General features: G+C 39.2%; 3 protein-coding genes, 8 long non-coding RNA genes and 2 pseudogenes across 19 annotated transcripts; 7 read left to right on the top strand and 6 right to left on the bottom strand.

Moving 5' to 3' along the window:
* Positions 1-129453: 129453 nt before the first annotated feature.
* Positions 129454-736802, bottom strand: LOC129633320 (uncharacterized). 4 transcript variants are annotated; one of them, XR_008705019.1, is made up of 6 exons: positions 735504-736799; positions 735235-735417; positions 583783-583853; positions 371867-372001; positions 185818-186047; positions 129454-129620 (listed from the first exon to the last, which is right to left on the bottom strand). It is a non-coding gene; the product is annotated as an uncharacterized LOC129633320 (long non-coding RNA). The 4 variants fall into 4 exon arrangements; XR_008705020.1 differs by lacking the exon at positions 129454-129620 and adding an exon at positions 172084-174242; XR_008705018.1 differs by lacking the exon at positions 129454-129620 and adding an exon at positions 185211-185335.
* Positions 176242-188414, top strand: LOC129633322 (uncharacterized). 2 transcript variants are annotated; one of them, XR_008705024.1, is made up of 3 exons: positions 176242-176950; positions 177973-178024; positions 188219-188414. It is a non-coding gene; the product is annotated as an uncharacterized LOC129633322 (long non-coding RNA). The 2 variants fall into 2 exon arrangements; XR_008705023.1 differs by lacking the exon at positions 188219-188414 and adding an exon at positions 184433-184548 and having other exon boundaries at positions 176310-176950.
* LOC129633321 (uncharacterized) lies at positions 414508-417681 on the top strand. The gene is made up of 2 exons (XR_008705022.1): positions 414508-415675; positions 416791-417681. It is a non-coding gene; the product is annotated as an uncharacterized LOC129633321 (long non-coding RNA).
* On the bottom strand, positions 419587-420986 carry LOC129633331 (uncharacterized). The gene is made up of 2 exons (XR_008705033.1): positions 420681-420986; positions 419587-420491 (listed from the first exon to the last, which is right to left on the bottom strand). It is a non-coding gene; the product is annotated as an uncharacterized LOC129633331 (long non-coding RNA).
* Positions 614449-614867, top strand: LOC129633319 (histone H3.3C-like; annotated as a pseudogene).
* On the top strand, positions 704796-708058 carry LOC129633328 (uncharacterized). Its single transcript, XR_008705030.1, has 3 exons — positions 704796-705280; positions 706478-706605; positions 707901-708058. It is a non-coding gene; the product is annotated as an uncharacterized LOC129633328 (long non-coding RNA).
* A 29305-nt stretch (positions 736803-766107) lies between the features above and the next one.
* On the bottom strand, positions 766108-777595 carry LOC129633325 (uncharacterized). The gene is made up of 3 exons (XR_008705028.1): positions 776221-777595; positions 774091-774218; positions 766108-766631 (listed from the first exon to the last, which is right to left on the bottom strand). It is a non-coding gene; the product is annotated as an uncharacterized LOC129633325 (long non-coding RNA).
* Positions 777596-803512: 25917 nt separating this feature from the next.
* DEPDC1B (DEP domain containing 1B) lies at positions 803513-975741 on the bottom strand. 2 transcript variants are annotated; one of them, XM_055555177.1, is made up of 12 exons: positions 975738-975741; positions 898164-898242; positions 891149-891414; positions 857863-857998; positions 853512-853639; positions 850134-850264; positions 846620-846667; positions 842338-842478; positions 818266-818432; positions 815438-815614; positions 809550-809735; positions 803513-804513 (listed from the first exon to the last, which is right to left on the bottom strand). In XM_055555177.1, exons 2-12 carry the CDS (start codon positions 898209-898211, stop codon positions 804352-804354), a joined length of 1590 nt encoding a protein of 529 aa, XP_055411152.1. In that variant the 5' UTR covers positions 898212-898242; positions 975738-975741; the 3' UTR covers positions 803513-804351. The 2 variants fall into 2 exon arrangements, with proteins under 2 accessions (XP_055411152.1, XP_055411151.1); XM_055555176.1 differs by lacking the exon at positions 975738-975741 and having other exon boundaries at positions 898164-898306.
* LOC129633281 (small nuclear ribonucleoprotein G-like) lies at positions 827763-828189 on the top strand. The gene has a single exon (XM_055555183.1). It carries the CDS (start codon positions 827821-827823, stop codon positions 828043-828045), a length of 225 nt encoding a protein of 74 aa, XP_055411158.1. The 5' UTR covers positions 827763-827820; the 3' UTR covers positions 828046-828189.
* On the top strand, positions 902208-907166 carry LOC129633283 (uncharacterized). Its single transcript, XR_008704992.1, has 3 exons — positions 902208-904212; positions 904618-904738; positions 906272-907166. It is a non-coding gene; the product is annotated as an uncharacterized LOC129633283 (long non-coding RNA).
* On the bottom strand, positions 930716-1010557 carry ELOVL7 (ELOVL fatty acid elongase 7). 4 transcript variants are annotated; one of them, XM_055555180.1, is made up of 9 exons: positions 1009536-1010557; positions 960283-960351; positions 958901-958979; positions 949107-949297; positions 945477-945557; positions 944341-944397; positions 941500-941605; positions 935776-935912; positions 930716-933543 (listed from the first exon to the last, which is right to left on the bottom strand). In XM_055555180.1, the coding sequence occupies exons 3-9, from the start codon at positions 958962-958964 to the stop codon at positions 933334-933336; spliced, it is 846 nt and encodes a 281-aa protein (XP_055411155.1). In that variant the 5' UTR covers positions 958965-958979; positions 960283-960351; positions 1009536-1010557; the 3' UTR covers positions 930716-933333. The 4 variants fall into 4 exon arrangements, with proteins under 4 accessions (XP_055411155.1, XP_055411153.1, XP_055411157.1 ...); XM_055555178.1 differs by lacking the exon at positions 960283-960351 and having other exon boundaries at positions 1009536-1010556; XM_055555182.1 differs by lacking the exon at positions 949107-949297 and having other exon boundaries at positions 1009536-1010555.
* On the top strand, positions 980766-981511 carry LOC129633280 (40S ribosomal protein S27-like; annotated as a pseudogene).
* Positions 1010558-1022823: 12266 nt separating the features above from the next.
* LOC129632941 (uncharacterized) lies at positions 1022824-1025241 on the bottom strand. Its single transcript, XR_008704765.1, has 2 exons — positions 1024352-1025241; positions 1022824-1023492 (listed from the first exon to the last, which is right to left on the bottom strand). It is a non-coding gene; the product is annotated as an uncharacterized LOC129632941 (long non-coding RNA).
* Positions 1025242-1034728: the final 9487 nt, after the last annotated feature.

The raw sequence follows: 1034728 nt of genomic DNA, 5'->3' as shown, positions 1-1034728 counted from the left end.
TCTTGCAAGGGCAACATTGCTAATAGGAAGGCAAGTCACTTATGTGACTGCAAATTTTTTAATAACCACAATATAAAAGCAAAATAAATAGAATTCATTTTAAGAATATACTCGAACTCAATACAACTAAAATATTCTTCCAATAGGTAATCACTATTAAAATATTAATGAGATATTTTACTTTCTTTTTTTAATACAATATCTTTGAAACTCAGTGTGAACATGCCTCTTCTGAACCATCTCTAATGGGATGAGCCACATGTCAAGTACTTGATAGTTACATGTGGTTGATGGTGGCCATGGGAGAGTTCAGCCCTAGAGTGTAAGCTCCTTATGAATCGAGACCTTGCCTGTCTTGTTCTCTGCCGCCTTCCTTGTGTTTATAGAGAGAACAGTGCCTGACACATAGCAGGCACTCAAGAAATATTTTGTGAGTTAGAGAACAGTTCAAAGAAATCTGAGATCCCTGTGGAATTCCTCAGTAAAGGTTAAATACCTAATTAAAAAAATATTGGAGTATAGTTAATTTACCAGGTTGTATTAGTTTGAGGTATACAGCAAAGTGGTTCAGTTATGCATACTAATATATTCATTCTTTTTCAGATTTGTTTCCCATACTGGTTATTACAGAATACTGAGTAGGGCTCCCTGTGCTGTACAGCAGGTCCTTGTTGGTTATCTATTTTATATATAGCAGTGTGCATATGTTAATCCTAAGCTCTTAATATATTTCCTCCTCTAGGTTTCTCCTTTGGTAACTATAACTGTTTTTGAAATCTCTCAGTCTGTTTCTGTTTTGTAAATAAGTTCATTTATATTGGATATTTTTCTTTCTTTGTCTGATTCACTGCACTTAGAGTTGATAATCTCTAGGTCTATCCATGTTGCTGAAATGGGATTATTTTGTTCTTTTTTACGGATGAGTAAAAGTCGAGAGTGAAAAAGTTGGCTTAAAGCTCAACATTCAGAAAACGAAGATCATGGCATCCAGTCCCATCACTTCATGGGAAATAGATGGGGAAACAGTGGAAACAGTGTCAGACTTTATTTTTGGGCTCCAAAATCACTGCAGATGGTGACTGCAGCCATGAAATTAAAAGACGCTTACTCCTTGAAAGGAAAGTTATGACCAACCTAGATAGCATATTCAAAAGCAGAGACATTACTTTGCCAACAAAGGTCCGTCTAGTCAAGGGTATGGTTTTTCCTGTGGTCATGTATGGATGTGAGAGTTGGACTGTGAAGAAGGCTGAGCGCCGAAGAATTGATGCTTTTGAACTGTGGTGTTGGAGAAGACTCTTGAGAGTCCCTTGGACTGCAAGGAGATCCAACCAGTCCATTCTGAAGGAGATCAGCCCTGGGATTTCTTTGGAAGGAATGATGCTAAAGCTGAAACTCCAGTCCTTTGGCCACCTCATGCGAAGAGTTGACTCATTGGAAAAGACTCTGATACTGGGAGGGATTGGGGGCAGGAGGAGAAGGGGACGACAGAGGATGAGATGGCTGGATGGCATCACTGACTCGATGGACGTGAGTCTGAGTGAGCTCTGGGAGTTGGTGATGGACAGGGAGGCCTGGCGTGCTGCGATTCATGGGGTTGCAAAGAGTCGGACACAACTGAACTGACTAAATATTCCATTGTGTATATGTACCACAGTTGAACACCTATCTTTATATACAATTTCAAGGGCTTCATATAATTGAAGTAAACAAATCATTTATGTTGAATGAGAAAACGTATTGATTTCATAATTACGGATTTTGGGGAAAGGTCCCCAGTTTTTTGCATTCTCCATGATCTCCATGATACTGTTCAGTTCCCCACTTGGCACCTACTAAATCCTTATATAAAAGGCCCTCTCTCTGTTCATCTCACTAGAAAATTCTACTCACTTCTCAACATCGCACCTCAAATTCTCACTGCTACGGGAAGTGGGTCTCCTCCAGGCATCTTTGGACACAACTTCATTTCAGACTCCTCTACACTTTGGATGGTCCTCTATCATAGCAATAAACCTATTTTTAAAACAGAGTTGACCTATTTCTTCATCTCAGTTTCTGTGAGGAGAATCTTAATTCCACTCCTGGGTTGGTAACAGTATTAGAGTCACACTTTAGATCTCTCCACAGGAAGACAATTAATTTACCTGATTGACAAGATGGAAAAAGTCTGACATACACTGGTCCATGCATGTCAATGGTTGCAACTGATGTGTCTCAACTGTCCTGAACTCAGAGGGAAAGGAGTTTAATTAGCTCCTCAGAGACTGCCACAGTAATGCATTTGTTAGAAAATGGTAAGTATATGAGCATCCGATAAAGATCAAAGTACCATGTTTACTGTTGGTAACTGTGGACTGGACATCTTGAGTACAGGGTTAAGATCAGGCCTGGGGTGACTCAGGACTGTCTGGGAGAATCATCTGCCTTCTCATGGCACTCTTTGTCAGAAATGACAGAGTGAAGGTAGATGTGGAAGGCTGTGGCCCCCTTTTCACCTGGGCAGGAGAGCTATGGGGTGGCGTGGAAACCCAGGATTCTGGAATTGGAACAGTTCTGCAAGGTTAGACGGAAACAGAGGACAGAGCTGCTTCTCTGTGTTAGAGTCATGCCAAGTAACTAACTATTGTCATGGCAGCTGTCCATACTCCACGAGAGTAAAAGAAGCAGTGTGCTGGGTGGGTGCTAGCCCCCCTAATGACATGAAGCTGCTTTATCTGATGTATCTCATCTGGCATCCTTCTATGATGCTAAGCAAGCACAGTATTAGGTTGAAGTCTATTGTGTCTTGTGAGTTTGACAATGTCAATCTATAGCTACTCCTGTTTCAGGGCAGAATTGGGCTTTCTAATACTCCTTCTCGAGTTTCAGTCCTGAGACAAAACAGCTGGAGGAGGAAGCTTGCAGAGAAAAGGGGCTCATTTCTTGTATAATAAATTGATGCTTCCCTCTCAGCCATCTGAGAGCTCAGAGAGTGAAGACAAAGACAAGGCCACCTGTGCTGAGGGTTTGGTCCCTTAGGAGGGGTGGTGATGAGCGTGAGAAATGAGAACAAAGCAATCGAGAGTGCTCTCATGACCCATGGCTTCTAACTTACAAGCACGGTGTAAACCGAGAGAAGTCTCTGAACCAATGAATTGCTCCTTAACCAGTCTGACAAGTCAATCTTCTCCCCCTGGATGGGAGTGACTCAGGGGTGGGGGAAATTTGTGTTATTCTGATACAAATTTGAAAGAAAGAGAACAAAGAACATGGGCCTGTGAACATTCTGTAAGCATATCTCTCCAGGAGATGACTCAGTTCACAAAGTACAGGCCTTTGTTCATCAATGTGTTTCTAGCAGTTAGCCAAGTGCCAAGACATGAGGAATAATGATTTCAAAGAATAAATGAACTAAAAATGAATGTCTGATCAATCTTTAACCCTCAACTTTTACATTATATGTATATTTTTCTAAGTTTAAGACTTCTCCAAAGTTTACAGTAGGGGCAATGCAAAAATTCTGTGTAGACTATGAGATTTATATTGCTTCTTTCCTCTGAAGACCTCTAAGTTGTACACATGAAAAATATCCATGCAAAATTAATCAAATTCAAGTTCTTACTGATATCTGAAGTCAGAAACATAGTCAGTATTGGAAAATTGAGAACATTTTGGAAAAGCACCATGTGTCGAAGAGCCTATTTCAATTCTTGTAATTTCATGCAAAAGCCAAATGTTACAAGGATCATAAAGACCAGTATCTTAAGGTTTGTGTAACATTTTCCATGGAAGCCAATTTCAAGCAAGGGAGTAGAAGCTGAAAAAATGGAAAAGAGAATAGGCTATATATATATATATTTTTTTTTTATAGAAAAGGGAAAATACCCTTACAAGGAAGACCTATTATCAAATTAATGCCAAATAGGAATAGACAGTGGATAAATTATTTGAATAATCTGATTGATAGAACATTTAAGAGCTCTTCCTGACATGACATTTAGAACGATTACAATTTAATATAAATAGCTTCTGGAAGTGGATAGCAAAGCAGATTAATGAAAATGAGTCAGAACAATCAAACAAAGACACCCAGAAAGTCATTCAATTTGAATTCTGGGGCGTATAGTTAGTTTTCCTTCCAGGTTTAAGGTAAATTACCTGATTTGAACTGAGCTTATGGTCAAATGAAAGATTTTGAGAGCCTCTGTGGCTGAAATGATTTTTAGCTTTCTAACAAAATACTTCATTTCTGCCAAAATAGCTTTAAGGTACGCTTGGTAAAAAGATAAGGCTAGGTAAGCAATAATAGTTAACACTAATTGCATATTAACCTGACTTAAAACTAAACAGTTATCCTGTAAAAAGGACAAGGCATGAGACAACAAATAAAAATAGTTTATGAGCCAAAATTTCCTGATGCATTCAACCACTCAGGTTTTCTTAAAATTGATTTTGCAAAAATGAGTTCAGGATCTCCGAGGAAGTATTCTATTTCAGTAGCCCTAAAGGGTTAAGCATCATAGTATCATTAAAGCATGTCTGTATCTGATCGGGGACCTCCCTGCTGGTCCAGTGGTTAACACTCTGTACTTCCAATGCAGGGGTTGGGGTTCAATCCCTGGTTGGGGAACTGGGGTCCCACATAATGGATGATGCAGCCACTTTTTGGGCTTTCCAGATAGCTCAGTTGGTAAAGAATCTGCCTTCAATGTAGGAGACCCCAGTTCAGTTCCTGGGTTAGAAAGATCCCCTGAAGAATGGAAAGGTTAGCCACTCTAGCATTCTGGCCTGGAGAATTCCATGGACTATATTATAGTCCATGGGGTCACAAAGAGTTGGACCCAACTGAACCACATTCACTTTATCTGATCACATAAAACTAAAATTAAAATTCAGTCATCTTAGTTTTATTTTCAAGTCCAGCTAAGCAGAATATTGCTGATAAATTAAGCCATCCGGTTGTCTGTCTCTATATTTCACAATTTTGTATGACCCTCACTCAACACTACTGCTCAGCCAGAGGATGTTAAATCAAAAACAAAACAAAAAAATGCTCATCAGGAAAAGATGATTTAGAAAAAGACCAGGGACAAAAAGTGGAGGCAGGACAGGGCTTGGTCTCATTCTGATAGGTGCACCATTAGAGACACTGCAGAAAAAGCTGGGGCAGCTGAATGTCCAAATAACTCAACCTGAATTTGATCTTCACAAAAATGCCTCCATTGTTTTCTTTGAAACAGTAGGGCTGAAAAATAATATCATAAAAGCTCACATTAAAATGTACATATGAAAAAGACATTAAAATAAAAAAATAGGCTCTTGGAATTATCTCTGCCATTTTCAGTTGTATTAGGACACTTAATTGAGGTCTTAATGTATCTGTTAACTTATTACTTTCACATAGTGTTTATAGAGATTAGGGGAAGCTATGTACTTAATGGAAAATGTGAGTGTTTGCTTGATAGTAAAGTGAAAAAAACAAATGGAAAGAAATTTAAAAATGGAACACACAGAAATCCCTTGCATTCCTATACACTAATAATGAGAAAACAGAAAGAGAAATTAAGGAAACAATTCCATTCACCGTTGCAACGGAAAGAATAAAATACTTAGGAATATATCTACCTAAAGAAACTAAAGACCTATATATAGAAAACTATAAAACACTGGTGAAAGAAATCAAAGAGGACACTATCAGATGGAGAAATATACCATGTTCATGGATTGGAAGAATCAATATAGTGAAAATGAGTATACTACCCAAAGCAATCTATAGATTCAATGCAATCCCTATCAAGCTACCAACAGTATTCTTCACAGAGCTAGAACAGATAATTTCACAATTTGTATGGAAATACAAAAAACCTCGAATAGCCAAGCGATCTTGAGAAAGAAGAATGGAACTGGAGGAATCAACCTACCTGATTTCAGGCTCTACTACAAAGCCACAGTCATCAAGACAGTATGGTACTGGCACAAAGACAGAAATATAGATCAATGAAACAAAATAGAAAGCCCAGAGATAAATCCACGCACCTATGGACACCTTATCTTTGACAAAGGAGGCAAGAATATACAATGGATTAAAGACAATCTCTTTAACAAGTGGTGCTGGGAAATCTGGTCAACCACTTGTAAAAGAATGAAACTAGAACACTTTCTAACACCATACACAAAAATAAATTCAAAATGGATTAAAGATCTAAACGTAAGACCAGAAACTATAAAACTCCTAGAGGAGAACATAGGCAAAACACTCTCTGACATACATCACAGCAGGATCCTCTATGACCCACCTCCCAGAATATTGGAAATAAAAGCAAAAATAAACAAATGGGACCTAATTAACCTTAAAAGCTTCTGCACATCAAAGGAAACTATTAGCAAGGTGAAAAGACAGCCTTCAGAATGGGAGAGAATAATAGCAAATGAAGCAACTGACAAACAACTAATCTCAAAAATATACAAGCAACTCCTACAGCTCAACTCCAGAAAAATAAATGACCCAATCAAAAAATGGTCCAAAGAACTAAATGGACATTTAGTCCAAAGAAGACATACAGATGGCTAACAAACACATGAAAAGATGCTCAACATCACTCATTATCAGAGAAATGCAAATCAAAACCACTATGAGGTACCATTTCACGCCAGTCAGAATGGCTGCGATCCAAAAGTCTACAAGTAATAAATGCTGGAGAGGGTGTGGAGAAAAGGGAACCCTCTTCCACTGTTGGTGGGAATGCAAACTAGTACAGCCACTATGGAGAACAGTGTGGAGATTCCTTAAAAAACTGGAACTAGAACTGCCTTATGATCCAGCAATCCCACTGCTGGGCATACACACTGAGGAAACCAGAAGGGAAAGAGACACGTGTACCCCAATGTTCATCGCAGCACTGTTTATAATAGCCAGGACATGGAAGCAACCTAGATGTCCATCAGCAGATGAATGGATAAGAAAGCTGTGGTACATATACACAATGGAGTATTACTCAGCCATTAAAAAGAATACATTTGAATCAGTTCTAATGAGGTGGATGAAACTGGAGCCTATTATACAGAGTGAAGTAGGCCAGAAAGAAAAACACCAATACAGTATACTAACGCATATATATGGAATTTAGAAAGATGGTAACAATAACCCTGTGTACGAGACAGCAAAAGAGACACTGATGTATAGAACAGTCTTATGGACTCTGTGGGAGAGGGAGAGGGTGGGAAGATTTGGGAGAGTGGCATTGAAACATGTAAAATATCATGTATGAAACGAGTTGCCAGTCCAGGTTCGATGCACGATACTGGATGCTTGGGGCTGGTGCACTGGGATGACCCAGAGGTATGGTATGGGGAGGGAGGAGGGAGGAGGGTTCAGGATGGGGAACACATGTATACCTGTGGCAGATTCATTTTGATATTTGGCAAAACTAACAATTATGTAAAATTTAAAAATAAAATAAAATTTAAAAAAATGGAACAAAGGAAATAATTTGGGGTCTAATAAAAAAGTGTGGCTTTTTAAAGATCTAAAACATTTTCAAAATCAAAAAGAAAAGAGAGATAGAGAAAAATGGGGGGGGGTTTGGAAACAGCAAAAAGGAACTTGAAAAATAATGGCATTAAACTGTGCCAATATAAAATTAAAACTTCCAGATATATGTTACAGAAAATACTTCATTTTTTTCATTTTTATAAAGAGCTAAGGATCCAGGAAATAATCAGATTTAAAAATAACCAAGAAGAAACATGGGATGTAAAAGAAAATATTTTTAAACACTTTCTATATGTTTCAGTGATCTACAGAAAGTAGACTCTAATTTTGATGAAGTATCCATGTCTCAGAAAAAGTCTGAGGATCCTCTTTAAGATTTGTCTTCAGTGTCAGCTATGTTATTTTTCTTATATGCTTGATTCTTTCATTCTTGCTGATTCAAAACTCCTAAGCCTGGTCAACAAGCTGGTGGAGCTTTCGATTAGCTGGTATTGCCAACCCTCAGCAAGAATTCTTTTTTTAAATTAATTTTTATTGGAGTATACTCGCTTTACAATGTTGTGCTAGTTTCTGCTGTCTAGCAAAGTGAATCCACTATATGTATTCATATATCACCTCTTCTTTGATTTGCCTTCCCATTCAGGTCACCACAGAGCATTGGGTAGAGTTCCCTGTGCTATACAGGAGGTTCTCATTAGTTATCTGTTTTATACACAGTATCAATAGTATATATATGCCAATCCTAGTCTCCCAGTTCATCCCACCTCCCCTTTCCCCCTTGGTGTCTGTTTGATCTCTATGTCCAAGAGCCAAATAATGTTGACTTAGTGAAAGAAAAGAAAGTGAAGTCGCTTAGTCGTGTCTGACTCTTTGTGACCCCATGGACTGTAGCCTAACAGGCTCCTCCATCCATGGAATTTTCCGGGCAAGAATGCTTGCCATTTCCTTCTCCAGAATCCCATCCTATATCCTAGTATACAACACTAATAAAGACTCCAAGGAACAGAACTATCTGAAGGTCAGATCCCATGAACCAAGCAGACACAGCCCAGAGTATCTATCACACATAGGGTAAAAAGCAAGTTAGTCTACAAAGTGTTGGCAAAAAGGCTCCATTTCAAGTGCCAGATCTGATTCATTTGTGGTGGCTATCTGGAACACTTCCTTTGGAAAGATTGCTAAGCTAAGTCTCAGATCAGAGGCCAAAAATATTGGAATAAATAAATTTATAGTGTGGGAGTAGTAGAAATCATATGTATTTGATACACATTTGTCACCCTTGATGTAAAGATAAACTTGGCACATCAGATGTAAAGACTATCTAGAGAGACTTTCTTAGGTTGTTCATGGAGTGAGTCTAAAGCAATCGTAGGTAGGGATTAAGCATTAGTCACCCAAAAACACACACACACAACATGTTATTCACATACACATACATTGAGCAATTTTAACAGGGGCTGCAGGATACAGTCACAGAAATATATTATTCAGAAGAACAGCACACATTAGAATAAATAATTTTTGGTTTGTTAAAAAAATCATGTTCTTTATTGAATAGTTAACTATTGTTAGATTTCTCTATATTAAAAGAATAAGTTAGTAAAATTCATTTATGTATATGCCCAATTACGTAAATTATTTCCCACTAACACAATTATGTGGATTTCTTCCTCATTCTCTCCACAACAAATTATCTTTGAAGCCAGCTGTGCAGGGGTGGGGGTGAGGGTAGTGGGGCTGGTGGAGGGGAGGCAGGGCTGGCTGCCTCCTGTTACACCCTAGCTGTTTTCCCCATGTTCCATCAGCACCATCTTCCAGTTTCTCAAGGACCCCACAAAGAAAGAAAAGTAACTCTCTTTGCAAGTGATTCTGACTTTGTGGTTATCCACAAAAACTAATGGTCTTATTTTGATGTATATTTCATCGCAAAATGAAACGATCAGTGATAGACACAAACATTTTGTCAATGCTTATGTAGACGTACTAAAGCCCTTCACAAATTCTCCATAATAATCTAATCACACAATTATCCCTTAACTGCTCAATTTTTGACTATTCTATTTAAGTAGTTTTTTTTTTTTTTTACTTGTTATTTGCATTTTCCTTGTTAATTTAAAGTAAGAGGTAAAAGAGGCCACCTGTAAGCCTGGGATCACATGCAGGTCACATGTGGATACATATGCAATTAGAATTTATCCTTTCTCTTTGAAACACCCTGGAACAGAGGGTTTTGTTTTTAATTTATAAAACTCCTAGTGTTTGTTCCTTTTGAAAATCCCGAAGTAAAAGGGCGTATATCTGAAATGCTCAGTTTCACACTGTTACCAAGTGCTCATCCTTATTTAGTTTTCAGACAAGTACTCTGTTTATAAGTACAGCCAGTTTCAACTGAAACATCAATACTAGATCTAGTAAGGGCTTGTTCATATTGGCAAGAAGTACATAAAAGAGAACTGGCAGATCTTTTCTATATTTGAATTCAAATGACAGACTGAAAGATAGCATCTTTTCACCTGTAATTGGACTGAAAAGGGCCAGAGGAGAGGGAGGCTCCCCTGCTGGTGTTCCAGCACATCCTTTGTTAGCCACCTGCCCCTCACTTAAAGCAGTATCTATTAAAGATGTCACAGGACTTATCTTTTAAGCTTTCTGTAACTTCTGTGTTATTTGTAAACCTAAAACAAAGAAATACAAAACTCAGAAAATGAAAGATTGAAAAGTGAACATAGATTTTGAAAATGCAGTTTCTAAAAAGTCCAAGAACCAAGCATGGAAAATTAATCTACTTATTTCAAACTGACCTTTCGATCACCGTCCAATAAAGTAATGACCTTAAGTTAAGGTATACACACACACACACACACACACACACACACACATCTAGTATAGAGACAGGCTAGGACCTGGAACTTGGAACTCTTCTCTGCAGTGCTTGCACCTGGACAAATTTCTCCCAGAGCAACAAAAACTAACTCTAAGGGACTACAAACAACCATGTGCATGCAGAGTTGGGGCAAATTATGGGCAAGAAGATGCAAAAAGACCAAAAATCCAAATGCCACTTCTGAAGAGCTGGGAGCAAAAGCAGGGTACAGCACCACCAAAGGGGTGGGCACACCACCTAAGCTACCCCTCCAGCCCAACCCCTGGACAGACTCTCATCCTCACCACACATAAGGAACTCGTTTGCCACCCCTTCAGGGAGCAAGTGAGCTAGCTGTTCTTGCTCCCTCCTGTTGTATCAGGGGGCTTCCCTCGTAGCTAAGTCAGTAAAGAATCTGCCTAGACTGCAGGAGACCCAGGTTCAATCCCTGGATCAGGAAGATCTTCTGGAGAAAGAAATGGCAACCCACTCCACTATTCCTGCCTGGAGAATCCCATGGACAGAGGAGCCTGGCGGGCCACAGTCCATGGTCGCAAGAGATGGACACAACTTAGCGACTAAACTACCACCGCTGCCTCAAGGGACCCAAGAAGCCTTGCCTGAATTTCTTGTCTGGCCTTTTATCAATTTCAATTGATTAAGAAGGCCAAGAACCCTGGTTAGTAACAGTATGAGATATTTGGGGGAATATTAAGGACTATTATTTCCATTAGATATCAGTGTGCTCAGCAACATTAGCACTAAACTCATCATCTTGAGAAAGCATTTCCCAAACATCCTCTGTACATTTTAGTAGTAGCCATCTGCTGCCCTTTGAGGATTAACAAATTAGAACATTCCACACTGACAAAGAAATAAAGTGTATACAGAAAATGGAAAAACATCAAACATATTACCAAGAAGGTAAAGAGCATATTTACATTTTATATATAAATAAACAATTACAAAACAGAGAATCATGAGAAGTGCTTATTCTGATGGGTTCAGATCACAGCTAAACAGCTTTTTTTCCCCTAACTAGCAATGTTTAAAATCTCTTATTAACAGTAACCCTTCAAAATAAAAGCATTTTCGTATGTTATTTTAATGGTTAAGACACCATTTTTGTAACACCATTTGCTAGGGCACATGGCAAGAAGCTGTAAAAGTGTTAAAAGGACTTGTCTTTTGGGACAGCAATGGTTTGACTAGACGCCTCAGCATATTAAAAAACAGAAAGTTTTACAACTTGCCTAAAGAAGGAGAAAGAATTAACATTTGAAATGGATTAAGAAAAGGTCAGAAACAAAAACAATCTATTTCCTTAAGAGATTGGTTTGGAAGTGGCATTTTATTTAGAAATTATTGTTTTCTGACGAGAGAACCACTAGAACAGAAAAACAGCACTTTTTAGGTTTGAGGGAAAGAAATCCTCATAGCATCAATAGCATTTAAAAGGTAGTATGTGCAGATAGAATGGTCAAAGTGAGGCCAGACTGGTTGCTCCAGTGATCATAAAACTAGGAAAATGAGATGAACAGTATCAGTGCCTTCCAGACTTGGTAGCCAAGGGCAAGATTATCTAAAAGAATTGATTATTTTTAAAAACTGAGGTGATGGGATTTCAGCTGAGCTATTTCAAATCCTAAAAGATAATGCTGTTAAAGTCTTGTACTCAATATGCCAGAAAATTTGGAAAACTCAGCAGGGCCACATGACTGGAAAAGGTCGGTTTTCATTCCAATCCCAAAGAAAAGCAATGCCAAAAAATGTTCAAACTACCGCACAATTGCTAGTAAAGTAATGCACAAAATTCTCCAAGCCAGGCTTCAACAGTATGTGAACTATGAACTTCCAAATGTTCAAGCTGGATTTAGAAAAGGCAGAAACCAGAGATCAAATTGCCAACATGCATTGGATCACTGAAAATGCAAGAGAGTTCTAGACCAATATCTACTTCTGCTTTATTGACTATGCCAAAGCCTTTGACTGTGTGGATCACAACAAACTGGAAAATTCTTCAAGAGCTGGGAATACCAGATCACCTTACCTGCTTCCTGATAAATCTGTATGCAGGTCAAGAAACAACATTTAGAACCAGACATGAAACAACAGACTAGTTCCAAATTGGGAAAACAGTACATCAAGGCTGTATATTGACACCCTGCTTACTTAACTTATATGCAGAGTACATCATGTGAAATGCTGGGCTGGATGAAGCACAAGATGGAATCAAGATTGCCAGAAGAAATATCAATAACCTCAGATACTCAGATGACACCACCCTTGTGGCAGAAAGTGAAGAACTAAAGAACCTCTTGATGAAAGTGAAAGAGGAGGGTGAAAAAGCTGGCTTAAAACTCAACATTCAAAAAACTAAGATCATGCCATCACTTCATGGCAAATAGATGGGGAAACAATGGAAACAGTGACAGACTTTATTTTTGGGGGCTCCAAAATCACTGCAGATGGTGACTGTAGCCATGCAATTAAAAGACACTTGCTCATTGGAAGAAAAGCTATGACCAACCTAGACAGCATATTAAAAAGCAGAGACTCGTCCCAGTGCACGACCCAGAGGGATGGTATGGGGAGGGAGGAAGGAGGAGGGTTCAGGGTGGGGAACACATGTATACCTGTGGCGGATTCATTTTGATATTTGGCAAAACTAATACAATTATGTAAAGTTTAAAAATAAAATAAAATTAAAAAATAAAAAGCAGAGACTTTGCCAACAAAGGTACATCTAGTCAAAGCTATGGTTTTTCCAGTAGTCATGTATGGATTTGAGAGTTCGACAATAGAGAAAGCTGAGTGCCAAAGAATTGATGCTTTTGAACTGTGGTGTTGGAGAAGACTCTTGAGAGTTCCTTGGACTGCAAGGAGATCAAACCAGTCAATCCTAAAGGAACTTTGTCTTGAATATTCATTGGAAGGACTGATGCTGAAGCTGAAACTCCAATACTTTAGCCACCTGATGAGAAGAACTGACTCATTGGAAAAGACCCTGATGCTGGGAAAGATTGAAGGCAGGAGCAGAAGGGGAATAAAGATGGTGAGATGGTTGGATGGCATCACCAACTCAATGGACATGAGTTTGATGGACAGGGAAGCCTAGTGTGGTGTGCTGCAGTCCATGGTGTAGCAAAGATTCAGACACGACTGAGTGACTGAACTGTATATTGTCACCCTGCTTATTTAACTTATATGCAGAGATCATGAGAAATGCTGGGCTGGATGAACTACAAGCTGGAATCAAGATTGCTGGGAGAAATATCAATAACCTCAGATATGCAGATGACATCACCCTTATGACAGAAAGTGAAGAGGAACTAAAGAGCCTCTTGATGAAGGTGAAAGAGGAGAGTGAAAAAACTGGCTTAAAACTCATCATTTGAAAAATGGAGATCATGTCATCTGGTCCCATCACTTCACAGCAAATAGATGTGGAGACTATGGAAACAGTGACAGACTTTAATTTCTTTGGGCTCCAAAATCACTGTGGATTGTGACTGCAGGCATGAAATTAAAAGATACTTGCTCCTTGGAAGGAAAGCAATGACAAATCTAGACAACATATTAAAAAGCAGAGACATTACTTTGCCTACAAAGATCTGTATAGCCATAGTTATGGTTTATCCAGTAGTCATGTATGGATGTGAAAGATGGACAATAAAAAAAGGCTGAGTGCTGAAGAACTGATGTCTTCAAACTGTGGTGTTGGGGAGGACTCTTGAGAGTCCCTTGGAGAGCAAGGATATCAAATGAGTCAATCCTAAGGGAAATCAACCCTGAATATCCACTGGAAGGACAGATGCTGAAGCTGAAGCTCCAACATTTTGGCCACCTGACGTGAAATGCCAACTGATTGGACTAGATCCTGATGCTGGGAAAGACTGAAGGCAGGAGGAAAAGAGGATGATAAAGGATGAGCTGGTTGGATGACATCACAGACTCAAAGTACATGAGTTTGAGCAAACTCCAGGACATGGTGAAGGACAGGAAAGCCTGGTGTGCTGCAGTTCATGGGGTTGCAAGAGTCAGACACGACTGAGCGACTGAACAACAAAATTGTATTTTGGAGTTCAGCTGATTACCCAAATTGTGATAGTTTCAGGTGGACTGAAAAGGGACTCAGCCTTTTCAGGACTATGGCTTTCAGGACTATGGCCATACATATGTATGTATCCATTCTCCCTCAAATTCCCCTCCTATCCAGGCTGCCACATAACATTGAGCAAAGTTCCCTGTGCTGTACAGTAGGACCTTGTTGGTTATCCATTTAAAATATAGCAGAGTGTACCTGTCAGTCCCAAATTTCCTAACTATCTGTCTCCGCATTCGTCCCCACTGGCAACCATAAATTCATTCTCTAAGTCAGTGAGTCTGTTCCGGTTTCATAAATAAGTCCATTTCTATCATTTCTGAAAGAATTAGACATTTGTAATAATGATTACACAGCACGAGTTATTTGTGTTAGCTGTGCATGTTAAATGTTTCAACACACCTGGTGCTGTGCCTAGGGTTTTACATGACTTGTCTCATGAATCAAGGCATTGATCAGAATAATAATCAGATCAGATCAGATCAGTTGCTCAGTCGTGTCCGACTCTTTGCGACCCCATGAATCGCAGCACGCCAGAATAACAATAGAATGATAAATATTACAATCTTCCCTTTAAGTAGGGGAAACTGAGGCCTTGAGAGGGAACACAGATCAACCTTGGTCCCATCCTGGAGTCAGGGCCTGAATTTGAACTCAACTTTGAAACTAAAGCTCTTGGATCTATTTTACCTGTTGTCTTCTCAAGATTCTGCATTCTCTGAGCTATATGTTGTCTTAAAATGAAAATGCAATCTTAAGAAGCAGAGCAAGAAGAAAGCACAGGTTGCCTAGTGGTTAGTCTCAAGGGAACAGTGATCCTAGGAGAGTTGTCACAGTGCAAATTCTGCAAAGTAGATCAGATGAAAAGAAGGACATCGATTATGATGACTTCTGACTCTGCAACTAAGTGCAGAAAAGGATATGAGTCAAACCAGACATTGATGAAAAATAGAAACATGGATAAAACAAAAAGAAGCCAATAGCAACAATTTGTAGAGAAAGACTTATGAACCTGGCTTTCAACTTAAGTAAACATGGGGGCAGCTCAAAGTGTTGGTAGCCAACGTATCCCAGAGATTTCCCTGCTAGAGAAGACCGTTTATCTGGCAGGGAAAAGTGTAGGATCCAAAGATTAAACAACATTAAGAAGTTCCAGGAAGAAGCCTGAGGTCAGCTCTGGTCATCTGTGGCTCTCGCTCAAAGAGAAACTCCTGAACTCTCACAGACCTAACAAGATGTTCTGGTGTCTTGGCGAAAATTCCCTCTGCTTGATTCTGCCAGACTTCCAACTGCCTGACATCACTGCCCTGGATTCCACATGGAAACCCAGGCACAGTGTGTGCCTCAGGGAAAGATGCTGGGATCAGGGAGGAAAGAAATTGGAAAAGGAGTCATGATTAAAATGCTCTTTTGACACAAAGCTATTTTATGACATCAGGATGTAAAAATCAAAAGCATCCAAAGATGCCAGCAGCTTCAGACAGCCTAAACCAGCAATGGTCATTTCTTTCAAAGTCATGAATCCCACTGCTTCTGTAGAATATGTTTAACTATATGTGTAGAAGATTATATATATATATATATATATATATATATATATATAATTGCACACATATATAATTAATGGGATTTCTTATAAGCTAACAATAATTCTTAAATTAGGTATTACAAAAATAGACCTGAAATATTAAAAGCCTAAACCGTGAACAGGAGCACATAGAGTGAGAAAGGGCAGTCAGCTTAGCATCAAACTCCAAGGAGGAGAGGGAAGAATGAAATGGAAATGACAAAGGAGGAAAAAGAGGACCCTCCCCCACCCCGTTCCATGTTCCACTCTGAAGTGCTTGAGTTTTGAAAGAGGAAGCGGCAAGCACCATAGAGTTGTAGAGGGAGATAGGTAGGTTGAATGAAGGCAAATTTCAAATAAGTTTCACTTCCAAATAAGAAAGCTCAGGGAGAACTTTCTGAGAATCCACTGGGGACACGGAGAGAAGTTTACCGATTTTAAAATAAAGAGAAATTTCCTCTGGAATTGTGGAACAGTGGCAGTGTTTTCACTTTAGGCATTGTGTCCAGGAATTTGAGGTTTATGGTTAGTTCAGATTCTACTGTTCTGAAATCTTGGTGATGGTGGTGGTGAAGTGTTTGTGTGTGTGTGTGTGTGTGTGTGTGTGTGTGAGGGCGTGGGTGTGATTGGCAGGGCTGCAGAAGAGAAGGTTTGAAGTAATCTTTTGGAAAATGACTTGAAAGGTTTCAAAAATTCCTATGCCCAGGCCTTACATATAGATATTGAATATAACACATGATAAATACAGGCAATATGATTTTCCCTTTTATATGCCAATTGATATGCCAAATTAATAATTACAATAATTACAGTCAAGAGAGACAGAAAACAGAACTCTAAGGGAGCAGGTCTGAAATAACTTTATATCAAGATCTTAACTGACAGGAAACCAGCCAGTGTTTCTAAGTGGTGGGGTGAGGGAATCAATAGTATTTTTACCACAAAGTTTTACATCAAAGTGATCTGGATACTGTCCTATAGAATTAAATGCTCATAATAACAAGATGCATTTCTCTGAAATAAGCAAATACATATTCAACCTCCTTATCTGTATAAACACATACACTTCTCTCCATATAAACAAATCCACCCACCACAGAAAGAATCAAAAGTACAGCAAACCTACACCATGAATACCAAAAAAAAAAAAAAAAAAAAAAAGGACAACCTTACTGAATGCCTATTGTCCTTACTTGCTTTCTTATTTTCAGTAGCTAATGCAATGTTCCTTCACCTCCACTTTCCATCTTATCCATCAAAAGTGAAAGGTTCTATGGGAAGGCAACTTATTCTGAAATAGGAGGGAAGGGAGCAGGGCACAACCTTCGAAAGAATGACATGGTCTGAGAACACAGCACACACTGATTGGAACCAGATAGGTCTCAGACGGCAGAAGATTTGACTTCCAATAGAGCTTAAGCCTCGTTATACACACATTGTAATACATTCACATCTAAATGATACACCCACCAGCGCCATAAGAGTTCTGAGGCCAACCATAAAAGGTTAAAAAGTTGATGGTGGCCCAATTCCTGGAAATCCCTGGCCTTTTCCTAAAATAATTGGAAAAATCCTCCTACTCTTTCGCCTATGAAATTACTCAGCACATAAAAACTAACCACGTCATATTTTGAGGCTCTCTTGCCTTCAGAGATGGCCCACACTCTGTAGAGTACGTTTCTCTCTAAATAAATCCACTTCTTTCCTATCACTTTGTCTGAATTCTTTTTTTTTTTTTTTTAATTTTATTTTATTTTTAAACTTTACATAACTGTATTAGTTTTGCCAAATATCAAAATGAATTCTTTTAAAAATGAAGCAAGAAACTTAAGGTCACTAGGATCAATGCTTGTTACATATTATTAAAAGATATTATCTGCTGGAGCGTATTGACATTTTTACATACATATATTGATGATACTAACTGCACCAGCATAACCACGTTAGTGAAAGTTGAAAAATGAGATCATTATACAGGGAACGATTCAAAATGGAATGATTATGTTTTAATTAGACACCCAATCGTGCAAAATTGTAAGTGGAACTCAGAGGCTATGTGGACTTGGGGGAAGATCAGCGTGTCAACCTGTGAAACAGGATCCTTTGTCAGCTCCACATTCGAAGGCCCCATATTCATTTGTCATGCTTTGTGCTCTTTGATCATATCCTTTAGGTAAAGAAAGTGTTGAATGAGCACTGTCCTTCAGGAAGCCTTGTGAAAATCAAATATATTTGTGAACTGTAGACACAGTTTCATAGGTTAATAGTTACTAATAGCTTGTAATCAATGAACACTCTATTAGGTAAACAGTTCACTTGGAAATTTCAGCAGAAGTGCTGGGGTTCTCCTCTCTGATACTCTAAGGGAGGTAGAGTTTGGAGGGGAGGTAGATTTTTTGAGCCTTTTACCATCTACCACTTCAAAACTATCTTCTGATTGTCCCTTTCTACCTCCTCATTAAAACTCACTTTCAGAAAAGGATCTAAAAATACTAATTTACAACCAGATGGTCCTTGCATTTTAAATGGCACAACGAGCCTTATTTCAGTAAATGAATCAAAGAAAGAAAGAAGTGGCAGTGGTTTGGGGGATGGAGTGGGGTCTTTGGAGCCATATTGGTTTAGTTGAGTCCTTGCTTTGCTGTTTCCTGGATACATGTTCTTAAGAAACATCTTTAATTTCCTCAACTATAAAATGAGGCTAATCATTTCAGGGACAATATAAATTTAGTTGGGAACTTTGTGCATATTAGGAAAGGCTTCCCTCTGGGTAGATGCATCCCCTTAGATACTTGGATTAGCAAGAGGAGTGTACTGGATTTGTGCCCCACTCTCCCCTTCAGCCAAACACATTTACTCAGTGGACAAACGACCCTATGGTGCATGAGAAGGATACCTAGCTGGCCTTACAATGATTACAGGAAAAATGTATGTGAGCACTAGTTATCACAGGGCCTATGGCTCAGTCATTACTGACTGAGTAGCTTTTTCAAAGCTACTTTTGGCAACTTCTTTCCAACTTGTATGTTGTCATTGCACATACAAGGTGCATTTATGCATGCACACTCAGGGAATAAGTTGGATTAATAAATATACAATAAAATTGTAGTAATATTTAACTAGTACACAATAATAATAATTTTTTGAACCATTGAGACTCTATGGGGCATGTTATTTACAACTTCGATCATCAGAAAAATTCTGCATACTCTTGATGTGTGGAAACCAGCAAACGCAGACACAGTCTTGCCTAGCATGCCTAAGAGTAAACGGGGTAGAAGATTCCATGAGGAGCACACGGTGCAGGAGCCTGGCTAGCACTATGTTTATGAAGAGAAGGAACACAATAAATGAAGGTGATGAATTTAGGAGGCCCAATCCCTGTCACAGGAATCCTCTGTCTGTTCTCACAAAGTAATACATCTGGCCAGAGTGAGTTGTTGTATTAGTCCCTTCGTTAAGAATGCGGTTTGTTCAGTCTGAGGCCACAGTGTGACAAAACATTTTTGTTCGTTGAGAAAAGTAGAACATCTCTAGTCCTGCCTGTGGGCAGAATGCTTTGGGCCAAGGGCTCTTCCAGGTGGAGACCAGTATTTGCCTTCTTCTTGACTCATTTTCCCTAGGTGTGGTGCAGACTTAGCAGGGAATAGTGCTGACGTTACAGGAGAGAATTTTGAACAGCAAACCCACTGGCATTCTTTGACTATGAACTCTTTTGCTTGGATTAGTGTTGCTTCCTGGAAGAATATGAATACCTTTCTTTTACAGTATATTACAAAGGAGAAAAAAGAATTTTAGCTAGTAGCTAAGGATATAAACACGAACACACACACACACACACACACACACACACACACACACACACACTCAGGTACCTCCTGCCCCCTCCCACCCAAATATAATTAATTCATTGGAATGTAGGCTTCAAGGGTTTCCAGGTAAAATTCACCAATTTTAGGAAACTCAAGATTGCTACAACTCAAGTTGTAGTTTCAGCAAGTTCAAACCAGCTGAAAACAACTCTCAGATTAATTTCAAGTCACATCCCTTCCTATAATTTTATTCCTATAAAATAAAAAAAATTTGCACACTCCCAAACTGAGAGAAAATAATATGGAAAAATCCTCTCAGGATGTCACAGGATGATAATCAAGACTTGTATGTTATTTTTCTTCCAGCAAGGGTCTAAACCACTATTAATATATTTTTTAAAAAACTGCAACACCCTATGGCATATAATAAATCAGATGTAAAAATAAAACATTTTTAATGACAAGAAAAATATTAGGTCAAGACATAATGGCACTCATGTAATAGCATTTTCCATTTACATGTGGTAAAGGGGAAATTACTGTCTCAGTTGGCTCTTTCAGTTTTCTGTTGACCAAATGACCAGCTGAATGCCAGAGTCTGGGGGAAAAAACCTCAGTAAAACTAACCTTGCAGAAAGGAATGACGTCACCATACCTTCTCCTCAGTTCAACTCATAAAAATAAAATTATATGTCAAATAAGAAGGATTTGGGGAGAGGAAAGTTCCTCTAAAATACATTTGCACTATTGTTTCCTCTAGTCATTTGTTAAGATAATTGGCTTTTCTGAATTCAAATGCTGGAATCACAATGAATGACCCTCTGTTGAAAGCTTTAGCAAATACACGAGTAACATTTCAACTGCAATCTCTGTTCCGCTTTCCCAAGCACGATAATGCCTCTGTTTTTTCCAGTCATGGATCTGAAATGGGCCTTGATTCATTAATCAGAGCCATTCTGAATCTTGAGCATGTCACCTGGGTAGGACTTTACCGATTTTTACTTTATGTCCATCTCAGTTCCAACTGGCAATAGGATCAGAGCACATTGTGTAGACAGAGAGAAGCAGTGTGCCTGGCCTGTAGCTCTCCTTCTGGGCTGGCCAGTTCTCCAGAAAGGTCTATTAGCTCAGAAGGCAATGGCTAACCTGTTTACCACAAAATGTTCCATCTGGTGCTGCACTGAAGCATTCTTTTATTTTTTTTTTTAACAACCAAAGAGGTTCATTTTTAACTAAAATTTCAGAAACTACAAACTGCCATTCTGCATAGGGTTTGATAGTACTCTTAGGTCTCTGTATAACTTTTGATAATACTCAAGACATGTAGAAATGAGTTATTTAGTTATTCCATAACCAATATTACAAGTCATCTAGTTAGGAATTTTCACATGTCCCACAGTGACTTGTAATCCTGCAAATTAAAAGAGATGCTTTTTCATTGCAAAGGAGACAAACAGTATGTTCCTTAACACAAAATGCTACTCAATCCACTTGCCTTGAAATGTACACAGTTCATCAGGCACTTTAAGGCAGCAGACACAGCAGGAGCCTAAACATTACTAAAATAAATCCTTCACCCTGCTCTGTTCTGGGCTGTCCTTCCACATCACCCTCTGCTGAGGGGCTGTATCCCCCACACAGTCACAGTCCTGGCAGCAAGAATACTCTGCAGCAAAGCCAGGCCATAGGGATGGAGCTGGTGACCACCTTTCTCAGGCCAGAGGTGTAGAATCAGGATGCTTATTGCTTATATAAAGGTCAACAGTGATTATCTGCTGGGGTCTGTTTATGAGCTGTGTGGTTAGGAGCACCTGTTCACAGTAGACATTCCTGGGTTTGAAATCTATTCCGCTATTAATTATCTGAGTTATTCTAGAAAGATATCTAGAAAAAGAAAACGTAAAAGAAAACAATCTCCGTCACCTTAGTTCAGTTCAGTTCAGTTGCTCAGTGGTGTCTGACTCTTTGAGACCCCATGGACTGCAGCACACCAGGCTTCCCTGTTCATCACCAATTCCCAGAGCTTGATCAAACTCATGTCCATAGAGTTGGTGATACCATCCAACCATGTCATCCTCTGTTGTCCCCTTCTCCCCCTGCCTTCAATCTTTCCCAGCATCAGGGTCTTTTCCAGTGAGTCAGTTCTTCACATCAGGTGGTCAAAGTACTGGAGCTTCAGCTTCAGTATCAGTCCTTTCAATGAATATTCAACACTGATTTCCTTTAGGATTGACTGATTTGATCTCCTTGCAGTCCAAAGAACTCTCAAGAGTCTTCCCCAGAAGGGTCTATTAGCTCAGCAGGCAATGGCTGCTGCTGCTGCTACTGCTGCTAAGTCGCTTCAGTTGTGTCTGACTCTGTGTGACCCCAGAGACTGCAGCCCACCAGGTTCCCCCATCCCTGGGATTCTCCAGGCAAGAACACTGGAGTGGGTTGCCATTTCCTTCTCCAATGCATGAAAGTGAAAAGTGAAAGTGAAGTCGCTCGGTCATGTCTGACTCTTCGCCACCCCATGGACTGCAGCCTACCAGGCTCCTCTGTCCATGGGATTTTCCAGGCAAGAGTACTGGAGTGGGTTGCCATTGCCTTCTCCACAGGCAATGGCTAATGGCTATTTAACCACAGTTCAAAAGCATCAATTCTTGGCACTCAGCTTTCTTTATGGCCCAACTCTCACATCCATACATGGCAACTGGAAAAACCATAGCTTTGACTATATGGACCTTTGTCGGCAAAGTAATGTCTCCACTATTTAATACGCTGTCTAGGTTGGTCATAGCTTTTCGACTAAGGAGCAAGCATCTTTTATTTCATGGCTGCAGTCACCATCTGCAGTGATTTAGGGCTACTACTAAGTTGAAATCTACTTGTGTCCTTCAAGTTAGAGCCCAACTCCCTGGGTCTCAACCCACCTTTGCCACTTTCTATTGTGTGATCATGATCAAGACACATAACATCTCTGCCTTGGATTCCTCATCTATATACTAATAAGAAATAAAATTAAAAGGAAGAGGAAAATAATAAGACCTCTTGGGATTGTTGTGAAGATTGCAATTATATATATATATATAGCTTAGAACTGTGCTTCTCACACAGTCAGGTATAAACGTTAGTCATCAACATCATCACCGTCATCGTCACCATCATCACCTCCACCATCATTAGCAGCACTGTTGTAACACGAAGCATGTTAATAATGATTTATGTGACTGTGTTCTAACGGATAGCCCTCACTTCTGAAGTTGTTTTCCCAGCTATGAGCATCTCCTCAATTTTCTGCAATGAACATGCATTTCTTTGAAGTGAGCAAAAATAGAAGTTATAATTAGAAAATAATGGTGTGGAGAAATAAATACAAAGAGGTATAGGAGATAATCTCTTCTACCAAGGATGTGAGGGCTTCCCAGGTGACTTGGAGGTAAAGAATTTGCCTCCAATGCAGGAGACATGGGTTCAATCCCTGAGTCGGGGAGAAGGAAACGGCAACCCTCTCCAGTATTCTTGCCTGTAGAATCCCATGGACAGAGGAGCCTGGTGGGTTACAGTCCATGGGGTCACAAAGAGTCAGACACAGCTGAGCGACTGAGCAAGGCACCAAGGTTGAGAAAGTGTGGATGGGAAATCAGAGCATATTATAAACAGATTAAAAGGCAGAGTGTATACAGGAGAATTTGTTTGAAGTCTCAGTTCTGACTCTTACCTTGTCCTGCATCCAGGGAGAGGAAGGGAAAAACAGACAGACAAAGAGGCAGAAAGAGACAGACAGACAACTGAGACAGAGTTGAATAACCAGATTGTGCTAAGTATTTTCTGTTGACACAGAGATAAGGAGTGACACTGGACAGACCTCCCAATAAAATTTCCACTGTACACCCTAACGCCTCCTTAGTTCCTCTCTCACTCATAGGCACCTTGACTTTCTCATTTATCTTCCCCCTAAATACACCCTTAAGAACCATCCATCATCTATGATCTCTCTGTCACCCTTCTACTAAGGAGGGCATTCCAAGAAGCAAAGAGAAGTGTCCTCTTTGACAGGTTCACACCTCTTATGAGTCTGAACAGATGTTACAAATAAAGACTCTTTCAACTTGATATCTAGTTTTGTGATATTTGGCAATTCAATGAATCTTTACCACTGTAGCTTCTTTCTTTCTTTTTCAGAAAATGGAGATGCAATTTACACATAGTGAAATACACAGGTCTTAAATGTATAGTTTGATCAAATTTGACAAATACACATATTAGCAGGAGGTAGAACATTTCCATCACTCTAGAATTCCCCTTGGGTACAGCTTACTTGGAGAAAGAAATGGCAACCCACTCCAGTGTTCTTGCCTGGAGAATCCCAGGGACAGGGGAGCCTGGTGGGCTGCCGTCTCTGGGGTCACACAGAGTCGGACACGACTGAAGTGACGCAGCAGGGCTTACTTTCTTAATATGTACCATGTGCATGGAACAATAACCCACAGTAATTAGAAGGGTTGCAGTGAGAACCAAGTGAAATGCTCTTCACCAAAGAACCTTGATGGCCACTTTAAGATATATTAGTGTGTAAGTGCTGAATTGGCACTCAGGAGTTTCTGTCATCACAAAAGGAGAGATGGTTAGGAATAGAGGGGGAGGGGGTGGCAGGCTATTAAACATATTTTAGATAAAAAGCAGCAAGGATGAAAAGTAGAGGTAGGAATGCACACATATTTCTTGCACAAGACATACAAAATGAGGCTGGAGCAGAGCCCAGAAGCAGTGGCAGGTTTCCTGGACCGTGGAGGGAGGCACTAACTGTGTTCCAGGAGAACCCAGCAGAAGCTTCGTTCTCTCCCTGTGGTGGAGATCACTAAAGAATGGTAATACCTCCTCGGCCTGCCCTTGGAAGGAGGTCAGAGTGGACAGGGATGTGCAGAGAAGGTGCTCCTGGACCCCACACTCCAGGATTGCAGTTCTCTCCTCCAAAGAGACCCCTGTTCTCTCCTCCCACCCTTCTCCCACATCCAGCGGCCATCTCAATATTTTGCACACCTGTCACAGAACAGAAAGTAGCAGCTACTGGAAACCCAGCAGGATGTCAGAATCCAGAACACCAGAGTTTCTATCCCGACTCAAATTGCACACTCTCCTAACTTGGGAGAGTCCCCCTCACACTGTCTCCATGTTCCCACAGCTGTCAGTGGCACTCATCACTAGATACATACTTGAATCCCACTTCTGCCCATCCTTCGCAGCATCTCTTGTGTAGAGGGCACCACCCCAGTGAGATGTGGGGAATAGCAGATCCCTGCCCTCCACGCTTTCCAGGTGAACTCAGGAGTCTCCAGAGGAACCCTGACCCCAACTTCAGGATGGCAGTTGAGACTCCGTGGCCTCACATGTGCTCTCAGGGTGGGGTGGGGAGTGGCACGGAGCTCCCCGCCCTCCTCAGTCCATCTTTGTCTCTCTTCCCCTCTGTTGTGCACCCTCCTCATCACCTCATTTACTTCTCACAATCTCCTGTGTTTTAAAATAGATGCTAAGTCATCATTCCCATCTTACAGATGGGGACACTGAGGCACTGAGGCGTTAAGTAGTTTGCTGAAGGTCATACGCCACTAATGGTAGCCCCAAGACTAATACCACATAGTCAAGACCCAGAACCTGTGAGCACCATTGCCTTTCAAACAGAAAGTAGCTTCTTCACACCTAAAACTTGAGCCTCCCACCTTGTTTCTCCATTCCCTCCCCCTCTTTGTATACCCTATGTCCACAGACGATTGATTCTCATGTCTGTCCCTTGTTCGGCCATCTGACTCCACCAAGCCAAGGCCATCATGTCCTCACAGGTGCCCTGGAAGAAAAGCTCCTGACAGGTCTCCCTGCTTCTAGGAATCATGCCTGCAACAGGCCTTCTGGGGAAAGACTCAAATTTTTGCTTCCGTGTGTTATGTTCAACTCTCATCCCCATACCTGACTCCAAAATCTTTACCTGGAATTCAAGGCTTCCCTCACCTAGGCTGCTTGGTACTCTGTGATGACCTAGATGGGTGGGATGGGAGGGAGGTCCAAGAAGGAGGGGATTTATGTATACACGTAGCTGAGTCATTTCACGGTACAGCAGAAACTAACACAACATTGTAAAGAAACTATACTCCAATTTAAAAAAAAAAAAGCTGAATTACTTGCTTTCTATCTCAGTGCGGGAATTGTCTAGCCAGTCAGTCGTGGTTTTTCATTTACTCAACAATACTTGAGCAACTACTATATACCAGGCACTAAGCCTGGCGGTGTCTGTCTAATTCTACTTTCTACTTCAAGGTCTACCCACATCCAACTCTCAGCCATCTCTGAAACTACTGTAGCACTTGGGGTCCATGCCACCTTTCAGTCTGTTAATGTTGCATGTCTTGAAATTTTACTTTTCCAACTGGACTCTAAGCTCCTTGCATGAAAGAGATATATCCCACATGTCTAAGCCATCAATCTAGAGTCTGAAATGTGTGCTCCACTTGGGCTGAGATGTGAAACTCAATGCTATTTTTTTTTGTTGTTTGTTTCATGATGAATTCAAAGTGCTGAGAAGATGCCTGTTTCATGCTAGGGCATCAGAAAACATTTGCTAAATGATGAATGAGTCTCCTTCTACAGTTGGTAGGATCATGTTTCTATCTAGTATATACTATGTGCTTTAAACCAATACCTAAATCAATCAACTCAGTTCAGTTGCTCAGTTGTGTCTGACTCTTTGCGACCCCATGAACCACAGCATACCAGGCCTCCTTGTCCATCACCAACTGCCGGAGTCTACTCAAACCCATCCATTGAGTTAGTGATGCCATCCAATCTGAATAATTGAGTGTTTAACATCAATTATGAGATTTTTCTAGACCATCTGAAAAAAACTGAACCATCTTTGAAACCATATATTTTTTGCATTAAACAACATACCAGAAGATCCTAAAAGCTCTATGTAGTTGTGCCAAGAACAGATAGAACCCCATAGCTCCTTGTGTTAACTCCTTTCAATTGTGTCTGACTCTTTGTGATGCTATGGACTGTAGCCCACCAGGCTCCTCTTCCATGGGATTCCCCAGGCAAGAATACTGGAGTGAATTGCCATTTACGCCTTCAGGGAATCTTCCCAACCCAGGATCGAACCTACGTCTCTTACATTTTCTGCATTGCCAGGTGGGTACTTTACCACTACCACCACCAGGCAAGCCCCATAGCTCCTTGCAAATGAATATTCCCCAATCTTCTGAAGAATAAAAATAATAAAATGTGCTCACTACTTGTACTATATATTATCCATGGCTTATCAGTATGCATTGCTCATTGAGATGTTCTGCTTGCGGGGATTCATTCTCTCACTTCAGTGTTACTATCGCTGCTCAGTAATACTGACAAATTGTTAACATCCATAGATAGTTGTATATCATTTACATACTTTAATTAGAGTGTTAGAATCATCATATTTTGGTTGGAAGGAATCTTACTCAATATCTAGATGTCTACACGCTTTCATTTTTTTTAAGTATTGAAAGTTGTATTTTTAAAACTAGGATCTTACAAAGGGTTCAGTGTATAATGAGATAAAAGTGAGTTGTTCTTGTTGAAAAGTGGGGGCGGGTGGGTGGGGAGAGTGGCAGAGAGTCCAGAGCCCCATCTGCTCACCCTGCCCTTTACGACTCCCCTCTCCAAAGCACACCACTCCTCACTGCTGAGTCCATAAATTATGACACATACAGTGTGAATTACACCTGAGCAGGTCTAGCCCCTTACTTAACACAGAAGAGAGAAGACTCAAAGAGGGCAGGAAATATCATTCAGCTGGTCAGGAGTGGAGCCATGAGGGGTTCCCGCCCTCCAGCACAGGGGTCTTTCCACCGCTCTGTACACACTCTGAACCAAGGTCATTACTGGAAATGCCATTCTCACCTAACTCCTTCCAGGCATTTTCCTACCTTCATGCTAGGCATCTACTTCCCTCGGACAAGGCTGGTATTGATTTCTCTTTCTAGTTGTGCTTATTTTCAATTAAAATATTTTAAAAATTTATTGTAGTTGATTTACAATATTGTGTGAATTTGTACTGTACGGCAACGTGATTCAGTTATCTATCTATGTATCTACTTATATTCTTTTCCATAATGGTTTATCACAGGATACTGAATATAGTTCCCTGTGCTATACCATAAGATTTTGCTGTTTGCCTTTGGATTTTGAACCCAGACTTTAGGAAAGGCCAGATTACCAGCCTGTTTAACAATTTCTTTCCATGCTCCCTAAATTGCTTTCAGCCGCCTCGCAATATTTCTGTCCTGAAAATAGTTAGATTAGCACTTAGCGAAGGTGTGCTGGTGAACTATTTAGTTCCCACAGAGCACCTTTCACCTCAGAGCCCACTGTCCACGGGGAGATTTTCATGGCTGAGAGATGAAGGCAAACATTCACATATGTCGGTCCATTTATAAAGCAGCATCACTGAAAGCCCCATGACTTTAAAATGGTACCTTTGCAAACAGATATCTCTTCTTTTATTATTATTATTATTGTACATTTACACAGACACACGTCATTAGTTCTTTATTGACATCCTGTTTTATTTTTATCTGGGTTTAATGCTAGCTGTGAGTGTCATCATAAAACTGGCTTCCAGAATACCTACTGATAGGGAAGAGGAAAAGGATGAAATGAAACTCGGTGCCATATGGGAGAGGAGAGTCCTTAGCATCCCTGCTGTCTGAGTTAGTGAATGGCAGATGCAGCGTGCGGGGCAGACGTAGGGCCAGAGGAGGGAAGGGGCTCATAGGCTGCCTTGGAGAGCGTCTCTGCTCACAGCTCTGTGGGAGGGTGGAGCATGTCATCACCAGAGCGGTGAGCTCTGAGGCCTGAGGTCCACAGTCCAGAGAGAAACCCAAGGCTGCTGGGGCAAAGGTAAACAGGGTCCCCAGAAGGTGGAAACCCAACATTTAATCGGCTCACGCCAACTTAAGTACCAACAACTCTATTCCTCCTCTAATTCCTGCCTGGCTGGAGTTATCATTTTTTTTTTTTTCAATCTTTTCTGTTTTTGCGGGGATGGGCTTAGACTTCATTCTGTTCTTATCATTCAATTTTGCTTTGGGGAGAACACTCTCAAGAAATGAATTTTTGGGACTAGATTACCTCATTTCAATGACAGACTGAATTTCAAATATGTAATTTAGGCTTCCCCAAGCTGGGTGGCTTTTGACTCTATATTATTTTTCATATGGTGGAAGTGAGATATGAATCATTTTAATAACTCCTCACATCACATCCACCTACTCCTTCTCTTGGACAAGTGATATTCAGACATGTGAGCCATGCACGTCAAAGCGAGCACAGGAAGTCACAGTGGGGGCCAGAGGGCTTCCAGAAAAGTCACGGAATCCTGGCCCATATTAGTAGAAATGCAATGCCTGCTGTAGGGAGAGGTCGTACATTTGACTGCTCCCACCAGACTGTATGCACTGCTGTGTATTCAGTTCTGTCCAGACACATTTTAAGATGATACTGAAATACAACCAAATATGGCCTAAATTCATGCCCTGGCCTTCAGCATCTTGTATGATGGGATCCCTATATACTTTCTATCAGGCTCAGCACCCTCCCCTGCAAACTCTCCTCCTCTGCATATTTTTTTTTTTCTACATCAGGCCTAGCTTATTCTACCCGAGACTATTCTCTTATAGTTTCCCCTGTTCAAAAGCTCTTGCTTTTCCTTGCAGATTATTTTTCCTCAATCAGGTCCTGGAGATGCCTTCCCTAATGACCAAATATAAAGCACATGCACACACACATTACCATTCAGATAGTGATCGGTGCCAAGGTAACAATGACACAGGGATGAATGAGGAAGGAACAAGCTGTGTGTGTGTGTGTGTGTGTGTGTGTGTGTGTATGTGTGATCTTCCACCTCCCTCCACTCCTCCTCGGTAAGCTCCATGAAAAAGCTTTGCATTGTGGTCTGCTCTATCACCAATATTCAGAACAGTGCTGGCACATGGCTGAAACTCATTAAGTATTTGTTCAGTGAATCATAAGTAAATGAAGACAGTATGTCTGGTGTCAGCTGACCGGGGTGGTGAGAGTACAGAAGGGGATTATCTGTAAACTATTGGAGCAAGTGGAATTTTAGCCTGGGAGAGAGCAGATTCAGAGAAGCCATGGTAACGGTCATAAACAGTCTGAGGGACTCCACGTGGCAAAGGGACTGGTGAGGTCACAGGCAGGAAATCTGATGTGTATCTTTCAGCCTTTGTCAGGGAAAATTTTTAATAGGAAGGCTCTTAGAAAAACAGGGGCTTCTTCCCTAGATCAGGCTTTCTCTAAACGTTAAGCATCAGGGAAAGACTTGGACTTACTGCAGATGGTGATTGGAACCATGAAATTAAGACACTCCTTGGGAGGAAAGTTATGACCAACCTAGATAGCATATTCAAAAGCAGAGACATTACTTTGCCAACAAAGGTCCGTCTAGTCAAGGCTTTGGTTTTTCCAGTGGTCATGTATGGATGTGAGAGTTGGACTGTGAAGAAAGCTGAGCGCCAAAGAATTGATGCTTTTGAACTGTGGTGTTGGAGAAGACTCTTGAGAGTCCCTTGGATTGCAAGGAGATCCAACCAGTCCATCCTAAAGGAGATCAGTCCTGGGTTTTCATTGGAAGCACTGATGCTGAAGCTGAAACTCCAATACTTTGGCCACCTCATGCGAAGGGTTGACTCATTGGAAAAGACCCTGATGCTGGGAGGGATTGGGGGCAGGAGGAGAAGGGGACGACAGAGGATAAGATGGATGGATGGCATTACCAACTCAATGGACATGAGTTTGGGTAAACTCCAGGAGTTGGTGATGGACAGGGAGGCCTGGCGTGCTGCGATTCATGGGGTTGCAAAGAGCTGGACACGACTGAGAGACTGAACTGAACTGAACTGAACTTTTGGATGTAGAAGGCAATTCTACCATGGACAAGACACTATACAGGAATTGTAGAATGAGAGGAAGTTGATTCTAGAAGAAAGATCATTTGTTTTAATTCTTCACTCAGAAAAGAGGAATCAAAGGGTAAAAGAAGTACCATGGTTTGTCCCAGGGTATAGGGGATACAGTTGTCTGCCTAATCCCACATCTATTTCCAGACTATTTTCTCTTACTCATTTCTAATACTGAGGCTAGAAAGGCTAAACACTAATTTTTTTAGCTTCTCTTATAATTGAGCTGACATATTGACATAGTTCTAGCCAATGAAAAATAAATGAAAGCATAGTGGCTAGTTCCAGAATAAATTTGCTTTCCTGATAAAGCAGACAGAACGGGTTGTTGCTGCCTTTCCCTTTCTTGAATTGAAAGTAAATGTGATGTCTAGAGCTGCAGACGTTTTGTGATTATTAGAGAAAACCAAGAGAAGTACAGAGATTCTGGCTCTCCCATTGTACTGGCCCAAGGCCAGCAGACCTTTTGTTTTCAAGTCCTTTGAGACTTCTTCATTTGTATAAATGACTTTGGTTGGGTTTTCTTGCAGGTGAAAGCAGGTTTAATTGACATGGAGGTACTATAGAAGATGTTAGAGTTAAGATTAACTTTATTTTAATGTTTAATTTTATATAATTATATATTTGTATATTATGTATAGTATATTAATTTTATATTTCCTTATGTTCAGGCAGGTGGCTTTTTCATCGTACAGACTCACTCATTTATCAACTATTGTGAAATGCCTGTTGTGTTCCAGACACAGTGCTAGGACCTGGTGAGTATGTTGGGGTTATACAAAAATCTACTCTGCTAGAAAACAAAGACTATACTAATGGATACATGATTATGATTCAATGAGATAAAATCTATGATGGGGGATGCACAGGATGTCAGGACCATGGAGAAGTCCTAGTTCCAAGATGCTAAAGGGACAAAGAGTGCATCCTCAAGGAGAAGATGTCTGCTGACAGCTGAGACCTAAATGGAGAGCAGAGGTTGACCAGACGGGGCAGGGGTGGGAGGGAAAGGGTCTCTGGGCAGAAGGAGACTGCAGTGCAGAGGGGGAGGCCCACTCAAATGCTGCAGGTAGTTTGCCAAGACTGAAACCCAGTGTGGGCGTGGTGAAAAGATGGCTGCAGAAAGATGGGTGGGAGGCACCAAAAGGTGAATCTGGAGGGATGAGCAGGAGCCAAATAAGAAAAGGATCTTATTTGCCAAGGTGATGTGTGGAGAAGGGATCCAGGAACAGGTCCTAGAAAGCTACTGAATTTTCAAAAGTAGGATGTGACCAAGCAGATTTCCATTTAAGAAAAATTATCCTGGTGGAATGGTGGGGCATAAGCTGGTGGGGAGAGGTGTAAGAGCAGTTCAAGATTGGGAGTTAGGGAGATGAAATAGGAGGCAGAAATGATGGGGTCAGAATTTAAGAGAGTATCTTTGATTACCCAAGGACTTGAAGACTTAGGTCCACACACACATAGATGTTTACAGTAGCTTTATTCATAATTGCCCAAACTTGGAAGTAACCAAAATATCTTTCAGGAAGTGAATGGATATGTAAACTGTGACACGTCTAACCAATGGATTATTATCCAGTGCTGAAAAGAATTGAGCTATCAAATCATGAAAGGACATGAAGGAGCCTTACATGCACATTACTAAGTGAAAGAAACCAATCTGAAAAGACTACATACTGTATTATTCCAAATATATGACATTTTATAAAAGGTAAAACTATGGAGACAGTAAATAAGATCAGTGCGTTGATGGGAGAGAGGAATTAAAAGATGGAGCTCAGAGAATTTTTAGGGCAGTGCAATTATTCTTTATGACCCTACAATGGTGGACCATGTCATTACACATTTGTTCAAACCCATAGGGTGTAGTTAGTGAACCCTAAAGGGGCAGGGGGAGACGGGGACGACAGAGGATGAGATGGCTGGATGGCATCACTGACTCGATGGACGTGAGTCTGAGTGAACTCCGGGAGTTGGTGATGGACAGGGAGGCCTGGCGTGCTGCGATTCATGGGGTTGCAAAGAGTCCGACACGACTGAACTGAACTGAACTGAACTAAACGTAAACTATAAACTCTGGGTGACGATGTGTTAATCTAGGTTCATCAATTTCAGCAAATGTGCCACTGTGGTAGGGGATGCTGATAATAGTGGAGGCTATGCTTGGGGCGGGGCGGGGGGCAGTGGAGGAGAGGGGGTATGGGAAATCTCAATATCTCCCACTCAATTTTGCTACAAATCTAAAATTGCTCAAAAAATAAATAAAGTTGAGATAGAGAGAATATACCTGTGAAATATTGAAAGGGTATAAGTCAAAGGACTTGGCTGGGGTGGTTAGGTAGAGAGTATAAGGAGGAGTTAAGTGTGATGGGCAGGTTTCTGATCTGGGTGACTGGAAGGATGGTCGTAGCTCTCCAAGCCAGGTAACATGAGAGGTGGGAATAGCCTAGGACAGGATGAGGACATGTCCTTAAGATATAAACTTTGTACATGTGTTGAACCTGTTTTCTATTCCTAAATTTATTACCCTAAAAAAAAAAACCAGTAATGGAATAAAATGTCAAGCGATTCAGGCACCAAGCAGGAAACTAGCAATTCCTTAGTTGGGACCCTGATTTTTATATATTAATGATTTTCTGTATATGTACTTCCCCATCTCTTAAATAAAATATGAATTTCCTAGGAGTTTTACAACAATAATTTTGTGCTATATAAAGATATTTGTATTAAAATGATGCTTGTTGTTCATAATCATAAAAATAAATTCATCTGGGTACCTCCCTGGTAGCACAGTGGATCAGAATCTGCCTGCCAATGCAGGGGACATAGGTTCAGTCCCTGGTCCAGGAAGATCCCTACGGAAGCCCATGTGCCTTAGAACCCATGCTCTGCAACAAGAGAAGCCACCTCAATGAGAAGCCCATACACCAGATCAAAAGAGCAGGCCTGCTCACCACAACTGGAGAAAAGCCTGTGTGCAGCAATGAAGACCCGGCACAACCAAAAAAAAAAAAAAACCACCAAAAAAATTGCTTTAATTTCCACTGGCCACATGGTAATATGAACCATTATCTCACAGTCACAGCTTGTACACATGCAAAAATGTCACTAAATGTCAATTAAAGTGATATTTTTCTTTTTAAATGTTAAAATGATTCTTTTCAGTTTAACAAAGGCTTCTTACCTCCAATTCACATTTCTGCATATTAAGTGAGTTTCAATAGTACCTGTGTTTCATTACTAAACTAAATTTTGCCTTTTTTCTTAATGGTAAAACTAGCATCACAATGATTACTTCTAATTCATATTCATAAATCAATCAAATGGCTACACTGGCCAAAGAGTTAATATAATTTCAGTTTCTAGAAATCAACATTCGAAAACTGCATGCCCTGCAAAGTATTCTTTTTAAATGATTTTTTCTAACTTTTGGTTCATATCTCACTAATTGCTTAGGAAAAAGAAAAACCTTAGTTTTTTTTTTTCTACCTCAGGAAACATATGGTGTAAATGCTTAAGGAAATGTGAGTCATGTCTTTGATGAGGCAACTACTGAAAAATCAGCTCCTTCTGCCTCAGTATAAATAGCATGATAAGCCGTATCGAAGGTCAGAAATCTAATTTTAAAATATGTATTTTAAGAGTTTTTATTTTAGTCATCATGCCATTTATCAGAAATGTGGTCTATTCAGTTGACCAATTCATGTTTTTAGTGAGCTTGCTTTTCATTTTCCTGAAGCAAGAGAGATGCAAAGCCCCATTTCATTGTGTTTTGACTCAAAGATCTCTGAGGTATTGCAGTGCCAAGGAAAACAATTTCTTCTCCCAATCTCTTCTGCCCTCCTCCCTCCAAGAAAAATCCTTTCACCTCCCAAACAACTTCTAAAAATACATTTTTTTCTCTTTTCTGTTAACTGCTCTCTTGAAACTTGAAGATGTGTCGGAAGGATTTCATTGTCATTGTTTCTTATTCCCAAATTCCCATTTGGCTCTCAAAGGACTCTTCCCTCTCTTCCTGGATGAACACTGCTGAAAGTTGGAACGGACTTGGCCACGTGGCAGAGATAATGCCATTTATAAAATAGCACTCAGCACCTCCAGCATCTCACCCTGGCTCTGAGCTTCATGTCCAGTGGGTGTTTGGTAAGCCGAACTGCTTAAATGACTCCTCCAGGAGGAAGGCGGCTTGATGATGGGTGAAGTTCAGGCCACTTGTGTATTACCTGCAATGGAATCTTGGGATAAGAATAGAATCTCACCTGCCTGCACTTTTATATGTAAGGAAACTGAGGTAGAGGGAAGTGGCTGGCTTCAATATCACCAGAATTTAAAGACTGCATATGCTGCACATGTTTAGTTATGAGATAAAACCTGGGGAAGTCTAGTATACTTGCCACCCTTGCTGAGTCTGGACTTCATTTCCACTGACTGGTCCTCACCTTCATATAGCTCAGTATAGCTCAGTTCAGTTCAGTCGCCCAGTTGTGTCCAACTCTTTGCAACCCCATGAATTGCAGCACCCCAGGCCTCCCTGTCCATCACCAACTTCTGGAGTCCACCCAAACTCATGTCCATCGAGTCGGTGATGCCATCCATCCATCTCATCCTCTGTCGTCCCCTTCTCCTCCTGCCCCCAATCCCTCCCAGCATCAGGGTCTTTTCCAATGAGTCAACTCTTCGCATGAGGTGGCCAAAGTACTGGAGTTTCAGCTTTAGCATCATTCCTTCCAAAGAACACCCAGGATTGATCTCCTTTAGAATGGACTGGTTGGATCTCCTTGCAGTCCAAGGACTCTCAAGAGTCTTCTCCAACACCACAGTTTAAAAGCATCAATTCTTCGGCACTCAGCTTTCTTCACAGTCCAACACTCACATCCATACATGACCACAGGAAAAACCATAGCCTTGACTAGATGGACCTTTGTTGGCATATAGCTCACATGTAGCTAATTTCTGACCTAGGTTTCCCACCTGTCAAAATATCTGGAGTACCAAATTTTCAACTGATTTCAAAGAGAACTGTGTTCAGATGCACTTGTATTTGCAAGTACCACAAGTAGGCTTTTAATTTATTATTATTATAACATAAATACGCATTTATTGTGGAGAATTTTAGAAATGAGAAAAAGAATAAGGAGTCTCTATCTGTAATTCCCCACTCAGTGATAGCTAACATTCATAGTTTGCCACCCAGATCCATGGCTAACAGATGGATGTATTTACTTCTAGTCTTTAAAAATGTCATAGATATTTCCAAAATGAATACTATGTAATATAAAGACATATCCTGATTCTTCAATTTTTATTGTAGGAAGTTTTCCATACTTCAATATTTCAAATATTCTTTGAAAACTGGTTACATAACAGTGTATGCAGGCATGGGCAGTTAAACCCAGCACTGCTTTCTCTATTCACTGAGGATAAAGCCCACATTTCTTAGCTTGACCTGCTGCGTATCCTCTGGTCAGCACTCCAGGCTTACCCTCAGACACTTGTAAATGCCATACTTCCACCTATGTTTCTTTCATATACGTGATTCTTTCTGCTTGGAATATCCTTCCCTGTGATAGGCACAATTTTCAGATGGCCCAGAAGATTCCCATCTCTTTGTATCCATACCCTCTATAATCCCCTTCTCTTAAATGTGGGCTAGACCTATGAGCATGAGATGTTATTTCTGTGGTCAGGTTACAGTATTTGGAGAAAGTGAAAGGATTTTACAAATGGAATTAAGCATTCCAAGTCTGTTAATTAACTTAAGTGGGCTTGACTTAATCAGGAGAAAGTTCTTAAAAAGAGGAATTGGGTCCTTTCTCAAGAGGGACATTCTCCTACTAGAAGAAGTGAGCTGCCATGTTGGGGGAGGGCTGTGAGAGGGTGAGGAACCACAGATAGCCTTCAACACCTGAGAGCAGCCTGAGCTGACAGCCTGCAAGAAAGCAGGAACCTCAGTCCTAAAACTGCAAGAGACTGAATTCTGCCAACAACCTGAAGGAGCTTGAAAAGAAGACCCTAGCCCCAGAAATAAATGTGCCTGGTCACCTCCTGACTGCAGTCTCATGAGCCCCTGCATGTAGAACCCAAGTAAAACTGAACCAGACTCCTGACCCAGGAAAACTATGGGATCATAATTATTTTAAGTCACTGAATCTGTAGTGGAGTGATACTCAACAATAGTGAATGAATATCTTCCCTTTCTCTCTTCCTTTGGCAACTTCTGCTAACCTTTCAGATCTGAGCTCTGAGGTCCTTCCTTCAGGGAGCCTCCCCTGGCCCTTCTATTTATTTTTTGTCTGGCTCCTTTGTACTTCCCCCATCCACAGCAATCGCAGATGGATAGCAATTGTCTATTTTCCCACCTGCATGTCCCCAATGCGATGAATAACTGTGAATGCTGAGGCTCAGAGAGACAAAAATATTAGTGTTTAATGTTCAAAATACACGGGGACATCTGCGGAAAGATGACATATGTGAACCACAAACTTGAATTTAACAGATTTACCAACACAGGCTGTATTTTGAACAAATATATAGTGAATTGACCATAATGCATAATGTTCTAATGTATTATCTGAAACTGGCCACACACTGAGATGACTCAGAAAAACCCATTGAAGCAAATTTCACTGAATAATTCATGTGTGCATTAGCTGTGTAGATACAGAACCTGAATCTAGATCCAATTTGTGCACAGCTTTGTCAGGTTTTATGTCAAAATTAGTTAGAGTGAATAAAACTGTATATTTATGGTAATTTCTCATTTATTTATTACCTGTGAAGAAAACACACAAGTTTTTAATTTTTTTTTCCTGCTGGGTTTCAAAGCCTAGTTAGCAGACAGGATCCCAGAAGCAGTTCTGTGCTGGGGTTGTGGAGTGACTCATCAGTGAGATTACAGGAGGGAGCATGGTCTACATGCTAATTTTGTCAAGCTGAAACCTTTCCAGATATTAGAAATGAAAGCAAGTAGATGCGTGTAGATACTTTAATTCTACATTAAAGATAGGGGTGAAAACAATAATGCAGCAAAAATGAACATAATGGCCCAGTAATTTCCTATTTTTTTTATGATAATGGAAAAAAACCCTCTTTCTGTTATATACAAAACTGCATATTTATCTGCCTTATTCACTGTTGTACCTGATCTAGTGTTGGACACTCACTGAAAAAGGTCAGCATCAATTGGCTTTTGATAAGGACAAAATTCTGCATCTTCAGCATTGCTGGACTGGTGAGTTAAGATTATTTCCTAAGGTCTATCAGTTCCTTCTAACTGTGTTTGCCAAGAAGAAGAGCTGTCAAATCCTGGAAGACTTCAATAATTCTCAAGCTTTATGTTTCATAAGAATCACCTGCAGTGCTTCTTTAATGTTCAGATGCCAGGTTCTTCCCTCTCCAAATTCTGACTCCCTTAGGTTTCAGGGGGGACCCCGCATATGTGTTGTAAACAAACCCCAGAGCTGATTACAGGTGGTTTAACTCCCACCTTTCAGAAATGCTGAGTAAATCACTAGATATTTGTGGTAACTGTTTCTCAGACGACTTGCCGCTATGACAGAATATGTTTGCTTGGTGTCCTCTGCTCCGCATGCGAAAGATACTTCAAAGCGTATGGCATGGGTCTGTGTGTGTTAGTCGCTCAGCTGCGTCCAGCTCTTTTGCAACCTCGTGGTCTGCAGCCCACCAGGCTCCTCTGACCATGAAATTCTCCAGGCAAGAACACTGGAGTGGGTAGCCATTCCCTTCTCCAGGGGATCTTCCTGACCCAGGGATCAAACCCAGGTCTCCCATCTTGCAGGCAGATCCTTTACTGTCTGAGCCACCAGGGAAGCCCTGGGGGATGTCCCTTTTCTAATAAATCTCCTAATCAAAAGGAGGAATAGAAAACTCACATGCCTTTAGACATTAATCAGGGATGCAGATACATAGAGCAAGCAGGTGGGGACTCCACTGGGGCTCCAGAGAGAGATTCCCAACAAAGAGCCACTATCCATGTGCCACTCTTGGGAGGTGGGAATGTGAGCTGAGTGTTGCTAGATTGGCTGTATTTTCAAGAGAAACAGAAAATTTGATTTTTATGTAAATTCCTCTGATTTAAAGAAAACACTGGATTTTTAAAATAAAATCCATAATTGTGTTCAGGGGACCTATTTTCAACTTCTGCCTTAATCTATTAGGATGATTCATCATAATTTCAAAAAGTCATTGACAGTGATGGTGACATGAAACAGGAAGGAAACCCATCCACATGATGCTCCTCAAGAAAAGACAGTTAGGAACAAGGCTGCCTTTCATTTACAGAACTCAGTGCTAGGAGAAGGAGGTGTTTGCTAGTGTTCAGAACATTGAGAACTCTCAAAATGGGGTTTCCTCTCCCTCTTCCCCATAACTCCCCTCCCCCTCATCTTTCTCTTCCTTCAGTGAAAAAGGTTTTCAGATCTTCATTCCGACAAATTCCCACACTTCATCACTCACACTCCTCTGAAATAAGTAAACTCCAGGTTGTATCTACAATACATGAAAACGTTACTGAGTGAAGTGGATTTCTGTGTCTGCCCTGGACTCAACCTCATTCCTCAGGCTGACCTGCAGCTGATACGATCTTAGGGTTTGGGGAGTGCTGGGGTGAGGAGCATGGGGAAGCAGACAGTTGGGATCATTCAAGCAAGGTTGTGTTAGACTATTATCCGCTCTCAGGGGCTAACAAGAACCGTCTTCACTATTGCCAATGAAGAGCTTCACGAGATGGTACCTCTCAGAAATGATGGGAACCATCAAAACCTCCCAGTTATCAAACTTTATTGGTTTCCCGAGGTATCACTTTCTCCCCTTGCACACTCTCTGTATTGGGTGAAAATCCTGGAGAGCACTGGTAATTCCTAAATCAGGCTAACAACCAGGAAAACCTCTATAATCTGAGCCCAATAGCTCCATATGGCAAATCTGACAGAAGTCTGTGCTGAAAGTCCCTCCAGAAAGCACTGACTTGTGCCAAGTTATACAAAAATCAAGGCAGTGCCACTTGCTCTGTCCCCAAACCACTAAGATCAAATAATATTTTGAGCTTTTTAGAACCACTTATTGGTGTGAATACCATAAATATAAAAATATATCTACTGTATGAGGCAGGAAGTTTCAATTATCCCATTATAAACCCTTTTTTTCATAATGTATCATTGAGATCTTGATAATGATCTCAACAGGATGTTTTAAAGATCCACTGGTGAGCATTTTAAAGAATGATTATCCAGAGGGGAAAGCCAGGCTTAACTGAACTATGAACATGTTTTCAATGATAAAATCTGGTTGGCTTAATCCCTAAAGAGAGTTCTTATTTTAAAAGCTTTGTTTAAAAAATAAGAGACATCTAATTATACAAAGAGTAAACCTCCGGTGAAAGATGATTGCTTTGAGATATCTGATAGGTTAAATTACGTGATGCTTGTTCTTAATTTTGTTTATTGTGATATCAATAAATCTGGTGTTTAAAGAAGTTAATATAATGACAGAAAGTGTTATGAAAACTCACCTGTTTCATTGCAGCCAAAATCATTCCTATTGTTTGAGGATAGAATTTGCTTTGTATTCAGATTGCTAGTTCCATTAAAATCTACTCTTTTCAGCATGCCAATATTCAACTAAAATGGACCCATACATATACTTGAATGTGTCTTTCTCTGTGTAAGATTTCACACCCACTAAAAATAATGTTCATAAAAATATTTTTAATGGCATTGGTAAATACTCTACTAATGCTGTTAAATGCAGATTGCCAAACTACAACTACATACAGCCAAGGATCCCAATTTAAAATATTATGCATAAAAAATGAAAAACATTTCCCACTGTTGAAAATAAATAACATTTAATGATGGGATTAAGAGTGAATAAAGCAAATTAAAACCACAATGAGATACTACTTCACATCCATTAGGGTGGCTATTATGAAAACTATTTTAAAAATAAGATAATGGATGAAACAAACATTATCTCTAAAACAGAAGCTACGTGAGTATTTAAAATCTAAAATGTATTAAATTCATGCCTTTTGACAGAAGACAAGTGAGAAGAGTAAGATAAAATTAAAAGACTCATTGCACAGGTGCACTTAGTCGCTCAGTCATGTCCAACTCTTGCGACCCCATAGACTGTAGCCTGCCAGGCTCCTCTGTCCATGGCATTCTCCAGGCAAGAATACCAGAGTGGGTTGCCATTTCCTTCTCCAGAGGATCTTCCCAACCCAGGGATCGAACCCACATCTCCTGCATTGTAGTCAGACACTTTACTGACTGAGCTACAAGGGAAGCCCTAAAAGACTCATTAATGTAAGCCTATAATAGCAAACTATCACCTGAGAATATTAAAACATTAGAGTATAGATTGTTTTCTCAAGAAACAGATCTTCATTTAATAGAAATTACCTCTAGAGTAATTTCTAGAGGTAATACCTGGATGGTATGGACCAGGGGTTTAATTGTTTTACTTCATATTATTTTAAGCTATTGAGGCATAACTTTGATAATATAAAGTTCAAAAAGTACTTAAGCAACAAACACACAGGAAGTTTAATATTTCCAGTAAAATACAAATAACTTGCGGAGTCAAGGAGCACATGTAGAAATGTGCTGTGCTCATCAAATTCCTCATTTGTATACATGAGCTTCTCCAAGGCATGAATGTTTCCAAAAGTTGTACTCATCTCTCTTATTTATAGTATTAACTTACATGAGCTTCATCCTGACTTTCTTAGTAGCAAATTTCTTGAATTAGAATCACTGAGATTTTACCAATACTAAGGGAAATAGAAATGAAAATATTTATCTGTTTTCTGTGAGCACTCTAAACCAGATGAAAAAAGAGTTTGCAGTACAGTTACTGAAGTTTCATAGTGGTTTTGCCAATTAATTTACTTTTTGTTCTTAACATAGCATTTCTTAAATGTCTAATGCTTAAAAAATGTTTAAAAATTCTTTGGTAAATCTCAAATTGGTTGATCATGATGGTGTAATCACTGACCTAGAGCCAGACATCCTGGAATGTGAAGTCAAGTGGGCCTTAGAAAGCATCACTACGAACAAAGCTAGTGGAGGTGATGGAATTCCAGTTGAGCTATTTCAAATCCTAAAAGATGATGCTGTGAAAGTGCTGCACTCAATATGCCAGCAAATTTGGAAAACTCAGCAGTGGCCACAGAACTGGAAAAGGTCCGTTTTCATTCCAATCCCAAAGAAAGGCAATGCCAAAGAAAGCTCAAACTACCGCACAATTGCACTCATCTCACACACTAGTAAAGTAATGCTCAAAATTCTCCAAGCCAGGCTTCAGCAATACATGCACCGTGAACTTCCAGTTGTTCAAGCTGGTTTTAGAAAAGGCAGAGGAACCAGAGATCAAATTGCCAACATCTGCTGGATCATGGAAAAAGCAAGAGAGTTCCAGAAAAACATCTATTTCTGCTTTATTGACTATGCCAAAGCCTTTGACTGTGTGGATCACAATAAATGGTGGAAAATTCTGAAAGAGATGGGAATACCAGACCACCTGACCTGCCTCTGAGAAATCTGTATGCAGGTCAGGAAGCAACAGTTAGAACTGGACATGGAACAACAGACTGGTTCCAAATAGGAAAAGGAGTACATCAAGGCTGTATATTGTCACCCTGCTTATTTAACTTATATGCAGAGTACATCATGAGAAATGCAGGGCTGGAAGAAACACAAGCTGGAATCAAGATTGCCAGGAGAAATATCAACAACCTCAGATATGCAGATGACACCACCCTTATGGCAGAAAGTGAAGAGGAACTAAAGAGCCTCTTGATGAAGGTGAAAGAGGAGAGTGAAAAAGTTGGCTTAAAACTCAACATTCAGAAAACGAAGATCATGGCATCTGGTCCCATCACTTCATGGGAAATAGATGGGGAAACAGTGGAAACAGTGTCAGACTTTATTTTTCTGGGCTCCAAAATCACTGCAGATGGTGACTGCAGCCATGAAATTAAAAGATGCTTACTCCTTGGAAGGAAAGTTATGACCAACCTAGATAGCATATTGAAAAGCAGAGACATTACTTTGCCAACAAAGGTCCGTCTAGTCAAGGCTATGGTTTTTCCTGTGGTCATGTATGGATGTGAGAGTTGGACTGTGAAGAAAGCTGAGTGCCGAAGAATTGATGTTTTTGAACTGTGGTGTTGGAGAAGACTCTTGAGAGTCCCTTGGACTGCAAGGAGATCCAATCAGTCCATTCTGAAGGAGATCAGCTCTGGGATTTCTTTGGAAGGAATGATGCTAAAGCTGAAACTCCAGTACTTTGGCCACCTCATGCGAAGAGTTGACTCATTGGAAAAGACTCTGATGCTGGGAGGGATTGGGGGCAGGAGGAGAAGGGAACGACAGAGGATGAGATGGCTGGATGGCATCATTGACTCAATGGACGTGAGTCTGAGTGAACTCCGGGAGTTGGTGATGGACAGGGAAGCCTGGCGTGCTATGATTCATGGGGTTGCAGAGTCAGACACAACTGAGGGACTGAACTGAATTGAACTGAACCTTAAATTCTTTAAATTAGGCTGGATGTTATGATTCATTGCTAAAAGCAAAAAATACTGAAAATACAATATTTAGGTAGTGTTCTAATGATCCTGGTTATAACTCTGTGGAAGTAATACATTTACTTGGCTATATGAAGCAGTGAACCTGATGTGAGCAGCTGACTCATTGGAAAAAACCCTGATGCTGGGAAAAATTGAAGACAGGGGAAGAGAGTGACAGAGGACAAGATGGTTGGATGGCATCGCCAAAGGAATGGACTTGAATTGGGCAAACTCTGGGAGATAGTGAGGGACAGGATGGCCTGGCATGCTGCAGTCCATGGTGTCACCAAGAGTCGGATATGACTTAGTGATGGAACAACAACATGATGCAGGCAAGCTGCTCATGACATTGGAAAAAAGTTTGGAAAAGAGAGAAGTGGACAAAATATACCTGTATCCATACTGAAGATTTAAATAGATTAATGTGTGGATTACTAAACGATGTGACACACCCAAACCTTCTTTGTCACAGGAAAGCAAAATCAATGGTCAAATTATCCATTTCCTCGCTCTAATCCCCATTTTCAACACACACATATTTTTAAAAAAGAAAATTCAACTTGATTTGGTTGGGCACACCTAAAGTTGATTAGTAAATTAGAACAATAAAACTTGGTATTTTTCAATCTATTTGCCTGGAAATAACAAAGAAAGCTGGGTTTCCCAGGTGGGGCTGGTGGTAAAGAACTTGCCGCCAGTGCAGAAGACATAAGAGACTTGGGCTTGAAGATCCCCTGGAGGAGGGCATGGCAACCCACTCCAGTATTCTTGCCTGGAGAATCAATGGACAGAGGAGCCTGGTGGACTGCAGTCCTCAGTGTCAAAAAGAGTCAGACACAACTGAAGCAACTTAGCATGCATGCACAACAAAGACAGTTAGGTAGAACTTCCAAATCCCTCTCTAGAGTCTATGCTTTTAACCCCTATGCAGATAGGATTAGTAGTACTTATTTGTAGAATAAGGATAATAATAATAGTAGCCACATAACACTGTGGTAAGAATGGAACTGGACTACTCAACATGCGATTTAGCACAGTAATTGTCTAGCTTTTAGGAAACACATAGTCACTACTACTTGTCATTCATTTCTGGCAGAGAGAATAGGATAAGCAAAGGCAAATAGAGACATGGCAAAGCCTAGCCTGTTTGAAAGTGAGTGCTAGTTTCTCAGTCGTGTCTGACTCTTTGTGACCCCATGGACTGTAGTCCACTAGGCTCCTCTGTCTGTGGAATTCTCCAGGCAAGAACACTGGTGTTGGTAAACCATTCCCTTCCCAACCCAGGGACTGAACCTGGGTCTCCTGCATTGCAAGCAGATTCTTTACCATTTGAGCCATCTGGGGAAAAAATGAAAAGTTTAGCATGACTGAAACATAAAAATAATTGGAGAGTGAGAGGAGCAAAAAGAAAAGCAGGAGATGTAGGCACATTTACTGCCTAGAGTGCCTTGTTGAGAACTTTACCTAAAGAGTTATGAAAGGAGGTGGTGGCACTTTATAGCTGGACCATTTTTAAGAGTTTTAAAAGGGATGTCATTGGAAACAAGGACAGAAGTTTTAAGGGTACTGCAGAGGTTCGAAAAGAGAGATGAGAGATGAGAAGAGAGATGAGAGTTCAAAAAGAGAGTTGAGAATCTGCTCTCAGACAGAAACAGATTTTAGAAATCTCTTTCCTCAACATAATTGTGTTTGTTTAATTCACTGTCATTAACTGAGGTTGGAGTAGCCAGCCTCAAAGACAGCCCCAAAGATACTTGCCTCCTGGTATTCATGGCCCCTCCTTCATTATATCAGATTGATCTATGGGACCAATAGAATTGACAGAAGGGATGGGGAGTAACTCTTTGAAGATTAGTCATAAAATATTACTGCTTTTGCTTTTGTCTCTTTGATCATGCACTCCACTGGAAGTCAGCCACCATGTCATGAAGACATTCATGCAGCCAGTGAAGCAGGCTGTCTGCACAGGAAATGAGACTCCCCACCAAGAGCCAATACCAACCTGACAACCATGCAAGTGAGTCACCTCAGAAGCACATCCTCCAGCTCCAGTCAAGCCTTCAGATGTTGGTAACCCTGGATGACTTCTTGACAGCAACTTCATGAAAGACCCCAATCCAGAATCACCCCAGTAGGATCTTTCTAAATTCCTTACCCATACAGACTGAGAGAAGTCAACCATGTTTATCACTACATTGTTGTTAATCATGCTTATAGTTTATGCTGATAAATTTGGGGGTTAACTCATTACAGAAAAGCAGAAAACTAATAAAGATTTGGGCTTCCCAGGTGGTGTAGTTGTAAAGAACCCTGGGTTAGGAAGATGCCCTGGAGGAAGAAATGGCAACCCACTCCAGTATTCTAGTCTGGAAAATTCCATGGACAGAGGAACCCGGTGGGTTACAGTCCATGGGGTCACAAAGAGTCAGACACTGAGTGACTGAGCACACACAAAAAATAAAGATTTCTCTCACCTATACCTAGACCCGGAATTGCAGACAGATTCTAAGATTCCCATCTTCTTGTGTAATTTCCACTCTTTGAGTGTTGATGGAAATCTGTGAATACGATGGAATACCACTCCATTGATTGTGTTACTTTACAAAGATTTTTCAGATATAATTAATATTACTAATCAGTCACTTTGAGTTAACAAAAAGTAGCAACTTTGCTGGTAGGCCTGATTGGATCATACCAAACCTTTAAGTCTCGATTGAAGGGTCAGACTCAAAGTTAGAGTAAGTAGCAGGGAAATTCTTCTGCTGACCTTGAAGGAGCAAACTACCATACTGTGGAGAAAGTTACATGACCCAGAATGGCAGTAGCCTCTAGGAACCTCCACCCATCAGTCACAAGGACCTGAACTCTGCCAACAACCTAAAAGAACTTGAAAAATCCCAAGCTCAAAATAATGACTGCAGCCCTGGATAGCACTTTGATTTCAGTTTTGTGAGTTTCTGAGCTAAGAATCCAGCTACTCTGTGCTCAGGCTTCTTGCCTACAGAATGGCAAGATAATAAATGGGTGTGCTTTAAGCTGTTATATTATCTAATTTGTTACACAGCAATAGAAAACTAACATGTGATTTAGATGATGAGATCTTAGACTTTCAGCTAACACCACAATAGAATGAGAACTTGAGGGAACACCAAAGGGTGTTAGTGTATTTAACATGTGAAAGGGATGTGAACCATTTACTAGGAGCCACCCTTCCGAAGGACATCCAAAGATCCTCACTTTCTGGGTTCACTCCCTCATAGTCCCCTCCCATAATGAATAGGACTGATCCATGTGAACAAAAGAATATTTATAAGTCTTCAGTCGAATCTTCAGATGAATCCAGTCAAGTCTTCAGATGACTGCAGTTTGGATGGATATCTTGATTGTGATATTATGAGAAATTCTGTGCTAGAGGCATCCAGCTCAGCATCTCTCGAATTACTGACCCAAAGAAACTGTGGGCATAGTATGATGTTATGTTATCTTAAGCTGCTAAGTTTGGGGCATACGCAGAAATAAGTAGCTAATTAGGAGATGTAAAGGGTAGCTTCAAAAGACTGAGCCTCTGTTCAGTTTGCAATAGAAGAAAAAGAAAAAAGAGTTGTTCATTAGTATTTAAGGGGAGGTTTGCAGACAAGCACAGGCTTAAACCTGCGGTCCTCATCCCCATGGTTAAATGGATTACATGTCACAGATGGAAAAAAATGATAGCTGAAGACAAAAGACTTTGACAACTGGGCCAGATGAAAAGATTAAGCATTATTCTCTCCCATGGCTTTTCTCCTTAACACCTTGCTGGCCTAGAGGAGCTATCCCACGTTGAAGGTCAGGAAGGGCGGTGGTGGTGAGGAGATACCCCTCGTCCAAGGTAAGGAGCAATGGCTGTGCTTTGCTGGAGCAGCCGTGAAGAGAGACCCCACGCCCAAGGTAAGAGAAACCCAAGACGGTAGGTGTTGCAAGAGGGCATCAGAGGGCAAACACACTGAAACCATAATCACAGAAAACTAGTCAATCTAATCACACTAGGACCACAGCCTTGTCTAACTCAATGAAACTAAGCCATGCCCGTGGGGCAACCCAAGACGGGCGGGTCATGGTGGAGAGATCTGACAGAATGTGGTCCACTGGAGAAGGGAATGGCAAACCACTTCAGTATTCTTGCCTTGAGAACCCCATGAACAGTATGAAAAGGCAAAATGAAAGGATACTGAAAGAGAAACTCCCCAGGTCAGTAGGTGCCCAATATGCTACTGGAGATTAGTGGAGAAATAACTCCAGAAAGAATGAAAGGATGGAGCCAAAGCAAAAAGAATACCCAGCTGTGGATGTAACTGGTGATAGAAGCAAGGTCCGATGCTGTAAACAGCAATATTGCATAGGAACCTGGAATGTCAGGTCCATGAATCAAGGCAAATTGGAAGTGGTCAAACAAGAGATGGCAAGACTGAATGTCGATATTCTAGGAATCAGCAAATTGAAATGGACTGGAATGGGTGAATTTAACTCAGATGACCATTATATCTACTACTGTGGGCAGGAATCCCTCAGAAGAAATGGAGTGGCCATCATGGTCAACAAAAGAGTCCGAAATGCAGTACTTGGAGGCAATCTCAAAAACGACAGAATGATCTCTGTTTGTTTCCAAGGCAAACCATTCAATATCACAGTAATCCAAGTCTATGCCCCAACCAGTAGTGCTGAAGAAGCTGAAGTTGAACGGTTCTATGAAGACCTACAAGACCTTTTAGAACTAACACCCAAAAAAGATGTCCTTTTCATTATAGGGAACTGGAATGCAAAAGTAGGAAGTCAAGAAACACCTGGAGTAACAGGCAAATTTGGCCTTGGAATATGCAATGAAGCAGGGCAAAGACTAATAGAGTTTTGCCAAGAAAATGCACTGGTCATAACAAACACGCTCTTCCAACAACAAAAGAGAAGACTCTATACATGGATATCACCAGATGGTCAACACCGAAGTCAGATTGATTATATTCTTTGCAGCCAAAGATGGAGAAGCTCTATACAGTCAGCAAAAACAAGACCAGGAGCTGACTGTGGCTCAGACCATGAGCTCCTTATTGCCAAATTCAGACTTAAATTGAAGAAAGTAGGGAAAACCACTAGACCATTCAGGCATGACCTAAATCTAATCCCTTATGATTATACAGTGGAAGTAAGAAATAGATTTAAGGGCCTAGATCTGATAGATAGACTGCCTGATGAACTATGGAATGAGGTTCATGACATTGTACAGGAGACAGGGATCAAGACCATCCCCATGGAAAAGAAATGCAAAAAAGCAAAATGGCTGTCTGGGAAGGCCTTACAAATAGCTGTGAAAAGAAGAGAAGCGAAAAGCAAATGAGAAAAGGAAAGATACAAACATCTGAATGCAGAGTTCCAAAGAATAGCAAGAAGAGATAAGAAAGCCTTCTTCAGCAAAATCAATGCAAAGAAATAGAGGAAAACAACAGAATGGGAAAGACTAGAGATCTCTTCAAGAAAATCAGAGATACCAAAGGAACATTTCATGCAAAGATGGGCTCGATAAAGGACAGAAATGGTATGGACCTAACAGAAGCAGAAAATATTAAGAAGAGATGGCAAGAATACACAGAAGAACTGTACAAAAAAGATCCTCACGACCCAAATAATCACGATGGTGTGATCACTGACCTAGAGCCAGACATCCTGGAATGTGAAGTCAAGTGGGCCTTAGAAAGCATCACTATGAACAAAGCTAGTGGAGGTGATGGAATTCCAGTGGAGCTATTCCAAATCCTGAAAGATGATGCTGTGAAAGTGCTGCACCCAATATGTCAGCAAATTTGGAAAACTCAGCAGTGGCCACAGGACTGGAAAAGGTCCGTTTTCATTCCAATCCCAAAGAAAGGCAATGCCAAAGAATGCTCAAACTACCACACAATTGCACTCATCTCACACACTAGTAAAGTAATGCTCAAAATTCTCCAAGCCAGGCTTCAGCAATATGTGAACCGTGAACTTCCTGATGTTCAAGCTGGTTTTAGAAAAGGCAGAGGAACCAGAGATCAAATTGCCAACATCCGCTGGATCATGGAAAAAGCAAGAGAGTTCCAGAAAAACATCTATTTCTGCTTTATTGACTATGTCAAAGCCTTTGACTGTGTGGATCACAATAAATGGTGGAAAATTCTGAAAGAGATGGGAATACCAGACCACCTGACCTGCCTCTTGAGAAACCTGTATGCAGGTCAGGAAGCAACAGTTAGAACTGGACATGGAACAACAGACTGGTTCCAAATAGGAAAAGGAGTTCGTCAAGGCTGTATATTGTCACCCTGTTTATTTAACTTATATGCAGAGTACATCATGAGAAACGCTGGACTGGAAGAAACACAAGCTGGAATCAAGATTGCTGGGAGAAATATCAATAGCCTCAGATATGCAGATGACACCCCCCTTATGGCAGAAAGTGAAGAGGAACTCAAAAGCCTCTTGACGAAAGTGAAAGTGGAGAGTGAAAAAATTGGCTTAAAGCTCAACAATCAGAAAATGAAGATCATGGCATCCAGTCCCACCACTTCATGGGAAATAGATGGGGAAACAGTGGAAACAGTGTCAGACTTTATTTTTTGGGCTCCAAAATCACTGCAGATGGTGACTGCAGCCATGAAATTAAAAGATGCTTACTCCTTGGAAGGAAAGTTATGACCAACCTAGATAGCATATTGAAAAGCAGAGACATTACTTTGCCAACAAAGGTCCGTCTAGTCAAGGCTATGGTTTTTCCTGTGGTCATGTATGGATGTGAGAGTTGGACTGTGAAGAAGGCTGAGCGCCGAAGAATTGATGCTTTTGAATTGTGGTGTTGGAGAAGACTCTTGAGAGTCCCTTGGACTGCAAGGAGATCCAACCAGTCCATTCTGAAGGAGATCAGCCCTGGGATTTCTTTGGAAGGAATGATGCTAACGCTGAAACTGCAGTACTTTGGCCACCTCATGCGAAGAGTTGACTCATTGGAAAAGACTTGATGCTGGGAGGGATTGGGGGCAAGAGGAGAAGGGGACGACAGAGGATGAGATGGCTGGATGGCATCATTGACTCGATGGACGTGAGTCTGAGTGCACTCTGGGAGTTGGTGATGGACAGGGAGGCCTGGCGTGCTGCAATTCATGGGGTCTCAAAGAGTCGGACAGGACTGAGTGACAGATCTGATCTGATCTGATCTAACACCTTTCTTTATGCCTTGCACAGAAAAGAGCAGCAAATAAAAAAAAAATCCTCTGGACCAAATGACAAACTGGAAACACATGCCTATTAGACACAGTGGAAATTATAATATGAAGGGTTCCTTTGAACTGGGGAACAGGGACTATATCCTGGGATGAGGAACTAATGCCACACAGGAGTGTAACTGCAACTCATTGCTAATTTTCAACTGAATCTCAAGACAAATTTAATGTTTGGAAAGTAGTTAGACTGGAAATGTTGAAGCCATACCAGATACACAACTTGAGAATGAACATAAGCAAATAAATTTAGAAGAGCATCTTAAAAGTAATTCATTTTTGATTATAAAAATCTAAATTTGTAACTGTAAACATTTGAAATAAAAAGTAAAGAATATGAAATTAATTCATAATCCCTGTATTTAGAGCTAAACACAACAGCTTTTTATACATTTTTTATAATATTGAAATATGCCTGCCATTAAAATGCTGTGTTTTTCATCTACATTTAACTAACATTAATAAAACAATTTCCCTATGCTAGTAAAACTGTGTTTAAACTCTATCTGACTGCTTCTTTTAATAATTTTTAAACTACAAGTGTATGCCCAATGCTAAAATCTAGATAGTGAGGCAGATACTGGAAAAATCCTGAAGAAAAATAATGGTACTATTTAGGAATTAATATTTACTTTAAATCTTTTTTAAAATACACATATTACCTGTATGTCTATGTTTTTTTACAAAAATAATACGTTATATATACTCTTTATTTTGATCTTCTTTGGTTAGCAAAATATTGAGAGTATGTTCAAATAAAAATACCATCTTATGATTTATTGTACATTATGGTTTATTATAATTATATATTTTATCATCTAGACACAATATATTTATGATGAGCTGTCATTGTGGTGAATTTAGATTATTGTCTTTGATAAAATTTTGAACATGTATCATTTCAAATTTACATTGCTTCTTTAGGACAGACTCTCAAAAGTATAATTACTGGGTGGAAAGTATTTAAATAAATTTAAGTATTTGATCGGAGAAGGCAATTGCACCCCACTCCAATACTCTTGCCTGGAAAATCCCATGGATGGAGGAGCCTGGAAGGCTACAGTCCATGGGGTCGCTGAGGGTCCGACACGACTGAGCGACTTCCCTTTCACTTTTCACTTTCATGCATTGGAGAAGGAAATGGCAACACACTCCAGTGTTCTTGCCTGGAGAATCCCAGGGACTGGGGAGCCTGGTGGGCTGCCATCTATGGGTCACGCAGAGTCAGACACGACTGAAGCGACTTAGCAGCAGCAAGTATTTGATAGATACAGTAAAAAGTTTGCAATAAATATTGTAGCTATTTTTATGTTGACTGAAGAGTGAAAAAGAGAAAGAAAGAAAAACGGTTGCTAAGTAGTATTTAAGGGGAGGTCTTCCTCTACTGTTGACAACACAGGGTATGAGCACTTTCATTTTTACAGCATCCATAGGTGAAAATGGTATCTTGGTTGTTTTCATTTATATTTTTTTATGAGTAGTGAAGTTCATTTTATGTTTATTTGACATGTTTATATTAGTGAACGTCAACCTATCAGTGTCTCGTTGTTCAGTCACTCACTCAGTCATGTCTGACTCTTTGCGTCCCCATGGACTGCAGCACACCAGGCTTCCTTGTCCTTCACCATCTCCCAGAGTTCACTCACACTCATGTCTATTGAGTCAGTGATGCCATCCAACCATCACATCCTCTGTGGCACCCTTCTGCTCATGCACTCAATCTTTCCCAGTATCAGGGTCTTTTCCAATGAGTTGCATTATGTGGCAAAAGTATTGGAGCTTCAGCATCAGTCCTTCCAATGAATATTCAGGGTTGATTTCCTTTAGGATTGACTGGTTTGATTTCCTTGGAGTTCAAGAGACTCTCAGTCTTCAACACCACAGTTTGAAAGCATCAGTTCTTTGGTGCTCAGAAGGAAACGACAACCCACTCCAGTACTCTTGCCTGGAAAATTCCATGGATGGAGGAACCTCATAGGCTATAGTCCATGGGGTCACAGAGAGTCGGGCACAACTGAACGACTTTGCTTTCACAACTTTCTTTATGGTCCAACTCTCATATTCATACATGACTACTGAAAAAACCATAGTTTTGACTATATAGACTTTTGTATACAAAGTAATCTCTTTGGTGTCCATTTAAAATTGCTGTGTTCATCCTTTGTAAGAGCTTTTTATATATTAAAGGTATTAATTCTTTCTCTATGCAATTTTTTCAATTTGTGATTTCCTGTTCAGTTATTTTTATCCTTTTCAAGTAAATTAAATTCAAATACATTTATATAGTTAAATATATTAATATATTCCTTTATAATTTCTGATTTGAAGTTGTTGGAGGGGTTACCTCAAACATCCAAGATTATATAAGTATTCAAGATATTTTCTTCTGGATTTCTGTGGATTTCATTTTTATAGCTAGTTCTCTAAAACTCAGTGTGTGTGTGTGCTCACTTGCCTAGTCGTGTCTGACTCTTTGCCACCCCATGGGCTCCTCTGTCCATGGGATTTTCCTGGCAAGAATACTGGAGTGGGTTGCCATTTCCTCCTCCAGGAGATCTTCCTGCCCCAGGGATCAAACCTGCATCTCCTGAATTACAGGCAGATTTTTTTTTTTACCACTGAGCCACTGGGGAAGCACCCATAACTTTATATTTGAACCTTATTTTGCTGCTACCAGCACGCCTGTGCTTGTCCATCTCACAAGGTTTCAATTCAAAACAAAGTCACTTTTCTCAAGGCCCTCCCTCCCCTTTACTCACATGGATAAAATAGTAACAAATACTAAAATCTGAAAGTCAAAATGAGCGATAAAAAGAAAATTAGATGAAAAAAACCCAAGCATGTATATCACAGAAAAAGTTTCTGGGGTAACTTGTACAGTCTCATCACTAAAAGTAATCTTTACAGAAGTCCAGAGCATTATGTTCCAAAGAAAAACCAAAAATGATGAAACATTTCGATTATATTTTATAATCCACCCACCATTTAAATATGGAACACTCACAGTTATTACTAGGATCAATGCCTATTGTGTATGTCTTTGAAATGAGAACATTCTATTCCTATAATCTTTCATTCTCAATGTATTCTTAGGAGACAGGAAGAAGAAATTATCACCATTCAGTAGGAGACTAACATCTTTTAATAGCAAGTCTGGAAAAGAAGGGCATTTGTTTCACACAAATACATTTTTTGATTCGTATAATTATGGTATCTTTGAAAGACTTAATTTGACCTTGACAAAAATAATTATTTTAAACTATGAGTTAAGTATTCTAAGCTATTTCCCTTGGATTAAACAAGAGTTATATATGATTCAGGCACTTTTTTTCTGGTTTGTTCACTGAAACAACTGTGGGACATATTATAGCTTAGTACTCAAGGGTCAAATGGGAATTATCCCTCCAAAATGAGCCCGCAATCCAGTGAGGGAACTTGATTGAACACAGAGCTCGTAATTCCAGTTCAGTACTGCTATTTCCTTGTAATAAGTGAGAATCAGCACTTTTTTAGCAGAAAGAATGCTTATAGATCATTTAATGCACCCCTCTTCTTGACAGTGACTTTGCTTTTATTTATCAAAAGTAGAAAATAATAAGTGATATTTTCCTTTTGGCATTGCAATTCTATACACAGATATGTCTTTGCTTTTCCAGCCTACTAGGTTATTCTGATGTTCATACTCATAATACATATGAAGAGAAGATTGTCTACAAAAGATAATTTTAGTGGAGGAAAAAATAAAGTCAGGATTAAATGTCACATGAATACAAAAAAAAGAAAATGTATTTCTGCAGGAACGCACTTCTCCCATCAATGAGTGGGACAGTTAAATGCATCAATCTCCCACACATCAATGGAAGAATAAACTGTGTAGTGATGAGTGCATAAAAGATTTTCCTCTGAATAGTAGAGAATACACAGTCATAGTAGCTGCAAGTAATTCTGTAATTACTTTACCCTATTACTGATGTGGCACCTCCTGAGTGGCGAGACCTTTACTTCTCGTCACTGAATTTTTCTGTTAATTTGCATAATGAGCCAAAGAAGAAAAAGAATATATCTGGCTGAAATTTCAACTGAAATAGATTGTGGGGGAAAATGCAAAAAACAGGCATCTCTAGAAATACATTCCAATACAGGAAAAGTCAACATGAAGTCTCAAAATGTTCATTTCTGAGTATTAACACTGAATTATTTTCAAATTTCTGTTAGAAAGCTTGAATGCTTAACCCTCTTTCCAAAATATTCTTCCAAAAGAGTTGATTTCAAAGACAATGAGTCTTAATAACATTTTTGTTTTTCTCCAACCTACCCACTTGGTAGGAGGCAGGAGTACATTATTTTACCTAGGAGTGCTTTAGCATCACAGATTCAGAAATAAGAGGAAGGAAACAGAGTAAATTTCAGCAGTCTTCCTATCATGTACAAGAGCCCTGGTTGTTCAGATAATATCTTTGTCACCTATCAGATTCTAAATCTTATTCTAGAATTCCGAACCAAGAACTGCCCAGCAAGGGAGCAAAGTCAGCAAGGAGCTGAGAGCCAAGAGAAACGACTGCCTTTGGAGAGATTGCTGAGGATATAGACCTACATCTGGCCTTATTTCCTTGGCCAAGGTGGATTTACACATCATGCAATTATTTTCCTAGAGCAAGCAACACTCTTATTCTGTCTGGTACAAAGAGTAATAATTGGTTATTATTGTTATGCTTTCTGGGAAATCATATTTGTCTCTAATCAGTTTTTGGTTATTTTGGGTGATTTACTGGAGCCTTCTAACTCCAGAGAAGTTATCTTTTATTCTGCTTTTAAAGATTCTAGGTCCCCTAAATACATCAAAGTCTGTTATATTTTCAAAATATACAAAAAAGAATACTTGACTTTTTCTTCAAAGTTCATCTCTGAATATAACATGGGAAGGCTTATAAATAAATTATGACTAAAAGCTACCAGGTTTATTTCCCTGATGAGCAACCCATTTCTGAATCAATATTTATTTTTGTCAACTACTGACTACTAACTTTAGAACTAGTAATATTTCAAAAGATGGAACTCCTGAAGCCATTTCTCAATGAGGTTGATGTACCAATAAATCTATTGGTCAAACTCTGTTTCTAAGCTGCCTAAAACTGATACTAAAAGACATGGGTGAGAAAGATCTATAAGCATCAAATGAGACCTCATTAACTAGATACCCCAAAGATCAGAACCTAAGACAGACGAAGGGAGGGAGGGAGAGAGGGATGAAGGGAGGAGAGTTGGTTTCTATTTGGAACTCTTTTTCTATACAAAGGCAAATACCTCAATAGTTCTGAGTTTTACTTTGGCCCATGATTAAAAAACAAAAAACAAAAACAAAAACAAAAAAAACCAGATGGGTATCTGAGAGGTGAGTATTCTCCTTAAATATATGTGAAGCTGCAGTGGCTGACCTTGGCATCCCTTCTTGGGGTCCTCACAGTTGAACTCTGAATTTTGTTAGTTATTTGAAGCACAGGCACTGGAAATCCTAGCACTTCGCTCTGACCCACCTCTCTTGGAAGGATTCATCATTTGGCCCCAATTCCCAACTCTCTGTATTCACATTCTTTGCCATGTAATTTTGTGGAGCCCTCTCAGCAAGAGTGGGAACATCTGCCTCACCCCTTGACTCTGCCCTGAGTCATTGGAATATTAGCAAATAGAAGGAAAGAGGTTTGAAAGAGTACTTCTGTACTGGGCTTTTGTCCTTCTATCTTTTCCAGTTCCTTGAGATGAACTCTCTCAGGCAAGCCCATGGTCCTAAGAAGAAGATGAGAGATTGGTGGAATAAAGCCACTCCCAGCTTCCACCAATGTTGAGTCTAGCTTACAGTCACAGAACTATTCACATATTTAAAATAGATCTACTGAACATCAGCTGGCCCTTGGACTTGTTAGAAACAATAAATAATTGTTAAGTCACAGTAACAGCTAACTGACGTACTCTCTTGGTGCCTTTGCGGGGGAATCTAACAAAAATTGTCAACTTCTATATGGATATTAGTCTCAGTGGGACTTCGTATCTCTTTGCCAAATACTCAGGTGAAACAATGAGAAGGATCTTTTTTTTTTTTTAAACTAAGGTCTCACTAAGGGAGACCATATTGAATGGAACTATAGAACAAATGCTATACCAATACTAAAGTAATACAGGAATTTATAATTTGATGGTAAGCAATTATTGTTACAGATTCACTCCTGTTGTTACCTGTGAAGATAACTGAAAGCATTGGTAGTCTTTATAATATTTAGTAAGGGCTTGTCTTTCCCAAACAAGTAAAAATACACATCTTTCATTTCCTGGGAAAACCAATTCAAGCAAAATTTCAAGCTAATACATGACAAACAAGAACCTATTTGCCAGTAATTGTCACCTAGATATTTTTTGAGAAGGAAATAGCAACCTGCTCCAGTATTCTTGCCTGGAGGATTCCATGGACAGGGGAGCCTGGCAGGCTACAGTCTATGGGGTCACAAGAGTTGGACACAGCTGAGTGACTAAGCATATACATAGATTTTTTTTTTATAAAGACATGAGAGTTGTCTCTCATTTTTTCAGCTTTGCTTTTTTGCTTCCAAAAGGACAGTGTTAGGTGTGATGTCAAAGTAGGCAGTTCAGGAATGAAGAAGATGCATCTAGTGGACATGCTGCATCAACTCATATTATTTTATTTCTACCATCCCTGTCCCTTTTTGTCTGACTAGGCTTCAGACTAAAACCCCTGTTGAGAGGAGTTCAAAAGTAATTCCAAGCAGCTCAAAAGATAGCAGGTATTCTTGGGTTAGTAACTCTTAAAAAAAAAAAAAAAAGCACCAACAATATCTCATTTGTCTTTATAAGGCAAGATTATTCTCTGACTTTTTAAAGTATGTCTAATGATTTTTTTTTTAAAAGAACAGGATGGTAAATAACCAGGTAGAAAGAAAGTGAAGTTGCTCAGTCATATTTGACTCTTTGTGACCCCATGGACTGTAGCCTACCAGGCTCCTCCATCCATGGAATTTTCCAGGCAAGAGTACTGGAGTGTGTTGCCATTTCCTTCTCCAGGGGATCTTCCTGGCCCAGGGATTGAACCCGGGTCTCCTGCATTGCAGGCAGACGCTTTACCATCTGAGGCACCAGTGATTAAATAACCAGGTAAGTTTTAACCAAATTTCCTAAACATGAACTGAAATAAGCTACTTTAGGATATGCTAAGAGAATATGAATTTGTGTTTCTACTGCTTGATAATAAAATGATGTGAGTTACAGTACTGTGGTGAGATTCCACACAAGTGAGGTATTAATGGAGAGGGTACTTGGAGCCCAAAGTAATCAAGGAAGATGAGGTCTGAGTGGTATGTAAGAGCGTATCTGGTTGGATCTGTGTTCCCAAAAGACTTCAACATGGATTAAGTTTCAGGCCTAGTAAAATTTACAAGTTGGTACTCTAAAAGTTATGATGAGTACTGCTAAAGATGGGCATGCAGAACTGGTAGTTGGAAGAGGCCCCCAGAACCCTGAGTCCAAAGGCATTCTGGAAGTATAGGATGTTTGACAGTTTAATCGAAGCTTATTAAGTCATGTGTTGCTCCAACTTGATAGGTGAAATGCAAGTAAGATGAACATAGGAAATACCAATGGGAATTAGAGACAGGGACCAGAGTAAGAGGGATCTGTATTGTTCCCAGTGATTTGGAGAAAATGCATCACATTTCCAGAATAACAAAGGCTCTAGTGATTTTTTACTGTGAGAACAGATAGCTTGTGCAAAGGATGTACTGATGGAAATGAGCTTGGGGCCCATAGAGAGGGATATTATGAAGTATATGGATGCATAGGCTTGAAAACTAGAGATAGTAAAGTAAGTCACTTGTTATTGATTTGTCTTCAAGCAAGCAATGCAACAAAATTTAATAAGACTTAATTAGGAGCACTCTCAACTGAGAAATTCTTGATGAGGTAGGCAATATTCATCTTGTTCCATATACACACCCCACTGAGTTATGTTTTGTTAAATATGCTATATATTGACCACCAATTATTTTACTTGTTGAAGTTAATAGTTACTACTGTAGTCATAATTAATGACTAATTTAGTGACAAAATTTGCGCTCGTTGCCTAGCAGAACACTCAAAGGAATCACTTTTAAAGTACATAATTGCATAATGAAAATAGGTTTAAACTTTAAAAGACCATGTTCTAATAAAAAAATAAAAATGAAATCTAAAATTCACATTTAACTAACTTTTACTATCAAAGTAACAATAAACAACAAATGTAACTGTTAGTAAAACATGAAATCTGGGTCCTCTTAAGAATCCAAATTGGAGTATTCTTTTTCATTGAGTATTCTTTTTCATTCTAAACTTACTTTAAATTCAGACAATAAGCCTATATTTCAGTTAGCAACATGTTTATTGAAAATCTGGGACTCAAGAAGCCCAGTTCACTTTTTTTTCTGGAGGCGATGCGCGCTGGGTCTTCTTGCTGCGGGCGGACTTTCTCTAGTTGTGGCAAGCGCGGGCTGATCTCTAGTTGTGGCACGAGGGCTTCTCATTGCAGGGGCTTCTGCTGTTGCAAAGCACGGGCTCACTCTAAAGCACACGAGCTTCCATAGTTGTGGCGCATGGGTTTAGATGCCTACAGCATGTGGGATCTTTGAAGATAAAGGATTGAACTTGTGTCCTCTGCATTGGCAGGCAGATTTTTAACCACTGGACCATCAGGGAAGTCCTCCCAGTTCATTTTTAAAACTCAGCATCGCTTTACAGAGTTACCCAATTTTTCTTAAACGAAGCCCAAAGTAATCTTACCTAGAAGAGTTTCCAAAACAGTTTGTTAACAAGTTAACAGATAAAAATGCTGAAATGGTAAGTAGATATCGATTTCCTAAACAGGTTACCAAATCTCCCCATTCCCCAAACTTCCACTTCAAAATTCACTGAATTAAATCAAGCGAATTTCCTGTTCAAATTCACTAAATTAAACCAAACGACCATTCAAACCAGTGGTAAAGGAATCAATTTGAGTGGCTCTTCAACGGTTTGGAGAAAAAGAGAGGGAGAAGCGGCTAAATGTCACATTTTTTTGAACACCTGCCTTCTTGTTCTACGGCTAGTGTTCTTCCTCATGGCAAATCTCCCTCATGTCGGTCACTAAACTTTGCCTATGAAGACACATTGCAAAGGGTTGTTCCTGTTCCTCTGCATTGTGGTTTCCTGGGGAGGATCTTTATTTAAAATGCACATTCTCAATTTAGGAATGGAAAGCTGTTGATGCAGGAGGAGTTGGGGGAAGGGAGCTTAAAGGAGGTAAGAGAGTGGTTAGCGAAGGCCTGTCTAGAGCCAACCTTAGGCAAAATTATGAAATAGTCCAAACTTAAGACTTTTGCTGCCAGCTCATCTTAAGAGCTGCATGCTTGCCCTCTTGTGATTTGGGCAGCACAGTGTTTCTGGCCTCTCCTCTTTCTGCCCAGAGGATCATTTAACCCTACTAGCAGCTGACTTCCCCTTAATGCCATCCCCCATATGGTCATGAGTTGTCTCCGGGGATGCTCCCATGGCTTTATACATCCTTAGGCCACCAAAATCATCTGTCTTGTTGCTTTACTCCCTAGCCTAATCTATAAGGCTAGCAGCTTTGACTAGAAAACCCATCTTAAGCTATTAACAGGTTTGTTAAGTTTTAATAACATTAATGTGAAAGGGTTAGTTGCTCAGCTGTGTCTGACTCTTTGTGACCCCATGGGCTGTAGCCCACCAGGATCCACTGTCCATGGAATTCTCCAATGCAAGACTACAGGATTGGGTCACCATTTCCCAACCCAGGGATTGAAACTGGGTCTCTTGTATTGCAGGCAGATTCTCTACCATCTGAGCCTCCTAAATATTTATGCAAAAGTAATTCTGGCTTAAAAGAGAATAATTTTGAAACTGAATAAAAGAAAAAGAAAACAACAAAACTCATGCCTAATCTGACCAGTCTTGAGCTTCCCCAGCTTACCTGACTGCTCTAATATGCATACTGTGTATTTCTGTGTTTGGTATGTGTGTGTCTGTGAGTCTCTGTGTGTGTGCAGATAATAACAGTGTTTTGGTTTAGCTCCTTCCTCTGCAGCCAGATTGGCTGAGTTTGGATCCTGGCTCTGTCACTTTGCACAAATTAACTTGATGTCTCAGTACCACAGTTTCCACATTGATAAAATGGGGATGCTAAAAGAGCTACGTCATGGAGTAGCTATGAGCAAGGATGTGGCACACTTAGCTACCCTAGGTGCTGTGGGAAGGGAGGTGTGTGCTAGGGTCAGTGGCATGGATTTGCATCCCAGCTCCACATAAGCAGATTTAATACAATGCCAACGTTTCTTAGCTTCTCTGTGCCTCAGTTTCCTTATACGTAATATGAGGAAGTCATGGGGTCAAAATAAATAAAAGGTCAAATGATAAACAGTATTTTATAGCTTTGGTATGGTGAGACTGAAGAGGGCAAGGGAAAATTATGAGCTAGCCAATTTAGATAAATTTGACATTTCTGCTTTTAGGCTATCGTGATTTTCCATACTAGGGTCAACTTCCAAAGTACTGATTTAATTACATAAGAAAAATTGTAAAGTCTGTTTTTTTTTTCCCTTGGGGAGAGAGAGCCCTCTTCTTTACCAAGGTCTCAAAGAGATCTGTGCCCTGAGTGATATTTAGAATAGCTGTGGAAATAGATGATCTTCTTGCTCCCAAATTCAGTAATTTTTAAGTTTAATATTAGCTATTTTGATAATCTACTCTTTAATTGTCCTGCTAGAATTATATCAAACAGACTCTAAACTGGCATTTCTAATACTCAATTCCATCGGATTCTAGTATGTGGTCAGGTGCTCACAAGAGGACTGCCAGATTCTGGAAAAATAATCCCAGAAGTATTTTCTTTTTCTTTTCTTTTTTAAAAAATCAAAGCCATGTACAAAGCTTGCCTCTCATTTATACATCTGAATAATACTTTATCATTGAACTAGTATCTTGCTATTTTCTAATTTAGGCCTTAATATTTTAGAAGATTATTTTCATGTGTCCAGCAAAGAAAATATTCCCTTAGGCTTGAAATTTTACAAATCACTACTCCAGATACCACTAACAGCAACTTTTAACTGAGGGGTCTAATATCTTTGGTTTTCATTTGATAAGAACAATACTTACTTCTATCAAGGCCATCGGTTTACTGAAAAAACCACGGGACTAATTTTTTGTTGTAAGCTATGGCTGGATGGCATCACCAACTCGATGGACATGGGTTTGAGTAGACTCCAGCAGTTGGTGATGGACAGGGAGGCCTGGCGTGCTGCAATTCATGGGGTCGCAAAGAGTCGGACACGACTGAGCGACTGAACTGAACTATGTTATTTTGCATTGCTATTCATTCTCCATCATTTATGTGAATTTATCCTGGAAGTCTGCATGCTATTTTGCGACTGATCTCTGTCTGCTCACCTGAGCTCTAGAGACTATAAGATATGTTAGGTATCTTTTAGTTTCAAAGTTTTTAGCTAAATATACTATTTTTTTTTTACACCCCAACATAATTTATGTTTGTGATAGTGTCAGCACTGCATTTAGAGGAGGCATTTTGTCAGTCCTGAAAAATGTACATTGTTTTAAAAATATCCCTCCATGCCATTGATGAAATCCAAAAGAACTTGAAGGATGGAAGGGATGATGCAGTCTAAAAACCCCGACTGGCTCCCTGGAAGGTTGAGTCACTGAGCTGTGCTCCACGTGAGGCATTCATGGGAAGAGCAGGCAATGCAGGAGAATTCTTTTGAGCCAGCAGGGAGCTGAAATTCACCGAAATATCCTCCTCTTGGAGGCTCTTCAGAAAAGGATTTGCTTTCTGTTCAGTAACCTTGTGGTTCAAGCAGGGCAGCTGAGGGCTTTTTGTGGGACATGTACACAAATGTTCTTCTCAGATGTCTCACATGATGCCCATGGAGTGTGAGGAGGCTGAGCGAGGGTCTGTGGGGAGCCTGAAACCTTAGAGCAGTAAAAGCTTTAATCGGACCTGGAAGACTCTTTAATATTTTCAAATACCCACACGAGTCCAAAAATATGACTTTTGGCAACTGAAATTGTCAAATGCGTAGGCTATCTTTTTTCTTCTTTGGCTGTAACCTGCATGTGAAAGAGGTTTCCTGTGAATTCACTCTGACAAATGGCTTTTAAACACCTGCTCGATCAATCAACACTTTAAAGAAGTACCTTTCTAAAAATAAACTAGCGCCACTTCATATTTTACTGGCCCTTCTGCCCCCTCACGAGCGATTATTCAATGTTGGCTAATAATTAATTGGACTGCAACAGGCTATTTCGACGGGCTTCATAAACAGCTGTTCAGATGTATAGAACAGTATGACATATGCCTATGAATGCTGGCAGCAGAGTGCCCTTTGGGTTTGAATGTGTTATTTCTGGTGGTGGTATTTCCTGTGTAGCTCAGGAAATAACAGACCCAACAGACTGGCAGTACCTTTCCTGCTTAGATGCCTGTGGACTGTGCCCTCTGAATAGTGATTACAGCCACACCGTGCAGGGCTTGTTCCTTTGTGCAGCTGGGAAGATGTGGGGCTACAGGGAGGACTGGCTGGTACAGGCTGATACATGACCTCACTCCCGCTAAGTTCTCCAGAGGACCCTACTCAGGGCTGAGCGGGATGTTGAGAGGCTGTGGCAGTGCCCCACGCAGCAGCAAAGAATGCCACTTAAGTGGCCTGGGAGTAGGCAGTCCCACTCTGATCACCTCATGCTCTCTCCCTGAGATAGGCTCAGCAAGGAATAACAACTACCTTGTTATCAGGAAAGGGCAGAGAGCGATGGCTTTCTGTGAGATAACCTCGTATTCTCTGCATGTCTTTCTGGGGGTGATTTGTAAGATATATTTAAAATGAAGGTGGTAAATGCTCAATGCCCAAATCAGGTAGATTTTAAAACTTAAGAAGGCAATTTATGTGGATTTTATCTGAATAATTTTTCAATGGAGAAAACTTACATAAAAGCAAGCTGAATTTACCTAGAAGATGTTGGTCTTATTGTTCAAAAAACTACCTTTAAACTATTTATAAATGATATATTTTGATGATTCTTCTATGTTGTGCAAATAACCACAATACTTTAAAGGCCCTAAATGCAATTAAGACTCCAGGGATTAGATCCCAGTTAACTGTAAGGCAGTGGTGCCACTGGAGTTTCTTCCTGCAGTTTTTTCAGGGCAGCTGCTGCAAGCTTTGGTGGAGCCAGGAAGAACTGGGTTCTCTCCCACACCCAGTGGCTAAATGCCAAATCCAAAAAAAAAAAAATGTTACCACAATATTCTGACTAAAGCTGCATAAATGACTCTTTATTTTGAACCACAGGGAATAAATTAAATCTAAATTGTCAGGTCTAAATTATACTTAAATTCATATATGCTTATATGAATTTAGTAATTTGACTTTGTTTTCACATCCAATTTTAGATGGTAGCCATTCACTATAGAAATAATGGTAAACATTTTTATTTATTGAGTGCCGACTTATGCGCAAGATTTTATGTGCATCATCCACTTTCCTCCCCTACTGCAAGGTAAGCTTTGCTATGATCCCAGAGGAGGAAACTGAGAATCAGTAAAACGAAGGCACACTAAAGTCACATAACTAGTTAAGTGTGTTGCGTGGGAAGACTGTGGTTTTCATTCTGTCTGCCTTCTGCAGGAAGATTAACCTAAGTCACTGGGACATGTGATTCCTGCCAGAGCACGTGGTCTCTAGCGCTGTGAGATTATCTGGATTCCTTTAAGATCTGTTACATGCTTTTTTAAAGAGATCCTATGAAATGTAATTTACTAATAATTTACTCTGCAGCAAGTTTATGAGTAAGAAAGGATATTAAAACAACAATTCTACTTTCAGTCTCCACTGTCTTCTTGATCATTTGTATTATTTGTTTAGAGCAGTTGAAAAAGTTAAGCAATGACAGTATTTTGTCAGAAAACCATTTAAAAAGTTTACAGCAGGCAGGACTCATATTTATTGCCCCTTACGTGTTTGTTTATTGAAAATCTTATTATCTGAATTTTCTCTGATTATACTCTAAGGTTACAACTGCACTTACTTTAAAACAACATTTTCACCTTGGTTCTGAGAAATAATCATCAAATCCAAAATATCACACTTTAAAAATGCCACACAGTCTCATGTAGAGGTTTTTTTTTTTTTCCATTATCAAAATTACAGTTCTATAATGGAGTGTTTTTATTCACCCACTGCAAAAGCTTTTGCTACATATTCATATAAATTTACCACTAATAAATCTAATAAAAAATCCACAAATATCACACTCTAATATAAAAGGAACAATGGCATTTTCATCACAGAAAATAAATGTTTTTTCTTCTTTATTGCAAATACCAGAAACGTCTTCAGATGAACATATAATGCCCAGTTGTGGATATGACTAGAGATATCCACACTAGTCTGATGTAAAGTCAAGTCTGATGCTGTAAAGAACAGTATTGCATAGGAACTGGAATGTTAGGTCCATGAATCAAGGTAAATTGGAAGTGGTCAAACAGGAGATAGCAAGAGTGAACATCAACATTTTAGGAATCAGTAAACTCAAATGGACTGGGATGGGTGAATTTAATTCAGATGACCATTATATGTACTACTGTGGGCAAGAATCCTTTAGAAAAAATGGAGTACCCCTCATAGTCAACAAAAGAGTCCAAAATGCAGTAATTACTTGGATGCAATCTCAAAAACCACAGAGTGATCTCTGTTCATTTCCAAGGCAAACCATTCAATATCACAGGAATCCATGTCTATACCCCAAACACTAATGCCAAAGAACCTGAAGTTGAACAGTTCTATGAAGACCTACAAGACCTTCTAGGACTAACATCCCCTGAAGATGTCCTTTTCATCATAGGGGACTGGAATGCAAAAGTAGAAAGTCAAGAGATACCTGGAGTAACAGGCAAGTTTGGCCTTGGAGTATAACATGAAGCAGGGTAAAGGCTAACAGAGTTTTGCCAAGAGAACACACTGGTCATAGCAAATACCCTCTTCCAAAAACACAAGAGAAGACTCTACACATGGACATCACCAGATGGTCAATACCGAAATCAGATTGATTATCTTCTTTGCAGCTAAAGATGGAGAAGCTCTATACAGTCAGCAAAAACAAGACCAGGAGCTGACTGTGGCTCAGACCATTAACTCCTTATTGCAAAATTCAGACTTAAATTGAAGAAAATAGGGAAAACCACTAGACCATTCAGGTATGACCTAAATCAAATTCCTTACAATTATACAGTGGAAGTGACAAATAGATTCAAGGGATTAGATCTGATAGATGGAGTGCCTGAAGAACTATGAACAGAGGTTCATGACATTGTACAGGAGGCAGTGATCAAGAGCATTGCCAAGAAAAAGAAATGCAAAAAGGCAAAATGGTTGTCTGAGGAGGCCTTACAAATAGCTGTGAAAAGAAGAGAAGCGAAAAGCAAATGAGAAACATTAAAATATACCCATCTGAATGCAGAGTTCCAAAGAATAGCAAGGAAATAAGATAGCCTTCCTCAGTGATCAGTGTGAAAAAATAGAGGAAAACAACAGAATGGGAAAGACTAGAGATCTCTTCAAGAAAATTAGAGATACCAAGGGAACATTTCATGCAAAGACAGGCTCGATAAAGGACAGAAATGGTATGGACCTAACAGAAGCAGAAGATATTAAGAATAGGTGGCAAGAATACACAGAAGACCTATACAAAAAAGATTTGCATGACCCAGATAACCATGATGGTGTGATCACTCACCTATAGACAGACATCCTGGAATGTGAAGTCAAATAGGCCCTAGGAAGCATCACTATGAACAAAGCTAGTAGAGGTGATGGAATTCCAGCTGAGCTATTTCAAATCCTGGAAGATGATGCTGTGAAAGTGCTGCACTCAATATGCCAGCAAATTTGGAAAACTCAGCAGTGGCCACAGGACTGGAAAAGGTCAGTTTTCATTCCAATCCCAAAGAAAGGCAATGCCAAAGAATGCTCAAACTACCACACAATTGCACTCATTTCAGGTGCTAGCAAAGTAATGCTCAAATTTCTCCAAGCCAGGCTCCAACAGTATGTGAACCAAGAACTTCCAGATGTTCAAGCTGGATATAAAAAAGGCAAAGGAACCAGAGATCAAATTGCTAACATCTGTTGAATCATAGAAAAAGCAAGAGAATTCCAGAAAAATATCTACTTCTGCTTCACTGACTACACTAAAGCCTTTGACTGTTTGAATCACAACAAACTGTGGAAAATTCTTAAAAGAGATGGGAATACCAGACTGCCTTACTTGCCTCCTGAGAAATCTGTATGCAGGTCAAGAAGCAACAGTTAGAACCGGACATGGAACAGCGGACTGGTTCCAAACTGGGAAAGGAGTGCTTCAGGGCTGTATACTGTCACGCTGCTTATTTAACTTATATGCCGAGTATATCATGGGAAATCCTGGACTGACTGAAGCACAAGCTGGAATCAAGATTGCTAGGAGGAAAATCAATAACCTCAGATACCCAAATGACACCACCCTTATGGCAGAAAGTGAAGAAGAACTAAAGAGCCTCTTGATGAAAGTAAAAGAGGAGAGTGGAAAAAGTCAGCTAAAAATTCAACATTCAAAAAATGAAGATCATGGCAACCAATCCCATCAATTAAGTCAAATAGATGAGGAAACAATGGAAACAGTGACAGACTTTATTTTTTTGGACTCCAAAATCACTGTAGATGGTGACTGCAGCCAGGAAATTAAAAGACACTTGCTCCTTGGGAGATAAGCTATGACCAACCTGCTGCTGCTGCTGCTCCTAAGTCGTGTCAGTCATGTCCAACTCTGTGCGACCCCATAGACGGAAGCCCACCAGCCTCCTCTGTCCCTGGGATTCTCCAGGCAAGAACACTGGAGTGGATTGCCATTTCCTTCTCCAATGCATGAAGGTGAAAAGTGAAAGTGAAGTTGCTCAGTCGTGCCCGACTCTTAGCAGCCCCGTGGACTGTAGCCTACCAGGCTCCTCCGTCCATGGGATTTCCCAGGCAAGAGTACTGGAGTGGGGTGCCATTGCATTCTCCGATGACCAACCTAGACAGCATATTAAAAAGCAGTGACATTACGTTGCCAACAAAGATCTGTCTAGTCAAAGTTACCATTTTTCCAGTAGTCCTGTATGGATGTGAGAGTTGGACCATAAAGAAAACTGAATGGCAAAGAATTGATGCTTTTGAACTGGGTTGTTGGAGAAGACTCTTGAGAGTCCCTTGGACTGCAAGGAGATCAAACCAGTCAATCCTAAATGAAATCAGTCCTGAATATTCACTGGAAGGACTGATGCTGAAGCTGAGGTGAAGCTTCAATACTTTGGCCACCTGATGCAAAGAACTGACTCCTTAGAAAAGACCGTGATGCTGGGAGAGATTGAAGGTGGGAAGAGAAGGGGACAAGAGAGGATGAGATGGTTGGATGGCATCACCAACTCGATGGACATGAGTTTGAGTAAACTCCGGGAGTTGGTGATGGACAGGGAAGTCTGGCGTGCTGCAGTCCATGGGGTCACAAAGAGTCAGACACGACTGAGCCATGAACTGAAACACAGCAAGGGAGAAATTGCTTATTTCATCACAGGAAAAAAAGATAGAATAAAGGAAGTATCAAACTTATCAAACATTTATGTAGATTTACATATGAAAGTACATGAAAAGTTAGCAAAGATCTAGTATCAGCAATATCTCTAAAATGCAACCATCCTTTTTTTTTTTTTTCCTGAAAGTCTTTCTTGATTTTAAGGAGTTTCTGCAGCACAGATGACAGGCAAAACTGAAGTTGTCACGATCAGCTTAATCAAGTGTCTCTTCAGCAGTGTCCATAGGGAGTACACAATGTCTAATGAGGTTTTAGAATGATTTATTAGACTAAAGTTTTCTTCAGACACAGTTCTTTCATTAATTATGATTCCCCCCTAAAGACTAACTAAGCAGTGTTTCCCTATTTTAAAATAAAAGTTCCTGTTAAGTACATATGAATTCATAAGTTAGAGAGTAAAGGCTGACTTCACTCCTTGAAGATAATTCGCCAGTGAATATCAAACTAGATGGCATGGGTCACTTACTTCTGGAATCCTAAGGACTCTTCTGATTTCAGAGGATAAGACAGGAAGCTGACTTAATGGAGCAGTGTAGAGAGAGAAGGGTCTGAGGCAGGGAGTCAGAGATGGGGCCCTTTACTTTATATGTACAAGCTAGGGAAGAAGATTTTCAAGAGTGTACTGCTTACATGGTGTAGTTCAAAGACAATGTGTGAGATGAGGACATGAGATGAAGACACATGTTTGGAAATGAATGAACTTCATTGAAAAAGAAGAGAAGAACATATTGTTCCTTTTATAAGACTCATTTATAAAAAAGAAAAATTAAAATAAAACTACAGTTAGATATTATTTTTATTTATCCATCAAATGTTAAAAATTTATAGTGTTCTGTGTTATAAATTATGCTGAGAATAAGTACAAACTGTCATGGGAAGGTAAATTTGGGGTTATTTTTTTGAAGGACAATTTGGTGATATCTATCAAATTTAAAAATACACATTTCTTCTGACTTAGAAATTCTGGAACCAAATGTTAATTCTACAGATATATTTACTTTATATGTACAAGTAATTAATTAGAAGGATAGTCACTGGAACACTGTTGGTAATGACAAAAGATGGAAACAATCTAAATATCCACCAATAGATTGATGAAATTAAGTATATCTCATCCATATAATGCACTGCACTGCGAGAGGTAACAGTAATGCAGAAGAGCTACATGCATGGTTAGGAATAAATCTCCTTGCTATCATTAAGCTTGGAGGAGGGCATGCCCCCGACTCCAGTATTCTTGCCGAGAAAGTCTGGTGGGCTATAGTCCATACAGTCACAAAGAGTTGGACATGACTGAAGCAACTTCACACGCACACATACCATTAAGGGACACAAGCAAGAAGCAGAATGGTTTTCTGTTATATCTTAGATTCAGGTAAGCACACCAAAGGTCTTAGTCAAGAAATGCACAAATAGAAGTCACCTGGAGAGGGTACTGGAAAATCAAGAAACTGAGGGGACAAAGGGATTTACTGTCCAGGAATATCTTTTGATACAGAACAGGTTTGTATTCATATGCTTGCAGGACCATTCAAACTGAATTAATCAATCAGTCTTTTAGAAGAGGCTTTGAAAGGAGAAGCTATCTAAAAATAGGTTGCAAAGTCAGGTGAGTGTGGGTACATTGTATTAACAAAATGACTCAGAGAAGTGGTTCTCAAGCATCTTGGCCTTCAGTCAGTCAGTTCAGTTCAGTTCAGTCGCTCAGTTGTATCCGACTCTTTGCGGCCACATGAATTGCAGCACACCCATACTGTTCATGGGGTATAGCTTTTTAAGTCTTAAAATTACTGAAGACCCAATGGATTCTGTTTATGTGAAATATCTAGTATGTTAAAACTGAGACAATTTGGAATATTTATTTACTAGGTCATTTCTAAAAACAATAAAACACATTTTACTAAAAATAATTGATTTTCCATAAACAGTTACTGAGAACAGTGATGTTTTTCCATGTTTGCAATGTTCGGTGTAACAGAAGACAGCTGGATTCTCATATCGGCTTCTGCGTTCAGTAGGTTGCAACATGTCAATGAGTCACATTATGTAGCTTCTAGAGAACTCCACTGAGAACATGGACAGTGAAAAGGGCAAATGACATGTTGGTATTATTAGGAGAATATTTATGGTCTCATGAAACTCCTAAAAGCATTCTGGGGACCAGGCTTTGGGATTTACTGGTCAGACTGAAAACAGAACATTATAACTGATAAAAAAAAAATCACCTTCTTTATAGCTGAGTTTACTTTCCAGAACTAACTCCATTAGTAATATTTGCCCATCCTAATCCAGGTTCATGAAGCTCAAAGAAGGCAACAGAACCTGACGAAAGCAATATTCTAAGAACAACAGCCTACTAAGTTCAGTTTTTCCATGGAATAATTTTAGCAAAATATTCTTCTTTGTCCCTCACAGTTTCCAACATTGGTCAAACAAAACTACGTTTTTGGAAAAGAAAACTCTACCTCTAATGTATTCATGTTTTAATTAAAAAATATCAAACCATTCCCTCTTCCTAAAACCACCACTGTATTCACACCACTCCATTTCTGGACTATGGGAAGTGCAGCATCTAAGAAAGAAAGCTTGTAAGGTTAACAAAACTTGCAATTAACATGACCATAAATACCAGCAAGTTATCCTCTCAGCAGAAAACTTTTGACTGAATGTGCATTGTGCTTATTTTACTATGCTCTGGGCAGGTAGTGGATTGGTGAGCAAAACAAGCCTGCAACCTGTCTTCCTGGAACTGGCTGATAGGCATTAATCAAAAAGTCAAAAATGACTAACATGATGAAATAAAACTAAAGTAAACTCTGAGAGCACACTCCAGGGCCCGCCACCTGCCAAGGTTTGGGAAATCAGGAACACGGTCTCAGAAGAAGTGAGATTTCAGTAAGCCCAGCAGGCAGTGTAGGAGTTAACAGGCAGGGAGGGTGGGGTTGAAAGGGTTCTTCCTGGAGTGGAAAGGACATGCACAGCAGTGTCCCTGAGGCAGAAGCAACGTAACAGGCCCCAGGTGCTGAAGCTAGGTCAGTGTGGCTGAATCACAGACAGCAATGTCAAGAATGACGCAAGATGTAGCTGTCAACATAGGCAGGGGTCAGGTCATGCAGAGTCTTGAATGCCATGGGAGGAATTTGGGTGTTTATAGTGAGAGCAACAGGAAGCTGGTAAAAGATATTACATGCCCGTGTCAGAGTTTTAGTGGTATGTTTACTGGATGCAAGGGAGGGTGGCCTTGTATCCAGCCTAGTGGATCCCTGTCATTTTCATTTGAAAGTGGACCTTACCATCTGCTCATGTAAAATTCGAAGAATATTCCCTGATCTCAACCAGCCATGTGTGATATAACATTCCAGGTCCACACAGAGAGTTTTATTTGAAATTTTCTTCCAAGTTGCTAGCAAAAGCAAAAACTTCAGGGAGCAGTGAATTTTCAGGATGATTATCTAAGGAATGTAAGAATGTCTCTCCAACCTTCTAAAAGTTTTATCCAAGAATCAGTTAATAGCCAGAATAGTCCACTGAGACCATAGTTTAGCACTTGAATCATCTGCCTTGAGTTCAGCTTCAACATTTCAGCCTCAGCTTTTAACAAAGGCTGTTTTTATAGGAAAATATTCTGACAGTTCTATCTGGATTTGCTGCCAACATGCCACTAGGATAAGGTTTATTACGTTATCTAGAGTTTTTCATGAAGCCCCACATGGAAAAAACAATGTTAGAATTTAGTACCCCCAAACACATTGCTTTCCCTAAGGAATTGATACATTTCTTCTTCTTCTTTTTTTTTTTACATTAATGAGAACAAATTAAATTGCCACAGTGGCCCACTGTGACTGTCATAGTTAAATTCAGTGGCATTGACTATGAAGACGTTTGTGCTTTTTCTTCTTTGCTTCATGCCAATTATATTTTGCTTATATTATACTAACCTGAAATCTACCTTGAAAGCCATCTCTAGTTCTTTCGTGGAGTGACATGTGGAACATATATACACATATAAACAAAACTATGCCTTTAATTTCAAAAAGCTCACCCAATATATTGACAAGAGCTCAAAAAATAAGTCCACTGTGACCATTTCATTACCAATACCTTTTCTTTAAACCTTGCTGGAGGAGGTGGGAGAAAGAAGGGGTGCATATATCTCTGTAACACGGAAAGAATGACAGAACACTACATACAACAAAAATCAATAACTCAGGGTTAAAGAGGGACGATTTATTTATCTTCTTGATATAGTTTCCATGTAAAACTCAGGCTGGTGGCATCAAACATATGGGCCATGGCCTCACTCCAAACTGCTGAAGCTCATTCTGGATCGCTAATGATTTACTAAAGCTCACTCACCATTGCTGCCAAGACAAAGAGAGTGTATTGAAATGTACACTTCAGAGCCAAATTCAATGCTTTCTTGTCTAAGAAAGGTGAAGCCAGGACACGACAGCAGAAGAGGCCTTTAACAATGGGAGTAGAAGACCCTGGAGAAACTTCAGAAAAAAAAAAAAACATCCCAAATAAGAAGGCAAAGAGATGTGTAGCTGCTACTGTTTTGGGCTACTTGGAACACAATCTCTACACACAAACACAACCCATACATACCAGCATGAACATGACTGTAGTAGACAGAATTCTAAGATGATCCCCAGTGACCCAAACCCTTTCACTATTCCCTCCCTTGAGAATGGTCAAAATCTGTAACTTGTTTTTAACCGGTGGAATATGAATGACAAAGGTGGAGGATTTTGCAGATGAATTAAGGTCTTTAACCAGTTAACTTTAAATTAATCCAAGAGATTATCCTGGGGTGGGGGGTGAAGGTGGGGGACTGTTCTAAGCAGTGAGCTCTTCAAACCAGGGCCTAGAAGTCAGAGACTCTCTCGTGCTCTCCTAGAATAAGTAACTTTCATGTATTATACAGCTGTGAGGAAATACATTCCCAGCATGAGCTGAAAAAGTGAAATGAAGTCTCTAATGGGACTCTGGGCTTGGCTGACACCTTGACTTAAACTTTCTAAGACCCTGAACTGAGGACCCAGCTAAGCCAAGCCCAGCTTCCAGACCATGAAAATCCATGAGATACTAAATGTAAGTTTTAAGTTGCTAAACTTGTGGTAATTTGCTTAAATGCAATAGAAAGCTAATAAAAGGCACCATGTTGAAAGCATACATATTTCACATGGACATATCAGTACAACTTCACTATTTGAACAAAATTGGAAGAAAAATCCTGGGCATTCATAAATGAATATATACATATGTACACACATCCTCAACACACAAATCTGTCATCAAGAGAGAAAAAAACAAATGTTTTGCCTATCATCATCTCCCCAAATTTACCCCATCTTTTGTCCTACTCATCTTAAAGACAAATACATTCATTTAGGGGTCCAACTAGAAACTTAAGACTCATCATTCATAATTTATTGCTCCAGAGCACTTCTAACACATTATCACCAGGTCCTATAACTTACTTTTAACACTTTTCATCACATTCTTTAGCTCTATCTCTATTAGCACTCATGAGCTTTTCTTTGAAACAAACAAGGCTTCTAACTGATTGTTCTGTCCACAACTTTCTCACCACCCACCAAGTCTACACTTCCATCCAATCTTGGATGTGCTCTCCAGAATTGTTAATGGGAAGGAAATACAGGAAGTACAAAGAGAGTAGAACTGGAGTGTGATATGATGGGGAAAAAAGGCAGGAGATGAGACACCAGATAAGAACAGGAGATCAAATGGATATATTTCCAGACCTTGTTCTGGACAGAATGTTATCCTAAAATCTACGGGAAACCATTGAAGGATTTCCAACAGAAGAGTGGTAAACAAAGCAAAACAAAACAATACTCAGCAGACTCTTCTACTTGCAGGAAACCATTTTTTAATTTGAAAATGAAGTTTCTATCATGAGTCAGCAACTTTCCTGAGAGGCAAAGCTGTTTACTGACTCTGTGATCTTGGCTAGATTAGTTGCTGCTGCTAAATCACTTCAGTCATGTCCGACTCTGTGGACCCCATAGACGGCAGCCTACCAGGCTCCCCCGTCCCTGGGATTCTCCAGGCAAGAACACTGGAGTGGGTTACCATTTCCTTCTCCAATGGCTAGATTAGTTAAGAATCCTAATTTTTTGCAAACAGATTTGGAAGCTGAAATAATACTTACTGTAAGGGCCTGGTATAGTAACAGTTTAATAAAACAGTGCTGGCCCCCTCTCTGCCCATTAGCTCAATGGTGACACATGAGACAATACTCATTCCGTCCATTAATAATGAATGAAAGCTTGCTGAGTGAGTTGGATCTTGGGAGTGGACACATCTGAGAACAATAGAGTTAACATCTACTAGCAGCTAGTGAACAAAGTTAGGAGAAAAAGAAGGCCATGTTGTCAATAGGGAATATTTTTATACTCAGACAATTGAGTTAGTACAGATTATAGAAATAACTTCCACTGACTGATATAAAATGACATAGAATCTGGGTCCTCTCAATGCAAATGGAAGGATTTTTACATGCCACCTCTCTTTCTACAATTCTTAGATGTGAAGAAATACTTGGAGACTGTTTGTCCAACCTCAAATATTCTTGAGAATAAAGTGGTCACGTCTAACTAATACTCCACATACATTTTGCTGAAGGCACCTGGGGCTGAAACACAAAACTTCTTCCTCTCCTTCATTTCTTACCCCTTCCCATGTCTACAGAATATATATTCTTGGGGAGGGGGAGAGAAACATATTTCATGGACCCAAGTCTTGAAGAAATCTAATTCCAGTTCTCTAGTTTGTGGCTTGGAAGGAAAAATTTTGAGACTGTAAGCAGACAGCAAGAGAATATTCCTTTCATTCTCTATACCCAGATGACACAGATTTTTTTAAGGATGACACATTCAAGGGGATGACTGGGCAGATCATGAAGCAATCTGGTGGTCACATGTGAACAGCCTTTTTTTTAAGGCCACACTCACATTTTGGACTGTGGTTGTTTGAGCCATGTAGACTTTAAGTGTTAGAGCTGCTAGCTAAACAGCTCATCAGATGCAGGAGTGGGATTTGCCTCTCCAAATATGTTGAAGCCTGGATTGAGCCAAAAATCAGGAAGAAAGGACAAGTTCTTTTGTCCAGGACTTAAAAGGACTTGTTCTATTAGGCTGAACCACGTGAAACTGGCAATATATGATAACTTATACCTACAAAGATGGCTCCCCCAATACATTGCAGAAGGAAAAAGGAGAAGAATGGCTTTAAAATACTGGTTAGATGATCCAGATGTATCTCTAAACTAAACCAATATATGTACACAAACAAAAAAACATCTGCTACTATAACCAAGATCCATGACTTTTGCATTCCTTCTAAAGGCTGTTTTGTGTATCTTTGAAAACTAGTGACTTATGCCAGTACTTCTATTCTAACAAAATGTTCTTAAGTCAAAAAAATGTATTGAAATAAAAACATCAAGTAGTATAATACAACACAACCTTGATACTTTGTTCACATTAATGAGAAGACTCAGAATTGGTAATTCCAATGAAATACTCATGTTCAGAAAATGTCCCTTCACTCTACCTCTCGGCATCTCCAGGTTCTTTGCACAAACATGTCTATTTCTATGACACTACAGGAAATTTTATCACATCAATTCCTTCCCCACACCTTGAAGAAAAATTGAAATATGAAGACTGGAGAATTCTAATATGCACCAGAAGAAAACTGCAGCTGCCAAAAAGCCTTCTTATAGCAGAAACAACCACTTAACATGATTGGAAAGACTGGAGATAATAGAGTTATAACCCAAGAGTGATAATATTTTTGGAAGAAAAATAACTGTTTTGTCTTTCTATTGGTTCTTTCTTACCTATTTTAAAAGTAAAAGTATTTGATGAATCTAAAGCAATATTTTATGTAAAAAATAACTAGCAATAGCACAATCTTCTCAAAGAAAGGAAAATATGATTCCAGGACTGGGTTTTTCTCCTGACTCTGTGGAGCTCCACAGCTGATCTTCTCTACCTTCAACTGGTCCTAGGACTTTCTAACCTGACTTGGTGTCCCCTGCTCCCTTGCTTACGTACATAGAATTCACATAAAGCAAATGATGCATTCACCTGTGACATGACTCAACTTCAACTATAATTTTTTAGCCTGAAGCTTTGATTCTTTCTCCTAGACAAGTAAAAATCAGATTCTTTAAAGAGTAACTTTATGGAGCAGCATTTGGGTTCCAATCTGTTAAGTGCACAGGGAATAAAAATTCATAATGTCCTCCCTTACCAGGTATTATAGAAGGCTCCTAGTATCTGATAACCTTCTCTTTCCATATATTAATGATTAATACATAACTCCAGGAAATGTCCACAAATCCTAAGCTCTTCTCCTGATATGCCAATCATGGCAGGTTTATTTCCTTACATATCCATGACCCATTATTTCATGGCAAATACATGGGAAAACAGTGGAAACAGTGACAGACTTTAATTTTTTGGGCTCCAAAATCCTTGCAGATGGTGACTACAGCCATGAAATTAAAAGATACTTACTCCTTGGAAGAAAAGTTATGACCAACCTAGACAGCATATTAAAAAGCAGACACATTACTTGCCAACAAAGGTCCATCTAGTCAAAGCTATGGTTTTTCCAGTGGTCATGTATGGATGTGAGAGTTGGACTAAAAGAAAGCTGAGCACCGAAGAACTGATGCTTTTGAACTGTGTTGTTGGAGAAGACTCTTGAGAGTCACTTGGACTGCAAGGAGATCCAACCAGTTCATCCTAAAGGAAATCAGTCCTGAATGTTCATTGGAAGGACTGATGCTGAAGCTGAAACTCCAATACTTTTGGCCACCTGATGTGAAGAGCTGACTCATTGGAAAAGACCCTGATGCAGGGAAAGATTGAGGGCAGAAGGAGAAGGGGATAACAGAGGATGAGATATTTAGATGGCATCACTGACCCAATGAATATGAGTTTGAGTAAACTCCAGGAGTTGGTGATGGACAAGGAGGCCTGGCATGCTGCAGTCCATGGGGTTGCAGAGTCAGACACAACTGAGTGACTGAACTGAACTGACCCATGACAACAAACTGTCCTTTGTCCAGAATTCATGCTTTGAATGGACACAGTGAAGAATCTGTGTTTTGCTTGGAAAAGTACAGGTGAGCATTCCTCCTTAGGTTCCATCAGCGGCTCCTACTCTCCTGTGTGTACTTTAAGGGTTGGTTTTCCCTTGGCCTCTATCCTTATGCCACTTCTGTACTGACATCCCTTCTTCGGGGGCTCTTATTGATGCCCCTTAGATTTTGCTACAAACTCCCAAAACAACCTCATCATTCTCCCATTCTTCTGATCTCTGAACTCTGAAGAATTGAAAGATCCAGAATTTGGAGTTAGAGGACTCTGGTTTGGAGCTAGGTAAATCTACAAGTTCAGTAACTTTGCTAAGTATCATTTTTCAGGTCTGTATTTAGAAACAAGAGCATTTACCTCAGGGACTGTTGAAAGGAATAAATGAAATATGGTCTTTGTAAAGGCTCTAGGAATTCGTTAAAGCCCCTAGAGAATTAATCAATAAATGGTTGTGTTGAGACGATGATGATGATACTTATTAACCAGACTTTTCTATGTGTATGTTCACAGGCAAACTCAAACTGAATTCATCAATTTTTTTCACTTGACCTGATCAGTGATACCATCAACCGCTAGGTGACTAACCATTGTTGCTAAGTACTTACATATCCTAATACTCAGTGATAGGATGAAGGGAAAAGAGAAAGATAAGATGACAAAGAAGAAAATAAATACATACTGCTTCCCAGGTTGTGCTAGTGATAAAGAACCTTCCTGACAATGCAGGAGACATAAGAGCTGCCAGTTTGATTGCTGGGTTGGGAAGATCCCCTGGAAAAGGGAATGGCTACTCACTCTAGTATTCTTGCCTGGAGAATTCCATGAACAGAGGCTACAGTTCATGGGATTGTCAAGAGTTAGACATGACTGAGCAACTAACACACTCCCACTTACGTATCCTAATACTGAGTGATAGGATGAAGGGAAAGGATAAAGATAAGATGACAAAGAAGAATATAAAGACATACTAACTGATATATACATACTGATATGAAACTATATACAGAGCCAAAAACATACACATAGAACCAAAATACATAAAAATATGACGATAAAAAGATTTGAAAGCAAATCTCTTTGCTAACACTATTCTCACAACTTAACATGTTAACAAAGTACCTACATCCTAAGAAAATGAAAAGTTAGAGAATTATACTTGCAGGTATGATTTAAGAGACACTGATGTATAGAACAGTCTTATGGACTCTGTGAGAGAGGGAGAGGGTGGGAAGATTTGGGAGAACGGTATTGAAACATGTAAAATATCATGTATGAAACGAGTTGCCAGTCCAGGTTCAATGCACAATACTGGATGCTTGGGGCTGGTGCACTGGGACGACCCAGAGGGATGGAATGGGGAGGGAGGAGGGGGGAGGGTTCAGGATGGGGAACACATGTATACCTGTGGCGGATTCATTTTGATATTTGGCAAAACTAATACAATTATGTAAAGTTTAAAAATAAAATAAAATTAAAAAAAAAAAGAATATGGAAATAGACCATTTACTAGAGAAAGTGAGCTTTCAAAAAGAGAAACCAAAAAAAAAAGAAAAAGAGTAAGGGGTGTTTATTGCTGCTGTTTGGTTTGTTTGTTTGCTTCTTGCTTGTTTATGAGATATAGCAAATGCAAAGGTGTGGTAGTATGAGTTAGCAGATTATATACAAATAGAGTTAACTATTAGGGGCAAAAGCTGATGGTAAAATATGAAAAAACTAATAGAATTGATGAAAAGTAAGACAAAGCTTAGGCAAGTTTTTGACAGATTTAAAACATGAAGCAAAAGAGTAGTAATTTTGTACAACACACACACAGACACACACACACATACACAGCAGTGATTGAAAGAATAAATATGTATAGAAATAACTGTGATTAGAAAATCAAACTGGGGAAGATTGTTATACAAGGTTCCTAGTTAAAGGTGAATGAATAAATGAGGAATAAAGAAGAGAAATAGAGAGAGACAGAGATTTGATCATGAAAAAAAGAAAACTCATTAGCTTTATGATGTCTTTTAAGAGGAAATGATTTGAAGTGATTTTTTCACCTTTTACAAATGAGCTGAGAAAACCAATTTAACTACATTAACACAATTAATTAATGGTGGCCTGGAATGAACTATATCTCCCAATGTATTCACAATCAAAAAGCATTTTTATGCCTAATATGACGGCACAAGTGATCTATCTGAAACAACAACACAACACTGCAAAATGCATATACAGACAAGTATTTTAAAACTGTCTTAAGAATATTTTAACCTTACTCCCATCTATACAAGCTAAAAATTAGAATGATACAGGGAATCAAAAATGTAAGGTTTTAAATTTACCTTATGTGTCTAGGTAATTATGGATTAACTATAGTTTTCAGAAATACATTTAACTTAAAAAATCCTTTTATCTTTTAGCATTAAGTCAGTCAATGAGTCACATAAAACACATTTATAACATCTCTCTTAAATTATTTCTTTTTGTTCTTACTGCCATAGCCTCAGTTTCAGACTACCATGGTTTATCCCTTATCTGTTTTACTGCAATAAACACCTAAATTGCACCTCCAATTTCTTCCCACTCCAAGCTCCACATAGCTGCCAGAATCAGCTTAAAAAGTTCAAAGCTAAACACATAATATTCCTGCTGAAAATCTATCAGGGCCTCTCTAACGTCTTTAGAGGAAAATTGAGAAACCTTTAGCAATGTCTTGATTCTTCTTTCTCCCATTCTCTCTGCTACCTCTACCCTGCTCAGCCTGACTGCATGTATATTGAACTGTTCTCAGACTGGTGCCTTAGAAAAATCTAATCATTAGATACTACAACCTTTAGCAATATACCTAAAAATTCTTATTATTTAATAAAAATCAGATGACAGCCATATTCTGGTAAATAAACTGGCAGTGGACATTTGAAGAAAGAATTATGATATTTCAGTTTGACCCTTATGATTTGTAATTTTCTTACATTTATTTATTTTACTTTTTTAAGTTATGAAAGTATGATAACATATTTATAGGAGACTTGGAAAATACAGAACAAAGTTACAGACAGTTCCACTACATATTACAATTGTATTTTAGGTAGATAAATTAAGATTTTCACTTACAGTTTCAATATCAAACTCTCAAAAGTTAATAGACTGAACAGACAGAAAAGTGGAAGGATATAGCAGACCTGAAAAGTACTATGAACCAATTCAACATAATTAAGATTTATACAAGTTTCACACAATCAGATCAGATCAGATCAGTCGCTCAGTCGTGTCTGACTCTTCGCAACCCCATGAATCGCAGCACGCCAGGCCTCCCTGTCCATCACCAACTCCCGGAGTCCACTGAGACTCACGTCCATCGAGTTAGTGATGCCATCCAGCCATCTCATCCTCTGTAGTCCCCTTCTCCTCCTGCCCCCAATCCCTCCCAGCATCAGAGTCTTTTCCAATGAGTCAACTCTTCGCATGATCCAAATTCTAGCCAAGGTCCCACAGACTACAAACTAGGAGACAGTAGAACAAACAAGATGCAAAAATTTCACGGTCCAAAGGTGTTGAAACCATTCAGAGTACGTCCTCTTATCACTGTGGGATTATGCTATAAGTCAATATCAAAAGATATTTGAAAATAACCCACATATTTTCAAGTGCAAGGTGACACTTACCAGGAGAGATCTTGACTTAGTCACTGAAAGCCTCAATCAAGCTATAAGACTGAAAAAACAGAGAGTGTGATTAAAGAGAAGAAAGGATTTAAGTGAGAAATTAACATGAAAAGATAGTATACTAATGCATATATATGGAATTTAGAAAGATGGTAACAATAACCCTGTGTACGAGACAGCAAAAGAGACACTGATGTATAGAACAGTCTTATGGACTCTGTGGGAGAGGGAGAGGGTGGGAAGATTTGGGAGAATGCCATTGAAACATGTGTAATATCATGTATGAAACGAGTTGCCAGTCCAGGTTCAATGCACAATACTGGATGCTTGGGGCTGGTGCACTGGGACGACCCAGAGGGATGGTGTGGGGAAGGAGGAGGGAGGAGGGTTCAGGATGGGGAGCACATGTATACCTGTGGTGGATTCGTTTTGATGTTTGGCAAAACTAATACAGTGTTTCAGGTTTAAAAATAAAATAAAATTTAAAAAAATAATAAAAAAAAAGAAAAGATACATTAAAAGTCTCATGGATTTAGAACTTAAATGTTCGTCTTTAAATGATGAGTGTATCTAAGAAGCCATAACAGGGACATTTTGAAAATATTTATAACAGAATAAAAATGAAAAGAGAATTTGTCAGAATTTGTTGCATGCTGCTAAAGCTGCTCAATGCAATTAAACACAATGTGGAATCTTGGATCAGTATGAAAATAAATAATGGACACTAGCAAAAAAATTTGTGAAATTTGAACAAAATCTGTATGTTAGTTAATAATACTGTATAGCACATGCCTGCATTTTTATAAGCAGATTTTTATAATAGACAGAAAATCCAAAATACTCATTAATTAATGACATCAAATATTTAAAGCAAATGCTTAGACACAAGCAGCATCCAAAGCAATAAACAGGCTGCCAGCCTGGTTGACGGCCTGTGCTGGTCTATGTATTCCTTTTTTACCAACCCTCTCTATGTCTTTAATAGAGTCTTGATGGATTTAAACATTTCTGAAATGTTTCATGAGCTCCAGCAGATGCTGTGACATTCAAAGGAATATCTGATCCAATATCATCAATACTTTAATTTGTCCAATCAATTAAGAAAAATTTCTGGGGAAACATTACATTGAACTTTCTGGCCAAGCTGGTCAACCAGTTCAATGGTCTAGTTATTTCAATTGCTCATATAGTCATGTCTTAAAGCTCACTGTATTGTCACCCTGCTTACTTAACTTATATGCAGACTACATCATGAGAAATGCTGGGCTGGAAGAAGCACAAGCTGGAGTCAAGATTGCCGGGAGATATATCAGTAACCTCAAATATGCAGATGACCCCACCCTTATGGCAGAAAATGAAGAGGAACTAAAAAGGCTCTTGATCAAAGTGAAAGAGGAGAGTGAAAAAGTTGGCTTAAAGCTCAACATTCAGAAAATGAAGATCATGGCATCTGGTCCCGTCACTTCATGGCAAATAGATGGGGAAACAGTGGAAACAGTGGCTGACTTTATTTTTTTGGGCTCCAAAATCACTGCAGATGGTGATTGCAGCCATGAAATTAAAAGACGCTTGCTCCCTGGAAGGAAAGTTATGGCCAACCTAGACAGCATATTAAAAAGCAGAGACATATCTTTGGCAACAAAGTTCTGTCTAGTCAAGGCTATGGTTTTTCCAGTAGTCATGTATGGATGTAGGAGTTGGACTATAAATAAAGCTGAACGCTGAAGAATTGATGCTTTTGGACTGTGGTGTTGGAAAACATTCTTGAGAGTCCCTTGGACTGCGAGGAGATCCAACCAATCCATTCTAAAGGAGATCAGTTCTGGGTGTTCATTGGAAGAACTGACGTTGAAGCTGAAACTCCAATAATTTGGCCACCTGATGCAAAGAGTTGACTCATTTGAAAAGACCCTGATGCTGGGAAAGATTGAGGGCAGGAGGAGAATGGGATGACAGAGGATGAGATGGTTTGATGGCATCACCAACTCAGTGGACATGGGTTTGGGTGGACTCCGGGAGTTGGTGATGGACAGGGAGGCCTGCGGTTCACAGGGTCGCAAAGAGTCAGACACGACTGAGCAACTGAACTGAACTGAACTGAAAGCTAACTAAGAAACTGTTTTCTTTTTTTTTTTTTTTTTAATAAAAAGTACTGTTGATATACTCTTCACATCAGGTGTCCAATAAAAAGAACTATAAAGTATTACAATATGTTTAGGGGACCTGAGAAGTTTTCACAGGAAAAATGATGTTAGAGCTGTGATCTGAAGTATGAATAGATGTTATCAAAACTACTGAATGGGGAGGAAAGGGCATCTGTGGTAGATGTGCAGAGAGGCCCTTGGGTGGGCAGGTTCAAAGACATAAAGATTGGTCTGGTTTTTTCAATCTATAGAGAACATTCTCTTTGCCACAAACTGTGGATCTACTGACTTATTGGTTATTTCAGTTAGTATATATGTCAGCTTCTTAGTTATTAATATAAGTATGAATTTCTTATACCCACATTCTATATGAGTATCATCTTCATACTACTTATTACTTCTCAAAAAACCTGCTAAGAACAACATGAGTATTTCTCAGTATTTGATGATCTTTATTCAGTATCCTGGGGCTTCCCAGATGATAAAGAATCTGGCTGCCAATGCAGGAGATGCAAAAGACACAGGTTCAATCCCTGGGTCAAGAAGATCCCCTGGAGAAGGGAATGGCTACATTCTCCAGTATTCTTGCCTGGAAAAATCCCAAGGACAGAGGAGCTTGGCAGGCTATAAATGATGGGGTCTCAAAGACTCAGACATAACTGAGCACACACATGTATTCACATTTAGTACCTGTACTAGAAACCTCCATGATGAGTAGCTATATGATTTTAGTAGAGACCCCTGTCTATTGGTCATTAGATAATAACCTGATTCTCAATACAAATGAAAGACCCCAGTTGGTGGGAATGATTCCAAGTGGTAGTAAAACAAAAATGTATATAGAACACTTCAAACTTTCACTTTTTATTTTAGTGGTTTTAAATTCCTTCCAGATGAGCTGGAAGCATATCTGCCTGCTAACAATAACAGTAGGAAAACAATCACAGTACTGCTGTGAATTTGAAGCAATCTCAATAGACAAAGGCTGTGCCTCTCTAATTGTTTTCAGACAGAAGGATTATAAGTAGCTTAGTGTAAAACATTCACCTCGTTTTGAGTAATTTCTACCATTAAACTGATCTACAGTTAGGACAAATCCATGTATTTATCAGGGCTACATTAGTAACTGGTTTATTCTGGAGCATTCTACTGAAGTAGACAATCTATGAAAATGTAGAGAAGTACGTGATCATGCCAGAAAATCAGACAGCTGGATACCAAGACTGAATTTTCTTATTCCTTTGATTCCATGTCATTCCATGACATTCCTCATGTCATGAATAAGTGGGACCCAGTTTGGGCTAAGGTATCCCAGAATTCTGAGCCAGCCTTGAGGGCTAACCAAGTTGGACTTTCTTGAGGGCTACATTTGTAGGGCTTTCCTGGTAACTCAGCTGGTAAAGAATCCGCCTGCAATCCATGAGACCTGGGTTCAATCCCAGGGTTGGGAAGATCCCTTGGAGGAGGACATAGCAACCCACTCCAGTATTTTTGCCTGGAGAATCCCCATGGGCAGAGGGACCTGGTGGGCTACAGTCCATGGGGTTGCAAAGAGTCAGACAGAACTGGATGACTAAGCACATTTGTAGGAACCAACCAAGTCAAAAAGCAACATTTGAGGGAAAAACTGGGGAAAGAAAATTTAAAATGTAGCTTCTCTAGAAACCAGGGAACAAATAGGGTATCCAAATCAAAATAGGGTAACCAAATGAAAACAAGGTTTTTACATTGAATAGTGGAGATGAAGTTTAGAGGAGTTCTCCAAGCTGGAGAATGCAGCTATATTTAGCAGAGCACACACAGCATTCAGCACTAAAGGGAAACTACTGGTTAGAATGCTAATTGAGGCTCCAGTGCTGATGGACTTCCAATGAAAGGCCTTTAGACATCGGGTCATCACTATGTAGGTTTATAATAGCCATAGTTACAAGCACATTCATACTTATCTAATACTTTATATACTGTAGGAAAATTATTGAAAACATACACACCATTTCACAAGTATCCTTTTAAAAGTTTCATGGAGAGAGTACTTTTAATTTTCAGAGTTAACACCAATGCATTCTTCCAAACAACTCATTATTCTTTTAACTTACTGTGAATCTTGAACTGACAGGGTTTCCTTTCTTGGATTTGCTGATAGGAAGCTCAGAGCCAAATCTGTGACTCATTTCTACCAATTACTCAAGAATCAATGGCATGCATTTCTGCTTCCCTATTGTATACTATTTTCAGGCACTTACACTTTCTGTTTGACAGCTTCAATTTACCTTTTACGAAATTGTTTTGTGACACAATCATTTGCTTTTGTGGGAGGAAAGAAAAGTCAGATATAAATAAAATATGTTAACCTAAATAAATGGAAAATATTAGATTTTTTAAAAAAGAAAATATATCTTTTGCTTATTATAAAAGCAACAGATACTCATTTTAAAGGAACATAAAACATCAGAGATCTCTGTTAACTATCCTCTCTTCTCATACCTTTAACAATTAGCATTTGTTTTTTTTTTTCTTCTGGAGAGAATGTATAAGCATATCAATAACCTCAGATATGCAGATGACACCACCCTAATGGCAGAAGTGAAGTGAAGTGAAGTGAAGTGAAGTCTCTCAGTCGTGTCCAAATCTTCGCAATCCCATGGACTGTAGTCTACCAGGCTTCTCTGTCCATGGGATTTTCCAGGCAAGAGTACTGGAGTGGGCTACCATTTCCTTCTCCAGGGGATCTTCCTGACCCAGGGATTGAACCCAGGTCTCCTGCATTGCAGGCAGACGCTTTACCCTCTGAGCCACCAGGGAAGCCCATAATGGCAGAAGAGGAACTAAAGAGCCTCTTGAAAGTGAAAGAGGAGAGTGAAATAGTTGGCTTAAAATTCAACATTCAAAAAACTAAGATCATGCCATCGATTCCCATCACTTCATGGCAAATAGTTGGGGAGACAGTGGAAACAGTGGTAGATTTTATTTTGTTGAGCTCCAAAATCACTGCAGATGGTGACTGCAGCCATGAAGTTAAAAGATGCTTGCTCCTTGGAAGAAAAATTATGACCAACCTAGACAACATATTAAAAAGCAGAGACATTACTTTGCTGACAAAGGTCCATCTAGTCAAAGCTATGGTTTTTCCAGTAGTCATGTATGGATGTGAGAGTTGGACTATAAAGAAAGCTGAGCACCAAAGAATTGATGCTTTTGAGCTGTGGTGCTGGAGAAGACTCTTGAGAGTTCCTTGGATTGCAAGGAGATCAAACCAGTCCATCCTAAAGGAAATCAGTCCTGAATATTCATTGGAATGACTATTGCCGAAGCTGAAGCTCCAATACCTTGGCCACCTAATGCGAAGAACTGACTGATTGGAAAAGACCCTGATGCTGGGAAAGACTGAAGGCAGGAATGGTTGGATGTCATCACCAACTCAATGGACAGGGGTTTGAGCAAACTCTGGGAGACAGTGAAGGACAGGGAAGCCAGGCATGCTGCAGTCTATGGGGGTCACAAAGAGTCAGACACAACTGAGCAACTGAACAACAACTCCACTCCTAATATGCATACATGCATATCTATATAAATAGGCACACACACATATACACTCGCATAACCTTGTATATATAAATATGAGTACTCATAAAACATACAAGTAAGTGGCAATATATTCTATCTAGTCTTTATTTTTTCACTTAACAACTCATAGGGTTTATAATTATATTTCAGTTCATGAAGATCACTCTCATTCTTCATCTAGTATTCTTGTGTTGCAGATATGACATAATTTATTTTACCAATTCTCTACTGAAAGATATTTGGGTGGTTTCCTATAGATGTTTACTATATATGCAATATGGCGATGTAGTACCTCTTTGCCTCTTTGTTCAATTATATTCGTAGGTCAAGTTCCCAAGGTCAAAGTAGGTGGTTTCCTATAGATGTTTACTATATATGCAATATTGCAATGTAGTACCTTTTTGCTTCTTTGTTCAATTATATTCTTTAGGTCAAGTTCCCAATGACATTACTAGATCAAAGGTATATGCATTTAAAATTTTGCTACACGTTATTTGATTACCTCCCAAGATTTTCCTAATTTATACTCTCCACTAATGCATATTAGAAAGTGTCTACCTCTCCATGCCTTCTGCAATCCTTTTGAATTATTTTAATAATTTTAATCTTTTAATCTTTTTCCAAAATATATGAAAAATTAAATAAAATTGCTGTTTTAATTATTATTTTTGTTTATCCACAAGGTAGAGAACCTTTTCAAATGTATATTGTCATTATTCTTCCATTTTGAATTACCTCTTTATGTCCTTTGTCTATTTTTAATCTTAAGTTTTTAATAATTTTATTATTGATTTCAAGTGATTTTTTAAATGGTGTTAGGTAAGGAACTTTTTTATTTCAAGAAATAAACACCATATTTTAAATAATTTATCTTGCTTTCACTAATTGGAACACTGCCCTTATTAAATCCTAAATTTTCATATATACACTGTTCTCATTCAGTTCCATCAAACTTTTTTTATTCTTAAATTAATATCATGTTGTTTGAATTAAAAGAATATATGATATGTTCTGATTTTATCTGCCTAAAGTGTTGCATTTTTAAAAAATCTCATTTCAAATGAATCTTTCAGTCACTTCAGCGAGACTATTACTCCAATGGAATGTGATGTTCTTACAATTGTTCCCTTAGTGAATTAGTCAATGACTTGGTTCATTTTAGAACACAGTACCTTAAAGTTTGTCAATCGAGGACCTGTTGAGAATTTGATAAATGTTCTCCCCAAAATGTGCACTCCCCCTTCTAACAGATCCTTCAGAGCCAAAGAACCCAAAGTTAAGAACTTAGTCTGTAAAGGAATCTGTCTAAAAAAAAAAGGGGACATTATTCCATTAGAATTATTTTCATTCTGATGCTGCTTTCATATAAACTAGATTCTCACCCTTCATAATTAAAATAATTTCTGTCTTCATAGTCTTAGTCAAATGATAGGCTGCTTCTTATCCAATACCAGCCCACATATATCTCACAGTATGAGGAAAAGATTTACCGGACTGGGAGTTTCAAGACTAACGTCTGAGTTCTGTCTTTGAATATGTACATGTGTCTATTCCTGGGAGAATCTATATTCTCTTAGATCACCTATAAAATGAGCAAAATATCACCAGCTCTGTTATTTCATAGAGATTATTAAGGAAATCAAATATACCCTCTCTGAGAGAGCACAGACTGAAAAGGCAAGGTTTCATTGTTATTATTTCCTCATTTAAAAGCTCATTATTTGATGAGCGTCTATATAAACCATGCTCTCCACAAAGTCCTACTGTACTCAATGAGGGAGGCAGATACAAAATAATTGGCAGCTGCTAGAATATAGATATATGCAAAAATGCAACGTGGACGCCCAGAAGGGAAAAAGATTCTTCTGTTTGTACCAATGTCCACTCAAGTGGTAATATATAAAGGAACTTTGAAAAGTTCCATGAGTTTTTTCTAACAGATAAGGAGGAGGTGATGTACGGCATGCATGGGGAAAGCAACTGAGAAACAAGAAAAAGCTTCAGAAAGAAAGAAGTGTGAAAAGGCACAGAGAGCTTAGCACATGGCAAGAAGTTCAGTGATTTTTATGAGGTTTACAGAAGAGGATGGATGGCAAGACTTTCTGTGAGAAAGAGACTGGGCTAACACTTCAAAAAGTCAGACTAAGAAATTGAGATTTTGACTTGCAGGCAAAAAGAAATCATCCAAGCATTTCAGACAAGGGTATGAGATTGGGTGGCTTGGAGTGTAAAATAGATTACAGTCAGGGGAGATCAGAGTTGGAGACCTTTTAGGAAGGTATTGCAACAGTTTAAGAGGGAGATGATGAAGAGTTGAACCAGGAAAATTACAATGGAAAATACAAGAGATATTTCTGAGGTAGAATCAAAAGATCTTGGATGTCTCTGAAATTTTAGAGTTAAGGGAAAGGAAGAGCCTAAGGATATCACTGGCTTGAGACCACTGGATGAACAGTGACAACACACACTGAAACAGATCAACAAATGTAAATGTGTATTCAGACAAAACATACCTTATTTCTTAATTTCCAAAGTGGTTTGCTAAGGGTCATGGTGATGGTGGTATGTGAGTGTATGGGGTCAAATCAATTTAGCTGATGAATTAAAAAAAAAAAAAGTGAAATGCCCTCTTCTTTGGAAAAATTTAGATTTCCTATTTTTAAATGTAGGAAAATGTTCTTCAGGGTAAAAATAACCACAACATCTTTTGAAATATAATAAAGTGCTATTTGGTATAATCCCTTAGCAACATTCTTGCTATGAGCCTGGACTAGCAGCAATCAAGTTATAGACTCACATATTGTGTATTTTTAAACTTGTAGATGGAAAATAAGCTGTAAGAGGGACATAATTATACCCCTCTTAGATTTGAGGCCTTTGAATAACTACCAACATTTACTAACAGGGTTTAGTCTTTCTTGATTATTACACTGCATGATGCTTAAGAACTCTTCCCAAGATACTTTTTGAAAACCACATTAAAGTTTGGAGATAGAAATGAGTGACCAATTCATTACTGAATGTATGTGTGTGTGTGTGTTGTATATGAATGCCTCCAAGTTGGAAAGAGAAAGAGTATTTTGTTTTCTGAAGCGGTCTGTCTTGCCAATATCTGAATATCCCATTTACTCACAAATGCCTTTTAAAAGCAATTTTTAAACTTTTGGTTTCAGGCTATAACCTGGGAAACGAGGACAGTCATTGTTAAAACATAGCCACAATAAGAGATATAAAGTAGCTATAAATTGTAGTTCTTATTCTTCCAGGAAACTATTCTGTAAAGTAATGTAACCCCGCAGGATACATGTTTCTTCAAGTATAAAAGCTGGGCAGTGGTAGCCAGGTTAGTTTAAATTTAAGTCCCTCCCCATCTTGTCATTTCCACAGAGTTAGCATAGTTTTAGAGAAATGTATCTTGTGGATATTGCAGGATATAGATTTCCCTATCACTACTCCCTAAGTGGGCGACTGGACCAAGATGTTTCAATCAGAACCAGAGAAGCGCTTACCTATATTCCATGCTTGGCAGATAGGTTCTTACCTTTTTTTCTCTTCTACCTCCTTCCTCTCACCCCTTTCCATCCCATACTTGGCACGTATACAATTTCAGAATGAAAAATGTAACGGATTCATGATATTTTTCTTCTGATACACCAAAAGTCTCAGAACACACAGAAACGTTGAAATCAGTGCTTTTTTTTTTTTTTAAGTCTAATACTGTTTTGCCAATATGTATAGGAAATGTGAAAAACATTAATTTTGCCATGTTTTCTTATTCACCAAATATTTAAATAATATGCTTAATGTCTTTACTTATTAAAACTTAAATATGAAATTTTGTCAGCAACTCCCCATGTCTAGCAACAAGTCTGTTCTTTGTGAGTTTATTTTTTTAGTTATTATTTTTCTAGATTATACATGTAAAAGATAACATTTGGTACTTGTCTTTCTCTGTGACATTTCATTTAGCATAATGTTCTCAAGGTCCATCCATGTTGTCAAATGGCACAATTTCATTCCTTTTTTAATGGCTGAATAATATTCCTTCATCTATTACATCACAATTTCTTTATTCATCCATCACTGGACACTTAGACCGTTTCCATATCTTGGCTATTATAAATTATACTGTGATGGACATACAAATGCATACACATTTTCAAATTAGTGTTTTCCTTTTCATTGGGTAAATACCCAGAAGTGGAATTTCTGGATCATATAGAATTTGTATTTTTAATTTTTGAGGAACTTGCATACTGTTTCCTACAGTCACTATACCAATTTACACTCCCACCAACAGTGCACAAGTGTTCGCTTTTCTCCACATCCTCACCGACATTTGTTATTTTCTTGTGTTTTTGATAGTTGCCATTTTAACAGTTGTGATGTGGTATCTTACTGTGGATTTACTTTGCATTTTTCTGATGATTAATGATGTTCAGCATTAATTTGTCACTGAGAATATACAACTCCTGCAGATTTAGAAAAGACTAGTAAAGAAAATATTCTGTTGTGTAAAAAGAAATTTAATAAGTAGATCATTTATCAGTTTAAACAGTTGTTATACTTTGAGGAACTACTGGTTAAAATGACTAATTTGATACATATATATATTAAAAAGCGCTAATTTTTAAAATATTTCATTTGGTTCTCTTCGTAACAAAGACATTCCTCTGGTAATTTTATTGTTTCAAATTCCTTTCACATTGTTTTAAAAAAAAATGGATCTACTTTGTTAGATACAATTTAATATAAAATTTATTCAACATACCTACATTTCCAGGTGGAATCAAAAGAATGGATCATGAAAGGTCTGAGGATTGCCTCCTTCCTATTTATACAATTTTTTTTTCATTCAACCAAGTATATAAATCTTTCTCTTTGCTTTACACACTGTAACTAATTCCCGGAATTTTAGTCAAGATCATAATATCTGGAAATGCTGCTAAACATTCTAAAACTACCCTTTTAAAAGACATATTTTTCTTGATAATCCATAAGGAATCATTCATCCATCCATCCATGATGCCTTTTCAGAGACGTTAACGTGACAGACAATTTAAGCCTTCCACTTGGATGATGGCACACACAGGAATACACACACAAACATACACTCTTTGCACATGTCTCACATGCTTATTTCATCTTAGGAGATCATTGAAAACAACCTGAAATCTTCTGATTATATGTGATTCTCTGATAATTCACTTCTTATATTCATCATTATATTATTATATAAAGTCAATAGATACACTGGTTTGCCTCTCCTGTAATCATTAACACAAGTGTCACGGCCAGGATTGCAGAAGTTAAAAATAAGGGTTAAAATCTCTCACTGCTTCCATAGCTTATGCTGTCATTTTTTAAAAAGTAGATTTAAACCATATTTCATATTTGGTTCATTTGGACTTTATGAACTGTAGTATCAATCAATATAAACTTCATATTCCATTTTATATCTTTCTTGATTCTGTCAACACACCCAGGTTCCACACACATTTATTTTAGTAGCACCCATCACCTTTGTTGAGTCAGGAGACAGGTTTTAGTTTTAGCTCTGACATTCAAAGGCCATGCGTTACTGAACAAGTTACTCACATCCTCTAGGTCTCAGTGTTCTTATCAATAAAGTGGACGTAGTGCTATTTCATCTCAGTGTTGTTAATGGGTTCAAATAATTAATGCAATTTGGGGATAATTTTAAACATTGCTACTGTTCTCTTTAAAGAACGCAAGTAATAACCACACTTTCTTGAAAAACACATTTATTTGCAAAAGCAACTATATTAAGGAAATTTTGAAATGCAATGTTCAAGTGTTTGGAAAATACATAAGTGATGTAAAGATCCTTAAATAGAACAACCATGATTTATCAGGTGAACCACAGAGGAAGTTACGTGTAAATGTTATATAGCTTAGTTTTCTGTGAACCATTTTCTAACAAATTTCAAATAGAAGAGTTAATCAGTGTAGAGGACAGAGCAAAAAATTAATTCAAATCAACAAAGCAATACCTCTATTCCAATTAGCTCATTTTTCTCCCTCCACACTCTCAAACATTTTCTATTTTATTTTAACAAATGAAGTTAATTAAGAGGCTCTACAAAGTCAATCAACCCACAGAGTACGTACACTAGAACTCTGATTCTTATTTAATGTTTACTAACGGCTGCAGCTTCCCTGGTGGCTCAGTTGGTAAGGGGGCTGCCTGCAATGCAGGAGACCTGGGTTCAATCCCTGGGTTGGGAAGATCCCCTGGAGAAGAGCATGGTAACCCATTCCAGTATTCTTGCCTGGAGAATCCCATGGACAGAGGAGCCTGGCAGGCTACATACAGTCTATGGGGTTGCAAGAGCTGGACACAACTGAGAGGCTAAACCATATAGCAAGAGCTCAGTCTCATAAAAATCTTTTATTCCTAGGTCAAACATACAAAGTGCCATGCTTGCCTTTATTTCATTTTGAGGACCCACATATATACTGTTCAGCCCAAGTGGAGAACACCCACCTGTTCAAAGAGTAAAGCTACATGTGGGTTTTAGTAGTCTGGACTCTAAAAATGAAACTTGCATATTAATTTTATGAATGTCTGCAAATCACACCAATCTTTAGCATTTAAATTGATCTGAATTGACATTATTAACTATAATTTTCACTCTTCTTATCTAACAGGTACAATGACATTACCAGGAACAATGTCTCTCCTGGGGCTAAGAGGAAGGCAGAGGGTGTGAGGAGCGTGTATGCACATCAGGGTTGGGATATTCTATTTGGCTGGATTCCCTCTGACCATAGTGTATACAACCCAGAGAGACATGCTCATTAAAGAAAGACAGGAAGGGAATCGAAGACAAGGGAAGGGAAGGAAGGAAAAAGAAAGAGAGAGAGGGAGAAAGGAAGGAAGGAAGAGGGAGGAGGGATGGATGGCTGGAGGGAGAGAAGAAGGAAACTCAAAAACATATTTGAACACTATTAAGATTTTCTAATAAATCCAACCTGCTGTCAATTACTATTGGACAAACAGTTCCAGCCTCAGGTTTTCCTGTTTCCATACCCAACCCTGATGTACAGTTTACAGTTACCCATCAGACAGATAGGCGGCTTGCACTTGCAGTCCATCAATGTCTGCCCAAGCCTAAGATAGGTGACGACAGCCCTGCTTTGCCATTAGGTGTGCCAAGGCTCCGCCGCTCCTCAAACATTTGTGTGCGCTCCTGTCCGTGTGGGGGAGGAGATTTGTGGCTTTGAGGGGCCGGGACACGGGAAAAAGGAGCTGTTTCCGCTTGCCAGGAAAGGGACTGAAAAGGGGCCCAACTTCCACCCCAGTTCCTGAGTAAAGAGAATCTGGAGCTAACTCCTCAGAGCAGCTGTATCTCGCTCTTGGAATATTTTCTTGGAGTTGGAGCGGTAGGCATCTATTAAAACTCCGGTGAAATGCCACTTCCATGCCCCGTCTTCCGGAGCACTTTATGTTAAGGGGAAAATCACTGCAATCAGATCTCTACGAACTCGCCTGCTGCTAAAACGAGGTGCTTTCTTTCTGAGATTCTGCAGGGACCACTCGATACACACATGCTCGCACACACCACACACCGACACAGTGTAACTCCCACAGCATCCTCGCTCCCGCCCTTCTTCCATCTCTCCCTCCTTTCCTCTCCCAAGGATTGCTGAACATTTTGCTCCAAACTCTCCACGTCACCCACGTGTTTGTTCTCCCCTTTCGCTGTTCAATTTACTTCCCGACTTGACAGAGTTGTTCTCAAGCTTTTACTGCAATTGTGGGACCAAGCTTTCTCACCCATTCTCCCACCCCTGCCCCGCCACCCCACCCCGCCTTACTCTGGGGTTGTAGACAGATTACTGGGTCTTTTCCTGGCTCAACGCCCCCCACCCCCCCACCCCACCCCCCTCCTTCACCAGCCAGAGAAATCGGAATTCGCCTGCTAAAGTCTCACTCGCGAGGGTGGGGTGGAAGTGGGTGGGGAGGGGAGAGGGGTGGGTGGTCTACACGTCTGGGAAGCTCAATCTTTCTCTCTCTCTCTCTCTCTTATACACACATGCACACTCAACATTGATGCCGTACTTTTGGGGTCTCTTACACACACTTGAATAGTAACCTTTCAAGCAAGGACAGACACGCCCCTGCTGGCCCTCCCGCGATTCCCAGAATAGAATTTGGCCCAGGGTCCAGGAAGGCATGGGTAAATGGACCATCGAGGAGATTCTGAGAGCTGGGGAGGTGACCCCTTGCCTGAATAGGGGAGGGGGCGCTCTCCACTCACCGCCTGAGTCCCTGGAACGACGAGGGCCAGGACATCCTGGATTTCTTCAGGCCGGGCCGGTGGCCGGTCTCCACGGCGTAGGAGGTGCGGTCCATGGCGCGGCAGTACAGGTAGCGCTCGGTGTCGGAGTAGCCGCGGTGCCGGACGCGGCCGGTGGCCCCGCTCGAGGCGTAGCGGCCGCGAGCCGCCCCGGGCGGCGGCGGCGGGGGCGGCGGCAGGGGGGGCGGCGGTGGCTGCAGGGGGCACTGGGGCTGGGGCGAGGGCGGCGGCGGCGGGGGCAGGTGGTGATGGGGGTGCAGGAGACGGAACTGGGGCTGCCGGAGCGGGTACTGGTGGTGCTGCTCGTGCCTCCAGAGGTGCTTGGGGGCTTTGAGCGCGGCCCCGCCGGCGCCGTCGCTGCCCTCGCCGCTGCCCGCCCGGGCCGGCACGCTGCTGCCCTCTGCCTCCATCGTGGCTCGCGGCTCCGCGCCCTGCTGCCCAGCTGGGTTCACCACGCCGGCCAGAGCGCCTCCGCGATGCTGCCGCCGCCGCCGCTTCAGGAGCCGAGCTGAGGCTGGGCTCCGCTTCCCACTTGAAGCCACCAGAGGCTCCAGACGACCGAAAGGGGGCTCTGCCAGCGGGAGAGGTCACAGAACACGACAGGGCTCCCTCCACCGTGCTTGTGCCAGAGGCACGCTCCTGGGCTCCCCAAGTCTCCAAGACTAAGGCGCGAGATGCGCGGCTTCGCCAATGGTCGGTGCTCCCTTGCTTTTTCTCTTCCTTCCTCCCGGCGCCGGCGGTGATAGCAGGAATTGTTAGCAGCTGGAGCTGCAGAAGCAGCAGCAACAGCGGCCAGAGGAGCCGCCTCCTCGGTCCAGGGCACCCGAACCTTGATCCCGGAGCTGCTGAAAAGTTGGACAGCTCCTGACTGGTGAGCCTGAGCTGTGACTTTCTCCACAACCACCCCAGCCAGTCAGGAGTCAGACCTGTCCTCCTGATCCTTCCCCTTCCCTTGCCCCCGCCTCCCTCCCTCCACGGCCCCCCACTGCCCCCGAGGTTTCCTCTTCACCTCCCGCTTGCCTCAGTCCTCCTGGAGAAATGGAGTTGGGTGGGTCCTGGCTGATTATCAGAGCTTGTTGACGATGAGCCCCATGCTGGAGCTTCCAGAGAAAAGGGATGTGACCTGGCAAAGCTGGCAAAGTTGCCCTGAATGGTGTATGTACGCGACGCTGAAAAACTGGATCTGGGCGAGGATCCAATATTAGGATTAATTCAGTCTCTTTCCCTGACATAGGATTAAGTATTGTGTGGATCATAGCAGGGAGAATGCCCAAAGTTTCTTCTTAAAGATCTTCCCTCCAGCTGGTAGCTGTGTTGTTGCTGCTTCTGTGATGAAGATTTCCAGGAGTGGTCTGAGTTGGAAATCAAGGCAAGCCCCCTTGCCACGGCTGAGTTAGCCGACCGTAGTTAAGGTTGGGTTACCTTTTCTGTTACAAGCCTCTGGTTATCTTCAGTGGTTTCCATCATAAGCACCTGCTTGCAATTTTGCCTTTCCGCCACTTTCAACAGAACACAGCTCCAGTACCAATGTGTTCTAAAACATGTTGTATCATTATTAGTCCACAGAAATTAGTCACATTTGACACTAAAATCCAAACTCAATTTTTATTTGTCTTCCTTTAATTAGTATTTTCCTGCCATGTTAAATGTTTTGGAGAAATCAAGAGAATTTCAGAATAATATATACTTTTTCCTGTACCTTTTAAAAATAATACTACATTACTTACAGATCACACATCATTTACTCACTGTTAAAATAGTCCTAAAATTAGTCTTTGTGGGAGTTACCACAAAACCATCCATTATTTGAAATATAAATACATTTAGGGCTCACAATGGCTTGTTGGCAGCATAATTATTCTGTTCTCTGCACACACTCAGTCTTCACATAATTGAATATGTACATTTTAGGCACATCATATAGTGAATACCAAAATACCAGAATCAGGAACCATCTCACAGACCCTCCAGAGTGCTGAAAATTCAGTGTTCTCCGTACAGTGAATGCTCAGTGTAAACACCAATCAGGAAATAACATCAACAAAAATAAATGCAAACTTTGCTCGTTAGTAAAGGCAGTTTATAAAATGTGCAAGTGTCCCCTTCTCTAACTGGAAGCAATTAAATTTGCTATTGTGCAAAAAGACCCTTGGTATCTCTTTCTGGGTTTTTTCCCTTTATTTTTTGGTGGTAGGAAATGTCCCTTCTTCCAACATTTTGGTGTTGGCACTCTGCCATATGTGTCTTTTTCACAAACCTGAGAAAGGCTGGGTCCTGAGAGAAGCAGGGCAGTCTCCCAGGTGCCACTTTCCTCTTTATATGACCAAAACCATAGTAATATTTGACTGAGGCACTCTCTCTCCCCTTCACAGACCCAACTGTGACTAATTGCAGTGGCCAACGCATTTTCCATGCCTAGGAAGGTATTGAACTGATATCTTTCCAAACATGTGAGGAGAAAAAAACAAGTTTATGGAGTATAAACTGCTTTTTTCCCCCTCAATTCATTGAGTTAGTAACAATTGGAACCATTTCAAAGAAGTATACACATTTCTTCTTTCCCCTGAAATGCTTGACACCTTTCCCCTCAATATAACTATGACAAAATATCTTCATATGTAATTTTTATGTTCACTCCTCAAGTACTAGTGGTACAAGCAATTTATGGTCTCCTTTCTGGAATAAACAGAATAATTGAAATCGAAGCTGCTTCTCTAAAACTGTCAACTTTTGACTTCCTTTTATTTTATAAACACTTTCCCTATATCCTCCATTTATTTATAAAATGATTTCTTTGTTTTAATTATATAATTACAAGTCAAGTATATTTTTAAGTATAAAAAATAATTTTACTACGTTCTAATGTGTTCCCCACTTAGAGTTTTCAATTTCTCTTATAATTCCAAAAGGTTATTGATGTCATAGTTAATTGTATGATATCTGAAGTAAGACAACTTGGATTCCAGCCTATCACTTCCTATTCACGTCACTTTAGCTGAGTTATGAATCCTTCATTCTCTTAAATGCAAGATTGTACTATTACTATTTCTCAGAGTCTGCTGATTACTGAGTGAAATAATACTTAGCACAATACCTTGTATACAATAAATGTTTAATAAAAGCTAGAAATCTGATTATTCCTGCCAGACTTGGAATAATCCTAAATATTATCTTCATCAGTGGTCCCCAGCTGTGGCTGCGTCTAGGGAGTATCACCTGGAGGACTTAAAAACGTCTGATGCTGAACGCTAGACCAGTGATTTCGAACTAGGATGTTATCAGAATCACTTGGAGAGCAAATCAAGCATGCAAGGCCCTGGTTCCTTGAATTAGGATATGACATTGGACTTTGTATGGCAACCAAGTTTGCCAGGTGATTCTGGTTCAGACAAATTTAGAAATCATTGACGTGCCACAACAAATGAAATTAGTATTTCTCAGGGTAGGACCCAGACAAGAGTACTTAAAAAAACTTTCAATATATCAATAACTACTACCAATTGATTTCAATATATCAATAACTACTGATCCAGACCTACTCCCTCATTATGTGGTTGCAAAGACACTCCAGGTGCTCTTTGTTGACTTCCCTATGGCACTTACTTTCTGGGAAAACCAGTTTAAGAGCCCAGATCTCATGAAAATATATATTTTATCTATTACTCTAGTTGTCTATATATCAAAAGAAACTTATACTGTTTAAAATGAGCATGCCAAGTCATCTACTTAAAAAATCTTTTCATTAATCTAGGAGTTGCCTAGTCATTTTTGAAACAACCAGAACATACCACTGATTCATTGGTTTTCCATGCTTATATGTCCATTTTTAATATAAATTGTCCATTGTTTCCATTGAGTGATTGTAGATGGAGTTTTATGGGCATGGTGTAAGAGGGTGTTTACAACTATTGGGTGTGTATAGAGCATTTTTGAAAGCTTTCACTGCTTACATAAAACACATGTGTATAAAAAGTGAAAAGTCCAGGTAAAAGATCAGTGTATTCTTTTCTGAAAAAACCTAAATAAGCAGTTAGTTGGTGCCATTACTGTGAGAAAGAGTATTGTACCTCACTATCACTGTCCTTTTCTGCCAATGCCTTTCAAATCTGCCCTAGAGAGCTAGCCAGTCACTCAATATGCTGCTGGGCAATTAACAAGGAGAACATTGCTGTCAATAATGATGGAGAGTTCTGATAGAAATGTTGTCAATTGAAAGCTAGGAGACAGCAGGCATCATTTCTATCCAGAACACAAAAGTAAATGATAAATGGTAAGTTATGATAACTAAGAGTCTATTTCTAACTTGGTGATGGGAGGAGGATTTCAATGAAACATAATTTTTATTGGAGTATAGTTGATTTACAGTGTTGTGTTAGTTTCAGGTGTACAGCAAAGAATCCATATCCACATATCCACTGTTTTTTAGGTTCTTTTTCCATATAGGCTGTTACAGAGTATTGAGTAGAATTTCCTGTGCTATACAGTAGGTCCTTGTTAGTTATCTGTTTTATACATAGTAGTGTGTATGTATTAGTCCTAATCTCCCAACTTATCCCCACTTAGCCCCTGTTAAGCATGTTTGTTTTCTACATCTGACTCCATTTCTGTTTTATAGATAATTTGTACCCCCCCTTTTTAGATTCCACATAGAAGCAATATCATGTGATGTTTGTCTTTCTTTGGCTGTCTTCACTCAGTGTGACAAACTCTAGGTCCATCTATGTTGCTGCAAATGCCATTAGTTTGTTCTTTTTTTATGGCCGAGTAATATTCCATCGTGTATATGTACCACATCTTCTTTATATATTCCTCTATTGATGAACATTTAGGATGCTTCTGTGTCCTAACTATTGTAAATAGTGCTCCTATGAACACTGAAGTACATGCATTTTTTTTTTTTCCATTTATGGCTCTCTCCAGATATATGCCCAGGAGTCAGATTGCTAGATCATATGGTAGCTCTATTTTTACTTTTTAAAGGAACTTCTATACTGTTTTCCATATGAGTCTTTTTTTGCATATGGTGGCTCAGAGGTTAAAGCGTCTGCCTGCAATGCAGGAGACCTGGGTTCGATCCCTGGGTTGGGAAGATCCCCTGGAGAAGGAAATGGCAACCCACTCCAGTACTCTTGCCTGGAGAATCCAATGGACGGAGGAGCCTGGTGGGCTACAGTCCACAGGGTCACAAAGAGTCGGATATGACTGAGCGACTTCACTCACTCACTATGTATACTTGAACACCTGTATTATTTTAATAGGATGCATTAATTCAATGTGAAAGAGCATAAAGTTGAAAAATTTTCACTAGCAATATTGTCATAAGGCCAATCAGATGCCTAGTTATAAACAAACAAAGGATGCATTCAGTCTTAGATTTTCCCTAGATTTTCAATGTTTTTTAGTATTTTCTAGAGCCATAAAAGCACTCTGAAAATTGTGAAAGTCTGTACATGTATTAAGTTGTATGTATTGTCAATATTACCATGATAAATACTAGTACTAAAGTCTCCTTCCCGTTGTTTCTGATATATTAAGTCATTTTCCTGTCACTTTTTCTCTAATATAAAACAAACAGGAATATGCAATAAATGTTAAAGTAAGAAATGCTTGTCTTAAGCATATCTGCCTTTGGCTAGCATATTAATGCTAATTTAGCAGCAACTTGTTGGTTGACACACAGGTTTCAGTACTACCAGAAAGCAAATTTGTAGCTTTCTAATGACTCCACTCCACTTGTCAATTTAAGTTAAAAGTGTAGCTTATATAGTGGTAAAGTATCTGCCTGCCAGTGCAGGAGATGCAGGTTTGATCCTCGGCTCAGGTAGATTCCCTGGAGGAGGAAATGGCAACCCTCTCCAGTATTCTTGCCTGGGAAATCTCATGGACAGAGGAGCCTGGCGGGCTACAGTCTATGGGGTCACAAAGTCAGACACAATGAACGACTGAGTATGAACACAATTCTCATGTAGACTTTGGTGTTTCATTAATTTACATAAAAAAATACTTGTACTCAAGGAGCTTAGAAGCTGTAAGTCAGTGGGTGGGGAAGGGAGAGAGGGAGGCAGAGAAAGAGGATGCATGGGAGGGAGAGAGAGATACAGAGAGAGAGAGAGAAAGAGAAAGAGAAGGAGAGAGGGAGAGTTGATAGAGATATGTAGTGTCTGCAGTGGAAACACAGGAGGGACATTCAATTCATAGGACTCAGTGAGTCTTCACAATGAAAGAGTTGTATCCAAGCTGGATACAACTAAGACCTCAAGTGCAAATCAGAATTAGCTAATCTCATTTTGCGTGAATATATTTGTGTGACTGTGTATGTGTATACCTTTTGTTGCTGTTGCTGTTGCTAAGTTGCTTCAGTCGTGTCCGACTCTGTGCGACCCCAGAGACGGCAGCCCACCAGGCTCCCCTGTCCCTGGGATTCTCCAGGCAAGAACACTGGAGTGTGTTGCCATTTCCTTCTCCAATGCATGAAAGTGAAAAGTGAAAGTGAAGTCGCTCAGTGTATACCTAGGGGAATGTCAAAGGGTAAAGGCAACTGGGCAGAAACTGACATAGGCAAAAACTTAAGAGATGAGAGAAATTATGCAGCATTGGACATTCAGAAAATGGTAAGTGATTCTATAAATATGTGAGGACAGATAGGCAGTATGCAAACATCTGATGATGAATCACTTCTTATGAAGTGCCCCCTCAAGGTAATAGGGTGACTTTATGTCAGTTATCATTAAGGACCCTTTCTGGGTGGACCAGGTTTTAGGGTTGATGGGTAGGATGCAAAGAGGATCCAAATCAAGGATTTGGTTTTAAGGTTTTAGGGTTGATGTGTAGGATGCAAAACAAGGATAGGAGAGGAAGAAGGAAGGTAAGTGCTGTCTCTGAGAAGGTGAGGGTGGACTAAACTCTAAGATACAAATGAAAGACTTTGCCTTAAATAATACAAAAGACTAGAAGAGCCAACACACTGGAAAAGACCCTGATGCTGGGAAAAATTGAGGGCAGGAGAAGGGGGCAAAAGAGGATGAGATAGTTGGATAGCATCACTGACTCAATGGACATGAGTTTGAGCAAACTCTGGGAGACAGTGAAGGACAGGGAAGTGCTGCAGTCCATGGGGTCACAAAGAGTCAGACACAACTTAGTGATTGAACAACAACAATAAGCCTGAAGACAACATTTCCATTGTGACAGGAGAGAAATGGGAAAGGATGAATTTAGATGGAAGTAGGTTTATTACATTTACTGAGTATTTAACTTTTGGCACTCTGCCAAACACTTCTCATGCATTATTTTATTTAATCTTTTTAACAATGCACTTCTTTCTTACATTTCAACATTTTGAAAATCATAATGAATCTTTCAGCAGAGACTAAAAGGTTTGTGCCAGTCTCCTGCAGATGTTGACTGTAGCCTTGTGCCCTAACTCTACATAGAAAACACCTGTGCACCTGATTGTCTCAACATTAATTACTTAATTCATCCAATATTTATTGAACACTAAATATGAACCAACCACTAAGTTCTGGAGTAAAAGAACTGAATAAAACAGAAAAGTTCTGGCTCATCTGTTTTAATTGGAAAGGCCAGAATAAACACCAGGAAAAGATATAAATATGTTTGATATGGTGAAGTGCTGTAAAACAAACTGACAGAAATTAAGAACTCAGAGTATGATATACGAGAGTTTGTAAATGGTGATCAAGGGAGACTTCTCTGATAGGGTAGAATTGAAGTAAAAACCTGAACAAAGTAAGGGAGTACGCCAGTGTTCCAGGCTATAGAAAAAGCAAGTGCACAGACCCCAACCTAACAGCAAGTCTGTTATATTTGAGGAATAGCAAGCTGATGAATGGCCTGGGATGAAGTGAGCTGGAGGCTATTTGGAAATGGGGACAGATCAAGGAGGACCATGTGGGTCATGGTGAGAACGGTGAATTTGCCACTTATATTCAGAGCAACACAGAATTGAATTTTAGACTTAATTAAATTGAATCAGACACCTAATAATCATTGCAAATGGCTTCAAAAGACTATGCCTTATTGAAGAGAGATTATTAAATATGTAGAAAAATATGAAATTATGCCTGGGAGACAAATTTTTATTCTAAGTAAAGAAAATGTTTATTTCAGGGAAAGAGATTACACTTCTGTCTCTCTCTCTCTGTATGTATATATATATATATATATATACACACACACACACACACACACACACAGAGTATATATCTATATATAAGAAAACAAGATATTCATTAGTCCTTGAAGCTGTATATTGCTTTATCATTAAAATAACTAAAAAATCATGGTCAGTCATACAGCAGTAATACACTTAAAATGAGTAGATATTACCAAATCCCTCAGAATATGTCATAGAACTTTCAAAATAACTGATTTGTGAGAACTGAAGGATAATTATTCAGGTGCTAAATGTCCATCTGTCAAAAGCTTCTGGCTGGCTTTTAAGAGAGGGTGCTAAACTTCTAGTGTTTGTTAGTTAAATTCAAAAAAAGAATCACTGTGCCTTGAAATGTCGCTCTCAATATCAAAGATGAAAAAGAGATTATAAGAAGGTAGCCTGTTACTATGAAATTAGGCCTAACTAGCAAAGACTAAAGTAGTTAAGAGTCTATATATTAAGAAGACTTAATCTTACACTTTGAGACACTAAAAAGTAACATGATAGATATTGGTAGGCAAAATGTATGCGTCTTCCACTTGTTTCAGAAAATAGAAAGATGATTTTTTCATTTTACAGAGTTCCTATTAAATTGAGTTGAATATTATAGTGACTGGGTTCCTTGAGATGGAGGATTATTAGCATTAACTTCATTTTTCATGTGAGGAAGCTGAAGCTCAGGAAGGCAGCCAGGTCAGCACTGGGCTCAGTCCAGGTAGTTGTTTAGTTCAAAGCCTGGACTTGAGCCCTGGCCAAACTGAGTTGAAAAGCTGTGATTTGCCTGGGTGACAAAGGGAGAAACTCACCATAGAACTTCTGAAATGAAAATGTCAGTGGATGAGTTGTTTAATAACATCAGTGGGTAGGTAATCTAGTATAGCAGTTGAGAGCTGAAAAGATGTTAGTGGAAATATTAGAAATATCTTTTGTGAGGGACAAGATACAAATGCTCATTATAAATACTTCTAGTCAAAATTAAGCCATCGATCCTAGACAGCTTAATAAAACACACAACAAACTCACAAACAGTACATTGAAGATAATATGGATTGAAAAGAAGGAACAAAATTCATTATTCTCTGATGGTGTCATTATCCACATATGAAACAGTAAATTAATAAATTTACAGTATTAATAAATACAGTATTAATAATTACAGTAGTACTATCATAAGATAAATAAAATATCTAACGAAGCAAAATAAAGACCGCAGACATAGACCTTTACAATATATAAAATCTTTTTTTTTCTTCTTGACTTACTTCACTCTGTTTAACAGCCTCTTTTCTCATCCTTACTAGAACTGACTGAAATTCGTTGTTTTTTGTGGCTAAGTCATATTCCATTTTATATATGTGCCATACTTCTTTATCAATTCATCTGTTGATGGACATCTAGGTTGCTTCCATGTCCTGATATTGTAAATGAAGCAAGTGACAAATGATTAATCTCCAAAATATAAAAACAGCTCAGGAAATTCAAGGGGCTTCCCTGATAGCTCAGTTGGTAAAGAATTCGCCTGCAATACAGGAGACCCCAGTTCAATTCCTGGGTTGGGAAGATCCCCTGGAGATGGGATAGGTTATTCACTCCAGTATTCTTGGGCTTCCCTTGTGGCTCAGCTGGTAAAGAATCCATCTGCAATGTGGGAGACCTGGGTTTTGATCCCTGGATCGGGAAGATCCCCTGGAGAAGGGAAAGGCTACCTGCTCCAGTATTCTGTCCTAGAGAATTCCATGTACTCTATAGTACATGGAGTGGCAAAGAGACAGACATGATTGAGCGACTTTCACTTTCAGTTTCAGGCAGTTCAATATCGGAAAAATAAACAGCCTAATCAAAAAATGGTCAGAAGACCTAAACAGATGTATCACCAAAGGAGACATAGAGATAGCTAATAAACACATGAAAAAATGCTCAACATTGCTTATTATTAGAGAAATGCAAATCAAAACTACAGAGGTATTTATTACTTCACACCAGTCATAATGGCCATCATCAAAAAATCTATAAAAACTAAATGCTGGAGAGGATGTGGAGTAAAGAGAATTGCCTTGCACTGTTGGTAGGGATGTAAATTGATACAGCCTATGGATAACAGTATGGAGATTTCTTAAAAAAAAAAAACAAAAAACTAGCAATAAAACTACCATATGACCCAGCAATCCTACTACTGGGCATATACCCCATGAAAAATCACGATTCTAGAAGACATATATACCTCAATTTTCATTTCAGAGAGGATCTTCTTTTTAAAAGTTACAAGAAATACTAACAATGAAAGAAAAGATTAATAAACCAAACTACATTAGCATGTAGAACTTCCATTAAGAAAGTGAGAAGACAAGTCATAATCTGGGAGAAATACTGAAATACATGTAATTCTCAAAGCATTATTTTAAAATAAGTACTCCTATAAATCAAGAAAGAAATAATGGAAAAACAGTCAAAAAATACGACAAGGCATTTCACAGAAGGGGAAAGCTGAATGGTCATGAAACTTAAGAAAAATTGATTAGTCTTTTTTGTAATCAAGTGAAATGCACGTTCTGATCACAGTGAGAAGGCATGTACTATCCACCAGGTTGGCAAAGAAGTAAGAAGCCTGATGTTGTTGGTAAAGATAGGAATTCTTATACATTGTTGGTGGGAAAATGATCTACCATTATCTTGTAAAAGTGACTATTAACATAGACCAATATTCACCATTCCACTCCTGGGTACTTAGTGCAGAGAATCGCTTAAACACACACACACGCCAGGAGACATGCACCTGAGTGTTTGTAGCAGGATTAGGCTTTATAACAAAAAGCCAGACACCACCTCAATTCTTCGCAATAAAAGAAAAAATAAATTCTGGGATGTCCACACAAATGTTACATCATGAAGCCATAAATGACTACTCGAGGCAACTTGGATGAATCTTAGAAATAAATGCCTTGTTAAGTTAGCAAAGCAAGTGGCAGTAGACTACAAACACTATACCCTTCTTCTGATGTTTAAACACAAGAAACAAACGAGAAAATAAGGCAAAAAGTCCACGGAAAACAAAATAATACATTTGGCACAATGCTCTTCAAACTAATATGCATATGAGTTGATTACTTATTAAATGCAGATTCTGATTCAATAGATCTGAGATTCCATATTTCTAATAAGCTCCCAGATGGCACCATTGCTACAGATCTTAAGCAGCAAGATCATACTTAAGCAGCAAGATTTTAAAGAATACATACATATGTGATATTTTAGGAAGTGTTTAAAAATAGAAGGATTATGAAATTCACAAAATGTAGGATAGTTATTACCTGGTGAGCTGGGAAGAAAGAGATGGTTAGTGGGAGAAAGAAGATGTAATATGTTGACAATATTATAGTTCCAAAATGATATGCTCTATAAGCTGCATATTACAAAGATTCCTTTGTATATATTGAATATTGAATGATAAAAACCTGCAGACATGCACAGGGCAGGGAACCTACTTCATTACCAAGAGAACAGATAAAATGAAGTGGGCAGGAGCTTAGTAGGCAGCATGGAGCCAAATATCACATTATTTAGAAGAGAAAGCTACAGGTCATGTGTGAACACTCTGTATTTATAAACTCCCCCCAATTTTATCACTGGACTGACTTTCAGACCTGTGGCAGCAGAAAAAATATGAGAAATCCAAACAGAATTCTGAAAAATGATAAGCAAACTTCTTTAAATTAGAATTCATCTTCCTTTCAAAGTTTACCTTTTAAATTAATGCTGAAATAGAACAACAAAAAAAAATTGTGCAAAGATGGTACCTTTCAATGCCAGGTTAATGTGTTCCTTTCTTTGGCTGTGATTATCTCTTCCTGTATCCCTAGATATTTACCCCCTACATACTCGTTTTTTATCATTAAATTTATTTATTTTTAATTGGAAGATAATTGCTTTACATTATTGTGTTGGTTTCTGCCACATATCAACATGAAGGAGACACAGGTTTACATATGTTCCCTCCTTCTTGAAACTTCCCCCCCGACTTCCACTCCATCTCACTCCTCTAGGTTGTCACAGAGCCCTACATCCTTTGATCAGCAGAAAGTTTCCTTCCTAGGGTCAGGGAGCATTTTAATTTTTCAAGTATCTGCCATTAAAATATAACATTCCTTATCATCTAACATTTTAGCTATCAGCAAAATCACAGTAGGGATTAGTAGTAACTAACAAGAACTGAGGATAGTTGCCTAAGGATCAAGAAGCAGCAGGATTAGCAGAAAAAAGAGGAGAATTATGGTAGTTTAATATAGAATATGGATAGTGAGAGAGAAAAAAATTGCTATTCTCAATATAACCTCAAGTTCCCCTAAATTGTTCTGATGTATAAAAAACTACATCTCTGAATCACATATTCATCTATCTGTTCTAAGCAATAAACAGTATAAGACAAAAGAGGTGAGGATGCCTAAATCCCAGCAATAGCTAGTATGTATAGTTTACTGTGAGGCAGCAATTGTTCTGTGTTTCAAGAATTTATTATTATCCCCACTGTACAGATAACAAAACTGAGGCACAGAGAAGGGTAATGACTTGTCAAAGAGCCCACAGAGCTCTTCTAGACTAGAGTTCCCTGCTGCCTCTGCGGCTTCAGTACCTGCCCCTCTATTAGCAAGTCTTGTGTGCTTGGATATCTCCAATTTCCTTGCAAATGGAATGGGATGTTCTAGTTAAGAGGATGGGTACAGGGACCAAACAGAACTAATTCACCCCTGAAAGTTGTGAGATTTAGGGGCAAGTTTTGTAACTTTGTTGAGCCCTAGTTTCCTCATCTATAAACATTTCTCATCTTGAGAGAACCCAGACATTTTGTTGCTTTCTTCCTCTTTTATCTCCCTGAATCAGACAGCAGTTAAGTAGGAAATCATACTGGGAGAGGCTTCAACAGAAACCCAATTTTCAGATGCCCAAACTAGAAACTTGTAATACATAGCAAAAGGGGGGGATTCTCTTCCTCCTGGCAAGGAATAAGGCCATTCTAGGACTGATTCCCTAAATTTAAATTCATGAGCTTTCATGTAGGTAGGGTGGGTGGAGATGTCTCTGAACTTTTTTTAGAAAATTATCCAAGACCACCTAATTCAAATCTTACTGTAGCTATAGGTGGTAGTAGTTGAAAGATGAGTAAGTTTAACTCATTATAGCAAATGGCTTTTCCTTAAGTGATAACAAATATGTTATTTTTCAGCAATACTACAGTTTGTCTTTGAGAACTGAGGTAAATGACTTCAAAGAAGAGGCTGGCATTGAGGAAAGACTCGTTTTTAATCTATCCAAAAGAGAGAATTCAGATTAGTACCTGGGCACATTCACAAACTAACTTGAATGAGGTCCAGTTATTCCCTTACTTTGTAAATGCAAGTTATTATTTTTTTTTTTAATGAAACAGTGCCTTTTTTTAAAAAATGGGGAACATGCTGTTTATTTCAATAGAAGTATAAAATTTCCACGTAACTTTCTGAGTAGAGGAAAACAAGAACCTTGGAAGAGGTAAAAATGAATAGAATTCACAATTCAAGGCAGACTCTCTAACATGTTCATTTTTAATGTTTGTGCTGGCTTATTCTATCTTCTTATAGCCTTGACACAGTGATACAAGGTTTTATTTATTTTGATCAATGTAATTTTGACATAATATTTGAAGGAAGGAGAAGGATCTGAACCATTATTCTCCCCAGCATGACATGACCATTTCCAGATAAATGGAAGACCCATGGTCTAATATTACTAAGACTGAATAATTTCCTCCCTGGCTCAGTGCATGGGAAATGGCATATTTTCTTCATGCATAAATAATGGGAATCTCATCATGTGAACACACTGAATTGTTTAGAATGCTTTGTGGAGTGTGCCAAATGGAGATCTAGATTTATTTGCAAGCGGCTTCTGTGCAGATTCAAAGGTAGGGATGAACTGACCAATTATAAACCACACATTGCATTTTCAACCCAGTTCTTTAGTGTTGGGCAAGTAACCCATAAATAACGAAGTTATTAAGTCAAAATGATCAAAACAATAGTAAGTAGTTTCATTGCATTTAAATATTATTTTATTTTTAAAATTAATTTAAAACATATTTAATCATCATTATTAAGAAAATGGACACTATAACCAGAAGCCCTGAGTTTCAATACCAGCTGCTTCTGCATGTGTGACTGCAGGTAGATTACATTAAGTGCTCTATCAGTTTCACATTTATAAGATGGGGATGATAAGGGATAATTATTGAGGATAATTTTATAAAATATTGTAAGGATTAAATGAGACAATAAGTATAAAAAAGCTTGGCACAGTTTTTTGCTCATAAGTATCAGGGAAGCCCAATATGTATACAAAAGCACACATATACGTAAATATGTGTGTGTGTGTGTGTGTGTGTGTATAAAATCTGCCTGCAATGAGTCAGACATGACTAATATACAACACAGCATGCATATATTTAAATATACATTACATATAATATAGGAAATGAAGAAAATGGAAAGCCAACAACCTCATAGTATTAAGCTAGATGCAGAGCTCTTGAAAACTATGAGCTGTGTCCAAGCAGTAAGAAGACTATGTCTTTAAGTCAACAATGGATATTTTAGTGAAATAAAGAGCTGTTGTACCTTACTGGCATATGGAGAAGAAGGAAGAAAACTAATGTTTACTGAAGGTCTACTGCACATCAGAGCTGCTGTAATGGGCATTTACCTATGTTATGGCAATTGATGGCCGTGGCCTTTTTATTAGGTAGGCGTTATTATTTCTACTTCACAGATGAAAAAGAGCTATAAAATCTACACAAATAGAAAATACTGCAACCCAATTTCTAGACACTATTTATATACTTCCAAAGACTTTTACATTTCTTTAAGGAATTTACCAAATCTAGTACTGGGTCAGGTTCCTATCTATTTTTAATCTGCAACTTTTTCGGGAAACTATTCTAGGAAAGTAGTTAGCTTTCTAAGCCAGTCTATTGATCCATAATAGAAATACCATATATTGCAATAGAAGGGGTCTGACAAACTATAGGCATGGGACAAATCCAACTTACCACCTGTTTTTGTAAATTAAGTATTATTGGCACACAGCCACATCCATTCATTTACTGATTATCTATGGCTGCTTTCACACTACAATGGCAGAGTTCAGTAGTCATGACAGAGACTATATAGCCCATGAAGTAAAAAATATTTACTCTATGGGTCTTTATAGAAACCATCTGCTAACCTCTGTGGTGGCTCAGTGGTAAAGAATCCACCTGCTAATGCAGGAGATGCAGAAGGCACTGGTTCAAGCCGTGAGTCAGGAAGATACCCTGTTGTAGAAAACAGCAACCTGCTGTAATATTCTTGCCTGGAAAATTCCATGAACAGAGGAGCCTGGTGGGCTATAGACCATGAGGTCGCAAAGAGTCAGACACAACTGAGCAAGTGAGCATGGCAATGAATAAGAAAATATTAGATGACAAGTTCTATGACTAACAAACCACCAGTGTTCCACAGGACATAATCCCTGTCATATTTGGGCAAAAGTGAGTGTCAAGCTCCTAGAAGACATATTCAACAGCCTTCAATCAGTACCAGAGGGGACTCAGGGCATGAGGTGTTGTAATCTCAAGAGAATCGTTTTAATTCAGGTAGTTCACGCCAAAGGAAGAGCTCTTCTTTACAATCCCTAGCTGCCCAGCACAATTAACTGCTCACCTTTTGTCTGCAGCCTTTCCTGGCTACTCCTTTTTCCCCTCAGCTGAAACTTCTCCCAAGTCCTCTTTTTACCCCTCTTCCTCCATCCTTTTCAAGAGGTGAAAGTCATCCCTCTTTCAAATATTCTTTTAAAGTGTGAAGGAATATGATTATTTACCCTTAACTGAAACTGATGCTTTGAACTGTGGTGTTGGAGAAGACTCTTGAGAGTCCCTTGGACTGCAAGGAGATCAAACCAGTCCATCCTAAAGGAAATCAGTCCTGAATATTCATTGGAAGGACTGATGCTGAAGCTGAAGTTCTAATACTTTGGCCACCTGATGCGAAGAGCTGACTCATTTGAAAAGACCTTGATGCTGGGAAAGATTGAAGGCTGGAGGAGAAGGGGAAAACAGAGGATGAGATGGCTGGATGGCATCACAGACCTGATGGACATGAGTTTGAACAAGCTTCTGGAGTTGGTGATACACAAGGAAGCCTGGTGTGCTGCAGTCCATGGTGTTGCAAAGAGTCAGACATGACTGAGCTACTGAACTGAACTGAACTGAAACTGATTTATATACCTTTCTTCTTCAAGGCACTCGGATTCATTTATTTTTCTTCTGTTGGTGGAACCAAGAACTTTGAAATTTCAATAATTTTAGGTGATGTCCATGTAAAAGAAACATTTCCAGTTCCTAATACCATTATTAGAGCTCATAATAACTCTAAAGGTAATCTATAAAAATACTCAGATGTTATTAACTGAAAGGCCAAATAATTTGTTCACATGTGTAAAGGAAGGTCTAAAATAAACTCAAAAATCTTTTAAAAGATGGAACTTCTGTAGGAAAACTTGAGTATTGATTACTGTTTTAGTGGAAGCACTGTGACCTCAAAATTTGCATCAAACAGACTGAAAAACTAATAATTATTATAATTTCTACTTAAAATTCAGTTTTCCTTATAATGTTCATCAGTACCCTTCCTGATGGCTTAATAACATAAGCTAGAATCTAACTATATTAATCTCCTCAAGATGGTCTTCTGACTTTGTCCCAGAAACAACTGAGAAATAAGGTCCAAAACTGTATTTTTTTTAAAATATGGCCCTACTATGGACCATAATTCCAGTAATTATATTGTGCAAACCAAAAACTGGGTTTCATAGTCAGATAATTCTCTAGGAAATGGAAGCTATTATTATTTTCAAAATTTGAGATCTAATTGACATATAACATTATATTAGTTTCAGTGGTACAACAGTGAATACCTTATGAAATAATCACTAAAATAAGTCTAGTTAACATCCATCACCACACAGGTAATCTTTCTTTCTTATGGTGAGAACTTTTAAGATCTACTCTCCCAGCAACTTTCAAATATACAGTACAGTATTATTACCTATAGACACCATATTGCACACTGCACTTCTAGGACTTATTTATTTAAAAACTAGAAGTTTGTACCTTTACCCATTTTTCCCAGTCTGCTACCAAACACCTCTTGTAACCACCAATATGTTCTCTGTATCTGTGAGATCAGGAAATGATTATTTTAATAATAATTATTTCCCCAAACATAGGATGTAAGATCATCATAACTATAGAGATGATCCAACATGGTCCCTATTGTCTTCCTCTTAGCTAAATGGGGAAGATATGGATAATTGAGAATTCTACATCCATTTTCAAAAACTAATGATGAAAGGAATTCAGGAAACTTGACTAGAGTTAGGAAATCCATGATCATTAGAATGATTATTTGATTCTAATACAAAATGGTGGATTATTTTTTCTGAATTTCTTTTTTATCTACATGTATTACCATATTCATTATTTCATATTGTATTTTCTCCTTCCCTGGTGGCTCAGCTGATAAAGAATCCGCCCGCAATGTGGGAGACCTTGGTTCAATCCCTGGGTTGGGAAAATCCCCTGGAGAAGGGAAAGGCTACCCACTCCAGTGTTCTGGCCTGGAGAATTCCATGGACTATATAGTCCATGGTGTGGCAAAGAGTCAGACACTACTGAGCGACTTTCACTTTAACTTTTCTCCTTAGTTCATGTTTAGGCATCATCTTTATATGCATGAGTCTTTCAGGTGAATTAATTGAGTAGAAAATCCAGTTGTAAAAGCAAAATTGATCAAATATATTGACTTAAATACATTAATATCATCTTAGACTATGTCTTCTCTTTGATTTTTTTATATGCAAACATTTCTGTCTTATCACTGTATCTTTTACAGTCATTATTTCCTTTTCATTGCTACTTCCAAAAGTTTATAGTATAAACCTTCACTCATGGATTATTGTGACCACATTTTAATTTAGTATTGTTCAAAATGTGGTCTGAAGACCACTTAAATCAGAAGCACACTGATACTTGTTAAGATGGAAATTAAAAGCCCTCTCCTGATTTAATCAGAACCTCCGGAGTAAGGCTCAGGAATCTGCGATTCCAACAAGCTACCTAGGTGGATTCTTAAGCACATTCAAGTTTAAAAACCGCTGTTCAAACCACTGCTTTTTTCCTTTCTAATTTCCCCCTAGTTTCAGGAAGGTATGCACATTTTTATCAGATTCACCATTCAAATGTGCTGTCATTGTTTTTCTACTCCTCCATAGAGATTCTTCCAGATTTACCATTATTCTGAGGATGAAGTCTAAAAGGCTCATCTTGGCCATCAAGGACCCAAACAAGATGGTCAGAAACTACGGTTGCAGCCCTTCACTGTCTCCAAAGATGACATGCTAATGTCTAGTTTCTGGCGTTCAACTCTATTTGGAGTTTCTCCCATCTTCAGCTTGGTCCACCTTCCACTTATTCAACTTCAACCCAACTGCAATTCAATCCAAAAGCAAGGCAATTCCAAGTTTTTCTATTCTTCCATTGTTCCATCTTTGATTTTTCCTTTCATTTATTGTTCATACTATTCACATGGCCCTTAATCACAGCCTGAAATGCTTCTTGAATTGTTGTTTAATTTTTAATGTGAGTATGCATGTCTAATTTTCACACCTTGATCATGAAATTTCTAAGGATAAGAACATTTTGTATCTAAATTGTTCTGCAAGCATACTCACAAACAATGAATAAATATATTTGAAATTACTAAATAAATTAAAAATTAATGGTCTCCATTGATTTAACCACTTATTTTGATTGATAGAGATGATTCTTTTGGTATTGCACATATCTCACATTGAAATTCCCTAATTTTATTAGCTTACAGTTATCTCATTTTCCTTTGCCAAAGAGCTATTCATGACAACTGAATTAATCCCAAATCAGACAAAATGCTAGCAACATAAACATTAAAATTCTAGTCCAAATATCATATGAAGATCTTGCTGGATGATTCAATTGTGAGGTAGAGCTTGAAGTTGTAAGCATCATTCTGCCTAGTCACAAAATCACAAGACGCCTCATTTCTCAATTATTGCTCACAACACTACAAATAGATGCTGATAGTTTAGTTGTATAGCTCTGATACACCACAGGCCCCAGGTTCCCTACTGGTATTATTTACTCATGATACTTATAATCACAAATATCTCCTTGCCTCCAAAGGATTCCATGTCTAAACACAAAGTCAGAATTCACAGTGCAGTAGAGTTCATGATGCAGGGTGAAGGTCCATACAAGAGTCTGTCAGAGACTAGATAATAAGCTAGATGAAGGATTAGCAAAGGAGCATTGGTTGATTTAAAGACTGGCTTATCTGTCTACCAGAATCTAAAGCCCACCATATTCAAACCTCTAAAGCAATTTGAGCTATCTTAATGAGAATATTTGGACAATAATTTATAAACTTTGACTCTAAATGGTCTTTTGATGAGGTCTAATCACACCGTGGTCCATTTTTTAAGACATTTAAAGTAATGCATTATGGCAATGTCTATGTCCCTCATTTCTGTGACCAAAACATATAGCTAAATTCTCTGCTTGAATGGGTAATTTATTTTTTGTATGAATTATAATTATTTTAATGTTTTATGAGGCTCACAATAGTTTTGCTATTATTACTATTTAAATTTTCATAGAATTTCCCTTCTTTCAATTGGCAAAGTACAAGGGGAGGCTTTGGAGTAATAAAAATTTATTTCAAAACTCAACTCTGCCCCTATCAGTATGAATCTGGGTATGTTATCTACCTCTCTGAAGTTAATTTCCCTAAGATATTAAAAAAAGGAATAATAATTTCTACATGAAAGAATTGCAATAAGGATTTAATAACACACAAAATGGGGTGAGAACTGCACTTGCCATGCAGCTATTTACATCTTCTTCCCCCTAAAATTTAATGAGAGAAACAGGTACATGGTACGTATTCAAAAATCATTTGTTGAATTAATATAATTAACCTGTTTTATTGGTCAGAAAAAAGATTAAAGCTGATATTTCTTTATTTTAATGTAACTCATCTAAAATACCTGAACAGAAGGGAAAACTCAGTCCTTTCTTCTTTGAGATGCAGGAAAGCTGGTAATGGGCGATGTGTGTCATCATCAAACTAATAAACATATTTTGATCAGTATTTCTATCACAGAATAGTCTAACAATATCAAAACCCCTAGGAACATTACCCTGATGATCTATGAGGATCAGGTCAGTTAATATGGTGTTTTGTTAACAATCCATAACGAGGCTGGAAGGGAGTCCATATTTGTGAGTTCTACACTCTTGAATCTCTAATGATTTTTAATCATTTATACAAATATAAAGACGCAACAGAGATCATATCATTCACTTAGTAAATAAATGATTATTGAGCATGAGCTAACTGCCAGGAAATGTTCTAGTCACTGGGGATACAGCAGTGAATAACACAATCAAGCTGGCTAGCGTCTGTATTTAATGTAGTGAGGTGAACAATAAACACGTTATACACTTAAAAGCAAACACTTCAGAAAGAAAATAGTGAGGCAAGCTCTGCCAAGAAGTGAAATGAGGGTGGTGCTAGCGGGTGAGGTTGCTAGGGAAGACCTCTCTGAGTAAGTGACTTTTAGGCTCAGATCCAAATGATATAGAGGAAAATATAAATATCAAGAGATCCTCATTATAGAGGCAACAAAAAGGCTATTACAGCAGCCTTAAAGAATAGCTTGGCCAGTTTGAATGAACAGACACCAAGTTACCGTCTCTTTGTTGCTTTAGTCGCTAAGTTGTGTCCGGCTCTTTTGTGACCCCATGGACTGTAGCCCACAATGCAGGATTCCTGGGTTTGATCCTAAGTCAGGAAGATTCCCCTGGAAATGGGAATGGCAACCTGCTCCAGTACTCTTGCCTAGAGAATTCCATGGACAGACCATGGGGCGGAAAAGAGTTGGACATGACTAAGTGATTAACACTTTGACTTCACTTTCATGCTTGTTTACCTATAATATAATATATATTTATCTATAGAAATTTGGAGTTACGATTGATATTTGACTCCTATTTGTGCAAATCTGCTAAAAATTGCTTCTGTGTGCTTTTTTAAGCTTCTGCCTATTTGGTGGAACAAACATGAAATGCCAATACTAAGATCAAAAATAATAATAGCCTTAACGTGTGCTCAGTGTAATGTTAGAATTTTTTGGCATGAAGTTGTTTTTGAGAGATATCATTTATCCTTTGCTATATTCAACATTAAAAAGCAAAAGATAACATGCCATCAAATGATATGTATATACTGTTTTGCTATTTCTATTCCATTTCTCTATATATCTCTAATAGAATAAATTATATATTTCTTAAATATAATTTATCCTTGGGTATAATACATACATTTCTCTACAGAAATTATGAATTAAAATTGACACGATCTCACTTGTGCAAATCAGTTGTAAAAATGGTTTATTTAAATGACATTTAGGCAATATGAATAATACCACATATTCTGGATACTGGTAAAGTGTCTGCCTGCAATGTGGGAGACCCGGGTTTGATTCCTGGGTCGGGAAGATCCCCTGTAGAAGGAAATGGCAATCCACTCCAGCACTCTTTGCCTGGAAAATCCCATGGACAGAGGAGCCTGATAGGCTACAGTCCATGGGGTTGCAAAGAGTTGGACACGACTGAGCAACTTCACTCACTGGATACTTGAGTATGGCATAAAAATTACTAAATTCCTATCATTCTTAAAATAGACAAGAGACAATAAGCAAATTGTATCAGGTGATGATGAGTTCTGTGGAGAAAAATAAAGGCAAGGGGAATAAAGAATGGGGGAGAGGAAACTGTACAGTTTTATGTGATCAGAAAAGTCTTCTGTGATAAGGTGGTATTTGAGCAGAGACTCAAGGGGAGCCAGGGGAAAGCATTAGAAGTAGAGGGGATTGTCAGTGCCAAGTCCCTGAAGCAGGGCAGGGGTGAGTAGGCTGACCAAGTGAGGGTTCAGAGGAGATAAAGTTGAGCTGTGGTGCTGTGTATGTGTGTGCTTGTGAGGAGAGGTTTTGTGTTTAACTCAGAATGAGATGGAAGCCCTTGGCAGGTTTAGAGAGTGAAATGTCACAGTTTGAATTACATATTAAGAGGCGCATGCTCTGGCTGCCATGTTAAGTACAGATTATGGAATGGCAAAGTATGGGGGTAGTGATACAGACAGGAATCTATTTCAATAATTGAGCTGAGAATTAAGTGACTAGGGTTGAAGAAGTCATTGGGAAGAGGGAGAGAATAGTTAAGGTTTAGTTATATTTTGCTTGCAGAATGGATGCCATGTGTCAAAAAGAAATGAAAGCCATTTGATCCTAGCAACTGGAGTTAGGAAGCAGATGTTCAGTGAGGTTAGGGAACTGAGGAAGCCCCAGGTTTGGTGACTGTAAATTCAGAGTATGTTTTAGGGCAGATTAGGCTTAAGACATCTATTAGTCCTTCAAGAAGAATATAGAAAATATAGTGTATTTGTGTTTGACTAAGTGTATAATATAAACATTTCTCTATAGAAATTCTGTATTAGGATTGACTCCCATTTGTGCTTGGGGCTAGACAAATAGGTTTATGAGTTGTTATTAGTGGGTAACCAGCTAAGGTAGGACTACAGAGAATGAAGGGAAAGTTTGAAGACTGAATTTGTTTAGTAAATTAGAAGGAACCAAACTGGTTTGATAAATTATGAGGAACCTGAGGGAAGGGCAATGTACAAAAAGAGCAACATGAAATTGACATCATCTTAGAAACCAAAAGAAGGGCTGGTTCAATTACACATAAGGTTATTTTGAAATTTATTGTCAGTAACTGACATTAGGTATTTGCTTAAGAGGACTCAATGACTTGTTAAGCCTGTATCTTAGAGAATATCAGGAATAAGTTTGCATTTTTTTTTAAGAAGCTGCAGGCTTCAGTAGACCTTGCAAAGGGGGTATTGTTTGCCTTAGTATTAGGACAGTTTGTTTGGGGCATGAAGATTATGATTTTATATTATTTTCTGATTTTTAATGAAAAAAATGAGCATTGTTCTTATTTTCCCAATTATATAAGACTAAACATCCTCTCATATATTTTACTTCTCTAGGAATTATAGCATTGCATTATGTCAGGAATGTATCACTTCTCCCCTCACATTTGTGTATTATTCTTAGTAGAAGGTGTAAGTCATATATTTCTCTGGAAGTCATTTTCACTTCTTAAAAATGCTTATCTTCTTATGGACTCTGTGGGAGAGGGAGAGGGTGGGAAGATTTGGGAGAATGGCATTGAAACATGTAAAATATCATGTATGAAACGAGTTGCCAGTCCAGGTTCGATGCACGATACTGGATGCTTGGGGCTGGTGCACTGGGACGACCCAGAGGGATGGAATGGGGAGGGAGGAGGGAGGAGGGCTCAGGATGGGGAACACATGTATACGTGTGGCGGATTCATTTTGATATTTGGCAAATCTAATACAGTTATGTAAAGTTTAAAAATAAAATAAAATTAAAAAAAAAATGTAAAAAAAAAAAAAAAAAATAAATAAATAAATAAAAAAGAAAAAAAAAATGCTTATCTTTTTTTGCTGACATGAACTATCAAGAATATTATCACTCCACAAATACAACGTGGGCTGTTTGCTTGTATGATCCCTTGAGATCACATTGATCTAAATCTGAAACAGATAGTATTTATTTATTTGAAATATTCCTATGTAATAATTTATCTCCATACCTTTTCTACTTTCTTTAACCTTCTACTCTCCAGAATTCTCGGTAACCAGATTTGTTTTTCATTCTATACCCCTGCTCATCACTTCACACACACCTTCCCTAAATTTGGGCAGTTAACCATAAAGTATAATTTGAAAGACCTTTCCCTGCACTTCTGCATTTGGAAAAGAGGACAATAGTGGGTACTGTCTTAGAAACCCTGCCTAATACACCAAGACTTGAGCTAAAAGGAAAATAAGCTAGGCAATAAGCTCACGTATTAACTGAAAAATACTACTTGGCAACATCTACAACAAGAAAACATAAGTATGCATACACATAACCAAAATTTAAAAAATGAGCTGTTATGGCTTTAATTATATTTTTTACCTGATGCTTTCTTAACATGAGAAAAATTTACCTTATGTAACTAAGTTTATACCAAAAATTAAAACAAGAAAGATGCACAGGTACAGTGAACAATAAGAAATATAGCAATTCTGGTCAAAATATGTGCCAACTGCACTTGTCAAAAGATCAACTATGGGAAATTAACAGTTTCCTCAGCATGAAATCGATGCATTTAGTAACTTGAATCTGACAAGCCCATTGAATGTACATATAATTCAGCTTTGAAACCTGCTTAAAGGACCATTAATCAAATAGTTGATTGTTAACACTGATATTATGTTCACTACATTTTTGAAAGAGGATAAAAAGGAGAGTGAAAAAGCTGGCTTAAAACTCAACATTCAAAAAATGAAGATCATTTCATGGCAAATAGATGCAGAAACAATGGAAACAGTGACAGACTATTTTCTTGGGCTCCAAAATCACTGCAGATGGCGACTGCAGACATGAAATTAAAACATACTTGCTTCTTGAAAGAAAATCTATAGCAAACCTAGACAATGTATTAAAAAGCAGACATATAACTTTGCTGACAAAGGTCTGTCTAGTCAAAGCTAAGGTTTCTCCAATAGTCATGTATGGATATGAGAGCTGGACCATAAAGAAAGCTGAGTGCCCAAGAATAGATGCTTTTGAACTGTGGTGTTGGAGAAGACTCTTGAGAGTCCCTTGAACTGCAAGGAGATCAAAGCAGTCCATCCTAAAGGAAATCAACCTTGAATACTCACTGAAAGGACTGACGCCGAAGCTGAAGCTCCAATCCTTTGGCCACCTGATGTGAAGAGCCGACTCATTAGAAAAGACCCTGATGCAGGGAAAGATTGAAGGTAAGAGGGGAAGGGGACACAGAGGATGAGATGGTCAGATGGCATCACTGACTTGATGGAATGAGTTTGAACAAGCTCCAGGAGATGGTGAAGGATAGGGAAGCCTGGTATGCTGCAGTACATAGGGTCACAAAGAGTTGGACATGACTGAGCAACTGAAGAACAACATTTTTTTTTAAAAGATGGTTTTGATTATTTCCAACTCGTAGTACATGTTTTTAAGAATCAGTGCAAACAGATTGGGAATATAGTATTTTTTGCGAGCCTATGACACTTAATAGATTACTTCTCAAAGATGTCTTTAATTACATACTGTTAAACAGAATGAGTGAAGGTCAAGGGAGAAGTGGAAAATGCAGCATATAGACTGAGTTCTATATTGACATCCATGACTGTTTAGCACATGTAGATGGAGCATGGTGCTCATGAGACCAGGCACAGCTTGATTTTGATATGTGTCAACTAACCTCATTCTGCTTCATGTTTTTAAGCTGAATACTAAACATCACCAGCTGACTCACAGCTCAGGGGACCAGGCAACCAGGCAAGAGAATTTGGATAGATCAACATGAAGTTTCAACTACTTCCACAGAAACAATTTAAAGAGTTCAACCTCCTCATAGCAATTCATTAGACACCTTCCTTATTCATTGTTGAGGAGTCACAAGAGGCAGTGAAAAGGCACTGAACTTTGATACAAAAGACTCAGATTCCAGTTCCAGTTCCAGGTTCCCTAAATATATGATCTAAAATACATTAACTAAACTCTCTTTTAATGCCATCATTCAAAAATTACTTTATATTAATACTCTTCCAACCTCAATCCAAAAATTAAGAGCATTGAGTGAGATGTGATTTGATCACCCTTGTGTTTCAAGATTTTTGAATATAATTAATGCTTAATAAGTATTGCTGGCTAAATTTAGAATGAATTTGGAAGACTGGAGCATGCTATTCTAATGAAACTTATTTTACCTAAATGATCAATCATAGACATTTAATGTAACTTAATATACTTGCCAACATACTATAGATTTTGTTATATAAAAATAAAGATATAACATTTTGGATACATGAATATGTATGGCTGAGTTCTTTTGCTGTCCACTTGAAACTATCAGAACACTGTTAATCAGCTATTCCCTAATACAAAGTAAAAAGTTGTAAAAAATTATTTAGAATAAATGTTACATAATCACATCTCCTGTTACAAACAGCGAATGTAATTAAAATATGCTTATGTAAAAATAAAAATGTATAATAAGTCTTTTAAATTTAATCACTTTCTAAAATGATAATTTAATAACCTATGATTTTGTAATACATATACATCAGTCCTATAAAAGGAGAAAAACAGTAGGATAAATCTAGGGGAAAAACAACGTTATCTACAATATTGACAAAAATATAACCATCATTTGAAAGAAAATATGTTTTCAACATGTTCTGGAAGATAAATAGTATTAGGAAAAAAGCCATGTAGTCGTCAGTTCTTGGTATACTTTGCCTCTACTTTAAAACATGTGTGTGCACTGGTCAGAATGGCTGCCATCAAAAAGTCTACAAACAATAAATGCTGGAGAGGGTGTGGAGAAAAGGGAACCCTCTTACACTGTTGGTGGGAATGCAAACTAGTACAGCCACTATGGAGAACAGTGTGGAGATTCCTTAAAATACTGGAAATAGAACTGCCATACGACCCAGCAATCCCACTGCTGGGCATACACACTGAGGAAATCAGAATTGAAAGAGACACGTGTACCCCAGTGTTCATTGCAGCACTGTTTATAGTAGCCAGAACATGGAAGCAACCTAGATGTCCATCGGCAGATGAATGGGTAAGAAAGTTGTGATACATACACACAATGGAATATTACTCAGCTATAAAAAAGAAAGTATTTGAGTCAGTTCTAATGAGGTGAATAAAACTATTATACAGAGTGAAGTAAGCCAGAAAGAGAAACACCAATACAGTATATAGTTGGTGATGGACAGGGAGGCCTGGCGTGCTGCGATTCATGGGGTCGCAAAGAGTCAGACACAACTGAGCGACTGATCTGATCTGATATATAGAATTTAGAAAGATAGTAATGATGACCCTATATGCAAGACAGCAAAAGAGACACAGATGTAAAGAACAGACTTTTGGACTATGTGGGAGAAGACAAAGGTGGGATGATATGAGAGAATAGCATTGAAACATGTATATTACCATATGTAAAACAGATGACCAGTGCAAATTTGATGCATGAAGCAGGTCACTCAAAGCCGGTGCTCTGGGACAACCCAGAGGGATGGAGTAGCGGGGGAGGGAGGAGGAGGAGGATTCAGGATGGTGGAACACATGTGCACCCGTGGCTGATTCATGTCAATGTATGGCAAAAACCACCACAATATTGTAAAGAAATTAGCCTCCAATTAAAATAAATGAATGAATTAAAAAAACATAATATACGTGTGTATTAGTTTCTAAAGAAGGACCTGTTTATGAAACAATTAAATGCTATTTAAATAATTGATTATTGAAAGTTGATTATCTGATTATCTGGAAATCTTCCAAAAATACCTAAGACTGAAATAGATTTTATTATCTGGAATGTGGCATTAAAGTAGCCCCCATGATACTGACAGCTTTGTGTATTTCCCTCATCTTGATTATGTGCAGGAAACTGATGTGCTTCTAACGAACAAAATATGACAAAGGTGATGGACTGTCTCTCTTGCACTCCCTTACATTATGTTATATGAAACTAAGTCATGCTAGCAAACTTGCTCTATTCCAACTTTTTTTTTTTAAAGAAATAAGCTGCTGCATTGTAAAGGGTCTACAGAGAGGGCAACCTAGAAATGAACTGAGCACAGTCTCTAGGAATGACCTCTAACCAACAGCAACCAAGAAGCTAGGACTCTCCATCTTATAGCTGCAAGTAAAATAATTACCCCAAAACATAAGTGAACTGGGAAGTGGATTCAGCTCCAATCAAGCCTTCAAATGAGAACTAAACCATAGCCAACCCTTTGATTTCAACCTTGCAAAGAATCCAGAGAAGCAATGCCTGGACTCCTATAAATGACTATAAGATAATGTGACTATAAGATAAGAGACTTATAAGAGACTATAAGAGACTAAAGTCTCTTATAAGATACGAAACTATAAGATAATGTGCTTTAAGCCACTGAATTTGTGGTAATTTGTTACACAGCAATAAAAAACTAATATATGAAACATTTGAGGAAGTGAAATTGTTCTGACACAAATATCACAGACTCAAAATCACATACATCATACATGTATGCATCACATCACATATACACAAGCAAACTATCTTTTGGGGAGAAAACAGCTGAATTTAGTAACAACAACATCTTTGTTGAAAACTGGTTGAATTCAAATTAAAAAGTTTTGCTTTCTAATAATTTACAGCTGGATAGATTCCACAAACTACTTCCTAAGCAGGTTGATAACATCAACAATACGCTAAGTTTACATCCATAGAACAGTCAATTGCCAATGCCAGTCTAAGGGTTTCAGCTTGGCTTTAGGATGTATGTTTAGAGTAAGGCTATAGCAATATGCTTGAGCCTGGAGCAGGGCTATATTACTCAATTCTCACCTTCCCTCCTCTAACCTAAGTCTTTCCTAGGGACCAATTAAATCCACACCATAGAATCTGCATGGACTTTCTACAAAGTTTATTCTTTCATCAAATGTGCCAAATCCTGATGAACAAATTGGATTAACTATATAGCTTTGTGTTAATAATATTATAAATGTCTTTCCTCATCTTGCTATTACTCATATTAAATCCAGATCAGATGTACATCCTTTGAAAGCCATATCTGGAATCCTTCTATCAGGTCTGATTTAGGTACTTTTCATCTGTACTTGAAGAATTCTCCATACAAATCACTGCACCTGGTAATCATGCATTTCCTGCTCTATTTCTTCCTTCTTGAGGAAGAGACCTTGTCTATTTTTCTTCCATTTTCAGCTCAGAGCTTGGCACATAGTAGACATTTAATGAATATTTAAGAACTTTTATTTTTCAAAATGGTTTTATACATAAATGCACACATATTTTAACCTCACAAATATCCAGTTGGTAATCTGGCAAAGACAAATTTGTAAATGTGATCTCTTTAGTGATAGAGTAAGTGATTTCTGATAATCAGTTCAGTTCAGTTTAGTTCAGTCACTCAGTCGTGTCCGACTCTTTGCAACCCCATGAATCGCAGCACCCCAGGCCTCCCTGCCATCACCAAATCCTGGAGATCACTCAAACTCACGTCCATCGAGTCAGTGATGCCATCCAGCCATCTCATCCTCTGTCATCCCCTTCTCCTCCTTCCCCAACTCCTCCCAGCATTAGAGTCTTTCCCAATGAGTCAGCTCTTCGCATCAGGTGGCCAAAGTACTGGAGTTTCAGCTTTAGCATCATTCCTTCCAAAGAAATCCCAGGGCTGATCTTCAGAATGGACTGCTTGGATCTCCTTGCAATCCAAGGGACTCTCAAGAGTCTTCTCCAACACCACAGTTCAAAAGCATCAATTCTTCGGTGCTCAGCTTTCTTCACAGTCCAACTCTCACATCCATACATATCTCCCCTTTATTCAGCAAAGCATATTATCTATATCTATATCTATATCTATCTATCTATATATATATATCTTTAATGCACATGGTCGATTTTAATTAACTTTCTCTAAGATTATATAAAATGAATTTTATTGTTTAAATGTTAAACATATGCACTGAATCCATAGGTAAAATTCAGACAAAACCTTAATATTGTGCTAATGAAAACAACCTATGTTGAGTCATGGCTAAGTCTCTTGAATATCACTTGTTTCTTGGTTCTCTTCTACCTTGTCATCGGCTTCAATATCCTGCTGCTGCTGCTGCTGCTGCTGCTAAGTCACTTCAGTCGTGTCTGACTCTGTGCGACCCCATAGACGGCAGCCCACCAGGCTCCCCCGACCCTGGGATTCTCCAGGCAAGAACACTGGAGTGGGTTGCCATTTCCTTCTCCAATGCATGAAAGTGAAAAGTGAAAGTGAAGTTTCTCAGTCGTGTCTGACTCTTAGCGACCCCATGGACTGCAGACCACCAGGCTCCTCCATCCATGGGATTTTCCAGGCAAGAGTACTGGAGTGGAGTGCCATTGCCTTCTCCGTTCAATATCCTAGCCTAATTCAAAACCTGTATAACCCTATATGGTGCTAGATAATAACTAACACCAAAATGGATAAGCTAATTAATTATTCATTTGAAATTCTTATTTCTGCCATTTCTCAAGCCCTTACTTCAAAGGAAAGAATATCACAATATACACAAAGGAAAGTGTATCACAATCACTATTTTGTTCCTATAGACCACTTGATCATCCTAGGGAAATGCTAAGTTGCTGGATGTAAAATTCTCCTCCAATGTAAATGGACTGTGTTGAGGTATTTGATGCTTGCAGTTAATATATATACATTGGAATACTGTCTTTTTTTTAAGCTTAACTTGAAAGTGGCTTTTGTCTTCTTGGCTTTGAATTAGTAATATGCAACATCTTGACTTCATTATGGAATAGTGATTAAGGGCATAGAATCTGGAGTCAGATTACCCAGGTTTGAATCCTGACTCGGCCACTTACTAGCTGTATGACATTCATTGAGTTATTTAACTTCTCTAGGCTTCAGTTTATTCACCTATAAAGGGATATTAAACCTTCACGTATTTAGTAACCATGATAATGGTAATGTTTCAATTGTTACATTTGATATGCTACCCAGTTTGACTTCAGAGGTGACTATGCTTGAGATAGTCTATTAATAGTTGCTAATGTTTAGTGAAGACTTTTTATGTACCACACACTCTTCTTGGTATTATATACCTATTACCACATTTAATGTTCACACCAAAAATGTGGTAATAGGTATATAATACCAAGAAGGTTTAATATGACTAGTAACATTCTTTGATACCCTAAGAAGGGATTTTAACGTTGATCTTTAGAGAATGGTATTGAAGATATACTGAAAATCTCAAAACAAGAAAAACAAAAATGAGCTAAAACAAGACTTAAGAGGAAAATATGATGGCAATGGACAAGACTGATTTCCTAAAGGAGACTGGAGAAAATATGAGAACCTGCAGAAATCACATAGAAAATATAAAGAGCATTTAAATTTTGTCTAGCCAGACTTTTGAATAATCCTCCTTAAAGCATTTTGCCAGACGTTTGACAGAAATATCAAAACTGAGATTTTAATAACAGCTTACTTTTATCTTTCAAAAAAGGGATATTCTATTTCACGGACAAGGTATCAATATTAATAAAAATTCAAGCACTCAAGGACATTACATTATACTAAGCTCCACAAAATTGCAGTTTCTAAATTTGTGAGCACTTTTTTTCCAATTATAAAAAATACATAGAATGTACATTACTGTGAGCTCTCAGTAGCATCTGTTTTTGACTGTTTTGATGGGAAATCACTGAAATATACTCTATTGAGAAATGATTAATAACATCAATAGCAAAGTTTAAGTTGATATTATTTTTTAATTTTTAGTGACTTTTTTGTACTAAGGATAACAACTTCAAACATTTAACATGCTTTCTCTTACAGAAAACTTTCACAAAGCCACAGTCCAAACATCTTATCTTCTTTATAAATTACATACATCATCTCATGTTTAAAAAAAACACCTCAAAATATTGTCCCATGTTCAAAATAATTTGGGTACAGGATGAATTTTTTTTTCAAACACATGACGTTTCAAGGAAAAAGATAGTAATGACTATGTAGTCATATAATATTAAGAACAGTATTTAGTCTTATTAAAGTTGAAGTTATGAATTTGTGAATTTCAACAAAAAGAAACTGGGTAGCTATGGCAACTACACTCTTAAATATATGATATTATTCTTAGGGGAAAAAACAGATTATTAACTATCTCACTGACAGTATTTCAAAAAGCAGAGCACTAGAGATAACACTCAGAATAAGTCATGGTCAACTAACCTCAATTTCTTTTTTGATATAGTTTTAGCTCCAAGGAAGCTTTAAGAGTTATTGATTTCAGCATGATCCTGACAGTCTTCCATGATATCCTTATGGATAACTTGTGAAATGTGATGTGGGATGACTATGCTGTTGAGTGAATGAATTGCTGGTTGCTGGCTGAACACACTGTATTCAGAGAGTATTGCTACGTAGTTGGGATTAACTTGGAAACATAATTCAAATAAAGTCCAGAATTTCAATTCTATATTTTTATCAGTGACCTGAGTGGCGATTAGGAAAGCAGGTTTACCCATTTTGTAAGAAAACAAAATATATTCTAGATTAAAAGCTATTTTGAAATTTAAAAGGAATCAAAGCATTGCAATTCAACATGTATACTTGTAAAGTTCTACATTTAGTTAAAAGAAAAATAAAAGTTATAATAGGAAAAAGATCTGGCTTTAAGCAGGTTTTATGAGAAAAAAGAAATCTTGACACTAACTTATATAAGCTGCAGTATGCTGCAACATGCTGCAGCTGTGTAGTTGAGCCATCTTGGATGGCATTCAAGGAAAAGAACACTCAGTGGAGAAATGGCAATCCACTGTACTCTGTGTTGGTCAGATTGTATCTGGACTACCATGATTATTTCTAATTTATTCTTTAATATCGGAAAACTATGGAGAGCCCAGATATCAAAACCAAAATTTTCATGAATAATAAAAACTATATGTACTTGTGTTGGGTGTTTACTGGTTCTAAAAAGCTTGTTTGTTGTATGAATACTTGATGGATGAATAAAGAGGAAGTCTGGAAAGAAGGAGTAGAAAATAAGGAAAGGATGAAGAAATTAAGGATGGACATATTGAAGAAGGAAATTATCAGGAACAGAAATCATTGTTTCTCCTTTATGTATTCATGGGGCTTAATGAGCAGTTGGAATTGAGAGACCTACTGTTACTCAGAGAAGCATTAGCAACCTATTGTCCACATTAGTAAGAGGCAGAAGAGTGGGACATAAAGAAATACTGCATAACAATTAGTGTCCTTTAACAGTGGATAAGGCTGTCTTGTGAAGTGAGAAGCCATTGGAAGTATTCAAAACCAGGCAGGCTGGCCTTCAGTAGAGGAGGGACAGGCGGCAGGTCATGCTCCAGAGAGGAATGTGAAAAACCATGGACTCCACCTTCAATTGTCCAGGTGGAAAACAGATTTTCAACTATTAGAAAATACACAGGCAACTGCCATAATTGAGGCATGGCAGCAGGAAGAAGGAGGGTTCAGTTTACGTATAGTTGCTAACACTTGAAATGGAAGGAGTGAATTTTGCTAGTATGACACTTCTGCATGTGAAAACATTTGAGCTGTAGTTCTCCATGCCTAAAATTATCCTCCCTTCCATATTCTGCCCTTACTTCATAACAAGTTTTTTTCCTTTCACTCCTACTCAACCTTTTCTCTGTCTATTTTCTTTCTCTTTTTGATCTCTTAAGCATCCTTCAAGATCTAGCTTAAATGTTTCCTCAGATGCAAAACTTCTCATGACTACCTGGACCTCCTTGAGCTTCTCTTCTCTCCATTCCCAAACCTAGACGGTGAAACTAATTCATCAATTTACAATCCGAATGTGGTAAATACCATACTGCATTTGGCCAATGAAATTCTTGTAATAGAATGTAACAAGATGTGTGTGCAGTTGTGTCCAACTCTCTGCAACCCCATGGACTATAGCCTGCTGGGCTCCTCTGTCCAAGGAATTTTCTAGGCAAGAATACTGGAGTGGGTCACCCTTTCTTTCTCCAGGGGATCTTCCCAACCCAGGGATGCAACCCACATCTCGTGTGTCTCCTGCATCAGCAGGCAGGTTCTTTACCATAAGCACCACCTGGGAAGCCCCAGTAGAATGTAAACTGGCAACCAAAGTACATTGTAGTATAGAGTATGAAGCTAGCAGTGTGGTTCGATTTGTACATTCCAAAAGAAAGTACACATAAATTCTCATACTTTAAGAAGACACATATGAGTGAGAATATCAAGAAAGTATATTGTTCATATTTATTACCTAGAAATCTTTGAACTTGGTATTGTTTTCTTCCCTTCACAGATACTTGGTTGGACTCAAGGGCTGTTTCCTAAAATCAGGTGCAGGCGCTAATTAGTCTCAAAGCGTGTAAATCTAGAGAGGAAGATAAATGGAGAACATATGGGGATAGGAATGTCACCAAAACAAAGGGTTGTTTTTTTTTTCATGATGATATGCATGGTTTAAAATGTTTCAAAATAAGAATGCAAGCTGGTGGATGGGAATGTTCCACATCTTTAACACTGAAATAAAGCCACCAAGACAGAGCATCTATTACTAAGAAATGTGATCGTCTAGTTGTTCAGTACTGGAATATTTATGAAGTTTACAGTTTCCACATGGCATTTCCATAAACTGCCTTGATTAATGAATTTAATTGTAAATGTTATGAGCTGATTTCTTAAACTGTATTTCATTTTGTTTATGTGCTTGGTATAAAAGTAAATTTTCAGGCTGAATAATGCTCAGTGGATTTGAATCAGGTGACAAAGCTATAGAGCTGTATGATGTGAGCAGCGTGTAAGTGAATATGACTGCGTGAATATGGAGTTTGACCAAAGTAAACATTTGGAGGGCTCAGCGCCAGGTTTCCTGAGCTGATGTGGACCCAGAAGTCTACCCAGGGGACTTAGCAAATAAGCACCAAGACTAGATATTAAAAGTGAAAAGACTAACATGAAATTCTCCTTCAAGGACAGTTATTTGGATATACAGGATCTGATGGAAGGATCTCCCAGGTGGTGCTAGTGGTAAAGACCAGCTTGCCAATGAAGGAGACATAAGAGATGCAAGTTTGATCTCTGGGTCGGGAAGATTCCTAGAGAAGGGCACGGCAACCCATTCCAGTATTTTCGCTGGGAGAATCCCATGGACAGTGGAGTCTGGTGGGCTGCAGTTCATGGGGTTGGAAAGGGTCAGACAGGACTGAAGTGACTTAGAATGCAAGCACAATCTGATGAAGATGGAATTTCACAACTTTTCAGTTTTTAAATAGTAGGGAGGGATAAAGAATGGGAATAATGAAAGAAGTTTGTTAATTACCTTTCCTACCTCCTGGGGACCTTATTTTGTCCTGCAAAAGGAGGAAATAAAACAAATATAAAATTGATACCAGACCACAAATCTCCCACTCTACTCCTGGAACTACCTGTATCTCTCTTTTAATTTGACACCCCGAAGGTCTGGACATTGAAATGCTACATCTTTCATTGAACCACCTACAATGCGGGAAACCTGGGTTTGATCCCAGGGTTGGGAAGATCCCCTGGAGAAGGGAAAGGCTTCCCACTCCAGTATTCTGGCCTGGAGAATTCCATGGACTGTATAGTCCATGGAATCACAAAGAGTCAGACACAACTGAGCAACTTTCACTTTTTCATTAAATCAAATATCCTTGCTAATTTTTACAACCACCATCTCCAAGTTGAAGCAGAAAAAAAGTAAAAATATCAAGTGGGCCTTAGGAAACATCACTATGAACAAAGTTAGTGGAGGTGATGGAATTCCAGTTGAGCTATTTCAAATCCTAAAAGATGCTGCTGTTAAAGTGTTGCACTCAAAATGGCAGCACATTTGGAAAACTCAGCAGTGGCCACAGGACTGGAAAAGGTCCATTTTCATTCCAATTCCAAAGAAAGGCAATACTAAAGAATGTTGAAACTACTGCACAATTGCACTCATCTCACACGCTAGCAAAGTAATGCTCAAAATTCTCCAAGCCAGGCTTCAACAGTATGTGAACTGTGAACTTCCAGATGTTCAAGCTGGGTTTGGAAAAGGCAGAGGAACTAGAGATCAAATTTGCAACTTCCACTGGATCACTGAAAAAGCAAGAGAGTTCCAGAAAAACATCTACTTTTGCTTTTTTGACTATGCCAAAGTCTTTGACTGTGTGGATCACAATAAACTGTGGAAAATTCTTAAAGAGATGGGAATACCAGACCACCTGACATGCCTCCTGAGAAATCTGTATACAGGTCAAGAAGCAACGGTTAGAACTGGACATGGAAAAACAGACTGGTTCAAAATCGGGAAAGGAGTATGTCAAGATTGTATATTGTCACCCTACTTATTTAACTTATATGCAGAGTACATCATGCAAAATGCCAGCCTGGATGAAGCACAAGCTGGAATCAAGATAGCTGGGAGAAATATCAACCTCAGATATGCAGATGAGACCACCCTAATGGCAGAAAGTAGAGAGGGACTAAAGAGCCTCTTGATGAAAGTGAAACAGGAGAGTGAAAGAGTTGCCTTAAAACTCAACATTCAGAAAACTAAGATCATGGAATCCAGTCCAATTACTTCATGTCAAATGGATGGGGAAACAATGGAAACAGTGAGAGACTTTATTTTTTTGGGCTCCAAAATCACTGCAGATGGTGACTGCAGCCATGAAATTAAAAGATGCTTGCTCCTTGAAAGAAAAGCTATGATCAACCTAGACAGCATATAAAAAAAGAGAAACATTACTTTGCCAACAAAGATCTGTCTAGTCAAAGTTATGGTTTTTCCAGTAGTCATGTATGGATGTGAGAGTTGGACTATAAGAAAGCTGAGTGCCAAAGAATTGATGCTTTTGAACTGTGGAGTTGGAGAAGAATCTCGAGAGTCCCTTGGACTGCAAGGAGATCCAATCAGTCCATCTTAAAGGAAATCAGTCCTGAATATTCATTGGAAGGACTGATGCTGAAGCTGAAGCTCCAATACTTTGGCCACCTGATGTGAAGAACTAACTCATTGGAAAAGACCCTGATGCTGGGAAAAATTGATGGTGGGAGGAGAAGGGGACAACAGAGGATGAGATGGTTGGATGGCATCACCGACTCAATGGACATGAGTTTGAGTAAGCTCCGGGAGTTGGTGATGGACAGGGAAGCCTGTCATGCTGCAGTCCATAGGGTCGCAAAAAGTTGGACACGACTGAGTGACTGAACTAAACTGAAAGTAAAAAAATTTAGTGTACATTAACATTTCCAGGTATAAAGAGTTCAAATAAAGACTATTTTCTGGATCATGAAAAGATAGACTCTCTCTCTATATGTGTGTGTGTATTTATGTTTACAATCTGGAAATGCACTAATTTCACATGCATTCATGTGAAAATTAATCTCCTTTAAAAACTCTTACTATCTCCTTTAAAAACTCATATCAGTTTAGCTTAATGCAGGCTAAAAAAAAGGAAAATCTTGAAAAAGTTTAGACATTTTTACTGCATCTCCCCAGTCCTCAGAAAAATTATAATATTGGTCTTAGCAATCCTTGAGGAATCTCATGTATACCCTTTCCTATCTAGAGAAAAGGAGCCCCATCTATGCCCATTTAGTCCTACCGTTAGAAAAAATTATAGGTCAATTCTTTTGTATCTCAGACACACCATCTTCATACCCATTCCATTTTGATTAACTTAAAAAAAAAAAAAAAAACAGCCTCCGATAAAAATCTTGTTAACAGTTTAAGGACATTGTACCTATAATATTTTCTTCAAAATTGGCCCCTGCCCCACAGAATCTTAAAAATTAGATGTTATATCCTCATTAATATTATTTTCCCCAATATAATAAGGGTCTAAAATGTGAAAATATTTAGGCAAGCACATGGGCACTTGGTTGAAAACGTGCAACTGCATTTGTCTATGAAATGCTTCATACACATACTTATTCCTATCATATTCAGAGACAATTTCTGTAACATGCCATCCTGATGGACAATCAGTGGAACTGGCTCTAGGCAAGTTATTACACAGCTAAGCCTATCTTATAGAAAAGGCCAGGAAAGGACTGTATACCCCTTCTCTAGGAAAGTGCCTCTCTTCAAGGTCAGTGAATAGGAACCTCTAGCTATTAAATATCCCTTTGGAAGTATAATGTAAGCTTGAACAACTCAGGCAAATAAGGCAGAAGAAATGTTGACTTCATGCAAATAGTCTTTGTGGTTGGTACATCTTTGACAAGAACATAGCCTTAATCCCAACAAACCTGTAGTGAGTCCATGAAAGATACATCCAACTGGAACCTATGAATGTGAGCTTATTTGGAAAAAGCATCTTTGCAGTTGCAATTAAAGACCTTGAGATATAATCCTGGATTAGGGTGGTCCCTAAATCCGATGATGTGTTCTTAGAAGAGAAGAGAAGAGGAGAAATACTCAGAGAAGAAGCCCATAAGACTACAGAGATGTTGGTTATGTTTCCACAAGCCAAGGAACACCTGGAGCCACCAGAAGCTAGGAAAGAGGCAATAAATGGAAACTTCCCTAAAGCATCCAGGAGAAATGAATCTTGCTGACACCTTGATTTCAGACTTCTGGTCTCCAGAACTGTCAGAGAATAAATTTCTGTTGTTTAAAACTATCTGTGTTGTGATAATTTGCTATGGCAGCCTTGGAAAACTAATATGGAATCAATCTTATGTTGAAGTCTGAACTCTTCCAATGTTACCTCTGTTGAGAAAGGTGTGGAAGAGCAGGTGGGGTGGATGTGCCTTAAGGAGAGGGTGCGAGTGATGCTATACTCATAAGGAGAACCAGGAATTTTACTTGGAGTCATTGAAAGAAATGATTGTTTTGAACAACACTGTGCAAAATTATGGCTAAATGAATTTGTATTTATATGTTAAAGTACTGGCAGTTTTTGGTTCCAAACAGGAGAAACAAAAGAGAAAAGCTTTATTCAGGATCACAGTATTTGCCATAACAAATGTGACAGTTTTCTAATATTTCAGATTCTTGTTCCCTCTTTTTTTAAGTTTTCAGAGGAGAAAAAAAAAAGTTCATTGCAGTGAAATGTTCCCTATTTATTCTTCCATTCACAAATAAAACATCCTTAGGGAAATATGAATTTTAATTTCTGTAATACTTTCAATAAGAGAGAATTTTATAAAATATTTACTTACTTTTCCTATTTTGCCACCTCACATGTCTGTGCAAGGAAAGCTTTATATATGACAAGTGGTAAGTTTAAATTATGGTTATGATCATTTCCAAGTTTTTTAAAAAGTTGATTTAGCCTTATTTTGTTATATATAAAAAGTAATTAAGAGTTACAAAGGTGTGTTGAGTAATTTGGTTTATGTACATTTCTGATCTTGCCACACATTCTAAATTATACCATTAAAAGCTACTTTACTCTTAGAAACCATTCACATTCAGGTAAATCAGATATTAAAAACAGAACCATTATGACTTTCATGATCATATAAATATGGTCACTGCTATCAAAAAGCTTTCTGCCTAATGTTTCAGTAGTTTATGAAAAATAAAAGTGAAAACACCAATACAGAGTGTGGTTAAATAACCTGCCCAGGGTCTAACAGCCAGTAAGTGGAAATTTGACTTTCAAGTTTGAACTTAAAAGAACAATTCTGACCTTCCATCATTATCATTAACCAAAGATTCTGATAAGTACTTTTACTTTATGCTCTAGGAATATAGAAGGGGAGGAAATAGTGATTTACTTCAACTGGGGGAATTTGGAAAAGCAGCAAACGAGTTGCCTCTTTGCTGTACTTTAAAAGACATGGAGAAATTTCAAATATACATGAAAAAGCATTTCAGCTAGAGATTAGCCAACAAAATTGGGAAACATTTAGTGAACACCTCTTGTAGTGGGTTTTGTGCAATTTCAGGGCATAATGGAAATGTCCACATCCTGATCTCCACTCCACATCCCTTATCCCCAGAGAGTAGCTAACCCTTAAGCAAACTAGGAGAATTCCCTCCTTCTGGAATCAGCATCAGACTTCCGGAGGCCTGCCCAGACGTTATGGGGCTCAGAGGTCTGGAGATGGATCTCTGGTCCCCTGCACAATTTCTTTCAAACAGAATTGAGAGCACTGGAAGCTGGAACATCTTGTACTGCACACGTAATGCCTCAAATTTAAGTGATTTTCCTTAGATCCAAAGTCCTAACCCTGCTCAGATTAATTCAGTGGTTTTGATTGCTAGCACTAAGGCAGGGGAAAACATTACAATTTGAGAAGATACTTCCATAATTACTCCTAGGTCTCTAAACTAATGTGTCATTTAGGCTTAACACTGAGAGTTTTAAAGTCATGATTTCCTGTCTCTTCAATTAAGGATAGAGCTCTATGGAACTGACTCCAGAGTAAACATGATAGACTGAGACAGGAAAGTCAGAGCATCAAATAGCTCTCAGGATCCTGCAATATACACTGTATCCAACTGAAAGTTTAATAAACCTCACTGGAGTAACCGTTTTACTTTCAACAAACATTTTTAACTGTGTGTCAGGACTCTAACTAAATGATTTTTATAGAAATAACCTAAATCCTCGCATTTATATGGGGCAGATACTATTACACTTTACAGCTCAGGAAACTGAGGGTCCCCCAGGAGAAGTACATGACCAAAGTCACAAACCTTAAACCTGGTGAATTAAGAATTCAAACTCTGTTTTTTACCCCCTCATATTGGGATGTAATAAAATGCTGGAGTCTATATGCTCTTTCCCTAGGAGCATATAATGGTTTTCAACTGAAATAGAAAAAAAATGAGACATCCAAAAATAAGTCAATAATAATTTTGCATATCTCATTGTGCTGCGGTTATAAAAATTAATTTATTTTGATCTGACAGACCCAAGACACTTTCAGGACGGCAGAATTCCTCTGAGGGACAGAACGGCTATCAGGTTTAGGAAAACACTTAAGAAGCTATTTGAGTATGGAACTGGGGACTATAGTGTATAATATAAACAGGTAAATTTTAAGCAACAGGAATGATGAAACATTCTGCATGAAGAAGTAAAAGGGGTTTGAACTCTGGATTATGGGAGAGTTATGACCCTAGGAGAGCAGATGGGAGGGGAAAAGGCTGAAGATGGGGGTCCCATGACTGTGGATGGGCTTGGTTAGGGAGTGTCTGACAGAGGTCTAGGAGCTCTGATTCCATCATTTATACTCCAATTGACTCCTTTGTGCTTAGCTTGTATTATCCCAAAACTTTCAGTAAAGCTTTAACTTGCTGTTAGTGGTATTTGGGGTAATAATAGAGGAGGTGTGGAGTTTGGACATTTCAGATGGTGGCCAATAGGAGGAAACCAGTCTGAAGGAAGAGCTAAAAGCAGCTCTAGGAGCTGGGTGTGTGTGTGAGTGTCTGTGCTCAATCATGTCCAACTGACCCCACGGACTGTAGACCGCCAGTCTCCTCTGTCCATGGAATTTTCCAGGCAAGAATACTGGAGTGGAGATAGCCATTTCCTACTCCACTAGGAGCTGGGTAAATAAAGAGAATTGAGTTGTAATGAACTGGCTTGGAATAGATAGTTGACAACTCCCGCTTCCTCTCAATGTAGCAGAGGAACATAAGCCTAGAAAGGAAGGAAGGAAGTCAGAGCCTGTCATTCCAAGGCATGGGGCTTGAGTCATGTTCCCTAGCTGCTAAAGAAAGTAGTGATGCCAGAAAGCTGGAGGACATGGGACTTCAGATGGCAGACATTTGATCAGATCTGGAACACAGAGCATAGCAGGTACTGTCTGAATAGCAGGGAACACGTGTTACAGCAGCTCAGAAGAGGAGGAATTCCCGTCAGGGAGGGGAATCGAGACTATACCAGAAAGAAGGTAGCATCTCACATAGGCCTGGAAAGACATGTAGCATTTGGATAAGCAAAGATCAGTGTAAGGGTATTTAACTCAGCACAAAAACGCTATGAAGACTGAATGTCAAAGCATGCCCTGGGAACAGGAAGATGTTGACAAACTTAAGTCAGTCACATATTGATGAGCATTGGAAGATATGAGTAGAAAAAAAGGGTGAGGTTTGAGAAAGGAGGGTTTTCAATGTCAGACTAAAGAGATAGAGATTCATTCCCTAGTAAACAGAGAGTCACTGAAAGTTTTTATAAAGGGAGTAAAACAACCCAGTGGTCATTAAGCCGGTTGCCCAGGGTTAAGAAATATGAAGACTTTGGTTTTCAACTTGTTGAGTTCGAAGGCTGACAGGTCATAAATATCAAATCCACTGGGTATGTAAGACTAAAACTCAGGAGAACCTTTAAGACAAAAGATATTGATTCAGAGTGATTCCAAAGGCCTGAAGTAACAAATGAATCCGTGTCAGTGGATGGATGGGACTTCCCAAGAAGAGATCAACAGAGATGAGGAGATGCCAGAGGACAGAATTCACACATGACTTATTGGTGAAAACGAGAACTTGAGGTTGCAGAGGTCAGAAAACAAGGTGAGCTTCTTAGGAAGGGTTATGTGATTTAGTATGTTATGGAAGGTTAACACTGGGAAATAAGTTCCAAGGAGTGCTTCTTCCCCATTTGATGGAAAAGGGGTAGATGACAAAGCCACTGTGGATGATTTAGGAACACAGAGTATATGGAGAAAGAAACCGAGGTAGTTATATCATGTCCGATTTGAATCTCTACCATGTTGACTTTTAATTCCCATTCATATTAAAAACGATTCTTTCTTCCAGTGTACATTAGAGTGAATACAAAAATGTAAAAAAAAATTTTTTTAAATAACAAAAATAGCCCAAAGCCTTCAAAGTCACTAATGCTAAAAGCCTCTATATCCTTTCTACTCAGAGGGGCATGGGGACCAGCAACCTCATAATTCCAGGTCCCATCCTATACTTCCTGAGCCAGAACTTGCATTTTAACATACTCCTCAGGTGACTCATTCATTAAACTTTAAGAAGCAGTGCTGTGCCTTATGGGCTTCCTAGGTGGCTCAGTAGTAGAGAATCCACCTGCCAATAAAGGAGATATAAGAGACTCAGGTTCGGTCCTTGGGTCAGGAAGATCCCCTGGGGGAAGAATTGGCAATTCACTCCAATATTCTTGCTGGAAAACCCCATAGGCAGAGGAGCCTGGCAGTCCTGACAGACTGAGCACACACGCACACTGTACTTAATACTCCTTTGTCTACACATCAACGTAAGGATATTCATGACCCCTATGTTCCATGACATATTTATGGAGTCCTTAAATCACATGGCATGCATGCGAAGTTGCTTCAATCGTGTCCACCTCTTTATGACCTTCTGGACTGTAACCTGCCAGGCTCCTCTGTCCATGGGATTCTCTAGGCAAGAACACTGGAGTGGGTTGCCATGCCCTCCTCCAAGGGAATTCACATTAGGAGATAATAACCAGGTTTGCAAATCTTGCACTCAATAGCTGTGAGAAAATTGTCGCTCGGCCGTCTTCAGTTTCATTGCAAAAGCAGTAGTCACACCCAGTGCTTTAATGCTGTTGTTTTAAGTAATTTGAGTTTAAGGGGCACAGCCCATGCTCTTTCGAATTGGTAATATAAGACTGACATCAGGATGGAGAGAAGGATATTATGGGCTTATATTAAATGAAAGTAAAATTGCACAAAGCAAATATCTCACAATGACAAAATAAAAGGAAGAATGGTCCTGGGAAGGATATCTTTAGAGTTCCAAGTTTCAGGAGAAAGTGCTGTTATTGGCTCCTCCAAGTTTTCTCAAGATGAGAGTTTCTTACTCAGATAATATAAACTAGGAAGCTCTGTAAGCCTCTAACAATGACAGTAAACAGCACATATAGGCTGCTTACTGTGCGCCAGATATTTACATACATATCTCTTTCAAATCTTACAACAACCCTATGAGGCAGGCAACATGCTGTTAGCCACATTTATAGATACAAAACTTAGGCTGGGAGAAATTAATAACTTGAACAAGATCATATAGCTTATAGGAGACAGAGCTGAGAGTCCAATCCAGATCTGACTGAAAAAGTAGAATTCTTTTTTTTTTTTAATTTAAATTTATTTATTTTAATTGGAGGCTAATTACTTTACAATATTGTATTGGTTTTGCCATACATCAACATGAATCCGCCATTATCAAATGAGAGATTGGAGAGGGAAATATCAGTAGTATTAGCTAAGGTCTATTAAGTACTTACTGTAGGCCAAGAATCAATTTAAGAGCTCAGCATATATTCACACATTCAATCCACTAGAAACATGCTATCAGATAGGCATGATGGTTATCCTCGTTTAATAGGTGAGTGTATTAGTCATCTCAGGCTGCTAAGGGATAGTTAGGGAGTTTGGGATCGACATATACACACTGCTATATTTAAAATTAACCAACAAGGACCTACTGTACAGCAAAGGGAACTCTGCTAAATGTTATGTGGAGGGGGTTTAGGGGGAGAATAAATACATGTATATATGACTGAGTCCCTTTGCTGGGCACCTAAAATTATCACAGCATTGTTAACCAGCTATGATGCTGCTAAGCTGCTTCAGTCATGTCTGACTCTTTGCAACTCTTTGGACCATAGCCCACCAGACTCTTCTGTCCATGGGATTCTCCAGGCAAGAATACTGGAGTGGATTGCCATTTCCTTCTCCAGGGGATCTTCCCATCCCAGGGATCAAACCCACATCACTTATGTCTCCTGCTTTGGCAGGTGAGTTCTTTATCACTACAGCCACCTGGAAAGCCTGTTAACAGGCCATACGCATATAAAAAAGTTTTCAAAAAAAGAAGATACCATAGACTAGGTGATTTAAACCTAAGCAAAAATGCATTTTCTCTCAGTCCTGGAGGCTGGAAGTGTGAGATCAGGGTGCTAGCATGGCTCGGTTCAGGTGACAGGTCTTCCTGGCTTACAGAGTGCCACCTTATCTGTGTGCTCACAAGGCCTTTCCTGGGTGTATGCACATCAGGAAAAGAGCCTCCCTTTCCTCCTTTCCTTTTTTTTTTTGCTCCTCTCCTTATAATGAGTACCACCAATCTTCTCAGAGTAGGACCTTGCCTTTCTGATGTCATTTAATCTTAATTACCTCCTAGAAACCTATCTCCAAATACAGTCACATTAGAAGCTAGGACTTCAACATAGGAATTATTCAGAGGACGGAACTTAATCCACAGCAGTGTGGACTTGCCATAAAAGCATGATTTAATAACATTCGTGATTTTTAATGACAATATCATGATTAAATAACATTCACCCAGGTGGCTGAGTAGTAGAGAATCCACCTGCCAATGCAGGACACACAGGAGATGGGTTCAATCTGTGGATCAGGAAGATCTCCTGGAGGAGGAAATAGCAACTTACTCCAGTATTGTCGTCTGGAAAATTTCCATGGACAGAGGAACCTGTGGTACAGTCCATGGACTTGCAAAGAGTCGGACATGACTGAGCGCGCGCACACACACACACACACACACACACACACACACACCCCATATGGCAGGCTGGCTCTGGAGACCATACTTAGTCACTAGACTATACTCCCTCTGAGGATCAATGAACAGAGGGCTTAATAAGCAAAACATAGCTCTATTAATGGTTAACACTTTTTGCTTAACATATGCTTTTATTTGGATATCATTTTCCCCGAATATCTGTTTCTTATTAGTAGAACTGAAACAGATATTTGGAGGAAATGCTATCCGAATAAAAGCATCTATAGAACGGAGACAGTATGCCCTTTCTGTTTCTTTCCCAATGCCAAGACACCTAACAAATGTAAGGTGGGAGAAAACAGGTCAAATTGTATTGACTGAATATTACCAGTTTCTTGGGGGCAGATTTATTGATGATGTCCTTCAATTGCATCCAGGTTTTCATAAAATCTATTATTTGACACTATCCTTCACTTTGGATCATTGTTAAGAGTCTCTCCACGCAGTTAAGTCCCTAGAAATGGCAATTAAAGATAAGATTAAAGACACTGTTCTCATAAAGAAGCAGGGTCACTGGTGTTTACCTGCTCATGAATTGACAGTTGACTGAAAAGACGGATTAAGTCAGGCGCAGCTCTTTCTGAACTGCTGTGCCAACCAAAAAGAGTCTGGGCAAGGAGCAGCTGACAATTTGGAATTTTAGAAATGAAGAAAGTACAATCAAGTAAGGTTGATTAATATGCCTAAAATTGCATACTGTATTCCTTATTCTGAGGATATTTCTACATTATTCCTTATTCTGGAGAACAAAAATACTAAGAGAGGAGCATGGGTGTGCTAATGGTCAAATCTGTCACTCCAATGTCATTCCCCACAGTTTCCCGACACCCACTCTCTGCTTCAGCAAGGTTGATCACTCTTCAGCGCGACCTAGACACATACTCATACAGACATTTTGATTATGTTCATGCTGCTTCCTCTACTGGCTGTGCTTCCTCACCCAGACTCTCCAAATCTCATTCTTCAGCCCAGTTCAATTACTATGTCCTGTTGAGTTTTTTCTTTAATCCTTCAAATTCAACTTGAACTTTAACCACACACAGCTCTATACTAATACAACAGTGAAAAGATTTCTAATGGTCTCACACATGTGGTTCTTTCTTCTCAATACTTGAGAGGATTACATTTCCTTGCCCCCTTTTTAGATGGGCAGGGCTATGAGACTAGTTCTGGCTAATTGATAGCACATGGAGATGAAGTATGTTTCTGCCCTTTCTGGGGTTTTTAATTGCCAGTGTGGAAAAATCCTTGTCTCTCTACCCCTTCTCACTAAAATAGATAATGTTCCAAGTGGTAGCTTCCATCAGCCTGAGTCCCAGAACACAGATGAGATGGAACAGTTGTTGTTTAATTACTAAGCTGTGTCCACCTCTTTTATGACCATGGACTGTAGCCACCAGGCTCCTTTGTTCATGAGATTTCCTAGGCAAGAATATTGGAGTGGGTTGTCATTTCCTCCTTCAGAGGATATTCCCAACTCAGGGGAAGATCTCTGCATTGCACAGGCAGGTTTTTACCACTGATCCACCCAGGAAGCTTGAGATGGAATAGAGTCCCCTGATAAAGCACAAGGGAAATGTAGCATCAGTGAGAAAACAACCTTTGTTGTTTTAAGCCTCTGAAATTTGTGAATGTATGTGGCTTTGTGGGCAGGGCTGTTATTATAACGTAACCTAGCTTATTCTAACATAGTACTTATGCTTTTAGAAATCACACATATATTATGCTGTGAAGAGTCTTCATTTACTTCAAACTAAACAAAGATTTATCAGAATATCTACAGTGGGTTAGACAGTGGTCTACACACTGAAGGTACAATGGTGAGAAAATATAAAGTCATTGACCTCATGGGGGTCATGGTCTAGTGAAGGAGATACATATTCATCAAACTATGACATATATAGATGTAAAGTTTAACCAAAGTCAGAGCTTGAAGAAAAGTATATCTGACCTAGTTGGGAGGGCTGCATTGAGGTATCAGGCAAAGCCTTTCTGAGAAACTGATTTTTGAGCTGAGTTATGTAGACCAAGAGCAAATTAAGTAAAGACTAGGAATGAGGAGGAAGAGGAGCATTTCAAGAAGAAATAACAGGTACACATGTCCTGAGTAGACCATGGGACAGTGGGGAGCACGACCAACAAGAGACAAGCAAAGAAACCAGAAAGATGGGGACGGACCATACGTTGTAGGCCAAGCCAAGGGTTTTAGACTTTATGATAAAAATAAATGAAATGGAAGCCATGAAAGAATTTAAAGATGGTGGAAGGGGTATCATTGCACCTCACTGTGACACGGGAAGCTCCCTTTCAAGGTCAAATTCTGATGTAAAAACTCGTGATACCACTCTTTTGACAGGATCAAAGAAAGATATATATTCTTCATACAGGTGAGGCATTCCGCCATGTACAGGGTAGAGGACAGCTCCCTGGGAGGAGGTCCAGGCCAGAGACAGAGAGAGAGAGAGAGAGAACAGAGACTGAACAGGCATTCGATAAAGGAGAATCCCCTCCAGCATCATAAAATTTGAAAGAGAGGTCCAGAGAGAGCGTGGACTTGGGGGTGGGTAGAGGCAGAGGAGGGGCTGAAGCTTTACCATGGTGCTGGAAGAAGTGACAGACACAGGCAGGAAATGAGAGTTCGAGATGGTCAGCACTAAATCAAACATCACTAAAGGTCCATGTTTCAGTCTCTGTAGAGGGGGAGCACACAACAGGATTAGTTTTGAATGGCAAATGACTTTTTTTCTGGTTACAGCTGTAGATCTTATTGAATTGCACCTCGGTTAGAGGGTGTTCCTTATCTGGGCACCAGTGAGGAGGATTTGGTAGTGTACAGGTGAGAGATGATCAGAGATTAGACTAACCTACTGGTGGTGGAGGTAGAGAGGGCCTGGGGCACAAAGTGCTCTACAAACAAATACAACCAGACCATGGCCCCTTTGAAGGCATAGATTCTGAGGGCAGGGTTCAGTATAGGTTCTGACCCCAGTGGCACTTCTCCTAATGGTCCAATTCCTGATACTCTCCTAAAAACTAGCCTGTGATTTATCCTGTATCTTGACTCTCCCAATTTCACCATGGCCTCCATTGTTATTGAGAGCACTCTTAAACTTGAATTTCTCCATGCTTTGTTGCAAATTAAGCCAGTTCCTCTGGGAAGAGACTAAGAACTATTTATTTTATAGACTGCTTCTCCTCCCAGACAAAATCTCTAAACCACAGCTCTGAAGACAGGGATGGAGGCCATGACAAGCTTCTCTCAGTGGGACTGAGAGATGGTCTCACTCTAGAAGCTGAGTTTAGTGATGGCTTGGCAGCGGCAGCCTGATGTTCTCTAGGCTTGCTTCTCCTGGTGCAGAACCACAGTATCAGGAGCCCAGGAGAGAGGCATGAGGACCTCAGCATCCTTTGGGGCTGCGTACAAGATGCTATCTCCATTCTCCATTCTGGCTGGGGTTGGGGGTAAGGATGGAAGAGGGAGCGCTTCCCTCTCTTCCCTGCACTCATCCAGGGCTTAATTTTAGCAACAGGCACTGGGGTAGGATAAGAAACACTGAAGCCCTGCTCCTCCTGGGAAGAAAGCCCTCTAGCCAGGAGCTGTCGAGGAAAGGGAGCCCCACATTCTTGGTTGTACCAGCCAAGAGTAGGGCCTCCAACTTCACTGAACTGGGAAAGAAGTGAGGGGGAGCAATTGTGGTTCTAACAGCACAGACTTTCACCTTCTTACTGAATTTTTGTAGATGTTCTTGTGTAGTTGTTTCTTCATTTGCTATTTCTCCTTAGGGCCATTTCTAGAGGCTTAATTTTTTTTTTTTTTTTTAAGTTTCACAGGCTTCTGTGGGGAGTGAAACTAGTCAACAGAGCCCTTCCAGTTGTCTGCCAGAAGTTGATCCTCTCCCTATGACTCCATACTGGGTTGCCCATCCTACACTGATTCTGGGCATTGGCCAAGAGATTGCTAGGAAACATGATACAAACAGACGCTCACTAAGTGCTTGTTCTGTGAGGCTTGCCCTCTCCTGATACTGGGAACCCTTTTACCACCATTTGAACAAGCCTGAGCTAGTGTCCTGGGGGGTGAAAACACAGAGAGGCCTCAGCTATGCCAGGTGTCCCAGACCTCACAGATTAGGCCAAGAGAGGTAGTATTAGGAAAGATAGGAGGACAGAACATATCAGGTCAGGGATGCTAAAAGCAGTGAATCCTGCTGAGACAGCAAATAAGAGATGGAAGATTCATTTTATTTGAAGGTACTAAGATTATTGTTCATCTGAATAAGGACCATTTTATTAGTAAAATCAGATAAGAAACAGCATAAAATAGATTCAGGAGTGACAGGAGAGGGAGGGCCTAGAGCTAGTGAGACATGCAAAACTATGGAAAAGTGTGGTTTTGTCAGGGAGCTGAGGAGTGGAGTGGGTTTCCCAGGTGGCTCAGTGGTAAAGAATTCACCTGCAGTGCAAGAGATGCTGGTTTGATTCCTGGGTGGAGAAGATTCCCTGGAGGAGGAAATGCCAACCCACTCCAGTATTCTTGCCTGGGGAATCCCATGGACAGAGGAGACTGGTGGGCTACAGTCCATGGTGTTGCAAAGTGTGGGACAAGAATTAGTGACTGAACAAGAAGATACAGAAGACAAAGGGATCATTTTCCCTGTGTATGAATTACTATTATCCTTTCATACAGAGGACTATACTGAGACTCTGAGAGGCTAAGTGCTTTGTCCCAGGTGAGGAAGTCAGTGAATCGTGGAGCTCCTATTCCCACTGCGTCTATTAGACTCTAGATCGAGTAGCTAAAGGAGCTTTTAATCTTTTTTGCTATGGTGCCAACAATAACTGTATGAACAAACTAATTCAATGAAACTAATATGTGTTTCTCCTACCAGCATTATGAAAGCTCTACTCTTACCCCAATGCATTTTCTTAACTGGACCATGTTGCTAATTTCTCATTAAGGCCAAGTGTATTACTTAGGGAAGAATCTTCATCTATGGTCCAGGCTCCAGTTCTCGTAGTTTCATTGGTAACCTCTTGGCTACTGCCACCTGGCAAGCATCATTTCCTCCTGGGAACCCATGTAAGGAGCTCACCCTGACTGTCCTCAGTACGCTCTACAGTCCCCATCATCACTTGGTGAGCCCTGTTCTATGGGAGGGGCACACAGCTGGGCTCATGTGTGCAGTATGAAAAAATGGACCAATCCAAATGAAAGTCAGACTCTGATGGATCTGGTTCTGAACTCTGACCCTTTCTCAGATGTTCTGTTTGCCCTCCCCCCAGAGGGAATGATGTTTCAAAATACTAAGTATTCGCATTTTATAATATCCAGGTACCTTAATCGTACAGTAACAACAAATGTGCAGTTAAGAGTTGCTAGAAGCACTCATGCTGCACCCCAGGGACAATGATGGCAACTGAAGGAAATAAGAGAACAGAAGGTAAATGAGGAAATGCAAAAGGGAAGCCCACTGGGGGCTGAACAGCACACTAAGATGACATACCTGCAGGAAAAATCTGGAAATGGTGCCATGGGGCAGACCCCAGACAGACCCTAACATTGTCCAAGAATGCTGGACATTCCACCATGCAAGCTGACTAACCGCAGGGCAAACCGGAGAGATGTTAACTTAATGTGGGAGAGTAAAGTATGGAAGACAAGAAAGAGCTATGTGTTCCCTTTCTGGTTTTAACAGATCCTTACTTGAATTATTTTAAAATCTCTGGACAGATTTCAAAAGCTCTCTCTTCTACTTTCTCCAGTTTTAAATACTGTTTGGTCTCAAGAAAGTCATGCACTGGGATTTTATCCAGGTGTATGTCCTATTCGATCACTTTGCAATTCCCTCCTTACTCCCTGGAGATGAAGATACTCTTAAGCATCACTTGTAAGATGACCCTACATGGGCTTGAGTGATTGCTACTTCCTCTCTCACATCTACCTTTCCCCTTCCTGTCTTCTCTCTTCCTCTCTCTCCATCCTTTCTTATTCTCCTCCCCACTTTCTCCCTCTTTCCTACCACCTTAACCTTCTTTTCTCTGTAGTGTTCATAGAATTTGAACCAGAATGTTTGATCATAAATCCCATGAAATATTGATGACATGAAGTATAACTAACCACCCTGGACGGTATGGTTACTTTTTAAAATATGCCCTGTGATCTCTTAAAATGTTAGAGTGCAAAGTTTTCTGAAATGTTATCAAATATATCAATCTATTGAGAATATATCAAATGTATCGATGTTTTAAATATATCAAATGTTATCAAATACATCAATCTGTTGAGTATAATCATACCATTATTACTTTACCAGGTTTTCTGTCACTTCTTTTGAAGTGTATAGGAGTAGTTTAGTTAATTTTTCCCAGTTTCTATGTTTTAATACCACATTCCTGGTGCAGCATAAATGGTTGAAATGGCAGTTTGCCATAAGCTTTTCTAGCATTTTGAGAGGAGTGTATCAGAGAAAATATCATTTATTGTTGACTAAAACACTAAAAGATAAAGTAATGACATTTGAATCAAGTGCTTTTCATGAAAAATCACTATAAGTCTATCAGAAAAATATTGAAAACACTTTGGATCACAGCTGAGTCTTTTATTACAGAGCCTGAATTAGAGTCTGTGCTGTTTTCCATATAGACCAAACTTAAGAGGCAGGATCAGATAAAGATCTGGGATCCTTTAGTCTTCAGATATTTCATTTCTGAACACTGAGACAAAGATATGAACAATTTGTATTCAGCTAAAATTGAGCATGGAAGGATCACTTTCCTGTATTTTTTTCCACTCATTTTCTCTTTATACAATTACTGCTTTCATTCTCTCTTTTCTAACATTTGCATATTGTAGGCCATGATAGAGACCTGGTTAAAACATAAAAGAGAAGCATCTTCTATGTGGGAACCATGTACTAAAGTCTGATGACAATAAAGTGATGAGAAGGTGAGGTGACAAAATAATGTTATGGAATTAACAGCCTCACAAAGGAGCCACCTCTCTCTTTTTTTTTTTTTTTTCAAATGAAAATGATGAAAAAAACAATGCAGCAGATTTTAACGTGTGGTCTCCTGAACAAACTGACCCACGTCTGAGCTGCCTTCCACACTGTAGATGGTCTTGCTGTGGACTTGGGAGCAGCATTCTGGCTAATATCACTCATTCTGGCCAATTTATTTCTCTCTGTTGTCCTTGCTTTCCTGGTGCTGAACCTCAGATAAGCTGTTCCTTCTACTAGCCTCAAGTCACAGATAGTAAAACTGGCACAGTGGTGGATGAGCAGCCTCCAAGGAACCATGGTAGAATCCAATGAGGAAGGTAGAATTAGCTCATCCCCACAACGTCTCATGTTTAGCAATTATATTAGAGCAGCACTAGGAATTAGCTTTTTGCCCGTAAATCGCTAAAGGAAGTTGACACCACTAGGCCTTAGTGAACAAAGAAAAAGATTAATTTTATGTCAAGATTAATTTTTCACAAGTCAGAGTGTTGAAGCAAAAGACTTTCCGAAGTATTTTGCATCTCAAATATGGTAGGCATTGAAGAAGGACACTCACACCTCCCCCCACCCCAAATTCACTTAAAGAAAAGTATTCAAAATTGAGAGCCATTTCCATCCAGTTGTGGAGTCACTGGAATTTACCAGGACACAAAAATGATGGGTGGACTTCCCTCAATATGTTATCAGATCCAGGATCTCACTTGCCCTGAGTCATCTAATGTGAAAAGTGACTCATGGAAAGCACTTTCTAATTGGTGAAACACAATACTATATGCATATCGGGGCTCTTATTTAAATTAATGGCTTATTATGATTTCTACCCTAATGGGCCCATAATTCATTGCTACACTGTGTAAATTGAAGCTCTTTTCAGTTGTGTGTTACATCCTGATATTTATTTGGGCTCATCAGAAATCTCTCCTCTTCAAACTATTATGTTCTACATATTTATAATACAATAACTTCCCTGGTATTCTCTTTCTCTCATATCCCTGTTGATATATAAATGAGTTTTGCCCTAGTTTTCGAACAGAAAAGTTTGGATTCTCAAACAAAATGCCAGACTCCTAATAAGGCTTAGTAGATTCTATTTCTAGCTAATGAGATTGATCTGGAAACACAGAATGCCTAGAGGAGTGACATAGGCCAACAAACTTTGAAACTGGTTGTCCTTTCATTTGGCTATTTTTAAGTCATCTGAAGGTTTTCTGTTCATGAGACAGTATAATTGTCCAGTACTTTCCTACAGAGAGCACTCTCCAGTCCTTTGAGTATCTTTTTAATGCTCCTTGGAAAGCAAGGCTCAGCAAGTTCTTCCCTTCTCTCTCAACCTGGGTTAACCTGGAAAGGGTAGTCTTTACCCTTCTCAATCCACACTTACACAGGAGATGAACTCCTGGTTATACAGCCGAGGACTTGGAAGGCTGGGAAGGTTCCTGAGGGTCAGATAATGGGCTCAAGGGCTTAGGTCTACAGAAGGACAAATTGGTCCATCTGTTCCTGTGACTCAGTTACTAGCTTCTCCTTTGAATGCATATTAACAACATCCTGAGTATGGGGAGAAAACTGAAAAAATTGTAGGATCTACATACTTGCTGCTGAATGCTTGTTAAGTTCTCAAAATGTGAAATGCCAATTACAAGCAACTTAAAACTTTCAAAGGCATATTTAAGACGTTTGTTTAGGAAGCTGATTTTCAAGGAAACGTTTGACTCTTAAAAGTAACTCCAAAGGAAATCGCAGTGGTAATTTGTAATGTCTAGTACACTAGTACATTCTAATAGAGATGTATAAAAGAAAATCTTAAATATTAGCTTACTGGTGAGTGTACTTAATAGTGACATAAATGCATCATGAGTGGAGCACCTTTATATAAAAGTTGTTATCCAACACTAAAAAATAATCACCACTCTTGAGATATTCTACCAGGTTTTCCCTATGGGTACCTATTATATTCTTGGGATGATATTGTGGTCTGGGTTATGTCTGAATTTACATAGCAATAAGCTAAATTATATGGGAATTCTTTTGTGATTGAGTAATGCTGTATACAAATTGTATATATGGAGAAACTAAAGCAGAGGTGAATTATATTATTTTCTTCTCACTGCAGAAATATAGTAGGAAATTGCATGTTCTTCTCCGGGGAATTACAGAGAAAGTAGTCAGTGGCTGTGCACAGTGCAATTCCAATTTTGTGCAAAAACTGTAATGGCTGACTTAATAGTTTGAGCCAGTGAAGAATGAGATATATGGGATGAATAAAAGAGTTTCAGGTTGAAGACTGTGTCAAAAGTTAATAATTAACAAATGAACACTGAGTCCCCAACAGCAAGAGCTCTCCACCTAGAGCCTGTGGTTGATAAAATCACTAATCTATGGATTTAGCCTTTAAAACAACTATAATTTACTTGGGGAGACAAGGCACAAATACAAAACATTAAAAATAAAGTAATTATATCATTAGCTGCCAGTTCACGAGACAATTTAGTATAAAATAAAGAACACTGAATTGGGAATCATTGTTGTTGCTGTTCAATTGCTCAGTCATGTCTGACTTTTGTGACCCCATGGACTGCAGCACGCCAGGCTTCCTTGTCCTTTACCATCCTCTGGAGCTTGCTCAAACTCATGTCAATTGAGTTGGTGGTACTACCCAACCACCTCATTCTCTGTCATCCCCTTCTCCTCCTGCCTTCAATCTTTCCCAGCATCAGGGTCTTTCCAGTGAATCAGCTCTTCACATCAGGTGGCCAAAGTATTGGAGCTTCAGCTTCAGCATCAATCCTTCCAATGAATATTCAGGACTGATTTCCTTTAGGTTGGATCTCCTTGCTCTCCAAGGAACTCTCAAGAGTCTTCTCCAGAACCTTTCTAATGTACATCAATTCTTTGGCACTCAGCCATCTTTATGGTCCAGCTCTTCCATACATACATGACTACTGGAAAAACCATAGCTTTGACGATACAGATCTTTGTCGGCAAAGTAATGTCTCTGCTTTTTAATATGCTGTCTATATTTGTCATAGATTTTCTTCCAAGGAGCAAACATCTTTTAATTTCATGGCTGCAGTCACCATTTGCAGTGATTTTGGAGCCCAAGAAAATAAAGTTCGTCACTGTTTCCATTGTTTCCTTATCTATTTGCCATGAAGTGATGTGACTGGATGCCATGATCTTAGTTTTTTGAATGTTGAGTTTTCAGCCTGCTTTTTCACTCTCCTTTTTCACCTTCATCAAGGGGCTTTTTAGTTCCTCTATACTTGCCTCTGCACCACAGGGTGGTGTCATCTGCATATCTGAGGTTATTGATATTTCTCCCTGCAATCTTAATTCCAGCTTGTGCTTTATCCAGTCTGGCATTTCTCTGATGTACTCTGTGTATAAGTTAAATAAACGGGGTGAAAATATACAGCCTTGATGTACTCCTTTCCCAATTTGGAACAAGTCCATTGTTTCATGTCTGGTTCTGAATGTTGCTTCTTGACCTGCATACAGGTTTCTCAGGAGACAGATAAGGTAGTCTGATATTCCCATCTCTTTAAGAATTTTCCACAGTTTGTTGTGATCCACACAGTCAAAGGCTTTAGCATACTCAATAACACAGAAGTAGATTTTTTTCTGGAATTCTCTTGCTTTTTATATTATCCAATGGATGTTCACAATTTGATCTATGGTTCCTCTGCCTTTTCTAAATCCAGCTTGAATATCTGGCAGTTCTTGATTTATGTATTGTTGAAGCTGAGCTTGGAGAATTTTGAGCATTACTTTGCTAGCGTGTGAGATGAGTGCAACTGTATGGTAGTTTGAACATTCTCTGGCACTGCCTTTCGTTGGGATTGGGATGAAAACTGACCTTTTCCAGACCTGTGGCCACTGCTGAGTTTTCCAAATTTGTTGGTATGTTGAGTGTAGCACTTTCATTCTAATCCTGCTTAGCCTTGAACCAGCTACCTTAATTACCTTGATCATGTTATGATTTTCCTGCGCCTCAATCTTCGTACCTAGTTAGAGGCAACATTTACTGAATGCTCACTACAAGTGCCAGTCATCTTAAATATATTTTCTCACTTCATCCTCAAACACCACTCTAGGAGGTAGGGAATATTCAATTATTGGAACCCATTTTTATTCATAAGGAAACCAAAGCAAAACAAGGTTAAGTAATGCATCCTGGATTATGTTGCTAGTATGTGGCAGAGGTTCAAATCGGTATTATCAGACAGAAGCTGTTATCGAAGCATTAGAATTTTGTGTGTGTGTGTGTGTGCATGTGAAAGACAGAGAATAAAAGTGTATGAGAAAGAGAGAGAGGATGAATGTCTGATGGGTTTTTCTGGTTGTGTTACATGATGTATGATCTCTTTCATGATAAAAGATTTACCAACTCTCTGGACAAACTATAAGACACAACGAGATTCTGCTCAGGTCTCATGCCTATAGAGACACCATTCCTGAGCCTACCTCAATAACCATGTGGACCTGACTCTCCATGTCAAACACACATATATTACTTTTGACATACAGAAACAACTTTCCCATAGAAAGTCACCTGCTGTGATTTGTATATTAGATGACATAAAGTACCCACTCACTAAATCCAGAAAACTTGTTTTTATATAGATTTGAGTTAGAGAGATTTTCATTTTCAGTTCAGTCAGTTCAGTCACTCAGTTGTGTCCAGTTCTTTGCGATCCCATGGACTGCAGCACACCAGGGTTCCCTCTCTATCACGAACTCCTGGAGCCACCCAAAACTCATGTCCATTGAGTCAGTAATGCCATCCTACAATCTTATCCTCTGCCATCCCCTTCTCCTCCTAACTTCAATCTTTCCCAGCATCAGGGTCTTTTCAAATGAGTCAGCTTTTTGCATCAGGTGGCCAAAGTATTGGAGTTTCAGCTTTAGTATCAGTCCTTCCAGTGAATATTCAGGACTGATTTCCTTTAGGATGGACTGGTTGGATCTCCTTGCTCTCCAAGGAACTCTCAAGAGTCTTCTCCAACACCACAGTTCAAAAGTATCAATTCTTCAGCATTCAGCTTTCTTTATAGTCCAACTCTCACATCGAAACACAACTACTGGAAAAACCATAGCTTTGACTAGACGGACCTTTGTTGGCAAATTAATGTCTGCTTTTTAATATGCTGTCTAGGTTGGTCATAGCTTTTCTTCCAAGGAGCAAGCATCTTTTAATTTCATGGCTACAGTCACCATCTGCAGTGATTTTGGAGCCCCCAAAAACAAAGTCTGTCACCGTTTCCATTGTTTCTCCATCTATTTGACATGAAGTGATGGTACCGGATGCCATGATCTTTGTTTTCTGAATGCTGAGTTTTAAGCCAACTTTCTCACTCTCCTCTTTCACTTTCATCAAGAGGCTCTTTAGTTCTTCTCCTTCTGCCATAAGGGTGGTGTCATCTGCATATCTGAGGTTATTGACATTTCTCCCGGCAATCATTACCTAACAGTTATTCCTCATATATAAGACATCCTTATAAACAAGTCACTGGCTGCTTGTGTTTTGCTTGATTTATATTGCTTTAAAGGGAAACATGGATATATCTAAATTTAAATCTATAATGATAGCAGAGACATTATAGTTAAATTTATATGTGATTAATGAACATATGAACATGTTTTTGTACTGACTGTTTCAAATATTAAAGCTAAAGTTTCTTTGAGTAACATTTTTCAAAATAGAGAGGAGAGTACAGCACTGCTCTAACTGTATCTACGCTAAATGTTATTTGCATTAAGAAATCTTGAGATTTTGGGGTTCTTTATTCATGTCTCATTTTAAAGGTCATACTTTTCTGGTTTTTGGTCTGTATGTTCCACAGTATCTTTGGATAAATGCCACACATCTTTGATCTAAGGCCACCAACAGACTATGCACCAAGGTATATGGTTCAATATCTTCAGCCCAGTATTGAGTTAGTGTTAGCTCCATCTTTTTTTCTGATGAGGGCAGATAAAAATATAAGAGGGGATTTCCAACTACGATAATATATAGTGGTTATATAAACTCATACCAATAAAACATATTTTATAAATGATTTAAATTATTTTATAATTCAGTCCTCAGTTCAATTCAGCTCAGTTCATTTGCTCAGTCTTGTCCGACTCTTTGCGACTCCATGAATCACAGCACGCCAGGCCTCCCTGTCCATCACCAACTCCCGGAGTTCACCCAAACTCATGTGCATTGAGTCGGTGATGCCATCCAGCCATCTCATCCTCTGTCGTCCCCTTCTCTTCCTGCCCCCAATCCTCAGTAAATATTTATGACGGTTATAAAATAAAATGCTAGATTTTTTTGGATTGAAGGCAGATATCTTCTTTGTCTTAGTGTTTCTGGAACACAGATACTCAATTTTTGTTGAATTAATGAATGAATACATGAATAGATAAATATCTAACCATAATTTGAATAAGAAGTGCAAGTAGTCATGTCAGACTCTTTGCAACCCTATAGACTCGTCTAGTCAAGGCTATGGTTTTTCCTGTGGTCATGTATGGATGTGAGAGTTAGACTGTGAAGAAGGCTGAGCGCCGAAGAATTGATGCTTTTGAACTGTGGTGTTGGAGAAGACTCTTGAGAGTCCCTTGGACTGCAAGGAGATCCAATCAGTCCATTCTGAAGGAGATCAGCCCTGGGATTTCTTTGGAAGGAATGATGCTAACGCTGAAACTCCAGTACTTTGGCCACCTCATTGAAGAGTTGACTCATTGGGAAAGACTCTGATGCTGGGAGGGATTGGGGGCAGGAGGAGAAGGGGACGCCAGAGGATGAGATGGCTGGATGGCATCACTGACTCGATGGACGTGAGTCTGGGTGAACTCCGGGAGTTGGTGATAGGGAGGCCTGGCGTGCTGTGATTCATGGGGTCGCAAATAGTCGGACACGACTGAGCGACTGATCTGATCTGATCTGATCTGAGACTGTAGACTGCCAGGCTCCTCTGTCCATGGAATTTTTCAGGCAAGTATACTGGAGCAGGTTGCCATTTCCTACTGCAGGGAATCTTCCTGACCCAGATATCCAACCCAGATCTCTTGAGTCTCCTGCATTGGCAGGCAGATTCTTTACTACTGCACCACCTGGAAGGCCATAATTAAGTGTGTGCTATTTGAATGAAGATGCAAAGCTCAGGATATCACTTAGTACAACCTGGGCTGCCCTCTCTCTTGACTGTTTGAGTCTAGATCTTTCTTTGGTGGACAAATCCCTTCTGTATCAAGGTCTGTATTTAGTTAAATTATTTTGTTGTTATCTTCTGGCTTACCAAGAAATTGGCTTTATTATTGATATATTTTTTATTTCTTTTGTTTTTGCTTCATTTCTGAGTAATTTAAATTTAAATAGGTAAGAAAAAATTGTACCAGCTGTTTTTTTTTTGTTTTTTTTTTTTTTTATGAAACAATAGTTTTAACTCAGCATAGGTCTGAATAAAGCATGGCCCGAAAAACACTTAAAGCGATGATGTCAATTGAGTCGTAAGGCAGAAGAGAAATCTCAAAAGAATCATTCTTAAACCATCAACAGTAACATTTATTGAATTGTGCCAGACATGATTCTAAGTTCTTTTTAAGTATTAACTTACAAGCCTATGTGCAAAAGATAGTAAATATAATATCGTGCTCTTTATATTTTTGTGTAGCCTCAGCATCACTGACTCAATGGACATGAGTTTGAGTAAACTTTGGGAGATGGGGAACAACAGGAAAACCTGGTGTGCTGCAGTCCATGGGGTCGCAAAGAGTTGGACACAACTGAGCGACTGAACAGCCACAGCTTTAGCAATAGCTACTGTTAGTAGACAGAAGAAAAGAAAAATCAAGGGATAATCCTTAGGATTGTAAGAAGTAAATAAAATATTTTTCCATGTATTCAGATAAATTTACACTACAATTTTACTTCCAATATCAATAAAATAGTCAAAGGTAAAAAGTCTAAAATACTCTCAAACACATTTGCAATTTAGAGTAGTGGTAAAGGGTATTAGGAACTAAAGTATAGTGCATGCATGTGGGCTAAGTCACTTCAGTCATATCCAACTCACTGTGACCCTATGGAGTATAGCTCTGGTGCTAGTCTTAAAGAACCTGCCTCCCAATGCAGGAGATACGAGAGACGTGGGTTCAATCCCTGGGTCAGGAAGATCCCCTGGAGAAGGAAATGGCAACACGTTCCAGCATTCTTGCCTGGAGAATCATATAGACAGAGGAGCTTGGCAGACTACAGTCCATAGGGTCGCAAAGAGTCAGACACAACTGAAGTGTCTGAGCACATAAGCGTGCACATAAGCACGCGGCCATGCACTTACTACAGCCTGCCAGGCTCCTCTGTCCTTTGGGATTCTCCAGGCAAGAATACTGGAGTGCATCACCATTTCCTTCTCCAAAAGTATAGTAGCCAACAACCTTTTGTTTTTCCAATATGGACAGTTAAAAATCTAAAATATAGGTATCATCTAGTATCACCATAATTTCATAGAAGAAAGACAATTTAAAAACCAAAAATGTCGATGTATGAGACAGGTACTCAGGGCTGGTGCACTGGGATGACCCAGAGGGATGGGATGGGGAGGGAGCTGGATGGGGGGTTCAGGATGGGGAACACAGAACACATGTAAACTCATGGCTGATTCCTATCAATGTATGGCAAAAACCACTACAATACTGTAAAGTAATTAGCCTCCAACTAAAATAAATAAATTTTTTTAACAAAGGAAAATTCCATGGACAGAGGAGCCTGGCGGGCTATACAGTCCAGGGGGTTGCAAAGAGTTGGACACAACTGATAGACCGTGCACACACACACACACACATACAAAAAAAACCCCAAAATGTTGGATGGATATAAGCTCATAATTCAAGTCATTTCCATAACTGAATAAATTTAGCTTTGTGAAAGATTCATGATGTTGTCTAGTTTCTGATTTTGGAGGCTGCCAATGAAAACTTCACCATCCACTGGCACCAGTCTTTGTACTGGCATTTGGGAACCACCAAACATCAGGCCATGACAGCCACATTTATGGCTAATTTTTTCTGAAAGCAGATGTAACCTAGATTTTGCAGGCCACTACTTTTTTACTACAATTACACAGAGGTCATATTCAGCAGCTCATTGTATCCTTCCTAAAATAAATCCAATTCTACAACTCATTGGGACCTTATTTTCTCTAAGGATTATAAGAATATAGAAAAACAGTTTTACCACACATACCACACAAGAAAGCTTTATAAATATCCCCTTTAAACGTCTCTGTTCCTCCCCCAAATCATCTCTGAATGTCAAATCCTCACCTTTCCTTTCCCTCTGGACCTTTAAATCCACAGTCCATAAAATCCATACACCTCCACGCCCCCAACACTGCCTCATTGCTTTTGGCCCTAAACTTTTATGTCTGTCTCAATAAAACCCTGAGCTGGCAGTAGATAGTCTACCTCCACTCACCCATAGCAGATTGTTTTATGTAAAGATAAATTTATAGATTTTACACCATCTATAGTGTGAGGGGAATGACTGACATTTCCCTCACAGAAAGATGGGGTCTATTTCTCTCTGAATCCAAGATAAAGTTCATGGCTGATCCAACTTAATAATAACGTATGATCTTAATATATAATGTATGATCTAATCGATGCTCTAAAGATTCCAAGGTTATGTCATAGAAAGGACTCTGCTTCTAAAAGGCTATCTCTCTCTGGGATGCTTGCTCCAGGATCCCAGCTGCTATGCTGTGAAGAAGCTCAGACTAGCCCTGAGAGAGAGAATATATGGAGAAAAACTGAAGTCTCTTGTCTACACCTGCATCAATCACCAGTCATGTGAGTGAATGGCCTTTCAGATGATTCCAATCCCCAACCTTAAGAGTCATTAGCTGGGGCCTTAGATGTTGCAGAACAGAGATCAGTCATTTCCTCTCTACCTTGGTCAATTTGCTAAACTTTCAGAAAACCTGAGAGATAATAAAATATTATTGTTTTAAATCACTAAATTTTGAGGTTCTTTGCTAAGTGAAGTGTAAGTTGCTCAGTCGTGTCCAACTCTCTGCGACCCCATGGACTATACATATACATTCCATGGAATTCTCTAGGCCAGAATACTGGAGTGGGTAGGCATTCCCTTCTCCAGGGGATCGTCCCAACCCAGGGATTGAACCCAAGTTTCCCACATTGCAGGCAAATTTTTACTAGCTGAGCCAAGAGGGAAGTCCCTTCATTGCTAAAGTGAAGTGAAGTCGCTCAGTTGTGTCCGACTCTTTGCGACCCCGTGGACTGTAGCCCACCAAGCTCCTCCATCCATGGGATTCTCCAGGCAAGAATACTGGAGTGGGTTGCCATTTCCTTCTCCAGGGGATCTTCCCAACCCAGGGATTGAACCCAGGTTTCCCACATTGCTGGCAGACGCTTTAACATCTGAGCCACCGGGGAAGTCTGCTTTTTAAATATTCACCAAATAAGTTCTGGTCTCATACATTTTGTTCTAGCCATTCATATAGAAATATTTTCAATTCTTCTAGAGATTGTTTAATGTTCATATCATAAATGTGAGATTTGGAATCATGTCCTAGTTATGCAGAGGAGAAAAACTTCAACTGTAAATTATATTTTGCTAATGAAATGCATCAAAGATATTTATCTGTTAAATATTCATTTTCTGTAGAATTTTCAGATGATAAAAATGAAGCATTTATATTATAACCTTAAGTTTAATTCATATTTTTCACAAGGTAAAGAATAACTTTGCTGGAGCCAACTAAAGTCCTCATTAGCATCCATTTGATAAAACTGAAAATAACACTGAACATTATTTGATCATAAAAGCAACTCTTATTGTTGCAGAATATATTTTTCAGTAAGCTTGGAAATTTGCATTTACTACCAAGTGAAAGTGGAGAGTGAAAAAGTTGGCTTAAAGCTCAACATTCAGAAAATGAAGATCATGGCATCCGGTCCCATCACTTCATGGGAAATAGATGGGGAAACAGTGGAAACAGTGTCAGACTTTATTTTTGGGGGCTCCAAAATCACTGCAGATGGTGACTGCAGCCATGAAATTAAAAGATGCTTACTCCTTGGAAGAAAAGTTATGACCAACCTAGATAGCATATACAAAAGCAGAGACATTACTTTGCCAACAAAGGTTCATCTAGTCAAGGCTATAATTTTTCCTGTGGTCATGTATGGATGTGAGAGTTGGACTGTGAAGAAGGCTGAGCACCGAAGAATTGATGCTTTTGAACTGTGGTGTTGGAGAAGACTCTTGAGAGTCCCTTGGACTGCAAGGAGATCCAACCAGTCCATTCTGAAGGAGATCAGCCCTGGGATTTCTTTGGAAGGAATGATGCTAAAGCTGAAACTCCAGTACCTTGGCCACCTCATGCAAAGAGTTGACTCATTGGAAAAGACTCTGATGCTGGGAGGGATTGGGGGCAGGAGGAGAAGGGGACGCCAGAGGATGAGATGGCTGGATGGCATCACTGACTCGATGGACGTGAGTCTGGGTGAACTCTGGGAGTTGGTGATGGACAGGGAGGCCTGGCGTGCTGCGATTCATGGGGTCACAAAGAGTCGGACACGACTGAGCGACTGAACTGAACTGAACATAATTTCACAGTTCTCAATCTATTTTTGGCAAGATATTACAATGACTGAGTTGGCCCAGTGCTTGTCATATTATTTATATTGCTCACAGTACTATAAATTACAAGGAATGTTGTGGACATTTGTAATATTACATACATAACACATCTGTATAAATGATAACGAAAAAGGTAGCAATAATTTTCCATTTGCTTTACCTACACAGGTGACACAATGGTAAAGAATGAAGGAGATGCAAAAGACACAGGTCAGGAAGATCCCCTAGAATAGGAAATGGTGACTCACTCCAGTATTCTTGCCTGGAAAACTTCATGAACAAAGGAGCTTTGTGGGCTACAGTCCATGGGGTCACAAATAGTTGGACGTGACTAAGCATGCATGCACTTCCATACAATTTAAACTGTATATTTCAGAATAAGGGAAAAATGTAGCAAGGTTTAGTGAAAGGAAGAATTACTCAACAGATATACTAAATGTGGACTTCACTAAATGCTCAATTCCTTGGAAAGCTTTAATATCCTTAAAGAGAGAAAGGAAAAGCAAGAAACAGTGTATTAAGAATTACTATGGCCATATCTTTGAGAAGAACTGGACATGTGTAAAAAGGAAGCTATCTTCCAAATTATTTTAGCCTATGAAGCCAACATTCTGGTTCAGGATTATTGAACTATATTATGGCAGTTTTCCGATTATCATTCAGCATAAAATAATGTGTTCAGGAGGGTGATTCAGGCCCAAAGATAGTGGTGAAAAGCAGTAAAGACTAAAAAGTTGGAAGTGAATGTTATTAATAAAACTAGCAAATCTAAATATATTTTAGTTCAGACTGTGGCACTAACACAGAATAAGAATTCATTCTTATTCCCAAAGACTCAGTTGCAAAATGTCATGGCCCTGAAGGTATTCTCCTTATCTTCCAAGATTTTACTACAGTACTTAGTGAGTGATCACTTTTCAGAGAGATTCAGAAGAATAACATATATGTGCTGCAAGCCTTTTTCTTTTCAGTTTCCATAGTGAAGATTAGTGATTACCTGCATTAAGTAAGCTTATGCATGTGATGATACACAGGACAATATCTAGAATATAAAGGATGCACAAAAATATTTGTTTAAATATCTTCTATCAGAAATTATATAACAGGTATCTGGAACTCAGATACCTGTATTAAACCTAGCAGAATATATTCTCTGAAACAGGACATTTTTCCCAAAGTGGAAATTAGAAATTTTCCAAACACTTTGTGTATATAAGTATTTGTAATGGTGAAAAATTTGAAATAATCTGGTACAGGGCATTAAAGCAATAAAATATTAATATACACACTAATCATTATCTGGAAGAATTTTTTATGATTCCAAACAATACATTAAGAAAGTTAAATAAAAATACTAAGTGAATGGCCATAGCATTGTAATAGAACTATACTAATCAAAACACTGTGGTATTGGCATAAAAACAGACATATAGATCAATGGAATAGAATAGAGTGTCCAGAAATAAACCCATGCATATATGGGCAATCAATTTCTGAAAAAGTTGCCAAAAGTACACAATGTGGAGAAGAGTCTCTTCAAAAATTGGTTCTAGAAAAACTGCATATTCACATGCAAAATAATTAAATTGGACCCCTATTTTACACAATAAACAAAAATCAATTCAAAATGGATTAAAAGACTTAAATATAAGAACTGAAACCATAAAACTCTCAGAAGTAAACTCTTGACATTAGTTTTTTAGATTTGACAGCAAAAAGAAAGGCAACAAAATAAAAATAAACATGTTGGAACTACATCAAACTAAAAAACTGCATAGCAAAGGAAATCATAAACAGAATGAAAAGACAATCGATGGAATGGGAGAAAATATTTCCAAACCAGATATCTGATAAAGGGTTAATATCCAATATTAAAAGGAACTCATACAACTCAATAGGAAAAGAATAAATAAATACAAAATGGGTGAAGAACATAGACATTTTGCCAAAGAAGACATACAAATGGCCAACAGGTCCTGAAAGATGTGAAATATGCAAATGCAAACATAAGTGTGAGCTATCACCTTGCACCTATTAAGACACCTACTATCAAAAATATAAGAGGTAAATGCTGATGAGGATGTGAAGATGAGGGAATCCTTATACACTGCAGGTGAGAATGTAAACTGGTACAGCCACTGTGGAAAACAGCATCAAGATTCCTCAAATTAAAACTAGAACTACTATATGGTAGAGCAATCCCACCTGTGGGTGTATATCCAAAAAGAGATGATATCATGATCCCAAAGATATACAAGTACTTCCATGTTTGCAGCAGCATTATCCGCAATAGCCTACTTAAGGAAACAACCTAAATGTCCATCGATGGGCAAATGGATGAAGAGAATATGGTATAAATACAGTGGAATATTATGTGGGCTTTTTTTTTTTTAAATAGGAAATCCTATTATGTGATGAACCTGAAAAGCATTATGCTAACTGCAGTCCACCAGGCTCCTCCGTCCACGGGATTCTCCAGGCAAGAATGCTGGAGCGGGAAATGCCATTTCCTCCTCCAGGGGATCTTATCGATGCAGGGATCGAACCCGGGTCTCCCGCATTGGGGGCAGATGCTTTAACCTCTGAACCAGGGATAGATTATTTTATAAACTTAAAAAAAAAATCACATTGCTTTTTAAAAGCCATAGGTTGGAAGAATTTTAATAAATTGAGAATAAGGTCACAACATTTAAGTGGAAAAAATGGTTACAGTAAGTTGAAAATAGGAAGGTCTAGATTGATTTTTGGAGAAGGCAATGGCAACCCACTCCAGTGTTCTTGCCTGGAGAATCCCAGGGATGGGGGAGCCTGGTGGGCTGCCGTCTATGGGGTCACACAGAGTCGGACATGACTGAAGCGACTTAGCAGCAGCAGCAGCAGCAGAAGATTGATACTGGTACTTGGTGATGGACAGGGAAGCCTGGGATGATACAGTTCGTGGGGTTGCAGAGTCGGACACGACTGAGCAACTGAACTGAACTGAACTGAAGTGAAATAAGCTAGATAGGGAAAGACAAATACCACTTGGTATCTTCTATAAGCAAAGTCTTCAAAAAAAGCTGAAGTCATAAAAATAGAGAGAATGGCGCTCACCAGGGTTGGGGGCGGGGGTGGGGGGTGGGGAATAGGGATAGGTTAGCAAAGGGCATAAACTTTCAGTTAAAAATGGATAATTCTGAGGATTTACTATACAGGGCTTCCCTGGTGGCTCAGAGATGGTAAAGAGTCTGACTACAATGCAGGAGACCTGGGTTCAACCCCTGGATTGGGGAGATCCCCTGGAAAAGGGAAGTATTCTTGCCTGGAGAATTCCATGGACAGAGGAGCCTGGTGGGCTACAGTCCATGGGGCTGCAAAGAGTTGAACATGACTGAATAACTAAAACTTTTTAAATTATATAAATACATATAATTTATTCATGTATAATTTATGTACATATAATGTATTTACATTAAGACTTTTTAAATTATATAAGTACATATAAAATGTAAAGGAATATAAAAGATTAGTAGTACTTTTCTCTGAGAAGTATGGTAAAATTATTTAAATTTTTTATACTTTTCTATATTTTCCAAATTTTCCACAATGAACATGCCTTGTGTAAATAAGTTTTTAAAAAAATAACTGATTTCTAAGATTTCAATAGAAATATTTACAGATTTCCCCCTCTAGACTGGCATAAATTTTAAAACAAAGCAAATACACAGGAATAAAAATATATTAAAGTGTTTGCAATTTTTACAATCAAACTGTCTTTTATATGCCTACTCTAAAACCTTCATGGACATATTTAATAAATGAAAGTTAGCTATACATGCTTGAAGATGCAGAAACTCTGGGATAGTTGTGCCTCAGGGGAGGGACTGAAAAATAGAGAATCTAGAGTCAGAAAATGATACTCTACCTTCTTGTTTGAATTTTTATCACATGCCCATAACATTAACAAAAATTAAAACATTATGTATAATCATAGTCAACAGGAGTAAGTGTCCAATCCATCTAGTTAGTGATCATCTCAGTTTTAGCAGGTATTTCCCCCAGGCAATGTTTGCTTGGCAATTCCACTGGCATGTGCCGCCGGAGGAGCAAATCAGTTGTTCTGTTCAGTGGGTGCCTGCCAACTCACAGGAACATGCTGCCCCATCCAAGTCCATTCCTCTGCTCAAAATAGGAAGGAAATCCCCTAGGAATATCACAGAAATTGGCCTGCGTCTGCTCAGGCTTTCAGCTTTCAAGATACTGCAGGGATTCCTCAGTGCCTTTTTGGCCACGCCTGAGAATTACACCCACAATGGTTGAGGGGGTTGTCTTGCTTAATATTCTCTCCCACTCATTTTAATCATGACATGAGCCAGCTATGAAGACTGCCTCTCTGTAACAGGTGGATGCTGGGCTGTTTCTCATGCTGTTCCTCTTCCTACTGCTGCCATCCTTTTTATCCTCCCATAGGGGAAGGTCTTGGAGAAGGCGATGGCACCCCACTCCAGTACTCTTGCCTGGAAAATCCCATGGACAGAGGAGCCTGGTAGGCTGCAGTCCATGGGGTCGCAAAGAGTCGGACACAACTGAGCGACTTCACTTTCACTTTTCACTATCATGCATTGGAGAAGGATATGGTAACCCACTCCAGTGTTCTTGCCTGGAGAATCCCAGGGATGGGGGAGCCTGGTAGGCTGCCATCTGTGGGGTCACACAGAGTCGGACACAACAGAAGTGACTTAGCAGCAGCAGAGGAAGGTCTTCCATTATACAGAACCTCTCCTTCCTTATAACAATCCCTCCCACCTGCCCAAAGTTCCCTTCATTCAGACCTCCCTTCTCCCTGGAAGATGTACCACCAAAAGGGATCAACATGTTTTCTTTGTGGGGCTGCTGCTACGTATTAAAAGGAGTAGTTGGATGTCTTTGTATTCTGTTCTCTAAGTCCTCTTGTGTTGCAATCAGAGGAGGTTTGTGCTTCACTTCCTCATTGACAAAGGTATTTGATACTTTTTCGGCAAGAACAATAAGAGTTCGCCTCAAAGATCTCTTGCATTTTTAAGCCTCACAAACAAGAAAGAAAGTCAATGGATTCAAGTTTGAATTGAACAATGGTACAGAAGCAAGAGTCCTAAATCTTGGTGAGTGCTCTAGGTCTTGGGTGACAGGAAACTGAATAATAAAGCAGATGGTCATCACATCAATAGAACATTGACTTATTGTTGTTTAGTCAGTAAGTTGTGTCTGACTTTTTGTGACCACATGGACTGCAGCATGCCAGGCTTTCCTGTCCTTCACTATCTCCCAGAGTTTGCACAAGCTCATGTCCATAGAGGTAGTAATGCCATCCAACCATCTCATCCTCTCTTGCCCATTCTCCTCCTGCCCTCAATCTTTCAAAACATCAGGGTCTTTTCCAATGACTCAGCTCTTCACATCAGGTGGCCAAAGTATTAGAGCTTCAGCTTCAGTAACAGTTCTTTCAATGAATATTCAGGGTTGATTTCCCTGAGGATTGACTGGCTTGATCTCCTTGCTCAAGACTTACAACAGGAGAAAATGAGTTTGGGGTGGGCCCAAGCAAGTATTATGTTAAATTAAGCAACAGTTTTCAGTCCACAAGATAGTTCTGGGGACCCTACCACTTGGAGACAAGCTGTTGCCTCCCCGCCACCCTCTTCTACAAAGACTCCAGCTCCTGGAGCCTATCAGTCCAGTACCTGAGCCTTGTTGTAGCCTGGGCTGTACCTCTACCATAGCAGAGATATAATTTTTTCTTAATTTATTTAATTATGAAATTTTTACTATTGGAATATAATTATGTATATAAATTTATAATTTATAATTTCAATTATAATTAAATTAAAACTTAATTATAATTTAAAATTTATAATTTATAATTACTCTACAATAAAATAAAAAAAAATAGAGACAATAAAATAATACACAGACAAAAGTGTATGGAAAAAGTCCATAGAATTATGTTGGGTACATTATGACTTTTAATATCTGTGATATATGCCAACTCAAATTTTTAATTTGTCACTTCTTTTCTCATGTTCAGTACCTACTTTGGACCTGACTTACAGTATACTAACAATATTTTTTCTCTTAAAGAGGATACCATTACTGAAGTAGCTTTAGGCCTAGGCCTCAGGTGTCCTCTCCCCTCAAATCTGCATCTGCTCTGTAGAGGAGCCAAGATGACTGGAAAGCAGGAAGGGTAATATGCATATAACTGGCCTCTGGAGACCTGGAGAAGCCGAGGCCTTAGACAAGCAGACACAATTAGAGTCACATTTCCTAAGAGGGAAAAAAGCATTGAAGAATAGCAAAGAGAGGCTTGGCTCTAAAAGGTCATACTGCATTTCCTCTCTATCTTTGTTTATTAACAAAGCTCTTTCTACATTCTATTCCTGGCCCAATTATGCTTTCATTCTCCATCTTGGCCAAAAATCTCAGAATTTTGAGAGCCAGACTAAATTCCCCTTTTCCCAATAACATTCTAAGTTTCCAAGACTTCATTTCATGGACTTGAAGATTTTAACTAAAATGCTTTTCAATCTTGAAATAAGAGTGAATAACCACTCTTGCTTCACACCTGTCCACTTCCACTTTTATGTACGCACCCATACTCACACCACTTGTATACCCTGCTCTGCTCTCCTAGCAGCCTAGAGAAGGGAATTTTTACTAGAATACAATGTCATCAATCCGTACCAAAAGCAGGAAAATAACAGAACTTAGAAACAGGCTGGTTTTCAGCGTACTGATTCTTTATCGTAATTTAGCCTTAGAATCAGAAAGATTAGTCTCTCTCAAATTTAGAAACTTCTACTTTGAAATAAGTGTCCTTAAATTTTTCTATTTGGCTTTTCATTCTAATCTTTCCATTCATATGCTTTATATTAATAGTTAGATGGACTTTTCCCTTAATTTAAGGTGGGCCTTTGTTAAAAATGTAGTATCTTCTTCCTTCTGCTCAGGTGAGAAACACATTCCTATTTAGCAAGGGGTGACTTGTTCCATGCATTGTATTTTTTTTTTCCATTTTGATAAGATTCTTTTTAAAGTATATTTTGTGCTTCCCTTTTAAATAAGGAATACAAAATATACAGACATTTCTCAATACACTGCTATAATTATTAATATAATTGTAGTGGATAAGTATTTTTGTCACCTCCAAACCTTCATCCAAAGTCCCACCCTCAGTGAAATCTTGCCTAGTCACTTTATCTAAAATATCCCCTATTTTCACAGCAGCACTATTTATAGTAGCCAGGACAAGGAAAGAACTCAAATGCCCATCAACAGATGAATGGATAAAGAAGACGTGGTACATATGTATAATGAAATACTACTCAACCATTAAAAAGAACGAAATAATGTCATTTGCATCAACATGGATGTAATTAGATATTGTCATACTAAGTGAAGTCAGACAAAGACCAATATCATATATCACTTATATGTGGAATCTAAAATATAAGACAAATGAACCTATCTACAAAACAAAACAGACTGCTGACACAGAGAACAGACTTACGATTGCCAAGAGGAACAGGGTTGAGGGAGGGATGGAGTGGGAGGTTGGCTTAGCAGATGGAATCTACTATATAGAGCATGGATAAACAGCAAGGTCTTACTATACAGAACAGAGAACTGATTTCACTATCCTGTGATAAACCATGATGGAAAAGAATATAAAAAATATATATTTGCATCACCAAATCACTTTGCTGCACAGCAGAAATTAACACAATATTGTAAACCAACAATACTTACATTAAAAAATGATTAAAAGAAATTCCAACCTCTCCAGATATGTCACATCCATTTCCCTATCACTTACTCACTAAAATGTAAGATCTATAAGAGCAGAAATATTTGTGTACTCTATCTGAAGACACTGTACACTATCTTATCCCATGGGAGAAAGAGCTATGCCTCTTTATGCCCTTGAATGACAGGCGTCACCCTTGTCCCAGAGATGGTACTCGACCACGCTGGTGAATGAGAAGATGGGTGTGTAAGCACTGTAGCAGTGTCAATTTTGTTGTTCTCCCTGCCACAGGAAACAGATGATTATGGTCTCCTAATTCTTGAAAAGCCTCAACCTCTTGATAAACTGTCCACTTAGTAACTGCTAACAGTCTAAGTCAATGGTCAGCAAACATTTTCTCTAAAGGGTCATAGAGTAAATATTTTAGTCTCAGCAGGCCAGGTGGTCTCCTTCTCAACTACTTCACTCTGCAGTGTGTGCTCCAAGAAAACTTTGTCTATGAAACAGGTGGCCAGCAGGATTTGGCCTGTCGGCCCTAATGTGCCAATGCTGGTCAGGAATTTGTTTTTCTGCATCTTACCTCATCTTCTAAGCAGAAGTGAAATATACCTATTCCAAGCCCCCCAAAAGTGGTACATCTCCTTCTGCAGATGTACATGTGTAGCCCTATTGACTCACAGAATCTTTGATTCTTCACAAATGAGGATCTTCTTCATTACACCCACCTCACCACTGAATCCCCAGGTCACTACTAGTTAATGACATAAAATCATCTTAAAAAGACCAGGAAAGCCAATAGTAGAAATAAAAAAATAAATAAATAAAGTCTCTCAGCTCTAGGACAACACATGATTTTTATTCCCGTATGTTTCAAATGACATCATTGTCCCATGATCTCTCCAAGGAAAGTATATCAGAATTGTCTTCTTCTGGAGCATTATTAGAAAAATAAACTCTAAAAGGTGAAAAAATGCACATCCTTATGTTTACTAAGACTCATATTTTTAATTGTGTAGTTGATATATTTCTCTCTCAGGAGCATAGGCCTATATCACTCAAGCAATCTTTCGTTTGCATATGCTTACAAAATGCTCCCATGGGGATAATTGCAATGCAAATTAGAAGTCATCCAAGGACAACTTTATTTTATTGTTGTGATGTGAGGTTAATCGAAGTAGTCAGTCATTTTCCAGGATAAAATGTCCTTAAAGTCATCCAAGGACAACTTTATTTTATTGTTGTGATGTGAGGTTAATCGAAGTAGTCAGTCATTTTCCAGGATAAAATGTCCTTTAAATATGAGAAGTGGTACCAATTCCAAGTTTTTGAAAATGTCATCCAATTTGGTTTTTCTAGTCAATTAATAGACTCGAATAGGGGGCTGAATAAGGTCTTTTTTCTAAAAATAATAGTTCTCAAATTGTTAAAGCAACAATAATGTGGCAGTTTAATAATACATCTTGTTGTTATGTGACAACACATTATTTTGAATGGGCAAGGGTTTTAGTTAGTGGTGATAATTTTTAACAATGAAATCTAACTAAATTTAGGTGACTACTGTTCAGGCAGATTTTTCCTGGTGTTTAAGATATTCCTAGGAGAGATCTTTCATATTTGTTAAAGGTGCTTTAACTCTTTCAGGACAACAAGGCCAAGACCATCTCGCAATGAAGATGTAGCTTCCTAACTGGTAAATTAGGCTCCAGGTTGGGGCAGGGTAGGGGGAGAATTTTTATGGAGAGTCATCCTGGAGTTTTCTCAGGATCTCAAATGCCCAGGAACCCTCATCACCCATGTCTCTTTCATCCCAGGAAAGGGTTACTTCAGAAAAATAATCTTTAGCTCATGTCTGAATATTTTAGATAAATGTAGACATCAACAGGGCCTTCTTTAGAAAGAGGGGAGTCTCTTCAGGCAGATATCAGAGAAGTACAATGATCTCAAAGGAAGAATACTGAAGCCAGATGTTTTAAAACTATTCCAATTGGATTTTTTGTTAAGCAACCAGATGTTTCTCAGTTATAAGAAATAGTACTGGATATGCATTTAATAATCTGAAGAATTTGGAAAATTCAAATACCCATCCATTTCTTCTCACAGTTCCACCATTAACATTGAAACAAGCTGTTAAGTTAATTAAAATGACTCCCATCTCAAGAGGAATGGACTTAATAGAGCCTTTCCATTTGACTAGAGCAGACATCCTGAAAATAAATGTTAATCTAGGAGGGAAAGTGGCAGAACAATACAAATTCTGAAGCACAGAATTATAATTGAGGTTTAAAAGCTGTGAATATAATTAAGATAGTATAATAAGGTAGATAGGGAACCAAGAAGGAAAGAATGTTCAAGGTTTTCTGAGACTGTTGAGGTAACAGGCCTGTGTACCCTCTGCCAGGAGTTAACCCTGCCGACTGGTGGTAAGGTTTTGGAAATAATCTCTCTCTGAAGTACTTCTGAAAATCACACACATGGACATATGTGCATATGCACACACACACACACACACGCGTGCGTGTGCACACGACAACAAAGATAAATGACTTCTAAAAGACAAGGACACTTATAAAAAGAGTTTGACAGTTTCTCATCTTTTTTCCTCACCACTGTTTTCAGAAAATATATCAGGAACAACTCTGATAAATTTAGCACTAGATGTAAGGAAGGATTAGAGAGAAGTATATTCTCATATTCAAATGGAAGCTTTCTCAGTGGACTAACAACAATCAAAGTTCATTTTCCTTCAGGGAGAACTTCTTTTTAACAGGAGAGACAGAGATGCAGAAAGAGAGAGAGAGAGAGGAATTAAAATAAATTAGTACTTATAGAGGAAGAATATTCTCCAGAGAGGAAAGACATGCAGTTTGTAATTTCATGCACTTAATTAATTGCAGTGCGAACCACTGTCATTTGGAGTCCATTTTAAGCCTACCAGCTTGAACAGTCAAAAGGGAATAATTACAATGAAGCCTTGTCCTTGTCTCCTTATTGAGAGTTTCATAAATTTTGCTGGGGACATCTTGAGGGACCCTTCTCTCTACCACCCTTCTTTTTGTTACCCTTTTATGTAAAAGGAATGCACTGAAATGAAAACTCCATTTTTCCCTTTGGTTCCTCCCTACTAACTTTTACTACTGAGTTTACAATTAAAGTTCTGGAAAAGTCAGAGCACCTTCTGTACTTTGGCTTCAAGAGCAGTAAAGATTTATAATAAATTTATTAAGGGCTGTGAACCTGTCAGGGGTCTGGATTGCAAACAACAGATACCAACACTGATGCACTTAAGCAGGAAAAGGAATTCATCAAAAGAATTCATCAAAAGAACATAAGAACCAGGTGAGCCAGACCCAGAGGAAGCGAGGAGCAGCGAGGAGGAGACTACCTCATCAGTCTGCTTAGGACATGGCTGTTCACCAGCTGGGTGCACACCAGCCCTGCTCACAGTGTCAGCAGCCACAACCCCCATGGGGCTAACTTCTAGCAGCGGCACATATGATGGTGGGTCTGAGCCATCCTCTCAAGATTCAAAGTCCTGGCTGGGACCATCAGAGTGAGCACCCTGAGGTCTAACTGCTCGCAGAGAGGTATGCAGCAAAGATACCTGTCCCCTTCAGCTTTCCTGGTGGAAGGTTGGGCTCTCTCTCCTACCATCCTGAAATCCCTTCAAAACAAAAGATGCCAACTAACCAGTTTTCCACTCTAGGATCTTACCTTCCTTGACCTCTCATCCCTTGGCTATCCTTAGGGTTATACTCTCAAACAAGAGGGTGACGATGATATAGATTTCAAAAGAGGGTACAGAGCACCCTCTTTTTGCGATGTCTGGTTGAATGAGTATCAAGCCTAGTATCTTAGTCCATTCAGGCTGCTGTAACAAAATACCTTAAACTAGGTGGCTTATACACAATAGAAATTCATCTCTCACAGTTCTCGAATCTGGAAAGCCCAAGGTCAAGGGCTGGTAGATTTAGTGTTTGATTAATGGCCACTCCCTAGTTCATAGATGACCCTCTCACTGTGCCGTTACATGATGAAAGCCAGGGGTTTTTCCAGGGGCACTAATTCTGTTCCTAAGTCTTTCTCCCTCATGACCAATGAACTCCCAAAGTCCCTCCTCTTCCTCATACTATTCCCTTGGGGGGTTAGGATTTCAACCTATAAATTTGGGGATACATAAATATTCAGACCATAGCACATAGGCTCACTCACAAAGGAAGTGGTAAGCACTAAACCCCAAGCTCTTTCCTATCCCAGTGCTAAACAATTTGGGGTCAAAGCTTGAGTGCCTGCTTTAGTGCCAAATTAATCCAAGGAACAAGCGAAGATGACCTAGGTCCTAGCTCCATGGAATGCTTGCTCCTAGAAGGTAAGACAAAAGTTTACATATCAAGACTAATAGTTTGCTCATCAAAATTCTTTCTGACCCTCACTTCACTTTAAAACTTCATTAACCTAAAGTTTCTAGGTCCTTAAAGTCTTTACAATTCCAACCATTGTCCACCTAACAAGACTAGGATATAAAACCCTATAAATATATTTTATTTACTTCTCCCTTCTAAAATATTTCTAAGTTTAAAGGCAGTGTTCTTTATTTCAGTGAGAATAATACTTAGTTTGGCTTAATCAATATGTTTTGTTGGTGGTCTTTTTTGTGAAGTCTGCTGTCAACAGAGCCTGATTACACAAAATAATCAGGAGAACTCTAAAACTCCAAGTATTCCTTCCCTCATATTTACCAAGGATTCCTGTCTTCCCTCATATTTGCCAAGGATTCCTGTCAAGTTACACGTGAGAAACAAAATACTATGGATTTTATTTTTATCGATTCATAAATATACTCCAAGTACATAAAACATTGCCTATCATATACTAAAGCTCTACAGGTGCTTGGATGAATGAAACTGCAGGTAAACCATGAATACAATTTTAATGTAATTTTACTGATTGGACAAACATTTCATTAATACAATAGAAGTTAACATGAGAGGAAAAAATCTCACAATCTGGTTATTCCAAAAAACCCTAATTATTTTCATATTGATTTCTAGTTCTTAGATACGTGCAGGCATCTATTTTGCAGTTTGTAATTGAAACATGGAGTTGTACTTATGTATTTCGCTTTTCTTCCCCAAAGTTCCCAAGGTCTTCCATGTTACCCTATACTTACCATAATGATCCTCTTAATGCTTAGATAATGGTCCATGAATGTGAATTTTCTTACTATGTGTTCACTGTTTTGCCACTGAAAAGAGTATCTTTTACTTACAGGGCAGTTTTATGGAAACAGTTAAGCCTAAAATCATTAGCCCTCACTTCAGTTTTTCCAGTGGACACTGAACAGAACATACAAGAAATTATAAAGCAAAATAAGAAGGTAAAGATTCTATCTAGTCTTTATTTGCTGTAAAAAACCAACAACAATCTGAAATTCAATCAACCTTTAAATTTCTTTTAAGTCAAATGAAACCCTCTCTGTGTGTCTCTCTGAGGAGTAGAATTAATGCCATTTGCTAAGGCATTTTGTAAATATGATACACTCCACAGCTGCTAAATTCTAGTCACAGATACTATTTCAGATGGTGAGGATTCAAGCAAACAAAAATGACCCTTAACTAAGTCATAGAAGAGACCAGAAGAAAAAATTGTGTTTTCACAGGCATTATATAAAGGCTTTTAGTCCCAGAATTTAACCATGCAACTCTATCCAATAGCTTTGCATTAAAATTAACATGAATACAGTTTTCTATCAGATAAAATCTGCGAGTAACACATTACACTCGTTAAAAGAAAAACATATGCACGTGCCTTTGTGTTCTTTCAGTGAAGTCACATTAATAGGCTCAGTTAGTTTTCTGCAAATAGAATTTGTTCACATAACATTCATTTTTTCTAGGTTTTTCTGCTAAAACTGGCAGTATGATGAGCTAGAATAACGTTGAATTGCAGAAATAGTATTTAAGAATATTTAAGGAAATAGAATTATTTAAGACAATGGTCATTTCTAAGGAAGGAAATTCTCAAAAGAAAAACACAAATGCTAATTATAACACCTAAGTTATTAAAGCTAGCAAAGCAGTGAGTTAAATATTAAAAAAACAATTGTTGAAAATAAAGTAATATTCTGACTGAAAACATAAAACACATTTAAAAACATTAGATCCCTCCTCACATTCCACAGGCTGTAATAAATCTAGGACACAGTTGAGTAGCTACTCAGCTTGAAAGTAGATGCAAAAGTAGGTGCAAAATTGTAGCAGATGCAAAATTTCCCAAACACCAGAAGTTGCTGCTGTTTCCAGTAGATGATGAAAAGTATCACTAGGCCCCAAAGGCTACAATTGTGGACTCACTTATTTGGACTAGCAAAGCCCCTATGATCTTAATAAAAGACTCACTTATTAGGCTGCACTTCTGCCTCCCTGAATCCGTCTGTCAGAAAATAGTGGGAGCAATTTTTGAAAATGTTTAGAATTCATCTATAATTTAGAGAACTACCTGAGGTAGATAATTCCTCCTTTGATCCTTATCTCCCTATTGCTCTATGATTTCTCTTTTCTGTCCAAAACCCCACTCTCATTCTTTCAGATTTCTTAGTTAGGTCTTCTGGTACCCTGTTTTTTAACTGTGGTAAACAAGTTCATTCATCCTCATCTCCTCTCTGAAGAGTCACCCCCATCCTACCTCCTTTCACACATGGCCCTTTGCTGAGGACACCATGCTCTTGCAGTGAACTTGAGGGGAGGCTACTCTTGTTCTCAGAGCCCAGAGCCTCTTCCTGAGATGGACTTGCTGCTCTCTTATTACACACATTAACTTACTGATCATTACTCCTCCGCCATCTTGCAAAATCTCTCCTTTGACATCCTTGACAATCAACTCTATTTTATCACTGACTTCTGCCAGTCTCCCTGATCACTAGGTACCATTTATTCAAAGTTTTCCACCTTTCTGGCACTTCGAAATCTTGAGTCCTTCTTCTCTCCTACATGTGATTTGAGTGTTGATGTGGAAGAGTCAACTCATGTCCAAATCTGTCAATTCTTTGACTCCTTTTCCACTGCAGTCATTCTCCTCCCTGGAAACCCCTTGACATCCTGAAGACACATTAAATGATCTTCAAAACATAAATCCAAAGGCTCATACATACTATCCTTCAATACAAATAATCTCCTAGATTTTCAGCTTGTTCAGTTCTAATTTCACCTCTTTGACATCATAGAGCCTTATAGAGATCTCAAACCCTTTCTATTTCCACCTTTTTTGTGTGTGAAATTTCAACAAAATCTGTACTTTAGTTAACAATACTGTATCACCTGTTAATTACTCTTTTTTTTTTTTAAACAACATAGTATTTCTTTATATTCTCAGAACTGGAGTATTAGAAGTTTCAAGACTCATTCACTCTTTTTTGAAAATCACTAAAATAATGTTTTTTAGACTTTTAGCAATAATGAAAGAATAAATGGAATTAAATCAAAGTTTTGAATGAATATAAATTAGAAATCTAGCATCCTATTCATACATAGTTAAACAAGTGGAACAAAATGTCATAAATTTTTTTGCAAACAAAAATTCATGTTTTCTAAAATATATATATTATATTATACATACTACATATATATGTATATGTATACAAGAGCTTTTCTACTATACTTGATAAAGGCTTGAGAAATAATACAAATACAAGAGACAGAGAAATTGGAAAACCTAAACTAAATGAAATGGGAACACAGAATATGAAATAGAAAAAGTGAAACAAGCTAGATTAAAGTAAAAGAAAATCATATAGTCCAGTTTCCAGTTGTTTTTAAACATGGCTGTTCATTAGAATCACATCTGGAATTTTAGAGAAAGAAAACAATACCTGGGCATTTGTATTTTTCAGAAAATTCTAATGTGCCTCTGGATATTAAAAAGTGATCATAGGTTTTTCTGTTAAATGGTAGTTTTAGTGATATAGAATTCTGTCATGTTCTTTTAACTAGTCATGATATAATGGTATTAAAAAGAATAATAGTTACATAATCACAAAGTAAAAGATGTTTATCAGTTCTCACAATCAATAGCCAGACAAAAAATAAAAGATAATTATAATTGCAAGCCATAATGGAAACATGATTAACCTAACAATAGAAAATGTGTGCATGCTAAGTCACTTCAGCCGTGTCCGTCTCTTTGTAACTCCATGGACTGCAGCCTGCCCAGGCTCCCTCAGTCCTTGGGATTCTCCAGGCAAGAATACTGGGGTGGGTCACCATGCCCTCCTTCAGGGGATTTTCCTGACCCAGGGATTGAACCCACATGTCTAATGTCATCTGCATTGGTAGGCATGTTTTTTACCAATAGCACCACCTGGGAAGCTCTAACAATAGAAAATAATTACGTAAGATTGGGGGGTTAAGTAGAGTGATGTGGTACGTGGAATTGGACACATGCACATGTTTTCATCTACCCAGCCAGTCCATGTCTTTTGGTTGGTGCATTTAATCCATTTACTGTTAAGGTAATTATTGATATGTATGATCCTATTACCTTTTTCTTAATTGTTTTGGGTTTCTTTTGTGTAGATCTTTTCCTTCTTTTGTGTTTCCTGCCTAGAGAAGTTCCTTTAGCATTGTAAAGCTGGTTTGGTGGTGTGAAATTCTCTTAACTTTTGTTTATCTATAAAGCTTTTGATTTATCCATCAAATCTGAAGGAGTCTTGCTGGGTAGAGTATTCTTGGTTATAGGTTCTTCCCTTTCATCACTTTAAATATATTATGAAATTCCCTTCTAGCTTGTAGAGTTTCTATTCAGAAATTGGCTGATAACCTTATAGGAGTTCTCTTGTACATTATTTATCATTTTTCCCCTGTTGATTTTAATATTTAATCTCTGTCTCTAATTTTTTGTCACTTTGATTACTATGTGTCTTGATGTGTTCCTCCTTGGGTTTATCTTGCCTGGAATTCTCTATGCTTCCCGGACTCGGTTGACTGTTTCTTCTCTCATGCTAGGGAAGTTTTTAGCTATTATCTCCAAATATTTTCTCAGGTCCTTTCTCTCTCTCTTCTCCTTCTGGGACCCCTATAATGCAAATGTTGGTGTGTTTAATACTGTCCAGAGGTGTCTTAGGCTGGGTTCTTTTTTTTTTTTTTTTTTTCATTCTTATTCTGCTATTGATTTCTTCTAGTGTATTGTTCATCTCTGTTTGTTTGTCATTTAGTTCCTCTAGATCTTTGGTAAACATTTCTTGCATCTTCTCCATTATTTTTCCAAGATCCTCAATCATCTTCACCATCCTTATTCTGAATTGTTTTCCTGGAAGGCTGCCTATCTCTACTTCATTTGGTTGTTTTTCTGGGGTTTTATCTTGTCCCTTCATCTGGGACATCATCCTCTGCATTTTCATTTTGATTAACTTTCTGTGATGTGGTTTTCATTCTGGCATGCTAGACCGTATATAGTTCATCTTGCTTATTCTGTGTCTACCCTTTGGAGGATGAGGATGAGAGGCTTGTGTAAGCTTCCTGATGCGAGGGACTGGAGGTGGGAAAAATTGGGCCTTGCTCTGATAGACAGGGCTCAGTAAACTTTTAATCCAATTGTCCGCTGAAGGGTGGGGTTGTGCTCCCTCCCTGTTAGCTGTTTGGCCTGAGGCCACTCAGTCCTGGAATCTACAGGCTCTATGGTGGGGTTAATGGCAATCTCCAAGAGGCCTCACGCCAACTGGCACTTCCAAGGACTGCTGCTGCCATCTCTCATCCCTGAGGTGAGCCACTGCTGACCCATATCTTCACAGGAGACCCTCCAACACTAGCAGGTAGGTCTGGCTCAGTCTCCTGTGGGGTCACTGCTCCTTTCTCCTGGGTCCTGGTGCATGAAAGATTTTGTTTGTGCCCTCTGAGAGTGGAGTCTCTATTTCCCCTAGTCTTATGGAAGTCCTGTAATAAAATCCTTCTGGCCTTCACAGCCAGATTTCCTGGGGATTCCTAGTCCCTTTGCCAGATCCCCAGGCTGAGAAGCCCAATGTGGGGCTCAGAACCTTTCCCAACAGTGAGACAATTTCTTGGTATTATTGTTCTCCAGTTTGTGGGTTGCCCACCCAGCAGGTATGGGCTTTGATTTTATTGTGATTGCACTCCTCCTACCATAATATTGTGGCTTCTCCTTTGTCTTTGGATGTGGGTATCCTCCTTTGGTGGGTTCCAGCATTCTCCTGATGATGGTTGTTCAACAGCTAGCTGTGACTTTGGTGCTGTCACAGGAGGAGATGAGTGCATGTCCTTCTGCTCTGCCATCTTGAACCCATCCCCAATATCTGTACCTTCTCACATTCATTAAGTTCCGTACTCAGCTCAAGTGCCACAATTAACCATTTTTTTACTGTCTTTCAAAAATCCTCAAATCCCTTTCCCAGTTTCTCTTACTGTACACCCCCACGTTCCAATCTTGAGTCAGTTGAACCATTTGCCTTCATGGTGCCTATACCATAGATGCTCTCATTCCTGGAGAATATTCCCAATCCTCACACACCGGTTACATGAAAAAGCAATGGTAATGATTACCAACCATGCCTACAACATGGCCTATTGGTCTAGCCATGCTGAACAGCTTTAGTTCTCTGAATGCATACATCCCACTTTCCCTTGTCAATGGACTTTGCTATTCTCTCTACTTAATACCATTCCCTTTAGGTCTCAGCTTGGGTGTCAGTTTCTCCTAAGCCTGTGCTAATGTGCTCCCCTCTTATCCTGCATAACTTCTGCATGTCCTCAATCATATGTGATATGTGTGCATTATATATAAAAAAAATGGGACTGTAATTGTCTGTTTTCTTTTTAGTGTGCCCACCTGAATTCTAAATTCTATGAAAGAAGTGACTGTGTTCATACCGGTAAGCCTCCCACCTCCAGTTCACATGTCATTGTGTAGAAAAAATAGACACTTGCTAATGGTTGAATGCATGTGCACGTGAATACATAAATATATGACTGATACATGATTGAGTAGATGAACATTTTCACTCATATAACTTGCAGATATTCTTTTATATTTATAAAATTTAGCTTGACTCTCTAAAAATATGTATGGAAATATACAATTTAAAGAAATAAAGTTAACCTCAATACTGTTGGAGAAATGAGAAAGCCAAAGTCACATGTTAACTGGGACACAGAACAGTTAGTGGAGGAGGAAAGAAGGAGAACACTCCAAAAATACAAGGCCAAAAAATGGAAAAGTTCCAGAAAGTCATTTGAATTCTAAAATGGATATTCTAAATCTTACTTGTATATTATAAATTATATGGTATAAAAAGTATCTATGTATACTAAAGTTCTGAATTTCTGTGTATAGCTTCCACATAACAAGTGTGTGTGTGTGTGTGTGTGTGTGTGTGTTTCTTATGGCAGCATTAGTCACAATTTTTAGGAATCACATTGTAATAAAAATAAGAGCACCCTGAGATAAATCCATTTGGAAATGTTGGCAAAAGTCTTACCTTTCCCAGGCTCAGAGCCATTAATTTTAGAGTAAATGATGCTAATTCATCAAATAAAACCAATAAATATATGTTTAATAAATGACATAAAACAACTGAATGGTATACTATTCTGATTGAATTCCCCAGATTTGAAATAGGTCTAACAATGCCTGGCTCCACTTAATTCCTTTTAAGTGGAGAGAAGATTCTACATGAATTAGGTAAATAGGTACAATACATGATACCTAAATCCTAAGTTGTTAGAAAAAATTCTAAGCAACTAGTCAGGATTCTCAGCAAATCCAACAACAAAAATGTGTATTTAACACAAAAGGTCACATATTTTTCTCGTAGTTCTTTCTCTATATACAATTTTATTTTAAATAAATCTTTTTTCCATTTGGGGTGCTCAGCTATAGGCAGAAAAAGAGTTTGATACGCTCATATTTTCCTGAATTTCAATTGAATGCATTTTTTCTTATTTGAGACTTCTCTAACTGATATACTTTGGCCATTATTAACATTTATATAGCACATAACAGTTAAATAAAGACCATTCAGAGTGTTTTCACCTATTTTCCCCCCACAAACATTATATTGCAAGATAGAAGAACATGATTTTTAAAGAACTGTAAACTCTCCCTAAACACTTCAGTGATTATATAAGGTTGAGTTATATAAAGATGGTCAAACAGGGTAGTGTTTGTGGATAAGCAGCTATCTGAGGAGCTGAAAATGATGATTCTTGGGTGGAAATAATTAAAGTGCTTTTATTCAGCTCTGCACTCTGCCTGCTGCAGTATTGTTCTTCGATCACTTTTCACGGTAAATTAAATGCTTCACTGGGTTCATTTCTACATTGGGATCTCTAACCAATCTTCACTATCAAACAAGTAAAGTTGGCATAAGAAAGGTTTGGAAAAGGACCAGGTGCTCTCATGTGGTAAGCACAAAAGTCACCACTCTGTTTAGTATTTTTATGAATATGGAGCCTGGTGAGAGAGAAACCTTTGATTATAAAAGTAAATCCTCCCTGGTACATGGTACTTTATTACATACAAACAGAGAGTGTTATGTGTGATGGTATATTATGATGTCAATCCATTTGGATAAATTTAATTAGGATTCCAGAGAGTACTACAAGAATGAGAAGGCACTACAGTAGTCTGAAGAAGAAATTAGAATTTGATAATTACCATACTCTTTATTTTTGGTTTCCCTTGTGGCTCAGCTGGTAAACAATCTGCCTGCAATGTGGGTGAACTGGGTTCGATCCCTGGGTTGGGAAGATCCCCTGAAGAAGGAAAAAGGTATCCCCTCCAGTATTCTGGCCTGGAGAATTCCATGGGCTGCATAGTCCATGACGTTGCAGAGTTGGACACAACTGAGTGACTTTCATTTCACTTCATACTCTTTATTTTAACAAAATTATCATTTATACCTTATTTTCTTGAAATTTAGGACATGACAGATACCATAAAACACTCAGAGTTTCTATGATGTGTGAGGGGAAAGCCATCAGCATTAATTAGTTGTCTATTTTAGATTAGATTCAAGATGTTATTTTTCAAGAATTATATAGTAAAGTGTTCCATTGCACTTAGAGTCTAATTTTAATCTCAAAATAAAAAAATTCAAAGCAAAAATAAAAATCAATTCAATTAAATCAGAGTAAATACTTTAGAAATAATTCTTGCAACGTTTTGTGGATATTCTGAGTTTTGACAAATGTTGTGCCAATAAATTGTATTTTAAAAAACAAAGGAATCCAGTTGTTGTTTTTTTTTCTTTTACATAGCATTTATCTTTAAGATTATTGATAGCACTGCCTTCCTATTTCTTTATGATTACATTTTTAAACCAAATCCAGGTCAAAAATGTCATATATCTGAGGGATCCTTTATAATCACAATCAAGTGTACACATGTTCAATTTTGGAAATCTTTGCCTACTGGATTATGTAGATCTTCCACAAAACTTTCAGCCAGAATTTATCAAATAAATCTCTTGAAACTTGAGCACATATCCAACATGAAACAGCAAGTCTCATGGGTTCATCATGAAAGACAGCTCTTTAGCTTCATATAGCCTCATCTCACTATACTTCAAATCTGAAATCCCCACCGTCAAAACCTTAAGTTAAAAATAAAGTTTGAAAAATCAGATGTCTCTTTTAACCAAGCTTCTGTTTCTCTTAACTTTATTTTGCCCGGATTTTGAGTCAGTAACGAAATGTTGAAAATTACTTTTTTTTTTTTTTTTTATGTTCAAACTAACGTAGTGTGTGTACTCAGGAAATCTAGACAATGAGCAGTTGATCAAAGAACCCAAAGTCTAACTGGCATCTCAAACCAGCTCCTCTGTGAATAGCACGTAACTCAAAGAAATATTTCTGGAAGATCTTTGTAATATGAAGCCGTATTTGACTAAGGTAATCCTTCCTTCTATGTTGGGGAGTAGACTTTTTTCCAAATGTGACCATTATTTCAACTTCTTTCCATTTTCTCTTTTTTAAAAAATAGGGCATAGTAATATAAATGTACACAGTGTACTTCTCTAGATTGGTAATGGCACACTAGTGATAAGAAAGTGCTTGTAATATTCTCCACCCACACGTGTTCCTGAGTATTCATCCATCCACAGGTGTGTCATCCTGTCACAAGGGGACAACTTACTCCTTGGCTCTCATTTGATTATAGCTGATGCAGCCATAAAACACAGCTAGAAAGATTTAGCACTATCTCCCGTTACCTCCCTTTGCTCCTGCAATCTCCTACTTGTGTGCAGGAAGCATTCTAGGTGTGGCAAGCTAAACCCTCCTCAGAGTATCTGGGGGTCCATGGACCACCCAGGGAAAGTAAGCCAGTGCCAAAGCTGGGCTAACGGAAGTTCCTGATTCCTTCCAAGGATTCTGACCAGAGAACTATGTTGCAGTCAGCAAGGGTTGTTGTGAAACAAGGAGGAAGTAAGAAATGAAGAGGACCTCCAATCTCATTCCAAACATATTTGAATAACCCTTGAATGCAGGGCATGTCTGTGGACAGATGCCAAAAGCAAGACATAGACTTCTTTTTTTTCTTCCTCAATGTTTTTAAAATTTTTTTTTTGAATTTTTCAATTGATTAACAATGTTGTGACAGTTTCAGATGAACAGAGAAGGGACTCAGGTATACATATACATGTGTCCATTCTCCCACAAACTCCACCCCCCTCCACTAACCAGGCTACCACATAACATTGAGCAGAGTTCCTTGTACTATACAATTGGTCCTCACTATTAATCCATTTAAAATATAGCAAGGTGTACATGTACATCCCACACTCCCTAACTATCCATCCCCCCATCCTTCCCTCCAGCAACCACAATTTTGTTCTCTAAGACTGTGAATCTCTTTCTGTCTTGTAAGTAAATTCATCTCTTTTTAGATTTCACATATAAGAGATGTCATATGATACTTCTCCTTCTCTAAGAAGACGTAGACTTCTTCACACAAATGTGATAAGTCCATAGTGATCATAACTTTCTGAACGAGGAACAAATTCCTGGTTGACTCTTAAACCTGTTAGAACACTCACCTCTACCCCATGAGTTATTAATGGAGGATCTTTGAGGCCAGTTAAAACAAGGAAACCAAAAATAATGAACAGAATTTTCTCTAATATTTTCCCAAAAGAGTATAGCATTTGCGGCAGTGGTTATACAGTAAGTAGTTATAATATGTCAAAGACTAACCAAGAACAAATTATGTGTTTTTTTGCAGGCCAGTTGTTTCCTTAAGAAACCACATCGTGGCTTTCGAAAGGTGTAGCACAAGTTTGTAGACCCACTACTGTGTGATACTTGACAGAGCAAGTGTCTGATGTGCTCATATATCAGAAAAAAAGAGCAAAGCTAAATAAAGGAACAAATCCAAAGGGGATGAAAATCTCCTTTTCTAGCAAAGGTTCACAATTGTCAATGCTTCAGTGTAGATTAACAGTGGGACCTGGGGACCTACTAACCTTTAATGATGAAGAATGGGGCGTAGAAACCTAGCTAAAGTAGTCTGTATTTCCCATTAGCCCGTTCTGATAGTAGTGAAGGAACCTGTGGTTCTTGGTTAACTGACATGGCTACAGAATGTCATCCCTAATTTACCTTCTGCCTCCCTTTCAAAGTGTAGATATTCCAGAAAATTTGCTTCAAAAGATAACAGAATTCTTTTAGTACATCTTCAGGCTTTGTTTCTGGCCACTCTCATACATGGTTTCTCCTGGCTGCCTTCTGGTACTAACGAGTCACTTGTTTCATTTTTCTAAAAGACAAATTATTTCCTCCAAAATGTTGAATATGTTTGTAAATGGTAAGTATTGTTTTGCTTATACTTGAGTCTTAGATCTTTTATTAAAAAGGAAACAAACTTTGAACCAATAAAAGCACTATCATAGAGACAATTCTGAAGCCCAAGTCCTTTGGCACTTGGAGGTTATTTGCATTTAGCAACAAATTCAAATTTAATTAAGTAAGCTTAGCTTTAACCTGAGATTTTTAATTATACACATTGCCAACTACACAGAGACATATTAAATATACCACATTGTTTTCTTTTAAGGGCACATGATATAACACCAGCTTCGAGAGAGAAGTCATGTTTAGCCAGCAAATTTTTTTAAATCAAAGTTAATTGAATACATCACAGGCTTAAATTAGTTCATTTTAATTTTAATTATAGCTATAATCCCTTCCTCCTCAAAGGTAGAGAAATCAAGCTAATGATTCTAAGATAAACCTGCTGTGCAGAAAAGAATTTACATTAGGCTAGCAACTGTTATCATTAGAAAAGCCTGTTGGAAAGATGGGCCCTTAGCTGGCATCTGGGAACTTGGATTTCAGGAGGGTTCCCACCATTCCCTAGCTGGTAATATGGCTCAGTGCCTAAACTGGTTGCATAAAAAACATGGTTTACGTTGAACAACTGCTCTCCTTCTAGGAATCTGGAATTTATGCACATACTACAAAGAGGATGCCTCAGTGACCAACCCCCAATAAAAACTGGGTACTGAGTCTATTTTTGTTGTTGTTTTGTTTTTAAACTTTTTTTTTTTTTGTAGTAAGAACATTTAATATAAGATCTCCCCTCCTGACAGAATTTTAAGTGCACAATATGGTGTTGTCAACTGCAGCCACAATGTAGTACAGCAGATCTTGGGAGCTTATTCATCTTGTAATTGAAACTACTATACCCGTTGATGGAGAAGGCGATGGCACCCCACTCCAGTCCTTTGCCTGGAAAATCCCAGGGACAGGGGAGCCTGGTGGGCTGCAGTCCATGGGGTCGCGAACAGTTGGACACGACTGAGCGACTTCACTTTCACTTTTCACTTTCATGCATTGGAGAAGGGAATGGCAACCCACTCCAGTGTTCTTGCCTGGAGAATCCCAGGGACAGGGGAGCCTGGTGGGCTGCTGTCTATGGGGTCGCACAGAGTCGGACACGACTGAAGTGACTTAGCAGCATACCTGTTGAATAGCAATTCCTCATTTCCCCTTCGCCCAGTCACTGACAACCTCTGGTTGTACTCTTTTCTGTGAGTTTGACTCCTAGATATCTCATATAAGCACTGAGCCTTTAATAGTCTTCGCTGATAGAAGGCTTCTCTGGTGAACACACGTCACATGTGTTGTCGCAACTCATTACTAGAGGAATTAAGTACATCCTTCTGAATCCACTGGGAGATGGCACTCCTGAAAACTTGTTTTTGCTTTCCTCCAGATGTTGCCCCACGTACCTTGCTCTTTGCTGATTTTTCTTTGTATTCTTTTGCTCTAATAAATCCCAGGCATGAATACAACTATTTACTCAATTTTTGGAGCTCTACTAGCAAATTACTGAACACAGGAGTGGACTTAGTGATCTCTGACACACCTGGCACGTGAATCCCACCCTCTACGTGAGTGAAGCAGGACTGATGCCAAACAGGGGAAATTGGATTTCTGAGACAGTATTTTTCAAAGAATGCTCAGATCAAGCTGCCCTATAAAATTCCTACCTGCTTTAATGTGTCTGATGGATAGGTGTACAGTCTTCTTTATATACACAGTTCATCCAGAAAAATATATATATATATCACATATGTATTTCCTCCTTCTTGCTTCAAGCTAAGAATGTGTTATCTTATTTATCTAGTAGTGATTTCCTCATACTTTTTAATAACATAGGTTCTTTGAACTCGTCTGTAACAATTCAAACAGCTAAATTCAATATCTTAGATGATAGTTACTGCTGACATTTTTTCTGAACACCCCTTTTCCAACAATTTTTAGGAAAACCCAAAAGGTCCCTTCTCTAGACATGCCTTGAACTTGGCAGACAATGAGGAAGAATCACATTTGCACCCCAGCAAATTGCTCTGTTTCTATAATCCTTATAAATGCTCAAGTGTCTGCTCAAGTGTGGACCACTAGTTTCCTCCTCTCAAAATGCAGCTGGCCCAAAAAATCAAATAATGGATGTGCCCGCAATTCTCACATTCATTGACAACATTTTACCTGGTAATTGCTATTAAAGAGTAAAAAACCCCACTGTAAACAGCAGAAAAAGAATAAAAACACAAATACCTAGTAAAGTAAGAAATGCAAATGCTACATTAGTAATCGGAGGCCTCACTCATTCTTCTATACATCTTAATGCAGAATAAAACTCCTTATGCTGGGAACTGAAACAGTATTCTGGTAAGCAAGACCTGAAAATGTCAAAGGCCAAATTATTAGGCTCATGGCCAGTTGTGTACTTCCTTTGATTCTAATTATAGTACAATCTCTTCTTGATTCCAAATTCATTTTGCATCAGTGAACATTGCCTACTGTTCTCAGATATGTATGCCTACATGTTAATTTGTCCATTAGTTCTCATTTGTTAAGAAATTTTTCTATTTAACCACCTGTGACCAGTATTAATTTCCAAGCCCAATTTCCTTTCCCCAGATACTCATTTGCATTCATCAATACTTTTTCAAATACTCCATGTAAAATGATTTGACTAAAGTGTCTCCTCTTGTAGAGACTGCAATATTACCTGAGAAAAACTACCAGATTTCCTCTTGACTCTAGCAACCCCATTTCCCTTGGACTCAAATCAAGCAATGAGCCACAAAACTCAAGAGATACCAGATAACAATCATCATTTAAAATAGAAAATGGGGCAATGTCACCCAAAGTCACTCACCCACTGGAGTCGGCAGAAGTGATAGCAATCAGGGGTAGAATCTTCAAGGGCAGGCTGGTTGGCCTCTGAAGGTTCTCTGATTCACTCTTCAAGTCTGCTTGTTCCAACTGTCTGAAGGCGAGAGGGGGAAGCTGGATGTTGCGGCAAGAAAGTCTCCTTACGAGATAGGGTTCCATTCCTTTCAAAGGGTCTTCCTCTTCATGACTGGAGTGCAGTGTTTCTTCAGAGGCCTAAGGCAAAAGTTCCAGAAAGCACAGTGATCCACAAAGGTCCCAGGATGTATCATTACACTTTTGGAGAAAGAAACTGAGTGAAATGTATACATGAAAAATGCTAACTGGAAAGCAATGAGATTCACAGAAAAATATTTGGTGAAAGACAGTTGTTATAGTTAACTGACATTTCCAATAATAGAATTTATGAGCTTTGGGCATGAATTCTATGAAATCAAGGGTAAATCAAAACATTTTCTACCAATATGAAGTGAACTGTCCACCACACCCTCTTTGGTCTTTAGGAGCACAAGGTAGTGTTTTCAGGGGAGGGCTTTGGCGAGTGACTACATACTCTGGCCAGGGAGCTTTGTAGGGTCTCTCTCTTGGACTGGCTGGTGTGTAGGGGAGCAGAATTTGGCTCCCTTGAATGTTTCTATTTGGAATATGTTGTTTGAAGCTGGCTGTTTCCTGAAACATGGAAAGAAAGGGCTCTGGAAACCAAGCAGGAATTGCCCTTTGCTAAGACACGTTTCCATTGGTAAGAGTGACTCCCTGTCAGAAGCTGGAAGAGGATGAAAACCCACCCATTCCCCCCAACACCCCCCAAAATGGAAGTAATATTTACTCACAATTATTAAATGAGCTGATGCATGTAACGTGCATAGCTCATTATGTGTAATGTGATAAGCAATCATCAATGGCAATTTCCTTTCCTTCTGAGTTGTACAGGTGAAGAAACTAACCCAGAGAGGCAAAATACTCTTCTGCAAAGTTACCCTGTTGGTTATAAGTTAAAAGTGCATTTACTTTGGAAAGTTCAGACCTGGCTTAGAATCTCTGTTGCACTTCTCACTACTATTGGGTTGGCCAAAAGTTTCATTTGGGTTTTTCCATAACATCTTACAGAAAAGCCAAATGAACCTTTAGGCTAACCCAACACTATCTTTCGGAGAAGGCAATGGCACCCCACTCCAGTACTCTTGCCTGGAAAATCCCATGGACAGAGGGGCCTGGTGGGTTGCAGTCCATGGGGTCGCTAGGAGTCAGACACGACTGAGCGACTTCACTTTCACTTTTCACTTTCATGCATTGAAGAAGGAAATGGCAACCCACTCCAGTGTTCTTGCCTGGAGAATTCCAGGGATGGGGGAGCCTGGTGGGCAGCCGTCTATGGGGTCGCACAGAGTCAGACGTCTATGGGGTGGCACCGAGTCGGACACGACTGAAGTGACTTAGCAGCAGTAGCAGCAGCAACACTATCTTTGGGCAAATAACTTAAGCTCACTAAGATTGGTTCTCCATTTGAACGCTGAGGAGGATAACAATATTTACTTCTGAGGATCACTGACTGGAGCAGAGATAGAATATGATCACTAATAAATGGCCTAGAGTTCACGCTCAACAAAATAGCAGTTGTCATTATTATAATCTAGGCTAACTCCCCTTATCTTTTCATAGCAGTATGCTGCCTTTGATTCTTCATTCATCCATACTGTTTTCCAAAGAGTAAATTTGTCTTGTTCTGATCTATATCCTGAAAAATATGAAAGGACATGCAATGGTGGATTCTATTTAGCCATGGGTTTTACTGTTTAATTTCAAGGATAAATACAATGAAAAAAGAAGTCACCTAGAAGGTAAAGAAGACATCAAAGCTAAACATAAAGTTCACTTATTTCAAATCCTAGATATGAAGATCTAGATTCTGAGAATTAGTGCTTTGAGGAATCTACTTGCTTTGTAAAACAACAACAATAATAATGGCTTTAAAAAGCAGGAAGTCCTGCCACTTGAGGTAACATGCATGGATCTTGAGGGCAGGCATTATGCTAAGTGAGGTAAGTCAGACAGAGAAAAATAAGCCTTATATGACCTCACTCACACAGGTCATCTTAAAAAAATCCCTAAACTCATCAGATCAGATTTGTGGTTACCATAAATAAGGGTGGGGGAGGGGAGATTGAATGAAAGTGGTCAAAAGGTATAAGCTTCCAGTTATGAAATAAGTGTATCATACTTGGGATGTAATATATAGTCTGATGACTATGATCACACTATACTGTGATAACATTGCTGGATGATATATATGAGTTATTTTCAAAGAATTTTTTTTTTTTTAATGTGGATCATTTTTTAAAGTCTTGATTGAACTTGTTACAATCTTGTTTCTGTTTTATATGTTTCAGGTTTTTGGCCATGAGGCATGTGGGATCTAAGCTCTCTGACCTGGGATTGAACCCACACTCCCCGCTTTGGAAAGTGAATCATTGAGCCACCAGGGAAGTCCTGTATGAGAGTTATTAAGAAAATAAATCCTAGAAGTTCTCATCACATGAAAAAAAGCATGTTTTTTTCCTTTTTCTTTTTGTATCTATATGAGATGATGAATGTTGAATAAAACTGTGGACATCATTTTATGATAGTTTTAAGTCAAATCATTATGATGTACACCTTAAATTTATACATTGCTGTATGTCAATTGCAATAAAATTGGAAAACAGTTTTAATAATAATGGCTATTATTTATTGAGTCCTTATCAAGTACTTGGTTTACATAGTGAGTGCTGTGTTTTGTATCTATCTCATATATCTATATATCTCATATACTATCTCATTTAATTATCACTGAACTCCTATGGGTTAGGTTCCATTACTTTTCCCATTTCACACATTAAAAAACAGAGACTTGTAACAAAACATGCCATGGTCTCACAGCCATGTGGTTAGTTAGGTAGTCAATGGTCCAGTTTCCCTGGGACTTACTGCTTTAAGGATTCCAAGTCCCATGTTCAGGGAAAGCCAGTACCAAGAAAACTAGGATGACAGATTACCCTACAAGTCAATATCCAAACCCAAATCTATTTTAGTTAAATTTGAAACTAATAAAAACTACTCTGTACTATGTCTAAAAAGTATGGTCCCTGGCAAGGACATAAGTATAGAAAGGAATAGAACATATACTCAGTTCAGTTCCATTGCTCAGTCATGTACGACTCTTTGCAACTCGCTGGGCTGCAGCACAACAGACTTCCCTGTCCATCACCAACTCCCAGAGCTTGCTCAAACTCATGTTCATCAAGTTGGTGATGCCATCCAACCATCTCATCCTCTGTTGCCCCCTTCTCTTCCTGCCTTAATCTTTCCCAGCAACAGGGTCTTTTCCAATAGGTCAGTTCTTCCCACCAGGTGGCCAAAGTATAGGAGTTTCAGCTTCAGCATCAGTCCTTCCAATGAATGTTCAGGACTGATTTTCTTTAGGATTGACTGGTTTGATCTCCTTGCAGTCCAAGGGTCTCTCAAGAGTCTTCTCCAACTCCATTGTTTAAAAACATCAATTCTTTGGTGTTAAGCTTTCTCTATAGTCCAACTGTCACATCCATACATGACAACTGGAAACACCACAGCTTTGACTAGATGGATATTTGTTGGCAAAGTAATGTCTCTGCGTTTTAATATGCTGTCTAGGTTTGTCATAGCTTTTGTTCCAAGGAGCAAGCGTCTTTTAATTCCAAGGTCACAGTCACCATCTGCGGTAATTTTGGAGGGCCCCCCCCCAAAATAAAGTATCTCACTGTTTCCATTATTTCTCCATCTATTTGCCATGAATTGATGGGACTGGATACCATGATCTTAGTCTTTTGAATGCTGAGTTTTAAGCCAACTGTTTCACTCTCCACTTTCATCAAGAGACTCTTTAGTTCTTCTTCTCTTTCTGCCATAAGGGTGGTATCATCTGCATATCTGAGGTTATTGATATTTCTCCCGGCAATCTTGATTACAGCTTGTGCTTCATCCAGCCCAGCGTTTCTCATGATGTACTCTGCATAGAAGTTAAATAAGCAGGGTGACAATATACAGCCTTGACGTACTCCTTTTCCTATTTGGAACCAGTCTGTTGTTCCATGTCCAGTTCTAACTGTTGCTTCCTGACCTGCATACAGATTTCTCAAGAGGCAGGTCAGGTGGTCTGGTATTCCCATATCTTTCAGAATTTTCCACAGTTTGTGGTGATCCACACAGTCAAAGGCTTTGGCATAGTCAATAAAATAGAAATATATGTTTTTCTGGAATTCTCTTGCTTTATCTATGACCTGATGGATGTTGGCAATTTGATTTCTGGTTCCTCCGCCTTTTCTAAAACCAGCTTGATATCTAGAAGTTCATGGTTCACGTATTGCTTAAGCCTGGCTTGGAGAATTTTGAGCATTACTTTGCCAGCATGTGAGATGAGTGCAATTGTGTGGTAGTTTGAGCATTCTTTGGCATTGCCTTTCTTTGGAATTGGAATGAAAACTGACCTTTTCCAGTCCTGTGGCCACTGCTGAGTTTTCCAAATTTGCTGGCACGTTAAGTGCAATACTTTCACAGCATCATCTTTCAGGATTTGAAATAGCTCAACTGGAATTCCATCACCTCCACTAGCTTTATTCACAGTGATGCTTCCTAAGGCCCACTTGACTTCACATTCCAGGATGTCTGACTTTAAGTGAGTGATCACACCATCGTGATTATCTGGGTTATGAAGATCTTTTTTGCATAATTCTTCTGTGTATTTTTGCCACCTCTTCTTAATATCTTATGCTTCTGTCATACCATTTCTGTCCTTTATTGAGCCCATCTTTACATGAAATGTTCCCTTGGAATCTACTTTTCTTGAAGGGATCTCCAGTCTTTCCCATTCTGTTGTTTCCCTCTATTTCTTTGCATTGATCACTGAGGAAGGCTATCTTATCTCTCCTAGCTATTCTTTGGAACTCTGCATTCAGATGAGTATATCCTTTCTTTTCTCCTTTGCTTTTTGCTTCTCTTCTTTTCACAGCTATTTGTAAGTCCTCTTCAGACAGCCATTTTGCTTTTTTGCATTTATTTTTCTTGGGGATGGTCTTGACCCCTGTCTCCTGTACAATATTACAAACTTCTGTCCATAGTTCATCAGGCACTCCATCTATCAGATCTAGTCCCTTAAATCTATTTCTCAGTTCCACTTTATAATTGTGAAGGATTTGATTTAGGTCATACCTGAATGGTCTAGTGGTTTTCTCTACTGTCTTCAATTTAAGTCTAAATTTGGCAATAAGGAGTTCATGATCTGAGCTACAGTCAGGTCCCAGTCTTTTTGCTGACTGTGCAGAGCTTCTCTACCTGTGGTTGCAAAGAATAGAATCAATCTGATTTCAGTGTTGACCATCTGGTGATGTCCATGTGTAGAGTCTTCTCTTGTGTTGTTGGAAGAGGTTGTTTACCATGACCAGTGCGTTCTCTTGGCAAAACTCTATTAGCCTTTGCCCTGTTTTATTCTGTACTCCAAGGCCAAATTTGCCTGTTACTCCAGGTATCTTTTGGTTTCCTACTTTTGCATTCCAGTCCCCTATATGAAAAGGGCATCTGTTTTGGGTGTTAGTTCTAGAAAGTCTTGTCAGTCTTCATAGAACTGTTCAACTTCAGCTTCTTTAGCATTACTGGTCTGGGCATAGACTTGGATTACTGTCTATGGGCCATGCTCAATAAAAGTTTAATCCAATTTTCTGTTGATGGGCGGGGCTGTCTTCGCTCCCTGTTGTTTAACCTAAGACCAGCTGTGGAGGAGGTAATGAAGATAATGGGGACCTCCTTCAAAAAGTCCCATGCACCCACTGCTGCACTCAGTGCCCCTGACCCTGCAGCAGGCCACCACTGACTCACACCTCTGCTGGAGACTCCTGGACACTCACAGGCAAGTCTGGGTCAGTCTCTCGTGGAGTCTGCTCCTTTCTCCTGGGTCCTGGTGTGCACAAGGTTTTGTTTGTGCCCTCCAAGTGACAAAGAGTCTGTTTCCCCAGTCCTGTGTAAGTTCTGTAATCAAATCCCACTGGCCTCCAAAGCCAAATTCCCTGGGGGTTGTCAGTCTCTTTGCCAGATCCCAAGGTTGGGAAATCTGTTATGGGTCCTAGAACTGTCTTAACAGTGTGAGAATTTATTCGATATAATTGTTCTGCAGTTTGTGGGTTGTCTGCTCGGCAGCTCTATGGTGGGGTTAATGGCCACCTCCTCCAAGAGGACTTAAGCCACACACTATGTGATCCAGGTCTGTTTCCCTGCCCCTGAGGCAGGCCACTGCTGACCCGTATCTCTGCAGGAGACACTGAAACACTCAAAGGCAGGTCTGGCTCAGTCTCTGCGGGGTTTCTGGGTCCTGGTGCACACAAGGTTTTGTTTGAGCCCTCCAAGTGTCTCTGGTATTCTACCATAATTTAATATGCCTCACATTTTCTTTAAAAAAAATGAACAGAACTGAAATCAAGACAGCCCTACATAAACACTGAAAATTAGTGAGAATCCTTGTTGATTAAGTCAGGAGACAGACACTCTAGGCTTGACTCTGTCACTAATTACTTATGTGGTGTTAAATCATTTAACCTTTTTGAGCTTTAGCTTCCTTAGACATACAAGAAGTTGTACAAAATGAACCTTACAGCGACTTTCAGTTCTGAAATACACTGATTTTATAACAGCTAGTGGCAAAAATCAATGTTCAGTGAGATGGAAAATATAGAAAATAAAGAGAAAAGACAAGTACACATGTATCATTCTTACTTTTGGTTGAGAAAGTGAGCCTCTGGGTGTTTATGAAGTTCTGTGTGTTTGACTAAGGACAGAACTGAAAATTGCAGCCACACTCTGTGACTGCTAAGAGGTCATAGTGCGCCTCACATATTTCTCAAGAGAAGTTAATGACTTAAGTATGTAGATACCCTTCTTTGGGATAAACATGGAAACGAAGAACAAAAGATGAGTTGAACAGAGCTAAATGCTGTATGCAGCTGGCCAGAGTTACTATCTTTTTTATAAAGATAGTATCACAACTGTAGGAATGTTTTCTATAATCCAAGTTGTGTGATAAAAGACTTAAGATTTATGACATTATCTACTAGGTAAAACTACCTCAAGAGGTAACTACTTTTGAGACAATAACCCCTGTTAAAAAGAAAGTGTCGCTTTTTTATCTTGATAATAAAAATGATAAAGCTGTAGCTGTCTATATGCTAACATTTCTATTTAAAACCAGCATAACAGGTAGCTTTTAAAAATTTCCAGATCAGTGTGTATCAATGATATTTAAAAACATAAATAGAACTTTACCTGGTTGAAAGCAGGAGGTTAAATGGCCTTATTTTGGCAAGAAATATGAACATGATCACCAGGACAATATATATTTTATGTTATGACTGATGCTGAAGCTGCAATACTTTAGCCACCTGATGTAAAGAGCTGACACATTGGAAAAGACCCTGATGCTGGCAAAGATTCAAGGCTAAAGGAAAAGGAGGCAGCGGAGGGTGATATGGTTGGATGGTGTCACTGACTCAATGGATGTGAATTTGAGCAAACTCCAGGAGATAGTGAAGGATGGGGAACCTGGCGTGCTGCAGTTCGTGGGGTTGCAGAGTCGGACACGGCCTAGTGACTGAACAAGAAAAATTGTAGGAAAATGACATTTTTTGCAAGAGGTTGAGGGAAAATATAGCATTTACAACATTTCTAAGTCATCATTTCTCAAAAAGTGATGCTTAAGTTTCCTGCATGAGAATCACAGAAGGTACTTCCTAAAATTCAGACTCCAAGGCCTGCTTCCAGACCAGCCTAATCAGAATCTCCATGATTAGGGCCTGGGAGTCTGAGTCTCCACTATGGTTCTTAGTAGTGTTAGTTGCTCAGTCATGTCCGACTTTTTGAAATCCCGCAGGCTATAGCCCACCAGGCTCCTCTGTCTATGGGATTCTCTAGGCAAAGAATACTGGAGTGGATTGCCATTCCCTTCTCCAAAGGATCCTTCCAACCCAGGAATCAAACCCAATCTCCTGCATTGCAAGCAGATTCTTTTATTGCCTCAGCTACAGGGAAGATCCAGTAATTATGGTTCTTATGTATACTTAAATATGGGAACTAATGGTTTTGACATTTTAGACATTTTCCAATAAGATTTCTTGGCAGATATTCAATAATGAAGATCTTCACTGAAGCTTATTTATGATAAAGAAGAACTGGATATAACCTAATTGTCCTACTGAGGGATTGACTTAATAAAATTTGATGCATCATATTTTTAAATACTAGGAGACTGCTAAAATAATGCAGAAGAATATATGATTACATTCATGATATAACGAGTGCAAAAAACAATGTGGTCTCATTTTTATAAAACAAAAACAAACACTAACACATATTATACTAATGAAACATTTTTAGATATATCCCAGTTTTTTAAAATGGCTTTCTCTGGGTGATGGTATTGGTGGTTATTTTCATACTTTGCTCATTGAAAGTGAAAGAAAGTGAAAGTGAAATGGCTCAGTTGTGTCCGACTCTTTGTGACCCATGGATTGTAGCCTACCAGGCTCCTTTGTCCATCGGATTTTCCAGGCAAGAGTACTGGAGTGGGTAGCCATTTCCTTCTCCAGGGGATCTTCCTGACCCAGGGATGGAACCTGGGTCTCCCGCATTGCAGGCAGACACTTTACCATCTGAGCCACCAGGGAAGCCCACTTTTGCACATTACTAGTTTCTTTATCCCCTAGAAAAATGTACTGTTTTGAGTTGAAAAGTACAATAACAAAAAGGAAACTACATTGAATTTTCTACTGATGGGAAATTTTCTATTGATGGGACTCAAAATATCTCTTATTCAGCTTAAAGATATACAATATCAAAAGAAAAAACATATTTGAACGCGTTTAATGCAAACTTGTTAATCTGTAATAAAATGAAATTTTCTTTGGTAACTAACAAATTTATTTAGAATAGTTGACAGACAAATAACTTTAAAGTAATTCTTTTCACTGTTAGGACAAGTACCTTTCTGAAAGACATATCTAAAGACAGTAATTCCTCAATGATTAAGAGTTACAATGAATAAGTGCTAAAATTGTTGCTGTTGTTGGAATCATTATTGTTTTCTTCAGTTTCTATGAAGGATATTTCATTAATCTTTTTGTTCTCCTCTTTTCCTCTTCAAAGTAGATTGCAAACCACTTAACAGGACTTTTAGTTCAGGGACATACATATAACTGGTGATAAATTGCTGTGTTTTCCAATAATCTTAGTTTTTTTTTATTTGTTTCATTTATGTATATTCTATGTATGTATGAAATTTTCTATAAAGAAAATGCTTTAAAATATGTATATATTCATTGGTATTGCACGAGAGGACATTTCTCTCCAGGCACTAGCTAGCACATTTCTAGACGCCCTTGCAGGTAGCTGTAAGTCCATCACTGATGGTACCTCATATGCAAAGGATTAGAGACCAAGGAAATGTGCCATTTTCACACCTGGCCCCTGAAAACTGTGAGTACAGTCTGCCATTGCTCTTCTCCTCTGGAACTCCTTATTGTATACTGAAGATGGTGAAAAAAAAGATAGGCGAAATCATGGTTTCTAGGTCACTGTTCAGAGGAGAGCTCCTTGCCAATCAAGAACACTTAATTTGGGCTACATGAGCCACAGATAATTTTCCACTATGGAAAGCCACTAAAATTTGTGTTCTCTTTGCTAGTGCTATATTCTATATATATAATCACATCTCCACTCTTGAGTTAAGTTACCTTAATCATGACCTTATTCTCTTCTGGGTAATCCCTTAATTAAACATTTATTGAGTATCTACTACCTCGCAAATGTGTGTGGGGTGCTAGAAATACAGATGAATTAGACACTTCCTTTTCCTCAAGTACTCATTATTCATGTGGGGAGGAAGATAAATAGATCATCACCAATGTGTTGTAAGAACTGTAACCAGGGACTTAGGGCTCTTTAGGAGTCCATTGGAAGGGTGTGAGGGAAAGAAGGTGCTAGGCAGAAGTGATATCAACCAAAAGAGAAAACTTCATAAATTAGGCATTTCTTTGTGGGTCCTGTCTACTTCTCCAATTGGTTCTGTTTTATCTCATTGCCGAATCCTCTATTAAGTGTCTCTTGAATCTAGACACTGTCCAAGATGTTATCCTCAACCATTTCAATCCTCACCCTACATTCTGCTGGTTTGAAATCTTGGGAGCTTCCCAGGTGAAATGTGAAACTGGCCCTTGTACATTAGGGGAAGGAAAGGCCAAAGAAAGAGGCACACCACTCCAGATCAGTAGGTGACAGATTTAATAAGGAAGGGAGCTTATTCCGGCCACAAGGCAAGTAGATCTTAGCACCTGCTGCCAGAATCATAAAAGTTTATAGAGAGGCCTTAACAGAGTTCAGTTACACATATTGTCCAGATGATCTCAATAACACATTGCTCTCTCAAGTCTGCATCCATGAAAATGGATCCTATTAGTGGAATGGTGGGCAGAATATTTCACTGACAGGGAATAGGGTGGAGGTGGCAGTTTAGTCACTATGTCGTGTCTGACTCTTGCAACCCCATGGACTGTAGCCCGCTAGGCTCCTCTGTCCATGAGATTCTCCAGGCAAGAATACTGGAGTGGGTTTCCATTTCCTTCTCCAGTGGACAGGGTAAGGAGCTCCCAATTGCCTGGGTTCAGCTCATGCGGGCCAGCTGGTAATCGTGTTCTCTCAATGAGCTCTTCCAATACACACATATTGAAAACACTGTCCAAAACAATGAACACAAATACATTTTGCCTTTTATTTTGGAACCCAAGTCAGTCTACAAGTTGTAGTGAAATGATCCACTTATGTGTCATTCCCTTTGTTAGCTTGGACATGTCTGGAAGGACAGGAACATGCCATAACGATTTATTTTTTTCTTAACCTCTAGCACACAAGTACCTGGGGCAAAACATATGCAAAACAAACCTTGCAGAAGCCCTAAATGAAGAAAATAGACAAGCTTGACTCCATTTTCTCAACTGTAAGAAATCAGGATATGGAGAAATAATATTAGACATTGGTATTACTAGTAATGTTTTGTTTGTAACTACTAATATAAGGGCTTCCCTGGTGGCTCAGATGGTAAAAAATCTGCCTGCAATGCAGGCCGACCCAGGTTGGATCCCTGGATTAGGCAGTTCCCCTGGAGAAGGAAATGGCCACTCACTCTAATATTCTTGCCTGAAGAATTCCATGGACAGAGAAGCCTGGTGGGTTACAGTCAGTCGATGGGATCACAAAGAGTCTTGGACTTGACTGAGTGACTAACACTTATTTACTAATATAAGTTAGGTTGAGGCTGGAGCCTATAACAAGGAATTTCTTTTAAAATTTCAGAACTTGAGCTACTCAGTTGCTTTACTCTATTCTCATGTTTAGAACTCCTTTTAAATATAGATTCATTATGATAGGCATTTTCACCTAATTTTTAAAATTAAGAATGAAAGATTTCAGGCCTTCAGGTCTTCCAGAGCACCTAATCCATGCAGAGCACTGTGGAAGTTAGCATGTTAAATATCGCATGAGTTTTCAGACAGAATAAGCTGAAGATTGGTTTTTATAACTTCCAATGTTATATTCCTTGCCCCTGTCTAATTAGTTCCCCGATTTCCTCTGAAAAAGTAGTTTCCCGGTGTGTGATTTGTAGTATAAACAAGGTGATTTTTGAAAACTGAAGCAACTCTTTAGGAACAAGGATGCAATTTAATAAGTTATATTGAAATAAAGATTCTATTCATAATCTAAAAGAATTATATACAACAGCAGACATATACATATCTATATTGTGTATATATCATGTCTCCTATACACACATACACATATATACACACTTAAATTTTGTTATACCTCCATGAATTGTTCACAATATACTAGAGCAACAATTGAAAATCTATCTTAAGATACTCCAGGCTTATGTCAAATATTTTCCTCTTACCTCATTCCTCACAATATATATATTATCTTAAATATATATATTATGTTAAAATCCAATACTAAGGTTGCTCAAATAGTCTTATAGAAAACTCATAGTCAAGGCAATAAAGATAAACATCTAAGGTGTTTTAATATTTAAAATGGCATTGTACTAAGCTAACACACCCATTTGTACACCAATATAGAAAAGGCACTCTTGCAAAAATGAATTCTGTATGAAAATGAAAATTTTCACCCCAGGTTAACACAAAGATAGCAGATAGCTCTCACACATCCACAGAGCATAATCCAAATGTAGGCTGCGGTTTCAAACTGATTAGAAGTGACAGAAATCACTGAAGTCTTTCTGAATCCATTTCCTATAATTCCGTCATCAGAACATCTAAAAAGTTCCCTAAAAGTTCCTAAAATTTTTCATTCGGTAATATTCTATTATATATTCTCATCAAGAAGAAACTCTGTCTGAAACTCTAGGATTCACTTAACCTTCTGTAAATAGCATTGTATCTTTCCTGAGTGACCTTGAAAAATGAAGCAGATTTCATTTGGTTGGCAGAGAAAAGAAAAAGAAATTGAAGAATAACATGATTTCTATCAATTGCTTACTTTGCGATGATACACACAGTAATAGAAATACAACAGCGTAAAAGAAACTAACATTGTTTTTCTGGCCCCTGGAATTTATGTCTCTCTAGAAAAACAGGTTAAATTAAAAAAAAATTAACAAAAAAATTAAAAGCCTAAAAAAATTCTCATATTCTTTGCCTGTTTTGAAAAATATCTCATATGAGTAATCAGGTGCAAAATCACAAAATTAAGGGGAGCACAAAGATCTATTGTCTTCAAGTTATACTTAAATACCAACATTAAGAAAAATATACTTACAAACATGAAAACAAAAAATAAAACCATCACTTTTGATAAGGTGTAAATTTAAATAATAAAATAGGTCTGTAGAATAAAGTAATAGAGACTGAGGTATAGGAGGAAAGGGGAGACAAAGTAATGGCAAGTTTTCTCTTCACATGGAGGGATCCAGCAGAACTTTCACCCTTGGCTTTGTTCAAATAACTATTAAGAATTTCATTGATAAACCATCTATGGATCAAAAGAATGCTTATATAAATCTATACTCAATGTTATAGTCAATGGTGAAACATGTCATGTATTCTTATTAAAATAAGGAATAATGTAAGAATGCTCCCCAAATCATCTTGTATTTAGGCTCATTAATAATATTTATAATTATAATTTATATATAGAACATTGGTGTATGTTCTATATAGGTAGCTATTTGATCCACATTAAAACAAAACAAAACTGCCTGAAGGACTGTTATTATTTCCATTTTACAGATTGGGAAAATGAGGCTTAGAGAGGCTAGTTGCTACAGAAAAGTAAAAATAGAATTACTATATAACCCAACAGCCCCACTACTGGGCACATACTCTGAGAAAACCATAATTGAAAAAGACACGTGTACCTGTGTTCACTGCACCACTGGTTACCGTAGCTAGGACATGGAAGCAACCTAGATGTCCATGGACAGAGGAAAGGATACAGAAACTGTGGCATATATATGTACACACAATGGAATCTTCCTCAGCTTTAAAAAAGAATGCATTTGCGTCAGTCCTAATGAGCTGGATGAACCTAGAGCCTATTGTACAGGTAAAGTAAGTCAGAAAGACAGAGACAAATCTTATATATCAATGCATGTGTAAGGAATCTAGAAAGATGGTGCTGATGAACATATTTGCAGGGCAGCAGTGGAGATGCAGACATAGAGAATAAACTTGTGGACGCAGTGGGGAAGGGAAAGGGTGGGATGAATTGAGAGAGGAGCGTGGAAACATATGCACTACCGTGTGTAAAACAGATCGCCAGTGAGAATTTGCTAGGTGACACAAGGAGCTCAACCTAGTGCTCTGTGACAACCTAGAGGGGATGGGGTGGGAGATGGGAAGAAGGTTCAAGAAAGGGTGGACATATGCAAAACTGTGGCTGATTCATGTTGATGCATGGCAGAAACAAGCACGATATTGTAAAGCAAATATCCTGCATTAAAAAAAAGAGAGAGAGAGAGCAGTTTGCCACCTAGCTCCCACTTTAGGGAGGTTAGACTAACACTCTTAGTAAATGGTAAAGCCAGGTTTTCAGACCAGGTTTCCCTGATTCTAAAGCTCACAGTTGTAACCCAAATGCAAGATTGCCCACACTTTGCAAGGAGTTTTGACAAATTCAGCAATGTGGGGAATAGAAACAAGAGGCACAGAACTATGGGAAAGATGAAGAAATTATCATTTTTTAATTAAAACCTGGCTTAGTGCATTAAATCCCCCCAAAATTAACAGAAAAATCTTAAAAAAAATCATTTAGTCAAGTAAATTTTTCCAGTTATAAAATAAAATGTTCAAAAGATTTTCCTTTATAAAATCAAGAGCTACTATTAAAACTACAAGGGAAAAAGTTGTATTTATTTTTTTAAAAAGTAGGGGGTAGGAATAAACTTTAAAAAATGAGTAGAACTTATATAGGCATATCTTGGAGACGTTTCAGGTTCATCTCCAGACTACTGCAATAAAGTAAATATTCCAACAAAGTGAGTCACCTGAATTTTCAGCTTTCCAGATCACATAAAGTTATGTTTACAGTACACTGTAGTCTATTAAGTATGCAATAGCTTTATGTCTAAAAAGTGTACATAGCTTAATTTAAAAATACTTTATTGCTAAAAAATGCTATCATCTACATCTTCAGCAAGCTATAGTAGTTAACAAAGATCACTATTATGAAACAACTAATACTTTAAAATTTTGAAATATTGAAAGAATTACTAAAATGTTATACAGACACATGAAGTTAGCAAATGCTGTTGGAAAAATAGCACCTGTAGTGTTCAATGCAGGGTTACAACAAACTTACAATTGCAAAAAGGAAAAATGCAGTATGCAAAGTGCAATAAAGTGAAGCACAATATACAGAAGTAGGTCTGTATTAAGAAATCTAAATAAATTCCCCAAGACTTATATAATCATGCCTGATTGTTATTGCTGTTCAGTTGCTCAGTCATGTCCAACTCGTTTTCAACCTCATGGACTCTAACCCACCAGGCTCTTCTGTCCATGGGATTTTTCCAGGCAAGAACACTGGAGCAGGTTGCCATTTAATCCTCCAGGAGATCTTCCTGACCCAGGTATCAAACCAGTGTCTCCTGCATTGGCAGGTGGATTCTTTACCACTGGCAAGTGATTTCTTTACCAGGGAAGCCCTGATATTCCTTGCAATTATTTTCTAGATTTAATGTCATTGGAAAAAGTACTATTTTTTTTCTTTTAATGGTATTGAAGAGGCCTTCAATTAAAAGAAAAAAATGAGATGGTAATGAAAAGAGTATTTTTAAAATAAAAAAAAAAGAGGATGATCTTGCCCTACTACATTTAAAATTGTACTTAGAAATCACATAAAAAAAATAATTTGGCACTTGCAAATAACCAAAAAAAGATCAGTGAAACAATACAGAATTTCCTTAAACATTTCTAATATAAGAACTTAATATGGATTCATTGAAACATTATCAATTAATGGGGGAGGAACAATTATTTAAGTGGTGGGAAAACAGATCCATGTAGACCACGTAAAAGAGAATAAAAATGTTAAATATTAAAAATACTAAGTATAAAAAGTAAGCCACATAGTGACATTAGCAAGATAGTAGAACAGGAAGCTCCAGAACTTGTCCCCCCACAGAAAACTAACTTAAACAATATATTGTCCTAAAAGCCTTCATGACTTGAGAAAGCAGTTAAGAAGTTGTAGTACCCACGCAAACTCAAAGCCAAGACCAGCCACATTAAATGAATAAGAAGTCATTTCACCTCAGCTATGAGAACCCATCTCCCAAGACAGCACTGCTGCTGCTGCTAAGTCGCTTCAGTCGTGTCCGACTCTGTGCGACCCAATGAACGGCAGCCCACCAGGCTCCCCCGTCCCTGGGATTCTCCAGGCAAGAACACTGGAGCGGGTTGCCATTTCCTCCTCCAATGCATGAAAGTGAAAAGTGAAAGCGAAGTCGCTCAGTCGTGTCCGACTCTGTGCGACCCCATGGACTGCAGCCTACCAGGCTCCTCCGTCCATGGGATTTTCCCGGCAAGAATGCTGGAGTGGGGTGCCATTGCCTTTTCTGCCAAGACAGCACTGTGCTGCTGCTGCTGCTAAGTCGCTTCAGTCGTGTCTGACCCTGTGCGACCCCATGGACTGCAGCCCACCAGGCTCCTCTGTCCATGGGATTCTCCAGGCAAGAACAATGGAGTGGGTTGCCATTTCCTCCTCCAATGCATGAAAATGAAAAGTCAAAGTGAAGTCGCTCAGTCGTGTCCGACTCTTAGCGACCCCATGGACTACAGCCTACGAGGCTCCTCCATCCATGGGATTTTCCAGGCAAGAGTACTGGCGTTGGGGTGCCATTGCCTTCTCCACCAAGACAGCACAGTTTGGTGCAAATGGGAAAAAAAAGTCCAACTCATGGCTTTTTTGGAACCCTTATGAACTGTGGGTGAGATTGTAAAATGGTGTAACTGCTTTGAAAAATAGTATAGAGTTTACTCAAAAAAATATAAATAGGAATATCATATTGTTCAGCAACTCTTATGTTATGCTCAGTCACTTCAGTCGTGTCTGACTCTTTGCAACCTATGGACTGTAGCCCACCAGGTTCCTCTGTCCATGGGATTCTCCAGGCAAGAATACTGGAGTGGTTTGTCATGCTCTCCTCCAGGGGATCTTCCCAACCTAGGATCTGAACCTACATCTCCAGTGTCTCCTGCATTGTAGGCAGTTTCTTTACCCACTGAGCCACCTGGGAAGCCCATTAGCACACTAAGACCCCCTAAACCTTCCTCCCATTAACTCATTGTATCAGAATGGAGAAGCAAACCTGCAGATCTGTCTCCTGACTACCTTCATAAGGCATAAAACTGGTCTGTTATCAAGGGCACACAGCCCTCCCGAATGCATGGTTTCTCCAGGCCTGCAGCAATCCCACTTCTTGGTATATAGCCAAAGGAACTGAAAACAAGGTCTAAAGGAGATACTTGCACACCAGTGTTGAAAGCAGCACTATTCACAATAGCCAAGAGGTGCAAGCAAATCAAATGTCCATCAACAGATTAATGGATAAAGAAGATGTGATTTATATATAAAATGGAATTCTATTCAGTCTTTTAAAACAGAATATCTTGTCAAATGTTACATGGATGAATCCTGACATTATGCTAAGTGAAATAAGTCAGTTACAAAATGTCAAATACTGAATAATTTCACTTTTGGGAGGTATCTCAAATAGTCTAATGCTAATGTAGTCTGATGGAAGGACTGTTGATGAAGCTGAAGCTTCAATACTTTGGCCACCTGATGAAAAGAGCCAACTCATTGGAAAAGACCCTGATGCTGGGAAAGGTTGAAGGCAGGAGAAGCAGGTGGCAGAGGGTGAGATGGTTAAAGAGCATCACCAACTTAATTGACATGAATTTGAGCAAACTCTGGAAGATAGTGGAGGACAGAGGAGCCTGATGTGCTGTGATCCATGGGGTCACAAAAAGCTGGACACGACTTAGCGACCAAACAACAAGTAATCAAACTCTTAAATAGAGACTAGAGTGGTGATCGCCAGGGATTAGGGGGAAGGTGAAGAGGATTTGTTGTTCAGTGGGTATAGAGTTTCAGCTTTGCAAAATAAAACAGTCTAGAGACCTGTGGTATAACAATGTGCATATAGTTAACATACTGTATTATGCACTTAAAAATTGCCATTAAGGTGATAAATTTTATGTTATGTTCTTAAAATTCTATTTATTTATTTTTAACTGGAGAATAATTGCTTTATAATGTGTTAGTTTCTGCTGCACAACAACGTGAATCAGCTATAAGTAAAAATTAAGCCATAAAAATAAAACATAAGTAATCATTTAATTGATCTTGGGGTAGAGAAGTATTTATAAGCATAACAACGACAGAAGAAATTACAAATGAAATGACTTTTTTGAATATTAGAAGTTGTTATTTATAAAAATATTTAAAACCTGATATAAACTATAAAAAAAAAATTTTAGCACCTGGTATGTCAAATGGTCAATATATCCTTAATATGTAAATTCTTTTACAATTAGTAAGGAAAACACTCTTCTCTCAATGGAAAAGTTAGCTTAGAACAGAAACAATAATTCACAGACAAAGTCGAGTTTCCCTTCTAGTAATAATAAATTCCCATGAAATCATTATGTCCTCATTTTGATACATTATCTTGACAATTTTTAATGATAATAATACTCTGATTAATCAACTGCTTATATGACCAAATAGAAAAATAAAAGATGAAAGAAACTTTCTGGAAAGTCACTTTACAGTGTGCATTAAAAGTCTTAAAAATTATTCATGTCTTTTAACCTGGTAATATCATGTCTCTGGAAATTAACCTAAGGTTGTCAGCAATGCTGCTTCACATTTTGAATAAGGATGTTACTCATAACACAATTTAGGGTGAAAACTTTGAGATAACCAAAGATCACCAGAAATAATTTATTAAAGAAATTTAGATAGCATTCTGTCAAATGGAAAAAGCAGAAACCAATAGTATATACCCAGAATGTTCTCAAAATGTGTAATACACACTTGTACACACACACTGCTAACAGACTGGAAGGAAATATAATGATTATCTTTAAGTTGTTATCTTACAGTTATCTAAATTACCGCACTGATATCTAATTATACATAATGCACAATTTGAAACCACAGAACTGGCCTAGTGAATGCCACTGCATTCTGAGACAAAAGATATGACCACTTATTCCCCCTGACTTACCATCCATCCCCACTCAATCCTTTGTATCCTCACCTCCCTCCACTCACAATACTAGCAAGAAATATTCAAGTGAATGGGAAGGAAAAGGTTCAAAGAGAGGAGGTGGGGAGTAGGAGTAGGTAAAGGAAAGGATAAAATAAAGATGTCTAAGTGGAAGAGATTGAGACTATAAAGAAAGAATTAGACGTGATAAAATAACTAAGCACTGAAAATAATTACAGTTACTATTTCAAATCTTTCAGATCAGATCGGATCAGCCGCTCAGTCGTGTCCGACTCTTTGCGACCCCATGAATCACAGCACGCCAGGCCTCCCTGTCCATCACCAACTCCCGGAGTTCACTGAGACTCACGTCCATTGAGTCAGTGATGCCATCCAACCATCTCATCCTCTGGCGTCCCCTTCTCCTCTTGCCCCCAGTCCCTCCCAGCATCAGAGTCTTTTCCAATGAGTCAACTCTTCGCATGAGGTGGCCAAAGTACTGGAGTTTCAGCTTTAGCATCATTCCTTCCAAAGAAATCCCAGGGCTGATCCCCTTCAGAATGGACTGGTTGGATCTCCTTGCAGTCCAAGGGACTCTCAAGAGTCTTCTCCAACACCACAGTTCAAAAGCATCAATTCTTTGGCACTCAGCCTTCTTCACAGTCCAACTCTCACATCCATACATGACCACTGGAAAAACCATAGCCTTGACTAGATGAACCTTTGTTGGCAAAGTAATGTCTCTGCTTTTCAATATGCTATCTAGGTTGGTCATAACTTTCCTTCCAAGGAGTAAGCATCTTTTAATTTCATGGCTGCAGTCACCATCTGCAGTGATTTTGGAGCCCAGAAAAATAAAGTCTGACACTGTTTCCACTGTTTCCCCATCTATTTCCCATGAAGTGATGGGACCAGATGCCATGATCGTTTTCTGAATGTTGAGCTTTAAGCCAACTTTTTCACTCTCCACTTTCACTTTCATCAAGAGGCTTTTGAGTTCCTCTTCACTTTCTGCCATAAGGGTGGTGTCATCTGCATATCTGAGGCTATTGATATTTCTCCCAGCAATCTTGATTCCAGCTTGTGTTTCTTCCAGTCCAGCGTTTCTCATGATGTACTCTGCATATAAGTTAAATAAGCAGGGTGACAATATACAGCCTTGACGTGCTCCTTTTCCTATTTGGAACCAGTCTGTTGTTCCATGTCCAGTTCTAACTGTTGCTTCCTGACCTGCATACAAATTTCTCAAGAGGCAGGTCAGGTGGTCTGGTATTCCCATCTCTTTCAGAATTTTCCACAGTTTATTGTGATCCACACAGTCAAAGGCTTTGGCATAGTCAATAAAGCAGAAATAGATGTTTTTCTGGAACTCTCTTGCTTTTTCCATGATCCAGCGGATGTTGGCAATTTGATCTCTGGTTCCTCTGCCTTTTCTAAAACCAGCTTGAACATCAGGAAGTTCACAGTTCATATATTTCAAATCTTTAGTAAGTGAAAATTTGAGAAAAAACTTTCACAATGTATTTATTTATTCTCTCCAAATAATGAAATGTAAGTCATTTATCAACCTTAGATTTTGAAAATTCAAGGGATAAGGATTACATTGAACTATGCCATAGGGATGATATAAGCAAAATTAAATTGGTGAGAAACTATGACTTATATGACCCAGTTTTGTCAACAAAAAAATTACAGAGAGAGAGAGAAGAGAGAAATTTATAGTCTAAAAGAGAATTAAGACATGCAATAATTACCATCTAATACTTTGTTTGGAGCTCATTTCAAACACAAATTTTTTAAAAAACAATTAAAAATCAGAGACATTTGAAATCAAGAAATTATTAGGAAAAAGTGCAGGTGTTTTTATTATCACTGAGGTAATTTTTTAGAAGTCTATTTTTAGACACATATGAAAATGCCTACAGATAAAGTAATATTATACATTGGATTGGCTTCACAACAATCCTAGTAGAGCAAAATGTGGGTGGGGATACAGACGAAACAAGAAACATCAACTGTTGAAGCTTGGTGATGAGTCCTTAGGGTGTTTTTTTTTTTGCACATGTTGAAATTTTCCATTATACATTTTTTTTTAACTTTTATTTTTTATTTATTTTTTTAAATTTTATTTTGTTTTTAAACTTTACAAAATTGTATTAGTTTTGCCAAATATCAAAATGAATCTGCCACAGGTATACATGTGTTCCCTATCCTGAACCCTCCTCCCTCCTCCCTCCCCATACCATCCCTCTGGGTCGTTCCAGTGCACCAGCCCCAAGCATCCAGTATCGTGCATCGAACCTGGACTGGCGACTCGTTTCATACATGATATTTTACACGTTTCAATGCCATTCTCCCAAATCTTCCCACCCTCTCCCTCTCCCACAGAGTCCATAAGACTGTTCTATACATCAGTGTCTCTTTTGCTGTCTCGTACACAGGGTTATTGTTACCATCTTTCTAAATTCCATATATATGCGTTAGTATACTGTATTGGTGTTTTTCTTTCTGGCTTACTTCACTTTGTGTAATAGGCTCCAGTTTCATCCACCTCATTAGAACTGGTTCAAATGTATTCTTTTTAATGGCTGAATAATACTCCATTGTGTATATCCATTATACATTTTTAAAATATAAAAACTCAAGGATTTTCTCCTTTAAATCAAGAAAGGAAAAATAAGATGCTGTGCTGTGCAAAGAGGAGGGGATCCTGGGAAGCAGAAGAATTGCTGAAATAAAATAGTGCTTATATCACCATTTCACATAAAGCTGGCTCTGGTACTAGGGTTAAATCTGTATGTTCACCACGTCCTACGAGGAAGCTGTAAAAACTAATTAAAACTAATTCATAAATTACTAAGGTATTCCTCAGAGATAGTAGATGCGTATATTCAACACATGATGACAATAATGGCGATGACAATGACATAGGAATCTAAGGTTTTGCATATCCCTCTATGACAGGAATTTTCCCTTTGTTCATTATCTGCACTGTAAAAATGATGATTCATGTATCTAATCTCATTCCTAACTATATCCACTAACCTTTATACAATTAGATGTTGCTTTTCTTTGTCATGAGCTAAATACTCAGAGGAAAATATCATCATTTATCAATATCATTTAGCAAAAATCACTTAACATATCCCCTTCAAATAAACTGGAAGTTTCCCAGAATTTAATAAGCTTTCATAGTTCACCTACACCCGCCCCCCTCAGGATTGCATTCTAAATTCATTCACCCCTGGCATTCAAAATCAGTGTTTTAAACTCCTCTCCTTCAAAATTATAAAGCAATTTCTTTTTTCTTGATTTTAAGAATATTAAAATTGCTAGAGCTTCACAAGAGAAGGTACAAGAATTTTTCCAACAAGTTATTTGAAAACTGGGTTACTTAATTTTGTTTTCTTACCACTCTTTGGGCTCCGTATATTATTTTCTAGGTTAGTTATAAGACAATTTTTCAGAACATCACCTTCAGTAACCACCCCAAACAATGAAAATTGAAATCAGCCCCTGGTGGCTTGATTTATTGGCTACCTTGAAAGATGAAATAACAAATCACTCCAAACCTCAAGGCAACATGGATTTTATAAATGAGATTACAAATATAAGGGGATAAAAGAGTATTTTCATCACATAGGAATAATTAACAGCTGAAAATCAGAGTAAACACAGACATCAATATGGATATAAAATATAGTCAAACATTAGAAAAACCTTACATAATTGGTTATTTTAATTACAATATTCAGTAAATCATTTTCTTATCCTTACCGTAAATAATTGGCTCAATGTTCTGCCTCTCAAACTCCTTTTCAAACACATTCTACTTTACATTTACCATGTTTCATATTTGATATCAAATAAATAATCTCATTTCATGTCACTTGCCGGATAGACTCTCATGGCTGGTGAGCATGCATGCTAAGTCACTTCAGTTGTGTCTGAATCTTGCAACCTGTGGACCTGCCAGGCTCCTCTGTCTATGGGATTCTCCAGGCAATTATACTGGAGTGGGTTGCCATGTCCTCCTTCAAGGAATCTTCCTGACCCAGGGATCAAACTCGCGTTTCTTATGTCTCTTGCACTGGCAGGCAGGTTCTTTATCACTAGCATTACCTGGGAAGGCCCTCAGGGTTGGAAGTGACTTTAAATACCATTTAGATCAATGTTTCCCTTATTCCATGATCTCCCACAGGTATACCTAATTGATTTTCCTACAGTACTGACAAGTAGACCATGATTCTACCCTTGATTATCTCTCATCATGAAATATGCAAATATTTAATAAGCACCTACCACATGGCTGCACTCATATAGGTACACAGCCATAAACAAAATGAACAATGATCTCTAAAAGCTGACATGCTAGCAGCTCCTAGAATTGGATTCACCACTCACAACCTATTGGATTTCACTTATTCAATAAGTAGTTGATGAGTGCCAATATGTGTCAGAAATTCTTTTCAGTACTGAGGCACCAAAAATGAATAAAACATAGCAAGTTTCAGGTCACTGTGAGAAAATGATATATTTAATGAGAATTTTCTTCTCTATAATTACCACCTGCATTTCAGCTCTCTGGGGTCACACAGCTTAGGTCTAATTGTTCTGCCCTATGAAAGCTCTCCAGATATATTTGTATCTCTTGCACCCCCAACTTTGCATTACAGGCCATGCTTTCCCCAGGCTTTTTCTTTCAGGTATCAAGCACTCAAATTACTTTAGGAATCAGAAATTTAAAGCAAATGAGTGAAGTGGGCTGAGAAGAGCACTAAGGTGGAATTACTACATCTCCATGGTTAGTTTCCATTCAAGAATATAAGCAGAACCCAGAAACTATATTTTACTGAAACATTAACTTATTTGAAACATGTAGTTATAATTCAAATTTCTAAAACCTCTGTGTGCCATATAAAACACATCTAAAGGCTATAAGTTTGGAGCTACCACTCTAGATACTCTTGTGATACAGTTTTAACTTCTCTCTTCATGTTTGCAAGTTTTTAATATACTCCAGCTTCTCAATGTCCTCCTTAAAGTGAATCATCCAGGATTAGCATCACAGTTCTAGGTAGGGGAAAACCAACAAAAATACAGACCCCGATCATTACCTTTCATGTTTTAGACCCTCTTCTATTCATGAAATCTAAGAATGAATGAGTATTTTGGAATACAGGGCACTTACATGTTACTGACTCAGACTTATTTTTAATCACCTAAATCGCCAATTGCTGTGAAACTAGGTCTCACCTCTTACCCTGCTGCTGCTGCTGCTGCTAAGTCACTTCAGTCGTGTCCGACTCTGTGCGACCCCATAGACGGCAGCTCACCAGGCTCCCCCGTCCCTGGGATTCTCCAGGCAAGAACACTGGAGTGGGTTGCCATTTCCTTCTCCAATGCATGAAAGTGAAAAGTGAAAGTGAATGAAAAGTGAAAGTGAAGTCGCTCAGTCATGTCTGACTGCTCGAGACCCCATGGACTGCAGCCTACCAAGCTCCTCCGTCTATGGGATTTTCCAGGCAAGAGTACTGGAGTGAGTTGCCATTGCCTTCTCCACCTCTTACCCTACTGCTTCTTAAACTACATCATTGTATTTCTCTCCTTTTATATTTTCACTTCTTGAGTTTTTTTATATTTACCTCTCCCCTTCTGTCTGTCAAATCGTTTTTGTATGTTGATTTTGTTAATGACAGAATTTGTTTTTTTTCCTATTTTTGCCTCATCGGTGAATTAGCTCCTTATGCCACTACTGAAATAAAGGATACAAATGGTGAACAAGAGACACCTAAAGGCCAAGTCATCTAGTCAATTACTAGAAGCCTGTCTCTAAACAGACACTGAGGCATGAAAACGGCCACTTAGTTATGATGTTATCTCTCGGTACCATCAATTGCCTTTCTACATCTTAAACACAAGAAGATCTTTATCACAAGATGTGGAAGATATTATCAAGTGCTTTCTGAAATCCAGGTAGAAAATGGGTATATCAGTCTTTTGATATATGGGTCTTACAGGAAACGGAAATCAGCTTAGTCTGACATACATCACTATTAGTGACCTGATACAAATTCCATGTGATTATCACTTTAAAAAAAAAAGGCTCACAAGAATGTTTTTAAAGATCCACTTTTCTCAGTTGGTAAAGAATCTGCCTGCAATGCAGGAGACCCTGCTCTGATTGCTGGGTTGGGTAGATGTGCTGGAGAAGGGATAGGCTACCCACTCCAGTATTCTTGGGCTTCCTTTGGGGCTCAGCTGGTAAAGAATCCACCTGCTATGCGGGAGACCTGGGTTCGATCCCTGGGTTGGAAAGATCCCCTGGAGAAGGGAAAGGCTACCCACTCCAGTTTGTGGCCTGGAGAATTCCATGGACTGTATAGTCTGCTGCTGCTGCTGCTAAATCACTTCAGTCGTGTCCAACTCTGTGCGACCCCAGAGACGGCAGCCCACCAGGATCCCCTGTCCCTGGGATTCTCCAGGCATGAATACTGGAGTGGGTTGCCATTTTCTTCTCCAATGCATGAAAGTGAAAAGTGAAAGTGAGGTCGCTCAGTCGTGTCCGACCCTCAGTGGCCCCATGGACTGCAGCCTACCAGGCTCCTCCGTCCATGGGATTTTCCAGGCAAGAGTACTGGAGTGGGGTGCCATTGCCTTCTCCACTGTATAGTCTATGGGGTCGCAAAAAGTCAGACAGGACTGAGCAACTTTCACTTTCACGTTAGAACTTTGTCTAAGACAATTGATACATTCGTCCATTCAACAATCATTTATTGAGTGTTGTGTTAGGCACCAGAAATACAGTAGTGACAAACAAAAATTTCTGCCTTTGTAGGATTTCACTCGTGTAGGGAGGAAAAAATAAACAATATAAATAAGTGAACTATCTACAACATTAGACAATGCCAAGTGTTTAGAAGAAAATTAAATAGGGAAGGTAGGCAGAAAATCTAAAGGGTAAAAATAAGGTATAATTTTAGATAGGAATCCATGGAAGGCCTCCAAGAAAGTACTAAAGGTAAATTTTCGAAAAGAACTAAGGGAAATGAGGTTAATATCATACTCCCGAAGGATATAACTGGGGGGAATTCACTTTCTTTTTCTTCCTGAAAACTGGAATTATTCAATCTTACCTCTAATATACTGACGGGTATTTCCTCAAAGACTTTGATAATTTACTTACAGCTATACATCTCCTCATTTGTGAAATGATCATGATAATAGAGTCCACATCACACAGTTATTGTGAAGATTCAATGCAACAAAGCCTGTAAGTTTATACCAGTGTCTGGCACGTGATTAGCACAATATATTCTGCTACATGTTTCTAAATGCAAATAAATTCATAGAGAATTGATAAATGAGGGATTAATGCCAATATACCAGGGGCATTTTGGTGGTGAAGACAGGATTTTTCCTGGTACATTATTTTCTCACAAAGAGCAGTCAAATGCAAATACACCAAGAAAGCTGAACACAGCTCACTGGGAAGCATATGGTACTGTTCATGATGTCTATTTACTGTACATGCATACTTCTTCTTGCCTCTTTTTTAGCACATTCCTCATTTTGGAAAAGCTTACTGCATGGATCACTAGGTTCTTTGTGCATTTTGTTCTTGTCTCCATAGCATTAACTACAGAGGTTTAGTGATCACATCGAAAAGTTCTTTCTATGACATTTCATCCACATAGGCTTTGGTGGGGAGGATTTCTTCACCTCATTTAACTTTACTTCTTCTTTCCCATGTTAACTCTATCCTTTCTAATCTGAATTTATTACCCTTGGAAAAAGTAAATTTTGGTTCCGTGGGTCCAATTTTAATATGTACTACAAATAAGTGAAAGGATTTCTTCTAGACATTGTAGAAAGGTTGCAGATGATCACAACACTGTTCTTGTTTAATATCCTATTTCAAAATTTTATATGAATGAATAATAATATTTTTATTCTTCATTGCAACAAACAATTAAGGAGGAAATATGTTACAATCCTGAGCCCTTAATCTGAAATGTTACAGTGCAGAGCTTGAAAAATTGAGGGCAGTGTTATAATTTAGTCTTAAATTCATGCTTCTAAATGCATTCAATGTTTAATACATCCCATTGTTTTATACATACAGATACCTCCACAAACAGCTTAAAATCACCAAATCTTAAACTGAAAGACAACATTATCAGTCATGACTAAATACTAATAAATGATTTGAACCAGAAATATCAAATAATTGGGAGCCATTAAAATCCCAAACTCATACTCATTCTTACAATTTTTTTTCACTTCTAAAACCTTATTTGCTCAAAGGTAGATTTGAGATGATAAAAAGTTGCCATTTGGTAAAAGCTATATAATTTTCTCATTTGGCATTAAGCATTTATAAAGCTATGGTGAAATGTCATATTCTTCTTAAATAGTAGGCCATAGACAATGCTTTTCTACAACACAGTGTAATTAGCTAAAGCGCAATTCTAAGGCTAATTTTTAGAACTAAATTCTTTTTATTTTCCTTAATTTTATAGGTAGTAATGATTTCTCAAACCTTCATGGTAAACACTAGTAAAACATCTAATTATTAGTATTACCTAAAATAAATTCAAACTAAAAGCTTTTAGAATACCATCTCAGTTACACCAACAACAGCAAAAAGTGAACTCTGTATGACAGAAAGACACAGATGCTTCCAGGTGGCTTGTGTCATTTCACAAGAGACATGATCCAATCTGCACTTGAGTTTCAGGACTGCAGTCGTGCAAACACAGTGCTAATGAGAACAAAATTAGAATTCTGATTCCTGACCACCCCTGTTAGCGTCATTGAGGGAAACAGGTCTGCAGACACAAAAGGTCCACTTAGTTTCAGCAATCATTTCACATAAGATTCCATTTTTCATAGGGAAGAAATAGAGGGTGGAAGCTCCCCTCACCTGCCAGCGCCACTAAGGATGAGACTCCAGAAAGTCACGTTCTGCTGACTCATGGGTCAGTGACCTATCCATAGACTTTGCTTTTGAATGTCCACGTGGCCTGAGAGGAAAGGTGCATGGGTGTAGCTTGCTGACGTCTGTCCTAGGCTGTTTCTATATGAGAACAAGTTATGTTTGGAGAAAACAGCCCTTTTGCAAATGGCGCATTCTTCACGAGGGCCAAGAAAAGAGATGCAATCTTCCAGAAGTTTTTGCAATAATGTTTACTATTACACATTTTAAAAGTTTATGCCAAAGAGACTCTATCACACAAAGTTTTATTTGGCCCTATCACCTGTGGCTCAGATGGTAAAAAAATCTGCCTGTAATGCAGGAGACCGGGGTTTGATCCCTGGGTCAGGAAGATCCCCCTGGAGAAGGGAATGGCACCCCACTTCAGTATTCTTTCCTAGAAAATCCCATGGACAGAGAAACCTGGTGGGCTACAGTCCATGGGGTTGCAGAGTCGGACATGACTGAGCTACTAACACTTTAACTCTTCCCCTCATACAACACAGACATTCTTCAAGTCAATGGAGAGGTCACTGTCACCGGTGGGTCACACCCTTCCTCTTTTGCACCGCATGGCAGAGTTATGTATTTGGGACTGAGATTGGCCCACAAAGCTGAAAATAATTGCTCTCAGTCTTGTAACAGAAAAAGTTTGCTGATTCCTGGTCTCAGTCATAAAGCAGCATCAGAACAGAGTATATACATTTCGTTTCCTAACTGATGATTTGGTCATCAAACACACTAATTACAGGATGATTTTTCACGTGCTCACTTTAGTTAACAGGATCTCCTCAGACCCAGGGTTCAAAAAATGTATAGTAGAGAAATAAAGGCTTTAATAGATGTTAAAAATTCAAGCTGCATATTTGGATGTTACAGGTCTTCAGACCACTGATGCTTAGAACCACTGAGTTGTCACTGTGATAACGGTACATGAAGGTTGGACTAACATAAAATTGATTACACGATAGAAATACTTGTGTGCTAATGCACAGCCAAGAAATCTCAAAAAACCTATAAAACAGATACTCTATACAATAAATAACATCTAGAAATCCCCCCATCAATGCCTAAGGTACATTCATAATCAAAATCTTTAAAGAAAACTAATTAATTCTTGCAGTGGGTATAGTGGTAAGAAAAGAAACTACCCTCCTCAGCAAGAACTGCATAAATATGCATCTCTTTTTTTAAATGTATTTCTTTAAAATGCCACTCTAAATTTCTCCTTTCTAATCAAGAAAACCTACTTTGCCTAAATATAACTTTAAATGATTCTATTTTATTCTATTCTGAATATTTCAATGAAAAATGAAAGTACAAAGTGACTTTATAAGATAACATAAGCTTTTAGACTGAAGTAATAATCAGCATGAAGAAAAATAAAATATTCAGAAGGATTCAGAAAAATCTTGACTTCTACAACTGGGACTCAAACAGTAGCACTGGTAATTCCAATTTCCCTCTGGGTGAGAATACATTCAAGGAATAAAACTGCTCTATCCAAAGAATGGACTCTTCTGAAGTTGGAACAAAAGATAATAGAGACAGCATCACTTTTTTGAGCATATGGATACTACAAATGTCATAGACAACTTTAGAGTCTGATAGTTTCTTTGTGGAAAGGCCCTCCTTAGGAAAACATGGAATGTGAGAATATGTTCTCAAGCAGATAAAGACTAACTCAGTGAAATAATTAAAGGGAGAAATAACAGAAGAATTATAGCATTAGGAGCTGTCTAACTGCTCCATCCCCATTCTAACCAGATGTCATTTTCTACCCATGAGTTAAGATCTGCCCACACATGAAAACCCATTTCTACTTTGGGCTACGATAATGTTTGTGTAGTCTTTGATCACAGCAGCTTTGCAAATCATCAAATTTTTCTCTTGCTTCTGGGACCCATAACTAATTGCCTAAACGTATTGCTTGTATTCTGGCTCTCAATTTCCTGTTTCTGGCCTAGGTCTCTGATTTCCATCTGACTCCCTAAGAGTCTATACCTGGTTGGGATACATAAGAATTTCTGTTTTATATATAATTTTATTTTCTTATTTCTTTTTATTTTTAGCTGTGCTGGGTCTTTGTTGCTCTGCAAGCTTTTCTCTAGTTGCAGCGAGCAGAGGCTACCCTCTAGTTGCAGTGTGCAGGCTTTGCATTGCGGTAGCTTCTCTTGTTGCAGAGCTCAGGCTCAAGGGTGCATGGCCTTCACCATTTGCAGCACCTGGGCTCAGCAGTTGCAGCTCCGAGGTTCTAGACCACAGTTTCAATAGCTGTGGTGCATGGGCTGAGTTTCTCCATGGCATGTGGGGTCTTTCCAGATCAGGAATTGAACATGTGTCTCCTGCATTGGCAGGTAAATTCTTTACCACCGAGCCACCAAGGAAGCCCTGTAAGAATTTCTTGACCCTGTCTTTTTGGACCACATGGAATCCTGACTTAACACTGGTTCCAATGCTCATCTCCCTGTGCATTTCCATACCACTTTGAGCCTTGATCTCAAATTCCCGTCTCTACCAATACCAACAGCTTTGACCAAGACCTAATCTTCTCTTATGTCCACCTACCTTTGCAAGTTTTCCCTTTTATCACATTGACTTATGCAAGCCCTGGTTTCTGATTGTAAACTGGCCCTGATATGGCAAAACCAAACCACAGAAGGCCCAATCAATATCTGACGGCCGGTCTGCCAAATAAACCACTAAAATAAAGAAATAATTTGTTGAGTTCTACTATGGGTATTCTGTATAATTCTGTGTGTGTGTGTGTGTGTGTGTGTGTTCAATTCTCACAAAAATCTAGTAAAGTTTATATCACACTTTCCATTTTACAGGCAGAAAACAAGAAGCCCAAAAGTATAGTAATTTTCCCTAAGCCACATCACTAATAAAACGTAGGAGAAAGTGACAGATCTCTTTCCATCTGACAATAAAATCATTCTCTGTAGGAGACTGTCACACCAGTAGTTCTCAATAAATGCTACCTCGGGTTATTCCTAACCTCATGTACTCTCTCCCATGTCGATTCTGGGTTAATACATGAAATGCTTTAGTGAAAGGACACGGGAAAACATGATACAAACAAAGACTTAGTAACCTCTTACACACTGTGCAGGCCATATTCATTTGAAACACCTTCTTTTAGAGCCAGCAACCATATAAAAAGTCTGATCAGTCTGGGTCTGCTGTGCTGTAAGGAAGTCCCAAGTCATAAACATGTATAAACCAGCTATGTAGATGAGCTTAGAGGTGCCAGGTAAGTGACTGAAGTTTTCTTGGACCTTTTAGCCTAGCCCACTTACCTATAAAATGCAGCCAATTGAGTGACCTAATCAATACCACCTAGAGAAGAAGACTCAGGCATGCCCTGACCACAGGAAATAAAAAGCTGTTGTTTTAAGCAACAAAGTCCAACCCAGGACTTGCTGGGTTAGAAAATAAAATTATTTCTCATTCTCAGCCCATCCAAATGATAACAAGTTCTCAGAATAACAGGTGATCTCTAATCAAATCCAGAGAACTGCTAGTAGAATGTGTTCTCAGAGTAAATATCAAATCAGGGATGTGGCAGTAAGATCTCTGTTAAAACCCTTGTAAGGTACACTCAACTAAAAGACAAGAGCTTCCAAAAATCTTAAGGATGTTGCTCCATAGCATCTGGGCTTTCAGTTTAAAGCTAAAAGAAGTGTCTGTCTTAAAGATATTTGTGCGAATAGCTTTTACTTAATGAAATGGAATATAATTGGATACATGGGAAAACCAAAAATTTCCAAAAAGTGTGTCTTCATAGACAAAATGAAAAGAGGCCTCAAAACTTTTACTGGCATAAAGCAAGGCTGAGAAAGTCACTCAAATGCAAACATGGGCTTTTTTTTTTTTTTTTTTAATGGAAAAGGAGGATGACTTAGAGGACAGAGCTGCTGAGAAAAATAGAATAGAAAATCACATCCAAAGAACTGGGTCATTCTCAAGAAGCATTCTTTGTCCCTAGATTTGAGGGAATTGATATGCTCTCAGTTGGATTTCAGTATTGCTATAAAACAGTGATTGCTAAGTACCTCCCATTTCCCTTCCTTTGAATGGCCAGGTCTACTGCCAGAGATATTAATACAATCATCCTTGTCTCATCACTGTGTGCTGGAGGGTGAGGATGCACAGAGATTCTAGCAATCTATTGAGAGACCAAGTCTCTGGATTAAGAGAAGCTGTACCTGAAAAGCCTCAACTTCAGATGTACCTAATTTAGATGAAATCATCCAGGACTTGGAACCTGAGAACTAATTCTTTAATGTGATGAAAGAAACTGGAATTGCTGTGATGCTTCCTCTCCTCCATGTCCCTATATACCATTCTTTACTCCACAAAGTAGATTCTATTTTTCTCCCCCTTGACTAGGAGCTAGAGCTGTGATTACTTTGACCAATAGAATGCAATAGAAATGATATCTCGAGACTTTTGAGCCTAAGCCTGACAGATTTTATTTTCTCTCTTTGGGAAGCCAGTTGTCATGCTGTAAAGAAGCTTGTGCTAGATATAGATGATGAGAAGCCACAAGGAGAGCTCATGTGTCAACTTGAGTAGGCCACAGTATCCAGATATTTGGTCAAACACATCTGCATATTGATTTGAAGACGTTTTTCAGATGAGATTAAAGTTTAATCAGCAGATACTGAATAAAGCAGATTACTTTCCATACCTGGGTGGGATTCATCCAATCAGTTGATGAGCTTTAAGAAAAAGACTGATGCCCCCAGGAAAGAAGGACAGCCCAGCCACTCATCAGATACAGCCAAGTTGATACTACATGAAGTATAAGAATCACCCACTCAACACCTGCCCAAATGTCTGATCCAGCTGTGAGGGAAAAAAAAAAGCTATCACTTTAAGCCGCTAAGTTAGGGATTCACCAAACAGTAAAAGTTAAGTAAAAGATCTTCTTTCCTAACCACTCTCTCTCCCATCTTAAAAGTAAGCTTATTCTTTCTCAGTTTTAGCTCTGAGGGCAGTCCAAGGTCAGCCTGTAACTGGGAATTTGCCAAACTCCAATCAGTAAAACCCAATTCCATTCAAACCAATTATCTGGGATCACATTTCTCTCTATATCATGACCATTGGGGGTTTTTCGTAGATGGACCAGCTATTTGTCACTGAATGGCCTTCGCCTTCACTTAAGGGTTTATTTATAATAATAAGGAAGGGGGATAAGCTCAAACAAAAATATTGCAAAGGGAAAAGGAAGCTCAGCCCTCTTACATGAAACCCTACTGGCCCCAAGAGTCTTTAAGTCACAATACATTAAGAACGGAGTTATTGGAATGCAAGAAGGGCTGCTGCGGCTGTCACCAAGTCACTCGATGACATGCAACAAGAATAATTGCACACAGCTTTACAGCCCAAGAGAACAGTATTAGTGAATGGGCACAGCCACAGAAGCCTTTGAGAATCCAAGAATAATGAGGTCAATTAAATCCTGCCTATCTGTATTCTAGGAAAATGTCACACTAGAGCTACCTTGAGACCAGGCTCAGGGTACAGGCAGTGCTGTAGCATGTGGCAAACAAGAGTGGATGCAGAGTGCTCTGCAGAGCTGCTCAGAATAATAACTCACAGTGATTTGGAGCATGTGATCCATCTGCCAATGCAGAAAAATAACACATTTGAGGGTATGTTTATTTATATGAGGAGTGCAAATTTTATATTCTCATTAGCATACTGAACGAAAAGCTGATGCCAAATTTCAAGTCAGTCCTCTGGGGCTCTGAGTTAGGTGCAAGAGTACTAAATACACCGAGCATACGTTTTATTACCCCTTCTATAAGTCAAGACATGGCTCTTCCTACTTACTCCTTGCTTACCCTCAACCCTCCAAAAAAAAAAAAAAAAAAAAAAGCAGGAACAGACTCTGTCTTTTATGTGTTCTGACAGTAGACTATTACAAGTTCACTTTCATGATGCACATTTCAGCAGTGAATATTGAGTATTTTTGTATAATTAATAGGACCAAACATTTCTTCTCTTTACTCCTTGTACTGTATTCATGGCTGCTGTCTTTCCACTGTGGTTTTGTCAAAAAATCCAGTTTGGAAGCCTTGGTAGAACAGCTTGAAAAGTCATCATGGGAATGGTTCTGGCAGCTTCATTCTCCTTAAAAAGACCTCCTTTTATAAAATGGACTTAACTTAGAAGATGGAATTAAAATTCTTCAGAGGGACTCCTCTGCCACCCCTCCCCTCCCTCTTATAAGATCCCTCTAATCCTTTGAATAACCATAAAGTCACTTTATTTGCTGAATTTCTGTAACATAAGAAATATTGCAGTAGGAGAAATGGGAAATTAATTGACCATATGGAAAGGGCCTAGACTCAAGAATTATATAATATTTTAGATAAGGTCTCAAAATGCCTTCCTTTAATCATAATACACTAAAAAAAATGTGTGAACCAATTATGGCTGCAAGTTTTTGCCATACTTACCTCTTTCTATTAAAGACAGAAATAACAACTGAAGTTCCTAAAAGCATTCTAGCTCTAAGAACTCATAGGTCCCCGTTACACTTCAGCATCTTCCTTCTCTTCTGTTATGGCTGCAACGTTAACAGCGTCTACTACAAACGTGTCCCAGTCCCTTTGTGGGCCCCTCACTGCTATTTGGTAATCACTTATTTCCACCTCAGTTGACTTTCTGTCATATACCCTACAGTGATGATGCTGCTTTCCTTAAGTGCCTCTCTTATTTTTCTAGTCCCCTAACTAGTAAGGTTTTTTTCTTGTACCAAGTGGAAACCCTTAAATCTGCATACCCTCCATGTTCTCTGCTTCAAAAACACCAAGTCCCCTTGCCTCTTCATCTCATTCCTCCTTGTTGTCCTCCTGATGTCGATTCCTCAGCACACCTGTATTCTCATCTCTGCTGCTGCCGCTGAGTCGCTTCAGTCATGTCTGACTCTGTGAGTCCCTATAGATGGCAGCCCAGCAGGCTCCTCTGTCCCTGGGATTCTCCAGGCAACAATGCTGGAGTGGGTTGCCATTTCCTTCTCCATTCTCTTCTCTAACTGTGACCAACTCAGGGACATCCTTGCTCCGTCGAGTGTCTCTCTCTCTCTAGCATAGAGAAGTAGTATCATGGTGTAATAAAGAGCAAGCCACTGGAGTTAAGCTGCTGAGTTGATAACCCAATGTTATCACCTGTTTGTATGACCTTGATCAAGTTATATAACTTCCCCAGGCCTTAGAATTATTTATTTCATAGGTGTATTATAAAGATTGAAAAAGTAAAAGCATTTAGAAGCCTGGTACACAGTAAACACCCACGTATCATTAACTTTTACGACCTTCAGTCTTTTTTAAACCCTTTCTCGGCCTCAATTGTTGTATTCATTCTTCCATATTCCTAGGCACTAGTGCTTTTTGTCTTCATTATTTTAAGGCCAATCTTCTTTTGAAAGAGCACTTTATATTTACTACAACTTGAGCTGCAGCCCCCACAGCAGCAATTTCCTAGGCTGTAGCTCAAAATGCCTGGTTACCTTATCTTTCCTCATTTCCCCACTGACTACTGCTTTCATTTTAAACTTGTCCTCCTGTCTCACCTCCATCACTCTAGATGCTCCTGATTTTCCTCTTACCTCCCAGACTTTTGTCTCTGATTCTTGGGGTCCTCTCCTTTCCCTCATTGATAAGACAAGGTATATCCTGACATCTACTCTCTGCATCTCTGCTTCTCATGCTGGGATGTATTACAAGACTGTGCAGTGTGTAAAAGCCTATGTACAGCCCTGAGAAGAACAAGGTATGTTTGAACATTAGTCATTATATTAGTGTATTTGACTGCTGCTGTTGCTGCTGCTGCTAAGTTGCTTCAGTCGCGTCTGACTCTGCGACCCCAGAGACGGCAGCCCACCAGGCTCCCCCGTCCCTGGGATTCTCCAGGCAAGAACACTGGAGTGGGTTGCCATTTCCTTCCCCAATGCATGAAAGTGAAAAGTGAAAGTGAAGTCACTCAGTCGTGCCCGACTCCTAGCGACCCCATGGACTGCAGCCTACCAGGCTCCTCCGTCCATGGGATTTGCCAGGCAAGAGCACTGGAGTGGGGTGCCATTGCCCTTAAGACATAAGCAGAATTCTACTCTTTCAGGTCAGCAATTTTTTCAACCCCCTAAATAGAAAATATTCATATGTAGCAAGTGATTAGAAAGTGTTGTATTTTAGAGTTGTTGGAGAACCAAGTGTCACTAACACTATAACCGTATCAGTGAACTAATGTACTGTTATGATAACAGATGGCACTCACAGCCCCTGAATACAGGACAAGTAGCTTTTCTAGAAGAGTAGGTCATTTTTTGAAAAAAGTCCTTTTTTAAAACAAATCAGTCTGTTTTCTTAAATCAATTTTACATTGAACACACACACACACACACACAAAGTCTTTGGCCCCACAAGTTGGTTCAACTTCCTACCACAAATGTACTTAGATAAATATCCTATTCACAAATATGAAATTATGTTCAGTTACATTTCCCATGGAAGTCAGTCTGAAAACAGCAAGTCTAGAGATGCAGACTTTAGAGGACTCAGTGTCACTCTTTATTTATTGCTTCAAAAATATATTTATTCTAAATTATAGTTTCCAATGGAAATAGTGAGAGGTGACCCAAAACAGTAAAGGTTGGACTGAAAGGTTGTTAGGTGGCAAAAATGCAAAAGATAAGGGAAACTCAGAACAATCTTGAAGTACATTACAGTGAATGTGATGGAATGAAAGAACAGAACACAGCCCCCAACCACAACTAGAGAACTCGACATGAGCACAGTTGGCCGCCAATTTGTAAGGTGCATTTTGATGCTCATTTAAAAATACAGGTTTTCTGCTTCAAAAAATGGGCATAGAAGGAACCTACCTCAACACAGTAAAGGCCATATATGAAAAGCCCAAAGAAAACATTATTCTCAATGGTGAAAAACTAAAAGCATTCCCTCTAAGGTCAGGAACAAGACAAGGGTGTCCAATCTTACCACTATTATTCAACATAGTTTTGGAAGTCCGAGCTATGGCAATTAGAGAAGAAAAAGAAATAAAAGGAATCCAGATCAGAAAAGAAGTAAAACTCACTGTCTGCAGATGACATGATACAACACATAGAAAACCCAAAAGTAACTATTAGAAAATTATTAGAGTTAATCAGTGAATCCAGCAAAGTCACGGGATACAAGGTCAATACACAGAAATCACTTGCATTCCTATATACTAACAATGAAAAATCAGAAAGAGGAATTAAGGAATCAATCATATTCACCACTGCAACAAAAATAATAAAATATCTAGGAATAAACCTACCTAAGGAGACAAAAGAACTGCACACAGAAAATAAGACATTGATGAAAGAAGTCAAAGACAACATAAACAGATGAAGAGATATTCCATGTTTCTGGGTAGAAAGAATCAACATTGTAAAAATGACTATACTACCAAATGCAATGTACACACTCAGAGTGATCCCTATCAAATTACCAATGGCATTTTCCACAGAACTACAACAAAAAATTTCATAGTTCATATGGAAACACAAAAGACTCCAAATAGCCAAAGCAGTCTTGAGAAAGAAGAAGGGAGCTGGAGGAATCAACCTTCCTGACTTCAGACTATACTACAAAGCTACAGCCATCAAGACAGTATGGTACTGGCACAAAAACAGAACTATAGACCAATGGAACAAGATAGAGAACCCAGAGATAAACCCACACACCTACCGTATCTTATTTTTGACAAAGGAAGCAAGGACATACAATGCGGCAAAGATAGCCTCTTCAATAAGTGGTGCTGGAAAAACTGGACAGCTATGTGCAAAAGAATGAAATTAGAACACTTCCTAATGCCATACACAAAGATAAAATCAAAATGGATTAAAGATCTAAATGGAAGACCAGTAACTATAAAACTCTTAGAGGAAAACATGGCAGAACACTGGATGACATAAATCAAGGCAACTCTTCTATGAACCACCTCCTAGAGTAATGGAAATAAAAACAAAAATAAACAAGTGGGATGAATTAAACTTAAAAGCTTTTGCACAGCAAAGGAAACTAAAAACAAGGTGAAAAGACAACTCTTAGAATGGGAGAAAAACAGGTTCTTTAGAGAAGTTAGAAAGCTATTAGTATAAGCTATTAGCAAAGGAAACAACTGACAAAGAATTAATTTCCAAAATATACAAGCAGCTCATACAACTCAATATCAGAAAAACAAATAACCCCATCAAAAAATGGGAAAAATACTTAAACAGACATTTCTAAAAAGAAGACATACAGATGGCTAACAAACACTGTTGGGGGCCAGCGTGCGACACTCCACCCATGGCAAAGGTCATGAGGAAGGAGGCTCTACATACGCAAAGGCAGGATCGAGCCTCAGGAGTCCCCCTGGAAATCCTCGAGCATCTACCCCCATAACCAGAGCCTGCCTACTTTACTACTTTGTGCTCTCACCTATACCTCTGACTTTACGGGGGCCTGTCCCCCACCACCTCTTTCGGAGAAGGAGTTAACTTAGAGCTCCAGTTAATAAAAACTCCTGGGCGTGACAAGAGTATTTTAACCTACAAACTCCTCTGAAGGTTCTCTAGCCTGCCTAACAGGCTTGTCCGGCCACATGTGATTGCTCACAGTCTCCCAACCGTGAGAGGCACGAGATGCTTTAAACCTTCTAAAAACAGGTTCTTTAGAGAAGTTAGAAAGCTATTAGTATAAGTATAATGGGCTGATTAGAAACTGTATTGGTGAAGGGTTTTTCATTTGTTGAGCCAATGTTTGTTGCTAAGTCTCTGCATCCCCTGCCCTTACACATATTAAGGAATATATAGAAGAAATAAGTATTAACCTTTGATATAAATCACGTTAGACCTTAGGCTAAGTAAATTCTTTCCTTAACTAAAACCCACTACACCCTCACCCTATAGGAATGTAACTTTATTTGGGTGGCATCTGTTTTAAGAATAATCACCCCTGGAGAAATAAGTGTCCTGGTTGACTGACCGCTGTCACAAGGAGAGGGTCATAAATTGTCAGCAGGCCCCCTGGCCAGAAGATGATGTAACACCCCTAAGACCTCTGTATACATTTGTATGAAGCACCTGACTTTGATAAAAGTCAGGACTGCTGACCCCACGTGACTTTTGCATAACATCTCAGTGTATAAAAGTAGACCATGGAAAATAAAGAATTGAGATCAGTTTCCCAAAATACTGGTCTCCCCATGTCACGCTCTCTCTCACTCTGGCTGAGTCTCCATCTGGAGTGCGGAACCCGCCATGCTTACTAATTATGCCTGGGCTTCTAAGATCCGACCCGGGAGGCCTCAGTGTCTCCTCTCCTTCGGGAGAATGGAAGGACGCCTGCAGCCTACGTAAGTGGTGCAAGCTTCTTGTCTTGAAGTTGTATTGGTCTCCCGCATAAACCAAGCTACTCAGCCTCTTTTCTCCACTGAATTTTCCTACTGAGCTATCCTCATTCTATTACTCTTTATATCTCTAATTAATATCTAATTGAAGCTATTGTATCCTGATCCTCGCCGACGCCATCCCCGCTTCGAATACCCTGGATCAGCCGGGGCTGGACCCCAGCAAAACACATGAAAAGATGCTCAACATTGCTCATTATTAGAGAAATCCAAATCAAAACTACAATGAGATACCACCTCACAGCAGTCAGAATGGTCATCATCAAAAAGTCTACAAACAATAAATGCTGGAGAGGGTGTGGAGAAAGGGAACTTTCTTGCATTGCTGGTGAGAATGTAAACTGATACAGCCATTATGGAAGATGATATGGAGATTCCTTTAAAAACTAGGAATAAAATCACCATGTGACCCAGCAATACCCCTCCTAGGCATATACCCTGAGGAAACAAAAATTGAAAAAGACACATGTACCCCAGTGTTCATTGCAGCACTATTTACAATAGCTAGAACATGGAGGCAACCTAGACGTGCATCAGCAGATGAATGGATAAAGAAGTTGTGGTATATATATATAATGGAAGCATATTCGGCCGTAAAAAAGGAATGCATTTGAGTCAGTTGCAATGAGGTGGATGAACCTAGAGCCTATTATATAGAGTGAAGTCAGAAAAAGAAATAATAAATATCATACACTGATGCATATATATGGAATCTAGAAAGATGGTACTGATTAATTTATTTTCAGGGCAGCAATAGAGAAACAGACATAGGAAACAGACCTAAGGACATGGAGAGAGGAGGGAGAGGGTGAGATGTATGGAGAGAACAACATGGAAATGCATACATATTTATAAATATTATAATATTATACATTTATAATTTATAACACTGTATGTAAAACAGATAGCCAATGGGAATTTGTATGACTCAGCGAACTCAAACAGGGGCTCTTTGACAATCCAGAAGGGTGGGATAGAGGGGGAGATGGAAGGTTCAGGAGGGAAGGGACACGGAAGGGTGTACCTATGGCTGATTTTTGTTGATATATGACTGAAAACCAAAAAATTCTGTAAAGCAAATATCCTTCAATTAAAAAAATAAAGTGGCAAAAAAAAAGAAAATGCAGGTTTTCAACCACAGTGGAGAGATAAATAAGGCTGCCTAATGGCCACTGAATGGAAAAATTCTGAGAGATAGCTCTATGAAAACACCTCATTGAATATATAATATTTAAACCAGCTTTGAAAACAGTTGGAAAGTTGAAAAGCTCAGAGAAATCTTGGCTGTTAGCAATGCTTCAAAAACACAATCATTGCTTCTCAGCTTTTGGGCTAACATCAAGTGTAAAAACACAAGCAAACAGGCGGAGAAAAAAAATTGCATGAAGTATTATCAAGGTTAGTTTCAGAACCACCGTGGGGGGCACAAATCTCTAGACAAGGGCGGTTTCGTGAAGCATGGCGTGGTTGAATCTGTTTTGACTCAAAAAGATGCAACCGAGAAAACAACATGGATTTCTCCCAAGCAAGCCATTGTTGAATAATCAAGTACCTGAAGATAAATTGGATTTTTACCTAATAGTAGGATGAAGACACATATAAATACGATTTAACTACTTTATTAGTCATCTACACTTACAATGTAGTCTGTCGAGGTATGTTATTTGCCAAGGTACTTGAGAGGAGAACTGGTGAAGAAATTTTCAACAAGATATGAGCATTTTAGTTAGCATGATATTGACTAGGAAAAAATGTTAGACTCAAAACTATGTTAAGGAAGCCTTTGGAAGCATTAAAATGCACCAAAGACATTGTGCCCCTGACTATGCCAGCAACCAATGATTTAATATTTTCATTCAAAATATTTTTGAGCTTCTACTGTGCTACAGATTCTGGGGATTTAATTATATATAAAACAGACATACTTTCATCCCTATAATATTTGCATTTACCAAGAGACTGCTTCAAAGGTTTTATTTTTTCTTGATTTTTCTCATGTTGTTAAACAACGTACAGAATACAGTATTTTTAATATTCTTCATTTTAGATGACTGAAGCAACTTAGCAGCAGCAGCAGCAGCATTTTAGATAAAATTGCAATACAATGAGAAGAGACTTAGAAAGCTTACAGTACTACCTAAATGCATTCTTATTCAAGCAAAAAATAGTACTCATGGTTAGAGGTTTTTAATCCAGTCATAAATTAGTTTATTTTCATGCAAATAGCAAAGACATCGTGATAAAACACAAACAATTCTAAATATTATGCGTTAATTCATTGTTCACACTGTTAACAAACTGCAGGTCACATGGGATTGTTTATTTTAACAGATTTCTCCCCAACATCTGAACGGCATGATTCAACTATTCCAAGGTAAAATTGTGATGGTTTTTACAGAGTGTGACAAATTGTAACAAGGAATAGAAGTTTAAGAGTTAAAAAGAGATATCAAAAGGTGAATAATTTGAGGCTCAGTCATTAACATGTCATAAAAATACAGCATTGGTCACAAAACAAAGATCATTATTCATGTTTCTTCATTGAAAAATGTCCTTTCTGAGTATTTTCATTTGAGTATTAAAAAAAAAATAACCAGTGGATCAGAGACTCTTTGTCTCCTACTAGACAGGTGGACAAGTGGGCTGTCAACTCAACAAGTAGATGAACTCATTCAAACTTTTGGCAAGAGCAGCCTCACAAAGTGGCATCATCTTTCCTTTCATGATTCTGACTTGCTCCTCATATACAGCTTATGCCTTTGAAAATTACTGAGTACCTATATGTACTTGTGAATTTGTTCTCTTAGAATAAGGTGACATTAAGACTGAGAAGAAAAAGTATAGATAGGCTGAACAGAATGCACATGATTAGCTGCCTTTAATTCAGTCCCATCATACATGAAAGTGATAAACTCAATGAATAAAAACCTAGGGACTCAACTTTCACTCATTACTTTTCCTCAAAACCTACATGAGTCCATCAGCCATTCCCTTAAGCTATTTTTTTTTTTTTTTTTTCAATTTGTACTTCTGGCCCCATGCAACCCATTTGCCACACAGCAGGCTGAGGAATCATTTAAAAATCTAAATCAGATCATTAATCCCCTTACTTAAAGTCCTAAATATTTGCTGGGGCATTTAAAGTAAAATTCACTTCTTGGCATGGTCTGCCAAGCCTCTGTTCACTTCTCCAACTTCATTCTGTGCCATAATTCCCTACCCTCCTTTTGTTTTCCATAGTAGCTTCCTCCCATCTGGAGGCCTTTACAGGTGTGACTTTTTTGCTCAGGTGATTTGTTTCCTAGCTCTTAGCTCAACTGTATCCTCCTAGTTATTCAAAAGCTTTTTAGACCATGCTCTCTCACTTTCCCACCACCCCTGATTTCATTATTATGTTTTGCTTCCATCCTAGTACCTATTTGCTGAACAATCCTATCCATTTCTTGAATTACTTGCCTATTGTTGGCTTCTCTGTAACCAAGGCTGTAACCAGACTGTAACCTACAAGACGAGCTTTGCCTGTTTCAGTCCTAGTCATATCCCTGGGCCTGAAATGGTGTCTAGTGCATTCAGTAAAGAATTGTTGATGAAATAAATGAATCTCAATATAGCATAATCTTGCCCATTAATGAACAAGTCAGGAAGAAGTTTAAGCATGGCTAGATCATGGAGAAAAATGAAGAATCTACACATATTTTAATAAACAAAGTACACAATACTAAAGAAATGTACTGTGAAGTATGCCACCAAAGAAACTGGTCTCCTCTGTGATTCTGGGTTTGTGAATGAGTGGGGAAATTCTGAGGATTTCTGCTCTATATTCTTTACCTGGTAATATCATGTCTTCTTAGAGCCTCAACTGTCATTCACTTCTAAGCAGAGAACTGTTAAACATTTCTCTCATCTCTCATGCTCTATCTGCCCAAACACAACATCATTCCTCAGAGCCAGACCCTCTTCCCCTGTTCCTTATCAGTATCAGGCTGGTAGCCTTTGAGGAATTCCCTCTTCCTCTTTCCTCTCTGTGTTTTTTCCCCTCCTGTAAATATGTACCTTGGCAAAAGTCTTCAAATCAGTCCTTTGTTTCTACAGCCACTACCCTGGTTCAGACATCCCTCCTTGCTTGCCTAAACTATTGTTAAACTTTTACAATTGGCTTTGTTTAGTATAATTTTTCCCTCCTTCCAATCCATCTATCCCAAATCACTGTTGTTGTTCAGTTACTAAGTTGTGTCTGACTCTTTGCGACTGTAGACTGCAGCTCACCAAACTTCCCTGTCCTTCTCCATCTCTCGGAGTTTGCTCAAACTCATGTCCATTGAGTTGGTGACACCATCCAACCATCTCACCCTCTGTGGTCCCCTTCTCCTCCTGCCTTTAATCTTTCCTAGCATCAGGGTCTTTTCCAGTGAGTCAGCTCTTCGCAGTAGGTGGCCAAAGTATTAGAGCTTCAGCTTCAGCATCAGTTCTTCCTGATTGATTGATATTTGTTGATTTGTTGGTTAGGGTTGATTTCATAGCTTTACTCATTTTACTCCCCAGCTCAAAACCTCCCATGTTTTCCAGTGACTGCAGAACATAATCCCAATCTCTTAACATAAAAATGAGTGCACTCCAGAAATTGCCCCAACTGATATTTCTAGTTTATCACCCTCAATCTCCCTGACCTCTTATGATTCTTTGCATTAACTCTCCATGGCTCAACATTCTATAAACAGCCTGTGTTTTCAACATCTGATCTCTGCTCTCAATATTATTTCTGCCCAATGTGCCCTTTCTTATGATCCCTGCATTCTGGACACTTAATAACATGTTGATTTGCTGAGTAAATAAATCTCTGTCTTTTTCTTAAGGCCAAGTCTTTGGCAACTTCTCCATAAAAATCTTCTGCAATCGCTTAGTCAGACTACTTTCTCCCTTCTCTAGGTATCTGTTATATTGTACTTAGTAATTCTATGTGAGTCTATTAAGCACAGTCTGCCTTCCAGTATAACTCATAGGGTACATACCTGTCTTTCCCACTAAACTGATTTTCCTTCATGGCCAGGACTATGGTTCATCCATTAAAAATCTCTCTATAGCATCAATTAGGTAAACTGAAGGTGACTGTTGAAGTCAGATAAAAGTATAGTGTGTGTGGCAGTGGTGTGAACATGTGTGAATGTGATAGACAAGGTGAGCTGAGTATGTAATAGTGGTGGCGTGGAAGTTTCAGCAGTATCCTCAGTGATGTGGAAGCTTCTCATACTATGAATTATATTCTCCATTTTTGGCTACCTAAAAGCCTTAATCAATCCAGGTACATGCACCAAGGAACACTTAGACCATAAGTGAAGGTTACACAATCATTCCAGTCTTCACCCACTAATGTCTACAGTGCTTGGTAGAAGCACTGGGTAGGAGTCAAGAGCAACTGATCTAATTAATTCCCCCATCCTAAAAGCCCTAATCACACAGACTTTGCCTCGTTGGCCAAGATCCAAATTATGTTGAGAAAGTTGGTTAATAACCAGAATCAGTGGAGCTGAAAACTGTAAACCAAGCACTTTCAACAAAACAATCATTCTTACACTCAGATGAAAAACTTACAGTTAAGTTTTAAAATCAGTATAAGCCAAACCTTAAATAGCTATACAATTTTAAAATAAACACACTCCATAATCATATTTATAGATAATGTGGTACCTTAAAATTCAATGCTTTGTTGAAAATGGTGTGTAAAACATAAAAATGTAGTGGACAACTCAAAACTCTTCACGTATTATTCCTAAAAAGAGAATATTTCCTTATATTCAGAGATATGCATCTTCTCTGACATCTCTAGCATCTTTTGAAATGTATGTAAGGATAGGGGTATGGGAGATTACTACTCATAATTAAAGAGTCCCTGCTTTATGTAACTGATACAGAAGAAGTCTTTTGATTGAACAAACATTAATTATGAACAAAAATCTTAATTCGTAACCCACATATTGGGAGAGAATATTTGTAAATGATGTGACTGATAAGGTATTACTTTACAAAATTTACAAACAGCTCATGATGCTTAACAGCATTAAAATTAACAACCCACTCAAAAAATGGACAGAAGACTTAAATAGACATTTCTTCAAAGAGGATATACAGATGGCCAATAGGCACACGAAAAGATGTTCAACATTGCTAATTATTAAGAGAAATGCAAATCAAAAGTACAATGAGATATCACCTCACACCGATCAGAATGCCTATCATCAAAAAATCCACAAACAATACCTGCTGGAGAGGATGTGGAGATAAGGGAACCCTCCTATACTGTTGGTGGGAATGTAAATTGGTACAGCCACTATGGAGAACAGTATGGAAGTTTCTTAAAAAACTAAAAACAGAGCTATAATATGACCCTTCAATCCCACTCCTGGGCATATATTCAGGAAAAAAACATGACTCAAAAGGATACATGCACCCCAGTGTTCCCTGCAGTGCTGTTTACGATAGCCAAGACATGGAAACAAGCTAAACATCCATCAACAGAGAAATGGATAAAGAAGATGTGGTACACGTACATAATGGAATACTACTCAGCCATTAAAAAGAACGCAATAATGCAATTGCAGCAACATGGATGGACCTAGAGATTGTCATACTGAGTGAAGTAAGTCAGATAGGTAAGGATTAATATCATATGACATCCCTTATATGTAGAATCTAAAAGGAAATGATACAAATTAACTTACAAATCAGAAAGAGACTCACAGACTTAAAAAAAACGTATTTATAGTTGCTGACAGAAGGGACAGTTAGAGAGTATGGGAAGGTCATGTACACATTACTATATTTAAATTGGATAACCACCAAGGACCTATGGTATAGAACATGCAACTCTGCTCAGTGTTATGTGGCAGCCTACATGGGAGGGGAGCTTGAGAGAGAATGGATACATGTGCATATATGACTGTCTCTTGGCTGTTCACCTTAAACTAGCACAACATTGTTAATCGGCTATACCCCAATACAAAATTTAAATTTCAGAAAAAAAACTTAAGTCTTTCATGTGGCAAGTTGATCTTAGGGAATCAAACATTACAGGGGCTCTTTGCTTTCTTTCATTTCGATACCATACCAGTTCTCATCGCATCCTGCCATTGTAGAGTCAATCAAAACCAGAGCCAGGAAATCACAGTGGCCAAAAAATTGGTGCAAGCCTGTAGCTTGCTGTGGAAATTCAGAACAGCAGCGGTGAGATGCCATGGGACAATTTACATGTACGGTCTCCTTTTAAATGTGTGTTCGAATTAAAATCAAAGTAGATTTCAGACAGTTAATCCTGCCTTGTGGAAAAAGAAAAACATTCACGTAGACAATTTCAATCTAACTTTTACTGGCTGCCAAACCACTGAGCTTTTTACTGAAATTCCACATTAAAAAATTGTAAGATGCATACGATAAGCATATTTAACTGCAGCATCTCTCTTATCTGTGGTTTCACTTTCTTCATTTTCAGGTATCCGTGTTCAACTGAGGTCCAAACATATTAAGTAGAAAATTCCAGAAATAAACAATTCATGAGGTTTAAATTGCATGCTGCTCAGAACAGTGTGATGGAATCTGGTGCTGTCCTCCTCTATCTTGTCCAGGATTTCCAACCATAGCTCAGTGATTCAGGATCATCCAAAGCAGATGATCCTTTTCTGACATATTATCAGAAGGTCATCTTGGCCTGACACTGCACAACAATCCCCACCTAATTCACTTTACTTCATCTTGTTATGTAGGATTTTATCATCTTGATTCATCACAATGACAAGAAGGGTGAGGATAGTATAATAAGATAGCTTGAGAGAAAGACCACATTCACATAACTTTGGTTATAATGTATTGCTGTAATTGTCCTGATTTGCTATTAGTTATTGTTGTTAACCTTTTATTGTGCCTAGTTTATAAATTAAATGATCATAGGTACATATATGGGAAAAATATAGTATATATAGGTTCAATGCTATCTATAATTTCAAGCATCCACTAGGGGTCTTGGGACATATCCCCCTGTGGATAAAGGGGGACTACTGTATTAAAACACCTATATGAATTATGTCAAATCTTAATCTATAATGTGGATAGTGAGAGAGTCATTTCCTAGGCAGGTTGATAAGAAATCTAGGGGTCCCCAAGGAGATAGGGGTCTCCAAATAGAGGAAATAGCCTGCAAGTGTCAGACATTTTTATCTCTCTTAAGCAGCAGGAGGAAACAAACTAGCAATATTTTTTTCCTTCTCTATACAAATTTAAAGAGAGGTTTCTCTTAAAATACTGTGTTGCCATAATGACACCTGGTTTCGCCTGAAGTTAGCTATTCTTGAGCCTAGAGATAACCAATGCCTTTTTCTTATGGAAATGTTTGTCTTAAGCTATGCTAATATACTACGCCTTTACCCCAAACTCTGTCTCCAAGTCGGTTCCGCCTCTTGGCCCAAAACCTACTTGACAAACCAGTATGTTATACTCAGATATTGTTCCCCTAATCTATGTAAATGAAACTATTTGTATGGTGGTCTGCCCTTCTTTAAGATTCAAGTTAATTATTTTATGGCCCAGGATAAACCACTTGGTGCCATTCTGAATTATAAGACATTCCTTTCTTTCATTAACAGACTGCTACTGACTATATAACATCCAGCTGAAGACTAGCAAGGGGGTACTCTTTCTGCCCCCTTCTGATGCCTATGTCAGAAGCTTTCTCTATCTCCTTTATACTTTAATAAAACTTTATTACACAAAAGCTCTGAGCGATCAAGCCTCGTCTCTGGCCCCGGATTGAATTCTTCTCCTCCGGGGGCCAAGAATCCCGGTGTATTCGCGTGATTCAACAACAACCTTTCAATAGATAAAAGCAAATAGCATATCTGACCCTAAGAGAGAGAGAAAAAAATGATCATTTACTAAAGGTTAACATAATTAATGATTTAGAATGATCAAAATATGATATAATTATATATAGGAGATATTATACAATAAACTATTGGTGAGGCTGAAGCAAATTATAAGAAAAATAAAATTAGCTTTTATTTACTAGATATTATCTTGAGAGGCTATAATGGAGTATTTTACTATCAATTGGTTAGTGAGAGACATGATACATTATCTTTTTAATAGAGTTTTGGAAATAGAAGAATTTGATAATTCAGGGAAATACAGTATTTATAGATGAAGCTATATTTAAGAAAAATGATAACTCTTTTAAAGATAGCAACTAATAGAATTAGTGACTTATTGGAAAGAACATAAATCTATTCCCCTTTAAACCATGGTAGGTTGACATTTATCCATTTCACTTGATAAATATGTATAGTCACACTGAATAATTCAGGCTTTTTACTTTGGCATAATTTCTATTTCCCTATCATGTATTTATCTGTAGACTTACGATACTATTTTAACTTCCCTTTGATGACCTCAAAACAGTATTTTTTTGAGCCATGCTGTAACTTCAGAGGGGAAGACAGTTTATAGAGTCATTTGTTCTCAGTAAGAAAGATGCTCATTCTCATGATATGTTACTCGGTATCATATACAATATATCGTGGGCTTTGAAACAGTACAGACTTGTGTTAAAATCCTACTCTTCTAGGCAAATCACTAACCCTCTCTGAGTTGTTTCCTGTACATCTGGGGATAACTAAGTGGGTCAGACCGTTGTGAGATGTAAATGAAATGACATAGTGAAGCACTTGCCATATAGATTTCCACACAGTTGTCATTTAAAAATATGATTTCTTCCCCTTAACTAGTTTGCCATGGGTCCTTTTACATGACAATGTAAAGCAAAAGGTATTTCATAAAGTTGTGAAACTTTGCTGCTGTTCAGAACACCTCAAAAAGAAAAGCTACACCCATCTTTAAAATCCACATTGCATATTTTGAAGAACTGCAGGTCTTCTTATACAGTCTTTATGTCTTTGCAGGCAGGTCAGCAGAAAACTTGATATGACATCCTTTAGAGGATAAGCCATGGGTGTCAACAAGAAATAAAATTCTCTGTTATCAAGCACCTGACAATCCTGAAAATGCCATTGTGATGAGAAATCACCTTCAGATTTGGCAAAACAAATCTCCATAGCCATGTTTGCACAAAGTGTCTCTTTTCCAATATACAATCAACTGAGCTTCTGTCCACTGAGATCTACATATCACTGGCAAAGTGTCTCACCTTTCATCTGTGCTGTTTTTTTGGTAAAAAAGAGACTGGCAGAATCTCCTTAAAGAGACTGGCAGAACTTCCTTTCACTGTAAATTCTACCCTTGGTGGTGCACTGAGAACCAGAACATAAAAATTCCTAGCAATGTATCTCCAATGTCTGACAATGACCTCATAAATGATCACTTTGGGTTTTGAAGAGCTTTACAATAGGAATTTCAAAGACAAGACATTCAAACCTCTCTTCAAAAGTCAATGTTGATGGTTCTACAAGAAAGAACATGCCTTGGTTATCTAACTACTTTTATACTCCGGGACTTAAAAACGCAGTCTCAAAAGGGAGTGAATAAGATGGTAAACTTTATGTTGTACACTTTTGTACTATAATAAAAATAGATGGATGATACTGCTGCTGCTGCTAAGTTGCTTAAGTTGTGTCCAACTCTGTGCTACCCCATAGACAGCAGCCCACCAGGCTCCCCCGTCCCTGGGATTCTCCAGGCAAGAACACTGGAGTGGGTTGCCATTTCCTTCTCCAATGCATGAAAGTGAAAATGAAAGTGAAGTTGCTCAGTCCGGTCCAACTTTTCGCGATCCCATGGACTGCAGCCTACCAGGCTCCTCTATCCATGGGATTTTCAAGGCAAGAGTACTGGAGTGGGTTGCCATTGCCTTCTCCGGGTGGATGATACTAGGTAGCTATAAAATCTCACTGCTAAATTTCAAGTAATTACCATTAGCCTTAACTATTAATTAACCTCAGTATTCACTAATTTTGCCCACCTGACAGGCAGATGCACCTGTCATTCCTAATGATACCTTAAGTACTTAAGAGATGCTGCCCATTAGCCTGATGAAAACTGGCATGGGCCTTTGGGAGAGAGGCATTTTTACACCATCGGGATAAGTCAAAGGGTCATATCAGATCATAGTCATCAATACAATGTCCGGAATCAGTGTGGTAAAAGCAGAGTACAGAGGAATTTGGCGATAGGATTGTGAGAAAAAGACACAGAGTTTGTTCCCACTTTTTTTCTCCAGTAAAGATATTTCTAGGGTATAATTTTTGGATGAAATAAAAAATAGCTATATACTACAGTAGTTAGACTACAAAGCTTTAAACAAGTCTTGGGACTCCTTTCTTCACTGGCAATCTCTATGACATTCTCTCAGAGAAATAAGTAGGAACCATCTGGGTAGAAAGGATGTGAGAAGGGCAATGATGTGGGAAGAAGTGAGTAGTAAGGGTATACACACAAAAGCAGGAACCACGCAAGTAAAGGACAATTTCAGGAGATGGTAGAGTTCAAAGCTTTTAGAAATGTGGTTATGGATGAAAAGTATTTGTTATAGAGGCGATGGGAAATTAATACATTTATCCAAATCATATTTAATCCTTACTTTATCCTTCCTGGAGAAATTATCTTCATTTTACAGATGAAGAAAATAAGGCTCAGGGAAGCTAAATAAGTTGCTCATGTTCATACTGAGACTTCCTATGATAACAGGTCCCAAACTCTGTGGGATGGTAGACCCCCTCTCCCTTCCATCAGGTTACACAGCACATTATTCCAAAATTCAAAATAGGTAGCTATAAAATACAAACATGATCCAGAGATACTTAAGGATTATCAAACCAAAATGATGGTCCACATAATAAGTTATGTATTAGATTTATGGAAAAATGTAGTGGGCCCTTCCTCAATGACAGAGTTAGCATGGCCACCTCTGCTTCCCAAATGAAAGGGTCTAATCATTATATCAAATAACCAAGTGAGTTCTTGGGAAGCAGATAGTAAGACTCATATCAATGTTTGCATTGCGTGAGGAATGGCAGTAGTATCATTTGGACCTCCCTAGCATGTCAAGCATGAGGCTTGACAGAAAGAAGTCTTTGGGTGTTTTAAATCTCTATGTTGGTTGTTCTGCTGGTGCCAGTGTAACATGCCCAACACATTCAAACTGTGATTTTTAATGTTACACAACAAATAAAATTAATTATGCTCTCCTCAGTTTGCTTGGGCCTATAGACCTTAACAGACATCACATACATAACAGCAACTGATGAGCTGCAAAACAAAGTTTAACTGGAAATATTGAAGTCATCATCTCTCATACATCATCATCATACTAGGAAGTATCGTATTCATTTTGTTTGATATGCAACAAATCAGTTTATTCATGTGAAACTGATGGATTTTTTGTTAGTTTTCTGACAAAATAATTATTAAAAAAAAAACAAGAGAAATCAAATGCGAATTCATAGGATAAACATGACTTCATATATTTCAAATAATGTGTTAGCACTGGATCCAGGCACAAATGCCTAACAATTTGTGCACATACCCATATATAGAACCTAACAGTGTGAGGACCCACTAGTCAGTACCCTCAAGTTAAAATAAAGAGGAAGGTTTGTTTATTTTCAGCAACATCTGGTCCCCTGACATATGGTAATTCCTACATCTGAAAAAATAAAGTAAAAATGGGTATGAATTTATCAGCAGACTGAATCACAAAAACAAACAAGGTAGCTGATGAGATGGTAAAACAGTGTTGGTAAATTTACACAGGTCATTAACCCAATGATTTATTCAACTTTCTCTGAACATGCCCATGGATATGTCTGCAAAGGCATATGTACACTCAGACCTCCAAAATCTTGTTAAAAAGAACACTGGATTTTGCCACACATCGACATGAATCAGCCACATGTGTACCACCACAATATTGTAAAGTAGCCTCCAATTAAAACAAATTAATTAATTAAAAAAAATTGGAGAAGTTCCCAAATTCACATATTTGGGGTAAGAAATGAACAAGTCCTGAGTCTCCTTTATGACCTAACACTGAAGAGTGAGTCAGAGATGTCTCCCTGCCAAGAAGCCTGACTAGGACTTCCATTCTCCATCTACCCTGTGTCCTCACAGGCCTAGGTGCCCACCTCTGTGGGGATGAAGAGAATCCAATCAATGAACCCTGACGTGGACATTTCAGGGTCCTTTGGTTTACGCAAACCAAACAGTACTTTGTTTATGTGTATCTTAGTCACTCAGTCGTGTCCAACTATTTGTGACCCCATGGACTGTAACCTGCCAGGCTACTCTGTCTGTGGGATTCTCCAGGCAAGAATACTAGAGTGGGTTGCCATTCCCTTCTCCAGGGGATCTTCCTGACTCAGGGGTTGAACCCACCTGTCCTGCACTGCAGGCCATTCCTAAATGTTTAAGCCACCACTTTGTTTATAAATGGTCTTAAAATTTCATTCATGCCCAGGAAGGTGGGGGCAATGGAAGGAGAGAGAAACCATGAAATACATACAAATCCAAAATGCATACTGTTTCTAAATATTTTATCTTATGATGAATACTAACATTATCTCTGGCCTCAAGGGTAAGAATTTGTTATGAAATGTTATCAGGGACCAGAAGAATCCATGCACTTCAATTAGCTAGATTCGAGGTTAATTCAGATAGGATTATATGGTTCTCCATCACAGCACGAAACCAAAGCAAGAATATATATATATAATAATACTATCTTGCAGGTAGGGCTGGAGAGAAAAATAGCCATTACAAAACTCTGAAGATTAGAGAATCAGAGTACACTATAAGCACTATGACTTAAAATGTTTAGCACCTACAAATTCATTTTAATAGATGTATAAAGTATAGAACTAAAAAGCTCATTTGAACATTTCCCCAAATCATCCTTATAACATTCCAATGGAGAAATAACAGATAAGCTTGTTCTTTTCATTTTATAGGCACTAGATCTTCACATAAAGCTTTAAGGTTCATGAGTTGTGCCTAATTTGTTTTGGTTTCAAATGAGAGATTAATGCATTGATTTATAATTGGCTATTACTAATACTTGTAACATATCTTTTCTACTTCAGGCATATTTATTCATTAAGAAGAGATGGCAAGAATACACAGAAGAACTGTACAAAAAAGATGTTCATGACCCAGATAATCACGATGGTGTGATCACTGACCTAGAGCCAGACATCCTGGAATGTGAAGGCAAGTGGGCCTTAGAAAGCATCCCTACAAACAAAGCTAGTGGAGGTGATGGAATTCCAGTTGAGCTCTTTCAAATCCTGAAAGATGATGCTGTGAAAGTGCTGCACTCAATATGCCAGCAAATTTGGAAAACTCAACAGTGGCCACAGGACTGGAAAAGGTCAGTTTTCATTCCAATCCCAAAGAAAGGCTATGCCAAAGAATGCTCAAACTACCGCACAATTGCACTAATCTCTCACACACTAGTAAAGCAATGCTCAAAATTCTCTAAGCCAGGCTTCGGCAATATGTGAACCGTGAACTTCCTGATGTTCAAGCTGGTTTTAGAAAAGGCAGAGGAACCAGAGACCAAATTGCCAACATCCGCTGGATCATGGAAAAAGCAAGAGAGTTCCAGAAAAACATCTATTTCTGCTTTATTGACTATGCCAAAGCCTTTGACTGTGTGGATCACCACAAACTGTGGAAAATTCTGAAAGAGATGGGAATACCAGACCACCTGACCTGCCTCTTGAGAAACCTATATGCAGGTCAGGAAGCAACAGTTAGAACTGGACATGGAACAACAGACTGGTTCCAAATAGGAAAAGGAGTACATCAAGGCTGTATATTGTCACCCTGCTTATTTAACTTATATGCAGAGTACATCATGAGAAACACTGGACTGGAAGAAACACAAGCTGGAATCAAGATTGCCGGGAGAAATATCAATAACCTCAGACATGTAGATGACACCACCCTTATGGCAGAAAGTGAAGAGGAACTCAAAAGCCCCTTGATGAAAGTGAAAGTGGAGAGTGAAAAAGTTGGCTTAAAGCTCAACATTCAGAAAACAAAAATCATGGCATCTGGTCTGTGTCTGACCAGACACAGTGTCAGACTTAATTTTTCTGGGCTCCAAAATCACTGCAGATGGTGACTGCAGCCATGAAATTAAAAGATGCTTACTCCTTGGAAGGAAAGTTATGACCAACCTAGATAGCATATTGAAAAGCAGAGACATTACTTTGCCAACAAAGGTTCATCTAGTCAAGGCTATCATGTGTGGATATGAGAGTTGGACTGTGAAGAAGGCTGAGCGCCAAAGAATTGATGCTTTTGAACTGTGGTGTTGGAGAAGACTCTTGAGAGTCCCTTGGACTGCAAGGAGATCCAACCAGTCCATTCTGAAGGAGATCAGCCCTGGGATTTCTTTGGAAGGAATGATGCTAAAGCTGAAACTCCAGTACTTTGGCCACCTCATGCGAAGAGTTGACTCATTGGAAAAGACTCTGATGCTGGGACGGATTGGGGGCAGGAGGAGAAGGGGACGACAGAGGATGAGATGGCTGGATGGCATCACTGACTCGATAGACATGAGTCTGGGCGAACTCTGGGAGTTGGTGATGGACAGGGAGGTATGGCGTGCTGTGATTCATGGGGTCGCAAAGAGTCGGACACGACTGAGTGACTGAACTTACTCATTTATTGGACCATTAATATTCATGAGTACCTATGCTGTGCTAATGGCTATGCCAAATCTCAAAAATTCAAGGGTGAACAAGAGGGAGAATTCTCTCTGTCCTTGGGAAGTTTCTAGTAAAGCAGAGAAGACATAAGCTGGACAATGATTCCTCAAATAATTAATAGATTAATTAAACAAGTGTTACATAGGAGACAGTGCATTATGAAAGCATATAATTTCTAAACTTTTTTGTGCATTATGAAAATATATAATTTCTAACATTTTCAGCTAAAGAAATCAAAGCTAGTATTGAAACATGAAATATAAGGGGTCAGCTTTTATTCTGATGCTTTTTATTCTTAAAGTGATTTCTTGAACAGCACTAAAAGATCTTTTACTAAAAGACAACTCTGTTTTAGTGCTATGAAAGTGAAAGTGAAAACCACTCACTTGTGTCTGACTCTTTGAGACCCCATGGACTATACAGTCCATGGAATTCTCTAGGCCAGGATACTGGAGTGGGTAGCCTTTCCCTTCTCCAGGGGATATTCCCAACCCAGGGATCGAACTGAGGTCTCCCGCATTGCAGGCAGATTCTTTACCAGCTGAGCTGCAAGGGAATGGATATTATCAAATTGATCAGAAATTAAATTTTACATAAAAAGTTAGACATAATCAAAATGAAATATAAATTGGATATGTCTTTATCACCATCATTTTGAGGATTTAGGAAAAATTAGTTGTTTCCACTTTTTTTCTTGCAGGTCATATTCAGTTCTTAAAAAAACCATATAAAATAAGGTTCTTACTACCCATGTTTAAGATATCTGTAGCCCTGAAACCATGTAATCCTGTGTTTTTCATTTAACCCATTAAAATACTCTTTCATAAAATTTATGATTTTAAAGATACTTTCCAGGCTAATCAAAAACCCATAGATTTCTTTTTCCTCAGCAGTTAAATTTTGAAAGCCACCAAGAGGAACTTCTGCTACTGCACTGAGGTTCCTTTCATTCTCTTTGAGATTATAGACAAATAAACAGATCTGGCTGAAGTACAGTGGCTGCTAGGGACACCCCACTTGACTTTCTTGAACATAATACTTGCTGTAGAAAATAAATTCCTACAATATTATAAGTTCTATATTTTTATCATTCATCTAGAAATAGACTTTGAATGCCAAATCCACACTACTCACCAAACTGGAAACACTTTCTCTTTTAAGTTGTCTAGCTGTCTTTGTTTCTTGAGGTGAATTCTTTGTTTCACAAGTGCCAGAGCACCGGACTCATTTATCTATCTATAGCTTCCTTCAGCCACAAGGCTCATATTTTATTAGGATGTAAGCAACAATCTCTTTAGAGTTTTTTAATATAAAGACTTATAGCTCACCACAACAAAAACAATACCTCTTTTGGGTTATAAGCTTGGAGTATAGAAAGGAAGTAGAGCTAACATGTCATCAGCAGGATGTGGCTAAGGCTTGCTTTTCCCCTAGTAGAGCAGAGTTTTGTGATCCCCTCTCTCACTCTCTCACCAGTTAATTTTGTTAATAAAAGGTAAATGCTGACAAACCTGCTAGCTGGGTGAAAATACCACCTGTGGACACAAAATGACATGGTTCTAATTAAATTTGTATGTGGCTACAGTCATATCATTTATTTCACTGTAACTTTGACCAAATAAGTTAATCAACTTCTTTGCTGGTTAAACTCAGTCATTACTCAAAGTTTCACAATTGTGGAAATTTTTTCCATGTTCTTCACCATTTAAATAGACATTTTTAGGATGAGGTAATATTCAAAGAGAAGATCCCAGGTGGCTCAGTGGTAAAGAATCGACCTGCCAAGCAGGAGACATAGGTTTAATTCCTGGGTTGGGAAGATCCTCTGGAGTAGGAAATGACAACCCATTCCAGTATTCTTGCCTGGGAAATCCCATTGACATAGAAGCCTGGTGGGCTACAGTCCATGGGATCGCAAAAGAGTCAGACACAACTTAGTGACTAAACAACAGCTCAAATATTTAAAGAACAAAATATCCAGCTATACATCACTGCTGTTCAGAGAAGGCAATGGCACTCCACTCCAGTACTCTTGCCTGGCAAATCCCACGGACGGAGGAGCCTGGTAGGCTGCAGTCCATGGGGTCACTGAGAGTTGGACATGACTGAGCGATTTCACTTTCACTTTTCACTTTCATGCATTGGAGAAGGAAATGGCAACCCACTCCAGTGTTCATGCCTGGAGAATCCCAGGGACGGGGGAGCCTGGTGGGCTGCAGTTTACAGGGTCACATAGAGTCAGACACGACTGAAGCAACTTAGCAGCATAGGTGATAGTAGGTATATGAATTCAAGACTGATGTTACATTATAATATAATACATTATATATAACTACTACTTAACAATGCCTTAGTCCTTAAGTAGTATGATAGATAATAAACACCAGCATTAACTCTCTCATTACCCTAATTGTACACTCTTGTTCCATTTACCTCAAGATTTTCAATGTAATATTTTAAACAATGATTTTTTTCTTTCCTTAAGATTTTTACTCACAATTAAGTGAACCTAGAATTCTCTAATAACTGTGTTAAGGAAAAAAAAATTTCTTCTTACTTTGGAGTAGAATACTTTAATCATTCAACCTGATTAAAATAAAAGCTTATGAAATGTTCACTGACTTTGATTACTTACTTCAGTTTTATGAATCAACTATCATGACTAGCTCTTTTAAAAACATCAATCATTAAGTCATAAATTGCTCTGAATTTTTATTCTGAGAAGTAATCACTGCATGAATAAAACTTTAGAATTATGAGATCTATAGATGATACCCGTAGTCCACTGGCTGAAAAATGATGTTGGTTCATTGTCTTGTGTTCGGCTTATTACTTCTGAATTTTGTAGCTAGAATCATAGTTCTACACTGTATTCTTCTGGTACTATTGTCACAAGCCTTCATTTCTCTTGGGTAAAAATATGGGTCACTCTTTGTCGTGTCCCAGTCACCCTCTAAGAGCACGTGTACATAGAGGGAAGCATAGCTAGTTCTTTTAGCCAACCAGAGACCCTTTTATGCCCTGCTAGGGAAGTATTAAAAACTTATTACACAATAGTCATTTTAAAGAAAACATTTGAAAACAACTAACTTACAAACTAAAGGGTATTCATCAAGACCTCATAAGTCTTTTCAGTTTAAGTGTTCTCTCCTAAAGAATCATATTTTGCTCTATATCAAATTCTGTTCTCTTGTCTGGAAAATTCTACCTACAGGAAACACACACAAAAAATTAAAACAAAAACTGTGGGGAGAAGGAATAAGGGTAAACACTTAAAATGCTCATGGGAAACTCCAAGGATTAACTCTGACCATAAAGTATCCAGAATACTGCAATATCCACAGACAGTAAGAAGCAACCCAATAAAGAGGAAACTACAGATGTGAAGTCATTATCAAAGATTAAAAAGGGAAAAAAAAGTTCACTCATTTAGGATATCACAAAGATCAAAGGTATTAATAAATACAGTCATATATTATACATGGCATATTACTCAGCTTTCTCAGATTGGCAGCTTGTGGAGGGCAGGGACCAAACTTTTCATTTAGCAATTTATATTATACTGTATATTACAGATGGCAAATATCTGTTCAATTTAATTAAATATCTGAGAAAAAGGAATAGTATAAAATCACAAGAAAACCACCTCATTAGTTTATGAATGAATTCTCTGTTGACACATTCATATTTCCCTGTGTTGCCTTATATAAACTCCAAACTTGCAGCAATGATGACAAATTTGCATAGGAGTCTGGGCAGAAGACGAACAGGTCAAGTCAGGGTGGTCATTGTCTCTGAGGTGTGCACATGTCTTTCATTGATTGTCTCAAATCTTTCTTCAAACCAAAGATAAATAAATTATAAAAATTGATTTAGGACAACCCAACCCATTCTTCTTTTTGAAAAGGCAGAGGAACCAGAGACCAAATTGCCAACATCTGCTGGATCATGGAAAAAGCAAGAGAGTTCCAGAAAAACATCTATTTCTGCTTTATTGACTATGCCAAAGCCTTTGACTGTGTGGATCACAATAAACTCTGGAAACTTCTGAAAGAGATGGAAATACCAGACCACCTGACCTGCCTCTTGAGAAATTTGTATGCAGGTCAGGAAGCAACAGTTAGAACTGGACATGAAACAACAGACTGGTTCCAAATAGGAAAAGGAGTACGTCAAGGCTGTATATTGTCACCCTGCTTATTTAACTTCTATGCAGAGTACATCATGAGAAACGCTGGACTGGAAGAAGCACAAGCAGGAATCAAGATTGCTGGGAGAAATATCAATAACCTCAGATATGCAGATGACACCACCCTTATGGCAGAAAGTGAAGAGGAAATCAAAAGCCTCTTGATAAAGGTAAAAGAGGAGAGTGAAAAAGTTGGCTTAAAGCTCAACATTCAGAAAATGAAGATCATGGCATCTGGTCCCATCACTTCATGGGAAATAGATGGGGAAACAGTGGAAACAGTGTCAGACTTTATTTTTTTGGGCTCCAAAACCACTGCAGATGGTGATTGCAGCCATGAAATTAAAAGACGCTTACTCCTTGGAAGGAAAGTTATGACCAACCTAGATAGCATATTCAAAAGCAGAGACATTACTTTGCCAACAAAGGTCCATCTAGTCAAGGCTATGGTTTTTCCAGTGGTCATGTATGGATGTGAGAGTTGGACTGTGAAGAAAGCTGAGCGTTGAAGAATTGATGCCTTTGAACTGTGATGTTGGAGAAGACTCTTGAGAGTCCCTTGGACTGCAAGGACATCCAACCAGTCCATTCTGAAGGAGATCAGCCCTGGGATTTGTTTGGAAGGAATGATGCTAAAGCTGAAACTCCAATACTTTGGCCACCTCATGCGAAGTGTTGACTCATTAGAAAAGACTCTGATGCTGGGAGGGATTGGGGGCAGGAGGAGAAGGGAATGACAGAGGATGAGATGGCTGGATGGCATCACTGACTCGATAGACATGAGTCTGGGTGAACTCCGGGAGTTGGTAATGGACAGGGAGGTGTGGCGTGCTGCGATTCATAGGGTCGCAAAGAGTCAGACACGACTGAGTGACTGAACTGAACTGAACCCATTCTTCTCATTAACATTAAATGGCTACATTAGACATATAATAAATTTTTCATATAATTATTATGTAGGCTTCCCTGTGACTCTATAGTAAAGAACCCACCTACCAATGCAGGAGATATGGGTTTGATACGTGGGTCAGGAATATCCTCTGGAGAAGGAAATGGCAACCCACTCCAGTACTCATGCCTGGAGAGCCCCATGGACAGAGAAGCCTGGCAAGCTACAGTCCATGGGGTTGCAAAGGAGTTGGACAAGACTTAGTGAATAAACAATAACAACAAGGCAATTATTGTATTAATATATAATCTATATGTATATTATAAACATATAATATTTATTATATGTATTACCCCAAAAAATGGGTTTCCCTGGAGGCTCAGCAGTTAAGAATCTGCCTGCAATGCAGGAGCCGCAGGGAGATGTGGGTTTGATCGCTGGGTCAGGAAGATCCCCTGGAGAAGGGCATGGCATCCCACTCCAGCATTTTTCCCTGGAGAATCCCATAGATAAATGAGTCTGGCAGGCTACAGTCCACGGGGTTGCAAAGAGTCAGACATGACTGAAGCGACTTAGCATGCATGCATGCATTACATAAAATAAATCATTATATAACTATACATAATAATTATACATATAGTACACATTTTATAATATACAGTCATATATATATATATATATATATATATATATAAAGCGGTACTGTGTATTATAAAAATAGCCAGCTTGTGCCTTGCCTTCTTCTAGGCACCTTCATGTATTATTTCACTTCATCTACATAACAACTCTAAGAGATAAAGTCTATTGTCCAAGAGGAGATAAGAAAATGGAAACAGTTGAAGTTAAGTTCCTTCCCCTAGGTTACTAAGTGGCAGGACCAGGATTCAAAGCCAGGCAGCCTGACCTCAGGGCCTGTGCTGTTAAGCTCCACTCTATGCGTCTTCATCTCATACCATAGGGAGAAGGGACTATAGACAAAGGGTGGTAATACAAAGAAGCAAAATTACTTACAAGGAAGGGTAAAAAGAAAGAAAGAGAAGCTTAACAGATACCAGGGCAGGGGATAGGTAGTATTGGCAGGGAGAAGAAAGGAGAAATGAGGAGCGGAAGAAAAGTGATAAAAGACTTCACTTTTATGTACAAATACAAATAAACAAAAGCAGTGCATGAACTGTGTCCTAGCTGTATAGCTTTTCCTAACGAAATTGTAGAGAGATGAGAAATCCTTCAGTACCTGCTCATTGCCTTCATCGCATCTCACCATAAAACTTGGGTAACTGCCACATCAAAAAAACTCATAAAAGAAAATACCAATTTACGTATGAATCATCCTCTCACTTCTACTCCTGAAAATTTCCTGACTTCTTCATTGTATTTAAGATATCAGGTCTCCCTTGAATGAACCCATCACAGAATTTTCTATCTCAGTTCAAAATACAAAAGACCACTGGCCTGTATTAAACATCTTTTCCAAATGAGACTTGTGGGCTGTGCTGAGAATCAGAAGCACCATCTCTCAAATAGAAGTTTATACTGAGACGCTGCTCAAATGTCTATCATAACCCAAATGACAAAGAAAGAAGGGAAACAACAGTAGCAGTATAATCTGTCAAAAAAAGTGGCCAACTACAGTGATCAGTTTTGTGCTAAATGGATTTCCCTGGAAGAGAGACAGCAGACTGTTTGTGGTGGGGTTGGAGGGCTGTGAATGAGCTCTGCATAATCACAGAATTTCTTCTTGTCTGTACATCTATAATTTGAAAGCACAAAGACATATTTATAAGAGAAGTTAAGAGGCTCAAGTTCTGGACTGTGCTCTCACTCTTGGGAAATCTACCTTATATTTCTGGGCCTGAGTTCCCCTATCTTTTTTTTTGTTTGTTTGTTTGTTTTATTTATTTTTTTTAAATTTTATTTTATTTTTAAATGTTACATAATTGTATTAGTTTTGCCATATATCAAAATGAATAGACCACAGGTATACATGTGTTCCCCATCCTGAACCCTCCTCCCTCCTCCCTCCCCATACCATCCCTCTGGGTCATCCCAGTGCACCAGCCCCAAGCATCCAGTATCGTGCATCGAACCTGGACTGGCAACTCGTTTCATACATGATATTTTACATGTTTCAATGCCATTCTCCCAAATCTTCCCACCCTCTCCCTCTCCCACAGAGTCCATAAGACTGTTCTCTACATCAGTGTCTCTTTTGCTGTCTCGTACACAGGGTTAAAATAAAGTGTCCTTTTCAATTTTTATAATCTATGATACATTTTGCTTACAACCTTTGGCAAAAACCATTCTGCACATACAAGCCAGCATGTGTGCATGTGTGAGTGTGTTTGTAGTCATAATAATGACATGCTAGAATTTTGTGTGTATGTGTGTTTGCATACAAACACACATACACACACACAAAGTTCTAGCATGATATTATGACTTTCTATCTCCACCTATTTTATTCATGATCAATTCTTATCTTACCTAAAAATGTCTTTGGATACCACAAATAACATCTTACAGTACTAGGAAACCTCATTCCAATGTTTAATAATGCCTACTGAAAAGAATTTTCTCACATGTATAAACAATTGTTTTAGAATTGGGATTTCAGCCACATATTAAGATGAATAAAAATGTTGAGTTCTCCTGTGACTTAGATAGGTAATTGAATGTCAGCTTATATTTGATAAAACCACACTCTTTGCACAGAAGAAATTGGAAACTAAGAGACATTTAGGTGATGAAAATAAAAGGTATTCCAAGCCAGGATTTATCAGTGAAGGTGTTATATAAAATGGAAAAAAAACCCAGTAATCAATCCAGCCAGTATACATATTTAAAACTTGAGAAAAAAACAAAATTCAAGTATTAGGATGATCTCACCTTCACATAAAGTCATATAAGTCCTCTTCAATGAAGTATCCAAAGGCTCATATGCCTTAGAGGCCTAAATTTTGCTAGTGGCATTTACTCATGAATCTTTTTTTTAGAAGAATGATATGGAATCAATAGAACTTGGCAACAAAATGAAACTAAAGCTATAGATCCTGCGAGAACAGCAAGGTATGTTCTCGCTCTTTCCACCCAGAACATTCTGCACAATTTCTTTTCTTTCATTTATCTATCAAAATTTAGTCTTCCTAGATACATCCAGGAAAACAAGCTAGAAAGAGTCATTCCTGGTTCTATTTCATTCAGCATCCTAAAAGCCACCAAGTCACGCTGATTTTTACTTTTTAATTATTTTAATCTAATTTATCTTTTCTCTGTTCTTACTACCTTGATACAGGGTCTTATCTCTTCCCTTAGCTATGAAAACAACATTTTAGTCAATCTTTTACCTCTTAAATCTATTCTTTACATAGCCAACAGAGCGATCTTTGAAGAATATAAATCTATCTACTTCCCCCCACTGCTGAAAAGACATCAGTAGCTTCCAAGGCCTTTTCTCCTAGCCCACCATTAGCACAGCATATGGGATTATTCCCCTGTGATCTGATCTCCTTCAGCCAACCTGTCTGGTCTCATCTCTCATTCCTCCATGACTCATATTTGTTCTGTTTTAGACACACTAAAGTACTTGGATTCCTCCACATACCTGGCCTTAGCTGATATGCCTGTGATTTCAATATGCATCCTTTGCTCAAAGACACCATGACTCCCTTCTTTAATCTTATTCATATCAACATGAATAAGTCTTTCATCTTTTTATACTTAGCTCTGGCAACATCTCCTCTCAGAAGCCTTTCCTCGTTCACTTTCTCTTCAATAACCTCCTTCTTTGCAATCCTATGGTGCTATCTCTATGTTATACTTAAGACATTATATTGTTCTTTTTTTCCTATGCTGGTCTCTCTCGTTAGCTAGCTGTGAGATCACTGAGGGCAGAGAATATGTATTATTTGAATTGCACACTAATTCCATAAATATTGACTAATTAATATAAATATGATACTGGATTCCTATCCCTAGCATTTCATTAATGTCAAGTGTATTCAAATGGATATAGGTACTTAAGTCTGAAGCTATTTTTTATCTGAAGGAGAAACAGAAGTGATATTTAGAGAGAAGTTATATAATTCCTGTCTCTAGATCTGGAATGCAATATTAAACTGACTGTAATTGTGTTAATAGAAAGAAGAGCTTCACCTTGGCTATATATAGAAGGGTTTATAGTCCCGTAAAATTGTATATAACATGTTTGTGTAAGTATGACTGCTTCAGTGAGAAACAAGGTTCTCCAAATCCGTTGCTTTACAATTTGATGGTCTTAAATTCTCTATTTAAAGTGTAAAAAATAGACAAGAAATACACTATGATTGATCCTCAGGTTAACCAAACCCTGGAAAAGAAAGGCATCAAAACATTGATGTTTAAAGGAAACAAAGAAACAAAAAAAAAGGGTGAGATTTTAAAGTCTCTTGAATGTATAGCTAAAGTTTTGACCATTTTGAATTAATTACTTTCACTTCTGTCTCTTCTTAAAATTATTAAAATTCTAACAGCATAATAAAAAGGAGTGTGCTAAACTATGGGCTTTCTTGTTTTTTTTTTATTTGATCTGCTGATTTTATACATGGAGAAATACTCTACAAGTGGTGTCTGAAACTAAAACAATAAAAAATGAAAGAAATAAAGCCTTCAGAGTTAAATGATAGCATCCCCTTAAGAACTATTCATACTTTACAAAACCTTCCTTATTGTCTTGGATTTTAGCACTGTTTTTATGAAAAGTGCTGATTGAAATCTATAAACATATAAATGAAAGTAATATCCAGAGAAAATGTAGTCTATACTCTTAACTTGTCTCCTGAGGAAAGAAAAGATGAAATGAATGTAAGGGCTGCTAAAAAGTGTTTCTACAAGAAGCTTTTTTATGGAATGGTGCTAAGTGAGAACTGATAAAAGAAAGATCATAAAAGCTAGAAGCCCCCATCTACAAGCTTACTGTTAAAATACAATAGCAGTTTATAGTGCCAACCTCTTATTCCCCCATAGTATTTTAGAGAAAAAAAGCATAAGGTAGCATCGTCATCCATATGAGAGGTGCCACATTATAATACCTTAGTATAAAAGTCCTCCTGTTTATTTGTATGAAATAAAATAAATCCCCAATCATATTTATTTATTGGTTGAGAACCCTGAACAGTTATTTACCTCAAACCTTTATGTATAAATATATACATATATAAGATGGTGTCATCGATACTGATACATTATTCTTAGCCTCTTTGAGAAACTAGAAACATCAATGAAATGAGAAATTCTATTTATTTTGGCATTGTCTAATATATTTTCCACAAAAATGTGCTTCCTCTCACACATGACATTAGGTGTTCAGAAAAACTCATAAAACACTAGGAATTTTGCTAAGAATACCTACTCTTGTGTTGTGGGTCTCTAAGAACACTGGTGGCAAGTGTGACCTTTGTACTTCCTGGTTTCTTGTATTATAATAGCAGCTTTCTGATTCCTTAACTTCAAGCTCTTGGAGTGACTCTGTAAGCTTTTAATTCTTTGTATTGTTTACTGTCCTGTAGTATGAAATTTCTAGAATGATTTCTGTTTCCCTGACTAACTTGGCCATATGTATATCTCCCCCCATCTGAGATACCAAAAAGAGAAAAAAGTAGAAAACAAAATAATGGTAGTAAGGAACTGGAAGAGAACCATCTGAAAATAGAAAACTTAAACAAATTTATAAAAATCAGTTCAGATAAAGAAGTGGTACCTAAACAAATAGAGTAGAGTCAACCATAACATGGAGTGTCTAGAAGTGAGAAAGAGAGAGAGAGATTGATTTGCATAAACAAAATGGCTTAGAATTCTAAAACAAGTACAATGCAGTCAGGGAAGAGAACAGAGGTGAAATGGGGGTAACAATTGTAAGTCTCCATATTTAGCAGTAGCCACTACCCATCTCTATAGGAAATCAGTCATCCACTAGTTAGGCCTCTCTGCCATAGGACAATACTTAAGGATTCTTCACTAAAAATGAGAAGTTCACTAAAATAAGTAAATAAATGAAAACAGTAATGGCTCAAGACAAAAGATTCCACCATCTGGCATGTTCTGATCATCCAGTAAAACTGTCCATTCACAGCTCCATACCCTAAAGCAAATGACTAAGGCAGAGTTCATTTAGTTTTTCATCTCTTGAACTTCAATAAAAAGATGATCCTGGCTCATCAGTCATCTGAAGAACATTTGCCTTGAAGAGACAGCCCAATATACATAAGTGAAGCTCCAATACTTTGGCCACTTGATGCAAAGAACTAACTCATTGGAAAAGACCCTCATGCTGGGAAAGATTGAAGGCAGGAGGAGAAGGGGACGACAGAGGATGAGATGGTTGGATGGCATCACTGACTTGATGAACATGAGTTTGAGCAAGCTCTGGGAGTTGGTGATGGACAGGGAAGCATGGCATGCTGTAGTCCATGGGGTCGGAAAGAGTTGGACATGACTGAGTGACTGAAGTGAACTGAATTGAAAGAAAATAAAATTACCTCTATGAAACAGATAATTTGGAGAAAATAAATTAATAATTATAATCATATCCTAAGCGAGATTTAAGAAAATATTGCTTTAATATAATAAGAACAAGATGTCATGATAATGTAACAATCATAAAACAGGACAAAGCTAATAAAAGTTAATAACAGGATCGCTAAAATGAGAGATTCAATTAAAGGGTTAGAATATAAATTTGAGAAAAGTTCATAGAAAGTAGCAAGTTTTTAAAAGAAAGAAATAAAAAATATAAGAAGCATAAGAAATAGGGAAGATCGTCTAAGAGATCATATATCCAACTACTATTTCTAAAATAAAACAATAGAGAAAATAGAATGTGATAAATTATCAAATAAACACTATACAAGAACATTTCCCAGGTCTTAAGACCAAAGCCTGAAAAATCTATGACAAGGGGCAGAGGTTACACCAATAAACTAAGGCGGCTACCTCAGGAGTCTCCATAGCTGATGGAATAAAACTGCATCAGCTACAAAAGGAAGCCCACCCAGGGGCATACTGAAGAGCACTCCAACCACGGCCTTCATTCCGCACATCGGGAATCAGTTCATCCGTTCTTATAAGTTTAAAGGCAAACTACACCTGATGACTCCCGAATTTGCACCTCAATTTGCAACTTTCCTACCTCAAGGCCTGCCAAGTCTGCTCTACCTGCGTATCTTGCAGGAACCTCAAATATACCATGTTCAAATCTGACTTACCATCTCCCCCACAGACTTGCTCTTCCTCCTGTTTATTTCTTCTGAGTCTTTCCTTTCTTCCTCCTGTTTCGTTTTTTTCTTCCAACTAGAAACAACCTTGGTATTTGGAAGCCATCCTTCAGTCTCCTTTCTTACTCCAGTCTGCATACAGACAGTGACTGAATTGTGCCAATTTTACTTTCTTAAAAAAAAAAAAAATCCAATCTCATTTCTCTTTTCCATTATTCCTAGCTTTATGTGGATTCATACATATTTGTAGTAATCAAAGGTAGTATTGGTGAGGCATGAAAAGAATTGAATATGGAACAGAAGGTTAAAACCAGACCATGTACATACAATAACATCTAAAATAACAGTGGGATTTGAAATAAATGAGAAAAATATGGCCATTCCAATTGGTTATCCATTTAGAACAAAAAAGTTATAATCCTTCTTGACAAAATCATAATCACAAGGACAGATGATTTAAAACTTAAATGTAAAAAACCAAAATTATAAAAGTACTAAAATAAAAAATAGGGATTGTATTATATGACCTTGGATTAAAGACCTCTTTATTAGTGGAGATTAGTAAAACATGGTATGTAAATTACTGACGACAAAGTAGTGCAGGTTCCTACCTTTCCTCCATGGTACAAATATGACTACGAAATTCTTTACAAGCATGCTTTCTTCCCAACTTGTTATTTTTATTTCAGTCATTTCCCTCCCCTTAGCCATGCCATTGAACTATTTTATATCCTTGCTCTTATTCTCTGAACTTCCTGATTCCTTTTACCACCATCTTGACTTTTAGGCTTAAATGTACTAAACTGTATCAGCTATCTTCCATGTAAGACTCATCTACCTCTTTATTCATCAAAAATAATAACCCACAACTGAAGTATAGTTACTTTATTTATTGATCACTGTATTTCAGGCTTTGTGCCAAGCACCTTACATATATCATTTTTAATTGTCAAGATTACTTTCAAGGGAGTTTTGTTACAACCATTTGGCATGATTACCTCCATCTCAATCTCTCTTTTGAGACCCCATGGACTGTAGCCCACAGGCCCCTCTGTCCATGGGATTCTCCCAGCAAAAATACTGAAGTGGGGTGCCATTTCCTCCTCCCGGGGATCTTTCCAACCCAGGGATTGAACCCGCATCTCTTACATCTCCTGCATTGGCAGGCAGATTCTTTAACACTAGCACCACCTGGGAAGCTGTTCTTAAAAAAAAAAAAACTTTTCTAAAAAACTAACATATACTTACCTCAAATAATTTAAAAATAAAGGAAAGGGCAGTGATGAAAATGAAGCAAATATACAGTTTTATAATCTCACCACCAGAAGTAAAATATTAATATTAGGCAAATGTGATTCCAGACATCTTTCTAAGAATATATTATGATAAATACATTGATGGATAGGGGGAAAGAGAAATGAGTCAAGAATTTTCCTAAAAATTTGAATTATATACTACTATTAGCATAGCATTGTTTTTATTTAAAATTGTAAAATTTAATCATAACTAATATTAAAAAAAGGAAAATAACCTGAAGATAGAATTGTTAAGTTTAATGTAACCACAGGATATCACATTGGATTTTAGGATTAAGAAAAGAGATTATGAAAACTTAGAAGGCATTAGGATTATTTTTCAAATTATTTTAGACAACTCACTCACCCTTCTTAGAAAAAGATCATCATAATGTTTTCACATTCTCTCCTTCTATCCTCTCATTCTTTCTTCCCATCCTTTCCTCTCTTAATTGTTATTCTTACAGTGATCAGGTTTATAACATGTATCACTCTCTATAAACTCAGTTTCTATAATTGTTTATAATTCAACCCATAAATGAATTTATTGCAGAGCAATTACTCTGGGATATTTCTTGGAAAAGTTTACAACTGCAAGTTATACATGCATATGTACAATAATTTGATTAGTGTATTTTTTTGCCCCTGAGACTTAAGTCCCATCAAGGCAGAGACTCTACTTATCTTTGTTCACCACTGAAAATCCACACTCCACACAGCTCTTGACATAGTAAAGGTATTTAATAATTATTGGTTGGATGAAAAATCAGTGCATTAAGGGCTCTATGGAACACACACACATTGAAAAATAATAATGGAATTGAAAAGAGAGTGAGTTGCTCAAGAAAAAGTTTGTAGATGATACTGACTTGGACAGGCATTGGATTTTGAAAGATGACTGTGTCACAGCTCAAAATATGTGATTTTATTTTAGGGGTAGGATGGAATAGTAGTGAATAAAGAATTGGTTCTACACATGTGTGCATGATATAATTTTATACTTTATATATGTTTTGGGCTTCTCTTGTGGCTCAGCTGGTAAAGAATCCTCCTGCAGTGAGGGCAACCTGGGTTCGATTCCAGGGTTGGAAAGATCCCCTGGAGAAGAGAAAGGCTTACCCACTCCAGTATTCTGGCCTAGAGAATTCCATGGATTCTATAGTCCATGAGGTTGCAAAGAGTAGGACACGACTGAACGACTTTCACTTCACTTTCATATATGTTTTACACACAGAAAACTGTCTAGAGAGATAATACCTAAGTGTTAACTATAGTTATCTGAGAATCATTTGACTCCAATAATTTTTTCTCATCTTTGTATCTTTCTCTAAAATCTTTTAAACAGTAAGCACATATTACTATCATAATCAGGTGAAAAATAATATAGCCATTTTCATCTTGGAAAAAAAATACATTGAAAACAACTAACATCTATGGAGGATTCACTTTGTGCCAGAAAATGCTCCAAGTATTGATTCATCACAATATTTGAAACAAAACTGTGAGGTAAGCTTTATTGTTGAGTCTATTTTATAAATGAGGAAAATGAGAACAGAGAGAGATTAAATACTTTGCTTGCAGTCACACAGCTAGTCAGGAGAGAAGCTATCATTTGAAACCAAGCTGTCCAGAGTTTACGCCACTGTCCATAACCACCTCTCACAGCAGATCAAGGCTCTGACCATCAGAGTTCTCTTCATACTGTTTTCAACTACAAGAAACCCAGGCAGCATTAAGGGCAGGCACAGGCAGCCCCCACATTGTAATCTTCTCATTTTCCACCTATCCACTTAAAAATTTTTAATACCATCTAATGAAGACTTTCCAGCTTGCTCATTTAACTCTATCAACACCAGGCCACGTGCACAGTTGGGTACATGTCATTCAAAACTGGTTAAGTTTCAGTCATCTTTACAAGCTACATATAAACCCCTCCTGTATCATTCCTCTATTTTCTTTTCTTAGAGCAAATCAATGGATAATTCATCACCTTTCCACAAAGGGCCATTTCCAAAATTTTCCATTATATTGGCATTTCTGCCCCCAATATAAATGTCAGGCCTCATCAAGTTCAGATAATGAAACGTGATGTCTATTTGCCTGAGTTTTCAAGGGTGATTGGTAACTGCTGGCCTATACTCCTTATCCATCATTCTGTACTGCCTTGGCTGCTTAAAGAGTAGGAACTAAAGGTAATTTTTACCCTCCAGGCAAAGCCTATTCCTTAATGTAAGACAGAAAACCAAATACAATAGTGAATCACTCTTAAGAAACCTTGGGTACACATCTTTCATTGTGACTTCTGAGCCTTTTTAGTTTCTTTTTTTTTTTCCCTCAACTCAAAGGGACTCAGAAAAGCAGGTTTTGAGGACAAGTCTCTTTCTCCCAAGAAGCTCTTTTCTCTGCTATTAAGAAATTGGACAAGTCAGAATTAATGCTTGGTTCTGAATCCTCAATGGATCAGTTCAGTTCAGTCGCTCAGTCGTGTTCGACTCTTTGCAACCCCATGAACCGCAGCATGCCAGGCCTCCTTGTCCATCACCAACTCCCGGAGTCCACCCAAACCCATGTCCATCGACTCGGCGATGCCATCCAACCATCTCATCCTCTGTCATCCCCTTTTCCTCCTTCCCTCAATCTTTCCCAGCATCAGGGTCTTTTCAAATGAGTCAGCTCTTCGCATCAGGTGGCCAAAGTATTGGAGTTTCAGCTTCAACATCAGTCCCTCCAATGAACACCCAGGACTGATCTCCTTTAGGATGGACTGGCTGGATCTCCTTGCAGTCCAAGGGACTCTCAAGAGTCTTCTCCAACACCGCAGTTCAAAAGCATCAATTCTTCTGCACTCAGCTTTCTTTATAGTCCAACTCTCACAACCATACATGACCACTGGAAAAACCATAGCCTTGACTAGATGGACCTTTGTTGGCAAAGTAATGTCTCTGCTTTTGAATATGCTATCTAGGTTGGTCATAACTTTCCTTCCAAGGAGTAAGCGTCTTTTAATTTCATGGCTGCAATCACCATCTGCAGTGATTTTGGAGCCCAGAAAAATAAAGTCAGCCACTGTTTCCACTGTTCCTCAATGGATAGGCTATTGTAAATACAGTGCAAGTGGGTGAGGGGTGGGGAGGAAAAGGAGAGTGTATGAATTACTCTTTTCTCATGTGTGAAATTTAAGTTTTGCATAAACAAGTACACGTCCTGCATTATACCTTATGGATGTTTAAGTACGTGAGTAGTTTATATGATTTTAAACTTGTTATTGATACTTTTCAACATATTATATGTCCCTGCACACAGTATACTCTTGCAGGATAGTTCTCTTTAGCACATGTAGATGTTTTTGAGTGATCTCATAATAGCATAATTGCTTTTACAACCAACTTCGTTCATGGGACTAAAGCAGACAATTGATCTGGAAAACAAAAGTGAAATATTCCATTTGAGGTATAGACTCATTTAATTCAACTAAGCTTATAGTTACCAACTCTTTGTCTCATTTTGTATTGTGTGACTCCTTCCTAAAGTATAAAATCACCATGGAAAAATAACCAGGAAGATCTAAGATGAAGCTACACTTTTCCTCATTTATGCTTTCATTAGATGAGTCATCTCATTTGTCAGCATTACTCTGACTTGGTCTACATTATTTAAGTTCCTTCTTTTAACTAATCTCATTTGCTTCCATCTATGCTGGTATGTATTGTTTTCTCCTGAGACACAGCAAAAAGAAAATTGTTGTGCTTTTATCTACTCATGTGTTCTTTCCATAATCTGGCAGGGAGTTCAGTACTTAATACAGCATTTTACTGTCACACGATTATGTCATCATCCATCACCACCTATAATTTTTCCAGAGAAACTACTCAGCTTCTCTGTAATTACTGATGCTTCTGCAATGATCACAGACAATAAAATAATAAGAAAGGAATAGACATTTCAAAAACAAGAACAATGAAAGGATAGTATTCTTTGCCCTCTTTTGATACAACTAAATTCCATCCTCTGACATCTGATGTAATCATTCCTATATGTCCACATTTCACTGACTTATGCTCCTAAAGTCTTTTTACTCTGGAAGCAGTGCTGAGTTGTCCCATATGCTTTGGTGCTAAGCCCAGCTGCTTGCTTCTCCATGAAGGGACAGCATGTGTTATTTAAGGGGACTCTATGTGACTCTATTTTCATTGGAAAAGACCCTGATGGTGGGAAAGACTGAGGGCAAAAGGAGAAGGGGATGACACAGTAGGAGATGGTTGGATGGCATCACCAACTCAATGGACATAAGTTTGAGCAAACTCCAGGTGATAGTGGAGGACAGGAAAGCCTGGCGTGCTACAGTCCATGGGATCACAAAGAGCTGAACACAACTCAGCTACTAAACAACAATAACAACTATGTGAAAGACTAGGACAGGAGGAAAGAACATTGAATGCGCTCAGACAGATACCTACACTTGGCTTTGAAAATATGCACTATTAGTGAAAGTGACAGGAAAAAAGCTTAGTCTATTTTCTTGAACATCAGTGAAGAAGACACGTGAAGGTTCTCCTTTAATTTCTTTATAAATTGGTTACAAGGAAATTTAAAAATAATTGAACTGTATTATTTGTATAAATGAAAAACACACCCCAGATTTAGAAACAAATGGAGTTCAAGAGAAGAAAGTCTATTAGAACACTACTGTGTCTTGATGGACCTCACATTAGCAATATTTTGAAAATTTCAAGGCCTTACTGCCTAGTTAGGGCTTCCCTGGTGGCTCAGCTGGTAAAGAATCCTCCTGCAATGCAGGAGACCCTGGTTCAGTTCCTGGGTCAGGAAGATCCCCTGGAGAAGGGATAGGCTACCCACTCCAGTATTCTTGGGCTTCTCTTGTGGCTCAGCTGGTAAAGAATCTGTCTGCAATGTGGGAGACCTGGGTTCCATCCCTGGGTTGGGAAGATCCCCTGGAGAAGGGAAAGGCTACCCACTCCAGTATTCTGGTCTGGAGAATCCCATGGACTCTATAGTCCATGGGGTGGCAAACACTGGACACGACTGAGCAACTTTCACTTGTCACTGCCTAGTTAGCTTAGCAGAATGGTTTTCCCAACCTCCTCCTTCTAAAAATGGGGCAGTTTCTTTCAGTGAATGAAAAGATCATCTTGATCATTTCAAAGTACTTCTATAGGCAGATATCTCCCTTTTCTTTTCCTTCTTCTAAGTATCACATATCAAATCACTAGTCCATGTTCTAGGCATTAATCCTAGATTCTCATTACTTCACTATTCCTATTACAAAAGTTCTGCGAGATAAGTATTGTTCATTCTCTTTTGCTTAAGAATGAAACTCAGTGTCAGAGAGGTTAAATAGCTTGTTGAGTTCGGGCGGGTATAAGTAACTTGGCTCATATTCAGAATCAGGTCTGACTAGCTCCCAAATTTGTGCTCATTCATTATACAAATCCAGGATGTATCAATGGGCTTAACTTGAATCACAGAGGCTTCCTTCAGGCAGTAGAAAGCTGTATCACAGCGTTAGTTAAAGGTGGAATTCCCAAGGCAGGTGAGGGAATATTTTAGAATGAAGGTTAAGTGTTCTATGTCACAGAGAAGTCGTGAATTCTGTGATACTGATTACATACACAGTTGTCCTAACAGTGCCCCAAAGGGGATTTGGCTACCTACTATAAAGTAAAAGTGTTAGTCTCTCAGTTGTTTCTGACTCTTTGCGATCCCTTGAACTGTAGCCCACCAGGCTCCTCTGTCCATGGGATTCTCCAGGCAAGACTACTGGAGTGGGTTGCCATGCCTTTCTCCAGGGGATCTTCCTGACTCAGGAAATGAACCTGTGTCTCTTATGTTTCCTGCATTGGCAGACAGGTTCTTTACTACTAGTGACACCTGGGAAATCCCATTTGCTATAAGCAGCAGCTATTTGTCTGAGTTGATTTGTGCAACCACTTTTATGTTAGAAGGTAAGCTAGGAAGAAGTTTTATACCCAGACTTGCAGTTGGTGGTGTTAAAGGAAGGGGAATAAGAGGCAAGAGAATAGTAGGTGCTGTGGAATGAACTGTGTTCCCTCAAAAAATTTATATGTTGAAGCCTCACACCCACAATGTAACAATATTTGGAAATGGGGCTTTTAGGAAGCTGTTAAGGTTAACATGCCATAAGGGTCTGGTGGTCTTATGGGACCAAAAGAGACATCAGAGCCCACTCTCTGCCAGGTGAGGGCAAGAGCAAGGGAACAGCTCTCTGAAAGCCAAAAAGAGAGATCTCACCAGAAACCTGGCCATGATGGCAACACGATCTCAGACTTCCAGCTTTCAGAACTTGGAGAACATAAATTTCTCTCCTTAAAGCTACTCATTCTATATTACTGTGTAATAAAGCCTAAGCTGACTAATACAATGGGGGTTTGGAAAATGGTATCTGCTACCTTTCTTTAAAAAAAAAAAATCACCTCTGTATACCTATTCACAATTGATGGTTTGGTTTTTTAGATCACATGAAAAGAGAAGTTATAGTCAGATGATGAAATAACAATATTCATTGAAAAATCTCTAAGCACAAACAAGCTAGGAACAAACAGTTCTGCTTCATGCTGTAGACGACAAATTACAACACAGCGATGGGTAGAGGGTTTTTGTGAGTGCTAGCGACATCCATAGTTAAGTAATGACATTTTCCAATATAATTTTTTAAACCATTAACTAAATTGCAAACTTCGTTTGACTTTCCCTGGTTTTCTCCCAATGTTCTTTTTCTGTGCCAGGATCCCACAGTGCATTTACTAGTTGCGTCTCCATAATTTCCTCCAATCTGTGACACACAGTTCCTCAGTATTTCCTTGTGTTTCATGACCTTGACATTTTCTTCTTTTTTTTAACTTTTTATTTTGTATTGGTGTATAGCTGATTGGGCTTCCCTGGTGGCTCAGATGGTAAAGAATCTGCCCGCAATGCAGGAGACCTGAGTCCGATCCCTGGGTCAGGAAGATTCCCTGGAGAACAGAATGGCTACCCACTCCAGTATTCTTGCCTGGAGAATCCCATGGACAGAGAGGCTGGTGGGCTACAGTCCATAGGGTCACAAAGAATTGAACACAACAAGTGACTAACACGGGCCATACTTACAGCTGATTAACAATGTTGTGATAGCGTCAGATGAACAATGAAGGGACTCAGCCATAATTAATGCTGTCTCTTTATAGCAGGTTTATCACAACATAGGCTTTTAGAAGTTATGCCTGAAATATAGTGATAGTATAGTAATACTAAAGTAATAAGACTTTTTTTTTTTCTTTTTCTTCATTCTATTTGTACAGAGGAAACTGTCTTATTATCCACGTCAGATACTTTTGCCTGGTATTTTCAGGAAAAGCTCTGACATGCTGCTTAAAAAGCACAGATTCTTATTTTAACTTCCAAAAATGTTTAGTTTAGTCAGACATTTCTCTGCCTCTAGAAATACATGCCTTAATGTAAAATGATCTTCTCAGGAACAAAAAATTACCAGAAAAACACACTAGGTGACATGCTGCTCATAAGGCTGGGACCTCGGGGAAGAGGCACTGGAGGAATCCGACAAATTCCTGTTGGGTATCCCATTTAAGAAACACTAAAAGACAGCAGCAGCGACTTTCTTGACACATCTGGAGTCATTTTTAATAGCAGATGATTCAAAAGTTCAGGTTATTTCATATACAATCTGTGCTTTCACTAAACTGTATTCATCCCTACTGAGTATCTTGTACTTCCCTGGTGGCTATCTTAGACAAGAAACCATAATAGGGCAAGACAGTGGTCTCACTGCCCCTTGATAACAGCAGCATCTGTAGCAGAAGAGGATTTCCATTCCCAGAGTGGATACAGGCATGGGAAAATAGGGGAAAACTGTGCTTTGAGAAGCAATGTGGTTCAAGCTACTGGGAGATGAAAAATAGCTAAGGGCTGGTGATATAAAAAAAAAAAAAAAAAAAAAAAAAAAGAGTTGAGACTCAGAAACATGCCAACTACTCCTTTTGTTCCCCAAATACTCAGCAAACTGTCCTCAGGGCTTCCTTTCCCTTGTTGGGCATCAAGCACTTTTGGACTCAGAAGCTGTCTAGAATTCAGACTCTCGCTGCACCAAGTGCATCAAGTATTATTAGAGGTCTCTTTTGTTAAGGGCATCAGAAGATACTCTTAATATTTTATCTGCTCTAATTTTATTTCTAACCTTTGGCCTCACTTGCATCTAACTTTTTATCTATTGTTTTAAATTTAGTATATTTCATCTCACCATAAAATTTCCCTATTCACCTTTCTTTTTGCTATGATTTCTTCCCCCTCCCTTTTTCTACTCTTAACTTACTTTCAATTATAACAACAAAAATTCCATCCTCTCCTGACTCTACTCTCTGATTTTTAAATTGAATATGTTCTCCTCTTCTTTATATTTTTCCAAAGGCTTATCCAAAGAATACTGAGCCTTCACTCTGACCAGGAATGTAGGAAACACTTTCTCCCCAAACTTTTATGGCTGGTATCCCTCCAGACACCCACATTTACCTTTAAAAAACTTTTCTTCAAAATTCTAATTCCAGGAAATTTAAATGCAAATCAAAACTGCAATGAGATATCAACTCAAACCAGCCAAAATGGCCATCACCAAAAAGCCATGAACAATAAAGGCTGGAGAGGGTGTGGAGAAAGGAAACCCTCCTACCCTGTTGGGAATGTAAATTGGCATAGCTACTATGGAGAACAGTACAGAGGTTTCTTAAAAAACTAAAAACAGAGCTACCATATGACCCTATAGTCCTACTCTTGGGTCCATATGCAGAGAAAAACATGATCTGAAAGGATACTTGCACTCCAATGTTCAATGCAGCACTGTTTATAATACTCAAGACATGTTCTTGTTATTGTTCAGTCACTAAGATGTGTTCAATTCTTTGCAATCCCACGAACTACAGCACACCAGGTTCCTCTGTCCTCTGCTACCTCCCAAGAGTTTGCTCAAATTCATGTCCATTGAACTGGTGATGCCATCCAACCAGCTCATCCTCTGTCACCCCCTTTTCCTCCTGCCCTCAACCTTTTCCACCATCAGGGTATTTTCCAGTGACTCAGCTCTTCACATCAGGTGGCTAAAGTATCTCAGCTTCAGCTTCAACATTTATCCTTCCAATGAATATTCATGGTTGATTTCCTCTAGGATTGACTGGTTTGATCTTGCTGTCCAAGGGACTCTCAAGAGTCTTTTCCAGCACTGCAGTTCAAAAGCATCAATTTTTGGGCACTCAGCCTTCTATATCGTCCAACTTTCACATCCATACATGACTACTGGAAAAACAATAGCTTTGACCATAGGGGCCTTTGTCAGTAAAATGATGTTTCTGCTTTTTAATATACTGTCTAGGTTTGTCAAGCTTTCTTTCCAAGGAGAAAAATCACTGCAGATGGTAACTGCAGTCATGAAATTAAAACATGCTTGCTCCTTGGAAGGAAAGCCAAGACATGGCAATAACCTAAATGTCCATTGACAAAGTAATAGATAAAGATGATGCAGTACATGCATACGATGGAATATTGCCCACCTATTAAAAAGGATGAAACAATGCCATTCACAGCAACATGGGTGGATCTAGAGATTGTCATAGTGAGTGAAGTATGTCAGACAGAGAAGGAGAAATATCATATGACATCCCTTATATGTGGACTCTAAAAAGAAATGATACAAATGAACTTACTTACAAAACAATAACAGACTCCCAGACTTAGAGAAAGAATTATGGTTGCTGGCAGGAAGGATGCGGGAAAGGGGTAGTTAGGGAGTTTGGGATGGACATGTACACACTGCTATATTAAAAGTGGATAGCCAAGAAGGACCTACTGTATATATAGCACGTGGAACTCCGCTAAATGTTAAGTGGCAGCCTGGACAGGAAGGGAGTTTGGGGAAGAAAAGATAGATGTATATGTTTGGCTGAGCCCTTTTGCTATTTGCCTGGAACTACCACGCATTGTTAATCAGATATACCCTAATACAAAACAAATTTTTTTTTAAAAAAAAGACCACAGGATAATAATTCTCAAGAGGACTATAATTCTCTATGGCTTATTGTTGCCTGGTAACATTTCATACCATCAAGACTCTATCTCAAATTTCTATGTATCTTCAATCATACATAATGATCCAACTTGGCATACTATGTAATAGTTGGTAATAATCCAAAAGGATTTTTAGAATGGGTGATCACATTTGGGAATAAATCTTCAATGTCAATGATGTTCACATGTTTTAGTTTTATATTATTCAAAATATTTTGATAAACTATTTATTTCTCCATATATTTTAAAATTAAATCTATTTTTTAATCATGAGTTTAAATATTTGCAAGGAATGGCTTATCCAATTGTAAAATTGACATGTTACAATAAAATTGTTAGATAATCTTCTTAAAATGTATTCAAAGAAATTTGAATGCCATAGTAATTTGGTACCATCCAAATTTTTCTTCTGAGTAGAGCTATCCTTATAATCAAATAATACATACCAATTCAAAACATCTTATAGGTTTTTAAAAACTGCTTAATATAAAACCTAAAACTTCATTTGAAATTCATTTCAATGAAACAAATGGTCATGAATTTCTCAATTTTGTTCATTTATTTGTGGGTGAATATATCTCACTGCTGGAATGAGACAAAGTTCAGAACAAAATCTATTATTATATTTTAATTTTATAGTAAGTTATTGTTGTTGTTCAGTTGCTCAGTAATGTCTGACTTTTTGTGACTCCATGGACAGCAGTAGGCTAGGCTTCCTGGTACTTCACGATCTCCCAGAGCTGGTTCAAACTCATGTCCATTGAGTCAGTGATGCTATCTGTCATCCCCTTCTCCTGCCTTTAATCTTTCCCAGCATCAGGGTCTTTTCTAATGAGTCAGCTCTTCGCATCAGGTGGCCAAAGTATTAGAGCTTCAGTTTCAGCATCAGTCCTTCCAATGAATATTCAGGACTGATTTCCTTTAGGACTGACTGGTTTGATCTCCTTGCAGTCCAAAGGACTTTCAACAGTCTTGTCCAACACCACAGCTCAAAGCATCAATTCTTCAGTATTCAGCCCTTGTTATGGTCCAACTCTCACATCCATACATGACTACTGGAAAACCATAGCTTTGACTATACAGACCTTTGTGGGCAAAGTAATGTCTTTGCTTTTTAATACACTGCCTAGGTTTGTCATAGCTTTTCTTTCAAGAAGCAAGTGTCTTTTAATTTCATGGCTGCAGTCACCAAATGCAGTGATTTTGGAGCCCAAGAAAATAAAGTCTGTCACTGTTTCCATTGTTTCCCCATCTGTTTGCTATGAAGTGATGGGACCGGATGTCATGATCTTTGTTTTTTGAATGTTTTAAGCTAGCTTCTTCAGTCTCTTCTTTCACCTTTATGAAGAGGCTCTTTAGTTCCTCTTCATTTTCTGCCATAACAGCGGTGTCATCTGCATATCTGTAGTTATTGATATTGCTCCTGGTCTTTATTCCAGCTTGTGCTTCATCCAGTTTGTCATTTCACATGATGTACTTACTCTGCATGTAAGTTAAATAAGCAGGGTGACAATATATATCCTTGAAGTACTCCTTTTCCAGTTTCGAACCAGTCTGTTGTTCCATGTCTAGCTCTAACCACTGTTTCTTGATCTGCATACAGATTTCTCAGGAGGCAGGTAAAGTGATCTGGTATTACCATCTCTCGAAGAATTTTCCATAGTTTGTTGTGATCCACACAGTCAAAGGCTTTAGCATAATCAATGAAGCAGATGTTTTTCTGGAATTCACTTGCTTTTTCTATGAGCCAACAGATGCTGGCAATTTGACCTCTGGTTTCTCTGCCTTTTCTAAATCTAGCTTGAACATCTGAAAGTTCTTGGTTCATGTACTGTATAGTAAGTGCTACATATAAATACATAAATGGGAATTGGAGGAGTTTTATTATTGAAATTTCATTGTGTGTTAGTCACTTAGTCATGTATGACTTTTTGTAACCCCATGGACTGTATCCTGCCAGGCTACATGGAATTCTCCAGGCAAGAATTCTCCAGGCAAGAAGACTGGAGTGGGTTGCCATTTCTCCTTCAGGGGATCTTTCTGACCCAGGGATCGAAGCCGGATCGTCTGCATTGTGGGCAGATTCTTTACCATCTGAGCCACCAGGGAAGCCTGGAAATATCATTAAATCCTTTTTGAAATCCTAATACATGCAAAAAATTTTAAATACTCTCCAAAACCAATTGATATAATATTAAAAATTCTCAACTCTCTATCAGCTTTAGACTTGAAACAAGTCCTCCTTCAGTTGTATTAAAAGGAAAAAAAAAAAAAAAACCACTTTTCCTACAAAAAAATTGTTAATAATCACAGTGATTCATTTTTTAAAAATACCAACTCAGGCCTTAGGCACAGCTCTACACCAGGTGGAGTCTAACAAGTATGTCAAATATCCCTTTGATTTCTACCGGAAAACTTCAGATATTTTTCATAGTAATACACCATAAAGATATTAAGGGTGGAAAAGAGGTGAATTTTCTTTTCTTTTTCTGTAAAATGTGATAGGGACAATTACGAAAAATGGGATTAGGAAAGGAGAACTCGTGATTGCATCCAAATGGATTCTCAAGTAGATCAGTTTTAGAGAAGGATATCATATGTTAATTACAGGTTTAAAAATGCCACAACCAGGCAATCTTTGCAAGGCTTTCACATAATCCAAGTTATACATACCCAGTTTAAAGGCCACAGCTCCATGTAATACCCATGATCTGACTTAGTAAGACACTGGCAAGTATTAAATTTTCCTGGAGACATTAATGAGAGAAGGTACCATACCAAGTGCCCAGGCAGGCCTCAGGCACAGCTCTATATCAGGTGGAGTCTAACAAGTACTGAAAGATGGGATCACAGATTCCTGAGTTCTGGGCAGGCAGGCCTGATAAACAGCTTACATTGTTAGCCTTGGGCTCCTCTGGAGATTTTCTTAGTGCACACAAAAGTAATAATACTTTATTTCTTTATAATTTATTTGCTTATTTCTCTATTTCTATGAAGCAATTAGAGAGCAAGAAAGGTAACTTCACCAAGATCGTAGGTACTATTTCACAGTCTTTTCTCCTTCTTTGCAGATTAAGGGATTTTTTCCCCGACTTGTCCTCCACCCACCATGCTATAGCAGAACCTATACAAGATTGTACAAAATGGTTTTACCCCTCAGTTCTGCTTCTGAAAGAATGGCAGAACGTTTCTTCTCTTCCTTCTGACCTGTGATGCCCCTCATATGGTGCCGAACATGACTCTTCCTCTCTGTTTTGCTGAGGGCCAGGAAGTTCCTCTCCATTGCAGAGGTGATCTTATGCATTGTTGTTCACTTGCTAAGCCGTGTCTGACACTTTGTGACCCCATGGACTGTAGCCTGCCAGGCTCCTCTGTCCATGGGATTCTCCAGGCAAGTATACTGGAGTGGGCTGCCATTTCCTCCTCCAGGGGATCTTCCCAACCCAGGTCTCCTGCTTGCCAGGCAGACTCTTTACCATTAAGCCACCAGGGAAGCCCTTGTCTACCCAATCTTATCCATTATTACTAGCCTTATTTCAGGACTCAGCTGGAAAGTGACAGGAATCTCTTGCACTCACTCACTGGCCAGTTCTAGCTACACACTTCCCTCCTCCACCCACCTGCCCAAAACACAAGGGAGCCAGAAGTGGGATCTTACGCTGCATCTGGACAGAGGCAGGATGTCACGTACTTGGTGAACTGTGCCAGGACTTCCACAAAGCTCTCTCTTCATCTCATGCCGTTCCCTTCCTCCCCCTCACCCAGTGTAGCCAGGGTAGCCTTCCATCACCAGTTCTTCAGGTGATCTTTGTACATGCAGCTCCCTCCTCTTAGAATATCCTTCTCCAGTTGCTAACCGTTTTGCTTCCCTGGTGGCTCATATGGTAAAGAATCTGCCTGCAATGCAGGACACCTGGCTTTGATCCCTGGGTTTGGAAGATTCCCTGGAGAAGGGAATGACTACCCTCTCCAGTATTCTTGCCTGGAGAACTCTATGGACAGAGGAGCCTGGTGGACTACAGTCCATGGGGTCCCAAAGAGCTGGACATGACTGAGCAACTACCACTTTCACTTTTTTTTTTCTTTTTTCAACTCATAGCTAAAATATTTCCTTCCCAAAGAATATAACATCTTGCTTCTCTTCATTTGAGGTAATCCCTTTGACCACTTTTTCAAACCTCTCTGATGATCTCTGATTTGTTTTATAGTTCTCATGTTCACTTATAATTATACAGTTACTTGTTTACCTGATTAATTCATGTCATTTTCCTAAGTTTAACTGTACATGCCCTAAGAGACCAGGTCCATTTTGTCCACTGCTGTGAATACAGCTGATGACTAACTTATAATAGCACAATACACATTTGTTAGCAAAATGAATAAAGCCAGACCTCACAGGGCTTCAGCTTAGGCATGTTTAGATAGAAATTTCTCCCTGGCCTCATACCAAATAAATTTTATAATTTAGACCCCACATATGGAAATAGTGCTATTTTTGACAAAGTAAGTTGAATAGCAGAAAGAAAACAAAGTGAACAAGGGGGGAAAATGCTAGTCTAGTGTAGGAACATGCAAAAAGGAAAAATGGAAGAAGTCATTTATAAGTTTAATAATGTAAAACCACAGAATTTCAAATTCTTTTAAAAAAAACTCAACACAGTATATTTATATGGGAAAACCTGAGTCTAGTCATTAGATACAATAATCAGGGAAGAATTTGAACACTATGGAAAATTGAGTCCTGGATGTTCATAACCAGTTGTAACACCTGAGAAGTTTTCTCTTCTTAACTTTTCAAGATACAGTCATTGGCTCCAATTTGTACAGAGAGATAGTGAATTCGCTCAGTCATATCCTACTCTTTGCGACCCCATGGACAGTAGCCAACCAGGCTCCTCTGTCCATGGGATTTTCCAGGCAAGAATACTGGAGTGGGGTGCCATTTCCTTCTCCAGGGGATCTTCTCAACCCAGGGATCAAACCTGGGTCTCCCGCATTGTAGGCAGACGCTTTACCGTCTGAGCCACCAGGGAAGTCCAATTTGTATAGTCCTCATTAACTTATTGCCTGGGACTCTGGGATTCTTTGGTACTGTATAGCTTTTCCTAAAACGTTTGAAGATAAATAAAGCACACATAGAACTGTCTAAGGAAGTACTCCTAGAACTGTTTACATTTCAGCCTGAATAATGAGCATATTTTCTGCCGGTTGTTTATCTTTAGTTACTCTAAGGACATGGTCTGGCCTGGCTGGAGCCAAAGGTCAGAATTTATCATTTATCAAAGAGACAGCTCTGACCCCATTTGGCTTTCAACATTTTAGCTTATTAGACATCCACACCAAAGCTTAGGCCAGTTTTTTTTTTCATTAAAATTTCGAACTGAGACTTTTTCAGCTAATGCTCTATAAAAGTAGACAAGCTCTACACCCAATTATATTTGATATTAAGCACAGTTTTATACCTTGTCACTTTGTGGAGAAATTCATGAGGACTAATATAAGAATATGGGTAGTTTTTAACCCATGAGTTCATGTGAACCAGAATTGGTGATGGATGGGCTAAGATGAACAGATCTAAAATAATCTTCATCTAATGATTAATTTGACTGCAAGAGTAAGCATGTAAAATGGCCTTGTAAACACTGAAGAATAATTTCCAGTGAGAAACTGTAGGCAAGTGCAATGGTCCTACTCCTTTTTAAAATGTAACTTAATTATTTGCTAGTACTCTTACATGAGCTTGATACATTCTTCCCCACTTATGGAAATTATAAATATGACATTTTATGACAAGGATCTTTAAAGATTTTGTGCATGTCTGTGTGTATGCGTGTGTGTGCAATGGGCTCATTTGAGAACCTGATAAAAGTGACTCATCTTTACAGGAAAAAAAAATGCAAATACCACTTATCCACCAAAATGTACATATAATTTCCAGAGTTCCAATGGCCCATTTGAAATACATGCAGGAAAAGAAAAACAAAATAAACACAAAAATAAACTACAGAGTATACAGAGTAACTACTTTAAAAGCTCATCACCTTTGGTTGATGTTCCAAGCATTCAATTCTCTTAAAATCAGTTGTGCAGAATTAATTCTTCTAAGTAACTCCTAACCCTATACACTTAGACTGTAACCCAGGTTACTGAGTCAGTGGCTATGTATTATTATAAAAATGTGATGATGGTCTCTATGCAGTTGGTAAGTAGTTGCTGCTTCGAGCAGCCCGGAATACCCAACTATTAGCCTGCCACAACCAGCAGGATAACTGGGACCAAGCCACTACCCAGCAACTGAAAGCTAAAGCCTCAGTTACAGCACGGCCTCCAGGAGGCAGTGCCAGCACCAAAATGGATACCAATTCTCACTGTTTAGTGCCCACACTTTATGTAGTTGTTATAAAAAGTTCTCAATATAACACCTAAGTTTATCCATTTAATTTTTCCCAAAAGTAATAATCTATTTGGAAGGGTGAAAACACTAGGGGCTTTCTTTAGTTCACTGAAATTGAAAGTACAATAGAGCTGTTGACTTTGTCCTATCTTTTTAAGGATGAAAGTCTGAACAGATTACTCACAGGTTAACTTTCCTTTGGGAATACAAGTACTGAGAGGGAACGGGAGTATGGGAAGAAGGGATTCTGGGTAGATCTAGGCAAAGGGTAAGGAAAAGGGAAAAGATCCTTAGGTTGTATGTTAATGTTTAGTCATTCAGTTGTGTTCAACTCTTTGCGACCCCCTTGGACTGTAGCCGGCCAGGCTCTTCTTTCTATGAGGTTTCCCAGGCAAGAATACTGGAGGGGGTTGCCATTTCCTTCTCTGGGATCTTCCTGACCCAAGGATAGAACCATGTCTCTTGCACTGGCAGGCAGATTCTTTACCATTGAGCCACCAGGGAAGCCCAGGCATTTACTTCTTTACCTCCCACGCCTTAGGAAATCATTGTACCATCATTTCATAGAAGTCTAGCAGGACTCCTATTCCTGTTTTTTATTTCTCAGCTTCCAGAAACAGGCAGTGATATTATCTTTCTTTCCAGGTGGAAAGAGCCTGTGTACAAATGAAGCCAGGAAGAGGTAGGAGATCGATGGAGAAGAAAAACGTTCCATTAATGGTTAGGTAATTCTCTGAGTCTCTAGCTCTGTAGTTATTCCTTTTATTTATAAGTCTTCAAATAGCCTTCCAGCTAAGATAAGTAATACATTGTCATCATTATTATTTTTATTATTTAAATAGCTAAGCTACCTTGAGTTAGATTTCTGTCACTTTCAACCAAAAGAGTTTTGTTTAGGGTAGAGGACCACATAGAGGCCATGTCTATGTAAAAAGTGGGCCTGAAATTAGTGTAATTATTCATATGACAATATAAAAATTCTAAATAGAAAGTGTGTCAATATGAACACAATAGATTTTACAGCTATCTGTGATCATTCTTAAGAGGACATGTTCTGATAATTTTTTAATTGCTTTGCAATAAAAAGGCATGAAAGCTACCTATTGCACTGATTGAAAATACTCTGCAGTTTAGGAATATCAGACTTTCATTCTGATAGCAAACACACACACACACACACAATAGTTAAATGACTATGAGAATAAACACCATATTTTTGACAGTTTGTGTTTAGAAAACCCTGACTATTTTAGGTAAAACAATAGGGTGTCTGAGGTAGAATTTATCAAATAGCTTTTCCAGTAAGAATATGTGGAAGCTTTATTTTTATAAGAAACTGTAGACTTTCTGATAAAAACTCAAATCATTGCTTTGATCATTAGCTGATTTGTTATTCCATCTCCAAGAAGCTTCAAAAACAAAAACAAAAAAATGCTCAATATTATGGCTTTTTAGCCTATAATTTTTTTCACATTTAAGCATTGTATTCTAGTTTTTCTAATGACTAAATGAGACCATGAGTGCATTTGATGAACTCCTCCATAATTATTCCCATTCAGTAGAGAGAATTATTAAGCGTCATAGCATTTACCAAAAGCTTTAACCATGAAAGGAATTTTCCATAAGAGTAGAAAATTTGTCACAATGATCTGAAAAAGTAGATCATAAGGTAGTATGAGGATCAATGGTTATAAAGTGAATGAGTCGTAGTGATTCCATCTGCTGCCTAATGTATACACATGACTGTTGACTCAAGATTTCATGAAGGGCAACAGGAAAAGTCAGGACCTTTATGCTTCCAAACAATCTTAGAAAACCTCAGAAGAGCCACCATACATATCTCACTGTCTCTGGCAGTGAAGTTCCTTTAACTCTACTCCAGTGATGGCTAAGAATGAATCTCTAAGTGCATCTGACTATCAACTGAAACTAAGGTCCTATTTATTCATGTCAAAACACTCTAGGCTTATTTACAAGCCCTAAAGCAAGATCCATTGGCCTGGGTCACACTGTAAACAACTGTAAACAACCAAGTCCTCAAGGAGAGTGTTGTGACTAACTACAATGCTTCCAAGGCAAGCCAGATCACCTCGCTATGAAAGACAACCTGCTGGAGTTAAGCATTTCATTAAGACTGATCTGAGTCTTTCCATACCAAAACTTTCAGAGCCAGACCTAAAAGCAACAGATTACAAGTGGGTAAGTATCAGACAGGTCTACTGTGTTCAGGAGACAACATTGTGGGGGTATGTGTATAAGTCACATAATATAAGTAAGTGAGATGGTGAGGCAGATATGGGATTTCCCTGGAGAGGACTTGGAATGATACTGTAGCAGACATAAAAGAGGTATTCAGCACAGATCCTGCTCAGTTCTATGCTGGGTGCTCTATCTGACATGATTTAGATCCCCTGGTCATCCTCTAAAAGGATCCAGTGGGTTCTCTAAATTCTGTGACATCTGGATATGGTTGCCATGGATGCTATGCTCTTCTGGGCTCTTCTCTTTATATTCAAGTAGATGACCATAGAGTCTATTCTTGCTCCTACCTCAGATTTTTGTGGGGCCTTTCCTCTAACAACCCAGTTTGGTACCAGCACAAGGGACTAGAAAGCGGCACTTATTCAAAGATTTTCACCTTTGGGTAGAAGTCTTGGCTTTAGAGATGAACTAAGAGTGGAAACCGGAGAAGGCAATGGCACCCGACTCCAGTACTCTTGCCTGGAAAATCCCATGGACGGAGGAGCCTGGTAGGCTGCAGTCCACGGGGTCGCTAAGAGTCGGAGACGACTGAGCGACTTCACTTTCACTTTTCACTTTCATGCTTTGGAGAAGGAAATGGCAACCCACTCCAGTGTTCTTGCCTGGAGAATCCCAGGGACCGGGTATCCTGGTGGGCTGCTTTCTATGGGGTCGCACAGAGTCGGACATGACTGAAGTGACTTAGTAGTAGTAGTAAGAGTGGAAACAAGACAAAGAGCTGGCTTATGCTCTGGTCTCACTCTGTTTTAGACAGCTCTGCCCTTAGGACTCTAGCACAGAAAGTAAGATGAGAAAATTAATTCCATGTGCACCTTTACAGACTTGGGCATTATTCTTTTGAGAAGGATATAAGATGAAAAAGAACTCTTATTTTACATAGTTAAAAAAATAATTCACTTTGTAAAGTTAGGATGAATTTTAATTAGGCAAATGGTTCAAGATTTTAAAACTTGTATTGCAAAGAATTGTTGGTGATATGTGAAATTATATATATAGTTCTATAGATATAAACATATAAATAAAGTTATAAAAATGTGTACACATATGATCTGAAAGCTAATGTGTAATGATGATGTCTGGATGTGGAAATCCTGGGTACTTTTAATGTTCATTTCTGTAATTTGAGGGGGGATCCCCTAAGTTTTCTCCTGTGACCACCTGCTATATTTATATTCAGAAAAAACCCCAGTATTTTTATTAAAAAGATAAATAGTAAATGAGTATTATAAAATACACTATTATTGACCACATTAGTAATACTAATTTTAGAATTAACTAGATAGATATTTGAATCTCAGCTCTGTCACACTAACTGCATGACTTTAGCAAAAGTGAGTTTTAATCCTTCATGAATTTCAAAGAATTCACCACTGGATCTCAGAGAGTAATCTATCAGTGGGGAAGAGTGGGTGATTAAAGGTAGTCCTTGATGGAGCTGTTTATAAAACACTCAAAACAAAGTTGTAGATAATCTGAATGTTAAAAAAATAATGTTTAAAATCTTTTTATTTTGTTATAAAGGGTATACACTAAGATGTCATTAGTTAGCATTGAGGAGGGATTCCAAGTTTAAATGAAAAGAATTTTTGTTGTTCAGTCGTGTCCGACTATTTGCGACCCCATGGACTGCAGCACATCAAGCTTCCCTGTCCTTCACCATCTCCTGGAGCTTGCTCAAACTCATGTCCATTGAGTCAGTGATGCCATCCAACCATCTCGTCCTTTGTCGTCCCCTTCTCCTCCTGCCTTCAATCTTCCCGAGCATCAGAGTCTTTTCCAATGATTTGGCTCTTCATATCAGGTGGCCAAAGTATTGGAGCTTCAGCATCGGTCCTTCCAATGACTATTCAGGATTGATTTCCTTTAGGATTGACTGGTTTGATCTCCTTGCAGTCCAAGGGTCTCTCGAGAGCCTTCCCCAACACCACAGTTCATCAACTCTTTGGCACTCAGCCTTCTTTATGTCCAACTCTCACATCTGTAAGTGACTACTGTAAAAACCATAGCTTTGACTAGATGGACCTTTGTGGGCAAAGTAATGTCTTTGCTTTTTAATACACTGCCTAACTTTGTCATAGCTCTTCTTCCAAGGAGCAAGCGCTTTTTAATTTCATGGCTGCAGTCATCATCCGCAGTGATTGTGGAGTCCAGAAAAATAAAGTCTGTCACTGTTTCCATTGTTTCCCCATCTATTTGACATGAAGTGATGGGACTGGGTGCCATGATCTTAGTTTTTGAATGCTGAGTTTTAAGGCAGCTTTTTCACTCTCCTCTTTCACCTTCATGAAGAGGGTCTTTAGTTTCTTCACTTCCTGCCCTAAGGGTGGTGTCATCTGCATATCTGAGGTTATTTATATTTCTCCTGGCAATCGTGATTCCAGCTTGTGCTTCATCCAGCCTGGCATTTCGCATGATGTACTCTGCATATAAGTTAAATAAGCAGGGTGACAATATATAGCCTTGACATACTCTTATTCCAATTTTGAACCAGTCCGTTGTTCCATGTCTGGTTCTAACTGTTGCTTCTTGACCTGCACACTGGTTTCTCAGGGGACAGGTAAGGTGATCTCGTGCTCCCACCTCTTTAAGAATTTTCCAGTTTGTTGTGATCCACATAGTCAAAGGCTTTAGCACAGTCAATAAAGCAGAAGTTGATATTTTACCTATATTTTAATGGCTATTACTATGGATTAAATCCATGCCTCACTTCCCTAGTACCAGAAAATGTGACCTTATTTGGAGATGAGGTCTTTTCAGAGGTAACCCAGTTCAAATAAGTTCATTAAGGTTGGATTTAATCCAATTTGTCTGGTGTCCTTATAATAAAAGGGGAAATTTGAATACAGAGACATGTAGAATGAAGATGATGTCAAGGGACATTAAGAGAGTTGACCATCTGCAACCACCTATAAGGAGAAAAACCTAGAATAAATCCTTCTCTTGAAGCCATCTGAAGGAAGCAACTCTGCCAATACTTTGATTTCAGACTAGCCTCCAGAACTGAGACAATCAATTTCTATCATTTAATCTACTCAGTTTGTGGTACTTTGTTACAGTAGCCCCAGGAAACTAATATGGGTACTTAATTTTGCTAAATACATATACTTTTCTATGAGCACTAGTCATTTATCTTCACCTTCAAGGAAAACAAAATTCACCAGGGGAATAATAAAAAAAAAATACTATATAAGGAAAGAATTTTTTTTTAATTACAATTTAGTCCAATTCTTCACAGAGGGACTCTCTGAATAAACTGCTCATTTTCTTTCAAGAAAAAAGAAACAAACTCTCAAGTTTTATAGAGAAATTGTTTGCTCTATTGCTCAAATTTACTGTGTATTAGAATAAATAAGAATATAAGGGATGAAAGAAGGCACCTTTAAATTGTGGTCCTTCTCATTCTGTATATTCATTTGCATGTGCTTTATAGAACAACAACACAAAATTGTCTAGAAGGAAGTTTATTTTTACAAGCCACTGAACACTAATGCGTAGTTTTAATATGACCAAAAATATGCTGGTCAAGGCTAAATTCCTAAAAATTAATAATTGAGGCAACTGTAATTTTTCCACAGGGGTATAATGAAATTCTGAGCCACTGTGGTATTTAATTACACGAAATCTGGGCCATTAGTTTATAAGTCAGTAACTAGTTCTTTTATCTCATATCCAAGTCTCCTTACCAGATCTCTTCTTTCAAAATAACAGCTAATGCCTCAGAAAACACCATTACAATGGGTATTTCTAAATTTTCTAAACTCTTAGTATGCCAGTCAACTGGGTTTTGAACAGATAGCATATTTTCAGGGCTTTAAGAAGTGTGAACTCTATTGATATTCATTTCAACTAAATGGGAAGTGATGTTTTTAAGTTAAAAATGAATGTGATCCAGTAATAATCTTAATCTGAAAACCATAGTGAGAAATTGAAGTATTGAGAATAACAAAGAGTGAAAATGAGAATGAAAGAGACAAAGAGAGATTAAAAAACAAAAACAAAAAACAATGCTTCATAAGGCGAGGTACTACATGTTGATGTCCTATATATTGTGTCACTAAATGCTAGGAAGTTATTTTATCTTTATTTTTAAATGACCAAACAAAGGCTTGGAAAGATCAAGTCATTTGCTGAAGCACAAAGAGAGACCAGCATCTGCCTGGAAGGCAGGAGACCCGGGTTCGATCCCTGGGTCAGGAAGATCCCCTGGAGAAGGAAATGGCACCCCACTCCAGTACTCTTGCCTGGAGAATCCCATGGAGGGAGGAGCCTGGTAGGCTACAGTCCATGGGGTCAAAGAGTCAGACAGGACTGAGCGACTTCACTTTCACTTAAAGAGAGACCAAGTAGAGGAACTAGAGTTTGAATCTGTCTTTCTGATTCCAAATTCCACTCACATCTGAAAACTATACATCCAAAATACACAGTTTAGCCAAAAGAATTGTGAGATTTTTTTCTCAACTTATTCTCAATAAAAGGTCATTAGATTATATATAGTCTTCAGACTATACCCCAATTACTAAATTGAATTCAATCTTACCATTTTGGTATAGGATATTTTATATTTGAGTTTCTGAGATGACAAAGCAAATTTATATATAGTTGATGAGTGACAACTCACTTTCTTCCAAAGACATAAAATCCACAAGTATGGGAACAATAAAATTATGTTAGAGATCAATTAGTAAAAACTCCTCTGTCTGTTAATATATTTCTTTTTTTTTTTTAGTTTTTTTTTAATTTTTCTTTATTCATTCATGCATCACATATGTGTGTGTGTGTGTGTGTGTGTGCATGCGTTATATCAGGTGCTATGATGGGCATTAGGAATCCAGTAATATACAAGACAGAAAAGGTCACTGTATTGAAGTTTATAGAACCCTGACCCCCAGACAGAAACCAAATATACACTGGCTTAAATATGCTAATGGGATAAGAAAAGACTAGAAAACTCTTAGTCAACAGTTGCAACTTCACTGGATGTGAAGTGAGATTACTTACTTGAGGAAGATGATTGACTTACTCAAAGAACAGGAACTATTTCTAACTTAGCTCCAAATATATCTCCAGCACCTTATAGTCAATGAATACCTGTTACTCGCATTAAAACTGAACTTTCCCATTAAACTTTTTATCACAGGTCACAGTCAGACATGGTGATTTAAGACTGACTTCCACTTACTTTCTGCCTTGGACAAACTCTTAGTAAAATTGTCAACACAGAGCCTAAGCCAAACAAACATAAGGGAGAATAATTGTTCTTTGAATAATTGATAGATAGCTGAGTAGAATGGACTAATTGCCCTCTTAGGTAGAGTCAGGATTGATTTTTTCCACCCAGGGCTCATTTTTTCTCACTGTAGTGTCATGCCACTTTACCAGCAGGCCAATTCTTTACCTTCAGGAAAGGTAACTTCCATGAGAAGGATACAGGACTAACAACCAGTACAATACAGAATGTCATTGAATCATAGAACCTATAAATTGCTATAGACCTTAAATGTGAGAACATCTTTCTAGTATAGGAGTGAAGAGGCAGGGCCTATCTTGACAAAAGAAACAGTAGAAATGGAATGAGAATCAAGAATCTTGCTCCTCTTTATCTCATCATTTTTTCATTAAGGAAGTTTTGCTAAGTTCCTATTATTTTCTTTAAAACTAAATAAAGCAACAAAGAGAGTGAAAAACCACCCTTTCCCCCTACCAATACTTGAACATACACACACACACACACACACACGCACACAACCTTTTTAGCAAAATAAAAAGGGGAAAAAAACACAAATACTAAATTACTTATAAACTGGGTTCAAACACCCCAACCAACCAAACTGCAGGAATGCTGGAAAGCAAGTGTAGCCATAAGCATTCTAGGTGTAGTGAAAGAGAATGAAGGTCAAAGCCAGCCTGGCTTTACAAAGCACCAAGTATAGCAGGAGGGGCACCTTAAGCTGAACAATAAGAAAAAGCTGTTCTTGTTCCTCCCATCCCCTCTCCACAGTGTCCTTCTCAAATTGATGGTGCAGGAATATCCAACTCATTGTAACCTAACCTTAGAATTTCACTGAATCATAGATTCTTATTCTTTTAAAATATAATATTATCACATCCACTCCATGATACTATTTTTTCTAAAACACCAGAAAAGAGTAGCAGAAGTCCCCCATAAATTAAGAAAACAAATCAGGAAAAAGCTCCAGAAGTGTAAAGAGAAAAGATAAATTGATATTCTATTGTGAATTGCTTTAAAATTATCAAAACAATTACAATTTTAAAAGAAATGAAAATACAGAATTCACTGAAGATTTTGATACCACAAAGGATATTAAAAGATACCCAAATAACAGGAATGAAGAACTAATAGAATTCAGGGAAGAAAATGAGAAACAATGAAAAGACTTCTCAAAATATGTTTTCATTACAACGACCACAAGGTAAGATAGATAGAGTAGAAACCATATTAGATAGAGAGGCAAAACATGGGGAAAGTAAAGAAAATCAACAGGATAAAGAAAGAATTTTTTAATATGCAAAGGAAAGTGATACATAGAAAACAAATGAAATATATACATAATTAGAGAGAGTTGGACTCTGAAGAAAGCTGAGCACCAAAGAATTGATGCTTTTGAACTGTGGTGTTGGAGAAGACTCTTGAGAGTCCCTTGGACTGCAAGGAGATCCAACCAGTCCATTCTGAAGGAGATCAGCCCTGGGATTTCTTTGGAAGGAATGATGCTAAAGCTGAAACTCCAGTACTTTGGCCACCTCATGTGAAGAGCTGACTCATTGGAAAAGACTCTGATGCTGGGAGGGATTGGGGGCAGGAGGAGAAGGGGACGACAGAGGATGAGATGGCTGGATGGCATCACTGACTCGATGGACGTGAATCTGGGTGAACTCCAGGAGTTGGTGATGGACAGGGAGGCCTGGCGTGCTGTGATTCAGGGGGTCACAAAGAGTCGGACACGACTGAGCGACTGAACTGAACTGAACTGAAGAAGAAAAAAAAGATGATTAAAAATATTTATCTATAATTTAAGTTGAACTGTAGCCTGCCAGGCTTCTCCATCCATTGGATTTTCCAGCAAGAATACTGGAGTGTATTGCCATTTCCTTCTCTAAGGGGTCTTCCCAACCCAGGGATTGAACCAGGGTCTCCCACGTTACAGGTAGACTCCTTAACATCCAAGCCACCAGGGAAGTCCCATCTGTAATTTAGAACTCCTTTAAATTTTAAGGGTATATCATATACCTAGGAAAATTGACCTAGGGGGAAACACTAAGGTATCCTGTTAAATATTAAATATTAAAAATAAAGGAACACTTCCAAACTCATTCTAAGAGGCCACAATCACCCTGATAGCAAACCAGGCAAAGACAACAACAAAAAAGAAAACTACAGGCCAATATCATTGATGAACATAGATGCAAAAATCCTCAACAAAATTCTAGCAAACAGAATCCAACAACACATTAAAAAGCTCATACACAATGATCAAGTTGGGTTTATTCCAGGGATGCAAGGATTCTTCAATATACACAAATCAATCAACATGATACATCACATCAACAAATTAAAATACAAAAAGCATATGATCATCTCAATAGATGCAGAAAAAGCCTTTGACAAAATTCAGCATCTATTTATGATAAAAATGCTTTAAAAAAAAATGGGCATGGAAGGAATCAACCTTAACACAGTAAAGGCCATATATGAAAAGTCCACAGAAAACATTATTTTCAATGGTGAAAAACTAAAAGCATTCCCTCTAAGATCAGGAACAAGACAAAGGTATCCACTCTCACCACTATTATTCAACATAGTTTTGGAAGTCCTAGCTATGGCAATTAGAGAAGAAAAAGAAATAAAAGAAATCCAGATCAGAAAAGAAGAAGTAAACTCTCACTGCTTGCAGATGACATGATACTATACATTGAAAACCCAAAAAGAAACTATCAGAACATTACTAGAGCCAATCAGCAAATTCAGCAAAGTCACAGGATACAAGGTCAATACACAGAAATCACTTGCATTCCTATATACTAACAATGAAAAATCAGAAAGAGAAATTAAAGAATCAATAACATTCACCATTGCAACAAAAAGAATAAGATATCTAAGAATAAATCTACCTAAGGAGACTAAAGACCTGTATATGAAAAACTGTAAGACACTGATGAAAGAAATCAAATACAACATAAAGAGAATATTCCATGTTCCTGGGTAGGAAGAATCAACAGTGTGAAAATGACTATACTACCAAATACAATCTACAGATTCAATGCAACCCCTATCAAATTACCAATGGCATTTTTCACAAAACTACAACAAAAAATTTCATAATTCATATGGAGACACAAAAGACCCCGAATAGTCAAAGCAGTCTTGAGAATGGAGCTGGAGGAATCAACCTTCCTGATTTCAGACTATACTACAAAGCTACAGCCAACAAGAGAGTATGGTACTGGCACAAAAACAGAAATATAGACCAATGGAACAAGATAGAGAACCCAGAGATAAACCCACACAACTAGCGGTACCTTATTTTTGACAACAGAGGCAAGAATATATAATGCTAGTCCAAACTAAGATGTGCTATAGACGTAAAACACACACCAGATAATAAAGACTTAACATGGATAAAAGAATGCAAAATATTCTGTTCATGATGTTTATTTATACTGATGGCATGTAAAGATAGTTTTGATTATGTAAGATTAAATAAAATGTCATTAAAATTAAAAAAAAGAAAGAAAGACTCTTTTGGACCTATGAGCAAAGTTAATTAGTCATTACTGAAAAAACTAAAATGAACTTTGCCTCAGACTTTGTAATGGAAAATTTTAGAAGCAGAAAACAGTGGAGCAAAACTTAGAAGGCACTCAGGAACAAGAGTTTATGCAAAGATGTTCTTCAAATATAAAAATTGTGAACACAGAGTTATGAATCTCTACAAACTTAAGGAATATTGTTCCTATGAGCCATTGCTGAGAAAATTAGTAGAGGATAACTGGGAAACTTTTGGGAAAAAAGTATGTTATGTGCCTTGACTGAATCTATTTTATCTAATATATTTGTAAAAATAAAAGTGAGGATAAGATTGAGAGTATAGCATATGAATATGGCAGTACTTCAGTTAAGAAAAATGGAAGGAAAACAGAGAAGGAAGAACAATTATTGATTCCTTCACATATAATGACTGGAATTCAAAAGATATCAATTAAGACTTAGGAGTATAAAGGTAAGTACTAAGCAAAATAACACTATTAACCAACATTGGCTGGTTGGGGAAAGGGAAGAGGGAAATCAAGAAGAGGTCACAAATTAATTTCATAAATGCTCTTTTAGATAAAACAGATTATATGTAAAGAGATACATATAAACACAAAATATAAAAAAAACTAAGAAAAAAGCTTGAAAAAAAGGACAACAAAATATCAAAGAAAATAAACCACCAATGGAATACTTTTAAAAATAAGTAAGATGTAAATATGCAAAATGCATAATAACGTGAAAGAACTAATATCAAATACACTTGTCATATCAGTAAATGTAAAGGATTTAAAAAATCATCTATTACAATCAAAAATCATGTTAGACTACAAAATTTTATAGATTATAAGATCTATGCCACAAATAAGAGATATACTTAAGTGCTTCTGAGAAATTAAAAATGAAAGAACCCACAAAGATGTACCAAACAAATGAAAGATGAAATAAGGAACTGTGATCTTACCACGACAAAATGTAGAATATTGGAGAAAAAAATTAAATTAGAAAATAAATAATGCTGAATTCCATAATTCACAATAAAGAACTAACACATCAATAATCTATATAAAAATAATAGCATAAATTCCCATAAAGCATAAATTATAAAAGATGAAAGAAGAAATAGTCAGAAACACACTAATATGAAACTTCACGTCTCTCAATTATCATAAAGTAAATACAGGGATAGAAAACTCCCAAATAAACAAGGTAGAAATTATAGATGTACACAGGTACATCAAATTATGTACTGCAATAATAAAGAATACTCCTACTGTTCAAATTCTTTGACTATTCATAAAATCTGATAACATATTTGGCCACAAAGAAACCCCAAAATTCCAAGAAAGTACATGTAACAAAGATAATAATTTTGTTCACAAGTCAAGAACTAGAAACAATAAAATCAGAAATCAATTACAACAAAAATCCTTTACACTGGAAATTCTAAACATCTCTATTTTTTAGATCAAAGCAGAAAAACAAGCTGTAATTGCAGACCTTCAAAAAAACAACTATACTGAAAATACTACCTATCATAGGCTATACTATATAGCTAACACAACATTCAGAGGGAAATATGTAGTCTTGAGATCAGCCCTGGTATTTCTTTGGAAGGAATGATGCTAAAGCTGAAACTCCAGTACTTTGGCCACCTCATGTGAAGAGTTGACTCATTGGAAAAGACTCTGATGCTGGGAGGGATTGGGGGCAGGAGGAGAAGGGGACGACAGAGGTTGAGATGGCTGGATGGCATCACTGACTCGATGGATGTGAGTCTGGGTGAACTCCAGGAGTTGGTGATGGACAGGGAGGCCTGGCGTGCTGCGTTTCATGGGGTCACAAAGAGTCGGACATGACTGAGCAACTGTCTGATCTGATCTGAGTACTAATGTTGATTAAAAAAAACAACAAAAATGGATAACAAATTTCTAGTAGAAATAAGAACTAAATAGAAATAAATGAAGGAATAAATTTGCCACAAATTCTTAAGTGAACCTAGAATATTTACAGTGGCATTTCCTTCCCTCATCCACTCTTCTTTCACCAAATGAAATAGCATCAATAAATCAGAAACACATTTGACACCACACTGGAAATAGCAGTGAACATATCTGAAACTCTTATTCCTGCCTTCAGAACTACTTCTCTTCTCAGGGTTCTTCAACCTTACATTTTTTTCAGACAAGAGAATACCTAAATTGCAACTAAATGAATAATTCTATTGAAATTTTGTGATATGAGGTTATGTACTTAAAATAGCTTTTATCATTTATCTGAAGCATTACAGAGGGACAACATGAGCAAATATTCTCTCTTAAGATATATGGTGGTTATAAAAAAAATAAATAAATAAAATAAAATGAAAAAAAAAAAAGATACGTGGTTACATATATACACTGAAGTATCAGATTTTTTATTTTCTAAGTCAAGGCTGAGGCCTGTGGTACATGCCCACCAATTTTGAGGAGTTTGTGCTGTGAGATCTACAGTTCTTAAGAGGTGATCTAAAATTTAAAAGCTGTGATTTTTTTATGTGAGAATATGGCAACCCACTCCAGTATTCTTGCCTGGAAAATCCCAGAGACGGAAGAGCCTGGTGGGCTGCCGTCTATGGGGTCGCACAGAGTCGGACACGACTGAAGTGACTTAGCAGCAGCAGCAGCAGCAGCGTGTCCATGACAGGATCAAGCAGCTTTTCCTACTGAGGAGCAGAAAATCATTATGAAAATATTGAGGGTACAATCAGAGTCAGAAAGCTATATTTTAAAAGTTTTTTTTGAGTATTAAAAAAGAAAAAAAAAAAAAAACACATTAACCTTCCAGTTGTCTAATACGCTTAGAGCAATCTATGAGAAAACTTTGAAATGTACTTTGCAAAAGGTGATTTGGAATTAACAGCTTGCTGTGATTTGGAGGTTGGCAGAGACACCAAACATGTACAAACTGTCAAAAGGATCATATTGCTAGGAAATTAGGATCACTGGTAATAGCAACGTTAGGTCTACACAGGATCTTGCATTGTGGGGTTGAGAAGGAGGTGACATGAATTAGTTTGGCTACTTTGTGGTTCAGCAGGGAGGCAGAAGTCAGGGAATCCTCACTTGATGAAGTCTTAACAATCTCCAGTGTAACAGAATCTGTTATGCATCAAAACTGAGCAGAGAAAAAGAAAGGCAAACTTCCCAGAGAAATGGAATGAATGTGAATCTAAAATATAAAGCCTGGGCAATCTGACTCAATATCTCGTTGCATCTCTGCATTTATTCATTTCCAGATAAACTTCTTCAGTAACAAAGTGAGAAGGAAAACACATTTTTATAATGTAGACTTGAATCTCTAAGTAATACCTAATATTTCTTTATTTACTTACCAAGGGCAAGGCATTGTATTCTAGTCTAAAATATTGTTTCTGAAGTATTTTGATCAACATCCAGCCTGAGGGTGGATTGGTGAATTTCTACCTCTTTGTCACCAGTAACTAGGTATGAGAACCTGGGCTAATTATTAGCATTCCCTCACCTAAAAACTAAGAGAATTTGGGCTAGCTGCTAACAAATGTTTACATTCGAAGAATTCTATGGCATCATTTGTATACAAAATAAAATGTTTCATACAGCCGAGTTGAACCTTAGAAGCTAGGAGCTGAATCCTGAATCATTTAGTAGAGTAATTTTCTCTAAAAATGCTAATGGAATTTCACAATGCTTCTTGCCACACCCACTCTTTTTCAGAGAATAGAAGATGAGAGAGTGGATTTATGGTAATAGAGCAAACACCCAAACACACTGCAGTTTAATTTTCCTTTATTACTATATTTTTAATTTACTGTGGATGACTAACACTTATTAGTATTCTTTCCTGCTACCACTGACACTGGAAGCTGTTTTCTGTCTGAGTCTTGCCAAACCATGAAAGTAAGTAATTTTTTAAAATATATTTGAGTCAACCCAAGAAAATTGGGAGAAGATTTCAATGGAGTTTGGAGCTACTGAATTCTGACATGTTTGCTATTCATCTTAGAAATGTGATCTAGATAGAGTATCAGAGAGCTAAAAAATAATTAATTTTAGAATCACAATAAGCTATAAATTATCTAACTAGGCCTTCCAATCCAGATGGCTTTTAATTTACCAGCAAAGTAAATCACTAGAAGTCTGGTTATGAATCAAAGCTTTTGAATTCAATCTATAGAGAAGAAATTCTTCAAAAAGATCACTAACTATCCAGTACTGGTAATGAAAGTGGGGGTTGGAAGTGGTAGAAGAAGTGTGGGAGGGAGATTTGAGGTGGGAAGGTGAAAATGCTGCATAATAACACTTACACTCTCACAAACAGTGCTTTAACTAAATTGATCAGATTATACTTTAACGTGGTTGGCACCTTTCCAAGGAATCTTAAGACTCCAGGTCTTAAGTAGCCATGGAACTAGCTGACCAATGGTTACCATTATTAGACACAATGATGGTGGGCAAAGAGACCTAACAAACAAGAAAAGATAGAGACGACGACTCAGAAGGTTGAAACAGAATATAAAGAGGTTTCCTTCAGTTCTATGGATTGCTAAGAATAGGAATGTCTGTAGTCACAAGGCCAAAGTCAATATATTTTCCAATCAAAATGCTTGGTCTCAACCCAATGAAGATTAATGCCATGACCAGCCAGAAGGGACATTCCTTGTAAACAGCCAGCTGAATACCAGGGCTCTACAGTCCTACCAGGAAAATGAAAATGTTCTTATGCTAATTTCATCTTTGATTCCATTTCTACTTGCAATCTTCATTTCAGTAAAGCAGGAATAACAGAAAACATCACCACCCCAGGAGGTAAAGTGGTTTATAGTGGTGAAGTTCTTACAGCATCCTTGTACCATGATTCCCATTAATTTATAAGCTCCTGTGGGGCAGCATTATGCCTACTACAAGCTCCTAGAAGAATAGTTTCCAGAAAAATAATTCAGAGAGTACCGCTGTCTCACTACACGACAGAACAGATACCAGCCTCAGTTAGAGTTCCTGGAGCTCTGTTTCCTGCTGGGGACTCAGACTCAAAACAAACGATAATTAACTGACTCCCCTTTGCTTTTAGGTGCACATGAACTGAGTAGGAATGTCAAACTTCTGAGCTCATTTATAACTATTGCTTTATGTTAGGATAAATAAGAAAAGATGGATCTAAGAGAAAGGACATTCAGAAGCAGTAACTACTATCCAGGATTCCTATCATGTAATATTAGCATATGCTGCTGCTGCTGCTTAATTACTCAGTCGTGTCCGACTCTTTGAGATCTCATGGACTGTAGCCCACCAGGCTCCTCTGATGGTAGAGAATAGAATTTAAACAGGAATGAAGGATATGTAGCCAGGTCTCAACTTCAACCAAACTGTCCATTTCTAGAATTCATACAGGTCTGGACACATGGAGTGACCTGGTGGGCCTCCAGAAATTTATTTTGTAGGAGGGGAATAAGGAGTTCCATGGAAAGATATAAACCTAAGACAAAACAGAGACAAATATAATGAACTTTATTTAAAAGCAAGCCTTAATCGTCAGAGAGTAAGAGCGATTTGCAGTAAATCTTATCATCTATCATTCTCATTGAATTAAAAGAAAGCATGGCTTGTATATTTTGGAAATGAATCCCTTGTCAGTCACTTTGTTTGCAAATATTTTATACATTCTAAGGGGTATGAAGATAAGGGAATCCTCTTGCACTGTTGGTGGGAATGTAAACTGATATAATCACTAACCACTATGAAGAACAGTATGCTGCTGCTGCTAAGTCGCTTCAGTCGTGTCCGACTCTGTGCGACCCCATAGACGGCAGCAGCAGCAGCAGCAGCACCAGGCTGCCCCGTCCCTGGGATTCTCCAGACAAGAACACTGGAGCGGGCTGCCATTTCCTTCTCCAATGCATGAAAATGAAAAGTGAAAGTGAAGTTGCTCAGTCGTGTCCGACTCTTAGCGACCCCATGGACTGCAGCCTACCAGGCTCCTCCATCCGTGGGATTTTCCAGGCAAGAGTACTGGAGTGGGGTGCCAGTGCCTTCTCCAAAGAACAGTATGGAGGTTATTTAAAAAACTAAGATAGAACGACCATTATTGCTGTTCAGTTGCTCGGTCATGTCCAAAACTTTGCAACCCCATGAACTGCAGCACACCAGGCTTCCCTGTTCTTTACTATCTCACTGAGTTTGTTCAAACTCATGTCCATTGAGTTGACAATGCCATCCAACCATCTCATCCCCTCCCACCCCCTTCTTCTCCTGTCCTCAATCTTTCCCAGCATCAGGGTCTTTTCCAATGAGTTGGCTCTTCACATCAGGTGGCCAAAATATTGGAACTTCAGTTTCAAGCATGAGTTCTTCCAATGAGTATTCAGGGTTTATTTCCTTTAGGATTCATTGGTTTGATCGCTTTGCTGTCCAAGGGACTCTCAAGAATCTTCTCTAGCACCACAATTCGAAAACATTAATTCTTCAGCACTCAGCCTTCTTTATGATCCAACTCTCACATCCATACACGACTACTGGAAAAAACATAGCTTTGACCTTTGTCATAACATAGTTTGGACCTTTGTCAGAAAACCGATGTTTCTGCTTTTTAATATGGTGTCTAGGTTTGTCATAGCTTTTCTTCCAAGGAACAAGCATCTTTTATATTTGAGCCCGCAGTCATCATCTGCAGTGATTTTAGAGCCCAACAAAATAAATAAGAACTACCATATGACCTAGCAATTCCACAGCTGGGCATACACTCTTAGAAAATCATAATTCAAAACGGTACAAGCATCCCAATGTTCATTGCAGCACTACTTACAATAGCCAGGACATGGAAGGAACCTAAATATCCATTGGCAGATGAATGGATAAAGAAAATGTGGTTCATATACACAATGGAATATTACCCAGCAATTAAAAGGAACAAAATTGGGTCATTTGTAGACATGTGGATGGACTTAGAGACGGTCATTCAGAGTGAAGCAGGTCAGAAATAGAAAAACAAATATTGTATATTAACATATATATGTGGAATATAGAAAAATGATATAGATGAACCTATTTGCAGGGCAGGAATAGAGATGCAGACATAGGAGACAGATGTGTGGATACAGGGCAAAGGGGGCAGGAAGAGGGGATAGGAAGAACAGGGAGATTGGGACTGACATATATACACTACCATGTGTGAAATAGATAACTAATGGGAATGTGCTGTATACTACAGGGAGTTCAGCTTGGTACTCCGCGATGTCCTAGATGGGTGGGATGGGCAGGGATGGGAGGTCCAAGAGGGAGGGCATTTATGGATACATGGAGCTGTTTCACTTTGTTGTACAGCGGAAACTAACACAATATTGTAAAGCAACTATACTCCAATAAAAAGATTTCTAATAAAAACAAAATTTAAGGGTTAGAAGATTTTCTGGGAAGGGAAAGAGAGGAAAACAAATATCAAGGCTGCTATGTGAAGAAAATAAAAATTATCTGACCAGGATATTTTTGGTCATATTTTAAATGTCAATAATAATATTGCTAACACTGTAAGCACTGAACATGCTGAGTGCCAGGAAAATAGTTTGAGCATTTACCTGGAAAACAAATGTAATGTGCAACTTCTAAACATCTTACCTAGTAATTTTGCATTTGGAAATATTACTGGGGAACTTAAAATAATTAGATGGCATGTATTTATTAATCACCACTATAGCAATCTGTTTCACTCAATGGCTCTAGTCAGAGCAAATGTTCTAGAAATTATCCCCCTGCCCTGTCTAGAATTTAATTAATCAGCCTAAGAACTATAATAGGTATTTTATTGATTTCACTCATATCTTACATTGGCATTCACTTTTCTAGATTGACATATCTGAAACTGAACTACCAGTCACACAGGAATGTTACTAGGTTTTCTTAAAGATACATGATAAAGAAAATATATATCTTGTGATAAATAAAATAAAAATAGTGATACTATTTAATGTAATAAAAAAGCTAAAATTAAGAAAAGTGTTATTTTTCCCACTTGATATAGGAATAGTAATAATTGTTTTATGACTATTTTTTTTTTTTAGAAAAAGAAACAGGTATATTATTCAGTGAGCTTTAAATCAGAATATGATGCATATCCCAGGAAATCAATTTTCTCAAGATAAATGAAAACTAGTCCTTGCATAAGAGGACCTGACAGCACTATTTGTCACAGAAAGTTTATCCTAAATTCACCTGGTAATTGGGATGATCGTCTGAGTTTGCTAGTTGCTTTATCCGAAGGAAAAGTAAAATTTCTCATGTCTTTATGATAGAAGGTAAGTTTGCAACATGAGTTCAGGATATGCCTAGACACTTTATCCTTTTATAAAGATTTATTTCTTTACCAAATGTCTAGATTTAATGCATTATTTAAATGATAATTTGTGGCATGTTATAAAGATGGCAAAGTAAGAAGACTTTGAGCTCATTTCCTCCCACAGACACACCGAAAGTACAACTGCATATAGAACAGCTCTCTCAGAAAACAGTCTAAATAATAGCAGAATATATTTTCTACAATCAAAGATACAAAGGAAAAAAAACACATTAAGATGGATAAGAGGGACAGAAATGCTACACAGTCAGGACCCACAGCCCTGGAAGGCAACCTGGAAGCTGAAGGTAATATCATAAACTTGAAGGACTTCTCTACGTCTATCAAAATGAGGGATTCAATACCCAGATTAGGCAACCAGTGCTGAAAATCAGCCCAGGAAGATGAGTCCCCTTAATGGGTTTTAAAAATGAACAGGGCATATGGCTGTGAGAGCTGAAAGGCTGTAGGAAAAAGGCAGAAAATGCATTTCATAAAATAATAGTTGAAAACTTTCCCAACCTGGGGATAGAAACATATTCAGGTCAAGGAAATATAGAGTTTCAAACAAGAATGATCCAAAGTGATTCACATCAAGACATACCATAATCAAAATGACAAAAGTTAAAGATAAAGAGAGAATTTTAAAGTCAGCAAGAGAAAATCATGGAGAAGGCAATGGCACCCCACTCCAGTACTCTTGCCTGGAGAATCCCAGGGATGGGGGAGCCTGGTGAGCTGCCGTCTATGGGGTCACACAGAGTCGGACACGACTGAAGCGACTTAGCAGCAGCAGCAGCAGCAGCAGCAAGAGAAAACCAGACCTTCCCAGGTGGCAATAGTGGTAAAGAACCCAGGAGTCAATGCAACAGTCTTAAGAGATGCAGGTTTGACCCCTAGGTCAGGAAGATCTGGAGGAGAGCATGGCAACACACTCCAGTATTCTTGCCTGGAGAATCCCAGGGACAGAGGAGACGGGCTAGCTACAGTCCATAGGGCTGCACAAAGTTGGACACAACTGAAGCGATTTAGCATGCAAGAGAAAAGCAAGGGAAATTCCATAAGGCTATTTGATAATTTTTCAGCAGAAACTTTTCAGGCCAAAGAGAGTGCTATCATATATTTAAAATGCAAAAAAGGAACAACCTACAACCAAGGATACACTACATGGCAAGGATATCATTCAGAACTGAAGGAAGATACAGGTTCCAAGACAAGCAAAAACTAAAGGAGTCATCAACACTACACTATCCTTACAAGACATGTTAAAAAACCTTCTCTAAGAGAAAAAGGAAAGGCCATAACAAGAAATAAGAAAATATATGAAGGAAAAAATTCCCAGTAGTAAAGGCAAATAACCAGTAAAAGCAGGAGACCAACAACTTAAAAAGCTAGTATCAAGGTTAAAAAACCAAAAGTTTTACAATCAACTATAACTACAATAGTCATTATTATTGACTTCCCTCATAGCTCAGTGGGCTTCCCTCATAGCTCAGTTGCCTGCAATTCAGAAGACCCTAGTTCAATTCCTGGGATGGGAAGATCCACTGGAGAAGGGATAGGCTACCCACTCCAGTATTCTTCCCTTGTGGCTCAGCTGGCAAAGAATTTGCCTGCAATAAGGGAGACCTAGGTTCAATCCCTGGGTTGGGAAGATCTGCTGGAGAAGGGAAAGGTTACCCACTCCAGTATTCTGGCCTGGAGAATTCCATGGACTGTATAATCCATGGGGTTGCAGAGTCAGACACGACTGAGCAACTTTCACTAATAACTATAATAAATAGTCAAGAGACACAAAAATATATATAATATGTCAAAAAATAAAAGGTGGCTAGGAGTAAAGAAATGTAGGAATTTTAGAATGTAATTGAATTAAAATGGCCACTCAGTTCAGTTCAGTCACTCAGTCATGTCTAACTCTTTGCGACCCCATGAATCACAGCATGCCAGGCTTCCCTGTCCATCACCAACTCCCGGAGTTTACCCAAACTCATGTCCATTGAGTCAGTGATGCCATCCAGCCATCTCATCCTCTGTCATCCCCTTCTCCTCCTGCCCCCAATCCCTCCCAGCATCAGGGTCTTTTCCAATGAGTCAACTCTTTGCATGAGGTGGCCAAAGTATTGGAGTTTCAACTTTAGCATCAGTTCTTCCAATGAACACCCAGGACTCGTCTCCTTTAGGATGGACTAGTTGGATCTCCTTGAAGTCCAAGGGACTCTCAAGAGTCTTCTCCCACACCACAGTTCAAAAGCATCACTTCTTTGGCACTCAGCTTTCTTCACAGTCCAACTCTCACATCCATACATGACCACTGGAAAAACCATAGCTAGACAGACCTTTGTTGGCAAAGTAATGTCTCTGCTTTTGAATATGCTATCTAGGTTGGTCATAACTTTCCTTCCAAGGAGTAAGCAGCTTTTAATTTCATGGTTGCAATCACCATCTGCAGTGATTTTGGAGCTCTTCCCCCCAAAAAATGACCACTAGCTTAAAACAAATGTCAATATATACAAACTTTATGGTAACCAAACCCCCCACATCTGCACTAGATACACAAAACACACACAGAAAAAAGGAATCTAAACATCACATTAAAGAAAATCATCAAGTCACAAGAGAAGAAACCACAGAATAAAGGAGAGCTATAAAAACAATAAAAAATAAAGTGAAAAAAATGGCAACAAGTCCTTGCCCATCAGTAGTCATTTTAAATACTTATGGGTTAATGCCCCAATCAAAGGTATTGGTAGCTGAATGGCTTTAATAAAAAGACCTTTCTATTCACTGTTTACAAAAGACTCACTTCAGAGCGAAAGACACACAGAGACTGAAAGTGAGCAGATAAAGATAATTCATGCAAATAAAAATGAAAAGAAAGCCAGGAAGCAATACTTACATCAGATAAAATAGACTTTAAAACAAAGACTCTAACAAAATACAAAGAAGGGAATTACATAATTAGAAATGGGGCAATCCTAGAAGGGAACATAACATTCTTAAACACACATACACCTTACATAATACCACATAAAATATAAAGCAAATATTAAGAGGTATAAAGAGAGAAATTGACATTAATAATACTAGAGGACTTTAATAACTCACTTACATGAATAGATCATGCAGCCAGAAACTCAGTAAGGAAACACTGCCCTTAAATGACATATTAGTCCAGATGGACGTAATTGATATCTAAGAACCTGCTGTTCAAAAGCAGAAGAATATACAATTTTTTTAAGTGTTCATGGAACATTCTCTAGGATACATGCACATGGAATGTCCTCGCATGCTAGACCACACACACACACACAAAACCACAGTAAATTTAAGAAGACTGAAGTCATAGCAAGCATCTTTTCCAACCACAATGGTATAAAACTAGACCTCAATTATAGGAAGAAAACTGGAAAAAACAAACTTTTGGAGACTAAACAACATGATATTTAAAAACAAAAACAAAAACAGGACATTGAAGAAATCAAATAGGAAATTTAAAAACTATTTGAGATTTATGTAAAAAGAAACAAAACTTTCTAAAATCTATAGGCTGCAGTAAAAGCAGTTTTAAGAGGGATGTTTATAGTGATACAGGCTCACCATAAGTAACAAGAAAAATCCCAAAAACAACTTAACATTACATTATGTAAAATAATTGGAAAAAAAACCCGAAGTCTGAAGGTAGTAGAAGAAAAGAAACGATAACAGAGCAGAAATAAATGAAATAAATACTAAATAATAGAAAAAAATCAATGACACTAAGAGCTAGTTTTTGAAAAGATAAAAAACAAACTGATAAAACTTTAGCCGACTCATCAAGCAAAAAGAGGGTTCAAATGAATAAAATCAGAAATAAAAGAGAAGTTACAAATGATAGCACAGAAATATAAATGATCATTATAGATTACTATAAACAATTATATGCCCCAAATTAGGTAATTAGTAGAAATGGATAAATTCCTAGAAATATAATTTTTCAAGACTGAATCAGGAATAAATAGACAAGGTGAACAGACCAATTACTAGTAATGAAAATGAAACAATAACTTTAAAAGTGCCAGCATACTAATCTCCAAGATGACATCATCACAGTGGAATTCCTCCAAATATTTTTTAAGTTAATAACTATCCTTAAATTATTTCCCCAAAAATGAAGAGAAATGAATGCTTTCAAACTTATTCTCTGAGACCAGCATTACCCTGATACAAAAGTCAGAAAAGATACTTATATTATAAAAGAAGAAAATTACAGACCAATATCCTTGAGTAGAAATGCAAAAATTCTCAACAAAATATTGGCAAGCCAAATTCAATAATACATAAAATCATTCTATATTATGATCAGATGGGATTAACTCTAGGAAAGCAAGGATAGTTCAATATTCACAAATCAACCAATGTAATATATCACATTAACAAAGCAAAGGATAAAAATCACGTGATATACAGAAAAGGCTTTAGACAAAACTCATCAGCCATTCATGATAAAAAATTTTCAACAATGTAGATACAGATAAGACATGTCTCAACATAATAAAGGTCATTTATGACAAACTCACAGATAACATGCAATTTTAAAAAGCTGAAAGTTTTTCATCAAAGATCAGGAACAAAAACAAGGATGCCCATTCTTACCACTTTTGTTCAGCGTAGTATTGGAAGTCCAAACCACAGTAATCAGAAAGTAAAATGATATGGTTGGGTGGGGGGTGGTTGGGGGAGAATAGATACATGTATATGTATGGCTGTGTTCCTTCACTTTTCACCTGAAACTATCACAATATTGTTAATTTGCTATACCTCATTAAAAAATAGTTTTGGTGTTAAAAAATAAAAATAAAACTGAAAAAAAGAGGATAAAAACATAAAACATCCAAATTAGAAAGGAAGAAGTAAAACTGTCTTTATTTGCAGATGACATGATACTCTGTCAAAAAGTCTAAGGTCGCCACCAAAAAATGTTTTCAAACAAATAAATGGTTTAGTAAATTTGTAGGAAACAGGATTACTATACAGAAATTAGTTGCTTTTCTAAACACTAATGATGAACTATCAAAAAGAGAAAGCAAAAAACAAAACAAAACAAAATACAATTCTGTTTAAAATCATATCAAAAAGCATACAATACCTAGATGTAAAATTTACCAAGAAGGTATAAGACCTATACCCTGAAAACTATAAAACACTGATAAAGGAAATTGAAAAATAATAAAAAAATAAATGGAAAGATATCCCAAGAAATGGATTAGGAAAAGGAATATTGTTAAAATGTCCACACCACCCAAAGCAATCTATAGATTTTAATGTGATCCCTATCCTGTGACATTTTTCACAGAAATGGAAGAAATCATCCTAAAATTTATATGGTACCACAGAAGATCCCAAATTGCCAAAACAACCTTAAAAATAACAAAACTGGAGGCTTCATGGTCCCTGATGTTAGACTATATTACAAAACTACAGTAATCAAACCAGCATGGTACTGACATAGGATCAGACATAAAGATCAATGGACTGGAATAGAAAGCCCCAAAATAAACCCCATACTTATGGTTAATTAATCTATGACAAAGGAGACTAGAATATACATTGGAGAAAAGACAATCTCTTCAATACGTGGTGCTGGGGAAATTGGAGGGCTACATATACAAGAATGAAATAAAATGTTTTCTCATAACATATACAAAAATGAACTCAAAAATGGATTAAAGAACTAAATGTAAGACTAGAAACCATAAAACTCCTAGAAGACACAGACAGAACACTCTTTAAAATTAATTAGAGTAATATTGCTTTTAATCTGTTTCCAAAGACAAGGGAAACAAAAGCAAAAATAAAGAAATGAGACATAATTGAACTTAAAAGCTTTTGTACAGCAAACATCAACAAACTAAAAATAAACTTAGTGAATGTGAGAAAATATTAGCCAATGAAATGATCAATAGGGGTTCCTATACAAAATACATAACCAGCTTCATGTCGTATAACTCAGTAAAAAAAAAAAAAAAAGGCAAACAACCTGGTTGAAAATGGGTAGAGGACCTGAATAGATATATTCTCCAGAAGATAAACAGATGGTCAACAGGCATATTAAAAGATACTCAACATCATTATTCATCAGACACGGAAAATGTAGTTACTATGGAAAAAGAGTATGGCGGTTCCTCAAAAATCTAAATTGGAACTTCCATGTGATCCAGCACTCCACTTCTGGGTATAATTCAGGAAAAATGAAAACACTAACTTGAAAAGATATATGTACCCCAAAGTTCACAGCAGCATTCTTTACAAAAACCAGGATATGGAAGCAACTTAAATGTCCATTAACAGATGGGTAAAGAAGACACAGTGTGTGTGTATATATATATATATTCCATATACACTATGGAATATTAGTCATAAAAGATTAGGAAATCTTGCTACTTGTGAAAACATAGAAGGACATAGAGGGTATTATGGTAGTGAAGTAAGCCATATGGAAAAAGACAAATACTGTATGATTTCACTTATATACAGAAGCTAAAAAATAAAATAACAACACAACAAAATGGACTCATAGATGCAGAGAAAATTGGAGAGGGAGGGTGGGGGATGGACAAAATAGGTGAAGCAGATTAAGAGGTACAAATTGCCAATTATAAAATAAACAGGTCACAGTTATGTGATGTATAATACAGAGCTGTTCAGTCACTAAGTCATTTCTGACTCTGCAACCCCATGGTCTGTAGTACATCAGACTCCTCTGTCCTTCACTATCTCCTGGAATTGCTCAAATTCATGTCAATTGAGACGGTGATGTTATCTAACCATTTCACCCTCTGGCACTCCCTTCTTTTGCCTTTAATCTTTCCCATCATCAGGATCTTTTCCAATGAGTCAGCTCTTTGCATCAGGTGGCCAGTACAGTCAATAATAGTATAATGGCTTTGTGTTGTGCATTATCTATAAAAATATTGAATCACCATGTTGTACACCTGAAACTAATATAATAAGTTCATTATACTTCAATTAAAAAATTAATTTTTAAATGCTAATTTAGCAGTTGATTACAAAACATTTTAACTTTATTTTGGTTGTATGATATCTATATCAAATGTGTGGCTTTAGAGAAAATCTAAGACATGGGAAATCAGTGATCCCATAGCCATTTTCTTCACATTTTGCAAGGGGTATCCAAATGAACCTGGTTAAACCTCTGAACAATTCAGCTGCCTCAAAGAGAACTTGGCTAATGGAAGAGGTGGGTAGTCAATGAATTTCTATAGATTTTGCATCAATACTGATTAATGTTATTGAAATAAAAAGCCTATCCAAAGAGTGTTTCTTTCCATTCTGAAACTTTGCTAATTAATAAAAATAAATGCTTATATGCTAAATTTCAGACATTATAACAAATAATAAGCATTGATCTTCTTATATTTGACATCTCCTCCACAGAGTGTGTAATCAGTACTATATTGAACTCTGTGGAACTTACCCAAATTTATGAAAAAATATAACGAACAGCATTTCATCTGATTTGTTATTATGTAGCTTGCTTGTCCTGATATAAGGACTATGTGAACTTTCAGTCACAACTTGAGTGAGTCCCTTTACTGTGTTTTTAACTTAGTCAAAATAGCATATCTGTGATCTAATATTTTGAAAACAATACTTCAGGGCAAACAACACTAAGCTTACAGCTAAGAACTAAATCAAAAAGATTACTTTGGTCTTGTCATAAGACCAACTGATTAGGTTTTTTTCACAAAACCATACTCTGAGGAAGGGTATTTATAACCACTTCAGAGTATGAGTCAAGTGAGAATTCTTAAAATCCAGCTATGATCTGAGAACACAGAGAAGAGTGACTCTGGGATTCTTCATGCTAGGAAATGAACGAGGGTAACTTCTTTTTCTCTTTATTTTATCCTTCCATCTCAAATCTCCAGAGTAGGATAGATTCATAAGTTTCCTGCTTCTATTTTCCCTGAGACATCTGTGAACTTCTTTAGGGTGATAGGAAGTAGACCATCAGATCCAAAAAGATGAGACATAAGTCAACCTCATCTGAAGGGAGATTTTCTATGAACTTAATTTGAATTGGTCTATGAAAAAGTTCAATCATGCATTTGTAAACTTCTACAAAAATATACATTATATGCTCCAACCATCAGGGCTTTTGTTGCTTCCAAATTACACATTAAAAGCTGTAACTGGGTACCAACTAAATTAAAAGCCTGTCCTAAGCAGAAGAGTCAAGTTTTAAGTATCTCTATTTCATATCATCATCTCTCTTAACAAACTATGTTCCCATCCCTTTTGAACACAACAAATATCATAAACTTATTTATTACCAACAATACTCAAGACTGGGATGGGTAGAACAAAGATAACAAAGAACCTAAGATAGACTCTACCCTCAAGAAACTTTCAGATATACCTTCTCCCATCTAGTCCCACACATGACATTCCAATTACCTTAAAGTCTTACTGCTGCTCCTTATGAAGAAATCATGGCAGCACCTCACCTAGGGGTCAGGCAGAGGCACAGGTGCTGGACATTTCCAGACATGACCCCCTTCATAATACCATTGCTGCTCACTGCATATCCAGTTCTTTTGGGGCATACATGGCAAGTGCCTCCCTGAGTCTCTACCTTCTCTCCAAGACAACGGAAGAGACATCACTTCACTGATACAAGGCCAGTCCCTAAATCTGTTCTCTAGGTTCCATTTACTCCTGCCTACCCAGAGATTCTGCCATAATTGCCAGTTCTTTATTCTCTCCTATTTCTTCAACCTCTCCTTCTAAGTTGACATTTTTCTATAAGAATTTAAATGTACTCACAGTATTAAACAACAACAAAATTCTCCTTTGACTATATAACCTCATCTACAACTTCCTGTCACTGGTGAAGCCTTAGAGCTCCAAGAAATCCTCCATGTAGTTGTTTAAACTCCAAGGATAACTCTGACTGTCCAACGACTAACTGTTACATAGTGATATGTACTGGACTATAGAAACATTTAGACTGTTCTCCTGCCTTAATATCAACAACAGTGCCTCACACATGGAAGATGTTTGATAAACATCTGTTGAAATGAATTCATACATCTGAAGCTATGATACAAGGAATGATTAATCTATGAGACTAATGGACTTGAAGCTCTATTTGGCTCAGTGAATCCCACATCCTCAACAACTAGTAGTATGTCATAGACTCAGTACACAACAGAAGTTCACAGGAGGTATTAATTGATAATTTTTGTAGATTATAGCCATGTGTTTATTTTTATAAGTTAGAAACTTAACTTTTTTGAAAAATATAAGTGATGTGGTATAGCGATTGCTTTAAATGTAAAAAACCTGTTGGTGCTTAGAAAATATAAAGCACATTTAACAAATTCTCTGACCTGTAACTGACCATTAAGCACATTTTAACATTTTAATGGCTTAGACTATATGATTTAGATTACTCATATGCATAACAAAGACGTCCTCAATTTACTTGGCCCCGTAGAATTTCAAGAAACACAATCGGTATCTCTTAGAAAATATGTTGCTTCAGATCTGGAGGTCAGAATGTTATGCTGAGTATGAACCAGAGAACACAATTACTGAATCTGGTAGATGGAGTGCACTGAAGAAAAAAAGAGTAATCCCACAAGCTGATCTCTTGTGTTGCCCCAAAGCACTTTGCTTTGATGAAGATAAAAATCTCACTAGGCTGCAAAGACACTCACATCTGTCATTAGTTTGCTTGTTAAAATCAGACTGAAATAACAGAATTACCATAATGGATTAGAAACAGTAAGAAGGGACTCCCAGTGGCACAAGCACACCCTAGTCCTTGCAACAACCTGCCGGCCTGCAGCACCACAGGCAGTCTACGGGCAACACAGCTGTGGCTGCCAAGCCCCTCCCTAATTTGAGTGAATGCCTGTCTCAACACCAAGACCCAGCTCCACCTATCTGTCTGCAGGCGCCAGTGCTGGACACCTCTTGCCAAACAATCAGCAAGACAGGGACATGCCCCACCTGTCAGCAGACAGGCTGCCTAAAATCATACTAATCTCACAGATACCCCAAAACTCACCACCTTGTGCAGCCCTGCCCAAAAGAGGGAAAAGATCCAGCTCCACTCACCAGAGCACTGGAACCAGTTCCTCCTACTAGGAAGCCTACACAAGCCCCTGAACCAAACTCACTCACCAGCGGGCAGACAAAAGAACTACAACCCTGAAGCCTGTAGAAAGGAAACCACAAACACAGTTAGACGAAATAAGATGATAGAGAAATATGTTGCAGAAGAAGTAGCAAGTTAAAAACCAATAGGACCAAGTAAATGAAGAGAAAACAGGTAATACAACTAAAAAAATTCAGAGAAAGGATAGTAAAGATGATCCAAGATCTCAGAAAAAGAATGAAGGCACAGATAAGAAGATACCAAAAAAAATGTTTAACAAGGACCTAGAAGAACTGAATAAGAATCAGCGTTGAACAACACAATGAAGTGAAGTCGCTCAGTTGTGTCCGACTCTTTGCGACCCATGAACTGTAGCCCACCAGGCTCCTTGGTCCATGGGATTTTCCAGGCACGAATACTGGAGTGGGTTGCGATTTCCTTCTCCAGGGGATCTTTCTGACCCAGGGATCAAACCCAGGTCTCCCACATTGTAGGCAGACGCTTTACCGTCTGAGCCACCAGGGAAGCCCAGAATAACACAATAGCTGAAATGAAAAACACACTAAAAGGAATCAAAGGCAGAATAATTGAAACAGAACAGATAAGCAAGCTGGAAGATGGAATGGTAAAAATAACTTCCATGGAGCAGAACAAAGAAGAAGGAATGAAAAGAAATGAAGACAGTCTTACAGACTTCCAGGACAACATTAAACACACTAAGATTTGAATTATAGGGGTCCCGAAAGAAGAAAAGAAAGAGAAAGGGTCTGAGAAAATATCTGAAGAGATTATAGTTGAAAATTTCCCTTCGATGGGGAAGGGAATAGTCAATCAAGTCAAGAAAGTATGGAGACGCCCATGTAGAATAAACCCAAGGAGAGACACACCAAAATATATTTTAGTCATACTAACAAAAACTAAACACAAAGAAAAGAATATTAAAAGCAGCAAGGGAAAATTAACAAAAAACCTACAAACTCTGCAACTAGAAAGGAGTGGCAGGACATATTTAAAGTGATAAAACAGAAAAACCTACAAACAAGATTACTCTACCCAGCAAAGATGTCATTCAGATTTTACAGAGAAACCAAAAGCTTTACAGATAAGTAAAAGCTAAAAGAATATAGCACCACAAAATCAGCTTTACAACAAATGCTAAAGGAACTTCTCTAGCAGGGAAACACAAGAGAAGAAAAAGACCTACAAAAACAAACCCAAAACAATTAATAAAATGGTAATATGAACATATGTATTTATAATTACCCTAAAGGTAAATGGATTAAGTGCTCCAACCAAAAGACACAGATTGGCTGAATGGATACAAAAACAAGACCCATATACATATACAGTCTATAAGAAATAGTAAGGAATACAATATAGTTATCACTTTCCTAATCCATATTTGAGACTGATAAAGGTATTATATCTATATATCTCTATATATGTGTATCTATACATATATATTTATATATATGGATAAATAATTAAATTGACGAAGGAAGGAAGGGAGAGAGGGAGGGAAGGAAATAAGGAGGAAGAAAGGGAACTTGGTGGGCAATAAGGGAATGGTTAGGAATCACTGTCATAGTCAAAGTAACCATCAATATTCCCTCTTTACTAAGAGGAAGTCTCTGAATAAATCAGGCATAGAAGCGTCCTCAGTGGTGCCACTCATGAATGAAGGATTAAATTCAATTACAATTGACTATGCAAAAATGTGATTGGAGATAGCAAAAATGATAATGAATATTAAAAGTTAATATTTTGAACACTTACTATATACCTAATGAACAAAGAACCTGACATTTACATCTTATATAATTCACAATAAAATCCTATGACATATTACCTCTATTTCTCAGTGAGGATCCTGAACTCATACAACTTAAATAAAATCTACCCTAACCAGTTCATTGTAATTCAAATTCCTGGCAAAATATTACTTGTATATTTTGTCTTCATATTTCCAGATCTTAAGGTTTTTAATCACAAAAGATCTGGAAACAAGGGCAACAGATTCACATAATTCCACTATATTATAGTAACAACATCACTATAGTAAGTACTTTTTATAAAGGTTAATGTTTCTCCTGACATGAAATAAATGAATTATTGACCATTATAAATGAATGATCAATATAAATCATTGGTCATTATAAATAAATGAATTATTGATTACTTTATTGGACAGTGATGTTAATGGAAGAGAGGGTGATAGTCCAAATATCAATGGGCTCATCTCTATAATCACAGTCCAGTACAGAAGATTTAAATTGGGGGTTATTTTTTGTAGTAAATTACATATTTATGAATAAAAGGTGCTATTATAGGATAGCACCTGTCATTCTTGGTCTATATATCTTTATCTCCAGAATAAGTCTTCTTCACATCACAGTCTCTGGATAATGCAGGCCTCTAAAAGGACAAGTGATGGGTTATAGGTGGAGGCTAAAGAATAACATATAACCCCCAGTATCTATGTACAAAAAAAGATGTTAATGACCCGGATAACCTCTAGGTGTGATCAATCACCTAGAGCCAGACATCCTGGAGTATGAAGTCAAGTGGCCCTTAGGAAGCATCACTGTGAACAAAGTTGGTGGAGGTGATGGACTTCCAGTTGAGCTATTTCAAATCCTAAAAGATGCTGGAGCTAAAGTGTTGCATTCAAAATGCCACCAAATTTGGAAAACTCAGCAGCAGCCACACGATTGGAAAAGGTCAGTTTTCATTCCAATACCAAAGAAGGGCAATGCCAAAGACTGTTCAAACTACTACAAATTGCACTAATTTCACATTCTAGCAAAGTAATACTCAAAATCCTTCAAGCTATGCTTCAAGAGTATGTGAAATGAAAACTTCCTGATATACAGGCTGGATTCAGAAAAGGCAGAAAAAGCTAAAAAATTCCAGAAAAACATCTACTGCTTCATTGTGCAGATCACAACAAAGTGTGTAAAATTCCTAAAGAGACTGGAATACCAGGCCATCTTACCTGCCTTCTGCAAAACCTTTATGCAGGTCAAGAAGCAACAGTTAGAACCAGTAATGGAACAACAGACTGGTTCCAAATTGGGAAAGGAGTACATCAAGACTGTATACTGTCACCCTGCTTATCTAACTTGTATGCAGAGTACATCACATGAAATGCCAGACTGGATGAAGCACAACATGGAATCAAGATTGCTGGGAAAAATATCAGTAACCTCAGATATGCAGATGACACCACCTTTATGGCAGAAAAAGAGGAAGTAAAGAGACACTTGAAGGTGAACAAAGAGTGAAAAAGCTGGCTTAAAACTCAATATTCAAAAAATGAAGATAATGGCATCCAGTCCCATCACTTCATGGCAAATAGATGGGGAAACAATAGAAATAGTGTCAGACTTTATATTCTTGGGCTCCAAAATCAAGAGCCTAAGATTTAGGGAGGTGACTACAGCCATGAAATTAAAAGACACTTGCCCTCCTTGTAAGAAAAGCAATGACAAACCTAGACAGTGTATTAAAAAGCAGAGAATTATGTTGCCTACAGAGGTATGTATGGTAAAAACTATGGTTTTTCCAGTAGTCATGTACAGATGTGAGAGCTGGACCATAAAAAAGGCTGAGCAGCAAAGAAGTGATGGTTTTGAACTGTGGTGTTAGAGAAGACTCTTGAGAGTTCCTTACACAGCAAGGAGATCAAACCAATCCATTCTAAAGGATAACAGTCCTGAATATTCATTGGAAGGACTGATGCTGAAGCTGAGGCTCCAATACTTTGGCCATCTGATGCAAAGAGCCACTTGCTTGAAAAGACGCTGATGCTGGAAGGATTGGAGGTAGGAGGAGAAGGGGACGTCAGAGGATGAGATGGTTGGATGGCATCACCAACTGAATGGACTTGAGTTTGAGTAAACTCCAGGAGATGGTGAAGGATGGGGAAGCCTGGTGTGCTGCAGTCCACGGGGTCTCAAAGAATTTGACATGACTGAGCGACTGAAAAACCACCACACAGTATCTCTTAAGGATGCAGCAGCCATAGGCATCAAGGTCCAACCCAGTTTGTGTTGTACACGGACTTTTGTACACAGACAAAAGGTTGAGGCTGAAAGTTCTATAGGCACAACAAAGTATATAAAAATGCTATGCATTTAATTAGGATCTTCTAAAAGATGTTAATGAAGGAAATCTTCCCATGCCTACTGCTATTCCTAAGCATCACACAATGCCATCAGCATAATATAATCCTTTGGAAGGCTCCCAACTTTTTCTAAAGTCACTCATAAAGGAATTTGAACAACATATTATTCTGGATAGAGAGAAGTGAGGAAAAGATATATTTAACACTCTGTCAGTTTTATAAATATCGAAGAGTTCAGAATCTATATTATCTATAATTGGGTTATCTATAATTGAGTTAATTATTTGTGGGTAAGTAATTGGGTTAATGGGATATTTCTTTATAAAAAAAGTTGGTTGCTATTGCTAAATGAAAGAAAATTAAGGATCTTAAAGATATAAAAAATTAGAACAGGAAAAAATTAAATTCTTATACTTCGAAAATTGCAGACTCAGTGCCCACAGGAAATGACATCTGGAATGCAAAAATATCTTTGTATATTATAAATGAGTGAACAGCAGTTTGCATCTATCACGTCAATGAGCATAGCATCCTACCAGAATGGTTAATGCAAGCATTATTTTTGCTAATCCCTTTGCTACTCAATCAAAATATCTGAAATCAAGAGCCCTGAATAAAATATCTAACTTTCTACAAGTGTGAACTAAGGATGGCTGTAATTTAAAGAGTTTTTCTACAAAAATTCTTATAGTTGCAGTAGAAAAAATAATTTGATGTTACTCAAAATTGCATAGTCCTAACAAAACAACCATATCTTCTTCCAGCCTTTACTGGTGTTCATAAATAATTTAGAATAATTATAATTCAGCACTGATACAATTTTAAAGTAACCTTAATATTATGTTTTGTTTTAGTATTGAATTATTTAAGAGTAATGTTACGGGGGAAATCAATAGAGGCAGCAGAGTATGAGGATATGGAACTCACCTGCCACATGAACTGGTCGAAATACACCTGCATGTGGAACAGTTGTCAATGAAAACTAACCGGAACCCGACAGGATTGCTATACAATCAAGGCTACAAGAGAGATTCACATGAAATTGAGTAGGAAGGAAGAAAAACAATCAGATTAAGACCTGTGTCCCTGAGTGGAGACTCAGGGGAGAATACATGGTTGGAGATCCTGGGGAGTAAGCATTAAGAGCCACAGATTAGATGCCCCAATCCTGGGGTTCTACACAGGAGAGATGAACCCCCTTGGCTAGCTGGGGGTCTTCTGGGCCTAGTAGGGGGCTATGAAAGCCTTTGATTCTGTCCATGAGAAGCACCTGTGTGTTAGTTTACACCAGAGGCAGGGAAAAGAGGGCCAAGAGAGGATTGCCTTTGTTGTTGTTCAGTCACTCAGTTGTGTCTGACTCTCTGAGACCCTGTGGACTGCAGCACATAGACCCCATCCTTCACCACATCCTGGAGCCTGTTCAAGCTCATGTCCATTGAGTCGGTGCTGCCATCCAACCATCTCATCCTCTGACGTCCCCTTCTCCTCCTGCCCTCAATCTTTCCCAGCATCAGGGTCTTTTCTAATGAGTTGTATCTTTTGAAAGGATACTAACTATATGAACCCTAATAGACCCACATCAAGAGATACCAAATATAAAATGTCAAATGTTAAGGAGAGAATTCTAAAAGTTATCAAGAGAAAAACAAAGAATCATGTACCAGGCAATTTTCATAAGGTTATTGGCTAGTTTTTCTGAAGAAACTTTGCAGGCCAGAAAGGAGTGGCATGATACATTCATTTGTGGAAAGGCAAAACCCTGCAACCTAAGATATTCTTCTGAGCAAGATAATCATTCAGTATTGAAGGACAAAAAATGACCTTCTCAGTCAAAAAAGACTCAAAGAGTTTATCAAAGGAGAAGGGGGCAACAGAGGATGAGATGGTTAGATGGCATCACTGACTCAATGGACATAAGTTAGAATAAACTCCTGGAGATAGTGAAGGGCAGGAAAGCCTGACATCCTGCAGTTCATAGGGCCATAAAGAGTCGGACATGACTTAGAGACTAACAACAACAACAAACCTGCTCTAAAAGAAACGTTAAAGGGTTTTATCTAAGTGGAAAAGAAAAATCTATAGTAAAGGGGAAAGTCCACTAAAAAGGCAAGTATAATGATTAATAATTGAGGAGCAACTACTTAAATAACCCAATATGCAGACTGAAAAACAAAAAATGGTAAAAGCACATGCAAGTACAATAAACAGTTAAGAGATAAATAAGAAGATGCAAAATATAGTGTCAAAAATACAAAATATGGGGGACAGGAGTAAAAACATACATCTTGTAGAATGTGTTTAAACTTAAATGACTACCAGTTTAAAATAAGTAGATACAATTCTAGGTCAATCCCTTGGTAGCAACAAATCAAAGAAATAAATACAAAAGCTAAAAAGAAAGAAAACAATCATACTACTAAAGAAATTTATCAAACCATAATGAAATAAATGAAAGAAAAATAAACAGAGAACTAGAAAAACAATACAAAAACAAGTAATAATATGAAATAAGTACATACCTCTCAATAATTACTAAGGATGTCAATGGACTAAGTACTCCTATCAAAAGACATAGGGTATCTGATTGGATAGAGGTAAAAAGACCATACATGCTGCCTACAAGAGACTCATTTCAAGGCTAAAAAGACATGTAGACTGAAAGTGAAGGGATGGGAAAAGATATTTCATGTAAACAGAACTACAAAAAAGTGAGGATAGCAATACTTATATCAGACAAATGGACTTTAAAACAAATTTAATAATAAAAGTAAAAGAAGGGCATTATATAATGATAATGGGATCATTACAAGAAGAGATTATTACACTCATAACATATATACACCCAACACAGAGGACCTAAATATATAAAGCACATACTAACATATATAAAGGGAAAAACCAAAAATAATACAATAAAAGTAGGAGACTTTAACACAACACTTACATCATTAACAGATCATTTAGACAGAAAATCAATAGGGAAACAATGGTCTTAAATGACAATAGATCAATTAGACTTAATAGAGATATACTGGACATTACATCCCAAACAACAGAATACACATTTTTTCAAGTGCACATGGATCGTTCTCCAGAACATATCATATACTAGGCCTTAAAACCAGTTTCAACAAGTGCAAGAGGACAGAAATTAAACACACCATTTTTCCAAGCACAACAATATGAAAATAGAAATCAATTACAGAGAAAAATGGGAAAATAACAAATGTGGAGACTCAACAACAGAGTACTAAAAACAAATGTATCATGAAGAAATCAAGGAGAAAATCAGAAAATACCTTAAGAGAAATGAAAACAGAAGCACAGCTCAACAGATGCTGGGTGATACAGCAAAAGCAGCTTTCAAATGGAAGTTTATAGTGATACAGGTCTTCCTTAAGAAAAATCTCAAATAAACAACCTAACCTTACCACCTAAAGGAATTAGGAAAAGAAGAACAAAGACCAAATTTAGCAAAAGGAAGTAAATAATAAAGATCAGAGAGGAAAAGACGTCTCTTCAAAAAACAGTGCTGGGAAAATTGGACAGCTACATGTAAAACAACAAGATTAGAACATTCCCTCACATCACATACTAAAATTAACTCAAAATGAATGAAAGACCTTAATGTAAGACTAGAAAACATAAAACTCCTTGAAGAGAACATAGAACACTCTTTGACATAAATCATAACAATTTTTTTTGACTTGTCTCCTAATGTAAAAGAAACAGAAGCAAAAATAAACAAATGGGACCTAAATAAACTTAAAAGCTATTAAACAGCCAAAAAAAATCACCAAAATGAAAGACAACTTATTAAATGGGAGAAAATACTTGCAAATGATATGAGACAAAGGATTAATATCCAAAATACATAAATAGATCATACAATTCAATATCAAACAACAACAACAACCAAAAAAGAAAAATAGGCAGAAGACCTGAAGATATATTTTTCCAAAGAAGACATAGAGATAGCTAACAGGAACATAAAAAAAGTGTTCAATGATGATAATTATTAGAAATATGCAAATCAAAACCAAAATGAGATATCATTTCACACCTGTCAACACGGCTATCTTTAAAAGGTCAAATAACCACTGTTGTTGAGGATGTAGACAAAAGGGAGCCCTTGGATACTGTTGGTGGGAAAATAATTGATGCAGTCACTATGGAAGTTCCTCAAAAAACTGAAAATAGAATTACCATATAATGCAGCAATTCTACTGCTGGGTATATAAGCAGAAAAAATACACATGCAACCTAACGTTCATAACAGGATCATTTACAATAGCCAGGATATGGAAGTGACCAAAGTGTCCATCAATAGACAAATGTATAAAGAAGATGTCCCATACACACACACACACACACACACACACACACACACACACCGGAATACTACTCAGCCATAAAAGAATGAAATTCTGCCATTTGGAGGATTGTGGATATAGGAAGAGAATATTATGCTTAGTGAAATAAGTCAGAGAGAAAAAGACAAATATTATATGATAATACTTAAAATGTGGAATCTAAAAATAAAACAAATGAATGTATACAGCAAAAACATAAACAGTTTTACAGATATAGAAAACAAAGTAGTGGGTTACCAGTAGAAAAATGGAAGGGTAGAGGGTTAAGATAGGGGTATGAAATTAAAAATATTAACTACTATGTATAAAACAGATAAGCAACAAGGATATATGGTACGGTACAGGGAATTATAGCCATTATTTTGTGATAACTTTTAATGGAGTATAATCTATAAAAATACTGAATACACCATACAACTAAAATTAAGCTAATATTATAAACTGACTGTATTTCAATTAAAAAGAAAAACCTTTGCATTTGTCATCAAACAGAATTAAATTAAAAAAGAGTAACTTACATAAGTGGAGAGTGAAAAAGTTGGCTTAAAGCTCAACATTCAGAAAACGAAGATCATGGCATTGGATCCCCTCACTTCATGGGAAATAGATGGGGAAACAGTGGAAACAGTGTCAGACTTTATTTTTGGGGGGCTCCAAAATCACTGCAGATGGTGACTGCAGCCATGAAATTAAAAGACGCTTACTCCTTGGAAGAAAAGTTATGACCAACCTAGATAGCATATTCAAAAGCAGACACATTACTTTGCCAACAAAGGTCCGTCTAGTCAAAACTACGATTTTTCCTGTGGTCATGTATGGATGTGAGAGTTGGACTGTGAAGAAGGCTGAGTGCCGAAGAATTGAAGCTTTTGAACTGTGGTACTGGAGAAGACTCTTGAGAGTCCCTTGGACTGCAAGGAGATCCAACCAGTCCATTCTGAAGGAGATCAGCCCTGGGATTTCTTTGGAAGGAATGATGCTAAAGCTGAAACTCCAGTACTTTGGCCACCTCATGTGAAGAGTTGACTCATTGGAAAAGACTCTGATTCTGGGAGGGATTGGGGGCAGAAGAAGAAGGGGACGACAGAGGATGAGATGGCTGGATGGCATCATTGACCCGATGGACGTGAGTCTGAGTGAACTCTGGGAGTTTGTGATGGACAGGGAGGCCTGGCATGCTACGATTCATGGGGTTGCAAATGTCGGACATGACTGAGTGACTGAACTGAACTGTTACATGTGGAAAATTAATGTCCTTCCAAAATTCATGTTGAAGTCCTAACACCCAATGCAATGATATTTGGAGCTGGAGTCTTAGGGAGATAAGTTTAGAGGAGGTCAGAAGAGAGTGCTTTCATGATGGGATCAGGGTCCTTATAAAAAGAAGAATCCAAGCTCCCTTTGTCTCTGCCATGTTAGGATACAGTGAAAAGGTGGAACCCAAGAAGAGAGTTATCAGAACCTGACCATGCTGGCATCCTAATGTCAAACTGTAGGTCTCAGAAACTATGAAACAGGGATTTCTGTTTTTAAACTATCTCATCTACAGCATTTCGCTATGGCAACCTGAGCTGAAACTAACACTTTTTCCCCCAATGAAGAAAAGATCTACGAATGGCAATTTCTATAAGACCAATTAATTATTCTTTCTTTTTCTCCTCTTAACTTTTAAAAGAGTTATCAATCCAGTTTTTTCTATAGAAGTCCTACTAGCTCATCTTTCTCTTTAAATATCTGTAGAGACTGGATGAATTCCAGATTACTACTCACTTGCAAAGCAGGCATTGAAAACATTTTCTTTAAATTCAGCCCATCACTTTTTTCACTTTCTGATCTTTAACCTACCATCTCAAAAACAATATCATCATTTTATAAATCAATCTTTATTAAACTGAAAACATGGAACTATTATCTTAATGTCTTTACAATCATTTTTCAGAAGATTAATTATAATAAAATATGAATGAAATACCCTACCTCATTGCCCTAAAATAAATTTATGTAAGTCTTGATGAGACCCTGACCCCACAACACATGCTTCATCCTCAATCATTACACTGATCTCTGGCATCTTGAATTTGTCCTTATTTACTTCTCTGACTCCTTCCCTCTTCTTTCTAGATGTGAAGAGAGGACTCAGACCCATAAAAATATTTGTTCTCTGATTACCCCTGCAGCTATCAATTCTCTTTCCCTCCCTTTTGATAAATTCACAGGGAAAAAAAACTCAGAGAGATACTAGGTAACCCTTGATGACCATTTCTTCATTCCCTATTCACTTCTTCAATCTCCCAATTTGACTCGTGTTCACACCATCCTGCTGAAAATCACAGAGATGTCCATGAACACCAAATTGCCAATCAGCTGACCTAGTCTCAATCTACCTTTTATTTGACCTTTCTATGTCCTGCAACAATTTAACCACTCTCTTGAAAGTCCTGATTTCTTTTCTTCAAGCTCACTGGATAGCTGTCAAGTTTCTTACCAACTCTGCTGAACTGCCTCTTCCCTATTTCCTAAAGTGGACATAAACTAAACAAGTTTTTGTCATCAATCCTCTTATCTTTTCTTGCTTTAAACAATTCTACCCTGAATTAATCACTGCAAAAGACACAATCAATCCACATCCATAGGAGACTTCTCTGTTGACCTCTGGTTCCTTTAGATTTTGTTAGGGTTAACATTTATTTATGCTGATGGTCATATGGCCAGCCCTTGTTCTAGTTCCTCTGTCTTCACCCTTTAAAATTTGGTGAGTTTCTTCCATGGAGTTTTATGCATTTACTTTCCTTGAAGGCTTCCATTTGTGCTTGGAATTCCAAGCTGATGGTTCCTTTCCTCAACCGCACTCTATGTGTGGCACAGACCTCACATTTTTGACCTCTGCATAGAAATCTTTCTCATTTTTCAGGGCGGATGCAGATTGTGTGTTTGTGTATGTTTGTGTGTATGTTCAATGAACAACTGGGAGAGAAAGAGTGAAGTACGTGGGCTCAAATAGCCCTTCTGAATCGAAACCCCACCTCTTACTTTCCCACCACCTTATGTGCGCTACTTTACCTACATTTGAGTTAATCCCATAGACCCCAAAATCAGTGTTTTTTAAATCAAATGGCCCTATATTCTTTCAGTGGGGTGTTTATTAAAATACAGTTTCCCGAATTTTAAACGCATTTCTACTCAAACAAATTCTCAGCGTGTGTGGTCCCAATGGAAGCAATCCCAGGATATTATAACAAGCTTTCCCCAAAGATACTGATACACACTGAAGGTGGAGAACCATAGCATCAGATGAGAGGGGAGAGACTCACAGTCTGTACATGCCTCAATGTTCATAAAGTGCCAGCACATGGCCAACTGGTTCTTCCTAAAACATGACTGACCCTCACATTAGTCCTTCATTGCTGAACATTTTTCATTGCTACCAGCAGGAAGATAAAGCCCCCTATCGCCATCAATCTGTCATTTAAAATATTCCACAATCTTGACTCTCACTCTACCATTCCAGCTTTATCATCAGTTACTTTGTGACACAAATCTTATGCTTACATTTTATCTGTGATTTAGAAGCACTTGTTAATGTTCATATTGGAAATATAATCATTTCCAATGTTGGTAACCACAAAAATATTAATAGATTCATGAATTCACAAAAAGCAGTGAATAAGTAGCTGTAAACAAACTGCTCTTAAAAGGATATTTTGTAATCAAAGCCTGAAAATCTTTCCACTGGTGCATGTATTAATACTTACTTAAGTGATGTTCAAATAAAGAATTAAAATAATCCTTACAGGCTTTTTACCCTGCTGGATTGTTTGAAGTTTGGAATTAGGATGTCCTCTGGGTCTAGATTTGGAGAAGGCAATGGCACCCCACTCCAGTACTGTTGCCCGGAAAATCCCATGGATGGAGGAGCCTGGTAGGCTGTAGTCCATGGGGTCGCTAAGGTTCAGACACAACTGAACGACTTCACTTTCACTTTCCACTTTCATGCATTGGAGAAGGAAATGGCAACCACTCCAGTGTTCTTGCCTGGAGAATCCCATGGATGGAGAAGCCTGGTAGGCTCCAGTCCATGGGGTCGCACAGAGTCGGACACGACTGAAGTGATGCAGCGAGCTGGGTCTAGATTATGTGGATTCAAATTACAGCTTCTTGACTGACCTTCAACAATTTACTTAATCTCTTTGTATCAGTTTCTTCATTTGCAATATGGGCAAAATACAAGGACTTACCTCGTTAGGTTGTTTGGTGGAATTAATGAGTTAACACAGATAAAGTATATAGGACCTTACTAACACATATAAGTATATGTGATATATTTATACACAGACACATGCAAAAGTATCAGTGAGTAGGAGAAATATTAAACTTAATTTTATATTTAAGAAGTTTGAAATACTTAGGATATCTTAGGATGTAAATCAAAATCTGTGACTTGGGAAAAGTTTGCTCTTTGGTCATATACAGAGAGATTTGGATGTTATCAATATATAAATGGGACTCAGTGCCACAGATTTGTATGATCTTACCCTGAGAAAAGATGTAAAGAAAGAGAATATGAGAAACTCTGAGACAGAAGTTAAAAACAGGACCTTTAGGCAGACTCAAAGTTTAGTAGCTACATTGCTTACTGGACTTGGCATTTAATTAATTATGACAAGCATTATTTCTGGGTATAAAAGAATAATATATGAGCCCAGAAACTCTTCAATCTTCTTAGAGAAAATAACACTGTTATGTATCCCAATGGTGATACATAGTACAGAGCCATTAAAATTACTCTCATTTTTAACTGTTTGTCAAAATTGCTCCCTAACATGTTCATCTCATTAGAACAAACTCATATTTTCAAAACAAGCATTAAAACAGAACTGATCATACTTAATGCACCAATAGGAGAGGTGGTATGTCTAAGTAACTCCAGGTAGGAGTTAATGTCTATAAATCTCAGGCATCCATAGAAAACATTAAACTTGCATCCACAAAGGAAGGTTTCCCATTTTCCAGGAGGGCAGGGCCCAGGAGCCAAGTTTTCTATACAAAGGGCCTGGCTACACAAGGACCGCTCCTCAGAACCAAAGTAGGTGTGGACAGTGGGGCCTGTCTACGGAGGAAACGTGGATAGGAACTCTGCAGGAGTCTTCACTCTCACAGACAGCCTTGTGTCAGACAGGCAGCTGGGTCTTGAAGAACTTACTTGACTTATAATGTTGTCCATTTTCCCAGAGAGCATCGTGGCCCCGACTAGCCATTATGGTCTGTATTCCTCCCTGTCAGCTGGAAGCTCTGTGTCTACACTTCACGAAACTAGTTGGATTGTCTAGTGACTGCTTCCACCACTTTTGAGGAATGAGGAATCGGAAGCATTTAAAGGGCCTTGGAAAGTGCTTGACAAGTATTAATTAGAAAGAAAGTATTTTCAACTCATAAAATTATCTCAGTGTCAAACTGTCACTTGATGTTCAATAACCACAGAGAAAAAAGGAATGGGCATTAGACACATGAGGAGATTGTTCATATTTTTCTTTGTTGTTGTTGTTTAATCGCTAGGTTGTATCTGACTCTTTTGCAGTCCCATGAACTGTAGCCCACCAGGCTCCTCTATCAATGATTTCCCGGCAAGAATACTGGAGTGGGTTGCCATTTCCTCCTCCAGGGTATTTTCCAGACCTAGGGATCAAACCCATGTGTCCTGCTTGGCAGGCAGATTCTTTACTGCAGAGCCACCTGGAAAGCCCATATTTTTTTAGATAAATATATTAAATAGCAGGGGGAAAATGGATTTCCAGTACCATGTGACATTTCTGGGTTTTCTCTGAAGCCACTCTATCAGCATTTGAATTTTACTGCAGAAGAAAGTTTGGATAAGAAAAAGTCCTAAAACATTCCAAATAAGTTAAGCAATGTGCCCACAACAAAGAATAGCCCATTGTTCTCCTTCACTTTAATAGCTAAAAGATACAATTAAAATATTATCATTTAATATCTCAAAGCAAATGGTCAGATTCTCAAAATCCCATAGTGATATAATCTGTTTATCAAAATTTTGAGCATTGTGCTGAACCATATAATGAGATTATTGAATCTGATTGACCCCAACATCTTTTTTAAAGCATTCTAATGGATATAATATTTAATTATGTGATATAGATAAATTAGTATTTTTTTTCATACAATTTGAAATTGTTTTAATATAATGCTTCCCTCCAACCTCAACTTTCTAAGCACTCAGGACTTTCTGAGATTCTCTCTTATAATCTTTAAGCCCTCAATATATGTGTGAGTGTGTGTGTGTGTGTGTGTGCATGCTCAGTTGTGTTCAACTCTTTGTGACCCCATGGACAGTAGCCCACCAGGCTCCTCTGTCCATGGAATTTTCCCAGCAAGAATACTGGAGTAGTTTGGCATTTCCTACTCCAGGGGATCTTCCCTACCTAGAGATCAAACCCTTGTCTTTTGGGTCTCCTGTATTGGCAGGTAGATTCTTTACTACTAGGGCTACCTGGGAAACCCTCAAAGCTGTCCAGAATTCTTGCTACATTTTCCAAGTTCGTTCATTCTCCCACCCAAAGATGATTATTTCACACTATCTGGAAGCTTTCAGCAGTTTCTTCCCAGTACTCATTTCAGTTGACAATTTGATTACTATTTCACTGAAAAAAATAATAGCAAAATAGAAAATAATTTTACTCTGCTTCCTCTATCACGTTTATCAACCCCCCTTTATGCATCAAATCCCTCCCTCTTTCACCTGCTCAAGAATATTTCTCCAGTCATTACCCTCTCCTGCATCACTAATTTTCCCTTCTATGAATTATTCCCATCAATAAAAATCTCATTTAGGTATCAACTACCACCTGCCTCAATTCTCTATCTTCTTTAGAGCAAAACTCCTAAGAAGAGTTGTCCAAACTCATGATCTTCACTTCCTGTCTTTCCACTTGTTTTTGAATCCATTCCAACCATGGTTTCATCCTCAGCTTTCCACTGAAACAGCCCTTGTCTAGGTCACCCAAGACTCTCTCCATGTAATATTCATCAGTCAATCTCCAGTTGCCATTCAAGTATAAGCAATGCTCAGCAATTAATCACTCCTTCCTTTTTGAAATGCTGTCTTCACTTGACCTCCCAAACTCCTCGCATTCTAAGTTGTATTCCTGCCTTGCCAGCTGCTCCTTCTCAATATTCTTTCCTGTATTTTTCTCAGGTCCCCAACCTCAATACATTGGATTGGCTTCTCTGGTTTATCTATAGTAACTCCTTAACTTTAAAATTATCAAGAGTCAAATGTTATTTGTAAATCAGACCCAAACTATAGACTCATGTAACCAATTGTCTACCTGACTATTCCACTAATATATCTGAATGAATATACCAAAATTTAACATGGAAATCCTGATTCCCCCTTTCATATCTTAGTAAATAAAGACTCATACAGTTCATCAGATCAGGATTTGTATAGCTATCTTTATTTTATTTCTTTCAGGTAACTGACATCAATCTATCAGCAGATATTGTCAATTCTACTATTAAAATGCATCTGGATCTTCTCTCTCTTACTAAAAATACAATCATCACCCTAGTCCAAGCCGTTATTATCCCCCACCTGGAATAAGGCTTCTCCCTTCTAAATGGATACTACTAGTACTCTGTCCAGACCCCTTTTACTGGGCAGGTGCTCTCATCTTCCACATGTGAGCATTGATTATTAAACAGCTCATAGCTGCATCACCAGGGAATTGTCTTTGCAAGTCCAATGATCTACAGATACATGGATATGAAAACTGGACCCTTATCTTGATGTGGAATACTTTGTGGCAGCATTCATACTCCAGAGATCTCCTTTTAGATCACGTTTTAGTTTGGATTAGGTGAAGGCTGGGTTTAAATGAAATATTTTTGTTTAACTTCTCTGCACGCCTCATCCTGCTTCCCTTATCCTTCTTAGTATACTTCTCCTAAAAGCACTTCCATAATAAAACATGTATCTCAATCTCTGCCTCTATGGAGTCAAATCCATCTCCTGACTGGTCTTTGCATTTTGACTGCGAGTTTCTATTCTCAACACAGTGCAAAATGTGATTCCAATTTTGATTTCAATAGCTTCCAATGGTCTTTTGTCTCACTCACAGTAAAAGACAGATCCCTACAGTGACCATTCAGTCCTACACAATCTATCTGACCTGATCTCTGATAACTTTTAATATACAGAGATAGATAGATAGATACATGTATATATGTATATGTAAACATATATAAAATTATATATACATATATACATGCACACATATAATTATATAGAAATAGACAGAGCTGCATCTATCTGGTCTCTTATCTATCTTTGATAATTTAAGTTCTTTGAAAGCAAAAACTATGCACACTGATATATTTGCAATACATAGAAGAATTTTCAGAGAAGGCAATGGCACCCCACTCCAGTACTCTTGCCTGGAAAATCCCATGGATGGAGGATCCTGGTGGGCTAGAGTCCATGGGGTCACTGAGAGTTGGACACGACTGAGCAACTTCACTTTCACTTTTCACTCTTTTTTTTTTTTTTCACTTTTCACTCTTATGCATTGGAGAAGGAAATGGCAACCCACTCCAGTGTTCTTGCCTTGAGAATCCCAGGGACAGGGGAGCCTGGTGGGCTGCCGTCTCTGGGGTTGCACAGAGTCGGACACGACTGAAGCAAGCACCTTAGCAGCAGCAGCAGAAGAAGAATTTTGGGCACATCATGAGAATCAAATATGTTTGTTGAATTAATGAATCATCTAGTTTACTCTCTTCAATGCTCTCCTTATCCTGGCTTCCCCATCAATGTCCAGATGTAAAACAAATTTTATTTATGGCAATGATAACTACTAAAATTGAATGGCAAAGGCCATCCTCCTAAATGAGAAAATATCGGCTGTTCCTTTTTGCTATTTTGAGCTAAAATTCTTGCTTAGTATCTCAAATATCCTAGTCTGAGAGAAACAACAGTTTGAAAAAGGGAAATAATTGGAGACATGGTTCTTTTGAGTTAAAGAGAACTTTGATTATGATTTTCCCTCATCAATTTTAGAAGATTAGGTGCCCAAGTTAATAAAGCATCAAGCATAGCTTAAACTGTAATACATATTCAACATCTGACTCAGTGAATTACATCTGTCAGATCATATAGACACCCTGAGGTTTGCTACAAAAAGTTTGTGACTTACTATCCCAAATTCAGCTATCTTTGAAAAATAAAATCAAATTTAATCCTGAGGTCAGTAATACAAGTCATAGACACCAAAAAAAAAAAAATACCCTAAATACCAGACAAAAAAGATTTTACTTCTTTTCTGTAATACTTTTCTTATTTTTAACAGTAAGCACCAAAATTACATAGAAATTATTTTATATAAATATAATTGAATACAAATATTTAATGAGTGATACAAATATTTAATATGAGTGTTTACTACTCCTACTTAATCCTTATTCCTTTATAAATAGATGGCTAAACCAATGAAATAAAAACAAATTAACTTGATATCTTCAAGACAGCCTCTATCAGTAAAAACGATGCTTTTAAAAGGCAACCTATGGGTCTGAAACAAAATGGTACCCTTGAACTTTTGATTAGGAGTCAAACAAAGTGGACCAACAAAGCCATTTTGTGAAGGATATAATCAAATGAATATATTTAAATGCTAAACATTAATTCCATCAAATAAATATGTATTGCAGAGTAAGTCTCTACTAGATTATGGAATAAGGCTGGGATTCAAAAAAGAAGAGCTAGCCGTTGTAAATAAAATGTTTCTTGGCTATAGACATTGTTCTATGTACTGGTAATGAAATGATGAGCACACAGACACTTTCTAGTAAATAAAAGAAATATTAACCATTTAATCAATACAAATGGATAGAATATCTAATCACAGTGAAAGAAATACACAGGGTGATATGATGGCATAAAGTAGGGAGCCCTGACCTAGTCTAGCGGTTCAAAGAAGCCTTCCATAGTGAAGTGAATTTTCTAAAGTGAGAAGGATGAGGAGGGGCTCATCAAGTAAAGGGGAAAGAGATATGGGAGCACTTGTTCCTGGAGAGAGGAAAAGAGTGGAAAAATCAATGTAGAGGGAGCATAAAGAATGAGCCAGAGAATGCAACAGGACAAGGCAGAAAGAAGGCTAGGTACAAGATGTTATTCTGATTGATGAGGACCTGGAGGACTACTCTCTTCAGGACAATGGGAAACCATCAACAGGTTTTAAGATAAGGGTGTATGATGAATGATGAGGTTGAATTTGTTTTAAAACAATGACTGACTGAAATGTGGACAACAGAGGAGATGGGGAGGCAGCTTAGGTAGGCTGGCACAGGTAAAGATAAAGAGAGAAGGATGGATTCATTAGATAACTGGAGAGTCATGCAAAGATGGGCACAATAAAGGACAGAAATGGCTAGGATCTAACAGAAGCAGAAAAAATTAAGAAGAGGTGGCAAGAATACACAGAAGAACTATTCAAAAAAGGTCTTAATAACCTGGATAACCACAGTGGTGTGGTCACTCATCTAGAGCCAGACATCCTGGAGTGTGAAGAAAAGTGGGCATTAGAAACCATTACTACAAACAAAGCTAGTGGAGATAATGCAATTCCTGCAAAGCTACTTAAAAATCCTAAAAGATGTTGCTGTTAGAGTGCCACATTCATTATGTCAGCTAATTTGGAAAACTCAGCAGTGGCCACAGAACTGGAAAAGGTAAGCTTTCATTTCAATCCCAAAGAAAGGCAATGTCAAAGAACTACCATATAACTGTGCTCATTTCATGTGCTAACAAGGTAATGCTCATAATCCTTCAAGCTAGGCTTCAATAGTACGTGAAATGAGAATGTCCAGATGTACAAGCTGGATTTAGAAAAGGAAGAGGAACCAGAGATGAAACTGCAAACATCTGTTGGATCATAGAAAAAGCAAGCAAATTCCAAGAAAACGTCTACTTCTGCTTCAGTGACTATGCAAAAGCCTTTGAACATATGGATTACAACAAATTGTGGAAAATTCTTAAAGAGATGGAAATACCAGACCACCTTATCTGTCTCCTGAGAAACCTGTTTGCAGGACAAGAACAGTTAATCTGCAGTTAGCTCTGCAGTAACTGCATTACCTCCACTAGCTTTGTTTGTAGTAATGGTTTCTAAGGCCCACTTGACTTCACGCTCCAGGATGTCTGCCTCTAGATGAGTGACCACACCATCGTGGTTATCCAGGTCATTAAGACCTTTTTTAATAGTTCTTATGTGTATTCTTGCAGGACAAGAAGAACAGTTAGAATCGGACATGAATAATGGAATGGTTCAAAATTGGGATAGGAGTACATCAAAGCTGTATATTGCCACCCTGCTTATTTAACTTATGCGCAGAGTACTTCATGGAAATGCCAGGCTGGATTAAGCACAAGCTGGAATCGAAACTGCTGGGGAAATATTAACAACTTCAGATACGTAGATAATACCACTCTAATGGCAGAAAGTGAAGAAGAACTTAGAAAGCCTCTTGATGATGGTGAAAAAGGAGAGTGAAAAAGCTGGCTTGAAACTCAACATTCAAAAATCTAAGATCATGGCATCTGATCCCATCACTTCATGGCAAATAGATGGATAAAAAGTAGAAAGTGACAGACTTTATTTTCTGGGTTCCAAAATCACTGCGGATGGTGACTGCAACCATGAGATTAACAGATGCTTACTCCTTGGAAGGAAAGCTATGACAAACCTAGACAGCATATTAAAAAGCAGAGACATCACTTTGCAAACAAAGGTCCATGTAGTCAAAGCTATGGTTTTTCCAGTGGTCATGTATGGATGTAAAATTTGTACCATAAAGAAGGCTGAGCACCAAAGAATGATGCTTTCAAATTGTGGTGCTGGAAAAGACTCTTGAGAGTCCCTTGGAAAGCAAGGAGATCTAACCAGTCTATCCTAAATGAAATCAACACTGAATATTCATTGGAAGGAGTGATGCTGAAACTGAAGTTCCAACACTTTGGCCACCAGATACGAAGATCTGACTCATTGGAAAAGATCCTGATGCTGGGAAAGACTGAGGGTAGGAGGAGAAGAGGGTGACAGAAAATGAGATAGTTGAATGGCATCACTGACTTAATGGACGTGAGATTGAGCGAACTTCGGGAAATAGTGAAAGACACAGAAGTTTGGTGGACTGCAGTTCATGGGGTCACAAAGAGTTCAACACAACTTAGTGACTGAACAAAAACAACAAATCTGATAGGTCTTAGTGATAGAATGCTTGTAATAATGAAGAAGAGGGTGAAGATAAATAATTGGATGAAGATTGATATTTATATTTACAAAGTTTAGAGGAGGAAAATATAGCATAGTAAACAGGCTTCAGCAATATGCGAACCATGAACTTCCAGATGTTCAAGCTGGTTTTAGAAAAGGCAGAGGAACCAGAGATCAAATTGCCAACATCCGCTGGATCATCGAAAAAGTAAGCGAGTTCCAGAAAAGCATCTGTTTCTGCTTTATTGACTACGCCAAAGCCTTTGACTGTGTGGATCACAATAAACGGTGGAAAATTCTGAAAGAGATGGGAATACCAGACCACCTGCCTCTTGAGAAACCTATATGCAGGTCAGGAAGCAACAGTTAGAACTGGACATGGAACAACAGACTGGTTCCAAATAGGAAAAGGAGTACGTCAAGGCTGTATATTGTCACCCTGCTTATTTAACTTATATGCAGAGTACATCATGAGAAATGCTGGGCTGGAGGAAGCACAAGCTGGAATCAAGATTGCTGGGAGAAATATCAATAACCTCAGATATGCAGATGACACCACCCTTATGGCAAAAAGTGAAAAAGAACTAAAGAGCCTCTTGATGAAAGTGGAAGTGGAGAGTGAAAAAGTTGGCTTAAAGAGCTTCTTGATGAAAGTGGAAGTGGAGAGTGAAAAAGTTGGCTTAAAGCTCAACATTCAGAAAACTAGGATCATGGCATCTTGTCCCATCACTTCATGGGAAATAGATGGGGAAACAGTGGAAACAGTGTCAGACTTTATTTTTCTGGGCTCCAAAATCACTGCAGATGGTGAATGCAGCCATGAAATTAAAAGACACTTACTCCTTGGAAGGAAAGTTATGACCAACCTAGACAGCATATTAAAAAGCAGAGACATTACTTTGTCAACAAAGGTCCGTCTAGTCAAGGCTATGGTTTTTCCTGTGGTCATGTATGGATGTGAGAGTTGGACTATAAAGAAAGCTGAGTGCTGAAGAATTGATGCTTTTGAACTGTGGTGTTGGAGAAGACTCTTGAGAGTCCCTTAGACTGCAAGGAGATCCAACCAGTCCATCCTAAAGGAGATCAGTCCTGGGTATTCATTGGAGGGGCTGATGTTGAAGCTGAAACTGCAATACTTTGGCCACCTGATGTGAAGAGCTTTTGGAAAAGACCCTGATGCTGGGAAACACTGAGAGCAGGAGGAGAAGGGGACGACAGAGGATGAGATGGTTGGATGGCCTCACCGACACAATGGACATGGGTTTGGGTGGACTCCTGGAGTTAGTGATGGATAGGGAGGCCTGGCTTACTGCAGTTCATGGGGTCACAAAGAGTCAGACATGACTGAGTGACTGAACTGAACTGAACTCAAACAGGCAATGAGAAGAGACCATGTCTTTAATTCTAGATATGTTGGATATAAAGTGGGATCTTAATGAGAAATGGTGACAAGGCAGTAGCATATACAGATCTGATTCTCCAGAAAGCAAACTGGTTGAATAAATAAGTTAGTGAATTTTGGGTATGTTAAGTGGCCATTGAAGTCAGAGGCATGGAACGTACAGGGTAAGAAAGGGGGGGATATCTAATCAAGCTTGAGGACCTCCCAACATTTAATGGAGGTTAAAGGGGAGATATAGGAGGAGAAACCAGAGATGAAAGAAGAAAACTGGGAGACAGTTTTATAAAGGACACCAAGGAAGAGGCACTATGAGAACACAGAGGGAAGGTGAGACTGCATCCAACCAGTAAGACTGGGAAGATCCCACTGATTTTCTGGCCATCGGACAAGATCTGGGATAATACACATTAAGCCTCTGAGATCGGAATAACTTACCCCAAACTGAGTAATCCTGAGCCAACAACGATGATCTTGGCATAGGTCAGTCAAGAAGTCTACTGAACAGTATTGCCCAAAAGAAATAGGCACAAAATTATGAGGTAACATACTTTTTTAAGGATTATAGAAAGGAATTAATTTGGTTATGGCCTAGTGTCAGTTGACTAGAGAGGCAGAGAGGCAGCAAAACTCATCTAGTGGTGGCAGAGATGTTTGAAGCTTAAGAGGAAAAGGAACCTAGAGATTCATAGACAGAAATTTAGATATCTTCAGTGACCAGGCAGAAGGCAGTCCACCAACCAGAAATATAAACTCACTTTGCATGAATGAGAAACTTCAATTGCTTTAGCCACTGGAATAGGGGTTTTATCTGTTACAGCAGTTAATATCAGTTACTTTAACTGATACACTAAGGCTGGCTACTTTGAAAGCTACCCAGGTGGGCAGTATTTATCTCACAGCTCACAATCATCTTTCATCCCTGTTAATTTACTAGGGTGAAATTTACTGTACCTCAGTGATACAAACAGAATGTTCAAAGTCAAAGGGAAGTCAATTTGCTTTTAAGCATTTTCTTAAAACTGAGTGGGACAAAATAATTTAAGGTTTTCTTTTTCTGGGAAACAGTACACTTTTTTGAAGTAAATTATAGTTAAGCTACTCTCTTACAAGAAGAGGAAAACAAAGTTCCATTTTATTCCATTGACTGACAGTTCATTAAAAAGCAGACTCTAATTCTGTCATCAATATTTGTGCTACAGTGATCTGAACAGTAATTAAGCAAAATATAAATAGTTATCTTAAATTGAAAAGAAAATGGCAGATTTTTATATTATGTACTCTTTGCTTTGAAAGGTACAAAAATTCACTTAAAATACATATTTATATATAACAATATGTAAATGCTCATATGACAGCTTGGAAAAGATGCTGGGGAATCTTTGGATATTGCATATGCTTAATCATAACTTCTTTTTTAAGTCTCTGGAGGGGGAAAGAAAGGGCCAAAAACTACACAGTGATAGAACCTAAACAGTTCTATAGGTGGAAAATAGGAAACAAAAAATGTTGAATGCATGAGAGAAAGCATTATTAACAAGATCAAGATGTTCTCTATGTTCTCATTATCTTTTCAGGTTTAATTTACATAGCCAATCAGTAATTTGATTATTGTAACTTGATTTGCATCTCTCATTTAGGACCAGCTACATCATTTACAGCGCCCATCCAAGTGTAGGGCCCTATGTGAATGCACAGGTTGAATGCACAGGCCTGCCCTTGTCTTTCCATCAAAAAATTACAGACGTGAGGTCAAGATTTTTCAAGTGTTGCAACTGAAAACATTTTGTTTTGAAAAACATTTTGAAGCCTCTGTATTAACTGTGGCCATTTAGAAATGTCCCACACAGATTCTGATATTCATATGACAATAGATGTATAGGAAATCTCTATACCTTCCTCTCAATTTTGATGTGAACCAAAACTGCTCTAAAAATTAATGTCTGCTTTTAAGAAATGTCTTTAAATTGTTTATTACTTACATGTCATCCTATTGCAGAAAGAATTTACATGTTGGATTTTGAATTAATTTAGACAGTTCCTTCCTTCATTATAAACAAATGATAAATTTAATTATAGTTATCTCTCAGTAGAAAAAATAGAATTAGTTCATTATAAATAATCAGCTATCTGGGGGGTTTTGGTAGGAATAATAGGAAACCAGCAAACCAATTATACTCATCAATTCATGTATTATGCATTTACTTTAAGATTCACAATATGCCAAAGAGACATTTACATGGGAAATAAAATTGATAAGGACATGGTTATTAAAGAGCAATTTTTTCTTCTTAATATAAACATATCAAAGGCACAAGCTGTAGTACTGGACAGGTCCTTATTTGATATATCAAGTAGCTTTGTTTTCATTAAACATGAATGAACTAATTAGTAAAGACACTCTGAGACATATCTGTATTGACAAAAATAAGTAGAAAGGGATCATATACTCTATCCCAAACCATAGTATCTTCCATTACCTTCTTCTTCAAGATGCGTTTGGCTTCTAACAGATGGTAAATTAAAGAATAAAAGCTTCTCATGTTCCCCTATAAACAAGACATCAAAGTCCAATTTCTGACTCTGCTGCAAATTGTGTCACCTGGAATAAGCACCTAACTTCTTTGGGTCTTCATTCTGCCAATGTCTATCAGTTGTAGAGGATAAACTCTCAAAGATCTCCAATTCTTTCACCTTTCCAATCAGTCCCCAAAACTACCACCAAATAAGCTTCAATCATGGGCTTTGGAGTTGCCAAGATTTGAGTTTGAGGTCACATTGTGCCACTTACTTATAGCAAACTTCTGGTAAATCCCCAAACTTAAATTGTCTAATCTACAGAGTGGAGATAACTCCATGGAACTGTTATAAAGATTAAAAGACCTAAAAGCATAAATTGCTCCTAATTCAGTGTTTAAAAACCAGTAAGCACTCAAAAGATGTTAACTAACATGAATTAGCATTACACTACAAAATTTTCAACATGTGGTTATCCAGCAGCTAACTGAATATTTTCATTTACAAGTAGATCACTATTTCTTGAGAAAGCCTTATATATATATATATATATATATATATATATATATATATAAGAACTTTTATATATATATATGTATATAAAATGAACTGAAATCTAACACTTTGAAACTCAACATTCTACCATTTATTATAGTAATTTTTAACCCGGTGTTCACAAATTTGGGAAGTTGATAAATTTGTATGGAAAGCATTACATCTATATTTTCACTAAGTTCTAGCTGAAAAATAGCTGTTTCTTCCATTGTTAATATAGTCACCAAATCACAGCAGTTTGTATAACTTTGTCACTAATGGCAATCACAGACATTTTCTCACTAGAATTGTTATAAATATTTCAAAACAAAGTATGGTAAATATTAGACCTGCTAGATCTTGTTAGTGCATCAATCAAGATTCATGATAGCATTATAGAAAAATTTGTCAATATTTTGATAATTTACTTTAACACAATTTCCTTTTTCATCCTATTAGTATATTTCATACTTTAAAACATCAGATTGAGAAGGCATTCATAGGCTTACCCAGTCTGTCAAAGGGATCGGGGATACACACAAACACACACATTCACACAAGGTTAATAAACTCTGCTCTAAACTAGAATTATTCTACTCCCTTTCTCATTGATGAACCCCTCAATCATTGAAAGGCAAATACCTGATTTTCAAATTCATTATTTTTTTTCTTTGCTTCTTTGTTTGTGTGTTTGTGCTCAGTCTCTCAGTCATGTTTGACTCTTTGTGACCCCATGGGCTGTTGTCTGCCAGGCTCTTGTGTCCATGGAATTTTCCAGGCAAGAATACTGGAGTGGGTTGCCATTTCCTTCTCCAGGGGATTTTCCCAACCCAGGAATTGAACCCTATATCTTGCATCTCCTGCAGGCAGATTCTTTACTACTGCACCACCAATATTGCTAATTGAGCATGCCCCCAGGCATGTAGCATGAGATACTATTCTGCAAGATTATCCAAGAATAAAATAGTTCTCATTCAAAAATGTGGGGGAGAAACGTCATCAAATACCAAAGGTAGCAAGAGGAAGAAAAAAAGAGAGAGAGAGTGTGGAGAGAAAAGCAAAATTAAGATTATTTTTATGAAACAGAGCATGTCTTTATCTGAGGAAAGAAGTGAGAAAGCCAATGCAGAGTGACCCAGTCAAGATAGTGGCAGGAAAGGCAATGATAGGAGAATCACAGTCCCAGAAGAAAGGTCAGGGGATGAACATAGAATGTAAGTAATTTGTTGTTGTTCAGTCATTCAATTGTGTCTAACTCTTTGCAACCCCATGGACTGCAGCACTCCAGGCTTTCCTGTCCTTCACCATCTACAGGTGTTTGCTCAAATTCATGTCTATTGAGTTGGTGATGCCATCCAACCATCTCATCCTCTGTTGCTCCATTTTTCTCCTGCCCTCAATCTTTCCCAGCTTCAGAGTCTTTTCCAAGGAGTCAGCTCTTCACATCAGGTGGCCAAAGTATTAGAGCTTCAGCTTCAGCATCAGTCTTTCCAATGAATATTCATTCATTCATAAGTACTTTGAGGTGAATGCAAATTATTTTAGGACACTGGGGTAGGACATTTCACTCCAGGTTCCCCTATGTCATCCTCTCTTGGACACTTAAAATGCATATTGGTACATAAGTCTCTGAGAAGTACTTCCCAAAAGACATCATTGAATTTGCTTCACAAATCAACTTTCCAAATTTTGTTGACCACAGACTTTCCTCCTAATACTATTGGGTTGGCAAAAAAATTTGTTTGAGCTTTTCTGTAATAACATCTGGGTAAACTGAACAAATATTTTGGCCAACCCAATACTTGCTTATGTACAAAGAGCTACTATGCTGCAGATTATACTGGGAAACTGTTTTAAGTTGTCAATGAATAGGACATTCCGCAGATGGTCTGACTATTCTTAGTACACAATGAACTCCTGATAACTTTCTTGTCTGAGCAAGAACATTTCAAATAATGTTGATCCTCTTTCTCTCACAGAAAGATTCCAGTTAGAGGATTTTAAATAAATTCATCCCATTGACATATCTCACTGATATATTACATATATCAATATTGGTTTACCTAGTACCTGCAATTAACTAATCTTTTTCATGACAACGTAAACACAATGAAGTCGTTCCATGCTGTACTCATGCCATTGCTTTTTTTTTTCCCATATTGTTCTTTGTACTAAATATTCACTTTCTCACTGAACCTAAGTCTGTGTGTGAGCTCAAAATATAAACCCTGAAGTACCTACAAATGTGAGCTCAATTTCACTAAACTATGCTACGTGCCCTCTCTAGCCAAGATTAAAACCACAATAATTAATATTAGTGTAAATAGCCAAAAATATGTACTAGTATAAAGTACTATAAGTAACTGTTTCCAATTATTAGTATCACTGTAATGTTGGCATCTACAGTCACCCTCTAGTTTTAATGATCAAATAAAACTGTGTTTAGGATAGTAAAGTTGTGCCATTAAGGCCTTTTATTGCTGAAAGTAGCGTTATATTTTAACTCGGTAATTCTACCTTTGTAAATCAGCAATTCCATCCTAGTACAACTCAGCTCAGTCAAGTACTTTCAGTGAGATCTTAGAAGTTCTGATGGTTTTGGATTCATATATTTATCCCTGAAGGTAGAAGTTTAAATTTTCAAAATGATGAAGCTGCTGTTATACACTGATGGAAGTTTCTTCATGATGTTTGGCTCCTTGAGTAGGAATATAGTTTATCACTAAGCCAAAGGGTTTCTTAAATAGACCAGTTCATTCAAGATGATTGAAGCTTAGGTTTATTATATGAAGGATTAGTCAAAAAAGGCTATAGCCATAGGGTTTTTCTCAAGATACATGGAAGAAACAAATCAATGATTAAGTTTAATTTACAACTCTTTTAATATATACATTCCAAATTCTTACTAGGCAGCACTATACATTAATCATACACAGTTGTTTTAGTGAAAACCTCTTAAATAGCAAGACTATTCTCAAGAAATATAATGTAGTCGGGTAAGTTTAAATGTGTACAAGGGACCACTGCCACCAACATCTACAAAAGTGCAAAACCAGACTTACTGCTATATATAACAAAATATACGTAATGTCACAGAACACAAAAGTCCAGGAGAGACTAGATCAATCTTATAGCTCTGTATGCAAACATGAAGGCAGAAGTGAAAGATGAAGAGGGGACAAATAGGCCACTCGCTGAAAAACATATGGATTTAGGTTCATCTAGGTCAGCTTTTCTCAAACTGCAAAATCTTGAGGTGTTTCAAGAAAAAACTTTCCAATAACATTGTTTTGTCTAAAAGATATTTAATGTATTTAAATAGACTTGTATACGCATTATTCTCAGGCAAGAATTTGCACTGAAGAAATTGAAACAAACCCAGGAAATTGCATGAATCATAAATGCCTGAGGTAGAATCTAAATTATCATCATTTCAGTAGTATCCAACCACTAGTTTTGCTGATACATTGACTCTTCATAATAATTTCTCTATATTATATAATCTTATTTTAGCTATTTTTGTCTTTTTTATTTTCCCAATACAAATGAAAATGATTTATTTAACATGTACTATTGTTTTGGTCCTGTATTAAATTAGAATATAAATTTTTTTTTGCCATTCCTTGCAGCAATTGACTTATCATAGACCTTTTTTTGTTCTCTTTAATCTAAGTGTGTATCATATCCCATGAACTATTGCTGATGTTCTATCACTATGTAATTGTTTAAAAAGTATTCTGTATTCCATGTCAGAATGTCCATCATTAACAGTCTACAAATAAAAACTGCAGTAGAGGGTGTGGAGAAAGGGCACCCTCCTACACTGTTGGTAGAAATGTAAATTAGTAGAGCCCTTATGGAAAACAGTATGAACCTTCCTCAAAAAATTAAAAATAGAATTGTCATATGATCCAGCAATCCTACTCCTAGGCATATGACCAGAAAAAACTCTAATTCAAAAAGATGCATGTACCTCAATATGTATATCACTATTTAAATAGCCAAAACAATGAAAGCAAACTAAATGTCTATCAACAGATAAATAGATAAGATGTTGTGTACATATGCATGTATGTGTGGAATACTACTCAGCCATAAAAATGAGGAAATAATACCATTTACAACAACATGAATGGACCTAGAAATTATCACACTAAGTGAAGTAAGTTCGAAAGACAAATAAATACCTTATGATATCATTTATACATGGACTCTAAAATATGATATAAATGAACTTATTTATGAAACAGGAACAGACTCACAGAGATTACCAAAAGGGATAGTGGGGAGGGGGCAGGGACAAATTAGGAGTTTTGGATTAGCATACACAAAGTACTATGCATGAACTAGACAAACAACAAGGCCTTACTGTATATCACAGGGAACTATATTCAATATCCCATAATAAACCATAATGGAAAATACTGTGAAAAATAGATATATATGTACAGACATGACTGAATCCATGAGATCACAAAGAATTGGACACGACTGAGCAACGAAGCAGCAGCAGCATGACTGAATCACTTTGCTCTACACAAGAAATTAACAAAGTATTGAAATCAACCACACATCAATAGAAAAAAAAGTATCCCATGATAAAATAATTTTGGAAAGCATGTACCCTGAACAACTAAATTCTATCATTACATGATATATTCCAGTATGGGGACAGAATTATTGAATCATAGGGTTTTCATGATGGAAGAGACATGGGTATAATTTCCCCAGAGGCCCAGAGAGGTTAGATCACCAGGCTCAGTTGATTTAGTAAGCCAGATGAAGGATGTCTTCTAATTTCCAATTCTATGCTGTTCTCCCTGATTCTTCTACTCCCTGATATCATGGAGATGAAGGAAGGAGGGAAGGGAAGAAAGAGGGGAAGGAATGAAAGAGGAAGAGAGGGAAGGGAGAGTGAGGCAGGAAGGGAGAAAGGAAGAAAAAGAAAAGAAGAAAAGGTAGAATAGAAGCATTGGTTGGCCTAGTAGTATTATTGCAGAGTTGAGAGATTAAGTCATATGCATTTGCTATAAAACCAAAGTATTGAAAACCTCATGAAACTCCATAAATAAGCAGTTATATAGAAGAGACATTAAGGTCTATGACATATACCTACTGTCAAATGTAGATTCTAATAAGGAATGGGATCATGGGGACCCAACATGGATTAATGACTCATTCTGAGAAAAAGCAAATTAAACTTGGATTTTGAGAATGGTTTAAAAATTAGTTAATTCTCAGTTAGAGGATTGTTTGGATTAACAAAAACAACCCATCGTGCTCACTTCAGCTGAAAGGAAGAATTTATTAAAAGATTATGGGATTATTTTATAGAAATAAACTCTAGAGAAGTAGCTAAGCCTCCTGCAGGATTAGAATCCACCTAGAAAGCTCTGTAGAGTCAAAGCTATGGTTTATCCAGTAGTTATGTACAGTTGTGAGAAATGGACTAGAAAGAAGGCTGAATTCCAAAGAATTGACACTTTCCAACTGTCGTGCTGTAGAAGACTCTTCAGAGTCCCTTGGACAGCAAGGAGATCAAATTGTCAATCCTAAAGGAAATCTGTCCTGAATATTCACTGGAAGGACTGATGCTGAAGCTGAAGCTCCAATACTTTGGCCACCTGATGCAAAGAACTGGCTCATTGGAAAAGACCCTGATGCTGAGAAAGACTGAAGGCAGGAGAAGGGGATAACAGACGATGAGATGGTTGGATGGCATCACCAAATTGATGGACACGAGTTTGAGCAAGCTCCAGGAGTTGGTGATAGACAGGGAAGCCTGGCACGCTGCAGTTCATGGGGTCGCAAAGAGTAGGACACAACTGAGCAACCAAAAAACAACAATGTTGACAATGGCGGGAGAGGTAAGAATGTAGTGGCAGGACTTCTGTAGTGGCAGCAGCAGTTACAGAAGGAGACTCTTTGGAATGACATCATTAGAAGAGTCTCTAAGAGCATACCAGAGGCACAGAAAATCACCAGTGACAAAGGAAGCATTTAGCTTCCTTAGAGCCAAACATCCCTTGGGAAGAAGGGGGCTACTAACCACAGGAAAATTAATAATGCACAGAAACTAAAACAGGGGAGAGAAAGAAGGAAGAATCCATACTTGCCTCTGAGAGGATTACTGACTTGTGCCAATCCTAAGGATACGACCACAGCAGGCATTGATTTTGGACTCTAATATAGCCTGAGAGGCATGCAGACAGGGTAATAACCAGAGCGTGCTTAATCTCTTTACTCCCAAATCTGTTCTCCCCAAACCTAGCCACTCTGTTCAGAATTTCTTCTCACCAACCTCCTGTCATTGCTACCTCTTACTTTCCTGTGGACATAGGAAACAACTATAGCGCAAGGATTACCTGAAATGATTGCTACCAGGCAGACACGACCTTAGACAGAGTCTACCCAATCCTGGTGCTAGAATAACATGTGCATTCAAACTGGAAAGGCCTTGGTCTGAATCCACGCCTAACACTTAAGTCACCTAAATCGCCTTATCTAATCTGTTATCAGCCACTGTTTCCTCTGTCTCCCCATCATTAGCCAAGAAGTGATGGGACCAGATGCCATGATCTTTGTTTTCTGAATGTTGAGCTTTAAGCCAACTTTTTCACTCTCCTCTTTCACTTTCATCAGGAGGCTTTTTAGTTCCTCTTCACTTTCTGCCATAAGGGTGGTGTCATCTGCATATCTGAGGTTATTGATATTTCTCCCAGAAACCTTGATTCCAGCTTGTGCTTCATCCAGTCCAGCGTTTCTCATGATGTACTCTGCATATAAGTTAAATAAGCAGGGTGACAATATACAGCCTTGACATATTCCTTTTCCTATTTGGAACCAGTCTGTTGTTCCATGTCCAGTTCTAACTGTTGCTTCCGGACCTGCATATAGGTTTCTCAAGAGGCAGGTCAGGTGGTCTGGTATTCCCATCTCTTTCAGAATTTTCCACAGTTTATTGTGATCCCACAGTCAAAGGCTTTGGCATAGTCAATAAAGCAGAAATAGATGTTTCTCTGGAACTCTCTTGCTTTTTTGATGATCCAGCGGATGTTGGCAATTTGATCTCTGGTTCCTCTGCCTTTGCTAAAACCAGCTTGAACATCTGGAAAGTTCACAGTTCACGTATTGCTGAAGCCTGTCTTGGAGAGTTTTGAGCATTACTTTGCTAGCGTGTGAGATGAGTGCAATTGTGCGGTAGTTTGAGCATTCTTTGGCATTGCCTTTCTTTGGCATTGGAATGAAAACGGACCTTTTCGAGTCCTGTGGCCACTGCTGAGTTTTCCAAATTTGCTGGCATATTGAGTGAAGCAATTTTACAGCATCATCTTTCAGGATTTGAAATAACTCAACTGGAATTCCATCACGTCCACTAGCTTTGTTCATAGTGATGCTTCCTAAGGCCCACTTGACTTCACATTCCAGGATGTCTGGCTCTAGGTAAGTGTGAGTAATCACACCATTGTGATTATCTGGGTCGTGAAGATCTTTTTTGTACAGTTCTTCTTTGTATTCTTGCCACGTCTTCTTAAAATCTGCTTCTGTTAGGTCCATACCATTTCTGCCCTTTTTTGAGCCCATCTTTGCACGAAATGTTCCCTTGGTATCTCTAATTTTCTTGAAGAGATCTCTAGTCTTTCCCATTCTGTTGTTTTCCTCTATTTCATTGCATTGATCACTAAGGAATGCTTTCTTATCTCTCCTTGCTATTCTTTGGAACTCTGCATTCAAATGGGTATTTCTTTCCTTTTCTCCTTTGCTTTTCGCTTCTCTTCTTTTCATAGCTATTTGTAAGGCCTCCTCAGAGAGCCATTTTGCTTTTTTGCATTTCTTTTTCTTGGGGACGGTCTTGATTTCTGTCTTCTGTACAATATTACGAACCTCCATCCATAGTTCATCAGGCACTCTATCAGATCTAGTCCCTTAAATCTATTTCTCACTTCCACTGTATAGTCATAATCACTGCAGATGGTGATTGTAGCCATGAAATTAAACGACATTTACTCCTTGGAAGGAAAGTTATGACCAATCTAGACAGCATATTAAGCAGAGACATTACTTTGTCAACAAAGGTCCATCTAGTCAAGGCTATGGTTTTTCCAGTGGTCATGTATGGATGTGAGAGTTGGACTATAAAGACAGCTAAGCGGAGAAGAATTTATGCTTTTGAACTGCGGTGTTGGAGAAGACTCTTGAGTGTCCTTTGGACTGCAAGGAGATCCAACCAGTCCATTCTAAAGGAGATCAGACTTGGATGTTCATTGGAAGGACTGATGTTGAAGCTGAAACTCCAATACTTTGGCCACCTGATGCAAAGAGCTGACTCATTTGAAAAGACCCTGATGCTGGGAAAGATTGAGGGTGGGAGGAGAAGGGGACAATAGAGGATGAGATGGTTGAATGGTATCACTGACTCCGTGGACATGGGTATGGGTGGACTCCAGGAGTTGGTGATGGACAGGGAGGCCTGGAGTGCTGTGGTTCATGGGGTCGCAAAGAGTCGGACGCGACTGAGCGACTGAACTGAACTGAACTGAATCTGTTATCAAGATAACAAAGATTTCCTCCATAAGTTTTGAGGTAAATACATAGGATAATTTAAAATTATTATAATAATAATTATTAAATATTATTACTATTATACCATCAAAACAATAATTGGGTTTCTGATCTATGTCTCTTCTTTTAAACCTTGATTATAACTTTTACAGTAAGTCATGAATATCGGGCTGTTTTATGACAAACACGCACATGAGTGCTTACATTGTAAAACATTACCATAAAAACTGTGTAAAAAAACAAACATTTATCAGTCACAGGACCCTGTCCACAAGAAATTTATTAGGATATAATGGGCAATTTAAAAAAGTATGTAAATGAAGGATAGAATGGAAATAAGGAGGGAAGGAAAGAAGGAAGAAAGGAAGGAAGGGAGAGGGGGAGGGAACGAGGGAAGAAGGAAGGAAAGACTTTAAAAATTGGGCTCTTTCATATATGATCTAATTTACTCTTCACAAACCATCTTTCAGGTATTGTTATTCCCATTTTACAAATAAGTGAACAGACACAGAAGGATTAAGAATTTTTTGAGAAATATTTAAGAAGTGGTTTGAATAAAGTGTAATGGATCACAGTAGGAAACTATTGTTTTAGCTCTGAGGGTCAGGTTTTTGTGAAACAGACAAAATTTAACCCTTCCATACTGGACAGGATGTGGACACTGGTAGAAATACCAGCATAAGCAAGAGTTCTGATAGCAGAAAGAAACATAGTCATGTCTGAGGATAACTGAGCAGCTAGATTGGTTCCACAGAGCTACACACTAGTCTTGGAAAGGAGGTCTGGGGCCAGATAATGGAAAGCTTGAATGCCGGGCTTATGAGTTGTAACTTTCCTGCGGGCAATTGAGAATCACTGTAGGTGAGTGAAGACATGATGTCCTCAGGTCTTAAGGCTACATATAAGAAAAATGAGGTGGAGAGCATATGACAATTACCAAGGCAAAGACAGTAAGAGCTCGATTTAGGATAGTAACCATGAAAATGGAGAAATGATGCAGGTATAAAAGGAAATTGCAGAGACAGATTTAACAGATTTTTCATTTGATTGAATGGTCAAGAGAGGAAAGAGCCAAAGATGTCATGATTTAGAAATAAGGGTCACAGCACTGTTTATAATAGCCAGGACATGGAAGCAACCTAGATGTCCATCAGCAGATGAGTGGATAAGAAAGCTATGGTACATATACACAATGGAGTATTACTCAGCCATTAAAAAGAATACATTTGAATCCGTTCTAATGAGGTGGATGAAACTGAAGCCTATTATACAGAGTGAAGTAAGCCAGAAAGAAAAACACCAATACAGTATACTAACGCATATATATGGAATTGAGAAAGATGGTAACAATAACCCTGTGTACGAGACAGCAAAAGAGACACTGATGTATAGAACAGTCTTATGGACTCTGTGGGAGAGGGAGAGGGTGGGAAGATTTGGGAGAATGGCATTGAAACATGTAAAATATCATGTATGAAACGAGTTGCCAGTCAAGGTTCGATGCACGATACTGGATGCTTGGGGCTGGTGCACTGGGACGACCCAGAGGGATGGTATGGGGAGGGAGGAGGGAGGAGGGTTCAGGATGGGGAACACATGTATACCTGTGGCAGATTCATTTTGATATTTGGCAAAACTAATACAATTATGTAAAGTTTAAAAATAAAATAAAATTAAAAAAAAAAAGAGATAAGGGTCTCTCACATTAGCTGGGAGTGAACAAGGGATCAGACTCTTCCCGCTTCTACTCTCTGGGTGTTCTTTTAACAGGAGGCTAAATTTGAAGCCGCTTCTATACTAACAAAAATGAAGCATATTGTTTTCATAAACCTTTGTAAAATCTGCTGCATTCTCTGGCAGGTTTGCAAATAATGCCACAGTCTCCAGACAGTTTATATGCAACACTCTTCACGTTACTAATAGAGAGACATCAGTAAAATAATATTCTATGACAAATGTATGAAGCTCACTTCCTAAAAGACTATTTTAAAAAAGGAAATTCGTTTGTTGAGAACTGCTAATGATCTGATACTTACTTAAACATTAAATGCTGTATATTTTCACTTGCTGCTAGTTTGGATCTATTATTCATCCTCGAGACATTCAGAACAGTGTTGTCAGCATCAGCTGTAGAGGGGAATCACCCACAGAACTTTAAAGAATGCTGATGCCTGATGTAATTGGGGCTCTGGTGTAATTGACCTGGGGGCAGCCTGGAAACTGAGATTTATTTTAAACCCTCAAGGTGATTCTAATATGAGGCCGGGGCGGAGAACTATGGAACAATAAAAAAATAATAATTGCTTATGTTAGAGCTAATTAAGAAGTTCATCTTGCCATCAAAAAAGATGATCAGCCACATTTATTTAACTCATGTGCATTTGATCCCAAACCAGTCGTATCCATTAAATAAGAAAAAATCTATCAAGAAGGAGTTTGGTGGGCTGAGTGGTAAGTACTGTGAGAAGAAATGAATAATCAAGAAAGATATGAAATACTCTGACTTCTGAAGCACTTTGTTTAGTCTTATCGTGTGGGCGTGTGCTCAGTCGCTCAGTCGTGTCCGACTCTTTGCAGCCCCATGGGCTGCACCACACCAGGCTCCTCTGCCCATGGAATTTTCCAGGCAAGAATACCGGAATGGGATACCATTTTCTACTCCAGGGGATCTTTCTGACCCGGGGATCAAACCCTCATCTCACGTCTCCTGCACTGGCTGGCAGAGTCTTGAGCACTAGCGCCTCCTGGAAGTCCATTGATTCTTCTGACTCAGCAGCAGCCCTAGAATAGTACAGCAGTGACAGCCCTCCTTAGCTCTTCCCTGAGTCTGACCAGCTCACCCCAGAAGTCAATTCCAAGTTCTTCCACTTAGCATCCCAGTGGCAGCTGGGTGCACAGGCAAGGGACAAGGCTCTTATGCACACAGAAACTCAAAGAACTAGGAAGAAAGAGCTGGCTGTTGGCCCTGCTTCTTCATATTTGGAGGAATGCTGGAAGGAATGCTTATTTCCAATCTCTTCCCTCTCCTCTCACACACTGGCAAAAGTGCCAGATAACACCAAGGCTTAAAGCATTACCAATAGAAACCCCATATTAAATGTGCCTGTTCCCTGGAAGAGTAAAGCACTTCCTTTCCTTGTTCACCATTGCTAAAGAGCAAACAGCTACCCTTCCTCTAGCAGGGAGGACTGTGAGGGGCCAGAACAAGGCACACAGTGACAACCATGGAGCACAGCAGTGAGGTAACTCCATGGCTGTTCTGAATGGCTAACTGCTATTCCATTAATAAGCTTTTCTCTAGCTCAATCCTGGTCATCATTCATTCTATTACTTGTCCATGAAGAGACTTCTTCCCAAATGTTCACAACTGGCATTTCGTCTTTTTCTCAAATCCCAGTTCATGGACTCATTTACCCATTAGAATAACCAAACATTCCTTTCTCAGTTTTGGAATTGATTATTGTTGCATTTGTTATTCTTTCTTATTAGACCTCAGCACCTCCAAAGACGGAATTTTGCTTTTTCACAGGTATACATCATACAACAGCAACGGTATACTTTGCATATAACAGGCACTCCAAAAATCTGATCAATGAATTAAATGAATCAATTTTGATTTTATCACAGACGTCACATAAGACTGGAATTTTCCCAGTCTTGAAATAACTAACAAGTTTGGGCCTGAAAGCTGTAAAAGTTTCAAGAGTCTCCCTGGAGAAAACATCTATAGAGATATTTAATTATTCTACATAAATAATGTACTCATCCTGAAAGCAAACATGAATATTCTCAGCTAGCTTTACCTTACGGGATTATAGTTGTTCTATTACAACTCTTTAATAGTAGCATATGTTCTTTCCCGAAACACTATTTAAATAAGCTTGGTTTATGCAAGTCACGGTAGTCATTCCTTATAACTGTACCACTGAAATCACTATAATTCTTGATTTAAAGAAGCTAATATACTTTCAATCAGGGTGACAAGAGGTAAGTCACTTATGTCTGAGCCTTGCATCTAGCACACTCAGGAATGACTTTTCCATCTCTGGGGGCTGGTAAGCTGTATGTTTATTTATGAGATCTTGATACAAACTACCCTTACTTCTTGATTGCTGGGTGAGCTACAGAGAAGAGACTTTAATTACCTAAGTCCTCATCCATTCTAATTTACTTAAGGGTCATTTCTACATTGCTTCCACTATAATCCAAAGAGGTTTTAGTTGATTTGCAATTACTTTGTTTTTATTTCAAGAACCTCATTTGACCCAAACAAACTTTATTGCTATCTAAAATTTCACAAAATTTGGAGAGGTGTTTGAAGAATTCTAGTTTCCAGACATCCTGTCCCCCAAAGTAACTGACATAGACTTTGAAGCTGGTACTCAGTATAGCTGGTCAAAGAAAAAAATGAATGAATGAATGGAATTTAAATTATGCCATTAGGAGTAAATAAAATCAGAATTTGAGATATTTTGGCATTTGGTTCAGAAAAAGCTACAACATCATGGAATTGGGGGCTAAAAAAATCTCACTTGAAACTATCTAAATATCATATAAAGAAGATGTTCACTTGCCTTTTATTATTAGGTATCTTTTGCTACAGGCTTCCCTGGTGGCTTAGTGGTAAAGAACCTGCCTACCAATTCAGGAAACATGGGTTTGATCCTTGGATCAGGAAGATTCCCTTGGAGAAGAAAATAACAACCTACTCCAGTATTCTTGCCTGGGAAATGCCATAGACAGACGAGTCTGGAGGGCTATAGTCCATGGGGTCACAAAAGAGTCAGACATGACTTAGCAACTAAACAACAATCTTTTGCTACATATGTCCTCTCTTTCAACTAGATTATAAACTATGGAGGAATTATGTTTATTGCTCAGCACAGAACTTTGTACCTGGCAGTAGATGTTCTATAAGTGTGTATGGTTGATTGATCTACTTCCACATCATGCAGAATTTTGTTCTTCAACAATCCTGTTGCCTCTGCCACATCCCCCAGGTACAGCCTGCTGGACGGGTTCTAGTGTGCAAGATCAGGTACAGCTATTCACACAGGTGTCAAGGCCAGCCCCTTGGGAAAACTGCAAAGTGGCAAAGAATGTCCTCACTGACCCTTTTCTTCACCATTTTCCCTTCACCAAGCTCTCTGTCATCTTCTACTCACTTTAGAAAAGTGATTTTTTGTATTCATTAATACAAAACCATATTATAAACTTAATGTTACTCCTCACATGATGTTTACATTTTAAAAGAGATCCAAAGGAAAACATAATGCTCAAGCCAAAGAAAGTGTTACTGACAAGGCTATCAGCTCAGAGTCATTTTAGTCATGATTATGAGGTTGCACTGAGCCCTACCTCTTAAAGGAGGGCCATGAAATTCAGAACCTCTATGTTCACTTCTCATGTCTTGAGAGTCAGCACAAGCTTATTGGCTGGAAATTAACTTTTTTCTAAAAGACCCCACCATTATGGCATCCCATGAGTTACCCACCAGCTCCTTTTTGGTATTTTATATGATTGGGCTGCATGTGGGCTGTGGAACATTCCCTCCAGTTCTCTGGCTTTCCTACCTCTATGAGAACAAACCCCATTCTCAAGCTGAGCGTCCACTCCTTTGCTGCCAGGGCTCATGGAAGGAACACTACTTTCCCTCTGCCTCAGAGCCAGGCTCAATTCCTCTTCCCCTTGCTAGGGCGCCATGAGGTGTGTCTTTCTGAGGCCAGAAGCTCTGCAAACATTGCACCCTCACCTGCTACCACTGGTCACAGGTACTGCTTGTCATAGCTGCTGCCATGTGGCCAGGACCCATATCAGCCCACTCCCTGTTTGAAAGACAAGTCTTAGATCTTCCTGGCACCAATAAAAGGAAAAAGCTTTCTGCTCCACATACTCCACCCTCTTTCAAAATGACACTTTTCTTGCCTGAGGATTAAGGACTTTCTAGCATAAGTGGGTGGAGAAGGAAATGGCAACCCACTCCAGTGTTCTTGCCTGGAGAATCCCAGGGATGGAGGAGTCTGGTGGGCTGCCGTCTATGGGGTTGCACAGAGTCGGACATGACGGAAGCCACTTAGCAGCAGCAACAGCAGCAGCATAAGTGGGAGTAAAATATTCATTCTCTTTAGGAAAACCCATTTCACCAATGGGTTTCACCAGCATTGCCCATTCCTCCCAACAAAAAATAATCCATCTTTGAAATATTTCCAAAAAATCTGGATTTTTTTCTATTTTTCTCAAATCAAAATGTTACAGAATAGTGATTTTCAAGCATTTTGACAAGTCACAGTAAAAAAAAAAATACATTTTATCTCTCATGTAGTACATACAGATATAAAGATACGTATAGTTCTTATAAAAAAAAAAGCTAAACCAAACAAGAAATTACTTAACTTATTATGTATTATATTCTGAACTTTAAAATTCTATTTCAGTTTAAAATAAGATTGAATCAACTGATTGGTTGCACATTTCACTAGTGAGTCCCTACACAGGTTTAAAATATTGTTTTAAAAAAATTCCCTTGGCAATCAAGAACTAGATCTGCTGCGTTCCTAATAAAGAAGGAACCACAACGGTAATAAGAAAAAGATGATAATTGTTGCTGTTGGGAGAATCTATCCATTTTATTAAGCTACTTTCACTGAAAGCAACATTGCTTATTTTACTGGGCATTTTATTATTTCTTTGCCATGTTGATAATCACAAAATCAAGCTGTTTTCTTCCTCTTTCCACTTTAAGTGGAAAGTTTTTCCTTCACAGGTTGCTAACAGCACAAGCACCGTTCAAATGTGCTGCCATTTAAACAAGCCACTACTACCGCACACTAACAGCTGTGAAATCTATTGGAGGACCATGAAAAATCCTACAGCTTAGAAAATAAAAGATCACATTAGCAACTCCCATGATCACTGGCAAAGCATGAATTGTCTGTTAAATTGATCATGCTTGGTGGAAATAAAAGCAAGGTTCTCCCAGGAGATACTTGAAAGCTGGTGCCTTTTAAAAGGAAAGAAAGAAATCACTGAAAAGAAAATTTGTTTGTTTCTGTCCTGAGGTTGCTCCTTGCTGTGGGAATCACACTGGTTCCCAAGTGCTGGCTGTGAATGGGCTGCTGCTGCTGCTGCTAAGTCGCTTCAGTCGTGTCCGACTCTGTGCGACCCCATAGACAGTGGCCCACCAGGCTCCCCCGTCCCTGGGATTCTCACTGCACTATTTACCAACAGGAGGAAAGAAGTGCCTTGCACCTGCTTATTTCCAACTCTAATTTCCCAGGGTTAACTGGAAAGTTAGTATTATACAAACACAATAAATTTTCACATACTCACTTTTCTTTTTGTAGCGAGGAGTCAAGATACTTTGCATTAGGTATCTATTGCTGTGTAACAAATTATTCCAAAATGTAGCAGCTTAATGCAACAAACATCTATTATCTCACACAGTGTCTGAGGATGGTAAATGCAGGAGAGCAGTTTAGCTGGTTGGTTGTGGTTCAGTCTTTTAAGAGCTTAATCTGCCAGTCATCTCAAGGCTCAACAAGGGCTGAAGAAGGTATCCCATGGTTGCTGGGAGGCCTCAGTTCCTTACTGACTGTTGGCAATGGGCCTCCATGCCTTATCATGTTGGCTTCTTTTTGACTTGGGGAACATGTCTGAGTGTCTTCATGTCTTGGCAAGTGGCTCCCTTCCCCCAGAGTGAGTCATTAGAGAGAGAGAAAATACTCAAGACAGAAGCCACACAGTTTTCTAGAACCCAGTCTCAGAGGTGACATATCATTACTTCTGTTGTATGCTGTTGCTCACAGAGCTCAACCTTGGTACAATATGAAAAGGTGTCACTGGAGGCCATCTGGGAGGCTAGCTACAACAGAATGTCTTTCTAGATGCCTATTTTTGATGATATGTTCAAGTTATCTGATGTTCAAATGGATATTTTATTGCCTTTAATCACCATACAAGAGTTGCTAGCTTGTTTTTTGAAAGGAGGACTGGAGGGTGAAGCCTACAGATTCCTTCAGTGAAGCAAAAGTTGTGGGCACACTCCCCAGGAGAATGTACAGAGGACCCGTTACAATTTTGCACACCATTTCTTGGAGTTCAAGGACTTCCTGAAAACTTTCCACAGATCTAAGATTTAGAAACACTGTCCTCAACAGTTACTTTCTTCCAGTAATTTTTAAACACAAGGACATGGCTGCTGTTGGGAACTTACAGAAAGATGCACATATAAGTAATGACTAATGCATTTCTATAGTCAAACTCTACTGGACATCTGCATTCAACCAGCAATCCAAAGGGTTTTGGATAGAACAAAGCCATACTGTGAGCCCCAAGAACTCTCAGGGGTAGTGATTCTTTCCGGGCAAGTTAAAGATAGATGGAGACATTTTGCTATGGAGAACCATTAAAAACAAAATAGCAGTGTTACAATTTTCACTACAAGTGTTCAAGGATATCTCAGATCTGTCTATGTTTACAACTATGGTCAATAAAGTTGAGCCTAATCTGATTTTTGTTGTACGCTCATTTCCTATTTTTTTTTCTTTTTCAGAATTACATTTGAAATCCAGACACTGAACCATAGCCAATCACAATTAGCCTAACAGTTACTTTTATTGGTTTATAGTCTTTATTTCCCACTGAAAGTAATTTTCAAGCATGTTTTCCAAATATCACTTTTCCCTGCCAACTGGTCATCTAGAATATCTAGTAGATTCTATTTTCTGGTATCATTTAATTGAAGACTTTGGACAGGGTGAAAGTTTTTTTCAGTACAAGTTTCAGTACAGTATATGCCCTTCCTGTATATTCCCATGACATCCTATGTATATCCTAGCATAGTACATGGAAGAAGATAACCACAGGGGGAAACTTCCTATTTAATTGTTTAGTTATTCGTCTGTACTCCCACTAGCAGCTATGAGCTCCATCAAGGTAGGATTGCTTACATATCGTTCACCATTATATTAATATTGCTAATATCCAGACCAGTATGTGGCACACAGAGAGCATATAATATATATTGAATGAACTAAAAAATATACTAAATCTATCATTCTTATTCTATAGTGCTACATGAAAGGTAAATATAACCATGAAACGTACAAGGGTGGAATAAAACAGAAAAAGTTCTGACTAGGATGGAAAACTTGCAACCTACATCTTAGTTATGCAAACTAAGTTCTATCTCTGAGTCTTAGTAGTCTCAGTTTCCTCATTTGCAAAATGGCACGCATGAATGAAAGCCACTCAGTCGTGTCCGACTCTTTGTGACACCATGGACTATACAGTCCATGGAATTCTCCAGGCTGGAATACTGGAGTGGGGAGCCTTTCCCTTCTCCAGGGGATCTTCCCAACCCAGGGATAGAACCCAGGTCTCCACATTGCAGGCGGATTCTTTACCAGCTGAGCCACGAGAAGCAAAATGGTATGATACAAGACATAACCGTAGGATTTTTGTCGAAGTTCAACAGGAAAATCCAGGTGAAAAATATATTTTGTAATCATAAAATATTAAATATTCCATACATTATTTTTATTATAATTAAATGACACTGGATAGTTGGCAGAGATGTTAGATAATAGGAAAATTTGGTGATAGTTTTTAAAATGTATCTCTCAGAGAGAATCTATACTCAGTGGTGGCAGAGCATTGAAAGGAATACTTCCTCAAGGCAAATAAGCAGCCGTTTTATTCTGAAGGCTGAATTTTGTGCTGTCATTTTAAATCCAGTTATTGATTTTGACAAGTACAGAAAGTACTTTACAGAAAATAGATATGACAAGGTCCCTGACTACTAGGTTTGCATCCAAATAAAGGTAGATGACTTGGCCTCAATAATAAAGCTCATACTCCTTCAGGGGATAGCCAAGCATTCCTATCTTTTCCAGCTATAATCCTGAGGGTTAGGAAAACTGTGAATGTACAATAAAAAGCAACTAGGTAAGAGGATGAGTTTCAGTTCAGTTCAGTCGCTCAGTTGTGTCTGACTCTTTGTGACCCCATGGACTGCAGCATGCCAGGCCTCCATGTCCATCACCAACTCCAGGAGTTTACTCAAACTCATGTCCACTGAGTCGGTGATGCCATCCAACCATCTCATCCTCTGTCGTCCCTTTCTCCTCTTGCCTTCAATCTTTCCCAGCATCACAGTCTTTTCAAATAAGTCAGTTCTTTGCATCAGGTGGCCAAGTACTGGAGTTATTGTTGTTGTTGTTTATTTGCTTAGTCATGTCCAACTCTTTTGCGACCCCATAGACAAAGCAGACTGCAAGGCTGCTCTGGCCATGGGATTTCCCAGCAAGAATACTGGAGTGGGTTTACCCCTCGATCAGAGGATCTTCCTGGGTCTCCTGCTTTGGCAGGTGGATTCTCTACTACTGAGCCACCAGGGAAGCCCTTGCTATTTCTATACACGTAGGTAAAAGTGTGGGTTTATTCATGCACCACAGCTCCTTATCATAAATGGAAACTTGGAAATAGCTCATGCAGACACTGCAGCAGACTCAGGAGTATTAACAAACAGGGACTTATGTTTTGATTAAAAAAAAAAAAACCTTTAAGTTTTTATAATGTAGAGTCATTTGTCAATAATTCACAGTCTGGATTATGTGATAACTCACCCTACTTATCTGATAACTGTATTGCTCATATTCCTTCTAACAAAGTATAAATTCTTTCTCAATGTGAATGAGGAAGTTCAGCAAATGATTAAACTCATTGAGAAAACAACTTCAAAAATGTCTCCTCAAAGCAAAATATTTTCCCCTTTGCTCTCTTCTGTTAAAAAAAGAGAAAAAAACCCCAACTATTCTTCCATCATAAACATTTCAGGCAGAGGATTTAAGAGTTAATGCTTGCCATGGCATCATGAGATGACACCAAGAGAGACGCTCTGGGGCTGTTTATATGATCACATGGTAAGCTCAAAATCAAAATTTGGTGAGTTAACTGAAAAAAAAATGATAAAAAATTATTTTAACCATTTATTGAAGAATAAAATATATACCAAAAAATGCACAAATCATAGCCATACAAATAAGTAAACTTTTACAAAGAGTGCATGATATAATCAGTACCCAGATGAAAAAAACAGAGTATTATCAGTACCCTAAAAGTCCCCCATGTGCCCCCTTTCTAGTCTCTAACCACCTGCCCCAGTAACTACTCTCTTGATGGCTAGCACCAAAATATAGTTTTACTTATTTTTGTACTTAATATAAATGGAGTCAGACAGAATGCACTCTTCTGTGCCTGGAAAACTTATGTCTGGGAGATACATCAACATTTTTGAACATAGTTGTAATTCATTCATTCTCATCACTGATTAGTATTAAATTGTGTGAATATACCACAATTTAGCCATTGGTTCTTTTTTGGATGGGCAGCTGGGTATTTTCCAATTGTTGTCTAATATAAATAGTGTTGCTATGAACATTTTGGTGCAGTTTTTTGATAAACATCTCCATGCAACAATGTTTGGCATGTACAGTGGAGTAGAATCACTGGGTCATAGGATATGTGTTTTCATTATGAGTAGATATTGCCAAACAGATGTGCAAAGTACCAATATACAGCCTCAGAGACAGTGACTGAGGATTCTCAGTGCTCCACATTCTTGTCAACACTAGATATTGTCTTTTTTGTTGTAGCAATTCTTGTGGATATATGGTGTTATTAAACTGTAGTTTTGTTTTTCCTTGATGATTAGATTGAGCCCCCTTTCATATATTTATTGACCATTTGGATATCCTCTTTGCTGAAGTACCTCTTCAAGTCTTCTGTTTGTTCTCCTATTGGGATATCTGTCTCATCCTTATTGATTTACAGTAGCTCTTTACATATCCTGGATTCAAATGCAGAATGAGTTTTGTATTCTAAAATTATTAGTTAAAAAATGAAATGGCTCTGTTACACAAACAGATTAAAAAACAAAAAAATGAAGTGTCTGAAATTCACTTGACAAATATTTATAAGGGCTTCCCTCATAGCTTAGTTGGTAAAGAATCTGCCTGCAATGCAGGAGACCCTGGTTGATTCCTGGATCAGGAAGATCCCCTGGAGAAGGGACAGGCTACCCACTCCAGTATTCTTTGGCTTCCCTTGTGGCTCAGCTGGTAAAGAATCTTCCTGCAATGCGGGAGACTTGGGTTCAATCCCCGCGTTGGGAAGATCCCTGGAGAAGGGAACGGGCACCCACCCCAGTATTCTGACCTGGAGACTTCCATGGTTCTTGGGGTCGCCAAGAATCGGACACGACTGAGCAATTTTCACTTTCACATGCCAGGCACTGTGTTAGACTGTGTAGAAATGAGTTACAACCCATAGACCTTTACTCAATAAACAATAGGTTATAATTGTAGATGTTCAGGTACAATGTATTTTCTTATTTCATCTTCCCTCCTATCTCAATATCAAATAGCAAACAATTTCAAAGGCCTTCCACTTATAAACATCTGAGAACCAATTCAACAATTAGCGAATGTTCTTGAACCAAATTCAATAGCTCATTCAACTTTGAATTAAGTGAATCAAATGATAGGAAAGCCTTCTTATTAAATGTTGTGCTTTGGCCTGATGCCCCAGTGTGCTGGCTGAGTTCACAGTTTCTGGCCAATGACACAGATCATGAGAGAATGAGAAGCTTATGCAGTCAAGCTGGTCAATTTAGGGGCTAGGAATGCTGCGGACAGAGGCAGAATTTTTGAAACATGCCTAACAATCCAAGAATCAACATTCAGTTTTCAAAGCTACTAGAAAAAGAGGCTAGAAAGAACTTTCTGTCCAGAACTTGAATTAGTCACAAGAGAGGATCACAGTTAATTGCTACTTCCTGGAAGGTCCTGCTGCTTTCTCATACCATGTAGCTGAGGCCTCTCACTCTCTCTCAAACTCAAATACCCTTTACTAGTCTTGGTCTGAGCTCATTCAACAGTAATTTCACTAGTCCTAAATAAGGACAATATATATCCAATTATTGGATATATAAATCCAAGTAACTCATCTCTTTTCATTGACCAGAATCCAAAGATGAAAACATTTTTGATGGTTAAAGGGATATGCTAATATTCCTTAGACTTTAGCTCTTCTTACTCCTATAGTGAGCACTCCCCTAGAAGTCTCAGTGATGTGCTAAAATTTAATTTTACTTAGAAATTCTTAAGTTTCAAGTATATTCTTAGATAATAAAGGTAATACTAGACTATATTAATTTCTTCATGAAAAGCCATAAGTCTGTAGCATAAAACATAATCAGTTCTAGATTATCAAAATTCTAAAATAAAGTTTAAAATAATTTAAAATTATTTTTCAGCTATAAAAGTTTTGTTTCAGAAAAATTGGAAAATAAAAGTATAGAGAAATGTAAAACAAAATAATCTACAATCTTATCTGCCTCTGTCTCTGTTAATATTTTGGCATAATTTCTACTTTTAAAATGCTATTAAAATAATATCACATATTCTGATTTCCATATTCTTTTAAAAATTAATTTAAAATTCTGGTCTCAGTTTTCCATGTTTTAAAAACTCTTAGTAAATCTAACTCTAATGTTTACATACTATAGTGTGCGAATGATGTATCATAATTTAATGCTTCCCTCTCCTTTGAGGTATTTAGGATTTTTAAACTACTCTCACTAAATCAGCAGTGTTGAGTAAAGACTTTTCTTCAATAAAGACTACTTTTTATTTTGGAGTTTTTTCCTAAATATATTCCTAGAATTAAAATATGGTTGCTGCTGCTGCTGCTAAGTCGCTTCAGTCGTGTCCGACTCTGTGAGACCCCATAGACGGCAGCCCCCCAGGCTCCCCCGTCCCTGGGATTCTCCAGGCAAGAATGCTGGAGTGGGTTGCCATTTCCTTCTCCAAAATATGGTGTAGAGAGATTTTAATGATACACATACTTACAATATACTTCCCAGCAAAATGTTTTGCAATTTTGTAACAATGTCTGTTTTACTTCAACCTAATAAGCACTGGGTATTCACCATGAACTTCCAGATGTTCAAGCTGGTTTTAGAAAAGGCAGAGGAACCAGAGATCAAATTGCCAACATCCTCTGGATCATGGAAAAAGCAAGAGAGTTCCAGAAAAACATCTATTTCTGCTTTATTGACTATACCAAAGCCTTTGACTGTGTGGATCACAATAAACTGTGGAAAATTCTGAAAGAGATGGGAATACCAGACCACCTGATCTGCCTCTTGAGAAATTTGTATGCAGGTCAGGAAGCAACAGTTAAAACTGGACATGGAACAGCAGACTGGTTCCAAATTGGAAAAGGAGTACGCAAAGGCTGTATATTGTCACCCTGCTTATTTAACTTCTTTTTTTAAAAAAAAAAAAAAAAAACAAAAGAAATTTATTTTCTCATGGTTCTGGAGGCTACAAAGTCAAAGATCAAGGTTCCTGCAGGGTTTGGTTTCTGGTGAGACCTCTCTCCTTGGTTTGGAGATGGCCACTTTGTCTTCATGTTTCCTTTCCTCTGAGAGAGAAGTGGGGGAGAAGGGGCGGAGAGAGAGAGACTGAGAGAGATCGAGATCTATCTCTTCTTTTTTTTATACATATATATATTTTTTTAATTTAATTTTATTTTTAAATTTTACATAATTGTATTAGTTTTGCCAAATGCAGAGTACATCATGAGAAACGCTGGACTGGAAGAAGCACAAGCTAGAATCAAGATTGCCGGGAGAAATATCAGTAACCTCAGATATGCAGATGACACCACCCTTATGGCAGAAAGTGAAGAGGAACTAAAAAGCCTCTTGATGAAAGGGAAAGAGGAGAGTGAAAAGGTTGGCTTAAAGCTCAACATTCAGAAAACAAAGATCATGGCATCTGGTCCCATCAATTCATGGGAAATAGATGGGGAAACAGTGGAAACAGTGTCAGACTTTATTTTTTGGGGCTCCAAAACCACTGCAGATGGTGATTGCAGCCATGAAATTAAAAGACGCTTACTCCTTGGAAGGAAAGTTATGACCAACCTAGATAGCATATTCAAAAGCAGAGACATTACTTTGCCAACAAAGGTCCGTCTAGTCAAGGCTATGGTTTTTCCTGTGGTCATGTATGGATGTGAGAGTTGGACTGTGAAGAAGGCTGAGCACTGAAGAATTGATGCTTTTGAACTGTGGTGTTGGAGAAGACTCTTGAGAGTCCCTTGGACTGCAAGGACATCCAACCAGTGCATTCTGAAGGAGATCAGCCCTGGGATTTCTTTGGAAGGAATGATGCTAAAGCTGAAACTCCAGTACTTTGGCCACCTCATGCGAAGAGTTGACTCATTGGAAAAGACTCTGATGCTGGGAGGGATTGGGGGCAGGAAGAGAAGGGGATGACAGAGGATGAGATGGCTGGATGGCATCACTGACTCGACGGACGTGAGTCTCAGTGAACTCCGGGAGTTGGTGATGGACAGGGAGGCCTGGCGTGCTGCGATTCATGGGGTCGCAACGAGTCGGACATGACTGAGCGACTGAACTGAACCGAACTGATTCATATTTTTGTGTATATCACTCACTGATGAAAAATGGTTTTACTTTCATTGGTTTATGGCAAAGCTGAGCACTTTTCAATCATTTATTAGCCACATGAATTTCCTTATTTCAATTATACATTCATTATCCAAATGATTATTGAGATTATTATTAATGATTATGATTATTACTGGGTACCAGGAATGTTCTAAGCTATAGGGAAACATTAGAGAAAAAGCAAAGAAATTCTCTGCCCTTATGAAGCTAGTGGGAACAAACAATTCATTAAAAAATTACCATAAAACATGTCAGGTTGTGATTAGTACTACTAGGGAAAAATAAAGAAGGTAAAGAGTTAGAGAATGAAGAGAGGGTTGTTTTAGATAAGAGGTTAAGGATGAGTTCTGTCTAATGAAATAAAATGAAACATTTGTGAATCTACATACTTTATATTCATTTCAATATTTTTACTGTTAATTAGTACCATATACTACTCAGTTGGCAAAACAGCCCAAACATGATTCTCATCTCTTTCTTTCACTGACTTATTGGAAATTGAGGAAGGAATTGTCAGGAGAAACTATGATGTTGATTACCATTTAAAATTATATCAATGTACAAATCCAGTCTGTTCTCAAGTTTCTTTGTGCAAATGAGCATCATTTGAGATGTTAGAGATTTATGTCAAATTTTGTAATTTATAGCCTCTAAAAAGCTCATGTAAACTTCCTTGGAATCTGGAACTGATAAAATGCTAGAGCTCTGTTAGTTGTAGGGATATTAGCTACCTTAAACAACAATACTAATAAGTATACACATGTTAGGGAAAGTTGGAAAACATTTTGCTGGCCTGTTTATTTATTCAAGTATTTACTGTGTAGATTTCCTCATTAATTCTTCTTTTCTAAACTCCCAAATCTCACTGCTCTGTCTCATGAAAAGTTTTTTTGATCTGAAGGGTAAATTTCCAAATTTACTATTTCCCCTCTAACTTCAATATTATAGCCTTATGGACTCTTGGGTTTCCCTGGTGGCTCAGCTGGAAAAGAATCCCCCTGTAATGCAGGAGATCCCAGTTCAATTCCTGGGTCAGGAGGTGCTCTGGAAAAGGGATAGGCTATCAACTCCAGTACTCTTGGGCTTCTCTGGTGGCTCAGACAGTAAAGAATCTCCCTGCAATGTGGGAGACCTGGGTTCAATCCCTGGATTGGGAAGATCCCCTGGAGAAGGGAAGGGCTACCCGCTCCAGTATTCTGGCCTGGAGATTTCCATGGATAGAGGACATGAACAAAGAGTCAGACACAACTGAGTGACTTTCACATGGACTCTTAGTTTTAAGAAGATAAAATAACAAGTAGTATTTCTCTCATCTACCCTAGTATTCTTGTCTTCCTCTCCATATCTCTCATACTTTGTCCTAAAATTGGACACTGACAAATATAAGTATAAAGTTGCTATTCTTTAAAGAATTGATTTGAAATTTTCCTAAGTTATTTTTTAAGTTCCATGAAAACAACTTAAATCTATGAGTGGGTCAATAAAAACACTTCAAAGCAGAGCCCAGGTAGCATTAGCAATCAAAATTCACCATGATGTGCTTGGCACAAAAGGTTTTCTTAATGAATTATCCATTAAGTGCCAGATAAATTAATTGGCATGGACTTTTTTGGGAAAAAAAAAAAAGTGGAAGGAGAGTGAAGCAGTTAAGTGCCCAGGATGCTAAAGGAAATCAATAGGCATTGAGAAGAGGGCTGCGATAACTACCATGGCTGCTTTCCCCTTTCTGGATTTTCATAAACTTGTCATTTTTGCTCCCCCAACCTCACACACTTTGCTTACTCTTCTGAAAAAATGTAATATATAAGTTGGCTTCAGACTCCATTTTGGCTTTTGAATCCTAAATGCAAATTTTATATTAAGATCAAAACCTATTATATTATTAATTTCACCACCCATATACCCCTTCTTCCTCAGCGACAGAATTTTAAAGGAAACTAGAGGTCTGGCCACTTTCAGAGTTTAACTCTATAAGAGCAAAGTATCTTTTATCACATGACTTTCAGAATGAGAAAAGCATTGAGAACAAATCACTTTACTTGAAAATGCAATTTTCTGACTCTTCAACTGCCCCACCTAATGGCAAGAGGCGCAAATAGCAGCCATTGTTTTAGATTCCATAGTCGAAGTCCAGCAATAATTGTCATCTGTACAAACTTGCAGTCTTAGGATTGAAACATAGCTGCTTCTCTCCTCCCCTTCATAGTCCTACACTCCTCTCCATGTCAATTGCTAACAGATAGCCCCTAAAAAAGCAATCACAAATAAGACAGCTCAAAACTCAACCCTGCCAGTGAAAAGATATGGGAAGAATTCAGCACTACCCCTTGAAAATGAATACAGGTACTGTTAAATCTATCTTCTTCTAAATTTATCTCTAATGACAATATTCCTGATTGGAATGAAGGGTTGTAGTGAGATTTACATGAGAGAACAGATAAACGCACTTAGCACATTCTTATTCTGTTTACCATTAGAGAGGACCTCAGAAATCATTAACTATACCCTGCCCCCAATTCACAGAGGAAGAATCTGAGGCACGATGAAGCCAATGGTCATCCAGAAATCCCGCCCATCTTTAGTGGCAGAATACACGTCCTTGAGAAAGATCCAGCCTGCCACACCGACCACCATTTTCAAATGAGTAAATTCTCCCAGTGTTCTACTCTTAACAAGTAAAAAAACTGTATTATGTCCTTTACAAGGTTGGAGGTGGGGAGTAAAGGGAAGAATATTTTTAATTTAAAACCTTCAGTTAAAACAAAAAATTAGAATATACATCCAACAAAATACAACACAGTATGACAAAAGAAACTTCAGCAAAATAGATTTACCCAGCATGGCCCATAAATGGGGGATCAGTGCTCTGCATAAAACCGATAATGCTTTCCAGAGCCCAGGGCTTGGTGTCAAAAACTGGAATTAACTACAATCCTTTAAAAGGTTTTCCGTTATTTCTCAACATCAACTTAGAGTTGGCCTATTTGTGTCTCAGTAGTTGAGTTTGATCTGATTCTATTATATCTCTAAGGACCTATTTAAAATCCATTGTTGGGTTTCACTTTGCTTTGAACCATTTGTTTTGTTGTTATGCTCTTTGAGTTGTTTTGGGCATTGTGTGTGTGTGTGTGTGTGTGTTTAATTTAGTTCTTGGTATTGACAGTCAAGCTTCAGGATACCTGTCCTGAATTTACGTCTCCAAAATGTGGCACATATTTATCATTCTAAGAAGCGGTATTTATCCAACTGTGGTCCTTGGACTGCTGCTGCTGCTGCTGCTAAGTCACTTCAGTCGTGTCCAACTCTGTGCGACCCCATAGACGCCAGCCCACCAGGCTCCCCTGTCCCTGGGATTCTCCAGGCAAGAACACTGGAGTGGGTTGCCATTTCCTTCTCCTATGCCCAAATCTTCTGGAGAATTGTTTAACTATGGCATTTCCTGACCCTTCCCAGACAGACTGATCAAAGTCTCATGGAGTGAAGTTTAATAATATGAATTTTTCCTGATTATTCAAGTGCACATGACATTGTGAGAGACACTGCCAGGAAAATAAAAAAGATGCCACCCAACCACAAAGCGCAAGGGAAGAAATTAATTTTCTGCTTGTCTCAGAAAACACCCGCACTTGGAAGCCTTTTCACCTGGCACTACAGACTGAGCCACTAGAACTCCTTAAATTAATGAGAGACTTTTCTAGCAGAATTTTCAATGATTTGTTCCTAGTCCCTGTCCTGAGAGCAAATTATACAGAAACATAAACAGATGGTTTTCAGTTATCTGTTTTTTAAACAATCTAAGTAAACTGAAAAACACAATGTGTTATTATCAAATAACAGCTGCACCAAAATTTCAGTTTCGCTAAACTGAAATTCAAGGTCATTTTGAAAGAAGGAGAAAGAGGTTTTTAATTGAAAACCTCTTTTTAATTGAAAGCCTGGGTTAAACTCTAGGCTAGTTATATTGTTTCATCAACTACTTTGGTCAGTTTTATAATATGGAAATGTGCTTCCTTCTTCTCCTTTCCATCATCATCTTCCCCACTCCTATTTCTATCCCTTTTGCCCTGCCTATTTGACTCTATATCTTTACCTCTTGAGCCCACTTCTAGTTGCTTTCTCACTGAGCAGGTTTGGAAATCATTCATTTCCTCTGAGAAACTTGGTATCTTGAGTGGCCGTTTCTGGAATTCTTTGCTCTTTCTAGTAGGAAATCTGGCTTTACATACACCCAAGTGCAGAAGCACATGTGGGTCTGACGAAAAATTAAATGGACAATGAACAGGATGATCCCAAATTATACTGTATCTATTTCTCTTCTAATGATTACACTAACTGTCCTCCTCACGTCAGGAAAGCACTTTCAGGTCCCTGGAAAGGGATGAGGGTGAAATGCAAAGTAATTGGCCACATTAAGACTACGAAAAGATACGCCCTCTACTGTGTATTGTAAGCCTTTAGTTATGACTAAAGGCTTAGTCACAGACTGAGCTTATAGTCATAGACTATGAGACAAGACTATGAGCTTATTTCTTACCACCATTATTTTCAGAAGGCACTGTTTCTCATGTCCTTTCCAAGTCTTGAGATAAGCAGAAGAGGGGTAAGACTGAGGAGCAGAACATTGACACTGAATTGGAAAGAAGAGGAGACAGGTCCCAGGGTGCCTGTACTGCCTGCCCTGCTGAAGATCTGGGCATAACGCAGAGGAGGAGAAGGTACTTGAGGAGAAAGCCTTCTAGCAGCAGGCACCTTGTAGAAGCCTTTCCTACAAATGAATGTATCATTTAATTATATTAACCTCAAAAGATCTCCAAGTTGCCCATTAGTTTCCAAATAACCATTTATTAGGACTTCCACTGGATAACAGTTAAGACTCCAAACTGCCAAATAACCATTTATTCCCTGGTTTCTCCTATTATTCTTTTCCTTTGTACTACTTCATTTAAGGGAAAATTATCATTTAATAAAAATACTTCTTCCCAAACTCAACATGGAGCTAAATCAAGTAATGAGTTGAGATATTAACAATAAATTTATTCCTAAATTACAAGTAATAATAATACTAACAATCAAGTAAAAATAATACTAACTGTTCAAAAGCACAAAATCTTCAAAAGAAATCCTTTACTTCCAAGTAACAGGCAAATCACCCAGAAACCCAGGTTAGTACTTAAACCTCATTTTAAAGTGGAATTTTTTTATGAGGCTGTGTAACCTCCCTCATGTGACAAAACAAACAAACAAAAATTGAATGAAATCTAAAAGTCGTTTTTCTTTTCTCCTATTCAAAAAACTTCCACTTCCATTAGAAAGATAGATTATTCACCAAAAGGTGCAAAAATAAGGGGACACTAATTTGGAAAACAATATATGACTGAATGTCTATGCCATTCCTTATCTGTAAAAACCTTGATTATAGAGGGGACAAAATACTAAATGTTAAAAAATGAAAACATGTTCACAAAATGATTTAGTCAACAGGAAACTTACAGTCAGGGAAGATGTGATGAAAATTTTGGCTCACTTAGACCCTGCTGGGGTTCCTAAGAAATGGTAGGAGGACTAAAGCTGTTGGATAGAACTCAGGACCACAACCCAGCTGTTAATTAAACGTGATACTGGATGATACACAGGTTTCATGCCCCAGAGGACTATGCTATTGGGACCAGAGCCCTGGGACTTAGATTTTCTAGATTTCAGGCTGCAAACCACCCTACCTAATCCAGGTAGATTGACAGTGCCTGGAGTAAGATGTGGGTAGAGTCACACGCAAAGACTAACCAATCCTCACCCCTACAAGACTAATCAAAAACTCAAAAGGCCTAACCAAGAGTTACCAAAGTTAAAAGTAAAACCTTGGGAAGAAGAGCATTATCCTGGTTAGGGGTTTGGGGCAGAATTTCTGCTTGGCATGTTATCTACAGGAAGAAGAATTTGATCACTCTCTTTTGCCAGTTCTATTGTCCCTGTCTTTGCTAATCTCTCACGAGAAATAACTCACTGGCTCTTTCCTAACCAATCTTCCCCCCTTATGCTCCACTCTCCTTCATAAGACATCACGGGTCTCTTCATGCCACCCATTCTTCTAGGAAGCCCTGAATAAGCAGGCAACTCCATCCTAGGTTTATATGTTAATAGTTATTTACTAATATGGCTGTACCTCATGTAACATGATGATTGAAAAGAAGAAAAAAGAAGAAAGCTACCTTTTCTCATTACACTTTCTATAATTTTCATGTTGTATTTAGCATTACTATAGAATATGCCTTCTTTCCTTCTTCTGTATGATAACCAATCAGAGCACATGTATGATAACTCCCCATGGAAAAGTATTAATCTTTAAAAACTGTTTCAAATAGGTATCATTTCAGCATCTAACACACTTGAAAAGAAATAAATTTGTCAAATTTAGGGGAGAAAAGGAAACCATAAAATGTTAGAAAACATGGGTGAAATTATCTATAATCTTGGAGTAGAAAAGCATCATCAAGCAAAATACAAAAATGAGGAAGCTAATATCAATTACCTTTAACAACACAAAATATGTGCCCCCACTGTTTATATTATTCAATTTTACCATAGGTCTATACAATAGTTGGGAAAAATTCTTAAATGAATTAGCTCAAAAAATTTTTTTAACTGAAACATTCAGTTAGCATCCTAAATCCTTTTCCCTCACAAAGAATACAGGGATTCTTAGCTGGGGCTAATTTCCAGGTCTGTCTATGTGACAGACGTCATTGCTGCTGTAGAATGGAGAAAGGGAAAAGCTTAGTTAAAGCAAGACATAAAGAAATGGGCCAGTTTTCTAACTCCATCTTTTTTGATTTATTCATTAATACACCAGTTAACAAAAATGTATGGTTTTCATTAAGTTCCCATAAGATCAGACTAACCCGTGCTGAGAGAGAGACAAGTATAACACATTATAAATGCATCCATACCTTTTTACCCTTTATTACTGCAGAGAGATTCTAAAGAAACTCAGAGACTAAAGTAACAGGAATAAAACAACCTATTTCATTAACTTCCATTCCTCTGGATTTTAGCACCATTTTAACTTAATTTTTGTGGACATGCAAATCATTTTTAGTTTGCACTATCCTACATGACAGACTAAAACTCAAATTTCACATTAGTTTCACAGAAAACAACTCACCTCATTTTTTTTTTTCTTTTCCGCTGTAATTTTACCTTATAAATTATACTGATCATGATTCTTCTCAGAGTCTAGTCCGGGTGAAACTTGGTAAACAATTTAAAATTTCAGAAGAAAATTTAAGTAGCAGTAAGGGGAAAGGAAATATGGTATTTGTTATGCAACTATTATATAAGAGATAGTGCTGTGCTAGACATTTTAACATGCCTTAGAGCTCTTAGTTTTCATAACAAGCATACAATGTACTTATTCTAATCTACATTATTTTGGATGATTTGACTAAGACTCAACTATAGCTCACTAACAGCTAGTAATTGATAGGCTGACCTTTGAACACTGGTCTACATAATTTAAGGATTAAGAGTGGAAAGGAACACATCAATAAAGAGGGAGGGAAAGAAAACAGACCTCAAGGTTAGGGTTTAAAAGTGTTCAGTGCAAATGCCTTCCCAATTCCTGTGTTGTCTTATCTGCAAAAAAAGGAGAGATAATAACACAGCCTAATTTACATGGTTATTATGAGTCTCAAATAAGGTAATGTTTGTGAAAATCACTTTGCAATTGAAAAGCATGATATGAATTCTTTGTATAGCAATTACCCCAATGAGGTCCCTGTATACACAAAATAAAGAGCACTTGATAAGAAAATGAAAATGCTTCAGAAAAAACTATGGAGAGAAACAGATGGTTACATAGATGATATATAATGACATAATAGATGAAATAACAGATGAGAACTTCTTACTAAATTACAATGGACTGTTTATACAATTCTGAAAAATACATTCATCTGTCTCTTTAGGGTGTTTTATGCTCACTAATGGAAATAATAAAAGAAAACATTCAGTAGTTTAATTTTAAAGAGGAGGAAAAATCTAGGAAAGCTCAAGTGAAAACAGAAAGCCATGAAAAATAGAAAGCACAGCAATCTAATCACAGAAATATTTTCAAGTCTGGGGATCAAAATATGTACTTGACAACACATTTTAGGCTCATGATTTCTGAAATAAACTATTTCTTAGATGTTGCAAAATCATGCTATCTTTAGAAGCTAAACTATTGTAGAATTTGGAACAAAGGATTATGTATCTGTCCAAATATGGACTCCACACATTGGTATTTGTGAAGGTGTGCATCAGCTGAGTGGAAAGATTAAGCAAGAGTAATGCACTTGGGAGGAGAAAGCAATGGACCCCACTCCAGTACTCTTGCCTGGAAAATTCCATGGATGGAGGAGCCTGGTAGGCTGCAGTCCATGGGGTCGCGAAGGATCAGACATGACTGAGCGACTTCACTTTCACTTTTCACTTTCATGGATTGGAGAAGGAAATGGCAAACCACTCCAGTGTTCTTGCCTGGAGAATCCCAGGGACAGGGGAGCCTGGTGGGCTGCCGTCTATGGGGTCGCACAGAGTCGGACATGACTGAAGCGACTTAGCAGCAGCAGCAATGCACTTGGGATAGACCTAGAGATTAGCATACTAAGCGAGGTAGTCGGAAAGAGAACAACAAATACCATAGGATATCACCTATATGTGGAATCTAAAAGACAACACAAAGGAATGTAAGCAGACTCACAGACACAGAGAACAGACTTGTGTCTGCCAAGGGGGAGAGAAGGATTGGGAGTTTGGGATTAGCAGAAGCAAACCAGTATATACAGGATGAATAAACAGCAAGGTCCTACTGTATAGCACAAGGAACTATAGACACTATCCTGTGACAAATCATCGTGGAAAAGAATATTTAAAAGTATATATATATTTAACTGAATCACTTTGTTCTATACCAGAAATTAACACAACATTGTAAATCAACTATACTTAAACAAAATTTTTTTAAAAAAGATTAAGGTACACAAAACCAATCTAGTTTGCTCCTTTGCACACACAAGGAGAGCACAATTGTTTTTAAAGCAAGGAACAAAAACAAAAAACTCTATATGTCTAAGTAGATTCAGTCGATTCCTAAAATTATCTCGTGCAGGATATGTAAAGAGAAATATACATTGTTTTCAGAGAAAGGACATTGATGAAGACTGTGTTGATCTGAGGTAGAGGAAAGGATTAACTCATCCAAGGAGTGATTTGAAAAAAAGCTCTTGCAATTCTAAAACTCAAAGGTATTTTGTAAAACTGTTTTCTAGGAAGGATGAAAATCTATCTACTCACTTAGGCAAATCTAGTCACTCCAATCTGAAAGACTACTCTAATTAGAAATGAAACATTTGGAAAAACATACTCAAAGGGTTATATGGTCCACATGGTCAATTTACTAAGAGAAATTGCTGTGTTTGCATAGGTGCCATCTTAAAATCTATGTACAGTTATAAGAAAGAAACTAACTTAATATTCTTCATCCCTACACCCACACAACAGTATAAAAATCCACTTTTAATTAAGATGTATGCATAGAACTTAAATATTTTAAAATACCTTGACTTTTCACTTTTATTATCAAAACCTACATAATTTGGAGGAGATTTTCCTCATATTTTATGCTATTATTTCAAATATTTATATTGCAGGTATATTAAACATAAGTACTAGTTCTTTTTGTACCTCAGTTTGTCCATCTAATACAGATAAAAATGGTACCCATATTATAGAACTTTGGTTTTGAAGATTAACTAAAATGAGTAAATATTAACTCAATATTAACTAAAATGATTAAATATTTATAAAGTGTTGGCATTTGGTTGCACTCAATGAATCTTCATTATAAAATATTGTATTACAAAAGTATTTTATAAGGTAATTTGAAACAGCATAGCTTATAGTACTCTAATGGTAGAAAGCACAGAGGAACTAAAGAACCTCTTGATGAGGGTGAAGGAGGAGAGTGAAAAAGCTGGCTTAAAGCTACATATTAAAAAAACTAAGATCATGGCATCTGGCCCCATCACTTCATGGCAAATAGAATGGGAAATGGTGGAAGCAGCGACAGATTTCCTCTTCTTGGGCACTAAAATCACTGCGGATGGTGACTGCAGGCTGGAAATGAGAAGATGATTGCTTCTTGGCAGGAAGGCTATGACAAACCCAGACAGTGTGTTAAAAAGCAAAGACATCACTTTGCCAACAAAGTGTCCATATAGTCAAGGCTATGGCTTTTCCATTAGTCACGTATGGCTGTGAGAGCTGGACTGTAAAGAAGGCAGAGCACTGAAGAATTGATGCTTTCGAACTGTGGTGTTAGAGAAGACTCTTGAGAGTCCCTTGGACTGCAAGGAGATCAAACTAGTCAATCCTAAAGGAGATCAACCCTGAAAATTCACTGGAAGGATTTATGCTAAAGCTGAAACTACAATACTTTGGTCACCTGATGTGAACAGCCAACTCACTGGAAAAGACCCTGATGCTGGGAAAGACTAAAGGCAAAAGAAGAGGGTGACAGAAGATGAGACGGTTGGATGGCATCACCAAGGCAATGGACATGAACTTGGGCAAACTCCAGGAGATGGTGAGGGACAGGGAGTCCTGGTGTGCTACAGTCCATGGGGATGAGAAGAGTTGGACACAGCTGTGCAACTGAACAACAGCTTAGGCCAAGTACTCCAGTACCAGGATATACACACAAAATATTTGAATGACCCCAAGTATTGAGACTTCTGCGGACAAACAAAATGAACGAAGCCCTCTTGGCCAGATAATCATATGACATTCAGAGTCCTTTCCAGCATTTCTGGGCATACCTGAAGTTGAGGAACTTGTGTGCTGTTGTTTAGTCACTAAGTTGTATTGAACTCTTTTGCAGCCTCATGGACTATGGCGGGCCAGGCTCCTCTTTCATGGGATTTCCCAAGGAAGAATACTGGAATGGGTTGCCATGTCCTTCTCCAGGGAATCTCCGGGATTCAAGGATGAAACCCACATCTCCTGCATTGGCAAGTGGATGCCTTACAACTGAGCCTTCAGGGAAGCCAGCCTGTGTGGATCGAGGTGGCATTTGTCGCAGCTCCTTTGAACAACTGCCCCAGTTAATGTGCCATCACTGTCCCTCCCTGCACTTTTCTTCCCTGTCTCAAGTGTGAATGCAGTCTTCTTCCTCCTCACACCCTGGGGTAAAATTGTTGCAATGCTATTGTAATTACAGGCTTAAAGAAAGATTTGAGGGGAAAAAAAAATAAAAATAAGCAAGGCAAACAAACAAAATCTTTAAACCCCAACAGCTCAGTACTCCTAAAGTGGTTTTAACCAGGCCATCTCCACTATGGGGACCATTGGTAAGTCCCCACCTGCATCCATGTGTGTCTTTTCCTGCAGGGGCTTTCTCCCATCTTTTCACTGCCCAGAGTCCTCCAGAACACTGCTCCCTGAATTGCCCTTGAATAGCCCTTGAATGAACATGCCCTTGAATAGCCACGGGCATGTTAAAAAATTCTCGTACTTTATTATGCAAAAGAGTTTACTTTCCTTAGAATGTAACCTTTCTTTCTAACAAGTCTGGGGGCTTCCGTTCACAATTAAAATGTGTCCCTAAACAAAAGTCTCCTCTATTTTCTTTCACACTACAGAATGCAAAAACATTTGGAGTTTAAAATATAATATTGTTGCCCAACTGTATGTATCTGCCTGCAATGCAGGAGACCTGGGTTCAATCCTTGGGTTGGTAAGATCCCCTGGAGAAGGAAAAGGCAACCCAGTCCAGCATGCTTGTCTGGGAAATCCCATGGGCAGAGGAGCCTGGTGGGCTATAGTCCATGGGGTCACAAAGAGTCAGACAGGACTTAGCAACTAAACAACAACAAATTAGATTCTGCTGTTTATAGATATACACACAGTTGAAAGTGAAAGTATTAGTCACTCAGTCATGTCTAACTCTGCAACCCCATGGACCCACCCAAAGTTGGAATAGTTCACTCCAGTAAAGAACTTTTACTTCATATTTTAATTATATTCTTACTGAGTATAGAATGCTAGGTTAACAGTTTTGTCTCAGGACTTAAAAAGATGCCACTCCTTTGTCTTCTTACCTGCATAGTTTCTGAAAACTTTTAGCTAACTCTCCTTACTGCTTTATAAGCATTCTCCTTCTCCTTGATGGGTGTGTCTGCCTCTTGCCAGATTCAGGGTTGGTTGGCTGTTTTACAACTTCAATTCTTTGATGGATTCTTTAAAGTCATGAATGTGCAGTGGGTCTGGATTTTTACTTATTGGAAGGATGGGAATGGCATTCTTTGCAACTTTCTATACCTCTGAGCTTAAACTAGAAGATGGATGGTTCACCTCAGAATTAAGTTACTCTTCTAGGAGTAATGGAAGTAATAGGGGTTTGGTGCCTGTTTGGACTCACTGATAATTCAGTACCCTTTGATATTTTTAGTGGAATGAGTATACTCTGGCTAAGAATTGACCTTGCTTATGCAAACAATATATCTAAAAAACCATAAAGATTTGATCAGAACTTTGAAATATAGTGATAGAAGACCATCTCATAATCTCCTCAGAAAATACTGGGTCATGAGAAAACTCTATTAGAAATATTTTCACTTATATCTATGCTAGGCCACCTTAGTCCACATCTAACTCCTCCATTTTTAAAGGGGGGTGTTTTTTATTTTCCCTTCTCATCTTAAGAGGTTTCAGCCTTGGTTTGAAAAGTCAGAACATACAAATGCTTTCTAAATAGACAACAATACTACCCACTGGAGGAGATGCTCCTCTCTGACTGCTTTGCCAATTACTTCATTTATTTTGGGTGAGGAAATAGATCTGAATCCCTGCATGAGCAATTCCAAAAAAAAAAACACAGAATCTTTTATGTCTTCATATGCATACATACTGAAGATTTCTCACTGTTTCCTCAAACCCTTGTTTGCCTTCAAATATCCCTTCAGAGACTATCATTCCTGAGCAACATCTAGGTCTCTCTTGATATGATTCATCTTATATTGAAAGGCAACCCTGATGGTAAATTAATGCTATGTAATGGCCTCTTCTAGAAAAATATAAACTGGGCATTTAATATTTTAAAGTATAAGGCAAAGATGAAGACCTGTAAAACTTGCTTTTGTTTTAAATGAATTTGTAGAAAAGATGATTTTTGTCATAGCACTGTGGTATTATTGTTTGTTTTTAGTAGTTGTAATACATTTTGTTTTTAATGTTCAGTGAGCCAGATTCTCTGAAGAGCTTAAATCCCAACCTAGAATGTTAATTCTCTGAACCTCCAGGGTATCACTGGTGTGCAGCTCTGTGGGGTATGACTGCTATAGAGCAGTCAAACAGTTGGCGAGGACTTAATAAATGCTGTTGACTAACTTAAATTCAGGAGGCCAAGGACTATAAACATGGCCAAATCATGAGTACAGAAGCACTAACACCAACATAGAAATCCAGACTGCCATAATGGTAAAGGATTTGGGAGGATGACAGTCATGATACTAAGACAGCTTTAAGCTAAATGTCTTATTCCCAATCCCTGTGTGAATAATGGGGCTATACCCCCAAATTCCATGTGTGTGGTATATGACCAATGTAGGCAATAGAAGGAACTCGGAAGCAAGGTCAGGGCTCTAACTACATAACCATTCATCATTCTTGGCCTTGACATAAAGGATTTTAATATCCACAACTTAGGGAACCATTTGAACCATCAATAACAACTTTTTCTAACAATAAAAGTAAAGGATTTTTGTTACTCTGTTTATAATGGACCAATTCTATTTTCAAAAAAAAAAAGCCTAAGGCTTAAAAGACTTGGTACAGAAGCATGTGACACAACTGAGGATCACACAACACTATTTGGGAATGTTTTTTGCTTTGCTGTTTTGGCTTTTTGTTCATTTTTATTTTGCAATGTGCTTTCAATACTGTTTTCTTATTTTACTCTTAAAAAATCTTAGTAGATGAAATGAGTTGCCAGTCCAGGTTCGATGCACGATACTGGATGCTTGGGGCTGGTGCACTGGGACGACCCAGAGGGATGGTATGGGGAGGGAGGAGGGAAGAGGGTTCAGGATGGGGAACACATGTATACCTGTGGCGGATTCATTTTGATATTTGGCAAATCTAATACAGTTATGTAAAGTTTAAAAATAAAATAAAAAAAAAAAATCTTAGTAGATAGTGAGAGCATTTGATAATAATCGAATGATTTATGGTTTTCTCGACCTTCTCCCACCAGGACGCAAAGTGGCAAAGCCAAGACTGTAACTCAGAAACTTATGGCCCATCCCTGGGCTGCCTTTGGAAGCACTGACCTTGGAAAACTATGTAAACACAGTGATCATTTTAACTGAAATCATTTTTTAACGTTCAAAACCCTTCCTTATAGATGGCCATTTTAATAATCCAAAATGATATTTAATTTAAAAAATAGAAAACTGCTTTTAGTTAAAACTAAGTGGCCTTCATAAGTAACTTTTTTTTTTTTTCTGGAGTGATAAACTACTAATAGAAAACTTCACCAAATTATTACACTTTTCTTCACAACTTCACTTTGTTATAGAGCAATACTATCTGTAGGAGTCATTCTTTAATATTCATCATCAACTCAACAAAACTTCTCTCCATTTTTATGTATCTTTGATGTTTACATTGTGAAGTACAATATATGCAATTATTTCTTGGATATAATCATTCAGAATTCAACTCCAACTTGCAATTGCCCAAAAATGAAATAGCAAACACATCACATTATCAGGAAAAAAAAAAAAGTGGAGGTTTATTCCAAGGCAACAATGTAATGATTGACTCTGGCCACTGAAATTGTCATGCTATTGATTTTGCAGCAAATGGTGGCTGATCAGCCCCTATTCTTTGAGACCTATTCTCCATACTCATATCACTTAGACTTGGCTATTCTTGTGCTATTGTTGATTACCTAAGACAAATTCTTTTTAACCACTCAAAAATAATCTATGTTTCTGCAACAATGAGTGTAATTGACAATCATGGCACATTATTCACAGTTTAAAATATCCTGCCAAAGAGGATACCCAGGATGCAAATAACAAGTGCACAGGAGTGTAAGAGAGAGAACCTCAGCACCCATGGGAAGAATTAAGGATTAAAGTGGGACAGGCTTGGCTGGTCAGAGTGGGGTGGGCAGATGAAATAATAAAAAGAAAATTACAAAAGTTATAAATTCAGTTGTCAAATATGCTCTATAAGAGTAGAGATCATATGTATCTTACTGACCGTTGGATACCCAGAGGCTAGCAAGCATAGTTTCTAATACACAGTAGCATTCAAAAAAGATTTTTTGAATTTTGTACAGGAAGAACATAAGCAGGAAGGCAAGATTAATGACCAAAGAAATGGAACCTCTGAAACTACAAGGTCTCATTTCAGTTTATTGCTAATAAAGACACAAACCAGAATATTATTTTGGTTTGGCTTTGTATTTTTCATTTTTTCAGAGCATCTTTACCAATAGTATCCCCTCTGACCTTTGGACTTAAAGAGAGACCGTAGAGAAAAATCCAGCTTCCATATACTTAACTTCATCAGGATTCTAAGCTGCTATAATTCTGTCAGTCTCATACCTTAGGTAGTGAGGAATACAGCAGAGAAAGGAGGCCAGTCTGGAAAGAAATCCATTATTTTTTACTTTAACCATAAAACCCCCAGAACAATCAGTCTTACAGAGTAATTGTGAGGAACAATAAATGTAGACATCTCTGAAGTACCCTAACAAATGTATCATCCTTTCCAAATTTCTTTTCAGTCTCCCTTCTTCAAGTAGGCACCAATGGAATGAAATGGTATATTTCTCAGTTGGGGCCATTAAAAGAGCAGTTGCCTCCCAAAATTCAGCAGTGCAAAAGCACAACTGGAAAAAATTATTTTTTTTAAGTAAAAGATAACTTCAACTTACAAATTTTGGACATCTGAAGCCTTTTGTGACAAGAGAAAGAAATGATCTAGGAAGCCTCTGGGTATATTTCACCACGTGGGCTCCTGGCTCCTGGTATCCAAACTGGGAAGCCCATTCCTAAGGGCTTTAAATTCAGATGCTAAGTAGTTCCTAGATATTCTGTGCCCTCCAAACAGCAGCACAGGATTTGTTTTCAGTTTTGAACAAGCACAACAATTCTATGAAAAAATATAGGGAACATCAATTAAAAGACAGACATCTGGTAAGTGACAATTTTATCCAAGTGTGGAGCATCTAAAAGAATCCTAAGTCAGAGGACAGTTTCATCAAGAAACCAATCAATCCAGTTGAGCATAAGATACTGTGAATCTCTCCAAATTGGTAGGAAGAAAATGATTCAGGGTACTAGGAAATTGAGCATTTAATGTAAATTACTACAAGAAATATTCTAATTTAATACATAAGAGAGTTGATTAATGAAGAAAAATTAAAATATATCCAGTTCATCTCTAGGTGAAAAGATTTATAAAAATTCATAAGTTCAGAGAACACCAACAGAGATATTATAAGGAAATGTACTTTAGAGTTTTTTAAAAAATAATCCCTAACTTAAAAATACACTATCACTATAGGAATTTCTATGTGCCTCTCCCCTCATCTGTATCTTTACTTCTTACTCCTGGTTAGTATAATGGCAGAGGCATTAATAGAACTGGGTGGCTCAGATAATCAGGTCTGAAATTTACAAACCTCTAAAATGTTAGCTCAAATGGTAAGCCCACTGGAAGGACAAGGAACTTCGGAGATTTATGTTACTGGATTCGATATTAAGAACAAAAAATATAAAATAAGCAAAATGGAAATAGTAAAGGGAGGAAATATATTTTTGAGTAAAATTAAAATTATCCCCTAAGATCTATGAATTACTGATTAGAACCTCAGAAATCATCACTGAGTACCCACAACATAAAATCTAGAAAACAGGAAATGAAGAGAAACATGTTAACTGCATAATTTTCAGTGTTGTCTAGTTGAGAGAATATGCAGACTCGAGAAAATCAGTTGCCAATCTTTGGGCATAAATATAACAGTGACTTATTAGAATCATCCCTTAAAAATAAACAAATAAATAATAAACCAAACTCAATGTTATGGACTAAATGCTGTGCCCTCCAAATTTCATATGTTGAAATCCTAACTACCAATATAATGATATTGGAGGTGTGGCCTTTGGGAGTAATTAGGATTAGATAAGGTCATGAGGTGGGGTCCTAATAATAGGATTAGTACCCTTATAAGAAGAGACACCGGAGAAGGCAATGGCACCCCACTCCAGTACTCTTGCCTGGAAAATCCCATGGATGGAGGAGCCTGGTGGGCTGCAGTCCATGGGGTCGCTAAGAGTTGGACACGACTGAGCGACTTCACTTTCACTTTTCACTTTCATGCATTGGAGAAGGCAATGGCAACCCACTCCAGTGTTCTTGCCTGGAGAATCCCAGGGACGGGGGAGCCTTGTGGGCTACCGTCTTGGGTCGCTCAGAGTCGGACATGACTGAAGTGACTTAGCAGTAGCAACTGGTCTTGCAAGCTATACTTGAACCCCTTTCGTGAGAGGAACTGGCTTCATTTCCAGGCATTTCCATTTGATCCATTTCTGGGCCAGACACTATCTCTCTGCCCTATAGCTACAAAAAAGCATCTGCAAACCTCGAGATAGAATGTATCAAACAACTATTATGTGATAGATGTTTTCACCTCAGTATGATATTTTTTTCTACCTTACAGATACAGAAACTAAGGCTCAAAAAAATTAAGTAATCTCCTAATGATCAGATCTTTAAGCATCAGTGGATCTGGAGATTGATTCCACATCTCTGAACTCAACAACTATTTTCTTTTCACCACACCAGTGATCTCTAAACTATATTGATTTTGAAAACAGATGACATTAAAAAGTAAGTATAAATATAAACACTTATATATTCCTTTTAAAGCCCACTTTGGAGATTGCTGTACTTTATCACATTAGCTCCCTTATACTCGAGAGACAATAAAAAGCTAGATTAGTGAAAGTATATTCATATTGAAAAATGCCAGAACCTAACATTCTGAAACAATGATTATTACTCTGAACATGAAGACTAGTAAATCTACTACTTTAAAGATAATTTTCAACAGAACTACAAGCTTCAAGTGTTAAATTTTTAACCTTAGAAGAGTCATACTGAATTAATATTTCATTGGAGAAATGTCAAGGAAAACTTGAATCACAGATCTGATGCTGGGGTCACTGTAAATGGCTCCTTTCCTTTCGGAACCAATGGATTAAAAGAGTCAATAGAGTTAACTCAGGTCACTAATGGGGTGGGGTAGAGTCTTGACTACTGTAGCAAATTAAACTATTTAATTAAAAACAGAGTTGTTACTATAAGCATCTTTATACAATTTTCTAACATATTCTAAAACTAAGATCATGGCATCTGGTCCCATCACTTCATGGCAAATAGATGGGCAAACAGTGGCTGACTTTATTTTTGGAGGCTCCAAATCACTGCAGATGGTGATTGCAGCCATGAAATTAAAAGACGCTTATTCCTTGGAAGGAAAGTTATGACCAACCTAGATAGATATTCAAAAGCAGAGACATTACTTTGTCAACAAAGGTCCGTCTGGTCAAGGCTATGGTTTTTCCAGTAGTCATGTATGGATATGAGAGTTGGACTATAAAGAAAGCTGAGTGGCAAAGAATTGATGCTTTTGAACTGTGGTGTTGGAGATGACTCTTGAGACTCCTTTGGGCTGCAAGGAGATCCAACCAGTCCATCCTAAAGGAGGTCAGTCCTGGGTGTTCACTGGAAGGACTGTTGTTGAAGCTGAAACTCCAATACTTTGGCCACCCGATGCGAGGAGCTGACTCATTTGAAAAGACCCTGATGCTTGGAAAGATTGAAGGCAGGAGGAGAAGGGGACACAGAGGATGAGATGGTTGGATGGCATCACTGACTCAATGGACATGGGTTTGGGTGGGTTCTGGGAGTTGGTGTTGGACAGGGAGGCCTGGCATGCTGAGGTTCATGGGGTCGCAAAGAGTCGGACATGATTGAGCAACTGAACTGAACTGAACTATGTTAACTATTTTCTTTCTGTCCTAAATTGCTATGCTTTGCAGGTAGCAGGAGAAAAAAATCCTAGATGTCTACAACTAAATGCTGCTCCAGAGTAAATTAAAAGGTACCATGTAAACATACTGAGGCAGGAGAAGGCAAGTTTTAAATAGAGACATTCGTTGATCTATTATGATTCAGAATAGTAAGTAAAAATTAATCCTTTTTTCTATGTGGGATTTTCCTGCTGTGAAACATATAGGAGAATAATAACTCACTAAGCCTCACTTTTCCAATCATTATTTTGAGATAGGATGGTTTTACACTAAAATGTAAAATTCTGTAATTACCATGTACATGTCACTTGTTCAGTCCCATTAAAGCAAAAGTCAGAACAGCAAGAATTGTCCCTAGATTCAACAGATGACAAAGACACTTCCCTGAGGTTAACAAAACAGAGAGAAATCTGAGCTATGCCCTTGGTATATGGGCAAAGAACCAAAATCTGGGAGAAATGTGGCCTTAAGTACCCTAAGAGGCATAAGACTCAAAGCAGTCATATAAGAACTTCAATTATATTTGCAAAAATAAAATGCCAATCCAATAAGAGATGGCTTGAAAACTTTAAAAAGAGATAAGTCCCTCATAACACAAAACTTGTAGGAGAATCTTCCCCTTGTCATAGCCACTGGGATCATGTCTCACTTTTGCACTGTCCAATGTCCAGTTCCTCCTTTTTGTATCTACTACTACTATAAATTATCCTCCCAAACTAGCAAAATGTCACTTAAAGTAAAAGTGGTTTGCTTATATTCTTATATTTAACATTTTTAATGCATCCCTTCCAAATAAAGGAAGAATTCAGAGCATTCATCATTAAAAGGGACACTGTACCAGGTCTTCAAAGGAGAAAAATATGAACACTGCTTTAAGTGCTCAAGAACAAATCAGGTGACTCTCATAAATAAAGATGGTCTTTTTTCCCTCCCATTTCATGCGCCTTAGGTTTTCACAATGACAGATACAAGATACAGAGACATGCAGGGAGGAGCAGAGGCCATGTTCAACACTTAGAACATTCCCTTTTATTTTCAAATGTCATAATGCCAAAGAAAAACATTCTCAGATCCAAAATCAAATTAATTCTTTAAACTTTCCTCACCCAAGAATGGGATATATCTAAGTGTACAATTTTGAACCCTGTTATGGCAAAGACTTAAGGAGTGGGGATGACCTTCTTAAGCCAGTGCAAACTAAACTTTAAAAACTCTAAAGGGACAAGTTTTCACTAGGCAAAGAGTCTGGCTTTTTTCTCTGGTAACAGTCGTCTCTTGCTCAGAGTTATTTAATTAAGTGGAAGCACTTTCTTTATGCCAGTGGGTTTTCAAGAAGCTAAGAAGCAGTGAAATGAGAGCTCTACTGTTCACATTTGGACAAATGTAGGCAACTCAGATTCTCTTAATCTTGGAAGCATGAGCCTTTCCACCAAGATGAAAATTTTTGCATTAAGCAAATATAAATAGGAAATCTCCTAGCATCATTAAGTACTCAGAGTTCATTAAAGTCACGGTTCAATTAAACATTTGCTTTTAGAATATTTTTCTCCAAGAACAGGGAAATGTTTAACAATAAATTTTAAATTATCCAAAATATTCTCTTTTGCCTTTATACATTTTCTTCATATAGCATGTCTCTGAAATTTAATAAAAGAAAGAAGTATTATGTGAATGGATTGCTTTCAAATTTAACTTAAGAAAAACTCAGTAACAGGAAGACGTTTTTGCAGTTTGGTAATTTGTATGCAGGTCACCATCTATCACAATGAGAAACTGTGTGATAATAGAAGGAATTCCAGGCTCCATGCCATGGCCCTTGATTCTACATAATAATCCATATGTCTGAACACCAAAATAAAAAAAGGAATCTGGACATTCCCTCAGAGTTTGTTGAATTTCCTTTGTTGGTTATTAAACAAAGTTACTACTCAGTCCAAGAACAGGCACACTTCTGGGTACATCCTCATTTGTTTTTAAAAACCCTGCTGGGCACTATACTTCCTTCTCCATTATTCCTGCATCGCTCACCCTTAAAAGCTGGATGGTAATTAATCCTATAGAAAGAATTAACGGTGGCCTTGGGCCATCGCCAAGAATCACTGGTTGTAACACAAAAGCATTCCGTACTAAGAAATGTGTTTGCATTTGTGGTTTTTCTGATGCCTTCAAATGAATGTTTCAACGTCATAACTACATCTGTTTGGATGCCTTTTTCCCCCTTGGGTAAATGAACAAAGGGGCATGTTCTTAGAGTTTGCCTGATGGAAATTAACAGTCTACTTTCATCCTTGCCTTGTGTAGCTTTCTTTGAGTTGCTCTGTTTCCTCTTGCTCTCTTTCATAAACTAGTAGAAATCTAAAAATTATCACTAATCTGGTACCTTAAGAACACTAAGTGAATACGACAATCTCCATCAAAAATAAAACATTAGAGGAGGAGAGAGATTAGAGACATACTCCAGGGTAGAAAACTCATGGAAGTGATGAGCCACTGATTAAGTGTTCACATTTTTCATCAAGTATGTGAACTTGCAGAATGTGATTGATTGAAGTACCCTGTAATATAAGTTCAATTTACCCTTTTGGACTTGCCTGGGAAGTTTGCTATTCAAGTCATAAATTTCTTCAGTTTCAACTTTTTATATTTTATGCATACTTCTAAAAATCAGGGTGTCCGATATCTTGCCAGTGGGCATATACAAATGAATGGTAAGGCACATAAACTGGCTGAAAGAGAATTCCCATCAAATGTCAACCAGGCCACTGAGACAAACAAGTCTTCATTTGTTAATAAGCTGTGTACAATCAGAGAACTGAAAGTCAACCAAGGGTTTCTCACGAGTCTGATCATGAAAGCACAATATTAAAATCCAAAAGAAAACAGAAAAATGTTGTGGGTACACAGTTTTAGAAAATAAATGAAAACAAAAGGTACTTACACTTTTGCTCCGGGAAAGCAAATCACAGGTATTTCTTTTCATGGTGGTGCTTTAAGTAATTCAAACAGGCAATAGTTGTTTCCAATGTCACTGCTCTCACTGCAACAATTATCCACTCAAAAGCCAATTGGCATTCTGAAGAGAAAGGCAAGGAAATGTTTAATCAAGTATATGAGTTACACATGCACTTTGAAATGCTGTCTTAGAGTGGGACAGTATTTCTTCAATTATTCATCAAAACAGGCTAAAATGGTGCTGTGTCTAAGCCGTAAAAGTACACACAAGCAACATTTCCAAAACAGCTTTTGTTAAATGTAAGTTAGAGATTTCAGGCACCATCTGTTTTTCATTAAATATTTAAGTCTACATTTCTAGTGGCTGAAAAAAAAAAATAGGTATGGTAGTCACAACCTAAAGTTACACGTATGAAATGAAGATGCATACTGACTTGGGTATGTCCTGATTCTGGCTGGTACAGCTAGGGACTCCTCAGTTTTCCAGCTAGAGATCGCTAAAGTAGCTTTGTTCACTGCTGGAATCTTACCCACATCTGAAAGCCCTCTGACCACAGCATCATGGCCTCTTGTTTCACTAGCAATAATCTACAGTACATGGAAGACATCCCAGTGGCTCTTCAGTGAATTAGTGACCTCCCTACCCATTCAGTTCAAAGAGGTTCCAAGGAATGCTTGAGAGAAATTGCTTACCTAGTCAAGCAGCAACTATTATCTTAAGAATATTCTACAGCAGCTGCCATAGGAAAGACATGATAGCCACATTGCCTATTCTTCACTTCCACTAAGAAGATGATTCTGTGTTTTGAGCTTTGAAGAAAGAGCAAAGAGAATAGTTAAATGTGTTGTGTCCCATTTCTGACATTCAGCTATATCTGGACATAGCTTAGAAGCTCATAGGGTATATTGGCATGTAGGCTGAAGTGCCTTTTGGGAAAGAAGCTCCCCTAAGCGAAAGAGGATGAGGCAGACAGTCCTGACCAAACCACAAGAACTCTGACATTGTAGGTATAGACTGATTCTAACCACAGCATGTAATTCTATCACTTAGATTTGTTCTAAGCTTCTCAGAAGACTTATGTCTGAGGGTGAATGAAAAGAGTAACAGTGAGCAAGGTCTGAAGGAGTTTGTTTTGCTCAAATGACTGAAAAATATCAAAGGGTGGTGTAGTGTGAATTATACATTCAAAAAAATAATCAAAACAAAAAAACTATATGTACTTAAAAAAAAACATATAAAACTAAAGGAGAGAGGACTCCAGGGTACACAGTCTATGTGTGCCTCTGGGGGGAAGCCAGCTCGCAGCAGCAGGAGAACCCTGCCAACCCCACCCTGTCCAACCAGTAGACAGATTCCTTCACTTGACAACCTACAGTAGTGCTCTCTCAAGGCTCAAAGATTTGTTTGGACACATGTGAGTCACACCTCAAAATTTAGGAAAATAAAAGGGAGATGTTTTTAAGAAGGCCAGAGACCCCACAACAGTACATTGGAGCCAGAATCAGAGAAATAGCATTTATTATTGCTCAGAATATACCCAGATACAACTTGGGGACCCAAAAGGCACCAAGGAAAAAAGTCTTTTTCTGGGGTTGATTAAAATGCTTGCCTGAGATTAGAGGGGAAAAAAAAGTACAATCAAATGTGAGTTGTTGGAATAAATATGGTCACTTTGAATGTGAATGGATTTTTTTTTAAGGGAGTTGGGGTTAGAAGGTAGAACGGACCCACAAATGCTAAGTTCTCAGCTACTATACCTCTGGGAATTTAGTCACTTTCAATGCTTAGTTATAATGCTAAACATTTCCTGAGTTCTCAGAAAATGTGAAATTATGTTATTCACCTAGATCAATTTAAGAAGTGAAGATAAATAATATAAACTGTGAGCTAAATATTTCATACATAGGGAGGGAAAAAAATCAGTAAAATTCTTTGGGAGGCTTACACACTGTATCAGAGAAAAACTCATTCGAAATATTAAATTATTCATTCAGTGTTTAATGAATACCCTTAAGGGTAACCATGGAATAGTTGCCCCAGTGGACTAGTGACTCAGTGGTTTTAAATTAACTAATCAGTCAAATTTTTAAAAAAGAAGGATTTGATCTGATAAGGCTTGCTGAATTAATCAGGTTTTTAGCAAATTTGCCTTGACATATTTAAAGACCATCATTAAGAGATACTTTCTCTTAGGAATTTAGAACCTGTAGAAATCTGAATAGGCTTTCTACAATGAATAAGATTTAATTGAAAACTGACAGTAGATCCGATGACCTTTCTCAGTCTGCATATCTAAAGGAGGCAATATGGCCTTGTAAAAGAGTATGAACCTTGACACCAAATAGGTTAGAATTCACCTCTCCAGTGGAATTCTGTGCAGCTTGAGATAAGTTACTTAACCTCTCTGAGCTTTTTTCAGATCTGAAAAAGGGCTATAATAATATTCGTTTGGGTTTGAGTTTAAATGAACTAATGTGTATAAAGTAGTGTCTAGGAGACGATGCTAGGCTCTCACCACCACCACCATCATCATCCATCATTACTACCTTTTTTCCTCTTAATATCAAATAGCAAGCAACCACAACATTTTTCCCTTAAAAGTCTAAAATCCTTCAAATAAAAGAGTCTTAGGCAAATATAATATCAATTAAGCAGTAATGAATAACGTACCAGTTTGGGTCCCAGGAGTAAACAGAACATACTTTTACTAGGATCATTTAAGGAGGGTTACGTAAAGAGACCGTTTTAAAAGATGTGAATAGGACAGAGAAGTCCATAAAGTATGGTGAAGTAGCCAGATCAAGCTGTAATGGAGTTTTTACCACCCCAGGCTAAAGGGACAAGGAGAGGGATGGGTCAGTATTCCCAGACAATAAGCTGTCAGAGAATGGGCTGCCTTGAGAAGGAAGGTTATTGTCTGGGACATAGCTAGCCTCAGGTGACTCTGAAGGGCAAGAGATGAGGGAATAAATTTGATTACACTCTCCTCTACCCTTCTGATCCTGCTGGGACTCCCCACCAGCCAAGTGCAAGGAAGCCAGAGGGCAGAGAAAGCTGCTGCCTACACCTCATTGGCCAGCCTCCTGCTAGGCAAAGTGATTCCTAGGGTGGGGCAGGGAGGAGAATGTAGCTGAGGGGACAGGAAAGCTGTTCCACACAAATCTGATCTGCAGCCTATGAAGAGGATGGCACTTTTCTGCCATCTCATCTCAGCAGAAGAAAAACATCTATCGTTTATCTTTAATCCTTTCAACAACTCTTGAGGTAGGTATTGTTATTAATGCCCATCACAAAGAAGATGAAAAAAATCAGCTTCAAGAAGTAGGGTGCCAAGGAAATAGCAGCAGAACCAAGATTCAAACCTGATTTGTCCAACTCCAAAGTCCAATTTTTTGTCTATCCTAATACATTGCTTTGCTGCCAAAATCATGGATCAATGCATTTCTTTAAAAATTGAAGTATAGTTGATTTGGAGAAGGAAATGGCAACCCACTCCAGTATTCTTGCCTGGAGAATCCCATGGACAGAGGAGCCTGGTTGGCTACAGTCCATGAGGTCGCAAAGAGTCAGACAAAACTGAGCACACAGCACGTAGTTGATTGGCTCAGATGGGAAAGAATCTGCCTGCAATGCAGGAGACCTGGGTTTGATCCCTAGGTGGGGAAGATCCCCTGGAGAAGGGAATGGCAATCTTCTCAAGCATTCTTGCCTGGAGAATTCCATGGACAGAGGAGCCTGGCAGTCCATGGGGTCACAGTCAGACACGACTGAGTCACTAACATGTCTACTTTCTCTATAGTTGATTTACAATGTTATATTAACTTCAGGTATACAGCAAAGTGATTCTGTTATAATACAGACAGACAGATAGGTAGATAGAGATGTATGTGTTCTTTTTTAGATTTTTTTTCCATTATAGGCTATTACAAGATACTGAATATAGTTCCCTGTGCTATAATTAGGCTCCTGCTGTTTATCTATTTTATATATAATAGTGTGTATCTGTTAATCCCAAACTCCTAACTTATCCCTCTCCCCCTGCTTTCCCCTTTGATAGCCATAAGTTTGTTTTCTATGTCTATGGGTCTATTTCTGTTTTCTAAATATATGATATCACTTAGATGTAGAATCTTAAAAATGACACAAATGAAGCAATGCATTTTAATTTTCAACAAGTGGTAACCTCTGCAAGCATCAAAACTGAGCCCAAACCAAAAAATGTTTGATAAAAATAAATCTCCTCTCAGCAAGGCAGTTATCTTAGCTCCTACAAATTCCTCCCTCAGCAAAGACAATGCAGTGAGGCAGCAGAAAGGCTTTCTCCCTCCAGGTGCCAATCAGGTTGGGGGAGACACATGGTGATTTCATCACTAGAGGAGTTTTCACATAAAAGTTAATTAGGGAGAAGGAAGACTCAGCTCCAGCAGAAAACACACTTTAGGAAATAAAAATGAAGAGAGTAGCTAAGTCAGATAGTGGGTGTTGGCACATTCAGAGATGGAATCTGAGCTGGAGCACCTGGATAAATTTGGCTGCTTTGATGCAAGGAAAGGGAGTTAAGACAAGTTCTTTGCTGGAGACTGAGAATTTACAGAGTGGAAACACCTCACCTGTGAGCCTTCTCACCTGGGTGTCGGAAGAAATAGGTTCCACTTGTATCAGTGTCATATATATGAGCTGGACAGTGTTAGGAAAATCCCTTACCTTTTTATTTCCACAACCCACCTTATCAGGTTGCCTGGGGTGAATTTGATAATATCTGAGAAAGTTTTCTGGAAACTGTAAAGTTCCCTGCAAATGTCAATCAATTCTATTTATTTAAACAACAAATGTGCCAATGCATTCCAAATATGAGTGGAAAGGGGTTCTAAGTATTCGCAAATACTAGAGAGGCTATTAAAAGTATTTTATATGTTTCAGAGGAATTTTTTACATTCTTCATTTACCTCCCTTGGAATTAACATTTTTTTTCTTCTGCATGATAGTAAATATGTTTTGATTGCTGAATTATAAAGCTGCTGAAATGCATTAATTTAAAATATGTATTTATTGAGCATCTCATGTGTGTGGCTCACAGGTTAAAACGTCTGCCTGCAATGCAGGAGACCTGGGCTTGATCCCTGGGTCAGGAAGATCCCCTGGAGAAGGAAATGGCAACCCACTCCAACATATTGCCTGGACAATCCCATGGAGGGAGGAGCCTGGTAGGCTACAGTCCACGGGGTCGCAAAGAGTCGGACACGACTGAGCTACTTCACTTTCACTTTTTCATATGTGCTAATCAGTTCAGTCAGTCAGTTCAGTCGCTCAGTCGTGTCCGACTCTTTGTGACCCCATGAATCGCAGCACGCCAGGCTTCCCCATCCATCACCAACTCCCAGGGTTTACTCAAACTCATGTCCATCGAGTCAGTGATGCCATTCAGCCATCCCATCCTCTGTCATCCCTTTCTCCTCCTGCCCTCAATCCTTCCCAGCATCAGGGTCTTTTCCAATGAATCAACTCTTTGCACGAGGTGGCCAAAGTATTGGAGTTTCAGCTTTAGCATCATTCTTTCCAAAGAACACCCAGGACTGATCTCCTTTAGCATGGACTGGTTGGATCTCCTTGCAGTCCAAGGGACTCTCAAAAGTCTTCTCCAACACCACAATTCAAAAGCATCAATTTTTGGAGCTCAGCTTTCTTCACAGTCCAACTCTCATATCCATACATGACCACTGGAAAAACCATAACCTTGACTAGACGGACCTTTGCTGGCAAAGTAATGTCTCTGCTTTTTAATATGCTATCTAGGTTGGTCATAACTTTCCTTCCAAGGAGTAAGCGTCTTTTAATTTCATGGCTGCAATCACCATCTGCAGTGATTTTGGAGCCCAAAAAAATAAAGTCAGCCACTGTTTCCACTGTTTCCCCATCTATTTGCCATGAAGTGATGGGACCGGATGCCATGATCTTCGTTTTCTGAATGTTGAGCTTTAAGCCAACTTTTTCACTCTCCTCTTTCACCTTCATCAAGAGGCTCTTTAGTTCCTCTTCACTTTCTGCCATAAGAGTGGTGTTATCTGCATATCTGAGGTTATTGATATTTCTCTCAGCAATCTTGATTCCAGCTTGTGTTTCTTCCAGTCCAGCGTTTCTCATGATGTACTCTGCATATAAGTTAAATAAACAGGGTGACAATATACAGCCTTGACGAACTCCTTTTCCTATTTGGAACCAGTCTGTTGTTCCATGTCCAGTTCTAACTGTTGCTTCCTGACCTGCCTATAGGTTGCTCAGGCAGCATGCCAGGTGGTTTGGTATTCCCATCTCTTTCAGAATTTTCCACAGTTTATTGTGATCCACACAGTCAAAGGCTGTGGCATAGTCAATAAAGCAGAAATAGTTGTTTTTGTGGAACTCTCTTGCTTTTTTGATGATCCAGCGGATGTTGGCAATTTGATCTCTGGTTCCTCCGCCTTTTCTAAAACCAGCTTGAACATCTGGAAGTTCACAGTTCGTGTATTGCTGAAGCCTGGCTTGGAGAATTTTGCTAGGCAGTGTACTAATTTCTCAGATGTCCACCAAATTTTCCAGATTCAGGGAGAAAGGATTCTGAGGGTACAGTTGCCTATGAATGACAAAGAATCTGTGTCTCCAATGTAATGTCTTCTCCGCCTCATCAAGATAGATTTGTGTAGGGCGGCAGAAAGTAGACATGAAAGTGAAACCAGGGTAGGTGCCCTCTTTTCTTTGTTAGATTCTAATCTCAAAGGAGAATACTAGAAATGGCACATATAAAAAAGTTTATCACTATAAAAGATTATCAAATGAACTGCAATAGAAACAAACTCAATTTATCAAAGAGCATGCACCAAAATATGTACAGGCAAGAAATCAGGAGGCAGCAATGCAACAACTAAATGCTAAATCAGTTAAAAGAAAAGAAGCTCATGAGGGTATAAAAATCAGATTTTTCATGACAGTGCGAGTTGTCGCCATAGCTCACAAGTGCCTGCTAACTGGCACTTCCCACACATATGGTGGGTAAATTAGACATCTGCCTCAGTGTCCCTCTGCTAAGTCTGTAGTAGAGACAAAGGAAGAAAGTAAACTTCTACTTTCCAAAGTTGTGAATTAAGACAAAGCATACCTTCTTAGTTCAGATTTAAATGTTACCATACTGGTTTCTTATTTATACCTCCTTTTTTTCTAGAGTAGCCTGTGAAGGCTGTCTATTATCTGAGTGCCTGCTAGAAGCTGTAGAATCTGAAATCTAGAAAGAGTTCACAGTGTAACGAGGAAACTGAGGTATAAGAGTGAACTTGATCTGCCTAAGATCACAGAGCTACCTCCCTGGACAAGGCAGAAGTTAGACTGAGGCCTCTGCACTGTGTCCAGGGTTCTGCCCAGCTAAGGAATCTGGCTTGGGCTGGGGTTCTCTTAAAACTCACTCTATACGCCAACCCACTGGCCCCTCTCAGCGCGCCCAGCAAGGCTCCACAATTTGGTTCTTGCTGGAGTCAGAGCAATTTACTTATCACACAAGGATGGCCTGTATTACGAGGTCATAACTCCTGCGCTGGAGGGTGGGCCCCTTCAGTTACCTCTGCATGGACCTCTCCGTTGAACCAGAGGAGCCAGGTGGTGTGTAATTCACATCTTTAATCTGACCTTGTCCCATACTCTATTCACAAAATGAACCATCGACCCTCATCTGATGGGTCTAATCGTTCTAACACCTGAGCTGTATGGATTTCTATCTGCTATCCCTACATATACATCCTCAGTATTCTTCTGTTCACCTACCTTTCTAAATCCTTCTCTTCTTCAAAATCCAGCAAAAGGTTTTCCTTCTAATGACAATTTGCCCTGCAGCACCATGTCACGTAATTTTCTGCTTTCTCTGAATACTGACAATAAGGTCTTCGTTGCACCACAAAATAATATACTATCTTTCATTTCTTTCACTAATTGCTTTATAGGTTTAGTTTTTCCTCTCTCAACTAGGGGTTTAATAAAGTATATTTTAATGCCTTTTCTGCACTGAAAGTTATATGTTTATAAAATACAAATTCTAAAAGTCGAGAGTAATTCATTATTATTCCTTTTGCCCTTTTTATAATGTTGAACATAGCGTTGAATATTCAGCAACTGCTTAACAAAATATATTTTTAAAATAAAAGTATAAACCCATAAGAAAAACATGAGCATTTTAATTAATAACCAGTGTCAATTGGAAATAAAAATGTATCAAAATGTGGAAAATATTCAACCTCAGTATTTAATGAAGAGATGAAAATTAAAATCTCAAGGTTTTTGCTTATGTTGCTTACAAATGAGCTAATTTAAGGTTTTTTAAAAATAAAATATTTGATAATGATATACATAATAAAATATGCAATTCACATAGTGTTTATTGGTTTCAAAATGATATAAGTTTTTGGAAAGGAATTTGATAATAAAGTACCAAAATCTATAATGGTGTTGTACATTTTGACATAGCAATTCAGGAATAACATGAAATATGGAAAGTACTTTATATGCAAAAGCATTCTCAACAATGCTAATTACAATGACAAAAATTTGGAAACAATTTAGATGTTCAATAATAATGGAATAGCTAAAGAAAATATGAGAAACCTCATGACATACTATGCAGTTAAAAATAGATTTTCACAAGAGATTTTAATTACATGAGAAAATTCCCCTGCTATAATGTTAAATGAAAAGAGCAAGATTAAAGTTGTATATACAGTATGATCCTCTCTCATACCCCGAGCTCTCTGAGCTCTCATAACTGAGCTTTCAAATTTATGCATTTGAAAGCATGCCAGATGACTCTACTTGGAAGATCCACAAGCATCTCAAACACAACATGTCTGTGTATGAACTCAACCTTTTTTCTTTCTTCACTCCCAAATATGTTTCTTCTTGCATCCTCTTCCTCTCAGTTAACGGCACCACCATCCACCCAGCCACAGCAGCCAAAATCCTGAGCCTCTCCCACTCCTGCTCACCCACGCTCAATCAGTGGTTGTACCCTGCCAAGCACCTGGCAAAAATTTCACAGTCCTATCCTCTCTTTGCATGTTTCCCACCACTACTCTGAAAACTCTTTCAGAGTTTTACCTGCACCATGTCAGGTACCTTGTAATATGCTTTCGTGTCATCACCATTACCTGCTCATCCCTCCATGCATCATATTTCACTCATTTCTTATACTGAGCCGCTTGTGGTTCCCCACGCACTCCATGCTGTTTCCCACCTCTGTGTCCTTGTGTTCTGGTTTTTTTTCCTTTTCCTCTTCCCTATATATCCATTTCCTTCCTTCTTTACTTGACTACTCCTGTTTTAAGACTCTGTTGAAATGTCATCTCCTCCTGGAAGAGTTTCCTGATTCTCTCTATTTCTAGCCCCACCCCCACTGCCAACTTGGACCCAGGCCTCTCCCTTCCACTTTCCATGTCTTCTGAACGCCCCAAATGCATATTTGCCAAATTATACTGCAATGATCTGTGTCTCACTGACACTGCCATTCTGAACTCTATGAACCTTGAGGGTGAAAAACATTTCATGCTTGTATATGCGATCACCACATAACATACACTCATATTTTTTTTCACTGAATTCTGCCAAATTGAACTGCTTCCTTTGACTAGAATTATGAGAAGGAAAGCACATTTTGTCTCTACACTAAAAAACACTTTCCTGTGTACTTTATCCAAATCCAAATCCATCATTCTATTGCCTTCTTTTCCCCAAAACAATAACAGCAGTCCCTCCTCTCCATTCGCCAGACATTGGCTAGACACTTGTGGTACGCAATCAACTGTGCTATGGTCTAGGGATGCAAAGATAAATGTGATCAAAAATCACTCTCCACAAGAAGCTCACAGACTAGAGGGGGAGAGAGACAAATAGCACAACACAATACGTGCTCTGACAGAGGCTCAGAATAGCTGGTGTGGGACCCAGAGGAGGCAGAAAGTGATTCATCTGCCTCATGGCTTCAAAGTCTGTTTCCAGTTATTATGCTCTTATGAACACTCTAAGTTATTCAAATACCACTTCATATACTGATGTTTTTCCCCAAGTAGAGAGAAAGGAATGTGGAAGTCAGGCCAAGCAGTTCCTTTCATCTCTTTGCATGTCTGGTTAGACCTTTCTCCCAGCAGAAGAGGCAGCTCTGGGACTCTATGCCCAGGACATGTTCTATAAATGTCCCTCAAATGATTTATAGATAATCACACTCATGTAAGAGAACAGAAGCCACTTTTGATTTCAGCACAAATTTACTGTAAAATAATTGATGTTTTGCAAAATGAAAGGATATCATTTGGCTCCTAAGGTAGCTCAATGCTTCACTTCCAAGGGTACAGAAATGCCAAAATACCTATTCTTTCAATACTTCTCTTGACCAGCATTTCAAAATAGTTCAACTGAGTTGCTTGGCAGCAGATAAATGACCTCTTTCTAGGATTCCATGGCTGCAGCCTTTCCATGGTTGCTCCCTAAAATACCACACTTCACCCTAAATCCAAGGCCAGGGACTTTCCAATTCATTTCTCACAACTGTAGGGTCTGTTAGTTGAGAATACCACCTAATTCTCGTTTTACCTTCCTGCTGCAGTAGGAAAGTTACAACAGAAGCTTCTTTTCAACAACTTTTCTAACTATACCCCTCCCGTTGCCTCATTATGGTGCCCTTCCAGACCTGGGCGGTGGGAGGTGACTAGAGCGGTTTTGTCGTGTGAATCACAGGACAGCATCGTGCATAGTCTGCTGGCCTGAGGCCAGGAGGGAAGGAGCCTCTGGGATGTGTCATTGTCAGCTAAATTATAACAGAGCCATTGAGAGCCTGAAGACAAAACCCCCTGAGTCTTCATGAGGGAAAACAAAATGACTGCAAGACATCTTCGCAAAATCTCTGGTTTAAGCAGCTCACTACCTACAAAAGAAGGTGGAGTTCACTGGAGCACTGAGGCCTTTTGCTTTTTCAATATTTTCCTGCCCCATATCAGGGTAAAGTAAAAGTCTACCATTTGAGTACTTTTAAATTTGAGAAGCATTTGAATGGCATTGTCATGGAAAGCTGTGGAATATATGCACAGACTATAATATACAAATCATGCATTCCAAATCATAGTCAGTACTTTCCATCGTGAGATCAGCTCAACTCTAAAATATGAACAATTCTATCTCTCTAGTTAAAACAAGAAACACATTATGTAGATGATGGATGGATGGATTGATGGATGGATGGACAGAAAGACACATGAAAGAGAGAAAGAGAGCTGGGGAGAGGGAGAACAGACTATCCACATCATAGATTGTGAATTCTATTATGTATAGCTTTCCAAATCGGAGCTTTAGAAATAGAACTCACATCTCTAAGTTATAATGAGCCAGACACTACCAGTATGCTTCTCTCATAGCTCAGTTGGTAAAGAATCTGCCTGCAATGCAGGAGACCTGGATTCGATTCCTGGGTCAGGAAGATCCCCTGGAGAAGCAAACGGCAATCCACTTTAGTATTATGGCCTGGAAAATCCCACGGACAGAGGAGCCTGGCAGGCTACAGTCCATGGGGTTCCAAGAGTTGGACATGACTTAGCGACTAAACCACCATCACCAGACACTATCAGAAGTTTCTTTTAAAACCAACACACCACTTTGTTCCTCAGTTGTTTTCATTCACTTAGCTATGAATCCTACCTTTTATTTTCCAGCAAAAGCTACACCGTGAACAATTCCCTTAAGACAAATTTGGTCAGTTTAGTTCAGTTGTTCAGTCATGTCCGACTTATGTGACCCCATGGACTGCAGCACACCAGGCTTCCCTGTCCATGACCAACTCCCAGAGCTCACTCAGACTCATGTGCATCGAGTCAGCGATGCCATCCAACCAACTCATCCTCTGTCGTCCCCTTCTCAGCCTGCCTTCAATCTTTCCCAGCATCAAGGTCCTTTCCAATGAGTTAGTTCTTTGCATCAGGTGGCCAAAGTATTGGAGTTTCAGCTTCAGCATCAGTTCTTCCAATGAATATTCAAGACTGATTTCCTTTAGAATTGACTGGTTTGATCTCCTTGCAGTCCAAGGGACTATCAAGAGTTTTCTCCAACACCACAGTTTAAAAGCATCAATTCTTTGGTGTTCAGCTTTCTTTATAGTCCAACTCTCACATCCATACATGACTAATGGAAAAACCATAGCTTTGATATGGTGTCCAGGCTGGTCATAGTTTTCCTTCCAAGGAGCAAGCGTCTTTTAAACTTCATGGCTGCAGTCACCATCTGTAGTGATTTTGGAGCCCAAGAAAATAGATTCTGTCACTGTTTCTATTGTTTATCCATTTATTTGCCATGGAGTGATGGGACTGGATTCCATGATTTTAGTCTTTTGAATGTTGTGTTTTAAGCCAGCTTTTTCACTCTCCTCTTTCACTTTCATCAAGAGGCTTTTTAGTTTCTCTTCTCTTCTGCCATAAGGGTGATGTCATCTATGTATCTGAGGTTACTGATATTTCTCCCAGCAATCTTGATTCCAGCTTGTGCTTCATCCAGCCCAGCATTTTGCATGATGTACTCTGCATATAAGTTAAATAAGCAAAGTGACAAAATACAGCCTTGATGTATTCCTTTACCAATTTGGAACCATGTCCGTGTCCAGTTCTGTTATTCCTTGACCTGAATACAGATTTCTCAGGAGGCAGGTAAGGTGGTCTTGTATGAGCATCTCTTGAAGAATTTTCCACAGTTTGTTTTGCTCTACACAGTCAAAGGCTTTGGCATAATCAATAAAGCAAAAATAGATGTTTTTCTATAATTCTCTTGCTTTTTCTATGATCCAACAGATGTTGGCAATTTGATTGGTTTCTCCACCTTTTCTGAATCCCACTTGAACATCTGAAGTTCATAGTTCATGTACTGTTGAAGCCTGGCTTGGAGAATTTTAAGCATTACATTGCTAGCGTGTGAGATTAGTGTAATTGTGGGATAAGTTTGAACATTCTTTGACATTACCCTTCTTTGGGATTGGAATGAAAACTGACCTTTTCCAGCCCTGTGGCTACTGCTGAGTTTTCCAAATTTGCTGGCATATTGAGTGGAACACTTTCACAGCATTATCTTTTAGGATTTGAAATAGCCCAACTGGAATTCCATCACCTCCACTAGCTTTGTTCATAGTGATGCTTCCTAAGGCTCACTTGACTTCACATTCCAGGATATCTGACTCTAGGTGAGTGATCACACCACCATGGTTACCTGGATTTTCAACATCTTTCTTGTATAGTTCTTCTGTGTATTCTTGTACCTTTTCTTAATATCATCTGCTTCTGTTAGGTACATAACAATTTCTGTCCTTTATTGTGCCCATCTTTGCATGAAATGTTCCCTTGGTATCTCTAATTTTGTTGAAGCGATCTCTAGTCTTTCCCATTATATTGTTTTCCTCTATTCGTTGCACTGATCACTGAAGAAGGCTTTCTTATCTCCCCTTGCTACTCTTTGAAACTCTGTATTCAAGTGGGTATATCTTTTCTTTTCTCTTTTGCATTTAGCTTCTCTTCTTTTCTCAACTATTTGTAAAGGCCTCCTCAGACAAGCATTTTGCCTTTTTCTATTTCTTTTTCTTGGGAATTGTCTTGATGACTGCCTTCTATACAATGTCATGAACCTCCATCCATAGTTCTTCAGGCACTCTGTCTATCAGATCTAATCCCTTAAATCCATTTTCACTTCCACTGTATAATCATAAGGGATTTGATTTAGGTCATACATGAATGGCTTAGTGGTTTCCCCTACTTTCTTCACTTTAAGTCTGAATTTGGCAATAAGGAGTTCATGATCTGAACCACAGTCAACTCCCAGTCTTGTTTTTGCTGACTGTATAGAGCTTTGTTTGCAAAGAATTAATCAATCTGATTTCAGTATTGACCATCTGGTGATGTCCATATGTAGAGTCTTCTCTTGTATTTGCTATGTTTTTGTTTATGTGTTTGCTATGTTTATGTGTATGTGTATGCTAAACACTATGTTATGTGTTTGCTATGACCAGCATATTCTCTTGGCAAAACTCTATTAGCCTTTGCCCTGATTCATTTTGTACTCTAAGGCCAAATTTGCCTGTTAATCCAGATATCTCTTGACTTCCTACTTTTGCATTCCAATCCCCCATGATGAAAAGGACATCTTTTTTGGGTATTAGTTCTAGAAGGTCTTGTAGGTCTTCATAGAACCATTCAATTTCAGCTTCTTCAGCATTACTGGTTGGGACATAGACTTGGATTACTTGTGATATTGAATGAACAGAGATCATCCTGTCATTTTTGAGACTGTACCCAAGTACTGCGTTTTGGACTCTTTTGTTGACTATGATGGCTACTCCATTTCTTCTAAGGGATTCTTGCCCACAGTAATAGATATAATGGTCATCTGAATTAAATTCATCCATTCCAGTCCATTTTAGTTCACTGATTCCTGAAATGTCTATGTTCACTCTTGCCATCACCTGTTTGACCATTCCAATTTGCCTTGATTCATGGACCTAACATTCCAGGTTCCTATGCAATATTGTTCTTTACAGCATGGACTTTACTTCTATCACCAGTCACACCCACAACTGGGCATTGTTTTCACTTTGGCTCTGTCTTTTCATTCTTTCTGGAGTTAGTTCTCCACTATGCTCCAGTAGCATATTGGGCACCTACCGACCTGGGGAGTTCATCTTTCAGGGTCATATATTCCTGCTTTTTCATACTGTTCATGGGGTTCTCAAGGCAAGAATACTGCAGTGGTTGGCCATTTCCTTCTCCAGTGGACCACTCAGAACTCTCCACCATGTTCTTCCCAACCCAGGGATCGAACCCAGGTCTCCTGCATTGCAGGTAGATTCTTTATAAGCTGAGCATCAAGGGAAGCCCAAGAATACTGGAGTGGGTAGCCTATCCCTTCTCCAGCAGATCTGCCCAACCCAGGAATTGAATCAGGGTCTCCTGCATTGCAAGTAGATTCTTTACCAGCTGAACCACAAGGGAAGCCCTAAGACAAATTACAACTGAATTATGTTAAGACTTAGTAATACTATTGGTTTAGATTACAGGGGATACAATTAGAATTTAAAGAAAATAAAATAAAAAGAGACTGGGGCAGTTGGCAGAGCATCACACAGATTTGACTGAAAGCAGTTGTATGAAAGTTTTCTAATGAGGCTTCAATAAAAACAACTTTTATCCTAGCACCCTGTAATTCAGTATTCTCAAGCTATCATTTCTCCCTGATTATCAATTGCTATCCAAGGACTCACTACCTGCAGATTTTATAAACAAAAGAAAAACAAGAAACAAAATGAAAAAGTTTGATGTTGACTAAAATAAACATAAGGAATAAACAAGGAAATTAACATAAATAAGAAATCAATGACTAGGAGTAAAAACCCAAACCAATAGGTTCTCTGGCTCTTACAAAGTGACAACCCATTATCATCTTCGAGGGAATGAGCCCACTACGGTGGGGTCATTAACATGCAGACAGTGAAAACTGTATGCATCTCAACTCCAGCTTCTCAATGTTAGCTGGAGCCAAGGAACAAACAAATATTTAATCAACAATAAAGAGTAGTGTTTTTTAATGTTGAAATGAAAAGAAGCTAGACAATAAATTTGGAATTTTTCTTTCCAAAAGTTTCTCTGTTCTATCATTTTATTGTGGGCAATAAAGGTTATAAACAACAAAGTTAAGATCTATTAAGGCAGAGATGATAATACTCTTCTGCCAAGAGAGTCATTTTCAACATTTTCTGTCTCTTTCATATTCAGGATTATTTGTAGGAGATAGAATCAAATCAACCCTTCAGTAGAGTGCCAATTTTTTTTCAAGCAATTTTCATTCTTATGAAGAGAACTTTGGCTCACTTCATTTCAAAAGAAGGAATTTTAAGATATTACTGAAAGAAGAAAATTTTACATTAAAAAACAAAAAGGCAACTTACTGAATGGGAGAACATATCTGCAAATGATACATCTGATAAGGTGCTAATATCCAAAATACATAAGAAGCTTTATACAACTCAATATCAAAAAAAACACACAACCTGGTTAAAAAATAGGGAGCAGATCTGAATAGACATTTTTCCAAAGAAGACATACAGTTGGTCAACAGGCATGTGAAAAGATGTTCAACATCACTAATTATCAGAGAAATGAAAATCAAAACCACCATTAGATATCACCTCCTACCTGTTAGAACAGCTGTTATCAAAGAGACAAGAAATAACAAGTGTTGATGAGGATATGGAGAAATGGGAACCCTCCTGCACTGTTTCATTTCACCGGGAATGAAAACCGGCACAGCCACTTGGAAAACAATATGGAGATTCCTCAAAAAATTAAAAATAAAACTAGCATATGATCCAGCAACTGTATTCTGGGTATATATGCAAAGAAACGCTAATTTGAAGAGATACATGCACTCCAATGTTCACAGCAGCATTATTTATAATAGACAAGATATGGCAGCAACCTAAGTGTCCATCAACAGATAAATGAATAAAAAAGATGTGCCACATACACACACACACACACACACACACCCGCACACACACACTAGAGTATTACTCAGTCATAAAAAAGAGTAAAACTTTGCCATTTACAACAACACTGATGGACCTGTAGGGTACGCTTAGTGAAATAAGTCCAAGACAAATACTATATGGTTCCATCCACATGCAGAATTCATATGCAAAATGTAAAACAAATGAATATAACAAAACAGAGTCACAAATACAGAGAACAAACTAGTAGTCACCAGCTGGGAGAGGGAAGAAGTGAGGGGCAAGATAGGAGAAGCAGGTTAAGAAGTACAGACTATTAGGAATAAATGAAATAAGATACAAGGATGTAATATACAGCACAGGCAATATAGACAATATTTTATAAAAAACTTTATATGGAGTATAATCTATAAAAATGTTGTTGTACCTGAAAATGTGTTGTACCTGAAATTTATATATTATAGATCAACTATATACTTCAATTTTTAAATAAAATAGATGTTTATTCAGAGATGAAAAGGAAAAGAGCAAAACAAATTAGTGCAACAGTAAGAATTTTGGAATTAGTCATACTTGGATGCAAATTATGTTTTGGTCATTTCCTAATATTGTGGCCTTGAGGACTCTATTTAACCCATTGGGATATTAAGTTCATGGTTAATATAAACAGAACTGCTGAAACCCACACTGCAGGGGTAGAGAGTAGATTAAATGAGGGGCTGATAGGTCAGCACATACCAAACACTATACCTGGATCAGAGGAGGTGTTCCTTCAGCGTTAGCTTCATTTTAATTTGTTTGTCCTTTACATTGAGGAAGAAAGCACCATTTTTTTTAGGAGGCTCAGACTTTACTGATGTTGTAAAACTGTTTCATTAAAAATGGACTCTGTCCAGGATTATTATTCTGCAGTCACACTGAGAGGAGCTCGTTTTTACACTCAAGAGCAGCACAAGATTTAATCTCTAGTTTCTAAGCTCTTCAATGGCCTTCTGCAGGGTCAAACAACCATTTCAAGCCTTATATCCAGGGCTTTGAAATTTTCTGCTGTTTACATCTTTAAGTACACATCAATGAGTTTCAAAATGAACCCTATCACTTTTATCGACAAGAAGTTAATTGCAAGCACCCACTCTCAACTGTTAGCAGCTTCCAAGTGTTTCACAAATTTGAAAGGCTCTGAGTATAGAGAAAGGACAAGCAGAGAAGCCTGAAGCAGGGAAGAAAATGCCCCTCAGTTCACCATGATCCCCATGATTACCCAATAGTTTGCTCAGAACTTGGTTGCTGTAATTGGAGCCTGTGCTGAATAATCACTATTCATGTGGTACCCATCTGGCACCTGAAATTAGATTCTGTTCCCTCTGCATTCATAATGGTGATGAAGGATGGAACTACATAACAGAAAAAACTTGTAAAGATTATTTTGCTAATAGATGAATTTCTTAGCCAAGAAAAAGGAAAATGGCTGTTTCTTTTCTAAGGATGTGGTTTATTGGCTCAATTTTCTTAAAGGGCAATGATATTTGGGAAGCTGGAGTTTTATCTTTAAAAATCTCTCTAGTTCACTGAAGGAGTAATGTAAGCCAAAGTGTATAAACTGCAGAATAAAACCAAATTTAATGTCTGATAGCTAAGTAACCAAGGAAAAGAAACTTGGAGTTAAAAGGCTCTTCAAGTTTCCAGCTCATAATCTCATACCATGGCTTATCACACCATATTTCACTGTACCATAACAGAGATATTGTAATTAACCATCCTATTCTTAAATATTACTAGGAACTCAAGAGCCCTAAGCCACTACATTAGACAGAATTTTTTTTTTTTTTTTTTTGGCCACATCTTGAAGCCTGCAAGATCTTAGTTCCCAGGCCAGGGATTGAACCGAGGCCCTCAGCAGTGAAAGCACCGAGTCCTAACCACTGGATGACCAGGGAAGTCCCTAGATAGAATGTTTAAGAAACTTTTTTTGCGGTGGTGGGGCTGGGGGGAAGGGGGCAGTGGAGAGGAACTGGTTTATCACTTATGTGCTGTACTTAGTCGCGTCTGACTCTTTGCCACCCATGGACTATAGCCTGTGAGGCTCCTCTGCCCGAGGGATTCTCCAGGCAAGAACACTGGAGTGGGTTGCCATGTTCTCCTCCAGGGGATCTTCCCAACCCAGGGATCGAACCCAGGTATCCCACATTGCAGGTGGATTCTTTACCATCTGAGCCACCAGGGAAGCCCAAGAATACTGGAGTGGGTAGCCTCACCCATTTCCTGGGGATCTTCCTGACCCAGTAATCAAACCAGGGTCTCCTGCATTGCAGACAGATTCTTTACCAGCTGAGCTACTAGGGAAGCCCTTATCACTTATATTTAATATTACTCACTATTGCAATAGTTCAGATCCTTAAAAACTTAATTATTATTAACTATAAAATAAGTATTATTGGCTATTCAGCTATTCAGATCAAACTACCCTGGCTCTTCTACTTACTGTATGACTTTTGGCAAGTTACCTGTCCTCTCTGTATCTCTGTTTCTCTGTTTGTAAACTGGAACTATGATATCTTGCTTCAAACCATTATTGGAAGGAATATAGAATGCATAGAGGTAAAGTGCTGGAAACAGTGACAACACACAGTAAACTCTCACTAAGGTACATCATCCTCATATTTATCCTCATATTTATTACCCTTAGGAAACTATGATTAGTTTACAGTGAATGTACAGTAAATGTGATAGGGACCATTGTTTTGAAAATAATAATCTAGTTTTTGTATTCACTCTGCATCGTGTTGCTCTGTAGTTACCTGTTCATTGAATCCATAATTTTAGTCTCAAATAGCTAATGTCTTGCTTGATGAAGGCCGGAGACATTCCCACTGATGTCAGAAGCAGGTGGACACTCACTGTTAACATATTTAGTTAACAATATCTTTAAAGTGCTAATTAGTGAGTCTAATAGAAGAGAGCATAAATATTGGCAAAAAGGGAGGCAAATCTCTAATTATGTGAAAATCATAGAAGTCTTTATTTGAAAGACTCCCTCCAAAATAAACTTGTTAAAAAAGAAACTAAAAAAAAAAAAATGCTTAGTAAGTATGTTAGTTGTGTGTTAACTGCTCAGTGGACTGTAGCCCACCAGGCTTGTCTGTCCATGGAATTCTCCAGGCAAGAATAGTGGAGTGGATTGCCATTCCCTTCTCCAGAGGATCATCCTGAACCACGGATCGAACTTGGGTCTCTTGCATTGCAGGTGGATTCTTTGCCATCTGAGCCAGCAGGGAAGCCAGCTAGTAAGGTGGGTTGGCTACAAATCAGTGTTTTCCTATATACCAACAACTAAAAGTATAATACTGCAAAACAAAAACAGCCTATGAAACTGGACACTATGATTTTAGGGATTTTGTTTGCATGTTCATTTACAAAGGTACAGGGGATATGTGGAGGAAAAATATATAAAAATTTCTTTTTTTAATAACTTTTTTGTTTTGTAGTGAGATATAGCTGATTACAAACAATGTTGTGATAGCTTCGGGTGAACAGTGACGGGACTCAGCCACACATATACATGCACCCCTTCTCTCCCAAACTCCCTCCCATCCAGGCTGCCACAGAACTCAGCCATAGCAGAGTCCCACGCACTAAACAGTAGGTCCCTGCTGGTTATCCAACTCAAATACGGCAGTATGAAGGACATAAAAGAAGACACAGCAAACAAACGGAACATTTCTGAAGAAAGAACGTGCAATTCCAATCATGTGCAGTTCTAACCTGAATTATTTATCTATTTGTTTACATTTAAATGCTTGTTACAGAAAGTTTCACAAAAACACAAAGGCAGAGAAAACACGATCATGAACCCCAGGTACTCATCATGCAGCTAAACAGTATGAGTGAGTTTCCATTCTTGCTTTATCTATCCTAACACACGTTCTGCACTATACTTTCCTGCTTGCATAATTTACGACATCATATAAATAAACATGTAAATATATGTTGAAAATTTGGTTGAAATTCCATAGGAAAGTTTCTGAAAAATAATAATAACAAAGGAATTTTTATAATAATCAAAATAATTTATCCTGGTACCAGAGTAAAAGAAAAACCAATGTGAATGAAAATAAAAACATATACAACTGTATATCATATACATATTTGATATTTGATAAAGGTAACATTTTTCTTTATCCCCAGTGTTTAAAGCATAGGTTACTCTATCATTGGGTTGGGACAACTTGATAATCATTTAGATATAAAATATCTTCATCTCAGGCCAGAAAATATTCCAGATGACTTTAAGATTTAAATGAGAAAGATAAAGCCATGAAAGTAGTGAAATAGAACATCTGTAAATATTTTATTTCTTTAAGGGTACAGCAGGTCTTTTGACATATCATATGTACTAGACTTTATGTACTTTCTTAAGTGCATAAATTAGGAATAAAATGATGTAACTAATTTTGAAAATAAAATATATATATGTAAAAATTTTTTAAATAGATAACATAGACTAGGAGAAATCATAGTGCATTTTATAGATAAAGTTACAACATGAAGAACTCTTAGAAATCCATAGGAAAAATAACTTCTCAGTAGAAAGACAGACAAAGAGCATGAAAAGGCAAATTCACAAGAAGATAAACTTTTAAAGTAACATGGAAAAAAATCAACTTTACTAACAAGCACAAAGTAAATAGATAAAATAAGGAGATGCTCTAGTTTGTCCATTAGATGGTACATTAAAATAAAAAATAACGCATAATGTTGGAGCACTCATTTACTGCTGGTGGGAATATAATCAGTACAATATTTCTAGACAGATTTTTGGCAAATATATCAAAAGCCTGGTAAACACACATACCCTTTGAATCAGCATGAGACAAGGATACAGAGATGTATATGCAAAAATAATGATCAAAGTATTGCTTGTAATAGGAAAAAATGTGAACAAAGTAAATATCAAACTACAAAGGATTATCACAGTTAATATTTCTATAAAAAGCAAAGGAATATTTTGAAGCTATTAGAAATAATGATGTAGATGTATATATAAAGATGTTCATGATAAAACTAAGTGAAAAGCACAGCTTACTAATTGTATTTATAGTATTTCTATCTCAGTAAGCAACTCCAGGAGATAGTGAAGGACAAGGAAGCCTGGTGTACTGAAGTTCATGGGGTTGCAAAGAGTTGGACCCGACTTAGTGACTGAACAACAAATTTCTGTACTATGCCTGTACATACACAGAAAATAATCTGGAAAGACAGATATCAAAATATAACAGTGTTTAGGTCTAGAATGATGGGAGATTTTCACCTTTTGTTTCTGTGCATAATGTGATCTAATTATTCTGCAGTGAACATGTATTATTTGTCTTATAAAATTAAGAAATACAAAAGTACATATGGTTATAGCACTAAATATAGTTTGCAGCTAGATCAAAATGGTTGGAGACACAATGATCATGGAATTCCTTCGTCAAAATTGGGTGGATGCTTCTAATAAGAGAGGTAAAGCAGGTTTTCCATGACTTGACAGGAGACGGGATATTTCAGATTGTGAACATATATGCTTTGGCTGCTGTGAAATATGAAGCAGATTTGAAATTCAAGTATAATCATGGAAATTCAAACTCACAGTCATTACAGTTAGTTCTCTTGAATACTAACAAGTAAATGAAAGAAAGTAATATTGAAAATAATACATGATAACATGTTTATGTGAAGTGAAAGTCACTCAGTCGTGTCCAACTCTTTGCGACCCCATGAACTATACAGTCCATGGAATTTTCCAGGCCAGAATACTGGAGTGGGGAGCCTTTCCGGAAACTTCTCCAAGGGATATTCCCAACCCAGGGATTGAACCCAGGTCTCCCACATTGCAGGTAGATTCTTTACCAATGAAGCTATCAGGGGAGCCTCAACACATTTATATAAAAGCACAATTTTTAAATTTGTCAATCATCATTCCTAAAGTGAGCATTAGTTTACACATTTCTGATGCAAAGTTTCATGAATTGAATTAACCGTATATGAAAGCACTTGCCAAGAAATTTTCTGTAAATTAAAAGAAAAGAACAACCAATAGAGAAAAGCCAAAGCAATTTGTTTAACCCAAGCGGGCAGAAAGCCTCCAGGTGCCACATACCTCCCCACAGCCTTCAAAAACCTTGATCAGCCAGAGCCTGGTTCAGCTCTGTACCTGGGAACAATCCTGTTTCCATTTAAGAAGAATTTAAAGAGCTTTGTATTCATGGGCAATGAGAGAGAGAGAAAAAGAAAACACATTTGACTGGCAAGTTCTTGCCAGACACGATGTTATTAGTTTATATCCATTACTCCACTTTCAGAATCTGTGGAATAGGTGGCATTTCCTATTACATTTCTTAGTAAATGTAAATAGTAAATGCAATTCCTATTACATTACATTTACTCTGCAGGTGTAAAACCAAGCCTAAGACAAATGAAGTGATTTCCCCAAAGCATCACAAAGTAAAAGTGTGAGTCAAATTCATTATCTTTTTGGCTCATTGTTTTATGTACCTTTCAAAAGGCTAAAGAGACAAATCTGATTTGGTTACTCTGTAGCCGTTGGAGAGGGCGTCCCAGGTGGCACAGTGGTAAAGAATCCACCTGGCAGTGGAAGAGATTCAAGAGACAGAGGTTCGATCCCTGGGTCAGGAAGATCCCCTGGAGAAGGAAATGGCAACCCACTCCAGTGTTCTTGCCTGGGAAATCCCATGGACAGAGGAGACTGGCCAGCTACAGTCCATGAGTCGGACATGACTGGGCACAGCAGCTGGAGATGGGCTAGCCCGGAGTTTCAGCAAACAGATTTTTGAGCCAGAATATCTGGGTTCAAAGCCAACTCTGCCACTTGCTAGATGTGTGACCCTGCACATGCTTCCAGACCTTTCTGTGATTGTTTCCTCTCTTGAAAATGGGGGCAATAAGAGTACCTGCCTCATAGGTAAGGATTGATGGATAAGTGTTAAGGTGGAGAAAGGACTTGGGACTTATCCTGACAAATACTAAGCATCAGTAAATGTTAGCTGTCTTTATCATTGTTTGTGAGTTTTTTGTGGCCACTTCAGGTTCCATTTTCAGCAGCTTGCCTTTTCCTTATGCACCCTCTTTCTTGTTTCCCAGCTTTCTCCCTGCCAGCTCCCTAGGAGTCCAAGTCTGATCCCCAGCTCAGTGGCTCGGTCCCTGCACACCAGGACTGCCTGCACTTAGGCTCTGTCTTGAAACGCTCTGCCAGCCTGTGGGGGGGCACGTGGGTGCCTCTGCGGGACCTTGGCTGTGCCACCTGCTACTTGTCACCCCCTCTCAGTACACTGCTTGCAAACTGGCAGAACATCCTTCTGTTTCTACCACTGACAGCCACCCACCCCTCACCTTGGAATAGATTCGGTTTCCAGGCTGGCAGTACAAATCCTGAAAATGTTCCCAATCAGACCGACTATTGTCCACTGGCCTTAAGCTGTCCTTCAGAGAGGAAAAGAAAAAGCTTCTCAAATAAGAGATTACGGCCCCTCCCATCTCCAAAGTACCCTTGAAAAGAGTGCAAGCTAGGAATTACACATGCACTTCATTTTTTAAATTGTACGAATGGCACAGTGTTTTACTTTTGCCGCTAAGTGAGGCATCTCCAAACATGGTATGATTCTGAACAAAGAAATTATGTCCAAGTTTTTTTGGAGACAGGGCTTCTTTCTGTCTGCTGACCTTCTCAGCTTCTTTTGTTTCTGCCAAAACACATTCCCTGGCTGCCTGCACTTGGTCAAAATCATGGCCAAAAAGAAGGATTTGCAGCGTGACACCTGATTTGAAGTCACCTGGAGATCTTTAATCACTTTGCCACCTCTAATCTGATGTTAATGAATGCTTAACACTGCCTCAAAAGTTCAAATCCTTACAGATTAATACTTCCTCAAGGAAGCAGCAAAGTATTGGCTGCTTTTTGGTTGGCCAAAAAGTTCATTTGGTTAGTGAAAATGTTGTTCAATACTGTTCTTGGCGAAAATGAAAAATGTGTTTTATTTGTATTTAAAACCAAATGAACTTTTTGGCCAACCCAATTTTTCAGCAGCACAAGGCTACACAGAACAGTAAAATTCTGATCTTTCAAAGGACAGACTTCCCAATCCTTACTAGTGCCCCAGAAATGGAACAATGAATTCTTTGGCCTTGCCATTCATCCAAGGTTTCTTATGCTTTGCTTTCAAATTTTTAAATATTTGCATTTTCATTTTGCGTTCTGAAGATGTATGCTTTATATCTACACTATGCCTTTCAACCAAGGTTCTCAAAACTACTTTATACCAACATTTCACAGTATGAAAGTGAGAATTCAAATTTCAGAGATAATGAAAGACAAGCAAAATCTTCTAGTGACTTTTTGAAACTATATCTATACATAGGATGCAGAGAGCCAATAATAGATTGGAAGGAACCACTGTTGGAGAAACTACGTTTTACTCTGTCCTAAAATGATGCCTTGATTGCTGGCAGGACTCAGTAAATATTCACATTAAAAAAGCAAGTATTTGTTGAGTATCTCTTAATGGTGCAAAATCTCTCTTAATGTGCAAAATCTACATTTTAGTGAGAAAAAATATATAAAACATAAAAATCTTTAAACGCTATCTTGTTCAGAGAACAAGGCTGAAACCAAAAACAGTTATGGAACAAGACTGAAACTAGAAACAATTACAGAATACTACGCTGGGAAGATCCTCTGGAGGACAGCATGGCGACCCACTCCAGTATTCCTGCCTAGACAATCCCATGGACAGAGGAGCCTGGAGGGCTACAGTCCATGGGGTTGCAAAGAGTCAGACACAACTAAGCAACTGAGCATGCATGCACAGTCTATAATCAGACCTTAATAAATATTGTGTGGTATAGCTAACAAGTAAAAGTAATTAAGAAAAGGAAAATGAGAGAAGTTGTTGAAGGCTAGGGAAATGAAGAAACAGTGTAGTTTTCAAGCAGACTTTATAAAGTGGCAAGTGAATAAGTGGACAGAACAGAAAAAGGAGAGGCAATCATTCCTGAAAGGAATAGCATTGGGCAAATAGTAAGTCACTGTAGGCAGGGCAGAGACTAGAACACAACTGTACAATGGGGGAAGGGTAGCAGTTAAGAAGGAAGGCAGAGTGTCTTCTCTACCGGAACACATTCGTTACAGGGAGTAAAGGAAAATAACCTGGGATCACTGTATGAAAAAGGAGCTTATGGGGCATTTAGTACCAGTTGGGCTTGATCTAGTAGGTAACCAATGTACTCCTGGCACATGACTAGCAAGGCAGGGCCCTGCTTTAAGAAGTATGTTCAGCCAACAGAAGATGAGTAAGTGTGAGATGATCTAATTCATTGGCTTGTTTTCTTACAGAGGTCCTTATTTTACTACATTAATTGGATGTAGGCCTGCTCTGTCATTACCTCTGAAACCTTCAGGGATTGCAAAGAAATTCAGAACCTCAGTTCCCACAGGAATAATAACATCTGTGAAAGTGCTGCACTCAATATGCCAACAAATTTGGAAAACTCAGCAGTGGCCACAGAACTGAAAATGTTAGTTTTCATTCCAATCCCAAAGAAAGGTAATGCCAAAGAATGTTCAAACTTCCACACAATTGCACTCATCTCATATGCTAGCAAACTAATGCTCAAAATTCTCTAAGCAAGGCTCCAATAGTACGTGAACCGAGAATGTCCAGATGGTCAAGCTAGACTTAGAAAAGGCAAATGAACCAGAGATCAAACTGCCAACATCCATTGGATCATCAAAAAAGCAAGAGAATTTCAGAAAAACATCTACTTCGTCTTCATTGACTATGTTAAAGCCTTTGACTGTGTGGATCACAACAAACTGTGGAAAATTCTTAAAGAGATGGGAATACCAGGCCACCTTACCTGCCTCCTGAGAAATCCATATGCAAGTCAAGAAGCAACAGTTATAACCAGACATGGAACAACAGACTGGTTCTAAATTGGGAAAGGAGTAAATCAAGGCTGTGTATTGTCACTTTGCTTATGTAATTTATACGCAGAGTACATCATGTGAAATACCAGGCTGGATGAAGCATAAGCTCGAATCAAGATTTCCAGAAGAAATATCGATAACCTATGTTATCAATAACCTATCTGTTATCGATACGCAGACATGCAGATGATACCACACTTATGGCAGAAAGTGAAGAGAAACTCAAAAGCTTCTTGATGAAAGTGAAAGAGGAGAGTGAAAAAGTTGGCTTAAAACTCAACATTCAAAAAACTAAGATCATGGCATCCTGTCCCATCACTTCATGGCAAATAGATGGGGAAACAACAGAAACAGTGACAGGCTTTATTTTCTTGGGCACCAAAATCACTGCAGATGGTGACTGCAGCCATAAAATTAAAAGATGCTTGCTCCTTGGAAGAAAAGCTATGACCAACCTAGACGCCATATTAAAAAGCAAAGACATTACTTTGTTGACAAAAGTCCATATATCAAATCTATGGTTTTTCCATTAATCATGTATGGATGTGAGAGTTGGACCATAAAGAAAACTGAGCACCAAAGAATTTATGCTTTTGAACTGTGGTGTTGGGGAAGACTCTTGAGAGTTCCTTGGACTGCAAGGAGATTAAACCAGTCAATCCTAAAGGAAATCAGTCCTGAATATTCATTGGAAGAACTGATGCTGAAGCTTAAACTCCAATACTTTGGCCACCTGATGGGAAGAACTGACTCATTGGAAAAGACCCTGATGCTGGGAAAGATTGAAGGCAGGCTGAGAAGGGGATGGCAGAGGATGAGATGGTTGGATGGTATCACTGACTGAATGGACACAGATTTGAGAAGCTCTGGGAGCTGGTGATGGACAGGGAAGCCTGGTGTCCTACAGTCCATGGGGTCGCAAAGAGTAACACATGACTGAGCAACTGAACTGAACTGATCAAGTATGGGACTTCCATACATTAATTTGTATTTAAACAAATATTTATTGAGTAACTACTAAGTGCCAGGCCTTGTCCTGAGTGCTGGGAATAAAGCAGTGAACAAAAAGAAAAAAATCTCTACTTTCATCTATCTTATATTCTAGGGGGAGAAGACACATAATATGTTAACATACAAATAACCTAAATAAACAATTAATGAGCAAGCTATAAATATATTTTGTAAAATGGTGACATGCAAAGACAAAAACCAAACATGTATGAATGATAGTGATTGTAACATAGAATGGCTAAGAACAGACTCTCTGAAAAGATAACATTTAAATAAAATCCTGAAGGATGCATGGGAGTGAGCCTGTAAGCATCTGACAGTAGCTGGTGTATTTGAAGCATAGTCAGGGTAGCTGGTGCCAAGTGAGCCAAGGGGAGAGGAATGGAGGTGAGTTCAGAGAGTTAACAGTGTATGTAGTTAGCACCTTGTAAGGCATGCTACAGGCCTCCCAGGTTGCCCCACTGTTAAATAACAATCCCGGAGGCATAAGACATGAGGGTTTGATCCCTGAGTTAGGAAGAGCCCCTGAAGGAGGGCATGGCAACCCACTCCAGAATGCTTGCCTGGAGAATTCCGTGGACAGAGAAGCCTGGCAGGTTACAGTCCATAGGGTTGCAAAGAGCTGGACACAACTGGCACACACACACAAGGTACACTACAGCCAGTCTCTGGGTGCATGGCTCTTGGAGAGCAGAAGAGAAGAGCAGGACGCTTGCTGGCCGTTGGAGGAAACAGAAAACAGCACCAAACTCCAACCCATGAGCAACCTGCTTCTCTCTTCCAGGGCTGCTCCTTTTAAATGGTTTCCTCCAACGCCCAGCCTCAGAATCCCCCTTTTCACAGCATACCAGGAGGAAACAACAGTGAGAGATATAATCAAGGAAAAATACAGTCATCAGAGTAGCACTGAACATCCATTAGTGCATCAAGTGCAGTCTACAAACTAGCAGCAGTCCTGACCACCCTTTGAGAACCACTATCCTAGCCTGGCAGGACACAGCAGGGAGGAGGTGCCAACAAGGACAGAAGGTGCCAGCAAGGGCAGATGGTATCTGCAGGAAGCGCACTTCACCGGCAGCCGATGATAAGCACAAAACGGTGAAAGAAAAAGGAGCTTAAGGTTTATAAATTAAAAGCCATTTCTGAGCTCCTCCCCTTTCCATCCACTGATATAAAAACCAGGCTGTTTGGAATGACTACCTGGAAGAAAAATCCTTGCTGGCAACCTCCATCTAGAGTCAGATCACATTGCCAGAAACTGTGAGAAAGCCTTTCCCCCACCACCAAAGCAAAGCATTTTTCTTAATTAGTGCTGGTGGCCTAGACATCTGGTTTACTCCCGGTTCTACACTAGAACCTTTATACTTTAAATAATTAATAAGGAAATTCCCAGTGATATATAGCTCCCACCCCCCATCATTTTCCAGAGACAACAACCAAAGATCATCATACTATGGAAACATTGAAAACACTGCCATGCCACTGTTTGCTCTCTGGGCAACCATGAGGATTTTGCTAAAGCTTCCTGTTGACAATTTTGGCACTCACCTTAAAAACAAAAATACTAGAATCCTGTCAACATTTCAACCTAGCAAACGATTGTTGCTGGGTATTAAATAAAGTAAGGAACAACCCATGTTGGTAATGTCACAATGCCACAGCATGGTGAAATATCACCATTACCTTATGGCAATTTCCTCTAAATCCTTCTAGAGCAAGATTTTTTTTTTTTTCACCTTACAATGCAGTTTGGACATAGCACTTATTTTCTGGGATATGTTTAGAGGTTACCATACCTATACTGTCAGATAGAGAGCTAGAAAAAGAGGGAGAGAGAGAGACCTTGAGTGCAGGCATAAACTGGTTGTATTTTTCAATTATCTTAAACCTAATGAAGTGTTCAAGTTGAGAACTTTCCTGCACTAATTACTTTACTTGAGAACTTAATAAAAGCTACCATAACATGATCAGAAAGCTGGCTAAGTAATTAAATTACTTATGTGTAAGTAATTACTTTCCTACTTCTGCAGCTGTAAGGTAAAACAGACTCAAAACAAAAGAAAATGCACATCAGCTCAAAATCTTATTTCCCTAAATACAAAATGGAAGTGGAAATTTTGAGATCCTACTGACTTAGAATGCACAAATGTCAGTCTATAAGCTGTGAAAAAAATTGTAACAGTACTGTCAGTTTCCTTAACTGCTCAACCAATGTACCCATTCTGATGTTCGGCTCAGTTCAGTTGCTCAGTCATGTCCAACTCTTTGCGACCCCATGAATTGCAGCACGTCAGGCCTCCCTGTCCATCCCCAACTCCTGGAGTTCACCCAAACTCACGTCCATCGAGTCAGTGATGCCATCCAGCCATCTCATCCTCTGTCGTCTCTGTCTCCTCCTGCCCCCAATCCCTCCCAGCATCAGGGTCATTTCCAATGAGTCAACTCTTTGCATGAGGTGGCCAAAGTATTTGAGTTTCAGCCTCAGCATCAGTCTTTCCAATGAACACCCAGGACTAGTCTCCTTTAGGATGGACTGGGTTGGATCTCCTTGTAGTCCAAGGGACTCTCGAGAGTCTTCTCCAGCACCACAGTTCAAAAGCATCAATTCTTCGGCGCGCAGCTTTCTTCACAGTCCAACTCTCACATCCATACATGACCACAGGAAAAACCATAGCCTTGACCAGATGGACCTTTGTTGGCAAAGTAATATCTCTGCTTTTTAATATGCTATCTAGGTTGGTCATAACTTTTCTTCCAAGAGTAAGTGTCTTTTAATTTCATGGCTGCCATCACCATCTGCAGTGATTTTGGAGGCCCCAAAAATAAAGTCTGACACTGTTTCCACTGCTGCCCCATCTATTTGCCATGAAGTGATGGGACCAGATGCCATGATCTTCGTTTTCTGAATGTTGAGCTTTAAGCCAACTTTTTCACCCTCCTCTTTCACTTTCATCAAGAGGCTCTTTAGTTCCTCTTCACTTTCTGCCATAAGGGTGGTGTCATCTGCATATCTGAGGTTATTGATATTTCTCCCAGCAATCTTGATTCCAGCTTGTGCTTCTTCCAGCCCAGCGTTTCTCATGATGTACTCTGCATATAAGTTAAATAAGCAGGGTGACAATATACAGCCTTGACGTACTCCTTTGCCTATTTGGAACCAGTCTGTTGTTCCATGTCCAGTTCTAACTGGTGCTTCTTGACCTGCATATAGATTTCTCATCTGATGTTCAGTTCAGTTCAGTCACTCAGTTGTGTCTGACTCTTTGCGACCCCATGAATCACAGCACACCAGGCCTCCCTGTCCATCACCAACTCCTGGAGTTCACTCAGACTCATGTCCATTGAGTCAGTGATACCATCCAGCCATCTCATCCTCTGTCATCCCCTTCTCCTCCTGCTCCCAATCCCTCCCAGTATCAGAGTCTTTTCCAATGAGTCAACTCTTTACATGAGGTGGCCAAAGTACTGGAGTTTCAGCTTCAGCATTAACTCAAACTAAAAACAAAGTTTTAGTAAAATTTCTAATCATGACAAGTTAAAGCAATTTTCAGAGTATTTGAAAATCTAATAATTCTGGCAAAGAGAAACTGAGAACTGAAAAAATTATATGTAAATCCTCAAGCTTTTCATTTACCTCAAAAAAGAGATGTTCTTTAAAAAAAAAAAAACAAAACAAAACATAGAACCCACAAGCTTTTTAATCTTAAATTTAAAAATAAGAAAAATACAGTGTCATAAAAATTATAAATATCAAATTTAAAATTTGAAACAGCAGGGACTTCCCCTGGTGGTCCAGTGGTTAAGACGCCCTGCTTCCACCCTGGGCCAAAAAGAAAAAATTTAAACAAATAATTAACAAAATAGGTAACAAATACATTAGGTTCTTAAAACAGGGAAAACAAAACTGGATTCCATTAACAAGCATATAAAATTACCTACTCCTCCCAATTAAAGGTTTTCCCTACAAATAATTGACTATTTTAAAACCATTCCAGGCTTCAATACAAATAGTTCATGGTATAGTATCATTGGGTAATTTGTACATATAGTATCATTTTTACATTTCCTTTGCTTTTTCTTGTTTCCCTTCTTTTACAGAAAAATTAGATTTTTTTTTTTCTTCTGTAATTAGATTAGAATTCGATTACAGCGCTTGTCCTTCTAGGGGACTCAAGTGTCAGGCCGGATTATAGCTCGGCCTCGGTGGGCCAAGCCCAGTTTCAGTTCGGTGCTTCCTCTCGAACAGCTGTGTTTCTAAGGGATGACGCTCGCCACAGCTGGGCGGCCGAGCCTCTGCCAAGCGGCCCAAGCTGAGGAGCCGAGCAGCGCGCAGCTGGAGGGGCCGAGCGCGCCCGCCGCCTTCGCGCCGACTTGGCCCTGAAATCACGGAGCCCCGTCGCTCTGCTAAAAGGACAGAGCACTCCCAGCATGGAAACAATTGCGCAGACCAGTAACAAAACCGCCCTCCCGGAAAACACTGCACCTAATGTAATTCTCTGCATTGGGGACCTCTCGGCAAAAGCCCTGGGAGGCATTTCTCTTCCTGGGAGGTTGTAGCCGCACGTGCGGACTCGCATCGTTCCTGCAAGGCAGGAAAGACAGCAACCTCCATTTTGCAGATTGGAGAACCAAGGTACCAAGCAGCCTGGTCACAGGGGACAGATCCAGAATCCATTTCACATGGCGCAGATCTCTGGGTTGTCCTGAAAAGAAAGCTACCTCCTTTAGAAATTGTGGAGGGGGGAATATACACATGTGTCTATGTATGTGCATATATGTATATGTGTGTGTGTTCAGTCGCTAAGTCGTGTCCCACTCTTTGTGTGTACATGTATGTAATGTCCACATTTCCTGTTATTATGGTAAGCTCTTTCCCCAGATTTGCCACAATATATATACTAAAAGGTTGAAAACAGAGAAGATGAAATTAGAAAAAAAAAGAATTAAAAGAAAATATTTTTTGTGTAATATAGGTGCTTCCCTGCCCCCAGCTCTATATGCATGGTCGTTTTTTAATGTAGCTTTTAGATTAGCTACTTGGTTGGAAGTCACATCACCCACCTGGATTATGAAGTATTTAATACTAGTACACCAAAAACTCAATAAAACTGAGTCTTGTAACATTTCCTAGGAACTTCTTTATTTAATAGTCCCTGAAATTGTATGTAGGCTACCTTGGACTCCATGATTAACTTTCAAGGCATGAAATTTATTTGTGTTTGGGGGGCATCAGAGTAATTGAAACAGGCTCACAAATCCGTAACCTCCCAAAGCATTACTTGTAGAGGAAAGATGTCATTATGTATTTTTAATGTATGTAGAAACTATTATCATGAATTTAAAAAATGAATTCCTTTTTAAGTGTCATTAAATTCATAGTGGCTCTTTGTCATCATATATTTTTCAAGTGATGCATTCTAAAAACATAATTACTCTCATGTGCAACTGTAGGCTAGACTTAATGACACACTTCTAACAGAATATAGATGATTTATGAATTGTGAGAAAACCTATTTAACTTTAACCCAGCACTGCCCAGTCAGAGACTGGTGAATTTGCCTGCGTGGCATCCCTTTCTCCTATTTCTGGATACAAAACCATAACTTCTGATGATTCTCTCAGGGAATCTTTACATGTTTTGGAGAGGGCAGAATCTATGCTTCGGCTTCCTTAGTAACTCAGTAAAGAAACCATCAGCAATGCTGGAAACCATGGCTTGCTCCCTGGGTTGGGAAGATCCCCTGAAGAAGGGAATGGCTACCCACTTCAGTATTCCTTCCTGGAGAATTCCATGGACAGAGGAGCCTGGTAGACTACAGTCCATGGGGTTGAAAAGAGTCGAACACAACTGAGTGACTTTCACTTCACGTCACTTCACCAGCTGGGATGGGCATGTAGCCCAGGCCTGACCAATCAGAACACCCTATCGCAATAGCTGGCAAGTGATTGATGCCCTGAAAGTCATATGACCCAGGACAGACTATTCAATGTTTTCCCTAAGAAGAGGAACTAAAAAGCGTCTTGATGAAAGTGGAAGAGGAGAGTGAAAAAGTTGGCCTAAAGCTCAACATTCAGAAAATGAAGATCATGGCATCCGGTCCCATCACTTCATGGCAAATAGATGGGGAAACAGTGTCAGACTTTATTTTTGGGGGCTCCAAAATCACTGCAGATGGTGACTGAAGCCATGAAATTAAAAGACGCTTACTCCTTGGAAGGAAAATTATGACCAACCTAAATAGCATATTAAAAACCAGAGACATTACTTTGCCAACAAGGGTCCATCTAGTCAAGGCTATGGTTTTTCCAGTGGTCATGTATGGATGTGAGAGTTGGACTGTGAAGAAAGCTGAGCACCAAAGAATTGATGCTTTTGAACTGTGGTGTTGGAGAAGACTCTTGAGAGTCCCTTGGACTGCAAGGAGATCCAACCAGTCCATTCTAAAGGAGATCAGTCCTGGTTGTTCTTTGGAAAGACTAATGCTAAAGCTGAAACTCCAATACTTTGGCCACCTCATGCGAAGAGTTGACTCATTGGAAAAGACTCTGATGCTGGGAGGGATTGGGGGCAGAAGGAGAAGGGGACGACGAGGATGAGATGGCTGGATGGCATCACCGACTCGATGGACGTGAATTTGAGTGAACTCTGGGAGTTGGTGATAGACAGGGAGGCCTGGCGTGCTGTGATTCATGGGGTTGCAAAGAGTTGGACACGACTGAGCAACTGAACTGAAGTGAACTGAAGATTTGATGTGGGAATCCTGGAAGAAAGAAAGAGCCTCTTCTTCTTTTGGGATCACAAATTGTAAGCAATAGATAAGCCTGGTTTCCAGAGTCCATTTTTTACCTGGTTTCATGGAGAGAACTTTCATGACAATGATCCAATACAGAGAGCAGGAGAGCAAAGCCAAAAGAGGGAGTGATAGAAAGGCTTAGTGGGCGATGCCAATTAAGCACCTGTTGCTAGATCTGTCCCCACTGGATTTAAAATTGTGAGTTAGTTAAAATATTTTTGCTTAAATTACTCCAGGCAACGAAGTTTTTGCCTAATATTGGAGATAAACACAGAGTTTGTCACTGAAAAGATCTCATTAAAAAAAAGATCAAAAATTGAAAACTATTGATGATCACTGCACTAAAGCATTTTCACAGTTATCTACTTCCTTCTTCCTAAGCTTTTTTCTTTCCCTGGTAGGCACAGTGCCACTGTCTTCATTCTTCTTCTAACTCTGTGACCATTCCTTCTTTGTCTCCCTCCTTGTCCCTGCAGTGTGGCTGCTTATATTTCTGTTCCCAGCTGTTTCTCTTCTCTATGTATTTTCTCATCTAATTTCCCCCATCATATGTCCAGTCGACTTGATGAATTGATCCTCAGCATCCATTCCAACCTCTTCCAAGAGAGCCCTTCCACAGAAGCTGGAAAGAAAAGATTTCAAAATCCAGATCCCTTGCAACAAGAATTCTGAATACATGCTAGGTTCTCCCAGTCTGATAGGCTCCAGTGAAATATTTAGAAGACAAATGTGAAGCAAGGCCTCACAAAAGTTTCCTATTGTTCTTGCAGTTGGCAAGCGGGGTATGGAAATATGGGGGTTTTGGCAGCAGGGCCCCTGGGGGAGATCACTGCGCTGCATGGAGAGCTGTAGCGGTGGTGGAGGTGGCAACCTCCTGTTCCCAGGACTGCAGCCACATTGCGAGTTCTTGAACTCCAAATCATCAGTGGCAGCTTCCTAATGCTTCACCACCATCCTCTTGGGACCAGTTGGACTGTCTTGTTCTGGAAGTCATTTCTGGAAGCCCATCTCTCCAGCCCTACCACTGTAATTCTAGAAAAAACTAGGTGGATGAAACTGGAGCCTATTATACAGAGTGAAGTAAGCCAGAAAGAAAAACACCAATACAGTATACTAACGCATATATATGGAATTTAGAAAGATGGTAACAATAACCCTGTGTACGAGACAGCAAAAGAGACACAGATGTATAGAACAGTCTTATGGACTCTGTGGGAGAGGGAGAGGGTGGGAAGATTTGGGAGAATGGCATTGAAACATGTAAATATCATGTATGAAATGAGTTGCCAGTCCAGGTTCGATGCACGATACTGGATGCTTGGGGCTGGTGCACTGGGACGACCCAGAGGGATGGAATGGGGAGGGAGGAGGGAGGAGGGTTCAGGATGGGGAACACATGTGTACCTGTGGCGGATTCATTTTGATATTTGGCAAATCTAATACAGTTATGTAAAGTTTAAAAATAAAATAAAATTAAAAAAAAAAAAAAAACTAGAGCGAGTGTTTGCCGCCAAATGTCTCCAGAATTCTCCCTGTTGACAACAGGGTCAAACAAAACATCTTGTGAATAGCCCAAACTCCATGCATTATGCAGCTGCTACTTCTCAGGCTGGCCTCATCTCCTGCCAGATTCCTCTTTGCCCTTTCACACACTTAACAAGCCAGCCCTCCTTATCATTTGCATATGATCCTCTGTTTTCTGGCATCTCCCTCTCCTCCTTGATTGCCTGAGAAATGTCTATGCAGCCTTCAGAGACTCCTCCAGAGAAATTAGGCAGCTGTTGTAGAATATCACAGCACTCTATGCTCAACATTTTTGCAAAAATCATGTTAGTGTATTATAATTTTTGTTTTCATGTTTATCCTTCAACTATCATTGAAATTCACTGAGGGGATAAGTAGTGAATTTTTCTTGGTTTTCCCAAGCCTATCATAATGTATGATACTTAAATGAATGGAATGGGAATTAAAACCTCCCTCAATTTATGAAAAGTTGCAGAGGCTTAAATACTTTTCCTTTCAGCTCCATCTCCTGGGAGAAAAAAGATCAGAAATAAAATTTTTCTACTTTGAAAAGACAGTATGTACATATGAAAACTTTATAACTTGTTAAAGAGCTTCAAGAAAACCCTCCAATGCCAGCCAGTACTACTAAAAACCAAGGAAATTTAAACTATTTCCTCAAGCCCACTATTTCCTCAAGTCCACGCAACCTGGATTCTTCTCTGTGACCCAGTCTGCTTTCCATTCTCTCCCTCAAGTTCAGGGAAATGAGACAAGCTACGGTGACAATTTCTCTCTCTCCTGTTATTCTTCATGCTTTCTACTTTGTGTACTCAAATAACTTACAGAATTATTTTTTAAACCAGATTTAAAGGGAGGTACCCCACATCTGACACCGAGGAGGAAGACAGTAGGCACAGAGAACTCTTAATAAACTTAATAAAAACTAATTTAGTGCAACTACAGACAGCATTTTAGTAGTCCCATTTTTTCCACACTTGGAGAAAAGTTAAAACTTACCTATTGGAAAGGATGAAATAGTGATGTTGGCAGAGTTTCCACACTATCATGGTATATTATGGGTATTTTAACCATGGCTCACAGTCCTTCAAGATATGAATAGAAGATAGCTGCCCTTATTGATCCTAAATATCTACTTAGAAGGGAGAAAATACCACATTCCAAACAGATGTCAGACTTAGTGGCAGACATTTAAACCTCAAAGTCTTTAAGGAAGAAAGAAAATTTCTGAAGCACAATTTGTAAACCCCAGAGATCCCCAGGGCCAGGCAATACTATCCTTGCATCCTCTGAAATGTACCAAGGGAACAAGGCCATCACCAGAGGCAGTTATTATTGATGAACCTGTACTTTCTCCTTCATGCTACTGTCAGCCTTCTGTTTGCCAATACTGATCCAACATTACTAGAGAAAAATAAAGTCCTTGTTTTCAGATTTTAATTTCTGAGGTTGGCTAACTGAACTCCTCGGTCATGACCGATGGAAAGAGAGCAATGTGATTCAGTCTCTTGCAGTGGTTTCTATGACTCATCTGGTGACCAAGTCTGGAGCTGGCAGGATTTAGCATTAGCCCTTTTAATCTCAGTTGGAAATGCTGTTTAGGGGCATCAAATTCCTGGTACACACGCATTAAGTACATGCAAAGAAAAGAAAAACAAACTAGTGAACCGGAAAATCCTATTAGGCTGCACAGACAAGGAATTTTAAAGCAGAGGTGAAAGTTACTTGCAACTTTCCCTGTGAGTCCCTTATAGTTACCTATCACAGTATCAGTTTCATATATTCTACAGGTTATATGACCCCCGAGGAATTAATTTAATATACACATTTACCCTTCACCCCAACCCTCAAGCAAATCAGAATTACCAAGTTTATTTGGGAAGCATTATTATTTTTTTTTTTTAACAAGGGCTCTTTATTTTCCAAGGAAAATTCGTTTCTTCAAGTTACAGATTTCACTAGTGAGTTAAAATGTGATGTATAAAAGTCTTACTTATGCCCACATTTTTAGGAATATATCTTTTATCTAGTTCTTACAGTGTGCTTCCTGGACAAGCAACAGCAGCTCATCATGAGGAACTTAGAAATGCCAATTTGGGACCCCACCCCAGACCTATGAAATCCTGAACTCTGGGACGGTGGGCCAAACAAATCTGTAGCTTAACAAGTTCTCCAGGTGATTCTGATGCATGTTAAAGTTTGAGAATCACAGATCCCAAGATAAGTATTTTATGAACAAAAGAATTAAAGAGACAATGAGTTGCCTGAAGTGGAAGTGAAAGCAGTAGTTAGCTGCTCAGTCATGTCTGACTCTATGACCCTGTGGACTGTAGCCCACCAGGCTCCTCATATCTATGGAATTCTCCAGGCAAGAATACTGGAGTGGGTAGCCATTCCCTTCTCCAGGAGATCTCCCGGACCCAGGGATTGAACCCAGGTCTCCTGCATTGCAGGCAGATTCTTCACCATCTGAGCCACCAGGGAAGCCCAAACATTCCCAGTGGCAATGATTCAAAAGCACCCATGCTGCTATCTGTCACATTTGTCAGTTACCTACATGCTATTATTAATAACTGTAAGAATTTTGTATCCATGTTGGAAAGGAAGAAGGTTGAACATTGAATTACTAAAAACATATTTTTGGGGATGAAGATTTGGGAGATTCTAGGTCCTATGTTTTACTATCAGGATTATCTCCCTTGATCAGTAGGAAAGAATCAAGGCAGAACTTTGTTTTTATGTATGTAAAACAGAGATCCATTTTGACAATGAAAACCCATGAAAGTCACTTTCAAGTAAGAGCCTAGAACAGTATCTTAGATTCCTGCTTTTGCGGAGGCCAGCCATGATCTTCCCTAGGGCTCCAGGTCTGAGAGCAAGAAAAAAAAGTTTTCGAGGTTCCCCTTATAGTTCATTTTCAGCACATAAGTAATATGTCTCTCCCTTGTTCCAAATACTTTCAAATAATTCTCTGATTAAGACTTCCAACAACCAACTCTTGCAAATGAGGTGTTTTCATTCCCTTTGTACTGTACATCTATTATTTCTGTCTGTGGAGCACCTAATCTTGCTCTTGGCAATAGCATACCTACTTCTTTCTGGGAACTGTTCCCTTTTTCATTTCATCCTGGGGTTAATAACAATGGTTTTTCTCTCCCCTTTGTTCCCCTGGGCAGGTAGATGATTCAGGACTACCCAGAGTCCTTCACTAGAATTATTATTAATAGATGCTGGAATAAATGGGACAGAGAAGCACTCCATTTTTCTTTTGAGATGCTCAGTTGGGGTGTTGTAAGCTTGGTGCTGCCAACTGCCATGTTTCTTGCTACTATTTGCTCTCAGTGAGAAAAAGGCCACCACACAGAGAAAAGCCAAGAGTATCATAGTTGTGACTGGGCTCCTAAGGTCACATGTTCTAACAATGACTTAGTCAGCTCTTCTGATGCTAGGGTTTACCCACCTCCCCCCACCCCTTCTAGGTCACTCTTTCTTAGCTAGATTAGTTTGTTTTCTGTCAGTTTCAGCTGAGAGTCCTGACTAGTTTACCAAAGTATGAATGATGGAAAAGACTTAAAGAATTTCCCAAGATACATACTTAGTAATTAGAAAAGACAGAATGCCTAGCTCTTCGTAGTTAATGTCCAATGTATTTTCGCTATTTCACAGCTAGTTATTATCTTTAAAATGAAGCCCAAAATTTATCAGATTAAATGCATTATGAAATTATTGGGTTTTCAAGTCATATAGTAAAACAAAACACCAAAACTGTGGGCCATAGAAGAAAATAATGATAAACTGGACTTTGTTAAAATTAAGAACATCTATTCATCAAAACAAAACACAAATACATTCACATATTTGTCAGAATACATTTCAATTAATACAATATAATCAATGGCTAAAACACTTGAATAGGATTTTGTAAAAGAGGTTTCACAAGGACCAATAATTATATGGAAAGGTACTCAACATCATTATTTATCAGGGAAATGAAAATTAAAACTAAGAGATACAACCAGATATTCACCATAATGACTAAAATTAACAACACTGACAATATCACATAGAGGCACAAATACAGAAGAACTAGGGCTTCCCAGGTAAAGAACCTGCCTGCAAATGCAGGAGACATAAAAGACACAGGTTTGATTCCTCCTAGCTCGAGGAAATCCCCCAGAAGAGGGCAAGGTAACCCACTCCAGTGAGGTCTATTGAGTCACAAAGAGTCAGACACTACTGAATCGACTTAATACATACAAACACAGGACTCCATACATTGCTGGTGCAAATGGAAATTAGTACTACCTCTTTGGAAAACCAGTTGGCCACAAGTGCTAATGCTAACTCATGCCTACTTCATGAATGCACAATCCTAATTCTAGTCATATCTACCAATAAAAGGATGAGTACAGAGGGAGAGGGTGGGATGATTTGGGAGAATGGCATTGAAATATGTATAATATCATATGTGAAACGAGTCGCCAGTCCAGGTTCGATGCACGATAGTGGATGCTTGGGGCTGGTGCACTGGGACGACCCAGAGGGATAGTATGGGGAGGGAGAAGGGTTCAGGATGGGGAACGCATGTATACCTGTGGCAGATTCATTTTAATATATGGCAAAACCAATACAATATTGTAAAGTTAAATAAAATAAAAATAAAAAAAAAGAATGAGTACATATGTCCATTAAAAATCATAGCAGTCATTCATAAAGCTGAAAAATGAAAATACTCATCAAGATGAGAATAATATCAGTAGAATACTACACAGCAATAAAAGCCAGGCAAGCAAAGCTGTAGTGAGAGAAATAAGGATGGTGATGAAGCCAAGCAGGATCCTGTGTGGCCCTTCCAAGTACAAAAGCATTTCTGTGTCCCTTTTTTCTCATTTGTAGGAAAAAGGCTTCACCCTCCTAGATCTTCCCTGAGAACTAAAGAGCAGATTCAAGCAGTTACTAATTAGTAAACTGAGGGAATGCAGAAACAAAGGAAAGGCAGTCAAGAAATAGTGTAGCCATGGGGCAAGGTCCTGAGTCGTCCTCAAGGGATGGCTATATATATATAACTATTTGATACATATCTCTGAATTCTTCTACAGAAACCAGAAGGCTGATGACTGAGGTTCTTGAAATACCATCCTTTTAGCCCACCACCAGCTAATCAGAAGAAAGTCTGTCTGTCTGTCTGTCTCTCTCTCTCTCACACACACACACACACACACACACCCTGCAGCTCTCTCCACAAATTTTCCTTTAAGATCTTTCTTGAAACTCATCAGGGAATTTGGGCTTTTTGAGCATGAGTTGCCTGTTGTCCTTGCTTGGCCCTTACAATAAACCCTTCTCTGCTCCAAACCCCAATGCTTTTGTTTATTTGGCCTCACTTTGCAGAGGACACAAGAACTTGGGTTTAACAACAGTGATAACCTCTGAATAGAGGAAAATTAACTGGAAAAAAAGAGAGGGAATTTTTAAAAATCTTGCTTTATATCTTAGTCCAGGAAGTAGCTACATAAGTGTGTGTATATATATATGTAAAATATATAGGAAAGAATTACACACTTTCCTATCTATGTATTAATCTTATCTAAGGGGAAAAAAAACAAATTGAAAAAATGCTACAAACATATCCTAATTCACCTTTTATCATTTTGAAAGTATTCCTTGAAGAACCTAAAACAGACACAAAAGTCCAAAGCAGAATAGACTTGCAATCATCTCTCATGGAGGGTCTGTGTGATACAACTGTGAAGCTCAGATCTCTGCCTGACTAAGCTGAGAAACACAAGAGAGTCTGGGAAATATTTGAGTATATTCCAGGGTTGTTAGGGGACAAGAGGTGATAAACTGATGAGCAGAAATAATTTACATATTGTTAAATCACCTTTCTTGAGCCACAAAATCACCCTAAGTTGAATTCATATTCTCCTAAACAGGAAAATAAAACTCATCACATCCAGCCTCACAAGCCCGCCGATGAACTGTATACACTGGTGAGCTCTGTTTTAAGGAATATTGTGTTATTAAATTACTATTTAATTGTATAAATATATCCACCTCTTCCAAAAGCACTCTTAAATAATTATATTTTCTCTGTATTTTTAAATTACCTTAGAATAATCCATAAATGGCAGAACATTAGTAAAATAGCATACACAGCAGGCTTATTATTTCTAGCTAATCATTAAAGTACAATAAACATGACAAAAACCATGTCTAGGCAAATATACACACTCACAAATATTATCCAATCTCTTTCCAAACCTTCTGCACGCTGACCTTATCAACCCAATTAGATGGTTACCCATTTCCAAAGCAAAGTTAAAGGCAGTAAACATATCATTAAGAAAAATGAGCATAGGTTAGCTTCCTAGAGAATTGTTTTTACAATAAGTGTATGATTTTTGTCAATTTGTTTTGAGAAGTGATAATTGCTACTGGAATAATCTGTTCTATGCTTCTCTCACTGACGTAATCTAGTGGCCTCTGTTGAATATAATATTTCACAACTAGAAGAGGCTTTAGGAATCATCACGACTGAGCGACTTTCACTTTAAGAATCATCATTTAATCTTCTTCATCCAAGAGGTGAGAAAATTGAGGGCCAGAGAGCTTTAATCACTTGCCCGAGTCAAGGTATACCTAAGTGTCTTTACAAATGTAATTTAGAATCTGTGAGCGCTAAAATCTAAAGGAAAAAACAGATTTCACAAAGGAAATTTTAGTTTGCATATTGTAAGGAACTCACTATTTCTAGTCTAGATACATTGGCACAGTCCTTGAGCTAACATCATGGATCTATACCTCAAAAATAATGAGAGTGTGAACTAAAGCGGGGGCTCTGAAAATGATAAGGAAAGGATATTTTAAAACTATAAGTCACAGAGGAGGGTGACTCCTGAGTTTCCTGGTTGATGGGATATTGTGATAGTCCTTCATCTCATTTCCTACCTAAATTCATCCATTTTTCTAAATCATTCTTCAGAGTGATCTTTCTAATGCATGGGTTTTACCTTCCAGTACAATCCTCATTGCCTAGCTTAATTGAGTTCCCTGGAGGCAAATGCTGACACTAAGAGTCATATGAGAGTCACTTATATTAATAAGAGTGGAAAATCCAGGAAGCAGGAAGCGGAACAGGGAAAGGAAGGAGGCCAGGCAAGCCTGCAAAATAAAAGTATATCCATAGAGGGTAACCCTGGCACATGAATGCAGGGCTCTCTGGAGACAGTGGAAGTCAGTCCACTTAAAGTGTGTTTGTAGATCCCTGGGGTCTAAAAACCATGTGGTCTACAATGAGATTAGGTGCTTGCAGCTGAGTGACTAAGCCAACTGTTTATTTCAACTGACATTGCTTTCAGAGAACTTCTTCTTTGTGAAGGAAGTGGTGCATGGGTTGACTTCTACCACAAACTCACCCTCTCCTGGTTGATAAAAAGTCTGTAGAAGAATCACCCTTCAGAACTGTCCTGATCAGGGGAGAGGAAGCAGGATTATTTGCATCCCATCACATCAATCAGAGCTTAAGGACCGTACCCTGTGAACATTGCCAGGTGTTTCCAGATCTTGGCAAGGAGAGGGAGGAGCCCAGGCAGTGTGAGAGCAGCCTGTCCACAAGAAGTTACGAAGTTAGGAAGTTAGGAAGTCTCCTTTCTTCTCTTTGCTGGGAGTAATACCACATGAGTACATGTGAAGGTGAAGGGCGCTGATGTGATGACTGAAGAACACTAACATCATCTGCTAAACTCCCTAGAAAGTGTACTTTCTAGGCAGTTTGTCCCAGAGTATGATGCCTTGCTACATCTGGTTTCCATCTTTTCAGTTTCATCTATAATTGTATCCTATCCCATTCTGCTGCACTCTACACCAGTGGTTTTCAGTTTTGCTTGCACATTGGAATCGCCTGAGAAGTTTTAGACCTGCTAATGCCTGAGCTCTCTACCAACAATGTGAGTTTATTGGTCTACATTGTTTGTTTGTTTGTTTACCTTAAGTGATACTCTTGTGTAGGGAAGATTGAGACCCACTGCTCCAAGCTTTTGTATTAAACTTCTTGCAATTCCATGAGTTTGACATTGCATGATTTTGCTTTCCAGGCCATGAACACTGCAGAAATAACCTTCCCTAGCTTTGACTTTTGAAACCCGACTGACATTTAAAATGCTATTCCTTCTCAAGCCTCAGATCAACTTCCATTTTCTCAATTACAAGGGTTAAGAAACACATAATCAAAGTGTTCAAAATACTTACCACCCAACCAAAGTCTGGTGAAATGTCCTTTTATACATTATTAGTAGCTATACACAAAAATTTAACTCCTCATAAAGGGGTTAAATTACAAAGAAAGCAATACTAAAGAAAAATCTTTAAGTAGAACTCCATTGTATTACTTAAATAATGAGAAACAACCCAAATGTCCATCACTAACAAAACAGTTACATAAACCATGCCATAGTCCTACAATCACATGTAGCAATTGAAAATAATATTTTAAAAGAATTTAATAGTCTTGGGAGCTATTTATACTGTCACCAACCAACCATACACACATGTAATCAGTTTATAAAATCTTATATATGAAATGTTACTATTGATTTTTTAAATATATAAAAGACTGGAAAATAGACCAAAAAGAAAAAGAAATAAGTCAATTACTTCAAATGATGGGATTTATTAACACAAACTAATAAATTTAATTTTTTATTAAAATTATCTACAATTATTGTTTTGACTTATTAAAAATTAATACTTTCTCCATTAACATTTCCCCATTCTGTATTAATTTTTCTCATTAATTTTTTTTCTCTTTTTTTTTCCTCATTAATTTTAACTTATCATTTGTTCGTTTTTCTCCTGTGATCCTTGGATTTTGCCTTATATTTTTTATTGAGGTATAATTTATCAACAGTGAAATCTTCAGAACATAATTGAGCTTGCTGAATTGCTTCTTACAAATTTGGCAGAAGGGCTTCATTACCCGGAAAGCTTTTTTATAGCTCTCCCCTGTCACTCTACCTCCTGCTCCTGTGAGAAGCAACCACTGATCTGATTTATATCACCTTAGGAGAGCATCCAGTCCCATCACTTCATGGCAAATAGATGGGGAAAGAGTGGACACAGGGGCTGACTTCATTTTTCTGGGCTCCAAAATCATGCAGATGGTGACTGCAGCCAGGAAATTAAAAGACGCTTACTCCTTGGAAGGAAAGTTATGACCAACCTAGACAGCATATTGAAAAGCAGAGACATTACTTTGCCAACAAAGGTCCATCTAGTCAAGGCTATGGTTTTTCCAGTGGTCATGTATGGACGTGAGAGTTGGACTATAAAGAAGGCTGAGTGCTAAAGAATTGATGCTTTTGAACTGTGGTGTTAGAGAAGACTCTTGAGAGTCCCTTGGACTGCAAGGAGATCCAACCAGTCCATCCTAAAGGAGATCAGTCCTGGGTGTTCATTGGAGGGACTGATGTTGAAGCTGAAACTCCAGTACTTTGGCCACCTGATGAGAAGAGCTGACTCATTGGAAAAGACCCTGATGCTGGGAAAGATTGAGAGCAGGAGGAGAAGGGGACGACAGAGGATGAGATGGTTGGATGGCATCACCAACTTGATGGACATGGGTTTGGGTGGACTCCGGGAGTTGGTGATGGACAGGGAGGCCTGGCGTGCTGCGGTTCACGGGGTAGCAAAGAGTCGGACACGACCGAGTGACTGAACTGAACTGAAGGAGAGTTTTGCCTATTCTAGAATTGCATATAAAGGGGATCATACATTATAGACATTTCCTTTTTTACTTAGCATAATATTTTTGCATTTATTAGTAGTTAGTTCCTTTTTATTGCTGAGTTGTATCTACTGTGTGAATATACCAGTTTGTTTATCTAGACGCTTGCTGATGAACATCTGGTCTGTCTCCAGTTTGAGGAGTGTAAATAAACTCCTATGAACATTCTTGCATAATGTTTTTTGTGGATGTTTATTTTTGTTTCTCTGGAATAAACACCTATGTGGTATAGAGCCTCCAAGATGGTACCCAATGATCCTTGCTTCCTCATACCTAGCCTCTTATGTAGTTGCATCCCTCCCCACCACATACACACATATACCACACACTGAATAGGGCTACTATATGCAGTCAATAGGATACTGCAAAAAGGTATAAAGTATGGCTTTAAAGGCTAGGTCATAAAAGCGGCCACCTTGTTCTCTCTCAGATCATTCATTCTGGTGGGACACCAGCTGCCAGGAAGACACTCAAGCAGCAATATGGTGGGATCCGAATGGCAAGGAGCTGAAGCCACCTGCCAGTCACCATTTTCATCTTGTCAGTCTTGTGAGTATGTCACTGTAGAGCAGAGCCTCCAGCCCCATCCAGCATTCAGGTGACTGTGGTCCTGGCTACCACATTAAGTGAAACCAAAAAGAGACCCTGAAGCAAACCACTCAATTAAGCCTACTCTGAATTCCTAACCCCCAGAAACTATATACGTGTTTACCATAGTTTAACCCATTGCATACTGCGTGAATGCTTGGTCACTAAGTCCTGTCCGACTCTCTGTGACCCCATGCACTGTAGCCCATCAGGCTCCTCTGTCCATGGGATTCTCCAGGCAAGAATACTGGAGAGGTTTGCCATTTCCTCCTTCAGGGGATCTTCCCGCCCAGGGATGGAACCCAAGTCTCCCGCATTGGCAGGTGGGTTCTTTACCACTGAGCCACCACGGAAGCTCGTTTAAGCCATTAAGTTGTGGTAATTTATGATGTAGATAATAAATACAATCTAGAAGTGCAATTTTTGGATCATAGAATAAATTTATGTTCAACTTTTAGTGATACTGAGAATTTTCCAAGGTGGTTGTGCCATTTTACACTTGCAGAGTCACAGTTGTTCACTATCTTTGCCAATTCTTGGTATCATCAGTCTTTTGTTTTAGTCATTCTAGTAGGTATGCAGTAGTGTTTCATTGGGGTTTTAGTTTAGACTTCACTCTATCTAACTCCGTTGAGCATTTCATGTGCTTTATCATGTGCCTTATATTTTACATATTTTTTCTTCCAGTTTCATTGAGCTATAACTGACATGCAATACTACTTAAGAAGTTCACAATTTTACTTACATACATCATGAAATGGTTTTCATAGTAAGTATACTGAACATCCATCATCTCACACAGATATTTGGCAAAACTAATACAATTTTGTAAAGTTTAAAAATAAAATAAAATTTTAAAAAAATAAATAAATTTAAAAAATTAAAAGAAAAAGAAGAAAATCATTTTATATATTATTTATGCTTCTTTCACAGACTGAAGCATGATTCTAATCAGGGTTAATCAATGTTGGATTAATAAGTTAGTGAACAAATGAACATGTTTTTCCTGTAAAAACTACAAATAGGGGTAACTCCAAGCTCTTTCAAACACAGGACTTACAAATTGTACAAGACAATCTATAGCTCAATTACTAGGTATAGAAATTTATAATGAGATCTTAAAAGTTTCCCTTCCTTTAATTTCCTAAGATAAAAATGCATCATAATTCTCATTTTTTATTTATTGGGATTTTTCTTGCTCAGTGCACTTCTCATTGCACTCAAAGTCTTGCAGGATTAGATGGAAATAGAGTGACCCTCTTAGACAAAACATCAAAGCAACAGGGAGAAATGAGTTAAATTAGTAAAATCAACACATGATAAATTAAATCTGCTATCTGAGGAAAGAGCCCTTTAGCAGTATTAGGTTCAAAAGGCAAAAGCAGGCAGGCCTTGGGCATAACTTAATTAACAGTATAAACATATCTATAGATTAAACTTGCCATTACTGGTGGAATGGTCTCATTAGAAGGAGAAGCAAGACAAACAGGGAGTTTGAATTTAATTTACTTCATATATATAGAAGAGAACAAAGCTGACGGGGGGCAGGGCACAGAACAGGCATTCTGACCGCTAAAGAGGTCCCTCTATTGTGGGGCAGACGTGGGCCATCTGGTTGGTCACTATGGCCTAAATGACAGAACTCCTTTTACTTTTGTTCAGACACATGATAATCAAATAGCCTGAAGACTAATTTCATTTCTCAGCAAGACTATACACTGGAGCAGACCCAGGTGTTCTGACCACAACAAAAGGAACAGTTTCCACTGCAAAAGAATAAATGGACCCAGGAAGGAGGAGATAAGCTAATCAGATAATGAACATATTCTAATTGGCTTACCCATAGTGTTTCATATATTTAATTACTATAACATATTGATTTCACAAGCTGCAACTGTGCTAAAAAAAAAATGGTTTCATTTTTCTAAGACGACTGAATTCCTATTTTAAACCCCATTTTTCTGAATGACAAATAACCAACTTAGTCACTTCAAGATATTTTTCAGTCAAATCATGGTTTCTCTGTCATATGAGGATTTTCCCAGTGAAATCGAGGTTCACCACGTTCCCTCCTTCCACTGATGTGTGTGGTATCTAAGTCTTGGAGAATGAATGAATGGGTGGCAGGGCCACCATGTTGTACAACTCCAGAAACACAATCATGGCAGCATTAATGTTTGCTTCTTGGTCAGATTTTGTCCCTGCTAATGTTGGCTGTGAATGAGCAAAATGAATGTTTTTTTTTTCCTGTAACACTTAGGAATAAAAGTCCTTCCCCACAAAGTCTTTTGTAGATAGGGCTTGCATAATCATCTTCACACAGATCAGGCTGTAAATCCAAGAGGTTTCTTCAGGCTAAAGTTAGACAGTTCATCCACTTGCTTTGTGTAATTCTGAGGGCATGTGAAAAAGTAAGTACTGGTTATCTACTGTGATGGAGCAAACAACCCAAAACTTAGTGGCTCACAATAATCATTTTATCATGTTTATGACATGTGGGTCAGACCTTCAAGGGCTGGGTGGGCTGCCTCCCCTAGGATTATTAATATTTGGTAGTATGTGGTTGATGGCTACACACATACCTGTTGTCTTGGTGGAAAGAGAGGGCAGACTGGGCTGAGCCGGGCCCCTTTCCCTATCCAAGAAGTCTCAAGACTTCTCTAGATAGGCTTTGCAAGAAGATGATCAGACTGCATGCAACTGGCTTTCCCCTGAGAGAACATTCTAAGAGATTCCAGTGAAAGTTGCAAAACTTCTTGTTATCTGACCTTAAAACTCACAGAAGCTCATTTCTGATGCATTCCATTGGTCAACCATACCAGTAGATTAGCCCACATTCAAGGAGAAGGGAATTAGTCTCTGCTTCTTAATGGAAAGTAGCAAAAAAAAAAAAAAAATTGTGGCCACTTTTGAGTTGGGAGGGAAATGACAAGATTTTTCCAAGTCACTCTGAGAGTTGTAAGAAACTGAAGGTGATTAACTCAAACTTCTTGACACACCACATTAGGTCATGCTATACCATCATCCCTAGTCAACTGGTGTTATGCCGTCCCAGCACATGAGAAAATCCACTTGCAAAACAAGTCACAGGTCCTAACTGCTCTTGGAGTCCCAAATTAATCTTGGACTTGTATCACCACCTCCTCAGAGCTCAGCTTTGCAGTGGGCTTCAGAGCAGAGAACTTCTTTTCAGGGAATAACACCCATGTTTAATCCATTTCCATCTTCCTTAGCTCTTTTTTTCTACCCAAAGCAGGAAAATCTTTATATTTATCCAACAACCAGGCCACAACAGACTTGACTGAATGAATTTTTTGCTTGCCTAGTATTTATGAGAGGCTTGAGAATTCAAACTTCAAAGACAATTAATAAGCTTTTTTCTCATCTGTGGTCTACTGGAACCTCCCTTCTCTGAGTCATAGAAACCAAGATCTAGATGGAAGAGGCAAATAAAATTATAGGTAAAAGGGATTTCATGGGGGAAAAATCACCTCAGTAACTGCTTCAAAATAAGTTTTCTGTCACTTTTAAAAATGGGGCTTCTGATTGCTCCATTAGTCACTCATGAGTTTGCTCAACTCCTCTCAGAGACTTGGGCTGATTAAATTTGGGAGCCATGATAAAAGTGAATCACTAGGCCAGAAAAGCTGAGAACCCAACTCCTTACTTCACTGACATCTAACAAAGGCACTCTCTAGGGCTATCTTTTATGTAATTGGTACCTAAAATTGTCATAAGTGCTTTAAATGTAATACTTTATTTAAATACAATAAAAAGTGTATAAGATAGGTCAGATTATTCTTTCCATTTTACAGATGAAGAAACTGAGGCATGGAGAGATTAAGCAATTTACAGAAGGTCACACAATGAAAGAGGTAATCTAATCTAGGTAATCTTGTTTTAGAGTTTATGCTCTTAGTTACTCTGCAATTGACTCCTCAATATTTGCCTTTAAACTGCAACAAATACAATTCTATAGTTGTAACTACATTCTGACAAAACTTTATTTTTAGTATACCAAATTTTGACTACAGACATGTATGTTGAGTGAGGTTTTGGCTTATAGTCATGTATGTTGAGTGAAGTTCCACTTTAAACGTTTATTTGCCAAGTATCTTGCAATATACCAATGAGGAGTTTAAATGAACCATTTATAAGGATGTGAAAATTGAAAATTGCCTTTAAAAAGTTTAACAATAGTAAATTTAAAATATAATAAGGATTTCCCTGACAGTCCAGTGGTTAAGACTCCATGCTTCCACTGCAGGGAACACAGGTTCAATTCCTGGTTGGGGAACTAAGATCCCACATGCCACATGCCATGCACAGAGCAGCCCAAAATAATAATAATAGAATATATAAAGATAAAATGGCCTACACATAAATTTTACCTGTTTGAATACAAACCTCAAATCTTTTTTTTAATAACTCGAAGAAGGTGATTATTTCTTAAAAAGAAAAAATAACAGCCTATGGATTGACTAATGTTACTGTGCTTTTTATTGACATGAAAAGAGTTCTATAAAGTGACTATGCTAAGAAATCTCTTTCTTTTTATCCCTGTCACATCTGGTGACAATGAAGGTTAACTTGCCAATCCCCAGTTGTGGACTATAAAAACAAAATATTAAAAAATAAATAAATAAAAACAAAATATTAGACTTCAAGAGAGGAGAGCTGTAATAATAAAGTAACAGTGAATCAGGCATCCCAAATCATAGCTGCTCAAATAAATAAAATATGGTGCCCCAGAAAACTCAAAGGAAAGGCCCTGTTAGAATCAACCTTCACACAAAAAATGTTAGCCTGAATGCACTGTGCCTTGACTCCTGATAGAAAATATATAAATATAGAAAGATACCTTGAAATGCAGCCATTTAATTTTTTCAATTGAGAAAAACCTTCTCTTCTTTTAAATATATGTTAAATAATTCTTGTTTTATACTGCAAAGAAAATCACATGCAGGCAAAATCTCTACAGATACCAATAGCTAGAATAAAATCTAGCTGGCTGAAATCAGAAAAAATAAGGCTTCCCAAAACCTGAACATACCTTTAGAAGTGGTACTGATTTTTGGTTCTGTTGTCATTTTCCCCCAAAGTCTCTTTATCACCAATTCTATCTGATGCTCTCAATCCAAAGACATTCTTCCTGTATACTTGGACTTTAACATTGTCTTAAGCTGATTAATTCCAACCTCACCAACCAAGACTGGAATTAAGATGGCAATCTGTATTACAATACCTTCTAATCATTCTTGGGACTAACCACCTATCTATTTGACACAAGGAGGGAAAAACATACAAATATATTGATATACATATACATGTGTGCATGATTCATAGACACATCATTACACCTAAACACTTAAGCTTGCAGTCAAAGTTCCTCTGATCAACCACAAGGAAAATATGTTTCCATAACCATACTTTAAATGGGACAGTCACCAGTCTGTGCCAACAGGTCATTCATCAGTTATTAAGTGAGATAAGTGGATATGCTTAATATATGGTTGACATTTGGTAAATAGTTCCCTTTCTCTTTCAGTTGTACAGAAAATATAAATATTAAAGAACTGTGAGTATGTGCAGTGGGATAGTGAAAAATATTTCATACAATCACAACGGTGTATCATTCATGAAGTCAGTGAGTTTATTTTGTTGATTGATGGATCCCTAGCACCTAGACCAGTAACTGGCCATGTGTGCATGCTAAGTGGCTTCAATTGTGTCTAACTCTGTGCGACCCTATGGACTATAACCTGCCAGGCTCCTCTGTCCATGGGATTCTCCAGGCAAGAATACTGGAGTGAGTTGCCATGCCCTCCTCCAGGGGAATCTTCCCAACCCAGGGATCGAACCCTTGTCTCTTATGTCTTCTGCACTGGCAGGCAGGTTCTTTACCACTAGCGACACCTGGGAAGCCACAGTGGAATTAAATAAACACATATTTAAAATCTGAATAAATGATCGTGTAGTAGGAAGGAAGGAAAGGGAGAAATAGGGAAGAAGCCAGGCAGTCAATATGGCTAATAAACTGTGGCTCATGCTATAATGTTCTTTCACAAGACCAGTGATTCTGATCCAAAAGCTAAGAAATCAACTTCCCCCCCTGAAATACTGAAAAATACATCATTTTCATTCTACCTATATAGGGCAGTGAGATGCCAGGAGCTCAGTTAACATCCCATTCTATCACTTTGATTTGTGTGACCTTGTTAAAATTTCTTAATTTCTCTAAGCCTCTGTTTTCTCACCTGTAAAATAGCTGCAATAAATAATTAATAGCATTTAATACCTGTTATGGACTGAATTGCCTCCCTCTAAAACTCTTATGCTGAAGTCTTACTCCCATTGTGGCTGTATTAGAAGACAGAAACTTTAAACAGGTAATTAACTTTAAATGAGGTCCTAAGAATGAGGTTCTAATCTAACTGGACTAGAATTCTTATTTTAAAAAAAATAAAGAGAGAGAGAAACCTGGAAGACAGGCACTCAGAAGAAAGGCCATGTGAGGACACAGTGAAAGGTAGCCATCTACAAGTCAAGAGGAGAAGTCTCAAAAAAATGCAACTCTATTAATACCTTAAAATTAGACTTAATATCTCTAAAACTGTAGAAATAAGTTTCTGTTTTTTGAGATATCAGTCTATGATATGGTTTTATTATAGACCAAGCCAATTAGTAGTTTTTTAAACATCTGTTATGAATGTTGGACTAGAAAATAATCTTAGCGCCTGAAACATAGGAAATGCCCATAAATGCTAACTATTAATAATGTGGTTAGGAAACAATTCTCCGTAAGTCTCCCAACTTTCTGCACATCTTAGCAAAGACTCTGAAAACTTAGGCTTAGAACTATCTTTTTAAGAATGCTTGTGTAGCAAACAGCCTTAGTAGAGAGTGGTTCAGTCACTAACTTTTGTCTGACTCTGTGACTCCATGGATTGTAGCACACCAGGCTTCCTGGTCCTTCACTACCTTCTGGAATTTGCTCAAACTCATGTCCATTGAGTCAGTGATGTTATACAGCCATCTCACCCCCTGTCATCCCTTGCCCTTCCTGCCCTCAATCTCTACCAGAATTTGGGTCTTTTCCAATGAATCAGCTCTTTATATCAGGTGGCCAGAATAACTTTCACTTTAGTAGAGAAGAATACTATCAAATTACCAATGACATTTTTCACAGAACTAGAACAAATAATCCTAAAATCTATATGGAATCATAAAAGACCCAGAATTGCCAACACAATCCTTATGGAAAAAAACAAAGCAGGAGACATAACCCTTCTGGACTTCAAACAATACTACAAAGCTACAATAATCAAAACAGCATGGTATTGGCACAACAACAGACATATGGACCAGTGGAGAACAGACATATGGACAGAATAGAGAACCCAGAAATAAACCCAAATACCTATGAACAATTAATTAACTTTTGACAAAGGAGGTGAGAACATACAATGGGGAAGAGGTCTCTTCAGCTAGTGATGTTGGAAAAGTTGCACAGTCACATGTAAATCAATTAAGTTAGAACACACTCTCAAACCATAAACAAAAAATAAACTCAAAATAGCTTAAAGACTTAAATATAAGACATAACACTGTAAAACTAGAACATAGGCAAACCATTCTCTGACGTAAATTGTGCCAACGTTTTCTTAGGTCAGTCTCCCAAAGCAACAAAAACAAAAGTAAAGTAACAAATGGACCTAATCTAACTTATAAACCTTAGCACAGCAAAGGAAACCAATTGTTGCTGTTCTGGCAGTAAGCTGTATCCACCTCTTTGCAGCCCCATGGACTAAAGCATGTCATGCTCTGTCCTCCACTATCTTCTGGAGTTTGCTGAAATCCATAACTATTGAGTCAGTGATGCTATCTATCTAACCATCTCATCCTTTGCCACCCACTTCTCTTTTTGCCTTCAATCGTTCCCAGCATCAGGGTCTTTCCAGTGAGTCAGCTCTTCTCATCAAGTGGCCAGAGTATTGGAGTTTCAGCTACAGCATCAGTCTTTCATTGAATATTCATGGTTGATTTCCTTTAGGATTGACTAGTTTGATCTCCTCACAGGCCAAGGGACTCTCAAGAGTCTTCTCCAACACCACAATTCAAAAGCATCAGTTGTTCAGCACTTAGCCTTCTTTAGGGTTCAACTCTCACATCTGTACCTGACTACTGGAAAAACCACAGCTTTGACTATACGGACTCTGTCAGCAAAGTGATGTCTTTGCTTTTTTATATGCTATCTAGGTTGTCATAGCTTTCTTTCCACAGAGCAAGGGTCTTTTAATTTCATGGCTGCAGTCAACATTGATTCATGGGCTGCAGCTCCACAGTGATTTTGGAGCCCAAGAAAATACAATCTCTCACTGCTTCCACTTTTTTCCCTTCTATTTGCCATGAAATGATGGGACCTGATGCCATGATTTCAGTTCTTTAAATGTTGAGTTTCAAGCCAGCTTTTTCACTCTCCTCTTTCACCCTCATCAAGAGGCTTTTTTGTTCTTCTTCACTTTCTTCCATTAGAGTGGTATTATCTGCATATCTGAGGTTATTAATATTTCTCCTGGCATTCTTGATTCCAGCATGTGATTCATCCAGCCCAGCATTTCTCATGATGTACTCTGCATAGAAATAAGCAGGGTGATAATATACAGCCTTATCATACTCATTTCCCAATATGGAACCAGTCAGTTGTCCCATATCCAATTCTAACTGTTGCTTCTTGATCTTACAGGTTTCTCAGGAGAGAGGTATGGTGGTCTGGTACTCCCATCTCTAAGAGTTTTCCACAATTTGTTGTGATGTACACAGTCAAAAGCTTGAGCATAGTCAATGAAGCAGAATTAGGTATTTTTCTGGAATTCCCTTATTTTCTCCATTATTCATTGAATGCTGGCAATTTGACCTTTGCCTTTTCCAAATACAACTTGTACATCTGGAAGTTCTCTGTTTATGTACTGCTGAAGCCTGGCTTGAAGCATTTTGAGCATTACCTTGCTAGCATGTGAAATGAGTGCAATTGAGTGGTAGTTTGAACATTCTTTGGCACTATCCTTCTTTGGGATTGAAATGAAAATTGATCTTTCCAGTCCCGGGGCCACTGTTAAGTTTTCCAAACCTGCTGACATATTGAGTACAGCACTTTAACAGAATTATCTTTTAGGATTTTAAATAGCTTAGCTGGAATCCCATAAGCTCCACTAACTTTGTTCATAGTAATGCATCCTAAGACCCACTTGACTTCATATTCCAGAATGTCTGGCTCTAGGTAAGTGACCACACTATTGTGGTTATCCAGATCATTAAGAACTTTTTGGTATAGTTCTGTATATTCTTACCACATCCTCCTAATCTGTTATGCTTCTGCTTAATCTCTTCTGCTTCTAGATCCTTACCATTTCTGTCCTTTATTGTGCCCATCTTTGCATGAAATGTTCCCTTGATCTCCCAGTTTTCTTGAAGAGCTCTCTAGTCTTTCCCATTCTATTGTTTTACTCTATTTATTTGCATTGTTCATTTAAGAAGGCCTTCTTATCTCTCCCTGCTCTCCTTTCTCTGGAACTCTGCATTCATTTGGGTATATCTTTCCTTTTCTCCCTTGCTTTTCACTTTTCTTCTTTCCTCAGCTATTTTAAAAGCCTCCTCAGACAAATACTTTGCCTTCTTGCATTTCTTTTTCTTTGGAATCATTTTGGTCACTGCCTCCTGTACAATGTTATGAACCTGCATTCATAATTTTTCAAGCACTCTATCTACCATATCTAGTCCCTTGTATCTATTCATCACCTCCACTGTATAGTCATAAGGGATTTGATTTAGGTCATAACTGAGTTGCCTAGTGGCTTTCCCTATGTTGTTCAATTTAAGCCTGAATTCTGCAATACAGAGCTCATGATATGAGCCACAGTCAGCTCCAGGTCTTGTTTTTACTGACTGTATAGTGCTTCTCCACCTTTCGCTGCAAAGAACATAATCAATCTAGTTTTGATACTGACCATCTGGACTGGGAGACAATATTTGCAATGATGCGACTGACAAGAGATTAATTTCCAAAATATACAAAGAGATCCTACAACTAAAAAACAAAAAACAAACAACCTAATAAAAAAAATGGGCCAAAGACCTAAATAGACATTTCTCCAAAGAAGACATACAAATGTCTGATAGGTACATGAAAAGATTATCATCATTGCTAATTACTAGAGAAATGCAAATCAAAACTAAACTGAGGTACCACCCCACACAGATCAGAATGACCATCATTAAAAAGTCTACAAATATATGTTGGAGAGGGCATGGAGAAAAGGGAACCTTCTTATACTCTTGATCGGAGTATAAGGTAGTCCAATCGTTAAGGAAAACAGTATAGAAGTTCCTCAAAGAAAATTAAAAATAGAGTTGCCATATGATCCAACAATCCTACTCCTGGATATAAACCCAGACAAAACTATAATTCGAAAGATACTTGGACCCCTATGTGCATAGCAGCACTAACCAAGACATGGAAACACCCTAAATGTCCACTGACAGATAAATAAAGAAGATGTGATCGGTGTATACAATTGACTATTACTCAGTCATAAAAATAATGAAACAATGCCATCTGCAGCAACACAGAGCAACTAGAGATTATCATACTTAGTAAAGTAAGTCAGAAAGAGAAATACAAATACCACATGATATCACTTATATGTGGAACCTAAAATATCACACAAATTATCTATGAAACAGAAGAAGACTCACAGACATGGACAACAGACCTGTGGTTACCAAGGATGGAAGAGGGAAAGACTGGGAGTTTGAGATTAGCAGATGCAAACTAGTATATCAGTTCAATTCAGTTCACTTCAGTCACTCAGTTGTGTCTGACTCTTTGCGACCCCATGGACTGGAGCATGCCAGGCCTCCCTGTCCATTGCCAACTCCCAGAATTGACTCAAACTCATGTGCATTGAGTCGGTGATGCCATCCAACCATCTCATCCTCTGTCGTCCCCTTCTCCCGCCTTAATCTTTCCCAGCATCAGGGTCTTTTCCAGTGAGTCAGTTCTTCCCATCAGGTGGCCAAAGTATTGGAATATCAACTTCATCATCAGTCTTTCCAATGAATATTCAGGACTGATTTCCTTTAGGATGGACTAGTTGGATCTCTTTGTAGTCCAAGGGACTCTCAAGAGTCATCTCCAACACCACAGTTCAGAAGCCTCAATTCTTTGGTACTCAGCTTTCTTTATAGTCCAACTCTCACTTCCACACATGACTAATGGAAAAATCATGTCTTTGACTAGACAGACCTTTGTTGGCAAAGTAATGTCTCTGCTTTTTAATATACTGTCTAGGTTGGTCATAACTTTTCCTCCAAGGAGCAAGCATCTTTTAATTTCATGGCTGCAGTCACCATCTGCAGTGATTTTGGAGCCCAGAAAAATTAAGTCTGTCACTGTTTGCGCTGTTTCCCCATCTATTTGCCATGAAGTGATGGGACTGGATGCCATGATCTTCGTTTTCTGAATGTTGAGCTTTAAGCCAACCTTTTCACTCTCCACTTTCACTTTCATCAAGAGGCTCTTTAGTTTCTCTTTGCTTTCTTCCAAAAGGGTGGTGTCATTTGCATATTTGAGGTTATTGATATTTCTCCCGACAATCTTGATTCCAGCCTGTGCTTTATCCAGCCCAGCGTTTCTCATGATGTACTCTGAATATAAGTTAAATAAGCAGGGTGACAATATACAGCCTTGGCATACTCCTTTTCCTATGTGGAACCAGTATGTTGTTCCATGTCCAGTTCTAACTGTTGCTTCCTGACCTGCATACAGATTTCTCAAGAGGCAGGTCAGGTGGTCTGGTATTCCAATCTCTTTAAGAACTTTCCAGAGTTTGTTGTGGTCCACACAGTCAAAGGCTTTGGCATAGTCAATAAAGCAGTAGTAGATGTTTTTCTGGAACTCTTTTGCTTTTTTGATGATCCAATAGATGTTGGCAATTTGATCTCTGGTTCTTCTGCCTTTTCTAAATCCAGCTTGAACTTCTGGATGTTCATGGTTCATGTACTGTTTAAGCCTAGCTTCGAGAATTTTGAGCATTACTTTACTAGTGTGTGAGATGAGTGCAATTGTGCCATAGTTTGAGCATTCTTTGGCATTGCCTTTCTTCGGGATTGGAATGAAAACTGACCTTTTCCAGTCCTGTGGCCACTGCTGAGTTTTCCAAATTTGCTGGCATATTGAGTGTAGGACTTTCACAGCATCATCCTTTAGGAGTTGAAATAGCTCAACTGGAATGCCATCACCTCCACTAGCTTTGTTTATAGTGATGCTTTCTAAGGCCCACTTGACTTCACATTCCAGGATGTCTGGCTCTAGGTTGGTGATCACACCATCGTGATTATCAGGACTGTGAAGATCTTTTTTTTGTATAGTTCTTCTGTGTATTCTTGCCACCTCTTCTTAATATCTTTTGCTTCTGTTAGGTCCATACCATTTCTGTCCTTTATTATGCCCATCTTTGCATGAAATGTTCCCTAGGTATCTTTAATTTTTTTGAAGAGATCTCTAGATTTTCCCATTCTATTGTTTTCCTCTATTTCTTTGCATTGATCACTTAGGAAGGCTTTCTTATCTCTCCTTGCTATTCTTTGGAACTCTGCATTCAAATGGGTATATTTGAATGGGTATACCCATCTGCATTCAAATGGGTATATCTTTCCTTTTCTCCTTTGCCTAGTATATATAGTATATCTACTACTACTACTAAGTCACGTCAGTTGTGTCTGACTCTGTGCGACCCCACCAGGCAGCCCACCAGGCTCCTCCGTCCCTGGGATTCTCCAGGCAAGAACACGGGAGTGGGGTGCCATTTCCTTCTCCAATGCATGAAAGTGGAAAGTGAAAGGGAAGTCGCTCAGTCGTGTCCGACTCCTAGCGACCCCATGGACTGCAGCCTACAAGGCTCCTCTGTCCATGGGATTTTCCAGGCAAGAGTACTGGAGTGGGGTGCCATTGCCTTCTCCGATAGTATATCTAGTATATATAATATATTTTTATATATATATTAGTGTATATAGGATGGATATATACTAGTATATATAGGATGGATATACACCAGTATATATAGGATGGATAAACAACAAGGTCCTGCTGTATAGCACTGGGAACTATATTTAATGTCCTGTGATAAACCATAATGAAAAAGATTATATTTATATGTATAATTAAATCACTTTTCTAAACAGCAGAAATTAATACAACATTTAAATCAACTACATTCCAATAAAAAATTTTTAAATATTGCTAAAAAAAAAAAAAAGAAGATCGAGAGGATAGTATTTTCCTATGGAACAGAGTGAAAGTGTGTTTATTACCCAGTAAGCCAGTATTCTTGCCTGGAGAATCCCATAGACAAAGGAGTCTGGCAGGCTACAGTCCATTGGGTTACAAAGAGTCGGACACAACTGAAGCGACTTAGCACACAAGCAGGTACCAGTATAATAAAGGTAATGCATCCCTCCAGGGCCAAGCTTGGTCAGGTTTGCTGTAGCCTATTATAAAAGATTCAGATTCCCTAAGCTCAGAGTTTCTTAGCTGTGATGCAAACCCACTGTGGGTGCTGCATGCATCCAACTTGGCTGCTTCATTTGCCTCCACAGAACTTGGGGAAGAGGGAAACTGACATAAACATAATGCTCAGATCATCTGTAGTGCTGTGAGTAATAAAGGCCTTTGTCTTTGTCTTGTTACAGCATTCCTGAAAGTGGCTAACATCTTAGATAACAAGTTGGTAAAACCAAGTTCCTTCACAGTTCTTGATAATCATAAATGTCATTTGTTACCTTTATTCCTGCTCTTTAGGAAATAAAAACATGAAAAAATAATTTTAAAATATAGTCTTTGAAAGGATAGCTCCTTTGAATTGAGTGCTAAAGTCTAATAAGTCGATTATTAGAGAGAAAGTGTATGTCCTCCTAAAATTAACCCTTCCAGCTGTTCTTCCCTACTTTCTATTCTACCCACTATCTCTTATCCTTCCAAAATTGCACATCACTGTAAAATCATCTTTTATTTCTCTCCCATTCATAGCTAAATCTCCTATAGAGTCATGTTCATTATCTGTCTTCCTTTCCTCACTGTTTTCTCACTCTTCATTCTACCTCAATACAGCTTGCCTCACCAACTCTACTGAAACTGTTTTGGAAAACTTAACAGGGCCTTCTCTTTGTCAGTAAATGTAATGGGCATTTGTCATTCTTCTTCTTCTTTGGCTCTTCTGCAGCATTTAACATCGCTATTCAATCCCTCCTTCTCTGAAACTCTCTCTTTAGCATCTACATCACACCCCTCTAGATTTCCCGACATTCTCAGTCTTCCTGTTCAAGTTCTTCAACACAAGCTTTGAAAAGTTCAGTTACTCAAGGCTCAGTCTGATGTCACCATCTCTTTTGAGTCTACTGTCTCTCTCTAAGTGATCTCATTTGTGCTCAGGTTCAATCACCAACAATCAATCACAAATTTAATTTCCAAACTGGACTTCTCTGAGATCCAAACTCTTGGATCCAATTCAAGGTCTCTTCTTGAATTTCTTAAAAACATCTCAAATTAAATACATACAAATTCCAGTTCTTGGCTGTCTCTCCCCCTTTCCACAGTAGCACTTCATTTCCTAAAGAGACAAACAGATACATATACACACATGCATACATAGATGATGTAGATATAGACATAGACAAATGGCACCACCGTTCATGGAGTTCTGCAAACAAGAAACCCAGAAGACATTCTTCACTTTTTCTTCTCCCTTTCCACCCCCCATCACCTTACCATAGCAAACCAGGTACAGTCTACTGCTTGCTTCCCAAATATCTTATATTCTCAATCTCCACATCTCTCCATCATCACATCTCACCTAGACTCCTGTGATAACCTCTGAATTTGTCTTTCTACATTCACTCATTGTCAAATTAATTCTCCACAGAGAGGCTACATTCTCACAAATTGTCATCCTGCTTATTTGCCATCATTCCCACCTAATCCCTCAAATCCTTCAGTGGTAGTCTATCGTTCAGACAAATTCCTTTCAAGGCTGGCAAGGCCATATGTGCTCTGGCTGCATTTTCCTTTTCAGCCCCATTTCACATAGCTCTTGTCCTAGGGTTTGTATTGTAGTCACTTTGCCTACTTTCATTTTCTCACATACCCTACTCCCCTTGAAGCATGCTTCCTCCCACTTCAGGGTCACCTCCTGAAATGCATCTCTTCCCTTGCCCATCACTCCACTACTTCTTTTATTCTTTAATTCTTAATTCAAACATCTCTTTCTCAGGGAAAATTATCCTTCCCTTTCCTAATTTTATATACCCTCATGGCATCCTATGCTTCGTAACAAATATACTGCACATCATTTGAATGAATCAATAAATGCTAATGCAGGAGGACACTTTCTCTGGTGACCCCCAATAAACTGTGCTTCCAGGTATTACACCCTCATATCATCCTCACCCCTTGAACCTGGGATAGCCCTGTGGCTTTCTCTAACCAAAAGAATGCCAGCTCTGGGACTAACAGTTAAGAAGACCCAGAAATGCTTATTCTTGCACTTTTGGGTACTCTGAACTTTTGTGTAAGAAGTTCTGCTACTAAAGAGATAATGCGGAAAGACCATGCAAAAAGGGAAAGGTCCTGAAACTACAGAGAGAGATCAAAGTCTAGTCATGCCAGCATCCCACCTGAGCTTGGCCCCAGCCCACTGCTGGCCGCCAGCTGAAGACAGCCACATGAGTGACCACCAGGGAAATGACTGCCTGCCGAGCCTGTCCAGGTATGAGAATCAGGAGAAGAAGTAAACTGGTTATTTTTAAGCCATTACATTCTAGAGTAGCTTGGATGCAGTTATAAGGGAACAGCTATGAACTAATAATGATTAGGTACCAATTTAAAAGAATTTTCATGAAAGTTTACTGCCACATTTGGATTTTTATCAATATTTTATTTTTTCTCCTTAAAATAAGAAGGAAACAATCATAAATTGAGAATTTCAAGACACTAGAGGATTATAATAGTAGAAGTATATGCCATTAACCACTTATAAATAATATGCATTCCAGCATCTTGGATATATTTGTTTCAAAACTTCAGTCCTCCTTTAATATGAATATTGATCTAGTATTATTTTTTTAAGTTTATGATGTATCAGTTCATTCAGAAATGAAAACCAGAAAATCAAATCATTCCTCTCACAAGGTTAACAGAATTATTTTTCTTATAAACTATCATTTTTGTCAGTCACAATGTTTTCTCCTGAGATTAGGCCTTCAAACTGGTTTGATTGCAAAGTTTTTTAAAGGTGGATAAAAGTATTTTACCATAAAAGCTGAAAAGAAAAACATTTAGATTTTGAAATTTTCTGAATATTTCAGAGAAGTTAAGAAGACCTGAGTATCATTACCCTTAATCTGTAAATGATCTTCTAAGTTCTGAAAGATACTTCTTTACCAAAGGCCAATGGAAAAACCCATGCTCTCACGGAGATCTCCTTCAACAAAAGTCCTAACAACTAAGAAGTGCTCACATCCCAGATTATAGCCCACGCACTGTTATCAATCAACTTCTTTGAACAATCACTGGGTTTAGCTTTAAGAAGGATAGTTTTAAAGTAGCTGATCAAGTGGCATCAATCAACACTTGATATTGAATACTTCCACAGCTGCAAACATAGCAGTTATTAAGCAGAGTTTCATTAGGGAAATCTGGAATTCAGCCCAATAATTTTGGACAGAAACGGTCTTACACAACTCTTCTTCATTCTAGAAGCAGTATATCTTCCTCCCAAGAGGAGCTATTTCTGCTGAAGGGACATTTTCACTTTATTACACTAATTATTTGGATAGTGCTAACCACAGAACACCTAAGATTTTCAAACAAATGAACACATCAGAACAGTCAGGGCAATAAGCAACATGGGAGGCTGTGTTGGCTACAATTTAGATTTTGTGCTTATCGTTGATTTGTTTTTAATTAATGACAAATTATGAAAGGCCTAAAACAAACCAAAAACCAGAATCACTTTATGGTAAAAAGCTAAAATGTGAATCTAGAAATACTTAAAATTTTAGGGCTTAACCTATTTTCAAATGAGTGTTGAACTATTCTGAAACATGGAGTTTTTTTTTTTTTTTTTATGATATCATTCAATAAAAATACCAGAAGAGAGGTTCTGTAGAAAAAAGCAAACTATATTACTGACAATATTGATATCTGGTTAAAATGGGACCACATAATGTCTTTGCAATGGGGAGATTTGTTCTGTGTTTCTCATGCCTTGAAAGCTAATCATACACTGAGTAGGTGAACCATGTTAGATCTTTCTAGATCTTGAAGAGGCATTAGAAGAGGCACTCAGACCACAGATATAACTCCCCCCACCCCGCCCCGCCTTTTTTTTTTTTTTTTTTTGGAAAAAGTAACAATGTGGACTACTGATATCAATTCCAATTGATATAAGAACAAGAGCAGTCAGGAACTTCTTTCAGTATCACTAAAGTCTTGACCTTTGACTCTAACCACTTTTAACTAAAGAAAAGAACTTTGGGTCAATGGGAAAGAAGAAAATGTTAGACTAAATGGGTATGTTAGCACAAGAAAAGGTCTCAGCCTCTATTATGTTTACAAAGCCTTCCTTGAGGAGTTTTCCAAAATCTCACTTGACAGCCTAAAGTGAACTGAGGCTTGGAAAGCAATGAAATGGGAACATCACCCATCAGAAGTAGGTAGGCTTTGCCACAGCCTCTGGAAAGTGCCAGATGAAACCCTGGGTTCTGTCATGAACAGGGTTTCAGGTTGTTCTTTTCATTGGTCTCTCATTATTCCTCCCTGTTTTCATGGAGCATGCAGTGATGACCTGTAGAATGCTAAAAGGCAGAGTTTGTTATACAGGAAAGAGAAGATATGTTCAGGTGGAATTTTATTCTCTCATTTTCCAATAGTGACATCATGATTTAAGTTGGGGAAACCACACTCCCTATTTCTTGGTATATGACTTTCCTCTGGTCATAGTGACTGGTTCTGTGATGGTTGTGTGACCTACATGAGTCCAGTGAGATTCAACCCCGAGACTTTTATTAAAACCATCAGAACAGAGAAGCTGGGATTCCACGGAGTTTGCTGACGCAATAGGATGTACATCTTGTGGGAAGTATGTAAATGGGTGGCAAGGTTGTATGTGTAAAGTCTGCTTGAATGAGGCCAGACAGAGAAAAACCAAGCTGCGTGATAGAGAAATAGTCCCAAAGATATTTCTGAAGTCCTGGATCCAGACATACTCCCTAGGCTTCTCAAAGATCTGACCCATTTAATTTGGGTTATCATCACTTTCCAGTATCTCCAACAACATCCATGCCTGAAACAATGCAAACAATATCAAAGAGATAAAGTAACCAAAACTTGTGTGGAAAAATACACACCCCAAAGGGATCATAATAAATAATTCAAATGACACTATAATAATCCTATTAAATGATTCTCTCCTATGAGACCAGCCATGATCTCTCAGAATGACGACCCCCAATCTTTCTGTTTTGAGCCCCTACTACATTGCCAGCTCTGTCCCTAGCACTATGAGGCCCAGTATAAAGTCAAGATCTCAGTTCATCTGTGGAGATGAGCTATTCATAATGGAAACACTGGCATACAGTTTAAGCGATTATGTGCCCAAAATGAGTTCCACTAACAGCAAAGGTCGGAGTTGCCCCACTGTGAGTTGTCACGGTATGGGGTAAGTGAACTCCCTTAGTCAATCAATTATTTAATATATTCCCTCTAATTACTCTCTTGTTAACCCTGTTCAAGTTTGGTTTTTCACAAACAAGATCTGTAACAAACTGTTCTATCTTTGTTATCTACCAAAAAAAACCCACTTTCACATTTTAATGCTTTGTGCACAAACTGGCTCAGTAGGATATGTACATTTAAATAGCTTCAATTAAAGCAGTTTTAAGCAAATGCAATGTAAAGTTTAGTAACGTTAAGACACAATGAAATACTGTGGGGAAGTACTTTAAAATAGCAGATATTAAGCACACTCTGGCTACCATTAGTTCTGTTCTCCTAAGACAATGATTTAGTTACTGACAGAAGTGTAGGCAGGTCTTGCCTTTTGAGTACTAAGCCTTTTGAATCAAGGAATAATCCTACTTCTTTACAACTTTAAATCTTTTAAGTCTCTGATCAATTCTTCCTGGGTTACCAAGAGGATCAGCAGTAATTTTCCTAGCACTGATATTTTGCCTTAGTTGCACACGATGGTCCAAAATACTGCAGTTCTAATCTATAGCTTCAAGGGTTGGTCAATCCCAACTTGGGAAGCCACATCAAAGGTGTGCTTTTGAAACAACAGAGATGAGACGGTGTCTCAGAGTCAGTGCTCTGAACCGCTACCACACACTGCATCCTTCTACAGACATGGAAAAGCTATAGATGTTTCTCAAACACTTGTGCGCCAAATTGTGCAAAAGAGGTTATTTCACAAAGGTCCAGGAAGCATGATTGTTACCAAGTATTTCCACAGCAGTCAGCATGGTACAGACTATTCACAACACATAAAGAAGCCTTAAACTCAGCCCATGGAAGAGAAGAGGTAAAGTGAAACCTCTATGAAACTAATGTATTTTCCAGCTTTAAGAAATTTTAAAGAGCACCTCTGCAGACAGTGAGGAATAACAAATAATTTTTTTAAAGGTATTCAGAGACTGAAAAGAAGAAATATAAAAATTTAATGAAAACAGTGAACATGTGCAAATGCAGCAGCAGCCATACCACTAACAGAAAACATTACTGAAAACTGGAGGAGAGGATATTGAATAATTCCAATTATTCCAAAACACTTGGAGAAGAGGATTGCTGAACCTCAACTAAAAGCTCAGAACCCATATAAATACCGCAAAGGAAAATCTCATGGGAGTAAGATTATCAAGAAACATGTAAACTCTTACATATAAGATATATAGTCTATAAGAACACCAGAAAGAAGCCATGGCTAAACACACACACACACACACACACACACACACACACCCATTTCAAGAGAAAGTCACAACTGTCAGTCATTATGACACATATTCATTAAATCTACTCTGTGGTATAGTGCTAGGCATTTGAAGACCTATAATGCCCTTTTCATGTTAAAACTTTAATGGTTATTATTTATCTTAAAACTGGTTCAGGTTCCCAGGGCCACTGGACAGACCGTTCTTAAAACAGCAGTCCCATTATTTAAAATTTTATGGAACAATGACCTTTTTACATTAGAAATAATTTCAGATCAATATGGGAGTGCCAGCATTTTATTTTGCAAACTCAGAGCCATTACAAAATAATTGCCACTTACTATAATGTTTCTTTTTTTTTTTTTTACAAAGGGAAATTTTAATAATATAAAATAGGAAAGTCAGACTCTCAGATGAAAATGCAATTTTTCAAGAAAAAAACTATTGCGGTTTTCAAATGCTTTTTCTGGTTCACTCTCTCTTCTACTTTTTGGTATTCCAGTTATGCCTATGTTGCTGTATTTGATGGTGTCTCACATGTCTTTGAGATTCTGTTTCTCTTCATTATTTTTCTGTTATCTAGATTATATAATCTTTATCATTGTATCTTTACTAATTCTTTCTTCTGACAGGTCAGATCTTCTGTTGAAATCCTCTAGTAAAATTTTCATTTAGGTTATTTCAACTTTCAACTCTAGAATTTTTATTTGGTTCTTTTAAAAATAATTTCTGTATTTTTATTGACATTTCCTATTTGATGGAATACTGTCATCGTACCTTCCTTTACTTTTTAAGTTATGATATTCTTTAATTCTTTTTTATTAAAGCAAAGTTCCTGTATGATATTATATAATTTATAGGTGTACAATATAGTGACTCAGAAGTTTTAAAGGTTATACTCCATTTATAGTTATTATACAATATTGGCATATCCCCCTTACTGTAAAATATATCCTACTAGTTTATTATATAGAGCTCCCCAGGTGTTGCAGTGGTAAAAAATCCACCTACTAATGCAGGAGACACAAGAGTTATAGGTTCAGTCTTTGCATTGGGAAGATCCCTTGGAGTAGGGAATGGCAACCCACTGTAGTATTCTTGCTTGGAAAATTCCATGGACAGAGGAGCCTGGCAGGCTACAGTCCATGGGGTCACAACGAGTTGGACATGACTGAGCAACAATTTATTATACACCTAATAATACATACCTCTTAATCTCTTCCTCCTATCGTGCCCTGCCTCTGCTGGTAACCATTAGTTTGTTTTCTTTATCTGTGTCTGCTTCTTTTTTGTTATATTCATTAGTTTGTTGTATTTCTTAGATTCTACATATAAGGGATATTATACAGTATTTGTCTTTGTCTGACCTATTTCACTTAGCATAACACTCTCAAAGACCATCCATTTTGCTGTAAATGGCAAAATTTCATTTTCAGGGTTGAGTAGTATTCTACTGTATATCTGTGTGTATGTACACTACATCTTCTTTGTCCATTCATTCATTGATGGACACATAGGTTGCTTCCATATCTTGGCAACTGCAAATAGTACGGCTATTAAATATTAACATTGAGGCACATGTATCTTTTCAAATTAGTGTTTTTTTCTATCCTTTACTTCTTTAAAAATATTTATAATAGTTGTTTGAAATTTTATCTGAGAATTCTGACATCTTGGTCCTCTCATATGCAATTTGTCTGGCCTCCTTTTTTATCCCATGTATGAATGACACTTTGCTGTGTTTTTTTGCATGCCTTATAATTTTTTGTTGTTGAAAACTGGACATTTTAGACAATATACTTCAGCAACTCTGAATACTGATTCCTACACCATGGGGTTGTCATTGTTTTGCTTAATTGTTTAGTGATTTGACTGGCGTATTTCAGGAAGTCTATTTCTCCTGTAGTTTGCAACCACTTATGTCATTCTTCACAGGGCACAGGCTTGGGCATGCCCACAGTCACCCCATGATGACGGTGATTTTAGCATGGCTCTCACTGACTGCCAATTTCCTAGATCTCAGTTAAGCTGTGTGCCTCTGCTAGTAAAATACAAGGCTACTTAGCAACTGTTAATTGCTGGCTGATTTCTCTGTTGTTTTCAACAATTCCCTGAGGGATAAATTGCTCCACAGTTTAATCCAATTCAAGTAGGGGCCCTTCTGGTAGTTTGGGGGCTTGCTGGAACTGTAGAAGGACTGTTGTTAGCTATCTCTTTCTCTGGTTCTATCTGGCCAACTTCTAGCTGGCCAATAATTTATCTTTTTGTTACCAAGGAGCTGCTACTGTTGATGCTGCTAAATTGCTTCAGTTGTGTCCAACTTTGTGTGACCCCATAGACTGCAGCCCACCAGGCTCTGCCGTCCCTGGGATTCTCCAGGCAAGAACACAGGAGTGGGTTGCCATTTCCTTCTCCAATGCATGAAAGTGAAAAGTGAAAGTGAAGTCGCTCAGTCGTGTCCGACTCTTTGCGACCCCATGGACTGCAGCCTACCAGGCTCCTCCGTCCATGGGATTTTCCAGGGAAGAGTACAAGAGTGGGCTGCCATTGCCTTCTCCAACCAAGGAGCTAGCAGCCTCTTAATTGTTCACTCCCCCAAATCTTCATTTTTCTTAACACCAGTCTAAGACTTGAATATTTTCACATTCTAATCCAAATAGGGTCAGTTCCTTTGGGGAGAACTATGGAGTTGTCTGTCTTATAACCTGCTGTCCTCCTGGGAAAATTCTCTGCAGCATGCTGTAAATCTGGGGACGGATTAGTGGCCTGCTTCTCTCAGAGTAGCCCCTGCTTGTAAAGCAGGTGCAACTAGGGAGAGCAGCCTCTAGTCTTCTAGACTTACTTCTTCTGGTGAGGAACCTCTGTCCTGTGAGCAAGTTGGGATAAGGCTGCCTGAAGCCCATTATCCTTGGTCTACCCTGCCTAGGATCAAGCTTTTACCCTATAAGCTGCAAATGGGAGCTCTAGACTTTTAAGTCTTCTTGCCTGGAACAGAGTTCTACAACATAGAACTAAGGAGAAGGATTAGAAATGTTGGTGGCCTGCCCCTCCTCAGAAGATATTGTAACCCTAGACTAGACGTTTGGGAGAGAAGAAGTTTCACATTTTTTACTACAACCACCTGGAGTGTAGGTTCTATTATGATGAGCTGCCTGGGGATAGAGAGAGAGATAGTGGGTCATGGCTTAAATGCTGTAAACTCTAGCACTTTTAACCTCAAATTAGTAGATTTTCTTTAAATTTCCAGTGACTTAAATGGTTACATCCTTAGGACAATTTCCAGAGACTTAAATGGTTAGGTTTTTAAAATAATTTTCACTCGTTATGATTATTTCAATGATGAGCCAGTCCACAGGGCTACTTATGCTGCCATTTCAAAAGTAGATCATTAGCCTTTTTTCCTCATTGTGCTACAGACTGGTGAAAATTTTATAATAGCTCTCTATCAGTCTATAGACTAGCATTTAGGGACCGAAGCCTAACAAGTTCCATTACATTTTCCAAAGAAAGGCAACTCCTTAAAGAAAGCTCTACACTAGCATCTCACATTTTAGTGTGCATGACAACCATCAGGAGAGATTTTTTTAAAGTTCAGATACCATTTCCAACTCAAAAATTTTTATTTATGATGTTGGGGGTAAAACCAAAGAAACTGCACTTTTAAAGAGTATCCTGGTAATGTTTCTAAAAATTTAATTTACAAATGAATCATCTGACCACTTGGGATATTTGTTAATGAGATTTTTATTTTGGAATACTTTCAAATTTACAGAACCTTGATTTTGCAAGGTACCATGGTTATGTAAGATGTTAATATTAGGGGAAGCTGGATAAAGGGTACATGAGAATCTTCTGCACTATCTTCGCAACTATTCTATAAACTAACATCAATATAATGTTATTAACTAAACTGCAGATTTTCCTAGGATTACATTAATTTCTCCACTAATATCCTTTTTCTATGTCAGGATACCACATTGCCTTCAGTCTGGAATCTTCACAAAATGAAGTTTCTGCATTTATTTAAAGATATTTTCTACAATATTATTAGTTACAAGTATATTGAAGCTTCCCAGAGTTTTCTGAATCAGAGAGCATTTCCCCCACCATGAACCTTTGGTTAATTATACATACCCATTCTTCTTCTTTATCTATTCATCTGTTGTTGGACACTTAAGTTGGCAATAGTATTTAAATAATGATGCTATGAACACTGGGGTGCATGTATCATTTTAATTAGTGGTTTCATTTTTTTTCAGATATATACCCAGGAGTGGAATTGCTGGGTCATGCTGTGCTATGCTGTGCTTAGTTATCAGTCGTGTCCAACTCTTTGTGACCCCATGGACTGTAGCCCGCCAGGATACTCTGTCCATGGGGATTCTCCAGGCAAGAATACTGGAGTGTTGCCATGCCCTTCTCCGGGGATCTTCCCAACTCAGGGATTGAACCCAAGTCTCCCACATTGCAGGCAGATTCTTTACCATTTGAGTCACCAGGGAAGCCCTGCTTCCCAGGAGTGGGTAGCCTGTCCCTTCTTCAGGGGAACTTCCTGACCCAGGAATTGAACTGGGGTCTCCTGCATTGCAAGTGGATTCTTTACCAGCTGAGCTACCAGGGAAGCCCTGCTGGGTCGTATGGTAGTTCTATTTTTAGTTTTTTGAGAAACTTCCACGCTGCTTCCACAGTGGCTACTCCAGTCTGCATTACCACCGTCAGCAGTACAACAGTGTTTTTTCCACATCCTTGCTTTAACCTTCAGTTTTAAATATTTTCTACTTTATTATGTTTTCACATTGACTCTTGTTGTTTAGAAGTGCATTCATTAATTTTGAAATCTATCTGGGTTTTTTTGTTGTTGTTGCCTTTTTGCATAAATTCTTAGTTTCCTAGTAGTCAGATGCTGCCTATTCCCAATTCTCTCTATTCTCTCCTTCCAGAATGCCTATAAAACACTGTATTTTCTCTTTCTCTCCAACATGTCTCAACTTTTCTCTCATATTTTCTTTTTCTCTTTAGTGCATTCTCATTGATTTTTTTAACATCACATTAAAGTTGATTAATTCTCTCTTCAGTTATGTCTAGTTAGTTGTTTAATCCATTTGATAATTCTTTATTTCAAGTGCTATGTTTTCATTTTTAGAACTTCTACTTTTTGAAGACCTAACTTTTCTTATTCATAATTTGTTTTCATTGCTTAGTCACTTTAAATATTCTTATTTTATACTATCCTATTAGATATTTCCATCATTTAAAGGTGTTAGGTTTTAATCCTGCTCATTGTTACATTTTATAACTCCTACTCATGGGGGCCTTTTTTATTATGTTTTATAATTTTAGGTTATAATTTAATTTTTAGAAGGAATTTATCTGTAGGAAAGCTACAAAGGTTGGATTTATGGTAATCTTCCTAAGAAACTTGCAAATGATTTTTCCAGATGTTTGAGAGTTATCAGCGGCCTGGGATCTTTTGAGTTAATTTCTCAAGTTGTGTTTCTTTTCTGTATTATACAAGGAGTACATATTCAAATCCCAAATCTAAATGAGGCACACATCCACACATCTTCTTTTCTAAGACACATCTTTCTTGTTTGTTCTGTGCTAATGGTGGATTTTCTTCTACAGCCTCCCACTCAAAATCATAACTTTGTCTTGAATATCTCTGTTTCAACACACAGAGTCTCAATTTTTCATCTCATATTTCTGCATCGTTGTTAAAACCGAAGCCCTTGCTTTAAGGAGATGAATTACATCCTCCCAAGACTGACTATAGCATCATTCACATGTTTATCCCTGAGATTTTCAATTCCATCTATACTTCTGACTCAAAGTGACACCTTTACTTCCTTTCAAGATCAGGTATACAAGAAAGAGGATGTTTATTTAATCCAGTATTTCTAAGTGTTTGCACAAGCCACACTACTAAACTTATCAGCCAGGTTTCTAGACCTGAAAGTAAAAAATAACTTCTTTTCTCTGGTGAGAATTAACACTATCACAGTTGGCAAGCTGAGTCACTATAAATTACCAATTGTGAAACTTTCAACCTTCTTGGGTTTCCCTTGTGGCTCAGCTGATAAGGAATCTGCCTGCAACGTGGGAGACCTGGGTTTGATCCCTGGGTTGGGCAGATCCCCTGGAGAAGGGAAAGCTACCCACTCCAGTATTCTGGCCTGGAGAATTCTGTGGACTGTATGTATAGTTCATGGGGTCGCAAAGAGTCAGACACTTGAGCAACTTTCACTTCCACTTTAAGCTCAAAAGTGTTTTATCCATACTTATTTTATACTCTCAGACCCAGTTTCAGGAAACCATATCAAAAAATATATAATTAAGGTCCATACATAGCCCAGAATTACAATTCCAAAACTTTACACTGTACATCATCACATGGATCCCAGTAAGTCCTCCAATTTTTCTGGACTTTCTCAGAAGTTCTTCTAATCACATTTTCCTAGGATATCTAAGCACAGATAACTTTCCATTTAAGTTTTCTCTGCTCACTATCAACAAATTTCAACAACTTTTCTTCTTTCTTTTCATTCATTAGATATGGCTTTCCTAAGTGCCTGCTATATTCCGGACACGGGGGATGTTGTCCAAAACAAATCTAACCCCTGGTCACAGAGTTTAAATCTTAGTGCAGGGGAAAGAAGACAAATATAAACAAATTAATAAATATATTACAAATATAAACAAATTAATAAATATATTAAATAATAAATATATTTTAGGTTGAAATAAAATTATAAATTAATAACTATATTTTAGTTTAAAGAATATGAAATGGCCAAATTTAGTTTGAAGCATATGACATGGCCAGATTCTTGACCCACAAAAAAGGCAATTTCATACCATTTAACTTAATGGAATGTGACAGGTGATGATAAGTGCTACGAAGAAGAAGGCAGGGAGGGCAAGTAGACAGAGAGTGATGGGGTGGGTGTGAATGTGCTATTTTAGATACCATGGCTACAAAAGCCTCTCTCAGAATGTGCTGTTTGAACAGAGATGGAGATGAATGAAGAAGTGAGTGATGTGGATGGATGTCTGGAGGAAGAATACTCCAATGACAGGAATGTGCATGTGAAAAGGTTCTCAGAAGGGAGTGTGGATGGCATATTCAAGGAACAGTGAGGAAAGCAGAGGGACCCAAGTGGAATAAATAAACAGGGTGAGATGAGACTAGAGAAGGGGCCAGGGCAGACACTATAATGCGACATCAGCCACAGTAAAAAAAACTGCCTATCTCAGTGCTAGTGAGATGTGAAGCCCTTCGAAAGTTTGGAAAGCAGAGTGGTAAAACCTGACTTGGATCTTCAGCGGCGTGCCAGGGCAGAACGAGCACAGGGAACTTAGTGAGGAGACTACTGCGCTAGCCCAGGTGCTGCTGCTGCTGCTGCTAAGTCGCTTCAGTCGTGTCCGACTCTGTGCGACCCCATAGACGGCAGCCCACCAGGCTCCCCCGTCCCTGGGATTCTCCAGGCAAGAACACTGGAGTGGGTTGCCATTTCCTTCTCCAATGCATGAAAGGGAAAAGTGAAAGTGAAGTCGCTCAGTCATGTCCTAGCGACCTCATGGACTGCAGCCTACAAGGCTCCTCCGTCCATGGGATTTTCCAGGCAAGAGTACTGGAGTGGGGTGCCATAGGCGCTAGACCATTATAACTAAGACTTGAGTGGTAGCAGAGGAAACAGGAGAGGCTGCACACTCACAATTCTTTCATGACTCTTCTAATCTTTCTTTTTTAAAGCATTTGTCTCACCAATGTTTTATTACAGCAAGTATATTGTCAAGCTTTCATATCCTGAGTTTGGTGATCCTGGTGGCAATATCATCTTGCCTACCTTCTAATTCTGATAAGAAACTTCTAGCTCATTCTAAATTCAGCACCCCCAAAACCTAGATTCGCATGAACCATAGCCTAACACATCTACATCACCATTCTACATAATGCATCTCTAATCACTCTCAAGACAATGGCACCATACCTGATTGAGGAGGAGCTGGCATTCACTCTGCAAGGAGCACCACCAGAAAATGAACATGTGTCTCTTCCCAGAGACTGTAACTGACGAGAGGACTCAGCCTGAGCCACAGCAGGAGATTCATTCATGGCCCACATTGACACAAGGTCACTCCTCTGAGTAAGAAGACTTCCTGACTGTATCCCTGCAGCTGGGCCCCTTCCTCTGAAGTTTCTATGCATTACAACTCCCTGAAAAGGAAGTTGTCTTAAGGGGGTTGTAGCCCTTTAGGGAGAAGCTGACCACACAGCTTCATGGCATGTTAATGCAACTTCTGCAACTTCTGGCCTCACTTCCCCCTCATACCCACAGAGGGCTCCATGTAGTCCATTCAACATTGAGGGAGAGTAATAAGTAATTATCTGAGCAAGGTCAATACCAGGTCGTCATGGCAGGATAGAAACCCAGTTTCTGTCTCTCAGTGTTATGTATCATTCAAGAGTAAAGTATAATAATGTTTATAAAATCCAGTTCGTCCAAGAGAACATGTCAGAATCATTGATCCACATATCTTAAGTTTAAAAAGAAATCCTAAAATACAGTTTGCATGCAACATCCAAAGAGCCTGCCAAGGAGAGGATCTGACATTAAAATAGCACTAATGTTATTGCTTAGCCCTAAGACTCACACACTGAAGATTTAACAGCACAGAGCCTATGTAGGGTCATAAGTAATAGTATTAAAATGAATATTCAAAACTTATTTTCTGAAAAGGCATTTTGCAAAGACACAATTGGACATACTTTTGTTTAAAGAAATCTTCATTTGCACAATGAAAAAGAACAAGAAAGCAGAAATCAAAATGTATTCATCACCCTGGTTTTTCATCTACTTGTAAATCAAACAGACACTACACCACTTAGTATTTGAACAAAATTAAGGTAGCTCTGAAGTGATGATATTTAAGACTACCAAGGCTGAAAATTACAGCCTGAATTCAATCTGCTATCAAAAGCACTTGAGATGTCAGATAATGTAAAAGAAATTTGATATAATGATTAAAAATTCCACTAAAAGGCCTTTCCTTGAATTTTGCTGCTGAAAATCCTCTTCTGCTAAAATTTCAAGGTTTCTTACAATGTTTCTACATTTACTCTCTGACCCCAGTAACTGAAAATCTTCCCTTTCTGTAGACATTGATTTTATCATAAGACACATTGATTCTGCAGAAAATTGGAGTCCACTTTGAGAGTTTTTCACAGCATGGATATTTTTTCCATTAAATTTTTTTGTTCACTTTTCCTAATACTATGAAAATAATATAACAATACTAAGGAAGATTTTTAGTTTGAAAGCTGATCCCAGATAAAAGCATGCTCTTCTGATAAATCTGTATCAGGCCCCCAGTCCCTGAGCAGTAAAGATAAGCATCTTTAGAGGCAGGCTAGGAGTGTCACCAAACAGGCAATAGTCTGGTCTGGCTTGGGTCAAAGAAGCAAAATTTGTACAGAAGAGACCCTGTGTTCCTGGACCTCCTCAGTCTAGCAACTGATTATTTTCAAAATTTGAGATTAGGTGAATAACAAGGCTAAAAATGTATGGGGGTGGGGTAGAGAAATGCAAATCAAAACTACAGTGAGGTATCACCTCACACCAGTCAAAATGGCTGTCATCAAAAAATCCACAATAAATGCTTGAGAGGGTGTGGAGGGAAGGGAACCCTCCTACACTGTTGATGGGAATATAAATTGGTACAGCCGCTATGACTTCCCAGGTGGCGCTAGTGGTAAGAACCCGCCTGCCAATGCAGGAGACATAAGAAACACGGGTTCTATCTCTGGGTCAGGAAGATCCCCTGGAGGAGGGCATGGCAATCCAGTATTCTTGCCTGGAGAATCCCACGGACAGAGGAACTTAGTGGGCTACAGTCCATAGAGTCACAAAGAGTCAGACATGACTGAAGAGACTTAAGCACACACTCGCGCACGGCCACTATGAACACTAGGGAGGTTCCATAAAAAACTAAAAATAGAGCTACCATATGACCCTGCAGTCCCACTCTTGGGCATGTATCTGGAGAAAAACATCCACCAAAAGGATACATGTATCCTAATGTTCATCACAACACTGTATACAAGAGCCAAGATATGGAAACAACCAAAGGAATGGATAAAGAAAATGTGGTATACACAGTTGAATATTACTCAGCCATTAAAAAGAATGAAATAATGCCATTTGCAGCAACATGGATAGACCTAGAGATTGTATACTAAGTGAGGTAAGTCAGACAGAGAAAGAGAAATATTCTATGACACCACTCACATGCAGAATCTAAAAAGGAATGATAAAAGTGAATTTATTTACAAAACAGAAACAGACTCACAGACTTAGAAAATGAACTTATGGTTGCTGGGGGGAAAATGAACTTATCGGGGAAAGGGAGTTAGGGAGTGTGGGATGGACAGGTACACATGGCTATATTTAAAATGGATAACCAGCAATGTATAGCACAGGGAACTCTGTTCAATGTTATGCGGCAGCCTGGATGGGAGGGGAATTTGGGGGAGAATGGATATATGTATATGTATGGCTGAGTCCCTTTGCTGTGCACCTGAAAATATCACAAAATTGTTAATTGGCTATATTCTAATATAAAATAAAAAGTTTTTAAGAAGTGTATGGGGGAATGGAGAATATGGCATGAACATTATTTTTAAACAAAGAAAGATACATTTTTCACTTACAAATACCTTTTTTTAAAAAAATCCCAGTCTAATTTGAAAAACTGATACTCCTAAATCCACAGCTTACTTTTTCAATATTTTTTTGGTCAACCATAAGCTACAGATCCATTTCAGTTTGTTTAGTTAGATTCTTTCTAATGATATTTCAAAATAGCTGAAGTTCTACTAAAAAAGGAGAGCCTTTGAATCCCTTGGACTGCAAGGAGATCCAACCAGTCCATTCTGAAGGAGATCAGCCCTGGGATCTCTTTGGAAGGAATGATGCTAAAGCTGAAACTCCAGTACTTTGGCCACCTCATGCGAAGAGTTGACTCATTGGAAAAGACTCTGATGCTGGGAGGGATTGGGGGCAGGAGGAGAAGGGGACGACAGAGGATGAGATGGCTGGATGGCATCACTGACTCGATGGACGTGAGTCTGGGTGAACTCCGGGAGTTGGTGATGGACAGGGAGGCCTGGCGTGCTGCGATTCATGGGGTCTCAAAGAGTCGGACACACCTGAGTGACTGAACTGAACTGAACTGAGTCATTGGGTTTTAGAGACAGTTGAAAGACTTGTGACAGTATGGTGGTAGTAATGGCAGGGTTCTGGACTGTCAATGAGACGTAGAAATGCAGGATTGTACAGCTTTCAGTCTCAGTTTTAAGATTTGATTCCTAAAGAAGAAGTGGAAAATTTGAGCAGTATCTAAGAGGGCAGGAATCAACTGAAAGAAAAGTAATATACCCAGGACTGTACCGAATCCTTCCGGCTGGCCCCTTTTCCTCCTCATGGATCCTCTTTATCAATAAATTTTTAAAAGTGTTTATACCACTCCTGGGATCTATTTTCCATTCCATGCCAAATTTTAGGGGAAAAGCTAAAAGTATATAGGTGAACTAGAGCAAGATTTTGACTCCTACCATTTGGAACTTGACTAGAGTGATGAACAGACTAGACCGAATTTTGGAGACAGTACAGTACTGGTGAGTTAAGCCAACGCTTTGAAAGGCCAGTAATCACTGGACTACAAACAAACAGCTCACCAGTAAATGGGTTCCCAGCAACTAAAGGCCAAAGGACAACAGTGCTGAAAGCCAATTTCTTGAAACTAATCAGATGGCAAAACTTAACCAGAAAGCACCCATGATTCTGCTGATAACATCTGCTCTCCAGGTTTCAACCATTTAATTTTTAATCTAGGCTCCTATAGCGCAGGCTCTTTGCACCTTGCCCCAGAGATTCTGAGTAAATGCATTTTATTTTTAGATGTTTCCTCTCTTGACATGGGGTTCCACAGATACGAAAAAACAAGTGATCCCCCAGGCATGCCAGGGGTTGTTGCTGTCTCCTCTCTTACTCTGTGGTCTCCTGGAAACATTTAAAATAACAGTTAGCTGAGAAATGTTTTCCTGCAGAACAAGACACTTTTCCCTTGGCCCTAAAATGGGTATGCACTAAAAGGATTGAATCTGCTTTGGAACATTAGGTTGGCCCTTTTTGATAAATTGAACATGCTTCAGAGTTAAGAGGCTGTCTTAATTTTACAGTAAAGAACTCTCCTATGAGAACATAAGAAAAATCTCAGGTAGTATTTTTATTGAAAACATTATTATTCCCATTCTAGCAAAAGAATTTATTGTGAGGAGAAAAGTCATACCATCTTAATTAATGTTATTCACTTTTCTTTACAGAGGCTTATCTCTAACATGCTCAGAATTAGTGCTGAAGTCAAGGGTATTAAATCAAAAGGAGCCAAATGTCTTGATGGTATCCAAAATAACAATTCAGAATGCATTTGTCAATATTTCACAAACTATATGTCCCAGATTAATCTGTAATAATGGGACAGAGTAAAACAGAAACTGACTCAATGATAAATCACTCTGGGAACTATGTGGTGTGATAAACTGCTAATTCAACAAAGCCATCAACATAATACACCTTTAGAATCTTTAACACTTCTGACAAGAACTCTCAATCAACCTTGATTCTTGGAAGAGTATATCTTTGATACAGCTCTTCTTTCTACAGTCCTAAAATTGTATTTTAGCCAGAGTTGATAAACAAAAGGTAACATAATCTTGTCAAAGTAAAGACTGGTGTTTCTCAAAGGAAAGCATTGCTATGTGGGAGACTAAATATGATGCCCCTGTTCTTAGTCTAAGATCACTTGAAAACTGGAGTCTATCTACATCATAGAGTCACTGAAGAAATTAAATGAGAAAACATACATTAAGCATTTAATGTAGTGCCTGTCATACAGTAAATGCTCAATTAGTACAGCTATTAATATACAAGTGTTGATTAATGAGCATTGTTTTATGCATGAAAAATCTACTGAAAAGTAACAGCATGGTCCCAATACTTTCCAAAAGGGGAGGACTGCTACCTGACTTTAAATTTTGCTTCCTTGGGACAGTGTCATATTCCTTTCTATAAGTTCAGTGATCACCCTTCACATCAGACCATATCAACTCTATCAGGTGAGATTAGAAAGAGCACCTTTATTTCAGCTTTACCAACAGTAACTCATTGGAACAACTCAGTATCCACAAGGAGTCTCTCTTTTGTATGCCATGATAACTATTCATGACTAATTTTCTATTTCCTAAAAAACATTCCTGTATCTCAAGATATTGGTCTTTGCAGTCAATGAGTAGTAGGTTCCAGTCCTGACTCTATTGCTTACTAGCTGTGTGACCTAGGCAACTCACTTCTCTCTGAGCCTCAATTTCTTCATTTATAAGTGAACATAATTATAACATAGAAGGCTCTTATATGTATTAAGCAATTTAAATTCACAGTTACTTTCTGTTTATCAAATTCTCAAGAATAAACTTGCTTTTGGCTTTGATTTACTCTTGGGTCCGAAAAGTAGCCTGTATTAGACAACTTATCTTCCAATCCCAATCTAACCTCAGCAAGTGATTCCTCAAACATTGCTTCTATACATATTTTTACATGTCTCTAAATTGATGATGTCATTTTGAATTATAATCTTGATGTTTAACGAGCTCATCATCTGTCTAGACACATAGATTGTCAAAGAAAAAGTTCATGGTTTCAGTATTACATTTGGAATCTCAGAATTCAATTCTAGTGGATAAACATCAGAGCACTTCTATGCATCTTTACCAAGCCTAACTTACATGGAATCTCTAGGAAATTAATGTCACCAAATTGTCACTCCAATTAGCAAAAAGGAATACTCTCTATTCTAAACTGCTGCCAAAACTGACACTATATGTAGATTTCCAAAATCACATAATCAACACAATCAAGGATATTATCTCAAATTCACCATCAACTGGCCCATTACTTTTATAGTTTAAATATCTTTAACATGGACTCATCAGAAATTCAAAAAACATCTTTTTTTTAAAGTGTTTTAAAACGACCTATTTAAAGATTAAAGGACAGACAAAAAATCTGAGTCGAATTTATTTCACAAATGCTTAAATTATAGTTGCATTTAAAATATGAAATCAGTAACCCTAAACACATGTGTCCCCAACCACTCAGAAATGTGCTCACAACTTGAATCTCATGAATGTTTTAGAATAAAAGCTAGGCAAATAACTATATTTACTAGAAATATATTACATGAAAAACTTTCTAGTCAACGCATTGAAAAATATAAAAGAAATATAACTGGCTATCCCCTCAAGGAAATAATAATACACATTCATAACCAAGAGGACTGATGTGCTGTGCTTAGTTGCTCAGTCATGTCCAACTCTTTGCAACCCTATGGACTGTAGCCCACCAGGCTCCTCTGGCTATGGGGATTCTCCAGGCAAGAATACTGGAGGGGGTTGCCATGCCCTCCTCCAGGGATCTTCCCAACCAGGGATCAAACCCAGGTCTCCCGCATTACAGGTGAATTCTTTACTGTCTGAGCTACCAGGGAGGCCTGATAGATCAGCACATTTTGTAGATGTGAGCTGACACAGGTGTATGAAGAAGTAGTGCCCACACTGACAGGGAAAGGAGTGGGCTTGGGAAAAACATGCATTGGGGTGGAAACAAAAAAAGTTGAATTTTAAATTACTTAACAATACTATGGAGTCTAAAATTCACACAGAAAAGATGGCCAAGGAGAAACTGAATTTAATCCTATGTACAACTAAGGAGGCACTGTACAATCTTAAAAGGAAAAACAGTGATAAAAATAGTATTGAGGCAAGACTATCCTCAAATCATTTCCACCTTTTCTTAGAAGTTCTGCACAAAACCTTTACTTTTAAGGAGGCTTTTTTTTTTTTCTTTGTTACAGGACAATTTTCATGGCTTTAGCAATTCCCAAACTAATTCTGAGTTTTTTAAGACAAAAAAATTACTATTTATTTTAAAACTATGACCTGCATGCCTTGATATAGTTTTTAAAGTTTCTATCTTGTTGTAAATGGTGTTCTTAGCTTACAGTGTGTCTGGAGGCATTTAGCATTTAGCTCCCTGATAAAATGACAAGGGACTGAAATAGACTGCAGGAAACTTACATTAACTTCCGTTACATCCAGTGGTTTGGGGAGTGAAGCTATGTGAGAGAAAGCATTACTGCCAGCAGATGCTGACAGAACGCAGCGGCTCCTCAGACAAAATGGACATTTCTCCTTCAATAAGGGCCTCTCACCTCTGAGCAGTGTCTGAAGCAATCCCAGCAGCAGGGGGATGTGATTTGCTGACTATAGACACACTCTGTCTCCTCTCCAAAAATGAGGCTGATTCTCATTACTCTTAAGGAGTCACACAAGCTGTTGGCAATTTGCTCCAGTGAAGAGCAAACCACATTGAGTGGTTGCAACACTTCAGACCTCCAAGAGCAGCAGAAGCAGAAGGTGCCCACAGCCCCCCGTTGACTGGCGATTTCTGGACCTTTCTAATAATAACTGAGACGAAGCGGCAAATGAAGTCTGTCACACACACATCACTAGCCAGGCCTGGTTTTTGCAATGCTGAACTAACAGAAAGAGGGGACCATTTAGTAACTAACCGTATTACAAAACAGTCCACAGCACAGCCTGCTCTGGCTGCCAACCTTGATGTCAGCATCGCTCGGGTTCATACTGTTGTCTTGGCATCACCTAAAGCAGTGGTGTATGCCTGCACCTGCAGAAGACATCATGCTCTATGCAATGGAGCATTCATACAGTTCAGCAGGAGAAATAAAGCGACAGACACGAATTGGCAATTCACAAAAGAACAAAAAGTACATGTGTGTATATATATATTTATGAAAAGGTTTGACCTCACTAATAAGACCGCAAAATGAAACAAAATCAGGAACCATTTTTCCAATAAAATCAGTCAATATTTTTCAAAGTAAAAATAAAAAATCACTACTGGTGAATTTACGTTGAATTTAGAATGTTCCTACCTGTCAGAAATAGCAAATACTTTACAAATATAATTATGTAAACATCATATGCAAATATACAAATTCTGGCAAGGCATTGAAATGAAAAAGCCACATGGTGAGATTTAGGATTTTCTTTTTTATAATTTTTAAATTCTTTCCACTTTTTGTATAATAAATAATTTAGCTTTCCAAAAAAGGAAAGAAATAGCAAATACTGACACAAATATCTGAAAAGTAGTTTGCCAATAGGTACATTATGCTTAAAAAATACCCAAAGAAAAAACAGGAAAAAACTTCATGTTCAAAAATATTTAATTCAGCCCTTTTATATAGCATCTGAAGATAAAGATAAAATTTATTTATCTGAATAAATAAAGATAAAATGAGAGGGGAAGCTTAATAAGAAATAGAATAATAAAAGTATAAATATTTAAGAAAATATGCAGGAACAATTTTAAAATTCTGTTTGTTAAAACTGTGTCACCTGGGACTTCTAAAGTTTTTAAATTTTTATTGTGAAATATTTCTTACATACAAAATACTGCATATAATGATTATAAACACTTTATATAGTTTCAAGTGAAAAAAGTGGGCTTCCCAGGTGGCTCAATGGTAAAGAATCAATCTGCAAAGCAGGAAATATGGGTTTGATCCCTGGGTGGGTAAGATTCCCTGGAGAATGAAATGGCAACTCCCTCCAGTATTCTTGCCTGGAAAATCCCATGGACAGAGGAGCCTGGGCTATAATCTATGAGTTTGCAAAGAGTTGGACACAGCTTACTGACTAAATAGCTGCAAGTGAAAAAATCAGGACACAGTTATATATAGCACATGATTACAATTGTATATAAAAATTCCCTTTGCATAAAATATGTCTAGGGGGAAATAATTAGAAGTCTTGACAGTGATGATTCTTTGGTAGTAAAATGATAGGTAATTTTTTTCCCATTTTTCCCCACTTTCAAAATTTTATTTAACTTCTGTTATAAATAGAAGCTCATTATATTTACTATCTCTAACTTCAGATGCTAAATTGGAGAAGCGTCAGAACCATCATATTTAGCTATTTATTTTTTCAGCAAATATTTATTGAGTTCTTCCTATGATCACAAAACATCAGATATTAAAGAAGGATAAATGCACATGAGATATATTTCACGCTCTCCAAAAGCTCATAAGAAACACGACAGAATGATGGAATAGCAAAGTAGAAAAATAAACTCATCATAAATTTAATGAATTAAATTCATAAGTACACAGTGGCAATATCCAAGATGAAAGATGAAGCACATTTCATAGGGTCTTGTCCCATCCTTATGCATGGGTAATCTGGATGTATGTCCCCAATTAACAAATCCACATTCTTAGGCAGAATCTAGACTCAAGATGATGGGAAAGGTTACCCAGACTCAGGAAAGAAGCCAGTAACAATTGCTCAAAAAGCCATCCTCTGCCATTCTTTAATCTCCCTGTGATTCTCTATGAGTAATTTTATTCTGTTATCTTTATAACCATAAGAAACTCATGAATTTCTGATCTTAGATATCATCTTGCCTGAAAAATCCCATCCATTTCAAAAATCCACTTTATAATAACATGCAGCTCAAAATTTTCAAGGCAGTGTCTTCCATTTATGAACAGTTTGACTCCATTCAACATATTTGTTAAATATCTTTGAAATGTCAAGTGCCAGATTAGGCCCTATTTACACAAGATGACAAAGAAAAGGCCCCTGCCCTCAAATAGGTCATGAGGCAAAAGGAAACCATGGAGCATGCCAACTATTCTCTATGGCTTATTTATAGAGTCTCAAATGCTCTCCTGGCAGTTTTACTACATTTCTAGAATGGGCAATAAGGAAAGAATGGCTTCTTCTGCTTTGCAGATAAGCCCAGTTAAGACTGGGTGGCCTTAAGGTAGTATTAGAGGGAAAAAAGGAATCATAGTTTGATAATCTTAGAAAAATGTCCTTGAAGATTTATAATGTACTTGTTTTTAAGGCTCAAGTATTTCAGTAATGAAATTTATTTATATTCATTTATTCTTGTGTACCCCACCATCACCACCATGACTACCAACTGTTTTTAAAATGAGACCATTTTTTTTTATCTTATAGCTGTTAATATTTCATGGAAAACCCACAGGGAAAAGCTGCTCTAATCTGGCCACACATTGAATGGTGATAAGTTGAAGCTCAGAAACACATAGTAAATCATACACTCAAAGTCAAACTGGTAGCTGTGGCAGAAACAGCATTGGATCCTAGGACACTAAGTCATTCTGGTATTCATCTGATGTCCTATTTTCATACACATCAATATCACATTTTTAAAAAATCAAATATTCTGGATATTGACTAATGGAACCAGCACGATTTTAGCACAGAGCAGGGAAATTCCAGCAATACATAGAGTTGGGGGGAAAAAAAAGTGAAGCTCTAAGTGAATGTAAGTCAACACTCCAATATGAATTTTAATAGAAAAGCCTCTGTTCTCCATCTAGAGGAGAGAAGACAAACTAGTCACACGCTGAAGGGATTGGAGCCATTGTTCTTTAGGGTAGGCATGTCCTCTAGCTGTCAATCTCTTCCAGGATCACAGACAATGGTGGTACATGGATACAACTGTTTCTATAAAGCTGATCATCCCAGTGAAGGGGCTGAAGAACAAAAACTGACAATAACAGGATCATTCCCTGAAAACCATCTAACCGCACAATGGGTTCCCTTAGGAGCTGGTGCCCTGTACATTGGAAGTTTCATTTAAAAATAGGATAGATTATAATCTACTGAGAAAGGCATAAGAATAGTTGTGCCTAAAGAAAAGAGAAGGACTTAATAAAATTTCAGAATCATCGTCAACCTTTTGAGACAGCCTGTGAGTCAGAGGCTGGCCATGCTCCCTGTGTGCTATCCAGAGACTGCCTCATATTCTACTTCTTTGCCTAACCTTTTGATCATTTCATTGTTTATTGGCATCTCTGTCTTCCCTATGAGGAAACATGAAAATGAAAGAAGACTGGAAACAAATTACTACATTGACTTCTTTCCTAGAAAGATTTATTTTTTAACATAAGATATAACAGAAAAGGGTATAAATTATGGCTAAAATAGATCTGGCTTATCCATCCATTTCCATTTCTGGATCAAATAGAAACAACATGAATACTGGAGCCTATCACTGACCAGGCTACATTAGAGAGGAGTTACTCTAATGAATGTTCCAAACTAAGACGTTTCAGATCCAATTTTTCTACTCCAAATCAGAAATCATGAAGGTTTGAAACAATTGCCTTTCTCCCATATATCCTGTCCCACATATCTTTAAAAATCTACTGCTAAAAAGAAATGGTTCTGAGAAGGCTTTAGAGGAGTTTCAACATGTAACTAAACTAACTACTTTTCTATTCAATATAACTTTAAATCAAAACAAAGTAAAACAACTGCAACAGTAAAATCCCTCCATTTAAAATATGTATGCTTTTGGTGTTTCAGAATTAACACTGATGGTTGCTAGATGAATTTTACACATCATGAAACAAGGGATAGACTGAGTTTCACACTTACAACTTAAGGATAATGTCCAACTTTAAAGATTTTAATGATTTTTTTAAAAATCAAGTCGCATTGGACAAGAGGAAAATATAATCCTATAAGCACTACCTAGAAGAAAACCCTCTTAATTACATAAGAAAAAAAGAAATTGACAATTTCCTGAGCTCCAAGTATGCATGAATCAGATAAAAACAATATTTCTGCAGTTTGTTAGTCTTTCAAGTTCCCCCAACACTCCATCCTATATTACATTCACCAGAACTGTAGCTTTCCTCTTGTCCTTTTGGCACTAATTATGTCCAATAATTAGGTGACTGACAGAACTTCAGTTCAGTCTGTGTAACTCGGGCACAGAGAAATTACCTCCACCCAGTCTCTGTAGTCTCCTCAACAATCTTCCATCTCAGTGTACGACAGAGAGGGAGAAGATAAATACACTAAAGTCCATAGGATTTGCCACTCTTACCCGGAAAGATTATTATCACCTGGATTTAGAAAAACTATTGATTGCACCATGGCCTGAAACACACCTGTAGAATTGTTGAATGCAGAAACAATTGTAGAATGGATAGCACCAATACGTGAGTTGGTTCCTCAAACACTGAAAAGAACACGTGGTCTGATAACTAATTTAAATGACTTATAAGTGGGGTCACATTATAGAAACCAGAAATCACCTTCTAAATACATTGCCAAAGCAATCTTGAGAATGGAACTGGAGGAATCAACCTGCCTGACTTCAGGCTATACTACAAAGCTACAGTAATCAAGACAGCATGGTACTGGCACAAAGACAGAAATACAGATCAATGGAACAAAATAGAAAGCCCACAGATAAATCCATGCACCTATGGACACCTTATCTTTGACAAAGGAGGCAAGAATATACAATGGAGAAAAGACAATCTCTTCAACAAGTGGTGCTGGGAAAACTGGTCAACCTCTTGTAAAAGAATGAAACTAGAACACTTTCTAACACCATACACAAACTCAAAATGGATTAAAGATCTAAATGTAAGACCGGAAACTATAAAACTCCTAGAGAAAAACATAGGCAAAACACTCTCTGACATAAATCACAGCAGGATCCTCCATGACCCACCTCCCAGAGTAATGGAAATAAAAGCAAAAATAAACAAATGGGACCTAATTAAATGTAAAAGCTCTTGCACAATGAGGGAAACTATAAGGTGAAAAGACTGCCTTCAGAATGGGAGAATATAATGGCAAACGAAGCAACTGATGAATTAATCTCAAAAATATACAAGCAGCTCCTGCAGTTCAATTCCAGAAAAATAAATGACCCAATCAAAAAATGGGCCAAAGAACTAAACAGACATCTCTCCAAAGAAGACATACAGATGGCTAACAAACACATGAAAAGATGCTCAACATCACTCATTATCAGAGAAATACAAATCAAAACCACCATGAGGTACCATCTCATGCCAGTCAGAATGTCTGTGATCAAAAAGTCTACAAGCAATAAATGCTGGAGAGGGTGTGGAGGAAAGGGAACCCTCTTACACTGTTGGTGGGAATGCAAACTAGTACAGCCACTATGGAGAACAGTGTGGAGATTCCTTAAAAAACTGGAAATAGACCTGCCATATGATCCAGCAATCCCACTGCTGGGCATACACACCGAGGAAACCAGAAGGGAAAGAGACATGTGTACCCCAATGTTCATCACAACACTGTTTACAATAGCCAGGACACGGAAGCAACCTAGATGTCCATCAGCAGACGAATGGATAAGAAAGCTGTGGTATGTATACACAATGGAATATAACTCAGCCATTAAAAAGAATGCATTTGAATCAGTTCTAATGAGGTGGATGACACTGGAGTCTATTAGAGAGAGTGAAGTCAAGTCAGAAAGAAAAACACCAATACAGTATACTAACGCATATATATGGAATTTAGAAAGGTGGTAATGATGGCTCTATATGCGAGACAGCATAAGAGACACAGATGTAAAGAACAGTCTTTCAGACTCTGTGGGAGAAGGTGAGGGTGGGATGATTTGAGGGAATAGCACTGAAACATGTATATTACCATATGTGAAAAAGATCGCCAGTCAAGGTTTGATGCTTGAGACAAGGTGCTCAGGGCTGGTGCACTGGGATGACCCTGAGTGATGGGATGGGGAGGGAGGTGGGAGGGGGGTTCAGGATGGGGGACACATGTACAGCCTTGGTTGATTCATGTCAATGTTTGGCAAAAACCACTACAGTATTGTAAAGTAATTAGCCACCAATTAAAATAAATAAATTAACTTTAAAAAATAAATAAATACATTGACAATGTATACTTATTTTTCACCAATACTTTCTAGTTTTGTCAGCTAAACCTTGGTGAGAATCCCTCTCATGCCACAGGGCACAGGTTCACAGGAACACTGGTGATAAGGGGAAGGGTGGAAGACAGGAGGAGCTCACATCTGCTCACATCTGAAAGATAACCCTGGGGAGAATGGAAAGTGGAGCAAAAGCGCAGTTGGAATCAAGTAAGATGTGCCTCGACTCTAATTTCTTATACCCTGGGTTGACCATTTGTTATTTGTGCAAGAAGACGAGGCAGTCTGGACCGGGCTGGAGGAAAAGCAGGAGAGGGGAAATCACTACAAACTATAAACAAAAACTCTGTCTTCGCAGCTGACAACTTCTGGGACTTCCCAGGGGAGCCAATTAGTGTCAGTTGCTGAGGTGGGTTTGGTCATACAAACCTCCCTGCTAACGCCCACCTGTGCTACACCTTCCTCCTGTGAAGCAACAACGCTGCTGTTAATGAGGTTCAGGACCACAGAGAGAGAGTCCCACTAAGAATGCTACAGCAGATGTTCTTAGGGTAGCCAGCAGGGAAACTCCCTTAAATTCTACTGTCTTATTGGAAACCAAGACGCTTTAAAAATAATAACTGGGCTCATTCTTTCTTTCCACTCCTCTTTTCCTTTCCTACTTATTACCTGGGGCAACAGTGACCACACACCCGATATAAATTCTAATCCATTGCTCCAACTGCTAGGGCTGGCTCTTCTCATATGTGAGAGCAGTGATGTCACAGGAGTAAATTATAAATCCAGGGAAAGGGCAAATGACAAGAATTAGCCATAATTCTAGGGTCACTGCCTCCAGGAGCACTGAGACACAGTTAACATGAGCCCCACAAAACAGTGAAAGCAGAGTTTAGCAACATCTGGGAAGCTGCGTGGTCAACTTGCTCTTGTCATAAAATTCATCATGGTGTCTCCACTGCTTCAACATACAGAGCTCAGGACGCCTTGTGACTCCATTTAGTGTAACTCAGACAAACTGACACCAGTTTTGTTGTCCTGATAAATGACATCCTCGTGGAGGCATACCCACTTGGTTCCTGCTATCAATCAAGCAGCAAACGTTGACAAAATCTATTATAAATACAGAACACAGCACTTGATAAGGCACTCTGGAAATGAAAGAAAATGCCTCAAAGTCCTTGGCTTCCAAAAGCAAAAATGAACAAAATTAACACACTGTATGGTACTACATGTGAAAAATAATAAAAAGGGTTAGGGAGTTCTGAAGAGGAAACAAAGAGATCAGTGCAGCCATGGCTCCCCAGTGACGATCAGATGAGAGCTTAACTGCTTAAATGGGGGGACCTAGACTAGAGCAATGGGTAAAGAAAAATTGTAGAAGTGAGGAATGCACAAAATGCCAAGCCCTAACCTATAAGATCCGATGATCTAAAAGATATTCAGATTCAAGCTCAAGTCTTCATGGAAACAATCAAAGGGAAATCTCAGAGTTCTGTAAGCTTTGCAAAATTTCCCTGCCACGACTCCATCTTTGTGGCTGCTGACTAATTTGATCACAGTACGTGGAGAACAGGATGCCCCCTTGGCCTAGTGGTAGCTAAAGAAGTCACAAAAACAGTGGCATAGAGGAAATCCACCTCAACCCTGCCCTCTCTCTGGCCGACAGCAGCTTTCTCCATGAACATATAAGAACTGGGGAAATAGTCCAGGCAAAATGAAATTGAGAGAAACAGGCAATAAATTCTTTTCAACTTCATTAGGCAAATGGACCAGGATGTCTCAGAAGGTATGAAATATAGTTGGTTGCCAGTTTTGGCAACATTTGGCAAGGTTTGCCTCGACAAAAGTATATCAATCTGACACTAACCTGTGAACAGGGGATGAAGGTTATGTCTTCAGGGTCCATTCTTCCCGTTGGCTTCCTTGGGATACCTCTGAGGTTGCAAGAAGGTAGAGTGCAACTCTGCACCCTGCTCACATGCTTCACCCCATCCCCCATTGTGAAATAATAAAACTCTATAGCTGGAAAGAGAGAGCATATACAGTAATCCTTACCCAGAAAGGGCCCTTAGAATTCACTCATTCACTTATTCAACCAATATTTATTAAATGCTTGTTTAGTGTCAGGAATCACTGTGCTAAACAGCAAGGATATAGTCATGAAATTATGAGAATGTTTCCTGTTCTGTACGGATTACTGGAAACAGGACACATAATTGTGAAGTAGAAATATATTCAATATATGCTAAGAATAAAAAAGTAAGTGCAGTGTATTATGATCACCTCTTCTTCACCCATTAGTCAGGGAAGGATTCCCACCCTAGGCCTGTGGGAATGGCTGAATGACATCCCAATATAGACGACTGAGATCTACATCAGTTCATCAGTCCTATATAATCACAGCCCAGGGAAAGACACTATATGCCACACAGGGTCACATGGGGGTGGCACTCAGGAACAGAATGAAAAAGCAGAGGCCATAGGAGGCAGGTTTTATAGTAACAAGATGGGGAGGTGAAGCCTAGTTGCCACAAAAGGATGTGATTGGCTTGTTTAGATAATTCCCCACCCCTGGCAGAGAACTAAAGCCCACCACTCAAGGTGAAGTGAGCCTTGGGCTTGGTCCACGTGATGAGGAGCACTGTTTGGCTGGAACGAATCATCCACAGAAGTACAGCTGGTGAGACGGGGAGGGACCTGCAGTTGGGCCATGTGAGGCCTTTGCAGTTTTACCAGATGTCAAGGTCACACATGATCTGAACCTTATGACACAGTGTGTGTATTAGTCACTCAGTCGTGACTCTTTGTGATTCCACGGGCTGTAGTCCACAAGCTCCTCTGTCCATGGAATTCTCAAGGCAAGAATAGTCGAGTGGGTTGCCATTTCCTCCTCCAAGGGATCTTCCTAACTCAGGGATCGAACCTGGGTCTCCAGTATCACAGGCAGTTTCTTTACTGTCTGAGCCACCAGGGAAGCCCTACCACACAGTGGGAGCACATAAAAGAGTCTAAAATCCACCCTGAGATCACTTACAATTCAGTCAGAAAGCCTTAGTCAATGGGATCCTAGAGCCAGAAAAATTCTATTTTCTCTTCCATTTCCCCTCCTTTCTGTATGGCAGATAACACAAGTATACACAGTGTACTGACGTCACCCTGCTGTGTGTCAGGTGCAGCGCTAATACCCTGCTCCTTCAAAAAAAAAAGACAAAGGGAAAAAACAAAATAGGCTGCATCCTTTCTGGGATCCGACACTGCCGTCCCAGGCTGAGGACTGTGCAGGAAAGAGGAGGGCAAGAGGCTCTTTGAAGCAGCCTCTGTGATAATTGTATTTAATCAAGTTAATAAAGACAGGAAGTCCCACTATGTGAGTGAACATAAGTCCGCAGGTACAGAACTGATTACAGAGGTGCAGAGACCATCAGTCCCTCTTCTGTCGACAGCACACAGCTTGTAGAAGCAGCCATCTGCCGACAGAGGAGGAAGGGACTTGTTGAGAAGCAGCAGAAGGCAGGAAGTGGGAAGCCAGATGCAACAGGAAGAAAGGCAGATGTTTACAAGATAAAGCCCAGTGTTGTCACTCAAACAGGAGGACACGTTCCTGCTCTAAACACAATCGTGAGTGTGAAGGAATGAGACAGAGAGTTCAGAGAGGGTAAATTTCTTGTAAAGAGTGTAGTTTGTTTCCCTACCCCCAGGCTACTGGGAGCCCTGTGAAGCAGACTCTTGAGAGACATAGAAAGTAGAATCAGAGTGCATTTTCATGGGATTTATAAAGAAGGAAATCGTGCAGTTCAAGAGTCTAGGCATATAAAAATTCTGTAGAAGAAAAAGGTCAGCTTCCGAACGGCAAAGTGCCAGCCAGTGTCTTTCTAGTCTGTTGCCTTTCCTTCCTCTGCACCACGGTCAACAGCATCCACAAGCTGGTGCAGACTCGCCCCTGGGAGGATGCTCACAGGTGATGGGGTAGGGCAGGAGGGCAGCCTCCAGCCGTCTGCTTCCGGAACTCTGACAGTGTCCACACACAGGCGTACATCCCATGAGAGTCAGTCCTCACTTGCTGACCCTGACCCAACTCTTCTCAATAAACAGAAACTGTTCATTAGAAATCAGAAAGAAGGAAGACATCTGAAAGTCACATCCATCTGACAGTCTCCTTAGAGCTGTGGATGAAGAGGAAATGGAAGGTCAGCAGATACAGTGTGTCCTGAATGCTGCACTAAGCCAAAAACCATACCTTTGTTCTCCTACGATACAAACCAAATGATAACGTGTCAACCATTTTCCGTTTGATCATACCAAAAGGACTGAGAAAGGGCACGTGAGTGTCATTGTGACCATCTAAAGTTTCTGCCCAGATCGCTCACAGACTGCTTGACTCTTTCTGTATTTCCTGTTGCCAGATACGTGTGTGCGTGCTCAGTTGCTCCAGTTGTGTCTGACTCTCTGTGACCCCATGAACTGTAGCTCGCCAGCCTCCTCTGTCCATAGGATTCTCCAGGCAAGAATAGTGGAATGGGTTGCCATGCCCTCCTCCAGGGTATCCTTCCCAAGCAGGGATTGAACCCACGTCTCCTGTATTGCAGGCCGATTCTTTACTCTCTGACCCACCTGGGAAGTCCCCACTCCTTTTGCCAGACAGATGTTTTTATGACAACCTTAAAAAGAGCACTAAATGAGGTGACAGAATGAAGCACTACAGAAAAGTTAAAACTGAATATACATTTTGGTGCTAATTACTTTAGAAATGTGCTTGAAGGAAAAAGAGTAGAAAAAAATACAACACTTAATTAACAAAAGGCAAATAAACAGAGGAAATCTTTATCAGGGCCAGCTGCCATATATTAGGTTCTATGTGCTTGGGGTTGGGACAGAACTATTTCAGGTATGCACTTAAGTGTGTGTTTTCCAATTTTTATTAACACAATTATAGTACATGAGGGCTTTTAATAATGAAATTATAGTATATAAGGGCTGCCCTGGTGGCTCAGATGGTAAAGAATCTGCCTGCAATGCAGGAGACCTGGGTTCAATCCCTGGGTTAGGAAGATCCCTGGAGACGGGAATGGCTACCCACTTGAGTATTCTTGCCTGGAGAATCCCATGGACAGAAAAGCCTGACGGGCTACAGTTCATGGGGTCACAAAGAATCAGACATGACTGAGCGACTAACCCTTTCACTCATATTAAATATTTAAATATACATGCACATAAAATTAGAATACTCCAAAACAATATGGTACCGCAGGAGCTATGTTTTCTTTACTTTACAGCTTGAACTGGAAGCAGACATACCCAGCTTCGTCCCACTAACTGTGTGTCTGTGGGCAAAACAGTAACTATGTAGGCCTCAATCTCCCCACCCATAACAATAAGGATAACACCAGCTACCCCATAAGCAGTCGGTATTATAACATCTGTGAATGAATCTTGCCCAGGACCAGTACTTGGAAGTACTCAAAAATACTCATTTCCCTGCCTGCTACAAAGTCCTCTGTTCAATGTCTGGATTTCCTCCTGTTTTGATTCAAGGCCCTCTGCAGAGATTAGATTGCGGAGGGCTTAACAACTTGCAGAAAATTATCAGACAGCTCTTCCGATATCTGCATTTGCAGCTTTATGGCACCAAGGAAACACCTCCTTTATCTGTAAAATCTGTAGTCTATGGCAAGATTGACTGGGGCCCAGCTAGGCTTTTGAACAAGTAAGGGCACCTAGTCTTCATTCCCCATTGAAAGGATGGCTCTAGTGTGAGTGTTGCTCTTGGTGGTGCTGTTTTTTCCTCACTTACTGACTAATATAAGGCTACGAGAAGACAGAATCACTCACCTCCAGGGCAAGGGAGGTTTTTCTAGCCCCACACTGTGCAGGCTGTTCAGGCACCAGGCAGGGAATTGCTGTGGCATCCAGCCCAATGAGTGATCCAAGCACAGAGTGAGGCCTCCACCCTGCCCTGCCAACATCATCATGACCAAGATGGAAAAAAACTGCCAAATAACAGATCATTCTCAAAGCAAGTCTCTGTCACCCCTGCACACAATAAAATTATAAAGTATGGGGGGACATGTTTAAGGAAATACTAGATACTAAATGCAGTGCTCTCAGACATACATTATATTTGCTTATATCTAGGGGTTATCAATGACTTAAACATTATCAATGGTTATCAATGGGTCTCTCTAAGGAAACTTTGGCTTTCAGGGAGGAGGGGCAGAGATGCCACTCCCACGAACAGCAGCGGTTACCACCAATAAGGGCCCTCTGCAGAGGTAAAGGGGAACCTCTTCCGGCATGGCCTGGTTCCTCACAGGCTTAGCAATTTACAGAGCATCTGGAGAGGTGTAATGGGATATCAAGTTTCAAGGCAAAAGCTAGAAACCCAATATCTAGTCATGGCTCTTCCTCCCATCCCATGTGGGAGAGGAGGCAAATCTCCTGGGTTTTTTCTTATCTCCTAAATAAGAGCATCATTCTGTTAACAGTCTCTGAAACTGAGGTCTAAAATTCTGCCAAAATTATGTACTACAGTTTTTGTCTATGGACAGATGTTCATTTTTCAGAGAAATTTCCATATCCCTCATCATATCCTCAAAGAATACTGCAGTCCAGAAATACATTAAGAGCAACTAAACCAAATAAGTCACAAGTTCCCTTCCAGATCCCAAATGATAGAGCAAACTTTTCTGATTATGAAACTCACTGTCTTAGAAAACAGATCTATGGTTACCAAAGGGTAAAATGGGGGGGGGGAGGATAAATTAGGATTTGGGGGTTAACATATACACACAACTATATACAAAATAGATAATCAACAAGGACCTAGTACACAGCATGGGGAACCCTACTCAATATTCTGTAATGATCTAAACGGGAAAAGAATTTGACAATGAGTATGTACGATTGAATCATTTTGCTGTACACCTGAAATTCACACATCATTGTAAATCTATAGTCCAATATAAAATTTTAAAAAATTTAAAGATAAAATAAAATATACATTAAAAATACACATTCATAGTTGAAAAAATTTTACATTCACCAAAAAGAAAAATTCCCCATAACTAGGCCATTCAGAGGTAACCACTAGTAACATCAACATACTATATTCAATGTTATACCCTACTCCATTGCACCTTTTTAAACATTCAAAATTCTTTCAAAAATTCCTCAAAAACAACACCTTTAGGCCAAATAATCTATGCTGATTCTAATTTTTGCCTTTATTATCAATCCCACTGTGGACATTCCTGAGTCAAATTTTGCTTATCATACTTTTTGGAGGGAATGAGGAACTACTAAGAGTTTTTGAGCAAAAAAAAAGCAAAGTCAACATTTGTCCTATGACATTCTAGGAGATGAGTTGAAGTAGGAGAGAATAAAGGCTTATTCAGAAGGCAAAAGGTGGTTATCTGAGGAGCTGAACTGAAGAGGGAACAGTGAAACTGGACACAAGGTTCAGATGTGGAACACACGCCAAAGGGAAATCACCTTTGAGTCAGTGGTCCACAAGGAGAGAGGCGAGTCCAAGCTCAAGCTGAGTTTTCTAGCCATTGGTGACTGGAAGGTAAAATACACCATTAACCAAGACAAGGAAGCAAGGCTGAGAAGCTGGTTTGGAGATAGGAAAGTAAGAGGTCATACCTCCAGAAGGTCATTGCAATTTGAAAGATGTCCTTATTGAGCTACTTTTTTAATCATAAGAAAACAACTTTTAAAAGTGATATACTTTAGGATACCAATGCATAATAGCATAAACTGGGAAGTATGAGCCTAGAGAACTCACTGATATATCATCTCATTCTTGAATGTTCAAATTCAAGTAATAAAGTATTAGTAATAAATAGCATTTAAAGCATAAAAACTGAACAGTTTGCATCATTCAGATCAGAATAATATTTCATGGTCATGACTATAACATATTTTTAAACTTATATTTTTCAACTTTATTATTTTACTTTTTCATTTTGTAGATTCTTTTAATCAATGTTTCTGTTAAATGAGCTACGTGCTGGGGGTGGTGGGGAGAAGTCCAGAAATTAATGCCACTAGCATATAAAATGCCACTACATCTCATGGGCTCAGAGCTCTATTTCGAGGAGAAGGTCACCTAGGAGGCTAATTCAGTGAAGAGTTTTTTGGCTTTTTCATGACATGGTAAGGAATGACAGGTCAAGATTTTTTCAGTGGGGTCTCTGCTTATCATAATCATTCAGGTCCCCACGCACAGGTCTGAAATAGTAACTCTGGACTTAGGTTTAAAATGCCATCTTCTATTTAAATGCTTACCACATAAAGATTTCTACATCATTCTTTACTACTGGAATATATTCCTACCAAAAACTTTAGCTTGACTTGCCAAACAAGAACATAGATGCATTTCTCATAAGATTCTTCGAAAACACTTATTTTTACTGATTGCAGGATACCAAAGAGAATCAAAAATGTAATAGTGACCAGTTGGCAGGGAGACTATTAATGTTATTTCCATTTTAGTATGTGGTAACTTATTTTTTATAAGCCACTCTCCCTAGAGTGATAAACCTTTTCCGTAGGTATTTACTGAAAGCCTTTCTCATGTGCCAGGCACCAGAATTAGGTGCTGATGGTTTTTAAGCTACCAAACACTGAGATCAAGACAGGAGAAATATAATTGATCAAATTTCTTTCTTATAACTGGGAATTAAAGGGACAAAGAAATTAACCAGTTTCTCCTAACTTCTAGTCCTCTAATTTCACCTTCTAAATCTTTCTTTCACATTCCCATACTGGGTGAAAGGAAAATTGATCAGTTACATGACAGCAGAGTTGCCTAATCCCCACCCCCCCAAAAAAAAGCCCTATATAATAATTATAAAGGCCAGAAAAACCAGTAGAATGTTCTGTGTTCTGATAGCCTCAAGTCTTGCCTGTGCTAAGCTAGTATTCGGTAAGACACTGAGAAATATGATCCAAACAGCTTGACATGTCACTGCAAATGAAGCATGGTACTTGAGTGGCCTCAGACTGAGTTATAAGCTGCAAGAGGTCATACTTTTACATATAAAGTAAAACAACATAAACTAATTTAAGAGACTGGAACAAAGCATGGCAAAGCTCCCAGAGACCACGATCTATGTCCTAACTGCAGGGGAAAATGAAATGAGCTGAATCCTGAAAAATAATATTGAGATAAGCAAAGGAGATGTAGAATGAAGAGATGGATTTGAGTTCAATTCCTGGGTGAAAGTGCATAAGGAAAGGCACAGGAGCAGGAATGAGTACATCTACTTCCCAAGTTAGCATTAATTTGCACTACAATGTGGTCTAGAAAGGGACCATCAATCCTCCACACGCATCAGCATCAAAACTGTGCTGCAGATTGCTAAAGCAGTTGACCTTCTGAAACAGAAGTCAGGAGATGCTGCGAAACCCAGATGGCCTCTTGAATGCAGAATTCTGAAGAACCCTGGAGATGCAGAGCTAGAGTGTCTGTTGCCAATCTATACGCATCTTCATTCACTGTTTATCTCCTAAACTTTGGTTTATGTTACAAAATTTCCCTTGGTAAATATGTATGTAGGAAATGCACTGCATTCTTTTAAACCTATTATCTCCTTCAAACTTTAGAAGCATAGATTCCTGGAAAAAGGGACCCCATAGACATTCAGATCTTTTAGAATGCCTTAGGGTCACTCTTCACCAAAGAAGAGCTCCATAACCCGAAGGAACTACATTCTTTTCTGACCTACTGCTGATGAGATGTATATTGGGCAATTCACTAGGAGCAACCTCGGAACTGAAGTAGGAAAAAAGAGGGAGAACTCAGAACGTGGAATTGTGTCAGTTAACCAGAATCCCCCATCTGATTCTAGAAGGAACTAGAACCTAGGGGGAAAAAAAAACAAAAAAACTGCTACAAGTAAATAAACAATTCAATTGTAAGGTCTTTAAAAAATATAATAATGATATCTTGGAAGAAGAAAATATGCCATTCAGCCTAACTAGAATACTCCTTCTCCCCTTATTTTAGGTACATTTCCCCCCTATACTCTGTTATAAGAAGCTGAGAACTATAATGAACACAAACTGTCACCTCTAATGTGGCTTGTGCCTTCCTAAGAGTTCCACCTACCTTTCTTTCACTGATTTTCCATGGCAAGCTCCTTTCTTCATACTACTGGGAATTTTATTTATTAACATTTATTGAGCTAGACTCTAAAATAGACACTGGGCTTAATGCTAAAGTAACAGTGGTGAATGAGATAAGCCCTACTTTTTAAGGAAGTATTGAGGAAGATAAACCAGTAAAGAGGGGATTGGAATTCAGTCATTTTAACTATAACACCAAGGATAATAAAAGGGTTGACTCTCAGCCTTAAGAGAGATGGGATCAAGGAAAGCAACTGTTCAGAGGTGGTAACTTAGCAAAACAGAGAGTTAGGTACATGGAAGAATGAAAAGACACTCTAAGTAAAGGCATCACCTACTCAAAGGCTTGAAACCTACAGAGAAAATGGTGCTTATGGAAAAACGCATCAAGTTCAAAATGGAGAGAATTCCAAAATAAGTATGCAAAGCACTGAGTCATTAATGATTTTTAAGTCATATTAAATAGTTCAGACTTAATTCTGAGACTAATGTACAATCACTGAAGCATTTTGGAGATGAGAAGTGGCAAGAGCAATAACACTCTGGATGCTATATGGAAAACAGATATGAGAAGGCCAGGCTGAAGGCAAAGAAATAAGGCAGGACACTGCAATTGAAAAGATTAAGAAGACCTGAACCAGAGTAGTGACAGTGATAATGGGTGAAAGCACATGGATTTAAGAATGACAGGATCCACAGACTCTGACAAATGGAACTCTGTTCCACTTGGACTGGAACAAAGGGGAAAGGGTTCAAGATGACTCCCCAGTTTGTTACTTATCACTGTGATAGGGGATGCAGAGAGAGACGGAGATGTAGTTGAGAAGATGAGTTCTATATTGGGTATGCTGAGTTTGAGGCAACTTTGAGAAATCAAGGAAATATCTGACTTGGCATGTAGGGTTGAAGTTATCATCACATGGGTATTCTTGATAAAATCAGAATACTAGGTAATCATATTCATCAGAATGTGAGAATTGAGAAGAGATGCTCTAAAGACATTCTCAAGGCACTATCTCATAAGATGGTTTTAAGATCCATGTTACCTTAAGTTCAGTCAGTTCAGTCATTCAGTCATGTATAACTCTTTGTGACCCCATGGACTGTAGTGCACCAGGGTTCCCTGTCCATCATCAACACCTTGCTTGCTCAAACTCATGTCCATCGAGTCAGTGATGCCATCCAACTATCCCATCCTCTGTTGTCCCTTTCTCCTCACGCCTTCAATCTTTCCCAGCACCAGGGACTTTTCCAATGAGTCAGTTCTTCACATCAGATGGCCAAAGTATTGGAGCTTCAATTTCAGCATCAGTCCTTTCAAGGAATATTCCAATGAATGTTACCTTATAGGGGAGAGGTTTAACCCTCTCACAATATATTGGAATCACTGGTTTATCTCATTAGCTAATTTTTTAACTGGTAATGAAGAGATCTTTTTTGTATAGTGATCACTCATCTAGAGCCACACATACTGCAATGTGAAGTCAAGTGGGCCTTAGGAAGCACCACTATGAACAAAGCTAGTGGAGGTGATGGAATTCCAGTTGCGCTATTTCAAATCCTAAAAGACGATGCTATGAAAGTGCTGCACTCAATATGCCAGCAAATTTGGAAAGCTCAGCAGTGGCCACAGGACTGGAAAAGGTCAGTTTTCATTCCAATCCCAAAGAAAGGCAATGCCAAAGAATGCTCAAACTATGGCACAATCGCACTCATCTCACATACTAGCAAAGTAATGCTCAAAAATTCTTCAAACCAGGCTTCAACAGTACATGAACTGTGAACTTCCAGATGTTCAAGCTGGATTTAGAAGAGGCAGAAGAACCAGAGATCAAATTGCCAACATCTGTTGGATCACTGAAAAAGCAAGAGAGTTCCAGAAAAACATCTACTTTTGCTTTATTGACTATGCCAAAGCCTTTGACTGTGTGGATCACAACAAACTGTGGAAAATTCTTAAAGAGATGGGAATACCAGACCACCTGACCTGCCTCCTGAAAAATCTGTATACAGGTCAGGAAGCAACAGTTAGAACTGGACATGAAACAACAGACTGGTTCCAAATTGGGAAAGGAGGATGTCAGGGTTATATACTGTCACCCTGCTTATTTAACTTATATGCAGGGTACATCATGAGAAATGCTGGCCTAGATGAAGCACAAGCTGGAATCAAGATTTCTGGGAGAAATATCAATAACCTCAGATACACAGATGATACCACCTTTATGGAAGAAAGTGAAGAAGAACTAAAGAGCCTCTTGATGAAAGTGAAAGAGGAGAGTGAAAAAGTTGGCTTAAAACTCAACATTCAGAAAAGTAAGATCATGGCATCTGGTCCACCACGTCATGGCAAATAGATGGGGAAACAATGGAAACAGTGACAGACTGGGGGGCTCCAAAATCACTGCAGATGGTGACTGCAGCCATGAAATTAAAAGACGCTTGCTCCTTGGAAGAAAAGTTATGACCAACCTAGACAGCATGTTAAAAAGCAGAGACATACTTTGCCAACAAAGGTCCATCTACTCAAAGCAATGGTTTTTCCAGTAGTCATATATGGATGTGAGAGTTGGACTATAAAGAAAGCTGAGCGCCAAAGAATTGATGCTTTTGAGCTGTGGTGTTGGAGAAAACTCTTGAGAGTCCCTTGGACAGCAAGGAGATCCAACCAGTCAATTGTAAAGGAAATCAGTACTGAATATTCATTGAAAGAACTGATGCTGAAGCTGAAACTCCAATACTTTGGCCACCTGATGCGAAGAACTGACTCACTGGAAAATACCCTGATTCTGGGAAAGATTGAAGGCCAGAGGAGAAGGGGACGACAGAGGATGAGGTGGTTGGATGGCATCACTGACTCAATGGACATGATTTTGGGTGGACTCCGGTAGTTGGTAATGGACAGGGAGGCCTAGTGTGCTGCAGTCCATGGGATTGCAAAGAGTCAGACACGACTGAGCAACTGAACTGAACTGAATGAAGAGGAGAACCTAGAAAGATGGTGTGTCAGGCAAATGTTGATGGTGGGGGTGTAGTGGTATAAGATAGAAATAGAAATCAGGGTGTTCAACATTGGTTTTAGAAAATCAGAGATAAAATCATCACAAGCTGTCTTCTTAGGCAACTAAGTAGAAACTTAAACTCAGTGACCAATACTTTAAGGAGAATAAGAGTTATGCACTCTTCAATGACTCCACAAACTCAGGGACAAAAAAACCAGGAAAGATTATTCAAGTTTCATGGGTTATTGGAAGTTTCAGGTAGAGCTATCTAGACTAGTTGTTCTCAACTTCAGCTGCAATCCCACTTGGGAAATGTTTAGAAATGCAAATGTCCAGATGTCCTATAGACCTCCGTTATTCAAATTGCAGTAAACTACTAGCATCCTACAGTTCCCATGGGAGTTTGTTAATAATAATCTCAACCCCCATACCAGAACATGAGTCAAAATCTGTATTTATGGAAGAGTTCCCAGGAGATGTTTGTGAACTTGTTTAAGAAACACTGCCTCTGAATCACCGGAATTGCTTGTTAGAAAACACAGACTGCTAAATTTAGGGTGAGGTCTGTGAACCTACATTTCTAACAAGTTCCCAAGTGTTGCTGATGCTGTTGCAGGTCCGAAACCATATTTTGAGAACTTTTGCTACAGCCCAATTAAATCAGAATCTCCCTGGGTGGAATCCTGGCATCAGTATATTTTAAAGCTCTCTAAATGATTCTAATTTGCAATCAATGTTGAGAACCACTGGTAAAGATATTTTTCTGCTCCTGATTACACAAACAAGGAAATGAACATGAGAACAACTTAGTTATCCTCTAAATACTAGCTCAAGCTCATTGCTAAAATATTCTTTAATATAAGATGAATTTGGATTAATCAAAGGAGAAAGAAAAATGCTGATTCATCCTTACTGACTTAGTTCCACAGACGTTTGCTTATTGCTGAAAAAAATGTCATTGTAAGTAATCATTATCTTAATCATCATAGTAACAATCATTTTAAAATTCATTTTAATTTAATTTTCTTATGATTCTCATTTAATTGGGAAATGGCATTTTGAAGACCAGAAATATGTTTCTTTTCAACATATTCTTTAATAGGAACAATTCTGAATAAAACATTGTTTTTTAGTCAGCCTACAAAATCAATTGTTTCTGTTCAGCTGTTTACTCTGGGTTTATTTTTATTTTCTTTCTCTAGGTTCTTGAAGTGGGAGTTAAGAGTATTGATATAAGACATTTTCTCTTTTCTAATGTATACATTTAGTGCTATAAATTTCCCTCTCAGAACTACTTTAGCTGTGTCCCACAAATACATTGCATTTTCACTTTTATTTGGTTCAGCGTATTTTTTTTTCAATTTTCCTTGTGATTTCCTCTTTGACCCATGGATCAAAAGTGTATTTTTTTTCAACTATTTAGAGATTCCTATTTTCCTTCTGTTATCCATTTCTAGTTTAATTCCGTTTTGATCAGAACTACATCTGTATAATTTCTATTATTTTTAAATTGGTTTAAGCTTTTATTATATATTCAGATATGATCTATATGGATATAAGTTCTGTAGACACCTGAAAATTTTATTTTTTTACTGTTTTAGGGTGGAATGTTCTCTAAATATTAAGATCCTGTTGGTTGATTGGGTTGTTGAGTTCTATATCTTTGATGATTTTCTAACTAGTTCTATCGATTAGTGAGAGAAAGGTATTGGAGCCTTTAACTATAATTGTAGATTTATCTATTTCTTGCTTTAGTTCTATCATGTTTTGCTACCATATTTTCAGCTCTATCATTTGCTTCATACATATTTAAATGAATATCTTCTTGGTGAAATGACCCTTTTACTTTACACAATGACCCTCTCTGTCTCTAGTAATTTTCTCTGCTCTGAAGCCCAGTTTATCTGATATTAATATAACCACCCAAGTTTTCTTTGATTAATGTTTACCATATACATAAATATATATATATTTCTTTCATTAATGTTTACCATATATGTAAGTATATGGTAAACATTATATCCTGTTAATTTCAACCTGCTTATATCACTATGCGGGTCAAGAAGCAACAGTAGAACCCTGTATGGAACAACTGATTGGTTCAAGATTGAGAAAGGAGTAAGACAGGGCTGTCTGCTGTCACCCTGTTTGTTTGATAGATATGCTGAGTACATCATGAGAAATGCCAGGAAGGATGAGTTACAAGCTGGAATCAAGATAGGTGGGAGAAACAGCAACAACCTTAAATATACAAATAATACCACTCTAATGGCAGAAAGCAAAGAGGAACTAAAGAGCCTGTTGATGAGGATGAAGGAGGAGAATGAAAGAGCTTGCTTAAAATTAAATATTTAAAAAAAAATAAGATCATGGCATCCAGCCCCATTACTTTATGGCAAATAGAGGGGGAAAAGATGGAAATAGTGACAGATTTCCTCTCCTTAGGCTCTAAAATCACTGTGCATGGTGCTGCAGCCATGAAATCAGAAGACGTTTGCTTCTTGGCAGGAAAGCTATGACAAACCTAGACAGTGTGTTGAAAAGCAGAGACATTTACTCTACTGACAAAGGTCCATATAGTCAAGGCTATGGTCTTCCCAGTGGTCAAGTATGGTTGTGAGAACTGCACCATAAAGAAGGCAAAGCACCAAAGAATTGATGCCTTTTAACTGTGGTACTGGAGAAGGCTCCTGAGTGTCCCTTGGACAGCAAGGAGATCAAACCAGTCGATCTTAAGGGAGATCAACCCTGAATACTCGACAGAAGGACTGATGTTGAAGCTGAAACTCCAGTATTTTGGTCATCTGATGTGAACAGCTGACTGATTGAAAAAGTCCCTGATGCTGGGAAAGATTGAGGGCAGAAAGAGAAGAAGCTGTCAGAGGATGAGCTGGCTGGATGGCATCACTGATGCAGTGGACATGAACTTGGGCAAACTTCAGGAGATGGTGAGGTACAGGGAGGCCTGGTGTGCTGCAGTTCATGGGGTTGCAAAGAGTCAGAAGTGACTGGGCAACTGAACAACACCACCAACATATCACTATATTTGAAGTGAGTTTCTTATAGCTAGCATGTAACTAGGTCATATTCTATAATGCCGATCTCTGTCTTGTGGTTAATGCATTTGGAACATTTACATGCAGAGTACATCATGAGAAACGCTGGACTGGAAGAAACACAAGCTGGAATCAAGATTGCAGGGAGAAATATCAATAACCTCAGATATGCAGATGACACCACCCTTATGGCAGAAAGTGAAGAGGAAGTAAAAAGCCTCTTGATGAAGGTGAAAGAGGAGAGTGAAAAAGTTAGTTTAAAGCTCAACATTCAGAAAATGAAGATCATGGCATCCAGTCCCATCACTTCATGGGAAATAGATGGGGAAACAGTGGAAACAGTGCCAGACTTTATTTTGGGGGGCTCAAAATCACTGCAGATGGTGACTGCAGCCATGAAATTAAAAGACACTCACTCCTTGGAAGGAAAGTTATGACCAACCTAGATAGCATATTCAAAAGCAGAGACATTACTTTGCCAACAAAGGTCCATCTAGTCAAGGCTATGGTTTTTCCTGTGGTCATGTATGGATGTGAGAGTTGGACTATAAAGAAAGCTGAGCGCCAAAGAATTGATGCTTTTGAACTGTGGTGTTGGAGAAGACTCTTGAGAGTCCCTTGGACTGCAAGGAGATCCAACCAGTCCATTCTGAAGGAGATCAGCTCTGGGATTTCTTTGGAAGGAATGATGCTAAAGCTGAAACTCCAGTACTTTGGCCACCTCATGTGAAGAGTTGACTCATTGGAAAAGACTCTGATGCTGGGAGGGATTGGGGGCAGGAGGAGAAGGGGACGACAGAGGATGAGATGGCTGGATGGTATCACTGACTTGATGGACGTGAGTCTGAGTGAACTCCGGGAGTTGGTGATGGACAGGGAGGCCTGGCATGCTGCAATTCATGGGGTCGCAAAGAGCTGGACACAACTGAGCGACTGAACTGAACTGAACTGAACAAAAAATATGCTAGGGCTTAAGATTGTCATTTTATTTTTTTTTTTCTGTTTGGTTTGTTTATGTTTGGTTTTAATTTCTCTGTTTTCTTAATCATGTCTTCTTGTGGGTTACTTAAACGTGTTTTAGAATTTCATTTTATCTATAGTGCTATTGAATGTATATTTTATACAACTTTTTAAGTGGTTATGTTAGGTATTCCATTATATATACATAACTTATCACATATTCATGGCAGTGTCATTTAACCAGTTCAAGTGAATTATAGGAATCTCATCTCCCTTAACATCTTTTTACCCTCCTGAATTTATAATTGTCTTAAATATTTCTTCTACATATGTCTAGAACCCCATCAGAAGGAATTATAAATTTTGTCATATGATCATACATGATTTAGAAAACTCAGGTGGAGAAAGGAAGTCTATTTTATTTATATTTTTGTTTATCATGTTCATTTTTCCTTCCTGATGTTCCAAGTTTTCATTATTTCCTTTATGTCTAGAGAACTTTCTTTAGCTATTCTTTTAGGGTAGATCTGCTGGTAAAAAATTCCTTGGTTTTAAGAATGTCACACCAGCCCAGTGGGAAGAGGGAGGAGGACCTTATTATTGCCAGATGAATTTGGAAGGCCACACTTCCCGTGTGGTCTTCACCGACACTGTAGAGAGGGCAAGGGGACCAAAGTGAAGCTAAAAGTTCTTATCACTTATTTGGTCCTTTCTGATATTATCCCAGTGGGGTTTTGCAGCATCTCACTAAAGCCTCAGCAAGACAAAAATCTGGACTTCGTTGGCATGACTGTGGGTAGGTCCATAGATTTTCTCTGTTGTCTGCCTAGAGTTAAAGCAGCTATTTTTGAAAAGTTTTATGTCATGCTAGGGTATCCTTTTCCTGGTATGTTGGCAAAAGAGAACAGAATTCTGTTGAGGATTTTTTTTTTTTTAATTTGTACCCACTGTCATCTCTGGGCTGCCTGCTTCTTCAGTTCTGAGTCTAAGATACATGAAGCAAAAAGAAAACCCCAGGGAAAATACCAACTTATTACCATGTTGTTTATTGGGTCCCAAGGTCCCTAATTGGCCTACCTTCTATCTTCTTATCTCTACCACTCAGAGTATTCTTATTATATATACATATATACGATTTTTATTTGTACTTAATAGGAGGAATAGGGGAAAATATGTGTACTCCAGCTTCCTGGAAGCAGAACTCTCCAATCTTTAACATGATGACTGAACTAAGGAATGTGAAGAAAATGTATCCCTTGGAGAACAGGAATGACCTGAAACATTACCAAGTCACTAACAATGGCTAAACTATAATAAAAGGATAACGAAATTTTTGAAAAGCAAATCGGGAACAAGTGCAAAATAAAATTCTAGATGTAATCTGAGGGAGGGAGAGCAACACCTCATGGCCTCAGGTTCACTGGATCAAATGTCAGAAACTGCTGGAAACTTAGCACCCAATTCCCGAGAACTGAATGCATCATGGGTCTGGGGAAGCTATGTAACTCCTCATTAAACAGCATTTCTGTGAGAATTGAATGACTTAATAAATTCAAATAATTTATTAATAAAATAAGTGCCTGGCTCTTAGGGCTCTATAAATATTAATTATTAATGTTAACTAAAAAATATGTATATTAACTTAAAATTACTTTTAATTAACTTATATCTCTTCCTGACATAACAGAAGTCTATCTGGATAATTCTTAGGCCGCAGTTCTCCAAGGCTTGAAGGTCAGTGTTGAAGAGGAAACTGTGATCATCACTACTAAACTTAATGTGGAGAACACACTCTACCATTTAGGAGGATTTTTTTTTTGCCTGTCTCAAAGTACCTGCTTAAGTTCACAGGCAGCTCTGTTAGTGTAGATTAGAAAGAAATATTTTTTAAAAGAGATACAAACCAAGGAGAGAAGAACTGATTCTACCCCCACTTACCCTACACTGATCACTTAGACTTCCACATATCGGCAAGATACAAATCTTCCTCAAATGAAATAAAAGTACCTCAGAATCACCAAGGCTAATATCAAACTTCTTATCCTTCTTGTTGAAACCTGCTCTTCCTCCAGATTTCCCTATTTCAGCTATTCCATGATGAAACATTATCCTCCAAGGAAACCAAGATGTAAACTGAGGTCATCCTTTATTCACTATTCTTAAAGTCACTAAATTGACTGAGTCTGTATCACAAAATACTTTGACTCTGTCACTCTTGTTTCTCCCCACTGTCATTTCTGTAGTAAATCTACCAACTTCCCACCCTCACTCCCAGCTGACTCAGCCCCAACTTCTCCCTTCGCTTCCCCTCCTGGCTCAGGAATGCAGCCAGATCTCAGTTCAGTTCGGTTCAGTTTAGTCGCTCAGTTGTGTCCAGCTCTTTGCGACCCCATGAATCGCAGCACGCCAGGCCTCCCTGTCCATCACCAACTCCCGGAGTTTACTCAAACTCATGTCAGTGATTTGCTATTCTGCTAACATGCCAACATCTCCATCTCCTACAGCTCAATGACTTTGCATATCAGTTTCTCTCTGCCTAAAATCCCTTCTCTCTCTTGCATTTATATCCTATCTGCAAACTCCTATTCATTCCTGAAAACCACATTGAATAATGCTTTTCTCTTCACTTTTCCTAATAACTTGAGATCTAGACATAGTTTTTTTCTATTATATCTATCTTCTCCCACTAGGCTATAAGTTCCTCAAGAGAGGATCATGCATTTTTCATCTTTACAGTCGTAGGGCTGTTGAAAAAAGACAGGCTATGGGCTTTAAGAGTTTGAATTCAAACTCTAGTTTTGTCACTTCCAAAGTGTGTGACCTTGGATAGTTTACTTTACATCCTGTCAACTAATTGGACTGAGAATGCAGTTTGCAGAAATGTTGATTCTGTGAATCTTCAAAAGAGATGGGGATACAGAGCCACAAAACGCCTTGTTAGTGGTCTATGATTAATTTCAAGTGCCATTCAAATATTCTGTATGTAACAAGAACAGAAAAGTTTGGGAAGCATACGATTACTTAAATGATCAGTTGGTTCATATATAAATTACTGATGGCAATGCCTGATTCAGGGCTTCCCAGGTGGTGCAGTGGTAAAGAATATGTCTGCCACTGAACGCGCGTGCACACACACACACATACAATGTCTAATTCAGAGTCTAACTAACACAAAGTCTGGGACATGGTTGGTACTCAACAAATGTTTGTTTTATTTATTTCCTTTTTATTTTTTTCTCTTTAAAGTCCTTTCTCCACTTTTCTGTTTTCTTTCTGCTCTAATTTTTTTTAAAATATTTTTCAATCACGTCAACACTTCTTTTATTTCCTCCGTTTTCTATTTCTTTTACTTTTCTTAACTCCAGCCCAGTCTTCTCTTACATCCTGGTTCTATCCTCATTTGAACTCAAGAACACACATTTCACAAGGCTTTCCTCCTCTCACTATGCACGCCTACAAACACTGCACCATCACCCCCAAAATGCCAACTCTGAATGTTGAGAAAGCTTTAGCAAGAATTATTCCACATAATAAAAATATATAAGTGCGAGAAAGAATTAATTTTCAAAGAGAATAGAACTCATTTAGGACAGTTTTAACATAACCAGAATCTAGAAAAGATAAGCCAAAGAAAGGGGAAAATAATAGAGACTGTCTCAATATTATAACAGAAATAATATTGTTTCAAACAATATTCTTCAGCACATGAAACAAAGAAATCATTATCATTCTTGGAGTGAAGAATCTAAATTAATTGAAATTCATCTGACAAAGCAATGAATCTCCCAAAAGGAAAGGAGAGAAAGAGATCTAAAAATATATATTTCCCAAAATGAGTGCTCAAAAACATTAGTCATCCAAGATGATTCAAGAAAAAAAAGAATTACATGGCAAAAAAAAAAAAAGGTCAGATTTGTTGCACTTGATATGCACTTTGCCAATAGAGATTGGAAACTGTATTAGCATGTTATAAGGTTGAAATCCTGTGGTAACTAGTTTAATTTGGTCCAATATGGAGTTTCCAAGTTTTCAACAGCAGTGGAATTATTCTTTTGCTTTAAAGTAGCATCTCATACAAGTAGTAACATTAGAAATCTTATTGATGGGTTTGTTTCCATTAGAACCAGGAAAGTAAAAATTATAGATTGTTTTTTGTATAAATAAAATTTTAAACAAAATATTTTGAGTTTTAATATACCTACTTTTCGTTTTTTTACAATGGTTTTCACCTGCTTTAAAATTCTGGGAGAAAAATCAACTGTTAAGTTTTTTTCCTTTTGCTTTAGCCCCCAGTATCCCTAGGGAGGGTCTCAGCAGTTGCCTCTGCGTGGGAGTTAGGGTTGATTGGGAAGGAGCATAAGAGAACATCCTGGAATGATGGAAATGTTCAGTATCTAGATAAGGGCTTGAGTTACAAAAATGTATACATTTGTCAAATCTCAGCAAGTGTTCACTTACAAGCATGTCATTTCACCATAAGTTTTTTTATAAAAAGAAAAAGACTGAATAATGAGTTCTAGTTAATGATGTACATGCTCACGTATGTAGGGGAAAGCATACTTAAGTCTATAATTTACTCTGAATGCATGAAAAATAAAATGGATTAGTGGGTGGAGTGGAAAAGGCAATGGCACCCCACTCCAGTACTCTTGCCTGTAAAATCCCATGGATGGAGGAGCCTCGTGGGCTGCAGTCCATGGGGTCGCTAAGAGTCAGACACGACTGAGCGACTTCACTTTGACTTTTCACTTTCATGCATTGGAGAAGGAAATGGCAACCCACTCCAGTGTTCTTGCCTTGAGAATCCCAGGGACAGGGGAGCCTGGTGGGCTGCCATCTATGGGTCACACAGGGTCGGACACGACTGAAGTGACTTAGCAGCAGTGGGTGGAGGGTTAGCTACATGTGATAAAATCTAGTAAGACATGACTGATATGATTGGTGGTAGGTACACAGATGTGCAGTGTAAAATTCCTTCAACTTTGCTATATGCTTGCCAGTTCTCATAACATGGTGCTCGGGAAAAGAGAAAATGAATACAATAAAATAAAAAGCAGTATCTCAAAGAAATAACGCAAAGCTCTGGTCTAGAAACCACATGCAGATAATCATGATTTATTCACTGCTGAATCACTATAGCATACCTGATATGTGACAGACACTGGGATATTATTACATCAATGAATAGAACAAAAAGCCCTGCCCTCATGGAGCTCATATGCTAGTTGGCTAGGGTAAGATAATATACTTAATAAATCACTAAATTGCCTATTAGGCTAGAGGGTGGCAAGTACTATGAAGAATACATGGTGCAGTGAAATCAGGACTACAATTTTAAATAAGAGAGTTGGGAAACATCTAAAAGAGAAAATAACATTTGTGCAAATACTTCAGGGAGATGACATAATGAACCAAGTGGAAAATTTTGAGAGGAAATCTACCCCAGGTGGACTTACTGCCAGATAAAATACCCTTGAACAAAAACATGCCTGACATGTTCTAAGATTTGCAGCAAGGCAAATGTGGCTCAACAGATTCCAGGGGCTAGACTAGAAGGATCTGAGGTCAGAGAAGTAATGAAAGGGCAGATCATGTAGAATGTTATGGGCTAAAATGTATCCACAAAAAAGAACTTCATGACTCAGATAACTGTGATGGTGTGATCACTCACCTAGAGCAAGATATCCTGGAATGCAAAGTCAAGTGGCCCTTAGTAAGAATCACTACGAATAAAGCTAGTCGGAATGATGGAATTCCAGCTGAGCTATTTCAAATTCTAAAAGATGATGCTGTGAAAGTGCTGCATTCAATATGCCAGCAAATTTGGAAAACTCAGCAGTGGCCACAGGACTGGAAAAGGTCAGTTTTCATTCCAATCCCAAAGAAAGGCAATGCCAAAGAATGCTCAAACTACCGCACAATTGCACTCATCTCACATGCTAGCAACTGCTACTGCTAAGTCACTTCAGTCATGTCCGACTCTGTGCAACCCCATAGATGGAAGCCCACCAGGCTCTCCCATCCCTGGGATTCTCCAGGCAAGAACACTGGAGTGGGTTGCCATTTCCTTCTCCAATGCATGAAAGTGAAAGTGAAGTCGCTCAGTCGTGTCTGACTCTTAGCGACCCCATGGACTGCAGCCCACCAGGCTCCTCCATCTGTGGGATTTTCCAGGCAAGAGTACTGGAGTGGGGTGTGATGCTCAAAATTCTCTAAGTCAGGCTTCAGCAAAATGAACTTCCAGATGTTCAAGCTGGATTTAGAAAAGGCAGAGGAACCAGAGATCAAATTGCCAATATCTGTTGGATCATAGAAAAAGCAAGAGAATTCCAGAAAAACATCTACTTCTGCTTTATTGACTATGCCAAAGCCTTTGACTGTGTGGATCACAACAATCTCTGGAAAATTCTGAGATGGGAATAACAGACCACCTTACCTTCAGTTCTGGTGGCTCAGGAAAGCATCTGCCTGCAGTGCAGGAGACCCAGGTACGATCCCTGGGTTGGGAAGATCCCCTGGAGAAGGAAATGGCAACCCATTCCAGTACTCTTGATGGAAAATTCCATGGACTGAGGAGCCTGGCGGGCTACAGTCCACGGGGCCGTAAAGAGTCGGACATGACTGAGTGACTTCACTGTACCTTCATTTCAGTTCAGTTCGGTCGTTCAAGTCAAGTCTGACTTTGCAACCCCATGGACTGCAGCACACCAGTCCTCCCTGTCCATCACCAACTACCGGAGTCCACCCAAAATCATGTACATTGAGTCGGTGATGCCATCCAACCATCTCATCCTCTGTCGTCCCCTTCTCCTCTGGCCTTCAATCTTACCCAGCATCAGGGTATTTTCTAATAAGTCTGTTCTTCACATCAGGGCACCAAAGTATTGGAGTTTCAGCTTCAGAATCAGTTCTTCCAATGAATATGCAGGACTGATTTCCTTTACAATTGACTGGTTGGATCTCCTTGCTGTCCAAGGGATTCTCAAGAGTCTTCTCCAACACCACAGCTCAAAAGCATCAATTCTTCGCCATTCAGTTTTCTTTATAGTCCAACTCTCACATCCATACATGACCAGTGGAAAAACCATTGCTTTGACTAGATGGACCATTGTTGGCAAAGTAATGTCTCTGCTTTTTAACGTGCTGCCTAGGTTGGTCAGAACTTTTCTTCCAAGGAGCAAGCGTCTTTTAATTTCATGGCTGCAATCGCCATCTGCAGTGATTTTGAAGCCCCCCCAAATAAAGTCAGCCACTGTTGCCACTGTTTCCCCATCTATTTGCCATGAAGTGATGGGACCAGATGCCATGATCTTACTTTTCTGAATGTTGAGCTTTAAGCCAACTTTTTCATTCTCCTCTTTCACTTTCATCAAGAGGCTCTTTAGTTCTTCTTCACTTTCTGCCATAAGGGTGGTGTCATCTGCATATCTGAGGTTATTGATATTTCTCCCAGCAATCTTGATTCCAGCTTGTGCTTCATCCAGCCCAGCATTTCTCATGGTGTGCTGTGCATATAAGTTAAATAAGCAGGGTGACAATATACAGCCTTGATGTACTCCTTTTCCTATTTGGAACCAGTCTGTTGTTCCATGTCCAGTTCTAACTGTTGCTTCCTGACCTGCATACAGATTTCTCAAGAGGCAGGTCAGCTGGTCTGTTATTCCCATCTCTTTCAGAATTTTCCACTGTTTATTATGATCCAAACAGTCAAAGGCTTTGGCATTGTCAATAAAGCAGACATAGATGTTTTTCTGGAACTCTCTTGCATTTTCAATAATCCAGCAGATGTTGGCAATCTGATCTCTGGTTCCTCTACCTTTTCTGAATCCAGCTTGAGCATCTGGAAGTTCACAGTTCACGTATTGCTGAAGCCTGGCTTGAAGACTTTTAAGCATCACTTTGCTAGCATGTGAGATGAGTGCAATTGTGCAGTAGTTTGAGCATTCTTTAGTATTGCCTTTCTTTGGGATTGGAATGAAAACTGGCCTTTTCCAGTCCTGTGGCCACTGCTGAGTTTTCCAAATTTGCTGGCATATTGAATGCAGCACTTTCACAGCATCATCTTTTAGAATTTGAAATAGCTCAACTGGAATTCCATCACCTCCACTATCTTTGTTTGTAGTGATGTTTCCTAAGGCCCACTTGATTTCACATTCCAGGTTGTTTCGTTCTAGGTGACTGATCACAGAATTGTGATTATCTGGGTCATGAAGATCTTTTTTGTACAGTTCTTCTGTGTATTCTTGCCATCTCTTCTTAAAATCTTCTGCTTCTATTAGGTCCATACTATTTCTGTCCTTTATTGAGCCCATCTTTGCATGAAATGTTCCCTTGGTATCTCTAATTTTCTTGAAGAGATCTCTAGTCTTTCCCATTCTATTTTTTTCTCTATTTCTTTGCACTGATCACTGAGGAAGGCTTTGTTATTCTTTATATCTCCTTGCTATTCTTTGGAATTCTACATTTAAATGGGTATATCTTTTCTTTTCTCCTTTGCTTTTCACTTCTCTTCTTTTCACAGCTATTTGTAAGGCCTCTTCAGACAGCCATTTTGTTTTTTGCAATTGTTTTTCTTGGGGATAGTCTTGATCCCTGTCTCCTGTACAATGTCATGAACCTCCATCCATAGTTCATCAGGCACTCTATAGATCTAGTCCCTTAAATCTATTTCTCACTCCCACTGTATAATCATAAGGGATTTGATTTAGGTCATACATGAATGGTCTAGTGGTTTTCCCTACTTTCTTCAATTTAAGTCTGAATTTGGCAATAAGTAGTCATCATCTGAGTCATAGTCAGCTCCTGGTCTTGTTTTTGCTAACTGTATAGAGCTTCTCCATCTTTGGCTGCAAAGAATATAATCAATCTGATTTCAGTGTTGGCTTTCTGGTGATGTCCATGTGTAGAGTCTTCTCTTGTGTTGTTGGAAGAAGGTGTTTGCTATGACCAGTGTGTTCTCTTGGCAAAACTCTACTAGTCTTTGCCCTGCTTCATTCTGTACTCCAAGGCCAAAATTGCCTGCCACTCCAGGTGTTTCTTGACTTCCTACTTTTGCATTCCAGTCCCCCATAATGAAAAGGACATCTTTTTTGGGTGTTAGTTCTAAAAGGTATCATAGGTCTTCATAGAACCATTCAACTTCAGCTTCTTCAGCATTACTGGTTGGGGCATAGGCTTGGATTACCGTGATATTGAATGGTTTGCCTGGGAAATGAACAGAGATCATTCTGTCGTTTTTGAGATTACATCCAAGTACTGCATTTTGGACACTTTTGTTGACTATGATGGCTGCTTCATTTCTTCTAAGGGATTCCTGCCCACAATAGTAGATATAATGGTCATCTGAGTTAAATTCACCCATTCTAGTCCATTTTAGTTCGCTGATTCCTAGAATGTTGATGTTTACTCTTGCCATCTCCTGTTTGACCACTTCCAATTTGCCTGATTCATGGACCTAACATTCCAGGTTCCTATGCAATATTGCTCTTTACAGCATCAGACCTTGCTTCTATCACCAGTCACATCCACACATGGGTATTGGCTCCATCCCTTCATTCTTTCTGGAATTATTTCTCCACTGATCTCCAGTAGCATATTGGGCACCTACTGACCTGGGGAGTTCCTCTTTCAGTATCCTATCATTTTGCCTTTTCATACTGTTCATGGGATTCTCAAGGCAAGAATACTGATACGGTTTGCCATTCCCTTCTCCAGTGGACCATATTTTGTCAGAACTTATACCTTACCTGCCTCCTGAGAAATATGTATGCAGGTCAAGAAGCAACAGTCAGAACTGGGCATGGAACAGCAGACTGGTTTCTAATCGGGAAAGGAGGATGTTAAGACTGTATATTGTCACCCTGCTTATTAACTTATATGCAGAGTACATAATGCGAAATACCAAGCTGGATGAAGCACAAGGTGGAATCAAGAATGCTGGAAGAAATATCAGTAACTTCAAATATGCAGATGACACCACTCTTATGGCAGAAAGCAAAGAAGAACTAAAAAGCCTCTTGATGAAAGTGAAAGAGGAGAGTGAAAAAGCTGGCTTAAAACTCAACATTCAAAAAACTAAGATCATGGCATCTGGTCCCAGCACTTCATGGCAAATAGATGGAGGAAACAATGGAAACAGTGACAGATTTTATTTCTTTGGGCTCCAAAATCACTGCAGATGATGACTGCAGCCATGAAATTAAAAGATGCTTGCTCCTTGGAAGAAAAGGAGGAACCTAGACAGCATATTAAAAAGCAGAGACATTGCTGACAAAGGTTTGTCTGGTCAAAGCTATGGTTTTTCCAGTAGTCATGTATGGATGTGAGAGTTGGACTATAAAGAAAGTTGAACACTGAAGAACTGATGCTTTTGAACTGTGGTGTTGAAGAAGACTCTCGAGAGTCCCTTGGTCTGCAAGCAGATGAAACCTGTCAATCCTAAAGGAAATCAGTCCTGAATATTCATTGGAAGGACTGATGCTGAAGTTGAAGCTCCAATATTCTGACCACTTGATGCGAAGAACTGACTCATTGGAAAAGACCCTGATGCTGGAAAAGATTGAAGGCAGGAAGAGAAGGGGACGACAGAGGGTGAGATGGTTAGATGGCATCACCAATTCGATGGACATGAGTTTAAGCAAGCTCTGGGATTTTGTAATGGACAGGGAAGCCTGGGGTGCTGCATTCCATGTGGTAGGAAAGAGTCGGACACAACTGAGGGACTTAACTGACTGAAATTGTGCCCCATAAAATTCATATGCTGATGCTTTCCTTCATCTCCAGTCCCTCAGAATGTGACTGAATTTGGAGACTGCCCTTGTAGATCTAATTCAAAGGGTTGCTAGTGTGTGTCCTACTATAATATGACAGTTTTCTTAAAAGAAGAGGGAATTAGGAAACAAAGTGACAACATGTGAGGACACGGTGAGAAGGTGGCCATCTGCAGGCCCAGGAGAGAGGCCTCAGAACAAACCATACCTTGATCTTGAACTTCTAGCTTCTAGAATTTCTGTGGTTTAAGCTACAGTCTGTGTTATTTTTTAATGACAGCCCATCCCTCCTAACTTCACATCAAGAACAAGTCAAAAAAGTTCCAAAACCATGTTTCTTTGTCTGTGTTAATCCTCAGAGAACTAAGAATACAAAGAAAGCTAAATGAATTAAATTCCAGAAAGGAAGGAATTCCTCCTAGCAAAGAAGAGACCCATTACTTCTTTTACCCCTGGTTTAAGAGACCCATTACTTCTTTTACTTCTGGTTTAAAGGGAAGAAGAGCAAATACGCTATCAGTAGGAGTATGGAGAAAGCAGCTTAACTTGTAAAACTGTTAAACACTACCTGTGAGCTGGAGGGATGGATTAGATCCCACAAAACTTCATCACAGAGGGAGGCTGCAGCCCTGACACAGAGGCACACAGACCTTCCCTGAGAGAAAGGCAGGAGCTATCTGAAGGCTGAGGCTAGGAAAAGACAGCAGAGAAACAACTGACTTCTTTATTATCCTTTACATCTCCTTATTCTCTGCTAATAGCTGTTGAATCTTTCATTATGTCACTTTTCTCATTCCTGATACTAGTAATTTGTGTCTTCTCTTTTTCCCCCTGAGCCACACTATTGATCTCCTCAAAGAATAAATTTTTGTTTTCATTGATTTCCCATTGTTTTTCTGTTTTCTGTACTCTTGGTTTCTGTTTTGATATTTATCATTCCTTTTTTTTCTTTATTTTGGTTTTAATTTACCCTTTTTTAGTTTAAGATAGAAATTGAAGTCATTGTTTTCAGACCTTTCTTCTAGCAGCACCTAGTGCTATAGATTTTTCCCTAAGTACTGCTCCAAGAACATACAACAAACTTTGATATATTGTGTATACACTTTCATTTCATTTGAAATTCTTTCTACTCTCCCTTTACATTTGTTTTGATCCATAGTGTATTACTTTCCTATAGCTACCTCAATTAATTATCACAAACCATGTATCTTAAAACAAACAAACAAAAAACCCTATTTTCTCACAGTTCCAGAGTGTAGGAGTCCAACATTAGAGGGTTAGCACTTCCATCTCTTGCCTCTTCCAGCTTCCGTTGGCTCCAAGTGTTATGTGGCTTATTGCTCTTTAACACCAATCTCTGCCTCTATCTTCACATGGTATTCTCTTCTATGCCTGTGTGTTCTCCTTTCCTTTCTTTTATAAGGATATCTTTCATTGGCTTAGGACCCACATAGATAATCCAAGATTATCTCATCTCAAAATCCTTAACTTAATTACATATGCAAATATCCTTTCCCCAAAGAAGATCATATTCACAGCCTCCAGAGATTAACACATGGACATATCATTTTGGGAACCACAGAGCATCCCACTACACAGACATTATTCAGAAGTATGCTATTTGGTGTCCAGATATTTGGGGACTTCCAGACATTTTTTTTGTGATTGATTTTCATTTAATTTCACTGTGGTTAGAGAACATACTCTGCAATAACTTTAAACATATTGAAACTTACTTTTATGACCCAAAATATAATTTATCTTGGCAAATATTCTTCGAACATTTGAAAAGAATATATGTTCTGCTGTTGTTGGGTGGAGTGCTCTAAAAATGAAAATAGGTCAAGTTAATGGTGTTTTTCAAATCTTCTATCTACTGAACTTCTGTCTACTTATTTTATCAATTAGTGATGAGGACAGTGATATTTCTGACTATAATTATGAGTAATATGTACTAGATCACCATATTTTCTAACATTATCTACATCTCACACCCATATGTTCACTGATACCAACATGTGGTGGGGTGGGGGGCAGGGGTTACTTCCTAATATATTCTCCCTCTCTTATATTAGGAGTCCTATTCATCTTTTTTCCTATTTTATGTATAGATATTTTCCCACAAAATTTGGTTAATATATATGAGATATTTAACTCTGCAAAAATTTCAACTTGTTTTTACTCCTACTTTGAAATTCTGAATAGACTTTCATCTTATAAAGTGTTGTAAATTATGTTTATACTCTTGGCTTCATGAGCTCTCTGCTCCTGAACATATGATATAATTCAGAATACAATCAAAGCCACTTACAAAGTTTTGTGAGAGGTACTAAGTGTTCTGCTAAAAACTTCTTGGTCTTAAATATTTAAGTGGAAATTAGAGAACTGGTAACATTTTTTTCAAATATCAGCAAATTCAAGAAGCAGATTATACTAATTACCATTACTGAGAAGTTACACATCATGAACTCAGATTTCTCTTTATGAGGCTTAATGTAGCTTAATGCATTACCTCATGGGAGTTACAATATGTAAAAAAATTCATAAAAGACTTGGGTTGATTGTTGTATATCACACCAGGATCTGCAAAATGTGCCATGTCTCCCAGGGTAGCCACACTGTCTGAATATTCCATCCCTGACTGTTATATTTGAGAGAAATACTAGAAGTTCTATGAGTGACCATCTGCAGAAGATGAAAAGGCAGGCCAGGACTACATGAATTGCACGTGCACAGAACCAAGCTCATTACTGGAAAAGAAAAATCTGTCCCATGTTCAGCCAATTCTAAGAAATCAGCTGAATAAATACAATGTAGTCCCATCTGAATGTTAAAATACATAGTACCATCTATAAGGGCTAGAGCAATGAATGGAAAGATGAGTTAAGATACAACAAATCCATATGGTAAAACTGTAATTTGTCACAGGAGATAAATTTCCATTAAAATGATCATGCAAAAGTACAAAATATTCCAGTTTGGGAACTTTATCATTATTTCTACCTCTATTCAAAGCACTTTCATATGCATCATCTATGCTTTCAAGTTTTATTTCTTTAAAGTGAGAAAATCAAAAATGCTTGAGAAGCAATTTGAGTTAAGAATCATTCTAGGGTTCTTAGCCACTTACCTTTCTCCCATTTTGCTTTAGCAAATTGACTAGCAGTCTATTTTAGTTTTCATATAAACATTTATCTTTACTTGTAGATGTTATGCTCATTTACAGAATAATTAATAACATTATATAATAAAATAGCAAGTAAAACTGTCACATACAGATCTGGGACTCTTGGTGACATATATCACTACAAGGGGCACCACAAGAAATAGTGAACAGCCTTCTAGAATGTCACAGGCAGTGTTTAAGCTTTATGGAGGAAATAGTGTCAGTTAATCCACCTAGCTAATTAAAGGAAGATGGGATGAAAGGGATTCTATTGGTACTAAAGTTAAGCTTGTGACTTTTTGTAAAGACCTATTTATTTAGGAAAGGGCTTCCCCAGTGAATCAGCGGTAAAGAATTCACCTGCAACACAGGAGACACTGGGGATGTGGGTTCAATCCCTGGGTTGGGAAGATCCCCTGAAGGAGGAAATGGCAACCCACTCCAGTATTCTTGTCTGGAAAATCCCATGAACAGAGGAGCCTGGCAGGCTAAAGTCCATGGGGTCGTGAAGAGCTGGACATGACTGAGCACATGCACTGTGCTATGCTATTTAGAAAAGAAAAGAAAAAAAGAAGACCAATGACTCAAGTTCCTCTCTACACCTAGAAAACTATCTTAATCAAAATAGACATATATAACCAAAGATTACAGAGAAGGAAATAACGAATTTCACCTGGTATTTAAGAATAAGGAAAGTAAATATCAGAAAATCAAGACAGCAAGGAGTAGTCGAGGAAGACCTCAACTTCATTGGTTGTCTTGCAGCAAGAGCTTATGTGATGCAACGCTAATGATGTGAAAACAAAGAGATACTACCTGACCAGGCCCAGCGCACGTCACACAAGTTTACAGTGACGTGGTGCCCACAGCACCTCAACGTCATCACTACTAGTTGCAGTAAAAATGACCTTGAGCATTCCTTTCAGGTCTATTTGTACAAAATTTTCACACGTGAGTGGTACTCATAAATAAAGTCCAGCAGAACACATGACTGGCTTTGCATGCTTATAGAGCCATATCAATGCAATAAGCAGATTCCCAGGTTTGAAAAGCATTTTGAAACATCTCATAGTGCACATGTAAAAGGCACAGAGTGATTTCAGGGTCTCTGATCAAATACAGAAGTTTGAAGAAATAGATGGTGCCAATGAAGACATTTGTCATAGCTTGACAACAGTTATGACAAACCTAGACACTGCATTAACAAGCAAAGATATCACTTTGCTGACAAATGTTCATGTAGTCAAAGCTATGGTTTTTCCAGTAGTCACGTATGGATGTGAGAGTTGAACCATAAAGAAGGCTGAGTGCTGAGGAAGTGATGCTTTCAAACTGTGGTGCTGGAGAAGATTCTTAGAGCCCATTGTAGGAAATCAACCCTGAATATTCATTGGACGGACTGATGCTCTAGCTGAAACTCCACTACTTGGCCACTTGATGCAAAGAAACAACTTATTAGAAAACACTGATGCTGGGAAAGATTGGGGGCTGGTGGAGAAGGGGGCAACAGAGGACGAGATGGTTGGATGGCATCACCAACTCAATGGACATGAGTTTGAGCAAGCTCCAGGAGTTGGTGATGGACAGGGAAGCCTGGCATGCGGCAGTCCATGGGGTCGCAAAGAACTGGACACAACTGAGTAACTGAACAACCATAACAACGTTGAAAGCATTTTGGTCAGACAACTTCAGATAAAGAAGACACCATTTGATACTAGCCCATTCCCTTCACCATGAGTCGGGATGTGACTGTAGTCAATCTGTCACAACAACCCACAACACATGATAATTTTCACAAGTGCCATAAGGAACTATTTAAGAACTTGTAGAAATAGTCTGTTTCCAAAGAGACAGAGGAGATTTATACACACCCTGAAAGGAACTTATAGGGGTATGCTATTCCCATGAAATGTGACAAGCCATTATAAATATTTAAGTAATAGTTGTCTAAAGGAAAAAACAATATGTTCAAAGACCATTTATGACAATGACGAAGCTGCCATAGCTCTTTTTTTCTGATACATTATCTCCGTAACATTCATAATCGAAAGATATACAGAAACTTGTTTACATAAAATAAAACATCATAAATTACCAACTATAGAAAGAAGTGCGTCCAAACCCCTGCAAACGATATCTTAGTGGAAACTATATGGTAATATCATACAGCCACTAAGTGATTCAACACTGGTTATTTCTGAAACTCCAGTCTATTACAGCAACTACCGTTACAGCTATTTAAGCATGAAATGTTTGCCCTCGTTTTTATTCAAAAACTTCATGGACCATTTACTGTCAGCTATAAAATCATTTGAAAGGTAATTGAGTTTACAGCTGAGAAAAATAAGAAGCCTCCTAAACAATCTGGGAATATTGACTTTGTGTCTTATAGGTAAGGATGAATGTAAATTGAATGTGAAATCAGGGTAAAAGGTGATTTTTTAACAAGAACATTTTTAAAAACAAATGAGCAGAATGGCTTGTTGATGTTCAAGTTTCTCACCCTCAATAAGAAAAAGCTTAGTCATAAAGAGAAGAGAACATTAAAAGGCCTGAAAAGTCCTCATAGTTCAAAAAATAGTATCAAGGGTCTAAGCTGTGTTCAACACAACACTAACCTGAGCTGTAAAAATTGTAAAAGGCTGGGTTAGTAAGGCTGGCAACTTATAGAAATAGGATGCCTTTTCTCCTGGGCGTACCTTCCACCCAGTATGTTTTATTTTCCAACAAATACAAAACTTAATTACATCCCCAAACTCTTTAATGCCCACTGTGTGTGCAAGGCACTATTCTAGATTCTACAAAAGAACACAAAGATGATAGACCCTAACTTTGCGGCCTCCACAAACAGTAAAGTCTAGAGGAAAGAGAAATAAATTGTCAACAACTTGTCTAAGAAAAAGAGAAAATGCGCCCTCTACTGGATGGTGGAGTTCACCCAGTTGTCTGCCGGGCTGAGGAGCCTGGAGAATGAGCCCCGCCCACTCTGCTGCCTTTACACACTTTTCATGTACTATCCTCAAGGCAAGAAAGCTGAAGTGGTTTGCCATTGCTTTCTCCAGTGGACCACGTTTTATCAGAACTCTCCGCCATGACCCATCCATCTTGGGTGGCCCTACACAGCATGGCTCATAGTTTCATTGAGTTAGACAAGGTTGTGATGCATGTAATCAGTTTGGTTAGTTTTCTGCAATTGTGGTCACTTCATGGCAAATAGATGGGGAAACAATGGAAACAGTGACAGACTTGATTTTCTTGGGCTTCAAAATCACTGCAGATGATGACTTCAGCCATGAAATTAAAAGACACTTGCTCCTTGGAAAAAAAGCTATGACAAACCTAGACAGCATATTAAAAAGCAGAGATATTACTTTGCCGACAAAGTTCCATCTAGTCAAAGCAATGATTTTTCCAGTAGTCATGTATGGGTGTGAGAGTTGGACCATAAGAAGGCTGAGTGCCAAGAACTGATGCTTTTGAACTGTGGTGTTGGAGAAGACTCTTGAGAGTCCCTTGGACTACAAGGAGATGAAACCAGTCAATCCTAAAGAAAATCAATCCTGAATGTTCACTGGAAGGACTGATGCTGAAGCTGAAGTTCCAATACTTTGGCCACCTGATGCAAAGAGCCAACTCATTGGAAAAGACTCTGATGCTGCAAAGACTGAAGGCAGGAGAAGAAGGGGATGACAGAGGACAAGATGGTTGGATGGCATCCCTGACTCAAAGGACATGAGTTTGAGCAAAGTTCAGGAGATGCTGAAGGACAGGGAAGCCCGGTGTGCTGTAGTCCAGGGGGTCTCAAAGAGTCGGACATGACTGAGCTACTGAACAACATCAACAACACCCTGCTGCTACTGTGGAGGGGAGGCACTCCTGCAGGTCTTAGGGCACCAAGATCCGCCTCTAGCACACACCTGACTATACTGCTTCTGCAAATGAGTGCTTCTCCAACTGTGGGCAGCTCTTCAAAGATAAGAACTACATTTCTTTATGTATCCTGTGTTCCCAACACTTAGTTTAAGGTCTGTTACATAGGAGGCAATCAATAAATGGAGAATGGGAAATTTAATAAACTACATTCCCTCAATCTGGAATGGACTACTGTTCCTTTTCTCTATACACACACATTCACATTTCTGAATATAAAATTCCTACTCAGCTCAAATGCTACTTTCTTCGTATAGCAATTTCTAATCTTGCCTCCTTCTCCCACCCTAAGCAGAAGCTTTTTGTCCTCTCCCCGGATTTTTCTATCACTGATATCCTTCAAAGTTCTAAAATGGCTTTAAATGACTGCATTCTTAAATCAGTGATTCTCTATTCCCCTCATCCACCAAGCCCTCTCAATAATTTCTGATATCATTGCTATTTGTGTGCTGCTTTTCTGTGTAAGCTCCTAGAGGGAGGATTCTGAATCTTAATACCTCATTTCTGATGCCTAAGAGCGCATCCATTAATCAGATTCATAAGAACTTATTTAGCATCAATGTTAGGCCCAAAGCTATATAAAATTTTGATTAAGTGAAATTATGTTTCTAGATGTGACTGAGAGATTCCAGTGGGAAGGGGTCTTTTTAAACCTCTGCAACCTTTGGTCTGATATAATACTGCTGTGTTTGCTCAAGGGCTGCTGACAAAAACTACTCCGTGTATTTTTTTTTCTTTATTTCAAACTTCCAACCAGTTTCCCTCTAATTCATCTTCCTCTTGGATTATATCACTGATGACATACACTGATGACCTTTCACTTATGTTTTATCTTTTATGAAAAAGAGTAAGAGGTTAAATGATCATTTACCATCAAAGAGAAAGCAGCTTCTAACTTTGACCTCCCAAACTGCTACCTAAGTATGAATTTTCCTCACCCTTGGGTAAGGGATTCCTGAATTAAAAATGCAAACATGCTGCCCCTCCCCTAAAAGTTTCAAGACCCTTTATTTGGCCCTTCATGTCTCTATACATAGCAAAACAAAGCAAAAAATAAAATAAGGAGTGCACTAAATGCACAGCTTTTAAGAGTTGACTCATTGGAAAAGACTCTGATGCTGGGAGGGATTGGGGGCAGAAGGAGAAAGGGATGACAGAGGATGAGATGGCTGGATGGCATCACCGACTCAATGGACAAGAGTTTGGGTGAACTCCGGGAGTTGGTGATGGACAGGGAGGCCTGGCGTGCTGCGATTCATGGGGTCGTAAAGAGTCGGACACGACTGAGCGACTGAACTGACTGACTGACTGACATAGGAGAGACTATGCTACAAATTGTCAACTGGTAAAACATATACAAAGGAAGTTTCCTAACTATAAGGAATCCTGTATGTAACTGGGTACTTTGTTTCAAGTAGTCAGGGAATTCAAACCTTAGCACTCAGAAAAGTTTATTTTTAAAAGTTTGGGGCTTCCCTGGTGGCTCAATGGTAAACAATCCACCTGCCAATGCAAGGGACACAAGTTTGATCCCTACTTCGGGAAGATTCCACATGCTGTGGAGCAACTAAGCCCATGCACCACAACTACTGAGCCTGTGCTCTAGAGACTGGGAGCCACAACTAATGAGCCCGCGTGCCACAATCATGGAAGCCCATGTGTCTTAGAGCCCGTGCTCCACAAGAGAAGCCACTGCAGTGAGAAGCCTGCCCACTGCAACTCGAGGAGCCCCGTTCACCGCAACAACAAAGCCTGCCCAGCAACAAAGACACAGCACGGCCAAAAATAAGTAAATAAAATAAAATAAAAAGTTTGAGTCATGCTGAGCAGACTACAGCTGGTATTTTATATGCTTTCATTTTGAAGTTTCTCATTTACAAGGAAGCATTCATATTTTCTCCAAAGAACATACAGAATTTTCGTTACTTTCGGTCACACGTCCAATTGGTTTTATTCTTGACACTCCAACCATAATTGCAACAGGAACACAGGATTGCAATGGGATATGAGTATTTCACCAGAGCATTTCATACTCACCAGATTATGCCATGGATGTACCTTATATTTGAGAATTCATTCTATAAATGCATCTTAGAGATTTCTAATTTTCATAATAAACTAAAGCTGCTTATTCACCTAAGAGAAAACAGTGAAGGAACATGTATAATTGTATTTGAATCAACAGCCTCTATGCCTACTAAAATCTTCCCCTTGTTTCACATTGAAGACACCATCACAATATTTTTGCAACTAAAAGTTCTAAACGCAGATAATCTAAAACTAGTTATCTTACTTTCATGTCTTTCCCCAGAGTGGTTTAAAAGAAATGCTTCAGGAAACATTTACAACATTCAAATTTGTCAGATGCTGGAAACTCTGACAAAGTCCAATGTAGGCTGCTTCAAATTCCTTAAAAACTCAAAGAACCAACAGAATGGAAGGTCCAGTGTAACTGCATTAAATGTGTCGGTGGGAACTCAAAATAAGCATGACATGCTGCCCTAACTAATAAAAAAATTCTGGCATAAAACTCAGACAATTTGAGTGATCCTAGAAATCATTATAATCTCTCACCATCTGTCTTTCCTAATTTCTCCATTCCTAACTTCTGTTCCATTTTTCTCAACGCAGCCCTGAAGAGCCTGCTTTGAAGGTTACAGCTCTTTCCCCACCCAAAGGTGGAAGCAGACTTCCCTGCTCCTAAAATAGCAATAAAAAATAACTCTTGAGATGGTTATAGAATCTCCTTTGGACTATACTCTGGTTAAATGTTTAAAGCTCAATTAAAATGAAAATTAACACTAGACAATGAAGCAATTATGGCTATAGCCTGACAAGAGAAAAAATCCGTTTCACCCAAAAATGGAACTTTGGGAAATAGTAATTAAATGCATAGTTATTTTGATTTGACAAAACTTTTTATGGCTTGTAAAGGAGTCAGGAAACCCCAGCTAAAACTGTGCCAGATAAGGGTTTCCAGTCTGGCCAAAAAAGAAAAATGCCACTTTGGAGACACCACACTTTGGGCAATACATCTTTTAATTTCACGTCACAAAATTGATTTTTCCTGAATTATTCGATTGGGTAGGTTAATGTAGCAAAACTCTGAGTTCTTTGGGGAATGATGAGGATTAGTTGGCACATTCATTTACTGATGTGGAGGAAATATATCTCCAGATGTTTAGAAATGATTGCTGAGTTACAAAGAGACTGGTATTTGCAATCTCATATGTGTGAGTAGGAGTGATGTCTACAAGCAGCTTTGATAAAATGTATACATGCATATGAAGTATAGGCTTATTTCATGTCGCCAGCTTTTTTATCTGACAGTAGCAAATGGTGGAGGTGGGTAAAAGAAAATGAAATTAAAATAATAGAAGACCAACAGCAATGAGAGCATAACAGAAAGCATGAGGCACCAAAGAGGAATCATATGAGAAGTAGATGATTAACATCATAACAGAATGGAGACTGATTCACATTCTGAAGATCTCAGGGAGACAAAAAATATGAGGAAGGAAAAAAAGAAGTTAATGATTGGTGAAAATTAAGGAATGACACAAAAATAATAAATGACTGTGGAAGAGTCAACTATTAACAGTTTGCTTATTAATATTAATTAATCAGTAGAATTAATAGAAAATTAGTAGAAAATCCCATGGATGGAGGAGCCTGGTGGGCTACAGTCCATGGAGTTGCACAGAGTCGGACACGACTGAACTACTTCACTTTCACTTTTCACTTTCATGCATTGGAGAAGGAAATGGCAACCCACTCCAGTGTTTTGCCTGGAGAATCCCAGGGACGGGGGAGCCTGGTGGGCTGCCATCTATGGGGTCGCACAGAGTCGGACACGACTGAAGCAACTTAGCAGCAGCAGCAGCAGCAGAATTAATAGAATTTATATCTGAGAAAAGCAGTATGTTCATATTAAATAAGTAACGGAGGAGTATGGGGACACAGATGAAGCAAATGCACAATGATTTTTAAATCTTTCCTCTATGTATTCATCGTTACAAAACAAAAGTTACAGTCCACTAGTACAAACAACAAATGGTAAGTACTGAAACACAAGGAAAGAGGCCTGAGTATTTTCTAAAGAACAAAATGTTCTGCACTGTCCTGAAGGGACGTGAGGTAGCATCAGAAATTATTAGGATCCTGTTGCTGGGTCTCCTGTTGGTCCAAAGAGCAGCATCTTTAATGAGCAATGACCTGGACACAGACTTAACATCTTGACATGGCCACAAACCATCTTGACATTGCCAGCCTCCATTAGAGACTGATAATATTGGTTTCTGTCTTGGATATTTGCAGGGAAGTGGAAAACAAGTTAACCATCTGCCTTTCTTTAGCTGTAGCTTTAAAGCTGTGAAATTCCAAAAATAAAAGCTAACTATATGCCACAGATTAAATATCAAACTACTAATGATATCTACTATTCAGGTAATGTAAGTATAAGATTCCATTTTCCCATAGCATTCTTTGCACAAAATCATCAATATCAAAGGATATTGTTTGATCACAATGAAAGAATTTACTCCTCTGAATTAAAAATCAAAAATATAATTAGGAGGCAAATGCCTAAACATCAAAATATTTGTTACAATATGACGGATAAGAGTAAAATCCTTATGAAAGAGATAATGTTAATCATGAAGAAAATCCTAAAAAACAAAGGTAGGGAAGACAGATTTTTACATTTCAGTCTCATTAGCCATCTAAGACATGCAAACCAACACAATGACATTCCATCTGTAAATAGCAAAAATAAAAATTGCAACATGTAAGCCTGGCAAGTGAACAATGGGACAAGAATAATTATATATCTATGATAGAATACAGTGAAACTGTCTTTTTAGAAAGCAGCTTAGGAAGAGTTTTTGACCTGGAAAGTATGCACACAAATGCTCCCTAAAAGAATTCTATATTATACAAAGAAATGTGCAACAATGAAACAACAGTTATGTAAATTATGATATATCCATATTATAAAGCTTTTAGTTACACAGGAAAATGTCTATGATAAATTACAGAATTCAACATTTTACATTAGTTATGATGTCAAGCTCTATGAGTTTGTGTGTTTGTGTGTGTGTGTGTGTGTGTGTGTGTGTGTATGTCTGAATTTATGTCCATTCCCGCATATACATAGAAAACTACATGATGAGAAAACTAACTCTAAAAGACATTATTTTTTAATGAGAAAAACATAATTAATGGAATAAAATTTTCACTGTTTTCCAATAATGCTGTGCATCAACACCTAAATATCATTTTTATAACATTATATCATACAAATGTTTTACAGTCAATTGTGAAAAACAGCTATCACTCACACACTAAAAATCCACTGTTACATTTGAATCTACTTTTAAAAGGTTGTTTCCATCCATCTAAAAGTGGCCTCAACCACATTTTTCTCCACATCATCCTTTCTCAGTATTTCCAGATCTTTTAGGAACTTGACGGGAAAAGTATGGGAAATATAGACATTTAACAGTTCCTGCAAAAAACCATATACAAAACATCTCTATACTTATGGAGGACGGTAAAAGAGCACCTCAAAGCTTAGGGGGATATCTGTATATTAAAACACTTCTTTTCAACTATGGCAAAGCCTGCAGCTCTTAACTGTCAGCATGCAGAGTCACCTGGAGGGCTTGTAATAGACTGCTGGGCCTCACCCTGTTTCTGATTCAGCTCATCTGTTGGGGAAGAGAATGTTTTGGCACGGTTGGTCTCAGGGCCCTAGCAGCCCTGCTCTAACCATCTCCTTCTCTTCCCCTTGCCTTCTCACTCTGGATCTTTCCAAGATTCCTTTCCTTGGTGAACATCTTCAGGATTTGCCCCAATCTTCAATACTGTGCTTCTGCTTTTTTTTTATTCTCCACATTTCGCCGTTTTACCAAGGGCAGTGCAGTGGTAGGAAAACTTCTTCTGGCCATAAGTTTGTTTTGCTGGGCTTCTTACAAACCTTATAATCTACAGTCTTTAGCAAAATCACTCAATGTCCTTGTTTCTTCTCAATGTTGCTATTTCTTGGGCATTTGATGTTCATCTGTTTTTGACCTTAATGTGGGTGAAAGCATTTCCAGACCACTTGCATTTAGTGCTAACAGCAGAACCCACCAATTTCCTCACCTTCTCCCTCTGTACCAGTTTTCTAATGGGGTAGAAACCCAACCTGATTGCTGTCACTATTGGTTACTCCACTAACTGTCAAGACTAGAGTTGGAGATAAGGGAATACTGACAACTAAAATGGGCAGCTCAAACATTAATAAAGGAAGCAGCTGACAGGAAGAGCAACCTGCTTCCACCACCCCTCCCACCATCATATGAACCATGATACAGCCTATAAGCTATGCCCCAACTAGAATGTATCCACAGCTGCTAGAGACAGTCACTCTGTTCTCATCCCAGCTCAGATAAGTTTCACCAAACGTACAGAATGCTTAATACGGGTTCAAATGCAGAGATTTTTACCTAGCCTAATCCCCAGGAAACAAAAGCTTGTGGCTCAGAATCATGTAGTGAAGCCAAAATAAATAAAACAAAGACTTGACATGAACCATGCATCACCAGGAGCCTTTGCCTTGAGCCATAGTGGAGAACCCATCACACCAGCCACGACAGTGCCAGACTGGCTCCTTCCTCACTCAACACTCTGTGACTTGTTCAGCTCTAAATGACTTCTGCAGTAACTCTGCTCCTATACTTTGAGCATTAAAACTTGCTGTGCTGTGGTCTAGACTGCACTTCTGGTTCCAAAATGCAGAGATTTGTCAGATTCATCCCTTTGGGATTCACTTAATAAAAGATGCCATAAGCATCACTGATTAAGAAGCTTTATTTCAGCCTTTGTTTGATGATGTATATCATGGAAGTCTAAAGTTTCTTGATTATTTGGGGTAATCATTTTGCTGGTTATTGTGTCTTTCTCTTGGTTATGTTCATTTATAAGTGTATACATTTCTCTTTTTTTCCTATCAGGAAAACTGATAAACTATTTTCTAAGCTATTTCTGTTGAAGAGAGGTTAAAAAGACTTCTGAACACTGACTACCAGTTTACTTAAAATATTATGCAAACAGAAACGGAATAGCCATACTCATTCTTATTGTGCAACTGTATGACAATAGGTTTATGTGATGCTTTATAAAAGGTAATAACAATTAAATTCAAATACAAGATGACAAAAGAATTCTCCAAAATAAAGGGAAAAATTATGATGTCAACATGTTGGAGGGTTATTAAGATTAAAATTATTACTTTAATTAAATAACATTTGATCCTACCTCTTTTCTAAGGCAATTTCCAACTTTGGAAAAATAACTCTGAGTAGTACTATCAAAATGATCTACAGAAAGATTTTTTAGTCTGTTAAAATAATATCTACCCCAAATCCTTAGTAGTTCAGAAATACTGTAATCCATAGAACTTTAATTTATCACATTCACAAGTTATTTTTCATTCTTTGATGCTACCTGCATTTCTTTATTTTTATATGCTGCCCTGGACAACTGTTTAAAGCATTTGAAAGGTAAACTCAGAGCCAGATGACTGTTTCCACTTGATTTAAAATAATAAAAAAACTTGATCTATAAGTAAATAGGCACATTAATAAATATGCAGTGCATTGTCAAAAATATTACATAATTTTGTTTCTTAGGCAAACAGGAATTTTTTAATGCTGTCAACATTTTCATCATTATTTAAAGGCAAATCTAATACAGTTATGTAAAGTTTAAAAATAAAATAAAATTAAAAAAAAAAAAAAAAAAAAAAAAAAAGGTTAATCCAAGTTCTCAAAAGCTGAAATTTATTCACTCATAAATATATTTATATGGGAAATTTGAAACAAAGGAAACAAGAATCTACTTTATAAAATTAGAAGTATTTTCTAACTTTTGCAACTACTGTTATTGACATTTCTAAATGTTCAGGTAAGTTTAATTCAGGAAAATGCATAAGTGCTAATAGTACAATTTTGGTAAATAGAGACTCCCAGGCAACACATAACCTTATGAAGATATAAAGCATTTCCATTGCCTGGAAAGTTCTCTCATGTTTCTTTCTGGTCAGTTTTTCTTCACAGAGGCAATTTTCTTTTTTTTGTAAACTTGCATTGGTTTTGTTCTGTGTATGCATGCTAAGTTGCTTCAGTCATGTCTGACTCTTTGTGACCCTATGGATTATAACCTGCCAGGCTCTTCTGTCCATGGGATTCTCCAGGCAAGAATACTGGAGTGGGTTGCCATGCCCTTCTCCACGGGATCTTCCCTGCCCAGGGATTGAACCCACTGTTCTTAAGTCTTCTGAACTGGCAGGCAGGTTCTTTACCACTAGTGCCACCAATTTTGTTCTAGAACTTTCTATAAATGGAATTATATATGATGTATTCTTTTTATTTTGGTTCTTTTGTGACAGTCATTCATGTTGTTGCATGGATCAGTAGTTCACTCATTTTTATTAAGGAACAGTATCCCATTGTATAACTATACCAACATTTGTTTATTCATTCTCATATTTATAAACATGTGAGGTGTCTCTGGTTTGGAGATATTGTGAATAGAGCGGCTATAAACATTCTAAACAAGTCTTCATTGTATATAAATTTGTATTTCTTATGGGTAAATAACCACAGTAGAATTACTGGGCTAAAGGGTAGGTGTACTTGGCTTTTTTTAATTGCAAAATCCCTTTTCAAAGGTATTTATAACATTTACTATTCCTATCAGCAATCTATAAGAGTTCAGTGACTCCAATTCTCAGCAATATTTGGTGATGTCAATAGATTTCAATTTAGCCATTCTAGTGGGTACTTAGTAATATCACACTGCAGTTGTAAATGCATTTCCCTGAAGACTAAAAATATTAAACAGTCTTTACAAGTATTCATGCATGTATCGTTGCAAAGCATCCACTGAAGTACTTTGTCCGTGTTTATTGATTTGTATTTTCCTTACTGAGTATGGGAGTTGTTTATATAATACTTACTAAAGTCCTTTGTCAGATAAGCAAATACAAATATTTGCATCCCATAACATTTACTTAATCATGTCTTCTGATGAGCAGTCTAACTTATCAACTTTTATTTTTCATCTTATAAAGAAATATTGGCCAACTACTGTCTTAGTTCAGGCTGCTGTAACAAAATATCACGGATTGGGTGGCTTTTAAACAATATAATGTATTTCTCACAGTTTCATAATCTGAGCAGTCCAAAATCAAGGTATCAGAAGAGTCAGTGTCTGGTAAGGTTCTGCTTCCTGTTCCATAAACAGCCATCTCTAGCAATATCCTTATGGAAACTTGATTTCCATGGGAAAAAATAATTCTCTACTTTAACTTCAGATGATAAACAAAAATTAATTCATAATGGATCACAGACAAGGTTAAAACTACAGCACTACTAGAAGAAAACATAAGATAATATTTTTCAAGTTCATGGTTGTGATGGACTAGAAGTTTGAGTCCTCCCAAAATTCATATATTAAAATATAACTCCCAATGTGATGATATTAGGAGATGGAGCCTTTGGGAAGTAATTAGGTCATGAGGTTGGAGCCCTTCTAAGGGACTGAAGAGACCAGAATTGTCTCTTTCTGCCATATAAGGACATAGTAAGAGTGAATGTCTGGCAAAAAAGAAACAGACTCACAGATACAGAAAACAAATGTGGTTTCCAAAGGGGTGAGGGAAGAGGGGCAGGGACAAATTAGGGGTATGGGATTAAGAGATACAAACTGCTATGTATGAAACAGATAAGCAACAAGGATATATTATATAGTACAGAGGATTATAACCATTATCTTATAATAACTTATAATGGAGTATAATCTACAAAAATACTAAATCACTGTGCTATACATCTGAAAATAATATAATATTGTAAATCATCTATCCTTCAATAAAAATTAAATTTTTTAAAATAAAGTAATAAAAGCTACAAGCATGGAGAAATAAGAATCATTGGAGAGTTTTCTAAGATTCACTATGAATAGAACTTGTTAACATAGATGGTAAAAATGTATTATGGAACTTTAAATGTGAGAAAAATAAGCAGTTAGATGGAAATAAATAAGTCTAGAAGCATATTATAGTGTCCATTTATATTTAAATCAGGTCATTGTCTCAACTTCATCACTAAAATGATGGTTTTAACTACTCAATCTTCTGGGGAAATTACTTTCCATGAGATTGTACTCCCAATTGTGTAATAAAAATAGGGTTTCAATTACTGAAATACTCCTTTCAATAAAATTTTTGGTATTATTCTATAAACAAAAGTCAGTAGGTTCACCTTCTTATAAACCAAAGCATTTTTATTTATAGGAGAGAATATCTATTTAAGCCACTTTAAATATCTATTTAAGGAGATGCCAATGTTAATTTATTGTGAAAATTTTAACACAATATAGCTTCAATGCAAGCTTAATTTGGCATATACAAAGAAGAAACAACTTCAAGATGTTCCAAGTGTGAAACCCACCCCAGTTATAAATTACTCATTTTTATGGATGTGATTAACATGCTTCTAGTGCATTCAACTCTAGAGTAGGATTTTCAGCTAGTTCAAATGTACATTCAAAATAATGTATTCCTAGAGTTTCTAGTTATTTTTGTACTTGAATTCTGGATAATCCCTCTACTTGAATAAAAACTGTGAATTCTTTATTAAGCCATGGTTTATATGTAGTCTGACAATTCTTTTCATCTCTCTTCAGATCAACTAACATCTATCAGTAAAATAAAAGCAAATTATAGGTAGAATCTCAAATAACTGACCAGATACAGAAAATTCACTTGCGTCAAGTATGTTATTTTTCCCTAATATCTCCTGTTTAAGGCTAACTTCCTGGCATTCAACTAATGTAAATGTGTTTACCTAAAAGATCAGAGAAGTTATTTACCTTTATAACCATTCAGAAGAGGAAAACTCTTTCTGCTTGTTTCAAAATATGGTATAAACACATTCCTAAAGTAATTGTAAATAAATTTATTCCTCTGAAACTTGATTTTGAAAAATACACAACTGAAAATTACACATAGAGAATACATACATCATAACTATGGAAGAACAATTACTATATCTAGATATATAATTAGATCACTATTTTGAAAATGCAATTGCACACTCAAACATTCACTAACTTCTATCACTTTTCCTCCCACTCCAACCTTTCAACATATTCCTGTGTTTTTCATGTCAATTTTAATTCCCATATCATTTTTTCCTCTATTAAGAACAACTTGTTGAATGGTTTAATTTCTTTAACACATGCAATTTAATTATGTTTTCTTATTAATGTATATAACAGTGAGGCTGATTTGTGCAGATTATTTGACCTTTCATTTTCTACTTGTATGACCCTTTCAAGTCTGCGGCATAAAGGAAATTCTTGTTTTCCAGTTATATCATCTATCACAATTTGGAAAATACAACAAACAGATGAAAGGCATTTGGAATATAATACAGTGGATTCAAACCCTGTGAAATTCTGTTACATTTTAACAGTAATTTTTGAACTTTTAGGGTTCTCTCTTACCATTTTGAGCTATTCTTACTTCAAAAAAGGAAAGGAAGAATAGATCCTATTTTGAATTCATATTTTAATATCACACATAGAATTCTGTCTTAATTCCAAGCAGAGATAAAAGTTTAAAAATTAAATTATTAGTGTTCAATCTCTAAACAAAAGTAAAATACTGTTTTTTCCTCAGCTTCCTGATGGAGGTTCAAGTTCAAATAGTTTTTGGCTAGCACCCTTCAATGCTTATCACTAAAACCACTGAAGACAAATTTTAAAAGCAAACTAACAGAAAATCAATTCCATAATCTATAAGGAATAGATAGATGCTAACTTTGAAAACCCAAAAGGGAATTTAATGATACCATGCAATATTCAATTTTCACTTCAAGTCACCAGGCTCAAAGGCAAAGAAAATTAAGAATACATCCTTCTTTTCTTTATAAGAGAGTTGTCCAGAGTTCTTGGCTTTAGGAATTATTCTTTGAGGCAAATACTCTTTCTCTCATCATCCTATCATCCTTAAGAGAAAAAAAAAAAAACATAAAGTAGGGGGAAGAGGCTGGTAGTATACATTCTAGAAAGATGAGCCTAAATAGGTAAAAACTTTGGTGGATGAAGTGGAAAGAACAGGTGAATAAGATACAGAGGAATAACACTGACTTAGGGGAATTACAGATACCATGTATAATTTCTCCTTAGAGTATCAAACACATCAGACTATGGGAGTTGAAAGAAGATCAAATTGCAACTGAAGGGAAGTACCTTAAAAACTGTCAGAGAATGCTTATTGAAACGAAAACAATGCCTGGTAAACTATAAACTGAACATTGGAATTTTCATCACCAAGTGTTCTTGCCTGGAGAATCCCAGGGACGGGGGAGCCTGGTGGGCTGCCGTCTATGGGGTCGCACAGAGTCGGACACGACTAAAGCGACTTAGCAGCAGCAGCAGCACTGTAGAAAAGGTAGAAAAGAAGCTAAAACAAGGAAAATATGCTCAATCTGTGCCTTCTTCAATGATACAGGAAAAAAAAAAAAGCATATAACAAGGGAGAGAACAATGCTCCAAAACTTCAGAACAAACTTCTAAAAGTTTTCTTACTAGAGAAGCCAAAAGAAAATTTCAGAAAGAAATTAGCATCCTCAGAGACTCATGGATCCAGAAAAAAAGATAAATGAGTAAAGACCTACTTTGAAATGCAATCTCTGTTTTTCCACTTCTTCTCAATTATCTTTTACTTTCTCCTTATCAGATCTTATGGGCTTTCCTGATAGCTCAGATGGTAAAGTGTCTGTCTGCAATGTGGGAGACCTGGGTTCTATTCCTGGGTCAGGAAGATCCCCTGGAGAAAGAAATGGCAACCCAATCCAATACTCTTGCCTGGAAAATTCTATGGATGGAGGAGCCTAGTAGGCTACAATCCATGGGATGGCAAAGAGTTGGACACGACTGAGCAATTTCACTGGTTATCAGATCTTATAGAACAGTTATACAGGCCTTAAAATCACCATCTTCAGTATCAATTATCTATTTTTAACTGATTTGTAATCTTTCTTTTTTAATACCCTTTTCTTTTTTCCTATCTAACTTTGAGTAAAGACTTAAATCATCATTTTTTAACTAGTGAATAAAAAAAAAATTTGTAAGATTTCAAATAAGATTAAAAATCTTCACCTACACAAGTAATTCAAAATATGCTAGTTCTGGTGACATCACCAATAAGGCTGAATAAGAGTTTTCTATTAATAACATCCTCCCTTAAAAGAACACCACTTTTGATAATAACCCAGGAATGAGAGAGCTCTTGTGGAAATCCAGGAGTTTGGTGGAATCAGGAAAATAATACACACACAAAATGAGAAGTTCAACAGAGATATGTAAATCACAAAAAGAACCAAATAAATTCTGGAGCTGAATAATACAAAAAAATGAAATGAAAACAAAACAAAACAAAACAAACCCACAACAGACAGTATCAACAGTAGACTGGATCAAGCAGAATCTGTGAAGTAGAGACCGATCACTTAAATATCCTCATAGCTCAGTTGGTAGAGGATCTGCCTGCAAAGCAGGAGACCCAGGTTCAATCCCTGGGTTGGGAGGATCCCCTGAAGAAGGAAATGGCAACCCATTCCAGTATTCTTGCCAGGGGAATACCATGGACAGAGGAGTCTGGCAGGCTACAGTCCATGGGGTCACAAGAGTCAGACATGACTTAGCATAAACTACCACCACCAGAGTCAAAAAAAAAAAAAAAAGGAAGAAGAAATATGAAAAAAGTAAATAAAGGCTATATGAGGCATAGAATACTATTGAGAAACAATCTATAGGTTATGAGAGTCCCAGCAGGACAAAAACGGCACAGTGTTTATTTAAAGAATCAAAGGTTGAGAGCTTTTCAAAACTGAGAAGCTATTTGGACATACAAGTTCTTGAAGCTCATAAGTGTTCCTAAAATTTTAATTCAAAACAAACTTCTTCAAGACATATTGATGTATAGAACAGTCTTATGGACTCTGAGAGAGAGGGAGAGGGTGGGAAGATTTGGGAGAATGGCATTGAAACATGTAAAATATCATGTATGAAACGAGTTGCCAGTCCAGGTTTGATGCACGATACTGGATGCTTGGGGCTGGTGCACTGGGACGACCCAGAGGGATGGAATGGGGAGGCAGGAGGGAGGAGGGTTCAGGATGGGGAACACATGTATACCTGTGGTGGATTCATTTGGATATTTGGCAAAACTAATACAGTTATGTAAAGTTTAAAAATAAAATAAAATTTAAAAAAAAGACATATTATAATAAATTGCCTAAAATCAAAGACAAAGAAAAACAAATTTAAAGCAGTGAGAGAAAAAAAGTATTCACATACAAGGGACTCCTATAAGGCTACCAGCAGATTTTTCAGCAAACCAGGAAAAAGTGGGATAATATATTCAAATTGTTGAAAGATAAAACTACCAACCAAGGGTACTTTACCTAGCAAAGTTGCCCTTCAGACATGAAAGAGAGATAAAAACTTACCCTAACAAACTGAAGTTGAAAGAGTTCCTCACTGCTAGATCTGCCTTACAAAAAAGAGTAAGGAGTGCTTAAATGAGTTCTTTAAGCTGAAACTTTAAAATGTTATTAAGTAACAATAAATCTTCTGAAAATGTATGACACAATGATAAAAGTAAGTACAGTTGACCCTTGAACAATGTTGAGGGGATAACTATGTATAATTTGTAATCTGGCCTCTAAATGATGTTTCTTGTTTGGCAGATTCAATGAACCAGGAATCGTATAGCGCTGTAGTATCTACTACTGAAAAATAGCCATGTGTAAATGAACCCATGCAGTTCAAATTGTGTTGTTGAAGAGTCAACAGTGTCTAGTCAAAATCAGAAACTATAATACTGCAATATAGGGCTGTATTAATTACTTAACTCTAGTATAAAAGTTTATGACATAAGTATTAAAAATAAGTATTGCTAATGTAACTTGTTAATGGATACACAGAATAAAATGAGGTAAACTTTGACATCAAAAACAAAATTATGTGTGAGGAATAAATGTGTTGAGTTTTCATATTCAATCAAAGGTAAGTAGTTATCATTTTAAAACAGACTTTTATATCTAGGTTTTATTAAAGCCTCATAAAGCACAAAGTAATTACCTACAGTAAATACACAAAATTAAAAGAGAAGGGAATCAATCATACAACTACAGAAAATCAACTTTTCACAAAGGAAGACAGCAAGAGACAAAGAAAAAGACAGGAAACTATAAAACAACCAGAAAACTATTAATAATGGCATTAGTAAATCTTTGCCTAACAATAATTAGTTCAAAAGTAAATGGATTAAATTCTCTTATCGAAAGGCACAGAATAGATGATTAGATTTTTTTTTAAAGACTTAACTATATGCTGCCTATTAGAGACTAATTTCAGTTTCAAGGACAAAAGTGAAATGACAGTAAGACTCAAAGTGAAAGGATGGAAAAAGTTAGTCCACAAAAAGGAAAACAAACAAACAAAAAAAATCAGCAGAGGTAACTAAATTTGTATCAGACAAAAGAAACTTTATGGCCAAAACTGTAACAAGAGACAAAGAAGGTCATTACATAATGATAAAGGGGTTGATTCATCAAGAGAATATAACAATTGTAAATCTATATGCACCCAAAATTGGAACCTCCAAATGCATTAAGCAAATCTAACAGAACTGAAAGAAGAAATAGACAACAACACAGAGACAGCCTAGGGCTTCAATATCCCACTTTCAACAATGGATAGATCATCTAGACAGAAAATCAATGAGGAAACAGCAGACTGGAAAAACACTATAGGCCAAATGGACCCAGCAGATATATACGAAACATTCCATCCAAAAGCAGCAGAATGCACATTCTTTTCTTTTCTTCCTGGGGTCTCAGTTGTGATTTATTATCATGGCTCACAAGATACATTTCCTAAGAAGTTATACAATAATTGTCACAACACAGGATCTAGATTTCTCAACAGGATCTAGATTTTCTCAAAGAGTCATAACTCTTTGCTGCCTAGGAATAATAGTCTTATTGCAAACAAGATTTACAAGATTGTCCAATATTTGGTTACTATGTTTTTCATGAATTTAGAAACAAAAACAGTGTGTGCATCCCTCCAGGATCTGAAATGCAAATCTCAATATACTTCCCCATAATTACATCTAAAGGGGGAACTTTCTCCCAAAATTTAAGAAACCAATTAGGTTTTATCAGATAATTTAAGGTTCAATTCCTCTCCCAACGAGTAACACATATATCCATTTTAAAGAGGACTCCCCACTGCAATAATATTTCTGTAAGTTTCCTTTCCCTTTATCTCTGAGAAGTTTCACATAGATCTGAAAATAAAGGAAAAATAAAATCATTTCCACAGCAATTCTATAATTTAATTTTCAAAATGTTATTAGACAAGAGGTCAAATTCATTGAAAAACCAACAAAAAATAGTTTCAACAAGCTAAAAGCAAATGACCATCCTATATATTGCAAGGTTTTATTATTTATTTATATAATAGTTGTGCTAATTAACCTGAATTATGAGAATCCTTTATAACATATACATATAAGATCATCACAAGGTACACTTTAAATATACTAGGATTTTTAAATTGTATTTCAATATAGCCAAAACAAAGACAACAACAACAACAAAGATCATATATTAGGGACAGATAAAAATATCAGAGTTATAAAACATAAAAATCAAGCAGGCCATCTATTGGGCTTCCCTTGTGGCTCAGCTGGTAGAATCCGCCTACAATGTGAGAGACCTGGGTTCGAGACCTGGGTTAAATCCCTGGATTGGGAAGATCCCCTGGATAAGGGAAAGGCTACCCACTCCAGTATTCTGGCCTAGAGAAATCCATGGGAGGTAAAGTCCATGGGGTTGCAAAGAGTCAGATGTGACTGAACAACTTTCACTTCACTTCACTTCACTTCACTTCAGGCCATCTATTTGCTCACACAATGCACAAGAATGTGAAGCACATACACAAAAACACAACAGAAATTAATAACAGAAGATAATCTTAAAATAAAAACATAGAAGGTAAATTTAAAATAAAATATTCCAAAATGGCACAGACTAACGAAGAAATCAAAATTCCAGTTACAAACTACTTTAACATTAAGAACATAAAACCTAATGATTGTGGCAAAAGATGGACTCAAAAAGGGAAAAATCATGATATTTAGGGGTCTTATAAAAAATGAATTTAAATAAATGAACAATGTATTCAATTTGATAAACTGTTAGATTACAATAAAATTCAATAAAATAACCATAAGAAAAGTAGCAATAATGAATCAATAAAAATAAACACAGAAGCAGATATTCATTTAATAAGCTAGAAAAAGATCAATAAAATAAAGCTAAGGAAAATCAGAAAAATGAATTAATAGAAATAAAAGAAAAAGGGGCAATGAGATAAAAAACCATAAGATCATCTCAATATATGCAGAAAAGTATTTGAAAAAATTCAACACCCATTTATGATAAACTCTCAAAAAATTGGTATAGCAGAAACATGTCTCAAGATAATAAAGGCCTTATATGACAAACTCATATGACAGCTAACATTATACTCAGTGGTGAAAAAACAAAAAGCTATTCCACTAAAGTCAGGAATAAGATAAGAATATCCACTATTGCCATTATTGGAAATTCTTGCCAGAGCAATTAGGTAAGAAAAAGAAATAAAAGGCATCCAAATTGAAAAGCAAGAAGTGAAAATGTCACTATTTGTGAATGACTTAATTTTATATAGAGAAGACTATAAAGATGCCACCAAAATAATATTAAAAATAACAAACACAGTAAAGTTGTAGGATACAAAATGAACATACAAAAATCTGTTGCATTTCTATACACTAACAATGAGGTAGAGAAATAGATATTAAGAAAATAATCCCATTTATAATCACAATGAAAAGAATAAACTACCTAGAAATAAATTTAATTAAGGAGGTGGAAGACCTGTATTTTGAAATCTGTAAGACATTGTTGGAAGAACTGAAGAAGACACAAATAAATGGAAAGATATTCCATGCTCGTGGATTGGAAGAATTAACTTTGCTAAAATGTCCATATTTCCTTTAAAAATCTACAGATTCAATGCAGTTTTCATTAAAATCCCAAGAACACTTTTCACAGAAATAGAACAAAAATATTCTAAAATTTATTTGGAACCATAAAAGATCCCAAGTAGCAAAAGCAATCCTGTGGGGAAAAAAAAACCTGGAGGTAGCATGTACTCTCATTTCAAACTATTTCACAAAGCCACAGCAATCAACACAGCATGGGACTGGTAAAAAGAAAAAAGCAGATACATAGATCAGTGCAACAGAATTGAAAGACCAATATAAATTCACACATTATAAACAATTTATGACAAAGGAACAAAGAGCATACAATGGAGAAGTGATAGTCTCTTCAATAAATGATGTTGGAAAAATTTAACAGCAACATACAAGAAAAGGAAACTACACAACTATCTTTCACCATACACAAACATCAATTTAAAATGGATTAAAGACTTGAATGTAAGATCTGACACCATAATCCTAGGAAAACACATAGGCCATATGCTCTTTGACATGAGTTTTAGCAATATCTTACTAAGTATGTCTTCTTAGGAAAGAGAAACAAAAGAAAAATAAACAAATGGGATTATATCAAACTAAAAAGCTTTTGCACGACAAAGGAAACCACCAACAAAACAAAAAGACAACCTACAAAATGCTAGAAGATATCTACAAATAATTATCTGATACAGATTAATATCCAATATATAAAGAATTCACAGAACTCAATAACAACAAGCAAGCAAACAAACAAACAAACAAACCTGATTAAAAAATGGGCAGAGGAGTTTTTTCAAAGACATTTTTCCAAAGAAGACATACAGATAGCCAACTGGTATATGAAAAGAGTTCAACATTACTAATTATTATGTAAATGCAAACCAAAATCTCAATGAGCTATCACTTCACACCTATTAGAGTGGCTATTATCCAAAAGGCAAGAAATAACAAGTGTTGGCTAAGACGTGGAGAAAAAGAAATCCTCAAGTGCTGTTGGTGGGAATGTAAGTTGGTGTGCAGCCACTATGGAAAACAGTATGGAGAGTCCTCAAAAAATTAATAAGAGAACTATCATATGATCCAGGAATTCTACTTCTGGGTATTTATTCAAAAAATTTGAAAACACTAATTTGAAAAGACATGTGCACTGCTATGTTCAATGAAGCTTTATTTACAATAGCCGAGATACAGAAGCAACCTAAGTGTCCATCAACAAATGAATGGATAAAGAAGATGTGGGGGGTGTGTGTGTGTATGAAATATATATATTCATATATATATCTATATATACATGAAACTGAAAGTCACTCAGTCATGTCCGACTCTTTGCAACCCCATAGACTATACAGTCCATGGAATTCTCCAGGCCAGAATACAGGATCAACTTTCCCTTCTCCAGGGGATCTTCCTAACTCAGGGATCAAACCCAGGTTTCCCACATTGCGGGTGGATTTTTTACTAGCTGAGCCACAAGGGAAGCCCAAGAATACTGGAGTGGGTAGCCTATCCCTTCTCCAGCACATCTTCCTGACCCAGGAATTGAACTGGGGTCTCCTGCATTGCAGGCAGATTCTTTACCAACTGAGCTATCAGGGAAGCCCATAATATATACATACACATAAAAGTTTTTAGGAAATCTATCTTTAAAAAAGGAAAAGGGTATAGACTGTTTAAGAAGCAAATTATTTTAAAATTATACTACATCTCACAACATAAACATGGAAGGCGGCCATATCCATTTTACCTAAATATTTTAAACCTGAAATCAAATCTGACAATGATAGTTTTTTAAAAGACATACTTATCTTACTTGTATTAAAATGAAGATACAGTATTTGGGGGCTTTCCTGGTAGCTAATAGGGCTTCCCTGGTGGCTCAGATGGTAAGCAATTCACCTGCAATGTGAGAGACCTGGGTTTGATTCCTGGGTTGGTAATATCCCCTGGAGGAGGGCATGGTAACCCACTCCAGTATTTCTGCCTGGAGAATCCCTACAGACAGAGGAGCCCGGTGAGCTACAGTCCATGGGGTAGCAAAAAATTGGACACGACTGAGCAACTAAGCACACACTGGTAGCTCAGATGGTAAAGAATCTGCCTGCAACGCAGGAGACCCAGATTCAATTCCTGGGTTGGGAAGATCCCCTGGAGAGGGGAATGGCAACCCACTCCAGTATTCTTACCTGGAGAATTCCATGGACAGAGGAGGCTAGCAGGCGACAGTTCATGGGGTTGCAAAGAGTCAGACACAACTGAGTGACTAACACTTTCACATAAGTAAAATATTTACATAAAATGAAATTAAAAGAAACTGACAAGTTTACAACTAAGAGATACAAATACTTAAAACAATAAGACAAAGCCAGAATTATTTTTCATAGTCACTCTTTTTCTTAAAATATCAAAGGAAAAACAGATAACGGGAGTCACACCATTCTAGATAATATAGACTATTAGAGACCTATAACAATTAAAACATGATACCAGCTTCAGACAAGAAAGACAAATGATTGCAAGAAAAAGATTAGCTGCCAAAGATTCATATTCTAAATATGTATGGTATAAAATTTCAGTATAAGAAAATGTGACATTTCAAATCACTGAAGAATGTTAAGATAAATAAATCACAACAAGCTATGAAGAAAACTGGCATGTACATGCCCAAAAAATACTCAAGTCACAAAGGGAGAGGCTAAGTGCCAGAGGCTAAACTCCAAATTCAGCAAGACAAACCATTTGAAATTAAGCAGCTCATCAATCATGCTACTGGAACTATGGATGTGCATCAGCTTTGTCTGCATTTACTAGTCCATCATTTTCCTTCCTCCTCATCCTTCATTTGCCACTGTCTCAGCATCACTCTGGGCTTCCTCGATGGCTCAGATGGTAAAAGAATCTGACTGCAATGCAGGAGACCTGGGTTCAATCCCTGGGTCAGTAAGATCCCCCAAGGAAAGGAATGGCTACCCACTCCAGTATTCTTGCATGGAAAATTCCATGGACAGAGGAGCCCAGCAGGCTACAATCCATGGGGTCACAAAGAGTTGGACATGACTGAGCAACTAACACTTTCACTATTTTCAGGATCACACTAGCTTTGGTCCGGTTTAGTCGCTCAGTCACACCCAACTCTCTGAGACCCCATGGACTGCAGCATGCCAGGCCTCCCTGTCCATCACCAATAACCAGAGCTTGCTCAAACTCATGTCCATAGAATTGGTGATGCCATCCAACCATCTCCCGCTCTATCGTCCCCTTCTTCTCCTGCCTTCAACCTTGCCTAGTATCAGAGTCTTTTCCAATGAGTCAGAAAGTGAAAGTGAAATCACTTGGCCGTGTCCAACTCTTTGTGACCCCATGAACTGCAACCTACCACGGTCATCCACCCATGGGATTTTCCAGGCAAGAGTACTGGAGTGGGTTGCCATTTCCTTCTCCAGAGGATCTTCCCAACCCAGGGATTGAACCTGGGTCTCCCACATTGTAGGCAGATGCTTTACCATCAGCCACCAAGGAAGTCAGAGGGTGGGATGAATTGAGAAAGTAGCATTGACATATATACACTACCATGGGTAAAATAGATAGCTAATGGGAAGCTGCTATGTTGCATGGGGGGAGCTCAGTTTGGTGTTCTCTGACAAGCTAGAGGGGTGGGATGAGGGGCTGTAATGGGGCTCAATAGGAAGATGATATATATATAATTATGGCTGATTTGCACTGCAGAAACCAACACAACATTGTGATGCAATTATTCTCCAATTAAAATAACAATGAAAAATTTTTAAAAAGAAAAAACAATCACAATGTCCCCACAAATTATGCCCCCTAAATTAACCAAAATGATATAGCAAGGAGAAATTTTAAAAATCTTTTTGTACAGAAGCCATTTCTTATTTTCATGGCACTTAAAAAGAGAGATGTTTCTATTCTATTTATGTAGAACAGGAATATTTATCTCATAAAATGCTATTGAGGAAAAGAGAATATAAATTTTGCCTTGACATATGAGAAGCACTTTTATATCCAAAAGCCTGGTAAATGCCAAATTCTAACATGTTTGACTTTCCAACTAACCTTCTTTTTTTCAATATATTCTATAACATAACCTTTTGTAAGACTGAATTTAAATTATTTTTATTTTGAGAAGTGTCCAACATTCCTTGCTGAATTCCATGGTACCAAATATCCAGGAGAGGAGGTTTCTAAACTATCCTATCACACACTTTGCTGGGCTGTTTTTAACCTTGCTGTAGACATTTAACGATAGCCTAATTTTCTAAAAATAATAACAAATCTTTGGTAACTGGTCACAAAACTAATGTAATTATAAGATTGCCAACCCACCATATAAATAGAAAAGTCGGAAACCCCACAAAGGCTTGAGTTTCTAAATGATGCCATAGAGGCCAAGATGTGTTCAAAGTGCAGTTTAGGATATTCTCCAATGAATGTTACCCCCTAACTCAGCACGGTTCATATTTATGGTATTATGGAAAAAGCCAAAGAAGAAAATTTCATCTGTAGTCTTTACAATCATTTTTCTCCCAGATACCCAAAGAGCCTTCAGTCAGCAAAACAAATGCCCTGTTGCAGAGCACAGGGATTCAAAATTGAAAATCCCCCTAGATTCTCAATGTTCTTTCCTAGGTAACAAAGATACCCCACCACCATCACCATTTGCCCTCAATATTCTATTGTTCTTCCTCTCAATGCTGCTGCTGCTGCTGCTGCTAAGTCATTTCAGTCGTGTCCAACTCTGCGACCCCAGAGACGGCAGCCCACCAGGCTCCCCCATCCCTGGGATTCTCCAGGCAAGAACACTGGAGTGGGTTGCCATTTCCTTCTCCAATGCAGGAAAGTGAAAAGTGAAAGTGAAGCCACTCAGTTGTGTCCGACTCTTAGAGACCCCATGGACTGCAGCCTACCAGGCTCCTCCAAACTCTTCCCTGAAAAATAATAACTTGACAGATAATAACCAAGTAGGATATAGTTATTTATGTTGTTTTTGTGTTTCTGTCTTCATATATATTATAAACATGTTGAGATCTGAAATTATATGGCTTTCTGCCTAGATACCCACTGTTTTGTTTATTTTAAAAAGTGCCTCTTGAAAATCTGTTAGTATCACTTAAATCTTACTGGGGAGAACCAAGAAAAAAAGACACTAAGACATAAATCAGTGTTTGTGTATTAGTGTCTATGTTTATGCACAAATGTTTTTTCCCCTCCTCTGACATCTTTCTCCTTAGAGACAACCTGGTGACAAGAAGGAACAGGAATCGTAACAGGAAACTAAATTTGAATGATAATTTTAATGAATTCTGTTTTCTACAATGCCAACACCCAAGAGCAACCACATTTGTAGAAAAATGGAAGTGTGGTAGTCACTGTTCATGAGTCTAGCCATAGACCATCGAACAAAAAAAAATCCTGTACCCTGAAACCTTGACATTACAAACTCAATTTAGGAAAAAAAAAATATTTGAAATAGGTAAGCACACTGGTAGATTATACAGAGAGATCCATAGGTTTTCTCTCTTCTTGGAATTTAGACATAGATTGTTTTTAATAAATTCTTTCCTCCGATAAGAATGAGCAGTTGCCTTGGGTTATAATATTTCTCAGTAGAGAATAGTGAAAGCACAACTACTACAAAAGAAAAGAAAGAAAGAAAAGATACATTATTTCTCTCTTCAAGGGTCACTAGATGTAGACATCTGGGACTCGGGCCACTGGGATATGTTGAAATGGCAAGACATCAATAGTTTCTTATCTAATTGATGTGACAATGTAAGGTGACAACTTTTAGGTCCACGAAGCAAGGCTAACTCGCTTACATATCATTTATGCATGTTCATTACTGGCTAGATTGAATGCAACACTTTAATCACTACGTAAGACCAGTGGAATGGGTAACATTGCAATAAAAAGATTTTAAATACAGAAATTCTTGGTGTATTTTCCTCATTTAAATCCAAAATCTAACACAAATGTAATAATATTTGAAAGCATTTCTTTCTTCTCCTTGAGTTTACTTTAAACTTTATAGAAATGATCTGGTTAATTTGTGTGTACATGTACCTTTTTTCTTCGTTGAGAAGTAGGTAAGAATAATCTATAACCACAAATGCTTGATACAGCAGCCTGATAGAAATAGCATCCTAGCAACCCCTTTCATCCTTGAAATGATCTTCTTTGTGGGATTCCATTATCTGCCTCTCAATGAGAAGTCTTCCCAATACTGGCCATCTCTTTGGCCTTATAGTTATGAAATCAAATAAAATAATCCCACTTTACCAGCATTTGGGGGGATCCCATCCAGAGAATTTTCGTTCCAATCCCAAAGAAATGCAATGCCAAAGATTGCTCAACTACTGCACAATGGCACTCGTGTCACACACTAGTAAAGTAATGCTCAAGGGTCTTCAAGCCAGGCTTCAGCAATATGTGAACCGTGAACTTCCTGATGTTCAAGCCGGATTTAATAAAAGCAGAGGAACCAGAGATCAAATTGCCAACATCCGCTGGATCACTGAAAAAGCAAGAGAGTTCCAGAAAAACATCTGTTTATGCCTTATTGACTATGCCAAAGCCTTTGACTGCATGGATCACAATAAACTGTGGAAAATTCTCATAGAGATGGGAATAACAGATCACCTGACCTGCCTCTTGAGAAATCTGTATGCAGGTCAGGAAGCAACAGTTAGAACTGGACATGGAACAACAGACTGGTTCCAAATAGGAAAAGGGGTACATCAAGGTTGTATATTGTCATCCTGCTTATTTAACTTATATACAGAGTACATCATGAGAAATGCTGGGCTGGATGAAGCACAAGCTGGAATCAAGATTGGCGGGAGAAATATCAATAACCTCAGATATGCAGATGACACCACCTTTATGGCAAAAAGTGAAGAAGAACTAAAGAGCCTCTTGATGAAAATGAAAGAGAGAGTGAAAAAGTTGGCTTAAAGCTCAACATTCAGAAAACGAAGATCATGGCATCTGGTCCCATCACTTCATGGCAAATAGATGGGGAAACAGTAGTAACAGTAGCTGACTTTATTTTGGGGGGCTCCAAAATCACTTCAGATGGTGACTGCAGACATGAAATTAAAAAACGCTTACTCCTTGGAAGGTAAGTTATGACCAACCTAGACAGCATATTCAAAAGCAGAGACATTACTTTACCAACAAAGGTCCATCTAGTCAAGGCTATGGTTTTTCCACTGGTCATGTATGGGTGTGAGAGTTGGACTATAAAGAAAGCTGAATGCCAAAGAATTGATGCTTTTGAACTGTGGTGTTGGAGAAGACTCTTGAGAGTCCCTTGGACTGCAAGGAGATCCACCAAGTCCATCCTAAAGGAGATCAGTCCTGAGTGTTCTTTGGAAGGACTGATGTTGAAGCTGAAACTGCAATACTTTGGCCACCTTATGCGAAGAGCTGACTCATTGGAAAAGACCCTGATGCTGGGAAAGATTGAGGGCAGGAGAAGGGAATGACAGAGGATGAGATGGTTGGATGACATCACCGACTCAATGGACATGAGTTTGGGTAAACTCTGGGAGTTGGTGATGGACAGGGAGGCCTGGCATGCTGCTGTCCATGGGGGTCTCAAAGAGCTGGATACGACTGAGCAACTGAACTGAACTGAACATCCAGAGAATTCCCTTTTGCTGTGAACATCTCATTTTGAGAAGAAAAATAAAAAAGAATATTTGCTAAAAAATAATGGCCAGGTGGTAGAAGATTTGGGAACAATCACATATGACTGATTCCTGGTAGAACTGATCAGGTATCTCCCCTGAGGAAGGAAGTCTAAAGAGTCTATGACTGAGGAAGAGGGAGTGAAATTTCTTCTATGATGCTCCAGTGGGCACATAGCAGAGACTGGTTAGATGCTAAACAAACCTACATCTTCTCAGGCACACAGCTCAACTATGGGCACACCTCATTTTATTGTGTTTCTCAGGTACTGTATTTTTTTCAAATAGAAGGCTTGTGTCAATGCTGTGTCAAACAAGTCTATTGGTGCCATTTTTCCAAAATAATTGGCTCACTTCCTGTCTCTATGTCACCTTTTGGCAATTCTCACAATATTTCAAACTTTTTCATTACTATTACATTTGTTATAGTGATTTCTGATCAATGACCTTTGATATTACTCTTGTAATGATTTTGAGGTCCCTTGAACTTCACCCACATAAGACAGTGAACTTAATCTATAAATGTTGCATGTATTCCAACTCCATTGACTGGCTGCACCCCTGGATGTCTCCTTCTTCCCAGGCCTCCCTATTGAGAGACACAATATTGAAATTGGGCCAGTTAATAACCCTACAGTGGTTTCTAAGTGTTCAAGTGAAAGGAAGAGTTGCATATCTTTCTCTTTAAATCAAAAGCTTAGAAATGACTGAGTTCAGGGAGGAAGCTGTGTGGAAAGCTGAAATAGGCTGAAGGCTAGAGGTTTTGAGGCAAACACAAGCTATGAATGCAAAGGAAAAGTTCTGGAAGGAAATTAAAACTGCTACTCCAGTGAACACACAAATAATAAGAAAGTAAAACAGACTTGTTGGTGATATGGAGAAAGTTTTAGTGGCTTGGGCAGAAAACGAAATCAGCCAAAACATTCGCTCAAACTGAAGTCCAATCTAGAGCAAGGCCCTAACTCTCTTTAATTCCGTGAAGGCTAAGAGAGGTGAAGAAGCTGAAGAAGAAAACTTTCAAGCTGGCAGAGGCTGGTTCACAGCGTTTCAGAAAGAAGCTATCTACACACAGAAAAGTGCCAGGTGAAGCAGCAAGTGTTGATGTAGAAGCAGCAGCAAGTAGTCCAGATCTAGCTAAGATAATGGATGCAGGCAGCTACACTAAAGAACAGATTTTATTAGAAGATGCCATCTAGGACTTTCATAGGTAGAGAGGAGAAATCAATGCCTGGCTACAAAGCTACAAAGGATAAGTTGACTCTCTTGTTAGGGGTTAATACAGCTGGTGACTTTAAGTTGAAGTCAATACTCATTTACCATTCTGCAAATCCTAGGCCTCTTTAGAATTATGCTAAATCTACTCTTTGCTCTACAAATGGAACTACAAAGCCTGTATGACAGCCTATCTGTTGAAAAAGTGGTTTACTGAATATTATAAGCCTACTGTTGAGACCCACTGCTCGGGAAAAAAAAAAGACTTCTCTCAAAATATTACTGCTCACTCACAGAGCTCCTTGTCACCCAAGAGCTCTGATGGAGATGTATAACAAGATAAATGTTGTTGTTTTTTGCCTGCAAATACAACATTCATTCTGCGACCCATGGATCAAGGAGAAATTTTCATTTCAGGTCTTATTTAAGATAACCATTTTGTGAGGCCATAACTGCCACAGATAGTGATTCCTTTGATGTATGTAATACAAAACCTCCTGGAAAGGATTCACCATTCTAGATGCCAGTAAAAACATTTCATCATTCATGGGAAGAGGTAAAATATCAATATTAACAGGAGTTTGGAAGAAGCTGATCTCAACCTTATGTGATGACTTGGGGGGGTTCAAGACTTCAGTGAAGGAGGTAACTACAGATGTGGTGAAAACATCAAAAGAACTAGAATTAGAAGTGGGCCCTAAAGATGGGACTAAATTTCACAATCTCATGATAGAACTTTAACAGATGAGGAACTGCTTCTTATCAATCAGCAAAGAAACTGCTTTCTTGAGATATAATCTACTGCTCGTGGAGATTGTTGAAATTACAACAAAGGATTTAGGATGTTAAATACACTTGGTTGATAAAGCCGCAGCAGGGTTTGAGAGGATTGACACCAAAAGGTGAAATGCTATCAAACAGTATTACATGCTACATAGAAAACTTTTGTGAAGGGAAGTGTCAATCATTGTGAAAACTTTGTTGTCTTATTTTAAAGAATTGGCACAGCCACCTCAACTTTGAGCAACCACCACCCTGATCAATCAGTAGCCATTAACATTGAGGCAAGACCCTCCATCAGCAAAAATATTATGATTCACTGAAGGCTCAGATGTCGATTAGCATTTTTTTAGCAAAAAGGTATTTTTTTCATTGGGACTTCTCAGGTGGCAGTAGTGGTAAAGAACCTGCCTACAAATGCAGGAGACTTGAGAGACACAGGTTCAATCCCTGGGTCAGGAAGATCCCCTGGGGAAGGAAATGGCAACCCGCTCCAGTATTCATGCCTGGGAAATCCCAAGAACAGACAAGCCTGGTGGGCTATAGAGTTGGGGTCGCGAAGAGTTGGACATGACTGAAGTGACTTAGCACACACGCATGCATTTTTTAAATTAAGATGCATACATTGGGGGTTGACACAGTTAATAGATAATATAAATAGAACCATAATACGCAGTGAGAAACAAAAAATGTATGTGACTCACTTTACTGCAATACTTGCTTTATTGTCATGGTCTGGAACCAAACCCACAATATCTCCTGGGATGCCTGTACACTTCCCAGCAACTACTGCAGTTACATTGGGCAGTGTGATTGACTTCCGATCAGTGCTATGGGACAGAAGGGATACATGTCACTCTCAGACTGGCCCTTAAAATCTCCCACGTGATTCTCCATGAGAATCTCCTGAGAGTGCTTGTGCATTCAGTTCAGTTCAGTTCAGTCGCTTAGTCGTGTCCAACTCTTTGCGACCCCATGAATTGCAGCACACCAGGCCTCCCTGTCCATCACCAACTCCCAGAGTTCAACCAAATTCTTGTCCATCGAGTCAGTGATGCCATCCAGCCATCTCATCCTCTATCATCCCCTTCTCCTCCTGCCCCCAATCCCTCCCAGCATCAGAGTTTTTTTCCAATGAGTCAACTCTTCACAAGCAGTTAATAGATCTGAGCCTTACTCTAGCTAAATCTTTGATGTCCTTATTCCCAAATCTTCCTTTATGAGGTCTTTCTGCTATCTCATCCTTCTCTTACTCTGAGCTCTTGCCCATCTCCTTACACACCTGAATTAATGAAGTTACTGAAGGTCTCTTTTGTAACTTTTGTATGAATACTTTCCCTCCCCAGCCAAACAAGAACTGTTCAAGAGGGGAAAAAATTCCTTTTGTATATGCTCCTGTGCTCCCACCAACATATGTGGTCGTGTACTCTACACACAAGAAATGAAAAGTTTCACACTTAGGCAATTTCTCTTAGCCAACTGAGGCCAACTCATTAAAAAGAAGCATTTCTAGTGATTAGAGACACATTTCTAATCTCCAGGTGTTTGTCCCTTGTATTCCTCAGCCAAAAACTATGTAGAAAAGGAGGCTCTATTTGCTAAGTTTTACATTCATAGAAACATCTGTTCATCTTCTTGAGTGGATAGGGAAATTTCAAAGACCTAACATCCTTGATCAACAGCAAAAATAAAAATCCAGCCACCTTAGTACACAGTTTTAATGCACACCCTGATATCCTTTTAAAATAATCTCTAATGTTTAATTCAACCCAGGCCTCAATGCTTAAACAAGATAAATTAGTCAATTTTTCTCATGTGAAAAAGAAACTTTTTCCCTTCAGCTGGTTCATTTAATAAGTATACACACATTCAGAGATCCTTTAAAATTTAGATTTTTATGTTCAAATGAGTATTTTCCTTCCAATCTCCCAATACAGTCTGAAAATCAATCACTTTAAAAAAATCCTTCCTAATTTCTCAAATACTTTCCTCTTACTTATATAGATGTTGTTAGCATGGATTTTTCACAAAACATGGATATAGCATGGATTTTTTACTTAACAACATAAGATGAATATTCTGAAGTTTCTGGAGAATGAACCCTTGATATTGACCAGGAATCCCACTACTTACTCAAAACGACTCCCACACACTCTTCACCACAACTACCATATTTCAAGTTCTCTCAGCCCTCCTCAACTTCCCTGTTCCCTCATAGACAAAGATACTGTGCCATGCTTTACAGGAAAACAAAAATCCTATGTGGGGAACTCCTTTATCCTCTTCATACCAAGCATGCAAACACAGGCATCTCTGAAAATCCTTTCCTGCCTACTCCCCTTCTCCCATGATCCTTTTTCTCATCTAAATGGCTGCCCACTCCCTATCAGTTAAATTTCACCAATGACTTTTAAACATATTCAAGTCTCTCTCATCTTATACAAAAAACCTTTCCCCAAAACTGCATATTCTATTTGCTATTCTCTTTCTGTAAGACTTGTCTATTTTGATTGAGGCCTGTTTCACAGCCCTAACTCACTCTTCACCCTGCTCTTATCTGTCTTTTTCCATATCCATCACAAAAAAAAATAAATAAATAACTCTTGCTAAGATCACCAATGAATATCATGTCAATAACTCCAAAGGACTTTTCAAAATCCATATTACTTGACACTGCTAGTCACTCCATCTTCAGCAAAGTATATCTTCCTTTTGTTTTCATGATGCTAGTGGTTTCACTCCTATCACTCTTTTGTGATACTCTTGTATCCTCTGTAAGTTGATCTTCCTTCAAACAGCTGTGAAATGAAGTTCTTCAAGGCATGGTTCAAGGCTCTGCTTTCTTATCACTCCTTAGTAACTCCCTAAACAATGGCACCCATGGTCATGATGTCATTACCACCTCCATACTTATAATACACAAAGGTATATTTTCCGCCCTGGCCTCTCCTCTAAGGCTTCAAAATAATAGGTTTAAATGTCAGTTTGTTGTTTCTGCTTATCTCTCTCAAAGCAACTCCAAACCCAACATGTTCAAAATTGAACTTGAAATCTGCCTCCCAAATCGATCTGCTTGCAGGGTCTCTATCACAGTGAATGTTGCCATCAGTTATCCAACATGCTTTTCTTCTCCTGACCCCATATTCAGTCCATCACTGATTTTTACCTCATAACCACTTCTGAAACCCCTCCTCCACACTCCATCTTCACATCATCACTTAATCACACTGTGTCCTATCTGGCCTTGAAAGCTCTACAGTTTCCTGCTGGTCTTCCCCAAGCACACCTTGGCTGTCTGCCAATCCTGTCTGCATTGAGATGGAAAGAGCTGTTTAGATCACAAATCCAACTTTGTCATTCATATATTTTCAGTGACTTCCCTTTGCCTCTAGGAAGGATGAAAGATACTTTTTAGGACCCAAAGACTTTGCTTGTCTGGCCTCTTACTGTCATCAGGCCTCAACTAGAATCTTATTTCCATGGGCTCTTTCCCTCCTCTTCTCCCTTGAGATCACTCTGGCCTTCCCTTCAGTTCCTGGAATTTCAATGACCTGATCTGATGCCAGGGTTTTGCCTCAACCACCCCAACATTTACCCGATTAATGCCTAGGTACTCTTCAGCTCTCCTCTCTAAGGGACCACATCCCTGATAAAAACAAACTCTCCTATTATTCTCTCCAACATCAGGGTCTTTTCCAATGAGTCAGCTATTCACCAACCCTAATTCTGGGAAAGACTGAAGGCAAAAGGAGAAGAGGATAGCAGAGGATGAGAGGGTTGGATGGCATCACCAATGCAATGGACATGAACTTGGACAAACTCCAGGAGATGGTGAGGGACAGGGAGGCGTGGCATGCTGCAGTCCACGGGCTCGCAAAGAGTCAGACACAACTTAGTGACTTAACAACAACAATTATTCTCTCCAGAAATATCATGTACCTGATTTCATGGTGCCTGTTCCAATTTTCTATCACAATGGATGGTTAGCTTCACATTTGATCATTTTTTACAGTATTCCTAATTTCTATCACAATTAAATGGGAGCATCTCCACTATAGGAATCATGTTCATTAATTTTTATCTGCAGGATCCAGCACAGTACCTAAGAGATGGCAGGTACTCAAAAAATGTCTATTGAAAGAATAGAAGAAATATTAACCCAGACTCAAAGATGCTATATTACATAAAGAAAGAACCAATGTGTAGGTTATGGAATTAGATGCATAAGCTCAAATTCTGGCTTACTAATTGTGTGATCATGCAAAAACTAGTTTCACTAATGAGAATGAGATAAAACCCAACCTCATAAGGTAAAATTATTTTTATGATCAATTTCAATTAGAGTTTTGTAACTCTAATACCTTAGGGTGCACCTAAGGTATATTCATGGAGATTATTATTTTCAAAAAAATAAAAATTTTACACTGCTCTAAGACTCTGTACACAAAGACAGAGTATATCATGGTCCTTTCACATAGCTCCACCTGCCAGTATCCCTGTCAAGGAACAATGTGACCTACAGAATGAGTGATAGGACTCATGCTCCACAACAAGACAACCAGCAGGACTCCCTGAGACAACCTGGAATGTTATCAGGTAAGTGACCTTCTCCTGAGGAAGTTAACTGAAACTAACATCGAATCTAGCTTAATCCACTATTTGATTTAACAACCAGCTGCCAAGAGACATTCATACCAATTGCCCTAACAGTCAACTCTCAAAGTTTCCCAGTCTTTTCAATAAATGGTGCTGGGAAAAACTGAAAAGCTATATGTAAAAGAATGAAATTAGAACACTCCATAACACCATACACAAAAATAAACTCGAAATGGACCAAAGACCTAAATGTACGGCTAGACACTTAAGAGACATAAAACTCTTAGAGGAAAACATGGGCAGAATACTCTTTGACATAAATCACAGCAAGATCTTTTTTGACCCACCTCCTGCAGCAATTAAAATACAAACAAAAATAAACAAATGGGACCTAATTAAACTTAAAAGCCTTTGCCCAGCGAAGGAAACTATAAACAAGATGAAAAGACAACCCTCAGAATCAGAGAAAATATTTGCAAATGAAGCAACTGACAAGGGATTAATCTCAAAAACATACAAACAGCTCACGCAGCTCCATATCAAAAAGACAAGCAACCCAATCAAAAACAAAACAAAAAAAAATGGGCGGAAGACCTAAATAGACATTTCTCCGAAGAAGACATACAGATGCCTCACAAACACATGAGAAGATGCTCAACATCACTAAGTATTAAAGAAGTGCAAATCAAAACTACAATTAAGTGTCAGTTCACACCAATCAGAATGGCCATCAATAAAATAAAAAACACTGGAGAGGGTATGGAAAAAAGGGAACCCTTTTGCACTGCTGGTGAGAATGCAAATTGATAAAGCCACTATGGAGAACAGTTTGGAGATTCCTTAAAAAGCAAAAACTAGAACTACCATATGATCCAGCAATCCTACTCTTGGGCATATACCCAGAGAAAAACAATTCAATGCCCTCTTAGAATGCTACTAAATTGTTGAATATTTTAAAACATAGAAAAAGAAATACCATATGACTTAGCGATCTCATTCCTGGGCATAAAGCCAGGGGAAATCATAATTCAAAAAGATACACACACTCCAGTGTTCATAGCAGCACTATTTGCAAGGACATGTGTGTGCATGTGAACTAAGTAGCTTCAGTTGTATTCAACTCTTGTGACTCTATGGACTGTAGCCTGCCAGGCTCCTCTGTCCATGGGATTCTCCAGGCATGAATACTGGAGTGGGTTGCCATGCCCTCCTCCAGGGTATCTTTCAGACTCAGAGATTGAATCCACCTCTCTTACATCTCTTTCATTGGTGGGCAGGTTCTTTACCACTAGTGCCACCTGAAGACATGGAAGCAACCTAAATGTCCATCAACAAGGAATGGATAAAGAGGATGTGGTACATATATACAATGGAATATTACTCAGCCATAAAAAGGAATAAAACTGTGCCATTTGGAGAGTCGTGGATAGATCTAGTGACTGTCATGCAGAGTGAAGAAAGTCAGAAAGAGAAAACATCATGGAGCCAACAAGTTCCAGAGAAAGACATACCATGCTAATTCTCCAGCAACACAGGAACATAGCCCTGAGTATTAATATACAGGCAGCCCAAAGTCACACCAAACCCATAGACATGTCAAAACTCACTACTGGACACTTCATTGCACTCCAGAGAGAAGATATCCAGCTACACCCACCAGAACACTGATACAAGCTTCCCTAATCACGAAACCTTGACAAGTCACCCATCCAATCCCACCCACAGGCAGCAACCTCCACAATAAAGAGGAACCACAAACTTCCAGCCTACAGAAAGGCCACCCCAAACACAACAATCTAAACAAGATGAAAAGGCAGAGAAATATTCAGCAGGTAAAGGAACATGATAAATGCCCACCAAACCAAACAAAAGAGGAGGAGATAGGGAGTCTACCTGAAAAAGAATTCAGAATAGTGATAGTAAAAATGATCCAAAATCTTGAAAACAAAATGGAGTTACAGATAAATAGTCTGGAGACAAGGATTGAGAATATGCAAGAAATGTTTAACAAGGACCTATAAGAGATAAAAGAGTCAATCAATAATTAATAATGCAATAACTGAGATCAAAAACACTCTGGAGAGAACCAAGAGTAGAATAACTGAGGCAGAAGATAGGATAAGTGAGGTGGAAGATAGAATGGTGGAAATAAATGAAGCAGAGAGGAAAAAAGAAAAAAGAATAAAAAAAAATGAGGACAACCTCAGAGACCTCTGGGACAATGTCAAACACCTAACATTCGAATCATAGGAGTCCCAGAAGAAGAAGACAAAGAAAGACCATGAGAAAATACTTGAGGAGATAATAGTTGAAAGCTTCCCTAAAATGGGGAAGGAAATAACCACCCAAGTCCAAGAAACCCAAGAGTCCCAAACAGGATAAACCCAAGGCAAAACACCCCAAAACACATATTAATCAAATTAATGAAGATCAAACACAAAGAACAAATAAAAGCATCAAGAGAAAAACAACAAATAACACACAAGGGGATTCCCATAAGGATAACAGCTGATCTTTCAATAGAAACTCTTCAGGCCAGGAGGGAATGGCAGGACATACTTAAAGTGATGAAAGAGAAAAACCTACAACCCAGATTACTGTACCCAGCAAGGATCTCATTCAAATACGAAGGAGAAATCAAAAGCTTTACAGACAAGCAAATATTGAGAGAATTCAGCACCACCAAACCAGCTCTTCAACAAATGCTAAAGGATCTTCTCTAGACAGGAAACACAGAAAAGGTTTATAAACTTGAACCCAAAACAACAAAATAAATGGCAACGGGATCATACTTGCCAATAATTACTTTAAATGTAAATGGGTTGAATGCCCCAACCAAAAGACAAAGACTGGCTGAATGGATACAAAAACAAGACCCCTATATATGCTATCTACAAGAGACCCACCTCAAAACAAAGGATACATACAGACTGAAAGTGAAGGGCTGGAAAAAGATATTTCATGCAAAAGTAGACAAAAGGAAGCAGGAGTAGCAAAACTCATATCAGACAAAATAGACTTTGAAATAAAGGCCACGAAAAGAGACAAGAAAGGACACTACATAATGATCAAAGGGTCAATCCAAGAAGAAGATGTAACAATTATAAACATATATGCACCCAACATAGGAGCACCACAATATGTAAGGCAAATGCTAACAAGTATGAAAGGGGAAATGAACAGTAACACAATAATAGTGGGAGAGTTTAATACCCCTTTCACACCTATGGATAGATAAACTAAACAAAATTAGCAAGGAAATACAAACTTTAAATGACACAATGGACCAGTTAGACCTAATTGATTTCTATAGGACATTTCACCCCAAAACAATGAGTTCACCTTTTTCTCAAGTGCACACAGAACCTTCTCCAGGATAGATCACATCCTGGGCCATAAATCTAGCCTTGGTAAATTAAAAAAAAAAAAAAAAAAAAAAAACAAAACAAAAAAAAACAACCTGAAATCATCCCGAGCATCTTTTCTGATCACAGTGCAGTAAGATTAGATGTCAATTACAGGAAAAAACTATTAAAAATTCCAACATATGGAGGCTAAACAACACACTTCTGAATAACCAACAAATCACAGAAAAAGTCAAAATATGCATAGAAATGAATGCAACAACCCAATGCAAAACACAACAACCCAAAACCTATGGGACTCAGTAAAAGCAGTGCTAAGGGGATGGTTCATAGCAATACAAGCTTACCTCAAGAAACAAGAGAAAAGTCAAATAAATAACCTAATTCTACACCTAAAGCAACTAGAAAAGGAAGAAATGAAGAACCCCAGGGTTAGTAGAAGGAAAGAAATCATAAAAATTAGGGCAGAAATAAATGAAAAAGAAACAAAGGAGACCATAGCAAAAATCAATAAAGCTAAAAGCTGGTTCTTTGAGAAGATAAATAAAATAGACAAACCATAGCCAGACTCACCAAGAAAAAAGGGAGCAGAATCAAATCAACAAAATTAGAAATGAAAATGGAGAAATCACAACAGACAACACAGAAATGCAAAGGATCATAAGAGACTACTATCAGCAACTATATCCCAATAATATGGACAACTTGGAAGAAATGGACAAATTCTTAGAAAAGTATAACTTTCCCAAACGGAACCAGGAGGAAATAGAAAATCTTAACAGACCCATCACAAGCATGGAAATTGAAACTGTAACCAGAAATCTTCCGGCAAACAAAAGCCCAGGACCAGATGGCTACACAGCTAAATTATACCAAAAATTTAAAGAAGAGCTAACACCTATCCTACTCAAACTCTTCCAGAAAATTGCAGAGGAAGGTAAACTTCCAAACTCATTCTATGAGGCCACCATCACCCTAATACCAAAACCTGACAAAGATGCCACACAAAAAGAAAACTATAGGCCAATATCACTGATGAACATACATGAAAAAATCCTTAACAAAATTCTAGCAAACAGAATCCAACATCTTAAAGAGATCACACATCATGACCAAGTGGGCTTTATCACAGGGATGCAAGGATTCTTCAATATTCACAAATCAATCAATGTGATACACCACATTAACAAATTGAAAGATAAAAACCATATGATTATCTCAATAGATGCAGAGAAAGCCTTTGACAAAATTCAACATCCATTTATGAGAAAAACCCTCCAGAAAATAGGAATAGAGGGAACATACCTCAACATAATAAAAGCCATATATGAAAAACCCACGGAGAAGGCAATGGCACCCCACTCCAGTACTCTTGCCTGGAAAACCCCATGGACAGAGGAGCCTGGTGAGCTGCAGTCCATGGGGTGGCAAAGAGTTAGACACGACTGAGCGACTTCACTTTCACTTTTCACTTTCATGCATTGGAGAAGGAAATGGCAACCCACTCCAGTATTCTTGCCTGGAGAATCCCAGGGACGGTGGAGCCTGGTGGGCTGCCGTCTATGGGGTCACACAGAGTCAGACATGACTGAAGCGACTTAACAGCAGCAGCAGCATGATAAACCCACAGCAAACATTATCCTCAATGGTGAAAAATTGAAAGCATTTCCCCTCAAGTCAGGAACACGACAAGGGTGCCCACACTCACCACTACTATTCAACATAGTTTTGGAAGTTTTAGCCACAGCAATCAGAGAAGAAAAAGAAATAAAAGGAATCCAAATTGGAAAAGAAGTAAAACTTTTACTGTTGGCAGATGACATGATCCTCTACAAGGAAAACCCTAAAGACTCCACCAGGAAATTACTAGAGCTAATCAATGAATATAGTAAAGTTGCAGGATATAAAATTAACACACAGAAATCCCTTGCATTCCTATACACTAACAACGAGAAAACAGAAAGAGAAATTAAGGAAACAATTCCATTCACCACTACAATGAAAAGAATAAAATACTTAGGAATATATCTACCTAAAGAAATAAAAGACCTATATATAGAAAACTATAAAATACTGATGAAAGAAATCAAAGATGACACAAATAGATGGAGAAATATACCATGTACATGGATTGGAAGAATCAATATAGTGAAAATGAGTATACTACCCAAAGCAATCTATAGATTCAATGTAATACCTATCAAGCTACCAACGGTATTTTTCAGAGAACTAGAACAACTAATTTCACAATTTGCATGGAAATACAAAAAACACCGAATAGCCAAAGCAATCTTGAGAAAGAATAATGGAACTGGAGGAATCAACCTGCCTGACTTCAGGCTATACTACAAAGCTACGGTCATCAAGACAGTATGGTACTGGCACAAAGACAAAAATACAGATCAATGGAACAAAATAGAAAGCTCAGAGAGAAATCCACACACCTATGGACACCTTATTTTTGACAAAGGAGGCAAGAATATACAATGGAGAAAAGATAATCTCTTCAACAAGTGGTGCTGGGAAAACTGATCAACCACTTGTAAAAGAATGAAACTAGAACACTTTCTAACACCATACACAAAAATAAACTCAAAATGGATTAAAGATCTAAAACTAAGACCAGAAACTATAAAACTCCTAGAGGAAAACATACATAAAACACTCTCTGACATAAATCACAGCAGATCCTCTATGACCCACCTCCCAGAGTAATGGAAATAAAAGCAAAAATAAACAAATGAGACCTAATTAACCTTAAAAGCTTTTGCACAACGAAGGAAACTATAAGCAAGGTGAAAAGACAGCCTTCAGAATGGGAGAAAATAATAGCAAACAAAGCAACTGACAAAGAATTAATCTCAAAGATATACAAGCAACTCCTGAAGCTCAATTCCAGAAAAATAAACGACCCAATCAAAAAATGGGCCAAAGAACTAAACAGACATCTCTCCAAAGAAGACATACAGATGGCTAACAAACACATGAAAAGATGCTCAACATCACTCATTATCAGAGAAATGCAAATTAAAACCACCATGAGGTACCATCTCACGCCAGTCAGAATGGCTACTATCAAAAAGTCTACAAACAATAAATCCTGGAGAGGGTGGGGAGAAAAAGGAACCTTCTTACACTATTGGTGGGAATGCAAACTAGTACAGCCACTATGGAGAACAGTGTGGAGATTCCTTAAAAAACTGGAAATAGAACTGCCATATGACCCAGCAATCCCACTGCTGGGCATACACACCTAGGCAACCAGAATTGAAAGGGTCACATGTATCCCAATGTTCATCGCAGCACTGTTTACAATAGCCAGGACATGGAAGCAACCTAGATGTCTATCAGCAGACAATTGGATAAGAAAGCTGTGGTACATATACACAATGGAATATTACTCAGCCATTAAAAAGAATGCATTTTAATCAGTTCTAATGAAGTGGATGAAACTGAAGCCTATTATACAGAGTGAAATAAGTCAGAAAGAAAAACACCAATACAGTATATTAGCACATATATATGGAATTTAGAAAGATGGTAATGATGACCCTATACACAAGACAGCAAAAGAGACATAGATGTAAAGAACAGTCTTTTGGACTCTGTGGGAGAAGGCGAGGGTGGGATGATTTGAGAGGGTAGCGTTGAAACTTGTATATTATCATATGTGAAGTGGATCACCGGTCCAGGTCTGATGTATGAGACAGGGCGCTCAGGGCTGGTGCACTGGGATGACCCTCGGGGATGGGATGGGGAGGGAGGTAGGAGGGGGTTCTGGATAGGGAACACATGTATGCCTGTAGCTGCTTCATGTCAATGTTTGGCAAAAACCACTACAATATTATAAAGTAATTAGCCTCCAATTAAAATAAATTAATAACTTTGATTAAAAAAGAAGATGTGGTACCTATATACAATGGAATATTACTCAGCCATAAAAAGGAATAGAATCGTGCCATTTGCAGAGTCCTGGATAGACCTAGTGACTGTCACACCGAGTGAAGAAAGTCAGAGAAAAACATCATGGATTAATACATGTATGTACAATCTAGAAATTGGTGTATATATATATATTCTGTATATAGATTTTTTGCAAAGCAGAAATAGAGAGACAGAACAAACATATGGACACCAATGTTGAGACTGACATATATACACTACAATGCATGAAATAGATAACTAATGAGAATCTACTGTATAGCACAGGGAACTCTACTCAATAATCTGTGGTGACCTGAAAGGAAAGGAAATCCAAAAAAGAGGAGATATCTGTATATGTATAGTTGATTTACTTTGCTCTACAGCAAAAACTAACACAACATTGTAAAGCAACTATATTCCAATAAATTTTTTAAAATAGAAAAAAAGGATTATATACTTTCCATGAGTATTCCCAGCACTCAAATTCAGCAATTCCCAGTCTTTCCTATTTGATTCCAAAATAAAGTATAAGGATTAGCTATCATTTAAAAACAACTTCAGGTTCAAAAACTGCCATTAAAGCAAATCTGCAGGAACTATGACAAGGTATACCCAATTAGCAATGTTGTGATAGTCTCAGGTAGACACCAAAGGGACGCCGCCATACATACACATGTATCCATTCTCCCCCAAACTCCCCTCCAACCAGCCTGACATATAGCATTGAAGAGTTTCATGTTCTATACAGTAGGTCCTTGTTTTGTGTGTGTGTGTGCACGCACAATCATTCAGTAGTGTTTGACTCTGCAACCCCATGGACTGCAGCCCACCAGGCTCCTCTGTCCATAGAATTTAGCACTGTGTACATATCCATCCCAAACTCCCTAACTTCTTTCCCCCTGACAATCATAAGTTGTTTCTCTAAGTCTCTGAGTCTATTTCTTTTTTTTATAAAGAATTCATTTGTATCATTTCTTTTTAGAGTCCACATATATGGGATTTGTGTGTTGGGGCCATGTGAATTTTCACCATACTAAAACATGAAATGCAATTCCTATTTGCTTCATCTGCACAAAAGTACACTTTCTCATTACTTCAAAATAGTCTTGGCATGACAATTTCTCAATAAAAATTCTATTGCCCCAGTTTTACCGATGTAATCAAGGGTAAATCCATGCTCCCAAGATCAAACAGAAACTGGGAACCTGTGATGAGAATGACATTGTGAGCTGGGGAGAACAGAATCTGTTCTGACAATGGAGAGAAATATAAAATGCTCCTCAAGTGTGTAAAGTTTGCCACCAGCCATACTGCCTTCACGCTCTGTGTACTTCCCTTGCCTGTTCACATTTCCTTATGATGTTTTCTCTGTAGCACATGCTTTAGGGCTACCACGTTTCTTCCCAGGTCCTCTCACGTCCCCATGTGAAAATGAAGGAACTCAACATTCAGAAGAACAACTTTCTATAAACTAACAACTGATTAAATCATTAAAGCAGAATGTCACAAAACCCAACCCATTTTACTTATATATCAAAGATGTCAATAGTTATTCTTTTACTTCACACCATCCCCAAAAAGGTTTTATAGTAAAAAAAACAAAGAGACTTGACTTGTATGCCAAGCAAAGAGCCCTGCTCTCTAAAGAGACATTTTAATGCCAGGCTACCTCTCAATACTGGCAGCTGTAATAGTGAAGTTTCAAAGTCCCTAAGGAGCTGGCAACTGCAAAGATCAGCAAAGACAACAATAAAGTTGATGTCTACTGGAAGATCAAAATAATGTTCACCAAAAAAAAGTAGAACTAAGTATATTCAAATATGATACCTGGAAAATGATACCTAAAGAGACTGCTTAGATTAGAAAACCCACAGAAATGATAGCCCATTGGCTAGAAGAAGCCAGGCAGAATGGCATGGAGGGGAATAAGAAAACTGGATAAGCACAGAGAGGCTCCCCAGGATATAACAGTAACAGTATAACAAAATGTAACTAGGGAGTGAATATTAGACTCTAAACCTTAAAAACAAACATACAGAAAGTCCCAGTCATTTTATTCACACTAAGATTCATTATATCACCCCTACTGTTCCCTAGGCTGATCCTTAGACCATCTAAATCAGACAGGAACTGAACAATGGGTAGACTGCTCAGACTTTAATGACTGGTCAGAAAGATTTATTGGGGACACAAGAAAAGTAATTCTAGGGAAGAAAATAACCACAGCCATCTGTCCATTCATTTAGCTGCAGTTCAAATGTACTGCTTCTAAAACCTAAGATTCCACCTGATACATAAGTATCTCTGCAGCTCAAACAACATGAACTAATGGCTCCTTGAATTTTGCATGAACAAAGAATACCAGAACCTTTGGTAAATGACTTTTTCAATGGTTAGTATTGTCTTTGATGGGAAGCAGGGAGCAGTGGCTTTTTGCTGGTAACAATCTGTAAGATTTAAGACATGAGTGGGTAAATATAATATGAAAAGAATTGACCTAAGAGAAACTCTACGAAGTATTTACTCTCTTTTTCTTTAATTTTTTGAAGTAATTGTAAATTCATAGATATTTATAAGGAACAATTGCAGACAGATGCAGTTGATCCTTTATCCAATTTTTCCCAGTGGTAACAAGTTCACTACCAGGATACTAACACTAATAGTCAAGATACAAAACAGTTCATCCACAAAGATGTCCCATGTTACTCTTTCAGAGCCACAGCCAGCTCTTTCCTACCCTATCTCCCCTTCAGTTCAGTTCAGTTCAGTCGCTCAGTCGTGTCCGACTCTTTGCAACCCCATGAATCACAGCACGCCAGGCCTTCCTGTCCATCACCAACTCCCGGAGTTCACTCAAACTCACATCCATCGAGTCAGTGATGCCATCCAGACATCTCATCCTCTGTCGTCCCCTTCTCCTCCTGCCCCCAATCCCTCCCAGCATCAGAGTCTTTTCCAAAGAGTCAACTCTTCTCATGAGGTGGCCAAAGTACTGGAGTTTCAGCTTTAGCATCATTCCTTCCAAAGAAATCCCTGGGCTGATCTCCTTCAGAATAGACTGGTTGGATCTCCTTGCAGTCCAAGGGACTCTCAAGAGTCTTCTCCAACACCACAGTTAAAAAGCATCAATTCGGGGGGAGGAGCCAAGATGGCGGAGGAGTAGGACGGGGAGAACACTTTCTCCCCTACAAATTCATCAAAAGAGCATTTAAACGTCGAGTAAATTCCACAAAACAACTTCCAAATGCCGGCAGAGGACATCAGGCACCCAGAAAAGCAACCCAACTCTTCGAAAGGAGGTAGGAAAAAATATAAAAGACAAAAAAAGAGACAAAAGAGGGAGGGACGGAGTTCCGTCCCGGGAAGGGAGTCTTAAAAAGAGAGAAGTTTCCAAACACCAGGAAACCTTCTCACTGCCAAATCTGTGCCAAGCTTTGGAAGCACAGAGGGCAACATAAAAGGGAGAAAAAAAATAAATAAACAATTAAAAATCGCAGATTGTGAGCCCTACGGTAACTCCCCCAGCGGAGAAGCAGCGCAGACGCCTGCACAGGGCATTAGCAAGCGGGGGCTGGGCAGGGAAGCGGGGCGCGGGCTGTGTCCCTTAGAGTAAGAATCGGGCCGAATGTCCTGAGCGCTATCTGAGCGAAATAATTTGGGCTAGCAAACCAGACTGTGGGATATCTACCACGCGAAAAGCCAGCCCTAACCTAAGACACCGCCAGGCCCGCGCACAGAACAAAGGACTGAACAGAGATAGCCGGTTGCAGACCTTCCCCCTCTGGTGACAGGCAGCCAGAGCCATAAGGGGGCAATCGCAGCCCAAGAGAGACACTATCTATAAAACTGTAAGCAGGTTTCTTTGCTAACTAAAACTTCTTGGGGGTCTGGACGGTCAACATCTGCCTGAGAAGGTGCGCCGGTTTTACACCCAGATAACCGAGTGGCGGGGAGGCGATAAGTCGCAGCATTGGCGCCCGCCAAACACATCACCTGAGCTGCTCGGATCTGGGAAGAGCACAAAACGCAGGCCCAACCGAGTCTGCGCCTCTGAGGACTACCCGAGTGCCTGAACCTGAGCGGCTTGGACCTGGGAGCTCAGCCCAGGGCTGGCCTCTGATTGTTCCCAGCAGAACAACCTAGAACCCGAGCAGTGTGGGCAGGGAAGCTACACACGCCGTGAGCAGGGGCAGACCCAGTGTGGCTGAGGCACTGCGAGCGCATGCCAGTGTTATCTGTTTGCAGCATCCTCCCTCCCTCCCCACAGCGCGGCTGAACAAGTGAGCCTAAATAAAATAAAAAAATAGTGTCCTCCACCGTCCCCTTTGTGTCAGGGCGGGAACCAGACACTGAAGAGACCAGCAAACAGAAGAAGCTATAACAGAGGGAAACGCCTTGGAAGCTACAGGCCATAGATTAAAACCCTGTGGTTACTACGAACTACATAGGAAGGGGCCTATAGATCTTGAGAAATATAAGTCAGACCAAGGAACTAGCCAAAAATGAACTGAACCCACAATACTCACAACAAAACCAGAGAAAGACCTAGATATATTTTTACTATTTTTACGATCAATCTTTCTTTCTTTTTTTTTTTAATTAAAAAAATTTTTTAAGTCCTCTATTGTCCTTTAATTTTCACTTTTATAACTATTACTTTGCAAAAAAAAAAAAAAGACCCTATTTTTTTTTTTCTTCAGCAAACTTCGTATATATATTTTATAATTTTTTGACCGTGTTTTGTTTTGTTTTGTTTTTTTCTTTTTCTTCTTTTCTTTAACATTGTATTTTTGAAATTCCAAACTCTACTCTAGATTTTTAATTTTAGCCTTTTGATATATGTTATCAATTTTGTACCTATAGTTTTTTTCATAATTTCTGTGACTTTTTTTTTCCCTCTGTTTCTTTCTCTTCTTCTTTTGTATAACATCGTATATCTGCAATTCCAAACTCTACTCAAGATTTTTAATTTATGCTTTTGGGTATTTGATATCAATTTTGTACCTGTATTTTCTTTATAATTTTTGCAACATTGTTTTTGTTGGTTTGTTTGTTTTCTCTCTTTATTTTTCTTCTTCTTTTTTTTTAACATTGTATTTTTGAAATTCCAAACTCTACTCTAGATTTTTAACTTTTGCTTTTTGGTATTAGTTATCAATTTTGTACCTGTAGTTTCTTTATAATTTTCACGACCTTGTTTGTTTTTCTTTGTTCATTTTTTCTCTCTTTCTTTTCCTTCTTCTTTTCTTTAACATCGTATTTTTGAAATTCCAAACTCTACTCTAGATTTTTAATTTTAGCCTTTTGGTATATGTTATCAATTTTGTACATATAGTTTCTTTTTATAATTTCTGTGACTTTTTTTTTTTCCCCTCTGTTTCTTTCTCTTCTTCTTTTGTATAACATCATATATCTGCAATTCCAAACTCTACTCAAGATTTTTAATTTATGCTTTTTGGTATTTGATATCAATTTTGTACCTGTATTTTCTTTATAATTTTTGCGACATTGTTTTTGTTGGTTTGTTTGTTTTCTCTCTTTATTTTTCTTCTTCTTTTTTTTTTTTAACATTGTATTTTTGAAATTCCAAACTCTACTCTAGATTTTTAATTTTTGCTTTTTGGTATTAGTTATCAATTTTGTACCTGTAGTTTCTTTATAATTTTCACGACCTAGTTTGTTTTTCTTTGTTCATTTTTTCTCTCTTTCTTTTCCTTCTTCTTTTCATTAACATCGCATTTTTGAAATTCCAAACTCTACTCTAGATTTCTAATTTTTGCTTTTATGTATTTGTTACCAATTTTGTACCTTTAAGAACCCAATCTTCAGGACCCATTTTTCACTAGGGAACGAGATTACTGGCTTGACTGCTCTCTCTCCCTTTGGATTCTCCGTTTTCTCCACCAGGTCGCCTGTATCTCCTCCCTAACCCCTCTCTACTCTACCCAACTCTGTGAATTTCTGTGTGTTCCAGACGGTGGAGAACACTTAGGGAACTGATTACTGGCTGGATCTGTCTCCCTCCTTTTCATTTCCCCTTTTATCCTTCTGGCCACCTTCTGGTCTCCTGCCTCCTTCTTCTCTTCTCTGTATAACTCCGTGAACATCTCTGAGCGGTCCAGTTGTGGAGTGCACATAAGGAAGTGACTACTGGCTAGCCCACTCTCTCCACTATTGATTCCACCTCATCTCATTTGGGTCACCTCTAACTCCCTCCTCCCACTTCTCTTCTCCATGTAACGCTGTGAACCTCTCTGAGTGACCCTCACAGTAGAGAAACTTTTCATCTTTAACGTAGATGTTTTATCAATGGTGCTGTATAGAAGGAGAAGTTTTGAAACTACTGTAAAAATAAGACTGATAACTGGAAGTAGGAGGCTTAAGTCCAAACCCTGACTCCAGGGAACTCCTGACTCCAAGGAACATTAATTAACAGGAGCTCATCAAACGCCTCCATACTGACACTGAAACCAAGCACCACACAAGGGCCAACAAGTTCCAGGGCAAGACATACCAAGCAAAGTCTCCAGCAACAAAGGAACACAGCCCTGAGCTTCAAGATACAGGCTGCCCAAAGTCACCCCAAAACCATAGACATCTCATAATACATTACTGGACATTTCATTACACTCCAGAGAGAAGAAATACAGCTCCATCCACCAGAACACCAACACAAGCTTCCCTAACCAGGAAACCGTGACAAGCCACCTGTACAAACCCACACACAGTGAGGAAACACCACAATAAAGAGAACTCCACAAACTGCCAGAATACAGAAAGGACACCCCAAACTCAGCAATTTAAACAAGATGAAGAGACAGAGGAATAGCCAGCAGATAAAGGAACAGGATAAATGCCCACCAAACCAAACAAAAGAGGAAGAGATAGGGAATCTACCTGATAAAGAATTCCGAATAATGATAGTGAAATTGATCCAAAATCTTGAAATTAAAATGGAATCACAGATAAATAGCCTGGAGGCAAGGATTGAGAAGATGCAAGAAAGGTTTAACAAGGACTTAGAAGAAATAAAAAAGAGTCAATATATAATGAATAATGCAATAAGTGAAATTTAAAAACACTCTGGAGGCAACAAATAGTAGAATAACAGAGGCAGAAGATAGGATTAGTGAATTAGAAGATAGAATGGTAGAAATAAATGAATCAGAGAGGATAAAAGAAAAACGAATTAAAAGAAATGAGGACAATCTCAGAGACCTCCAGGACAATATTAAATGCTACAACATTCGAATCATAGGGGTCCCAGAAGAAGAAGACAAAAAGAAAGACCATGAGAAAATACTTGAGGAGATAATAGTTGAAAACTTCCCTAAAATGGGGAAGGAAATAATCACCCAAGTCCAAGAAACCCAGAGAGTCCCAAACAGGATAAACCCAAGGCAAAACACCCCAAGACACATATTAATCAAATTAACAAAGATCAAACACAAAGAACAAATATTAAAAGCAGCAAGGGAAAAACAACAAATAACACACAAGGGAATACCCATAAGGATAACAGCTGATCTTTCAATAGAAACTCTTCAAGCCAGGAGGGAATGGCAAGACATACTTAAAATAATGAAAGAAAATAACCTACAGCCCAGATTATTGTACCCAGCAAGGATCTCATTCAAGTATGAAGGAGAAATCAAAAGCTTTTCAGACAAGCAAATACTGAGAGAATTCTGCACCACCAAACCAGCTCTCCAACAAATACTAAAGGATATTCTCTAGACAGGAAACACAAAAACGGTGTATAAATTCGAACCCAAAACAATCAAGTAAATGGCAACGGGATCATACTTACCAGTAATTACCTTAAACGTAAATGGGTTGAATGCCCCAACCAAAAGACAAAGACTGGCTGAATGGATACAAAAACAAGACCCCTACATATGTTGTCTACAAGAGACCCACCTCAAAACAGGGGACACATACAGACTGAAAGTGAAGGGCTGGAAAAAGATTTTCCATGCAAATAGGGACCAAAAGAAAACAGGAGTAGCAATACTCATATCAGATAAAATAGACTTTAAAACAAAGGCTGTGAAAAGAGACAAAGATGGTTACTACATAATGATCAAAGGATCAATCCAAGAAGAAGATGTAACAATTATAAATATATATGCACCCAACACGGGAGCACCGCAGTATGTAAGACAAATGCTAACAAGTATGAAAGGAGAAATTAACAATAACACAATAATAGTGGGAGACTTTAATACCCCACTCACACCTATGGCTAGATCAACTAAACAGAAAATTAACAAGGAAACACAAACTTAAACGATACAATAGACCAGTTAGACCTAATTGATATCTATAGGACATTTCATCCCAAAACAATGAATTTCACCTTTTTCTCAAGCGCACATGGAACCTTCTCCACGATAGATCACATCCTGGGCCATAAAGCTAGCCTTGGTAAATTCAAAAAAATAGAAATCATTCCAAGCATCTTTTCTGACCACAATGCAGTAAGATTAGATCTCAATTACAAGAGAAAAACTATTAAAAATTCCAACATATGGAGGCTGAAAAACACGCTGCTGAATAACCAACAAATCACAGAAGAAATCAAAAAAGAAATCAAAATTTGCATAGAAACGAATGAAAATGAAAACACAACAACCCAAAACCTGTGGGACACTGTAAAAGCAGTGCTAAGGGGAAAGTTCATAGCAATACAGGCACACCTCAAGAAACAAGAAAAAAGTCAAATAAATAACCTAACTCTACACCTAAAGCAACTAGAAAAGGAAGAAATGAAAACCCTAGGGTTAGTAGAAGGAAAGAAATCTTAAAACTTAGAGCAGAAATAAATGCAAAAGAAACCATAGCAAAAATCAACAAAACCAAAAGCTGGTTTTTTGAAAGGATAAATAAAATTGACAAACCATTAGCCAGACTCATCAAGAAACAAAGGGAGGAAAATCAAATCAATAAAATTAGAAATGAAAATGGAGAGATCACAACAGACAACACAGAAATACAAAGGATCATAAGAGAGTACTATCAACAATTATATGCCAATAAAATGGACAACGTGGAAGAAATGGACAAATTCTTAGAAAAGTACAACTTTCCAAAACTCGACCAGGAAGAAACAGAAAATTTTAACAGACCCATCACAAACACGGAAATTGAAACTGTAATCAAAAATCTTCCAGCAAACAAAAGCCCAGGTCCAGATGGCTTCACAGCTGAATCCTACCAAAAATTTAGAGAAGAGCTAACACCTATCCTGCTCAAACTCTTCCAGAAAATTGCAGAGGATGGTAAACTTCCAAACTCATTCTATGAGGCCACCATCACCCTAATACCAAAACCTGACAAAGATCCTACAAAAAAAGAAAACTACAGGCCAATATCACTGATGAACATAGATGCAAAAATCCTTAACAAAATTCTAGCAATCAGAATCCAACAACACATTAAAAAGATCATACACCATGACCAAGTGGGCTTTATCCCAGGGATGCAAGGATTCTTCAATATCCGCAAATCAATCAATGTAATACACCACATTAACAAATTGAAAGATAAAAACCATATGATTATCTCAATAGATGCAGAGAAAGCCTTTGACAAAATTCAACATCCATTTATGATAAAAAAAAAAAACTCTCCAGAAAGCAGGAATAGAAGGAACATACCTCAACATAATAAAAGCTATATATGACAAACCCACAGCAAACATTATCCTCAATGGTGAAAAATTGAAAGCATTTCCTCTAAAGTCAGGAACAAGACAAGGGTGCCCACTTTCATCATTACAATTCAGCATAGTTTTGGAAGTTTTGGCCACAGCAATCAGAGCAGAAAAAGAAATAAAAGGAATCCAAATTGGAAAAGAAGAAGTAAAGCTCTCACTATTTGCAGATGACATGATCCTCTACATAGAAAACCCTAAAGACTCCACCAGAAAATTACTAGAACTAATCAATGACTATAGTAAAGTTGCAGGATATAAAATCAACACCCAGAAATCCCTTGCATTCCTATACACTAATAATGAGAAAACAGAAAGAGAAATTAAGGAAACAATTCCATTCACCATGGCAACGGAAAGAATAAAATACTTAGGAATATATCTACCTAAAGAAACTAAAGACCTATATATAGAAAACTATAAAACACTGGTGAAAGAAATCAAAGAGGACACTAACAGATGGAGAAATATACCATGTTCATGGATTGGAAGAATCAATATAGTGAAAATGAGTATACTACCCAAAGCAATCTATAGATTCAATGCAATCCCTATCAAGCTACCAACAGCATTCTTCACAGAGCTAGAACAAATAATTTCACAATTTGTATGGAAATACAAAAAACCTCGAATAGCCAAAGCGATCTTGAGAAAGAAGAATGGAACTGGAGGAATCAACCTACCTGACTTCAGGCTCTACTACAAAGCCACAGTTATCAAGACAGTATGGTACTGGCACAAAGACAGAAATATAGATCAATGGAACAAAACAGAAAGCCCAGAGAGAAATCCACGCACATATGGACACCTTATCTTTGACAAAGGAGGCAAGAATATACAATGGATTAAAGACAATCTTTTTAACAAGTGGTGCTGGGAAATCTGGTCAACCACTTGTAAAAGAATGAAACGAGAACACTTTCTAACACCATACACAAAAATAAACTCAAAATGGATTAAAGATCTAAACGTAAGACCAGAAACTATAAAATTCCTAGAGGAGAACATAGGCAAAACACTCTCTGACACACATCACAGCAGGATCCTCTATGACCCACCTCCCAGAATATTGGAAATAAAAGCAAAAATAAACAAATGGGACCTAATTAACCTTAAAAGCTTCTGCACATCAAAGGAAACTATTAGCAAGGTGAAAAGACAGCCTTCAGAATGGGAGAAGATAATAGCAAATGAAGCAACTGACAAACAACTAATCTCGAGAGTATACAAGCAACTCCTACAGCTCAACTCCAGAAAAATAAATGACCCAATCAAAAAATGGGCCAAAGAACTAAATAGACATTTCTCCAAAGAAGACATACAGATGGCTAACAAACACATGAAAAGATGCTCAACATCACTCATTATCAGAGAAATGCAAATCAAAACCACTATGAGGTACCATTTCACGCCAGTCAGAATGGCTGCGATCCAAAAGTCTACAAGCAATAAATGCTGGAGAGGGTGTGGCGAAAAGGGAACCCTCTTACACTGTTGGTGGGAATGCAAACTAGTACAGCCACTATGGAGAACAGTGTGGAGATTCCTTAAAAAACTGGAAATAGACCTGCCTTATGATCCAGCAATCCCACTGCTGGGCATACACACTGAGGAAACCAGAAGGGAAAGAGACACGTGTACCCCAATGTTCATCGCAGCACTGTTTACAATAGCCAGGACATGGAAGCAACCTAGATGTCCATCAGCAGATGAATGGATAAGAAAGCGGTGGTACATATACACAATGGAGTATTACTCAGCCATTAAAAAGAATACATTTGAATCAGTTCTAATGAGGTGGATGAAACTGGAGCCTATTATACAGAGTGAAGTAAGCCAGAAAGAAAAACACCAATACAGTATACTAACACATATATATGGAATTTAGAAAGATGGTAACAATAACCCTGTGTACGAGACAGCAAAAGAGACACTGATGTATAGAACAGTCTTATGGACTCTGTGAGAGAGGGAGAGGGTGGGAAGATTTGGGAGAATGGCATTGAAACATGTAAAATATCGTGTATGAAACGAGTTGCCAGTCCAGGTTCAATGCACGATACTGGATGCTTGGGGCTGGTGCACTAGGACAACCCAGAGGGATGGAATGGGGAGGGAGGAGGGAGGAGGGTTCAGGATGGGGAACACATGTATACCTGTGGCAGATTCATTTTGATATTTGGCAAAACTAATACAATTATGTAAAGTTTAAAAATAAAATAAAATTTAAAAAATAAATAAATAAAAAATAAAAAGCATCAATTCTTCGGCGCTCAGTTTTCTTCGCAGTCCAACTCTCACATCCATACATGACTATTGGAAAAACCATAGCCTTGACTACATGGACCTTTGTTGGCAAAGTAATGTCTCTGCTTTTGAACATGCTATCTAGGTTGGTCGTAACTTTCCTTCCAATTACTCAGCTATTAGAAAGAATGCATTTGAATCAGTTCTAATGAGGTGTATGAAACTGGAGCCTATTATACAGAGTGAACTAAGTCAGAAAGAAAAACACCAATACAGTATATTAACGCATATATATGGAGTTTAGAAAGATGGTAACGATGACCCTATATGCAAGACAGCAAAAGGGATGGGTATTTCTGACCCACGGACAGCTATTTAGGTTACTTTGCCATCAGGTATACACTGTATCTTTATAACTTTTGCTTCTATATTTACATTACAGGCTTGTGTTGGTGCATGTTAAGTCGCTTCAGTCATGTCTGACTCTTTGCGACCCTATGGACTGTAGCTCGCCAGGTTCCTCTGGCCATGGGATTCACCAGGCAAGAATACTGGAGTGGGTTGCCATTCCCTTCTCCAGGGGATCTTCCTGACTCAGGGATTGAACCTGTGTTTCCTGCAACTGCTGCATTGCAGGTGGATTCTTTACCACTTAGTCACTGAGGAAGTCCATTACAGGCTTAGGTCATTTTAAAGTTGTTGAAGCTTAGATTGCATTAACATTAAATCAAAAATGTATAGCCCAAACAACTGTTTCTTGGATCTTTTTCAGAAGTTTCCTAACTCCCAGGGGGTCTTGAGAGTTATCATGTCTTCTTTATCCCCTGCTTAGATTCCTACACCAAAAAAAAACCACTAGATAGAATCCACTAAAGCTGAATATATGTATATCTTTGTACCAGCTATTTCACTCCCTGGTATATACCCAACAAAAATGCATTCATGTGGCCATAATAAAAGTACAGGGTCATTATTTGTAATAGTTCTGAACTATAAATAACCCAGATGTCCATCAACAGAAGAAGGGATAATGGATACTTAGACTGGGGTATATTTTTATATATATATATGTATATATATATATAATATCGTGGAATACTATACAGCAATGAATGGGGCTTCCCAGGTGGCACTAGTGGTAAAGTACCCGCCTGCCAATGCAGGTATAAGAGACACTGTTTCAATTCCTGGGTCAGGAAGATCACCTGGAGGAAGGCATGGCAAGCCACTCCAGTATTCTTGCCTGGAGAATCCCATGGACAGAGGAACCTCATGGGCTACAGTCCATAGGGTCTCAAAGAGTCGGACATGGCTGAAGTGACTTAGCATGCATACAGCAATGAAAAGGAGCAAACTACTGTTACGTATAACAATATAAATGAACATCACACATACGATGCTGACTTGTCAATCTTAAGAGAATGTATAATGAATAATTTAATTTATGAAAGTTTGAAAACTGGTCAAACAATATTACCATTGGGGGATAGAAATGGAAGGAAGTTTGAGGTAGATAACTAGGATGTTGGTAATATTCAATTTCTTGATCTGGATGGAAGTTACATGAATGTGATCATTGTATGAAAATTCATCATGTTTAACAGATGATTTTCATATTTTTTCTATATTTTTGTCAAACAAAATAATCTATTTAAGTTTGAAAAGAATGAAAGCAAAGATAAAATAATGATTACTATGAGCAGCATAATGAAAGAATTCTTTCTCCAAATGGTCACTAGCCTTGTTGCAAAAGTTCAATCTTGCTGAGTGAGCCTTAGGATTCAGAGTTATGGTTTTAGAAAATAGTTTACCTGGAAGGCTGTCTCACCCAAGTCACCGAGAGACATAGGCAATTGGACCCTTTTCTGCACAGTGACTGAGTAAAGGGAGTCTGAAGGGACACAATGGGGACTCGGCTGTCACCTGGATAAGTAAATAGAACTTTTCTGAAGTCTGATGAGATTGAATCACTTTTTCTGAGAAGAGTTAGTTTGGCTTTCTCTTCAGAAGAAAAAGGGAGTGTCCTAGAAGTAGCATATCACTCTGGAAGGGTACTTGGTGACCACACTCCAGATGAGTATTCCAAGAAAGCAGATGCAATTATGCTCTAGAGGAGACTACAAGCTTTCCATGAAAAAATTCCTGATCTGACACCTAATGCTAGAACTTCTTTGAAAAAAATATTTAATGACTCAGTTATGATGGCAGTTCATTCAATCATTCTATAAAAACGTAGTGCTTTCCATGTGCCTCGTATCGTGTAAGATGTGGTGATTCGATGATAAATAAGAGAGACAAAATCTGCCCTCAAATGGGGCTGTAGTCCAGCAAGGCAGACAGATACATCAGCCAAACAATTAAGTGTACAGATGGGAACAAATGGGGAAAATACCAAAAGTAGTCTAGAGCAGAAGTTAGGATAGTGTTCCAGAGCTTTCTGCCAACAGCAAAGAATGGTCTTGGCAGCTCAGATAAGTGAGAGGGAGCATCAGAAAAGACAAAGCTGAGAGCCGGCATAGGTGAATGTTTCAGGAGGGAGAGCAAAAGCAGCTGCACAAGGGAATAACCACAGCACAGGAGAGCCAAGAACAAGAATTTACCAACAGAGGGACCACACCAGTGAATCCGTGAGAGGCAGGCATTCTGACAACCCCTCTTGCATCACCTTAACACTCAGAGTTTTGTGTCATTTTAAGGAAAGAAAGAAAAAGACTACAACAAACATGCTGTTACTATTTCCCAAGACTAAACGTTCTTTCTGGACATTTGAGTCCATGCTGGCCAGAAAATTTGCAGTTATTTACTGGGCTGACTACTGGAAAGGGTAGCCCAGTAATCTAGAACAGCCACAGTATCTAGGTAAGGTCAACAAACTCGACAGCAGAGATAGATCAGGAGTGAAATGTCCCTCTCAGCACATTTTACCTGGAATTTCTCATCAACACCATAATTCTACTCTGCATCCCATTAATAGCAAAGGTGAACAAATATTTTGTTCTACTATTTAGTTGCTCAGCAAACATTTATTGCATATCATTGTGTGCCACGGTCTGGGGAGAACTAGGAAAGTGTAAAAGCAAAGCTGTTGTTAACAGGTCACCTAACACAGTGGAAACAAACATGCACTTTGGAACCTGATCACACGAGGTTTAAACTGTGATTCGACTTCTCAGGTTAGGCACTACACTCCCCACAACGTCATTCCCATAATGTGAGGATAAAAATATTACCCTGAAGCATTGTGCAGGATTGAATGAGACAGTATGTGCGAAGCATCCCTGGAAAGTTCTGCCCCAGAAGGTACTGGTTCAGAAAGAGCTGAATCCCTTGGGCTCAAGCCCATCTTCCTTCTCTCTGCATCAACTCACCTCCTCACTGGAATTTACAAGCACACATACAAACACTGTTGTTTGGCTGCCATTCATATACCCGCCCCTACAAACAGCTGTCTTTGGCCATCCTTTGTATGAAATTCAACCTGCACACTGAAGGATAGACCTGACTCTTAGCTTAGGTCCTTTTGAGCAGAAAATTCCAGCAGTCAGATGCCTTGACCACGGTCTATGAAAGCAAAGGCTGTGATTTCTTGCACTACCCCACTGTCCTGGAATTTTTACTCAGTGTGGAATGGTGTGACCAGAAAAAGACCACATTGGAGTCCTCTAACAAGCTGGTTCAGGCAGGGGACCCTCCTGTCCAAGTTTAAGCCCAGGACAATCTGGAAATAAATGCTATAGGAACATAAGAATTTCTAAGAGACAGTCTTTCCACCAGACTATTTCACCAGGTATATTTTCAAAACAATCTTTCTCCCTGAGCTACTCTACTCCTATAGCTATTTTATAGGAATGCTGCTTGTGTTCATTCCTTTTCTGGTTTGAAACTTACTCTGAATCTCAAACAAGTCCAAGGTCTTGATATGCTTGCTCGTTGATCTGTACATTCCGTAACATTCTTTGGATTAAAAAAAAAATGCGCTGTTACCTAAACTGTGTTCACTATGAATGCTATTGGTCAGTGTGTGGACTTCAATAAATATTTCAGCTACTGCTAATCATATTTTGTATAATGACTTCGTATAACTTTGTGTGTGTTAGTCACTTATGTCCGACTCCTTGTGACCCCATGGACTACAGCCCACCAAGCTCCTCTGTCCATGGGATTCCCAGGCAAGAATATTAAAGTGTGCAGCCATTTCCTTCTCCATGGGATCTTCCCGACCCAGGGATTAACCAAGGTCTCCTACATTGCAGGCAGATTCTTTACTGTCTGAGCCATTTTGTATAATGACTTTGTATAATTTTAAAGGTGGTAAAAGTGTTAGAAATCTACCACTAAATAAGTCTGAGAAATGATACCAAGAAAATTACAAGAAAAAATCAATTATCATCCAAAGGCTCTTTATAGCCAAATTGTCCAAAATATATTTATTCAAATTAATGACAAATTTTTTTGAACAGTCAAGTCAGTGGCCATATATAGATACAGCTCTGACTCACTTTAACAAAAAGGATCCTTCATCTGATTCATTAACTAGTCAGAAAGAGAAGAGTACAATCCCTGATCAAAAGTCAGGGGGCAGGATACACTGAGCTAAGAAATTATAACTCATGGTCTGTGTCAGGGTACTCCAGCCATAGGCTCTGGATGTTCCAGGGAAGTACACAAAGTGAGGTTCAATCTGCCCAAACCAAGGTAGGCTCTGGGCCAGGGCAGTAATATCAGCAAGCTGGACAGTCAAATGGAAAGACAGAAAGCCATGACCTTCCCCTTGGTTGCATCATCACACTCTCATCTCACATCTCTCAATAAGGATCCTCTCATGTCCTCTCCCAGTTCCACGGATGACTTGTTCTCTCCTCTCTGATTCATCTCAAGGCTCATCTTGACAATACAGATGCTAACCCACTGAAATAACCCCAAGGCTGAAAGCTTAAAATACATGAGGGATGAATAAGTGCACCTGGGGCTTCAAGGACTAATGCCATAAAACTGTCATTTCCCACCAAACGCTGTTTCACCCACTCACTCGATGTACATCTGTGGCCCATTCACACTGCATATGGCTGCGGACAGAAAATGCCTTGGTTCAAAACTAGCACAGTGGGTCTGGAAGAGGCTTCTGCAGCAGCATTGGCTCCTTCTCAGTTTTAGCTTCAAACCTTGTCACCCTAACATAAGGACGCCGAACAAGCCCATACGGAGGCTCAGAAACTTCCAAATACGGGTTCCGCTCTGTGGGTGACTTACTAAAGTGTGGCTTGAGCAAAGGATTATTTAAAGACCTAAAATGCCAAAAGCATCTAACTCTATCTCTGCTACTTTTAAACATGGCAGTGTTTTCAACCAAACAAAGGAAGATTCTACTCTAGATAAAAAGGGCTTCAGGGCAAGTGTCCCACAGTTTCTCCCAGTAGAGCCTCTAAGTAGTTGAAATTCTTGCAAGGAATTCTCTATATTCTTAGCACAATGCATGGAGTCCTTTCCCACCTGTTAGCTTCTCTTCTGAGCATTTAGAATGCAAGGGCATTCTGCCCCACCCACTCTGGTCTCATCAACAATTAACAATGCTGCTGCTGCTGCTAAGTCATGTCAGTCATGTCTGACTGTGAGACCCCATAGACGGCAGCCCACCAGGCTCCTCCGTCCCTGGGATTCTCCAGGCAAGAATACTGGAGTGGGTTGCCATTTCCTTCTCCAATGCATGAAAGTGAAAAGTGAAAGTGAAGTCGCTCAGTCGGGTCCAACTCTTCACGACCCCATGGACTGCAGCCCACCAGGCTCCGCTGTCCATGGGATTTCCCAGGCAAGAGTACTGGAGTGGGTGCCATTGCCTTCTCTGAACAATTAACACTAGTGAACCACTAACTACTACAGTTCCTGCTTTCCTTTACTTTCCTAGGCTGAATAATATTATTTTGGTAATTCATTCAATGAAAAATTATATAATAAATTTCTATAATACTAAAAGGAATGAAAAGAACAGAAAGCATATGGTCTCTAAGAAGCTTAGAACACAGTTACAGAGAGAAAGGACACAAAACAATATAAAAAACAGACTGTAATTAAATTTTGATATGAGAGATTTAAAAAATTCAAATAAGCACTAAGGTGACAGAAATCATTATAGATAGGCAAGGGGGTGGGGGGAAGGGCAGCAAAACAGGCGACGGACTGGGCTCCATAGAGGAATTACAGGCATTTGAACTGGTGAAGGAAAATGGGCTGTTGGAGCAGGGAATTCCTGACCTTTTTTGTGCAATGGACACTTTGTAAGCCTGGAATCTAAGACCTCATCATATTTCAAAATATTTGAAATAAAATACTTGGATCACAGAGGAAATCAATAATAGCCATTTTTGCTATACTGCTTGTTTGGAAAACATGAGTTTGTTCCAGTACAATGATATGTTAGGGAGCAGTCTGGGCATAGCACAGATTCATGTTTGTTTATGCACCATTTCCTCCACAAGAAACACCAGGCTAGTTCAAAATCGGCTCTCACTGAGCCTGAGGCCTAAGAGTACACAGAAGCCCCAGACGGTCCCCAGCTTCCTCAGTGCCCCAGGAGAGCTCTCTGGTGCACCCATTGCACCAGTGTGACAAAGTGGGAGTTGAAATGACCCCACCTCAGCGTAACTCACAAGCCTCCCCCACTTCTACAAACATATGCATGTCTTTGTCAAGGTGTGTGCTCAGTTGCTCAGTCATATCGGACTCTTTGTGATCCCGTGGACTATAGCCTGCCAGTCCTCTGTACGTGGGATTATCCAGCAGGAATACTGGAGTGGGTTGCCATTTCCGACTCCAGGCATTTTCAAGGTGAGGTACCATACTTATTCTAGTACTTATGAATTGATGTATTTCTTAACCATTTAACATATAACTGGGTATGACTGGGCTACCATTTTTATTAGGTTTCTATCTTTACTTTCATGCATAATTGATAAGATTTTTGAGTGTTATATCTTGAACCCCACGTTTCTCCTGAACTCTATGGTTTTTATGGTGTGACTCTGCAGGGTGATTTTTAAGAATATGCACGTTGCAATATAGCAGAACTGACTATATATTGAAATTTTTTAATTTGTGAAATAGTAACATATATGCTGCTTTAATAACACATTAAATTATAAGACCCAGCAGCTGGCCAAATAAACTAACATAATTTCACCATAATGATAAGCATAAATTATATAAAGAGGTATCTGTAACTGTAATATGGCATGAGAATACTTTGATTTCTATGAATGAAGCCACAGACAAGATACTGCTACTGCTTCTATGGTTTATGATCTATACTGATAATTGAAGAAAATATTCAATTTCAGTAACATATTGACAATAATGATATAATTTTACCTATCTAGTTTCACTGATGCCCTGAATTCTATCTCCGCCCTCCAGGTAAAGACATCTGTTATAGACAGGGTAGAAGGTGTGGAACATTTCTATCAGATAAATTGAAATAAGCAAGATGATATCAACTGTCTAGGTGGAATAAGTAACTTACAACAGTGAAGAGAAGAAGGAAGGGAAGAGGGGGAGTGGGAGGAGAGAAAAGAGAAACATGGGAACACATGATGGACCAATATCAAGGCCAGATAAAATTCTCTCCTGACTTTTCTATGTCACCCTTTCTGTCCCAGCTATGGTACTATGCTACTGACTCACACTCATAGCATCAACCAACATACAGCCTATATGTCATAATTATATGCAGTCATTCCTTCCCAATAAGAATTTGTCTACGTGCTTTTGCTTCCCCAAGTATAATCCAATGGCAAGATCCCTTGAATTTTTCTGTTGTCTAAACATCTTGCCAATTTTATCTTCTTGAAGACTTGGTTGTATATAAACATATCCTGTATCCATCCTGCAAAGGCAAATTCTGGTATCGCATATCCAATCTCAGTTGACTAATAATAGTGCCCTACTCATAACCATTTCAACCTGATAACAGCCTACACTTGCCTAGCTCCCAGTGGGCTCACCTAATAATTATCATCTTCTTTATTTAGAAACTAATAACATAAACTTGCTCATCTTATCAGGTTGTAGGATAGTCAATAAGATAGTTATTGTAAATCACATTACAGACCTTCGATCATTCATTGTTCAGTAGCCCGGTTGTGTCTCACTCTTTGCGACCCCATGGACTGTAGCACACCAAGCCTCTCTGCCCCTCACTATCTCCCGAAGTTTGCCCAAGTTCATGTCCATTGCATCAGAGCTGCCACCCAGCCATCCCATTCTCTGATGCTCTCCTCTCCTTCTGCCCTCAATCTCTCCCAGCATCAGAGACTTTTCCAATCAGTCAGCTGTTCACATTAGATGACCAAAATACTGGAGTTTCAACTTCAGCATCAGTCCTTCCAATGAACATTCAGGGTTGATTTCCTTTAGGATGGACTGGCTTGATCTCCTGGCAGTCCAAGGGGCTCTTAAGAGTCTTCTCCAACATCATAGTTCACAAAGCATCAATTCTTCAGCACTCAGCCTTCTTTATGGCCCAACTCTCACATCCACACAAGACTACTGGAGAAAACATAGCTTTGACTACAAGGAACTTTGTTGGCAAAGTAATGTCTCTGCTTTTTAATATGCTATTTAGTTTTGTCAAACTTTTCTTCTAAGGAGCAAGCGTCTTTTAATTTCATGGCTACAGTCAACATCTGCAGTGATTTTGGAGCCCCCAAAAATACAGTCTGTCACTGTTGCCATTTTTTCCCCATCTATTTGCCATGATGGGACCAGATGCCATGATCTTAGTCTTTTGAATGTTGAGTCTTAAGCCAGCTTTTCCACCATCCCCTTTCACCTTCATCAAAAAGTTCTTTAGTTTCTCTTCACTTTCTGCTGTAAGGGTGGTGTCACCTGCATATCTGAGGTTATTGCTATTTCTCCTGGCAATCTTGATTCCAGCTTGTGATTCTTCCAGCCCAGCATTTTGCATGATGTATTCTGCATATAAGTTAAATAATCAGGGTGACAATATACAGCCTTAATGTACTCTTTTCTCAATTTTGAACCAATCCATTGTTCCATGTCAAGTTCTAACTGTTGCTTCTTGACCTGTATACAGGTTTCTCAGGAGGCATGTAAGGTGGTCTGGTATTCCCATCTTCCACAGCTTGTTGTGATCCACACAGTCAAAGGCTTTTGTATAGTCAATGAAGCAGATGTTTTTCTGAAATTCCCTTGCTTTTCCTATGATCCAAAAGATATTGGTAATTTGATCTCTAGTTCCTCTGCCTTTTCTTTTTTTTTTTTTTTAATTTTATTTTATTTTTAAACTTTACATAATTGTATTAGTTTCTAAATCCAGCTTGAACATCTGGAAGTTCTCAGTTCATGTACTGTTGAAGCCTAGCCTGGAGAATTTTGAGCATTACCTTACTAGCAGCTGGAATGAGCATAATTGTGTGATAGTTTGAACATTCTTTGATATTACCCTTCTGTGGGATTGGAGTGAAAACTGACTTATTCCAGTCCACTGCTGAGTTTTCCAAATTTGCTGGCATACTGAGTGTAGCACTTTAACAGCACCATCTTTTAGGATTTTAAATAGCTCATCTGGAATGACATCACCTCCAGTAGTTTTGTTTGTAGTAATGCTTCCTAAGGTCCACTTGACTTCATATTCCAGGATGTCTGGCTCTAGGTGAGTGACCACACCTTTGTGGTTATCTGGGTCATTAAGACATTCTTTGTATAGTTCTTCTGTATATTCTCGCCACCTCTTCTTAATCTCTTCTGCTTTTGTTAGGTCCTTGCCATTTCTGTCCTTTATTGTGCCCTTCTTTGCATGAAACATCCCCTTGGTATCTCTAATTTTCTTGAAGAGATCTCTAGTCTTTCCATTTTATTGTTTTCCTCTATTTCTTTTCATTGTTCACTTATGAAGGCTTTCTTATCTCTCCGTGCTGTTCTGTATTTAGTTGGGTATATCAGAGCAGAAATAATGACTAGCACACTGCTGCCACTGAAAACCAATAAGCATCCCCACAGACACAATGAGTCAATTCTAATAGTCCCCTGATATTGACCCACTTACTCCAGAGTGACTCCCAGCAGGAGAACCTAACTGCCTGAGCCAAGGTGACAACTTAGTATCTGGTTGTCAGAGGCAGAGAGGTAAGAAAAGCCTTCTGCCAAGGTTGTACATGACAGACAACTGCCCCACCTTGGAAGGGGGTTGAGTCTGAGTGGTCAAAAAAAATGACATCTGTCAAGTAAGTCTGCTCTCTTTAGCATCACTAGTATCCAGGATGTCTATAATTTGGCTTGTCTGATATTTCTAAACCTGAGTCCTCCATCTGGGAAAAAAAAATCTCTTCTACATTTCTGTGGGTCTTGTACCATCTCACATATAAGATGTTGTGTTTAGACTGAATGATATTCTTTGTGCATCTTTGGCTTATTTCTTTCTAACTTGAGAGGTGCTTTTTGAAGGCCAGTATCTCATGGTAGTCATCTGCCTTTCAATCCCCACTTGTGCTCAGCACAGGCCTTCTACAAAGAGCTGCCTAATGCATGTCTGTGTTCTGGGTGGATGTGTTCTAAGGCAACTCAGCATGTACACTTGGAAATGTGCCACTTCCATTTGGCAGGATCGAACCTCTTCCAAATCAGACCTTTTTATTTCAGCTCACAGGAGATCTCTGCCCTAAAGGCCTTGAACTAAACCTCAGTAAAACAGATTATAAACCAGCCCAAACCACCAAAGATTTTATCAGTGTGCATGTGGCTTTGGAATGAGCCAAGAGCTGGCACAGAGCCTTGCTGAGGCTGCCAGTGAGCTCCTGAAGAAAGCCAGACAGGGGTGTATGCCCTCAGTACTGTGCTCTGGGAATCCCTGCTTATTGTGCCTTTCCATACACTGCATAAGCTAAACAAAAAGGAGTCTGAATTATTAGTTGTCTAACAAAATGAAAGAAGGTAAAGAGCATCCTATTATTTTTTCTAATCTAGAGGAAAGAAACAGCACATTTCACTTGGCTCAGAAAGAAAGATATTACATTTGTGAAGAGGATAATCTCCTCCACCCCATTTAAACGAAGAAATACTTAAAGAGGTTATAATGGGAATTTTATCTCCAGACTCAGACGGTTCCCTTGCACAATGGTTTCTCCTTCCAGCCACGACTAGCACATGGGGAGGCTTTAATCCTCCCACCTCTTCAGGAAATCATAATAGCCATCTTTCCTGAGTTATTGAGGAGAAAGAGAACAGAACACAGCCCCATTATGTGCTTCCATAAAGCAGTTACATCATGTAAGAAAATAAAAAAGCAAACATGTATCTCAAAGATAGCCTCATAGGCAGCCAAGTCCAGGTTCTGACCAAATAAATTTTGCAGATGAAGTGAGGTTTTGCATTTAAGTGAGGTTTTCTGATTATTCTAGATAAGAAGTATAATGAAAAGTTACAAAGTTCAGAGAAGAGGTGGAACACCCAATTATGTACAAAAAACAAATTATAATAATATGGACAAGTATTTGCCCACAGAAAGGGCCACAGATGCACAAATACCATCCTTTGTTTTTCTGTATAATAGAAAGAAGAACGGAGAAGGCAGTGGCAACCCACTCCAGTACTCTTGCCTGGAAAATCCCATGGACAGAGGAGCCTGGTAGGCTGCAGTCCATGGGGTTGCTAAGAGTTGGACACAACTAAGCGACTTTACTTTCACTTTTCACTTTCCTGCATTGGAGAAGGAAATGGCAACCCACTCCAGTATTCTTGCCTGGAGAATCCCAGGGACAGAGGAGCCTAGTGGGCTGCCGTCTATGGGGTCGCACAGAGTCGGACACGACAGAAGCAACTTAGCAGCAGCAGCAGAAAGAAGAAAGAATTATTTTCCAGTCTTATGCACGTCTGAGTTCTTATTCTCTACTTCTGTTATCAGCCAGTTAGTAAATAGATGTGGGAGTACTCTCTAGAGGGCTGTTTCAGCCTCACAAATACACTGGAAAACACGAGAAATGCAAAACTGAGGGGAAGTCGGGCTCCCATTTCATTATGATTGACCATCTAGTGAGTTAGAGCACCATTGTGAAACTGTTCTGAATGGAAATGAGGTTTGTTTTTTTTTTCCTGCTGAACTCATGACCATGCTCTAAAGAACACTAAAAAATAAAATTCTAGAGCCACAAAGACCATTGAATTCCTATCACTTTACCAGAGAGTAACCTGGGCTTAAAGTAGTCAAGTGCTCTGGCCCAGCACATATTCCCAAGCTGGCAGGTGTCTGATCTCCTGTCTCCAGCATGGGGCCTCTCCTGCTGCCAGGAGTGACAGGGGTCATTCCATGTCCCAGAAGTGACTGCCACTGGATTCTGAAAGACGTCCTGTGACTGAGGTAGAGCTCAAAGAGTAAGGAAGAGCTCCTGCAGCTGTGATTCCCTTCAGGTGCAGGGTGCTCATCACACACGCATACACACACTTCTTCTACCCTCTGCCTCACCTCTATCAGTAACTCACCACCATGGGCATCAGGGTTACAACTCCTGAAAGATTCTTGAGTGAGTGAGTGAAGACACTTAGTTGTGTCCAACTCTTTGCGACCCTATGGACTATAGTCTACCAAGCTCCTCCGTCCATGGGATTTTCCAGGCAACAGTTTTGGAGTGGGTTGCCATTTCCTTCTCCAGGGGATCTTCCCAACCCAGGGATCGAACCTGGGTCTCCCACATGGTAGGCAGACGCTTTACCATCTGAGCCACGAGGGAAGTCCTTAGGAGAGATCCTTAGGAGAACCAAAAGTCAAAGACATTTAAAGATTCAGAATACAACTTCCATCCTTGTTACCATGTTAATACTTAAAATGGAAAGAAGATTCACATACACAGAGACTTGACAAAGCAAAATCAGTGATCTGCAAATGCCTTGTCTCTAAAAGAGCACCATCTCTTTTAAAGAAAGAAAGTGAAGAGAGCCAAGACCAAAGCTAAGCTTAAAAGGGTAGTACCAACAAAGACGTGTGCAACTCAGAACTAGGCACCAGCTTGAAAAATGCTGGGAATATACAGTATGGAGGTAATAAATTCTCCAAGCAAACACAGACCCATCAGCCTTGTACCTCACACGAAGTTTGATCAATGTGAACTTAGAGGCAGAGAAGAGCAGCAAGCAACCACTCATGGATCCCACAGATCTTAATTTCTCCTTTAGAGACCTGTTTTCCTAAGTCTAGCACACAAAGCAAATGCAATCAACACATCAACACACAAGAAGATGTTTGCTTCTTTGGAACATAGTAAAGGATCAGGATCATGTTCACTTCTGCTTGTGAACAGCATGGTTATGGCCATAACTCTGTGTTCCTGGAAGACAGAGGAAATAGGTGAGACTTGATACTCAAGGATTAGTTTTCTTCGCTATCAAAAGGCTCCTTTGTTTTCCTGGAGATTAGTTTTCTTAAGTGGTAAAAAGGAGAAACTAAACTAGTTGTTCTTTAAGTTCATTTCCTGCTTTGAGATTTTAGTAATGCATAATTCTGAGGCCCTCAAGCATTTTGTTTCATGCTAATTCCTTTTCCTGTCTATTTGTGCTTTATTGTTTCACATTCACACTAATGTGCTAACACTACCACATAGTGATTTAGAGTGTGAATCTGGCAGTGTAGCAATGTGAATTTGTGGAAGATTTGATTTCTAAGCCTCAGTTTCTCAGTCTTTAAAATGAATACCTGTCTCATGGGGACATTTCAAGTCCTAACATCACATTAAAATGACAGAGTGAGCCCAAAGCGAACAGTAAGTGACATGGAGAAAGCACTCAAAAGCTGATAGCTGTCATTACACTTTATCATCATTTATTTGAGACCTGGTCTTAAACATGAAGGATACAGCACTGGAGAAAAACAGACAACCCTTAACTCCTTGAGATCAATAAATGTTCTTTCTGAGAATTAGCATAATCGGAAAGCCAATGCGAAAAAGACTAACAATACTTTAAAACCTAGAAAAGCTGCTGTTTTTCATACTGATAAAAATCTCTTAGGAGAGAAGTTCCCAGGACTTAGCAAAGTGCTACAATAAATACTGTGTATTCAAACGGAGAGCAACTCAAGAGGGCACTTTGACAAAGCCTAGAGATTTATCCTGATGGGTTTTTGGTTTTTTTTTATTTTATGTCTATGCTTCAAGGAAGCAGCTATATGAGTCTTCCTAGTGGGCCTGTTAAGGCATCTTGTCAAACTTCTGGCTCCCTTAAATTCATTAAATTTAAAGTCAAAGTATGGCAAACACCAAAAAGAAATAAATATGTCTTATTTCAATTTTGCAGAATACAGCTAAACTCAAGCCAAAGGGATTAGATAGAATATATGAGAAAATCATTCATTTTTAAAGTTAATTTGCAAAGATCTCTCCATAGGGTTATTATGAATGAATGCATATCAAGTTCTCAGGATTGCTCAGATTCTTTGGAACTGACTATGGCTCAGTTCTGGTTGTCTGTGAGTATGGTTTGATCACTTTGCCTGAACTCAGCACAGGGTAGATTGAAACAGGAGACTGACAGAGGCACATGGAGTGCTTCTCCCTAACCAGACACTGAAAATGCTGAAATAACTAGCAATCTGTCTGTGGAAGAGCCTAGAAAAGAGGACACTATCCCAGAAATAACTGCCTGGCTCCAATGTATAAAATATATTCACTGGGGATGATGATAATGCAGTGTTTATTGGGCACATGTATGCCTGGTGCAGTTCTAAAAGCTGCAGACACCATACCTCCTGTATTTCTGAAAGAGGAATTTGTGCCCCTTTTAGGGCTATTCCTTGCCCTTCCCCCACTCAGCTCTGTATTACAGAGCAAGTGATGCAGGTTCCCCTGTACACCATCTAGCTGTGCTTGGCTACAGGAGTGGAAGAGAGGAAAGCCAGTGTATTTCTTGCCTCTCTCTGTGCTTTATGCAGAGTCACTCGAGATTTCCTCCATGTCTCCAACTCCACCATAATTACAACTTCCTAAAGGTGACCTCTGGAGAAGGCAATGGCACCCCACTCCAGTACTGTTGCCCGGAGAATCCCATGGATGGAGGAGCCTGGTAGGCTGCAGTCCATGGGGTCGCTGGGAGTTGGACACGACTGAGCGGCTTCACTTTCTCTTTCCACTTTCATGCATTGGAGAAGGAAATGGCAACCCACTCCAGTGTTCTTGCCTGGCGAATGCCATGGATGGAGAAGCCTGGTGGGCTGCAGTCCATGGGGTCGCACAGAGTCAGACACAACTGAAGAGACTTAGCAGCAGACTTAGCAGCAAAGGTGACCTCAACCTCTGGACTTCAGTAACACAGTCTCCAGTAGGTTGCCCTCCAGGTTAGGGTTCATAGATGCTCCCTGCTGTTGCTAATACTGGGGCTTCCCTGGTGGCTCTGAAGGTAAAGAATCTGCCTGCAGTGCAGGATAGCCGGTGGGTTGTTTAGTGACCCCACTTGGCTTCTCAGCTCCTCCTTCATCTAATCAATTAAATTCCCTCTGATTCAAACACTTAAGATGGTATTTTTCTTTTTTGAACCATTATAATTTTCGTCTTACAGATGAAAAAAATTAAGAGGTGACTTGCCCAAGATCACATGTTAGAAACTGGCAATCATTGAGTCCAGTGATTCTGAAGCCAATGCTTCTGACTGATTCATTATATTGTCATCCCTTAATGAATAGTATAAAAGTGTGAAGGTTATTCTATTGCATGCGTGCTCAGTTGTGTCCAACTCTTTGTGACTCTATGAACTATAGCCCACCAGGCTCCTCTGTCCATGGGATTTTCCAGGCAAGAATACTGGAGTGGGTTGCTATTTCCTCCTCCAGGTGATCTTCGCAACTCAGGGACTGAACCTGAGTCTCCAGTGTCTCCTGCATTGGCAGGTGGATTCTTTATCCACTGAGCCACAGGGTTAGAAGTATATAAAGAGACTCTTATCTAACTCTACTCCATTAACAATGATCCTCCCCATACCCACTGTCTTGCTGCCAGTCTTCCCCAGAAGGATATGGTGAGGGGGTTGCTCTGGACTGTGAGCTTTGCTTGGGGCATCTTAGTTTATACTTAAGTCAGTAACAATAGCGATCTCCACTCACTAGTTTTGGTTCTTGACTTTTCCTGGTCATCGTAAATTTACTGTTACAAAGTAAATATACCATAAGTTGTTATGGAAAAACTCAAGCAAAGTTTTGGCCAACCCCATCCATATCATGCCCTTCCTGAACTAGGCACCAATCTCTTACAGGGGAAAATTAGGAAAAGATGTGACCACACGAAAGAACCACTCTAAGAACAGAGTTCTTCTGATTTTCCAGCAATAACTCTTTCTATAAAACAATTCTCGGGCACTCTATCCTCTAATCTGCCCAATGAAGTCTTTATGCATGAGTCCTTCCACCTTCCATCGACTAATTCAGGTTTATAGCAAAAGCAACACAAGAGATAGTCTAAACACACACAAAAATTAATTTATTAAATTTTAATTTGCCATAATTTCTGGCTAAAGATTTTCTCTTTAAGAGGAGCTGTTTAGGTAAGAAAAAATTATATATACATATATATTATATAAAAGGATATATATATTCTTCTGTAAAGTTGTTTATGCAGTTCCAAACATATATTAAATATTCATTCACTGTATTCTTTTGCTAAGAAATCATTTCATTTCCTGATTGTTAACATAAGCATACAGTAGAAGTGAAAATACAAAGAAAAAACTAAAAAATAGTACTCAAAGCCAGAGATAAGTTCTATTGATGGTTTAGCTTCTTTCTTTTCAGTCTTTTTTAAAACATAGTTAAGATTATATATATATTTATATATATATATATAGTTTTGTGTACAATGCCATCATCACTTTAAAATTTTTAAATATTTAATTTATTAAACAGTTGCATAAAATATATCAAATAGGCCTGCCACAAACTGCACTTTTATTTGAGTACTAGGTAATGTCCAGTTTTTTTATTATAAGTATTATTGTTATGAACATCTTTTTGTAAAAATGACTGCATTTTAGATTTTTCTCTAGGCTAGATTCTTAAGACAGGATAAATTTCTAAAAGTTCAATTATTGAGCCAAGGGAATATACAGGCTCAAAATCTTGAAACATACTAACAAATTGGTTTCCAGGATAATCCAAATTTCTATATGAATAAAATCACTGAAATAATTCTGAATTAGATTCATTGTCTCCTAACAAACCTGTTTTCTTTACCAAAAGAGACAAGCTTATATTCACTGAGTAAAATATAAAACCTATTAGTTTAATTAAGAACTTTAAATTTATGACTACTGTTTTCTCACTTTTCCTTTTCTTCCAGGTTCTAAAATCTTACGAGTACAAAGACATAAAGAATACATATGCAACATGCATGTTTATAATAGACTTCCGAATTTGCCAGGATGATTTTTTTTTCCTTTTTGTCAAGGTCATAGAAACGATGAATCATCTTTTTCATTTGTCTCATTCCTACAGTCTTGCAAAGGGAAATTCACCTAAGACCTCCTCTTTGCGCTGAGTGACCCTGACAGTACAGAGTATGTGAGAAGGCGCGCATCCTGCCCCTGACATTCTAACACAAGCTGAAGAAAGTAATCTGTTGACATTCAGAAAGCTACAGGCAGAAAGGAAAGCTACAATTTTCTCTCTATATTCACCTTGCAGAATTTCAGAACAGCAGTCAGACAGTTTCCTAAGTTCTTAAAGTATCATGATTTACTACCTCTTTAGGAAATGACAGGAAAATTTGTTCAATCCATTTCCCATGGTTTCACAAAATCTAGGCCAAATTGCTCTCCTAATATTTGTTGCTGTGCCCACTCCACCGGATAGTAACCATGACTCATGGTGAGATATTCGGCTACACTCACAAAGTATGGGACAGGAGATGTATCACCTGACCGCATCCCCACTGATATCTGAGCCACTCCCAAATCTCAGAGTCTTAGTTTTATCTGTAAAATAAAAGAGTCTGAGTTAAAGGAGACAAACACCCTTCTGTGTTCTAACATCCCATAATTTTAATGAGTCCTTATAAAGCATTGCTTATTTTTTAATGTTAAATATTCCTTCATTTTTTCTATATCCCAGTTTAACGATAACATTTAAATAATAGTATTCTACCAACTTCAGGAATCACATGATGTAGACTATTTAATTCATTAATTCATCCCACAAACATGCATTTTTTTTGCACTGTTGTAGTCCTGGGCTTGAAACAATGATCTAAAAGGAGGTCCCTGCTCCCATAGAGCTTATATTCTAGATTGTAAACATGTGAACAAATAGACAAAATTATTTCAGGCAGACAGAGTGATGTAGCAGTGGCTGGGTGAGGGCAAACATGCCATTCTCAGCAGGGGAGTCCGCAAAGTTATCTCTTCAGAGGACAGTTGAGCTGACCTGAATGATGCCAAGAGCCAGCATGTCCAAGGTAGCCAAGTAGAGGAAACGAACTGGGGGCCTAGCTCAAAGGCCCCCAGCAGGCATGAGGCTGGCTAGTTGAAGAAACAGAGAAGGCTAATGTGGTTGGAAGTCAGTGAGCAGGAGGAGAGACTAGGAGATGAGATCAGTAGGAGCTAGATCATGCAGACATTTGCAGATGATGATAAGGAGTTTTGCTTTTAATCTAAGAGCAATGACAGGCCACGGAGGTTTAAAGCAGGGGACTGATGAGATCTGATTTATATCTTAAAAGATCACCTCACCACGACTGCTGTACAGAGAACAGATTGTATATTTTATTGCCAGCCATATTGGAAAGGACTACTGTTCTCTTACAACAGTATTGATAGTACTTCTTCTGGTGAAAAAAAGCAAAATATGCTGGATAAAATATTTTTAAATGTTTAAATGCAGACATTATCTAGAAAGAAATGGAAATGTTCAGACACCAAAATCAATAGAAAGCACAAATCTAGAGAGCTAGGTGTCCTCCTGAAGCTAGCCACTCGCCTGGTAGCATCCACCCACTTTGATGACCTAAAATGAAACCCACTGAAGACAAGCCAACTGCAGAGTGTGGAGCAGAATTAACACAGCTGCGTGGTCTCACCTCCCCAAGAGTTGTGAGGTCCACAGGCTATCATTTCTTCCTCCACCTCCTCTACCTCTTCCACCCACAGTGTGGAGAGATGGTTCTCAATCTTAAGTATGAAAGCTGCTTTTTAACATCAGAAATCTTCTTTAATTCTCCTTCATACACACACACACACACGCGCGCACACACACACAAAGAAGTTGTATTTTCACTTATTTAATCCAGTATCATTTCCTAAGGAACTCAAGAATTGATAGACCCCAGGGAATAAGTCTGTGCACACTCTGTAGTTCAGCCTCCATATAAGAACAAGTGGAACAGAGGAGAGAAGACCAAAAGCCATCAAGGTGCCAGATTATAGAGTGAAAACTCACCATGACTCAAGACTCCAAAGAACTGTCATCTAGACCCAGTGTCCCCTCCTGATTAGAGTAATCACAATCAGCTCACAAGATTAAGAACTGCCTTTCAAATTAAGTGGGCAGGTTTCATAATACTGTCCATCTATTTTGCTGAGCAACATACCCAAGTGTTCTTCAAAGTATATAGTAAGTGCTCAAGTGTTTGTTAATTTGCCTCGTCTCAGTAAAACCTCAGAAGGCTTGATAGTGTCTCTTGGCCATCAGGACCAATAGGAAAAAACACAGATAGTGGGCAAGCTGGTTTGAATTTGTTGTCCCCTTCTGCTGACAAATCCTTTTCAGTTAGCAAACAAGACCTAGGTAGCAAAGCTGCAAATTCTTATCATTCTTTCCTACTTTCCAAGTGTTTCTCCTCCCAGCTTCTCATCTGATGCACCAAACACAAAAGAAAAGCAAAGTAGAGTATTAAAAAAAAAAATGTATGTGCTTCCTGCATTGTAAAACTAAATGAAATATACTCCTTGAATGAGTAAATCTACCTCTGGAATTCCAATTTTAAAAAAACTTAAATATGGAAATGGTTTCTACACAACGGCATTCCACATAGCATTAATCTCAACAGCAAGAAAATTAGGAACAGCCTAACTGATCTATGACACATTCCTTGATGAAACAGTTATATACATATTAGAGATGAGAATTCTCATGAGACAATGGTAAGCTCAACATCTCAAATTCAATTTCCAATGCAATGACCTTCGTGGAACTTTAGGGTATTTGTTCTTTATTTTTTCTCCAGCTTGTGTCTATTTTACGAGGGGGGCGGGGAGAGCTTTGAGGAACTTGTGTTACTTTAACAACTCAATATACATTTTAAAGGCAAAATGTACAGGAAATAGACAATGTTGATCTTAGCCTAAGCACCCTAACATAAACAGGAATGGAAAGAAATCCCATACACAAACATTCTCTTAAAACAGAATCTCTAATTCTATTTTGCTAGGAATCAAATGAAAATGAAAGAGGAGAGTGAAAAAGTTGGCTTAAAGCTCAACATTCAGAAAACTAAGATCATGGCATCTGGTCCCATCACTTCATGGCAAATAGATGGGGAAACAGTGGAAACAGTGTCAGACTTTATTTTGGGGGGCTCCAAAATCACTGCAGATGGTGATTGAAGCCATGAAATTAAAAGACGCTTACTCCTTGGAAGGAAAGTTATGACCAACCTAGATAGCATATTCAAAAGCAGAGACATCACTTTGCCAACAAAGGTCCATCTAGTCAAGGCTATGGTTTTTCCAGTGGTCATGTGTGAATGTGAGAGTTGGACTGTGAAGAAAGCTGAGTGCCGAAGAATTGATGCTTTTGAACTGTGGTGTTGGAGAAGACTCTTGAGAGTCCCCTGGACTGCAAGGAGATCCAACCAGTCCATCCTAAAGGAGATCAGTCCTGGGTGTTCATTGGAAGGACTAATGCTGAAGCTGAAACTCCAATACTTTGGCCACCTCATGCGAAGAGCTGACTCATTAGAAAAGACCCTGATGCTGGGAGGGACTGGGGGCAGGAGGAGAAGGGGACGACAGAGGACGAGATGGCTGGATGGTATCACTGACTCGATGGATGTGAGTCTGAATGAACTCCGGGAGTTGGTGATGGACAGGGAGGCCTGGTGTGCTGCGATTCATGGGGTCGCAAAGAGTCGTACACAACTGAGTGACTGAACTGAACTGAACTGAAGATTCAAATTTAGAAATCATTAGAAGAAATGTTCCAAGTGGTATTAGTTGCAAAGTAGATATGAAAGGGTATCTTCATGGGAGCACTTATCCAAACTATATAGAAAATAATGAACTAAAATCTAATACTACAAAGCAAGTTTAAAATCAAATAGCTCAGATTTTATTTTCTTGTACTCCTCACTGTGGATGGTGACTGCAGCCACGAAATTAAAAAGACATTTACTCCTAGAAAGAAAAGCTATGACCAACCTAGACATTATTTTAAAAAGCAGAGACATCATGTTGCCAACAAAGGTCCATATAGTCAAAGCTACGGTTTTTCCAGTAGTCATGTATGGATGTGAGAGTTGGACCATAAAGAACACTGAGTGCCAAAGAATTGATGCTTTTGAACTATGGTACTAGAGAAGACTCTTGAGAGTCCTTTGGACTGCAAGGAGATCAACCCAGTCAATCCTAAAGCAAATCAACCCTGAATGTTCATTGGAAGGACTGAAGCTGAAGTTCCAATATTTGACTACCTAATGTGAAGAACTGACTCATTGGAAAAGACTCTGATGCTGGGAAAGAAAGAGGGCAGGAGGAGAAGGGGGCAATAGAGGACAATATGGTTGGATGGCATCACTGAGTCAGTGGACATGAGTTTGAGCAAAATTCTGGGGAGAGAGTGAAGGATAGGGAAGCCCGGCATGCTGTAATCCATGGCGTCGCAAAGAGTCAGACATAATTTAGAACAACGGCAAAGAAAGTTGTAGAGAGGAGCACAGCACAATAGGAAAAAGTGAAAAGTAAACTGCTTTTTAATACAAAAGTTATGACCAACCTAGACAGCATATTCAAAAGCAGAGACATTACTTTGCCAACTAAGGTCTGTCTAGTCAAGGCTATGATTTTTCCAGTGGTCATGTATGGATGTGAGAGTTGGACTATGAAGAAAGCTGAGCACCGAAGAATTGATGCTTTTGAACCGTGGTGTTGGAGAAGACTCTTGAGAGTCCCTTGGATTGCAAGGAGATCTAACCAGTCCATTCTGAAGGAGATCAGCCCTGGGACTTCTTTGGAAGGAATGATGCTAAAGCTGAAACTCCAGTACTTTGGCCACCTCATGCGAAGAGTTGACTCATTGGAAAAGACTCTGATGCTGGGACGGATTGGGGGCAGGAGGAGAAGGGGACGACAGAGGATGAGATGGCTGGATGGCATCACCAACTCAATGGACATGAGTCTGAGTGAACTCCAGGAGTTGGTGACGGACAGGGAGGCCTGGTGTGCTGCGATTCATGGGGTTGCAAAGAGTCGGACAGGACTAAGCAACTGAACTGAACTGAACTGAATACAAAGTAAAAAGCAAATTGCTATTTTTCTCATATGCAGGTAGTAGCTCGATACTCTGTGACTCAAACACTGAATGCATCTGATTTCAAGTGCTAGAAAAATTAACATTAATTAAGCTGAGGGAATTACTGCACTTGTGTTTTTGTATCAACTGAATCCACCTAAGGAAAATTAAAACACAAAAAGCTGAAATAAAACTGATGTAATTTATGTCACTATTGCTAATTAAAATGTTGAGGCTTTCCCCGTTAAAATGACTAAAATTAGAACTCACACATCTCACATCTAAGGAAAATCAAACTGAAATCACATATGTTTCTCAAGGTAGCAAATAGTTTTTCTTTTCCTTTTTTCCTATTTGCAGCATTCAGCAGTAGAGCAGATTAAGAGATCAGAATCATGCCACTTTAAATGACTGACATTTACTGTCTAAGGTAGAGCTCAAGGGTTTCAATTCAAGTAAAAGTCCAAGGATGCAAATACCAATCGAATGACTTACTGGGCTAGGAGAAGGTGAGTAAGTGCCTTATAAAACTTATAAACATGGTTTCTAAACAAAAGCTTCAAATGATGAAAATGATATTCCCTTATTCAGTCTAGTATTATTTGAAGGATCATGACATCTCTTTTAATAAATAAGAAGTATCTGAATCCTATAGCTTTTTGAGGGTTCTTTCTTATCTTTTGCACATTAAAATCAAAGTGGTTTTCAAATAAATTTGGGGGGTGCAAAAATACACAGGCCTATACAGTACTGTGTTGGGACAATGGTTGATGGCTTGGGAAGCAGTTGTGTATTATCTTTTTAAAAACAATATTTAATGTCCTGTACAGACAATAATGTCAATGAACAGATTGCCAACCAGTTGGAATGTGGACCCAGGTGGAGAGCCACTCAAATAAGCCTCCTAAGTAGGTTACAGAGTCATTCCTGGAGATTATAAGGAAGAATTTCAAACAGCACCATCTGTTAGAACTACTACCCTGAAAAAATTACCCTAGCTGGCTATCACTTAAAACACCATGGGCGTTCACTGCCCCTGTGCTGGAACAACGTGGCGACAATCCATGGTCACATCCTGGCTCCAGCTTTGTAAGCCATGGCTTCAACTCAACCCCATTCAATCAGAGTCCTGAGGTACCAGATACTTGGAGTTGCAAAGATGTGTCTTCCCCCAGATGGCCCCTGGAGTCCTGCTAGGGCCTGAGCCTCAGGTCCTCCTTGTAGGACCCCAGTTCCCACTTATATCCTGTCCCAAGTCTCCAGGCCAGCAGCCCTCCACTCATGCTTCCCACTCAGATAGCATCACCATGCACCCTTACCTTACCCCTATGCACTGGCTACCTCCTGAGCCATCCTTAACAAGGGGTACAAGCATAGGTGCTACTGGTGCCCAGTAGGTCACATAAATGGGTGAAAAGTAGGCCAGACATAAGAGGTCAGACCTGTGTGAATGGTTGGGAGGTAGCAGATGTGGGCCCCATCTATAGAGGGCCACCCCACTCAGCCCCAGGAGGTTGTCAACATGCAGGATGCAGGAAGGGTATTGCCAAATGGCCTGAATCTTCAAATATACACATATTAAACTGATTTTCAAATGTTGGTCTTTTTTTCTTAAACTGTTTGGGACAAACAAAACATCATAATGTGGGGTTTCTATAGCTGACTTTAGTCAGGTTTGGAATTCTAAAAACACCTTGATACATTCACCCATGACTGTGACCTCAAAAGCTTCCTGCTCTGTTCCCTCTTCTTAGAATCTCTCCAGAGCTTCAGACAGTGCAGGGCATGAATCAGACAAGCTTCACAGGCACTTCACCAAAGAATTCCCATCCCACCTGCTATTGTTTCAATCAATTCAACTCTATAACAGACAGATAAAAGAAGCTCAGGTGCCATTGCCAATCTCATACAGCTGTGTGTATGCTCAACCATTCTTGGCAGTCTGCTCTAGAAACTGCCTCAGCTTCTTGGATGACCCAGAAGTAAAGATAAGAAACTCCATTTGTGGTAGTAGAGAACAGGGCCTTTGCTTGAAGCCAAAGGGCCACAATCAACAACAGCATAGTCTCTAAGATCTGTCTGGCTCAGCCTCTGTGGTGGAGATCATGAACTGCCTTCCAAATATTCACTTTCTCCTTCTTCCTTAGTAAGAGAACTCCAGCAATAGCTAGGCATATCACTGCTTGACCAAACAGTCTAAATTTCCCAGCCTCCCTTTCAAGTAAGTAAGGTCATGTGACTAAATTCTGACCAGTGAAATATAAGAGGAAGTACTGTATGGGCTTCCGGGAAGGAAGGTTCCCCTGCCTTTCCTGCTGACTGGAATGCAGAGGTAATATCTAGAACTCCAGCAGCTATCTGGAGTTGACTTGGAGAATGGAAGCCATGTGTTTAGAAAATGGATAACAGAAACAGAAGGAAACTGGGCTCATGATGACATTCTAGAATCGCCATGCCATCCCCCGTCTGTCTACTTCCAGACTTTTTTTAACACAAGAGATCAAACCTTTGTGCCTTTAAGCCATTTTTTGAAAGGATTATTCATAGCTGAATGTCATCCTTAAGCAGCACGGAATCCCCCTTTCCCTTGGCCATCTTTGCTCCATCCAATTCTTTGATCCTTTTTAAACTTCTGTTCTCTTGTGAACTAAATTCTCCTATATACTCAAAGTTTTTCTGTCACTCTTCCACCCTAATCAATACTTGCCATTTTCCTAATGATAAAACTTCTCTTCCAAGGCAAAGACTTTCTTTTGCCTGTCTTTTCAGCTTAGCAAGGCTCACAGTTACTTAACAAATGGCATTTCTCTCCTCTCTCTGGAGACAAACTGAAATGTACACTCCCTCGGGTATGAAAATTATGCTGTTGACCCATCATCCCTAAAGCATCTTGAGAAAGTATTTTTTGCCACCTTTCCACCTCTCCCTTTCTCTTCTCAAAGATGGACAGCATGAACAGGCAGGGCAATAGAGCAAAGGCTGAGGCCATAAAAGAGAGTAAAGCTAAATGGCTCACCTGCCAACAGAACTCACTGCTTTGACCTCTGATTAACATTATGCCTTACCCCATAGAAATAAGCAGCCTTAGACATCCGCTAGAATATTGGTATTTTCAATCTCTAGTTTGAATGACAGGACCCTGGAGGCAAAACATTTCCTGTGGAGATTCTGTACTTTTGCCTGCTCTTGCTTTTCTAGCTCAAACAACTCGATTTTGTTGGGCTTCAAAGTACAGTTCAAGGGACATATTTTATAAGTCAAGTTAATGGCCCTGGGGATAATACCGGTGTGACTCATCAATGACAGGAAAAACATGGGGTATGTGTAAACATTCTGCAGCAGGTTTGAAAAGACCCAATTACAATTATGTCTGGGACTGTTTCTAGTGGTTCTTCCATAATTTTACATGAAATAATATAATGGCTAGTGAATTAACTCCGAAACTTTTTAGAGATAAGAGATGGTCCAATAGCATACTGGTCATGGTAAATTTCAAGAGAACAGAATCTCCCCAGCTATTTTAATTGACAGATAATTAAGTGACATAACATCACCAAGGAAGGTGGAAGAAATATATCTCAGCTGAGCCTTCAGAAATAATTCCCAAGCCACACTACAGAGCTGGGCCATCAGAAGAACAACTGCCTCTTCTGTGATTAGCTGCCTACCACCTTGGGATGTTGCCAGTTCCATAACCACAGGACCACACCACAATTAGGAAGCAAACATTAACAGGAAGGCATGAAATCACGAGGATCCAGGAGCCACCTGACCAGGAAGCTGCTGGCTTGGTTGCTTCTATGGTCTGCATCCACATCATACACTACCTACTGTGTCCTTCACCAGCACAACTGATACCCGACTCTGCCTCTTCACACTCATGCAGCTAGTGACTGAGCCCTGGGACTTGTGCCAAAGCTGACAGCAAAGCAAAACTTCTCCATGGCCCCTCACCACCTTATATCCAGGAAATTCTGAGAAATGGCTTTGTAACTTTCTACCTCCTGCCAGTTGAAAGGATACACTAATAAGGGCTTGGAACAGATGTTGAGAGACTCCACCATTTCTACCATAGAATAAATTTACTCTTAATGTATCATATTACTAAGTATATATCAAATACCTGATTCACACACAATAGTATACATAGCCCAGGCAGTCAACAGCATTTGCTGAGAAAGTCTGGCCAAGGTCTTGGATTTTTAGCAACTTCAATTTTCATCAACATAGTATCTAAACTATCTCATTTTTTATACCACCATTTACCACACTGTAGATAACAGTCACTGCATGAATGCTTATGAATGAGAAGGATGATCATGGGACGTGTTCTGCAAAGTGCTATAAAAAGATACACACTTTCCTAAGAATCTTAACATCTAATAAGAGAATATAGTACAGACACCCATGAATGAGGTGACTGATATAGATAAAATGTTCCAAACCAATCCTAAAATTTAGTTATAATTGCTTTCAATGTAAATAGTCCACAAAGAAAATGGGGTAAAGTAGGTTTGCCTGAATCAGCACCCCACTTGACTGCTTAAGAAACACTATTTAGTAGCATTCACCACTTTTCTTCCAAAATAGCAAACCCAGAAGTACTGCAAAGGGAACAGAAGTTCATGCTGGGATCAAAGTGTATCACGGAAAACACCAAGGCACTCGATTAAATACTGTGAATTGGTTTTTAGACCATTGCTAAGATGTCTGAAAAGAATGGTCTGAGACATTCATTTCTTTCTGTTGGACACTGAAATAAATATTCCTGGTACTAAATCCATCCTCTTACAATCACTGGGGAAAACAACAGTTTGACCACTGATAAGGCTGCCCATTGGGCAGAATCCACCTTCCTGTGTAATCGTTTTTGCAATAAATCATGCAGAAAAGGCGTGTCAGTGATAAGGCTGTACACTTGATTGCTGTTCCCACAGCCAACTCTTATTAACACAGAATCCAATTAGGGAAATGCCATAAGATATAATAAGCATAATTCATACATTTCCTGGAAGCAAGTGCTATGTTATTATTTATTTCTGGTTTTATTTTTACCACAACTGAAGAACACACAGGCAACGAATTACAATGCTATAACTGTAGTTTGAAAATACTGTAAAAAAATTAAAATAAGCCCAAGGGACTATAGTCAGGAGACAAATCTAAGGAAGGTTCCTGGGCTTCCCTGCGCCTGTCAAATGTATCTCATTGCACATTAGACTCTATGGTATTCGTGGGCAAATCCCTAGGCTACCAGCAAGGATGTCTGGCTGCACAGCTGGACTAGCTAGACGGTGATAATCAATCTCCCCAGAGCCTCCTGGCAGAGGGCCATGTGCCCCTAGAAGCTGAAAGAGCATTAGTGCAGTAGCCAGACTCCTCAGGACTCATGTTGGCTCCTCAGCAGCTGGAACCAGTGCTGCTGCTGCTAAGTTGCTTCAGTCGTGTCCGACTCTGTGCGACCCCATGGACGGCAGCCCACCAGGCTCCCCCATCCCTGGGATTCTCCAGGCAAGAACACTGGAGTGGGTTGCCATTTCCTTCTCCAATGCATGAAAGTGAAAAGTGAAAGTGAAGTCACTCAGTCGTGTCCGACTCTTCGCGACCCCATGGATTGCAGCCCACCAGGCTCCTCTGCCCATGGGATTTTCCAGGCAAGAGTACTGGAGTGGGAACCAGTGCAGAGATGGTGAATTATCCCAGACCAAGAGACACCTTCTACTCCACGACTTCCCCTTCCATTTATCCCTACCTCTAGCCTGATTCTCAACTCAGAGGAATTCAAAAACAAAGTCTGTCTTCCCATCTCCTCATTTCCCCAACTCGTCAGTACTCAGAAGCCTCAGGAGGGGTTCTGGGAATGTCCCCAAGAAGTGGAGAAACCCCAGGGCACCATAATTAACTTGTCAGCAGACCTGAGAGCCACATGTCTCAAAGATCTAGAGTTGCCCTATTATCAATCCCCAAGAACTTGACCACTGCATTCCCATTAATATTAACAGTGTTCTCACCAACAAGACAGAGGAATTACTGGGTTCTCTCTGGCTCTGCTTCTCGAACAGGCCAAGTAATTGCCGTGAATATTTTGTTATCAAGATGAACATTTAGCCTTAACCTAGCAAAGATTATTGGTGCTTTTCTTCACTTGCTATTTTCCTTACACCTTGTATATTTAAATGGACTGCCTTTAGCTGCAGTTTTTATTTTTACATATTTTATAAATTTTGAGAAACCCAAATAGTGATATTATATTTGTGCATTCTTGAATAATATCTTTCCTAAACATTTTAGTTGACTCTGGATATTCCAATATCTATCTATGACTAGAAAAATCCTCTTGAAGCCATTTGCAATGGCCTCTATCTTCTTCTAACTTCTACCTTCCTTTTGAGAAATTTCTAGTTTTCTATTTTCCCCCACCCCCAGCCTGTTTTAATCTCTGCCACCTGGGAAGCTAATCTTTAATCTCCCATCACTTACTATAGGAATATTGTTGAAGAGAAGAATGAATATTGATAAATGACAGTTATAAATGATGTTGATGTTGTTGATAGCTCACACTAAATTTGTTTGAGTTTGCATTTACTAGACTTGCTTGATTAGAAGTATACATACATTCATTACCAGGGACTCCGTGGCTTGAAATGATGAGAAACAAGGAAACTAGTATGTTGGTGTCTGATTCCAGCCATGCTAGTGGTACCTCTGTGAGCTCTATTACATACTATTCAATTAGCTTGAAGCTATAGAACTGACCACTCTCATCCATCAACACAGCTACAAGCGCCCATGTCAGAAATCCACCGGTCATGTTGGTATAGGTCAGGAGGAAAAGTGAGTTTGATAGAGAAATTACAGCGATTAGAGGTAGAAATAAAGGAAAGAAAAGAGTTTCAGTCCCAGTGGAAAACAGGCAGAAGGGGCAAGAATGGGGCACCAGAGACAGGTGTGTTTAGTCAATACAAGAGAAAAACAGTTGAAATCAGAGTCAGGGGAACTGTCCCATGGGTTAGATAAGATCTCAAGAATTCACTTCCCACAGGGCCTGCTCCACAGACTACAGTTTATACTGGTAAGGCTCTTCCCACATACCTCTGCTATTAAATATTTTTTTAAACTTCATTATATTGATGAATGCAGAATCAAGCTGTGCAGTGAATTCATTTTTAAACTGCCTGACTTATTTTTCTGAGTTGTCTTTGTTTAAAAAAAAAATCCCTATTGCTCTCTAAACACCTATAATGAATAATCCATGCCACAATTTCTTTTCATATTCACTAATCTTTATATATTCAGCTTTCTATTAGCTGCAATTTCAATTCATTAAAAAATGATATCATCCTGGGACTAAAGCTTGATTCTTATTTTTTATGCCAAAGCAATTGCATTTCAAAGAGTAAAATTTTATGTGCTTTCCACTTGGAATTTTTACGATTCCTGTCTTTTGACTATTGCCACCTCTCAGTAGAATTGAAATGAGAAGAGAACATTTAAAAAACTCAAACACTGGGAATTGAGAGCTTTGAATACTCAGTTATGTGAAGTAGGATGCATGGTGAATATAGGAATAGTTTTTAGATCTCCTGGGTAAAAACATCAGTAGTGATGTAATGGTATAAGTAATAATAACACTATATATTTTTCAACTTGTGTTCCTGATCCAAACTGAGGTGCCAATCATATACATTTCACATCTCAGTTTCCCACTTACACTGAGTCTCCCTGACCCTATCACTATCAATAGCAGTATGCCAAGTGATAATTATGTATTAGCTTATGTAATCCTCACAATAACCCTATAAATCCATATTTTTATTACTTTCTACAATTTTTGAGTAGAAACTAGGGCGCTGAGGCTTTAGTAATTTCTTGACTAGTGGGTAGAACAAGGGATCTGAACCCAGGCAGTCTGCCAATGGAACCTACATACTTTAACACTCTGGTATATTGTGATGGTCCTTTGTCTGCTTCCCAGTGAGTGATGTGGACATAAGTGGGAGGATTCAGGAATGATTGGTTCTATACCCATGGAGAAGATGGATTATACACACAGGTAGCAGAGGCTTCCACACTGCTGAATCCCAGAGAATAGTAGACATAATTAAGCAAAACATATATCCCTGGCTGGCTTTTTTCCTCACCCTTTTGCCTTTTGCTTGTCTAGTTGTCCTTTTGATCACCGCATTTGGCTTTTGATTCTGTTAGCCTGGGTAACTGGCAGAGGCAACGATAAATGATCGTGTTTTGGCTAACCATGTCAGATACATTATGGTATCCTATACTGAGCCAAGAAAGTATCTTATGCTGACAGGGTTCCTTGGTGGTACCAAGCATTGCTGCTGGCACAGTGCATCCAACAGACATTTTACATAATAGCCATCCATCTCCTCCAACCCACATCATCATGGTGACTACAGACCTGCCATGCCAGGGCCTGAACCTTCCAGACCATCCTCAAATTTACCCAAGCAAAATGCCAAAGCCCCTTGGTAGCTAAACGCAGAGTTAGTTTTGCACATTATTTACTATACTGTTTCATTCAAGTTCAGTATGATAATATTACATGAAAGAACTGTCTATATTTTTGCCCTGAATATAAGTAAACAACAAATGGGTAAAGTCAAATCATGCAAACAAAATGTATATAATGGTATCATATATGATGTTTAGGTCATCTCCCCACTGCAGAAGAGTAAACAGAAATAGGCTTTTATTCTCTTTCTATTGGGAATCTTGGGTCTGTCTTCAGTCATTCAATCAATATAAAGATATCAACTGGGTGCACGCTACGTGAGGAGTGCAAGATGACGAAGATAAGACAGCCACCTCTGTCTTCAGGTGGCTTCTATGCTAAGTGTTAAAATAAGGACATATGCGATCTTCAATTAAGGAAGTCCGAATTATAAAAGGTTTGTAAGGAAAAATACTTTTCTATATGGCAACCCATTCCAGTGTTCTTGCCTGGAGAGTCCCAGGGATGGGGGAGCCTGGTGGGCTGCCGTCTATGGGGTCACACAGAGTCGGACATGACTGAAGCAACTTAGCAGCATACTAAGATTTTGGAGAACACAGCCTGAACAGAATATTATGCTAAAAACATGTTGGAAAAAAATGAGCTCCTAAAGGTGGGTCTTATAAGAAAGTAGTAGCTGATTTTCCCCCACAAAGATTTGGCTAAAACAAATAAAAGGCTTGGAAGTGCCTATTTCTATTTCATTCTTTGAAGTGATTTAGTCAAGAAGTTGTGTCCAACTTATGACCCCATGGCTGTAGCCTGCCAGGCTCATCTGTCCATGGGATTCTCCAGGCAAGAATACTGGAGTGGGTAGCCATTTCCTTCTCCAGGAAAATCCCACCGATCCAGGGATCGAAGTCGAGTCTCCTTCATTGCATATGGATTCTTTACTGCTGAGCCACCAGGGAAGCCCTATTTCATTCTTGGGTCAATAAAACAGAAAACTACCTGTTCCCTAGAGGCCTTTTGGTGTGGATAACTCTTTTAGTATATGGCAAATGGCTTCTAAACACATCTAATAAAGTCTCTGCTGGCCTTTATAAAAAGCCAGTTTACATTTCCCAAAGCCATTCCTATGCTTATTATCTACATGCCAACATTACAGAATCCTTTGGTAAACAGTCACCCTTATCTAGCCATCTGAACACAAATGCATGCACACACATACACACGCACACATTACTTCTCCCATGTTTCTAGTCACACTATTTTCTTACCAAACAAGATATGCTTCTTCCGCATATTCAACTTCTGCACTTTTGTAAACACCTTTTGTTAACTGGAAGGGCAGAGGGTAAATGGAATGTCCCTGTAGGGGCAGAAGTGCATGTGGCCTATCACTAGAGGAAGGTCTCCTCCAGCAGTAGCTTCTGTCTGTGACCTGGGAGCTGGAGGGAGAACAGAATCCAAGGAACAGGTGTGACTGATACATGAAAACAGGCAAAGCAGACTTGGTTTTTGAAGCCACATACCAACAACGTACTCTTATTCCTTTTTGTCTCAGACAAAGCAGTAAAACAATCGTCAAAAGCCCCAAATTCAGATTTATTATGGATGGAAACCTCACCTTGTCAGCCTTACTTAACATCGTTAATCTGAGGAAAGCACAGAGAGAATATTCACACTCAGCTGAAATGTAGCTGCTGTTGGAAATAGTGAAGGGAGGGTCCACATCCTTTCAAGAAATAATCCACAACCTTCACACAAAAGATCTGCCTGTCAACATGCAATGGCTCAAAACAAACTTGTCACCAAGTACACAGCTGCTATGTACTAAGGGGAAAATACGGGGAATTGTGATCAGAAGAACGGAATTCCATGGCTGGAGGAGGACACAGTTAAGGGACCAACCTCAGTGACCAAAGGCCAGAGAGCAAAAGGTACATTTAAACTTGTGTTAATCACTCAGTCGTGTCTGACTCTTTGCAACCCTGTGGACTGTAGCCCACCAGGCTCCTCTGTCCACGGAATTCTCTAGGCAAGAATACTGGAGTATGTAGCCATTCCTTCTCCAGGGGCTCTCTTCCTGACCCAGTGATTGAACCTGGGTCTCCTGCATTGCAGGCAGATTCTTTACTATCTGAGCCATCAGGAAAACTACATTTAAGTGTAATGGTACACAACCCCTTACATTCTAAGTGCCTCCCTCTGTATCTAACATTGTACGTGGCTCTAAAGGAGTCATCGCATAGGGATAGTGCTGAGGATAGTGCTGAGTCATCGCATAGGGACAGCGCTGAGTCATCAAGTCTTCTCCCAGGAGCTACTGCACATGCAGTTGGCATTTGTGCTCTTATTATCATCAGGAATGAATCCTATTTCAGCATTCCAATTCAATGGGCCACAATTGGAGAATGAATGGAGAATTTCGGGAGGCAGTCCTGACCCCATGACTAATAGTCAAGTGAGCACTATTTAATTGAATTACCAGTTGAATAAAAATTACTTTAGGAAATGAACTATAAAATCCAGGTCAAGCTGTAACATCATTATTAACGTCACTACTGGAAGTACTAGGGACCTTGAAAATATGATCTTGAATGCTCACCAGAATTCTACAAAGTAGGTAAGCCTCACAAGAACCTTCCCTACCTGCACTGAACATTGTATCCATTTCTAGGGTTAGCTGAGTGAGTGATGATAGAGTGAGTGATAATTCAGCAAAGCCATCCAACGTAGTATGTACCATAGTGATCAAGCACATAGTAGGTACTCTATAAATGTTGGCTGAATTTAAGAATTAATGCATTGATTACAAATTAATAATCGGTTACCTGATACGTCTGTGAAAATTAATCAGTCACATAAAATACATTAAGGGGGGGAAGTCATGATTGGACTACAAGGAGATCAAACCAGTCAATCCTAAAGGAAATCAACCCTGAATAATCACTGGAAGGACTGATGCTGAAGCTGAAACTCTAATACTTTGGCCACCTGATGGGAAGAGCCGACTCATTAGGAAAGACCCTGATGCTGGGAAAGATTGAAGGCAGGAGGAGAAGGGGACGACAGAGGATGAGATGGTTGGATGGCATCACCGACTCAATGGACATGAATTTGAACAAGCTCCAGAAGATGGTGTAGAACATGGAAGCCTGGCACGCTGCAGTCCATGGGGTCATAAAGAGTCGGACATGACTGAGCAACTGAACAACATGATTAAATGAATCAATGGTAATTTTGATCAAGAGGCTATGACAACCACTCTCAAACATCCAAATGTGCTTTAAGCTATAATCAAATAGTCTCCTTTTTTTTGCTTCTGCATTTTCTCTGTTTAAGTCTAGATCCTGGCACCTGTGAGCCAGGATTCCTAAACACTTCTGGTTTGGCACTGCCCCATTCAAAACAATTTTTGCTCAAATAAACTCTTTAAAAAAATTTAAGTAGTGATTTTGAATAAGAAAATGAGACATTCTTTGATAACCAGCCTACCCTTTCTATTCAAATAAATCAATCTGCGCCAAAACCAAGGAGACAAATAATAGATGAATGTCCTTTATTTTGTTCATGACTATACTTTGTGTCCCTCTTGTGGTTAGGTGGAGCCAGGCACAATGACTTCTATTCAGTGAGTTTTTGAGTTGAGGTGCCTCATGCTGGTTCTGCACAAAAAGCACTTAACCCCTTAGAGTGGACTGGTTCTGCACAAAAGCACTTGATCCCTCTGAGCTTGCTTTCCCCTCAAGCATGGCAGTGGGCAACATCTGAGATGCTGGCTACTCCATCAACCTGTATCCCTGAGTGAGGATGGTTGGCAGAGTGCCTGGTCAACCCATAATGGACACACAGTGTGAATAAGAAATTAATCTTTGTTCTTTAACCCCTGACACTGTTATGGTAGCACATCTTATTCCAGACCAATTGATAAAAGGAATACAATTCCAGGATGCTAGTTTCCACAAAACAACAATGAGCCATGATCACATCAAAGCTCAAACTCACAGTTTCTGAATTTTGCTCACCTCCATCCCAGACCATCTTCTAATCTTCCCTTATTATTACCCTTACTCTAATTGGTTTATTAATTGCACAAGAATTTAAAAAATTCTGCTCTCTGCAACAGGCTGTGATCAGCGCTGGGAATAAAAGGGAGAGAAGGCAATTTATGTCCCAAAGAAAAGCAATGCATGTTCTAAATGAGATTACATTTACAGCTCAGCTCGACAGATGTGAAATAGACCAAAAAATTGTCCTGAGCCTCTCCTTCCTTGTGTTTGATCTGCTTCTATGGACTGGTGTCAGAAATCTCTTAACCACAGAAGCCCTTTTTGCTTTCTTTTCTTTCAGGTCTTGACAAGATGCCTGGTGGGTCAGATGAGTCATTGTTTGGCAATCTAAGAATTGTCAGTTGTACTTTCGTCTTTCGTATTTTTCTGTCAAGAGGCAGCATTCAACAGAACTGTGTGTTTTCTGCCACATAGTAACAACAAGGATGCTGACTGACGAGAGTTAAATCTCTATGGACTATTCACATTAGTTAAAATTTCATCAGCCTCTTGGAACATCTCCTGTCCAACATGTCTCAGGGGAAAGATAAGAAATATTATTTTACTTCTGTTTGATTTTAAAAGATTAAGTCTGTTGACCTTGGTCCCTGATCACTACTCATAAACAAATACATGGATCATCATAGAGTCTCAGGATGGTAGGAGGATGATTCCTTTTAAAAATCTGACACTAGCTATGGGCTTTATCTCTGGTCGCTTATCATCTTAAGTGTATGCTTTCCCCTTCTACTATCAGAAAAGCATTTATCAGCCATGCAGACAGGCTCAAAGCAAACTGGAAGCCCACTGTGTTTATTTTTGCTCTGAAAAAATTCTCATCCGCCTCCTATTCTTGTCAGAATTATGAAGATAAAGCTTTGATATGCATGATTTGAAAAAATGACATTCACTGTAAGGTAATATTAGGGTCTGACTTTCAAGTATTATACATTTACTTCTTTATTGTTTTAAGGCAATGCTAGTGATTAACTGCTCAAATCATGTAGCTAATTTCACCATTCCCATATTTTCCCATTTCCTCACTGTCCTCTGTTCTTGTTCTTCTCCAATCCTGACAAATAATAAAATTATATTCCAGTCAAGAGTGAAATAGTCTCATGTATAGCCACTGAATGGGAACAAACTAGTTCATCTAACAAATACCTTTGAGTCCTGACTTCATACTAGATGCTGGTACAGATTCTGAAAATAGAGCAATAAAGTCCAGTAGAGGAGGCCATAGTCTCACATGTCAATGGAGAGACAACAATCAATAATATCAGTTCAAATAAATGCTGTGAAGAAAATGAAATAGAGTTACAGGATAGAGTGATGGGAGAGCTGGGCTTACCAAAGAAAACTTCTCCAGAAAGGTCAAGTTTGTGTCAAAGTCCAAGTGAAAAGAAGCCAAAGAGTTGAGGAAAGAGACATCTAGAAAGAAGGACCAGGAGGTTCAACAAGGAGCTTGGAGTGAGCAAGAGCTTAGCCCATTCAAAGAAGAGAAAGCAGACCTTACTAGATGGAGACAAGGGAGAACGGGAAGGCAGAGGCCAGCTCAAGATGAGCCACAGAGTTCAAGGTAAAGCCCTTGGATTTTGTTTCAAATCCAGTGAAAAGTTATTGGAAGACTTTAATAGAAGAGTGACATTAAATGTAGATATGCAAATATCAGTCCAATCATCTGACAAAATCAGTCAGACCTTTCCACTTTCAAACATGATGCTAGATCTGCCAATTCTACAAAGAAAGCATGGGGATATCCCTCAAGTCCAGGGGGAAAACTCCTGAGTTCCCACCTTTCATTAGTGCTCCAAAGCTCACACTTGCCAGCAACCAACAGGCTCAGGAGGAATATGCACCTGCTTTTTCAGAAAGGCCACCCTATTGGGATGTCCTATTGAGCTACTTCCTAAATTCTTACTCTACCAATGTGATGTGTTACTCAAGCCAGGATCAATCAGAAGACAAACATCAGCTGCTGTGTGGAGGATGGTCAGGCGGGGAAAACCGGAAGCTAGGGACACAGGGTATCTTACCAACTCTGGTCCAGCATTACATGGGCTTGTGTGAAACTTCCTTAGAAGGCACCAGAAAAATAATCAGCTTGCTGTAAAATATTAAATTTAATTTGTATTAAAATACATAATAAAATATAAAGCATTAAATATATTATTAAATATTACTGAATTTTATAACATGTTTCATTCTGATCCTAATAGTCTTTCATAAAACCTTAAAAGATTTTCTGCCATGGGATTAAGTGAAATGTCACTTTTTTTCTTAAGCAAAAAGATAAAATTTATGAACCATGCATATGCCAGTTCTGTGAGATGCCATCTTGATTAAAATTTGCTTAAATTTGCTTTCAACTTGGCAGAGCTCCATGGGTGCTTAGACATTAAAACAGCTGGCATTTCTGTCAAGAAGTTTTGTATTTCTTTTTAGAAATGCAGATTAAATTGAGTTACTTTAAAATCCCTACTCTTGAAATCAATATATACAGATCAGGTCTATTCCCAAAAACAAGAAAGTTTTATTCCCATCCCTCTGTTTTTACTGCCAATCCTAAACTCCTTTGTAAGCCCACGAGGACCTCATTGAAGTCTTGAGAGACTTGCTTTAATCAGGAAGCAGTAGGCTAATAATTATTTTTTTAATAGCCACCAATAATGCCTACTTCCCATGTGGCACAGTGGTAAAGAATCTACCTGCCAATGCAGGAGATGCAGGAGACATGGGTTTTATCCCTGGGTCGGGAAGATCCCCTAGAGTAGGAAATAGCAACCCTCTCCAGTATCCTTGCCTGGGAAATCCCATGGACAGAGGAGTTTGGCAGGCTACATACAGTCCATGGGGTCACACAGAGTCGGACTTAACCAAGCACGATCATGAAAAATGCCTATCCTCCAAAATGCAGAGAGATGATTAGATATCTCTACTTCAAAATTCAGTACAAGTAGAGAAGTTTCCCATTCAACTACAAGGTGATACTGGACACCCTTCTAAGGACACACGTACATCCCTTAGAGGCAGAGATCACAAACCGACAACCAAACACCTAAGGTGACCAACCTATTTTCCCCACATTAACGGGTAGCAACAAGTCTCACAATGTTAGCACAGTATTTTTAAACAGTTGAATTAATTGGCTGTCAATATTTAAAACTCAGGAGATTTTACGACTTTATTTTCAGCTCATTTGGGAAAAAAGTCAAAAGACCTGAAACTTCTACAGGTACACACGTTTGCTTTTCTGCAAGACAACAATCCCCAGATGGTGAGTAATGGACACTCTCCATGGGTGGAGAAATATTTGATTTGCTAAGACTCTACCATGTCCTATTACACTGTAATCCCTCCCTGAACCATTCACTTACAACACCTATCTGACCAGTGCAAACCGTCTTTCGTAATGAAGAGACGGATTGGACGCATATATGGATGTATGGATGGATGGGCGGGTGGACAGAATGCAATTAAGCCCCAAATTATGCAGCTTGCTGAACAGTAAATTTTTATAGCAAGCACTGTTTTGAACCAAATACACCAAGGTTCCAAGACTTCCCCAAAATTAGAATTTTGAATTCCTCAGGCTAACCAAACTGAATAATAGACTTAAATAGTTGAGACTAAGACTCGGACTACTTCTGGAACTCTAGACCAGACCATTTCTGCCTGCTCTTCAAAACAGGAGACCTTGGGGGTGATCATGGCCATTTGCTAGCCCACATGGCACCTTTGTGGAAAAAGTTCCCCTTCCTGTGGGTTGACGCATCAATGGTGTGGCAAGAAGAATGTGACTTCCTTTTCACTGCACTCAACGCCCACACCAGCCCAATTGTATGGTGATTAATCTGCACAGATATAGGCAGCACCACAGCCCTGGAAGTGAACTTTACACAAACCACAAATGAAATCAACATGCAAATGAAATTCAACCAGAGAGGTGCACCTGATAAATCAAGAGATTAAAGGGACAAGAAGATCTGTGTGTGCTTTCACTGGTAAGCTGGATGTTTAATCTCTCAGATGAAACAGATCTTAAAACTTTTGAAAAAGGGAAATAAGTGAACACTACCCCAGGCCAAGAGAGCTGAAGATCAAAGCACTCTACCTAATCTCTGAGATCATTCTGTCCTGATGAACAGGTCTCCTACATGGGTAGATACACACAGTCTATTCAGAAAACCAGTTTTTATTTATTGGGGGTAAAAATAATTTATAAGAATTTTTTCATTTTACTATTTTTTGAAGTATAGTTAAATTTACAATGTTGCAGGTGTACAGCAAAGTGATTCTGTTATTATACACACACATATATATATTCATATTCAAATTCTTTCCCACTATAGGTTATTATAAGATATAGTTCCCTGTGCTATACAGTAGGTTCCTGCTGTTTATCTATTTTCTATATAGTAGTGTGTTTATGTTAATCCCAAATTCCTAATTGACCTCTCCCTCTTTCCCCTTTGGTACCATAAATTTGTTTTCTATGTCTTATGAGTCTATTTCTGTCTTGTAAATAAGTTTATTTGTATCATTTTTTTCAGATTCCACAAATAAATAATACCAGATGATATCTGTCTGTCTTTTTCTCACTTACTTCACTTAGTAGGATAATCTCTAGGTCCATCCATGTTGTTTCAAATGTCATTTCACTCCTTTATGGCTAAGTAATATTCCATCATGTGTGTATATGTATATATATAGACACACATATACATGACATCACCTTTATCAATTCATCTGTTGATGAACATTTAAGGTTGCTTTCATGTCTTGGCTATTGTACATAGTGCTAAACATCTGAGAACATGTATCTTTTCAGATTAGAGTCTTTGCCTTCTCCAGATATACGCCCAGGCATAGGATTGCAGGGTCATGTGGTAGCTCTAGTTTTAGTTTTTTAAGGAACCTCCATACTGTTGTTCATATGGCTGCACCAATTCGCATTCCCACCAGCAGTGCATGAGGGTCCCCTTTTTTCCACATCCTCTCCAGCATTTATTGTCTGTAGACGTTTTGATGATGGCCATTCTGCCTGGTATGAGGTGGTACTTCTTTACAGTCTTGATTTGCATTTCTCTAATAATTAGCAATTTTGGGCATCTTATGTCTTCTTTAGAGAAATGCCTATTTAGATCTTCTGCTCATTTTGGGCTTTTATAAGAATTTTGTGTCAATAAGAAGTCTATATCAAATGAAAACTTTGAAAATACAATTTCTTTTTTTTTCCATCTTAAGTAGCCCATTCAAGGTAATTTTTTCCTACTCCTTAATGGAACATGAATTTCAACAAGTTGTGCCAGTCTTACTGCCCTGCAATTTCCCCTGTCCTAACTCACTGTTCAATTTTGTGTTTCTCGTGCCTGCTGAGACCTTGATACTCTGAGCTTTCAGTGGGAATCCTGACGGCCTTGCTCATCAAGTTTGTCAGTACAGTCTTCTGTGCTTTTTGAATCTGAAGAACAAGCACTTAACACAGAAGGGATATTTTCCCAGTCCAGTGGAAGTAACAAATGTCAAGTATCCCTTCGACTCTCCTAGAGGAATCATCAGGACTAAGACTCCAGCCCCAAGATGACCTCATGCTTCCACTTGACCTGACATAGCTGCCCTGACCTAGAAGGAGGTTAAGAAAAGCTCTGCCCTCTCCAGAGAAAATACTTTTGAATAATGTATGTCATCGCTGAATGTTCTTTTTCAGATCTTATAGATAGTGGAAATGAAAGAAGCATTATGGAGAAAGAAATTCATTTTGCATCTCTGAAATATCTTTGATCTTCTCCCATTCCCTGGTTTTACCCAAGGACAAAACATTTGCAAACATTTCAAAATGTAGTCATGCAATTTTCCCTTTCATAAAATAACAACAGTAATAATAAAGTTGTCTTCATCTAACATAAAAGTGTTATACCCTTCTCCTAAAGAGAGCTGGTGTTCTGTTTCAATTTACAGGGACAAAGATGCGACTTCATATTCCTTCATATGCGACAATGTTGGAAAGGCATTGCAGTTGTCCAGGGTTCTCACTGTAGCCCCTAGGACACAGTACATGAGATGGTTGAATAGTAAGGTTCTGGGCATTGCCATCTTGAGAGGTACTTAGAGGAGTTTCACAGGGAACATCATGACCTTTGTTGGCTGGTGGGGGGGGGGGGGGCGGGTAGCAGGACATGTTGGGGGCGGGGGGTCCCTTTTTTCCTTCTCCCAAAATCTCACTTTAATACATAAACTAGGAATTCTCACAGCCACCTACTGGTACTCTGGAGGAGGTATCCTTCCCTTGCTCTGCCATTCCTCCATTTTCCATTATGGGTAGAGAAAAGGATTATCTGCTTGTTGGGTCCCCCTCTTCCTCAGTCTCTCTTTCTCTCTCCTTCCCTCGCTCCCTTCTTCTCAATATCTGGACCACTCCATCACACCCTCTCCATCACCCTCTCTCTGTCTTCTTCCTCTCTCCTCCTCCTCTTTCCATGCCTCTTTCTTCCTCCTTCTAGCTATCTGTAACTCTTCTCCCCTCTACTTTTCACCCTCCCTTTCACCATAAACTACCATCCTGAAATCACAGATGTTCTTCTGTTCTCCTTATTTAAATCCACAGGGGTAGAACTAGCTGCTTGGGGACAGAGAAAGTAAGTCCACTGTGAGGAAAAATGGTGGGAAGCCCACTGGGCCCAGCTCCATAACGAAGATGTGTCAGGATTAAAGAAGAGATTCTTTATGATACTTAAATGAGCTCTTCAAAGCTCTCAAACTTTTTGGGCAACTCAATAGAAGTAAATAAATGGATATTAACAAGATAGACCAAAGGGAAATTATACATAATGAAACTTCCTCTCCTATTTATATATATCTGTCCAGGTGATTTTGAGGGATCATAAAATGAAGGACAGTGATCATCAGATTCTCAAATGACAACTGTGAACTAAAACAGTCCAATGTATTACTTATGGAGGATGTTTTCTTGTTTTTTTTTAAATTTGGTGGGACTAAATTTTTTTAAATTTGGTGGGATTAAATTTTTTTTAAATTTTAAATTTTTTAAATTTTTTTAAATTTTTTAAATTTTAAATTTTTTAAATTTTTAAATTTGGCTGTAATTTCAGCCATGCCACAATGGCATGTGAGGTTTTAATTTCCTGACCAGTGATCAAATCTGCACTTCCTGCAGTGAAAGCACAAAGTCTTAAATACTGGACCACCAGAGAAGTCCCTGGAGAATGTTCTAATATAGATTTTATGTTTATAGTCATTGTGACTTACATCCTGACTTTTTAATGATAACTGTACATACTATGATGCATTAAATCCCTTTGCACATACATTGCTAATCCTCGTGGTTCAGTTGGTAAGAATCTGCCCGCAGTGCAGAAGACCCGGATTCAATACTTGGGTCAGGAAGATCCCCTGGAGAAGGGCATGGTAACCCACTCCAGTATTCTGTATGGACAGAGGAGCCTGGGCATGGTAACCCACTCCAGTATTCTGTATGGACAGAGGAGCCTGGCGGGCTACAGTCTATGAGATCACAAAATGTTGGACACGACTATGTGACTAACACTTTCACTTCACTTTTCACTTCCACTTTCTAATAGTGTAATTTTAATTCACTAACATAAATAAGTCAAAAACTTGAAAAATATATCATTCCCTGACTTCTATGTCTTTATTTCTCTATTGGTCTAGGACACAGAGAAAGGATGGAGTGTAATTAAGCCCTCAGATTCCTAACAACTCCCACTGCTGAGAATAGAGTGCACAGATAGAAGAGTGAGTCAGCTGATTCAAGGACCAAGGAGGAAGAAAGTGAGACCTGCCTGGCAGCCCATCACAGGGGAGCTGGGCCCAGTGAGAAGCAACGAGTAGCAAACACACTGCATGCCATACTGACTTCCCAACCTCATCATTGGAAAAAAAATTCTATGTTTAACAAGGCTGAGAATTGTCTGCTCACAGTCATGAGATCCTGAAAAACGAAAGTCAAGAAAATAAGGAGGAAAAATCAGGTCAGACATGAATAGAGGCCATTCTGTTGGTGATATTCAGTTACAGGCTTTTGCCAGGATTTCAACTGGGAGGAATTAGAAGGTAATATCCAAAACCTGTCATGTAGTATTTGTACGTATCCAGTATTGTATCACTGGAGAGAACTGAGTTAATATCTGTGAGTCATCCCGCCAAGAGTGGGTGGGCCAGGTAAGCAGCATCCCTAACAGAACGGAGACTTCACAAGGCTTATTCCCGCCAGAAGGGCTCTGGGCAGGGCAACCGTACATCCCCATTTACACATGACAGTGCTGCGTCACATCTGTTGTTCAGCATAATGATCAATAGCACATCTTTTTATTCTCAAAAGATCTCAATTTTCATGATCAATTAAAGGTCCCTTTGTTGTTGTGGTTTAGTCACTAAGTCACACCCAACTCATCTGCAACCCCATAGACTGTAGCCTGCCAGGATCCTCTTTCATGGGCTTTCCATGCAAGAATACTGGAGTGGGTGCCAATTTCCTTCTCCAAGGGATCTTCCCAACCCAGGAATCAAACCCATGTCTCCTGCATTGGCAGGCAGGTTCTGTACCACTGAGACAGGAGGGAAGGTCCCTTTAGGTATGTGCTATGTAATGGATTATTTGTATTCCATTACAGGTGTCCAGGGCTTCCCTGACAGCTCAGTTGGTAAAGAATCCACCTGCAATGAGGGAGACCTGGGCTCAATCCCTGGGTTGGGAAGATCTCCTGGAGAAGGGAAAGGCTACCCACTCCAGTATTCTGACCTGGAGAATTCCATGGACTGTATAGTTGCAAAGAGTCAGACATGACTGAAGGACTTTCACTTCACTTCACTTCACAGGTATCCTAATATATGTCGCAGATTGCATTCAACAGAACCTCTGGAGCTGAGGAAGAAAATGTAAATGAAACTTATTTAGAAATTATCTTCATCAACCATTAGAGATAAAATATAAGGAAAGATAGAATACAAATCAACCCAAAAAAGTAAGAAGCAATATGAGGAAAGAAAATGCAACACTGCCCTTAATTTCCTCATCCTCTGCCTTAGAGTTGGTTACCCATGATAACTGGAAAGCAACCTTAGGAATGAATATAATCCATTAAGAAAAATTTTTTAACCTTTGATTCAAGAGACAAATGGTCTTTCTGTTTTAACCAAAATACCTAAGTAGCAAATAGATGTTACTAAGACAAAGATCTTAAACCTAGTTTTCTGAGGAAAAGAAAAAAAGGTACTTTCAGCGTATACATAAGAAAGAATTGTCTCCCTTTTAAAGCCACATGGGGAACTTAACTGTTACATTTCTCTTGCTAGGAGACCACAGACCAGAAAAAGCCAGGTTCAAGCTCACAACTAGAGCAAAATCTTTTACATCACCTATAAGTTGCTTAACATGGTAATGCAGCTATCAGTTTCCCTATACAGAGGTCTAGTGCCTAGTTAACAAGCAAAAATGAGATAAGGTCAAAATATGAGCTGTCAGGGTCTCCACTATATCCACTTTGAATTAAACTACTGACTCCTCCCCATGTTGCACTATGAAAATGGCTTGACTCATGAAACAGGACAGGACACAGTCACACAGATGATGAATATTCTATCTTCAGTCCCGTAACAGCTACACAGCAGATTCATCGTATCAAGATGCTCTCTACATCCATTATCTAGAAAGGTAGTAATTCTTCCTCTTCCACCACAACCATCATGTCCCTAATTTCTCCCAGTCCCCCACATCCAATATAACTGAGGACACATTCAATAATTCGATCTTTTCTGCTGAATGCACTTGTCAACAATTTCAATACTGCCCTGTCATGATTCCAGCCTTCCCTCCAGGCCATATGTTCTTTTTTTTCTGTATTGAAATAAAATATAAGCACAGAGAAGGACAATGGATTTTCACAAAATTTTTAAAATTAGAACACTGCAGCATCTAGAAGCCCCCTCTTACGTTGCATCTCAGTTATCCTTTCCCCTTAAAGTTAATCACGATCCTGAATCCTGAGGCCAAAGGTCTGTTTCTAAGCTTCATATGAACAAAATCATACAGCATACATGCTTTGGGTGGGCTTCTTTTCTCCACACGGTGTTCTTGAGATTCATCCATATTGTGTGTGACTGTCTCTCATTCCTCTGTATTGCTGCATGGTAAGTTATGTTTTGACTATACCACAAATTAGTGAGCTGCTTTCATTTTTTGCTATTACAAATAATGTTACTATGAGCATTCTTGCACATGTCTTTTGGTGGTCTAATGTACAGAGTTTTGCTAGATATGCACCTAGGAATTGAAATCTTAGACCCTAGGTTATTATATATGCTCTTTCACAGATACTGAAAAGCTTCCCAAAGTGAATCTACTAATTTATACTCCTACCAGCAGGGTTTCTATTGCCTCTCATTCTCAGCAGTGCATGCTAAGTCATTTCAGTTGTGTCTGACTTTTTGCAATCCTGTGGACTGTAGCCCACCAAGCTCCTCTGTCCATGGGATTCTCCAGGCAAGAATACTAGAGTGGGTAGCCATGCCCTTCTCTAGGGGATCTTCCCCACTCAGGGATCGAACCCACGTCTCTTATGTCTTCTACACTGGCAGGCAGGTTCTTTACCACTAGCGCCACCTGGGAAGCTGTCAGTCATTCCATTTTAGCCAATCCGATGGATGTAGTAGTATAGCATCAATGTGGTCCTGTGGATTTAATTTACATTTCCTAGAGACTGATGAGGTTGAACTACCCAGATTTCCTTTTTCGTTTGTTTGCTTTTGTCTGTGCTGGGTCTCCATTGCTGTGCAGGCTTTCCTCTAGCTGCAGTGAACAGGGGCTACCCCCTGGTTGCAGTGCATGAGCTTCTCATTGCTGTGACCTCCCTTGTTGTGGAGCATGGGCTCTGGGCTTGCAGGCTTCAGTTGCAGCACATGGGCTCAATCGTTGTGGCTCCCAGGCTGTAGAACACAGTAGCTGCGATGGATGGGCTTAGATCCCCTAGGCATGTGGGATCTTTCATGATCAGGAATTGAACCCATGTCTCTTGCACAGGTGGATTCTTTACCACTGAGCCACCAAGGAAGCCCCCACCCATATTTCTTAACATTTGAGCTTTTACTTAGCCAATGGTCAGTCTCAGTCATTCAGCTCCTCTCTGGTTAAACTTATGAAGGATGCTGCCATAAGAACCAAGGGGGTGTACACACATTCCACTCAAAGCCATCCTGCTTGTGGGCCTTTGTCACTGTCCACCAAACATTCCCACATCAAGACTCAATCACCTAGTGGAGGCCAGCCTCTTCTCTCCTGAAGTAATCCAGTCAGACACACGCTTCATTACAAACCTACCTGTGAGGTCCCCACATAATCTTACTTTGCAGTAAAGGGAAGTTCCTACTGTGTGAGCATCTGTTGTTCCCTTACAGTTCTTACCAGTTCAGCCTTCTCTCCAGCTTCACAGGAAGCACTGGTCTTCCTTCTCTCCAAAACCCTGAATCCCTGGGAAAATGTGTTGAGTTCTGTTTGCCACTTACTATCTATATGGCCAAGTGCAAGTTATTTGACCTCTTTTGGACTCAGGTTTCTTACGTGGAAATGAGAGCATTGCTTACCTCACAAAATTGTTACAAGAATTAAAGGATTGTGTGCTTTAAATCCCTTCTTCAATGTCTAGTAGGTATTTTGCACTTGGTAAATATTATTTTTTTCCATATCCTTTTATCTCTCCACCATTATTAACCTCCTCCTTTTACTTTATTAAGGAGGAGAAGGAAAAAAACCTTTGGCTTCTGCAATCAAGCCTGATGCTGATTCTTGACTAGCTCAATTATTAATTTCCCTGTATCACCGTACTCCAGTACTCTTGCCTGGAAAATCCCATGGACAGAGGAGCCTGGTAGGCTGCAGTCCATGGGGTCGCTAAGAGTCGGACACGACTGAGCGACTTCACTTTCACTTTTCACTTTCGTGCACTGGAGAAGGAAATGGCAACCCACTCTAGTATTCTTGCCTAGAGAATCCCAGGGACGGGGGAGCCTGGTGGGCTGCCGTCTATGGGGTCGCACAGAGTCGGACACGACTGAAGCGACTTAGCAGCTTAGCAGCATCACCGTACACTCTAAAAGGGATCTGGTTGGTTGGTTAGTTGTTGGTTTTTATTTAAACAGTCTTGAGTTAAATATTAGAATAATTTACACTAAAATTTCAAACTTTGGTGCTGCTCTGAAAGAACTTGGAAGATCTGGCAATACTGCTCACGTTCCCTCACAGCAACAGATCACCTGGAAATGAGCAGCCACTGCCCCTCCTTGCTCCCCGAGCCTGGCCGTGAACTCTCTGGTTAGCCACACTCCTCTCCCTTCCCTCTTTTCCACCAGGCTGGTCTCATGCATTTATACCACCTCACTAGACTGACAGTTTTTCAGTTTGCTACCTCTTCTCTAGATTGTTAGAGAACAAAATGACAGCTGTCTAAGATCTACAGGATACTTGCATTTAACATTGTTTCTCTTACAAGTATAGACTCCACAGTTTTCCAGATTCTTAACAACTTAAAATTGTCAGGTCTGGTTGGTTAGCCACTGGGACAGATTATCACAAATTTAGTGACTTAAAACAATACAAATGTACTGTCTTTCAGCTATGGACATCAGAGGTCCAGAATGGGTCTCAATGGCCTAAATTGGAGTTGGAAGAGCTGCATCCCTTTCTGGGGGCTCAGAAGAGAACTCGCTTTCTTTCCTTTTCTAGCTTGTGGAGGCTGCTCTTATTCTTTGACTTATGGCCCTCTTTCTCCATCTTTAAAACCCAGAAAGGACTGGTGGAGACTGTCTCATGCTGCGTCATTCTGACACTTCGTGTTACACCACTGCCTCCCTCTTCTACTCTTGAGCACCCGTGCAATTACATTATGTGTGTGAGTCGCTCAATCACTTCCGACTCTTTGCAACCCCATGGACTGTAGCCTGCCATGGAAATCTGTCCATGGAAATGGACATGGAAATCTTTTCTCTGTCCATGCAAATCTTCAGGCAAGAATATTGGAGTGGGCTGCCATTCCCTTTTCCAGGGGATCTTCCCAACCTCAGGATCAAACCTGGGTCTCCTGCATTGCAAGCAGGTTCTTTACCATCTGAGTCACCAGGGAAGCCTTCCAGATAATCTAGGATAACCTCTGCATCTCAAAGTCATCTAATTATCAACCTTAATTCCATCTCCAACCTTAATTCCCCTTTGCCAGATAACACAGCACATTCACAGGTTCCAGGGGTTAGGATGTGGATATCTTGAAAGTGGGGGAAGGAGGAAGGAAGATGGGCATTATTCTACCTTGCACAGCCCTCAATACTCTTAATAAGCCTTTCTTTTCTTGAAAAAATGGTTGAGCTACAATTGTTAATTTACCTAATAATGTTGCTACAGTTTCTTCAGTTCAAAAACCAAACAAAGGGGTTTGTCTGATAATCTAGAGGTTAAGACTTCACCTCAATGCAGGGGTACAGGTTTGATCCCTGGTCAGGGAGCTAAGATCCCCCATGCCTGCCAGCCAAAAGACCAAAACATAATACAGAAGCAATATAATAAATTCAATAAAGACTTTAAAAATGGTCTAAATTAAAAAAAAAATCTTTGGAAAAAAACAAGACTTCAAAATCCAAACAACTCATAGCCAACATTGTAACATTCCCATGGCAAAGCAAAGCAGTTTTCTCCTGCATGCCTATAAATTCCAACTGGCACTTTTTCTTGCTCCCCCAAAACATGATCACCTTTATGGTCTGTTAGGAAGAATGAAGCAGAAAGGGCAGAGTAAAGAGGAATGACATGAGCTACAGATCCAGGTGCAATTTCACTTGGGGATTTAAAACAGAGGAAACACGAAGGAGCATATCAAAGAAACTTCTGTGTTGCCTAGGGTACCCAAGCCCTCAGCACAGCTCTGAATAAGAATTCAGTCTGAGAGCAATCCTAAACCGCTAAAGGTGCCCATGAATATTCCACCATGTTCCCTCTCCACAGTGTTTCAGATATTGCCCAGAGAAGGTCATCTGATTCACCCATGACCCTGTCAGATTTAAACAGGAAAACAAATAAGACAAAGCAAGCAAAATCACATGGGATACTTTCATGTATCTCTTCTCCACATAGATAATAAGGACATTGCTTCCAGTTTACAAAACTCATTTGCTATTTCAAATCTTATAGATTATATAACAAGCTTAAAATCAGTTGACTATATATGCATTTTCTCTATACAAACTTTGGGGAATTTTTCAGTGCACCAAATAATTTTTAAATATAGTACATTTTCATTTCTATCTGAATTCATTTCCCAAATCACACACAAAGTTAGCTAGGTAATCAGACCCATCCTTAGGAGTCCAGCTATGAAGTTGGGAGACAGGATCCTGCCATGAGGATCATCTCCTATATCTAATCAGATTCTTGCTATTCCTATTTCTAGCTAAACATTTTCAAATATTCCTAATTGCTTCTTTCTCTCTTAGACTTTATTTTCATAACACTTATGAGAGTTTTAATTAATTATCAAGCTAAGTTTTTGTTTACCTCATGAGGATAGAGACATTTCTTCTTTCTTCCAAGTTTCAGCTCTGTGCCCAGCATACAGTGGACTCACAAATGCCGCTGAATGAATAAAGCTCTTGTGTATCTTTTTAGTACACATATTTATTCATGCCAGGCACTATTTTAAGTCTTGAGCGTATATTAATTCATTAATTCTTATAACCAATTCTATTACACAGGGGCCATTATTTTCTCATTTTACAGATAAGAAAATGGGCATAGAAAGGTTCACTGATTTGTACAAAGTCACACACAGCCACTAATAACAGATAACATTGATTGAGTACTTATATGTGCCAGGCAGGGCTTTTCTACCCAAGGTAACTTTGTCCAAACTACAAAAACAATGCTCCTTTAGGACGAATGAATTTATGAATTTAAACAGGCATCTGCTCCTCCAGGAAGGTTAAACTCCCTCCAGGGCACAGGGGTTGTAAATAGAGAGCGGGCTCCCACCTGCACTGGCCCTCCAATCCTGAGCCTTTCAGCAGGGCCCAGCCAGCATAAAACACAGTGCACAAACACCTCACCCACAAGCGGCTCTGAGCACTAAATGGTGATTATCCCATGGCAACCCAAGAAACAGGCATTAGTACTATCACCCCTATTTTACAGAAACAAGACCAGCGGCCCACAGAAGCACAGTGACTGCTCGGAGCTGTCCAGCTACTGAGTGACAGGCTAGGACCCGAGCCAGGCACTGGTGCAAGGGCCCACACACCCACCAATACTCCCTACTGAAATTCTTACTCCTGGTTCTTGCAGCAGCCTCCTAACTAGTCTCCACGCCCCCTGACTTGTCCCACAACTTAATCTACTCCTGAAACCACATGACCTTCTTAAAGGCACAAACCTGATCGTGTCTCCTTCCTGCTCAAACACTTCAAAAGCTCCCATACCCCACCCCACCCCCCAAGAAAAGTCAAGACTCCTTCCTATGGCTGAGAAGGCTCCTTGTGATCTGACCCTGGCCACAACCCAGTGGAACCCCTGACTCTCTCTGCCCCCACCCCTCAAACATCCTGCACTGTGAACCTTCACGCTTTTGCTGCCACCAGCCTCAGCAGAGGATTGTCTTTCCACCTGGAGCCCTTTCCTCCCCTCATTGCAGTTGACCAGCTCCTACTCATAACTCACGTCTCAGCCTAAATGTCTTCCCCAATTCATGTTCCCAGAACCCTCAGTCTAAATTAGATTCCCTAGGAGATTCTTTTATCATACCACATGTTTTCTTTACAGCAATGTCACCTATTTGCATTTATGTGATCATTCAATCAAAACCAGTCTTCCAGAATCCTAAGTATCAAGACAGCAGAGGCAATGTCTATTTTGCTAGTTAACTGTAAACTCAGCATCTGACACACTTCCTGGTTCACACAGACAATCAAATCCTTTTGAATATCCCTGCCGGGCTCACCGTGCTTCCTCATCACGGCCCTCGTCACAATATACTGGAGCAGCCTGACTGTCTATCTTCTCCCATCAATTATAACTATGTTAGACACTAGGAGAACAAGACTTACTCTGACTTAGACCCTACTACTGAACCTCCAGGATCTAGCACGTTGCTCAGCACACTGCAAGCACTCAAACATTCCAGAGTAAATGAGCAAAGGAGCAGAAGTTCTGGGCTGTATTATTACTGTATTATCACTGCCATAAATAACATGAATGAGCTGAAGAACAGTTCTACTTTGACCATTCTAAAGAAACAGAATCTGGATAGAGCACTGCAAAAGTTTTGGCGGGTTTCCCAGGTGGCTCAGTGGTAAGGAATCTGCCTGCAATGTAGGAGACTCAAGAGATGCGGGTTTGATCCCTGGGTCAGGAAGATCCCCCTGGAGGAGGGCACATGGCAACCCACTCCAGTATTCTTTCCTGGAGAATCCTGCAGACAGAGGAACCTGGCGGGTTACAGTCCATAGGGTCACAAAGAGTCAGCCACGACTGAAGTGACTTAACGCAAAAGTTTCCAGCTTCAATTTCTGACCCAGCATGTTCCCCAGCCACAGCAGACAGGGAGGCCAACTCAGGCCTTGATGAAAAATGACCTGTCAGCTTAGTCAAAGATCTCAGGAGTGACCACTCACACAGAAAGCTCAGTATCCACTTTCAAGGCCACAGAACTACAAAGGATTCTCCCAGAGGGGAACTACCATGGTTATCAATAGACATATCACTCCCCATTAAAGGAAGATCTAAAAGACCCAAATCCTTCTCATTTGATAATTAAATGACTACCCATCCATGTGAAAGGAGGAGAAGGTTCATTCAAATAAAAAGAAGAAAAAGCAAATTTAAAATAAATTACTTAATACATTTTATAAGACTATAGAAGAAAAGCCATTCCTGAAAAGGATGTTTTCTTCAAAGGGAAATATAAAAATCTTTTCTATATACAGAATATACACACAATGGAGGCAACATTTTGTCTCCCTTTGACTTTGTTCCAGAAAGTCTCCTCAGGCTTGGGAACAGTGACAAGATCCTTAGGGTTCTATAAGAAGATTCTATTGTTTTGTCCACTGGCAAGTCATGATGGCTAAAGTCGTGTGTGAAGGAATTTCAGAGCAGACTTGGAGCCCATAAATATGAAGTGTGAATGGCTGTATCCTGGTAATGACAAGGATGCCACAGACACATTGGTATTTCATTAAATTATTATTAGTAAGACTATTTAATGACAACACAAATGGCCCTGGAGTTTTCCCACGAGTGAGGGGGACATATGTTGAGTTGATCAAACTTCATCTTCTCTCTAATTCAAGGCTAGGTCTCTCTTTTCAGACTCCACACTCTAATTAGCTCCACACTCTAATGAGCTTCCCAGGTGGCTAAATGGTAAAGAATCTGCCTGCCAATGCAGCTGACACAGTAGACACAGGTTCCACCCCTGGGTCAGGAAGATCCCCTGGAGGAGAGCATCGCAACCCACCCCAGTATTTATTCTTTTCTGGGAAATCCCATGGACACAGGAGCCTGGCAGGCTACAGTCCACGGGGTCATGAAGAGTCAGACATGACTGAGTATGCAGGCACACTACTCCTAATCCTAATATGTAAGGATGTAAAAGTTTACGTCCTCAATTCCTTTATTCTGTGTCCACTAATCATCTCTGTCTTGCTACTCAGCATCTCATTAGTGCTGGAGTTAATACCTTAACACAGATGACACTGAGTTTACTCTGCTTGGTTTATTACCTTAGTCATCTAAAAACTTAGCCCTCTTGACACAAAGTAGAAGCCTAAGTAAAATATTGCTTAAAAAGTTAAAACCAACTCGTTGCTGACAGCTCGGACAATGGTTTCATCAGCTCTAGAGCTGTTAGGCACAGCCCGGCTGAGAGCGGACTCCCAGGGAGCAAGGAAGCCTCCCCCACGTTCACAGTTACCGCCTGGGGCCACCGAAGTCCTCTGGCTCTCCTTCCCACTAATCGGCATCACTCCCTTTTAGTAACTGAATTTGGAACAGATTTCTTTTAGAGAAGCTTTTTAAAATTGTAACCAGGAAAAAAAAAAAAAAACCTTAAAAATCACTCACCCAAGAAGCCGTTTTGGCTTATTTGCTGCACTGCCAGGGATTGACTTTTATTTTTAGAAACGCTTTCATGAAGCCAGGCTTTATCTCTTTTTACCAAGTGAAATAGATCCAGTTACTTTTATTCATCCTTTACTCTCAGTCTGCTATTTTTGGCCTCAAGAGCTATTTTCTCCAGTAAGAGGGGTGCTGCCCTCAGGATAACTAAAACTTAAATGGGCAAAGACAACCAAGCCCATGGGTCCCTTCTCATGAAACCCAAAGTGGCATAAGAGCTCCATCTCATGAAGGGTCCCTGAGACACAGATATTCAAAGGAGGCTGAGTAGGTCGGTGACTTGGTGGCCCAGGACATGAAACTTACAAAAAAAGCAGACCCTAAACAACAGTTTTTTTCCTGCTGCTCTGTGATGACTTCCACATTGTATGGTCCTTTGGGCGCACAAAGATCCTCTACAGGAGGTTTCCTTTTAATATACAAAGACCCTAGAAGGAAGGCCACTGCCATACTATTCACTGCTTATGTGTTAATTAGAAGAAGACACCCTTCCTGCATATCCCACCTCAGGACTTGGCTTGTGAGAAAAGCATGAGTTGGATCTTTACCTCCCCACACTCCCCTGCCTGGCCTCCCTGTCATTGAATAGCAGTTGGGTTTCTTTGTAACACCGGAGCAACATTTATTTTTCCATTCATTCATCACATGTTTCAGGCATGACTATGAGTAAGGCACTTGTCATCCTTCTCAGTAAATGGCTGTCGTGAGCAATAGTGCCGAGGTGCTAAGATAAAATAGGCCCAGGGTTGGTGAATATTCAGGTTTAACTGGAGCACAGGAGAGCCATGAGTGGTTGAACTTAAAAAGGAGCTTACTTGACTAGTCAGTAGAAGATGGTGAATTAAGGCAATTTTAGAGAAGGGAAATAACTCACCAACACTGAGCTTTGCGGATATAGACTTGGTGATAGTCAACAGAATAGACTGGAGTGTGACGAGAGTAGGAGGAGCCTGGAGGCAGAGAGGCCAGCTAGGAAAGGTGACATTATATTATTATCCAAACACTCACCACCACCTGCCAAGGGAACATTATATACTCCTAATCCATTAGCCTTAGGTCTGCCTACATGGCATTCTTTAGACAATTATATGGGAATGCATAGAAAACATGCCATTTTCAAGAAAAACTTTAAGAGCCTGTAAATGGTTCTATCACATGCTCTTTTATAATATCCCAAAGCAGAGCTGTTCCTTCAGTCTGGGTCCCAGGATGACAACCACATGGAGCAGAGCTGCAGCTGACTCAGAATGAGTAAGTACGGATTGAGAGACCCTCCTGTGTCTGCAAGCTGCTCAGATTTGGGGACCATTATTGCCGTAGAACTTCCTAGGTTCACTGATGTGGGAAGCTAACGTACCATGAAAGCGAAGCCAATAAGGTCTTAGACTAGATGGACAGATGCAGCACTGGATAGGAAAGGGCAGACACAATACTAATTATAACAACAACAAACCATCATCTAACATTCATTTAGTATTTATATGTCCACTCTTCTCTTAACTACATCTCATTTAATCCTCATAGAGCTAGAAACATACCTGTTTAACACCAAAGTATGTGCTCTTACCCATTTTTGCCAGTAACCAATAAAACCTGGTGATTGTAAGGTTAACTCAACAGAGCTGGGTTCCTCAAATCCTGCATGTTCTCAAAAATGTCCTGTCTCCAGGACTTGGCCAGCTCTTAGTAGCTGAGCTCTGAGTCCTTAGAATAGTCTGCCGGGTAAAAGTGTTATATGCCTGAAGCCTTGAGCCAAGCAGTATCAGTCTGGTCAAATAGTTTATACTAACAGTATGATTCACAGTGAATTCCTGTCTTTTCCTGGGGATCTGGAGTCTGAACAACTGAAATAAATCACATTGGCACTGCATGTCTACATGACTGATTCCTAATAAAAACCCTGGACACCAGGGCTCAGGTGAGCTCTGCTGGTTCCCTGGTTGCACATCGCATCACACATCATTGCTCAGAGAATTAAGCACAGCCATGCGACTCCCCTGGGAAAAAAGTTTTGGAAGCTTGTGCCTGTTTTCTCCTGGAAATCATGCCCAATGCATCTTTCCCTTTTCTCTTAATCTCTGTCCTTTTACTTCAGTAAACCATAGCCATGAGTGTACTAGCTTTTCTGAGTCGATGTATTCTTTTAGCACGTCATCAAGCCTAAGGGTGGTCTTGGGGTGTCACGACACAGCACAGAACATGAGACAGGCAAGTGTCAAAAGTGACCCCAAATTTTCAAGCCTAGGTGGCTCAAAAAATTCAAGAGCAGAAGTGGGACTTCTGGGCAAACATCCAGAGGAAAACGTGGTCCAAAAGGATACACACACCCCAGTGTTCATTGCAGCACTGTTTACAATAGCCAAGGTATGGAAGCAACATAAGTGTCTATTGACAGAGGAATGGATAAAGAAGTTGTGGTATATGTGTGCAATGGAATATTACTCGACCATAAAAAATGAAAGAATGCCATCTGCAGCAACACAGCTGGACCTGGAGATTTTCATACTGAGTAAATTAAGTCAGAGAAAGAGAAATACTGTATGACATCCCTCATATGTGAATTCTAAAAAGAAATGATACAAATATACAAATATTTATGAAACAGAAACACTCACAGACTTAGAAAATGAACTTATGGTTACCAGGGGGGAAGGGTGGGGGGAAGGGATAATGAGGGAGTTTGGGATTGACATGTACACGCTGCTATGTTTAAAAACTGCATAACCAACAAGGTCCTACTGCATAGCACAGGGAACTCTGCTCAATGTTATATGGCAGCCTGGATGGGAGAGGGTCTGGGGGGTGGGAAATGGCTACATGCATATGTATGGCTGAGTTTCTTTGCTGTGCACCTGAAACTATCCCAACATTGCCAACAGGATATACTCCAACATAAACTAAAGTTATTAAAAAAAGAGTAGAAGTGGGAAAGCCAGGAGGGATTGGTGACCTGAGCTGGGGAGTAGAGGAGGAGGCTGAGCAGACAAGTGGAGGAAGGAAGGTAAGTTTGGCACCTGATTAACTACATCTGACTCCCATATCCAGGTAGGAATGTGCAGTGAGTGGTAGAAAATGTACAATTGGAGTCTGTGATGGAAGTCCAGGACGGTAATACAGTTGGTGATTGAAACCATAAGAGTGAGAGAGAGAGTCCTGAGGAAAAGATTAGAGAAAAGGAGTGGCAAGGAGTCAAACATAAACTGCAGAGAATATAATTTGGCTGCCTTGGGAGCCAAAACCAGTTAGAAGGGGAAGCTACTTTTACCTATTTCCCATCCATCACAAAGAATGGTCTGTTTAATTTTATATAAATTTATATTAATCCAGCTATACCATAGACTTTACACAAGTAAAATAACTGGTACTGGGGTTTTGTTAATATGTAAATAGCAGTAAAAACAAAAAATCAGCAGTATTGATTTTCTCATAGTATCTTCATTTTCAAAGGCATTTAAAACCCTGCTTCATGAGCAAAGCATCTGGGTGTGACTATGATGCTGTTGATAATCCAAATAAACTGGGGAAAGGGCAGCCCCGGCCATCCATGATACCCAGTGTCTGTGCAGCTGCCACCAGGGCTATTTTCATGTGTTTATTTACATCAAAAATTATTTTTTTTAATTGGGTCCAAAAAAAGAAAATGATAAAGCCAGTTCAGGGCCTGTGAAACTGAGGCTTCTTTTCACTTAACACAGCACTTTCTATTTTTCTGCATTTTCCTCCAACAGCAAACAAAGCAAGAAGCCAAGAGCATCAGACTCAACTCTGACCTTTCACTTTTTCTTCTTCTCCTTTCAGGTAGGATTTTTTCTTCTATTCCACCATGCTTTTAGGTCCCATAATCATCTTACTGAGGCATCAGAAAACAAATCTGCTAAAATCTTCCTTTCCTTTTTCCTTTTTAATTTTTACCACCCCCCTCTTTTTTTTTTTTTTGCTTGAGAATGCACATACACAGCTACTTTTAGGAGAGAATAATGAATTGTTCCTAGGACCTCATAACAGACAACAGACACTAAGGAAATTCCAGCTTCTTATGCTGCCCGTGATGGAGAACTCCGTTCCATCACCTCAAGTCGTTGGGAAAGCCACTGACGTATAACATCCAAACCAGTGTCTCAAAAGCTCCCCCATGTGTGCGCATGAAAAATAACTCATCAAAGGAAACATGCACTGGATTAAGGGCAAAACTAGAAAAGGGACCAATTTTCAGACCTCAAAAATATGTTAAGATACAAGAAAATAGCACATCATATAATTATTACTTTATTTTCATGTCATATTTATGATGTAAATGAATAATGAATTTAAGTGGGCTGGTTTTATACAGATTATAGCATTAACAAATAAAATGGATGCATGAAAATTTTTTGATTTTTCTATAAAAGGGATTTTAAAATGCCAAAAATGAAAAATCACTGGATATACACAAAAAGAAAAGATAAGCCATCCAACGAGAACATAAGCAATTGATTTGTACGTTTCAGCCCAAGAAAGGAATTGTGCAAAAGTAAACAAAAACATTTAGCACACTTTTCATAAAGCCTAGTGGAAAGGTTTTCAGATTTCCCTTTTTGCCCGTTTATCTTTCCTTCAGGGAAAAACAGGGTATAGCTAAGACCACTAATGTAAATCAGCAACCTCCCCCGCCCCAAGCAAAAGGTAGGCTTCCAGAATATTAAAGCCAAGACTGGCAAAGGTTTTGTCTTCCAACCTCCGTCTTTTACAAATAAAGAAAAGTGAGCTCAGAGAAATGAGTGGAGTTGACAGAAAAAGCTGAGAATAGACCCTTACTCTTTTGTTTTCTAGTCCAACCATTATTCCTTTACATCATGCTGTCTCCCGATTTTTAACAACAGAAACAGATAATACATAGGAAAAACACTAATAAATAGTATTTCGATACTAAAAGGTACTAAGCACTTAGTCTATGCCACACATGGTTTTAAGTACACTACTAGAATTAACTCAATTGTCCTGAGAGAAACATTCTGAGGTTATATTACCTCAGAATATCACCTCCACTTTACAGATGGGGAAACTGAGGCACAGAGAAGTACCTCCCCAGGGATCTTAGAAAGTCATAAGGGAGTCGTTCCAATACTTACCCAGTCTAACCATAGAGATTAAATCCTTAATCAAAGTAACTAAATAAGACACAGAAAGTATCACTGTTATTCAAAATTCAACAGGGCACCAGCTATAAAATTAAACTTTGTTTTGCTTTGTTTTTTAAAACAGGAGTGCACGCATGCTCAGTCGCTCAGTTGCGTCTGACTCTTTTGTGACCCCATGGCCTGTAGCCTGACAGGCTCCTCTATCCATGGGATTATCCCAGCAAGAAGACTGGGGAGGGTTGTCATTTCCTACTTCAGGAGCTCTTCCCAACAGGGATGGAACCCACATCCCCTGCAGCTCCTGCTTTGGCAGGTGGGCTCTTTACCACTGAGTCACCTGGGAAGCTCCTTGAACAGGAGTAGGACCAACTTAAAAAAAATAATAATAACAGCTAGCTTAGAAGGAAAAATCTTGCCCAATTAGAACAACAAACTTGAAGCTTTGTAAGTCTCCAATTTTATACAAATCATCTAAATAGAGGGTTGTATCCTTTGGCATGCTAACTGAAATCATGTTTACCTAGAATTAGAAATTATGCTCATCTATTTATACTCTTCTAGGCATTTCTAACTGAAACTCCAGTACTTTGGCCACCTCATGCGAAGACTTGACTCATTGGAAAAGACTCTGATGCTGGGAGGGATTGGGGGCAGGAGGAGAAGGGGACGACAGAGGATGAGATGGCTGGATGGCATCACTGACTCGATGGACATGAGTCTGAGTGAACTCCGGGAGTTGGTGATGGACAGGGAGGCCTGGTGTGCTGCGATTGGGGGTCGCAAAGAGTCGGACACGACTGAGCAACTGAACTGAACTGAACTGAGGCATTTCTTGTTGAACCTATTTTCCAAGTAATAAAATTAGATTTCTTAAGGGGGGAAACCCCTCCTGCTTCTCTAACTGATCCAAATTAATACCAACTTCCTAAAGATACCACTGACCACCCAGTGTCTACATCCAATAGAAATGTGCAGGCTTACCTCACGGAAGCTCTTCATTGTTTTCTCCCTCTCCTAACACTTTCCCTCTCTTAGTTTCTGCAACATCGCTCTCTTGGCCCTTGCCTGGTCTTTTACTCCTCTTTAGCAGGTCCTCCTCATCCATATGCTTGGTAAGGCTTGGCATGTACTCCCAGGGTTCTGTCCTTGCTGGGTTTTCCCCACAGGCCCTGCCCACACTCACACCATAGCTTCCCCTGCTACTTAGGAAATGATGCCTATCTTCAATGCTGGGGTTTCCAAGCTGCTTCTTTCCTCTAAGCTTCACACTGTCTGTGGCAATTCTTCAAACTCAACATAATCAAATCCAAATTCCTTATATGTCACCAAAAATTCTATTTTCCAGCCTGTGGTCCTTATCTTGCTTAATAGAGTTCCCCAGTTCACAAGCCCAAACCATGAGTCACCTGAGACTCCCTCCCTTCTTCTCACGATACATCCACCAAAGCTGTAATTTCTACAAATTGTATTTTCTAAATTGCTCTTGAATCCTCCCCTCTTACCTTCGTGTTCATGAAAACCATGTAGAATCTGCCTGCATGACCGTATCTCTCCCCATCTCCCAAAACACTGGCTTAGGTTGGGTTCCATAAGAAACGGACTCTGAGCTAAGAATTTAAGTGCAAATATTATTGAAGAAGAGACCCCAGGGAGCAAGTGTAAGGGGTGTGGAAGAACGGCAGGGGCGAGAAGAAATACTGATGTGAAAATGATCAGATCACTGCTGTGAGCAGTGGGGCTCCATCCAGTGGGGGCCTCCAGGACACCCAAGGAGGGACTGCAGTTTTGCCCCACTCGGGGGCCAGGAAGCTGGGACATTTATCCATCATTGTCTCAGGGCTGCCACAAAGGGGGTTAACTCCCCCTCATTGGGCCTGCCTCCTTGGAGTCTAGCAAACTTCCAGTCACTGTTGGCTTGCGTGGGAACCATGGCTGCCGAGGGACTCTGAAAAATCCTGGGAGGCTCCCCGAGGCTTTAGAAAAACTCCAGGTGCCTCTGCACAGCCTACCAAACATTCCATGCTTGTCTCCTTCTTTCTTCTTTCGTCATTTCCCACGTACTCTAGCCTTACCAACCTCCCAAAGGTTCCCAAAACACACAAGGCCATTGCCACCTCTGTGTTTTGGACTTACTAGTCCCTCTTCCCAGACCACCTCTACCTCCCAAGCCTCTTCCCCTCCATCTGAAATACCACCACTTTTTGACAGGATACAGCTCACATCTCCCTCCCCATCTCAAGCTCTCAAGCTTCCCCTCAATTTCCTGCCCCTAAGTCAAACACTTGCACCCATGCCACTGCCATGCCTTGTCAAACTGTCTCCCTCATCAAACCGTATGGTAGTTGCTGGTTGTGGTTGGGCCAGCCAGCTGGAGTGTGAACTCCTGACAAGTAGGGACTATGCTCGATTTCTCTCTGCTGCTCCAGCACCACACCCAAGGCCAGGAAGGAGGAACAACTGGAAAAATACCAAATAATTCCTAAACGGTCTGGATATCATACAGAATAAATAATGTAAATCTCCAATTAACACGACAAACAAAACAGAGCATAAGAAAGAACAGGGTGGGGGGTGGTGGTGCGGATAGCAATTTTTCCTTTAGTGCATGGTTTTCTTAAAAAATTGCTAGGTAGGGAGATTTTTCCTTTGTTGTTGCTCAGTTGCCAAGTCATGACTGACTCTTTGTGACCCCATGGACTATAGCATGCCAGCCTTCCCTGTCCCTCACAATCTCCTGGAGTTTGCCCAAGTTCATGTCCATTGAATTGGTGATGCCTTCCAACCATCTCATCCTCTGTCACCCTCTTCTCCTCCTGCCCTCAATCTTTCCCAGCATCAGGGTCTTTTCCAATGAATCAGCTCTTCACATCAGGTGGCCAAAGTATTGGAGCTTCAACTTCACCATCCGTCCTTCCAATGAGTATTTAGGGTTGCTTTCCTTTAGGATTGACTGGTTTGATCTCCTTGCTGTCCAAGGAACTCTCAAGAGTCTTCTCCAACACCAGAGTGAAAGCATCAATTCTTTGGTGCTCTGCCTTCTTTTATGGTACAATTCTCACATCCGTACCTGACTACTGGAAAGACCATAGCCTTGACTATACAGACTTTTATCAGCAAGGTAACATCCTTGCTTCTTAACATACTGTCTAGGTCTGTCATAGCTTTCCTGCCAAGAAGCAATCACCTTCTAATTTTTCCTTATATATGGGCTATAAATCAATATGGTTTACTCTGCCTCAGCTTCTTTAAGTGTCTCTTTATTGGCACTGGTTTCCTTCAAGGGAAACTGGGTGCTTAAGAGACTCCGACAGGGAACCCCTGAGAAAAAATCTACGTGTTCACTCATGGGTATTTTGTGAGCACATTTCAACTTTTCACACTCAGGCACTTTCAAGTGTCTGACGGCAAGTGGGCTTTACACTGAGCCTATCTTTATAGTTAGATACCCCTAGAAGGAAGAAAGGCTTCCCAGGTGGAACTGGTGGTAAAGAACCCACCTGCCAATACAGGTAGATGTAAGAGACGTGGGTTCAATCCCTGAGTCAGCAAGATCCCCTAGAGGAGGGCATGGTAACCCACTCCAATATTCTTGCCTGGAGAATCCCATAGACAGAGGAGCCTAGCATGCTGCAGTCCATAGGGTAGCACAGAGTTGGACATGACTGAAGCAATTTAGCATGCACGCACACAGAAGGAAGAAATAAGTGATATAATCACCTCCTAAGACCTACTTTACTGGCCCCTCAAGGTCACCTGCCTCTGTGCCCCAGCTGAACTGTCCCTGCAGAAGACTTCTGCCCCCTTCAATGCTGATGGGCAGAAAACCAATGCAGTGTGGGGTAGGGGTAGTCTTCCCCTCAACTTTCACTGGCCTGAATAAGGATTAAATTCATATTTTGGGGTAGGGTTTTTTTTTAAGATATTAGTCGCTAAAAAGAAGAGGTGATAAACTATTTCCAAAGGTCATTTTAGTTCAGCCCAAATTGACTCCACCTGCACTGATGTGAAAACTAAGCAAACTGCAGATATCCTTGAACTGGATCCTGTGACACAGTTTGTACTGGGCAACTATGGTTCAAGATTTTGCTATTCACTGATCAATGCCACTGCGTCTGATGGAAACTAAATTGCCTTCCATCCATGTAGACGTGATTTCAGCTTTTCTCCCCGAGCCCCTCCCTATCCTTATGGTTACACAATGGAAAGGAAAACAACCACAGTGGATCTTCCTTGTTGGAGGCTATAACATTGGGTGTTCCCTTCCATCACCTGTGTTTTGGGTTTTACCCTAACCAACGTCAGGATCCTTTCATCTGAGGTGACAGAAATCTACAAATATAGTAACAATGCAATCTGTTGCAGGAGAAAGCAAAGAAGAAATTTTGGAACACCCTGCTCAGAAGTCAGGTCAGCTGTTTATATTTTATTTCATATTTCCAGATTCAGTGTAGGCAGCCAAAGAGTTGCTATTCAAAATGTTTTGCTGACCTCATAAGAACCAATGTAAATAGACTTTCTACACAATGACGCCAATGCTGAAGGCAGTTTCTGTGTTTTTATATTTTGTGAGATCTCTGTGTATACTGCTTCCAAGTCCTTGTGTTGGTGAGCAGAGTTTTGCTTTGGTGTAAACTGATACCAATCTTTGCAGCCTACGGTTTCTCCTAGTTTCTCTCCACTAACTACAGAACCAAGGAGAACAGAGTGAAAGGTCACGCTGTACTTAATTCCCCTTTTCATTCCTATACTCCTTGATTTTCTTTGCCTGGTGTCCATGTCTCAGAGTTGTTTTATGGCCAATATCTTGCCCTTAAAGGTTTGGGCTACCCAATCAAGCAATCCCCAATGGATAACAGAAGCTAGCAATTAACTCAACAAATATTCCTTAAGTACCTCTGAGGGGCATATTACAACTTTTCTAAGCATTTACTTCCTTTTTTTTTTTTTTTTTCTCAATCTCAGCATTGCTTTGAAGAAATGAATGACAGGACTTGAACCAACAATTTACCATCCAAGAAATTGCAGTACAGAGGTTTTGCACTTTGTCCTCCAATAAGGAGCAAGTCAATGAAAGGGCCAGAACAAAGCACAAGCCTAATAACAAAGTTCGGTGTCCTTTCCCTCATCCTCCCCTATGCTTATGCCAAATTCCACTTTATAACAAATAGCGGTGGAGACATGCTCTAGCTGAGGTCTATATGCCTGTGGAAAAACATAGGAGGGCCTGAGACTCCTGAAACTGTACCCAAATGGTTAATATATGTGCATTTTTCTGAGGAAAGAGTCAATAATTCCAGAATGGCTAACAATGATTTTAATCATATGCTTCATATTAAATATACTTGAAATAGCAAAACAATCCTATATGAGACCTGACATTTCTCTGTCCCATCTCCTAAAATGTGCCTTGTTGCAATTTTGCACATACAACAAGCTACCCCAGAAGTAAGTAGGTTAAAATAACAATATGTATTTCATTTTCTCCCAATCTGAGCAGGGCTCAGCAGGCACAGCCCTCTGTTCCATGAAATGCCAACTGGGGTGACCCAACCGGCACTGGGGGATCTGCTGGCTACTAGTTCCTCTCCACGTGGGCCTGCATGGGGGAGGCTTAGCTTCCCCACAGCCTGGAAACTGCCTCAATAGACTGTAAGCAGAAACTATTCCACTTCTTAAGGCCTGTACTCAGAGTCAGACACAGTGTCCCTCTGCTCCAGCCTATTGGTCAAGCCATCATGAGAAGGTTCATGGGCAGGACGTGTAGACAGGAAGAGCACCAAAGAATTTTGAGGCCATGATTTTAGACTGCCGCATACGTCTAGGGTCATCTTTTCTCTTCCTGAAGTTTGCTCCACCACAGATCTTTGCTGTGTGAGAGACCAAGCTCTGACACTTCTTACATGTCCCTCTTGCCAGGATGAGTCTGTAGGCAACGCAACCTACTACCCCAGTTGATCTGCTCCTCTCTGGTCACCCTTGGCTCCTCCTTAGCTGCAGGTGCTCACCCCTCCATTGCAAGGATCACTCGAAGTACTCTGTGTAGCCTATTCCTTGAAAGAAATGCTACCCAATGGCTTTAGGGGGATAATGACTGTGGGTTCTGTCTCTAGACAGAGGGATAAAAGTTCCTCTGAGAGATTTCTATTAGATATGAGCAATGTGATGAGAAAAAAAGAAAAAAAAAGAGACTGACCTTTCCCAGCATAACTCCGTGAACCATTGACTGGGTGGAAAGCATTCCCAAGTCAGCCTGTTTACAGGCACTACCCAACCACATAACTCTTTGAAAAGCAAGAGTTATTAAGATTTTCAAGGAAATGCCAACCGGTACTTACATTTCTTGCATCACTTTCCCCCATTCTCTTCATTAAGTCAAATGACTGATCCATAAAATTGGTTATCAGCACTGAAAAATTTTCTGATACTATCTGCTTTAGGCTGCCTCAGGCAGACTTTTGGAAATGGTCTGCTTTCGCTCTGCAGTAGAGGTGATAAAAAAAGGGCCACCAGCTGAGGAGAAAAAGTTCCAACTCCAGGCTTGATGAGGCTATAAGCCACTATTCAAATCAACCAAGCACTCCAGAAGTCTTTTATTAGTCTTTTTTCTTTTTTTTCATTCTCCAGCAACTTTTATTGGTCACGGAATGTGAAATGATGTGCAGTACCTGGGGTTTAATTAACAGACTCATTTATCAACCAATTCAATATTCATCTTATTTTTAAAACAACGTTTGCTTTTGAATAAACTGATATGTCAAACAAACATGCTCCTACCCCCATGCAAAAACAAGCAACTTGTAAACCCACTGTTAAGGAGACGCTGAATGAAACACCAGAAGTTTTACCCACACTTTCACCAACCCACTCTCTCTGATCCATCAGCATGTCAGGACCCCTCCTGTCTTCAGAGCCTTTGCAATCATTTTCTTTGTTCCAGTTTCTCTTCTCCAGAAAGTTCTGTGGCTTGTCTCTTCCCCTTCAGGTCTTTATTTATATTTCACTTTCTCAGTGAACCTGCCCTTGGAAGCCCCATCTAAAATTTGCAAACCTCTGTACACACACCACTTCCTCTCATCCTCTCCTTATAATTTTCTCCTCACTATAGAGTATATGATGTATTTTACTTATTTACTGCCTGTCTCCCCTTCTATAATACAATGATACCTTCATGAACACAGGATTTTTTTATGTCTTGTTTATTGCTGGTGCTGGAATAGTACCTGGCATCAAGTAGATGTGCCAGACATATTTATTAATAAATAATTGAATGAACTATCGATCCAACCTGTAACTGTCCTCACATGGTGATAACACAGGTTCCTAGGTGCACTGCCTGCTTTGAAAAGAGTTACCGATCTGGCTCTAACAGCCCTCCAACTGGCTTAGTTTTCTACTCCTGCCGTAACAAATTACCACAAACTTTGTGGCACAAGGCAGCAAAACGTCATTGTCTTACGGTTTTGTAGGTCAGATGCCCAACATGGGACTCAGTGGGCTAATATAAGGTGTGGCCTGGCTCTGTCCCTTTCAGGAAGTTTTAGGGCAAGATTTGTTTCCATGCATTTTTCAGATTCTCTAGGTCATCCCCAACCCCAGGAAGGTGTGTGGCCCCTTCCTGCATTTTCAAAGCTGGCAATGTCACCCGGCTCTGGCCCTTCTTCCTTGGTTACATCTCCCTCTGACTCTCTTTTTCTGCCTCCCTCCTTATGTGAGACCCATGCAGATAATCCAAAACAATTTCCCTATTTTAAGTTCATCTGGTTAGCAACCTTAAATCCATCTACAACATTAATTTCCCTTTGTCCAGCAACTTAACATATTCCTAGACCTCTGAGATGAGGATGGGGAACTCTTTGATGGCCATTCTCTCTTCCCATCACATCATTCTCTGGAATGATCTAAGAAATGACAAGACCTCTCCCATCACTTTCATAGCTGTGATGTTTCTTATCCAGATCCATACTGAGCCCTTACATTTGCTCCTGTCATAAATCCTTATTGAGGTACAGTACAAACTTCCCTAGACTTAGAGGCAGAAGACATTCACTGAAGAGCCTTTCTGAAACTGACCAACTCAGTTACTATCACTGAGACTCCCTTTTCTCAACAGAAAAATGGAAATAACAAAACCTCCTGACAGGGCTATTATGAAGATGAAATGTGTTGATGTTTATAAAAGCTCTATAAATGTCAAACTCCACTCGATGTAAGGAATCATTATTATGATAGACACCTCTAGCACCAAGGATACCCCGAGTCTGTACTGATGGTGGTTTTGATTGTTTTGCTCCCTGAAAGGAATGATATGAATTATCACATACTTTGGACAAATCAGAACGGAAATAGACAGTGCTACTCACAGTACAAGTCCTACATTACCTCTTCCTGGATTATGATGGCAATATTGCACAGACAATCCAAATGTGAATAAGAATTTGGTTTTTCCTATTTGAAGGTTCTGAGTACAAACTGAAGCAGGGCAAAGGCTAACAGAGTTTTGCTAAGAGGATGCACTGGTCATAGCAAACACCCTCTTCCAACAGGACAAGAGATGACTTTACACATGACACCACCAGATTGTCAATATCAAAATCAGATTGATTATATTCTTTGCAGGTGAAGATGGAGAAACTCTATACAGTCAGCAAAAACATGACTGGGAGCTGACTGTGGCTCAGATCATGAACTCCTTATTGCTAAATTCAGACTTAAATTGAAGAAAGTAGGGGAAACCACTAGACCATTCAGGTATCAGTTCAGTTCAGTCGCTCAGTCGTGTCCGACTCTTTGCGACCCCATGAATCACAGCACGCCAGGTCTTCCTGTCCATCACCAACTCCCGGAGTTCACTCAGACTCACGTATAACCTAAATCAAATCACTTACAATTATACAGTGGCAGTGACAAACAGATTCAAGGGATTAGATCCGATAGACAGAGTGCTTGAGAACTATGGACGGAGGTTTATCACATTGTACAGGAGGCGGTGATCAAAACCACCCCCCAAACAAAGAAATGAAAAAAGGCAAGATGGTTATCTGAGGAGGCCTTACAAATAGCTGAGAAAAGGAGAAGTAAAAGGCAAAGGACAAAAGGAAAGATACACCCAGCTGATTGCAGTGTTCCAAACAATTTCAAGGAGAGGTAAGAAACCCTTCCTAAGTGAACAATGCAAAGAAATAGGGGAAGACAATAGAATGGGAAAGACTAGAGATCTCTTCAAGAAAATCAGAGATACCAAGGGAATGTTTCATGCAAATTTGGGTATAATAAAGGACAGAAATGGCATGGACCTAACAGAAGCAGAAGATATTAAGAAGACGTGGCAAGGTGGCCACCTCTAGCTCACCAAGGTCCAGCAGAAGGAGAAGGCAGGTAAGTAAGGAGGTCTCCATACCATGGTACATACAAAGCAGACTGCCAGCAAATCAACTGGTGATAAAGCACCAAAGAAGCAACTCGCTACAAAAGCCACTGGCAAGGGTGCACCTTCTACTGGAGGGGTGAAGAAACCTCATCGTTACAGGCCTGGTACTGTGGCACTCTGTGAAATTAGACGTTATCAGAAGTCCACTGAACTTCTGATTCTCAAACTTCCTTCCAGCATCCGGTGCGAGAAATTGCTCAGGACTTCAAAACAGATCTGCGCTTCCAGAGTGCAGCTACTGATGCTTTGCAGGAGGCAAGTGAGGCCTATCTGGTTGGCTTTTTGAAGACACCAACCAACCTGTGTGCTATCCATGCCAAACATGTAACAATTAAGCCAACAGACATCTAGCTAGCATGCTGCATACCTGAAGAACATGCTTACAAATTGACTATGATGGGAACATTTCATCCTTTAAAAAAAAAATCTCTTTTTCCTGTTATTGATAGTTCTGAATGTTAGGTATTTTTTCCCCATGGGGTCAAAAGGTACCTAAGTATATGATTGCACATGGAAAAATAGGGGACAGAAATCCAGTATTGGCAGTTCTTCCATTTTCATTTGTGTGTGAATTTTTCATATAAATGCAGGGACATAAAGCATTAATGCAAGTCAAAATGTTTCAGTGAACAAGTTTTTTAGCAGTTCAACTTTATAACAATTATAAATAAACCTGTTAAATTTTTCTGGAAAATGCCAGCATTTGGATTTTTTAAAAACAAATAAATTTCTTATTGACTGCAACTAAACGGTGTTTGCAGCATTTTTCTCATACAGTAGATTCTGTCCACTCACTATACTTTGCTAACTGAGTTGTCCTACGTGCAAGTACATGTTTCTAATGTTGTCTGACTTCTGTGCTGTTCCTGTAAGTTTGCTATTGAAATACATTAAACTATTAAAAAAAAAAAAAGAAGAGGTGGTAATAATACACAAAAGAACTATACAAAAAAGAGCTTAATGACACAGATAACCACGATGGTGTGATCACTCACCTAGAGCCAGACATCCTGGAGTGTGAAGTCGACTGGGCCTTAAGAAGCATCACTATGAACAAAGCTAGTGGAGGTGATGGAATTCCAGCTGAGCTATTCCAAATCCTAAAAGATGATGCTGTGAAACTCCTGCACTCAATATGCCAGCAAATTTGGTAAACTCAACAGTGGCCACAGGACTGGAAAAGGTCAGTTTTCATTCCAGTCCCAAAGAAAGGCAATGCCAAAGAATGCTCAAACTACCGCACAGTTGCACTCATCTCACACGCTAGCAAAGACATGCTCAAAATTCTCCAAGCCAGGCTTCAACAGTATGTGAACCAAGAAATTTCAGATATTCAAGCTGGATTTAGAAAAGGCAGAGGAACCAGATATCAAATTACCAACATCCATTGGATCATAGGAAAAGCAAGAGAATTCCAGAAAAACATCTACTTCTGCTTCATTGACTATGCTAAAGCCTTAGACTGTGTGGGTCACAAAAGTACTGTGGAAAATTCTTTAAGAGATGGGAATACCAGACCACCCTACCTGCCTCCTGAGAAACCTGTATGCAGGTAAGGAAGCAACAGTTAGAACCAGACATGGAACAACAGACTGTCTCTAAATTGGGAAAGGAGTACATCAAGGCTGTATATTGTCACCCTGCTTATTTAACCTGTATGCAGAGTACATCATGCAAAATGCCAGATTGGATGAAGCACAAGCCAGAATCAAGATTTCTGGGAAAAATATCAATAACCTTAGATATGCGGATGACACCACCCTTATGGCAGAAAGTGAAGAGGAACTAAAGAGCCTCTTGATGAAAGTGAAAGAGGAGAGTGAAAAAGTTGGCTTAAAACTCAACATTCAAAACATGAAGAGAATGGCATCCAGTCCCATCACTTCATGGCAAATAGATGGGGAAACAATGGAAACAGTGACAGACTTCATTTTCTTGGGCTCCAAAATCTTCTGCAGATGGTGACTGAAGCCATGAAAGTAAAAGACGCTTGCTCCTTGGAAGAAAAGCTATGACAAACCCAAAGAGCACATTGAAAAGCAGAGACATTAGTTTGCTGCAAATGTCCATCTAGTCAAAGCTATGGTTTTTCCAGTCATCACATGAAGATGTGAAAGTTAGACCATAAAGAAGGCTAAGCACCCAAGAATTGATGCTTTTGAACTGTGGTGTTGGAGAAGACTCTTGAGAGTCCTTTGGCCGGCAAAGAGATCAAACCAGTCTATCCTAAAGAAATCAATCCTGAATATTCATTGGAAGGATTGATGCTGAAGCTGAAACTCCAATACTTTGGCCACCTGATGGGAATAGCTGACTCATTAGAAAAGACCCTGATGCTGGGAAAGATTGAAGGCAGGAGGAGTAGGGGACAACAGAGAATGAGATGGTTGGATGGCATTGCCAACTCAATGGACATGAGTTTGAGCAAAGTCTGGGAAATGGTGAAGGACAGGGAAGCCTGGTGCGCTTCCATCCATGGGGTCACCAAGAGTGAGACAGGACTGAGTGACCGATCAAGAAATTAATCCCACCTACAGCTTCCCAACATCAAGGGGAAATGCCTTTGCCTGTCCCCTAGAAAGTCGCTGAAAGAAGTTTTAAGCCACTTCTTTAAATGGGGAGCACCAGCCTCCCACTTGTGCTTCCAAGTACGACTCTCATGATCAATTATTCCTTCTTCAATTTCCCCTTAGAAGGATACTACAGGGAAGACTCTGAACTTCATATTCACAGAAAAGAATTGCCAACATGAAACATATTTAACTGGGTACTTCCCCTAAGGTAGTTGCAACTATTGCTTTTATGAAGCCAGGTGAGGATTTCATAGAAGCTGATAAATGTACTCAGGGACAAAACTCTGATTGTGAACTTCCTGGCCTCTGGTGGGTCTTGCCCAGATGTGAGCTCATATCACAGGAGTCAATGAATTTCACACCATTAGAAGTGTTCCAATAAATCAAGGGCTTATAGAAATCCCAGAACCTGTTTTTGTGGGGCTCAAGCTACAACCAACTTAAACCTCCATGGGATGGATGTTTCACACATTGAAACAACTTCATAAAAAGACCATGGGAGCTGGGGCGTTGATGATTCCATGCTGCCTGATTTGCCAAGAGGGGAGAAAGTCTTTTCTAAGCTGAGAGTCTTTGAGCAATGCACATCTGTCCTCAGTACTTAGAGGGGATCAGTTTCATTTATTCTCCCCTTCAAGCTGTAAGATTTTTTAAAAAGACCCCATGGATAACCCACTGCAACTAGAAAGAACTGCTAATTGGATCAAGAAGTTAAAGGTATATGACATGTTTGTATTGAATTTCCCTTGAAATACTCTTGGATTTAGAAGATAAAAACAAAGAGGACTTGGCAATGTGAATTTTTGCTGGCAACAGAAAATTTCAGCTCAACAATTATTTTAGAATAATTATTTTTGCCAAACACAGCAAATACCTCTGGATTTACCCAAACCTAATACGGTAAGGGTAGCATTTCAAATTGCTTCCACTTTGTATGCTAAGTCACTTCAGTCATGTCCAACTCTCTGTGACCTGATGGACTGAGGCCTGCCAGGCTCCTCTGTCCATTGGATTCTCCAGGCAAGAATACTGGAGTGGGTCACTGTGCCCTCCTCCAGGGGATCTTCCTGACCCAGGGATAGAACCTGCATCTGTTACCTCTAACCTGCATCTGTTACATCTAACCTGCATTGGCAGGTGGATTCTTTACCACCAGCGCTACCTGGGAAGCCGTTTCCACTTTAGTCACTCACTAAATACTCAGATGGCCAAAGCAACCAATAAGCTCTTGTAGTAATAAATGGCTAGTCCATTTTTCTTTACCAGTTTACCACAGATTCTGGTAGGGAAAAAAAGCTTCACAGTAAAATATTAATTAAACTCTATTAGGGAACTAATTCATATGTTTAAAAAGAAAATTCATTAAATGTTTCCCTGAGAGGGTTATTATCTACAGATATGTCTGAATTTTCTAAATTTATGTATGTTTTCAACTAATATAATCTCTTATTTATTGCAGTTTTAGGAGCAAAATTGAATAAAAGATAAGATAATTTTCATCATCTAGATTTTTATTCTGTCATCTTTATATCAATTCAAATCTGGTATCCTCTAAACTTTCCTTGGCAAACTCAAGTAACCTCTAACTACAAAGGAAGTAAATACTTCCAGTCACTAGTTATAAGATTGCAGTTCCTAAATTGTCTATTCACAAATGTTTAAGTTCTTTCTTTGAGGACGGAGCAGCAGCAAGGTCTTGACTTTGGCAGGGTGCATGAATATCCACGGATCTGGGGGATTCTATGATCTGCTTTGAGTCAAATATTTTGTCAAAAGCAAAACCAGTTCACCAAACCAAGGAACTCCTGCTGAAAAGTATCAACTCTCTCACATTCTTATCTTCAGGGGAAACCCAAAACCCAGGGTTGACTCTTGAGAGTCCCATGCAAAGCAAGGACATCAAACCAGTCAATCTTAAAGGAAATAAACCCTGAACACTCTTTGGAAGGGCTGATGCTGAAGCTGAAGCTCCAGTACTTTGGCCACCAGATGCAAACAGCTTACTCTTTGGAAAAGACCCTGATACTGGGAAAGTTTGAAGGCAGAATAAGAGGGTGACAGAGGATGAGATGGTTGGATGGCATCATCGATTCAATGGACGTGAACTTGGGCAAACTCCAGGAGATAGTGAAGGATAGGGGAGACTGGAGATGGTAAGGGGCAGGGAAGCCTAGCATGCTGTAGTCCACGGGGTCTCAGAGTCAGAGATGACTTGGTGACTGAACAACAAAATGCTCCCAAAATGATCCATAAGAACCCAGACATTTTTACAAACGGCTCAATCCCAAGATTTTTACTTGTGTTCCATTTCAAAGTACTAGTGCGGTAGGATTCTCCTAAACCAAATCCTGTTCAAGTAAAGAGACAACGGTGAGGTCCCAGCAAGTTCCCCAACCTTAGTTCTGAGAATAGCTGTACCAGTAGAAAGCGGACTGCCTTCATCAGCTGAATAACTTGTTGAAAGCCAATCAACCACAGACAGGTGATTATTCCAAGGTACTTAAAAAGTGGCTAGCTATAACACTGTTAGTGACTTAAATGGGAAAGAAATCCAAAAAAAGAGGGGATATACATATATGTATATGTATAGCTGAATCACTTTGCTGTACAGTAAAAATTAACACAACATTGTAAATAAACTATACAATAAAAATTTTAAAAATAAAAAAAAAAAAAAAAAAAAAAAAAAAAAAATAAAATGTAAGGTCTTTTTTAATTTGGGGAAACTTGGCTTCTTTTCTTTAAGATGGTCCATTCCACAACAATGGTTCATAATTAGATCTATTTATTTTGACAGTCCCTACCTCCTGATAAAAGGCCATCTGCAACATTTCAAATTAAGGATTTTTCCTACAAAGAACATTATTATTCACAACGTGAAATATTGAGGCTTGAAAGAGAAGTATAATCAAAGATCACAACATAAAATTCCATTATCACAGTGCCTGGTTTTGACTCTGCTTTCTCAATTTAAAGAGGAAGAACTAGAAGTAAATGTAATAAGTACTGAGGCATAAAGGATGGGGGGTGGGGGGGTGGAACTGCTGAGTTAGACTGCAAACATCTCAAGAGCAAAGAGTGTGCCTTTTCTTTTTCTTCATGTCTACAAAGCACAGGGAAAAGTGAAAGTGAAAATTGCTCAGTTGTGTCCAACTCTTTGTAACCCCATGGACTGTAGCCTGCCAGGCTCCTCTGTCCATGGAATTCTCCAGGCCAGAATACTGGAGTGGGTAACTGTTCGCTTCTCCAGGGGATCTTCCCAACCCAGGGATCGAACCCAGGTCTCCTGCATTGCAGGCAGATTCTTTACCATCTGAGCCACCAGGGAAGCCCAAAACACAGTACATGATTCATTTTGTGTCCTGTTCATATATGGTATCAAGATTAAGAAGGAAAAAAAAAACACAAGCAAATGAAACCTTTTCACCTTCTGCTTCAGCCTTCTTCTACTCTACTTGGCTGCCTCTTTCACAAGTTATTTGAGCCCCTTCCCAGTATCATACTCCCTGGGCTTGCTTATCACTACCACCATGACCACCATGTAGAGTCGCACAGGCTGTCTCCTGCCCCAAGATCCGCAGCTGAAAGGTGCAAGTGAGAGCTAAAGCCTAGTCCACAGTTACGAGGAGAATCAGCTACTAGTCCCCACGTGGGAAGGCCTCCTATTTGTGGACTGCTTTGCAAATGACAGAGGCATCTCACCTCTGTCATTGTTGCTGGGGAAGTTACTCAATGCATTGGCTAAATCGAGTCAGGGAAAGTGGTCAGAGTTGCAATGACAGTGGTAAAAGTGGCGGCCAAATTTATGGGCCTGATACCATCTGGACAGACCAACCCATTTCCACCACATCCTAAGCAGTTCATTTCCAGTCAGGTGGTGACTTTGGTTGCCATTTCCTGAATGGCTGGTATGTTTTTTGTTTAGAGCAGGAGGTGCCCAGCTCAGAGGATCAAACCTTGTCTGAGTTCTTGACAGAACTATTATACCAAAGAACCAGCTTCTAAAGGGTGCCCTGAAAGCCTACTCCACATTGCAGAAACTCCCTCTATAACACCTCCCAGATCAAGTCAACCGACCTTCACTTGAACACATCCCATGAGGGGGCATTTGTCCAAAAGCAATTTCACTTTCTCTGAAAGTGAAATTATATGAATTAATTTAACCCCCACACCAACACTGAGAGGGAGGGATTATCAGTGCCCTTTTACGGGTGAACAAAAGAACTCACTCAAGGACACATTGCTGATTGAGGATTTGCACTTGGACCTGCCTGACTCTAGCACCCTGTTCGTAATCATGAAGCTCTACCTCTGAGTGTCTAACCATGTATCTATCTCCAAATTACAATGAGATATAGATACCAAAATGGAAATTTCAGGACACTAAAATTCCACGATTTGATTACTTACACTAATGAGGGAGGGTTCCCAGGTGGTGCCAGTGGTAAAGAACCCACCTGTCAATGCAGGTAGATGTAAAAGACACAAGTTTGATCCCTGGGTTGGGAGGATCCCCTGGAGTAGGAAATGGCAACCCATTCCAGGATTCTTGCCTGGAGAATCCCATGGATGGAGGAGCCTGGCAGGCTACCGTCCATGGGGTCGCACAGAGTCGGACAGGACTGAGCATACATGCACTCAATGAGGGAGGAAGAGGTGAAATTTATGCAATTATTATCTCACTTAAATAACTATTTTTCATTTCCTTCCATCTGATCCAGTCTAGGCCTATTTTATAGCTACACTCTCAGAAAGTAGGTTCATGCCTCCATTTCCAACTTCTAGGGGTAGGGATATGAGGGCTCAAGGGATGAGGGTAGGTGTTGCTTACAGAACATCTGGGTGTTGCTTACAGAAACTTCAAGAAAGTCATAAAGTAAAATAATTTTAAATGTCAACTCCTTATCTTTTTCCTACTTGAAATATAGAATAATAAAAAATGTTTTAAAAGAAAAAAGATGTCAGCAAAAGGGAAAATGAAAGGCTCAAAGGAATATGTGTGTGTGTGTGTGAGTTTGAGTGTGTGTGTGTGTGTGTGTGTGCTCAATCATGTATGACCTGTTGGGACCCCATGGATTGTAGCTCGTCAGGCTCCTCTCTCCAGGGAATTTTCTATGTAAGAATACTGGAGTGGTTTGCCATTCCCTCCTACAGGGGATCCTTCCCATGCCTCTGGATAAAATGAGATGATGATGATGTGTGGCTAAATAGTGGCTTCCCAGCATCTGAGCCCCTGCCTACATTTGGTAAATTTCCTGCCATCTAGGTCTCTCTGGGAAACAAAGCCACTTCAGTAAAGCAGTCAGAATAGCCAGATACTTGCTTTTCTAGCCCCTCTGGTAACTATGGCACAGGTGATGAGCTAGCCATGAGCAACAAGACACCCTGGAGCTTCAAATCATGGGCTCGGTGATTCGGCAAAAAGGGAGCCTTTGTTCCGCTGGCTGAGGGGGTAGCAGTCAGTTGCCAGACCAGCAGCATCAACAGCTCTGAGCAGCAGCACCCAGGGCCAACACCAGCAGCGGGCACACAAGCCAGCATGTCATGTTCACCGAGGGCAGCAGCCACGGCTCACCAGGCTGCTGGTTCTGTGGTATGACTTTGACTGTGAATCTGGCTTCTCGGTTCCCACCCATACTCTAAGTCTGGTGCCTGGTATGTCACAACAACTCTACCAGATGCCTGATATCTTTTAGGAAATTCCTTTTATCCCTAAGCCAGCCAAAGTCCATTTCAATTGCTTGCCTTGAAGATTCCTAAGGGATACATTATGTAACAGGACCTAAATATTTGTGCTAAATCAGAGCAATAGCATCAAGCCACATTAGGAGCTGCCACTGAATCCATCTCAGCATGTGAGCCTTATCCTATCTTTGGGCCTGGAAAATCACAAGAATGAGCAAGCTCGTATTTTTATCATTATTATTATTACATCATGCAGGGACCACTTCCTCAGAATCTCACTCATTACAGAAGAATGCTGAGTGGGAAAGCAGAACTAGATGAGAATATGGTTCAAAAGTCTTTTATTAGTTTCTCACTATTCTTAAATGTAAATTCTTATCAAACCCCAAGTATATTTAATGACATATAAATTCCTTGTTGTAATATCCTAATGTAAAATGTACTCATTCACGGAACTAAAAGTGAGAGTTATGTAATATTGTGGGTAGAGGGGTGAAGACTATTGAATGCACAAATTTCTTCATGGAAACATCACAACACAGCATCTGGGACAAAGGCATTCTATGCTACTTTAAAATAGAACTAGTCTTTGTAAACAGGATAACTGCTATGGAGTTCACAGGGCTTTATTATACAAAAGCTGTACTTTAAATAGATGAAAATTACTTTAAAAACTATCATATGCAGTAAAACTGTCAAGAAAAGCAAGGACATGATAAACACAAATTTCCAAAAAAGTGGTTCTGAGGAGGAGAATGCAAAAGGGGAAGGGCTTATATTCCAGGAGTCAGTAGTGGATTCAGAGAGGCTTATTTCATTATTAAGCTTTAAGCTACATGATACAAACTCGAATGTGTGACATAGTTCATAATGAAAAATCTAAAGACACAAAGGACAAATCATGAGAAAACTAAAAAAGACCGTGTTTCAAGAACATCTTCCTTCAGTTTACTTAATTGTTGAAGCACCAAACTCTTAATAATAGAGCCCCTGGAGCAAGCACACAGTCCTTCCCTTAAGATGAAAAACAGAGGCTACGTGTTTTTTGCATCAAGACCACTGGGCAGCTAGAGGCCTGTGTTGATAATCAGTTGCAGGTGAAGGTACCACTCAGCATCGATTAAGGGCAATGCAGGGTTCTCAGCAGCTTCTCCCTCCCCAGCCTAGGGATCCATATGCTAAACGTGAGCACTGGCTAATTCTTCCTCTTAACAGGCATTTCCCGGGAAACTCCAACCCTGCAGAGACCCCACCAGGCTGCCCAGCCTCCAGGAAGGTGCCGCTTGTTACAGACCCTGTTTGTAGTGTCTGCCTCAATCAGCAGACACGTCTGGCTCAATAAACTGACATACTCTGCCCTCGCCCCAGCCACATCTTATAAGAAACCCAGAGAACTGCCAGAGTTTTCGTTAACCTTTCAAAACACTAGAAATGAGTCTCAATAAAATCTAAACATGAGTTCTCAGAGTGGTAGAGGAAAGCACAAAACTCTTAACTCCTCATCAACCAAGTATAAAAAAAAAAAAAAAAAAAAAAGGAAAAAAGCTTACACTGGAACCCAGACAGCTGGAAAATACAACTACATAATGACTTCAGATCCTTAGTGAACGCTGAGGAGGCCACAGTGGTGACTGTTCTTTTGTACCACAAAAGCCTGGAAATAGCAATAATGTGAGAACAATAATTTCATCCATGATACCCGTAGGCAAAGAACACTAAACTCTAACAAGCAAGTAATATCTACAGAACACCCTGGAGGTTGTATGCCAAACTTAGGGGGAAAAGTATAGATTTGATTGTCTAGAGATCTTATGGTCAAATCTCAGTTCTACAACTTTCCCCTGAGTCTCTTTCTCACTAGTGTCATAAAGGCAATAATCTCCACCGCATGGAGCTGCTATGAGGTTTACATGAGACAACGTATGGAAACATCCACTGTGGGGCCTGGCATGTGCAAGGTACTCAAAAACGGATCACTCCACTCCTGCTCCCTGGAACACCTACAAAGCGCTGCTCCATCCTTAACTACTGCGGGCCAAGCCAGTCTCTCCAGGCCCAGAGCTTCCTGGCAGTCTACGGCTGCAACCCTGTTGACAGTCATGCCTTGGGTCCTGCAGCAATTCTCCATAATATAATACACAAGCCCTCATGGCATAAGAGTACCCAGGGCTGATGATCACAGTTAGAGGAGTAAATGGGCTTCACTCCAGGCCCACAGGGTGGGTGATCTTTTGTTGATGTTCTACATCTAGTCAAACTCCTAAGTGATATTTACAAATCAGATTGAACTCAGACAAAGTTATCATCTTAAAACTATCACTGTTAATCCCTCTTCATCTTCTTGGTGTATCCCTAGTGCCCTCATAAGCAGGCACTCCATGACCATATTTGATAACTGCTCCCTGTTCCTTCCCTGATAGCTCAGTTGGTAAAGAATATGCCTGCAATGCAGGAGACCCTGGTTTGATTCCTGAGTCAGGAAGATGCGCTGGAGAAGGGATAGGCTACCCACTCCAGTATTCTTGGGCTTCCCTGGGGACTCAGCTGGTAAAGAATCCACCTGCAATGTAGGAGACCTCGGTTCAATCCCTGGGTTGGGAAGATCCCCTGGAGAAGGGAAAGGCTACCCACTCCAGTATTCTGGCCTGGAGAATTCCATGGACTGTAGAGTCCATGGGGTCACAAAGAGTCGGACACGACTGAATGACTTTCACTTTCCCTGTTCCCTGTCCTTCTGGCGCTATCCCTGTGGTGCCACCCTCCGAGACCCACCAACCCAGAACTCTGCTCATGCCTCACCACAAAAACTTACCAGCTTATTGTCACACTTATAGAATTACAAATCAAACCATTGACAGGAAATCTACTCTCCATTTAATTAATAAGAAACCATGGCCCTGAGGCCCAGGGATGTGATGCCAGATGCTAGGTAACAGTGGTGCCAGGTTTGGAGGCCAGACCCTCTGACTCCCAGGCCAGAGGTCTTTCGAATACATAGCACTGCCTTAGATGGGAGCCTCTGTAGCTGGACCAGAATCAAGGCACACAACAACTTAGTGTACCCCAGCTCTGAAGTGACATTGCTTTTAACAGAGACTGTTAGCTAAATGGGAAATGTGCTAAGTCGCTTCAGTCATGTCCGACTCTTTGCAACCCCATGACCTGTAGCCCGCCAGGCTCCTCTGTCCATGGGCTTCTCCAGGCAAGGATACTGGAGTGGGTTGCCATGCCCTTCTCCAGGGGATCATCACAACACAGATATTGAATCCATGTCTCCTTCAGCTACCTGCACTGCAGGCAGGCTCTTTATCGCTGAGCCACCAGGGAAGCCTAAATAGAATGGGATGAGCTTAAACTTCAAGACAGCTGCCAAGGCCAGTGGGAAGATATTTGGGGTTGAATAAGAGGGTTTTGGCCTCCCTCAAGTCATTCCACTTAGATGACCACCTATCCTTCCAGGAAATGTTCTGCAGATGAAGGAAAATGGGGCCTCTGTTTCGCATCCATCTATCTATTCCATGAAATGTTGCTGAATGTTGAATGTGTACACAGTGTATTGTTATAGGGATTGAAAAGACTTCTGCCCCCTTTATTCACACTCTGTGTGCCAAGTATTATACTAAGCCTGACGTTCTCTGATTCAACCTTCACACTAATCATATGAAATAGATGTCTGTATCCCCCATGTTGCAGACAGGGAAACTAGAGAGAATAGAAGTTTAGTAAGCCCCCGAGTCCCAAGTTTAGTAAGTGGTAAGAGTGGGACTAGAACCCAGTCTGCCCTCCCCCACAGCCTGTGCCTTCATCCGCTTCCTAGTGCCCTCTCCCCACAGGTTCATGGGTGACCTTGGTTGGTTTAGGGGAATATCAGGAAACTCAAATAAGAAAAAGCACATGAAGCAGTGAGCACAGTACTTGGCTGACAGTAAATGTTTTATCTTTTTAAAGTTGGATGAGACAAACCATTTCATAAAACTTTTATTTAGCTTGGAACTCAAAGACACTTAGGTTTGCAATGACAATATTAATATATAAATGGCAGAGAATTTTGCTGTGACCTGGTCATTCTGCTTAATCTGTCTGCAATTTCACATGGATATTAAAAAAAAAATTCTAGAGATTTTCTGGTTCCTACAGTCTGAACAGCAATATTTTGTGTGCAAATACCCCCTGTCATTCCATTCTCTTTTGTCTGTCTACATACTTATTTATGTGAAGACAGGGCCACCTTCATTCCTCACTTAAATAGTCCACAGGGAGTGGGTGGAGTTCAATGAAAGCCTGTTGAGTCCCTGGCTGAGAGTTATGAATGTTGAGTAACGATCCTTTTACTGGGAACAATGAGTTTGTTAACTTGAGCGTGATTAAAATTAGAGGACTTCCCCTGGGCTTGCATTACCTCTCCCTGAGTGATAATCAAAACTCTCTGATGGCAGGTCGCTGAATGCAATTTCAGGGGCATGGGGCTCCTAGTGGAGCTTTCTGCTCCAGAACCAACAGAACCTTCTGTGATGACAGAAATATTCTTTCTGTGTCTACTCAGCCAAGTACAGCAGCCACTCGCCACCCACAGCTACTAAGCACTTGAAATAGGGTTGAGTGGCTGAGGAACTGGATTTTTAAATTTAGTTCATTTTAAGTACTGTACAAAGCCACATGCGGCTGGTGGCAACCACGTAAGACAATACAGTTCTAGAGGAACTGCTGGCAGGAAAGTTGATCTATGGAGGACAGAGCAAGGCTCGGTCACTTTATGTTTTCGTTTCTTGGCAGATCTTTAACTACCCAGAAGCATGACCACAAGAGGGCCTGGATCATGCTGGAAAGAGACCAGTTTGTCTATGATGTTCCTCTTCTCTTCAATTCTGGGATTTCTTCAGGTAGGACCTCGACCACCATCAGGAACAAGAGAAAGTAAAGGGACTTTGGAACCTCTGAGCCATCTTTTTACAAAGGAGGAAACTAGAGGTCAAAGAGGAAGCCCTCTTTCCCAGGTCACATGATGGAAGAACAGTAAGTCTCCTGACACAAAGTTCATGCTCTTTCAAGTAAACTTAGCTAACCAGTTATGACCAACCTAGATAGCATATTCAAAAGCAGAGACATTACTTTGCCAACAAAGGTCCATCTAGTCAAAGCTATGGTTTTTCCAGTAGTCATGTATGGATGTGAGAGTTGGACTGTGAAGAAGACTGAGCACTGAAGAATTGATGCTTTTGAACTGTGGTGTTGGAGAAGATTCTTGAGAGTCCCTTGGACTACTAGGAGATCCAAACAGTCCATTCTGAAGGAGTCAGCCCTGGCATTTCTTTGGAAGGAATGATGCTACAGCTGAAACTCCAGTACTTTGGCCACCTCATGCAAAGTGTTGACTCATTGGAAAAGACTCTGATGCTGGGAGGGATTGGGGGCAGGAGGAGAAGGGGGCGACAGAAGATGAGATGGCTGGATGGCATCACCAACTCAATGGACGTGAGTTTGAGTGAACTCCGGGAGTTGGTGATGGACAGGGAGGCCTGGCGTGCTGTGATTCATAGGGTCACAAAGAGTCGGACATGACTGAGTGACTGACTTGAACTGAACTGACTGAAGAATATTTAACTTGATTGTCCAGCTGTCCCAAGAAAAAGAAGAAATAGCCTTTTTAACCTCTGGCTTAACCTGTCTTCTCCCCATCCTCATCTCTAGAACATCCTCACCAGTTAGTGATTATTATTCTCAACATAGAGGTTACAGATTACTGAAGTTAAGTATCTAGCTCAAGAAACAGGTAGTACAATATGAATTCAAAAGCAAATTGGGCTTTAAAGCCTAGGTGCTTTCCACCACATCCCACTTTCTTCTCACAGCACCAGCTCCACCTATTGAGGTTCCTTATTCTTTCCAACAGATGGGCTTGAAGTGGCTCTTCATGCAATAGATCATCTTGCACATTTTACTTTCTTTTCTATAATTTCATTGTTAACAAATGACCAAAAACAAATGCCATTACCATTACAGTGAGGAAAAGAATCAAGATAATTCTTCCTGAATCAAAATACCAACAAAATGAAATTTAATATTGGTGCCAAAATAATTGGTAAGCATCCCCATCCAAATTTACTCCATTCCTAGGACTTCCCTGGTGGTCCAGTGGTTAAGAATTCACCTGCCAATACAGGGGACATGGGTTCAATCCCTGGTCCAGGAAGATCCCACATGCTATGGAGCAACTGAGCCCATGTGCCACAGTTACTGAGCCCATGAGCTCTAGAGCCCATGCTCTACAATGAGAAGCCACCACAAGAGAAGCCTGCATATCACAACTGGAGCGTAGTCCCTGCTCGCCACAACTGGAGAAAGCCTGCACACAGCAATGAAAACCCAGCGCAGGCATAAGTAAAATAAATAAATAAAAAATAAATAAATAAAAATTAATAAACTACATGAATTAATAAAATAAATAAGCACATTTACCCCATTCCTACCACCTGTCAACAGTGGGTCTGAAGTGTCTATGTATGTATCTTCCTTTTAAAATGTCCATGTCTAAACATTTCAAGTATAGGACTCTTACATGGAAAATTAATTTTAAAACTAAAAGGAAAAAGAAGAGGAACTGGACACAATGAAGGTGCTATCCCATGCTCCTTCAACTGTTTTCTCTATCTAAAACAAAAACTCTCGATGTGCTATTTATATCAGTCATAACTCTTCTCTGTTTGAGATGCCACATCTCCAGTGATTAATGGGTATAGTCTAGGATTCTGTCTATCCTGATCGTAAATTGATACATAGTCTGCCGCAAATTCCATTTGAGCTCATGATTTTCCTGTAAATGTACCCCAGCATAGCTGCCACATTCCTAAATTCTGGGCAAAATTGATGAGTGTGCTCCACTATTTGATTATTGTGTAGGAGCTTAATGTAAAATCCCCAAATAGCGATAATGTGATTGCAGTTCTTTACTTCATTCCTGGCTGCTTAGTACTCTCAGCTTTACTTTGGCAGGCTGTTTGATGAAGATTAATCTCATTTTCTTTCTATCTGCTGTGCTAATAAAAATAAGCATTCTTGGGAAAATAGGACTACGTGGCACAATTAGCTAATACCCATTCCTTCTACTTCTCATAAATTATGTTGAAATGAATGGCAGTAAAAGTGAGTTCAGAGATTTCAATCTGCTTCCCAGTGGCTGGGTTTAAAAAAAGTACCCTAAACTCAGCCTGCTAAGGCCTTCTCACTCTAAGAACCAAGAGCAGTGGGCAAAATGAGATGCCAGCTGGAACTGGAAGCAAGGAATGAAAAAGGCCAGGGGGAGAGATGTGATGGAAAGAGAGGAGGCTAAGCAGTATGGGCTAGAGTGGAGAAGGAGAGCCAGTGTTTGGGAAGGATCTCATGAGCAGCGGCTCCCTCCGTGGCAAGGGCTCGTATAATATGGACGAGTTCCTCCACCTGCTTTATCACAACCACCAAGATTTCAGGCAACTGTCATCCAGTTCACAGCCCCTGAGCACGTCAGAGTTAATGAAGGAAATTTTCCTCTTGGAAGATCCTCAAAAAGAGCTCTAACTAAACCCAAGAGGCCATCAAAGATGAGAATGTGTGCACAGCAAACATAACTCGGATCCAGAGCACAGTCACAGGCCTATCTTCTCATCCCAAGTACAAAATCCTGAAATTTCATTCTTTTATTCATGTGTGTGTGTGTTAATCACTCAGTTGTGTCTGAATCTTTGCAACCCCATGGACTGTAGCCCACCAGGCTCCTTTGTCCACAGGATTCTCCAGGCAAGAATACTGGAGTGGACTGCCATACCCTTTTCCAGAGGATCTTCCCAACCCAGGGATCAAACCCTGGTCTCCTGCACTGCAGGAAGATTCTTTACCATTTGAGCTACAGGGAAGTCCTGTATTCTTGGAGTAGCTTAAAAGGTGGTTCCAAAATTTTTAGATACCCTTCCCATCAATAAGTGGGGTCTATGTCCCCTTCCCTTGACTCTGGGTAGGCTTTGTGACTGTGTGAGCCAGAGAGGACAGGGAAGTGAGGCTGTGTGGTCTCCGTGGTCAGCCAGGAAAGGCCACGTGCCTCCTCTATGGGAATGCATGTATGTGGGGGCCTGAGTTCCAGGACGGTGCCTGACAGCCCTGCCACCGCCAGGCTCTAGGAAACCCACACAGAGGGGTTCCATGGGGCCATTCCGGTCACCAGACATGCCAGCAAACCGTGGCCCTGGACCTTCAAGTCTTCACAGCTGGAACAGAGCCAACCTGGCCCCACTGTGCCCTGACTTCTTGGCCCGTAGCCTTCAGGTGGGTATAAGAAAATGGTTGTTTTCAGAAGCTAAGTTTTGAGGTAATTTGTTACACAGCAGTGGTCTCTGGAACAATCCTTTTGCTCCATTCCCACTTCTGATCTTTCTCTGTGGAGGCTTACATATTTAAATCCTTAAATGAGTCATTTCCCCTTGTTTGTGGAGGTCTTCCCTGTAGCTCAGAGAAGGCGATGGCACCCCACTCCAGTACTTTTGCCTATAAAATCCCATGGACGGAGGAGCCTGGTGGGCTGCAGTCCATGGGGTCGCAAAGAGTTGGACATGACTGAGCGACTTCCCTTTCCCTGTAGCTCAGTCAGTAAAGAGTCTGCCTGCAATATAGGAGACCCAGGTTCAATCCCTGGGTTGGGAAGATCCCCTGGAGAAGGAAATGGCAACCCACTCCAGTATTCTTGCCATGGAGAATTCCTTGGACAGAGGAGCCTGGTGGGCTACAGTCCATGGGGTCACAAAGAGTTGGACACAACTGAGTGACTAACACACACACTCCACTTGTTTGTACCCTAAAACTCTCTGTTTAAGTGAACATGTCTGCCTAAGAAATCAATGGCTAACAGAAACTCTGGACTCATCAGCTCACAATTTGACAGTCACCCTTCATCCAGAAAATAAATATGTGGCTTTCCTTTTAGCAATCATGTAATTTCTAGAACACTGCCTTCTCTTTGAAGTCTTCCCAGTTTAATCACACAGAAGATGAGGGCATGTAATTTCCTCTCTCCCCCATCTCCCACTAACACCACATATAACCTTGGGCATGCATGTATTGAGCAACTAAACATCCAAAAGATGTACGAGAAATATGAGTCATGCCATCTCCCTTCAAAAGATTTCTAATCTTGTTTGGAAGGCAGTGCTAACCACCCCCTCCTCTTACCAGGCTTATAAAGCAAAATAATAAAGATAGAGGGACCCACTGTCACAATGACATTCTACATTAAAAAATACAGAAATCTTATTTATCTTATTTCTGTATTTATAAGGCATGCTTCTTTCATGTGCATCCATGTCACCAGTGTTAACAATAATAATGATTCCTTATATCTAAAATTGGTTACTATTCAATCACCTATTCACACATTCAATAACCATTTACTGCTCTCTTTGTATGGAACTTCTCTGGTGGCTGAAATGGTAAAGAATCTGCCTGCAATGTGGGAGACCTGAGTCAAATCCCTAGGTTGGGAAGATCCCCTGGAGAAGGGAATGGAAACCCACTCTAGTATTCTTCCCTGGAGAATTCCTTGGAGAGAGGAGCCTGGAGGGCTACAGTCCATGGGGTTTTAAAGTGCTGGGCATGACTGAGCAACTAACATTTCATACTTCTATGTGCCAGGCCTTCTGCTAAGCTCTGGCTGTAACGCAGAGTAAGAGATACAGTCCACGTCATTTCAAAGCTTACGTTCTAGTGAAGGAGACAGATAACAAATGTGTAAACATTTAAAAATATGACATATACAGGAAAGGAAATGAGGAGGAGGGTACAACAGACACTAAGTCGAAGTAGGGTGGCCACTCTGGTGAGGGTGGCCAGGGAAGACCCAGGAAAACTAGCAACAGGTAGCAGTTGAGGTAGATCCTAAAGATAAGGAGATGCTGGGGAAAACTACAAGAACAGGGTTTTGAGCGAGGAAACAGCACTTACAAAAGCCCCAAGGAGAGAAAAATCTCTGCATGGTCCAAGAACAGAAAGGCTTACGTGTCCAGAGAGATGGAGGAGAAAGCAGGAAGAGCTAAAAGCCGTAAGAGGTGGAGCTTGTGTGTCAGTCACTATGCCAAGCGTGTGGTCTCCAAAACTGTAAGTCATCCAAGGTAAAAGCAATGTAAATAGCAACTACGCTGTGCTAATAGTTACTTAATCATCATCATGATCAGAATAAAGTTTATATCGACTACGTGCTTACTCTGGATTAATATTTTGGAAAATATTGCTGTGTTCTTCTCTTGACTTTCAAATAAAAAGTATCCTTAGGACAGAAAGAGGGCTTTCCAGGTGGCTCAGTGATAAAGAATCCACCTGCCAATGCAGGAGACACAGGAGACGCGGGTTTGATCCCTGGGAAGGGAAGATCCCCTGGAGTAGGAAATGCCAACCCACTCCAGTATTCTTGCCTGAAAAATTCCATGGACAGAGGAGACTGGTGAGCTACAGTCCATGGGGTTGCAGAGAGTCAGACACTACTGAGCGTGAGCATGAGACAGAAAGAAGGAAAATCTGGCAATCAAAACAGGTCTTATGCAAGGCTTACTAGTACATTGTCTTAAGAAAGAATTTGTAAATGTCTGTATCACCTTCCACATAGAAAGACTTGAAGAATTCTCCCCACAGTGAAGAAAACATGTGACACAGGAGAGAGTAAGGAAATCCCAGCCTCATCCTCATCCCAGGGGATTTGAGAGGAGGAAAAGCAGCAGAAGGAGTGAAGTGGCTGGAATGTGTTATGTAGATCTGGGAAAGTCAGAGGAATGAGGGTTCTAACCCTGTTCCTGCTTGGGGCTCTAGAAAAACATCACCTGTCAGGTCGCCCCATTCCAAAGTCCATGTGGAAGCAGTTAGGCAGGCAGACAGCTTGGAGTGTAGTTTTTCTGAGCACGAGTCTGGGTCAGGAAGATCCTCTGGAGAAGGAAATGGCTACCCTCTCCAGTATTCTTGCCTGCAGAAATCCATGGACAGAGGAGCCTGGCAGGATACAGTCCATGGGGTCACAAAGAGTCAGACACGACTGAGTGACTGAACTGAACTGACTGAATTTCATTATCATCAACATTAGCATCATTATTGCAGTTATTATATAACACAAAAAAGTCACAACATAGGAAAGTGATACTTACATAAAACGAAATTCAGTGGAGACATTCATTTCATACCAAAAGCAAGGAATTTCAAATTTTAACATTATTTCTGAAAATTTTAGTTCAGTTCAAACCACTTAGTTCAGAAAGAGTAAAATGATGATATTAAAGATCAGCAGCAAATCAAGAAATTAAAAATCAGACCTAAATGAAGAAAAACATGACTGAAATTAATTAGAAAGTTTTCTCCCCCCTGCAAGAGCGGTAAGTGATTACCTAGACATTTTCCACCTTTCCTATAGAAAAGTCTCTACAAAGATATCATTCAGTCAACCACCAGGAGGAACTTGGTTCATGTAACCATGTAACACTGGTTACATGTAATCAGTAAGCATGTAACTCTGTCCATATTCACTGTCTGCTTAAAGATTCTGTGAGGCAAATTATATTAGAATTAACTGGCTGACAATGAAACAGAAACTATCTATCTATTTCTTTTAAGCTGAATATTTTTACTCCAGTGAAGGAGCCAGGGTAAACCCTGGCTTGCTTTTGTTTCTTTGAGGTTTTCACCTGCTTGGCTAGATCCACTTGCACAATTGGTAAGATACCAACAGGCCTCCCAATAACACTGCTCCTGCTGCTGCTGCTGCTAAGTCGCTTCAGTCGTGTCTGACTCTGTGCGACCCCATAGACAACAGCCTACGAGGCTCCCCTGTCCCTGGGATTCTCCAGGCAAAAACACTGGAGTGGGTTGCCATTTCCTTCTCCAATGCATGAAAGTGAAAAGTGAAAGTGAAGTTGCTCAGTCGTGTCCGACTCTTAGTGACCCCATGGACTGCAGCTCACCAGGCTCCTCCGTCCATGGGATTTTCCAGGCAAGAGTACTGGAGTGGGGTGCCATCGCCTTCTCCACCCAATAACACTAGAAAAGTGATATCTCCTATTTCCACCTTACAAGTGGAGCAATGAAAACACAAAGACCTTAGGAGGAATGCAGCCATGAAAGACTCACCTCAATCAATTTTGTTGCTCATTTTTACCTCAAAATGCATCTCCTTTATAGACCTATTGGTACACAGCTGGAAAGTACAATCCAGAAGAGATGGAAAATCAGCCAAGGCCTTTCCAGAGAGCCTTACTCCATCTGGATACATTTGGGCGGTCTCAAATATTTTCATGTAGTGCCTGTGTTTCACCTCATCTCATTTTTGTCCTTTTTTCTGCATTTCTGCATCACTGTCTAGGATGACGTGTGATTTGTACTATTTTCCAGAAGAGAGAAATATTTTCCAAAGCATCCTGACTATTTCATGCCTAATTCAAGCTCTACCTGTTTTAAATACTGTCATAGATGCTTATAGCAGAAGAAATCTGTCATCCACAATTCCATTACTGATCTTAGCAAAGTACAAAAGTCATTATATATCCAATGATGACTGTGAGGCACTCCAAGGTCTTAAAGTACACACTGAATCATTTTCTAAAAAAATTGGTTTTATGTTAATTTCATGATAATTATCCTGTTTAGAATAAATAGGTAATCCACTCTCTAATAACAACAGCTAGCTATTCCGATATATTTATCTGTTTGCCAAAGGCTATAGTATTATTCATATAAACCTTACAACAACTATGTGAGGTGGGAATCCAATACTTTTCAAAGCTGAGGAAACTGAGGCAGGGCTACAGATGGAGTTGCTTAAGCCTATGCAGTCATTAAGTCATGACACCAGAATTAAAGCCCACCTCAGTGTGCATCTGAAACCATGCTTTAAACCACACTATGAAGCACCAAGTATGGAATGCATGTGCACTTCGTCAACCTAGTTTATTTAACAAATGCAAGCAACTTCTTCCCCTTTCCAGCTGAGCTCACAAGCTTCATTTTCATACTATGACCAGTTTTATTTACTCCTGGACATTCTTCCCAGACTATATTCCTGATGACTCTTACAGCCTTGTTTTATTATATCACAGATTCAAAAACCCTCAGGATTTTTAGAGAGCAATATGCTACAATATTATCTCAACAGACCTACAGGCAGAAAAAGTTTGAACATGACATCTGCTTTCATGTAAGTCAATCTTCTTTCCAATCTTGAAAGGAAAACATCTTTTGCATTGATATTACTCTGCATTTTATATTGGTCCCGAAAATACTGACACATAAAGGGGCTTCCAGTGACTTTCATTTTTTGAAGATGAGGGTAATTATATGAGAAAAGGGAAGGAAGGACAGACAGGATAACTACACAGACTCAGTCACACAGCAGTACATGTTTAGTAAAAAGGATGCAGTGTGCCTTTTATACTATGCATGAAGCCTAATCATTTTTCTCACCTGCATAAAATCAGATTCCAAAGAAATCAAAGTAAGAGCCTATTCTCATAAATTCAGAAAGTCAAGAATATAAGAGGATTTCCGGATGGTTTATTTTAATTAAAAAAAATTATTTGGAGAAAACAGCTGAAGAACTTCAATTTGGTACAAGTATCATGAGGTCTTAGGTTGGATTGTCTCAGCCCTGCATTAAATCCCACAATAAAAAATGATCCTAATATAACCATCCTTCAGAAGAATGAAACACACCATCCAGTGTAGGCATCTCCTAACTCAGAGGGAAATTCTAGATTTTTCCAGCTGCTTTATTGGAGTTAAGAGTTACTTTGTCAATCTTCTTTTATGCAGCTCTAGAGAAAAAGGGTACTCTAACCTATATTTTACAATTAACTAATTTCATGTACTTTTGTTTTTTTCTAATTTTCTAAGGGGAGTTATAATTTCTCCCCTCTGGAAATTAAGGAGAAGGGGTCCTAGTTCACAGCACAGGCCCTGTTGGCAGTCCTTGTCTATCACATGTGCTGCTGCTGCTGCTAAGTCACTTCCGTCGTGTCCGACTCTGTGCGACCCCATAGACGGCAGCCCACCAGGCTCCCCCGTCCCTGGGATTCTCCAGGCAAGAACACTGGAGTGGGTTGCCATTTCCTTCTCCAAAGCATGAAAGTGAAGTCGCTCAGTTGTGTCCAACTCTTGGTGACCCCATGGACTGCAGCCTACCAGGCTCTTCCGTCCATGGGATTTTCCAGGCAAGAGTACTGGAGTGGGGTGCCATCGCCTTCTCTGATCACATGTGCTAGGAGCCACTATAAGACTAACCTCCTCAAAGAAACATTCCAAACCAAACTTGTGCATCCTGAGCAGTCCCTGGCTTTCCACTTGTTATCAATTATATGTCACAGTGTTTTGTCTATCAGTTGCTTTTATATTGTTTAGGTAGATCTTGCATGTCAATCTGTCTCCCTAGATAAAGAATGGAAATAATAATCATGAAATTTTGTTTCACTGAGTATTTTTATGGGTTCAAATTTACACATTATTGAAATATACATTGTCCCTCAGAAGTAAAGCCACTTTAAATATACATATATATACATACATAAACATATATAAATACAAGTAAATATAAACTGGGCCTATAACAAAAATTTTCCCTGGAATGGTCATGATTATATTTAAGTTAAAGATCAGTGAAGGCATTACTTTCAGGGAGAAAAAAAAATAATCTGGAATCTATTTCTGTTGGTACAAATAAGACCATGAGGCAGTTCATGGGTCACTCAACACTGGGATGCTCATGTAAACCAATCCTAACAATTTTTTGAATGCTCTCTTTTAAGTGTTGTAAATACTGACAATAATGAATAACAAAGAAACAAAGTGAGTGCCTCTTATCAGAACATAGTTGTAAACAAATTACACTAAATCCAGGTAGGGAGTTATCCCATGCAACAGCCTACACTCACCTACCTGAGATCATATCCCCAAACCAAGGTAACGGACCCACACAAATCCAAATGTAAGATGCCTATGTGTCATCCAAGATTGTCCAGACTATATCTGTCTGCTTGATTTCAAATCCTGTGTTCTCACCCACTACACTCCTTGAGGGCGAAAACCAGACTCCTCATTTTATTTATTTCCTCTAACAAATCTAAGCCTAAAGCCTAATGAATGCCAGTAGTGTGCATTAATGCGTTCTCCAAAGTAGGTAACATACTTGTTTCTCAGTGGAAAAATCAACTATATTTATTTGCAGATCTTAAGTCATTCGGTTAAGACTTGCATAATAACTTTGTACAATAGGTCAGTAAGGCTATTTGACAGAAAAATATGGAGTCAAAACAGTTAGCAACAGGAATCTCTACATGCAGCAGAGGGAACAAGCTTTGTAATACAAAGAAAATTTTTTAGAAAGCAGTTACCAAGAAGAAAAAAAATTTACTGGGGTATTTTCAATGTTCATTCCTTAGGTATATTACTTTACAACCCAGTAATGAGACCATGCAGCACTGAAATACTAACAGATATAGGAAAACACAAATGAGAAATTTTTTTGTCTATGATATTTACATAGATGGGGTTTAAGGTGAATGCTGGGGTTGGAGTGGGGGGAGTTCCAATATTAAAATTTATTGGATAGAAAGTAAAAATAGATGCTAAGATTAGAGATAGGTTTTTGTCATATTTCACAGCAATGAATTTACAATTTGCTCTTCTAGTAGACTGCAAAGAGACAAGGAATCTGAAAACTCAGACATCTGAAATGCCTAAGACAATTTTATATCCCAGAAAGTAGAGAAATTCTAAGACAGTTACTTTTTCCACAAAAAGGAAATGATGTGGAATGTTCAATGAATAGCTAAACTTTGTACCAGACACCCTTCATTTCTCAAATTCAGAGAAGCAAGTTTAGCAAAGAAAAAAACAAACTAGAAAGCTCAAAGGACATGATTCCATAACGTATTAATAAATTTGGACTGTGCATTTGTAAGACACAATCCAGTTCAGAATGGGGAACAAGCTAGCATATGCTCTATCCATATTTTTAAAGCACAAAAAAAGGAGAATTCTCTGCAAATCACTGACCAAAGTGGAAACAAAATTACACTATCAAAATGGAAATGATCAGCTAGTATGTGCCCTAGGATATTAAGGACACACAGTAATAATAAAAATATTAATCATAATAATAATAACACAGTAATAATAAAAATATTAATCATCATAATAATAACCCCACCCCTAATTTGCATAAATCACTGCTGCTCATCTCATAATGAAAACCAGGTAAGTTAATCACCAAAAGATTATTAACTTATTTATTCAGAATAAAACACAAGAATAAAAAGCAGAAGCCGATTTGCAGATTATCATAGAGAAAATGAACACTGGAGGCACAATATAAATATCAGCATCCCTCTGACACAGTATTGGTGGGAGTACACACACTATGGAGGAAAATTTGGCAATTTACCTAAATAACACATGTGCATATCTTGCTCATTTATGAGTTTATCCTACAGATATACTGGCTTGTATCAAGTGGTGTATTCAAAGTAGTTCATGGAGTACTCTTTATAATAACCAAAGAAAATAATAATAAATAGAATTTAGTGAGATAATTTATGGTGCATTTATGCCAATAAATATCATGGAGGCTCTAAGAGAATGGAGAAATTAAGAATTAATATATATAGCTTCCAAGATTTACAAATTAAGTGGAAAAAATGTAAGGTACAGAAAACCACTTATGTAAGAAAAAGAAGATATTATATATATATACTATATATTAACAAGATATATATTAGTATATGCACTAATAAAATAAGAGGATATAACACAAATACATATTATATATATACTATATATATATAGTCCATCTTATTTTTTCTCAAGATATATAGTATCTCTAAAGGAGTACAGAAAGAAACTAGTAATATCTCTCATTTCTGGAGAGAGGAATTATGCTACTAGGTTAGAAGGGAGATTTTTCCATATATATATATTCTTCTGCAATTTTTGAATTTTTTCCATGTGAATATATTAGTCTTTGATCAAAAGTTAATTTAAATTACAAAAAAAATTAAGGTAGGCAGCATGTGTTCTAAGTTACAAACAACTGCTAATCAAAGACAGGCAGAGAAGTCATATTGAGCTGAGAAGGTAGAGACAAGGCTTCAGGGTGCTAAAGTGGCTCAAACTATCAGGGAGGGTCCTAGAGAGTTACAGTTATGCAGAGAGAAATTCTTAAAATTCTAAGTGGGAGTACTCCATAAGTCTGTGGCTGACATCTGGGCCATAATTTGCAGGATGAAAACACCTGAGGCTTACCAGCTAACAAACGTTATGGAGTGGTAAGAATAGAGATACTAGAGGTCAAGTAATGCTGGAGAAAGAATAATGCCAGACATCACTGGAGCTCAGGTGGTCCAAGAGTGGGAGATTCCACCAACATTCCATGAACACCTTCAGCTACCTAAGACAACCGAAGTTTGTACACTCCAAAATGAGGACCTATTCTAAAGTAAGTCCTAGGACTTCCAAAAGGCCTAAAACAAAACCTCTCCTTGCATGTCTCTCTTGCATGTTGAATATTGCCAGGTTGACAGGGATCAGGAAACACTTTGGCTTCCAAGAGATTTGCACTAAAAAAGCATAGAACCATGTTTAAGGTGATCAACCAATAATCTGACAAAATGAATTCACATAAGAATAAACATTTTTCCAAAGAAGACAACAGAATCCAGAGGTTCTATAACACATCACCATAAATTTCCCATAGTAGTACTGTTAATCACTCAGTCATGTCCAACTCTTTACAACCCCATGGACTGTAGCCCACCAGGCTCCTCTGGCCATGGAATTCTCCAGGCAAGGATACTGGAGTGGGTTGACATTTCCTTCTCCAGGGGATCTTCCTGACCCAGGAATTGAACCTGGGTCTCCTGCACTACAGGCAGATTCTTTACCATCTGAGCCACCAGGGAAGCCCATATTCAATCAAATATCCCATAGTCAATCAAATATCACTAGACAAATAAATAGGAAAATGTGATACACAGATAACCAAAGAAGTAGTAAATATAAACAAAATCCAAATGGCCCAGATAGTTGGCCTGACAAAAACTTTATAGTAGCTATTATAGTTTCAAAGGATTAAAGAAAAAATTACTCAATGAAATAAAGGAAATATAATGATTAGACAGAAAAAGAACCAAATGAAAATCCTAGAACTGAAATGAAAAATTTAGTGGATGAGCCTAAATAGCTGACTGGAGATGGTTAAACAAACAAAAAAAAGAATTTAAAATATGTCAGTAGGAGTCATTCAACCTAGAAAATGAAGATGGAAAAAGATTAAGAAAATGAACTGAACCTTAGGAATAGGTAGGGCAATTTCAAGTAGTCTTACATAAATATAACTGTAATCCCAGAAGGAAAAGATAATGAGATGGGTCAGACAAAATACTTATCAGGATAACTGCTGAAAACTTCTCAAATTTTATGAAAAACACTAGCTTCCACATCCAAGAAGTTTAGCAAATCCCCAAAAGTATAATCACATAGAAAACCACAACCAGGCACTTTACGGTCAAACTTCAAAAAACGAAAATTTAAAAGAAAATATTTAAGAGGATCCAGAGAAAAAGTATATACTATACTGATACATAGGGGGACAAGGATAAGAATGATCGAAGTCTCATCAAAAACAATGGAGGCTGAAAAAAAAAAAAAACTGATGAAATGGCATCTTTAAATTGCTAAAAGGGAAAAAAAATCTATTATCTTGGAATTCTGTATCCAGCAAAAATAGTCTTCAAAACTGAAAATGAAATAAAGGCACTTTCAGATCAACAAAAACTGAGAATATTTATCAACAGCAGCTCTACACTGTAAAAAAAGCAGAAGACTGAAGGCAAATGATGCTAGATGGTAATTCATATCTACAATAAAGTATACAGAGCATTAGAAACATTAAATCAACCAGTAAATATAAATGAGTACCTGATGCAAAGAGCCTACTTGTTGGAAAAGACCCTGATGCTGGGAAAGATTGAAGGCAAAAGGAGAAGGGGATAGCAGAGAATGAGATGGGTAGATAACATCACTGATTCAATGGAAATGAATTTGAACAAATTCTGTGAGATAGTAGAAGACAGAGGACCCTGGCATGCTGTCTTCCATGAGGTCACAGAGTCAGACACGACTTAGCAACTGAACAGAACAGAACACATTGTCTCTTAATACACCACTGAAATATCGCTAACTATTAAAACCAAGAACAGTATTACTCTGAGGTATGGTTTATGCTGCTGCTGCTGCTGCTAAGTCACTTCAGTCGTGTCCGACTCTGTGCGACCCCATAGATGGCAGCCCACCAGGCTCCCCCGTCCCTGGGATTCTCCAGGCAAGAACACTGGAGTGGGTTGCCATTTCCTTCTCCAATGCATGAAAGTGAAAAGGGAAAGTGAAGTCGCTCAGTCGTGTCTGACTCTTCGCGACCCCATGCACTACAGCCTACCAGGCTCCTCCATCCATGGGATTTTCCAGGCAAAAGTACTGGAGTGGGGTGCCATTGCCTTCTCTGCTGTGGTTTATACACATGTTTAAATAAAAAATATGGCAATAATCACACAAAGAAAAGGGGATGAGTAAACTGAATTTATTGTTATAAGGTTATTACATTTGTAAGGTGCTATTTTCAAACTGTGAAAGGTACAACATTGACTCTAATTAGAGTCTAACGAGTTAAAAGTGCATATTTTTAGCCTTAGGAAAATCAAAAAATTACATATAGACAGACATTTATTCATAATGATAGAGTATAACTAAAAGCTAAAAATGGCACTCTTAAAAATATTTAACTCAAAGGGGGCAGGAAAGAAGCAACAGAGAAACAAAAATTAAAAGACAAATGAGGGGGGGAACTGTTAAATATCTGATGTTTAGTCAGATTCACTTAACAAATTCATTCAGACAATGAACTGAGAGATACCACAACACTGATGCCTTAAGAAATACAAGTGTTAATAAATATCCCTCCTCATATTAAAAATTTTACAATTGTACAGAGATATACAATAATTATCATATGACAAATATAAAGGATATTATAGTTATCACCAAATACTTCCTATATACTAGAGCTTCTACTAAATTCTTTATAAATATTAACTCATGTATTTCTCACAATTCATATTGAAGGTGTCATATAGCCCCATCTTGTAGATAAAACTTGGATGTAAGCTTTATGAGGGCAATGACCATAAGTATTATTTATCTTTGTGCTACCATGACTCATTCTTTGCAGAGCATCTAATAGGTGCTCAATAAACAGCTGTCAAAAAGAATGACTGAATTTTGAAGGACACAATAATTTTCCCTACACTATGCAGAGAACCAGAATTGGAAGCCAGACAGACTTGAGTTCAAAGTCCAAAGTCCTCAGACAATACCCTGAGTGACAATATTCCAGCTGGCCCTCAACAGTTCCAGGTTATGACTATTGTCCCACTATCATCACTAATAGGACACTCATTCACTTCTCCCAAAAAAGCAAATCTGAATAATAAAATATATGGTTATGCTAAAATTTCAAAGAAATCTCTGGTTGGAATAATCAGGAAATCTTCATTCAAGAGATGGCATTTGAAATTAACATTTTTTAACAGATGAATGGGATTTGCTAGACAGAGAAGAGAATAAGACTTAAAAGGTAAAAAGGATTCTGTGACTTAAAAAAAACACAACATATGAATGTATAAATAGTTGTGAAATTTGGCACTCCAAGAAATTCTTTATATAAAAATATTTTTCACAGATGTTCATAAGCAATGGATATGGAACGCTTCTCTAATGACTGGAAAACAAAGGGCAATGACAAATAAAAACATGTCACTGGGCTGAGTGGAAAATCAAGAGCATAGCTTTCTTATTCAATCTTTATGTAAGAGTCTTGAAAGGCAGATCTAATAACATTAATTTTCTAGATCACCCTAATCTTGAAAGTAAAGGTAAAAAGAGACTGAATGAATTTAAATGAGTACAAAAAGAGATAATGTAAACCAAAGTAATTTTCAACTTGGTAAAACAACTTAAGTTTTATTAAAAAAAAAAAATCCTATAATTGAGATACTTCACAAGCAGAAAATTTCCAAGCAAAAAGGAAGGAGATGCCAAGGTATGCATTTAAAGAAGAATGTTCAACAACTAGATCAATTACTATCAGTGTGATTGCTATTATTACAAACTGTATCTGCTGAGCATTGACTATATACCAGGTACCTTATTAGACATCTTGCATAACTCATTTAATACTCACAACAATTCATAAAGTGCTGTAATCCTATTATACAGATGCAAAAGCTCATAAAAATGCTAATGCTTTTTAATGGCAGAACCTGAATCTATTCTTAGATCTCCCTGATTCCAAGCAGGTGTCTCTCTCTTGCCTCCAGGTCTCATTGCGTTAACAATGATACCACAAATACTGAAGGTGAAAAATCAAGGTACGGAAGAAAGTACTTTCCTCTGTCTTGCTAGCTCTGGGAGATAGATCTGTATATCAAATAAATGGCGTTCAGTTCAGTTCAGTTGCTCAGTCGTGTCCGACTCTTTGCGACCCCGTGAATTGCAGCACACCAGGAACTCCCTGTCCATCATCAACTCCCGGAGTTCACTCAAACTCATGTCCACCGAGTCGGTGATGCCATCCAGCCATCTCATCCTCTGTCGTCCCCTTCTCCTCCTGCCCCCAATCCCTCCAAGCATCAGAGTCTTTTCTAATGCAGTCAACTCTTTGCATGAGGTGGCCAAAGTACTGGAGTTTCAGCTTTAACATCATTCCTTCCTTCCAAAGAACACCCAGGACTGATCTCCTTTAGAATGGACTGGTTGGATCTCCTTGCAGTCCAAGGGACCCTCAAGAGTCTTCTAAATGGCCTCAGCACTTGCAAAGAAAATGCCGAAGGAAATGCAGAAATAGAGCCAAAAAACCAGTTAAATAAGTCTCGCTCACCAAGAAAGGATTAATGCTTGGAGAAAATAATGGTTTACAAATATGAAGAGAGTGTAATACTTTGCTCAAGGCACAGACTACAGAGTAATTAAAAGGAAGTGAACATGGTTGAGAACGCTGGAAGAGAATTGTGAGGTGTGTTTGCCATTAGATGATAAACTTCTAAACCAGAATCATTTTCTAAGAGATGCAAAAGTGGTTCCTTTGCCTATGGGATGTAAAGCAGAACTTGAAAATGTATCTAAGAAAATCCACCCAGTGTAGATGGTTCCTTTCAAATGGTGGGGATTGTGGGAGTAACACCTTATGTGTTTCTCAACTCTGATTACTAAATCTATCTTGAATTCCCTTGAGATAAGAGGCATTTTAAATCTATTACAGCTTAAGTTGCTTAAATCTTCCGTTTTCCTAAAATACCTGATTTATAAACATAAATATTTAAATTTTAAGAGAATCTTTGTTAAGAAATTTTAGAAAGCTTACACCTCTCACGTTATTTTTCTTATCCTAAGTAGAAGTTTAGGTTTATGTTTAGATGTTTCATGATAATGTATATCAGTTAAGTCTTCAACCAAGAAAATGAAATGTCTTGACTCTCTTGTCTTAGAAGTCTACGAGGGCACATTATTCTCAGGATTTTCTCATAAAAACTGAAGTCCATAAGTCAAACTTACGGACTTCAACTTTTACCAAAAAAAAAATCTTGAGGATAATGTGCCCTTATAGACTTCTAAGCCAAGAGAGTCTCTTATGGACAGGGGCGAGGGATGGAGGGTGGTATGGGCAGGGGAGGGGGGGGGGGCAGTGGTGATGCCAGTGGGAGGAGAAGGTAGGATGAATGGAAAGAGTAACATGGAAATATGCACATTACCATATGTAAAATAGAGAGGCAGTGGGAATTCGCTGTATGACTCAGGGAACTCAAACCAGAGCTCTGTGACAACCTAGAGAGGTGGGATGGGGTGGGAGGGGAGAGGGAGGTTCAAGAGGGAGGGGTCATATGTATACCTACAGCTGATTTATGTTGATATATGGCAGAAACCAAAACAATTTATAAAGCAATTATCCTTCAGTTAAACATAAATTTTGAAAAAACTGAAGTCCAATATATTATGTCAAATTTGAGAATACTTCCTTCTATTTCATTTTATTTCTACTTGAATAAATTAAAGAACTATTTAGGACAAGTTGAGTGTTTTTTCCATAGTAGATCTTTTTACAGTTATAAGAAAATGAAAAGACCAATTTCTAATTTTTAAAAGCCTCCAGGTATACACTGTAGCTTTCAGAATATAATGCTAAGAAACTTACCAAAGTCGGTAGGGAACACAGCAAAATGGAACATAGCAAAAACGTTACATAAAAAAAATAGTAAAGATAGATAAATAGATAATAAAATTATAAGAAGCCTGCCATGGTAGCTTTTTTTCTTTTTTGCAGGCAAATTCATCTGAATCTATCAATATACTGAATATTGATAATTTATGAATTAAAGTTTTCTAATTATTCTAAAGCTCTTCCAGGAGAATGCTAATGTAAAAAAGCTTCTTGGGAATAACAGCTATAATCCATTGAACTTAAATAGGATCCATTTATTAGGAACCAAAAACATAGCTATATTTGTTCTGAATTTACTAACAATGTCTTACATTCTAAAAATCTATCCGTTTTCATTTATTTCCCTGCTCTCTTTCTCTTGAATGTCTTTAAGAAACTAATAAACTTTCTCATACACAAAGTCTTATGCTTTGAATACTTAGAACACCATACTCATATTTTAAAATAATGATAAGCTAAAATTCATGATGCTTTTCAAGTAGACTTCAAAGAATATTTAGATCAAGGTCAAGAATTCATTTAATCCAGCTCTAGCTTCCAAAGGAAATAAGAGAGTTGACCATGAGGTAATAAGGAAGTCTCCTGAGTTCCTCTCCTCCCACAGATACACTGAATATACAGCTCCACGTGGAGCAATTCCCTCCGAAAGAAATCCAGAAACTAGTTGAGTAACTCCCGTACATCAGATGAATGAGAAAATACCCACATTAAAATAAAAAGGTAGGAAAGGCTGAGACATGTTCTCACTATAAACTCCCTTGATATATTACCATACAATTGGGAGGAAACCCCCCAACTCCTAGCTTCTCCCTGAGGAGTGAAAGGTTTGAACCGCACAACTAGTATCCTAGCTTTTAAAATACCCACCAGAGTGTCTTGGGGCTCCCAAAACACCCAGCTCTGAAAGCAAATGAGGTTTGCATCCATGAGACTCACAAGACTACGGCAAAGAACAAATCCCTAACTGGTACGCAGTACTCATCATGGCTGCCCTCTCAGAGGTCAGTGCAGAGGGAACAGGCAAAATCTCCCATCTCCTGGTTTTTCCCCAAAGTTTATCCCAATATTTTAAAAGCTGCTGCCTGAGGGCCAGGATTCTAATTTAGTAGGCACTGGGAACTAGCTGTAATCCTCCCCAGAAATCAGAGAAGCCAGGCAACACCAATCCCCATCTTCCCTCTCCAGCCCACTCCAAGCAACCAGTATCTCTCTAGAAAGAGCTTATACACATGTGTGTGCTCTAGTTTTCACACCTGCCACTTAAGAGATAGGACTTAGGTTGCTGAGATCTGATAGCAAAGAGGCTTCCACTCACCAATCTGACAGAAATGTAGCAAAGAATTAATTCTTAACTGACTATCCCCTCACCCACCACCCATCCAGTGCTCAACACAAAGGGAGAAGGCAAAACTGCCTTTCTCCTAGTCTTTCTCTGAAAGGAGTTTATATGCATACTTTAAAATCTGTTGCATGAAGTCCAGGTTTCTAATTTAGAAAGCATATAGTGGTTGGCTACAATCTTCTTCAGAGACAGAGGAGCTGGTGGACACCTCTTACACCTTCTCCTTTCACTTCACTCCAATAACGAAAATGAATCACCAGTATCTTGCTGGAAGGAGTTTGTGCACATATCTGGCACATCAGCTTTTCCAATAATTACCCAAGGAATGAGCCCTTGGGTTGCCTGGCTCTAATATCAATGAATCTTTCATTCACAAGTTCTACAGGATTATAGCAAACAAAGAAAAAAATTTTAATAGACATTGGAGTTATCCTCTACTCCCACAGCTATAAACCCAGGCCCAAAACAAAAAGTTCAGTTCAGCTCATGTCTGACTCTTTGCAACCCCATGGACTAAAGAATGCCAGGCTTCCCTGTCCATCATCAACTCCCAGAGCTTGCACAAACTCATGTCCATCAAATCGGTGATGCCACCCAACCATTTCATCCTCTGTCATCCTCATCTCCTCCTGCCTTCAATCTTTCCCAGCATCAGGGTCTCTTCCAAGGAGTCAGTTCTTGGCATCAAGGGGTCAAAGTATTGGAGCTTCAGCTTCAGCATCAGTCCTTCCAATGAATATTGAGGACTGATTTCCTTTAGGATTGACTGGTTTGATCTCCTTGCAGTTCAATGGACTCTCAAGAGTCTTCTCCAGCACCACAGTTAAAAAGCATTAATTCTTTAGCACTCAGCTTTCTTTATGGTACAACTCTCACATCCATACATGACTACTGAAAAAATCATAGCTTTGACTACATGGACCTTTGTTGGCAAAGTAATGTCACTGCTTTTTAATATGGTGTCTAGGTTTGTCAAAGTTTTTTTTTCAAGGAGCAAGTGTCTTTTAATGTCATGGCTGCAGTCACCATCTACAGTGATTTTTGAACCCAAGAAAAAATGTCTGTCACTGTTTCCATTTGTTCCCCATCTATTTGCCATGAAATGATGGGATTGGACGCCATGATCTTAGTTTTCTGAATGCTGAGTTTTAAGTCAGCTTTTTCACTCTCCTCTTTGACTTTCACCAAGAGGCTCTTTAGTTCCTCTTCACTTTCGGCCATAAGGCAGTGTCACCTGTGTATCTGAGGTTATTGATATTTGTCCCAGAAAACTTGATTCCAGCTTGTGCTTCATCCAGCCCAGCATTTCACATGATGTACTCTGCATATAAGTTAAATAAGCAGGATGCCAATATACAGCCTGGACGTACTCCTTCCCTGATTTGGAACCAATCTGTTGTTCCATGTCCAGTTCTAACTGTTGCTTGTTGACCTGCATACAGATTTCTCAGGAGGCAGGTCAGGAGGTCTGGTATTCCCATCTCTTGAAGAATTTTCCACAGTTTGTTATGATCCACACAGTCAAAGGATTTGGTGCAGTCAGTAAAGCAGAAGTCAATGTTTTTCTGGAATTCTCTCACTTTTTCTATGATCCAGTGGATGTTGGCAATTTGATCTCTGGTTCCTCTGCCTTTTCTAAATCTAACTTGAACATCTGGAAATTCTTGTTTCATGTACTGTTGAAGCCTAGCTTGGAGAATTTTGAGCATTACTTTTCCTAGTGTGTGAGATGAGTGCAATTGTGCAGTAATTTGAACATTCTTTGGCATTGCCTTTCTTTGGGATTGGAATGAAAACTGACCTTTTCCAGTTCTGTGGCCACTGCTGAGTTTTCCAGATTTGCTAGCATATTAAGTACATCACATTCACAGCATCATCTTTTAGGATTTTAAATAGCTCAACTGGAATTCCATCACCTCCACTAGCTTGCTTTGTAGTGATACTTTCAAAGGCCCACTTGACTTTTCACTCCAGGATGTCTGGTTCTAGCTGAGGGATCACACTATCATGATTATCTGGGTCATGAAGATATTTTCTGTATAGTTCTTCTGTGTATTCTTGCCACGTCTTCTTAATATCTTCTGCTTCTGTTAGGTCCATACCATTTCTGTCCTTTATTGTGCCCATCTTTGCATGAAATGTTCCCTTGGTATCTCTAATTTTCTTGAAGAGATATCCAGTCTTTCCCATTCTATTGTTTCCTCTATTTCTTTGCATTGATCATTGAGGAAAGCTTTCTTATCTCTCCTTGCTATTCTGTGGAACTCTGCATTCAGATGGATATATCTTTTCTTTTCTTATAAAGAATTAATTTCCAAAATATACAAGCAGCTTATACCACTCAATACCAGAAAAGTAAACAACCCAATCAAAAAGTGGGAAAGAGACCTGAAGAGACATTTCTCCCAGGAAGATATACAGGTGGCTAACAAGCACATGAAAAGATGCTCAATATCACTCATTATCAGAGAAATTAAAATCAAAACTACAATGAGATACCACCTCACACCAGTCAGAATGGCCATCAACAAAAAGGTCTACAAACAATAAATGCCAGAGAGGGTGTGGAAAAAAGGGAACACTCTTTCTTTGCTGGTGGCAATATAAACTGATACAGCCATTATGGAAGACGGTATGGAGACTCCTTAAAAAGCTAGGAATAAAACCACCTTATGACCCAGAAATCCTACTCCTAGGCACATACCCTGAGGAAATCAAAGCTGAAAAAGACATATGTACCCCAGTGTTCACTGCAGCACTATTTACTATAGCTAGAACATGGGGGCAACCTAGATGTCCATCAACAGATAAAGAAGCTGTAGTACATATATACAATGGAATACTACTCAGCCACAAAAAGGAACACATTTGAATCTGATAATGAGGTGGATGAAACTAGAGCCCATTGTACAGAGTGAAGTAAGACAGAAAGAGACATATAAATATCATATGCTGCTGCTGCTGCTAAGTCACTTCATTCGTGTCCAACTCTGTGCAACCCCATACACGGCAGCCCACCAGGCTCCCCCGTCCCTGGGATTCTCCAGGCAAGAACACTGGAGTGGGTTGCCATTTCCTTCTCCAATGCATGAAAGTGAAAAGTGAAAGGGAAGTCGCTCAGTCATATCCGACTCTTCATGACCCTGTGGACTGCAGCCTACCAGGCTCCTCTGCCCATGGGATTTTCCAGGCAAGAGTACTCATTGGGGTGCCATTGCCTTCTCCTTTACTGATACATATATATGGAATCTGAAGAGATGGCATTGATGAATTTATTTTCAGGGCAGCAATGGAGAAACAGACATAGAGAACAGACCTATGGACAAGGTGGGAAGAGAGGAGGGAGAAGGGGAGATGTATGGAGAGAGTAACATAGAAATTTACAATACCATGTGTAAAATAGATAGCCATGGGGATTTGTTGTATGTCTCAGGGAACTCAAACAGGGGCTCTGCAACAGGTTGAAGGGTGGGGTGGGGAGGGAGATGGGAGGGATGTCTGGGAGTGAGGGGACATGGGTGTAGATATGCCTGATTCTTATTGATATATGACAGAAAACCACAAAATTCTGTAAAGCAATTATCCTTCAATTAAAAATTAAAAAAAAAACTTAATAGATACAAGAGTACTCCCATAAGACTTTGAACGGATTTTTCAACAGAAACCTTGCAGACCAGAAGGGAGTGGCATAATACATTCAAAGTGCTGAAAAGAAAGAACTACCAACCAAAAATACTCTATACAGCAAAGCTGTCTTTCAAAACTGAAGAAGAGACAAAGAATTTTCCAGGCAAACAAAGATGAAGAAGTTTCTCACCACTGGACCAGCGTTAAAAGAGATGTTAAAGCAAATTCTTCAAGCTAAGCAAAGAATACTAATTAGTAACAGGAAACTAGATAAAAGCATAAAATTCACTGGTACAAGTAAATATATCACTAAATTCAGAATGCTTTCATGATATAATGGTAGTGGGTAAATAACATAGTTCTAGGATGAAGGTTTAAAGACAAAAGTATTAAAAACTGGATGCAAAAGTATTTTAAAATGGATAAAAGATGCAAATTGTGACATAAAAACATAAAATGTGGACGAAGAAGAGCTTTGGTTTGCATTTGAAATTATCAGCTACAAATAGACAGTCATAAAAATAAAATGCTTTATGTAAGTCACATGTAACCACAAAGCAAAAGCCAATAGAAGGTATACAAAAAAGAGAAGGGAATCTAAGTATACCACTCCAGAAAATCATCAAATTACAAAAACAGCAAGAGAAGAAGAAATGAACAAAAGAATTACAAAAGAACCAGAAAATATAAACAGAAGGACGATAGAAAGTCACAACTATCAATAATAACTTTAAGAATAAATGGATTAAATTCTCCAATCAAAAGATATAGAATTCCTGAATGGATTTAAAAAACAAAACAAAATATAAGACCCAACTATAAGCTGCCTTCAAAAAAATTTAAGGATACATATGAACTAAAAGCAAAGGGATAGAAAAAGATATTCTATGCCAACTGAAACCAAAAGAAAACAAGGATAGCTATATTTATTTAAATGAAATAGACTTTAAGCCAAAGACTGCAACAAAAGACAAAGAAGGTGGGTTAATTAATTAAAAGGATATAACGACTATAAATATTTATGAACCCAACATAGGGACACCTAAACATATAAAGTAAATATTAGCAGACCCAAATGGGAAAATAGACAGCAGTCCAATAATAGCAAAGGACTTCAATACCCCACTTTCAACACTAGATAGATCATCCAGACAGAAAATCAATAAGGAAACATTGAACTTAAACCACACATAAGATCAGATAAACAGACATATACAGAGCATTTCAATCAACAGAAGTAGAGTGCATATTCTTCTCAAGTACACGTGGAACATTCTCCAGGATAAATAATATGTTAGGCCACAAAATAAGTTTTAATAAAATTAAGAAGACTGAAATCATACCAAATATCTTTTCCTACCACAAAGGTATGAAACTAGAAATCAATTACAAGAAGAAAACTGGAAAATTCACAGTAGAGATTAAACAGCATGATCATGAAGAACCACCAATGTAGCAAAGAAAAAGTCAAAAGAGAAATCAAAATATATCTTGAAACAAATGAAAATGTAAATGCCAACGTACCAAAACATTGGGGATGCAGCAATGACTCTCCAAGAGGGAAGTTTATACCAATAAATGATTATAATTAGGGAGAATAAAGAGCTCAAATAAGCAACCTAACTTTACATTTAAAGGAACTGGGAAAAATAACAAAATAAGCCCAAAAACAGCAGAAGAAAGGAAATAACAAAGATCAGGCCAGAAATACACAGACACTAAAAGACAATAGAGAAGATCAATGAAACTAAGAGCTGATTCTTTGAAAAGATAAGCAAAATTGACAAAGCTTTAGCAAGACTCTCTAAAAAAAGAAAGAGGACTCAAACAAATAAAATCAAAAACTAAAGAGTAAGTATAGTGCATTGATACTGCAGAAATACAGCAGATCATAAAAGACTACATGAATAATTAAATGCTAGCAAATTGGACAACTTATAAGAAATGGATGAATTCCTAGACATATACAATCTATCAAGACTGAATCATGGGAGACGGGTTCAGGATTGGGAGGACACATGTATACCTGTGGCCAATTCATGCTGATGTATGGCAAAAACCATCACATTACTATAAAGAAATTATCTTCCAATTAAAATTAATTTAAAAAAAAAGACTGAATCATGATGAACAGAAAATCAGAACAGGTTGATTTCTTGCAAGGAGATTGAATCAATAATGTTAAAAACCTCACAACAAACAAAAGTCCAAGACCAGATGGCTTCACTGGTGAATTCCATCAAACATTTAAGGAAGTACTCGTGTCGATCCTTCTCAAACTCTTCTGAAAAATAGAAAAGAACACTCTCAAACTCAATCTACCTGGCCAACATAACTCTGACACAAAAGCCAGACAAGGATATTATAAGAAAAAAAATTAAAGTTCAAGATCCTTGAGGAATATAGACACAAAAAAATCCACAACAAAATACTAATAGAGTATCATCAAATTTAACAATATATTAAAAGTATCATATACTACGATCAAGTAGGAAATATTTCAGTAATGCAAGAATGGCTCAACATCTGCAAATCAATGTAAAAAATAATACGATCATCTCAACAGTTGCAAAAAAAAAAAACATTTGACAAAATTAAACAGCTTTACATAATAAAAACCCTCAACAAACTGCATATAGATGGAACGTGCCTCAACATAAGGTGAAAGACATATATGACAAGCACACAATTAATATTATACTTAATGGGGAAACACTAAAGCTTTTTCTATAAGATCAGGACCAAGACAAGGATGCCCACCTTTACTGCTTTTATCCCATCATGGTGCCAGAAGTCAAGAAAAAGAAATAAAAGGAAATCAAATCAGAAAGAAAGAAGTAAAATTGTCCTTATTTAAAGAAACATGATATTATATACAGAAAATCCTCCACACAAAAAAAACCCATTAGAATTAATAAGTAATTTCAATAAAGTTGCGAATACAAAATCAACACACAAAAATCAGTTGTATTTCTAAATATCAACTGTCAAAAAGATGAATTAAGAAAACAATCTATAAAATAAAAGAAAAAAAAAGAAATCAATCCCACTTATAATAGCATTAAAAAGGAATAAAATACTCAGGAATAAATGTAACAAAGGGAGTGAAAGAGTTGTACACCTAAAACTAAGACATTGACAGAAGATAGTAAAGAGGACACAAATAAATAGAAAGACATTCTATGTTCACAGATTAGAAGAATTAATATTGTTTAAATGTCTGCATTAATCAAAGCATCTATCTACAGATTTAGTAAAATCCCTATCAAAATTCCTATAAAAATTTTCACAGAAAATACTAAAATTGAGTTTTAAACTTTATCTCAGATAAACCATAAAGACCCTGAATAGCCACAGAAAGAAGAACAAAACTGGAGGCATCATAATTCCTGATTTCAAACCATATTACAAAGTTATGGAAATCAAAGCTGTATGATACTGGTATAAAAACAGACATTTAGACCAATGGAACAGAGTTGCAAGACCAGAAATAAACTCATACATATAAAGTCAATTAATTTTCACCAAAGGAGTCAAAAATATACAAAGGTCAAAAGACAGTTTCTTTCATAAATGGCATAGAGAAAACTGTACAGCTGCATGCAGAAGAATGAAACTAGACTCTTATATTACACAGTACACAATATCTTACACAAAAATCAACTCAAAATGAATTAAAGACCTAAACATAAGACCTGAAACCATAAAACACCTGAAACAAAACATGAGAGGTAAGTCCCTGATACTGATCCTAGTGATGACTTTTTAAATTTGATATCAAAAGCAGAGGCATCAAAGTAAAAATAATAATAATAATAATAAGTATGTAAAAATCTTCTGCAGAGCAAAAGAAATCACCAACAAAAGAAAAAGGCAGCTTATGAGAAGGGAGAAAGTATTTGCAAACCACATATCCAATAAAGGGTTAATATCCGAAATATACAAGGAACTCATACAACTCAATAACAAAAAAGCAAATAATCTAAATTAAAAATGAGGAAAGGAGGGACTTCTCTGTCAGTTCAGTGGTTAAGACTCCACACTTCCAATATAAGGGGGCATAGGTTCAATCCCTGGTCAGGGAAATAAGATTCCACATGTCATGGGCAGCACAGCCAAAAAAAAAAAAAACCCAAAGGCCTAAAGAAACTTCTTTCAAAAGAAGACTTATAAATGGCTAATATGTACATGAAAAGGTTTCAACATCACTTGTCATCAGGCTAATGTAAATTCAAGCCAAAATGAGATATAATTTCACATATGTTAGAATGTCTATTATCAAAAAGACAAGAAATAATGTTGACAAGAATGTGGAGAGGAGGGAACACTTGTATACTGTTGGTAGGAATGTAAAGTGATATATCCACTTTTTGAAGATTCCTCAAAAAACCAAAATAGAACTATTTTTTGATCCAGCAGTACCACTTCTGAGTAAATACCCAAAGGAAATGAAATTAGTATCTCAAAGAAATACCTATACTCCCATGTTCATGCCAGCATTATTTACAATAGTATAAAAACAATCCAAGTATCTGTCAACAGATATATGAACAAAGAAAATGTGGTAATAATAATAAAATATGACTTAGCCTTAAGACAAGAAGGAAACCTTGTCTTTTGCAACAACATGGATCAACTTGGAGAATACCATGCTAAGTAAAATAAGCCAGAGAAAGACAAATACTGTATGGTGTCATTTATAATGGAATATTTTTTTAAGTTGAACTCATAGAAACAAAGTATAAAGTTGGTTTCAGAGGCTGTGGAGGGGGAAATAGGAAGGGGCTGGTAAAAGAGCATAAACTTTCAGTTATAAGATGAATAGGTTCTGAGGATTCAGTATTTAACATGGTGACTATAGTTGACAACCCTGTATTGTATAATTACAATTTGCTAAGAGGATAGAACTTAAACATTGTCATCAAAAAATAGAAAAGGAAGAAAAGAGGTAAAGATGTGAAGTGATGGATGTACCAATTAAAACTCAATGGAGAAGAACCCTTTCATAATGTATATCAAATCATCACATTGTAAACTCTAAATATCTGATACTTCACTTATCAATTATACCTCAAAAAAAAAAAGCAGGGGGAGAAAAGGAAATTGGAAAATACCCATCCATTCCAAGTCCTTCAGTACTGAAGTCTGTTTGCTTACTGTCTAAGCTACTTGCTTAGGTGGTAACTATTATTCATACGTGTTTAGGAGCAGTAAGAGTCTTCCCAGGCCACCAGGATGTCATTTAGCTCACTGAAGCATACTGAACACTACCCACAGAACTCATACTGTTTCTAGAAGTACCAAATTAGATTCAACAAGGTAACAGGCTAAATGATGGGGGGAAATCCAGCATGGGTTTTTAAAGTGCAGATATTTCACACCTTTCCCCCAGGAATCTCTGCTAATTATTACTTTACCTAAAAGAAACAGGCAACTGGAAGAATAATATCATGATCATTGTGCAAAGAATATGCCATAATATAGTAAAGAAAGAGGGACAGGGAAGAGAGAGAGAAAAAGTCAGGTTTAGGGACAGGGGACTTGATTCATATTCTGATTTAACCGCTCTAATATGTGTGACCTCAACACAATCACTTCACCTCTCTGCTTCCCATTCACAGAGAATCTACTTTATCTGGCTTTTGCAATGGCTGAACATATGTGAACCCATCTTAAACTGTAGTTTGGCCCATTGGAGATGCTCGGTAAACACTGGATGAGTACAAGTTTTGGAATCAGACAAATAAGACTCAAGTCCCAGTTCTAATGTTTAGTAACTGTCTGGTGTTGGCAGGTCACTTACCTGTCTAAGTTTCTTCACCTATAAGCCTTTTAGGCTTAATGTGAGAATGAAATAGGTAATGTATAAGATGTTTGGCATAATGCCTTTCATAAAGCATTTAGTTAAGGATATTATTTGGCAACCCACTCCAGTACTCTTGCCTGGAAAATTCCATGGACAGAGGAGCCTGGTAGGCTGCAGTCCATCGGTCGCTAACAGTCAGATATGACTGAGCGACTTCCCTTTTACTTTTCACTTTCATGCATTGGAGAAGGAAATGGCAACCCACTCCAGTGTTCTTGCCTGGAGAATCCCAGGGACGGGGGAGCCTGGTGGGCTGCCGTCTACGGGGTTGCATAGAGTCGGACACGACTGAAGTGACTTAGCATAGCATTATTATTATTTTACACTGAATCCAGACAATAAGGAAAGCTAAGCAGTCAGTTTGTGATGTCACTGAAAACTGATGGTGAATAGACTCCCTAACTCTGTTCCCCCAATTTTTCTGACTTTTGTTAAGAAACTGCCTTTCCCACTGTGACTTGCATGTAGATCTTGAATATACTTAATACATTTGGGGTTTTATGTTAATTTACACTTATATTAATACCTTTTCTTTTAGCATAAATTCAGAGAGAATATGTAAACTGAGAATATTCCTCATATCTTTAGTATCCATTATGGAAATCCAGTTACCTCTGCTTCCAGGATAGAAATCTTAGAGCATTTCTTTCCAGCTCATAAAAAACTTTTGTTCCCTTACCAACCCTGTTATAGATATTTTATGCTCAGGAGGCATGGAAGCTATGATAAATTTGCACTTCTACTTTGCCATTTCTACTTCTTCCAAATGAAGACTGCTTTTGTTATGGGGATAAAAGCCATGAACTAGTCTCATCAAGAAGCTACCTCTTTTGTGATTGACATCAGGCAACTGTGAGAGAGTGCGGGCACTATCCAAGAATGAAATGAAATGGGCCTCACCAACTACTAGAATATTTAACACCTGTTCTATATAAGATGTTAGTGCTCCTTTCACCCTATAAATGTAACAAATTTTAAAAGGCCTTCTGGTATCACTTGATTTGTTCCAATATACCAGACAATTCACACTAAAATCATTTTAATGCAATCATTATAGAAAAGTCATGAAACAAAGCTTTATCCATATTCTGCATCAGAGAATTCACACTTGAAAAAAATAATAAGAACGAAACAAGGAAAAGGAGTATAATTAGGACACAAAAAAATGAGAAAGAAGCTGAGAAAAGTGATTAGAAATGCCTTTCCTGTCAACCTTATGTAAAACAGGCACCACCCCTTACCCACAGCATCTAAACCCTTCTCTGTTTTATTGTCCTTCATGGTATTACTCCACCTGACATTTGTAATTTTTTAGCTAATTTACTTATAGTATCAGTTCAGTCGCTCAGTCGTGTCCAACTCTTTGCGATCCTGCAAAGACTTGGACTGCAGCACGCCAGGCTTCCCTGTCCATCAACAACTCCTGGAGCTGGCTCAAACTCATGTCTATTGAGTCCGTGATGCCATCCAACCCTCTCATCTTCTGTTGTTCCCTTCTCCTCCTGTCTTCAATCTTGCCCAGCATCACAGTCTTTTCCAGTGAGTTCTTTCCATCAGGTAGCCAAAGTACTGGAGTTTCAGCTTCAGCATCAGTCCTTCCAATGAATATTCAGGACTGATCTCCTTTAGGATGGACTGGCTGGGTCTCCTTGCTGTCCAAGGGACTCTCAAGAGTCTTCTCCAACACCACAGTTCAATTCTTTGGTGCTAAGCTTTCTTTATAGTTCAACTCTCACAACCATACATGACTACTGGAAAAACCATAGCTTTATTTATAGTATGCTGTCCCCTTAAGAATGCAAGCTCCATAAGGGCAAGATTTCATGCTTATTTTGTTCATTGACTGTATCTCCCTCAGTGCCTAGGTCAGAATCTGACAGAGTGTGCATTCAACAAATATGTGTGTGGAAGGAATAGGGACCATTAGCTGAGTAACCTGAGTTGGCCTTCACAAGACTGAAAATTGAGACTTCTAGTCAGTTCCCAGAGAGGTGTTAGGGAAAAACAGGAAAAGCTTCCTCTTGACAATCACCACTTTCTCACAGTTTCAGAGGTTCAAAAGTAGGTAACGGTACAAAAAGGGAAATGACATGTCAGGAAAGATGCTTGATTGTACTCATGATAAAACAACTAAAATAACCAAGAGGCAGTACTTTTTTCCTATCAGATTAGCACTCAGTGTTGCTGGGCAGGGGCGGTGGGCGGGTGGTGCAGATAGGAGCAGGAACAATGGACACTGCTATAAAGGGAGATTGGTGCAACTTTTATGGCAAAAAATTGCTTTCATCTAATAATTCTATTCTTAAGACTTTGTCCTGCAGATATACTTGCACATGTGTGCACTGTTGGAAACAGGGAAACATCTTCCAAAAAACCTAAATGTCCACTAGGAGGGAACTGGCTGTATGATACTACATATAAGCAAGGGAACACCATACGGTCTTTAAAAAAAAATAAGGTAGCCCAATATATTCCACCTCTCTAGAAGCTCACAGCTGCAACTGCCAAACACGTTTTTGAATTTGCAGACTGCCCTATAGTAGTTTAATTAGGGAACACTGTTTTTACTCAAGTAGCAAAGCTTTTATAACTGTGAAACTATCTGGTGATGCAGTGATAAAGAATTCGCATGCCAGTGCAGAAGACACAGGAGATGCGGGTTTCATCCCTGGGTCAGAAAGATCCCCTGGAGTAGGAAATGGCAACCCACTCCAGTATTCTTGCGTGAGAAATCCCATGGACAGAGGAGCCTGGCAGGCTACAGTCCATGGGGTCGCAAAGAGTCAGGGCATGACTGAGTACGCTCACAGCACAGCCAGAGGCATCTCAGAAAACTAACACAAATCGACTGCAGATGGTGGACATGAACTCAACTTCATTTCCAGTAATTTTAAATTTAGTGTGTTTTATTCATTCCAGATCCATTCCAAGATACATTTCCATGAAGGCTTCTTCCTGGGCCTCTTGTGCATACTGCATGACCAGCACCCCCAGAGCCTTAGTCTCAGGAGGCAGTAAAGGAACTAGTCATCCTACCCACAATGGCATCAGACTTTTGCAGTGAGTCAGGAAAAGTGGTGTCTAAGGATGTAGGGATTGATCATGAAATCTTATGAAGCCCATCAGCTAAATATGAAACATGATGCCCACACCATCCACTCAGCTGTTTGAGTCAGAAACCTAAGGGTCATACCAGATTGTTCTTTCTCTCCCCCTAGAACAGTTCATCAACAAAACCTATTAAACTGATAATAAAACAGATACTACATTTGATCTTAGCCAAAGGGACAATAAGCAAGAAACCGGCAACCGGAGACATATGGAATTTGTTGGAACATTAAAAAGTGATTCAGAATGACTAAATATCCCAGACAAGCAGAGAAATACCTCATATGATCCCCCACTGAATGCCTATTTCAAAGAGAACCAAGGATCTTACAAGTTATTCCGCTCATACACAGCCCCTGCTCCAGATTCATTTTGCTTCCTGCCTATATGGGCACAGACAGATTTAAGAGACTGTGCCTATCACTGTAGTCTGGGTCGGGGAAGGAGGGGGTTACCTCCAGCAATTGGGTGTCTCTACTTGTAGCTCCATCACCACTCCTACTGCTATCTTCATAACCTCATAAAATAAAAACAAAACATGTAAACTTTAAATAAATAAATAAAAGCAAAAAGAAATCTTGTCTACTCTAGTTTCAAAATAAATCTCCACTCCCTTCCTCCATCTCCATTACCTACATATGAGATGCCAGGGCTTCCTAATTATTCTCTTTCTTTTCATTCACTCTCCAACTGCTTTGTACCCCAAATTTCTCTGACTTTTACTCAAGAATCCACTAGTAACACAAGAGCAATAATACAATACAGACTACGTACAATGGTTTAAAAAAACAGAGAGAGAGGGTAATCAGCTCTGCCTAAGGAGCTCAGGGAAGGTCTCACAGAGCAGAAGATCCTTTGATCATTTCTTAAAGGACAAACAGCAATTTTCCACATGGATGATGTGCGTAGGGGAGAGCACTTGGGCAGAAGGAATAGCATGTTCAAAGGCACTGGGGCGTGAATCAGCAGACTGTTTAGTAAATCACAAGTATTTCAGGATGAGAGGAGAGCTGAAAGGATGTAGGAGGCAGGTAAGGAAGGTAAGCAAAGTTCACCCATGGTGAGCCTGCTCCTGAAGGGCCATTTTGAGGAATCTGAGCTCCTTCATGGAGCCTAGTGGTTTTCAAAGCTTTGGGGTCATAAATCTTTAAAATCTAGTGAAACCATGAACCATATTCTCCAGAAAAAGAGGGACAAAAAGCACATTCACCAAAATAATGTATACAGTGTCCACAAACACTCTGAAGTCCAGAAACAGCTTAGTTTAGGCTTAAAATCCTGGTATAGGCAATGTACCCATATCAGTTTTTGTTTTTGTTTTTGTTTTTAATGGCTGGAAGTATATATAACAATGGGCTTCCCAGGTGGTGCTAATGGTAAAGAACCCATCTGTCAATGCAGGAGACATAAGAGGCACAGATTCAATCCCTGGGTCAGAAAGATCCCCTGGAGAAGGAAATGGCAACCTACTCCAGTATACTTGCTTGGAGAATCCCATGGACAGAGAAGCCTGATGGGCTACAGTCCATAGGGTTGCAAAGAGTCAAACATGACTGAGGTAACTTAGCACAGCATGGCACATATACAACAATCAGGAGAGTAACATTATCCAATTTATGTTTTAGAACAATAGCCAGTTCTCTTGTGAACAGATTATGAGCAAGTGAGATAAATGGTGGAGATGCAATAAGACACAATGACAACCATCTGGTTAGGAGATGATGCGAGAAATAGCCAAGAAATTTTTGGAAAGATGAGTAATTCAAGCTATCAAATATTTAAATACATTACAACAGCCAAGATAATATGATGACCAAAGAAGAGGTAGAGAAATCAATGAAAAATATAGAAAACCTAAAATCAGAATTTTATATTTTTTTCAAGGTGAAACTTGAAAAGGATAGATTATTCAGTAAATCGTTGTCAGGACAAGTGGAAAATTATCTGGAAAAGATATAAACTTAAATCCCCACATTGCTACACAACAAAATAAATTCCAGATGGATAATGATCTAAATATGAAATAAAGAAACCAAAAAAGTACTGGAAGAAAATGTAAGAAAAGTGTATATAATCCTGAGGTGGGGAAGTCCTTTCTAAACACAACAGAAAGTCCTTTCTAAACACAAAGGCAGAAACCTTAAAAGGAAAACAGGCAAAGATTCAACTACATGCACAAAATTTTCTCATATAAAAACTTACCAAGGGAAAAAAGTCAAAAGATGACTAATAAAATGGGGAAAATATTTACATTATAGAAGACTCATAGCCAAATGAATATTATTTGTGCTATATAAAGAATTTCAATAAAATTAATTGAAAACTAAGCATCCCAAAAGAAAGAAAAGCAAAGATACTAATGGGCAATTTATAAAGGAAAAAATGTCTAACTTCATTAGTATTTTAAGAAATGCAATAAAACCACAGTGAGGTACCATTTCCCTCATATCAGATTGGCAAGGTTTTTATTTAAAAACTATACTATTTAAAATACTGGAAAATATGCCTTCTCATGCACCACTGGTAGGAAAATAAATAGAAGGGAGAAAAAACCTTCTGGACGGCTATTTGACAAAAAAAATCAAACCTTTGTAAGCAAATACACTATTTAGTCTACCAGCTGTACTTCTAGAAATATATCCTATGAAAATATTTTGTTTTAGTTACAAGGAAATACATACCAATTTTTACTGTAGCAAATAATTTAAATTTGATTGGATAGGTGAATGCCATCTAATCATGAAAAACTAACTATAAAAAACTATGTCGTAGAAAAATATTTAGAGGAGCAAACTGATGTGCACACCAGTTTGTTAAATGGAAAGATAAAAACAAAAGCAGGTTATAAAACCGTATTATCACATAGAGGCCTAGCACACCCCCGCTACCACTCCATGCTACCATCCATAAACAAGAGAATACAGGTTGGTTGAGATATTAATTTGAAGTACTTTGATACAACAGATGGTAGCTAATAGCAGCAGCCGTCATGGTAGACATAACAATAGAAACAAAACACAATCTTGAGCAAATGACAGCCTTGCCTCACAGTTAACATGTCAGTAACGGAATTCAGGTTTCTAGAATTCCTTCACTGGTCTGCTGTAATTCCGCTGGTGTAGCACAACTGGACCTTATGTTACGTCTCCTCATACTGGTCGCTTCGTCCTTATCCTGTCCTTCTCCCTGCCAAATTTTGGCCCAGAAATTTCAAAAGCAAGAATACAGAGAGGAAAACTACACGCAGCTGGACATGGAAACTATGAAGGGACAGATAAAGAGGGGTCGCTGCTGCATTCCCTGGAGGCCTCAGTGACTTCTCTAGCAGTGGTACTGATGGACACGAGTTGGAAAGCACTGCCCTAGACTGATGGGCCGACAGGTCTGCGGTGATGGTCCCGGTATAACTTAACACAAGAGTGTTTAGATACCATCCTGTGACCTCCGGCTCATGAACACATGCTGATTTCTAAATATCCCAGCTTGTATGGATCAGGGCAAGTATCATGTTTTCATCCATTTCCAATATGTTTTTACTTCAAAAGGTCCACATGGGGCCTCTGAAAATTTACAAATATCATATAGGTCAGTTTCACCACGTATTAAAACCATATCATACACTCTAGAACAGCATCTCAACCAACCTATACTTCATTTTGATATATGCTAGCGTGAAAGTTACAACTCGTAATATATAAGCCTAATTTGCAATGAAGAAAAAACATGTTTCTCTTCAGTTCACATGTGCAAACTTATCTTTATGATTGCTAGTTCCTTTGCTTCTGACTCCCTTCCTATCAAATATGTAGACAACAGGTTCCTCAGAGGACCTTATTCAGTACTGAAAGCAGTTGAGTGTGAGGCAGAAAAAAGGAGTAGCTTTTGAAACTGAGGAAAAAAGAAAGAAAGAAAACTAATACTCACATAAATGAGTGGATGTTTAACAAAGGAAGTTATCTCAAAGGTCAGAGATTGGCAGAGGAGATATGCTATTTACCAATGGCGGGGAAGGCAAAAATCCCAAAGACACGAAAAACTCACTCTAAATATTTGCCACTCGGTTTTATATAAGACCAGGGTGCATTAGCAGGGGAGAGGTGTGTACACAGTGAGGACACCAAGTTACAGGGTCCAGTTCCTTAAGTAGCAGTGAGCAGTTACTCTCACCAGTCCTGATCAGTTTCAGCAGAATTATTATTACTACTACCTTAGAGTGGTAATCTCGGAGAATATCTGTTTTACTATCAGTGGTTCTTTAGCTCCTCATACTTTTTAAAATCCATTTTATTTATAGTTTATTCTGGCTCAATTATCTCAGTTGATTTATCTCATAATTGTGCTTATTATCATTTGCTTGTAATCTCACTCCTAAAACTTGCTTGCATCTATTTTGTTGACATTTACAGTCATTCCACATAGCAGAAAATAATAAACTATATTAAGAGAAAATGCAATTATTATTCAATCTGGACAGTTTGCATTAATGAAAAAGGCATCTTCCTCATAAACTAAATGTTATGTGAGCTTCTTTATATTTGAAAATTCCAGGAGTGATTATTTAAAAGCAAAATCATCCATTTACCAGAGTAACTCAGAACAAACCCGTGGTGTTATAAGACCTGACAGTATTTCTTGGAACAGAATGTTATTAGCTCATAAATTTAAGGCAGGCACACAGATGCCTGCCCCACACATAGCATAAAACATTTTGCTTGAAAAAAACCCTCGGTCATATTTTGACTATAAACACTACATACTTGATAATCACACCAGTGGGATGTTTAGGTTGTAAAGGGTTTTCCATTTCTCACACATTTAGCTAAAAAGATGTACTGTTTCATTCTGAAGACCTCACTTGGTTTCCCCCACACTACATCCACAAACCCACGCTTCGCTCCTGAAATTTCTTTTCTGACTTACCTTGGGCATACAAATCTGGAACGGGAGCGATGCTGCAAGTCGAGCCAGCATCAGAACGTGGCCAAGGGAAATGAAATCTCAGTTCCTACCAACAATACAAGTCTCTGACATTTGATAGCAGGGGGAAAAAAAGAGAGCTAACATCCCATCTAATCTCAGTGCTTTCGTAGCAGATATTTTAATGAAAACAATTCAATCTCCTGACGCAACACAGAGTAGACTTTGTATAATGTTCAGCGTATAATGCCTCCAAAAGGTATCTGATATTTATGAGCCCAATATATTAAGCCTGAAATGAAGAAGCTTCTAGAATTTCCAAAAGCCTACATAAAATTGCCTGAATAGGCATGAGTAAATAAGTAGGAAAAAAAAATTTGTAATCCTACTTAGGTTTTTCTGGTTCTTATCTGCCCTCTCCTCCCCGCACCCACACAGTGGATCATGAAAACATGATTTTAAAGATTTTTAACACAGACATCATTAATTTGATTGTTAAAATCCCCCTGAAGCCCATTTTTTAAAGATTACCTGAAAAATCTTAGTAGATTTTTGTAAAATGTCCCGGGTTCAAAGAAGCAGAGGGTCAGGGCAAAGACCCTTTGAGATTATGAGCTGGCAAGTGAGGAGGCTTCAGGAAGTGTTCTGAAGGAAACAAATCCCTCACAAATGGAGCTGAAAAGCAAGAAGTCATTATTCTCCCTAATCATAACAAAAGAAACTAAAGCAAGTTCCTGTTTAAATGGAAATAAACCATCACCAGCTCACATAATCATTATTTTATTAAGTCACCTTTCATGAGAAAGAGAGACAAATGAAACATAAACAAGCTGGCTCAGAGACTTATTTTTAGAAACATCTGTCAGGATATGATCGGTGAGATTTAACCTAAAATTCAGGCTCATATTTATGAAAAGGAGTCTCATGTTGTGATTCATATTCAGATGCTAACATTTGAATATATTTTATCATTTTCCAATTATTTCAAAAGTGGTTTTGCTCCAATTTAAGTTCTAATCCCAAGTTAATTATAATATATAACTATTTAATTAACCTATCCCCAACCTATTTTGGACAAACTGAAATCATAACAAAATGAAGAATGTGGGTTATTTCACTTGAGGAGAGAGGGGGCAGGGAGATTGAGTTATTTAAAATGGTCGTTTCAATATGCACCATTTCTTTGTAGAGCAGTTAGATGAGAACACCAAGTTAGGGACTGAAAAATCTATCTATAATTTACTTTATACCAGAATAAATTTGGGGGGAATCACAAGTTCAACTCAACCAAATGTTAATGGCATTAGTATGCTTTCTGTATCTTTCACAATACAAACTTACAAGGTTCACTGACCTGGTCAAATTGAGCTGGATAAAGGTAATTGGTCATATAAATGGTGATATCTATTTTTATGTTGGAGAAAATAAGACACCATTGACTTGACCACAAATATATAAATGCTGTCCTTATATCTTTATATGGATTTATTGAAATAAGACATTCACCCAGTAATCAACCCTAAGTTTCTTGTGAGGGTACCAGACCATTACTAACACCAACCTATAAATGAAAAAGTGAATGTAGATTATAGAAACAAGCTGTCCAATATAAAGGATGAGGTTAAGAACAGGACTTGGAAGCACTGGCATATATACACTACCATGTTTGAAAATAGCTGTCCAGTGGGAAGCTGCTCGGACAAGGCGATGGCACCCCACTCCAGTACTCTTGCCTGGAAAATCCCATGGATGGAGGAGCCTGGTGGGCTGCAGTCCATGGGGTCGCTAGAGTCGGACACGACTGAGCGACTTCACTTTCACTTTTCACTTTCATGCATTGGAGAAGGAAACGGCAACCCACTCCAGTGTTCTTGCCTGGAGAATCCCAGGGATGGGGGAGCCTGGTGGGCTGCCGTCTATGGGGTCACACAGAGTCGGACACGACTGAAGTGACTTAGCAGCAGCAGCAGGGAAGCTGCTGCATACCACATGGAGCTCAGCTTGGTGCTCTGTGATGACCTAGAAGGATGGGATCGGGGTTCTGAGGGAGGTCCAAGAGGGAGGGGATATATGTATACTTATAATTGATTCACGCTGTTGTACAGCAGAAACTAACAATATCGTAAAGCAATTATCCTCCAATTAAAAATTTTAAAATGGAACTTAGAATTGTTAAAGTATTGAAAATAGTGCTCTGCATTAAGTAAACACTGAACACATGTTCCTGAAATAAATGAATGAACTGACACTCCACAGCTCAGTAAATCATCAGGCATTCCAAGCATCCTGTGGTGCTTGCTAAGACCTTTAGATGCTCATATAAGATGAAAATTCCAGGAGGCACATATTTTTGCCCCTATCTCTCTTTGGTCTCTGCTCAGTTCAGTTCAGTTCACCTCAGTCACTCAGTTGTGTCTGACTCTTTGCGACCCCATGGACTGCAGCACACCAGGCTTCCATGTCCATTGGCAATGCCTGGAGCTTACTCAAACTCATGTCCATTGAGTTGGTGATGCCATCCAACCATCTTATCCTCTGTTATGCCCTTCTCCTCCCACCTTCAATCTTTCCCAGCATCAGGGTCTTTTCAAGTGAGTCAATTCTTCATATCAGATGGCCAAAGTATTGGAGTTTCAGCTTCATCATCAGTCCTTCCAATGAATATTCAGGACGGATTTCCTTTAGGATGGACTAGTTGGATCTCCTTGCTGTCCAAGGGACTCTCAAGAGTCTTCTCCAATACCACAATTCAAAAGCATCAATTCTTTGGCACTCAGCTTTCCTTATAGTCCAACTCGCACATCCATACATGACTACTGGAAAAACCAAAGCTTTGACTAGATGGACTTTTGTTGGCAAAGTAATGTCTCTGCTTTTTAGTATGCTGTCTAGGTTGGTCATAACTTTTCTTCCAAGGAGCAAGCGTCTTTTAATTTCATGGCTGCAGTCACTATCTGCAGTGATTTTGGAGCCCAAAAAAATAGTCTCTCACTGTTTCCATTGTTTCACCATCTATTTCCCATGAAGTGATGGGACCAGATGCCATGATCTTAGTTTTCTGAATGTTGAGCTTTAAGCCAACTTTTTCACTCTCCTCTTTCACTTTCATCAAGAGGCTCTTTAGTTCTGACAAAACGTGGTCCACTGGAGAAGGGAATGGCAAACCACTTCAGTATTCTTGCCTTGAGAACCCCCATAAAAAGTATGAAAAGGTCTGTCTGCTAACTCTAGCATAACCCAAGGTTGCTCCAAGAGAGTTCACAGTGTAAGGGATGCATAGTAGGAGCTATCTAAGTTCTAAACATAGCCTGCCCAGCTCTCCCAATAACTGTGGGCATTAAGGAAGTCATAGGACATGCCTTTGTTTCCCTACCCCCAGAAGGATTAAAGACTGAATTTGACCCATAGTCTGTTGATGTTAAAGATATCAGAACCATGCTGTTCCTCCCAGTGGAGAAAACTTCCAGGAGTTTAAACAGTGTGAAGAGATTCAGAAAAATCAAAAGAAGAGTTTCCTTTTATCCCTAATTCCATAGCCCTGCTGGACTGTCTACAAAGCCAAGAGAGGGAAGCTGGACTGACCCCACTTTCAGCTCAGTCATGTTCAATAGCATGACTGATAACAGAAGCTTTACTGACCAGGATGTGTGGGTGATGTCTTGCTAGGCTTGCTGCAAAATTAATGCTATTTACATAAATGTGAAATAAAATTGGAACTAGTATTATTAAATACATAGTGACAATAATAAAGAACTCTTCTTACCACTTTCAACAGCCCAGGAAAAGTGTCTACATAGTTTTTCTCATTAATACAGAAAGAGTCTAAATAGTTTCATGGGAAGGTTTAAATAACAGCAAAAACACAATCATCTTTCATCTTTCTCATTCCTCCTCTTGGAAAAGATTAATAAACAGTTCAGCGAGAAATAGTAAGAACAGATCCTCAGGACTTGGACATTCTATCACAGAGAATACTCAGCCCTTGGAATTTAAGTATCTGAGAAAAAAATGGAAAGGTCACTTGTTCAAAGAACCAAGGGCAAAATCTGGAATTTTCTTTAACTAAATGTCATCATATTTCCCACTCTCTTTCAACATAATTAATCACATTGAATTATGTTTTCAATCACACTGGGGAAAAAAAGGCTAGAACAGAGATCTATCTTTTCACCTCATTCTGGGTGTTCTTTGGAAGGAATGATGCTAAAGCTGAACTCCAGTACTTTGGCCACCTCATGCGAAGAGTTGACTCATTGGAAAAGACTCTGATGCTGGGAGGGATTGGGGGCAGGAGGAAAAGGCGCCAACAGAGGATGAGATGGCTGGATGGCATTACCGACTTGATGGATGTGAGTCTGAGTGAACTCCAGGAGATGGTGATGGACAGGGAGGCCTGGCATGCTGCAATTCATGGGGTCGCAAAGAGTCGGACATGATTGAGCGACTGAACTGAACTGAACTTGTTCAAAGAAACAACATAATCTATAGAACATGAGGAGTATGTGGTCTCTGAATTCTAAACCTCATCTAAGGGTAAATTTAACTGGCCATCCAGCTTTCCTAGGCAACAGTCAGCCAACCATATGTCTGTACACTGTCAGAGAGCAATGAATATCTCATCTTCATTCACTGAGTTCATAAACATTTCACCAATCAAATGAAAGGTCCCAGGAATAAAAAACAAGATACAGACCCTGCCCCGGAAGAGCTTAAAATTTACTATGGAAGACATATTTACATGCCAAATTACTAGAAGATGAAGTAAAATGTAAAAACTGCCATCAAAAAATTTAAAAATAAAAATCCAACATCTGTGACATTTTAGAGGCCACAGCTATGCTGAAAAAGTGAGAATATTTCCTAGTATTTAAAAAATCACTCCAAAAAAAATTCCAGATAATTAAACAGACCTGAGAAAACAAAGCCTTATAACTCAGGGAAAAATTAAAAAACTGTTTCAAAGTAGCATCTTCATTTTTCCATTCAACTACACACATACTAGAAAAACATGAAATGAGATCGGATTTCTCCAATTTCGTCTAGTCTTTATGAGAAAGCTAATTTCAAAGGTACCAGTCAGTTTGAGATTAAAATGTGAAGTGAGCAAACTTCACATTATACATGTACACTGGTCAAACTACCATTAGGATTAAATAATCACATTTTATTTTTCAATGAACACTGTGAACATGCACAGTCATAAGCCTCTTACCTTGCTGTTTAATTATCTACCTGATTGCAGTTCAGATCAGCTCTTTTTAATTCAATTTTGAGAAGACGATGCATTTATTTAAAAGCAGAGTCTGTTTAAATAGAAAGCTCTCTGAATTCTCCTAGTCTAGAAAGAGATTGGCATGTTTGCTTGAGCATGTCAAATTATTTAATTGCAAAACCGGGAATTATTCCATAGATGTGAATGGATACCTAATTTATGTCACAAAGGAGAGATTATACTCTTAGGAGAAGTTGTTTACTTACTCGTTCTCCTAACTGGATTTCCATGCACATGAGAATTTCAAGGCAGGAAACTATTGCCAACAATGTTCCACCAGAGACAACCAAAAAGAGATCATAAATGTCTTGTTAGCTCTAAATAATGATAAAATGGAGATCTTTGGGCAGATGATTACAGCTGGTCTAGCCTGAAGAGCTTTAATTTATATTAATCCAAGTAAATTACATTATATTGATTTAAATTTATGCATTAAAACAGTTTTGTTGTATGCTTTGTCACAAAATAGGAAAAGTCAAGGAAAAGGATCAACTCTTTCCTTTTTTTCCAAATATTTTCCAATTATAAGGCCTATAGCTCCTCCCTCTCTGCATATATCAACAAATGTACCACTTCCGCTCTCTTAACTTAAGTGTATCACTCCCTGCAGTAACTTGTCTGAACTTGTTTGTAGTTCTTATTGGCAACTTCTAAGTTATCTTTTTGAGATTTTTTGAGGAAATGATTTTCCAGGGCATCTCATGTGTTCTTCTGTGTTCATGCTGTCCCCCCTCCAACTTTATTTTTCTTCCTTGGCACCATAGGAGTCCACATACAAAAGTCTATAACTAGTGGTGGTTTATTTGTTTTCACTTGAATATATTCAAAAGCTATTTTTTTAGAAAAGGACTGAACTGGTAAATAGGAGATTTGGAGCCTGGTCATGGTGCAGCCTTGGGCCAGGTATATAACTCACTGGACCTGTCTTCTCTGGCATGAAATGAAGAGGACCTTATTAGGTGATCAATCTCAAAAGTTCTGACAACCCTGACACTTGAGGACTTTCCAGCTCTTGAACTTGGGACCTCACAGTTAAATGCCATTTGTTACATTAAAACTGTGGTTGGCTCTTCTCCCAGGTGTTATAAATCCAGACAAGGACAAAGGGCATGTGCCTGAGAAGAGAGTGTGAACAAGAGAGAAGCAGCTGAATGGGGGTGTGTGGGAACAGAGGGAAAAGGGGAAAGAGAGGGAGAGGAAGAGAAGAAAGAGAATAATGTGGAAAGTGAAAGTGTTAGTCGCTCAGTTGTGTCTGCAACCCCAAGGACTATAGCCTGTCAGGCTCCCCGTCCATGGAACTCTTCAGGCAAGAATATTGGAGTGGGTATCCATTCCCTTTTCCAGGGAATCTTCCCAACCCAGGGATCAAACCTGGATCTCATGCATTGCAGGTAGATTCTTTAACATCTGAGCCACCACCAAGGAAGCCCTTAAAGTGAAAGTGTTAATCGCTCAGACATGTCCAACTCTTTGCGACCTCATGGACTGTAGCCCACCAGCCTCTTCTGTCCATGGAATTCTCCAAGTCAGAATACTGGAATGGGTAGCCATTCCCTTCTCCAGGGGATCTTCCCAACCCAGGGACCAAACCTGGGTCTCCCGCATTGCAGGCAGATTCTTTACCATCTGAACCACCAGGGAAGACCCAGAGAAAAAGGCAAAAATCCAGAGAAATGGTGGGGGGTTGGGGGTGGTAAGAGTGGGGAGCAGGATAAAGTGTTTAGAGGGAAAAAAAGAGACACTACAAAGATATATACAGTTAAAAAAAAATTAAAGAAGAGATCCAAGTTATAGGATACAACTCTACAACTCTAATTACAGAGCAGAAAGTCTGAAAATATTCACATGTATTTTTTGCAAGGTAACAAATACCTACAGTTATTTGTTTCTCTCCAGAAAAGAAAAAAGCCGAATACTTGGATACTGAAATATTTACTTTAAATCTCTATAAATACTTGTGCTTCAGGAACAAAGTTATTTTCTACTCTGGGTTTACTAAACACTAGATGTTAACATTTGAAACAATTATATTATTTAAACATTTGCATGAGATAAAGAAAATAGGTAACTAGTGGAAAGCTGCTATTAACACAGGGAGCCAAAGCCAGTGCTCTGCGATGAACTTGAGGGGTGGGATAGGGGTGGGGAGGTAGGAAGAAGACTCAAGAGAGAGGGACTATATATTAATATATACTTGTGACTGATTCATGTCATTATATGAGAGAAACCAACACGACATTGTAAAGCAATTATGCTCCAATTAAAAATACATACATAAAATAATAAAAATAAAAATTAGCATGAGAGAAATTCTAGCACAGGGCCTGGGAGATGGCAGGCATAAATATACCTCAGAGGGAGAGAAAGGGGAAGGAAAGAGACAGAAGAAGAAAGAGGATATTTTACAGTGACATATAAATCATCTTCCTGAGCTCAAAGGCCATACATTATAGTGGAGAGAGAACAAAAGGATAAAATATGCCCGTGTTAAATTGCTTAAGACTCTGAACAAGCTGCAAGTACAACCTACAGTAATAAAAAATCAAGTAACCAGAATTCAACAACCAGAATCCTGAATTCACTAGAACATGTACACACTCCTTTACTGTCCAGTATTCAAGGAAAAATAAGTTGACAAAAACATAAGCTATTTCAGTGTTCATGAAATAATAGTGATTAGCACCAGCAGCAACTCCCTAGGAGTCCCTGGAGAACAGTCATCCCTGGTTCCCACGAATCCACAGAATGATAACCATTGTTGCTCCAGGTGCAGACCAAAGACCAGGAAGCCACTCAAGGACCACAGTGGTCAATGAAAACCTAGCTATTCAAAGTGCATGTGTGATCAATCACTTAGTCGTGTCTGACACATTGAGACCTCATGAACTATGGTCCACCAGGTTCCTCTGTCCGTGGGATTTTCCAGTCAAGAATACTGGAGTGGGTTGCCACTTTCTTGTCCAGGAGATCTTCCTGACCCAGGGATCAAACCCATGTCTCCTGCATCTCCTGCATTGGCAGGCAGATTCTTGACTACTGAGCTACCTGGGCAGCCCAGTTATTCAAAGTACTGAGGCTTCAAAGGCAGGATGAGCTGAATGTTTTAAATGGTTTCCCACTAGAGAGTTTAAAACATCAGCCCATCCATTAAATTTCTGCAGCAAAAGGCCCCCACCTAAAAACCCCACTCCCCTTCCCTTTCTCAACTTTAGCTCTGCTCTGCAATGCAAGGGGACCTGCACACACTCAGGAGAACACTTCTGCCCACACACCCTAGATGCACACACAGCCCCACGTGCTTTGGTCTTAGGAGAGCTCACACACAAGTGGTGCAGTTTACCCTTGGGAGATCTGACCCCAGACAGGTCCATGCAGGCTCTGCAGTTAACACAGGGGTCACTTAAGCAGGGGATTGAGGAGTCCTGAGTGGTTTAGAAGTGGGAGTGAGGGTGTTTTGCATGGATGATGTCCCCATGACCCTGTAGAACCCTTTCTTTGTAGAACATGGACCTATGCCAAGAATCTTTCTTCATCAAGGCCAAAGGGAGTTACTGTTGATATGACATTTCTGCCTTAATCTGGGTTAGCCAGAAATTCTAATTAGCTGTATCTCATATTCACTACAGCCAGAATGAATAATACTGGTTACACTATTTAGTGAAAATAACCAAACTAATTGCCAACATTACTTTAGCTTGGGTGGTCAAATGATTTCAGTTTTAATACCATGGAACCCACAGTGAGCATAAAAGGAAGCATTTCTTTAGTGAGAAAACCCTAGACACAACAAGAATAAGCTGGCATGAAGAGAAGTTTGGTGACCAAGCAGAAAGCAAAGCTTTTGTCTCACTCCCTACTTTCTTACACTCAGTCTACAAAACATCACAAGTCAAGGCTGTGAGCCAAACTGGATGATGAACCTTCCCTTTCATTCTCCCTCCTTTTAATACCTCACCTTGACATACCTGAGTTGATCTCCACAGAAGCACAAAAACATCCACTTTGCAAAGAAAGTGTTCTATACCTCTATTTCTCCCTTTCTACCACCAAACAATTATTTTTCTCATCTTTTCAGGGCTTTATCCACTGGTAGTGGTAAATCAATTTACAGAATAAACTATCTACCATGTGCCGTTGGGCTAGGGAGTATTATCAGTTGAGTATGGACATGAGGGACTTCCCTCAGCTCAACTGGTAAAGAATCAGCCTGCAATGCAGGAGACCTGGCTTCATTCCCTGGATCAGGAAGATCCTCTGGAGAAGGAAATGACAATTCACTCCAGTATTCTTGCCTGGAGAATCCCATGGACAGAGAAGCCTGGCAGGCTACAGTCCATGGGGTCACAAGAGTCAGACATGACTTAGCAATCACCATCACCATGGATGTGAGAGTTGGACCGTAAAGGCTGAGCACTGAAGAATTGAAGCTTTTGAACTATAGTGTTAGAGAAGACTCTTAAGAGTCCCTTGAACAGCAAAGAAATTGAATCAGTCAATCCTAAAGGAAGTCAGTCCTGAATAGTTATTGGAAGGACTGATGCTGAAGTTGAAGCTTCAGTAATTTGACCACCTAATGTGAGGATCCGACTCATTAGAAAAGACCTTGACACTGGGAAAAATTGAAGGTGGGAGGAGAAGGGGATGACAGAGGATGAGATGGTTGGATGGCATCACCAACTCAATGGACATGAGTTTGAGCAAGCTCTGGGAGATGGTGAAAGGCAGGGAGGCCTGGCATGCTGCTGTCCACGGGGTCACAAAGAGTCAGACATGACTGAGTGAATGAACAACAACAAGGTCATCTGTGCAAGTTAATTAACATTGAAAACAGGGCCTTGAAAATGCAACATTCCTTAACAAGTAAAAATGATCCCAGTGGAAGGTATGTATTGCAGAAATAAGAACAAGCCAATGGGAGCACACAAGCGTCTTGGAACACCTTGAATATGTCATGCGGGGTCTGTCCTGCTCAGAGGACTCTCAAGGTGGACAGAATATATGGAAGAGATGAAAAAAGAGAAGAAACTTGCTCTAATAGGTTTGCAGGGCAACTGAAAAGACAGAATCTATGTAAAATGAAAACGCTTTAATAACATTACAAAGTAACACAAAAATGCAAATGGATGATGTATAAAGCCTCTTCCATCCTGATTTCTAATATGCTTCCAAACATCTGATCTGCTGTAAGTTTCTCCTGAAATTGTAATTAACAGACAGAAGACTTGGCTTGAATAGCAAAAGAAATTGCTTGGAAGAACTTAGACACATTTTCCTCCCTTCTCTGATCTCACATTTTCCTAATTCCCAAAATGTGGGTTTTTTGGTGGATGTCCCTATATATTCCATGTGCCTTTTAAGTTTTTAATGTACCAAGATCCTCAAGAGTTAGCTGTAATCTCCTCTATATAAGGGTGAGTGCTGAGTCCATGTCATCTTTTTCAGCTGCAGTTTCCAGAAAATGGCAGTTTTGCCATTGCTCTGGCCCATGATTTCAAAAAGGCAGGTCATTCCTGAAATTGCAGAACCCTACGCTTAGAGTCAGAAAACCAACATTTCAATTTCAGTTCTAATGCTCAGTTGCCTTGAGGAAGATTTGAACTCTTCTTTGAGCCTCAATGTCATTTATAAAACAGGGATTTGTTTCAGCCAAGAGCAAATCAACTAGCTTGCATGGGAGAGCACACAACCCAGCAGGGCTCAGTGTGTGTGGTTGATGTGGACATTCCTGCCAGGTGTTCTCTGGCCTGAATTAACCTAATCAGTGTTAAGTGGCAGCCTGCATGGGAGGGAGTTTGGGGAAGAATGGATACATGTATATGTTCGGCTGAGTCTCTTTGCTGTCCACCTGATACTATCACAACATTCTATATTCCAATATAAAATAAAAAGTTAAGAAAAAAGAAAGCCACAAACTTTCTCCAGAAAGTGTTGCAGAAGATTTTTTTAAAAGATCACATCCATCCATTTATTCAATTAACAAATACTTTGCTGAGCTCCTAATAAACACCTGCCTCTCCACTGGCATTTGTGAGAACTACTCCAGCTATGAGCCATCCTGTTGCTACTGGAAAGTTTCAAATTACCTCTCTTCTAGCATGTTCACTTTTGGAAAATAGTTAAGAATGTATGTCATGTTTACTTGCTCAAATTATATCTATTGGCAACATTTTAGAATGGAGCCCATCCCTCCCTGGGCTTCATTATACATCAAAATTCTCACAGTCGGTGTTTTCTTCAAGACATGTAGATCAGCAAGGTCTCTAAGAAGTTCTCTCTTGGGTTTGATAAAGAAGAATTAAAATACACCTGGATTTGATCAAGCCTGGTTTTCAGGCTGTCAGGGAAGGCTGGCGTTGGTAGGGATAAATTAAGCTATTAAGAATGGAAGTTTCCAATAATCAAAGAAGAGACATGGTAATGAGCAGCACACAAAGATAATGGGGACGCACATGCACTGCACATCAGGAGCCATCTGATAATTATTCTGCAATTCAGTGCGCCCTTCTTCATTCTACCACCACTGAAAAGCAAAAATGTAGCAAGAAAACATATGAATAGTAATTTCTGCTCAGCTGAGTCTCTAGTCACAATCAAATAGACCATTCCTATAAAGCTTGGATACCAGGAGCACCTATCAGACAATTTCCCAAAGCAGTGTGACTTAGGGTTAAATGTCACTGCTTACAAATGGACAATAATGCATAGATATTTGAAGCATCACTTTATGCTATTAATTCCAGGAAAATCACATACTGAACCATCTATTAAAATGGAGAAGTCATAGTGGTTCAGACCCCAGGGAAGCTAACTGTCAGGATGGAACAGGAGTTAGAAAACATGTTTTTGGTACAATTGTTGGAAAATCACTGATTATATAAAAATCAGTTCTATACAACCTTAGTGGTTTCTAAGTTTCCCTAAGTGGCAGCAGCATCAAATGGAAAATGAGTACCCTCAAAAAATGGAGAAAAATACAGAAAACAGTATGATTTTCAACTCCTCTCTTCAAACACCCATCTTCTTCATATGCTTATAATGAGTGAGAAAGAGGAGGGGAGGGGGTGGGGAGGAAAGCCAGCCCTGTTGGGAGTACATAGCTAGGAGGAATTTCTGACCAAAACCTGCCTAGGCAGGGCTGCTACTTTACACAATCCCATTCATACTCTTTGTGGCATCTATCTCCAGGGTTGTGCAAGGCACAGTCTCTGTGCTACATACAATGACCCTATCTACAGGTATGCAAGGATCCACAAAAGGGGATAGTTGCTCCTAGGCCAGGAAAAGACCACATTGCCCTGTAAGCTCATTCAGTCCTAATGAGGCAAGGAGAAGAAAAGTGTTTATTGACTTTAAAATTACTCAAGAAGTTCCACAAACAGAAACAGAAGAAGGATCTGAGAATTGTAAATAATTTGATTGCAATCACAAGAGAGGAAAGTCTTTCTGCTTGACTGATCCTCAGAAAAAGAAAACCACAGTGGAAATGGCTGTGCAAATGGCTTTCCTATCTTCACACCCACACACACGATAGAACATATCAGCAAGCAAAGAAAACATTAACCGATTTCCACTGATGAAATATACCAGGGCTTCTCTTTGGTTGACTTTGAAAACCTTAAGCCATATAATTTAAGTTTTTGTTTCAACTGAAAAATGGAGTGGATACCCTAAATATAGGGCATTTAAGGACAAGCCCACCTGAAATAGACCAGGGATTTCTATCTGACCAGATAAACAATACCATGGATCTCAATGCTTGATCTCAATCAAGCATTCATGTCTGAAATATGCTTATCCCAAATGGCATGAGCCTTCTTTCCTGGGATGCTCAAAGATGTGCTGGAGGCAGGATCACTGGAAAAGAAAAGTGAAAAGGACAGGACCATTCTAGGACCAGGTAACCCTAATCTGGAGCTCCCCACATGATGACCTCTTCTCGTCGTCCCTTCCCATGGGGCCAGGAGTCTGCAGGGTTATACCTCAGTATAGCAACAATCTCCCTTTGGACCATTCTCTGGGTTCCAACGCCGCTGGAATTATCTGTCTCAAATGGTCCAAAGCCGGCCTCCAGTGTCCATGTGGGACTTTACCTTCCCAAGGGCAGACTACTTTACAGCCAGTGTATATACCCTTAGGCCTGAGGAGTGACCATGAGCAGCTATTGGCTGTGGGTATGGATAAAGCTGGAATGAGCAGATTGGTCAGTCCACACATATTCCTACTGTTCCACAGTGGAGTCAGGGAAAGAAGATAAAGGATGAAAGGGGAAGGCTGTGGGACAGAAGGGACTGTGGTCCTGGGCCTACAAATGTTAGGGGTGGACCTGGAATGGGATAAATCAGACTGAAATGTGTGCTATTCAGTGACCTCAGGAAATGTCTTTCTCTCTCTTATCCTCATAGTCACCACATGACTATCAACTGAACCAGAGAACTGTTGAGTATAAAAGAGGCTCTAGCCAAATGTGATAGGCAAAGCCAAGACTGTGCTGCAAATTGGGATGTAAAGGAATCCCAGTTACACCAAACTATAGGTAGTAGCTTCCCTTAACATTAACCCTCACTAACACCAAGAGTTCCAAAATCATTGCCATCCATTGGTATCCAGTAGCTTTTTCCCATAAGGTTTTTTTTTAACTCCTCGTTAGAGAAAGCTTATGCTTGGTACACTCAAGAAGTAAAATAAAACTTCATTCTTGTCATGTACCACAGACTTTGGGTATACATTAGAAAGCATCAGATATAGTTTCAGCTTCTGTCATTTATCTGCAAAGTTTGTTAAATCTGTAGATTGCCATCCTAATAAAATGAAATTTAAAAACCTAATAAACCAAAGAAGTGTCAGAAATCTGCAAATGCACCAAAGAAAACTGGATACTAGAATTCTTGCCTAAGGCAGAAAATCAAAAATAAACAGCAAACAGAACCATAAAGAAAATATCGTGATGGCCTTTTCTGGAGCCAACCCTGCACTAGGCCTGGGAATGCAGGATTTAATCTGGACCAGTCAGTGTTTTCCAGAAGCTCATACCCTAGAGGAGGGAGTTTCTGGTAAGACCATAGGCCACGTCCTTGGCACCTGGTTGCTGTGTCTCTCTCGCTGTCTCTTGGCAAATTCCAGTAACCTGAATTCCACTCACAGCTGTTACACCACACACACACACACACACACACACACACACACGCACGCACGCACGCAGTTCCTACAGTACTTCCCGTCAGTCTGTCTTACTGTCTGTCATTATTTACACTAGCAGTTCTTAAACATGACCACACATCACAGTTACCCTGGGAGCTTCTCTAACATACAGATTCCCAAGCAGCAACCTCCCCCTGCCCCTGAGACTGAATCAGCAGGTCGGAGGTGAGGCCAGGACATTTCTACCCTTAGCAAACAATCCAGATGACTATGAAAGCAAAACATTCTATCCACTGGAGAAACTTTGCTAGAGCAACACAGGTCAGGATGCTGTCTGACCAGGATGCCACTGCCCTCATGCTCAGTTTTTCCCGGGCTGCTCCTCTGCGGGTGTCTTCCCAGAGAGAAGGGCAGATATTTTGCCCAAGACTCTGGCACAAAGCACCGCAGTGAAAAGTTGCCCTTTCCTGCCGTGGCCAAGCTGCAGTCAACTGCCAATTCCAACACATCCTGGAAGATTTCTATATTCGTTCCTTCTCATGAGAAACTATTTGAGCTTTATTCAGAAATAAAAGTACTCTCATGAAACAAGTTTACGCAAACTTTAGAATGGTCCATTTGTTACTGACAGTCTTTATTTCCTAATCTAATGCTAAAACTTTTCCTTTGAATGAAATTTTAACTTATTTCTTTCCTCTCCCTTCCCTCCCAATCTTCCACACACCCATATTGTAATATCTTTTTGGTTAAATTAATAATTCTCAATGAATGGAGGCCTAATTCTTCTAAGAGAACACACCAGCATTTCCAGAAAACCACGTGATTTTTTGATTTGTGAAAATTAGCCCAACGTTTTAGAAGGATAAGAAACACTGTGGATCCCACCACTGCCACCAAAAAAAAAAAAAAAAAAAAAGAAACACTGTGGGATTTGTTCTGGTTCACCCAGAATATGGATGGAAAGAAAGTGTAGTAATCTTTGACTTGAATTTTGTGTTTTACAAATAGCCCAGCATAATCAGAAGTAAACCTAAATTTAAAAGTAAAATTAGAGAAATGATAATCAGGAAGAAATCTTTCCTTATTGATGAAAAGACTGACCATGGGAATTCAGGCATCAGTCTGGATCTTATCATCACAGGCAAACCCACAGATAAGTCAGCTGTTGCAGGAGCAGAGGAGATACAATGAGCCCTTTCCCCTAGCACAGTTCCAAGGTCCAGCATTACCCACCCCAGTAAAGCAAACAGGGCTCTGATTGTCACTTCCCCTGGGAGAAGCTGCTGCCTGACTCCAGGGATGCTCCCACTGGTCTCAGGAATTGAGCCTTATAAGAGAGCCCTCTGATGCTGACAGTGGAAAATCTCAACGTGGCACTAAGGATTACGTCAATGCCAAGCATGGAGTCCCAGTTCCATCACACTGATATCCTTCTGGAGAGGATGCAGCTAAAATGGTTAAACCAGAAAGACCAGACTCAAATGTGGAAAATAGACTCCTTACTTTACAGCTGAACACATGTTAAGCTGAAGAAATATACGATATACTAGTCCTTAACATGCTATCACTTGGTTCACTTCCTTCTCATTTCTCTTACTTTATTATTGTTCTCACTAAACTCCAGATAATTTTTCCTAAAGTAATTCTAAAGGAGGCTAAAATGCTTACCTTTCATAAATCATGACTTCCCAACACAGAAGTACAAAGAATCATAAATCGTGACTTCCGTAACTTGTAAGAAAGAAGCTATATATAATTTCATTTGTGTAAACACAAATTTGTCATGAAATAGCTTAAAAACTAAGTTTGAGAAGACATGCACAGAGACTTTCCCATTGGTTGGTTTGGGATAGTCCATGATTTCTATTCATGTAACATCTTTTCTACCATAAACATTTATTACTTGCATGGTTTGGGAACTTAAAAAAGGAAGTGGGAAGCACTGAAAGCAGTTGCCAATGGACATGATCAACATCAGACATTATAATTAATTATTTCAAAACTCTAGAAACAAATGGCTAACATTAGACTTCTGACAGCATTCCTTTGTTTACAGCAATATCACACCATTGCCAAAAGTCCATCCACTAGTTTGGATGGAAGTACTGTTGACCCTTGAATAACATGAGTTTGAACTGTGGGAATCCACTTACACATAGATCTTTTTCAATAAATACTTACTATAGGAACTGCAGATAGGTAACCACAGATAATGGAGAGCCTTCCATAAAGTTATACGTGGATTTCTGACTGACTAGGAAGTTGGCACCCCTAACCTCCAGTTGTCCAAGAGTCCACTGTAATTGCTGGAAATATGATTTTGAAACATAAGAACAGGATGGGCACAAATGACAGCTTACTTACTCTCCTGAAATAGCCACTAATTCCACAAATTACCTGCTTGTTGTTCAAGAGAGAGACCATCAGATATAAAATAAATAAGGATGTCTCCTATCAATGAATTGGAAAATGCATTTATTTAAAAAATTACTCAGTGTCATAACTGGCATTTCACTTGTACCCTTTTTGCTTCCACTTTTAATGGAGGCTATAAGGCAAGAGGCAGATATCAAATTTTCCCTAAAGAATTTCAATTGGCTCTATTAATCTCTCTCTGACTTCAAGACAGTGTTTAAAAATAAATGCCTGGCTTAACATTTTACAAAACCTTTTTTCAAATATTAATTTTTTGACTGTGCACCTCAAGAAAGAAATTTTGCATTCAGGTTCTAAGTCAAGAGCAACTCAATGAGACTGAAATCACCCAAAGCAGCCCAGCCTCCATCTTTTCATCTCACTCACTCACTGGAGCACACTTGAGACCCACTGTCACTCAACAATTGTCTTGTCTTCAAGAGCTGACATTTTGACAAACCTCACTCTGGCTACCAACTCAAATGGTTCCACCTTTCCCACTCCTTGCCTCCTGTTGAATTTATCTTTCCCCATCACTGTTCTCTCCAGTTAATGCTGCTTTTTTCTTCTTGTTTTAGTTCCAGGCTTCTTAAACTAGGATATATATACCCCCACCCTCACCCCAGTGTAAGGCCTAGTCATGGGAAAATGAGGCATATATTTTTTAACTATTTATTTTACTCAATAATAAATAGTTTAATACTTAAATACAGACACATCATGGAATTTTAAATATTTTAAAAATAAAGTTTTTGTTTTTTTTTTTAAATTTTATTTTATTTTTAAACTTTACATAACTGTATTAGATTTGCCAAATATCAAAATGAATCCGCCACAGGTTTACATGTGTGACTTTAAAACTTACAAAGTCTCTGATAGGCTACTTTGAGTCAAGCCCCCAAGCCCTGGGGCTAAGCTTCTCTTCTTAGTTGTTATGTACAGTTCAAAGGAAAAGTCTGAGAAGTGTTAACCTAGCCTATTCAGACTCCTCTTGGATTCACAGCCCCTGGTTAAGCATTCCCAACTAAATTCTCTCTGACCTATGAGATTCCAAGTACTCTTGCTGTTGCTGCTGCTAAGTCGCTTCAGTTGTGTCCAACTCGGTGCGACCCTATAGATGGCAGCCCACCAGGCTCCGCCATCCCTGGGATTCTCCAGGCAAGAATACTGGAGTGGGTTGCCATTTTCTTCTCCACCAAGTACTCTTAGCTCCCCATTAAAACCTTACTTGGATTGACTCAATCCATTTCTTAGTGTTAATTCCAGGGTATCACTAGAGAAATTCCCACTACAATAGTTTGTAGAACCATGTCATTCAACCAGTCCTAGGCACTGGCCAGCACCAGACAATCCCCTTGCTCATCTATGATATGCATTCAAACTTTTTCCAGTTCTTTCATTTTTTCAAACGTACTTGACTCCCCCAAAGAATAGCTTCATTGCCCACTCTACAGAGACTGAAGCAATTTTAAGTGAACTCCCCTCCTCATGAAATGTCACAGGACATGGCACGTCACTTCTTTCTCCTCTCTAATCTTAAAGAAGTGTCCCTATTGTTTTCTAAGACCAAGCCCATGCTCCTGGCCTACCTTTGCCAGTCTCTTCTTTTCATCTTCCCCACTATTTCTTGTATCTTCGGCCTCTGTCTTTTCCCTCTCAGATGACAAGGACTGTTGTTGCTTCTTTTGAAAAGGGATAATTTCTTAATCCTGCTTCTCCCTAAGTTCTCTTCCTTTCATTGCCAACCTTCTCGAAAGAATAGTTAATGTTCATGGAATTCATTTCTTCTCTTCCCATCATCCTCTTGAACCCCTGCAAATAGACTTCTGCCTTCACCAAGCCAATGGACCATTCTCACTAAGGCTACAAGGGACCCATTCACTACTATCCCAGCTCTCTGCTCTGAATTTGTCCCGCTTCAACTCCCAAAGAATGGGCGAGTTATCCTTAACTCTCTTTCCTTGTCTTCACTCCACACCCTCCCGTTTTATCTCATACCTGACTACTCCTACCCTGTCTCATTCATCACCAGTTCCAATATTCAGTCTTTCTTTTCACAAACTCTCACCTCACTTGGCAAATGCATGCATCCCATGTCTTCAACAATCACCCCAGTGCAGAGGATTCTCAACTCCAGAGCCTTCAGCCCTTAGCCCAATACTGAATCACTAGCCCATTTCCACCACCTGTGGGGTATTCTCAAGTAGAAACCCTGAGAATAGTCTGATATGTGGAACAGAATGAGTGTTCTATATGAGCAGTGGTTTAGCCTTGGGCAAATCATGGAACATGAGTCCCAGTTAATAAAAATAGTAGTACTTCCCTCAAAGATTTGCTAGTGCGGATTCAGTAACATAAAAGTAGGAAATCTGGTTTATTTATATTGATTTAAATATAGCACTTCATTTGTCAGGAAGGCCTATAATACAGCACTTAACAAATAAGAACTCATTTAATCCTCACAAGGACCCTTGGAGGCAAGTTGTACCATTATCCCCATTTCACAGATGAAAACTCCGAGAAACAGCCAACCTAGGTAGCCTCCCCAGGTCACACAACTAAAAAGTGACAAAGCCTGATTCCAATCCAGGCAGTTTAGCTCCAAAAGCTACGCTAAGCTGCCTCTCTTTATACTGCCTGTCTGCCTTTTAACACACTACAGAAATCAAATTATCATTATTAAATAAAAAATCCAAAACATCAGACCACCCTTGCAATTCAAATTTCATTCATGAGTTCCATGTTGGTTAACACCACCAGTCCTATAAACTACAACCTCCTCATCAGCTTAACTTCCTGTCTCACCCTCAGAACCTCTTGCTGCCAGATCTTGTTTGGTCCACCTCCAAAATGGCTGAATTCTTCCCACCCCCAGTGCTTCACGCCCAGTCTACTTCATTGGTACATGAAAAAAAAGGAAAGATAAGACCTCCTATATACTGGGACAATTAGTAAAACTTATACAACAGACAACAGTTGTATATCAATACCAAATTTCCCAATTTAAAATAATTGTGCTAAGTTATATAAATGAAAGCTCTTATTTTTAGGAAACACACACTGAAATATTTAGGGGTAAAAGAAGCATGATATCTGCAACTTCACTCTCACATGGCTTAGAAAGAGCTCTTAGTAATACATATGTGATAGAAAATGAGAGAATAGTAAAGCAAATGTTAACTGGTAAATCCAGTTGAAGAATTCATGCAAATTTTCTTTAAATTTAAAATTATTTGAAAGTACAAATCTGAAAACCAAAACCACCAGCAGTTTCCTAGCTGCCCCTGACCATGGCCCTCCTGCCACTCCACTTCCCACATCCCTCCACCAGGATGTAGAAGACTCACCCACCACACAGACCAATCAAGTGTGAAGCACCCAGCTGGCGTGCAAAGCAATCCACAACCTCCCCTGACTTCTATTCCAGTCTCCTGGCATCCTTCCCAACAACATCCTTCCCACAACTTCCCTCCCCATGGCTGGTTCCCCATGTCCCCTGACCCCACTGCATCCCAGGCTCTGCATTTTCATGCATCCAGGCCTTTGAAGAGGCTGCTTCCTTTGCCTAGGCTAGGACTCCCTTTCTTCCTAAAAACAAACATCGAGGTCATATCCTTCCCTCAAAGCCTAATCGGAATCCTATTTCATCCCAAGTGGCTTTCTAGGTCCACCCAGCTAGAATTTGTTCACCTTACCCTGCCTCCTAAAGCAGGTGTTTGCTCTGTGTAGAACTTACCTCCATTCTTCAACCTTGCGCTAGAAATTCTGTGCTAGAAATTCCATGTCTTTGATCTAGGAGATCAGGAGTTTGCAGAAGATGGTAATAATGTGGTTTTCCTTACACCCCCACTTCCTCTTATATAATTTTGCAGAAATTATGTATTTCATAATTACAAAAAAAAAAAAAAACAACTGCGTGCTGCCAGGGCTGATCACGGACCCAGGGCAACAGATGGGAAGGGACAGGAGAAGGCAGCAGCTCTGGCAGTGAGCATGGAAGATGGGAAGTTCTTATTAGGGCACACACCCCAGTCTTGGCAGCTTCTACCTCTGCAAGGAAAGGAAGGAAGAAAAGGAATGACCCTGCTCTCAGTTCAGTCTGTCGTCCACCCCCCACACAGACTTCCCAGAGTTTCTGCCCTGTGCTGGCCGCCCTCGAGGCTGCTGCCAGCAGAAAGTGTGTGTGTGTGGAACTTCCCTGACTGGTGTGTGAGCTTCACTCAGTCTAAGTCCTTGAATGACTTTGCTTTCAATACTTTGCCTTTTCAATTTAAGTGGGGGGAAAAAACCAAGCTTTGTAAGAAAACTTACCCAAAATAAGAGTAGTTAACTTTATAGAAAGTTCTAGGTAAAAAGCAAAGCAAGCATGCTCAAGGAAAATGAAAACCGAATGCCCTTTGCCATTCAAGTCATCTTTTCCCTTATGCCACACTCCCTAAGCATCTCGACCTTTCTTCTGGTGCACAGGGGCTCCACTCAGGTTAGGGCTCAGATCCAGTGTGCCTCTCTTCCTCTTACTGACACAGATTTGGGCTTAAGTGACTTACCAAAGCTTATGTTACCCTGCAGTGGCTCCAAGTGTGTTAGTGGGTTTATTTGTTCTTCGGTGAGAGTTTAGGACCAAAGTCTGAGACTTGGGAGTTGACACACTTACACCCAGAGAAGTAGATATGACTCGTAAGGGAAAAGGGAAGAAAAATAAAAGACCAAGACTAGGATGATGGGAAAACCTGCATTTAGAGCACAGTAAGTCACCCTTTCATCCCCAAATCTGACCTTTCCATGAAACCTTCAGGTGATTACTTCTTAAAGACCATCCTGCTGTGAGGAACTCCAATATTCACCACTCTTGAATCAGACTTAGGCAAGACTCACTGCTTTGTATAAAACAGATAGCCAACAAGGACCTACTATATAGCATAGGGAACTATACTCAATATCTTATAATAACCTATAACGGAAAAGAATCTGAAAAAAAGAATATATGTGGGTATTTATATGTATAACTGAATCACTTTACTGTACACTTGAATCTAACATAACATTGTAAATCAACTACACTTCAACTAAAAAAAAGAAAAAGACCCACTGTTTTTTCTTTCATTCATTCAACAAATATTGACTGAACGTCTGGTGCATCAGAAGCTATTCTACATGCTGAGTATACCTTAGTGTACCAAACAAAGTCCCTGCTTGCAGAGAATTTACCAGAACTACACAGCACTTTCATAATCTTGTAATATTTGAAATCTCAGGCATTTCCTAGAATAAGTGATTTATTCCCTATGATCTTCACTTCTCTCATCTGTTAAATGGGAACATCAAAACTCTACCACCTACATCACATAGGACTGCAAGGAGAATTGGGGAAAAAAAGCATCTATAAGGTGCTTAGTACAGGGCCTCACAGTCAGTAGATAATCAATAAATGGCAATGTGATTATGATTACACACTACCCTAAAACCAGAGTCATCATTCACTTGTCTCTCAGGTCTAAATCTTGTAAATAATACTGCCACTGTGTCCTAAATCTAGTAATTCAGATACATCTCTCACAATTTTATTTTCACTTCTGTACTCAACTGTAGAGTGTACTCAATACTTTAAACTCACTTCAAGAAATAAGTGTAGAATTACAAGTTTTCTATTTTTCCTAATATACACTAAATTCATAAATAATTATTCCAATTTAAAAGGTTTATTCATGTGACACAGCACCCAAAATTAATTACCACTCAGATATCACTGGAAGTATGCTGAGTCTTCTCTGGGAAACACTTATCCATATGCTCCTCTTTGCAGTGCTGATCTCTATGTCTAAATTTGGTTTATTACACATTTTGGAGAGCTCCAGAGTCTGCCATCCTCTCACAGTTCCCACTGCTGCTCCCCTAAGGCAGCCTCCCTTTAACATGACTGTCATAGTTTACCAGTTTCTACCCCTGAAACCAGATGATGTCTCTCCTGCCCCAAACCCACCAACAGATTCCTGTCTCCTTAGAATAAATGCCAAGACCTTACTGCACTCTACCGAGCCCTAAGTGATCTGGCCCCTGCTTGTCTCCTCATCACATTTCCCACCACTCTTCCCACTGGAAACTGCAGTTTTCCTGAACATTATTCAGACAGCCTTCACATCTGCTTTTCCTCTGCCTATAGCATCCTCCCCGGTCGTCACAGCTCACTCCCTGACTTCAGAGGCCCTTCGTGAATATCTGCTCACTCCTCAATCATCATCATCATTCTTACTCACCCTATTTTGTTTTGACCAGAACACTTATCACCTTTAAACATCAAATGAGGTGCATTCATGCATTTGTCTCCTGTCTGTCAAGCCCCTCTAGACTATAAGCTCCAGGAAGGCCTGCACATTACTATATTACAAATGCCTGAAATAGTATGGAAGCCACTCACCAAATATTTGTTGGTGAGGGCATGAGTGAATGCACAAAGGGTGGATAGTGAGTATTCTTTGAAATATGTTCAGCTTGAGGTTTCTCCAAACTCATAGAGTGGGCAGGAAGAAATGCAAATGTAGAGTTTAGGAGAAAAGAAAACAAAAAGCAAGAACACCGGAAAGCAAGACTAAAAAAGCACAGACCCACCCACCAAAGCCCTCCAAATGCTACTGGAATGTTGGCCCCAAAATAAAGAAATTAGTTGGAGACAGAATAGAGCTCAGGGATGGATATGGATAGAAATTAAAAAGAACTCACTTCATTATACAAGAATTTGTAGTGCATAATTTAGTTTAAAAACGAGGGGAGAGAGGCATATACGTAAATAAAGCAAATTTTTTATTTTAGCCTTTAATGAGAAGCTGCTCCCTCTCCAAACTTTGAAAATAAGTAACAAGGTAGAATTCAGATTTTTTTTTCTACCCAGTCTATAGAAGTGTTAACAAACCGTAAAACTTCTGAAACAAAGACAGCTAAGATGGAGAAAGAGAGTGAAATGATACCTGGGAACCTGAGGCCCCAGTTCACGACCTCCCTATAGCTACATCCTTTGACCCATAGCTTTGTATTCATTCAGTGTGACCCTGAGGTTCCCCAATGACTTGCTTTGGCCAATGGGATATTAGCAAATGTGATAGGAATCAAGCCTTGAAGAACACATGTGCCTTGCCATCTACCCTCTTGCATGATGGGGCTTTCCCCTTTTGGACTGTGGCCTGGCCACCACCATAAGGACATGTCTGGAGCAGACTGCTAGAAAAATGAGAGCAGAGATAAGAAATACATGGGGAGTATTGAGCTTCCTCAATCAAGAGTATCACAGACCCCCAGCTAACCTCTAATGCATGAGAAAGACCAGCTAAAATAATCAGAATCTGGCTTTGATAAACAGAACTCCCCCAGCTAACCAGTAGACTCATAGAAAATAATAAAAGGTTATCATTTCAAGATACTATGTTTTGGAGGAGTTTGTTAACCAGAACTAGCTAACTGATAAAACTTAGATAACTTTCCTCCAAATAACTGAGGTTAAAAACAGAGGTAGAAGTCAAAAGAACTAAAATGACAAGTTACCTAAGCAATAGAGGGTGTAATTTTCTAATTAGATTTTTAAACTATTTGAAAACAATAGGAATATACCACACAATATATTGCACAATAGGAATATGTGCAACATAGTTGCAAGTCAAAGTTAAATTATTAGTGTCCCCTTAAATTATAAAAGTGGGGTAATCTTTTATAAATATAAACATCAGACACCTAATATACCGTGTAGGCGCCAATAAAAACAAAATAGGACCACATATGTTCTCCTCACCCCTCAGTCATTCTACCCTAGTCATCACAGGGGACTTCTGTTTTCCACAGCACTAGAGTCTATTTTCATTAAAGTAAACTACTCTTTCTTTCATCTTAAAAAAATTAACAACCTTACCAGACTCACTCACGGAACTGTAGCTAAAATAAAACCAACCATAATTTGCTTCTGTTCAGACTTCTGTACTGACAAAAGCATTATCTTTTTCCCCTTCCAAGGTTACTCTTCTTCTTTGTTCCTTTATACATTTTCCAGGAGATCTGCACAAAAGCATAAACTTCCACATTAGACAAGTGAATAAGGTCACAAACATGGAACAATGCACACACTGTTTGAAGAGGTCTTCTCATCCAAGCCTCCTTCACGCTCACAGCCTCACACAGGCCACAATTTTAGTCTCACAGAATCCATTTTATATTCTACTCCATAAACATATACATCCTTCTATAAAAAGAAACCAGGCCAAATTGAAAATGTTATTAAAATTACAAGTAATAACACACTGGTAGAGCCCTGTACATGCTCAGCCCCATGCTCCCCCTCACATGGTGTCTTAGCTCATTCAGGCTGGCACACCAAAATACCACAGGCTGGGTGGCTCATAAACAGCAGATATTTACTTCTCACAGTTCTGGAGGCTGGAAGTCTGAAATCAGGAAGCCAGCATGGCTGTGTGAGGGCCCTCTTCCAAGCTGTAGACTTCTTGTTTCATCCTCAAATGGCAGAGAGGCTAGGGAGCTCTGTGGGGCTCTTTAGAAGGACACTAACCTCATTCATCAGGGCTCTGCCCTCATGACCTGATGACCTCCCAAACGGCTCGCTTCTTAATACCAGTATATTGGTTATTGGGATTTCAACACATGAATTTGGGGGTGGACACAAACATTCAGCCCACAGCACGTGGTCATCAGAGCCTGGGTTCCTATCTCCCTTTTATAGACATGGACACTGAAGCTGGGGGTAACAGTGTGACTTTCTTGACGTTTCTGTTCCATAAAGTGACTAAATCAAAATTCAAACCCAAGCTCAGAGTCCTTTTCTATACACTATACTGCAGAGTAATACATTATTAGAATAGTCAAAAAAAAGAAAAAAGAAAAGGCTTTTCACAGAAAAGAAGAAGACCAGGAATATATGTAAGAAGATAAAGGATAGATAGACATGTGAGAAGAGAGACAACAGAGGCATTTACTTTTACATTGGACAACTGTGTAAGAAAAGCAGCTAGTAACTGCTAACATTTCTAGAACATTCTACAGAACACAATGGAAAACCACGTAATTTTCTATCATGTTATGCACCAGCAGTAGAACAAGTACTGAAGACAGGATTTCCACACAACTTTGCATGTATTTTCACCTCTTAATGTTCTAAATGTGTTATTGCGGGATGTATATCCTTTATTCAACATAGGCTACTGCAATAAATTCTTGTTTATCAAAAGTATATCTAGAAAAAATTTATATCTAGGACAGTCAGTGCTAGATAATTGAATCTGCAGACTGCGGGAGACTACTAAACAAAGTAACAGCTGGTTTATTTCAGACTCTGCACAACTTGAAAGCTCTAGATCAGAGTTTGGCAAACTTTTTCTGTAAAAGGTCTGTAAAAGATAGTAAATACTTTAGGCTTTGTGGGCCATGTGGTCTCTGCGGCAACTACTCAACTCTGCTCTGGTGCGAAAGCAGCAGTAGACAATGTACAAATGAGCATTGAAGTGTTTCGATAAAACTTTATTCACAAAAACAAATTTGGCTCAAAGACAATAGTTTGCCAATTCCTGTGGTAAAGCATAGCAATCACCCAGAAGAATAAAATGCATTTATGCTCTTATCTACTCTTAGTGTAGGACTGACATCCTGAGCCAATGCCTGTTCTTCCATTTGGTACACAATTTTTTAAAACGGGGCTATTTTCTTGCTTACAACCTATAACAAAATTCAAGCAGGTATTTCAAATCAAGAATTCTAACTTAGGCTAGTACAGTGAAGGCCAAAAGCCTTCAGAACACAGCCCAAGGACTGAAACAACAGAGCAGTCTGGACCCTCTAGTTTAGGGGCAAAACACTTTCTCCCTAAACACCATAACATCTTAAGCATTTCGATATTAAATGACTCAATACCACTGAGAATGTTGACTTTAAATCAACAAAGGAAAGATTCCATTTAATCCCTTTAACAGAAAAAACACGGAGACACATAAGATCTATTTGGAGAGACCCGTGAACACTGGCTAGAAGAAGTTTTAGAACTAACTGAAGAAATTTTACCTGTCTAGAATAAATACTTAAACATTTATAAAGCACTTACTATGCTGGGAGAAATATCAATAACCTCAGATATGCAGATGACACCACCCTTATGGCAGAAAGTGAAGAGGAACTAAAAAGCCTCTTGATGAAAGTGAAAGTGGAGAGTGAAAAAGTTGGCTTAAAGCTCAACATTCAGAACACTAAGATCATGGCATCCAGTCCCATCACTTCATTGGAAATAGATGGGGAAACAGTGGAAACAGTGTCAGACTTTATTTTTCTGGGCTCCAAAATCACTGCAGATGGTGACTGCAGCCATGAAATTAAAAGACGCTTACTCCTTGGAAGGAAAGTTATGACCAACCTAGATAGCATATTCAAAAGCAGAGACATTACTTTGCCAACAAAGGTCCGTCTAGTTAAGGCTATGGTTTTTCCAGTGGTCATGTATGGATGTGAGAGTTGGACTGTGAAGAAGGCTGAGCGCCAAAGAATTGATGCTTTTGAACTGTGGTGTTGGAGAAGGCTCTTGAGAGTCCCTTGGACTGCAAGGAGATCCAACCAGTCCATCCTAAAGGAGATCAGCCCTGGGATTTCTTTGGAAGGAATGATGCTAAAGCTGAAGCTCCAATACTTTGGCCACCTCATGCGAAGAGTTGACTCATTGGAAAAGACTCTGATGCTGGGAGGGATTGGGGGCAAGAGGATAAGGGACAACAGAGGATGAGATGGCTGGATGGCATCACTGACTCGACGGACTTGAGTCTGGGTGAACTCCGGGAGTTGATGATGGACAGGGAGGCCTGGCGTGCTGTGATTCATGGGGTCGCAAAGAGTCGGACACGACTGAGCGACTGATCTGATCTGATCTGATCTGATGCATTATTCATCATTCCAAGTGTTTTACCTATACTAATTTACCTAAAGTACACAGCAATCTAACCAGGTAGGTACCATTATAATCCCATTTTTCAGACAATGAATTGAGGTACAGGAAGACTGAATAACTTGCTCAGAGTAACACAGCCACTCAGAATAGAACCTGGCCCCAGGCACCATTTCTTCAATTGCTAAAAAATGCCAAGCCATTACCTTTTTTTTTTTTTTTTCTAATTAAATTTATTTTTATTTTTTTTTAAATAGTCTATTTTTGAATACTTAGATTGTTATAGTTGTTTTTTACATAGTAAATGTTTTTTTACATTACAATGTTTTTTTTTAATTTTATTTTATTTTTAAACTTTACATAATTGTATTAGTTTTGCCAAATATCAAAATGAATCCGCCACAGGTATACATGTGTTCCCCATCCTGAACCCTCCTCCCTCCTCCCTCCCCATTCCATCCCTCTGGGTCGTCCCAGTGCACCAGCCCCAAGCATCCAGTATCGTGCATCGAACCTGGACTGGCAACTTGTTTCATACATGATATTTTACATGTTTCAATGCCATTCTCCCAAATCTTCCCACCCTCTCCCTCTCTCACAGAGTCCATAAGACTGTTCTATACATCAGTGTCTCTTTTAAGCCATTACCTTTCGACTGTATGTAGGCTGCCTTATTTCAAAGACCATGAACATGATATGACATATGTAAAATCTTTACTAAATAGAATATAATCTTTAGAATTTAACAGTTGAGAAATGTCATTGTTTTTGAATGCCTGAGGGTAATGACTATAAGTGTTTATTATTTTTGTTCAGATCCACCAAAATAAAAAGATTGCTTGTATGTTAGATTGAAGATATTTTATTCTTTTTCAGTGTTGCCTTTAAAATTGATTTCGGAATGTGCCAGGGAGATAAACAAGTAAATGGAGTTGTGGGAAAATTATTTCTAGGCACTCGTATTTCAATCAGATAAATATGAGGATATGAAATAAGTTAGTCTTTCTATTTATTAGGTCAGGACATGAAAATTAGATGTTTATTTGCTGTCTTTATTTCTTAAATAGCTTAATTGTAAATTTGGCTTATATTGGAAGAAAGTAATTTGGTTGTCAAAATAACTGAGGTTACTACTGACTTATCACCCAACAAAAATATTTGATCCTAATATATCCAGAGTAAAGGACTAAAATGGCTTATGATGTTTATTAAGAGAAAATTAAAAGTTTGTGGGGAGATTTCTTTTAAATAGAAATGATCTAAAAAATATTTTTGGTTACTGAGTAGGCATCTGTGTTCTTTTTGTTTGTGATATAAATATTTTTGCTAATCTCCAAAAGTTCAGAGTAGAGAGAAATCTCTGCAGCCTCTAGAAAATAGAGAAGCTGCAAACCAAATTTATATTAATTCCATGATTTGCACAACTCCAGGCAAGAAAAACAGTTGTCCAAAAGCTATACATTCTTTTCATAAGCAGTTTTTCTCAATAATAAGCTAGCATTCCCTGCAAAATTTATACAACACTCAAGGAACAGGAAAAGAGTAGAGAAGGCTTGAACAGTTTATATTTGCTGCCCATTTTTCATTTTCTTCCTACCCTTCTCTAAAAATACAAAGCAAGAGATTCAAACAATTGATACAGAAGAGGAAGAGATAGGTGGAAAGAGAAAAGCATCCCATTACCACTTTCTTCACTACTGGACATAAATATTAAATCAATGGTAACTCCTATAATCATAATTTTCAGTTATATATTAATAGCCTTGGAAAACTGTTACCATATGGGACTAAGATTTGAAAAGTTCTTAATTTTTTCTAGGTGATAAAGATTATAATTTTTAAATTTAACTTATACATAGTGGCCAAACTCAAAGCTTAGATTCTACATAGACATATTAGATAACAGAAGGAAGAGGACAGGAAACAAGAGGAGAGGAAATGAGAAGAGAGGAGAGGGGACAAGAAGAGAGGGAAAGGCAAGGGAAGGGAGGGGAGGAGAAGAAGAGAAAAAAATAGCCTAGAAACAATGTAAGTGTCCAACTGTGGATGGATGGATTTTAAACAGTGATACACACACACACAGTAGAATATTCAGTTCAGTTCAGTCACTCAGTCGTGTCCGACTTTTTGCGACCCCATGAATCGCAGCACGCCAAGCCTCCCTGTCCATCACCAACTCCCGGAGTTCACTCAGACTCATGTCCATCAAGTCCGTGATGCCATCCAGCCATCTCATCCTCTGTTGGCCCCTTCTCCTCCTGCCCCCAATCCCTCCAAGCATCAGAGTCTTTTCCAATGAGTCAACCCTTCACATGAGGTGGCCAAAGTACTAGAGTTTCAGCTTTAGCATCAGTCCTTCCAAAGAACACCCAGGACTGATCTCCTTTAGAATGGACTGGTTGGATCTCCTTGCAGTCCAAGGGACTCTCAAGAGTCTTCTCCAACACCACAGTTCAAAACCATCAATTCTTCGGCGCTCAGCCTTCTTCACAGTCCAACTCTCACATCCATACATGACCATTGGAAAAACCATAGCCTTGACTAGACGGACCTTTGTTGGCAAAGTAATGTCTCTGCTTTTCAATATGCTATCTAGGTTGGTCATAACTTTCCTTCCAAGGAGTAAGTGTCCTTTAATTTCATGGCTGTAATCACCATCTGCAGTGATTTTGGAGTAGAATATTACTCAGCCATAAAAAAGAAGGAAATCCTGCCATTTGCAATAATATGTCTATAACTTGAGGGCACTGTGCTAAGTAAAATAAGTCAGGTACAGAAAGGCAAATATTGTGTGACTTCACTTATGTGTGGAATCCTAAAAAGCTGAGTTTATAGAAATAGAGAGTAGAATAGTAGTTGCCAGGGACTGGGGAGTGGAAAAAAGAGGGAAATATTAGTCAGAGAATCCAAACTTCCAGTTATAATATGAAAAAGTTTAGGGATCTAACATACAGCACAGAAATGATAGTTAATAATACTGTATTATATACTTGAATGTTGCCAAGAGAGTATGGCTTAAATATTCTCACCAAAAAAAGAAAAATGGCAACTAGGTGACGTGATGCAAATGTTAACTAACACTAGTGGCAATCATTTTGTAATACAGCAATCCCCCCTTATCCTTGAGAGATATGTTCCAAGACCGGGAATGCTTGAAACCATGGATAGTAACAAACCCTCTACCTACTACTTCTCTTTATACATACTTACCTATAATAAAGTTTATCTGAATTGCCAGCATCACTGCTTGACCTTTGAAGCCATTATTAAGTAAAATAAAGGTTACTTGAACACAAACACTATGACCAGTACAGCTGATTTGATAATCATCTACTAAGTGACTAACCAGTAGTATATGCTGGGGAAAGTGATAATTCACATCCAGGGTGTGACATGTAGCAGACTGGCATTTCATCACACTACTCAGAATGGCATGTAATTTAAAATTTACAAATAGCTTATTTCTGGAATTCTCCATTTAATATTTTGGGACCTCAATTGATCTCAGGTAACTGAAACTACAGAGAGTCAAACCTTGGACAAGAGAGGACTACTATATGTAAATGTATCAAATCAACTCATTGTATGCCTTAAACACACACAATGTAATATGTCAATTGTATCTCAATAAACTTGGGGGCAGGAGTTAAAAACAGTCTTTCATTAAAATTTTAAATTACTGAAGAGAGTCTTAGCCAATCATTAAAGGTAGAAGAAAGTCATGACAACGGTTCCAGATGGCAGTTTTCAACATGTACTACAATCACCTCAGTAGAGGCAGAAAAAGTTTTTTATAAAATTTAACATCCATCAATGATAAAATCTCTCCAGAAAGTGCTTATAGAGGGGACATACTACAACATAATAAATTGCCATCTATGACAAGCCCATAAATACCACCATCCTCAACAATGAAGAGCTGAAAGCATTCCCTCTAAGACAGGAACAAGACAAGGATACCCACTCTCAGCGCTTTAATTCAACATAGTATTGGAAGTCCTAGCCCCAGAAACAAGTTAAGAAGGGAAAAAAGAAATCTAAATTGGAAATAAGGAAGTACCACATATCACTATGGCATAACATTATACATAGAAAATCCTAGAGATGCCATCAAAAAACTAGTAAAGTACTAAAGCTTATCAATGAATTTAATAAAATTTTAGATTAAAAATTAATACACAAAAATATGTTACATTTCAATACACCAACAATGAACTATCAGAAAGAGAAATTAGGGGAGCGATCCCATTTACCATCACATCAAAAAGAATAAAATACCTATGAATAAACCTACCAAAGGTAGCAAAAGACTGTACTTGGAAAACTATAAGACACTGATGAAATAAGTTGCAGACAACACCAACAGATGGAAATACATACCATATTCATAGCTTGGAAGAATTAATATTATTAAAGTGACTATACTACCCAAGGCGAACTGCAGATTCAGTGCAAACCCTATCAAAATACTGAGGGCATTTCTCACAGAACTAGAACAATAACTTTAAAATTTGTATGTAAAAACAGAAGATCTCAAAGAGCCAAAACAACCTTGAGAAAGAACACAATTGGAAATATCATGTTCCTTGACTTCAGACTATACTATAAAGCTACAATATTAAAAAAAATTTTTTAAGTATGGTACTGGCACAAAAGGGCTTCCCAGATGGTTCGGTGGTAAAGAATCTGCCTGCCCGTGCTAGAGCTGCAGGAGATGCAGGTTTGATCCCTGGGTTGGGAAGACCCCCTGGAGAAGGAAATGGCAACCCACTCTAGTATTCTTGCTGGGATACTCTCATGACCAGAAGAGCCTGGCAGGCTACAGTCCGTGGGGTCACAAAGAGTCAGACGTGACTGAGCATGCAGACATGCACTGATACAAAAACAGACACATAGGTCAATGAAACAGGATAGAGAGCCCAGAGATAAATCCATGTACCCTTGGTCAATTAATACATGACAGAAGAGGCAAGAACATACGATGGAGAGAAGATAGTCTCTTCAACAATGTTGCTGGAAAAATTAACAGATACATGTAAAACAATGAAATTAGAACACTCTTTCACACCATACACAAAGATAAACTCAAAATGGTTTAAAGAGCTAAATGCAAGACCTGAAACCATAAAACTCCTAGAAAGGAACATAGAACACTCTATGACATAAATCACAGCAACAGCTTTTTAAATCTGGCTCGTAAAGCAAAAGAAATAAAAGCAAAATTAAACAAATGGGACCTAATTAAACTTAAAAGCTTTTACACTGCAAGGGAAACCATCTACAATATGAAAGACAACTAATGGAATGGGAGAAATATTTGCAAATAATGTGACCAACAGGCAGTTAATATATAAAATATATAAACAGTTCACACAACTCAGTATCAAGAAAACAAAGCATCCAATCAAAAATGGACAAAGGAGCTGAATAGACATTTTTCCAAAGAAGACATACAGATGGCTAACAGGCACATAAAAAGATGCCCAACATCATTAACTATCAGAGAAATGCAAATCAAAACCGCAATGAGATATCACCCTCCCACCTGTCAATATGGCTATCACCAAAAAGACCACAAATAAAAGTCATTAAGGATTTGGAGAAAAAGGAATCCTTGTACACTGTGGATGGGAATCTAAGTTGGTATAGCTGCTACAGAAAACAGTACTGAGGTTTCTCCAAAAAATAAAAACAGAACTGAGCTATTTCAAATCCTAAAATGTGATGCTGTTAAAGTGCTGCACTCAATATGCCAACAAATCTGGAAAACTCAGCAGTGGCCAAAGGACTGGAAAAGGTCAGTTTTCATTCCGATCCCAAAGAATGTTCAAACTACTGCACAATTACACTCATCTCACACATTAGCAAAGTAATGCTCAAAATTCTCCAAGCTAGGCTTCAACAGTATATGAACCGAGAACTTCCAGATGTTCAAGCTGGATTTAGAAAAGGCAGAGGAACCAGAGATCAAATTGCCAACATCCATCAGATCATAGATAAAGTGAGAGAATTCCAGAAAAACATCCACTTCTGCTTTATTGACTATGCCAAAGCCTTTGACTGTGTGGATCACAACAAACTGTGGAAAATTCTTAAAGAGATAGGAATACCAGTCCACCTTACCTGCCTCCTGAGAAATCTATATGCAGGTCAGGAAGCAACAGTTAGAATGGACATGGAACAACAGACTGGTTCCAAATTGGGAAAGGAGTACGTCAAGGCTGTACATTGTCACCCTGCTTATTTAATTTGTATGCAGAGTACATCATGAGAAATGTTGGACTGGATAAAGCACAAGCTGGAATCAAGAATGCCAGGAAAAATACCAATAACCTCAGATATGCAGATGACACCACCCTTATGGCAGAAAGCAAAGAGGAACTAAAGAGCCTCTTGATGAAAGTGAAAGAGGAGAGTGAAGAGGCTGGTTTAAAACTGAACATTCAAAAAACTAAGATCATGGCATGCAGTCCCATCACTTCATGGCAAACAGATGGGGAAACAATGGAAACAGTGACAGACTTTATTTGCTTGGGCTCCAAAATCGCTGCAGATGGTGACTGCAGCCATGAAATTAAAAGATGCTTGCTCCTTGGAAGAAAAGCTATGACCAACCTAGACAGCATATTAAAAATCGGAGACATTACTTTACCAACAAAGGTTCATCTAGTCAAAGCTATGGTTTTTCCAGTAGTCATGTATAGATGTGAGAGTTGGACCATAAAGAAGGCTGAGCACCAAAGAATTGAATGCTTTTGAACTGTGGTGTTGGGGGATACTCTTGAGTGTCCCTTGGACTGCAAGGAGAACAAACCAGCCAATCCTAAAGGAAATCAATATTCATTGGAAGGACTGATGCTAAAGCTCTAACACTTTGGCCACCTCATGCGAAGAACTGACTCATTAAGAGAAAAGACCCTGATGCTGGAAAGATTGAAGGCAGGAGGAAAAGGGGACGACGGAGGATGAGATGGTTGGATACATCACCAACTCAATGGACGTGAATTTGAGCAAGCTCCAGGAGTTGGTGATGGACAGGGAAGCCTGGTGTGCTGCAGTCCGTGGGGTCACAGAGTTGGACATGACTGAGCAACTGAACTGAACTGAAAAACCAAACTACCATATGACCCAGCAATTTCACTCCTGGGTATATGTATCCAAAATTAACCAAAAACATTAATTCAAAAAGATACATGGCACCACAATGTTCAGAGTAGCACTATCTATAATAGCTAAGATATAGAAGCAACCTAAGTGTCCATCAACAGATGAATAAAGATGTGGCGTGTGTATACACACACACACACACACACACACACAGAGGAATACTACCTAGCCATAAGTGAAATTTTTCCATTTGCAACAACTTGGACAGACCTGGAGAGTATTATGCTGTGATATGTCAGACATAATGTGGTTATTACATATATGTGAAATCTAAAAGATAAAATTAACTAGTGAATATTAACAAAACAGAAATAGACTCACAGGTATACAGAACAAACTAGTGGTTAGCAGCAGGAGAGGGAAGGAGGGAACAGCAAGACAGGGATAAGGGATTAAGAGGTATAAACTACTATGTATAAAATAAATAAGCTACACAGATATATTATGCAGCACAGGAACTATAGTCAAATTTTATAAAAACTATAAATGGTGTATAATCTTTAAAAATTGTGAATCACTAAATTGTACACCTGAGACATATAATACTGCACATCAACTATACCTCAATAAAAAATAAATTAAAAAAATTTTTTTAATTTTAAAAACTATACTACAAATTAAATTCTTTCATTTCCAGAAGGTTCTCTCATAATTGCTGGGTGAAGTATGTAGGATAAAGACAGGAGAAAATTCATTTCATTTTTTATTTGTTTTACTTATTGTGCATCCTGCATAGTTTCATCTAAAAAAAAAAAAAAGGATTCTACATGTGGTAGAACTGTTTCAGACTCACCAATAGTACTATTAGGAAATAATTAAACTCTTTAACAACAGTGCACTCAATTAGCTGAAATGTAGGACATACCCATGGCCAATAATCCAAAAAGTTGTGATGACCTTTCAAAATAGAACCAGTTAAAAATCTGAGATTCAAAACTGTTGACCGAACTTTGTAAATTGTTCAGAAAGTCATCTTGACCATTCACTTTATTCCTGGTATGAAAAGCCCACAGAATAAGCATCATCTTAACGTATATGATTATTTTGTTAGTTAAATTTAATAAAGAGAGAAAAACAACAATAAAAAGTTCAAGGACATCTGTCAATCTAAATTTTCTAAGTCACTCTTTCTTCTGAGGAAACTATGCCCTCTAAAAACAGTTCTAAATGCAGACTGTGAGGGAATGCTTATCTGAATACTAGCTTTGTGCTATATCTAGGTGGAAGGAAAGTCACAGTACCAGCTTAATCCACCCTGTTGGAGGGAAGGAGACGTAGCTCAGAAAGCTAATCAAACTTCAGATGAACAGTGAAGGAGTCAGCCACACATGCCACAACACTGTTAATCGGCTATACCCCCGTACAAAGTACAAAGTTTAAAGTCACAAACAAGAAAAATAAAGAATTACCTTTATTTTTTAAAAAAGAAAGCTAATCAATAAGAAATGTGTAGGTCCCATTAACAGTCATGCCTCATACATTCTTCCCCCAATGCCTCATAACCATTCATCTATTTTCTGTCTCTATGAATTTGCCTATTCTGTACATTTTATACAAATGGAATTATACAATTTAAAGGAAATGTATGTGATATTTTCCATTTTAAAAATTGACTATTTATACCTTTTATTAATATCCTGATAATACATAAGTAACATGTACAGGGCACTTAGAAGTTTACTAAATATATTTTCACGTACAATATCACTTTCTTATTGTTATAGTAACCCTACTATTATTTTTATACTTAAGTAACAGACAGATAAGGACTGAGGCTCTGAAAACCTTTGTAATTTTTCAAGATCAAACACTGAAGAGTGCTTTTGCTCTAAAAAGTATTTATTCAATTCTGGGGATATACTTTTAGAAGTAAAGGAAACTAACCAGTGCTATGAAGTTTTGTAATGATAATAACATCATTACCTTAGCCCAAATAACTAAAATATTCTTTAATCAGCACTTTCTCATCATACTGCTGATATTTACCAATACAGTAAAACACCAGGATATATATACCATTATTTCCATTTTACAGACGTAGAGACTGAGGCTTAAAAAAATTTAAAAGACTTGAGCATGATCTCACTAACTCCAAGATCAATTTACCAAGTCATTTTGCTTCCTGAAATTGGAGGGATACAATTTTGGTTTGTGATTAGTATAACAGAAAATTATATCACCTGCATATATTTTATAATTAAAGTGGAAAAATTGATTTTTTAATTAAATGAAAGTTCCTCCTCTTCCAAGGGGTAGTATCAAGCTCCACAAACAGAGAGAATCATACAAATCTAAAGCTTTTAACTCTGGGTTGGGGGAAGGAGAGGAGGTTTTTTGTTTTGCTCTACTCTAAAACAAACTCCAGGTGGGACAGCAAGTCTTTTGAAAACGCCAACTAAGGATAATTAAATTCTTCAGCAAGAGTAAGCAAAAAGAGTAGTTCTATATATAACACTGGAAAAAAAAATATCTTAGAGAAGAGCAAATCTTTCCAAAAGTGAAATTCACCAAATGAAACCCTGGAAAATGTAATTCAATCAAGAAATATTACTTAAGCCAATTTGCATTCATGAGTGCTTTGCAAGTTTATGATGTAATACATTCCTTGTTGGATATATCTTTGTCAAATCCATCTGTCTATAGCAGATATACATAGTTTTACAGAACCTTATCTGCCAAAGAACTTCCACAGTCAGACAAAAATGGCAATTGGAAATAAAGTACAGAGGGAAAAGAGATCAGCTCCTGCTATTCGGAAAATGTTTCCTTTCTGCACAACATCTTGCTCACAGATACCTATCCCTGGACACCTGGTACTCCTCTACTCTTTTCTTAAAGTCCTGCCCTTTCATGTAAAACAGATGTGAATCCAGAGAACTGAAGAGGTGAAAGTCCTACAGGAAGCTCCAATGCAAGATGTCAATACTCCCAACAGAATTTCCCTGAGCCGTGTTCTAAACACCTTCTGAACTGCATGAGCAGCTGATTAATATCCGATAGCTGAGCATAGGTCATTTGCATTTGATTCATCTCAATCAGAGCTCAAGTTAATACTATAAAGAAGGGAGGCATGAAGAGGTAGGAGGGAATGTGATAGCTACAGCAAGAAAGCCATACCGACACGACGCTGAGAGAAGGAGCCAGCTTAAAGGTCAGAAACCAGTTCAGAGAAAGCTGCTTCCACTCTCCCCACTTCTTACCCTACATGGGCCCCGAACCACCGGGAGGGGTGAGATTACTGTCCTTCAGTAGATGCGCTCCTTTCTTCACTGATATAGTAGGTTAAGACATAAAATAATGACTGTCAACTCTTACTAGTAGTGTCTACAGCCATGGAAACTAAATAAAGGAACTTATCACACTATCACAATTAGAAGCTCATACTCTTTCTTCACAGAGAGCATGTTTCTAAAAGAATGTATTAGAATTACATGTTTTAAAACTATTTGAAATATACTTGGCTAATACAGAAAAGGATTCTGTTATTTTTCTCTTCTTTTATAAACCTCATTTGTTGCTGTGACCTAAAAGGGGTTATATTTTAGAAGGCAAAAATATTTTAACAACAAAATTTTGCATTTCCAAAGTGAATGAAACATAAAATTTTGCAAACACATAACTATTATTTCTTTCCTACTGACCAAATCATGTCAGTCATTTAAATAGGTCTGACCAAAAATAAACTGCTCTTAGGTATAAAAATAATATTTTTATAGGAATTGGCAAGTAACTATTCTAGCTATTAGAAATTTACACTGGCCACAGAAACTCGTGATTTTAAAAACTGTTCAGATGATTTATGCTTGAGGCTTATGTACAGCACAAAAATATAGATTTGTATCTCTAAGTCTAAAGATGAAAATTTAGACAAAAAGCAAACTGAAAACAACCCAAAATTGTAAGAAATTACCTAACTTTGTGACGTATTGAGAAAGATATAAAAATGATGTGGAAGAAAAAATATTTATTTCTAATGATTAACTTCATAGACAAAAGTCTGATTTTCTTTTTTTTTAATGACAGGAGAAATCAATAATGTTTTAAAAGCAAAACATGAACTGCTTACCCTCACCAGTCTATACTCAGTATTAACTCTATCCTGCAGTATATGCTATAGAAGGTAATAAAATGCTGATGTTTTCTAGGTTCTCCTCTCAATCTGCTCTGGCTTTATCTTCAACCTGGTTACCAACAGAAGTCACCCCCAGCAATAATACAAACCTAACAACGGCTTCCCTGGGATAATTTGATCTGCTCTGACCACACATTCCAATCCACATACTTTCTTCTGTTTATGTTGTTTCTGTGTGTTTAATATGCTTCTTAAAGGCTTTAAACACACACACACACACACAAGCTAGGGAGTTCTCATTCAGCTCCCCACCATATAAACAGAACCACTGAGGAGCATTTTTATACATGTAAAAGTATTCTAGTTATCCATAGAATATGCCTTGGTACAGCTTCAGATGTTAGTAAAGCAAAGCTTTGCTGTCATTTCACATTTCTCCTCTTTCTGTGCTCTGAGTGTTGTGTACCTGTGTCCCAAAAGGACTGCCTGTCCTGACTGCTCCCTCCCAGCTGTGGACCATGTGGGTGGGAAGTCTTGAAACTTGTCAGACTCAAGGGCTCTCAGCCATGGCTTTGACACCAACAATCTGTTTTAACCTGCTCGTATTGGACCTTTCTCACTTTCCAGACCCCTTAACACAAACCCGGCTAGCAAATGCATTGAAGAGCCTCCTTCAAAATACAGCTTGACTCTGATTCGTGGCAAAAAAAAAAAAAAGAAAAAAAAAAGCTGGAATAATCCTGCCAGGTCTTAGAAGCTTTACGATTAATTGCATTGAACTTGATACACAGAAAACAGCACCTTGAAAATGAATCATTTGCTACTTCAGTATTTTCTAATTACCATCACTCCCTCTCGGGGCATGTAATTAATTTACGGAGTTTTTAAAAAAAAAAAAAAAGAGTCAGGATTACTCACACAGTCTTGAAGATGCAATGTCAGCTATTTAGGACAGAAACATCCAAGGCCGTGTTAGAACTCAATTACGACTACATATGCGTTAAAGCAGGAACTGGCAGGCCTCTGGACTACAGCAACTATAGGACTTGTGCTTCTCGTACGCTGGGCTATAATTTATGAAACTGAGCCCCAGATCCAGCCAATCATTTAGCTCCTCATAACAAGTCTGACTGGCTCTGGAAAGCTGAAAGGGCTGCACTACAACAACAGAGATGAGATATTCCACATAACACTCAGCTTATCTGGAATCACTTTCCCTTGCAAGGCCAGAAAAAAATCATAGCTTTACTGCCCAAGGGAAGCACGACAAAGGACTGGGAAATGCAACTTCACCTGGAGCAAGATCTGTTATGCTTTGGCAAGATCAACCTCGCCGACCTTAAAGGACCCAGGTACCCCTGGGACACAGAGGGCAACCACAGCAGCAAAAACTCAAAGGTAATTTTCATCTTTCTTTTTATTTTTAGTGGGAGTAATGCTGAGTTGAAATACTATGCATTAAGTCACTCCGGTGACGAGGTCTGCTTTGATCTCATTTTACCTTTTTCTAATCTCATCTATTGTAGGATCATTTGTTATTGAGTATGAGTCCAGGGAGGCTTAATGTACCTGAAATAAATTTAAAACCAAAATGATCATTTGTGGAGGAAGAGAGATCATTTTCCAGAACGGTTTGAGAGCTATCTTTTCAGATGAACAGCCTTTTCACCCACCCACAGAAATAAGAATAAAGGCAGCTCAGGCAGGGAAGAGGGAAAAGGGGTTTCATGAGTACAATTAAATGTTTTTAGTGTCTTAAAAGGAATAACTGTACTCAGATAGTAAATTAGGAAAATGGGTTATTATACTGGCCCACAATATAGCTATATAGCTATACATGGCTATATAGCATGTACCAGAATGTACCTTGGTGGGATTGTTGGGGCAGAAAATAATGTTAGAGCCAGTTGGCATAGCCCCCCATGGCCTAGGTTTCTGTTTTCCTTGCAATATTTTCCTTATTTCCCATCACATTTTGAAGTATTAGTAATACCAACTACTTGTTATACCAAACTTTCAAATTGTAGTTATTAATGCATCTGTGGCAAACATTTTTAAAGTCATAAGAGATGACTAAAGAAAAAAAAAATTTTAATGGAATTAACATACATGACATACTTTACCTAATGACAAATCCTTCCAAATCCTCAACAAATGATGTGTCTCCTCAGTAAATTTTGTAGCAAGTGTAACATTAGCAACCAAAAAATCATTGTAAAAACTTTTAAATAACAAAATCAGTCATTATGCTTTCAAAGTGACAGCAGAACCTCCTCAATATAAACTCATGTCAGTTTTATATGCTCCCAAAGGAAGAAGCCAGGAAAGCAAACGCTTTGTTTAGTGATGAAATATAAGGAACAGGAACAGAAAAGACATTTATGCTCTTTTTGTTTGCTCTAGATGGTTGACTGAATTTAACTTGAGATTTGACACCAAGAAGAAAAACAGAAACACAGGGAATAGAAAAAGTAATCCATTCATAATCCCCCCAAGATCTGTTCTTTGAATTGTCCAACTTGCGACTAACCAGGGAGGACTATTTCACTACGTTTAAATATTTTTTACTTAATTAAACCTTTGTTTACTTGACAGTGCTGCTGCTCATGGTGACTGTGTGAGAACTGAAACTTCTGAGGGAAGCCAGGTTGTTAAAATCGTGATTCCATTTACTCAACAATAACAAGGATGATCTAGTCTGAAAGGGAAAGCATGCTCTTAAGGTAACGTTGGCATTGAATCTTCACACCCAGAATTTTGTCATTGAATCCTCAACACCCAGAATTCCCTGTTTCTCATTCCCCAAATAAAATTATGTTAAGATCTCTTCAAATTCCAATGTTCAAATCATTTTTCAATAGACAAGACCAAGAATACTCTAAACTAAGGCATTTAAATTATTTCACATGATAGTTGCCCAGAAATTTCCTATAAGAAAATGTTACCTTTGACAACTTTGAAGATAACCATCTCCCCACTCAAAACAATGGCCAGCAACCAACTAGCAAGTCCTTGAGTCAGAAGCTTTCATGGCTTCTAGACATTCTCTGTGTCAACATAAAGCTCAGTTGCAGACAGACCCCTGGCACCCTGACCCTTACAAACACTAAAGGTTTTGTTTGATTCAGCTGCAAGCTGTTCATCTGTTAGCAAGCAATGTTCAACCAAAAACACACTCATGATGAGAGCTTTCTAAAAGACCAGCATGGCCTTCCCTCCAATCATCGTAATAATCAGGATAGCCTGAGACATGTTACTGCTACTTGGCAACTGGGGGTGAGGGTAGATACTTAGAACCTGGAGTGGTCACATAGCAGGGAAAACCTCACACTGGAAGAAAGGAAGTGATGTCTCAGTACAATCCAACTTAAGCCAATTATATCATTCACATTTGATTTCAATGCCCTATTTAAAACAATGCAATGAAGGAGGAAACTTAAAAATACATGCCAATACACTAACTTTTCCGAAAGTTGTTAGTGCGGTGTGCTAAAGTCTGCTTATAGCAGGCATCATTTCCAATCCAACAGGGCTTGTGCTAGCAGGCTGTAGCTGGAGAGACTACATCCATCACCACCATCAATTAATAGCTGTTGGCTCTCGCACCTGGCACTAAGAGGGTTCATGGTACACAAAGGTCATTCAGACAGCTAAATTCTGTTCTCAGTTCATTTCCTGGATCTCCATCTCACAGACAAGAATTTAGATGATCCCAATTAAAGCAAAGTACTCAGCAATGCAAACCTTTAATCTGAACCAAGAGCCTTCAGCCCATCTTAACTATCAGAGCAGCTCTGGTTGACTGAAAGGTGTCCCTAGATCTGGGCCAAGAACAGTTTTTAGGCCCACAAGCTAATCTGCCTTGCCCTGCAGTTTACATGGCCAAAGGAGTCGCTCATGAGAAAACTCTTAAGAAACATTTGGATCCACCAAGTTAGTGTGTCAGACCTGGGGAGGTTGGCAAGAGGTTAACTGTGCTCCAGGTGAAATGGATAAATAGACCCATTGTTTTCACCAGGTTGGACTCCACCTAAAGAAACCCTAGATCTTGGACCAGGTTGCTGGTGGGGGGCAACTGCTGACAGTTCAAACGTCAACTCTTGGAGCCAGTCTGTGGTGTTAACATAAATACAAGCAGTTACTCAGAAATACATCAGCTAGAAGGCCTGCTCACCTTGACAAAGCAAAAAAAAAAAAAAAATTTTTTTTCATTTAAATAAAAAGTCATGGTTACAAGAGCTATGAATCTGTGGTCACTGCAGGGATTAAGCTTATATTCTTGGTTTAGATAACAGAACACATCGTCTGGGCACATAGACCTCATAATCAAACTTGTTCTCGGCACATGGGGGGAAATTTTTGTGGCTGCTTTTTAATTATCTATCTGAGAACATGCATGTTTGGAAACGTACTAACAATGCATGTGACAATATTCTAAACCATTATTACACATAAAATTAACCCAAATCAACAACCTTTTGTGCTCATAGTCAAAACCCTTTTTCTTTGTAATGATATATCAACAGTCATACAAAAGGACATACACAAAACAGACAATTACTTACATTTTGCAAGAGAAAAGTTTGAAGGGTTGCATTCTTCATATTTGATGCCAAAACCACCTCTTCAAGCAATGTGTAAGCATTATATTAATAGCATGGAGGTTGACAGCATACACTCTGAGTTAGACTGCCTGGGTTCAAATCCCAGTTCTGATTCTTATCTGTGGACTTCGGGCAGGCTACTTAAGAGATCTGTGCCTCAATTTCCCCATATGTAAAATGGGGCACTCACAGTAACTACGTCCTGAGGCTGGTGTGAAGATTAAACGGGCAAAGAACTGAACTTAGAACTGAGCCTATTATGTAATAAACATTCATTAAGAGAACACTGTCGTTTGTACCATAATTATTATAAGTTCATTGCAATAAATGTACACAACATCAAAAATGGAGTTGAATTGCTGAACAGTCAAATATGGTAAAATATATCTATTAACATCATGTATCTCATTTGGGGAAATATTCAGGTAAGGTTTTGTCTTAAGGCCTCTGAGATAAGAGCTCAAGGAGGTGGGTCTGTTCCCTGTCAGTCTTCTGTCTGGTTATCACTTGACATTTTCAACCCTGCTCTACATTTATTGTGTCACACAATGGCACTAACCTAGGACATTACACAGAAAGGGTAATTGTAGTAGACATGATTCATATGATAGTTGGTCCAAAGTTTGGCCTAGTTTAAAGATTCCTGCATGAAGGCAAAAAAATAATGGAAGCCATTCATTTCAGTCATGGTACCCTAATCAAAAAAGAGTTGAAGGGAGGGGGAAAAAAGAGAGACCTGTCACAAACAGCTCTGATGACTATCCAAAGACAGGAATCATGTCTAGAATTCATGCTGACTTCTCAGCATAGATATGAGAGAACACTAAAGCTAATTATCTCCTCTCCTCCCAGGAGAGGGGATTTCTCAGTTTAGGAGATTATTAACTGGAACTTCAGCTTACTTACTGAAGAGGTACAGAGAAAAAGAGTCTGCTTGGTAAGGGAACAGCCAACCTAGGGACGGACAATGGCCTGCTGCGCTCTTTCATTCCCACATTCCTCATTTGTCAGTGGTCTCACCCTTAATCTCCTTCCCCGCCCACACAAACCCCCGCCAGACACATCTCACTGCTCACAGGGCCTCAGGGACCCCATACTCTCTCACTGCTGTGCTTCCCAGGAGGCATCTCTCCATCTGTGTGCCCTTCCCAGCACCGACCACCAAGACCAAGGACAGGCCCCTCCTTGAGAGCAAACCCCTTCCTCCCACCTCCTCTCCATTCAGGGTGCTTATTCCCTGATGGTAAATTCATGAACCAGCACCACTTACCATATGAGTTAGCAGGACAAATAACCAGGGAGAAAACTGGGGAACATTTTCAGTTTAGGAAAAAAAAAAAATTTTTTTTCAAAATGAAATCCAAGGTACTTTCTTCAAGATCCCAAAAAATCAAATGTTAAGACTTAACAGTCCCATGTCCAGCCTCATCTCTGCTCTTTCTCAACAAGTTGATAAAGAAACACAGGGAAGCCTACCTGGGATGCTAGAAATGACTGCATATGTGAAAGCTTTGTATGGGGACTGGCAGGGAGTTGAATGAGCTAAACTAAGTCTCCTTATTCTAATTATCCTGCTCCTGGGAGAGAAATACAAAAGGAAGGGGGTCTCAATTCCAAAAGTGAGTGATTAGCTCCCCCACCCCACTACGCTGCCTCAGATCCAGAGGTGAACACTTCATGTGTCCATTCGCTCCACGGCCCACTCATGCCGCTGAGGCCTCGCTACCCACAATATTGCTGCAGTCCAGGCCTGTGATTGAGGGGACGGGCACTAGGCATTGGACATACACCAAGACAATGAGGATGGGAGGGGCTGAAGAATTCAGAAAACAGTGTGTTGGAGGATAACCTTCAGAACTGGGACACCGGTCCAGTGTATCCCTAGTGCCTCTCCCACTCCACCTGTGCCTCGCCCCCTCAAAAGAAAAAAAAAAAATAGTTTTGCTAAATCTCTCAGCTTCCTCCACTAAAGTGGCTTGCAAAGGAGCCTGTCCTCCCCTCCCACCAAATGAATGCCCAGAAAAACCACATTAAACCAGTCTGTGCCACTATGATTAAATGTCCCTGGGCAAAGGCACCCCACTCCAGTACTCTTGCCTGGAAAATCCCATGGACGGAGGAGCCTGATGGGCTGCAATTCACGGGGTCACAAAGAGTCGGAAAGGACTGAGCGACTTTCACTTTTCACTTTCACTTTTCACTTTCATGCATTGGAGAAGGAAATGGCAACCCACTCCAGTGTTCTTGCCTGGAGAATCCCAGGGACTGGAGAGCCTGGTGGGCTGCTGTCTCTGGGGTTGCACAGAGTCGGACACGACTGAAGCGACTTAGCAGCAGCAGCAGCAGCAGAAATAAACCCAAGAACCAAGGAATTTACGACCCTGAAGATTTCAGGCCCCTTGGAGCGTGATAACCAAAGGCAGGCGGAGATTCTTGGTCCCTGAGACCCACACCAGCACATCAGTTACCTTCTCCTCTAAGGAGTGGGCTACGCCTGGGCCAAGGAGAATGCCAGGTTTTCACTCCTGGGGCAAGGCCACCACATCCGGTTGGACAGTGCACGACCCATGCAACCATTCACGCAGTCCTGCCTCTGTAGTCCCTGCGGCATCCTGCTCTATATTCAGAGCACAGGCTACCATCTGTCAAGAGAAGACTTCTCAATTTTTAATCCTCCCACAATAGAGACAAATACTTGGTATCTCAAAATCACGTTGGCTATAGGGACACATTCATAATCACCAGCTACTAAGAGGCATCAGTCACCCACATCTCCCAGCCCACAGGATTTTTTTTTTTTTTTTTTTTGCCCTAAAAATGTAAGCACAGAAATCAGAGCAGTGGAAGGAAAGCAGATTGCACTTGAGCCCCATTTGCTTTGAAAAATAACACACAGGTTCTTTAACTTTTTGTACATCAGGATTGCTGAAGGTGCTGGTTAAAGTAATAGATGACCTGACCTCACCACAGGATGCTCAACTCACAAGTGTAGAATGGAACCTAGGAATCTGCATTTTTACTGGCATGCATGCCACCAACCAACCCCAGGCTTGTAAAGTCAGTCATCATGGATTACTCCTTGAGAAACATCGAGATAATGCATGCAAACCACTTAACACAAAACCTGGCATGTTCCAAAGTGCTCCATACTTACTAGCTGTAATTATTAACATTTGGAATTGATTTGGAATTGATCCCAACTTCATATATTCTACTCAGACCTGGCCTTTGTTAAGTGAAAATTGCACATGGGTGTGGCAGTGTGGCAGCGAGCCAGGAGCTGGTATAGTGCAAGGAAAGAGAGCTGAGAAGAGGGATACAGGACAGGCAGAACCTAATTTGTGTCCTTCTAGTGATCTATTAACCTTTGATGAGAACTCTTGAGCCTTATTTACAACCCTCATTCCACAGTATCAACAGCTCTGAAAAGATAACACAGCAGTCTGGAACAATTGTCTACGAACCAGAAGTTCTCAAAAGTAAAAAACACTCAAAATATTGGCATTTTCATTTTTCTGCCTCAAAGAAAGCAATACAAGATTATTTGTTTTGTAGGACAAAGCAAGGCCCAAGTAAGCAGGGCATTTTTAAATGGCTGAGTCCGCCAATGTTAGCACAGTATAGGAGAAGTAAATCCCCAATCTGATTGGCTGCCGTGCTCCCCTGGGTTTCGGCTAAGTTCCTCTGTGATGATGTGGGCCCTCCACAGATGGCTGGAGCTAACCACATCTACTTTCCACTGGGAATCACCCCTCACAGCAAATAGGATGGCCCTTAAGGAAATCTTCTGTTTAGTTTGTATGCTCCTGAGTATAGAACAAAGCTCTGTTGTTTAAGAGCATAAGTAACAAAAGCTGTGTTCTTCCAAACCAAGAGGGAAACAGGAGAACCATCCAAAATCATCTGATCTTAAACTGTGTCAGGATGACAAGAATGAAATATTATTTTAGGCTGCCCAACAGCCATCAGTCACCCACTCTCCTCTCCTGCCTTCAGAAAACAATTACTCAATATGGTCTTTCTCAGACACACGGCAGCCTTAGGAAAAACTGTTCCACATATTTGGAAGTAGGGTACTTCCTGCATTTAAGTCAATGGAAGCTATTCAAAGCCCTCTTAGCTTTCTCTTTGAATCATGGGCATAGGAAAACAGCTGCCTGTAGTCATACAATTAAAGTAAAACACAAACTGTGTGGGGAAAAAAAAAAGCATTTTTATACTACCCCAGGTGCTTAATGTGTTTTATTGCCTAATTCCCTCAGTAACCTCTAAGAGGTTTGATATGTATTATTATTCCCATTTTTACCAAGAGTTAGAGAGGTTAAATAAGCTTCCCTAAAGGACACAGAGGTGGGGGCTTCTACCAGTGGCTCAATGGTAAAGAATCCGCCTGCCAAGCAGGAAACAAAGGTTTTATCTCTGGGTCAGGAAGATCCCCTGGAGAAGGAAATGGCAATCCACTTCAGTATTCTTGACAGGGAAATTCCATCGACAGAAGAGCCTGGTGGGCTACAGTCCATGGGGTTGCAAAGAGTTGGATGTGGTTGAGCACGCAAGCATGCATATCACCTAGTTCAGTTCAGTCGCTCAGTCATGTCCTACTCTTTGCGACCCCATGAATTGCAGCACACCAGGCCTCCCTGTCCATCACCAACTCCCAGAGTTCACTCAGACTCACGTCCATCAAGTTGGTGATGGCATCCAGCCATCTCATCCTCTGTCATCCCCTTCTCCTCCTGCCCCCAATCCCTCCCAGCAACAGGGTCTTTTCCAATGAGTCAACTCTTTGCATGAGGTGGTCAAAGTACTGGAGTTTCAGCTTTAGCATCATTCCTTCCAAAGAACACCCAGGACTGATTTCCTTTAGAATGGACTGGTTGGATGTCCTTGCAGTCCAAGGGACTCTCAAGAGTCTTCTCCAATACCACAGTTCAAAAGCATCAATTCTTCGGTGCTCAGCTTTCTTCACAGTTCAACTCTCACATCCATACATGACTCCTGGAAAAACCATAGCCTTGACTAGACAGACCTTTGTTGGCAAAGTAACGTCTCTGCTTTTCAATATGCTATCTAGGTTGGTCATAACTTTCCTTCCAAGGAGTAAGTGTCTTTTAATTTCATGGCTGCAATCACCATCTGCAGTGATTTGAAGCCCCAAAAAATAAAGTCTGACACTGTTTCCACTGTTTCCCCATCTATTTCACATGAAGTGATGGGACCAGATGCCATGATCTTCGTTTTCTGAATGTTGAGCTTTAAGCCAACTTTTCACTCTCCTCTTTCACTTTCATCAAGAGGCTTTTTAGTTCCTCTTCACTTTCTGCCATAAGGGTGGTGTCATCTGCATATCTGAGATTATTGATATTTCTCCTGGCAATCTTGATTCCAGCTTGTGTTTCTTCCAGCCCAGTGTTTCTCATGATGTACTCTGCATATAAGTTAAATAAGCAGGGTGACAATATACAGCCTTGACATACTCCTTTTCCTATTTGGAACCAGTCTGTTGTTCGATGTCCAGTTCTAACTGTTGCTTACTGACCTAACTATCCACCAAGAGGTTGCATCAGGCAGCTGCATCACAGGCACACCAGGTTTAACCAACTATATACATTTCTGCCAAAATAATAGAGGGAAATGATAGAGTGTTTTTATTTGCATGTCTTTCATTAGTAGAGAAAGTTAGACATTTTTCCTATATATTGGTCATTTGCAATTTTTCTAGGAATTAATTATCCCTTTCATTTTTCTGCTTTACTAGAGCCTGACTCCAAAAATTCATTCTATTAGACTCTGATGCCAAAATTCATTGTAAAGTCTTTATCCTCCCTTGTGCTGTTTTCTTATTATCTGTGCTGGTATATCGGAGACTTTGATCTACAGCCAAGAGAACTTCAGCCACATATCGCCAGGGTGATTAGTCTAGTCCCATAAAACATGTTCCAAGAAAAGAAATTGGTTAATTCTGAAGAAGAGAAAGCCATAAATTTCCCCTCAGTTGTCTGCTTCAGAAATAGGTCAACTCATGACTTTATCAGCAGTTGTTTATAAGAAACAATGATCCATTCAAACTTAATCTTGTTCTTTTGCACAAAGAAATTTAGACAATATAAGAGGGGTGGGCCAAGAACAGTTTAGAGGATCATGGGAGGAAAGAAAAATATACACATTTCTGTGCCCCAGGCAGAAGCAGACCCCAGGCAGATTCAGAGATGGCTTGTGATGAGATCAAAGTTAGAGATAACCTCACTCCATGGACACTGAGGCCCCCAGATGTAAAATGACTTGCTGGCATCAACTGGCAAATAGTAGTCCCTTGTCTCCCTGAGCAGAGCTCATCCTACCAGGGGCCACTGGCCACAAGTAAAGCACAGCTAAGTTGAGTCCCCAGAGCTGAAAACACTGCCTCTGCTTCCCACAGTGCCAGGATGATGTTGAAAGACATTGTGACCAAAGTAACCTCACCCCCAGGCTCAGGAACTTGTGCCCAGAGGGTCTGGACCAGATGCCTGGCTGGCCACTAGCTGCTAGGGACTGGGCAGAGTTCTGACTGGCTGCAGCTAGAGGATGACATGGACGATATTAGGCTGCCCTCTTATTCCTTTACTCAAAAAAAAATAGGACCAAATCCAAACAGCAAAATGAGGCTGATGACAGTTCTTGTAGTATCCAGCATTTTAACAAATATCCCTCAGATGATTACCCTGGTTTGGTTGATTTTATCTATTTGGGTTCAGCGAAGTCCAAACTGTGCTGAACAAAACCAAGCCTGGCCACCTAGTGGTCTTATCTTCCCCAGTGGGCTTCTGCCTTAACCCAGCAGAGAATCAAATGTGACCAAATGTCTGACAGGAGAACTGGACAAGGGCTCTCCTCTCCCATCGCCCATGCAGAAAAATGCAGGGGTCAGTCAGTGGCCCCACATTCATTTGGCCAAGGCAATCAAAGGCAAGCAGTCAGCCAGCTGTCCAGTGGCATAGCTCCTTCTCTACATGGATCCATCATGAAGCTCTTACCAAACCCAAACGATGGCTATATTCCACCCAACACAGATCCTTGATGAGGTCTAGAAAGACAGCCTCCACCATCTTTCCTCAATTTGAAAGCATTTTTCTTAACTCTTTAGACATCCTGTGACCTAACGGAATCAATAGTTCACCTTGAGCCTTAAAGAACAACTGGATGAGCATCTTTAGGGAGATGGCCTAGGATCCAATAGTGATGACTGTTTTGCGTCAGGAGATGTACCTAAGTTATGTTATTTCATCCTCACAATGACCTCCCAAGGTGGGTTTGTTTTTTTTTAAATCTGTATTCAAAACATAAAGAAACAGAAGAAACAATAAGAAATAGCTTGTTCTTCTTCTGCACAATTTTGTGAACTTTCATTTTGAGTTTAAGCAGTTCTTCCAAAAAGATCAAGGAAGCAGGACAGAGGAGTCTGTCCCGAATGTTAACCTGTTTTAAAGGTTGATTCCTGTCTATGGAACCAACTGGTTCCCCTCGTTCGTCCCTGGAAAAACAGCCATCTCATGCTGACGGCCTTCTTTAGGAAGAAGATGTTTCCCACAAGAGAAAATTCTTTCCAAAACTTAGTGCTTATTTTAGGAGAGCTGAATGGATCCCCAGCCATCTTTTGCACAGGAAGTCTGATATCCCCAAATCAAGGATAGACTCCTTGACTAAGTTTCAACAGCTCTATTGGTCATTAAAGACTCAAAACAAATAAAGAACCAGACAGCGGAAGCTATGTTGGTCCAGCACATTTGTGAACACATGAATTTTTCAGCAGAAATTTGCTAATCCCTATAGTATATTTTTCTCATCTCCTTTGGCGTTTTCCCGATCAGCTTTCAGGGTTCCTGGGGCCTTTATTTGTTGACTCTGAAGACTGGACTACACGCAGCTGTTTTTTGTTTCCTGAAACAGTCACTCAGTTTAGATTAGCATACTTGCTTCTTTTCTTTTTCCCCCCCCCCAAAAAAAAAAAACTAATATCTGATTCCCAGAGTGAAAGCTATATCATTCATAACTATTTTAACATTTAGTTATTATAATACACCTTACATAACACTACACTGGGGGAAATACATGATTCCAGAGAGTATCCAAAATGGTATCTGATTCAGTACTAACTTCCTGCAAAGTGAAAGTGTTAGTCACTCAGTCGTGTCTGACTTTTTACAAACCAATGGACTGTAACCCGCCAGGCCCCTTCATCCATGGAATTTTCCAGACAAGAATACTGGAGTGGGTGGTTGCCATTTCCTTCTCCAGGGGATCTTCCTGACCCAGGGGTCAAACCCAGGTCTCCTACATTTCAGGCAGACTCTTTACCATCTGAGCTACCAGGGAATCATTCCTGTAAGGAATTCAATAAATACACATTAACTGATTTATATTCATCAGGATGATAATGGTAATAAGAACATGAATCTACAAAGAACTTTTCTATTTTCCAAATACATCCCCAAATGTTCATTTTAAATGAATTCAAAATCTCATGGAGGACTGGGAAGGGGCTTTTGTCCACACACATGAAGGTTTCTATCCTGGCTTTGCCACCTCTTAGCTGTGTGACCTGAGGAATCTAAGCCTTGGCTTTCTCAACTGCAAAACATGAGTGATAATTATTCCTTCCTTGCAGAATTGATGAGAGATTTAAAAATAACATATGCCAAAGGCACGGCACGGTACCTGACACATGGCAGACATTTAGAAACGGAAATTATCATTATAATAAAGGACAGATATAATTATTCCTCCTTACAATTGAGGGAATTGAGGCCAAAAGAGATTAAGTAATTAGGCCAGAGCAAGGACCAAAACCCTAGCAGGTCTTCAATCCACCAAAGGAAAGAGCTCTCTATGGTTTCAAAACCTCAAGTGTGAGAAGTCAAATATTACCAGAACATGGGTATTGATCTCTGAATCTTGAAAACAGTTGATCTGTGCTTTCAACAGCATAGAAAGCAATTAAGTCTGTCTCCATGTTAGTGTTCTCAAAGGAAGAAAGATTTGATCTCTTTTTTCATTTGAATATGAGAAAACTTTCCAAGGGTTTGATGAGTTTTATCTTTCACCATCACTCGTATCTTTCATTCTGACTTTCTCTTTAAAATATACTGATCTTTACACTTTGGTGTGGGTCATGTGCCCTTCAACTATATCTGAACAAAACAGACCCTGAAGTAGAGAAGCTTGCCACCATCAAAAGGCAAGTAGGTCGCCTTATTGAAGAAATATCTTTTAAAATGTGTAGCTTATCCCTCCAAAGCAATAATAAAGGTCATTTTAAGACCTTTTGTGGCCTCTGGTCAGTTCTAGAATATGGTTGGGATGTCATCTTGGAACTACTTTATAATAAGTTACCATGTTCGGTATTATTGACAGTAATGTAAGACCTGCCTCCTGAGCTTCGGAAGTTTTCAGAACCTTACAACAGGATCAGAAATCGATGGTACTTTCCACAGCAAGCCTACCTGAGCTTCTGTGAAATTACTGAAATGAGCTACTGAGGCTGAGTATCACTCACATCTGCATCTTTTTAAAGAATGTCTAGAGTACAGAATGCCAGACTATTATCAATAAAAGACCCTAGTGAACAAGAGTGAAGATGGTACTGGCATAAAAACAGAAATATAGATCAATTGATCAGAATAGAAAACCCAGAGATAAACCCACGTACATATGCTCACCTAATCTATGACAAAGGAGGCAAGAATATACAATGGATCGCAGCACTGTTTATAATAGCCAGGACATGGAAGCAATCTAGATGTCCATCAGCAGATGAATGGATAAGAAAGCTGTGGTACATATACACAATGGAGTATTATTCAGCCATTAAAAAGAATACATTTGAATCAGTTCTAATGAGGTGGATGAAACTGGAGCTGATTATACAGAGTAAAGTAAGCCAGAAAGAAAAACACCAATACAGTATACTAATGCATATATATGGAATTTAGAAAGATGGTAACAATAACCCTGTGTACGAGACAGCAAAAGAGACACTGATGTATAGAACAGTCTTATGGACTCTGTGAGAGTGGGAGAGGGTGGGAAGATTTGGGAGAATGGCATTGAAACATGTAAAATATCATGTATGAAATGAGTTGCCAGTCCAGGTTCGAAGCACGATACTGGATGCTTGGGGCTGGTGCACTGGGACGACCCAGAGGGATGGAATGGGGAGGGAGGCGGGAGGAGGGTTCAGGATGGGGAACACATGTATACCTGTGGCGGATTCATTTTGATATTTGGCAAAACTAATACAGTTATGTAAAGTTTAAAAATAAAATAAAATTAAAAAAAAAAAAAAAGAATATACAATGGACAAAAGATAGTCCCTTCAATAAGTGATGCTGGGAAAAAAGGACAGCTGCATGTGAAAGAATGAAATTAGAACATTCTCTAACACCATACACAAAAATAAACTCAAAATGTATTAAAGACTTGAATGTAAGGCCAGACACTATAAAACTCTTATTAGAGGAAAATACAGGCAGAGCACTCTCTGACATAAATCACAGCAGGATCTTTTCTGAACCACCTCCTAGAGTAATGAAAAATGAAAATTAAAAAATGGGGCATAATTAAACTTAAAAGCTTTTGCACAGCAAAGGAAACCATAAGCAAGATGAGAAAACAACCCTCAGAATAGGAGAAAATATTTGCAAATGAAGCAACTGACAAAGAATCTCCAAAATATGCAAACAGTTCATGCAGCTCAATATTAAAAAAAAAAAAAATCCCAATCAAAAAATGAGCAAAAAAAGATCTAAATAGACATTTCTCCAAAAAAGATGTACAGATGGCCAATAGACACACGAAAAGACACTCAACATCACTAATTATTAGAGAAATGCAAACCAAAACTTCAATGAAGTATCACCTCACACGGGTCAGAATGGCCATCATCAAAAAATCTACAAACAATAAATGCTGGCAAGGGTATGGCGTAAAGGGAACCTTCTTGCACTGTTGGTGGGAATGTAAATTGATACAGCCACTACAGAGAACAGTATAGAGGCTCCTTAAAAAGCTAAAAATAGAACTACTATATGACCCAGGAAATCCACTCCTGGGCATATACCCAGAGAAAAATGTAATTTAAAAAGACACATGCACCCCAACGTGCACAGCAGCACTATTTACAATAGCCAGGACGTGGACGCAACCTAAATGTTCATCAAAATAAGAACAGATAAAGAAGATGTGGTACAACCACCACAACACTGTTAATCAATTATATTCTAATACAAAATTAAAAGTATTAAAATAAAATGTAGTACATATATACAATAGAATATTACTCAGTCATAGAAAGGAACAAAATTGGGTCATTTGTACAGATGCGAGTGGACCTAGTCATACAGAGTGAAGTCAGAAAGAGAAAAACAAATGTCATATATTAATGCGTTAATGTGGAATCTAGAAAAACGGTATAGATGATCTTATTTGCAAAACAGAAACAGAGACACAGACATAGAGAACAAACAAAGGATGAATTGTGAAATTGAGACTGACATATATACAATATTGTGTATAAAACTAAGATCTTGGCATCCAGTCCCATCACTTCATGGCAAACAGATGGGGAAACAATGGAAACAGTGACAGACTCTTTTCTTGGCCTCCAAAGTCGCTGCAGATGGTGACTGCAGCCATGAAATTAAAAGGCACTTGCTCCTTGGAAGAAAAGCTATGACAAACCTAGACAGCGTATTCAAAAGCCGAGACATAACTTTACCAACAAAAGTCCATCCAGTCAAAGCTATGGTTTTTCCAGTGGTCATGTACGGATGTGAGAGTTGGACTATACGAAAACTGAGCGCCAAAGAACTGATGCTTTTGAACTGTGGGGTTGGAGAAGACTCTTGAGGGTTCTTTGGACTCCAAGGAGATCCAACCAGTCAATCCTAAAGGAAATCAATCCTGAATATTCATCGGAAGGACTGATGCTGAAGCTGAAGCTCCACATACTTTGGCCACCTGATGCGAAGAGCCAACTCATTACAAAGACCCTGATGCTGGGCAAGATTGAAGGCAGGAGGAGAAGAGGACAACAGAGGATGAGATGGTTGGATAGCATCATCAACTCGATGGACATTGAGTTTGAGCAAGTTTTCGGAGATGGTGGACAGGGAAGCCTGGCATGCTGCAGTCCATGGAGTCACAGAGTCAGACACGACTAAGCAACTGAACAACAATAAGAACCTACTGTACAGCTCAGAATACCCTATGCAGTGCTCTGTGGTGATCTAAATGGGAAGGAAATCCAAAGAAGAGGGGACATATGTATATGTATAGCTATTCACTTTGCTGTATAGTAGAAACTAACGAACATTGTAAAGCAATTATACTCTAATAGAAATTAATTTTTATAAAAAGAATGGAGAGTGTTAGCGAGTCCAGGGCACTCCCTCTCCCACTATCTGGTAGAACACATGAAAATATGCTGTGATCTAGATGGCACACTCTACCTGCTCAAAGAATACCAATGTTGTTAATATTTGACTCTCTGTCCAGTGGGTAATTTAGCCAACAACTGCACCAGTTTGTTAGTAAATTCTCCTTCCATTTCTTTATGCTTGGCTTTATTTTCATTGCCTTTCTTTTGTTGTTTTGCTTTTTTATCTCTGCATTTCCTTACTATTTTCCTTGCAGGTATTTCTATTACTACCTTTATCCCACTCTTCTTTATTATCTGAAAGTATTTTCAGAAGAATCAAGTGCTACAGAATGGAAAGTTGTTATATCATTATTACTTTTCCCATCTTTATTATTTATGTCAAGACATTTTTAAAGGTCTTTTGCATTCTCACTATTGCGTCTGCAACTTGTTCCTCTAGCCTTTCTCTTATCTGGTCTTTCACAGCTATTTTCAGAATATGGCACACACATATTAATAATAAAAGAAAAATTGATTAACTTGTTTTCAGTCTGGAAGTATCCAGTGAGTTAGGGAATATTCATTTTACACCATATGCGGACACAACTGTCATACTCAAGCTATAGCAGAAATTCCAAAGACACGAAAGATAGGTTTCTTGGCCTTAAAGCTTTGCGCTTAGTCCAGGTGACAAGCCACATAATAAGCAACTGCAGAAGACATCTATAAGATATGCAGATAGCTATAAAACCAGAGCACCAAGTTTGAGTTGGCAGGTGGAAATCCACAGAACATTCCCCTAAGGTAAATTTCAAGAGGGAAAAGAGAGAGATGAGAAGTCTAGGGGAATACATGCGTTCTATCAGACCCACCAATGTTATTGAATCCTTTTCTATGGGCTTTTTCAGTCTCCTAGGGACTCTCCAGTTTTATGATTCCATTCTTACTTCTGTTCTGAATACATTACAAAAGCTGCTTTGGAACTTTAGAAAGCGCTAATATGTCTTACTCTACACAGTACACTCTTGTTTGTTTGTTGCGTTATTTCCATGACCTTGCATATTGCTTTGGTATAACTATGAAAAGCAACTCCTTGCTTGTCTAGTTCTTTCAAGTTTTTCAGGTCTTTTTAGGTCTGTATTTTTAGCATGACATGTGAAAGGCAGGATTTTTTAAAAAGCAGTTCTATGGCATCTGCTGTTTGTGGGACATGGTGTGGCCCAGCAACTTCGAGACTTTATCTTGGCCCTCACCAAGGCTCTGTACTGTCCCTCAGGCAGTTTCATTCTCTCTGTAAAAAAAAAAAAAAAGAAGAAGAAGAAGAGGTTCTAAAACAGCCTCCTCCACACCTAAATGGAGATGCCAAAGCAAAATGCTCTAAATACAGTCTGAATCTGTATTTAGATCAGATTCAAGTTCTAAACCTAGAATAGAATTATTTCCACCATCTTTTCCCAAAAGCTGCATCTTCTTTTTCAAATTTATTTGCCATTTCAGTTGATGTAGGGACTTTAACTTAAAAGTTAATAATCATCATGACAAGCAAAAAAGGGGGAGCATGTTTAAATAAGAAGTCAGATTCCCAATATCACACAGACTGCCAACAGGAGAGCTCACCTAAACCAAACAAAAGCATGAAATGCTCATCAGTCTGTTCTGTAGGAAACATACATCTTATTCCACAACATTTGCAATGTCAAATTCAAATGCCCAAATGGAATTAATATAAATCTTACATCATGTGCACAAAGATGTACTTGACTGGTCATCCCAGAAAGTGAAGGGGATGTTTATAACTCTAAGGGGAGAGAGGAAGGAAGTATGGTAAGATGGCATAGAAAGAGGAGACTCAGGCAGCCAGGGAAAAGGTCAACTTGGTCACATTGTTTCGAAGCCCAGTCAGTCATGGCCAGGGCCACCTATGGCACTAGCACTGTTCCGCACCCTCCGCGTACAACAGGGCTCACTCTCTGATGCTTTGATGCATTTAGGAATTTCATGTCATTTGCATGCTTATTTCTAACCATGTAAATTTCATATAATCCAATTTTCACCCATGTAACTGGGCTTAAAGGAAATAATATTAAAATAAATCATTCATCTCCCTAGCTATCTATCCTTTCTCCACCCAACTCTCTTTAGATTGAAGGATGAAGAGCTGTCGATCCCAGGAAGCGTGTCAAGGTACATTTTTCTCTGCTAGGAGACACTGAGTGCTCCATAGTACAGCCGTGGGATTTGCACACTACAAGCCAGTATCTTATTTGCCTGGTTCTTTTCATCATAGGTTTGACTTATCAGGCAAATTTTCAAGGCCTGATGCTGATGGACCTACCTTGGAGCAAATTTCAAAGCCAGACCTTAGATTTACGAAAATAAAATGCACATAGTACTTCAATTACAAATATCTACTTTGAATTCCAATTTACATGTAAAAATGTTTATCCTATAAATCCTAGGCTTGATTTTTGACTCAAAGAATATCCTGATCTTGTCCTGAGCCACTTCCTTGAGGTGTCATTTTAATTCAGCCCTGCATTCACACTTTTATAAATCAAGTTCTACCATCTTTTCCAATATACATATCTCTTTGCTAGTTGACAAGCTCTGGGAGAGATTAAAAGTCACCCTACCTGGCTCCAAAACAGCCTGCTATCAGCTGGCAGGCCCACAGAACCAACCCAGTTTGCATCATCTTCACCAAAGCTTTCCAAGTACAGACGTGAGCCTGCTGATACTAGAATGGATTAGGATATTCCCGCTCTTTGCATACAGTCTGGACACAGTTCCCGACCTGACCATCCCATATCTGCACGTGCTCTTGCACATATATGCACACATATACACAAGCACACACATGTACGCATGCAAGGAAACATAAACACCTGTCATACCTGCTTCTGACACAGCAGGAAAATACTTGTGAAATCCCCAAAATAATATGTGTAAAAATTAACACAGAAGTACTGGGGTTCCCTGATGGATTAGACAGTAGAGAATCTGCCTGCAATGCAGGAGACCCCAGTTCAATCCCTGGGTCAGGAAGATCCCCTGGAGAAGGGAATGACAACGCACTCCAGTATTCTTGCCTGGAGAATCCCATGGACAGAGGAGCCTGGCAGGCTACAGTCCATGGAGTCATCAAGAGCCAGACATGACTGAGCGACTAAGCACGCAGCATGACACAAAAGTACTACTGAGGCTCTGAGGTTTGGAAGCAAGTATTCCATGAATGCTGCTTCTGACTTCCAAAAGGAAAAACAGGGGTAACGAAACAAGGGTCACCATAATTGAAAAAGACACATGTACACCAATGTTCATCGCAACACTAATTACAACAGCCAGGACATGGAAGTAACCTAGATGTCCACTGACAGATGAATGGATAAAGAATATTACTCCATCATAAAAAGGAAGAAAAGTGGGTCATTAGAGTAATGTGGATGAACCTAGAGTTTGTCACACAGAGTGAAGTAAGTCAGAAAGAGAAAAGCAAATATCATATATTTAGGCATATATGTGGAATCTAGAAAAATGGTACTGATGAACCAATGTACAGGGCAGGAATAGAGATGCAGACATAGAGGATGGGCTTGTGGCCACAGCAGGGGAAGGAGAGGGCGGGATGAACTGAGAAAGTAGCATTGACATATATACACTGCTATATATAAAACAGATGGCTAGTGGAAAGCTGTGTAGCACAGGGAGCTCAGTGGTGCTCTATGATGGTGCTCTATGATGACCGAGAAGGGTGGGTGGAGGTAGTGGGAGGGGGGCCCAAAAGGGCGGGAATGTATGTACACTTATAGCTGATTCACACTATTATACAGCAGAAACTAACGCACTATTATAAAGCAATTATCCTCCAACTTAACAAACCCTATGATAAGCCATGGGAGCTTCCCAGGTGGCACAGTGGTAAAGAATCTGCCTGCCAGTGCAGGAGACACAAGAAACATGGGTTAGATCCCTGGGTCGGGAAGATCCCCTGGAAGAGGAAATGGCAACCCACTCCAGTATTCTTGCCAGGATAATCCCATGGACAGATAATCCCTGAGGGGCTATAGTCCACAGGGTCCCAAAGAGTCAGATATGACTGAGCAACTGAGCGTGAGCATAATAAACCATAATGGAAAAGAATATTTTAAAATGAATATATATTGATACATATATATGCTGCTGCAGCTGCTGCTAAATTGCTTCAGTCATGTCCAACTCTGTGTGACCGCATAGACAGCAGCCCACCAGGCTCCCCCGTCCCTAGGATTCTCCAGGCAAGAACACTGGAGTGAGTTGCCATTTCCTTCTCCAATGCATGAAAGTGAAAAGTGAAAGTGAAGTTGCTCAGTCGAGTCCGACTCATACTCGTAGTGACCCCATGGACTGCAGCCTACCAGGCTCCTCCATCCAAGGGATTTTCTAGGCAAAAGTACTAGAGTGGCTTGCCACTGCCTTCTCCGAGATACTGAATCACTTTGTTGTATAATAGGAATTAACAGCATTGTAAGTCAACTATGAAAGTGAAAGTGAAAGTCACTTAGTCATGTCTGACTCTTTGTGATCCCATGGACTATACAGTCCATGGATTTCTCTAGGCCAGAATACTGGAGTGGGCAGCCTTTCCCTTCCTCAGGGGATCTTCCCAACCCAGGTATCGAACTCAGGTCTCCTGCATTGCAGGCAGATTCTTTCCCAACCCAGGGATCGAACCCAGGTCTCCCACATTGCAGGTAGATTCTTTACCAGCTGAGCCACAATTAAAGCCTGTACATCAACTATACTTCAATAAAAATAAATAAATAAGAAAAAATAAAAATGAAAAAAGAAACAAGGATCACATGAATATCTGAAACTAAGTAGTACAAATAGGAGAAAAAAGGCTGAGGCTGCCAAAGAAAAGCAGGCAGCATTTAAATTTCTTTTTTAAAGATCAGTGAAAGAACAAAAAGAAGAGGAGAGAGGCAAGAACTGGAAAGGGGTATGAGTACAAAGGTTTAGTCAGAAATGACACCAAGGAAAGAAAAGCGGCCTGTAATTGAACAAACGTGAAATAACTGAGTTTCCATTTGAACTTTCAGCCAAAACCAGTGATGAGACTTTTTGAAATGTGGACACTAAGAGAAATGGGCAGAAACATCCCTTAGGTAAATCAAAGTGCAAATGGGCAAAATATTATTTAATATTTTTTCAGGTTATAAAATATATAGTCATTTAGAGAATTTGAAAAATACCAAAAAAAAAAAAAAAGAGAGAGAAGGAAAGAAGTACCTGTACCAAGGAGATAAACTCTGTTAATATACATTCTTCTGGTCACATATATGCAAATTATGATCACACTATATATGCTGTGACTTTTTTTTACATGGTATCTTGCCATAGACAGTTTTCATTATATTAAGCCATCTTAATGAAATCAACAACTTTTAAACATTTGATTCTTAGTTTGTATATTCTGTAGGATAATGCTTCATACGTAGTATTTTTTCCTGAGTTCCTAAGTACTTCCTCAGAGTAGAATTGTGAAGGTTAAATTTGGTACCTGGTTCAAAAGCTTCCAAATGTCTTTTTAGAAATTTTGTGCTAATTTACACTGCCACAGGTTAGTTTGTTTTGCCACACCCTAGTCGACAATTAACATTGTCTTAACATTAAAAATTCTCTACTAAACTGATAGCACAAAATACAATGTCAAATGCACTATTACCCCTAATTCAGTTTACTAGTTACGGTACAAAGTACACTTCTGAATATGCATATAAGTTCTTACACTTTTTCAGAATCATGAACTCTTTTGAGAATCAGCTGAAAAATAGGAAACTCAATTAAAAAAAAAAGCTCAAATACAGCAAATAGGCCTCTCAGAGCTCATATCTGAACAGTCTCAGACTCACTTCTAAATATCAAACCTGTGGAATTTCTGGAAGAAAAGCTCATTTGTAAGCCTAGACCCAATAACCATTTAAAAACATAGAACATCCATGGTTTAGTGGGAAAGGACTCAATCTGAGCCATGGGACCTGGTTTCTGACTCAGCACTTCATCTAAACATGCTTAGGTCCTTATCACGCACTAAGCCTCTAGGATCCTTTCTGGAGCTTAAGATAAGACCAACCTTCACTGACACGTTGTTAAGATCCCTACTCTGTGGACAGTCTGTGGTTGTTTGTATCTAGGCTGGGTTTCTTTATGTTCAGAACATCAAGAAACACAACATCTTGACTCTGTGTGACGTCCGCTCCATGAATACAAAGTTATGTCAATACTGCTGATTTCACAATTGTGATGGCCTTCCATGGTAGACTGGGAGCTCCGGTGCAGCACAAGGTTGAGTCTGACTCAACTGCGCCTGACTTACTTAATCCATTCCCCAGTAAACGTCTGTTAAAATAAACCAATCTAAGCAGAACAGAAAAGAGTGTCTTCCACAACTAGATAAAAGTAGTCCCACTTTGTTTGGGTTGACTATAAATCTACAAAATGTTTAAAAGTACACATTCATTGGCCATCTTTTCAGCTTAAACAAAATGTTTTTATACACTTGATTCTTGTTCTTCATAGTAGTTATATTCTACAAAGTTCACTGGAAACACTGAAATAGTAAATACTGAACAATTATTCTTAGGGGGAAGATAGGATCTTGTGAGTCTCTGGTCATAACATTTTCATCAACCAATCAACACATGATCTTATTTTATGTGTGTGGTTGTTTAAAGACAGCTTAATTAATATATATTGTTAATTCATTAGCATTGAAATGCTACAGCCAATAGCACCATAGCTCAGGCCTGAATAAAGATCATCTAACACATATGTTAGATGTGTGCACGTTTCTTGCATGTTTCTTCTGCAAGACACATTACAGACTCCTTGTGTTTGAGAACACTAGACAGCAATTCAACACTATATTTGGGGGTCACTGTAAACACTAAAATCACCATCAAAAAGCAAAAAAATACAACATTAAATATATCAAGAAAAGGATACTTGTTTACAGTTGAGAGCTGGAACAAGAAGGCAGACATCATCTTGTTAGAAATTGAATAAATGCTTATGGTATTAGGGTTCTCCACAGAAGCAGAATCAACAGGAGATGTTGGTTATAACAGGATATGTTATAAGGAATTGGTTCATGCAATTATGGAAGCTGAGAAGTCCAACAAGTCAGAGGCCCAGGAAGCCAGTGGTATAGTTCTGAGAACTGGAGGGTCAATGGTGTAAACCTCAGCAAAGGACAAAAACCTAATGTTTCAGCTCAAGCAGTCAGGCAGAGTCAATCTCCCTTCCTTCACCTTTTTGTTCTGCTCAAGCATCAACAGATTGGATGGTGGCCACTCTCCTTGCAGAAAGCAATCTGCTTTACTCAGTCTACCAATTCCACTGTTCATCTTGGCTGGAAACACCCTGTCAGACACACCCAGATATAATGTTTAGCCAAATGTCTGGGTACTCTGCAATCCAGCCAAGATGACACACAAAATTAACCATGTTTAATGGTTTAATTTTAATTTTAATTAAGAATGCAGAATTTATGCCATTGGCTTACGTGTTCACCAAGTATATACCTTTATAAAATCCAAAAAAAGTGATGTTATTTTAAGTTATTTATTTCATAAAGAATCATTCTCCTACCAGATATCATCTCCCAATACAATATACTGTTCTATGAACAAAGATAGCAGCAATATTATACTATATAAAGAATAATAATAACAATAATGGATGCAATATATATCATGATATAAGTTAAATAAGCAGGGTGACACCTTATATGCAAAGTACATCATATGAAATGTTGGGTTGGATGACTCACAAGCTGGAATCAAGAATGCTGGGAGAAATATCAACAACCTCCAATATGTAGACGATACCACTTCAGTGGCAGAAAGTGAAGAGGAACTTAAGAGCCTATTGATGAAGGTGAAAGAGAAGAGTGAAAAAGCTTCAACATTCGAAAAACAAAGATCATGGCATCTGTCCCTATCACTTCATGGCAAATATAAGTAGAAACAGTGTCAGATTTTACTTTCTTGGCCTCCAAAATCAATGTTCCTTTGGAAGAATAGCTATGACAAATCTAGGCAGTGTATTAAAAAGCAGAGATCACTTTGCCAACAAAGATCCATATAGTCAAAGCTATGGTTTTTCCAGTAGTCATGTATGGATGTGAGAGTTGGACCATAAAGAAGGCTGAGCGCCAAAGAATTGATGCTTTTGAACTGTGGTGTTGGAGAAGATACTTGAGAGTCCCTTGGACAGCAAGGAGATCAAACCAGTAAATCCTAAAGAAAATCAACCTTGAATATTCATTGGAAGGAAAGGTGATGAAACTGAAGCTCCAGCCACCTGATGCAAAGAGCCAATTCATTGAAAAAGACTCTGATACTGAGAAAGATTGAGGGCAAGAGGAGAAGGGGATGACAGAGGATGAGATGGTTGGATGGCATCACCGACTCAATGGACATGAGTTTGAGCAAACTCAGGGAGATAGCGAAGGACAGGGAATCCTGGCATGCTACAGTACATGGGGTCACAAAGAACTGGACATGACTTAGCAACTGAACAACAACAATATATATCACGATACTAACTCATTTCTCACCCCATTTATTCTTTTTTTAATTTTATTCTTAAAAACAGCATTTTAAAGTAGAAATTATTGACCCCATTTTACAGATGATAAAACTAATGCAGAACTTCTCTGGTGGTCCAGGGGCTAAGACTCTAAGCTCCCAATGCAGAGTAGTTTCCAACTTTATATCAATACTGCAATGTCTTATTTAACATACTTTATAAGTATCAATATGTGAGGGAGTCTTACTCTTCATTCTTTTTCTTTAGGACTGGACTGACTATTCTTAGCTAATTTTATTTCCATGTAAATTTTAAAATAAGAATGTGACTCTCCATTAAGAAAATAAAAGCTGCTGGCATTTTCTGGTAGCATTGACCTTTTTACGGAAGAACTGACAACCCTATGACATACGGTATCTATGCCCACATAGAATCTTTCCATCCATGAGCACAGCATAGTCCTCCATTTATTTGGATCTTCTTTAATTTCTTTCAAAAACATTTTCTAAACTACTAATGTATGGCATTAGAAATTAGTAAAGTCATTTCTTAGGGGGAATTAAGGGAGAATAATTATCAGGAAAGAGTATAAGGGGAAAGATAAATTGTTTTACAGATAATATGCTATTCTTGACCTGAATTTCTTTTTTTGTTTAAGAAAAACTCCCTGAAAATGTAACAGATGGTCACAATCATCTTTCATGTATGATATATGGATAACACGTAAGGGCTCAAAAGGCAATCACTAGATCCTGGATAATACTCCAGATTAAGGTTTTTCAAATCGCAGGTTATATGCTTAGTGGGTTACAAACAGCCTTAATTTCAGATAGAAATTGTCAAGATTAAGCATCATTTCATGACAATTTTACTTAAGTTATGCACACATGTATCCACACACACAGAAATATGTACATACGTATGGAGACTACAATGTAAAATCTGTTTCTTATTGTTGACTCAGTAAAAAAATATTTGAAAAACCATGCTCTGGGAACTATTTTCCAACAGAATTCCAAGTGTGATTACATGGTATAATGCCTGGTACCTACCATGGCAAGTATTTTGTGGCTATGTCATTTTCCTTTTAGCTTAGACATAAACCTTAGATTTGAGAATACTTTGTGATAGAACAGAATTGAATGAGAGTTAATGGTGAAAACTGGAGGTTATGCGTGAGCTAACTGAGGGAAAACATGAGAACAACAGGGTAAGGCAGGCAGCCGGAACCCAGTGTCTTCAAAGAGTACGTAAAGGACAACTGAGTGTTAGCCCTGGAAGGATATTAGAGGCTCAGAGGGCGTATTAGAAGGGGACAAGGTGCCGCAGAGGCAGTGAGTGAAGATCAAGGGCAGCTGTCTGAGGAGGTATTTCCTGGGCCTCCTCCTGGCTCCTGTCTGCTAGTCCCTTTCTGAAAACACTCCTGAGCTGCACTTCTGCTTTTTACCTGCTTTGGTCTTCTAGCCTCTCCCTCAGTGGCTGAACTGTCACCAAGTCTGGCTCTCCATCTCTTCCCTCAAGAACCACCCTAGCAATTTGTTGACCCAGCTCCCTGCTTTAGGGCCACCATCTCCCACAGGATGTCTCCCAGCCAACCTCAGCTGGGGTTTAAGCAAAAAAAGATGAGGCCTTTAAAACATGAAATGGAGAGCAGCTTGAACCTGAACTCCTGGGTTTGCACAATCTCAACCAGAATAATCCTCAACCAGAGCAACCATTTCCATATGGCACAGCAATTGGTGAAAGAGATAGAATTACCACAAAAAATAAAATAATGATAATAATAAGACAATATTTGTTGAGCATCTGTTTTATGCCAGGCATTGTTCCAAGCATCTTACATGAATCAACTCATTAAATTTTCACAGTAACACTGAGGTAGGTAATGTTTTCCCCATTTTGCAGGCGAGGTAAGTGAGACACAGAGTTTTTAAGTAACTGGCACAGTCTCACAGATGCAAAGATGTGGAGAATTTAGAAAGGAACTAAGAGCCAACTTTGAAGGAACCAAAAAAGAAGAGAATATTAAGTATCTTCTTGACAAAATGGGACTCAGTGATTTTTCAGGGTCACTTTAGTTTGCCTTTTGTTATCACTATGAGTTCACACACTCTCAAGGTAGATAGATGCTTGGACTCTTTTTGTACGGGCTTCACTTGTCAACTTTTGTATGGGGAAATGTCCAGTGCCAATCTCAGAGAGGATGCTTTTCTCTTTAAAAGATACTGCTTTTGTAGCTTCCAAACTAGGGCCCTCATAATAAAATGTTGAACAATTTCTCGGGACTCACCAAGACACTAATCTGAAAAAAGACAAGAAGGCTTAACGTCAGCTGACTACAATTCACCCTAATGATTTGAGACAGGTCAGTCCCCTAACTTATTTGCAGAAACCCAGGAAAAAGGCTGGTAGGCAGAAGGTATTTGGAAGAGCAACAAAATAAACCATTTAACCTATGCATCCAAAACTACTAAGGAAAAAAAAAAAGTCATCGAAATCCCAAAGCCCACTTGATAAATGGAGCTAAAATCAAACAGCTGGGTTAAATGTTGATAATTAGATTGTGGCTTCTCCATCAGGCTTTTCAAAGAACTTAAAAAAAAAAAAAAAGAATCACTCAAAGATGGGAAGATTAGAAAGAGAGGTCTATTACTAAGTCTTACCAACAAATTTGAAAAACTTACTAAAAAAGAGAAACCTTTCAGCCTGACATTTAGACTTGCTTATGTGATGTCCACTCTCCCATTAGAGTTCTGATCTAAATTTAGTAGTTTAAAAAGAACCAAGTCTCTCCTCCCACCCATTTCCAAATGCCAGCTAAGAAGGCATTTCTCAGACTATTTGCATCCTCAAGAAACTTTAAAAAATTTAAGAACAAAAAGGTCAGAAAGTTCAAACACAGTATGCAGTCTCTCCTTCCTAAAATGGCCATTTGGTTAAAATCTATGACAATGAAAGAGTTAAAGTTCTGCACTGTTTAAGAACAACCGGTTGACCTTTAAATCTCCTGGTTTGAATCCAATCACCTTTCAACAAGCATGAACTCTGGCACAAAGTGTACTAACACCAATTATTTTCATAGTGTACATGACAGAGCTCACAGTGTCCTGTTTAGAAAAAAAATAAAGTAATACATGCTCATTTTCCAAAAGCCAGACTTAGAGGCCAAGTGTCTCTGTTGGCAAGGATTGTCCTTCTGTAACTATCTCGAAAAGTGCTATTGGAGAAGGCCTTTCCTGAAAAAAATCACAGTTTCTCAATGAAAGTAACTTTTCCATGTTGTTTAAATTGTTTAATGAAATGGTTTCTCCCAACTTTCAAAAGTAGCCGACAAATAAGGTGTTCATTCCTTCCTCCAGGGTATCTTCCCAACCCAGGGATTGAACCCACGTCTCTCATGTCTCCTGCATTGGCAGCCAGGTTCTTTACCACTAGCATCACCTGGGAAGCCCAAGTTAATTACTAGATTCAGTTAAGAGCTTTGCATTCCACATAGGTACGAGAAAAACTTTTGCCTCCCTGGGCAAAATGCTGACTCTTACTTTGAGCAAAGGCATGAACATTCAGGGACTCAAAACCAAGCAGTTAATAACCTCAACACACTTTATATACTCAAGGCAAAACTTGGCTTCTAGCTGATTCATGATCTTTACTTTGTTTACTGTTTAATTTTCCATATTACTGCATTGTTCATGACTGTTCTTCTACTCTAATTCTCTGTTGAAATAAAACCCATCCTTCAAATCCTGAAGAAGTAAAAAAAAAAAAAAAAAAAAGGTGTTGAGTGTCTACTCCTTAAAATGATTCTCTGTTTTTTGAAAGTAATTCCCATGAGGTTCTTTTCAGTGGTCATATTCCTTCATGCCTTCAAAATAGAATCCAGTTTACAGAAATTCTGTCCTGGACTTTTTAAGAGCCGATGGCATGGTTGCTTTTCTATAATGCACAGAGAGAGGAGCTCTCTCCAGAGGCCTGTGGCCTGCGACCAGCCAGCCTCTGGTCAATTGCAAAACTGTGTTCTCGTTTATCTTCTACCCCCAGGCCCCCTCTGTGTGTCATCCCACCCCATTTCTGTCAGTCAGTTGCAGGGAAATCTAACCCCACACCTGGACCATATCAAGCCTGAGTGTGCTTTCAGGGACTGAGGCTTCTGAGCTTCCTTCCCAAATCCTCCTCTCTCAGCATCTCTTGCTCCAGTGGGATTTCTGCTAGCTGGGTCCACATTTGCCAGTCCCTCCTCGCCACGATATTTGGTTGCCCTCTTTCACTCCCTGCTATGTGACAGTCCAGAAGGAGAATGGTCAGGATCTCACAGCCTTGTGGGCAGTGGCCCCAGGCCAGTGCCCAGACCACTGCCCTCGCAGGCACTTCTGCTCTGGGGCTGAGGGGCGAGGGGCTGAATTCAGGAAGAGAGGGCACTGCCTGCCTTGGCTACTGCTCACAGTCCGTATCAGGAGGACATCTGCCAGCCCTGGTACAGAAGGTCCCTTGGAGTTTACTATCTATCAAGACAACCTGGTCATGTGACTCGCCCTGAGGACACCTCTGAAATCAAAGGAACGTTCCCAGAGCCCTGGCATAGCAGGGTTATTCCACAGACGTGCCAGGCAAGATGGACAGCCAAGACTTCCACAGGCCTTGCTCTCTGTCCTAATTCTCATGCCTTCAAAAGAAGCCAGAGCAACCTTACCAGCTTCTAAGCAGCCACAATTTCCAATCCCTTTTTTCTGCATTCAGAACTGAAGCACTGTTAGAGTCCAGATACTCACCATCAACCTCAACTTAACAACTGATTCCCCTCCTACTCATCTGCCTTGCCAAGATTTGGGGAACAGGGAGAATCAAAGTATCTTCTTATGTTAAATACCATCCTCAGCCCAACAACCAGCAGAACTCTCATCACCTGAGTACAACATGCGAACCTCCACTACACCTGCGCCTGACTCTTAGTTATGCCCCTCGCACGCAGGAAATAACTCCCTTGGTCACATCATTCTAAAGTCTGTAACACGAAAAGAGACCTGAAGTCCTATATGCTTGAAGAATTGCACAGCCATATCCTTAGTTTACATTTTCTGTTTTACTCATCAGGGTTCTCAGCCACCATTTACTCTCCTTTCCGTCAGCATCCTAAAGGCCATGCTGCTGCTACTGCTGCTAAGTCACTTCAGTCGTGTCCGACTCTGTGTGATCCCATAAAGAGCAGCCCACCAGGCTCCCCCGTCCCTGGGATTCTCCAGGCAAGAACACCGGAGTGGGCTGCCATGTCCTTCTCCACCTAAAGGCCATAGCCACTACCAGAGAAGCAATGTGGTTTGGGAGGAAAAATATCAGGAGATACCCAAAGACAAAAGATTGAGGATTCAGGCTCAGAATTGTCATTAACTGAATGACCTTGGCAAAGACAGTACAATTCACTGCAACCTCAGTCTCACCTTCTATAAAATAGGGATTGTAATAGCCACCTCAGAGGGTGCTATGAAGGAAGCAATAAGATGATAAAATGAATATAATTTTGAATTATGAACAGAGAAAGAGGAAAAGAAGAGAGAGGAGGGGAGGAAAAACTGAAAAGTTCAGCTTCCCTCACCTTTTCGCGCCAGCAAGCAAAATGAAGTGTTCAGACAGGAAGCCTGAACAAGATAATACAAACTGTAATACTCTCAGGAACTGTCGAAGGAAGAAGCTACTGTAATCTCCAAATCTGGTCACGAGCTCGGTCTGAGCAGCACATTTTGACCCCCGACCCCCACACCCGGGTGCACTAAAGGTTTGGGACTGACCTGCAGGAAAAGAGCAGAAACATTCCTCAAAGAGCAACTGAAGGACAAACTTCGAGAGCGCGGGGAGGCAAACACCTCACACCATGAACTTACTTATCCCTTCGTGAGTTCACCTTCGGGAGAAAATTCCAGCTTTGTGTTTTCTGCTGGGCCCTACTCAAAAGGGAAGTTCTGCTCAGAGGCCTGAAATAGAAAACAGGAAGTCAACAGAACTGATTTTCCTAACTCCTCAAATGCAAATCACTGTACTTGCTATGGATAAGAACTACCTGTCTTTTTCAAAGGACGTCACGTGCCAATCGTGTACAGAAAACATCCTACTCCAGGGAAAAAAGGAACAACACATCAGCTTTCTTCCTAAATGGAGGAGGGAGGCAGAGCTGCGTTGACAGTGAAGTAGAGGCTAGCAAGGGTGTTCCCATCAGAGCCAAACTGCCACTACAAGTAATGAAGTGTCCCACTCTGATGCTCAGACACTATTTTCTTCTACAGTCACTTCTCTGTAGCCACTTCTGAAGAAGGCAGTGACTCAAGTGGCTCTCCTCCCAACTTCCTCATCATGGTACATGGTACTAATATTTTCTTAGAGTCCGGTGTTTGAAACTTGCAAGTTGAAGCTCCAAGCTCCACCCCCACACCTACCCCTTTAGTCAATTTCCACCCTATACCATCAGGTCCATCTCATGTATGTCAGACACAAATTCAGCTGGTTCTGCCATCACGGCTCGACTCTGGTTTGCCACATCCTGTCATTTTCTCAGCCATCTCTGGTCTGAATCCTTAGCACCTCAATCTTCCTGCCTTCTCTCTTTTACAAGACTGCCAGATGAATCTTTCCAGCAGACGCACTAACCTAGAGAGCTCTGCTGAGACTGCTTGTGAGTACTTTAAATTTGATCAGGAGGTATTAGGGGGCTGTGGCAGACCTTGGGGCCTGGGAACTCCTCACATTATTCCCCAGCCCCAGGGTCTGCCATAGGCCCCAGTACCTCCTGATCAAATCTAAAGTACTCACAAGTGGTCTTAACAGAGCTCGCTAGCTCAGTGCGTTTTAGCAGAAAGTGCCCCCGCCTGGGTGTCTGACGGATTGAGGAAGAATCTGTCTTAGGTGAGCTTTACTATGACATGACTGTGTGAATGTGAGCAAATTATGAAACTTCTCTGCACTTCGCTTTCCTCATTTGTGGAATGAAAATGATTACAGCCACCTACATAGTTATTAAGGGACTAAGAGGGATAATGCATACAAAGCAGTCACAGTGGGCTCCAATAAGAAGAGTAGCTAATGCTTATGGAGTGCTTGCTACATCCTGGGCTCTGTTCTGAGTGCCGCACATGTGTTTATGCACGTATTTTTATTATCCTCATTTGAAGAAGAGGAAATTGAGGTAAGAGAAAGTGAGGTCACTGAAACCACATAATGAATCAGTAGAGGAGCCTGCGTTTGCACTCAAGCAGTCTGATTCCAGAGCCTGCACACTCAACTCCAGGATCCCCCACCCCCTGTAGCGCGTACCGACTGCCACAGCCCACATGCCCACCCCAGTCCTCCCCGTCTGCCCTGTACCCCCATGGAGTGTGTGCTGCATTCTCTCTCCAATCTCACCTGACATCTTGAAAAAAGCAGTTACTATATCTTCTCTGTACTCAAGTATACCATCTCTTTCCTCTTTTTACCTTGTCCTCACTTATATATCAGCTTGTTTCCCACTTCTTTCTAATTCTAGAAATTGCATCTGAAAAACAGACATCCCCCAATTCCAGAACGTCCTGAAACAATCATGTTATTTCCATCAACACTGCAGCTGCTATTACCAAGTCAGATCTCCTAAGTCCCAGTTGTTTATCCAACAAACATTTACCAAGCATCTACTGTATTCATTTTGGTAGATGCAGATCCCATGGGCCCTGTCCTCCAGGAACTCACAGACTAACAAGAAGATCAGTGTTCATGCAGAAAATTTTAATAAGCTGTGATAAGTATGAAATGTACACTGTTAATGGCATCTCCATCTTTGGTTCTTCCTCCTCTTGCATTTCCCATGGCGTGTTGTTCATGTAGGCTGACACACTACTCCTTCCTTTTTGTCTCTGCTGCCATCCCCATGGTTCACTTACTCCTTCCTGAGCTATATCAGTTACCTCCCAAACTGCCTCATTCTCCTGCCCCTCCAGAGCAGCCCACCTCCTGCTGCCAAACAACCTACGTGGGTTGTCAACCTATGTGGTCGTCACTCCCATATTTGAAAACCACAGAGGTTAATGGGGCAAGTGCACATCCCTGAGCCTGAACAGGTAAAGCTGTTTGGGAACTTAGCCAACTTCCTGTCTTTGCTTTGCCCCATTCCCCTGCACATCCACACACCACCCCTCACACATCACACCTAAGAGAGACTTCTTACAGTTCTTCAAAATCGAGTCACCTTCCTATTTCCTATGGTTCCCTTGTTCTCCCAATCTACTGGCTCATTTTTATCTCTGAAATCGAGATGCTCCTCCAAGATTCAGATCAAGTCACCTCCTCCATGAAGTCTTCTCTCCTTTTCCCACAACAGCTCTGTTCTCTGACTTGCTTTAGTCATGCAGTTGTATCTCCTTTAGGGCACATTAAGTCTACCTTGCATTCCAGTCATGAGTAGGTTTAATCTTACAATCTCTGTATCTTTAGAACAGGATTGTGTCTTTATCATCTTTGTTCAATACAGTACCTACCAGATTGCCTTGAGCATAACACGTGCTGAATAAATAATGAATACACTCTTTAATTTTTTGTATGTGAGGTAGTGGGAAAAACCTCATGAGGACCCAAGAAAAAGCCTAAGTTTTTTCTTATTATTATCATCTAATCCTTTATACAAGTCTTTTTTCATCCCTAGGCAATATGCCAGGCACTCAGGGTACAAAAGTACACAAAGGCCTGCACTCAATAAACACATATTTTCCATCAGAGAGACTGACACATAATACAAATAAAATAGTAAGATACGTGAAAAATCACAGGAATTGCAAAATTATGCCATTTCTACCACTAACTAGGTGTGTGACCTTGGGGAAGTCACTTATTCTGTGAGGTGTTGGTAAGTATACAATGCAAACTCATAGGCAGTCTATGAATTTATGATTCTAACCATTGGATGGCCTGTTTTGCTAGTAGATAGTGCTACAATGTTAGTAAGAGCCAACGTATTTGCGAAAATTATTCATGCTAATTAATTCTGGGGAAATCAAGTAAGCAGTAACTAAAGAAAGGTAAAAAACTAACAGCTGAAATTGGTAATCAGACAATGAGGAAATGAATTATAATTGCTTCACCAGCTCCACTATTTACATAAATAAACCACTGAAATCCAAGGTCATAAAATTCAGAAATGTGTATCCTGGTTCCTCCACCAATACAGGCATGAAGCCTGCTGTGAGAGGCCCTCCTCTGCCAAACCTCAAAACTGGGAATTAGATCACACTCTAAGCTTCATGATTTAAATTATTTAAAAATTACTCATCAGAATAGACATATGCTTTGTCAACTTAGAGTCACTCAGTGGCTCCCAAACAAGCAGAAGTTGCCTTAAAATACAATTGAAAACACACATATCTTTTTTTTTTTAAAGATGACTCAACACAAAGTCTGGTTGCCATTCACATAATTGTAGGAAAATGAGGCCATAGACGCAAATGCAGAAAGTGCTGCCCAAGCTCTCTTCAGCTCAAAAGAAGTCTTAATTAGAAGATTTTAAAATCTCCTGACCAAAGCTGTTACTCTATAGAGGTGAATTCCCACTTTAGCTCAGCACAAATTATACAAGTCATATAAGGGACTCCTCAAGCTTCAGTTCTGTGCTCATCCATCCTGGTTACTGACTGGTTTGCCATAAGGTCTGTCTGTTGGAATAGAACATGGTGGTCAGGCTGATGAGTATTTTGATTTCTGGGACTGTGGTATTTTTTATTGCAAGTTAGTATGTCACTCTCGTTGGCACATCAGTCTCATTAGCTGATTGATATGAGTCCTCACCCAGGAAACACGCCCCTCTCACAACCAGTCAAATTTCTGGGCTGAAAAGCTTAGACCTTAGGAAATTTGACTGCAGAGGCACCTTGTAGAGATTTCAGAAAGACAGCAGGCTGCCCTTCTCTTGGAGACTTACTTCCCCAATCACAAATACCATGGACCTTTTTTCCAAACTCTCTAGTTGGTACCTAGAGGTAAAGACCGGATTTCCTTTTCCTTGTACATCATGGAGCCTAGTCAGGAACAATGCCATGGTGGGCAAAGGAGATGCTTTTGGGGACTTCCCTGGTGGTCCAGTGGTTAAGGCTCTGCACTTCCAATGCAGGAAGTGCAGGTTCGATCTCTGGTTGGAGAACTAAGATCCCACATGCCATGGGGTGCAGCAAAGAAAAGGGGAGCCCACATCCTGCCACTAGTATTTACTGCCCAGGAATGGAAATGAGGGGTACAGGCAACTTTCCCTCTCTGGCGTAGGAAAGGTGTCCTTTTTCACTCCTCTATGTATCCCTCATATCTCACGCCTGGCAAGCCAAAGGCATTTAACAAATGCTTGTGTATGAAGCAATCAGCCAATATTAAAAAAATTTTTTAAGGATTTACACATGCTAAATTCAGAACTACAAATGGTATGGTTCTTATCCTAAAGTAAAATCAATGCAAAACTTAAGATTTGAACTATGAATGTGATTTGGTCTTAGGATGGGTCATTATTCAATGAAAAACAACTCAGCAACCAAGAAGTCATTTCAAAACAATAAATTCTCTTTTTTAATTTCTCAAATACTGGTAAAGGGATTCAGTCCCCAGCAACAACCCATAAAACTTCCTTTCTCACACGGTTACCACACATCACACAAGCTCCTTCATTTACCTTTTTCCTTCAGATCCTCCTACCAAAACTCTTCTCCCAGATCCAGTCCTCAAACCTCACCCCTTCTCTCCCTCTACATTTTCCCTTGATTCTGCATCAGAAGAGCCCGAAAGAACTGGTCCAGCAATATCAAATCTTGCTTGAAATCTAGAGAAGGAAAGGTAACGAATAAACAAAACCAGAACTACTCTTTTTTTAAGGGCTTCCCTGGTGGCTCAGACAGTAAAGAATCCGCCTCCAACACAGGAGACCCAGGTTCGACACCTGTGTTGGGAAGATCTCCTGGAGACGGGAATGGAAACCCACTCCAGTATTTTTGCCTAGAGAATTCCATGAACAGAGGAGCCTGGCAAGCTACAGTCCATAGGGTCACAAGCGTCAGATACGATTGAGCGACTCGTATCTGAGTCACCACACACACACACATTCCTTTTTTAAATTGGGTATAGTTGCTTTACAATGTTGTACAACAAAGTGCATTAGCTACATGTGCTCAAATATCCCTTCCTTCTTGGCTCTCAATCCCACCGTCCCCGCATCAAAACTATAAGGAGGTATCACCTCACACTGGTCAGAATGGCCATCACCAAAAAATCTACAAACAAATCCCTTGGCTCTTCACCTGAAACCATCACAACATTGTTAATTGGCTATACTCCAATCAAAATAAAACGTTTTTTAAAATCTACGAACAATAAATGCTGGAGAGGGTATGGACAAAAGGAACCCTCCTGCACTGTTGGTGGAAATGTAAATTGACAAAGCCACTATGGACAACAGTATGGAGGTTCCTTAAAAAAATAAAACTAAAAATAGAACTATCATATGACCCAGCAATCCCACTCCCGGGCATATACCCTGAGAAAATCATAATTTAGAACCATTCTTTATAAGCAGTGAAAAGTGAAAAGGATGCCTCGTAACTATCATATACTAAAAATGTTGATCTGATTATATAATGATACAATTTTTTAAAGCCAAAATAAATAGAAAATAGTACCAAAAGAAGAAACTGTTAAAATCTGTAAACATCTACAATGCTTGGGAGACTTGTGGCAGTCACAAAAGATTTATAGAGCGCTTGCTGTAAAAATTGTTTTAGAAAGGATACTGTGTCAGGGATACCCAAGACCACCCCTATATCTGAACATTGACTTGAAGAACTGAAAGAATTCAGCCTCTAGTTGTACTTAACATCTAAGATTTCCTACAGTGTAGTAAGAAACCTGATCCCGGCCAGATCATAAGGGAAAAATCATGTGGAGAATCTGAAGGATTCCAGGTGTAGACTTCCTTATGCTCTCTCCCTTCTATGAGAGAACAAGTAACACAGCAATGAAAACACTGCAATACAGTGCCCTGATCCAGCCTAGGGAAGCTCCTTAGAGACTTGGTGCCCAAGGTTTCTACAGGGGGCTGGTCATGCAGGTGCTCCTTGCCTAGCACACGAAAAAATTCCAGACTCACAGAAGGGAAGCAGGAATTCTAACATAAATTGTACTGTTAGCACAAAACTCTAGGCACAATGAACTGCACAAGTTAACTAAGCACTTTGAAAACCAAATGCCTAGACGCTAACCTCGCAAATAGAACTTTCTAAGAGCAGCCCTGGGATTTCTTTGGGAGGAATGATGCTAAAGCTGAAACTCCAGTACTTTGGCTACCTCATGCGAAGAGTTGACTCATTGGAAAAGACCCTGATGCTGGGAGGGATTGGGGGCAGGAGGAGAAGGGGACGACAGAGGATGATATGGCTGGATGGCATCACTGACTCAATGGACATGAGTCTGAGTGAACTCCAGGAGATGTTGATGGACAGGGAGGCCTGGAGTGCTGCGATTCATGGGGTTGCAAAGAGTCGGACACGACTGAGCGACTGAACTGAACTGAACTGAAGAGTAGCAATCTCAGGCCTGTTAACTCCTTTTCTGCACAGATCCGAAGACTAAGTTCTTGCTCTTGAGGCAACTAAAATCTAAAGATATAAGACCTCTACATAAAAACATGCATTGCATACAGTAGACTCTAAAGTAATATTTTTCAAAATATTCTGTAGACGACCTTTATCAGAATCACTAGTGTGCTTGTCAATGGCTATACCTTGAAGCATCCTAAAAGAATGAGGTGTCAGTCAAAGCCAAGGACTGAGGAGAGATTAGAGAAGACCTTGAATACCAAAATGAGAAATTTGAATTTTATTTCATAGCCATGGTTAAACCACTGGAAGTTTCCTTTATTCTTCACCAGCTGAAAATAAGATCAAAATAGCACTGTTTGAAGATGAATCTGACTACCTTATGTAAAATACAGTGGAAGTAGGCCAAGAAACCAGAACCTCAAAGGGAAAGGATAATCGTAAGTAATATCTAGGGACCACTTACTAGGAGCTTACACTGCCCAAAGGCACTTTATGTGAATTCTCATGTCAACCTTCTAACGTAGACTACAACGTCACACAATGAATTCAAACCTAGAGAGCATGATCCCAGAGCTCATATATTTACTTGCCTATAAACAGAAAGTCAGGACAGTAGAAAAGGAATGCGTGGTGAAGCAGTGAACGGGGCGAGGGGGAGGAAGTAATCCCAGGTGATTCCTACATTTATGTTGTCCTCTCCTCCCCTTGCACACTTTCTTCTAAGATGACAAGCAGAAAGCCATCTTTGAAAAATGATACATGATTGAAAAAGAACTAAAACCAGAAATTGTCACATTTTTTTTCTGAATGAGATGAGAGGTGAAGAATAAATAGGCGTCAGAGCTGCTTGACCCACGTAGCTAGTAAGAAACAAAATGCCCTGTGGCCTCTCGATTTAAAAAAGGAGTGAGCAGCTGCTGGCATTCTTTTATTTTTAATATCTCAGAGAAATTTACACTATGAAGAATCTTCCTATTTTCCTCTGAATACAACCCAATTATTTAATAACTGAGCAACACTGGAAAATGCTATGGTTTTTCCAGTGGTCATGTATGGATGTGAGAGTTGGACAATAAAGCTGAGCGCCAAAGAATTGATGCTTTTGAACTGTGGTGTTGGAGAAGACTCCTGAGAGTCACTTGGACAGCAAGGAGATCAAACCAGTCAATCCTAAAGGAAATCAGTCCTGAATGTTCATTGGAAGAACTGATGCTGAAGCTGAAACTCCCAATACTTTGGCCACCTGATGCAAAGAACTGACTCATTGGAAAAAATCCTGATGCTGGGAAAGATTGAGGGCAGGAGAAGGGGAAGACAGAGGATGAGATGGTTGGATGGCATCACTGACTCAATGGACATGGGTTTGGGTGGACTCAGGGAGCTGGTGATGGACAGGGAGGCCTGGCATGCTGCGGTTCATGGGTTCGCAAAGACTCAGACACGACTGAGCAACTGAACTGAACACTGGAAAATGTAATTTTTAAGATGTCTAAAATAAACACTCCAGAATCATCAACTGTCTTATCATCAAGATACACTTGATCACTTAATCACATAAAAAGTTTTAGAGATGCTCAGGTAAAACACTGTCCCAGCAGCTTTGGGGGATACAGCACAGTGATTCACTTAACAAATTCTTGGCTCTTCATAAGGCCCATAATTAAGCAACAAGACATGAAAAGCCACTATTTATGGAGAATTCACTGTTGCCTCCATTGGAATTAGACAGGAGGCTAAAGGCCAATGAAACGCCAGTGAAACAAATTTAATGTTCCAAAATAATTCAGTTCTAGGATACTGATCTTATCAAGTTGGAAGTGACTCTAAAATCTTTATTAGTCATTAACCTGTTTTCTAAGTGAGCAGTGTATCTCTCTCACATTCAGAAACCCTGCCAGGCAACTCAAGCACTCAGAAGTAGGGTCAAGAAACGACAGAGAGGAACGACTTAAAACCTTCAGAACCTTCAATGTTACCTGAAGGCCTGTGGAATGTACCCTGCTACTGGGGAAAATTCATTCTAATTCAGGTAACCAACTCAGTAATAGTTTACTTGAGAATTCTTTTCCCCTAAGAAGAATGCCAGTAAGAAATTATTTGCTCACTTATTGTTACAGCAGTCTGATGAGGCATGAAAGAATGAAGGAAGATGCAAGCTGCCTTGCAGGAGTCTCATGAGAAAGATGGTGCATATGCAGATAAAAACCACATGATTTGAGAACCAACTGTGTAGCATAGGGGGCTCTATTCAGTGCTCTGCGGTGACCTAAACGGGAAGGAAATCCAAAAAAGAGTGGATATATGTATACATATAGCTGATTCACTTTGCTGTACGGCAGAAACTAGCAACACTGTAAAATAATTATACTTCAATTTTTTTAAAAAGCAATGTGAATACACACAAGTAAATATTTATAAAGGAAGTAAAAGCATGGGTTGTGAAAGTCAAACAACCTCAGTTTGCAGCCTGGCTCGGCCAGTCACCATCTTAAACAAGTTTTATAGCCTCAATGCTTCAGTTTCCTCTTCCAAACACTGGGTTAGTATTAACACCCACTTCGTAGTTTGCTGTAAAGCATAAGATAATGGACGTAGAATACTTAGTACATAAAACGAGCCCAACAAATGCTAGCTGCTATTATTGTCATAAATGGTTAGTTTTGTGTTTACTATCACTACCGCTACCAGAGCAGGTTCTCTCATCCAAATTCTGCCCCTCACCTTAAAGATAAGGAGACTCTCAGGCTGCCTGCAGTGGTCCAGTCCAGATGGAATGATTCACCTCAGGCAGGGAAGCCAGGAGGTCCAGGGACTGTCAGAATGTCAAAGTGGAAAATTTCAGATGGCTGTAGAGGGGAGAAGTACAGCCTGGAAAGCAGGTAAGGTTGCTCTAAGTGTCTTCTTGAGCTGAGGAAGGGCATATATTCATGGTCACATGATTTTCAGAGCTGGAAAGTGACTTAAAAATTCTTAAGTCACTCAAAAAAAAAAAAAAAAAAAAGCAGCTTTTGGATAACCACAAAAACTGTATGCCTTCCTCTAGTGTTATTTGAAAATTTTTAATTTGGTATCAAGAGGGAAAAAAGATGGTTGCAATGGTAACCTTGGGCGGGGGGGGGGGGAAACTTTGATCTTGAAAGCTGCATATTTCTTCCTTGAATCATGTGGCAACAATGATAGCTCTGAATCTGCTTGCTCACCACGAGCTTCCTCCCTAAGTAATGGGTAAACAGAGCCCCATGCAGGTTGCTCTCAATGTGAAGCTATTTGCTGCTTTATTTTCCAAAGTCATAGGACACCTTCACCCTGACTCTGAGATGCCTCATACAAGGCCAGAACAAAGGACCATAAGACTCTACTGGCTGGCTCTCAGCCATACAGCTAGTTGGTGAAAAAAAGAAACAGGAATCCTACTGATGCAGAGGGAGAAACAAGGGGAGAGAGCAAACAGAAATGAGAGCAAGGGCTTAGAATAACTTGCTGTAGGAAATCAAATGATGTGGGCAGCTACTTAGATCTGAGCAAGACTGGGACTTCAGCAAAAGGATTTTTTAGGAAAAACATCCTTGCTGCTGTATGCAGCACACAATAAATTTACATGGTCAGATTCCTTATCTCCACATCTTTTGCTGCCAGAACCTATAATGAAATATCAAAACAGATTTAAAGGTAAAATCCAGTTGTAGCGTTTGTCATTTGAGGAAGTTTTTCTACTTATAATTGGTGCTTCCCCCATTTTAGGAATGGAGTTGAAATTTTTTTTTTCTCAGTTTGTTATAACAAAGGCTCAGTAGCTAGAAAAACAAACTCCGCTTTCAGTTTTTTTAGACAGAGTTACACACTGAGCATGTAGGAGCCTGGACTCTTGGGTGTTCCCCAAGTTAAAAGCAAAGGTTTTGTCCTGCTTTCTTTAGAGATGACCTCTCATTCTGACGACTTGAAGACATTCTGAGTTCTCCTCAGTCTAGATTTTCAATTCAAGTGACTGGTGGTTGGGCATTTTCCAGACTGTTCATATCAGAACCCCTTTCCTTGCCAGTACAGCTCTGTACATATTGACCTAGGACAGATCTGTGCCCTTGTTAAAGCTTCAGCAAATGTTTGATGATGACCTTGGCTTTCAAGACTCAGCCGCCACCCGGCACTCTCAGAGCCTTCTCCCCAAAGGGACAGGATCAAAAAGGAGCTTCCCGACTGGAATTTATTCCGCTTAGCCACGCCCCTACTGCTTACCAGAGACTGCTGATGGGAATACTCTTAAAGGGTTATATAAACACATCCATGTTTGAGTTGTGCTCTGAAACCGAAGTTAAATACACTCAGGACATTCTTCATGCTGACCATTAAATTGTAGTGTTTTCTCAGAAGAAAAGAGGACGGCCTTTTTCTCTTGAAGACGTGGGAAACTGGCTGGTGTATGGTGGGCTCCAGAGTTTCTCTAGAGGAAGTGGAGCAAAAATCTACCGGGAAGAGGAACTTGGGTGGGGGGCTTTGCTGAAAGCTGCGCTTGCCAACGCAGGAGAGTCCAGTTCGATTCTCATGTGGGGAAGATCCCCTGGAGGAGGAAATGGCAACCCATTCCAGTATTCTTGCCTGGGAAATCCCATGGACAGAGGAGCCTGGCGGGCTGCAGTCCTTGGGGTCGCAAAGAATCAGACTGGACTGAGCACGCATGCACCCACGCACGCCGTTTCCAAGCACACGGCTCTCACATGCGTTGCAGCAGTCGGGCAGCTGCTGGCGTTTATCAGCCATGAGCTGAGCGAAGCTGATGGTGATAATGATTAAGGCTGTACATCCAAGCCACCCTGGCCTCCTACTGGGGGCTGAAGAGAGGAAAGGCCAGAGTGGGCAAAGCTTGGAAAATGATGAAAACCTATCTTTAATGTATCCACTCCTATATGGCTTTCTGAAGTCTCTCTTGGGAAATTTAGGTCTTGGAAGTTTCCAGACACAGGCAAGTAACTCGTCAAAGCCCTTATAGGAGTCATCCAAGCAAATCATTCCATACCCGCCCTCAGTATTTATTTTACCTTATTCATTTATTTTACCTTGGACTTGGGGCAATGATAGGTTATTTTTGTGAAGAGATTAATAGTGTAAATGGTTCAAAATTCAAAAGTTATAAAAGGAAAAAAAAAGTTATAAAAGAACACAGAGTGAAATGTCTTCCCCACCACTAACTTCCAGCCATTCAAGTACTGTTGCAGTTTCTTGAACATACATCCAAAGCTTTTCAATGCATATACAAGTACATCCTTATATGTATTTTCTTTTAATTTTTAATTGTACGATAATTGCTGTATGGTTTCTACCATACATCAATCTGAATCAGCCATAGGTATACATATATTTTGTGGAAAATTTATACATCACCTATGTACACAAGTAGTTTTCAAACTTGTAAAATTGTGATCCACAAAAAGGAAATGAAACTTCTGTTCCATGGATGTGGTTATCTGTGCGCAGTACCAGAATGCCATAATCATTTTAACTTTATAATGTGTGTTCATCAGAGCTTTTATGCTTCTCATTGCTATTCTGATTCTGCTATTCAGGACTCTTCCTAGCTAGTCTTGCATGTTTAATTTTCCAAATAAACTTCAGAATCATTTCTCTGGACATGTGATCCTTTCTTTTATTGTATCTTAGCACCAATTATCGCTGTTTGTATGTATAAAGACCATTAATTTTTTCATCAAGCCATGCTACTCAATTCTCTTTTTGTTTATTGTCAGTGGCCATGATCTTTCCATTAATTTCCTTGTTTTCTAGGCACAGAGTCATATTATTTGCAAATACAATTATTTTACCTCCTCTTTTCCTTTTTATACACCTCATATTTCTTTCTCTTACCTCACTTAAGTTGGCTAGTACCCCAAGATTAATGCTCACTAATGTGATGAACATTGTGTGTCTATCATTCACCCATTAGGCATAAGCTGACTTTTTCTAAAAATTTATTTATTTTTTAATTGAAGGATAATTGCTTTGCAGAATTTTGTTGGTTTCTGCCAAACAATAAGCTGACTTTTGAGGTAAAGAAGTATGTTAAGGCAGTAGGAATTTAGTTCTGTTTCATGAGGTATTTTTCTATACTTAATCATGAGTTTAACAACAAACATTTTCAACAACCAAGGGTGTGAACACTTGTATTTTAATATATTAGCATGGTGAATTGTATTAATAGGTTTCCTAATACTAAGCTATCCCTTCCTTCCTAAAATAAACCTCACCTGGTCATGTTTTCTTTTTCTTTTTCTGTTGGCTAATATTTTGTTGAAGACTTTTGCATTGCTAGTCACAAAAGGCACTAGTCTGGGGTTTTCTTTCATTTTATTGTTGATGGTTTATGATAGACTTTGGCACCAACATAATTATAAAAGAAACCAGAGGCTTTTCTTCTTTTTCTATGAGAGTTTTAAAAAGCCGTGGACTGATTGAGGTTAAAAGGAGCTCACCTGTGAAAACACCAGCACCTGGTAGTCAGGGAGAGGAGCTGCTGCTGCTGCTGAGTTGCTTCAGTCGTGTCCGACTCTGTGCGACCCCATAGATGGCAGCCCACCAGGCTCCCCTGTCCATGGGATTCTCCAGGCAAGAACACTGGAGTGGGTTGCCATTTCCTTCTCCAGTGCATGAAAGTGAAAAGTGAAAGTGAAGTTGCTCAGTCGTGTCCAACTCTTCCTGACCCCATGGACTGCAGCCTACCAGGCTCCTCCATCCATGGGATTTTCCAGGCAAGAGTACTGGAGTGGGGTGCCATTGCCTTCTCCGATAATCGATCTCTTTAGATTTTCAAACTCTTCTGTGGCCAGTCTTGGAACTACCTTCTCTAGAATTGTCTGTATTTTATCCAAGTTTCTAGAAATTATATATTTTATCCAGGTTTTTAAATTAATTTGTATGTGGTTGAGCAAATACATCTCCTGTAATCTAATTTATCTGTGATTATTTCTCTATTTTTTTTCATCTATTTCTGCTTTCTCCCTTTCAAAAATAAATGCTGCACCTTTTTCACAATAGCCAGAAAGTAGAAGCCATCCAAGTGTCCACCAACTGATGAATGACAAATAAAATTTGGTATATGCAATATAAGGAGCATCACTCATACATAGAAAGAAGTTAAGACACACTACAACATGGATGAAATTTGAAAACATGCTCAGTGAAAAAAGTCAGACAAAAATGGATGGATATTGTATGATTCCACTTACATAAAATATCTTTGATTTGATACATAAATTGATACAATTGATAAACTGATACAAACAAAAAGTAAATTTGAAGTTACCAGGGCTGGAGAGAGGAGAATGAGAATTTATTGCCTAATGGACACAGAGTTTCTATTTAGGGTGATGAAAAAGTTTTAAAATAGTGGTGATGATTATACACATTGTAAATATAATTAGTGCCACTGAAGTGTACACTTTAAAATGGCAAATTTGTGTTATATATATTTTACCATAATGAAAGATCATTTCAAAAAAATGAGCATAGCAAACAATTCATAGACTTAGTTTTGCCATTTAAAAAATTCTTCAAATTCATTAATTTCTTCTTTAATCTGTTAACGTTTCACTCAATTATTTCTTTTCTCTTCCATATTGGATACCTAATTCACTTAATTTAATTCTTAATTATAAGTATTTAATGCTACAGATTTTCCTCTAAGCTCTACTTCAGCAAGTAGCCTCATAGGCTCCAATGTTATATTTTAATTTTTGTTGTTTTCTAAATATTATGCAATTTCAGATTCAAGAATTATTTAATGATTATTCTTTAATTTTCAAGAGGTAAGGAAAGGTTTTTTTTCTATTTTTATTACAATTTCTGATGACAATTTTCGCAATTCTTATCAGAGAATATTATCTATCTCTATTTGGGAGAATGTATTGCCATTTTCTCTGTGATTTATCATTTAGCTAGTTTTTGCAATTGCTGCATTGATACTTGAAAGTATATGTTTTCAGAGTATACAACCTGATGTATACCTAAGAGTTATCATAATGACTATCAATTAGGCAATCCACACCCTTACATGCTTTTTCTGTTTTATCATCAGAGGTAAGAACTGAAGTTTTTTCTTATTCAAGCATTTCTATTCCTGTTTCCTGTACTTTGGATCTCTTCCATGACAGTTTATTCGTCATGTTAAACTGCATCGTGTTACATCCTTCGTTATTATCAAGTGCCATTTTTATGTAATGTTCTTTGTTTTGAATACAACCATACAATTATGATTGCTTTCTCCTCCTCTTCCTTCTCCCTCTCCCTCAGCTCCCTAGTCAGCTTGGCTGCTCTAACAAAATACCATAAACTGGGTGCACACAGTTCTGGAATCTGGAAGTCCAAGATCAAGGCGCAGCATGGTCAGGTTCTGGTGAGAGCTCTCTTCCTGACTCACATACTGCTGCCTTCTCGCTGTGTCTTCATAAGGCAAAGAGAAAGCTCTGGTGTCTCTTCCTCTTCCTATAAGAGCACCAGTTCTCTCAGGTCAGGGCCCAACCTTGTGCCCTCATATAACCTTAATCACCCCCTTCATCATCTCTAATGTATAATCACAAGAGGGGGGTAGGGCATCAATATGTGAGCTGGGGGCTGGATGGGGAGCACACAGTTCAGCCTGTAGCAGTGTCTTATCCCAAGTCTCTATATTCAACCTTTCTGGGCTTCACCATTGTAGGTGTATCTTATTATTACATCTTATCATTATCATTGTATTATTACGAATCATTGGACTTCACACTTCTTATAAATTTGAGAGCCTCTTTTAGTAGACGAGTTAGATCATTTATTGTTATCGTCATATGGTTGGTCAAAACTTGCTATTCAGAGTTTATGATTCCCTCTCTTGCTTTTGCTTTTCCTATGTAATCTGCTTCATTATAACACCAGCTTGATCCCCTCTCCTTATAATAGTTTGATTTTTGCCTGAATGACAGAAGAATTTTTCTTGTTCTTTGAGGATTCATAAATTTACCTAGATGTGTGTCAATGTTGACCACTGTTTGGTCAACCAAAGAGTGTTGACCCAGTTTTTCCTGGGCACAGTGTGCCCTTTTCATTTGTAGACTCATGTCTTCTTTTATTTTCCAAAGCATTGTACTGAATAGTATCTCCAGGCTAAGTCTTAGAGAATGCAAATAAAGTATATATTGCAATTCTGTTGTCTTCCATATCTTTCATAGTCTCTCTAATCCATTTTAACTTGATTAATCTCTGGTTTATTTTGCTTGCTTTTCTTAATCCTGTCTACCTCATCTTCACTAACATGAGTAGTGTTTATTCTCCTCTATGTTTATTTCAATATGCCTAAATTTCCATATGGCTTTATTTTTCTCTTCTGCTTCCTTCCTGAGCCCTATGAAGTTCTTGTTTCATCTCCTTCTGTGGCACCTCTGTATTTTCCCCCTGAGCTCTCAATTGCTGGCTTAGAGCCTCTTCATTGTTCATTAAGTTCTATTAGTTTCTAGCCATTTATTTAGTCCTAATTTCCAACATTTTGGTGGTCACTTGTTATTGTGAGGATTTTTTTTTCTGCCATATATATCCTCTTTCCCCTCCCTCTATTGTCTTGTACTGTCTTGTATGGAGCCTGTTTTTGTTACTTTTTATTGCTCATCTCTAAATTAAGTGCATTCTTCTCAGACTTTAAAGATGATACCTGTTGGGGAGAAGATGACCTATTCCGGGCTAGCAGGAATTCTCAGTGGTTTAGGGAGAAACTCATTATGACAAGGATGTATGTGTGACTTCTTTTAGCCTTTACCTCTCTCCAGACTACAGATATTGGCAGCTAGACAGAAGAACACAGTTCAGGCTCTCCTCTAACCTGTATTGTCAGGAGACAGACCAAAGATGGCATTTTCTACATGTTTTTTATTTTTATTCAGCTCTGCTTCCTCCATTGCTCTATGGGATGAAATAGGATCTAGAGATCCAGCCTCCACCCCACCTCATATGTAGATGCTCTTCCTGTGATTCCAAAGAAAGGATCATTGGTTCTGCCCTTCAGAGTGCCATCTACTTAAGAAAATCGTTTCCTGCCAGCTTAGTCTGAGATCTATATCTGCAAACACCCACTCTGGGAGTCTTTCTGCATCCATGTTTGGTTTTTACTGCATTGGCAGCACTTCTCATATTTTATGTTTTGGGGTTTACTCTTTAAGTCTTCAAGTTTTAAAGGTACATTCATGTTTCTATCCTCTTTTTTGCTAGCAAATTCTGAGGAGAAGTGTGAAAAAAAATATCTTTAGCTTCTTGCCCTTTTAAGCAGAAGCCCTAATATTTACAAAAGCTAAAATAAAGTTCAAAGTAAACATAAAGAGCAGCCTTAAAGGGGAAAAGTGTCCCGGCAGGGGAACAGATGACCAGTGTCTGAGCACTGGTCATGGAAGAAAGTGGAACCGTTTCTTCACCAGCACCGTGTGCCTCAGGAAGGGATTAGAAGACCAGCAAGCAGACTGTGCACACGCTGGGCCCTCCCTGTGAAACTTATTTCTCCCCAGACCCCGCTGCTTTCCCTCACCCTCTAAGATCCTTTACGCACAAAACGTGGTCCACGGACCAGCAGCAGCAGCACCACGGGGGAGTGGGTTAGAGATGCAGAATTGCAGGCCCTACTTCAGACCCCAGATCCAAACCCGGACTCTGCATCTGAAAAAGATCCTCAGGTGATTCACAGACACCGAAATTTGGGAAGCAGCACTGTAGATCTCAGCAAAAGCATCACTTTGCTCCACTGACCCAATCACCTCAGGTTCCTCTCCTACACATTCATGAACAATTCCTTTTCTTCTGAGCCCTCACTCTGTAATTATACATTTGTTGGGGTAATTTTTTCTGTTCATCTGTACTTCCCCAGGAGTGCCAGGCTCCACGAATCTCCCACAACAATACAATAAATATTTGCTGAATGAGTAAATGAACGTGCAAAATACATTTGTGTCTCAGAGCACTTTTTTTTAATGCCAGTTGGTACCTTCTCCCACCAGCAGCCTTGCTGCATCTATTCATGCCTGACTCAGCCTGGAACTCCTTAACCCACTCCTCTGACTGGCCCAACTTCAATCCCAAGCATGGGTGTGGGGAAGACCCTGCCAGAAAAAGTGAATGAGGAAATGAAGGAATAAATGGCATCCCTGAAAAATTCAAGAATTTCATCATTCAGAGCACAGTTTCCTAACATCTTGCTGTGTGTGTGCTCAGTCATGTCTGACTCTTTTCAACCCTATGGACTGTAGCCACCAAGCTCCTCTGTCCATGAAATTTTCCAGGCAGAATTACTGGGGTGGGTTGCCATTTCCTGCTCCAGGGATCTTCCCAACCTGGGGATTGAACCCACCTCCTGTGTCTCCTGCATTAACAGGCAGATTCTTTACCACAGCACCACCTGGGAAGTCCAACATCCCTAAATCTTGGACTCGTGCTCAGTCACTCAGTCATGTCCGACACTTTGAGACCCCGTGAACTGTAGCCCGCCAGGCTCCTTTGTCCAAAGGATTCTCCAGGCAAGAATACTCAAGTGGGTTGCTATACCCTCCCTCCTTGGGATCTTCCTAACCCAGGGACCAAACCCATGTCTCTTATGTCTCCTGTATTGGCAGGTGGGTTCTTTAAGACTAGCGCAACCTGGGAAGCCTCCTAACATCTTATATATGTGTAAATGGTACAAACAGATCCTGTTACCTGCATGTTATTTTGCAAAACTCAGTCTTAATCCCTATGTAGGAAGGGAAGGTATCTCTGATGCAGACACCCAGCACCACCAACTCCAGTCCAGGGAGGGTTTTGCAGGAGGCAAGTCCCAGTGAGGGAGGGGGCGGGGGCTAGAACAGGAGTGGGAAGACCCTGACTTTTGCCGCTCCTCACATTGAACTCCAGAAATGGAATTTTTCTTGTCGACTGCCCTCACCAGGTGTTGCTGAAATTGCCATCCTCAGCTTCATGGGGCTGTTTTGACAAGCAAGGAGTGAAAGGTGATGGCTTTCAACTAGTTTCCCTACTTGGATGATTAAACCTTCACTAAATATAGTAGGTTTAAAATGAATGTTCACAACATTGAAAAGGAACATGCTAATTCTAAAAATATAGACTCCCTGGCGGTGAAAGTTCTCTCAAGCAGAGCGGACACTGAAGCAAAACAATGATTTCATCCCTCCTGCCCACCACCCCCTACCCAGTGAGCCGATTTTCTTCCAAAAGGAGGGTCACCACATGGCAAGGGAAGGAGCCAGAGCTGTTACCAGACACTCCATGAAACTCTCAAAAAATTCATGTAGAAAGTCAAGGGAGAAAAGGTTATAAGTCTGAATTGCTGTTTGTGGGATCCCGCTTAGCACCAATCAAGCCAACCAGCACTTGTAATTATATTCAATATATGCAAAGCTCCAGTTCACAGTGGGAGGAGTTTTCATTAGGTTGCCCTGTGCTGTAGTCCATAAAGCATTTGTCAAAAAGGAGACACATTCGAATGAGAGTCTAAACTTTCTAAGAAGCCACTTTCCTGAAAGATTATAATCACAAGTGACCTTGACTCTCCATGGCTTTAAAAAGCAGTTATACCCAGAGCTCAAAGAAGGCTTCTCTCTGGTTATAGCCTTTGCAACTCACTTGGTATAATAACAAATGGTCAACAAATCAAAGAGTTCTCTTCATTTGGTGTCTCTAGTTCTCAGCCTGGGTTCTCTTTTAAACCTACTGTAACTAGAGAAAAACTTTGCATCAAGGTTACAATGTCCCTCATGTTGCTCAATCCCGTGGTCACTCCCCAGCCGTGTCAACAGAACGTGACACAACTGATCCCTCCCTTCTTGAAAATCTTCACCTTTCATCATTTGGCATTCAGCCTACCATTCCCTCTAAGTTTGGGCAACTTATCTGAACAGAAACTCAGATTTTGCTTATGTGTGATCTCATAGCCAATGCCTGTGCATTCTATTCTTAAAAGGCTTGAATTTTTTGTTACCTTTATGGAAAAACTGTGTATGTGGCTATGACAGAATAACAGCCACTTTTCTCCCAAAATTCTTTGTGGCTCTTCAGCCCTTAATGGTCTTCCCTGGTGTCTCAGACGGTAAAGAATCTGACTGCAAGGTAGGAGACACAAGTTCGATCCCTGGGTTGGGAAGATCCCCTGGAGGAGAGCATGGCAACCCACTCGAGTATTCTTGCCTGGAGAATATCATGGACAGAGGAGCCTGGCAGGCTACAGTCCATGCAGTTGCGAAGAGTCAGACGTGACTGAGCAACTAAGTACACACACACACACACATGAGCAACTAAGTACACACACACACACACACACACACACACACACACACACGGATGCAGCCTTTTATACAGGCAAGGTCTCTTTCCTTTTGTTTTTTAAAAGCAGTAATTAATCCTGAGATGTGTGTTGCTATTATATTCTATGGAGTATTTTCACTTTTTTTTTCTTCACAGGAAAAAAAAAATTACCTAACTCATGACTTCTGAAGAACAAGAGAAAATTGTGGCCACGTGAAAAGTCATCATTCAAGCCTCCAAGGCTCTTTGATTGGTTCAGATATCGTAGCAACCCCCTCCCTGATCTCCTGGAGCATCCTCCCTTCTCCAGCACTCCACACCCATGCAAACACCAGATGGCAGTTTTTAGATAAGCTTCTCTATCTTCTGGTGAAAAGTTGCCTTGTAACAAAGAATACGTTCTACAGCTGTTCAAACTCCCATTTTTGGCCCTTGACTGATTCATCCTTAGTGAATATGCAAATCTATGGACTGGAGACAAACACACATCAATTGTGCCTGCAGCTCAGTGTAGGACAAAGGCTATTTGGTGACATAATAATATGTGATATCAATATGAGCATATTAACATGCTCCTGAGTCTTGAAAATATGGGGACTTGAACAAGGACCTCAAGTTCTCAATGAGGGAGTGAAGGCCCAGAAAAGTAAATGATTTGCCCAAGGATGCCCAAGGACCAGAGGTTCTTTCTGCCTTCATCTCTAGGTTGATAAGGTTCTACTTTTTGCTGAGGAATGCATTGCACGAGGCCCCCTGCTATACTTCTCTTGGTCTCTTGCTGTTAGGACTGACACCAAGACACTATTTCTAGATAATTCTTGAACACTGTAGTCTCTGTTTTGCATCTGGCCCATTACATTTCTCTCATTAGCTCTATTCCTGCCTAGACTTCTATCAAAAGGAATCTGTTCATTAACAAACCTTTCAGAGAAATATCTCTTTGCCATTTTTAGAAGTTTAATCTAAAGGAGGGAGGAAAAGATTCGAGATAGTGGCTTGAAGAATAGTGTGGGTTGCTGAATAGTGTGGATTATTGAATTTATTTTTTCTAGTTGAAGATAATTAGAGGATTATTGCCTACCATCTCCCTTGGAAAGACTGACATTCATTTGTTTCTCTAGCACAGAGCACATTAACTCTCAACCAATATCATTTGATTCAGGGTTAGAACTACAGATCTGATTTTCTCCAAGGGAGCCTTCAAGATTTCTGATTTCCTTTTCTTCCTAGGATAATTTACATTTTTTCTTCAAGTTACAATCTTCTCTTCTTTTTCCTAAGTAATAATATGTTAGCAAATTCTATGAGCTTCAGAATATCAACCTCATCCGTACCTAAGTCTCCAGATTTTCATAATAAACAATCTCGCTGATGCCTCATGTACTAAAGACTGCATTTTATATGATTTTAGGTTTTTATAATGGGGAAACTGACATTGCAGAACAGAAATAAGATTTCTGTACATTCCCTTCTGTTTCCTTGGGCCTAAACATGTGCCTTTTTCTCCATCAAACATGACTGAAGACATTATTCTGCACTACTTTCTGGGCTGGGCCTCCCAGCCCCAGCCCTGGCCACATCCATTATACAGACCTTTTACTGATGTCGTCAATACTTTATAGATTTACTGTATAAGCTCTGCTTCCTCAAGATATCACACATTTCTCTTCATATGTGTAGTACCTAGAAGGTAATACCTATGAGGCTAACAAAGTAGTTAGTCAGTAAACTCTAGTTTTAAATTGTTGACATTCCTCAACACTTTACAGAATGTAATCTGGCCCAAGAGGGAACCTGAAATGGTCTTGCCTTGGCTATATGTGAGGAGCAGATCGAGGAAGAAGGCAGGACCTACTGCTTATGCTTTTGAAACAAATGTAATGGGTATAGGTTTTGTTCTACAACCCCCAGGTCCATGAAATGTCACACTTCTGTACTTTTCTAAATTCTCACTGGATGAGCCCTTTCCCGTGAGGTTTGTGAAATCCAATCTCAATCATTTTCAGAACAGCACGTACCCCACCCATCAACATAAGAACACTGGGGCTTTTGAAACCCATTTTGGGAAGAGTCTCTGGTCTGGTCCTCTGTCTATCTTGGTTGCGGAATCTTGAAGTCTATTGTCTCACACAACTGGCTCATTTCGTGATGGATGACTCTGTTATTCACAGGATCCACCCCACAGGTCTTTGCCCTGACTTTGAAAGACAGTGTCTCTCATGACCACCAGGGGTCTCAGCATTCCAACATCCTCTGTGGTTCAACCTCCCCCTTCAGCTTCCCAGTGTTGCCTCATCCACAGTCCAGTGCACCAGGCCCAGGAAAAGAGGTCAGTGCAGCAAAAGCCTCTGAACTCTCTCCTGGAGAAAGGGGAACTCAGACATCCACACAGAACCCTCCCTCCAGCTACGCTCAACTAGTAGGGATGGAGAATAAGGACAGAAGACAAACATTACCAAAACGGTATTTTCTCGGTCATTTCATACCACCACAGAGTAAGGTCTTTGCACTGCTTATCACATTCATGCTTAAATATCTGGCAAATGCAACTATGAAATTATTCCAGAAGAAATGTAGGAAGGTGTTTTGTTTTTTTTTTTTTTTAATAAGAACAGGGGCAAGTAACGAGAGAGATGTGGGGCCAGGAAAATTCTATTTCAGAAACATGAAAGGCTGATCTGCTTCTCCCACTTCACAATTCTCAAAATAGCATAAACTATCCTCTTTTTAAAAACAGGAAAAGGCCATGTTCACAATAAGCTCATTTCATTTCCTCCTGTTTTAGCTTTTGTTACACTCTTGACCTGTCCTCCAATTCAGCATAATCAAAGCAGATTGGATAATTTTACCTATCCTTGAACCTCTTCCTGCATGACATTTCAATATGTTAGAAACAAATTACTCTGGGAGTTAGACTTGCAAGGAAACTCTGGTTGTTTCAGGAAGTCTTCACCTTTGCATGTAAATCCTTTAATCCGCCAATTGCTCTGCTACCATCTCCAAATGACCATAGCTCATTTTTAATCTACAAGTTTATATAACTTGGGAATTTTTTAAGCATAAATTACCTAAAGCACATTCTTAACCTCTACAATTAAATGGGTGTTTTATATTGTATTTACTTTTTCACAGAGCCAAAAAAAATCAAGCAAATCTGACACTTCTAAGAAATGTGCTTGTTCTGTGCTCTGAATCCAATTCAAATGTTAAAGTTCCAGAGAAAATGCTTAAAAGAAAGTGGTTACAATGTATATTTATACCACAGATAATGACATTTAAAACATACACATTATTTAATAAATAAACAATGTATTATTCGCTAGAATTTAATTACTTGGTGAACTTTCAACTAGTCCACTATTTTTAAAATTTCCCAATAGTTATTTAAAAGCTGAGAAAAGAGTTGTGGGGTATTACATTATGTTCATTTTTTACTATATTCCCCCTTCACAAGCGTAATGTTAGCTCTTTGTTCATTAGAGGTAAGTTGAGGCAGAAAATAGACAAGGCCTATGAGATTTCCTGGAAGTGATTTCTGAGGTGGGCAGTGGGAGGGAGTGTAAGAACTAAGCCCTTAAAGCTAAGAAAATGAACCAAGGCCATTCAAGTGTCTGAGAAAAAGGAAAAAGGACAATAATTTCTTACTTAGCCTCCACAGCCCTAGAAGAAAAAATATTCCCCCAGATTAGAGGGGAACAGAAACTGGAGCAGGGGCTGTCCTAAAAAAGAGGGGTCCTGGATGATAAGTCTCCAGAAAAAGAGGAGGGGCTTCCAGCATCCTGCAGTGTTTCTGGATTCCCCCCACCCCAACCCACCCCCTCACGTCAGAGAAGAAACTGTAATGACACAGTCCCCCAAGTTCATGTACAACATGAATACAGTGGGATGACCCACCGGAAGTAAACATGCCCCGCAGACAGGTACCAGGAATGCTTCAACAGCAACCCAGGAGGCCCAGGGACCCAGGACCGCCTGGGAGCACAGTCACTCAGAAACAACCGCCCGGGAGCACAAGAGCCACCTTCAACATGAAGCTTCAACTAATCAGACAGATATTTATGTTCGTCACTGCATTGAGCCTATCTATTTTATTGCATTATGAAACCAGTACCTTGTGAGGATGCCTAAAACCTATGAATGTTTACACAGTCACAGTGTCTCTCTTTGGAGGTCAGGAGGAAAAGTCTATCTACGAAGTGCATTTAATAACACTGAGGTATCAAAATCAAAAAAGAGCAGGTTAGTGATGACAGAACTGAATGTAGTTCTATTTTTTAATGAATCCTATAGTCCTCAGAAAGCAATCTAACCACAATACCATAAGATAAGACATCCAAATGACCAAGATAAGTATTATTTAACTATTCAGCATCAGAAAATCCAGAGACACTTGCTGTCTCTAATTTGTTGTAGACAATCAGCTGACATTGCTAAAAAAAATTACAAAAATTCAGCAATTGGGTTGTTGAATTTTCTACATCAGTTGAACTCACAGTCTCATTAAGTTTCTGATGTAAAAGTGAGGGCACTAATTTGGAAAGAATGAAGACCTAAAATGTGGACTGAGGACATCTGGTTGTATTGAAATGAAATTGACAATCCTCAAATCCCAAGTCAACCAGAGTCTTTCTTACCAGTGGAAGTAGCTTGCCTTCTTTTGTTTGAGGACACTAGCCTTTCTTTGAAGTCTGTGGTAACATCATCTGGAGATGACTTGAAATACAATGATCCCTCTCTTCAAGACCTACCACAATTACAACTACCTCTTGTGGCCACTAGATCCATAACCAGGGTTAATTCTCAGCGTGCTCCAGGGAGCTGGGCACACACTGTAACACTGAAGAAAACAGCTCACTCTCCATAAGAATTGCAAAATTTTGCTAAATGTATGGGCATAAACCTAGAGAATACATGTGGAAATAGATTATAAGGGTGTTAGAACAAAGAAGATGGAATATAATTAGATTGAGCCAAATTCCTTGATATGGGTATATTTAATAGCAATTTTGGATTTCATATATTAGCTTGTGCAGCTAGAAGTAGCTCTAACAACTGGTGTGCTGGTTGCCTGAAACCTGCTCTCAAGAGTGGTCTACAAAAGCTAAGGGAAACATTAGTGTTAGAGATTTACTATGTATGACCTGTACACCTACCTCCCAGTTATATTCCCCAAGAAGACCCAGGATATACTCCCTTTATTAAATCACTGATAAATATATAATTAGGTGGAGCAGCACCTGTATCCTTGAGAAGCTCTGTATATAGATGCAAACTATTATATATAGAATGGATAAGCAACAAGGCTCTACTGTATAGCACAAGGAACCATATTCAATATCCTGTAATAAACCATAATGAAAAAGAATATGTATACATATATGCATATCTGAATCACCTTGATGTATAGCATAAATTAACACATTATAAATCAATTATACTTCAATAAAATATATTAAAAAAAATAAAAAATAGAGTTATGATCCAGAAATCCCACTCCCGGGAATATATCCAGAAAAGATGAAAACTCTAAATTCTAAAAGATACATGCACCCAATGTTCCTAGCAGCACTATTCACAATAGCTAAGACATGGTAACAATCTAAATGCCCATCAACAGATGAATGGATGAAAAAGAAGTGGTATTTACATACACTAGAATACTACTCAGTCATGAATAAATGAAATAATGCTATTTGCAGCAATATGGATGGACCTAGAGATTATCATACTAAGTGAAGTAAGTCAGACAGAGAAAGACATATGATATCCCTTATAGATGGAACCTGAAAACAAAAACACAGCGGAACTTATTTTACAAAACAGAAATGGATTCACAGACATAGAAAATAAATATATGTTTGCCAGAGGGGGAAGATGAGGGGAGGGATAAATTAGGAATCTGGGATTAACAGATACATGTTACTATATGCAAAATGGATAAACAAAATCCTACTGTGTAGTACAGGGAACTATATACAACATCTTGTAATCTTTCATGGAAAAGAATCTGAAAAAGAATATATATTATATGTAGAATATCCACCAAAGGATATAAAATGGTTCCATTAAGTCATAGGATGAGAATGTCATCAGGTCATTTTGTACTCCTTATGCCACTGAATCAAAACTCAGAAAAGGGGGTAATTCTGTTGGCTGGTGTGATTGACTCTGGTTACTACTACTACTAAGTCACTTCAGTCATGTCTGACTCTGTGCGACCCCATAGACGGCAGCCCACCAGGCTCCCCGTCCCTGGGTTTCTCCAGGCAAGAGCACTGGAGTGGGTTGCCATTTCCTTCTCCAATGCATGAAAGTGAAAACTGAAAGTGAAGTCACTCAGTCGTGTCCAACCCTCAGCAACCCCATGGACTGCAGCCTTCCAGTCTCCTCCGTCCATGGGATTTTCCAGGCAAGAGTACTGGAGTGGGGTGCCATTGCCTTCTCCAGGGTGAATTTAGGGTGCTACTTCACAATGGAGGCAAGGACTATGGAACGCAGGGGATCTTCTGGGGGCACCAATAGTAAAGGTTACTGAGGAAACTATAGTAATCAAAACTTTTTAAAGTGAGGATTACTGAGAACTCAGATTCTTGGAAATGAAGGTTTGGATCACTCCACCAGGTATAGAACCCTGACCATCTAAGGGCCATGGGTATGTGGAATAAACAGTAGAAAAAGGAGAAATCCATACATTTTAATTCTAGCCTCTTTATCAATTACAGAAATGAGAACTGCAGCAGTTTTACATGTTTTTTGTACTTTATGTGTATGAGTGTATTTGTATGTTACCATTTGTATACCATTTGTATATTTAACCATTTTCTTTTTTTCTTTCTTCCCTTCATTATTTTACATATAAATTGTTGAATATAAATGCTGCAATTTAGCTTTTAGGTAAGAGAATGCTCAAGGGAACTGTGAGTAAATTTGAAGAGTAAGTAACATCACCAGTGGAGGATATAAATGACTGTTGAAACTGTATCTCCTCACTGGAGGCAGAAGTGAGAAATTCTGCACTTCTATGAAGAAGAACAGAGTTCTATGAAGCTTTGTGTTGACAAAGTTCAAATATGCCTAAAAGGATGCATGTGGAAGTCTGTAGCCAAAGGAGGTGACTGCTGGTTATTGGCTTATAGCCTCTCAACTCTAAGTCCACCTGTGTTGCCCTAATCTGGGCTTCCCTGGTGGCTCAGATGGCAAAGAATCCATCTGCAATGTGGGAGACCTGGGTTCAATCCCTGGGTTGGGAAGATCCCCTGGAGAAGAGAATGCCTAACCACTCCAGTATCCTTCCCTGGAGAATTCCATGGATAGTTCACAAAAAGTTGGACACAACTGAGCGACTTTCACTTTCTTTCACTTTTTGCCCTAATGTGGACTTTGTAAACACATCTCTCTTGCCATGTGATGCTGTTATGTTTTGTTGGTAGAGTGTAGGAGGGCTACTGCAAGGTATAGCAGAGGAAAGCACAGTCCTTCTTCATCCCTCCTCGTCCTTCTTGCTCCTGTGGCTTGCCATCTGTGGTGTGTGGACGATCCCCCGCAGTGGCATCACTGTCCAGTGGGAGCTTCCCACTGCGTTTCCCGCTGAATAGGCAGCTTGCTTGCCAACAGTATGTGGAACTCAGTGGCACCCACCTTCCCATAGGTCTTGCCAGATCCTAGTAGGGCTTTCCTGGCTCACTGCTTGGCAGCCCTGGCGAATGGCAGCTCATAAAACTTCACCATCCAGTGGACCAGTCTCTCTCTCTCTCCCCCCAACAAGGTCTAGATCTCAGCTCTCAGAGGAGGGTAACCCTTTCCCAAGTTTATTCCTCCCTTGAGTATTCTTGCTCAGCCCTAGAAGGCATAGCTGCTCCCTATGCTTTCTATTCCTGTGTTCTTTAGCATTGAACTTACCCTTGGCACTTCCCTGGTACAGAATCCGCCTGCAATGTGGGAGACCTGGGTTTGATTCCTAGGTTGGGAAAATCCTCTGGAGAAGGGAACAGTTACCCACTCCATTATTCTGTCCTGGAGAATTCCATGGACTATACAGTCCATGGGGTCGCAAAAAGTCGGACACAACTGAGCAACTTTCACTTTTGTAGTTAATTATCTTCTACTACTTAAAAATTATTTAATATGAAATTTTCCCTATTCATATTACCAGTGTAATTTCTGTCTCTTCATTAGACACTGACATAATTCCCTTCAGGAAGGAATCCACTTTAGAAAAGTTCTAAGTTTTCCCACAAATGAATTCAAAGTATTTCCAAAATTCTTGGTGTTCAGTCTGTCATGTCCAGCTCTTTGTGACCCCATTGATTGTAGCACACCAGGCCTTCCTGTCCTTTACCATTTTCCAGAGCTTACTCAAACTCATGTCCATTGAGTTGGTGATGCCATCCAACCACCTCATCCTCAATCATCTCCTTCTCCTCCTGACTTCAATCTTTCCCAGCATCAAGGTCTTTTCTAATGAGTTGGCTCTTCGTAGCAGGTGGCAAAAGTATTGGAGCTTCAGTTTCAGGATCAGTCCTTCCAGTGAATATTCAGGGTTGATTTCCAAAATTACAGCACCTAGGATCTTTCACCTAGGAGATACTCAATAATTGAATATTTGCCAGTTAAAATTGTAAAATTTGCCTTTTCCAAGATGGGGAGAAATTGGAAGCTTCATATACTGCTGGTGAGATTATAAAATAGCACAGTCACTTTGGAAAACAGTCTGGCAGTTTCTCAAAATGTTAAACATACAGTTACCATGTGATCCAGAAATTCCACTTTTAGGTATATTCCCAAGAGAAAAGAAAACATATGCCACCCAAAAACTTATCTACAAATGTTCATAGCAATATTATTCATACCAGCCAAAAAAAGTAGAAACCATCCAGATAGTCATCAATTGATGAATGTGTAAATAAAACATGGTTTATGCATACAACAGAACATTATTTAGACATAGAAGGCAATGATGTATTTACGTATGTCATAACATGACTAAAACTTGACAATGTTATGCTAAGTGAGAGAAACCAGAGCCAGTCATAAAATACCACATTTTGTATGATTTCATTCATGTGAAGTGTCTAGAACAGACAAATCTATACAGACAGAAAGTTCATTAGCTCTTGCCTCAGGTTGGGGGAGTGGATGGCAGGAATGGAGAGTGATTGCTAATGGATATGGGATTACTTTGGTGGGAGGGGGTGATGAAAACGTTCTAAAATTATATTGTGGTGCTATTTGTTCAATTCTGTGAATATTCTTAAAAAGGTGAACTGTAAGATTTAAATAAATTTAAATGCATGTGAATTATTTCATGAATCTCTTTTGAAAATTTGCCTTTTAAGTGGCTTTCATTCTGCAGCTCTACTTCATGAAATGTATCGAAGTGCAGCTGACACTGAACGAATTAACACAATCACAAAAATCTCTATTTTAAAGGGCATATCTGGATACTTAGGTTTCATTTTATTTGCTTTTAATAAAAATTGTTTTGAGAAACATCTGAGAGAACAATGGATGACTTTTTTTCAGCTGTTTTATAATAGGCTAACTGTTTCATCAGAGGGCCTGAAGGGTATGCTTTATGACTGTGATTTCATGTGTAATGACTCTGAATCCATGTCACAGCCCAGCTCATGAAAGGTAATAAGCAGGAAATGTGATGGGAAATGCCACAGGGTGTCCTTCTGGCTCTACGTCTACAAATAAAGGCCAGTGTGTCAGAAGGCACCTTCACCACCCTGGGCCTCCCTTCTCATCTGTTATAAAAATACGAGTGTTGAAAGAGATGGTCTCTGAGGGTCTTTGTGTCTCTGACATTCTGGATGTATGAGATGATCATGTAGTTGTTAATTAATACTCATATATCAAGGATGGGAGGCAAAGGCAAATCTGGGTGAAATCTAAGCAAATTTGGCAGTGGAAGTAAATTTTTGATGTAATGGCCTAAATGACCATCAGATATGCCTGGGGGCACAGTCTCTCCAAGGTCATCAATGCTGCTATTCTTTAGGGAATCAGTCAGATAGCACACTAGCCAGATGGGAATTAAAACTAACCTGCCTCTTCAGAATGAAAACCTTTGAAGGAGGGTACAAAATTACTTATTATAGTTAGATGCTGTATTTATTTGCTGTTTTCCCTAGGAAAATTGACTTTTTTAAATGAAGGCTTCTGTAGTTATTGCTGGTGGAAAAAAAAATGGGCAATTTTGAAATAATTAAATCCTCTATATAGGTTTCTTTCATATAACTCATCTATCCTTTTGCTCTCTGAGGATCTTGCAAAGCAATGCACCTTAGGAAAAATACAGGGGAACACAACTCTTTTTTTCTCATCTTTCTTTTTGTGTGCAATAAAAGAGTACCCACAGGAGCTTTCCATCATAGCTCCAAATGTATAAGCTAAATCTAATTCCCACTTACATTAGCTAATCTCACGTTTAAATCATGTTGACGGTATCTTATCAAGACTTTGAAAATTGCTTAAGCATTATGTTTACTTGAATGAATTGTAAGCTAGACATTGCTCAAGCAATTTTTTTAAATTCAAGTTTATTCCCTCAAATTTCACCTCATTTCTTGTACTAGGTATGTAAATTGGTCAGCTGTTCAGTGAATGAAAATCTTCTACCCACAGAATAAAAAAGGAAACTAGACACTTACCCTTTATCTTAGTAACATAAAGTATAAATGAATATAAAGTGAATAAAACTATACAATATAGATATTTTAATAAAGTGAATATATAAGTACATGTAGACTATTTGACACAGGGACAGAATATGAGATGCATTAGACAGAGATTGTAAAATATTAAATTCAAGTGAATACTTATTTAAAATAAAAAAAAGAAATTGTTAAAGTACAAACTTCTAAAAAGTGGTAAAGAGCATGTTACAAAATCCAGAAGAAATGTATAATACTTTTATTAATTAACTGATACATTTCCATTAATAGAATACTTGTACTCCTACAGCTTTAGCTTGCCCCATCTTATAGCAATGATTTTTTTTTCCCAAAATATCTAATTACAAAGCATCATATTTTTGTCCTTTTATGTCCTGTTTGGTGTTTCATAAATATTATGGGATCATGATTTTTTGAAAAAAGTCATTAGCCATCATTGAATGGAGTAGTGCTTATCATAAGTCATAATGGGAGATGAGTGACAGTGTTAGTTGCCCAGTTGTTTCCCATTCTTTGTGACCCCATAGACTGTAGGCTCCTCTATCCATGGTATTCTCCAGGCAAGAATACTGGAGTGGGTTGCACTCCCTTCTCCCAGGCATCTTGCATTGCAGATGGATCCTTTACTGTCTGAGCCACCAGGGAAACCAAGAGTATGTATCAAAATCAATGACCAGCTATGGCTGATCTTCATGTCCTTCTGTTGACTGTACAACTGACATTTTCTTTTCTGTCCTTTTCATCTTCTTGCTTGAGAAGGTCCTAGTCCTTATCAACATCTTCGTCTTCTGTCCCACTTTTATGAACTATAATTCTTGGTTGTGCTTAGTTGCTCAGTCATATCCGACTCTTTGTGACCCCATGTAGCCTGCCAGGCCCGTCTGTCCATGGGAATTCTCCCGTCAAGGATACTGGAGTGGGTTGTCACACCCTCCTCTAGGGGATCTTCCCAAGCCAGGGATCAAACCCAGGTCTCCCACATTGCAGGAGGATTCTTTACCATCTAAGCCACCAGGGAAGCTGGTATACTTACTCTTATAGTTAATACTGTACACATTGACTTATTACTCAATGTGAGGGGTTTGGCCACTTGAATACTTCCCTCTTCAGGTTTTTTTTTTTATCACACCTGCCATTTGGGGTGTGCCATGTCATCTGGAACCACAGGATTTTAGCAGAACAACATGCATCTGAAATGCTAAAATAATCCAATAACCTGGCAAGCAAAAAATATGTCACACACAGTTTAGAGAAGCCATTCCAACACCAGCGTAGCTAGCAGCAACTTAGCTCTCCCTGTATATTACTTTCCTATGACTGCCGTAACAAGTTACCACGTGTGGTGGCTGAGAACACACACATATTCCCTTATGGTTCCAGAGGTCAGAAATGTGAAATCAGTTTCATGGGTCAAGATCAAGCAGGCCACCCTCCCTCAAGAGGCTGTAGGGGGGAATTCATTTCCTTGCCTTTTCCAGCATCCCTTGGCTTGTGAAACCTTTCCTTCTTCTGTACAGCCCACCACACTATCTAAGTTTTATACATGTAACCTGTATGAATCACACATAACCCAAACTAGGTGAATATCCAATTCAAACTCCCATCAGCTTAATTCCAAGTGTCCACGGCCACTTAACCATCATAATCTGAAGGGAAACATGACCCAAAATTTAGAGCAGAAAGAGCAGTCTCAATTAATTGAAGTTAGAATATATTATTTTTGTGATTTTTATAAAATCTAGGACTTTATTATATCAACTCAATCATCACAACTCTTAGGTTTTATAGATGAAGTACTTTAGTTTCAAAGACAGTACAAGTGCCCCAAACAGGAACTTAAAATAGGAGCATGCGCATGAGGGACCCTCTGACTAAAGCTGCAGCAGCTGCAGGTAAATCCTTCTCTAATGTACTATTTACCTCTCCCAGCATTGTGTTTTTGTGTTCTTGGTAGTAAATAAGAGAGACTATATTTGTAGTCAAAGGTATCTCTATGCAGATTTTCTAGTACTATCTTGTTTTGGTTTGTTCATTTTTTAAAATTGAGGTAAAATTCACATAACCTACAGTTCAGTACATTTCAGTCCACTCACAGTGCTATGTAAATGTCACTTCTGCACACATGTTTAGTTCCTTCAGTCATGTCCGACTCTTTGTGATCCCATGGACTGTAGCCTGCCAGGCTCCTCTGTCCATGAGATTCTCCAAGCAAGAATACTGGAGTAGGTGGCCATGCCCTCCAGGGGATCTTCCTGACCCAGGAATCAAACCCACATCTCTTATGTCTCCTGCATTGGCAGGCGAATTCATTACCACTAGCTCTACCTGGGAAGCCCAAACATCACCTCTCTAGTTCCAAAATATTTTCATCACCTCAAAAGAAAATGACTTCTTTAAGAAGTCATTTTCCATTTTCCACTGGAAACCACTAACCTGTTTTCCACCTCTGTGGATTTACCTATTAGGATATTCTATATAAATGGAATCATATACCATGTGACATTTTGTGTTTGAGTTCTTTCACTTAGCATAGTTTTCAAGGTTCATCATGCTGTCTCATGTATCAGTTTAGTTCAGTTGCTCAGTCATGTCTGACTCTTTGCGACCCCATGGACTGCAGCACGACGGGCTTCTTCCCTGTGCATCACCAACTCCCAGAGCTTGCTCAAACTCATGTCCATTGAGTTAGTGATGTCATCCAACCATCTCATCCTCTGTCATCCCCTTTTCCTCCTGCCTTCAATCTTACCTAGCATCAGGGTCTTTTCCAATGAGTCAGTTCTTTGCATCAGGTGGCCAAAGTATTGGAGCCTCAGCTTCAGCATCAGAACTTCCAATGAATATTGATTTCCTTTAGGATTGACTGGTTTGATCTCCTTGCAGTCCAAGGAACTCTCAAGAGTCTTCGCCAACACAATAGTTCAAAAGCATCAATTCTTCAGCACTCAGCTTTCTTTATTGTCCAGCTCTCACATCCATACATGACTACTGGAAAAACCATAGCTTTGACTAGATGGACCTTTGTTGGCAAAGTAATGTCTCCACTTTTTAATATGCTGTCTAGGTTAGTCATAGCTTTTCTTCCAAGGAACAAGCATCTTTTAATTTCATGGCTGCAGTCACTATATGCAGTGATATTGGAGCCCAAGCAAATAAAGTCTGTCACTGTTTCCATTTTTTTCCCCCTTCTATTTGCCATGAATGATGGAACCACATTCCCTGATCTTAGTTTTTGAATGTTGGGTTTTAAGCCAGCTTTTTCACTCTCCTCTTTCACCTGCATCAAGAGGCTCTTTATTTTCTCTTCACTTTCTTCCATAAGGGTGGTATCATCTGCATATCTGAGGTTCTTGATATTTCTCCCAGCAATCTTGATTCCAGCTTGTGTTTCATCCAGCCTGGCATTTTGCATGATATACTCTGCATAGAAGTTAAGTAAGTAGGGTGACAATATACAGCCTTGATGTACTCCTTTCCCAATTTGGAACCAGTCTGTTCCATTTCTGGTTCTAACTGTTGCCTCTTGACTGCATACAGATATCTCAGGAGAAGGTAAGGTGGCCTGGTATTCCCGTCTCTTGAAGAATTTTCCAGTTTTTTTGTGATACACACAGTCAAAGGCTTTGACATAGTCAATAAAGCAGAAATAGATGTTTTTCTGGAATTCTCTTGGTTTTTCAATGATCCAGCAGATGTTGGCAATTTGACCTCTGGTTCCTCTGCCTTTTCTAAATCCATCTTGAAAATCTGGAAGTTCTCAGTTCACATACTGTTGAAGCCTGGCTTAGAGGATTTTCAGCATTACTTTTCTAGCATGTGAGATGAATGCATTTGTGCAGGAGTTTGAAATATTTGGCATTGCCTTTCTTTGGGATTGGAATGAAAACTGACCTTTTCCAGTCCTGTGGCCACTGCTGAGTTTTCCAAATTTATTGGCATATTGAATGCAGCACTTTCACAGCATCATCTTTTAGGATTTGAAATAACTCAACTGGAATTCCATCACCTCCACTAGCTTTGTTTGTAGTGATTCTTCCTAAGTCCCAATGGACTTCGCACTCCAGGATGTCTGGCTCTAGGTGAGTGATCACACCATCATGGTTATCTGGGTCATTAAGATCTTTTCTGTATAGTTTTGTGTTTTCTTGACACCTCTTCTTAATGTCTTCTGCTTCTGTTAGGTCCATACCATTTCTGTCCTTTATTGTGCCCATCTTTGCATGAAATGTTCCCTTGGTATCTCTAATTTTCTTGAAGAGATCTCTAGTCTTTTCCATTCTATTGTTTCCCTCTATTTCTTTGCAATGATCACTGAGGAAGGCTTTCTTACCTCTCCTTGTTATTCTTTGGAACTCTGCATTCAGATGGATATATTTTTCCTTTCTCCTTTGCCTTCAGCTTCTCTTCTTTTCTCAGCTATTTGTAAGGCCTCCTCAGACAACCATTTTGCCTTTTTGCATTTCTTTTTCTTGGGGATGGTCTTGATCTCCGCTTCCTGTACAATGTCATGAACCTCCGTCCACAGGTTTTCAGGCACTCTATCAGATCTAATCCCTGGAATCTGTTTGTCATTTGTATAATCGTAAGGGATCTGATTTAGATCATACCTGAATGGTCTAGTGGTTTTCCCTACTTTCTTCAATTTAAGTCTGAATTTGGCAATAAGGAGTTGATAATCTGAACCACAGTCAGCTCCCGGTCTTGTTTTTGCTGACTGTATAGAGCTTCTCCTGGAGAAGGCAATGGCACCCCACTCCAGTACACTTGCCTGGAAAATCCCATTGATGGAGGAGCCTGGTGGGCTGCAGTCCATGGGGTCGCTAGGAGTCGGACACGACTGAGCGACTTCACTTTCTCTTTTCACTTTCATGCATTGGAGAAGGAAATGGCAACCCACTTCAGTGTTCTTGCCTGGAGAATCCCAGGGATGGGGGAGCCTGGTGGGCTGCCATCTCTGGGGTCACACAGAGTCGGACACGACTGAAGTGACTTAGCATAGCATAGCATAGCATAGCGCTTCTCCATCTTCAGCTGCAAAGAATATAATCAATCTGAGTATTGACCATCTGGTGATGTCCATGTGTAGAGTCTTCTCTTGTGTTGTTGGAAGAGGGTGTTTGCTATGACCAGCATGTTCTCTTGGTAAAACTCTGTTAGCCTTTGCCCTACTTCATTTTGTACTCCAAGGTCAAACTTGCCTGTTACTCCAGGTATCTCTTGACTTCCTACTTTGGCATTCCAATCTCCTATGATGAAAAGGACATCTTTTTTTGGTGTTAGTTCTATTATGTCTTGTAGGTCTTCATAGAACCATTCAACTTCAGCTTCTTCAGCATTAGACATTGGGGCATAGACTTGGATTTGTGATACTGAATGGTTTGCCTTGGAGACGAACAGAGATCATTCTGCCATTTTTGAAATTGCTTCCAAGTACTGCATTTCAGACTTTTATTGACTATGATGGCTACTCCATTTCTTCTAAGAGATTCTTGCCCACAGTAGTAGATGATATAATGGTCATCTGAATTAAATTCACCCATTCTGGTCCATTTTAGTTCATTGATTTCTAACATATCGATGTTCACTCTCGCCATCTCCTGTTTGACCACTTCCAATTTACCTTGATTCATGGACCTAATATTCCAGGTTCCTATGCAATATTATTCTTTACAGCACTGGACTTTACTTCCATCACCAGTCACATCCACAACTGGGCATTGTTTTCACTTTGGCTCCATCTCGTCATTCTTCCTGGAGTTATTTCTCCACTATTCTCCAGTGGCGTATTGGGTACCTACTGACCTGGTGAGTTCATCTTTCAGTGTCATATCTTTTGCCTTTTCATACTGTTCATGGGGTTCTAAAGGCGAGAATACTGAAGTGGTTTGCCATTCTCTTCTCCAGTGGACCATGTTTTGTCAGAACTCTCCACTATGAGTTATCCATCTTGGCTGGCCCTACACGGCATGGCTCATAGTTTAATTAAGTTAGACAAGGCTGTGGTTCATGTGATCAGTTTGGTTAGTTTTCTGTGATTGTGGTTTTCATTCTTTCTGCCCTCTGATGGTTAAGGATAAAAAGCTTCTTGAAGCTTCCTGATGGGAGAGACTGACTGTTTATCTTGTATCACTTCTTTTTTATGGCTGAATAACTTTTCATTGCATGAATAGAATACATGTGTTTATCCATTCATCAGACACTTGAATCATTTCCACTTTTTAGCTACTATGAATAATGCTGTTACGAACATTTGTAAGCATTCTGCACCCAATACCATCCTGTGTGTGTTTTCCCTATACCATTGCATAATTCTACACCAGTTGGACTGATTGATTTATCTTATAATTGAATGCTGACCCTCTCTACCCAGAGATATCATTAGATTCCACAACTTAAGGGTTCAGTCCTACAAGATTGCCCCACAACTTCAGATGCCAGTTTCAAGCCCAGGTTGCAACCTGTGCTTCTGACTACAAATAAAAGCTTCCAACAACCTCTCCTTAGATCAATTAATTTGCTAGAGTGGCTCACAGAACTCAAAGAAGCAGTTTACTTACCTTGACCAGCTTATCACAAAAGAATATAACTCATGGGACTTCCCTGGTGGTCCAATGGCTAAGACTCTGTGCTCCCAAAGTAGGAGGCCCAGGTTTGATTCCTGATCACGGAACTAGATCTCACAAGCCACAATGAAGAGTTCACATGCCACAACTAAAGATCCTGCGTGCCTCAACTAAGACCCAGTGCAGCTAATTAAATAAATAAAGTTTAAAAAGTACATAGCTCAGGAACAGCAGGATGGAAGAGACATGAAGGACAAGTGCTGGGAAGGGGCAGAGGCTCCCCAAATCTCCATGTGCTCACCAACCTGGAAGTTCTCCAAAATGCCTCATTTTGGGTTTTTATGGTGACTTCATTATATAGGTGTCTTCCCAGGTGGTGCAGTTGATACAGAATCTGCCAGCCAATGTAGGAAACTCCTGTTCGATCCCTGGGTTGAGAAGATCCCCTGAAGCAGGAAATACCAACCCAAACCTGTATTGCCTGGAAAATCCCATGGACAGAGGACCTGGTGGGTTAGAGTTCACGAGGCACAAAGAGTCAGACACAACTAGCACACACGCACGCACACACTACACAGACATGACTGTCACTGGCCACTTATTGACTCAACTTTCAGCCCCTCTCCTCCACCAGGTGGTCAGGGGGTGGGCCTGAAGGTTCCAACCCTCTTAACAGATGATCTGTTTTCCTGCCAACAAGCCCTGGTCATCAGGAGATTTCCAAAAGTCACTTTAAGACTCCTCATGTAAGAAATTCCAAAGGTTTTAGGAGCTGTGATCCACAAATGGGGTGAAAACCAAATATATATTTCTTATTATAAATCACAATATCACACTCAAGTATAAGTTTCTGTTTGAACGCCTGTGTTCAATTCATTTGGTAGAATTGCTGGTTCAATAATAATTTTATGTTTAATTTTGAGGAACTCCCAGGGGTTTTTGCAATTTAAACTTTGTCACTAAGTGAAGAATAAAAAGCAATTTTCTTAACATGGTCATGTAGAGTTATTTTGAGGGGAGACTGGCTAAGAAAGTCAAAGAAGAGAAAATGAAACATCCTAGATCAGCTTCTCAGTGGCTTTTGATCCTGGCTGCACATTGGAACCACCTGGGTAAGTTTTTTCCACTGGCAATTAAATGTCATGGGAAAACTTGACTGAAAGAGATTAAAAAAAAAAAAAAAAAAAAACCTGGGGGAAAAAAAAAGTGACTCCACCAAACATCTCCCCCAAAATGTTTGAGTTGAGTTGCACCAGCCAGACAAAGCCATGATAGCTGGTAGTACTGAGATGGAGTCCTGTCCTAACCCATATGTAATATCTTCTCCAGCTCTGGAAAGACTAGACATGAGACAGTCCTGAAGAAAAGTGAAATGACTCAGAATCATTTGAATTGCCCATACTTGTCAGCAAGCCATTTGAATTAAAATGACAGTTGCTGAATTAAAACTGAATTAAAACATCCCTGTTGGAGATCTTACAATAACAGGGGCCATGAGATGGAAACAGGTGGTAGGAGGCACTTACCAAAAGGAAAACAGAGAGGTCAAGGACAGCCATGTTACCACACTGGGACTCTTGTAGTAGGATATTGTTGAATATATGCCTAATAACCATTTGTCCACCTTCCTGGCTCAGTAAGCCTATATAGCAATCTGCCAGCCACAGGAAATAAATTATGAAATATGTAAGTCAGCACTTTCTAAGCTATGGAATATGATACACTTGTGAGTCATAAAGTCAATTTTGTGAGTCAAAACCAACAACAAATTGTATTTTTTAAATAAAAGATATCAACAAATGTTACAATGTTAACTTAAAGTTTTGTGAGTTAAACTAATAATACATTAAATATACTCAAGAATTTATATGCATCTTTTTAAAAAATAAAATCATGTATTTTAGACTTTAGGATATAAAGTCACTTAAATAAAGACAAGAATCACACTTTCTCAGGGCCTTTACTATATAATAAAGTCAACAGAAAAATGAACCCTTGAAAAGAATGGCTAAATCCATTAATCAGTAAATGTCCATAGAGTAAATCTGTAGAGTACAACAAATATTGTGTCTCATATACATTGTGGAAATTTTTTCCCCCAACCCAAACTATTTATAGGAAAGTAAGCTATCTATGTTTTCTATCTTGAACCCTTGGAGCGTATTTCAAACAATAATAATAATAGCAATAGCTAATCTTTATTAAAAAGCAGAGACATTACTTTGCCAACAAAGGTCTGTCTAGTCAAAGCTATGGTTTTTCCAGTGGTCATGTATAGATGTGAGAGTTGGACTATAAAGAAAGCTGAGCGCCAAAGAATTGATGCTTTTGAGCTGTGGTGTTGGAGAAGACTCTTGAGAGTCCCTCAGACTGCAAGATCAAACCAGTCCATCCTAAAGGAAATCAGTCCTGAATATTCATTGGAAGATCTGATGTTGAAGCTGAAACTGCAATACTTTGGCCACCTGAGGCGAAGAACTCACTCATCTGAAAACACCCTGATGCTAGGAAAGATTGAAGGCAGGAGGAGAAGGGGACGACAGAGGATGAGACGGTTGGATGGTATCACCAACTCAATGGACATGAGTCTGAGTAAATTCCAGGAGTTGGTGATGGACAGGGAGGCCTGGCATGCTGCAGTCCATGGGGTTGCAAAGAGTCAGACACAACTGAGCAACTGAACTGAACTCTTTGTTGAAAATTCTCTTTGCCAGACACTGTTCCAAGCATTTTGATTACATTAGCTCATTTATTCCTCCTAACAACTATTGTGTTTTAAAGATAAAGAACTTTTATGCTCAAAGACATTAAATAACTCCCATATGTTTAAAAATAAACTTCTATATAACTCATAGACCCAAGAAATGATAGAAATTAGAACACATCTTAAACTGACATAATAAAAAAAAACATCAAAATTCACGGGAGTTACTAAAGCTGTGCTTAAAGGATAATTTATAGCTTTTTATGCACACAGAAGAAAATACAAAAATCTGATAATCATCTAAAGCATTAATTTCACAAAGTTGAAAGAACAGTAAATTAAAGTCAAAGAAACAGAGTAAAAGAAATAAAGACATGAACACAAGGTAAAGAAACAAACACACAACAGAGAAGTCAGCAAAGCCTAGGACTGTTTCTTTACAGGGGATACATAATTTGCCTAAATAACAGAGGGAGATACCAGCCCAAAGCTCCTTGGCTCCCTAAGCAAAGCTTTCAGGCTGTGGTCTAAAGAGCAACCCATAGCCACCATCTGGTCCTGAGGCCCTTGAAGCACATGATCTTAATAAAAGCAACTTTGTTTATAGAAGATGGAGCCAGAAATATAAGTGAAATCGGCTTTTATAAATGCACTCAACAGTGAAATCATTCTTGTTGCAACATCTTGGCTAAGTTTTTGAAGTCCACATCTTTTCTATGTTAGAGTAATTCTCAAGTTATTATTTTATAGGGAAAATACTGAAAAAATAGTAAATTGCTGCTTATGTGAAATAATATTTCATTTTATACTGAACAAGAAACAATCTGATTACTATTTTATACTAAAAGTAGAATTTGGTTAAATAACATTCTCCATGAGATTAATAAAGTTACTTGGAAAAGTCTTAAAGTTACCGTGAAGATCCTAGGTGGCAGGAATTTTATACACTTACCTGAAACACTCCCCAAACTCCTCGAGTTAATACTCTGCACTCTGTGATATTTCACAAACATTAATTCAAAGATTTACTGCCCTGGTTTCTCCATTTTACCTAGGGTGTTTACACACCCATTTGAGCCATAAATCTCCGTGGATCTTGGAGTATGGTATCAAGACCAGCAGCAGCGCCGGCAGCACCTGGATTTGTTAAATATGAAAATTCTCAGGCTACCTCCCACACCTACTGAGTCAGTCTCTCCAGATGGAGCCCTGCAATGGGGCTTAACAAGCCCTCCAGGTGATTCTAATGCATGCTGGTGTTTGAGAACCACTGCTCTGAGTTGAGAAAGTCTTCCAGAAGCATCTCAAAATGTCACCTGCAGTACTAGCTTTAGGCAACTCATAGGGGTCAGCACATCCACAGGTGTTGGAAGTTTTTGCAGAGTTTGGCTCTGATAAAGCAGGAGATGGATTATCAGAGGAGGAGCTTCCGTAGCTCTCAACAGAAGACAGGTTCTACACTGTGAAAAGCGGCTGTAAACAGCACTTCCCAGCATACTGCAAGAAATGACAGATTTAATGAGCTTATAACACCAAGAAATACTTGCCTGACTATTTGATCATTCACCAGAGTATAACTATCCCACCCCTGAAAAAAGGTCATTAGCAGAAAAACAGAAGTGAAGAAGTCAGCTGAAAAAAAAAACAACCACTATTTCAAGGACAGCCAATTAAAAAGTGACTCAATAGAATAAAAATAAGAAGCACCAGCACTTTATCACCAATTATGCTAAGGTGACAGTGGCTATATTTACTCATCTACACTTTCCCCTGCCTTATTCCTGCCTCTATTTTGAGAAGAAAATGAAGAAAAATGTTTCCCCTGAGTTTCCCCAAGATCACACTTTTTCAACTTAAAAAAAAAAAAAGTGGTCACAATAGCCAGGAGAGTCTCCTGGGAGTTTAGGAACATTAATCTCTTAACAAAGAACAGAACCCTTGCCTTTCCAGCTATGTTTTCTTGTTGCTGTTCCTTTTTATTTTTTTAATGTACTTTCTTCCTTCCAAATCAGACAAGAGATTAAACTGAAGTTCTGAGTGAAACTGCAATGATAATTGGTAAGGGAGAGGATAAAGAAATGTGAGCACACTTTACACTTCTCTCTCCCTTTTACCTGATTTGTCACACTGTGTCCAGGTGATAGCACCACCAAGTAGAGTTTTCTATAGGTCAAGGCTCTGGCTACCCTTGGGGGGACAGAAGAGCATTAAGCTGGGGGTATAGCAGCCTTCTCTCCTGTCTCCCCAATATCAAGGCACAGGTGCGAACTCTGCCTTTTCTAGAAAAACACCTCTTTTTACAATTGTTTTTTCTACTTATTAAACTATAAACATTTGATAAATGGTCATTTTAACAAAAGAATCCAAAGATGCATCTATAATATCAGTAATGTTTAAATAAATCTGTAATGAACATTTGTGGGGAAATCTTCTGTTGTGTGAATTTAGGTGGGATCAGATTCAAAGAGCAAGACAAAGGATTTACACATCCCATCTCCCCACCTCCCCACCCTCCTATCCTCCCATGCTCAGGCTGCACCAACACCCCTATTGGGACTATTACATCTAAAGGAAGTGATACAAGATTCCATGGCCAGTTGGCAGCAGTGGAGGTGAAAGTCTTAGCAGTGAATTTGCTAGTAGGAACACGTGAAGCCACGTTACTTAGTGGTGTGACCTCTACTGTGACCTCCTGTACCAAGGCCCTGCCAAATTCCCAAGCCTCGTGCTTCAGTCTTAATCTTCCAACCAGTTCCGTGAGCCCCTTTCAGCCCATACTTTGGAATATTCTCAATAGTGCAAACGTTTTCCCTTTAAGGGTAGATTTGACTTTTGAAACAGCCAGAAGACATTTGGAAACAAGCGATGATACTAATTCAAACTATATATGGACAAACACATTCATACACACAAATGAGATATGATTATCAAGTTTTGACATTTTCCTGCCTGAAAAAGACAAAGAAAATGATGCCAAAAATGTTTTGAGCAACGGAAACATTGTTAAAATGAGTGCATTTTAACACTTCTTAATATCACTCTTTAAAAGGATGGAACTAATTTGAATGTTTATTCTTGTATTTGTAAATTAAAATCATCTCATTACTGCCTACTTACTGTGCTACTCATCTCCGCCCAGACACAACAGGACCTCACATAGACCCTAGAAATACTACATAATTGATATGACAAAGCTAGGCTTCCAGATACATAATTTAATTACCTTAAACCTAGAAAATAACAACTCTGCTCTCTTCTGCCTAGTATTATACTCCTTACACTGTAATAAAGCAAATTAGCTTTGTCCTGATGGTTTGTTTACCTACCTAAATACACTATTTAGAATAGCATTTTTATGATGATCTTCAATAGAAGCAAATGTTTGAATTATCTTGTTTTAAATTACTGTGCACTTTTGATACTCTTATCTATCTGTTTCTAGTAGGAGGTGCTGAGCCATATTTTTCTTTTTAGTTGTATGCCATGAACTGGACCTAAGTTTTTATTTTCTCCTGTGAGTTTTCTATTTTATTGAGATATGTTTCACATACCATACAGTTCACCCATTGAAGGGTAAAATTCAATGGTTTTTAATATATTTCCAGTTGTTCACCCAACACAGCTGTGATTTAAGAGGCATCAGCCAAAGGAAGAGGGACAGAAGAGGAACTCCTTCTCAAATTATGTACAAATCCATACTGTGATTATTTTGCCTGATACACCCAAAGCATGTAGCTTTGGGGTAGCAAATTCATCCACCCTCCACAGAAATGGCAGGAGGTGAGAGGGAAAGGAAAGCAAAATAATTTATTTATGGTAGCTGGTCCAATCTACTATAAGGCTCTACCCTATGGGCACTAAGAAAGTCAGGATTTGCCCAGTCAGATCAGATCAGATCAGTCGCTCAATCATGTCCGACTCTTTGCGACCCCATGAATTGCAGCACGCCAGGCCTCCCTGTCCCTCACCAACTCCCGGAGTTCACTGAGACTCAGGTCCATCGAGTCAGTGATGCCATCCAGCCATATCATCCTCTGTCGTCCCCTTCTCCTCCTGCCCCAATCCCTCCCAGCATCAGAGTCTTTTCCAATGAGTCAACTCTTTGCATGAGGTGGCCAAAGTACTGGAGTTTCAGCTTTAGCATCATTCCTTCCAAAGAAATCCCAGGGCTGATGTCCTTCAGAATGGACTGGTTGGATCTCCTTGCAGTCCAAGGGACTCTCAAGAGTCTTCTCCAACACCACAGTTCAAAACCATCAATTCTTTGACGCTCAGCTTTCTTCACAGTCCAACTCTCACATCCATACATGACCATAGGAAAAACCATAGCCTTGACTAGACGAACCTTTGTTGGCAAAGTAATGTCTCTGCTTTTGAATATGCTATCTAGGTTGGTCATAACTTTCCTTCCAAGGAGTAAGAGTCTTTTAATTTCATGGTTGCAGTCATCATCTGTAGTGATTTTGGAGCCCAGAAAAATAAAGTCTGACACTGTTTCCCCATCTATTTCCCATGAAGTGGTGGGACCGGATGCCATGATCTTCGTTTTCTGAATGTTGAGCTTTAAGCCAATTTTTTCACTCTCCACTTTCACCTTCATCAAGAGGTTTTTGAGTTCCTCTTCACTTTCTGCCATAAGGGTGGTGTCATCTGCATATCTGAGGTTACTGGTATTTCTCCCGGCAACCTTGATTCCAGTTTGTGTTTCTTCCAGCCCAGCATTTCTCATGATGTACTCTGCATATAAGTTAAATAAACAGGGTGACAATATACAGCCTTGATGAACTCCTTTTCCTATTTGGAACCAGTCTGTTGTTCCATGTCCAGTTCTAACTGTTGCTTCCTGACCTGCATACAAATTTCTCAAGAGGCAGATCAGGTGGTCTGGTATTCCCATCTCTTGAAGAATTTTCCACAGTTTATTCTGATCCACACAGTCAAAGGCTTTGGCATAGTCAATAAAGCAGAAATAGATGTTTTTCTGGAACTCTCTTGCTTTTTCGATGATCCAGCGGATGTTGGCAATTTCATCTCTGGTTCCTCTGCCTTTTCTAAAACCAGCTTGAACATCAGGAAGTTCACAGTTCACATATTGCTGAAGCCTGGCTTGGAGAATTTTGAGCATTACTTTACTAGCATGTGAGATGAGTGCAACTGTGTGGTAGTTTGAGCATTCTTTGGCATTGCCTTTGGGATTGGAATGAAAACTGACCTTTTCCAGTCCTGTGGCCACTGCTGAGTTTTCCAAATTTGCTGGCATATTGAGTGCAGCACTTTCACAGCATCACCTTTCAGGATTTGGAATAGCTCAACTGGAATTCAACTGGACAAATATAAAATTTAAATATATCAGAGAGGAGCCAAGATGGCGGAGGAGTAGGAAGGGGAGAACACTTTCTCCCCCACAAATTCATCAAAAGAGCATTTAAACGTCAAGTAAATTCCACAAAACAACTTCTGAATGCTGGCAGAGGACATCAGGCACCCAGAAAAGCAGCCCAACTCTTCGAAAGGAGAGAGAAGAAATACAGCTCCATCCACCAGAACATCGACACAAGCTTCCCTAACCAGGAAACCTTGACAAGCCACCTGTACAAACCCACACACAGCGAGGAAACGCCACAATAAAGAAAACTCCACAAACTGCCAGAATACAGAAAGGACACCCCAAACTCAGCAATTTAAACAAGATGAAGAGACAGAGGAATACCCAGCAGATAAAGGAACAGGATAAATGCCCACCAAACCAAACCAAAGAGGAAGAGATAGGGAATCTACCTGATAAAGAATTCCGAATAATGATAGTGAAATTGATCCAAAATCTTGAAATTAAAATGGAATCACAGATAAATAGCCTGGAGGCAAGGATTGAGAAGATGCAAGAAAGGTTTAACAAGGACTTAGAAGAAATAAAAAAGAGTCAATATATAATGAATAATGCAATAAGTGAAATTAAAAACACTCTGGAGGCAACAAATAGTAGAATAACAGAGGCAGAAGATAGGATTAGTGAATTAGAAGATAGAATGGTAGAAATAAATGAATCAGAGAGGATAAAAGAAAAATGAATTAAAAGAAATGAGGACAATCTCAGAGACCTCCAGGACAATATTAAACGCTACAACATTCGAATCATAGGGGTCCCAGAAGAAGAAGACAAAAAGAAAGACCATGAGAAAATACTTGAGGAGATAATAGTTGAAAACTTCCCTAAAATGGGGAAGGAAGTAATCACCCAAGTCCAAGAAACCCAGAGAGTCCCAAACAGGATAAACCCAAGGCGAAACACCCCAAGACACATAGTAATCAAATTAACAAAGATCAAACACAAAGAACAAATATTAAAAGCAGCAAGGGAAAAACAACAAATAACACACAAGGGAATTCCCATAAGGATAACAGCTGATCTTTCAATAGAAACTCTTCAAGCCAGGAGGGAATGGCAAGACATACTTAAAATGATGAAAGAAAATAACCTACAGCCCAGATTATTGTACCCAGCAAGGATCTCATTCAAGTATGAAGGAGAAATCAAAAGCTTTTCAGACAAGCAAAAGCTGAGAGAATTCTGCACCACCAAACCAGCTCTCCAACAAATACTAAAGGATATTCTCTAGACAGGAAACACAAAAATTGTGTATAAATTCGAACCCAAAACAATAAAGTAAATGGCAACGAGGTCATACTTATCAGTAATTACCTTAAACGTAAATGGGTTGAATGCCCCAGCCAAAAGACAAAGACTGGCTGAATGGATACAAAAACAAGACCCCTGCATATGTTGTCTACAAGAGACCCACCTCAAAACAGGGGACACATACAGACTGAAAGTGAAGGGCTGGAAAAAGATTTTCCATGCAAATAGGGACCAAAAGAAAGCAGGAGTAGCAATACTCATATCAGATAAAATAGACTTTAAAACAAAGACTGTGAAAAGAGACAAAGATGGTCACTACATAATGATCAAAGGATCAATCCAAGAAGAAGATATAACAATTATAAATATATATGCACCCAACACGGGAGCACCGCAGTATGTAAGACAAATGCTAACAAGTATGAAAGAAGAAATTAACAATAACACAATAATAGTGGGAGACTTTAATACCCCACTCACACCTATGGATAGATCAACTAAACAGAAAATTAACAAGGAAACACAAACTTTAAATGATACAATAGACCAGTTAGACCTAATTGATATCTATAGGACATTTCATCCCAAAACAATGAATTTCACCTTCTTCTCAAGCGCACATGGAACCTTCTCCAGGATAGATCACATCCTGGGCCATAAAGCTAGCCTTGGTAAATTCAAAAACATAGAAATCATTCCAAGCATCTTTTCTGACCACAATGCAGTAAGATTAGATCTCAATTACAGGAGAAAAACTATTAAAAAATCCAACATATGGAGGCTGAACAACACGCTGCTGAATAACCAACAAATCACAGAAGAAATCAAAAAAGAAATCAAAATTTGCATAGAAACGAATGAAAATGAAAACACAACAACCCAAAACCTGTGGGACACGGTAAAAGCAGTCCTAAGGGGAAAGTTCATAGCAATACAGGCACACCTCAAGAAACAAGAAAAAAGTCAAATAAATAACCTAACTCTACACCTGAAGCAACTAGAAAAGGAAGAAATGAAGAACCCCAGGGTTAGTAGAAGGAAAGAAATCTTAAAAATTAGAGCAGAAATAAATGCAAAAGAAACAAAAGAGACCATAGCAAAAATCAACAAAACCAAAAGCTGGTTCTTTGAAAGGATAAATAAAATTGACAAACCATTAGCCAGACTCATCAAGAAACAAAGGGAGAAAAATCAAATCAATAAAATTAGAAATGAAAACGGAGAGATCACAACAGACAACACAGAAATACAAAGGATCATAAGAGACTACTATCAACAACTATATGCCAATAAAATGGACAACGAGGAAGAAATGGACAAATTCTTAGAAAAGTACAACTTTCCAAAACTCGATCAGGAAGAAATAGAAAATCTTAACAGACCCATCACAAGCACGGAAATTGAAACTGTAATCAAAAATCTTCCAGCAAACAAAAGCCCGGGTCCAGACGGCTTCACAGCTGAATTCTACCAAAAATTTAGAGAAGAGCTAACACCTATCCTGCTCAAACTCTTCCAGAAAATTGCAGAGGATGGTAAACTTCCAAACTCATTCTATGAGGCCACCATCACCCTAATACCAAAACCTGACAAAGATCCCACAAAAAAAGAAAACTACAGGCCAATATCACTGATGAACATAGATGCAAAAATCCTTAACAAAATTCTAGCAATCAGAATCCAACAACACATTAAAAAGATTATACACCATGACCAAGTGGGCTTTATCCCAGGGATGCAAGGATTCTTCAATATCCGCAAATCAATCAATGTAATACACCACATTAACAAATTGAAAAATAAAAACCATATGATTATCTCAATAGATGCAGAGAAAGCCTTTGACAAAATTCAACATCCATTTATGATAAAAACTCTCCAGAAAGCAGGAATAGAAGGAACATACCTCAACATAATCAAAGCTATATATGACAAACCCACAGCAAACATTATCCTCAATGGTGAAAAATTGAAAGCATTTCCTCTAAAGTCAGGAACAAGACAAGGGTGCCCACTTTCACCATTACTATTCAACATAGTTTTGGAAGTTTTGGCCACAGCAATCAGAACAGAAAAAGAAATAAAAGGAATCCAAATTGGAAAAGAAGAAGTAAAGCTCTCACTGTTTGCAGATGACATGATCCTCTATATAGAAAACCCTAAAGACTCCACCAGAAAATTACTAGAACTAATCAATGACTATAGTAAAGTTGCAGGATATAAAATCAACACACAGAAATCCCTTGCATTCCTATACACTAATAATGAGAAAACAGAAAGAGAAATTAAGTAAACAATTCCATTCACCATTGCAACGGAAAGAATAAAATACTTAGGAATATATCTACCTAAAGAATCTAAAGACCTATATATAGAAAACTATAAAACACTGGTGAAAGAAATCAAAGAGGACACTAACAAATGGAGAAATATACCATGTTCATGGATTGGAAGAATCAATATAGTGAAAATGAGTATACTACCCAAAGCAATCTATAGATTCAATGCAATCCCTATCAAGCTACCAACAGCATTCTTCACAGAGCTAGAACAAATAATTTCACAATTTGTATGGAAAAACAAAAAACCTCGAATAGCCAAAGCGATCTTGAGAAAGAAGAATGGAACTGGATGAATCAACCTACCTGACTTCAGGCTCTACTACAAAGCCACAGTTATCAAGACAGTATGGTACTGGCACAAAGACAGAAATATAGATCAATGGAACAAAATAGAAAGCCCAGAGATAAATCCACGCACATATGGACACCTTATCTTTGACAAAGGAGGCAAGAATATACAATGGATTAAAGACAATCTCTTTAACAAGTGGTGCTGGGAAATCTGGTCAACCACTTGTAAAAGAATGAAACGAGAACACTTTCTAACACCATACACAAAAATAAACTCAAAATGGATTAAAGATCTAAACGTAAGACCAGAAACTATAAAACTCCTAGAGGAGAACATAGGCAAAACACTCTCTGACATACATCACAGCAGGATCCTCTATGACCCACCTCCCAGAATATTGGAAATAAAAGCAAAAATAAACAAATGGGACCTAATTAACCTTAAAAGCTTCTGCACATCAAAGGAAACTATTAGCAAGGTGAAAAGACAGCCTTCAGAATGGGAGAAGATAATAGCAAATGAAGCAACTGACAAACAACTAATCTCGAGAATATACAAGCAACTCCTACAGCTCAACTCCAGAAAAATAAATGACCCAATCAAAAAATGGGCCAAAGAACTAAATAGACATTTCTCCAAAGAAGACATACAGATGGCACACAAACACATGAAAAGATGCTCAACATCACTCATTATCAGAGAAATGCAAATCAAAACCACTATGAGGTACCATTTCACACCAGTCAGAATGGCTGCGATCCAAAAGTCTACAAGTAATAAATGCTGGAGAGGGTGTGGAGAAAAGGGAACCCTCTTGCACTGTTGGTGGGAATGCAAACTAGTACAGCCACTATGGAGAACAGTGTGGAGATTCCTTAAAAAACTGGAAATAGACATGCCTTATGATCCAGCAATCCCACTGCTGGGCATACACACTGAGAAAACCAGAAGGGAAAGAGACACGAGTACCCCAATGTTCATCGCAGCACTGTTTATAATAGCCAGGACATGGAAGCAACCTAGATGTCCATCAGCAGATGAATGGGTAAGAAAGCTGTGGTACATATACACAATGGAGTATTATTCAGCCATTAAAAAGAATACATTTGAATCAGTTCTAATGAGGTGGATGAAACTGCAGCCTATTATACAGAGTGAAGTAAGCCAGAAAGAAAAACACCAATACAGTATACTAACACATATATATGGAATTTAGAAAGATGGTAACAATAACCCTGTGTACGAGACAGCAAAAGAGACACTGATGTATAGAACAGTCTTATGGACTCTGTGGGAGAGGGAGAGGGTGGGAAGATTTGGGAGAATGGCATTGATACATGTAAAATATCATGTATGAAATGAGTTGCCAGTCCAGGTTCGACGCACGATACTGGATGCTTGGGGCTGGTGCACTGGGACGACCCAGAGGGATGGAATGGGGAGGGAGGAGGGAGGAGGGTTCAGGATGGGGAACACATGTATACCTGTGGCGGATTCATTTTGATATTTGGCAAAACTAATACAGTTATGTAAAGTTTAAAAATAAAATAAAATTTAAAAAAAAATAAATAAATATATCAGATGCCTTCTTATCTGACATAATCAAGACTGATATTTGATTTAAAAGTCAAGTGAGGAATCATGAAATATTCAACAAATAGCTATCATAATTATTTCCATTTAAACCATATATATTTAATAAAATGAGTCCCTTTAGCCTGTCAAGATGATATATGCTTTTTCATCACATAGTCCTTCCACTTTTTCATTATAATATTGATACTGCCTGAAACTTAATATTAACGGTGAAATGTAGGGCATCATTGGCTACTGTTGGTTCTGAATTTTATTCTCTTTGCTTCTTTTTTTCCAAACAGATTAGCTTAATTCAGAGAATATATGATTTCTTCATTATTCATGTCACTATGATCTGAATGTTTGTGTCCTCCAACAAAATCTATATGTTGAAACCCTAATTTCAATGTGATTGTATTAGGAGATGGGCCTTTGGGAAGGAATTAACTTGGGAAGTCTCCACCCTCATGAATGGCATTAGTGCCCTTATAAGAAGAGCAACAAGCTAGCCATCTTTTTGCCATATCAGGACACAACAAGCAGCTGGCGGTCTGCAAGCCTGAGAGTGGGAGCTCACCAGCAGCCAAGCTGCCAGCACCTTGATCTTGGACTTCCCAGCCTCCAGAACTATGAGAAATAAATGTTTGCTCTTTAAGCCACTTGAGTCTATGGTAATTTGTTACCGCAGCCAAATTAAGACAGTTCATAATTTTCTTTTCCAATAAAGCAGCAAATTAAATAATCCATTCTTTTATGCCTTCCTATGAAGTCATTAGTACCTTCAATTGTCTCAGATCAATTACTGTATTTATGATTATAGTCTTAAAATTCAAAATTTCCTATAGCAGGAACTGCAAAATTTTTCTGGGAAAGACCAGACTGTAAATATTTTTGGCCTTGTGGGCCATTTGATCACTGCTGCAATTCCTCACTTCTGCCTGTAAGCAGACAGCTTCTGTGCCAGGATTCTATGTGGTAGTGGGTCTCTGCTCTTACAGGCTCCTCACACTACAGTCTCTTCACTCTGAGCTAGCCCACTGAGGTCCCCCGGCCCTTACAGCACCTCTGAGGCTGTGGAAAACTTTAGACATGATCCCCTGTACACCAAGCACAGGCCCTGGGGAGCCAGGCGCACAGCCCGTCTTCTTCCTCCAGGTTCCTCCAAGGTAACTCCATGATGGTGCTCTCACGCTGCACTGGTCATGGCCCAGAGTGACAGGCTTGCGCTGACTAAGAACCAGAGTCCTTGCCCTCCCTCATGCTTTGACAGGGAGCAGAGCACTAGATCAAACATTCTCAGACCCCTCCATGCCTGTCTGACATTTCTATATTCTCTCCATTTGACTCACAGTTCTAAGATGGAGAAATCAAAGACCTTAAAGAAAATACAGGAACCATTATCTTATGAAACCAAAAGGGTAAAGCCTCTGCTTGTTCTAATCCAAATCCTTCTTCCTAGAGAAATCAAACCCTCTGGACTCAGAAAGGATAGTCTATGCTCTGAGCTAAGTGAGCTAAGTCGCTTCAGTCACGTCCAACTCTTTGTGACCCTATGGACCCCATGAGCCTCTGTCCATGGGATTCTCCAGGCAAGAATACTAGAGTGGGTTGCCATGCCCTCCTCCAGGAGATCTTCCCCACCCAGGGATCAAACTCAAGTCACTTACATCTCCTTCATTGGCAAGTGGGTTCTTTACCACTAGCGCGCCCTGGGAAGTCTATGATCTAGCCCTACCAAATTTTTCTTTTCATATATTCCGAGGCTTTAAAGAAATTTGGGAAATTCTTTTTTTCCTGACAAAATCAATACTTTCGTGCTGCCAGTGCTATTGAAAAACATCCTATTGTAACTAAAGGCTGATCTTTGACTTTTTTCTTTGCATTCTTTTGAACTGCGGTGTTGGAGAAGACTCTCGAGAGTCCCTTGGACTGCAAGGAGATCCAACCAGTCCATTCTAAAGGAGATCAGTCCTGGGTGTTCTTTGGAAAGACTGATGTTAAAGCTGAAACTCCAATACTTTGGCCACCTCATGCGAAGAGTTGACTCACTGGAAAAGACTCTGATGCTGGGAGGGATTGGGGGCAGGAGGAGAAGGGGACAACAGAGGATGATATGGCTGGATGGCATCACCGACTCGATGGACGTGAGTCTGAGTGAATTCCGAGAGTTGGTGATGGACAGGGAGGCCTGGCGTGCTGTGATTCATGGGGTTGCAAAGAGTCAGACACGACTGAGCGATTGAACTGAACTGAACTCACTCTTAGTTCTAGAATTTCCCATTTTCCCACCCACAGTTACAGAAAGATGTCTCCACCTGACTAGGAATAAGGTCATATACATAGACATTCAAGAGAGGAGAGTACAAAGTATATTTCAAAAAACTTTATCTCTTGTTAACTTTCATTAACTGAAGAGAATAAATGAACAAGTTGGAAGTTTATCTTGTGAAGAAAGATTGAAACAGAAAAGCTCAGAGAACATTCAAGAATGTTTACTCAATACACAAAGTCACTGAGATCATGAATATCTGTCCCTACAAAAGAAACATATATCCAAAGGAATTTGACATCAGGATCTTGAAGAGATATTTGCACTCCCATGTTCACTGAAACATTAGTCACAGTCCAAGATATAGGAGCCACCCAAGTACCCATCGATGGACAAGTGGATGAAGAAACTGTGGTATATGCATACAATGGAATAGTATTTAGCCTTAAAAAGAAAATCTTGCCACTTGTGACATGGATAAACCTGGAGGACATGATACAAAATAAGCCAGACACAGAAGGATAAATATTTACTACATGATACCACTTATATGAGAAATTTACAAAGGTCAAACTCAAAGGAGGGAGTATAATGGTGATTACCAGAGGATTAGGGGAGGCAAAACAGAGAGGCATTAGTCAAAGGGTACAAAGTTTCAGTTATGCAAGACGGGCAAATCCTAGAGAGCTACTATGTAATGTAGTGCCAATAGGTAACAATACCATATTCTGTACTTAAATATTTGCTAAGAGGGTAGATCTTATGTTAAGTATTCTTATCACACACACAAAAATAATATTAAACAAAGAGGGCAGGAGGAAACTTTCGGAGGTGATAGAAGTTTATGGCACAGATGTGGCACTTGTCTGTGAATGTACACTTATCTCTGAAACCATAAAGTTGTATACATTGAAATTGTATAGCTTTTTTATGTCAATCGTAACTCAACAAAGTAATTTAAAGGAAAGAGAAAAATAAAATGCCACACTTTATAAAATCTAGGATACCTTTCATTTTTGTGCACTAAAAAAAAAATGTTTAATGCTACCAATTAAACTGTGACACAGAATCAATTGAAAAATGTATCCTAGTTTCAGAGAAACTGAATCATGGAAATTCTGCTGATACCTGAAGAGGGTGCTGAACAACCAAAGTGCCTAGTTAATAGGAAAGTATAGGCCTGTCTTACAGCAGAATGACTGACCTAAGAAATTCTCAGAAACACAGAGCTACTTTGAAGATATTTTCTGGGAAATGTGCCCAAGCTATAGAAAATTTGATGATCACTATACCCAGTTTGGTTCTGCTTAAAGAATAGCAATCTAATCCCTGCCAATTATCCTTTCTTACCATCTGCATACCCATGACATGCATAAATGATGGAAAAAATTACCTTTCATTAAAATAATACAAATAAAACATAAAAAGAATATAAAAATTTTTAAGACTTCATCATTCTAGACTCTGTCAAAACAAATTGAACAATCAGAAAGCCATAGCATCTAAGTATGAAAAATGTTAGCTGCTTATAATCCCCTATTTATATCTACTATTGCCATTGCTAAGTCACTTCAGTCGTGTCCAACTCTGTGTGACCCCATAGACAGCAGCCCACCAGGCTCCCCTGTCCCTGGGATTCTCCAGGCAAGAACACTGGAGTGGGTTGCCATTTCCTTCTCCAATGCATGAAAGTGAAAAGTGAAAGTAAAGTCGCTCAGTCATGTCCGACCCTCAGCGACCCCATGGACTGCAGCCTTCCAGGCTCCTCCATCCATGGGATTTTCCAGGCAAGAGTACTGGAGGATTTAACAAACAATTATACAATTGGGCTTTTGATTTTGAAAATATTTCACATTGATAATGGGAATATTCTGCATCTTCTGGTTCATACAAGGCTAATCAAAAACATTTTAATGAAATGAGGAATAATTTAGAGATGCTTATTTAATAATCTCATTTTATATTGTCAACTAAGGAAAAAAAACAAATAACCTCAAGTTTGACTTAATGATAAAATTTGAAACCAGGCGTCATGGCATGAGTCACTTGATCTAATAGGACAACTTGAAGCCCTATGGCAGCTCTAATACCACCTTCCCAAACTACTGAAAATTACCATGAATATTAATAATGGTGTGAAATTGAAGCCTGGTTTATATAAGTGCCAGTCAATACAAATAGGGAAAGGAGCATTTATTGTGATGGATGTGTTCACTGAATGCAAAAAGCAAATTATTGAAGACAGAGTGAAAGGGAGAAATCTATAAATATCCAGGCTCCCTGCAGTAGAAGGGGATTAACTACATGGAAATTAAAGAAAAGCTAAAGGAAAACATTGAGTTCACATGTGGAGAAAATATTAAAAGCGTCTCACTGCAGGCAACAAGATTAAGGCAATGCATTTGCAGAGCCAGTTCTAACATTCATTAAACAATTATGAAATGGAACAGTACAGACCCAGAGGCATGGAATATCAGGCTGTTGATGGAAAAACAGAAATGGGCAAATAAAAAGGATCACTCTTATAAGTAAAGCACAAGAAGATTCATCAAAAGCAACAATTTTTTGCAACTTTTGGAAAAGCATTGGTACAAATGAACACTGGCATGCCCTGTGAAAACTGAGAAAGAGAATCCACGGTGTAGTAGCAACATAAAAAAGATCCAAAAGTTAATTCCAAGGAGCACTGGAATCTGGATCGACTGGCCTGGAATAACAAGAGGAAGTCACCTTGGAAAAGTTACTGGAGAGATGCCATGAAACTCCTCACTTACAATAATTCCCCTGCTCACTCTGTCACATTCATGAAATCTCACTACTTGTGCCTTTAGATAAAGTCATTTAAGATGCTCTATTAAAATATTATTATTATAGGGACAACGTGGAATTATTTCTAGCTGCCACTAGAGCCTTATTTCATGCTGGTCCCATTGAGAAAATGCCTTCTGCCTTGCCTTCCTCACTGGTGGACACATTCTTCAGGACTCAGCTTAAGTATCAGCTGCTGAGTGACATTTTCCATATTCCTCCAACTGCCTTGGAAAAACTGCCTTTCTCTCCTCTGTGACTCTTGCACCCTACCAGGCTCTGTGGCACTGAGGTCATCATCTAGAGTTACATGTAGACAAGTTCATCTTCCTCAGTAGGCTAAGGTTCCTTCAGAGTTATAGCCATCTTCTTTCGATGTGGCATATTAATACTCTTTAAAAAGCCAGACAGCAACAACAAAAAAAACATGACTGAGTCAAAGATCTCTAACTACGTGGATAGCTAGCCAATCTTTGTAAAGAAATGTAGTGCAGCCCGGATAAGTTATACTGAGGGCAAAGGTCAGCATCATAGTGATGACCCTGAAGTGAGAGGGCAGTACCACGCGGGCAGTAAGCTGTTTCACCAGCTCCTAAAAGGTATTTCATACAAAACCGATGTTCTACATGCATATGAGCACAGCCATGGAGGTGAGGGGATGAAGAGAAAAGGACTCCAATAAGAAAGAAGAGGCACAGGTGGAGGATATGGGGACCCAAAAATAAGCGCCGCACCCCCCCAACCCGGCCGCTTTCATAGATTTATTTGGATCAGGGCTACATACCTTGCCTGACAGTGACAGGATTCCACAGGGATGGTGTTGGTGCAGTGGAAAAGTACCAGATCATCAAAGAGAAAACCCGAGTTTTGCATTTGTAATTGGGTACCACTCTGAACCCCAGTTTCCTCATCTGCATCTGTCTGGGATTTGCAAGGATTAAGTCAGAAAATACAAGTGAAATCACTGTAAAAAGTGCTCATGGAATGAAAAGTATATTTGTTTTGGTCTTGCTGGAGACAATGTAGGTGAAAAGCAACCTGCTAGTGAAAATAAAACATATGTAAGGAGACTGAAGGTTAGCTCCACCAATCCAGTTGGCACAAAGCCTACTAAAATTTCCTGAGTATTTTATCAACAACTTTGATGAAATAGGTACAGATATATAACACACAAATATTGACCCTAATGACAGAAAACACTCATTAGCTACTGTGGATTAAACCAAGTGGCACAATAACATAAACAGGGGCAGAGAAGTTAGGTATATTATGACAAGCTAAGGATGAGGATAACATTTCTCAGAAAAAAAGCATTTCATGAAGCATTAGCATTGACTTTAAAACCACCCTAATCAGCTTTTATTCTATTTGATGCAGAACTGAGCTTGCTGACATGAGAAGCTGTTCTACTCAGAAGAAAAAAGGATGTAGATAGAAAAATAAGCACAAGGCAATGAAGAGCTAAGTGTGGGAAATGATTAAAAAAAAAAAAAATCACAAAACACTAGAACTGGAAGCGACCTTACAAATTGTTACTGAGTCCAAGCTCATATGGCTTGCCACAAACCAAGGGACAAGTTGTTGGGGCAAGGAACAGCAACTTTATTTGGAAAGCCAGCAGACAGAAGATAGTGATCTTGTGTCCCAGAAAAACAGCTTGCCTGAGTTAGAATTCAGGCTTCTTTTATACTGAAAGAGGAGGGGATCAAGTGAAACATTTCCTGGTTCAGGCCAGCCTCTGAAGGAGATGTGTTAACTTCTTTCTCCCTTCAGTCGTTCACAGCTGGACCTGGTGTTCTCTGTGAACCAAACAAAGGTACTTTAGGTTAATGCTTTATTACTTGGGAGGCAGGGTTTCCAGAAATGGGCCAGTATATATAATTTAACCGTATAGACAACGCCCTTTTAGTGATTAACTTGTAATAGAAAACAACGGTTCTTCCCTATTACAAAATCACCTAAACCAAGATCGTCACGTCAACACTTAGGATTAGTCTGACCAACAGGAGTCATTCAATACTTTTCTGCTGCTGTTAAGTCTGTGACTTGCTCAGGTCCATTTGCCCAACTGTTTACTAGTAATACCAGAAATTAAAATCCAAATACTCTCATTTCTAACAATACTGGCACTACAAATGCCAGTGGGAAGGACCCTGGGGTAATAATTTAATTGCAAAGAAAGGACTAAGCATCTTGCCTTGAGGTTTTATTTGCTTTATCATGTTTGCTTCAGGTGTGGCAGGTGAAAGCCTCCCTGAGCTACCCTGTGCTATCACTGCTGTTGCCAACACACTGATTATCTCAGGAGCCTCTAAGATGTTTTCTGGGCAATGCTTGTCTGGCTGCTTATAGTATGTTGACATCAGTACCACCAAAGGCATTATCTGAAAACACACATTTTATCCCAGATTTCCATCTCTGCATCTATTATAAAGTGCTTGGTTTAGAGTTCAAAAGATTAACTTAGTCTCAGGGATGAGAGTAAAACAAGATTTATGTTAAGGAAAGAGGACAGGCAGTTATTTCCACACTGTAGAAGGCAGCTAAGGCAAGCAACTGACTTGCTCAAAATCATCCCACCTCTGTGGGATTTCTCCCTAACCTCAATCCTGCAGGCAGATTTTTCTACTTTAAAGTCTAATAATCTGATATTTATCTCAAATTATCTGCTGCTGCATTTAGATAACTGCTCCTTTTTACCATTTATAGCTCACTTTGGGATAGTAATTAGCAAGCCCTCTGAAGCTTTGGGGGAAAATATGATAATAGAGGAGCCAAAATATTACCCACAGTTACTTTTGTTGCAATAGAGATGATTATTTTTAAGTTTCTTCTTTCCACAATTAATGGCTTAGTAACTACTCAAACATACTTCCCTTTTAAGTAAAATCCTTAGTTTTTCTTTTGGTACAATAATTACCAACACAAGACTGACCCCTACTGGGAATATCTGTTCTTGTTATATGGATCATGACTTGGGAAAAGTGAAATAGCCTAAACCTCCTAGGGCCTTAAGAGATGACTTAATTCAATTCTCTGTGAAAAGGCAAAAGAAACTTTTGAAATCAAAACCATCATCTTAAATTGTATCTAATTATACTTAGTAGTTTAATAAGTAGGAAAGTGAAAGTGAAGTCGCTCAGTCATGTCTGACTCTTTGCAACCCCATGGACTATAGCCTACAAGGCTCCTCTGTCCATGGGATTTTCCAGGTAAGAGTACCGGAGTGGGTTGCCATTTTCTTCTCCAACAAGTAGGAAGTTTTAAGAAATTTACAAATGATATCAGTATATGTTTTTATTAGTAAATGTTAATTTGTCAGTAAATGTTCATTATTGCTTCAGATCAAACACTGAAGCAATATTACCCAATCAGATTTGAACACCCTGTACATTCTATTTACAAAAGTCTTAAAATCCTTTCTAGTATCAAAAAGCTTTTAAAGGATTGGAGTCTTTTAGGCAAAATTTTCATATGGACAAAATCCACATTGAATAAATTATGCAGAATCAGTAAGCAAGAAGGCTGATATCATTTTTTTGTTTTCCGTGTTCAGATCTTATGTGAAGTAGTTTTTCCACCACATGACTCTAATCTTCAAAAGAGTTTTCCATGGTGGCTTAGTTGTTTTTTTTTTTAATAATGATTCTAAAACACACCTGATTTTAAAACTTCAGTCAGTTCAGTTCAGTTCAGTCGCTTAGTCGTGTCCGACTCTGCGACCCCATGAATCGCAGCACACCAGGCCTCCCTGTCCATCACCATCTCCCGGAGTTCACCCAGACTCACGTCCATCAAGTCAGTGATGCCATCCAGCCATCTCATCCTCTGTCATCCCCTTCTCCTCCTGCCCCCAATCCCTCCCAGCATCAGAGTCTTTTCCAATGAGTCAATTCTTCACGTGAGGTGGCCAAAGTACTGGAGTTTCAGCTTTACTATCATTCCTTCCAAAGAAATCCCAGGGCTGATCTCCTTCAGAATGGACTGGTTGGATCTCCTTGCAGTCCAAGGGACTCTCAAGAGTCTTCTCCAACACCACAGTTCAAAAGCATCAATTGTTCGGCGCTCAGCTTTCTTCACAGTCCAACTCTCATATCCATACAGGACCACTGGAAAAACCATAGCCTTGACTAGACGGACCTTTATTGGCAAAGTAATGTCTCTGCTTTTCAATATGCTATCCAGGTTGGTCATAACTTTCCTTCCAAGGAGTAAGCGTCTTTTAATTTCATGGCTGCAGTCACCATCTGCAGTGATTTTGGAGCCCAGAAAAATAAAGTCTGACACTGTTTCCACTGTTTCCCCATCTATTTCCCATGAAGTGATGGGACCAGATGCCATGATCTTTGTTTTCTGAATGTTGAGCTTTAAGCCAATTTTTTCACTCTCCTCTTTCACTTTCATCAAGAGGCTTTTTAGTTCCTCTTCACTTTCTGCCATAAGGGTGGTGTCATCTGCATATCTGAGGTTATTGATATTTCTCCCGGCAATCTTGATTCCAGCTTGTGCTTCTTCCAGCCCAGCATTTCTCATGATGTACTCTGCATATAAGTTAAATAAGCAGGGTGACAATATACAGCCTTGACATACTCCTTTTCCTATTTGGAACCAGTCTGTTGTTCCATGTCCAGTTCTAACTGTTGCTTCCTGACCTGCATACAAATTTCTCAAGAGGCAGGTCAGGTGGTCTGGTATTCCCATCTCTTTCAGAATTTTCCAGAGTTTATTGTGATCCACACAGTCAAAGGCTTTGGCATAGTCAATAAAGCAGAAATAGATGCTTTTCTGGAACTCTCTTGCTTTTAAAACTTAGGTACATAAATACAGGTATCAGTAATTAGAGATAAACTGGACCCATGGGCTCGCAGAAAGTCAGAACTCATGGGCTCTTATAAAGTCAGAGATTGCATTTTATCCCAGTAAAACTATTTTTAGCAGCACACTGTTCTGCTATCATGGTTAAGTTACCACTGTTGCTAAGATCCTTCAAAAGGTCACAAGTTCTTAGTGGAAACAGTGAGCAAAAGGCTTCTTTACTCCCATGTTGGATTAGGCTTACTAACTGATCAAAATAAAAGTACTTCAATTTAAAAAATCAAACATACTCTACCTATAAAACTAATCTTTAGTCCTTTAAAAAAAAATAAGACTTTGTTTTACTAGGCTACGTAAGAAGACTACCATGTTATTACTATCAGAGAGATGCTGGCAGCAATGTGCAGAATCTGTGGGGGATGGAAGAAAAGAGAATAACTTGTTACATTCGCTACAAAAGGCTCTGAGTACTGTACGTGTCCTCAGTCTTGGCAAGGAGCCCCAACAGTTTACATTTTACAGTAATTTGTTTGTATGGAAGATTCAATATGCAATGATATCAAGGTATTATACTTTTTTGCAGGTTATATGGCTTTAAACAAGGAAATGCAAGAATGATTCCAAATGCCATAAAATTAGAAAATCCAAAGAAATCAACCCTGAATATTCATTGGAAGGACTGATGCTGAAGCTTCAATACTTTGGTGGCCTGATGCAAAGAGCCAACTCAATAGAAAAGACCCTGGGAAAGACTGAAGGCAAGAGAAGGGGACAGCAGAGGATGAGATGGTTAGATAGCATCACCTACTCAATGGACATGAATCTGAGCAAACTCCAGGAGATAGTGAAGGACAGAGGAGCCTGGTGTGCTGCAGTCCATGAAGTCAAAAAGAGTCAGATATGACTTAACAACTGAACAACAACAATGTGTCATTGTGAAGTGAATACTTCAAACATGCAAATACTATGATGATGGATAGACACACAGCTAAATTGTCTCTGACTTTAGTAGGTAATAACACTCTTACTTTACTCCAAGACTTTAATGTTTGTAGGCTTTTATTCTTGAGGGTAAAAATAAAGATATAACATGATACAGCTAAGCACATATAGGAAAATGTCTCTTTAACTGATTCCTCTTTTAATCATGATGAAAGATTTTTGTGACACTGCAAGACAGGAATATTTAGTTTCCTCTTCTTGTACATTCAGATGTGTATATCTTTCCTTTTCTCCTTTGCTTTTCACTTTTCTTCTTTTCACAGCTATTTGTAAGGCCTCCCCAGACAGCCATTTTGCTTTTTTGCATTTCTTTTCCATGGGGATGGTCTTGATCCCTGTACAATGTCTCCTGTACAATGTCACGAACCTCATTCCATAGCTCATCAGGCACTCTATCTATCAGATTTAGGCCCTTAAATCTATTTCTCACTTCCACTGTATAATCATAAGGGATTTGATTTAGGTCATACCTGAATGGTCTAGTGGTTTCCCCTACTTTCTTCAATTTAAATCTGAATTTGGCAATAAGGAGTTCATGGTCTGAGCCACAGTCAGCTCCTGCTCTTGTTTTTGCTGACTGTATAGAGCTTCTCCATCTTTGACTGCAAAGAATATAATCGATCTGATTTCGGTGTTGACCATCTGGTGATGTCCATGTATAGTCTTCTCTTGTGTTGTTGGAACAGGGTGTTTGTTATGACCAGTGCATTTTCTTGGCAAAACTCTATTAGTCTTTGCCCTGCTTCATTCCATATTCCAAGGCCAAATTTGCCTGTTACTCCAGGTGTTTCTTGACTTCCTACTTTTGCATTCCAGTCCCCTATAATGAAAAGGACATCTTTTTTGGGTGTTAGTTCTAAAAGGTCTTGTAGGTCTTCATAGAACCATTCAACTTCAGCTTCTTCAGCATTCCTGGTTGGGGCATAGACTTGGATTACTGTGATATTGAATGGTTTGCCTTGGAAAACAACAGAGATCATTCTGTCATTTTTGAGATTGCATCCAAGTACTGCATTTCGGACTCTTTTGTTGACCATGATGGCTACTCCATTTCTTCTGAGGGATTCCTGCCGCGATTGATGGGGTCGCAAAGAGTCGGACACGACTGAGCGACTGATCTGATCTGATCTTGTACATTAACGGTTCACAAATACCAGCTCTTTTTAAGTTACATTTTCTATAAGAAAGTACAGAAACTCTCTTCTAGAGGTGGGAAGCAGAATCAAGCTCCTGGACACCACAAATGCTAAGCCATGACCCTTATGTCTGTTACATTTGCTAGACCCCAGATATGACTTCCCTGAAGGAAGATGCAGGAACACGAAGTGCTGGGAGAAATTAGAATGATGAATGATTGAATTCATCACCAAGCTCATACACATGGTATATTCAACCTGAAAAAAATTGCTGTGGTACTCTCAGATTTTCTATACAGAACACTCATTTGATAAATTCCTTACCACAGTCTCTCAGAGCAATGATAATATCTTGAATATTGTCTACTGATTATACCTAAAGACAAAAGCAACTATACACAAATATTAAAAATACCTTAAAAACCATACCTATAAGTAAACACATAATTGCATCTGTACAGCTTCAAAGAAAAAACTTGTTTTCATCATTGTTGAAGTATTTTTTGTGGGAATTTGTGGAAAATATAATGGAAAACCATCAGCAGATATCTGTTGGAAGTGACCAGAAGAAACTGAAAGTAAATTTGGAAAAATGCTAGGTAAGACAGTGAAAACCCAGGTTCAATCCCTGGGTTGGGAAGATCCCCTGGAGAAGGAAATGGCAACCCACTCCAGTATTCTTGCCTGGAGAATCTCATGGACAGAGGAGCCTGGTGGGCTATGGTCCATGGGGTCACAAAGAGTCAGACACGACTGAGTGACTTCACTTGACTTGAAGACAGTGAAAACACTGCAAATCAAAAGGAAATTTGAGATATTAATTAGATAGGAAGATAGAAAGTTAGGCTGAAAAATAACATATGAGCTTATACATAAGATCTTAAAAATGCTCATAAAAATATAAAGCACATTGTCTCCTTGGGAGATAATAAGACACCTTAGTAAGGAGCCTGGGCTGTGCAGTCAGACAGAGTTGGTTGTGACTGCTTATTATGCTACTTACAAGATGGGTAGTCTTGGGGAAGTTACCCAGTCTTACTGAGTCTGTTTCCTGACCTGTAAAATGGATGTAAATTTCATATAGGTATTTAATAGGAAACTAGACACACCTAAAGGGAAAAGGGTTGAAATGGAAGAAAGACCGAAGAAATTACCCAGAATGCAGCACAGAAAGACAAAATTATGGAAGCTGGAGAAAGATAGAGGATAGAAAAGATCTAAAATATGTTTAAAAGAGATTCAAAACCAGAGTTGAGATTGTGACAAAGGCAGTGTTTAAAGTGACAGATTTCAATCTTCTTAAAAGGTCCTATAAATCTCAAGTAGAATAGTTACTTAAAAACCTCATCATGTAAGTTAGATATAGCATCAAAAAATGCAGATCATCAAAGACAATGAGAAAATCTGAAAAAAACCAGTTTGTACAGAAAAGATACATTACCTACAGAGGAACGACAGCATGGCAGTTTACTTCTCACCATAACACAAGCTGGTTAACAAAGAAATGATCACTGTAATATATTGTCACCCTGCTGATTTAACTTCTATGCAGAGTACATCATGAGAAATGCTGGGCTGGAAGAAGCACAAGCTGGAATCAAGATTGCCGGGAGAAATATCAATAACCTCAGATATGCAGATGACACCACCCTTATGGCAGAAAGTGAAGAGGAACTCAAAAGCCTCTTGATGAAGGTGAAAGAGGAGAGTAAAAAAGTTGGCTTAAAGCTCAACATTCAGAAAACGAAGATCATGGCATCTGGTCCCATCACTTCATGGGAAATAGATGGAGAAAAAGTGGAAACAGTGTCAGACTTGATTTTTTGGGGCTCCAAAATCACTGCAGATGGTGACTGCAGCCATGAAATTAAAAGATGCTTACTCCCTGAAAGGAAACCTATGACCAACCTAGATAGCATATTGAAAAGCAGAGACATTACTTTGCCAACAAAGGTCCGTCTAGTCAAGGCTATGGTTTTTCCAGTGGTCATGTATGGATGTGAGAGTTGGACTGTAAAGAAAGCTGAGTGCCAAAGAATTGATGCTTTTGAACTGTGGTGTTGGAGAAGACTCTTGAGAGTCCCTTGGACTGCAAGGAGATCCAACCAGTCCATCCTAAAGGAGATCAGTCCTGGGTGTTCACTGGAAGGACTGATGCTAAAGCTGAAACTCCAATACTTTGGCCACCTCATGCAAAGAGTTGACTCATTGGAAAAGACTCTGATGCTGGGATGGGTTGGGGGCAGGAGGAGAAGGGGACGACAGAGGATGAGATGGCTGGATGGCATCACTGACTCAATGGACATGAGTCTGAGTGAACTCCGGGAGTTGGTGATGGACAGGGAGGCCTGGTGTGCTGTGATTCATGGGGTCGCAAAGAGTCGGACACGACTGAGCGACTGAACTGAACTGAACTGAACTGAATATCCTGAAACAAAATAACTATCAACCTGGAATTCTACATGCAGCAGAAATAAAAAATGAGGGCATCCCTTAGAGCAAGTATACACTTAAAAATGGTTAAAATGGCCGATTTTATCTTACCTATATTTTACCACAACTTTAAAAAATGTTAAATGTCACATACCAAAAACCATTTAATTATGGTGCTAACCACTAAACGTGTTATTTGTATGGTATGTGAATTGTATCACAACAAAGCTGTTTTATGAAAGAATAATAGCAGAGTAAAACATTTTCAGAGAAACAAAAACAACAACTTACTAAACATAAATTCTAAAGAATGTACTTTCAGAAGAAAAAAAGTGGTAAAATATGTAAGTAAGCCTAATAAAGACTATATGTAATAAAGTATTATGATCTTTAAACACAATAAAATTAAAATATATTACAACAATAATATCTAATTTGGGAGAGTGTTTTTAGTGCTTTCAAGTTCCTGAAGAGTCTGAGGAGGGTTAAAAGGTAATGACTAACTTTAAACATTGATAAATTAATATGCAAGATGTAGTTTCTAGGGGATCCAATAAGATTAGAAGTGAGATGCTTACGTTCCAAGTTAATAGAAGAAAACATGAAATTACTTTTTAACTTCAAACAAAGGCAAGACAGTAGAGACAAAGTGTTACAAAATATCAATAAAGTTTTATACCAAAACATAAAGTAATTATATTAAGTATAATTTGTCTACATCTTACAATTAAAAATAAAGACTATCAAGTTGGCTTCTTATTTAAAAAAATATTCCAATTATATGTTGTGTGTAAGGAAAATAACTAACTTGTAAGAATGCAGAAACACAGCAAACAAACGCATCACTAGAGACAGAGACATTTCACGATGCTTTTTTTAAAAAAAGTGAAAGAGGGAAGGATGCAGGGAGGTAGGAAAGAAAGAAGTACAAAGTGTATTGTATCTGTTGCTTCATAACAAATCACCCTAGGATTAAATGGCTCATAACAGCAAACATTATCTCATATTTTCTGTGGTTCCAGATCCAAGCATAGCTTAGCCCAGTCTCTCACAGGCTACAATCAAGGTGTCAGTGAAGGCTGTCTTCATCACAAGGCTCAACCAACAGAGAATTCGCTTCCATCACCCACATGGCTGCTGGCAGGCGTCAGAAGATCCACTTCCAAGATCACTCACACAGCTGTTGGCGAGCCTCCTATCCTCACAGCTATTCTGTAGAGACATCAGTTCCTTGCCTGAGGGGCCTCTCCATAGGACAGTTCATGAGAGAACAGTTGGCTTCCCTCAGAGCAAGCCAGGGAGAGAATAAAAGAGAGGGCAAGCAAGATGGAAGCCAGGCTCTCTGTAATCTAATCTCAAAGATGATAGCCCAATCCCATTTGCCAAATTCTATTTGTTAAAAGCGTCATGAGATCCAAACCACAATCAAGGAGAGATTACACGAGAGCATAAACACTAAGACACAGGGATCACTGGGGACATTTCAGATGCTGTCAAGTACAGAAATGAAAAACAAAAAGTGGAACTATTGCTTACTATGTGGTAAATGCAGAAAATCCAAAAGAATCACATTAGACATTCATAGCTAATAGGAAAGTGTAGTAAGGTTGTTGACTACAAACATCTGTACACAAAGATTAGTTTATACTTACAATATATAAGCAACAAAAAGAAAATGGAAATTTTAAAATAATCCCATTTACAACAGGATTGAGCATTAAGGTATTTTTAAGGTAATAATAACTGTTGATGCTAGGGAATTTTGATACAAAGTTTTTTTTTTTAAAGTATCAAATATCTGCCAAGAAATCTAATTAAAAAATTGCAAACCTTTACAGAGAAATTTAAATTTGTCACTTATTCTAAAACGGAGGGATAAACCAAGTTCATGGACTAGAAAACTTAATATTGCAAAGATAGCAATTCTCTCCAAGTAGATTTATACGTTCAATATGATTAAAATCTCAACTCTGTGTGTGCATGTGTGTGTAGCTTGATAAGCTATTAACATTTGAATAAAGGTGAAAGAAGTCCAAAAACCATGAACTGATGAAAAAGCCATATTAATAATGCAATGTAAAACCATAATGAGATACCATCACACATCTACCACACTGACAATCCCCACTCTGCCAACAGCAAGTTTGGTGAGGACGGTACACTGCTAGTGATTAACTGGGGCGCAACAACTTTGAAAAACTGGTTTATCCACTCCTCAATTTCACATATAGGTATGGTTATGTTTTACGATCTCTCCATAAGTATGTTATACATAACAAAAAAAACAGTAATTTTAAGGGAAAAAAAATAAAGAAAACAGAAAACAGTAGCATATATTTCCAAAGATAAGCAATAGAAGAGGAGACTTTGAAGTCAATTCTACCTTGGGGAATAAATAAAAAATAAATAAAGCAAAAAGTCCTTACTCTTTAAACACAATTCCAAGGTTGAAGAATAAATGCTGAAACACTAACAATTTCCCAGTACTTTCCTTATTGGCAAAATAAGGGGTACTCAAACCAAAAGGAACACTTCTTTTCATCTCTGAGGGGGCAATATCAGAGTCAATTGCAAGAGGCATTCTGCTACAAAAGAACAGGGGCAGATCTCAAGTGCAAGGAAAAATTAGTCCAAACAGCAGAGCAAGCCAATTACTGAGTGTTGCTCTTTTAGCTTTTTGGGTAATCACTTTTTAGAAAAAGCCTTCAGATGCTCTATAATTTAAGTGTACCACTATTTGCAAGAGGGCAAAGCAAAGCAAAAGAAACAGACAAATCATCTCCTACTATAAGTCTAGTACAAAAGCCCAAACTCACTTCTTACTTTATCATAGAAATAAATGATTGACATGAAAACACTGGCTAAGGCAATGATACTCAGCATTTGAAGATGCTCACTGACTGACCTAAATAAATGTCAAAAAAGAAACGCCAAGTACAGTATTAAAAAGAATGGCTTTTATTTACATTCCATTTACTTTAAAAGGGTAAGGACGTTGGGGAAAATATACTTATAAAGGAAGTAGTCTCATTTTACTTAACCCATTTGCTTTTCATGAAACAACAAAGATTTGACTTAGAATCACAGGGCGAATGAGACTGAAAGAATTTATCCAGTTCAATTTTCCATCTTTAGCCAAGACTGAAATTATACCACTGCAGGCACAAGAAAATCTACTTCACATACAAATAAACACCAACTAATATGTACATCATAGAAGAACCAGCTTTCATAAAGTCTGTCACAACATCCAACAAATCTGCAATAAAAGACACAGCTACTGTAATAAAGAACATGAAGAATCTTGGTGCAACAGTGAAAAACAATGTATATACCCGAAACCACAACTGGCTATTGGGTCAAGAGCATCACAGTGACAGCACCCAGTGTCTTTCTCATTCAAGTATATACAAGACTTTCAGTCATGATCATCACAGACATCAGTAACTAGGATGCACACACAAATATTTTACAAACACAACAGAAAACAACAAATAAGAAAATGAAGACACCTTAAATTTTTAACAATTACAAACATGTTAACATTACCACTATATATAGTTGTCTCATTATTTTTAATAGATTGGTACCCTTTAAAAATAGCACTGAGTTTTATAAAAATACTGATAATGGCTCAATGTTTCTTGGAGTCAGGAAATCTTTGTACTTATAATTCAGTAGTCTGTGGTTTATGTGCCTCGTTCTTCCACCACCAGAATCCTATAGCCAATCATTTACTCAAAACAACAGCAACAACAGGTCTCTATCCAAGTATTACATCCGAAAACTTCTAGTTCTTTGAAATGGTTGGAAGGGGTTTTTTAGCGCCCACATCAGCAGCTGTGGTTTTGCTTTAGGTTTTTCAGGAAACAGAAGAGCTTCACTTTCTGGTGTAGGAAATCGTTCTTGATAGACTTCAGGATATGATTTTTGAAACTAAAAAACAAAAAAGATCCAAGAAGAGTCAAAAAGAAAAAAAAAAGATAAAAATCAATAAAATTGGGCACTGTAATTTTAAAATAAGTTTAATAATTTTAAAATAAGTTTCTGATCTAATACTTTCCTATTTTTGTTTGGTTTTAATATTTACTGCTTTCCATCAGAAGAGAGAATAAGAAGAAAACAGATCACAAATTCTCATCAACACAAATCCATCTCTTTTTGTTAAATAAATCACTGAATTCCACTTTCTACAGATCTGATTCATCTTTAATTTGATCTAATGGTCAAATACATGTCTCACTTAGTCATACCTCTTAAAATTTCTCCCCTGCTAACTATAAATAGACCTCCCTTCTAAAACAGTCACAAGTAACTCTGACTGATGCTCTACATGGTTAAAGAAAATGTTAAAAAAAAATTTCCCTATCTCCCTGCTTCTCCAACTCAGCCCCACCAGCTTCTGCCCAAATGGAAGAAAAAGCATACTGCTATACACTATTTTACAAAAATTTTATGAATAAGGAGTATGTATTTCCTTTGATCCTCACCACTGAACTCTTCTCCAAAATTGCTCTGAGAAAAACACAATGGGAGTCTAGAAACCTCATGCCCTATGTGTGTATACATACATGCCCTATGTAACTCTCATGCCCTATGTATACATATGTGTACGTATATGGTGTGATCAGAAATTAAGCTATGCAGGATTCAGTCTCTAAAAATAAATACCTTTGACTTGCTCTTGAATCAATACTTTAAAAATGATGAAGATAGATTCTGAACTAACAACACTGTAAATCAGCTACACTTCAATTTTTTTAAAAAGATCAAGTTAAAGGTATTCTCAGTTGAAAACTAGTCAAACTGTTGGAAACCTTGTTCTTTAATAGGAACTAAACTTTTAATGATGCCAGAGGAAAGAAACCAATTTGATACTGGCTTATCTAAAACAGAAGACTTTCAAAATTCTGGACATTTTACACTTGTGAACTCAGTCTGATTTGCCTTAAAAAAAAAAAAAAAAAGAAACTGTCCCCATTTATAGCTTCTCTGAATTTAAAGCAACTGCTCCACTAATTCACATCATCAGTTCAGTTCAGTTCAGTCGCTCAGTCGTGTCCAAAGCTTTCTGACCCCAGGACTACACCCTGTCCATCACAACTCCTGGAGTTTACTCAAACTCATGCCCTTTGAGTCGGTGATGCCATCCAACCATCTCATCCTGTGTCATCCCCTTCTCTACCCACCTTTAATCTTTCCCAGCATCAGGGTCTTTTCAAATAGTCAGCTCTTTGCATAAGGTGGCCAAAGTATTGCAGTTTCAGCTTCAACATCAGTTCTTCCAATAAATATTCAGGACTGATTTCCTTTAGGATGGACTGGTTTGATCTCCTTGCAGTCCAAGGGACTCTCAAGAGTCTTCTCAACACCACAGTTCAAAAGCATCAATTCTTTGATGCTCAGCTTTCTTTATAGTCCAACTCTCACATCCATATATGACTACTGGAAAAACCATAGCCTTGACTAAACGGACCTTTGTTGGCAAACTAACGTCTCTGCTTTTCAATATGCTATCTAGGTTGGTCATAACTTTCCTTCCAAGGAGTAAGCATCTTTTAATTTCATGGCTGCAGTCACCATCTGCAGTGATTTTATAGCCCCCAAAATAAAGTCTTCCACTGTTTCTCCATCTATCTGCTATGAAGTGATGGGACCAGATGCCATGATCTTAGCTTTCTGAATGTTGAGTTTTAAGCCAATTTTTTCACTCTCCTCTTTCACTTTCATCAAAAGGCTCTTTACTTCTTCACTTTCTGCCATAAGGGTGGTGTCATCTGCCTATCTGAGGTTATTGATATTTCTCCCGGCAATCTTGATTCCAGCTAGTGCTTCTTCAAGCCCAGCGTTTCTCATGATGTACTCTGCATATAAGTTAAATAAGCAGGGTGACAATATACAGCCTTGATGTACTCCTTTTCCTATTTGGAACAAGTCTGTTGTTCCATGTCCAGTTCTAACTGTTGCTTCCTGACCTGCATACAGGTTTCTCAAGAGGCAGGTTAGGTGGTCTGGTATTCCCATCTCTTTCAGAATTTTCCACAGTTTGTTGTGATCCACACAGTCAAAGGCTTTGGCATAGTCAATAAAGCAGACATAGATGTTTTTCTGGAACCCTCTTGCTTTTTCGATGATCCAGCGGATGTTGGCAATTTGATCTCTGGTTCCTCTGCCTTTTCCAAAACCAGCTTGAACATCTGGAAGTTCATGGTTCATGTATTGTTAAAGCCTGGCTTGGAAAATTTTGAGCATTACTTTACTAGCATGTGAGATGAGCGCAATTCAGCAGATAGTTTAAGCATTCTTTGGCATTGCCTTTCTTTGGCATTGGAATGAAAACTGACCTTTTCCAGTCCTGTGGCCACTGCTGAGTTTTCCAGATTTACTGGCATATTGAATGCAGCACTTTCACAGCATCATCTTTCAGGATTTGAAATAGCTCAACTGGAATTCTATCACCTTCACTAGCTTTGTTTGTAGTGATACTTTCTAAGGCCCACTTGACTTCACATCCAGGATATCTGGCTCTAGGTGAGTGATCACACCATCGTGATTATCTGGATCATGAAGATATTTTTTGTATAGTTCTTGTGTATTCTTGCCACCTCTTCTTAATATCTTCTGCTTCTGTTAGTTCCATACATTTCTGTCCTTTATCGAGCCCATCTTTGCATGAAATGTTCCCTTGGTATATCTAATTTTCTTAAAGAGATCTCTAGTCTTTCCCATTCTATTGTTTTCCTCTATTTCTTTGCACTAATCACTGAGGAAGGTCTTTTTATCTCTCCTTGCTATTCTTTGGAACTCTGCATTCAAATGGGTATATCTTTCCTTTTCTCCTTTGCTTTTGCTTCTCTTCTTTTCACAGCTATTTGTAAGGCCTCCTCAGACAGCCATTTTGCTTTTTTGCATTTCTTTTTCTTGGGGATGGTCTTAATCCCTATCTCCTGTACAATGTCACGAACCTCCCCCCATAGTTCATCAAACACTCTGTCTATCAGATCTAGTCCCTTAAATCTATTTCTCACTTCCACTGTAGAATCATAGTGAATTTGATTTAGGTCATACCTGAATGGTCTAGTGATTTTCCCTACTTTCTTCAATTTTAGTCTGAAATTTGATAATAAGGAGTCCATGATCTGAGCCACAGTCAGCTCACATTCTTGTTTTTGCTGACTGTATAGAGGTTCTCCATCTTTGGCTGCAAAGAATATAACTAATCTGATTTCGGTGTTGACCATCTGGTGATGTCCATGTGTAGATTCTTCTCTTATGTTGTTGGAAGAGGGTATTTCCTATGAGTAGTGTGTCCTCTTGGCAAAACTCAATATTAGCCTTTGCCCTGCTTCATTCTGTACTCCAAGGCCAAATCTGCCTGCTACTCCAGGTGTTTCTTAACTTCCTACTTTAGCATTCCAGTCCCCTACAATGAAAAGGACATCTTTTTTGGGTGTTAGTTCTAAAAGGTCTTGTAGGTCTTCACAGAACCGTTCAACTTCAGCTTTTTCACCATTACTGGTTGGGGCACAGACTTGGATTACCGTGATATTGAATGGTTTGTCTTGGAAATGAACAGAGATCATTCTGTCATTTTTGAGATTGCATCTAAGTACTGCATTTCGGACTCTTTTGTTGACTATGATGACTATGTTGACTATGTGGGACTCTTGTCCACAGTAATAGATATAATGGTCATCTGAGTTAAATTCACCCATTCTAGTCCATTTTAGTTCTCTGATTCCTAAAATGTCAATGTTCTCTCTTGCCATCTCCTGTTTGACCACTTCCAATTTGCCTTGACTCATGGACCTAACATTCCAGGTTCCTATGCAATATTGCTCTTTACAGCATCAGACCTTGCTTCCATCAGCAGTCACATCCACAACTGAGTGTTTTTGCTTTGGCCCCATCTCTTCATTCTTTCTGGAGTTATTCCTCCACTGATCTCCAGTAGCATACTGGGCACCTACTGACCTGGGGAGTTCATCTTTCAGTGTCCTATCTTTTTGCCTTTTCATACTGTTTATGGGATTCTCAAGACAAGAATACTGAAGTGGTTTGCCGTTCCCATCTCCAGTGAACCATATTTTGTCAGAACTCTTCACCACGACCCGTCTCTTGGGTGGCCCTACACAGCATGGCTCATAGTTTCATTGAGTTAGACAAGGATGTGGTCCATGTGTTTAGATTGGTTAGTTTTCTGTGATTGTGGTTTTCAGTCTCTCTGCCCTCTGATGGAGAAGGATAAAAGGCTTATGGAAGCTTCCTGATGGGAGAGACTGACTGAAGGGGAAACTGGGTCTTGTTCTATGGGCGGGGCCATGCTCAGTAAATCTTTAATCCAATTTTCTGTTGATGGGTGGAACTGTGTTCCCTCCCTGCTATCTACCTGGGGGAGGTAATGAAGATAATGGTGACCTCCTTCAAAAGATCTCATGCATGTACTGCTACACTCAGTGCCCCCAGCCCTGCAGCAGGCCACCACTGACCCACACCTCCGCTGAAGACTCCTGGACACTCATAGGCAAGTCTGGGCCAGTCTCTTGCGGGCTCACTGCTCCTTTCTCCTGGGTCCTGGTGCACAATGTTCTGTTTGTGCCCTCCAAGAGTCTATTTCCCAGTCCTGTGTAAGTTCTGGCAGCTCTATGGTGGGGTTAATGGTGACCTCCTCCAAGAGGGCTTACAATAAATTCACATCAAACCACATATCAAACCCAAGGACAAATATTAGAGAATAGCCTCATAAATGAGGATCTTAATAATGGTAAAAGATCTACAGTGGAGACTAAAGATCTGGGAAACTGACCACAGTTGTGTAAAGTAATACATGAAACGAATAATAATACTTTCAAAACTGCTCTGTCTCAGAAGATAAGATTCATATGAAATCTCTTAAAACAGAGAATAAAAAGGAAAAAACAACATAAGAATGGTAGGGAAAAGAAATGACTTAGGAAGAATACCCCTTTTACCTGCTTCAATTTTTTCTTCTTTTCTTTGCTGGAGAGTTTGGCATCTGTGATGACTTCCTCCAACAAGGCTGCCAGAGGTTCCTGGGAGCCATATGCTCTTTGGTATTCAAATTCCTCTGGGCTGATTTGACGGCAAAATGATGGAGCAGATAAAGTAATATCCATGTCAGCTCCTGGGTATTTTATCTGAGGCAAATGGATTATTAGTGAAAGTACATTTTCAAATAAATTACAAAAATTAATTCAGATAGTACAGCGTATCTCCTAGAAGGAATGCTATGACATTCATGGGGAAAACTCTATAATGAAAAGTAAAAGTGTTGTGAAAATAACCATACTACCAAATGTAATCTACAGATTCAATGCAATCCCTATCAAATTACCAATGACAGTTTTCACAGAACTAGAACAAAAAAATCTCACAGTTCATATGGAAACACAGAAGACCCCTAATAGCCAAAGCAATCTTGAGGAAGAAGAATGGAGCTGGAGAAATCAACCTTCCTGACTTCAGACTACACTACAAAGCTTTAGTCATCAAAACAGTATGGTACTGGCACAAAACCAAATATAGACCAGTGGTACAAGATAGAAAGCTCAGAGATAAACCCATGCACCTACGGTTACCTTATTTTTGACAAAGGAGGCAAAAATATACAATGGGGCAAAGATAGTCTCTTCAGTAAGTGGTGCTGGGAAAACTGGACAGCTACATGTAAAAAAAAAAATTAGAACACTTCCTAACACCATACACAAAGATAAACTCAAAATGGATTAAAGACCTAAATGTAAGACCAGAAACTGTAAAATTCCTAGAGGAAAACATAGGCAGAATACTCTATGACATAAATCACAGCAAGATACTCTATGACCCACCTCCTACAGTAATGAAAATAAACCAAAAAATAAACAAGTGGGACCTAATTAAACTTAAAAGCTTTCACAGCAAACTATAAACAAGGTGAAAAAACAACCCTCAGAATGAGAAAAAATAATAGCAAATGAAACAACTGACAAAGAATTAATTTCAAAAGTATACAGGCAACTCATACAAGTCAATACCAGAAAAACAAGCAATCCAACAAAAAATGGGCAAAAGACCTAAACAGACATTTCTCCAAAGAAGACATACAGATGGCTAGTAAACATATGAAAAGATGCTCAACATTGCTCATTATTAGAGAAATGCAAACCAAAACTACAATGAGATATCACCCCACACTAGTCAGAATGGCCATCATCAAAAAATCTACAAACAATAAATGCTGGAGGGGGTGTGAAGAAAACGGAACTCTCTTGCACGGTTGGTGGGAATGCAAATTGATACAGCCACTATGGAGAATAGTATGGAGTTTCCTTAAAAAACTAGGAATAAAACCACCATATGACCCAGCAATCTCACTATTAGGTATATATGCTGAGGAAACCAAAGTTCAAAAAGACACATGTAACCTACTGTTCATTGCAGCTCTATTTACAATAGCTGGGACATGGAAGCAACCTAGGTGTTCATCAACAGATGAATGAATTAAAAGGCTGTAATATATATATATGTGATGGAATATTACTCAGCCATTAAAATGAACGCATTTGAGTCAGTCCTAATGAGGTGGATGAACCCAGAGCCTATTATACACAGTGAAGTAAGTCAGAAAGAGAAAAACAATTACCATATACTAACACATATATATGGAATCTAGAAAGATGGTACTGATCAATCTATTTACAGAGCAGCAATGGAGACACAGACATTGAGAACAGATTTATGGTCACAGCTTGTCGGGAGGAGGAGAAGGAGAGGGCGGGGGGTATGGAGAGAGTAACATGTAAAATAGATAGCCAGCGGGAATTTGCTCTATGACTTAGGGAACTCAAACAGGCTCAGTAACAACCTAGAGAGGTGGGATGGGGAGGGAGGTGGGAGGGATGTTCAGGTAGGAGGGGACATATGGAGGTAAACCTATGGCTGATTCATGTTGATGTTTGATGGAAACCAATGAAATGCTGTAAAGCAATTATCTTTCAATTAAAAATAAATAAATTTTAAAAATTAAAAAATAAAATGAATTTATAAAAAAAGAAAAGTCCTTCCATAATGACAAAAAAAATTCATATAAGCCACAGTTTTAAACAAGAGTTTTTGCCTCTTTAAACCTAAAAGCCATTTTCATAAGCAAATAAACCTTGTGCCCTCTACTAATAAGATCTGAAATTTACACATAAACTAATAAACATGTTGACTAAAATGATTCCAAACACACAAGACGAGCTATGTAGGTTCTTCTCACATCTGCAGAGTCTGCTTCCCCATCCCTTGGGGACGGGGTGAGGCACAAGTTCTAGCCCAGATGTTGTGGACAGGAGGGTACTGTACCCACCCCATCTCCAAACACGTTCCAGTAGGAAACAAGTGAAAACAAATGTGCAGACACTGCACAGGGCAAAAGGGAGAAGGGAGACATGGAGGGAGAAGGCACCAAGATCTATACAATAGGAAGATATAACGTGCATTAAAAACATTTAATTTCAGAGTCCAAGAAGTTCATCTTCTCAAAAATATAGTGCATATATATATATATCTCACCTACTGTTCTTCTGTGGTGGATAAGATTCCTACCATAACATTCACATCTTTGATTTGAGATTTTTTTTTTCCAGAAGCTACAGTTAAAAATAAATGTGTTGCCAAGAAGAGGTATTTCATCAAGTACATTCCATGCCTTGGCACCAGTTTACCAGGTCATTTAGACAACCCGAGAGAGAAATAGAGAGAGAACAGACCCATAAGGAAAAGGGGCACACACTCAACACTTAATTTTTATTTGAACCAGGAAGTCCGGAAAAAGCACCAGAAGAGCCAGAATAAACGGTGAGGCCCAAGTAAAATGTGCCAGGCTGAAGCCTAGGAAATGAGAAAAACAACAGACACCTATGCAAGAGAAGAGGGTTACAGACGAGGCCAACAGAAGGTAGGTGTCAAAAACAATGCAGATCTCACTGCTTATCTATCCCAGGGTCAACCATGAAACTGCCCCAAATAATTCACCAGAACAGTCCAGGTAACACTTCATTTTCAGAAAGGCATGACCCCAAATATTATATGACAGAGAGGCCTGTGTGAGAGAAGAGAGATCTATAGATTCTGAGGGCAAAAACAAACAACTTTTTGGCTATTTGAGTGTGTACTTCTAAGAGAGAAAATGTAACTGGACAACCAGATAGTTATTGATTTTATTCAGGGCCATTGCTGTGCCCCTTCACAGGATCACACTGCTCTGCAGTTAAGTTCATCACCTCTCAGCCTTCTGCTCTTCAGCTGACAGAGAAGAGCTCACAGGGCTGTGCGGTGTGAACACACAAGTCCAAGACACAGAGCAACAGAGTCACTGCCTGCAGTGCTGCTTGCAGAAATGCAGTGAAAGGTATTATGTTTTCCTTTTTATTTTTATTTTAAAGTTTGGCTCATAAAATATCAAGGGGAGGTGGGAGATTAAACTAAAACAACAGTAAGATTATACTTTCACTCATTCAAATGGCAAAGGTATGTATGTTAATAAATAATACCCAAAGTAGGCAGGGGTGTAAAGAAATGAATACTTTCTTACCAATGATGGGAATGCAAACTGAAACATTCACTCAAAACAGAAATTTGACAGTATGCAATCAATGTTTAACACACATTCATGATCTTTGACCATGCAATGCCACGCCTACAAATTTATTCTTAGAAAATAATCAGAGGACCTAAACAAGAAAAAAACTTAGCTATAAAAAAGTTACTGTTATAATGCTTGCAAAAGAGAAAAAAAATGAAAACCATCTAAATACTAAACCAAAGAAAAACATTTAAATAAAATATGGCATATCTCTATTATAGAATATTATATTACTAATTATAATGATATTATAGAATATTAATTATAATGATTCTATGGAATAATCTAACAATAATGTTAATAATAACAACAGCAGTACCAAATGAGGGCTTACTGTGTGATAAACATTATTCTAAGCACTTCATATGTGTTAAACCATTCAATCCTCAAGATAGCCCTAGAGGTAGGTATTAACTATTGTTATCCCATTTTACGGATGAGAAAAGAAATGTTCAGACAGATGCTAAAGCTGAGAGACGTTATATATGTGTGTGTGTGTGTGTGTGTGTGTCTCCTTAGTTGCTCAGTCGTGTTTGACTCTTTGTGACCCTATGGAGTGCAGCCCACCAGGCTCCTCTGTCCATGGGGAGTCTCCAAGCAAGAATACTGGAATGGGTTGCCATGTCCTCCTCCAGGGGATCTTCCCAACCCAGGGATCGAACCTAGGTCTCCCACATTGCAGGTGAATTCTTTACTGTCTGAGCCACCAGGGAAGCCCACGAATGGGAGTGGGCAGCCTATCCCTTCTCCAGGGCATCTTTCTGACCCAGGAATCGAACTGGGGTCTCCTGCATTGCAGGCAGGTTCTTTACCAGCTAAGCTACCAGGGAAGCCCCAAGAGACATTACAAAACATGCCATAGTCACACAGCTAATAAAGGGCACATCAGAAATTCAAATACCATTTAGCTTGAGTCTGTGCTCCTGGCCATTTTGGGACAATCAAGAATATTTAATGATGTGGAAACTTTTTGCTATATTGTTAAGAGAAAGTAGGTACTTTCTCTTATTACTTATAAAGTAAATTATAAAAGAGGAATAAAAGGAGGAGAGATGGAAGGAAAGGAGGGAGAAGGGGAAACAGAAAAACATCTAAAAAGACTCTAACACTGACTTAACATTTAGAGTTACTCTGATATTTTGGGTGTATTTTCTATATTTTCCAAATTCTTTCAATGTATTAGGTTGGTAATTACCAAAAACTAGGGGAAAAAAAAAAAACTTTGATTTTAATTCGTAAATTGCACATTAAAAAACAGATAAGTATTTAAGATACTTTGGGGGATAGCAGTTCACTGGTTCACTGGTCTTTATTTGTGGAGCCTCAAAAAATGCTTAATGAGAAAGAGATCCAGTCATTCAGAATGAGCCAAGCAGACCTTCTGCTTGCCTTTACCCAGAGTTCCTGCTCCCACAGGCTGACATACAAACTCTACTGTGGGGCCCACATGATAGTAATACATTATAGTTCTTTTGCATCATTTTAATATAGTAACCACAATGACAATAAAAACAATAAAAATAGCTACCTTTGAAAAAGTATCTGCCATATGACAGACATCTGTGCCAAGGATTTTATAATGCAGCATCTACTCTTTACAACAACTTCATAGAGTAGGTATGGACTATTTTAACACTTGCAGAAACTGAAATCCAGAGGGGTTAAGAAACTTGCTCAGAACCAAACAATCAGGAAAGTGGGGAGCCAGGGGTCTGGCCCAGGTCCTATGGCTCTGAAGCCAGGTGAATCCTTCTACCACTCTATGGCTTATGGCGAGGCAGTATGGCAGGGTAGTTCAGAGCACTGATTCTGCAGAATGAGTTCATCAATGTGAATCCTAGCTCTGTAACCTTGGACATATTACCTACGTTCTCTGTCCCTCAGCTTTCTCATTCAAAAAATAGTGTCTAGGTGGCAAGGCTACTGTGAATCAAGGCATTATTCCACATAAATCACTTCCATCAGGAAGTATATGCAGAGTCTGAACAAACCCATTTAAGGAATTTGCAAACAAAAGTATGCATCATTGGCACCACAAAACCTAGTGGGTATTCCAGACATTTTCCAAAGACAAGAACAAACACATGCAGTGCCTACGATGTACCAAGTCCAGTTGTAAGCACTTTGTACAAATTAACTGAATCTTCATTAACAAAAACGCCAAGAAGCCTAGCAAATGTACATGACTTTTGGCAGGCAATTTTATAGGGCTGGTAACATCCCTTCCTTTACCTGGACTCTTCGTAGATGGGCCACACGCTCCTCTATGGAGGTCTGCAAGGCCAAGGGGACTTTCAGAATCTCTTGGTAATTGTCCATCAGAAATGTCACCAACCTAGCAGCTAGTAAGTCATCCAAGTCCACTTCATCTTTGGAACACAAGATACAATGGGAAAATGTCTGAACCATCTAAAAAAAAAAAATGAGGTTAAGGGAGTATATTTTTAAATAAACACAAGATGAGGATTTTGTTTTGGTTTGTTTTTTACCTGCTCTGAACTATTTTTCAAAAAAGAAACTGACTAGTCAGTGAGAAATGACCCACAGCACAGAGTGCCCATCTTATCTGTCACCTGGACACACCTGGTCATCTCAGATGGGGTAATCTTCTCATCAACCAGCAAGAACAGAATGTGCCTCACATCTCACAGGGACTTAGCAGAGATGCTTGTCTGAGCAGTTTTTAAAGACATCTCCCTTTATAGATGTTTTAAATATATATTAAGTTCTGAAAATTATTATCACCATCGTGACTTGAAATCATGTAGCACTCTTAAGTTCAAAGTACTTTATAACCATTTAGCCCAATAATATCCTAATTTCTTATTATTTTACTTAAAAAAAAAATCTGCTAGCACAATCTGTGCTTCAAACATCATAGTTTTTCCTAGTTAACTGTTATTTTCTCCAGGATTTTGTAAGTGCATTGATAATCACCTTTGATCAAAACCATCAGAAGTGCTTTAAGTAATGAAATATAAAAAATATAGCAGTTGCTTCCATAGAATTCATTTTAACTACTCCATTCTTAATACAATCCTTTCAGTTCAGTTCAGTTCAGTCACTCAGTCATGTCCAACTCTTTGCGACCCCATGAACTGCAGCACACCAGGCCTCCCTGTCCATCGCCAACTCCCGGAGTCCACCCAAACCCATGTCCATTGAGTCAGTGATGCCATCCAACCATCTCATCCTCTGTCATCCCCTTCTCCTGCCCTCAATCTTTCCCAGCATCAGGGTCTTTTCCAATGAGTCAGCTCTTCACCTGAGGTGGCCAAAGTACTGGAGTTTCAGCTTCAAAATCAGTCCTTCCAATGAACACCCAGGACTGGTCTCCTTTAGGATGATGGATTTTTTTCCCCTTTTCCTACAAATTTTATTGCTGACAATCTTATCTCAAAACCAATAAGCATGTAAATAAGTCAGGCAGAGAAAGACAAATACTGTATGATATCACTTATATGTGGAATCCAAAACATACAACTAACAAATGCAACAAAAAAGAAACAGATTCACAGACACGGAGGAAAAAATGTAAGGCTACCAGCGTGGAGAGGGAAGGAGAGAAGGGCAATGCAGGGGTAAGGGATTAAGAATTACAAACTATTATGTATAAAATAAGCTACAAGTATATATTGTAAAGCACAAGAAATATCACCAATATTTTGTAACTATAAAAGGACTATAACCTTTACAAATTGTAAATCACTATATTGTACACCTGCAACTTAAATTGTACATCAACTATACTTCAATTTTAAAAACACCAATACAGATGACATAATGTAATTCTGTTTAGTAAGACTTCATTTCATCCACCTACTACAGGGGATACTTTATCTTCACTCACCTACACGCACAGAGGAAGAGACACACACAGACACTCTTTGTCCGGGGACTCTAGCCCCCAGGGATTTGGGAATCCCTTGAAATTGTATGCAAATTTTACCTATGCATTCTTCTGGAAAATAGGGGCAAAGACTCCTTTAGCCTTTCAGAAAGGTCCATTAGCCCACCTACACATCCACCTACCATAAAGAGTTAAGCATCACTCTTCTGGGCACTGACTGGTCCTCTGACCTTGTGCCACACCTCTAAAAGTGGGCCAGTAAACCCTCAGGCATACACAGTGGTCCAACAGCATATGGAAAGGATGTACATACCAATGAGACATCAATTTTGCTTAGTATTTTCTGAGGAAAATTAAAAAACTTACTAGTAAATAACTCTAAACCTAAACCCTATTTTAAAACACATGCTGACATAATAAAGGAGAAATAAAAATCAGCCTACTTTTTTAAGCAAAATTGAGAATATATTAAGAAGTATCCTCACTCACGGACCCTTGGATCATAGCCTGAAAGATACACATTTTCTCTCTCTTTCCAAGTTGTCTGGTCCAACTCTATTTCATTTCTTCCTTTTTTAATCTATGATGTATGGTGCATCTATTCTACTAGTTAGAGTAACAAAGGCTTTGCAGCCCTTTTTGTCATGAAGGAGAGAATGTGGTTTCTTGAGACGCCAGTGATCTTTCCTGACCACACTTTCTTCTCTTTGTGTTGACGGCAGGCAGGATGCAGCAGCTATCTCTACACTCGGAGTCTACCCCTACTCATTCTTTACTTTTCATTATGTTCTTTAATACTTTGGCCACCTGATGTGAAGAGCTGACTCACTGGAAAAGACCCTGATGCTGGAAAAGATTGAAGGCAAAAGAGAAGGTGGACATCAGAAGATAAGATGGTTAGATAGCACTGCCAACTCAATGGACATGAATTTGAGCAAACTCCAGGAGATAGTGAAGGACAGGGGAAGCCCGGCATTCTTCAGTCCACGGGGTCACAAAGAGTCGGACATGACAAAGGGACTGAACAACAACAAATGTTCTTTAAGTCACTAAGACCAAAAGAATAATACCAGCCTGAGTGGATTTCAAGCCATGGCTCTTTAAGCCAGCCTGCCTTGTACCTTCCTCTGGTTGCCAAATTAGTAAACTTGACTCGAGTGAATTTTATCCCCAAAACCCCAATCCTCTTAGATGTCAGAAATCAACCTACCAGTGTTCGGGTGCCAAAGCCGTCACACAGTGGTGGCATCTCCTTATTTAAGCAGATCCTTGCCATCATCCTCATCAACAGCTGTAACTTTCTCCTATTTTCAGGGGGCAGGAGGAGGCAGCAAATTTGAAAGGCTTCGATGGCCATTTTCTCTTTCTGTAACAAACCTGATTTAGGGGAGGAAAAATAAAAGGTTTTACTCCTTTAAAAACCTATAGCCTACCTGACTCTATTATGTTCACATTTTTATAAAATATGTATTACTAAAATTATATAAAGCACGTTCATATGTTCAATTATACTAGGCTAATTGCTACAGATCCACTGTCACAAATGAGCATAGAAAATACAAACCATCAACTAGGCATGGCAAATATATAAAACACACACAGCCATTTTTCCCTCCCACAACTTGACAGTTAAAACTAAATTTTCATAGCATTCTTTCCCATTGAATCAAGAGCAGTCAGGTTAGCCCTAACGTAACACTCAACACTCAGATAGTGTAAGAGACCCATGGGTCTCTTAGAGATAGCATGGGCAAGAACATGAATGTGCCATCCCTGTCCTAAAATCTCCCCTTTTGTACTATTTCCTTATGATGAGCAGGGTCACCATATTTCCTGACTCTCATGGACTAAATAACAGGACTAATGCTCTTGGGATCATTCCACTGCCAAAGACTCTACTTCTAAATAACACCTGTCAAATAATCCTTCCTCCCAATTAAGCTATTTTTTCTAGCTAACTGTGCTGATTCAATTGTGTTACATGTCAACCCTCCTCAGCCAGTATGATTTTGCTAAAATTTAGGGTATTCTAATACTGTGTTCTCTTCAACCGTATTTGTCTATCTTCAAGCCTTCTAAAGAGATGAAATTGCTTTCACCAATGTATTGGTCCATATCCAACCTTTTCAAGTTCCAACTAGTCTCTGACTTAAGAGACCAAATCACCTTTTACATTCAGCAGATATTTACTGGCCACATACAACATGCCAGGAACAATGCTAGCTCTCTTTGAAGAGCTTGTGCACTGTGAGAAGAGGAGGCCCATAAAGTAGCAAAATGTGAGGGGCACTGCAAGAAACATCTGCAAGGGGCATATCAGGGAAACTCTAAGTTACTCAGCAGGACAGTAGCATAGGCTGTGAGAGCCCAGTAGAAAATAAGCTAAAAAGGTCAGCAGAGATGAGATCTTGGGAAGGTCTTGAATGCTAGACTAAGGACTGTGTGAAGAAAAGTTAAAAAGGAAAAGGAGCTGCAGAATGATGGGAAAATAATCCAAGAGTTTTGGTGGTTATTCTCTAAGGACATTTGAGCAGAGATCCAAAGAAAATGAGAGCAAGCCTGGTAAATATAACAGAGACAAATTTTCAAGGTGACTGCTGCTGCTGCTGCTAAGTCACTTCAGTCGCGTCCGACTCTGTGAGACCCCATAGACGGCAGCCCACCAGGCTCCCCGTCCCTGGGATTCTCCAGGCCAGAACACTGGAGTGGGTTGCCATTTCCTTCTCCAATGCATGAAAGTGAAAAGTGAAAGTGAAGTCGCTCAGTCGTGTCTGACTCTTGTCAACCCCATGGACTGCAGCCCACCAGGCTCCTCTGTCCATGGGATTTGCCAGGCAAGAGAACTGGAGTGGGAAATAGCAATTACAAAGATTATGACAAGGGAATATGTTTGAAGTGTTTGAGGAACAGCAATGAGAGTAGTGTGAAGACAGAGCAGAGTGCAAAGAATATTCAAGTCAGAAACGAGGAAATTAGAGAGGAAATTTTTATGGAAACACATAAGACTCTGAATGCCTCAAACAATCTTGAGAAGGAAGAACAAAGCTGGAGGTATCGTATACCCTGATTTCAAACAATACTACAAAGCTTAAACAGTATGGTACTAACACAAAAACAGACACACAGATCCATGGGACAGAACAGAGAGCCTAGAAATGAACCACACTTATATGGGCAATTAATCTACAATAAAGGAGGCATGAACACACAATGGGGAAAAGACAGCCACTTCAATAATTGTTTCTGGGAAAACTGGACAACTTCATGCAAAAGAATCACACTGGAGTACTCTCTCATACTATGCATAAAAATAAATTCAAAATCAACTAAAGACTAAAATGTGAGACCTGAAACCATAAAATTCTAGAAGAAAATAAGCAGTATGCTCTTTGACATTAGTCTTTATTATATTTGAAGGGATATGTCTCTAAAAAACAAAAGCAAATTAGACAAATGGGACTACATCAAATTAAAAGGCCTTTGTACAGTGAAGAAAACTATCAACAAAATGAAAACTCCAATTACAGAATGGGAGAAGATACTCTCAAAAATTAAAAAACAGAACTATCATATGATCTTACAATTCCACTCTAGGGTATTTATCTGAATAAAACAAAAACACTAATTTATAAAAGATGCATGCTCCCCTGTTCCATTCCAACATCAATCAAAGTGCCCATCAATGGATGAATGGATAAAGAAGGTATGTGTGTATGTAGATACAGATATAGATATTGGGTTAGCCAAAATGTTGCTTTGGTTTTTAAGTAAAAATAAAAGACACATTTCTGATTTTCACCAAGAACTTTATTGAACAATGTATTCGCCATTTTGTTCCACTACCTTCTGCCATTTTTTCAGGCAACATCATAATCCCATCTTCCCAAAACTTTTTATCTTTTTGAGCAAAAAACTGTTCCAGATGCCTTTTATAGTCTACCAGGGAATTGAAATTTTTGCCATTAAAAGAATTTTGTAAAGACCAAAAGAAATGGAAATCCAAAGATGCAATATCTGGTGAATATGATGGATGAATCAGAACTTGCCAGCCAGCTGTTAACAGTTTTTGCCTGGTCATCAAAGAAATACGAAGTCTTGTGTTTTCCTGATGGAAGATTATGCATTTTCTTTTGACTAATTCTGGACACTTTTTGTCAAGTGCTGCTTTCAGTCAGTCTAATTCAGAGCTGTACTTGTTGGAATTAATTGACTGGTTTCTAGAAGAAGCTCATAATAAAGGATTCCCTTCCAAGCCCACCATATACACAACATGATCTTCAGAAGGCAAGAAGGCCCCTGGTGTGGTAGGTGGTGGTTCATTTCATTCACCCCATGATCTTGTCTGTTCCTTATTATATGATTATAAGATTTCTTGATACAAATTAATCTGACCAAAGTAAAGCATAAAAGCTTTTTACCTTGTGATTACAATCAAAAGACAAGTCACAGACTATGAAATTATATTTCCCAGATTTAAGGATTAGTACCTAGAATGTATTTTTAGAATGACAAAAAAGAACCAAAAGAAAAAAAACTGAGTAAAAGATAGAAAAAAAAATTTACTCAAGAAGAAACCCACATGACCAATAAACAGTAAGAAGATTCCTTTTCATACCCATCAGATTAATAAAATTAAAGGACTGGTAAGGAAACAATCAAATAGGAATATATCACGAATGGATGTGTAAATTGCCAGGACAACTCTGGAAAGCAATTTGCTAGAACCAGTAAAGACATGAATATCAAACAACTTAGTGATTCTGCTTCAAGATACACAGAAATACATGGATATCTTTGAAACCTTGCAAAATATACTGGGTCAGGGTGGCGGGCACATGGATGTCTATTATACCACCCTCCTTCCAAACAGTACTTTTGGCGAAAATTTAGAAATTAAATTGCAGGGTTACTTTCTTTTTGCTGTGCTGGGTCTTCATTGTGGATCACGGGTTTCTCATTGGAGTCACTTCTCTTGCTGCAGAGCTTGGGCTCTATGGCACACTTCAGTAGCTGCAGCTTATGGGCTTTGTTGTCCCGCAGCATGTGGTCTCCTCCCAGAGCAGTGACTGAACCCCAGTCCTCTGCATTGGTAGGCAGATTCTTCACTGGACTTCACTGGACCACCATGGAAGTCCGGCAGGGTTACTTTTTAAAGTGCTATTTGAGAATGTTTTCTTTCTATGAACAATACCACCAAAAACAATGAGTACATTTGGCACTAGATCTTGGCTTGTAAGTATCATTCTCTACAAAAAGAAACCAAGAATTCTTAAAGAAATGGCTGATTCCAGGGTTGGTAACAGAAAGTAAAACTTGAGCCTGTAGTGGTAAAAATAAAGTGCTTCAAGAATGCTCGGGACACAGCAAAAGGCTACATGAGCCATTCTGAAAGAACCCCTCCCCCGGGATTCAAAATACATGTGTATTAGACTGTGCTGAAGAATTGATGCTTTTGAACTGTGGTGTTGGAGAAGACTCTTGAGAGTCCCTTGGACTGCAAGGAGATCCAACCAGTCCATCCTAAAGGAGATCAGCCCTGGGATTTCTTTGGAAGGAATGATGCTAAAGCTGAAACTCCAGTACTTTGGCCACCTCATGCGAAGAGTTGACTCATTGGAAAAGACTCTGATGCTGGGAGGGATTGGGGGCAGGAGGAGAAGGGGACGACAGAGGATGAGACGGCTGGATGGCATCACTGACTCGATGGACGTGAGTCTGGGTGAACTCCGGGAGTTGGTGATGGACAGGGAGGCCTGGCGTGCTGCGATTCATGGGGTCGCAAAGAGTCAGACACGACTGAGCGACTGAACTGAACTGTGCCAAGTCACTTCAGTCATGTCCAACTCTGTGCAACCCTACGATTGTAGCCCGCCAGGCTCCTCCATCCATAGGATTCTCCAGGCAAGAATACTCGAGTGGATTGCCATGCCCTCTTCCAGGGGATCTTCCCGACCCAAGGATCGAACCCAAGTCTACTGGGTCTCATGGACTGCAGGCGGATTCTTTACTGTCTAAGACACCAGGGAAGTCCTGTAATTAGACTACTTGATATTATCCTATATGTCATGGGGCTGTATTCAGTTTAATTCCCTCTACCACTAGTCTTTTTAACTCCTAAAGTCCAATTTGGTTCTTTCTTCTTTGTTCTTTTTTTATGAGATTATCTTTATTTAAAAAAAACACATATACAATTGGTTTTGGTATATTCACTAAATTATGCCCATTACCACCATCTTAATTCTAGAATGTTTTTCTCACTGCAAAAAGAAATCACCATACCTATTAGCAGTCACTCCTCATTTTCTCCTCCCCTCAGTCCCTGGAAGTCACTAATCTCTATCTCTATAGATTTGCCTGTTCTGAATATTTCATATAAATGGAATTATACAATATGTGATTTTTTGGGGTCTGGCTTTTTTCACTGAGAATGTTTTCAAGATTCACCCACATTGTAGCATGTTAACAGTACTTCATTCTTTCTGATGGCTCAACAATATGCCATTGTATAAATATACTGCTTTTTTTGCATTTCTCATCTGATGGACTTGTTTTTTTTTTTTTAACTATCTGAGTAATGCTGCTATGAACATTCATGTACCAGGTGTAATGACATATACTTTCAATTGCCTTGGGTATGTGCCTAAGGGTGAAACTGTTGAATCACATGGTAACTCTATGATTACCTTTTTAAGGAGCTACAGAACTGTTTTACAAAATGGCTCTGCCATTTTATATTCCCACCTGTAATATATGATGGTTCCAATTTCTCTATATTCTCATTAATACTTGTTCAGTTCAGTTCAGTTCAGTCGCTCAGTCGTGTCTGACTCTTTGCGACCCCATGAATCGCAGCACGCCAGGCCTCCCTGTCCATCACCAACTCCCGGAATTCACCCAGACTCACGTCCATCGAGTCAGTGATGCCATCCAGCCATCTCATCCTCTGTCGTCCCCTTCTCCTCCTGCCCCCAACCCATCCCAGCATCAGAGTCTTTTCCAATGAGTCAACTCTTCGCATGAGGTGGCCAAAGTACTGGAGTTTCAGCTTTAGCATCATTCCTTCCAAAGAAATCCCAGGGCTAATTTCAGAATGGACTTCAGAATGGACTGGTTGGATCTCCTTGCAGTCCAAGGGACTCTCAAGAGTCTTCTCCAACACCACAGTTCAAAAGCATCAATTCTTCGGCACTCAGCCTTCTTCACAGTCCAACTCTCACATCCATACATGACCACAGGAAAAACCATAGCCTTGACTAGATGGACCTTTGTTGGCAAAGTAATGTCTCTGCTTTTGAATATGCTATCTAGGTTGTTAACCATCTTTTATATAGCCATCCTAGTGGGTGTTAAGTGGTATCTCATTGTGGTTATGATTTGCCCTATTTTGAGGACCATCACCCTAGAGATGCACAGCCTAGTGTGTATTCAGCCACAAATTCAAGGAGATTCCCATGCAGAGTCGTGGAGCTTTTTCTATATATAATTGCTTTATATTAGTTTGCTAGTGCTGCCATAACCATATATCACAGATTGGGTGGCTTAAACAATAGAATTTTTTCTCTCACAGTTTTGGAGGCTAGAAACTATGATCAAGGTTTCAGTAGGTATGGTTTCTCCTGAGGCCTCTCTCTATGGCTTACAGACGGCTGCCTTCTTGTTCTGACCTCCATGTCATCCCTCAGTTTGTCCAAAATTAATCTCCTCTTCTTATTATGACACCAGTCATATTGGACTAAGGCCAAGTCACACAGCTTTTAAGTGGAGAAGTTGGAGCTTGAACAAATAACAATAATTTAACAAATAATTAACAAATAATTTCTGCAAATTATTCAAAACATTCAGTTCAGTTCAGTTCAGTTGCTCAGTCATGTCCGACTCTTTGTGACCCCATGAATTACAGCACGCCAGGCCTCCCTGTCCATCACGAACTCCCAGAGTCCACCCAAACCCATGTCCATTGAGACGGTGATGCCATCCAACCATCTCATCCTCTGTCGTCCCCTTCTCCTCCTGCCCCCAATCCTTCCCAACATCAGGGTCTTTTCAAATGAGTCAGCTCTTCGCATCAGGTGGCCAAAAGTCATGTCATTTATATACTCAATATTAGGAAAGTGGAGATGCAAGGAGAATGGTAAATGAATTAGAACCAAATGACTTTGGAAAAACTACTCAACTTCTTTTATGGTCCACTGAGATTTTCCTCATCTGGAAATGGCAATAATACTAATACCAATCTCACAGGGGTATTGTGAAAGTTACAAAAACAATACTATAAAAGTGTGTCCAAAATTTTGAACAATACTCTTTTTATTCACAATGTACAAGAGAATACCTGTATGTTTATTAAAATTAAATACATAATTCAGGAAGACTTTATACACTTCAAGGCTTGATTCTGTAAGTATCAGTTCAGTTCAGTCACTCAGTGATGTCTAACTCTTCACAACCCTGTGGACTGCAGCACACCAGGATTCCCTGTCCTTCACCAACTCCTAGAGTTTGTTCAAATTCATGTCTATTGAGTCAGTGATGCCATCCAACCATTGTGTCCTCTGTTGTCCCCTTCTCACTGCCTTCAATCTTTCCCAGCATCAGGGTCTTTTCAAATGAGTCAGTTCTTCACACCAGGTAGCCAAAATATTGCAGTTTCAGCTTCAGCATCAGTCCTGCCAATGAATATTCAGGTTGATTTCCTCAAGGATTAACTTGTTTTATCTCCTCACAGTCCAAAGGACTCTCAAGAGTCTTCTCCAACACCACAGTTCAAAAGCATCAATTCTTCAGCACTCAGCTTTCTTTATGAACAACTTTCACATCCATACATGACTACTGGAAAAACCATAGCTTTGACTAGACAGACCTTTGTGAGCAAAGTAATGTCTCTGCTTTTTAATATGTTGTCTATGTTGGTCATAGCTTTTCTTCCAAGGAACAAGTGTCTTTTAATTTCATGGCTGCAGTCACCATCTGCAGTGACTTTGGAGGCCAAGAAAATAAAGTCAGCCACTGTTTCCCCATCTATTTGTGTTCTCTTTCACTTTCACCAAGAGGCTCTTTAGTTCCTCTTCACTTTCTGCCTTAAGGGTGGTGTCATCTGCATATCTGAGGTTATTGATTTCTCCCGGCAATCTTGATTCTGGCTTGTGCTTCATCCAGCCTGGCATTTCGCATGATGTACTCTGCATATAAGTTAAATAAGCACAGCGACAATATACAGCCTTGACATACTCCTTTCCTAATTTTGAACCAGTCTGTTGTTCCACGTCCAGTTCTAACTGTTGCTTCCTGACCTTCATACAGGTTTCTCAGAAGGCAGGTAAGGTGGTCTGGTATTCCCATCTCTTGAAGAATTTTCCACAGTTTGTCTGGCAAGTATATAATGTTCATTTTCTGCTCTGATGTCGAGAACACTACAGGTGCTAAATTTAGTATATTAAGTGACTGAAAATACTTGGGAGATCAGTTATACCACTATTTTGTCTGTTTAACAATCAAATGAGATTTTGAAAATTCTGCTCCCCTATCTTGGAAGACTGAACATTACTGAATGCCTTCTAGGCCCCAGTTACTATATATTAAGCAATTTTATCTGTTCACATTTAATCATTTTGACTATCCTGTAACGTAGGAAATATTGCCCCATTTTGCAAACAAAACCAAAGCCCAAAGTAGTTAAGACTTTTAGACTTTTCTCACAGCTAAGATTCAAACCTGTGAATCCCTTAAATATATAATTAACAACTTCCTCTCAATAAGTCCAATTTGGTTTTAATTTGGTATTAAAAGTGAATGGTCAGCAATTATTTATTATCAATTAAAAGACTTCACTCTCTACTTAATACCATACTCTACATACAAATTAACAGAGGGCAGGAATAGAGATGCAAATGGAATGGAGAATGGACCTGTGAACACAGCGGGGAAGGAGAAGGCAGAATGAATTAGGAGAGGAGCACTGCCATGCATACACTGCCATGCAGAGAGCAGCTAGTGGGAAGCTGCTAAAGAAGGAAAGGGAGCCCAGCGAGGTGCTCCATGATGACGTAGCGGGGTGGGTTGCAGGGGTGGGAGGGAAGTTCAAGAGGGAGGGGATATATGTATACATACAACTGAGTCATGTTGTAATTATATTCTAATTTAAAAAATTTTAATTGAAATTAAAACTAAGAACAACTAACATTCATAATGATAAATCTAATTTATTTATTTATTTTTTAAAATATTCCTAAAACCCACCTTTTTCTTGTGGCATATTCTTTTTTTTTTTTTTTTTAATTTTATTTTTAAACTTTACAATATTGTATTGGTTTTGCCAAATATCAAAATGAATCCACCACAGGTATACACGTGTTCCCCATCCTGAACCCTCCTCCCTCCTCCCTCCCCGTACCATCCCTCTGGGTCGTCCCAGTGCACCAGCCCCAAGCATCCAGTATCGCGCATCGAACCTGGACTGGTGACTCGTTCCATATATGATATTATACATATTTCAAGCCATTCTCCCAAGTCATCCCACCCTCTCCCTCTCCCACAGAGTCCAAAAGACTGTTCTATACATCAGTGTCTCTAAAGATGATGAAAATAGCTAACATTTATTAAGCATCTTATTATGAATCTAAAGTGTTCTAAACTCTAACAGTATCTCATTTAATCTTTACAATAATCTCTGTGAGGTAGATACTATTATAATTTTTGTTTACATATAAAGGAAAATGAGGCTTAAAAGATTATATCAGGGAGGCTTCTTTGAGCTCGCAGAGTAGACATGAGCAAAGCACACCCTCCCGAGTTGAAGAAATTTATGGACAAGAAGTTATCATTGAAATTAAATGGTGGCAGACATGTCCAAGGAATATTGCGGGGATTTGATCCCTTTATGAATCTTGTGATAGATGAATGTGTGGAGATGCCAACTAGTGGGCAACAGAACAATATTGGAATGGTGGTGATACGAGGAAATAGTATCATCATGTTAGAAACCTTGGAATGAGTATGAACAATGGCTGTGTTCACCAGAGAAATCAATGCTTCCATGTGTCCCCTCTCCACATTTTACTACCAGAAAAATTGGGTTGTGTACATTTTCTTACTTTTTTGTTAAATAAATTTTTGTAATAGCCAAAAAAAAAAAAAAGATTATATCATTTGCCCAAATCACACAGTTAGTCAATAACAGAGAAGAATTTGAGTCCAGTTTGCCCTAAATACCAGCCAATTACTTCCTAAGGATAAATTCATAGAAACAGAAATGTTGGTTCAAAGAATATGCACAAATATTCAATAAACAGACCAAAAAAATGGCATTCTTCAACTTGAGGCAAGGATTAGAGAATGAAAAGAATGGAGAATTTCTCAATGAAGCTATATTTGAAACTAGCTCTTTTACAAGAGAGTCCAGAAAACCATTTTCTTGAGACTTCAAAATGAAAGCTGGTTTTAAAATAAAAATGATTGCCAGTTCCCCTCCCACAAAGTAAAAACAGAATGGAGTTTATCCCTGAAGATTAGGGATGAAAAACTGAATATAGCCCTATAAAATATGAGCCATAGGTAAAAGGTATTTTTATCTGAATGTAAAGGACAAGTCATGTGATTTTTTAAATCATGTGTAAAGGATGAACCATGTGTGAAAGGCAAGCATTTTCAGTTATCTATTAATACCAGTCATATCTGAACAATATTTTCTGAGAAGTCTTCACTGTGGGGACAATCACATAAGACTGTGGGAACCTCACATAAGTCCCCACAATCATCTTACTATGTAGGTAGGTAGAGTATTGTTTTCCAAAAATGTTTTACTACAACTAAAATTAAGAAATATATCTTATATCACAATAATATATATACAAATACATAGGTATTTAAAACAAAAAAGTTTATAAACATGCCTACTTTTATTATATACAGTGCACTCTGACATTTTATATACTATTCTATGGGTTTATCTGTTTTTTGTTTTTTTTTTAACGCTGTTCTACTATATAGAATTCACATCCAACATGATAGCTTATGAAACAATGGCCTATGAACTACTAAATTTGAACTGAGGACTTCATATAACAAATATCCAGGAATACACAGTCAGAAGTCAAACAGATATTCTAGTCTTGAATTTAGGAGGTAGATCTGAGTTGAAGATAAGAACTGAAAATCCTCCTGGGTAGGTGATCCATGAAGTGCTATAGATGTGATCAAAGAGAAGATTTGATATTTCTATAATACTTAAGTCCTTCTGGGCATCCTGTTCCAAGGATATTATTTTTCAATCTGTTCAAATGTCAACATTTTTAGCTCTGCCTTTGAATCTTGGAGTGCTCTGTATTGCTTTCCTTAGTTCAAATACATGTAGGAATACTTAAATTTCCAAAAACTTTAATTTGAGCTGTCTGTTTCTATTTCCTAACTTCTTTCTCACTGCTAACCATTACCTAGTCTTTTTTTTTTCTCCCTTGACAAAAGCACACTACAAGATTTAGGAAAAAATGACTGCAAGAGAATTTAGCTTTCAAATATCCATGACAGTCTACAGTTGAACTTGAAACATCTTCAACAAGTACTTGAAGTACTCACTGATTTCAAAGAGCTTCTTGATTTTTGTTTAAGGTTCAAAGAGTTTCAATGCTTTAGCTATTTTATTCTTTGGACTCATCTCATTTTGCTAAATAAAAACTAAAAGAGTGATTTTTTTCATCTTTCATTATTTCTAAAATCTCATCATCACAAAATCACTGAATCCTCCTTCTCTTGAGAAAATAACAAGGGCCTTCTACAGCCGCAGAGGTAACTTGTTACTGCCACTTCAGAATGATATAATAGTGCTTATCCTAATTATAGACAATGAAGCTCTATCACAAATAGTTTTACATAAAAAAATCTTCCTATCATTTGAGAGAAGGCATGGCTAGATAGCAACATATGATTATCCTATCTCAACTTATGCATTGTTCCAATACTTTGTAGTTTTCAAAATGAAACAAACAAAAAATACCTAATAGAAGATGTGTTACCCATCACTTTAAGTTCCATATTTTCCTACCCATAAGTATGATAGGCATTATTGCTATTTATCACAATGAGAAAACAGGCCCAGAAAAGAAAAGCAATTTACCAGAGTGGGTACAACTAGGTCAACAAACCAATAAGTTACCTGGGCTTCATGTTTTCATTGGTGAAAAAAGAATAAAATAATGAAAAAATAAACTAGTCACTAAATTACTTAAGCAATTCATCTGAGACTTTTTTCAATCAGAGAAACATTCTGTTATTTAGCTGAACTAAGGAAGGATAAGTGAATAAATAATTAAATCTCAAAGAAACCCAACTGCTCCTTATGAAAGTAATAAAATAAAAATCAATGGGAATTTGTAATGTTCTATGTTTTAGAAGTTAGGTGACATTTTTGGCCATAATGACCAAGTGACAGGTTCAGAATTCTCCAGTGTTTTATGTGACACCTATCTTTGTCACCCTCCTTCCCACTCTCCAAAGATATTAGATTTCTATTTTCAAATCATTAGGAACACAAATTTTCATTTTTGCAAAGTAGACCTGATCATTCCATTAACATATACAGTAAGCTATTCCTTACGAGAGTGTCAAAATGGAAGTGAAATTTATATACTTTTGAGAAGGGCTGGAGTTTCCAAAAAGTCAGTGGATCATATCTGTTCAGCCAGAGAATATAAGAGACTTGAGAAGGGTTCATTGTAGTTTTCGAACAACCAAAAGAATATAAAAGTTAAGTCACAGTTTCATTTCCACTGAGAAGAGGTATAAAAAGGAAATGGTTTATTCTAAGCTGTAAGAATTCAAACTACATACCAAATGGTAAGAACTCCCTGCCTACAAATGTTATGTGGCGGTCTGGATGGGAGGGGGAGTCTGGGGAGAGGGGATACATGTACATGCATGACTGAGTCCCTTTGCTGTCAGCCTGAGACTATCACAACATTGTTAATCAGCTTTACTCCAATGCAAAATATAAAGTCAAAAAAAAAGAAAAGAACTCTCTGCCTAAAAAGAGACACAGTAAATGAGACTATTTCTCCGGACACTTTTAAGGAAAACCAAGCAAGTTGCCTTTGTGAACTGGCTTAAAGGCAGATACAGAGTCATGCACAAACAAGATGACACCCTCTTTCCGACAAAAGTGTCCCAAACTGCTATAACACTTTTATGAGTTCTTTAGCTTTTATGATTAGAAAGTCTTTCACCCAACCCAACATCAGATAAATATCAACTATTTTAGATTTGCACTTTAAAAATTTAATTCTCTAATCCAGCTGGAATTAATCCTGCTGAATAGTCTAAAAAAGGTCTTAATTTTCCCCCAAGTTTTGTCAATTATTCTTATGATTACTAGTATACTTATAAATTATGTATGTGTTTAGTTATAGCCAGCGAATGTCTAGGCATTGCCTAAATTGCTATCTTTAAGAACTACCTAACTCACTTTATTCCAATAGTCCTGACATAACAGTAGTCATTACATTTGGAGGTGATTCAGTATGCTTACTTGGCCCATTGGCAACTTCAAAAGCTCGGGCCATAAGCCCTGGGACCTGACAGCAGAGACCTGACCAGAGAGAACTCGGGACTAACGTGGGCAAGAGCCCCTCTCTCTGGTCAAGTGCACCAAATAGGCACTCTCTGAAAAAAAGAACTGTTTTTCCCTAAGGATTACCATGGGATAAGGTCCCTGAGACCATCTGAAGCCTGAGGACAGAGAGAGGGCACACAGCTCCAGAGGATCTCTACAAGTCACTATACACAAGAACCAAAAAGCAGAAAACCTAACTTCACGAACATTTCTAGATTAAACAACACAGGCGGAGATCTCAGTCTTTGAGCTAGATGATCACATCTAGTCTGAAAGTGAAAGTTAGTTACTCTGTAGTGTCCGACTCTGTGACCCCATGGACTGTAGCCCACCAGGCTCCTCCGTCCATGGAATTCTCCAGGCAAGAACACTGAAGCAGGTTGCCATTTCTTTCTCCAGGGGAATCTTCCCAAACCAGAGATCAAACTTGGGTCTCCTGCATTGCAGGCAGACTCTTTACCAACTGAGCCACCAAGAGTTAGATAACCAGTCTAGTGAATTCCAATGGCACGTTCTAAATTTCACCTCTATGAGAAAAGGAACAGCAAAGGGCTGTTCAGCCTTCCAGACTATTAGCACATAAATTGGGAGCCGCAAGCCCACCTGCCTATAGGAGCAGACAAATGGAATAAATGAACAGCAAAAGGGGTCAAGTGAACTTGACTTCACCATCTGAGAACAGCAGCGAATCCTGGGGCCTTGGTAAATTGCAATTCATGTCCCTGAAACACTGGCTCCCTCTAGTGGAGGCACTCATTTCACAGCTATAGCAGCTTATACCACTGAAAATTCAAGATCCAAAACTGCCAGATTTTCCAATTTTTTAAAGAAACCAAATCATAAATTCTTACGTAAATTTCCCATTTCTTAAAGTTTTACAATTAATTATATTAAATTTTCTTTTTAAAACACACAGGTTAAACCAGATGTATTTATGAGACACATTTGGCCCATGGTCTAAGATCTCAGATTTTAATACTATACACAACCAGCCAGTCAATTTTCCAAAACACTCTTGCCCCCATGCTCTTCCGTGCTTTCTTTATGTCTTGTTTCTTCCTCCGTATGCCAACTTATTGCAAGCTACACAACTCAATGGATTCCAGGGAGCACATGAAGAGTGAGTGCATGTGAAGTGTGAGTAAAGGCTGCTATGCTGTCTCATTCACCCTATTCAAGAGTCAGCCAAACTCTGATGTTGATACAAGAAACTGCCATTTTGGAAAAGAATATTATTATTCAGTTATGTTGTTAGGGCAGACTGCTGAGCCAAAGTAAATCATTTTCTTAATTATAACAGGAAGTCTTAAACCTCAAAAATGGGTTTTTTTCCTTTTTTTTTTTTCTCATTTTTTTCTTTAAGAACTCTTCAATATCCTATTCCACCTATCAATGACTGTTCTCAGGGTCACATTTCTGGCAACAAGCTAGTATTATTTCATGCAAGAAGCAAAAGAATGACCCTCAAAAAAAAATCCATTTCCATTGAAACTGCTATAGAATTAGCTTCTACACAAAGCAGACTGATTACCTACGTTAAAGTATTTTGTCTAAGGGTATCCTATTTCAATCAAAGTAAGAAAATAAGTTTAAGGAATGAGTCAGTCCTTCTGGGATTCAACCTACACAACTAGTTTGCATGTACTTAGATATGATAGGCTTTCCCAGATTCTAACAGACTTGCTATATTAGATAATCTGTTATCCATATAAACAAATTATGGTCTTCCATAACTACATTGTACATTTTCACTATGTAAAGATCTAAAAAATACAGTTTTCAATGCAGGGTATCTGAAACATATTCACTTGAGAATGACTAATCAGGGGCAGTTGATATATTACCATTCATACACAGTAGTCCATTATCGCTGACACCTAAGTATAATAAATTCTCCATTCTAACCATCCTTCTCCACCTCAAACTCTTTATAGATAATATTTTAGATGGTGGCTGACTCTGCCATCAATTTAGAAACAACCAGCTTCAATTCCTAGATGAGATCAAAATGAGCAACTGGGGTTAGGGACAGACAAGTGACATCACAAATATAACTGATTCAAATTGGATTTCATACATTTTTAAACACCTTCCATTTGATTTTCTAGAAGCCAGTTGCTCAAATGAGAATTTTTTCAGTCAGCTTCCACCAAGCTTCCAACTGACCCTGCCAATTTCATGGGTGTCAAAAATCAAAGAAGTTATATTGCAAGTCCAGGCTGCAGTGCAAGCCTCCTGTCATTTAGACTATACACAGAGCATATCCAGTGGTGACCCACGTGTCTCTGCTCAACCAGATTTGATGTCCTCAACCATCATAGTCATCTCCAGAAGAGACAGAACTCAAAATAAAAATAAATTTGAAAGGGTGTTAGCTGTGTTGTTAGGTTACAGAGAATAGTGGTTCAATATTACTTACAACAAGTTCAAATTTTCCATATGGGAAGAGGAGACAAAATGGTGGAGTGGAAGGACATGAGCTCATCTCTTCTTATGGAAACACCAAAATCACAACTAACTGCTGAGCAAACATCACCAATAAATGCTGGCACCTACCCAAAAAGATACCCTGCATCGAAAGACAAAGCCACAACAAGATGGCAGCAGGGACATGATAAGATCAAATCCCACACATCCTGGGTAAGCGACCCACAAACTGAAAAATACTATACCACAGAAGCTCCCCCACAGGAGTGAAAACTGTGAGGTCCATGTAAAGCTTCCCAGTCTGGGGATCTGGCAACAGAAGCATTTCTAAGAATCTGGCTTTGAAGGCCAGTGGGGTTTGATCATCGAAATTCACAGGACTGAAGAGACAGAAACTCTACTCTTTGAGGGTGCACACAGGGTCTCCTGCTCATCAGGACCCAGGGGGAAAAAAGCGGTGACATCATGAGCCTAGGCCAGACTTACCTGCTAGAACTGAAGGTCTCCTGTGGAGGCAGGGGGCAGCTGCAGCTCACTGCACGGACAAGGACACTGGTGGCGGTAGTTCTAGGGAGTACTCATTGGTCTAAGCCCTCTTGGAGGCCACCATTTTCTCACCAAGACTTCATCCCACTCAACTGCACCCAGGCTCCAATGCTGGCACACCTCAGGCCAAACCACCAAGGTGGAAATACAGCCACACTCATCAGCAGATAGGCTATTTAGTCTTCCTGAACACACAACTTCCAGATAAACACACCCTCTGACATGGCTCTGACCCCAAGAGGGACAAGACTCACCCATCAGTAGGCAAAACCACCCCCTCCCACCAGGAAGCCTGAACAAGCCTCTCAGACAGCCTCATCCACTAGGCACCAGATAGCAGAAGCAAGAAAATCTACAGCTCTGCAGCTTGTGGAATAGAAACCATAATCACAGAAAGTTAGACAAAATAAGACAGCAGAAAATATGTCCTAGATGAAGGAACAAGATAAAAACCCACAAGAACAACTACATGAAGTGGAGCTAGGCAATCTACCTAAAAAAAGAACTCAGAGTACTGACAGTAAAGATGACCGAAGAGCTCAGAAAAAGAATGGACGCACTGATTGAAAAGATACAAGAGGTGTTTAACAAAGAGATAGAGAATAAACAAAGATGAACAATACAATAACTGAAATGAAAATACACACAAAGGAATCAATAGCAGAATAACTGAGGGAAAGGAACAAATAAGTGAACTGAAAGACAGAATGGTAGAAATCACTGCCATGGAATAGAATAAAAGAAAAAAAAAAGACTGAAAAGAAATGAGGGCAGTCTAAGAGACCTCTGGGACAGCAATTAAATGTACCAACATTTGTATTTATAGGGGTCCCAGAAGCAGAAAAGAGAGAGAAAGGACCTGAGAAAATATTTGAAGAGATAATAGCTGAAAATTTCCCAACATGGGAAAGGAAACAGTCACCCAAGTCCACAAAACAAAGTACCAGGCAAGATAAACCCAAGAAGGATCACACTGAGACATACAGTAGTCAAATTGACAAAAACTAAATACAAAGAAAAAATATTAAAAACAAAAATGGAAAAACAAATAATATACAAGGGAATTCCCAAGGTTATCAGCTGATATCTCAGGAGAAACTCTGCAGGCCAGAAAGAACTGGAACAATACATGTAAAGTGATGAAAGGGAAGATCCTACAATCAAGAATACTCTAGCCAGCAAGGCTCTCATTCAGATTCCATGGAGAAACCAAAAGTTTTACAGACAAGCAAAAGCTAAGAGAATTCAGCACCACCAAACCAGCTTTGCAATATTTGCTATAGGAACTTCCCCAGGCAGAAAAGACCACAACTAGAAACAAGAAAATTACAAATGAAAAAGCTCACCAGTAAAGGCAAACACAGAGTAAAGGTTGGAAATCATCTACACACAAATATGATCTCAAACCAGCAACTGTGAGAAGAGAAACTAATGCAGAATACTGGAAACACATTTGGAATTAAAAGACCAGCAACTTAAAACAATCTTGTTTATATACAGATTGCTATATCAAAACCTCCTAGTAACTGCAAACTGAAAATCTATAATAGACACACAACCAAAACACAATACTAAAGTTAGTCCACAAATCACAAGAGGACAAAGAGGAAGGGAAGAAAAAACACCTACAAAAACAAATCCAATTACAAAAAAAAAAAAAAAAGCCCAAACAATTAACAAAATGGCAATAAGACCATACATACCCATAGTTACCTTAAGCATAAATAGATTAAATGCTCCAACTAAAAGACACAGATTGACTGAATGGATATAAAAACAAGACCTGTATATAAGATGTTTATAAGAGACCCACTTCAGATGTAGGAGCATACACAGACTGAAAATGAGGGTATGGAAAAAGGTTGTCTATGAAAATGAAAATCAAAAGAAAGTTGGAGTAGCAATACTCATACCAGACAAAATCAATTAATAGAGACACTACATAATGATCAAGGGATCAATCCAAGAAGATGATATAACAATTGTAAATATATGTATATGTACCCAGCTCCAATAGGAGCATCTCAATATATGAAGCAAATTTAACAGCCACAAAAGGAGAAATGACAGTAACACAATAATAGTGGAGGACTTTAACACCATTCTTGGATCAATGGACAGATAATCCAGATAGAAAATCAATAAGGAAATACAGGCCTTAAGTGACACATTAGACAAGATGATTTAATTGCTATTTATAGAGCATTCCATTCAAAAGCAGAACACACATTCTTCTCATGTGCACACAGAACATTCTCCAGGGTGGACCACATGCTGGCCACAAAGCAAGCCTCAGTAAATTTAAGAAAAGTGAAATTATATCAAGCATCTTTTCTGACCACAATGCTATGAAATCAGAAATATACTACAAATTAAAAAACTGTAAAAAAAAAAAAAAAAAACACAAACAAATGGAGGCTAAACAATATGCTACTTAAAAACCAATGAGTCACTGAAGAAATCAAAGAGGAAATTGAAAAATTACCTAGAGACAAACGAAAACAAAACACAACAATCCAAAATCCATGGAACACAGCAAAAGCAGTTCTAATCTGTGCGACCCTATGGACTGCAGCCTCCCAAGTTCCTCTGTCCATAGGATTTTCCAGGCAAGAACACTGGAGTGCGTTGCCTTTTCTTCCTTCAGGGGATCTTCTCAATCCAGGGATCAAATTCACATCTCTTACATTTCCTGCATTGGCAGGCAGGTTCTTTACCACTAGCACCACCTGGGAAGCCCCTCTAAGATCTAAGGGTATAGCAATACAATTTTACCTCAGGAAACAAGAAAAATCTCAAATAAACAATCTAACCTTAAACCTCAAGCAAGAAGAGAAAGAAGAACAAACACCCAAAGTTAGTAGAAGGAAAGAAATCATAAATATTAGAACAAAAATGAGAGAAATACAGACAATAGAAAAGATCAATGAAACTAAAAGCTGGTTCTTTGAAAAGATTAAAAAAAAAACAAAACCTTTAGACAGATTCATCAAGAAAAAGAAAAGGCTCAAATCAATAAAACTAGAAATGAAAAAGAAGTTACAATGAACACCACAGAAATAAGCACCACAAGCAACTATATGCCAATAAAGTGGAAAATTTAGAGAAATGGACAAATTTTTGGAAAGATACAATTTCCAAAGATTGAACCAGTTAGAAAATATGAACTGACCAATCACAAGTACTGAAACTGAAACTGATTTGAAGACTCCCAACAAACAATTCTATCAGACATTTAAAGACGAGTTAAAACCTATCCTGAAACTATTCCAAAACAGTGCTGAGGAAGGAACACCCCCAAAATCATTCTATGAGGCCACCAGCACCCTGATACCAAAACCAGACAAAGATGTCACAAAAAAAGAAAATTACAGGCCAATATCACTGCTGAATACAGATGCAAAAATTCTCAACAAAATCCTAGCAGATCGAAAGGAACAATGCACTAAAAGGATCAAATACCATAATCAAGTGGGATTTATCCCAGTGATACAAGGATTTTTCCATATTCACAAATCAGTGCTGTACACCATATCAACAAACTGAAGAATAAAAACCATATCATCTCAGTAGATGCAGAAAAAGCTTTTGACAAAATTCAACATCCATTTATGATAAAAAAACAAAAAACAAAAAACAAAAACCTCTCCAGAAAGTGGGCACAGAGGGAACATTGTTGTTTTCAGTCACCCAGTCAAGTCTGACTCTCTGCGACCCCTATGGACTGTTCCCATAGAGGGAATATACCTCAACATAATAAAAGCCATAAATGACAAACATCATACTCAACAGTGAAAAGCTGAAAGCATTTCCTCTAAGATCAGGTATAAGACAAGGATGTCCACTCTTGCCACTTTTTTCAACACAGTTTTAGAAGTCCTAGCAACAGCAATCAGAGAAGAAATAAAAGAAATCCAAATTAGGAAAGAAATAAAGCTGTCAGTGTTTCCAGATGACATGATACTATACATAGAAAATCCTAAAGATGCTACTAGAAAACTACTAGTGCTCATCAATGAACTCGGTAAAGTTGCAGGATACAAAATTAATACACAAAAATCTGTTGTATTTCCATATGCTAACAATGAACGATCAAAAAGAGAAACAGACAATCCCAGTTACCACTGCAATGAAAAGAAGAAAATACCTAGGAATAAACCTATCTAAGGAGGCAAAAGACCTGTACTCTAAAAATGGTAAGGTGCTCATAAAGAAATTGAAGATAACAAAAAATAGAAAGATATACCTTGTTCATGGATTAGAAGAATCAGTACTGTCAAAATGACTATATTACCCAAGGCAATATACAAATTCAGGGCAATTTCTATAAAATGGCATTTTTCACAAAACTAGAAAAAACTTTAAATCTGTATGGAAACACAAATAGCCAAAGCAATTTTGAGAAAAAAGAATGGAGCTTCAGGAATCAGGTTCCCTGAATTCTGCTTATACTACAAAGCTATGCTATGCTATGCTATGCTATGCTATGCTAAGTCACTTCAGTCGTGTCCGACTCTGTGTGACCCCACAGACGGTAGCCCACCAGGCTCCCCCATCCCTGGGATTTTCCAGGCAAGAGTACTGGAGTGGGGTGCCATTGCCTTCTCCGATACTACAAAGCTACTATCATCAAAACAGTAGAGAACTGGCACAAAAACAGAAATAAATCAACAGAACAGGAAAGAAAGCCCAGAAATAAACTACACACCTATGGTCAATTAATCTACAACAGAAAAAGGAAAAGCCATGCAGTGGAGAAATGACAGTCCCTTCAATAAATGGTGCTGAGAAAATTCGACAGCCACATGTAAAAAAACGAAATTAGAACACTGTTTGACACCATGCACAAAAATAAACTCAAAATGAATTAAAGACCTAAATGTAAGTAAGGACACTATAAAACTCTTAGAGTAAAATATAGGCAAAACACTCTGACATAAATTGAACAATATCTTTTTCAAGCCATCTCCTAGAGTAATGGCAATAAAAACAAACAAATGGGAAGTGATTAAACTCAAAAGCTTTTGTAAAGCAAAAGAACAGGGGCAAGGGAAGGGACATATGTACACCTATGGCTGATTCATGTTGACGTCTGACAGAAAACAAAATTCTGTAAAGCAATTATCCTTCAATTAAAAATAAATTTAAAAAAAAGAATGGGGGCTTCCCAGGTAAAGAAGTCCCCTCCCAATGCAGGAGATGTAAGAGATGCAGGTTCGATTCCTGAGTTGGGAAGATCCACTGTAGGAGGGCATGGCAACCCACTCCGGTATTCTTGGCTGGAGAATCCTCGCCTGGCAGGCTATGGTCCACAGGGTCGCAAAGAGTTGGACACGAATGAAGTAACTTAGCACACACGCACAGCGAAGGAAACCATAAAGAAAACAAAAAGCCCACAGATGGGAGAAAATATCTGCAAACGCTGTGACCAAAGGGATTAATCTCCAAAATTTATAAACAGTTCATGTGGCTAAATATAAAAAAAACAAACAATCCAATCAAAAAATGGGCAGAAGTCTTGACATTTCTCCAAGAATACAGATGGCCAAGAGGCATATGAAAAGATAATCAACATCAATAATTATTAAAGAAATGCAGATCAAAACTACAATAAGATATCACCTCACACCAGTCAGAATGGCCATTATCAAAAAAAAATCTACCAACAATAAATATTGGAGAGGGCCTGGAGAAAATGGAACCCTCCTACACTGTTGGTGGGAATGTAAATGATACATCCACTATGGAGACAAGTATCCCACTTCTGGGCATATATCCAGAGAAAAACATGGTTTGAAAGGATAAATGCACCCCAATGTTCACTGTAGCACTGTTTACAATAGCCAAGACATGAAAGCAACCTAAATGTCCATCAACAGATGAATGGGAAAAGAAGTTGTGGTACATATATAAATGGACCTACTCAGTCATTAAAAGGAATGAAATGTCATTTGCAGCAACATGGATGGACCTAGAGATTATCATACTGAGTGAAGTAAGACAGAGAAGGGGAGATAACATGCTATCACTTATATTGGAAATCTTAAAAAAATGATACAAACGAACTTATTTACAAAACAGAAACAACTCACAGACTTAGAGAACAAACTTATGGTTACCAGAGGATGGGCAGGAGGGAGGGGAAGACTGTGAATCTGGAACTAATATGTACATACTCCTATATTTAAATAGATAACCAACAGGGACCTACTGTACAGCACAGGGAACTCTGCTCAATACTCTGGAATAGCCTAAATGGGTAAAAAACAATGGATACAGTTATGTTTATGCATAACTGAATTACTTTGCCATACATCTGAAACTAACAACATTGTTAATCAAATATACTCCAACATAAAATAAATGTTTTAAATACAATTTTTTTTTAATTCCAAGTTCTTCTGTTTCAAAATCAGATCATTTTACCATAAAAAAGTATGAAAATGGAAAATGACAAGAAAATCTAAAAATTGGTTTTTAATCTTGTCTTTGGAATTATTTTACCAGTGGCATAAAGGCACTAAGTTGCTATGAAGAGAATCTACTCAATTAGCCCTTATGCATATTAAACAACAGCTAGTACTCATCATTAGGCATGATATTCACAAGTACACAAGCCTCCAATACTCCCTAGTGGAAAACAAAATATCAAGAAGACCCAGTGGTCTCAAAACACAGTAACAGGCCTAAACCCTTCATCTGTTCTTAATATTGGGACTTTCAGTTCTTAATATTGATCTCTCTGAAACAAACTCCCTCTTAGATACATGATTTAAAATGGTTCCATGTTGTTTATTATCAGAAATCCTATGAAATCTTAAAATTTAAAGTATTGTGCTAAGAGACTAGGTATATTATTCACATATTGCTGATACTTTGTTAGGATACTATGGCAGCATATATACTTTCTAAGAAGAAAATAGGACAGGAGAAAGGGAAGAGAAGGGGAAGCAAGAATGAGATCAAGAATGGGAATGTGAAGATTGCTAAACTCCACGACACTCAAAACCAAAAGGACATTAATTTCTACAAATTTACATAAAAGAATATGATACCCACACAGTGATTTGGTCATTAAAGCAAACATTTGTTTACAAGAAAACAATAATACTTATTCAACAATCATGACAGGAACAAAAAAACTGATTTCCAAGGAGAAAGAAACAATATCAGAAAGACCTACACCAATAATATTGATTTTTCCCTCTTTTACCATGTTTCTTTGACAGTGTACAACATTCTGAAATATCAATATACGTAAGAAATTGCAATAAGTTTTAGAGAATAATAGTTACTATATTTATTTTACATGTCACAAAAAACAAATAATCCTACAAGAAGATTTCTAAATGATTATCTCTCATGGTTGGCTACTCATAAAGTCATATCCAGAGTAGTCATGAACAGTAAATGTCAAATTTACATTCTTCTCTATCAATACATGTATTTTTTTTTTGGTGTAAAAATGACATGAACATATTATTCTTTCCTGAGAAATAAAAACTACTGGTCCGTGTTTAGGTTTATTAATAGAGCTTAACTATTTTCTTTTCTTTCTGCATAGAGCAAGACTCCGACTAGGCAAGCAGCTTATTTGTTTTTATTTCAAAAATACTATGGAAATTGGGCAAACAGAAGTCTCAAGATAAAGAAAAATGAAATGTTTGCGTATCGATAATGAAGATATGTGTTCACTATATTCCAACTTACCTAATACACTGACAAAGGCATCAAAAAGGTGAAAAGTAAGTAGAGGCTCTTTCAAGTGACCATAGTAATCAGCTATAGTTTTAAAGACATCTTTTTCAAATCCTAAATACATAGGCTGCTTCAAATCTGAACAATTAGGCCCTGTTAAAGAAAAGAAAGAAAAACATTAGTAAGGCAATCACCTGCTAGTATTGATATTAGTCTCTGTGCATATATGTGGTATATACAGATATGCAAAATCAGAAAAGTTTTCAAGGGTAAAATCGATATCATATATTTTACTTATATAAATACGCTTTATGTCTAAATTAAAATCTATTATAAAACAATGAGGAAAACACTGGCTCACTTCCATTGTCAAAAAAAACCCCGACTCTTTTGTGACCTTCTGAAAGGTATTTTTATTAAATGCAGACAGTGATAATTTTCTTTGAAATATAGAATATTTGCCTAGTCTAATATGGTAACTACCTCACATATGTAACAGATAATCTATAAAGCAATTTTTAAAGCTTTTAATTATTTTAGCACTGCTATATTATAAAGTTCTAGAATCAGAGTTGAGTGAAATAAACAATTTCTGCCTCTAAACAATTTGACTCATAAGAATGTATACTCTTTTTCCTGAAGATATTCTGAAAAGATTTTACATTGTGTCTTAAATTCATTCTGATTATAAAATTCTCCCTTTGATCACCATCAAAAGATAATGTGTATTAAAAAAAATTTTTTTTAATGTTAAAGCTGCTCAAACAGAGACCATAGAAGACTAGATAAAGTGGCCTCTAAGTTCCTATTCAATTTTTTGATCTAAGAGTCTAGGTTTTATTTACCCAATGCTTTTAAGTGAATAGTGGCATTTAATGAATTTTTATTAAACAAAATTATAATAGAAAATAATACCAAAGCAGAATCAAATTGATGTTTTCTGTTAAAAAGTTTAAAAATAAAAGATAATTTATCAAGCAGAACCATATTACAAAGTAACTCTTAGAAACTTGGAACAACCAAGAAACCAAGAAGCTTGGGATAAGTGAAGCAAAGATCCCCTTGTATCAGGGACCAAAGAGGAACAAGAAATGCTTAGCTCTCTAGGGTGAAAGTGAAATTGTTGGTCGCTCAGTCGTGTCTGACTCTTCGTGACCCCATGGACCATAGTCTGCCAGGCTTCTCTGTCCATGGAATTCTCCAGGCAAGAATACTGGAGTGGGTTGCCATTCCTTTCTCCAGGGGATCTTCTTTACCCAGGGATCGAACCCAGGTCTCCTGCACTGCATGCAGATTTTTACCATCTGAGCCATCAGAGAAGCCCCAAGCTCTCTACTGAGCTGGCAGCAAAGACCCACAACAATCCATACACAGATGGAAGGATTTACATCTCCAAGTAGAGAGAGCAACTAACTGGATCTGCCCATGCCTGAGGGAAACGGCAAGTGGTCCACTGCCATTGTGGCTGGCCAACATTGTCTATTTCCATCACAGCATGGAAGAAAGTGATGTTGACTGCACTGGTCAGTTCTGGGCCAGCAGAACACAAGACTAAAGAACTGTACTCGAACAGATTTCTACCCTCAGGACAGCAGAAGAAGCCAGTAAAAACTGAAAGGAAATTCTTCCTACAGAATCACTGTAACTAATGAGAAAGGATCAAACAGAAAAGAACAGTTAAGGATTCTGGGCCTTCACATCTCCAAGAAATTGAAACATTGAGAAAACCGCTTTTTGTCAGTCTCCTTAAAAAGTCTCTTACCTTTTAATGTTCTATATGCTGCTTAAAAAAAATTTGGACTAAGATAATGAAAATTACTAGATGTGTGGTACCTCATTAACCTAGTGGCAAACACAGCCATTTTTACTTGCTTCCTCTTCTGAAATATCCCAAGCTTAGTCAGTTGAAATTGTGTGACATGTCTTAGCAAGCAATACACGTCACCTTGAACTATTTATTCCCTCTAAGGATATGTATGCAGTTCATTCTAAGCAGTTGTATCTCTTACAGAACACTTTATCATTCTTGACAAAAATACGCAAAAATAAGCCAAGAAAAAGTTTTCTTTCAAATGCCAATGCATGGCAAGCCCATGAGAGAAGCCTAAGTTCAAAGATCTTTTGTTTTTCTATCATGTTGAATTTCAGAATATATTTTTAAATCCAGTTTTTATAAATGTTATTCCTGAAAGACTTTGGAAAAGAACTGTTTACATCTACTTTTATTGAATTCTTGCAATCTACATGCATAAGGAAGAAAAACAGCTAACCTGGTTTTGTATTATTTATTTAACATCAGTCCCTCACCTATGGCCAACCGTGAAAGCACCCAGGTCTGCAACAGATCACCCCCAAGGAAGAGATGAGCAGTAAACCTACAGAGTAAGAAGCACGAGGCCTCCGAAAGTCTCATATCTTTTCTGTTCCCTATTGGACAATAATGGAAACCCAGATTCAGTAAGGATAAGGATAAGCAACAGGCTATGACTCTGACAGACTCATAGTAAATTCAGGAGATGGGGAATGCAAATTTGGAAAAATCAATAATTTTATAAAATTATTCAAAAGGCTGACCCTGCTCTTTGGCCACCCTTTTTTTTTTGACACACAAGCAAGCATCTTTATGGATGTGCCAACCATTTCTAAAGTACTACACTTGATACATGGAAGACAGGTCCCCATTTCCAAGAATTTCCACCTAACCTAACACTACCTCACACATGTGGAGAACAGGACTAAGTCAATCCTCATATCTTTTCTCTCCACTGGTAATCTCAGTTAGTCTGACCTTTCTGCAGAAGTTTCACGGATTATATATACATCTCTCTTGGGGATAAATTTACATTCTTCATTACATTTTGATCACCACTGAGAATTCAACATCATAACCACACCTTAATATATATTTTACAACATATTATAGCTTAGATTTGTTATACTGGCTTCCTCTGTTCACTCCCAGTTGACCAACTTTCAAGATCCTTGGTTTTCCCAAGAGTCATACACGGGTCATTGAACCCATTCATAGCTTCTATTTTGTCTTTGCCAACTCTGGCCAAACATATAATTTAGATTAGTTTCTTTAAAATGATTAAGCAAGAATAAAAAGCATTCCTCCAGACTAAAACCACAGGACTCTACATCTCAGATGTTCTAAAACATGAACCAAAACCCAATGAAAATCTTAATAAACTCAGAGAACTTTGATCTTCACACACACTAACATTGCTATTCATTTTGAGGATGGTAGTATATCATTTTTATATCATCACTAAGATCACCCACAGTGAGTTAACAATTATTTTAGTTTCATTCTATAATCAAACAAAACTAATCAGTGAAATTAATAATTCAGAGCCTACTAATTTAATAATTTATACAGCAATCTCTATACATGCTAGTCTTACTCAAAAGGGAGGAAAGAAAGTAACTCTCTGAGGTGATCTTTAAGACTCTAAAGACTCTATAGACCAAATATCACAATTACCAGTCAGCTAAGATAACTAGAATTCTTATTACAATCACTTGTTTGGCTTAAGCCATTAACCATTAGAATCCCTTCTTTGAGTTAAGACTTCTAAAAATTCCAGAGAAACAGTAGTGTTAGTGAAATACTCTAATAACTCATTTCTTCACAGTCCCCATGATATTCTATGAAGAAGACTTCATACACCTATGAAAAACTTCAGTGGGATCGTCTTGTCCAGGCCCCTCATCTGATAGCCAAATTACTTAAACAGTCTCTTGTTTCTCTATATATAGGTTCTTCTCCTTCCAAACTCTGCTGCACACTAATTAGATTTGTCTTTGAAAACATTTCTCTCCAACTTAAACCACTGCCCTATAAAAAGCCAGTGGGAAACAGAATCTGCTGAGTAAACTAATGATGTAAATATAAGGCATACTTAGGAACACATGCTTTAGGAATACACTGCTGACAAGCATTTATCTATTACAATATTGTTTTCAGTATTACTAATTATTCTTTTCTGTGATGAAGCATTCAAAACAAGCAGTGTGGATGCTATTTGCAGTGTGATTTTACGCGCAAGAAAAGAGAAGTACAAAAATCCCTTTTAAAATGCTCTATAACTCAGCCCTTCCACTAAGTCACAAATTTATCACTGAAAGCACAGGAATCCCCAGTTAACTGCCAGTCTCACAGGTGTCAAATCAATGTTCATGCCATTGAGCAAAAATATTCTGTAATTCAGGGCACTAATTTCTGTCAATTTCATAAAAATGGCAGAAGCTGGACATGACTGAAGAGATTAGCGGCAGCAGCAGTACTCACAATTTGCCAAACACTTCATAGCTGACAGTACCCAATGAGGAAGTTCTTCTGCAGAAAATAAAAAGATGTTTTATTCAATTACATATAACTCAAAGTATTATATACACACTTGGTATCATAAGAATGATACTTGTTTCAAGTAATATGAAACATATTGGCTGATCACAAATCACTTACTTATGTATCAGAACAGTGAAAAGATAAAAATTTTTCCTTAGCAGCAATGTTACAACTCATTCTTATATAAACCATACCTGTAAATTTCTCTAAAGACAAGATGTACTTGTACAGCTCTAGGGAAAAGAAATTTGATAGTTTGTTCCAAAGAAACAAATCAATTATCCTAAGAATTATACAGAAAGAAGAAAAACATAGAAAAAGCAAAAGTATGAGTCATCAAATGCATTTATGAAACAAGTTCACCAAATATCTTTCAAAAAACAAAAAGGTGAATTCTGTTATGTCCAATGTTCAATCACTTTAACAAGTTTCAATTTTCAAAATGTCTTAAGGCAAGAAAGTGCCACTGACGTATCAGTATAGGCTATCAGTATTAGGACAGCCTTAAAATAATAATGACTTCCCTGGTGGCTCAGACAGTGGAGCATCTGCCTACAATGTGGGAGACCCAGGTTCAAACCCTGAGTTGGGAAGATCCTCTGGAGAAGGAAATAGCAACCCACTCCAGTACTCTTGCCTGGAAAATCCCATAGACAGAGGAGCATGGTAGGCTCCTACAGTCCATGGGGTCACAAAGAGTCGGACACGACTGAGCAACTTCACTCACTCACCCCCAGCTGAACTTTTTGGTACAGGGTCTCTTCCCCTGGCCCTGCCACAGACATCTGATGGACCAGCACTCATGCTTCTACTGGACACCTTCTCCACTGTCTGTGAAACTGCAAAGACCCTGGTTGACTTGTGTTAGAGCTAATGAACCTGAGGCTTATGAAGTGCTCTCTTCTTTCTCAAGTATATACTTAATAAAACAAAACTGATCATCCAGCTGTGGCTGGAAGTATTCATGTCTGCTGTACTCAGGAGACTGCAGAAGGATTTTAGATGTATTTCAAAGGCAATAGCCCTCTCATTCCATGTAACTTAATTTTATACATTGATTAACCTGACAATTCAAGAAGTCGCAAAACTGTTTATTTCTGTTTCCTAACATTCTCCATTCCTAATACATGGGCTTTAAAGGAAAACTGTTTCAGGTTTCAAAGACACATTCAGCTCCTGTCAAGAAACATGACCTAGAAAAACCTCTTCCCTTCTCACTGCTCATACTCCTTCTAGGCCAGCTCTGCTTGCTGCCCAGGAGCCTCCAGTGCTTCATTTAATATTAATTTATAAAAACCCAAAAGTATTATAACATCTTCCCACAATCAAAGGTCATTCTAGCTCCAGCTAGTTCCTAGAATCAAGAGTTTGAAGCAAGTTCAATTCAGTTCAGTCACTCAGTCGTGTCCGACTCTTTGCAACCCCATGAAACGCAGCACGCCAGACCTCCCTGTCCATCACCAACTCCCAGAGTCCACCCAAACCCATGTCCATTGAGTTGGTGATGCCATCCAACCATCTCATCCTCTGTCGTCCCCTTCTCCTCCTGCCCTCAATCTTTCACAGCATCAGGGTCTTTTCCAATGAGTCAGCTCTTCGCATCAGGTGGCTAAAGTATTGCAGTTTCAGCTTCAACATCAGTTCTTCCAATGAACACCCAGGACTGATCTCCTTTAGGACGGCCTGGTTGGATCTCCTCGCAGTCCAAGGGACTCTCAAGAGTCTTTTCCAATACCACAGTTCAAAATTGAGCATCAATTCTTCGGCACTCAGCTTTCTTTATAGTCCAACTCTCACATCCATACATGACTACTGGAAAAACCGTAGCCTTGACTAGTCGGACCTTTGTTGACAAAGTGATGTCTCTGCTTTTTAATATGCTGTCTAGGTTGGTCATAACTTTCCTTCCAAGGAGCGTCTTTTAATTTCATGGCTGCAATCACTATCTGCAGTGATTCTGGAACCCAGAAAAATAAAGTCAGCCACTGATTCCACTATTTCCCCATCTATTTGCCATGAAGTAATGGGACGGGATGCCATGATCTTAGTTTTCTGAATGTTGAGCTTTAAGCCAACTTTTTCACTCTCCTCTTTCATTTTCATCAAGAGGCTCTTTAGTTCTTCTTCGCTTTCTGCCATAAGGGTGGTGTCATCTGCATATCTGAGGTTATTGATATTTCTCCCGGCAATCTTGATTCCAGCTTGTGTTTCCTCCAGCCCAGAGTTTCTCATGATGTACTCTGCATAGAAGTTAAATAAGCAGGGTGACAATATACAGCCTTGACGTACTCCTTTTCCTATTTGAACCAGTCTGTTGTTCCATGTCCACTTCTAACTGTTGCTTCCTGACCTGCATATAGGTTTCTCAAGAGGCAGGTCAGGTGGTCTGGTATTCCCATCTCCTTCAGAATTTTCCACAGTTTATTGTGATCCATAGTCAAAGGTTTTGGCATAGTCAATAAAGCAGAAATGGATGTTTTTCTGGAACTGTCTTGCTTTTTTGATGATCCAGCAGATGATGGCAATTTGATCTCTGGTTCCTCTGCCTCTTCTAAAACCAGCTTAAACATCTGGAAGTTCACAGTTCACGTATTGCTGAAGCCTGGCTTGGAGAATTTTAAGCCATTACTTTACTAGCATGTGAGATGAGTGCAATTGTGTGGTAGTTTGAGCATTCTTTGGCATTGCCTTTCTTTGGGATTGGAATGAAAACGGACCTTTTCCAGTCCTGTGGCCACTGGTGAGTCTTCCAAATTTGCCGGCATGTTGAGTGCAGCACTTTCACAGCATCCAATGTGGATCCATGTCTTATTTAGGGGAAGGAATTTTTAAATCAGTCTGGGGACTCTGGCTCACTACAGTTACAAGCACTTTATTTTTCTTAATCAAAAACCAGGACAGGGAGTTGCTAAATGTTTATTTTTCCCAATTTGTAAACTGGCTTGGAGTAAAAAGGTATAAAAAAATTAAAGCACCTTCAACATCTAAAAAACTACCTTTGTTAAAAAAAAGGGGGGGGGGGGATGATATAAACCAAGACTATCCCAGAAAATCTGACACAAAGACACCATAATGAAAAGGTCGATGAGAGCTCTGAAAATCAGGCCCCAGGCCCACCTAAAAGTTGACTCAAAGAATCTATTAGGCATTAAACTTACCCACTTCTCAGGGATTTTCTGGGGATGATAAAGAACCACTTTATACTACCACGTGGCTACCACTGAACTAGCCTCTAGATGGATATGGCTTAGACCTTCACTCCTGGGTATTCATCTTCCTACGATATTTTCTGAATACAAACAATTAGTATAAAGGTCTTTGGAAGTAAACTAAAGCTATACATAATAAGCAGGTAAACTTATGTAGAGTTTACGGAAAGGTCAAATAGAAGCAGATGGACCTGTACAGCCATATACTAGGTCAACTGAGAACAAAATGGCTTTTATGCACTTACTTGACTTGTCATCAAGGATAACAACTCCTTGCTTGCTCACACTGTATACATTATGGATGATGAACTTGGAGTTGACAAGTTTAATGTCTACAACTTCTTCTAAGGAATCCAGGCCAAGGATTTTCTGTAAACTAAAAAGATAAACAATGATTATATTAATTACTTTTTAAAAATCATCTGCCCAAGACCCAGCACTATAGAAGACCTTTAAACTGGGCTGTTTTCATGTGTTTCACCTGATTTTTATGGGGCAAAAAGGCCAGACATTGAGTATATAAAACAAACTTAAAAGAGACCCTTTTGTCATTAATGTACTACTTCACTAATTTAAAAGCATAACATACTGAATGTCAAGAAAATTATTTTTTAACTTAAATATTATAATAACAAAAACTAGCTTAACCAATGATAAGAAACTGCTACAAGTATATCTTTATAAAATTTCTTTTAAAAAACCTGCTATCACATTGTTAACTTTAGTTACCTACTGTATATCATACATCTAGAAGACCAAATTTTCCATTATATATTTCATTAAGCTTAAGATTTCAGTGTAACTAGAAAGTTTAAAAACTTTACAACACTAATTATTAGATAAATGCAAATCAAAACAAGTCACCACCTCACACACTAGTCAGAATGACCATCATCAAAAAGTCTACAAATAATAAATGCTATGGAGGGTGTGGAGAAAAGGAAACCTTCCTCTACTGTAAATGGGAATGTAAATTGGTGCAGTCACTATGGAAACAGGATGGAAGTTCCTTAAAAAACTGAAAATAGAGTTACCATATGATCCAGCAATCCACTCCTGGGCTTATATTCAGAATAGATGAAAACTCTAGTTCAAAAAGATATATGCACCCCAAGGTTCACTGCAGCAATATTTACAACAGCCAAGACATGGAAGTAACCTAAGTGTCCATCGACATAAGAATGGATAAAGATGCGGTACATATACACAAGGGAATATTACTCAGCCATAAGAAAGAATAAAATACAGATATTTGCAGCAACATGGATAGACCTATAGACTACCACACTAACAGAAGTGAGACAGAGAAAAATAATTACATGATATCCCTTACATGTGGAATCTAAAAAAATAATACAAATCAACTTATTTACAAAACAAAAATAGACTCACAGACATAGAAACAGACCTATGGTTACCAAAGGATAAAGGTAACTTCCAGAAAGTTAGAGATACCGAGGGAACATTTCATGCAAAGATGGGCTCAATAAAAGACAGAAATGGTATGGACCTAACAGTAGCAGAAGATATTAAGAAGAGGTGGCAAGAACACACAGAAGAACAGTACAAAAAAGATCTTTACAACCTAGATAATCACGATGGTGTGATCACTCACCTAGAGCCAGACATCCTGGAATGTAAAGTCGAGTGGGCCTTAGAAAGTATCACTACGAACAAAGCTAGTGGAGGTGATGGAATTCTAGTTGAGCTATTTCAAATCCTAAAAGATGATGCTGTGAAAGTGCTGCATTCAATATGTCAGCCAATTTGGAAAACTCCAGTCCTGGCCACAGGACTAGAAAAAGGTCAGTTTTCATTCTACTCCCAAAGAAAGGCAATGCCAAAGAATGCTCAATCTACTGCACAACTGCACTCATCTCACATGCTAGTAATGCTTAAAATTCTCCAAGCCAGGCTTCAGCAATACATGAACTGTGAACTTCCAGATGTTCAAGCTGGTTTTAGAAAAGGCAGAGGAACCAGAGATCAAATTGCCAACATCCGCTGGATCATCAAAAAAGCAAGACCATTCCAGAAAAACATCTATTTCTGCTTTATTGACTATGCCAAAGCCTTTGACTGTGTGGATCACAATAAACTGTGGAAAATTCTGAAGGAGATGGGACTACCAGACCACCTGACCTGCCTCTTGAGAAACCTATATGCAGGTCAGGAAGCAACAGTTAGAACTGGATATGGAACAACAGACTAGTTCCAAATAGGAGTACATCAAGGCCGTATATTGTCACCCTGCTTATTTAACTTATATGCGGAGTACATCATGAGAAACCCTGGGCTGGAGGAAACACAAGCTGGAATCAAAATTGCTGGGAGAAATATCAATAACCTCAGACATGCAGGTGACACCACCCTCATGGCAGAAAGTGAAGAACTAAAGAGCCTCTTAATGAAAGTGAAAAAGGAGAGTGAAAAAGTTGGCTTAAAGCTCAACATTCAGAAAACTAAAATCATGGCATCCGGTCCCATCACTTCATGGCAAATAGACGGGGAAATAGTGGAAACAGTGGCTGACTTTATTTTTCTGGGCTCCAAAATCACTGCAGATGGTGATTGCAGCCATGAAATTAAAAGATGCTTACTCCTTGGAAGGAAAGTTATGACCAACATAGATAGCATATTAAAAAGCAAAACCTTGTCAACAAAGGTCTGTCTAGTCAAAGCTATGATTTTTCCAGTAGTCATGTATGGATGTGAAAGTTGGACTATGAAGAAAGCTGAGCGCCAAAGAATTGATGCTTTTGAACTGTGGTATTGGAGAAGACTCTTGAGAGTCCCTTGGACTGCAAGGAGATCCAACCAGTCCATCCTAAAGGAGATCAGTCTTGGGTATTCATTGGAAGGACTGATGCTGAAGCTGAAACTGCAATATTTTGGCCACCTCGTGCGAAGAATTGACTCATTGGAAAAGACCCTGGTGCTGGGAAAGATTGAGGGCAGGAGGAGAAGGGGACGACAGAGGATGAGATGGTTGGATGGCATCACCAACTCAAAGAACATGGGTTTGGGAAGACTCTGGCAGTTGATGATGGACAGGGAGGCCTGGCGTGCTGCGATTCATGGGGTCGCAGAGTTGGACACAACTGAGTGACTGAACTGCACTGAAAGGATAAACGCCAGGAGGAGGGATAAATTAGGAGTATGGGATTAACAGACATATACCACTATATACAATATAGATAAACAACAAGGATTTACTGTAAAACATAGTATATTGAACTATATTCAATATCTTGTACTAACCTATAATGGAAAAGAATCTGAAGTTGTACACCTGAAACTAACACAATATTATAAATCAACTACAGTTAAATTTTTAAAAATAAAAATATTTAACCAGTAGATATTTTTGGTCCTGTGGGCAAAAAAAAAAAAGAACTTTTAAAGTTCTATTTTTAATTAGTATATAAATGATAATAGAAAATTCCCTGAATTCAGTTAAGGTCTGCTTGCTAAGCAGGATAGGTACAAATAACGCACTCAAAAGTTGAGATTTTTATACACAGTTTCAGAAAATTAAGTATGCAGAGAGTAGCAGAGAAGCAAAACAGAAAAAAAAAAAAAAAAAACAATATAAAGTTCTCATTAATATCACATGCACATACTATGATAATGTCATCGACTTCCAGATCTCTTCTACATTGGCCTCTGTCAGCTGTCTGCGGTGGACAAGACGGCAAGCCGGCACCTCTCCAATAGCAATACTGTGACGCTTGTACCACATCTCAGGATTCTAATTGGGGGTGAGGTAGTGGAGAAAGACAGAAAGAGAGAACAAACATTTCAGTAGACAGTGGTATGATCTTATAAAAACGTCTTTGATTTGGTTCTTTTTAAACTTGATGTAAATAATCATTTTAAATATAAACTAACTTTCTTTGCATGGACTACAGAGTAATAAAGCATAACTCGTAAAAATCAGATCAGATCATAAATGAATAGTAAAGAATTGCCAAAGGCAATGGCACCCCACTCCAGTATTCTTGCCTGGAAAATCCCATGGACAGAGGAGCCTGATAGGCTGCAGTCCATGGGGTCGCTAAGAGTCGGGCATGACTGAGTGACTTTACTTTCACTTTTCACTTTCCTGCATTGGAGAAGGAAATGGCAACCCATTCCAGTGTTCTTGCCTGGAGAATCCCTGGGACAGAGGAGCCTGGTGGGCTGCCGTCTATGGGGTCGCACAGAGTCGGACACGACTGAAGCGACTTAGCAGCAGCAGCAGCCAAAGAACTATAGCAATAATCATGACATTAGCTATTTTCTCCTGTGGGAGTGCCAACTAATCAGTGAAGTAGCAGTGATAAAATTTCATTAATTCAAAATTAACTTGAGGAATATCAATCCAAATTCACACACTATTCAAATTAAGTGACTGCTTACAATAACATTAAAATCTATTACTTTCAAAAACTCTTTTAAAAAAAAAAGAAAAGATCAAGTAAATACAATGTTAGATAGCAGTCCTGAGATCTTAGACATCTGAAGAAGGCAGGAAAAACAAGAGCTCTACAAGGACATCTGGATATGACCAGGAAGAAAATTAAAGTCCAAAGAGGTTAAGTAATTTGCTCAAACTCACACTGCTTTAACACTTCAATATTCTTAGCATCTCCCTTCTCACATTTAGGCTACTAGACAGAAGTCTTAAAACTCCCTTTTGGTAATCACAGAGAGGAACTTATGAACTTTTAAAGGCAAAACATATAAGAAGTCATCTACAAAGTGCTTTTTTTTATAAAAGGTTGGAAAGTTGTTCTTTGATATGGTTTTGGGGTTTGTTTTTGAGAAGTACTGAACTGCAAAAGAAACCTGAAGATCATGTGGATTTGTACTTTTTTTAAAACTATCTAAATTAGGTGTTCTCTTTTGAAGGCAGGAGTGTCAGTTGTTGCATTTGCCTAGCAAATTCACTTCCAAAAGTTATCTTAAACAAATATTCAATTATTTATCTGTAAAGATACTGCTAATTAAATTGTTTACACATAGAACGAAAAAGTTGAAAACATGTTATAATACATATCTAACCATGAAGGACTGGATAAATAAACTATAGTACTTTACAGACAAGATGCAGATATTAAAAATGATGAATGTCTAATAACATTAAAAAATTGACACAATACACTGTTCTAAGTGAAGAATATAGGCAACCAAAACAGCACAGCATGATCTCATTACAGTGTTAAAACATGCATAGCAGTGGGAGCTCAACATGTCTATGTGCCACCCCAGACAGATAGATATCCTTGCTGGGCAGGACAGGTGTGCCCCCGGAGCAGGGCATGGTGCCCCACAGCCTGCACCAGGGGGTCATGTCCCCCCCACCCCCACAAAGCCTCATAACCAAGCAGAATTTCATGCTGATGAAGCAGCAGGCCATGGGGGGTAAGGTCTACAGCCAGCCCCTAGACATGCGCTCCCCACAGGGCTCCCTCCTGGGCCTCCCGCCCCAGCAAAACCTCATGATTTTCCACCACCTGCGGCAGCGCAGTGTGTCTCTGGACAACCAGATGGGCTACATCCCAGAGCCGGGTGGCATGGTCAACCTGCCCTTCTAGCAGGCCCCGTGAGGGGCTGGACCTGGGGCCATATTGCAAATATGACAACCTTTAAAAAAATGCATAGAGAAAAAATAAAAGAGTTAATATTCATTCTCTCTGGATGACATTATGAGTAATTTTTTTCTTTTGTCTCTATCTATGAACAACTCTATTAATAACAGCAATAACAATTAACAGTTTTCCAAAGTCTGTGTGCCAGACACTCTTGTAAACACACTATAGATATGACGTCACTTGAGTCTTATAACCATCTTACCCCAGGGGGTGTTATCATCCCACTTTCACCAAAAAGAAAACTTAGACACAGACACAGCAAATGAAACAGAGAAACAAGCTTTCATAGCTAATAAACGAAAAACCAAGATTCAAACCCAGCAGTCTGCTTCCAGAGCTCTCTCTCTACCTGCTGCCTGTCAGTAAACACAAGAAACTGTTTTATTTGCTGCACCTCATTTTATTTTATGTAATGGTTGGGCAGGAGAGAGGACAGGACAGAACAAAAACAAACCAATAGGAAAAGTGGAGGCAGAGATAGAAAGAGGGAAAGTAAGATAAAAAAAAAAAAGGAAGACGAACTCAAGTCCTTTAAGAAAGATGGACTGTTTCTCTGTTGACCACTAACATCATCAATCTAACGACTGCATTGAGGCCCAACCGAGGAAACAGATCCTGCTCTGCCATTTTTCCTCTGGACACTTCACAAGAAGCAGAGTCCAAGCATTAGAGGAACTGGAACAAGTGAGGAGCTCAAACCTCCACCACTTAATTTAAGGTTAAGGCAAGAAAAGACAAGAGCAAGGTTATCAGAAATATACAGATAATCAGGGACATGACAAGCTATGGAGGGGATGGGTGATGAATCAGAGTCACTGGCAGATGACTTCAGGGTTGCTGAAAATGAGAAACTGAAAATGGACGAGAGAAGAGAGAAGACACTGTCTTCTTCATTGGCGCATGAAAGTGACTAATGCGCAGCTGGTCTTCCTAGAGGTTCACAGAACCAAAAGAGCAGAAAAGGGAAGTTACTATATTGATGACATATATACACATTAGTTTAATATGAGGTTCTCCCTGTTTTATATAAACACCACTAGATGATCTTACAATGAAAAAACATCTGCTGAATAACCACTCTACTGATTGGGGTCATATTAGGTGTTTAAATACAAATGTTTTTTAAAAAACAAACCTGATTTCATGGAGCTTATATTTTAATTTTCTCAAGCACAGAAACTATCAGCTAGAGCTTAATTAACTTCTCCTCATTAGTAATGAATTAAATAATCCTCAAATACACTTTGTGCTCACTCTTTCAGAGCAGTCCCTCCTAATCACCTATCACTGTATGAGCTCTTCTGGAGGAAAAACTATATCACATTCAACTGCATCTGCAGAACCTGGCACAGTGCATGGCACACAGCAAACACTCAATAAATGTTCACTGAATGAATAAATTAATGACTTTCAAATATGACCTTTCATCTAACTTCCAAGGCCATTACCTCCCTCTGCCTGTTAGACATTTCCATATAATATCACCTACCTTTATCATCAAACATAATTAAAACTACATTCATCACTGTCCCTGACAAATCTGCAAGTCCATAGGGAGTCCCCATTTCTGTCACTGGTCTCACTTCTGAATTACTTCTGATAAAGGCTAAGCTGCTTAATTATTCTTTCCAAACTGAGATACAGTATAACCACATTTAATCTCATTGCCTAAAAATGTTTACAACACACCTCTGCAAATGTAGGAACTGGACACCTAGTCCTATAAGACTAAATTAACTTAAAACATGGTTGTTAGTACAATTCTTAAAAAAAAATTGCCTATAGAAGTTTTTGTCTATATTTTATTTTTTAGCATTATCTCAATCTTAGTAGTTTTCTATTGGGGATATTTCAAGAGAAAAGTACGCCCCCAAAAAGGCAGTTTATTCTACAATGTGCTTAGGTTTCTCCAAACTATACCTTTGTTCATATTATCAGAGCTCGCTCCACAATTCTCCATGTCTCAACCTTCACACTTTCAACTGGTAATAATTATAACAAAGTTCAGGAAGAGGAGACAAAAAAGGAATTGAGGAAATTACGGAATAGAAAAGAAAAGGAAATTATAAGGGAGTTTTATGAGAAACCTGCTCAGTCTAAATGTATGAAAACGGCTACCACCTATTCGGTCAAAGTGTCAATGGGCAAGAGTGAAAAAACGCAAAAGCCAATCTTCTTGTGCTACCGGTCTCTCAGCTATTGACAGCTACTGTTTTAAAGTCCTTTCACACCACTATTTCCAAGGGACCAACAAAAAAAACTGGACTAAGCCTAATGGTTCACAGACTTTTTCTAACTCTCCTGCTGCTAGTCCACCGGCTTCTATAATGGCACTTACCATCACAAGTGGCCTCACTGGGATGTTCTCTTGTGAAGTGCCTGGTGGGGGATCATTCCATTTTGGAAATTCAATAACATCCTTTTGATATGGGGGCCTCTTTGGATAAGGCTTCAGGGGTGAAGAAGGAGGAAATCTAAAAACCAAGAAGAAAATTTCTATTATTGCAGTCAGTGGGAAACACAGATATTTAACAGTAATCCCCACTTCTTGTACCCTTGAGAATTTATATAATTCCAAACTTTGGATAATCAATTCATACTTAAATCATTACACACATCTAATTACCCAACAACATATGATTTTTAAAAAACATCCATCCATTACGTCCATCAAACAACCTTTATGAAGAAAAAACAGAAGTCAAACATGTGACACATTTTTAAATAAATAAACCTTGGTCTGTCACTTGATTTTCATGATTAAAGATGCTTTTAATGGAACCCTAACCCTAGAAAGTCATTTCTTTCACCCAGCTCAAAACCCTTACTGCCATCTAACTCCAGCTGAAATTTTTAGCTGGTAAGTATGCAAGTAAGTCTCCCTGCTAGCTCAGATGGTAAAGAATCTGCCTGCAGTGCAGGAGACGTGGGTTCAGTCCCTGGGCTGGGAAGATCCCCGAGAGGAGGGCATGGCAACCCTCTCCAGTATTCTTGCCTGGAGAATCTCCATGGACAGAGGAGCCTAAAAGCTACAAGTCCATGGGGTCGCAAAGAGTCAGACACAACTGAGCGACTAAGCACACGTGCACGCTGAAATTACTGATAGATAAAACTTAAGTAATACTTGCTGACGAGATGAACATTAGAACAAAAGTCATCTGGCCTAATATTTATTTTCATAACTATTTCTAATAAAGATTAACCCTCCTTTCCTTGAATATCTAACACTTCACACTGAGATTGAAGCTACAGTCTCAAATTTCATCTTGGAGGAGACAGAAAGCTTCCCAGTATCCTGTGCTGTGCTTAGTCTCTCAGTCCAACCTTCTGAGACCCCTCAGACTGCAGCCGGCCAGGCTCCTCTGCCCATGGGGATTCTCCAGTCAGGAATACTGGAGTGGGTTGCCTTGCCCTCCTCCAGGTCCCAGTATCCTTATTCTGCCATTTATACCCCTTCTCTGCTTTTATCCACCCTAGGTATCATCACTCCATGGACAAATACATAGAAGTCTAAATACAATCTGACTCTCTTTAAACTGGTCTAGGGCATACCTGATACACAACAACAGAGGCAATTAAATATATATTTATCTCAGAGCGTCTTTTTCTGTTAGCTTCCTAGAGAAGGATATATTGTACTGCATTGAAAAAGTAACATAAGAACTCTAGTTCTTAAAAGTTGACATAGAAATCAATAGGTAAAGACTTCTATTTTTAATTTTTATTTATGTAAGCCAAACTAAAGGTTTAAAATCTTGTCCATGATATCCATAAACAAGAAATCCAAATAAAACATAAAGATACTATTCATAAGGCAACTGCAGAAATAAGGAAATTTTAACTGTCTACAGTTTGCAAGGAAAGTCTCTATCAAGGTAAGCCAGAAGAATTATAAATAATAAGAGTACTATGGAGAAACATTTCAAAAACAGTCACAATAGACTTCAAAAAGGATGACTAACACCCACTCCAGTACTTTTGCCTAGAAAATCCCATGGACGGAGGAGCCTGGTATGCTGCAGTCCATGGGGTCATGAAGAGTCAGACACGACTGAGCGACTTCACTTTCACTTTTCACTTTCATGCATTGGAGAAGGAAATGGCAACCCACTCCAGTGTTCTTGCCTGGAGAATCCCAGGGAGAGGAGAGCCTGGTGGGCTATTGTCTATGGGGTCGCACAGAGTCGGACACAACTGTAGCAACTTAGCAGCAGCAGCAGCAACAGAGAGTAGTTGAGTTCCATCTTTTGAAAAGAACACCCAAAAACCGCACTTTATTTGAAAAGTCAGTTTTGAGTAAGGAAAAAAATGAGATCTGGAAATTATTAGATCAAACTAAAGATAAACTGAAAGATAGCTTAAATTTTTGGTAATCAAGTTACCAAGGCAGGTAGTTTCAATTACAAATTATAAATTAAATGAATCTCTAAAACTGGTGAAAGTTATTCTGCTTTGTAAGTAAAGGCTGGCTTGCTGCTGCTGCTAAGTCACATCAGTCGTGTCCGACTCTGTGCGACCCCATAGATGGCAGCCCACCAGGCTCCCCCGTCCCTGGGATTCTCCAGGCAAGAACACTGGAGTGGGCTGCCATTTCCTTCTCCAATGCATGAAAGTGAAAAGTGAAAGGGAAGTTGCTCAGTCGTGTCCGACTCTTTGCGACCCCATGGACTGCAGCCCACCAGGCTCCTCTGTCCATGGGGTTTTCCAGGCAAGAGTAGTGGAGTGGGGTGCCATCGCCTTCTCCAAAAGGCTGGCTTACCACAGTCCAATCCTATTTCTTAGAAGCCAACAATCACATCCAAAATATAGCAAGTGTGTGCACACACATGCAAACAAATACACACAAACTCTCACATTCATATATATATATGCATGCACGCATGCTAAGTCACTTCAGTAGTGTCCCAACTCTTTGCAACCCAATGGACTGTAGTCTGCCAGGCTCCTCTGTCCATGGGATTCTCCAGGCAAAAATACTGGAGTGGGTCGCCATGCCCTCCTCAAGGGGATCTTTTCAACTTAGGGATCAAAAGTCTATCTTTTATGTCTCCTGCATTGGCAGGAGGGTTCTTTACCACTGGTGCCACCTGGGAAGGCCTGACATACATATAATAATTCCAGGGAATTCACAGATCACCCAACTCTCAGTCCTTTAAAAATTAAACATAATCCCTACTCCCATTCCATCACTCAAATCCACTGCTTACTTCTTTTCTCCATTCCCTCACTATAGTATGAAAAGTATAAACTTGAGTTCCAGCCTTGGCTCTCTCACAAATTGTCTGTTTTTCCTTTGGAAAGTGAGTGTCTCTAAATCATAGCTTTTTCACTTTTAAATAAAGGAATTAAATTGGATGATCCATACGTTTCCTCCTAGGTTCAAAATATGTTGCTTGTCTTCCCACACTCAGAAAAAAAATATCTTCCCTGGACCAAGGCAACCTTTCTTATGTGGAGAACTGTGACCAAAGAGATACCAGGGAGTCACCTTCTTCCCCTGCCCTGACAAGATGAGGTCTGCGCTACAACATCTGCAGCTATTAACATCAGTAGCTGATGCAGTTACCGTCATACCTGACTGGCAATCTGGCAAGAGACAAAATGCAGAAGAGCTCCCTCTAGTGGACTACTTGTATTTTGAGTATTCAAAGTTTTCAATTTCTAACATTTTAATCTTGTCATCTGGGGCTTGAAAACCTGTTAGAGATGATCTATTCAAATGTCACATTTTTCACTTAGGGAAATTAAGGCCCAAAAGAGGAACACAACTTATTACAAGCCTCGCAGCTAACTGGCCAAGAGAGTAAATCTTGCACAAAAGATTTGCAAACCTTTTAATAAGAAAATTATAAAGTTTTATTAAAAGGTATCAAAGAATCGACAGAAATATCATATTAGTGAATAAGAGGATTCAATATCATAAAATCACAATGCTCCTCATGAAGATAGTTATAATAAAATTCCAACCAAAATATAAGGTTTTTCATGACACATGATAACTGATTCTAAAATTTATATGGAAACACAAATGGCCAAACATAACTAAGACATTCATTCTTAAAGATGAAAAGCAAAGTGAGGTGACTTACGCTACCAACTTTAAGCTAGTTAAGATAATATGGTAGGACAATACTGGTGGTATGGACCATGATTGTCAGTTTCAGCATTACTGACATTTGGGGCTGGATGATTCTTTGCTGCGGGAGGCAGTTCTGTACATTGTACGATCCTCAGCAGTAAGCCTGGCCTCTATTCACTAGATGCTAGTAGCTCCTTCTCCCAAGTATGACAGTATCATCCCCTGCAGAATAACCCCCAGTTGAAAATCAGGAGTGCAAAAAGGCAATCTAAAACACACACACACATGTTTAGAAACCTGATTTATGACAGAACAGACATTACATATCAATGAAAGAGAACCGACTGTTCAATAAAGAACTCTGATGCAATTGGTATCCATTTGGGAACAGTGAGGCTGCACCCCTGTGGCCAACATAAGTCCCAAAGATGTTTTGCAACAATACCTCCCACCTACACGCGCCTCTGCAGTGTGATCCTGCCACTTCCCTAACAAGAGGTAGAGTCGATTTGAGTTAGGGTGAGCCATCTCTAATTACTTTGATAAAAAGAAAACGGCAGAAGTGACAGCGGCAGTCCTAGGCACTAGCCTTTAATCGGCCTGAAACTTTTCTTCCTGCCTCTTGGAACCCGCGCTCATCACTCACTCTTGCAAAACTCTCTCTTGGAAACCATTCATCATGTAAGGAGTGCAACCACCCTGAGCCCAGCCCACTACCCTGTGAGATGCCTAAGCGACAGGAAAGAGGCCTGTCAAGATGAGAGTCTGCACGAAAAGAAATTGAGGTCAAGGAGCACAGAAGTTCCAGGCTTGTGGATGGGCCTCAGCAGTATCAGCTGATGTCCAGCTAACCCCTTCCTAAAACCCACAAAATTACATAAAAATGACAATGATTGTTTTAAGCCACTAAGTTTGGGCATAGCTTTATTAAACAACAACATAACCAGAACAGAAATGTGTGGCATCAGGGCCAGGCAGTGAGGGGAGGCCTAAAGGGTCTCAGAGACACATGTTAGTGAAGGCTGGAAGAACAACGACGAGGTTGTTACTGGAAGATGGAGAAAGGCCCGTGTTACAGTTACATAAAGTTCAGTTACAACTGGCACTTTCAGTAACAAGGTAAATACAAAAGGCAGGCCTGGCTAAGGAGTCTTCCAGGATGAATGGTCAAAGTGCCAACTTATTCCTTTTAGCCTTGATAACAAGATTTAGACAGAGAAAGATAAACTAGAGAAGGAACTTTTTAGCTTTTAAGCAGAATTGACAGGAACTATAAAGGAGTCATGACTTGATGATTCAAAAGTAAAGCTGTTTCTACCCCTAATCTCCCCCAGCAAAAGGTTCTCAAAGTAAAAATGGCCTTATAACAAATATCAAATTCAAGCTGTTTCTAGTATAAATTATTGTCTCAGAGTAATCACAGGTGTGTGGCTATAAAACTTTTGCTATAACCTCAGAAAGATTTAGGGCAGTACCTTATAAAGCAGCACTCTAGGAATCTTAGAGTGTTTTACCACAGCAGACTTAATAACAGAATAGAGCCTATCTCAAAGAGATTTATGAATATGACTTTTGTCTGATGGATTAAAGCACAATAAGATTCACAGAAATAGTACTAACAGAATCACCATTGGTTTCAATAGGCAGGTAGCTAGGTATGAGCAGAGAAATGGGAACAGAGGACAGGTGGCAGGAAATCATACATCTTAAAAACAGCAGGTGCCCGTGGGCAGCCAGAGAAAAGCAGGAACCTCCAAACTGACAGGAAAGCACGTATTTTGGGTCATTAAGTGTCCTGGAAGCAGACAAAGAAATGTGCGGAAAGATGGGAATCTCCTGAGTCCAAACATAACCTGTTGCTCTTTATGTTCCCATTACAATCAAAGTAGACTTACAGATAAGAAGTTCCCATTATGCACCAATACCATGACACCTCTGATCTAAGCTGAAGTGAAAAGTCAAAGTGTTAGTCCCTCAGTTGTGTCCGACTCTTTGCGACTCTGGACTACAGCCCATCAGGCTCTTCTGCCCATGGAATTCTCCAAGCAAGAACCCTGGAGTGGGTTGCCATTTCTTTCTCTAGGGCATCTTCCCAACCCAGGGATCAAACCTAGGTCTCCTGCATTGCAGGCAGATTCTACACCTTCTGAGCCACCAGGTAAACTAAATAAGGACAAAAATCCCTCCTCCCCTTGGGAAGATGGAGCTGGGATGAAAATCAAGGACTACAACCCCCAAACTCCTCCTTCCCCAGTGAATATTCCACCCCTTCATTTGTATGGCCCTCATAAACAACTTGCCAAAGAAACCTAGGGCAGCAGCTCCATGCCTGTCTGCTTGCTCTCCCTCTGAGAGCAGGTCCTTGCTTAAAAAACTCACTTTACATGCTTAACCTCCCTGCTTTATCTCCAAATTCTTCTGAGACAAAGAAAGAACCTTAAATTCACCAGAAGCACATTCATCTGGACTAAACAATTTCAAATAAAAAAAAAACAACTAAGAATCTCAAGCTTTTATAAGCAGGAAGCATCTTAGAAAGCTATTCCACTGCAATCATGGACCAAAATGACTCAGAATTTAGAACTAAGAGTATAAGGGTATAGCCAGGAACCACACAGAACCCAGGACGCAGAACTGTGACCTAATCAAGGAATAGCAGACATGTCTCAAGTACATAATAAGTGCTATCTATGAGTTCAGTTCAGTCGCTCAGTCGTGTCCAACTCTTTGAGACCCCATGGACTGCAGCACACCAGGATTCCCTGTCCATCACCAACTCCAGGAGCCTACTCAAACTCATGTCCATCGAATTGGTGATGCCATCCAACCATCTCATCTTCTGTCATCCCCTTCTCCTCCTGCCTTCAATCTTTCCCAGCATCAGGGTCTTTTCTAATGAGTCAGCTCTTCACATCAGGTGGCCAAAGTATTGGAGTTTCAGCTTCAGCATCAGTCCTTCCAATGAATATCCAGGACTGATTTCCTTTAGGATGGACTAGTTGGATCTCCTTGCTATCTCAAGAGTCTTCTCCAACACCACAGTTCAAAAGCATCAATTCTTCAGCACCCAGCTTTCTTTATAGTCCAACTCTCACATCCATACATGATTAATGGAAAAACCATAGCTTTGACTAAACGGACCTTTGTTGACATATGGGTTACTTATTGTTAAGTGTGATGTCATAAAAAAATAAATTTTGAGAGTTTTGACGAATGGGGTGAATGTAGTTTCAAAATAAATGTTTTTATTTTTTCAAAGATGACCACAATAATATCTCCCATTCTTTATGCTTCTTCCACAGTGTGGCTTTGACACTCTCCATCAACAGGAGGAGGTTATTTTTCTCTACCTCTTTGAATGTGAGTGAGCCCCATGATTCTTTTGACAAACAGAACAGACAGAAGTGACACTGCGAACTCCAGGCATAGATCTTGGCTGCTTGGCAGTTTCCTCTTCTTGCCTATTGGAAATACTAGCTCTTGGGACGCTCATTCTTGGAATACACCTCTTAGAAGTCAACAACCACATAAGAATAGCAACTACCCAAAGCCCACCATGCTGCAAGAAGCATAACCCATACGAGATGTCCTAGAGGATAAAAGCTCATGTAGAAAGAGAAAGGAGCCAAGATGCACGAAGGCACCACATTTGTGAGCAGAGAAAGAAGCCATCTTGGATGTGAATTTTCTAGCCCAACTAATGCCTTGTGGATAAGGGGCATCCTGCCAGCTGAGCTCTTTCTAAATTCTTGACACAAAAATCATGAGCTAAATAAAATGGTTGCTTTCAGCCACTAAAGTTTGGGATACTGTTTTTCAACAATAGAAAACCAGAATAACCCCAAATTCACACTATGAATAAGAATTATGGGCAAAACCATAAAATTTAGGGCACTGGGACTTTCCTGGCAGTCCAGTGGTTAAAAATTCACCTTCCAGTGCAGGGGGTGTGGGTTCGATCCCTGGTTGGGGAACTAAGACTATGGAGCCTGCACACTCTGAAGCCCTCACATCACAACTGGAGAAGCCTGCACACCACAGCAAAGACCAAGTACAGCCAAAAAGAAAAAAACTTAGGACACAATATAAGACAATCTCTCTCTGACCTTGGGCAATAAAGGAATTCTTTTTAAGCAAGATATAAAAACCATAGGGTACAAAGAAAAAGCCTGATACATTCATTCACATCACAATTAAAAACTTTCCTGTTCATCAAGACACCATGTGGTGAAAAAAAAAGGGAGATTTTATAATCTATATAACTGACAAAGGATTAATATCCAGAATACATTTTTTTTAACTGCTAAGGATTTATGAGAAAAAACAAAATCCTATTGAGAAGACAAAAGACATGAAGCAGGCATTTCCAGGTATGGAATCAGGAATGATAAATAAACATGGACTGGGGGATAAATTAGGAGTATGGAGGATAAATTAGGAGTGTGGGGTTAACTACCATACTATATAAAATAGATAATAAGATTTACTGTATACCACAAGGAACTACATTCAATATCTTGACATAATCTATAACAGAAAAGAATAAATATATATACATATATGCTGCTGCTGCTGCTAAGTCACTTCAGTCGTGTCCGACTCTGTGCAAGCCCATAGATGGCAGCCCACGAGGCTTCCCCGTCCCTGGGATCCTCCAGGCAAGAACACTGGAGTAGGTTACCATTTCCTTCTCCAATGCATGAAAGTGAAAAGTGAAAGTGAAGTCACTCAGTCGTGCCCGACTCTTAGCGACCCCATGGACTGCAGCCTACCAGGCTCCTCCATCCATGGGATTTTCCAAGCAAGAATACTGGAGTTGGGTGCCATCACCTTCTCCGAATATATATATATATATGTATGTATATGAAACCAAATCACTTTGTTGTTGTACACCTGATACTAATACAAGATCATAAATCAACTATAATTCAATTAAAAAAAGACACTGAGAATCCCATGGACAGAGGAGCCTGGCGGGCTATGGTCCATAGGGTCGCAAAGAGTTAGACAGGACTGAAGTGACTGAGTGCAAGCACAAGCACAATCTCATTAGGAATTAAGGGAATTCAAAATAATATCACAATAAAGTATCATTTCACTCTTAACAGATCTGCAAAAGCTAAAGTCAGTCAATAACAAATTATTTCCTACTACTGAAATAAAGGGCTTCCCTGATAGCTCAGTTGGTAAAGAATCCACCTGCAATACAGGAGACCCCAGTTCAATTCCTGGGTCAGGAAAATCTGCTGGAGAAGTGGATAGGCTACCCACTCCAGTATTCTTGGGCCTCCCTTGTAGCTCAGCTGGTAAAGAATCCTCCTGGAATGAAGGAGACCGGGGTTTGATCCCTGGGTTGGGAAGATCCCCTGGAGAAGGGAAAGGATACCCACTCCAGTATTCTGGCCTAGAGAATTCCATGGACTGTATTATGGCATCACAAAGAGTTGGACATGACTGAGCGACTTTCACTGAAATAAAAATTAGCATATTCACTATGGAAAACAATTAGCACGACCTAGTAAAGTTGAACTTGCACATATGAACATACACATATCCCGTATACTAATTCCATTCCTCAGTAACTCTGAGTAACCTAAAGATACACTCACACATATGCAAGGATGCATATCCACGAATGTTCATGGCAGCATTGTTTATAAAAGCAAAAAACTCAAAGTAACCCAAATCTCCACTGACAGGAGAAAAAGACAGATTATAGAGATTATACTGATATAAGAGAACATATAACATGGCTGAGGAAATTCCAAGAACTACAATTAAGTATACCAATATGGATGAATCTCAAAAACCATGAAAAACAAAAGAACAAGTCAGAGAACATACACTCTTTGATATCTTTAATATAAAGTCCAAAACAAAGAAAAATGTTTCAGAAACAAAAATAGTATTTAAGGAGACAAACCTAAGTGTTAAAACAATAAGCAAGCAAATGATTAATGCAGATGCCGGGATACTGAGGACCTCTCCAAAGAAACTGCGGGTAATAGGTGTTTGCTTTATTATTCCTATATAAATTGTTAAAATATAGTTTATACACTGTTGCATGAGAAATGTATTTCTCAAAATTGAGGACATTCAAATAGAGAAGAACTCTCTCTAGTGGAGGGGCTCCCATTGTGGCTCAGACAGTAAAGAATCTGCCCACAATTCAGGAGACCTGGGTTATGTGCCCTGGGAAGATCCCCTGGAGAAGGGCATGGCTACCCACTCTAGTACTCTTGCCTGGAGAATTCCATGGAGAGAAGAGCCTAGTGGGCTACAGTCCATGGGGGTCACAAAGAGTTGGACACAACTAAGCGACTAACACCTTCACTTTCTAATGGGCAACATTTGTATTTATTGGGATTCCTCAACTTCGCTGCCAATGGCCTGGGTTTGATCCCTGGTTGAGGAGCTGGGATCCCACAGACTGTACAGCAGGGTCAAAAAATAAACAATAAAATACAAACTACAATTTTAACCCTAAGATAATCATGGATTCCAAAATTATAAAGTCCCCTTAGAAATGATCTAGCACAAACTCCGTATCTGTACACTGAAAAATCTGAAGCAAGAAAAGGAACTAACCACAGTTAATCATTCAACTAACCAACGCAGGTCTCCTCCTGCTGCCTCAGTTGCCAAATACTAGTTGGAAAAAAGCAATTAAATAATAATCCATACCCAAACTACTATCCTTTGACAAGTTTACTCTAAATAAAATTGAATTTATTACCCAATCAATCAATCAACATTCCAGGGCATCTGAACACTAAGGAAAACAATTTATAAATCTTAATGAATCTGATTCATAAATGACAGGGGATGGAATGACTTAAAGTCCTTTCCACAATACATGCTAAAAATTTTCCTTTAGCATCTGCAGAAATCTGCAGCATCCCCAGCTTTTACTCTTTGCCTTAGTAGCCTGAAGCCTTTGTATAAAAAAGCCAGCCCAGTAGTGATTATTACAGGAGCTGATCTAAGACCACTGTTTCCCAGAAACCCGTAGGTTAGGCAAATTTACAGTATTTTGCTGGGTTTCACTATGCCCTATAAACCCATTCAACATATTTTTTGAGCCCAATAACAGTATATAGTCCTGTATCACTTAAATCCTGAAAAACTAACAATGATTACATCCCACGATTCTGCTTAAATGTGTAGCAGGAACTAAAAGTATTTGAGGGAAGGAGAAGGAGAGATACAGGCTTCCTTGATAGCTCAGTTGGTAAAGAATCTGCCTGCAATGCAGGAGACCGAGTTCGTTTCCTGGGTCAGGAAGATCTGCTGGAGAAGGGATAGGCTACCCACTCCAGTATTTTTGGGCTTCCCTTGTGGCTCAGCTGGTAAAGAATCCACTTGCGATGTGAGAGACCTAGATTCAATCCCTGGGTTAGGAAGATCCCCTGGAAAAGGGAAAGGCTACCCACTCTAGTATTCTGGCCTGGAGAATTCCAGGAGAGAATTCCAGGAGAGATGAAGCTGGAAAAAGTTATTTGATACACTAAGGAATTCTGAACTATAAGCTCAGAAATTATTCCGTATTCTGTATGAATAAAGATTCCAACATAAGTAAATGATCAAAGGAGTATTCTTAAGGAGGGAAGAGACATGATCTGATCTGAAAGAAATTCTTGATTTAGATTAGCAATAACTATTTAGAAAATAAATTCCATTTACAACAGAATAAAATATATTAAATATTGATGATAAAAAATAAAGAAATGCACAAGTTTTCTACAGGGAAAACTACCACTATTTATAACAGCACACAAAAAAAATGAACTACTTAGATCTAAATCTAACAAAATTTGTGAAGTCTGTATATTTAAAGCTATAAACACTGCTGAGAGATTTAAAACCTAAATAAACTGAGAGATATACCATGGTAATTTGGAAGACTCAATTTTGTTATCAAAAATCCCCAAACTGACCTACAGATTCCACACAATTTCATTCCAAAATCTCAAAAAATTTTTCCAAAAATAAACAATTTGATTCTAAAATGTATATGAAAAGGCAGAAGAATTAGAATAGCCAAAACAACTTAAAAAAAAGAAAAGTTAGAGGACACTGTCTGAATTCAAGATTCATTAGAAACCTACTCTAATGGAGACAGTATGGTACTGGAGACAAGGTGGACATACAGAATGTGTACGAGTTACGTCAGAGGGCTCTATACAGTGCTGGGTCCAATACACATGTGAGTACCTGCCCAGGACCAAGCGGGGGGCGCAGGAACAACCCTACTTACCATCTTTCCCATGACCCAGCCCTAGGACCCTGGGCTCTGCAGTTAGAAGTCCCATCCTCCAAAGAGAAGTAAGTTCTCCTGCCAGGACCTGGCAGAGAGCAGCAGGCAAGAAGAGGACCCCCTTACCGTAGCAGGAGTAATTGATCCTGACCAGCAGAAGGAAGCAGGGCTGCTCTTACCCTGGGGGCCAGGAAGGAATGAATACCCCCGGGCACCTCGTGCTCCCCTCCCCCACTGCACTGTGAACAGGCACGTACACAAACATCACGCCTGAGAAGCGAATGGTTACCAAGGGTCTAGATTCTCAGAATGAACTCCCAGGTCACACTTCTAGGTAAGCCACCCAAGTCTGCCAATGTGACAGCTGAGGGTGGGGGAATCGACCATGGAGAGTGGAGAAGGGAGAGAATGTGCACCAGTCTCAGCCCCGAGACCATGAGCTACAGCAGCAGAAAGTAATTTCCATCTCCTAGATTTTGCCTCAAAAAAAAAAAAAAGGCGCCCAAGAGCCAATCTGTGGGGCACAAGAAAGGATGGTGCCCAGACTCAGAGGAGCACGGCTCACACCCCTCTTCAAGAGCAGCAGCCTCTAGGACCGCCTCCAACCTTTCAGGCTTCCCGCAGGATGCTTCTAGCACATCAGTGAGCACAGTGCGGGTACTGAAGCCAGGTCAGTCCCACCAGAAGACACAAGACTCCCCCAGCAGGTAACGCTTGCCCAAGGACTTCCCCTCACATCAGTCGGGCCGAGACTGAGACCTTTTCAGAACTGTACCCTGTGGGCTTGGCCCTCGTTCCTTAACTCCTCTTTCCTTTCTTTTATCTTTCCCAGGTGCTTCCCCCCAACCCTGGCATTATGATGCCTGCATATCCACTGCCTTCCCGGTGAATCCTTCTCTTCTTGGAGAACCTGAACTAACAGAACCTTCTATTAATGTGCACTCCTTTCTGTGTGATACCTTCAAATCAATTCAAACAATCTAAGCGCATGCTGCATATCAGGCATGTTTCCATGACTTCTGTAAACCTAGTCTTATAACCTACAGGCTTCCCAGGTGGCTCAGTGGTAAAGAATCTACCTGCCAAGCAGGAGACACAGAAGACTTGGGTTCGGTCTCTGGGTCTGAAAATCCCCTGGAGAAGGAAATGGCAACTCACTCCAATATTCTTGCTTGAAAAATCTCATGGACACAGAAGCCTGGAGGCATCGCATGGGGTGGCAGAGTCAGACACTACTGAGTACGCACGCACAATGAACAACCTGTGCGTCAAGGCAAATTCCCACTCTTTTCAGAAAGTTAGTTTTAGGATTAACTGAGAAGAATTGATTGATGCCCATATGATCTACATCACTTGAACAACACAGGTTTCAAGTGTGTGGGTCCACTTGCAAGCAGATTGTTTTCAATAAACATAGTGGGAAGTTTTTGGAGATTTGCAACAATTTGAAAAAACTCACAGATGAACCATACAGCCTAGAACTATCAAAAAAATTAAGAGGAAAAATTAAGAGGAACAATGCATAAACCATATGTAGAGACTAGTCTATTTTATCATTTACCACTGTAAAATAAACACAAATCTACTATAAAAAGCTAAAATTTATCAAAATTTACAAACAAACTCAGAGACTGTACATGGTACTATTTGCAGTCGAGAAAAATCTAACCAATATAAAAATGCGATATTAAAACTACATAAAACTGTGTACACACTGTACTACTGTAGCAATCTGCAGTCACATCCTGTTGCCATTACAGGGAGATCATGCTGCCAGTATCTGCTTACAATGCTCTGTGACTCACCATCTCCACATGAGCAGCTCATATCTCCAATAAATTGTGTTTCAAAGTAAAAAGTGATCTTTCACAGTTCTCATGTATTTTTTTATCCTGCCTGGTGCCATAAACCTTGCGTAACACCATGGGACCCATACAAAATGCTGCCAGTGATGCTGGAAGTGCTGCCTAAAAGGCAGAGAAAAGTCATGGCATGACAAGAAACAGTTGAACTGCTTGATATGTACCATGGAGATTGAGGTCTGAAGGTGTGGTTGCTCAAGACAAATGAATCCAGTATAAGGATCATTGCTTTAAGAAAAAAAAAGGGAAAAGAAAGAAATTCGTGAAGCTGCTGCTGACACTAAGAAGCCAGCAGGTGCAAAAACCTCCCACTTTGTGAGAAATACCTTTTTTTTTTTTTTTTAATATTGAAAATGTAGCTTTTATGTAGGTGCAGGATTGCTATAAGAAAGATGTATAGACTCTAATATGATTTGAGAAAAAGAAAAATCATTGTTTGGACAACTTAAAGCAAAAGATAGGTGAAGGATCTAAAATCGGAGAATTTAAGGCCAGCAAAGAATGGTTTGGTAATTTCAGGAAAAAGTTTGGCTTAACAACAATGCAGAGATAACAGGACAAGCAGCTTCTGCTGAGCAAGAAGCAGCAGGTGAATTCCCCAACACCATTAAGAAGATCACTGAGGAGAAACTCAGATATGTGCCTTAACAGGTTTTTAATACAGATGGACGAGTCTATATTACTTGGGGTTGAGGGCGTGAGGAATGCTACAAAGGACATTTATTAATAAGGAAGAGACAGGGGCACCAGGATTTAAGGCAGGGAGGGTCAGGCTGTTGTGTGCAAACATGGTAGAGTTTACAATTGGGATTGCCCTTGACTATAAAGCTGCTAACCTCTGAGCCTTGAAGGGAAAACTAAACATCAGTTGCCAGTCTTCTAGTTTTACAAGAAGGCCTGGTCAACAAGAACCCCTTTTCTGGACCAGTTCCATTGGTGCTTTGTCCCTGGAAATATTTTACCAGTAAGGGACTGCCTTTTAAAGTTCTTTTGATACTGGACAAGGCCAAGGCCCCTGGCCACCCAGAACCCCATGAGTTCAACACTGAAGATGTCAAAGTGATCTACTTACCCTCAAATACATCTCTAATTCAGCCTGTATATCAGGGGGTCATAAGGCCTTTAAGGCTAATTTACACAAGATATTCTAAGAAAGGACTGTCACACTATGGAAAAGAACCCTGACAGAATGTCAGGAAAGTCTGGAAAGATTACACCACTGATACCATTGTTGTTATGGTAAAAGCTCTGAAAGCTCTCAAATCTGAAACAGTAAGTTCCTGCTAAAGAAAAAGTATGTCTAGATGTTGTACATGACTTCACAGTATTTACAACAGAGCCAATCAAGGAAATCATGAAAGCTATGGTGGATATGAAAAAAAGGTGGAGGGCGAGGGGTTCAAGACATGGATCTTGGAGAAATTCAAGAGCTAACAGACGTCACACTAGAAGAATTAACAGAAGACAACTTGATGGAGACAGATGCTTCCTAACCTGTGCCAGATGATAAGGACGAACATATAGAAGAAGCAGTGCCAAAGGATTTCAGTTACTCAAGACTGCTTCTGACTTCTTTTACTACAGGGATCCACCTATGATACAGGCACTGAAACTAAAGCAAATGGTAGAACGATTGATACGATACAGAAACATTTTTAGACAAATGAAAAAGCAAAAAAAGAAGTCAGAAATTATGATACATTCTGTAAAGTTCACCAAGTGAACCTGCCTCTCCTGCCTCCCCTCCCACTACCTCCTCTCCTCTCCCACCTCTGCCACCCCTGAGACAGCAAGACCAACCCCCGCCCGCTCCTCCTCTCCAGCCTACCCATTGTGAGGACAGGATGAAGGCCTTTATGATGATCTACTTCTACTTAATGAACAGTAAATAACCATTATACTGTACAGCTAATAAGCTTATCTCCATGTGAAAATCTAGTGAAACATCATTATCATCGTCACCTAAATATTCACTGTGTAGAACATCTTGTGTAAGACTAGTACTGAAGTGGATAGCCTATCCTTAGACAGGCATAAAATGAGTGATATTTAATATATAACTAATAATGTAAACAATTAAATATTAATAATAATTATTTTATATTATATTATTTATATTTACATTATATATTTATATATTTGTTTATATTTATATTATATAAACATAATATATTTATATTATTTTATATTATTGATATAAAACTAATAATGTAAATAATTAAATAAATATTTAATATAAAACTAATAATAAACTATTTCATTACTTTGCTTTCAAAGAATTATATTATCATGTAGTATGAGGTATCTCTCTCTCTCTCTTATATTTGGAGAAAATATCAGTCTATCATCACAGGTAACCAGCTTTTTTTTTCTTAAATATAACAGTGTTTCTAATACTATATTACGAATATAACTTTAATATACTGTACACCATAAAAATTCTGTAAGAATTCATTCATTAGTGTATAGGGTAGGCTATTGTGGAGCAATCATACTGTTACTTCTTTGTTATCAATGCATGAGTCATTATAGTGAAGTGAAAGTCGCTCAGTCGTGTTCATGGACTGTAGCCCGCCAGGCTCCTCTGTCCATGGAATTCTCCAGGCAAGAATACTAGAGTGGGTAGCCGTTCCCTTATCCAGGGGATCTTCCCAACCTAGGGATCAAACCCAGGTCTCCACATTGCAGGCGGATTTTTTAGTGAAGCGCTTGTAGCTCAGATCTTCCCTGGGTTGGGAAGATCCCCTGGAAAAGGGAATGGCAACCGACTCCAGTATTCTTGCCTGGAAATTCCTATGGACAGAGGAGCCTGGCAGGCTATAGTCCATGAGGTCACAACAAGTCAGTTTGAACTGTTATACCTGTAAATAAATATTAATTTCTTTTTCATATTATCTCTTCATTTTTAATGTCTATTGTTAGGGATATAGATAACATCTACAGTGTTTTTATCATATAAGACAATATTGATTGAGGTGCTGACAGACAATTCATCCTATAAACAGAGTCAATTAACAGCATCAATAAATACAGGCTATAAGTATGTCTTCTTTGGAAAAATGGCTAGTCAGGTCTTCTGCCTATTTTTTAAACAGGTTGTTTTTTTGATATTGAGTTGTATGAATTGTTTATATAGTTGGAGTATCAACCCTTTGTCATACATATTATTTGCAAATATTTTCTCTCATTCAGTAGGATGTCTTCATTTTATCAATGGTTTTCTTTGCTGGACAAAAGCTTTCAAGTTTAATTAGGTCTTATTTGTTTATTTTTTATTGTGTTTTCCTTGCCTCAGGAGACAGATTGAAAAAAAAACTATTGCTAAGACATGTCAAAGAGTGTACTGCCTGTGGCTTCTTCTAGGAGTTTTATAAACAACAGGCACGTGAGAAGACGTTCAACTCTGCTAATCATGAGGGTGATGCAAATCAAAACCACAGCCAGATTATCATCTTACACCTGTCAAAGTGGCTACTGTCAAGAAGGCAACAAATATAAGTGCTATAAATACAATACAAAACTATAAACATAAATGTTATTGAGGATGTGGAGAAAAGGGAACCCTACACACTACTGGTGGGAATGTAAATTGGTATAGCCACTACAGAAAACAGTATGGAATGTCCTCAAAAAACTAAAAATAGAACTATCAAATGACCTCGTAATTCCACTCCTGGGTATATCTCTGAAGAAAATAAAAACACCAATTCAAGACGACATATGGGGCCTTTCCTGGTGGTCTAGTGGTTAAGAATCCACTTTGCAGTGCAGGGGATATGGGTTTGATCCCTGGTCAGAGAACTACGATCCCACAAGCCATGGAGCAATGAAGCCCGAGCACCACAACTAGAAAGCCTGTGTGCCACAAACACAAGATGCTGCATGACACAACAAAAACCCCACATGCAGCAACTAAGACCCAAGGCAGCCAAATAAATAAATATTTTAAAAAGGAAGACACATGCACCCCAGTGTTCACAATGTTGCTCAGTCCTATCCAGCGCTTTGCAATCTCATGAACTGCAGCACTCCAGGCTTCCCTGTCCTTCACCATTTCCAGGAGTTTGCTCAAACTCATGTCCATTGAGTCAGTGATGCCATCCAACCATCTCATAGCAGCGTCATTTACAAAAGACAAGACATGGACGCAACCTAAGTGTCCATCAACAGATGAATGGATAAAAAAGATATGTTGTGTATACACACACACACACACAGTGGAATATTATCCAGTTGTTAAAAATTAAATTTTGCCATCTGCAACAGCATGGTTGGATTTGGAGGGTATTTATTATGCTTAGCAAAATAAGTCAGAGAAAGACAAATACTGTTTGTTTTCATGTACATGTAGAGTCTTTAAAAAAAAGAATGACTATAACCTATAAATATAGTTTAATACTATAAATGTATTTTTTCTTCCTTAAGATTTTCTTACCATTTTGTTTTGTTTAACTTATTTTGTTGTAAGAATACAGAGTATGATATATAACATACAACATATGTGTTAACTGACAGTTAATTATCATCAATAAGGCTTCCAGTCAACATTAGGCTCTCAGTACTTAAATTTGGGGGGGGACGGGTGGTGGGGGGAATCAAAAGTTAGACTCAGATTTTGGACTGTGCAGGAGGTCTGCATGCCTAACCCCTACGTTGTTCAAGGGTCAACTCTATTTTGTCTCAAGGTCAACTGTATTGAGAACTGCTATTCAATCTACTATTCAATCTACCTTCTCTGACTGAAAAGAGCTTTCTCCCCATCTGAAATGGGAGCATTCAGTGAGTTGAGCACCTTTGATCTTTCTAGATTCCACTGCTCCATTCCCTACTAATGACACATCATTCCCTATTAATGATAATAACCAGGCATCATAAATTCATAGAAAAGAAATCTGGGCAAGGATTTAAAAAGAAAAAATTTCAAGAGCAAATCCAAGAAGACCAAGTAGATAAAACAAACAAATATAAACGGAAGGGATATAAAGTAACCTGACAGGGAACATGTAGCTATGACCAAAAATGAAGGCCCAAGATCGAAAAATAAATCACAAATTTAAAATTTGCATGAGTTAATCACCAAAAGCCTAAAAAAGGACATTACAAAACAAAAGTTTATCAGTTACCAGGAGTTGCCTTTTGTGAGTTAGGACAACCCAGTTCAACCTTCTGTGTAACACACCCTACTGGCATCTTTTACATCCAAAGATGGCAATGATAATGTAACCTTGGACTAAGCCTGACTGATACAGAACTTTCAGCCCTCGGGCCACGCATAACCATTATTCTTAGTAGACTCTGCAATAGCGCTGCAGGGATCCCGAGCTCTGTGTCCAAGTCTCTGGTGGCTTCGGGCAAATCTGATCCAGTGCTTGGCTCTGAGGCACACAGAAAGCATGGGGCTATTTCCTAGGCCCAGAAAGCTGCCCCAGTTTTGTCACTTCCATAGGCGCTGCTTGTTTATCAGTCTGAGTCTGGAAAACTGGGATCAGAAAATTTTTTAAATTTAAAAAGCTAGGACAAGGGAGAAAAGGAAGTCCCCCAGCACACACAGTAGGAACCACAAGTGACAGGTGAGTGTGAAAGTCGCCACTAGCACCATGGTGACTTGTCCTTGCTCCCGCAAGCCACCACTGCCATCTCAAGAAATTCTAAGCTGTCTGAAGTCCTAAGAAAAACACACCAACTGCCAAGGGCAGGTGGCACGCCTGCACGCCAACCGCTCAGGGGCTGGTAGAGAGCGTCTCACCCACCTAGGCTTCCACTAGGGTCAGGAGGGGGGGCGGGGCCTGTCTCCCACCAAAGCTCCCACAAACAAGTTCTCCTGCAAAAAAAAAGGAGTTTAGAATGTGTGGCAGCAAAAAAAAGTCAAATGCCTACTGCATATTTTCCCATCATTACTCCCCAACTATGACACCACAACCTGGACGTTCATTCTTGACCCATGTGGGAGGCACGGGGACAGACACCCTGAGACGCTCATCCAGGACCTGAGGCCCCAGAGCACTTGAGACAGGAAAGAGGAACAAAGCCCTTCCAAAGACTCAGACCCCCACTGAACACTGTAGGTGTTTGAAGAACTACAAGGTATGATGGATTGACAGTTGCCTTGAAAAAGACTTTTGTTACATTCCAGTCATCAGTAAAAGAAAATGCTAAATATTCACAAAGATTCTAAACAAAAACAATTTCAGACTAATGGATAACACGTTTAAAAAGTATCAGACTTCGAGCAAGCCTGAAGGTCTACAGAACAGTTAGGGGCTCGCTTGGAATTTGGCTATAAAATAAGGGTCCTTCCTTCCTTTTCAACCCCATGGCTGACATTCTCATCTGGGCAACACCCTCCCCCACCGCAGTTACCTGAAAACCTCACCAGTTTCTCTGCCTTAACTATTCTATTACTACTATTCAATTAACTCTATTCTAGAACACAGACTTCATTTCTACTCAAAGCATGGGCCTTGGCTGCTTTTTCCTTTTACATAAACATCAATGCCACAGCCAGGTGTTTAAGAAACATCACCAAATTTAGCCCTATGACTTCCTATTAATAAAACTCCTTTCTCCCTCTTCTCCCAGTAAAGCTGCCTTAGGCATACCTGACTGAGAGCCAAGGTCCTACCATCCCCGTCTCCTGTAATTCCCGCCCCCTCCCTTTCCCGTCTGATCATCCAGACCCTACCCCATTCTCAGGACCCAGACAGATGTCCTCCACCCACTATTCCAGGAGGCTGCACAACTTCCATCCACACTGACTGGCTCACAAACTCTTCCTGCGCTGACCAGGCAGACAACAAAACCATGATACAATCTGGTAGGATGTAGAGAAGTGATGGGAAAGGTGGCAACTGAGGGGGTGGGGGAGAATTTTCTCTTCTAAAGACTTGCAGTATCACAAATGTTAAGACCCTGTGTTAGAAGCTAATAATATTAGATGCCTGTGGGAAAGGCAACTGGGTGGAGAGTTTGTCTTTTTCTCTATTCAGTTCCATATTTATTTATTCCAGGTCTATTATCACACTGTTTAGCCCCATGGCATTTTAGTTTCTGATAAAGCAAAAAGTCCCACCCAAGATTTTTTGTCTACTTTTGTGCCTTTTCTCTTCTGGATGAATTTTTACTCTTGTCAACTGAAACCATAACTCTCAGAGACTACTCTGAGAGACTGCTCCGAAGAGGTTAGGGGAGAACCAAGATATAGGAGTTCTGTGACAAAGTCCAGATAGTGGGAATGATGAAAGATTACTGTTAATTAAAGAGAATCACATATCTCAAGTTAATGAACTTAGCACTTTTATGTATACGGGAAGATGCAAGAACTGGGCTTATGGAACTCACTCCTCTGATATGCACCTCAGCTACCTGGGACCAGCATCCTCTGCTTTCTCATCCTGAGTCTCAATGGCCGCAACATCCTCTGTTTACTGACAATGGGGAGGCTTTCTTAGTCTACAGAAGCAAGCAAGTGGGATAATGGTGTGGAGCAGGGGTGCCTAAAAGAACTCATTCTGTCCCTGATGCTGGGAAAGACTGAGGGCAGGAGGAGAACGTGGTGATAGAGGAAGAGATGGTTGAATGACATCATCAACTCAATGGACATGAGACTGAGCAAGCTCCAGGAGATGAAGGACAGGGAAGCCTGGCATTCTGGGGTCCATGGGGTTGAAAACTCAGGCATGACTTAGCAACTCAACAACTGTCATTGTAAACTTTCACACAATAGGATTTATCCCTGTTTTACTGCTATGATTTAAAAAACTGAAAATAAAAGCAATATACATTCTATGAGTAATATTAAGAAGAAAGAAAATAATTTGTGCTGTCTTTAAACCCTCTATCCAGAAATAGCTACTGTTAACATTGTGACTTTTCTATATTTTTTTTGCTAAAGCTTTTACATGGAAAAAAGAAACAATAAAGTATTTTCTAATCTGCTATTCCCCCTCTACTGCTGTTGTGCATTTGAAAGTTATTTAACTTCTCATCCAAGTCAAACTGGAATTTAGTGTATAAAAAGCCAACACAACTTCAGAATAATAAAAATAAGAAAGATTCAATGCAAGTTCAAGGCTTGAACCCTACCTTGGGGATGCAAAGTAGAAGGGAGATTTTCACTGAATATGCCTTGTCTAACTCAATGAAACTTATGAGCCATGCCATGTAGGGCGACCCAAGATGGACAGGTCATAGTGGAGAGATGTGACAGAATGTGGTCACTGGAGAAGGGAATGGCAAACCACTTCAGTATTCTTGCCTTGAGAACCCCATGAACAGTATGAAAAGGCAAAAGACATGATACTGACAGATCACAGGTAGGTGCCCAACATGCTACTGGAGAAGAGTAGAGAAATACCTCCAGAAGGAATGAAGAGGCAGAGCCAGAGCAAAAACAACACCCAGTTCCGGACGTGACTGGTGATGGAGGCAAAGTCCAATGCAAAGAGCAATACTGCATAGAAGCCTGGAATGTTAGGTCCATGAAACAAGGTAAATTAGAACTAGTCCAACAGGAGATGGCAAGAGTGAACATCGACAGTTTAGGAATCAGTGAACTAAACTGGACTGGAATGGGCGAATTTAATTCAGATGACCATTATATCTACTACTGTGGGCAAGAATCCCTTAGAAGAAATGGAGTAGCCCTCATAGTCAACAAGAGAGTCCGAAATACAGTACTTGGGTGCAATATCAAAAACAACAAAATGATCTCTGTTCGTTTCCAAGGCAAACCATTCAATATCACGGTAATCCAAGTCTATGCCCCGACCAGTAATGCCGAAGAAGCTGAAACTGAACAGTTCTAAGAGGACTGACAAGACCTTCTAGAACTAACACCCAAAAAAGATGTCCTTTACATCACAGGGGAATGGAATGCAAAAGTAGGAAGTCAAGAGATACATGGAGTAACAGGCAAATTTGGCCTTGGAGTACAAAACGAAGCAGGGCAAAGGATTTTTTGCCAAGTGAACATGCTGGGCATAGCAAACACCCTCTTCCAACAACACAAGAGAAGACTCTACACATGAACATCACCAGATGGTCAGGTTGATTACATTCTTTGCAACCAAAGATGGAGAAGGTCTATACAGTCAGTAAAAACAAGACTGGGAGCTGACTGTGGCTCAGATCATGTACTCCTTAATGCCAAATTCAGACTTGAAGAAAGTAGAGAAAACCACTAGACCATTTAGGTATGACCTAAATTAAATCCCTTACAATTATACAGTGGAAGTGACAAATAGATTCAAGAGATTAGATCTAATATACAGAGTGCCTGAAGAACTATGGACAGAGGTTTATGATACTGTACAGGAGGCAGGGATCAAGACCATCCCCAAGAAAAAGAAATGCAAAAAGCCAAAATGGTTGTCTGAGGAGGCTTTACAAAGAAGAGAAGCTAAAGGCAAAGGAGAAAAGGAAAGATATACTCATTTGAATGCAGAGTTGCAGAGAATAGCAAGGAGAGATAAGAAAGCCTTCCTCAATGATCAGTGCAAAGAAATGGAAACAACAAAATGAGAAAGACTAAAGATCTCAAGAAAATTAGAGATACCAAAGGAACATTTCATGCAAAGATGGGCACAATAAAGGACAGAAATGGTATGGACCTAACAGAAGCAGAAGATATTTTAAAAAGGAGGCAACAATACACAGAAAGAACTATACATAAAAGATCTTCATGACCCAGATAACCATGATGTGATCACTCACCTAGAGCCAGACATCCTGGAATGGGAAGTCAAGTGTGCTTTAGGAAACATCACTACAAACAAATAGAATTCCAGTTGAGTTATTTCAAGTCCTAAAAGATGATGCTGTGAAAGCGCTCTACTCAATACGCCAGAAAATCTGAAAAACTCAGCAGTGGACACAGGACTGGAAAATATCAGTTTTCATTCCAACCCCAAAGAAAGGCAATGCCAAAGAATGTTCAAACTACCACACGATTGTACTCATCTCACACGCCAGCAAAGTTATGCTCAAAATTCTCCAAGCCAGGCTGAAACAGTATGTGAATTGTGAACTTTTAGATGTTCAAGGTGGTTTTAGAAAAGGCAGAGGAACCAGAGATTAAATTGCCAACATCCGCTGGATCATGGAAAAAGCAAGCGAGTTCCAGAAAAACATCTACTTCTGCTTTATTGATTACGTCGAAGCCTTTGACTGTGTTGATCACAACATAGTGTGGAAAATTCTTTAAGAGATAGGAATAACAGACCACCTTACCTACCTCCTGAGAAATCTGTATGCAGGTCAAGAAGTAACAGTTAGAACTGGACATGGAACAACGGACTGGTTCCAAATTGGGAAAAGGAGTACATCAAAGCTGTATATTGTCACCCTGCTTATTTAACTTATAGGCAGAGTACAACATGCAAAATGCTGGACTGGATGAACCACAAGCTGGGATCAAGATTGCCAGGAGAAATATCAATAACCTCAGATACACAGATGAACCACCCTTTTGGCAGAAAGTGAAAAGAAAATAAAAAGCCTCTTGATGAAAGTCAGAGGAAAGTTAAAAAGCTGGCTTAAAACTCAACATTCAAAAAATTAAGATCATGGCTTCTGGTCCCATCACTTCATGGCAAATAGATGGAGAAACAATGGAAACAGTGACAGACTTTATTTTCTTGGGCTCCAAAATCACAGCAGATGGTGACTGCAGCCATGAAATTAAAAGATGCTTGCTCCTTGGAAGAAAAGCTATGACCAACCTAGACAGCATATTAAAAAGCATATTACTTTGCCAACAAAGGTCCATCTAGTCAAACCTATGGTTTTTCCAGCAGTCATGTATGGATGTGAGAGTTGGACTATAAAGAAAGCTGAGTGCTGAAGAACTGATGTTTTTGAACTGTGGTGTTGGAGAAGACTCTTGAGAGTCCCTTGGACTGAAAGGAGATCAAACCAGTCAATCCTAAAGGAACTCAGTCCTGAATATTCACTGGAAGGACTGATATTAAAGCTCCAATACTTTGGCTACCTGATGCAAAAGAAATGACTCATTGGAAAAGACCCTGATGCTGGGAAAGATTGAAGGCAGGAGGAGAAGGGGATGACAGAGGATGAGATGGTTAGATGACATCACAGACTCGATGGACATGAGTTTGAGCAAGCTCTGGGAGTTGGTGATGGACAGGGAAGCCTGTCCATGGCATACTGCAGTCCATGAGACCACAAAGAGTCGACAAAACTGAGCAACTGAACTGAACATCCAGGTCAAACTGTAATTTAGAGTATAAAAAAACCTACACAACTTTAGAATAAAGAATAAAAATAAGAAAGATTCAGTGCAAGTTCAAGGCTTGAACCCCACCTTGGGGAAGCAAAGTAGAAGGGAGATTTTCATTGAATATACTCTTTGTACTGTGTTCAATTACTTCAGTTGTATCCGACTCTCTGTGATCCCATGGACTATAGCCCACCAGGTTCCTCTGTCCATGGGATTCTGTCCATGGGATTCTCCAGGCAAGAATACTGGAGTGGGTTATCATGCCCTCCTCGAATATACTCTTCTGTACTTTGTAAATTTTGATACAAAGGAATGCATTACCTTCACAAAATTGAAAAATAAAAATGAGAAAAAATTTTTCAATGACTGAAAACATAATGCTGCTGCTGCTGCTGCTGCTAAGTCGCTTCAGTCGTGTCCGACTCTGTGTGACCCCATAGATGGCAGCCCACCCGGCTCTCCCGTGCCTGGGATTCTCCAGGCAAGAACACTGGAGTGGGTTGCCCTTTCCTTCTCCAATGCATGAAAGTGAAAAGTGAAAGTGAAGTCGCTCAGTTGTGTCCGACTCTAGCGACCCCATGGACTACAGCCTACCAGGCTCCTCTGTCCATGGGATTTTCCAGGCAAGAGTACTGGAGTGATGCTAGTCAAACAAAATAGCTATGTTAACCCAAGGACTGTAAGTGCAGTGCCTCTTATTTTTTGGTTAAACTCAATACTGCCTTGGTTCTGCCACTTATCTTTTTCATACATGTATACTCTCTCTTAAGAGAGACTGCAAAACTGAAGAGGAAAAGAATGTTGTATTTATTTATCTTTTTCATCACCTAAGCCTTGGAAAACCCCTGTGATAAGTACTCAATATTTGGAATGATGAAAGTTTAGAATGGAAAAAGACCTTAAAGATCTAGTTCAGGGGCTTCCCTGATGATCCCGTGATTAAGAATCTGCCTTGCAATGCAAGGAACACCGGTTTGATCCCCGGTCCAGGAAGATCGCCTTCCCTGGTGGCACAGTTAAAGAATCTGCCTGCCAATGCAGGAGATGCGGGTTCGATCCCTGGATCAGGAAGATCCCCTGGAGTAAGAAATGGCAACCCACTCTAGTATTCTTGCGGGAAATCCAATGGACAGAGGAGCCTGGCATGCTACAGTCCATGGGGCTGCAAAGAGTTGGACACAACTGAGCACACACCCACACACACACACACTGGGAAGATCCCACACGCTGTGGGGCAACTGAGTCCGCGTGCCAACTACTGAAGCCTGTGCACCCGAGAGTCCACACTCCGCAACAACAGAAGCCACAGCAGTGAGAATCCCACGCACCAAAACTGGAGTAGCCTCCACTCACTGCAACCAAAGAAAGCCTGTGCACAGCAACGGCGACCAGTACAGCCAAAATAAATAAATGTTTTAAGAACTAGTCCCAGTCCTGTCATTTTATAGATGAAAAAACTGATGCCTAAGAAGGGTACAAAATTTATCTAGCCATCACAGGATAAGAACACAAGACTTGAGGAAATGAATAAAAAGAAAAGAAAAACAAAATCACAATCACAATTTTGAAATTTACTATAAACAAAAGGTGTCCACTAGAGGGAGCCAATAGTCCACTAACTTGAAGTTCTTATCTGCCCTTCAAAAGACGCTGTTGTTTAGTCACTAAGTCGTGTCAAGTCGGACTCTTTAGTGACCCCAAGGAATGTAGCCGACCAGGGTCCTCTGTCCATATGGCAACAATGAAGACTTTTTTCCAGGACAAGAGGAGCATTTGGATTTCTTTCACTAGAGGTACAAACAGAAACTTCAAATCTCCAGTATTTTAAACATGTTATTGGCATATAGCAAAATTGATCATTTTTTCCATTCTGTGTGTGTATGTGTATACTGCTCTATCAATAGACACTTGTGTAACCACCATCCCAATTAGGAAACATTTCCATTATTTACCAAAAACCTCTCTCCTGCTCTGACTGTATAGTCACACCCCTCACTGCACCCGATATACACAGCAGCATTCCATACAGATGTTCAGTGTTTATCCATTCACCCATGGAGGAACAGTTGAGTTAATGGAGCAGCTATAAACATTCACATGAAAGTTTTTGTGTGAACATAAGTTTTCATTTCTCTAGGGTAAATGCTCTGGAGCAGAATATGGAGTCATATGTAAGTAATACATGTTTAATTTGAAAAGAGACTGAAAAATTGTTTTCCAAAGTGAGTTTGTTTTTCAAAGTGTTAACCAACCTAGACTTCCCACCATCACTGGATGAGATTTCCAATTGATCTGCACCCTCACTAGATTCTGGCATTATCAGTACTCTTATTTTAGCCATTCTACTAGGTATATAGAGGTATCTCACCAGTGTTTTAATTTGCATTTCCCTAGGACACGACTGAGAGACTTCACTTTCACTTTTCACTTTGATGCACTGGAGAAGGAAATGGCAACCCACTCCAGTGTTCTTGCTTGGAGAATCCCAGGGACGGGGGAGCCTGGTGGGCTACAGTCCATGGGGTCGCGAAGAGTCAGACACAACTGAGCAACTTCACTTTCACTTTTCACTTTCATGCATTGGAGAAGGAAATGGCAACCCACTCCAGTGTTCTTGCCTGGAGAATCCCAGGGACGGGGGAGCCTGGTGGGCTTCCGTCTATGGGGTCGCACAGAGTCGGACACGACTGAAGCAACTTAGCAGCAGCAGCAGCAGTGCTCTAATGATGAAGTGTCCTTTCAAATCTATTTTTTGAGGTTTTTTTTCACAGTTGAGTTTTGCAAATTTTGTATATATTCTTGATATTAGTCCACTTACATGTGGTTTACAAATATTTTCTCCCCAACAGTCGCTAGTCTCATCATCTCACTAGCGCCTTTCACACAGCAAAAGTTTTTAATTTTGATGAAGTCCAATTTATCATGTTTTTGCTTTTATAAATCATGCATTTGATGTCATGTCTAAAAGCTCCTTGTCTGACCCTTGGGTATAAAGATTTTCTCCTGTTTTTCTAAAATTTTCATAGTTTTACACTGAAATCTATATTCACTTGGAATGAATTTTTGTATAAAAAAATGAGGTTTAGGTGGAGCTTCATTTCTTTGCATGTAGATGAACAGATGTTTAATTGTTCCAGTGTTGTGACTGCCAGTGGTATAGTGGTGAGCACAGTTGCCTTCCAATACTTCCAACGTCATTCGCCAAAAAGACTGATCTCTTCCTTTAGAGGAGCTTTTACATCTTCATCAAAAGTCAATTGGCCATATTCTTAAGTGTTTCTGGACTCGATTCTGTTCCACTGATCCAAGCATCCATCTACCCCTTCACCAATACCAGTCTTCATTACTGTGGTTTATAGGGTAAGTTTTCAAACTACGTAGCATGATTCCTGTTTTTTAAATTAAGAACTGTGAAACTTATATTCAAGAAAGCTGACAAAATCTACATGACAAATTTTAGGTTCAAACTAAAATAAACATGTTGGAAATAAGCCAGGAAAAAAAAAAAGCAAATATAAGGGAAAAGACAGAAAGAAAAGGAGAAACTAAGTAGAAGAAAAAGAAAAGGGGAAAGAATTGGGAACATGAGATGATACACATAAAGAGACAGAAACAGAGGGACGAAAAAAAAAAGGAACAGGAATAAGTAGAATAAGAAGAAAATGGTTCCCTACACATTAGATCAGAGCTTCCCTGGTGGCTCTATGGTAAAGAACTGCCTGCCAATGCAGGAGACGAGGGTTCAATCCCTGCATCAGGCAGATCCCCTAAAGGAAATGGCAACCCACTCCAGTATTTCTGCCTGGGAAATCCCATTGACAGAAAAGCCTGGTGGGCTATAGACCATGGGGTCGCAAAGAGTCAGACACAACTTAGCAACTAAACAACAACACATTAGCTCACACACACTACACTGGAACTAGTGAATTCCTCTCTGTAAACCATGAGCATCCAGTTACAACTGCATTCCAGAGCTAGCACTGGTAACGAGAGCAGGGCAAGGGCCAGGTGGAGGCTCCAGATCAAGGACCTATCGCGCTAAAAATCTAAAACAGACCAAATGCTCTCCTTATTAAATAGTCCAAACAAGCAATGATCACAGTATACACTTCTATTTTTATATAATCCACTACATTCAGTTCAGTCGCTCAGTCATGTCTGACTCTTTGTGACCCCATGGACTGCAGCATGCCAGGCTTCCCTGTCCATCACCATCTCCTGGAGCTTGCTCAAACTCATGTCCATCAAGTCGGTGATGCCATCCAACCATCTCATTCTCTGTCATCCCCTTGTCCTCCTGACTTCAATCTTTCCCAGCATCAGGGTCTTTTCTAAGGAGTCAGTTCTTAGCATCAGGTGGCCAAAGTATCGGAGTTTCAGTATCAGTCCTTCCAATGAATATTCAGGACTGATATCCTTTAGGATTTACAGGTTTGATCTCCCTGCAGTCCAAGGGACTCTCAAGAGTCTTCTCCAACACCACAGTTCAAAAGCATCAATTCTTCGGTGCTCAGCCTTCTTTATGGTCCAACTCTAACATCCATACATGACTGCTGGAAAAACCATAGCTTTGACTAGATGGACCTTTGTTGGCGTTAGGTTCAAATAATCCCACGTAACTATCTGTTCACATACGTAAATAGGCGATTCAGGGATCAGCATGGAATTTCCTGGTGTTCTGTTTAGATGTTTCAAAGAGACAAGTGTCTGGTTCTCTGAGGATGAAATATCCACTCTGTCTACTTCACAGGGTTGTCATGAAGATCAAATGAGATCATAAAGAGAAACTGCTACATAAACTGCAATCTCTCATAAAAATACAAGGTAGTGCAGGTTCTTTTAATCTGAAGTCGAGGGCCACAAAGCTTGGTTAGACACAGATGATAACATCTGTCTGGTTGGACAGTGATGACCCTATGAAGACCCCAATGACTATGATGCAATTGTCTTCACTAGTAGCAAATCTAGCCACTCTTTCTAGTCATCCGTGTTACCAACAGCAAAGAAATGGTTCAGTAAATAGCTCTGGACCTTTCTCTGCAACATCTGATTGTTAGGGACATTCTCATATTAGGATCTTATTTTCCTTTTTAACACACAAAAATTCACTATTTCCTATTTTCTATACTTAATTCTTAGATTCTTGAAAAATAAAATCATAGTTAACACATGTGAAAGCAATCACAGAATAAATACATTTTTTTAAACTAGAAATAAGATTTAATACACTACAAAGTAAAAACAGAACTCATCATTTCTGTTATAAAATTCTCCTGTGTGTGTGTGTAATTTCTGTCTTCAACAAATACTCTAAGAGTCTTTATATTTCACGTTGCTTTGTCTACCTATGCCTTTCTGTAACCCAGGCCCAGGCAACCACCCATCCCTACAAAAGTATTTCAGCTGATTATGTTTACCCTACCTCGTCTATTTGAGAAGACAGTTGATCATTCAGTATGTATTACATAGTACTTAACACATTCCTGGAATTCTGTGAATATATGAACACATGTTGACTACACCGACTATTTCTTGTTTACTATTCTGTTTTCTCATTCAGTCCTTAAATTAGTTAACAAGCTAGTCAACCTCATGCTGTGGAAATGGAGGCAGTCGGGCACACCACAAGAACACAGGCCTCAGATGCAGAGCCCTCAGTCCAAATTCTCTTTTCCTACCACCTGAGTGACTGTGGACAAGCTGGTACCTTTGGTCTCATTAATTTCCTTATTTTTAAGATTAGATAAGAGACATCTGCAGGTGCTGAGGTAAAGGATGATTACGCAGTGGCTCTGGTCCATCACAGGCACTCCACAATGCTAGCTCCTTTCTTTCCAGTAAGAACTCTGAGCTGCCCATTCCAACTTTGACACTATTTACAGAGGCTCCTCCTCCACAAAGCATTGTAGGCATTTACCTTATAGATTCTTCACCTATTTTTCAAATCTAATATGCCTCGAGCTCCTGATGTCGCTCAAGGGCTCTCATTATGGTTTGGCAGTGGTACTATTCGACCACAAGGAGCAGGTGGGCACTGAGCAGGGAGGGCAGCCTGTCCCCAGTCCTCCCCGGGGCGCTGGCGAGCCAGCATGTCATCCCGAGCTATATGCTCAGTCCTGGAAGCTGCCTCGTGCCAACAGGCACCTCTGCACTCCTGAGTGAGCTGACTCTCAACTCAGGGCACAGGCCCCTTAACAAACCGTTGAATGTCTAAATAGACTTCACCCCCAATTAATCTGAGAACATCAAACACCAGTTGTTAACATACAGGACTTAACACTAGAAAAACGGAAAGCTATGCGTCTTCAAGTGGTAGATAATGAAAGAGGTACTACTCCCTTTACAACTTACAAGTATTTTATAAGAGAAACTGGGTAAAAAAAACCATTATTTCATGGGTGAATGTAATCTATCTGTGCACTTTATTTTTTAAAGGACAAATGATTAAATCTTCATACTGAGGTGAGACATGCTCTGACAGTCACTACTCAGGGGCTGGCTCCTGGAACAGGCTCCTGTTTTACTCGCCTGGTGTCTCTGAAAGCCTCATGGGACTCAATGGATGGTACCCAATCTAAGGTCACAATAAAACACTCTAAGTTACTCCTCCAGACAACCTTATAGAAGTGTGAGCTACCTCTTGATGGGGTACAAGCAATTATAGCTTCCCAAGAGAAACAACCACTTAAGCATTCCCAATGAAGTGTGTCATGTGGAAACAGGGCTAGAGTCTCCACTGCCTGATACTAATAAGCACTATGGTCTCAGAACAGGCTAATATCACCCAAGATTCTAATTAAAAGTTGGATCAGCAAGCCAGAAATAACTGCCAAGTGGAGAGACAACTAATTGCCCAGATGACAATCCTGATGCCTAGAAGGGGAGACTGCTGATGAAACTCCATGAGGAAGTTAGATCCTAAACATACACCACTGTCTGGTGTTAGCCTGAGTGCTGCTGACCGCCCTCCACTTGCTCTGCTGACCACCCTCCACTTGCTCCACAGCCTTCCTCAGCGGCTGCTGCTGCTGCTAAGTCACTTCAGTCGTGTCCGACTCTGTGTGACCCCATAGACGGCAGCCCACCAGGCTCCCCTGTCCCTGGGATTCTCCAGGCAATAAAACTGGAGTGGGTTGCCATTTCCTTCTCCAATGGATGAAAGTGAAAAGTGAAAGGTAAGTCGCTCAGTCGTGTCCGACTCTCAGCGACCCCATGGACTGCAGCCTACCAGGCTCCTCAGTCCACGGGATTTTCCAGGCAAGAGTACTGGAGTGGGGTGCCATCGCCTTCTCCGCCTCAGCGGCTAGTCCCAAAGGAACCAAAGACATGACTCAGGTAGGGAGCAGTCATGTTTTCTCTGCTCAAAGCCAGGTGTCCCAGTGGCCCCAAAATGCCTCGCTGAAGTGCTGTAAGAGCATTCCTTATTCTTCTATTGGAGTAAACAACAGCAAATATTAAGGGCTTGTCATCCTCATTTCTTACTTTAATCCCTCACAGGTTCTTGGTGTTCTGGTAGCCCTCTCTGTAGAAAACTCAACAATTCCTCTTTTCATTCTTCTTTAAGTATTCCCCCATTCCCTGAGTCTCAAGCAGGCCCTTTCCACCTCCAGGAATAAACCAGCCTAGCGTGCAATGAGAAGGGCAGTGTCAACAGAGGGACATCCTTGCCCTCAGATTATTGCATAGTAAGTAAGCAATCACAGAAGAGCACTGGAACGTGGCGGGGAGCAGCCATGCACTGCAGAGTTAATCTGAGACATGGGGAAATTCCAGCACAATTCTTCATGATAAGCCTGAGCTCTACTTGAAGATCAGACACCACTGCCACTAACCCCCTGAACACACACCCTCACGCTGCTCAGAAAGGTGCAAGCCAGTTTCACCCTTTCAGATTCCCCAGGAGAGGCACTCTGCTACTATAGCCATCCTTCCAGGTTACGGAAGGCACGAAAAGGTTCCATTACTGAAAGCCACTGCAACAGAAGACTACTTAACGGGTGCTCTATGAAGCCAAGAACAAGCACAATCAGTTTTCTCATAGCAACAGATGCAGTTCTCCACCCTACAAATCACAAATACAAGCATCCCTCCCGGGGACAAGGCAAGTTCTCTCACAGGAGGAATTTCATCAGACTGACCAGATCCATGCGTGCCCCATGCTCCTCCCCATCAGAGCTGACATGCCGTTACCTGTACAAGTGACGGTTGTCCTCGAAGTCTTCCTGGCCCCATTTTCCCTTGATGTCTTCAATAACGTGGTTCTTCAGGAATTTTTTTAGCAGCTGGACCGTTTGTTTGCGGGTCACTTCGGGGCCAAAGTTTTGGCTGCGCCTCAGCAGCTCGTGTAGCCAATCCACAGCTTCGGTCGCTGTGAAGCAATGCTCGTAACTTTTGAAACGACAGCGATGTTTCCGTAATGGCATCTTGGCGCGAAAAAGTTCAACTGTTTCATTCCACTTGGGGCAAAAACAGAGGAAAGCATTTAGTGAATTTTTTAAAAGGTTACTGCATCCCAAATATTTAGGACAACAAATGCTGTTTTTCCATTTAAAAGACTGCCTTAATAAGAGAAGCAGTCGAAGTGTTTTTTTGTTTGTTTTTTTTTTTTCTATTTACGACCTTTAAATGCTAAGGTAACCTTATACAGTACCTGGTGTCAAAGCATGTTTAAAAATTCTGCACAATACTTTCCTATTCCAATACAAGCAAGCTTCCAATACAGGGGCCAAGGGTTTGATCCCTGGTCAGGGAACTAAGATTCCACATGCCACATGATGCAGCCAAATTTAAAAAAGAAAAAAAAAAAATTTAATCTAGATACCCACGCCATTATCAGCCATCCCAAAATTAAATGAAATGTTCACATGTGATGTTCTTCCTACATAATTACTCCATTTCCTTAGGACCCGTCATCCCACCAGTCCTACAAGTTCCGAAAACTCAGTCTTACTCTTAGGACCATTCTCTCTTCTTTCATGCTCCTCTTTCAAGTCTATTAATTTACAGACTCTGTATCTTATTTTTTACATACCTTCCTACTGAAATCAGTTCTTCCTTTTTCTTTCAATGATAGTTCTGAGCTCAACATATTCTTTTTATTTTGCCCAACACTGTAACCTTGTTTTTCTCGTCTTCCGAGTTTCTCTGTATACTCTCCGCTGCCCAGTCACCTCTGCACCTGTGGCCCATTTCTCTTCTCCCTTTGATCGCTAGCCTCTCTCAAGCACAGTAACCGCCCCTGAGTACACAGCACCATGTGCATCAAGGGCCCAGGTCGGGTCTATTCAAGCATGCTCCCTGGACGTGCAGCACGGGGCACAGGCAAACACACAGCAGGTACTCAACACGCGAACACCTAACTGGGCTTTCCCTTTTCCTGTTTTTATTAAACCACCTCCTAACTTCATGCCATTTAATTCTAATCTGATTCTCAATCATGTCTTCCTCCTGGCCAAATTCAAACATCTTTATGCCCTCTGCATATCAATTTTTCTACTTCATTTGACACTATGATAAGCCATGCTTCAAATTAAGTTGGTCCAGATTTAAACTTTTTTAAACTCTTAAAACCACACACAAAAAAAATGCAATCTGTAGAGTAAGATAACATATAACCAGAATTTCTAAGACAAAATGAAAAATTCAACTCAAGAAAAGGCATTCAATAGAAAAATGAAAAAAACACTTAAACAGGCACTTCACATAAAAGAATCTCCAAATTTACCATAGTATATGCAGAGATGTTCAACCTCATGAATTAGCAGTGAAATGCAATAAATCCCCAATGCAATAATATACATGCCTACAGAATGACTAAAATGAAAAAGACGGGCAATACTAGGTGCCAATCGGAACATGAAGCAACCAGAAATTATGTGCACACTGTATAACCCAGAAATTCCATTCTTAAGTGTGTATATATATTCTGCAGAAGTATGTTAACCAAAAGCCACACTGTTCAAAATAGCACTATTCTTATTTAATAGATTAAAAACAACCCAAATGTCTCTCAACATAAGAATAAACAAATTCATGCAACAGAATACTGTAATGAGAATAAACAAACAATTGCTACATGCAGTAACATAGATGAATAACACAGATAAAATGTAATTGATAACTGTTTTTGCTTCACAACACAAGTCAAATTACAAAACACAACACTGAGTGTTGAAGTCAATCAGTTCAGTCACTCAGTCGTGTCCAGCTCTTTGTGACTCCATGGACTGCAGCATGCCAGGCTCCCCTCTCCATCACCAACTCCCAGAGCTTACTCAAACGCCTGTCCATCAATTCAGTGATGCCATCCAACAATCTCATCCTCTGTCGTCCCCTTCTCCTCCCACCTTCAATCTTTCCCAGCTGCTGCTGCTGCTAAGTCGCTTCAGTAGTGTCCGACTCTGTGCGACCCCATAGATGGCAGCCAACCAGGCTCCGCTGTCCCTGGGATTCTCCAGGCAAGAATACTGGAGTGGGTTGCCATTTCCTTCTCCAATGCATGAAAGTGAAAAGTGAAAGTGAAGTCGTTCAGTCGTGTCCGACTCTTAGCAACCCCAGGGACTGTAGCCTACCAGGCTCCTCCGTCCATGGGATTTTCCAAGCAAGAGTACTGGAGTGGGGTGCCACTGCCTTCTCCGATCCTTCCTGGCAACAGGGTCTTTTCCAATAAGTTTGCATCAGGTGGCCAAAGTACTGGAGTTTCAGTTTCAGTATCAGTCCTTCCAATGAATATTCAGGACTGATTTTCTTTAGGATGGACTGGTTTGATCTCCTTGCAGTCCAAGGGACTCTCAAGAGTCTTCTCCAACACCACAGCTCAAAAGCATCAATTCTTCGGTGCTCAGCTTTCTTTATATCCAACTCTCACATTCATACATGACTACTAGAAAAACCATAGCTTTGACTAGACAGACCTTTGTTCGCAAAGTAATGTCTCTGCTTTTTAATATGCTGTCTAAGTTGGTCATAGCTTTTCTTCCAAGGAGCAAGCGTCTTTTAATTTCATGGCTGCAGTCACCATCTGCAGTGATTTTGGAGCCCAAGAAAATAAAGTCTCTCACTGTTTTCATTGTTTCCCCATCTATTTGCCATGAAGTGATGGGACCGGATGCCATGATCTTAGTTTTCTGAGTATTGAAATGTGCTTCCTATTTTTTTCTCTTGAACATTATTCCATTTCTTTACTTCTTAGAATCAAAAATATTATGATAGTGGAGTTATAATACAGCACTGGCCAGGGACTTCAGAGACAAACAAGTGCTAGAAATAGGTGTACTTGCCACACACTGGCAGTGTGAACTTGACCATGTCAGTTCACCACTTTAGGCCTAAATAAAATGAGTCCCCTTCACAGATCACAGCCTTGTTGTGGCGAAGGGGCTTGCATTACTCAATGAAGCTACAAGCTATGCTGTGCAAGGCCATCCAAGACAGACAGGTCAAAGTGAAGAGTTCTGACAAAACGTGGTCCCCTGGAGGAAGGGATGGCAAATCACTCCAGTATTCTTGCCGCAAAAACCCCATGAACAGTACAAAAAAAGACAAAAGATATGACACCAGAAGAGGAGCTCTCCCAGGTCAGAAGGTATTCCCCTGGGAAAGAGCAGGAGGCAGTTACCAATAGCTCCAGAAAGAATGAAAGTGCTGGGCCAAAGCAGAAACGATGCTCAGTTGTGGATGTGTCTGATGGCGAAAGTAAAGTCCAACGCTATAAAGAACAATATTGCATCAAACTCCAGGAGACAGTGAAGGACAAGGGAGCCCAGTGTGTTGCAGTCTATGGGGTCACAAAGAGCTGGACACAACTTGGCAACTAAACATAAACAACAAAATGAGAGAACTGGGATCTTTAGAGCCCATTCAAACTCTTAGAGTCAATGACACCTATAAGTCTTTTAAAGTTTACCTGTTACATCAGAAGATACAACTCAGAATTAAGTTCAAAGAAAGGATTGGTAGATTTCTGCTGTTTTCAGAAAAATCAATTTTCTTTCTCATCATTTCTTGTTAACTAAGGTTTACAGAACTATTTAATATGTGGATTACAAAAATGAAAGTTATTTCAGTGAAGATGAGTAAGCTGCTAATTAGCTTCCATATTCACCATGAACTGATTTACAGAGTCTGTCATTTGGTTTTGGGCATAGAAATTTACCTAGTCCATAAAATGTTATTTTCAGATAAGACTTTGGTACCTTAGAAAATGGAGCTGTACATGGTTTGAGAAAGTATAGTGAGCAGTGAAAGGAGGAAGCAAAGGCCCGCTCACTGTCTACCACGAGGTTTTTCCCAAGCTTTTCTGAAGATTAGGTTGAGTGTGATGGTGGTAGAAGATGGAAATGGTAAACTGGGAACCAGGGAGGTAAGCAGAGCCGAGGCAGAGAAAGGGGGCTAACTGATCTAACTGATAAAAGCTGATAACACTTAGAGACTTTACAATGGGGGGCGGGGGTGGGGGAGTACTTGTAATGACTACAGAGATCACCAATAAATCAGGAATTCTCACTTAAAAAAAAAAAGCCTATCACTTTCTGTGATTTCAAAAATCTGAGTTTAAGTTCAAGATTCTCAAACAGAATAAAGTCGAGAACTAATTGATACTTAGCAAATTCTGGTGAAACTGAGATGTTTTCATCAATTATTCACATAATTTAGTTTCCTGTTTAACTTGATCAGTCTTGGCTAAATGTGACTTGAAAATCGCTTCTTGGGAACTGAAACTTCTGAAGAACAGAGTACTTTTCTTCATAAATTCTTTTGATAATACTTTAATGTGACTCAGAATCAAGAATGTCTTTCACATAGGCAGGCTCCATCTACAGAGTTACTTCATACAATTCTGTGAATATGAGATTTTAAAAGTTTCAATTATCATGTAATTTATTTTTTTAGTCTAAAGCTGGAAGCATGGGAACAAGTCATCCCAAGATCCAGAGTCTCTGTTTCCCCTGTGCAGTGAATAAATTGGCAGTTGTTGTTCAGTCGCCAAGTCACATGGACTGCAGCACACCAGGCTTCCCTGTCCCTCACCATCTCTGGGAGTTTGCCCAAGTTCATGTCCATTGAATCTGTGATGCCATTCAACCATCTCATCCACTGTTGTCCTCTTCTCTTTCTGCAGTAGGAGAATATTACTTTCCCTCCACAAAGGAGAGTAAGCTTTTTTGCTTTTTTTGTTTTTTAAGATTTTTTTTTATATGAGCCATTTTTAAAGTCTTTATTGAATTTGTCACAACGTTGATTCTGCTTTACGTTTTTTTGTTTGGAGGGTGTAGGGTGTTGTTCTTTTTCCTTTTTGCGGGGACAGGGATGGGGGGGCACCTAAGGCATGTGCGCTTTTAGCTCCCTGACCAGGGATCAAACCCACAGCCCCTGCATTGGAAGGAAACGTCTTAACCACGGGACAGCCAGGGCAGTCCCAAAGAGAGTCAAGTTTTTGAATGTCCCTGATAAAGCACAATCTGTATCTCATCCCTAATGATGGACCGACCAATAGCCTTGACCCCAGATGGTTCCAAGTGGTAGCTGCTGCTGCTGCTGCTAAGTCGCTTCAGTCGCGTCCAACTCTGTGCGACCCCATAGACGGCAGCCTACCAGGCTCCCCTGTCCCTGTGATTCTCCAGGCAAGAACACTGGAATGGGTTGCCATTTCCTTCTCCAATGCATGAAAGTGAAAAGTGAAAGTGAAGTCACTCATTTGTGTCCGACTCTTAGCGACCCCATGGACAGCGGCCCACCAGGGTCCTCCGTCCATGGGATTTTTCCAGGCAAGAGTACTGGAGTGGGGTGCCATCGCCTTCTCCGTCCAAGTGGTAGAGGCACTGTGAAATGGAACTTGATAAGAAAACACTATTTTAAAAAAACTCTACTTGTCCCCTGTCACCAGCATCCATACCTCTTAGAGACTAGCACAAAGGAAAACCTAAATTTATATGAATTTTTTAAATGAATAAATCATTACGGGTCATATGTGTACCTATGGCTGATTCATGTCGATGTTTGACAGAAAACAATAAAATTCTGTAAAGCAATTATCCATCAATTAAAAAATTAACAAATTTTAAAAAAATCATTATGGTGTCTGAAGTGGATTATTTGCATAAATGAGGGCAATAACATCTTCCACCCTGTTATCTTTTCCTGGATATTGCTTAGGGGTGCAAGGAACAATGAGCCTAATTCTCAAGTTAGCTGTGGCCAGAAGTGGTGACAGACCAAGGAGTGCAGTCTCTTCCTCCCAAATCACCTTTAAGCTTTCATAAAAAGTCGTCTAAAACCGACCCTGGACATGACCAAATTATCTCCACTTATTCCATTATGAAATCGCTATAATCACTTGCTTCAGGTCACAAAGAAATCAAGTATGCCTCAGAACTCTGATTAACAACGCTCTTCTCCCAGGAAAAAAAGGCAGCACCCTGGACCACTGGGGTCTGAAAGAAAGTGAAGTCGCTCAGTCGTGTCCGACTCTTTGAGAGCCCATGGACTGTAGCCCATCAGGCTCCTCTGTCCATGGGATGTTCCAGGCAAGAGTACTGGAGTGGGTTGCCATTTCCTTCTCCAGGGGATCTTTCCAACCCAGGGACCGAACCTGGGCCTCCCGCATTGCAGGCAGACGCTTTACCGTCTGAGCCACCAGGGAAGCTGTAAAGGCTCTTTCAAACCATCCGTCCGGGCCCACCCTTCCCCTTCATTTAAGTGGGTGCTGATAGAAAAAGAAGCATCAGGAGCCGGAAACGTGGCCAGAGAGATCCACCTCTGTTTAGGGTACCGTTGCAAAGAGCCTCAAGTGTCAACCACAAGTGACACTCAGGATGACACGCCCTGCCCGTAACGGGCGGCGGGTGGCCCGAAAAAGACGGACTGACGGTCTTTCCTTTCCCGGCGGGGGACGTAGGGTTCCGGAGGACCAGGAAAGAGGAGGAGGGTGCCGTCGTGCTCTTCCGGGCGCTTTAAACCCGGAGTCGCCGTTCACTGGCGAGAACCCAGCCACCCTCTCGGGATCCAAGCTGCGCCCACCCTCGACAGGCTGGGCCCGCGACCGGGCTAGCCTTTAAGCATCATCTAGAATTTGGCCTCACGGGGTGAAACACGCCCCGCCTCCAGAACTCGGCCGGACTAGCTCTGGAGAAGCGAGGACTGAAGAGTCAGCGGTCGCCCGCAGGCCGGGGACTCGCTTCGCCCAGACCCCCGCACACACACTCACCAGCCTGGTGGCCCGGTATGGCCCGGGCCCCACGATGCGGTGCTCCATGGGCCCGCACGCCACGGCGGCGACCAGCGCCGATCCCCGAGTCCCAGGCGCCGCAGTTTGAATCCCGAGCCCACGCGCTGCAGGCGCTGATTGGGCGGCGCGGCGGCACGTGACGGGAACTGCGGGGCGGGGCTGTCCGAGCCCCAGGGAGGGGGCGGTGGGCGGCTCCTCCCGAACCTCCGGCGGCGGAGCGAACCACAAGCTTGAAACCAACTCTGTTCGAGTCCGTGCCCACGCCTGCCCAGCCTGCGCGCACGCAAGGTGTCTCCGCAGAGGGGTCGCTCTGAACTTGTGTATTTCAGAGACCGAAACCCGGCTGGGCTGGATAGACAAATCCCTGTACACCCTTTCAAGTGCGCGGTTGAACCTAGAGGTTGCGGCTAAGATTGGGAGAAGTGGGTAGTGAAAGGGAGCGAGTGGACAGCCTCTTCAAGTGGAGGGACGTGTGAAAACTAGATAAGAGCACTTGGCCACAGGGAGTGTCGACAGCGTGAAAGAACAATAAAGAGCTGAAGAAGAGCCCCATTCAGCTTCCTGTGTTGTTCTTTTGGTAGCGTACTCTTTCCCAGGAACTTGAGTTCATTGTTTTTTTGAATCTGACCGAAATTTTCAGTCCTGTGCCGCAGGGCTGTGAGGTGTTTTTTGTTTCTCAGGATTTTCCCCCTAGGACTTGATGATCTGATTTGCAACTGTTCAAAGGGACAATTGAGGTCATTCTCTACCTACCAGTCGAGCTCAAAGTTCAAATCTGGTCCCCTCAGCGATCATTCTGGATAAGATATAATGAGAAAGAGACAAGGCAGGGATCAGATGCCCTTGCTCTATTAATACCCTTCCTCCATTTTCTGAATTAGATATGTATTAGCTGCATTTTCGGAGAAGGCAGTGGCACCCCACTCCAGTACTCTTGCCTGGAAAATACCATGGATGGAGGGAGGAGCCTGATAGGCTGCAGTCCATGGGGTCGCTAAGAGTCGGACACGACTGAGCGACTTCACTTTCACTTTTCATTTTCATGCATTGGAGAAGGAAATAGCAACCCACTCCAGTGTTCTTGCCTGGAGAATCCCAGGGACAGGGGAGCCTGGTGGGCTGCCGTCTATGGGGTCGCACAGAGAGAGTCAGACACGACTGAAGCGTCTTAGCAGTAGTAGCAGCAGCAGCTGCATTTTAGAAAACCCCCAAAATTCCTAAAATAGTACATATTTATTACTTTTGTAATCAGAAAAAAAAAAGCAATAAAGATACTTTTTTACTTCCAATCTTATCAGAACTTTGTGGGGTTTTTGGACTTCTAAACTCCGTAGAGCGTGCTAAGTCGCTTCAGTAGTGTCCCACTCTTTGTGACCCTAAGGACGGAAGCCCACCAGGCTCTTCTGCCCATGGGTTTCTCCAGGCAAGAATACTGGAGTGGGTTGCCATGCCATGCTCCAGGGGATCTTCCCAACCCTGGGACTGAACCCACATTTCTTACAACTACCTGCATTAGCAGGAGAATTATTAACCACTAGGTCCACTTAGGAAGCCTCCGTAGAAGGGACACCAATGGGGCACAAGAGACAGAAGGGAAAAAGGATTTCAGGGCCTTGTCCATCTGGAAACTGTCATCACTTGTCATAGAGGTGGACTTGGGATCTGATAAAAAACATCATGCCCTGCTTCTTGAGCATTTTCCCAAGAGTCCATCATGAGCAAAAGACAAGACAGTTCCTTTTTCTGGAAAGATATATCTCCCGATGATCTATGTATAAGGCCACAGTCTTTGTAAATATATAAAAGTCCACAGTCTTTGTAAATGTAGTTTAAATTCAAACTACATAAAGACTGATTTTCTACCAGTCTTTCAGCATCATCAACTGGGAGATTTCTCACCCTCTCTCTGCCCTAAATTGCTTTCTACCTTTCTGACTATGTTCCAGGCACAATGGTCCTCTTAACATTCAAACCTCATAGTCTCTGCACCATTCCCCTGCTGGGAATTTTCTTGCCCCAGCGCTTTGTAAGACCAGCTGCATCTCACCATTCAGATCATATGCTGACTTCACACCTGACTTGGCACTGACATTAAGAAATTCCAAGCTGTGGAGCAAAAGCAACATAGGCCTCAGGTATTTTATGGGTTTGGAGGCTGTGTTTCTCAGTAATGCCCCAGGAATTCCTGACTGCTACATGCAGGCCTGCTGCTGCCTGAAAGGTCTCCCAGCCAGCTGGATGGGTCATTTCAAAAGAACTCCTCTGTTGAAACCCAAGTCAGTGCTTACATTCAACTTGAGCCTTTCGGATTGTACGGCAGCTATCTTCAGTTGTATTTGTTGGCATTTAGCCCATCAACACTATTTGCCAAGGTTCTTAAAATTGTCATATCAGTGACTTGATTTCCATGCTTATTGGTCTATACTGTCACTGTTCTATTAGGAAATCTTCCCCCAAAGCTTGTATTAACCTTATTCACCTACAGGAACATCATGTTCTTTTGGGTATGGTGAAAAAGAAAGGACAAAAATATATGGAAAACATAAAACCACACTATTTCTTTGAAACTGTTGAATAATATTTTTATTTCAGCATTTTAAAAATAAATGCCCCAGAGAAATAGAGGATTTATATTTATTCATTCATTGCGGCTGGATACAGAACAGAAACGGGGCTTTTGAGGCTACATTATGGGCTATAGGATTTGGATTTTACTCTGAATTTTTGAAAATACATTAGAAAGTTTTCAGTGTGTCAAGATCTTAAGCAGGGTTTTTAAAGCATCACTCTGGCCATTGTGTAGATAATACACTGGAATGGGTGCAAGTGAGGCGTGGAAGCAGGAAAAGCAATTAGGGATACTGTAGCAATACACTAGTAGGAAAAGTAAATAAACATGATTGGTACAGTGCTTGTCACACAATGACATTCCACAAACATTTGTTGAATGAATAAATGAATGAGCAAATGAAACTAACCTTCAAACAGTTATTTATCTCCTAGAGGTCAATTCAGTTCATTTTATCTATAAGTGTATTTCTTATATGTATGTACTCTACAGTATAATAGCTAACTTTTATATTTTCAATGTAACCTATACAATTTGCTTCTGAAACTACTACTCTGTTAGTTCTTACTGTTAAAGGATTATCCATATTTGTTTCTCCCTTTTGAATCTGGGAAGATACAATCCATACTCCATGCCTTGTATTATAAGCACATGCATAAACACACACACACATGCACACACATTTCCTGCCACCTCACAATCACACCATTAGAGTCTGGAGTTAGCACCTGAAAATCTTTAGCAAGGATCTAGCTGAATGTATTCTTACATTTGCACACAAGTTCAGTTTCTGGAATGTCATAGCCATGCTTCTGTTTTGCTATAGCTAAGTATAATTCTCTAAATCCAGGAAAGTATACTGATGGGAAAAAAATTTTTTTTTTTTTTAACAGACACTGGTTTGTCCAAGGAACATAGGATGAATTAAAGGAGGAAGATCCTGGAGATGAGAATCTCCAAGGTAGCTTGTTTAAAATCCTAGGTACCTAGATTGCATAGGTGGTTGACGGGTTTGACTCTTTATCAGCAGCTGCAAAGATCCATGTACATATTTCTAATTTTGATGAGGCAGAATTTTAAAACTCCCACCTTAGAGGCTAGTGTGCAAGAGAATGTCATCCAGCTTGAATACAAGCCCAGCCAACCCCTATGAGTTTCTGTTCAATATGACCTTGATATTCTCTACTGTTTGTGTTTATGTATCTTATGGGGACAATATTATGCTATCCTTGTATTTCAGAATTACTCAAGTCAGTGGACCTATTCTTCATAAATGCCGAAAGCTGGAATTTGGATATGTAGCCAGTATAGTGAAACATCCAAATAGAAATGACCCATGGTTGAAAATATTAGATCAAGAGGGGAGGGTAGAGTTGGGGAAATTGAAGCCCTGTAGATAAATGAGGACTTGGAGGAAGGAAGAATATAGAGAGAACAGAGGCCCTCACTATCCCACTCAGCCCTTTAGCTTACTACCCTGACTGACTAGTTTCTCTGACCCATAACCCTGCTGCTTCACCTGAGTCTAGGCTTGTCTGCCCACTCCTGGCGTTTCAGCTTCTGCGATTCCTCAGCCTGCCCTGAGCAAGTGCTAGCTCAATTAGGGAATCATCCTAACCACTTGGTTCCCTCCCTAGAGGTTTGAACTCTGGGCTTCCATCCAAGATTTCCCCTCTATTTCACTGTCAAAGGCTCAAGATTCAAGTTTTCACCTCAGCAGAATTACAATCATTACCTGTGATTGAACTTTCGGGTAGCAAACAAATAGTGAAATGTTAAATTCCAGTATCGGTACAGTACATCAGTTGCCTGACCCCAGAGCCCCCAGTTGAGTTCAGTTCAGTCGCTCAATCATGCTTGACTCTTTGTGACCCCATGGACTGCAGCACGCCAGGCTTCCCTGTTCATCACCAACTCCCGGAGCTTACTCAAACTCCTGTCCATCAAGTCAATGATGCCATCCAACCATCTCATCCTCTGTTGTCCCCTTCTCCTCCCACCTTCAATCTTTCCCAACATCAGGGGCTTTTCAAATGAGTCAGTTTTTCACATCAGGTGGCCAAAGTATTGGAGTTTATAGCCCCTAAGCTCAGTTTTAAGAAAAATCTAAAGGTAGGATAAAATGATCTGCACTTTTAAAAGGTTCCTCACAAATGTTCCCTGAAGTAGCGAAGATACTTAGCATAGCCCTAAAGAATTCAATCTACAAAAAGGAAAAAAAAGGTAGAGGAAGGCAAGCATGTGCAGAACTTTTAGAAAGCACTACTGCAAGGCCCCACATCTTGTAGTTAGTAAGGTGCCCGGGGCAGAGGTAAGACCCTCTGGGCAGCAGAGGGTCCTGGGAGCCAAGGCCCATGGACTACAAACACACACAAGAGCCCAGAGAGGCAGAAGTGGGACAGTGGTCGGCAGCACCGAGCCAGAGCAGAATGAAAATGAGACTGGGAGGCAGAAGCAGTTGGGGAACAAGGAAGGTCTGTGAGCTGCGCTTGGGGCAGGGTGTCTGTATGTACTGGGCTATCTTGAAGGACTAACAAAGGCAGCAGTGGTGATTGTGTTCGCCTACAACACTGCCACTCTTATTTTCTTTCAGAGCCAAGTGACTGAAACTGGCTTGAATAAAAAAGAAAAGAGTTATTTTAAGCATTTCATCCTTATTGATGACTTCTCTTTCGTTTTGTTTTGATGACTTCTTTATATTTTATGGTTCTCTTTTGTTGATTTCCAACACAGATCTTTTTCCTTTCTTTCTTTCAAGTTTTTACTGGGTTATAACGCATGGACATTACCTGTATAGGGCTTGGGGAATTTTCACTAACTGACCACATCCTTGTAACCAGCACTCTGATCAAGAAACAAAACCTAACTAGGGCCGGAGCCGACCTCCAGTCTCCACCTGCCTAAACATAACTGGTGTAGATCTACTGTGCAAGAAAGAAAGAAACAAGGAGTTTACCCTAAAGCTAAAGGGGGAATAAGAGCTAACTCACAAATAACCCGGAATTTAGTCCACCTACATTGTAACTCCAAAGCCAACTATAAAAAGTGGAGGAGAAGGAGACAAAAGAATTTTATTTCGTGGACAAGTGCACACAGCATTCAGTTTACAGCTTGACCAGATATACCATTTGTGGATTTTTGTGGGTTTTCCCCTTTCATTTAAAATTAAAGAGAGGCCTTCTAGACATTCAAACCCTCTTGACTACATTTCCTTATTTAGCTGTCTCTGAAAACTCTCTAATTGGGGGGCTCCTGGAATTAACGACAGGGCAGTGCTTTGATTTCAGCTCCAGTGAGGAATTAGAAGGGAGAGAAGCTCCTCAGGTTCCCTGTGAAGTGACCTTCAGCTCATCCACATACCAGAACCCTGGAGACTTATTTAAAACACAGATGCCAGGCTAACTCCTCTCCTGAAAGTAGCTTCTTTGGGGTGTAGGGGGACCAGAGGAGTGAACACAGGTATGCCATTATTATCTGATTCTCTCCATCAGACCAGCTGAGGTCTGGAGTTGGGCTCTGCCAGAGGACCTGGGCAGCATTCTAGGAAAAAATGCTTCTTACGTGTTCATCTTTGCATGATGATAAAGTTATCAGAAATAACATCCTAAAGGAATGTTAGACAAAGGTCGTAAGGAGAGTCAGATTTCTCAACTGAGCCTGGAAAAGTACAGAGCCCAAGGAGATGGGAACAGGGGAGGTAAAATGAGACAGGAGGTTTGAGGCAGAACCTGGAATAGCTACAGAGCTGCAGGGCAAATAGTTAGAACCAAGTTTTAGCGATAAGGACCACAGCTTCATCTGCTAAGGATTCTTGCCCCCCAAATTGAAACTGAACCTGACCATACCTCATTTTCTATCATGCAGTTACTGATTTTCAGGAAATGCAGAGGATGGAAAAATAATGAGGTGTGGGGTTGCAACTGGTAATATTTGGAACATGGGAGAATCTGTGAGTGACCAGCTATTTGCAATTACAAGGAAGAAGGTAGGTGGAGAGTAGAGGGAGAACCCATAAGACATCTGAGACAAATGAAACTAATCACAGCATGTGGGTGTTATTTAGGTCATAATTCAACCTACTTTAAAAATTTTTAAAACTAAAAATGTTTAAATACAATTGTGGGACAATTGGAAGATGGAATATTGAACAGATATTTGAAGATAATCGAGAAATAGAGTTTAAAACTGTATTGTATGATAGTTATCTTTTAAAAGACTCAGTCCTTAAGGGCATGGATCAGAATCACCTGGAGGACTTGTGAAAATGCAGATTACTGTGTCTAACCCCCAAAAGTTCCTAATTTTGTAGAACTTTCCTGGGGCCTGAAAATTTCCATTTCTAACAAGCTGGATAATGAGTACATGAGAGTTCTTTATTCCTGTTCTCTCTACTCTTGTTATGTGTGTAATTTCTATTTTTAAAAGGGTTTATTTAAGATAAAGGAAAAGAAAAAAATTGAAAAAGTGTTTGACAATATCCATTTCTGAGTTTTAAAAAAAGCTCTCAACGAACTAGAGAATACAAGGGAGCTTCCTCAACTTAATAACAATCTATGAAAATCCTCAGGTAATGTCATACCTGATGAAAGACCGAATACTTGCTCTCTAAGATCAGGAACAAGACAAAGATGTCTGCTCTTACCATTTCTATCCAACACTGTACTGGAGGTTCTAGCTAGCACAATGAGGGAAGAAAAGGAAAAAGCATCCAAACTGGAAAAAATAAAACCATCTTTTTTCTTTTTTTAACAAGTGGAAAGGTTTATTATGTACATAGAAACAAGAGCTTGTGACACTGTTGAATGGATAGATGCAGATCAATGGAACAGAAGATATATGACTTTGTTGTTGTTTGTTTAATTTCCAAAGTCAGCTTTAATACAAGAGACTTAATTAGCACTTCCCCAACAGTAGCTGGATCTTTCTAGGTAAAATGCCAAGAAGCATTTCCTCTAACAAGTCACTGCAATCATTTTGGATAATTCAGCAGTCCTTCCTTTGTCCCTCACTTTTTTGTTGTTGTTCTTGATGATTCTCTCCGTTTTTTAGCTGCCTTTCTGATAACTTCAACCAACTCCAGATATTTCCTTCTAAATAATTTCACTGTTATCTGTATGGTTCTACTTAATTGTATTACAATTATATGTATGTAAGTTTTTTCACCTTAGATTGAGAACTCATTGAGGTTGGGGACCATGACTTAGAGAGTAAAACCATCTTTACTTACAGACAACTTGATAACCTACGTAGAAAATTCTATGAGGGCCATAAAATAGCTACTAGAACTAATGAGAAAGTTCTGAAATACTGTGGCCAAGGACAGACACTACAGTTGGGTAGGAGCTGAAAGGCTGTGAGGAGGGGCTTTCGATCTCTATTTTCTGAAGCCTCTAGGAGCTTTTGTTCCTTCTGAGCTTGCATCCTATCACAACCTGGGGGCATTCCCTGACTAACGTTGACACTGAATACTTATTCCTTACCTAATCATATTCTCCTTACCTAATCATATTTCTCCAAGGAGAGATTTCTTACAGCAGCAGTTCTCAAGCTTGTCTGAACATTGGAATCACCTGAGGAGCTTCAAAAACTCCTGATCCCTGGGTTCCACCTTCACAGAGTGATTTAATTATGGACTCATGGATTCCTTGTTTATTTAATGAATTATGACCCATTACTGTCATTGTCTTTTTGAAACCAGCTCTTGTATTGTTTCCACATGTCCCCATTAGTTTTGAAATGGTGTCTTTATTTTCTGCTACAAGATATTTTAAGCTCATCAAATATATTTGCTTCTCCAGACCCAGAGTTGACCATTTCTCCAAGGAGCACCTATTGCCTTTAATTGGAAATGGTATTTATTATGCCTTTTCTCTTTGATACAAACAATGAAATTTTTTTTATCTTTGTCTGCCTGACTCTTGCATCTATTTCCAGGTTTGTTCTAAACTCATGCAGGTTAAAAATAGGTGCTATTATTAACCCCTCTACCCCTCAATGCCTGACCCAGTGTAATATAGAATAGGCTCACAACTTATCGTTACATTACTATATTGAGTCAACAGATATTTTTCAAATGCTTACACTGTGCTAAGAACCCAGGATTAAAATTTGAAGCAAGACAAACAGAGTCATGGCCTTCCTGTGGTTACAGTCTAGTGAAAAAAGCACATATGAATCAGAAGATTATATAAACATTTAATTAAAAACACTGTAAGTGCTCTAAAAAATAGGCACACTGAGTTCTAGGCATACATCAGGGAGTCTGATATATTCTGGGTTGGGAAAGTTTCCCTTAAAATAGGAAATGAGGGACTTCCCCAGCCGTCCAATGGTTAAGACTCTGCTTCCACTGCAGGGGGTGTGGGTTCCACCACTATTTGCAGAACTAAGATCCCACATGGTGTGATGCAGAGAAAAAAAAAAAAAAAAGACAAAAAATAGGAGTTACTCAGTTCAAAGGAAAGAGGATTTTGTGTGTGTTGGGGGCAGTAAGGGAGTAGTGGATCTAGCAGTTTCCAGACTTTATCTCTTTATCTAGAGATAAAGAGAGGAACTCGGAATATCTGAGAAACCAAAAAAAGGCTGAAATCTTTGTTCAGTCATTGTTCTTGTTCAGTCACTAAGTTTGTTCTACTATTTGCAGCCCCATGGACTGTAGCACGCCAGGCTTCCCTATCCTTCACTGTTTCCTGGAGTTTACTCAAACTCATGTCCATTGAGTTGGTGATGCCATCCAACCATCTCATCCTCTGTTGCCCCCTTCTCCTCCGGCCTTCAATCTTTCCCAGCATCAGGGTATTTTTTTAATGACTTGGCTAGGATAAGGAGCTGTAGGGTAGCTGGTCAGCTGGGCAGACGCTGACTCTGCAGGACCTTGAAAGCATGTTCAGGGTTTCACTTTTTATTTTCCAGGTAACTGAAAGCCATTGAAGGGCTCAAGCAGGAAAGAGACAATATTTGATCTATATTTTAAAATGAATATTGACAAATGCAAAAAAGACTGGCTGAGTCAAGGGCACACATCAGCACTCCAGCTGAGAGGCTCTTTGCAATCATGCACAGAGAGCTGACAAGTAACATGTACCAGGGTGGTAGCTGTGAAACCTCACTGGCACTCCCTTTCCCTAAACCTAGCACATGCCTGGTGGGCTGCAGTCCATGGGGTCGCAAAGAGTCGGACACGACTGAGCGACTTCACTTTCACTTTTCACTTTCATGCATTAGAGAAGGAAATGGCAACCCACTCCAGTGTTCTTGCCTGGAGAATCCCAGGGACGGGGGAGCCTGGTGGGCTGCCGTCTATGGGGTCGCACATAGTCAGACACGACTAAAGCGACTTAGCAGCAGCAGCAGCAGCACATGCCCATTTTGTGGCCCATTTTAAAGATTTCGACAGACAATAAGAAATCGAGTTATTGAGCTCCTCCTTGAGCCCAACCCAACCCTGGATGCAGCCCCCACTCTATCTGTTCCCCTTTTTTCTTTGATAAGGGAAAACAGAAATTCCTCTTTTATTTGAGAAGGGAAACACAGAAGTGAAATTGGAGTTGATAATGGTGGGAGTTTAGGAACACATAGATACACAAAGCCAATAAACAAACATGCTTTAAAAGCCTACAAGGCAGGGTAGAGGTCTCTGGAGGAAGGGAAAGAAAAGGATAATAGCTGGAAACTTGTTTGACTGTTTTGCTAGGAGGAGGAAAAGATGGGTGAGAGGGTTAGGGAGGGAAGTGTCTGAGCACAGGGCTGAATGTCACCATTTCCTTACTTCCAAGGATCTGCCTTTTTGCCCTCATAAATGTAGCACTGAGGGTTCAGAGAATAACCTGAATGATTCCTTAAAACTATATATAATTTGTGAGCCATGTGGAGATGCTCTAAATTTTTTTTTAAGCTTTCCAACTCTTTCTACAATGCTAGCAGAACTGACAGCAAATCTGATTGACATAGTAATGCAAAGAGGAAGGAGCAGCATAATGTTACCATCTTAACCATTTTCAAGTCTACAGTTCAAGTAGTGTTAAGTACATTCTCATTGTTGTGGAACCAGTCTCCAGAACTAATTCTGGTGAAATTGAAACTCTGTACCCATTAAACTCCCTACTCCTCTCTTCCCCCAACCCCTGGCAACCACCTCTACTTTCATCTCTATGAAGTTGACTACTCTATGTACCTCATATAAGTGGAATCACGCAGTATTTGTCTTTTTGTGTCTGGCTTATTTTACTCATCAAAATGTCTTTAAAGTTGTAACATGCCTACAGAATTTCCTTCTTCCCCCCGCCCCCAACTGCACTGCATGGCATGCAGGATCTTAGTTCAATCTTACTTCTCCAACCGCAGATGAAACTCATACCCTTTGCATTGGAAGCACAGAGTCTTAACCACTTCCCCACCAGGGAAGTCTTAAGAAGTCTTCCTTTTTAAGGCTGAATAATATTCCATTGCATGTATATGCCACAGTTTGCTTACCCATTCATCCTTTGAGGGACACTTGAGTTGCTTCTGTTAGGTAGTTAGAATAGGAAAAAGGAGTCCAAAATGGCAGTGGCTTAAAGACAAAGAAAGAGAAAAGCCCACAAAAAAGGAACAAAAGAAAATCTGGAGACCAGAGTGAGAACTTCAGGCAAAACAAACACAACCCCTTTCTTGGTTAGCCCAATTTGCATAGGGCAGGCTCGGGGGGAGGAGACAAAACGTGTAAAAAGAGGAAGCCAAGACAGATTGAGGCCTCTCCTTTGGGGTTGGCCCACACTCTAGGGTGTATTTTGCTTGTGAAATAAAACTCTGAGCTGTTACAGAGCTGTAACACTGGTCCACCATTTCAAATCTTTGCTGTGGTGAGACAAACCCAAGGAAATTACACACTCCCCTGAAGCTTCCATCTTTTGGTTAGAGTAAAGAATGCTATAAAAGAACTGACTTGTGGTTGCCAAAGTGGAATGAATTGGGGGAGGGATGAAGTGGGATGTTGGGGTTAGCAGATGTAAGCTTTTATATATAGAACGGATAAACAATAAGGCCTTACTGTATAGCAAAGGGAATATATCCAATTTCCTGGAATAAATCATAATGGAAAAGATATAAAAATCAATGTATATATGTGTATAACTGAGTCACTTTGCTGTACAGCAGAAATTAACACAACATGGTAAATTAACTATACTTTAATCAGTCAATAAAAGGGGAATTAAAAAAAGATTACTATGAACATGAGTATACAAACACCTCTTTGAGACCATGCTTTCAATTCTTTTGTATATATACCCAAAGGTGGAATTGCTGGGTCATGTGGCAAGATCAAACCAGTCAATCCTAAAGGAAATCAACCCTGAATATTCATTGAAAGGACTGGTGCTGGAGCTGAAGCTCCAATACTCTGGCCTCCTGATACAAAGAGCTGACTCATTAGAAAAGACCCTGAAGCTGGGAAAGACTGAGGGCAAGAGGAGAAGAGGGTGACAGAGGATAGGATGGTTGGATGGCATCACTGACTCAATGCACATGAGCCTGATCAGAATCTGGGAGATAGTGAAAAACAGGGAACCCTGGCGTGCTGCTGTTCATGGGGTTGTAAAGAGTTGTACACTACTTAGCTACTGAACAACAACAACGATGGTAATTCTATTTTTAATTTTTTGAGGAGCTACCAAACTTTTTTCCATTTCAGCTGCAAAAGGATTTCAATACCTCCAATTTACCAACCTTTGTTATTTCCTGTTTGTTTTTTTAAAATAAGTGAGGATGTGTTTATTTAAGTATACATATTTATTGCAGAAATTAGAGATACAGAAAAATATAAATGAAAGAAAAAACAAAAATGCTTTAAAATAATCCATTTTAAAATGAGGAAATATAGGATTGCTATGTAAATAGCTGTTTAAAAAAATGCAAAGAGATTAGTTAATAGAAAAGTGAGCAAAGGATAGGCACAGGAAGGTGGCCAGGGATGAAAGAGAAGTGGCCAACATGAAATGTGAAAGGGTTGGTATCTGGTATTGTGGAGACAAGAGCAGGAGCCTGCATAGTTCACACTGGCTACTTCTACCTGTTGAGGACACAGTTGAAGGGACTTCATTCAGCTACTTCAGCTGGAGGGGTGTCAAAGACACTCTGTTCTGTCCTATACAGACTGTAACCCCAACTGGTTTATCCACTGAACACAGGAAAATGGAAGCTAGACAGCCAAAGGAAACACTGCCTTCCCTAACTCTGAAACCAATGATATATTTGGAATGCTCCACAGAAGATACAGAAATGAACTGAGCCCTTTAAAATCTCTAAAAACACAAATGATATGGTTAAAGCACACATTTTGTTTTAGAGATAAGAATGCTGGGAAACAATTTTGGAAAAGCAAGAATATGAAGCACTCTGTCCATACTGTGATGCCAGACAATAGTCTGCTCTGCATTCCCTGTTGGTTATCATACTGGGAGCAAAGCACCTCACCAGGGGAATGCCGACAGCCCAGGGCCTCCTACTGGAGTCTGAAGCTATGTGGTGGTTTGGAAACAAGCCCTCAAATGCATTGAAGCACCTCCCCTAAAGAGGTGGGTTGTCTGTCTCCCCAGTGAATCCAGGGGGCTTGTGACTGTTTCAGCAGATAGAATATGACAGAAGTGATTCCATACGGCTTCTGGAACTGGGTCCTAAAAGGCCATTCAGTTCCCCTCAGTTTTCTTGGACGACTCACTCTACAGAAGTTCCTTTACTGGGTCCTCACTCCAGAAACCCAGCCTCCATGCTGTGAAAAGCCAAGCTTGGGAGAGGCTAAGTGTTGGTGCTGGTTGACAGCGCAGCGGAGCTCAGCCTTGGGGACATTTCAGCCCAGGAGCCAGATGTGTGGATAAAGAAGCCTCTAGATGATTTCAGCCCTCAGCCTTTCAAGGCATTCCTCACCTTCTGAATCTTCAGAACAAGAGGCCCCAGTCATCATGGAAGGGAAATGAACAATATATGCTGTGTCTTGTCTAAATTCCTGATCCAAAGAACCTGTGGACCTTTGTCTTTCAATGCCACTGTCACTGTCTTTGGGATCATTTGCCAAATATATGTATATGTGTATATATATATATATATATATTATATATATGACATATGTCTGGAGAAAACTCTTAATTCAAAAAGATGCATGACCTCAATATTCACAGCAGCATTATTTACAACATATATATAGGCTTCCCCAGTGGCTCAGTGGTAAAGAATCTGCCTGCAATGCAGGAGATGGGAGTTCAATCCTTGGGTTGGGAAGATCCATGGCCCCTGGAGGAGGGCATGGCAACCCACTCCAGTATTCTTGCCTGGAGAGTTCCATGGACAGAGAGCCTGGTGGGCTACAGTCCATAGGGTCACAAAGAGTCAGACATGACTGAAGTGACTTAGCAGGTAGGCAGGCAAGCATATATGTATATATACATATATTTGTTTTGGGATCATTTGTTGAGGAACAGTAGATAACCCAACCAAACAGTTAAATTACTAGTGCTACAAAGAAAATAATTTGAACTACTGGTTGACTATTGATTCACCTGCATCAAATAGAAGAATTAGTGTAGTTATAGGTGCCTAAAATCAGAGAACACAGACTCTTCAGCTAGCAGTCACTTTCTAAGAATGCTGTCTTCATTCCACAGAGAGATTATCCTTATGGGTGAAAACCCTGATAGGCTGTGGAGATAGATTATTTTTGGTCTAATGGGTGAGTTTCCCATCAGTGGAAATACCCTATTGGAAGGAAAGTTATGACCAACCTAGATAGCATATTCAAAAGCGGAGACATTACTTTGCCAACAAAGGTCTGGCTAGTCAAGGCTATGGTTTTTCCAGTGGTCATGTATGGATGTGAGAGTTGGACTGTGAAGAAAGCTGAGCACCGAAGAATTGATGCTTTTGAACTGTGGTGTTGGAGAAGACTCTTGAGAGTCCCTTGGACTGCAAGGAGATTCAACCAGTCCATTCTGAAGGAGATCAGCCCTGGGATTTCTTTGGAAGGAATGATAGTAAAGCTGAAACTCCAGTACTTTGGCCACCTCATGCGAAGAGTTGACTCATTGGAAAAGACTCTGATGCTGGGAGGGATTGGGGGCAGGAGGAGAAGGGGACGACAGAGGATGAGATGGCTGGATGGCATCACTGACACAATGGACGTGGGTCTGAGTGAACTCTGGGAGTTGGTGATGGACAGGGAGGCCTGGCGTGCTGCGATTCATGGGGTCGCAAAGAGTCGGACATGACTGAGTGACTGAACTGAACTGAACTGAACTGATGGGATCTTTACAATAATGTTAGATGACAAAGAAGATGTCCTGTATGATTCTCCATGTAGGAAAAAGGGGATTTTGTCCTAGTGGCTGTGAGCTTCCCAGAACCTCAGTCTAGAAGAGAGTGTGATGAGCCAGCCCCTCAATGAGGACTTACTTTATTAAATGCAGGAGAGGACAAAGCTGGGCAGGATAGTAGAGCGTCCTTTTGGTCAGTCCCCAGGAGTCCTCTTGGGGTTTAACAGAAGAATGGAATGGCTGGTTATAATGCTGATAAACCCTGGGAATCTGTAGAAAATACATAGGATGACAGATGGTCTATAAATGAAAAAACAGTAGAACTGCTATTTGATTATTCCTCCCAGGGGCAGGAGAGAGAGTGGTGATCCTGGTATATTCATTATTAAGAGATTTCCCAGTTTTATCTGGATGAACACACTGAACCAAACAAATACAACAAGTCTGGAGTGTCAATAAAAATTGATGGACCTTTGGAAGGATCTTAAGATCAACTGTTGACCATTACAGGATTATAGGTTAGACATGCAGTATTTGTTACAAAGTATTAACAATAATAATACTACTAATAATATGGTATGCAGGCTTAAAGGATTGGGATTAAAGAATTTTCTAATAGTAAAAACAGTATTTGGATACAAATTTAACTCCTTATTATGTAAAAATTTTAACATATGAAAGAATGGAGAGAATAGTATAGCAAACCCAGTTTCAGTAATTAGCAACTTATGGCCAATGCTGTTTCATCTGTAGCCCTACCCACTCTTTATCAGCCTAGCTTATACCCTCTTCATATCATTTTACTGAAAAATTTTAGTGCTGTGTCTTAAGCAGGGGCCCAAAATAAGTCACATGAGATGGACTCAGCCCTGACCTGATGCATATAGCCTGGCCTAACTGAGTCCAGCCAAAATCAACCCAACCAAACCCACAGACCCATGAGTTGCAAAATAATATTAGTTGTTGTAAACCACTGAGATGTTGAGGTTGTTTACATAGCAGTATTTGCCAGTACTTATCCAAAATTTATATAAAAATGTTAACAGTGGACCTCTTTGGATGGAGGGGAATATAAGTAGATTTTTCATTTTATAATTGTACTTTTTGTGTTTTCCACATTTTCTACTTACTGCTTTTACTATTTTTTAAATTAGACTGGGAAAAACAATGTATTTGAAAAGAATTAGGAGGAAAAAACAATGGAAATAACCAAGCTGTTTCTTCTTTCTAATTCTGTACTTAAACTAGAATAAAATTATTTTCTTTCTACAGGAACTGCAAGGGTACAATCAATTAAGCATTGAAGTTTCATATTGTAAACATTGTAAAAAAAATGACATCTTAACAATCAAATCATTATGGACTCGTCCTTCTGCTCTTCTCCTCAAAGGCTTCCCAGTTACAGATACACAGACCCTTCTTTCCTCCACTGCCTCTAAACACATAAACCACACATTTCTGTCTTATTCTAACAATCTTTTCCATTTTTCAAACAATTATAAAAATAAGGAAAGGAGAAACTGAAGAATCAATATGTAATTCAATTACCAGCTAATTAGGGGGAAAGATCTGACATGTAGATTTTATAGTATTGAAGACTCCACCATCGATTTATAAGCCACAGTAGCACTGCCACATTTCTTACCTCAGTTATCAGAGTAAACAGTTATTTATCAATGCAGTCCATGTCTTTTTCATATTATCCAAGATTATCTTCAGTTATTAAAAATTGTGTTCAGGTAAGGGATGGGTCAGAGGGAGGTTCAAGAGAAAGATTCAAGAGTCACATATGTAGTTATGACTGATTCTCATTGTACAACAAACCAACACAACATTGTAAACAAAAAGCCTCCAATTAAAATAAATAAATTAATTTTTTTAAAACTGTGTCATATATATTTGCCAGGTGGGAATGTAGAGCCACAAAAATATACCCCCTACAAGGACACATTTATTATTGTAGTCAAAATTATTGACTACATAAATGAGCATGGAAGATATTATGTTAAGTGAAATAAACCAGACTCAAAGTCAAATACTGCATGCTTCCACTAATATGAGGTACCTAAAGTAGCCAAACTCATAGAAGCAGAGACTAGAATGGGGGATGCTTGGGGCTAGTTGGGAGGGGAAAATGGGGAGATACTGGCAAAGGGCACAAAGCTTCAGCAACACATGATGAAAAAGTTCTGGATATCTAATGTACTATGTGGTAACTATAGTTAGCAATACTGTTATTAAATACTTGATATTTGCTAAAAGAGTAGGTCTTAAATGTTCTTACCAGAAAAAAAGCAAGAAAGAAGGAAGGAAGGAAGGAAAGAGGAAAAAAGAAAACGGTAACTATATAAAGTGATGGATATGTTAATTAGATTGTTGTGGTAATCATTTCACAATGTATTGAAAACATCAAGTTGCATACCTTTATATCTTACTTATACATTTCACAATGTATTGAAAACATCAAGTTGCATACCTTTATACCTTATTTATACATTTCACAATGTATTGAAAACATCAAGTTGCATACCTTTATATCTTACTTATACATTTCACAATGTATTGAAAACATCAAGTTGCATACCTTTATACCTTATTTATACATTTCACAATGTATTGAAAACATCAAGTTGCATACCTTTATACCTTATTTATAGCTTAATAAAGCTGAAAACAAAGAAGGAAACTATGCAGGCATACAACAATGAATCAGGCAAAGATCAAGTTCATTGTAGTACAGGTGTCACAACCCTGAAGTGTTAGAACTTTTAACAAATGGCAAGAAAGACTACTGCACAAAAATGGCAATGTGATAGTCAATCACAGGTAAGATATTCTAAAAATAATAGCCACATTCACTTTGGGGATTCATGTGTTTGACCCTAGGAGGGAAGACCAACAAGAATCTGTGTAATTAGTCTACAGTATTCCAGTTGTTCAAGCTGGTTTTAGAAAAGTCAGAGGAACCAGAGATCAAATTGCCAAAATCCGCTGGATCATCAAAAAGGCAAGAGAGTTCCAGAAAAACATCTACTTCTGCTTTATTGACTATGCCAAAGCCTTTGACTGTGTGGATCACAATAAACTCTGGAAAATTCTGAAAGAGATGGGAATACCAGACCACCTGACCTGCCTCTTGAGAAATCTGTATGCAGCTCAGGAAGCAACAGTTAGAACTGGACGTGGAACAACAGACTGGTTCCAAATAGGAAGAGGGGTATGTCAAGGCTGTATATTGTCACCCTGATTATTTAACTTCTATGCAGAGTACATCATGAGAAATGCTGGGCTGGAAGAAGCACAAGCTGGAATCAAGATTGCCAGGAGAAATATCAATAACCTCAGATATGCAGATGACACCACCCTTATGGCAGAAAGTGAAGAGGAACTAAAAAGCCTCTTGATGAAGGTGAAAGAGGAGAGTGAAAAAGTTGGCTTAAAACTCAACATTCAGAAAACGAAGATCATGGCATCTGGTCCCATCACTTCATGGGAAATAGATGGGGAAACAGTGGAAACAGTGTCAGACTTTATTTTTGGGGGCTCCAAAATCACTGCAGATGGTGACTGCAGCCATGAAATTAAGACACTTACTCCTTGGAAGAAAAGTTATGACCAACCTAGACAGCATATTGAAAAGCAGAGACATTACTTTGCCAACAAAGGTCCATCTAGTCAACGTTATGGTTTTTCCAGTGGTCATGTATGGATGTGAGAGTTGGACTGTGAAGAAAGCTGAGCGCTGGAGAACTGATGCTTTTGAACTGTGGTGTTGGAGAAGACTCTTGAGAGTCCCTTGGACTGCAAGGAGATCCAACCAGTCCATTCTGAAGGAGATCAGCCCTGGATGTTCTTTCCTTTTTTTTTTTTTTTCCTGGATGTTCTTTCAAAGGAATGATGCTAAAGCTGAAACTCCAGTACTTTGGCCACCTCATGTGAAGAGCTGACTTATTGGAAAAGACTCTGCTGCTGGGAGGGATCGGGGGCAGGAGGAGAAGGGGACGACAGAGGATGAGATGGCTGGATGGCATCACTGACTCGATGGACGTGAGTCTGAGTGAAGTCCAGGAGTTGGTGATGGACAGGGAGGCCTGGTGTGCTGCGATTCATGGGGTCGCAAAGAGTCGGACATGACTGAGCAACTGAACTGAACTAAGTCAATAGTAGTCCAGAGAAAAGAAGTTGGAAAAGTCATTGAAGTGTCAAAGGAAGCCACTAGATATTAAAAACAATCACACATCACATTTCCATCACCATCACCAAACCACCATTACCATCACCCAGCAACACCAATACCACTCCACCACACCACCACACCACCACCATCATCACCACCACCAGCACACCATCACCCCCATCACCAACGCCCAGACCACGACCACCACCATCACCACCAACCAGCAGCAACAGATGCCCCCTTCTCTCCTATAGCAGAAGAAAAGAATTTAGATGTTACTCCTTTAAAGTAACTCTTTTTGATTCAACAAAAAGAGGACAAAATATATTGCACTTTTATGCAAAAGTGCTCTCCAGTGATAGAAGTAAATAATGGCAAAGGAAATAGATTTTAGATGAAGAATTGCCATACTAGGCTAGTTTGCTTATAGGTATGAAATTGATTTATATTCTTAAAAATCACAGTCTTAGAGCTCCTGTCTCGGGAACTGTGATTACTCTTACAATGGCTAAGAGAATTGTGGGAAGCATTTATCTTGCTTCACTTTGAAAAATGGTACAAAGAAGGAAGCTGGAGAGTTACACAGTACACAAGTGGGGAAAATAGATGGAACAGAACCATAACATAAGCAATCAGACCACATAATGCCACAGGGATGTCTACTAATGGAAACCAGAAACTGCATAGATCTGTGAATCAGCGCTCAGGTTTGGATGCTGATTCAAGGACATCTAAGATGTGAGACCTTAGGCAGTTTATTTCAGTAACATGGATCAACTTCTCTGTGAGGACTAGATGTAACTTTTCTTCTTAATATCATGGATGATTCTTAGCCCCCAAACTCATGACTTCAAGAAATAGAACCTTTTCTGTTTTTTTTATAGTCCAACTGAATTTCTAACCCTGACTATTATTATTATTATCTGTTTGGTCCTATTTAACAGATTAAAATATACCCTCAGTTCTTTCCATGATTTTCTCAAGGTATGGGAAGGTTGAACTTAATTTCTAACCCTGACTATTATTATTATTATCTGTTTGGTCCTATTTAACAGATTAAAATATACCCTCAGTTCTTTCTATGATTTTCTCAAGGTATGGGAAGCTTAGGTAGGGGAGAATAATTTTTGTCATCTGATCTTAGAGATGGCTCTCATGATGCCCACTGACCTTCTCTCCCTCTCCCCAAGGATTCAGTAGCTCCTTTCTACATTAGGATCAGCCTCACAGCCCAGAAATCTTTATGAGGCTCTCTCTGGACCTGTCTGATGGCCTGCAGCCATTTCTCTCCAGAGATACTATCAAAGGAAGGTGAAGGTTTCCCCTACTCTCAGAAGCCTAAGGAATCTTTTAGCCTCTTCAGATCCATTTCTTCCCCACCCCTGTCCCGCAATTTAAATAATGCCACTCCAATGAGGATTACTAAATGTAACCTAGGATGTTTTTAAGGAGAATATGTGGTACATGTGCAGTATATCATTTAACATCACAGTACAGTTTCGGGCAGCACTACATAATCAAACACATCCATATATCTGCAGTAAAATATATAAATATTCATCCTGTGCGGATGAATAAAAAGGTGGTTTCTCATTGCCCAAGTCAGGTTTGGCCTCCAAATACATTCGCTGCAAACTAAAAAGCTTGGGTTTCATAATCACAGGTAAAGACTGGATCTGTAGCCGAATGTGACCAAGTTAGATACAAGTATGATGTCACTCCACTTAATGCCAATAGAAAGGCAAATGAGAAAGGTGATGATAAGGGCTCATAAGGCCTGTAAAGATTTCACAGATGAGAAAGCACTTGAACAAAGGCTGGATAATGTGTGGAAATTTGCAAAGATCAGAAAATAGAAGGCATTCCATGTGAGGAATAAAAAGAAATTGATTATACTAAATATTACCTTGGACTGCAAAAGATCCAACCAGTCAATCCTAAAGGAAATCAGCCCTGAATATTCATTGGAAGGACTGATGCTGAAGCTGATGCTCCAATACTTTGGCCACCTGATGTGAAGAACTGACTCATTGAAAAAGACCCTGATGCTGAGAAAGACTGGAGGCAAGAGAAGGGGACGATAGAGGATGAGATGGCTGGATTGCATCATTGACTCGATGGACGTGAGTTTGAGCAAGCTCCGGGAGCTGGTGATGGACAGAGAAGCCTGAGGTGCTACAGTCCATGGAATCTCAAAGAGTCGGACACAACTGAGCGACTAAACTAAACTGAAATATTACCTGTCATAAGGAAAGTGGAAATTAATAATAAAACAACACTGAGATAACGCTATATACTTATTAGACCATCTAAAACTCAAAAATCTGAATCTATCAAATTCTGAAGAGAATGTGGAACCACAGGAACTCTCATTCATAGCCGGTGGGAAGGCAAAGTGGTACAGCCACTTTGGGAGAAATTTTGGCAGTTTTTTTACAAAGCAACATATGGTCTTACTATATAATTGTGTTCTTAGGCATTCACTCACCTGATGTGAAAGCCTACGTCCTCACAAAAATCAGCATATGAATGTTTATAGCAGCTTTACTCATAATCTTCCCACACTGGAAGCAATAAAGATGCCCTTCAATAGGTGAATGAATAAAGAAATGTGGTACATTCAGACAATGAATTATTATTGAGCAGTAAAAAGCAATGCACTCTCAAACCACACAAAGACAAGGGGGAATCTTAAATGCATATTTCTAAGTGAAACTATCTAATCTGGAAAAGGCTACATACCACATGATTTTATTCATATGACATTTTGAAAAAGGCAAAGCTATCTCATGCAAAGAGTTGACTCATTGGAAAAGACTCTGATGCTGGGAGGGATTGGGGGCAGGAGGAGAAGGGGACAACAGAGGATGAGATGGCTGGATGGCATCACCAAATCGATGGACGGGAGTTTGAGTGAACTCTGGGAGATGGTGATGGACAGGGAGGCCTGGCGTGCTGCAATTCATGGGGTCACAAAGAGTTGGACACGACTGAGTGACTGAACTGAACTGAACTGAACTGATAGAGATGGTAAATAGATTAGTGAATATCAGGGATTCGAAGTGAGAAAAGGTTGAACTGGTGAAACACAGAGGATTTTTTAGGGCAGCGAAACTATCCTGCGTGATAATGGTGGATATCTGACACCACATATTTGTCACAACTCAAAAGACTTTTAAAGCACAAAGAGTCAACCTAAAGGGATGCAAAACATTTTTAAAATTGTTTAGAAGGTGAGAGGCTTCCAAGATAGAAAGTAGAATGTGACAAAATAATCTAACTGTACTACAAATATATAAAACAACCTCATTGAAGAGGATTAGGGGCAACGCTGCTGATCTAAGTAATTGTGGGAATGAGTGGAGTCTCTAAATTAAACAGAAAAGGAACTCTAGTTGATTAAGTGGGCTGTGGGTTAACAGTTCTGAAACTGTTACCTATGTATACTAGAACTGAACTATTAAGTAAATGCATGGTAGATACTGCGGTCAGGTTTCTCATGGAGTTACAGATAAGCAAGGGGCAAAGCTAGAGTGATCCATTTAGTAATGGATTAGAATTGAAGATATTAATATGAACTTTGCTTATCTTCATATAGATACAGATGTTACATATAGAAACATTTATAGATATATGCATATAAACTGGTTAGTGTATACATATACTTCCTTGCTTTGTCAGCTGAGAGGTTCTGGAAGCAATGACACCCCAGTAGTAATGAGCACACCTGGTGCTACATCTTGATCTCTAACACCATTCTCCAGTCAAAGAAACCAGGGCCCTTGGAGAACTGGCAGATTCTAGGACTAGGGCAGAAAATATGCAAGATAAGTTTGGAGCATCTTGCAGTGCCAGAAAGTAAGGACGTAGAGATACGTCCAAGTGACACAGGAGCCACCTGGGAGAGCTCCCAATGGCCAAAGCTGGAAGAATTTGAGCAACAAATTAAACGAGGTAGTATTAGATTATCACCCAAAGTATACAATAGATATTCATGAGTCCCTACGATTATGAATAAATGAGAGGATGAATAAATGGGAGAGAATAGGCAACTTACTCAAGCAGAATAATTCCAGATAATTTATGCAGAAGCTTAGCTCTCAAGGGGGTATCGTTAAGTGTTGCTATACATAATGCTGCTGCTGCTGCTGCTAAATCGCTTCAGTCGTGTCCGACTCTGTGCGACCCCATAGACGGCAGCCCACCCAGGCTCCCCAGTCCCTGGGATTCTCCAGGCAAGAACACTGGAATGGGTTGCCATTTCCTTCTCCAATGCATGAAAGTGAAAAGTGAAAGTGAAGTCACTCATTCATGTCCGACTCTTCGTGACCCCATGGACTGCAGCCTACCAGGCTCCTCCATCCATGGGATTTTCCAGGCAAGAGTACTGGAGTGGGGTGCCATTGCCCACTCTCTTCCAAACAATAAAGTATAAAAAGATGAAGAGTAACATTACCTCAATCACGTACATGATCAGGGTTAATATCAACAGTGAGAAGTCATGTTGATAGTATGTACCCTTGATATGAGTGATAATTTACCTCTATTGTCTTCCTTTTAAAAACAAATAAAACATCTAATCATGAGACAAATTCCAAAGGAGAAACATTCTACAAAATACCTGACCAGTACTCTTCAAACTGTCAAGGTCATCAAAAAACAAAGAAAGTCTGAGAAACTATCACAGCCAAGAGGAGCCGAACCTAAGGAGACATGACAACTAAATGCGGTGGTATCTTAGATGCAATCCTGGAACAGAAAAGGACATTAGGTAAAAACTAAGTAAATCTGTATGGATAAAGTACGGACTGAATAATAACGTATTATTATTAGCTCATTAGTTGTAACAAATGTATCATACTTATATACCATGTTAATAATGGGAAAAACTGGGTAAGCATTTATGGGATTCTCTATGCTAACTTGGTGATTTTTCTGTAAATCTAAAACTATACTAAAGTTTATTTTAAAAAAATAACCTAATACAGGTGCATCCCAGATTTTGAGGCTTTTATCACTTTGCTTTTGTCATGGTTATCATTTACTTTCTTCCTGGCCCTAAACCCCTATTCAGAGCTCTTTGACAAATTTGACTAAACTCGATGCCAAGATTCATCATCTTGAGGCTCTTTAGCATTCAAATGGACAACCCATCCAGCGCCATGCCTGACACTTCTTCATCTGTTCAGTTCCAATAACCATCATACACTTCGTGTCACCTCTCACTGCCACACAGTGCTGTCTATCTCCACACTGAATTTCTTACCACAGCCTATGTCTTCCAATATCCCCATTCACCTTCTTCCATAGTCATAAGATCCCTGGTTTTAATCCTTTTTTTTATTTTCATTTTTTGTGCAGTATGTAGGATCTTAGTTCCCCAATCAGGGATTGAACCCATGCTCCCTGCAATGGAAGCTCCAAGGCTTAACCACTAGACTGCCAGGGAAGTCCCTAGAGTCCCTGGTTTTATCTTGATACAGAGTCACCTAAAATTAATACAACAGCTCCCAGATTTCTTTGTGTTACATGTAACCCCTATGACTAAATTCTAGCCAATGAGGTGTCACTTTTGTTGCTGCTGCTGCTGCTGCTAAGTCGCTTCAGTCGTGTTGGACTCTGTGCGACCCCATAGACGGCAGCCCACCAGACTCCCTCGTCCCTGGGATCCTCCAGGCAAGAATACTGGAGTGGGTTGCCATTGCCTTCTCCAATGCATGAAAGTGAAAAGTGAAAGTAAAGTTGCTCAGCCGTGTCCTACTCTTCGCGACCCCATGGACTGCAGCCTACCAGGCTCCTCCATCCATGGGATTTTCCAGACAAGAGTACTGGAGTGGGGTGCCATCGCCTTCTCTGGTCACTTTTGTTATGCGTCCTTAAATGGAGGGATCAAGTCCTTCTCTTATCCTCTTCCTCCTTCTACTGGCTGAAACATGTATGTATGAATAATGGCTGGAATTCCAACACCCATTTTGGACCATGAGATAACTATGGGAATGGAAGTGACATATGATAGAGCTACCGGATAGAAAGTTTCTAGGTCTCTGATACTCGACTGCAACCAACTCAGCTCTGACTGCATATGGCTGGAACTTTACATGAGAAAGAATTTCTATCTTATTTGGGCTTCCCTGGTGGCTCAGATGGTAAAGCGTCTGCCTGCAGTATGGGAGACCCGGGTTCGATCCCTGGGTTGGGAAGATCCCCTGGAGAAGGAAATGGCAACCCACTCCAGTACTCTTGCCTGGAAAATTCCATGGACTGAGGAGCCTGGTGGGCTATAGTCCATGGGATCGCAAAAGTAACTGTTATTTTGGGTTTCATCATTCCTGGTTGAACTTACAAATCAATTCACACCCTTATTCCATCAACCCCTCCTTGCTCTGTAGCACGATGATTTAAGAGTAGGAGTAAGAAATCAAATCCACTCCAGTATTCTTGCCTGGACAATCCCATGGACAGAGAAGCCTGGTGGGCTACAGTCCATGGGGTCACAAAAGTCAGATACGACCTAGTGACTAAAGCACCACCACCACCAGTAACAGCTTGCAGACAAGCACGTGCAATAATACTGACTGATCTAAGGTCCTTCTGAATTTCAACGCTCCACACAGTCCTTCCTTTGAGAAGGAAAAAAAACTTACTCTTCTTAGTCCTCTCACTACATTATTACTATATCAGCATATTTAAATACTTTATTGAAATATGACTGAAATAAACTACACATATTTAAAGTGGATAGTCTGAGCAGTTTTGACATATACGTACCCAGGAAAGCTTCTGGAGTAGGAAATGGCAACCCACTCCAGTATTCTTGTCTGGGAAATATGACAGGTAGAGGAACCTGGTGGGCTACAGTCCACAGGGCTGCAAAGAGTCGGAGACAACAGAGCACGTGAGCCCAGGAAAGCATCACATCAATCAAGACGGTGAGCAACCAATCATTCCTGAAAGTGTCATCCTATTTTGTTGTAATCCTTGCTTCTTGCCCACTTTGCTCCTAGACAACCACTAATCTACTTCCTGCCACTATAGATTAGTTCACATTTTCCAGAATTTAAATAGAATCATAGAGCATGTTCTTTTTTGTGTGTAATCTGGCTTCTTTCATTATGATTTTGAGTTCATCCATATTACAACATTTATCAGTAGTTGAGTTCCATTTTATTTTTGAGAACTATTCTATTGTAGAATTCCACCATCATTTGTTTATCTGTTCACCTGTTAATGGATATTTTCGTTGTTTGCAATTTTTGGCTATTAAAATACACAATGCTGTAAAAAAAAAAAAAGAAATCAAACAGATTTGGTTTGATACCAGCTTTACCACCTTATGGGCTTCCCTGGTGGCACAGTGGCCAATGCAGGAGATGCAAGAGACTGGCTGGTCAGAAAGATTCTCTGGAGTAGGAAAATGGCAACCTGCTCCAGTATTCTTGCCTGGAAAATTCCATGGACAGAGGAGCCTGGCATCAGGAGCCTGGCAGGCTACTGTCCATGTGACCGCAAAGTCGGACCTGACTGAGCATGCAGGCATTCTACCACTTAATTCCACCACTGATCTTGGGCAATTTACCTAGATGTTGTAAGTGCTAATTTCTTTATCTGTATTTTCCTTATTGTACCTATCTTGTAGGGATGTTCTGAGGCTATAATTGCATGAGACACATAAGGAGCTTAGTAAGCACCACTGTCATTTGAGAATCCTGATTTCACTCACCTCCATCACTTCATCTGCTCTTACTGTCATTCTCAATATTCTCCTTTACTTGTTCTGCTGCATCTTTCTTGCAAACCCCTACCTTGGTCAATGCAAGCCTCTCTGTGCCCACACGATCATGGGCTAACACAATTATGTGCATCAGGACCACTACAAATGTATGCTCTCCTCAGCTAGAGGCTGGGGATTATTTGAAATCTGCCTCTGTCCCTGGGTGCATCCATTCCCCACTGTGTTTATGCAACTTTTCACTCTTCTTCTCAAGCCATCCCTAGAGGAAATAAACATGTGTATGCTTCTTCTTCTTTAAAAAAAAATTCCCTCAATCCCACATTTCTTTACCTACCACCCTTGATTCTTCTCTCCTCACCTCATTGCCTAAAAAGAATAGTCATCACACTAGTGCCTGAGGAAAAGATTAGATGGAGGGATGCCCGTCAAACTCAACATGTCCAAAATCAACTCACCACATGTTCCTCCTTCCTGCTTCCCAATCAGTCTTGGGCCTGGGCATGCACCCTTGAAGCGGAAGCACTGCATTCACCTTACAAAGCTCCCTTAATCTCATGCCAGGCCATTTCTTTCCTTTTCTCACCTGGAATAGCCTGTTGGGCACACTCTCGTCTTCATTTTCTCTTTGACAAACAGCCTCTCATCTTTCACAAGTCAGCTGATACCACTTCTTCTTTCAATCCTTTTCTGAAGTCCTGCCCTCAGCCAGGGAAAATTCTCTCTCCTTTGTGTCACTACATCATGCAGATTAAAAATCACTTTCCGCTGGGATACTTGACTTGTTTGCCTACTTGTCTCCCTCTACTCAAGTGTAAATCTCTGTGGGGATTGCTATTATTTGACTTGTTTTTTATGCTCAGTGTTCAGCACAGAATCTGATACATACTAGTTTAACAAACTGTTGTTGGATGAATGAATAAGTCAGTAAAAGAATGAGCAGAGAAAGAGAACCTCATATTTTTTGAGCTCCTGTCATATGCCAGCATTGTTCTAGGAACTTGCAGTGAACAAAACAGACAAAAATGTCTGCCCTCAAGAAGGTTATTTTCTAATGAGAAAGACATTCTGAAAAACAATATAAATGGGGGCTTCTCTGGTGGCTCAGATGGTAAAGAATCTGTCTGCAATGCAGGAGACCCTGGTTCAGTTCTTGGGTTAGGAAGATCCCCTGAAGAAAGGAATGACTACCCATTCTAGTATTCTTGCCTGGAGAATTCCATAGACAAAGGAGCCTAGCGGACTGTAGTCCATGGGGTTGCAAAGAGCTGGACACAACTGAGCGACTAACACTTTCACCTTTCACCTTCAAACAATATAAATAATAACTAAGCACATTGTAGGGCATGTTAGAAGGTAATAATAGTTGTATGGAACAAAGAAAGTACAAGGCAAAGGGAGGTACTTGTTGCAGTAGTAAATAGGGTAAACGGCCTGCCTCATTGAGAAAGCATGATCTGAGCAAAGATTGGAGGGAAATGAAGGGTTTGGCCAAGAAGAAGTGACCCTGAGGCAGACGCAAAAGCTAAACCTTAGGGCCTAAGATGGGACTGTGCTTAGCACAGGCCAGTGAACACAAGGAAGCCAGCATGGCTGGGCCAGAGGAAGCCTAGTAGGGAGTCATAGGAAATGAGGACAGAGGGTCAACGGCAGTGGAGACAGACCATGGAAGGCCTTGTAGACCATCGTGGAGACTCTGGCTTCATCTCTGGGTGAAATCATAGGCCATTGCTGGGTCTCGAGTAAAAGTGTGACATGCATCAATTTGCTAATAGATGACATTGGGTGCTATGTAGGCAATGCATTGTATGGAGACATGGGCCAAAGCAGTGAGTCAGAGAGGAAACTATTTTAGAGATACAGGCCGACGTGATGAGGGTCCAGAAGTGGTCAAATTCTGCTGCTACTTTAAGAGGAAGCCTTTGTTGTTGAGTGAGAGAGAGGAGTCGAAGATGACGTCGAGGTTTGGGGCCTGAACTGGAAGGAAGGTGCTGCCCTAAAAGCTTTCCCTGTATTAACTTATCTAATCTCCACACTGAACCGATGAAGGAAGTAGTGCCAAGGTTCCTATTTTCAGTGGGGACACTAAGACTCAGAGAGGTCACCTGGGTCATACAGCTTGTAAGTATCAGAGCCAGGATCTGACCAGGAGGCTGGTTCCAGAGTCAGTGCTCTCAACTCCTGCCCCCAGCTGTCCTCCATGACCGTGGCTTAGCTGGACACAAAGTTATGATGGGTAAAAATGCAAAAAGACCAAGGATAATGCTCTCATCTGGGCAAAACTATCTGGGCTCAAAGTAGGATATTTGGCACGAGAATAAAAAGAAACAGATTCATGAACAAGACAATGCAATGCAGGTGGAAGACATGCTGCCAAACGTTCATTCAGCTTTAAGATAGAAGACAGCAGCTCTGAACCCAGGGCTTGCACGTTCAGGTAGTCAGATGCATACATCAGGCCTATTGAAGTTGTAAGTCCCCTGGAGCAACCTGGGCACAGAATGTCCCCTTGAATGGCCTGGACACTTGTAGCCAATAATACCTTGTACCAAACCTTCTGTCTTTAGTAACCAGGCTGTTCCCTAAATGGACTGAATCCTGCTGACTTTAGAATATATGCAAAGTACAGTGGTATTTTAAAAATGCTGCTGCCAGGAGCCGGCATATTGCATATTGAGTGCATATTGCATATTGAGTGCAGCACTTTCCACAGCATCATCTTTCAGGATCTGGAATAGCCCAACTGAAATTCTATCACTGCCGGGAGCCAGCGTGAGGAGCTCCACCCATGACAAAGGTCATGAGGAAGGAGGCTCGGCATACGCAAAGGCGGGGTCGAGCCTCAGGAGTCCCCCTGGAAATTCTCGAGCATCTACCCCCCAAAACCGGAGTCTGCCTACTTTCTGCTTTGTGCTTTCACCTACACCTCTGACTTTACGGGGGGCTGTCCCCCACTACCTCTCTCTGAAAAAAGAGTTAACTTACAGCTCCACGTTCTAAACTGTCTAAATACAGATTCCTTTGAGCAGTTAAAAGATTGATTAGAAATTGTATTGGTGAAGGGATTTTCACTTGTTGGGCCAATGTTTGCTGCTAAGTTTCCATATCCCTTACCTGCTGTGTCCCTGGCAGTGTATTGATTAATATAATTGGTGTAAGTAGTAGCTTTAATGTTTGTAACCTGGGACCCTTGAGTTAATTCTTTTTCTTGTTATAGCCCACCACACCTTTGCTCTGTAGGAATGCAATGTTATCTAATGCTTTTGGAGGGTGGCTCCTGACCAATCACCTTTAGAGAAAAATAAGCTTTCTGAAGAAAGGGTCTTAAAATGTTAACAGGCCTCCGGGCCAGAAGATGATGCAAATCACCTAAGCTTTTGCATATGATAAGTTTGCAGAAAGAAAGCCTGGCTTGCTGCATGACTCTACCCCTTCCCCCATTATCCTCTATGCATAACTTAAGGTATAAAAACTACTTTGGAAAATAAAGTGCGGGCCTTGTTCACCAAAACTTGGTCTCCCCATGTTGTTCTTTCTCTCACCTTCTGGCTGAATTATTCAGCCTCTTTTCTCCACGGAATTTTCTCACTGAGCTATCCTTATTTCAGCCTCTTTTCTCCACTGAATTTCCTCACTGAGCTATCCTTATTCTATTACTCTTTATATCCTTAATTAACGTTTAATTAAGCAGTTGTTTCCTGATCCTCGCCGACGCCGTCCCCGCTTCGAATACCCTGGATCCACCGGGGCTGGACCCCGGCATGCTGCGGCTTGAATATAGGTGCTGACTTAGACGATAAGGGTGGTGCTGTTGATTGGATCATATATGCATGTGATCATATATGCAGCTGTCAGTGAAAGCCATGACCACACCCAGTTAGCCACTAAAAGAAAGAGCCCTCTGGTCTTCTCTCTGGGGCAACTTGGTATAACAGGACGTGTTGTAAGCGTTTCATTGTGATTGCATCTGCTAGAAATGTCTACAGAAACTTCTGTCCTCATCTCCCACCCATTCATCTCCTCTCCAGTCAACAATACACTTACCTTCTGGAGTGGAAGTATCATAACCCTTGGAAGTACCATAACCCAAGGGTCCTTAACCTCTTGGGTAAGGACCAATCTTCTTTTCCTCCCCACTCAAATCTGGAAAGTCCTTTATTCTCTGTGCTTATGCTATTTCATAGTCTCACCAGTTAGTTCAGTTCAGTCACTCATTCATGTCTGACTCTTTGCGACCACACGGACTGTAGCACGCCAGGCTTCCCTCTCTATCACCAATTCCCGGAGCCTACTCAAACTCGTGTCCATTGAGTCAGTGATGCCATCCAACCATTTCAACCTCTTTTGCCCCCTTCTTCTCCCACCTTCAAACTTTCCCAGCATCAGGGTCTTCCCAAATGAGTCAGTTCTTCATATCAGTTGGCCAAAGCCCTGGAGTTTCAGCTTCCGCATCAGAACTTCCAATGAATATTCAGGACTGATTTTCTTTAGGATGGACTGGTTGGATCTCCTTGCTGTCCAAGGGACTCTCAAGAGTCTTCTCTAACACCACAGTTCAAAAGCATCAGTTCTTCAGCACTCAGCTTTCTTTACAGTCCAACTCTCACATCCATACCTGACTACTGGAAAAACCGTATATAGCTTTGACTAGACGGACCTTTGTTGGCAAAGTAATGTCTCTGCTTTTTAATATGCTGTCTAGGTTGGTCATAACTTTCCTTCCAAGCAGCAAGTGTCTTTTAATTTCATGGCTGCAGTCACCATCTGCAGTGATTTTGGAGCCCAAGAAAATAAAGTCTCTCACTGTTTCCATTGTTTCCCCACCTATTTGCCATGAAGTGATGGGACCAGATGCCTTGATCTTAGTTTTCTGAATGTTGAGCTTTAAGCCAACTTTTTCACTCTCCTCTTTCACTTTCATCAAGAGGCTCTTTAGTTCGTCACTTTCTGCCATAAGGGTGTTGTCATCTGCATATCTGAGGATGCCTTGCTCTAATTTGGTCTGCTGGCCATTTCCTACACTTTCCTGCGTCTGGACCTCCTTGATTTGTTATTTCTTTCCACTAACCCACTTCCCATTTTGATAATCTGTACATGACCCACATTTACATACCTTCATGGAGCCTTCCCTGCTACTAAGTGCCAGGACCTTTATTCATATGACACCAACCATAGACTTCCCTGTAACACAATCTTCTCTGACATCCTGCAAGCTCTAGGGGGTATCAACTACGTGGTAGGCATCTTTGATTTTTGTTTTTTAGGCTTTGCTGTGCAGCGTGTGGGATCTTAGTTCCCCAACCAAGGATTGAAACTGTGCCCCATGCAGTGGAAGTGTGGAGTCTTAACCACCGGTCCATCAGGAAAGTCCCACATGGTAGGTAGGCATCTTTGTATTTTGTAACACTCTAATGTCCAGGACTTCCCTGGTGGCTCAGACAGTAAAGCGTCTGCCTACAATGTGGGAGACCCGGCTTCGATCCCAGGGTCAGGAAGATCCCATGGAGAAGGAAATGGCAACCCACTCCAGTACTCGTGCCTGGAAAATCCCATGGACGGAGGAGCCTGGTAGACTATAGTTCATGGGGTCGCAAAGAGTTGGACACGACTGAGCGACTTCACTTTCACTTTCAGTGTCCAGCACAGGGCTCTAAACATAGCAAGGGTACAACAAGTGTGTGAAATGATTTGATTAAATGAATATGCAGATTAAAACACCATCTTTCCATGCAAACATACAAAGATTCCAAAATGAAAAACATACACACATAGACATGCAACACCACGAATTTATTATTATAATACACACACTGAAAATCAGACCCAAACTTTGACAATTTCCACAGTTTTCCAGTCTTTAAAGTAGTTAACAGAAATAAGGGATAATTGAAGAAACGCAACTTCATAATCTTATAATTTATGTAACAATGCAGCCTGCTCAATTAAGACTGTAAAAAGGCAATGTCCCACAGATATTTAAAATTTTATATTTGTATTTATTTATAATGTAGCTATAGGTTCTAAAGAATTCAGCTTTGTATCATAAGCCAGGTTTTGTAGCTGGCCTTTTTATTTGTCAGGTAAGCAAAGCACACCCAAAGGCAAGGAAGTCTTGAAAAGCGGGATGAAAGTCCAACAGAAACTTTCTGTGACCCACAGAGCCATTTAAGAAAACAATACCCACCCAGTCCTGCAACCAGTGGCACTCTGATCTGCGGATGTTCCTTCACATGGAGGCTGCCTCTGCCAGCTGTGATTTCTTTTCATGTAACATTCTAGCTCTCTACTCCTATTCATACAGTGCACAGTGTGATTCCATCACATATTGCTATTAGTTCATAGGCACCTCAGTCGTTTTAAAGGCTACAGGAAGACGAGGGGAGGTTGCGCAGTACAAGGCAGAAAGTATGCAAAGATACCAAGTGAGTGAAAGTCATTTAGTCGTGTCCGACTCTTTGCGACCCCATGGATTGTAGCCCACCAGGCTCTTCTCATGGGATTCTCCAGGCAAGAATATTGGAGTGGGTTGCCATTCCCTTCTCCAGGGGATCTTCCCAAACCAGGGATCGAACCCAGCTCTCCTGTTTTATCTTCTTTTAGTTTTGCTTCCTTTTGGTCTTTACCCTACTGGGGTCTTTGGGAACTGTGCATATGTGTAACAGCATCTACCATACCTCTTCACTTTAGCTTAGGCTGGATTTGAAGAGCCAAAACAGGAAAACACTTAAGGAGACCTAAGACTCTCATACAGAAATAAATTAGAGCTGCTGTTTCTTTTACCTTTGCTTTCCTGTTATTATTTATTTATTTTTAAATGTAATCTCTCCTTTTACCAACCTTCATCATTTCATACTGTAAGAAAGTGAAATCACTAAAGGCAAATAAACTTATGAACCTGCTGAATGTGAAGTGAAAAGGCCATGGTATAGATGAATGGATTAGGAGGGAGACACTTAACTCTAGGGATGTACAGTTGGTAGAAACTCAGGCTTTGTTATTCAATAAGTATCATTATGTGTTACACAATGACTGGGCACCGATTGCTTGCAGTGACACAAGCATAAGCAACCCTTCAAAATCAAGTATAACAAGTAAAAGAGCGATATGGAAAAATTCAGAAATGTCCAACTATTGCTATTTCTTGGGTGAAACTCTACTGATCAGTAGTTGGGTTCCCCAACAAAATGTGAAAACAAGAGAATTTTAGAAAGCAGCAATTTTAAAGGAATGAAAGCTATACAAAATGCATTGCAGTCCTTCATTATATAGTTCATAAATATGTAAAAAGAAAAATTCTAGGCTGTTAATTGATTCATAATTCTGGAAAACATTTTTCCATGCAGTGAATCTATAATAACTGTTACACAGTCTCTCTCCCTCGCTCTCTTTATGAGAGACCCCTATCACCAAGTCTTCCCTGGATAGTCTCTGTGCCACCATTTGCTTCCAGTTGCTTCACAAGCCACTCTTCACCCACCCCTGGAAAACTATGTATAAAATCATTTAATGTGTGCTAATGATATGAGCACTTACACATCTAACCAATATATATTTAACCAAAATAATCCTTTAAACCATGATCATATGAGAAAGTGACATTACATCAATACTACAGACAACTATGTATTTTTTCCTTGGACAAATTCACCTCTTTCCAGAAATATGCGAAGTTCAGTGCAAAAGAGTAACAGTAAAGTGTTCATTAAGCCATCAGAACAAATCACCTTGTTTTCAAAATATTAACTCCACCTTAGTATCAAGTACATCACTGTACTAACCTAAAGGATTGTTACCTTTAAACAGTTTACCAAGCAAAAGTGTTGGGAGGAAGTCTTACAAGCAAAACTAGTGCCGGCTATTTAAGAGATTCATTAAAAATGACTTAGTGATTTTAAATGATAACTTATCAAAATCACGTTAGCTCTTTAGAATGGGAATTTAAGTTTAGAGTAAATACAGTGTCTTCTGAATATAGTCAACAAGCAACAAAACCAGAGCCCATAGTTAAAGGTTTTCAGACCCTGCAGAAGGAATCTTCTGTACTGCATGGATCTCTTCCCATGCTCAAAATATCAAACGATATTTTTCATGTATACTGGGTTTCTTTGAAGATTACTGTACTGTTTCACATCCTTCTTTCAATCTAAAAAATGTGCTAAATAAGATCTTTAGATTTAAAAGCAGCTGAAAAACTGGCTGCTTTAGGCTCTAATTATCAGAAGACTGTTCTCTGGGAGCTTTGGGCTCTCAAATACCAGCAACCCCAATAACTTATCATAAAAATACAAGCGTTTGGTTTTGAAAAATATACAAAATGCACTGCACATGGAAATCTCTCTTGATTGTCAAGGAAGACATCAATCTTTTTCATAGACTTATGTTGTGCTTGAACTTTAGTGATCTTTGTTTTTGCAGATTCCATGTTTCACAGTTTTGGGTAGCCTCTGGCCTTTGGTGTAAGCACGGTACCAAAAATGGAGAAAGAGCAGCAGGAAGATGCAGCCATAACTCATAATGATGTACTGAAAGACTGGAAACTGGTACTTGCAATCCTCCATGAAAAAGAACTGGCCCATGTGGATGGTGATAATAACGAACTGGATCTAACGGATGGAAGAATGGAAAGTACTGTTAAGCTCCCAAGAGTCACAATGGAGCAATTATTTAACTCATTCTTTGACTGCTTATATTTAAACACTCTCCAACCGCATATAGGCTACTGTTGAACAGGGAATTTTATCTTTCAATCTAGCCTCCATGAGAGTGAGAGTAGGTGGAACAATGTCAAAATGCAGATGGGAATTTGGAACCATTGTTCAGTGGTGCCAAAGCACACAATTCCAGGGAGTGCTATGAAAATTCCCTGGAGCTGTACAGCTGGAGTCCATGGGGTCGTAAAGAGTCCGACAAAACTGAGCACTCACACGTGCAGTACGGCGCAGCAGCGCTTTAACACTCAAGAGAACCGTCAGTCTCAACTTGAGGTCTTGTCTGAAGAAATACACTCAGGGCCACTACCTTATGGCCTAATTTTTCTATGACAGCTTGATTTCAAACATTCCATCCTATTGTTAACCTGGCTATTTCAGTTGAGGATGGGGTGGGGCGGGGAATAAAAACATTCTAATTAGAGACCCATTTACTTTATTGGAACCACAGCATCACTGAGTCTTCATATTTGCCAGCAGTCCTCCACTGTCATAGACAAAAATACATCCTATCTGCCAACTATAGCAGAGAATTTTCAAGCAGTAAGAGAGCACTGGTGACCCCCCTCATATGACCAAGGGCTCTGTGTCCCAGAACGTTCTGCACAGTCTTAAAAGAACATATTACATGTTCTGGGCTAATGTCCAGATTTTTTGGATATCTTTTTTCTCATGACTAAAAGGTAACACGTGTTCTGTAGAAATTTTGGAAAAGTAAAAATCTACACATAAAAATAAATAATGATTACCCACAATCTATTCTAACCATAGTTAAGATTTTCACATCATTCTTGTTGTTATGATCATCAACTTTCCTTGCATTATCTCAAGGAACTTTTAAGACATTTCTGTGCGGTAGCTACAATTATTCCTCTCATTTTGCAGATGAGAAAATGAAACTTTAGAAAGTCAAAGTAGCATCCTCAGCATTCTATGCAGGTGTGTTTGTGTAAATATTATCAACACATTTGAAAAAATAATAAACAGCATGTATCTTCCCTATTTAAGTATTTTTCCATATTATTAAAAAGTTTTTACAACACTTAAGTGAAAAAAAAAAGCCTAAGACAAATTCTATATGCAGTATAGATGTTCTAATTTCTCTACAATAAACATATATTACTTTCCATTTATATAAAATGCTTAAAAAGAAAGGACTTGTGAATAATTTTCAGAACTTGGTAATATTTCCAAGCAGGAATTAAAATAATTTCCTTCCGTTTGGTTATTTAGGGTGCTGTCACTTTTGTCAACATGTATTTTACAGCGCCACTCTACACCTTTAATTCCCACAGTACTTTACTAACTGGAGGAAAGATAAACTTGTAAATGTTAGGACTAGGCAGGCAGGCACACAGGAAGGCTCATGAAAGTTACATTCCCTCAAGGTCATTTAGACCTAGCATATGGAATTTCTAACTTCTAATTTATTATTATATCTAATGAGGTTCCCATAATTTTGAGATTATTTTGATCATAAATATATTTATTTTATATAAATGCATGTTGTGTATGTATTAGTTGCTCAGTTGTGTCCAACTCTTTGCAACCCTGTGAACTGTAATCTGCCAGGATCCTCTGTCCATGGAATTCTCCAGGCAAGAATATTGCAGCGGGCTACCATTTCCTCCTCATATAAATGCATAAAATAATATAAAGATGGTATAAAGATACACATGCTAGTTTAATTGTCTGAGCCTCTTGGCTACCAAATATACTTTGTTTTCAATAAAGTTCCTGACAAAAGTTCACGGAAGATATAAAGAATGATGGTATGCCATGCGTGTGTGTGTGCTCAGTCATGTCTGACTCTGCGACCCCATGGACTGTAGCCTGCCGGGCTCCTCTGTCCATGGGATTTCCCAGGCAAGAATACTGGAGTGGGTTTGCCACTTCCTACTCCAGAGGATCTTCCCTACTCAGGGATGGAACCCGTGTCTCTTGACTCTTCTGCATTGGCAGGTGGATTCCTTACCACTGCGCCACCTGGGATGCCTTAGAGGCCAGGCAATTTATATTCCTATCTTTTGTAAACTTTGCCCTTTCATTAATATCCTCATTCATAAAGAAGTCAAGTGACTCCCAGTTTAGTTTCATATCTGCTTTTAAAGAAAATTAACTACTCACAAGTTGTAATGATGTCAAATACTTTTTCCACCACAAATACTTCTGGTAGTCTGGTCCCAATGCACACAGTCCATAGTAGGAATACATGACTACATGTACAGCTGTATTTAAAAAGGCATGGAATGTTCCCAAACCACCTGGAAAAAAAATATCATAAAATAGGGGCACTATTCCTTAAGATGAGATATATTTTGGTCTGAACTTTTAGTATATTTCTTTTAGTGGGAAGAAAAATAAATATGAAATATCATTATTATTAAACATCTATAAAATTAGAGGGAGCTGGATACTACATCCATTTTGTAAAATATAAAATAAAATCCTGGAAAATAAATTAGCACGACTTTATTTATTCTATCTTAACATTAAGATTTTCCTGTGATTTGGATTTACCTTAACAAACTAAGTGGAATTACCTTTTAAATATAATATATTGCTAAATAATAGTAATCAAATTCATTTTTAGAAAGAATGAACATATAAAGCCACAAAGTACACTAATCTTAAGTGTATAACTTGATGATTTTTTAAAATATGTTACCACCACCAAATTCAAGATATAAGACATTTCTGATGCCACATAAAGTTCCCATGTGCCCCTTCTAATGAATATACTCCTTCCAATGTAACTTTTATTCTGACTTCCATCATCAACTGTTAGTTTTGCCTATTACAAACTTCATATAAATAGAATTAATTTTTAATTAATTTTGTTAATTAATTAGTTAATTAATTTAGAATTAATACAGGATGTATTCTTTGTGGCTATCTTCTTTTAATCAACATACTGTTTTTAAGATGCATCCACATAAATTGTCTTTTTATTGCTGTGTAGTATTACCTGATATGAATTCATCACAACGTATTTATCCACTCTCCAATCAAAAGATGTTTGAGTTCTTTCCAATTTGAGTTATTACAAATTAAGCCACTAAGAATCTATATATATATTTCTTACATATTATTGTGTAAAATCAAATTAACTTTTTTTCACTCTTAATAGTTTTCAATACTTTTAGTGCCACAAAATTTTGGCAGTAGAACCACTGGCTTTCATAAGTAAGCTATGTAAAGTTTGTTTTAATCAATCATCGTTTTTCCAAAATAAATATTTATTAATTGTTAAACCATTTTGATGCTGTTTCCATTTGACTATTATTAATTGTGCCTTCCTATCTTGGTTTCCTCTTCTAATCCTATCACATCTCCCACTGATCACCTTCGATTTAGGATAGAAGCTGCTGCTGCTGCTGCTAAGTCGCTTCAGTCGTGTCCGACTCTGTGCGACCCCATAGACAGCAGCCCACCAGGCTCCCCCGTCCCTGGGATTCTCCAGGCAAGAACACTGGAGTGGGTTGCCATTTCCTTCTCCAGTGCATGAAAGTGAAAAGTGAAAGGGAAGTCGCTCAGTTGTGTCTGACTCTGAGCGATCCCATGGACTGCAGCATACTAGGCTCCTTCGTCCATGGGATTTTCCAGGCAAGTTAGGATAGAAGACCCTGAAGTAAACATAAGCCAAGATTCTTTCAATTGTCTTTAACTGAATCAGTGAAATGAAGTAAAAGTCGCTCAGTCATGTCTGACTCTTCGCGACCCCATGGACTATACAGTCCATGGAATTCTCTAGCCCAGAACACTGGAGGGGGTAGCCTTTCCCTTCTCTAGGGGATTTTCCCAACCCAGGGATCAAACCGAGGTCTCTCACATTGCAGGCAGATTCTCTACCAGCTGAGCCACCAGGGAAACCCTAACTGAATCAGTAGTACAGTGGAAAGGGAAAACAAAGTGATTAGTAGATGGTGGGGGAAGAAAACAAAACTCTTCCCCAGTGTCTCCTTCCTAAGATGAACAATTTAGAAGAATCTTCATTCTTTAATACAGCCTGATTCAGCTTAGTAATGTTGACTTGGAATTTAAATTTTTCTAAAAATATTCTACTTTACTTACTCTAATATTCTTTGATTTCAGAAATAAAACAAAATCTCACAAATTTGCCTAATTACATTGGACAAAGGACTGAATTCATGAACACTGTGATTTATAGAAAGTTTAAAGCAAAACTGAAATGTATTACTTTGACTACAATCTTCTAGGGACAAATGTCATAAAACTGCTTCATAGCAGAAATAATTACTTTTAAAAAAATCATCCATAATTGCACCAGTGCTAGATACTTCTAAATGTTACCATTGCCAAAGTACTCCTTAAAATAACCTGTTTTAAATAATATTTAAAACTACTTAAAAGTAATTAAGCAGTTTTAAAATAAATATTTTAAAATTTCATATTTAAATATGAAAAAAGTCTTTTTCATGCTATACTATATTTCATAAACTTTCCTCTCCTGAATAGAATAAATCAAATTTCAGCTAATCCTTTCATTATCACAAATTTCAAGTAAGAAGAAACTGAACTAATGAAACTTATTAACAAACTTCCAGCTTCTATTATTTACATTTGGATTAGGCTTTTTCCCAAAAGAAACATAAATCAATAAATTAGTGTGGTGTAAAAACACCTTTTCTAGGGTAATTTAAAAATAGAATAGTTTATGAGTTAAGCTACGTAAATGGGGACAAGCCAGCTACCTTTCAAATCCATTGTCTCAAAATTACAGATACACAGGAAATCTATTTCATGCTTGATAATGAATCAGACTGAGCCTTTCTCACTAAGACACCTCTTCCATTTTTTGGTAGAAGAATTCTATTTTCCATTCAGAAACTTTCACCATTTGAATGTCCTAAAATGAGGCTCCTATGGACAGGAATTTAACACGGCCATAGTGTAGCTAAGAGTGTTTATAGTTAGGGTTACTGATTAAAATAAGCTATCAAATCAAATTAGCTTGCTTATTTTCTCTAGTAGTGATTGTTTTCTGGTGAGTTACTTTAATGTTTGTTCACAGAACAATCACATTTTAATTAGTAATACTTCTCATATCTCCTTTGGAAGACTTTTCTTATAAAGTACTTTGTAAGCTTGCTTTCTTCTTTACAATAGTTCTGCAAAGAATGAATTATAATTAGTACCATCATATTTTACTTCTTTGGTTTGGAAAAAATATAAAGGAACCACCTGGGTAATTATCACAGTTCTCCATATCTCTGAAAGGGAGTATATACATAATTAATATAAAAACCTGCCACAGAAATATTTTCATCACATTCAAAAGAAAAGCTGGATTGCTATTATCCCAGGGAGGAGTACAATAGGCAAACAGGAAATTAAATACTAGATAGAGATCAGCTGTGCTCTGGTTTTTGAAAGGACAGATAAAGTTGGACAGTTTTATTCTAGGAATGAAAACCAACACCACACCACATTTCTGGAAACACCCTTGCTCTTGTTGCTGTATTTGTCACTGAACAGATATCAGGTATATGCTGTTCAAGTGTTTCCTAGTCCACTATAGAATCAACAGATATTCAAACAAGAAAATTTAGAAAATACAGAGATGGATAAAGAAGGAAAGGGAGACCCCTTGTGTCAGTATCTCTTAATTACTGTATTTGGGGGTACTGTCTTCCTATTTATTTTTAATTTATATTTATTCTTCAGTGTTGGATTAGAATAATCTGGTCTTTTGAAAGATATCTGAATAAATAAGTTCTGTGATTGCAGCCATGAAATTAAAAGATGCTTACTCCTTCGAAGAAAAGTTATGACCAACTTAGATAGCATATTAAAAAGCAGAGATATTACTTTGCCAACAAAGGTTCATCTAGTTAAGGCTATGATTTTTCCAGTGGTCATGTTTGGATGTGAGAGTTGGACTGTGAAGAAAGCTGAGCACTGAAGAATCGATGCTTTGGAACTATGGTGCTGGATAAGACTCTTGCGAGTCCCTTGGAATGCAAGGAGATCCAAGCAGTCCATCCTAAAGGAGACCAGTCCTGGGTGTTCATTGGAAGGACTGCTGCTGAGGCCGAAACTCCAGTACTTTGGCCACCTTATGCGAAGAGTTGACTCATTGGAAAAGACCCTGATGCTGGGAGGGATTGGGGGCGGGAGGAGAAGGGGACGACAGAGGATGAAATGGCTAGATGGCATCACCGACTCGATGCACATGAGTTTGGGTAAACTCTGGGAGTTGGTGATGGGCAGGGAGGCCTGGCGTGCTGCGATTCATGGGATCGCAAAGAGTCGGACACGACTGAGCAACTGAACTGAACTGAACTGAACTGAAGAGTGTGAAAACACCTTGTCTAGCATACTTTAAAAATAGAATAGTAAGAATAGTCACCTATTTCTGATAAATTTAGGAGCCAAGCTGCTTAACAGGAGTTGGAGCTACATGTCTCTCATGTCTCTCAAAATCATTTGCATTTCACAATTATAAACACAAGACATCACAACCACTAGATCACTGGATGTTTAGGTATTTTCTAATTTCTGCTAAAAGAAATAGTGTCGAGAAATATCACTGTAAAAAGAACTGAGAGGCGCAATATACGTGCAAGAGAAAACAAAAGCATGGAAAGCAAAGTAAAATAATGGAGATTAAATAATGTAACTACCTTCGATTTGTGAAATGGACACAGATGAGACCATCTTGTTATAATGTGGGTTAAATTTTTAAATTCACATATATACATTATAAGAAAAACAACTACATTTCCTTTAAAAAAAAAAATCTTCAACAGATAAATGCCGATTTTTGGCAAGGAGCTACTTTACATACTGGAAAATCTGATGCCCTTGGGCCAAAGTAGGGCCAGCCCTTCCAGCTCCCCTAGGTTCTGGCATCCTATTCTAGCCACTGGCTTATCTATGTCCCTTCATGCTCTGAGACATGCAGATTTCCACCCCCGACCCTCCTCCCCATGTCTAGAGAGTCTAAAACTCAAACAAGAGTTCCTCAATTGTAGTTTCTCTTTCCTTTAGTCTTACAAAGTCAGAATGCCCAATAGAGGTGAGCTGTCCATAGAAATGTTAAAGCTTTGCCTAGAATGGGCTGCAAGCCTACAGGAAGACTTCTTAAATTGAAGAAACTAGAACAAATAAATCCCCCAGACAACTTTTGCTAATAAGACTATAACCTTGAGGAAATCACTTATTGAAAACTTTATGATAGGTAAAATTACTTACCTTCCTGTTCTCTCATATTCTAGATGTTCAGAAGCCTAAAATCAAAACCAACTAAAGAATCTGTTTGCCAAGCTTTTGAGTTAAACTATTTTTGACCTTAAAAAACAATCAGAGCATCCTTTAATATGGTAGGATGTTTAGGGAAGGTGGGATAGTTGTAATCTGACACATCTTTAAAGAGTTGTTGGTGTATCAGCTTTTGGAAATTTGAAAGCAAAGAAGACATGGAACTTGAGATAAGCATTCTAACTTCCTGGAAACATATAAGCAATAGTTATCTAACTATATTTCTATAAAATGAAGGATTTTACCATTTTATCATTTATTACTTATTTTAAAATATGTATAGAATTATATAGGAAAAGAATAAGATCCAAGCAAAACAACTAAAGGATGAGTAGAAGACTATACCCAAAGGTCATACATATTAAAGAGTATTGGGGAGTGGGGGAAGATCTACTTAGAAGTCCTGTGTTTATGTTTCAGATAATTAATGAAAGTCAGAAGTTTGATCAAAGTGATTCTTTGATGTTTTAGGATTCTTTTAAATCACACTTAAAGATAGAATTTATGCTTAGAGCATACAGAAATGTAACCAATTATAGCACATAATCCCAACTCTCCCTTGGCTACCTGCAGCAAATTTGACTCCAAACCACCAGGTCCATGGCATGATGGTATGATGGAAGACATGCAGGAAAGTCACTTGACTATTTTTCTTACGCAGAATAAAAAAGATCTGAAATAATTTAAAGAAAATCAAGTTCATATAAAATCATGCAATAATTTTCTAATGTTACAAAATATTGGCCAAGTGCAAACTATTACTATTCCATATTGTAATGTGCTTTGAAAGAGTTGCCTTCTAGAATCTACAGAAGCAGCTGATTCTCTAAGAGGCAACTCAAAAGATAATTAGTACGAGAGAACTTAGGTGTGATGCCTAGTCATGGAAGAATCAATAAAAAGGTGAAAAGATACTGAATGCCGTGTTTAAAAATCAAAGATATAAAGTGAAGGATATGACCAAAAATTATTGAAAAAATGTTACTGGTTCAAATTAAAAACAACAACAACAACACCCATGCAGACTTTGAAATATATGGAAAAGCAGACTTTGAAGTCCTAGGACTGAAATTCTATACTGCTCCCTAACATATTCTACCAATTTAGATAAAGGATCAAGCAAATTGAAAGAAGACTTGCAGCAAATCAGAAGTTAGCAAATTATTATTAAAGAAAGATGAAGAGGGAAACACTTGAAGAATTAATTAGGGAAGTAAGGTGGAAACAAAAGCAAAGCAGCTTAGGAAAAGTGAGAAGGGTGTTAAAGCCCTCATCCAGGTTGAACGTATCTAGTCAGAAACTCTATAATTTCTATAATAAACAAAGAGGTAGAATAAGAAACCTGGGGGCAGGGGGACGGGGTTTTTTTCTTCTCAAAAAAATATTCAAAAGCAGAATTAAATGTTCAAAAATATTCAAAATGCAGAAAACCAGAGCTAAGTTAGACTTCTAAGTATAGGACTAAACAGACTGGCAGAAACAAAAGTATCCCTAAGAGTATTTGAGAAATGTGGTTCAGGGAAGGACACAGAGAAGCAACAGTTTCCTATGGAAGCTGAAACTGAGAACATGCAAAGCAGGAACAATGATGTCAAAGCACATTTGCTTATGCACGTAGAGGAAGGCAACACAGTGCAACAGAAAAAGCCATACATTTGCAATCTGGGGTCCTAGTCCCAGACCGTAGCAGCATTTCTCTGGGTAAGCCTTATAACTTTCTGGCTTCCATTTCTTTTCAGATTAAGTCCTCTGGGCTAGATCAATGGTTCTCAACTCTGTCTGCATATTACAAGGTCCAAGAAGGTTTGTCTTTTGTTTTTAAATAACCGTGCCTGGTCTCTAACTCCAGACCATCTTGACACCAAATCTCTAGGGGTGGGGCCCAGCTTTTTGTTTTCTAAGGCAATTAGGTCTATAGTGCCATAGGGTTGAGAACCAATGGACGACAGTGGGGGTTCTTAAAGTGTGGACCCTGGACCAACAGCAATAACTTCACTTGAGAACTTGATAGAAATGCAAACTCTTAAGCTCCATCTAAGACCCACTGAATCAGAAATTCTGAGGGTGGGGTTGAAGCATGTGTGTTTTTAATGAGTTCTCCAGGTGATCGCGTGCATGCGTACATGTGCAGTCGTGCCCGACTCTTTGCGACCCCACGGACTGTAGCCCACCAGGCGTCTCCGTCTGTGGAATTTACCAGGCAAGAATACTGGAGTGGGTTGCCATTCCCTCCTCCAGAGGATTTTCCCCACGCAGGGATCAAAACCCACATCTCTGATCTCCTGCATTGGCTGGTGGATTCTTTACCACTAGGACTACCTGGGAAGCCCAGCCAGGTGATTCTAATGCATGCTAAAATTTGAGAACCCCTGGATTCTATGCTTACTAAGTTCTGCTTTCTATCAATAATTCAGGGCTTCCCTGGTGGCTCGACAGTAAAGAATCTGCCTGCAATGGGGGAAATAGGGTTTGATTCCTGGGTGGGGAAGATCCCCTGGAGAAGGGAATGGTAACCCACCCCAGTATTCCTGCCTGGAGAATTCCATGAACAGAGGAGCCTGCTGAACTACAGTCCATGGGGTCACAAAGTGTCGGACACAACTGAGCGACTAACACACACATCAATAATTCTAATATTATGTGTAGCCAGCTGAGAAGGTAAAGCATGTTTAGATTTGCTACTAGAGATGTAGTGGAATATATTCTGAAGAAAACACACTTGGCAGTCTTAGGCCAGAATGGATTACAGATAAATAAGGTCCACATGCCACAAAGATACAATAATAGCCAGCTTTCTGTTGTTTCTGGGAACAAAGGTACAAGGTTTTCTCCTCTCATCATGGATCCTAATCCATGGCACTTGCTTTTCGCAGGAGCCACTCAGAGTTGATCCTCAGGAAGGGAGAAGACCCAATAAGACAGACTTCAAAAAGGCAGCTGGATATAGTTTTGATATTACCAAAATTACTGATATCCCAGAAATAACAACATTCTAGTGTGACTTTATGAATTTTGAAGCATTTGTCCTGTTAAAGGAGTGTGGATGACACACGGCTTTGATATAAAGAGTCAGAGGTAACATATTCTCTGTTCTTTGCTTCCTGAACTTACTTCACAGAACAACCGTCATCCATCTAGATAAAGATGCTCAGTTTTGTAGTATATGTGACAGTTACATTCTTATCTTAACCAGATGGTAGATACACAAAAAAATCTTTTGGCATTTGCAAAAGACTGAAAAATAAGTTAATGCTATCTATTCTCTAAAATGATAATAAAAAATAATAGATAATAGGAGTCTGCCTGAGGAAGAGAGATAACCAAAGTTATCGGACAACTGAACCCTCACAGTTTGTCACTTTCATTGAAACATCAAACATTTACCAAATGTGGTGACGATATACTCACAGTATCTAATAGCTCAATAAATTTGGAGAAGTAATAAAGCCAGCAGGTGCGTACCATCTGCAGAAACACACATAGAAAGGACTTCATTATTTTTTTTAACATAGGAAAGAACTTTATATTTTCTAATTTTGGCAAAATTTACATTACATAAAATTTACCATCTCAGCCATTTTAAAGTGTATAGCTTGGTGGCATTAAGTACCTTCATGTTCTTGTACAACTATCCATAAAGCTCTTCCTCTCACAGGACTGACTCTGTACCCATTAAACAGTAAGTCCCCACCTGGGAATCCAGCCACCAACAACTACCATTTTACTTCCTGTTTCTGAATTTGACTACTCTGTGTACCTCATAAAACAGAATCGTACAATATTTCTTGTCCCTTTGTGCCTAGATTATTTCACTTAGCATAATGTCCTCAAGGCTCAATCACATTGTATCAGGTGTCAGAATTTCCTTCCTGTTAAGGCTGAAAAATATTCCATTGTATGTATATACCAGTTTATCCATTCATCTGTTGATGGACATGTATGTTGACTTCCGTCTTTAGGCTAATGTGAAGAATGCTGTGAACGCTGGTGTACAAATATCTTTTTTTAAAATTGGAGTATAATTGCTTCACAATGTTGTGTTAGTTTCTGCTGTACAATGAAGTCAGTCAGCTATGTGTATATGTGTATCTTTTCTCTCTTGGACCTCCCTCTCACCACACCCTCATCCCAGCCATCTGAGGCTTCACAGAGTACCGAGCTGAGCTCCCTGCCCTACACAACAACTTCCCACTAGTTATCTATTTCATATACGTATGTGTGTCATTTGAATCCTTGCTTTCAATTCATCTAGGTATACACCCAGAAGTAGAATTGTTGAATCATATGGTAATTCCATTTTTGAGGAACCAGGTACAAATTTACTTTTAAATCCAAGAAATTCAAAAAGAAAAGCACCAATTTGCATTTTACAGAAAACCCCACACCTGAATTTGATTTTTTTTCTTGTAATTTTTAGCTTTTTTCACTCAACACATATGTGATAATTGAGTCATTTACTCCTTCTGATTTCACATTCAGTATTTAAAAATAGAGTCCACAAAGTTTTAACACTGCTTTAGAGTTTTTTCTGAAAAGAAACTTACCCTCAGTGCTGTAGGCGACTGTGAATAGTCAACGATATCACATCGAAACGAATAGCCTGTACCCCAGCCAGACATTATAAACTGTAAGAGAGCACATGCATATTACAGAAGAAAAGTACTTGCTCAACAGCTACAACAAAGGTAGTTTTGACCGTGTCTCCTCATTACATTTTCAGCTAACTCAGCAGTCAGTGCAGAGGGAAAGGTGGACTAGAACAACTACAAACCAGGAACTCACTTCATATCAAAGCATCAAGAGTTTTAAAAGCTGTAAAGTCACATTTATATAAACTGTGTGCTAATTAAAATGACTATTTCTTGGAATGATTATTCTAATAAACTGGAGAACAAAATACCAGGAATGTTTTGTTTAAACAGCAAACACTGGTAAGTATTTGACTTTATTTATGTACATCTCTATGTGCCTGAGCATATGTGTGTGTAGTCTCAAAGGGGTGACTGAGTCTGAAATCAGCCTTTTTTGATCATTTCAAATCTTTGCAATTAGTCAACAAATAAATGAGCAAACCAACCTTCTCAGTGTACTCATCCAATGTCTATAACAACTAGATTTTTCTTGTTTCAGTTAGTGGATGTAATAGGAAGTGATAGTCCATGGCTTTTAAATCAAGACAGACCAAACACAAGACTCACATATTAGTTTTGCTTTGAATTCACATAACAAGTAAGGGACAAAAATATTAACAAGAGAATACAGTCTGGCAAGCCTTAATTCCAACACACCCACGAAGTGACTTTAGGCCAGTGGTGAGAAGAAAAGGCCTATTGTTAAGTCTGGACCATAATTCAAAGATTACATTGATATTCTTTTGGTCTAGTGGTAGGAAGTTCTTCTTTTAAAACAGCATCTGAAAATGAAAAGCTAAGGGCTCTAATTTTAAATTAATATCTATATTAAATGGTTGGCTTAAGTTAGGGCTCTGACAATATGACCAGTTTCTTCTCTGGCATCCTGTTCTCACAAAAGCCAGCATCTTCCCTAAGAAAGATGTCTTCCTTCCCAGCATAAGGATTATACCATTTTCTATTCCATTACATTTTAAGTCTGTACTTTTAATTACTATTACAGCTGAAATGACAACTTTACAGTAAGTTAACTTCTATAGGCAAAAGTTTAGGAGGCATAATCAGAATAACATTTTAATGGTGAAAAGAAATGAAGGAGAAAGAAAAACCACTTAGACCATAGTATTTAAAAACACTATCCTTTTTTGATAACTAGCTCCAAGCTTGACTTGTAATATCAACACCATCAACTTGGTAAATTATGAAATCTTAAAAATTAAGATTCAGAAAAGCATAAAGACATATTTCATGGATGAGAAAAATATCTTACAAAGACAAGTCAATAAATTTTCTCAAAGGAAGGAACAAAGGAAAGTACAGAAATAGTTAAATCTGTTTTACAAAGTCCTGATCTGTCAGTGAGAGTCTTCATACTCTCATACTCAGACTCACTTCTGACTGATTGAGGTAACAGGCTAACTCCATTCATTTAGATGAGGTTGACTGATTCCCTACTCCAAACAAGCACTGCGATGAATAGGAGAAGCTCTGTGATGTGACCATCTGTGGGGCCTTTGCTGGTCTCTCTTTATTACTCAACTTTTGCCAAGTAACTAGCACATTCAAGCCATCACTATAAAATGAGGCATGTGGGTTCCTTTAGTCTGATGTACTTCCTTTCTCCTTGTGTATATTTGCCCTAACATCCTTAGTGGAGGATGCAGACCAAATGCAATTGTGCTCCACCCAATAAACCACGTGTGAATGTGTCCTGGAACTGACACACTGCTCAGCGGTCAAAAACCTTTGATTAAACAGAAAGCAGAACTCAACGCTTTCCTGATATTAAGTTTAAGAACATTACAAAAGTTTGCAGAGCTTTTGACATATATGTCTGTATTTTAGGCTTTCACAAAGGAAGAGTAATCATTTCTATTTGGTAGGTAATAAATCTCCAAACCGGCATATAAGTTACTCAGGTATTTCTGGTTAACAGGGCATAGAAACTCTCAGATTCAGACATTCTCAGACCTTTTATGTTGTAATTTCTAAAGCTGAAACCAAAACTTACTGGTTATACTTGGATTCCTTCCAGAGAAATATATTTGGAGACACCACATTCAATGACACAATTAGATACCAGAGCATAAAGGGATCTGAGAGACAAGGTCAATCCTGACTCTATATAATGAGAGAACTGAGGCCCACAGAAGTTGAATGATTAGTTCAAAATCAGGTAGCTAGTTAGTAGTGTAACTGGGACTAACTAGTTCCTGGTCTCCTGGCTTGCAGGTCTGTTCTTAGTACTTCTGGGTCTGTCCTATAGTAGGTTATATTCTATCTCTGATAACTTGCCAAAAGCATGTATTTTTCTGCCTCCCCCCGCCCCTGCCACCCCCAGATCTATTCCATTACTCCCTCCCTTCAGTTGCTTATGCTCCAGAAAGGACAGTAAGGTGACCTGTGAGTTAAGTCTGGAAATAAAGTAGAAGGCAGCAAAGTAAGTTTGGACTTCAGGAAGGCCTGTGAGAAATGACGCAAGAGCAGATTTAAGGTGAGCTAGTCAGATGAATCCACAGCAAGAATCAGGCTGGAGAGATGCATGTGCAGAGGCCATGAGGTCTGGAGAGGCTGGAGAGGCCATGCGAGGTCCTCCCGGGTCCTGGTAATGGGGAAGCACAGGCTGTGCTGCAGAGGAAGTGGATAAGGAGCAGAATGTGAGGAAGCCAGCCAGCATTCAAAGAGAAGCAAGGAATCCCAGAAAAGCAGAGAAGGGAGCGTAGATGAGATTTATAATCAGCAGAAGGGAGAGAGAGGGAATTCATGAGTCTACTTGTGGTCCTGGAAATTCTCCACCTCTCTTATTGACAGTTAAGGAGTCTGCTTGTGGTCCTGGAAATTCTCCACCTCTCTTATTGACAGGTAAGGGACAGCTTCCCTCACCTATTGCCTTGTACAAGTCTAAGTTCTCTGTTCCCCACAAAACCCAGCTAAACCAAAACAGTCTACCACCTAACAGGTCATCAGGGTGTGTATACATTCTGAACCCCAAATTCCTACCACGATGATGACAACTCATTAGAGTCAGAATGAGCTCCGATGTCAGACAGACCTGGACTCAAATATCAGCCCTCCACTTGGAGCTACACTATCTTTGTTGTTGTTGTTTAGTCACTAAGTCGTGTCTGCCTCTTTTGTGACCCCATGGACTGGAGCCTGCCAGGCTCCTCTATCCATGGAGTTTTCCAGGCAATACACTGTCTTGGGTGTATCTAATTTCTCCAACTATGAGTTTCCTTAAAGTTGAACATTTATGGATTCAATCATCTTTTATGGTTAACTGCGTGTGAGTCCCTGGACTTAATGTTAATTCTCACTATCTGCGAGGTAGACTATACCAAGATCCTTTAAGGAGTTCAATATCTGGTCTATAGAAAACAATATTTTGGGGGAGGGGTGCAAATATTTGCTCTATTGAGCTAAGTTTCTGAAATTTCTTAAATCTTGGAGAGTTACCCTTAAAGTCATATTAGGAAACCTCATGACCGACGAACATAAAGACTCAGGTAAAATTCTCCCATTAGGAATACTGAAGATACTTGCCTCATAAAACATATACACAGAAAAGAGTACTATGGAAAAATTGTATGTTATCATCACTTTCTTGAGTTCAAAAGGCTTTCGATTCTCCATGAGCTTTGGTCCCAGGGATGTGACAAAATAGATATAGAATCCTAGGATGATGGTTTGTGGCAGAGGTGAGGACATAAGGAGCCAGTCTTCAACTCTAGGATCTAAGAGAAAAACAAGATGTAAGTGCACAGCCATTTAGCTCCGTGGTAACTGACAGTAACCAGCACTTAAGTGAGCACCTAGATCCTAATGCTGCCAGTGAACGGTTTGGTCAGCGATGACTACCATCTTCAGCACGTGTCAAGGGAAATCACGAGGGATTGGGACGGAGCTAGAAACAGTGAGGCTCAAGGGGCAAAGGGAGGTAGTGCTCACCAGAACTCAGGAAAGAGTCACGTGGAGAAGCCCTTCTGGTGAGGAGCCATGTCCTTCAGTGGAGGGACTCGGCAATCCTGCCAACAAGCGGCCAGGGAAATCAAAACCCTAGCCTCACCCTCCTCCCTATCTCTCTTATTAGCTGAACCCAACCAGAAACCACATCGCAGGGGAGCAAGTCCATGGAAAAATCGTATCATCCATCTATAACCACTAGTAACACAGTAGAATTTCTCCACCCAGACATTCTTTCAAGTATATAAATATGTTTTGGTTTGCTGTTTGTTAACTTTCTTCATCCCCCAAGAAAATGGGAAAGGTCTTCTGTGTACTGGATTATTCAACTGAAAGGGACTTTAGCATCATTTAAGTATCTGAACTGTGGGTTCTAGGTGTCCAGAATGTGGGCTAACCCATCTGATATTTTAAACAGAAAAACAGAAAAGTATTAGCCTCACAATCATGTGAAGAAGAAATTCACATGATTACTGCTAGTTCCAGGCTATGAGAATTAGATTAATTAAAAAACTGCAACTGAAGGTGAAATGTGATTAATTTCATAATCTTAAGTGTAATCTTGGGTGTAATTTTACAAAATTGTTTCACAAAGCCAGAATATTATAAAGGAAAATACGTGTGGACAAATTTCCAAGTGTGTCTGATTCAAAATTGAGTCTTTAACCCTAGGTTGCTAAATACCACTCTTGTTAATTGGAAAGGACGGTGGGGGGAATACAGCCCTTGCCCATTGAGACTGCTGATGATGTAGCTAATTACCAAAAAAAGTTGAATATCCCTTCAAGTCTGACTTCTTACCCAAGTCAAAAATTTCCTCAATAGACTTCATGATTGATGACTCACTTGGCCTCAGCTTTATTGCTGGAAAGCTCACATTTGATAACTCAGATATACTGGGTCATGTCTGTAGTGATTAAAGATGATTTATTCTACACTCAAATGGGCTTCCTTCAAAAAAAACTGACAGATGCCTTCAGTTCAGTTCAGTTGCTCAGTCGTGTCCAACTCTTTGCGACCCCATGAATCACAGCACACCAGGCCTCCCTGTCCATCACCAACTCCCGGAGTTCAATCAGACTCACGTCCATCAAGTCAGTGATGCCATCCAGCCATCTCATCCTCTGTCATCCCCTGCTCCTGCCCACAATCCCTCCCAGCATCAGAGTCTTTTCCAATGAGTCAACTCTTCACATGAGGTGGCCAAAGTACTGGAGTTTCAGCTTTAGCATCATTCCTTCCAAAGAAATCCCAGGGCTGATCTCCTTCAGAATGCCCTGGTTGGATCTCCTTGCAGTCCAAGGGACTCTCAAGAGTCTTCTCCAACACCACAGTTCAAAAGCATCAATTCTTATCTCAAAATAATAAGCTAAAAGTCAGCTCTAAGGTGGACCTCAGATATTTAGGAATTTAATATATGTTAAAGAAAGCCATATAAGCAAGAAGAAAGGGAGAGATAATTCATTGAAAAGGAAAACTGACTACTTGGGAGAAAAATGAGTTTGTGCCTTACCTTGTATCCTACCAAAGCATGTCCCAAACTATGTGATACAAGGAAGATATTAAAGAATTCTTTAAATTCAGCAGTAAAGAATTTGCCTGCAATGCAGACATTTGGATTTGATTCCTGGGTCAGGAAGATTCCCTGGAGCAGGAATTGGCAAGCCACTCTAGTACTCTTGCCTGAGAAATCCCATGGACAGAAAAGCCCGGCAGGCTACAGTCCATGGGGTTGCAACAAGACTTAGTGACTAAACTACCACCCCAAAAAGTAGGAAAAGTCTACTAGAAATGCTAAGTTAAGCAAAGTACTTTTCAGCAGAATTTCTTAGTGCTTCATGTTTGTTTTGAATTGCCAAGGTGAGAATGGTGGTATGCAGCATTCCTCAAACTTACTTGGCCATGGAGCCCTGATTTTTTGCATCAATAGAATACTATTTAACATCTTGTGGAACACCACAACACTCTGTGGAATGCAGAGTGTTCCTATCTTTAGGAAAGATAGCCCTTTGTGAAAATGAATTCATAATGAAACTACTAAAAATTAGGTAGTGATAGGAGAAAATCAATAGGATCAATCATTTTGACATCTAGTAAGGAGGTATAAAACATAAAATTTCATAAATCATTTAATCATGGGGAATGAGAGGTGGAAGTTAAGAAAAACACTTGAGTTTTTTGTTGCTGTTGTTCAGATACTGTCTTAGGAAAAGTGAGTAGAGTAAGTAGAGCAAGCGGCCAAAGTCAAACTCTGGAGGACTCAACATTCAGAGGAGGAGAGAGGACTGAGAAGGAGCAGGCAAAAAGGGAGAAGGAAAACCACAAGAGTGCGATATCCTGAAGCCAGAGGAAGAGTGAAGTTCTGGAAGGAATCAAGGTAACAAATGTAGCAGACAGGGAAACTAAAATGTGGGTTGAAAAGTGCCCCTGGATTGATGCTCTTAGCAGGAATGACTTCAGTAAGTATCGTGTGCAAAACAAATGTTCAACAAACATTGCTCAAAGACATTCATAGCAACACAAAGAACATAAAGTTCTCAAAAAAATTTTTTTCATAGTAAGATGTCACCGTTTTAAAACAGGAAGAGCCGTGAAATCAGCTATGCAGGTAGCATACATCACTGTGTACTTCAATTTATTCCCTGCCTTTCCTATAACAAGTTTCCCAGGATATCTGGGTGCTGTATGCAATTAGAAAGGCCCTAAGGAACCCCAGCCACAGTCTAGTAACTCACCAGGGAAGTTTCAGTAAGGAAAATTGTCACAGAACTGGGGACCAAAGGACAGAACTGGAACAGATCACACTTCTTTAAAAACACAATTTTTAAAGGTTAAGTAAGCTCCATCTACAATTACTACAAAATACTGGCCACACTCCCTGTGCTGTACAAACATCTTTGCAGTCGATCTTACACCGAGTAATTTGTACCTCTGACTCTCCCACCCCATGTGCCCCCTCTCCCTCCTCTTCACTGGTAACCACCAGTTTGTTCTCTGTATCTGTGAATCTGGTTCTTTTTTGTTATACTCACTAGCTTGTTGTATTTTTTAGATTCCACATATGTTATATCATACAGTATTTGTCTTTCTCTGACATTTCACTTATCATAATGCCTTCAAAGTTCACCCATATTACTGCAAGTGGCAAAAGTGTGTTCTTTTTTATAGCTGAGTAGTATTCCAGTGTGTGTGTGTGTGTGTGTGTGTGTGTGTGTGTGTGCACACATACTACATCTTCTTTATCCATTCACCTGTTGATGAGTACTTATGTTATTTCCATAACTTGGCAATTATAAATAACCCTGCTGTGAACATGTACATTTTGAATTAGTGTTGTTGTTTTTTTCCCCAGATATATATCCAGGAGTAGAATTGCTGGGTTATATAGTAATTCTATTTTTAGGTTTTGGGAAACCTCCATACTGTTTTCCGTAGTGGCTGCACTAATTTACATTCCCACCAGCTGTGCATGAGGGTTCCCTTTTCTCCACATTCTCACCAACATTTGTTACTTTTGTTCTTTTTGATGAGTACCATTCTGACAAGTGTGAGGTGATATCTCATTGTGGTTTTAGATCAGTGAGTAATCTAAACCTTAAATATATGAATATAAACCATATTAATATTTCTAGCTTTTATCTTCAATGAAATAAACATATAAAACCAGTATTAAAAGAAGGCTTCTAGAAGAATGCCAACATTATTACCTTTGGATGGTGTGGGTGATTTTTATTTTTCTTTTTAAGAAATTTTAAATGTTTCTGTTATGAATGGGTATCATAGGCATGGTTGAAAACTAGTTTTTGGTTTTTGTTTTTGTCAGTAAAGGAATTTCTGAATTACAGATATTTTATTTCATTCTTTTATTAGTTCAGCGACAGTAGTGTGATGGTGAGGGTACTGAGATGGGGGTATCAAATGATATCATATTTCTGGTCTTCCGCTGGTAGCAGCAGGAAAAACAAAAAGCCAGGAAAAGCATGCTGGGCTGGCTCAGGAAGCAAAAGAAAATAATATTTAAATAAATCATGTTTCCTGCAATTTAACAATTATAAGCACATACTTTAAAAAAAAAAAAAAATCCTGAGTGTGCCTTTCAAGTTCTACAGATTTTTAAAAAAATCTTATCTTTGAGGAAAAGCTAATTCATTTAATTTCATACTATTTTCAAAGCAAGTAACAGAACAATTCACCCAGCTTTTTAATCCTTTCTCAGCCTGCACTGATCCTGGCCCTCCAACGGACTCATTTTGTGACCTGGGGTCACTGACTTGACTTCTCTGTGCTTAGTTTCCTCATCTGTGAACTGGGTGCAAAACAACATGTATCTCAGAGAGTTATTACAAGTAAGGAGCCTGGCACAACTTAAGTGCTCAGTAAGCATTGCTACTATTATTTCAGCAGATCTCGGTTTTGTACCCCTGCAGTAGAAGCAGAGTCGTAACCACTGGACCTCCAAGGAATTCCCCAGGCATTTATATTTTGAAATAAGCTGCTGCGATGACCACGATGAACGTTCCATCAAAGTTATAAACCAGGAGTTCAATGCTTCCTTCAGCAACACTGAGGCCCTCAGTACCCCACTGCTAGATGCTCTGCGGTAATTTTATGTGGTTTCTCTGTCTCCTGATCCAATCTGCCACCATCTTATCTTCTATATAACGACCAAATTTACTTTCTAGAAGTAAAGCTTTGCTCATATTATTCCTTTGCTTAAACTAGCTCTCCCTACTGAGCAAATAAAGCATTTAATATGTCCATGACTCTGATGACTGTTCATTTTTCCTGCCTTCTCTCTTGGCAGATACCTTTCCAAATAGGGAGCCCACTTTCATGTGAGGCAGGGGGCTCCCGCTGATGAGACATCTGCAAGTCAGATGGGGCTGGTGGCTCGATAAAGGGGTGTAGAGAGAGCTGCTAAACAATATTTAAAGGTAATTCTGCCTCAGTCTATGATCTCACAAATCGCAAAAGGTTCTGGGGTGAAGTGTGCTCTGTTTTCTTTAGAGACAAAAGGCTGATAAGGGAGGGAGAGTTTCATGTACCTTCTGTTCAGCATCAGAGCTGCATTTAAGTACTACCAACAGATAAAGGCAGAGGATGGAGGGGCAGGCTGTCTGAGAGTCCATACCTCAGCTCTGAAGTTCTGACTTATTACTAGCCCCATAATGCTTTTCTAAGAGCATTCTGGAGAGTGAGTACAGGGGAGTATAAGGGTCACATACATAGAATATTAATGAGCTTTTCCATCAACCACTTTTAAGAGTGTGTTCTCTTCTGAAGTAGCAGTACTAGCTCAAAGGGTACACCCTTTAAAATTCTAAGTGCCAATAAGATGAAGAAGCTGGAAGGAGAAACAAACATGTACCTCTGGTACTTTGTGAAGTGCTAGAGATTCAGAGTGGCAGCAGATTTTCTGTCTTCTTGCAAAAAGATCACTCTGAGTCTGAAAGGTCATCGTCATTACTATTCAAATACAAGGAAAGTTGCTTTTTAAACATCAAAACGTTATAAATCCTCTTATAGCTTAAGTATTAATTAAACCATTTTAAAATTCTGTAGCTGTGGAATTTTCCACATGAAATAACTATGCCTGCCTCCTACTTCTCTAACAATCAGAAAGCCAACGAGTATCAGTAAGTTTCCCAAAGTCTATTTAGAATTAGGGCCAAAGCCAAGAATACACTTGAAATTCTTGGCACTTGACCATGGCCTTAGCCCTTTGAAGTATAGGCAAAGTAAAACAGAACTAACATGGCCAAAAATGATTCCTAATGGTTCTCAGAGATCAATATCACACTACACAGAGCAAAAAAACCCCTCTTGTTATACCCAATAGTGTTCTCATAAAGGTATATATCTCAACACAAACCATTTTAACCCTTCTAGATTTCAACAGGAAAAAGAATGAAGAAACTTAAAAAACAAAAAAGATATGCTATATTAAAAGTATTTGAACATGGAAATGCACTATAAGTCATCAAACACCACCACTGTTTCTGTTGGGATACTTCCTAAATAACATAGCACTTTCATGTGTATTAGGCAATGGCAATCCACCCCAGCATTCTTGCCTAGACAATTCCATGGACAGAGGAACCTGGTGGGCTACACGGTCCATGCGGTCACATAGCATCAGACGCAACTGAGTGACTACCACTTTCATGCGTATTATCTGGTAGCTGGTGGATACCAGTCTCAACTCTCCTTTGCTAACAAGGAAACTGAGGCTTACAGACAATAAATAATTTGTGCAAGATCACTAAGCTGGTTCACAATAGTGGCAGAACTTAAATCAAGGTCTTCTCACCACACATCTCCATCCTTCTATCCTCTCTGAAGACTTTAAATTAGCATAGCTTCAGATCAGTAGCATCACCTACCTCTTCCTCTCATCCTCCCCGCACTGTGTGCAGCACTGCTTCCAGGACTTTGCTCGTCTATCCTGAACCACTTCTCACCTTTGTCATTCCCTTTTCTGACCTAATACTACTCATCTTTTCAATGTAAGTATTCATAATAAAAATAAAGAGTTGACCCATGAATAAAATTAGAAGTGGAATTCAGAAGTAGTTCATCTTAAAACATTTTATACTTAGAGCACTATATAGATATTCATCATCACCTAAATCTATTTGGCTCTTGAATTAGGATATTGATTAATTGAATGTCTTGGGTTCTTACAATGGGGATAATGAGTAGCAAGAGTTGGATAGCAAGTGATCCATTCTTCCAAACATGTCTATTGCAAAAAATTACCCAAATCTACTTGGTTCCCAAGGTTAAATCATGAGAGTTCAGGTAGCCAGTTACACCTCTACCTTGAAAAGAAAATATTCATATTTTTAAATAAATAAATAAAATCCATTACAACAGACAAAAAATAGTATTTAAATTAAATATTGAATTTATGAGAACTACTGTAAATCTTCAGAGAAAGATAATCTTTAAAGAAATCTATACATTCTCTGTGTCATTACGTAAGTTGAAAAATAAGAAAAAATTGAATATATATATAAAAATTCCCTTCAATCTCCATTCACCAGAGTGAAACTTCTCTATGGGATCCTTTTTAGGATCCTTTTAAGAACCTTTGCATTCTTCAGGGGCAAAACTATGGCATCTTTTTCAGTGAAATGAGATTGGTTTTTAATCTACTGAGAAAGATTTGTTGTTGAATTGCTAAGTTGTGTCTGACTCTTGAGACCCCAAGGGCTGTAGCCTGCTTGTCTCCTCTTTCACTGGGATTTCCCAGGCGAGAATACTGGAGTGGGTTGCCACTTCCTTCTCCAGGGGACCTTTCCAACCCAGGGATCAAACCTGGGTCTCTGGCATTACAGGTGGGTTCTTCACCACTGAATCATCCAGGAAGTCCACTGAGAAAGATAGCAACCATGAAACAGTGTATCTTTGCTGAAATCAGTGTAAACAGAAATATAATTTCAACTGTGCTAGGTAGCAAGAGGTGACACTTTTTCCTCCTGAATTTGGTGAATATGTGATTCTAACTGATAGGTAACAAACTAATCTAAAGTGGTGATGGTGGTGAATATGTGGAAAGGAATTCAAATGTGAAATACCAGAGTACTAATCATAACCAGAAAATGTATGTTCTGATCTTTCTGCTTACAAATGACCATGATGTTGGGAAGGTCCATACAGTCAAAGCTATGGCTTTTCAAGTAGTCATGTGCAGATATGAGAGTTTTTCATATCAAACTGTGGTGTTGGAGAAGACTCTTGAGAGTCCCTTGGACAGCAAGGAGATCAAACCAGTCAATCCTAAAGGAAATCAACCCTGAATATTCATTGGCAGGACTGATGCTGAAGCTGAAGCTCCAAAACTTTGACCACCTGATGTGAAGAGCCCACTCACTGGAAAAGACCCTGATGCTGGGAAAGATTGAAGGCAGGAGGAGAAGGGGCAACAGAGGATGAGATGGTTGGATGGCATCACCGACTCAATGGACATGAGTTTTTGCAAACTCTGGGAGTTAGAGGAGGACAGGGAAACCTGGCTTGCTGCAGTTTACGGGGTCACAAAGTGTCAGACCCTATTGAACAAGAATAACAACATGAGAAGGTAGCTTTGATGATACCTAAGTCCATTTCAGCTCTGAAATGTTCTGATTCCTTGTCTATTCTTTTAAAAATACTACCTTTGTTATAAAACATTTAAGTATTATAAAACATTTGTTATAAATGTTTGTTTAAAACATTTTATAACAGTTATAGAAGCAACACATATTGATGTGGTTTAAAAACATCTAGACAGGGACTTCCCTTGCAGTCTAGTGGTTAAGACTCCACACTTGCACTGCAGGAGGTGAGGGTTCAATTCCTGGTCTGAGAACTAAGATCTCTCACACCGCATACTGTGGCCAAACAAACAAATAAAAGACAAAACAAGAAACCCCAAACATCTAGTAGACAGACACAGAAAAGTAAATAGAAATTACCCATAATCCTACCACACAAATGGAATACGAAATGGCAATCCATTCTAGTATGCTTGCCTGGAAAAGTCCATGGACAGAGGAACCTGGCAGGCTACAGTCCATGGGGTTGCAAAAGAGTTGGACATGACTGAGCCACTGAGCATGCATGCATGAAATACAGGTGGTCTTTTATAACCTGCTTGCATTTAATGATTTTAAACCACTCACTATGGCATTAAATGACTTTCAACAATGTTGATTTTTTTTTTAATGGGCAATGGGAGAAGGTGGGCATTTCAGAATTACTCAGGGGTTACCCTAGCAAATGCCCCCCCACCTTTCTGACATACCCCTGGGGGCTGTGGCCCTTCCCACTCAAGAGTTACTGGACAGAGTCATTGTTGACGATAATTGTTATTTCCCTTAAGAGCATTAGGGCAGAATCAAGCCTAAGAGTACAGTGCCCCCAAAATCACTTCTAATGGCTACTGAGTTGGAATGATGTACCACCATGTATGGATCAATTCCTTTCCCTGGATATAAAGCTATTTTCATAATTACAAACATCATATTGAACATCAGCTATGTATTAATACCTCTATCTTTATACATATCTTCAATGAAATTTTTGATACTTCTTCACTAATTAAAATAAAAATCAAGGGGATTTCCCTGGTGGGCCAGTGGCTAAGACTCCACATTCCCAGTGTGGGTGCCTGGGTTCGATTCCTGGTCAGGGATCTAGAACTCACACGCTACAACTAAGACCCGGTGTGGCCAAATAAATAAAAATTTGAAAAAATCAATTTATGGGGTGTCTGTAAGGGAGTGTTAAGTTGCTAAGTCTCTCATTCTGTTTCAATGAAATCCTATTAAGTATGAGAATCTGACCAAAAAAGGAAGGATGAGCCATAGTTAGGAAATCTGGTTACTTACCAGCATCTTTGATCCAATTGTCATAAAGACGCACGGTCCTTGATGTAAGATCACTGAAGGCCATTTTCCACAGGAATTACTGACAAACAAACAAAAAGATGGGTTTATGATCTATAGATGCAAATAAAGCCAAGTTTCTAGTAATACAATATTAAATATGCTAAAAATTTAATAGGAATACCTGGCAAAACAACAAACCTACCGAGGGTAAATGCATTAGTGAACCACATTAAACCCTGATGCAACTGCAATCACTTAAAAGACTTTTCATCATAAAGACAATGCTGAATTCACTTAAAAAGGCTGATATTCTATGTACCAGATACAAAAGGGGTAAGCGATTCTAAGAACTGTCATAGAAGCATCCATCTTCCTTTTATGGCAGCAAAATAGGTCAGGAATGGACTGTGCCTCCCATGGCAATGTTGAACCAAGTCAAGAAGATAAATTTTCAGAAAAGATACTCTGATCCAGACTTTTAGCTGATCTTCAGGTGTAAGAAGTTCTTCTGTATTCAAGTTTATATAACTTAAGTGAAACCGAGGTAGACAGAGGGAGGAAAAGAAGATCTACAAGATCCAAAGAGAAGGTGCCTAGTTTATCTGGACAGATAGACAAAAACAGTTGGAAAAAGATGTCTTCTGAAAAAGAAGACCAACGAGGGGAAACTAGCTCTATCGTGTATTAAAAGATATTTTGAATCTTCAGTAATTAAAATAGTGTGACATTGGTACATGAAGGGAGAAGGCAATGACACCCCACTCCAGTACTCTTGCCTGGAGAATCCCAAGGATGGGGGAGCCTGGTGGGCTGCCGTCTATGGAGTCGCACAGAGTCGGACACAACTGAAGCGACTTAGCAGCATTAGCAGCAGCAGCAGTACATAAAGAAGCAAACCAGTGGCACAGAATAGAACATCTAAGAAACATACCAAAAACATTTGGGAATTTAGTACCATATTTCATAAATTCTAAGATATACACTTTCCCAAATTTTAACATCTCTGAAAACAGCCAACACCGTACAAAGGAATGGGACATCATAAAACGACCAGTATGTTTGATTTCAAGTCATATGGTGGGAAGATAAAAAAGTTCTGAAGGTAGATGGTGGTGATGGTTGTACAAAGCATGCAAATATACTTAGTGCCACTGAACTTTATATGGTTAAAGTTAAAAATGGTTAAAATGGTAAATTTTACTTAAAATGGTTAAAATGGTAAATTTTACATTATGTATATTTTACAAAAAAATAAATCCTCTAGGTCTGCAACAGAAAAATTTAGACTTTATACTGGTATTCTAAGATAAAGCCATTTTATATTATATATATAATATATATGTATATTTTTAAAAGACATATTGTATATGATATACGCGCACCTGAAACCAGTAGGCACTTGAATTACCAGCAGTTGTTGAGTAAATGGTGTGGTACAACTAGAGAGCCATCTGAAAATAAAAAGTGGGATCCAAAATAAACCAAGATAAACTCCAAGTATTAATAGATCAAAGATTTAAATAAAATTTTAAAAGAACCATGAAAGTCCTGGATGACAACAGGGAGAACACTTTTATAATCTTGGAGTAGGAAGAAAACTTTTTAAATTTGACTTAGTAGTTCATAAAACATAAAAGAAAACTAATAAATTTAACCATATGAAAATCAAGAAGAAAAAAGGAAAAAGGCAAATGACAAAGAGAAAGAAATATGTTCAATTCATAATACAAACAAGTGCTACTCTCCCTAATATATTAAGCATTCTTAGAAACTGAAAAGGAAACACCTATAAACCAAGAATAAAGCAGACAAATTTCACAGAAATGGAAGTGCAAACGGCTCATAAGCATATAGAAAGTGCTTAACTTTAACCATAGTAAGAAAAATCTATAATACTGCATTTTATTGCATTGGATGGGTTAAAGTCCAAACATTTTATCAGTCAGATTAGCCAAAATTTGCATCGCCACTAGTAATGTATGAGTTTTCCACAATCCAAAAGTGTGTTCCCTCTGTTGGAAGGATTGTGGAAAACTCACATATTGCTGGTGGCGGTGCAAATTAGTATTACCCTTGGTGAGGGCAATTTGGCATTATCAGTAAAAAAAAAAAAAAATATATATATATATATATATATATATATATATATAAACCCATATTTTTAAGGCAACAATCCTATTTCTAGAAACTTCTCCTATAGAGATATATGCACATATGCACAATGACATATATTCAAGCTTATTCATTGTATCAGTCAGTAAAAGATTGGAAACAAGCCAAATGTCTATTAAAGAGGGCATGCTAAGTTGCTTCAGTTGTCCAACTCTTTGCAACCCTGTGGACTGTAGCCAGCCAGGCTCTTCTGTCCATGGGATTCTCCAGGCAAGAATACTGGCGTGGGTTGCCGTTTCCTTTTCCAGGGGATCTTCCCTGACCCAAGGATCGAACCCATGTTTCCTGCCTTGACAGGTGGATTCTTTACCATTGTGCCACCTGGCACACTTCAGAGGAGCTCTCCAAATACAGGATGGTATCTCAGCATGATCTCTGATCTGATACATCCTGTGTCCTCAAGCTGAGTTCAAACTCAAGATTGGCTGCGGGGATGCCAGGATTTTGCCAGAGTCAGCCTGGACTCTAGTTTTCCTGTGGATTGTGTCTATACCAAACATATGATATGGGAGTAGGAGCAGAAACTTTGGGATTACAAAGACCTTGGTTTGAATCCCACCACTGACTAGCTGTGTGACCCTGGGCAAAATTAAAGTTCAACCTCCTTATCTGAAAAATGGCAATTTACAACCTAACAAGATTAAAAAACAACAACTCATTGTTTTAGAATAATTGTTTGGAATAATTTATGAGATAATATATAAAATTCATGAAATTTATATGATAATATATATGAAATTTAGAGCACAGAATCTGATAAAGAATGAACATTCAATCAAAATCAGATATTATCATTTGTAGAGATAAGCTATACAAATTTAAATGGAAAGCATCCGGCCAAGTTGAATGGCAGTGTATGGAACAGATCTAGAGAAAACTCTACTACTTTCATTTTTAGAGCTGGTATGTCACAAATTATACATGATTCTTCCCTGGATGTTTTTCAGTGGTTTTGATATAAGTGTTTTAGATCCTGATAAAAGCTCCTTTCCCGCTCACCTTAACCACTGATGTAACAGACCTCGAGCCACTATTCTCCTAATTAAACTGCCAAAATAACGCTGTTTAAATTATTCAGAATCAGAGTGAAAAATTCTAATTTTATAGGGCAAATGGTGGACTTACATTTCAAAGTATTAAGCTGTTTTCTGGGCAAGCCCTGCCTCCTCTTCTTTCCCTACTCATTCCACTCAGGCCTTTTTCCTCTCCCCAGCCCTCATTAAAGCACAAAGCCTCAAAGAGACCACAGCAGTCTAATGCAGGTCAGCAATACTCACAGGCAGCAAACAGAGCTGGTTTTTCTAATCTAAAAGACTATGCAAGATTGAGATGGAGGAAGGGGGAGAAGGTCATCAGAGGAGTAACTCACACTGGAAAGGTCTGTGAGGGGGAATTTGCAGAAGCAGATACCCACCAACAAGTGAGGGAAGACCGGGGAGACAGAAAAGGGACCTGGTGGCTCAAGCTTACTGGAGTGGAACTCTCTCACTGATCCTTTGCTTGAAGATAACCTGCTATCCAACAGTCTGTAACCCTTGTGGACCCACCAGAGGAAAAGGAACGTGGATCATTGTATAAAAATGGGGCAAGAAAAGAAAACCTGATCCCTTTAGCCTGTTGGAACTAAATAAACTGCTGAGAATTTCCTTATAAGCTGACTCAGTGATGGACTCGGTGCTAATATTACATTGTTGGGTCTAGTCTAGAAAATTGTTAGTAAATGAATTGAGGGCAACCTGAGTTGTCCTGTAAATACAGCACTACCCCCAGACTAGAGCCAGGTATACCTTCCCCCTCCTAACCCAGACACCCTCCTCACCCGCCCTTTAATACAGACCTTTGATTTTTTTTAGTGAATGTACTGTTCAGAAGGAGAGAAATGTATTCTATGTGGTGAAGGTATAGAGATATCTTCTAGCTGATAGCAGAACTAGGGCCTTAATAACTGATTTAAAATACTCAGTGGCATAAAATTTCAGATCTGGAGAGGCCAGAATAGTCAGGGTTCTCATGCATGTAAAGCAGAGACTTAAAACTCAGCAACAGTAGACAAATGACCACACCTCCATAACGGGTGAATAAGACAGGCAGGTGCTATCAGGGAACAGAAAAAGCTTCCTTTGCCAGAGCTCAGCCTTGGATATATGTGTCAGGATGAGAGTAAACAGGAGCTCCTGATGGGGAGCTGGTGCTTCTATTTCATTGACCAGCACCTGCAACAAACCATGAATTTCACTCTTTGTAGTGGACAGTATCACTTTGTGACTGGATCATTTGGTGAAGGAGAGACTTAATCTGCCTAGACTAGCTCCTTTGTTTTTGTTTAGTTGCTAAGTCATGTCTGACTCTGCAACCCCATGGACTGCAGCATGCCAGGCCTCCCTGTCCTTCACTATACCCTGGAGCTTGCGCTAACTCATGTCCATTGAGTTGGTGATGCCACCCAACCATCTCATCCTCTGTCATCCCCTTCTCTTCCTGCCTTCAATCTTTCCCAGCATCAGGGTCTTTTCCAATGAGTTGGCTCTTCACATCAGGGGGCCAAAGTATCAGAGAGTCAACTTCAGCATCGGTTCTTCCAATGAATGCTGCTGCTGCTGCTAAGTCACTTCAGTCGTGTCCAACTCTGTGTGACCCCATAGACGGCAGCCCACCAGGCTCCGCCGTCCCTGGGATTCTCCAGGCAAGAACACTGGAGTGGGCTGCCATTGCCTTCTCCAATGCATGAAAGTGAAAAGAGAAAGTGAAGTCGCTGAGTCTTGTCCGACTCTTAGCGACCCCATGGACGGCAGCCTACCAGGCTCCTCCATCCATGGGATTTTCCAGGCAAGAGTACTGGAGTGGGGTGCCATTGCCTTCTCCCTTCCAATGAATAGTTAGGGTTGATTTCCTTTAGGATTGACAGGTTTGATCTCTGTGCTGTCCAAGGGACTCTCAAGAATCTTCACTAGCACCACAATTCAAAAGCATCAGTTTTTCTCACAGACTTCCCATCAGGAAGCTTGCATAAGTCTCTTATCCTCATGCATCAGAGGGCAGAGAGAAGAAGCAAGAACTACAACCCCACGGCCTCATGAATGAAAACCACAATCACAGAAAACTAACCAAAATGATCACATAAATCACAGCCTTGTGTAACTCAATGAAGCTATGAGCCATGCCATGCAGGGCCACCCAAGACAATGGGTCGTGGTGGGGATTTCTGACAAAACAGTGGTCTACTGGAGAAGGGAAAGGCAAACCACTTCAGTATTCTTGCCTTGAGAACCTCATGAACAGTATGAAAAGGCAAAAATACTAGCTTCTTTAGACCTGAAATTAAAGATGTCAAGTTCAAATGTGATATATGTACCTGCTCCAAGAGCTTACCTGGAGACTCTTTGAAGCCACATATATACTAACACCAGGACACATAATGAATTTGAGGGATCTGATCACTTTGAGATCTGCCAATAGGATTCAGAAGGCAGCACTCTGCTGAGGACTTCTTTCTTAAATTCACTCAGATGGGGCTGTGACCATAAGGTTGCCTGTGGTGGGAAGTACTTGGCAGGAGTCCATAAATTAAAAACCTTTGCCAACCACTTCCACGGGAACCTTCATGTATTGGGATTTATCCAAACCCTGCAAAATATACTGGGACACTCTCCCTGAGGGAAAGGAGTGTAAAGTCAGCATCTGGCTTTCCCAGGGCATGCCTGTCATCCCAGAAGGGCTATATGGTTTTCCCTTTCTCTTTTGATATTTAGGAGGTCCTGGGCTCCCTACTGATCTCTGCTTTAGAAGTCAGACATCAGATCTGCAAGAACAGATCTGGCTAGCTGCAGACCCTGTTCAGGGACACATAAACTGAAATGACCTGTAGGAAGGTACAAGCAGAGAGGAGGAGGTCTGTAATGGAAATTGGGCAGCAGGGTGAGAACAAAACTGATCTTCCTGAAGCTGGGGTAAGGCGATCAGAAATTTTAAGTGTATTAAAATGTGAGAAAGACTATAAAGTGATCATTTGTTTGTTTAAACCAGGTTTTTCAACCTCAGCTTTATTGACATTTTTGCCAAACAAGTTATGGGGAGTTGTCCTGAGCAATGCAGGATTCTCAGCATCAACCCTGGCCTCCACTCACCAAATGCCAAGAACACTCCATCTCTAGCTGAGACAATCAAAAAGGTTTCTAAGAGTTATCAAATGTCCCCTAGCATGTAAAGCCATCCCTAGTTGAAAACAACTGAGTGAACTCCGGGAGTTGGTGATGGACAGGGAGGCCTGGTGTGCTGCGATTCATGGGGTCGCAAAGAGTCAGACACGACTGAGCGACTGAACTGAACTGACTGACCAATATTTTTTCATTGAAATAAAAAGCTTCAGAGTAATCACTTCAGTAATTATATCATTTCAGTGGTACTGCTGTTCAAAGCAGTTTTTGAGCTTTTCTTTACAAATCAACATCAGAGTTTTTCAGAATTTCATTTAATTGGCTCTAAGGGAGAAAAGTCTTTGTCTACTGCTTTAAAAATCATGCCCAGAACTAATCAAAAGTTAAGAATAGTTTCAAAAGTCATTGGATCAAGCTGAGCTATGTCTTGATAAGTGGAGCTGGAATGGGGGAAGTAGAGGTGGGATTAATCATAATTTACTAACATTTTCAACTTATAGTTTATAAACTGCAAAGGAACAAATCCAGAAGTGTTTAGGGCTATAGTAATATTAGTGGAATATATGTATAGTAGCCTGAGGTGACTATATGGGATGTGTATTTTCCAGCATGTATTTTTTTAAGATTTATTTGTTTATTTATTTTTGCCCGTGTTAGGTCTTTGGTGCTGCACGTGGGCTTTCTCTAGCTGCAGCAAGTGAGGGCTACTCTTTGTTGTGGTGCCTGGGCTCCGCATGGCAACAGCTTCTCTTGTTGCAGAGCATGGGCTCTAGGTGCGTAGGCTTCAGCAGTTGCGGCACACGGGCTCAGCAGTTGCGGCACACGGGCTTACTTGCTCCATGGCATGTGGGAACCTCCTGGACCAGGGATCAAACCCTTGTGCCCTACATCGGGGAATCCCAGATTCTGAACCACTGGACCACCAGAAAAGCCCTCAGCGTATTATTTTAAATCCTTTTTTCCCTTCGTCATCTATTATGACTTCAAATTTAAATAAAGTAAGTCGAGAATGTGAACAGACTCAGTGAAAAATTATTTCAAAGGATAGATTTTTCAATTTTGCTAATTACCATATACATGTGTGTACTGCGATTATACGTATATACACATACACACACACAGAGCAGAAGCAAAAAACACATCATACTCCTTACACTTACTATACAGGGTTTTGTGTTTTATTTTTATGTTTCATATATACATTTGTGTTTCTCTTTGGCATTTCCTTAATCGGCTAGATTATGCAAATCACCTTGGGAATGAAACACAACAGAGAAGGCAAAAAACCAGAAAGTTTTATCCTAGATTCTGAGTTATAAAAGCTTAGGTACATAGCCATACAGAACAACTCAAGGGCCTAGACAAGAGATCTGGAAGGAAACCTTGGGAGTTTCCATGCCTCCTAGCACAGAACAGCATGTTTCAGGCTTGGGAAAGGAGAGAGTCAGAGGGAAGGCAACTCGTGCTGATCTCAGAGAAAAGGGCAATAAGCCCTGGTGAGGTGCCAAGTAGGATTAAGGAAACAGAGAGGAGAGGGATCAGGCTCAGCTGCCTGGGTACAGGGGGAATGGGTGGCTGATATGGCCTTAGGCAGCCATGGAGAGTGTCTCCCATGAGGTGAAAGGGCAGCATAAAGTCTTCTGAGTGCCCTCAGTGGACGTGGATGTGTTGCAGAAGAGCTGCAGAAAATGACGGAGCCGTGTAGCTAGTAACAACGCAGACCTACACAGACTAGTGCTCAAAGACCTGAAGGACCCTGGACATCTCAGGGGATGGCCGTGTAGACAGAGGACATGGAGACCAAAGGACTCCTTCTTCCAACTCACTTGATACACAAGCTTTCTGTAACTTGCTGAGAGATTTTGTTCTTACATGGCTGACTTTGTCAAAAGAGGTTTGAAACCATTTACGTATGGGATCAGACAGCACAAACTTCCTCTCTTCTCTACTCCTGTGGTTGCCAGACCTGGTTGATTGTCATAATCACCTAGAGAAAGATTAGTATGTCTGGGGAGACGCTGATGATGGGCCAGGTTTGGGAACAATTTTTTTTTCCTTTTATTTCTTTCTAAGTGAAAGATAATTGCTTTATACTATTGTGTTGGTTTCTTCCATATATCAACATGAATCAGCCATAGATATACATATCTCCCTTTCTCTTGCATCTCCCTCCCACTGAGAACTTGTTGTTGTTTTTTTTAAGAGCTTCTTCTTTATACTGCACAAACTGTTCTCTGACATGAAAATATCCACAGTATGAGAAATACACATGATTCATGATAAAAGATTCAATAATGCGTGTCACTTGGATATGATAATATATTGGGTCAAGAAGGGGAGGAACAGGAGATGTAATCAACAATGGAAACAATTTCTCTGATGATTCAAAATAATTGCAACAGATATGAAATCTGCAACATCTTGGAGTCAGCATATATACCCAAAATGTAAAGTATTTAAACTGTGTCAAGGGTGAAATAAGTTTCTTAAGCATTTGTGAAAAGAGAAATTATTGCTACATCTTAGGTCTTAGTAACTTACAGAAAATTAGAATATAAGCCTTGTCTTTTAGGCAAACAAAAGTGATCAACACAAATATCAAACAAAGATACTGAGCACCTAATTTCTGTTTTTCAAATGGGAATGTTATAGTATCAAGGATCATGCTTTCATTTGGAAATAACAGAATATAACTTGAAGTGCTAAGCAGTAAGAGCTGTTACACAGAAACATAGATAAAGAAGTCCAAAGGTAGGAAAATTCCTTCTGAGTTAGTTCATTTCTACTTTGTCATTTTTGTGGAAAAAGATGGTGATCGTCATTCCAAATATCACATTCTCATACACCTTCTTCCAGAGTAGTAGAAGAGTCTTTTCTTTGTGTCTCTTTTTAGGAGATTTAAAAGCTTTCCCAATGCTCTCAGAGGCCCCTTAAACACCTCCTCCCAGAACTGTATCACATTTCCATATTTAAATAAAGCACTGAAAAAGGTTTGGGCATGTAGTGGTTTCAAAAGGGTAATTGATATTGTGTTTATCCTCACCTGCACATTTGGGGAAGCACATGGCTGTCTCCTGTGAAACCTGTATGCAGGTCAAGAAGCAAAAAGTCAGAACCAGAAATGGAACAATGCACTGGTTCCAAGTCGGGAAAGGAGTATGGCAAAGCTGTATAGTGTCATCCTGTTTATTTAACTTATATGCAGAGTGAAAGTGAAAGTGAAGTCGCTTAGTCGTGTCTGACTCTTTGTGACCCCATGGACTGTAGCCCACCAGGCTCCTCTGTCCATAGAATTCTCCAGGCAAGAGTCCTGGAGTGGGTTGCCATTTCTTCCTCTAGGGGATATTCCCAATCCAGGGATTGAACCCCGGGTCTCCCGCATTGCAGTCAGACACTTTACCGTCTGAGCCACCAGGGAAGCCCATTGAGTGAAGTGAGTGAAGTTGCTCAGTCGTGTCCAACTCTTAGCGACCCTGTGGACTGTAGCCCACCAGGCTCCTCCGTCCACGGGATTCTCCAGACAAGAATACTGGAGTGGGTTGCCATTTCCTTCTCCAGGAAATGCAGAGTACATCATGTGAAATGCTGGGCTGGATGAATCCCAAGCTGGAATCAAGATTGCTGGGAGAAGTATCATCAACCTCAGATATACAGATGACACCACTCTAATGGTAGAGAGTGAAGAGGAACTAAAGAGCCTCTTGATGAGGGGGAAAGAGGAAACTGAAAAAGTTAGCTTAAAACTCAATATTCAAAACACTTAGATCATGGCATCTGGTCTCATCACTTGATGGCAAATTGATGGGGAAAAAGTGGAAGCAGTGACAGATTTTATTTTCTTGGGCTCTAAAATCACTCTGAGTGGTGACTGTAGCCATGAAATTAAGATGCTTGCTACTTGGAAGGAAAACTATGACAAACCTAGACAGCTTATTAAAAAGCAAAGACATCACTTTGCCAACAAAGGTCTGTATAGTTAAAGCTATGATTTTTCCAGTAGTCATGAATGGATGTGAGAGTTGGACCATAAAGAAGGCTGAATACCAAAGAATTGCTGCCTTTCAGTTATGGTGCTGGAGAAGACTCAAGAGTCCCTAGGACAGAAAGTAGATCAAACCAGTCAATTCTAAAGGAAATCAACCCTGAATAATCATTGGAAGGACTGATGCTGAAGCTGAAGCTCCAATACTGTGGCCACCTGATGTGAAGAGTTGACTCATTGGAAAAGACTCTGATGCTGGGAAAGATTGAGGGAAGGAGAAGAGGGGGGCAACAGAGGATGAGATGGTTAGGAAGGACAGGGAAGCCTAGCGTGCTGCAGTCCATGGCATCGCAGAGAGTTGGACATGACTTAGTGACTGAACAACAATGGCTTGAGGGTGGAAGGATGAGTCTGAAAAAGGCAGAAGACTTGATAACCCACAAGGAAGAAAGAGGGGTTAGCTTTGAGAAACAATGTCTGCTTAAATTGTGATTTGAAGAGATCACTCTTCAGTGGCATTTCAAATAGGAACCAAAGCTCCAACAGGGAGCCCACCCATCTAAGTGCTCTCTGCTCATCCTGGTGATGGGTATTCAGGATAGACTAATCTTGATTTTTTGTTTGTTTGTTTGTTTGTTTAAAAAAACATGATTGATAAGTTAAGCATGTTTTGCAACACCATATAAGACTTTCTAGTGACCCTTACATGTCTGCTACTTAGGGCTATCTTCTGCCAGTCTCTGATGATACAGATAACACACTATAAATCCATAAATATAGGCAGTATAGAGCTGGACACACACTTGTAATTGTTATGATCACAAAGAGTCAAATACAACTGAGTGATAACACTTTATATATTATTATTTAGCTGAATCCATTGTGGAATTATCCACATTATATGCTGTCCTACAGCACAGCATACATAACCAGTACTGATATCTGACTCTGGTGCATTGGGATGGCCAGGTCAGTTTTCACGGGTGGTCTTCTCTCTGGTGGACTGGACATTCATGCTCCACTGCTGTCCATTATTTTGCTTCTCACTCCTGCTTGTACCTGTACCTCTGTATTTGGTAGTTATCACACTACATTTTATCTGTAGACATATCTTGCATCATTAAAACTCTAGTAAGTTCTTGTGTGTCATGTACAAATTTACATCTCACACAGAACTACACCAGGGGAGGGAAGGCAAGAAAAAATGTCCATGGTATGAATCAATCAAGTAAATGATCAGAGCTAATGTTGACACTTTGTTGCACTGACTAGCAGGAAGGTCCAATGTTCTCAACTTCAAATTAAGTTAAAGTATAAGGAAATGAGGCATGTTTATCTGTAAATAATTCATTGACAAGGTCAACTTCTCAGTTACTTGCAGTTTAATTGGATTTACTTGTCCCTTTTGCCTTTTTCTGAGATGTTATACTTGATCTCTCAAAAGATTTCCTTTAATGGGATTTGATTCTGAAAAACTTGAGGAATGTTATTTTCATTAAACGTCAATCGTACTTTTTTTTCTCTTTTTAACTCTAGAAATAAGATTATTTGTATTTCACTCATTTGAATTGTGACCATTTAATGAAATTCTCACGGCTTAAAGGAAGACATGAACATTTAAGTTAGAGTATAACATATATATATTCTATATTTATATTATATATGTTTAAAAATATTATATAATTCTATATACATATATATATTATATAAAACTATATAGTGGAAGTGAGAAATAGATTTAAGGGACTAGATCTGATAGATAGAGTGCCTTACGAACTATGGATGGAGGTTCGTGACATTGTACAGGAGACAGGAATCAAGACCATTCCCATGGAAAAGAAATGCAAAAAAGCAAAATGGCTGTCTGGGGAGGCCTTACAAATAGCTGTGAAAAGACAGGAAGCGAAAAGGAAAGGAGAAAAGGAAAGATATACCCATTTGAATGCAGAGTTCCAAAGAATAGCAAGGAGAGATAAGAAAGCCTTCCTCAGCGATCAATGCAAAGAAATAGAGGAAAACAACAGAATGAGAAAGACTAGAGATCTCTTCAAGAAAATTAGAGATACCAAGGGAACATTTCATGCAAAGATGGGCTCAATAAAGGACAGAAACGGTATGGACCTAACAGAAGCAGAAGATATTAAGAAGAGGTGGCAAGAATACACAGAAGAACTGTACAAAAAAGATCTTCACGACCCAGATAATCACGATGGTGTGATCACTGACCTAGAGCCAGACATCCTGGAATGTGAAGTCAAGTGAGCCTTAGGAAGCATCACTACAAACAAAGCTAGTGGAGGTGATGGAATTCCAGTTGAGCTATTTCAAATCCTGAAAGATGATGCTGTGAAAGTGCTGCACTCAATATGTCAGCAAATGTGGAAAACTCAGCAGTGGCCACAGGACTGGAAAAGGTCCATTTTCATTCCAATCCCAAAGAAAGGCAATGCCAAAGAATGCTCAAGAGAAGAAGAAGAAGAAGAGAAGTCGCTCAGTCGTGTCCGACTCTTTGTGACCCCATCGACTGTAGCCCACCAGGCTCCTCGATCCATCGGATTTTCCAGGCATGAATACTGGAGTAGGTTGCCATTTCCTTCTCCATACTACTGCACAATTGCACTCATCTCACATACTAGTAAAGTAATGCTTAAAATTCTCCAAGCCAGGCTTCAGCAATACATGAACTGTGAACTTCCAGATGTCCAAGCTGGTTTTAGAAAAGGCAGAGGAACCAGAGATCAAATTGCCAGCATCTGCTGGATCATCGAAAAAGCAAGAGAGTTCCAGAAAAACATCTATTTCTGCTTTACTGACTATGCCAAAGCCTTTGACTGTGTGGATCACAATAAACTGTGGAAAATTCTGAAAGAGATAGGCATACCAGACCACCTGACCTGCCTCTTGCAAAACCGATATGCAGGTCAGGAAGCAACAGGTAGAACTGGACATGGAACAACAGACTTGTTCCAAATAGGAAAAGGAGTACATCAAGGCTATATATTGTCACCCTGCTTATTTAACTTATGTGCAGAGTACATCTTGAGAAACACTGGGCTGGAGGAAGCACAAGCAGGAATCAAGATTGCAGGGAGAAATATCAATAACCTCAGATATGCAGATGACACCACCCTCACGGCAGAAAGTAAAGAGGAACTAAAAGGCCTCTTGATGAAAGTGAAAAAGGAGTGAAAAAGTTGGCTTAAAGCTCAACATTCAGAAAACGAAGATCACGGCATCCAGTCCCAACACTTCATGGCAGATAGATGGGGAAACAGTGGAAACATTGGCTGACTTTATTTTTCTGGGCTATAAAATCACTGCAGATGGTGACTGCAGCCATGAAATTAAAAGACGCTTACTCCTTGGAAGGAAAGTTATGACCAACCTAGACAGCATATTAAAAAGCAGAGACATTACTTTGCCAACAAAGGTCCATCTAGTCAAGGCTATGGTTTTTCCAGTGGTCATGTATGGATGTGAGAGTTGGACTATAAAGAAAGCTGAGTGCTGAAGAATTGATGCTTTTGAACTGTGGTGTTGGAGAAGACTCTTGAGAGTCCCTTGGACTGCAGGGAGATCCAACCAGTCCATCCTAAAGGAGATCAGTCCTGGGTGTTCACTGGAAGGACTGACGTTGAAGCTGAAACTCCAATACTTTGGCCACCTCAAGCGAAGAGCTGACTCATTGAAAAAGACCCTGATGCTGGGAAAGATTGAGGGCAGGAGGAGAAGGGGACGACAGAGGATGAGATGGTTGGATGGCATCATCGACTCGATGGACATGAGTTTGGGTGGACTCCGGGAGTTGGTGATGGACAGGGAAGCCTGGCGTGCTGCAGTTCATGGGGTCGCAAAGAGTCAGACACAACTGAGAGACTGAACCGAACTGAAAAATATTATTATTTGGGCTTCCCAGATGGCTCAGTGGTAAAGAACACCAACAGTGCAGGAATGCAGGTTTGATCCCTGTGTTGGGAAGATCCCCTGGAGAAGGAAATAGCAACCCACTCCAGTGTTCTTGCCTGGGAAATCCCATGGACAAAGCAGCCTGGCGGGCTACAGTCCATGGGGTTGCACACAACTGAGCAACTAAACAATAATAATGTTATGTACTGTATAGTATGTATATTTAGTATATATACAGTATGCTAAATTAGCTTTAGCTAATTCTGAGGTGGAGAGTTTGTGATTCTTCCAAATAAAATTTAGGAATATAACCTTGACTCATTAAGATCAAGTGTGTTGATCTTACATCTCAGTCAAACGTCATTCATGGGGTTCTTGGAAGGCTGAGGACAGTAACAATGCGCTCTCTTTTCATTAGTCTGTAAAATCCCTTCCCAGTCATGACTGTCATCCTACCCTTCGAACGACTGTAGCTCTCCTTTACTCTCTTTGGAGAATGCTTCTCTGTTTAATTAATCTCAGTGTTAATCTAACACAAGTTCTAGAAAAAAGGAAAAGTGAGAGATATAAACAATAAAAACTTGAAAGGGAAGAGCACAGAGCAGCAAAACGAGCCTTGCCAATAAGTTTGACAATAGAGCCAAACTTATTATTTGGCCTACATTTAATTTTCATCATAAGACATGTGTTGTGATAGGGAAAAGTTTAACTGGTTGAAGCCTCTGTTGGTAAATCAATAACCACAGCAACAAGCCCCTGGCCATGCTGGAGCATAAGGCAAATGGAAAAAATAAGGCCTGGGCATATGATAAGAGAGAGGAACTGTTCCTGAGTAGATCTGACATACTGTAATTCATCATGGTGAAGATTCTGGATCCTACTGTCTCTAAAGGGTGCTTCATGGACTAAAGGGTGTGACTGTCCTCAGTTAACTGTCTCTCTTGCTTAAAGGTGTCCTCGCTCACAGGCGCAATGTGAAAAGGCTTTTCATGAGTTCTTATCTATACGCATTTCCCTGCCATCCCACAATTATGGCTTCTTCCTGAAGGCAATGGCAACCCACTCCAGTACTCTTGCCTGGAAAATCCCATGGATGGAGGAGCCTGGTAGGCTGCAGTACATGGGGTCACTAAGAGTCAGACACGACTGAGTGACTTCACTTTCACTTTTCACTTTCATGCATTGGAGAAGGAAATGGCAACCCACTCCAGTGTTCTTGCTCTTGCCTGGAGAATCCCAGGGACAGGGGAGCCTGGTGGGCTGCCGTCTATGGGGTCGCACAGAGTCAGACACGACTGAAGCAACTTAGCAGCAGCAGCAGCTTGAAACCCTGACCTTGGTTTTCAGAATACAGCACTTTTCCAACCGACCTCATGCCTTTCTACCAGTCAGTTCTTTATAATTTTGTTCTGCAGGTTCCTTTCTTCACATTCCTGCACTGGGGCTTCCTGCCCTCAATCTGTCTTGTTCCTGCTCTTATTCCTACTATAAATCATTTGGTAATAACTTCCAAATCTACATTCTGATCTAACCTTCCATGCATGCCAGGGGCCACTATTTTGCAACTGCCCATAAACATTATAACTTGGATGTTCCACTGTCACAGGAAACCTGACTAATCCCAAAAGAAACTCATCTTGCCCAACTTCTATGTTCTGCCAGTTGGCTTCTTTATCCAGTGTTAATGGTAATGGCTTGATTTTTCTCTGACATAAAACACCAGACTCATCTTTGACTGTGCTCTTTCGCCTCTAACTTGCAAACTGCTACAGGTTACTTTGATTTTTCTTTTTAGATGAAACCTTTCTCCACCTTTTTCACACTAATAATCCAAACTCCACTTCACCTTGTGTTACTGCAGTTGTATGGGGACAACTCCTGCCTCCACTTTTAATCCCGTTAGTTTCATGTTTAGGGTAGTATTAGTACCAGAAGAAAAAAAAAAAAAATCAGCCTATTATTGATATATTTTCTCCCTTCTCAAGAACCTACAGTGACTCCCCATTATAAATCTTATCAAGTCCCAAGTTCTCAGCTCCATTATCTGATTCCGCCCTCCCCATTCAAATTCACTTCTCATCACTCCTTACTACTTTAAATGTTAAAATCTCTTTCTCTCTCTCTTTCCAGAAAGCTATTTTCCACCTGTCCTCTCCCCTCCCTCTTAACCTCAAAAGTGATCAACTGTTTGGTTTTGCTCCTATCACGTGTTTTCTGCTAACAGAAATACGGACTTAGAAACTTAGGAGATGCTTGTTAAAAGACCATTAGTCTAGGTGTATAGCACACAAGGATTTGTAAAGTAGGGAAGAGGCAGATACAACTTGACAGTTAGGACTTCCCTGGTGATCCAGTGGTTAAGAATCCACCTTGCAATGCAAGAGACACTAGTTTGATCCTTTGTCCAGGAAGATCCCACATGCTGTGGGGCAACTGAGCCCAAGTGCCACAACTACTGAGCCCGCACTCTGGAGTCCGTGAGCGGCAACTACTGAGCCCAGGCACCCCAATTACTGAAGCCCACATGCCCTAGAGCTGTGATCTGCAAGAAGAGAAGACATCGCAGTAAGAAGCCCATCCACCGCAACTGGAGAGCAGCCCAGCTCATCACAACTAGAGAAAGCCCCATGTACAACAACGAAGAACCAGTGCAGCCAGAACAAACAAACAAATGGGAAAAACAACAACAACAACTTAAATGCCTGGACAGATTGAGGCTGAATAATGAATATCCTTAAGGGCAAGTGTGTCACATTTACTTACTGTACAGACTTACTCTCAGGTGAAAACACCGAAATAATCATGAAATCACCATAAAGCACAAACAAGTAAGACAAATACCAAGGTCTCCCTTGTAACCACTATGTATGAGATTTGTAAGGACAAACACTTCCTGCCAAGGGAACTCTGCCACAGTGTGTCTCAGATGAAAGCAGTTCCTTTGCTTTCATAAACTAAACAAGAGGTTCACAAGCAAGGTGGCAACAAGTTCCGCTAAAACAACTTCTCTGACAAAGGTCAGAAAGACTTTTCACAGTTGCCCTAATCAATTCATGCCAAACCGGAACCCTCATTATCGGGGATTTTTGCAATTAAAAAGCTGCTTTTATTAAAGTTTTTAAAACCAGTGCTTCTGAAAGGAATGCCCTTTTAACAACGAGTTAATAAAAGCAAGCACATCTAGCAATGGGTTGGTTAAAGCTTAAGCAGAAATTCCCAAGGAAGAAGCAAAACCACAAATGACAATCAACTATCTCACCAGACCTCAGTGGTTTTTGCTCAAAAACTGAAGAAGTGTTAACAGATTCTGGGAGTAGATTTGCAGGGAGATTTTATAAAGAAAGAAAGGGAGCTGACCCAGCTTACCACCAGCAGTACAATTAGGTGTATCTGAAATCAACTGTTACTTCTATTTCTTGAGGTACAGGAGTAGGGTAAGCTGCTGCCCATGTTATCCAAGAGAATAACATTCCCCACTTATCAAGGGCTCTGGGTCAAGTCCTATGCTAGAGATCTCACTCACATTATCTATTCAATACTTAACCCTCATATCAACTCTAGGGAAAGGGTATTATCTAAATGGGGAGGCAGAGCGTGAGACCGTTAGAAAGCATCACCGACTCAGTGGTGAATTTAAGCAAATTCGTCAATCACCGACGAACTTAAGCAAACTCCAGGAGATAGTGGAGGACAGAGAAACTTGGAGGGCTACAGTCCACAGGGTCACAAAGAGTTGGACATGACTTAGGAACTGAACAACAACAACAATCTTAATGTCACAGATAAGGAAACTGAAGCTTAAGAGACTTGTCCCTAATCACACAGTTATTATGTTATAGAGCAGGTTTTCAAAGTTCAACAGGACTCTGGTCTGTGCCTATTCACCGCAGCACACAGCTTTCCAGTGTGGTAAGAGACACAAGATGTCAAAACAAACTTAGCCGGTCAACCAACATTTACTAAGATCATAAGCAGGTCCAGGATTATCCTGGGGATTCGGAAGTGGACCAGAGAACCACGTTACAGCCACTAGAATGGCGATCATCAAAAAGACAGACAATAACCAGGGAAGAAGAGGAACAATCATACATTGTTACTGAAATTGTAACACGGTGCAGCCACTGTGGAAAAAAGTTTAGCAGTTCATCAAAATATAGGTATACCTTGCCTCATCATCATATATTCTATTTTGCTTCACAGATATTGTGTTTTTCACAAAAAGCAGTTTTGTGGCAATCTCGCATTAAGCAAGTCTGTTGGCGCCATTTTTCCAACAGTGTTGATTCACTTTGTGTTTCTATGCCACTTTTGGCAATTCTTGCAATATTTCAAACTTTTGCATTTTATTATTGTATTTTTTTTACAGTGATCTGAGATCAGTGATCTTTGATGTTACCTAATTTTGATATATACTGGAAAAAAAATATTCATGTGCCTTATCTCCATACTCACTTTATTGGGGTGGTCTGGATCCAAACGTTTGGTATCTCCAAAGTATGTATGCCTGCAGGTTGTGGTAGTTCTGTTTAAATTAGTGACAGTGATGTAAAACTGAATGCAAACTGAACAACAGAGGTCCCCTCAAAGTCTCAGCAACACAGTTGCTAAAGCATTCACTAGGTTTCCCTGCCCTACAGAGAAGGGTGTTGTGAAAGAAGGATTTAAAAGAAAGAATCATCTCTAGAGAGGAGAATGGAATCGGACATATTTGCTTTGATTTTAACAAACAATCTTCTCACATAGACCTGGATCTCTTGAGCAGGATTATCCACTTGCACATTTACTCAATATTGGTTTTGTCTATACATATGACCAACTTTAAATGAATGACTTGGAATTCTAGTTTAGGAATCAGTTTCTTGGGTATAGCTAGCTTTGGGTATGGCTCACTAGACCCTAAGAATATACTCCCTGCTACCAAACACATGAAATGACTTCTGTATCTAGATATTGAAATTAGCCAGTGTGAGGACCATCTACAGAGACCACACACAGACACGACTTCCAAGAGAACTGGGCCATTCTGGAAGTTCTCATCATCTGGAAGACCTTACTTTGCTACAGTGATAATTCTTAACAGTAAGAGGAAACTTCAGAGCTAGAGACTCACCTGCTTTACTTCACCTTAAACCTCTATCCCATGAAAAGCATCTCAAGCACTACACTGCAACTAACAGAAATTTTAAGTGGACCATATAGGGTGTGTGAATTGATAACTTTGAACTCAAAGCACATAGAGAATTTTAAGTGGCAGCCTTTAAAAAGTTGGCTTGAAACTCCAACATTAAAAAACTAAGATCAAGGCATCCGGTCCCAGCACTTCATGGCAAATAGAAGGGGGAAAAGTGGAAGCAGTGACAGATTTCCTTTTCTTGGGCTCCAAAATCACTGCGGATGGAGACTGCAGCCATGAAATTAAAAGAGCCTTGCTTCTTGGATGGCAAGCTCTGACAAACCTGTACCGTGCCAAGTCGCTTCAGTCGTGTCCGACTCTGTGCGACCCTATGAACTATGGCCCACCAGGCTCCTCTGTTCACGGAACTCTCCAGGCAAGAATACTGGAATGAATTGCTATTTCCTTCTCCAGGGATCTTCCCAACCCAGGGATCAAACCTATGCGTCTTATGTCTAACCGGTATTGGCAGGCAGGTTCTTTACCACTAGTGCCACCTGCAAAGCCAACGTATTAAAAAGCAAAGACATCACTTTGCCAGCAAAGATCTATATAGTCAAAGCTATGGGTTTTCCAGCAGTCATGTACAGATGTGAGAATTGGACCATAAAGAAGACTGAATGCCAAAGAATCGATGCTTTCAAACAGTGGTGCCGGAAAAGACTCTTGAGAGTCCCTTGGATTGCAAGGAGATCCAATCAGTCAATCCTAAAGGAAACCCACCCTCAATATTCATCAGAAGGACTGTTGCTGAAGCTGAAGCTCCAATATTTTGGCCATCTGATTCAAAGAGCCAACTCATTGGAAAAGATCTTGAACCTGGGCAAGACTGAAGGCAAAAGGAAAAGAGGACAGCAGAGGATGAGATGGTTAGACAGCATCACTGACTCAACGGACATGAATGTGATTAAACTCCAGGAGATAGTGGAGGGCATGGGAGACGGGTGTGCTACAGTCCATGAGGCTCCAATGAGTCAGACACAACTTAGCGACTGAACAACTTGAAATATATCCTGGCAAGCTAATGTAATGAACTGAAATCAAGACTGCTATTATACTACACAATAATCAGCCTACGGAACTTCCCTTAACAGATGTGATTTTAATTGGATTAAAGAATTTCTAGCATGTTTTCCCTTTAAATAACCCACATAAAAATACTTGTCATTCTTTAAATGCTTTTGTTCACTCTCTCCTATATAGGCACATCAAACTATGGAAAACAAGTAGCAAGATTAAAAAATATATATCTTGAATCACAGCACTGGGAAATAATTTAAGAATTATCTAAATCTACTCCTTAAATTCAGATAACTCAATAAGCAGATGAGTATTTTGTTTTTCCTTTAGGAAAACCAGAGTGAAACCAGAAAAACCTTGGAAAAGTTATCTGTCTTTGCTTAGCCCTTTCATTGGAAAGCAAGAACTAAAAATGGTGATTTAGGTTTGCTAAGGCAAAAGGGAACAATGGAGTTATGTTGCAGCCTAGAAGTGATGTCAGTTTTTATCTTAGACTGATGGAGTAAAGAGATATCTCCGGCAGGCCTGAGGCATGTCCTAGCACAATGTGGGATAATGCTAATAACAAGGCCAGAACCTGTCTGTGCTCTGCCTACTTGCTCTAGACCTGGGTCTGGGCAATTTTAATCTTTCTAAGTCTCTATTTCCTATCTACAACATGGAGATAATATACATCCCTCAGAAGGGTTTTGTGAGATTAATGGTGTGGTTCACCTTAATCATTACATATTCTAAAGGCCTTACTTTCACAGATTGGGATCAATAAGCTAAGATGAGCTCCTGGAGGCCAAGGAGTGAATTCTTTACCTGTATCCCAGCACACCCACAACAGTACAAAGTTAATTCTAGACCAACAGGCCAAATTATACCAGAATAATTTTGAAACAAGGTCAACTCTGGTCATCTCAACATGTAGCTCATGGGAAATATACACTGAGAGTTTAGTGTCCCTTCATGTTATGATACTTCCTTACTTATTTATTTGCTTCACAGCTTGTGGGATCTTAGTTCCTTAACAAGGCATTGAATCTGGACCCTCAGCAATGAAAGCCTGGAGTCCTAAGCACTGGCATGTGTGTGTGCTAAGTCGCTTCAGCCATGCCAAACTCCCTGCGATCCCACCAGGCTCCTCTGTCCATGGGATTCTCCAGGCAAGAATACTGCAGTGGGTTGCCATGTCTTCCTCCAGGGAATCTTCCCAACCCAGGGATTGAACCTGCATCTCTTATGTCTCCTGCATTTACAGGCAGATTCTTTACCACTAGCGCCACCTGGGAAGCCCCTTAGCCACTGGAAGGTCAGGGAATTCCCTGGTTGTGATACTTTAAATATTGGAAAAAATTAACCAGTATATGCAGGAATTTAGCATATGATTGACAGATGCATTTTTTACTATTTATTTTTATTTTGGGCTGTGCTGGGTCTTCGTTGCTGCATGGGCTTTCCTCTAGATGTGGCGAGCAGGGGCTACTCTCTAGTTATGGTGTGTTGGCTTCTCATTGCGGTGGCTTCACTGGTTGTAGAGCATAGGCTCAATAATTGTGCTGCAGAAGCTCAGCAGTTGCGGCTTCCAGTCTCTAGAGCATAGGCACACTTGTGATGCGCAAGATGCTCCAGTTCATGTGGGATCTTCCCGGACCAAGGATTGAACCTGTGTCTCCTGCAATGTCAGGCAGACTCTTTACCACTGAGCCACCTGGGAAGTCCCCATGCATTTTCAATTATTGGGGAAAATATAGATGACAGTAAATAATGTTAGACAAATGGGTTACCAATTGGAAAAAAATTGGAATCCACATCTCATACCAAAATAAACTTCAGAGAAATAAAAAATTTAAACATTTAAAAAATGAAACTGCTTTTTCCGGCAGTGACGACCTCCTCATGAGAACATGCCTCTCGCAAAGGATCTTCTTCATCCGTCTCCAGAAGAGGAGAAGAGGAAACACAAGAAGAAGCGCCTGGTGCAGAGCCCCAATTCCTATTTCATGGATGTAAACTGCCCAGGATGCTATAAAATCACCACCGTCTTTAGCCATGCACAAACAGTAGTCTTGTGTGTTGGCTGCTTACTGTTCTCTGCCAGCCTACAGGAGGAAAAGCAAGGCTTACAGAAGGATGCTCTTTCAGATGGAAGCAGCGCTAAAAGTCCCCTGTATCAAGATGAACGGGGAACCATCCCAATAAACACGTTTTGGATACAAAAAAAAAAAAGAAAGAAAGAAACTATAAAAATTCCTGGTGACTGGGGGGAACCGAGTGAAGGACCTCTTCATACTAATTTTGCAACTACCTATGATTCTATAACTATTTCAAAATAAAAAGTTTAAAAAACATTTTGTGAAATCTGAGATAATTATTTCATAATTCTGAAATGAGGAATGGTCTTTCCAACCATGACACAAAGTCAAGAAGTCAGACATGTACAGTTTGTAAACATGTAAAGCCCACCTAAAATTACATGTTTGTGTGTGTCAAAAGCCTAAGTTATACAAAATCAAAAGACAGGTCAAACAAGGACTTCCCTGCTGGTCCAGTGGCTAAGACTACACACTCCCAATGCAGGGGGCCCAATTTCCATTCCTGGTCAGGGAACTAGATCCCACAGGCTGCAACTGACTAAAGAGTCTGCATGCCACAACAAGAACAAATCCCACCTGCCGCAACTAAGATCTGTCACAGGCAAATAAATACATATGAGGAGGGAAAGAAAAGACAAATCAAACAGAAAGAAAAATAGATGCAGCTTATCTCCCCAATGGCTAGTTTCCTTAATACATAAAGGTTGCCAGCAAATTAATAAGAAAAAAGCCAACAACCCAACAGAGAAATGGGTAAGAAATGTGGATAGTTTATAGAAAAGGAAATAGAAATGTTAATAACTCTAAAATATATGCAAAAAAGATGTCCACACTTACTCAGCAATCTGATGTTCAAATTTAAAGTGAAATGCCATTTTTATTTATCAAATTGGTAAAGACCATAAAGTTTCATAACACACTGTGCTGACCAAGATATAGTAAAATAAGCACCCTTGTATACTGCTGGTAGGAATCTGAGCTGGTACAACCTCTGTGGGAGTGATTTGGCAATTGCTGCAATGCAATATTCCAGGTGTTATGTATTTAACACTGTGAAAGGTACATGTAGAAGATTTTTCACAATTTTTAACAGCAAAAGAAGTGGAAACTAACTAAATGTCTGCTAATATGAGACCTGTTAAAAAATTAGCATATTCATATCAGGAAATACTATGTAGATATAAGAAGGAATGAAGTATCTTTAAGCTTCAATGAAATAATCACTTAAAAATAAAATTATTACCATGTACAACATAAATACTTCCTTGTCTCTGGAAAAATTGGTAAGAAATTGGTAACAATGGTTACTCATTTTAATAAAGTTAAAAATTAAAACAGCAATAATATACATTTATTGTTTCCTATATTTTATGGCCACACATAAAAGGGAGTGACCCAAGCAGTAATGATCATAATCACACAAATTTACTGAATCCTTGGTATAAGATATGAAGATAAAGCATGTTAAAAAAAGATTATTCACTAAAGCAGGTAAGAAAACTTATCAAGACAAGCCAAACTCACCAGTACATGGTATGAACTAATGAAAATTTGATGTAGACATCAATATACTGAAAACAAGCTAACAGAAATCAGGAGTCATTTATCTTTGTAGTTCACTCATTCCTGCATTTTCCAACCTAGCATAGACTCTTATAACAAAGCAGGTACTCAAATGTTTATGAATGACAGGTTGAAAGGATGACTGGATGGGATGGATGGATGGGACAGATAAAAAGACAGATGACTGGAAGGAACAGTAGACACTGAAGGACTGTCATCTCCCTCAGCTCCTGTTTCCCTCTGACCTGGGCCAGCCTCAATCTCATTGTCCTCCCCTGTACAAATGGGATATGCTGGAATTAATAAATAATTAAGAAACATGATCGTAATCGCCACACAACTTGGTGGATAATTACTAATAGGGTTAGTAATGTTACCACCTCCCCTGAAATGTGCATGCCCTAGACTTTGGAATCTGCGACTATATTCCATAGAAAAGGGACTCTATTATAGATCGAATTAAGGTTAGAGACCTTAAAGTAGGAAGATTATCATGGATTATCCAGGTGGGCCCAATATAATCACACGAGCCCTTTCAAGCAGAGAACTGTCTGACTGGGAGAAGAAAGGAAGACAGAGACTGGAAGCAGAAGGATTCAGTGAATTGTGGATGGTGCTCAAATGTAGACGCCCACATTCAAGGACTGGAAAGAGCTCCCCTAGGAGCTAAGGTGGCCCTTGATGACAGTCAACACAGGGACCTCAGTCCTTCAGCCACAAAGAACTGAATTCTGCCAGCAAACTGAATGAGCTGGGAAACAGATTCTTTCTGGAGGCCTCTGATAAGAGCAAAGATGGCCAACATCTTGTAAAACACAGAGCACAGCAACTACCCTTCCCAACCTGGATTTCTTTCTTTTTTTTTTTTAAATTTTTAAAAATCTTTAAATTTTGTATTGGGGGTATAGTCAATTAACAATGTTGTGATAGTTTCAGGTGAAGAGCAAAGGGACTCAGCCATACATATACACATATCCATTCTCCCCAAAACTCCCCTTGTGTCCAGGCTGCCACATAATATTGAGCACAGTTCCATGTGCCATACCAACCTGGACTTCTGATCTACAGACCTATAGATAGTAACTTTCTGTTATTTTAATTCACTAAGTGTGTGATGATTGGTTATGGCAGCAATAGAAAATAAAGATTCTCCCTTTGTGTTCAGCTAAAGAACCACTTGTGGAGCCTGTTCATGTTAGGCTCGCTGCCAAATGTTTAGGACAGAAAAGTAAGTACATGTTCTCAAGGAGTTTATAAGCTTAGAAACCCAGTAAACAATTCTATGATAGAGGTTAGCACAACACAGTGTAGGAGCACAGAGAGGAGGCACCTAACTGCATAACGTCCTCAGATGCTCTACTTACCACTCCTCTAATCCCTTTCCCTTCCTTTGCACCCACAGTTCAGTTCAGTCACTCAGTCGTGTCCAACTCTTTGCAAACCCATGGACTGCAGCACGCCAGGCCTCCCCGTCCATCATCAACTCCCAGAGTTTATTCAAAGTCATGTCCATTGAGTCAGTGATGCCATCCAACCATCTCAATCGTCTGTCATAAGGGTGGTGTCATCTGCATATCTGAGGTTATTGATATTTTTCCCAGCAATCTTGATTCCAGCTTGTGCTTCACTGTACCCTTTTCCAATGAATTAATTGGACCACCAGCCTTAATCATCTGGCTTCCCTGGTGGCTCAGCAGTAAAGAAACTGCCTGCCAATGCAGAGGACCCAGGTTCTAACCCTGGGTCAGGAAAACCCCTGAAGAAAGAAATGGCAACCCACTCTAACATTCTTGTCTGGTAAATCCCATGGACAGAGGAGCCTTGCGGCTACAGTCCATGGGGTCACAAAAGAGTGGGACATGACTTAGCAACTGAACAGCAACCTAATCGTCAGAAACTGAAAGCCATCCTAAACTCAACTGACCCTTCAAGACCTCTAATTTATATCACTCCAATAATTTTTCTCATAAGTCTCTTTCCCTCACCTTCATTTCTTCCCCAAACCACTGACTGCTACTTTCTGATCTTTATCATCTCTTCCCTTGATTACTGTAACCACCTCTCAACTAACTTTCCTGATTCAATAGCTATCCATTTCCCCAAATCCATTTCTTTCAATTCACCAGGGTCATTTTCCCAAGGATTAAATTGACTATGCCACGTTCCAGCTCAAAATGCTTCAAAGACTGCTTGCAGTTAAAGCCTAACTCTGTCTACTCTTCGAGACCCTCCTAAGCTATACTAGATAGAAAACTGTCTCCGCTTGGCTTCTGTCTCCAGTGCCTAGGAAGGATCTGGTACATAGTTGATTCTTAGACAGTATTTGCTGAATGAATAAAATCAACTCCTGCTGACTCTGAAGCCTCATCGCTTACCTTATAGCACCCCCATTTACTATGCTCCTGCAACCTTCACCATCTCCTGGAGTTTGCTCAAATTCATGTCCTTGAGTCGGTGATGCTATTGAAACATTTCATCCTCTGTCACCCTCTTTTCCTTTTGCCTTCAATCTTTCCCAGCATCAGGGTCTTTTCAAATGAGTCAGCTCTTCATATCAGATGGCCCAATTACTGGAGTTTCAGCTTCAGCATCAGTTCTTCCAATGAATATTGAGGGTGGATTTCTTTTAGGATTGACTGGTTTGATCTCCTTGCAGTTCAAGAGACTCTCAAGAGTCTTCTTCAGCACCATAATTCAAAAGCATCAATTCTTTGAAGTTCAGTCTTCTCTATGGTCCACCTCTCATATCCATACATGACTACTGGCAAAACCCATAGATTTGACTAGATGGACCTTTGTTGGCAAAGTGATGTCTCTGCTTTTTAATACTCGAGGTTTGTCATAGCTTTCCTTCCAAGGAGCAAGCATCTTTTAATTTCATGCCTGCAGCCACCATCTGCAGTGATTTTGGAGCCCAAGAAAAGAAAATCTGTCACTGTTTCCACCTTTTCCCCTTTTATTTGCCATGAAGTGATGGGACAAGATGCCATGATCTTAGTTTTTTGAATGTTGTTTTAAGCCAGCTTTTCCACTATCCTCTTTTCACCCTCACCAAGAGGATCTTTAGTTCTTCTTCACCTTCTGCCATTAGAGTGATATCATCTGCATATCTAAGGTTATTGACATTTCTCCCGCCAATCTTGATTCCAGCTTATCATTAATCCAGCCTGGCATTTCTCATGATGTACTCTGCATATAAGTTAAATAAAGGGTGACAACATACAGTCTTGTCATACTCCTTTCCCAATTAGGAACCAATTAGTTGTCTCATGTCTGGTTCTAACTGGTGTTCTTGACTTGCATACAAGTTTCTCAGGGGACAGGTAAGGTGGTCAGGTACTCTCATTTCTGTAAGAATTATCCACAGTTTGTTGTGATCCACACAGTCAAAGGCTTTAATCAATGAAGCAGTAGTAGACGCTTTTCTGGAATTCCCTTGCCTTCTCTATGATCCAGTAGATGTTGGCAATTTTGATCTCTGGTTCCACTGCCTTTTCTAAACCCAGTTTTTACACCTGGAAGTTCTCAGTTCACATACTGCTGAATCCTAGCTTGATGGATTTTCAGCATAAACTTACCAGCTTGTGAAATGAGTACAAATGTACGGTGGTTTGAACATTCTTTGGCATTGCCCTTCTTTGGAATTGGAATGAAAACTGACCTTTTCCAGTACTATGGCCACTGCTGAGTTTTCCAAATGTGCTGATATGTTGAGTGCAGCACTTTATCAGCATCACTGGATAGGGGAGGCTGTTGTGCTGCAGTCCATGGTATTGCAAAGAGTCAGATAGGACTTAGCGACTGAACAAAAACAACAATCCTAGTCTTTGTGGTCCCAGCCTACTCCACCTTCCCTTTCTCTATGCTCCAATTTCTCCTTGTGGCTAAAATGACTTGTTCACCTAGCTGGTGAGCATATCTTAAAAAAAAATTTTTTTGCCCTTCTCTGGATGGCATCACCGACTCGATGGATGTGAGTCTGAGTGAACTCCGGAAGTTGGTGATGGACAGGGAGGCCTGGCGTGCTGCAATTAGTCAGACACGACTGAGCAACTGAACTGAACTGAACAGGGTTCTGCCCGCCTTGCAGCTGTACTCTGTCTAGTCTTTTGAGTCCCTGGTGTAACTGTCTTCTCTCCTACCATAGCATCTACAGCCAATCCTCTAGTACCTTGCTACTCAAAGCTGGCCAGTGGACTGGTGCTGATGTCCAAATGGTTTATTACCATTCTGGTCCAAGGTTAGTCCAGAAATCAAGTATTTGGAAATGTTTATGGCAGCTTGACAATTCAATGACATTTAAGTATGTGATACTTGCTTAACAAGGTATAGACCAGTTTGGGTGTTGTTGAATTAATCTGGTGAGTCACATGTGATGCAAACTGCATTTTAATCATGTGCAACAGGACCACTTATTATTCCATGATAGAGCCAAAACAAAGAACAACTCAACTGGTCTATCACCACAGATAATCTAAGGAGCGCTGCTCGAATGCACCCAGGTACACTCCCATCTTCTACACCTTTTTTGATGTTGTTGGCTGCCTGAGATAACGCAGATGTCCCATGAATCTCAGTGAATAAATTAATAAGGATGTGAATGATAAGAAGACCTCCTAAAAGACATGAGACCTGAGCTACTTCTTAATGATTGGCAGGGACGGAGCACTTTGGGGCAACGAATGCATTGAGGAAGAAGTACAAATGAGAAAGAGCAAGAAAAGGTGGTGCACAGGCAATGGAAAGCTTTCAAAAGGCAAAATATTATGCTGAAGCACAATGACATAAAAGAACTTAACCACACAGTTCTGCTGGAGCCCCATCCTCTAGACCCCCACCCTCAAGACGCGCCCTCACCCCAGAAGCACCCTCTCAGTACAGTGTGCAGCCTTAGCAAAGGCAGGGGGAGCCTCTGAAGGATGTCTCTCAAACAAGTGTTGTGACCTACCTGATGAAGGATGAATGTCAGGGTGTGAGCCTTAAAGGCAGGGAGACCAGTTAAGATTTAATTGCAATCATCCCAGTGAGAAATGCCGAAAGGCCTAAACAAAGACAGAGATGATCTGCTGACATGCCACGGTGGTAGAAACAAAGCCAAGGAAAATGTATGAGGCAATGCAGGAAGGGCTTGGTGATTCTCCAGACAGAATAAAGACATAGGGTAGTGTGATGGAAGTTACTGGTTTGGTTGGGGTGACTATGTGCATGACAGTGTCACCAGAGGAGATAAGGAACACAGAAAGAGGAATAGGTTTAATAATAGGGAATAGGGAATTAATAGGGAATAGGGAATTAATAAATTCCAATGTGACAAGCCTGTGGGACATTCAGGTCGAGATGGCTGCAGGCACTCGGAGGGAGGTCAAGGCTGAAGATAGATACAGATTTGGGGAAGCTTTCCTTCCCAGGTGGTGCTAGGGGTAAAGAACCCACCAACCAATGCAGGCGACGTAAGAAACATGGGTTCAATCCCTGGGTTGGGAAGATCCCCTGGAGAAGGGCACAGCAATCCACTCCAGTATTCTTGCCTGGAGAATCCCCATGGACAGAGGATCCCGGCAGGCTACAGTCCATGGGGTCGCAAAGAGCTGGACACGACTGAAGTGATTTAGCACACAGCACATGTCTAGATGGTGATTAAAATCAGTTATGGATGAATGAGAAAAATTGTGGAGAATACCATCATTTAACAGGTAGGCTGAGGGAAGAAATCTCACAAAGAAGATGAAAAAGGAAGAGTCCAAAAGAACAGCTTGTGAAGGCTAGAGAAGAGGAAAGAGATGCACAATCAAGCTTTATCATTCTGGTAAAACCTTAAGAATTTTTCCAGTGAGAGGAAGAAACAATAGACAGAAACAGGGAGGGACAACCAAGGAATGTGTGGAGGAGAAATAGAAGGGATGGAGACACAGGCCAGCATGATGGTGAGTCTGGCAGGTCATCCTCCATGAAGGGCAAGAGAAAGGAGGACAAGTCATAGATGAGTTGATGCAGAAAAGAAGCCTTCCTGGCACAAGTCTAAATTAGGGCCTTTCCTGTGTGCTCCAGTGACACCTGATTGCCTCACCATGTGCCATAATTTACTCACCTGCCTGTGGCACTGTACTGAAAGCTCCAGGATGGCCTGGACTGTTCTGATCCTGCCCGCCACTCTATGCCCAATGCCCAGCACAATGCCTGGCACTAACCATGCCCCAGTTCAAAGTTTAGCTGACTAGGACTTCCTAGTGGTCCTAGTGGTCCTTAACCACTGGTGGTCCAGTGGTTAAGAATCTACTTGCCAATGCAGGGGACATGGGTTTGATTCCTGGTCTGGGAAGATTCCATGTGCTGCGGGACAACGAAGCCTGTACACCACCATTATTAAAGCCCACATGCCTAGAGCCTGTGCTCTGCAACAAGGGAAGCCAAAGCAATGAGAAGCCTGAGCACCTCAAGGAAGAGTAGCCCCCCACTTGCCGCAGCTAGAGAAAGTCCACATGCAGCAACAAAGACCCAACACAGCCAAAAATAAATAAACTGCTTAAAAAGTTCAGTTGACTAAATGGGGACAAGAAATTGAAAGATTCACCAACAAAACCTTCAAGTTTTCTAGCAAGGTAGGAGGTGAGGTTGATTAGTAAGATAAAATAGGGTTAGGGAGGAAGGTTTTGGAGGGTAGTGAAAGAAAGAGGTTTTGTGTGGCGTAGAAAATGAAAATCTTTCAAGGACAAGTTGAAAGCAGTGTTTCTCAATCTCAGTTGCATACTGGAATCACCCAGAAGACATTAAGAACTCCTGGTGCTGGAGACCCACCCTGAAATTTCAGATTGAATTGGCCTAGACAGCCCAGGTATTGAGATTTTTTAAAAGTTCCAAGAAGATTCTGTTTTGCAGCCAAGGTTGAGAATCACGGAGTGAAAGGATTAAGTAACGTTGGTCAGAGTATACCTGAGTCTGGAAACTATACATTGATAGTGTATCAATTTACCTTTTTACCCAGCTTTCTGCAATTCTGTTCAGCTGCCTAGGTATATGTTCAGAAGAAGACTATGGGGTTAATTTGGAGTTAGGGATTTGCCAGACAAACACAGAAGTAGAGAGCTGAGAGACTAAGGGAAAATGAAGGTCTTTCTGAGAGTAAAAGGGCTTCTCAGGTGGTGCTAGTGGTAAAGAACCCACCTGCCAATTCAGGAGACATAAGAGATGCAGGTTCGATCCCTGAGCCAGGAAGATCCCCTGGAGGAAGGCGTGGCAACCCACTCCAGTATTCTTGCCTGGAGAATCCCAGGGACAGAGGAGCCTGGTGGGTTACAGTCCATAGGGTTCCAAAAAGTCTAACATGACTGAAGTGACTTAGCACGCATACTATGAGTACAGGAGGACGGGTGAGCGGTGGAGAGAAATAGGTAAAGGAGGTTAAGAGATTGACTCGCAGTTACAAAATAAATGAGTCATGGGTATGATAGGTACTGTGTGGGGAAAATCGTCAGTAATTATGTAATATCTGTACATGATAATAGATGGTAACTAGACTTACCACAGTGATCATTTCGAAATGTATGGAAATATCAAATCACTATGCTGTACCAGGAACTAATATAGTGTTGTAGGTCAATTGTATTTCAAAAACAAACAAAGTCATAGAAAAAGAGATCAGATTTGTGGCTCGAGAGGCAAGGGATGTAAGGAGAGGGTATTGGATAAAGGCAGCAAAGGTACAAACATCTGGTTATAAGATAGATAAGAACTAGGGATGTAACAACATGATAAACATAGTTAACACTGCTGTATGTTTTATATATAGGAAAGTTGTCACAAGAGTAAACCCTAAGAGTTCTCATCACAAGGTAGAATAATTTATTTTTTTAAGTTTGTAACTATGAGATGATGGAGAACATTAAGAACTACTGATGCTGGAGTCCCACCCCCAATTTTCAGATTTGTTCTGCAAAGTTCACTAAAGTTCACTGAAAAGCTCCCTAAACTTACTGAGGTCATCATTTCAGGATGTAAAAGTCAAATAATTATACTGTAAACTTATACAGAGTTTATGTACGTCAATTGTATCTCAATAAAACTGGAAGGGAAAAATAAAGAAGGGGAGGTGTAAGAGAACCGATAAACCAGAGACTACGGTTTGAAGAAGGGCTTTTAGAACTGATGATGTTTTTCTTGGCACATATCCAGGTTAAAAGTCCCAGAGATAGGCTATGAAAGCAGGCAGTTTCAGTGTGGTAGAACTTATCACAGTTGGGTCAGACAATGAACTTTTCTGAGAAGGCTACTCCTAAGTTGGCTTCTGAAAGGGTTTTGAAGTTTCCCAGAGCAATAGCTGGTGGGGAGATGCCAAATCAAGTCAGATGTCAAAGTCCAAAGCATGTGAGACTCAGGAGGGGAAGTGATGGACAAAGTGGGTTAAGAACAGCAGAGAGAGTAAAGCTGGAGAGGGAAGCATCAAAAAAGGAGCACTGTGTTCTATTCGCATATGAAAATGAAAAAGGTAGTCTGCTTCAGATGTGGCGATGGCAAGATAGTGGGATTCTGGCCAGTCCATCCAAACACGTAGTAATTTAGAGTACAAAAAAAATCCTCCATTCCTCTTACCCCTACATCAAATCCACTAGCAAATCCTGACAACACCCTTCTAAATAAATTCTGGAATCCAAGTCGCTTTTCACTTAACAGTTTAGTTCAGTTCAGTTCAGTCTCTCAGTCGTGTCTAACTCCTTGCAACCCCATGAATCGTACCACGCCAGGCCTCCCTGTCCATCACCAACTCCCAGAGTTCACTCAGACTCACGTCCATTGAGTCAGTGATGCCATCCAGCCATCTCATCCTCTGTTGTCCCCTTCTCCTCCTGCCCCCAATCCCTCCCAGCATCAGAGTCTTTTCCAATGAGTCAACTCTTCGCATGAGGTGGCCAAAGTACTGGAGTTTCAGCTTTAGAAGCATTCCTTCCAAAGAACACCCAGGACTGATCTTTAGAATGAACTGGTTTGATCTCCTTGCAGTCCAAGGGACTCTCAAGAGTCTTCTCCAACACCACAGTTCAAAAGCATCAATTCTTCGGCGCTAAGCTTTCTTCACCGTCCAACTCTCACATCCATACATGACCACAGGAAAAACCATAGCCTTGACTAGACAGACCTTTGTTGGCAAAGTAATGTCTCTGCTTTTCAATATGCTATCTAGGTTGGTCATAACTTTCCTTCCAAGGAGTAAGAGTCTTTTAATTTCATGGCTGCAATCACCATCTGCAGTGATTTTGGAGCCCCAAAAAATAAAGTTTGACACTGTTTCCACTGTTTCCCCTTCTATTTCCCATGAAGTAATGGGACCAGATGCCATGATCTTCGTTTTCTGAATGTTGAGCTTTAAGCCAACTTTTTCACTCTCCTCTTTCACTTTCATCAAGAGGCTTTTTAGTTCCTCTTCACTTTCTGCCATAAGGGTGGTGTCATCTGCATATCTGAGGTTATTGATATTTCTCCCAGCAATCTTGATTCCAGCTTGTGTTTCTTCCAGCCCAGCGTTTCTCATGATGTACTCTGCATAGAAGTTAAATAAGCAGGGTGACAATATACAGCCTTGATGTACTCCTTTTCCTATTTGGAACCAGTCTGTTGTTCCATGTCCAGTTCTAACTGTTGCTTCCTGACCTGCATACAGATTTCTCAAGAGGCAGGTCAGGTGGTCTGGTATTCCCATCTCTTTCAGAATTTTCCACAGTTGATTGTGATCCACACAGTCAAATAAAGCAGAAATAGATGTTTTTCTGGAACTCTCTTGCTTTTTCCATGATCCAGAGGATGTTGGCAATTTGATCTTCATTTAACAGTGGTCCTCCCTTATCTGAATGACTGCAATAGCTTCTCAACTGGTCTCCCTTATTTCACCTTTGTTCCTCTTCAACATACTTAACACACCGAAGAAAAAAAACAAAATAAAATGAAAACCCTCACGTCACTTCTCTGCTTAAAATGCCCCAATGTCTTCCCACCTCACTCACACTGAGTCAAAGTTCCTATAATGGCCTCCAAGGTCCTAAGTGGCCTTGACTACCTTTCCGACCTCTCCTTTTCTCACCTATCCTCTGACACAGAGGGCATCAGCCACCCGGGCTCCTGGTCCTTTCTTGAACACTCCAAGAACATCTGAAACCACCATCCCAACAGTGTGGAAGTCTCTTGCAGATACTTGCCAGGGCCACTCCTTCACTTCTTTGGATCTCTGCTAAAATGTCACATTCATCACCCCACCACCATGGACTACCCTGTCTTTGTTGCTTGATTTTTCCCTGTAGCAGTCGTTATCATGATTTTTATATATTTCACCAATGTTCTATATTTATTTGTTTATTATCTGATTCCCCCTTACTCCCTAATAACACTCTGGAATATAAGCTCCTCAGGGTAAACAGGATCTTTCTCTGTTTTGTGCGTTGCTGCCTCTCCAGCACCTGAGATGATACCTGGAGTATGTCAGACAGGAAAGTATTTGTTGAATGGCTCTGTGGATGGAGTTTCTTATAAGGGATATATAGGCATGGGATGGGGAAGAGCCATGACTCAGTTATTTTTGGCAGGTGATGGCAATGAGGATATGACAGAGTTTGAACACAGTGGAAGAGGGCTTCAATGAAGAAAAGACAGTGGAAGTGTGGTTAACAGCAGGAGGAGACAACAGAAAGGCTGTGATGCCTAGTAAGGCATTTCTCTTATAGGCAGTAACCAAGAATCATGAGAGCAAGGGTGGGAAATAAACTGACCTCAAATCTTTGAGACAAGCCAGAATTAGCAGTAACAGGTTCAGTGTGGTTGGGGATGGGAATAGAGTATGGTGTCTTATCAGGGAAGGGAGATGGTACCCAGAGTAGGTGGGTAGGTCATGTGGATTAACAACTCCTGGAGAGAACAAAAACCGTACTGGTCTTTCCCATTACAAATCAGAACATAGGAAAAGTATTATAACATACATGTACATAAGAGCACACACCCACAACATATACATATAAGTCCATAAAAGGAAGAAAAACAAATGGTCCTCAAAAAGAAGTGTGTATAAGGAAAGTAACCAACAGTAAGATTAAATTAAATCTTTGTGCTTTCTATTTCTGGATTTTGTTGTTGTTCAGTCACTAAGTCATCTCTGATTCTTTGCAACCCCAAGGACTACAGCATGCCAAGCTTTGCTGTCCTTCACCGTCTCCCAGAATTTCTCAAACTCATGTTTGAGCAATACCATCCAACCATCTCATTCTCTGTCATCCCCCTACAATTAATTTATCCAGCCTAATCCAGGATTGCAGTGTTCCACAGAAATGAATATTAATAACCTCAGATATGCAGATGACACCACCCTTATGGCAGAAAGCAAAAGAACTGAAAAGCCTCTTGATGAAAGAGGAGAGTGAAAAAGTTGGCTTAAAGCTCAACATTCAGAAAATTAAGATCATGGAACCTGGTCCCATCACTTCATGCCAAATAGATGGGGAAACAATGGAAACAGTGGCTGACTTTATTTTGGGGGGCCCCAAAATCACTGCAGATAGTGACTGCAGCAATGAAATTAAAAGACGCTTGCTCCTTGGAAGAAAAGTTATGACCAACCTAGATAGCATCTTCAAAAGCAGAGACATTACTTTGCCAACAAAGGTCCGTCTAGTCAAAGTGATGGTTTTTCCAGTAGTCATGTATGGATGTGAAGACTATAAAGAAAGCTGAGCGCCAAAGAATTGATGCTTTTGAACTGTGGTGTTGAAGAAGACTCTTGAGAGTCCCTTCCACTGCAAGGAGATCCAATCGGTCTATCCTAAAGGAAATCAGTCCTGAATATTCATTGGAAGGACTGATGCTAAAGCTGAAACTCCAATATTTTGGCCACCTGATGTGAAGAACTGACTCATTTGAAAAGACCCTGATGCTGGGAAAGATTGAAGGCGGGAGAAGAAGGGTTCAACAGAGGATGAGATGGTTGGATGGTATCACTGACTCGATGGACATGAGTTTGAGTAAACTCCAGGAGTCAGTGATGGAGAGGGAAGCCTGGCGTGCTGTGGTCCATGGGGTCACAAAGAGTCAGACAGGACTGAGTGACTGAACTGAACTGTTTATGACCGTTTGGAGTGTAGCCCACCAGACTCCTCTGTCGATGGGATTTTTTAGGCAAGAATACTGGAGTGGATTGCCATTTCCTTCTCCAGGGAATCTTCCCAACCCAGGAATTGAACCCGTGTCTCCTGTGTCTCCTGCATTGAAGGTGGATTCTTTACTTGCTGAGCCATTGGGGAAGCTCAAAACAAAGATTATCCAAACTTAAACAAAAAAAGTTATGAAGAAATGAAACATGACAGACTGATATGATTGGGTCAACAGAGACAGAAGACAGCAACACTAGGAGGGGAGTCAGAAAGTTCTAGAACATTTGAAAGGATCTGAGGGGCGAAGAGTCCTGGAGGAGACAAAGGCAAGGGCAAAGGCCAGAGGCAGGGACAAGCAGTATGTTGGAGTAATAGCAAGCAGAGTCAAGGAAGAGACTGATGCTGGATGACTTGGAGAAATGGGTACACAGGGTCTCGAGGCCTCAGTGAAAGAGTCAGAGTTTTTATTCTAGGTACAATGGGAAACCATCAACGACTTTTTGTTGTTGTTGTATGATTATATTTTATTATAAATAATAAAATACACATAAAATTTACCAACTGACCATTTTTAAGTGCATTGTTCAGTGGTATTAAGTACATTCATATTGTTGAGCAACCATTACCTCCATCCATCTTTGGAACTCTTTGCATCTTATAAAACTGAAACTCTCATCAGAGGCTTTTAAGCAAAGCAGTGACATGATCTGATTTATGTGTTTAAAAATTAACTTGCTTGCTTGGTAGAGAATTGATGGCAGGGAGGCAGCAGGATTAGGAGTTTATTGAAGCAGATGGATTCAGGATACACTTTGGGGACATACCTGACATGATGGCTGCTAAATCGGATGTGAGCACGAGATATAGAAAGAAATGAGGAGGGGAGTTGACTTCCAGATTTCTACATCTCCAGTGTCTAACACACAGAAAATAGTCAAGGTTTATCTCATAAACTAGTGAATATTGATTTAACACTTAAAGCAGAAGTCGTTTTTCCTAGAGAACCAGGAAAACTGAAATGAAAAGTATCATGGAAGAAGGTCATCTCTGTTGACAGGCCTCGCTATTAGTGCTGTGTCCTTGCAACTTGGATAAATTCTACACAGTTTGTGAAAACATTATATGCCTAATTCTAACATTAACATTAAAAGCTAATCCTTGTAGATGTTTATAAGTGAAACTTTATTAAGCATTTTATATATTTTATTTCATGTCTCTCCTAAATCAACAGGCTTTGAGACTATGGTGCTGTGGGCTATACTCCAGAAACAAAAATGGATACATAGATTTGATGTTTTTGAGATGGTATGAACCCTCTAATGCCCATCCTTAGACTAATCTTAGGTCTAAAAAACCTGCTTTACTTAGCATGAGTTGTTACTGTAATCATTATAAGAACCTAAACTTTATTCATTTAAGTTTGAATCTTGCAATAAGGAGCTCATGATCTGAGCCACTGTCAGCTCCAGGTCTTGTTTTTGCTGACTGTACAGACCTTCTCCCTTGTCTGCTGCAAAGAATATAACCAATCTGATTTCAGTATTGACCATCTGGTGATGTCCGTGTGTAAAGTCAACTCCTGTGTTGTTGGAAGAGAGTATTTGCTATGACCAGTGCATTCTCTTGGCAAAGCTCTGTTAGCCTTTGCCCTGCTTCATTTTGTCCTCCAAGGTCAAATGTGCCTAGTACTCCAGGTATCTCTTGACTTCCTACTTTTGCATTCCAATTCTCTATGATGAAAAGGACACCTTTTTTGGTGTTAGTTCTAGAAGGTCTTGTAGGTCTTTATAGAACCATTCAACTTCAGCTTCTTCAGTATTTGTGGTTGGGGCATAGACTTGGATTATTGTGATGCTGAATGGTTAAAAGGACAGAAACTGTAAGGATCTAACAGAAGCAAAAGATATTAAGAAGAAGAGGCAAGAATACCCAGAAGAACTGCACAAAAACGGTCTTAATAACTGGGATAACCACAATGGTATGGTCACTCACCTAGAGCCAGACATACTAGAGTGGGAAGTCAAGTGGGTCTTAAGAAGCATTGCTCCGAACAAAGCTAGTAGAGGTAATGGAATTTCAGCTGAGCTATTGAAAATCCTAAAAGATGATACTGTTAAAGTGCTGCACTCAATATGCTAGCAAATTGGAAAACTCAGCAGTGGCCAAAGGACTGGAAAAGGTCAGTTTTCATCCCAATCCCAGAGAAGGGCAATACCAAAGAATGTTCAGATGTGAAAGTGTTAGTCACTCAGTTGTGTCTGACACATGGACTATAGCCTGCAACACAAGGACTGCAGCCCACCAGTCTCCTCTGTCCATGGGATTTCCCAGGCAAGAACACTGGAGTGGGTAGCCATTCCTTTCTCCAGGGGATCTTCCCGACCCAAGGATTGAACCTGGGTCTCCTGCACTGCAGGCAGATTCTTTACCATCTGAGTCACCAGGGAAGTCTACAAGAATGTTCAAACTACTGTACAACCGCATTCATTTCACATGCTAGCAAGGTAAAGCTCAAAATCCTTCCAGCTAGGCTTCAGCAGTACATGAACTGAGAAATTTCACATGTACAAGCTGGATTTAGAAAGGGTAGAGGAACCAGAGGTCAAATTGCAAACATCCACTGGATGATAGAAAGCAAGAGAATTCCAAAAAAACATCTACTTCTGTTTCATTGACTTTGTGAAAGCCTTTGACTGTGTGGATCACAACTAAGATTGCCAAGAGAAAACCTTAGATATGCAGATGATACCACCCTAATGGCAGAAAGCAAAGAGAAACTAAAGAGTCTTTTGATGAAGGTGAAAGAGAAGAGTGAAAAAGCTGGCTTAAAACTTAACAGTCAAAAAACTAAGATCATGGCATCCAGTCCCACCACTTCATGGCATATAAATGGGGAAACAATGGAAACAGTGACAGATTTTATTTTCTTGAGCTCCAAAATCACTGCAGATGGTGGCTGCAGCCATGAAATTAAAAGATGATTGCTCCTTGGAAGGAAAGCTATGGCGAACCTAGACAAAGTATTAAAAAGTCAAGACATCACTTTGCTGACAAAGGTCTGTATAGTCAAAGCTACGGTTTTTCCAGTAGCCATGTACAGATGTGAGAGTTGGACCATAAAGAAGGCTGAGCGTCAAAGAACTGATGCTTTCAAACTGTGGTCCTGGAGAATATTCTTCAAAGTCCCTTGGACTGCAGAGAGATCAAACCAGTCACTGTAAAGGAAATCAATCCTGAATATTCATTGGAAGGACTGATGCTGAAGCTCCAATACTTTGGCCATCTGATGGGAAGAACTGACTCACTGGAAAAGACCCTGATGTTGGGGAAAACTGAAGACGGGAGGAGAAGAGCCAACAGAGGATGAGATGGTTGGATGGCATCATGCAACTCAATGGACATGAGTTTGAACAAACTCAGGGAGATTGTGAAGGACAGGGAAATGCTGTGTGCTGCAGTCCATGGGGCTGCAGAGAGTTGGACATGACTTAGCAACTGAACAATAAAATTTTATTAGCCTAACCCTGATGCCTTTGAAGAGATGCTTCCAAGTTTACCTGAAGAGATGCTTCAGAGTTTACCTTCATTATTGTCCACAATAAATTAGTTATCAAGAGCCAATATTAATATATGGGACTTTCCTAGTTGTCTAGTGGTTAAGAGTCTATGCTTCCACTGCTGGGGGCACAGGTTTGATCCCTGATCGGGAACTAAGACGCCACACGCCACATGGCTGGGCCAAAAGGAAATAAACTTTAAATAAAGAACCAATATTAATTAAAGAATATTTTCCCATCTTTACCAAAACTATTATTGAAAGCATTATATTTACATGAAGTGATTCAAGATCCTTTTTATAAGAACCTACTTGATAAATAAATTCCTCCTATAATTCATTTCTAGGAGGAAAAAATTACCTTAAAAACTGATCTTTCATTTTAAAAAACCAAACCAGTAGAGTTGTGGTAATACCATCTTACTCTTTCATCTACTCCCAGCTAGTAGTTAAAATTTAGTGTTCCATTATCATAATTCTATCACCTAGATTTCCCCCTTCTGTGCTTGAATCATAATATATGTATTGTGAGCATTTCAAATATTCTTTTTAATGTGGAATGTAAATTATATATTATCACATACAAACTTTGTCCTATTTCATAAGCACATTATCTGCCATCCTCCATGATTCTTTACTAAAGAGGAAGAAATAGATTCTAAGGTCACACAGAATAAATGGCAGGCTATGTAATCAGAATATCTGCATTCTAGACCCAGGTCCGGGCTTCCCTGGTGGCTCAGATGGTAAAGAATCCGCCTGCAATGCGAGAGACCTGGGTTTGATCCCTGGGTTGGAAAGATCCCCTGGAGGAGGGCATGGCAACCCACTGCAGTATTCTTGCCTGGAAAATCCCCATGGACAGAGGAGCCTGGTGGGCTACAGTCCATGGGATCAAAGAGTCGGACATAACTGGGTGACTAAGCACAGACGCAGGTCTGCCACTCACCCTGCAGTGACCTTAGCAGAAATCACCTAAATTTCTTGGAGTCTCAAATTTTCATCTCTAAAATTGAGTTGAGATACACATCACTCAGGGTTACACTAAGAACTGAGATTATGCATGCAAAGAACTTCTTTCATGGCATGCACAAGCAAAGAAGGACAAGGAGGAAAACAGCAGCACCTACTTGTTTGGTAGTAAGGAAATGGTTAACAGCCCACCTTGCTCTGTCTACTGATGAAATAGTGAAAGACTGCAGGTTGACGGATTTTTTAGGGGGTGCCCAGAAAAGCAGTGGGCAGCAACTCTCCTCCGACCTCACCCCATCCAGTCCCACAGATGCTACTTCCATGAGATTCTCAGGCAGTCACCTACAGGTGATGAACTATGCTCAGGACAGAGAATGAGTGTTAGGGGGCTGTTAGATGAGCTAGCATGGGCTGGGCCAGATGGTTTAGCTGTGTTGGCTAAGATAATGCATTTTTCTTCTTTTACACTTTCAGTCATGGTTCAGGGTTAGGTTCTATAATTCATGGGCCTTAGAACGAGAAACATCACATTGCTTTGCGTGTCCCACTCATCACACAGGGGAAACGCAATCCTTGTCCTGGTCATGATGTACAGTAAAATCTACAGGACTAATTAATGCTGTTACTTACAGACAAGGATGGATGGGGCAATTTAGGGGCTTTAAGCATTCGGTAGTGGGACTTCCCTGGTGGTGATTATGACTTTGCCTCCCAATGCAGGGGATGTGGGTACAATCCCTGGTTGGGAGCTAAGATCCCACACGCCTTTGGGCCAAAAAAAACAAAACATAAAACAGAAGCAATATAATAACAAGTTCAATAAAGAATTATAAGATGGTCCACATCAAAAAAATCTTAAAAAACCAGATTCAGTAGTGAAGTCATATTCAGAGTTAAGATTAATGAAGACAAAATAATTAGCAAATCAGAAAACCATTTAGACTCTAATCAGGAGAACTCATTTTTAGTCCCCCATTTTTGTTTTATTTCCTAATTAAAAACAATTTTTTTTAAATTGTAGTTGATTTACAATGTTGCATTAGTTACAGGTATACAGCAAAGCGAATTAGTCATACATATACATGTATCTACTCATTTTAAGGTTCTTTTCCCACATAGGTCATTACATACTATTGAGCAGAGTTCCCTGTGCTATACAGTAAGGTCCTTATTAGTTATCTATTTTATATATAGTAATGTGTATACGTCAATCCCAATCTCCCAGTTTATACCTTCCCACTCTTCCCCCTGGTAACCATAAGTTGTTTTTTACATATGTGACTCTGGTCCCACATTTTAAACAGGCTTATGGCCTCGACTGGACTTCCCTGGTGGCTCTGACGGTAAAGAATCTGCCTGCAGTGCAGGAGACCCAGGTTTGATCCCTGGGTCGGAAAGATCCCTTGGAGGAAGAAATGACAACCGTCCCAGTATTCTTGCCTGGAGACTTCCATGGACAGAGGAGCCTGGCGGGCTACAGTCCATGGGGTCACAAAGAGTTGGAGATGACTGACTAACACACACTGCCTTGGCCAAATGACCTGTACTTGCTGGGCCTCGGTTTCCTCATCTGTAAAAGAAGTTGATCTAAAGGATCTCTAAGGTCCTTTCCAAGTGCAAAACACTTTAACGTGTCTTTTAAAAGACATGTACATGTCCCAACAAAGTTTGCACTTCTTTGCCGCTTGGATGGATGAGTCTGAGCAGTGTCCCAGTGGGAAGGAGGCCTAGGCACCCGCAGTAGTGGTAGTACCATCTTCATTGACACTCTTTGTACTGGCTGCCTCCCTTCCCCTGTCCTGCTATTACTGCCTAGGACCACCTCTCAAATAAACTGCTTACAAAAAGAAAAAAAATCAATACTACAAATTCCGATTAAGAGTACTTACATTATAAAGTGGTAAGAGCATGGGCAGGTGGGCATTGGAGCTCAGACTGAACTGGGTCTGATTTCCAATGCTGTGTCTAACCACATGATCTTGGACAAGTCACTCAACTTCTATATGCATCAGTTTTCTTGTCTATACACTAGAAACACTACCATCCTCCTAGTAGGGCTTCTATGAAGATTAAATAAGGCACATTAGAATTTAGCAAAGTGCCTGGCATACAGCAAGTGTTCAATAAATACTATTATTAGAAAATGTATTTTTATTTTTCACATTTTATGTTTGGTCTTTTTTCACTAACCTGTTATAATGTTTCAGAAAATAATTATCATACCACTATAACAAACATTTGAATCTAGAATAAATTATACCTTGCCTAATTCAACTTACCAACTTAATAACACTAAGAAATTGATCCAGTTTAACTGATTCTAGCTAACGCTAGCCTTTGTATCTTTGCTTTCAATCTTTATGGAAGTCATTTAAGGGAGATAGGAACCAGCTCTAGGTTCTATGTATGGGTTCACATTATTAAAATAAGCTTAAATATTATATGGATACTAAAAGCCTAATTTAAAATAAGTAGAGTTGACTATGTACCATTAGTATGGTATGCTAAGCAAAGGAAAAAAAAAATCTACATGTACTCTGCTTTTTACAATCTAAATGGCAAAGTTTCACTTGTTTTTATTAATGAGGTGCATAAAATACCTACAGAGGCAAAGGTTCTGACAATCTACTATGAAACAACATAAATGATTATAGTCTAACAGCTGTAATTAAAATAAAAATACCGCTGCAATTTTGACTGGTTCTGGTTGATTAATCAAAAAAAAACTGTTTGAAGAATCAAAAAATTATATATATACCATAAATATGTACTTTACCTTAAGACATATTAATAAGCACTAATTTCCCAGTTTTCCAAAGTAGTTTCAAGATTTCCCTTGAGGAAGAATTCCTGCCCAATATTTTTCTCACATAAACCATAGTCAGAATTTATTTTCTACAATTCTCACTTTTAGTGTTCTATGTGGACTGAAAACTAAAAAACAAAAAGAAAACAAACAGAAAAAAATTGCAAAGCAAGCTTAGGATATTATCTTTCAAGCTTTCAAAATCTCTCCAATTCTTTACAGTTCTCCTGCCTACTTTTTAAGTCACTCGCTTTAAAGGAAACTTTCCAAAGAATACAACATTCTCTTCACAGGAATAAAACTCTTTCCTTTTGTACTTTTATAGATTTACACACATTTAAATTACCTAATCACAATAACAAGCGTAACTGACATCAATAGGCTTGCAATAAAGATAGTCACTGACCCAGTCATAGGAGCAGGGAACAGGCTACTCGAAGCCCATATTCATCATATCTGGGCAGCATTTGGTATATTTTACGGAGAAATGAACAAGGGCTCATAGGGTCAACCAGTTAGATGTCAAGAGGATTATCTTTATATTAGGATGTGTGCATGCTAAGTCACTTCAGTCGTGTCCGACTCCGTGACGCTATGGACTGTAGCTCTCCAGGCTCCTCCGTCCATGGGATTCTCCAGGCAGGAATACTGGAGTGGGTTGCCATGCTCTCCTTCACGGGACCTTCCTGACCCAGGGATCGAACCCCTGTCTCTTATGTCTCCTGCATTGGCAGGCGGGCTCTTTACCACTATTTTCACCTCGGAAGCCCCATATTAGGATGAATCATATGTAACTGCCAATATCCAAATGGCTTTTCCTAGAGAAATGTCAACTGAATATGTTCAACGTAATATATTTCTATTTTTTAACTGTAAAAATATTGACTATACTTAATGTTTAATATTATATCTATTACCCCCTTGCTCCTCCCTTTGAACAATGGAGGTTGTGGTTCTTACACTTCACTTTTTAAATTCCACATTTGCTCAGGAATAAGTTATTCTATAAGCAGTCACTTGACATTGGTTTCCTAAGAATGTGATTTCTATTTTCTTTCTTTCTTCAGGTTAAAGTCTCACTTCTTAGAATTTCAAAGAAATTTTTCAAAGACTGAAGGTATAAGAATATGCCTTGCAGCGAATTGCAGGATAAAAGCAGAGGGACTAATGTGTGAGGTCAGCATTTGTTTGCTTCTCAGACATACATCTTTGGGCTTGTAGGATCCAGCACAGCACTGTCTGCCTAGAGAAGGCAGGAAATGGTAAGAAGAGGATTGAGCAGAGAAGCCCTGGACAGACTAAGGGTAAGACCCCGTGAGATACAAGCAGCCTTTCCTTCTGATCTGTCCGTGTTATGCCATGTAACTATAATAAGCAAACAAATACATCATAAATGTGCTATTAAGACAAAAATCCCACAATTTGGGATGGAAAGGAAGGAGACAAAGGAACGGGGGGCTGTTTTTAGATGAGGGACAACTTGCCAAACCCTCTTTTTCTAGTTCTCATATTTCTACCACTGACCCTAAAAAGTCTAAAATAAGGTTTATGTTTATGGTTGTCCTTAAGTATTATTAAGTATTAGTCGCTCAGTCCTGTCTGACTCTTTATGATCCCATGGACTGTAGCCCACCAGGCTCCTCTGTTCATGGGATTCTCCAGGCAAGAATACTGAGTGGGTTGCTATTCCCTTCTCCAGAGGATCTTCCCGACCCAGGGATCGAACTAAGGTCTCCGGCATTGCAGGCAGATTTTTTTTACCATCTTAGCTACTTGGAACCTCACAAAACTAGTGTTGGATATCAGAACCCTAGTGTCTTAAGAGACACCCTCTAAATAATCAACCCACAAAGTTAGTATACTAAGGCGGAAGAGCCTGAATGTTGTAACTATACTTGGGTTTAAATCCTGGCTACACACTTGTAACCCTGGGCCCTTACTGAGCACACTTGCTGCTTCTTCACCTGAGCACTTTTCTTCACTTTTCTGCACCCATGTGTGCTATAAGGATTCTGGTGCAGACCTTGCTGTCTGCAGACAATTCATGAGAAAAATGCACAGAAAGTGCCTGACTGCGACTATTGACTGATACCTAAAAGATGCCCAAACTTTTCCCCTCGTAATCGTTAGCAAGAGTGTGCATTCTATAAACAGTTGGCACAAGCTCATTTTCTGTTCCCAAATTATTGTGTACACTGAGCATAATCAAGATATCTCATGTAAACAGTGAAGGGAGCTGTCCTTTCCAGGGTCAGATAGAGAAAAGAGATAAAGCTCCACAGGAGAGGGAGAGGTTCCAGAATGATGAAGTTGCAAGTGCAGAGGGGTGCTTTTGAAATACAAATCTGAACAGGTCCCTTCCCTTCTTAAAGGGCTCCAAAGCACCCCCCATTGCCTGTAGGATAAAATCCAAAATTTTTACTAGGTGAAATGCAGCCTTCAGTAAGCCAAGCATGCTTAGCAACCTCCTATCACACCCTGCTCTGCAGTGATGTTTCCAGTGTCTCCAGTCCTCTGAATGCACCACAGCCTGAATTTGACTTCCAGCCCTCAGCCCCTCTCTACTTCCAGCGTTCCTTCTTTCGGCTCAGGAGGGCAGTTTTGCCTGCCTTCCCGTTTGGCTTCCCCCATGCTCTGTTTGTGTTAATCGCAGTTTTTCACACTGTACTGTATTTACCTCCCTTGAACCCACACAGACCTGGACGAGCTTCAGCATTCTGCCAACCACTTTGCCTGATGCAAACCTGACACTCAGATGTTTACTGAATTTGAACTTCTGCAATTCCCAAATTTTGACTGAGTTTGACTCTATACTTGATATTGGAGGAAATAAAGGAGCTGGGCTGCTGGTGGTCAAGGCCTGTGGCTGCTTCTCCAAGTGGATGCAGATTTGTCTTTAACAAGGCAGTCTTACAAGTTATATGTTATATGGTAACTTAGTTCATCTGAATAATGGAAATATCTATCTCTTTGGACATATTTATCACCAATAAAAAGGATAATTTTACTTGTCGAGGCAATAACATGTGCTTTTGATATATCTAAATCAGTTTGATTCAGTCACTCAGTCGTGTCTGACTCTTTGTGACCCCATAGACTGCAGCACACCAGGCTTCCCTGTCCATCATCAACTCCCAGAGCTTGCTCAAACTTATGTCCGTTGAGTTGGTGATGCCGTCCAACCATCTCATCCTCTGTCGTCCCCTTCTCCTATCTAAATCAATTAGGAGTAATTAAAAACCTCAATTTTTAAAAAAGACTGATCCTATAAAGTGCATGGGTGTTCAGCTTTTCATAATGTGAGTAGTCCAAATTGGATGAGTCCAATTTGTGTTTATGGGATGCTTCTTTCCCTGCTTTATAATGTATTTTATTGAAATTCAAGATCAGTTCTCAATTTAACATGCTACTACATATCAGTTCAGTTAAGTTGCTCAGTCGTGTCTGACTCTTTGCGACTCCATGAACTGCAGCAGGCCAGGCCTCCCTGTCCATCACCAACTCCCAGAGTTTACCCAACTATATATACTAAGGCTCCAAAATTCTTCCATATTCTAAAGCTGATGTTTGCACATGTAGCACACCAAGAAGAATAAACAATTAAACAAATTAGAAAAAGTCTTATTTCTTCAACTGAAATAGTAATTACCTGAAGACAGAGGCTTTCTTTTATGTACATTCCATTGCCTAGCATAAAGAAACAAATCCCAATTTGTACAATGACATATCTCCAAAGGTAAGCATTATTGCAATGTGAGTTGTTTATAATTATTGCTAATACACCTATCCAACAACAGAGGATTAGTTAAGGAAATCATATTATAATTATTGGGATAAATGCAAATAATAGGAGTTTTAGAAATTATAAGAAAAATGCTTACTATATATTACCAGGAAAATATAAAATATTAAAACTCTATAGTAGTATGATAGAGGAAAACATGTATTTAAAAAATGAGAGAGACAAAGGTAAAATGGCAAAATGTTTGCTGTGGTAGAATCATGCTCGGGGGCAGAAATTCTCTTTTTGGCTCCCCAATCTCAGCACTTTAACACCTTCCAGTTTTCTTTTCTCCTCACCTCAGACCTCCCCAAGCACAGCCAGTTCTTCTTCAACAATGCCTTTCAGGATTAATCCAGGCCCACATCACCTTATACAGAGGCTTTGAGAAAAGATTCCCATTTAGCCTGTCTTCAGAATATCCAACTGTCATATCTACTGTCAGAATAAGACAGTTATTCTACTTCTAAATTATCTACTGTGGTAATCTCTTCATTTATGTTTTCTGCATTTTTATGTATGTGTTATATTTGTCAGTAAAATTGGGGTTTTCATGTAACTCACTGTGGTTTCATATCTTGTTTTGCTAGGATAAGGTTAGGATTCATGATTCTCTGTTGATATAGTCCTTATTCATTACACTTCTAAGTGGAATGTTTAGCCGGGATAGGCGGGTTTCAGCAATGTAGCTGACAGAGGCCAACTCCTCTTCTTTCGCATTGTCTGCCAGCTCCCCTATGTTTACTGAAACAAACTCCCTAACGTTCTCTAAAACCCAGCTTAAAAATTTTTAAGTTTTCTATCATCATCCAACCCACCCAATATATGCTACCTTAATTCATCTTGCATCATATTCTGCAACCATTTATCAAGCTGATACTAGTTGCAAGGCTTGAAAAGTTAGCCTTACTTTGTTTACAATCTTTCTATGGACCATGACTATTGATGAAAGAAGCTAACCAACAACAAAAAAATGATAAAAGCGATAAACAAATGTTCAGGAGTGGGGAAGAGGGAGACTAGTAAAGAGAAAAGGGGAACAGAGGTGAGAATGAGGAAGGCTAGAAGGAAGAGACAAGGTAAAAGCTGAAAAGAGGTTTCAGATTGGGAAAAGTGTGATCTGAGACACAACCTCTGAGTTTTGCACCTGGGTGACTATGATAAAGGAGAGGGAAGCTAACATAACTGGTGTTAACTAGAAATGCTTTGGCGTAAAGCAAGACAAATCCAAATGAAATACAATAAGTTCCCTACAAACGATCAAGTTCTATTCCAAGAGTGTGTTTGTAAGTCCAACAGAGTTAGTACTATATTGTAATAGGTTTATAATACTTCTCACACAAATAATACATAAAAAAACAAACACACACACACACACACACAAAACAAAGAAAATGTGTACAGTTGTACAACAGCTGGCATACAAGGGCTGGCATCAAGTGAACAGGCAAGAAGAATCACTGACTGGAGGAGGGAGAAGAGATGGGAGATGATAGAACTGAAGTGTCATCAGCAAAAGGAAATGGAGAGCAAGCTGCTATTTCATTCACACCTGACGTTAACGGCGCAGATTGTTTCTTGCTGGAACCAGATGCACACTTGGACCTTTGAAAGTTCACAATCGGGAAGGTTCTTCATATGAGGGGGACTTGCTGTATTACAATATGCACTGATAGACGCTACACTCAAACTGAATAAGATCCATGGAAACCACAGAATTTAAGGCGAGTAAGTAGCAGTGATAACCTAAGTAACAAAATTCTATGAAAAGGAAACCTAAATGAGTACAAAGTTACACAAGAAGGAAAAAAGGAACCAGAGAATGAGAGCCTGGTCAGTGAAGCATGAAACAGCACAGGACTTCAGGAAAGTCAGAGAGGAAAGAAAGGAACTCTAGGTGAGTGGGTACCCACAGAGGTTGTTACCAGCCTCAGCCCTGGACCACAGCCCCTGAGTTCGCATCTCAGTTGGAATCTCCTCCTGCTACTTGTGTGCCTTTGGGCAAGTTCCTGTGTCTCAGTTCCCTTAATTGAAAAAGGATCATGTTTTCATTTATTTACTCCATAGGGCTGCTGTGAGAATTAACAGATTTGATACAAGTTCTTAGAACAGTGCCAGGCCAAGAAGCATTCAATACATGTCTGCCACTGAGGGTGGAGGGGATTTTTTTTTTTAATCCTCAGTGACCTAGAGGGGAACAATTTCAAGCTAGTAGTAGAAACAAAAACTACAAAGTAAGGGAATTAACAGTCAAGTGATGGGCAAGAAGACGGGACAATCAAAAGTATGATGACTCTTTCAGGGCAGTGAAACAGTAAGAGCGAGAAAGAGTAACCTGAGAATATAGGGTTAAGTGAAAAAGCTTTTCGAGGGAATAGATCAGTAAGAGGAAAAATGCTTGGTCGCCAAAACTATTCTTCAGTCGTTGTGAGACTTGTTTTCCCCAAGCTGGACAGGGGTAGAGACCAGATCCTTCCTGTCCCAGCCTTCCCCAGGGAGCTCTAAAGAACGCTCCCTTGGCATCCGGTAAGTTGGAATCAGCGCTGGTTGATTAGGGGGGAAGGCCCATTTTCTAACCAACGATACCTCGGAAGATGAAACAACAGGCTTTCCGATTTCCATCTCCGGCACGACCTGTTCTACTGCTCTGTACTCATCACTCTCCTCAGCCAGCAGCCGCTGCCGGGACAGGATGCAGTTCAGGGAGCCAAAAAGCAAGAGCAGCTCCCCTAGTTAATTCTGGCCTCGAGGACACAAAAGCACCCCAGAAGGGAAAGAAGCAGAAAGACAGGGGCTCGGGCAGGCGGGGTAGGGGTAGGCTGTGGCGAGCAAGGCCAGATCCCGGAGCTTGGAAAATGACCTCGGCGGTCAAGGTCGAGGAGGTCCCTCTTCCTCCCCGTCCCACCAGCAAGCACCTTTGTCCTCCCGCCTGGAACAGCGGGGCCCAGTGCCCCGGGAAAGCTAGGGGAGGGCTCAAAACCCAGGGACGGCGGGGACCACCGTTCCTGTGCGATGCTGGGGGTGGGGGTGGGGGTGGGGGCTCCCAGGGAGGGCGCAGGTGAGCTCCGCGGCCCCGCCCGCTGGCGGGAAGGGCTTTGAACCTGGGCACTCGCCGGCGTCGCGGCCACAACTTCCGAAGCGCCCCCCAGAGTCCAGGCAGGGCCTGGCCGGGCTCCTGAGTCTTCCGGACCCGGATCCCACTCCTCGCGCGCCGCGCCCAAGTTCTTTCCACTAGGCTGCCCTCGATCCCCCGGTCCTGGGGTCCTCTCCCTCTCCTCCCCATCTCTCCTCCTCTGCGCCCCGGAAAAGTTAGGCCCCGGCCCCCAGGCTGGGAGCCCTGCACTCACCCCGCGAGGAGCGGAGCCGAAGCGCCTGGGCGCGCGAGCAGAGGGCGGCGGCGGGCGGCGGCGCGAACGCGGAGCTCCTCACAGCGGCCCCTGCTGCCTTCGCCACCGACCAAGCTAGAAAAGGGGCGGAGGCGGCCGGGGTGTCACCTGCCCGCTCTCCCACCCTGCCGCGTGACACCGCGCAGCGCCGCCCCCTGCCCGCCCTCCGCGGCCGCCAGGTACCCGCGAGGGGGCGCGGGGAGGAGCCGCCCGCTGGGAAGGACCCGCTGGGAGGTGCGCGCGGCCTCGGGCGCCCCTCCTCCTCCTGGCTCGGCGCCCCGCCGCTCGCATCGCGGCTGGGACCGGACACCGAGGGTTGCTCGGGAAGATCGGTTCTGACCTCTGGACATTTCTTTCTGAGCACAGATGTCATCACCTGAGGTCATCTCGAGGTTTAAATAATAAAGGTTTAAATAATGTGAAAACTGTTGTCAAGCATGACTCAGGATTAAGTTGCAGAAAAATCTGAAATGAGGGAAACCTGGCCGAGGATGAGGCTAGCGGCGGAGTGGTAGAAAAAAAAGGAGTTCTCGCTCCTGAAAAGGCTCTTTCGGAGGGTTAATTCAGTGTCTAAAATGGTGACCAGACCCTACGGCCGTGAGAGGCCCAGTGCGGGTCAACCCCACCCCTACTTATTAAAAACTAGAGTTGCGGCAAATATTGGGGAGCGAAGGGGACTATTAGAGCAATGAAGAGGAAATCGTATATAATCCAAGTTAACTTTCTTGTCCTAATTAGTAACCGCAGCTGCTGTGGCCAGCACACTCCAGCACATTGACTTCTCCTTATCCTGGGTTGGCCTGAATGGTGGGGTGAGGATGAATGTTAGGCGTTGCCTTGCTTTGTGTCTGATCTTGATCCTCCTAACCGCTGTCGTGTTTGGAAATCCTGGCATCAATATCTGGAAGGTAAAATAAGAATCCTAAGAAGTTAATTATTGTGGAGGCAAAAACCCAAGAACGAAAACTGAGTTGTCTTCTAGAAGCCGGAAAGGAGCAGGAGGGGCTGCAGTCCTGACCCGCCCCGCCCCCGCTCCACCCCCGCCACCGCACTTCACAAACAGGGTCTGTGAGTTTCTGCTCTTGAGTTTTAAGCATGAAATCACTGCCGGAAGGTCCAGACTACCCAGGAGGAAGGGGAGGGAGAAGAAGCATGTTTCACTCAGGTACAGGTGTGGCCTTCCACCACCTAATCCTACTGCATCAACAGGAGATTTTAAAGGTTTTATACAAAATATTGAGAGCCCTCATGGTAGCCACTGGGGAGGGGGTGAGCAACAAACATGAAAGCTCAAATTTAAGAGAATCCCAGCTTCAGCGAAACTAAAGGCAAGGGAAATAAAATAATATTATTAATCATTTAGATATTCTTGATTATTGTGATCCTGAAGCCTGGAATTCTTTGTTAAAATAGGTTATTAAGTATTAGAGAAGCTAAAGATTTCTCCTTCTGTTTAGATAAACTTTGCTTTCATCATAAAAACATGCCATTTAATAGACATGGCTACTGGGAACTAGAGACAGTTGCTTAACAATATTTGCTTTTGTGTTTGTCACTATCTACATACCTACATATAATTATGAAATTTCAAGTAGGCAAAAGTCAAGTGGATTCATTCATATAACATATATATTCAGTGCTTTTAAGTTCCAGGCTCTGGAGATTCAACAGATAACAACAACAACAACAATTCTCTGTTCTTGTGGAATCTACCCTCACTTAGCATCATTCCAGTTGGGGATGACATACCACAGATAAATAAACAAGTGAAATACAACTGTCATGTTATGATCGGTGCTGCCAAGAAAAATAAAGAAGGGAAAGAGATAAGGGCTTTTGGAGATAGGGAGTTGGAATGTTAAAGTGGCCAGGGAAGTCCTCAGTTGAAGGAGGCATTTGAGCCAAAATTGTAAACAGATAAGTGGCAAGGTTGTGTGTCTATCTGGGTAAAAGCATTCCAAACAGTGGGAACTATGAGGCTAATGGCAGGGGTGAGCATCGGATGATCAAGTTCACAGAATAGCAAGGATGCCAGAGTGGTTGAACCTCAATAAATAAGGCCAAAGGGTCAAGGGAAGCATTTTGAGTAAATATGTGACATCACGTAACTGAAGTTTTTAGAGGGAGCACTAAGACAACTCTTTTGAGAGTAGGGCAGGAGCAGGTTGGGAACGGTAGAGGCAATTTGGTAATTAGGAGGCTCTTTCAACATCCAGATGAGAGAGGAAGGTGGCTTGGACCGGCTTGACTGGGAGTGGTTAGAGAGAATTAAAATTTTAAAATATATTCTAGGGAATTCCCTGGTGGTCCAGTGGTTAGGACTCCACCCTTTCACTGCCAAGGGCCCAAGGCCAATCCCTGATTGGGGAACTAAGATCCTACAAGGCAAAAACAGAAAAAAAATATATATAGTTATACATATACATATATATACTGAAGGTAATATCAAAAGGATTTCCAGAGGAGCTGACATGCAGTGTGAAGGGTGGGGGGAGGTCGAGGTTGACTCCAGGGTGTTTGTAGCTGGAAGGAAAGAGCTGCTATTTACTAAGAAAAGAGGGACTGAGAGAAGACTGTTGGGAGGGGGACATCAGGAACTGTTTGTGGGACTGATTTAAGACACCTATTAGATATCCAAGTGGAAGTGTCAAGTAGGAGGCTGTTTCTACCAATCTGGAGTTCAAGAAAGAGGTCTGGCCTGGCAACATAAATTTGGGAGAAGTCAGCTTTCACATGATATATAATGGTCTGAGAATGGCTAAGAGCACCACGAAGGGGACTAGAGAAGAGATTTTAGAACTTCATCCTGGGGTACCCCACTTTTAAGCGGTAAGAAGTGAGAAGGAACAGTCCTGAGCCTGGAGTAAAATCAGAAGAGTGTGGTCTCCTGGCAGGCAAATGTATGAGTCAGCTATTGCCACAACAGTTCTGCATAACAAATCACTTCAAAATCCATGGCTTATAGCAATATACCTCACCTAAGGCCTGCAAGTCAGCAGGCTGGTTGAGGTTCAGTGGACCTAGATGAATGGCTCTGCTTTAGGTTGCAGATTTAGCTTCAGTTTGTTCAATGTGTGTTAATTCTGGAGCCCAGAATGAAGAGTCAATAGCCACAGGGAAAAGATCTTCCCATGGTAGATAACTGGAGTACAAGAACCAGTCCAAAACGTGCTTGCTCCTGGGGACACTGCTCGCATCAAGTTTGTTAATATTCCATTGGCTAGAGTAGGTCACATGGGTAAATCCAACATCAGAGGGGAGTGGGGAATGTATTCAACCCACAGTGGAATGGTGAGAAGAAAGATTATTTGCTAAAAAAAATCTATACGTTTGTCACAGCAAGGGAAGAAAGTGTTTTGAGGTAGGGGAAGTGATCAACTGAGAATGAGAAATTGCTCCTTGATTTAGCAATACAGAAGTCATTGGTTAACTGTGATAAAAAAAAAAAAAACAGGTCTGGAGGAACAGAAGGAGCAAAAACCCAAATGAGATGAGTTTCAAGAGTGAGTGGGAAGGGCTTCCCTAGTGGCTCAGTGGTCAAAAATCCACCTGCCATTGCAGGGGACACACGTTTGATCCTGGGTCCGGGAAGATCCCACATACCACAGAGCAACTAAGTCTGTGCACCATAGCTACTGAGCCTGCACACCCAAGATCCGCAACTACTGACGCCCACTGCAGCATACAGCCTGTGCTCTGCAACAAGAGAAGCCACCGCAATGAGAAGTCCAGGCACCATAATGAGAGAGTAGCTCCCGCTCACAGCAACTAGAAACAAAGACCCAGCACTGCTGCTGCTGCTAAGTCGCTTCAGTTGTGTCCGACTCTGTGCGACCCCATAGACAGCAGCCCACCAGGCTCCCCCGTCCCTGGGATTCTTCAGGCAAGAACACTGGAGTGGGTTGGACAAAGACAAAAATAAATAAATACAGTTAAAAATTAAAAGAGTGACTGGGAAGAGGGATATTGGAGAAAACAAATTTAGACAATTCTATCAAGGCTTTTTGTGGTAAAAAGAAGAAATGAGGTAAGGGCAGGAAGAAGAATTGAGTCTAAGGAGTCTTTTTTAAAATGTTCAGTTCAGTCACTCAGTTGTGTCTGACTCTTGGCGACCCCCTGGACTCCAGCATGCCAGGCTTCCCTGTCCATCACCAACTCCCAGAGCTTGCTCAAACTCATGTCCATTGAGTCAGTGGATGACAGCTAAAATATGTTTGTACATTTTGGAAAATTTTAGTAGACAAGGAACAATTGATAATGCTGCAAAGAGAGGACAATTGTTGTAGTGGGCCCTTGAGTATGTGAGAGGAGTGGGACTTGGTACACAGGATAGGAACTTTGCCTTAGATATGAATATGTATATTTACTAGTAGGCAATAGAAGGAAGGTAGAATTACAGGCACAGATTGTGGAAGGTAGGAGATGGTTCAGTTCAGTTCAGTTCAGTTGCTCAGCCATGTCCGACTCTTTGCGACCCCATGAATCGCAGCACGCCAGGCCTCCCTGTCCATCACCAACTCCCGGAGTCCACCCAAACTCATGTCCATCGAGTCGGTGATGCCATCCAGCCATCTCATCCTCTGTCATCCCCTTCTCCTCCTGCCCCCAATCCCTCCCAGCATCAGAGTCTTTTCCAATGAGTCAACTCTTCGCATGAGGTGGCCAAAGTACTGGAGTTTCAGCTTTAGCATCATTCCTTCCAAAGAACACCCAGGACTGATTTCCTTTAGAATGGACTGGTTGGATCTCCTTGCAGTCCAAGGGACTCGCAAGAGTCTTCTTCAACACCACACTTCAAAAGCATCAATTCTTCGGTGCTCAGCTTTCTTCACAGTCCAACTCTCACATCCATACATGACCACTGGATAAACCATAGCCTTGACTAGACGGACCTTTGTTGGCAAAGTAACGTCACTGCTTTTGAATATGCTATCTAGGTTGGTCATAACTTTCCTTCCAAGGAGTAAGCGTCTTTTAATTTCATGGCTGCAGTCACCATCTGCAGTGATTTTGGAGCCCCAAAAAATAAAGTCTGACACTGTTTCCACTGTTTCCCCATCTATTTCCCATGAAGTGATGGGACCAGATGCCATGATCTTCGTGTTCTGAATGTTGAACTTTAAGTCAACTTTTTCACTCTCTTTCACTTTCATCAAGAGGCTTTTTAGTTCCTTTTCACTTTCTGCCATAAGGGTGGTGTCATCTGCATATCTGAGGTTATTGATATTTCTCCCAGCAATCTTGATTCCAGTTTATGCTTCTTCCAGCCCAGCATTTCTCATGATGTACTCTGCGTATAAGTTAAATAAGCAGGGTGACAATATACAGCCTTGATGTACTCCTTTTCCTATTTGGAACCAGTCTGTTGTTCCATGTCCAGTTCTAACTGTTGCTTCCTGACCTGCATATAGGTTTCTCAAGAGGCAGGTCAGGTGGTCTGGTATTCCCATCTCTTTCAGAATTTTCCACAGTTTGTTGTGATCCACACAGTCAAAGGCTTTGGCATAGTCAATAAAGCAGAAATAGATGTTTTTCTGGAACTCTCTTGCTTTTTTGATGATCCAGCGGATGTTGGCAATTTGATCTCTGGTTCCTCGGCCTTTTCTAAAACCAGCTTGAACATCAGGAAGTTCACGGTTCACGTATTGCTGAAGCCTGGCTTGGAGAATTTTGAGCATTAATTTACTAGCATGTGAGATGAGTGCAATTGTGCGGTAGTTTGAGCATTCTTGGGCATTGCCTTTCTTTGGGATTGGAATGAAAACAGACCTTTTCCAGTCCTGTGGCCACTGATGAGTTTTCCAAATTTGCTGGCATATTGAGTGCAGCACTTTCACAGCATCATCTTTCAGGATTTGAAATAGCTCAACTGGAATTCCATCACCTCCACTAGCTTTGTTCATAGTGATGCTTTCTAAGGCCCATTTGACTTCACATTCCAGGATGTCTGGCTCTAGGTCAGTGATCACACCATCGTGATTATCTGGGTCATGAAGATCTTTTTGTACAGTTCTTCTGTGTATTTTTGCCACCTCTTCTTAATATCTTCTGCTTCTGTTAGGTCCATACCGTTTCTGTTCTTTATCAAGCCCATCTTTGCATGTTCCCTTGGTATCTCTAATCTTCTAATCTTGCAAATGTTCCCTTGGTATCTCTAATTTTCTTGAAGAGATCTCTAGTCTTTCTTATTCTGTTGTTTTCCTCTATTTCTTTGCATTGATCGCTGAGGAAGGCTTTCTTATCTCTTCTTGCTATTCTTTGGAACTCTGCATTCAGATGTTTTTATCTTTCCTTTTCTCCTTTGCTTTTCGCTTCTCTTCTTTTCACAGCTATTTGTAAGGCCTCCCCAGACAGCCATTTTGCTTTTTCGCATTTCTTTTCCATGGGGATGGTCTTGATCCCTGTCTCCTGTACAATGTCATGAACCTCCGTCCATAGTTCATCAGGCACTCTATCTATCAGATCTAGTCCCTTAAATCTGTTTCTCACTTCCACTGTATAATCATAAGGGATTTGATTAAGGTCATACCTGAATGGTCTAGTGGTTTTCCCTACTTTCTTCAATTTAAGTCTGAATTTGGCAATAAGGAGTTCGTGGTCTGAGCCACAGTCAGCTCCTGGTCTTGTTTTTGCTGACTGTATAGAGCTTCTCCATCTTTGGCTGCAAAGAATATAATCAGTCTGATTTCAGTGTTGACCATCTGGTGATGTCCATGTGTAGAGTCTTCTCTTGTGTTGTTGGAAGAGGGTGTTTGCTATGACCAGTGCGTTCTCTTGGCAAAACTCTAGTAGCCTTTGCCCTGCTTCATTCCGTATTCCAAGGCCAAATTTGCCTGTTATTCCAGGTATTTCTTGACTTCCTACTTTTGCATTCCAGTCCCCTATAATGAAAAGGACATCTTTTTTGGATGTTAGTTCTAAAAGGTCTTGTAGGTCTTCATAGAACCATTCAACTTCAGCTTTTTCAGCGTTACTGGTTGGGGCATAGACTTGGATTACTGTGATATTGAATGGTTTGCCCTGGAAATGAACAGAGATCATTCTGTCATTTTTGAGATTGCATCCAAGTACTGCATTTCAGACTCTTTTGTTGACCATGATGGCTACTCCATTTCTTCTGAGGGATTCCTGCCCGCAGTAGTAGATATAGTGATCATCTGAGTTACATTCACCCATTCCAGTCCATTTTAGTTCGCTGATTCCTAGAATGTTGACGTTCACTCTTGCCATCTCCTGTTTGACCACTTCCAATTTGCCTTGATTCATGGACCTAACATTCCAGGTTCGTATGCAATATTGCTCTTTACAGCATCAGACCTTGCTTCTATCACCAGTCACATCCACAACTGGGTATTGTTTTTGCTTTGACTCCATCCCTTCATTCTTTCTGGAGTTATTTCTCCACTGATCTCCAGTAGCATATTGGGCACCTACTGACCTGGGGAGTTCCTCTTTCAGTATCCTATCATTTTGCCTTTTCATACTGTTCATATAGTTCCCCAACCAGGGATCAAACCTGAGTTCCCTGCATTGCAAGGTATATTCTTAACCACTGGACCACCAGCGAAGTCCCTCACTGTTAATATACATTTTCAGGATTCCTAGTGATACTGAGCATCTTTTTTGTATTTTTTATTCATCAAGATGGCCTCTTTAATTTGCTTTTTCATATCACTTGCTTATAAAAATAAGCACTGGTTTAGTCATACAAACTTATTTTATATTTTTTTATTGATATGCACATTACATGTTTTATAATATCTTTTCTCAATCTAGGACTTATATTTTTATAAGGATTTTTGTTATTTTTAAATTTAAGTATAAATTTATCAATATTTGTCCTATGTTTTATGCATTTTGATTCTCAAATAAACGTTTTCTTTTCCTGCAGTTTTAAATATACTCATTTTTGTTCTAAAATCTATATTTTTTCTCATTAAATATAGGTCTTTAATCCATCTGGAATTGTTTTTATTTTATTTTATTTATGTATTTGGTTGTGTGCGTGCATGATCAGTCGCTTCAGTTGTGTCCGACTTTTTGTGACCCTATGGACTGTAGCCAACCAGGCTCCTCTATTCGTGGGATTCTCTAGGCAAGAATACTGGAGTGGGTTGCCATGCCCTCCTCCAAGGGATCTTCCCGACCAGAGAATCAAACCCCCGTCTCCTGCATCTCCTGCATTGCAGGCAGATTCGTTACTGCTTGAGCCACGGGAAGTTGTTTATTTGTTAACCCCAGGTCTTAGTTGTGGCATGTGGGATCTAGTTCCGTAACCAGGAGTGAACCTGGGCCTCTTGCATTGGGAGCTCGGAGTCTTAGCCACTGGATCACCAGGGAAGTCCCTGGAGTTGTTTTTAAATTGTTACATTTGAGCAGGTAACACATTCACATGCCTTACATAGCAAAAAGTCATACAGTGAAAATTTCCCTTTTTATCTCTCATCTGTACTTTTCTGATATACTTTGAAAGATTAGAAATATTTTTTTAAACACAGCATATTCTTCCTGTTTCTGTCTTTTTTATACAACTGGTAACTCTTAATACTATAGACATTGCTTACACCTATTTTTTTCACTAAACAATATATAATGAGATACTTCCATAAGAAACCTTATTTATTCCTCTCTTTTATGTTGTATGACTCCACCATGATTTATTCAACAAGTTTCCTATTGATAAATATGTAGGTTGTTTGTAGTCCTGTGATGTTAATACCAATAGCTAACACATGTAGAATATGTGCCAGGTACTGTTTAAATCGATTAACTCATTTAATTCTCACAGCAGCCCAAAGAATAGATACTATTATCACCTCCATTTTACAGATGAAGGAACCAATGGATAGGAGAGCATAATATTAGTTAGTGGTAGAGCTAGAATTTGAAACCATGCTCTAGCCTTCATGTTCCTCACCACATACAGTGCAACAATGAATACCCTTGCAAACACGATGTAATTCCTAGAAGTAGGAATTACTTACTCCCTGCTGGTTCAGGGAGTAAGCCTGTGTAATTGTGCTGGCTATTTCCTCTATTCAGGCTTGCACTAATGTACACGCCTGACAGCAGTATATCAAAGTATCTTTTTCCTCCATAGCCTTACCTACAGTTAAGGTAACGTTTGTTATCAGATGTTTGGATCTTTGTCAACTTGATAAAAGAGATCCAGGATATTGCTCTTATTTCTATTTGTATTTCCCTTAAGGTGAGTGAGATTGAACAGCTGTTTCTTAAGTTTAAAAAGTCATTTATATTTCCATATCTACAGACTCTTTCTGCTCTCTAGTTTTCTACAAGGATATAGCCCCTTTTTTCCCTTATCAATTTCTAGGAGGACTCTAATATATATGTACGAAGATGAACCCTTTGCTAAAGAGTAGTAGGTATCTTCTGCCCTCCCTCCGCCTTTGCTAAGACGTCACATACATGTCTTTCTGTGTAAGCTCTCTGTTCTACTCCACTGTCTATTTGTCCTGCCTTGATTTTCTCTTGCTGCTGCTGCTGCTGCTAAGTCGCTTCAGTCATGTCCGACTCTGTGCGACCCCACAGATGGCAGCCCACCAGGCTCCCCTGTCCCCGGGATTCTCCAGCCAAGAACACTTGAGTGGGTTGCCATTTCCTTCTCCAGTGCATGAAAGTGAAAAGTGAAAGGGAAGTCGCTCAGTCGTGTCTGACTCTCAGAGACCCCATGGACTGTAGCCTACCAGGCTCCTCCGTCCATGGGATTTTCCAGACAACAGTACTGGAGTGGGGTGTCATTGCCTTCTCTGTGGATTTTCTCTTACTCCTCCGTAAATTTTAGAACAGTTTCTTCTTCTTTTTTGTTTTTAAATTAAAAGCTATGTTAGGATTTTGATTTGAATTGCCTTCAAGATTTGTTTAGAAAGAATTGCCACCTTTAGAATATTGAAGTGATCCATCTATGCGCATGGCATTACTCCTCTTTATGCAAATCTTCTCTGTCTTTTAATAAAGTTTTTATTTTTCCCTGTTTTGGTTTATCACATGTTTTGTTAGATTTGTTCATAGGAGTGCTATAATTACTGTGGCTATTATAAATAGTATATGTGCTTTAAAGTTACAGTTTCTAATTGTAAATATAGGAACGTTATTAATTTTTGTTTAATGACTGTATATCCTTCATCTATATTGAACTCTTAGTAATTTGTAGAATTTCTTTGATTTTTTATTGAGACAATAATGTTGTTGTTTAGTCACTGAGTTGTGTCTGACTCTTTACAATCCCATGGACTGTAGCCCACCAGGCTCCTCTGTCCATGGAATTTCCCAGGCAAGAATATTGGAATAGGTTGCCATTTCTTTCTCCAGGAAAGACTATAATATCTCCTGTGAATAATTACAATTTTATTTCTTTTCAATATTTTTCACTCTTTGAGTTAATACTGAGTCATTAACTGCAACTTCTTACTCTATGTCAGTCTGTTATGGATTTAACTTTTAGCAGTGATTCACAAACTTTACTGAGAATCAGAATTATGGAGTTGTTAAAATGCAGATTCCTGGAAATATGTCTCCAGAGATGCTGATTTAATAGATCTAGGTAGTGGAAGCCTGGCATGCTGCAGTCCATGGGATTGCAAATGATTGAGCAACTCTTCTGAACTGAACTGAGATAGTGGGATAAGTAATCTGCATTTTAACACACACCCTTTGTGATTCTGCTATAGTTGTTCAGAGAGCTACAGTTTGGAAAATTTCTTACATATAACCTATCCCTTTTTATATTTATTATTGTCTCCCCAATGAAATTATAAACCCTTGATGACAGAGATTTAATTGAATCCCTCTTTGTATGCTTTGAGCCTAGAATAGTAATCTACAAACAGTAGATGCTAAATAAGTGTGCAGATGGTAAAAAAGGAATTTTAGGAAAGTTGTTGGAAGGACTCTGTGTGTAGTTGCAATTTAAATGCTATAAAAATATTTTCTCATATGCATTTTATATACATTCAAAAGCTGTCTTTGCTATACTATCATCGAGGAAGAACAATGATTGCAATTTGATAAGTACATTGACTGAGTGATGACCAACCCTTACCTCAGTGTGTCTATATCTTGCCAAGCTTAATGGCTTCATTTCTTTTTGGCACTGAAAATGCAAACTATGACAAATAGTTTCAGACAAATCATTTTCTTTTTGGTATCTTTCTGTTCCAATATCTAAGATGTTTGTAAAATTTATGTTCTCAGGACAGGATATAAGTGAGATTTGGAGTGAGAACATCCCTTAAATTATCTTAACAATCAGTATTATAATTATCTTTCTATAAGTCCCAATCATTTGAAAATGTTAATAAAAAATGGTTTTCCACTGTGAAGGATTGTCACTTACTGTGATTTTGACATTAGCTACGATTAATTTGATTTTAAATATTATGGAACTGCTTTCTGAATCAACTATATTACCTGAAGGTAAAGTCTAGCAGCTTATTTTGTGCATTCAATTGATATCTTTGATACCACAAATTCCTGGGAAGACCAAGTCTAAACAATATTTAAAATTCTTACATATTTCATTTCATAATAAAATGCTTCTCAAGTAGATGAACTATCTTAAGTTTTTAATAATTTTATTTATTTATTTATGGCTGTGCTGGGTCTTTGTTGCTGCATGGGCTTGTCTCTAGTTACGGTGAGTGGGGGCTGCTCTCTAGTTGCAGCACACAGGCTTCTCACTGTGGTGGCTTCTCTTGTTGCAAAGCATGGGCTCTAGGGTGCCCGGGCTTCAGCTGTTGCAGCACATGGGTCAATAGTTGGGGCACCCGGGCTTCGTTGCTCTGCGGCATGTGGAATCTTCCAGGATCAGGAACTGAACCCATGTCTCCTGCATTGGCAGGTGGATATTTACCCCTGAGCCACCAGGGAAGCATGAGAACTATCATAATTTATATCTTATTGAATGACTAAATAATGTAGCATCAAGACAAGTTACATTTTAATGATGTGTTGAAACAGAGCAACCATTAAGAAAGCATTAGAAAATTTACATTGTAAAACTATGTAGCAGTCATGATTCTTTTGGAATTTTTAGGATATTCTATATTTATGTTACTCTAAATTTTATGTATTAGTAATTGTTCAGTGTACCTATGGGTTTACAAAACAATTCAGCAGATGGAAGTTCTGTCTTTTTGGAGGAGTTAACACTTATACTAGGTTGGTGTTTCACAAACTTGTCTGATTTTAGTAATCACTAAAAATAAATGTTAAAAAAAACACAGATTTTAGCCCCTCCCTAGTGATCCAACCCTACCTTGAGCAACTCTGAAATAACCAATGGTAAGAATCTTGATCAGTTTCTCTCTCTTTCTCTTTAAACATTGCATATCTTCTCCCGCCCCCACCCTACACTTACATATACTTGCTACTGAAGAGATAACCTGTTTAATTTATTACGCATTCAGGATGATTGGGTAATCATTTATTTTTTGTGAAAAGTTTATGATTTTGAGGTAAGAGAAGATACTAAGGACACTTCTATTAATAGAGTATCACATAAGATTTTGTAAAAATATTAGATTTATCATTACATTTTAAATCCTATATCATATGCTAACAATTTAAAAAATGCTTTTTGTTGCTTTTTGGGCATTTCCTTGAGACTGTTACTATAATAAAATTGTAATAAGTAAGCAGAAAGAGAAGACAGGAGGAGAAGGGACGACAGAGAATAAGATGGTTGGATGGCATCACCGACTCAATGGACATGAGTTTGAGCAAACTCCGGGAGTTGGTAATGGACAGGGAAGCCTGGCGTGCTGCAGTCCATGGGGTTGAAAAGAGGCCCACACAACTGAGCAACTGAACTGAACTGAACTGAAGCAGAAAGACGCACCAGGGACTATGTTTTATCAACAAAATGTGTGAACCTTGGCTGCCTACAAGAATATCAAAACAATGAAATTGTCTTTAATTGAAATGAGCATTTTAAACTGTCACTGGAATGTTTTTATTTTATAGCTTAGAATGTATCTTCAAAACAATCTATCCTATGAGTGTAACCTGTAGCCAGTTAGTCAACCTTTACTGGTTATTTGTCATTAATGACAGCAGGGGCCAGCTCTGAAAATCAAACTGAGTGGAGACATGCATACGTGCATTTGTGACTAAATTCTTAAGTGAAGAAAAGATAATGTGTATTGTTTTAAATTATCTATGTTTCTTTTTCTTCCACACAGATCATTAAGAGCTGACTGTGAACGCAAATGTGTAACTTTCATCTCTGTTGTTCTTGGTTTTACATATCTATTCTAATGCATGTGAAATGAGCTCCCCATCTCTTTCCAAGTGATAAAGCAACTGTGCAAAGTGCTCTAGGAAATGGGTGTGCAGCAGTTGTGGACTGTATTCCCCAAAGCAGTTTGTTAGTCATTCAGTTTGCTACAACTTCATTCATTTCATCTTCTTTCTTCTAGAACTAGGCTGAGGAAAAATTGGTCTTTTTCAGAAAGCTTAAAGAGTTGCGGCAAGTAAGTGATCACAGTGGTGGACATAAAAATAGCCATCTCCTTGTAATTTAAAAATCTGCAAAGGAATTAGCTCATGGTGCATTGAAGAAGGAGGTCTCAGAATGTGTGGTGATTAAGAGCATGTTCATTCACAGCTGGAACAGAAGATGGCTAGCTCTTCACTGGGTCAGCTTCCTCTTCCTCCAGGGCATGCAGCGGGGCTCTCTCTTTCCCAGCCTTCCTTGAAGTTTAAGTGTGGCCATATGGTAGAGTTCTGGCCAATGGAATTGGAGCAGAAGGGCTGGCTCATTCATACTTACCAAGTAAGACTCCTTCTTCTCTTTCTCCTGCAGCATAAGAAAGCCTTCTGTTGACTGGTGAAGCCACAAGGTGGAAGGATCCTAAGTTCTCAAATTACCATTTGGAAGAGAGCGACTTTACATGAGCTATAAACAAATATATATTGTTAAGTCTCAGAAATTTTGTAGTTCATCTGATACAGCAGTTAGCCTGCCCCAGCTGATACAACAGAATAGTACTATTGGTCAAGGATTCTACTTCTCAGCCTGTGGAAAGCAGGAAATGGTTGCCTCTTCAATAGTATTTGCTGGATAAGACCTTCTTTGGCATTCTACTTTGGACAAGTTTTCCCAGCCTCACCTTTGTTATTGCAGTTGCCTGCTAACTAGCTCTCTGCTTCTGTTGGTGCCCTCCTCTGCAGTTTATTATCAAAGCAGAAACCAGGGTGATCTCACATCATTCTTCTCAACTCCCTCCAAGCTCTGCATTTGATTCAGAGAAAAGGCTAAAGTCTTTTCAATGACCTACAAGACCATTGCCCACCTGCCCCCTCGCCTCATCACTTCTCTGTGCTTCTCTTCTAACACTCTCCCTTGTTCTGAACCAGCCTCACAGATTCCCGTGCTATTCCTTGAGCAGAACGGGCATGCTCTTGCCTTAGAGCTTCTGTGTTTGTTTCCTCTGTTTGGAATACTCTTTTCCGGGATGTCCTTGTGGTTCACTCTTTGCTCAGAGAGGCTTTGCTGAGCATGCTATTTTAAATGACCGCTGCTTTCACTCTCTAACCCCTTTCTTTTGTTATTTTCCTCTGTAGCACTTAGTACCTTCTAACATACTACACGCATTTTCTTTTTAACGTTGTTCACTGCATGTTCCCCTGCACGCCCCTATTAACATGAAAGCTCCATGAGAAAGGATTTTTGACTTTTTGTTATCAGCCTAGAGTAGCACTTGGCAAGTAATAAATAATAGATACATTTTTGTTGAATGACTAAATGCTCTTACATAGATCAGTGCCATGTGCCAGAGGAGCACTAAAGGGAAACTTCTAATTCCCACTGGGGTCTGGCAAGGAAAGTTCTCCTGGAGAAACTTCTTCTGGGCCTGGAAGCTGATGTACTTGCTAAGAGTCTGAGCCAGTGGTCACTGTTTAGTCCTCCTCTTAGCTGGCCCGTTAGCATCATTTGACACAGCTGTGGTTGTTTTCCTGAAGGGCGGTCTTCACTTGACTTCAGAGTACCACACCTGCCTGGCTGTTCCCCTACTTCCTTGGCCATCCCTTCTCAGGCTATTTAGCAGTTCCCCTCCATTTCCCCCACTGAATGCTGGAATACGTAGGGTTCAGTCCTGGCAGTCTTCTCATCTTTCTGCGCTCATTCCTCGGGGGATCTAAACTAATCTCAGGGCTTTAAATGCCATTTGTATACTCATGACTTCCAAACACATACTTCTAAGTGGTATCTCTACCCTGAATTCCACATCTGTGTATCAGGGGGCCTGCTGGGCCTCTCCTCTTGGATGTCTAATAAGTATCTCAAACGTAAATGCCCACAACAGAGCCTCTGCTATTTCCCGCTTGCCTTGTGTTCCTGATCTCATTTAATGGCGGCTCTGTTCTTTTGGTTGCTCAGGCCAAAAGCCTCGGAGTTATCTTTAATTCTCCCCTTCTTCTCTGCCAATGCCACTTTCACAATATAAGCAGAACCACTTCTTAGCATCCCCACTGCCAGCACCCTGGGACTGCCTGGGTGCTACTGGTCTCTTAACCAGTGACTTAGTTTTTGCTTGTGGCTGCTCTTCAGCCAGTCCTCACACTGACACCAGCATGATCCTATTAAAGCCTAAGTCACATTGTGTCTCTCTTCAGCTCAAAACTTTCCAATGGTTTCTCCTATGCCCTCAGGGACCTGCAAGGCCCTCCTTGACCTGACATCATCTCCAACCACGATTCCACTCATTACTCTTCTCCATCGACTATCTTGCTGATTCTTGGCTATTCCATATATGCTTTTGCTTCAGAGCCTTTGCATTTGATATTCCTTATCTGGAATGATCTTTCCCCAGATGTCTGCTTGGCTAGCTCCCTCACTGGCTTCAGTCATTCCTCAAAATTCATCTTTTTTAAAAAAATTCATTTTTTCAGCAAGGATTTTCTTGGTTGCTTTGTCTAAGATTTTAATGCAGTTTCCTGCCTCCACTTCTCATTCCTTTTCTCTTTTTTTTCCTCCTTTGCGGTTTTCAATAATGTATTTTATCTTCATATTCACCTTATCTATTGTCATGAAACCATAACTCTCACCTTTTAAAAGGTGCATCTGTCTCCTCCCATTTTCATTTCTTCAGTCAGTTTTAAAGTCATGCTAATAACACTGACTTGCAGTGGAAATATTTGAGCATAGCAAAGGATTTGGTCTGTTTTGTTCTCTGAAACATAGTCAGTGTTCAACTCATTATAATGAATGGATCAAAATTAATTAGAGCTGGTAAAACTCTTTCCTTATCAAGTAGATATTCTTCAAACCTCAGGAAGAGTTAAAATTTTAAAAGATGCTAAAAGGAGTCAAACTATTTTTATAGTATTATCAATATAGTAATTGTTGATAATAAAATAGGTAATATTGAAATGTTAAATACCTATAATGATGGTAGATATTTGTAATTATAGATAACATAAGTATTTGGGGTTTAAAATTTTACAGATTAGGTTTATGATTCCATTTTGAGTTTTATAGTTGGATTCAGATACATTTAAAAATTAGAATGTAAACATTTTTTAAAAAAATGTTTATAATCAGTACTAAATGCTTGAAATGAAAAGTTAGGTTTTATTGTCTTTGTAAGTTTAATTTATTGGATTTATAAGAGATGTTTAGACTTCCCAGGTGGCACATTGGTAAAGAATATGGCTTCATTGCAGGAGATGCAGGTTCAATCCCTGAGTCGGGAAGATCCCCTGGAGAAAGAAATGGCAACTCACTCAAGTATTCTTGCCTGGAGAATCCCATGGACAGAGGAGACTGGCAGGCTACAGTTCATGGGGTCGTAAAGAGTCGGACACGACTGAGCACACACACATAAGAGATGTTTAAATTATTGGAAGTTTTGCACATTCATTCATCTACTAAGACATTTGAAGTGCTTAAAAACATCGGTTGTTAAAATTTTCAATGCAGCTAAGGGAATTTGAATAGATTTGTGAATATAGCTTATCATTTAAGAGAAGTTGAGTTCTACAGTGAGTTACCACTCACAGCTACTAATATAGCTATAATAAAAAAGATAGACAATAACAAATGTGAGCAAGAATGTAGAAAAATTGAAATTGGAACTTGCATACATTGCTTGTAGGAATGTAAAATGGTGTAGGCATTTTGTAAAACAATTCGACAATTCTTCAAAAAGTAAGATGCAGTATACTTGAAAATAACACAATATTGTGAATCAACTATGTGCTTATGCTGTGCTGTGCTTAGTTGTTCAGTCATGTCAGACTTGTTGCAACCCCATGGACTGTAGCCCACCAGGCTCCTCTGTCCATGGGGATTCTCCAGGCAAGAATACTGGTGTGGCTTGCCATGCCTTTCTGCAGGGGATCTTCCCAACCTAGGATTGAACCTGGGTCTCCTGCATTGCAGGTGGATTCTTTACCATCTGAGTCACCAGGGAAACCCATGAATACTGGAATGGGTAACCTATCCTTCTCCAGGGGATCTTCCTGACCCAGGAATCGAACTGGGTCTCCTGCATGGCAGGTGATTCTTTACCAGCTGAGCTACCAGGGAAGCCCAAATCAACTACACTTTAAAAAGTAAAATACAGAGTTGACATGTGACCCAGCAATTCTTGGATATTCTCTTGTGTACTCAAGAGAATGGAAAGCATATATCCACGCAAAAACTTGTACATGATGTTCATAGCAGCATTATCCATAATAGCCAAAAAGTGGAAACAATCAAAATGACCATCAGCTGATGAACTGATAGATATAATGTGGTATATCCCTGCAATGGAATACTATTTGACTATAAATAAAGCATGAAGTGCTGATGTATGCTACAATACGGATGAATCTTGAACACAGCATGCTAATTTAAAAAGTCTGTTACAAAAGACCACATACAGTAGGACCCATGTGTATGAAATGTCCAGAATAAGCAAATTTATAGAGATTGCTTAAGGCTAGGGATTTGGGGGGCAAATGAGGAGTGACTGCTAAGGGGTATGGGATTTCTTTTGGGGCTATTGGATATTTTCTGGATTAGATAGTGGTGATTGTCCAAGTTTGCCAGTACACCAAAACTGCTGAATTGCATATTTTTAAAGGGTGATTTTTAAAAAAATGTTCTGTGACTTATACCAATAAAAAAGAAAGAAGTTGAGTTCTTTAAGGTCAGTTGATTGATATGCTTTTTAGATTTATAAATTTATTAGATTTATAAATATAACAAGATTTATAAGATGAATTTGCTGTCTTAAATAAGACAAAGTTTTAAATTTGCAATTTTAATAACTTTATTATTAACTTTAAGCCCAGTCTTGAAAATGTAAATTTGAAAGGAAGCTTGTCTTGAGTAACTCATTCATTTGGGACTGTTCCTAGGAGAGAAGTTAGGAAGGAAGAGGACTATATATATATATATACTAATATAAATACAAAACAGTGCAACAGGCTCTAGGTTAGATGGGCTTTATATTAAAGAAAAACACAGGCTTTAAAAAAATGTCAATCAAAACAGATCTCAAAAAATACTTTAAAACTCTTTCCTATATTATGTTTATGTTTTGTTTCCTATATTATACTTATGTTTCTGTACTTTGGTTTTTAATTTGCCCTTTAGAGTCACATATAAATCTGAACTTTATACTATAGGACTGTTCTTCATATAATAAATGACAGTTATCATGTCCACAGCAGATTTTCTTTTCTCTGGGTTAAATGGTTCTTGATCCCTTTGGCTATTTATATGACTTCATTTTATGTCTGTCTCTTGGCCATCCTAATTGCTAATGTGGGATCTCTTTTTCATGATGTGTTCTACTCTTATCTACATAAATGGTCACAAGCAGTACACTCAAGTAGGATGTAGACCATTGATTTTTGACCCTCAAACCATAAAACATTTTGAATTGCTTGTCAACATCTAAAAATTGTAGTTTTTCACAGAATATGAATTTTTCACTTCTTTTGAATAATTAGCATTTCTAGTTTCAGTAGGTCCACATTCACACATGGATTGTTACCTGGAGTTGAGTAGTCTTATGACATGGGCTATTAGTTGTTCCCCAATATTTGTTTTCCTCAGTGTCAACAGTAATCAAGCTCCCAGTTTTTAGCTCAGCACATGGCCACTTAAAAACCCAGTTTCCTTTTTATTTGGGTCTGACCAGGAGTTCCGACTAGTAGGATGTTACTGGCTGTGGTGTGTGAAAGATAGAAATGTCCTTAAGGATGCCATTTTCTTCATTTTCCTTTTTCTTGTTGGGTGGAATGCGGATTTAATGCTAGAAAAATCAAGTTGTATTTCAAGGGGGAAGCTGCTGATAGAGGGTGCAAGAGCAATAAGAAAGTGCTGAGTTTCCTGATGATCTTAGAATCAGCACACCTCTGAGGACTGCCTTCCTGGACTTTTATCAAAAGAAATGCATTTTTATTTAAACTATGTTATTTTGGGCTTTCAGGCAAATCTATTCCTAATTCATAACACCTGCTCAGGTGTTCTCAGGTTTATTACAAATCCCACCACTATGTAATATTTCTCTAATATTGACCAGGAGTTGACATTTATCATATTATACTTTTTTCTCTCTGTTAAAAATGGAAAGTTGAAAAACTGACATAGTCATGTGTTTCAAAGAAAGTTGAAGAGCATATGCCATTGTGGAATTAGAGATTATTTCCATATGATTAATTCTGCTTCAAGTTTGTACTCAGTCAGTAAAGAATCTGCCTGCAGTGCTCGAGACCCAGGTTCGATTCCTGGGTCAGGAAGACCCCCTGGAGAAGTAAATGGCAGCCCACTCCAGTATTCTTGCCTGGAGAATCCCATGGACAGAGGAGCCTGGCAGGCTATAGTCCATGGGGTCGCAAAAGTCAGACTAATTTACGACTTAGTGACTAAATTACATTTTTTTAACGTATTAAATATACAATGACTTCAGAAGCTATTATGAAACTACCCACAACAAGAAATATGCCCAGAAAAGCAAAGACATGTTAATGACAAACTTAACTTAGTGAATAACTAAATGGACTGAAAACAAGGACTGGAATTACAGCAGTGATACTGGTGTAAAATGTATCAAGTGAAAAAAAAAATTCTTGGCATTAAAACATTTTGCCAGTGATGGGTTGATGAAAAGGTTGATTGCAACAGAAAGTGTGTACTGAACAGAAACAAACATTTCAAATATGTTTAATCTCATTAAATATTTCTTAGCATTTCTTAGGGGTGAAGGGATTTATAGTACAAAGTAGCATGAAAAGGTTAAATCATTTATAGTTTTTTCCCCTTCCAAGCAATGAAAGTATAGATATAAAAGATATAAATACCACCCAAGTAGCTATAGTCATTTGTGGTATCTGGAAGACTTTAAGTGTTTGAATAGCTTTTAAACATTGTGCCAGTAATAGGCATATCAAGACATTATTTTTATGTGTTGAGTGAAGTGAGTAAACAAGGCCGCAGTCTTTAGCTAGTCAGAGCTACTACTGGATTTGTTTTTCAAAACTTAAGTCCATGCTGGCAGTTTGCACAAGTCATACAACATGTGCTTATTTCATAACTAAATAGGAATCAAATTTAATTTAGGAAAAAGAGACATAAAATGAATGTAGCAATGAGTACTATGAGATGAATGTACTAGCAAGGTTTAAACCATAGGAGACACATCAGTGCTTTCTTTACTTGGTGATTTGTATGCAAAGTAGATGTGGTGTGAGAATGAAGAGTTCTGTTTTGGATGTTTCTAAAAATTGGTTTGTGTTATCTAAAGAAAGTGTCAGCTGAACTCAGTGAAGATTTCTTCAAAGATTGTCTATGCCTTTAGCTAACACAGACACTCTAATTCTCTGCAAGTGTGTTTACAATCAATTACACGAACAAATCATTTCTTTTATTCATCTAATTTCTAACCAAACTGTGCATTTGGGAAATTCATTAAACCAGAAAAAACATGACCTACTTTCAGATGCAGAAATCATTTTCCAGAAATTAATTGATGATTACCCCTTGTGGATCTAAGAGCTGAATTCTAAGTTATATGATTTTGAAAAATATAAAAACAAACTTAAATCAGTTTGCCTTTTCTGATCTATAATATTGATAATGTGAATAGAGCTTAAAAAAGTATATTAAAGTGTGGGGCTTCCCAGGTGGCGCAGGAGATGCAAGAGACATGGGTTTGATCCCTGGGTCGGGAAGATCCACTGAAGGAAATGGCAACCTGCTCCAGTATTCTTGCCTGGAAAATTCCATGGACAGAGGAGACTGGTGGGCTACCAGTCCATAGGGTTGCAGTTGGACATGACTGAGCAACTGAGCACACACACACAGTCAAGTGTAGTTATAAAACTAACCATGAACTGAACTCTATAAATAACTCATATTTTAAATATGAAAAAGAAAAAAAAACTGAGTGAGGAATCTGTTTTGGAAAAACCGTATCTGTGAAAAACATATTAATTTTAATAAAATTAGTATTGCTCACAGATGATGAAGAAAAAAGTCACATTTCTTTGGTTCAAGATAAAAAAATAATGAATTATAGAAGAAACACATAAAATATTTTCTTTTATTTGGATTTATAGCAGAATACTTAATCTTTAGTTTCATGTATTTATGTTACATGCTTCTAGAAAAGTGCAATAAAAATAAGGGCTATAATTATAATTCCCATATTTGATTCTTTTCTCATTGACCACGTTCTCCTGGCTTTTACAAGTGTTCGAGTTTGTGAGCCCTTATCTTGCCTTTCTTGCATTCCTTCTGGTTACAAAGCTAATCAATGACCTTAGTAGGTGAAATTTTCAAATATATTTGTCATTTTTCCATAATAGGGGTACACAAGAGTAGAAAGCCCATAACTTGAGAGCCAAAAGCAATGGAGAAATTCAGTCTAACCATATTACCTACCAGGTGGGAATGGGCTAGAATTGGAGAACACATAAAGAAGCCTGAATTCAAGGCTTCATAGAGATCCTCTAATTTTGTTTAGCTATTGAGTTTCACACAGCAAATCTCCAGTGTAACAGCAGCCCTCTAAAGGATTCACAGAGGATCTATGCTGGGTGTACAGGCCAGTAGGACCCTTTGCCATTAATGCAACACCCAAGTTGTTAACTAATATTTAATAATATAAAATTTCTTACACAGTAAGTTTGAAAAATAGCATAATCAATTAAGCATTTTATTATTTGCAAATTACGAGTAGAATTTTTGTTTTGCACTTAAGCGATTGGTAATGGTTCAGTTCAGTTCAGTCACTGATCAGTTGTGTCTGATCTTTGCGACCCCATGGACTGTAGCACACCAGGCCTCCCTGTCCTCCTCCTGGAGCTTGCTCAAACTCATGTCCATCAAGTCAGTGATGCCATCTCATCCTATCGTCCCCTTCTCCTCCTGCCTTGTGTTCACTAATAAATTATATATATATATATAATTATAATGTATATGACATATATATAATATTAATACATACCTATGGCATCTTCTATTTGCCAAGCAATGTTCTAAGTACTGAGGATGCAGCAATAACTAAACCAGATAAAATCCCTGCCCTCACAGAATATACATTCTAGAAGGGAGAGAATGATAAAATAAATAAGCAGATCATCTACTGAGGAGGTAAGATTGAAGAGAATTTGACAAGAGCTCAGAGCCCAATAACCATGAGATTTTAAGTAACAGGAGATCTATTAGCTGAACATTATATGTAAGAACTTTATTTCATTTATCCTTACAACTCTTTATGGTATATTTTATTCCCTTTCCACAAATGAAACTAATACAGGGAGGCTAACTTGCTAAATCAAATGGTGGTTGCATAATAATTTGGATGGGAACTTTACAAGTTTTAGTTTAGGGAAAATACCATGCTCATGGCATTAAAATCTGAGTATTTAGTGTACAATTATTCATGAGCCTTTTAGAAAGACACTCCACTTTTACCTTTAATGAACTTCAATTAATCTTGAATATAAACCTCTATTAATGTACTGCACACAGTGAATACTATTAAAAAAATTTTTTTTGCTATGTCGTGAAGCCTGCAGAATCTTAGTTCCTGGACCAGGGATTGAAATCCTAACCACTGCACTGCCAGGGAATTCCCAAAGTAACACATGCACACACCCATTCACACATATATTGGCCACACAGCTTGTGGGATCTTAGTTTCCCAACCAGGTTTTGAACTTGGGCCCTGAGCAGTGGAAGTGTACAGTCATAACCACTGGACCACCAGGGAATTCATGAATATCATTTTAAAATGCTTTATAAATATTACAATGTGTGATTCTTGATCAGGAATGAATTTAACAATTTTCCACTCCAGTTTTGTCCCTTCCTTTCTTTTTAACTAATGAAAAAAATTTAAAAACCAGTAAAAAAAACCAAAAAACTTGTATTTTGTAAATATTTTCTTTTCATTGTAAAAAAAAATAAAACAAAATCAAAAATGGGAAAAAACTTGTATTTTGTAAATATTTTCTTTTCATTGTAAAAAAAAAAACAAAATAAAAAATGAAAAAAAAACAGTAAAAAAAAACAGTATTCAAATTTCACATGTTTACTTAGTAGTAAAACTAAGACAAAGACTCAGGTCTTCTTATTCGCAGTCTATTGTTCATTACTTCTTTATGCTGCTGCTAAGTCGATTCAGTCGTGTCCGACTCTGTGTGACCCCATAGACGGCAGCCCACCAGGCTCCCCCATTCCTAGGATTCTCTAGGCAAGAACACTGGAGTGGGCTGCCATTTCCTTTTCTAATGCATGAAAGTAAAAAGTGAAAGTGAAGTCGCTCAGTTGTGTCCGACTCCTAGCGACCCCATGGACTGCAGCCCACCAGGCTCCTCTGTCCATGGGATTTGCCAGGCAAGAGTACTGGAGTGGGGTGTCATTGCCTTCTCCGACTTCTTTATGAAAGCAGTACAATTTTAAAATAAACTTACCATTCTTTAATGTTCAGAGCAATATTACCAAATTACTTTTAATACATTTTTTCCACCATATTTACTGAAAGTCACATTTTCCCACACATTATATATATATAAAACATTAAAACAGTACAATAAAAAGTTAATAACTCAATTCTCAAAGATCTATTTCTTCATTTTCGCACATTAACTGTACATGTGTACAGATGATGCAACTACACAGGTGAAGAGAAGCTGGAGAGTAGAGCGGGAGCCATGGGGAGGGATCAGCTTTCCTGCTCCTGCTGGTGTTTGAACAGAAGGTGATAGCAGTGCTGTAGCTAACTCCTGCTATAGGAATGAGATACACAAGAGAGAAGGGGCTTGTGCCACTCAGTCTTGTGCCACATTCGGACACTTGCTGCCTTCAACAGTTGACCACCAATGCCTAGGAAACTAAGCTACTGGCCAGGCCTAAGGCTATAGATCCTATGCAATAACCGCTAACAGACTGTCAAGGCATAAGAAAACATGAGGAGCTTGAGGAATTTGGTATTTAAACACTGACTTGTGTTTTTGGTGATAAAATAACAAACCACATGAAGATTGTGACATTTACTTAGTTCCAAGTCTAGGGAGAGCACAGACCGGGAGAGCTGTATTAACCCATTAGCACAAAGTTTATGAGTACTCTCTTAAAGATAAACAAGACTGATTTGTCAGGAGTATACAGGGCATTGGTAGACTCCACACACAGAATTACAGAGGTCACAGCACAGTTGTTTGTCTTTTATTTCCCTTAGTGGTTTTTTTTTTTTCTAATTGTCCAGTTTTTAAAAAAGCAGAAAGTAAGGAACTAGATGGCAGCAAAAGAACCATACCTCCTATATTTGAGGATGTTGCTGATATTCTAAGACAAGCTTGCCTTCCCAGAAATGACTTGTAATAAATTCTTGGCACCAAGGTTTAATACAGCCATCTAGGCAGCACAGGACCATACATAGTTTTTGCAAATAAAAGCCATATTCATGACTGAACTGTTTGTCCCTTAAATGTAATATTTTTTGCAGAGCTAAAACAGAAGAAGAAACTCTATCCTAGCAGTAGATGTATCTTTCAGATGTCTAGAACCTTCTTCATTATACAAAGTGATTATTGTCTATTTTGCAATTAGCTTTCCCTGCTATACTTTTTGAAAGGAAAAATCTCAAGCATGCCAGGCTTTGTGCCAATTTCATTTCTGGCATGAT

This window comes from Bubalus kerabau, chromosome 18, assembly GCF_029407905.1.
Source record: "Bubalus kerabau isolate K-KA32 ecotype Philippines breed swamp buffalo chromosome 18, PCC_UOA_SB_1v2, whole genome shotgun sequence".
Classification (NCBI taxonomy): Eukaryota; Metazoa; Chordata; class Mammalia; order Artiodactyla; family Bovidae; genus Bubalus; species Bubalus kerabau.
This window is presented reverse-complemented; position numbering and strand designations above follow the sequence as displayed.

Coding starts and splice junctions, on each gene's coding strand:
- LOC129633281 (XM_055555183.1), top strand. CDS start 827,821: ATGAGCAAAGCACACCCTCCCGAGTTGAAGAAATTTATGGACAAGAAG.
- ELOVL7 (XM_055555180.1), bottom strand. CDS start 958,964: ATGGCCTTCAGTGATCTTACATCAAGGACCGTGCGTCTTTATGACAAT. Junction 945,558..949,106: donor CTGTGTATATGTTTTATGAG/GCAAGTATCTTC, acceptor GCTCTCTTACAG/TTTATAATGTCTGGCTGGGG. Junction 935,913..941,499: donor TGGAGTCAAATTTGCTGCAG/GTAGCCAAGGGA, acceptor TTTTTTTTCCAG/GTGGTTTGGGAACATTCCAT.
- DEPDC1B (XM_055555177.1), bottom strand. CDS start 898,211: ATGGAGCACCGCATCGTGGGGCCCGGGCCATACCGGGCCACCAGGCTG. Junction 850,265..853,511: donor AAGTCGATGACATTATCATA/GTATGTGCATGT, acceptor TTATCTTTTTAG/TTTACAGAAAATCCTTGGCC. Junction 804,514..809,549: donor AGAAGAAAAAATTGAAGCAG/GTAAAAGGGGTA, acceptor TTTGTTTTTTAG/TTTCAAAAATCATATCCTGA.